The sequence below is a fragment of the Gopherus flavomarginatus genome, chromosome 25, assembly GCF_025201925.1.
Source record: "Gopherus flavomarginatus isolate rGopFla2 chromosome 25, rGopFla2.mat.asm, whole genome shotgun sequence".
NCBI classification, from domain to species: Eukaryota; Metazoa; Chordata; order Testudines; family Testudinidae; genus Gopherus; species Gopherus flavomarginatus.
This window is the reverse complement of record NC_066641.1, coordinates 5909158-6917231: the sequence shown is the minus strand read 5'-3', so window position 1 is coordinate 6917231 and position 1008074 is coordinate 5909158. Positions and strand designations below refer to the sequence as shown.

At 44.2% G+C, this 1008074-nt stretch overlaps 6 protein-coding genes and 1 long non-coding RNA gene across 29 annotated transcripts; 4 read left to right on the top strand and 3 right to left on the bottom strand.

The window, feature by feature from the left end:
• Window positions 1–55544: 55544 nt before the first annotated feature.
• On the top strand, window positions 55545–73065 carry LOC127040616 (transmembrane ascorbate-dependent reductase CYB561). Of its 2 annotated transcripts, none has more exons than XM_050934988.1 (6): window positions 55545–55613; window positions 67821–68066; window positions 69086–69184; window positions 69513–69616; window positions 69960–70117; window positions 71163–73065. In XM_050934988.1, exons 2-6 carry the CDS (start codon window positions 67862–67864, stop codon window positions 71356–71358), a joined length of 762 nt encoding a protein of 253 aa, XP_050790945.1. In that variant the 5' UTR covers window positions 55545–55613; window positions 67821–67861; the 3' UTR covers window positions 71359–73065. The 2 variants fall into 2 exon arrangements, with proteins under 2 accessions (XP_050790945.1, XP_050790946.1); XM_050934989.1 differs by lacking the exon at window positions 55545–55613 and adding an exon at window positions 59212–59313.
• A 2318-nt stretch (window positions 73066–75383) lies between these two features.
• On the bottom strand, window positions 75384–703862 carry TANC2 (tetratricopeptide repeat, ankyrin repeat and coiled-coil containing 2). 11 transcript variants are annotated; one of them, XM_050934871.1, is made up of 29 exons: window positions 703710–703862; window positions 601985–602048; window positions 524919–525018; window positions 384277–384348; window positions 366923–367102; window positions 288403–288513; window positions 247816–247964; window positions 237978–238164; window positions 218596–218859; window positions 194287–194412; window positions 173237–173518; window positions 168246–168379; window positions 155843–156074; window positions 149926–150092; window positions 148433–149040; window positions 124723–124831; window positions 114532–114654; window positions 112762–112998; window positions 109729–109914; window positions 107779–107872; window positions 101201–101334; window positions 100043–100166; window positions 92726–92901; window positions 92317–92449; window positions 91760–91789; window positions 90740–90831; window positions 87516–87662; window positions 85014–85114; window positions 75384–82932 (listed from the first exon to the last, which is right to left on the bottom strand). In XM_050934871.1, exons 3-29 carry the CDS (start codon window positions 524983–524985, stop codon window positions 80988–80990), a joined length of 6210 nt encoding a protein of 2069 aa, XP_050790828.1. In that variant the 5' UTR covers window positions 524986–525018; window positions 601985–602048; window positions 703710–703862; the 3' UTR covers window positions 75384–80987. The 11 variants fall into 11 exon arrangements, with proteins under 11 accessions (XP_050790828.1, XP_050790836.1, XP_050790837.1 ...); XM_050934879.1 differs by having other exon boundaries at window positions 75384–82929; XM_050934880.1 differs by lacking the exon at window positions 288403–288513 and having other exon boundaries at window positions 75384–82929; window positions 367034–367102.
• On the top strand, window positions 511992–515114 carry LOC127040610 (uncharacterized). Its single transcript, XM_050934978.1, has 2 exons — window positions 511992–512640; window positions 513698–515114. Exons 1-2 carry the CDS (start codon window positions 512088–512090, stop codon window positions 514183–514185), a joined length of 1041 nt encoding a protein of 346 aa, XP_050790935.1. The 5' UTR covers window positions 511992–512087; the 3' UTR covers window positions 514186–515114.
• Window positions 703863–755542: 51680 nt separating the features above from the next.
• Window positions 755543–821414, top strand: MARCHF10 (membrane associated ring-CH-type finger 10). Of its 5 annotated transcripts, XR_007771470.1 has the most exons (12): window positions 756303–756614; window positions 762684–762789; window positions 766632–766787; window positions 776342–776477; window positions 783970–784119; window positions 791737–793120; window positions 795764–795930; window positions 799086–799195; window positions 802778–802891; window positions 807057–807119; window positions 810268–810301; window positions 820785–820817. XR_007771470.1 is itself a non-coding variant. In XM_050934925.1 (11 exons), exons 3-11 carry the CDS (start codon window positions 762703–762705, stop codon window positions 820983–820985), a joined length of 2505 nt encoding a protein of 834 aa, XP_050790882.1. In that variant the 5' UTR covers window positions 755543–755580; window positions 756580–756614; window positions 762684–762702; the 3' UTR covers window positions 820986–821414. The 5 variants fall into 5 exon arrangements, 4 of the variants coding, with proteins under 4 accessions (XP_050790882.1, XP_050790883.1, XP_050790885.1 ...); XM_050934925.1 differs by lacking the exons at window positions 807057–807119; window positions 810268–810301 and adding an exon at window positions 755543–755580 and having other exon boundaries at window positions 756580–756614; window positions 820785–821414; XM_050934928.1 differs by lacking the exon at window positions 807057–807119 and having other exon boundaries at window positions 820785–820884.
• Window positions 821415–821492: 78 nt separating this feature from the next.
• MRC2 (mannose receptor C type 2) lies at window positions 821493–948114 on the bottom strand. 4 transcript variants are annotated; one of them, XR_007771469.1, is made up of 31 exons: window positions 923537–924018; window positions 888147–888554; window positions 886518–886691; window positions 885656–885820; window positions 883622–883735; window positions 881944–882087; window positions 878653–878841; window positions 876463–876617; window positions 875366–875479; window positions 862736–862851; window positions 861124–861272; window positions 860157–860374; window positions 857753–857895; window positions 856422–856524; window positions 854747–854885; window positions 850240–850275; window positions 847883–848043; window positions 847174–847241; window positions 845716–845816; window positions 844914–845059; window positions 843120–843234; window positions 842729–842892; window positions 841557–841665; window positions 840405–840643; window positions 840144–840312; window positions 839363–839512; window positions 838570–838689; window positions 837108–837287; window positions 835628–835654; window positions 832751–834903; window positions 821493–823481 (listed from the first exon to the last, which is right to left on the bottom strand). XR_007771469.1 is itself a non-coding variant. In XM_050934892.1 (30 exons), the coding sequence occupies exons 1-30, from the start codon at window positions 947676–947678 to the stop codon at window positions 834683–834685; spliced, it is 4344 nt and encodes a 1447-aa protein (XP_050790849.1). In that variant the 5' UTR covers window positions 947679–948114; the 3' UTR covers window positions 830468–834682. The 4 variants fall into 4 exon arrangements, 3 of the variants coding, with proteins under 3 accessions (XP_050790849.1, XP_050790848.1, XP_050790847.1); XM_050934892.1 differs by lacking the exons at window positions 821493–823481; window positions 923537–924018 and adding an exon at window positions 947672–948114 and having other exon boundaries at window positions 830468–834903; XM_050934891.1 differs by lacking the exons at window positions 821493–823481; window positions 923537–924018 and adding an exon at window positions 925285–925340 and having other exon boundaries at window positions 830468–834903.
• Window positions 948115–949046: 932 nt separating this feature from the next.
• Window positions 949047–1005741, bottom strand: TLK2 (tousled like kinase 2). Of its 5 annotated transcripts, none has more exons than XM_050934939.1 (22): window positions 1005635–1005741; window positions 1003642–1003730; window positions 994126–994197; window positions 991306–991375; window positions 990105–990148; window positions 988568–988663; window positions 985093–985260; window positions 982377–982472; window positions 980770–980862; window positions 978993–979103; window positions 977881–978017; window positions 975127–975279; window positions 966946–967012; window positions 963567–963664; window positions 963097–963178; window positions 961569–961660; window positions 960135–960224; window positions 958954–959123; window positions 956894–957032; window positions 954735–954846; window positions 952609–952716; window positions 949047–951185 (listed from the first exon to the last, which is right to left on the bottom strand). In XM_050934939.1, the coding sequence occupies exons 2-22, from the start codon at window positions 1003720–1003722 to the stop codon at window positions 951012–951014; spliced, it is 2253 nt and encodes a 750-aa protein (XP_050790896.1). In that variant the 5' UTR covers window positions 1003723–1003730; window positions 1005635–1005741; the 3' UTR covers window positions 949047–951011. The 5 variants fall into 5 exon arrangements, with proteins under 5 accessions (XP_050790896.1, XP_050790895.1, XP_050790898.1 ...); XM_050934938.1 differs by having other exon boundaries at window positions 1003642–1003727; window positions 1005635–1005703; XM_050934941.1 differs by lacking the exons at window positions 985093–985260; window positions 1005635–1005741.
• A 111-nt stretch (window positions 1005742–1005852) lies between these two features.
• Window positions 1005853–1007305, top strand: LOC127040632 (uncharacterized). Its single transcript, XR_007771480.1, has 2 exons — window positions 1005853–1005929; window positions 1006738–1007305. It is a non-coding gene; the product is annotated as an uncharacterized LOC127040632 (long non-coding RNA).
• Window positions 1007306–1008074: the final 769 nt, after the last annotated feature.

The window sequence follows — 1008074 nt, the reverse complement described above, 5'->3', positions numbered from 1 at the left end:
GCCACCTCCTTCCGTCCTGAAATGGGAGGTACCTGCACAGGGTGGCTGGCGCCTTTAATAGGAGAGAGCCCAGCTTCCTTCCCCACCCCCAGCACAATTAGCTCACCTCTCAGAGGGGGAAGATGAAGAGGGTCATCATGGCACTCAGGGGGTCAGATGTTAGCCTGATGACAAGCTGGGCCAGAACTCAGTTAGTTCCCTGGAGGACTTCCAGGGAGCAGGTTAGGCAAACCTGTGCGAGGCCCCAAAGTAGGGTCTGCAGGGAGATCCCTAGAAGGGGCAGCAGTGCTGAGCTGAAAGAGAGTCCCAGAGCAGACCAGGAGAAGGATTCTGCGGAAAGCAGCCTGGGTAGTATCAGGTTTACAATGGCACCAGTGGCACAAGGCCCACACTCGGAAGGGGCCAATGACGACTACATGGGGGCCTATGAAAGATCAATGCAACCCGGAGCCTGGGAGTCAGCACCTCCTAACAGATCTGGAAAGGACTTAAAGGTAGCCCGGAAGCGGCTGAGATCTGAGCTAGGAGGTGGGCAGAAGAGTAGCCCAGGAGGGGCAGAAGCAGCTTGGTTGGCTTGGACTTTTGTTGTCGTGCAAGGAGTGAATTTGTTTAGTGACGAGTCCGAGTGGTCACTTTGCATCAGCAATGCTGTACCCTGTGGAGAAGCTCGGGGGGGGGGAAGAGGAAACTGTGGCAGAGATGCTTCAGGGCCACCCCATTCCCGGAGGGGACGCTCAGTGCCCCTGTATAGTGCTGTCCTCCCCCACCTCCCATGGGGTCCCATCACTTTCTATTCATTTTGTTTTGTTGGGGTTTCCCCGCCCAGCAGCCCTGGCACTGACATCAGCTGCCCCTGCCTCCCAGGGAATGTCTCCCTGCGGGGCCTGGGAGGACTCTCCCAGGACAAGAAAGCCAAATAAAACCACATCTGTATCCCTGGCTGCCTGTGAAAAGAGGAAGAATCCAGGCAGCAAGGGGCTTCCTGCTGAGCTGATGTAAAGAAGAGAGGCCACCCCTGTGAGGGCTGGTCAGCAGCATGTAGCAGCGGATCTGCTGTGTAACGAGCCTGTCAGAGCACAGGGCTGGGAGCCAGGAGACATGGGTTTTATTCCTGGCTCTGCCACTGTTTCACTGAGTGACCCCGGGCAGCCCACTTCCCTGTTCCCTGCCTCAGTTTCCCCATTGGACAAATGGAGGTCATAATGCTGCCCTGCCTTTGTAAAGATCTAGGGAAGAAAAGCATGAGGACTAAGAATTACCATTAAGAGCTCCTGCAAAGAAAACCTTCTGGATAGAAGGATCTTTGTAAAGAGAATCCAATGTCCCTGGGTCCCCCTGCGAAATAAACCATCGGGTTAGGGAGGACTCCGTAACAAAGCATCTAGTTAAAAGACACCTCTCCCTTGCACCCGTAAGAAACATCATCTGACTGGAAGATGTCCTGTGAAAACAACAATCCTTGGACATTTAGATTGTCAGCTCCTCGGGGTGGGGACTGTCTGTGCTGTTTGTACAGGGCCTTGCACAAGGTGGTCCTGCTCCAGGACAGGGGCTGCAAGACACTTCTGCAATACAAGTAGAAGTCAGACTAACTGTGGGTTAAAGCTGGCTAATTCTCATCCGCTCTACGTGCAGGGGATCTGCGCTCTCAGCCGCCTTGCTGAGAGCAGCAAAGCCCCACAGCTGCAGGCCGCCTGCCTTCAAAGGGCTGCGCCCGGATGTTCTTGCTGAAATTCTGTGCGGCTCTGGCAGAGATCCCAAAACCCAACCCGTGGGGCCTGATCTGCAGACAGCTGAGCACCTGCAGCTCCCACTAATTTTCATTGGAAGTTCGACTTGTGCTCGCCGGAGGGGGTGTAGCCATGGGGAGGCGGTGGGGTGGAGCCCCGCTGCTCCAATAGTAGTGCAGAGGGAGAAGGGACAAGATGCACCATGATGCAGCTCTCCTCCCTCACTGGGACGCTGACCGAGCCTTGGGGTGCCCCTGAGCACAGCGGTTGTGCCCTCCTAGCACCCCAGGGGGCTCAAACCAGCTCAGAGGAGCCAGGGCCTTGGCCATCCGCACTGACTAGACATGTAAGGGCAGCAGGAGCTGGGCACAGCAGACTTGCCTGGGTTCTCAAGGAGGGGCGTGTGCCTCCTGAAATCCAATCCCTTCTGCCACCTGCAACATGGGCTTGCGCCCAAGAGGCACAACTGAGCCCTGAGCAGGCAAGCTGTGAAAAACCCCACCCTTTAGCAACATGAGGATGGTCTAAATCTTGTAACCGAATTAGACAGGAGACCCTGGCCCTGAACACAACCCCGAGTCCTTCCCCTGGAGGACAGCTGTCATAAATCCATTCTCTTCCCTTCTATGTACTAGTATAGTTCCTGGTGTTCCTGCACCACTGAGCACCCTCAGCATCCATTGGCATCAGCTGGAGATGTGGGCTGATTGACCCCTTGGAAGATGAGCCCCACAGCCCCTTTGATCCAAAGGGAAATGTTTCCCAGCCCCAGGCTGAGATTCAGGGCTGCTCCTCCAGGAAGCCCAGGACAGAACATACAGTCTGGTTGGAAGGAGGAGTAGGGAAAAGGTGGCTGAGAGGGGGCTCAAAGGTGAAGCCTCTGAATTCAGATCTGCTATAAGGGCAGAATAGCACCTGCTGTAAATTAGAGCAGCCCCAAGGGTGCTCTAATTTACTGCAGCCTCCCAAGTGCTGCCTCTGGGTTTCTCTGCATTCCAGAATACCTGAAGCCGCATACACTAAGGAGACAACCTCTCCCACTCTGACTCAAGCCCACCTGACCCTGGCATCCCCCCAAATGGCCCCTGGGCCCAGCCTTGCTATGTAGGGGCACAACTGGTGGCTGTATGCTGTGCTTACTGAATGATTCTTTCCTAGCCCCCTGCCGCACAGCTCCAGCTCCTGTTCCCTGCCGAGCAGCATACAGGGGCCAGGGCTGGAGACAGAATCAGTCCATAACACAATAGGGGCCCCATCCTGCCTCCCAGCAACACTCGTCCAGTCCTACAGACTGCAGTGAGGGGCTGCATGGAGAACAGGAGGTAGTTGCAAACAAGTGAATTTTGCACATTAGCAAGTTAGTAGCAACTCATCACAGGATCCTTTCCTTCCTGCGGAGAACTGGCTTCGTGCTGGGATCCCTGTCGTTCCAGGCAGACTAGTAAATACATGGACACTGGGACGCATCAGGCATGTGGAATCTGACTCCGTTCCTTAGGTCTGAGATCTCTGATAATGGGGTGGGAGAGAGGGTCAGTTCTGGGGGCAGATTTGCAGATTATTGCCCTGTGCAGAGAATTCACATTGATAAAGGAAAAACCACATTGAGCCAGCTGTTTGAAACGTGCGGCAGTGCAGCTCTAGCGATCTTAGAGGGCTCCTATTGGCAAGATATCCAAGTGCCTCACAAACTTGAAAACATTTATCCCCTGTAAAGAAGGGCAGCGCAGTTATTCCTGTTTGACAGAGGAAGACTGATGTAGAAAGAGATTAAATGACCTGCCTGAGGTCACACAAGCAATTAGCAATAGCAGGAATGGAACCCAGGTTTCCCAAGCTCTGTACTCAGGTCCTAACTTTTAGCTGATTATCTGTCACCTGGGCTAACAGAATGACCAGTTCTAGCTTGCTCTCCCAAGATGGCTATTAAAGGGTTAACCTGACCTGGACTTGCTATTTCCTCTTGATTAAATCGCTTTCCCTGAGGAAGGCTCCCAGTTCCCCCTGTGGCTCACACTCAGGCAGGCTGCGTAGTGTTATGTGGGAATCCACAGAGCTCTTAAAAGACCTTCAGTGGCAGACTGAGCTCTGGGAGTGGGTAAGTAACGCTAGGAAGGAATGATGCTCCCAGGATAGTGGCTCTCCGTGGCTGATGGGGCACTAAGCAGAGGGGAGGCCTGGGGTTTGCGGAGGGAGTTAGGTGCCCACCGCCTGCAGATTTTCAGTGCAAGTTGGAAGCCTTAATCAATCAAATCTGACCTGTTGCCTCAGTCTCGGGCAGTCTAGTGGGCAGCTTGCAGAGCCGCCGAGACCTCCTCTGCGATGCGGCATGCCAGCCGTGACAAACCTCCTGCTGCTTGCTCCCACGTGACGGAGGTCATCTCCTGCATAGCATAGGCCAGAGAACATCACCCATTGCTTCCTGCACCAAGCCCGTAACTTCTCGTTAAGCTCTTGGACCTAAAGACTGCAAGTGATGGAGAATCCTCCAGGCCCCTCTGTAGCACCACATCCCTAGAGTCAGGCCTTCAGCTTGCACAGGGACTTGTGCTTACCTTGTCACTCAGCAGGGGGTTATTGTTTATCTATGGGGCTGCCCGTCTTGGCAGAAACCGAGGACTTGGCTTGGGAGAGCGTGTGCCGATGTAGTTAGAATCGGAGAGAGGGACCTTGGCTGAGACTGGACGCTGAACCACGCTGGGCCTCTGTGAAATGGGGACTGTCTTTCCCCTGCCTCATGGGGATTATTGTGAATGACATGGGGTAACGTTTGTAAAGTGCCTTGAACTCCTCATAACTGGTGCTAAAGACGTTTAGTGCAGCTCCCGCTGCAGTCTCTGGATGGCATTAGTACTTACTCATGTTCGACATTGCTGGCGCTCCTGGGGAAGGAACCAGGCAGATCCCTGGGGCAGCTCTGAAGTCCTGCTCTGCGTCACACAGCTGGTCCATTCAGTTAAATTGGGGTCAGGGGGAATCTTCCCTGCAAGGCTGTCACATCTGATCAGCTTCTCCTCACTGCCTGTGGCTCCCTTAGACCTGTGGGTGCTGCTCCTAGGCTGGCTGGCAGAGATGACATAGTCATGCAAAGTGCACCCGTGTTTTGGAGGGGCTGAAGGTGTTGTCTCAGCCCCAGGGTGGTGCTAGAGGAGATGGCAGCAGAAAGCAGAACCGGCAATTCAGTAGGGGGTGCTCTTCCTTCGGAGTCAGTACAAAACCTGTGTCGATGCTGTGCTTCCAGAGATGCCACCTTTGGCATGAGACTTGCAACTGAAATCCAGACCATTTGTGGGCAATAGAGTTTCTGTGAAGCTGTTCCTGAGAGTGGAAGTGTTAACTGTGGTGTCCTAGCCAAATTCTATCCCAGGCAGTTATACTCTGCCTCCCTGAACTCCCCCTGCAGTTTCACCTAGGGGGGTGGGGGGAGGAATATTCTATGCTCCCATTCCTAAATTGTTGTGAAGGGTTGCTGTGCGCTGTTAAGAAGTGGCCAGGTTCTATCCCAGAGGCAGTTGCATTGCAGCAGTGGTTGCAGTCATATATTTGGAGAACATGGGACCTGAAATATGCTCAAGAAATGTATGAGGTTCATTAAAATCTTAAGGAAGGATGCGAAACCCTTTCCTCCGGAGCCACAGGTGTAACTGTGGTGCCAGTGGAGGCAGAAGGCAGAAAGGGAAGGGAGCTTCATGAGTCACTGTCTGGGTTTAGAGAGTTTGTAGATTTGCTATTAGGAATCAAGCTTCGAGACCCTGCCATGCCCAGCAGATTGCAACACTGAGAGCAGGCTCCGAAATCCCAGCTGGGACACTATAAACAGTTGGGAAAGCGGAAGCTGTCAGAGAAATTCTGTTCCCAAACGGGTTCAATGGTGGGAGACGCAGGAGATGCCTTTGGAAGCTGTAATTAATGAGGTAGGCTCTGGGAGAGCTTAGGAGTGTTATGGAAGAATTCACTTAGGAAGCCTTGGGTCCTTGAAAGCCAGCTTGAGAAGGGCCAGCTGATTGATGAGTCACACAAATCGTTGTTTCCATCCATGTCATGCTGTGGAAAGATGGAAGGACAGGCCTGAATTCAGCTTCCGTTCTCAGTTATACTGGGATAAACACAGAGTAATTCCATGGACCCCAGTGACGATATTCCAGATGAGCGTGGTCTGAATACATCCGTGGATGGTTAAATTTCTTGTGAGCTGAGAGCCCAGTATAGCCCCTGGCGAAATCGATAGGAGTTAGACACCTACACCCCTGTGAGGATCTGGGCCCAAAGCCCTCTCTCATTCAATACAACAATAGCTTACCCACAATGCATTGCCAATGAATTGACAGAGCCACTTCCAGGGGTGAAAAGACAATCTGAGCCACAGTGGTCTCTCTTCTAGCAAGGGGCCAGTTAGCATGGAGATTTCGGGGGTGGGGACCACTCTGCTTTCCCCTACAAGGCAGGTGATGACACCGAGGCCTTCTTAGAAAATTTTGAAAGAGCTTGCCTTGGGTACAGCCTCTCTGAAGACCAGTACATGGTAGAGCTGAGGCCACAGCTCAGTGGACCTTTAGCAGAGGTGGCAGCTGAAATGCCTAAGGAGAAAATGAACGACTATAAACTTTTTCAAACCAAGGCCAGATACAGAATGAGGATAACCCCGGATCATGCCCGTCGGCGTTTCAGAACCCAAAAGTGGAAACCAGATGTGTCATTTCCCAAACACACCTACTACGTTGGAAAGAATTATGAGGCCTGGATATCAGGAACCAATGTTAAATCCATAGACGAACTGCACCTCCTCATACAAATGGAACAGTTCTTGGATGGTGTTCCTGAGGACATAACACGGTACATACAAGATGGAAAACCCAAAAATCTCACCGAGGCAGGGGAGATTGGAGCCAGATGGTTGGAAGTGGCAGAAAGCAAGAAAGCTACTGTCAAGGGGAACGAATACCCCAGAGGGCACACCGACAATAAACCCTACAACCGAGGGCAACCAAAGACCCCACCTACAACCCAAAGAAAGCCACAGACACCCTATTCTTCCACCTCACCAGTCTCCAGTAACCCACCTCAACCCAGTGACCAGTCAGCTGGAAGATGCTTTAAGTGTAATGAACTGGGACATATCAAGGCCAACTGCCCAAAGAACGCCAACCGAGTGCAGTTCATTACACCACCATCACCCCAAAGATCCCCAGGCCCGGATGCCTCTCAAATACCCTTGGAGCGAAGGGAAATTTTGAGAGTGGGTGGAAAGAAGGTTACTGCGTGGAGAGACACGGGGGCACAAGTGTCGTCTATCCACCAATCCTTCGTCGACCCCAACTTCATCAACCCAGAGGCCCAAGTGACAATTTACCCCTTCATGTCACAAGCTGTAGACTTGCCTACAGCTGAACTGCCTGTCCAGTACAAAGGCTGGTCAGGAATGTGGACTTTTGCAGTCTATGACAATTATCCTATCCCCATGCTACTGGGGGAAGACTTGGCCAACCAGGTGAAGCGGGCCAAGAGAGTGAGAATGGTTACACACAGCCAAACCAGGCAAGCTTCCAGACCCATTCCTGTTCCTGAGCCGTCCACAGACGCCCTGTCTGGGTTACCAGAGACCCAGACAGAGGTAGTGGACCCGGATACCATGCCAACCACTGAAACAGCCACAGCACCTCCAGGCCCGGAACTGGAACAGCATCCAGCACCAGCAATTGCAACCGCTTCTTCAAACTCAACGCCAGAGGGCGCCAGCGAGCCAGAACTGGCAGAAGCAACAGACAGCCATACCCAAAAGGCTCAGCCAGAGCCTGAAATACCCTCAGGTGCACCAGCGGAGAGCGGTTCACCAGCAACGGAAACAACCCCATCACCTACATCGCTTCCCGAGGGACCAATCCCAAGTCCACAGTCTGAGGAACTGTTCAGCCTCAAGGGAACAGTTCCAGACTGAGCAGGAAGCAGATGACAGCCTTCAGAAAGCTTGGGCTTCGGCACGGAGCACCCCACCGCCTCTCAGCTCTTCTCACCAATCCTGGTTTGTTATAGACCAAGGACTTTTATACAAGGAGATTCTTTCTGGTGGACATCGGGAAGAATGGCAGCCGCAAAAACAGTTGGTGGTTCCAACTAAGTACCGGGGGAAGCTCTTAAGCTTAGCCCATGATCATCCCAGTGGCCATGCTGGGGTGAACAGAACCAAAGACAGATTGGGGAAGTCCTTCCACTGGGAGGGGATGGGCAAGGACGTTGCCAAGTATGTCCGGTCTTGTGAGGTATGCCAAAGAGTGGGAAAGCCCCAAGACCAGGTCAAGGCCCCTCTCCAGCCACTCCCCATAATTGAGGTCCCATTTCAGTGAGTAGCTGTGGATATTCTGGGTCCTTTCCCAAAAAAGACACCCAGAAGAAAGCAGTACGTTCTGACTTTCGTGGACTTTGCTACTCGATGGCCGGAAGCAGTAGCTCTAGGCAACACCAGGGCTAACGCTGTGTGTTAGGCCCTAACAGACATTTTTGCCAGGGTAGGTTGGCCCTCTGACATCCTTACAGATTCAGGATCTAATTTCCTGGCAGGGACCATGCAAAAACTGTGGGAAACTCATGGGGTGAACCACTTGGTTGCCACCCTGTACCACCATCAAACCAATGGCCTGGTGGAAAGGTTTAATGGAACTTTGGGGGCCATGATACGTAAATTCATCAACGAACACTCCAATAATTGGGACCTAGTGTTGCAGCAGTTGCTGTTTGCCTACAGGGCTGTACCACATCCCAGTTTAGGGTTTTCACCATTTGAACTTGTGTATGGCCACGAGGTTAAGGGGCCATTACAGCTGGTGAAGCAGCAATGGGAGGGGTTTATGCCTTCTCCAGGAACTAACATTCTGGACTTTGTAAGCAACCTACAAAGCACCCTTCGACACTCTTTAGCTCTTGCTAAAGAAAACCTAAAGGGTGCTCAGGAAGAGCAAAAGGCCTGGTATGACAAACATACCAGAGAACGTTCCTTCAAGGTAGGAGACCAGGTTATGGTCTTGAAGGCGCAACAGGCCCATAAGATGGAAGCATCATGGGAAGGGCCATTCACGGTCCAAGAGCGCCTGGGAACTGTGAACTACCTCATAGCATTTCCCAATTCCTCTCTAAAGCCCAGAGTGTACCATGTTAATTCTCTCAAGCCTTTCTATTCCAGAGACTTACAGGTTTGTCAGTTTACAGTCCAGGGAGATGATGCTGAGTGGCCTGAAGGTGTCTACTACGACGGGAAAAAAGACGGTGGCGTGGAAGAGGTGAACCTCTCAACCACTCTGGAACATCTGCAGCGGCGACAAATCAAGGAGCTGTGCACTAGCTTCGCCCCATTGTTCTCAGCCACCCCAGGGCGGACTGAACGGGCATACCACTCCATTGATACAGGTAATGCTCACCCCATTAGAACCTCACCCTACCGGGTGTCTCCTCACACCCAAGCTGCTATAGAACGGGAGATCCAGAACATGCTACAGATGGATATAATCCTCGCATCTACCAGTGCATGGGCATCTCCAGTGGTTCTCATACCCAAACCAGATGGGGAAATACGCTTTTGCATGGACTGCCGTAAGCTAAATGCGGTAACTCGTCCGGACAACTATCCAATGCCACGCACCGGTGAGCTATTGGAGAAGTTGGGACATGCCCAGTTCATCTCCACAATAGACTTAACCAAGGGGTACTGGCAAGTACCGCTAGACGAACCTGCCAAGGAAAGGTCAGCATTCGTCACCCATGCGGGGGTGTATGATTTTAATGTCCTTCCTTTCGGGCTTCAAAATGCACCCGCCACCTTCCAGAGGCTGGTAGATGGTCTACTAGCAGGACTGGGAGAATATGCAGTTGCCTACCTCGATGATGTGGCCATTTTTTCAGACTCCTGGCCCGAACACCTACTACACCTGGAAAAGGTCTTTGAGCGCATCAGGCAGGCCGGACTAACTGTTAAGGCCAAAAAGTTCCAAATCGGCCAAAACAGAGTAACTTACCTGGGACACCAGGTGGGTCGAGGAACCATAAACCCCCTACAGGCTAAGGTGGATGCTATCCAAAAGTGGCCTGTCCCAAAGTTAAAGAAGCAGGTTCAATCCTTCTTAGGCTTGGCCGGATAGTACAGGCAATTTGTACCACACTACAGCCAAATTGCTGCCCCACTGACCGACCTGACCAAAAAGACCCAGCCAATGCAGTTAAGTGGACTGATGAGTGTCAAAAGGTCTTTACCCAACTTAAGGCAACTCTCATGTCTGACCCTGTGCTCAGGGCCCCGGACTTTGACAAGCCATTCCTAGTAACCACAGATGCATCTGAGCGTGGTATAGGAGCAGTTCTCATGCAGGAAGCAACGGATCGCAACTTCCATCCTGTCGTGTTTCTCAGCAAGAAACTGTCTGAGAGGGAAAGTCACTGGTCAGTCAGTGAAAAGGAATGCTATGCCATTGTGTACGCCCTGGAAAAGCTACGCCCATATGTTTGGGGACGGCGGTTCCAGCTACAAACTGACCATGCTGCGCTAAAGTGGCTTCATACTGCCAAGGGGAACAACAAGAAACTTCTTCGTTGGAGTTTAGCTCTCCAAGATTTTGATTTTGAAATTCAGCACATCTCAGGAGCTTCTAACAAAGTAGCTGATGCACTCTCTCGTGAAAGTTTCCCAGAATCCAGTAGTTAAAAAGTGTTCTTAAAATGTAAAAGCCTGTTAGTTATATACTTAGTGGTATATGTAAAGGTGCATGTGTTGTATTAATCAGTTTATTTTAAAGTTCTAGGAAAAAATCGCCGCCAGTGAGGTTCCCCACTGTCTGCAATTTGGGGGGCGTGTCATAAACAGATAGCTAAGGGTTAATGTTCTTTTACCTGTAAAGGGGAAACAACAGTAATCTGAAACACCTGACCAGAGGACCAATCAGGAAACAAGACTTTTTCAAATCTGGGTGGAGGGAAGTTTTGGGTGTGAGTCCTTTGTTCTTGGGTCTGTTCCTTTTCTCGGCTCTGAGAGTAATCTTTCTATCTCCTGGCTTTCTAATCTTCTGTTTCCAAATTGTAAGTACAAGGATAGTAAGACAATAGGTTTATATTGTTTTCTTTTGTATTTACATGTATGTAGTTGCTGGAATGTTTTAAATTGTATTCTTTTTGGATAAGGCTGTTTATTCATTTTTTTCCTTTAAGCAATTGACCCTGTATATTGTCACCTTAATACAGAGACTATTTTAATGTCTTTTTCATTCTTTTTATATAAGGCTTTCTTTTTAAGACCTTTTGGAGTTTTTCTTTAGTGGAGACTCTAGGAAATTGAGTCTGCAGCTCACCAGGGAATTGGTGGGGTTAAGAAGTCAGGGGGAAAATCTCTTTGTGTTAGATTTACTAAGCCTGACTTTGCATACCCTCTGGGTGAGAGGGAAGAGAGATTAGATCTCTCGGTACTTGTGTTTCAAGAACTGGAAGCTGGGAATCTCCTAGGGTCGTCCAGGGAGGGGAGCCTGGGAGGAAGTAACAAGAAAACAAGGGGAGGGGGTTATTTCCCTTTGTTGTAAGACTCAAGGCATCTGAGTCTGGGGGTCCCCCAGGGAAGGTTTTGGGGAGACCACAGTGAGCTAGACACTGTATAATTCCTAGCTGGTGGCAGCGTTACCAGGTCCAAGCTGGTAACTAAGCTTGGAGGTTTTCATGCTAACACCCATATTTTGGACGCTAAGGTCCAGATCTGGGAGGAAATGTTATGACAGGGGACCACTCTGCTTTCCACAGCTCCATCTGGGATCAGAAAGAGACACACCGAAATGCCATGAAAAAATGTTGGGTTCCCACCCTAGTCAGAAACAAGGAGCAGGCGAAATCTCTGGAGGAAGCTAGTTCTCATGAGGCTTCCAGCCCAACTAAAAGAGGATAGGTCCATCAGTGACTATTAGCCAGGATGGGCAGGGATGCAAAACAATGCTCTGAAGCTTTCCTAGCCCCCTGTTTGCCAGAAGCTGGGAATGGGCGACAGGGGATGGATCATATGATGATTCCCTGTTCGGTTCATTCCCTCTGGGGCACCTGGCATTGGCCACTGTTGGAAGACAGGATACTGGTCTAGATGGACCTTTGGTCTGACCCAGTCTGGCCATTCTTGTGTTCTTAAGACAGCAGAGATACGTTTGGAGAAACTTACAAGGATGCAGATATTTATCCAACCCCCTGAACAGTCTGAGACTTGCCTGTTGCTGGTCTTAATGCTCAGACTGACACTGAAGGTCTCTGGGCTCATTTTTATTGCTTGTTGCTCTCTTGAAATGTCGATTTATGCAGCATGGAAAAGCAAAGTCAGGTAGGGAGTGTGACACACGTCAAAGTATAATGAATCCACATGGGGCAGACAACAGACTAGATACAAATCATTTACACAGCTGGGATACTAGGGCTTGAAGTGCTGTCTGAAGAGTTCTAAGCAGCAGGAGCACGGGAGCTGAAGGGAGCTACACCTTAGCAGCACTGGTAACAGATCTTCTGCGCTCTGTTGCCAGCTGGGAAATCAGGAATTACTTATTCATTCACGCAAAGCCAGGAGATAATAATAGGTTGGCTGGTTCTTATGCCCGTGCTGAATGGATCCCAAGGAGAGAAGAAGGTGAGGCTCTGTTCTGGAATGCCACTGCTCCCAAGCTGACCTGGTTGCCAATTTAGGTTGGACGTACTCCTGGAGGTTTCATCACATGACATAATCTTTAATTAAGTATTAATCTTTAATTCCTGGAGACTCCAAGACAATCCTGGAGAATTGGCAACCCGGCTGCCTCTCCTCTTCCATCTGAGATTCTCAAAGCGCTTTGCAGACACTAATGACTTACTCCTCAACAGAAGACGAACCTGGTTTGTGACTGGCCAAAAACAGTCACATGACTGGGTGGGATGTATCTGATGTTCAGCAATTCCAAGACCCGGGGAAATGTCATGCAAGACGGCGTGTGTGAAGGGCTGGATTCTGACTGGTGTTATCTGAGCTCTACCAGAGAGCAAAGGATGGTCCAGTGGTTAGGACGTGAGGCAGGGGCTTAGGAGAGCCTAGTTCAATTTCTTCTTCTGTTATAAGCTTCCTGTAGTGAGTCCCTTAAGGTGCATCTACACTGCACTGTAAAGTCCAGGCCTGTGGACCCGGTGCTTGCGGACTCGATGGTTCCAAGCCTGTGCGTAAGCTTCCACACTGCATTGTAAACCTGAGTTGACAACTGCCGGACCCGAGTTCCACAGCTGCACGAACACGCCTGTAACTGCACCACGCAGACCTTCTGACTCAAGTCTGCAGCTGGACCTGCGTCCACACTGCAAAATGACCTGGGGTGGACACAAGCCACGGCGGAACTCAAAACTCTGACCCACCCCTTGTACAGTGTAGACAGATGCTCTGGGCATAGCTACACAGCAGCTGGAAGGTTAAGCCCCAGTGTGGGTTGACATATCGACGCTAGCTTGCGTTGCTCTGACACCTAAAAACAGCCACATGGCCACGCCAGCTCTAGCTAACTGGCCGAGTACAGATCCGGAGGTCAAGGTGGGATTGTACAGGGGTGGCTCTAGCATTTTTGCCTCCTCAAGCACTGCAGTCAGGCAGCCTTGGGCGGCTTGCCTGCGGGAGGTCCCCGGTCCTGCAGATTTGGCGGCTTGCCTGCAGGAGGTCCCCAGTCCTGCAGTTTCGGCGGCTTGCCTGCAGGAGGTCCACTGGTCCCGCGTCTTCGGTATACCCGCCATCGAATTGCCACCGAATCCGCAAGACTGGCAGACCTCCCGCAGGTATACCGCCGAAGGCTGCCTGACTGCTACCCTTGCGGGGATCAGCAGGGCGCCCCCCACGGCTTGCCATTGCAGGCACACGCTTGGAGCGCTGGTGCCTGGAGCAGCCACTGGCAGCTAGCCTGAGCCCCAGCTGTACTGCTATTTCTAGGTGTCGTGCATGTGTGTCTGCCCGCCCTGGGAATTACACCTCCCCTCTGTGCAGACAAACTCTTAGCATCTGTGCCTCAGTTCTCCACCCACAAAACGGAGACAGCCAGACTTCACTTGCCTGTATCGTGAAGATAAATGCAGTAAAGATTGTCAGATGCTGTGATAATAGGGGCCATATCAGTGCTTTTGATCTCTGCTTCCCACTAAGCTGTCCGAGATAAATTGCAGCGTTCTCTGAACGTCTCATTTCATGACCTAAAAAACCCTGTTCCACTAAAGAAATGTCAGGTTCTAATGAAAGAGAATTCCCAGGTTGACCGCTAGGCATGTTTGGATGTAATGGTGATTGATTTAGGATGCCGGGGTGAGAGATGGTCCAGATCTGTTGGATCACTGAATTAATGCCTTCCCTGTAAGAGAGGCATTGAACTGCTGCTGTAAAAAGACACAAAGAAGGGAACATCAGATTAAGACCTATTGAGATAAATGCACAGGTGATGTCAGTGCAGGGCCAGATTTTTAAGGGTATTTATACCCTCAATGTCCCCCATTATGCTAAATGAGGAGGTGAACACAGCCAGGGGAAGGGAGTTGCCCTGAGTCACGCCATGTGTCGGTTGCAGAGGAAGAAATAGAATCCAGGAGTCCTGACCCCTAGTGCCACACTCTAACTGCTAGGCACCACTCTCTTCAATATTAGGTTAAAGAACATACATGGGCTCCCCCTAATGGCAGGCTCAGTAGCTGCACAGTTCCTTGCAAGGACCTGTTCAGAGCAGTTTATCCAGAAGGGGGCTATTGAAACTGTATTTTCCTCTCCTTTTGCTCGTCGCTGCTACCAGAAACCCCAGCCAGGAAGCCTCACTCCAGCTGCCTGGCCCCTGGGCCACCAGAAGGGGCTGTGGGTGGGGCAAGCACCCACTCTCCTCCGGGCTAAGCATGTCATCTCCCACACCAGCCGGAGCTGCAGGCCTGAGGCGGCCTGTGTTCTGCTTAATTGGGACTCCAGACAAAACAGATAAGAGTGGTTGGAGGTATTAAAGGATGTGAAAAATGTGTTGCCACGGAGATGAATGCTAAGCCGCCCCTTGGAGAGTGTGAGAGAGCCAGTGAGCAAGACAGAGCGAGGGAGCTCCAAGGTCAGTCTGTGCACCCACACACAGGCGTGCTTACACTCCACACACGCGGTCACATGGTACACACAGAGCTTCGCACACGTGCAAACTGATCCGCATGCAGACACACACAGAGGTTTACACAGATGTGCAAGTACACGCCCACACACCGGTTCACCTGTGTGCATATAGACACACGTCTACATACACAGGTATGCGACACACGCAACTTCACACTCCAACCCCTCCACTGACACATGACCACGCAGCCCTGAACTCAGCTCACACGCCCAGATTTCACACGCACTCAGCGCAGTTTGCGGCACATTTGCTGGCTGCTGTAGCCATTGACAGGGTCAAGCAGCATTCTGCAGCTTGCTGCCGTGCTGTGGCAGAGCAGGAATACATGATTTCACTCCATTATTATTATTATTTTGCTTTTGATTAATATAAAAACGCATTCCTGGTGCAGCCAATTTAGCCTGGCCACCTGGGGAGAGGGATAAGATCTCTCACTCCCAAACATGATGGGAAACATCAAGGAATAACACAAACATATACCCTCCCTCTCTCTCACACACACACACAAACACACACACTCATTCCGAGACCTTCTCTTGAAACACACAAACAGCCTAGGCCCAGATCATGCCTGGCCTCTGAGCTGTTCATCATCATTATCTAGGGTGGCCAGGTGCCTGGTTTTCAACCGGAAAGTCCGGGCAAAAAGGGGACTGGACAGATCTACTGACTGGACACCCAATGTCCAGTTACTGCGGGTAGGGGAGGCCTGGAGGTGCAGGGTCACTAACCCTACCAGCCTCCTACCTGTGTTGAAAGGCTGAAGATCACAGTTCCAGCTCTGTGTCCCTCCTGACCCAGGTGGGAATAGGCAGTGGGAGGGGAAAAGCAGTGACCGATGAGGGGAGGGGGGAAGAGGAGTGGATGGGAGCAGGGCCTTGGGGAAAGAGGCGGGGCAGGGGCAGACCTTTGGGGGAATAGCAGGGCTGGGGCCTTGGGGGAAGAGGCGAGGCAGGGGAGGTTCCGGCACTCCTGCTGGAGTGTCCAGTTTTTAAATATTACCCAGTTGGTCATTATCATGTTTATTACTGTAGCGTCTAAAAGCCAGTTAAGCACAGTGACTGCATGTGACAGGCGCAATATAAACATGGTGTACCAGATGGTATCTGCCCCAAAGGAGGGTGGGCTGACACATCCACAGCCTCTGTGGGAGGGGAGGGGGCGAGTCCTGGGGCAGGACCATGGGGTTTGTGTCCTGGTGTGCCTAGGGCACAGTCCATCCCTGCTCATAGCCACAATCCTGAATCCACGGGACATCAGGCGTGGACACAAACCACAGGTGGCTGTTGCCGTGTTTGAGATGCGCCAAAGCTGGAGTGTGGAGAAGGCTCACGTACCAGGGTGTCCGTCGAGGAGACTTGGTGGCTCCTAGCCCCAGATCATGGGAACTTGGGTGTTGTTTACATTAACCTGGGTTTAGCTCACAACAAGCCTCAGTCAAACACCAGGCCCTGGAAAAAAGGGGTGTGTGTGAATGTGTGTGTGTTCTGCCAGGGAATTACTACAGCAACCTCAGGAAACGTGACGCTTTGCACACCCTGAGGCCCATTGTTTCCAGAGGGGATGGTTTATGCGGGAGTGGGGAGGAGGCTGCCAGCTCTTTTACAACGGAAGAACATTTCACGCTCTCTCCAACTTGAAATCCTTGGGCCTAGCAAAGTGACGGGGAGTTAGGCCATTAACACCAATAAGGCCAGGATTTCACCCCCCCTCCACCCCCGTTCCCATAAGCTGAAGCAATAGTCACTGAGACTGGGAAATCCATTATTGCTTTTTGTGTCTGTGAAGAATCTGGTGACCAGGAAGGGGACTGGAAAACAACCAGACCTGGCGTGGAACATGCATTACGGGGCTGAACGTGTGCCAGGTCACCAAGCTGGGGAATACAACTTCCGAACTGCCAGCTGAGTCATTGACGGGGCACGTTTTTAGTACCGCCAGGGGGACAGCCCTCTCTGATCGGCTACTTTCCCCACTGGCTTGCCCATCCCCTAGGGAACAGCTGCCAATCACAGCTGCTGCCAGAAGCCAGCAGGGCTATCTCCCCTCCCATCAGGAGCTGGCACCGTTTTTGCGGGAGGGGAGAGGAGGGGGGAGAAGAAAGGGCCCTGCTGCTCAGCGGGGCTCTGCTCCACCCTCTCCTGTGATGTGAACACTGGAGTGGCTTCTTTTTGCTCCCCCTTTTCCTTCCCTCCATGCGACATCTGGCCTGGGAAGAAGGGGAGGGAACCATGCTGCAGCCCCACCTCCCAAGCCCGGGAAGCACCCACGGAATCAGTGCCTATGCACTCTGGGGCACAAGGGGGCACTTGGGTGGTTTCTTTATGATTTCTTTATGATGAAGTTTTTGGTTAGATGCAAATAATTTGCAAATATGCAAATCAGTCCATTAACTAACTGCCATAAAATATCACACACAGCTACACAATCTTTGCCAGCTATGAACAACAAAGAAAGAACGAATATCAAGTCCATGGGGGGAGTGGTGTGTGTGCGAGAGAGAATGTCCCGTTCTGGAACATTCTGCACCCCAGTGGCAACACAAATGCAGCAGGTGGGGAATATCCCCTGCATTTAAAGGAACACAACACACACAAAAAAAACAAAAAAAAACCCCAGAATGACGCCCTTCCCCCCATCTCTTTTCGGTTACCTATGTCACAATTACCAGTATAAATGTAAACCCTGAAGCCCCAGGGAGCTCACTATTGACACCTGTTGGTGATTAGGAAGAAGAGCAGCCCAGAGCTGCTGGAGAACTCCAGATGGACAGGAGCTGCACAGGGGAGGGCGCTCTCTGCTGGCATCTGTTGGTGAACATGGGGAAGTGACTGAATGGGCCAGGCCTCATTTACATTTCAGGTATGTGACAGTTTGAGTCATTTTGGTTAAAATACAATTAGGTTTTGAGTTGGGGAGCAGTAAAATTCTGTTATCCCTGGTGGGAAATGAAAGGACAAGGGAACTGCACCAAATGTGCCTGGGGCAGGGAGGTCATCCTGACCAAGCTCACAGTCAAGCACAGTTGTGTAAGGGAGCCTGGAGCACGCTAAAGGAGAGAGGAAAGTACTTCTGTTTTATTGCTGTGAGTTCCTTTCTGGCAGTAAGGATTCTGAGGCAGGTCCCTATCACGGATCCCTTTCTGAAGATGCAGCACCGAGGCAGCTTCAAGACAGTAGGTGGCTTTGAGGTGTCAGACAGCGCTATGACAGGTCTGAGACAGTCGATGGTGCTAAGGTTGGAATCGCATGGGGTGCAGTGAGATGCATTGGTAGAGATGACAAGAAAAAAGGCAGGCTTGGAACAGAAAGCAAGCTACAGTTGAGGAGGGAGGTGCATTGGCACAGCAGAAATTTGCCATATGCATTCTGGGCTCCAGTCAGCCTTTTGTTCCTCTGTGACCAGGGTCCTAGTGGGGAGCCAACTGTGGTCACTCAATTAGGGTGAACTGCAAAGAATGGGGCAGAAGTCCAAACAACACTGTTCCTGTGAAGTGATCCAGCCTCAGGCCTCCATCCAGGTACCCATGTCAAATACGATGAGAATTTCTGCAAATCTTATTTCACCATATAAAAGAAAAGGTTCTACCAATCCCAAAGGATCGGACACGTCACCTCCCAGGTTAATGAATGTTTCCGATCTTACCCAAATACACGTTACAGCCAATTCTTATTAACTAAACTAAAATGTATTAAAAAACAAAAGAGAGAGACTATGATTAAAAGATCAATGTACCTACAGACATAGAGTTCAATTCATTGAGGTCCACATTCATAGCAGAGATAGTGAACTATGTAGCTGCAAAGAGTTCTTTCATAGGTTATAGTCCAATGTCCAAATCTCATATTCAGGGCATATTAGCACAAATGGGACCTCAGTCTTGCGACTCAATCTTCCCCTGATAAAGCCTAAGCAGATCTGAGATGACAGAATTAGGACCCAAGGATCTTTTATACAATTTCATGTCTTTTGTCAAGTTGGGATTTCCTCAGGGAACGACGGGTAATTAGGATGACTTAGAAGGAGGTGCGTAGCTATACGAATTAATAAAAGGCCATTTGCTTGTTCCTCCACCATTCACAGTACATTTCAAAGAGAGACGAATACCATATCCCATGTTTACAATTCATTTAAATACTAGGATGTTCTTTTGACCTCTGAATTATCAGAATACAACATAGACAGAGACTGTTGATTACATCGGTTGACCCTATTCATACATATGTAAATACACAAAACCACAAACATGATCTCCCCACATGCCTTATGGGGGTTATTTATTTTGCAGGATGTTTAACCTTTCCTAGCCATGCGTCACATCCTCTCACTTCCCTCTTGCACTTTGAATTCATTGTTTTGCAAAGAACTCCCTGGGCTAGATTCTCCACTGCCCTGTGCCACGCCTTTGTGTACCCTCAGGCAAAGTGAGTGTAAAACACGAGCAGGCTGACTTTGCACCGGTGTAAGTGAAGATACCGGCTGCAGGAGAATGGAGAAGCAGCCCCTCCCTCCCCCCAAGTTTACACCCCCTGAGTTTACACCCACCTGCTTCCCTGCTCCAGTCGGGACTCACGGCACCAGCTCTCCCCTGCTGTGCTCTCCTTTCCCTGCAAAGGCACCTCGTGGGAATGTCCCAGTATCTGCTGCTCCTTGACATGATGTTAATTGGGTTCAGCGACCAGAAAACAGAGGACATGTAAGAGCTGCTCCACGCAAGGCCAGGAAGCTGCCCAGTCTCCTTCCATCACCTGACAGACAGGGCTAAGCAGAGCAGGCGGCCGCGCTGCCGGTGGGTCCATCCCCCTCACCATGGAGAGCCCCTGCAAAAGGAGGATTAGAAGAAAGGGGCCGGGGGCAGGCGGGAGAGAGCATGTCGGAAGGAATTGAGTTGATGCCTCTTATCGACTTGCCCCTAGTGAGGCAAGAGCACCGGGGGAGGGGGGAGGAGAGCTCGGGGCTGGCTGAGCACTGGGCAGGGAGGTGTCTCAAGTGGCAGGCTGTGCTGCAACGTGCAGTCTCTGACCTGCACCTCTGGTAGCCTGGCTTGGAATGTTACAACTGCAAGAGGTCCAAGGCGATGTCCGATCACAAAGACCCCCACTGGCCCCCACTCCTTGGCACACTCAGTGCAGTGGCTGAAGACCAGGTGGGCCACGCAGACTGAACTCCCCTCGTCCTCCTGGGGGCAAGCCAGGCCAGGGCCAGCCTGGGCAAAGCCAGCCTCGCCACTATCCCATGCGGTACTTGTGCTGTGGATGAAGAGCATTCAGGGTCCAGGGTTCTGCTCTGGGGGACCCTCCAGCAGCTCCAGGGCCACTGAGCGATTAGCCAAGGAGAAGAAAACCTGTTTCTGGAGGGGAATTGTCCCCACAGTAGCGAATGGCTGCATGGGCATGGAGGGGTGTGTCTGCAGAAGGGTAGCCTGGGGGTTGGATTGCTAGTGAGGGATTGAGGAGACCCATGTTCAGTTCTTTGCTCTGCCACAGGCTGCCTCTGTGACCTTGGGCATGTCACTTCATGGCAGACCTTTCACAGTATTTAAGTGCCTAATAGTATTTTCAAAAGTGCCTAAGCCAGACACCTGCCTAACCCCCGCAATGGGAGTTAGGTGCCCAAGCACCTTTGAAAATCCCAGTAGGTGCCTATCTAGATCTCTTGGTGCCTAAATACCTTTAACAATCTGCCCCTTAGGCTCTCTGACCTGGATCCTCAAACGTCACAAGGTTCCTACCTTCCACTAGTTTTAATGGACATTGAAATCAATGGAAGTGAGAGGTCTAGGCCTCAGTAAATGGGGCTAATGGCACTTCCCTGCTTCACGGGGGTGTTGGAAGAGATGGCATTCAACTCCTATGGGGACAGGGACCTACATTAGTGCCTGTGATAGAACGGGCTTCGTGTAAACCAAAGTGCCCAGGCGCACAAGCGCCTGGAACAGCACATTGACGCTGAGCCCGGGGCTGAGTCACTTCCTCCTCAGTGCCTCTGTTTTCCCCACCTGTAAAATAGGGAGATGATCCAGACCTCCTTTGAAGAGACCTTTGAGTGGGATGGGTGGGAAAACACTAGATCAACCCTGGGGGCTGCTGTTATCTCATTGATATGCCCAATTCCCAGTCATTTTAATAGGAAGCAGGTGTTCAAATCCCCAGCGAGCTGTACACAGCCCAGCCTACATGCTTCACTGTTTTAACAACTAATCTGCTAGTAGTGACCCAGGTAAGAAATTTTATTTTACCTGCACTTGTTCACACTGACTCAGATCCTTTTCAGGGACACAAGCTTCATAGTGTAAATCCTCCTGACGGCAGGAGTTTCACTATCCTGTGGTCACAATGCCCCTCTCAGGAACTGGTAAAACCACTGCAGCCAGGAGAATTTTCCTCTCTCCAGACCCCGGTTTTAAATGATCTCGGTTTACTTATGAATGCAATCAATTATCATGCCACCTAATGCGCTAAGCTGCTTTCCCAGATGCTGGGATGTTGTTGAGAGGAGGAAAAAATGTCTCTATTCCTAATTTTTCATAAAAACAGCTAGTTCGTGATCCTTTTTTAAAAAAAACCCTTTTTTGCTGTTGATTTTAGGCCTGGGATTACTAAAATAATTATGGAACATTAGGCTGAAGAACTGTGTCCAAAGCAAGCAACACCCATAAATTAAACTAAATTAATTTGAGCATTATGGCCAAAGCTTAGAATGAAAAAACAAACATAAAATCCAGCCACTGCTGTGCTATCTTTCTAGGGCCACATGAGTGCAATGTTCAAAGCTCTTCCTTCCTCTGCCTCTCTGCTTTTACAGCTCCAACATGACTTCTTGAGAGACGTGAGTGTGACAATGACCTCAGGAAACTCTAAGCGCGCCTACATGGGGATAAGAGTCCCCTGGCCTGGCCACAGCAGGGCTGGGTCAGCTCACTCAAGTTCGTGGGTCTTGGGCTGCGGGGCTAAAAACTGCTGTGTAGACATTCAAGCTCAGGCTGGAGCCCGAGCTCTGGGACTTTCCACCCTCGTAGTGTCCCAGAGCTTGTGTTTCAGCCTGAGCCTGGACGTTTACACAGCAATCCCTGGAGCTCAGTCCCGCAAGCCCAAATCAGCTGACCCAGGCCAGCTGTGGGGTTTTTTTATCTCCATGTGGACGTACCCTAAGAGGCCAAAAGGCACTTGGGCTAGAAATAGAGCTAGTGAAGCAAAGATTTGTAAGTGCCCAGACTCATTTTTACAGGTATTGGGGATGAAGCTCATGGAAAAACATTGGATGGCAACCTAGCAGCTTCCTAGCAGACCCCATGGTACAGGCCACAGCCACTCAGCATAGCAACAGATAGAAGAGAACTCTAATCTCACTGCTCCAAAGGCACTGGTCTCAGCACGTGAGCTAGAAGAGAATCTCCCTTAACTTTCAGCAGTATAGGGCTTGTGGTGCATAGGTGAACAATTCTGATTCCAGCCAGGAGAGGGCAGTAACATATATAGACACACACATTCCCTACAATATACTTGCACAAGAACCTTTCCTCTTTGGATGCTACCATAATACAAATAACAACAGTGTTGCCCCTCTGCCCAAAGGTAGCAGATGCTGGGACCACGTGGGTTGGATTCCCATTGGAGGAAAAATCTGTGACACAGAGCTGGGTATATTCTTAGTCCTTCCTGCTCTGGCATGTGGTCCTAGTATCCTATACAGTACACAGGAAATATTTGGGGTCAATGGGTGGCATCAGCTCTCACTGAGTGCCAGGCAGCGATGTTGGCTGGCGTGAGGCCAGTACCATATATAGCTCATCGGCCGTTCTTCAGGGGCTGGTCCTTATCCTGTAGCTCTGAGCCATGCAGGGCTGGCCTCAAGCTTTCACTGGCTTCTGGCCAGCTCTGCTCTGTGTCCACTCCCAGCACCGACTGGCAATGGGTCAGAGCAGCCTCGCGGCAGAACGTCCGCACTACAGCCTGCTTGGGCATGTGAGACCCGCACGGAAACAATCCTGCACCCCAAGCAACGGGAAGGGGAAGTCGCTACCCAGCCCTTCGTGACTTTCACTGAGCATCTACTAGTAACAAGGATCCCCACAGGGAAGGCACCAACCCCCTAGAGCCTCTTGGCTGAAGCTTGTGCTATTACGTGGCTCAGGGGCAGGACACTTGTAACAGATCTATGGCCAGCTAGCCCCTTTGGCTGTGTTTCCCCAGCTGGAAAGCCAGGAATCTAGTTCCAGGGGCTTCCTGGTTCCTATCCCCCTACCTCGTCTGGTCACCATCTCTTGATCTGTTGTTGGGTTTTCAATAGCCCCTGCCAATGTACTGGCAGGAGTGCCGCACAGCAGGGTCGACGCATCCTAACTCGAAACAGCAAACCCGTTCCACACGCCAGGGTCTCAGGAAGGCCCAGGGACAGTTAAACTAGCTTTATGCAGCTTTCCAAAAATAGCCGTGAAGGTAATTTGGTGCCAGCTTCTCTCCACCAGGGGAGAAATAAAATCTCATTCAAATAGAGATGGAATTCCTTCTTTAAAAGCTACAGACCAAAGCAGACAGCTGCTTCCTGGGTGCTGTCTGTAGCTCAATGGCAGGGCTGGCTTTAGGCCAATTCGACCGATTCCGGGGAATCGGGCCTCGCGCCTAAGAGGGCCCCGCGCCTTAGGCACCTTTTTAATTTTTTTTTTTAAACTTACCCCGGTCCCTGGCTGCGGTCTGCTCCGGGGTCTTCCATGGTCCCGCTCCTTTGAGCGAAGCGCCGGCGGGAGCGCGGAGCGGCCCCGCTCTCCCAGCTAGAGCTCCAGCCGGGGCGGCGGGGCTTGCTGGGCTCCGGCCGGGGCTCCAGCCGGGAGAGCGGGGCAGTGGGGCTTGCCACGCTCCAGCCGGAGTGCAGCAAGCCTGGCGGCTCCGGCCAGAGCGCGGCAAGCCTCGCGACCCCGGCTGGAGCTCTGGGCCCTTTAAATAGCCCCCAGAGCCCTGGGGCAGTGAGGGGCTCCGGGGGCTATTTAAAGGGCCAGGGCTCCAGCTGCCTTTGCCACCCCGGTCCTTTAAATAGCCGCCGGAGCCCCGCCACCTCCATGCATTCCCCAGGGCTCCCACGGCTATTTAAAAGGTCCGGGGCGGGGTAGAAGGGGGTTTGGGGGCTACTTAAAGGGCTGGGGTTCCAGCTGCCTCTGCTGCACCCCCTGACCTGCCCACACCAGTCCAGCACCCCCTGCCTGCAGCCAGCTCTGCACCCCGTGCCCACAGCCAGCCCCTGCCAAACTCCCTGTCCTGTCTCCAGCCAACCCCTGCCACACACCCCTGCAGCCCTGCCCAAAGCCAGCCAGCCCCCCACACACTGCTGCCTACACCAGCCCTTCACACCCTGCCCAGCCCGCACCCTCTGCCCTGTCTCCAGCCAACCCCTGCTGCACCCCACTGCCTGAAGCCAGCCAGTTCCACACTCCGCTGTCTCCCGACCTGCAAACCCCTGCTGCCACCCCCCTGCAGCCCAGCCTGAAGCCAGTCCGCCCCACACCCCCTGTCTCCAACCAGCCCCACATCCCTTGCCCTGCCTGCAGCCAGACCCTACCTCCAGTCAGCCCCTGCCCTGCCTCCAGCCAGCCCCATGTCCACTGCTGCCCTGCAGTTTCCAGGGCAGTAACCCGGCACACCTGCTTCAATGAGGGGGCCAGGGAGCAGCTGGGACCAACACATGTGCACACCCCCAGGGAGTGGTGGGGACCCACACATGTGAAATGGAGGTCATTAATAGCCAATCAACAGCATATATGATGCAATGTATATAATATATAATTTTATTTTTCATATAGTTATGGAAAGTAAATAATACATGAAAAAAATGAAAGGCTTTTTTTTCCACTTTTTTTTTAAGTCATCCCTGCCAGGGCCCCGCCAAAAATGTTCGAATTGGGCCCCGCACTTCCTAAAGCCGGCCCTGCTCAATGGGACACGGTGGGCTCCAGCTGGGCTGTTAGTGGGCATAGGAGCAGACCTATTTCACTGGTGACATGAACTCCGGTCTAAAGAGGTCTCCTCTTAGACAGGCTGGAGGGGTCTGGGCCTTGTGTGAGGAAGGGCTCTTGGCCTCAGTGCCCCAGAACTGACACGTGACTTGTCTTGATTCTGCTCTGTTCTACTCAAGTTCTTCTGCTGCATCTGCCACGTGGGCACCCCGCCCCAGTCTCCGCCCAGGTAAACCTTCTGCCATGGGGAAGAGGAACATGAGCTGGGCACAGACGGGGCTGCGTGTCCTTAGTGCTGGGTGTTAATTCTGCAGCTGTTCAGCAGCGAGCAGATGCATGCGCAGAGTTCTGTTTGGTAATCAGCCGGTGGATTAAAAATAAAAATAAATAAATAGAGATCTACTCATCTCATAGAACTGGATGGGACCCTGAAGGGTCATTGAGTCCAGCCCCCTGCCTTCACTAGCAGGACCAAGGACTGATTTTGTCCCAGATCCCTAATTGGCCCCCTCAAGGATTGAACTCACAACCCTGGGGTTAATAAGCCAGTGCTCAAGCAAGGGAAGGTGCATTGAGCCATGCTACCCCTTGAGTCCCCCTCACTCCAGTCCCACTGAGAATCTCTGCCAGCTTTCCAGGGGCTGGAGAGGCCTTTGCACCCCTGGGTGTGTTGCAGTCTCAGAGCTCTGCAGGAGGGCCCCTCACAGTAGTGATGTATAAAGTAAACGGGGCACGTGAAGGTATCCCATTAGAGAGGACAGGGGAAAACCATGACTCTGCTTCTGACCCAAACAGAGTCAAATCAGCTGTGCTGTTCCCACCTGAGCTGAGCTGTGTCTGTGATCACTCCCCTCCTTGCTTCAGACCAGTCATTGGCCCTTCTTTTAACCCCTCACCTTCCATAATCTATTCACCCAGCTGCAGCCCTGCAATTGCTGCTGCCATTGCCTTGGGCCAGCTGGGACTTTGGGTGCTGGCCAGACGCTGGTGCAGTTTTACTTGTGACTATGAGAGGCTGCAGTCCATGGCAGGGCTTTGCATACAGCTGGAGTCTGTGTGTGTGCATGATGGCTTTGCACAAAGGGAGGAAGGTGAGTCATTCTACCTTCCCTCCTATGGCTTTGGGCAGATATCCCTGTAGCCCCCCTGGGCCGGGCGTGTTTTGGGTTTCCCTCTGGGCTCGATCTGTGGAGGCTATGAGACTGGCATGTAGCTCATTACTTTGGCTCTGGGATCCCTGGTTCAGTCCCGCTCTAGCGGCTGCCAAAGCACCATTCCAGGAAAGCTAGTGACAAAGCCACGTGCCGAGCAGGGTCCTTGCCTTTCAGGTACCCTCAAGCCAGAGGCGGCTGTGAGTCAGAGGCAGAGCAGCAAATGCTGGTGCATACACATCTGATTGTGCCCTAGCTGGGGAGGAAGGTCCTGGACTTGGATGGTCTGCATGACATCTTGTGTTATTTACACCGGTGCAAAATGCTGCCATTCCGATGTGCTCGGCAGTGGGGTATCCGGCCCTCAAATCACAGAGAGCCCAAGTCTGCCTCGGAGACCCTGAAATGCTGATGGATTCAGTCCCATTTGGCCTTATTCTACCCACTCCTGGCTGTTTCTGGAGCCTGTGTGCAGTGAGGGAGGTGTTGGTAACTGGCTGAGGGGAGGAGCGGGTGTGGGTGGGAAGGGAGGGGTGATTTGGGACAGCAAGCATTGTCAGGCAGGCACATGGGATAACATGCTGCATGGAGGTCAGTCTGCCCTTTGCAGGCTGTGTAGTACCCTTTGCTTTTCCATATATCATCGTCCATAGTGTGGTAAATCAATGCTATCCCCAAAGTCCCCCGGGGCCAGTGCCGGAGCTAGCAATAGAACCCAGGCATCCTGACACCCAGTCCCCTGCACGAACCAACCTCCTGCCTGCCAGTCAAGACAGTCTCAATACAGTGCTCACTGGTGTACACACCCACCTCTGGATGTGTGTGTGTTACAGTCTCTGGGGAGCCCCAAGATCTGGCTGACTGCTGGGTGATCTGCAGGCCCCCAGATCTTAGGGTACGTCTACACTGCAATTAACCCCCCCACCGGTCCATGCCAGCTATCTCAGACTCTCAGACTGCAGGGACTGTTTAACTGCTCTGTAGACCTTTGGCTTGGGACTGCAGCCCAAGCTCTGGGACCCACCCACCTTGCAGGGTCCTAGACGCAGTTGAGCAGCCCGAGTCCTGGGAGCCCAAGTCAGCTGGCACAGGGCAGCCGTGGGTTCTGAATTGCAGCGAGAGGCCATGGTAACAGAATGTCCAGCTTGACAAAGCCCTGGCTGGGATGAATTAGTTGGGGATTGGCCCTGCTTTGAGCAGGGGGTTGGACTCGATGACCTCCTGAGGTCCCTTCCAACCCTGATATTCTATGAATGTCTCTGTCTCTTTCCTCTAAAGCCCATGTGTCTTCCCAGCGCAGAGAGTTGACGAGGTGGACATGCTGCCAAGCAGCGAACTGGCAGAAGGAACCTCTTGCTGGGGGAGGAGTGGAGAGAGAGGCCTTTCCGCTGAGTCTGCGATTACCAAAGTTCTGCTTATTGCTGCCCTGGGCTACTCCCTTCCCAAGGGGAGACCTGGCAGTAATGAGCTGCAGCCACCTCCAGCGGGGGACGTGATTAAAATTCCCCACCTCTGCCCATGCCACCGCTGTAGCTCTGTCTGCAAGGATGCTTCCTCCTCCAGCCTCTTCTGGCCCAGCCAGCTTGGAGCAGTCTGGAGAAGAGAGACTCTGCATTTCGCATCTGCTCCGGTGTTCAGCCTCTGCCACAGGGGCTCGGGAGGTATTAGAAGCAGGGGGTTGAGACTGTCTCTTCCCATTAGCGGGGCTCTCTCGGTGCCCACGATTTCAAACAGGAATGTTAGGCCACCCCCATCTGCAGACTCCAGTCTCCCAGGATCTTCCAGGGAAATGGGCAGTTTAAGGGTTAAGGTTCTGGACTGCAGGGTGAGTGGAAGGTGCCACTTGGGGGTGAGCGGGGTTCTGCTGTGAGTTCTCCCAAGGCCTCTTGTGTTACTTCCAGCCCCTGCACCTGAGATATGTGAGCCCAAGAGCAAGGTCTGAGCCCAAGTCTGGAAGGTGGGAATGTGTTTTCCCAGCTCAGCCTTGGTAGCCCCTCCGCTGACGATGGGTGCAGCTCAGCCTGGCTCTGCAGCAAGAAGGGGCAAGGCTGAGCCGTGGTCCAAGCTGCTTCAGAATCTGTGACTCCCACTTGGCTGTGACGAGGGCAGGGCCAGCTCTAGGCACCAGCGTGCGTGGGGCGGCACTTTCCAAGGGGCGGCACGCCAGCTCCTTTATTTATTTATTTATTTTTTTGCTTGGGGCGCAAAAAGCCGGGAGCCGGCCCTGAGCAGAGGTGAGCTGCAGCAGTGGGGGATGCGAGGAGGGCCGCAGGAAGTAACCCGGGGTGGGGCAGAGGAACCTGTCCTCCCCAGCTCACCTCCGCTCCACTGCTGCTTGCTCCCCTAAGCGCACCGCCGCTCCGCTTCTCCCCTCTCCCTCCCAGACTTGCTGCACAACGGCTAGCCTGGGGGCGGGGGGAGAAGCGGAGTGGCAGCTGTGCGCTCAGGGGAGCAGGCAGAGCGGAGGCGAGCTGCGGCGGTGGAGGGGCATGAGCAGGGCCGCAGGAAGTAAGCTGGGGGGGAGAGGAACTGCTCCCCTGCAGCTCACCCCCCCCTCCTCCCCCGAGCGTGCCACTCATCCGTTTCTCCCCCCTCAGGAGGGGAAATGCAGTGCGCCCAGGGGAGGAGGCAGGGCCGGAGATTTGGGGAAGGGGTTGGAATGGGGTGGGGAAGGGGCAGAGTTGGGGCAGGGCCGGGGGAGGCACAGGAATTTTTTTTTGCTTCTGGGGTCAAAAAACATGGAGCTAGCCCTGGACGAGGGGCCTCGAGAAGAGCTGAGAATCATAACATTATGAAATGAAGCCATTCAAATCTGGGGGCCTAGGCCAGTTCTGAGGCTCTGTCCCCACCCCAGGGCAAGTATTCACACTAGACCACCCACCTCCAGCCAGCTGAGCATCTACTGCCCCTTCTGCCTCAGCTGTTCGTTAGTCTGGATACAACATGCCACGTGTAGGCCACCTGCCCCACGCTCATGTCCTTCCCTACACAGAGAGCAACTGCACAGTCCCAGACGGAGAAACCGTTGTATTTGATGACGAGAACAACCACCCAGCTTGTCTCCTCTGCAACATGCCGCATGCCTCGGAATGCCACATAGGAACTGAGAGGCAGACTCCTCCTTGTAAAGGTACAGTACTCCGAGCCCAAGTCCTAACAGACGCAGGCTGCATTCGCCACTGGGCCTAGGGGAACTGCTCCATCGCATTCAGGAGCGATAGTCCAGCTCTCTAAGAAGATTCCGGGAGTCTCGCTCTGTGTGTCACTCTGAAGCATAAAACGTCTGTCAGTGGAACGAGAGGGAAGTAGCTGTAAGCATGGTTGGGAATCCTTTCAGGTTAGAATACCGCCAGGTTGAACCATCACGGGCTCTTGCGGTTTGTTACCAGCCAGGGTGTAAATTCGCAGCCATTCTGACTTTATGAATTACACCCATGTGGTGCACAGCTGCAGTAAGACATGGGTCTAGGCCATGCCAGGAGTCCCGGGCTATTGCGTTATCGGAGGAAATTCAATGGATTGTCACCCTTAATGTGCTGCTAATTTGCATGCAACAAACTCATTGGTTGTATGGGTTACTCGGCTCAGCTGCCACCCACATAAACCAACACAACTCTCCTAGCATAACAGCCTCTAGACACAAATCTACACAACACCCAGCGCACACTCTAAACCCAAACCCGCAGTGCTCCTCATGGCAGCACGCACCCCTCATTCACCACCCGCACTAATCAACACCAATCTCCCTGGACAAAAGAACCCCTGTGCAAATCAGCACAACTGCTCTCCCAGCCCTACACATACGTTCACCCACCTTTGCTCAAACTCAGCATAAAACCCCCACAGTGGGTCATCGCCAGGCTCCGTCGTTGTTGGGATTTCACAATCTGCTACTGTCCATTTTCGGCATTTTTACATGACTTTACAAAAGTTACGCGTGTTCCAGTAGGGGCTTTCAGCTACTAGTTGGTTATAACACGAATGGTGGCAAGAAATCCCACCCTGTCCCCCAAATGACCTTATCTTCTGGGGGGGGGCATATAGTGAAGTGGTCATCAAGCGGTTAACTGGGTTACTCCAAGTATTAAGCTTTGGATCCACGCTCCACACCTTCCATACTTCTGGTTTTGTGAATGGGTGTTCCTCCGCCTCCCCCTGCTGTGACGCACTTCGAGAAAGCAATGAGTTCCCAGCCTGCAGTTCTGAGAGTAAATTAATTTTTCCTTGCACTGAGTGGTCCCTTTACACAAGGGAGATTTCCCTGTGACAGGGAAACTCTGAACAATCCCCTGCGCTCTCTGGTCCCCCTGGGAATCTCAGGGTTCAGCAGGTGGTGGGAGCAGTCGGGGAGGTAGAAGTAGCAGTCTGGCGTGGCTGCCAAACAGTGGCTCAGCACCAGTCGGGTTTTCCTGCGCCTGCTGCTCATTTGGCTGGCTCTGTGAGTGGAGGAGCAGCAGGCGGGGGCGGCGCTGTGTGTTTTGGCATCTCGTTGTTGTGTTGCAGCAAACTTGCAGATGGCTTTTGCTCTGTCTGTTGGCAACAGAAGGCCCTGTTTTTAACAGCGAGAAAGCCAGGATGGCTTTCCTAGGGCTTTGCAGAGACAGTCGATACAGCGAGCCATGCATGAAACCGTGGCCTTAAAAAACACTCATGCACCCCAAGGACACGCTGAGACTGACTGACTCTTTCCTTCTGGGAGCTGACCCTGCCCCCTACATGTCACTTTGGTGATGTACATGGGCACCCCAGCCAGCCAGGGTAAAATCCCCCCAGAGCAGACACAGCATAGGATTGACATCCATGGCCCAGCCCTGGCCTGCCTTGCCCTGCCCTGCCCCTCTCATGGCTCTCACTTAGACCAAACAGAAAGTGTGAAAAATTGGGACGGGGTGGGGGGTTATAGGAGCCTATATAAGAAAAAGACCCAAAAATCGGGACTGTCCCTATAAAATCGGGACATCTGGTCACCCTAGTAGCAGGTGTCTTGGGGGCATGTGGGGATGAGAGGAGAGTTCCCATAATGCTGCGCAGGAGAGTTTCTGAGCTGTAGCTAGGGTGAGAGTTGGTTGATCCAGCAATGAGAGCACTAGCCATCGGATTCTTGGTAGATACTCAGTCTGTGCTTTTCCAGTGCAGGCCGGTTTTACGCATGCAGGGATTACAAAAGTGCACGGTACATCATAAACAGTGGCTGGTGAGTTCTGCGGTCAGGGTCGTGCCTGCGAGAAACAAGCAGCAGATCTGATCTGTGAATTGTCTCATCATGCGAATAAGCTCCCAATTAATAACAGTAATTGCTGACTTATCATCTGAACTGCACACTCAGCTGTTGCTGTGGGCTGAACACAGCAGAAATGCTCCTTATCTTAGTTATTTTTTCCTCTCCTGGCAGCTCCTTTGTATAAGGACCTGTCAGAAGGCAGCTGTTTTCCTAACTCTCACTGGAGGATCCATTGTCCAGGGGAAGCAGAGGGTGAGTCCAGATCCTGACAGCGAGATTGCGGTGCTCTGAACAGTGTGCCTTGCCCTCGCATTCACGTCCTGTATTGCACTCTGTCGTGAGAATGCCATGCTTCTTACGAAATGTCTTTCTGGGGTCTTTTTTACCAGCTTTGATGGGCCATGCTGGGTGCCAGAAATACCCCTTTGCATTCCTCCAGCGTCTCAGAGCGAACACGCCTCCCACGCGGGGGTAAGAGAATTAACCCCATTTGGGCTTAATGTGGAAATGGAGACTCAGGAGCCTGATTTCACCCTGCAACTTGTGTCTTCATTTATACCCTGCGTAAAACACGATCAAGGCAGAATCCTCCACTCAGTTCTATTGAGGGTAGCATTTTACGACCTGCGTTTTGCACAAGTGTAAGTGATGACACAAGGTGTCAGGCAGGAAAGAATCAACCCAGAGCATTTAAGTAACCTTGTGGATACACAGTGTAGGAACCGCACCCAGATCTCCTATCCTGTTGTGTACCAGAGCATCTTTTTGTGAATCTGTGGCTGTCTTCTGAAAACAGCAGTGGGTGGTGCCGTGTTCTTCATAAATCCATACCTCCTCTCCAAGGCTGCATGCACTGATGGCCGAGCGTGGATACGTATAAATAGATCCAGATGCCACACCATTAAGGAGACAGGGTTTGGGGCCTTACAAACCCTCCAGATCCATTTTTTATAGGTACTGGCCAAGCGTAAGCCGCACACAAAAAGCTGAATGTCAGACACCTGAATCCAAGCCCAAAGGCAGTGGCTGGGTGCAATGGTTGCTGGGTTTGCCCATGGAGTCTCTGAGCTGTCAGTGTTTAACTTGTTCTCTCTCTCTCTTTTTGTTTTTTTTCCTGCCACCCATCACTGTGGTACCTGAGCACCTGCTATGGACAAATCACTAGGAACAGTGAAGTCCCTTTGGGTGTGTCTACACTGCAATGAAATGCCCGTGGCTGGCCCATGTCAGCTGACTTGGGTTACGGGGCTGTTTAATTGTGATGTAGATGCTCAGGCTGGAGTCAGGTCTCTAGAACCCTCCCAGGGTCCCAGAATCTGAACTTCTAAACAGCCCTGTATCCCGAGCCTGAGTCAGCTGACTCGGGCCAGCTGTGAGTGTTTAACTACAGTGTAGACAGACCTGTTGTTGCTTTGCTTCAAAATGCTGGGGTCTGGGAGATTTCCTGTGAACCCCATTCTGTTAGGTACCAAGGAATACAATGCCAGTGCCCTCCGAGGCTTGCGGAAGGCACTCAGCCCAAGCCATGGGGAGCTTCCTACCCCAGCTTGTGAGTTGCTGATCATGAAGGGACTCAAGTTGCAAAATTCAGGGCCCAGTCTGGTCCGGTCCCCTCTTGTGTCTCAGTGCGCCGCTGACCCGCCTGTGAGCAGGTGCTGTGCATTCCAAGCAGAGAGGTCGAGTCCTTTGATCCAGGGCAAGCCAAATATCAAGACTGTCTCTATAAAATCGGGACATCTGGTCACCCTAATTTTAGCTGAAGTTAGTGGAGGGAGAAGGATTCCAGGGACTCGCTGCCCAGGATTTTATTCCTGGCTGTGGAAAGCAGGCTGTGGCCTTGTCTCTGCTGGCAAACATGGCAGCCGTGACTCACCCCGGGCATAGTGCTGGGATGGGAGCTGTAATGTTGTCAGGATGGAGGTGCCTTAGGGTTTGTTCACACTGGAACTGGAGGGGTAAGTCCCAGCTTGAGTTGCTCTGGGAGAGCTCGCATGCTACAAAGAGCAGCGAGTACTTAGCGAGGGTTGCACTGTGATTTTAGCACGCTACCACGATCACAGCTAATGCCGGTACGGCTGCTTCAGTCCGGAACGACACCTGCCAGCTTCAGTGTAGACGCACCCTGTGATGACACCGTGGTAAAAACTCCTGCACTTTCCATCCTCTGCCGCTCCCATTACCACTAGCGCTGCTGGAGCTGCATTGGGGGGCCCACAAGTTTTGCTCCTTGTTATTCCAGGCCAATAGTGGTGTATCCAAGATCTGCACTCGGCCCTCTGCGTCTCTCCAGTCTCAGCAGACCCCTTCTGCTCCCTCTAACCATTGATGGTTTTGTATTTAGCGGAGACTCTGCCTGGAATTCGCCGCGCCCACGTGCAGACCCCCTATGCACTAAACCATCACCCCACTCAACGGACCCATGTCAACGAACACTCAGCCGAACTCCCAGCACAGTGCAAAATCCCCACGCCAGCTACTCTACTCCCATACGATTGCCTTAGCCCTTGACTTTAATTAACCAGTGGAGGAGCAGGCCCGGGGGAGCGAGCAGAAAAATTGCAAATCTGCAGGGCATGTTTCAGGTCAGAAGGCCAATGCAATCCAACCGCCTGCTTGGCCAGCTGCACATGGCTGGGATTCCGGGTAGCAGCAAAACAGACCCAGCTGCACAACATGTTCTGATTGAGTTTGTTTCCATTGCACGGTTCCCACCTTTATTTGTCTTGAAACCTGACTTTTTTGGAGCTCTGCTGATGCTGCACTCATCTGGCCGGCCTGGTGCCACACCACTCTGTATTAAGCAGCAGCTGGGGATACGTCTTTGCTTACGCCCTGGCATGGGCCTTCTCAAGGGGAACTCTGCTCTCTCCAGATGACCTAGATCGCCTCGGCCAGGGTTACGTGGGTGACCCCCCCCTTATTCAAAGTCAAAAATATTCGCAATCGCCTCTCATAAACGACACAAGTAAAACAACGTATCAATGCCAACAGCGCCGAGCCAATATTAGCAGATCTCTGCATGTGTGTTTCACGAGGTTGACCGAGAAGACTCCAAGCGTCAAGGTGTGCGGGGAGCGAGAGAGTGGGGTTTTCTTTGCTTTCGATTGTAATTAAATCGGCAGCACTGAAGGGCCACCCCGCCGCCAAATTGCCCCACTTCCCCCCCCCTCCCCCCCCAGGCAGCCCTGCCTCCAACTGCTAAGGCCCAGACACTCAAAGATATTTACACACCTAACTCTCTAAATAGAGGACGGGTGGGAAAGGAAGCAGAGTTCTTGAGAGGCAAAGTGATTAACCAATGACTGGTAACCGCAATAGGGCTCTGGAGCTCCTGCATCCTAATCCAGTGTTCTACCTGCTGCCTCTCTGAACCCTGCAGTTCTGGCAAACTTCTCTCATGACTAAAGAAAGCTTAGCCAGTGGAAAAGTTCAGGCAAAGTTGAGTGGGGTGGGGGTTGTCTGTGGAGCTTTCCCCAAAGCTATCAGCTTTATGAGCCTATAAAATGTAACAAAGTTCATTATGATGTATTTTATTTTTTAAAAACATAACCACCTCTGATGCTAATAAGCGTGACTGCTGCCAAAGCAATAACCATCTGCTTGAAACCCCTTGCACGCCAGTGCGGTTGTTTATCCGCGTGGCGATTAAAACCTCCACGAATGGTACTTCAGTCCTGTTTTGAGAAAGATGAAATATGTGCAATAGCTGCATGTCTCTTATCTCTGAACCTGCCCACGGAGTTTGTGTTCCTGGCTAAGACAAATGCTGGACTCGATAATTGCCAACAATATTAACAAATACTTTCTAGTCATTTAAACGCAGCCTCCTGGACAAAGCGGAGAATTTCGTTGGTTTCCCCAGTTCTCTTTACGTATACGTGAGATTAGACCATGGTTATACAGTAGTACTGGCAGGGCAGTTGTGTTCTGAATGAGGCGAACTGCATTCCCCTGCCAAGTTAGGGTTGAAAGGCCCCGGTGGAGGGGAGGTTAATTCAACATGTCCCCAAGGGTACCCAGATGACATCTATTGTGGGCCAATCTAACCACGAGAGGGAGCATACGCTAGGGATGAAGTCCCAGCTTTAGGACTCAGGACTCCTGGTTCCTATTAATGGCTCTGCCACCTACTCCCTGCATGACCTTGGTGGCGTCACTTCTCCTTTCTGTGAAATAGGGAGGAAATACCTGCTGGGAGATTTGAGAGGCTTCATTGTTGTCTATAAAGCATTGGTGGATCCTAGGCTGCAGCCTCTGGGGTGTTCTACTAGCCAGAAATGGGCAAGGCTTTTTCTACTGTCAGAAGACAGGATACTGGGCTAGATGAACCTTTAGTCTGGCCCACTACGGCCGTTCTTATGCTACGCGGCTTCTAATCACTGCACCTGCCTTATATTTGCCTGATTGCACAGAAACACAAACAAGCAGTTCTTCCTTCCGTCCCAAAGCACTCTGGTATCAGTATCCTTATTTGACAGACAGAGACACAGAGAGGTCCAGGATCACCGCAGCAGCAGAGCCGGGACTAGAATCCAAGTCTCCTGAGCCCCAGCCCTGTATCCTATAACCTGGGCCACATCTCCTTCCTTCCACCAGAACAGGGGAGGCACAGATCGTTAACCAGACTGGGCCATGTCCAGCCACCTCTGCGGGGCCTGTTTGCATCATGCCACCTCTGTACAGTCATGGATTTCTAGAAAAATACAGACTTTCGAATTTGCTCTACCTGAGAGCATGGGGGGGAAACCTCAGTCCCACCGCTGGGCCCACAACCATTGACCGTCCCTCCTGCCCATCCGTAGAAGAATATAACCAGTAGGGCCAGCCCACCAGAGGGCAAAACTAGTCAGTGCTGGCTGTCTTATGAGGGGACGTGGGTTTCTGTGTTCAGGCTGGATTTCTGACACCGGCGGACTCTGACTTCTGTGGCAAACACTGAATATTCCTGCCCTGTTGTGTGAAATCAGGGGCACATGCTGCTTCTGCACCGTGGCAGGCGTTGCAGGGAGGGGCCAGTTCTGCACAGGGGTGCATTCGGATGTAGTCCCCATGGCTGGTGGGGATATGCGGAGCCAAGACCCAGCATCCTACAGGCTCTCATTGCCACGTGGTTTGAGTTAGGACTCAGACTCCGAGGCCAAGCTCCTCAAAGATATTTCGTTTCCTAATTTCCTCAAGCCATTTGAGGATCTGGGCCCGTGTGTTAATAGCGTCAGTCCTGTCTTGGCATGTGCTGCTCCGCAGCTATCCAAAGAGCTGACGGGCATCGCGTCGGCTCTGCAGCACCTCCGCCACTCTCGGTGCCTGCTGCCAGGGCTGGCTGACCGTCAGCTCTCGGGCTGGCTGGCACACCTGTCTCTTGCAGACATGGGTGCTGATGCTTTCACCCTCATTCCCAAGTGAGCAGGAGCAGAGGGTCTAGACGGATGGTTTATAACCTGGCAATAAATGTGGGGTTTGATGAGGGATTTTCTTACGATAGAAAGCCCGTTGCAGGCTCCACATCTGTTGATTTCAGAGGCAGCTCAGCACCACACAGTGCAGGGCCAGAAGCAAGGGTAGCCCACATCCCCAGGCAGTAGGAAGGCAGGTAAGCTGCCCACTGGGCTACGGAACCAGACTGCTATAGAGCACAGTTTTCCAAAGCTCCCTGTTAGACACTAAAATAAGCGGCCTGGTTTTCAGCACATGTTGTGGGCAGAGCCCTGGGGAACATCTAGCCACCTCAATATGGGCTAAGCGGGAGCTGAGCCGTGACTCTGGGGGCTGAGCTCGATGGGAAATTTGGCCTTAAGGGACCATGTGCCGCTGTGGGTCTAAGATGGTGCGATACATGGACTGAGAGGACGGGTGAGTGCTTAAGCTGAAAGCCGTGCAGGCCGGCCCTGCCTCAAAATATCCCGAAGCACTTGGTGAGCCGCTCAGGAGGAGAGCTATGCAGTTGGCCACTGAGGTTTCCCGCTCGAGGAGGGACAGCCACAGGTTCGTAGCAGGAGCTGCAGAGAATCTAACACGCTTGGAGAGGCTGTTCTGGGGGTCCAGAGTCGTGCGGACATCTGAAAGTCTGGCTCTGGCCAGCTGCCCGCAGGGAGTTCTCACAGCACCTTAGCCAGGCTCCAGGGCCGGAGCAGTCCAGAGAGAAGCAGCTGCCCTGAGTAAAAGAGAATTCAGTCCCGGTCTGAGCGGGCTGTGGCACCTTTCACCTGTCCCCATCAGCAGCTTTCTTCCCACCGCTAGCCTCGCTCCTGTCTGTATGCTCTGCAGACGAGTCTGGCTGGAATATACCCACCTTCGGCCAGTCCCACCGTTAGTGAACGTGCAACATTGTTAGCATGATTCCAGCACTTCTTGCTGCTGAGTTTGAAGCTACTTTGGGCTACTGTGCCCAACTGCACCACAAGGCAGCCTGGGGCCAGGCCAACGGTTCTTCCCCCGCCCAGGTCGGATAGCCAAGTGGGATGGAGAATCGCTGATGTCACTCCCTGCTTTTCAGGCCACACTCCCAAGAGTACTTCCGTGTGGAGGATTATTCCTGTCCTACATGCCTGTTAATCTTCCGCAGAGTGATTAATGGGTCACTGCTGAGAAGTTACATGTAATTATAGAGCTTTGCACAAGGCGACTACTGCAGTTTCACCCCCTGCCCCATTCTCCAGCAACTCCTCCCCTGCCACTTCAGGATTACTTGAAATCTGCTTCTCCCTTCCCTTTCTAACCCCTTCTGATGGGTTGTCTAGTTCAGTGCTGCTCCACTGCCTCCTTACTGTGACCCCATGTTGTGACAGAAAAATATGACAGACTCCCCGTCCCATAAGCTTTAACAGTCCCCTCCCATCTAGCTATAAAGCAAAGGCATTTGGTGAATAGCTCAAAACATTGATTGTACCCCAGCCTTCTCTCCTGCCCTTACACAACTTGCCCATTGTTTGGCATGAAAGCCTTCTTCTCTGCAGCTCCTGCCATCTGCATCAGCCTGTATCTCTTTGCCCCATCCCTTTTGAAACCTCATTTGAAAACCCATGTTTTGGAAAGACTCTAAGAAATCTGAGATACGGATGCTTGGACTCAGGTCTGCATACTGCAGGGTGAATGCTGGAGCCATGGTGTGGAGCCTAGGGTCAATGTGCAGTGTGGACGCTCAACCACTGGGATTTCAAACCCAGGGTCTGCGGATTCAAGTCCCACTGACCCTAGGCTTACATTGTAGTGTAGACATACCTGTAGTCTGTCCACTAGGTATCAAGTCTTTCCTGCAAAAGAGATCCTCTGAGCCCCAGCGAAGGTTACAGCCATAGACGGCATTCCCAGAACAAAATGGAATTTGTGATTTGACCAGACTATCCCCCAAACTGCCGTGATTACCCCTATTTCACAAATGGAGCAACAGAGCAATCAAGTGACTTGCCCAAGGTGAATCATTGAGTCAGTGCTAGAGCCAGGAGTAGAACCTAGGGGTATGTCCACACTGCAATAAAAGACCCCTGGCACGGCCACGTCAGTTGAGTCAGGCTCAGGCTGCGGCAGGGGCGACTCTATGTATTTTGCTGCCCCAAGCATGGCAGTCAGGCGGCTTTTGGCAGCACGCCTGCAGGAGGTCTGCCGGTCCCACGCCTTCGGCATACCCACCACCACATTGCCGCCGAAGCCACAGGACCAGCGGACCTCCTGCAGGCATGCCGCCGAAGGCTGCCTGACTGCCACCCTCATGGTGACTGACAGCCTCCCCCCCTCCACGGCCTGCTGCCCCAGGCACATGCTTGGTGTGCTGGTGCCTGGAGCTGCCGCTGCGCTGCGTGGCTATAAAATTGCAATGTAGACGATCAAGCTCAGGCTGGAAGCTGGAGTCAGCTGAGACTTGGTGCCATGGTTTTTTTTATTGCAGTGTAGATGTACCCTAGTCTCCTAAGTCCCACGCCAGAGCTCGGTCTCCTGAACTGCACTGCCTCAGCAAGGTCCTGCTCCAGTATACTGGATCTCCTCTGACCTTGCTCCTGCTTTTCCCTTCTGAAGGCCCCTGGCCGGCTGATGTTCTGGATGATGGTTTGCCTGGGACAGCGTTGCAGTGAATTGGACTCCCAGCTGTGCTTGAGTTTTAATGAACTTTCTGCTACCATTTACTGGGCCCCGTTCAAGATGAGGGGTTTTCCCCTTCTTCCTCCACCCAGTTTAAACTTCTCAAACGGGATCAGCCCAGCTACAGCAGTAGAACAACCTAAAGCATCTCCTTCCCCAGCATGAGGGTGCCCTCTCAATGTGAGAGGTTCGGTTTGGAATGCTCAGCAGCCAGGGTCCTGACCTTGTTTCACCCCCCACTGCTTTCTGATTTATCCTCCCACCCAGCTGCACCCAGCATGAGCTTCAGATCAGGTGATGTTGACAATTTTTGAAGACTGACTAGTGGGAAGCGAGATCTCACTCTGAATTGACTCATGACCAGTCGGAGGACGTGCAGGGAGAATTTCATTATTGCCGGGTGACGATTCATCAAAAGCCAAGGCAGATTTAATAAAATCATTATGCCAACGGCAGCCGCTTTAGTGAAAGAGCTATTTGCAACCACTCTTTATTCCTTGTTATGAAGAGATTGCTAGACAAGACGAACCGAGCTGCAGGATCTGTTACCAACGAGTAACAATTCTGAGTTAGATTGAGCCATCAAGGTATAGGTACGCTATGTATCGTTTTAGGGCTCCAGTCCTGCAAACACTGGTACTGCCAAATTCTGCCCTCGGATACAAACACGATGTCAAGGACTGGCCCTAAAAATACATTGTCGAGAGCATGTAACTTTTTTTTTAATTGTTCCATTTTATTATTATTATTATTTGTCTTAAAGTAGTGGCCAGAGTCCCCAGTGGAAAGTAGGACCACACTGTGTTAGATACTTTGCTTACATGTGAAGCCAGATTTTTTAAAGGCTCAGTTCCCATTTAGGTTCCCAAATACAAGCCAGATTTTGAAAAGTCTTTGGAAAGTCCATCGACTTATTTTCATGCCTAAATGGGAACTGCTCTGCTTTGAAAAATCTGCAGTGAGAGTCAGCCTCTGGGCCAAAAACTTCTCAGCTGAATACACCAGGAGGTATTAATTTTGCCGTTTTGCAGATTGGAAAAACTGGGGCATGGAAGAATGACACGACTTGACCTGAAACACACAAGGAGTGCATGGCGGAGCCAGGAACTCAATTTAGATCTCCAGGTCGAGTGTCTACACCTGCCTTCCTCTTCTCCTACTTAACCCAGCTGCTCAAAGGTGACTTTGTGTTTCTTTCCTATTGTTTTGAAATGTTGCAGAAAATCGTAAGGGTCGTGTCGGAGTTCTTGGCGCATGGACAAAATATGTCAAGCTTTGAATTAAAATCTCTCCTGCTGGTGCTTTTCTATGTGGCTAATTCCACTGGCTTTGTGTTCAGCCTTCCACCTGCCAAGAAACAGACCAGTGAGTGAGGAAGTGCTCTTGGTTTCTCAGTCGAGATTTTGTGCCTTGCGTAGTTGGAAGAAGATACGATGAAACAGACACCATCAAATGCTTTCAAATGGCAACGGATGCCATAGAGCGAATTCATTTCTCTCAATGAAATATGGATGCAGCCTGTGTTGTCTGCCAAATCCAGGCAGATGGCAGGAAACACATCCTGCACATGCTGAGATAAATTAACTTGTGTCGGTTTCAGTAATTTATATTCCCATGCCTGCATAAAGGCGCGTTCTCTCTTTGATTATCGAGCCCCACGGCTTTTCTCTTGCTGCTGTGTGTATAATTTAGGGTTGGGATTTGGGAAAGGTGGTTATTATTTATATTGCAGTATTGTGTTGAGGGTCCAAACAAGATGAGGGCCCCTGTGTGCTGGATGCTGAACGAACATGTGGTAAGAGTTGGTCCCTACCCCAAAGCGCTTATAATCGAAATTGACAAGACAGATAAATGGTTGGCAGGGAAAGAGGCAAAGTGACTTTCCCTAGTTTCAGCAATTGCACAGCCAGGAATAGAAGGCAGGTCTCCAGAGAACCAGTCCAGCCCCTGCCCACTAGACTGCCCTGCCTCTCCAAAGACACTAGATTGACATCCCTTCACACTGAAGTTCAACCAGCAGGTATACTAGCAATCGGAGCAGCAGCAGTGAAAGGGCCTCAGCCCTGCCCCGGACCCTCCTTTTGCTTGGACTGACACCAGAGGATCGGGGTTTGTCATAACAGTAACACGTCTTCTGGACAGGATGAAAACCAGCAGCTCATTCAGCCCAGAACAACCAAGCAATGGCTCTAGCTTTCTAAGAACCTGAATTTGAGCCAAGCACCCCAAGGAGGAGGCTTTGGACACAGAGTCAGAATTATTGTTGTGCAATTCTGGCCCATCTCTTATTTGAACCAGCCAAGCTAACCTCTCCTCATCCCATTACCCAAGCCAAAAAGGCCTCAGCCCTGCCCCGGACCCTCCTTCTGCTTGGACTGACACCAGAGGATCGGGGTTTGTCATAACAGTAACACGTCTTCTGGACGGGACGAAAACCAGCAGCTCATTCAGCCCAGAACAACAAAGCAATGGCTCTAGCTTTCTAAGAACCTGAATTTGAGCCAAGCACCCCAAGGAGGAGGCTTTGGACACAGAGCCAGAATTATTGTTGTGCAATTCTGGCCCATCTCTTATTTGAACCAGCCAAGCTAACCTCTCCTCATCCCATTACCCAAGCCAAAAAGACCTCACCCTTCTTACAAAGCTGGATCTCCCACAGGTTTGCATTGCACTTGAGTTAACTAGTCGCTTCCCAGTGAGTGTGAGCTGCTTCTGAAATCATAGACTATCAGGTTTGGAAGGGACCTCAGGAAGTCATCTAGTCCAACCCTCTGCTCAAAGCACGCCCAATCCCCAACTAAATCATCCCAGCCAGGGCTTTGTCATGTTTCTGGTGATCTATCAGCAGCAACAGATGGCAAATGCTGAGAGGCAGAAGCAGTGTCTGAGTAAGGGACGAGAGCTAACGCCCCTACTCTACTTGTGCTACATTGATGACATCTTCATCATCTGGACCCATAGAAAAGAAGCCCTCGAGGAATTCCACCGTGATTTTAACAATTTCTATCCCACCATCAACCTCAGCCTAGACCAATCCACACAAGCGGTCCATTTCCTTGACACTACTATGCTAATAAGCGATGGTCACATAAACACCATCCTATACCGGAAACCCACTGACCGCTATACTTACCTATGTGCCTCCAGCTTCCATCCAGACCACACCACATGATCCATTGTCTACAGCCAAGCTCTAAGATACAACCGTATTTGCTCCAATCCCTCAGACAGAGATAAACACCTACAAGATCTCTATCAAGCATTCTTAAAACTGCAATACTCACCTGTTGAAGTGAAAAAACAGATTGACAGAGCCAGAAGAGTACCCAGAAGTCACCTACTACAGGACAGGCCCAACAAAGAAAATAACAGAACATCACTAGCCATCACCTACAGCCCCCAACTAAAACCTCTCCAGTGCATCATCAAAGATCTACAAGCTATCCTTAAAGATGATCCCTCCCTCTCACAGATCTTGGGAGACAAACCAGTCCTTGCTTACAGACAGCCTCTCAACCTGAAGCAAATACTCACCAGCAACTGCACACCATACAACATAAACACTAACCCAGGGACCTATCCTTGCAACAAAGCCCGATGCCAGCTCTGTCCACATATCTATTCAAGTGACATCATCATAGGACCTAATCACATCAGCCACACCATCAGAGGCTCGTTCACCTGCACATCTACCAACGTGATATATGCCATCATGTGCCAGCAATGCCCCTCTGCCATGTACATTGGCCAAACCGGACCGTCTCTATGCAAAAGAAGAAATGGACACAAATCTGACATCAGGAATCACAACATTCAAAAACCATTGGGAGAACACTTCAACCTCTCTAACCACTCAGTGACAGACTTGAAGGTGGCAATTTTGCAACAAAAAAACTTCAAAAACAGACTCCAAAGAGAGACTGCTGAACTCGAATTAATATGCAAATTAGATACAATTAACTTAGGTTTAAACAGAGACTGGGAATGGTTGGGTCATTATACTAATTGAATCTAGTTCCCTATGTTAAGTTCTCCTCACACCTTCTATGGGTCATCTCAATTATCACTTCAAAAGTTTTTTTTCTCCTGCTGATGATAGCTCATCTCAATTGATTATACTCTTCCTGTTGCTATGGCACCATCCACCTTTTCGTGTTCTCTGTATGTATAAATATCTCCTGTCTGTGTGTTCCATTCTATGCATCTGAAGAAGTGGGCTGTAGCCCACGAAAGCTTATGCTGAAATAAATTTGTTAGTCTCTAAGGTGCCACAAGTACTCCTATTCTTTTTGCTGATACAGACTAACACGGCTGCTACTCTGAAATCTGTCTGAACATAGCGCTCCTTAGGCTGGTATCTTGTGACCAAACATTGCTGGCATAAACAAGGTACAGATGTTTGCTGCTGTCAGTCGTCTTGCATTTGACAATCTGATCTCTAGCAGTGCCATTCAAAATGCAGTGACTGACCCCCCTCCACCACCAGGTAAGCGCAGTGCCCAGAGTGCAGGAGACCGTTCTTTCCTGGTATACATGTACTGATTTGCCAGTGTGTAAATACCAAGAAGAGAGAAGAATTTCCTATGGGCAAGGGGGTAAAAGTAGGGGCAAGGGAGTGAAACTCAAAGGGAAATGTAGGGTCAGTATTAGCAAAAGCTTCCAGTCTGTGAGATCTCTTGGGCTGTGGAACAGGGGAAAGGGTTGGAAGACTAGACTTAAGCAAAGTACCGGTGGATAGCACCGTAGGGGACAGGCCTACATTGACCCAAGTGGGGATGCATCTACTAGCTATTTTCCATTTCTTTGATCATTTTTATTTCATTGTAGACGATCAATGCAGCAAACAGGTACGGAGCCATCTCTCCAAACATGTTCAGCTGGCCCCGTCTAATTCCAGACACTACAGACTAGGCAGGCTGAGCTGCGTCAGAGCGGGGCTGATGGTGCAGGAACTCAGGGGAGATTGGACCCTATTGACTGTAAAGTCCTGCACTCAAGGAGAGGAGATAAATCAGCAAAGACACAAAATGGAGTGATAACTGAGTAGCTATGGGCTCAGGCTGGGGAGGAAAAGTGACCCTCTCTCTTCTGTAGAACACAATGTTCCAGGTCTGAGCGCTGGTTCATTACCCTGGGATACAGCTCAGCCTCCTGGAAAACCTTCCTCCCGCCAGACCCCAGTCCATTAAACCATCTGTACCCTTTGAACCTGGATAGATGTTTGGTTAGCAACATGCAGTTGCTTTCTGCCCCAATCACTTGTTTACAGTTTATGGTGGCTTTTATCTTGCTGATTAGTACTAATAAAATGATTCCCAATAACCTATTAACAAATCCCCATCATGAGATGTGGGCTGATGGCAGGTTATACTCTGGACCTTAACTGCAATCATGCTACAGGTGTTTTTAATGAGAATCTAGGGGAAAGAGGGATTAGCATGATTTACTGGTTGTCAGATTTCTTAGGGCACTGAAATTCATGATAACAGAATAAACTCTGACTCCTGCCTACTGATAAAGTGCAGTTGGTGGCAATTTTCAACCAGGGTTTGTCTGCTTATAAGGTTGGTCCCGCTACAGTGAGATTGGTTTAGCGACAGGTATAGTTAAAGTGATGCAACCCTCTAGTGTGGACGTATTTATATCTGAATAAAGGTGCTTATAGCGGTACAGCTTATCACAATGAATGTAACACTCGGGTAAAGCCCTGCAAATCTGCACGTATCTGCTTTATAGCTGTGGACCATGTTTGCAGATTGGATGCGGATACAAATTTTGTATCGGTGCAAGGCTCTGCACTCGGGGTCTGTATTGCTTAAACTATATAGTTATAAAGATACAAAAACTGTATAGAGCAGACCCCCCTCCCCCCCAAAAAAACATACCACCCATTTGCTTAGGGAAAAAGGAATTTAGTGCCCCGTTTTGTCACACCACTGGTTAAAGTATCACCAAGTGAACTTTGCTATTATTTGGATCAGCAATTATGTAAAAAAAAACACCACAGTAATCTTGGGCAGATTATTGTCCTGCACCTTGCCCGTCAGTCACGTGCATAGGGCAGAGTTGCCGTAAAACAGTTCCCACTGCATCTTACATCCATGTAGCACTCAGTTTTCACTAGTGTAAATGTCCGTACATGGTGCATGGCAGTGGAGAATTGGGTCCTGAACTGGTTTCTGTCTCTGTAGTGTTGGCTGACTCACTGGGAGCTGTCTTGGAAAACTTTGTAACAAGGCTTGAAAAGTGTAAAAACCAAGAGTTGTCATTTTGAATGTGATTCCAGATTGTTTAAAGCAGTGGTTCTCAAAGCCGGTCTGCTGCTTGTTCAGGGAAAGCCCCTGGTAGGCTGGGCTGGTTTATTTACCTGCCATGTCCACAGGTTCGGCTGATCGTGGCTCCCACTGGCCGCGGTTCACCACTCCAGGCCAATGGGGGCTGCAGGAAGCGGTGCGGGCTGAGGGATATGCTGGCCGCCCTTCCTGCCTTTTTGAAAGTTTATAAAAAGTGATGCTCCAGGGGGAGGGGGGGGAAGGGGGAGGGGGAAAAAAGGGTTTGTTCCTTTTGCCCGGCGCTAATCTTAATGTCTGTTGTGCAGCAGGGAGAGGGGAGGGTCCTGTTTTGGAAAGTGGGCATTTCACAACAGTTTAGGACAGGAAATGAAGATCACCCCTGTATCAGATTGAAGTGCGTGGGGATGCAGGTTTTTGGACCCTGATCCTGCTCGGTGATCCATGCGCGTGGGTGGCTGCCTGCCCCTGTGTGAAGTCCCACTGAACTCACTGGGGCTCCATGGGGGTCAGCCTGCATAGATCACCACAGATGGGAGTGGGGGGACCCTGTTTTAGGAGGGGATGACATAACACTCAAAAGCGCTCCCTACCCCACCCAAACTACTTAGGGGAGCTAGTCCTATGAGGTACGTTTAGATGCAAAGCACTGGCATTCTCTCTTGGAGCCCATCCCCTGTGTAGCACATTCCTGTGTGTTATAGGGGATTTAAATGCCTGTCACATGCACATGAAATTGGCTGGTAGCTTGAGCAGGACACTGGACATCAAGGCAGCTGGGGGGTATTCCTGAGCTTAACAGGTCTGTAAATGAAGGGTAGTCACGCTGCACCCTTCCAACACCCCCTTTAAAGCACTTTACAGATACTCACCGATCAAGCCCCACAGCTTGCTGTGAGTTACGATTCCCATGTTAGAGATGGAGACGTTAACGCACAGAACAGGCCGCAGCGAGTAAGAATGGAGGCTAGAAGGCAGGTCTCCTCGCCCCGTCGACCGTACCTCTGTTACACATTACAGACCCTGACAGTGCTTCCTACAGTGTTCAGTGCTGTGGTTACCTTGAATGCCAGGGAATCTAGAAAGCCAAAGTTTCTGGCACCTCCCCGTGACAGTAAGGGTGAAACTAGCTCTTGCTTTTCATGCCTTTCTCTTATGGATCCTGGAGTGAATACAGCCTGCTGGTTCAACACAGGATTTCTGGGTTCTTTCTGCCACCTCGTGGCCTGCAGCCCTGAAGACATCTGAACGTGGTATTTTTCAGAGAGGAAATTGATAGTAGGCACCAAAGCGAGTGGCTGGATATTGCACAACAGCCCAGCATTTTGCATGCATTTCGGGGGCTGAACTCCTGTGAAAATCTGGCCCCAATGGATAAGGGGCAGATTTCTAAGAGTTCAACAACGCCTGGCCCAATTCTATACTGCTCTTGTGCTGCAGGGGGTGCTATCTCGGGCCACTGTGATACCTCTGCCATTCCGGGCACCGAAGCAGAGGTTTAAAGGAGCTGGGGAAGGGGGAGTCTCTCCCACTGTACCTTCACAGAGAGGTGAAATTTGGAGTTTGCTCAGCGTGCAGGTGTTTTGTACCTTGGCATTCAGGGAAAGGCCCTTTGCCGTGTGTTGTTGCAGAAAGATTTGGAGCTCTGCATGCCTGACCTCCCAGGTTATCTCCGGATACCTGGAGACTTTGGTAAATGTCGCAGTGATTCCATTCTAGTTTTTGTGAAGGATAGTGTAGTGGACTGGAATTCAGACCTGGATTTGTTCCTGCCACTGCCTTGCTGCGTGAGCACCCAAAACCACTTACCCGGGCTGACTGATGTCCTAGTTTATCTTCCACACCTCCAATTTCCTACTATCTCCCCTCTTTTCCCTGGCTCTTCGTTGCTGTAATCCCAAATACACTCCCGCTCTCACAATCCCTCTTTCCCGTGGTACTGGCAGCCAGAGATACTACTGCAAATAACAACCATTTCAGCCATAAAGCTGCACAGATCCATTTCAAACTACTCTACTCCTAGTATAGCCTGAATTGTTGTTACCCTATCTACAAACCAGGCCCACTTTTTGGACGTGTGTTTTGAGATTTCAGTACAAAATCTCCCAGCTCTGGTATGGGCCCAAGGGATGGCTTCTTCAAAGGGAATCTTGGATTCCAGCAGCAGGGAGGTCTTCACAACGGGATGGAATGTTTTGGCTTTTATTAGTTATACTCTGAGGACAGTAGTGTCAGAACTGATAGATGCAGTTGTCCATTTTGGTCACGAGGGGGCACACGGTTCTTCAGAACCTTCCTGGTGGTGAAATAGCAGCTGGTCCTGCCCTTAGGTCATGAGCCTCAACTTCTAGCGAAAACAGAAACCACCAAGTGAACTTGTGTATCAAAAAGTGAGGCTCGTGATTAGCCAGCCCAGCCCTGATGTAAATGGGTGCAGCTTCACTGATCCCACCAGGGCTGGACAGGGCCCAGCAGAGCTATTCATTGCAGAGCTATTCATTGCATTATGGTCGTTCGTAGAACGCCCCAACAGCGATCAGGACACAGAGACGGTCCTTTCCCCAAAGCGCTTACAGTCTAAACGAGCAAAGGGTGGGAGGGGAAGAGAGGTGAAGGGATTTGAGCAAGGTCACGCAGCAGGTTAGTAGCAAAGCAGGAACCAAGTCTCCCGAGTCATAGTCCAGTGCCCTATCTGTGGGCGCACACAGCAGTTGACCTATTCCTCTAATACTGGACTCAGGAGTATGGTTGCCAAGATGAGTAGGTTCTGACTAAGGAAATCAATCCAAAAACACTTTCCTGTCTCTTCTCTCTGTTTCTTTGGGGCAGAAGCACCAGCCGTCACTCACAGTGAGATTTGGAGTTGATTTGGTTGTAGTGAGGTTTTTCTAATTCTCCCTGTGTGAAATCCTCCTAGTGAACTCACTGGGGCTCCATGGGGGTCAGCCTGCATAGATCACCACAGATGGGAGTGGGGGGACACTGTTTTAGGAGGGGATGATAGAACACTCCAAAGAGCTCCCTACCCCACCTACCCTACTGCGAAGGAAGCAGGTGCTTGGGGCGGCCAATGGAAAGGGGGTGGCACGTCTGGGTCTTTGGCGGCAATTCAGCGTCGGGTCTCTCAGTTCTCTCTTCCTCTTTGAGCTGCTGCCGAAGTGCTGCTGAAGAGGAAGAGAGGGAGAGAAGGACTCGCTGCCAAATTTGCTGCCAAAGAACGGAGCAGCACGATTGAGTTACCACTGAAGTGCCGCCGATTGGCTTTATCTTTTTTTTTTTTTTTTTTGGCTTCTCCACTTGGGGTGGCAAAAAAGCTGGAGCTGGCCCTGGAGACTGCACAGTCTCAACAACTCATGAGCAACTCTCAAGTCTCTGGGAATTCACACGCTAGCATTGCAGAGAAAACCCTTCAAACCCCAGCCCCTCTCATGCTTCTATCCAGGGCCCCGGAGGCAGGACTATAATCGAGAGAGGGGCAGAAACAGGAGGTATCCTCCACAGTCCTCCTCCAGCCAGGGCTCCTCCGAGCAACCCCCTGGATTGAAGCTGAACTTTTGAAAGTGCGCCCGAGGACGGAGCACCAGCCCGAGTCTCGGATCCTTTCCCTCCCTTTGTGAATCGTACCGTCCCTGGGCTGAGATTATGTCAGATCGCTGGGTCCTGAGCACGATACAGGTGGGATATTCTATCCAATTCAGTACCCTCCCATCCTCCCACCCACTTTCCCCATCCCTCTTCAGGGACCCTTCTCGCGAGCAACTCCTACAGGAGGTGCAATCGCTCCTCGCTCTAGGGGCAATAGAGGAGGTTCCTCAGGATTTCAGGGGCAAGGGATTCTATTCCCAATATTTCCTCATCCCCAAGGCCAAAGGTGGGCTCAGGCCTATCCTGGATCTGCGAAACCTCAACACGTTTATAAGAAAGCTGAAGTATCGTATAGTCTCTCTGGCCACCATCCTTCCTTCCCTGGATCTGGGGGACTGGTATGCTGCCCCTGACCTGAAGGATAAGTACTTTCATATATCAATTATTCCGGTGCACAGACGATTCCTGAGATTCACGGTCAGCAGCTGACACTACCAGTTCATTGTACTCCTGTTTCAGCCCCTCGCGTGTTCACACAGTGCATGGCAGTTGTGGCAGCCTTCCTCTGCAAACGCCAGGTACAGGTCTTCCCGTACCTGGATGACTGGATCATCAAGGGCAATTCTTGAGTGCAAGTGCAAGAGGACGTGGCGTTGGCACGTGCCACTTTCAGCAGGCTGGGGCTCATTCTGAACGTGCCCAAGTCTACCCTAGTCCCAACCCAAAAAATAGAATTTATTGGGGCTCTCCTGGACTCCACGCAAGCCAGAGCTTCCCTGTCCAAATTCCGGTTCCAAAGCATCAGTAGCATCATCGAGAGCCTCCACCGGTTCCCAACCACCACGGCCATGAAGCTTCGGGGGCATATGGCAGCCTGCACGTATGTAGTACAACATGTCAGATTGCGCCTTTACCTCCTCCAGCCTTGGTTGGTGAAGGTATACAGACCCAGCCGAGACTCTCTGGACTGACTGGTTACCCTCCCACCCCCAATTCTCAAGTCTCTCAGGTGGTGGTTACAACCTCAGGTGATCTGTGTGGGAGTGCCCTTTGCCAAGCCTCAGCCCTCACTGTCCCTGGTCACTGACGCATCGGAGACGGGCCGGGGAGCGTACCTGGGTAGTATGAAAACTGAAGGCCTATGGTCACAACCAGAACTATCGCTGCCTATCAACGTCAGGGAGCTGAGAGCAGTTTGCCTGGCTTGCCAGACGTTCCAGGCCCATCTTCAGGGCAAGTGTGTCTCAGATATGACTGTTTTTGTGGATTGCAGTGGAGACAAAACTGGGACTTAGGCACCTAAAACAAGGATTTAGCGCCTAAGTATTGTCATGGCTCCCATCCTCAGTGCTCCTGGCCTGGCTGAAAGCCAGCAGTGCTTTAAAAGTTCCTCTTGAGAGAAGCCTAATAGCTGTGAGGAAGGATGTTCAGTCCTCAGGGGAACCAGGAGAGGAACCTGAGGGTGGCTTTATTCCTTCCTCCCTCCAAGTGTGCTGCCTCTCCCAAGCCTGCTCCATGATGGAAGGAGGGTGTCCCAGCCCAATACCTTGACCATTAAACCATGCTTCCTCTCCGGGCCTGCAATGGCTCCTCCCAGCTCCTGGGAGCTGTGGGCAGCCCCTCTGCCTGCCTTCCTCCAATCCTCCTCCTGCATAGGAACAGGGAAAGAACAGCTGGAGGTGGTAGCAGCTGGGGCAAGGTGTGGAGGGGGGAGTAGTGTCCCCAGCCACTCCTCTCTAGCACCATCTACACCCCCAGGCATGCCACCCACACCCACTCCGTTTTCCACATAGACATCTCCATAAAACAGCCTCCAACTTCTCACCCAGCCATTCCAATTTAGCACCCGTTCGCCAATGTTTGGAGCAGGGTGTGTTGACCAGGCACTAGAGTTTGTGGTTATTTACAAGTATGCAGATTAGCGCAACATAATTTGCATGACATCACCCATGGAGCTGCATAAAACTGGCCACAGCGGGGTCTGGATGGAGGACTGGGAGCACAGGAAGTGGAGACAGAGTGGAGGAAGGGCAAGGAGGGCAGGGGGAGCTGAGTGAGGGCTGGGGGGTGCAGGAGGGCAGACAAAAGGCAGTGGGTACAATGGGGGGCAAAAAGGAGGTTGGGGACATGGTGGGGTAGCTGAGTGGAAGTAGACAGGAGGCTGGGAGAACAGAGGGGGACACAATGGGGGTAGCTAAGAGGGGCAGACAGGAGGCTGGGGGAACAGAGGGGGACACAATGGGGGTAGCTGAGTGGGGGCAGACAGGAGGCTGGGGGTACAGGGGGCACCGTGGGGTAGCTGAGTGGGGGCAGACAGGAGGCTGCGGGCACGGGGGGGACACAATGGGGGTAGCTGAGGGGAGGCAGACAGGAGGCTGCAGGCACGGGGGGGACACAATGGGGGTAGCTGGGTGGGGACAGACAGGACCTGGGGGCAATATGGGCACAATGGGGGTAGCTGAGTGGGGGCAGACAGGAGGCTGGGGGGAGTGGGGGACACAATGGGGGTAGCTGAGTGGGGGCAGACAGGAGGCTGGGGGAACGGGGGGGACACAATGGGGATAGCTGAGTGGGGGCAGACAGGAGGCTGGGGGCACCGTGGGGTAGCTGAGTGGGGGCAGACAGGAGGCTGGGGGAACGGGGGGACACAAAGGGGATAGCTGAGGGGGGGCAGACAGGAGGCTGGGGGAACGGGGGGGACACAATGGGGGTAGCTGAGTGGGGGCAGACAGGAGGCTGGGGGAACGGGGGGGACACAAAGGGGGTAGCTGAGGAGGGGCAGACAGGAGGCTGACGGCATGATGGGCACAATGGGGTAGCTGAGGGGGGGCAGACAGGAGGCTGAGGGCATGATGGGCACAATGGGGTAGCTGAGGGGGGGCAGACAGGAGGCTGGGGGAACGGGGAGGACACAATGGGGGTAGTTGAGTGGGGGAAGACAGGAGGCTGGGGAAACAGGGGGGACACAATGGGGGTAGCTGAGTGGGGGCAGACAAGAGGCTGGGGGCACGGGGGGGACACAACGGGGGTAGCTGTGTGGGGGCAGACAGGAGGCTGGGGGAACGGGGGGACACAATGGGGGTAGCTGAGTGGGGGCAGACAGGAGGCTGCGGACACGGGGGGGACACAATGGGGGTAGCTGAGTGGGGGGCAGACAGGAGGCTGCAGTAACGGGGGGACACAATGGGGGTAGCTGAGGGGGGGCAGACAGGACCTGGGGGCACGATGGGCACAATGGGGGTAGCTGAGTGGGGGCAGACAGGAGGCTGGGGGCACGGGGGGGGACACAATGGGGGTAGCTGAGGGGGGGCAGACAGGAGGCTGGGGGCACCGTGGGGTAGCTGAGGGGAGGCAGACAGGAGGCTGGGGGCACGGGGGGGGGACACAATGGGGGTAGCTGAGGGGGGGCAGACAGGAGGCTGGGGAAACAGGGGGGACACAATGGGGGTAGCTGTGTGGGGGCAGACAGGAGGCTGGGGGAACGGGGGGACACAATGGGGGTAGCTGAGTGGGGGCAGACAGGAGGCTGCGGGCACGGGGGGGACACAATGGGGGTAGCTGAGTGAGCGGCAGACAGGAGGCTGGGGGAACAGAGGGGGACACAATGGGGGTAGTTGAGTGGGGGCAGACAGGAGGCTGGGGAAACAGGGGGGACACAATGGGGGTAGCTGAGTGGGGGCAGACAGGAGGCTGGGGGAACAGAGGGGGACACAATGGGGGTAGCTGTGTGGGGGCAGACAGGAGGCTGGGGAAACAGGGGGGACACAATGGGGGTAGCTGAGTGAGCGGCAGACAGGAGGCTGGGGGAACAGAGGGGGACACAATGGGGGTAGTTGAGTGGGGGCAGACAGGAGGCTGGGGAAACAGGGGGGACACAATGGGGGTAGCTGAGTGGGGGCAGACAGGAGGCTGGGGGCACGGGGGGCACCGTGGGGTAGCTGAGTGGGGGCAGACAGGAGGCTGGGGGCACGGGGGGGGACACAACGGGGGTAGCTGTGTGGGGGCAGACAGGAGGCTGGGGGAACGGGGGGACACAATGGGGGTAGCTGAGTGGGGGCAGACAGGAGGCTGCGGGCACGGGGGGGACACAATGGGGGTAGTTGAGTGGGGGCAGACAGGAGGCTGGGGAAACAGGGGGGACACAATGGGGGTAGCTGAGTGGGGGCAGACAGGAGGCTGGGGGAACGGGGGGGACACAATGGGGGTAGTTGAGTGGGGGCAGACAGGAAGCTGGGGAAACAGGGGGGACACAATGGGGGTAGCTGAGTGGGGGCAGACAGGAGGCTGGGGGCACGGGGGGCACCGTGGGGTAGCTGAGTGGGGGCAGACAGGAGGCTGGGGGCACGGGGGGGACACAACGGGGGTAGCTGTGTGGGGGCAGACAGGAGGCTGGGGGAACGGGGGGGACACAATGGGGGTAGCTGAGTGGGGGCAGACAGGAGGCTGCGGGCACGGGGGGGACACAATGGGGGTAGCTGAGTGGGGGGCAGACAGGAGGCTGCAGTAACGGGGGGGACACAATGGGGGTAGCTGAGGGGGGGCAGACAGGACCTGGGGGCACGATGGGCACAATGGGGGTAGCTGAGTGGGGGCAGACAGGAGGCTGGGGGCACGGGGGGGGACACAATGGGGGTAGCTGAGGGGGGGCAGACAGGAGGCTGGGGGCACCGTGGGGTAGCTGAGGGGAGGCAGACAGGAGGCTGGGGGCACGGGGGGGGACACAATGGGGGTAGCTGAGTGGGGGCAGACAGGAGGCTGCAGGCACGGGGGGGGGACACAATGGGGGTAGCTGTGTGGGGGCAGACAGGAGGCTGCGGGCACGGGGGGGACACAATGGGGGTAGCTGAGTGAGCGGCAGACAGGAGGCTGGGGGAACAGAGGGGGACACAATGGGGGTAGTTGAGTGGGGGCAGACAGGAGGCTGGGGAAACAGGGGGGACACAATGGGGGTAGCTGAGTGGGGGCAGACAGGAGGCTGGGGGCACGGGGGGCACCGTGGGGTAGCTGAGTGGGGGCAGACAGGAGGCTGGGGGCACGGGGGGGGACACAACGGGGGTAGCTGTGTGGGGGCAGACAGGAGGCTGGGGGCACGATGGGCACAATGGGGGTAGCTGTGTGGGGGCAGACAGGAGGCTGGGGGAACGGGGGGACACAATGGGGGTAGCTGAGGGGGGGCAGACAGGACCTGGGGGCACGATGGGCACAATGGGGGTAGCTGAGGGGGGGCAGACAGGACCTGGGGGCACGATGGGCACAATGGGGGTAGCTGAGTGGGGGCAGACAGGAGGCTGGGAGCACGGGGGGGGACACAATGGGGGTAGCTGAGGGGGGGCAGACAGGAGGCTGGGGGCACCGTGATTTAGCTGAGGGGAGGCAGACAGGAGGCTGGGGGCACGGGGGGGGACACAATGGGGGTAGCTGAGTGGGGGCAGACAGGAGGCTGCAGGCACGGGGGGGGGGACACAATGGGGGTAGCTGTGTGGGGGCAGACAGGAGGCTGCGGGCACGGGGGGGACACAATGGGGGTAGCTGAGTGAGCGGCAGACAGGAGGCTGGGGGAACGGGGGGACACAATGGGGGTAGCTGAGTGGGGGCAGACAGGAGGCTGCAGGCACGGGGGGGGGACACAATGGGGGTAGCTGTGTGGGGGCAGACAGGAGGCTGCGGGCACGGGGGGGACACAATGGGGGTAGCTGAGTGAGCGGCAGACAGGAGGCTGGGGGAACAGAGGGGGACACAATGGGGGTAGTTGAGTGGGGGCAGACAGGAGGCTGGGGAAACAGGGGGGACACAGTGGGGGTAGCTGAGTGGGGGCAGACAGGAGGCTGGGGGCACGGGGGGCACCGTGGGGTAGCTGAGTGGGGGCAGACAGGAGGCTGGGGGCACGGGGGGGGGACACAACGGGGGTAGCTGTGTGGGGGCAGACAGGAGGCTGGGGGAACGGGGGACACAATGGGGGTAGCTGAGGGGGGGCAGACAGGACCTGGGGGAACGGGGGGGACACAATGGGGGTAGCTGAGGGGGGGGCAGACAGGAGGCTGGGGGGAGGGGGGGACACAATGGGGGTAGCTGAGTGGGGGCAGACAGGAGGCTGGGGGCACGGGGGGGACACAATGGGGGTAGCTGAGGGGGGGCAGACAGGAGGCTGGGGGCGCTGGGGGCACGGGGGGGAGGGGGCTGTTAGTCCGCCCCCGGCTGTTAGCGCTTGGGGGGGGTGGGAGGAAACAGCCCCGCCCGGGAGCTCTGCCCCCTCCCCCGTTACACACGTGCCCACTCCAGCCCCTCCCCCTACAGGTGCACACTCCCCCCGCCCAGGTACCCGCCCCGCGCGCCAGCAGCCGCCGCCCATGTGCCCGTTGCCCTGGCAACGCCGCGGCCCGCTCCCGGCGAGCAGGAAGCTCCGGCCCGGCCCCGTCCGGCCGCGCTGACAGGGGTACCGGCTCCTCGCCCGCCGGGCCGCGGCCTGAGCCCGACGCCGCAGGTAGGAGCCGAGGCCCGGAGCCCGCTGGGGTCTGCTGCGCCCGTCGCCGTAGCGTCTGGGCGTGAGGGGAGTGGGGTCCTCCCGCCGCCCCGGGGTCGGTGCCTCCGAGCCCCAAGGGGTGAGACCCCCCCGGCCCCCCCCAGGGTCGGTGCCTCTGAGCCCCAAGGGGTGAGACCCCCCCGGCCCCCCCCAGGGTCGGTGCCTCTGAGCCCCAAGGGGTGAGACCCCCCCCCCGCCCCGGGGTCGGTGCCTCCGAGCCCCAAGGGGTGAGACCCCCCCGGCCCCCCCAGGGTCGGTGCCTCTGAGCCCCAAGGGGTGAGTGATTCCCTCCCCCCAGCCCCTGGGTTGGTGCCTTTGAGCCCCAGATTCTCCCCCCGCCCCCCAATGTCTCTGCGTCCCCAGCCGAGCTCTCAGGGCGTTAACGGCTGCGGCTCCAGCCCCAAGCACTATGCCCCAGGCAGGATTCAGCTGCTCAGGCCCCTGTCTCTTGGGCCAGGCTGGGGGTGGCGTGGTGCTCAGGGGTGTCACAGAATACCTGGGTTGGAAGGGACCTCAGGAGGGATCTGCTCAGAGCAGGGCCAATCCCCAACTAAATCCCCAAATGGCCCCCTCAAGGATTGAACTCGCAACCCTGGATTTAGCGGGCGTGGGGGAGGCTGGGACCATACAGAGCTGTCAAGTGTCCAGCATCTCCTACACTAACCCTGACTGACCGACATACACTCTCCGTGGCGGGCACCATCCGCAGCCAGCCAGGGTGAGGGGCAGCTTGGCTCCGGGAAGAGCAAATACCTGGATCATTTGTTTGACCCTCGGAGGTTTTGAACTCGTAGCACTAAGCGTGGGGGAAAGCGATGCTTAACAGTGGCAAGACTTCGGGGTAGGGTCTGGAGGCCCCAGCATGCTGGGTGTAATTGGGCACAGGATGGGGGCTCCTGTGTAAGGGGGTAGCTGGCATGCCAGTGCTTAGACTTCTAATGGGCCAGGGGATTCAGGCTGGCATGGCCAGAGATGCTCCGCACCCAGAAGAGGAGCATAGCCAGTCCTGAGCCCATGAACGCATTAGTGGGAGGAGTGCGTTCGGCAGCTGCGTTAAGGCCAATGGCACCAGTGGGGCGCAGTTCAGTGCCCCGCTTTCAGAAGCCACGGCACACCTCCATGTTTCGTCTGTCTGAACAGTGCCACCAGAGAGCGATGGACTGGTAGGAGCTGTGTGGGACTTGGCCTTTTGTGGTCGTTCCAGTGAAGCTGGGCACTGTGCCTTGGTTCCTGTGGGTTTGCAGTGCACCTCTTGTTCTGGTTTGGGTTTGAACAAGCCTGTCTGGGGGAAGGAGGGGAAAGGCAGAGACAGTGTTTTAGCAGAGAGGATCCACTGCCTCTCACTTGCCTTTCTCAAGGTGTGGTGCTGTCCTGTAACCTGCTCACTCCCTCCTGAATGTGTCTGGCTTTATAAGGGCCGATCCTGTGCCAAAAAAAAGGAGTGTTTTGCACCTGCTAGCAGAACAGGGTTGGTCCCTCAGTTAACTGATGACAGGCCTTTTCTCTCTGCTTCGTTTCCTGGTCAGCAGATGGACCCTTTTGTCAGTCAGTGCTGAAGCTGTGAGATGTCTGAGAGATGCATTTAATCATATGATGGGACAAGAGGGCAGGGACCTTCAGACAGGACCTTAAGCCAGGTGCCACCCACCCTGTCTTTTGTATTCTCTTATCCAGCTGCCTTATGCTTCCATTTGTTGGCAGTAATTTCATTGTTGCATCACAAGCACTTGAAGAAATGGAAGAGTGGAGAATGTTTCCTCAGGAGGACTGGATTGTTTTTCTTTTTTGCATAGTTTCTACAAGGCTGTAACAATTGCCCCAAAACTGTTTATTTAGCAAACTTTTAAATAGCCTTCTTTTCTCTTAACCTCCTTTCCCTTCCCTTGGGTTTGGTTGAGGAGTTTATTGACACTTGGTTCTTGGAAAGATTCACATTCCCATATAGATTTCTTATTTCCATAAAATATGCTAGGCACCCCTCACTTCCTGGTGGGTGTGCCTCAAGTAACTGGACTTTTCCATCAGCCACTACTCACAGGGTTCTATCAGATCAAACCAAATGAGGTCCAACTTGGAGAATGATCTGAAATACGTGTGTTCAATGTGAGAGAAATACCCAGGCAGCTCTAATGAAGAACTAGATCTAGGAGCAAGAGTGGGCAGTGCATTAGGTGTTTGCAATGAGATGTGTAATCCTGGACTGCAGATAGGAAGGATGGCACAGTGGTTAGGGCACTACCCAGGATCCTGCTCTGTCACATACTTCTGGTGTGACCTTGGGCATGCCATTTAGTGCCTCTGTGCCTCAGTTCCCCATCTGTAAGCGGAGGGTAGGAGCACTTCCCTACCGCCTAGGGATGTGTGAGGATTAACTGCATTAAAGATTGTAGGCACTCATATGCTGTGGTAAGGGGGGTGATAAATTCCTAAAAGAGAAATTGCATTCACAGAGCAGGGAGGTCAAAGTTCTTCTCTGCAAGGTGCACCCCCACCTAGAATATTGCATTCCGCTTTGGGCACTGAGTTACCAGAACAGTATTGACACTGGAGGGCTTTCAGAGAACAGCAACTGACCTGACCTGGAGGGTTTGATTTATAAGGAAATTTGAAGCCACGAGCTAGAGTTCCCAGGGCTCAGCATCCACAGTCAGGACTGAATTTTCAGAAGAGCTGGTCCCTCATTTGCTTGCTTGCTTGTCAGATCTGTGAAAGTGCCCAGCGCCCAGCAGCCCCTGTGCCACATAGGGCTAGGAGGTTTTCATGACTCCGCACCCAGTGTGCATCTGATGTATGAGCTCTTGTGAAAATCTAGCTGTAAAAATTCCAGCTGGGTGTTGTATAGCTTGGTTAGTGATGACTAAGGAAGGATAGAACACTCTGCAAATATTTGCAGTCTGTTAAGGCCAAGGAGGGAGGGAAATGCTTTGTGTAGTAACCTGAGGTTTAGCTAGAAGTAATAAGATGAAATCAAGGAAAAGTGTAGACTGAATATTGGGATATAACAAGCTCTTGTGCATGAGCTGTATTTGACTGTACAACAGTCTTCAACTGAAAAGGATGAAGCCCCATTATTGGGTAAATTGGATTGGATAAAGGATTAGAAGATGCCCCGGAGAGACCAATCCTGCACTGACTCCTGCAGATAGGCTGGACAGTCAGATAGGGTTATTCTACCTCAAACTTTCTGATTCTGTTAAATCACCAGCTGTAAAAACTCTTTTTAGGGCGGTTGCATTGGTGTTTTGCCAGATGCTTTATTTCAAGGCTCCACCAGGGACAGGATGTGTGTCTCACTTGTTTCCTGTGCCCATGGGGGGATCGCTTCAGTGGCTAAATGTTTGGGAGCAGAGAATTGGCACTAATGTGCTGTGCTCCTGTTTGCAGTGTCAAGGCAACTGCCTTGTGAAGCGGAATGGGTTAACTGCTTCTGGGCATCTGTTTCCCAGCATGCATAGCTTAATTGGGGATCTTGCTTCAGATGTTACCAGTTTAGCTGAGGCTGATTGTCAGGAGGTGATTAACCTAGCCTGAAACATCAGGCACAGCTGAGAGCATTGGGCCAGCAGCTGTCATTTGGCAGATGACACTGAAACGCAGAGAGGCTGTTCTCGCTGCTGTTGGAGACTGAAGTGTGGTGTGGACTGCCTGTCTAGGAGTCTATGTGAGTCTGATTCTGACTAGTTTAGCACTGACTGTGTAGGCTTTAATGTTGGGAGTGTGAGGTGGGGCTCTGACCAGCCCCAGTAGCAGGGCTAACTGCATGGGATTTTGATAACTGAGCTTTAGTGACTTGAGACTGATGTCTGTATTTTCCAGCAGAAGTGTATTTATTTGGGGTGGAGTACATCCATCCATTAGACTGTGCGGGGGAGGTAGCCGCTCCAGATGCATGTCTTGGTTTTCTTTTAAGTTATGGTCCCCTCCTAGTTTCCATCCTCACCTGGTGCCTTGTGCGTCCCATTGAGAGCTTCTTGAGATGTTCAGTGGAAGCAAGTGGCAGCTGAGTGATAGAAGGGATGGGGGGACTGGGGTTAAGGGGCCCTGGCTTGGACTGCAGAGCTGGCAAAGAGGGGTGAGGAGAGCTGGTGTTTAAATCCTTAGTGCTGCAGTGACAGAGGGTCTGTCCTGCACTGGGTGTTTCCATTGCTGGGTAGGTGGGTGGGGATGGAGAGAGATTCTCTTATTGCTTATGGCATCAATTAAGGATAAGATTGTCACAAAGTCACAGAGACTTTCAGAGACCTCCGTGACAGTTTCTGCTTCTGCCCCAAGGTGGCAGGGCCAGAGTGGTCAGCCGGCAGTGGCCCCGGGGCCCTCAGCTGCCTGCAGTGGGGCTTGTGCTCCTCCCCCACTCCACGGGGTTTGGGCTTCAGTTCCTCCCCCCATCAGTGTCCCTCTACCCCCCATAATTTTTGTAAAAGTCACAGACAGGTTATGGGCTTCCATGAATTTTTGTTTATTGTCTGTGACTTTTACTAAAAATAATGTTGACAAAATTGTAACCTCTGCAATATAGAAAATGTCCCCTGTGGTACTGGTTCGAGGGGACCCTGAACAGAAGAGAACAGGTCTCTGTTCTCCCCTCATGCTATCAGGTTAGGCTTTGTCTGGACCTAGCTCTATTTCAGGGTAGCTGTTCTGATGCCCTGGCCTTAAAGCAGGTTATGTTTCTCCAGGCACAAAGAGCAGCCAGGCAGTTAAGTCAGAGTGACCTTTACTTTAGACTTAGAGAACAAAAGCAACATCTACATCAGAGCCGATGATGTTTCCTTCTTCTGTATCAGTCTGTCCAGCTATTGTGTGTTCAGTTGTTCTCTGAAGACCAGGAATCCCTTAGCTGGTAAGGGCCAGATTTCAAAGTCACAGCACCCACAACTAGGGCCATGTTCTAAAAGGGCTCAGCCCCCCCCCCCCCCCCCCATTGACACCATTGGCCTGTTTGCCCTGCAGCCAGCATGCTGAGCAATCCTGTGAATCTGGACGCTTGTAATGGTACCTAGATAGGTCTTTGGAAAATCTGGTTGTTAAGGGGCAGAACACAGAATATCAAGTCAAAACAGTTATAGCTGGATCCACCTCCAGGCTGGCTCATTTTAACAGCATTGCCATACGAATAGCTCCTAAGCCAGCCTCACGTGAGGCTTCTGAAGGCCATTTTACAATTATAGCAATGCAAAGTTCTGGTACAATTATGCCCCCTCGTACCTGTAAGGGGTTAATGTCTCAGGCCCCATGTGGTGTGCTTTGCTGCCCGTAATATTTCCTAGTGCCTTTTTCTGTCTATATCCATCTTTTTTTGCCTGCCGTGAACCTTTCTATGGTTTGGTGCCCAGCCCCTGGGAGAGGAAGGCTTGTTACAGCCACATGCACTGCCAGGGTCATCTAAGTTCTGTCATGGTGGTAGGAATTTCTCCTGCCACCACAACTATGTCCTGCTCTTTCCCAGCTTGGTAACAACCCTTGTGGTGAACTCCCATGGTACCTGGGATGAAAAGTGAGCTCTGCAGGAGGCACCTGGATTCTGTGCCCTAAAAACAGCTGGTGATGCCAGTTGTTCTGGTGTCTGATTGTCAGGTTCTGACTCCATCCTGGTGCAGCAGACTACCTTGTATGGTGTGGGGACTGGAAAACTGGAAGTGGCATTTCTACAGAATATCAAGGTTGGAAGGGATCTCCGGAGGTATCTAGTCCAACCCTTTGCTCAAAGCAGGGCCAATCCCTGGACAGATTATTGCCCCAGATCCCTAAGTGGCCACTTCAAGGATTGAACTCACAACCCTGGGGTTAGCAGATCGGTGCTCAAACCACTGAGCTGTACCTCCCCCCAGCTTTCCAAGGCTCTTTGTTTCTCCTTATAGGACAATGGGAGCTGACTAACCCCCAGCCGTCTTGTACTGTGGATGGACAAATGGCCATTTGTCCACAGGTGGCTTAATTTAGGGCTAGGAATTTTGGGGCTGCCTCTGAGGTTATGGGGTTGGAGGAGGGAGCTGCATCTCTTCTTTCTCCTCCCCCTTCCCTCTTGGCTAGGGGCAGGATTTCCCTTGGCGAAGAGCTCTCATCCCAGCATTGGTGGGTCCATTGATGTCCCCATTCCACGTCCACAAGGAAAGTGCTGTTAGCTGGCTTGCAAGTGTGTCATGTTCCCCCTGCCCCTGGAGATATGTGAGAATAGAGGTGCCTGCCTTTGGCTGAGAGAGAGGAGCCCTATGACCCAGTCCCTTAATATTCCCAAAGGGACAACGCCTGCTGCTTGCCATGAGACTCCTCTGCTTTTTGATTCCTAATGTCCGTTCCAGAGCCTCTTCTGCCCTCAGGCTGCAAGTGCCACATGCACACAGCTAGCATTTTCAGTGCAATCTAATAGAATAAGCCAGTTGTCTTAATCCACTTATCAGGTTTGATCCAATAAAGCCTGCAGCTCTGGCTGAGTGAAGTGAGCATGTTCTTAATAAATCTCCTGTTTCAACTGGCGTCTTTAATCTGCCTCTGTCACTTACACAGAAACTTCAAGGTGGAATTAACGATACTGCCTTCTGCTCCTGGACCCTTCCAAATCGAGAGACTTCGAAACTCCGCAGCCCAGCGCTGGGAGCTAGCGTATAGTTACCTTTTCTCCAAAAGAACACTTGTGTGACATGAAAAGAGAGACCACTAATGCCGAGACACCAACACCTTGTCCTGTCCTCCTTCAATGGTGGGAGATACTTCCCTAACCTGCAAGGAGAAAATTCCTTAGTGCATCGTTAGCTCTTGCATTGTGCCTGTGAAACTGGCCACACAAAGGAAAAGCCACTCGGCATGATCTATCCGCCAGCAGCAACTCCCCTCTCCCCCTGCCAGGTCAGTGCTGCTGCTCAGACCATGCTGAGGGTCCTGTTGGACTGTGTGAGTAGGGGTCCTGACCTGGAATTGTGGTGAGCACGTAGAAAGTAGCTTTTTGGGTGCTGGGGAGGAGTAAGGTACCGTGATGTTCTGCTGGCACCCTTGCCAGGGCTGAGTTAAACTGTGTGTGCGGCAGCACCCTTACTGCACTTCCTGCTGTATGTAAGTTTGTGTTGTGGCCTTTTGGCTTTTTCCCTTGTAACATTTAATTGTTTGGGGTTTTTTGTGGGGTGGGGGTATTATCTGTATTATGGGAGTGCCTGTGACCCCCGTCACATGCAGGACTCCATTGTTCTAGGTGCTGTACAAACGCAGCATGAAAAGCTGGTTCCTGCCCCAAAGAGTTTACAATCTAGATATAAGACAAGACACAACAGATGGATATAGAGAGACAGGGGAGCACAAGGAAACAGTGAGACAGTACGTATGGTTCGAAGTCCCGCCTCTGAGCAGGCTATGGGGAATGAAGGCCCTGATGGTGCACAGTGCCTGGTGGAGAGGCAGCGTGGCAGGCTCAGGTTGGTTCTCCTCTCGACTGTCCCAGACATGACATGTAGAACCTCTGCCAGGCCTCTCCCTTATCTGTCTTTTCAGCCTTGTTTGATTTCTTGTCAAATGAATTTTAGAGAGGAGTCAACAACTAGCTGTGCCGGTGGAAGAGAAATTCCATTGGGGGAAGCGTAATGCCCCTCACGTGAGTCAGCAGCCGGCGTGAATGGGGATCAAGTCACTTAGCAATGGTTTGCACAGTAAATAGGATTCCTGGTTTCAGCAAAGAGATGGGGTAAAGCTGCTGTTACAGAGGCAAACATGTTGACTTCACACACTTGTCCATTCATTTGCTTAGACTTTAGCAATGAGGCTTGGGTCGGCAATATTGGAGTCTAATTAAAGTGACCTTGTGCAGTCTCCGTTATCTTATCTGTAACACAGGGGGACTGATAGCTGCCAGTCGCTGAGGCCAGGCTGGGTCAATCAGCATTGGTGTATAGTACCCAGAAATATTAATAACAGCTGGGGGAAGACTGAAGTCATGGTCTCCTTGCTCCCAACCCACTGCTCCTTCCCCCAGGGCTCAGGATAGGTGGTGGTGGTGGAGTAAGCATCCAACAGAGCCATTCCAATGCTATAAGGTCCATATGGATACTGCCAGGGCTCTTCCCCCTATTTCTGTGCCTCCCTACCCCCAAAAAGGTTGAAAATATAAATTTGGGTTGCGGGTGTGGGGGAGGGGGGAATGCTGCTGTTTCAGGAACCACTTGACCAAAGGACTCCCAGTTTACACCACTCGCTCTGCCCTGGACTCTGAACTGACGTACCAGTTTCCCAGCTGATCTTATGTATGCAACAGAAATGGTGTTGCAACTCTATCTAGCACTTGCCACCTCCTAAGAGAAGTTAATTTGTAGCCCTAATGCTGACTTAGGGAATAGATCGTGTGCCAGGTGGGCAGTTTGTTGTCTTTGCTCTGGTGTCTGAGCAGAATTGAAAGTCAAAACTGCTTTCCAATTGCTGGATAAACATGGAAGGGAGGGCATTGCCTGGCCTGGCCTGAGCTCTGGGGCCAGGTTGCCTGGCTCTGCCAACGTGCTTCATTCCTCTTGTGCAACATCTCTGCTCTGCCAGCCCTCTTCCCCTCTTGAGTAGCCACAGGGAGTGGCAGAGCAGAGTAGCTCATCAGAGGGGGTTGGCCTCCTCTCCTGTGGCGGGTGGCTCGGGATGAGGAAGGCAGACACTAGAGCCTTTGAATGTCCTGCTTCATAAATGAAGGCCCTGTCAATACAGATATGTGCTTACTAGCCTTAGGGTAAAGAATTCCATGTACCATGAGTATTCACGCTCTCCCCGGACCTATCACTGTTCAAGCCTTGGGTTTCTGCACTTTCTCTGTCCCTGTTTCTATTACTTCCCAAGCAGGGCTGCCCAGAGGATTCAGGGGGCCTGAGGCAGGATCGGGTCTTCAGCAGCAGTAGAGCAGCTTAAATGCCACTGATTGCAGCTTTTTTTTTTTTTTTTTTCCCTTTCTGGTGCTTGCTGTCACTGGGCAGTGCTCCGAGGCTTTGGCAGCACTTCAGCGATGGGTCCTTCACTTGCTCCGAGTCTTCCGCTGCACTGAAGGACCTGCCACCAAAGACCCGGAGCGAGTGAAGGGCTTGCCGCCGAAAACCCGGAGCAGCTCGCAGGGCCCCTACGGTGCCCGGGGCAAATTGCCCCACTTGCCCCCCCAGGCAGCCCTGCTCCCAAGAAAGGCTGCGGCATGTCAGACTTTTGTTTATTAGCAATCATGAGGCTTGGTCTATACTGAAAAGTTACATCTGCACAGCACCCCGACCGACATTGCTATGTCAACAAATCCCCAAGGTTAGATACAATTCGGCTGACAGAAGACTGCTTCCATTGACCTCGCTGCTACTGTTTGGCGTAGGCTGCGTCTACACTAGGGGCTGTGCAGGTGTAGCTATGCTGCGGTAATCACCACCCATTTTTCCTCCTTTGGTGGAGAGAGAGTGAGAATCTTTCCCCCCAACAGCTCCCACCACTCCAGATGCCAAGCAGTTGACAGCTCTGTTCTGTCTCATGTTGGTCCCATGAATCCTGTCTAGGGTTACATTTTGTCCCAAGAGCACCTGTATGTCCAGCTCATCTCGCTCACTTATTCTAAGCAGGTCTTAAAACCCTGCCTGCTTGGTTTTCTTGCTTCCCAATTGGAAGGTGTTGCCTCTTTAATGCAGACCCAGGCATGCCATCATGAATACCAGTGGAGACTAGGCATTGGGGGTTTCGTGGAGGAGCCAGTGCTGGAAAAAGACCATCTGCTCCATGCAGAGAGCAAAACAGTCAAGATTGTGGGCTCCTTCTGGGAGCTATCCCTTCAGCAGTGCATCCTGTGAGCAAAGGTTTTGCTGTTTAATGCTGACTCGCTCTGTCCCTGAATGGCCAACTCCTAGTGTTCCAAAATCATGAGTCCAACTTCCAAAATCATGCAGTTGGCTCAGGGTGGGTTCATTTATATCACCAGGTGAAACACCTCAATTAAATCAGTGACTTGAATCATTTTTCTGTTCTATCCTAAAGAGAAGTGCATTCTCGCTGGTTGAGTAACCATTAAACATGTTGATTTTAAAGCTAAATGAAGGCTTTACACTAGAATTGGTATACCTTGTTGCTACCTAGGAGAGTACACTGTGACTGGGTACTTTTTATTTAAACAATTATATAGATTAATATTTTCAGATTCGTAACTGTACATTTTTAGTATGTTAGAAAATAGCACATCAATATATCATGCAGGGGTCCCCAACGCGGTGCCTGCGGGTGCCATGGCATCTAAGTGTGCCCACGTACTGGCCGGCGGATGAGCAATGTCGCTGACAAGCTGCGTCTTCCAGAGGCGTCGCCGCCGAAATACCGCACCCATCAGAGATTTTCCCTGAGCGGAGTGTTTCCAGGGTGGATGGAGTTGTCATAATTTGAGAACTGAGCTAAGCAGAGCTCAGGTAGGGGGAAGCTGTAAAATAGGAAGTTGAACTTGAAGAGATACATGATGGTGTCTCCTGGAGTCAGAGGCCAGGTCCCAACACCTGTGATGACTTTTTCAGTCTCACGCTTTGGGTCCCCCACAGGAGCAAGCCCTTAATACAGTACATGACCTATTGTGCCATATTCATAAAGCTTGACCTAAAAAATTAGTTGTTTTCCCCCCAGTTCTTTGTTTATCTAGAAAAGCTGCCTTTGCCTCAAAGTTTTTGATAGAGGTTCTTGGATTCAGCATTTTCATTTTTTATTTAAATGTTCTGAGAGATTAAAAGAAGTTTAGGCCTGAACATATTTTGTATTTAAACTCAGATTTAGTTTTAAACAGGTTTATTTTTAAAAATAGAGAAATTTATTATCATTTAAATAACAATAAAAAAAAAATTTAAATCCAATTATTTTTCCTCCCCAACATTTATTGCTTTTTATCCCCCCTGGATTGGCTTAAATCTCATTTTACGTTTTTTTATTTTAAAGTTTGCTTTATCTGCTGTCTGGTTTTTGAGCCTTTAGGATTCAGGGTTTCAGGGTTTTCTCTGCAATGATGTGTGCTGCAAACTGGCTTTGTAAAAGAAAGCGGCGATTCTCTCACACTGGACTCCAGGAGCTGGTCTTTAAGAAAATGACCAAATTGCAAGACTGGTGATAAAATCTCAAGAGCTGGCTGCCCGTCAGACCCAATGCTCTACAAACCCAGAGGCACGTTAACATCTTTCACTGCTGTAGTACAGAAGAGCCCAGTCATGGGCCAGAACCACTTTGTGCCAGCTGCACAGAACAAAAATAAGCGGTTTCCTGACCCCAAAGAATTTATAATATAAATCTCACACCTGGGGCATCAGCTAGAGAGAGAAGGTCTAAGTGTTCCCAGGGAGAAGGTCTAAGTGTTCCCAGGGAGGATAAAACAGAGATATTTTTTTAAAGGGAAGGCTCTGGGAAAGACCCTGTGGTGGGTGAGGAAAGGGAAGTCTGTTCATCTGATTAATTCTTAGCCCTGACTGTGGCCACTGCCTTGGCTAAGTTATCCAGCCAAACCTGTTGCGCCAGGTGAGCATTTGAGAGATCATTATAACACCCCAAGCTAACACTGTCTTGTGATTATCCCCTGTCTGGTTCTAGGCAAACCAGAAAGCTTCTGTCTGTATCTAGGCAGGTCCAAGCTGGAGCAGTGTTGGCCAATGAGGGGAGACACTGAAAGCTGCCACTAAGATCAGTGAAAACGACTTGACTGGCCAGTTTGGCAGAGCTGTTTCTGGCCCTCTCCTTTCCTCTCCCTTCCAGTTCTTTAAAAGGAAATCCACCCCCAGGGGAATCCTGGGTTTGTCTTTGCAGTGTAGACACAGTACCCAGCCTGCCTCCCTCTGGGTGTGTCTCCCTCCAGATAAATATCAAATAAGGCAATTAAATCCCACAGCCAAGTGCTGCCTGTCTGCATGCCAACCATGCAGTGTTAGGGCTGCGCTTCTCTAGGTCAGCACATAATATCTGGGCTGGTTTTACAGAGATCAGTGTGAGGAATAGAGCAAGGTGCTTTGGGCCGGCCAGCTGCATAGGCACTGTTAGAGCTGGGAGTGGGTCTGGATTAGGATTCAGAGGCCCTGTCTGAAGCTGAGTAGCAAGCAGCTCTGGGGAGACTTGGTTCTGAGTCAGGATGGGCTGAGTTCCCAGCCCTGGTCCCTATGGGCAGCCCAGTGCTCCCAGCATGCTGTCAGGTTGCCATGCTGATCACTTTTCTCCTTGTTCTTGCAGCCTGAGATTTTGTCCCAGGCGTGTCCCTGGCCTCGCCTGGCATGGAGGACAGTCTCACAAGGCCTTCGAGCCCAGCAGGGCTCTCCTGTTACATGGCAGTTTCTCAGCTGTTAGGTTTGACTGTGATTGCCATGACCGGAGCCTGGATGGGCCAGTACCGGGGCGGTATTGCTTGGGAAAGCGCGCTGCAGTTCAACGTCCACCCTCTCTGCATGGTCATTGGCATGGTCTTCCTCCAAGGGGATGGTAAGCTGGGATCCTGATGGAGAATTGCTGAAGGACTAAGAGCATTCAAAATGCTACCTACCTCTCAGCCAGGCTCTGACCCCTTTACTGCCACGATCACACAGATACCTCCAGCTCTTTGCTGGAAGGTCTAGGTGTGTCTGCTGCAGCCTTAAAAATGGAGTGACTCCTGATTTCCATATGAGTAATTGGCTTGGAATCATGACCGTAATGCCTTCCATTGCTCGGCTGCGGTTCAGCAGTGTTAGGGCTTTGATGCTAAGAAGGTAACTTGGTCCAGGTAGCCAACCTGGTCAAGGACAAAGCTGTCTCCTGGTGTTAGCAATGGGGACTAGAGCTGGAGTAACAGGTGCACTGACCCTGTCTACACGGGGTTGCTTCAGTACGAGGTACTTACTGTTCTGCCCGAGTGCCGGAGTAGGATGCTACCAGATCCCCCCCCACCCCAAGACTCTGGTGACAGTGCAGTGAACAGCAGCCTCCTGCGGGTGGTGAGATTCCCGCTCTCCGCGGAGCTGACGTGGCCCAAACCCATGGCAGGCAGAGCACTTAGCAGGGAGCTCGGCGTTATGCGCTGCTCCGTTTCACACTAATGTAATTGTGTGGAGCCGGGGGCAGTAATCATCTCCCAGACGGCCACTTGGGCAGAGAGCTGGTTGTGGCTGTACAGAGCCGTGATGGGGAAAGTGCATCAGCAGGTGCCCCCAGACAGTCCCTGAGGCTTAAAGAAAAGATTAATTGTAGCAAATTAAATTTGGAAAAGGCAGTTGGGAGAACAAGCAAGTGCTTAATGCTCCAGCATGAGTCACCCTCTGCCTCCCTTCAGCGGCTCTGACGCGTTGGTTTGTTAGTGCCGATTCTCCCCCTCCTCGGGGCCCTGGGACCCCACCTCTCCCAGGCTTTGTTTGATGTGCTTAGCCCACTTGGCCTGGGGACGGTTCCCTTTGCTCTGGGCTGCAGAGCTGAGGAGGCTGTTCCCTGCCCACCCCCACTGCCTCTCACACGTTTCTCTCCCCCAGCTCTCCTGGTTTACCGGGTCTTCAGGAACGAGACCAAGCGCTCGGCCAAAATCCTCCACGGGCTCCTCCACGCCTTTGCGCTGGTCATCGCCCTTGTGGGTGAGTCTTGGACGCAGCAGCGGAAAGGTGACCCAGAAGGACCCGTGTGGCAGTCCGCCTGCCCCTAAGGCCATTGTATTGGGTCAGTGGCATCCTGCCCAGGGAGGCTTTTAAATCCATCCTCTTCTGTTACAACGAAAAGATCATCCCAGGAAGGCTCCCAGAGCAGAGCCCTTGCTCCCCAGGCTCAGCGCCTGCAGTTTGAGACTCTGCTCCCCAGGCCGGGTTGGGGAACGGGTCCAGGCCAGATCCCTGAGTGGGCTGTGTGTGTGAACGGGCTAACGAATGGTCCCCAGCCCTAACCGACCGCCTCCTGCCATCCCTGCAGGTGTGATAGCCGTGTTCGATTACCACAGGAAGAAAGGCTTTGCAGACATGTACAGCCTGCACAGCTGGTGTGGAATAGCAGCCTTCAGCCTCTACTTCATCCAGGTAAGGAGGAGGAGGAGGGTCCCCTTCAGGAGGCAGGCAGGCAGAGTCCTCCAGTGGTTAGAGCAGGGGCAGGACTGCTGGGTTCTATCCCCAGCTCTGGTGGATTTGTTTTGGATCTTCAGTCTCTGTTCCTTGGCTGCAGGCAGGAGCTTGTTGCTGTGCCAGTGTCTGAGGAGGGCTTGGCTGGATTAGCCCACCATCACCAATCCTGGGTTAGCCGGGCCAGGAGCTAATTTGCTCCGATTTCTGAAGCCTGTTGTAATAACACCAACTTCCAGCGGAAGCCTGGGCTGTTCATGGAAAGAGCCCTTAGGCCCCTCTGCACTTTCTTCTTCCCCTCCAGTGGCTCATGGGCTTCAGTTTCTTCCTGTTTCCTGGAGCATCCTTCTCACTCCGCAGCAGATACAAACCACAGCACGTCTTCTTTGGCGTCTTCCTCCTCGTTCTCTCCATCGCCACGTGCCTGCTGGGCATCAAGGAGCTGCTCCTCTTCAGTATCCAGTAAGTGACACAAGCATCTGGGCTGCAATTCCCAGCGTCCCCCGGGAGTTTAGAAACAAGACACCCTTGCCACAGCCTGGCACCTCGCAGGGAAATGGAGTGATTGGGTCGTCCGGACCCAGATTTCAGTCCTATCACTGAACCTCCCTCAGTGTGAGGACTCTCACCTCTCCTAAACGTGGGGCTGGTTCAGGCCCTCAGTGGGCAAATCTGCTTTTTCTCAAAGGCAACGGCCTCTGTGGCAAAAACAGACAGCGGAATCCCTGGCCAGTGCTAGCAAAGCCTTCCGTGGCAAGCTGGGGGCGCTGCCCCTCTAGGGAGTGACCCTAATGACTGGAGCTGCTGGAAATCTTTCACCTGCAACGTTTTCCAGTAGAAAACATAGACTGAAATGTTTTCCAGGATTGTTTCTGAAGGGGAGAATTGACGCAGGTGTCCTTTCTCCAGGGCTAGTGTAAATTACACAACCTCCTTCTTGGACTGATCCCTGGAGCGTGCGCAGGCGAGGCGGTGTCAGCTGTCAGCTAACCCCAGGCCCCAAATGGCTGGGAGAGGCAAGACCACTTCAGAGCCCTTCCCAGGGCAGGCAAAACTGTGTCCCTCCTTTCCCTCCCAGCAGCTCTAATGCAGCTGTAGGGAAAACCTGCTGCAGATTTGGCTCCATGTGGCTCTGCAGCTCACTCACCCATGCTGCTGCTGTGATGGGAAGCGTGACACCCTCCTCCACCCCCCCTCCCCAATGTTAGAACAGGCAGCAAAGTAGCTGGAGAGCATTTCTTGGGGCTGGAGATGGCAAACACTACAGTCAGACCATTAGCATGTGTTCTTGCCTCTGGCCATGCCTCGGAGGAGAGGAAACACTCGCAGGGCCACGGGGGGCTGTGGGCTGCCCACTGCAGGCTCAGGAGGGTTGGGTGTCATTTCCTGGGCCGTGGCTGGGAGGAGCATGGTACCCTGGTCTGGGCTGGACTCCAGGGAGCCACGCAGACATTTTCCTCCTTCGGGTGTTCCCTGTTCTCAGCCCAGCCCCTCTCTGCTCCTGCAGGGCTACCTACAGCTCGTTCGTGCCGGAAGGGATCCTGGCCAACGTCCTGGGCCTGCTGCTGATCGGCTTTGGGCTGGTGATCGGCTACATCCTGACACGGGACGAGTGGAAGCGGCCGCCCCTGGCTGAGGAGCTGGCCCTGTCCATGGATTTTAAAACCCTCACTAAGGGGGAGAGCCCCAGCAGCAGCCAGTGATGGCTCCCTGCGCTGTGGGGCTCCCCCCAGAGGCAGGGCTGGGGTGGACTTCATGGTCGCTGCTCACCCTGCATGTACTAGCCCCTCCGGTGTCTGTTGCTGGTGTGTTGGTGTTGCTGTGATCTCTCTGCCATGTGCTGGTTGTTACATGTACAGCTGGTGTGGGGGGGGGCCTCTGCTTTAACCCCTTGTCTGCAGGGGAGCTGTGTGCTAAGGCAGCAGCTTGGAGCCCCATCCTGGTAATAGGCATCATGTTGCTCTGGGACGAGCCACGTTCTCCCACTGAGCCCTTATACCAGCCATGGCCACTTCCCTGCCACCCAAATCATGGGGGATGGGCTTTGTATGTGGCAGGCGCAGGGGCATTCCCAGTTGGCTGAGCTGCTGTGCGGGGGAGAGGTTTGGATCCCTCACCCCTCAAGCAACAGGATGGCCGCATTTCCATTTCCCAGCCTGCCTGGCTAGTTAGCATGAGGCCCACTAACTCAAGTGCGGATGAAGGTCAGGGCCTGGCTCGCTCCTTGGGCTGCCTGAAGATTTCTCCCTCCTGGAGTTCATGCAGGCTGCTAAGCGGTGTGTTGAACACCATGCTCCATGGCAGCCAAACCCCGTTCTCTAGGAGCCTTGTTTTAAACCCTCCCTCACTTGCATGCAAAGCTTTGTGTGTGTCGCGGGCTAGGGTATTTTTAATGACAGCAGCACCTCTCTCTGATCAGTCAGTGGGTGGGGGTGTGTACATGTGCTGCTGTCTGCTGTAGGTAAGATAACCTGCCCTGGCCCTTAAACAGCAGTGTCCTTAGAACTCCTCATCCCTGCTACCTCTCGTTCCTGACAGGGGCTGCCCTGTGGGCTCTTGCTAGCAGCTCCATTCTGCTTACAGGTGGTGCTCCAGCCAGCTGACAGTGAGCAGAGTAGAAATGCAGGTTGGTAAGGTCTAGTGATGGGGTGGGCAGTGAATTTGTTTTAACATTAAAGGCCTAGTTTCCCCCAGCTCTCAGTGCAGGGGGCACAGTCCCTGTCTGCACGAGTGACCCATGACAGCTGCCAGGGGCTTTTCTTTACATCAAAACTTTCCCATCTGTTTGCTCTTCTCTGTAATGAGATGCAAGACTGCAGGTGTTGCCAGGCATTGCTGGTGCCTAGTGATACTGCAGCAAAGACTTTTGCATTGATCACCTGTTAAATATTCCCTTCATGCATGACTGATCAGGGACTAGCCTGCCCCCCCTCCCAGTGCAGCTTTGTATGCAGAGCAAGGCAGGCTCTGCTGCTGCGGGTTGAACTGTGCATGGGGGCGAGGTTAGCAGACTAACCCTGTTTCCATGGGGCTGCTTGAGAGCCTTCTAGCCATGCTTTCCTCAAAGAGTGGTTAAGCACCCCCCTCTCCCCATGCTGACGGGTAATAGAGCACACCTGTGTCCCAGGTGGTCCAGGATGCTGTTGTGTGATAACAGCTGTACCCTGGCCAACTTGTTTGTAATCCCATCTCTTCATTATACAACATGGGTGTTCAAAGGGAGACATGGCCCCCTTAGCCACAGTGCAACTCCCCAGGTGGCCACAGAGCACAGGCTGAAAACGGCTCCTGTTTCAGGGGGTCTGCCAAGCAGCATCGGCATTAGAGCCCTAAGCAGAAAAAGCCAAAGTTGTCCCCACAGGAATGAAAGGGATGGGGCAGGGCCCTGGCTTTTATATGCAGAAAAACAAACAGATAACTGCTGCAGGGAGGAGCCTTGACAGCTGGGCCTGAGCTGTTAATTAGCAGATCCTGTTTGTAAACCTAGAAAAACTTCATCATGTGGCTGCTGATTCTCTTTATAAATATTTCCCCAGCCTCTGTTCAGTGCAGATTCTAATTTTCTGACTCATTCCCCTAAAGTGACCTGAGCCTGATAAAGCTTGAGCTGGGGGTTTGTCCCACCACTGCCTCCCTTTCAAACTCCCCCTGCTGAGCAGAGACTGGCTGGGCCTCTGGAGTGCAGCTGGCTCTTTAACTCAGCACTCAAGCTGGGTGCCCAACACTCACTGGGCCCTGCTGCCATGTTACGTGCTGTAGTGAAAGAGCTGTGGCTAGCACGTTTCCTAACACGGCCAGGGCACCTGCCTGGTTTTTGGAAAGACTTGTTCTACCGCAGTCATCCCTTGTCCCAAATGAGGGAAGAAAGAGGGGAGGGATAGCTCAGTGGTTTGAGCATTGGCCTGCTAAATCCAGGGTTGTGAGAGGGCCAATAATTAGGGATCTGGGGCAAAAACCAGTACTTGGTCCTGCTAGTGAAGGCATGGGGGCTGGACTCAATGACCTTTCATGGTCCCTTCCTGGTCTAGGAAAATCTCCAATTATTATTATTATTAAAAACTATTATAGCCAGTGTTTGAAATTTGCTCTCCCCTGACTGCAGTGGAGCCAGGATTTCAACCACTGATCTTGTCTCTCAGGAGGACCAATGCGAGTTCCTTTAGTCCAAAAAACAACTGGCCAACTCCATAAGGTTGGCTCAGAAAAGTAACACCCTGCTAGGGCTGTGTTTCCCTTCCCCGCAGTGCACTCATCTCTAACAGTCCCAAAAAAAAAAAAAAAAGCTTGTATCAAACAGAGGGTGTAAAGTCTCCTGAAAAAATGCCTGCCAGCAATGAGTATTTGCAGCAGAGTCTCGTACTGCAGAAACCTTTCCTCTGCCAAATGCATAGTCCTGAACTGACCCCAAATGGTGCAGCTAATGGTTACGTGGGAGAATAGTTTATAGGTTTTGTTTTAAAACAAAATGCGCTTTAAAGCCGTGTCAAAGGAGCCGCAATCAGTGCACTGTGTTGGTGCCTCATAAATGCTAGTAAGGAAAAACCACATTAATGAAATGCTGAGCTAAACAGTCTGTTTGCCTGTATTGTACTGCACCTAAGTCAATAAATCCTGGTACCTAGCATGGGCCACTGTTTATATGCTTTCTAGCTGGCCAAGTTAAGCACAACTCCTCGGCCAGTGTGGAGCCAGAGCTAACAGAGTGAGCAGTCTGCTTACGTCACGTTCATTGCATGCGGCCAATAGAGGACGTATCTGTCACTGCTGAGCAGCTGTAGCCTTGGTTTAAAGGCCAGATTTGTAAAGGCATCTAGACATAAACATGCATATAAACCCACCTACCGTTTAATAATCTGGCCCCATATAACTTGTGCCCAACATCACCACAGGATCCGGCCCTGAGTGCCTGTGACTGCTCCCGTGCAGGTACCACCCTTGTCTTTAAGGGGGCCAGAGGCAGTTTGGCTCAAGTGAGAGGGGAAAATACCTCTCCTGCCCAGCTAGCTGGCGAGCTCCTCACATGCTGTGGGATGTGAGCAACATGCAGCCTGGTGGAGGTACCAGCAGGGCAATGGGCTGTAACTGCTCTCTTTGCAGTCACTCGATGCGTCCCCGCGAGCAGCCAGCCCGAGCCAGTAGGGCTGCAGCACAGCAGGGGCCCTGAGGTTCTATAGACCTTGAGGCAGCAGTTCTGCAGCTGTGGGAAGCATCGTTCCCACTGGCATCATGCTGTTTGCCGGAAGCTGACTAGTCCAACAAAAATCTGTTCTGACTACACAGCTGCCACTCACGAGGAGTGGGTGTGGTAGCTGAGGCTCCTCGGGTTCAGTGCTCACCGAACTTCCCCAGCAACACCATTCTGTTAGTCAAGGGCATGTTATTTATCAACAGCTTAGGGTGCTGGACTGAGCCTTTTCCTCTTGGGGGAGTGGTGGAACTGGTACAGGAGATGGCGGCAGCCTGTGTGCTCCACATGGGGAGAAATCTCGTCTACCAGGCAGTAGGTGGTTCAGGGCAGTGGCATAGAGACTGGTCCATTCTCCTGCATCCAGCGGGGATGACAAGAGGGGGCACACTCCCTCCCCATACACTAACTGGGTGCACACAGACTCCATCAGTAGAGCGCAGCATGCTGTTTAGTTGTATCTCTAGGGCTGTGCTAAGACACAATCGAATGCTCTTAATTTCAGGCTGTAGCAATGAGGAAAACACCAGGCCAGACTCTCTCTCCAAGTGTTAACCATTTATAAATAAGTACATTTTTTTCATACGTACAGGTCATTGTACAGATTACAATCTGTATACATGGGGGCAAATGCATTCGGTTGAACTTTTCACATCTATCTCACAGCTCACATGTACAGACAAGAAAACTCTGCTCAAGCAAATACAGCAAAGGAAAAAATAGTTTTTCTTTCCTTATACATTAGAGGCTGAGGGCCTCAGCTGAGTGCAGGAGTTGCTTTCCCCCTGCACCACATCACAACTGTGTTGTGTTCAATATATCCGTAGAGAGAACAGAACATGCATTGAGTAATATACTGTACAGAGAAAGTCCTTTACATCAGAATTATAGAAAAGCTAAAGGAAAATGAAGTGTCTTAAAGATCTTCCCAGCAAGTGTCTTGAAGGATGGCAAATCGTACGATTGATTTAGTACAAATCATCCAAGGTGTATGTACTGTACATCTTTGTACTAATTCAAATCCTCTTGAAGGTGGAGCAGACGGAACAGAGACCAAAATGCTGTAATACTACGGACAATAAAATGCTGGACGGACATGACACCGTCGCCGCTGGAAGCGACCACATTGGAATCTCTAGGTTATTGATGTATTGGCAAAATGGACCTAAACACAGAGTCACTCCCCTCATTTGTCTGGTATGTCAGGGCCCACCAAGGCATACTGCAGCTAAAGTGACCTACCGCTCTGGGCTTTCCCACCAACCCGTACCAAGACTGTGTTCTAGCAGTGGCCAATCCCCAGCTCCTTCGTAAGTAAGTGAGCAGTGAGTGTAAAAGGGCCGGGCCAAGCTCCAGTTCAGGTTGTTACTGCTAAGTGACATGAGCGCAACCGAACGGCTGGTAGGATATAAAGGAAACCGTGTACTGATCTGGTGTCCGTTCCCTTTAATAGCACTGCCTGTGTTCGTTTTGTTTTCTCCTGGGTGTTGTGTATACATCAGTAAAAGGTTCCAGTGTGATTCAGCTGTTGTCAGGCGTTGCACACAAATGAATCTTGCTAAATAATTCAGCCCTTAGTGGTTTGTATTAGAAAAAGAGTTTGATTGAATAAAGTTCATCAATTATTCAAGTAATTCTGAAAAAGCAGATCCACCTTCACCATTGTGCTTGTGTCCACATGCATCCCCACCAAATTTTCCTTTGAGCAACCAGAAGTGAGTAAAGGCATTTTGCTGTGGAGGTCTCTGTGACACTGCACAGTAGATACAGTAGCTCTTAGCCTAAGCCCTTGTTTAAAGATCAGTAGATGAATTGTCTGGAACGTCCAAAGGAAAAATGACGACAACAACCTTGCAACAGATCTGCAAGGACCCACCTTAGCAATGAAGGTAAAAAACTAGCAGGCGCGCTTGGTGCTCTATGTAAGGCGTAGCTGGCACTTCGGTTTTAGCTAGACTTCTTCTGGGTAGCCCTGAATATATAATAATCTTTGTACTAGGGCACGGAGTCACTGGTACTTAGCAGCCACCCTCGCCAGGACTTACTTAATCCAAATGATGGTTTATGTATGTGCACAAAAATGTCTAAAGAAAGAAAATTCGAGGCCCAGTCTTCAACTGAAACTCCCCTAAGCTACCATGCATGTGATTCCAACAGTCCAGGTCAGCCAGCAACTGTCACAGTCCTCACCTACACAACAGCATTTCTCTGCACCCCATAACGTAAGGAAGAAGGGGGTACAGCTCAGGCTGTCCAGCTCTATTCTCCCTCTGAGACGGGTCCAAGGGCCTCACTCCTTGAACACTTCCCTCCTCTAAGCACCATCTTCAAACCCTCCAGTACCATTCCTAAGCTGGCTTGTAGTGATCACCGTGGAGCCACACACAAAGCTGGTGCCCTCTCTCCTGGGGTTCAGTGTAGCCTTTCCAGCTTGTGAATCCCGATCCTCACAGCTGGGATAGACAGTTCAATACCCAGTGCCCTCTCAAGGTGACTCTGTGCGGAGTCACAGTGCCATCTAGTGGCTAGTTTGGTTACAAGTAACTATATTTGACTACATTCAAAGGAAAACATTCTTGGGGTCTTGACATAGGCATCAAGAAACTGTTTTACCTGGTGCACCTGAAGAATCCTACTTCCAAGGACTTCCAAGGACTCCTGGTGGGGCGCCGGTTGGGGGGGGGGCAATGCTGGCAGGCTTCATTAGTCCAACAGGAGAAATGTACAGGATCTAAGTACAGCCTGCCTGGAAATCTGACACCAGCCAGGGGGTACAGTCTAGTACTGTCCTACCTTCCTCAGCAGACAAGCTTAAAAGATATGCAGCTAACTTGATGGAGTGAAGGGCAGCAAGTGAAACGTCAGTCTTGTGCTCTATTGCGTTGCCTTTAACTAGTGTATTCTACAACTGAGACAAAGTATGACAGCAAATACAAACTAATGGCCATGCCAGCTACTAATTATGACTTATTCGAAGATACAAACGATTGTTTAAATAAATACTGATTGAGACACGTGTTCCTTACCGATCCAGTAACTAAAGAAACAAATATCCCTCAGGTGTCCTAAGAAAATTGCTGGGGAAGCGCTTTAAAAATCACTGCAAATGGTTTTGTATTTAAAAATTACTCCATCTTGTGATGCTTATATACAACAGTTAGTTCTTGTGCTATAAATGTTCTGATTCATTGCTTCACTTCTTTTTTGAAAAATACACTGAGACAAGAGCTGTTATGCTATTTTCTAATGAAGACACTACTCACGCTTAAATATCCAGTATTTATCATAGTAACAAATTCAAACAGTAAAGTGCACCCATTTACAGAGAGAACAGATGGTAAACCATTAGTGCAAGAATCCTGTGAAAATGTAACACGATACTGTGGGAAAAAACCCTGCACACTACAGTATTTAAGCGTTGTTTCATTTTTGTATTAGTGTTAACGTGTGAGCTGTTTTTTTTTCTCCTTAAAACATCTTCATAAACCCGAAGTTGTACATTTAAGTGCTTTTAGGGGACATTTCTAAAGTACAGTACTGGAATCACATGGCAGTGAATAGCAAAGCAAAGCAGTCAGAGAGATTACAATGGCGTTATCTTCGACAAGGATCATTCAGTCTGGATTCTCTTAACAATAAGATTAGAGATTACTGGCTTATGGCAGCAGCATGTCTCACTTAACTGTATATAAAAAAAGGGACGGGGTCAAATTTTTCCTTTCAGAAGAAACTAAACAAAAAGCCACTCGTTTGCTCAGGAAAGACGGGGCTTTGAACAAAAACAAGATGCTATTAAAAAAAAAATCAATGGACACACTCTAGCTAGGTTGGTGCACTGTAGGGAGAGTCAAACAATCAGTTGCTCCTTATAAGGTAGAACACACTTACTTAAAAAAAGAGAGAAACACTACTGGTCAGTATCCTTTTCAATGACAGAAATAGTGCATGCAGCTTCCTTTCCTTGGGGCCCAGCCTAAATGTGTTGGGAAGGAGGCACAGGTAACTGGGAAGGCTCCCACTTTTATCACCTGCTTAGAGATCCCTGTCATAAAGCAAAGGGAGAAAATTCTGAGCTGCACCTTCTTGCCCCTTCGGGGAAAAAAACCAAACCTCCAATACAAAGACTGTCTTGGAGACACATAAAAGGAAGAAACGTAATCCCCAAAGAAAACAGAGGCAAAATCAAGAGTACTTTCCATCTGTCAGTGAGACACGCCTGACCTGTCCCAAGGGTGGTGCCACTCAGTTTAGTCTAAGTAGTGAAATTACAACAAACGGTGCTGATCAATTTCCAGCTCCACACAAGTGAAAGGCTAATCAAAGCCAGGGTTTGCTAAGAGTTTTAGAGCTGGAGCCTCAACTGGTTTAAAATATCGTAGCTGTGTTGCGGTCACAACGGAGTGACGCCAATTTACACTAGCTGAGGATCTGCCCTTAATTTGGTTCAATGCATGTTTCCTTGTACGACTAGATTCACGTAGCCCTTTGGAAACAACCAGCGTTAACTCTGTCTAAGGACCAATTCCCTTTTTAAGAATTGCTATGAGATGCAATGCTAGGCAACAGGCACTGGTTTGCTTTAAAACAAGCTACACTATTACTGCTCTTCCCATCCACCTGGCTGTCTGGCCTCAGTTACTGAAAAGGCAGCTTAAAAACGTAACCAACAATCAATCAAACCTATGCAAAGAAAGCTCCCTCTATGCAAACACAACTCCAGAAACTGCTTGGAAAGTTCTGTAAAAATGGTTTTCGGAAATGTCCCCTGCTTTTCACACTGACTCAACACTAGTAGCATCTGATTGAAAAGAAAAAAAGAAAGAAACCAGACCAAAACAAAAACATTTTTCTGAAATCGATCACATAAATTAATTATAAATATCTCTCTCTTAACTACAGGTCCTTAAAGAGCCAAACATTGTCTCTAACATTTACAGGTATGGAACACAGCAACCGCCTTCCAAAATTCCAGGAACAGATCTTGCAGCTCTAAGAAACACACATTTTACTCATTAATCCCTTGGAGGAGTGCAACCCCTCCCTATCGCACGCAGCTTCCAAAGAGTAGGTGCAAACACAAAGGAAATGGCAAGGCAAGGCTGTGTGTTGAGAAGGACTTTACTAAAGTGACTCCTTGGACACTTTCTGGCTTGGAAACCTCCATGTCACGTTATGCAGCATGATAAAAAAAAGATTTAAGATGTCTTCCTCCATTAAGGTTTTCCTATTCACATTTTCCTTGTGAGCAAAATGAAAACCCGTTAAACTGTCCTGGTGAAAACGTGGTGGGGTGTGTGAGATGCAATCATCTGCTGGAGGTGTGAAGAAAAGATTGTGGTTAATCTTGCTTACAAAATGCACAAGAGGTTTCTAGCCAACTCCTTTGGCCGACTAAAATTCACAAAAGGGGCAGAGTTTGATTATTTTTAAAATGCCTCAGAGTAAATCAATACTGTGGCATTTGGAACGCAGCTGTCAAAGTATGGTCCCCACTCATTGCGACAGGCCACGTTATTAAAAACAACAATCCAATTCAGATTAAAATGCTATAAAACCAGCTCAAGCAGGTCGGTTATTATGCATAGCTACTCGGTATTAAAAGCAAATTAAGCCCCATTTGGTGCAGATAATGAGCTCTTTGGGGCAAGAGACAAGTGGGAAGAGGAAGGCTCTGGTTGTCTAGGGGAATACCCGATAATGTAAATTTTGAAAACATTGCCAATTCTTAGCCAGTTTCCACTAGGAATTTTCATAAGCATTTTACATGAGAGCACCTTAAACCAAAGAAACCAATTTGATTCCAACATGAACTCTTGCAAACAGCTGGTTACCTCCCATAGGGGACCTAGCTGGGTTAACCCACTCCATGGGTACTAACATATCCTGATTGACAGCTGAAACCTGGGAGAGAACTCAGTCTGAATTGGGCAAACAATACTGGCTTGTTTGCTGTTGGTTTCACCGTCAGCTGGATACCAAAGGATTCTGAGCGCGTGCATGGCTGTCTGATCACCACACAGAAATTACTGGAGAAACTTGCTCATGTAGCTACCAAATAGAAATAATAGTAATGATAAAAATATAGGTGAGAATCAAGCCAGGAAACGTGTGCTGAAAACATAAGGGTCTCACTCCAACAAGTGTCTTTTACACATTAGACTCCACAAACGGTCTCTTTGGTTTGATAGGGGATGTCTGCCCTTGTCTAGAGTCCCTGGAGAGCTGCCTGTACAGGTTGTCCTGGTAGGCCTGTGCAACGGGCAGTGTCCTAGCCACCTTAACATCTGGATATGAGGAGGCTTGGCTGACTCTCTCCAGGAGGTCTCCCCGGGACCCATTGGCTAGCATCCCATGGGGGCTGTAATAGTCTTCCTCTAGCAAATGGCCATTCTGTGCATTGTTTGTTTTGTTATAAAAGGCAATGTTGCTGATTGAAGAAGGTGGGCTAAACGATTCTGGCTGGGGGAGGTTTCCAGGAGATGTCGGACTAATAACAGTATCCACTGAAGACACAGCCCAGGTCCGGGTCTGTTGGTGGAGATGAGGGTACTGCTGAGTCCGAGCAGTTTTATCTATAATTCCCATGAACGGCGTGGTCCTGGAACGGGCTGGTTCACTGGGGTAACTCCCCTGAGGTGGAGAGACTGGAGAAAGTTCATCACACGATCTGTCATAGGCTGGCTTGAGAGGGATCTCCATTTGCTGAATAGAAGCAGAAGGGCGGAAGGTAGGAGTCAGGTTGGAGGTGGATGAAATGCTATTGCTAGAAGGGGAGAATCTGAGGCCAACACTTTGGGAATGAAGCAACGGTCTTGGAGTTGGTGGGTGAGGCTTTATTTCGTTGGGGTTGATAGTAATGGGCCTTCTGATTAGGTGAGACACATCAGGAGAACCAAGTTGGCTGGAGGGAAGGGAAGAACGTTCCAGATCAAGCTTTGAATGACAGACTGGATAATAGGAAGCAGACTGACTGCGCCCAATCTGAGGGGTCTGACTGTATCTCATTCCACCCCTGTATGCTGAGGAAGGCCTCTGTGGAAGATCTTCTTTAGTTAGCCCTCCATGCTGGCAGATAGCTCCGGCACTAAGACTGGCTTGAACATGTTGCACTGGTCTACCATCACCTACTATTCCACTAATTGAACCTTGGTAGACCAACCTACTCTGACCAACTCCCATTTCCCCTGATGCAGACTGGTATTTGCTGGCCATAGAATGGGCAACTTGGCTGTAAGCACCAGTTGGAATCACAGTACTAGAATGCACGGCAGAGCTCGGCTGGTTGCTTCTTACAATCTGTGCCTTGGCTGGCTGCAGCCTGTGCCCTTGCTGTGGGACTGCAACAGGAAGCTGGGGAATCTGGAAGGACCTCTGTGTCATTTTGGATAACGGAGACTTTGGTCTACCAGGGAGTTGGCTAACACTAGGTTCTTGTTGGTAACGTACTGGGGAGCCAGACTGGGACCTATAGACACTTATACTTTCTGCAGGAGGGCTGGCTCGATACTGAGGACCTCTACGGAGGGGTGAAGGTGGTGGACTTTGATATTCTTTCCCTTGACCTGCAACTGGAGGTGGACTGAAGCGGTAAGAGGAACCTTGGTGAGCAGGGGAAGTATGTGGCGGACTAGGTCTGTAATGATTGCTCTGGTGTGTTGGAGACAGAGCAGGAGAGGTGGACTGGTACCCTTGTCTTGTTGGTGAACCCACAGAACTATTGGATCTGAAGTCAAAAACTTGATGTGACCCAAGAGGCGAGCCCGAAATATAGGCTGAATCCCGGTGAGCAGGGGAAGGGGGTGGGCTCTGGATGATGGGAAGCCCTTGGCTGGGCCTCGACTCTGTTTGTAAGCCAATGGAAACATTTTCTACGTCCTGCTCAAGATACTCCTCTTCAAAGAGATCTTGCACAGAGTACAGTTCTTCATGCTGTGCTTCGGGTTCTGGCTCCACTGGGGGTTGCTGCTGCTGCTGCTGCTGCATCTGTCTACATTCTTCCTCCACTCTCATCAGCAGCCGCTGGATCTCACGATTGTTCGGACACAGCTTGATGGCCTCGTTCAGATCCTCCAGGGCTGCTGAAAACTGCCTGCTTGACAAGGGGACAGATATGAGAATTGAAGTTACTCTAGATTTGAATGAAGCCTTTGGGGGATTCTACAGAGCTTAAGCAGCTTGTCTTTACTTAGGGAGAGGCTGTGATCTCTACAGCGGCTTTCTCGAGCTCTGCCTTATGGGTCTCCATTTGGTTACTTTACACCAACCAAAGAAAAACATTGTTAGTCATTCTGGGGAGGAGGGAGACACGTTACTGGGACAGCACAACTCAGCCCGGTAATTATCCTTTCCCTTGGAGAGAGCTTTACAGATTAATTACTCCTCAAAGCACCCCGTGAGCATTGTCAGCAGATTTTCCCCACTTTACGGAACGGAAAAATGAAGCACAGACGTAGTGCCAAGCCCACCACTGGAGTAAGCAAGAGCAACTCTGTCCACTTCGACGGAGCTGCAGCTGCTCATGCCTGTGGCCCATTTAGCTTCTTCTGACTTGCCCAAGGCCACAGAATGGCAGGGGTGGCTCTAGAACTCAGGGGTTCCCCCAGTCAATGCATAAGACCAGGCTGCCTCTCAGACTTTGCTTGGCACTGGGTTTGTCTCCTCAGGATGAAGGGAACAAGGCAGGGAGAGGTTCCAACAGTTTTAAGCTCGCAAGGCCCCCGTGGAAGCTGCTTTTGGGGACTGACACTGTAAAGGCTAGCCTGTGAGGAGTAAGGGGATGGGGTATTCAGGGGAGGTGGGTTGTCATTTACAGGGACACTGTTAGCTTTTGAACAAAATTGAATCTATTTGAACACGATTGTGACCTGGCGGCGAACAGCCTCCAGATTCAACATGTGCCTTTTTATAAAATGCTCTCGTTCACTGCTCCCTCATAGAGAAAGAAAACCCCCAAATGCCTGCCAGCACTTTGGTAAGACCCACTCCCAGTCAGGGGAGAGCAGGTCAGGTAACTGAATTCCCCAGACCTACGCTGATCTCAATGGTGATGCTGGCGCACAAACAAGGAAGTAACCAAAAAGAGTCATGCTGAGCCTGTTTCATTAGAGAGACGGGGAAATAATGCTGCTTGTATGTAGGATAGGGCTAAATCATCTGGAAAAGGCATTTGAGGCTTAAACGTCTGTAAATGTTGTGCAACCAGTGGAGGAGGAAAACATTCAAGGAAAACTACAAAAAGTCAGTCTGGTTCAACTAGCCGGGCTTGTCTCTGGAAGAGAAAGTCATGGGTTCACTCCCACATAAGACTTGAGTTCCCTGCAGTGATAGCTAGGGGAGACGCACAGTTAGAAGTGTTGTCGTTGGGATGAGAGGTTAAATTGCGGTGTCTTCTACTCAGCTCTGATGTTTACACAGACAGACAGTAAATATCCTCTGGCTAGCGGTGAGGCTCGGCACTGCCATGCAGGGAACACTGGGGTCTCATGCCACTGACTGAGCAGAGACTAGCAGCTGTGCAGTGACAGTGTGCTCAGCTGGAGGGAGAGACTCAAACCTTGACAGGTTCTGCAGGGATCTCATCTCCCTGGGCCCTCAGGGAGATTTAATGAGGGAATCCTCCTAGCTGCATCTGAAATGTAGTGAGATCCCAATATCGCATCGTTCTAGTGCCCAGTATGGAGCACTGAAAGCACAGTGGCTGGCATTTACCCACAAAGTCACTGCACTACTAGTAGCCAAGAAGAAGAACGCTTTAGGATAGACAGATTCATAGATTCCTAGGCCAGAAGGGACCATTGTGACCGTTCAGTTGAACCTCCTGGCCATAGCAATTCTATGAATGAATCCTTGCTTCAAGTCCAATAGCTGCAGTTGAACTAGAGTGTATCTTTTCAGTTGTGATTTGAAGCTTTCAGCGATGTAAAGTGCTGAGTATATTCCAACAAACTCAACTACAATGAGCTTCTCAACAGTTCACATGAACATGCTCCACAGCGATTACTAAACAAGGGAAGATGTTGATTTTGGGGTCTTTTACAGCCACCCTAATCAATGTTCCTTTGCAATTTGTTCTCACGGGGATACTCATGTAGTTTTGCATGGTCAATTCCTACACCGCTGTGCCCAGACTTGCAGAGAACAGCCCCTCTCACTTCTCTCTCTCTCTCGCCTCACCTGCTGCTGCGTTTGGCCCTTGCTCTTGCATAGTAAGCTTCATAAGATTTCGGTTTCAGCTCCAGTGCTTTAGTGGCAAATTCCTCCGCCATTCCAAAATCCTGTCATTACAATAGGTGTGTAGATAAGTAATTGAATATATATATAGATATATATATAAATAAAAAATATATACAACTTGGGAACAAAACAAAATTATATGGACAAAGATTTTGCATGTAGAGTTGGAAAACCTGATGGTACTTTTCACATGGATCAGACAGCATTGATAGCAAGAGAGCTACAACTGTGTCCAGAAGAGGCAAACCCATTCCATAATGTTAGCCACTGTCCGACACCCACACTAACCTAAGGTGAAGTGCCCCTTTCTCTGCTTCTTGGATCTCAATCGAGTACATGCAGTCCCTGTCCAGTAACCTACGTCCTCCAGTAAGCATCTGCTCTCACACAGACTGGAAGGTCATCTCAGGAAGGATTTTCCACTGTTGAAACCATTAGGAAACCCTTCCCCTCCCCTCCCCTCCGACTGCCCCCCCGACTGCCCCCGGTGACTGTCTCTGACACACACACTAATACTAGGGATCGTGAATAACACTTCTCCGGATGGAAAGGGATATTGGTGCCTATATAGCTATGTGCAGCAACGTACAAGACCCATTCACAGTGCACTCCCTCTCACTTCCCTCTGTTCCTCTCCTTTAGGGGCTACTTAGAAAACACTGAGTTAGGGGTGAAGGGGAAGGTGGTGGAACAGAATGTAGCTTGGTTAAAATGCTCGAATGTGGCCTTGCCATGAATGGGACATTATCGGCTAAGGTATAATTCTTCCTGATTACCCGTCCCTTGACCTTGTCTTCCCTAGTGCCCATGTGCCTCGCCACAGAGCTCATGTGAGCACTCTGTAGGGTGCCCACTTCCTAGTGGGGTGGCTTTGGTACAGCACCCGCTGGCCCATCATGTCTAGCAATGGCTTTGGGCTGTCACAGTCAGCAGTTCTAGGATCTGGTGTCTAACACAGTTCCTGTTTGCTTAAAAAATAAGCGAGGCAAACTCTGCTAGGCTACAAATGGAGTTTATCAGTGCACACTGGCTGCACTCACTAACAAGTGTAACCTGAAAAGGCTTTTGGCATCTCATATACTGAAAAGGACTTCTGTGAACCACAGCTGTGTGCTACCTTGCAAGTTAACACAATGTTCCGAGGCAAGGATGCACTGGCAATATGACTTTGATTTTGACTTTATTTGGTTCATGAAATTGCTAATCATAATGCACCAAGCAATCATTCAAACACGTCATTTGTAGCTTAAGCAAACCATGTCTTCAGAACAGAAACCCACTGAGGGAAGTTTGCTTAATTTCAGTTCTATTTCCAGACACTTGCCTTTTAATCAATTATCTTTCCTGTTTGGTTTAAAATTGATTAGCTGTTTCTTATTAAACAAATTTCTGCACCCAAAATACACAAAAAATGGTAAGAGTGGGTCTGCAGGGACTGATTTTAGTTTACATCTGCAATTCCAGTCACTCAGTTATCTAAGTCACTTATCTGAAGATGCAATCTATGGTTTGGATGTCCATGTAAGCTAAATGATGGGTGCAATGATATGCCCCCTGCAATTTTGTGCCGAAAAAGAAAAGAAGAGCAAGTTTTCAGACTTGGCTGAACATTTGGCCCTGAAAGTGCAGGCTTAGCAGAAAGTTGGCTTGTTTAAAGATGAGTTTAACGTCTCTGTAGTGTTCTCTGATTGTTGTGTTGTTTGCTAGCCAGCATTAAGATCACTACACACATCACTTTCATCTGTCCCCTTCAACAGCTTAAAGAAATGAAGGCATCACAAAGTCCCCTCCCTTGCAACATAATCCTGGCCAGCACTTGGGTCTGAAGAAGACTTTCACTTCTCAAATCTATGGAGACTGGTCAGGTTGTGGAGATGTGATGCTCTCAGAATCTAGAGAAGGGGAGAGGTGTCATGTGTCTCTTTTGGAGGAACAGAGAGACTCCAGAAGATTATCCCTATGTGCAGCTAAATTAGAGCAGGGGGAAGAGGAGGGACATGGTGTTCTGGGAGGAGGGAGGGAGAGTGTTTCTGGATGAGTCATTGCCCCGGGGAAGTGAGAGCTCTCTAAGCTCCCTGATTTCAAATTCATTGGTATTCAAATGATCACATCTACTGACTCCACCCCTCACCACTGCCCTGGAAATCAGAGAAATACTAACCTCTCCACCCTCAAATTCATATTGTCATCAGAAAGGAGTAATAAAAAATTCAGAAAGCTCTAAACATGGAAATGAATTTTTAATCGTTTGAAATGAATATTAAATCACTACTTTACTTCTTCCGAATTGTAAATATCAGTGCTCTGTGAAGGACAACCAGGTTACAGAGAGGAGAGATTTCAGAGGCCATAGCAGAACCATGGGAGAGACACACTCTGTTACGCGCAGGCAGGAAGCTGGCAGCTTGCTCTAAAGGGACTTGAAGAGTGTGTGGAACTTACGTTCATTTTCCTTCGACATCGGGAGAGGTTGAGGAGGAGTGACACCTTCAGCTCACGGAAGGTTTTCAGGTCTTCTCCAAACCCTTCTCTGGGGAATTTCTTCAAGGCGTATTGGTAGCGCTGTGCCGCTTCCTTCACTTTACCTTTCTAATAGAAGGGTGAGATGTCAAAATACACCACTTGGTTGATTTAAGAGTGGCAGCAGCTTGTTAATTGCTGACAAGCAGCCCATTAATCAGCTGCAGTGACCGTATGGACAAGTAACACTGCTTAGGTGCTGATCTCCTTTTCAGAAAGAACAGCCAGAACATGTGCTCAAGGGAACAGTTTCTAAAATGGAGATGCATTCTGCAAGAGCTGCTCCCCCCGTGCACATCGCTCTAAAGCTACAATAGGAAACAGAGCAGGAACTTGGTATATATTTGACAGCCAAATTTGTTTCTTTGAGTTTGGCTGCCACCGCCCCGTCTTGGGCGCTCTCCTCCAGTCCTGCAGCACAGTACAGAAACATTAATGACACTACTTTACGAAAGCACTTTGGACAGTTTCTTTAAAAATTCTTTTTCTTCACTGCTAGAAATTGGCTTTAGAGCAAACTTCTCAACGCCCTCCTTGGTCCCACCTTTTATCTGGATGGCAATTGTATCTATTTCTGGATTTCTTGGGATAAATAAACAGATTCTCTTTTTTAAAAACTCCCTGGAACTGTTGGAATTGAGGCATATTTTGTAGGTGAAGTGCTGTGCTCCTTGTGGGAGATGCAGGGCCAGATTAACCCATCACTGCCCTCTAGGCAAACATACACCTCTGGGGCCTGACCTTCTAACACCAGAAACAACACACTGACCACGCTACATTCACACCACAGTACGTTGACATAATTCAACTTAAATGGCAGGGGATGCAGAAATAAGTTAAGGTTCCCACAGGGTTACAGCGCCTGCACCACTCGGGTTTGGGCTGGCCATCCCTCCGGCGTGACAAAAGGACAGCTAGGCCAAACCCACATGGCGCTGTGAACCCACCTGTGGAGGAGGTCCATCTTGGTTCTTCCCCCCAAAATTGGGCCCTAGGCACGTGCTTAGTTCGCTTATGCATTAACCCATCCCTGGAGAGGTGGTATGTGCTTTCGAAATATCACAGAGAGATCAGCTAGAAATCCTTCACCCACTACTGTAATGCAGCTATGTCTGGCGTGTAACATGGCAACAATATTACGTAACTGTTGTGCCAGGGGACCAGAAGGTGCCCACTTTCTAGATGTCATATACTGGTACTGTAATTTCCAACACTGATATAACCAACGATTAATACCGCAAGCCTAATAACAAGCACTTTGATGAAGCTAAAGATTTTTAGAGTAAATTCCATATGCTGCAGGGCTAGAAGGCTGAAAGTTGTAGATAATCAGACTGAAGGTTGCCCTTTCTTCTCACATGGATGGAAGAGCGCATAGCATATAAAAACAGTATCGTTCTTCAGAAGGATCCGGTAAAATCTGTTCTATACTGGGTATGTTCCCTGCCCTGCAGGCTATGCCAGGCACTCAAGCTGGACTGAACAATTATGTGTAGTGACCTCTCCCTGGTCAAATGGCAGTACTGAAAGCTAGTCCGGGGCTGGATTGTGCAGGGAACATCTATGTGAGGATGCTTACTATGTGACCTCATGGAAACGAAGCAAAGCCAAAGAGGTGCCCTTTGAGTGTGCTGGCTCACAGGTGACTCAGATGCATTTCCTCTCACTCCAGGCAAGACTGCGACATCCGGGTCTCTGCCGTGCATTGGAGGTGGAGTGGAGCTGCCCTGCCTCAGGAGCAGCACTAGAGACACAGTGTCTCTGGCAGGTCCAATGTCTTCTGGGCAACTGGGGAGCACAATCTGTTTCACCCATTAGGCGGGAGCAGCTTGCTCTCATTGGCCAGTGTATGAGGGGGACAAAGCCACGATCCCACCTCATTCCCAGCTGCTCTTAGGCACCCTGACTCCCTTGAGGAGGAACAAGTAGTCTTTGCATTCCCTACAGACTGAGCAGCCCAAGGATTGCTCCATTGGGAGGCCCATGAACAGACATGGAAGAGGGAAGGTTCTTGCATGCCCCTTTCTTTCACCCTGAGCTAGCCCCCATGGGCAGGCAGAGGCTGAGTGTAGCATAGAAGGAGACATTCAATCCCTATGAATGAGTGCTTGGTGTTACTCAGCAGCAGCCCAAAGATTAATGAGACCCACTGGCAGACCTCCTCAGCTTGAAGGATGGTAGCTACTGCCTTTGTTCCAGGTGGAGGATTTGAGTCTGGTGGAATCCTTAGGGCTTAGACATGGGAGTGAAGGGGAGTCCTCTCTGAGGGGGAGGATAAACCTGGTCGTATTATTGTAGCTTCATTTTTTTTTTAAATGCACAAGTTTGACACATGGGTAGCAATGGGGGGAAAAAAAGAGGGAGGGGAAAAATGGGAATTAGGACACATGCAATTTATGACTATCCAGGCATTAATTTTGCAGCTGCAAAGCTTTAAAATCTTTTAGACTCAAGTTCCTCAGTTGTGTCATATATCCCTGGCAGATGAGTTCAGTTATGGTGCCAGCTCTGCATATTTTCTACTTCCCTCTCAGACTCACTCTGCATCATCGTTGGACTTACAGCTTCTTGTGTGTGCGCAAATCTCCAGGTATTGAAGACCAGCTAAAAATAAATACAGAGCCAATGGGCTCTATTGCTGTCATTGTGAAATGTCAGCCTAATGGTAATGACTGGCTAAAAAAGCCATGTCCTGAGAATTTGCTTTCATTACATGGACATTTTTTCACTATGTTTGCCTGGGACACTCGTATTGAGTTATCTCCTTTTTGTATGGCAACAACTCTGCTACGTAACAATGACACTGCCAAGCAACCACATCAGTGCTACCAAATCCCTGTAAGCTCTTTGGTTCTGGAGTTTTCAAGGTGGACAACCAATGACATCTCACCTCGAATCCACACAATGCAGACATATTTTGCTTCATTTCAGCCCTGTTTAAATTTAGCAATTAGAAGGTAAAACTCCTCTGCAATGCAAGAAATCCAGTGAGTGTTCTTTCTGATAGAGATGTAGCTCTCTCTTGGCTTGGATTAAGGGGGCAAGTGTTACCTAGCAAACTGACACCTGGAGAACAAAACAGCACACCAAGTAACTGTGGGTCTCTCACGGTCATCCCTTGGAAAAATCTCTGCTCTCCCTCTCACCTTATAGAACATGTCCCCCTCCTCCATCAGCTTGCTCAACAGGATGATCATGATGTCTGGCTTGGAGGTGGCCATCGCCCAGGTTGCTGGACCTGTAGTGTACAGGATGCATGATGGGTAAAAAACTCATACAATGCAAGGGTGGTAGGAAGCTAGGTGGAAAAAATATCCTGGGGTGGGAATTTCTGCTGGAGAGAACAACTTGGTGCGGTCAAGGAGCAGACTGCTCCAAATTAAAGGGCTGGCAGTTCATCTTGCATTTCTTAAATTAACACCATCTTCCACACAATGTCTTTCCTTTCTATTCGTTCAAAGACTTGGCTCTGTTTTAAATGATCACAAGAGGGCAGCACATGTTGTAGAATAAGCTTTGGGGGAAACGGTTGGGTTTAAAAAATAAGTTTAAAGAGGAAATCAAAGTGGTTACATAAAAAAGCAAGTTAAGTAAATATATATATAAATTTAACAGAGATAATCAATAATTCAGCCGCCTAGATATTAGGACTAGGTTTTGATTTAAAACTTCATATGATGTGAAATACTAAAGAATGGAAAATTCAATAAGCTGGAGAATATAACAACAAAATCTTTCAGGCAGAGCCCACGCTGAAGCAGGTTATTCTAAGGTCTTGTTCCCACAATTGACTCCCCATAGGTGGAGAGCTGCACCAATGCAGGGTCTCACTGCCTTCAGCGAGTGCAGGCATCCACCCAGACAGAGTCAATTGATGGGTCAAGCCCTAATACAGCTAGGGAGCAGTGGTAAAAAATTTAGCAGAGTTCATTAGTCTGGGTGAAGAATGAGTCAACCATATTTTAAAAGTGGAGCCAATGTGTTTTTCAGGATTAGTTTTTGAGTTCAAGTTATTCTCTGCAACAGTCATTAACAAAATATTTTAAGGTGAGGTAAATTAAAAGATTAGAGGTCGAGGGGAATGCATGCAGGCTAAATCAAACGGGAGAAAGCAAAGCTGACAAAGCCATCAGATCAAGCCTGATGCTGACAGCGATGAAATATACCTCGAGGGCGACTCGGTAACGTCTGACAACCTTCAAAGAAAGGAGAAAACAAAAAGTTGTAGGAGGGGGGGAAAATGGATGAAAGTGAAAAAAAACAAAAACAAAGAAAGGAAAAAGCAGCAGTGAGAGGCAGGCAGCAAAGAAGCCAATGCACCAGCAAAATCCCCTCCAAGGGCAAGGTAACGTGAGCGGCTGTGTGGAGCAGCGCAGTTAACGCTAGGATCTGAAAGCATATACAGAGCAAGTGAAAGCAGCAGCTCACAGCAATGCATGAATACAGTACTGTTTATAGACCAGGACTAGTAAAGGCAGAAAAGCATTACCATAGGAAAGGCCTTGCCAAAGAAACAGCAGCTTATGGGTTACGTTTGCTAAGTAGTATGGCAGCAAAAATCACAGTTTAACACACAGAACACAACAGTCAGAACTCATGTGCTGCACTCTGGGTAGGAAGCAGCAGTTCCGCTTTAACATTTACACTGCAGGAAGCCAGACCCACTCCCCGGACTTCCTGCTTTAGTAAACAGCTGAAAGAGGGGTTCCCCCCTTCGCCCTACCTATCTTCGCTCCTTTCTTCAGAAGAGTGACCACGACGGAAGTGTTGCGGCACCCCACAGCCCTGTCGAGTGGGCGCATCCCACTGTAGTCAACATGCTCGATCATGGCACCGTGGTCCACCAGAAACTGAACCTGCAACGATGAATGCCACAGTCACCACTGCCCTATGCAAGACCAACCTGGCACAACTCCATGCCATGTGTATGGAGCTCTGTTCTGTTCCACTCTGGGTCTCATCCAGGGCCCATCACTATAGTATCTGAGATAAAGTTACTCTTGTGTCACTCTAGTCTGCAGGTCTGGGTGCTACATGAATGCCGTAAGATGGGTGAGACATTTGAGCACTAATATTTTATGGTATTTCTGCTGCTTTCTTCCTTGTTCTGCAATTAGTAACACGGCACTTACCACCTCTGCATCACCATAAAAAGCTGCCAGGTCCAGGGGAGTGCGTCCATTTTTGTCAGCGTGGTCTGTGGCAGCTCCATTCTCCACCAGGGAACGCACCACGGAAAGGTGGCCCTTCAGACAAGCCCAGCTAAGGGCAGTTAGGCCTTCTTTGTCCATTAGGGATATGGAGCCACCTGAAAGAGCAAGTGCGTATCCACGTAAGAGCTCTCTCTTGTATAGGGTTTGGTACTATTACATAACAGTAATCACGCTTAGCACTGCTACCCAGTAGCACTTTTTGTTTGCAGAGTGATGTACAAGTGTTAACTACTTTCCCCGTTTTCCCAGTCTGACTATCCCTGTTGTTCTGATGGAGCTGTTAATTGACTTACTCAAGGCCACATAAACAGACAGTTACAAAATCAGGATAAGAACTCAGGAAAGTTCTTCCTTTAATCACTAGACTATGATGATCAACGAATCAACCTGGTTTCTGTTGATTTATGTTTCTGTAAGTATAATTAAAGGGAAACCTAATGGCATTGTCAGCACAGTCACCACCCAGGCTTATTAAAGAAATGAACAACATCAGACTTCATGAGATCCCAAGTCATTATGGACCAAATGCTGAGTAGCTGGACTGAGCACTGGGCAGATGTGTGCATGGAAGAATGGGAGTGAATCAGTTCCCGAGGATGCAGAGCAGCTGGAAAGCTGCTCACTGGAAGCTGCTTCAGCACCACAGTTGCAGTAGCCTCTGCAGGCTCTCATGCAACCTCTGCAGCAGTTCTGCTACTAAGGCCCCGGCTGTGTCGCAAAGAGAACGTGTGTGCAAACCTCAAAAATTGCACATAAACAACTTTTAAAACAAAATACAGGCCAATCAGATCCTGTTTTACTGACCTGGTACGAACTGAGCTCAGGGGTTTTGCATTTCCACAGCTGCAGGAGAAAACAATACTAGTAACTGAAGCAGAATCCAGGGAATGCAGTTACCTGCTCTCTCAGCAGGTGCTGCAGGGAGGTAATGAACCCTGAACTCATCACTAAAAGGTGAACTAAAAGCCAGACTCTAACATGAGAAGAACACCACATCGGCACAGTTGTTACTCACTGAGCACCAGCAGTGCTGTACACACAGTGGACACAGTCCCTGTCTCTAAGAAGTTCAAAATTTAAATCAGTCAGAGGATTAATGGTACCTTGAAGCTGGATAAATACAGCTCCTGCTCTACTGTGATCTTCTAGTGACGTGGGGCTAGACTCACCAAGCATTTACAGCAGCTTAAATCCTAGTAGAAGGTCATGGCAACTGAAATCTACCAGAGAGACTGCGACTAACTGGAGTTGGTTCACACCAAAATGCACTTTGTCCCCACTTAGATCTGTAGGCTTTTCTGCCAAACTCCTTCTGAATAGCTAGTTGGATTTGAGATCCCTCCCCAGAGACATCAAGAAGCCCACTCTTCTCTCTCAGGAACCATGCTTATATGGACGGAGAGTCTGGAAAGAGATGCAAAGGCATTCTGGAGTAATCAGCCATAGTGGCTCTGTCTACACAGGAAAAAAAGATGCTTTTTCAGTTGTTAGCTTAATTTTTCAATCCCACCTCTCATCTTCCATAGCACTCATGCAGTCCCAGTTTAACACCTTTGAGATCATTTGAGCTGGTGGTGTTGTAGTTATCAAGTTAAATTAATTCAACTGAGCTAACTTGATGGGATTCCTTATGGGATCAGACACTGTCAACTGAGAGCCAACAGGAGAGAGACCCGAAGTTTTCTTGGACAATCAGGAGCTACTTAAGGATCATCCAAGTTCTTTCTCTCATGATCTTGGTTAGAATCTTTGGCATGAGGGAGGAATGTGAGAGAACATAAATAACTAAAGTACTTGAACACCGCTCTTCATGGGAAAGGGAAGTGTTCTGTTGCTCGAGCAATGGCAACGTTTTCATTCAAAAGTGTGATAAAGGGACCTAAATCAGCTGCAACTCACTGAAGAAAGTGCTTTTCCACCACTCACGCTCGTGACTCTATTACCAATAGGTTGAAACACTGTGGTATTGAGTTCTTCTTCTCCACTAGGTAAAATGACAGTCTCCAGCAAATTCTATCACATCCACTGTGGGTTCTTGACAGGTTCCAAATGCAAAAGGATGACCACAGCCATCCTCTTAGCAAAAGCAGGGGAGCCAGAAGAGTGTATTTTCCAACCCTCTTCATCCATCTAGGTCAATGTGTTCACTGGATAGACAACAAATCCATTTAGATTATCCAGACAACACACCTCAGATATCTGCAGCCTTATTCCTTGCATCTTGGCTTCAGATTTCCCTGTGGAGAGGAGCAAGAGCCTAACATACTGACACAGGCAAGTTCACTTGGGATACAACCAAAAAAGTCTCCAACGAGAGCTCTAAACACATTCATGGCACCATGCTTGGGCACAACCTCTAAGGTGACCAGATGTCCTGATTTTATAGGGACAGTCCTGATATTTGGGGCTTTGTCTTATACAAGTGCCTATTACTTCCCACTCTTCCCCAATTTTTCACACTTGCTGTCTGGTCACCCTAACAACCTCCAAATTTGAGTGCAGAACACCAAAAGAATGTGTGGCCAGACCTCTCGTTCAGAAACAGATGGTATATTGCTTCACTAAGAGGCATATACCAAACACAGCTTGGATATACACATGTAAGCCCAGTTTTAACTGCTACCAGTAGGAGCTCCTCTTCATCTGACAGCCTCCTCCTACACTGCCCCTCACTCTGTCCTGAACAGCTTTTAAAGCTTCCTGAAAGGGTCAGCTAGCCTGTAGTCAGCCAATCAGAGGGCAGTGTGCTCATGGAAGTGGTTACAGAGGACTCATTCTCTTTTCCTAGCTGCACTCTGGGGATCAAGCAGCCAAAGGTTTCCAATCTGTTTTCTTCCTGAATCTTCCTGCACAGGTAAGTAAAACTCCTACAAGAACGGGGAAAGGCTAGAAAGTCGCAACAACCACTAGCCTTTTTAATTCTTTTCCCTTTCCGGAGATCATGACATGCCCTACTCTAGGGTGACACATAAAGACCCCAGGGTACTGATGCACCAGTGCAGCTTTAAGTGCACAATTCAGACTGCTTCAAGGATGTCAAAATGCTGCTCCTAGGCCTGTCATGCCTGGCCTCTACACAAGTGCCAAATCCATGATGCACTCACTGCTCTCAGCAGGACCTACATTGGACTCTGCTCACCGTGAAGAGTGTCTTTCCTTAAGGTCCTTCATAACCCACTTAACACTGGGGGAAGCCAAACATGACACAAGCCTCTAGCCCTCAACTTTGTCAGGTTAGGGTGACCCCCTAGAACTGTGCCCATATGTAGATGAGTTGTGATTCCTGCTGCACCAGGAAAGGTCCTTTGTGTGAGTGCACCCAGAGCATGTAAAACTGCTGGGCTGCGTCTCCTTATCCGAAAACAAATCAGGCTAAAGACAAAATTCAAAATGTGACCCAGTCAGCAATCAAACTGTAAAATATTTACCTGGCAGAGACACAGACAAGAGAAAAACAAATTGCATCAAACCCACACAAGTGATGCACTGAAGCCTCAACACACTAGAGAACCTTTTACATTTATATTTAAAAATAAGTGAGCGAATGAGATTGTAAGAGGGGTTCCATTCAACTCTCAGTCAAAAGGGCAAAAGGATCTGCTCTAGGATCACCAGGCCTGGCAGAGTGACATGCAGCAAGAGATGATGGAAGGTGCAGATCCTATCTGGGCAGAGAAAGGAATCCAAGGGCAGCTACAGACCAAAATGCCCAGGTAGCAGTGTGCCTCCGCTGGGGAAGGAGAAGTGGGTGATTTCAATAGCTTAGAACTCAGTGCTATGAAACAGAGGCACACAAGCTAGAGAGGGAGGAACAAATAAAACTTGTACCCTTGGAAAAACAAATATATTTTCAGTTGTTCTGAGGGATAGATTTTTGCAAACAGCTTTTAAACTAGTTCCTCCTGGTGTGTGGTATAACAACTGTCTCCGCATTGCCAGCCAGAGAGATCATGCCATTGCCTGGTTTACAAGCTAAATTGGAATGCACAACCTCTCCACACTAATCCAAGCTGTCGTTTACCAAGTGAACTCAAAGGCCTTGCCTCTAAAAGTTGGCACCAGTGGGACATATGGATCAAAGCCAAGATTATTCACAGCTGGATCTGCCAGCACTTCAGAACTGATGGATTGAGGGAGAAAGTTTATTCTGTTGGCTGGTAACTGTCCATACCATCCTGAAACTTCACTGCTCCCCTGAAGAGATGGGAAAGCAAAAGTTGGTCTACAAGTGAAAGATGCATTGATGATCCAGTGCCTGGACCAGGAAGACACAGTATTTAGAGCTCTATTGAGCCTGCTGAGTCTGTTCAAACAGCTGTTTTGTATATACAGAAAGCTTCTTCATTTCCATGCTAAAGGTCCTTCACTTTACTGCTGCTGGAAAGCAGAGATTGCCAGTAGTATAGGAATATTCTGGAAGGGTGATGGATATCACCACCTGAATCACTGAAAGCAAACATCTGCTGATGATGTGATACACCCAAAACCACCCCAAACCACTGACCTCTTCCTTCTCCCTAGCTGTCTTTTGCACCAAGTAGTATAAGATTGGTGACTGTATGAGGCAAGATGCGCTCTGTCTGCTGAAAAGCATAATCTATAGCCAGTGTTTCGGATATGATCTAAAACCAAAGAGATCTCAAAACTGAATGCTCATGCAGCGTTCTCAGGCCTCTGTGTACTGCAGTTCCAGCTCAACACACGACAGAATTCCATCCAGCTGTGGCCAGAGAATGCCAATGTAATGTCCACATGCCCACCAATTCTGGATACGACCAAGAACAGCAGGTAATTCTGCAAATGTGAATTTCAAATTGATTGATGATAGTAACTCTGTTAATAAGAAGTGTTTAGTGTTTACAAATGCTGCCTCTGCTAATCAAGTACAGTTAAATAAGATCTGCGTTGCAACATACTAATTAACACTTACGCTTTCTGATTCACACTTTGATTTTAATGAAACGCCGAACAGGACTGTCAAAGCCATTGTAATTAAAACACACCATGTAGTGCTGTATTCTACCTGGGCTTGGTTTAAGTTTTCAGCTGTATGTTTTATGCTAGTGGATGCTAAGTAAGCTATTGTATTACAGAGCATCTCTTATGAAAGGTGATTTTCATATTCTTGACCTCTCTACCTCTCCAGGGTCATGAAGCCCAGGGGCCGATTATACATGAACTGGACTTTTCTGACCATTTTACATCCAGGACCAGATTAGCTGATTCTGCTCTTTCATGTTTGCCCTGCTATGTAAAGTTTTCCATCCAGTGCTCACTCAAGTTTAAACAGCGTGCCTCTCTCTCGTGTCTGTTAAATAATACTTATTTTAAGATAGATGGAGAGATATGAAGGTCAGAATTTTAATAGGGACAAAAAGAAAAAGGGTGATTAATGTGAAAAGATCTCAAGAGCCGGCCCATCTCACTGTCCAAGTCACAGCACTAAAGAGTGGGGATCGCTGTGGCACACACTCCCAGAATGGCCAGGGTGAGGAATGGGTATCTTGCACTCAAAAGTCTGGGAGCTCTTCAATGCAAAATCATATTTTAAATGGCTACGTAAATAATTCTATGCAAGAGTCTTACAATTAATATTTTAGCCAGCAGGAATACTAGGTAGACCCAGCTACTTATGACAAGGAAAATATCCCTCCCCAAATGGGTTTTCGTTTAGAGAGCATATCTGAAAAGAAAATATGAGGACAAACTGGAGCAAAATATTAAAAGAAAGGGAAGCTTCTGGGGCCTTTCCCCTCTGCTGGAGATTTTCACTGCTAGGTGTAGCTACACACCGCAATGAGTGGGGACGCAGCCTGCGTTTCACTGTGGCTTATGGCTATGCCTACCATAGATGTCACCGCAAGGATAGACAAGTGTAGACAAGGTCTAAATCCTTGTCCACACTAGGGATTTTACCTGGTGCTCACACTGATATCAGCAGTGGGAGCAGCTAAAACAGCTGAAAATGGTCCAATTACAAGTGTTAAATTGTGTCCCAAACTGTGCTCAGTACTGTTTCATAAGCCATGATTGAGCCTTGAGATTTGGTCCTGTCAAGACGCATTTAAATGGTTTCCATCACGACACTCATTATGACCAAGAAGTACGTTTCCTAGTTTTGATGTGGTTAAGGGGCATTGCAACAGATATGGCAATTTCTTGCAATATCATTGAAAAACCTTATTGAATTAAGTTTAAGTATCTTTTGGGTCCATTGTATTAAATGCAAAGTTTATGTATTATTGTGGGTTGGGGTTGTATGTAACATCTCTAGGCGGGAGATGTGATGTGAGGCCTGGGAGTTCAGAGGACTATATTGAAAATGTGCCAAACAAGAGTGTTAAGCGGATTTCTTGGGGAATGCCCTAGGGAGAGGCTAATGCAAATACCCTATCTTTTGAAGCTATGCCCTGAGGAGAGTGTATTTGTCTGCTGATTATCCATTCCCAGAGGCTGGAGATCAAAGGCCCAAGCTGTGTAAAGAAACCAGCTGGTGGTTCCGGTTTTGAATGTGAGACAGATATAAACTTGTTATCATGGGGAAAACCCAGTTGTAGGTTTTGAAGGACTGATACCTGCGAGAGCTCCAGGCTGGAGCTGAGATGACCTTTGGTAATCCTTTTAGCACGCATGTGGTTCTTTTATTGTTTTTAATACATTTTCTCTGGAAAACTTGATGGCTGAAGCTTTCACTGTGTGTTATTCAACGAAGCTCTCAAATGAGCACATACACACTCAAGACAGAAAACAAATGAACAGCCAAGACTAAGGCCATGACTACTCCAGTCTTATTTTCTAAAATGACAAACCATCGTTTCCAACAATGAAAATTCACTGGTGGTAGCAACTTTGGGAGCACTAGTGTAGACAAAGTGGCAGCAGCCACCAGTGTCAGGCAGCCTTGCCTTCAGCAGGGTTAGATGACATGGTGGGTAAAATTCCAGCACCCATTCTCCGTTAGCTCTCCAACGATTGCAACCAAAGGGTTTGTGTGTGTGAACTGTTAGTAACAACAATGTCCACAAGTCAAGAGGAGAAAATTGTTCAAAGTATCGAGGGGCCTGAGAGTGCCAAATCATGTAATGCACTTACATGTGATCTAACCTTCACCCCTAGACAACAGAGTGGCAGTGGTCCCAATGATGTCAGTGATTTGATCTTTTGGTTTACCCGGGCCTGTTTCTAACACGAGTAGTACAGTGCTGTGCTCCAACTCAGCCTTGCCTAAGATCTAACCTTGTGCAAGTAAGAATTCCACGGTGCCTAGATGTCCCTCAGAAGCAGCCATCATCAAAGGAGTCCGACCTTGCTTGTCTGCCATGTTTACATCAGCGCCGTGGGTGAGTAAGAGATCTACAATCTGGAAACACGTAAAACAAGGATACAATTGAAACAAAGAGGTTCTGCTGGGATGAAACGAGAGCTGAGATACAGCCTACCAGTCCCCCTGCCTTGAAACCTCACCCAGACCTCAGACACAGAGAAAGAAATTACTTCTTTATCCATATTTTCCCCCCTAGCTAACTGCAGACTTTGGAGTGCCTGGCACCTAACCTATTGCCCAGGCTTTATGTGCCACTGTTTGTTAAAGTGAGGTGAGGCAGGGGGTTTGTAGGGGATTAGATCACTGAGAAAATATTGTTTTTAATCTAAACAAACTAAAGTGCTCCAAAATAGCATGGTCCTGGCTGCATTACAAAGGCTGTAATAATAACAACAACCACAATAATCCTAATAATAATAGCTCCATTTACACCAGCACTTTCTGTCTTTTAGGTAGTTAATGGAGAAGGCACCAAGACAGCCACTGGTTCTTTTAAGACAGCCATTAATTCTAACTCTGGTTACATTTCAAGGCTTAAAGCCTTTTCTATTTAACCATAATGGGTTACCTAGGGAGATGGTGGAATTGCCTTCCTTAGAGGTTTTTAAGGTCCAGCTTGACAAAGCCCTGGCTGGGATGATTTAGTTGGCAATTGGTCCTGCTTTGAGCAGGCAGTGGGACTAGATGACCTCCTGAGGTCCCTTCCAACTCTGATAGTCTATGATTCTATAATAATAAGAGTATCATATTTAGGAGAAACTACTCACATAGCACTACAAGTAAAGACCTACATCTTCTAACGTGACTGGTGATTTTCTGATGTCTGAACTAAGACACCTTAAAGGGGCCTCATTTTATATGCCCTCTCCAAATGAAACATTGTGGAATATTTAGGCCAAAGCATTTAGTTGGGCAAGTCAGAAGCCTGATGACTTTAGTGGCTGAACATTTCCTGCATGGAATACTAGTATAAGGGATTATCTAAACCCATAACTCTATTATTACCAACGACACGCACCCTAGTCAAATGAGAAATAACTTTTGGTTGATGCTGCAGTGACCTCATTTACCTGCCAGTGGCCTTGTCTCACTGCGCTGAACAATGGCACCACCCCACGTCGATTTGGCTGGGCCACTGCTGCTCCTTGCTCCAGAAGCAGACGACATACTTCCAGCTTACCCCGTCCTGCAGCAGCTGTCAGAGCTGAAAGGGGGAGGAAGGGAGAGAGAAAGAGAAGGTCTTTTAGAACTGCATATTTCCAGCAGTAAGAAAAATGTCTCCTTTGCTCCCTTCGGTGATCAGAAAATATAATATGCTTTATGTTAAACAAATTTTCTTTCAATTTCACCAAGCAAAAGGAGCGACTCAGCTTGCTTGTACTTCAGCATTACAGTGAACTAAATAATAATAAAAAAAATCAATGAAAACAAATGAAAAAACAGTAATAAAAAGCCGAATTCACCAAAAAATTTATACCAGAGAAAGAAAGCCTGTTCTGCTCATTCATGGCAATTTGTGAGTAGCTTTCACGAGGGCTGTGATTCCTGCCAGTAATCTCAAATCTCTGGGTACGTCCAGACTACCCGCCGTATCGGCGGGTTAAAATCGATTGCTCGGGGATTGATATATCGCGTCTAACGCGATATATCGATCCCCGAGCGCGCTTATATCGATTCCGGAACTCCATCAACCCCAACGGAGTTCCGGAATCGACACGGAGAGCCGCGAACATCGATCCCGCGCCGTCTGGACGGGTGAGTAATCCGATCTTAGATATTCGACTTCAGCTACGTTATTCACGTAGCTGATGTTGCGTATCTAAGATCGATTTCCCCCCCCCTAGTGTGGACCAGCCTTCTCTTTCTTCCAAACATCTGCATTCCCTCCACCCTGATGGTTATAATTATTATATTCAGGGCCTAGATACTACTCTCATAGGTAGGATAAAAAAAGACACATAATGGATAGACAGAGAGACTATGATACTTTGCTAGCTGTAATTTTCACTAATCATTTATATTTTATTATCAAAGGTTAGTTCTTTCTGGAAAGAGACCTCATAAGAGCCTGGAAAAAGAGTACTGTATGAGAAAGACCATTTTCCTTTTCCCCAAGTTGCAATGGACCAGGAAAAAAAACCCAGCTATGATAATCACCAAATAACCTACTGGCATGTGCAACTATGAAGTTCAAGGCAGTGTCATCTGAAACCTTAAACATTTCCCCTTGTGCCTCCTGCAGCTTTTCTGTGGCACAGTACAGCATACAATCCAGAGATTCTAAAACCAAGTACGTCACTACATGGGAATGATTTCAATAGAACACACAAACCTCTGGGTACATGCTTTCTTCACATACACTTTAAAGCCCTTCCACAAAATGTAAGTTGTATTTGTCTAGTTTCACTAGGGAACCTGACTACGTGGGGTTCTTGAAGGAAGGCAGAGAGAGAGAGAGAGATGGAGTTATTGAAAGATTATTGCCAGCCAGCTGGAAGTTAGTAGAGTTTGTGGTTTTCTTTTTCAGAACTAGTGCAGAGCCGTGCTATGCAAATGGAAGATTTTTGTTTTTTACTATCTCATTTTAGGGCGTAAGGTTTTGAAACCCCATCAGGGAAACAATTGGAACACAATGCATATGAACAAGCATTCTTCAATTTAAATGCTAATTCTGCCCTTTGTTTCTGGGCCAGGACAGATCCCACCTGCAAATGCCTTTTTATGCAAAGCCAAAATTATCTTTAATTTTCAATATTTCAAGTGACCTGGTAGCATGAAAGTTCCACTCCCTGGAAAAATGTACATTGTAAACTCTGACAACATGGCTGGGTTAGAAATTGAATCTGAAAATAGATCTAAGTGTAGGACTTGTCTTTTACTTGTCTTCAGTATTAATTTGAGACTTTTCAGCTCCTCCCTCTCCTCCTCAGCTTCACGTGTATTTCAGCCCAGCTCCTCTGGCTCCGTGTTTTGCTCCTTTTAGTAGGCGTCTGAGCAGAAGCTGGGAGTCTATTTCTAACTGATGGGGCATGTTTCTTTTTCTTTGAAGTTCATTTCTGTGGGATGGCTGATTTAGAGGTGTTGATGGGTTTCCAGCTGCAACCCTGTTACTTGTGGGTGATATATTCAACTTCTCTCTGTTCGAAACTGTAGTTTATTTTCTTCTCTTGGGTTTGGGGGACATCAAGAGTTAAAAACGAAAAACTTCTAAATGCTGCAAACAGAAGTGACTATGAGACCCGTAATCGTATCCATGTGGCTTTGAATGTAAGCTACAAATGTAGAAGACAGGGACTGTGTCTAGTGGTCACAAGCAAGGGAGGAATCAAGGCTTCTGGGTTCTCTTCCTGGGTTTTGCCATTGATTCATTGTGTAATGTCTTTAAGGGCTGGTCTACACTGGTGGGGGGGGGTATCGATCTAAGATACTCAACTTCAGCTACGTGAAAAAAGATGAGACGTGATATATCGATCCCCGAAAAATCGATCGCTACCCACCAATACGGTGGGTAGTCTGGCCGTACCCTCACACAAAGTATTATTATGGACAATGGTGTGACTGTCAATTATGTAATGTGCATTTATTTTACATTCCTAGTGGGCTCAATAACAATGTACTTTTAAATGCAATTGAGCTGTTTCTAAGGAAAAAGTCAACTTCTCTACTGGGAAAAAGAACCACCTTTTTAATGTGCTTTCAGTCTCCTGTGTTTTACAATCATCTATTTCATACTCAGTAGCAGGAGGACACATTTTGATGCATTTATCACCATTGTATTTGCACCTCCATCTCTGACTGTATTATTACTGTTGACACAGACACTTTCTGCTGGCTTTTAATATTAGTCTTGATTCAGAGGTAAATATTCCATCTGGAACTGACTTTTTTGTGCTGTCAGCAGTGCCCAGGTTATGATGTAACTTGGCATTGCAATTCAGATGACAGTAGGATAATATCATGAAGCCAGGCAGTCAATTCTACTCCAGACAAGGTTAGAGAGACAAGCAACAGGTATCGAAACAGAACAGGAACCAATACGGATTTTCAAAGTTGATTTCAGGTTGAGGCAACACTTTCTGCTGCATTTCTCTTTATTTTTATCTAGAATTGTTAAGTACTTTTTGGAAAATAAAACCAAAACAAAATAAAATGGAGTCTCATGAGCCACAGGACGCTCACGTTACTTATGCAATATGTGTAAAAACTAGAGATTGAGGTTTTGACAATTTCCAGTTTGGGGGGGCAATTTTCCCTATGCCCCAGGCCCCGCAGCGGTCTAAGTCTTCGGTGGCATTTCAGCAGCACGGTGCCCCTCAGTCGCTCCGGGTCTTCGGCGGCATTTCGGCAGCGGGGAGCCCTCCAGTGCCGCTGAAGACGTGAAGCGACTGAGGGGCTCCCCGCCTCTGAAATGCTGCCAAAGACCCGGATCACCACCGGGTGAGTACAAGCGCTGCCCCAGGCCCCCTGAATCCATTGGGTGGCCCTGACTGCTGGCTGCTTATTTTCCATCTTTCACAAGAGCAATTTTTATCAGATATTGGGCATTCCTTTGCAATGACTCTTAGCACATGAATCAACGCCACTACAAGGTAACCAGATGGACTCCAAGAGCTCTCCACAAACAGACAGAAATATCTAATAGTCATGGCCACACAAAAGCTTTTCCATTAAAGGGAGCTCTTTGGCAGGGGTAGTAACACACAGAGGGAACAAGGCAAATGCTGGATGTGTCCTTCAGGGAACAATCAGCCAAGGAAAGTGGCCTGGGATGTATGGAAATGGGAGATGTCTGAGCAGAACAGGAAGCTGCTGGAACTCATCAAGCAGAGGTGCATGGATGAGAAGCCTCCAGGCAGACATCTAAACAGAGTCAGGGATGTGGGAGAGCTGTCTGGATGTGAAGGGAGACTGCATTGCAAATGGAGAGAGAGTTAGAAACTAGTCCAGAAAATCTGTGTGGCTTAATATCAGACTATGTCAAGTTTAACTAGAGTCATTGGCTATCTTAACTCATGTCCAATGATATCATAGAATCATAGAAGATGAGGGTTGGAAGGGACCTCAGGAGGTCATCTAGTCCAACCCCCTGCTCAAAGCAGGATCAACACCAACTAAATCATCCTAGCCAGGGCTTTGTAAAGCTGGGCCTTAAAAACCTATAAGGATGGAGATTCCACCTCCCTAGGTAACCCCATTCCAGTGCTTCATCACCCTCCTAGTGAAAAAGTTTTTCCTAATATGACAGATGTTGGAGACAAAGAGATCAGGTGACCTCGTGTCCCGGGAAAGGAGCTGAGCAGAGAGGAGGGGCTGGGGGGGGGGCTGTTAGTCTGGAGCTGGCTGGGGTCGAGGAGTGAAGTGCAGACGTGGGGGGTCTGGTTCACTGCCCCCCAGAATGGACCCGGCCGAGGGGTCCGGTTCGCTGTATCTACAAGCTGTGTTTTAGACCCTGTTCCTGTCATCGAATAAACCTCTGTTTTACTGGCTCGCTGAGAGTCACGTCTGACTGCGAAGTGGGGGTGCAGGACCCTGTGGCTTCCCCAGGACCCCACTGAGGCGGGGTCGCTGTGGGAAGCGCACGGAGGGGCAGAGGATGCTGAATGCTCCAAGGAGAGACCCAGGAGATGAAGACGTGTGAGCTTCTTGCCCTGAACAAGTCTGCTCCAAGGGAGAGGAGGCTCCCCAAAGTCCTGACTGGCTTGGTGAGGAGCAGTTCCAGAGCATCACCTGGTGACTCCGTGACAAGCCCAATACACCGTTAGCCTTCTTGACAACACGGGCACACGGTTGACTCATATCCAGTGTCTCATCAACTGTAATCCCAGGTCCTTTTCTGCAGAACTGACCTTTAGTCAGTTGGTCCCCAGCCTGTAGAAGTGCATGGGATTCTTCCATCCTTAGTGCAGGACTCTCCACCTGTCCTTGTTGAACCTCAACAGATTTATTTTGGCCCAACAATCCAATTTCTCTAGGTCACTCTGGATCCTATCCCTACCCTTCAGCGTATCTACCTTTCCTCCCAGCTAAGTGTCATCTGCAAATTTGCGTGGGTGCAATTCATCCCATCATCCAGTTCATTAATGAAATTGTTGAAGAAAACTGCATCTGCAGTATCTGATGCTGCTTACCAAAGTAAATACAACAGAGGGACATTTTAGTGGTTTTTTGACCAAACCTTACAAATATTTTGGATTCCCATCCTCAATTCCAGAGTCTGTTTTTTTTCCAGTTAATAGCATCACTTGATATTTTGGCTTTATTTTTAAAGTAAAAGAGAATATATTTTAGATAACACTACCTCTGCGCTGGTCAACATATTGAATCAACAACTCATCTGTAAAAATGTTGTCATCATTATACGATTGTAATGAATACTATTCAGTGTTCAGGGATCATATCTAGATAACTATACCTCTATTCCTTTCCCTTCTCCTTCTATGACTCTCTAACGTAACATTTATTCGTAAAAAAAAAAAAAAAAATCAGTTAATATTATCATGACATATTTAGTCTGTATTTAGGTCTCCTCTGGTGATTCTGGGGGCTTCATCCTTTCACACGTTCCTGCTGCTAGCCCACAACAATCTTAGTTGTTGTTCAGGCTGCCTACTGTGCCAATTCTCATCTACAATTTTGTCTTCATGAGCTCAATTTACCCAGAGGAGGTTCTTCCTGGTAGGCTCAAATTTTGGTGTTGCCATGAACATGAAAACATTCAGAGGTTTGGTTACATGAGTATATTTTTCTAACTACAAAGTCTGAAACAATTCAAGATGTACCCCAGTGTGTGTTCTGTTTATCAAAAACAATTTAACCACACACAAAGTTACACATCACCCAGTGTTTGCATCCTTGGTTCAGGTCATTTCTGACTAACGCTGGCAGGATCAAAATCATTGTGTGGTTACCCAGACAGGAATATCACTGTGGCAATACCAGTGGTTTAAACTAATTAGTGAGTAGAGTACAAACCCTGTCGCTAACATTTAACTAGCTCATCCAAGTTAAAAGCCAATGGCTCCATTTTGCAGATCTCTATTTGGCTGAACACAAGCTGTACGTGTAAAGGACGTGGATTGAAATGCTGACTTTTTTCTAGTAGACACTGGGAAGGTGACACATCTAGACTGGCATGCAGGATTATCAGATGGACTATCCTCCATTAACATGCATTTGTTTAATTGCCAGGTATATTTTCAATGTTACAATAAAGCAATTACAAGCTCGCAGAAAACCAAATGCTAATTTAACATTCAGGAGTTTAAGCTGCCAAGTGTTGCAGGTTATTTTGGTGTTGGTAAACATTCCTTTTATAGCTGTGCCAAATATCAAAGGAAAAAAAGAGAGTTCTGTGCTCATCTAGCTCAATACAGTGGAAGATGTCCCAGAAAAGATTGCTGGCCTGATCTTTAGAGGTCCTGCACACCTGAATCTTCCAGGTACTCAGTTACTCCAAAAATCAGGCCAGGCACTTTTTGGAAAAATAATAAAGCAGGTTACAGAGCATCTGCAAGGAAGTTCAAATCGAAGAAACTGATGTCCCCTCAGTAAGTCATGACACACGCAGGTCTAAAATGTATATTTGATATTAGTGGAATCCACAAACACAAACATGAAAGATAGAAACTGCAACCTCTATAGAAATTACCTGTCTCTCCCCACAGGCTGTCAAAGCTGTTGATCTGTGCTCGTTCCACCTCCTCTTCATCTTTTTCTGGAAGATCGAGCAGGTAGGAGACAATCTAAAACAAGGAGACGTGTCAGCTCAGGAACTTCAGCATGTTATATATAAACTGCTGACATCTTAACATAAGCCATTCTGAATAAACAAACGAAAATGAACAAAGTCTCTGCCTGGCACCTCAGCGTAGGTAAATATTCTTCCTGAGATCAGTAACTGAGCCAGCTGCCCTGAACAAGGGAAAAAACAAGTCTCTTGAGACAACTGCACATGACGAGCCTTTATAGTGGTGCTACCTAACAACTCAGAAGCTGTGTATGTTTTGTACACAGATTATCCTGTGCATGCAGTGAATGCTCCATAGTTCCTGGGTTACCCACAGTGACCAGTGAAGAAATAGTGCTTTAGTAACTTTCATCTTTGGATCCTGAAGTGCTTAAAAGAGGTGGGTGAATACTAGATTGGACTGTCTTTCGAAACAATTAGCTCCTTCCTAGCATGAATGACATTCAGACAGATCGCTAGAAAGGTACCAACATGGTTTCCCTGGCCAGTGTAGACTGGGATTCAAAGAACTGAATTAATCTCCTCCGAGGGTAAATTTTTGAAATTGGCTAAAATCTCCTTAGTGCTTGGTAAGATGATAGGAGAAAGCAAGAGATTAAGGAGAGAACAGTGTTTATTGAAGGACAAAGGTACATTTTTCTCATCCAAGAAGGGGCAGACCTACCAAGAGCCACTCTAAAGGCAAGAGTGGGACAACTGTGCCTGTTGTACTCAGCATAGCAACCTGACAGCAGACAAGGGCAGGAAGCATCTCTCATGAACATAACGTGCAAGGGGGCTTTGAAAAGAAAGGTTTTCAGTTACAATTGTCATTTCTAAGCTGCCTGCTGGGGCTATCCATTACTGAAAAGCAACAGCATGTACAACACAGGCCCTGGGGAGCCTGAAGTCACAGACTAAACCAGTTTTCAATCAGCTTTCATATGTGCTTAACTGCTAGAAGAAAAATGGTAATGCTTGCTATGTCAGCAAACTGTTTAATCAGTGGAAGTAACATTCCACCTTAACTTTCTTATAATTATAAATTATAGACATTTTAATTATAGTATGATTATTATATTATATAATTACTAATTATAACACTACTTCCCCTGGCTTTCCACCTCCCTTGACGGTCAGCATTTCAGAGCATGGACTACACATCTTTATTTGTCTGTGAAGTGCCATGTCCATTTATAGCGCTGCATACACCGTAAATAATTCTGAAACCACTTTTAAAAAAAAATTACAAATATATCAGTAAAATTATGGGGGAGTTTCCCATTAGAATAATCCCGTGTGCTGTTAGGGATCATGTGACCAGGCTGCAGAGAAGCTCTGTTGCTTCAAAGGCACATCTGTTCCTAAGCAATTCAACTTGTGTTCACTTGCATGGTGTGATTTACCCAGCTCCCTTTGATTAACTCCTTTGATTTGATCACGTTACTTATGTTTTCATGGATTGAAGTTTCATGATTAATGAAATTAATGAGAGGGGTTTTATTTAAACAGAAACAATTTTTCAGCCAAATATTGCTTCCCAATGGGAAAATAAACAGTATTTTACATATCATCCCTACCCTCACTGGGGAAGTGGGATAAGTAGTACATGGCTTTACCTTTGCCTACTTAAAGGTATATTCAAATACATTAGGGGCTTTTTACTCTCCCTCTGGATGGAAGCTTGCGAAGATTTTGCCCAGGCCACCAAGGTTGCCAAGAAATCAGAGGATCCCACTGACTTGCGGGGTGGGAGGAAGTTACTGACTCCACCTCCTAGACCCTCTGTGCTCAGCCTTGTGACCAGGGAACGCAGCTAACCTCTTATTTCTGTATCCCACAGAGATCCAGAACAGTGTAGTTATGTCTTACCTCAGTGTAGCCCATGCTGGCTGCTGCAATCAGTGCCTGTTGTATTGCGTGGCTCTTCTTAAATACCCCCTGCTGTTGCCCAGCCATTGTCCAGTCACACTGAATCAAGAATTTCACTACCTCCAGGTGACCTCTGAGAGCTGCATGAACCAGGGCACACTGACCGTTTTTGTCCAAGTGATCCACCTTTCAGGGGAACAGAAAAACAAAACAAAATTAAACCCGACTCGTGTTTGAAAAGCCATGGCTTTCTCAGCGTCTCCAGTCCTGGTTTTGTAATAATGCCACATAGGCAGGATGAACATTCTCTGCATTCTTCTTGTTAACCATCCCATCCACAACCAGGCAAAGTTCATTCCCAAAGAATCACTGCCCTGAGGACAGACATCCTCTTGGCCACAGCCGCTTTCTTTGGGTAGGTCACCACTTTACAGCTTCAGTTTTCGTCACACTAAAAGTATACTGGCTTTATTCCCGCAAAAGCACATTTCCGCTGCGTTCTCAAGTACACCAACTGTAGTTCCTTTGGCACTGAAATTCTACCCAGTGACTTTGTCTGCCTCAGGATACAAAGAGCCACTGAGTCGAAAGAGAATGTTCTAAACCCACCTTTTCACAATTCTTCAAAATGAGCAAAAATACCTCATCCTGAGTCCAGTGTTAGAATGATTAGTCAGCCTGTTTTATTCAGCTGCACCTTAGTCAGCCTCACTAGAAGGGGGCAGCAGAGAAACATTAATTAAAACAGAAATTTCAGGTGGTGGTATTATAATCTGATATCCTACTAGGAACTTGAGGACTGTTTTCTGTGTGTTTGTCCACAATGTTACCTTTGGCTTTTAGGTCCTACCATAATACAAATAATATTAGTATCCCAGCAAAACATTTCAACTACCTTCTTTCTACTCATTAACCACTTCACTGCTGAACAACGTATCTGTTTGTTCAGGAAATGCACATGGCCACTATTGTTTAATTTATTCACGATACAACCCAACATCTTTGAACCAAAAATGGCTGCTACTGTATATATTCTCTCAGTACTGAAGGGGAACACTCATGGAAGCTAGCTTCTTTTTTTTCCATTTGGGATGGGGATTTTTTAAATCACATTCTGTGCCCTGGGTTTCCCTTCCATTTCCCTTGACAGAGGATATAATGGGACTCCACTGGAAGTTTATTAATACCGCTTCTCAGTCAGTGCTAGGGAGTCACCCAGCTTATCTTTTTTTTTAAAGTCTATTTTTTCCTTTACATTGTCCTGACAACTCAGCAAGACGTAAAAGGGTCCCTTAGTCATCCTGACATTTGTATTAAAACCACACAAGCCTTTAGTTTGCTTCCAGAACCGAGGCAAAACATTTACAGAAACCACAAATTGTTTCCAGGAGGCTCCCATTTCAGTTCGGAGCAAAATTTTTCTGTTCAACAGAATGTTTGAAACTTGATTCATTACATACAATTAACCCTTGAAATGCTCACCACAAACTGAACGAAGAGTATTCTTACTGGTCAAGTTTACTGGCCAAGACAGAAATGTTCAGAGAATATTTCCAAATGGGGTATTGCAATGGTTCTCAAACTTTTGTACTGGTGATCCCTTTCACACAGCAAGCCTCTGAGTATGACCCCCCCATACATTAAAAACACATTTTTTATATTAAACACTATTATAAATACTGGAGGAGAAGCGGGGTTTGGGGGTAGAGGCTGATGGCTCGCGACCCCCCACATAATACCCCTCAGGGATCACACCCCCCAGTTTGAGAACCCCTGGTGTATTGGATGCTGCAAAACAATGCTGCTTTTTAACACCGCGAAGGGTCAAGGACTTGTAGAGAAATGACTTCACCAAGCCATTAGCAAGGCAAGGTTCCTCAGTTTCAGTATCAGGCCTGAATTCCCAAATGCTAATTACAGACCCTGCAAACCTGCTATACCTTTTGTGCCAACGACATGTTTCAAAGCAGCACATTCTCACAGAAACGCAAACCTGGCTGGCATTGTGGAGCAACTACAAACAGGATTCTAATCTGTTCTACCACTGGAACAAAAAACTGCACTAATAATAAAAACCCCTCACTCACACATGCACCCCAGGAACAATGGAAAATGTGAGATCTGCCAAGTAGGGCGCACACAGTGCTATTTTTAGTACGATGCTTGGATACCATGGGAGTAAGTGCCTTAGATACAAAGAGACTGGTTAGACAGAGATTAAGGCAAAGCCCCAAATGCCATTGAATTCAATGGAATCTGGGCACCTAACTCTCTTACACTCTTGAAAATCTCAGCCTAACTAGACAGGTAAGATAGACGTTAGGTGGCTAGTAACTGTGTGTTGGCAGGGGCGGAATCTTCATAGGTGCAAATGGGAGTTAGGTGCCTTCCTCCCATCAACTTCCAATGGAGTTGAAAACCTGACTGCCTTCTTGTGCCTTTGAAATACTACCTCTGGACAGAAACACAAGAGGGCAGAGTTGGGATCTGGTCAGATATTTTTTAATTGCTGATGCTGCACTTGGGGCTTATAAGAACATAGGCTTTGCCATACCAGATCAGATCACTGGGGCTACCCATGTTAAGGCAATAACCAGTCCCTCCTGAAGGAGGAGAATCCTCACCATGACACGACAAATGCCCAGTACTAAGTGTGGTCCAGCAAACTCACACGAGATGTCCAGCCCCTTGCAGGACTGAGCATTTAATAATGAAGGGTAACTCTTCTTTGTAAGCAAGAGGGTAGGATGCTGAGACTTCTGAAGATGACGCGTGTGGAAACTGTAGGGGTTTGATTTAGACCATATAGAAAATGTTCCAACAGAGTAGACAGTCTGTTTAAATCATTTAGCCTATCTTCAGGTGCAAAAACCAGAGGAAAGAAATGTTACATGGCAAAGGAAAAAGTGAATAGTGGCTCAATTTCTTTTCTGAAGTCTGATATGTACTCCACATACTACTTGCTTTCTCCTCCATGTCAATGTGGAATTCCTGGGAAGTCAGAGTGTCATCAGATAAATACAGTCTCATTACCTGGGCCCGTTTTTTGCACAGTAGCATAACAATGCTCAGATATCCAGCCGCAGCAGCATATCCAAGAGGAGTCAGGCCACTTTCAGAAGAGGCATCTACGTTGGCCCCAAACTCCAACAACAAAGCCACCATCTCTGTGTAACCAAGGTGAGACTGGACACATAAAATTGGGGCATTGTTCAGAACTTCGGTCCGGTAGTTAACATTTGCACCTCCCAAAATTAGCAATCGACTGACCTGAAGGACAAGAGAAACACATCACCACAATGTGCAACAAAAAGACAAGCCCAAACCACGGCTTTATTTTAGGTAGAGGGAGCGCTGTCTAATCGCTAGCATGGACTTGGTTCTGTAATTTGCGTGGTGTTGGGGCAGGCTGGCCTTAGCCATACTGCCAGACATAGAGCCACAGGGAGCCTCACACAGAGAAAGATAGTGGATGGTTTTGTAACTGCTTGATCGTCCATCCAACAGTGGCCTTGTGATGCTTACTGGTCCTCAATTGCTGCTTCCCCTCCTGCTGCCTTCCTGGCTCTGCTCTCTCTGCACTGGGCTGCAGAGCGAAAGAGACAGCTGATGATGCTGAGATGAGAGAGAGGGCTCATGATAGGGAAAGGATAGAGAGGATGACGATGGGCCCCCTCTCCATATGAGGAGGATCTCTCAGGCTGGCCCCACCCTCATGTGGGGAGAGGTATGCAAGCCCAGAAGGTTCTCTGCATTAGATTTTTTTTCACTCTAGCTAACATATTTGTACATGCTAATCTGGACACTTCACAAATGTTTGCAGAATGTCTTCGCTAGCATGCACAAATGTGTCAGCTAACTCAACTTAATTGGCAATTAACTCAAGTTAAAGAACTGTTTCTACAAGTGAATTTAGGATGCTATGGCTTCTTAGGCTAATCCACCCTATCCAGCTCATGGGAATGCCAAGTCTCATAGCCTGCAAGCAATAGGTACCAGTGGTTCCATGCTAGCTTGGCCTGCTCAGATTTATGATCAGAGTTTTCCTTCTAAACAGACAGACTTGCCTGAAGAGTCTAAGTGAACTCTGTCTGCCCAGGTCTTAAATCAAGAGTTTTCTTTCCTCTAAATATACTCGGTTCATGGCAAGTGCAACCCTTTGGGGTTTCCCCAAGATGGGCTATCTCCCCTCACCATCTGGGGGATGCAGCTCTACACTGTTTTATCCCTGCAAATACAACCAAGGTAAGTCCAATCACTGACTAGATGGTGTGATATCATACGCAAAGACATGACCAGGCTGGGCTTAATGGAGGAACAAGCTATGCACATTATACTCCTTTCCATAGCTGCAAAAACGCCCTGAGATGAAAAGAATGCTAGAGCAGACAAACCCCCAAGGCACTGTCAGGTTTACAACACCCAAGGGAGCCTTCTGTATATTTGGGAGAAATCGGTGGAAATGAAGGATGGTCGGCAGGAACAGATATGACACTGCTTTTTTATAGGAATTCACAGAAAATCCCTGCTGAACATAGACAAGTTGGGGAGTCGCTACTCATTGGTATCAAACCTTAACTGGACACTTAAAAAACGAGGTCCTGGTTGAACAAGTTGCTTACATATCGGTGTAACTAAGTTTGTGAGGAGTCCCATGGACTTCAATGAGATTACTCACATGCTTAACAATACACACGCGCTAAGGACCTTGCTGAACTGGAGCCTTGGAGAATCTTTCGTACTTGGACCACTGGAGGCTGTAAGCACTGAACCAGCTTGTCAACTGTCTGTTCTGTACAGTACCTTTATGTTAGGGGTGTAGAGGTTTCGCAGAGATGCCAATGCCATTGAAAGACCTTCTGTGCTGTAGGAGATCCAAAGCCCTTGCAGGATAGACGAGGACACTCCTACTTTTTTACTCAGCCCCTAAAGAGAGAGAGTGATCCAGTTAGTTCTAGTACCCAACATATTTGCATTATATTATGCAGAAGGAATTACTCCATGTAATAAAAATAATTAACAAAAGGATTTTACAGATCTGAGGCCGGAGAATTAGATTCCTGCTAGCAATAAAAAGTCAGCTAGCTGAAAATAACGTTAAGCATTTATCATAGCCACACTCACTTAAAATTCACCATTTATCAACAAAGTGCTGGCAATACTAGATGTGCTGGGGCAGATCCTCCGCTGATGTAAAATGTCACAGTAATGAGCTGCTGACGACACAGAAACATGCAGTTGTGGTTTACTGTTAAAGGCTCATATTCCCTCCCACTGCATCTTTCTTTAATGGAGGAGAATGTAACCAAAATACTCTTCCCTGCCAGTTAAGAACAGTCTCTACAGACTAAGGTTGCCATAGAAGCCATTTATCACGTTAGATCCCTGCTGTGAACTAAGAAACTTGCAGCCCCAAGGAAGAGCCCCCAAGGTAGTACCGACAGGATATCCCTAAGACAGCCCTGTCACGCTGAGGTTACACGGGCCTCCTGAGCTCTCTTTCAGAGAATCCCATTACATGGGGTAAGGTGGCAGATTCTTTTTTTGTTTTGTTTATAAAGTACCTACTATCGTGGCAGAAACGGATTCACGAAATATTCTTATTATTCACAGAGCTAACTCAACTTGTACTACATTCTCCGTCACAGCCAGATAAATTAAGGAAGTTTTACCAAAAGAGAGAGTAGACATTTTCATATCTAACATTAGATTATCTCCAACTTTCTTATTTGGCTAACATAGTTATTTTATGCTTACTAGATACTAAGTACTAACGTCTTTTTGAACAGCACTAAATTATAGGTTATGTAATAAATAGTCAAGCGTGCTTGCTTTCCTGTTATAAGAATGATCATTTCTTCATAACAAACAGATGTTAATCAGTGGCCTGATGATAGGCGGAATAAAAGGGGAGCCTATTTTTGGATGGGGTTTTAAAAGGATAGCTTTTCTTCTATAGTGCTTTAACATTACTTCTACTGTAGTCTCCATGGAACTGTACAGATGTCTTTGGCTACTATTTTGACATGTAAGGCCTGATTTTCACTGCCTTGAACCTTGTGTGCTCATTTAGACTTGTGTAAAGTGGGTGTAACAGCTACCAGTTCAAGTTAGTAGTGATTTACACCGACTCTGCAATAATGTAAACAACCATACTGGGCCTAGGACAATGAAAAAATTATGCATAAAGTCTCTACAGATTTTTACTGCCATTGTTTGACCATCATAATTTGTTGATATTAAACAGCAATGACAGTTTTGCCATTGTAATCTGACATGTTCTTCTATACACTTGCATTAGTAGCCTTTTGTCCTAACATCATGATACCACAGACGAACATTTTTTTAATCTAGAGACCATTATAGCGCATGTCAGTCAAGTGGCTGGACTGTATTGCCTATGTAATAAGAAGTAACTACTGTGAATATTTAAAAGCATTTTTTCAGTTAAATATACTTGCCATTGAAAACCATTTTATTTTAGAAAAACAATAAAAGATGGCCGTCATGAAGAACTAACAGTTTTCCACATTTATTATTTTCAAAGTCCTGTAGCTTTTAGCTAAACATTTGTCAAATAAAGACCATAAGAACAGCCATACTGAGTCAGATCAGTGGTTCATCTAGCGCAGTATCCTGTCTTCAAACGGCCAGTGCTAGATGCTTCTGGCAGTTGGAGATTTAGGGACACCAGGAGCATGGAGTTGCATCCCTGACTATCCTGGCTAACAGCCACTGATGGACCTATCTTCCATGAACTTATCTAATTCTTTTTTGAACCCAGTGACACATTTGGCCATTACAACATCCCATGGTAGCAAGCTCCACAGGCTGTCTGTGAATTGGGTGAAGTCGTCCTTCCTTATGTTTGTTTTAAACCTTTTAATCTCATGGGGTGATCCCTAGTCCTTGTGTTATGTGAAGGGGTAACTAAATACTTCCCTATTCACTTTTTCCATATCCTTCATGATTTTATAGACTTCTCTCATATATCCCCTTAGTCGTCTCTTTTCCAAGAGGAACAGTCCCAGTCTTTCTTACTCTCCCCTTGTAAGGAGGCTGTTCCATACCCTTAATCATTTTAACTGCCTTTCCCTGTACCTTTTCCAATTCTAATTTATCTTCCCTGAGATGGTGTTCAAGTGTGTATTCAAGGCATGAGTGTACCGGGGATTTTTATAGTGGCATTAAGATATTTTCCGTTTTATTAACTATCCATCTCCCAATGGCTCCTAGCATTTTGTTAGCTTTTTTGTCTGCCATGCACATTGAGCAGATATTTTCAGAGAACTATCCACAATGACTCCATGATCTCTTTCTGCAGTGGTATCTGCTAATTTTGCATGTAATATTGGGATTATTTTTTTCCGATGTGTGTTACTTTGCATTTATCAAGAGTGAATTTCATATGCCATTTTGTTGCCTTATTGCCCACTTTTGTGAGATCCCTTTGCAATGCTTCAGTCAGTTTTGTATTTAACTATTTTAGTAATTTTGTATCATCTGCAAATTTTGCTGCCTGTTTTTCCCCTTTTTCTGATGATTTATGAATATATTGAACAGCATCGGTCACAGCAGAGATCTTTAGGGGACTCTGCTATTTACCTCTCTCCATTGTGAAAAATGATCATTTATTCTTACCCTGCCTCCTGTCTTCTAACTGGTTACAGGTCATCTCATGACCTTTCCATCTCGTGACTTATCCTAACAGATGACTTTTCCTCTTATCCCATGACTGCTTACTTTTCTTAAGAGCTTTTGGTGGGGGACCTTGTTAAAGGGTTTCTGAACGTCCAAGTTCACTATATCCATTGGATCACCCTCGTCCACATGCTTGTTGACTCCCTCAAAGAATTCAAATAGATTAGTAATGCATGATTTTCCTTTACAAGAGCTATGTTAACTCTTTCTCAAAATATCATGTTTATATATGTGCCTGATAATTTTGTTCTTTATTATAGTTTCAACCAATTTGCCTCATACTGAAGTTAGGTTTATCAGCCTGTAATTGGCAGGATCACTTTTGGAGCCTTTTTTAAAAACAGGTATTATATTAACTACCCTCCAGTCATCTGGTACAGAGGCTGATTTAAGCGATAAGTTATCTACACAGTGAATAGTTCTTCCATTTCATATTTGAGTTCCTTCAGAACTCTTTAGTGAATACCATCTGGCTCTGGTGACTTATCACTGTTTAACTGGTCAGTTTCTCTCCAAACCTCCTTCACTGACACCTCAATCTGGGACAGTTTCTCAGACTTCTAACCTAAAAGAATGGCTTGGGTGTGGGGATCTCCCACATGTCCTCTGCAGTGAAGACTGAAGCAAAGAATTAATTTAGCTTCTCTGCAATGGCCTTGTCTTCGAGTGCTCCTTTAGCACCTCAATCGTGCAGTGGCACTTATAATTGTTTGACAGACTTCCTGCTTTCTCATGTTCTTAATTTTTTTTCTGTTAGTTTTTCTGTTCTTGGCTAGCTGCTCTTCAAATTCTTACTTGGCCTGACTTATTACAGTTTTACAGTTGACTTGCCAGAGTTTATGCTCCTTTCTATCATCATCAGTAAGATCAGACTTCCAATTTTTAAAGGATGCCTTTCTGTTTCCAACCGTCTCATTTACTCTGCTGTTTAGCCGTGACAGCATTTAACAGAATCATAGAAGATCAGGGTTAGAAAAGACCTCAGGAAATCCAACCCCCTGCTCAAAGCAGGATCAACCCCAACTAAATCATCCCAGCCAGGGCTTTGTCAACCTGGGCCTTAGAAACCTCTAAGGATGGTGCTGAGGCCACATCTGGAGTATTGCATCCAGTTTTGTGGCTCCCACTACAGAAAGGATGTGGACAAATCAGAGAGAGTCCAGTGGAGGGCAACTAAAATGATTAGGGGGCTGGGACACTTGACTTCTGAGGATAGGCTGAGGGAACTGGGCTTAGTCTGCAGAAAAGAAGGGGCGGGATTTGATAGCAGCCTTCAACTACCTGAAGTGGGGTTCCAAAGAGGATGGAGCTAGGCTGTTCTCAGTGGTGGCAGATGACAGAACAAGGAGTAATGGTCTCAAGTTGCAGTGGGGGAGGTCTAGGTTGGATATTAGGAAACACTTTTTCATTAGGAGGGTGGTGAAGCACTGGAATGGGTTCCCTAGGGAGGTGTTGGAATGTGCCAAATAGAGGGGAACAATCACTTCCCTCAATCTGCTGGCAATGCTCTTATTAATGCAGACCAATATACCATTAGCCTTCTTGGCAACATGGGCACACTGTTGACTCATATCCAGTGTCTTGTCAACTGTAATCCCCATGTCCTTTTCTGTAGAACTGTCACTTAGTCAGTCGGTCCCCAGCCCGTAGAAGTGAATGGGATTCTTCCATCCTAAGTGCAGGACTCTGCACTTGTCCTTGTTGAACCTCATCAGATTTCTTTTGACCCAGTCCTCCAATTTGTCTAGATCACTCTAGACTCTATCCCTACCCTTCAGTGTATCTACCTTTCCTCTCAGCTAAGTGTCATCCGCAAATTTGCTGAGGGTGCAATCCATCCCATCATCCAGATCATTAATGAAGATGTTGAACAAAACTGGCCCCAGGTCCGACCTCTGGGACACTCCACTTGATTTCGGCTGCCAACTAGACATCAAACTGTTGATCAGTACCTATTGAGGCTGAGGATCTAGCCAGCTTTCTATTCACATTACTGTCCATTCATCCAATCCATACTTCTTTAACTTGCTGGCAAGAATACTGTGGAAGACTGTATCAAAAGCTTTGCTGAGATATATCACGTCCACCGCTTTCCCCATATCCACAGAGCCAGTTATCTCATCATAGAAAGCGATCAGGTTGGTCAGGCATGACTTGTCCTTGGTGAATTCATGTTGACTGATCACCTTCCTCTCCTCAAAATGGTTTGAAATAGACTCCTTGAGGACCTGCTCCATGATTTTTCTGGCTCTCTTACCGTTTTTTTTATTTTGGGGAACATATTTAATTTGAGCATCTATTATGCATTTTTAAATAGTCTCCATGCAGTTTATAGGCATTTCACCCTTGTGACCTTTCTAATTTCCATTTAACTAGCTTCATCATTATTGTGTAGTTCCTTCCCCTTTTGAAGTTATATCCTACGGCGTTGGATTGTTTTGGTGCTTTTTCCCCATAAGGATGTTAAATTTAATTGCATTATTGTCACTATTACCAAGCAGTTCAGCTACATTCACCTCCTGGACCAGATGTTGTACTCCACTTAGGACTAAATCAAGACTTGTCTCTCCCCTTGTGGGTTCCAGGACAAGCTGAGGTGATGTGTATCATGTCAATATGGGGCAATTTGAAATTCCCTATTATTATTGAGGTTTCTATTTTTGTAGCCTCACTAATGTCCCTGAGCATTTCACAACCACCGCCCTGGTCAGGTGATCGGTAGTATATTCCTATTGCTATACTCTTATTATTCAAGAATGGAATTTCTATCCATAGAAATTCTATGATACAGTTTGATTCATTTAGGATTTTTACTTCATTTGACTCTATGCTTGTAGAGGAAAAGTTTGTGTGTATTTGGAGGTAGGAATCAAAGACCTCAAGAATTCTGGCAATTATTAGTCCCTGCTTTTTAGATCACACACTATAAAACAAGAACATATTAAGATTTATTTCAGTTACTTAAGTGAGCACTATATAATTTGGACACATTAGAGGCAGCAATTTAAAAGAAATACTAAACATGATTAGTGTATTATTACATTAACAAATAAGCTTCTATGACACGAGAAAGCATATCTGCACCTTTCAAAATGGCCATCTGAAGATAAAATACTGAAGCAAAAAACGTGGTTAGCAAACTGTACTGAAAGAAATATACTTGGAGTATGCAAGACACTCTGATCAACAGAAGGGGGCACTTGTTTTCTATGAAATAAATATGTCCAACACAGAAAGAGTTCAGCTGTAGAAACCAATTTTTATTTCTCCTCAATTCATAGTTAGTGTCTGATTCTTCCCTTTCCTTGTTAAGTCCTGAGTTATAAAGTCAGACTGTATCTGTCAGCAACAACGAATCCTACTTTAATACAAGATTAAACTGCTGGAATAAGAGGAACGGGTTTAATCTCATTAATATGTTCATACACAGGAACAGGAGACTAGTAAAGAATGACTTTGTGCAAGTTTCCAATGCCAATGAACTGCAATTCTGGTATACGGACCCCTGCGCTATTTCAGTTCTAAATCCTTCCAAAGCAGCTCTGTCAATGTACCTGAGACCTCACCTACTATAACCCTAGCTGTTTCAATCCAGGATCTTCCCAGTACTTTGTCAAAGCATCTCAGTCCTAACCTCTTACATCTCCAGGCTATTTAAAAACTTTTGTCCGAATCATACTAGATTGCATGGTGATTTTGTGATGCAGAAAAATATCAGCCAGGGACTAGATGTGCACCAAATTAATTTTTGTTTGCGAGCCGTGAAAAGATTATAACTGAAAGGCAATAGTGAAGGGCCTCTGCTTTAAGACAATTTGCCAGCTAAATTCAATGTAATGATCTTTTGCAATACTGTTTCAAGGAATATTAGACAACTTTTCATTCCATTAGCCTCTTTTCAGTGCCTGTAATTTTAATCAGTCTCTTAGTCGAGGGACAAGGGAAGTTCTGGATCACTAACATTTTAGGCAGGACAGTTATGACTGAAACAAAGGACTTCTCATTGCTTGATGTTTAAAACAATGTTACCTCGAAGTTTAGATTTGCTGGTATAATTTTTGTAAGTTTCTCTTGATGCCCTTTCATTGCATGCTGCGGCTTTCAAGCTGGTTCCCATTGGTTGAGATCCCTTCTTAATCTTTTAAATCAGTGACCAAAGACATTTATACTTTGTTATTTTTTAAAACACAACCTGAAAATATTTACACTCATAAAGGTGAGGGGGCTAAAAGGCACTTGCTTGAGCCCTAGCGCCAACAGGCAGCATGCAAGTTTCCCTACGCAGATCTGTCAAAACACCTCTTTGTGATTGTTATTCAATGATTTTGAGTATCACTGATTTATCACACACTGAAATTCCAGACCCGGGTCTGTCCTGAACAGACTCAAATGACATGATCCTTTTGGGATGTGACAGGAATTAGTTTTAGGATAAACACTGTTTTAAAATTTTATTTTATTAGCCAAAATATCATCTGTGTATATCCCATAACTCCACCCAGTCCTACCAAATGTTTTACACATGGGCGGCGCGTAATGGAGGCTAAGTCTCCCCAAATCTCATGCCCCCGGGGGTGGGGTTGGGATGAGAGAGGGAAGGGGCATTGGCAGATTACCACAAGAGCCCATGGGGCCCTGGCCAATTTGGAGCCCCCAGAAAAACCTCCCCCAGCCATGTCCCTGGGGCTGCTTTTCTGGTCTCAGATCCATAGCGGGAAAGGTGGGGGACAGAGTGAGCAGGGGATGGGATCTTGGGGGAAGATACAGAGTGGGGACGGGGCTATGGGGAAGGGGCAGAATGGGGGACGGGCCACGGAGGAAGGGGTGGAAGGGGGTGGGGTCATGAGCGCAGCCGGGGGTGGAACAGGAAATGGGCTCTGTGCTCAGAGATCTGGCAAGGGTCAAGAGTCCCGCTGTGGTTGGGCTGAGCTCTCAGCCCCCAATCCCGCCCTGGCTGGGGCCATGGAGAAGGCTGAGAGAAGTGAGCGGGGGGCGTGGACTCGACCAGAAGAGGCCAGGCTTCAGCTGGAAGAGGCGGGGCAGGGGCTAGCCTCTCCAAGAGGAAGCTTCACCAGCAGACCATGGTTTAGCTTCTGATTCTCCTTTCACAGCAGTGTACAAGGTAACACCAATGGGGTTATGCTGGTATAAAACCAGTGACCATTTAGAATCAGGACCTTTGCATTTAGATAAGGCTGCTCTTCCAACACAATACCACAGAAAAAATGTAAGCTGACTTTATGACCTGACATGCATCTCACTTGGCAGAAGGCTCACATCACAGCTACAAGATACTGATTTTACTAGATGACCTGGCAGAATGAGATGCTGTGAAGGAGAAATCACTTCCTCATAAACAGAAAGTATCTGCAATAACAGAAATGGGAGTGTGGACACAAGATACTTATATTTCCCCTGGAAAGGTTCCAGTTTGAAAGTGTCTCTTTCAAGAAACAGTGCTGCTATGGTTCGATTTGGTAAAAAATACAAGCAGATCCTTGTAAACAAACAACTACTGTACATTAAGGAATAAAAATAGATCTGTTTAAGAAACACCAAAGGCTAATCTTTACAGTGATTTTCCCATGTAAACCATCTAACCCAAACCCCTTTCAAAACTCTGTAGTACTTCTGTACAACCTGATATTACCCTCAGCTGTCACCGAGGCAAATTATTCTTGCTAAAATCATACACAAAGGATTTTGCCAAGTAATTAGAAACAGAAAGCTACACTGACATCTTTCGTATGTTAACAGACACCTTCCAGGATGGTAAATATTTTTCAATTCAAGTTGGACTCTATTGCCAACTCATTCACTTAATGAAACGTGAGGTTTGTTTAGATTTTGAAATCCTGCCATTTTCTCCATTATAAAGTGTAAAATGATAAAAGACTAGGATCCAAATTCAGCTTTGGCACTGACGTTAATAGGAACTGACCCCATTAATGTCAGGGCTGAATCTGGAGCTACTTATGTATGTTAAAATCTGAAAATTATACACTGATTGGGATTCTTCACTTTACCTCAAACTTCCCATTAATCTCAAAATGCGGCAGACCTGCCATTACACATGATCATTAATATAGCCAGTGGAATTAAATAAAGAGATCTATCAGAATGTTAATAAAGCCTGGTGAGATACCGAAACTATCCTGTTGCTCTAAAAAATTATTGGCAAAGTTGGTGCTGAAGTTTAAGCACCTGAATGAGTGCCCTGATTTTCTGATGTGCTGAGTACCAACAGCTCCCATTAATTTTAAGAAATGATTTATTCTCTCTGTTGTAGTTACAGTTACCTGACCAATTCCTATGCTGATTGGTGAACATTCTTTGGGCCTGAAGATATGACTCCAGTTGTGGATCAAATTTGAATCGTAACTAGTGACCCCTGGGTCACTCTTTGTGTGGTGGGTAAAAATGGACCATTAAGGAGCAGTAACTAGACATTTTTTAATATGCTCAGCTCTGCAGAAACATGCACTCACTGGTAGATCATAAACAAACTATACCCGACTCATACATTGAGATGCCCGGATTAAGAACAAAGCATTTTACAAAGGAGGGAACTCATCCTATATTACACATAAGGAGACTGAATCAGACAGAAGAAGAAATTTGACCAAGGGCAGCGGCAGAGGCAGGAATAAAATCCAGGTCTCCTGACACTCTGTCTAGTGCCCTCTCCACTTATGGTTCTGTCACTTTTAACATTAAGAATGTTTCAGAAGAGCTGTGGGAGCACAAAATGAAAACCTGGGTAACAAGGACGGCATTGCATACTGTGAACAGAATTCCAACCCTTGTCTCTGGCAAAATGTTACGCCCAGTCAAAATTGTAGTGCCGTTTATTTAAGTCAGGTGCAGAAGTACTTGGCAAGGAGCATTTTAATCTGCTGTTCAGTGTGCGGTAGTTTGACAAAACAAGACGTTGTCAGATTTTAATTCCTCCCCACCCCTTAGAATCAAGGCAGATTTTCCCAACTTTCTGGCCCTTTAGAATTCCTCATGTCCTCACCAGTTCTCAAACACTAACTTTCTTCAAGTGTTTTGGAAGCCTGAAGCAATGACACTTCTTACAGTCACACTGCAACAAGAACAGACCTTATATAGCGGGTATTGCAGTGTGGTTGTAGCTGTGTTGGTCCCAGGAAAGCGTGTCTCTCTCACCAACAGAAGTTGGGCCAATAAAAGATACCACCTCACCCACCATGTCTCTCTGATAGTGGGTATTGACAGACTGTGTGTGTCAGGGAAGAGGATGGTGTGAGCTTTTCCTTGTATTCCTGTTACCTTAAAAATGTGTGCTTTGAGAATGTGATGTCCCAGCTCAATAGTCTGTTGTCGGTTTAGTTTCCCCTCCTGACGAGAAAACCAGAAGGCAAGCAGAGTGTGGCCACTCCTAGGAACAAGAATAAAAAAAAGTTAGTATTCGAAGAATCCCATTTCATTTTTAAATCTTCCTTGGGGTTGATGTCATTCAGCATCACCAATCTTACGTGCTGCCTTACAAGGAAGACTTAGGCTATCAGTCTCACTCAAACTACTTCCCCAGCGAATGACTTCTCAGATCCACATGCCTGTAGGGTGCAAGCTGAAGAATATGCACTTAACTGGTTGTAAATTCTGACCAAACAACTGCTGTAACGGAGCCTGGACATTTGGCTGAGTCCCTCTAATGAGGATGTATCTCTGCATGCTTCTCAATGGTACCCCACTATAATGGACCTCACTTATTTTACACCCAATTGCTTGATGATTTCTTACTTTAATTCCTTGACATAAGAATTGTTGGGTCATGAAGCTGAGGCTAGAAAAACATTTCTGTTAAAGAAGAGAGACATGGATCTCATATCAAGTTTCTTCTGCAGATACAGCATCTGGTGTTTTCTCTCTCTCCTTCTGGGTCTCTGTCAACTCATTTTAAATTGTAGGGATGGTTAGAAAAGTGACTACATATAAACAGTACCTGCTCAGGGCTTGTCTACATGGAGAAATCAACCAGAATTGCTATTCACACCCTACCTAAAATAGACAAGCCCTTATTCTGCAGATCTCCTAGGTGCGTGTGTTTTCTGAGTCATATTTGCTGGCTTCATGGACAAAGTAATATTTTACAACAGTACTTTTTTACTCCTGTTAGCCTTGCAGAGCCAACCCAGCTTGGGAGAATGAACTGGACTAATTCTGATTTGTATACCATGGCATAAACTAATCGCAGGGCTTTTATTACTGGTGAGCATGTAGGACTTAAGAACTATGTTTGATTTACAGATTCTGGGGGAATTATCAGGATTGAAGATTAGAAAATACAGTTTTTACTTGTAATGTGAACAGGTATGAACTATAATCGGTGAGATACAGCAATTATAGAACCTTATGGTGCCATTTTAAAATCACTTTACAGAGAAAAACTGATTGAAGGGACACCATCAGCTTGACTTTTTGAAAGTGAAACATTTTAATAAAATCCAGTTTAAGAAAATTCTCTTTAAAGAATCGGCCAGATTCTTCTTTCTGTTATATCTTCCTAACACTGCTGTAATTCCACTCTGATATACAACAATATTACAAGGGTTGTTAAACTTTCCTGTTGATATTTACAAAGATGGTTTCAGCAAGGGAGAAGCTAATTAATTGACAGGAAAGTAGACTATATATATGGAGTGCTGTCAAATACATAAAGTAAACTGGAAAAAAGAGAGGAAAATGTATTTCATTAACTTCTTTCGGTTCTAGCTATCTCAGGTGTAATTTGTAACCAGAATACACACACACATTTCCAGCTGAAAATTTTGATATTTCAAATTGACAATGACCCTTTAAAGATTAAGGACCTGATTCTCTTCTGCTGTGAGTTCTCTATAGTCATTTAACTCCAGTGCAAAGCAGGTCTAAAACATAACCAGATCAGAATGACAGAATTCTACATCCACTTTGCACTGGTGAAAGTGACAGCACAAGATGTAAAGCAGAGAAGGATCAGGCCCCAGAGAATGTTCCATACTTGAACGTGTGTGGCCTGAGAACAGTGCCTCCTGGTAAAAGAATTTCTTGTTTTTGTAAGAAGTGCTTCTCCTAACAGCAACACCCCTTTCTCATTTTACATTTAAATATACTGTATTTTTAAAAGGAAAAAAAATAACAACAACAACAAACAGATTCACGTGAAGGAACAGTTTGAGAAGCAGAGTTACAAAAACCAGTGCCAGGATTAAATGTATAAGCAGCCCAGATACAGTGACCTTCCAGGCTTTTTGAGTGCCAGCTTGGCAAACTTCTCCATCGTTCAACTATATCAGAAAAATAAACACACACTGTTGGAACTGTCCTCTTTGTTGTACTCCACAGTGAAAAATACATGTGAGAAGAGAGAGAATTGTCTGTAATTTCCCCTTGACACCGCAGATAAGGAACAAAGGCATGTGTATTGCATTATTTTGCTTTTCTAAGACCTCGGAAGCCTCAGGGACTTTTTAAACCAATTTCTTTTCTGGAATCAATGCAGCTGTACATTCAAAAAACCAACAATCTCCCCTCCTCCAAGCTAACATGATGTAACTTGTCGCTTTAATAGGGTTTTTAAGGACAGAGCATGCTACTATCCCATTAGTACCTTATCAAATGGAAAAACTAATATGCCAGTGCTTAGAATGATCTAAATGCAACTGAGTAATCTAGACTAGAGGATCAATGTTTCCACAATGCTAGGGCTTATCAGCGTGTCTAAATCCAAAGAATGATAATCCTTAGACACAGCACTTTCTAAAAGGGAAACCATAACCTGTCGTTTTGTTTAAGTGTAGCACGAAAGTGAAGGACCTGTAAACCAGGGCCCGGTATGCAGCAAGCTTCTCTCACACAGCCCTGCCAGTACCTTAATTCTGACAGGTAATAGAGAGACTGATGATTATTTGCCAGATTGTAGGATGGTTTTAAAGTATGGAGACATGACCATTAGCAGAGGGGTGCAAGAACAATTTTGTGTGTGTGTGTGTGTGTGTGGGCAGGGGACTGAGAGTCACTGAACCAAACTGTAAAGCCTGTATATGATGGAAACCGCTTCAAGTCAGGGGTGCGCCAGCCCCCAGCACCAGCACCAATCCATTAGCAGAATAGGATGAACAACAAAACACATTTTCAACCGTTTTCCTTAAAAGGCAAAATTTAAACCCTTTTCTCCATGAGTCAAAGGCCAGAGCATTAAACTTACACATAATTCTATTGTACCTCCCCCCAAAATGCAATGAATGTAAAGGTATAACATCAACTTAAATATCACTCTGCCATCTGAAATTTTTGTACCCACTATTGTTACAAGGAACACTTAAGATGACTAGAACTGAAAAGGATTCCAGAGAAAATATATTTATTTCTGTTTATTCAGTTTATGTATTTTGTTTATTTGGCAGCATTTTGCAAATAGTCAGTTTCACTGCTGTCCATGTGTAAGTGTGTAGTTTAATCAGTAACTTCCCTGTTTGTGTGAGTCTTCCACACAGCAGAGATGGACAGAAAACCATGCACAAAATGGGATTGGGAACGTGACTGGAAAACCATGAAAAACAGCAGGGGGAGTTTGAAGAGGTTCTAGCACCTGAAGCCACTTTAGGATTCTTCTTTTTTTTTTTTTTTTTTGAATTGACTAGATTTTCAGTCAGTGGCGTCCCTTTAAAGAAGATAATCTCGCAAATGTAATATTCACAGTAGTGGCGGGCTTCCGAAATACACTGATCAAAACTGTAAAAGGAGGATCGTTACCGATGATCAGCCTTCAGTAGTGCTCATAAAGAGACAGAGGAAAGAAAATGGATTAAAAGGAAACAGACACTGTGATGTACTGCTTGAGTTTTGTAGGATGCAGCTGCAACTCAAGCAGTACAGCAAAACTCATCATTACTGTTAGTTTAATACACCAAGTACATCTAATGACTAACCTGATTACACCGCTTATCTGTCGGGCAATGTCCCGTACATTTACCTCAACCAAAAGGATGGTGATTTGAGTCTACTCAGAGAACTCAGCTCTGGGCCTTATGTCTGGTCTTATGCACTGGAATGGAAATAAGGAGCTCCAAAGCTTTACACTGGGCTCTGATTCTGTTTCCATACAAGGGCCTGTCAGCCTCAATTTTCTCATCTGTGAAACAAAGCTAATAATGCTCACACTTGCCTACTGCACAGAGGTGATTGAAGAATAGTCAGAAAATGTTTGGAAAGAGCTTTGAACACAAAGCTCTTTATATTAACGGTAGGTATTAATGGCATATCCAGGCACCAATAATGTGGCTGGGTCCGTGTACCAGAAGATAAGGTGCAATTCTTAACCCATGCAGCCCAAGGCAGCAGGTAGTTCTTATTGCTTTCCAGCTGCGGCTGGTAGAATATGTGTGTATGTATACTATATCTGTGTGCATGGTTTGGGCTGTTCTTATGAATAAGGCATGCACCAACTATTTCAGAATAAAGGCTAGCATTCACGAGCAACATGTTACCTCTCCAATATTTCTTATACCGAAAAGCAGTGGCTTTGGGCTTGCTGATAAATATCTGCAGTCACTTGTTCTGTCAATGATAACTGCACACAAAAACTGATTCTAACAGCAGTGTCTTTTAAAAAAACACAACACAGAATGATTTCTACACCAAGGAGCCCAGTGAAATGATTTGCTTTGAATTTCACCACAGCAAAGGTTTATCCTCAGTGGCTTTCTATTTTTAATGTAAGTTTTTCTGTGTGAAAAATTAATAGTGCTGCCAGCTCTGTTATCAAAGCTTTTGTTCACTCTCCTAAGTGGTACGTGTCACCGCATGCTAACGCTGCACAGTTCATCACTGAATATTCCCATACCGACATATACATACTCCAGAGACAATGGGTCTTGATCCTGCAAGTTCTGGCACAATGTAAGATATGCACAAGACTGTTGCTGTCAGGGCTAATACAAAGGAGGGTTACACGTGGACACTGGAAAAGTTGAATATGAAGCATAGCTCTCCAGACTGATCAGGGTAGCCCCTGTGTGCCTGCTCCCCAACTAACCAGAATGCAGGATATGAAAGGGCCGGAGCACAGGCAGAAAAAGGGAAGTTACTTCCCTTACTGTAACTGGATTTCTTTTAGAAATAGTCAGAAAATCTGTATTCCACTGCAGGTATGCATGAGCTCCAAGTGACTGAGACCCAAGAATTTTTGCAATTGGTGTCTGTCAGTCTGCGTCTACATCCTGCTCTCCTCATGCACCACTCTGAAGGTATATGCTTTGAACAGGGGGTTGGACTAAATGACCTCCTGAGGTCTCTTCCAACCCTAATCTTCTATGATCCTTTAAGGGGTGGTGTGGACCGACTGCCTCTCCAGTGTCTTCTCTACTGTTAATCCAGACATGATCGAAGCAGAGGGGAAAGGGAATGCGTAGCTGAACACAGATAGGAACCACACATCTTGAACTCGAAGGACAATAAGGTAAGTAACTTCCCTTTCTTCTTTGAGTGCTGGTCCCTATGTGTATTCCACTGTGGGTGACTGACAAGAGTACTGTGATGAGAGGAGGGTATGGCTGCTTGTAGAACCTCTATCCCAAAAGATGTGTCAGCAGAGGAGACTTGGACCAAGGTGTAACGTTTTGTGGATTTGTGGATGGAGCTCCATGTTGCTCCCTTGCAAATAAGAAGCAGGGACACCTTGTGCAGTCAGGTTACTGAGGCTCCTTGTGGTCTTGTAGTGCGATCCTGTACTCTGCGGTGGAGAGCAGATGTGAAACAAAGTAGGATATAGCCAGAAATCCACTTGGTGAGTTACTGGGAGGAAATAGCTTGTCCTCAGGCTCACTCCACTATGGCAACAAACAATCTACCTGACTTTCTGATCTGTTTTGTTCTCTTCATGTAAAATATCAACACTTATCACATGTCACGGGCACACTGCTCATCACACATCGTGGGCATGAAGCCTCCGCTCCTCCCTGGAAGCATGGAGCTTTGGGAAGAATGCAGGCATGTGGATTATCTGATTTTTGTGAAATTCTGAAACTACCTTAGGGATGAATTTTGGGTGCAGTTGTAGAGAGACCTTCTCTTTATGGAATATTGTGTATGGTGGGTATGCCATTAGGGCCGCAAGTTCACCTACCCTTCTGGTCAAGGAAATGGCAACGAGGAAGGCATCCTTCATTGACAGGTGAGACATCAAACATGTACCTAGGAGTTGAAAGGGTGGCTTAGTGGGGGTTAAAAGACCTAAATCAAGGTCCCAGTGATGGGTTGGCTTTGATATTTTTGGAAAAGTTCTGATTAAACCTTTCAGGAACCTAGTAGTTACTGGGTGAATAAAGACAGAGTAGCTGTCCTTTCATGGGTGACGTGTACTGACTGTTGTCAAGTGGATCCGCAGAAAGCTAAGGGAAAGACACATCATCTTGAGGGTAAGGAGGTTATTGAAGATACCAGGACTACTTGGTATCTCTGGAGACATATGACTGCCAGTCCCAGATAGAGAAATGCTTCTCTAACGTATGCTTGCTTAGTGTGGTACTCTGTCCCCCCTCTAGTTGTACCCAGCTCATCCAGAGATTAATGAGTCTGCTACAGGCTTAGCTAAGAGTCAAGTGGTCTTTTGCTCATGCAGTAGAGGCTGACGCACTAAGCTTCACAGGTCCCAAGTTCAATCTTGCCCACTGACGACCGGGGCTTGTTGGTGTTACACTTCCACTTGCCAAGATAATGTTATCTGGTGGAGTCCTTGCTGCTGTCATTAATAACGGCTTGCACAGCTCAGGGACAGGAATGTTCTAGATGTGATGACCATTCAAGCTGTGATATGAAGAGCATTCAGACTGGGATGATTGAGCTTGCCGTTCTCTTGAGCCAAGAGATCTGACAAGGATTGAATGCTGATAGGCAGCGGGGTTGACGTTCATGAAAGACTTGGGAACCAGAACTATCTGGGCCATTTGGGTGCAACGATGGCTTGCGCTCTGTCTTGTTAAATTTTCCAAATAATCCCAGGATAGCTGCAGGATGGGAGGAAAGGCACAGTTCAAGTGGCCTATCCCAGGGAGTAGGAGAGCATCGCTTCTGGAGTGCTGGCCTTGAGCTCCATTGGAGCAGTATGTCTTGCATTTCCTGCCAATGTACGCTATACTGTCCTTGCCAGTTTCACTATGGCTTCATTCACAGGGAGTGCTATCCAGCTTGATCCCTTGGGTTGTGGGTTGTCCAGGAGCTTATGTCATGTGTCCTGGAGATCTAGAGCTCTTCTGCCACTCTCCATAGCAGCTCCTGGAATTGGCTGTGGTTGTCCAAAGGAAATGGTTAATCTGGAGCAACGGCCTCATTGGGAGAGGAGGAAAATATCTCTGTCGGTAACAATGGATCTGGCTTGTATTCCCCCTCTTCAAATCAGGAGGAAATTCTGATTGCTCTCTTGGAGGGGAAAGGTAATATGACTCCCTATTAAATTGTAAAGACCCTGGGAGCTATATGCACAGGTCCCAGGGCCCGAACAGTGCTGTCACAAGGAGTTAAAGGTGAGTTCTACAGGTTCCCAAAGCATGGGGTACCACGGGTCCTAGGGTGGGTGTCCAGATTTGGGTGGACAAAATTGGTTCCAGGCAGCTTGCAATGTCCAGTTTGGATTGATCTCTCTGAGTGGAGGTGATGACTGTTCCTCTGGTACTTCTGACTCCCCCAATGATGAGAAAGTTGGATCTGGGTCAGTTGATGGTGCTATCAGTTCTGCTGAAGAAAAACCACAGTTAGTAGATGGGACGCAGGATAGACTTCTTTTCCCATACACTGTGACTCCTGACAAGGTCAAAATATCCCTGGTGAGGATTGGTTCTGACAAAAAGGAAGATTGCAGATCCAGGAGAACAAAGATGTCCTCCACAGGTGTGTACATCTCCATTCTTCCCAGGGTGCCTATCTGCCTCTCCCGTCAGAGTTGAAGTGGAAAGGCTCTTTGCTGGTGAATCCATCTGGAGTCCGTGGGGATATTACTGGTGAATGAAGCTCCCATTGGGTGCTCTTCATTGATACCGGTGGTTCTCAGTCCCTTGACCTGGATGGTGCCGCAGACAGCGTTGCTCCTGGTGCAGAGTCTGGTATTGGCAGAGTCTTGCTCCTGTGTACGTTCTTTATCATGGTCCTTGGGCTTAGGATGTGCCTAAGCAGGCACGAAGATTTGTCTGCTTGGAAGACAGAGTTGGGGAGGAATCTGTCCTCTTTGGAGTGGACTTAGATAGGGATCTGCTCTTCAGGCAATTAATGTTCTTAACGACATGCTCCCCTGTCAAGCCTCCCTCCTGCCAGAAAGCAGGAGTGACTTGGTGGTTGTTTAGCAACATTCTTATTAATTCAGGATGGGGTTTCCCCGGGCTCCCCATCCTGCTCACAATTTTTTACTTTGTACAACACTCCACACCTGCTCTGGACAGGATCAAACTCTGTATGTGTGAAAAGTGCAAGACTGCTTTTATGCAGAGAGCACCTAACTCTCTCAGGACAGCATGGCTCAATGTCTGATCAGGGGGAGAGTAAACATAGTGCTCCCAGGGTTGGGGGGATAGGAAGTGGCAAAGGAGAAAGAAAAGTAGACCAGAGACAGATAAAACAGATACTGGCAAGTGCAGGACTGAATCATTTGGCCCAAAGAAAGGAAACAAAATTAAACCAAATTGTTGGAATAAGTCTTCTAAATCACTCTGCTTAAGGCCCCCTTCATGGCACTTGATTGATGCTCTGACGGTCCACTTCAATCACAATGAAAACTCATTATCTTATAGTCGGAGTAAAACGTGTGATGTATTTTGCCCAATGTACCTGGGATATTATTTCTATAAATACACATTTGAATCCCCATGTATATCTGTCTTTCTGATATGTCTCCTTTGAATTCTTGATATTATATCAATGCTGCATAAAGTACGGCAGGACTTCAGTACGGGAATGCTACTACAAACTAATCACATTCCATCCTTTTGTTTCACATCTCATCTTCTATTTTCAGCAGTAGGTTAAGCCAGCCCTGAAGAGTTCACATACACTGGAGTTTCTGCATGCCTTAGAATTATTGAATCTGTTTAACAGTGACACCTGCTGGCTAAGAAGAAACAATATCAGCAGAAGTGGAAAGGGAAATTATTTCATTGTTATATCAGTGCACAGAGCTGGAGAAATTACAGAAATTGCCAGGGCAGCGTAAAGGACCTTAGTTTAAATGAGAATGAGGTCCACAGTTTGTATACACAGAGAATAACGTTATTTAAGGGGAAAGATAGAATTAAATTCCTCTAGAAATGCTAAAATAAACACACATACAAATATTAATTAAAAAAAATTAATAAGGATCAACCATACAAAAATTACTGGGCCTAAATGGGTAACTGATCTTGTTTGGTGCTTTGATGCTAAATCGATGGTAGGCCCACATCTTGAATATTGTGTGCAGATATGGTCACCCCATCTCAAAAAAGATATATTGGAATTGGAAAAGGTTCAGAAAAGGGCAACAAAAATGATTAGGGGTATGGAACGGCTTCTGTATGCGGAGTGATTAATAAGACTGGGACTTTTCAGAGTCGGCTAAGGGGAGATATGATTGAGGTCTATAAAATCATGACTGGTGTAGAGAAAGTAGATAAGGACGTGTTGTTTACTACTTCTCGTAACACACGAACTAGGGGTCACCAAATGAAATTAATAGGCAGCAGGTTTAAAACAAACAAAAGGAAGTATTTCTTCACACAACGCACAGTCAATCTGTGGAACTCCTTGCCAGAGGATGTTGTGAAGGCCAAGAGCATAACAGGGTTCAAAAAAGAACTAGATACATTCATGGAGGACAGGTCCATCAATGGCTATTAGCCAGGATGGGCAGGAATGGTGTTTCTAGCCTCTGTTTGCCAGAAGCTGGGAATGGGTGACAGGAGATGGATCACTTGAGGATTACCTGTTCTGTTCATTCCCTCTGGGCACCCGGCACTGTCCACTGTTGGAAGACAGGATAGTGGGCTGGATGGACCTTTGATCTGACCCAGTAGGGCCATTCTTATGTTCTTGTGTTTGAAGATTTTACAAATCAGTATTAGGACTGCCCCACAACATGCTGTCGTATCAGTGCCATCTGATAGGGGTGAGCTGTGACTGTGTCAAACCTTTCTCATCACAGTTCCATTTTAAGGGGAAAAAAATCTTGGGCTTCCATTACAATGTTTCACCATAAGAGAAAACTACATCTCCGCATAAACAAATCAGCTTGGGCTAGGTTTCTTCTCTGGGCTTTCAGCATTGGAGACCAGGGTTCACATGCAGATTGAGGGCACCAATGAACATGAACTGGGTGGCTCTATTCCTAGTCCCTAGTGAACATGGATTCAAATCACAAAAGCCTCACATAATTCACCCCGAGTGAGGCCCAAAAGTGAAACACAAGGGCACTGACTGTCAGAGGACTGAATATCACAATTCACTTGCTATTAGTTGATATTCAAGCACATCCCTACAGTCCATCATTCATTATCCACAGCACAAACAAAAAGCAAACTAAAGTGTTAATTTTGACCTACCAAGCCCTGCATGGGTTGTGCCCTGGCTTCCTTACAGAGATCCACTTCTGTTATTCACTTTCCCAGCAGTTAAAATCAACTAGCAATTCCAGTTAACACTCTGAACGCTGCCAGGCTGGTCACAGTGTTTTCAGGATGAGGGAGGAACTCACTTTGTCTGCTGGTCCAAAAAAGCCTAGGATTTGGGCGAGGGGTTGTTTTTTGTTTTCACTTTTTTGAGGCATGCAGCAAACCCAGTTTATTCAGCTATTTCCTGAGCACCTTGTCTTGGAGGGAATGAGTCTCTCTTGTGAGTTGGGGGAACACTTTTTTTTCCAGTTGATTTGTCGACTTCATTACATCACAAAGCAATACAAAAGAATTACAGGAAGAACTGCTTTCTTCTAACACTGAACATCACTAGATTAAGGAAAGCCATATTATCCCTAAAGCTACTCCTCCATCTCTTCCTTCTTGCTTGAGTAGGTATCTTCTGCCTACTACACTCTTTGCCCACAGACATATCCTCACATTTAAAATTCCAGTTTTGTGATTTTAAAATAATTCTCTATGTGCCCAAAGATTACAATGGACGATGAAGATAAAGAGCTAATGGCTGGATTCTCTTTTACATGAAGACACCTTTCTATCACTCAGGCCAAGTAAAGGAGATTTAAAATAGGTGTAAATTATACTAACTCCCACTTTAAGACACGGTTACACTAAGGCCCCTTTACACAACTCTGGCAATGTAAGTGTGCATCAGACACAATAGATTTTCTTTGTGCTCTGTAAATTCCAAGCTCCCTGATTTACATCCAAGTTGCCTTTCTTGCAGCTAACAGGATGAAAACCTTCCAAAATACAGACAGTTGACACTGGGCCCAGTGAATCTGCTTTTCCAGGAGACTCATGTTCATATTTTATTCAGAGCTCCACAGTGCGCTTCTATTAGAACTGCAGTGCACACAGTGCTTCCTGTCCCAGCAAAGACAAGTGTCTCCTTTTCTGCTAGACAGCTCTGGAAAGTCTCTCTTAAAAGAAAGTCTGCTAAGACAATTTGAGAAAATGTCTCCTGAAAAAAAAAGTGCTCTAAGCCATTGTCCTGCCCAGCACACACACAGAGCACAAAGGTTCACCACTCACAGTGGACATTTTTGAAGGATCATTTGATCATTGAACTTAACTGATTGAATTTTGCACCAATGATTTATTTCATGTACCAGTCAGGGATGCTCAAGTTTATGGTAAATTTGAGTGAGGGTGGGCGAGTATGCGTCTAGTGCTGGGAGATTTTGTATTGATTTGTGTGGGTGGCAAATAAGGGATGTTTGCTGTGATAAGGAGCTGTCTGTGTTTGGGGTTATTGTGTGTTCTGGTTGTGTTGTTGTGTCTAGGAGGTTGTGCTATCGAGTTGTGTTGGTGGAGAACAAAGGGTGGTTGTGTTGACTTGTGTTTGGAGAGGTTGTGCTTTGGGATTTTGTGTTGTGTAATTTATAAAGTCAAAATGGCTAAGAACTTAAAAGTCCATGTTCCCCACAGTTTGTACAGAGGGCTGTCCCCCTGGCTGGAGGCACAACCACCTCTTTGTTACCCTGCACAGCTGTTATTCCCACCTTCTGATCAGCTGTCACATTCCAACTACCACAGAACCTTTGGACTCCAACACTCCATCTGGTTCTCGCAGACAGTATGAAGGAAGGTGGGCAAATGTGTGTGTAGGGCTGGGAGAGTTGTGTTGATTTGTGTGGGGGTTATTCTGTGCTGGGAGATTTGTGCTGATTCCTGCAGGTGGCGAATGACAGGTGGATGCTGCGGTGAGGCACTGTGTGTGTTTGGGGATATTGTGTGTGCTGGTTGTGTTACGGTGTGGGTGGTTTTGAAGAACTGTGGCAGCTGGGCCAAATAATTCACCATCTGTGCAGTCTCCCTCATATAATCAATGACATTGTTGCATGTAAATTAGCTGCAGAATAAGAGTGCGGACTGACTGAGTTACTCGGACGTTATAATGATGTAGGACTTTTAGCCTGGCACAGGAACATGCCTTACTGTTACTGTACACTGCCTGGGTGTAATTAAAATGGCTGAGAATTTAAAAATTGTATAGCAACAGGTCACAAACCCTGTGATGATTCAACCTGGTGATATTCTGAATCAAAAGAGCTTTCAACTATGCCTGTAGCTGTCTCCATCACTTCACACTGACTCAACACACATTCTACGCTTCAGAACGACAATCCTGAAATTTTATTATAGAGATTAACTGTGAACTGATATAGAGTTCATTAAACATTATGCAAGAAATAACACAGGCAAAATAGGAAATGCACCTATATGTGCAATATTACACCCTATGGAATAAAACACTGATCAGCTTAGGTTGCAAAGCAGGAGAATTCAAAATCTTTGTAATTTTATGTCACTACAGGTGCTATTCTTATTTGTATGAATATCCCACAATTTTTGGACTCAGTCTCTTTCAAAGCTAGTTGATTCAATAATACCTTGGAGCAGTAAAATCTGCAGCAAAGAATGGTTTCATCGATTACGCCATGCAGAAATGAACAAAGGTGCCCTCAACCACAGAAGTCACTTAGAAATCTAAAAGTAATTGAAGATCCAGAAGAAGTGTGACAAGATTGCAAATTTCTTTGGGAAAGGGCAGGCGCATTCCCTAATTCTGGGGCAAGATACCTACCCTGTCATGTTCTTTGGTTGCTTTCCTCAGCCAACTAAAATCAAATCACCTTATCTAGACTGTCATTTATATCATTATTATTACAATAATTTTGTTATGTTGCAGTAGAGTCAAGCGATTTCAATTGTAGGCCAGGACCACATTGTACTAGGTACTAAACACACAAACAAAACTCAGTCCCTGAGACTAAGGATAGATGGGACCATTATGATCATCTTGACTGATCATCTGCATAACACAGGCCAGACAATTTCACCCAGTGATTTCTGTATCAAGTTTAATTTGTGGTTTAACTGGAGAACGTCTTTTAGAAAGACATCCAATCTTAACTGAAAGCCTTAACAAAGACCCTATCTCAGCCAAACAGATATAATTTTTGATGAATACAAGACACAGGATTGTACATAGGATCTGTATATTGGTGCTATCATAGCCCAGTCTGTTTCACTATCACCCAATGGCTTGACATGTATACTGATCAGGATAAATGGCAAAACAGAAAACTGTGGAATCCCATAGAAGAGAGCCCAAGGGGTAATTGCCCAATGCCAACCTCTGGGACTTCTTTAAAAGGCAGGAATGGAATCATTCTGACACAGACTGGTCTACCCTGCAAGGGTCTGTAGTCAAATCAACAACATTTTGTGATCAAAGGTTTCTGATGGATGTAATAAAATCAGCAAGGTCATTTGACCCTTGTCTCTTACTAGGAGGTGAACAGTTACCAATAAAACCACCACATATGTATCCACATGGAGGCTAAAATCTAGGTCAAGGACAGAGACAGGATCAAAGAAATCTGACTCTCAAATTATCTTGGAACCACATTCACAATCTTCTCCAGAAAGGGCAGGTCAGAAAAAGAATGGTACCTAGCAAGATCTTCACACGTCGAGAGACAGTTTACTGTACATGTGCCTAACAACCCCCTCATCTGGCGAAAGTTGGTACCCTAACGTCCTTTAACAGTGCATTAACAATCTCTACCGACATTATGATTCATGAAAGAAAGTTACCAAGTTTTTTCCAGTCTCTTTGATCAGCAGTCATCTCACTGTTGCAAATCAATTGAAACTCTGAAATTCTGCTAATGTTCCTGATGTAATATTCATATTTCTCAAGGTTTCTTTTTTGTTTAATACTCTATTTGCACTGGTGACATTGTGCCTGTATTTTATTATGTACAGTAGAGTACGTGCCTCAGATTACACTAAACATGAGGCTGTCCCAGAGAAGCAGAACATCTCTAGTTTATCCAGGATAATGTAGATGAATTCTCATCAAGAACTCATTCAGGGGAACATCTGCACTGAACTGCCTGAAATAACGGCAGATAACAGAAGCAGCCAAGGGAAGCATCATGGATGGAATCGGGAAATCTATGGCCACCCTTTAAACTTAAAGGCAACAAAAGGTATTAACTATTTTTTTAAAAAAAAAGGATTTGAAGCCACTGTTTGAATATGAGTTTTGAAAAAATGAATCTCTGTTAGCAAAGAAGAAATTCTTATGTCCTAGATTAGTTTATAAGCATTTCAGCTGACTCCCTGGCTGTTAAGAATGGATTACTTTGTATTTTAAGTAAATAAGTGTTTCCTTAAGACAGTGTGAAAAGAAATCTCAGGAATACTTAAGAAATATATGTGATAGATAAGATAAGACAGATAGATAGAGTAACTAAGTCTTCTCTAAATTAAGCACTCCAATGATCTTGGATTTAAAATATATTTAGCATCTTAACCCGCTGGATATGTTGGGCCTGACTGGAAGCAGTCAGCTAAAAATTCCTTAGCGTAATCAACATAAAGTGCTACCATTTGGGAGAGACCAGTGGACTAACTAGATTGGGTTGAGCAGCAGGGTTACTGTAAATGAGTTGGTCCATGTGACCGAGGTGCCATTTATTCTCCCTCTACAGAGACTCCACACACTTGTTCCTTCAAATGTTGCTTGCCCCTTATTAGGGTAAGGGTTTACTCAGACATATAAACTCAAAAGAAAAAAGCAAAGTCCCGAAATCTGTCCTGAGGCATGGCTCTTACCTCACAGCCTGGGTGTGACAAGGGGTTCCTTCACAGTCCTCTTTCTAAATGACTTCTTAGGGTGTGGCCCGCCATGGAGTTTGGCTTGCAGCTGTCCTGCTCTGAGCTGACTCCCCTGTACACTTCCCAGAATCAGCCCTCTCAAACAACTGCTTCAGCTTTCTTACAAGGAACCGGTTACTTGAGATTCCCTACTTGTGCCAGGAGTCTCTGATTAGCTCATTTAGCAAGCCTGCTCCAGGCTTCAAGTCTCCTGCAAGCAGCTCCTTCACCTCCTCTGCTCTCTCACCGTTATCCACAGTGCATGTCGTTTTACTACACACCAGTTGCCTGATCAATAAAACTAGCTGGAGTCAAAGTACTTTGATGGCAGACCACAATGAAAGGCCATTTGAAAAAAGTGTGGCCCCAAACAGTTTTAGAACAACCAGAAACTTTTTGGAGAGCCACAGGCAGAGAACATGGGTCAGGATACAGCCTGTTCTAACCACGGTGGAGTGCAAAGGACTTACAAAAGCCCTGGTGCAGAAAAGCACCAAGCAGATGCTTTGATGTCAACAGAACTACTTGTGTGCTTCAAGTTACGCACATGCTTAAGTATTTTGCTGGACCAGGACCTGAGGAAAGAGGCTTGGAAGGAAACAAAGGTGGTGGAGAAATGAGAAGCAGCAAACTAGATGTACAGTTTAGCTGATTAAAATGCGACCTTTACCGTATATAAAACGCACAAACAGCACTGTATCCGTCAGTGTTTGGGCTGCATCTTCCACAAGCTGGTAACAGTGAGCTACTCTATTCATGGTAAAGTCTTTTTCTGGTGGCTGCAATTATTTCGGATCTTCATGTTATTAATCACGGTTTAGAATCTGCCTGGGTGGCATTTCCCATCTTCTGTTCAGACTGACACTGGGGCTGCAGCCCTGCCCAGCTCTGTCAGTTCAAAAATGCATTTCAGAGCTTCATTAAAAGAGCAGACCCACCACCTGAGACCAAGTTCAAGCATCACCTTTCTTCTTTCACATTCTCCATCTGTGCCACAGGTGTATTTAGTCCAGCGCTTTCACTCTAATTATTATTACAACACGAGCTTATACTGCCCTCAACAGTCCCTGCTACATTTGCCACCCCCGTTAGTAGCGTTTTTTTTATCCTGTCTTGATTCTGTACTTCTGAATATGATTGAACAGAATCACTCAGGGAACAGTGGCGGTTCTTTATGACTGTCTACAGGGTTACTTATACAAGGTAACGGTTCTCCTATGTTCATTTTGTCAAGCTGGGATAAATTCCCTCACTATTTTTATAGCTATGACACTGAAAGTAGCGGAGTAAGAGGGCCCTATTTATTCCAGGCAGACGTCTGGGACGCCTAACAGCACTATTCCCAATGACGGCAGGACACCAAACTTACTATGCTTTGGTACAGGTGACATTTGCCAGTTTAATTCACTGAAGGACTTGTGATGAATTCTCACGTGTTGTGGCCCAACGTCTGGAACCCAAGCTTGTCCCCATTTTATCCAGATGAAGAAATGGGATATTGCAATGAAAATATCCCAGCTTATTAACATTTCTTATACCTGGAGTACCACAGAGCCCCAAACTACCACTCCTGTCCACTTGTACCAACATTTCACCTGTGTGAAGCCTGTGCACAATGCTAGCGTTCTGATTGGATAGCATTTTGTACCCACCCTACATCGGCTGTGTGCAGGTGAAAATGACTGCACAGAGTGCTAGCTGGGGGAGAATCTGACCTCATGTCTTTTTATCTGTGGTGTACGGCACCCAACACCCCTTTAGGCACTGTAAAATAACTAACCACAACATCATATCCCTGTTGTCTGTGTCCCAGTGAGCTGAGTGCCTTGGTGTACATACGTAATTGGGGAGCACACAGAGCACACTAGTGCTGCAAGTGTTGGCTAAACTAAGACAGAACCAAGACATTTCATTTCTTGAACTAAGTCTGTTATTAATGTATTTGATTTCTTGCGTGAATGTGCCTTAACAAACAGGTCTGCAGCCACTAAAACATAAAAAGAATCATAATGACAGGGAGTGGTATGTTTTATCTGTATTGATCAAAAAATAATTGGGGTTTCAAACAGAATGGGATATATAGCATGGAGAGAGGTACTGTATGGGAGAATGAATTTTCTTACTAGCAAACAGATTAATTGGGGTAGAAAACAGAAATAGGAGTATTGAGCTATGCAGGAAAGAGATACAGTTTCATAGATGAAAACAGAAACCGGCACAATACTGAAGTCCAGTAAGGGCCTGATTTTCAGAAGAGCCCAGCTCCCATTTAGGCTCCTAAAGAAGTGGTGCTCAGCACCCAGCAGCTCCCTTTGGAAACAATGGCTGCTTCTGAAACGGCCACTTCATTTCAGTACCTAAATGAGAGCTGTTGGATGTGAGCATTTTTTGAAATCTGGATCTGAGAAAAAGATAGAGAGAGAGAGAGAGAGAGAGAGAGTGTATAAGTATATATATGCACAGTATACACAGAAGGTGTGTTTTTTTATACACATACACGCATGAAGGCGTGTTTTTTATACACATACATGCACGTGCACAAGGGATTTAAAAAATTCTTGTTAAAACTTTAATTTTTCTCTTCATCAAACTGAAGTGGCATTTTCACCTCCCTGACTAAAATCCATCAAACACACAAACAAAACCACCCTACGGTTTGTCCCCTGTACCACATCAGCCAATTATAAAGAAGAACGTATTGCTCTGAGACTTCAGGGACTCTCAGGTTACTGAAAATAGAAGAATAAATGCATTCAACAATTAAACGCATCTCCATAACGACAAACCAAGATCTGCAATTTGAAGCGAAATTTAGACAATTAAAAAAAGCCAGTGTGTGACACAAGAAAGCAGCAGCATTTTAAGTTGTCTGCAGTACTGAGGTGTAAATGAATTTGTATACAAGAAGTTTGCTGGGTAATATATAGAAACAGTAGCTTCTTGAACTGTGACTAGTTAAGAGCTCCATCTGCAGCATGGTTCTGTGGAGACGTAGAGAGAGAAAAAGGAATGCAAAATACCTAGACTGTATGATATTATAAGGTAATTCCACTGGAAACCATGGCAACTCGAGATACTGTTTTATAGCTTCACACATTCGGTTTAGATTGCTACTGAACACTAATTCCTACAAGATGTTATTACCAAGCTACCTTTACTTAGAGTTTTGAAGGCTGATATGAACTGACTTGATTCTGCAAAGGTGAAACAAAGAGGACTAGTATCTCTCATTAATTTTGATAGAGCTATCCTGGGGTATTAGCCAGAAGTCTCCTATTAATATTAATGGGTAATAGCTGTATGCCTAATTCTCTGTGTACTGAAGGGAAATTTACTGCAAAAGATTTATTCCTCTGCATTGTGTTCTAAACAAGACTCCAGTGGCCTGATTTTCAAAGATACTCAGTGCCTGCAGCTCCTTTTATCTTCAAGTGCTCAGCACCTCTGAGAATATGACTGCAGATGTCCAAGAACTCTGCGATAAAGCCGTAAGTCTGAGGGTCTTAGGAGAATAGAACTGGATCCTCATTTAGTAAAAATGCACAGTGCACAGCAGGCCATTTTTCCTAAGACATTTTTAATGAATGACATTCTGCTCCCTCAGATTAGTACCTCTCTTCTGCACTTATTTAGGAGGGTGAAAGGAGAGTGACTGTCCCCCTAAAAGACACACCACACATTTAAAATTTTCAATTTTTAAAACAGAAACTTGCATTGCTAAAAATAACTCCATGTGGGATAAACTTTTCTTGACGCAGGGAGGGAGAAAAAGTGACATTGCCTCACTTCTGTAGATACGGAGCATTTCTCATTACACGTATTCATGGGCCAAGCTTAATGAATACAAATGCAGCTGAGATTTCCTAACTCTGCTTTGCCTATACAACATAGTAATTACTGGAAGGAGGTAACACTTTCCATCATTCCCTTCTGGGGATCTCACTGTACAGGAGCAAAACTGTGACCTCTGTAATTTTCACTATTTTTAATCTGAACAGATACACTATGACAGCATTTTATTATGAGATGAAAGCAGAACCAGGCTGATGCATACACAAACTAGGCATGTATGAAGGGCCTAAATATGTGTGTGGGATGGGGGAGGGTGGGTTTTGTTTTATTTTAACCGATTCATGAACTGAAAGAGCTTCACTCACGTGAGTAAGTGGCATTGTGACTGGAACATGTCATGGCGGGGGGAGCGGGCCACAGCTGGGCCAAATTTGTGTGGTGTTGCAACCCCATGTGCTAGGTTGCAACACTGCTCACTCAGGTGAAGCAAGTTTCCCACATCAGCGGATGAGTGGGAGAGACAGTCTTCACACACAGCTGAAGCTCTCTTTGCCATTCCCAATGGAGCCAAGGGGAGAGGGTGTCACTGGTTAAAGAAACCACTTCCTTCTCTAACAGCAGCAAGTGAACAGGCTGGGATGGGAATTTACTGCCATGGCGTGTATGAGAGGGAACATCACTGAAGTGTATTTTTCCCCTTCTCTCCACGTATCAGCTGTCTGTTGTTATTCATAGTCGAAAGTAGGGGCCCAGAAGTATCTGTTTGCTTAGGGCCCAGTCATGGGTTAATCCAGCCTTAGGTGAAGGCCCAAATACTCCCTTACCCTAAACACCTCTTTACACAGCTCCAGTGGGATAACTGTGTATGGGGGAGCGTTCTCGGACCAGCACAGAGCTGGAATGATGACCCTAGGTCAGTCTCCGCCCAGGCTTGGGGGTTGTCAGGAGAAAAAGGGAATGTCGCCAGCTATTCTACACTGGAGCAATGACCCATAGAGAGAGATTACAAGATTGGGCAATTCAGTGCAGCCCTAAGGGCCAGAGCCAGAATTAAGGGGATGCAAAGGAAGCTACCAGCCTATCTTGTCCCTTCCTTACCTTTGCTGAGATCAACATAGGCAAAGAAAAAAGGAGACTCTAGTTGAAAGACTCTGAACATGTTTGATGTGGCTTAACAGGCAGACAAGGAGTAAGGAGACCTGGGGTCTACATTTGACCCCCAGTGCTCTGCTGACTTCAACCCTCTGAGCCTCAATTTCCCCCCATCTATAACAGAGGTAACAGCACTTTCCTTCCTAATGTTGGGAAATGCTTTGAAATCATTGCAGGAAAGGTTCTAAAATAAAAGTCTATGCAAAAAATGCCCTGGTATTAGAGCAATGTTTAGGTCCAGAAGTGCAGAGGTAACGACAAATGCACAATGATAAGTTTGCCCCTTTTGTGCATAAACCTTTAAAAATGGTCTCCTTGTATATAGTTTTATATTATCTGTCAAATAATACAACTGGCTAACAGTGCTACACAGACAGTCTGCAGAAGTCATTACTGGTTCCAATGCTGGTTAAAATATCAGGCAAGAGCTTTCCTTGTGTCCTATTATTAAACAGTCAGCGCTGAGGGGCTCCCTTGTGGGAGAATCTAGAATGATAGTGTTTCCCTTCAATGCCAATTAGCCTTTGCTTTGGTTAGAAAACTCACGCTGAGCATTCAGGGAGAAGGCGCTAGCAGCACAACAGGCAAAAAGAAAAATCTGGAGGGCAGGCGGTTTGTTGCTTGACTGTATGTAGCTAGAAGAGCATGTGTTAAATTTGAGTACAATACTTAGCCTTTTTGTTTGTTTTTCCTTTTCTGTGCTGCTGAGAGGATGGGACAATGGATGTTCCAGTCTTATTAATGGAAGGAAAAAGACCATCCCAGCTGCAGTGCTGCTGACCCAGGTCCCATTATCTCAATTTCCTCCATAACATCCTCCAAATCTGTTCACTTCTGTCAGGGAAAGTCAATTAAGAGCTGTTTCACATGGTCACACTTCAGTTTCAAAGCTATTCTCCTGAGAGAATCACCTCAGCAACCACTATCTCTACAGTAGCTCTCTGCAAAGTCAACAAGCCTAGGTTCAGCTGCTTGTTTCTGAAATTCAGCACAAGGGAACTAAACGGTGCTTCACACAGCTTCCACACCTTTTCAATTCCCATTTTACTGGGGAAAAAATCAAGCTCACCGTGAGCAAACAAAATGCAAGCAAGTTTTCACATACTTGTCCTATTATTAGTCAAATCAGTGGCAAGCTGTGCGCCCATTAAGGTAGTGAAAATACATGGCGATTTTTCATCTTAATTGTTGATGAGGGCTTACCTAGCTCTGAGCTCAACATTCAACATCAGCTCTACCCCAAGAGCGAGACAGGAAGACATACATCACACAACAGCTAACTCTCCGGGGCTCTATCTACTGATGACTGTGATGTACCGTATTTTATTATCTGGCATGAATACAAGTACCTTTCTCAGACCTGAAGAAGAGCGCGGTGTAGCCCAAAAGCTTGTCTGTTTCACCAACACAAGTGGGTCCAATGAAACATATTACCTCACTCATGTTCTCTCTCTATCAGGATATGATACAATTAGCACACATGATGCATTAAAGGTTTTTAATAGTCCTTCAGTAGGTATGGACTTACCCTCTAGGCACAGGAACCAGTATTACTTATTGTTTCTGTTTCAGTCCATCAGAGTGCTTCATCTTTGCCTCTGGCAAAAATTACTGTAAGCGAGAGAAGCCTGGCTAGCTCTGGTCTAGGATTTCATATTTGCAAAAGGTTTTTTCCTCCCCCATTACAGTGATTTATGGCTTCATCTGTTTAAGATGGTAAATTCGGGACTAAACTGATGCCTGAAAGCCCACAGAAATGAATCTCTCAGTATTACAGGTTGTCTGAGCTCTGAATGGCAAGTTCTGTGATGCAGGAAGGTTGGAACAATGTAGGAATTGGTTTCCCCTCACTACATGAGTAAGAATTAACTTCATGACACCGCACCTGTCAGGCACCTGTACTCAAGGTCAGGGAAGGTCCAATAACTGAGATGATCATCATCATTACAGTATAAGGATTCAAAGCTCCAGATGATGTGTGTTAGTTGTGAAGCCTGTGCAAAACATTCACACTGTGCATAATGGTTACGAAACTGCATGAAACCTGAACCTCAGCCCAAACTGTTTCTTACCTTCAGCGTGTACCATGGCTGATTTATGATTTCATGCTAAAACCATGTGAAATTTCTGGCTGTGCATGGTTTCAGTGCACAGCCTGGTGAAACAGCAGTTTGAATTGAGTTTTGCTTTGAGTTTGAGAGTTAATTCAAACGTGGAGCTCAAAGGGACATTCAGAAGGCATAAACCCATGTGAACCAAAACTAAGGAAAAGGATGTTCTTGGGATCCTGAGAATCAAAACTGCTCACATTTACCCAGCTTTACAAAGGTGCCTAATTACTACGGCACATACACAGTGTAAAAAAAATTGATGCCTAATCCATCAGATGTGCTCTGGTTAACTTTACTTTATTTGGGTAGAGAAGGAAGAAAATGGTTTTTATTTTCATGCAAAATGTATGTTGTGACTAGTTATCAACAGCAAGTATCAAAGCTTGAATCTAACCCTCCAGTTTTGTCCCATCTGTCATAAAACAGTAAAGTAATTAGTAGCTAGTGCATTAGAGATTCACATCTTAGTTGATGAAACTGTGTACATCCAGTCAAAAATTACTATGGTCAGAAAGCAGCTGGGCTAAACACAAGTGGATATTAGGAAAAATGTTTCCAGTAGAGCAGGCTAGAATTAAAAATACATGAGAGACATGCATTTAAATGGTCTTGCAAATAGGAGACAACTATGGTGAAAGCCATGGTGGGAAAAGCATTGCATGTTAAGAAGTATCTAATGACTCTGAGGAAAGATATAACATGTAAATAATTAACACTCATATAAAGATAACTGCAGAGAGGTGGAAGATGCATTGCAAAGGCTAAGTAACAGGAGAGCTGTGCAGAAATCTACTAAAGCAGCCAGGATTCCCACTCGGAGCAGCTGTATGTTATTTTTTCTACTAAATCCTGTTTACCAAGAAGCTCCATACCTGAGGTGGTAAATATATTCTTTACCCTGACACTAATAACAGCAACAACTTGCTTTAATGAGGTGAGTGGCTGTCACCTTGGCTGAACATTCAGTTTCAGCAGATACTATCACTATGTACTGACAGCAGGTTCAAGGAGATGCATTGCAAGGGCTCAGAATATGAATCAGAATGTGATTTTTATATATCTGTTTCAGGGAATGAGCTAATATAAGTGAAACTAGAACTGTTGGGATGGACAATTAAAATGATGACGACAACACCTGTACCCAATCTGAGGTTGAAAGATAGAAGATACATTTTTAATAGTGTAGTAGTATTCTCATGCTATCAGTGCATTTAAACAGACTATAAAGTCTAATAGTGTTTTGATATAACTTATGTTCACAATAGCTATGCCAGGAACACAGGAATAATTTATCAGATGGTCATTGTGCCCTCTAAACACGAATTCACACTCCAAAAACAAAGTGAGGCCTCATTCTGTATTCAGAAGTCATTCAGTTGGAGTTCCATGAACAGAATGGCTTTTGAATCGGGCTCATTGTTTATAGATGTGTATATGCTGTTTGATTTTCATCTCTTTATTAACTATCCGAGACAGATTATATGCCTTTGCAGACATGATGGACTAGAGTCTTTCATTTAATCTGTACTGTATTTATCCATATTCAATCTCATGAGACAAGATTATTAGGATGAGTGAGAGTGAAACACTGCAGACATTTTTACGTCAATTACTTACCGAGGGTCACAGAGAAACTTGGTCTTTTCTCCTTCCTCTCTCCAGATAAGCCATTCTCGAAAAGACGGATGAACAAACATTCGTGTCATGTCTCTACGCTTGATAAGAAACATGGAGAGATTCTCCATCCTCTGCTGAAAGTCATCCCATTCCAGTGTGCCCTCAATGCTACCAGCATTAATGGCCTGAAAAATATGTTCATCTGTTAATGGATGCAGAGATGCCACTGCCACATTCAAGAGAGGCATAACCCGATCAAAGGAAGACTGTGTTGGGAACTTCATATTGCACTGCAATAGGTAAACCTCTGAGAGAGAGACTGGGACTACTTTGTAGCTGGAGCTCTTTAGTACGAGGTAGCCCTTCTCTATGAGATCAAAAGTGAGCTTCAGGTATAGATAGGACCCTTGGCTCAAGGTCTTGAGGTGAGAACTGAGTTTGCCAAATGTAGTGTTGTCCATTTTGCCATTAAGGGAGATGTTGTTCTGGATCTCAGAGCTGCTGTGTATTCGATGAAGGATATATGCCTGGAGGTCCTGATCTATGGCTTCGTTCTCTTCCAGTCTATCCAAAAAAATCCTATGGAAGGGCAACAACTTAATTATTTCCTGGAAGAAAAGAAAAGAAATTATTCATGTTGGAAGTGCTTATTATTAATAAAGATAAACATCTGTATTTCATCAGCACCTAGAGAGGTGTTGGGCAAATACCTAAGATGACATGGTCCATGCCCCACGGACCTTACAATCTAAAAAGCACTGTAGCCGGTTTCTTTGTGAAACTAGGTGGCTGAAATAAAACTGATGAAAGTTTTTCCTAACACACTTGTCAAAGAAAGGGGTTGGAGAATTCATAGAGCAGTGCCCTATTATAGTCCCATCCCAACCAGCTATTGGATATGCCATCAGCTCTCTACTGTGTCATGAAGAGTCCAGGTTAGGGCATCACCTGTGGACAGCCAGAGCTGGTGGGGTCCAGGACTCTAGGCCTCTCATTGACACAGATAGCTTAGCACATCTCAAAGAGTGCTGAGTGCAGTAGTCTGCAGCATCATACTGCAGTTGATTAAATAGAAGGTTATTAATAGACATCTCCAAGCTTCGTCCCATTTAAGAGAGAATACATGGCTAAACTCCCGTTCATAATAGTACAGTCTCATGGATTTTGGGTCTGGTCTTGCAAACACTCTGATGGCGAGTAGTCCTCTCTCATGTGAATGGTTTACTGAAATTAATGGAACTACTTGCTGAGCAAGGATGATTGACATGAGTAAAGGGTGCAGGATCAGACTCTTGCTCTGTAACAGTATCCAGAGAAAGAGTCTGGAGGACATAAAGCAATCTGAATTCATTACAAAAAGACTTAAATGAGATAACTTCAAAAAGATCAATAATTAAATCTATATGACACTGGTTAAGATTTTCAATAAGAAAACCCACTAAGACAAAAATCCAGTGTTCGTGTGTTTAATACGAAATATGGTCTTAATATACCTGTAGACTTGTCCTGACCGTCACTATCAACTTCAGCCAGGATGGGAATTTTCCAATCATTTTGCTCAAGAATGATACTATGGTGTCCCCATAATCTGGCTTGTGAAATTCAGCTTCATTTAAACCATCAATTAATATGATGTAATCTTCATCTGGAATCTTCCTCTCTGAGATTACAAGGAAGAGAAAAGGCTTCAGTCCATCGGCTAGCAGCATGGCTACAATGAGTACTCACCACATTGTTTTATATGGAAGATAAAATCAGATATTGCTATAGATGAAAAGAGATAAAATAACTGTACATATCTCAGGTTGCATAAAACATGTATTTGATTTACAACATCTATACAATTGTGACAACACTTAAAACGTTTAAGCTATTAAACAAGTTACTTTCTCCCCAAACTCAAATATATTTGAGAAATGTGAATCAACATCTCTTAGCAAATTTCGACATGAACTTTATTACATGTACTTTCACTGGTGACATTAAACATCAACAGCACCTTGATGTAAACCTGTTGCAACATTTCCAGTTGCTATGTATACGTATGCACAGAAGTATATGCCTCTAGCACCTTTACATAATCTAGGTTGGGATGTTGTACAGGCACACGGTAGACTTTTTAACCAAATAATGCTCATGCTGGGCTAGATTTTCGAACGTGCATGGAAATACTAATAAACATGTGCAAACCACGGTTCACGGGCAATACAGGTCTTGGAGCACAAATCAGTTTGCACGCACAGGAGCTGGTCAGATGAACTCTTCAAAATTCTGCCCTCTGTTCAGGAAAGATGGGTCCAGGACAAATCCCCGCCTCATGAACTTCAGGGAAGTTTGGATCTGAATTCTATGGCTCAGGCCATTAAGATGATTACGTTTGCTGACAGCTGTACATGGACATTTTTAAATGTAGGACCCTGCGCAATTTTCATGCTGCTAACAATGTAAATACTGAGGAAAAACTGTGGGGTTTTTATGCAATAAAGTTAACATTTCTTGAGCAAATTCTGAAGGCTGAACTTTAAGTCTATCATTAATAGATGCCAATAAGAGGAACTTTGGGCTGGTCTACACTCCAGGGGAAAATCAATCTTAGATACACAATTTCAGTTACGTGAATAACGTAGCTGAAGTCGAAGTATCTAAGATCGAATTACTCACTGTCCTCACGGCGCGGGATCGATGTCGGTGGCTTCCCCTGTCGATTCTGCAACTCCGTTCATGTTGGTGGAGTTACGGAATCGATATAAGCGCGTTCAGGGATCGATATATCGCATCTAGATGAGACGCGATATATCGATCCCCGAGCAATCGATTGCTATCCACCGATACGGCGGGTAGTGAAGACGTACCCTAAGTCTCACTGATACCGCAGTCCATTAAATAAAAATAGGGGTGTCACAAATCTGTCCGTGGTGGAACCCCCTTTTAGGAGTTTTTGGGAAGTATAAGTGTGTGGGTCGAATTCCCCCCTTCCCAGTCGGCGCTGCAGGGATGTGTCCCTCAACCCTCCGGCCGAGACCTCCTTTCTGTTTCTTCCCCTCTTAGGGTCCCATGTGAAGCAAATCAAATTGTCCACAGTCAGCAGACAAGGTTAAATCAAAGTATGAAGAAAAAGGAAGAAAGGAAAACCTATCTGCAGCTTTGATCAGGGCGTTGGCCTCTCTTACTTCAGCCTCATTCCCTTCTTAGCTCAAGGGATCCATGTCCTCCTCCTGCACTGGCAGAGGTTCTGTTGATTGTCTGGGAGCTGGAAAGCACAACAGCCAGTTCCCTTCCCCAGGTTGCCCCTAGCTGAACAGAGTTTTCTCTTTTTAACTCCTCCTCCAGTCCGGGCCTGGTCTGAAAGGGAGAGTCCACTGCAGCCCAGAGCAGCTCCTTAATCTGGTTCCATGCTGGTTCAGCATCACAAGGGGATTTCTGTGTCATCTGGTTCTCTGTACCAGCCAAGGTGATTTATGGAATCAGAAGTTGGAGACTTAGGCCTTGTCTACACTTAAAATTTAGACTGACATAGCTATAGTGCTCAGGGGTGTGAACTCACAGCCCTGTGCCCCATAGCTAAGTCAAGGTAACCTCTGCTGTAGACACGGGTAGGTCGAGAGAAGAATGCTTCCATTGACCTAGCTACTGCCGGTCAGGGTGGTGGACTACCTGCAGTGATGGAAAAACTCCTTGCGCTGCAGTACAAAGTGTCTATACTTCAGCACTACCGTAGCACCCATAATGTAGACATGGCCTCATAGTTATCCCCTCCATTCCTGACCCATGAAGGACTATACCCCTCAGCGCTTTTTAGTGGGGATGTCACATCTATGAATTACACAATTTTTGTTTACTCCCACTGTCTGCGATGTTCACAGGGGTCAACACAACCTTCCTAGCACCAAAGACCTCTTTTAAGAGAAAGTCAACTGCTGATGTTCCCTTTGGTGGCTGCTTAAGACAAGTTTCACTGTATAATATTGTCTAGTAATATATTTAAAAAATTCTAACCAGGGACATATTTAGTGCACCACTGTACACGTACAAAAGATAGTTGCATTCTTTTTTCAAAAGTAGACTCTGGCAGCAGGACAAAACATTTTCAAGCCATTAGCATATCAGCTAACAAGGGCAGAATTTTAACTGCTCAGGTTACTTTTTGTACTGTGTTGCATTAAAGACAACCAATTTTTGTGATCATCTTGCCGCAGCTGAAATCTGTAGACAAGAAACAGGCAGGCACAGATGGTATAATGGAGGTGGGACACAAGGAGCAGGTGTATTTCCTGGCCCCCGTTTTCTAACTGGTTCAGAGCTACAAAAGGTTAATATCCATGTCACATGACAGTATCCACTGACTCCGGTGGCTATTACAGGAGCTATAAACAGAGTATGGGTCATGAACATGAATCAGTTCTGTGTGGGGACCACTTGAACGAGACGTCTCATGTATCAGGTTGGAAAATGGAAAGACACCTTAATTTTTTCTCCTCCCAAAGGGAATGGACCCTCTTGTACCACACAAAAGAAAGGGAACATTTAATTTCTAATATAGTTGAGATTTTCCTTGCATCAGCTCCCTATAAATTACCCTCTTTTCTCTTCTCAGTAAATTAAATCATATTTTATATTTAATGAGCAGTTTAAAAAATATTGCTTCTTTTAATTAGATTATTTGCTATTTTTAACACCTGATCACCCATCTGAAGATTGTGTTATGGCAGTTAAAACTAAACAGCCAAAGACCTGTTTATTTCAGAAGGAGCTCCATAGATGCTCTGTCATGGCAGCTACAAGAGACTACAATGCTCTTGCTGTGTGTCCCCAGGGCAAAGAGCAGGGCCTTCTCAGCAAATGGTCCTCATGGGAAAGTCTGCAATAAAAGACCCATGGCACGGCCACGGCTGGCCCATGTCAGCTGACTCGGGCTCGTGGGGCTTGAGTTGAGAGGCTATAAAATTGCAGTGTAGACATTCGAGAAGGCTGATGACAGGGAAAGGTCCCAGAACTCAGGCTCCAGTCTGCAACTTTATAGCCCCACAGCTTGAGCTCAAGTCAGCTGACCCCAGGTTTGAGACTTGGTGTTACAGGTCTTTTATTGCAATGTAGCCATACTTGATATCTTGAATTTGTTTCTTCTGGCAAGTCCATCAGAGCCTTTGTCTAGCCACCTTTAGGGTGTGGTGCAAGCTGCACCTTTCTGGAAGTCAGTGCTGCTTAGTGACTGTGGCTTTGGACTGGGAGTTAGGAGACCTGGTTCTATTCCTGAGGAGTGCTGTTGATTTATATTTGCAATACACGGATGATCCCCACGGGTACAGTGTTAACCTTCCTTTGGGAAGCACTACAGATGGACTGTGCTATGAAAGTTAGGCACTATAGTTAGCAGGTTAACTTTTTCTTTTCCTCTTTAATCACTTAAGGAAATATTTAATTCAATTTAAAATAAAAGGTACAGTGGTAAAAAGAGTTGCCCCTATGGTGTTTCAGGGAATAAAGAAATTAGTACAAATTATACTTTCAGAGTAGCTACACATTAAATCTCATCATCCTATTATTATCTCTGCACCCCAAGCTTCTTCTATTTCTCCATTTACTGTTAATATCTGTACAGAAAAGGTGTTTATTTTGCATTAAAATCATTACATATGTTTTTTCACTTAACTTTTAAGCAGGATTACAGGGCACACTAGGAAATAGTCCTTACGACTCTCTCACCTTGGAGAAAATACAATGGAAGTCTGATTTTTACATCCACATCTCATGTTTCTCACAAAGCTTATATGGGGGATGGGGAGGAGAAGGAAATAAGGTCATTGTTCCCCGACAAGTTGTTTATATTACTTGAAACTCAAATACATTTGAAAAATGTGAATCTCAGTTTGTCAGCAATAGTCAGCTTTAATAACAATGAAATTACTGTTTAAAGCTTCAACAGCACCTTGTAAAGGATCTGTTGCTATATTTACAAATTCTTGTATATTATATATTTTCTTAAACCAATTTCCATATGATGTTCATTTTGTTACAAAACACTTGGTACAAATTAGTTTGCTAACAATCTTAATAAGCAACACTGAAAGATTGGGGTCTTGATCCCTGGATCCAGCTGAGCTGTGCTCGGGGAAAAGCACAAGAGGGAAAACTTGGCTTCACATAAATTTTGACTTTCCCTGATCTTAGGTGCCAGATGGGGATCAGTTTGGCTGCCAGTATAATTTAAAGCATCCTCAGAACGGTTCTAAATTGCGTCATCTGGAATGGCTCCCCCAGGTATCATTGTAACAGCTGTAGATTATGTCTCTTTCTGCCAGCCACATCTCCAACATACCCCTTATGCCAGGGGTGGTTGCAAAGGGTGGAGAGAATGCTGACCTGATGCCACTCAGAGATTTCCCCAAACCAGGGGAATCCACAGCTGGACAGTTGAGCCGGCTTTATAGTCTCTTTGCGCCTGTACTGAAGTCAGTATTTAGAATCTAGACACTCAGCTTCAAAGTAGCGACTTCATTTGAACAACAAAGCTGCTAAATATGACTGAAGTGGTGTTTAGATCACTGTGATCCATCTACCGCATTGGGGTGAAACATACAATCATGTTGAACAATTTCCGCAGCCAATATTACACAATGCAGTATTTGTATAAACATGGTTTTGAGAGGGATAGAGTTCTGAACTCTACCCACACTTGACTAGTGTCCATGGCTATGAAGGTCAAAGGTTTTACAGTTAGTCACTCTGTTAAGAAAAACTAACTGCATCTTTCTTGTATACAAAAGAAAGAGGAGCAGGTACAGCTGACACTGCATGTGGGAAAATGGAAACGTCCTGAAGGGTTTTTGTTACATCTCTGGAGTCAGTAATTAGGATATGGTCTGTTACCCAGTTGCCCAAAGCAGCTTTACGTAAGTTATCTACGGACTTGTATATTGTCAGCATTTCTGTTTGGAGGCTGAGAATTCCCAAGAGCTGTTTAAATAATGAATTTCTGAGGGGTAATTGAGTGGAGAAAAAAGTTAGTGACCTAACAAATGAATGCAAACATGCTATTCTAAGCACAGCTGTGCAAGGCAAATGTTGTCAGCATTCATTTTCAGATCTTTTAATCCAAATTTTGGATGTGAATGAAACCAAATGTGCTCAAAGTCAAGAGCTCACTAACTATAGCACCACCTCCATGGCCTTGGAAAAAACAACTCAAGGACTAGTTGGAAGAGGAGTTACAACCATAACAAGAGTCTTTTGGTGTATTCTCAGCCTCCGTAAGTCTTGCCTTCTCTTCTACAACTCCTGAATTTTCCTGGCGCACTAGGGGTTCACACGTGGAATCCATGTGTTCCTTGGTTTGGAGGCCCACACCCAAAGAAAAGCTAAGTTAAAAATGCTCAGGCTGATAAGAGTTAAAAACAGTCTCAATCACAGTACCGTTATGAAGATTTTCCAAGGGTTCTAGGACTCCCCTCCGGAAGGAGGCCATGGGATCCTGAACACAGGATCTCAAGCTGAGCATACTCTGTAAATGTGGTTCTCGCAGTAGCTGCTCCCTGTAGGCAACAAATTGTGGCGAGCGGCAGAGCAGTGCTGCCACGTTGTGTACAAACTCTGGCACAAGACAGGTATAGGCATTGTCGGCCTGGCAGTAATGATAAGCGACAACCTACCAAAGGGAAAACAACAAAAATATATCGACCATTAAATTAAACTGAATTAAAGTTCAGCCATTCACAAAAGTAGACAGTGACAACTACTAACGGATCTATCTGAAGAACTGCTTTGTGTACTGCATGATAGACTTGTGCTCCACTGTTTCAGATCTCCATGTCAGTAATAAGCTGTGATTGGTTTTTAAACTTAAATTTTATTTGGTGTTTTTAAAATACCATGCTAAGACTGGAAACGGATGTATGGAATACAGCAATACGTTAAAAAGAGCACTGCAAAACCTGCAAATTACAGATTCTCATGAACAAAGGGGTTGCCAGACTTACCCTACATTCCATACCCTCTCTCACAAAGGTCTTCCTGCAGCGAACTAACTAAAGAAAAACCTCCCCTTCCCCATGGCGCCCCTAAGTCCCAGCTCTTCGGTCTCACTGCTGCCACCTTCTCAAATAAACAGAAGTGCAACCAGATCCGCCTTCCCCTTTCCATCTTTCCACTGGTTCTCCACTCTTCCAGGAACGGATAAATCTCCTCCCTCCATGGACTGTGTGACACTGTATGGAATTTTGAGACACTTTATATTATTATTAATACCAATACTATAAAAATGCAATGAATTGTGCCAGATATGCTCTGTAAGGTGTCACTGAATGTTATGATTTGCCAAGTATGGTAATCTTGTTTATATGTTTATATCACCTTTGTATTGTGAGTTATAGATAAGTATTGTATATCTGTATTTCCAAACTTGTGCTGTTTTTCTGGGTGACACTCCCAGACAGATTGGCATCAGCACTGCCTAGCCTGTTCGATGGCCCATCAAGGGTCATCAGCTGTACAATGAACCCATTGAAAGGAGCCGGGGATGTACCTTATGACTCAGCAAGGCATGTACAGGCAGGCTGATGGACAGAGAACTCTAAGGCTTTTCCATGCCATGTGCTGTGAAGCTTGTGTTTGAGACACAGGAAGTACACGCCACATGGCAAAAGGAATATAAAGGGCAGCCGAATCATCTCCATTTATCTTCAATCCTTCTTACCTCTGGAGCAACTTTTCTACAAACCGAAGCTCTGAACAAATGACTGAATGACCTATCAAAGCTTTCGATGTGTTCGAGAGGGAATTTCAAGCCAACAACTCCCCAATATTGCTAAGAACCAGATATACGGACTTTGAAGTCTCTGTATGTATCTGACTGCTTTATCATTTAACAACTCTCTTCTTGTTCTTTTCTTTTATAATAAAGTTTTAGATGCTAAAGGACTGTCTGGCAGTGTGGTATTTTGGACGAGATCCAGACTGATACTCACCTGGTGAGGTGGCTGGCCCTTTGGGATCAGAAGAACATTTTGTATAAGTGAACAGAACTTCTCACTTTACTGGACCTATGTTCTAATTGGGAGGCTGAGAACTGGAATGGGGGCTGGGTGATTTCATTTTTCGGCTTCTTGGTAACCAGTGTGGGGGATCAGGAGCACAGTTCATGACTGGTTGGTAAGTGTAACTTAAGTGTTAGCCACCAGTGTGGGGAGAATCTGCTCTCTTTTTTGCAGCCTGCCCTGATCTTCACTTTTTCACTGAGAGTTGTCCTAGGCACTCCAGGTCACAGTCTGCAGAGGACAACCCTCTCTGTTCCCTCCACTGCTCTCTCTTTCTCCACCACACCTGGCCACTTGGAGGCAAGTTTCCTCTTCCTTCCAGTTTCGGCCAACTTGGTCAGCCTTTCCATAGCACACTTCCCCATCCACTTTCCACCTCTCTTTAAATCTCATTTGACAATATCATTTTTCTATAGTTCTTCATTTTAACTCTATTTATTTTGTTCTGCAATGTATCTGGGGGTCCATTTTGTCTGAAAGACATGATACAGTCCCTTGAGGAGCCATACAGATGGATCCTATGAGTTGACACTCAACACTGCTCATGGCTGCTTGTGTAGGGTGGCATGACTTGGGCTTTAATGTCTCTGAACTGCCATAATGAACCCTTGGTTGGCAACAGCCTGTAGGACATCCAAAGATGTGCTCGTTCTGAGATGTTGTCGGGGTGAACATTTATTTTCATCTGAACTAAGCAGATATGACTTTGTAAGGCATCATTTTTCTCATCCTAACTGCATTTTAAGCCTGGGTATCACAGAGTGCAAAGGCAGCTATAAATATTAAAAGAGACTTTTCACTTTACTCTCATTTTTGTTTTTGATAAATGTCACCACCAAAGCTGAAGGCAGTACTGAGAGTTCTTTGCTGAAGTATTGGTAAAGTTCAATTTAACCAGTCTCAAATGCTTTCTATCCAGCACCTTTCACACATTGTGCTAAATCTCTGAAAATAGATTATACTGAAGAAAACAATAAGCAGGCAATGGAAGTGAACTGAGAATAAAAGATTACATTTAAAATGTATATTTCCATTATTTTCCTGAGGATTGAGCAAGTAATAACAATATGATCTGTTGTCAGTGCAAGTCAAGCCATTCCATGTAAAGTATTAAGGAGTCAAGACACTATACTCTTTATATTAAACAGCAAATGTCCATGGTCACACTTGTATATTTTCTTTTTAAAGGCAGCTTCAAAGTAATTTAAACTTGTTTTATGCATATTTTACCTCAAGTGATTCCACATGCTGGTGCATGGGATCATGAAACCAATCAGCCATGGTATGCCATCTGCACAGCTTCTGCATACAGTGGAGTTAGTGCTCTTTAGCAATTTACAAGTTTCTGGTTTGAAACTTGAAAAAAACAGAAAACACTTCCAAGTGACTCAGTTCAAAATGTTGTGGCCCTGAAGGCAGAGACATCTCTCTCTCTCTCAGCGAGTCAGAAGTACAAGTATGAACTCAGATCCTTTGTTTCTACCTCTCATAGTACTAAAACAATTCCTTGGCAACTTAGCTTGCACACCCCTTGAAAAGAGATAAAATAACGCAGGGTAGTACATTTTGGGAAGGTTAATTTCCTAGAACCACCTGGATCTCCAAGTTGGTTGTATAACAAAGAAATATGATTATCACAATTTTTGTAGCCATTTTTTTTACACATTTCAGGGCTTAAAAAAACAACCCGATATGTAGAAGCTAGAAAACTGACTCTAGTAGACAAATGCCAATAGGAAAGGTGCTGTCACTCCTGAAGTGGGGTGAAGGAGCAATTAATTTCTCAGTTAGTGACAAATGCTTTGTGCATCATCCTCCTGGCTACCAAGAGTGCATGGTTTGGGCCTCCTATTATGATACTGCCATTGAATCTTACCCGGACTAGTCACATTGCTCTTGGCTAGTAAGTGTCACAAAAATTGAGATCTTCCTCTGCTCATTTTTTCTATTTTTGCCTCTCCAATCTCTCTGCTGCTTCCCTCCCTCTCCCTCCGCCACCACTCTCTCCATTGTGGCCCAACCTTCACCAGTCTCTTTTTCCATTCAGCCTCAAACAACCATCACCTTCACTCTTCTCTCTTTCATCACTCCATTCTGTTCCCTCTTCAGTTGCCCTTTTCTGGATGTGGGGCTCAGCAGGAACATTCAATCCTGATCACTAGAGAAGACACTCAGATCTGCATTTCGCCTGGTGAAGAATGAGTTATTCACGCTCTGTGTATGTATGTTATTTGTGCTATACCTTCAAGGTCAAGCCATTGATTAGATCTGACCTGTGCAGCACAATACAATAATTAAATTTTACTTGACTTGAATTGAGTTTTGGTTCAGATTAGAAATGGTGGAGGGATTACAGGAGATTAGAAGGAGGAAGGAAGATTTCCTGGTATAGGTGGGATTTAAGGAGGCATTTGAAGGAAAGAGAGGGTGGTTGGTTGATAAAAATAGGAAGATGTTTCCAAGAATATGGGGCAATCTCAGTAAAGGAATAAAGCTGAGAGAGGAAAGAGATGAATGCAGCAGTAAGGAGAGAAAGGTTTGGCAGGCAAATAAGGAGCAGGAAAAATGAGATCAGTGATGTATGTAAGGAAAGATTATGTAGCACCTGGGAAGTGAAGACAAGTGAAAAAGGAGGATGGGGAGTTAGGAGTGGCAGTAGATAATCGCCAGTAAGAGTAAAAGAAGAAAGAGCTAAACACAATAAACCTCAAAGGCGAAGGAGTACGAAAGGGAGAAAGGAAGCGTTAGGAAATGTCATATTTGAAAGATATTTTAGTTAATAGGATGGGCCATTTTAAACAGTTCTCGGGCACTTCATGTGACATGTAACATCTTCCACTCAAGACAGCATTCCTTTGACATCATGCCTATAGACATGATGTGTCTGTTTAATTTTATAACATGCCATCATTGACATGAGAAGTCTGTTCTGTCTTAGGTCTTCTTATACAGCCAAAGTATCTCAATATTGAGGGCCTGACACCTCTGACACACTTAGAAAAATGTTCAAATCCTTACAGTGCATCCCTGCTTTTAGTACAAGGCTACAAACTTATGTTTTAATAAATTTTAGTATTTAACAGGATTTCTCTCTTTTTTCAATCATACAAAATGGTTTGGAAGTAAATACAGTGTAATCCATTTACCTGCCAAAAGGCCATTCACCAAGTAATATTTTAGTTTTAATGAAATCAGCATCACTGTATTTTAGTATTTCGTGACTGTGCATATATGTGGGGATTCTGTTTATAGGGAAGGTTCTTTCATTATTTCTACACAGCTGAGGATGTTAGTACATGCCTGCTCAAACACATTAGAGTTACAAGGCATCAGGTCTCAGCAGCAGTGAATTTTGTTTCTTCTTCCACCTCTGCATCAGATGACAGTATACCCACTCTTTTCAGGCACCCCAGCAATCATAAATGATTCTCTCTTTTGGCTAGAAGAGTGTGGAGAAGGATATTTCAAGTCAGCAGTAATGCTGTAGGTCAAGTGTATTAACACTATGGGGCAAGGAGCTACTACACTACAGTTATGTATGGTGCCCCTTGGGATGATGTGAAGGGTTAGCATGCAGGGGTGCAGAAGATGTATACAGAAGATGGGTTGGCCTTTGCAAGGGGGTCATCATTGGTTTCATTTTCCTGAGCTAGGAGACCAACTTTCAAAAGTTATAGTAACATCAGCATAGGGCAGCGGTTTTCAAACTTTTTTTCATTTTCGAATGGCGGTGTGGTCTCTTTTGGAAATTCAAGCTGTGCTCTGCAGACCCCTACCATAAAAGTCTTACACAGAAAACTGACTGAACAGAATTCAGCTATAGATGTTGCATGTGCTCGGCCCTGCATTTGATGCAACATGAGAAAGGGTGCCAAACTGTGGACTTCTATAGTAATGACAACACTTCTGGATTTTGACCTGTAGGTGGGGTATTCACATACTTCTGATTGATTAGAAAAACGGAATGCCTTTTCTGGGATCTTAAACTTTATTTTCAGTCACATTTCACTAGCCGCTTACACAGAGTCTGGGGGAGTCGCAGGGGTCCGCGGACTACAGGTTGAAAACCACTGCCATAGGGCATGCAAATCCTATTGATACCTTTACATAGCACCATCTGGTGCTCGGAAAGCAACACTGCAGGTTCTCATTGAAATTTGGAAAACAGCTAAATATTAGTTCGATGGTTTGGCTTCTGGGTGATTGTTGGTGGAGGCCCCTCCTGGCCAGAGGAAGTTAGGCAGAAAAATGTTTTAATGGAGAAAGAAATACACACACAAAGCAAGGGGAAAAAAAGAAAAAAATTGTCCAAGACCAATAAATGGTGCAGACAAAGGATTATAAGCCTGGACTCCAAACACAGACAGGATTTAGGGCTGGTTAGACGACAACTTGAGGGTGTTGGACAGATGTCTTCATGCTCTTAATAGTAGATTTGATGAAGGGTCACTATTTCATCTAACTGTTAAAACTGGAACTTCATGAAGAAATACATGCTAAACATAAGTCACATGAGTGTGCTTTTTATGGGATCTTAGATTAAAGACCCTTATTTTTATTTTTATAATGGACTCCAGGCCTTTCTGCTCTTCCTCGCTACTCTTTTCCCATGAGTTCACAGCCCCTATCTCCCAGGCTGTAACTACAGTGTGTCACCTAGGCTCAAACACACAGTGCGGTACTGCATACCACATAGGTGATATTTCTAAAGCGCATCCATGTGTTGTGCATTAATTGGTCCATGTAGACTCTACAGGTGTGCAATAAAAGTTCCCTGGTGCACATTAAACATTTGAAACGCTTTGAGACAGTACTATGTTAAAGCACACTAGAGAACAATTAGCGCGCAGCACGTTAGTGCAGTTTAGAAATCCCATCGCTGCAATGGCATAGCTGCACCATGTAGACAAGCCCTTAGATAGTACAGGGGGAGGTATTATACAACCTTCAGTAGACAGATTCAATGGGTACATGCCACTAGATTTTCACATATATTGGGCTAGCTCCTCAGCTGGTGTAACCTGCTGTCAACTTCAACCAACTGAAGATCTGGCCCACTATATATAACCTCAACATTGTGGACATGCTGGCAGACTGCTCATCTTCAGTCGGCAGAACCTTAAATAACTAGGAAATTTGCTTTGTTAAAAAATTATTTTCACACTAAATATATATTATAAAAACCCAAACCCACATAATTTACCATGGAAGGAGGAGCCTTCTCCCCTGTCAGAAGGCAGCATGGCAGTGTGGGTTCAGGTTCACTGAGGGCAGGATGGAGACTGAGGAGGAAGTGGACAGATGGAAGGAAGAACGTGATGAGAAAAGGATAGATGAGGTGGAGGACACATGGAAGACAAGATGCTATGGAGGAGCACAACGGGGAATAGGACTGGCCCAGAAGACAGGGTGGGGAAACGAGGATCAGAAAGGAACAAGACAATGAGAGGTGCAAGGGATACCGATGGATAGAAGGGCAGCTCCGTTGTCCTCCCAGGGGCTTGGGACAAATAAGTGGAATCCTTCACCAGGTAGCCACTGGGGTGGCTCCCATTTTTGTTGTGCGTGCAAGGTTGAATTTTGAGCCCGAAACAAACATGTACATATTGGGAGTGGGTGGCATCCACCCAAAGGCTCAAAAATCAGAAGGCAGATGAAGACACATATGTCTCTTTAAAAGGTTATGCTTTTTCCAAGCCAGTCTCATGATTCTGAGCAGTCTGGTCCAGGGTTTTTGAACGCCTGTATTTGGCAATACAGCTTCCCTTGCTCTCTTTCTCTGCAATCCTCACCTGTCTCTTCTCCCCATATCTCAACACTTAAAAACTGCAGGGGGGTGGAGGAATGAGGCAGGCAATCTCCCCTGACAAGCAGTGCTCTGAGCATCATTACTCAGCCAGGCCTCGGGGGTCCAACAAACTTCTCATGGTTCATCTCGGGAAAACCCCTCTGCAAAGAATTATGGGAAGTCCACTGGCCTGAGACTGCTAATGCCATTGGCTGTTATTCCCAGGCTGGGGAAGCTGGGGGAGGGGAGGTGCAAGAGAAGTAGAGATTGTTCTGATTTCCATGTAGGTGAGCCATTTAATGATACATTTAAAGAAAACTGGGAAATTAATTCACAATAATCTTTGTTGGGAAAATTGAGATTGCTATACACATAATAAGCTTCACTAAACCACAAAAGCAAGGTAATGAATAGTTAACCCATTTAACCCTGTACTTCTCCAGCCACAGGGAGATGTCTTACCATTTCCAAAATGACTAACACCACAGACCACACACTCCAATCTTAACCATTGTGCAAGAGATGTCAGCCTTCCAGTACTCCCTTTACTACAATATCACCTTCCAACCAGAAACATCCATAACTAATGAAGTGTGGAAGGTAACAGAATGCAATGCGCCTTGTGAGGGTGTAACACTGATACACAATGGAATTACATTTTCAATATTTTTGTCCATGAACCTTATAGAGTGGTAATCTCACTGTTTCCTCTTGCAAAGGCTTAGATGGATTCAGTGAGCCTGTTTCAGAGAAAAATTCCAAAAAAGATCACAGCAATTCAGGGTTTTTAGAGCCAAACAAATAGCTTGATAGCTTGGTATTTCTAATACACTTTAAATTTGGTTTAAGATTTTTGTTTTCCTTAATTACTTCAGGGAATCACTGAAATCCCCAAAGAGGAGCAACCTTTTCCTCCATGGTAGTTATTCCTGTGCCAAAGTCTCAATTTTATGATTGAAGTACAGGACTGATGAATCAGAGACCTCAGTGGGAGTCCTGCCAGAGCTCAATGAGAACAGGATGATGCCCATTGTTTCAGATAATTTTTGCTTTTGATAACAGCTTTGGTTTTTTAGGGGAGTTAATTTCGGATAACTTCAGTGCAAATGCTGAGGGGAAGGAAGTGCTTTCAGAACCCAGTAACTCATTTTCTTCTGTAGTTTTCCATGGGAAATAATAGACCTGCTTGCTAGTTGTCTAAATTGGTTTATTTCTAAGGATTTTTCTTCTCCCTGATGACTACAGCACTATTAATCATGAAAGACTTCAAACCGCTCCCTCAGAGTACAGTGAAAAGCTGCTCCCTAATAGTATGGCAAAGAAACTTAAAATAAATGATAAGCTCACCTGGAGCTCTCTCTGATAGTTTTTATTATTAATTTAATGCCATCAATGTGATCAAAATTGGTACAGAGTCAAAGATAAAGCAAGCTCCAGCCCCAAAGAGCTCACAGTCTGAAAACAGCCATAGAGAAGACAGGACACCCTGGAAAATCCAGAGGAAGGAATCATAGGCCTTTTGCTTCTATTATAAAAGGGTGTCATAAGGAGGTGGGAGAAAACTTGTTCATCTTAGCCTCTAAGGATAGAACAAGAAGCAATGGGCTTAAACTGCAGCAAGGGAGGTTTAGGTTGGACATTACGAAAAACTTCCTGTCAGGGTGGTTAAACATTGGAATAAGCTGCGTATGGAGGTTGTGGAATCTCCATCTCTGGAGATATTTAAGAGTAGGTTAGATAAATGTCTATCAGGGATGGTCTAGACAGTATTTGGTTCTGCCATGAGGGCAGGGGACTGGACTCGATGACCTCTCGAGGGCCCTTCCAGTCCTAGAGTCTATGAATCTATGAATCTGTTATAAACTCACAACCTATAAGCTCCAGGGGAGAAGTTAATTTGAAGGAGGGATTTGGACGAGTTGATGCTGATGTCATGTTTTCACCCCCGATTTCTGTAGCCTATGTCAACAATTACTCAGACCTTTAGTCTTTTATTCATGGACTTCCATAATAGGCAGGTCATTTTTCTTCATTGTGTTGGTACAGTGCGTACTGACAATATCATTGACACCAGCAAAGAGCTGGAATATCAGTACTTAGGGCCATTGAATGTCTCATCTCTTTTCTGTATTTCTTTAAAAATTACTCAGGACAGTGACACACACACAGGCTATCTGGATGGTGGTTGCCCTCATACTCCAAATAAGCAGCTCCTACTAACTTCAATCTATTATTAGAGCTTGTTTTTTGATAAGGCCTGCAGATTATCATACCGCTGATCTCAGTGACTTCCTCCGTGACCAGCTGTGGAAGTTATTGTAATGTACTAAAAAGAAGATTTTTCTGAATTAGGGCCTAATGACAGAAAGAAATTAAATCTCTGACATGTCACGAGAATTGTTTCATTTTCCATGAAGTATCAGCAATTTTTTTTTTTAATGGATGCTGCCAAAGACGTACAGGTCAATTAATCAACCTAAGCACTGGTCAGCTCAAGAGGACACAGTATGTTTTGGAATCCAGTGACCGTTAGTTCTGGAATCAGTCCATGTTTACAATAGTCAAGATAAGATTTACTGTCAGAGTAACAACTGAACAAACTAACAGATGCAAAGCTGCTGGAATAGGAGGTCGTGTATGTCTCTTGTCTTTTAGTTAGTCTGATGGCAAATAGCACATCAGCTTTTCTTTTTTTTTTGGTTAAATTTTCAGTGGCGGATGGATTGGGCGTTAAAAGTCCTTCCAAATGAGGTCATAGCCAAGATACTACAGGTCAGATTTTTTTGGCCTAAAAACCATGACTTGTTTCTCTTTTCTCCCTAGTTGATCCGAAACGCCAAAAGAAAAGCCACAGTCTTTGGATGTGAAGTGGGATGTGCCACACTGGTTGAAACAAAGGGCCTGTCTACACTGGCACTTTCCAGCACTGCAACTTTCTAGCTCAGGGGTGTGAACACCCCCTCCCCCCGAGTGCAGCAAGTTTCAGTGCTGCAAAGCGCCAGTGTAGACAGTGCACCAGTGCCGGGAGGTGCGCCCCTCGTGGAGGTGGGTTTTTTAGAGGGCTGGGAGAGTGCTCTGCCACAGCAGCGCTTTAACGTTGCCAGCGTAGACTAGCCTAAGTCACACACGTTGGCTTTGTGAAGTTATGTTCTTTTTAAAGAAAGAAGCAGATTGGAGCTAAAAATATATCCATTTGTCAGTTACATATCCAGCAGGATTATTTGAGAATTCAGTGAAAAAAAACTTTCAAAAAATGAGATATTTTAGGAGAGAGAACACTCTCTGACTGGCCGTTCGGACGGCGTGCGGCTTGTGCAATGTACAAGGAACTTAATGACTAATGTGTGCCGAACAATGCAGAGCTGGCAGTTGCAATCCTTTCCAAGAGCCATATGTGGAAGAGGACAACACTTGTGAAAGTTCTAATATTTATTTATATAGACATTCACCACACACTCTTTGCCTTGCCATCTGGGTGCTATGTAAAACAAACAGCGGGCAAGATTATACCTGGTTCAAACACCAAGCAAAGCAAGCGTTGGCAATCATTTAGCACAGAGGTGGGCAAACTATGGCTCGTGGGACCGTCCTGTCCGGCCCCTGAGCTCCTACCCCGAGGAGGCTAGCCCCTGGCCTCTCCCCCGCTGTTCCCCCTCCCCTGCAGTCTCAGTGAGCTCCCGGGGCAGTGCAGCTGCAGAGCTGGGGCCTGACCCAGTGCTCTGTGCTGTGCGGTGTGTGGCTGGTTGCAGCCAGGCAATGCCACTGCCTGTCCTGGTCCAACCTCGCCGCCAGCCACCAGTGCTCCAGGCAGCACGGTCATGGGGCATGGAGTGGGACGCGGGGCGTGTGTGTGTGTTGGATAGAGGGCAGGGGAATTCAGGTGGTGGTCAGGGGCAGGGGTGTGGATAGGGGCCAGGGTGGTCAGAGGGTGGGGAACATGGGGGTTGAATGGGGGCAGGAGTCCCCGGGGGGCAGTCAGGAATGAGAGGAAGGGTTGGATGGGGCAGTGGGCGGAAGTTAGGGGCGGGGTGTCCGGGGGCGGTCAGGGAGAAGGGGTCATTGTATGGGGCAGGGGTCCCAAGGGGGGCCATCAAGAGGCAAGAAGAAGGGAAGGGGGGGCCTGGGCCATGCCTGGCTGTTTGGGGAGGCACAGTCAACCCTAACTGGCCCTCCATACAATTTCAGAAACCCGATGCGGCCCTCAGGCCAAAAAGTTTGCCCGCCCTTGATTTAGCACTAAGAGTTTGCTGGACATTTTCCTCCTCAGTGCAAAAGCAGCGAATAGGAAAGCACAAACTGCATGTACCCTTTAAAAATGTGTAGCAGAAGCAAAGCTCTCCAGAGTTCTTAGCAGTATCTTGCCACTTTCACACCATCAGCAAAGCACGGCTGTATCTTACAGGTACCATATAACCCAGGATGTAAATGTCAACCTAGGGTAACATGACGTATAATCCTTTCCAGCCAACAGAGCAACTGATGTGCAAATCACTTATTAAAGAGTTCTGATCCGTTTACGTGGACGTCACCCAAAAAGGCACAAGTATCCCACAAAGCAGAACAATTCACATTCTACATCTTCATCCAAGAGGTCATGCAACCCAAGCAATTATCTCTTACAAAAGCAAGTACTGGACACTCAGCAATTTCATCTGGAATTCACTCCATTCATCAAGAAAGAGGAATAATTACTATGGTAACCCTGTTGTATTATGACATGCTTTACAGCCTTCAGTCTGCTGTCTGGTGGCTGTGAAAGATTAACTCTGAGGACGAGGTGAACTCTTGATGTTTCGGGAATTTCATTGTAAAGAGAAATAGATTTTCTGGGGTTATAAAACTGCTCTGGAAGGTCTTCCCCATACCCATACTCGTAAGCATTTGCATACTCACTGTCTTCTGTCAATATCCACATTGTGTGACGCATACTAAGACAATTTCAGTAATTAAACAGGACACGTTCCCAGAAAAGGTCATCATGGAACTCTTTCAATACCTGCGCGGCGAGTCTCCGCATGGCCTCTTCTTGGCGTCTGCGCATTTCAGGCGTTCCAGGGCAGCTTCCACTCGTGATTGACGAGTGAGCAGAAGGTGGCTGAGTTAGGGGTAGCTCTCTATTTGTGTCCACGTCTGTGCCAAACAAAGAGGGTAACAGATTACTACAGGCCAACCATGATGGAGACTATTACAAAGTACACGATAAGGTATCTTAACAATCCATTCAAGCAGTTAATATATTTTCTGTAAGCAGTCTAAGTCTCTGAGTAGTATAAGGGTGCACCTAGGGGAAACTCTCCTGAACAAATTTCTGCCAGAACTAACAGAGGAAGGACAGCAGAGATAAAGGATTAACCTCATCTTACTCATTTTCTTCATGTTAACGTTAGTCATGAAATACATACAGTACTTAGTGAATTTAATACTACTGATAATGTGGCCCCTCTCCTTAGAGTCAGGTATATTGTTGGGCACTGTTCTACTACTTCTGCCCATAGGCCCCTCATCTAAATGCTTCTTTTAATTTAGTCCCGAGCCCTTCTTGAGCACATGTATAAATGGGGACCATTTAACCAGGTCACTAACATCCCAATTCACAACCAAGTAAAGTAACCAGAAAGAGAGAAGTACCAGATGATACCCAGAGGTGCATTAGGATGTTGGGATGGATGGAATCATCTCTAAAGCACAGAGTGGGTGGAGTGATGCGGCACAAACTAGAAGCCCTCTGTAAACGTCAGGATAAATGGCATGTTTTTATTGTGAACTCTTTCAAATTACACTATTTTGCAACCGGAAGTTATTGATTTCACAATTTTTTTATTAAAATTTTTTTACTTAACAATGCGTGACCATTGATTTCAATGTTTTAAGAGTATTCTAATAGCAACAGTCTCTTCAAACATAGATCCTACTAGCACAGAATTTTCCTGAATGCTACAATGTACCCTTGACTTTGGCCTGAAATCATAATTTAAACTACGAACCATTTATCTACTGGGAGAAACAATAAGGGTGGTATCCACTGTCTAAATACTTAATGCGTATGTTTAATTAACAAATTCATTTTTTGCACATGTGAACACAGCAGCACCTCTATCTGCTTGAGTTATGAAGAAACTGTAGTGGGATTTTGTTTATTTCCAGCTCACTAACACCAATAATATATTTCTTATAGGACTTTTGGGTCACCTGATCAATACTTAAGTTATTAAACATATTAACAGGATTTATTTTTTGAATGTGTGTAAATGAAGATAGATACATCTGCTGGGAGAGCAATACAGCAGTGCACAGACAATCCAGAAAGTTTTTGGAGAGTGTTGGGGACAACTTCCTGTGCAAGTGCTGGAGGAACCAACTAGTGGACATGCTCCTCTTAACCTGCTGCTCACAAACAGGGAGGAATTGGCAGGGGAAGTAGAAGTGGGTGGCAACCTGGGCAGCAGTGACCATGAGACGGCTGAGTTCAGGATCCTGACAAAAGAAAGAAAGGAGTGCAGCAGAATACGGACCCTGGACTTCAGAAAAGCAGACTTGGACTCCCTCAGGGAACTGATGCAGGATCCCTTGGGAGGCTAATATGAGGAGGAAAGGAGTCCAGGAGAGCCGGCTGTATTTTAAAGAAGCCTTATTGAGGGCTCAGGAACAAACCATCCTGATGTGCAGAAAGAATAGCAAATATGGCAGGCGATCAGCTTGGCTTAACAGAGAACCTTCGATGAGCTTAAACACAAAAACTAAGCTTACAAGTTTACAAGAAGTGAAAACTTGGACAGATGACTAGGGAGGAGTATAAAAATATTGCATGAACATGCGGAGGTATAATCACGAAGGCCAAAGCACAATTGGGGTTGCAGCTAGTAAGGGATGTGAAGGGTAACGAGAAGGGTTTCTACAGGTATGTTAGCAACAAGAAGGTGGTCAGGGAAAGCGTGGGACCCTTACTGAATGGGGGAGGGAACACAGTGACAGATGATGTGGAAAAAGCTGAAGTACTCAATGGTTTTTTTGCTTCAGTCTTCCCAGATAAGGGCAGCTCCCAGACTGCTGCACTGTACAGCACAGTATGGGGAGGAAGTGAGCAGCCCTCAGTGGTGAAAGAACAGGTTAGAAAAGCTGGACGTGCACAAGTGCATGGGGCCGGATCTTCTGCATCCGACGGTGCTAAAGGGAGTTGGCTGATGTGATTGCAGAGCCATTGGCCGTTACCCTTGAAAACTCGTGGTGATCAGGGGAGGTTCCGCACGATTGGAAAAGGCAAATATAGTGCCCATCTTTTAAAAAGGGAAGGAGAATCTGGGGAACTACAGACTGGTCAGCCTCACCTCTGACCCCAGAAAAATCATGGAACAGGCCCTCAAGGAATCCATTTTGAAGCACTTGAAGGAGAGGAAGGTGATCAGGAACAGTCAACATGGATTCACCAAGGGCAAGTCATGCCTGACCAACCTGATTGCCTTCTATGATGACATAACTGGCTCTGTGGATATGGGGAAAGCGGTGAACGTGATATACCTTGACTTCAGCAAAGTTTCTGATATGGTCTGCCACAGTATTCTTGCCAGCAAGTTGAAGTAGTATGGATTGGATGTATGGACAATAATGTAGATAGAAAGCTGGCTAGATCGTCAGGCTCAATGGGTACTGATCAATGGCTCGATGTCTTGTTGGCAGCCGGTATCAAGCGGAGTGCCCCAAGGGTTGGTCCCGGGGCTGGTTTTGTTTAACATCTTCATTAATGATCTGGATGATGGGATGGATTGCACCCTCAGCAAGTTTGCAGATGACACTAAGCTGCTGGAGGGTAGGGATAGGGTCCAGAGTGACCTCGACAAACTGGAGGATTGAGCCAAAAGAAATCTGATGAGGTTCAACAAGGACAAGTGCAGAGTCCTGCACTTAGAAAGGAAGAATCCCATTAATTGCTACAGGCTGGGGACCAACTGGCTAAGCAGCAGTTCTGCAGAAAAGGACGTGGGGATTACAGTTGACAAGAACCTGGATATGAGTCACCAGTGTGCCCTTGTTGCCAAGAAGGCTCATGGCATATAGTTGAGGTTAGTCCTGCTTTGAGCAGGGGGTTGGACTAGATGACCTCCTGAGGTCTCTTCCAACCCTAATCTTCTATGATCCTTTATATGCCTTTTTTCAGAATAAATGTCTTCTTTCTTGTTCTGAGGAGCTTAGAGCTCCACATTAAGCAAACAACCCCAGCCATAATTTTTGATTCACTTATTTCCCAGAATTTAGAGCTGGGGATCTCTCCGATTTACTGCTACTTCAAGGAAGTGCTGGAGTAAGAACTGAAAGCCTGTGTGTGTTTGGTTTGTACAAGGATCTCTTTTCTGTGCTTTGCATGTGAGAACTGTAGAATATTTTCCTATTCAAAGCCTCCAGGTCTCTACTGTGTGTGTGGTTTTTAGTTTGAAAACACTTAAACTGTAGCTTCTTTAATCTCCCTCACAATCTCTCTAAATAGACTGAGAGAAACATCCAGCAGGTGCATTGCAGGCTTTTAGTTAAAATACATAAACAAACCCTGCCTTTCATTACACGTCCATTTAGCTCTGGAAGGTGACGTTCAGTATTTCAGAAAACCAACATTTGGTGTTGTTTCAGATGTTTATATGTGGCTTAGAATATTTCATTCTAGCAAACAGCATCTGGCCAATAAGCAGTTTAACTACAGTTTCAGTAGGACAGAGTATCTCTTCATTCCTGTTTTACCCTTCTAAGTGTCGTGTGTGTGATATTAAGCTATTGTTGCCTTCCACCTGCAAGGTGGCTGCATTTCAGTGGAGGCTGAAGTGATTTACGTTGGTGTGCAGGAGGAAAAGCAGTTGCCAAGCTCAAGATGCAGTGTGTGACCCATCCCAAGCTCCTATACCACAATAGATGGGGATAGATCAATCGTACAGGAAGGAATAGGTAATGTGTCCAGCATAAAGTGTGTTGCGGTAACGAGTTAGGGGAATAACAGATGGAGGGTTCCCATTAAGCAAGCCAATGATGTGCCCAAGCCAGGGGGCAATAGAAGAAAAGACAGCCTGATTCCTCAGGGGGCCTCAGTTGGCATAAATCAGTTCATGCTTGTAGTGGGGGGGTCACCCCGCTCCAGCCCGGAGAGCTTAAAAGCAGCCCCGGAGAGGGCTGTAGCTGGGGAAAGGCTGATTGGGGAAGCAGCCTCAGCTGGAGCCACACCCCAATCAGGGCCCAGATGGCCAATATAAGAAGGCAGTGGGCCAGGAGCAGGGCACACTCTCCCTCTAGCTCTTGAGGGAGAAGGCCCTGGCTGCCTGGGAGCTGACAAAGGTACCTAGAGTGGAGCATGGCTGGGGGAAGGCCAGAGGAGCTGGGGAGTTCCGGCCTGGAAATCCCCTAGGCTGCAGGCCTTGTAAAAGGCCAAGAAGGGTACTGGAGTTGCAGAGGGCAGAACAGGGGTGGGCAAAGGTAGCAGGTCCAAACCCCCCTTGCCGGTGATGAGTGGCACTCACACTGCAGTCTGCCCCAGGGAACAGGGGCTAGGTGACGAATGGCAGTGGCCACAGACTGAGGCGAGGCAGGGACAGAGGGTGGGGGTTCCCCGGGGAGGGGAAACCCAGATTTGTGGGGGTACTGCCAGGGGCAGAAACCCAGCCTGAAAGGGGCACCAGGGTCCAGGAGGGACTTGGGCCCAGCAGCAAGCAGGACACTGGCCTGCAGAGGGCGCTCAGGAGCTGGAAACACTAATTCCCTGGATGACCAGTAGGAGGCGCCGCAGAGGTGAGTCCTCACCCCATGACATCGCTCCACATTGTCCAGGTCTGGCCCATGAACAGTAAACCATGCCAGGGGGCCCCATTATGGCAGGTTTGGCAACAATCTCTGAACTGGTCTATTGGGTGGTGGGAAGAAGTGGTAATGGGATCCTTGTGGGTGAAAGGTGCTAAACACATAAGCGTATGAGATTCACGCATTTCAGACCTCTCTCTGTATAGCTGTACTTACGTTTTGGGGAGGCATGTGGGCTATCAGAGGCAATCTGTCTCATTCGTGTGCCATGGCAGCTGAGAGCAACCAGTCTTGAGATAATGGCAGTTTTACCAAACCCAATGTTCCCAACAATCACCACACCTCTGTTCACACTGGCATTGGCACTCTGCAATTGTGCATCTATCTCATGGAACACCCAGTCTCGTCCGACAAACACAGACTCTGTGGTGATGCTTGGCACCTCAAAGAGCAGTGGTTTCAGGGAGATGTCCGGGGGTCTATAAGGTGCAAAGCGTACTGTAAAGAAGAAACACAGGGAAAGAACATACCGTTTAGGGTTAGATGGCAATACAGCTGTGGGTATGACATCACTTATAATGAGTCAGAAGGCTAGAGTGCTCACACAGGAAAGAGAGAGTTTACTTGACCATTGGGCTTGCATTTATATTTCAGAGACTTATTACAAATAAAGGCTGTGTGAACAAGAGCAAAAAGGTGTGTTTTTCAATTGTTCGCTGAGCTCCACTGAACTCCATTGAAAATGCCCTTAACCCCCAATGCAGACCTAGCCAGATAACCTGAGCTTGTCCTCGTGTATAGCGCAACGAAAAAAAAAAACCATCTCAAAGCTGTTAAACTGTGTTCACACGGAGAGCAAACGGGGGTTTAACCGAGCTAAACTACATTGTTTGAGCCATTTCAAATGGCCAGACCAAACCATGAAGGAAAAGTCTGCTGAAATCCATCTTTTCATGCAGAAAATGTTAATTCAACGAACTGCATTTTCCCTTGTGAAAATGTTTTGATCAGCTTCAGTATAAAGGTGTTATCAGCAGGCATTTGGAATGGCTGCAATACTTCTTAATGGTGAAGTCAAAAGTGAGTAAAGCGGTTCATTGCTAGTGAATGCCAACAAAGCCATTCTCCCACAGCATTCTTCCTGTATTTTGCATGTGGCACATCTTACAACAGAAGAACTATTTTGATAACATTTAGCATTTTTAACCATCCTTCTTTACAGTTGGCAATCTTTACAACAATTTTTGGAGGAGAAAATTATAACCAAGAAACCACAAAATAATGTTTTTATATCTCAGAAAGTTGCTATTTTTATATCAAATAATCCATGAAGTACGAGGCATAAATCCTAATGTTTTACATTAACAGAAAACAGTAAATATCAGCTCTCGCTTGCTCTCTCTTAATAGTAACCTTCTACACCCTTGTATCTATCAATCAACAGATCAGTACATCTGACTGTCACACGTGCCCAGTATTTGGGAAATTAATCTGCTCTAACATTGCCGAGGTTGCTGCTAAGGTTTTATCTGAGGACAGGTTTGATGAAGTTGGACACATATTTTTTGCTATTTTGGAGATGGAAGTGAAAGTCTTATGGAATATTGGAGCATGTCACTGGCACTGTTTGATGCAGTATAAAGCGGCAAGGAATGCCGGAGACATTTCCCTTAACTCAGTGGGTCTCAAACTTTTTTACTGGCAACCCCTTTCACATCACAAGCCTCTGAGTGGGACTCTCTAATAAATTAAACACACTGTTTAAAATATTTAATACCATTATATATGCTGGAGGCAAGTCGGGTTTGGGGTGGAGGATGACAGCTCATGACCCCCCCATGTAATGACATCACGGCCCCCTGAGGGGTCCCAACCCCCAGTTTGAGAACCCCTGCCTTAACTTCTGATTTATGTAGACAAGGTGGGTTGTGATGTGACCTTCTCTGTCATGAAACCTAGTACGCGTTTGTGTTAATTTCCTAGTTTTTCTCCAGGGTTGGTGTTCCTCAGTATAGGTCCCCATGTTTAGGGAGGAGAGACAGGGAGAAGTGGAAGTGCATGTGCCTAGCAATCAGAGGGAGAAACAGTGTGCTGAAGCCACTCCTGACTGTGTCAACTTTTCTGAAGACAATGAGAGGTTGCAAATTCATTACATTTTTTAGGTCTATAACATTTCATCTCCATTTAAAGGTTACTGAAAGTAAGTAGTCAAACAGCAAACCACCATATTTTGCATTAACCACAAAACCTGCCAGCTGGAGATAACCTCCAAGAAGGACTCTGTGTTGTCTCTCATTTCCTGAAACACACAGCAGCCTCTCAGGGGCTTCTGAAAATGGAGACAGCAAGGAGCAGCAGCAGTCTGGCAGCAGGTCTGTTTACTGTGTTCTCCTTTCCTCTGGGTCCCCTGTCCCTGCCTGTGCGAAACCTATCTCTTCACCTTCAAACCGGCCAATACGTAACTTCAGCAAAGCAAAACAAGTGACAAATTGATATTTCATCCAATACCGGTTATCTGATGATTCATACTATGATTTAGATTGTCGTAGTTTTTCAAGCACAAGACCAGTTTTAAAGATACCTTCTTACTGTGAAAACTACATCAAACCTGACATCCCCCTAACCCAGGTCATCAGCAACAGTGTTTTCACCCTAGCGCTTCACAGTCACGGTTCAGAATGCTCCCAGCTGTGCTACAGGATAAATTGCTAGCCCCTGGCTAGAGCGACCATCACAGAAGGACTTCCTCATTTTTTAAAAAACCAGCTACCCCTCCTCCATTCAGAGAGATGCCAAGGAATGTTTGCTCATTCATTTATTTCTGAGCATTTAAATGTTTGCTTGTCGGCAATATTTCATAAAGGCTTATGGGGGAAGGAGCAGCATGAACCATTATCTGCAGATTTACTGTATAACTCCCTTGCTGCAGTCCAATGTTACAGCAGGATTGTGAAAGCCGATTTTTTCACAAAGGGAATCATTTATCACAGGTTGCTTTTAAAAGCACAAGATGCTCAATTCAGCTCTCCAGGGAAAAAAATTAAAGCACTTTAGCCCAGACAAAGGGCCAAGGTGCTTTTCCTCATTCTAAAGGGCTAACATCAAAATCATTAGGCTTTACAATTAATTTGCCTTGACAGTTTTCCCATTTACTAACTATTACCTTAATGATCTGAGAGAGATCCTCCTTTCAGCCAAGCCCTGCTGCCCTTGAAAATACATGATCTATGCTGCAAATCTTGCTGCTGGATTGGAAGGCCTGGAATGCACCTTAACTGATGCAAAGGATCTGATGCAGCTTGAAGACCCTCTCTCCAAGGGGCTCTTTCTGCACTTCTGTGGAGAGCATTCTTGGCCAAGGGTGGAGAGATGGCAGCCAGTCTTTAAACACCAAGAATCTGCTGGCCATTGTTTTTGTTTTATTGCTTCACATCAGTGCAAGCAATGAATACAGAAATGTGAATATCCACAATACAGTGCAAGCAACGAATACAGAAATGTCACTATCCACAATACAGTGTAAATACACGGCTTTAATAAATGGATACAATAAAACATAAAATGTTATACCTCATGTATTATGTCCTTTCTATTAATAGAAAAGCATAGAGATATTATTTTTTCCATTCTTGGCAAAAAATCTTAAAAATTCAGAACTACCAGCTGATTCCCCTGCCTGACACTCAGCATAAAAATCCTAAACTCTATGTGCTTTGTGCCGCTAACATTTTAGAGTGTATTTTTGCAGCCATGGACATAGTCTAAGCCTGGTGTAGGATTAGATTTAGAATAATGCCGTAGAAAGGCAAGAGATTAAACAACAAACACAGTCCTTTCAAAGAGCACACAACATACAGAATAAAACTGAATCCAGCCAGTCAATAAGATTTATGGTTCACTTTTACACAAACCTCAGCAGACTGTAATAGCAAACTGATGGGACTAAAGGTAAGTCGCTCACTGCTGAGCGACTGCAGGTAGGAGAAAAAGGAATACAACGTCTGATCTAATTCACTCAAGAAATGAAGGTTACGCTCCTGTAATTGGGGTTCTTCAAAATGACCTCTGCACACACATCATGCCCACCTCTCTCTCTTCCTCTGAGCCCTAATTAATTACAGATTCGGGGAGGCAATGGAAGGTGTAGAGTGGGTTGGCAAGTCATGCCATACCTCCACTGTATAGCCTCGCCCCCTGAACATTCAGAGTCTGGAGGAGAGGGGAAGGGGGCGCAAGAGGGCTCCAATGGACGCTGCTACAAAGAGGATTCCATTAGTCTAAGCAGGAGTCAGTGCACCCCAAAAGTGGGAAAATGCAGAGGCCACTCAAAGAAGAAAATCCACTTATAATATGTAGAAACATCATCTTTCTAAATAGATTTCCCCCCTACTCATTTATACTCAGAATTCCTCAGAATATTTAGGAGCTTTGCTTTAAGACAAACAACAAGATTTATAATTTTATGCTGTGAAATGAAGCAATAGTTAGTTAAATTGTCTCCACAGGTTTCTGCTGAAACCTCTGCAGTGTGCATAGGTACGGAGATTGACATCTGCTAAATCCCCTCCTATAGGATGGTCTGCATGGTGATCAGCATTTGCTGTGCACTTTGCTCTATGCTGATCAGTGCCTGGGAGGTCCTGGTTTTGTCTAGAATCACTCTCCTCTCAGACATTGCCTCCCATGTCTGGATTCAGCTCATATTTACATTTTATTCAAACCTATAAACCAAGATATAAACCAATCCTGGTACTTGTTTCCAGAATGTTTAGAGGCATAATCCAAATTTGTATGTAGGAAGCACAGACCTAGAATGCACAATAATTGTATTCAGACTTAATTTAAATAAAATTCAACCAGTGTAGTTTATACCATGTACACAAGATCTGTAGTTTGGAATGCTTCAAATAATCCTGCATAAATTTAGATCGAAGCATACACTGGCACTGACCTTACCTGCATCCTCACAGTTTATTGCTAAAATGATCTTTTAATTAAAACATTTCATAATGTGGCCAAAAAAGGCAGCAGGTGATTCCCCCACACAGAGAGGTTAGTCATGCAGTGTGACTCATGCTGCTGTAATCTTCATCTTCACACTACAGAATTATACCTACAATGGGGGAGGTTTTTAAAGATATATATGATAAGCATCTAACTCCCACTGAAAGTGAATGGGACTTAGATGCCTATCCACCATTTGTGTCTTTGAAAATATCCCCGTGTGTTAAACTAAAGCAGCATAAAAACTTTATAACTATTTAAGATGATTCAAATGTTCTATAACATTCAAGAGTTGAGATTGCCTCTATTACATCATAGACAGTATATTTATTAACAGATATTTAAAACTGATTTAACTTTGCTTGTTAAATTTTGGTATCAATTTAAAACAAACACTTAAATCTTCCCTTGATGCTGTAATGCCACTCACAAGACACTTAATGATGACAAAATCAGCAAATTAGACTCTCCCACTAAAAATTTCCCCAGTGATATTGTATTAGGTTAATGACACCTTGATCCCCTTGCATCTGAAGAAGTGGGTTTTTTATCCACGAAAGCTTATAATCAAATAAATCTGTAAGTCTTTAAGGTGCCATCGGACTCCTAGTTGTTCTTGATCCCCAACAATACCTCTTTAAACCACCACGACATAAGAACAGCCATACTGGGTCAGATCAAAGGTCCATCTAGCCCAGTATCCTGTTTTCTGACAGTGGCCAATGTCAGGTGCCCCAGAGGGAATGAACAGAACAGGTAATAATCAAGTGATCCATTCCCTGTCACCCATTCCCAGCTTTTGGCAAACAGAGGCTAGAGACACCATCCCTGCCCATCCTGGCTAACAGCCATTGATGGACCTATCCTCCAATCTGGTTCTTTTTTGAACCCTGTGATAGTCTGGGCCTTCACAACATCCCCTGGCAAGGAATTCCACAGGTTGACTGTGCATTATGTGAAAAAAAACTTCCTTTTGTTTGTTTTAAATCTGCTGCCTATTAATTTCATTTGGTGGCCCCTAGTTCCTGTGTTATGAAGAGGAGTAAATAACACTTCCTTATTTACTTTATCCATACCAGTCATGATTTTATAGATCTCAATCATATCCCCCCTTAGTTGTCTCTTTTCCAAGCTGAAAAGTCCCAGTCTTACTAATCTCTCCTCATATGGCAGCCGCTCCATATCCCTAAAAATTTTTGTTGCTCTTTTCTGAACTTTTTCCACTTCCAATATATCTTTTTTTGAGATGGGGTCACCACATCTGCAAGCAGTCTTCAAGATGTGGGCATATCATGAATTTATATAGAGGCAATATGATATTTTCAGTCTTATTATCTATTCCTTTTTAAAAGATTCCCAACATTCTGTTCGCGTTTTTGACTGCCGCTGTACCTTGAGTGGATGTTTTCAGAGAACTATCCACAGTGACTCCGAGATCTTTCTTGAGCGGTAACAGCTAATTTAGACCCATCATTTTATGTGTATAGTTGGGATTATGTTTTCCAATGTGCATTACTTTGCATTTATCAACACTGAATTTCCTTTGCCATTTTGTTGCCCAGTCACCCAGTTTTGAGAGATCTGTTTGTAGCTCTTCACTGTCTGCCTGGGACTTAACTATCTTGAGTAGTTTTATATCGTCTGTCAGAGGGGTAGCCATGTTAGTCTGGATCTGTAAAAGCAGCGAAGAATCCTGTGGCACCTTATAGACTAACAGACGTATTGGAGCATGAGCTTTCGTGGGTGAATCCCCACTTCGTCAGTTGCATCTGATGAAGTGGGTATTCACCCACGAAAGCTCATGCTCCAAAACGTCTGTTAGTCTATAAGGTGCCACAGGATTCTTTGCTGCTTATATCATCTGCAAATTTTGCCACCTCCCTTTTTACCCCTTTTCCAGATCATTTATGAATATGTTAAATAGGACTGGGCCCAGTCCCTGGGGGACACCACTATTTACTTCTCTCCATTCTGAAAACTGACCGTTTATTCCTACCCTTTGTTTCCTATCTTTTAACCAGTTACCAATTCATGAGAGAACCCTCCCTCTTATCCCATGACAGCTTACTTTGCTTAAGAGCCTTTGGTGAGTGATCTTGTCAAATGCTTTCTGAAAATCTAAATACACTATATCCACTGGATCCCCCTTGTCCACATGCTTGTTAACCCCCATCCAAGAATTCTAGTTGATTGGTGAAACATGATTTCCCTTTATAAAAAAAAATATTGACTATTCCCCAACAAATTATGTTCATCTATGTGTCTGACAATTTTGTTCTTTACTGTAGTTTCAGCCAGTTTGCCTGGTACTGAAGTCAGGCTTACAGGCCTGTAATTTCCGGGGTCTCCTCTCGAGCCCTTTTAAAAAATTGATGTCACATTAGCTATCCTCCAGTCATTTTGTACAGGAGCTGATTTAAATAACAGGTTACAGACGACAGTTAGTAGTCCTGCAATTTCACATCTGAGTTCTTTCAGAACTCTTGGGTGAATACCACCTGGTCCTGGTGACTTATTACTGTTTAGTTTATCTGTTTGTTCCAAAACCTCCTCTAATACACTTCAATCTGAGACAGTTCCTCAGATCTGTCACCTAAAAAGAATGGCTCAGGTTTGGGAATCTCCCTCATATCCTCAAAAGTGAAGAGTGATGCAAAGAATTCATTTAGTTTCTCCACAATGGCTTTATTGTCCTTGAGTGCTCCTTTAGCATCTCGATCGTCCAGTAGCCCCACTGGTTGTTTAGCAGGCTTCCTGCTTCTGGTGTACTTCAAATTTTCTTTGCCATTACTTTTTGACTCTTTGGCTAGCTGTTCTTCAAATTCTTTTTTGGTCTTCCTAATTATATTTTTACACTTCATTTGCCAGAGTTTATCCTCCTTTCTATTTTTCTCATTAGGATTTAATTTCCACTTTTTAATGGATGCCTTTTTGCCTCTCACTGCTTCTTTTACTTTGTTGTTTAGCCATGGTGGCTCTTTTTTGGTTCTCTTATTATGTTTTTTAATTTGGGGTATACACTTAAGCTGAGCCTCTATTATGGTATCTTTAAAAAGTTTCCGCGGAGCTTTCAGTTACCAAGCAGTTCAGCTATAGTCACCTCATGGACCTCATCCTGTGCTCCACTTAGGACTAAATCAAGAATTGCCTCTCCTCTTGTGGGTTCCAAGATCAGCTGTTCCAAGAAGCAGTAATTTAAGGTGTCAAGAAACTTTATCTCTGCATCCCTTCCTGAGGTGACATGTACCCAGTCAATATGGGGATAGTTGAAATCCTCCATTATTATTGAAGCAGCAAAGAATCCTGTGGCACCTTATAGACTAACAGACGTTTTGGAGCATGAGCTTTCGTGGGTGAAGAAGTGGGTATTCACCGACGAAAGCTCATGCTCCAAAACGTCTGTTAGTCTATAAGGTGCCACAGGATTCTTTGCTGCTTTTACAGATCCAGACTAACACGGCTACCCCTCTGATACTTGACATTATTATTGAGTTTTTTTATTTTAATAGCTTCTCTAATCTCCCTGAGCATTTCATAGTCACTACCACCATCCTGGTCAGGTGGCCTGTAAAATATCCCTACTATTATATTCTCATCATTCAAGAATGGAATTATTATCCTTAGAGATTCGACGGTACAGCTTGATTCATTTAAGATTTTTACTTCATTTGATTCTATGCTTTCTTTCACATATAGTGCCACTATCCCACCAGCACGACCAATTCTGTCCTTCTGATATATTTTGTACCCTGATATTACTGTGTCCCATTGATTATCCTCATTCCACCAAGTTTCTGCGATGCCTATTATATCAATAGCCTCATTTAATACAAGGCACTCTAGTTCACCCAGCTTATTATTTAGACTTCTAGCATTGGTATATAAGCACTTTAAAAACTTGTCACTTTTTAGCTGTCTGCCATTACATGATGTAATTGAATCAGGCTTTTTTTTTTTTACTTTCTCATCAGATCCTAAAATATTCAACATAACGATGCAAATGGACACTCTGGTCCAATCAGAATACAGGGGAACAGGCCTCAAATTCAGTGTACCTACAGTAAAACAAGTAGTGTGACATCAGTTTTCTGGATGTTGCTGGAAACTTCCTCTGTCAGACACAAAATCTTGCTTCCTTGGAAAATGCTTTTCTGACCTTTAGGGGAAGGATATTATCACTTTATTATTACTATTATTATTATTATTATATCATCACTTAGTAATGAATAATATTATTAGCCAAAGGGAATTATATTATTACTTAATTCAGCATGTATTATTATAGCAGTAATAGCAAGGCCCCTCTGCTTTCTTCTCCAATAATTTGAATAGTTCCATCAGAGGCTAATCCTGGACAGGGATATCACTACTTAATTACTCTATCAAACATTTACATTCTCTTTCCAAGTTCAATTACAGTATTTTTAAATTTACAGTGGAAACTGATTCCATGGAAACCACATTGTGCTAAAATTGTATAAAAAATCATGACCATTATTTAAGCAGGTCTGTATTCAAAAGAACTGTACTATTTTATGGAACACTTTGTGTACACCCACCTAACTCCCATGTCAGCACTTACGCTATGAATGACGGGAGAATTTCTCTTTTATTTATTACTAATTAGAGTATATACAAAGAAAAAAACCTGAAAAACCTTGATTTTTTGACTTCTACATGAAACGTAAACATTGCTAAAAATAAATCCTGAAAAAAATGAAATTAATAAACCCTGACAAATAGAAGCCTTATGTATAATTAAGTCAAACAGAAAACTGTAAAAGATTTGAGCTATGGCTTAGGAATTTAAAATTGTACTCAATTTGATAATTGGTATGTCAAGATGTAAATGAAAATGGCCACATGAACCTTCGATGCCTGTATTGCATATTTTAAGGAAACCCATGAAGAGTTGTAAAGGAGGACTGTACAGGGAAGCAGATTTAGGTGGAACTCCGGAGAATGACATACAGACAGAATCTATACCTCATTCATTTAAACTAAGTGTCTCCAGTTGAGATCGTTTTGCTTGTTTGACGGGTTATGGCTCCCAGATGCCTCAGCAATAGCCATTACACAAAATGCACAAATAAATAACTGAACAACAGCTAAGGTCCATCGGAAAAAAGCTCTATGTTGTATTTCTCCAGATGCTTCCCCAACTGCTTACCCTCCTATCTGGAAAGAGTAATAGGCAATTCAGCCCCCATGCAGACTTAGCGTTAGGTCTTGAGGGTGATGCATGGCAGTGATAACGTTATGAACAATACTTTCTCCTTGGAAATGAAGTTAAATAACTTTAACTAGTACATCAAATTACCACAGCACTGAATTTAATCACATTAAATGTTTTTAGGGTTATGCTACCATCCGTAAGATTCCACGCCGTATCTTACACATTCACCAACAAGTTGTTTCAGGTTTTACTGTTTAGTATTTGATCCTTTCCCAGACTGTGGGATGAATGTCAGCCGCAGTTACAAAGACAAAACCACACAGGACAAAGATGTTTCACTTTTGTTTACTTTCTCTGAATCTCTCCACTGACTCCTTTTTTGCTTCATTTCCATAGCGTCAAGGCCTCAGGCATGCTCTATTTATCTGTTCTTGTCTAGTATTGCATCACCCTTGTTCCAGCACTTCACCAATGATATTAGCTTATTTCTGCTTCCACTTGGTGCCACTTCCATATCATCATGTCTTCATGGAGAACTGTCCCTGAACAGATCCATAAGGCCAATCAATACCTTCTTTGTATCCTTCTGTTATACCAACAAGAAATTGGAAACAGCACTGTGGAAGGGGAAGTATAGTTGATATATATTTAATAAACAAAAAAAATCCAAAGGCTTATAATGTATATAAAAAGGTACACATTTTTGTTACTTTCCTCTTCCTCATCTTTCACATGCTGTTGGTCATAGAATCACAGAAATGTAGGACTGGAAGGGATCCCAAGAGGTCAAATAGTCTAATCCTCTGCACTGATGGCAGGATGACATAACCACTAGATCATTCCTGACATGTGTCTGTCTAACCTGTTCTTAAAAATTGCCAATGACAGAGATTCCACAATCTCCCTAAGCAATTTATTCCAGTGCTTAACCGCCCTGACACTCACAAAGTTTTTCCTAATGTCCAACCTATTTAAGCCCATTGCTTCTTGTCCTATCCTCAGAGATTAATAAGAACAATTTTTTACTCTCCTCCTTGTAACAACCTTTTATGTACTTGAAAGCTATCAGGTCCACTCTCAGTCTTCTCCAGACTAAAGAAACCCAATTTTTTCAGTCTTTCCTCATAGATCATGTTTTCGAGACCTTGAATAATTTTTGTTGCTCTTCTCTGGATTTTCTCCAATTTGTCCACATCTTTCCAGAAACGTGGCACCCAGAACTGGACATAATACTCCAGTTGAGGCATAATTAGCACAGAGCAGAGCAGAATTACTTCTCATGTCTTGCTTACAACACCCCTGCTAATACATCCCAGAATGATGTTTGCCTTTTTTGCATCAGTGTTACAGTGTTGACTGATATGTAACTTGTGGTCAATTATAACCCTCAGATCCCTTTCCACAGTACCCTTTCCAAGGCAGTCATTTCCCACTGTATATGTGCGCAACTGATTGTTCTTTCTAAGTGGAGTACTGTGCATTTATCCTTATTGAATTTCATCCTATTTATTTCAGACCATTTCTCCAGTTTGTCCAGAGCATTTTGAATTTTTATCTTATCCTCCAAAGCAATGCACCCCTTCCCACCTTGCTATCATCCACAAACTCTCTAATGTCATCATCTAAATCATTTATGAAGACATTGAACAGAACTGGGAAGGCGCAGGCTGCAGCACCCCTGGAGAAAAATGAGTAGGTGCTTAGCAACCATCGGCAGTGAAGCTCCCCTCTCTCCTCCCCACTTGCGCCTGCCAGCAGCCCCCATAGATCAACTCCTCCCCCTCCCTCTCAGTGCCTTTTGCACACTGCAGAACAGCTGTTCTGCAATGTGCAGGAGGCGCTTGGAGGGAGGGGGAGGAGTGGGGACGGGGTGTGCTCGGAGGATGAGGAGGGAAGAGGCGGGGTCGAGGTAGAGCGGGATGGGAAGAGGCAGGGAAGTGTCTGGGTGTAGGGGTGGAGTGGGGTTGGGGTTGGGGGTGGAGTAGGGGTGGAGCCTGGGCTGAGGGGTTGAGCACCCCCAGGGAAAACTAGAAGCCAGCGCCCGTGCTGGGGACCCCACTCACTATGCCCTTCCAGCTTGACTGTGAACCACTGATAACTATTCACTGGGAATAGTTTTCCAACCAGTTATGCACTCACCTTATAGTAGCTCCATCTAAGTTGTATTTCCCTAGTTTGTTTATGAGACAATATCAAAAGCCTTACTAAAGTCAAGATATACCACATCTACTGCTTCGCCCCATCCACAAGACTTGTGACCCTGCTAAAGAAAGCTCTTAGATTGGTTTGCCGTGACTTATTCTTGACAAATCCATGCTGACTGTTGTTTATCACCTTATCTTCAAGGTGTTTGCAAATTAATGGCTTGATTATTTGCTCCCTTATCTTTCCAGGTAGTGAAGTTAAGCTGATTGTTCTGTTATTCACTGGGTTGTCTTTACTCTCTTTTTTATAGATTGGCACAATGGCTGCCCTTTTCCAGTCCTCTGGAATTCTCCCATCTTCCATCAGTTTTTGAAGATAATTGCTAATAGCACTGATATCTCCTCAATCATCACCTTGAGTACTTTAGGATGTATTTCATCAGACTCTGGCAACCTGAAGACATCTAACTTGCTTATGTAATTTTTTAACTTGTTTTTTCTCTATTTGAGCCTCAGATCCTACCTCATTTTCACCGGCGTTCACTATGTTACACATCCAATCACTACTAAACTTTTTGGTAAAAACCAAAACAAAAACATCATCACATCTCCCATTTCTACATTTTCTGTTATTATCTTTCCTTGCTCATTGAGTAATGGGCCCACCCTGTCCTTGGTCTTCCTCTTGCTTCTAATGTATTTGTAGAATGTTTTTTTCTTACCTTTTACGCCTCTATCTAGTTTAATCTCATTTTGTGACTTGGCCTTTCTAATTTTGTCCCTACATACTTATGTTATTTGTTTATATTCATTATTTGTAACTTGACCTAATTTCCAATTTTTGTAGGACCCTTTTTTGAGTTTCAGATCATTGAAGATCTCCTGGTTACACCAAGGTGGTCTCTTGCCTAACTTCCTATCTTTCCTATGCCGAAGGATAGTTTGCTCTTCTGCCCTAATAATTTCTCTGAAAAACTGCCAACTCTGGTTTTCCCCTTAGACTTGCTTCCCATGGGATCTTACCTACCACCTCTCTGAGTCTGCTAAAGTCTGCCCCTGCGGCTGCAGCTGGGCTCAGTGAGCCTGGGCTTGGGGCTTCTTCACCCATGGCTCCTGACAGGACTCAGGGTGACTGGGTAGGGGTTACTGCCCCTGGGGCTTCTTCTGGGAATGGGGCACCCATTTTTCTCAGGGGCCCACAAATTGACCAGGGGCCCCTGCTTTAATTTGCCACTGGCCTGGACTAGCAGCTAAGAACCTCCAGTACCCACTCACCTTCATCTCCAGGAACCTCCTCTAGCTCAGCCCTGATGTCAGCACAGAAGTGAGGATGGCAGGCAATCTTGGGACTCCCTCTCTAAAACAGCTTTGCAAACCCCCTGATCCCATTTTAGATCTGGACCCCCACTGTTAGAACATCCTGAAATTTCAGATGTAAACATCTGAAATCGTGAAATTGACCAATTAAAACCCCCTCTAACTGTGAAATTGACCAGAACGGACTCTGAATTTGGTAGTGCCCTATGCCAGTGTTTCTTAAATGTGGCCACCATGGCCGCAAGCAGCCACCAGTGGCTTTTCTTGCTTCCACAGCCTCCTGGGCTGTGATTGGGGGGAGGCGGGCAAAGCAGTGGCCTCTCCCCCTCCCTGTTGCTCCTTGGTGTTGTCTGCTAGGACTGCAAGCAGGGGTTGGGCCCCACCCTCGTTTGGAGACCCTCATTTGGAGACAGCTGGGGCATAACGCTGGAGGAGCCGGCAGCTGGTGAGTTCCCCACCTTCCCAGGGGTGGTGGGGTGCAGGTTTTGGGCTTCACCCCCGGGGTAGTGGGGTGGCAGGTTCCATCCCTAGGGCTTTGGGCTCCGGCTGCACGGCTTCAGGCTCCATCCTCATCCCCCGGCCACAGGGCTTTGGGCTCCGGCTATGGGATTTCGGGCTCTGGATCCCCACTGTCTCCTCCAGCCCCCGCAACTCCATCACCACTGGCCCCTACTGCCTACCCCGACCCCCAGTACAGGGTTTCATTTGTTCACAGGCTTGCCAGGCTGAGTAAGTCCTCTGTGAAAAGTGATACTTTACATTTGTTAATATCACTTTTCACAACAGACTTACCAGAGAGCAATAAATAAATTATGATTTGGATGTGTCTATGTGCTTATTTATTTGTTTTTCCTAAAGCTAATTACCTATTTTTTAAAAAAAGTGTGAGAGCGGCCACCAGCAAGAGTTGGTGGCCACACTCTGAGGCCACCGAAAAATTTGTCCTGAGAACCTTTGCCCTAGGCACAGCGAAAGCTTCTTCTGGAGTAGAATCCAAGCCGCTTTTCTTCACAGTGGCTTGGGGTCTGGGGAGTTGTGGTGCAGCTGGCTCAGGGCTCCTCCAGGCTGGTGGGGGGCGGGGGAGTTGGGGCACCTCTGGCTGCAGGGAGGTGTGTGTGGTCAGGCTCTGGCCAGCCCGGAGCTCCTCCGGGTGAAGGGGGGGTGCAGAAGGGACAGAGCCAGGGGCTAGCATCACCAAAGGGGGGCTCCACCTGCCACCCATGGATGAGCAGAAGATAAACAATGCTAAACAAAGACATCTCGACTCCCATTGAAAATACAATAACCAAGCACTGAATTCTAATGTAGAAGGTTCCAGCATTAAAATGTATGTAGCTCACTGTTACTTGTTTGTTGATGTAAATTTGAATGCTCAGATGCTCCCCTAGGAAATTTAACAGTCCAAATACAGCTAATTAAAGCAGCAACATCTGGTCATAATGATACAACTTTCCAGCACTCACATACTAAATCTAAAAATAAAGACTTTTTTCTTCTGTGAAGTGATGATAAATTTACACACAACGGCTAACCTTGACACATGCCCCAAACTCTTCTGTCTGCATTACTATACACATAGCAATATGGTAGTGCTCACAGATCACATTTATAAGCCACATGAAAGCTGTGGTCTTTGGGAAAGAGATGGATGGGCAGATTTATGTCTCAAAAGCATACAGAATACAGATCTTTCTACATAAGTAAATAAATTTTCATTTTGAGTATGAAACTATTACATTATTGTTTTAATTTATCTCATGCATTACTTTGTTTGGAAGGGATACTAGCAGATCCTTAAAGATCTAGTGTATTTTTTATATTTATATCTGGTGGATTCTCTGCAGCTTGAGATCTTCAAACCACAATTTGAGGACTTCAATAACTCAGACATAGGTTAGGGGTTTGTTATAGAAGTGGATGGGTAGGGTTCTGTGGCCTGCTTTGTGCAGGAGGTCAGACTAGATGATCACATTGGTCCCTTCTGACCTTAAAGTCTATAAGTGATCTGTTGTCAATCTGGCAGGTCTTCACTAGACCCACTAAATCGACCGCTGGTGGGTTGATCTCAGAGCGTCGATCTGGGCTGTAGTGTAGACCTGCCCTCCAATGCCTAATTCTGATGGATAAGCCAGAATTGCATTAATGCCATATATTGCCTTCCATTCAAGACTATACTCTCACTTTCCAATTGTCAGGAATGATACATAGTCAATGCTGATAACCACAGGTGGTCTCTGCTGTGAATACCTCTGTTCACACCAGAGACCAATAAGGAGTGGGGCTTGCACCTAGTAATTATGACTTTCAAAAAATAACATTAAGAAACAAGAAAGGAGAAATCTGATTCAAGGAGCTGACAACTGAGAACCATCCACAAGACTAAACACTATCTGCTTCTGATTTTTAGTTAATTTTTTAAATTAAAACTGTTTTTGATTTAGAGTTTTATTTTCTTAACTGAACAGTCTGCTATTTCCCCACCCCACGCCCACATTTTGGGAAGGTTTTCTTTCCTTCCCCTTCCAGCTTTTTTACTAATCAGACCTGAATTCCAAAGTTTTGCCCCAAATCCCTCCCCAGGACCTAGTAGGAAACTTGTACCTGAGACCTCTTTATGAACTCGATGCCTGTCAGACACGTACTAAGAGAAGAACAAACTACATGAAACTTTCCCCCTGTAATTGGCTGTAGTCTCAGTGCTCCATTTAAAGTATGCAACGTTGGTAAGTACCCTGCCAGAAAGAAAATGTTTAGTGCCACAACCATTTGGACATCAGTGCTGAGGATATGTTCCGTATTTCACTAGCCACCAAAGTTATATTTGTACCAAATGCTAGAATATTAATTCCACATGGTCCATAGGAAAAGGCTCCAAATATTTCATTTTATTATGCTGACTAAATTGAATCCTGCAGTGTACTCACACCATTCCTCATCACTGATTTGTCCATTCTGTTAAACTGATGCCTGGCCAATACCTATTTTAATCTACACCATCAAGCCACGGCTGCATATCTTTAGAGAAGAAAAGAGCACTGAGATTTTGCTAACTGGGTTTTCTAAAACATATAAAAATAATTTTCATGTGTCACTGATTAGTCACATGATACATGCCAGATACTTATTTAACCTCATCGATTCCTGATATTGTCTGATGAACATATCAAGAGCCCCTGTTAACATTTATTTAATAATCCTCAGCAGACAGCACTCCCCAAAGCAAGTCACAGAACTATGGGAGCTACCAAGAGTCAGACCCATAATAAAGCCCCATACAGCTGTGTCTCTAGCGACACCATAGAAGGGTAATTAACTATGGGACCCTAATGAATTCCCAACCACAACCTTTGCATTCCAACTTTTATAAGAGGACAATGATCCTCCATCTTCAAAGCCTATTTAGTAACAGAGAAAAATGGAGAATGAGAAAGTAGATAAAAACGAATTAGGGCGAGAGAAGACATAGAGAACAGGTAAACAGTATCACAGCCCTTACATTTTACAGACTAATTCATTGGAGGACAGATGATTGGAAAGGGCTCAGAAGGAGAGGGACAAAAATGTGACTAATGAGCAGGCCAGGGTGTGTGTGCACAAACTGTAAGATCCCGGTTACTTGCTTGGCTTTAGTATTTGTTACAACCACAAAATAAATTAACAACATGCATTTTTATATCTGACAATCTGTCAACCCTTCGCTGGGTTTTCTACTCACTTTTAATGAAGAATTTTACAGAATCAAGGCTAGAGTCCCATGGTAATATCCTGAACTTGAGATAACTTGTTGGAGTAAATTAAATCTGTATTTCTTTGGAAAGAATTAGGGGGGCAGGCAGAGAGTGTATTTTTAGTGTTAAATGAGAGACTGACAACACATACGCTTTGCAAACCTCTCCAGTAGAGCCTTAAACACACATTTCAATCCTGATTTGAAACACACCTTCTATTCCAGTCCTGGGTCCCGCCATAGCAGAAAATGCCAATCATACCAAAGTAAGGCTGATTGAATAATATGAACAAATGCACAAAATCCGCACAGCTGAGATCCAATCATTTATTTCACTTCTGCTCCTAACCTTCAGATTTAAACCCAGGCCTTCAGGAGACACGCTTGTGTACCATCTAGATCACTCTCCCTTATACAAACTGAATTCTTAGTTGTAATTTGATTTTGTTGAAGTGCCTGTTAGAAAATTATTTGGCTTGCAGACTCCTTTCTCTTCAAAGAGAATAAGAACTCCTTCTGAGCTATGCTGGCAGTAAGCATCCACAGTTCATTATTAGTATTAAGCTGTGTGGTGGACTTGCCAGTTTCCATTTTAGGACCAGCAGCTGGAACACATAGATATCTTGCTGTCCAATACAAAGCCCATACAGTACTAAGCCACATATCAAGAGTATTGCAAATATCTAGAGAGCAACGCCGGGACATGAGTGACTTTATACTTATTAGAATTGAAATGTAGATCTGAGGAACACACTGTGATTGAGAATCTTGATCCTATCTTCCTTTTATTCCATTTAGATTGCAAGCTCTTCAGAGAATCCTATTTTTCTGTAAAGAACCTCACATACATTTAGCAGTATATAAATATCTATTTTTTATTGAACACCTCCTTGGAGATGGCTGAACTATTTTTATCCAGATTTCAGAAAAATCAATGAAGCATGGAAAACTTCAGCCCAAAAGGCTAAAGTGTACAACAGTTACAAGCAAGTGAAAACAGGGGACTATAATGGAAAGTGTTAGGCAATTTTATAGATTATAATGGAAAGTGTTGGGCACTACTGCACTGCCTATATTAATAATAGTAGCAGTACTTTAGTACGTTAATGCAAGAGTTGTAGCACTCAGGAATTCTCCACCCAATCCTCTGTCCCCATAATATTTCCTATAGAGGACAAGAAGAATGTTCTACATAGTAAATTACCACTGACTTTCCCTTTTCTGGGATGGGAACATGACGACAACATTGGCGGATGTTTTAATACGCAGTACTTAGTTCTACAATATACTTTTACTTCAGGGTACCTTGCAACTATTATCTTGCAGGTTAAGCTATATTAAACTAAACTAGCCTTAAATTCCCCTGGCTCATGACAGTCAAATGAAAAGTGCACTCAATATTTGGTTTATAACCTTCCACTTGTACAAAATATTTTTCCTGCTCTGAGTCTTCAGTATTAAGCTGGGGAAGGAATGCAATTCCCCTTCTCAAACAGGTTGGTTTAACAGACAAAATAGACAGAAGGAAAGAGACACCTGTTTAATGTCTACCCATTGAACCTCTCTATGAAAATTAAAATTTAGGCACGAGAGGCATTGGTAGGTTAAACAATAGTCATAATCTTTGGCCCTCAGATCGGAAGCCATTACTTGCTCCACTAAAGTCTGAGAACCATCTCAGCAAATCCCAAAGACGTGACATATTAAGACTGAGCCCAAGTTTAGGATTTCCAGTTGGCACAACAGCTCAAAGACTAGGTCACTAGAACAGGCCAGTTTGACACAGTTTCAAGGAAACATTTGGAACTTTTGAACACTCAGAAAAAAATCCCATATCCTGTGAAAAGAAGAGACTTCCAAATAGTGGTATTATCTATAGTGCTTTCCCTCCCTCCCTCCCCTTTGTCAAGATAGCGTGTCACTACAACAAAAACCAGAAACAGACATCAAATATGAAACACTGCTGCTATTCACATGCTGGCTTAACCGAAAAAGAAAAGAAAATATGTGGTGCTGCATGTTTTTTTAAAAGTGTGTCTGGAAAACAATTTGATTCTGTTCCTACAATAAAGTTTAATGTTTTGGATGCAATCACTGCAAATTATGAAGGCTTGGCAAGCTGCTCAGTTAGAACATATGGAAATTCTGTCTGTCAAAATTTGCTTTCTTCGCTTACTGCCTGCCAATACATTTTTATAACTGTATCACCAGCCAATATGATTTCATTACAAACCGTGATCCAAGACGACACAAAATCACTTTTCTCTTTCAGTCAAAGGTTGTGTATTTTGTACAAATTCCCATCAGAATTAAAACCAGCCAACCCTGCAGTGCCATTGGATTGCTACATTAGAAACCAGTCTAGCATGGACTGATGGGCACATTCCAAACTGCCTTACTTGAGACAGTAGGTCAGCTCCTCAAGGTAAAAATAAACACATCACCCAGAGGAGAAGAGGAGAGCTTTATGGACTCTTAACAAGCACTGCACGACTTGCAGACACGCAAACATAGGATGGCCCTGTGGCAAACCAACAGCAGGAAGCTGTCTCACACAGCTGAAACACAGCTCAAGACTCCAGCATCTTTTCAGTGTATGCTCATTCCAATACTGTAGTTACAGTATGTCTGAGGGCACCAAAAATCAAAACCAAAAAACTCCTCCAAACCCAAACCTTTAACCATGATGCAGCTTTTGCAAGCAGTAACAGCTGAAATGCAAACAAACCAAAGGAAAAAATAGGGTGCAACAGGCTGCAATGTTGACAAGTACATATAAGCTGCCAGCACACAATTCTGTATAGAGCAAACTAAATAGACATCGAAGTTTGACGCATGTGCTTTCTAGGCAAACATCACAGCAAGAGCAACCCAGAAAGGGTACTTTAACAACACTCCATGTAGCTCCCTTTGCACTGTTCCTCACAGAAACATGGCCCAGCCACTGGCAAACTACCATCATCTAAAGAGATCAGTACTTGAGTCTATTGCTACACCATCTCTCAAGTTTTCTTTCCCTTATTTGACAATGCTAGGAAGAAATACACTGTAAGACAAGAGGCCATCTCATCTGTCAGTAGTGAGGTAGCACTTCATGTATATATTCAATCATAAGCCAGTTCGTTTACAAGCTGACCCCCCATATGGGTAAGTAAAAATGGCAAATTTTTATGACCCATTCATAAGCCGACCCTATAATTCAGGGATCGGCAAACTTTGGCTCCCAGCCCATCAGGATAAACTGCTGGCAGGCCGAAATGGTTCGTTTACCTTGAGAGGCCACAAGCACGGAGGTAAACCTAAATAAACAAAATGTCCCGGCCTGCCAGCAGCTTGCCAGGACAGCAACTGGTGAGTAAATTTTTTTGGAGGGGAGAAGCTGAGGGTCTGGAGAGTAACCCCTGAGACCACCCCACACATGACCCCACCCCATGTAACCTTTCCCCACCCCCAGCCCGGGACCCCCCCAGTCTCCCCATCCCATCCCTTTCCACCTTTCCTGGGGAGGGCCAAGGGAGGATTTCTCTGGCCTGGCTGCAGCCTGCTCCGGTGTGGCTGCAGCCTGCCCAGAAAAGGAGACTCTGGCTCCTCCTCTTCCTTTCTGGCTCTGCTGGCTGTGCTGCCTCTCCTTGCTCCCTCTGAGGGGGGGAAAGGACTGTGTCCCACCTCTCCCTCTCTATATCTGTTCATAAGCCGACCCCCTTCTCTGGTGCTTCCGTTTTTTACTAAAAAATGTCAGCTTATGAACGAGCATATATGGTAATATGGGAAACTTTAGATTAATCTGATGTTTCCACCAAAATAATAGACAACTGCAGGAAGCACCATATAAAGTGTTATCCTTGTGGCTACCACCTATGGCAAGTGGCCACGGAAAAGTCCTTCAGCTGGTCCTTACCTCTTAGGTCTTGTTGTATGCGGGCACCTGCCATGCTCTGCCGAGGCATTCGGAGGGATGTACGTAGGGGAGTGTGTCTCTGCTCATCCAGGTAAGCTAGATCCTCTAAGTGGGCTGAGCTGGTGGCTGCCAAGGGAAAGCGAACAGCTATCAGACCTGGCTCCAAGTTCTGGTATTCTTTTTCACACTAAACACTCATACATTTGTAACTATATTAAATCAGTACAACTGAGATGAAGTAAGTCTGCATGTGATATTATAGATAACGACTTTCGACCCTGAAGGGTCATAATCCTATGGTGGACAAAAATGCAAATGTAAAATATTAATTGAGAAGTTGTATACATATTGCATAGGCCTATAAGAACAATGTATGTTTCCTTCCAGGTCTTTGGTTTCTTAAAGGTAGAAATTACTAGAAATTTGCATAGATCATGCATGAAATAAAAATTTGGAAAACACAGGGCACAGTAATTTCACACAGCTAGGGAATGATGAGGTGTTTTGGTACCACTTCTCTCATGCCTCCAAGATATTTGTACTGGTTTGGTTTCCTGCTGATGCTCAGAAATGACAAGACAAATAGAAATGGAGATGCTTATAGCTGCCAAGACTTTCCTATTGAAACGATGATTTAATTGCTTGTGCAAAAAGTTTAACAGATAAAGTCAAAGACTCTAGCTATATAACTGGCAATTTAATAATGCATTTTAAGCAAATGTCAACAAATCTCTTCTTCAATTATTTTAGATTTGCCTAATTTGGACATTAACATCCATCTATTCAGACTGTTAGAATCGCTGATAGAAAATTTAAACCTCCAAGCGAAAAGGGACTTGCACAGATGATAAACAGAAGAAAGTCTCAGTTCTAAAGAAGACAACTTCACTATACCAACACTCTTTGTTCATGGTAGAACTTTCATTTGCCTTATAACAATAGATTAAATAGGAGTAATTTATTGCACTCAGTTAAGGCAACTCCACTGTGCGTCTATATGTGGATGCAAAAATGACGGCTGCTAGAAAATGTATCCCTTACTTTGTGGAAAGTGTCAGATAACGCAGCGCAGATCATTTTATTTTTTCCAATCTCAAATTAAGAACTAAAAACAGACTAACACAACACCAGCTGGGAATACACCTGGACAATACACCTGAGCTACTTCTGCAAGGACTCAGATACAAGCAAAACTTCCATGAGGCATCATATTAAACATACTGAAGCAGTAAACTGATTAGAGAGTACTTTCATCCTGATGTGAAAATATTTAGATAAGATGGCCTCCTGCACTACCATGCTTACAGTTGGGCATTTTTAAAAATCAAAATTGTGACATTTACAATGGTTATTTCAATGGTCAGTTAAGTGTCCATTTTTTTTAAGGAAGACACCCTTTGGTTGAAAAGCTTTATAAACAGGAGTTTTGTTATCAAAGAAGAGACACAGGCTTCCACTCACATTGGACTGTAAATGAGCAACACAATGCAACATTTGCAAAGGGAGATGAGTGATTTGCTTAGCCAAGAGATAAGAGCAGTTCAGGAAGTAGAGAGACCATCCAATATACTTAAAAAATATAAACTTGACTGAGATTTTGTATTTATAATCAACAGAGCACCCAAGAATGAGAGTGGGGGGAAGGTCAGAAAACCAGAGAGGAAGGAGAACCAGTAGGCAGTCCCATCAGTAACCATTCACACATATTATACATTTGGAATAAACAACTTCCAGTTTTCACTGAAGGGAAACAACCAGACTTATCATTCTTAGCAAGACTGCATAAATCAGGAAATGAAAGAGTATTTGTTTGTACAAGGAGAGCTGACAATGGAAAGACTGGGGGAAAAGAGAGATTGTTAATATACTATAACATCTTAGGAAAAGGATGTATAAGAACTGGCTTACCAGTCATCAGGTATTCAGATCACATCTTAATATTCCTTTGCTTTTTTGTAACACCTTCCATCCAAGTAGCTCAAAGCACATGACAAACAATAATTTTAAAAGCCTTCCCGCTACCTTCTAGGGCTAGAAAGCTCAGATACAGATCAGTTATGTGATTCACTCAGGGTCTCACGCCGAGTTAGCCATTTGTACTAGTCCTGACTCCCATTGCCCCGCTACTGCAGATACTGTCTCTCTAGGCACTGTAACCTGAAGCCATGATCTCATGTGAGACTAGAATCCAAGTACAATGAGCCATTAAGAGATTTACCGCACTTATTTTTGTTTTCTTTTCTTCTAATTTAGAATAAATAAATGGTGCCCACACACAGGCTCCGAATGGCCCTGTCAATTGTATTAATTTACAAAACCAAAATGCCTTGTGGGTAGGTAGGAATTGACCACGCTTGCCCTGCGTTCCCCTTTTTCACCTGATGGACCATTCTGAATGTTGCAGGACCTCCCACTGGCCAATCTCCCTGATCCATTGTGGGTATGGCCTTCGAAGATTCCTCTCAGGCATGAGACCACACAGACATTCCCTTTCTGAGCACATTACCCATTCTTCCCTCACCTCTCCTGGGTTTTTTTTAGTTAACTGCCACATGCTGTTTGCTGCAGGACTTCCTGTTTTGCTGGAGGTTCAACCAGCAATCTTTTCAGGACTAGGACTTTCCTCTCATCACAAAATTGGCACTAAGTAAATATCATCAGAGCACACAGAAGGTCTGGTTTAAGGAAGGAATCTGTTTATACTTCAATTGTCACAAGTTTCTGTAGATGTTTACAGCAGGTTAAGTGAGGTAAGGGTGCCGGAACGCCTTCACTGTTGCATTGGCTCAGTGGCCTCTGGCTGCAGTCAGTGCTCTGCATTGCACAACAAGGAGCAGGCTTCAGTATCTAGCCCAGAAAGTGGAAGTTCTCATCTAGACCCACATCCCCCACCCAAGGAAGAGTCTAGGGATTCTGGGGGTTGATTTGACAGAGTGAGCTAGCCTCCTCCTTACGATTAGACCCTGTTTCCATGGCAATTTGATAATGTAACATGCTGGGCTTGCCCTTCTGGCAGAATGGGGACTATGCTGTAGCTCTGTTCTGGTTATGTTAGAATGAATATAGTTTTTAATCATATACACATGGTGTCTTATTTCTTGCACTGGGCAGAGCAATGTATCTATGGTAACTTCAACACGCATTGGCTTTTCCATTGTACTGTGAGCACGGTTCTTTCAAATGCAGTATTTATCAGTGTTTCAGTTCAGTTTTTTAATGTAATTTACTCATTACTGTTTAAGATGAAGCACTTTCTGCAGAGATGGTTACCTGCAAACCAACTGAAAAGTAGGACACATAGAACAATGTATGCAACAACCAATCAGACTGGATCACACTGCTATGATGAAATTAGCACATTTTGCCTGGCAACCAGGAAAGCAGGGCCATTCAAAGCTTGATGTGATTACAAGACACTGAAAACACATACAATACATTTCGTCTGACCATTGAATAAATGGAGCACCACCGAATTTTCCTGGAAAATACCAGACCCACAAATGACTCTGTTCTGGTGACAACAGAAACCAATGGCACTCCTGTTTTATGATTACCAAGAAAAGAACGGGAATGGATTACAAATAATCCTGTTTGTTGCAGATTTCATTTGTTTTTCATTGTTAACCAATGAGTATGATATGAAACTCATTTTTATATAAACAAAACCAAGAGTCGATGTTTTGCATAGTGAAAAGCTAGGAGCTGTTTGAAACAAGACTTCTCAGAAAAACAATTGTGGGACGACATCCAGGAAAAAGAGCTCTCGTTTTTTATCATGTGCCCCGTACAGCATTCAAACACTCAACATGGTTTTTTTCCCTAGAGTCGTTTCCCGGCTTTTCACACAGAGATGCTATATTAAGGGAAGATGATGGTGGAATTGATGCCTTTTGCCGAATGTTTACTTGAAGAAAATACTGCAGACCAATCCAAAGGATTACAGACTCTCACTTAAATGGTATTATTGGGCGGTTCCTTGATATCATCACAGACTTTAAGACAGCTGAAGCACATGGGTGGCATTTCAGCAAGAGGAGGAGCTGTGTGAGATCATCCATCATGTGGATTCCAAACTAGAGAGTCAGTTTTGAATAGGGTTGCCAATTTTGGTTGGACGTATTCCTAGAGGTTTCATCACATGACATAATCTTTTAATTAAAGATGAATCTTTAATTCCTGAAACTCCAGGACAATCTTGGAGGATTGGCAACCCTAGTTTGAACCACTTAGGGCTAGTCTGCACTACAAAGGCTTTGGTGGTAAAGCGATATCAGCAGAGCCCCCTACTGGAGATGCAGCACAAATCAGTTCTTTTGCTGGTATAGTTAAAATACCTCCCTGAACACCATCACCTACACTGACAAAAAGCTCTTTTGCTGATATAAGCTACCTCTACGCAAGGGGTTTACACTCCTAACCAGCATGCCTGTATGAGCAAAACTTTGTAGTGCAGACGTGGCCTCAGATTAGGGTGATCAGATGTCACGATTTTATCAGGACTGTCGGGATATTTAATTGTTTGTCCCACGTCCCGACCACTGGTGGGTCGGGACGTGAATTGCCCTGATATTTTGCACTCCAGTGCACAGGCAGAAGGGGCTCGTGCCCTCAACTCAGCCCTGGCCCTGCCCCAACTCCGCCCCCTCCCTGCCCCACTGGATCCCTCCCCAAATCCCCGCCCTGGCCCCACCTCTTCCCCAAGAACGCCACGTTCCTCCTCCTGAACCCTCCCTCCCAGGCTTGCGCAAATCACCTATATGGCGGCGCAAGCGCTGGGAGGGAGGGAGGGAGAAGCGGGACGCGGCAGCCCGCTCAGAGGAGGCTGAGGTGAGCTGATGCGGTGGGGGGCGCAGCGAGGCGCTACCAGTGGGTGCTCAGCCCCCACCAATTTTTCTTATGCTCCAGTAGCTCTTATTTTTTTCCCCCTCCGCTGTGGCCCGTCCCCCACCCCCACCCATGTCCTGATATTTCATGTCTCTCATCAGGTCACCCTACCTCAGATGCTACCTCAGATGTGGTGGCATAACCTCCCAAGCACAGCACTAAGGTGGCTCTCTAACCCAAAAAGTTTTTTTGTCTCACTGCTTTATACAGGGACAAAATCCTCTCTCACCTGGACCATAATCATCCTGTTGACTCTACTCTTGTTCAGATAATCATTTCCATACTTCCTATTAATTACACAGGAATGGAAATCACACTGCTTGCTATTCAGGATTTTGAATATTTTGTTTGACTTATTTAATGTGTTCATTATTATTTTAATTGTTTAGCATCATGATGGTCTCAGCTGGAGAAGTAGATGATAAACGAAATTATTACAGTTGAGAATATTTTATTCAATTACTTAATATTAAGCAAATAAAATTACTATTTTAAATTTAATTAAGTAAGTAAATGTCTCCTCCAGAGTTCCTGTATGGGCTTGAGCAAGTTATTTCTGTGGGGAAGTACTTGCGCCCAGCTCTCTGAAGTCCAAGTCCAGTGCCTTGAACATAGGAGAACATGCTTTTTCCTCATGTCAGAACACAAAAAAGGGACAATCAATTAAATTGAAAGGCAGCAAACGCTAAATTGATGCAGAAATACCTTTTCATACAATGCATAGTTAGAATGTGGAACTCACTGCCACAGGATGTCATTGTAATCAAGAACTTAGCAGAGTTCAAAGACATGATGCTATAGCTAATTATGACAAAAATGTTGAACGGGGTGTCAAACCTCATGCTTTGGGGCTTAAACTCATCTCTTAATTATTAGGCATAAGGATAAGACTTTCATGGGGAGTAGATTATTCTATAACTGCCTATTGTGGTGTTTCTTGCATCTTTCCCCGACACATCTGGTGATGGCCAGTGTCAGAGACAGGAACTTGGTTAGATGGACCATGCTAGATGCTCCTATGTGAGAGCTCTTCTTCAAATAAACAATTGGGGAGGAGAAATGAACACTAACAAACTTACCTATTTTTCTTTAACCTCATTCTTGGAAGCGGCTGAATCATTTTCACTGACACTTTCCAAAACATTTCAGCTTGAGGCAGAGAACTAGCATGTAAACTTTCTGTCTGAATGATTAGAATTTGACAAAGTTATAAGCAACTCAAAGAAAGGGACCTTCTAATGGAAAATGTTAGACAACATTAACTATTGTTTTCGTGACCATTGCAAAATTTAGACACCCCGATAAAGTGGGGTGAGAAACAGGAGGTTTTGAAAAAGTTTTTCTTATGTTCTGAAATATGCTCTTCACCCTTCATGCTCCTCTCCTCTTACAGAGTTGACCAAAACCAAACCTTCCCTGCAAGGAAGGAGAGTAACTATTGTTGAGATACTGCGATTAGAAAGAATTGGATTTACAATGGCTGAAAATTATTAATTCCTCACATTAAAAACTACTGCAAACTTAGAGACTTGCGGGCTGATTTTCATTTACCCCACGGCCACTTTACCTCACTCTGCTAGTGCAAACTGGCCTTTACAAGTGAGTATACATGTAATTTATTACTCTCTTTATGGCAATGTAAATGAGCCTGAGTACTAAAAAAGGGCCTCAGTACAAATGAGAACAGGCCCTTAATTTACAAATAAAATATTTTTTCAATTTGTTTGCTCTGCAAGAGAAACAATAGACAAAACTTACTAGTCTTTAAAACATGCTATACAACCAAACCAGAAACTTATTGTTCAGCACTCTTTAGAAAGTTTAATAAGGAAATATTCAAGCAAAGGAGGTTGGTTATTTCAAAGTCTGAACACTTTCTCCCTTTAAGATTTGTAAATTACACTTCAGTACTGTAATTTATGCAGATCACAAAATTAGGATAAGGATGACCATCCTTTCCAGGCATATCTTGTACTTGAAAGTGAGCTATTAATGTATTACACAAACAGCTCAGCAGTTCTGTTGCACTGAAGACTTCAAAAAATACAGTACACAAACTTGTCAGCTAAAAGAACTACTGTTTTTGTGACATCATAGCAGATTTCTTGCTGAATTCTGGTAAATCCTTTAGCACACTCATCTTTTCGTTACCTGATTTAAGCAGCTCCTGTTTCTTAAGAAAATGGGCAGCCCTGAACATTATACAAGCAGAAGTGGAGACCCATATTATAGTAGAGTTCTTCATGTGCTTCATTGCTAGAACTCTGATCCTCTCACACATATCTGACTGACAACAGCTGCTGCACAGCAAACATTTCCTGCATCCAATCTCCCTGCCTAACTCTGCACAAAGCTCATTTTAATTCTTTCAAGCACACACGTAGCCATCAAGGATGACCACAAACATTAGTCTCCTTGGCAATTTAATTTGTTTATATAACCCTTTCGCTGCTACTGTAAATTAATAGGAGTTTCTTTTCAGTTTTATGTATTCTCAGTTAAAAAACAAAACTGAACAAGTTTCTTTAGATGACTCATCAACCAAAGCCAATCGGAAAAAAATCTCGTATTAGTGTTCAAATAGAGATCAGCAAAATCTTTTTTTCCTGCAGTCTAAGGGAAAATATGCTTCTACAAGCCAAACTTGCAATCTACACACTAGGGACAATGAATTACTGCAGCGTAAACTTGTTGCATGCCTGACTGTTTGGCCATGCAATCCCTGAGGATTAACAATTTTATTCTTTTAAGGTTTTATTTTATTAAGTATATTGTTATCAATTATATGGGATTTTAGGTGTTAAACTGGTATTATTAAGAGGCTCATTTTTCACATGCCATGCATAACTTGGATCTCTCAGGCCCTGTTCACAGTTTCTGCCAGATCTAGAAACAGTTTTCTCGATTTGTTTTTGTCAATAGTTCAGGTTTTATGGTTAAAATGGTTTTACCAGCGAGTGGCAGTCAGTGTGAAAGGGTAGAAATATTTCTTTAAAATGGTGGTTGAAAACACTTCTTCATTAATTGTGTCTTAATATTTAGAACTGTTTCCCTTTTTCCTCTAAAGGGAGGAAAAATTTTGTCAATTTACAACAGGGGTTCTCAAACTGGGGGTCGGGAGGTTATTGACATGGGCGGTCACGAGCGTCAGCCTCCACCCCAATCCCTGCTTTGCCTCCAGCATTTATAATGGTGTTAAATATATTTAAAAGTGTTTTTAATTTATAAGGGGGTCGCACTCACAGGTTTGCTATGTGAAAGGGGTCACCAGTACAAAAGTTTGAGAACCACTGATCTACAATAATCTTTTTTAGATTAATTTCCAATGGACCAGAGTGACGTTTTACGTGATCTCTTATATAAGGGCCATAGTTACCAGATACAGGAGAATGTCTCAGCCACTTCACACCCACCTCTTAACCAAAACTCACAAATTACAATGAATGGGAAGGACTTTTAGGAGGAAGCTAAATTCACATGCCCAAGTAACAAACTGTTGTTTGTCACTCAGGAAAGAGCAATGCATGATTCTGAGAGGACATCTTGCACAATGGCCTTTAAGCTCTGTCCAACTCTACAATGGTTGCTAGCTGCTGAGATGTTTTCCAAGATGGATTCTTGGAAACTATTACAGCTCATGTAATTTTGCCAGTTCATGATGACCTGTGTTATGGGAAGAAACTTCTTAAATGTAGCTATTGAAAACCTTTTAAAATAGCCCGAATCCTGAAAGATGAACTGTAAGTTGTGGGTTTCGCTTAAAGGACATATATGAAGTCTGAGAGACACTATTCACACTCCTCCAGTACTGGCGGCTCTTAGAAAAAGGGATCATATAAGGCATCATATTTAGTAATTTACTATGACTCGGGCTCCAGCTAAGGTACTGTTTACGCAGGATCCTAGAGCCCAGGCCTGAACATCTATAGCACGAGTCTCAGTCAACTGGTACAGGCCCTTAGTGTGCTGATAACACGGACTGAACAGAGCTGATGAAGCAAAAGACACAGGTATTCTGCTGGTCACTGCCATGGACCACTGGGTTCCTCATGTAGCCCCTTGATGTGCCTTATGTGGCAATCATCACTGTGTTGCCAAATCGCTTTAAGAATCAGTATTTTATACTGTACCATGCTTCTGTGATGGCTATTGAGAGACCAGTGTTACAACAAACCCTGCTGCAGATCTGGCTTTCTGAGTGGGGACAGGCCCTGAACGGTGTCCAGAAAGCAGCACTATGGTGGTTAAACTGGGGGCTACTTTGATTCAGACACTGAAGTTAGTCACCCTCACCCGATATCTCCCTACGCATAGTTACCAGAAACGGTGGGCATGCCTCATCTGCTTAAAGCAGGCTCTTTTCCATCTGCGCTTCCCTCAAAAGCCCTCTCGACATGGATTTAGCACACAGCTACACTAGCAATTCACTGAACCCAGCACGCAAATGACATCTCTATCTCACATGCCCCAGTGGATTATTTTGCCTACGTCAATAAAATTACACTTTCCCCATTATACACCAATGAGCGGAGCCAATTATTCTTCATTTCTAAATCAGAAAGATAAAACATATCTAAGGACAAAGAAACGACAGGTGTTTTATATTGGAAATGTGTTCCAGTTCTTAAGAAACTATTCAAAATCAGTTATAACATATACCGTATTAAACTGTAGAAAGCATCCTTTTCCAACTGCAAACCTTACTCCACCCAACAGGATACAGTGACTATGAAATAGAACTAACGCTACAAAATCCCTTCCCGATAATAGTAATATCTGCATATGGCAAACATTATCCTTGCTCGGAAATTGCAGATAAAGGATGGAGGGCACTTCAGTTTCAATGTAATGTTTGAACAGCCCCCATCACCAACCATCCATAGCCTACATTCTCCTTATCATTCAAATCAACAAAAAACAGGAAATACAAAAGGGGCATTAAAATTGCATAGGATATGGGTGGAGGGGAAGAAGCATATAAGTCTCTTAAACTCTTTTCAACTGAGTATGCTTAGAAAAATTCTTACGTATACATATTTCATTAAAGTACAACTGAACCCAAATAATATATGCAACTGTTTTCATTCGAGCATCCCACCTGTACAAACAACAGTTCCTTCCTTTCAAACTGATTTACAATCCAAAACCATTTTTTCAAAATGGATAAACATCATATTTTGTTTGAATTTAATCCAATTTTGCACAAAACAGAAATGTAAATTTAAATCAAGCACATGTTATGTTAAAGCAAAACATGCCACTTACATGGCCAAGAGGCTGTTATGCATAAATCTAAGGTAGTGCTGTATTACTACTAATAAGATGCTGGTTGACACAGGAAAATAACTGGAAGACCTGGCTAAGGGACAGAGAGATGTCAATGTTCATTCCATCGGGGGATCCATCCATTGTTTATCAAAGACATCTGTACATTTAGGGTCCTTTAGGATCCCTTGCTGTTCCTGGCTTCTCAGATATTTGTAGTGACACACTGTGCCTTTTTTTCTTCTATGATTTTTTTCCCCTCTTTCCAGTGCTAGGTCTCTTTTTGTTATTAATCTAAACTGCCCATTAATGGATGAAAAACAGCAAACAGTCAATGTACGATCAGGTAAAAAATATTCTAAAAATGTAGCCTACTGTAAACAACTGCACCTCCGGAAAAAAACTGTTTTCTATGAGAGATCAATTTAATACTCATTTGAACTTCATTGTGGGGTGATGAGTTAAGATGTAACTGTGACACAAATGGATTAATAAATTACTATTGTTTCATGCACAGTGTATCCACTTAAAACATCTCTCTAAGGTAGTTTGGGAAGAAGGCAGTATCAGGGGAAGGCTGAAGAGAACGTTTTTACGATGTATAACTGGATATTAACATGCTTGCGATTTAAAACAGTGCCCAGTTCCTAGCTGTGTTACTCCGTTACTTCCAAAGCCCTCTTCAGCGTACAGTACTTAAAAACAAGTCTTTGGAAAGGTCCTTGCTTCATTGTTTTGTCATTCCTAAATGATTCAAGTGGCTGGTTAATTTTGTTTATGGATCTGTTGTAATAAAAGCCAGAACACCAAGATAAGCTGCCAATGTGTCTCAAAGCAGTAACATATGAAATGTGTGTTCTTTGTTACTTGTCAAATCTGTGAATGCAGTGTTCACTAATCAAAACAATTATACTTTATTGCTATAACCGTATCTGTTTCCAGTGATGGTAACAAGAGTGAATCCCTCCTCTAGGAACCTCATTCCCAAACTGTGCTGAATGTTATTCTGTTGTAGTGGTTTCATCTTTGAGCATACTACTCTGGCTTGTTCCATAAACTCATTTTTCTATTAACTACCGCAGTAATGCTGTTCATAATTATTCACGGTATGTTTTGGACAATGTATCATAAAATATGCAGATTAAGTGACTAATGAATGCTGTAGATATGATGGGAAGATATTTAGGCACTTATTCTCAGGTCATCTTCTAGAATGAGTAAGATTGGAAGAGGTTAACAGGGAATACTGTCAAAATACTGGGTTTTAAAATACCACACAGGTTGATGAGCCAAGATGGATGAATAGTAAAGCAGGATTATTTGTGAACTTGTTTGCCTAATCCAGATCTTATTTCAGTCCACGTCTGCAAACTTTATTATTATGACTATTATTATTTTGCCACTGGGAGGGGGTGTTAGGTGTTACAAAAGTGTATATGGGTGTTCATGTACAAACTCACTAATTCACACGTGGATGAGCACATAGATTTGAATGCCTGCACTCATGCCAGAAGTGGTTGCCTGGCCACCATAAATTAAGACTATGCCAAAATGTTCGTTTTAGCAGAGGTGATAAGTCTCCTCAAGTTTGTGCATTTTGAATTACAGGATTAAACTGAAATGGTAATTGCACTTTGTTGTAAAGTGCTAGAATTTTCTAGCCTGCTCTGAAGTAAAAATGGCCAACGTGAGCTTAGTTCTGAGAGTTCTAAAAGAACAAGTTGGAAAAATGGGCTGCCTGACCTTTTCTATAGATCCCTTTAAAAGAATTAATAAAGCAGTAGGATGTCTGAAATTAACGTGTCTACCTTTTTGTGGTTTCAACTCGTGTATGACTACTATTTAAAGTTTAAAACATTAATTTTCACACACATATATCTCTCACTGGCTTTCGTGAATAAAATAAATATTACAATATTAGCATGAGGAATAACGAAGAGAGAAGGTGACCTGGGTATTAAGTGCAGCAGAGTAGTCCTTTGTGGAGCTCCTTCTTTATAAACAGATGGAGCTGCTGGTAGGTTGCTTTTCAGGAAAGTTCCCTCAATTCTGGAACTTGGTCTGCCAGGCCTGAGTTTTGTTACATAACTGCTGCAAGGCTTACCTTTTTCCTCAGGCAACAAGGGAGGAGGTTGCTGAGGGATGGAGGAGCCTTCTTATCTCACAGTTCCCTTGATTTTTCTTCAGATCCTTAATGTTATTTCAGGCAAACACATATCATTATGTAAACTTAGGTATCTTCTGTGTACCCCAAATTCAATTTTCTTACAACTTTGCTGATAAATATGCTACAGATATTGTGGCATCACTATCTACCAGATATCTGGTCTTGTGTGTGAGGACTGTCTCTCAGACTCAACCACAAAAACACTGAAATTCTAACTCTTAAGCCTAAGCCCCCTCATGGTTTCATCTGTCTTCCGCCTATGACTGCAGTGCACAGTTATAGATAATTTGGAGCTGAATTGTACCCAATTCTGAAAGTAAAAAATATAAAAAGTAGGCAGATTCCTGTAATGCTGCAGTGCAGCCCTAAGTCTGGATGCAGAGCACAGGGGCTATATGGAAATGAACAACAGAAGTAAACCCTGTATAAGAAACCTGATTGGACCCTTCCTCTCAAAGTGTGGTTCATTTAACTTTATATTTCTCTCTTTCTAATCTGTATATTATTTTTCTTCTTCTAGTGATAACTGAAATGAAGTCTGAAAAGTCTTCAAAGCTTCTGATGTGCTCACTTCAGTCTCAGCTTAATCTCAAGATTGTTTCTGCAAGACTAGATCATTCTTTGTTGCCATGTGTGATCACAGAATACCAGGGTTGGAAGTGACCTCAGGAGATCATCTAGTCCAGCTCCCTGCTCATAGCAGGACCAATCCCAAAATAGATTTTTACCCCAATTCCCTAAATGGCCCCCTCAAGGATTGAACTCACAACCCTGGGTTTAGCAGGCCAATGCTCAAATCACTGATCTATCCCTCACCCCTAGTTCAGAACATGGCTGCTGGGTTCCTTTGAGGAGAGTATGCGAGAAAAAAAGAATGTGAACATATTCCCACTTTAAGAAACCACTTTATTGGTGACCAATTAAATACCAAATCTATCAGCAAATTGCTTTTACTCTGAAAGGCATTTTCCAGGGCTCAGTCACCCGGTAAACCGTCTCCTTTTAGCTCTTTATGTTGCCGATCTTTCACTGTCAGAGAGCGGCATAAGCTTTTGTATTTTTAAAAATCCCAGATTTTAAATCATGTTTTAAAACCTTTCACTCAGAGCCAGATCACTTTGACCTTGTTTGGAGGCAGAAGAAGGTGCAAGGAGCCTAACCAAACTTAGACAAGCAACACTGGCAATCTTTGGGCTTGGGAGAGCAGAGGAACTGTTCCCACCATACTCCTTTCTTGGTGTACATCACCACAAAGCGGATGATAGGAGGCAAGGCAAGGGTTGGCGCAGTCTGTACTCTTTTCTTTAGCCTCCTGAGGGCAGTAATATCTTGCTAATTTCAGTTGCTGGGTTTAGTGTGCGGGTAACCGGGTGATGTTGGTGACTTACAACATACATGAGGTCAGACTAGATGACCTGGTGGTCCCTTCTGGCTTTACATTCTATGATTCTATGACTCTTCCCAGCACCAAGGAGCTTGAACTGCACCCTAGTCAGGGTAGTGTCTAGATGGCAAAACTTAGCCCTTAGATTTCACATTGCCAAAGTAAAAGGCAAAGGCTGATCCCTCAAACTGCATCTGCACTCACTGTGCCCACAAAAAAGCCATTTGTATGTGTTTACGCAACACTGGCCTCATCTTTGAAAATGCATTTTTTACTGTGTACGGAATTCAGAATTAACACTTTCAAAGATTTTCATTTGTGCTTATTTCATCCTTTCCAAAGGAGAAGAATGGGTGGGGTCAAGTATTTGTATGGGTGTTTTTATTTTTATTATGTATCTATGATGGGGCCAAAATAATGCAAGATCTGGTATGTCATCTCATGCATGGCAGAGATATGGAGGAGAAAACATCAGTTGTCAGATTTTTTTCCAACGCCAAAGCAAGGTACCTGAGGCGACTAGCATAGAAAGTAGTACAGAATATAAAATAAGGGGATTATGTGCATAAATGGAGGGGATGGAATAGGAAGAAAGTATACTTGAATGCAGAGTTTTCAATTCTTTGGAACAATAAAATAGCAAACCAAATGGATTTATAGGGTTCTGAATTGTAAATCTAAGTGCAAAAGATTTTTCAGAGGCTGAGGGATAATTTTAACAGTGATTGCTCTTGGATCGTAACCTTTTCTTTGGTCACAAATTGCAAGCCCTTTCATTTAGTACAATGCAATGGAACTCGCATGCTCTTTCCAAACAGCAGAAATGGTCTGCATGGTGAGGGAAGAAAGGTAGCATGCTTTTAACAGCCCTCCCAAACTGTAATTTGACTGCCTGGGGACAGGTAAGTAGAACAAAAATGGAAACTACAGTAAGCCACCTGCTTGCTTGCTTGCTACTGGCATCTTATTAAGTGCCATAGTCATAAAGGACTCCTGGATTAGCTTTGTGACCTCCTCAAACATCTTGGTCATCAGGGCCTCCTATACTATATCAGAGGATTAGGTCTGGTCCACACACAGATTCTACACCAGTATAACTTGGGGTGTGATTTTTTTTTAACTTATCCAGAGGGTGCCTCTGTCAGCCAGCACCATTTCCTGGCTATGCATGATGTCATGATGAATCTGCCTCAATTTCTCTCATTCTGCTAACAATCATTTGGCCTGTACCAAATGGCTTCCTCTTATGATTCCAGCTGGGTCATTTATCTCCCCTTTCACGCCAATACAAAGTCTGACAGAGCAGGAGTCCAGTGACCCTAGAGAAGGATCAATAAGCCCAGGCCCCGCCAGAGTCCTGATCCCTTTCCACCAAGGGGTTTTACTATTCCTTTTGCTGGGGATGGCAGGAGAACCTAAGCCCATCCACTCTCCTGGATTCCAGCCCAGAGACCCTGTGTTAAGCAGCTCCTCACAATCCCTTGCTGCTTCCTACCTCACCTCTCTAGTAGGCCTTTTCCAGATTCATGTTCTCTGATTCTCCCTCACTGGAAGTCTCATCTCCTGGGCAGCTTCCGGCCAGCCTGCTGCTGCAGCGGTATCCTCTGGGCAATCCCTCAGTTTGTCTGGCAGTCACCCCTCTCCTCTGATCCGCAATTTCTTATCCCTCAGGTGTTGCTGGCCCAGCAATTAGCCCCAGCTGAGGATGTAGGTGGCCCACCTGTTTGTGCCTTGGTGGCCACGGTAGGATGGGGTCTGTATACCCTATGGCATTACCGATATAGTTATACTGGTACAACCCCTAATGAGGACACAGTTATAGCTTATTCCCCTTCTCATATGGAAACAAGCTCTACCAGTATAAACATATTTATAGTAGTATAATTGCGTCCACACTAGTGGGGTTGTATTGTTCTAACTGTACAGACATAGCTACACTTAGTATTGCTAACTTTCTAAATCACACAAAACCGAACACCCTTGCCCTGCCCCCTGCCCTGTCCCTTCCCTGAGGCCCTGCCCCCCACTTTCTCCAATGCCCTGCCCCCGCCCATCACTCTCTCTCCCCCATCCTCACTCACTTTCAGTGGGCTGGAGCAGGGGGTTGAGGTGCAGGAAGGGGTGAGGGCTCCAGGATGGGGCCAGAAATGAGGAGTTCAAGGTGCGGGAGGGGGCTCCGGGCTGGGGCCTGAGATGCAAAAGGGGGTGAGGGCTCTGGCTGGGGGTGTGGGCTCTGGGTGGTGCTGGGGGTGAGTGGTTTAGGGTGCAGGAGGGGGCTCTGGGCTGGAGTCAAGGGGTTCGGACAGTGGAAGAGGGCTGAGGAATGGGGCAGGGTGCTGGAGGGGGTGCAGGCTCTGGCTGGGGGTGTGGGCTCTGGGGTGGGGATGAAGGGTTTGGGGTGTGGAAGGAGTCTCAGGGCTGGGTTGGCATGCAGGAGGGGGCGCAGGCTATGGGAGGGAATTTGGGGGGTGGGATAGGTCTCAGGACAGAGGGTTGGGGTGCACGATGGGGTGTGGGCTCCAGGAAGGGATTCCAACCAAGGGCGGAGGGTTGTGGTGCGGGCTCCGGCTGGGCAACACTTACCTCAGGCGGCTCCCAGTCCACAGCCCAGTGGGGCGAAGGAAGTCTCCCTGCCTATCCTGGCTCCACATGGCTCCCGGAAATGGTTGGCATGTACGGCTCCTAGGCACAGGGGCGGACAGGCAGTTCTGCCCAACACACGCTGTCCATGCACACAGGCGCTGCCCCCACAGCTCCCATTGGCTGAGGTTCCCGGTCAATGAGAGCTGTGGAGCCAGCACCTAGGGTGGGGGCAGTGTGTGGAGCTTCCCTGATCATTTCTACATGTAGGGGCCACAGGGATATGCTGGCTGCTTCTGGGAGCCTGCCTTAGCCCTGCTGTGCCGCCAAACAGACTTTTAACAGCCCAGTCAGCGGTGCTGATTGAAGCTGCCAAGGTCCCTTTTCGACCTGGCATTTCAGTCTAAAACCAGACGCCTGGCAATCCTAGTTACAGCAGTACAATTTATGTGCAGACAAGGCCTTATGTTGTTTAACAGAGGCGGGATCCTTTGAAAATAAGAGAGGCACACAGTAAGGAGCATGAAAACAGATGCGCTTTGTGGATGTGGCATGTTTTTTGCAGGATGCTGGGTTCACAGCTATGGTTGGTTATTTTCTGGCTGCGGGGAAGCTGTTTGCTCATATCCCTGTATTTTAAAATTATATCAAAATCAACAAAAGGCCAGGATATAATTTTTTCCCTTTTGATATAAATCTAAATAAATACATAAAAAGAGTGTCCTTTCTGATTAGCATATTGATCATTCACACACTGCATTCACTCACTTCCCAAACAGCTGGTTGTTGTTATACACAGCATGTAACTGATAACACGCTGGCTGCCATTTTGTTTTATTTTCCTGTAATGTGGATAGTATTTCATAGACCACAAAGAGTACTGGTTCTATACACTGACTGTCCCATTCCACTTTCTTCTTTTCCCCCTCTTACTTGTTTATTTAAATAAAAGGGCTTTTCTCTGCAATCTGGCAATATGCACTATGGAGGTGTGATTTCTAATGCGCTCTGTCTACGCAGACCCTGTTGGTGCACACAAAACGTTCCCTAGTGTGTTTTAACATCATGCTGTTTGAAACAATACTATGTTAGCAAAAAACGCTGTACGGAATTTTGAGTGTGCACCAGTAGGGTCTACACCAGGGGTAGGCAACCTACGGCACGTGTGCCGAAGGCAGCACGTGAGCTGATTTTCAGTGGCACTCACACTGCCCGAGTCCTGGCCACAGGTCCGGGGGTCTCTGCATGTTAATTTAATTTTAAATGAAGCTTCTTAAACATTTAAAAAAACTTATTTAATTTACATACAACAATAGTTTAGTTATATATTACAGACCCTCTAAAAATGTTAAATGTATTAATGGCACCTGAAACCTTAAATTAGAGTGAATAAATGAAGACTTGGCACACCACTTCTGAAAGGTTGCTGACCCCTGGTCGACATGGACCAGTTACTGTACAACATGTTAGAGGGCTCCAGAAATCATTTCCCTGTACTGCATGTTGGCGTACCATCTAGGTAAGCCCTAAAGATTCCAGGTTGTGGATTCTGATTAGAAGCAGAGATTGCTGAATGCCTTTCTGTGAAGACTGCACAGTGAGAGAGACTTCTATTAGTTTTAGAAAAGTGAAGTGATATTTCCTCATGCGGTAAAGGCCAGATCCCCGAGAGTTGATGTATACCTGCAAATACTCCTTACCTTGATTGAGCGGGTTATCTCTATGATTATCTACATGGGAGGGATGCTTCTTGATTGAAAGTGGGAGAACTCTGTTTTCTTGTTTAAATTAATTCAGTTTACATAATGCAAACATACCATACAGCATTAGATAAACAGAAGAAAAAACAACTTTTAACATGGCATGGCACTTTTGTAGCTGGCATTGCAAAGTATTTACGTGCCAGATATGCTATACATTCGTATGCCCCTTCATGCTTCAGCCACCATTCTGGAGGACATGCTTCCATGCTGATGATGTTCATTAAAAAATAGTGTGTTAATTAAATTTGCAACCAAACTCCTTGGGGGAGAACTGTATGTCCCCTGCTCTGTTTCACTCGCATTCTGCCATATATTTCATGTTATAGCAGTCTCGGATGATGACCCAGAACATGCTATTTGATTTACTAACACTGTCAGTGCAGATTTGACAAAATGCAAAGAGGGTACCAATGTGAGATTTCTCAAAATAGTTATAGCACTCAACTCAAGGTTTAAGAATCTGAAGTGCCATCCAAAATCTCAGAGGGACGAGGTGTGGAGCATGCTTCCAGAATTCTTAAAAGAGCAACACTCAGATGTGGAAACTACAGAACCTGAACCACCAAAACAGAAAATCAACCTTCTGCTGGTGGCATCTGACTCAGATGATGAAAATGAACATGCATCGGTCTGCTCTGCTTTGGATCATTATCGAACAGAACCCATCATCAGCATGGGCGTATGTCCCCTGGAATGTGAAGGGACATATGAATCTTTAGTGCATCTGGCACATAAATATCTTGTGACGCTGGTTACAACAGGGCCATGTGAATGCCTGTTCTCTCTTTCAGGTGACATTGTAAACAAGAACTAGGCAGCATTATAGACTCATAGACTCTAGGACTGGAAGGGACCTCGAGAGGTCATCGAGTCCAGTCCCCTGCCCTCATGGCAGGACCAAATACTGTCTAGACCATCCCTAATAGACATTTATCTAACCTGCTCTTAAATATCTCTAGAGATGGAGATTCCACAACTTCCCTAGGCAATCTATTCCAGTGTTTAACTACCCTGACAGTTAGGAACTTTTTATCTCCTGAAATGTAACCAAACTGGTTTGTCTGTGCGACTGGCTGAAGTAGGACTGAGTGCACTTGTAGGCTCTAAAGGTTTACATTGTTTTATTTTTGAATGCAGTAATTTTTCTGTATGTAATTCGACATTTGTAAGTTCAACTTTCATGATAAAGAGATTGCTCTACAGTACTTATATTAGGTGAACTGAAACTACTATTTCTTTTGTTTTTTTACAGTGTAAATATTTGTAATAAAAATAAAGTGAGCACTGTACTCTTTGTATTCTGTGTTGTAATTGAAATCAATATATTTGAAAATGTAAAAACATCAAAAAATATTTAAATAAATGGTGTTCTATTATTGTTTAACAGTGTGATTAATTTATTCAATCGCTTGACAGCCCTGGTCCTTATTAATAAAAACAACTATAACAAGAGAGGCAAACAAATGTTCCATGGACACTAAAATCCATTCTTACAATAGACATCTGTAATGCATCTGTTTATCCAAAGAGGAGCTACTGGGCTAGTTTCATTCCAACTCCTGCTTAGGGAATAAGAGAAACAGAAGAGATTATCCAAGGAGGCCCACTGCTCTTTATCAGCCAAAATGTGACTGGGTCTGAGGTTTATTTTGGTTTCTGGAGAAAGACCTATACTGAGACCTCTTCTAAACTTAGCTCTCTATTTATAAAGTAGCTTAGTTAATGAAATACTGGATTTCACATCATTTATCATACATTTAAACATTCTCTCAGAAGATTAAAGAAATACATCTAGAGACCTACCAACATTTTTGAAGCAACAGAAGTACCCCAAATCAGCCACCGCATCAGAGGAAATCTGCTAGAAATCACTGTAAGGGCCTTTTAGAGATTTTTTAAGTGTAACAGCAGGATTGGGAAAACTGAAAAATATCTAAAAGGCTTCAGAAAACTATAACGAAACCGGGAGTTCTGCAGAGGGAAGAGGAGCCTGTCATCATGAGTCAAAAAAGGTGAAAGGATGTTTAGTGCCACCAACTTGCAAGAAAGAAATTGGACGAGGCAACAAAGGCTAATAACTTAACAAGGATGTCTCAAAAAGCTTACCTGAAGAAGTTTGGGGATCAGAAATATCTTCTCTCATATCAAAAAGAGAAAGACAATACTGAGACATTAGTGTTTCAGAAATTCAGAGCTGGAATGGTTTGACTAGCCAGCATGATGAATTGCTCTAATTCACCTCAAAGGACATTAGATCTGAAGCATAATCTAACTGTCATTGTAAATGTTCAATGCTGTTTTTAAGAAGAAAAATTCAGCTAATCTGGTGGCAAAATTTGGATATTCTACCTTTTTTAAAGCAAAGCGTTAATATACAAATACTACATTCACCTTTTTCAAACTTGGAAAAACTATCCTAAGGAAGGGAAGACAACGGCACATATCAGTCACTGGAATGGCACTGAAGGATCACAGAGCAACAATAATAAAATCAATATCAAAATTTCCCTATAGGACATTCCAGGGTACCTCAATACTGGGGGAAAAAAAACAACCCAAAAAACCCTACAGCAACAAGTCTCAGAGCCCAGGTCTACAGACACAGATTCATGGTATGGTGCTAAAAACAGTGCTGGTACTCCACTCAGGCTGAAGCCCCACTTCCTTTGCCAGGTCAGGGTCCAAGCTCCAGCTGTAGCAGGAATGTCCACACTACTATTTTTAGCACCGTAGCATGAGCTCCATAAACCCGAGTCTTTAGACCCACACTCTGATGCTTGCTGCCATGCCTGTTATTTTGCAGTGTAGACATACCCCCAGATGCTCTCCAATGCATTCTGGTTTCAGTTATTTCTTGTTTATCTTTCCTTTTTTTTTATTTGCTTATTTTCCCTTCTTAAGTAAACACTGTCGCTTAACTTTAAAGCTATTTCCATTTGGATTAGGGATGTTATTCTTATTCGTAGTATTTTAACCAACAGCAGATGAAGTAACAATTTTTGTCCATAAATTAAATCGAACCCCAACAACTTTAGGCTCCTTGGCCCAGTGAGATGACAAACACTTCTTCCTCTCCTTTCGCTGCTCAATCTCTCGTTCTGCCTGTTAATTATTTCTTAGTGGTTACTGCGTAGCAAAGCAGCACTGCCCTTCACAGCTGGTTCTGCCTTAGTACCATAAAATTGCTTATCAATTTTTATACTCCATGGAGTGAGTCACCAATAACTGGTCACCATATGTGCGCCTAGTGAGCTCATGTGAAAGCAGCCTTCTACGTATTCCCACAACTGGACCTTTGAAAAAAAAATTTTATCACATGTACAGTAACCCATTAATTTGAGTGATCTGCTAAAACACTGAATGTACAGCTCCACTAAATATAACATTCGGTGCGGTAAATTATCATACACATGACCCTTCAACGGTCCAGGAGACTATTTATTATTAAAGTTTCCCTTCAATAATGTTTGTGAAAAAGTATCATTTCTGACCAAATACAAAGATGCAGCATACAAAGTACTGAAAGACCAGGATGATGTTTTATTAAGAGAATTACTTTGCTTTACTTAGTTATTCCTCTTCATTTTGTGCTTTTCTAGTAGCATGAGGCATTCATTAAATAGTAACAAATGCTGCTTGTAGATGGGTGAAATTAGAGAATGCTTTCATGCAGATTTGTGTAGACATGCAAAGGAACTTTTTTGAAAAGATATTGTAACACCTTCTGGGACAAGCACTGCCACACATTAGTTCCCAGAACTATAGTAAAGTGCTTGCTTACAAAGTAAATCCAAAGCTTGTTTAATGAAGACAAAACTTATCTGCTTTAGTTATTTCGGAAGATTAGCACTGCAATAGTGTATTAGACCCAGCCGAGCTAACCTCTGGGACCACCCAAATACATAAAAATAAGCAGGTCAGTCAACCTGGAAAAAATATTTGGTCAGATTTGTTGCCTGAAAACTTTATTATAATTTTAACGGTACATTATTTATAATAGTTACACAAAGTACTGGCTGGCCAGCATTCTGCGCAACTATTAGCTGTAGTGTTGTGGAACCGATCATGGCTCAAAGCCCCATTTTGCTAGGCACTGCACGTACACACAATGACAGCATGAAGGAGGAACTCAAGGAAGCAACGGGAGAACAACAAAGGTGAAGTTTCACATGTGAGAGATTAAACTTCTCCACAAGAAACTTGGTTGTTCAACCAGAGTCTCTAGTCATGTTCTTGCCACCATGTCCACTATGAAGGAGTGTTAGGCCATAAATATTATTCAGTTGTACAGTACAGCCTACACTGGCAAGACACGCTATTTTGATGCCCAGTATCCTAGGTTCTTTGCACTGCATGAGTCCATCACTGATATTTTGCAAGCTAGCTAAAGAATCCTGCAGGGACTAGGACTGACAAAATATATATGTTTGCCAGTTCAACACAAAATTTAACCTGTATTTATTGAGTTGCAGATGGGCTTCCAACTCCAACATTACAGATGATGGCAGATATTCACCCACCATCCTTACACTAGGATATGGGACAAAATCCAGAAGAAAGAGCAGAGGAGGACAGCAAGCGAGGAGAAATACTTATAAAAAGCTTTTAAATTAGGTTAATATTTTAAATCTTCTCCTTTCTTTCCTTCATGTTTGCCAATGAGGAGAATTCTAAGGAAGGGGCTGAGAGGTTGTTAAATGCTATTACAAGATATTGCAACATCATTTAGGAATCTTTCAAACACCAGAACTTCAAGGAAACAGAGATGATTTTGGCCTCTAATTTTCATAACTAAGGCTCAAACATGCTTCAGCAGCACCTACAGGAAACATTAACAGACAAAATAAATATCTATGTATTGTTTAACAGTGTTTCATAGATTTTAAGGCTAAGGGGACCATCATCTTCATCTAATCGGACCTCTCCTGCACAACACAGTTCACAGCATTTTGCCCAGTGATTATTTTATATATATATATAAAAAACATATTCAGGGAAAAATCCCACCAGGAAAGCTAGGAAGCCAAGTATAGCTATTTGTAGATGGAAAGCCTTATGAAAAAAAGTTTGTTTCCCAAAATAGGACTATAATTCACATGTTTATTAAATGCATAAAGTTATGAAAGCTGAAATTAGAAAAATAAAAGGCAACTTTTTCTTGTTTTTACTGAGGCAATTAACCACTAAGGCAGCTTGATAAGTAATGTGGTAAATTCACTATCACTTGGAGATGTCAAGCTGCAGTTGGATGTTTTCTCAAAAGTCATGTTCTGTTCAACCAGAAGTTATTGGACTTGATGGAATTCACTTATGTGGTAGGGAAAAATCACTATGGACTGTGTTGTACAGGAAAGGTCAGACTAGATGACAATACACTGCTACCTCGATATAACGCCACCTGATAGAACACAAATTTGGATATAACGCAGTAAAGCACTGCTCGGGGGTGGGGGGTGAGGGGGGTGCACTCCGGTGGATCAAAGCAAGTTCTATATAACACGGTTTCACCTATAACATGGTAAGATTTTTTGGCTCCCAAGGACAGCGTTACATCAGGGTAGAGGTGTAGTTGTCCCTTTAGCTCTGAAGTCTATAAAAAAACTATTAATACATGCAATCTTCACCATAATTCTAGTTTCTAATGGATGCTTATGTATTTTGTTTTATTGAAATCTGTGAAAGAAATTTTGCTGTATGTTCCCTCCCACTGCAGCCAATATGGAAGAGAGACTGAAGTTTTCTAAAATGTATTCTTATATTGTGATGCTTTGCTTTTTAAATGCAAGTACATATCTTTCGCATCCTCCTAAGTTTTAATTATGAACTGCAGAAAAAGCTCTTGATATTATTACTGCTGATTAATTTGGAGTTGAAAATTTGATGCCTGGAAATTATGCATTATTTTAAAACTGAGGCTGGGGTTAGTATTGGGATGGCATTTAATCAAAAATAATAACTAAGCTTTTTTTAAAGCAGATTTTGAGATCACGCTCAAATGATCTGATGGCCATGAACTTTTAAAAAGATCAGATTTTGGCAGCCTAGATTGCTGAACTAACTGGGTGGAAAATGTACTCCTCCTTTGGTGGTTTTCACTTTATAAATGATATTTCAGACAGAAATGGACTGTTTTCACACCCAATGGCAGTTTCCTGCCGAGATGAGACTTCTCTTTGCACAAAGACATTGTATGAAAACAGGAAATGAGAAGACTGTGTTGATGGCTTGTTTTGATTGGATCTAACAGTAAATAAATTATTTCTTACCTGCTACCGAATTTGGCCGTGGCATAAGGTAAAGTGGAATAGACTGCACAGATTGGGATAAAACCGACTCTAGGTTCCTTTCTGGGATCTTGTTTAAACTGTAGGTGGAGGCGGTCATATTTTCATCTACGCGATATAAACAGGAGTCCATGCTGGATTTCTGAGACTGCCAAGGTTTCAGGTTTCCTCCAGATCCTAGTTCTTTGCTGCTCTCCCCTCCATATTTAGTGCGCTCCATGTTTTCAGAATAGCTTGTCAAAGTAGCTTGAAGGAACAAATAAAAAAAGATGTGAATAATAAAGAAACAGTAGCTGCATACGTAACAATATAAGATGATATGTGCAATGAAAATAACAAAAATAAAGCTGATCATATTTTCCAGCATTCTCACATAAATCAGAGATTACGGAAACTTGTGAAGCTGTCCCACTTACTGCTTTGAAAAGTTTTGTTTGACATTACTAAAAGGCATTTGCAGTTATCACGAGTATTAAAATGCCACATATAACTGTATTTTTTCAAACACACAATCCCACAGACTTATAATAAAGGCGATTAAGAACAAATACAAAGTCAGTTTTGCTCATTGTCTCCATTTTCTTCTAATATACAGTGAGTCAAACTGTATCAGTTTAAAGTTTATAAACATACTTGTGATAACCAATTGCAGAGTATAATAAAGGACAGTAGCATATTTGTTTTAGAAAAATCAACTTGGTATAAATGTTAACCCCTAAGGTCACATCTGAGTTTATGAAGCTTCAAAGGTAAACCATAAATTCACCTTTCTACTGTGTGGATTACACTGTTGGTGCTACGTTGCTGGGGTTTATTTCATGGTCGCCTCCTTTTTTTTCTTTTTGACTTCAACTTTAGGTATTACTTCCACTATGATATTGACAAAGCAAAAGCCTTTATTATTATTTTTTTTTAAACTTTGCTCAATATCTTTCAGGTGAATGAGACAAATTCAGATCTGACCTAAGTGCATACTACTCCACTTAAATCAACGGGGAGGGAGGCATCTGACTATACCAGGTCTTAACTGGCCCCAGGGATCCAAACGGCTACCCTACTAATTGATAGGCAGAAAATTCTCAACCTAAACTCATCACCCTGCACCCCTCCTGTGCTGTCAGGAAACCAGATGTCCAACCAGATCTTGAACTTCCCTATGCTTCACGTCTTTAAATATAACTAATATAACTTTCTAAACCATTCCTCCATTGAAACTTTAACACTTCCATTTCCATTTAACCACTGTTAATTACTTCTCCAACCTAAAGTCTATGTTAATGTGTCTAAAATGCAACAAACTATTGCCACAGGTCCCTGGACAACACAACATGAATTAAGCACTTTCTCTTTACAGTACAAAGATCACACTTATGTTTTCCCAAATATTCTATAATGCCCTGTCCTCTGAAAGATGCTTTCCTCCTTGCATTCACACAAAAAACCATTTCTGAAGCAAAAGATATGTAAAGCCATAATTGCTTGTATCTGTGTGGTCTCATTAACAACTTACCAGAGTGGTTTAATTTCTTTTATATTGGTAAAAACAAACACAAAATTACTCCAAAGAAGCATATGCTTTCAGGCTTAAGCTCTTTCTATGTCAAGTTCCAAATTAAAGCAAACTTTGTAAAGAGAACAGTTTCATCTCACAAAATAGGATTTTAATGGATTTTCTTACACAATTTGAACTACAGCATCCCAAATAATAGCATTTTGAACATCCACTAGCTTCAGTGGAAGTACCAGGGATTAATCTGGCCCATTGTGTCTGATAATGACATCTAATATTTGTAGTGAGATAATATAATGATAATCAGGTCTAAATATTTATAAATAAAGTCAAAGCATCATAACAAGGGGAAAAAAGATAACTGAAGGAATTAACAGTGAAGCTATTGTACTCTGAACAAGACAAAAGAGATGCCATCCCAGAAGTTACTGTGCCTGTTAGTGTCACAAGAGCTACTTGTCACTTAATTTCTCTGACATTTGAGAGTTTCAAGTGTTTAAAAACCAAAAGAGAACTTGCAAGGAGACCATCTAATACTCCTACAAGTGCAAAGGGCAGTTCAGTGCACCATGACATAGTGAAACGTCACCATTCTGCAGATTCCACTTGTCTTTGAACTGTTCAGAAAAAAAGACAGAACAGATGATCTTTCCTTTAACAAGAATGGATTGAAGTCCTTTTAGAAAAGTACACACTGTAAAATGAGTGTAAAAAAAAAATCAAAGAAAAATGTCTGGCTGGATTCATGGGCTTATTTCAAAAAGAAAGTGGAACCTCTAACAAGCTGTGGCCAAGTGGTTTAAGCACAGGATAGAGTCAGAAACAGCTGAGTTCTAAGCACAGGTCTGACTCTAACTTCACTGGGGATCTTGGGCAAATCACTTTACCACTCTGTACCTTAGTTTTCCCCTCTGTAAAATAGGGTAATATTTCCTTATCTCAGAGGTGCTGCAAAGATTAGTTAGTGTTTGTAAAGCATTTTTAAGTTCAAAACAACTACAGGAATGCAAAATATTTGATATATTCTCGCTGGCATTTAAATATATATTTTCTGTCAGGAAAACAATTTTATATGTTAAAATGGGAAAATGAGATAAAACAAGAAACAGATGTTGTTAGCAGATCCCTCCCCCAAACACTGTTTAATTATTGGGAAATATGTTTTCAGATGCCTTTTCTGAAATCTCTAATTCATAGTCTCAGTTTGTGTTGCTGAGACACACTGTACTATGTATTTATGTAAAAATTAATTTGTGCCAAAGACATATATCTACATATTTCCAATCAATCTTTGCAGAAACATATTGTCAACTGAAGGAAATAATCTCTAAATAGCACAAATTGTGGAAAACAGATAGGAACTTTAGCAATAATCTCGCTTTAAATGAGCCAGCAACAGAAAATGACGAATAAACCCTGAAGGTCCCCGTCCTAACTGCTAATTTATGTTTACTTGAAATGTAGTTTTCACTGGTTTAAAATCGAGCTGTTTTTATGTGAAAATTCTTCACTGACTCAGGTATTTGGGGTTGTTCCCTGTGGGTTAATTTACCTTCTGAATGGTCTTAGATAATCTAAGTACTACTATGCAGGCTAGAATCAATTGCTCTATGGCTTTAATCTGTTCTGTGAGCTATTTTAAACCAAAATTGTTTTAATTTTATTTAAAAGGACAAAAAAAATCTGCTAAAACTCAGCATCCTGAATTAGTATGCAGTGCAGGTCTCTGAGGAGAACTAAAACGTAAGTAATGGCGAATGGGCTGTGCCTACCACATGCAATCAGAGATATGAAATTACCACTTCTCAATCAGTATTGTAGAGAGCATAGTTCTATTTCAGACAAGTCACACTGTCTGCCTCAAATGAGTCTGTCTCAATGTAATACTACATGGAGAAAAGTTAATAAGACTTGTATATATAGGAAGCTATTTAGGATTCTGGGTATGTTTAGGCAGTAGCGGAATACCTGCAACCAAAAAGAGACGCATGTGAAGCAATTCTTCCCCCAAAACTGCTGAATTCACAGTCTAAACTCTCCTATGGAGAGGGCTGCAGCAAGAGCGTTCCAGGACAGGTTCTTGGTTCAGATGATGAGTGTGTTTAAGCACGTATCCCCATGATCTCTTACACTCACCCTGCTGTGGATTAATTGTGCTTTGCAGGAGTAATCTCCACATGCAGTTGCATGGAGATTGGGTATGCACCCTTGGGATAGATATAATGCAGGTCCACAACAGGACTGCCTTTGCATCATTAAAGTGCAAACATGTCCATGTTAAAAACATTGGGCCTGAATTTGGCCCAAGGTATTTATTTTCCCCTTTTGGGGAGAAGACACCTCTGGAAACAGTTTCAAGAGGAACTGTATTACAGCAAACACAGAATGCCAGAATGACATCATAGTAGATAACTATCTTTCTGTCAGATATTTTATATATAATTATATATGCAGAGAGAGAGCCAACTCCTATAATCAAAACATCAGATTATAGTTAAAATGACCCTCCAAATTACACAAACAATTTCCCCTGATAACACTACTTGGGTTAGATTAAAGAAATCATAAACGAAGTATTTAGTGTAATCCCCAGAGATTTATTTGCTGTGTAATTCTTAACTGTGGGTATGTCTACATCTACAATTTTGCAGCGCTGGTTGTTACAGCTGTATTAGTACAGCTGTATAGGGCCAGCGCTGCAGAGTGGCCACACTTACAGCAACCAGCGCTGCAAGTGGTGTTAGATGTGGCCACGCTGCAGAGCTGTTGCACACCGCGGGGAAGGGGATCTGCTTGGAGGGGGGGTCGGGGAACGCCAGAGCAAACCGCGGGGAAGGAGACCTGCTTGGAGGGGGGGGGTCGGGGAACGCCAGAGCACACCGCGGGGCTGGATACCTGCTTGGAGGGGGGGTCAGGGAACGCCAGAGCAAACCGCGGGGAAGGAGACCTGCTTGGAGGGGGGGTCGGGGAACGCCAGAGCACACCGCGGGGCTGGATACCTGCTTCGAGGGGGGGTCGGGGAACGCCAGAGCAAACCGCGGGGAAGGAGACCTGCTTGGAGGGGGGGTTGGGGAACGCCAGAGCAAACCGCGGGGAAGGAGACCTGCTTGGAGGGGGGGTCGGGAAACGGCAGAGCACACTGCGGGGATACCTGCTTATTCCACGGAGGTCAACAAAAACGCTGGTGAGTGTCTACACCTGATGACCAGCGCTGGTGATCCAGCGCTGGATCCTCTACACTCAAGGCACGACCGGGTGTACGGCCAGCGCTGCAAACAGGGAGTTGCAGCGCTGGTAATGCCCTGCAGGTGTGTACACATCCTAAGTTGCAGCGCTGTAACCCCCTCACCAGCGCTGCAACTTTGTAGTGTAGACAAGGCCTGTGATTCTATAACTTTCACAGCTGCTATAGCCAATGAAAAGGAAGTCCTAATAATGAGGAATCTGCTTCCAAGAGGGACACATTTTTATATTAAATTGCTCAACTGTGTTAATCATGTGATGGCTGCAGGAACTCGCATGTGTTCTAGGACCATTTCACCTACAGCGCATTAGTTGAAACAAATTGTGCAACGAGACAACCGAGGAGCAGTGAATTTCACAAATATAACCAGATTATTTACACTGTAAACTCTTTAGGACAGGAATCTTGTATTCAGAAATGTCTGTAAAGTGTCAAGCACACTGTTGCTATCTGCCGAATCTATGTGCTTTGGTACGCTGCCTGTAACCACTGCTCTAGTCACTAGATGACACTTCCCTTCAAGAGCTAGGAATAAAACTTAGGATTCCTCAGTTCTAGCATTCTACTGCTGTCTGGCATACAGTTATGTGAACCACTGACAAAATATGTAGTACAACTCTACCTATATATACCACGAATTCGGATATAACGCAGTAAAGCAGTGCTCCGGGGAGGCAGGGCTGCGCACTCCAGAGGATCAAATCAAGTTCAATGTAACGCAGTTTCACTATAACATGGTTAAGATTTCTTGGCTCCTGAGGACAGCGTTATATCGAGGTAGAGATGTAATTTGCTTCTAGTGGCTGCTCCATGTAGCAGAGAACAGTTATGCCTAGAGCTCAACTAATAAAGGTAGGACCCATGTGGTGAGTCCTTAGGGCTGCAGGTGATATCATTTCTATTCTTCAGGTTTTCTTTTTAAAAAAAACCCACTGGTTTATTCAATTCACACAATAAATTAAAAGCCATTAAAATCTGGCCCTTATAACCTGACATGCAACAAACCCATTCCATACTTTGTGCACTCATCATACATTTTGATTGTGTATGACCCACTGACAGGTTTGAAGGTTGAGGAATATAATGGTTTTTAGTTAGCAGCCTATGGTGTCAGTCCCACTGGAAACAATCAACAATTACACAAACTTGCCAGTTCTTCCCTGGGCCGAGAGCATGCCTAGAAGATTTCAGCCTGAAGGTGGCTTCAAAAGTTTTGAGCATATGGAAATAGAGGCTTAAAATGGAACATGGTTTTCTAATATTATGGTGGGTATTACCAGCACCGGAGATAATAGTCAAACACATACAGACTTAGGATACGTCTAGATTATGAAAAACTGTTGCTGTTTTTTGAAAAAAAAAAAAAAAAAGTGAGCTATCTCGAGGTACCTAACCCCATAAGTCACATTTACATTTGATGCTAAAACCATAAAGCCTAGGACCAAGCCTATTTTAACATGTCACCTGGTAAGTGTGATAACATATAACTTACCCCGTGTCATGCTACAATTTTAAAACATGTTAGCTTACACATTTTAAAATAAATCTTTTATCTGAGTTTAGGCAAGCCTTCAGTGAACCAGCCACAAAAGAATCCATCTAAGGGCATCAGTGTCACTCACATCATTCTTGTGAGCGAGGCTGCCACATACAGAAATTGGGTAGACAGAGTCTGTGACCTTCCCCATGGGACAGTGGCAGTGCTGGGAAGCAGCATGATGCAGCCAGAGAAAGTACCCCTCAGAACAGTCATGGTCTCCACAGCAATGCAGCACACAACCTTGTAGAGCTGTCACAGGATAGGAAACGCAAAGGCTTCTTTCTGCAGAACAGAGCCTTTAAACCAACACTAGTCAAGGGAGGGAGTAAAAAGTTCATAAAATTCTCTGTGTGCTTAATTTCCCCTAAAACAAGTGATGTAATGCTCATGTTGTTAAAGTGAAATCAAAGGTTTGTGGCCTAAAACAAATAAGCAATCCTGTACTGAGAGAGAAAGAGAAAGTCTGTGTGTGAGAGAGAAATATGAAACAAGTAAACCAATTTCAGTTTCAAGCCTCAAGGCAATATTATAAATGGCAGCAAGTACACAAAGGGTTTTGAAATATTATGAAAAATACCTTGATAGTGGCATCATCCTGACCCTTTTTGCTTTCTGCTCTACATTTTAAATTCCCTAATGAATCAGCAGAGGAGCAGAATGAATTTACTGCATCAAAGACAGCAGGGATTCACGCTTGAGATTGAGACTGGAAATGTAAGGTCTGATATAATAGCATAGCACCACCGCATTGAAAGACACACTTATGCTCGTATCATAGATTACTTGCTGCAAATACCATGGCAATGAGATAAAACAGTCCTTACTTTCTATTCAAGTTTATCACATGCAGAAGCAAATATATAGTTTAAGCATATTTTGTCATGTCTATTATTATATATTCTAAACAAATCTAGCACCAAGAACCCAAACCTCAAGCAGGAGTCAGTAATTCTGTGGGTAATTAAAGGGGATCTGTGACAGAGTGCAGGGAGTGAACAGGTGAGCCTGCACTCTGACACCAATTAGTCCCCCAGAGAAAGCTGACTGAGGTAACCAGATAATCAGCTCGTGGGCTGAATGGAATACAGAGCAAATTAGCCCATCAGCCCAAATCTGATGAAGAGGAAGGAAGTGCCAGGAGGGAGGGGGGAACAGGACTAGTTGAGTCCATTCCCACAAAGGCCTCAGAGAAGGGAGACCTCTGTTCCCCTCAGGTCCTGATGAGCGGGTCAAAAACACAGAATATATTGTAAATAGACAGTTTCAAGGGACTGCGGTGGTATCGGAGGCAGGAACCCAACTAAAAGGCACGTGAATGCACAACTAGGGGAGTCTGCACAATTTCTGCAGGGCAAGAAGACAGCAGCAAAGATGCACCCCCTCTTACAAGATCAATCAAGAAAAGTTAAATATCCTATAAAATATTATTTAAACATGTCCTTAATAAAAAAAAAAATCTAATCCAAGGGCTGTTTCAGAGTTAAAATCTTCAGTACAGTGATTCACCATCAAATTATCCAGGACACAGAGGTTGTTGCATTTGTAGAGGTGTATAAGTCCCATGTGCTATTTTTCTACTCTCTCTACCTGACTCCACACCCTACGTTTATTACGGGAGGCTGAGAATTTTGGATTTTAGAAGGATGACCCCAGCTACTGGGGTCACTTAGACAAATATAATTTTCTCTCTGTGATTTAACTGCATCGCTCTCCTGATTTAGTCTCTGCATCAAAGGCATTACTTGTCCCTGTACCATCAAAAATTCTGCTAATTTCTTCCTCCTTCAGAAATTTCAACTCCAAAATCATGAGTCATGTCCACAAAAATAATGAGATTGTCTAAAAAACCACAAGATTTTCAAAAATAAATGTGACTGGTTTTTATTTGCCCTTTGGTTATGGGGTTTTTAGAGTACAACTTGGGTCATGATATCAAGTGTTTATCTGCAACCAGGAAGGCTAGAAATTGCCCTTTATAAAATGAAAGCTGAGTTTCTCATCTAAACACGTCCCCAACAGCTGGGACTTTAAGGAAAACATCAAACATTGCAATATTCAGGATAAAATCATGGGCTGGCATCACTGCTTCTTCCTCTTGCAACTTTCTGCCCAGTCCACTCAATTTACTGCTTCATTCAGATTCTCTTCCCACTCATCTTTGTTCCTTCTATCCTGCTGGACGCCTGGAACAATCTCCCCATCCTCATATGCCACATGCCCTTCCCTTCTCCTGCTAGCCCTGTCCTTCAAGCATTCCTTTTCCCTTCTCCTTATTAATAATCCCCTCACTCAATTTCTCTATTCTCATCTATTGACCTATTTGTTTTATTAAAGGACCAGATTCTGCCATCCTTACTCATGTTGAGTAATACCTCACTCCATAAGCAGCCCCACTGACTTCAATGGGACTACACATGGAGTAGGGTATTACTCAGTGTTAGGAAGAGGCAGAAACTAGTGCTTGGACTAACAACCTCTTCGTAGGAGGAATGGTGTCTTAATCTATGGTTGGAAAACATTTTGTAACTGTACAGTACTATACACATTTTGTTAATAATCATTTTTGTTTTATGGTAGATTGTTTAGACCTCTCAACTCTGACAGTTCCCACAAATGATGCCATAAATACACACAAATTAAATGCAGTTTTCTTTCCACTAAAGCTGTGCTTTTAAATTTAGTATTGAAAGAAATGAGTCAGTTTTCTCTAGTGATATGTGTTGTATTTAACTTGAGAGCAAATCCATGACCCCACTGATTCTTTCCCCCTCATGTCTGATTAGATACCTGATAGATACTGTTCTTTTTATATAACAACTACCACTGCCATCACTTTCAAAATTCAGATGCAGTAATGTACATAAGCTCAGCATTCTTCAGAATTAGATCCTTCATATCTACCCGTTTCCTTTATGGAGGTGCTCAAAAGGATTTAATTGTGCAGTTCTAGGAAATTTATTGACCATAAACAAACACTGATCACAAAGTAGAATTATTCAAGGTTTTCTTGGTCTAAGACAACACAAATATTTAACCTGGCTTTATGCTGAAGTGTCGTTTTAGTGTCTCTTTAGTCCTTAAGGTATTTAGTTATTCCCAAACAGACCCAGCTTGTCAGTATAATCTCTCCTGTTTCCCACACACTCTAGATGAATTCATTATCAAAGCTATTTTTATCCGCAGCAACATGCAACTAGATATAAAGAAGTCTAGAGGACAAAACAAAGAACAGCAAGCATGAAAGCTGCTACACCAGAATAACTTTTGGAATGAGGGCCCTTTGCTTAGTGTTCAAGCTCTTCATTTAAAATCTTGCAAAATTTAAGAGGAGACAACTGCCTACGTGGTATTAGACAGATCCACCCTATTGCTGCAGCACTGCAAGAGGATGTGCACAGCTCATGGGCTTTTTTTCAGGCTATTTCAGTGTCATACGCTTTTCTTCTACCTGATTTACCAAAATCTCACTCAAGAAAACTGAATAACTAAACAGGAAATAAACTGTAGATCACCACAGAGCCTTACTTAAAGGAAGAAACACACACACAACAGCTGATTGTTTAGGCAGCACAGCCACAAATGTTACTTTTCCCAGAAAGAGACAAAACACAAAAGGGTAGTTTTGAAAAATATTTGGGGAAACACTGACTTGAAGCATGCTATGTCCCTAGCAGACTGCTACCAATTTGATACACTTTGGATTCCATTGGAGAAGAATTATATTTTATTTTGTAGTCTTGCATAAGATAGTTGGGAAATCCCTCTGTGTTTTATCATAGTTAAGGTGTTAGTAGCTGAGCCTTAAAAGTCTGTTTCTTGTTGGAATGTGATGTACAAGATTTCAAATTTTGAAATTCAAAAGCACATGATTCTGTTACCAGATTTTCATCAGCAGCAGTCTTTGAACATTAACAGTTGGCTGCTTTTATATTGTGAGAGCAAAAACAAAACAAACAAGCGAAAAAAAAACCTAGGAAACTAGTCAGGGGTTAAAATCAGGTCAACATTTTCACCAGCTACTCTGTCGCTTCATGAAAAGGGTTAGTGGCTCACAAGAGAAAAAGATTACCTGCTCCTCTCTCTGGTTTTGGCATTCTCTCTCCCTCTCTCCCACCCCTAGTCTCCCCCTTTCCTTTACAACTTCATTTTTGTGTTTATTGGGGTTTTGGTGCTACTATAAGAAAAGCAACTGAAATAAAATTGGGCATCCTATGATAGCAGAAAAAATAAATCTTTCTCTGATATTTTTCCTACAACTGCAGGATGCAGTTCTTTCCCTCAGTTGTGGCTGTACTTAATGATGGTGAAAGAGACAAGCTTTTTTGCGCTCAATCACCAACAGAAGTCTGTCCAATAACATGGTACCTCATCCATCTCATCTCCCTAATATCCTGGGACCAGCACAACTACAATAACACTGTCCATCATAAAACACACTCAAGGTATTTTTTAAATAAAAATTCTGAAAGTCATTAACATGCAATATGGACTAGTGACACTGAGACTTTTAGAAGAAAAGAATCAAGTTGCTATTTAGAAAAATGGTTACATCATAGGTTGTACTTTTGTAAGTTCAGTACACGGGCTTAGCCGCTATGAAAGACATATGCATAATTGTTATGGTCTATCAGCATCTAAATCTGTTGGCGTTTTTTCAGAGACTCCAAATATCCATTCATATAAGAAACTATAACAACTCTGAAGGAAAGAAAAAACAGGTCCAGAAAATAACTATGTACAAACATTAATGAGCAAAGTTAAACTGACAAAAGCCAAGAAAATTCAAAATTAAGATTGAAATTTTGTCTTTACCAGATGTGCTCAATATTTTAGCTAATTAAAAGTTCTTTATGCCACCATCCTAATTAATAGTTGTAGTAAAAATCTAAGCTGGGATATAGCAATAAAGGACATAATACAATTTTGAGGTACAGCAGAACCTCAGAGTTACGAAAACCAGAGTTATGAACTGACCATTCAACTACACGCCTCATTTGGAACTGGAAATATGAAATCAAGCAGCAACAGAGACCAAAAACAAAAACAAACCAACCCCCACTCCCCGCAAATACAGTATTGTGTTAAATGTAAAGTCCTAAAAAATATAGAGAAAGTAAAAAAAAAAGATTTGACAAGGTAAGGAAATGGTTTCTGTCCTTGTTTCATTTAAATTAAGATAGTTAAAATCAGCATTTTGCTTGTGCCCAGTAAAGTTTCACAGCTGTATTAAGTCAATGTTCAGTTGTAAACATTTGAAACAAACACCATAACATTTTGTTCAGGGTTACAAACAACCTCCATTCCCAAGGAGTGCAGAACTCTGAGGTTCTGCTATGTCAACCTACATCTCTTACTTAGATAAACTGCCCACTGAATGGGAGGAGGTGGGTTGAAAATCAATAGGCTGTTTCCCTTCATATGAAGTGTGGGACTGGACCCTTTCCCAGTAGGTGTGATGATATTACCATACAAGGCTCGTCACCAATACTCATCTACATGAAAAGATTAGGGATTTCCATTTTCAAAACAGATATTCAGAGAAACAGATGAACAGAAAAGTCCTGAAAAAGGTGTAGAGGGCTGGAACTGGGAGGATTCTGCGTTTAAAGAACATTCACTATATTGAAAGGCTAAACAGACTGAACCTTGTATTTTCTGGAGAATATAAGACTTCAAAGTAACCTACTCTAATGCAAGCAATATAATTTATTCAGGGGCTCAGTAAGCACGAGATGGTCATTTATTCACACCCATTAGACATGTAAAACCTGAGGAGCACAATCTAAAAAATGTAGAAATAAGGAGTAAACAAGGAAAGCAGACAGGACTGAACTTAAAGAGCACAGGTGGAACAAACAGTTACATGTGGCCCAACTGATAAACATAAGTACTTAAAACTAGGCATTTACATCCCTACTTAGGTGCCTAAGTTCCATTTTATGCACTGAATTGCTGATTTAGGCACCTGAGTGCCTACTTAGGCTCCTTATATAAGTTCCTAAAATCAGATATTTAGGTGCATAAAATGAAAATGTGTCGCTTTAAGTTTGACAACTGGGGCCGCAGAGACAATCAAAGCACATGGATAACATGCCTTTTAAGAGACGCCTAGACATTTTATGGTGAGAGAAAGTATAAGAACATACAGATTTCCTTACACTATATAATAATAGCACAACAAAAAGTTGCAGCCTTGATTAAAAAGAACGAGGAGTACTTGTGGTACCTTAGAGACTAACTAATTTATTTGAGCATAAGCTTTCGTGGGCTAAAACCCACTTCATTGGATGGATGAAGTGGAAAATACAGTAGGAAGATATATATACACAGAGGGCATGAAAGAATGGGTGTTACCATTCTAACTATAACAAGATTATCTACACCTCTATCCCGATATAACATGACCCGATATAACACAAATTCGGATAGATCATGGGTAAAGCAGCGCTCCGGGGGGCAGGGCTGTGTGCTCCGGCAGATCAAAGCAAGTTCAATATAATGAGGTTTCACCTAGAACGTGTTAAGATTTTTTGGCCCCCAAGGACAGCGTTATATCAGGGTAGAGGTGTATTTCTTGTGCTTTGTTGGCTTAAGCCAGACCCTCAGTAATGGCCTTTGACATAGTGTGGACCATATCTTAATAGAGATACATATTATCCTGTCAATTGCTCATCCTCCAATTTGTGATCACAAAGAGAAACTCCCGAAGGCATCTACATCGTCATTTTATGTGAAAAAGTAACATTAGGCAAGAGTTGATTCTATGGTTAGATGTCTTTAATGTGACTTAGCAGCTGGAAACAAGTAACATGTGACCAGCCACTCTCTGGAACATCATTTAGGAACCACTGTATTTTGTGTAAGTATGAGATACAATGGTAATGCATGTCAGTGGCATTATTAAGAAGTAATGGACTGCCAATAATGTCCTCATGACAGTACCGCCTTGTTTCATTTGAAATTAACACATCAAGGCATTGAGATGAAGAGATTTTACAAGAATCATATATGATAATGTGATAACAGGGAAACAATCTACAGTCTTCCGTAAATATTATAGAAGTAATATATCGGCCTGAGGTGGGGCAGAAATGAGATAATAGATCTATTCACCAATTTAGGAATCAGAGGCGGGTCTAAAACTCGAGAAATGCGTGACCTCTAGGGAAATATGTAGGTCTTTTCCAGTCATGAATAAGGGCGAAGAAGGATATGATTAAATTGTAAAAAGAATTCTCTCAATACATTAGCTCTCCAGATTTACACTCTTGAAGTAATATGTGGAACCTTTTGACTTGGGGGTATCTCTGCATCAGTGAACAGATTGATCTGGGTGAGGAGTGGATTGATTCGGGTGAGGAGTGGATTGATTCCTGTCTGCAGAGCATTCTATCCGCTACATTCTGTACTAAAGATAATTCCAGAGCACTGTTACTCATGTAGACTATGCCTCTCAGAGTGATTATGAGACATCACGGACTCAGGTCTCACCAATATGCTAATGAAAAAACATCAATTCCCAAAATGTCCTTTGCCTGGGAGAAAATAGCAGATGTATGGAAAAATTAGACCTTGTTCAAAATTTCCTGCTAAATATTTAATAATTATTATTTGGAAAATATGAAAAAGTAGGGAAAAACCCATTTCCTTACATTTTGTACAAATTTTGTTGGACAGAAAATAGTAAGAAAGCGTTGAAAGTGTTACTTGAAGAGAGAAAGTGACACCTTCACTTTTTAAGGTGTTCCCCTTCCACTTTTTTACTGCTTTCCCACAATTGTCAAAATTTTCCACGGGAAAACTGGAATTTCCTGCCAGAAAATTTCTTAAAGGGATTTTTCCTGCAACTTTTTTGTGTGGGGGAAAAATCCCATTATTGCAGCCTGCTCTACGAAAAACAGTTGACTCAAAGTCAACCCATGAAAAACTGAAGCCTTGTTGGTAGGCGATGGAAAAAACTTTGCTAAACTCTCCAACCTATTAGCCTCATCAATGACTAAGGGCATCAACTCACAGATCATCAAGGTGATGTGGCATATTAGGATCATTTTAGATGCCTCACTGCTCTACTCATCAACATACAGATTGCCACAGTGGTGAGAAACACCTCCACTTGACCAAGAGACTTCACCTATTCCTCTGAGATGAACATCTCCACCTGTGGCAATGTGCAATTTCATCACCTTCAGGTTGGATTTTGCAACTCACTCTCATCTGGGGATGGATGGAACCACTACAGAGAATGAAAATGACATAGCACATAGAAGCACACATCGCTTGCCACAAAGACTGATGAAAACACACCACACTGGTGCTTTGCAAGCTCCACTGCTTTCTAATTCCTTGAGTGCTCAAATTGGTCCTAATTGACAGGTCTGATAATGGACTAGGACACTCCGTGAGACTCCAGCACAACAATACTTCACAGGGATGTTGCAATTGGACAGACTGAGATTCTGACTATCAAGCACTGGGAACAGATAACGACATGTGATTGTGCAGTAACTCCATCTAAAGTTCAGTAACCCACAGTGATACATCACTCAGAGTACTTTTTAAATTTTCATTACAAGAATGTGCAAGCAAAAGTAATACAAACAATGGTTCTGGGAAGTGGAAGAGCTGAAATTAAACTCAGGTTTCCTGACCAACCATGCAAAACACCAATGATTAGGAAAACTAACTTTCTTAAATTAGAACCTGTTTTTTAATATATAGATGGTTGAAAGGGAAAAGAATTCCCTTAGCAGGAAGAATATACAATATTTGAAACATGACAAAGAGCTATTGAGCTAGAAACATCCCATCTGATTTTACATAGAAATTGTTTTTCCTCCAACTGCATCTTTGCAGGTGTTGAGTTGAAATAAAATATACACATTTGCATTTGAAGTTCTCCCACATAAACACGTATTGCAATATGCAGAGGGCACTAATGAAACAGTCACTAAATATCTGCTAGACAGATACATGCAAGGGACGCAACCATGCAATTCTGTGTTAAAGTCATCCTGGTTCTTCACTGAGGCAAGTCTTGCCAGTGGTTGAGCTAAAGAAAACCAGATAGACTTTTGGGAGCACAAGTGGAAGCCTGCTCTCCTAAAGGTTCAGAAAAGTCACAGGTATGGGCTACAGAGAATCAGCCATGGGGCATGCAAACTCTGCAGTCCAAGGGACTGTCCCCTTGCTAATACTGTCCTTGCGGTGGCCAAACACTGGGGCTGGACACACTGAATAGAAACTATTTCCTTCTAAAACAGAAAGAGGATTTAAGGTGAGAGAAGCAGTTGTCTCATGGGAAGGCTCAGGCTGTTGTTGGGAGGAAAAGACATGGGCTTCTGAAACCAGAACACCTCTGCCCCAAGGCAATTCTCATAATTACTCTAAAATATGAGACACAACACTGCCAGGCTAGGAAGGTTAATGCAACTGTGATGATTGGAGGAAGCTTTGTACAATATATGGATTCTGGTTGATATTATGAAGTTATTATGCAGTTGTTACTATGGCAATTGCTGAGTCACAAATGTCTGTCTCTGAGTTCACTATTGCTGAGAAACCTTTAAGCATTTAGTACGAGGGACAATGGTGGGTCCTTAGAACTCAACCACTGTCTGTTCAGGTGGAAACATCTAAATGACAATGGATAGGCTGCTGCCTAGGAGCAGATACTTCCTCCTACTTATCTCCAGGAAGGGGGAAGTAGAGAGTGGAAAGTTACCCGTAGGACAAAGAGACAAAGGTATTGGTGGTGGGAGATATAAACTAGAGAGGCTCCCAGACGGTTTCCTTTCATAGTGGGGACAGAGGTGAGTATCCTGTTTAACTGCAGACTGGTCACAACCAGAGAAGGTACCATGTTTCAGAACATAAGTGATGCGCTACAGCAAGACTTGGGACAGTCCCAGATAACTCTGACCCCAGCCCAAAGAGTGCTCTGGAGTGATAAGGAAATGGAGGCAAGGAAATGCATTATTTTTGTGTCAGTCTCTGTCTTTCTTTTGCAACTAAGTAAATAGCAGTGGTTTTAGAATCCTGTGCAAAGTCTGTCTTTGTGTTATATGTATTACACTATTCATGTGTCCCTTGAGAAGACAAACTGTGGGCTCAAAATACGCAAAACTGGAGTTCTGGGAGATGGTGCATTTAAGCTGTGGGATAGACAGGGGGCGGGTGTCTGAGGAGTCAGCACTAATTCTAAGGAATGGGCAGGTGGCTGAACCTCTGAGGAGGGGATGACAAACAGAAGATCTGCACCTTGAGAATGTGCTTGGGGTCCTAGGACAGTGACAGTTCGCTTGTAATGATGGCCATAGATCAACTGCCAGTGAGGGAAGAAAGGGGCAGAAAAACAGGATTTGTTTTTTGTTCACTTATCTAAACTTACTTACGTTAACTAGGAGGACATGGACCTCTCTCCTACGTGAGAGGCTACTGTCTAGCACCAAGATCTACCATCTTTACCTTGTTCACATCCTTACTGGACCCCCAAGCCAGCTATGCTACCAAATTAGCACAATAACTCACACGCGTTGTGTGTGCCAGAGACTGGAAAAATCTTACAAGTAGTGTTCGCTTATCTATGCCTGCTCCCTGGATCTTCAAGTGCTTATCTCTGTGTGTATTACACATATGGACGACAGGCAAGCAGTACTGAAATAGGAGGCACGTACGAGGATGCAGATGGTATAGATGTCTGTAATACTACAATTCCAAGGGCTGTGACAGCATTAGAGGCTTGGACCAAAGCAAAATGCTTCACGAAAGTGTGGATGGAATTCTAGGTTGCTGCCTTACAAATGTCCAGCATAGGCACAACTCAAAGAGATGCTTCTGAGCTCACCTGTGCTCTAGTGGAATAGGTCCTCACCCCATCTGGGGAAGGGAAATGCCTCAACTGATTGGAAAGCAGGATAGAGTTAGAAAGACTCTGAGAAGTTATCACTTGTCCCCTGCTCACTCTGCTATAGCAACAGATAGCAATACTTTCCCTTTATGAAATATAGAATAGCTAATTATTGAGAATAGAGTGCACTAATTGCTGATAGGCAGACCCACAGCAAGCTAAGAGAAAGACCCAATGTCTTGAAAATGAGGAAGTAGATTCCAAGGGCAGAATGGACCATTGTAATCATAACACAGGCCATAGAACTTCCTCAAAATAATTCCAAGAACAGATCTTTTAGAAAAATATTAAATCTTGATTTTAAAATTGTCAGTGACAGAGAATCCACGACAATCCTTGGTAAAGTGTTCTAATGATTAATTACCCTGTCAAAAATGTACATCTTTTTTCCAGTCTCAATTTGTCTAGCTTCAATTTCCAACCGTTGGATCATGTTATATCTTTCTCTGCTACACTGAAGACCTCATTATTAAATATTTGTTCCCCATGTAGATATAGATTATAATCAAGTCACTCCTTATCCTCCTCTTTGTTAAGTTAAATAGATCGAGCTCTTTGGGTCTCTCTCTACAATTGACCTACATCCTTCTTAATGACACTGGTTCTGTTGTGCCCAGACAGAGAACTGCTTCCATTTGGCTAGATAACGTTTTCAGAGCCCTGCAAATCTGCAGATATTCACAGACCATTTTTGCTGATTGTGGATCGGATGCAGATACAACTGCACAGGACTTTACTCACGAGTGGAGGCATCCCAGGGGGCACAACACACTCAGGGCCAGTGGCCAGCAGCTGGAGGTAGGTGAGAGTCAGGGCTGGCCAGCACCTGCTCACCATGCTGCTCCCTGTCCAGCAGCTCGGGCCCCTTGGGCAGCGTCAGCACTCCCACCATGGCCTGGCCCAGCAGCATTCCCAGCCCGTTGGCTCCCGGCACACCAGCTCCTGGGCAGGAGGGCCCAGCCACGGGAATTGAAGCAGGCAAGGCCCCAGTGCCCCACCCCTCCATCCCACTGTGATGCATCACGCACTGCCGCTGCCATCTGCCATTGCTCGTGAGCCTCCAGGAGCAGCACACAATGTGATATCCCTTCTCTCTGCCCTCCCCTCGAGACCCCCATCCCCACAATGCCTCTTACCCCCAGTCCCCACCCTCACACTGCAAGACCCTGCCCCCCACATCCCGTTGCTAGCCCAGATGTGGGTGTGGATACAGATACAGGTAAAAGATGGCTAGCAGATTACAAGCTGGATCGCGGGTTGATTCCGGAGGATGCAGATTCACATTTTTGTATCTGTGCTGGGCTCTAAACATTTTCTGGTAGAATCTTTCCTGCTATGATTATGAACTATTAGGTCTCCAAACATGAACACTCTAGGTCTGACACCAATCCAAATGCCAAGACATGAGATGAAGAAAGTCTCAAGGCTTTCTCTGTGAGGTGCTTCCTCTGTCAGAGCTTTCATCCCCCTCAGGTCTGGAGTGGGAAAGAGTGACACATGCAGCACTTGGTGGAGATATGTGTCTTGCCAAGGCAGTGCTGGTGATGTCACTAATTGAGAAGGAGTGAGGACAACAGATGCAGTTTTTAAATCCGGGAATTCTGGACACAGTCCTATTCCCAAAGGGGGGATGGGTCCCCAGGGTGGGGAAAACTAAGCTACACTAATTGAATAAAATATTATAAAACACTATACAACATCAATAAGCTACATACAGTTATATTGACAGAGATGAAGACAATGCAAGGCTAGCTTCAGAAAATTCTGACTCAGGCCATTTCGTGGTAAGAAGGAACTGGAGAGTCGGTCAATCTGTACATCCCCATACAGCAGTGGTGCTGAACACAAGGAGATCCAGGGCGCAGGCAGAGAACAATGGACACCACTTGCAAGATTTTCCACTCTTTGGTGCATGCATACCTACGTGTGGAATACAAATAGGGACCAGCACTCGAAAAGAAACAATCCTTCCCACCCACTTAAATGGTATAAATCTGAATCATGCTAACATGTCCTGTTTAATAGCAGAAAGACAGACCCAAAAACTTACTCTCATGCAGTGCCTGCTAAACAAATACACAGAATCATTCAGAATCATTGCCTAGGTTAGTATTTGGGGGTAGGATGGGGGGAAAGAGAGAGAGAGAGAGAGAACACTACTCACCTATGATACCACTATCTCTGCTTTCCAGAGTGGATGTAGGGCTGGTAACAGCCCCATAGTTGCAATCCTTGGCTGTAACATTTGTACTGACTGGAGGGAGGGTGGAGCAGGGACTACTGGCTGGTGGCGAGGCAGTGCTGCTGGTCAGCGTAGAGCAGGGACTTATCCGCTGGGTTACTGCTGAGGTCTGAAAAATTGAAACCAGGAACACATCACTCACCACGATCAATTACTGTGAAAAAAATGCATCTGTAGCTCACACTAGAGAATTTACCCTCTACAATAAAGAACAAGATATGTTTTATGGCTAAAAATGAAAATACCACGATGCTCAGCCTCTACGAAAAAAGCAAAAATATTGACAATTTGGTTTTAATTTCTTTTATGCACTGCAAAAATGAAAGATCCTCAGTTCTGAATTCAACAGGAAACCTGGTGAAGTTTGCACAAACTGAGATTTACCATATAGTAATTTTACTGCTTATGTCAACGTTTGTCAGGAAATTTTAGCTGTTAAATTTCCCTGTTAGTATTAAGCTGCGATAAAAACAAAACAAAATAATATTACCTGGAAGGAATGATGAGGTAAAACTTTTGCTTTCCACACAAGCAAAGAAACTTCTAGTGACAATTATAGTGCATGATCTGACCTGTACTTAATGCTTATGGCAAGAAATAACACAAACAGGAAATCTGTGCCATTTCCATCTGGTCAGAAATCTCAGTTGGCTTGCAATTTTTGTTTTGTGAATGTTTCTTCCATTCAAGAAAAATAACAATGCTTTAACACTGAAAGAGGAAGTGCCAAGTCCCACATCTAAATGAAAGAAATTCTTTCCCCAGAAGAAATGCTTTCAACACCAGAGGCTGACTTCTCATACTTTACAGTAGTGAAATACTGACTCTGCAAGGCAAAACAAGACAAAAATATAGCAGCATGAAAAAGATTGCATTTTAAAAGTTATTTCTGAAAGAATCGATAAGAAATTGTGCAAATGAATCCCACTAGAGTTAATATATTTAATACTATATACAGAGATAATCTATTAGAAGAGATAAAATCTGTATACATTGCATTTAAAGACTAGTTGTGATGAAGCTGAAATTCTCTGTATCAGGCTACATGTTCAAAAGTGATCTGCATGCTTCCCTGAGAAAGAAAGATCTCTTTTCTCAAGATAAAAATTTACTCAGTTTCACCCTATCCTAGAATACCTGTACATAAATAAGACATACTGTGGTGAATTACTGAGTACAGCAGGTTTCAGATAAGGCTCACTAACCATAAACAAGTGAATGTGGTCTCATCCACCAAACGTAATGACTTATTAAACACTAAAGAGTGCCTACATCAGACCATACACATACAACTTTGTGGTTTCTTGAAACAAACATAACTGTAGGTAGCATATTTTTCACAAATAAATTAAAAACCCAGCTTTAAAATCTCTCCAACTCTTGATTTTGATAAGATGCTGAATCCCTTGCACCAGAAACAAACTTGATTTGCTTTTAGCATCACTAAAGGAAGGCTTCATATTTCAAGTGCTAATGGTGCTCATAGGCACTGCAGGAGTTACGGGGAGGCTAGAATATCTGTTACAGGACCAAATTCTGCCCTCAGACTCACACACATATCTCCCATCAACCTTGCTGTGAATTGTGTGTGTACCAATGGTTAGATTTTCAGCCATAAACTTCTATTTACTGTCTCTATAAAACTTGCCTGTTCAAATTTGTTGGTCACCGGGGACGACAGCAGCAAACTCATGTCATTTGGGTTGTAGATTAGCCTTAAATCACAGTGCTCAAGGTAAAGTTCCTGTATTTTATCCACTAAGTCCCTGCGCTCTCATTTAGCTTTTAGACACAAAAGAACATTTAGTTCCAGCTCAAATACACCAGTTGCACTCAGTAGTTCAGCACCATTGATAGCCTCTGAACAGACTGATTCTCTCCAACCATGTCACTATAATAAGGGCAAGTGACTTCATTTCCTAACAGCTTACTAAGCACTGCAGTACATGGTTACTTCTCTTTGCAATTGTCTCTGCTTTCCGATTGAAACATTTAGTCCCCTTGTACAGTAATGTCTTGCTTCTTGGTAAAATGCTATTGAGGTGGAGGAAATCTCAATAGGCATTAACTTTAATGAACACTTGCTTACTTTAAAAGGGACACTTTTATAATAGTTATAGAAAACTGTACCTAACTTTTTAAAAATATCATTTGATCCTGGACTCGCTGGGCAAAACTGAACACTAAAGCACAGTGCTTGCAAACTACAGAAGGCCTTTGAAGTCTAACTTTTTCTTTTCAAGCTTGAAAAATGATTGAGACTGACTTTTATAAGTAGGACATGTGAAAGATTCATTGTCTTCTAAATTAGAAGGCAGATCCCATGTGTAGCTAGAGGGGAGCTATCCAATTTGTCACAGAAATCCCACTGCGGCTTGTGAAAATGCTCGCTTACTCAGATGGCAATCACCAGACATTTGAGGGAAAATAGAGCATCGTGCACAACAGGTGGGATTGCATAACTCTTAAAAAAACACAAGGACTGATTCACCACTGTATTACTCTAATTCCATGCTAGTGTAACTCCACTATTTAATCATAACCATATACCATCACAGAACTGGAGTAACACATGATGAACCAGGTATGCAGGGCCGGCGCTACCATTTAGGCAGCCTAGGCAATTGCCTAGGGCGCCAGGATTATTGAGGGGGCGGCATTTTGCCGGGGGGGGGGTGGCAGGCGGCTCTGGTTGACCTGCCGTGGCTCCGGTGGAGCTGCAGCAGTCATGCCTGCGGACGGTTGGCTGCTCCTGCGGCTCCAGTGGACCTCACGCAGGCATGCCTGCGGCAGCTCCCCCGGAGCCATGGACCAACGGACCCTCCGCAGGAATGCCTGCGGCAGCTCCACCAGGGGGTAGAGAAATGGCCGTGTGCCTAGGGCGTGAGAAACCCTGGCGCTGGTCCTGCAGGTATGTGATGTTCATCCAGACAGACCACCATGAACATGCTTTTATAATAATTCCTAGAGACTGCTATATACTGGAAAGGAGGACATCCAGGCACTTCCAACCAGCTTATATTTAGAGATGATAGGGAGGATTTTTCTTAGAAAATGTTGATTCATCAAAACAGAAACTTTTCATGGCAACATACCAGTTTTGATTAAACTTTCATCAGAAAAAGTTTCTCAGGTCTAGAATGACATTGCTTCTCAAAACCACAGAGACCCTCCACCCTAGAAAAGCCAATAGCCTGGTCAGGAGGACACTCACCTGGGACATGGCAGCGCAGAGATATGAACTGGGGTCTCCCATATCATAGGCGACTGCCCCAACCACCAGGCTATTGGATATTCTGGTGTATTTCTTGGTACATTTTCATGAAAAACTTCAAAAGAATTTGGTTTCATCCCAGTGCGAAACAGGAACATTTTTGAAATCTTGAAAAGTTTTGCAGAAGGGGAAAGCCATCTCCCATACAGCTTTAGTTATAATTCCCCTTATGATCTGATTCCTTATAAAAGTAGTCGTGTATGAACATTTGCTAAATTTCTGCACTCTTTTTATTCCTTTATCTTTTTAGGTGGCTGCCATGAGATCATCTTTTGAAGCATTAGGAACAAACCAACATGGTTCCCCTCCTCTCCCTGCAAAAGGCACACGCACACAGCAATACAAGTAATGGATGAATATAACACTACAAATGTTGCAAACTAAATACTTCACACTCTAGAAATAACAGTACTCGACTAATGTGTCAATTTTCCCTACCTCTAAGAGCACTGCTCTTGAAATATTTGGTCTCCTAGAAACTACAGATTTAAATCTCAGCAAGGTTGACTTAGCTCTTAATAAGCACATACACTTCATACCATAGTTTCCTGTTTGGGTTCCTTCTGGATTACGTTTTAAAAAATGAAATCTATTTATTTTAGGTGGTTATAAGACGACAGGCATTACCAGTAATCGATTTAAATTAACAACCAATCTCTGACAGCGATCAATAAAAAGATGCTTCTAAGGAAGGTGTAAAATCACCTTAATGGACAATTATGCAACAACATGCTCACAAAGAGAATTTTTTTTCCTAACTGATACAGCTAGTGGCTGAGCACAATGACTTTTATTCCTTTTTTAAAAATCCTAGTAAGTTTAACTGTAGATATTCTTATTATTCATATAAATGTTAAATCTTCTTTGAGATCTACGGATTTCTTTGCCTTAATAATATCTTCTGACAATGAGTGTGTGATGCAGTAGGGACTGTCTGTGTGGGGAGTGGGAGAGCAGGGGAGGACTTTAGGAGATGGACGATGCCAGAGCCTGTAACCTGAGCTAGGTAAGGGAGGGGAAAGGTCAACACCTTTGCCCGGGAAGGGGACAAAGGAAGGGGGTGGCAGGAGGGAAGCAGTTTGAGTTTGGGCTTGGGGCTGTGTGGGCGGAATTCAGGGTATCCTAGCTAGGATCCAAGCACCCTGAAAGCCCAGAAGGACTCGGTGGAGGGGTCCTGACTGTGCCTGCAAGCTCTGCTGTAACCTGTGTTCCTGTTGTCCAATAAACCTTCTGTTGTACTGGCTGGCCGAGAGTCACTGTGGGTCCCAGGAAGAGGGGTGCAGGGCCGGACTCCCCCACACTCCGTGACAGAGTGCCACATGTTAAATTATACACTGTGAAGAAACATATTTTCTTGTAATATCTTTTATTGGACCAACTTCTGTTGTTGAAAAAACAAGCTTTCAAGCTTACACAGAGCTCTTCTTCAGGTCTGGAAAACATATTCAGTGTCACAGCTAAATATAAGGTGGAACAGATTGTTTAGCATAAGTAGTTAACACATATTTCAAGGGACCATTCAACGTGAAGTGGCTGGTTAACAGCCCTCCAGTCATAGAGGGAGAGGAGGGGAGGGGAAGGGAGATGGGAGGGTGTGTTATTGGGTTATAGATTGCTGAAATAAACCATAAATCCAGTTTCTCTATTCAGTCTATGATTATTAGTGTCTAGAAAAGTTATGAATTGAAGCTCCCAGGTTCATTTTTTGAAAGCCCTCTATAGGTTTCCTTTAATCACGAGGACTGAGAGGTCAGATACAGAGTGATCACTTTGTGAAAGGTGTTCACCCACAGGTGATATCGTGTTTTTGTCTTTTATCATTTTCCTGTATGAGTTCACTCAAGAGCATAGCGATTGTCTGGTTTCACCCACTAATTGTTATTGGGGCATTTAGAGCACTGGATGAGGTAGGGTTTCTCACCTCTTATTTGTCTGCCATAAATTTTACATTTCTATCTTTTTAACCTTTTCTCAAAAGGAAATATTTCCAGGCCTCAAAATATTATCATTGCTCTTCTCAGGATCTTTTTTGTTTCTGTTAAACCCTTTTTGAGATGAATGAACAGAACTAAGTAATCTGAGCTACTTAGATACATCTATTGCCCCAGGCAACACAGTAGCTATATGCCAGTATTCAAGGTGAGAGTATTCTAATGTTTTTATATAGTAAGACTATAACATTTCTATCCCCTTCCCAGTGCAACCTAACATCTAGCTCACTTTTTGGATCACTGTTGCATGTCACGCAGATATTTTCTTTGAGCTGTCCTGGATGCCAAAGGTCTTTTTCCCGAGTTGCTATAATTACTTAGAATCCATCAATAGATACGAGCAATATAAATGGTTCCTTCCAATGTGTAATACCTACAGTACATGAATTGCATGTTTCTCAAGTGCATAGTTCTGTTAGGGCCTTTCAAAGTTCCAAATGGTCTTCTCTATCCCTAACTAGCCTAAATAATACTGTGTCATCCATAAATTTTAAATATACATTTCCATTTATAAGACAATTCTGTATTTTCAACATTGTTGCAACATTTACTGTTATATTTCAACTAAAGCATTTGAAAAAGTAAACTTTACTATACTGCTCTCATATTCCTAAAGTTTGTTAAGAATAGGAGAAAAAGGTTTTACTCTTTGGCATTTGTGATCTCTCATTAAGGGTACGTCTTCACTACCGGCCGTATCGGCAGGTAGCAATTGATTTCTCAGGGATCGATACATCGCATCTCATCTAGATGCGATATATCGATCCCCGAACGAGCTCCTGTTGACTCTGGAACTCCACCAACGCGAACGGTGGTAGCGGAGTCGATGGGGGAGCCGCGGACATCGATCCCGCGCTGTGAGGACGGTAGGTAACTCGATCTAAGATACTTCGACTTCAGCTACGCTATTCACGTAGCTGAAGTTGCGTATCTTAGATCGATTTCCACCCCCCTAGTGTAGACCAGCCGTAAGGAAAACATGCTCAAGTAAGAAATAATATATAAAAAGCTGCAACTTCTTAGCAATGTGGATAAGAAAATGTGTCCCTTGCTATAATCAAAATAACGCACTCGAGTGGAAATGCAATGTGTTGGAATTATAAATTGGGACAGTTTTAGCTAAAAACAGCTTTATTCCTTATCTTCATTTCACCTCAACATTGGAGAGATTGCAAATAATTATATTCTCATTTCAGAGGGCAGAGCATGGTCAGAATAGCAAGCAGTCGTCTAGTTCTAGCTTTTTACAGAGAGGATGCTTTCACTGCTCAAGCCACATAAACTAATGAATTAAAATCTAGAAAGGGCTTTTCTTTCTGAAAATTCAAGTGCATAATGGTAGCCAAAGTTTTAATCAGACGTCAGCATCTTTGCAAATTTATCTTTGCAAACCCCAGCAACATCACTGCATCATGATTTATGCTGAAGAATTAACTCTCGGAGGGCTAGTTTAGTGGGATGGCAGCAGAGCTGTGACATGTGCTGCAGCACAGAAGGGTCTTTACTTTGGGAAATACTTAGGAAGATTCCCACTCTTAGGCCAGGTCCACACTACACACTTATATCGGTACAACTATGTCACTCGTGGTTGTGAAATATCCACACCCCATGCACAACGCAATCATACCAACTAAGCCCTGGTTTAGACAGCACTATATCCAGGGCTGTCCAGAGGAGGGGGCAAGTGGCGCAATTTGCCCCAGACCCTGGGCCCTGCAGGGGCCCCACGAGCCCTGGCCTGGCGGTGGTCGGGTCTTTGGTGGCATTTTGGCAGCGGGGGGCCCTTCAGGACTGCCAAAAACGCGGAGCAACTGAAGGGCCCGCCGCTGCTGAAATGCCGCTGAAGACCCAGACCGCTGCCAGCTGAGTACAAGTGCCGCAGCTCCCCCGCTTTCCCCCTAGATCAGTGGGAGAACTTCTCCTGGTGACATAGCTACTGGCTCTGGGGGAGGTGGATTAACTATGCCAATAGGAGAAGCTCTTCCATCGGCATAGGAGCATCTTCTCTGAACACGAGAACGGCGCAGCTGCACCAATGCAGTGTTTTAAGTGTAGACCTGCCTTCAGAGGGATGTGGTTAGAGGTAAGAGACTCACAAATGCAAGTCACACAAATGCCAGTGGATTCATACAGTAAGACTGACATTAAACTTGGACAAGGCTGTTTGACAGTCCTCCTGTCCGGAAGAGGATTGCTGCAATCACACCTTCAGAATAGGGGGGAGAGAAATTCAGTTCCCCAGGACTCCATGTAGACTGGTCATCAGCAGCTTAGATGTGGACTTTAGGGAAATATGCAGCACTGACAGAGGAGGCACTGCTCACAAAAACAAACCCCACAAAAAATTTAACGTGGTAAATTATGAACTTGGCTTTTCTCTATCTTCACTAAGCACATGAATTGTGTTCAAAGAGCCTCGAAAACTTTTTCATGCAAAAATTGGTGCAGAGCCCAAGATATCAATCTACTTCAGAGTGCAACTGTCACTGCTGTCTCCGTAAAGATATTTTCTTTTACTTATTCTTAAAGGTGTATTTTCAGAAAAGATGGGTTTTTAATCAAAAAAAAAAGCCAACAAAAGGAACCATTTATAGTAGAAATCTCTATTCTGCTTTGAAGTATTCAATTCAAATAAGTGCCTGTTAAAAATACACTTTCTAACACAATGTATTATACAGTGCATTTCAAAGAGAGCCAAAACGTACACAAAAAACTACGTGAAATCATGAAAAACTTAATTAATGTGTTAAAGAATAAACATTTTACTAAAATCCATCTTCTCTGCTCCAAAGAGACAAGCATGTTAACCCTTTGTCCCACTTGTGTCACGGACTGCTCAAAAACACTCATGGAAATCTATGACAACACAGAGCCAGCCCCTTCTTCCCCCACCAAATTCTCCAGTCCCCCTGCAGGCCAACCTCTTCACTCCCTGATGCTGAAGGAATACAGCTTCCTTCCCCTCTAGCTTAGCTGATCTACAGCTGCCACTCTTCTTTGGACATCCATAACTCTGGCTACTAACTCTACCCCATCTACTTACCTCCTCCCACTGCTCCAGCTTTTTCACCTACCTGATCCAGCCTACTCTCTTGCTCTGGCACCGGCACTACTCACCTATCTGCAAGTAATAGCCTCCTTTTACTTCTTAAAAAATTCAAGAGGGAGTAAATTCGATAGTGATATGCACCGCTAAAAAAGACAGAATTTATTTTTAAAAATTCTGTTCAGTGGCAGTGTAAAATCAAAGAGCAAAGAAGGGTGCAGAAAACTTCAGTCTGAAGAAGAGGAGCTTTCCTGAATCACCGGAAAAATAAAAAATGGCCAATCACACTTCAGAGACGCAGACAAATTTATTATTCCAGTATCAAGTCAGTCCAAAGAGGAAACAAAAACTACATGAGAGCTTTTATTTTATCACAAAGACAAGCTAGACAGTCATTGCTTTGTTAGCCTACCAAAGAAGATGTAACAAGAAAGAAAAATAAGCCTTTAAACAACAATACATACTTCTCTCTGTGGTACTAGCATGGCCTTTTTTACCACCATATCTGAGCACCTCAAGGTCTTTAATTACTTATTTTTCACAATAGCCCCAATTTTCACACAAGGAGCTGAGGCACATAGAGACTAAGTGACTTGTCCAAGGTCACACAGTATGTCTGTGTTAGAGAGCAGGAAATTAACCTTGGATCTCCTGAGTCCCAGGCTAGAGCCCTAACCAGTGGACCATCCTTCTTCAATTAACAGACTCTCTTTTTTTCCGGTTTTCACTCTCACCCCATCACATCTCAGTTTGGTAGAAATGTCCTTAGCTTATTCACTTCCCTGTGTGGGGAGTGAGTCTACTGTCCAGAGCAGAAGACTAGGCGCGATTACTACAGAACTGGGATCCAAAGTCCTTAATCAGGCAAAACTCCCATTGAATTTAGTGTTCACCCAGTGCCCGGCTGCTTCTCTGTTCTTGAGACATCCAGAAAGTTGAGCTAAGTTCAATGAGTATTTGACAAGAATAATTTGGCATTTGTATGTATTTTCAGCTTTGAGCCATTTCAATATGTGAATATCAGCAAGTCATGTTAGCAGCTGTAAAATTAGGATACTACTACTTACCTGCCCTACCAGGGGATTTACAAGGCTTATTTAATGTTTCTAAAGTACTTTAAGGCCTCACAGGAAAGGTGCATAGAATATGAATTATTTTGATCACTATTATCTAATATGGTAAGAGAAGTTATTGTCCCTTAGCAAACTTGCAGCTCAAACAGGAAAATGACAGAAACTATCACAAATGGCATCAGCTGATCCCACAGTATTGCTACTGTGTAATTATGACCCACGGTTTAATAATACGGTATTATCATCTTTTCCCTTTTGTGAAAATCATTCCATCTCTACCACACACACACCATGTGATAATTACAAAAACTCATGTGCTACATCACAACCAACCAATCATTGCTGTACATTTGTAATGCCGAAGGAGATCTCATACCTGATTCTCATCCTGCACCTCCATGCTGTACTGTGGCCCCGGCTGCACCTCTGTGACTTTCTCTCCAAGGAGGAAGCCCAGGCGAGTCATGAGTGTGTTTGCTGCCTCATCTACGGATGGAGGGGGTCCCAGCTCCTGCTCAGTGTCACCTGAACAACAAGAAAAACATAATTTATGATGGAAACTGTTTAACTTTACTATTGTTCACCCACTGTTTTAATGGCCACAGCACTCCACTATACAGGTTTTCAGGTCACACACATATCTTCTCTGTCTCACTCAACACTATTTGCTGGACATTCATTGGTTTAAATTGTCACCATGCATTTCTTTTAATACTACCCTTTATTCCTTCTCTCTCTGCTTATTCTCAACATGTCACTTTAGGCAAGATGCAGACAGTCATCCCTTTCCCCGAAGTTCATGACAAAGCCCTCTAGGCTCAACCAAGAGATGGGACTTTGCTAAAATGCAATCCTGAAACCATGCTCCTCTCTCACATACACAACCAAATGAGTCACCTCTATGTCACCATTTGCAGAGCACTCATGACTGTATGTGAATTCTTTGATATTCTGTTAGCAATGCACTCAAGTGGCATTCATACCAGTAGGTTCACAGTTTTAAGCAGCTGAAATTCATTATTTCATAACATGAAGGGACTTGTTTAAAGACTGATCTATTGTTCATTAGGAAACGTAGAGTAGACCTCAGACAGGTCATGCATGTTAGTTACCCGAGGTATAAAATGCACCTTTTTTTAGCAGTGAGGACAAGTCACCGGACTATGTGCTGTACTGGAGACTGGTTTTGGGTCTAAAAGTGCAAACGAAGGGACAGACTGCATAACAACCTCAAATAATTTCATGCATTGCAGTGGTGCATGGAGAAAGAAGTTTCTTCAGTAGCCAGGTCCAAACTATAAAGCTCTACATAGATCAAACCAGTGCCTTGAATTACACTTGAAAGCAGAGGGGAACCCAATGCAGTTTGCTGAGCACAGGTATAATGTTTTCATACCAGTCCATTCCTCTAGCCAAGCAGATTGCTGCATTCTGGACTATCTGAATGAAACAGGATTGAAATATATCAGGCTGAAATGCATTATTATGATTAGTTAGTTTCAGCAGTACTTCCAGAGTACACTGGGTACTTTCTAGAGTTTGTGGCAGAACAGCTGGTTTCATCGTCTCAAAGTAGAAACTGCTCTCTAAACATTCAGACCTTGATCATTTGAGTCTGTAGGTTTAAACTTGCATACATTCTTCTGTTCTATATTAACCTTAAGAAGCCTGCAAGTGGTATAAAACTGTCATTTACCTCTCAAATAAACAAACTGATGAGCTTATTCTAAGTCATGCATCCCACGAAGTGGGTATTCACCCACGAAAGCTCATGCTCCAAAACTTCTGTTAGTCTATAAGGTGCCACAGGCCTCTTTGCTTCTTTTAGAGATCCAGACTAACACGGCTACCCCTCTGATATTCTAAGTCAGATCACCTTGAAATGGCTTGATGTAGTCTCATTATATGGAGGATAACAGATGTCTGCACAGTGATTACAACTATAATTCACTTGAAAAATTCTGCGGACGTCACAAAACACGAAAAAGCACAATTCAAACAATTTATAAATGCCAGCCAAGTCCCGAGCATGTCAAATTTACCACAGAGTCACCAAGTGTTATTTTATTATAACTTTCAAAGTATAAAAAACTTGGAACTCAAGCAAGGTAGCGTAATATTGGATTATTCTGCCTTTGGGCTTCGTGTTTGTTTTTTTTTTAAGTTTGAAACATTTAATTAAGAGACAAACCAACTCCTAGACATGGATGCAAGGATAATGCAAAAAGAACCTGTTACCTCCCTTTCATAGATGATGGTAAAGTATAATGACCACTCACTGAGTTCACTGAAAGGGCATAACCATCTTATCCTCCATCACTATTTAATCTATCCCTTGAATACCATGGACCAAATTTTGTAAGTAATATCCAATATATCAATGATAGCATCCAATTCTAAGCTCTGCTACATGCATGCAAGGCCACTGAAGTCAGTGGGACTCTGTGTGTGAGAGATCAGAATTTGGCCCATAGTCTGAAGTTCTGGTTGTGTGTCGTATCAACTTGCACATTTCTACATAAGCATTACAGTAATACAGTAATACTAGAGACAAAGCCAAAATATCTCTCTGCAACTCAATCCATTAGAAGGGAGTTGTGGGGGGGGGGGGCGCTAGGAGACTGTCATTTTATGTCTAACATGCTATGCATTATTTCTTCACAAAGAGGCAAGTTAGAAAGAGATTTCCATCTCACTGTGTGATTAGAAGGGGGTTTAAATTATGCCACTACTGTATTTTCAAAGGCACCACACTAAAAGGTAAACGTAATTTTTTCCCAAATGCAACACACAAAGAAATACATTTGATCAGTCACAATCTCTCCCCAACACCAACTCTGCCCTTTACATATTGCTAATCAATCAGTTTTAGAGCAGCAGAGCATTCTGCGTATTTTAACAAGGGATTTTGTGTATGTTTTTTTTTCTTCTTCAAAGTTTGTTTCTTGGTGACGCAGCCTCCAAAAAGTGCAGTAAATCCAATTGCAAAAATTAATCATTAGCTATGACCCGGCACTGAAAATGTTACATTATAGTTATGTCTGTGCCCGGGCACTGAAACTGGTGGAAAGTGACTGGATGTTGAATTGTATACATACTCTGGAAGTGAAAAGGTATTTACATACAGAGGGATGAACGAGAAGATAGGATTGAGCCCTTTCTTTACCTCCCCTATACTGTTCCAGGAAGGCTAAAGAGAGGAGATGTTTTTTAGTCCCCTTGCCTCCTTTTATCTTCATCACCTTCTGAAACCTTCTGTCCACCCCTAACCTTCCCAAGACTCCTGGTGTCCACCCCACACCCTTAAACGAAGTTGTAGCCTGGCTGCTTGTACTGGACTTCAGTGGTGAGCTATTGGTCCATCATCATTCCGTTGTTTATCTGCGATTGTATTCTAGAGGTATATCCCTGATTCTCTGGCAGGAATTCAGGATGGTGAGATGACTCGCAGAAGACAGGAAGTCCATTTTTTCCCTTGAGCGCTATGGATGAAATTCTTGGATTCACAACACCACAAAACACACAGCCTAGGGAAAGGCAGAGCTATGGTGATTGTAAGCCACTTTTGCAGCCCCTCAAATCCTGGGCTGTCCCAGAAGTGAGAGAGACCCATGAAATAACCGAGGTAGAGCCCTGAGGATTACTTCCATTTTGACAGCCCATCACCGGAGCCTTTCTGCCCAGAATTTCCACGGTACTGTATGGGGGTCCCACCCTGACATATCTGATCTGTTAGAGTCTTTTGTATAAATAGGGTGCACACTCCAAATGCATACTGAATTTGTTACAAAAACCCTTATGAAATTTGTCTAAAAAGTAAATTACAGCGCAGCAGAACACAATGTTAAGTTACATGCCACGTAAATTATTTACAAGTGATGTACAGATTTTCGGGCAGGGAGTTGTATGCAGAACATCAATCTCAGAGTGAATATTCAGGGCAGAGTTTGTAAATATATTGGTTAGTGTGCATCATACATGCCATTATTTTTATAACAATACAGTATTTACCTTTTTCAAGATATCTGCAAGATTTCCTACATCCAAATACTGCAGAGCTCATGGCAGAGTTAACTTCAGTTAATGGTAAAGAGCCAGTTTTAAATGGCGATCACTGTTTGACCACCACGGTTCTGAATGGAATGTTAGATCGGCTCTGGTGTTTGTGATAATGGTCCCGATCCAGCAAAAACTTCAACATGTGCATAACATTCAGCAAGTGTGTAGTCCCATTGACCTAGCAGGACTCAAATTACATGTGTGCTTAAGTGCTCTGCTGGATCAGGGCTGATGTCATTCTCTGGTTACTTGGAGGCAACGGAGTATACAACCTGTCATTCTACTACAGCTAACAGAGATTTCCCTTAGCTTAAGTGATAGGGCCTGGTTTTTGGACTAGGAGGCCCTTAGTTATAATTCTCGAGTTAAAGTAGTCATGGAATCAATACGAGATAGAACTCCCTGAAAATGTGATTTATTATGTACCAATAATGTGCTTGGTGCTGTACAAGTTACAAATGCAATTATAGTCCCTGCCCCAAGGATCTTATTTATATGCAACATTAACCTGAAAGGTTGATCAACTTAACAATGCATATTGAAGTGACACATTCTCTTGCAGTCATGATCACTGTCCATAGTAATAATGGAGTTTGGTTGCTGAGGTCTACCACAGGAATTCTCAACCTTTTTCTTTCTGAGGCTCCCTCAATATGCTATAAAAATTCCAGGGACCAGTGGGGACGGGGCAGTAAAGGGCTCCTGGCTTCAGCTGCTGGGATGGGGGGGCACAACATTGGGGCTTTAGCCCTGTGGAGCACCAGGGCTTCACCTGCTGGCCAGAGGAAGTGAGGGAGAGATGTGCCTGGGGCATAGGCATAGTTTGACTTCTATTTTGGGGGGGGGGGGTGAGAGGGGGCAGGGCCTGGAAGGGCTTGGGCCAGCTCTGCACACCAGGGCCCAGGGAGGGAGCATCACATCTACCCCCAACTCACCTCAGCAGGCCACCCCACCTGTCTGGGTTGGGGTGAGGGTCAGGGGCACAACCAAAAATTAGAACTCAGAGGGGGAGGTTCAGCTCACAAAGTTTGAAAACCGCTCAGGGTGCAGACAGGAGGAACTTAGGGCTGCGTGCAGGCAGGGTGCAGTTCAGGGTGCAGGGAGGGGGTAGCCAGGGACAGTCTGCAGCTAGGGTAGTAGCTCAGGGTGCAGCGAGAGGTGTAGTTAGGGGCAGTGTGTGGGAATCGGGTAGCTCAGGGTGCAGAGTGAGGGATAGTTAGGGACTGTGTGCCAGGAAGATTGCGGTTGATGCTCCCCGAGGGCTCTGCTAGTCCCAGAGCTGGGTCCACCCACCACTGGCTACATGAGCAGTCAAAAGGGGCTGGGAGCTGAGAAGCCGCCATAGTCCTGGGCACCAGCAGCAGGAGGAGGAGGAGGAGACAGTGGAGCGCCGTGACTGCCTGCTCCATGGCACTGCATCAGCCAGAGCAGCCGCCACCCTAAGCTGTGTGTCTCCAGCTTCCTGCCTCCGATCTGGCCAGGGAGGTGGAGCCTCGGGGTGGGTGGAGGGAGGTGGTGTGGAGCTGCCCCCCGGGACTGCACTGTTCTGGCACTGCCCCCTCGTGCCCCCCATCTCTGCCCATGGGCTCATAAAAACAGCCAAAGGTCCACCTTGCCCAGTATCCTGTCTTCTGACAGTGGCCAATGCCAGGTGTGCCAGAGGGACTGAACAGAACAGGTAATCATCAAGTGATCCATCCCCCATCGCCCATTCCCAGTTTCTGGCAAACAGAGGCTAGGGACGCCATCCCTGCCCATCCTGGCTAATAGCCATTGATGGACCTATCCTCCAGGAACTTATCTAGTTCTTTTTTGAACCCTGCAATAATTTGGGCCTTCACAACATCCCCTAGCAAGGAGTTCCACAGGTTGACTGTGCATTGTGTGAAAAAATATATTTCTTTTTGTTTGCTGCCATGGGCCCCCGGCTGAGAACTGCTGCTCTATCACATCACATAACAAGAAAAGATAAAGTACCTTTGTTATACTTGTCCACATTCTTAACTGAGGTGCAGCTATAACAAATGTATTGATTTCACAAAACCTTTCTACTGTGATGATAAAAATAACTGAATTTATTGTTTCCCTCACTCAAAGAAAAAAGGCAAAACTGGGCTGTGATAGAGTTATGATTCAATAATTCAAAAATAGCTAAAACATTTTGTGCTCAACTGCCAGTTCTGAGGAAAGCAGCTACTATTTAATATATAAAAAATATAACCAAAACATTATCTTTCAGGCATAAAAAGCATTTATCTCAAAACAATGGGAAAATTATATATGGTACAAGCACAAAAATAAACACACACATATATATATATTCTCCAGCTTTAGAATGGTGGTTGTTCACAAAGTGACGAAAAATGCCATCTGCCATTTCTTTTTTTAAAAGCAAGATTAGCTAATCCTTTAATACAGTACTGTGTTTAAAATTATATATCTAGCTTTAAAAGAATTTGAGCTTCTGAAGAATGTCTCCAACACCACCACTGGGACTTATACTGTAGTGTTCATGTATGGTGGAGGTATAGCTCCCAGGTAGAGCATTTGACTGCAGATCAAGAGGCCTTTGTTTCAAATCCAGGTGCACCCTTTCCTTGTTTTTATATTTTGACTTTAGTAAAGTTTTTGATACCTAGATGAAGCTGCTAAAAGATGAGTGCAAAACCGTTCCCAGAAAGTAGTTATCAGTGGTTCACAGTCATGGTGGAAGGACATAATGAGTGGGGTCCCGCAGGGATCAGTTTTGGGTCTGTATCTGTTCAATATTTTCATCAATGAGTTGGATAACGGTAGAGAGAGTACACTTATAAAGTTTGCAGACAATATCAAGCTGGGAGGGGTTGCAAGTACTTTGGAGGATAGGATTAAAATTCAAAATGATTTGGACAAACTGAAGAAATGGGCTGAAGTAAACAGGATGAAATTCAATAACGACAAATGCAAAGTACTCCATTTAGGAACGAACAATCAATTACACACATACAGAAAGGGAAATGACTACCTAGGAAGGAGTACTGCAGAGAGGAATCTGGGGGTCATAGTGGACCACAAGCTACCTAGGAGTCAACAGTTTAACACTGTTGCAAAAAAAGCAAACATCCTTCTTGGATGTATTAGCAGGAGTGTTGTAAGCAAGACATGAGAAGCAGGGGTGAAAGTAACTTACAGGACTTACTAGTACTGCTGGAGTCCTGAGGGGGCATGGCCTCATCCGGAAGAGGCGTGGCTTCTCAAGATTTAAAGGCCCTGGGGCACCAGCTATGGCTGGGAGACCCAGAGCCTTTAAATCAACCAGGGGCTCCCAGCTGAAGAGGTGACTGGGAGCCCGCAGGGGCAAATTAAAAAGCCCAGGGCTCCGGCAGCCGGGGGGAACCTGGAGCTTTGTGGGGCTGGGGCAGGGATTTAAAGGGCCCAGAGCTCCTGCTGCTGAGGGGAGCCCCGATCCCTTTAGATCTTGGCCCCAGCCTGGCTGCCAGAGCCATGGCCGGGATTCAAAGGGCTCTGGGCTCCCCGCAGCGGCGGGGAGCTCTGAGCCCTTTAAATCCCAGCCACAGCCAGGATTCAAAGGGCTCTGGGCTGCCCGCAGCGGCGGGGAGCTCTGAGCCCTTTACATCCCAGCTCCAGCCCAGCCGCCAGAGCCGCGGCCGGGATTCAAAGGGCTCTGGGCTGCCCGCAGCCGCGGGAGGCTCTGAGCCCTTTCAATCCCAGCCGTGGAAACCAGTGCAGTCCAGCACAGCGTACTACTGGCTCTTGCCGGTACACCGTACCGGATCGGACCAGCTTACTTTCACCTCTGGTCTGATGAGAAGTAATTCTTCCACTCTACTCTGCAGTGATTAGGCCTCAACTGGAGTATTGTGTCCAGTTCTGGGCACCATATTACATGAAAGATGTGGATAAATTTGAGAGTCCAGAGAATAGCAACAAAAATGATTAAAGGTCTAGAAAACATGACCTACGAGGGAAGATGGAAAAAAAAGGGTTTGTTTAGTCTAGAAAAAGAAAAGACTGAGAAGGGACATGATAAAACTTTTCAAGTATGTAAAAGGTTGTTACAGGAAGAGGGTGAAAAATTGTTGTTCTTAACTTCTGAGGATAGGACAAGAAGCAATGGGCCTAAAATTACAGCAAGGGAGGTTTAGGTTGGACATTAGGAAAAACTTCCTCTAACCGTCAGGGTGGTTAAGTACCTGAATAAATTGCGTAGGGAGGTTGTGGAATCTCCATCATTGGGAATTTTAAGAGCAGGTTAGACGAACACCTGTCAGGAATGGGCTAGATAATACTGAGTCCTGCCATGAGTGCAAGATGACCTCTCAAGTGACTAGATGACCTCTCAAGGTCCCTTCCAGTCCTATGATTCTATGTATAGTGTAGTATCCACACAGTGAATTTGAAGCTACTTTTCTACTATGGAAGGAGATTTTACCCTGAAACATGATAGTTATGATAAGCAGCAGGTTTACTGAGTGGTTAGGGTTCAAACCCTGGACCCAGAGACCTAGCCTGAAATCTTCTTGTGTGGCATTGGGCAAATCAGTTAGCTTCTCTATGCCTCAATTCCCCATATAAGTTTCTTAGATAGAAAGTTTCTGCATCTATATAGAAGTAGAAGAACATATTTTCTTCTCCCTTAGGAAGTCACGAACTAAAACAAAAGTAAAAAGGTTGAGGTTTGAGTAACAGCATAAGAGCTTGGGAATTCCCATGCCCAAAGAGACAAAAGATTCATCTAGTCTACTACCCCACCTCTGAAAAGAGCCAATTGTAAATGCTTCAAATAAAGGAGTGTTCCACAGTATGCCAACATTTTTATGGCTGATTTAGAACAACGCTTCCTCAGCTCTCGTCCCCTAATGCCCCTACTCTACATGCGCTACACTGATGACATCTTCATCATATGGACTCGTGGAAAAGAAGCCCTCGAAGAATTCCACCAAGATTTTAACAATTTCCATCCCACCATCAACCTCAGCCTAGACCAATCCACACAAGTGGTTCATTTCCTAGATACTACTGTGCTAATAAGCGATGGTCACATAAACACCACCCTATACCAGAAACCTACTGACCACTATACTATCTATATGCCTCCAGCTTCCATCCAGAACACACCACACGATCCATTGTCTACAGCCAAGCTCTAAGATACAACCGTATTTGCTCCAATCCATCAGAAAGAGACAAACACTTACAAGATCTCTATCAAGCATTCTTAAACCTACAATACCCACCTGCTGAAGTGAAAAAACAGACTGACAGAGCCAGAAGAGTACCCAGAAGTCACCTACTACAGGACAGGCCCAACAAAGAAAACAACAGAACGCCACTAGCCGTTACCTTCAGCCCCCAAATAAAACCTCTCCAGTGCATCATTAAAGATCTACAACCTATCCTGAAAGATGATCCCTCCCTCTCACAGATCTTGGGAGACAGACCTATCCTCACTTACAGACAGCCCCCCAACCTGAAGCAAACACTCACCAGCAACTGCACACCATACAACATAAACACTAACCCAGGGACCTATCCTTGCAACAAAGCCCGATGCTAGCTCTGTCCACATATCTATTCAAGTGACACCACCATAGGACCTAATCACATCAGCCACGCCATCAGGGGTTCGTTCACCTGCACATCTACCAACGTGATATATGCCATCACGTGCCAGCAATGCCTCTCTGCCATGTACATTGGCCAAACCGGACAGTCTCTATGCAAAAGAATAAATGGACACAAATCTGACATCAGGAATCATAACATTCAAAAACCAGTGGGAGAACACTTCAACCTCTCTAACCACTCAGTGACAGACTTGAAGGTGGCAATTTTGCAACAAAAAAACTTCAAAAACAGACTCCAAAGAGACTGCTGAACTCGAATTAATATGCAAATTAGATACAATTAACTTAGGTTTGAACAGAGACTGGGAATGGTTGGGTCATTACACTAATTGAATCTATTTCCCCATGTTAAGTATCCTCACACTTTCTATGGGTCATCTTGATTATCACTTCAAAAGTTTTTTTTCTTCTGCTAATGATAGCTCATCTCAATTGATTGGACTCTTCCTGTTGGTATGGCTACTTCTACCTTTTCATGTTCTCTGTATGTATAAATATCTTCCTGCTGTATGTTCCAGTTTATGCATCTGATGAAGTGGGCCAGAGCCCAAGAAAGCTTATGCTCAGATAAATTTGTTAGTCTCTAAGGCCACGTCCAGACTAGGTATTAAAATCGATTTTAGATACGCAACTTCAGCTACGGGAATAACGTAGCTGAAGTCGAATTTCTAAAATCGAGGTACTCACCCGTCTGGACGGCGCAGCATCGATGTCCGCGGCTCTCCGTGTCGATTCCGGAACTCCGTTCGGGTTGATGGAGTTCCGGAATCGATGTAAGCGCGCTCGGGGATCGATACATCGCGTCCAGACTAGACGCGATGTATCGATCCCCGAGCAATCGATTTTAACCCGCCGATGCCGCGGGTTAGTCTGGACGTGCGCTAAGGTGCCACAATACTCCTGTTCTTTTCATGTTTACATAATGTCTCTTACTTTGCAATGCTTATTGAGCTCCGGGATGACTTTTCTTATTTCAGCTAGTCGTTAGCTCTGACGCAGGGGGGCTGGTATCCTGCTAGTGTTGTCCTAGCTTACATTGCTGCACTTTCTATTCTTATTCACACAAGAATCTATTCTTTTCAAAATGTTATTAAATTATTTGTCTTCAAAATATCTTGTACTAATGTGTGCACAGATTAACTAAAAATGGCATAAAACACCTTTCCCTTTATCCTTTTTTAATTTTTTACTTTTTAATTTCAAAAATGAAAATGACTCAGACTTGGAGTCTCTCAGCTAGTGGATATGGGGTCAGAACTGAGAGACTAGTATTTATGTGTTTGCTGCCAGCCCAAAGGCTTTGTTACAGATGTGGGTGAGAGACTAAACATATGAAGCCTGAGTTGCTGAGGGCCCCATCTCTCACTGACATCAGTAAGAGTCCTTAAGAGTCCTTACCAACTCGCAATCCATCCCTCAAAAGGGAGGACTGGGGTGAGAGAGAGAAGGAAATTGTACTAACCACTGTGCTTCATTTTTTTAAAGAACAAAAATGAAAACTATTATCCCTGTTTTTGCACTGTAAGAACTTGACAACCTTTGGGATTCTTTGATACTGAACATTCCATTATTACCACAATGTTTTAATTAAATGAGATGAGACCAACAGTATTCAAGAAGTTACAAAAGAAACTTAATCCAACTCTTACACGATTGATGAACAGGAAAGACACACTAATAGTTTCTGGCTTTTGTCCTGAATCTCCAGAAGTGACAGGTAGCTGTGCTCTGTATGACTCACACTGCTTTATGTAAGAGAAATAAATAACAGCTTTTACACAGATGTGAAACAGGTTGTCCCTCTGTAGATTAAAATACCACTCATGTTTACACTATCTGGTGTTTTACTGGCCAGGTCAGAAGAATCTTGGAAGGAGTAAATCAGAGCATTGAAGTCTTAACTTTGCTGAATCCACAGATGGAATTCAGGAGCAGAAAAAATAAAGTAATTTCAGAAACCAGCATGGTACCAACATCCAATTTTCTAGCATGGAAATTTTAAAAGTGAAGGCCTGAGTGAGAGCCCTGGGAAAGCACAGCCAAGCAGTACTAGCTCCTCAGACTTCTGTATTCACAAGTGTCAAATTTTACCTTGCAGCTACTCTTCCGCAAACTCAATGAAGTCTTTGAGGTTGCACAGCTGCAACTGAGGGCACAATAGCACCCAAGAAACCTCTTGAAATAAAAACAAACCTGCCTCCACAAGCCTCTGCAGCTGGTTGCTCTCCCTACCTTGTTAGGCAGCACGGCAGTGCCCCTGCTAGCCACCTGACAAATAAGATCCACAACCCTGGATTGTTGATAAAGAGGAGAGTGCAATACTCTGGCTGGTTCTGAAAGCTTCAAAGAGCCTATGCGTTGCCAACCCTCTAGATTTTACTGAGAGCCTCATGATATTTGGGGCATTTCTCAAAGCCCCTGATCCTGAAGTCAAGTAATAATGTGGGAACCTCAGCTTTCATCAGAAAAAAAAAAAAAGATTCTAGCTCTCATAGCAGTGGAGAAAAGGTGACCCAGTCTCCTTCCCGTCTGGCCATTAATCTGGAAGGAGAAGGAAAGGAATTCCTGGAAACTTGGCAAAAAGTCTGTTAACTAGGAGGCCTGCTGGGGTAGGAGTGAAGGCAGAGGACAAGAAATGGATCAGTTGTCCAGGGAGTAAGAGAAGGTTAATTGGCTCAGGCATCTGGAAAACCTGAAAGTCAATTAGCTGGGGAGGGTCTGTGTTGCCTGTGTGAGGAAAAGGTCAATTCGATGGGATGGATATTGCAACAGAGAATGAACTGCTGGGTTTAGAGAAGCCATTTATTGATCGGGGGTACCTATGAGGCAGATGGATTGAATAGCAATTGGGCAGCAAGGTTACATAGGATAGACTCTGGGGGAGGCAGGCCAGGAGGAGGGGAGGAGAAGGGAGCAGATGAAGTATGGGGAAGGGGGGAAAAGTGTTTATTTATTTAGGACAAACATTTCAAAAGCACGTAAGCAATTTAGGAAACCAAGTCCCATTTTCAAAAGAGACAGACACTTAGGAGTAAAAGTCCCACTCACTTAGGAGCCTAGGTCACCCATGAAAACGGGTTAGGCTCCTTAGAAATGTAGGTGCTTTTGAAGATTTTACCCTTTGGATTTATACAAAAATGGGTAATTATCCTTACACACTCACCAATTTTCCCATTTCTTTAAAATACAGAACAAACACCACATACTAAAGTGCAGCAGTATAATCCATTATAACTCATCATCAGCAAGCCAAGCAACTTGACAGCTCAGATCCCCCTCTCCCTCCCCTTCCAGCAATTCATCCTATTTAAAGTGTCTGGGGAAAAAAGATGAGCTTAGCAGCGTGTCCTGAAGGTCACCAGATTCAGGCTGTTTTAAAGTGAATTTCACAGCACACGGACCACATGGAAGATGTCGTGCCTGCAGCCCTTGTGTGTTTGTAATGGTACGACTTCAGATTAAGTGCCTTTGCTGATTTCAACTGTGGCAGTATGACACAGGTAGAGAGGCGATCTCTCAGGGAGGCAGGTCTTAGGACACTTCAAAACCACACTTTTAATCCAGAAACCCACAGGTCAGTGGGGATCATGGAATACTGGCTGATTATGAATGTGGCAAGATACTCTACTTTACTCAGCAGGGGACGCTACATTCTGTAAAGGCTTCAGTATGCTGGATGGTTGCAAGCACTCAGAAATTTGAAAATGACAGAAATAAGGATGCTTGTGAAAACTTACATCAGCCTTCTTGTGGATGTACATTATGACAGTGTCTTTAATTACGTGATCACATACTGCTTTTATTTAAGATATACTAGGATCCAACGCGCAGAAAGCCCTCTGGAGCAGCTCATCAAGATTCTCAGTCACCTTCCTCTATTCCAGTGGTTCTCAAACTGCGGGTCAGGACTCCAAAGTGGGTCGCCAAATGAGGTTGCCAGGGCCAGCATTAGACTTGCTGGGACTCCTAGCAGAAGCTGAAGCCTAAGCTCCACCCCCACCTGGGGCAGTGGGGCTTGGGCTCCACCCCACCCAGGATCATGCAGTAACTGTTATCAGAAGGGGGTTGCGGTGCAATGAAATTTGAGAACCCCTTCAATTCCGTACCTTGATTTCTATTCCTATCGGCTTTGTCTCACTACAGATCTTTAAAGTCCACAAGACTTGCTGTCAACCGTAGCAGGTTAGCAGATACAGAGTGAACACAGGGATCCTAGTGACTTATCAAGGTCCACAAAAGCTCATGCAGACTTTACGAAGTCTGGCAAACGTTGGATTGGGAGCAGGAGTCAAGGTACTACCAGTAACATGAGGACGCAGAGGAGACTGGGGAGTAAGGGGGAATGAGTTGGACCAACCAGTTTTGCAGGCCCTCTTGTTATCAGATGCGGACCTTGCCACGCCAATTTGCAGAAGCCTCATCAGTGAAGTGCAGAAACCTCAGACCATCATCAAATCTGGTCAAAGGGCAGTTGTTAAGTGACGTGTGATACTGGCTGTCTTTGGCCACAGCTGCATGTGGGATCCTCTCATTAGTCTCAGGTGTGAAGGCTGGCTGCATATAGATCCTGGCCCAATCAAAATCAATTCACAAAGGCCCCCCCAGCAGCTGGCCTGGGTGGGGAGTGGAAGGGGTAGGGCCAGAGCTGGAGTTGAAGGGCCGAGGCCAGAACCTCTTCTGACTATGCTGGGACGCTGCCTGGTAACGCGCCTGGCGGCGGCAGAGACCAACCTCCCCAACCTCCCTCCCCCCAGAAGCTGAGTCTGGGCAGGAAACCCTGCTCCAGCTAGGCTCTCTCCCACGCAGCTGGCTACGCTGCACAGAGCAGCGACCGGGAGTGGCTCTGGCCTGCTCCCTGCCCAGGCCTGGCTGCCAGGGAGAACAGCTCAATATGTCGGGCAAAGCCACTGCAGCAGGAGGACAGAGTCCTTACCCCCTGCAGGTACCGTAGAGCGGGGAGAGTGCAGGGGCCCCAGCCTGGGGGCAGGGAGGAGACACATGGGGAGGTCACGTGTACTCCCCTTTAGCTGGTGCCATCCCAGTATGGGGAGGCATGAATGGTCTATGCAAGGGCCATTGAGTGGCATGGCAAGTCAAAGCCAGGTACACACATTGACCTCTTCCATCATATAGTATTAAAGGACTCTCAGATTAATGCGATAAGTGGTACATAAATACAACTTCACTTTAACAAGATGATACAGTCAGGGCTGGCTCCAGGCACCAGTGGAGGAAGCACGTGCCTGGTGCGGCACATGCTAAGGGGCGGCATTCCATCCATTCTCGGGGTGGCTTTTTTTGTTTTTGTTTTTGCTTCGGCAGTTCGGGCAGCTTTTTTTTGTTTTGTTTTTGTGTGCTTCAGGCAGCAAAAATGGTAGAGCCAGCCCTGGATACAGCTTTAGACACTTCCGTTAACAGGAGGGATAAGGTGATGAACTGTAAAAAATCAGCCTCAATATCCAGGAGCCAAAATTACAATGTTCTATTAAGTTTGGTTTGGTGTGGGGGGGAGGTTAGTCCAGGAGAAGAAACTCTGTCAAGAACAATCTAACTTAGTAGCTTTCTCTTGAAGCCCATGGGTTTTATGTAGATAGGAAAACAAAAAGCATGACAAGAATCCCACCAAACTAGATAATATGCCAGGGTCCTTTGCTTCATCAACTATACTATCAATTCATTGTTTGCAACTCATTCACTTAGGGTATTAGATACATTAATTTAGAAGGTAGGCTCAGATATTTGACTTTTAAAAACACGTTTCTTGGAGTAAAGTTCTTTCTAGGTCTTCTGTCAAACATCAATCTATACTGGCACTGAATTCACTGATATTTCCCAAGAAACTCTTAGAATATGAAAATAAATACACTAGTACTTAGAAAAAGTCTTTTTTTCCCCCAAAAGAGACTGTGGCCCCAGTCCTATAACCCTTATGCACATGCTTGACTTTATTACAATGAACTTTGACTTTGACTTTCATCAGGGCCAATTCTAGGACAATCAGAGGAAACAGTCTTGACAACTATATTTTTTCTTTCTTTCAAGATGAACTATCTGTTCATCCCATTTCATAATTTAAAGTATGTTACATACAGCTCTGACGAATTCATTATTTACAACACAACCATTTGCTAATGACAGTGTATCCAGCCCAATATTGTCGCTGCAAACTAACGATGAGTTAGAACTGGTTGAAATTTTTGTTATGAATAGGTTTTGGTTTTGGTTGGAAAATGGCTTTTTCCAAATAACATTTTTTTCTGTAAAAAAGTTCACATTTTTTAAATTAATTGTTTATCATAAAAAATCAAGTATTTTTAAATACTTTTATTGAAAACATTGATTTTTTTCTTTGTTTATCAGGACATAGTTTTTCGTAAGTGAAAAAAATTATAACCATTAAAAAAAACTCATAGAATGCATGTTCTTTAAAAAGTGCACTTCTAAAAAAAGAAAATAGGGTTTCATTCATCTTTCAGCCAGCTCTGCTAATCCCAGAGGAGGAATACTCCACTAACTGAAGATACAACATTTTAACAACACTAAGAAGAACCACAAACCAGGAAAAGGAAAAGACAAATATTTGGGGATGGAAGGGTGTGCAGTTAGTATACCTGCCATCCAAATATTTTCATTAGGGTATGTCTACACCAGGGTTCTCAAACTCAATTTACCTTAGGGCCAGTGCCAGTCCTCAAATCCTTCCAGCGGGCCAATAATGTCACCTCGCTCTCATGGCCTCATGCCACCCCAGCTGCCTCTGCCTAGCAACTAGTGATGCTGCCCCCACGGCTGCCTCTGCCCGGCAACTAGTGATGGTATCTCTGTCCTTCCCCCCCCCCACCAATGGGAGCTGCAGTTGGGGGGGCATCCCTGCAACAGACAGAGCCAGCAGTGGGGCTGCGTGGGTCTCTCCTCCGGGGGGGAGGGGCATGTGAATCTCTCCTGTCCGCTCCCCACCTCCCCGCCCGGGCCAGCAACCACAAAGGCCGGATGAAATAACTTTTAAAAAAGTTTCCATGGGCCGCAGTGGGGAGGTTCTCAGGCCGCAGATGGCCCACGGGCTGGGACTTTGAGATGGCTGGTCTACACCGTAAATGAAAATGTGACTGCAGCATGGGCAGGCATAGCAGTACTATCTTTAATTTAGTTACCACAGGTTGCAACAGAAGTATGACACAGCAACATCAACCCTGACACAGGCAGCAACCAAAAGATATACCAAGAGTTTCTGTGGGGTTTGTACTGGCTAAGCTAGTCCACACTGCCATGTTCTCACTACCACAGTTACCTACATCAGCTAGATTAAAGCCATCACAGATACGTCTATCCATGCTGAAATCATACCTTCATTTGTGATGCCGGAGTACCTCTACAGATGAAGGAGATTCTATTTTGGGAAGATGCAAGAATTCTCATCAGAAGCAATGAATATTCTATGTAAGCCACATATGTTAGGAGTATCTTTCACAAAAACTACCCTCATTTGAAATGGCTTACACTTTATAGCACTGCTCCAAGATACCTCACACTTAGGCAGAATTGAGCCATCAGCAGAACCCTCCCAAGAACTGTCTAACATTCAACAAATGTCCAAAATCCAAAACATTCACTAAGTAAAATGCTACAAGCAACATGCAGAATGTTGAGGTTGTAGCCCATGCTGTGCTCTTAAGTAAATACAGAATCGGTGTTTCAGCCTCAGCTAAAAATTCTTTAAAGCCATTTACATTATTGACTGAGTGAATATAATGAACTACCTGGTTTCATCTGTTTTAAGACTTTCTACTGTGGTACCATACATGAAATCAAATAAAGCAATCCTGATCCCCTCAAATGACATGAGTAACTCCACGGTATTCCCTAAATAATACACATTTATAAAGTTTCTCTTTACAAAAAAAGCACATAAAATGAGCAGTGTTTCTTACACATAGTACAGTCTAAAAAAATCATTTCTCTTAGCCTTGTGAACTCCTATATTGAAATTTGCTCCACATATTACAGCAGCATTTGCTTTAAAACCAAATGAGGATAATAATTTCTTATTGAGTTTTATGACTTAGTGTGAAGGCTACAATCATTGTATCATTTTTAGATGTATAATAATGGCTAAAAGAAAAGTAATGCTCACAGTGCAACCTTATACCAGAGAGTGATTATTATTCCTTTAATGGTCAGTCTTTTGCTTCTGAAGAATGACTCCTAATATTACTTAAGTTAAATCTGAAATCTGAATTAAGGTCTAACCTTGATGAATTAGGATATTGGTTCATGTAATGAAACTCATCATATATTTTACTTTTAAAACACTGAACATTTAATTGAATAACTTTAAATGGGAAAATTCTGGTTATGCGGAAAAGCCAAAATAGGTATTTCCTAAGAGTGAACACACGCAAAATGACAGAAATAAATCTGAAAATTACATTGTCAGTAGTTTTGATTTCAGATTATGTTATTTGCTGGCTTGCTGCCCCAAGAATATTCTCCCACTGGGTGGCATGAACCTGTGGCCATGTCTACACTTGCAAAGTTTTTGCACTGTCAGTTTCAACAGTGATAGTGCGCCGGTGCAAGAAAAACGTTGGTTTGTGCACTCACTCACCTCTGAGATGTCAGATAGTGTTTACATTTGCAGCATTTCCATCGTGGAGGAGAGCAGTGTACTGAGGGCAGCTATCCCACAGTGCAGCTCTCTCCATTTTAACTATAGGTGTTACGGGAAGAAGTGGGGGGTGAGCGCAGGGTCCAAACACGGGATCGTTTGCTCTGTGGAGCAGCCATGGTCACTTGGCCAGAGGAGCACTTGCAAACAAAACAGGAAAAGGAGTTTCAAAGTTCCCGGGCCTTTACAGGGGGAGAGGTGGACATCTGTTTACCTGACATCAGAGCATTGCTGCTGGCTGGAGTGGTCACCCTAGGCACTGTGAGATATTGTCCGGAGGCTAAAAGCTGCTTACACAGGAAGAACATGTCTCCACTTGCACATCACCACAAAAGGGTCACTGGTAAGAACTGTGTGCCTCTCGTGGAGGTGGTTTTCTGTTTGTGGTGAAACTTCTGAGTTTCACTGCAAAAAGTCATTGGCAAGCGTAGATGCTCCCATGGTTCTGGAAGAAAAAAAGGGACTTTTTGTGCTTTAAATGGCAAGTATAGATATGCCCTACATTGTTAATAAAGAAATCTGCTTTGCACTATTCTGCATGTATTTGAGATATTACATCAAACAACATCCAATTCTGTTTCCAGTCCTGCTCTCTGGAATATGTTCGTTGGTTGTTTACTATTCCTATGAAAATGCTGTATCAACCTCACACTAGTGTAAATTGTGTGTGAAATGCTTTAAGTGTCTATACATGATACAGGGCAACGGGGAATCACACCCACTAACCTAAATTTTACATAATTTTACACAAACAGACCAAGTGCATTTCTAGAGCTTACCAATATCAATGCTCTGAAGATAAGCCAACTATATATCTGATTATCTTGGAGACTGACTTTTGGTATGGGTTATGGGAGAGTTCTACAACTGGCAAGAGGACATAATGCCCGTTTGCAACTTCGGTGAATGATTTAAAAGCATGAAGGCACAAACCCTGATTCTAGCACTTAGTTCAAGAAGCAGAGTATCTGTAGGGAGTTCTACAGAGCAGAAGGGAAGGAATTCTGCCTTACAGGACACGGAACTACTTGGTAACTTAAACTGCTTTGCCACCCATGATTCAAAACATGCCGAACTCAATGGGAGACTAGCCAGCGGATTCGCTGGCCCTACCCTCTCTGCCCCTCACCTAAAGCCCCTCTATGGCAGGGCTGATGGGGTCCTGGCACCCTGCCCTACTTTCCAACCCCAAATCCCATACAGTATACATACCAATTCCACTGCAATCAGTGTCCTTTCTGGTTGTGCGCTTGTATGCACTACACGACCATACAGAAGTTAGTCTAATGATAAATATTACCTCACTCTCTCACATCCAAGGACCAACATGGCTATAACAACACTGCAAAAAAACAAAAGACCACAAAGAAAAGACAGATGACCTAAATCTTAACTGGAATAGGCAACCCCCTGTAATAATAAAGACATTTCTGTGCTGTGTTCTGACTTTGAGCTTCACTAAGCTATATAGCTAGCTAACTTAAACACAAAAGTGACTAACTTCCAACTACCAGTCTTCAAATTCTGTGTATTGCTGCCTGCTGGAGTCTCACAAGTGACAATACTGTCTACTAAACCACTCAACCATTTCCCCAACACATTGGCTTCTCTTCCATTGCAGTCAGCCTCATCATTAATTCCAAACCATTATGACATTTTCTTACAGGAATTCCACAGACACTCGTTATAAAATAAAATTAAGGACTATGACCACCACCACACATAAAATTACAACAATTCCACTTCTTCCAGATGCCATTAGGCTGATGTTCCCCTCTACCCAGACACTGCATTTAAACTGAAAACAAATTAACATAATTTAGATGCTATCACAAAAATCAATATCCACTGTACTTTATGCTCTATATTGAACATTTTCAAAAAGCTCTGGACTCATTTTTTATCTTAGATTATCAAGAAAAATTAGCTAGCAATTAGGCACCAAGTATCACAAATGGGAGCTGCTGGGTCCTGTGCACTTTTGAAAAACCGGTCCTTTACTGAAGTTCCTAAAATGGAAGCTGAATTCTTTCGAAAATCTTCTACATTTTGCTGGAAGGCAGATGTGGAGGAAGCAAAAGGACCTATTGGGATAGTCCTTTAGCTGATGTAAATCAGAGCTACAGTAATTAATACCAACTAAAATTGTGGCGCCTGTTGTTTTCAAATGATCACACTGAAGATTAAATATGGGTTTTTTCACCCATCTTTGAACACACAACCTCCTATCAATGTTAATCAGAGTTACACACTCAGGTTGATGGAAAAACTGACCATATATCATGTGAGACAGGTTGGAGGATGTTATATTAAATTGCTTTCAGCAATGAGTGCTTTATAAGACTCCCAATCAAAGAAAGAACCCTTCCTTTAAAATTAATCTGTTTGCTAAAACCCAAGCAATAAGATGATCTTAACAGTGTTTCATATATTAATTGTGCTATATTAGGCTTGTCTCACGTAATCCATTCCAAACATTTTTTTTTTTAATTTCAACAATTGTTCTGCAAAATCTCTCCCACTCCCTCCTCTTTAAAGTTTCTCACATGTCAGGAATCTGATGTAAGTCTCACGATTGCATATTTTACAGCTCAGTTATGCATCACTATTACTGAGAACTGGGAACAAAATAAACCCAGTAATACTTGATTTATCTCAGTGCTCTAGCAGCTCTAGTGGGAAGTTACAGCTGTTCACCAAATTAAACTTTTATAGTGCATTCTGCCACATGAAATAGAAATAAAGATAGAGGAAAGTCAGCTGGATGTAGAATTGGGAGGGGATCAGTATGCTAGGTATACTGAAAATATGTACAACACATTATTAGACCCTACATTTTCAACTAAAACATTTGAAAATAATGGATTCTTCACTTTGTATACTTCTTAATATGTCATTTAGGGCTTAGCAAAACTATAGCTTAACGGAACCCAGATCAAATAGAAGCGTGTAAAAGGGCATCTTAAACAGCTGGGGTAACGCGGTCTGGGGGATAGGAACCTGAGCCAGACCTGGTTCTACTTTCAGCTCTGCAACTGACCTACTGTGTGAGACTATGGGCAAATAACTACCTCTGTACCTCATTTTTCCACATGTATAATGATTCTTACCCTACTTTGCAAAGAACTTTGAGATCTATGCTTTGGCTAATTGAGCTTGAAGGTGACCTTGGCTAGCTTCTCTATGAACTTGTGTGGGTATGGAAGGTTTGAGAGTAGGTGATAATTAGGTCTGTTGCCTTAGGATGAGTTCGCTTTCTAGTGGCTGGACTGCTGCATGATAAAAAGGGAAAGAGAAGATTTCTTCACAAGATAGGCACCAGCTGCTCCTGACTCTCTTTTACTAACCAGAAAGAGCAGGGATGAGAGTCACAAATTTGGCATTGAGTTCTGTTAAGGATGTGAATGGGCTAAATTTAAGGAATGATGGCAGGCTGATGGTTTGTTGGCATGAGATCAAATCCATACAGCTTGAGTATCCTTCCTAAATGCAGATGATCTTTTCATTGAAGGAAAAAGATCGTTCACTATGTCTGGTGATGGGTTCTGTTGTGGACTGTAGGCAGTCAGCATTGATGAAGTGGAATACCACACACAACAGTTCCTTAGGGCATGATTCAATGGCTTCTATGGAGACGGAGAGAGAAGTTGTCTTGGCCTGTCATACAACTTCAGCACTGGTTTGGAGAAATTCTTTTTGTTTCAGCCTAAGGGCTTGGCTACACTGGAGAGTTGCAGCGCTGGTGGTGGGTTTACAGCGCTGCAACGTAGTAACTGTCCACACCTGCAAGGCACATCCAGTGCTGCAACACCCTGGCTGCAGCGCTGGCTGTACACCTGGTCTGCTTGGGGTGTAACAATTGCAGCACTGGTGATGCAGCACTGCTCATCAAGTGTGGCCACCAAAAGCGCTGTTATTGGCCTCCAGGGTATTAGGAGGTATCCCAGAATGCCTGCTCACAACAAACCGGAAGAATGGCTGAACTCCGAGCTCCCCCGAGCTGCTTATCTAAAAAACAAACACAGCTCCTGTTTGCTGAGCGCGCGGAGGCAGGCAGGGGAATTGCTTTGGAAGATTCACAGCTGTTTGCTTGCAGAGAGAAGTCACACAGCAGAGGGGGAGGGGGAGTCCGTGCTGAGCAGCTGCTCATGTGGTCTGAAGGCTATTTAGGAGTGCATAATTTGCATTTAGTGAATAAGAGAGGGGTGGGGAAAGGGCTCGAAACTTTTAAATTGATTGCAGATTGGTGATGTGTATGTTCCAGTCCTTAGAACTTGCAAGGCAGGGTGCTGACAGATCCAAAAATCCATTCTCTCTCTCTCCCCCACGTTCCCCCTCGCCCCCCTCTTTTGAAAAGCATGTTGCAGTCACTTGAACGCTGGGATAGCTGCCCACAATGCACCACTCCCAACAGCGCTGCAAATGCTGCAAATGTGGCCACACTGCTGCGCTGATAGATGTCAGTGTGGCCACACTGCAGCGCTTTCCCTACACAGCTGTACGAAGACAGGTGTAACTCCCAGCGCTGTACAACTGTAAGTGCAGCCATACCCTAAGGCCATGGCTACACTTACAGCTTTGCAGCGCTGGTAGTTACAGCTGTGTTCGTACAGCTGTGTAGGGCCAGCGCTGCAGTGTGGCCACACTGACAGCTACCAGCGCTGCAGTGTGGCCACATTTGCAGCATTTGCAGCGCTGTTGGGAGTGGTGCATTGTGGGCAGCTATCCCAGCGTTCAAGTGGCTGCAACGTGCTTTTCAAAAGAGGGGGGTGGGGTGGAATGTGACAGGGAGCGTGGAGGAGACAGACAGAATGGATTTTTGGAGTTGACACTGTTCTCAGCTCCCTGCCTTGCAAGTTCTAAGGATTGGAAGACACACAGTGCCTACCTTCAATCATTTTAAAAGTTCTGACTCCCTTCCCCCACTCCTCTCTCATTCACTAAATGCAAATTATGTACTCCTAAATACCCGTCAGACCAGATAAGCAACTGCTCAACATGGACTTCTCCCTCCCCCTCTGCCGTGTGAGAGTGCTGTTTCTCTCTTCAAGCAAACAGCTGTGAACATTCCAAAGTAATTCCCCTGCCTGCCTCCGCTCGCTCAGCAAACAGGAGCTGTGTTTGTTTTTTAAATAAGCAGTTTGGCTGAACTCCAAGCTCTCCCTTTCTTCCGGTTTGTTGTGGACAGGAATCCTGGGATACCTCCTTATACCCCGGAGGTCAATAAAAGCGCTGGTGGGGTCCACACTTGCTGACCAGCGCTGGATCACCAGCGCTGGAATCGCTACACCCGAGGCTCGACCAAGTGTACAGCCAGCGCTGCAACCAGGGAGTTGCAGCGCTGGCCGTGCTTTGCAAGTGTGGCCACATCCTAAGTTGCAGCGCTGTAACCCCCTCAGCAGCGCTGCAACTCTCTAGTGTAGCCATGGCCTAAGTCTTGGGTAACTTAGCCAGATTTCCACCTGCAGCTTTGGGGGACCTCAAATTGCAGGAGGAATTTTGCATTCTTTTGCCAGCCGCAGAATGCACTCCCTGCTGGGGACAAGGTGTGCATAGGGTTGGAAGAGTGGGCTAGTCATGACCCTCCCTGCCTTCATCTTCTTCCCAATGGGAAACCAAACTCTCTTCATCAGGTTACCCCATCAGATTATCTGCACTTCCCAGCCACACTCTGTGCCCCTACACAGGTGAACAAAGGTTGGTGCAGGTCTCTGTTCACGAGCCTTCTTTGATCATTGGCAACACAAATCCATGAATGAATCAACCTTGTATTCAGTTCAGACTAATAGTATGTATATATACTTTTACACCGTTAACAGTTAAAGGCCAGATTTTACACAGCCCTGACTTGGTGCAAGAGGTGGCAGAGACGCTACAGGGAATCCTTCCTCCTTGTACATCTATTTAGCAGTCAGCCAGAATCCTAGCGTGTGAACTCTTTAAGCGAAAGATGCAGCAAATGATTGTGCAGCCAAAGATGACAGACACTCCTAAGGGAGAATGACCAAGTGGAAGCAAGAGCAGATATGTTGCGCCAAATCCTCAGCTAGTTAACAACAGCCATAACTCCTGTGATAAAAATGGAACTGTGTCACTTTACATCAGCTGTGGGTATGGCCCACACAGTTATGTGAGTTAATTATGCAAGGCATTGAATTACACAGAAAAGACAAATAGGCTGAATTTTTTCTCCACCTGATAATACATAGACAAGTCTACAGATCTAGTGAAATTACAAATCAACAAACAGAATAGATTCCTAATACAGAAATATTTACACCTTGGATAATCAACCCTTAAAACTTGCTGCTATTGAAATACACACTTTAGTAAGAGATCAGGAGTACTTGTGGCACTTTAGAGACTAACAAATTTATTTCAGTGTAAGCTTTTGTGGGCTATAGCTCACTTCTTCAGATGCATAGAATGGAACACACACACAGGAGGTATTTATACATACAGAGAACATGAAAAGCTGGAAGTATGCATACCAACAGGAAGAGTCTAATCAACTGAGATGAGCTATCATCAGCAGGAGAAAAAAAACTTTTGAAGTGATAATTAAGATGACCCACAGAAGGTGTGAGGAGAACTTAACATAGGGAAATAGATTCAATTAGTGTAAAGACTCAACCATTTCCAGTCTCTGTTTAAACCTAAGTTAGTAAGAGACAAAACCAAGTATATACATATATGAATATCATCACAATCTATAGTTACACTTGCTAGAATATCTATACAAGAGTTGTTATTCTTCATGTTTTAGACCATAAGATTGGAGTCAAGAAAAAAAAATCTTCCATGGAATAGTTCTGCACAATTGTCCAGGTGCATGATGGGTTATTTTGCCTTCCGTTAAAACAGTGGTTCTCAAGCTTTTGTACTGGTGACCCCTTTCATATAGCAAGCCTCTGAGTGTGGACTTCCCTTATATTAAAAAGTGTTTAATTGATATTTAACACCATTATAAATGGTGGAGGCAAGCAGGGTTTGGGGTGCAGGCTGACAGCGCGCAGCCCCCTCCATGTAATAACCTTATGACCCCCTGACCCCCAGTTTGAGAGCCCTTGTGTAGCGGGGTGGTTACCCACTCCTGCTCTGCAGGGCTAGAAACAGCCTAGGAGAGGGCTGTGGCTGGGGCAACAAGCCTGGGCTGATTGGGGGAAAGTAGGCTCAGCTGGAGCCATTCCCCAGTCAGGCCCAGCTGGCCCCTATAAGAGGCTGTGAGCCAGAGGCCCAGGCAGTCTCTCTCTGCCTATAGAGGGAGAAGGGCCTGGCTGCAAGGTGCCAAGAAGGGAACCTAGAGTGGAGCAGGGCTGGGGGAAGGCCCAGGGAGCCAGGGAGCTCAGGCCTAGGAAAGCCCCAGGCTGAAGGCCTGGTAAGGCCCATTAGGTATTGGGTTGCAGGGGGCAGTCCATGGGTAGGCAGAGGCAGCAGGTCCGAACCCCCTTTGCCTATGATGAGTGGCTTACATTGCAGTCCGCACCAGTAAGCGGGGGCTAGATGGGGACTGGCAGTAGCCGAACACTGAGGCGAAGTGGGGATAGTGGGTGGGGGTTCCCCTGGGAGGGGGAGACTCTGAGGCTCTGAGGGGTTACTGCCAGGGAGGCAGCACCGCAGGTAAATGGGGCAGTGGGGTCCTGGGAGGGACACGGGGCCACAGGTAAGACAGATCACCAGCCTGCAGAGGGCACTCCAGAGCTGGAATGAGCAAATCACCAGCAGGAGGCACCGTGGCGGTGAGTCTAGGTGCTTACACCCTGCTTTAAAGCATCTAGTCTAGGTCACTGTCTAAAACTATTGGTCTAGATGAACTATCACAAAATTTCATTTTAAAACACTAAAAGCATCTGATGTACAAGAATGTAACAAAGTAGAGCTCCTGAAACCGGCAAATCACTATTTTTAATGTTGAAAATATGGTCTATACACAGCCTGAAGTGTAATGATGCAAGCGGTGCCTCCGTCGTAAAGTCGTTCAGATTTTTATTCAATAATGCCAGATTCATTTTATCACAAGCATCACACTTCAAAAGAAGCGGAACACTGCAGACATATTGTAATAGCTCAATATGGTGCTCTTTAAATTCTCAACATTTTTTCTAATATTGCCTGTGTCTCCCAAACACTTTCTTCCTACTACTTCAGCAAACATGAAGGAATAAATACACAGCCATACACTTCATAGTATGCACGTACATTACAACATTCATTGGGACTTTATCTGAACTTTAAGTACAAGCTGAAGCATACCCTTCCTGAATAGGGATGCTTTCCTTAACTGGGGAAATAGACTGTGTGTCTAACTGAAGTGAATATGTGATTTACCATGTACTTACAATGGTTTTCCGTGGAGCTGCTGTGTAATTATTACACAGTTGCTACAGAATATGGCAATATTTTACCATAGCTATGTGAATAACTCATGCTTTCACCGCATTTCATTACTTCTTAGAGGTAATTTTAAGAGTCACTGAAGGCTGTAATTTATTAACAATTTAGATTACTACAACTTTAAGGATATATCTGTAGACTGACAAAACATGCCCATCATGTAGTATCTCACCATGTATTCAATAACTTTAAAATGTATAATTCAGTGAACCATGCCACCATAAATGAGCCACCAACCATACTCTTCTCAGGTGAAAGCCTCATTAGACAGACGGACCCTACCACATATCCTGAAGGTCCACAGATTCAGGCTCTGAGATCTATGTGAGAAGCAAATTCCTGTGCAAGGAAAGCCTGCAACTATGCTCCAGATACTGAAATGTATAAGACTTCTGTAAGAGCACCCCACAAAATTTTAATTATCATAGTATTGAAAATATTTCATCTCAACCATCAATCTCACAGATTTTTAATCAGACTCAACGTTTGAGGCCATAGCTAAGTAATGTCCCCTAAATGCTTTAAGGGAGTGTTTTTACCAATAATCAGAGAAGTACGGATTGCACATGTATGATGTGCTGTCCGCTCTGACAAAAGAGAATTACTTAATTCATATATATTTTTTTTCAAAATGCAAACCCTATTCACAAGAATTTAACATCATTCAAATAAAACCAATCTGACTCCAGCATATTTTTCTTAAGGTCCAAGGGTGCACAGTTTATAATCTGCAGTCTCAAGAGTATACTTAAGGTGGAAGTATAGTAGCATGAAGTCCACCAATATTCCTTTGATAGGGTCAAGTCTACCACTATAAAGTCAATTTTGAATGCAGTATATCATGATGCTTTCTTTTGACCTGACAGACAATGTAATGATATCAAAACTTTTCATAGTTTCATAGTATCAGATTGGCGGGTAGTGATCGATCGGGAATCGATTTATCACATCTTGTCTAGACGTGATAAATCGATCCCCGAACACACTCCCCATCGACTCCAGAACTTCACCAGGGCGAGAGGCAGAGTCGACAGGGGAGCCGCGGCCGTCGATCCTGCGCTGTAAGGATGGGAGGTAAGTCAATCTAAGACACGTCAACTTCAGCTACGTTATTCTCATTGTGTATCTTAGATCAATTCTTCTCCCCGCTCCCCCCAGCGTAGACCAGGCCCAAGACGTCTACTTCTCTTTCACCTTGTTCTTCCTGTCACAAAGTCAGCCAAGGAGCTTCCTTTGAGATAAATGTTAACTATTTGTGTGTTACCCACATGATCATGGTAGCTAATGCTGAGCATTTGTGATTAACTCATCCTTCTCCAGCTCAGAATCTTAAGTCCATCTCAGAAACTGATATTGTAAAATAATGAGATGAAATCACCTGAGGTTAATTTGAAATTGTATTGTACTGTCTGGTGATTACAGATTACACAATTTTAATACTTATTATCTAGGTCCACAGATATTTTAAAAAGGAATATAAATGGAAAAAATGGGAATTAAGATGGAAAAAAATACTAACAATCCCTGAAACTTAGTCGTGTTAAAAAATTGAAATTGTATGACTTTCACTGGGGAAGAATCTTGCTTTCAAGTAAGATTTAGTCTAAAAAGCTCTAGGTTGCCAAACGTCAACCACATAGCAGACATAATGTACTAAACTTAGTATTTGAAAGAGAGAGACAGCTGCTTGAAAACTCCATGCTGACTTGTCAGGGAAGTGCACAGATGATGGCTATGTAGGTAATCATACATATTGTCACTTCTCATCAGGGAGGAAAATGTTTGCCAAGAAGAGAATGCAGTGGGAATACACAAAAAAATACACAATACATGTCTTCAGACTGGATCTACAAAGATGACAGTCAACAAAATAGAGAGAGATACAGGAAAGCTGTTCCAGAAACCAACAGCTGCAGAGGAGAGAACTGCTGCACTACCAGGATGGGATTGTGAGGATGGATAAAAGGTCAGGGGCCAAGTGAGTGAAGAGAGTAGAGAAAAAAGCAGAGAGAGAGAAGGGGAAGTATTTGTGTGGCAATTTGACACAAGCCCATTGAGTGTTTTAAGAACAGGGCAATTTTGAAACTGGACCCTGAAACTAATAAGGAGGCAATGGAGGGTTTTGAAGATAGGGTGCTATAGTCATACTTCCTTGCAGGCTGAAACAGGTACTCAGCTAAAATTCTGGCATTTGGCTTCAGAGGAATTATTTTTCAAAAGGCTATTCTTCAAAGCTGACTTGGTAGGAGGATACATACCTCCTTTCCCCTGTAACATGGTTAAGCTTGGCTGCTTCATCGCCCCCATTCTGATGGCCAATTTTGATAGTAGCTCAGTGTGGTTTAAAGGAAGAGGGAGTGATTATGATGAGGCTCTGTTCCCTTCCTAACCCTCTCGGTGATACTGGCCACCTCTGCCTTGTGGCTAAGTCTGATCAGGCAAGCTGCAGGTCTGAGCTGTCTTTTTTTCTCATAGGAAAGCTGCTGGCCTCATTCCTCACTCACTTCTGCAGTGTTTTTAAACTAGTATTTTGTCATTAACAACGAGGTTTGCTTAAGAGAGGCAGAGACAAATCTATTCATCTAGATTTAATTATAGCCCTAACCTTCTAGCTCAATAGTTTTGCAAAAGATCATTAAGTGCAAAGGTCTTTATGCTTTCCAGAGTGCTTAGTCTGCATTGTACTTTAAAACATGTCATCTTTTTCAGAACAGATTTAATTGCCAATATATCTTTATAGAAAGTGGGAGAATAACCTTTAATTATTAGTAGGATCTTGGTATTGAAATTTCAGGACATCTGCTTAATAAAAAGTAGATGGTCTCTCCGTGGGAATCTGCCACCATATATGGTGATGACATAAGTAAGATATTAACAAAACAAAATAGGGAAGGTGGTATCTAATTAATCACATGCTTTGTGAGATTATGAGTCTAACTTGTTTTTGATTACTAATATATTCTTGCAATAAATGATCAGATATGTTACGCGTGACTTTGACTAATTTCTATTTAACTTTTCTGATATTTCACCATCCCAAAAATTAGATATTCAGTACACCCCACTTGTTTAATACAAGTAAGAATGTGTGGGTAGCTGTATTTTGAAGTTTGAAGACTTGTTCTTGGGATTAAATGAGTGGCCACAGCGCTGAGAAGAGGACAAGTTTCATCTAGAAGCCCAAGTGAAGGGCAGGATTTAGGGAGGAAGCCCTGGGGGCACTGCTGTATAACAGGGCAGGAATGGACTTAAAGCTAGCCCAGGAAGTGCTGAGAACTGAGCCCGGCAACAGGGCTGCAGACATTACCAAGGGCATAGGGACAAGCCCTGTTGGACCCTTTACCCCAGAAGAGGTTTGTTCATTCATGTGTTGGACTGTGTGACGTAGCCAGAGGGCTGAGCTGCTGAATACCCTCCTGATAAGGACAGCAGCCGACAGGGGGCACTGCAAGCAGAGAGAGTACAGGTTTGCGTCCAGCTGACAGGAGATGCTCACGAGAGGTGAGTGAATACTGTCACAAAAAGGATACTAGAAGTATATCATGTTGACGCAGTGGGCACATTGATAATGTTCTGAAAGTGGTGACAGTTTACAGAAAGGTATGTGGGAGAAGGAAAATTTGGGAGTGACGCCCATCTGATGTACAGAGGAAGCAAACAGAAGACCTGAACTAAAGAGAAAGTTGTGTCAGAGTATTCTCCCCTTGCCCAAGAACACACTTTTAAATCTAAGAATGAATAGTGCTATAATAAGAGCTAAGTATTTATTATTAGTTATTATTATTATTATTAGGAAAGCAGTGTGACTGGATGACTAAGGTATGAGGCTGGAAGCCAAGAGACCTCAGTTCAATTCCTCTGCTACTGACCTATTGTATGCTGTTGAGCCAAGTTATGTCCCCTATCTGTGCCTCAGTTTCCCCACCTGTAAAATGGGAATTATTACACAGTGTGGGTGAAGCACTTTGAGGTCTCTCAATGAAAAGTACTATGTAACAGCTATAATATTTATATTCAAGACATTTAACCGAAGATATGTAGATACAGTCAAATTCATTTGGATAGAACAGGCACTAAGAGGAATCAGGAAGAAGTAGAGGAGTAATTAAAGAAGTGTCAAAAGACATATACAATTAAGCTCTTTCAGTGTAAAAGTTGTTGTTAAGTTGACGAAGAGGAAGGAAATAGACAGAAAAGAAGAGAATGTTGAGAATCAAATCTTTTGATACTCTATAGAGGAGAGAGTCTTAGCGTAGAAGAGCCATCAAAGAACGAGTAGCAAAATTATGGAAGAAGGGAACTAAATTAACTCTAGGAGAGAATCAGAGATAGAATCATGGGTTAGAAGGGACGGCAAGAGTCATCTAGTCTAATCCCCTAATGCTTGGTCCACATCGCCCTAAAGTCAAGGGAGATGGTAGGAGAGAAAAAAAAACTATCAGCAGCAGAAAGTAATGGTTGTTCTTTGAGTATTCCTTTTGCATATTCTCAATTTGGGACGCACTCTTTGGCACCACCAAACTTCAAGAATTTTTTGGAAAAGAAAAAACGGTTATCTACTTTTCGTAATTGTTGTTCTTCGAGATGTGTTGCTCATGTCCATTCAATTCTAGGTGCGCGTGCGCCCACATGCGCAGTCAGAGATTTTTGCTTTAGCAGTATCCGTAGGGCCACCTATGGCGCTCCTTGAGTGCCACTTTCATGCATTGTTATATCAGGTGCCACTGGCCATATGCCCTATCAGTTCCTTCTTGATGGCAACTTCAACAAAGGGGTAGGAGGGCGGGTAATGGAATCGACATGAGCAACATATCCCAAAGAACAACAGTTACAGAAGGTAGGTAACCGTTTTTTCTTCTTCGAGTGCTTGCTCATGTCAATTCCATTCTAGGTGAGTCACAAGCAGTATCAATGGAGGTGGGCTAGGAGTTCATGGTCTTGCAGATTGCAGCATGCTCTGCCAAAGCCTGCTTTTCTCAAGCTTTCTGGGTAAGTGCATAATGAGACGCAAATATGTGGACAGATGACCAGGTAGCAGCCTTACAGATCTCTTGGATTGGTATCTGTGCCAGGAAGGCCACTGACAATGCTTGTGCCCTAGTTGAGTGTGCTGTCACGATCACCGGTGGAGGCACCTTTGCCAGCTCATAGCAGTAGCGGATGCAGGCTGTGATCCTGGACAAAATTTTCTGAGCAGACACTGGGCAACTTTTCGTTCTGTCTGCCACCACAACAAACAACTGTGTTGACTTATGGAATGGCTTTGTTCTATCTACACAGAAGGTCAGCGTCCTCCTGATGTCCAGGGTGTGCAGCCTGTACTCCTCATCTGACACATAATGCTTTGGAAAGAAGAAGGTAAGTATATGTCCTGGCCATGAAACCAGGAAACGACCTTGGCCAGAAATGCTGGATGCGGTCGCAGCTCGACCGTATCCTGGTAGAAGACAGTATAGGGCAGCTCCGAAGTAAGTGCCCTGATCTCTGATACCCAGTGGATCAACATCACAACCAGGAACAAAACCTTCCAGGAGAGAAGCAGGAGAGAGCAGGAAGCCAGGGGCTCAAATGCAGGCCCCATGAGCCTCGACAGCATGAGATTCAGGTCCTGGGGGTGGATCCCGGACGTGTGGGTAGAGACGCTCCAGCTCTTTCAAAAAATGTGCCCCATCCAGATTGAGGTGGCAATGTAAGGTGCTGACTTTGATCTACAAAGACCTAAATTAGCTGGGACCTTGCTGCTTTAGAGGCCATTCAAGTTGGCTCCCCTCAATTTAAGAGAGGGAGCTGGAATTAGAGCATTCTGTATAAGGAGCCCTCAGCTCTGGAAAAAGCTTTCACCTCTTGAACGAAATAGCCATGGTCCCTTCCGAGCACACTGCACCAGATTTCTAATTATACAGGCTGCTGCGAAGATAGGTCTTTGGGAGAAACTAGATGTTGAGGGACAGGGAAATTTTGTTGTTATGAAGCTGATTTAATTCTGTTTTCATAATTTACACTAAGGGCATTTAGATACCCCATTTTTATTGTTTTTAATAACTCTACAAATAATAGAAGATCCTAGAGATCTGTATACCAGCATTGCCTGGCCCAAGGTGGAGCCATCTGAATGACTCTGGTCTTGCCTTGCCTTGCCTGATCTTTCTTACCACCAATGAAAAGAAGAGTGAAAAGAGATACAGATGTCTGCTCCACACCAACAAAATCACATTTGTTACTGAGTTCCTATTCGTCTCTGCTGTGAAGCAAAAACAAGGAGAGTTTCCATTGCAGCTTGTGGCAAAGAGACCTACGAGAAGACAGGTCTACCATGGACAGCTTCAAAAACCACTTGCACTGATTTAGTGGTCTGTAACAATTTATCTGTCTATATATTTGTTTAGTGGCAAGTCAGAAGACCACAGGAAGTATCCGGTCAGCCAAACACCAGTCTCAGAAGGCTACCACTTCCCAAAACAGGTGCTGGGAACAAACATCCCTACATGTTGAAGCAGAAAACTGTTGCTGAGCTGTCTGGAATCTATCCAGAATGGCAGGTAAGGATGTAACATTGAAGGAAATTATGTTGCTAAAAGAGCTTACACATATCATTCCAATCCAGGCTTCTTAGAACATCTAGGCCGTGATAATTTTTTAGTTATTTAAAATGGTTCTGAATCTGTATGTATAAAGAAAGCAGTTTCTGTAGAGTTATGTTGGTGACACCAAGTCCCAAGTTACACAGGGCATTGGCTATTATTAGATCATAAGATGAAGCTGAAAGAACACCAGAATTATTTGAAGCTGTTTAAGAATCCATTTAATAAGTACAATGTGTAACAGCAGGGTATGACAGCTCTAGAGCTAAAGATAGTACATGAACAATAAACTGCACATACAATGTTATTTCCAGAAATGCTTGTCCAGAGCCTTTCCCCTTTAGATAAGAAGGCTCTATAGACTAGTCTGAGTTGTTTATCCACTTGATGCACTCATAAATGCAGCTTTCTAAGTCCTCTCTATGCTCAAGTTGCATCAGGTTAGAGGCTAAATTTACAAAATGGCAGCTGGTCTAGGGATCAGACTAAACTGAGCCACAATTTTGAAACTCATCAAATATGGCAGTAGTCCTATCACAGTCAATTATTTCAGCTTTCTACACTAGCTTTCAGGGTTTTTTTTCAATTATTAATACCTACAATTTTTGATCTAGTTATTATTACCTCAAGATACAATGAAAGAAAACCGCACTGTCCGGAATCCTCAAAAGTGGCACAGGTTTCCAGGGGAACCAACACATTACATTGCCATAACTCCTTTTTGCAATTAGGGCAGATCCCTCTGATTTCACATTACTGCCAAGTCAGTAAGTTAGGTAACACGGGGACAACCAAAAGGTCAAACAGTCAAATCTTTTGGCGGCACTACATTTTGCCTTTTCCCATTCTCTGTTATTCTTAGTTCTCCAGTTGTCTTGCAGGTACTGGCAGAGATTCCATCATTAAGACACAGGACAAATCCACAATATTTTTGAAATGTTTAAAGTATTTTTCTTTTCACTCACTGTTTATACCACCACTTCACAAGGGCAGAACAGAAACATATTTCTTCACTAAAATTATTTTCTTTCATCACACGATGCATGTATTGGTTACTGTTAGTTTCTTGTGAGAGCTGTGTTGCTTGCATTTATTTTATTTTATTTTTTAAGAAAAAGTGCAGAGTTTGTTTTGAAAACCTAAACCAAGATCCAGATATGAAGAATTATATGGACTTTATATACTGAAAATTAAGAGGTTGAGCAGGCAGAAATCTCAGTCCTAATGTTTCTTTAAATCAAAGAGAGAAGAAAAATGTATCTAATAGTAGCTTAAACAAACAAAACTGTGGTGGTGAACTGCCTTTCACTGTTAATGGAAGAGATACCCATTGGGATAGCTAATTCAGTTATTAATCAGAACAGATGACTTTGATCTTACTGTGAGGCAAGCAAAATATCCACTGACCAAGCATTAAGATTTGTGTCCCAAAATTGCTGAAGAAGAATTCAATCAAATTAAAAGATAATGCTATCACATGGTTAGCCTTTGAAATGCAACGACAAGGTAATAAATCATGCAAAATGGCAACTGAAAACACTGATCTAACACAAAAGGCAATTACGTGAAAGCACTATCCATCTCTGACACGTCCAACAGGTTTCCTGAGCATTTATAAATAAAAATGTGGGTATGCTTTAGATGCAAAGTTCAAAACAAAACGTAATCTAGAAACTAAAGTCCATAGAGCAAAACACCAGGGGGAACAAAGTGACCAGTCCACCACACATCATATAAACAAAGCTACTTCTCAATGTCAGCATGAGGGAGACACAATCAAAATAACTAAATTCTATTGGCTATCATTAGATACTAAATCACAAATGCCAAAGTCAATACCAAAATAATTCACAGTTGAACAACACAGACCTAATGGTAAAATCTTGCTTTTCCATGCTGTGGCCATGCAAGGTGGGGAAGAGGAGAAATGCTGGCTGTGCTCTGGATCCCTTAGTGATCCTGCCAGTGCAACATACAATGGCTTAGGAAGGCTGAGGCAACACACTTTCTAGTTCACTGCTGCTTTGACTGAGATTAGCACATAAAGCCATCTATCAAATGGTGAGTGCAGCATACAGAGTCCAGGGACGGTGGAGGACTTGTTACACTCCTTCAAGATAGCACTAAGTGTATCCTGCCCATGGAGGTGCTGGCAAAAAGGTAATGTCGAATCCTCTTTCTTCAAACAATGCACTCCAAACCAAAAAAGAACAAGGTTTAGCTCAAAATGAATAACTATCATTATTACCAAATTAAACCCGGCCCTACAGCTCAGAGGAATAATTGCTTTCCAAAAATTCTAAACAACTTATTCATTGTCATCTCTGATTGGATCATTTTGAAATATTGTGATAACACTTTATACAACTGGATCAAATTCTGCTCTCACTTATGTCAACTTCGTTTGCTCCTTCTTAAAGAATTTAATTCATATTCTTCATTGTGCAGGTAAGCATACTGGACAGAATATTGGTAAGCATACTGGACAGAATGCTCAGATTATAAAAATATTTAAATAGAGAGTGAACATTTTTGCTACAATAGCCCAATTCCTTCCCTACTAACAGAAATAAACCTTCTCTCAGGAATCTCTTACTCCCCTCTTGCTCCTCCCCAAAATGTAACATTCGACAACAAGCCACAATACAACATATCACAAGAAATACTGCATATTACAAGCACAAAAGGCAAACCACAGGACAACAGTTACTCCAGAAACCACCTCCTAGTAATGCGCTGAAACGTGCCTGACATTTCAAAATAAACATTTTAGCACTGAGCAAAATTCCATCTCTAGGCACCACAAATGGAGATGAGTATTTCTACGTGCAGAGTAGGTAATGTTCACCTCTCACCACTATTTACTGTTTTAAACGGCCTTTAAATATATTACTAATTAGATTACCTGTCACAGATCACATTACAAATTATTGCTACCCCTACTCAAATTTATCTTTATCCTCGTGTTTTTCCTTCTTTTCTTTAACTTTACCCTTTCAGGGATACCTATGTTTTGACAGTATTTGATAAAGTCCTTCAGGCATTTTAGAAGAGGGTTTAAACAGGTCAAATATTAAAGAAATTATTTCAAATTCCTTTGAAAATATTTTGTGCATAAAAACTGCTTGTATTCTTATGGGGACTGATCTCTCTCTTTAATATACCTTTCTGTATCACCCCATATAATTCAGGCTAGGATCTATCATCTTCTCTATATATTCTAACCATCCTTGAGATGATGCACCAAGTTTGGTCTGTTTAGTCCTATTAATACAAAAACCTGTGTTTAAACTGCATTCAGATTGCAAAATTCATATCTCAAAAGTGAGGACATGTCAAAATTAAGGTTGCCATGGCTATCTGAATTTGGTGTTCTTGTGTATATGCATCATGACAGAAAAGTCCCATACGATGTTGAGCAAGACTCACAACAGTTTTCAAACTGCCTATGGACTTCAGAGTACACTCCAACCCTTCTCATGCTTGTACATCAGGGGCAGGTCTCTCTGTGACCAGCTCCCAGCCCTGTCTGTCTGTGTAGACTTCCACCTCTCTAGAGCTCCTTACCCTTCCTCTTATGAGTTTTAGGAAGCTCCTTCTCCAGCCATCAACTCCTTCTCAAGGTTTTTCTCCTGGACACACTACCTCAGCCAAGCCTTTTCCAGAATTAATGAAGGTCCTGCTCCCTTCCTGATCTCTCTCTCTCTTATGAGTACGGTGAGATTAACTGCCTTCTTTCCCAGTATTCCTTGCTACAGCCTTTAATCTCAGCTTCCCCAGAAATGCACCCCCAGAATGTCCTGCTGCTTCAACAAAGTAAGAGTTGAACTGAGCCATAGGCTTGCCTTAAAGGGCCCAGAACGCTGACTTACAGGTCCAAGGTGAGATTAACTGCCAGTTACAGGTCCAAGGTGAGATTAACTGGCAGTTAATCTCACCTGTGGTTTTATGAGGGGCAGAGCTAATAAGGAGGAATAAAATACCCAACCCTAACCCTACCCAGTGTCTGCCTGAGATGGGAGCAGGATGAGGTTTAGCTAGTTGAAGCTCAGTCCTCACAAGAACTGAGGTGATCCTGGTTGACAAAGGCATGAGGATAACAAATGTCCCTTAACTTGAGGTGTTTGTCCATCTCTTGCTATACAGGTTTGAACTACACTTCTACCCTGATATAACACAACCCACTATAACACGAATTTGGATATAACAAGGTAAACCAAAGCTCTGGGGGGGAGGGGAGGGCTGTGAACTCCGGCGGATCAAAGCAAGTTCGATATAATATGGTTTCACCTATAATGCGGTAAGATTTTTTGGCTCCTGAGGACAGCGTTATATCTGGGTAGAGGTGTATATGGAACCTAGTTAGAAGATCAGGTTACAACCATATTCAGGAGGCTGTGACTGTTTCTTATAACAGCAGATATTGTGACTGTCTTCCATACCTTTGTCAGCTCAAGATTACATTGCTATAATGTGCTTGATGTACAGCAACATCTTATAACCACCTGAAACTGAACCTGGTGCAGGGTTCAGGTGTCTGTTTCTTATATGGGAGTATCATGCAGTGAGTCTAGTATACGTATTCCAGGATCTGCACTAGTTGCTTAATGGTGTTCAGGTGAAATTTAAAAAGGTGTTTCTGATTTCTAAATCTCTACATGCCTATTGACCTTCATACCTGTGGGACAACCACTCTGCGCTTGCAAAGCCTGAGCTGGAGCCCTTGTAGTATATAGTGGGTGAGCTGCTGGCATGGTGTTCTCTGTAAGGACATTTCAACTTCTGGTGTTTCTCAGCCCTATTTAAAGTAGTCTAAATGTTATGATCTTCAGGGCCTGTGCCCAAAGCTCATCTTTTCCTCCCAGCATTTGTGAAGGTGGAGACTTTTAGTGGCAGAAAAGAGGAAGTGTTTCAATATTTAATTTGCCTGTAAATTGCTGTTTGGGAGTGACACTGAATGGAATCACCAAAGTCAAGTCATAGTGACAGGACTTTTAGATATTTTAAGTTCTATCAAGAACACCTAGAATGAAGGAATTTGTGCTCTTTTTACTTTGTATAAATGTAACAAACAAAATAAAACACACCAACCCATCCTGTTATCACATATGCATACCTAGACGGCAATGCCAAGTTCTGTGCATTTTACAGGAACTGCAAACTAATATCTACTTTAATACAGATATTTTCTAACAGTCTGTACGTGAGGTTTTCCACCCTGAATTCCCACACTCCCAGCACACAATTTCACTAGATCATGGGACAGAACAGAATCAAAATGTTTACAGTCAAATGCTTTAGAAGCCTTTTCAGTGCCCCTAACAGTATTTATTAGACATTTAATGAAGTGGGATAGTTACAACACCCCCGGGTAAGCAAGGGTTGTATGCTATCAAGCAGAAACTCACAGAGGACTAAGGATTTCTTAAAATTTACTAGTAGAAAGCAAGAGCTCCAGCCTTCAGGTTAGCACTGTTTTCACAGCAGGAACTCTGGATCCAGATAGTTAAAGCATAACCCAATTCTACCACAAAAGAAAAGAGTAAATACCCATGAAGTACTGCTTGCATGTACATACCTCATTTTAAGGTTCCAAGGCATGAGGGGGGAAAGAGGAAGAAAACAGCGAATCGCACACTATATAAACTCCCTTTTCTGCGTGAATGGCTGCCTCAGTTTCAGAAGTCCTTCCTCAATAGATTGTTCTATTCCTATTCAGCAGAACTTCTCATATTGATTGCAAATAAACATAAATAAGTACACATTTCAAGTCTGCATAGCCATTCAGACTCTGCATTCTCTGGGATCCAATAAACTGCAGTTCTCCTACTAAAAGAGCTGCTGGATGCCAAATGTGCAACCAGGCAGCAGGGGGTCAGGCGCCCCCTGACAGATATCTTGACGTGTGGATCTACACACAAAAAAGTCCTCTGGGCCTCCCACAATCTACTTGCTCTGTCTTTACTCCAGTCCAGCGCTTCTCCTTGACATCCACAAAGGCATGGCCTTTTATTTTTTTTTTGTTAAGTACACTTTACGGTGTTGAGGTGCGGAGAATCTTCACACATTTTTAACATGTTCATCCACACTATCAAGAGCTATAGAAGCAGAACAAAGGGCAAAATTCAAGACTCCACTGTCAAAGTAGCGTTTCTTTACTGTTGCCTGCTAGGCCTCTGTGAGTATCTGCATCCTCCAAAAGTTGTGTCATATTAAATTTGAGAGAGAGCTTAGTTCTTAATTCCTTTTAAGCAAGTTATGCAATTCAATTACAGTTCTTTATTAATACAGCCATGACAGTATTTTTTTCCAATTGTGATTATCACAGTAGAAGGTATTTAGTTACACAGAAGGGGCAAAAGTTATATCAGTAAAATTCTGTTTGTAACACTGATTCATTTAGAAAGAATAAGCACTTTTCACAGTAAATTTGGTCTCAAAGAAAGTATTCTCTGAGTATAGGGATCCAGTATCAACAACTTTCCCATAAGAATTTTATTCTGTTTCAAACATATTTCATTAAAGAAAGCTGTTCTCTCTCAATATCTATGCAATATATGGCTTTTCATCAAATCGTTCATTTTCTTTAAACACACCTCTGACAAAAGAGATATTGTACTTTGACACTGACAGGTACTGGCACCTTCTCTACCTGGACATGATTCTAAAGGCAAGATTCCATGTGGTCACATACTATTTGGAAGCAACTGTTACCATTTTACTTTGTCACAGGAATATGTTGATCATGTGTTCCTGTAGCTTATACACTAACTGATCATCCAGAAGAGAAAATTACAGAATTCAGCAAAGATCTGAAAATGAACATTTCCTGCTCCTTTAAGCCCTGATCTGCAGCCAACTGTAACTGTAACATCTCTGACACAGCTCCATAAACTATCTTCTCAACCTTAATGAGGTTGCCAAGCAACTAGTACAAGTTCAGAAGAATCTGGGAAATGATACTGAGTCCTCAGCAAGATACAGCTATATAAAGATGTAATGGAATTCACACATCTGTATGCAGTCTGTCCAGTGCTTGAAAATATTTACCAAATGAACTGATCAAAAAGTCAGAAAAATATAAGATTAACTCAGGGAAATAAAATACTTCAGTTCCAACTATGTTTTTAACCAGATTATGATAGAGGTCTCCAACAAGATGCATACGCTTTTAAAGTTCCTAAATTCTTCAGGGGGTACATAAATTAATGGCTACCTCTGAAATAAATGTGATGTGCTTAATAGCAAATATACAAGAAGGTATGATTATGTATGAAATGATTTAATGATGGAATACACCAGAAGTATGTGTTTTATTCCAGTATTTCTGGAGATATGTCAGTAATAAAAATCAGCCTTAAGAGAGTATGGCTGTTTGATCAGCTTTTATTCACTTAAAATCAGCTCTATAGTAGCTTCTTCATATTTTAGAAGGGAATGTGTCGCATGAACACACAACCACAAGTGACAAATAAAGTACAGATATCAGTTAGAGACTGCCACCCAGCCAAGTGGGTAAGTCCATAAAACTAGGTTGGGAGAAGGGCCAGCCAATATTTAGAAAAAGGGGGCACAATGCATACGAAACTGTGCTGTGCTGGAAGGGCCCATCCTAGAGGCTTTGCATGCATGCTTACCAGGGCAGTATGCATCAACGTCCAGTTTCTGTGCTGAAGTGAGCGTTGGTGAGCCAAGCTCAGACTCTGGGATTCGAGGGCTCTCAACAAACTTTGCCTTCCTCAGGGGGGCTAAGGAGAAGGAGGGGGAAGAAAGAAAGAGAGGTCAAGAGTAAGGGAAACAGCAGGCAACAGATGGAAGCACTTAACTAAATGACACACTGTGTCAGACTCATATTAAGTTACCCTTTTTTTTGTGTGCCAGAAAAAAAATGATCTGCATTCTTCACAAAGGAGATGGGCTTGTTGTAAAGCTACAGCAAACTGCAAAGTCTTACTTTAAAGCGTGCAAGCACTGAAGCACAGTTCTTGGTTGTCTAAACACTGGCTTTTTCCCCCTCCCCTCTCTAAAATTAATCTTTTATGAGGAACAAATGAACCTGGATTCAACAACTACAGAAAGGCTAAGATCATAGAGAAGAAAACAGAGCCTGCTAAGTTTTAAGGTATTTTGAACAAGAATGGCTAGATAATTAAAATGCTTCCTTTGAACAGAAACTTTAGCTTCAAAATATCAGTGGCACTCAATATCTTCTGCTCTAGAAAATTCAGTATTAAATATGAGTTATCTGACTACACAGCTTAAGAAGGAAATTGATCACCTCGCTTCGCCTTGCAAGCCCAGGAGGCCCAAGAGAGTTAACAGAAAGAAGCAAAAGAAAAAAGAAAAAATTTTTTTGACTCAGATGTTGCCCAAGCTGATATAGTAAGGAAAAACTGACTTCTACAGCAATGTGATTTTAGCAACAAATTTGAGCTGCGAGCATTGGCATTAGGCTTTAGGATGTTTGTGTGTAATGAAATGCAATTTATAAAAACACTTTCAATGCTGAGATTTTAAACAAAAAATATTGCCAGCCATTAGAAACAAATCTAGGAAAATAGTTAATATATGCAGAAAAGATTGGATAAAGTTATATAAACATTCAAAGTGGAACTGTTATGAAAATTACACCTGAATGGAACTCTCACATATCCACTAAAGTCCGAGTGTAATCTGAAAAGTTACTTAGAAATAATATCATGAGTTTAATGGTTTAATGTCTCTCAGCAACTCAAATATCTTCAATTTACAATTAAAAAGATTCTTTTATGCCTGCCAATCCTGCAAGTTTTAAATATGGGAACTGAAAGTCAAGCTGGGTTCTTTCCTTCTCAGGTACTATGTATCACGTGTAATAAAGGCTCTACAGGTCAAATAATATCCTTAATGGTAGCTATGAATCCCATTGTTGCTAATACATGTAACTGCAGGGTTAACTGACTTGCTACATGATTGGAAATTAGTTAATGGTTCTGCTGATGCAAAAGAAGGAATACAATCCAGCTCACTTTCTCTAACTGCATTGTTTCTACAGTACTAACAGAAATAAAAAGGGGGAACATTTACATCAATCACAAAAGCAAAGAGCTATGAGACAGAATACATGCAGGAGACCAAATTCTGCTCTCTGTTACATTGCTATAAATGCTGAGCAACTCCAATGACTTGAGTACAATTACTCAGAATTTACACTGGTGTAACTGAGAACAGAATGTGTTCCAGGGGAGTTGAGCTGATGACTAAGAAGGTGCCATTTCTATACTGTCACTTTTCTGAATACAACCACACATTAGGTGATACTGAGTATATGTACTACAGTCACTCTGGGCTTCTAGGGTATGCTGTGCAACACAGCCCACACCATGCAATATGATAAGTTTAAAATTCCAAGTTATTAGTATGGAAATGATAAAAATTGCATCAGCTGAGAGTTTGAGAAAACAGCCAGCAACACAAAAAATGTTCCCAGAATTCTGATATGGTGATAGAAGAGGAGCTTTTGATTAAAACAGGTAACTATAAGGAGAATACTACTGTAACATTTAGAACCAACCCAGATAATCATCCCACACAGATCATTTTACTAATATTGCAGCTATAATTGTACTTTCACAAAGCCATGTACTGAAATGTAGGTTTCATCCTACTGAGGAGAGTCCAGTAACATTATTCTTCCTATTTATTAAGATTTTGTAGGGCATACAACACACCCTTACATGAAATAAAGAAAACAAGCTTCATTTTGACACTGTTTAAGTAAACACTGGAAGGATTTTAATACAGGTTAAAAAGAGGTAATAACTTGTTTCTCTCTTCATAATAGTTTCTGGCTAACCAATTTTAGTGCCAGGAGTTATATAAAGCTACATTTACATGACATTAAATCAAAAGGAGTTATTGCAGTACAGCACATATAGCAACCTCATATGAAACGAAATGATGTACCCCAACTGCACATTCATCAAGGAATTCAGGTAGCATCATAAATCATAAGATTGAGGCTTACGGTGGTTACTTTGTGTCATAAGGACCACAAGATGGAATCACTTATTTAATTCTTGTACACTTGTGGGGAGCAGAAATAAAATACACAAATCAAATGCATTCTTCTCCATCATTCATTGTGTGTCCCTTACCCTCCTTACAGCTGCTTTCTATATCTCAGGAGGTCTCTTTTTCTTTTATTAATATATTTGTTTAGAGTTCAGTCTTAGATAAATTCCACAAAAACAGATGCACATGTAAAGTGTGTGATGACCATGACATGCATTTAAATATATTTTTATATATTTTTTTAAATTTTGCCCTTCTCCACAACTCTGACACTCTGCTGCTTTTCAACTTTTCATCTTCCCCACTTCCTCATTTAGGGCCAACTCATATAAAACATATAAGTACATGTATGAATCCATTCCTGTTCTGAACAACACTTATGCATAGGATTATGTCCCATTGACTTCAATGGGATTGAAGCATGTACTTACGTGGTGTTATGAACAGGGATGCTTTCTTGAATCAGGGCCCAGCGAAGTACATTTTAAAATATGTTCCATACAACATATAAAACTGTTTGTATTTCGTCCTTTTCTTCATGTCATATCTTTATTTCGCTGAGTACAACTCCCTATATTGCTAACAGCAAGGGCTTGCATACCATGGAATAGATATAAATCAAATCCTGTTAAGCCAACAAAGGGGTAAAAGTGAATCATCATAATGACTACATCTCTCCTGCTTATATTGAAATGGACTTGGTGAAAAGTGCTGGACTGAAAACAAGGCAGCCTGAAGTCCTCTATTCATCTGCAAAAAAAGGCGTACAGCAGCACTGCATGCTTCTCCCCTTCCCAACTCAGGATCACTCTGTCACTGTACCTCAACTTTGTCCTGAAGATACTACTAATGGAGGCCAAAGAGTAATACTGTCTCTATGCTGATTTTATGGATATGGATCTCAGTCAGAAAATAGACTGAGAACATGAAGTGCTGTCAGATGATAAAATAGCAGGGTTGGAAAGGACCTCAGGAGATCACCTAGTCCAACCCCCTGCTCAAAGCAGGACCCATCCCCAGACAAATTTTTGCCCCAGATCCCTAAATGGCCTCCTCAAGGCTTGAACTCACAACCCTGGGTTAAGCAAGCCAATGCTCAAACGACTGAGCTATCTATCCCTGGAGTGGATTTGATTGTGTGACAAGAAACAAAAGGCTTTGTACCGCATTCCCAGTTCCACAGAAAAGACGGTTACTCACCTTTGTAACTGTTGTTCTTCGAGATGTGTTGCTCATATCCATTCCAATTAGGTGTGCGTGCGCCGCGTGCACCTTCGTCGGAGACTTTTTACCCTAGCAACACTCGGTGGGCCAGCAGGTCACCCCCTGGAGTGGCGCCGGTATGGCGCCTGATATATACCCCTGCTGGCCCGCCCGCTCCTCAGTTCCTTCTTGCCGGCTACTCCGACAGTGGGGAAGGAAGGCGGGTGTGGAATGGATATGAGCAACACATCTCGAAGAACAGTTACAAAGGTGAGTAACCGTCTTTTCTTCTTCGAGTGCTTGCTCATATCCATTCCAATTAGGTGATTCCCAAGCCTTACCTAGGCGGTGGGGTCAGAGCGAGACGTTGCGGAGTGTAAAACCGCTGCGCTGAAAGCGGCATCATCTCTAGCTTGCTGGATCAGTGCATAGTATGATGCAAAGGTGTGAACAGAAGACCAGGTGGCAGCACGGCAGACTTCCTGTATGGGGACATGAGCCAAAAACGCGGCCGACGAAGCCTGAGCCCTGGTAGAATGGGTGGTAAGGGCCCCCGTTGGCACGCGGGCCAAGTCGTAACATGTCCTGATGCGGGACGTGACCCAGGATGCAATACGCTGGGAGGAGATTGCCATGCCTCTCATGCATTCCGCTACTGCCACAAACAATTGTGGTGAACATCGGAAGGGTTTAGTTCTCTCAATGTAGAACGCGAGAGCCCTTTGGACATCCAAGGAATGGAGCTGTTGCTCTCTTCGGGATGAATGCGGCTTTGGGTAAAAGACTGGCAGGAAGACGTCTTGGTTAATATGGAAGGCGGAGACGACCTTAGGGAGGAACGCCGGGTGTGGTCGCAGCTGTACCTTGTCCTTATGGAACACCGTATACGGAGGGTCCACGATCAGAGCCCGAAGCTCTGAGACTCGCCGAGCCGATGTGATAGCGACTAGGAAGGCCACTTTCCGGGACAGGTACAGCAGCGAGCATGTGGCTAAGGGTTCAAAGGGGGGCGCCATGAGCCTGGTCAAGACAAGGTTCAGGTCCCAAGTAGAGGTAGACCGTTTGACCTGAGGGTATAATCGCTCCAGGCCCTTGATGAATCTTGACACCATAGGGTGGGAAAACACGGACTTGCCAGCCTCGCCTGGATGGAAGGTGGATATAGCCGCGAGATGGACGCGCAGAGAGGAGATCGCCAAGCCCTGCTGCTTGAGAGACCACACGTAGTCCAAAATGGTGGGGACTAGCACGGAGAGTGGGTCGTGGCTGTGCTGGTTGCACCAGCAGCAGAAGCGTTTCCATTTCGCTAGGTAGGTTGAACGCGTGGAAGGCTTCCTGCTGCCCAACAACACTTGTTGTACTGCGTCAGAACAGCGCAACTCTGACTGGCTTAACCAGCCAGGAGCCATGCAGACAGGTGGAGGGACTGTAGATCCGGATAGCGCATCCTGCCGAAGTCCTGTGTGATCAGATCCGGCCAAGGAGGTAGGGCAATTGGATTCGCCAGGGACAGATCGAGCAGCATGGTGTACCAAGGCTGCCGCGGCCAAGCCGGAGCGATCAGGATGAGGCGGGCCTTGTCTCTTCGGACCTTGATCAGGACTCGGTGGACGAGAGGGAAGGGTGGAAAGGCGTAGAAAAGACGTCCCGTCCACGGAATGAGGAACGCGTCCGACAGGGAGCCCGGGGAGCGACCCTGTAGAGAGCAGAACACCTGGCATTTCCTGTTCGATCTGGAGGCGAACAGATCTATCTGGGGAAACCCCCACCTCCGGAAAACGGAATAGAGGACGTCCGGACGGATGGACCATTCGTGGGACAGAAAGGATCTGCTCAGGTGATCCGCAAGGGTGTTCCGCACTCCCGGGAGAAAGGAGGCCACTAGATGAATAGAGTGGGCTCTGCAAAAGTCCCACAGACGTATTGCTTCCTGACACAGCGGGGAGGACCGGGTCCCGCCCTGCTTGTTGATGTAATACATGGCTGTTGTGTTGTCCGTGAATACCGCGACACAACGGCCGTGCAAATGGCGTTGGAATGTCTGGCATGCTAGGCGAACTGCCCGCAGCTCCCGCACATTGATGTGAAGAGTCAACTCTCTCTGTGACCATAGACCCTGTGTACGCAGGGCCCCCAGGTGCGCACCCCAGCCCAGCGATGACGCGTCCGTTGTCAGGGACACTGAGGGCTGAGGGGCGTGAAACGGTAGGCCCGCACACACTTGGGAGGGCGTTGTCCACCAGCCTAGGGAACCTAGAATCTTCGGTGGAATCGTTACAATTGTGTCTATGGCGTCCCTGCCCGATTGATAGACCGACGTGAGCCAGGCCTGCAGCGGGCGCATGTGGAGTCTTGCATGCTTGGTGACGAAGGTGCATGCGGCCATGTGCCCCAGAAGAGCGAGGCACGTTCGAGCAGACGTGGTCGGGAAGGCCTGTAGGCTTGTGACCATGGACACTATGGCTTGGAATCGGTGCCGGGGGAGGCTGGTCGTCGCAAGGTTGGAGTCCAGCATTGCCCCGATGAACTCTATGCTCTGCGTAGGCACCAGAGTGGACTTGTCCGGGTTGATGGTCAAGCCTAGACTCGCAAACAGCTCCATGATGATGGTGATGTGCCCGGTCACCTGCGCCTCCGATGTGCCTCGAATGAGCCAGTCGTCAAGGTAAGGGAAGACACGGATACGACGACGGCGCAGGGCAGCGGCGACGACCGCCATACACTTGGTGAATACCCGGGGGGCCGAGGAGAGCCCAAAGGGGAGGACCGTGAATTGGTAGTGGTCCTGATTTACCACAAAGTGAAGATACCGCCTGTGCGGGGGAAAGATCGCAATGTGGAAGTAAGCGTCCTTCATGTCGAGAGCGGCGTACCAATCTCCGGGATCCAGGGAAGGAATGAGGGTTCCTAAGGTTACCATGCGGAACTTGAACTTTTTGATGAATTTGTTCAGGCCTCGCAGGTCCAGGATGGGTCGAAGGCCCCCTTTTGACTTGGGGATTAAGAAGTACCGGGAATAAAACCCCTTGCCCCTCAGCTCCCTTGGCACCTCCTTTATAGCTCCTATGAGCAGGAGCTTGCGAACCTCCTGGATGATAAGTTGCTCATGAGAGGGGTCCCTGAAGAGGGACGAGGAGGGAGGATGGGAGGGGGGTGGAGAAATAAACTGAAGATGGTAACCAAACTCCACCGTGCGCAGGACCCAACGATCCGAAGTTAGCTGGGACCATGACGGCAGGAAGGGGCGGAGGCGGTTGAGGAAATGAAGTGGATCCAGGGAAGGGATTGGTAAGCTGCTCTTGGGCGCACCTTCAAAAGTTCGCCTTGGGTCCCTGCGGTGGCTTGTTGGACCCAGAAGTGTTACCCCTTTGAGGACCTGACTGACGTCTACGGTTCAGTCGGCCTCGCCTCCGGTTAAAATCTTGTCTGGGGCGAGGCGGGGGGTAAGTGTGCTGATGGTAGGGGCGGAATGGCCTTCTCTGAGTCTGGGGCGTGTGCATTCCCAGCGAACGCATGATGACCCGGTTATCCTTCAGGCTCTGTAGCCTGGGATCCGTCTTTTCAGAGAAGAGGCCCTGCCCGTCGAATGGCAGGTCCTGGATCGTGTACTGTAGCTCCGGCGGTAGTCCGGAAGACTGCAGCCACGATATACGGCGCATGGCTACGCCCGACGCCAGTGTTCTTGCTGCCGAATCTGCGGCATCTAAGGACGCTTGTAGGGAGGTCCTGGCGACCCTCCTGCCCTCTTCCAGGAGAGATGAAAATTCCTGGCGTGAGTCCTGGGGAAGCAGCTCTGTAAATTTGCTGACAGCCTCCCAGGTGTTGTGGCTGTAACGGCTCAGGAGGGCTTGCTGGTTCACCACACGGAGCTGAAGGCCTCCCGCAGAATAAATCTTGCGGCCCAGCAAGTCCATGCGTGGCTTCCCTGGATTTTGGAGCAGGAGCTTGTTGGCCGTGGCATTCCCGCTCATTGACTGATTGTACCACCAAGGAGCAGGGTGTACATAGAGGTACTCATACCCTTTGGATGGTACCATATATTTCCTTTCCACTCCGCGGGCAGTGGGTGGAATGGAGGCCGGAGACTGCCATATGGTGTCCGCCTTCGCCTGGATCGACTTGATGAAGGGGAGGGCTACCCTGGTCAGTGCCTCCGCAGAGAAGATGCTTACCACTGGGTCCTCTACTTCCGGGACTTCCTCTACAGGAAGGTTTATGTTCTGGGCAACTCGCCTCAGAAGGTCCTGATGTGCCCGGAGATCAATCGGCGGGGGCCCTGATGAAGATGTGCCCGCTACCGCCTCATCTGGGGACGAGGAAGAAGACACCCCAGGGAGGAGTGGTTCCTGAACGGAAGCCTCGTCCAGAGGGACCTCCACTTCCCGGGCATCCTGCTGCGCCAGGGGATCCGCAGGGTCTTCCTCCATACCTGAGAGGGGAGGCCGGCTGACTGTGGCCTCTGGTGCACGATGCTGCGATTGGCTGGAGTGAGCTGGGCCAGAAGGTTCGCCCTGGGCTTGGTGGTATGCCCAGGGCATCCAAAAGGACCATTGTGGTGGTCCCTGGTCCGGGTGGGCCTGAACATCCGAACTCCCGTAAGAGGCGCTATCCATAAGGGAAGAAGTGGACGAGAGTCGTGAAAGCCATGGGGGAGCCGTCGATGACTGCGGCAGGCCTCTGCGCATCCCGATGTCGTCTCTGCGTGGTGCCGGCGAGCGGTACCGGGAGTCATGGCGGTACCTCGATCTGGACCGGGACCTGCTACCAGCTCGGTGCCGGGAGGTCGACCGGTGCCGTACGCTGCCGTGCCGGGATCTGCTGCGGTAGGAACGTCGGTGCCGCGATCTAGACTGGTGCCGAGAGTAACACGACGGCGACCGGGATCCTGATCGGTGCCGCGAGTACGACCGGTGCCGCAGGTAGCGGTCCTGGGACTGCGAGCGGCGTCTGGATCTCAAGCGGCGACGCTGAGAGTGGTCCCTCGATTTGGAACGGGACCGATGCCCAGTAGTGCCTGGCGAATGTGGCCGCACCATGGCGGGCTTGCTCATCGATTGAAGAACCCGTACCGGCGGTGCCGGGGGTTGGGGCAGCTCGGGCTCTATCAGAGAGATGAGGTCGCGTGCAACGGAGAAGGTCTCCGGCGTGGAGGGCGCGACAAGCTCAACCGCTGTTCTCACTGGGGAGCTGAGAGGCACCGGACTCAACGGCCCCTGAGGAGCTGGAGTTGACGGTGCGACGACGCTCCGTGCTGCAGCGGATGACGGTGCCAGGCGGTCAGGTTTGGAGGCACGCTCTGACTGTGGTGCAGATGTAGGTATCGCAGGAGCCCTGTGCTTCTTGCTCCTCGGGGAGAGGGAGCGGTGCCGGGTAGGGTGCCGGGCCGGTGCCAAGCGGGAAGTTGAAACCTTTGCCGGCGCCGGGCGGTCCGGAGCGGAGGCGACACTTGGTCCCGGTGCCGGAGTCGGTGCCGACGGTGGGGGAGTCAGCGCTGCCTCCATCAGGATCTGCTTCAGGCGACTGTCCCGCTCCTTCTTCGTTCAGGGCTTGAACGCCTTGCAGATCCGGCACTTGTCCACAAGGTGGGACTCGCCAAGGCACGTCAGGTAGGAGTCGTGCGGATCTCCTGTGGGCATCGGCCGATGACAGGCCGCACAAGGCTTAAACCCAGGTGAACCGGGCATGGGCCCCGGCACCGCTGGGAGGAAAAGGGGGCGAACCCCCGATCCTCTGTATAACTATTTACTAACTTTATAACTACAACTATTACTATAATTACAGAACTATATACACTATACTTTAGAAGAGTGAAATGCTAGGGAGGTGGAGAACGGCTAGCCGTGCTCCACAGTTCCAACGACCGACATGGGCGGTAAGAAGGAACTGAGGAACGGGCGGGCCAGCAGGGGTATATATCAGGCGCCATACCGGCGCCACTCCAGGGGGCGACCTGCTGGCCCACCGAGTGTTGCTAGGGTAAAAAGTCTCCGACGAACGTGCACGCGGCGCGCGCACACCTAATTGGAATGGATATGAGCAAGCACTCGAAGAAGAACCAGTTGTTCTCTGTGATTCACTTTTTGTAGGGAAGAAAACATTAGTCATAACTATTGTATAATGTCCACCTCAACTATAATTTTGAGACAGAGAGACTGTACCATGTATGAACAGGGCAGCCATAGTCAGCCAGATAAATATGAAAGTTCTGCAGCCATTTTAAATTCAATTTCTTCAGCTAAACATCTTATAACTTTCTTGATTGTAAAACCACATGTAACTGCTCATCCCTGCCTATCCCTCAGTATGCAGAACTCACTTTTCTTTACAGTGAACAGAGGAAAAGAAAAAGAAAAAGGAAAAGGAGGTGACCTGGGAGGATGAAAGGTTGTCACAGATGGGAGACTAACTGAACTGTTCTCTTTCACTACAAAAATATAAAATACCTTAACAGACCAAACTTGAGCAAGGGATCCCCAGAGGGATTACGGTAGAATTCTCTCTGACATTCAGACAACATAGCTTGAACTGGGACAGAAGAGTTTGATCAAGTACACCTCTACCCCGATATAACACAACCCGATATAACACAAATTTGGATATAACGCAATAAAGCAGCGCTCCGGGGGCGGGCAGGGCGTACACACTCTGGCGGATTAAAGCAAGTTCGATATAATGCAGTTTCACCTATAACGTGGTAAGATTTTTTGGCTCCCGAGGACAGCATTATATCGGGGTAGAGGTGTGCCTGTTCTGAACCCTAGTTACTGTGCCATGGCCTAAGTGCTTCTATATTATTCATAGTTTAGTTTCAAAATCTGTTAAGTTGAGGCTTTGGTCACAGGTATGTTGCTTCATCTACAACTTAACAGAGATGTGTTTGCCACCTTTTATTGGAAAAGTTAGTGCCCTTTATGCAGATATAGCTACATCTGTAAAGACACTGATAGATGTTTTAAAAACCACTGCCCAAAATGAAGTAGCCAACTGTAAAGAGATTTCTTTAATAACTTTTAATGACTTACCCAAGTTTGAAAAATCACTTCTGAAAGATATGTCCTAGTCTAGACAAGCCTTGCTAAATTAATTCAGCTCTCAGGAACATTACAAGGAATTCTTTTCTCTAAAACAGTCACAGTGTTCAATCTACATGTCTTCCTCTTTTGCTCTACTGCTTTCCTTTCTTAACTAATTTTATACCCTTATGACACTGATTTCTTTTCCATCCATATTATATTTATGATTTGAGATCTGTTATTAGTGTGTATTGTAACATGTTGGGCAAAAGAAAAATGCAATATCACCAATTAAAATAATATCTATTGTTTAGTCCAGTGTTTCTCAAACTTGGGATGCCTCTTGGGTAGGGAAAGTCCCTGGCGGGCCGGGCTGGTTTGTTTACCTGCCGCGTCCACAGGTCCGGCCCATTGTGGCTCCCACTGACCGTGGTTCGCTGCTGCATGCCAATGGGAGCTGCTGGAACGGTGTGGGCCGAGGGACGTACTGGCCACCACTTCCAGCAGCTCCCATTGGCCTGGAGCAGAGAACCGCGGCCAGTGGCAGCCACGATCGGCCGGACCTGCGGACACGGCAGGTAAACAAACTTGCCCGGCCTGACAGGGGATTTCCCTAAACAAGCGGCGTCTCAAATTTGGGAAACACTGGTTCAGTCTATTGTTAATATAGCATGGATTAAATGTAACACTTTTTATGTCAGTGACCACACAAAATTGCTGAAAGGTTCTATATCAGATAATCATAAAGCAATTCTCTGATGTCTGCCTATGATTTCAGATTAAGAAATAAAATATGTACAAATGGTAAAAATAAAAGATTTCAAATACTTAGAGAGATCATCAAATCTTCAATGAAATCTGAACTGAGCACTTCTGCTTAAAAAGTGTCAATAAAAACCTGAAGTACATATTCATAATTGCTTTAGAAAGCACACAAATATTCCAGATTAAACATTAAACCCAGTAAGGAAAGCAGAACACAACAAAAGAACAATTTGGTCACAGAGAAGGAAGCATTTGCTATTGTAAATTCCTACCACTGTAGCACTAACAAATCATAGAACAATCTTAACACAGCTGCAAATCTGAGCAATCATACACAAAATTAATTCTTTGAAGAGCCAGTTATTATAGTGGATACAGTGCAGCCAGTGTTTATATGACAGTTGCCGAAAAATTCGCTTTAAAACCTGTTATCAATTACAGCCTGTGACACCTACTAAAATGAGTAAGTAACCAGTCCTAAGCAAAAACCTACGAACAAGCAGTAGTAGCTGTTACTGGGTTTTTTTTGTTTTGTCTGTATTGTTAGTTTTTATGTATATTAACTGTTGAGACTCATCCACAATATTGCTATGTATAAAGTCACAGCAGAAGTATGTCAATATCCTTAAATGAACTCCATGAGGTTTTGATGTTTGACCAGTTGAACCAAACCACAAAAATACTGTTTAAAAAAAAAAAATCTACCAAAGAACCATGTGTTGAGGACAACATGAAAACAGTAATCCCTAGACTTTTGCTGTGTTTTTTTAGAGAACCTTATCATTACTTAAGCTCTATTAAAACAATATAATTTGTTTATTTGAAAGATGTACTCTGCATAACTACTCCATCAAACACTGAATGTGGTTTTTAAATCATGTCTATTGATAGTATTACTTGCTGCCTACCACAATCATTTGTGCCACATATTAGTTACTGCCAGCTTTTGACACCTTTGGTCAGGAATCAAAGCGATACAGTGATTTAATTCTGACATTACAAAGGTGAAATATCCCACTTTCTTATAAATGTACAGGGCCTTATGAGACATGTTTTAGGTTCTGGTTCAGAATCTCTGGGATCATCCCATTAACTCTATCAGGAATAGCAGGAAAGCAGAAATAATTCCAGGACTGTTTCTGATATCAATACAGATAAAACACCTTTTGTACAAACAAACAGCAATGAAGTAGTTTCAGATTCACAATTCTGTGATTACTATTAAGGAGCTGAATAAAACCAGAGTTATATTACGCACCTTTAGTTCGTGAAATTCCAGTGTTTAAGTTAAGCACTACGAGGAAAGGGGCTTCATATAAAATTTTCAGTGTGAAGAAATGGAAATATAAACTTAGTGCCCTCTTGAAACAACTTGTCTCTAAACGCTTTAACAGTCCAGGCAACAGCTTTGCCAAGCTTAACATTTTCCCAGTACATGTGTATCCAAATTGGACGATCTACATGAAAGAGAAGAATTGGATTTGAAGACCTAAAACTCTCATTTCCTTTAGTACTAACTTGGAAATCAAAAAATTTGTAACAACTTGTTGCTTCAAGGATTTGGTTTGGCTACTCAAAGAATCTTTTACCCACAATGTTCCTCTTCCATACTTAGTTTATGACTAACCACTGTTCAGTAAACTCTAATCTAATGTTTTGAGTGGGTCTCTTATGGCCAGCTCTTGCTTCCCCATAAACGAATGGAAGGTTTTGCCAATAACTTCAATGGGAGCAGCCATCAGTTTACAAAAGGTATTCAGTGAAATAATATGTCTTAGCCTGTCTAGCTCTCTGATGTTTCAATAGATGGTGCCTCACCCTTTGAAATGATTTCCATAACAATGGGCTGCTCCACTGCAATTATGCAAAGAAAGATTTCTGCTTGTGTTTTAATTTGAAATTATATGATTTGTTTGCTAAATCAGTTAAATACACTAAACAATTGCGCCAAGGCTCATCTTTGTTGACATCAGAGGACGTGTAAGTCCAAGTTTAGCTATCAAAGCAGATCTGTTCAGATTCATTTTGTGGCCCTACATCTTTAGAATGATCTGATCATGGCACAGCACTCGTTAACATAAAAAAAAACGTAGCTGGGGGAGGGAGGCAGATTTCTGAAGTTAACATTTCTGAGGAGGCAGGGGTGTTTCCTGGCTAATGGTTCTGGGTTTTTTGCCAATCTTATGAGTGTGATATAGTTTGCATTATTGAACTGAATACATATTATTAGCATCTGTAAAACCATCTCTTTATTCTCTTTCTTGTTTTTAATTCTTCTTTACTAAGACCAGCAACATACCTATTAAATGAATCAATATTTATGTTTAAAAAATATATGGACTAAACAGTGACACGGCAGCCTGTATCAGACAAAACTGCAAATACAATACAATGGGAAATAATTCTTTAAGATGGAAAAATCAGGGACACTTTTCAAAGAAAAATTGGAAAAGAGAAGGACAATGAGGATCTGAACAGAAGAATGAAAATATTTGTTTGTCATTTATGATCTCCCTACCAATATGGTACCTAGGCCACATATATATATAAGTGCTGGTGATTAATTTGTATTTGTTATACCAATGCAAGCTACTGGCAATGTAGAATCTGATACTTCTCTCCAAACTCCTTAATTCAAGGTGGCTCACGCTAAAGGCAATGGCAAAACTCCTACTGACTTCAATGGGAGCTGGTTTGGATCAGCAGTGAGATCCTCTTTCATGCTGATATTCAATGCCAGACTCACTTGACTTGTGGGAGGCTGGGGACCGCAATGAAACCAAAACCAGGCATAAAGGCCCAGACTCTGCGCTGCGCTGCTCAGTGCTGCGATGCTCAATTTTGCAGCGCCTAAATTTTAGGCAACATAAATTCACAGGGATAACTCTGCAATCCACTTCACAAATAGTGAAGCTCAATGCAGTTTAAGCTGAACAAATGGATTTTTATTAAACCATGGGTTGCTCTGTCCATGTGGCTAAGCTTCTAAACTCTGGCAAATGAAGTGTAAAAATGTAATTAGGAAGGCCAAAAAAGAATTTGAAGAACAGCTAGCCAAAGACTCAAAATGTAATAGCAATATTTTTTGAAGTACATTAGAAGCAGGAATCCTGCTAAACAACCAGTGGGGCCACTGGACAATCGAGATGCTAAAGGAGCACTCAAGGACAATAAGGCTATTGTGGAGAAACTAAATGAATTCTTTGCATCCGTCTTCATGGTTGAGGATGTGAGGAACATTCCCAAATCTGAGCCATTCTTTTTAGATGACAAATCTGAGGAACTGTCTCAGATTGAGGTGTCATTAGAGGAGGTTTTGGAACAAATTGATAAACTAAACAGTACTAAGTCACCAGGATCAGAGGGTCTGAAGGAACTCAAATGTGAAAATTGCAGGACTACTGTCATAAACAGATAGCTAAGGGTTAATGTCTCTTTCACCTGAAGCACCTGACCAGAGGACCAATCAGGAAACCGGATTTTTTCAACTTTGGGTGGAGGGAATTTAGTGTCTGAGTCTTTTGTCTGTCTGCCTGCTTTCTCTGAGCTTTGGAGAAGTAGTTTCTACTTTCTAGTCTTCTGTTTCTAAGTGTAAGGACAAAGAGATCAGATAGTAAGTTCTATGGTTTCTTTTCTTTGGTATTTGCATGAATATAAGTGCTGGAGTGCTTTGATTTGTATTCTTTTTGAATAAGGCTGTTTATTCAATATTCTTTTAAGCAATTGACCCTGTATTGTATCATCTTAATACAGAGAGACCATTTGTATGTATTTTTCTTTCTTTTTATATAAAGCTTTCTTTTAAGACCTGTTGGAGTTTTTCTTTACTTCAGGAAAATTGAGTCTGTACTCACCAGGGAATTGGTGGGAGGAAGAAATCGGGGAGATCTGTGTGTTGGATTTGCTAGCCTGATTTTGCATTCCCTCTGGGGGAATAGGAAAGTACTTTTTGTTTCCAGGATTGGGAACAGAGAGGGGGAATCACTCTGTTTGGATTCACAGAGCTTGTGTCTGTGTATCTCTCCAGGAGCACCTGGAGGGGGGAAGGGAAAAAGGATTATTTCCCTCTGTTTTGAGACTCAAGGGATTTGGGTCTTGGGGTCCCCAGGGAAGGTTTTTCAGGGGGACCAGAGTGCCCCAAAACACTCTAATTTTTTGGGTGGTGGCAGCAGGTACCAGGTCCAAGCTGGTAACTAAGCTTGGAGGTTTTCATGCTAACCCCCATATTTTGGACGCTAAGGTCCAAATCTGGGACTAAGGTTATGACAACTACTAATTGTCCTCTGTAACCTATCATCTAAATCAGTTTCTGTACCAAATGACTGGAGGATAGCTAATGTGACACCAATTTTTAAAAAGGGCTCCAGAGGTGACCCTGGCAATTACAGGCCAGTAAGCCTGACTTCAGTACTGGACAAACTGGTCGAAACTATAGTGAAGAACAAAATTGTCTCTGCTGAGTTTGGAGAAGAAACAGCACTTGTATACACAAGTATCAGCGGCAACAGTGAAAGAGAAAGAAAAGATATCTCTATATTGAAGACAAGCTAAAGTATGTATTGTCTAATGTCACATGATTTTAAAAAATAGCTGTTTTAAAATATTGTTTTATCAGACACTCATTTATCAAAGTTTTCTATGGTCTCTAAATAACAATTTAATAGAGGTTGTCACTTTTCTTTTTTAGAAATTATATCACCTGTGGCCTTGTACTACCATCCAACAGATCAGTTCCCATACACACTGAGTGACTTTGGTGGACCCACAATGAGTGTACACTAAACTGAGCTACAGTTTCAGTTTGGGGTTTATTTGTACTAATCCATCTGACCGTATTCCCTCAGACTGAAGCTGGTTGACAAGATTAACCACATCTCCTGACATCCTCTACACTAATTTCTGCTGCCTGCAATCAATCAACATACCAATGAAAACAGGCACAATTAAGTGAAGAATTAGTTCAACAGGCTCATGCATCCTCTTTCCAGGATCAGAGGAACCTCTAGATGATCAATTATCAACATAATCAATTTCTTCATGACCTAAAATTCAGCTAACATATTTGAATTTCACACAGTGGTTTTCCCCATCTAAAAACATCATGTGAGTCTTGAGGATTCCCACTATCATTAAACAAACAGTTCTCAAATAATATGACTCAAAACCCAACCATTTCTTTTAAAATTAACACAATCTCTAGCAATAACTGCAGTTAAAGGAACAGAATGATCACTTCTTTGGTTTCTGAGGGCCCTAAAATGTAAAATAAAATAAAAAATTCATACCAATCTGATCATACTAAAATAGGGGTTTTGCTTAAAAATATTAAGCTCTCCTATGTCATCGGTGCACAAGGTTATTCTTATCAGATCTCATTCAGGCACTCATTCTCTGCTGAAAAATAAAACAAAACCAAAATACCAACAACAGAACACAGATTCAGGGATTTGTTTCATCTTTTCCTCTTATTATAATAATCTGTCTGAATTTTGAAAAGTGATATAGGTTCCTTCCTAGTAAAGACTTCCTGCACAACAGAGTTTGAATATGTGCTGCACATGCTGTCTGTCGCAAGTGTGGTGAACTTTCTTATGGTAAAAGCAATAGGATAAGGATTCAGTGTACAGTATAAAGTTGACAAAATAAAACAACAATAAAAATGCATTGTGCATTTGCCATTATTCTCCCTTAATTGTTCACAAGTATCCTTTACATTTAACTTTTTGCCTTTCTGTATGAAATGGGCTGTTTCTCCATAAGCATTAACTGTGCAAAACTATAAACATTAAAAGAGCTTTTCCTATTTACACAGCTCTCACAGTTTTTTGAACAGGCAGTAATTTTTCATCCATACTAGTCCATTCCTTAAAATTGTGTAAATTTTGGCCTAAAAAACAGATGTTTGCAGTAACCAATTACAGCAATGTGGCAGACTGTAAGTCAAGAGGTCAATAATTAATACGGGTCTCTTTTTGGAATTGCAAATACAGATCTTATTCAGAGAAATGCATCAATTACAATAAATATTATAGAGTCAAAAGAGCCATAATTGGGGTTAGTAAGGCCAAAAGGTATTTTCATTTGCTACTCCTTCTGAATTTCTGTCGTGAGCCCTCTTTGTACACTTTAAGGTCCAACCCTATTCCCAGAAAGTTAGACAATTGCAAACGTCCTATTGACTTCCATTGCAGCAGAATTATACTCCAAATGTAGGAAGTTATATTAAGATAGGTTAAAAAATTATCCCAAAACACATATTGTAAGTACTACATACCCAATCCTTCAGTCCTTACTAAGACTTAACTCTCACTGATGTCCTATTGAAGTCAATGGACCAAAACTGGAAATTCTTGCACAGCTGCAAATAGAACTCCCATGTGACTTTGATGGGAATTTTGCATGAGTAAGGGCTAGAAGATTCATCCAATGATAGGAACTAATAACACAATGCAAACTGCTTAGTAACATATATATCCAAAAAATTTAATTGGCACGATTAATTTATAATAATAATTTCTGCAGTGGATGTTTTCTTTTCAGTGGGGCAAAAAGCCTGTCTTTCTGATTCTCAGTTTTAATACTCTGATTCTTCTTTACATCCTCAAGGACACTATCAGTACAGAACTTTAATTGGTCACTAGGGCAAGTGATGCCCAATGTTTATAACCATTATGAATGTGTCACTGTGGATTAGCTTAGAAGGGACCTTTAATGTTTACTTTAGTCTAAATATATTTGTGAGTATGGAGAATACTTTCCAAAGAGGACAAATGTGTCTTCATTCCAGAACTGTCTCCTAACAATTTACTGATAATCCTTTGGTCTCTCTCCCATTGGCATGATCCACACAGAGAAACCCTTCCATTAGCAAGAATTTCAGAGAGAAAAGTGATGCACTGACTGCTATCAGTGGTGTCCAAAGGGTTGATTAGCAGGAGGTGCACACAGTTCCCACCTCAAACTAAATATGCGTCTCTATGTTGAAGGAGGAAAGAGTAACTTTATCACTTAATGTGTTAGGTGGGTGTGAATTAGAAATTGCCTGTATTCTTAATCTTAAAAATTTGGTTAGAGTTTATGTATACACATTTAATAAAATACTATAAAACAAACAGTGGGAAAAATATTTTAGAACTTGCAAAAAATAAGGCAGTGTAATTGCTAGAACTCTGTAAGAACATAAAGATCCACGGTATTGCAAACGAAAACCCATCTGAGGATTAGAACCTGTCAGCCCAAATTTATAGTATTTTTCTAAGGCATAGACTGGGGAATCTCTGTTCTTTAAGCATGTTAGCTATTTCTGAAGATCTGCTCACTGAATCACAAAGACAAGGATGGAATGAATGGTATGGTATGGTCTGCGACAGCTACCCATTCACTTTCACTGCTGTGCTATCAACACATTCCAATCAGGCATAGAAAACATTTAGAAATTGAGTAGCTATTGAGGGTTCGTCCTTTATTTTTGTGGACTGAATATTATGATCAATTTTATTTGTTAGTGCTTAATTCCACAATTACAATCTAATATAAAATAAAATTTGAACAAAAAACATAAGAAATTATCTATTCTTTTAGAACTATCACATTTTCCCTCTGTCCTATTAGTAGCATTTATTGTGGCTTAGCATGAGGTACTTAACATCTGTGCAGCTCACTAATTCCACTGGATTTTCTATTTATGTCATTATTTCTCTGTTACGCAGTTTATGACTGAGCTAGTGTTTAATTAGGAAAGTTTTCTTCAGATTAAAAGAAAGGCAGTGATAAAAGGACAATCTAACGGACTAGTGAAAGACTTACATCTCAGAAATTCAGTTTCAGCTCTCTAACTAAATGTTTAGTTTTGGCTAAAAGGAGAATTAAAGCTGAATTACCTTCTTATGACGTTTTGTGCAAGGTGTTTGGTGTCATTGCTTCCCATTTATATGAACTTATTCTACGTATTTGGTATGTATGTGTATGTACATACATACCCATAGAGGGAGACAAAAATGCATCTGAAGACAAGGGAAAATGCTGGAAGAAATACTGAATTCATTTAAAAAAGAATGAGGAGTGCTTGTGGCACCTTAGAGACTAACACATTTATTTGGGCATAAGCTTTCGTCTGGGTTTTAGCCCACGAAAGCTTATGCCCAAATAAATGTGCTAGTCTCTAACGTGCCACAAGTACTCCTTGTTCTTTTTGCTGATACAGACTATCACAGTTACCACTCTGAAACCTGAATTTATTTCCAGGCTATAAAGAACATATTGATAAAATAGATAATTTGGGAAATTTGACAATCCATCTCTTTGCATCAATTGTCTATTTATTTCAGACTGGAAAATAAAATAAACTATTATGCTTCATCTTCATATGCAGTCAGTCGCTAGTCAATTTCACTTAGATGCTCCCCTGACCAGAAGAATAAACAATACTTAGGTTTCAGGAGATCAAGTCTGCTTAAAAATGTTTTTTGTTTCCACTGGAATTAAAAAACAACAGAATAGGAGCATTTCCATTCCTCCTCACAAAGTCTGAATATATGAGTTAGCATGAGAGTTGGAATCCTCATAACCAACCTACCAGCAAAAAAAGACACGAGCCACCACGAGCCATCCTAGAAATCCATTACACAGATGCACACAGTTCATATAACCATTGGCCACACACTTGAATTCCCTTGACCTACTAACCCCATTTACAGCCCCCAAGAAAGCTTAGCTCAAAGTGCCCTTGAGTGGTCTGTCCACTTTCTGGCTGCATCTGTATAAAAGAACTGCTAATTTCCACTGAGTTTTGGCCCTTCCACAGTCACAAAAGGCAGAACTGGAACATAAAATCTGTATCTTTCTGAATGACGTAAAGATATTGTTACTTCCATCAGAGTGAAGTAGTACCACTGTACATGCTGGATATATCCCTCAATAGCTATCTGTTTTGAATTTCCTACTAACTTTTTACATATCTCTCTCAGATGTGTTGAGCTATACTGCAAAACTGCTAATGATTAGACTGAAATGGGAAAAGCCAGAGTACGAATTAAAAAATTTAAAACATAGTAAATCAACTTTTTAAAGATAGCAACAGCGGCAATTCTGTGTTGGCTTTTTGCACATCATATATTCCCCATCTTTAAGTTAACAATGGAAGTGGCCTTGCTAGAGGCTTATTCATGGGCTGGAAGCTGCACAATGACTATATAATGCTGCTGAGAGCAGTCTTTATTGAAGTCTCCCTGATGGTAAAATGTTTTAAGTGCTGCAGTGTTATTGATCCACAGAAGTCCTGAAACTAATAACTACCAGTTTCAAAGTAGTTGGACCACACCCACTAAAACTATGGCTATAGCCTTCAGTCCTCTCAGGCCCAAATGAATCTTGGCTCTGCTGAAGCCAGAGCCATATAAATACTAGAATATAGAATACATGGTTGTGTCTTGCATGGCACTAATATGTGAAATATTTATAGAAAGGGTATTTTTGCATGAGATTAAAACCAAGATTAAAATGGACAAAAATATTTGTAAAGGTAAATAAATATTAATAACTGCTAGAATACTAGGATTTTTTTTATTAGATCACCTATTATAACAAAGAGACATGCCAATGCTTCTTTTTTAAGAAAGATTATCTTATGCAACAGCAATGGATTGTTATTAATGAATGTGAAAGCTTTCTTCAGTTATGTTTGTAAATTCAAAATGTCAATGGGTACCTAAAGATTTACTAAGTGAACCTGTCTCCTTTCATAACACAGGTATCACAATGTCATCACATTCTCAATCCTGACAAGTCAAAATCTTTGCATGTCATTTTGACCTTAACCAAAATGATATGCCTTAAGGTACAGATATCAATATTACAGAAGAAATTAATACTTCCAACGTTGCTCATTCTAGTACCATACTAGTTCAATACACAAAGAACGACAATATTATTTGGGTGTCTCTGGCTGTAACTCACTCTCTTCAACCACTGCACCTCTAAGAAATCCCCTACAAAACACCGAAAAGGGAGGCACAAAATATAATAAGCCACAACAGTGACATATTATATAAAGATGCTGAATGACAGAGAAAAGAAAAAGCAGTGTGTCTCCTAGAAAAGCATTTTAGTAAATCAAATCATAATCATCCCACTTAGAGACATGATTACAATCTCCTTCAAATTATAACAAACAAACCGATCAAATTTTCTTTCTGTATAAACAGGCAGCACTAATTAATTTCCAAAGCAGAAAATCACTCAGCCAAGCTAAAGAGGTTTATATGAATAACAGCTAACTAAACAAGAAAGAAGTTAACTAAGTACAGCAAAATCTATACAGAACACATGTAAAACAAGTGTTTAATAATGATTATTTCAACCTTTCTAAAAAATTATTTACATTAAATGTGTGTTCAGGAAGAAAAGGGACTCTTCGTAAAGAAACAAATCTGTACCTTCTTCTTGTACTTCCAAAAGGAATAATAGCTCAATTCCAACTTTGCTTACAACTATAATGCTATTTACAGTTAATTATAGCAAATTAAATGACAAGTTTGATGCATAATTACTACTACCAGAAACAAAAGGCAGAAAACTGATCCTCCTCTTGGTCAAGATAACTGCCTTTAATATAGATTATACCAGATTGGGAATCCCAGCATGAACAGCTGTTGTCAAGATTACTCTGGCAAAACTTTGAGAAAAAGGGTTCTCTAACAAGGGCTCCAGGAAAAACTCCTGGTTTCTCTGCACACAAGTTCATTTTTAATGTGAGCTGCCAGAAAGTTTCCAGTATACCTGCTTGATGAAACAGATTTTGGAAGGTGAAACTAATTAAAATAAATGCATGCAGGTGAAGATATGCTGCTTTGATCTTCCCTTCAAAATTACTATGTTTCTTTTAACTCTTGACTGCCTATAGGTATGTACGGTGAAAATTCTTCAGAATAAGAAGTCACAGTAGTAGAGATTTCCAAGACCATTCCATTATAAAATGCTTCCAATTTCTTATAAAACTTTTCAAAAATCACCTGTTTTGGCAGACATTTCTCATATTTGATTTCATCCTACAAGGAATTGTGTGTGGGGAAGACAGAAGGTGGGAAGAGAGAAAAGACATCAATAAAAAAATGTCTTTTCAGCTGTTTAATTTTGAAAACAAGTAATTCATGGGTTGATATTTTTCAGAAATTTGTCCCTTTGTCAGACTGCTTTTAAAGCTTCCGAGTTTGCACATACTATAGGCTCTGCTGAATGAGGACCTGTGTCACACAGAGTATATTGTACCATCAAATTTTATGCAAAACTCTCTTAAAATGGAAGGGCACCCTCCTAACACCAGAGGCCAGTGCTGAGGTGGGGAACACTTCCACTTCCCTTCTCCCAACAATTTCACTGGCATTATTTCATTTGATGTTAAATTTAAATTGGATGAGAAGGAGATGTCACATGATGTGAGTGCTGAGCAGGAGATATCTTGCTCCAGAGCTCCATTTCCCACTATCCAAAAAGCCCTTTTTTCAGCAGTTCAAGGAGTTACAAATACTGCATGGATACTGAAAATGACCAGAAACCTGCATGGAAGATTAGAACATACTTTACATTATATTTATTCTAAAAAAGAGAAGCAGAGAGAGTGTCTTGGCCACCTTAATTAAATTTAAGTAAACCTTTGAAATTGAACCAGCCCATCATACTCTGAAACCTGAATCTAAAAGAGAACAAATCTGAGCAAGCCTTAATCATCAAACTGCTAAACCAAGACACCAAAATAAAACATTTATTTTGAGACACATCAACAAATGGAAAACCAAAGCAACCACATTTTCTTCTACCCTGATCTATATGTGGAAACTCTTAGAAGATGATGACCATAAGATCGAGTTCAAGATCCCTTGCCAAAAGGAATATTTATTCAGCCATCTGTTACCTAGAAAAGTTCATCTTTCTTTCTGAAGGAAAATGTTGCTTCTCTAATATCTGACAGGATCTTGAGGAATTTCTTGAAGCGTACCACAATGGCAGCTCCAACCTTCCCTTTCCAAAGCTCACTCAAAAAAATTCCGAAAAATTCTGGAAGCGAAGTTCATTTCTGTATTTGTTATATTGTAGAATTGGGTTCATTGGCCCTTCTTAAATGTTAATGTATGAGAGTACTCCTTGGTTTTTTTTTGATTTGATAAAGTAAGAAAAAAAGTCTTTGATTTTATGATAATTGAGAATTGATAATGGGATTATGTTAAGAATTTGCCCCATTATGTTATGCTTACCAGTTTAGTTTTTAAAAAATATCCTGTATAATTAAAACATTATATTCTATTTTGTATTACATTTTTCTTATGTTTAATTATTAAATTATTAGTGTTACAGAATTTGATTTATGCTTTACTAACAGCCAGCTGGTTGTATATTTATCTGTAATGTTTTCATTTCTACCTTTGTTTCATTGTTAAAGATAGCAGGTTCTTACTGATCTCAGGACAAACAGATGGGGTGGACTTTACAACTGTGAAAGCCGATGCTTGATATGAATATTGTTGTGCTTTCTTCGATAACATTTTTAATAATATTTCTTTTTGCTCACAGGACTTACTCTGCTTATTGTGGGTGATTTAAATTGTGTTCTCAAGTTACATAAGACAAGACATACAAGCCAAAACCAATATGCTTCCTGGTCTAAAACATAAACAAACATATAAATGAGCTTAATTTGGCTCTCTTGGGTGTCACTTAAAACAAACAAACAAACAAACAAACAAACAAAAACCAACCAAAAAGAATGATACTTCTTCATCCCTCATTCTACTTATTCTCCAACTCTTTACATTTTACTGATAAAACCTTTATTACAACTCCTTACAGTTACTAGACATTGGTCCAATTTCTTTATCCGATCCTGCTCATATAGACCCTGAGTCTGCAATAAGTTCCATGCAGGCAGACTGATGACAATTTCAATGGGCTTTCTTTGCACATGTCCACACATGGAGCTCACTGCAGGATTGGCGCCATAAAGTTAAAATTCTTATTAAATAATGCTTTGTCTAAGGTTTTCAGATAGTCTGCAGAGAGACATAATTTGCAAAAGAAAGTCAGCCAAGATTAGATTTAAAGAATCACTGCTGAGTGTTTTAATTAATAATGAGACAACGGATAGTAACCCACACTTTTTATATGGCACCAATAAAAGCAGGTTTCTGGAGTAAGTTAATTTCACACAAGTTGACTCCCACAAAGTTCCCCCAAGAAGGGTTGCCTAAGTTAAACTTCCCAAATCTGGGGACATATAGCTTCTTCAGAAACTTATGAGAGAGAATGGCAGTTGTACCATGTCACAATATTTTTATGTGAGGAGCACCAAAATTTATTGTGCTTTGACTTGGTTGCTTAAAAACCCCCTTGACAACAATTGCTACTATGAATAGCAATTCTGGTAAAGCTGGAGACTCTATCTGCTTTTAAAAAATACATTATTTCATCTTACAAAGAAACAACATACCTTGGGCAAGCCAGAATTTAGTAATCTTTCAGAATTTTTAAGGCAGCTTAATTTACCTGAACTCAATGAAGAGGAAGTAGAAATATTAAATAAATCTATTTCCATAAAAGAAGTCAATAAGTGCAATAAAACTTTTTTTTACATTTCTGCAGTGCATATATCTCCACTTGTGACTTACACTGAGATTTGATTGTTAATAATATCTGAAGCACAGATACAACTGTATAAATCAGAAAAAGACTGAGCCACTGTTTTTCCGCTCCCCTGCCAGGAATATTTTATCCTATCTCTAGCAACGCAGGGTGAGGCTAATTTAGAAGACAAGGAATGTAGGGTGCTATCATTGCTTCACGTGTGCTGAGATCACGGCCTAACACGCTGATCAATACTGGCTCATTGTTTCCTTGTACTACCCCATCTGCCTGTGTTCGTCTGCTCTCTCGGGTATTAAACTAAGTATTTTGGACAAGGACTACCTTTTTGTTGTGTGTTTGTACAGCACCTAGCACAATGGGGTCTTGGTCCACGACAAGAGCTCCCAGGTGCTACCGTAACACAAATAAACAAACAACTGTAACGGTACAACCCTAGTCTTGCAGGAGTCTGAGGATAGTCTACACTTAAAATGCTACTGTAGAGCTTCAGTGATGATGCTACTATGCCAACGGGAGAGCTTCTCCCATCGGTGAAGTTAGTCCACAGCCCCAAAAGGCAGTAGCTATGTCAACAGGAGAAGCTCTCCCCTTAACACAGAGCTGTCTACAGCAGGGGGGCTGGTATAGCTGCATGGCTCTGGGATGTGGATTTTTCACACCCTGAGCGATACAGTTATACCGATGAAAGTTTATAGTGCAGACTTGGCCTGAGAGGAGAAATTCAAGTATAACATGCTGTTACTGTGTGTACTAATTAAACATACCACAGCAAACCAAAACTCCTAGGCATGGTCTGAGCTGGACTTTGGATTTCCATGGCTGAATCCACAGCAAGAGAAAGAAAGAACTGTGGGAGTGCCAAATTCCCCAGAAACAGAGCCCTATCTATTTTCAGTATAGTCCCTAAATTCCATACCTAAAAAATGTAACAATTTAAAAGGCCCAAACTAAGCAGTAAAATACACTGTGAACATCCAAAGTCCAAACTAAACCAGGCAGATGAAGTATATTTATACACATAGACACATGCACACACACAGAGAGAGAATAGATTCTATCCACTCTAGCTTTAAATGGCTGATTGTCTCAAAGAAAGGCCAAGTCATTTCACAGTGGAAGATATTAGTTGTATAGGACTGTTGGGGAAAAATATAGTTTAGGCTACTGAATTTGTTTACCTAACTACTTAATCTTCACATTTTGATCAATCAAACTTTCTATCGTGTCACTCTTGCCGATAGACTCATAGACTCATAGGTCAGAAGGGACCAATATGATCATCTAGTCTGACCTCCTGCACAAGGCAGGCCACAGAACCCCACCCATCCAATTTTATAACAACCCCTATCCGAGGACCGAGTTATTGAAATCCTCAAAATTGGTTTGAAGACCTCAAGCTGCAGAGAAACCACCAGCAAGCGACCCGTGCCCCACGCTGCAGGGGAAGGCGAAAAACCTCCAGGGCCCCTGCCAATCAGCCCTGGAGGAAAATTCCTTCCCGACCCCAAATATGGCGATCAGCTAAACCCTGAGCATGTGGGCAAGACTCACCAGCCAGCACCCAAGAAGGAATTCTCTGCAGTAACTCAGTTCCCATCCCATCCAACATCTCCCCGCAGACCACTTAGCAGACCTATCTGGTGGTAATCCAAGATCAATTGCCCAAATTAACGATCCTATCATAACATCCCCTCCATATACTTATCAAGCTTTGTCTTAAAGCCAGGAAAGTCTTTTGCCCCTACTACTTCCCTCGGAAGGCTGTTCCAAAACTTCACTCCCCTAATGGTTAGAAACTTTCGTCTAATTTCAAGTCTAAACTTCCTAATACCCAGTTTATACCCATTCGTCCTCGTGCCTACATTAGTACTAAACTTAAATAATTCCTCTCCCTCCCTAACGTTAACCCCCCTGATATATTTATATAGAGCAAGCATATCCCCCAGCAGCCTTCTTTTGGCCAGGCTAAACAAGCCAAGCTCTTTGAGTCTCCTTTCATAAGGCAGTTTTTCCATTCCTCGGATCATCCTTGTAGCCCGTCTCTGAACCTGTTCCAGTTTGAATTCATCCTTCTTGAACATGGGACACCAGAACTGCACACAGTATTCCAGATGGGGTCTCACCAACACCTTATATAACGGTACTGACACCTCCTTATCCTTGCAGGAAATACCCCGCCTGATGCATCCCAAAATCGCATTTGCTTTTTTAACAGCCGTATCACATTGGCGACTCATAGAACATGTCATGGGGACCTCCGCTTGGTATAATTTGTTTTCAGGGCCTCGGGTATCACCTAAATGGGTAGAAATACTGTTTATACATTCTTGGTGAACCCCCCGCCCCCGTTTCTCCAAACTGTTAGTCTGTACTGTCAGTTTTTGGCGAGTTGTCAGCTACTTCCATCTTATATCATCAGTGAAATAAAATGATATTGTCTGTTTCGGCTATCCTACAAAGCTCCAGGATTGGTTATAATTCTCAGAGGGTAAATAGCATTAGAATACCCAATGGTATCCTCTTGAATATATAGCCCACTGGAGCACTAGTTTTAAATCATTAAAAAAACAAAATCCAGAGGACTTTTCAATCTAAGAATGTACTAGAGTGCAAATACTTGGGTGGCAAGCCAAAAAGTACAACGAGTTTGAAAGTACAGAGGGAAGAGAACAAAGGAATGTAACAAGCAAAGAGGTGAAGAAAACAAGTCACGTGTATTTTAAACATAAATTATGTCTCTGAGATTAAATAGAGGATAAATTAGCATAAATAGCTGATGAGGACTGACTACTCTGTCCACAGGTCAGGACTAGCCTTCATATCCCTAGTCTTCAGCTATGCATTAGCTTTAATGCCAAAGTGAGAAGAGTTCCCTATGTTTCATATTAGAAGTGCAACCAGATACTATCCAAAAAGGGATACTCATATATCATTATCCTCTAAATCCTATAGCACATGGACTTTCTCAAGTGAAACATTTATTATTTGAAGAGGTAGTAGCACAAGCATATATATCCCTTCTCATAATCTTCCAGAATTAAAAACAAGCAAGATAAAACAAAATGCCCCAAACACTTCAACAGTTAGTGTCCAGTTTACAGTGTTCATTACTAGCTAAAAGGGCTCTTGCTCTAATAGTGCTTCACTATTTTTTTTGCACTGAAGAAAACCTAAAATCTGTTTAGTCTCTTAGCTAAGGATGTCTCTAAGAAGGCACGCTATGCCTTTGAGGTGACAGGTTCATCAACATTAGCCTAAGTGCTATTAAGTAAGTAGAAACCTTAAACATAAAAACACTCATTTCAGTAGCCTAAACAAGTGGCTCTCAACCAGGGGTCCAGGGCCCCCTGGGGGGGGCCGTGAGCAGGTTTCATGGGGCCCACCAAGCATGACCAGTGTTAGACTACCTGGGACCCATGGCAGAAAGCCAAAGCCCCACTGCATGGGGTTGACGCCTGGGGCCATGAGCCTGTCACCCAGGGCTGAAGCTGAAGCCTAAACACCTTCGCTTCACAGAGGCCCTTGTGCATGGGGCCCCAGGTAATTGCCTTGTTTGCTACCCGTAACACTGGCCCTGGCTTTTATATGCAGAAAACCAGTTGCTGTGGCACTGGTGGGCTGTGGAGTTTTTATAGCGTGTTGGGGAGGCCTCAAAAAGAAAAAAGTTGAGAACCCCTGGTCTAGACGTCTCCACAAAGTATTTATTTATGGTCAAACAACGATAAAAATTCAGAAACAATAACTAACTATTGATAGGGACAGCAAAAAATGCAGTCAGACAGATGTGGGCAAAACCAGTGGTGGTATCACGCTCTCTCTCTTATCGGGAACCAAATAGCCAGGAAGAGCATTGCCAAGGGAAAAAAACGTGGAGCATATTATTTTCAATAATGAAGAGGTACCCCCTCAAATATATTTAGCTTGGATCGTGCAGAGCAGCTACCCAGCAAACTGAGAAGTGCAAACAATAAATAATGAGTCTAGCAACCAACTCTGACCTTTGTCTATCTCCTAAACAGACTGGATAATGTCTCTACAACCAGAACATTACATGCACCTACATTGCTATTCAGCCTGTATTTCTGAAATACAAGTCTCCCTTTTGATTGTTAATTCAGCCTGCACTCTGATGCAGCACTAATTGCATTTCTCTTGCTATTAGGTTGTCTCACAGTTTCAGGGAAATATATTCATCAGTATGGTGGCACCTGATCAAGTAAACTGTCCTGCAGACTGAAAGCAAAATTTGTACAGGCAAAGAGATTAAGACAGGACTCACTCTGCATTATTATGTTGCAAAATAAACGTCACAGGACTGTTCAGTCATCCGTGAAGAAACAATAGGTTGTACCTGTGTGAATTCTTGTTATGGTAATTTTCCTTCCAAGCTGTCTAAATCTGCTCCCACTGAAGTGAATGGGAATTTAACCACTGACTTCACCAGAAGCAGAGTTAGGCCAATGTTGAATGCTTTAGAAAATCCCACGGAGAATGTACAATACACAAGCTACTATGTATTTATTCCCAGACAAAACCTAAGTGACAGTGGAGTTATAGTGAGAATACATATGAGTAATTTAGGATGTCATTATCTCAGAAACAAGCATTACAAAGCCAGGAACGATTTAGTGATGCTATGCAATAAGGACAAACTGTTTGGGGCATTTTGTTAAGTGTGTGCATAGTACCTACCACCATTAATTTGTGACAATTTACAAGAAAATCTAAGAGCGTTGAGATTGAAAGAACTCGTCACACTAAGCCTAGTATTATTTGTAACAGGAAACGCCCACTTTCAGCAAGGGTACCTCTCAGAACATGGAGCATGCGAGCACTTTAAAGCAATCAATTAAAGAAGTGTAGGGCCTTTTTCAGTCACAAGAAACTGACAACTCCTCAAATGAGAAAGAAAGAGAAGTTAGAACTGATTTGTAAGTTAAGGATTTCTGTCACTGTTAAATATTTGGTTAAAGTGTTCCAAGAGCCTACAGAAATAATGAAACCCCAAAACAATTAGAATAGCTTTAAAATGATTAATCTGCAGAATATGTTTGGGGTTTATGTGTGATGATATCACATGTGTAAAGGGGAAAAAAAGCTTGTCTAGGAATTTCACCTGGGAAAGGTAAATTTGAATTGAATTGACATTTTTGATAATCACAAAACTTGTTTAAATTTCTAGATTCTAACCTCAGAGTTGTTTGGCTGAATTGAGAAAGGCAGTTTTAGCATTCATTTGGCATGCAAGTATAATTGGCTCATTGATAAAGAACTCTATTTAAGGATGCCTACTTCTGTGTTGGTACAGGTCACCTGCCCTGAATAGTAAAGAATTAGGATTGTTTGCCTACATAATAAGACTGACTGTATAGGACTCAATTTGATATCTCTTAATAAATTGTAACATTCCATGTTGAAATCATTTTTTCATCTTTAAGTGTAAATGTAAATGCTACCATGTAACCATCTTTATTTTACTCTCTGTAATTTACTACCTGCTTTTAAAATTCTATTTAAGTTGATCAATTTATATATTCAGAATAGTTCTCCAGTCTATACTTTAACAAAGAAACTAAGAATAAAAAGAACTGTGGGAAAACTGGCATAGACAAATAGTTAATTAAAACTGCTTATCCAATATGTGTTTTATAATACATGTGTATATGGAAATGCAGAGTTAAAGCTCTCAAACAACCTTAACTTGGCCCTATAGTGACACCATAATGGAAAAGTATTTTAATAGCCCCTAATGCATCTTTAAAAATCAGTGTAATCTAATCTAATCTAATCTGGGAGCACATGTTAAAATGCAGTAAAATTATGAAAATTCTTTCTTTATATCATGACAGCATCTAGGGACTCATTCAAGCATCAAGGTTCCATTCAATACTCCAAGAATAAGCACTCTAATTTGAGAGAGAATACACTCTGTTCTTCATACATAACAAAGAGGGTGAATTCCTGTTTATGAGTAAAACTCAGGTCAACCTTATCTAAAGAGCCATGGCTGACACCTCCATAACAGAGGACTTTGTAGTTTTATCACTTTTGTTAAACATACATATATATACATTTTTGTGCAAGCAGTCGATTAGTAAATATGACTGAAATAATTTTAAAATGGGTCAATACCACACATACATCCACTTATTCTCCTGCTTTTTAAAAAACTAATTTTATTTTTACAATAAAATATATTAAATACACCTCTACCCTGATATAACGCTGTCCTCAAGGGCCAAAAAATCTTACCGCATTATAGGTGAAACCGCCTTATATCGAACTTGCTTTGATCCACCGGAATGTGTAGCCCTGCTCCCCCGGAGCACTACTTTACCACATTATATCCTAATTTGTGTTATATCAGGTCACGTTATATCGAGGTAGAGGTTTATTATATTACTTAAATATGCACAGTATGCATATGGTACTTTACAACATCATTTCTAAGCAGTATCAAAATATTTTTGTTTTTCCTGTAAAAGAGGACATTAGCACTTTGTTACTAATTAGACAAACACTTGAGGAATTTCTACTAAGCAGGAGTTCTCTGCTCTGGAAAATTCACTCTTGTAGCAAAATCACTGGTATTTCTCAGGTGAGAAAAGCCATCATTTATTGGGGCATTAATGGCAGACACTGGGGAAAGTCATTCTTCTATAGAAAGAAACTGGCCCGTCGGCCTCTTTCCTTAGGCTATGTCTATATTGTATGTCAGCAGAACTTATGTCGCTCAGGGGTGTGACTATTCCACCCCTTTGAGTGACATAAGTGCTTGTGTACACAGTGCTATGTCAGTGGGAGAGCTTCTCTTGCTGACATAACCCCCGTCATCAGCAGGCAGGGCCGGCTCCAGGCCACAGCGCGCCAAGGGGGGCTTGGGGAGGCATGCTGCGGGGGGCGCTCTGCCAGTTGCCAGGAGGGTGGCAGGCGGCTCCGGTGGACCCCCGCAGGCTTTCCTGTGGAGGGTCCGCTGGTCCCGCAGCTTCGGTGGAGTGGACCAGCGGATCCCCCGCAGGCGAGGTCCACCGGAGCCACGGTACCGGTGAGCGGCAGAGCGCCCCCCGCGGCGTGCCGCCGTGCTTGGGGAGGCGAAATTGCTAGAGCCGGCCCTGTCAGCAGGAGCTGTTTTTTATGCTGACAGGACTGCTCTCTCCCATCGGCATAGTCTTCACCAGATATGCTGCAGCAGCCGCTGCAGTGCTGTACCTACAGATGATATACCCTTAAAGAAATGTGTACTCCTGCTGTATAGCAATTAGCAATCATGGGGTGGGGGGAGAGGGGAGAGAGGGAGGAGCGGAGGGAGGATTTAAAATAAAGTGTGGGGGAAACCAACATCTCCTAAGCCTAAACTTTCCAAAAGACAACTCTGCTGTAAACCCTGTTAAATTTCATAAAATCTTTCACGCACCATTTCAGTTTTCCACACTCTGCAAAAGCAGGAAGCTTAGGGCCCCAATTCTGGTTTCAGATATACAGGGACCTCTCTCTTTCTGGGTTACAGAATCAGTTCTTGTGTTTAAAAATGCATGCAGGCTGGCTGATTTTACAAAACACACAGCTATCTGTGCCACTTATGTGCCTGAAATAAGTATCAAGTTCCATTAAGCCACATAATTTTTCAAAGGGTCGGGTAGTTACTGTAGGAGCCATGCACGGCATAGTTTTGACAACTAAGGGGCAACTGACTGGAATGGCAAAGAGTTCATGCTCCTCTATTCTGCAAACTAATTTTCCTACTGTCACAGATAGGGCTGCTCCATAGCAGCCACTGGAGGTTCAAGAATGGTGCTGCAAGTGTTCTCTGCCTTAGCCAGGGTTGCCAACACTCCAGGATTCTCCTGGGCTCTCCCGGAAATAAAGATTAATCTTTCATAAAAGATTATGTCATGTGATGAAACCTCCAGGAATATGTCCAACCAAAATTGGCCACCCTTAGTCCACAAGCTGTGGCCTCCTGCTCAGAACAGAGCGGCTTGTGCTGTGAGCTTGGTTTCAGTCTCTAAACAGTTAACCAAAGATAACAAAACTCAAAATCTGACTGTCTGTGCCTTTAAACAAACAAAGAAATCTCAAATCCATCGACTGAAGGAAAGGCCCTGACCTGGGCCTGGGGTTCTCAGCTAGCACTGAGAAGTTCCTCCTCTGTCCCAGTCTCACCGCTCATTGCCCTGGGCTCTGAGGAGAAGAAACAGGCAAGCCTTCTTAACTAGCCTGCTGGCTCCCAATTGGTCAGCGTCGTCTCCTGGCCCTTCTAAGCAGCTAGAGGACTAAGTTTTATTGGTAGGTAGCCTGGTCTGAAGGGGGTTTCCTGAACCGGGGGGTGTCAGTGCACTGGCACTTGCAGCAGGGGGCAGACAAGCCCTGAAAGACTCCATCACTACTACCCATCAGAGAAATTTAAAAATGGGACCTTGCCGTAAAAGGGCAAGAGAAAGTCATAACTGATGTGTATGTTTAAAATTAGCAAGAATTTAAACTGAAGAAATGCTTGGCTCACTAAACCAGAGCCCACTCATCAACAGAAGTTGGTTCAATAAAAGATATTACCTCACCCACTTGGTCGCTCTGAAACAGGGAGCCACACTAGTTCTCTCCCTCTCTCTCACACACACACCCACACCCACACACACACCAAACACACACACAAAAAATAAGCGTAGGGATCCTAGCATTAAAAAAACTGATCCAGTTAAAAAAGGGGCAGAATTCTGTGTAAAATAACATCTACTGATTTTGTTTGACAATAATCACAAAAGAGATAAAAAAAGGCAAAAGATGTAGAAGAACAAACATTCCAGATCTTCCACCACTGTCCAAACTAACATGATACTTGTAAATATGTGAAACCAAAAATGGGAGGTACATAAACAAGTATTGGTTTTCTTGAGAGGTGAAAGGTTGACATACAAGAAAAGAATAAGGTTAAGTTTAAATTACTATCTGCCATCCCAGCTCAGCAAAAGTATACATTTCCCCTGCTTAATTTCATGAGATATGACAGTAAAGCAATATAAATGGCAAAATAAAAAAAAATAACTCACAGGTAAAACAACGTTATAAAGCGTCATTAATATCATCTGATGAACTAAAGACCTATAGTGCAGAAACACTTAAATCAGTACATATTAAGAGTCAAACTGTAATGTTTTAAATAAACATTCTTTTAATCTAAGGAGTATGAAGCGGGAATTTTAACCTACAGTTTACCAATGCATTACAAGGACACTATTCACATGATTCTCATTTCAAAGAAGGGTAGCATATTTGATAATCAGAAACAGTCCCACAACCCGAGCCCTACAAGACCAATTCACAGGTCTGCCGTGGGTCTACACTATGCAGTGCAGACATACCCAAAGTATCTAATCTGCTACATGACGATCAAACTCATGAACAAAAATGGAATAAAAAAGCGAGAACAAAGCAGTAGAGGTCCTTTGCAGAGAACTTTGTGCAACCTGCAACAGCTGCTACACACAGGTAAAAACTGTTAGGAAACTGAGCGTCCACTTCAAAATGCCTTGTGAAATTAGGAAGTCGTTAGAAAGACATTCATTTGACAATGTTGAGCTAGATTGTTGTCCACATCTAATCAGATGTTTCAGTTTCTGTAAACCACAAAATGCTACATACAGTATGTGAAATGGCACTCAGGCAGACATCACAAGCTCCTGCCAATCTCACATGGCGATTGACAGGAACCAGTGTCCACAAATCACATCAGAAGCAATGAAGGAGCTTACAAAGAGAATATTAGCATATTGTTATAAGGGGCATTCCTTATGCTGTGTCACATTTCATCTTTCTGAAATGTTTCATGACTCTGATTAGCTACTGTTTTTAATAACAAATTACCTCACAAAATAAGATGTAAAGTGGCAAATACTCTGTTACGCTGGATCCAGGACATAATGCTGGTGTTGGGGGAATGCTAATTTATATAAATATTTTGATTTTTGTAAGAATTAGCTGGGATTACATACTTATTATTACTCAATAAAATATCTTTACTTGGAGACAGGAAAGGCTTTGCTCTTTACTCTCTCATTTCATCCAGTTGTGTGATGTCCATTCGGTGCTGACTCACAGAAATGCAAAATGCAGTATATGTGGATATTAATATTTTAAGATGATAAGAAATAACAGTATTTCCACAATAATGCACCTGTAAATATCCAGTTTATTAAACCATTAATGTTAATGCTGAAAATGTTATGACAACGTGTGTGTGCATGCATGTAAACAAGTCATATTCTGGGCCAAATATATCTTTGATATAATCCCATTCATATGAGTGTGATTACATCAGGATTCAATCTGACCCACTGTATGAAAAGAAAAAAGAAAAAGAAAAAATAGATGTTCAAAGAAAGTTATGTAGGTTGCAAAGCCAAGCACTCAAAAGATAGGAAATGGCAGAATAATGGTTGCCAAGAGAGCAAACTTTATTCTACCCCCTGGTGTGTCCATCCTAGGCACTGAATGAGGCAGGAGTCCTATGAAAACAACATGTGATTTAAAACTATATCATGACAGATTAGCACAAAGGGCTGAAGTTGCACAAGGAACAGTAAACCTGCCATTTCCTAACTTCTGAGAGCTTGACTTTGGAACCGTAACATTCTTTTAATGCAATGTCTTAAATTTAATTTTCCAAGAGATTTTTTTAAAAGGAAAAACAAATTCTAGTGTGTGAGACTAACTCCCCCCACCTCCAAATCATGCATCTTCGTCCGAGTTTTAAATTCTGAATGTTCAGCACAGTAGTACAGACTTCTACCATTTGAGCTACAGGACCATCTACATCAGCTAGTAGCAGGAGAAGAACGCTATCCCAGAGGAAGTCTGTTGAGTCCAGGAGCTGTGTTTTGTGGGAAGCCTGTCTTGGCTGGATTCCCCCCACATGGGAAGTGTGGCGTTCTTCCCACATGTAGTTTTCCTGGGGGGGCGGGAGAGAGGAGTGGAACGCTGGCACCATGTCGTTGGGGAAAGCCCAGCTGGGCTCTCTCCTCACTCCCTGACTCTAGAGCTGGCCCTGGTAGCTCCTAGACATTTCCAGTACACAGTCTGCAGGGGCTCTGGCAGTGGCGGTGTAAACCCTGCTCGCTCTTTAGAATGTTTGTATGCAGTTATTTTGGCATGCTGTCAACATTTTCCTGAAGAATACAAACTACAAGAGGAAAATGACCGGTTCTAGCAGTTTATCACTCAGCTAAACCTGAGCAGACTTACATGGGACAAAGAAAAGGCACTTCTGTAGCCCTAAGAAAGGGATAGTCAATTATTTCTTGGCAAGGTCCCAATTTCTTAGTCAAGGTCCAAACTCCAATTAAAAAAAAAAACAACAACAACAATAATGATAGTAAGTAAATAAAAAGATTTCAGGGTCTGTTCAAAAACATCTGGCAGTCTGGATTTGGCCCGCGGTCCGCCTATGGACTACCCCTACCCTAGGATTTTCTTCTCCCAAATTTCAAAGGCCTATTGCAAACAACAGACGTATTACAGCTTCTCAGAAAAAGGCACAAAAATCTTTTATAATGGAAAGTGCTACACAACCTTTAAATAATACAAAAATCAAACGCACAACTACAAAATGAGGAATAATTGTCTAGGTGGCAGTAGTGCTGAAAAGGATCCGGGGGGTTATAGTTGATCACAAACTGAAATTGAGTCATCAATACAATGCAGCTGCAAATAGGCTAATATGATTATGGGGTGTATTAACAGGAGTCTTGTATGTAAGATACAGAAGGCAATTGTTCCACTGTACTCAGCCCTAGTGAGCCCCAGAAGTACTGTATCCAGTTCTGGGCACCACAATTCTGGAAAGATGGGGACAAACTGGAAAGAGCTGCAATGGTTCTCAATCTATTTACCATTGTGGGCTGCATTTAATACTACCTGTCTGGCCGGGAGGATGTCACATGGGTGGCAGCTCTGTGCTGATTGGACTGCAAGCAGCCCACGGACCATGGATTGAGAACCACGGGTCCAGAAGATAGCAACAAAAATGATGAAAGGTTTAGAAAACCTCACCAATGAAGAAAGGTTGAAAAAACTAAGCATGTTTTGCCTTGAAAGAAGAAGACTGAGGGAGGACCCGATAACAGTCCTCCAACATTATTTACTCCTGAGGGAATTATTTGCCAAAAAAATAAAAAAATTCTGCGCAAAATATTTTAAAATTCTACAAATTTTATTTGTCAATAAATACATGTGGGTGCTCCAGAATGACAGTCAGGAGCACAGGCCACTGGCTGCACAGAGGTGGGAGATCACACTGCAGCCCCCAACCCCTTCCAGGACAGGGACTTGGCAGTGAGGATGCACCTGACCCTGACACAGTGCAAGGTCCAGGCCTGCCCCAGAAACACCCCGGCGCCCTGCCCCTCCAGGCCAGGTGCACCAGGAGTGAGCGGGCAGGCTCAGCCCAGCAGGATCCAAGTGTGGAGGAGATCAATGTGGGGGGATCCAGGTGTGGGGTGAGAGGGTCCTGTGTGGGCAATCTGGGTGTGAGCGGCTCAGTGGGGGGTCCAGATGCCAGGGGGATCTGGATGCACAGGGGCTCATTGGGGGGTTCAGGGTGCAGCGATAATGGGACTCTGCAGGAGGGTCCAGGGGAAGGTGGTTGGGCTCAGTGAGGGGGGCTGGGTGTGGGGGACTTAGTAGGAAGGTCTGGGTGCTGGGGGAGTAGGACTTGGTGGGGTGGGGGGGCTGGATGCAGCTGGTTGGGACTCAGTGGGTATGAGTGTGGGGAGGAAGGGTTTGTCAAGGTGGAGGTTTGTGTTGTGGAGCAGGGGTAGTCTCGGTGCAAGGGGCGGGGCTCAGCAGGGGCATCCAGATGTAGGAGGATGGGACTCAGCGGGGGAGGGGTCAGATGCAGGGGGAGGTGTGCCTCAGCGGGGTGGGGGTTCGGCTGTGGCGGGTTCTGGGTATGGGGAGGATCTGGATATACACAGGCTGGGTGGCCAGGGGACAAGCTCCTTGTACAGTGACCCCTTCCCCTGTAGCTGAGGAACAATGCGGGAAGGAAGCTGGGGGAGGGGGACAGTGCGGTGCCAGATGGAGATGGGTCTCATCTGGCCCCAGCTGCTCCATGTAAGGGAAATGCGCTCCTTCCCCAGCCCAGCTTGGACTAGCAGCTGAGCCCAGCGCAGGGTAGGAACCACCAGTCAGGGTGTCCCTAGCCCCGAGTGGCATTGGGGAGAGCCGGGTGCCTGGGGTTAGGGTTCGGGGGGGGGGCTCCAAATGCAAGGGATGAGGCTCAGAAGGATGAGGATTCAGGTGGTGGGGGTCTGGTCATGGGGGGAGTCTGGCTATGGATGCATGAGGCTTGGACTGATCCGACACCAGCTGAGGTGTCCCCATCCCTGACTCCTCACAGTGATCTACTCTCCGCCAGCTGCTCTGGGTGCGCGAAACAATGCACCCGTGCTTCTGCGGAGGTGCATGTGGCCGTTCTTGCAGCTTCCCTTTGCTTCCTCGTCAGAAAGTCATTTTTCTGAGGGGAGGCAAAGAAATCTGCGGGATACATGAATTCTGCATGTGCGCAATGGCACAGAATTCCTTCAGGAGTACAATATGTTAAGGGCTATTATAAAGAGGATGGTGATCAACTCTTCTCCATGTCCACTGAAGGTAGGACAAGAAGTAATGGGCTTAACCTGCAGCAAGGGAGATTTAGGAAAAACTTTCAATTATAAGGGTTAGTGAAGCTCTGGAATAGGCTTCCAAGGGAGATCACACTCCTCATCATTGGAAGTGTTTAAAAACAAGTTGAACAAACACCTGTCTTGATGGTTTAGGTTTACTGGGTCCTGCCACAGAGCAGGGGGCTCGACATGATGGCTTCTCGAGGTCCCTATCAGCCCTACATTTCTATGATTCTAAGTTGCTACCATTTGCCACTATAATTTTTATATTATCGAAGAGGAAAAGGGTGAACACATCCCTGAAACTGGTAAGTTTTTAGCCCCAAAAGAGGATGTGGGGGGAGGGAGAGAATGTCTGTTAACGTTTTGTATGAACCAGACACAAACCAAGGTATATTATCCCTTTTAGTGTCCTTGGCCCTACAGTACATCAGACATCTGTAAAAAAAGCGATTATAGTCCTGTGGGTGCCCTGCTGCACATAAGGATATGGTGAGACACTTCCAGGAACCTCAGCAATGTGTGTCCTTGAAGGATATGCATTGGAATGACTCTGAAATACAAGCATATGGAATAAGGTGCGGAAAAACCACATCAGTGCTATTACAAGAACATTTAGCACATTGCATATTCTATAAATGGTGGCAATATCATGAATTGTAATATGTGAGACCAAAGTTTCCTAAGTGACTTGAGGCAAATGGATATTAATCACAGTGGAAATTAAACACATAGTTACAATGGTAGTTGTCAGTCATGGGGAAAATATAACTCCCAGTATTTTGATATAGATAGACAAGAAAAATCAGGAGCAAAGGACTAAAACCAGGGACAGTCTCTAATATGGAGGAAGAGGAGATGAAGAAAGCAACTGAAGTAGTTTGAATTGAAACAAGCATTTAAAAACACATAGCTGTATTATGAAATCCTCCTCCCCTCGGTAATGAACAGAGCAATGAAGGGCATGGAGTATTGTTCAGGGGTCACTCCAGGAGAACAAGGAGGAGTGATGTATCAGAGGAGAGAACTGATGGCCTGGTACAACAACATTCCACGTTAACGCTCCCACCTCAACTTTCTTATATTTGAGAAATTACTTCAATTGTGTCTAGGAATTATAATAGTCTCAAAACACAAGTGGTAATCTACATAATGTTCCATATTATGCATCAATACCTAGGTACAACAGAGTAAATAAAGGCAGATTTTCAGTCTTAAACCACTGAAAACTAAGGAATTCAAATATATACTTGTTACCTGAATTACAGATTTAGTATCTTTGGGATTTTTCCTCCTGTTAATACTGTTTAAAAAAAAAGAAAACTGAAAACAAAATCTGGTATCAGCCTTTTCCAGGGATTGTGTAGGTAGTGACATGTTATTCCATTTGCTGGGATTTTGAACAGCTACACAGTATATAAGCAAAATCCTGGCAAAGAGTTGATTCTGTGAAGGCTCTAAAGGGTCTGACAGGCAGTTAATATTACTGTGCAAACGCCCATAGAAATCATGAGAGATTTTGTACTAATCTCTATTATGGGGCCCTATTCTGTCAATATGCTGAGTAGCTATGAGTCAAAAATGATGCCCACATATTGAGAGAAGAGTTGAGTCTTTAGTTTGTAAACAGCACCTAGGAATAACATGTATTAAAAAATGTTAAATATTTCAAATCACGAATTTGCCATTTCCATTTTTCCTTGTTTTATTTATAAAGCTTCATTCACATTGTGGTTTACTGGCTTCCTGTATAAAACATTACTTTTAAAGTAATCTGAAATGTTACAGATTTGGTACATCTTTAATTAAAGAAAAATTGAGTTGATTTAAGCTGCCTTTAAAAATGGTGTGGCCAATTTCAGAATGCTGAAAATTTAGACAAGTAATTTATGAACCCCTTCAAAATGGAGAAGAATGCAAGTATGCTACAACAAAAGTGTGTGTGTATACACACACTTATATCTGCTATATTTTTAAAAACTCTCAGTGTCTATCTGTTGATTTACACATTTGGCAAATCAAATCAGGGGATACATAAAAATGGATGAAACATCAGAAATCACACAGTAAAAAATTGCACAAGAAAAAAAATTCCAGCAGAATTATGTAAATGAAAGATTACGCTCTATTTCAGCAGCCTGAATTCTTGGAAATAATATGAAATTAAACAACAGCAGTTCAACTCAGGAATAGAGGCTACTGGTAAAATGCTGATGTCAAAGCCCAGACAAAATGATTTATTTTTTTTTAAAGGGAGATCATAGTTCAAGTTTGTAATATGGCTTACAACCTAACAGAAAAATTAAACGGAAAATATGTATTTTTATAAAAATTAAATCTAATGAGATACTTTTCAGAAAATTCAATCCTTGTAATTGCTGTGTAGTTTAGAAACTCAAGAGAGAGTAGGTTTCTAATCCTATCTCTACTCCCGTATAAAAATTTAAATTTTAAGTCAATGTCACTGGCAAGAATGGGAGCATTTAAATAATGATTTAACAAAGAAAAACAATTCAAAATGTTATTTATAGCATCCACATTACAAACAATATTTGAGTGGGACAAATGTCTAAAATGACATTACAGATTTTAACCAAGACCCCCCCCCATAAATCGTATGTCACATGGATATCATGTCCCAAAATGACATTTCTTTGTATTTTTATCTTTTAAACATATTATGTAAATGCTCCTATTTTTTGGCCAGTGGCACTGACATAAAATTCCCATTTTACTTGTTAGGAGCATATATTTGAGTAAAAAGACAATATATATATGGTTGAAGATTCCCTAATCCACTCATAAAGAACATCTGATTTCGAAGGATTTTGCAATACATACCAAAAATACTATTTTGGTATCTTGGTCTGACTATGATTAAGTGCTATGACCTTCAATGGTCGTACTTTTTTTTAAAAAAAAAAAACAGTTACTTATAACTTCTCTACATAATAAAGATACATAATACAACACTGGATTTCTTTCATTGCAATACATATTATGTAAGAAATACTGCACATTTTTGCAAGGAAAAAGAAAACACATTATGTAAGTTTTGTAACAGGTAACCAAAGGAATAATAATTAAAGCAGAACATCTGATTTATGTGAGCGCAGTCTCCTAAAGGCTTCCTTGTATACTACAAGTGTCAGAATCCCTTACTCTGCATTGGTTTTTCTATAAAGTTTAAATTAGGCCTAAAAAGGCTTATATAATTTTAAATCAGAGACCATGCAAGACACAAAATTGTCCACTGCCCATACTCACAGGGTTTTGTTTTTCCTCCCCATCAGTCGGTAGCATGCAATCTTTGCACCATTAAGTCAAAATGCCTGTTAATTCATAGGTAATGTTGTCATGAGAGCAGCACTTCAGTAAAATTCCTCCTCTGGTCCACATCTCGCACTTTCCCTGGAGCTAGCGCCACACTGCTACTCAGAGCGTCAGTGTGATGTTACAGGTGACATCTCCTGCAGCTGATGTCAAGCTTGGTCGCAAAAGCACAACAGCAACCTCCCTAAGGCACTTGCTGTCCCTAACAAACATCACTTTTGCATCTTCTGGGTCCCCAAAGGAGCCAATTCAAGGATGATTTCTGAAAAGCTTACACAGACACTGAGCTGTCTCTTCATTAAGTCTCTCAGCATTAAACAGCTTTTCTTTCCAGAATGCCGCAGCATATGTAGACCATATGCCTCCTTTGGGGAAAAATGAAGTATTTTTAAAAAATCTCTCTCTATGGCGCAGTTAAATTTGCCTTTTTGTTACAGCACATTGCTGAAGGAACAGGTAAATAATGGCGCAGTATATCAGAGTGAATGATTCACTGATGTTCTCCTTAACATTCAGGAGTAACACGAAAGGCTAGCAATGCAGCCCAGGTCCAGAGCTGATGAATGGTGCAGTGCTGCTGTTGTCATGGCAACGAAAAGGAAAAAAGCAGCACCATATAAGGAGTTGTGACATGGATTCCGGGAACAATTTCTACTAAAACGCTATAAGCCTTCAATGCTTTAAAGCTGCAGCATCCTCTCACAGAGGCTTGTGTACAGTTTTCATTGTTTAGATTTGAGCAGTCATAACAAATAGTCACATACGCAATCACATCACCTGAGGAAACATTTGTATTGGGAATACTGCACCAAAACACAACATAAGTGAATGTGCTTTTGCTCTTATTTCAAAGACTTCACTTGGAATGGTTAAACAAAAAGAGTGACAACATGTTTGGCTATAACCTGGGGAACCTGTCAGTCAAGAACTGCAGAAAAGAAGGAGACCTCAGATGCTATATAGCTTCATGCAGGTAGCCTTTATGAAAGCAGGCATTGCATTAACCATCAGCACCATCAGCTGGCTGACTGACAGAGCAACAGTGGCAACGGTCAGAGATACAGCCACTCCCTCCATAGGCAGAAAAGATCCTCAGGACAACCTGTAAATCAGTCACTGTTGTGCAGTGAAGGCTGGCAGCACTGTAAAGCATCCAGGTTCCAATAAGACACTGACACTGCAGCAAAACCCAACCCATATGTGCAGTTGCATAATAAACTGTACACCAGAAAAAGAGTTACATTCCACACTGCCACAATCGGGGGGAGGGGGGAGGAATTTCTCAAACACTGATAATGTAAGAAAATGTCTTTGGCACTTGTACATGTCTCCAAATATGTAAATACCATAACCACAAAGGAAATAATTATTAAAATTGTACATCTTTAAGCACTATTCTGCTTGTGCGTGGGTGGGAGGAGTGGGTGGAACAGTGCCTCTATCATTAAAAAATCTTCAAGTGTTTCTATTATTAATCCTGTTGTACCTTATTGGGCACTAATTTGTGAGTTCACATTCTTTCACAGTATGGCTTGAGATGAGAGACAAGCCTATCAGGAGTCAGCATTATTGATAGTCTTTACTAAGTAGTTTAGGCCTACATCTCAAATTTAGAAAAAAACAGCAGCTTAAAATTCTTCTAGTATGTTAGGGGAATTTCTGCTTCTTTGTTCCCCACCAAACACACCCTCTCACTAACCCTCCACACCAACTCCACCTAATATCCAGAGGAATTATCAGGATTTTTTTTCCAACATCAAACTCAAGAGTGTTTAAGGTCCCAGTTTAGACTTTTTTTTATTTTTCTCCTTCATGGTGTCACTACAAAGCAAAGTTAATGCTTGGTTTTGGAATAATTATAATCTAAGTCTTAAACACTTTATTCAAAATATGATACATACTCATTGTTAACTCCATCTTAATGTAGTTTGTACCTGAGAATTCTTTTTTTCTTTAATTAGAAACATTCTACATATGAACACTAAACAAGAAACTCAGAGAATTATACCGTATAATATTTCTAATGATTTTAAGAGAAAATTTTACAAATTACTTAAGATTGATATTATAACTCAGACGACCAGATTTGCCAGTACGCTTTGGCTACTTTGTTCTTTTCCAGAATGGCATAATACAAAACATAATGAACAGTTAAACTGAGTTTAGATTAATGGTCATTTTTTCAGTTATTTTTCATAACTGAACATTTACCTGTTAGCAGTGGCTGGTGCATAAAATCTTAATCAGAGAAATAATGGCCACCATCTCCTATTGTTCTCAAAAAGACTGAGGCTACATGTAGCCCTTAGTTAAAGTGCCCTCTTTCAAAATGGCCTAACTGTTCCAGAGAGATTAGAGTTGCCAGCCCTCCAGGATTTCCCTGGAGTCTCCAGGAATTCAAGATTAATCTTTAATTAAAGATTGTGTCATGTGATGAAACCTCCAGAAATACGTCCAACCAAAATTGGCAACTCTAAGAGACTGAAGTCAAACTGTCCTCAGGAAAGATGCCTATACTGCCAGGAATTGAAGAGGAATATTGCAAGGAATAGCTAAGGACAGCCCATGGCCTCACTCCCACTGGGAGATGTCAGCCATTTTGAAATAGGGTAGGTCTTCATGAAATTCTGCATACAAGAACATTATTTGTCTGCTGGGTTACCACCTTTGAAATGCAAAACGACTGGCGTCCACCCCCCACACAAGGCAAGCCCACTGCAAACCCAACCTCCAAACACAAGACAACTCTGCAAAACCTCCCCCTTCAACAGCCACTTTAAGGTCATGGGAAATTCTCGGTCACAATTTGAGAGAATTCAGATAGAGCTATTTCATTCAAAGTGGTAAATATATGGAATTATTTGTGTGTTGAATTCCTCCATAAATGAAATGTAGCTCCTTATCTGTAAATCTGTGGCTACCTGGAAGATTTACAACCCTGAAACTGATCTTATCTCAGCCAAGAAATTGCCAAGCCTCAGGCTAACTAAGCTCTGGTCCCTAAGGGACACAGAAACCCTGCAGCAAGATACGCCTCTTTACATCCACTTAGCCAGGTTACCTACAAAAGTATGTCACTAGCAAAAAGCAACAACTACCATTATAAGAACTTTGAAGATGACTCAAAGCACCAACAAAAGACATCAGGGCAAAGATGAGTAACGGTCATAATTTGGTTCCAGTAAGAAGTTCAGTTATGTCTTCTCTAAAGGTATTTGCAGAGCTCCATCTCATCTTTAACATCAGCACTCACGAGAAAGCCATCTGCTTTCCCCACTGCTATGAAATTCTTACGATTTCCTACTTTAATTCCGTGCAGGCTATGAAAGCCTTCAGTCATTTGGACATTCTCCTGATCTTTACGGGATGGAAGACTGGTATTTTGGTGTTTTTCTATATCAGGGAGTGGCTTTACTGTTGGAATATATCACAGGTGCTGCAGAGCTGCCATTAACTCCTTGTTTTTTCTTGGATCTGATAAGATGAAGAAAGGGAAAAAATACTTTGTGGATGGAGGTAGTTTGAATTCTTTGTAATACCTGTTTTAGGCCTGGTCTACACTATGCGTTTAAACCGAATTTAGCAGCGTTAAACCGATTTAACCCTGCACCCATCCACACAATGAGGCCCTTTATATCAATATAAAGGGCTCTTTAAACCGGTTTCTGTACTCCTCTCCAATGAGAGGAGTAGCACTGAAATCGGTATTGCCATGTCAGATTAGGGTTAGTGTGGCCGCAAATCGACGGTATTGGCCTCCGGGCGGTATCCCACAGTGCACCATTGTGACCGCTCTGGAAAACGATCTGAACTCGGATGCACTGGCCAAGTAGACAGGAAAAGCCCCGCAAACTTTTGAATTTCATTTCCTGTTTGCCCAGCATGGAGCTCTGATCAGCACGGGAGGCGATGCAGTCCCAAATCCAAAAAGAGCTCCAGCATGGGCCGTACGGGAGATACTGGATCTGATCGCTGTATGGGGAGACAAATCTGTTCTATCAGAGCTCTGCTACAGAAGACGAAATGACAAAGCATTTGAAAAAATCTCCAGGCTATGATACAGAGTCCACAGCACAGTGCTGTGTGACAAGCGTTAACGGAAAGCCAAAGAATCAAATGGACGCTCATGGAGGAAGGGAGGGGGGACTGAGGACTCGAGCTATCCCACAGTTCCTGCAGTCTCCAAAAAGCATTTGCATTCTTGGCTGAGCTCCCAATGGCTGAAGGGTCAAAAATATTGTCGCCAGTAGTTCAGGGAATATGTCGTCAATTTATCCCCCCTCTCCCCCTCAAAGAAAAGGGAAAAAAATTGTTCCTCGCCACTTTTCAATGTCACCGTATGTCTACTGGATGCTGTTGGTAGATGGGGTGCTGCAGCGCTGAACAGCAGCATCCTCTCCCCTCCCTTCCCCGGTGGCAGACGGTACAGTACAAAATGACTGATAGCCGTCCTCGTCATCATCCCGTGAGTGCTCCTGGCTGACCTTGGTGACTCCCTGTCATTCCTAGCAGACGGTACAAAATGCTGGGTAACCGTCCTCATCACAGCAGCTGGAGCCTGAGCTCCATCAGCCCCCTCCCCCCTTCGTGTCTAAAGAAAAGATTCTGTACTCCCTGGACTATCATAGCAGTGGGAGGCTATGTTCTCCCCCCCCCCCCGCATCACTCTTTAATGTCCTGCCTGGACTATCATAGCAGCTGGAGGCTGCCTCCTCCTCACTTTATCTCGCTAAAAAGTCAGTGTTTCTTATTCCTGCATTCTTTATTACTTCATCATACAAATGGGGGGACACTGCCACGGTAGCCCAGGAGGGGTGTGGGATGAGGGAAGCAATGAGTAGGGTTGTTGCAGGGGCACCCCCTAGAATGGCATGCAGCTCATCATTTCTGTGGGATCTCTGGGGCTCTGACCTCGAGCGGCTGTGCTCTCTAGTAGACTTGCCCCATATTCTAAGCAGGACTGACTCTATTTTTAGACAAAACATAAAGAAGGGAATGACCCGGGGAGTCATTCCCATTTTCGTCCATGCGCCCCCGGCCGACCTCAGCAAGGCCAGCCAGGAGCACCCATAACAGCAGCAGACGGTACAAAATGCTTGATAGCCATCATCACCAATTCCCAATGGCAAACAGTACAAAATGATTGAAAACCGTCATCTCACCGCCAAATTACAATGGCAGACACTGCAATAGGGATGGTAACCATCTCTGCTACCTTGCAAAGGCAAATGAATGCTGCTGTGTAGCACTGCAGTACCGCCTCTGTCAGCAGCATCCAGTACACATACGGTGACAGTGACAAAAGGCAAAACAGGCTCCATGGTTGCCATGCTATGGCGTCTGCCAGGGCAATCCAGAGAAAAAGGGCGTGAAATGATTGTCTGCCATTGCTTTCACGGAGGAAGGATTGAGTGACAACATTTACCTAGATTCACCCGCGACACTGTTTTTGCACCATCATGCATTGGGATCTCAACCCAGGATTCCAATCGGCAGGGGAGACTGCGGGAACTATGGGATAGCTACGGGGTAACTACCCGCAGTGCAATGCTCCAGAAATCGACGCTAGCCTCGGTATATGGACGCACACCGCCAAATTATTGTGCTTTGTGTGGCTGCGTGCACTCGACTTTATACAATCTGTTTTACAAAACCGGTTTATGTAAAATCAGAATAATCCTGTAGTGTAGACATACCCTTAGTCAGCACTTATTGATGGTTTGTGATTGATTGGCTAAACTGTTTAATTCTGTCTCTGTTTTAGAAGAGGGCTCATTTGCCTCTCAATAGCTCGAATAAGCAGAACTAGGTGAAACAGATCTGAACTTGGACCAGATGCTAGAAAAATGACATGTATCACAGGAATGCCATGCAAAGCCACAGACCCGCTATTCCTGAAGCTCCTCCTATTACAATGAAGTATGAAGGGAGAAGAATCCCTGACCAAAGCGCAATCTCACCAGGCATCTTGGTAAAGGACCTTGCTGCAAATAATCCAAAAATACCATACCGGCAAAAATTCCCATTGTGCTTTGTTTGAAGGTCCAGAACCTGGAGAAGAAAGGATAAAATATTCCAAACTGGGAAAGATCTGCACCACTTTGGAGGAACAATCTTCCTCCTTTCCTATGCTCTGAGGGGGACCCATGATCCTCAGGAAGCACAGAAGGGATATCTGGCCTACTAGTATGGAGAAAATTTGGAGCTCTAAGAGACAGTGAGCTCTGAGGGTGGTCCCAGGTAGCAGAATGATCATCTCTAGAAAAAAAAATCTACAAATACTCATGCAGGGGAGGACAAGGGAGCAACAAAGGAAGAGAGCACTAATTCTGGATCAGCGAAGCCTCAAGCAAATGCAGAATTCATGTCCCCTGTAGATTTCTTTGCTTCCTCACAGAAAAATGACTTTCTGATGGGGAAGCAAGGGGAAGCTGCAAGAGCAATCATGCGCCCCACCCCAGCAGTGTGGGCACGTCATTTTGGGAGCCCAGAACTGCTGGAGGACAGATAAATGACCAGGGGTGGGGGTTGCTAGGGATGTCCCAGCCAGTGGCTCCTACACTATGCCAGGCTTAGCTGCAAGTAGAGTGCAAGTAGAGGACTTTTTTTTTTTTGTTTCACTGGTTCATTTGGAAGTGTTCTCTACTGAAAAACAAAATTGTTCATGTTTGTTCTTCAAACATATAGTAAACAAATATTAAAACCTGGAAATATTCTAATAGACTGTCACAGGATGAGCTTGGCTTTTATAGGGATTCAACTCCCAGTTTTGGCCTGTGATTGGTTTTCTATCAGATCAATGGAATTGTGGAACCTGTAGTTAGGCACCATTGGTGTTACAGAAGTGAGAACAAGGCCTTCTGGGAAACAAAGCTGTATAAAGGCAAGCTACTTTTCTCAGTAAGTGGAGAGAAAACCTACTACCGATGTGCCTCTGCAGTGACCAAAGTTTGGGCATGATCTTTGGGAAGTTCCCAACTCGGAAACAGCTAGAGAAGGAGACTGAAAGGGGCTGTGCTGAAGAAGGGCTGGAGTGGAGACCTTAGGGGTAAACCAGTCTGGGAAGCAGCACTGAGGAAATGGTGAAGAGAATGTGTGAGGCCGGAGTGGGTAGCAGCTTCACAATCAAGGGCCTGAAATCCAGGCTGAAGCGGATGGGCAAGTGAGAGCACAGACTTCACTATGTCTCGGCAATGTCACCTTGAGGTGGTGTGCCGCAACTCCTTCAACCAAGGGGCGAAGAGCTATTTGTGAATAGATCCTCGAAAGCAAGAAGAGTGAATCATTAACGCAAAGATGAAAGTTCATGGTCACAGAGAGTAACTGGAGAGAGGACTGTGCCCCAAGAAGGGCAAAAGACTTTGTGGAGCTCCTGGTACTAAGGGATGAAAATTTGACTTGTGTTCTTTGAAGATCTCTTTATTCTATGAAATCAGTATTTCTTTTTTTTGCAGATCTAATTATCGTTTCAATTTGCCTGTTTGTTTTATAATCTTCCAAATATTCCTTTGTACCAGACTAGTTATGTACATATTTAAGTCTTTTTTAAAAAAATTATATTACTCTTTACATCCTGACATTGGTCACATTTGTTCCTCTCATGGTTTTCTCTGAATTTTTATGGTACTATATTCAGTAATTTCTAAGATATTTTTGGTTTTCCTGCAATAATTTCCTCCATACATAATAATATTCAAATTACTTAATGCGTTTTTCATTTCCTCAGTTTTGTATTGTTTCCTCAATAACTGTACTTTTAAATACTTTCTGTGGGGTACCTCAAATACAGTGTGTGATGACTACATCTTGTCAGAGTATATAATTAGCAGTTTCAGTCTTACTTTATGTATCTATCTTGACTCTCCCTAGGATTAAATACAAAATAATTTCTGTACGGGTACGTAGTCTAAAAAATGCATAAGAAAATAGTATGTAATTGTATACTACTCTTTAGACCTGGCACTACTCTTTAGAAACATGTTCCCCTCCTTATTTTTTGTATACATGTTATTCCCAATCAACAAAGTGTCTTAAAGGATCAAACTCCAGCTGTCTGGCTTTGTTATAGTTCATATATATTAACAGCAACAAGTGGGATTCATCTGATCACCTGTCTTGCCCTTAACATCCATTCAAACTGCTCAAGAAGAATATTTGTATCACTGTTACGTGCTGAGTGCCATCAATATTGTTGCTGTTGAACAAAACATGGACCAAGAAATGGCCTCTTCCACAAGTAGCTTATTATTTAAAATTAACTATCAATACAAATGGGACACAAAATGCACTAAGGGCCGATGACTAACTACAGAATCATGCCAATTATTTTTTAAAAATAAAAATATGGCAATTCTTGTCTGAAATATTTTATATAATCTGTCTCTGTCAAGTACCATTATTTACCAATTTTGACCATTATCCAATATACTTAGTTTTTTTCAAATACTCTCAACTAACCGAAACCCTAACCCTAACCACCCAAGTCAAGTACCTGACTTTTTTCGTGGTCCAATCATACCTATGTCAGTTTAACTATTTTTATCCAAACTATTTTTAAACGAAACTCAGTTATATTATTACATGGTACCCTCATTCGTTTTGTGAAAGGCAGTTTTTAGCTTGTTAGCCTCACCTTTCTTTAGAACAGCTTCCAAAACAGTTTTGTCAGCAAAAAGCAGCTTCTGCCAACAAAACAGCGGAGATGTACACACTACAATGGTACTTTTGTCGAGAAAACTCTCCAGTTTTGCAAACAAAATAAAACCATCTCAACGAGAAGCATAAAGCTTTTTGTGGCAAAGGTAAAGCTACAAAGAGTCAGTGTAGAATTATGTCACCATAACTGGCCTCCCCCAGTATCCCATAATGCCCACTGTGACCACTCTGCTCACTGTTTTGAACTCGGCTGCACTGCATACAGCTATGCAGGCATGAACCCTCCCCTTTCAAAGCTCAGGGAAGTTCTGACAGCTGAGCATGGTGCTCTGCTCCAGCAGCAAAGAGAAAATCATTAACTCAGAATCCTACTCTTCCCCCGCACTAGGAACACAATGGCAGGCAGGCTGCTGCTGTGGGGAATGGGGATGGGAGGAGGAAGTGCTGTGCTGTGCAAAGCCAGGGATGGAGGTGGTGGCTGATGGTGGGGGGAGGCCTCCCCCTGCCTCAGGACTGGTTGCTTCCAGCTGCTGTCTGAACTTAAAGAGACAGCGCGCCAACACACTCTCTCCCCCAACACACAGTCTCTCTCACATACACACTCCCCCACACTCTCTCATACACTCCTCAATACACTCTAGTCTCTGTCTCTCCACCCTATACACATACACTCCCTGTCACACACTCTCCCCCGTTCCATCCCCACATCAGTTGAAAAGCATCTGATAATCTAGTAGGATGCCCATGGAATGATGAGATTGAGAAACCTGCATCGTACCTGTACCTGCTCCATGAGTAAGGTCCTACCAAATTAACAGCTGTGAAAAACGTGGCATGGGCTGTGAAATCTGGTCTCACCCGTGAAATCTGGTCTTCCCTGTGAAAAGTGGCTATTGTAGGAGGGTCGCGATATTGTCACCCTTACTTCTGTGCTGCCTTCAGAGCTGGATGTCTGGGGGCTCTTACCATGCACCAGGCTTCAGCTGCTACTCCTGGATGGGCTGGGGAGGGATGGGACTTCCTCTTCCCAGCACAGGCTGCTCTCAGAGTCAGATCAGACCAACCTCAGGGAACCTCTCCAAGCTGCAGGAAACTCTGCGGCTGCTGGCTGGGAGCCCAGCTCTGAAGGCATCGCTGCCGCCAGCAGCAGCACAGAAGTAAGAGTTGCAATATTGCAACCCCCTACAATAGTCTTGCAACGCACTCAGAGCTCCCTTTTGGGTCGGGACCCCCACAGTTACAATACCATGAAATTTCAGATTTAAATATCTGAAACCGTGAAATTTCAGATTTTTAAAATCCTATGACCATGAAATTTACCAAAATGGACTGTGAATTTGGTAGGGTCCTACCCATGAGGAATTGCAAACCTTTCCCGAAGCAACCTGCAGCCAGTTGCACAGTGGGATAGCTGCTCACATTGCACTGCTCTCTGTGTCATTGCAAGAGCTGCTAGTGTGGATGCACTCTACTGACACAAGAAGCATAGTGTGGACATACAACAGCGGTTTAATTAAAGTGATTTAGTTAAAGCAGGATAACTTTAGTTGATAAAACTCCGGGCTTGTCTACACTTACATTTTATAGTGCTCTAATTTACTGGCTCAGAGGAGTGAAAAATCACCCCCCTGAGCACAGCAAGTCTAAGCGCAGTAAAGTGCTAGTGTAGACAAGCTCCAAGCACTAGGAGCCGCACTCCTAGCGCTCAGAGCTAATCTCCTCGTGAAGGTGGATTACCAGCAGTGCTGAGAGAGCTCTCTCCCAGTGCTCACACGTGACCACATTCACACTTCAAAGTGCTGCCGTGGAAACGTTCCAGTGGCAGCGCTTTGAAGTTTCCAGTGTAGACGAACCCTCTGTAGGGTAGACATAGCCTAAACTTTTGCAGCTTTTACCACCAAACAAAGGTTTACGGTCAGGACAGTTAAAACATGTCATGATATATTGTATGTATATTTAGACATATATGTAAACACACGCAAACTACAAAAAGTCTATAAAAACATGATTAAGGCTGTAAAGTGAAGCAATCTCAAGTTAGGAAATACAAGAATTAAGCTAGCCTGTGTACGCTCAGTTCTATCTCCGATTGCACATACATTATCAGTCTTTAAGTATACAATTGCATACTATTTTTTCCAGAAGACCCCAGCCTCACTATAAGGTAAATATCAAATGTTAACAATTCTAGCCTGAAGATCACAATCTGGCCAATTAGCCATTTTTAAAAACGTTTTCTTTTTCATTGTTGAAAGTATGGCTGAATAGGGCAAATCACACCATAGCAAATGTCTATATAAAAATAAATAAATGTCAACAGCTTTTGTCACATAGTGCTAGATAAGAATAGCTACACAAACCATCATTCAAAAACAAGAGAATGGAAAATTGAATTCTATAGAAGGCACTAATGTCGTCTGTAATAGAAGAATGAATGGACAATGTACAAATGAAAGAAGTAGACTGCAAATGGCTTCAGTGACATGTGACACTAGACAGGTCAAACCAACCAACTCCATGTTTCAAGCCTTGTTCTTACAATTATGATTTCTTTATCCTCCCATATTCTGCATCATCCATACAGGAAAATATATAATTACCCTATGGAAAAAGCCCTTTTCAGAACATAACAGATATTCCCATCAGTACTGTCTCAGTTTCATAGGACAGCCTCCTGTCATTCATTTCAGTACTTTTATCTATGTCTGATTAGAAAATATAACATTCTTTAGAAACAGAGGTGCATTACTAATTGCCTATACGTTAATGCTTCTTATGACAAACAAAAATGCCAGAACCTTGAAAGTGTAAATTTAAATGGTTGTGTTTTTTACGAGTCCTTGTGAAATACATCTATAGAGACAATGCATACAGGGCCGGTTCTAACTTTTTTGCCACCCTAAGCAAGAAAGAAGAGTGCCACCCCGCCGTACCCCCACCGCCCCCACCCCTGCCCCCACCGAGCGCCACGCCGTGCCAATCCCCCTCCCCCAGTAGTGCCACACCACCCGAAGCCCCGCCCCCCCGAGCGCTACGCCGCCGAAACAAAAAAAACCAAAACCCTCCAGTGCTGCTCCAACAAACCAAAAAAAACCAAAAACCCTAAGCGCTGTCCCACCCCAAGGCGTTGCCCCGAGCACGTACTTGGTCAGCTGGTGCCTGGAGCCAGCCCTGAATACATATATTCCCAAAACTCAGTAAAAATTTCAAAAGCACATAGAATATTGTCTGACTGAAAGTCAAAGTGCTTATGTCACTTTTGAAAAAGGAACTTAACTCCTAAGTCACTTGGATATTTCTGAAAATTTTACCTATATACTTTTAACAAACTGATTTATAAGTTTGTAGTCTCTGAATTGAATTAAAACATTAAAATAACAAAAATTTAATAGCTGCCCTATATTCGTTACGCAGATTCTAGCAGCTAATGTTCAACCACATTTACAAGGCTATTTGTCTCGTGTTTTCTCAAAGGAGTCAAAGAACTTTAGAAATCAGAGTTGGAAAAGACTTACTAAGCCACTTGAGATATTCTCTCTATCAGAGTAGGTACTGTCTCTATATTACATGTAATAGCACAGTCTCCAGTCTCATATTTATTCCTTGAAGCATGCATTTCAAAATAGAGAGTCGAGACAGTTAAGACTAAAAGTGATCTACCTTAACAGAGGTTCCATCTCGAAAATCTGACCTCATCCTTCAGAGTCCAAAGATGAACTTTCCCCCTCATCTGATCTAGTCTCACCTATATATTGAATTTTTTTAAATTATAGATAGGGCAAAATAGATTAGAAATAAAAGTGCATCTTCGGACTCCAGATTGTAAGATCTTCTAAAAATAGGTATATAATCAAGGCAGAGTGTGTTTACCGGGGGTTAGAGCAGAGGATTAGGAGTCAGAACTCCTAATCTCTATTTCTGGTTATGGTTTGCTGCAACAACTTGGGCAAGGTACAAATTCTGACTCAATTTACCTATCCCTAAAATAGGAACCACATCAACTTCACACAGTGGCTGTAAGGCTTAATTAAATCATTCAGGTAAAACTATTCGAGATACTTGTATGAAAGATCTCTTACACACCATTTTTGGAACAACAAATTATTGTTTTTAAGAAAAAATAATTTCTAATTATTTTTCCATATACAGTCTCAAAAAGACGTAAAATTGTATGACAGTTATAGATGCTTAAAAATTCAACTACCATTCTGTAAACCCGTTTTTACAAAATAGTCAGGTCTTCTACACAGACTTCTTTTAGACATGCACTTCTGAAGGACTTCCTGGAAATGAACTAAACATTCTTAATGCTGTACTGTTGTACGCAAAACATAATAAAGTCATTGTTTTCTTTTCATCACAGACACACTACAACTTTTTTAGCAATTTCAGGATTTACTTGCCCAACAACTGCACTAACTCTTATGTATTCAAAGCACAGCTATGCAGTATACACAATAAAAACAACAGCAGTTGTATTTACTGAAGATGTCTCAAGATCTTTCCTAAACAAAATCCATTTCAGGTACATTCTTATGCAATCGTCAGCCTGCATAATCAAAGCTCAGAAAAACCACACTGATGAGTGCAGTATAAGAATCTAGATAGATCAGATATTAAAGGACAAACAATCCCTTTTGAATTTTGCCATGAAAGGAATGAAACAAGGGGAAAACCCTGCACAGATTAATTTGGGATGGGAGGAGTTAATGTTGAGCCTGAGAGCCATCACATCACCTCCTCCCTCCAATCCCTCGGAAGCTCCCCAACATAAGCTCTGAATGTTTTCTACACTATGTCCTTGGGTGGGAAACCTAAAAGGAACTACATACAAAAATTCAGATGGATTCTGTCAGCTGTCCCACATCTGCAAAATCCCTGGAGAGAGAATTTTTGATCCACAAACAGGCACAGAGACCATAGTCATGAGGCTTCAGATGGATGGACTGGAAATTGTCGACACTAATATTGTTACTTAATTTTAATCGCCAACATAATACATACAAAGAATTTACCCCTTTCCAAGGCTTAGCTGGAGTCTTTCAATTTGAGTTCAGTGGGGTTTGGGTCAGGCCCTAATGGAGAATTATATGAGAACAAACTAATTAACCCAGGTAACTTTTGAGGTCTCATCCAGCACTAATTACGATGCAACCTATGTAGCTTCTACAATATAACTGAATGTACTCCCATTAAAACAGTAACTTAAATACTGTTAAATTGGAAAGCTCTATGCTTCATAGTATTTCAGATTCCAGAGACACAACTTAAATAATTTGCAATACAACAGCTATGAAGTTAATACATATAGTCCAGTAACTGCGTACAGCCTATTTTGTAACTACACAATACTTAGTGTACTTACCAACAGCTAGCATAAAATTTTCTCCTGTAATTTAAAATGTCAAACAACTTTCTTTTTAATAGTACTTAAAAATACAGTACATAGATAAAAAGACTGATTTTTTTCATGTCTCGGAACTGTTCGGAATTACATAATCTTGTTTGTGTCTAGATGTAGCTAAAGGTTAGTATAATGAATCAAGATAAGTACCAGATTTTATCAAGTTTCTTATAAAATATTTCCCCCACACTGATATCCCTCTCTGTACTACAGCAGTTGTGTTATTCCTAACCTCACATTCCTATGGCACTTTCTAGTGCCTGTCCATTCACCTTGTAGGGTCCCTTAGCATATGCACACTAACTCTTTATGCTAAACTATCTTTCTGGACTTGTATTTAGCTGTGACACTCTTAGGGCACGCCTTCACTGGCAACGTTAAAGCGCTGTCATGTGGCTTATGTAAAAAACCACCTCCACGAGGGGCACGGTTCCTGGCACTGGTGCACTGTCTACACTGGCACTTTACAGCGCTGAAACTTGCAGCGCTCGGGGGGGGGGTGTTTTTCACACCCCTGACCGAGAAAGTTGCAGCACTGTAAAGTGCTCGTGTAGACGTGCCCTTATTACCTTTCTCAGACCTGAAGAAGAGCTCTGTATAACTCAAAAGCTTGTCTCTCACCAGCAGAGGTTGGTCCAATGAAAGACATTACCTCACCCACTTTGCCTCTCTAATATCCTGGGACTGACACGGCTACAACAACATTGCATGTATGTTTCTACGGCAGTTGCCCTCTGCCTGTTAAATGTATTTTAATATATTCCCTTTATAGATAAGGCAAAAGAATTCCAGGTACAGTCAAGGTGCACATAGAGAGGTAAGTATTAACAGTTATTCCTGTATATTCATCCCACGGTGCAGCCTTTTTCTCACAACCGCCTTCATAAAACATTCTCCTTATATGGATACTGCTTACCTATCCGTACTCCACCCACAGCAGACTATTTTTGTGATTTACGTCTCCCTCTTCTCCCACCCTCACCAATCTTCTGCAACTCTGAACTGCTCAGCAAAGGAATTGGCTACAATCCATTTTTTTACAGAAACAGCAAAAACACACTGAAGTGCTTTTCTTAAGGACAGTTTTGAATTTTGAGGACTCTTCTTTACCAATAAGTAAAAGTCTTCAGTCCATCTCCAGTGTAAATATGTTAGTGTTAACCTGCTAACCTTCTAATCTACCCATTACAAAATATGTAAATATAAAATGTAAAGAAATTTAAGGACTAGGTGGGATATTGGGCTAAAACATTGCTTTTTCACTTATAGCAACCTGGGTTATAAATCCTGCTTTAGAAGTGAAAATAAATGTGGTGGTCTCATTCCTAACCATACTAGGCATAAATACAGATCACACTAAATGTACATTTTGTCACAGACACCACTCTATTTAGTAAGGGCCCAAAACTGGAATCGCAACAGGGTGATTCCAGTCAGAATTGCAGTCCAATGTTTAGGAAGTCTGATGCAGCCTGAAAAATACATACCAGCACAGAGAAACAAGGCTTAGTCAGTAAAATACGGAGTAACAAATCCATTGATAAATGCGCAGGTAAGGCTATTCCATTTGTGCCACTCTCTTCATACTTTCTGAACAATGCTGTTCATTTCATTTTCCTTTAGTTAATATTTTTCTCTGTGAACGCTGAAGAGATGGATAGCCATGAAAACAGAAATCTTTAGAATAGACCACATAGGGTCTGGCAAGCTGCAGTGCCAGATTCTTCATGCTGCCTCAGCAATAAGCTGAAGCCTAACCTGTAGACAGCTCACTCTCTAGGGATCAGAGATATTTTAATCTCTGTATTAGCCTCTTCCTGAAATTCACATAAACAAAGATTGGCAAAACTGTGCACATCGTGCACTATGTTTTGGAGTTGAAGAATACTGCGTGACTGCAATGCAGGGGCATCATTTGCTATGGTGCCAGGGGGGAAGTTCTCCCTTAGCCCAGATCTTGGTTTGCCCCCCAGACTTGTATCTTCCACTCCCACCATATAATGTTCTACATGCTGATACAACCCCTCCCCAATGTTGAACTTTTCTGAAATGATGCCTCTGCTGCAATGCTTTGATCCAAGAGGTGAAATGTGAGCATTCAATCCACTGTGGTAGCCAGCCAAGCCTTTCTGCATTTTAAAAAAGTCTTTCCTGAAATGTTATCAAATTTCATACAAAAAACTACATTAAGGCAACTCATTGCAGACTCTATCATCATCCTCTCCCAGCACTCAGATTTGCATCCTCACTTAGCTTTGACTCTTTTTTCACCTTTTCCCTATCACACATCCAGGCCTGGCCAAGTACTTTCTGCTTCTTCCTCCACAAAATACAAAAAATCCAGCCAAGAGGTCTTTTGCCAGATGACTGCTTGAGTTTTCTCTCTCAATCAAAAGGCTAATCCACCATAGCCACAGCCTGTTTCAAAAGTTAAAACCTCAAGGTACTTAAAAACTTTTAAGGTACTGTCAACTAAACAACTAAGCAAAACATTACAATCAAAATCACATTATAACAAACAGGAATAGTGAAAAACATGGTACCGTAACTCCTCACTTAAAGTCGTCCCTGTTAACGTTGTTTCGTCGTTACGTTGCTGATCAATTAGGGAACATGCTCATTTAAAGTTGTGCAATGCTCCACTCTTACATTGTTTGGCTGCCTGCTTTCTCCACAGCTGGCAGCCTCCCTACGCCTTGACCCCATCCCCACAGCACCTCCTGCCTGCTGGCAGACCTCGCGGACCAGCACCTTCCCCCTCTTCCCTCCACCTCCTGCCCGCAGCAATCAGCTGGCTTGCGGCGTTTAGGAGGGAGGGGGAGCCTGCACGCCAAGTCCTCACTCCTCCCTCCTAGATGCCGTAAGCCAGTTGATTGTCCTGGGTGGGAGGAGCAAGGACTCGGCATGCCTCCCTGCTCCCTCCCCTGCCTCCTGCCCGTGGCAATCTGCTGGCTTGCAGCATTTAGGAGGCAGGGGAGGGAGGGGGAGCTTGCACGCCAAGTCCTCGCTCCTCCCTCCTGCCTCCTAAATGCCACAAGCCAGCTGATTGCCCTGGGCAGGAGGAGGGAGGAGCGAGGACTTGGTGTGCCTCCCCCCTCCCTCTGGCAGTCAGCTGGCTAGCAGCGTTCAGAAGGGAGTGGGGAGGAGCGAGGATGCAGTGTGTGAAGTAAAGAGGGAGAAAGGGGGGAAGAAGAAGCGGGTCAAGAGTGGGGGCTTGGGGGAAGGGGTAGAGTGGATGGGTCAAGGGTTGAGCCCCCTTCCCCCCGCAAAGTCAGTGCCTGTGCTTGCAAGAACAGCAAGACGAGCAGCTGAACAATCCATCCTGTTCCTCTCTGATTCCACCACCTCAACCAAGCTTCATACTCAGCAGTGACGATTGTACTATTAAATTGTTTCTTTACAATTGTTTAAAACTTATACCTGTATTAAACTGCTTGTTTAAAATTGTTTAAAATGTATATAATGCCTTTTGTCTGGCAAAAAAAATTTCCCTGGAACCTAACCCCCCCATTTACATTAATTCTTATGGGGAAATTGGATTCTCTTAACATCGTTTCACTTAAAGTTACATTTTTCAAGAACATAACTACAATGTTAAGTGAGGAATTACTGTACTGGACAGAAGGAGACAGGGAAGCACAGGCCCAGAGATTCTGTCCAGATCCACGGATGTGAAATCACATCATTGGTCAGCCAAGTCCCACTAGTACACAGCATGACCATCATCTGATCGTGGCTATTTCAGCGCCCCACCACCCTGGCAGTGATAGTTTTAATGTGAACAGACTGCAAAAGAGCTCCAGTATTCCTTCATTCTGTTAATGCAGTTCCCAAAGTTTTGAGTTTTGTTTTGTATTTTGTTTTCTGAAACAGCTGACATTATGGTATGCAAAGACATGTGTTCCACATATAAGGCTGATTTCCCAGATTTGCTCACACAATCTCCCTAGGAAGACAGATGTCTGAGGACTGCTTCCAATTATCTGGGTCAGCCAGATCAATGAGGCTGAAATTAACTGACTACCCCGGGTATTGTATGTATTTTGGATGCTTTCCATTGCTGTCTTTGCACAGTGGTTTGTTTTGCTTAATATACTCATCACTAATTTTATCTGGGTGGGGAAAGAGCCAGCTAAAACTGCTGCATACATCTCTCTCTCATGGTGGACTCTCTTTGCGGGATATAAAGGCGTACTATCAATACTGCCCACATTAAGGTGATACTTGCTTGAAAATTGGGTTTTACATCCAGTCATTGGGAAGAAATGGAATCTGGTTTGCTAGGTGTGGAAAATGTCTTACAACTTTTATGGACCAACTTGCATAGACCTGTATCACACATTGCTTGAACAGCAGCAAGGACATGTGCCTCACAGAGAATGGCATGTGCCAAATTGTATGTAATTTATCCTCCTTTACACTCATGTGATCTAAGACTCACTTTCCCCTGCTAAGTTAGATGGCTTCAAAAAGAGAATGGATTTTAATTAATTGGAATACTTCAGAGGGGTTTATTTTTCCAATGGAAATAAATTCCTTACAGAGCTTAGACACAAATTCAACATCTCAGACTTTCCTTTCTTTCTGTATTTTCAGACAAGGTGTGTTCTTATTCATCTTGAGGTAAAAGTTTCCAGTACTAGAGAGCTTTTTTTTTTTTGAGCAAGCCACTTTTTTTTACGTTCCAAAGCTCAGACTGTTACGGGGAACACCGTGCACAGCAATTCTGTGAATTCCTTGCCTCTTGAAGAAAAAGTTAAATGGGGATGAGAGCTGCCACAGGCTCTGGAGCCGGAAGTTCCATGTCTGTTAAGCGTGTTTGTGCTGTTTTAATAAATTAGTTAGCACCTCAATGTAAGATCGTAACACAATGGAGCTGGACACCGGCCAAAATGAACAAGATGACAGATATTGGAATGGCAGATATTGGAAGCACTGCAACCAGGGCCGGCTCCAGCTTTTTTGCTGCCCCAAGTGGCGAAGAAAAAAAATAATAATAAAAAGACACAGCCTCGATCAGCGGCACTTCAGCTGCAGCTCTACAGTGCAGCTTAATTCTTCGGTGGCAATTCAAGAGGGACCGAGGACCCACCGCCGAATTGCCGCCAAAGACCCGAATGTGCCGCCCCTTTCCATTGGCCACCCCAAGCACTGCAACCAACTGGGTTTTACGCACCCAACATTCCAGAATCTTGTAACTTAGTATATATGAACTTTGAAGTGTGTGATGGGGAAATTGGATGCTAATTCAACTTTTGGGGATACCAGCTCAGTCAGATATTTATAAGAGATGTGGAATGGGTTCAACAGGCATTGAATCTTACAATTCTTCTCATATATACAGTTATACTCTAAGAAGGCATACAAGTTTGAAAAGATCTGTATACTAGAAGAACTGACATTCACATCACTGACACCCCCTTTTACTCCTAAACCCCTCCACAAAAGGGGATTTTTTAATTAAAATCTACAAAAAAAAAAACCCCAGACATTTTACTTCAAGAAGAAAGAAGTGCCAGAGACTCTAAGAAGTCCATTAAGGACTTTGGTACTGTTATTGATTTTCCGTGGAAGGCACTTAGATACTGTGGTGATTGGCAGCAGTACAAAATCCTGCGAAAGATAGAGGGAGAAGTTTATGAATGTATTATATTCTTCTGCAAATGATTTTCTCACCCCAAAATATTAAATTTCATGTTACTTGGATAGTTCACATAAGAGAAAGCATTTGGGAATATGAGTGAATTTACCCCTCTCTTTTATTGTCTCCTTATTTATTTCCCTCCCTCATTTCCTTCGCCATTTGCTTAAACGTTGTTACCATTGTATGTGATAGTTTTACTCATGAAGCTCTGGATTATCTGACAGCAAAATATATATATATATATATATTAGAATCCAACCCTTCTTTTTGGTCTTAATGGCTGAAATTCTTGGCCATTCACTGGTTATCCTCTGCCTTGAGTATTAAAATCTTCTCCTCCGATACTGATGGCCTAGAGATGAGAGGCTCTTTTTAACTATGCTTGGAAGGATTTTTATTTTATTTTTTTGTTAACTGCAATGAATATCAGTGTTTTTCCACATAATTTTTCTTTTTTTTAGCAACTTGAACTTTTGCACAAGCAGGAAATCTAAAAAACATAGAGGTACGCCTTATTATACAAATTGTTCTGACTGTGGAAGTCAATGGTCACAACAGATTTAGAAATAACATCATATTTGACAGCATTAATTTATTATTAACTCGGGAGGATAGAACTGATGACAAAAAATGCAACAGTTGTCTAGAAGTGCAACATATATATTAACTTTGCTCCAAATTGTGATTAGTAAACAGATTTTTTTCATTAGCTTTTGTGTAGAAGGAGAAATATATGATTGCTGACTTTCACAGATTAAAATTGAATACTTCCAAACCTATCTATAGCTCATTACCAATTCCACAGTCAATCCAGTACAACAACCTTTAGGTTAAAAATTATTTAGTTACTATACATGAAAATGTCCTGATAATTTATAACATCACCAGAAGAATCTATATTGTTCCAAGAAAGTAAATAAGGGCTTTATAATTCAATCTAATCATGTTTCTTAGTTCATAGCACAATATCCATCATGTAAAATTTAATTAAAACATGATTAATTTACTTCTTTTACTTCATCAGAATGCTTTCCTTGTATAAACAGGGCTTCTATTAAAATTATGTTTGAAAGTGGAGAGGAGGGGGAGTGGCTGGAGCATACTTCTCTCCAGTTATTTCTAGCTGGCCTCTGGTTGTTGGTTTGCAGCTTCTCCTCTCTTTCTTTTCTCGTCTGTGTGGAGGAAAGGGGATCCATCATTTAAGTACCCTCTAGGCTCATACAGTAAAACAGACAAGATTCTCCCTCATTAAACCAAGTAGCCAAAGATACCTCCAATCCTACATTACTAACTACACTGTTACTCACCTATACAAGTTCCAGAACATTCCAAGTTACTTAAGCAAAGCATTGCTTGTAACCTAAAAATAATTATGTCATTAAGAGACTGAAAGTCCTTTCATACTTCAATTTTCCTCACCGAAGAATACTTTCAAAAATCAATCTTCCGTTGGATACACTTATATTTTCCCGACAGCAGTCTTAAGGAACTAAATCTTCAGGAAAATAGCCTTTTCAAAGGGCCAAGGCAATTATGTAAGTAAGTGGTACCACTACTGCTATCCGGTCACTGCACAAATATGGAAATCACTGTATGAATGGGCTAGCCTCCTACAAATGTACAAAGGAACTCAGGAGCATGGAATAGCATCCTACAACTGGATCATTTCTTAACAATTTTCTCTGCTCTGAAGGTCACATTGAAAAATCCATGTGGCAACTGTCAGCTGGACAAGAGCCTCTCTTTGTAACACTTGGTTTCCCAGAAATAACCCCCCATCCCCTTTTCCAAAAGAATCAAGCTTTTATTGTGTGGTATTAACAACTGGAAGTAAAAATTAGACAAAAGCAAAGAGACAAACTGAAAATCACTGCTAGGAAGGCTTGATGGAAATTTTTTTTTTGCAGTTACCAGAATCCCAGTATGTCCCCCTGAATTCACTGTGAAATTATTGGCATCAAGCTGCCAATCATTGAGAGATTTTGAAACGTTATTTATCAATGCTGCTATATGTGCACAACTATACAAATGCATTGAAAAGATATCTATAGAACTGGAATAAATTTGCATGTATACACAGTATGTTAAGAAAAGAAAATATGCAACACTGTGAACTCTTCCTCCTGAATTTAAGGCTAACCCAACATGTAATAAATAACATTTATCTTTTCTTTAATGAGACAACACATTTCACAGAATAATGAGCAAGAAGGATGAGGACCTCCACACATGACCATGCATAATGCACCCCACAGGACAATCTCTTTATTTATTAATATAATAAATGGCTTGTCATTCAACAGCCACCTCTTTTCTCAGATGAGGGCTTCTTTTGCTCCATGAATTCTATGCACAATCTCACAGTATGGTGGTGAATAAAGAAGACCAACATTACTGTTCTAGGGAGTGTCTGATGTAGAAGTCACCTACATCTGGCAAAATTCACAAGAAATTCTAACATGCTACAAAACTGAATTTCTGTATAGAAACAGACAGAGGTAAAAATGATGGGCCAGATACTTAGCTAGTGTAAACTGGTGCAGTTCTACTGAAGTAATGGCCTGGTTAGTCAAACCCATTGCTAGCTAATGGAGCTATGCCTATTTACACCAGCTGAGGATTTAGGATAGAGTTTTCAAAGGCACTAGAGATTTAGAAGTACAAATTGGATTTATGCTCCTTAATCCCTTGGGTGCTGTGAAAATCATCCTCCTGGCACTCTATAGATCAACTTCTTTAAATTACCATCTGTGACATCCTATATGTAACAATATCCTCCTGCAATCTTGGTTTATAATTCCTCACTGTCAAACTGTGCTAAAAAGGTAATCTAGCAATCAATGGCAAGATTTAAGATCAAGAGCAAAGTTAGGACCTGACATACTATAACCCTTGCAGGTATCCCTCTCTCTCTTCAGAGGAGGAATAAAGACCTAGCCATCCCAGCATAACCCTGCAATGTGGGATCATGATGTCTAACTGAAAGGCCAGCCCCACATGAGAACCCCACATGAGAACTGAAAGGCCAGCCTCTCTTAGGAACGTGCTAGGCCACAGAGCTAGTTCTTGATCATACCTAAGTTTAGATCCCCAAGGAGGACAGGCAGGCTCTTTGCACTTGAGAATACAAACCTTATGGACACGTCTATCTAGTCATAGAGCATCCATGTAGTTAAGGTGGAGGGACTGAAGGCTTAGGTGGAGTAGGCAACCTTGATCTTGGGAGATCAGGTCTAAGTCTAGTGGAAGTGAGATTGGACATTTCACTGTCAGCGCCAGTAGAGTGGAGAAACAATGCTGATAGGTCCATGCAGGGACTAGAAGTATGACTCTTATCTTTAGTAATGCCCTGTCAGTAAGCAGAATTGGTGGGAAAGCATAGAAGAGCCTGTCTCACCATGGCAGTAAAAATGCATCTGTCAAGGAAGTCGGGCTCTGACCCCATAGGGAATAGAACTGCTGACACTTTCTATTGGTCCTTGTTGCAAATAGGTATACTAGTGGAAACTCTCTTGTGGAAGATGTATCTGGCTACATCTGGACAAAGAGACCGCTTGTGGTTACTCACATGATCTGCTCAAGTGGTCTGCTAGGTCATTTTGGATCCCCAGCAGGTAAGAGCCTTCCAGATCTATTGAATTGGCAACACAGAACTCCCAGAGCAGAGTCCCCTCTTGACAGACTGGAGAAGAACATTGCCACTGTGAGGCATTAACATGTGGCTTCACCTGTTCTGCTATGGAAATACTTAGCATACCAGTCTGACACTCATGTGTAAGGCTAAGTCTTTTGAAGACCATAGACTGTGAGTCGGTAGAGAGCCCAACTGGACCCCTGTCCCAGAGTAGATATGTCTGTCACTAGCAAGAGCGCCACCTGTGGGTAGGCAAATGGAATGCTTACATATACATTGGCTGGATTTGCCCACCAATCTAGGGAGGTGAGGACATAAGAGGGCACTCTGATCACTGAGTCCAGCTGATGGCGGCTCAGCAAATGGACTGATGCCAGCCAGGCCTGCAGAAGTGTGAGGCATAGTCTGGCATATTGAATGACCGAGGTGCAGGTCATATGTCCCAGAAACAGCAAACAGTTTTGTGCTGTTGTGATAGGGTAAGCCTTCATATCTATAACAAATGATTAGATTGCCAGGAATGTGAAGTCCAGAAGAAAAGTCCTGGTCTGAGACAAGTCCAGTACAGCTGCTGTAAACTCTATCCTCTGGACTGGGAAGAGGAAAGACTTCTCAGCATTGATTATCAGTCCCACGTCACTGAACGCTGACCAGATCAGGGCCACACTAGTCTGTACTTGCAGTCTGGATCGGCCCTTGACAAGCCAGTTGTCCAGGGTAAACTTGAAATCCCGATTTTTTTGTAGGAATATAGTTATTACTGACATAACTTTTGTAAAGACACTGGGAGCAGCTGACAGGCCAAATGGTAGTACGGTGAACTGGTAATGATTTTGATGTACTGGAAATCAGAGGTTCTTCCTGTGAGAAGGTACACTTCTACCTCGATATAACGCGAACCAATATAACACAAATTCGGATATAATGCAGTAAAGCAGTGCTCCGAGAGGGTGGGGCTGCACATTCCGGTGGATCAAAGCAAGTTCGACATAATGGGGTTTCATGTATAACGCAGTAAGAATTTTTGGCTCCCAAGGTCAGCGTTATAACGAGGTAGTGGTGTATCTTGTTAAGCTGCCAGTTACATTGACAGCACCAAGCTCGATGGAACCTTTGGCTGTGCAGGAGCCAACTATACCAACTTAGGCACTGATTTGGAGGAGGAAAAGTGCTTAGATTTAAGGTGCATTCTATCTGTTTCCTTCTCGCCCGTCTTACCAGACTTGGAGGGTGGAGCTCTTCCCTCGGCTGAGGCCTCTTTGAAAGTCTTCTATATCTTTCTTGGCTTAGGTGAGGGAGCTCAATGCTGGGATTCTGATAATGCTGGAGGTGCACTTTTCACTGAAGCTGCAGCATTCAGCACTGAGTCAGACTAGGATGGCTCCGACAGTGGTCTCAGTATTACCTCCACTAGTACAAATTTCAGCCTAGCCTCCCTGTCCTTTTTTCCAGGTTTGAATTCCCTGCAAATCTGGCACCAGTCTTTCATGTGTGCTTCACCTAGGCACTTTAGGCAACCATTGTGCGGGTCACTCACTGGCATACGCCTCGAGAAAGAAGCACACAGCTTGAAGCCCAGCAATTGGGGCATACCTTGGTGCTATCAGCAGAAACTCTGAAAAGAGGAGAAACAAGTCCAAAAAACTAAAACTTACTAACTACTAGACCAACTATATTATATACAATATTGTACACAAAGCTGAGAGACAACTGTTCGGGTATTGAGCAGGGGTTCCAATGACCATCAAGGGCAGTAAGAAGGAACTGAGAGGGGCTAGGGCAGCTCTTCATGACAATGGCATGTGGCACCAGAGGGAGCTGGAGCCACCCAACAGTGTGCAGATGTCAAGAGTGGAATGCACATATGAAATCACTCAAAGAAAAGCATTATCAGGCTTCTTACAGTGTTTTTACTCTTGTTTCCCCTATCTCTTCTTTCCTATTTTGTGTCCCTGATCGGGAGAGGGGGAGGCATAGCCTCCATGCTTCCAAGATGAGAAGAAAATAAAACTGTAAGGAGAAAACTAGATGAAGTTTATATAATCTGGGGCAGTGTTTCAGCACTCGGCCTTTCTTTCCCCTGCTGGTGGCACAAAATGACCTTCTGTCCTTTAATCCTCTGTCGTAGTATGGGAAAAGAGAAAGACATGGACCATACGTCGTTGAAGTCCGGAAATGTAAAAACTAGATGTTATGGATTCAAACTGACTATAGCAGAAAAAGAACAACAGGATAAAACAAAGTTGAAACTCCAGAGAAACACAACGAAGTAGCAAAAAGGGAGGCTTCTTTAACTGAATCTTAACCTCTAGCTTCACAGCAGGATGAAAAATGGTCAACAGCTTTAGTAAGCTGTCAAAATACAGGTTCATCTTGATATTTAAAGAAGTCCCCTCATATGGTTCTTGAAAAAATATTGATGAATTTGCAGGTCAGGCCTAGAGCACCTAAACCAGGGGTCGGCAACCTTTCAGAAGTGGTGTGCTGAGTCTTCATTTATTCACTCTGATTTAAGGTTTCATGTGCCAGTGATACATTTTAATGTTTTTAGAAGGTCTCTTTCTATAAGTTTATTATATATAACTAAACTATTGCTGTATGTAAAGTAAATAAGGTTTTTAAAATGTTTAAGTGGCTTCATTTAAAATTAAATTAAAATGCAGAGCCCCCTGGATCGGTGGCCAGGCCCGGGCAGTGTGAGTGCCACTGAAAATCAGCTCGCATGCCATGTTTGGCACATGTGCCATAGGTTGCCTACCCCTGACCTAAACAGTCCATTTCAGAAAGGGAGGCCTTTGGAGAAAGAGTGTAAAGATTTGGGAATCTGTAAAAGCCTGGAGATTGGAGGTCCAAGAACTGTGGCGGAGTCATCAAAAGATTAACCATTATTCTTGCCTATCAATGTAGAGGAGCTGCAAGCTGAGCATGGGTAACCCACTGAAAGTCATTCACAAAAGAAATGGGGAACTGCACTTAATCCACAAATAAGAAAATCTCAGTAAGTGCAGGCCTTAAACTTGATTAAGATCTGAGCAACAATAAAAAGACTATGAAGCCTTAAATGTCGTAGGGGTACCAAGCATGCTATTCAGATCTGCATGGCAGGATTGGCAAAGCCAGTCATGGACAACCAGACTGATCTATACTTGTTCTTCCTCAAGTCCCACAGAACTATGTGGATCAGTGAAACTCTGGAAGTTCCATGAGAAGGTGAGAAGTTACTTCAGAGGATAGAGTGAACATGCCTGCAGAGCTGGTTAACTACTGCATCTCGGCACAGACTGGGGATACTGAGCCCACCACCTCTGCACATTGTGGAATCACTGACACATATGACAAGAATGGAAAGTACCTGGCAGAATCAAAAAGGCAGAAACAATTTAAAAAGCTTCTCTTAAATAAAAGTAAAAATGCATGTGAGCGTTCAAAAAAAAATCTTGGCCTTAATGTGGTACTTTTCAGAGGAACATTGTACTTAATTCTTAGGATTTTTCATATTCTAAGCTCTTTGGGGCAGGGACCGTGCCTTCATACCTGTCAGCAGAATGTCTTGCACTATATAAATAATAACTAATTCATTACAAACACAATGTTACCAGATTATTTAAGGTAGTAATGAACATATCATTTATGTACATATAAAGAAGGCACTGATAACTGGAAATGAAATTATAACAAAGCATTAAAACAGACTAAGCTAATATGAAACTAGATACCATTCTAAGCCTGTTTTTTAATATTTTCTAGGACATTTCTTGGCTCTAAAATGAATAACTAATATTTTAAAATAACCTTATTTTTACTATGTCACTCTTCTGAAGAAAAACATATCTGCATTCTTAGACTTTTCATTATAGAAAAGGAAACCCCAGAGGACCACAGCATAAAGTAAAAATAGTTCTAAGCATCCCAGCAGACTCTAGGTTTTTGGACTACAGTGCAGGATATTTTTAAAAATAAAACAGTATTTCCAGGAGGAATGGAAAACAATTCCTTTTAGGTAAAGCCCGAGCTTCACTTAATCTGTTTTCCAGAAAAACACACACATGACAGTTAACTTTTCTTAACATGAGGCAGCTTGAAGATTCTTCCAAAAGGCTGAATTTGTCAGTGCTCCAATGCTTTCTTTTTCAGAAAGAATTATATCTTTTGTCTCCTGCTTCTTTGTTGCTAAGCTGAAAGTTGCTTTTCAGAGCCCAAAATATTTCACATATTTAATGTGAACTTTTGGTCCAGTCCTATAGTCTTTATTCATGCAGAATTCACATTAAAGACGGTAGGATAATAAAGCTAGACTACAGTCCTTCCCATGCGTTAAAATCTTGCTATTGCTTGTTGGTCTCTTCAATTACAGTCCAATCACTCTTCTCCCCTTCAACTCAATACTCGCTGATTGAGATGCCTACAACCATGGTGTTTACCTCCTCACCTTAAAACTTACTACTGGAATCAATTGTTATCAGTGTCAATGCTCTCTGCTCCACAGAAACTGCTCTTGCCAAAGTCCTGAATGACCTCTTCCTGGCTAAATCTCAAAACCATGCTTCTTTATGAGTGTAACTTCCACGTTGAACATATTCACCAAGCCACCTCCCTCACCACTTTCAAATCCCTTTGCAAAAGTCACTTCTGCCACAAAAGCTAAGAGTTGTGAACCAGAGGATACATTTGGGGCAAGAAAGGGAGAAGGAGCCTCAAGCTATATTTCTGTAGATCTTATTATCCTAGTCCATTTCCCTCTCCATGCTTGTTGGGGGGGGGGAGGGATAGCTCAGTGGTTTAAGCAGGGTTGTGAGTTCAATCCTTGAGGGGGCCACTTAGGAATCTGGGGCAAAATGAGTACTTGGTCCTGCTAGTGAAGGCAGGGGGCTGGAGTCAATGACTTTTCAGTTCTATGAGATAGGACCACTTGAAATGGAAATCTGTTCCTGAACTAAATTTTCTTTATGATGTGCCCAACATAACTTTATGATTTTAAGGTTTCTCATAAGTGGCTGGCCCTGCTGATATTTTCTGCAAGAGGAACAAAAAAGCATGGAGATATTTGTTCTGAGGAAACCTTCCTCCGCACAGCATGTCCTCCCCCTCCCCCCAATAAAAAATTAGATAGATTTAATAATTGGGAATGGAAGGCTGGACTGCAGGTCAAATTTTGCCTAACATGTTCTTTTACAAATATATTTTGGTTAATGAGAAAAACCATGAACTCAAATTATTTCGAAGATATCAGTTTCCTTAACTGACCTCACTAGGCCCATATATTCCTGTACACAAGTCATTAGCAAAAGCTTATCACTTGGTTCAGAATATTTTATAGAAGATGATGAACCGTATTCTGCTCTCATTTACACTAGCGAAAATATGAAGTGACTCTGAATGTATGTCAGTGTAACTGACAAGAGAATTAGCTCCCATATGTGTTATAATATCCTCACAGCACACTTTAAGTATGAATTAAAGATTTGGGATGGTCTGAACTCGGAATTTTATTTACTGTTGCCCGTGGTATACTTTCAATTAAGAAATCAAATACTAATGAAGGTCTTTCTTTTGCCTGTATCATCATACATAGGATGATCTAAATATGACCTACACCTACATCATGTTCTCAAACTGCAGTTCAAGCATTTAACTCTATTACTCTCAGTTCAAAATCTACTCCACACTAAGAAGCAATTGTCTGGAACCTTTCTACGCCTATTGGAAGCTACATAGCCAGAAGAAAAAAAAGGTATGTGAAGCCAGGTTCATACATCATAAATGAAGAGATGCCCATTAAAATATATATTTTGGTAATTAAAAACAAATCTTTGCAACTGGGATTTACAGCTTGTACATCAATTTTCAGGTTGTTTAATCTTCAACGAGCAGAGATAGTAAACACTGGAAACTAGGATTTTCAATGGAAATTCTAAACACAACTTTAGCTAGTTCAATATTCATAGAATCACAGAAGATTAGAGTTGGAGGAGATCTCAGGAGGTCATCTAGTCCAACCCACTGCTCAAAGCAGGACCAACCCCAGCAGGTTCTCATCAATATTACTGATTCTATTTGAAATCAGAAAACAGCATACATACAGCTGAAGAATCTTATATATCAAGTATTATCACCTATAACATTAAGGAAAAGGTAGTAATTCATTTAATCCAAACTTTTCCTTATTTCAGCAGACATGTAAGATCACAAAATTGCTTTAAGCTCACAACCTTCTGTTGGCCTATGCAATTTACAAAGCAACTACTATGCCACATTGTACATGATGCAGGACTTTGCTTTTAAAAGAAAATGGAAATATGTGAAAAACTCCTTTAAAACTTTTATCAAGGCCCTATAAAAAGAGCTCAGGAATCATATGTTAACTCCTGTTTGGAACCTAAAAAGCATACTTGTCTTTATAATCTCATTCTCCAAAGCAGACTAGAAAGACTAATAATTCCATTACCATCATTCCTTGAGTCATTAGAAATGCTCTTTTGGGATTATTCTATATTCATTCTCACGAAAACAATACAGGTAGATTAGCTTTCAGGTAAAGAATTACAAGGCTTCCTTATTATAATTATATACCTCTTTCTAATATGATTTTCCTTAACATAATGCCACTTGTAATCTGACTCTTAGTTCTAATGTGGATCATAATAAACTCCCTATTTATCACATGGATGATGTTATATATAACTTGTAAAATACAGGTCTCCTAAGAGTAGCCTTAAATAAAGTAAAAACACTGTACATTGAAAATAATAATTAGCTATGAAAAATGAACATTTGGTATATTTTGAATTTTTGGAGGGAACAGAATTACATGCAACATAGCCTTACAAATTTTACATTTGGTTATGTTAGGTGCTGAGCACTCTTCACTCCTTTCAGTGGAAGTGGAGGGCAATCAATATGGATCAGAAATTGACTCAAGCTTTTTTTTTTTTTATTATATATCAGATATTCTAACAAATTCTAAAGTCATTCATGTGTGGCGGCTCAGTAATTCCTAACTAACAGCAAGAGCTGAAAGAGATCAGTGAATTCCTGCACTGCGTAGTTACCGATTTAGCAGTACTTTCCGATAAATAAAATATTAAGTTTGAAACCAGCAGTGGCATAGTATCAATATTTAGAAAATGAAAATACTGCAGCCATTACAGTATGTATCTTTCACAGGCTATTTGTCAATATGATGGTAAGTGCCAATATTTAGTACAAAGTCCTCTATAGAAATTTGTCCTTTCCTTTCCCGTGACAAAATCTGGATTTAATGCAAATATTAAGAGTGTTTTGGGGAACACTGCCAACAAAAGCTTTGAATAAGCTACAGTGTCTGTTTTTAAAAGGGCTAATTTTTATTATATACCTCTGAAGATGACCTAGTACAAAGCAAGCTTCACGATTATCTAAAGAAAATGTTACTGAGTGTAACCTTCTTATTTCAGCTAATGTCCCTGGACTTGGCTGCCCAAAATCTCAAATTTAGATAATACTGAAGTTCATCTATATACTGAGAAACTGTCTTGGTAACCAGAGTATACTCACTTTGAGAAGCAGGGGATAAATGTTTGGGAAAACAATTATATTTATCTATCAAGGTATTACAATGTGCTTTACTAAAAGACTACCTGAATGTACACAGATTAGCAAATAGACAGACCAAGAACTATATGGAGTCTACCAAAAAGGAATCATATTCTTATAAATTCAAAACCCTGTGGGTGAAATCCATTTCCAAGTATGGAGGTCCTGTGCCGAATCCCACTTGCATTTTCCATGGGGGAGGGTGGCAGGCAGTGCAGCCACTAAGGGGCAACTTCACAGTTTTGTTACAGAGGGAGGAGGCTTTTAGCTGGCCTCAATTAAATCACTGTAGGAGGGACTATTACAAACATCTTATTTAAAGGACTTGGAAAGGCAGTCTCCAGTTACTTCAGCCCACAGGCAAGAACAGAGGCCGTGCACCCTAAAGGCCTGATGTAATTCATGATGGTGAATTCTGTCCTTCCATCTCCATGGAGCTGCACACAAACACCAGTGAATTATTCCAGCTTTGTGAATGGTGGAACCTGTTTCACCCAGAGTGAATTGATCAACCTTGCAGCACACTCTAAAGGTCAACAACCTTGGGCCATGTCTAGAGTAGAAAAATAGATGTTGTTTAAAAATGTTAGCTAACGCACATTAACTAACCTCTTTTTTAAAAACATTAATGTAGATCGGATTTAACACACATAAAAAGATGTCAAATGGTCAACTTTTGACTCCCCAGGGGCCGACTGTGACCAGCTAGCATGTTCTAAAAAACATTAAAATGTGCATGAGGTGGGTGAGAGCAGAGCTGGGTGGGGTGGGTGAGTTGTGTTAATGAGTGGAAGAGTGCAAGAGAATTCAAAGAGGGGGTCAGGTGGGTAAGCAGGTATATGGTGAAGGCAGGAAAATGTTGGGAAGCCATAGATGTCCATGGTATCTGGGAGAGAAGACAGCCATGTGCGGGGAGTTCCTGTGATGATGAAACCAGAGTAGCAGACTGGCCATGGGCCTGGGATGGGGAGTTCAGTCTCTGTACGCCAAGGCATTAATGCCTGAAAGGCTCCTTGTGGCGCTGCTATCTCAGCTCCTCTGTACATCAAGGCAGCGCCATGGAAGAAGCTGAGGTGAGGAGCAGGAGTCCACAAAAAAAAACCCCAGATACATCAACACACTCATCTCCTCTTTCGCATTCCCACGCCCAGAGCCCCTTCTGCATACCACGTCTCCCTAACACAATCCCCCTTCCCTACACACAGTTATCCTCAGCCCATGTCCATCTACCTACCCCACTAGCCATCCCCAGTTCCCCCAACACCAGCAAGCACCACTGTGGGGAGCAGGGAAGTGACTGTGTGAGAAGGGTATGGCGGTGTGCAAGATATTTGAGGGAGCTGGGACAGACAGAGCACCCTTAGTTTGGTCCTTAATTTTCTCTCTGTTTTGGGAACACCATCTTACACTCCTTGAATTCATTCCACCACAGAAAATACTTCTGGGTGGTAAAAAGTGGGTTATTACCTGAGGATGTGGGAGCTTTGCTAGGGACAAAGGTCTTTAAGATGACAAATAAATCTCTCCTCCCATTTTCCTTTTGTTTATTCTTCAAAGCAGAGAGGTAGGGAAGCTCAGAGAACAGATCAGACAACACTGATCAAGTATCAGTGCATAAGAACAAAAAGCAAAGCATAGGAGTATATGCCTACCTAGAATTCCAAGAACTATAAAGCACCAGAAGAGCAACATCACCCAGTGAGAGAAAAAAAAAGTCAGAAAAGAATGCTGTGATCCATGATGTATGCTTTCAGGGTAACTTGATTCCTTATAGTAAGAGTATCTTTAAAATGCATCGGGCATTGAAAGCATGTGATGGAGTGTTAAAATCATGCAGACTGGTGTTAGAGGGGAAAAAAATAAAGTTATTTGTTAACAATGTACTGCAAAAGTGTGGAATTCCATAGCCCGAGTTCCTGATAATTAGATATTGAAAACTAATTCTTGTTGCTCTCTTATTTTATCATTTTACTCATTACATGCTTTTCTATTTTCAACTGGACCTTCACTATTATTACTATTAAAGGTCATTTATATAGGGCCGCAAATTTACAGAGATTTTCAGGGTAAGATATATTACCTGTCCCAAAAAAGCTTATTATACAGGCATACAGACTGATTTGAAAATTGAAATCAACAGCATATTCATCCATATCCACCCAATACTCTAACTTGCTGTTTCTGTGCTGCCATAAATTAGACCTAGTTTAACCCCAAATTTATCTCTGCTTGTGTCAGTAATGTTGAAAATACTTGGAGATGTTGCTTTTAGTCCCATGAAGAAGAGCCTCTTAAAAGCAACAAGAATGGGCGATAATAGGACATCTAACCCCGCCAGTCCACCTTAAGTTTGGCATCTCTAAGTTGGTCTGTAACTCTGCATCTGTCTTGTTTCAAAATGTGGTCATATGGAGAGGAAACTATTGTTCAAGATTGTCAAAATTATTTGGGATATAAAGGAGAAAGCATATTTTATACTGATGATGTGAGATTTTGAGTCCTTATGGTTATTGCTCAATGACCCAAAAACCTTGAACCCTGTTTAAAATGGTTCATATGGAGGCTCTTACTGAATCCTCTAGCTTTAAGGTGAATAAGGAAGAGAAATTCAGGCCCAACCTAAGTCGAAAAGTTTTGTCACTGACATTAATGCAGCCATGATTTCACCCAAAAGGAGATACTTTCACTTTGTAGAGCTCCTGGTCCAAGTATCTTCGTCAAGATTTGACATGTGAAATAGGAAAAAGACACATTTTTTAAAACAAAATCTAAAAATATTTTTTCCAGCTCTGAATTGGCGAATACTACAAACATTTTCTCTGAAGCATTCATTTTAAAACTTAAGTTAAATAAAATATATTTCTTCAAACTTAAGTGCCTAGTAAAAATGTTCTGTCCTCAATTTCAAAGCAACGAGTAAACAGCAAAAAAGCCTTTTTGCATGGAAATATGATGTGCTACTCATTTTAAACTAGTATTTCAGAGGAAAATCTCACCTTCCCTGCTTCTGATTGAAAGAATTCACAAACTTCTAACAAAATCAAAGATGTAGCTATATATAGCTAATATTATAAACTATATGGAAATCTAGCAAAGGACTGGCATGTAACCAATATACCAGTCATTAATTCTCTAGAAATGTCCAGTACAGCCAAAGATGCAACCTGACCATCACACCAATACCATCATTTGGGGGATCACGTGAATGCATTCTACATGAAAACCATTTTTAAATTATCTCTGAGCTATTCATTTATAATAGCAATAATGTCTTCATTGCAGGGCATTCCATGGAGATTAATGATCTCCTGGGACTAATGGCCTATATGCGGATCAATAGTCCAAGGAAGAGCATTTCCTTTATTGTAATAATTTAAATATTCGCCAGCAACAACAAAAATAATCATTTTAAGCAATTATTTGTTTTCACTCTTGTGCAAACAATGATGAACCTATTGTTAACAAAAGAGGCACTTCCATTCTTAGACATGTAAAGTCACTGAAAGAAACATCGAATGTTAGAAACAACTCTTCAGCCCTTCCATATGGTTAAACATTTTGTAGGGGAAGTCCAAAAAATATGTAATTCTTATAACACATTTTTTATATTTTGTAGGTGTTTTCTAACAATTGTTAACTAAAGAAATACAATCACATGGAAAAATATTTTGTTTTTATTCTCAGCCCTACTCCACAGTTTGTGTTAGTTGATCTGTACTGTCAATCATTGATGCAGAAAGGAAAGTTACTCATCCGTAGCCGAAGTTCTCAAAGTATATTGCCTGGGAAGACCCAGGCTCACTCATCCTAGTTCCCTTCTTCTCTGGAGTCCTCATTTGATATTCTCAATTGTTGCAAAAGAACTAAGGGCAGTGGGGAGATGGGCCCTTACATAACTTCACACTAAATGTTTTGATTCATAGAGCCCTGATGACACATGTGCAACTCTGCAAAGGCAAGATACACCCAGTGCTCTAGTAACAGGTGAGTCATCTTTCTTTTATCTTGCACGTGTCATTGTGTCACATTCTATCATTGTGACAGTGAGGATTTTTAAAGAATTCTATAGTAGAATGGAAACGGGAGGCTGGAACTCAAACTGAAGGATAGAATGAGTTCCAATTTGCTTCATTCTTCTGTTGGCCACAAGGGGAAGAGCTATTAGTGGGAAAGCACACAAAGCCTAACTTAGAGAAGCAGTCTCCAGTTTTGCACTCACAACTAATTAAGCATACATGCTATGTCACAACACAAAGATAGCTATCCACGGTGAAGACAATGGAGCACTGAATGCTGCTTATCAGAGCTTACAACTAAACTGAACCCACAGTTCCAATGGATCAAGTCAATACTGATATTACAGAAAGACATACTACATCTACCATTGCATTATTATTAATTTGTATATATATTACAATAGTGCTTAAAGACCCCAACCAGGATTAGAGTGTCATTGTAATAGACTTTATACAACCATATAGTAAGAGTCAATCTTTGCCCTGTAGAATTTACAATCTAAATAGACATGATAAAAGTTGGAAGAGTTAATAGATTCCAAGGCCAGAAAGGATCATTGTGATCATCCAGCCGCACACAGGCCATTGAATCCCACTAAAATAATTCCTAGTGCAGATCTTTTAAAAAGTGTCTCCACGACCCTTGGCAAGTTGTTCCAATGGATAAATATTCTAATTGTTAATCATTTATACCTCACTTTCAGTTTGAATTTGTCTAGCTTCAACTTCCAGCCATTGGGCCATGTTATAACTTTCTCTGCTAGACTGAAGAGTCCATTATTAAATATTTGTTTTTCACGTAGGTACTTATAGACCAGTGTGCTTCAATTAACAGCCTACAAGCCAGATCCGGCCTAAAAGGGTCTTCTGTTTGGCCTGTCGGGCATCAGTGGCTCCATCCTGCTCCTCTCCTGCTACTCTGCCCCAGGCTCCCGATGGCTTCAGACCCTGCACTTTCCCTGTCAATCGCAGCTGCAGCATCCCTACGATGACCAGCCTGAGTGCCTAGTGGGGGAGTTGAGTCCTGCGGCACTTTTGAAAATCCCATTAGGTGCCTAACTGCATCTTTAAGCACCTAAATACCTTTACAAATCTGGTCCACAGAAACCAAATAAATTACTTAAAATAAACTTGTTTTAAAACATACATGAAATGTCACAATGTGCTGCAACAAATAATGTACAGTTTGCTGAAGTCTCTCTCTCTCAGCATGCAAAAATTTAACATAATGTTATTTAAACTGCTGAAATGTCTCCATCTGTTGGCCTGACTTGAGCAAACTGATTCATGAGGAGACTGGAATTAAGTATATTCTGGTACTACTTACAACATCCCTGCAAAACTAGAATGTGTGCAAACCAGTTGATTATTTAAAGACTAGATAGATCATGCTGTTAAACTGAGATCCAATCCATTTTCCTACAGTAATTTAATATTGCAAATATGGGTGTATAGCAGGCCATGTAGTTAATTAATGAAGATTTGTGCAAAGAAACTTGTTTGGTGAGCTTTATCTAAAATTTTGCACTGACCGATTTTAAAAGCCCCACTGAACTTATTTAAAGTCCTTACCAGTTAATTTCTTCATAGGTTGGAGCCGAACACTGATAGACTGATGTGTGAGTAAGGGGGAGGATGGAAGAGAGCGAGACATGCCCTCCATAATCCGAATGTGCTGCATACCTTCGGTCACTGGGAGTGGTGGAATAGCGTAGTCTGGTTCAAAAGCACAGTCGTTCTCTGTGGAGGTGCCTGATAGGAATGTAAAAATAAAACAGAACAATTTGTAATAAAACACAGCCTACTGTTTTTATCAATTCCTAGACTCAGGAATTTGCTGGCTTAGGCTGGCTAGACACTTTCTAATATTTCCATACTATTTCTCACAAAATCACACAAACTTTATAGTATTGGACTGCTTCTTCTCATGTTCATCTTACAAAATGTTTATGCTTCTCATGAAGAAACTACATTTATACAATAGCAAACAGGTGAATGTCTGATATAGAGTAGCAAACAACGCAATTAGTTAGATTTTAAGTTTTATCATTTTACTTTATTAAGTATTCTAGAGTGATCAGTTTTAATGTAATTACTACCCTGGGTGAATAATTGATTTTTTTTCAGCCAACAAACCAAAAAATCTGAACAAATATTCATTTTTGTTCTGAAAATTGTTGGAATTTGTCAGCAAATTGGAAAAGTCCACTCAGCTTCAAAAAACTGTGTGTGCATGCACATGTCCCTCTTATAACCTTTAGCCCAGTGGTTAGTAGGCCACTTGCCTTGGAGATGGGAAGGTCCAGGTTTGAGTCCCCACTCTGGAGCAAGGACTTGAACTCAGATCTATCTCCTGTCAGGTGAGCATCCTAATCACCAGGTTTACAGGCTATTCAGGGGTTGGTTACTCTCAATGTCTCCTTTTGAAGCTGTTCCACATTGCACAAATATTTAAATACTCATTGGAGCAGGGATTTGAATTCAGGTCTCCTGTCTACCAGGTAATTACCCTTACCACTGGGCTATAGGTTATTCTGCAGTCAATCTTTCTTATTGAAGCTGTTCAACTTTCTATAAATACTTAAATATAAATTGGGCAAAAGAGCAAGAAAGAGTGTGAGAATGACTTTAGACTGAGAGATAGAAGATATAGCCTCAGATCTTCTCTCTGCCTGGATTACACAGTGTATCAATATTTACCATCTTTATTTTACCTGCTTCTTCACTTTATAATATGATTTATTTATTAATTTGAATTTTTACTACTCTGCAATAAAAGAGCACCACCTAAAACTCCAAGTGCTCTTGATAATCTTACAAAAATACACTAATAAATGATGATTCACAGGTTTGTACTCACTTGTATCAGCTTTTGTACTCTGTCATGCTGGCTATAAATGTATATTGTATTCTATTTTTCAATTTCATTGCTGCTTTAAATAATTAAATGCTTATATTTCTTTTAAATAAAATAATGTATTTATAAATGTATAAAAGACATTTACATTCCTAAATACAAATATTCCTAAAATAAAAATAAAAATTTTGTTTGACATAGTTCAGAGTTTTGTTTTATTTATAGAAGGATATTTGTCGATAGATGTACAGAAATTCTTACATTAAATGATATAAAATAGATCTATTTTAAAATATAGTGCAAGGAGTCTGTTCATAAAGATTTTCAAATGCATTGTTTCTTATGATTTATAATCCCAAATAGATTTCCTCCCACTCCACCCCACCCCACCGCAATGATTCCTGTCTGGTGCTCACATCTAAACTTCTAGAATCTCAGACTAGTCAGAAATCTTTAGGCTTTAAAAACTATAGAATTAACAGACCTTAATGTGTATTTCATGCAATTCTATAGGATCACACAGAAACAGATCCCTTAGATTTCTATTTGTCCAGTGATGTTATCCATTGCTCTTTTCACTTCTCCACTCTCATTTATTAGAATGACAGAGGAGCTGTGAAAGATGGAGTCTGTTACCTTATTATTTCTTTGATTAACATTCTTATAGAACAGCAAAACTGAGCTAAATTGCTGCCTTACAGATGAGAAGTCATTCTTACAAGGTTACCTGCTAACGGACAGACTACATTTACTCAGAGCAGATACTGGGTCAGAGTCTCAACTGGTGTAAATCAGCAGAATGGAGCTATGCTAATTTACACCATCTGATAATTTGGCTCATGTTTCTCTGATTCTTAAACACTTTATTTAGATAGAGAGTTCTAAATTTTCTGCAGTCTTATCACTAGGCACTAAAAAGCCTTTGGACTAAGTAAAATACCTTTACCGAATTGAATCGTTGCCTTGTTTGAATTCAGTTGATAATTTTAGAATCTAAATGTATGTCTACACTACTCGCCGGATCTGCCGGCAGCGATCGATCCAGCGGGGGTCAGTTTATCGTGTCTAGTCTAGATACCATAAATCAATTCCCAAGTGCTCTCCCATCGACTCCTGAACTTCACTGCTGCAAGAGGCACAGGCGGAGTCGACAGTCAACTCACCGCAGTGAGGTAGGTCTAAGGTTATTCACGTAGCTGAAGTTGCGTAACTTAGATCAATCCCCCCCAGTGTAGACCAGGCCTACTTGAAGCTCCTCAACGAACAGTGCAATCAAATGGTTCATTTTATTTGTCCTTGTTCTTTTTTCAAGTTCAAAGTTTATTCTGTATCTCACTGCCACTCATTTCTGTAGAAAGCATTGGGAGGCAGAATTAATCTCTCCCTGCAATGTATGGAATAAGCAGATCTTTGCTTGTGATCCAGGTTATTTGATGCTCCTTCTCCAGTTACTAACTTTACCAAAATTTTTAAGCAAGTATTCTGAATATTCAATAAATTGGGACAAACTGCTAACAATTGTACAGAGACATTTGAATTATATTATAGATATGTATATTTGCCATACTGTATGTAGAGAAGCAAAAAAAATATGGACACTGAATAAGTAATATGGAAAATTATGATTTATCCATTAAGACTCCCTTAGTTTTGCTAACTGATGTCAAGCTCTTCCTTAAATAGAAGAGGGATAATTGGAAATGATGCATGAGATTGTCACCCCTTTCTTGTCCCCTTATGCCTGTTACAAGTGATGGAGAGGCACAAAGGGTCTTGAGAAGCCCGGAATCCAGCTGGGGGAGAATTTCCCCTAGTATCGGAACCGAGGAAGATTACTGCAGGACTTCTTCACAAACCCTAGCACAGGGAGTGTGCTTGGGGCAGGAGGAGCATAGCACAGCCCACAACACTGCAGAGATTCTGAGAAGCACAGCTACCCATAGCCAGCCTGCTGTGATTTTGAGCAGGGCGGTTAAAATTCCAACACTGGCTACTCTGGCCCCCAGAGCAGCCCAGAATCGGGACGGCATGAAGGTGACTTGAAGCCACCTTGTTTGTCTTGGGCTACAAGTTCTGTGCTACTCCTCTTAATTATCAGCATTTGGGGCCACAAAAAGAAATGTGTCAAAATCTACGCTAGCCTCTGCTACACAAAAGTTGCAAAAGGAATGATCTGCATCAATCTTTAATTTCATAGCGATAAACTGCCACATATTAAATGCCACATTCTCTCTCTCCCAAGTAATGACGACATCTGAGAACTGTTCCTAAGCCAATTGTTTGGAAACATGTGCTCAGAGGACTAGAATGGTATTTTGGGGCTTCATATAGTTCAGTTTCTTAAATTACTGGCTTGGAAAGGAAGCTCAACATTCCTTGGTGCAAAATTAAACAAAAGTACCATTCATTGACTTGCTGCTCTTCTACAAAAGAATGGGGTTGAAAAGGTGTAATTTAGGGCATAATTTGGATCGTTATCTTCACATTTTTAACTAGTTTCCTGACAGGGCCGGCTCTAGCCATTTCGCTGCCCCAAGCATGGCGGCACGCCGCGGGGGGGTGCTCTACTGCTCGCTGATCCCGCGGCTTCAGTGGACGTCCCACAGGCGTCCCTGCGGAGGGTCTGCTGGTCCCGCGGCTCCAGTGGACCTCCCGCAGGCGTGCCTGCGGAAGCTCCATTGGAGCCGCGGGACCAGCGGACCCTCCACAGGCATGCCTGTGTGAGGTCCACTGGAGCTGCCTGCTGCCCTCCCGGCAACCGGCAGAGCGCCCCCCGTGGCATGCCGCCCCAAGCACGCGCTTGGAGCGCTGGGGCCTGGAGCCGGCCCTGTTTCCTGAGGTCAGTTCCGTGATCAGGAATGGATTAACTGATTTCTTAAAAATAAAAACTGATCCAAATGTTCACACATCACTTGCAACAAACCAGTTCTAATATTTGAAAAGAATTACTTAGGGACCTTCTGTTTCCAGAGGCATCACGCTAATAGAGTGGAGTACCGTGGAGTTCTGTGATAACTTGCCTCCCAATTTACAACAGTTATCCTTTATATTTTACTGCAAATATACATTACTTGATATCTGATGCATAAACTATACTATACTGAGCAGAGAATTATGAGAGGTGCATCTAAATTTCTCTTAGGTTATATCATTTCTTTGATTTTACAAAAAATCTGATAGATTTTAGCCATGGGTTCTTCTCACCTTTGTTCCTGTGTTATAATTTTCCTCTCTGAAAACAAAATTACTTGATTTTGGATAGCTTTGTGTGATTTTAAGTATAGGTTTATAAAAACTAATTCACAGAGGTGGATAACAGAGCTGAATTGTCACACGTGGATAAGGCAGAAAAGATAAATGCCTTCAATACATTATAATTCAGAAGAGACAACAGCCTGAGTTTACTGTAGCTGTCCAAAAAGGCTATATCAACAGTGTAAAATAGTCAAAGGAATACATTATTCATTCACATAGCAGAAAACAGATTTAAATAATTCTGAAGATCTCAGACAACTCCTTATCAGAAAACTGATAAAAAGTTATACATTTTACAGCTAAAATATAAGGACCGATAACCAATCTCAAAGTCAAGGAATACTTTACAACATAGCTGTACCCTTTTACAATGAAAAACAAAACAAAAATTAACTATTATTGCACATGCATGCTCAAATGCAGTACTGCATGCCTCCATGTAGGACTCAACATCCTTCTGACGACAGATGTTGTTTTACTTTGCCCATGTATTGAAGATTTAATCCTTAACTGATTTTTTTTTTGCTTTTAAGACTTTAATTACCTCAAAGTCATTCTATTTCAGTTTCTTTGATATGCAAATTTCCAATTAATTCATAATGGAGAACCATTTTTCCATGATTGCTAAAAATACTTTGAGCTGGACGCTTTGGTCTGCTCTTTTCACTTCACACTGTTAGAACATGCCTAAATGCTTTGCTGGATTGAGGTCAGAGTGCTCAGCAGTTTGCAGGATAATCCCCTTGGAGGGGTGCTATGCACAGGTTTAAAATTCCCTGAAAACACAGGTTCAAATTCCAGCATTCTGAGACAGCTTTAGTAAGAACCACAGTTTACTGCATGTGGGTTTTTTTGGAAGAGATGTATAAGGTTTGCATGCTCTGCATCTGCTCCATTATAGTACAGGTCTGCAACAGAATCTGTGGCCATAATATCTGGCACTTGCCTAAAGCTGAGGGAAACTGAGTCCAATTTATTTCTATACAAAATGAGCAATAAATAAAGCAATAACATGAACAAATATCTATACAAACTGATAGCACCTGCCATCTAAATTCTCAAAATGCTTTGCAAACTTTAATGTACTAACCCTCATTAAATCCTTGTCAGGTGGATATTATCTTCATTTTACAGATATAGAATTTGGGGCACAAAAAATTAATTGACTTGCTTAAAGTCACACAGAGCAAGTAACTGGCAGAGCTGGAAAGAGAATCCAGAATCACTGAATTTCAGTCTCTTGCTCAAAACACTGGAGCACTCTCTTTTTCTTTTTAAATCATTAATAAAACTTAAATTAAAAATGTTTTATTTATGGATTACCTACCAGATTTTAATTGTAACAAAAAAGTGATTCTGAATTCAGTAAAAGCAAAGGAATATCTTTGGGGTGAAAAAAAGGGAGAAAATAAAATTCTCATTTTTTCACAATTGCAAAATTCAAAAGGATTTGAACAGATTAGTCTGAAATTTGTTTTGTCAAACAGAATATCTTTCTACTGATTTATAAATCACGGAAACAAAGGATTTACAGTGACTGACACACAACTTTAGCAGTATTGCTACAACATATACTTACCCAAGACAGTTCCTGTACAGTGCATATACTAACTATTAAATTGTCTTCTGAATTATTTCAATATGATAAAATGTCATAGACTTAATAGATACATTTTTTGTGATATTCCAAACTGAATTTTGATTTTTGTTGCAAGAGTCTGATGGTCTCATTTAAATGCTATGCATAACAAAATCTCTAAGCCCCTGTGCTGTAGTATGTATAGTATGTTAGCATATGGAATAAACGTAGGTTACAGTTAATAATAATCACATGAAGCTTAAACACCCTTCATTTTTCCCCACGAAGAAGTCATACTGTCTCCTCTCCTGGACAGCTCTGAACCAATCTATTTTCATCTTCAGAACTCAATGCCAACATGATGACGCTTCTCCTGTTTGAACTAGTCCACACATTTGGCCTGCAGCCATATCTTAGGTTGTGCTCATGCAAGCTAAAAGTTAGGGTAAAGTGGTATTTTGTTACTTTTTTCCTTTATTTTCTTTCCCTTTCCTGTTACTTGTGACTATTTCAAGGGACACACTCATACACTCATTTCAAGTGTATAAAGAGAAAAAAATACCAATTTTTGAATGTTTACGAACAGAAAACTGAACTGGTGCTGGCTCCATGCTGTGTTTTTCAGCTACTGCTAGGTTGAGTCAGAAGGTGGGTTACATGGGGATAGGAACCTAGCGAAAGAGAGGAGGGGCATGAGTCTTGGAGGGTATAAACAGGTGGCATGGAATAAGACAAGGGATGTGGAGCAGTAGCAAGCCTCCAGTATTGGCAACTCTCATAATTTTTTCATTAGTGATGAGGTTTCAGACAGGGCGGAACTTGTCTTGCGATGACATGAAAGCTCCAGCCCTGTAATGAAGTTCAACGATGCAGGTAGATTCACTCCACCACTGCTCACTGTTTTCACAGGAGGGGAGGGGGAAGGAGGAAACAAAGTGCCCATCAGCTCAGTAGGCCTCTGCTCTTTCCTCCATTCCAATGAGCAATGGAGTCTGCTCCTCGCCCTTCCCCTCTATGCAACAACCAGTTTGGGAATAGGGAAGGGGGATAAGGGCACCACTGCAGCCCCCTACCCAAGGATGGAGTGGAGTGAAGAACCCCAGAAGTAAGAGGAGGACTAGAGGTGAGGTTGGAGGAGCAGAACTGATGGAGAGATTAGGATGGCTGGGCGGATGAGAGGCTGAGGGCAGCACTGATAGGAGGGATAAAGATTGGAACTGGCACTGATATAGGGGTGGACTGCAGCACTGGTGTGTGGACAGAACAGATGTGGGGGCTGTGGGAGAGGCAGAATGTGGTGTCAACATTGATGTGGGAACTGTGCCATGGCCAGGTCATGGGTGGCCAGACCTAATAATAAAAGCCAGAGTCCACAATCCTGAGACAGGAGTCCAGAGTCAGCTGGGTCAGGATACCAGAAGAGGCAAACAAACTGGAGATCAGAAACACATCAGGAACTAGAATCAAGTTGGGTCAGAGGCAGGAGACAAACTGGAGATCAGAACTACGAGTCAGATGCCAGGAAATCAAGCTGCAGAAGTATGAGCAATAGCACGAGGCACACATGGGGCCCAGCTGTTCACACAGCTTCCTGTTCCTACTGCTGGCTTAAGTAGGGCCAGCTGGTCAATCAACTACCCTGGCACCAACAGGACCTCGGGGCAGAGCCTCACACTGTGGCTTGACTTCATGGGTCCCAGATCAGCTGGAGGGTTGGAGCATGGCCATTCCCATGAACTCTGTGGACCTGGGCTCGAGACCAGCGAGTCACAACAAATTAGGATGACAGGACTGCTTTGGGTGTTGGGTGTCTCAGCTCCTGCCTGGGGTTTAAATCCACCTTTCCAATACATTCGAGAGTGGGCAACACTCCTTGTCACCCACACACATTGGGAATGGGCAGAGGAATTCAAAAATCAAAAGACAGACCAAAAACACAATGTAATATTTCTTTAAAAATAAATCTCATTATTTTGGAGCCAAATTTCACTTTTATTGGGGATCTAATTCATGGTTTTTGATCTCCTGAGGTTGGCAATACTATACCTCTCAATTGTTCATTTCAAAGGACATCACTTCTTTTAGGCCAAAGCTATCTTCGTTTCCACACAAATTTGGTGTCTCCTTCGTATGTGTGGTTTGAAAATTATTTACTTCAGAAACAGAATCATGAAACTGTGGGTAGATAAGTAAGAGCCATTTACACTAATGGCATCTTAAGTTTACAACATAAATAATTTGTGTGGGACTTCGTCACATGTTGAATTGCACTATGGGCCTCAGTAGGCTGAAAAGTATTGAAAGGTGGAATGAAGAGATACTATCTGGATTTGGAATGAGGGAGCCTCTTATAGAGGCAGCAGAAAGTACAATAGATGGGAAGTTCATGAGAGGAGGGGAATAAAGAGGCTGGGTCCCATAGGGTGAGGGGTGAAAGTGAGGGGAGGAACAATGGAAGCATGAAAGTGAAGTGAGGAAAAGACGGTTACTCACCTTTGTAACTGTTGTTCTTCGAGATGTGTTGCTCACATCCATTCCAGTTAGGTGTGCGCGCCGCGCGTGCACGTTCGTCGGAAACTTTTTACCCTAGGAACTCCAGTGGGCCGGCAGGTCGCCCCCTGGAGTGGCGCCGCCATGGCGCCCAATATATATCCCTGCCGGCCCACCCGCTCCTCAGTTCCTTCTTGCCGGCGACTCCGACAGTGGGGAAGGAGGGCGGGTGTGGAATGGATGTGAGCAACACATCTCGAAGAACAACAGTTACAAAGGTGAGTAACCGTCTTTTCTTCTTCGAGTGATTGCTCACATCCATTCCAGTTAGGTGAATCCCAAGCCATACCTAGGCGGTGGGGTCGGAGCGAGAAGTCGCGGCATGGAGCACAGCAGATCCGAAGGCCGCATCCTCTCTAGACTGCTGGACCAGGGCGTAGTGGGAAGCAAAGGTGTGGACCGATGACCAGGTCGCTGCCCGACAGATTTCCTGGATGGGCACACGGGCAAGGAAAGCCAGCGACGACGCCTGCGCCCTGGTAGAATGCGCAGTCACACGGCCCGTAGGGACGTGGGCCAAGTCATAGCAGGTCCTGATGCAGGACGTTACCCAAGAGGATAACCTCTGGGAGGAGATAGGAAGCCCTTTCATGCGGTCCGCTACTGCCACGAAAAGCTGGGGGGATTTGCGGAAGGGCTTAGTCCTCTCCACGTAGAACGCGAGAGCCCTACGGACATCAAGCGAGTGGAGCTGCTGCTCCCTGCCTGAGGAGTGAGGTTTCGGGAAAAAAACCGGGAGGAATATCTCTTGGTTGACGTGGAAGGCTGAGACCACCTTGGGGAGAAAAGCAGGGTGTGGTCTCAGCTGTACCTTGTCCTTGTGGAAGACCGTATATGGGGGGTCTACCACAAGAGCCCGGAGTTCCGACACCCGTCTAGCTGAGGTGATAGCTACTAGAAAGGCCGTCTTCCAAGAGAGGTAAAGCAGGGAGCAAGTAGCTAACGGCTCAAAGGGGGGCCCCATGAGCCGGGACAACACCAGGTTAAGATCCCAGGTTGGAGCAGGGGGACGGACGTTAGGGTATAAACGTTCCAGCCCCTTAAGGAATCTAGACACCGTCGGGTGGGAAAAAACAGAGCGACCATCCGCACCCGGGTGAAAGGTGGAGATAGCTGCTAGGTGGACTCGTAACGACGATATGGCCAGACCTTGCCCTTTGAGGGACCAAATGTAGTCTAAGATGTCGGCTACTGAAACTTCCATAGGGCGGAGATTTCTCTCCACGCACCAATAGGAGAAGCGCTTCCATTTGGCCAAATACGTCGCTCTTGTGGACGGCTTCCTGCTGCCCAAGAGCACCTCCCTCACCGGCGTGGAACAGCGCAGCTCAGAGCCCGTCAGCCACGCAGGAGCCACGCCGCTAGGTGCAGCGACTGCAGGTCCGGGTGACAGAGGGTCCCGTGCTCCTGGGTAATCAGGTCCGGATGAAGGGGCAGGGGAACTGGGTCGGCTATGGTCAGGTCCAGCAGCATGGGGTACCAGTGCTGTCTGGGCCATGCCGGGGCTACCATGATCACGTGAGCCCTGTCCCTGCGCACCTTCAGAAGGACCCTGTGGACCAACGGGAATGGGGGAAACGCATAGTACAGGTGGGTCGACCACTGGATGAGGAAGGCATCCGCTATCGACCCGGGCTCCCTGCCCTGAAAGGAGCAGAACGCTTGGCACTTCCTGTTCCCCTTGGACGCGAAGAGGTCCACCCGGGGATAACCCCACCTCCGGAAGATGGAGAGGGCGACGTCTGGGCAGAGGGACCACTCGTGTGACAGGAAGGATCTGCTCAATCGATCCGCCAGCGTGTTCCGTACTCCGGGGAGGAAGGAAGCCATGAGGTGAATGGAGTGGGCTACACAAAAGTCCCAGAGTCGTATCGCCTCGTGGCACAGGGAGGAGGATCTGGTGCTGCCCTGCTTGTTGATATAATACATGGTCGTCGTGTTGTCGGTGAACACCGCGACACAACGACCCTGGAGCTGATGACAGAACGTTTGACAAGCAAGACGGACCGCTCTCAACTCCCGCATGTTGATGTGTAGCCCCACCTCCTCCTGGGACCACAGGCCCTGCGTCCTCAGGGTCCCTGCGTGGGCCCCCCAGCCGAGATCTGAGGCATCTGTTGTTAGGGACACCGAGGGCTGAGATGGGTGGAAGGGGAGACCCGCACACAACACTGACTGGTCCAGCCACCAGCCGAGAGAATCTAAGACCCCCTGGGGGATCGTGATTAACATATCTAGTGGCTGTCTTGTCGGCCTGTAATGACCGATGAGCCACAGCTGGAGTGGCCTCATGCGGAGCCGAGCGTAATTGGTCACGAAAGTACAGGCCGCCATGTGGCCTAACAGGGTTAGACACGTCCTCACTGACGTCAAGGGGGCTGTCTGTAGCCGTTGCACGATGGCCGACAAGGCCTGGAACCGCTGCAATGGCAGCAAGGCCCTGCCCACAGTGGCGTCCAGGACGGCCCCGATGAATTCCACCCTTTGTGTGGGGGCCAGGGTGGACTTGTCTGTGTTCACCAAGAGGCCCAGAGTGGCGAACATGTCGGTGATCACACGGACATGGCTGCAGACTTGTTGGTGCGACGTGCCTCGAATCAACCAATCGTCCAGATACGGGAACACGTGGATACGACTGCGCCGAAGCTGCGCCACAACAACTGCCATGCATTTCGTAAACACTCTCGGGGCCGTGGACAAGCCAAATGGGAGGACTGCAAATTGGTAATGCAGAGAGCCCACAAGGAAGCGAAGGAAACGTCTGTGGGGTGGCCAGATAGCAATGTGAAAATACGCGTCCTGCATGTCGAGGGCGGCGTACCAGTCTCCCGGATCCAGGGATGGGATAATGGTCCCCAAGGAAACCATGCGGAACTTCAACTTCACCAGGTACTTGTTGAGCTCTCGCAGGTCGAGGATAGGCCTGAGGCCTCCCTTGGCCTTGGGGATCAGAAAGTAGCGGGAATAAAACCCCTTGCCTTTCTCGTTCTCCGGCACCGCCTCTATAGCTCCTTTGCCGAGGAGCGTCTGCACCTCCTGCCGAAGGAATTGCTCGTGAGAGGGGTCCCTGAAGAGGGACGAGGAAGGGGGGCGGGGAGGAGGAAATGAAACAAACTGCAGGCGGTATCCCGACTGCACCGTGCGTAAGACCCAGCGGTCTGATGTTATTAGGGACCACGCCGGGAGGAAAAACGAAAGGCGGTTGGAAAACGGGGGGAAAGGATCCATTGGGGAAACTGTTACTGCGCCCTCGGGCGCACCTTCAAAATGAAGGCTTGGGTCCAGGCGGGGGCTTAGAGGAGCCTTGGTTTTGCCCCCCTTGGTTCCCCGAGTGCCTGCGCCTTCCGTTCCTGCCGCGGCGCCTGTTAAGGTCCTGCCGCTGGCGGAACTGGGAATACGGCCTGCGCTGTTGTTGTTGTTGCTGCGGCCGGAAGGGTCTACGTTGCGTCACTGGTGTGTGCATCCCTAGTGACCGCATGATAACTCGGTTATCTTTCAGACTCTTGAGTCTGGGATCTGTCTTGTCTGAAAATAATCCTTGGCCTTCGAAAGGAAGGTCCTGAATAGTATGCTGGAGCTCCGGCGGAAGGCCGGAAACCTGGAGCCAGGAGAGGCGACGCATAGTTACACCCGACGCGAGGGTACGGGCAGCCGAATCCGCAGCGTCCAAAGAGGCTTGCAAGGACGTGCGTGCGACCTTCTTGCCTTCCTCTAAGATGGCCGTAAACTCCTGACGAGCATCTTGTGGCAGCAGCTCCTTGAATTTATCTGCTGCCACCCAGGAGTTGAATGCGTATCTGCTTAACAGGGCCTGTTGGTTGGAGACCCTGAGCTGCAGCGCCCCAGCCGAGTACACCTTACGGCCGAGGAGATCCATCCGCCTGGCCTCCCTGGATTTGGGGGCCGGAGCCTCCTGGCCGTGACGCTCTTTATCGTTGACGGACTGGACCACCAGGGAACACGGAGTCGGGTGTACGTGGAGGTACTCGTAGCCCTTAGAAGGAGCCATGTACTTCCTCTCGACGCCCTTCGCAGTGGGAGGAATGGAGGCCGGAGACTGCCAGATGGTGTTGGCGTTGGCCTGAATGGTCCGTATGAACGGCAGGGCGACCCTGGTGGGAGCGTCTGCCGAGAGGATGGTCACAATAGGGTCCTCTACCTCCGAGACCTCCTCGGCTTGCAGACTCAGATTTTGGGCTACTCGCCTGAGGAGGTCCTGGTGCGCCCTGAGGTCTAGCGGGGGGGGGCTGTTGGAGGAGGTCCCAGCCACCGCTTCGTCAGGGGAGGAGGATGAGGAGACCCCCGGCAAGAGAGTGTCTAATGGGGGGTCTCCCTCGGCCCTCGCCTCTGCCTCAGGAGCCAAAGCGGAGTCCTGATGCTTGGACCCTTCCTCCCCATCCGGGGAGGGAGGGGGGCGAGACAAGGAGGCTTCAGGTGCCCTGCGCTCCGCAGTCACCGGCCTAGCAGGGAGCTGTTGGGGGCCCTGGGCCTGATGGTATGCCCAGGGTGTCCAGAAACCCCATTGCTGCGGGCCTTGGTCCTGCTGTGGAGGCTCGCTGAAGAGCGCCGCCCGCCGGTCGGTGCCGAGCGCGTAGCCACTGTCCGTTAATGAACACACGGACGGCTGTCTAGAGGGCCATGGCGGGGCGGACCCTGGATGGTAAGGGTCCGCGCGGGCCGGCACGGGCGATCTTCTCGGTGCCGGGGACCGGTGCCGGGAGTCGTATCGGTGCCGGGACCGGGACCGGGTTCTGTCACGGTGCCGGGATCTGGACCGGTACCGAGCGCCGCTTCGGTGCCGGGACCGGGACCTGCCACCGGTTCGGTGCCGGGAGGTCGACCGGGACCGGGACCGGGACCTGCCACCAGCTCGGCGCCGGGAGGTCGACCGGTGCGGCGAATGCCTGGATCGGCTCCTGGAGTCGCGGTGCCGGTAACGGCGGCTGGAGTCTGACCGCGATCGTCGTGATGTCGACCGGTGCCGCGAGTGCGACCGGTACCGCTGAGGGGAGCGGCGCCGGGACTGCGAGCGGCGGCGGGATCTGGAGCGACCATGCCGTCGGGACCTGGATCGAGACCGTGAGTCCCGAGACGGTGCCGACATCATAGGCTTGCCTCTGGACACGACCCGCACCGGAGGTACCGGGGGTGGTAGCTGAGTGGGCTCGGTCATGGCTATAAGGTCCCGTGCCGAGGCGAAGGTCTCTGGTGTGGATGGCACCACTATCTCGACCCCAGATGTCATGGGGGAGCTTGGCGGCACCGGACTCGACGGACCCGCCGGGCCCGGAGTCGACGGTGCCGGCGGCGCCGCGGCCGATGTTGAGGCCGGGCGCTCCACTCGGGTCTGCCTGGCCGGAGTAATGGACTTCAACGGCCTAGGCTCTGCCCCCGGTGCCGGAGAAGGTCGGTGCCGGGGAGTCTTCTCGGTGCCGGTGCGATCCGGTGCCGGCGCCGACATCACGGCCTGCGAAGCCGCCGGGTCAAGTGCCGCCTCCATAAGGAGAGTCCGGAGCCTTTGATCCCTCTCCTTCTTAGTCCTTGGCTTAAAAGCCTTGCAGATGCGGCACTTGTCGGATCTGTGCGATTCCCCCAGGCACTTCAGGCACGCGTCGTGGGGATCGCTGGTAGGCATCGGCTTCTTGCAGGCCGCACACTGCTTGAAGCCCGGCGAACCAGGCATGAGCCCGGTGCCGGATGCCGGGAAGGGCTAAGCCCCCGGCGAAAAACTATTTACAACTACTTATCAGTTAACTACTACTATCTACTTAACAATCTAACTAACAACTACAATAGAGATAATGATAGAGAACAAGGAGAGCTAGGGACGTGGAGGACAGCTATGCCGCGCTCCACAGTTCCAACGACCGACACGGCGGTAAGAAGGAACTGAGGAGCGGGTGGGCCGGCAGGGATATATATTGGGCGCCATGGCGGCGCCACTCCAGGGGGCGACCTGCCGGCCCACTGGAGTTGCTAGGGTAAAAAGTTTCCGACGAACGTGCACGCGCGGCGCGCACACCTAACTGGAATGGATGTGAGCAATCACTCGAAGAAGAAGGAAGGGATTCCAGTTTATAAAAGAGGTTTGTCTCCTCCAACCACAACCTTTGAGTGGTTTCAGGTGAATGGAGAAGAAACAGGGAATAAGCCCTTAAATAACTGGATATTTTTAAATTTTCATCTCATTTTTGATCCATCCAATGGACTTCATGTGCTTTCTCTGATGGTTAGAATTACACAACAATCATTGTGTAGAGTCCAGGGAATAAAGGGTCACATTTTCACATACACATGTTATACCTGTGTGCAGCAAACAATGAGCATACAAAACAGGGTTTACTATCAATACAATTGTTTTATAAATAACAAATAGATGATATCTAATGTCTCAATATAGGTTTGTGAAAGAACATATACATTTACATAGATAAATGATTAAACTAGTTTGACAGGAAATGACTAACAATAATTTTAAAAAATCAATGTATTAAAGAATGCATAAATTGTACCAAATAAGAAGCAGGTCGGTCACTTTAATCACCAGGTTAACAAGATGCTATTTGGACAAAGCTGGCCTTCTCCAGAACTCCTAAATGAAAGTTTATGAATAATGTATCTGTCCATGTGTTGGACGGAAAGAAAGAGATAAAGCCTAAATTTTATCTTGTTTAACTTGACCATTTCAATTACTAAACCATTTCTAAATACATATTTTTTTATATATGTTGTAATTTACCTTTATACAAGTCACCTTCCCCCCCGCCCCTCGTCATTTTATTACAGACAGGGCTGGCAACATTGCCTACTATTAAAACTATGTCATTACATAATCTTGTTTTCAATTGCTTCTACCTTTGCCAAACTTTAACCATCTGGGCTGAAATCTTCTATGCTAAGGGTCTGCCTCAGGCTGAAGTTTAGTGGAAAATATCAGCTCAAACAATTTATTTGTTTCCAAGAATGAGGCTAGTAAAAAATACATTGTTTTGCTCATGTAAATTCAAACACCTTAGTCCTGGCATTTCCCAATGTTTGAGTGCTTGACTTGGAAACCTTAATAATGATCTTTTAATATGATTTTGTGTGTGTACATAATGTTCTCGATCAAGTACATACTAGCAAACAACATACCAGCAGCCCACAGATTTGCATTTTTCCTATAGCATGAAAAGATCTTTCCAGTGAACAACAGGTATGTCTAGCAAGTATTCTGCAATGTGCTTTGGAAGAATATAGTACCTCAGACCATCAAAGTACCTGACTGTTATGTCCATCAAACACAATCAGAACATTCTGAAATCAGCACTTAAGTTAAACCCATGTATATGTATGTATGTACATATTTTAAACCTAAACAAATTAAACCACATCAGAGAGCACAATCAGAGAAAATGGGCTAGATACTCCCTTTACAATTAATATTACCAATAATAGCTTTTGTATATTAAATAGAGGGAGGATTGAAAAGAACAGGTTATAATTTACTGTTATTAATCTTTTATTCCCTAACAAAACTCCAGGAAAGCAACCTGGTTCTTAATGCAATGTGGCTCTGGGAGTGTGTACAGTCATTAGAATTCATTGTTTCTTTCTAATCTAGCCTCAATTCTTATAATTAAAGATATAAAATTCCAAATAAAAAAAAAATAGTAGAGACAACAAATCTCTATCAACAGTTGCCGTTTCACACGGTTCAATAGTTTTAGTTCCAAATACCCATACCCCTAAATTTGTCTGCAGGCTTCAATCACTCAGAATACTTTTGCCAATACAATATTCTGCTGGCAACACTGGAACACAGCCAAAGAACAGGACTATTGTTCTGAAGTCAATGTCACTTCAATAAACTATTTGGACTCTACAGCAGCAACAGATTTGGGGAAGGAAAAGAAAAGTGAAACAGAATTGCTCCTGGAATCTGGTGCAGAAAACCACAATGTGAATGAGCAAAACCTATCACCCAGGAGAGGCATGTAACTGTGGAATACCTTCTTAGTAGGCTGGTGAGCTGCATTTAAGGCTCCAAACACCAGGACTTTCACAGCCCCAGAGAATGACCTACAACAGCATTTAACAGATCCAAATTCTCTTTTCTACGCCTACTGTATTACTGCTCTCCATAAATACAACATGGACCTCCCACCTCAGTGTTGGAGGATGGAGAAACTTGCCCAAAGGAAATGGTGTCCTTCTGCTGTATTGCAGTGAAGGAGAGGATTTCCAGAGCCCAAACTAGATGCTGCACTCTCTCCATGCTACCACCCATGCACCCCTCTCCAGAAGTGGGTGCAGTAGATAGATGCCTGTGGAGTGCCTCTGCCACTGCTCTGTGGAATAGTAAGAAGAACTGCTTCATCTCCAGCTCCCAAGAAGATCCCTAGTTCACAGCCTGAGGAACTGAGGATGTGAAGCCCATATACATAAATTAATAGATACTAAAGCATTTGTTTGAAAGGCTCCCACATGAATATTGTGCACCATACATTACTCTCCAGCTTAATTTCAACCCTTAAAATGGATAATTTTGTACCTTTCTGATCGTTATTAAATTGGTGTATATCTAAATTACAATAAAAGCTACAATAAACCAGAAGAACTGGATATCTTACCAAAACAGAAAAACTGCACAAAGTGCTAACATAAGAGAAGTAAGCCCTCAAAGGAAAATGATACAAGCATTACCTTGCCCAGATCGGCCCTGGCGGGAGTCTACACTTGCCTGTCTTCGGTCTGGTGGTTCCTCGCTCCCTCCATCTGCATGAGAACCAAAACAGCATAAGTATACCAACATAGCAGATAGGTCAGGAAGACACAACTTTTCCTCAAATACCATCACTTATCTTCTAGGAACAGACGAAAAACAGTTCAATCTTGTTGTGTGAGTGACAAAATTAAAAAGGAGGAAAGAACAGTTGCCTATATCCTGTACGGTATTTTTTTATTTCTGCATAGCCCACTATAGCCACAATGCATGAGGTCCTTGCAGATGCATAGACAAAAAAAAAAAAAAAAAGGATCTGCCTTTAATTTTCTTCTGCCAATCTCAGACTTCTTAATAAAATCAGAATAACACTTGTGCTTTTTCCATGAGTCAGTTAATTCCTTTGTCTTGAACAGTTTTGTAAAAATACTAAATTTTTAACGTATGTGAAACAAGTTCACAGTCAGCAGTAAATTGGAATACTGTGTTAAATACTGCTTCCCTTTGAAAATAATTCTTTGAACAAACCAGCAAAACAAAATTAAAATGTTTCTTGTTATCTCCTCCTGAAACTGTTTAGTAAAGCTGCAGCAGTAAACAGTAACAAGTAAATCTTGCCAGACAGATACTGGAAGGAACATGTAAATATTTTACAATTAATTACATGCCACTCTTCATTGATCAACTGACCAGATTAGTAACAATAGATGAGCAGATCAATAGAGATGTTTCAGGATGTGTAGCAAACACAAGCTGAATGCAGAAACAAGGAACTAGGAATTAAATGCATCATACTCAGAGTTACTTTAGTCTGGCTGTACAGAGTGTTAAAGACCATAACAACATATACAAATATAGCAAGTACATGGTACAATCCAAAAGCCATTAATCCTTACACAGGCAAAACTTCTAATGTCTTTAAGGAGTGTTTTAAAGTGATAAAACTTCTTAAATAGGAGGTTTACATCAGTAAGAACCTCAGGACTGGGCCAACAGCTTTGAGCGTACAGAAAGGTAAAACTTATGATTGAAATAAAAGTATACTATTATATTAAAATATATATAATATTTTTATAGATGAATCAACTGAACTTTGTCATAAGCTGCTCAGTGATTGTATGCAAAAAATACTTCTTTCTTTTGAATGATCCTGCTGGCTCTGGTTTGAGAGAGACCCTATACTTCAACTGGGGCATATCAATAAAATTAGCATGAGGATGTCTAAAACCCAAAGCTTTGTTTCTTGGCTAGGAAGAGCAATCACCCTAGGACAGCTGTCCACAAGGGCCAGTTTCCCAAAGCAATTTACAGCAGCTTGGCAGCCCTTGTAACTCATGTGAGCTGCTTCTGGCACCAGGGTGCAGGTGAACTTCAGCCATGTCACTTTGCCTGGTCATGTTTCTATTCTGGCTGTGTAACCAACACACCTTCTGGGTGTAGTGTCAAGGAAAAGGTGTCACCGGAAATATTCTAGCAGCTCTACAACGTTCAAGAATCCCACTACACGGGGTTATCTTCCTGGGGTTCACTGCGCTAAGTTTAGAGCTGCTTCGTGCCATTGGAGAGGCACAAAGCAGCACTAATACAACTGAGGACGGAGTGGATATACCTACATTGTTAGTTATAGTATAAAATTCTTATTGAAAAATTCCTTCCCTTGGTTTTTGAAAATTATTGTGCATGAAAACAGAATGAAAATCACCAACAGCCCCCTGGCTACAAGCCCAGATTGACAACCTCTAAGTCATGGAAGTTTCAAATGAGTGCTTTCATTCAGAGTATGAAAACACAATTCAAGATGATGACTTGGTTAACTGAATTTTTTATAAAGGGTTCTAAAGAAATATCACAGTAGATGGAAAAAAACAGAGAAAAATCTATATCTGTGAGAAAGGGCATGCATTATTAAAACATCAAAAGGTACACACTTTTTTTTACTTTTATGATCTATCACAGAGAGCAATCAAATAAGACTTAAAAATCTTATTAGAATTATTTAAAAAACTAGATTAAAAGAAATAGGTGAAATATTTGTTGCCATGAAATTGGTTTTTAAGTAGTAAAGTTATTTGAAATATCAGATAGAACCTCTTTATATACTGTCTCTCCACAACCATTTAGATAAGAGTGAAACTAGTCAGTTTGATTATACTTGAATTAAACACTTTTAAACAACAAAGTAAGCTCAAATGAGCTGTGTTAAGTATACATTTTCACTGGCTAGCACAGAAAAACATCATACATTATCTTTAAAATACCTTTCACAATATTTTAGAAGCATAAAGAACTCCATATTCCCTAAGTACCTAGTGTATGCCTGAAAAACATAGTAGTTTAAAAGATACTGAAAATCTAATTAATCTAAAATCTAATCTAATTCCACATATAAGGGCTAAATTGTTCTTAAAGGCCATACATTGTTCTGAGGGAGGACTGTCCTGCAGAAGCAGCACACACATGCAGCGTGCACTCTGGTGTGAAGTTTAGCAGAGAAGGAAGGGAGATAGCTGGTGTACCATGATGCCACGCTCACCTCAACCCTTCCTTTTTGCACATTTGAGCAGGGCCAGCCACAATTTATTAATGCCCTTTATAAAAACAATGTAATTAGAATTTAGGAGACAGAGATGCTTTAACTACCAGATAAGTACCCAATGAAATTACTATCAATAAAGCAACCAGTTACCAATACTGGTTTCAGAATTCTCTGGCTCTCCAATTTCCCTTTAAGCAGTGCCTTCACAAACCAACAGAAATCTCCACTAACACAGGATTTATTGAATGTATACCGAGACAAAGAAACATCCTATGCATCTTCGCCTTATTAAAGCAAACAACAGAGGATGACAGAGAGGAAAAGATGAAGAGGCTCAACGTTTAAAACTTTGACACATCATGTACTGTATCTAAGATGGACTCCTCCCAAAGTTATGAAGTGCTACAATTCTGAGAACTCACTTACCTCATTTGTTCTATTTTATTGTCTTGAGATCCTTAACATGCTTCCTACATCTTCTTATATGCCCTACTGTACTTTTTGAAAAAGTTCCTGTTTTCCTTTGGACATAATTTTGTACTATATAGTGGTAGTAACTAGTACCAGTTAAGTCCCAGTTTGTTGTATTTAACACTGTATCCTCCAGTGCTCTCAAAGGGTTAAAAAAACTAACATGTCATTGCTGTAGACCCATAATTGCTGCAGTTGCTCTGTGATGAGAGGTAGCACTAGCAGTCAAAAGACAACATGTAATGACGTGTCTCTTTGGACAGGAAGTGTGATAGACTTCAAGAGTGGAAGGAAGGAAGCCAAACAGCCAATCTGCATCTGATTACAATGGGATCATATTAATCCCAAACTGTTTCCATTTTTCATTTTAACAAAGGCAACAATAATTTTCCATCAAACAGAATGAAGCAGTAATAGTATAGCTCACTATATCTCCTTTAGTAAGACAGTAAACATAACCTGTCGGTTGGAAGTCTGAAGCCTTTTGCCTTAATCAATCAGTATCCTTTTCTGGCTACCACATTTTCATCCACTTTTCATCATCATCCCCAAACTGTAAAACTGAGATGGTTTCCATATTCTTTTTCTTTTAAAATAAATATATTGTTGCCCTTTGCCCAGGGGAAGAAGTTTTGAGGCCAGGAGGAGATTTATGTGACACAGAGTCAGGTATCAACTTTGTGGGTTTTGTTTATTTACGAAATGTACCATCTGCTCAAACAGACATGGTAACTAACTGCACACAGGCAACTTTTCCTCTTGAAGAAACTTCAAGGGCTGCTGCCTCATCTTAGAAAGGGTCTGTGTTTGTCTCTCTCCAGGACTCACACATACCCAACTGCTTGAAACTCTCTATAATAAGCCCCTGTGTTACACTCCTGAGAAATCCCTATTCAAAGGGTCCTCTCCAACCTTATGGTCTGGAAAAAGCAGGACTCTCCTTTTGTGCAATTACTCTGCAATACAAAAGAAGCCAGAAAGGTCTAATTGCCCAGACAACAAAGAATGCTTGAACCCACTCAATAACCCTAACAATTCTCCCAGGGTATTTATTGCAATATTTCAGAATACCCACTTTGTGACACAACAGTTCAAAATGATATATACAGGACTCCAGGTTCCAGCCCTGCAAATATCAGTAACAGGGACTTACTTCAGGCAAGCAAAAGATCCTGCCACAACTCTGCAGGAAAGCAATTGTACAGGAATTTCTGCTAACATGTAACATTCAACAATAAATTGTTGAATCCATCTAAAAATAGTTTGGGAAGATGCAATACGACCCAGGCGATATTTAGCATAAAACATGAATAATACATATGGATTTATGAAAACTTTTAGTTCTATTTCAATAATATGGAAGAGCTCTTTCTGCATCCAAAGTATGTAAAACAGAGGCTCACTTAATAGTAAATAGTCTTGGAAAAACTACTGTTAAATTAATTGTCTGATCGATGAGAAATTCAGAAACCACTTTTGGCAAAAAATTGGGATTATGTTATCTTTATGAAAAACCATAAATGATGGATCAGCCATCAAGGTATTTACCGTAATTCACTCACACTTCTGGTTGATGCTATGGCAATAACAAGTGCCACCGTAAGAGATAAATAACACAGAGAACACTCAGTCAAGGGTTCGCAAGGTGGTTTTGTGAGTGTAACTAATGGATCTGAAGTTATCACTGATGGTGAAGGTGGCTTGAACTAGATGCCTCTGAGGATATTTGCAATGACTGAGCACCATGCCAATGAGTTCAAAATGTTTTGAGGTAGGTCAACATTTGAATACTGTCCAGATCTGTCCTGCAGATTTGAGAAATCCCATGCTGCGTTGGCCTCTTTTTCAGACTTGCAAATGGAGTCACATAAGTAATAACTGCCATGAGACCAGAAAGAAAGTAGCTTTATGAATGACATATTTGAATGTTTAAAATATATTGCACCATTTTTTAAAATCTGCCCACAGGCAGAAAGGCTTTCCTTGATACTGAGTCCATACAGAGCCTATATATATAAAATTATCTGAGTTGGACAGAGAGTAGACTTTTTGACATTTAGAAGTAGCACCAAGGCTGGAAAAAAGGGTGGTTATATAAGTGATGTGACAATAGATCTGCACAAACAGCATCCTTCAACAGCCAATCATCCAAAAATGATGAACTAAAATACTCTGCCTTCTCAAATGAGCTGCTATCACAGAGAGGCACTTTGTAAATACTCTTGTTGCTGTGGACTGGTCAATGCAATAAGCTTCTATTTGCTGATAAAATGGGCTAACATGTCTCCAAATACAGGAAAGGAAGAATCCTTGCTAATCGGCTCTCACATCAAATCTGAGGACTGCTGTTCAACAAAGATGACATGGAAGAAGCATATTGTTTAGATTTAGGACTCAGTCTGAAAGATCTCTTCTTGTGTTGGCTCTGGAAAGATGTAGGGTGCTGGTGTTGTAGCTCATACCTTTGATTTGATGAGAAATAAAATGAGGAAGACTGTGGATAATACTCTCTCTCATAATGGAAAGGAGTTGAAGGTCGTCTCCTAGTAGAAGAAAACAAGCTAAAAAAATTGGGGCCATTGAGCTTGTTTCCTTGAGCTTTCCCAGTCACCTTTTCACTGAAAAGCCCATCACCTTCAAAAGGGAGATCCTTCACCTTAATTCTAGTATCCAAAGCCAGAAAAAAACAACAAAGCCAAGTATGTTTCTTCAAAGTAACTGAAGAAGCCAATCCTCTGGCAGAAGAGCCTGAGGCATCAAACAAAGCTCTGAGAGCATGCTTTGCCACATTCTGACCTTTCATTAGGATCGCATTTACTAATCTCCTGTTATCATCCAACAAATCCTGCACAAACAATATTGTATTTTCCCAAAGGCAGAATTCATAGCGAGCCATAATTGCTTAATAATTTGTTACCCTAATACTAAGGGAATCAATATTCTTTCCCTTCTCTATCAGCAGGATTGGAATGTGATTGTTCAGACCTCAATCTGCTTCTGGCAGTAACCACCAATAGAGGACTATGTACACAACATGTGTGAAAATATGACAACTGCTCCAAAGGTATCTGATGTAATTTGTTTGCCTTCTTGGAAACAGGCTGGAAAGAGGCAGGCATGGAGAAAACAGTCTTAGGATCCAGCAGACCACTGAGAATTAGTAATGATAACCTACTATTGGAGATAGCGTCAACAATGTTGAACACTGGATGGAACGTTTCCTCCATGGCTACTGAAGGTAAGTGCAATACAGACACCATGTGATCCACCAGCTCATGAAACTGCAGAGCATCCTCACAGTATCCTCTGTATCAGATGACTGGAGGATAGCTAATGTAACACAGATGTTTAAAAAAAGACTCCCGCGGTGATCCTGGCAATTACAGGCTGGTAAGCCTAACTTCACTACCAGACAAACTGGTTGAAACTATAGTGAAGAACAGACACAGACACAGATGAACAGAATATATCGAGGAAGAGTCAGCATGGCTTTTTTAAATGGAAATCATGGCTCAACAATCTATCAGAATTCTTGGAGGATGTGAACAAGCATATGGACAAAGGTGATCCAGCTGAGACAGCGTGATTGGACTTTCAAAAAGCATTTGACAAGGTCCATCACCAAAGACTCTTCAGCAAACTAAGCAGTCATAGAATAAGAGGGAAGGTCCTCTCATGAATCAATAACTGGTTAAAAGTCAGGAGAGAACAGGTAGGAATAAATGGTAAGTTTTCACAGCTGAGAGAGGTGAATAGCAGGATCCCCCAAGGATATGTATTGGAACCAGTTGTGTTTAACATGTTCATAAATAATCTGGAAAAAATGGGGTAAACAGTGAGGTGGCAAAGTTTGCAGACAATATAAAATTACTCAAGAGAATTAAGAACAAAGGGATCTCAGGAAACTGGGTGAATGTGGTCTATAACAGACAGACAATTACTGTTAAATTCCTTTTGTCCGTTACACAGAGAATAAGAAACCATAACAATCATGTACAGTAACATTCAGCACAGGTTACAAATGGGGCTATGCTACCCATGCCTTCTGTTTCTAGTTCCTTGTTTTTCTTCTCCTACCAATTATCCCTTTAAAAACCATGCCACAACAAATCCCCCACAAGCACAAGACAAATGCATTTTTTCAAGTGACTGCCCCCAGGAAAGAGGAAACCCACAAGAGGTTTCAACAACCCTAAAAAAATAATCCAGTGAACAAACCCCTGCACAGTAATTACCAGACCAGCCTTTGAATACAAGCAAGTTGCATCTGCAGTCACTTTGATCTCATGTCAGCAATAATATGCTGCGTCCAGCTCACTTCATCCCCAGATATTCATGTTTATGTTAAAGGCAAAGAGACCAGGTAATAAAAACAGCAATAAAGTGACATCAGCCTGACACTGCTACTCCTTTATTTAATTGTCACTGTCCTTAAAGCACAGAGGGTGCCTATTTCTTTTTTTAAAGTTCTTTATCTCCTTTTTATCTGACAAAGCAATCATTAGCAGCAGGCAAGCACAAGGGTGGGTCAGGTTTCTCAGTGCATGCTGGGAAATCTGCTGCAAGAACAGACTGCATTAGATATGCCAGTGCTCTATGGAACTGTTAACAAAGAGCTCTCCAGCATAATAGCTTGAGTCAATATTTGTAAAAGTCTGACCTATACAATGCACTACACTGTATAAAGACTGTTTGTAAAACACAGGACACCCACAATAAACCAGCCACTAGTTAGAAAGTGATTTGATTCCAGCCCAGTCTGTCATCCCTGCCAAAGGAAAGGAGTGCTTCATGCACACTATATCTAATACAATGTGGCTCAAAAGGCTCACAACTGCCATCAGGATTCTGAAACACACACGGAAAGTCAAATGACCAAATCTGATCAAAGCATGCTGATTACAACACGGGACTGTAGCAGAATCAATCCCATGCCCTTAGGGCACTGTTGCCATGTGAATGATCAGCTCAGTTCCCTTTCCAGACTGTGTATATGTCTCTGTCTTATCAGGGGCTTGCAAGCACCATGGAGGTTGAGCATCCCAGTGGATTCAGGTCAGGCTAAGTAATGACATGCTCTAAATGCAGCTATTTAGTATTTGTCTACAGGAGATTTATCCCTAAAAAGGGGTAAAATTGTACCTCAGCTGGCCAGTAAAACAGAGATAAGGAACGAGGGACCCAGAATAGCACAAATGCATTAATAAAAAGAGATAGTACAATGTAGCCAAAATTTCTTCATAATAACAAGATTTACATACAATTTAACAACACTTCTTCTCTTCAGTAAACATGTTCATTACAAAATAACTTTATTTTCTAACAAATGAACATTGCTGTTGAAATCACTCAAAAAAGGGATTTAATAAAAAAGGAGACAATATCACAGGGCCAGGAACCCACTGGCCCTGATCTTCTTCCCACCGTCCAAACCCCTCGGTCCCAGCCCGGAGTACCCTCCTACACCCCAAACCCCTCATCCCCAGCCCCACCCCAAAGTCCACACCCCCAGCCAGAGCCCTCTCTGCCCCGCACCCTCATGTCCCAGTGCGGAGCCCCCTGCTGTACCCTGAACTCCTCATTTCTGGCCCGACCTCAGAGCCCTCACTCTCTCCCACATCCCACCCCAATTTCGTGAGCATCCATGGCCCACTGTAATTACTATACCCAGATGTGGTCCTCAGGCCAAAAAAGTTTGCCCACCCCTGCAATATCATCTAATACAATTCAATCCCTCCATGCAGGGGTTGCTGCTCTGGAACTGTGTGCGTTTGTGACAGAATCCACCTTATAAAGGGCCAGCCCATATACAGAGAATTTCAACCTTTATTACTGCCAGTACCCTGATTCATTTATGAACATTACTTTCACTATTTAAACAGAAAATATTTTTCCTTAATGGCTTTCTTATTTCCATCCACCATCACTCTTACCTATAAATGTAATTTCAGAAAGTATTTTTATTTTGTTTTAGATGCATTAATTTATACTTTTGTATAACAGCTGGATGACTAGACTCACAACTAGAACACAAAGCTGCAACAAACTTTACAGTATTAAGTCAATGGAGTGCGAAAGCTCAGAATGCAAAATAGGAATATCAACACCCCAACTATAATACCATTGCTTTAACATGAAAAGCAATCCAATAACAGCTTTCCAACTGTGGCAAGCTTATTATGCAAAGTAATGGGGAGTTATAAATCATAGCAATGTTTTCATAGACGTGCTATTACATTTGGTAATTGCTAATATATTGGTCTCCAACAGTCAGAGAGTCAAGGCATATTTTCAACCCAAAGACGCTAATAATTAAGAAAATATAATCGATCTAGGTACTGCTTGATCTCATATTTGAAATGAGTTTAGAAAAGCAGAGAGTTCATACTTAGTTAATATGGATAGTGTTTTCTCCTTATTATAGTTTTAAATATAGACACATTGGATGTATGAGCAGCGAGAGAGAGGAAGATAATTTCATTGAAGTGTGGTACTTATTGTACCCAGGTTCTGGGGATAATTTTCTATATCATAAAAGCCGCAGCATCACAAACAAGAAATTCTTTCTGGAATCATGGTTATAATAAGAAAAGATGCAGTCCAATATGATGTATTATTAACACTGATTAACATATACCTACAGACTCAGAGTGGCTAACTCTGTTAAGTATCTCTATTCATATTGCATATTTTAATTTTATAGAGAGAGATATACACGTTTCATATTTTGGTGCATATCAAAGTAAGTATTCACTTTACAGTTATGTAAAGTTTGGCATAGTAAGAGAGGTTGAGTGACTTGCTCTCCATTCATTGAGACATGACTAACACCTGTAGAGTCACTATTCATTTTCATTTCAGAAGTGGAATCTGATTCCATGTTCAGTAAAGTTAATGATATTTATCTCCTTTGTAAAGCGCCTCAAGATCAATTGCTGAAAAGTGCTATATAAGAGCTACGTATTATTATTACTGTATACTTTCAACTTTAAACCTATATTAATAAAAATACTATTTCCAAAGTTTCTAAACAAAAGCTACACCTCATCTCGACTATCAGCACTGTTTTACTGCTGGGAGATTAGCTGGTGGAGAGAATACAATATGCAGTAAAAGTATGCACTGATCAGTGCAAGCAGAAACATGTTGCATGGAAGGCTAATCCAGAGATACAACAGAGACTAAGAATATCCAAATTACTAACGAAGATGCCTCCAGAAGACAGTCAATCCAGATGCTAGTCTCAAGACTCTGTGCGCTTGACTGTGAATGCTAAGAGGACTGGAAATAACAATGGAAATCCAGTTATATTTGTTGAAGGGTATCACTGGGTTCTATACATATGTATTCAGAACATTTCGTTTAGTTAATGGATGTGTCCTTATTGACAAGATGAGATTTCTTACCTGTAACTGGAGGTTCTTCAAGATGTGTGGTCCTATTTGGATTCCAAATGTCGGTGTGTATGCACACCATGTGACAGAAGGTTTTCTTAGCAGTGTCCATTGAGACACATGTGCATCATGCATCCCCTCATGTTCGCAGCTGAGGGTATAATAGGCTGTGTGGTTCGACACCTCTCCAGTGTCTCTCCTACCACTGAGTAATCGAGTCTGCAACAGAGGGGATGGAGAAGGGGTACTGGAATCCAAATAGGGACCACACATCTCAAAGAACCTCCAGTTACAGGTAAGTAACCTCCTCTTCTTCGAGTGACAGTCTCTATATGGATTCCAAACATGGGTGAGCAGCGAGCAGGGAACAGCGTGGAAGTACAGTCTCTACTACAGTCTGGCTTACAACTGCGTCTGCAGCCGCCACCTGGGTGATGGCATAGTAGGACGGGAAGGTGTGTATGGAGTGCAACATTGCTGCGTGACAGATGTTCTATAATGAGATGTCTGTGAGGCAGGTCAATGTGGCTGTGTGCACTCACACAGAATGTGCTTTCATCCATCTGGTGATGGTATGTTGGTGCACATGAAATGAACCCAGAGACCCATTTAGACATGCGTAGCAAGGAGAGGGCTTGTCCCTTGTACCAGCCGGCATTGGCTATAGAGTCTTGGTGAAGCACAAAAGGTACGGATTTTGGGGAAGCAGAACACTTAGGGCACAGTGGAAGCAGAGGGAGTGCAGGACTCTGTCTGCGTGGGAGGTGTGAGATTTGGGACAGAAGACAGGAAGATGGATGTTTTCCTCCCTAGGGAGGAATTTCAGGTGTAGCCGCAAGGAAATGTTATCTTTGTGGAAGATGGCGTAAGAGGGGTCAACCATCATGGCTGCCAGATCACTGACCTGTCCAGTCGAGTTAATGTCTACTAAGAAGATCACTTTCACAGAGAGATGGCTGAGGGAGCACGTTGCCAGTGGCTCAAAGGGTGTTTTCATGAGATTGGAAAGAACGAGAATAAGGTCCCATGAGGATGTGGGCTTGAGGACTGGCGGGAATGCATTGAGCAGGTCCTTCAGGAAATTAATGGTGATAGGATGTGTGAACAGTGAGGTGCCGTCCACTGGGGGAAAAAAGGCAATGAGCACTGCCAAGTGGACCTGGACAGAGATGTGAGTAAAGCCTGATGTTCTGAACTCGAGAAGATAGTCTAGCACAACAGGTATGGATATCACAGTCAGGGGTTGCTGATGGCAGTGAGCTCATGAGGTGAAGTGCTTCCATTTCACTCAGTAGCAGACCCTGGTATATGCTCTCTTCCTTTGAGTAAGGATGTGTTCCACTAGACTGGAACATGCTCTGTCTACCCTTGAGTCTCATCCAAAAACCAAGCTGTGAAGTGAAGAGGATGCAAATGAGATGCTGGAGTCTGCCCTGACTGTATGTGAGGAGATCTACGAGTGTTTGGAGGTGGTGTGGTGTGCAGGCGGAGAATTTGAGACGGTCCATTAACCAAAACTAACAGAGCCAGAATGGGGTTACAAACAAATCCCGACAAATCTTGCATAGCACTTGTGGGAGGAGGGAAATGGGGGGAAAAGGTGTAGCAGAGACCATTCGTCCTGGAGAGGAGAAGAGCATCACCCTGCAAGTCATCCCATATAGCTCTCCTGGAACAATAAAGGGGCAGGTTGCAGTTCTCGTGAGTGGCGAAGAGATCACAGCACAGTGTGGCCCATTTGTGGAAGAACCACTGGAGCATGGCATCGTGTAGTTCCCACTTGCGGTTCACCTAGAGTCCTGCTGAGCACGTTGACCAGGGAATTTTGGGTGCCTGGGAGGTACGTGGTTTGGAATATCACTTGGTGTTTGATGCACCAGTTTCAAAAGTAGATGAACTCAGAGCAGAGGAAGGGAGACTTGGCGCCACCCTGCTTGTTGATATAAATTACAGCTGTGATGTTGGAGAGCACATGAATGTGTCTTCACTGAATGAGAGGGAGAAACACCTGGCACGCAAAATGGACTGCCTGCAATTTCAGGACGTTTATATGCATCCTAGTGTCTCGTGACATCCAAACACCTTGCGCTGTGTGACATTCCAAGTGTGCTCCCCAACCCATGAGGGAGGGATCCATTATGATGGTTACTTGCAGAGTAGGAGGGGCAAAGGGGGCACCAACCATGACCTTGGAAGGGTCAGTCCACCACGTGAAGGAGGTCAGAACTGTCCAGGGCACCAGGACTCTGGTGTCCAAATGATGCTTGTGTGGTCTATAGACAGAGAGAGGCCACAGCTGTAGGCAATGCATACAGTGTCACCAAGGTACAGGCTGCCATATGCCCAAGGAGGGAGAGATGGTCTGGGGTCCCACTGTGGCTAACAGCCGTCCCTCATCCAACAGTGCCATGAACTGCTACTGTTGGTCCAGTGGCAGCTTGTCCCTGAATTCTGTTAGTTTACTGTAATTGTTGAAGTCATGTTTAGCTAGCAGAGCCTGATAACTGGCAATGCAGAACTGGAGCCCTGCTGAGGAGTAAACTTCCTTGCCTAGCAGGTCCATCCTCTTTGCTGCTCTGTTTGGGAGAGTGTATTTCTGCGAGTGCTGTGGGCCCACCCTACCGCTGTGGGCCCACTCTACCGCTGCGGGCCCACTCTACCGCTGCATGGACTACGAGTTGTGGGTGAATGGGTAAAAAGGAAGTCTGTTCTACTAACATTGATTCTGCCTATCAAAAAGAACAAATCCATTTACAAATAAAAAGATGATGAATGAAAATAGGTTAAGTCAATGATACAGAACATCTGAATAGGGCTATAGAGCAAATTTTCCAACACACCTAAATGAATCAGAAGCCTGAGTTCCACGGACTTCCAATGGGATAAGGGTTCCTAAATCAGTTAGGTGTTTTTAATTTTTTTTTTAGCCATCACACACGATTTCACAATACACTGGAAGAAACTCTTATGCAATATTCATAATTTCCATAATACCAATATTTGTTTTTGAAACATCTTTTGATGAATGATCTTCATGTGGAATTATGGACAAGGCTAGAAGATACCCTAAAATAATAGCTTATTATCTCAATCACTTAAATAAATGTAATATTGGTCTTTCTGGAAACTATATAAAGTTAATGGGGCAGTGTGGGAAGTAATCAGCTGAAAATAATGTTTACTGTCACTAAATTAGAAAGGTACTAATTTTCTGTAATCCAAGTGCATCAACTTACAATTATTTATATGAGTGTAGATTTCAAGCTGTTTTGAGGAAATACAGGATCATCCAGTACAAGCAACTGAAGTTCTAGAAACTGAAGATCTTCCACAGAGGAGGAAAACAAAAAACAAAGCCAGCAACTTCAGTATATATAAGGGGACTCAATTTGCCAAGAAAGTGGGAGCTAGAATTTTTATCTACCATTGTTCAAGGATGAGTAATCATTGCTGGTGGTTTCGAACCATGCTCTCAATTCACCAGATTCAGTAATAACTTTCCTGAAAGTAAAAAAATATACAAAAATTAAACATTTATTTTAGATTATTATAGTGTTAGAACTCAAATCCTGGACAAATTTAATTAATTGGAAATTGCATCAGTTTTGGGGTGGGCAGCAATGTTTTTCACAAGTACTCAGTAACAAATAAATTCCAAAATTGCTAGGTGTTGCTCAAGGCACTTAAAACACAAACATCCTTATTTCACACACTTGGTTTGAAGTCTGCAGTGGAAGATGGAAATATTTTCTCTAGCACATTAAGAAACCTACTATGCCATCAAAATTGGAAGAAACTTGGAAATAAATCGTTTGTACCAGATTACAATTGTATCACCCAGAGCTATCTCTGTTATAACCCTTGAGGTTCTAAACAATAATGGAAATTTGCCAACAGATTAATATAGCTACACTTTATGAGATTTTCAGTGGCCTTTGACTGTCAAAATATGTCAAATTGTTAAAAGCAGTTATGTAGTAAAAAATAAAAACAGGTTCAGTGTAACTGGGAAAAATGAATAAATAACTTTGAAGATTCAATTACAAAGTACTACTCCGCCACTCAAAAATTAATGGTCAATAAAGACCCTTACAAACAGGAATCAGGCCAGGATTTAAAACCAAGAATTAACCATATAAGAAATTCTCTCCAACAGAATGATACTGCAAAGGAAAAGTGATACATACATATATATACACTGTGCATTTTTATTATCTTGCATGCCAGCTGTACGCATGTCCAAGCTAACTTTAATGATATACCTGCCTTTATTTACTTCTTGCTATAATGTGTGACTCCAGACTAGCAGGATATACTATATCTAGAACAAAAAACCATAGAGGTGACAATTCACAGGACACGAATTGTATAGTCAAAGTTAATAACACGGTACAATACTGTGCAATCTAAGAGTATGTAGTTATCATTGTGCCATGATACACAAAATTAACTACATGATTGGGACAAATACTCTCATTGTGTAAGGTTCAACATCTCCTGTTCCTTTAACTGAAAGCTAAGAAAGCCCCATCACCAGATCTTTAGTCCTTCGAGGAGACTTCCAACAAAAACAGGGAAGAGAAATCTCATTATTCCTGATGCTACTGTGATAAGAAACAAACAGCAACAATCTGGGTTTTGTTTTTTAAAAGAAGACTTTCAGGCCTTCTTAATAAATCACAGAGCAACACAAAAAGGATATAAACAATTTGTTTTCCTTTGTAGGTCAACTTTAAAATAATTGTAGATTTGTATTTTTGGAAAGTGATTATTTTGAAGGCGTTGCCTCATTTTTACCAATTCAATAACTGTTCCCATGGAAACAGGAGCAGGAGAAAAAATGCTAACAGCAGAGATGTTTGAACTTAATCAGCTGTTAAAATATCTCTTGAATAGTTCACCTGTGTTGTCTTTTATTTGTCTGTCTTGTCTTATTCACAGATTCTTCAGGGCACAGCATATGTCTTATTTAAATTAATAGTATTATATACTTTTTAGAACAATACTGCAAGTCTCCTTTTTTAAACAGTACTAGATGACTTTAGGATCTAACAGTCTCCTAAAGTCTGTAGCAAAGTACACCATCTCTGTAAAAGATTTGCCTGCTATTACAGAGGCTTTATCTGAAACAGCACAAATCAACCAGAAGCGGCAAAACCTCTGTCAACCAATCAGTTGCCTCTTTTAACTGTTACCCATTTTATAAAGCTGAAGAATGCCTGAGTACTATGCCTTTAGAACAGTGGCTCTCAACCTTTCCAGATTTCTGTACCGATTTCAGGAGTCTGATTTGCCTTGTGTATCCCCAAGTTTCACCTCACTGAAAAACTACTTGCTTATAAAATCAGACATAAAAATACAAAAGTGTCCCAGCACACTATTACTGAAAAATTGCTTACTTTCTCATTTTTACCATATAATTATAAAATAAATCAATTGGAATATTAATATTGTACTTACATTTCACTGTTTAGTATATAGAGCAGTATAAGCAAGTTATTGCTTGAAATTTTAGTTCTTAGTGACTTCGCTAGTGCGTTTTATGTAGTCTGTTGTAAAACCGGGCAAATATCTAGATGAGTTGATGTACCTCCCAGGAGACCTCTGCATACCCCCAAAGATAGGTGTACCCTGGTTTAGAACCACTCCTTTAGACAGTATTATACACCAGTTGAACTTAAAGAAGGGGCATTTGAAAGAGAGGATGGAGAAAAACATAAGCACATGGGGACAGAGGGAGTGACAGAATGAAGAATATTGATTCATTAGTTTTTAGTCAAACTTTTCTGGGCAAACTTGGTGCAACCTTATCTGGGCAAACTTGGTGCAACCTTATCTGATGGCTTGCATTATATTTCAGTTTGCATTATACTATGGTAGCATCTCCAGAGTTAAGATTGTGTTGCAATTTCCATTTAAAGCAGAATTAAAAGCTGCTGTTTTACACTGTAGTCATAGAATCATAGAATTATAGAACATTAGGGTTGGAAGAGACCTCAGGAGGTCATCTAGTCCAACCCCCTACTCAAAGCAGGACCAACACCAACTAAATCATCCCAGCTGGGGCTTTGTCAAGCCAGACCTTAAAAACCTCTAAGGATGGAGATTCCACCACCTCCCTAGGTAACCACTCTCCTAGTGAAATAGCGAGTTTCCTAATATCTAACCTAGTAGTGAATTCCATCTCCAAATGTGGCAGAATCATCCTTCAAAAGGGAATTAATTTTCTAGGATTATTTTTTATTTAAAAGTGTATGTAATTTCTGCAGTGAACAGCTTCAGAAATACTTCCTTTTTGAAATTTAGACCCGTTTTCAGATTTTTGGGACCCCTGTTAACTCAAAAAATGGAATGTTCTACCCCATTCAAATTTCACCCACTAATCATCTTCACTATATCTCAAATGTAGGCTAAATGGAAGCCAACATCGATAGAATCAATTTGAATAGATTCAGTGGTGAAAATATATCAAATAATATTTGTGATGGAAAGAGGTAATTTATGCTGTGGAGGACAGAAGTCTCAAACTGATTTATTTTTAATGAGAAGAGAGAGAGATTACAAATAATCAATTTCAAGGTAATAACCAGCAAGTTCACTGTGAGACAGCAAAGACTTCTCTTTCTGGACTTCAGAATCCAGAGGCCTTGGAAGCCTCTGATTTTTGGGCCAATCATCAGGATTTTTGATCTCAAGCTTGGCAATACTGATAGGTCCCAAGTTAAACCACTGTGAACTGTTCTTTGATGTTATCTGGAAGATTTTAATTTGCTTTTACTTAAATCATTAACTGACATTTTATATCACTCTCTCAAAGGAAAACAATGCAAACACCTTGGGAAATTTTTACAAACTCCAATGTAAAAACATTAGGATTTTTAACTCACCTATAGCAAATCTTATCACAGAGATTATCCTCCCGCTAGCAAAGCAAGTATACTTTAACATTAGTTTAATGAATGTGTGTACTGAAGAGATGATATCATAAAATCATAGAGTTTTTACTCCCCAGTATCTTTAAAAAGTTTAAGCCAGCTTTCTTGACAGAAAAAGGTATTTAAATGAAATGGTAACTGAAACTTGTGCTGTGACTACTTTAGAGACACAGGTGCAAAAATACTCCCTCTCTGCCTGCTGGTTCCTTGAGTCAGTGGTCATGTGAGAAAAGCTCCTTTTTTAGTAAAGTAACTCCTGTTACCACAAAGAGAAATAAGTATCCTACTCATTTGGTTAAAAGAATACTTACGGTATATTTCAAACAAAATAATTATGACCCTGTGACATGCCTTCACCTTGCTGTGTCGGAGACTAAGGAGCTCTTCCCCATGGAGCTGATGACATACCCTGACATCTAATTTTCATAATAAATAATTTAAAATGATCTCTTAACTGAACTTCCATTGTTCTTCATGATTACGATAATGCGTGGATAATGATTTTTAAAATTTACTTATAATGAAAACATTATATAAATTCACAATTACTCTCTAGAGACCTGAAAAATATTATATTTATCTATGTCAGCAAAAAGTTCCCACACCTCAAATAAATTTAATCCCACACTTACTCCCTCAAGTAAAAGTCTTAGCTAATCTTATCCTGTGCCCTGCCGGCTAAATGATAAGGCTTTGTTGGACCACAGAAGGACAGCAAATTCCACAGTAGAGGGACCTCCACTAAGAATCCTGTGCTGTGGATTTGTGGAGGGAAGAGAGATCTCAAGGGATGGGGGCTCTGTCCAAGCCATTCCTCCTCTGAAAAATAAATTAATTTTGCTCCCTATAAATCAGTCTCTGCGGCTCCTTCTAAAACCTTGCAAGATCCCTGCATTGCTCTTCCCATTGTTGATCTCCCCTGGGCACAAGACCTCATTTGCCTCCTATTTTCTCCTGCATCCTGGTTGGCTGCCTTTGTTCTTTACCAGTGTTGCTAACTTTGAGAAATTTATCATAAGCAATGCAATTTTGGCCATTACTACAGGAGCTCTAGCAAAAACGGGATAAGCTCCTGCTTTCATGTGAGTTGTGAGAGAGCAAGTCCCACCCAAACAATGGGCTCTAGCTTAAGAGATGATGAATGTCAGTCTCAGCACTTTCATTTGCTGCTACTTATTATTAACAAGCCAGACCTAACTGCTACCTCATGGGAGATGACTATCATTCAGATCACATATAGAGGTTTATAAGTGTTCTACCGTCTTCCTGCAGAGAGATCTGGTTCTTTAGCTCAAGTGGTAAAGGTTCATACTTCTAAATCCAGAAGTCTCATGTTCAATCCCAACGGATGACCTAACCGGGGCACAGTTACACTTGGCTATGTCATAAAGTAGTGTTTCTCAAACTTTGGTTTGCAGACCCCTGGAGGTCTACAAAGGTACTCCAGAGGGTCTGCGACCCCCACTGATCAACTCCTCTCCCTCCCGCTATCTCCTGGTGGCTACTGAAGCCAAACCGTGAGATTTTAGGAGCTAAAAGTCTGGTGGCACAGCAAGGCTAAGGCAGGTTCCCTGGCTTTGCACCACTCCTGAAAGCAGCCAGCATGTCCCTGTGGACCCTGCTGGGGACGGGGGTCTCCGCGCGCTGCACTTGCCTTGGCCAGGATCTGTGGCCAATGGGAGCTTCAGGGGCAGTGCCTGAGGGCAGGGGCAGCCCCATATGAGATGAGTTTGGCAGATCCCAGTTCCAGCTTCCATGTTAACTCATCACTGTGCTCTGCAGCAGATTGTAAACTTTGGTGAAGAGAACGTCTATTAGTGTTTGTACAATACCACTCCCCACCACCTCTGTTAGAAGTTGGATAAAAAAGGGGTCTGAATGTGAAACATTAGCGAGGGATAGTAATATATTAATAGGTCATTACTCTCTTCACTATGATCAAAAGTGCACCAATGCCACAGAAGAGTGCAGTAGGTGAGGCCACTCAATACCTGGGCAACAGAACAACCCAATGATTTGTCACTGTGTAACCCAATCAATTTAGTTTACCTTTTGGTTTTCATATATCACATCACAAACCACTAGACAGAGACTGTACATAAATCTTTTCAATGTATACAATTACTGAGACTCTGGTCTGTACAGTCTCTCACTGTATCAGCAAGGAGATGCCATTAATCTAATACCACTGTATTACACATGATAGCTTAAAACATTTTTGCCACTTAAGATGGGACCATGAATCAAATCAATGGCAAGGGAAGGTAAAAGCAGATGCCCCTCTCCATTATGATTGTGAGGAAAGAGAAACATGCACCCCAAAAAAGAGAATAAAAAATAAAAGAGAGAGAGAGGAAGAGAAAAGAAAAGCTGCTGGAATTAATTCTTTTTAACCTAAACATTTTTTTTCTAAAATTTGTTTAATAAAAGAACATATTACTTTTCACTAATCACCACTCCAATAGATTTCTGCTACATAAAGCTAACCATGCAAAAGAAAGCTCTGCATAGTAAAGACATTCAGTGAAAACCTCCTAATATGCCTGACCCAGAATATCTTAAAATAAGATGTTTCTTCACTGAATTTTATTCAAATAGTGATAAGGCATTATACTAAAGCAAATAAGTGACATAACATGGATCAACATAACCAGTCTGGCATCTAAAGAAAACACAGGTTTACCTGTGACCAGACAATGCTACTAATATATACAACAACGTTAAGTTATATGTCTCTATTATTCTGCAGATAACGTAAAAACTACCTTTCCTAAGGGTAGATAATTTAATAATTTCTGAAACATTTCACAAGACCACATGTTTTCTATTTGGCTCATCTTCCATCAAACAGGCAGTCAAATCAGGCTCAGAAAATCAGAATGTTAGATTACTGCACAATATTGAAGCAGCAGCACTATCATGCAGACAAGGTCGCTCAAAAAGTACACACCCATATTCCTTTCTTTATAAAAATCTAATAGAAAATTATTTTTAATGAGGAAAATACAACAGTTTGCACTGTTAAAAATCCTGCAAATATTTCTTTCTTTAAAAACCAGCAAAACCGATCTAATGCCTTGTTTTCTCTCTCAATTCCTTATGCTTACCTTGAATGGACTGTTACAGAGGCATGTGCTTGAAGGCTAACAGCAGGAAGATGGCGCAAAATTCAAAACAAGAAATGATGTAGCAAGGTCAGATGAAATCTTACAATGTCAGAAAGCTTCACAAGGAAGCGACAGTAGAAGAGATCACGTGGTTTGAATGCAGGTAAAAGGGTTAATGAACCATGAACAAACTCTGTGTGCTGTAAAAAGTGTTAAGAAAAATTACCTGAAAAATATAAGCAACAAGAGAAAAAACACATTAGACATTCTAAAAGATAGGCTGACCTTCCATGTTTGAAGCAAGAATTAGAATTAAGAGATGCACCCAGACAATGCAGGGCTATCAGTCATTTGAAATACTTGCCATATTTGTTTCCTCTCCAGACAGACAACCTTATCTCTTCAAAATGACCAAACTCAGGGTATGTCTAAGTCCAGGGGTTGGCAATCTTTGGCACGTGGCCTGCCAGGGTAAGTACCCTGGCAGGCCGGGCCAGTTTGTTTACCTGCCGCATCCGCAGGTTCGGCCGATCACAGCTCCCACTGGCTGCAGTTCGCCATCCCAGGCCAATGGAGACTTTGGGAAGCGGCAGCTAGCACATCCCTCAGCCCACACCAGTTTCTGATGCCCCCACTGGCCTGGACCAGCGAACTGCGGCCAGTGGGAGCCACGATCGGCCGAACCTGCTGATGCAGCAGGTAAACAAACCAGCCTGGCCCATCAGGGTGCTTACCCTGGCGAGCCACGTGCCAAAGGTTGCCGATCTCTGGTCTAGACTATAGAGACTGTAACAGCACAGCTGGGTTATGTGAGCACAGCCCCATAGCCTTAGACAAAGACCTCTTCTGTCAACATAGCTGCATCTACCCTGGGGGTTTTGTCAGCATATAGCTAAGCCAGCAAGGAGTGTGATATTTTCACATCCTTGACTGATGTAGCTATGGCAATATAATTTTTCAGGCCCAATTCTAACAACAACATTTTTGACAAGATCATTACCTTCTGGAAGAGAGTGGACATGTCTCAGATACTGGAGCATTTCAACCGTTTCTACATAAGCATTTTTGAGAAGTTACCCAATTTTTGCAGTACCACAAATGCAACCTCATTGTCATCTAGCACAGACAAGCCACTTGCATTTTTACTACTGTGTCTCTGAGACCTGCTTTGTGCAAGACTAGGTAAGGAATCAAACAAATGTCCTGATTCCTGATGGATGGATCCTTTGTCCCACAACAGAGAGACTGATGGTGCAGCCTTCTAAGTGAAAGGCATGGTAGGTCGTATCAGAATGAATATTTACGGCAAGAGAATAGACGAAAGACTTGTGGATGGCCAATCTGGGAAAGTTTTACATACCGCCTTACCAGCCTGAATCGAAGAAAAACACTCGGATGTGTGGCTCGAAAATGTAGCAGGCAAAGATTGCTATGGCTTTCACCTTGCAGTTCAGGGGATCCCACAGAAAGACATGGATGTTGAATGGGCGGTCCAAGGATTTTGACTAAGAAGCCACTGCAGATTTAGATCAACATGTCCAGAGATCCTAGAATTTTGAAGTCTAGCTTGTAACATTTTTAGGAGAATTCTCACTAAGAGATTAAAAGGCTGCATGTGGAGGAGCAAATCCCAACATAACTTTTAGAAGGGAGGGACTTGTCCAAAGGCCTATCTCCTCACCTTTAAGAAAATGGGTATCCCCATCTCATCTTCCTCCTCTTGAGACTCTACAAGGAAAATCTTTGAGTTTAGGTCATAGGAGACATACAGGCACTCCTAGAGGGGAAGTGGGGGGGAATCATATATGGGTGCTTCTGAAGAGAGAATGGCAGGTGCAACACAATCTATCTCAGAATCATATTCCCTCACCTAAAAGGCATCTGCTTACAGGAGGAAGGAGAGGAAGGAAATGACTTTTTGAAATCTCCTAGTGAAAGAGCCCTGCCGATCACAGAGAGGGAAGTAGGACCCACAAACGATTTGCTTAGGCAGATTCTTGGTGCAATAGTGGCTTGGGCCTTCAAAGATGACAGCAGGGAGGCCTTCTAGATTCTGTTGATGCAAGCAATTGTCCTGGGTTAAAAGTTTTTACTTCTCCCTCTGAAAAAAGGAGAACATTATGGGGTGGACAGTAGGTACTGGAAGGGAGTGCTCGACCTTCTCTTCCTCTCCATAAGCCTGGGCATTCTACTAAGATCTAGCCTTACCAGGTGGGATCAGAATCAAAGTTAGGTCACAGAGTTTGGGCCTGCTTCCCACTGGCAAGTAGCTAGGCAAATAAATGTCCACATGGCTGGTCATTTCAAGAACACTGGTTCTCTAAAGGAAGACTAGAGGAATCCTCTTCAGTCAGGGCACCTGCTCCACTTCTTTTATAATAAAAGACAAGTACCTACTTTGCCTGTGTTGTCTTCCATGACTTCTGTGGCAGAGGCCTAAAGGTGGGACTTCAGCTTAAGGCACTTGTTGCCTTTTTTACCAAGACACAGTAAGAAACTGGAGATTTTGGACAAAGAAGACTTTAAATAGGAGAAGACTCGGTCTTAAGTCGTTTGTTCTGAATTTCCACTCCATATGGCTAAATGCAATGCCTTGCATGGTGTCAAGTATACCATGCGTCTGACGAAGTGAGTATTCACCCACGAAAGCTTATGCTCCAATATGTCTGTTAGTCTATAAGGTGCCACAGGACTCTTTGTCGCTTGTTCTGAATTGTTCATTTGTTTCCTGACTGACATCAGATGAGAGAAACAAATGAAGTATAGAAAAAGCATCAAATAGTCTGAATACAAGTCACTCCTCTCATATTTAACCAAGTTTCACTTGTCTTCTTTTTCACTATAAACCTGTTAGTTATTCTGTTAATCAGAGTCTGCCAGAGCAGATGAGCCCTGAATTTGTAAGGTGACAAACAACCAAGAAAAATACCATCTGCTACCCCACTCCTCCCCAAAAAATAAAATAATTATAACTCAGGCCTTCTTTGTACCTTACAAAGGAAGCAAAAAAGAACAGCAACCTAATTTTATTTTTCTTTGCAAATCACCTTTAAAATGACTCCTTCTTAAGGAACTGTCTTTACTTTCCTCCCAAATGAAGGAAAACAGAGCTCGGGTAAGCATAAACATGCATTTTTTCCTTAACTTTTTTTCTTTTCGCTGCCTGAAACCTGATCTCCCTTCCTCCTTCCCTCCCACCAGTCATTATTCCCCCATTTAAAAATGGCGCTCTGCTCATCTGCAGTTTTACAGAACGAAGGCATGGACCTTTGATTGCTTAATTTACTAGCAAAACTTTAGAAAATTAAGTGTAAAGGAATACATTCAAAAAAATTAGTATGACAGTTTGATAACACAATCCACATCAGATCAATATCCTTTGCTCAGGCAGAGACAGAACAGACATAGACTCGGAATCCCTGTTGGCCTAGGTGGGAGGGGCCACAACAAATACTTCGTTAATCTGAATAGGAATGTGCCTTTTATACTCTTAAGAGATCTCGATGAAACTTTGATGGAAATACTTTACCATCCTCTCTGGAAGATTGTTAGGAATGGAAGCCACGGCTCTTTCACTGCAATGAGACTTTCCCATACTACTCTGTGATGAGTTCAGCAGGCACCACTGAAGTAAGCAGTATAAGGGCCCAGGCAGCTTCAGGACACTAGTAACAGCTGGGTTCTCTGCAACTTTTATTCACCCTCAGGAGTGAGATATCAGGCAGAATCACCACTGCCTGGGAAAACAGTGCCAATATTATACCCAGGGAGAGGCACCCCATGAGGCTAGGCTACATGCTCCAAAGCTAAAGTGACATTAGTATTTCTTATTAAAGATATTCATGCGAATAACATAAGGGGGGGGGGGCTGAGACTTAATTTTCCCTTTCCTTCTGACTGTAAATCTAATAGTGTACCAGCAGCATCTAACACTGTTAATCAGCAGCCTCTGGCATGGTGGCCTTGAGAGGTGCTCCGGCCACACCTGCTGAATGTCTGACCCTGATATGGAGGAGAAAGTAGAGAACCGGGGAGGATATGTTCTCTGAGATCCTCCAATCCTCTATAGCCTTGGACCACGAATGCAGATCTCGGAGGGGCCACAGAGAAGGTCCAAAAGTGGAGAAAGCAGCTGCTGTAGGGGAAGGAAAGGGAGTGGAGAGGCACGGGAGATGAATCAAGACATCATAGGTTTGCTCAGGTAACAAACTCAGATGTGGCAGACCATTACTGACCCACATGTCCAAAGACCCTGGACTCAGCAGCCTTTTCAAACATTGGCAAACTCTGTGGTTTGTATTCCCTATAACCTCCAGTGTACCAGGTGGCAGCATGGTGTAGATACTTACCCCTACCACTCCATGCTGGGAGACAACAATGAGAATTACAGCTACACAAATACCAAACTGTGAAAGCCACAAGTTAGCACATGTATAGCCACAACCTACTACATTACTGTAAGTGTTGCCTACATGAACATAAATGTTCACTGTTGACTTCCATTTTTACTTGGGATTTTAAAGTATGATTCACCCTGTTGCAGTGTTGATGAAAGGTTTTTAAACTTGTGTCTGTTTACACTTTAATTTTGTTGCTGTTTTCTTTGCACACAATAAAGTTCTATTTCTGATAACTCAGAGTATTTTTATTAGTTTACACCAAGCATTACAGAATTCATAGTGGGAAGCAATAACCCACCCATATTTAATCTCTGTACACACGAGACACTATTTCATAAAAGCATCAGACAGCACTACTGTGGCTGACTGTTAAAATGGTCTTGTAAGGCCTCCCTCAGCTGTATAACTCCTTAGTTGCCTCTTTTAATAGCCCTCGTATCTGGCTGTTCAGCAGACAGCCTATCCACCTTGCCCCTCCACTCTGGCGGTAGCTTTCCCCCCTTTGCCTCTCAGATATTATTCTATAGCCAATGTGATGTTTGCCTCACTGACATCCAATATGGTGAGTAAACACTGCCACTGTCCCTTCAATCTATCAAAAGCACATTCAACAGCCAATTCTGCATCTTCTGAGCTGGTAAGTGATTTTTTCTTTGGTGCTGTCCAACTGGCCGGTATACAGCATCATGAGCCAGGGGAGCAAAGGGTAAGGTGTATCCCTCAGAATCACTATTGGCATTTCTACATTACATTTTTGTCATTCACCTTTCCTGACCAGCCCACATTAGCAACAAGGAAGCGCCCTCACGATTCATTAGTGCTCACATAACTACGGAAAAGTATCCCTTTCTGTGGATGTACTCAGTGGCAAGGTGAGTTAGTGGCAGAATAGGAATATGGGCGCCATCAATCACACCACCACAGTTTGGGAACCCCACTATTGCAAATCCATCTGCTATTTCCTGTACATTACCCAGACTAACAATCCTGTGTAGCAGGAACTACTTACATGCCTTACACACTTGAGTGATAACAGTCTATGCTGTCAAATTTCCAATTGCAAACAGATTGCCTTCTGACCAAAAGCAGTCTGATATTGCAAGCTTCCAGGGTGTGATCACCACCCATTTCCCTATTGTCAATGCACCTCTCATTTTGATGTTCTTGTGCTAGAGGTCTGGAGCAAGCTCAGCACACAGAACCAGGAACCTGGCCTTTAATATCCGAAAGTGTTGCAGTCACTGCCTGTCATCCCAAACATGCATTATATTTCAATCCCACCAATCAGTCCAATCTCGGGCCCAGAAGTGACGATCCACTGTGTAGATCTGCTCCGTGATCCTATATCTAAGTGCGCCATGTTTTACATTGACACAAGAACTCATGGTCAGTAAGTGCAGCGCCAAGACAAGCATTCAAATATGCATGTGATATATAAAAGTTGGCAGGCGTATGTTGACATAATTTGTGTCAACTGAACTTTCCAGTGTAGATGTGGCCTGAGATTGTATCTTCACTGCACAGCTAATTTGGGTGATTAGCACCTAGATTAGCCTATTATAGGTAGAAGAGTACCCATACTGTGCCATAGCCAGAAAGTCATACACTCATTACTGTATCCTCACTCTTTCTGCACTCACCTGTACGTGTCTGGAGGCATGATCCATGTTTTTTTGTGCTGAGATGCTCTAGGATTCTTGCCCAGTAAATTGGGGGAGAACTTGTCTGCCTTTGGGGGGAACTGTGGGAAGGGCAGTGGAGGACTATCAGAACTTGAGTGATTTTGCCTGTGTCCTCACTGCAAAGTGTGTGGATTCCAGCCAGAGTGAAAGCAGAGCTCAGATTCTACCCAACCCCTCAGTTGAGTAAGATAGCCCAGGCATCCAAACCTAGGTCAGAGGTTTTTCTGTGTGGATGAGAGAGACAGGCTAAAACCCAGGTAAGAACTGAGGTTAACTGGCAGAGAAGACATACCTGGTGAGCTACGGAAGCACAACTTGGCTCAGGACAATCCCCTGCAGACATGCCACACAGAGTATCTCCTCTTCCTTGTGGAAGGAGGGGCTGAGTTGTCTCCGTGGCACCATCTTACTCCTCATGTCCTCCTGTCCTTCAAGATTTTAGAACTGGTGGATATCACTCTTTCACATCTAATTTTTAGATTCCACAGATTGGAATGTGAACACAAGCTTTCCTGCCTTTTCAACTCCCATTTGGTTTCGTAACTTTGAATGAACTAGTTACTGAACTAGTCAAATAAATTGAAAATGAAAAAAATATTCTCTCTGCCCTGGAGAAGAGGCTACTGCTGAAGATCTAGCATTTCAACAAACTCTAGTGCCTAGCACTTAGCTAGTGGTCCTGGGCAACCATACCCAGTGGTCAGAGCTGGAGTCCATCCTCAGGAATTGACAGTCAGCTAGGTCAGGATACCAGAGGGCAGAGGCAGGAAAGAAACTGGATATCAGAACCACAAGTCAGAGGTCAGGCGCCAAGCCAGATCAGGACACCAGGAACTCAAGCCAGGAGATCAGGAACAGAAACCACAGTCCAGAGCAGTGTGGATCCCAGTTGTTTGCACAGCTTCCTGTTCCTGTTTTAAGTAGGGCCAGTTGGCTGCTCTGGGACTCCACCAATAAGACACTAGGGGCAAAGCCTCAAACTGGGGCTGGGCATCACAGTTCCTGGGTCAGTAGTTATCAGCAGGCTGCCAAGTGGAGGGTTGAAGCATGGCTGTTCTGGTGAACCCAGGTTTGAGGCCTATGGGTCATGACATTTGTACTGGTAAAACTATTTCAGTTATGGGTGTGATTTTTCACTGAAATAATTATACCAGTACAACTCTAGCACAGACACAGTTAAACCAGATTAAAGGTGTTTTATACCAGAATAGTTTAGCACCTACATGGAGCTCAAAATCTTGTATCCTTCACCAAGAAAAGTTGGTCCAATAAAAGATATTGCCTCACCCACCTTGTTGCTCTAATATTCTGGGACCAATGCGGCTACAACACTGCAAAGATAAAACTATCAGTTTATCTTGCACCTGGAAATTTACCAACTAGCAAAACCAATATAAACCACATTTAAATTACCTCTGTATTTGACACTGTTGCAATCACTACTAGAATACTGTTTCTTGCTCTGGTGCCCACAATTCAAAATGATGTTGATAAATTAGAGAGAAGAGCCACAAAAATATTAAAGGATTAGAAACCATGATTTATATTGAGAAATTCAAGAAGCTCAATCTATTAAATGGAATAGAAGGTTAAGGAGTGACTTTAATAAGGGGTGCTACACTCTAGCGGATAAAAGTATAACAAGAGATGAAAAGATCCAATGGTTGGAAGTTGAAAATGGACAAATTGAGATGGAGAAATAGACACAAATTTTTAACAGTTAGGGTAATTAATCACTGGAAGAATTTAACAAGTTTTGTGGTGGATTCTCCATCACTGGAAATTTTTAAATCAAATTTAGATTTTTTTTTAAAAAGACACACTCTAGTTCAGACACCAATGATTTTGGAGAAACTCTATAGCCTGTGTTATTAAGAGGTCAGACTAGATCAGGGGTTCTCAAACTAGGGGTCAGGACTCCTCAGAGGGTTGCCAAGGTTATTTCATGGGGGGTCACGAGCTATTAGCCTCTACCCCAAACCACACTTTGCCTCCAGCATTTATAGTTGTGTTAAATATACAAAAAATAGTTCTTTAATTTATTAGGGGGGTCACCAGTACAAAAGTTTGAGAACCGGTGCACTAGATGATCAGTGTGGTCCCTTCTGCCTTTGGAATCTATTAAATCAATATAAATTAAGAGTATCCACACAGAAAGCTTCAGCAGTTTAACTAAGCTGGTTTTAAATCACACCTTTAGTTAAACTAGTGGAACCTTTAATTAAACTGGTAAAATTATGAGCATGGACCAGACATGACAGGAACTTTTCATCTCTTTCTTCTGCCTTTGTCACTCCATAACTGACCATCACATTTCCTCTCATGCTTGTCTTCCAATTTAATTAGCTATGTGCTGAAATTTTTGTTTATGCTTATCTTTATTTTACTTGGCAGTTTAATATGTAGACTGTTCAGCATTTAACTTAATGAGACCAAATTTTGCATAAGATTATATAAAGTAATTACCCTTTAATAATTATTGCTACAATTATAATTATGGAGAAACCTATTAGTTTTAAAATAATTCTATTTATAAAGACTTGCACTTAGTTTGGTAATAGAAGTCTACAATGAAACACCTGTTGTGTTGATTGAACGTATTATGACTAAGTTCTCACTTTAGTTCTCTTGTAGAGACAGCTATTGAAAAGCATAGAGACACAGATATTAATTACATAAAAATCATGAAACACACAGAGGCACAGCATATTCTACAAGCAGCACACGTTACACCAGAACTCAGCAAATATTAATTTTTGTTGGCTATCAGAAGTCCTAAATCAAGTTTATATTACCTTTTTCAGAGACCCAGGGGCAAGATGTTTCTGAAATCTTCCTGACATATGCACCCTTTTTAAATAGTAAATATTTTGCAGTAATTAAACTATGGTATAAGTTACAGACAATAAAACATTTAACACTAATCAAATTTGAGCTAACTGGCTTATTGGTAAATTTAAACAATTAGTTAATATATGAACATCCGAGACGGCACATAAAAACTGTTATAGGTAGCAGGTGGGAGGTAGCCTTTGGAAATCAGAGTTCAAATTCAGAGTGGGTCACAAGTGAAAACAAATCTTATTTCTTATTTCCTCACATTGACAAAGTTTGTGATGGTTTTTGCATGATTGTCTGCTTCTGTTCAAGAGATGTTTCATAAGACTGGAATACCCAGGGTGCTGCAGAGAAGGTTTGAGGTACAATGGAAGAACTGTGTGGGAAAATTTTCACAGCATTTGCACACATTATGCCTGATTATGAAAAATTCCAATTAATATTTCACTTTCATAAGCACCAAATTTGCCCAAAAATTTAACAAAATGAAATACAGGCAAAATGTATCTTAATATATGCAAATGATTTTCTCTCGGAAAATCATCAAAAAGCCAGAGGTAGAAAACAGGAAACTAAACATGTCTATTTCTCTGTATTTTTACCCCTCTGCTGCATTAGTCTACTTTGTTACCTTCTTAAAGTAAAGATGGGCAAAAATGGGAACATTTATCTAAATCTCATTCCCCTCTCCAGTGAAACCTATATTTGAACCACCGTGATTTTGGTTTTGCAACCCAAAAATATGACCAAAAAGATTTGCAAAACTCAAAGCACACCCAGATATTATATATGTATGTTTAAAAATAATCTGTTATTTCAGTTACTATAGCTGTTACATTACAACTGAGTTGGAAAAACTGAATTTTTTTTTCAGGACCTTGCAGTTATCTTGATTTTGATTCAAACATCAAATTTGAATGAGACCAGAAGACCACAAACATTTGAAAGCTTACATTCTCTACAGAAAAACAAAGTAACTACTCATAAATTAGCCACTCATACTTTCCAACAATACTACTGCTCTCCAAATGGGTTGCAAATTTTATAAATATTAATTCACCATTGGAGACCTTACTGAAAGTTCACAGCCATTATTAAGAGTATGATGTCCTGAACAGGTTCTAAATGAGGACACAGAGAAAAACCTGACCTAAGTGGACCTTAGGAGCTCATTACATAAAAATGGTTTTCTGATCACATGGAGTTCTGCAAGCCCTGTGCAGATAGGATACCTTGGAGCACCTCAGCTCAGCTGTTACATCTCTGAACTCCCTAGATCATAAAGTTCCACCATTAGGCACTTAAATATAATATGGCAATAAGACAAAACAAAACAAATGGGCTCGGATGGTTGAGGGAGGAAAAGAAAGTCTGTGAGTGTTTCATTTCAGTGACCAGTAAAGTCATATTATAATTAGCATATATTTTATAATATACACATATATATGCATGGCACACATGAGCAAGACAGTATGGGTGTAAAATCATGCTTCAGCTCCTTCTGGATTGAAGGCCCTTTGTGAACTATCATTTACAAGGAGCAATTAATGGTTGAGGACAGAATACTTTGTGCCCCTGAAATATTTCCGCAAACCACCTCTCCTCCAAACCAACAAAAGAGAATGATTCCTGCATAGCTGAACGATGCTTTCCTGCACAGTAACATGCAATGCTATCTACCCACCCATGAGGCAGGTCATCCTGTGTAATCCCTCATGAGACTGAAACAAATGCAAACAATGTTCAGAGTAAATAAAGACAGACAACAAAGACCCAATGGAAAAAATTTCAGTTGGCCAGTTAATAGCAACTGCAAAAAAGAGCTGGCTACTGTGTTGCTGAGGTAATATTATTTCTAATGTTATGGCATATGCTTTACTTTTAGAATATTCGCTCTTCAAAGTACCCGGTATCTCTCTACGAAAGAATGTTTCGTTTCTTTTGTCACTGTACAATCTTTGATATGCTTTTCTTCTAAATAAAAAAAGTTCCCAAAAACCCCCAATTCTGCCTGTTAATAGTTCACTGGCTGTGCTCCACTGAATTGGAGTAAAAGTTAAGCAATCAAAACTAAAATATCTCATATAGTAAAATATAGTACTTAAATGCATCACCTTTCTTGCCCTTAAAATGTAAAACTTACCCATTTTGTCACCTTTGCAGACATTCATAACAAGAATTTGGGCAAAACCTCAGGTAAATAGAGTAATAGTGGTATAAGCTCAAATAATGATAAAGTTGCTGCTATCCTAAAAAATGAGAGAAAAAACCCAACTCTCTTTAATGGAGTTAAATGGCTTATAAAGTGTACATGTTCAGTAATCCAATTGCATTACTGTAGTGACGTGGTCTAACTGCTTGCCTGAGAGACAATTCAGTTCTGTACAGATAAGACCTCCCACACTTAATCCCTACATCTACATTTATGGACAAAACAGAAGATGTTCTGCTGTCAGGCAACTTAAGCTATTTGCATAAGAGTGATTACCTCATTCACTTTAGGGTGTAGAATGTATACCTAGGCTATATTCATTATTGTTTGTCCTTCAGGAAAGTGCAGCTAGACGAGTACATGCAAAATGGTCTCTAGCCTTTAGGGTTTTTTAAAAAAAAATTACATTAAAATATAACTATACTGATGAAAGCAAGTGATATGGCAGGTATGAGAATCAGAGAGAGAGAGAGAGAGAGGTGACCTTGGCTTCTCCTCTCAATTGCCACTTGCCAGTATGTGAATGAACTACTTCCTGCCAGAACTCGAGATTCCAGGATTTAAATGTAACAGACTAGTTATAGCATAACACCTTTAATTATAACCATGCCAAGTTACAACTGACCTCATTATGCTTAAACCACGGTACAATGCATAAATGAACAGAAATATAGGGAAGTCTCCCTCACATACAGTACTTGACTCCTTTTTGAAACAACATACAGCACAATAGAAGCTTGAGCAAACAATTAATACACATAGAGAGAAAAATAAAACCAAGTAAACATTAAGTCCCAGATTTCATATTCAATATACATGAATTAGACTTTTCTCTGGCTATTTAAAATCTGTTTCATTTTTGTGTAGAAATCTGTTTTTGTACTTCCCTTAAAAATATGTAATTACCTGCAATAATTGTTCTCTGAAAGGGCACACAGTTGCAACAAGAAATCACTAGTTTTAGGACTGCTCTTGATTACCAGGCATGGAAGAGAGTAAAGTAAATGAAGTAACTTACATTTCTGAGCAATTAACTCCTGCAGGGGGCGCTGCATAATACCTTTCCAGTGGACTGCCTCCTAGTACTTCCAGCCTTCTGAGTGGAAATACAGATTTGAAAATATGTGACAAAAAGCTTAGAGAAATCTCAGCTCTGAGAAGAAGTGAATGGAAGAGGGATCTCTTACAGTTATAAATCTCAAGATAACATTATTTACAAGTAAATAATTCTTTGTTTTCCAGTGCACCCTCATTCTTATAGACTGAAGCCTGATACTGTAAAGGGAACATACAATTCAAAATTAGATTTATTTTGATTTCTAAAGAAAGCAATCACCTGGTCATAGCTATAGAATCCCTGGCATCAACTTAAATATCACATACAGTATATTGTGCCATGGCTAAGATCTCTCTCAAAAAACGTGAATAGAAAATAATATCATTTGCTGAATTGCATTTCTACTCTGAACAGTGATTTTGTAAAAACGGCATCTTCTGATTCTGAAATCTACTCCTTGAATTATTCAGTCTCAGATGCTTACTTCAGTGTCAGAACTAGATTCAATCCCTTCTTCTGCATCAACAGAATTACCAGGACAATAAATAGACCTGTACAACACCAGAGCAATGAGACTGTATTTTTGCCACTGAGAGCGTTACTTGGCCTGCAAAACATTACTACTATTGATAACGCACAGGAAGGAAAGAACTCAGGACCCTACAATATCATTTTTTATACTTCCTTTTTTTCCGTTTCTCTTTTGGTACCATTTACAACGTACTCTCTGTCTTAGAACATTTAAAAGAAAATTTGATAATGGGTGCCGCTATTTTCTGATGAGTTTTGAAGAAATATTTGAAAAAGAGAGAGTGAGTTCCTGGCATTTTGAGATAGAAAAGTTTCAGATTAGTAGCCGTGTTAGTCTGCATCAGCAAAAAGACGGAGGAGTACTTGTGGTACCTTAGAGACTAACACATTTGTTAGTTAGTCTCTGAGATAGAAAGGAAGCTCTGAGGGGAGGGGAAAGGGAATGGAAGGGAATGGAAGGGAAGGTGGGCTTTCAATAAGGGAAAGTGACACTACTCTAAACTAACGGGTGAATTTAAATTGATATAGTTATACTGCTATAATCTCCTGTGCAGACTATCTTATTCCAGTATAAGAGGGCCTTTTTTCAGTTTAGTTTATATCGCTTGGGAAAGGGATTAAGCTAAACCAAAACCAGGCCCTCTTATACCAAATAAGATTGTCCACACAGTGCTTTACAGTTGTATAGCTATACCACTTTAACTAAACCAGTACAATTATTTCTGCTAGTCAAATCATTAATCTGGAAACAGGTTATGAAACACCAGTAAATCAAATCTTTGTTTTCATCTTGTAGATGACTTCAAGTGACGTTTCATTAACACGTGTAGAGAACACCATGTGGTTGTATTATCATCTGAACTTAAATTGATCAAACGTTGCTAGACTGTGTGAACTGAAAGCTGCAGGGCTTTCAGCGTGTAACAAAGCAATCTGACAAACATTCAAACAGGTGTCCCCTGGAGACCGCAAAAGAAATGGTTACTAACCTATCTGTAACTGTTGCTCTTCGAGATGTGTTGCAAAAGTCCATTCCATTGTAGCTGTGCATGTGCTCCAGTGCAAAGTTGTTAGAGAGTTCTTCTCCTAATGGTACCCACTGGAGCGGCACAAGTGCTTTCTGGTGCCTCACACACAATGTGCAGGCATAAAGGGAGGACCTGTCCCCGACTCCCCTCAGTTCCTTCCTACCAGAAGACACTGATAAAGAGGGAAAGGAGCATGAGTCATGGAATCAACATGTGCAACACATCATGAAGAATAACAGCTAAGGAAAAGTTAGTAACCATTACTTTGAGCGGTTGCATGTGTCCATTCCACTGTAGATGACTCACAAGCACTCCCAACAGGAGGTAGGTTTGGAGTCTATCTGAACAGGGATTGGAGGACCACATGTCCAAATTTAGCATTGTCTCTATATTGCTAAGAGATAATGTAGTGAGAAGCAAACATATGATATAATGACCCTGTTGCCACTTTGCAAATGTCCAATATGGAAATGTTAGCCAGAAAACCCAAAGAGGTTGCTTGGAATTTAGTTAAATGACCCAATACTCTATCCGGCGGCTTCACATTATTCAAGTGGTGACATGGGTGAATACAACTGGATATCCATGACAATATTCTTTACATGGAAACAGGACTGCTCTTCCTTCTGTCCACAAATCCAATAAACAATTGAGACAAAGATCTGAAAAGTTTAGTCCATTCCAGATAAAACGCTAAAGCTCTTCCAGTGTCCAGACTGTGCAGTCTCTCCTCTCCTTATGACCATGAAGCTTTGGGAGGAAGGTCAGGAAGAAAACTGCTTGGTTAGTATGAAAAGTGGAGACTACTTTTGTAAGTAACTTTGGGTGAAGATGAAGATAGACTTTGTCCACACAGAAAACTATATGTAGGATCGATACTAGAGTCCTCAACTCCCCCACTCTCCTGGACAATGTAACAGCTAGTAAAAATACTACTTTCACTAAAAGGTTCATTGAGAACAGATAATTGAGGACATGTCACTAGCGGCTCAAAGGAGAGACCCATTAGCTTTGTTAAGACTAGATTCAGACTCCATGGTGGTATGACATTCTGTACTGCAGAAACAGTCTGTCCAAACCATTAAAAAAATTTTTACTGTCATCAGGTGGAAAAGAGAGAGTTGTTTTTGACAGACGGATGAAATGCCCATATAACCACTAGGCTAGGTGTACTCTGATTGAGCTAATCACCAATCCTTGATGTTTCAGGACCAGAAGACAGTCCAGTATATGCTGACAAGAACAGGGGAAACCTCTTTCAGTCTGCACAGATGGAAAATCTCTTCCATTTAGCCAGGCAAATAGTTCTAGTTGATAGTTTTCTACTATTCAGCAGCACATCCTGAGCTTCTTTAGAGCAGGATTCCTCCATTGATATTAACCATGAAGCCTCCAGGCTGTTGGGTGAAGGAGACAGCCACAATTATGTAAAATCAAGTCTACATGAAGTAGGAGTGACAGTGGGGGACAGATTGAGAGGTCCAAGAGTTGTGAAAAACAATGCTGATAGTGCCATGCAGAGCAACCAGCATGAGGTGGGCCTTGTCCTGCTTGACTTTGCATAGAACTCTGGGCAGAAGAAAGTTTGGAGGAAAGCATACAGCAGAACCTCTAAACACAACAGAAGAAAAGCATCTATTAATTAATTCAGACTGTGGCCCGCCCAGTAGCAAAACTGGTGACATTTTCTGTTGTCATTTGTTGCAAACAGATCCACTTGGGGTGTTCCCCAGAGCTGGAAAATGGACCTTGCTTTGTCACTAGTGGTGACTGATAACCTGCTCAGGTGTATTCTGAGACCCTGGGAGGTAGACCACTTTCTGAAGTATAGAGCTGCTGATGCAGAAGTCTCAGAGCAGAATTGCTTCCTGGCAGAGTAGTGCGGACTGGGATCCTCTGTTTGATTACATAAAACATGACCATCATTGTCGGTGAGCTCCAACATACACCTGAAACTAATGTGAGGCAGGAATGGGATGCAAACTAATCAGGTAGCTCTCATTTCCTTGATTTTTATGTGTAGATTGCGATATTGGGTAGACCAGAGACCTCGGGTCTGCAGGGGTCCCAGGTGAGCCATACACCATGTCCAAAATGTCCATGTCAAAGGTAAGAGATTGAAAAGGTGGAGTGAAGGAACTCTTTGCAGACATTGGTCAGGTCTGTCCGCCAATCTAGGGAGGATAAGATCAATTTGGTACATGTCCTAACATGTATATACGGTACCATCTTGATGAATAAACCTCGGCCAACCAACCTTAAAAGAGTATGAAATGCAACCTGGTATACTGGATTACATACATGGATGCTGCCACATGCGCTAGCAGCCTAAAATGTCTCCCTCCGTGGTGATGGGATAAGCCTTTAAGTCTAGAATGAGATTTTGCACTGCATGAAACCTTGCCTGAGACAGTAAAGCCACAGCCATTGTCAAGTCCAGGACCATTCCAAAACATACTATTTCCTGTACTGCAGACAGGACTGACTTGTCTGTGTTAATCAGCAGGCCAAGCACACTGAAGCTGGATCGGATTATGTTTATGTGGGACAACACCTGAAATCTGGATCGATCTCTTATCAGCCAGTTGTCCAGGTAAGTAAAAAACATAGATCTCTGACTTCTGGAGGAATGCTTCTACCACCACCACATACTTTATAAATAAACATGGGACAGCCAAGACCAAAGGGGCGCACTGTGACTGATGATGGTGACCACTGAAGGTGAATCGCAAAAATATTTTGTGGCTCTGATGAATTGCTACATGAAAATAAGCATCCTTTAAATTGAGAGCAGCACACCAGTCCCCTGGCTCCAAGGAAGAAATAATGGTAGCTAAAATTACCATGCAGAATTTTTATTTTTTTCAGGAACTTGTTTAAATCCCTTAGATTTAAAATAGGCCTGAGAACTCCTTTTGTTTTGAGGATCAGGAAGTGTTGGGAGTAAAAGCCTTTTCCTCTGAACAAAGGAGGGACCTCTTCTACAGCTCCTACAAGAAGTGATTGCATCTCTTGCAGTAACATTGCCTTATGAGAGAGGTCCCTGAAGAGACACAGGGAAAAGGAATGGGATGGGGGGAAAGAGAAACAAATTGGAGCATGTATCCCACATCCACTGTGCTTAGAGCCCACCGATCTGTTGTGATCTGGGTCCAAGCACAATGGAAGAGGGACAGATGGTTTGCAAAAACTGGAGAAGAAAAAGATCGCACGGTCAGAACTGGCAGACTGCTCTTTAACCGCCCATCAGAATGAACTCTTGGAAGATGCTGCCTGTCTCTATGAAAAGACAGTTACTCACCTTTGTAACTGTTGTTCTTCGAGATGTGTTGCTCATATCCATTCCAGTTAGGTGTGCGCGCACCGCGTGCACGTTCGTCGGAAGATTTTTACCCTAGCAACACTCGGTGGGTCGGCTGGGCGACCCCTGGAGTGGCGCCGGATATATACCCCTGCCAACCCAACCGCCCCTCAGTTCCTTCTTGCCGGCTACTCCGACAGTGGGGAAGGAGGGCGAGTTTGGAATGGATATGAGCAACACATCTTGAAGAACAACAGTTACAAAGGTGAGTAACCGTCTTTTCTTCTTCGAGTGATTGCTCATATCCATTCCAGTTAGGTGATTCCCAACCCTTACCTAGGCGGTGGGGTCGGAGTGAGATGTGGCAAAATGCAAAACTGCTGAGCCAAAGGCTGCATCATCTCTAGACTGTTGAACCAGAGCATAATGCAAAGCAAAGGTGTGGACCGAGGACCAGGTAGCTGCGCGACATATTTCCTGGATTGGTACATGAGCCAGGAAGGCAGCAGATGAAGCCTGAGCCCCGGTAGAATGTGCGGTGAGATGGCTTGAGGGAACATCAGCCAAGTCATAACAAGTGCGGACGCACGCTGTCACCCAAGAGGAGATCCTCTGGGAGGAGACAGGCAGGCCCTTCATTCGGTCTGCCACTGCGACGAAGAGTTGGGGCGATTTATGAAAGGGCTTCATCCGTTCGATATAAAATGCAAGCACTCTATGGACATCTAGGAAGTGCAATTGTCGCTCCCGTCGTGATGAGTGCGGCTTCGGGAAGAAGACTAGAAGGAAGATGTCCTGATTGATATGGAACGTCGATACCACTTTAGGGAGGAACACTGGGTGTGATCGCAACTACACCTTGTCCTTGTGAAACACAGTATACAGTGGGTCCACCGTGAACGCCTGAAGCTCGGAGACTCGTCTGGCCGATGTAATGGCTACGAGGAAAACTGTCTTCCAGGACAGGTATAGCAGTGAGCAAGTTGCTAACGGCTCGAATGGTGGAGACATAAGTCTGGTTAAGACCAGGTTGAGATCCCAGGTAGGGGCAGGGTGGCGTACTTGGGGGTATAGGCACTCCAAGCCCTTGAGGAACCTGGAAACCATAGGGTGCGAGAACACGGAGAGGCCACTCTCCCCTGGGCGGAAGGTAGAAATGGCAGCCAAGTGCACCCTCAATGATGATACCGCTAGGCCCGGCTGTTTGAGAGACCAGAGGTAGTCCAGGATGGTGGGGATCGAGACCTCGGTGGGAGTAACATTTCACATTTCACACCAGCAGGAGAAACGCTTCCACTTGGCCAGATACGTAGACCGAGTGGAAGGTTTCCTGCTATCCAGTAGTATCTGTTGTACTGAGGCAGAGCAGCGTAACTCTGACTGGCTCAACCACGCAGGAGCCATGCCGTGAGGTGAAGGGACTGCAGCTCTGGGTGGTGAAGTCTGCCGTGGTCCTGAGTTATGAGGTCTGGAAGAAGAGGCAGGATAATTGGGCTGGCTATCGACAGGTTGAGCAACATAGTGTACCAGTGCTGCCTGGGCCACGCTGGGGAGATCATGATCAAGCGAGCTCCGTCCCTGTGGAGCTTTAGCAGGACGCTGTGAACCAGCGGGAATGGTGGAAAGGCGTAAAGCAGTTGGTTCGTCCACGGTATCAGGAAAGCGTCCGAGATCGAACCCGGGGACAGACCTTGGAAGGAGCAGAACACCTGGCATTTCCTGTTCTCGCGGGAAGCGAAGAGGTCTATGCGGGGAAATCCCCACTTACGGAAAACAGAATGAATAATGTCTGGACGGATCGCCCACTCGTGAGAGCGGAAGGATCTGCTGAGTCGATCCGTCAGAGTGTTCCGAACCCCTGGAAGAAAGGATGCTACCAGGTCTATCGAATCTGCTATACAAAAGTCCCAGAGTTGAATGGCTTCCTTACAAAGGGAGGAGGACTGTGTCCCCCCATTTGTTTATGTAATACATGGCCGTTGTGTTGTCTGTGAACACTGAGGCCACGTCCAGACTAGGAATTAAAATCGATTTTAGATACGCAACTTCAGCTACGTGAATAACGTAGCTGAAGTCGAATTTCTAAAATCGAGGTACTCACCAGTCTGGACGGCGCGGCATCGATGTCCGCGGCTCTCCGTGTCGATTCCGGAACTCCGTTCGGATTGATGGAGTTCCGGAATCGATGTAAGCGCGCTCAGGGATCGATACACCGCGTCCAGACTAGACGCGATATATCGATCCCCGAGCAATCGATTTTAACCCGCCGATGCCGCGGGTTAGTCTGGACGAGGGCTGAGACACAACAGCCTTGCAGAAGCTGTTGAAACACCCGGCACACAAGGCGGACTGCTCTCAACTCTCGGACATTGATGTGCAAGGCCAGCTCCTGAGAAGACTAAAGGCCTTGAGTGCGAAGATGTCCGAGGTGAGCACCCCAGCCAAGAGATGACGCATCCGTCATCAGGGCCATAGAAGGCTGGGGCAGATGGAATGGCATCCCTGCACACACCAGGGAAGGCGTCAACCACCAGTCGTGGGAGCCTAGGAGTCTTGGGGGAACTGTGAGGATCCTGTCTATATTGTGTCGCCCCGGGTGGTATACTGAGGAGAGCCAAGTTTGAAGGGGACGTAGGCGTAGCCTGGTGTGCTTGGTCACGAACGTGCAGGCAGCCATGTGACCCAGGAGGCCGAGACAAGTTCGAGCCGAAGTGGTTGGGAATTTTTGTAGGCCTTGTATAATCTATATCACTGTGTGAAATTGCGGCTGTGGTAAGCAGGCCTGGCGAGATTGGAGTCCAGAATGGCCCCAAAGGACTCTATTCTTTGTGTGGGAACCAGAGTAGATTTCTCTAGGTTGATCATCAGGCCTAGTTGGATGAATAGGTCCTTGACGATGCCCACGTGCCGCATTACTTGGATCTCGGAGGCCCTGCGAATAAGCCAATCATCGAGATACGGGAAGATGTGTATGCGTCGACGACAGAGGGAGCGACTACGGCCATACACTTTGTGAACACTCTTGGGGCTGTGGAGAGGCCAAACGGAAGGACCATAAATTGGAAATGTTGACGGTTGACCATAAACCTGAGGTACTGTCTGTGCGGAGGATAAACGGCAATGTGAAAATACACGTCCTTCATATTGAGGGCGGCATACCAGTCTCCAAGATCCAAGGATGGGATGATGGTCCCCAGGGACACCATGCGGAACTACAACTTTATCAAGAACTTGTTGAGTCCCCGCAGGTCTAGAATCGGTCTGAGACCTCCCTTCGCCTTGGGGATTAGGAAATAGCAGGAGTAGAACCCCTTGCCCCTCAAGTCCTCCGGTACCTCCTCTATAGCTCCCATGGCAAGGAGGGACCGTACCTTCTGCAAGAGGATTTGCTCGTGAGACGGGTTCCTGAAGAGGGACGAGGATGTGGGGTGGGGGGCGAAATAAACTGAAGGCGGTATCCAAATTCTACCGTGCGTAAGACCCAACGATCTGAAGTTAGTTGGGTCCATGCAGGGAGGAAAGAGGAAAGGCAGTTGCAAAAGGGAGGGGAAGGATCCTGTTGAACAACTGGTACGTTGTCCTTGGGCGCGCCTTCAAAAGTTTGGTTTAGGTCCTGCGGGTGGTTTGGCGGGGCCGTGATTCTGACCCCCTTGGGGTCCAGACTGCCGTCTACGATTGCCTCAGCCATGCCTCCTGCCAAAGTCCTGCCGCTGTCTAGGCGGGGGGTAAGTGCGCTGAGGCTGCGGTCGGAAGGGTCTGCGCTGAGTCTGTGGTGTGTGCATCCCGAGCGAGCGCATGATCACCCTATTGTCCTTCGGACTCTGCAGCCTAGGGTCAGTTTTTTCCGAAAATAGGCCCTGACCTTCAAAGGGCAAGTCCTGTATCGTATGCTGCAATTCAGGTGGAAGGCCTGACACCTGAAGCCATGATATTCCCCTCATGGTAATTCCTGAAGCCAGAGTTCTGGCCGCAGAGTCGGCTGCGTCTAAGGAGGCCTGGAGAGAAGTTCTCACCACCTTCTTTCCTTCCTCCAAAAGGGCTGCAAACTCTTGGCGCAAGGCTTGGGGGACTAGCTTTGTGAATTTCTCAACTGCCGCCCAGGTGTTATAGTTACAGTGGCTAAGCAGGGGCTTGTTGGTTTGCCACCCTGAGTTGGAGGCCCCCGGCAGAGTAGATTTTACACCCCAATAAATCCATGCACCTAGCCTCCTTTGCTTTTGGGGTAGGAGCTTGCTGGCCATGGTGCTCCTTTTCATTAACCAATTGGACGACGAGGGAGCAGGGAGGAGGGTGTACGTACAGGTATTCTTACCCCTTAGAGGGCACCATGTACTTCCTCTCAACTCCTCGAGCCGTGGGCGGAATAGATGCTGGAGACTGCCAGATGGTATCAGCCTTCGCTTGGATTATCCGAATAAATGGTAAGGCCACTCTTGTAGGAGTGTCAGCCAACAAAATATCTACCACCGGGTCCTCTATCTCCGGAATCTCCTCCACCTGGAGGTTCATATTCAGAGCCACCCGTCTCAGGAGGTCTTGATGTGACCTTAGGTCAATTGGAGGAGGACCTGAGGAGGATGTCCCCGCCACCGCTTCATCTGGAGAAGAGGAAGAGGAAAGGCCAGGGACAATCGGGTCCTCTGTTGTCTCGTGGACTTGGGTGACGTCTGGCTCTGGTGGCACCTGAGGGTCGGGTGCCCGAATGGGAGCGTCCTCCGTAGCCGCAGGAGGGTGGCGGCTAACAGTAGCCTCCAGCACCCGGTGCTCCGATGGTACAGAGCGTGATGGCACTGGAGGTCCACTTTGGTGATGATGATATGCCCAAGGCATCCAGAAGGACCACTGATGAGGTCCTTGGTCTTGAGCCTGGGTCTCTTGAAAGACACGGCTGGGAACATCTAAGTCATGGTCCTGTGCATAGGAAGCACTGTTCACATGGGCTGACATAGATGTATGGTGAGACGGCCAAGGAGGAGCTGAAAACCCCTGAGAATGGTCTCCATCCCTGGGTAGTCTGTCTGTACGCTGCAGCGGAGAGCGGTACCGGGCTCTATATCGGTACCAGGAACGAGACCAGGACCTGCGACCGGAATGGTGCCGGGAGGTTGACCGGGACCTTGAAGATCGACCCTGGGAGCGGCTGCAAGAGGTGCGGTGCCGGGAGTGGTGCCGGGAGCTTGATCAGTACCGAGAGTACCGAGTCAGTGAACTGGGTCTTGAACAGTGCCGCGAGTGCGACCGGTACCGAGATGGAAAATGGTACCGGGACTGTGAGCGGCGTCGGGACCGGGATCGGTGATGGGACCAAGAATGCCAGCGGGACCGCGATCGTGATCGGTGCCTCTCAGCGGTGCCGACGGAGGATGGTCTCAGTAGCGCAGGCTTGCCTATGGACTGTATAACCTGCACCGGTGGTGCCGGGGGTTGAGGCAGTGCAGACTCTGTCAGTGCAATCAGTTCCCTTGCCGTAGAGAAAGTCTCCGGTATGGAGGGAATAGTAAGCTCAACCACGGCGCGTGCCGGGGAGCTGTCAGGCATTGGATTCGACAGCTCTTGCGGGACCGGAATCGATGGTGCTGAAATTGTCGGTGCCACGGCAGTTGTCGGTGCCAGGCGGTCCGACTTAGGCGGGTGCTCCGACTGCGGTGTGGACATGGAAGCCGCAGAAGTCTTATGGTTTTTTTACCAGCGGGGAGAGGGAGCGGTGCTGAGCAGACATCTGGTTGGTGTCGAGGGGCCTTAGCGGTACCGGTGCACTCCGGTGCCAAAGATGCACTTCTCCCCGGTGCGGACTGTCCGGCGCTTGGTGCCGATGGTGAAGGAGTAAGAGCTGCCTCCATCAGGAGCTGTCTAAGACTAAAGTCCCACTCCTTTTTGGTCCGCGGCTTGAAGGCCTTGCAAATGCGGCACTTATCTGCGAGGTGGGATTCCTCGAGGCACTTAAGGCAGGAGTCGTGAGGATCTCCTGTAGGCATCAGCTTGTGACGGGCCGAGCACGGTTTGAAACCCGGTGAACCAGGCATGGGCCCTGGCACCGGGGAAGGGGCTAATCCCCGAACCCCTCTTAACTATATACACTATGTTAAAGAAAATAATAAACTAACTGTAAGTATAAAAATTTGAACTATATACACAACAACAACGAGAAAACTATGAGTAGCTAGGGAGGTGGAGATCAGCTAAGCCGCGCTCCACTGTTCCAACGACCGACATGGACGGTAAGAAGGAACTGAGAGGCGGTTGGGTTGGCAGGAGTATATATCCGGCGCCATGGCGGCACCACTCCAGGGGGCACCCAGCCGACCCACTGAGTGTTGCTAGGGCAAAAATCTTCCAACGAACGTGCACGCGGTGCGCGCACACCTAAGTGGAATGGATATGAGCAATCACTTGAAGAAGAATCAGCAGCTGCAGAAGCAGAGACTGGTGGTGGAAGTCTTTTGTAATTGCTGCTCTTCCTCCCTGGCAGGTCCTGATCTTGAGGGGCAAACCCCTGAAATTGCTGGGACTGGTGAGGACAGAAGGCCTTCTGCTTCACTGCTGGACTGTAAATGCCCAGGGACTTCAGGCTCTCTCTAAAGTCCTTGAGACTATACTGACTCTTGTCAGATTTGTCGAGAATAGTGTTGGCTCTTCAAATGGGAGGTCCTGGTCTGTTTGTTGATCAGGAGGGAAGTCAGGAGATTGTAACCACAACCAATGCCTCATCATGATGGGAGAAGCCATGATGCAAGCTGCAGAATCTGCTGCATACAGACACTCATGCAGAGGTGTTTGGAAACCAACCTGCTCTCCTTGATCAATGTCTGGAACTCTTGTGTCGCATCAACCAGAAGCTTGTCCTTGTACTCTGAAATTGTATCCCACAGGGTAAAATTGTAGCATCCCAGCAAAGCTTTCAATACAACGCTGTAACCTACGTGTCGAATAAAGCTTCCTCCCAAATTAGTCCAGCTTCTTGACTTCTATTCTTCAAGGCTGATGCCTGGTGACCTGATTTGCCCTCTCTCTTTGGCTGCCAACACAACCAGGGAGCCCCAAGGGGGATGACTATAGAAGGGACATAGTACTTTCTCTCCACTCTTTTCGCAGTTGGTGGCATGGAAGCTAAGGTCTAGCAAAGAACCTTGGTAAGCTCTAAAATAGTGTCATTAATAGGCAGAGCTATTCTAGTCAGGGCCACAGATGCCAACATGTCCACCAGCATGTGAGAGTTTTCTTGGACCTTTTCCAGGTGAATGTCCAGGGCCATAGCCATCCTCCTCAACATCTACTGATGTGTCTTAAAATCATCAGAAGCAGCGTTCCCTCTAATTTTTCCCACGAATGTGCAAAATGAATTTTGTTATGTGTACCAATATGGATGTGCTGAGTGACACATCATCTCCATATTGGTGCACATAACAAAATTCACGTGGCAGGGGTGAGGCCAAGGGGTTCAGAGTGTGGGAAGGGGGTCACAGTTGGGGCAGAGGGTTGGGTAGGGGTGTGAGGGCTCCAGACGGGGGGTGCGAGCTCTGGGGTGGGGCTAAGGATGAGGGGTTTGGAGTGCAGGCTGCCCCAGGGCTACAGCGGAGAGAGAGAGAGGACTCCCTAAAGCTCTCTCTCCCCACAGCAGCACCTGGGCTTGGGGAGAGAGGCGCTTCTCCCTGCTGCGGCAGCTCTGGGGCTGGAGCCATGGGATAGGCAACGCACCCCTGGCCGTGGCAGGTCTGGGGCTGGGGCACAGCAGCGCAGCTTAGTAGGAACTTAAATCAGGAGGTGGAGAAATAGGTTCCACCAAAATTGATTCATCAGGGAATGAGAAAGAGGACACCAAATGATACTCGGGGCTGGTCCAGTTCCCACTCCTTTCATGGATATTCATGAAAGGGATACTGAATTGCTTGATGCTGGCCTTGGTACTGATACTAGGGTGTTTGCAACATCTACTGACGGCCAGTAGATGGAGCTGGCTGTGGTGGATGCAAGGGACATTTTTTATTGAAGAGGAAAACCCCAATGGGTTCGAAAAGGGCCACTGGATACAGACCTGGTCCCCAATAGAACATGGCCCCATGGTACTTTTTGAAATCAGGGAGGAACCTGGTAAATTACTGGTCAGACCTGACAGACTGAGACACACAGGTACCCACTTCAGAGTGTGATGAAGAAGAATCCTTTTCTTGTGACCATGGTGGGGTTGTGTTCATTGGTACCACTGAGATACATTCAGAATCTGAAGAAAGGGGAGCTGGGGAGATCATCTCCAGCTTTTCCCTAGATGGTACAAATTTAATAGGCACTCTGATGACCGAATCAACTGTACCTGCACAGTGAAGCTGCTAACTTCAGTACTCTGGGTGCTGGTGCCAGCTGAGTCTCCTGAACGGCCGGTGACAGTGGTGCCAAGAACTTTAACAACTCTCTCGCAGTGTCAAATGCCTCAGGAGTAGATGATACAGGGAAAGCACTGTGTGTTACTGGGGCATGATGTGATCCTATTACGGTGTTTTAGGAACCAGTCTCAGCAGGCCTGTACTGGGCTCCGAAGACAATGAACTCGCCCGCTTAGAGCTCTTTGAGCACCCTCCCTAGTCCTTAGATGAACTCAACCTCTTCACTTCCTCTGATGATCCTGGTACTGAAACTGATTTATGGTGCACCTGTCTTTGGTACTGGTGACACCAATCTGCCTACTGGTACCAGTAACGCTGGAGGTGCACTACTAACTGATGCTGAGGTGCTCAGTACCTGGACTGAGGTAGACAGTTCACATGGAGGATGTAGCGCCAATTCCACTAGCACATATATCAATTTGGCTGTCCTGTCTTTTTTGGAGTGAGGCTTAAAGCCCTTATAAATACTAATTTTGTCACTCACATGAGCCTCTCCCAAGCACTTAACGCAGCAGCGAGGATCACTGTTAGGCACCGCCTCACCACAAGAGTGGCAGGGCTTGAAACCTAGAGAGTGCAGCATAGCTCCAGCATTGAACCGGTACCCAGACTGGGTGCTAGATCAACACCACAAACAACAAAAAACATTTTTTTACTACACTATTAAACTACACTAACTAAACAGAATTACATGCTTGACTAAAGACTTGAGGAAATAAGGAAAGGGAGCTCCAACTCAGATGATAGGAACAAACGGAGGTGAGGCGGGGGTGGCTCCGCTCTTTAGGCCTGCATACTGTGCACAAGGGACCAGAGAGTGCTCAGGCTGTCCTAGTGGGTACCGTTAAGGAAAAAAATCACTGACAACTATGCACTGGTGGGCATACACACCTACTGTGGAACGGAAATGTGCAATCACTCAAACAAGAATCTAATTTATTGGTGTTTTTTTAAAAAAGGACAGGAAAAAAAAAAGAAATTTGAGTTTATTTTCTAATGTCCTTCGTGTGCTCCATTCAAAATCCTATGGAAATGTATGAGTGAGAAAAAAGTCAGCAGGATGACTCATTAAGGTGAAACCCCAACATCATACTAGTATGGAATTTAGAATACATCTGTAAAAATACCTTATCACAGAAGAACTTAGTTTAAGGAGGACTGGTCAGTAGAGATTGAAGCTCGCTCACTCTATAAGACCAACCAGCAAAAATAAGTTTCTATATTACAGTACCTGAGTTCACAAATATCAAGGAGCTATCAGACATCAAGGGGCTTAAAGGGGCTATCAGAACATTTTATGTATAGGTGCTGTTCCCTGAGAGACAAATTTCCATGCAAGCTGTATCATATTTAATGGAAGATCGATTGTTGAAAATGAAGATTCTTTCCTCTTTGCAGATCATCTCAGGCCTGACACAAATCTAGTCCAAGAGGATCAATGATAACCAGCAGATGTCAACCCCAAGTGAGGCAAGTCTATTGGTGCAGGTACCAGTGTGCTATACATCATGAATCAGGGCATAATTTTCAATTCTAATGTACCCACAAGTGCTCAGAGACACTTGGCTTTGGCCGGTCGAAATAAGCCGATATGTACATGATTTAACAGTGTCTCAAATGTGAGGTGACCCATCAGCATCTACACTATCAAGCCTGAAATCACTGGAGGCCTCAGACACTTCCTTCTAGGAAAGAGGGGCACAGAAGGAGACATGCTGGGAATTGAGACTGATCCTTTCAAAGCAAACCCTGCTCTACAACTGAAAGGAAGTGAGGCATTTTACATTGCTGGGGTAATGCATCATTGACATTTCAACATCATAGTAACAGAACTGGCCTGGATATTTCAAGCAAATCAAAATAAAGCTTCAGGGACTATTTCACCATACTCATATCAATGCGCGCAATACAAATGATCTGTGGAAATTCCCTGCCAGCTATTATGTTAGGAGCACAGACCCAAGACTGGCAATCTTTGTAGCATATAATTTTGAAAAAAATCCGGATTTTATCCAGTTAATCTTTATACCTAATAGCATGAGCTGTGTCAGAAGGATTTCTGCCTTTTATGCAGATTTTCTATTTTTACTTTAAAAATTCTCAGGTGAGATATGATGCAGTCTGTTACTTGAATGAATCAGTATGCAACAAAAATCTCTGTTACCAGTAATTTCAGTGAGAAAGAACAGCTATGAGAAAGATAGTTTTAATTTTGCCTAACTTAACACCGCAGTGAAAGAGAGCCAAAAACACCAAGAGCAAGTGACTAAGTAGCTTTCTGAATACGGATGTCAACACCACAAACTTGGTTTACATATTACCAGCCTATCCAAAGGCAACAAGCTGCTGAGGCTTTATGCAAGCTAATGTTTCCTTCTCAGAGCAAGCAGAACAAAATATGACTGTCATAAACAGATGGTTACGGGTTAATGTCTCTTTTACCTGCAAAGGGTTAAGAAGCTCAGTGAACCTGGCTGACATCTGACCAGAGGACTAATGGGGGGACAAGATACTTTCAGATCTTCGTGGAGGGAAGTCTTTGTTTGTGCTGTTTGTTTTGTTCGTTGTTCGCTCTTGGGGCTAAGAGGGACCAGACGTGCACCCCAGGTTTCCCCAATCTTTCTGAAACAGTCTCTCATGTTCAAAATAGTAAGTATTAGCTAGAAAATGTGGATTAGTCTTATGTTTGTTTTATTAACTTGTGAATGTGTATTTTGCTGGAAGTATTTTTACCTCTGTTTGCTGTAACTTGAATTTCAGGCTAAGGGGGGGGGGAAGTCCCTCTAGTCTATATGAGCTGAATACCCTGTAAACATTTTCCATCCTAATTTTAATAGAGATAATTTTTACTTTTTTCTTTCTTTAATTAAAAGCTTTCTTTTTTAAGAACCTCATTGATTTTTTCCCCTTGTTTAAGACCCAAGGGGATTGGGTCTGAACTCACCAGGGATTGGTGGGAGGAAAGGGGGGGGGGGGAAGGTTAATTCCTCTCTGTTTTAAGATCCAAAGAGTTTGGATCAGTGTAGTCTCTCTGGGTAGTCCAGGGAGGGGAAAGTCTGGGAGGGAGAAAGGAGGGGGGATGGTTTATTTCTCCTTGTTTTAAGATCCAAGGGGTTTGGGTCTTGGGTTTCCCAGGGAAGATTTTTGGGGGAACAGAAAGTGTGCCAAACACTATATTTTGGCTGCTGGCGGCGCTATCAGATCTAAGCTAGGAATTAAGCTTAGAAGGGTACATGCAGGTCCCCACTTTTTGGACGCTAAAGTTCAAAGTGGGAAAAATAGCTTGACAAAAATCCCACACCATTCATTAGAGTGTTTTGAAATTAAAGGTGAAGCAAAGTCACCTTTATATCTCTTGGGAAAACTGAAGTTGTAGCGTCTAGACTGGTAGTCTACTGACAAATTCTAGGCTCTGATTCAATCCTACCACAAAAGGGAGAAAAACAGTGTTGGAAAGGGAATATAAAACAGAACATAGTTTACCAACCACTTTTCTACAGAATTCTAATGTATATTCAGATATTTGTATGGTTTTTATTTTGCTCATTTACTGGCCCAGCAGCCACTGGAACACTAGTAGTTTTAATCATCTCCTGATCATTCAGATGATATGTTATTTTCAACCACCACCAAGATATTTTTGAATATTGATAAAAATCCAGCTGTTTAAAATTAAAATGCATTTGCTTAGATTTATTACAATTATTATTACTGGCTTGCTATTATGAGGTTACTCATGAATGAAGATTTACTGGAATTTCCCCTTTCCAGAAAAAGAGAGCACTGAAGCATTTCCTGGAAGAAAAAAACACCCTCCAAAGGAATTAAAGAAATTACACTAACTCTGCAAACCAAAAGGAAAACACAAACAAAAACAAAACAAAAAAGACGGTTACTCACCTTTGTAACTGTTGTTTTTCGAGATGTGTTGCTCACATCCATTCCAGTTAGGTGTGCGCGCCGCGCGTGCACGTTCGTCGGAAACTTTTTACCCTAGCAACTCCAGTGGGCCGGCAGGTCGCCTCCTAGAGTGGCGCCGCCATGGCACCCGATATATACCCCTGCCAGCCCACCCGCTCCTCAGTTCCTTCTTGCCGGCTACTCCGACAGTCGGGAAGGAGGGCGAGTTTGGAATGGATGCGAGCAACACATCTCGAAGAACAACAGTTACAAAGGTGAGTAACCGTCTTTTCTTCTTCGAGTGATTGCTCACATCCATTCCAGTTAGGTGAATCCCAAGCCATACCTAGGCAGTGGGGTCGGAGTGAGAAGTAGCGGCATGGAGCACTGCAGATCCGAAGGCCGCGTCCTCTCTGGACTGCTGGACCAGGGCGTAGTGGGAAGCAAAGGTGTGGACCGATGACCAGGTCGCTGCCCGACAGATTTCCTGGATGGGCACACGGGCGAGGAAAGCCAGCGACGACGCCTGCGCCCTGGTAGAGTGCGCAGTCACACGGCCCGTAGGAACGTGAGCCAAGTCATAGCAGGTCCTGATACAGGACGTTACCCACGAGGATAACCTCTGCGAGGAAATAGGAAGCCCCTTAATGCGGTCCGCTACTGCCACGAAAAGCTGGGGGGATTTGCGGAACGGTTTGGTCCTCTCCACATAAAACGCGAGAGCCCGACGGACATCAAGCGAGTGGAGTTGTTGCTCCCTGCGAGAAGAATGAAGTTTCGGGAAAAAACTGGAAGGAAGATTTCCTGGTTGACGTGGAATGCTGAGACCACCTTGGGGAGAAAGGCAGGGTGCGGACTCAGCTGCACCTTATCTTTATGGAAGACTGTATACGGGGGATCTACCGTAAGAGCCCGGAGTTCCGACACCCGTCTAGCTGAGGTAATAGCTACTAAAAAGACAGTCTTCCAAGAAAGATAGAGCAGGGAGCAAGTAGCTAACGGCTCAAAGGGGGGCCCCATGAGCCGAGACAACACCAGGTTAAGATCCCAGGTAGGGGCAGGGGGTCGGACGTTAGGGTATAGACGTTCCAGCCCCTTAAGGAATCTAGTCACCGTCGGGTGAGAGAAAACAGAGCGGCCATCCCCACCCGGGTGAAAGGTGGAGATAGCCGCCAGGTGGACCCGCAGGGACGATATCGCCAGGCCCTGTTGCTTGAGGGACTAAATATAGTCCAAAATATTGGCCACCGAAACTTCCATGGGAGGAGACCCTTCTCCACACACCAACAGGAGAAACGCTTCCACTTGGCCGAGTATGCCGCTCTAGTGGAAGGCTTCCTGCTGCCCAAGAGTACCTCACGTACCGGGGTGGAGCAGCGCAACTCCGAACTGGTCAGCCACGCAGGAGCCACGCTGCTAGGTGCAGCGACTGGAGGTCCGGGTGACAGAGAGTTCCGTGGTCCTGGGTGATCAGGTCCGGGTGAAGGGGCAGGGGAACTGGGTCGGCTATGGCCAGGTCCAGCAACATGGGGTACCAATGTTGCCTGGGCCACGCCGGGGCTACCATGATCACGCGGGCCCTGTCCCTGCGCACTTTCAGAAGGACCCTGTGGACCAGCGGGAACGGGGGGAACGCGTAGAACAATTGGGTCGTCCACGGAATACGAAAGGCGTCCGCTAGAGACCCGGGTTCCCGGCCCTGAAAGGAGCAGAACGCCTGGCATTTCCTGTTCCCCCTGGACGCAAAGAGGTCCACGCGGGGACAACCCCACCTCTGGAAGATCGAGAGGGCGACGTCCGGGCGAAGGGACCACTCGTGCGAGAGGAAGGATCTGCTCAGGCGGTCCGCCAGCGTGTTCCGTACTCCGGGGAGGAAGGAAGCCGTGAGGTGAACGGAGTGGGCTATACAAAAGTCCCAGAGTCGCATCGCCTCGTGACATAGGGGAGAGGATCTGGTGCCGCCCTGCTTGTTGATATAGTACATGGTCGTCGTGTTGTCGGTAAATACCGCGACACAACGACCCCGAAGCTGGTGACAGAACATTTGACAAGCAAGGCGGACCGCTCTTAACTCCCGCATGTTGATGTGTAGCTCCACCTCCTGTGGGGACCACAGGCCCTGTGTCCTCAGGGTTCCCAGGTGGGCCCCCCAGCCGAGATCTGAGGCATCCGTCGTTAGGGACACCGAGGGCTGGGGCGGGTGGAATGGGAGCCCCGCACACACGACGGACTGGTCTAGCCACCAACTGAGAGAATCCAACACCCCCTGGGGGATTGTGATCAGCATGTCTAGTGAGTGCCTTGCCGGCCGGTAATGTGCGATGAGCCAAGACTGGAGGGGCCTCATGCGGAGCCGTGCGTACCCGGTCACAAATGTGCAGGCTGCCATATGGCCTAACAGGGTTAGACATGTCCGTATCGATGTCAAGGGGGCTGCCAGCAAGCGCTGAACGATCGCCGACAACGACAGGAACCTTGGCAACGGCAGAAGGGCCCTGGCCACGGTGGAGTCCAGGACGGCCCCAATGAACTCCACTCTCTGCGAGGGGAGCAGGGTGGACTTGTCCACGTTGATCATGAGGCCCAAGGTAGCAAACAGGCCGATGATCCTGCGGACGTGGCTGCAGACCTGCAGCTCCGACGTGCCCCGAATTAACCAATCGTCGAGGTAAGGGAACACGTGAATGCGATTGCGCCGAAGATGTGCCACAACGACGGCCATGCATTTTGTGAATACCCTCGGAGCCGTAGAAAGGCCAAATGGGAGGACTGCAAATTGGTAGTGAAGGCGGCCAACCACGAATCGAAGGAAACGTCTGTGGTGTGGCCATACGGCAATATGAAAATAAGCGTCCTGCATGTCGAGGGCGGCATACCAGTCTCCAGGATCCAAGGATGGGATAATGGTCCCCAGGGATACCATGCGGAACTTCAACTTCACTAGGTATTTGTTGAGCTCTCGCAGGTCGAGGATAGGCCTGAGGCCTCCCTTGGCCTTGGGGATCAAAAAGTAGCGGGAATAAAACCCCTTACCTTTCTCGTTTTCCGGAACCGCCTCTATAGCTCCTTTGTTGAGGAGCGTCTGTACCTCCTGGCGAAGGAATTGCTCGTGAGAGGGGTCCCTGAAGAGGGACGAGGATGGGGGGCGGGAGGGAGGAAATGATACAAACTGCAGATGGTATCCCGTCTGCACCGTGCGTAAGACCCAGCGGTCGGATGTTATCCGGGACCACGCCTGGAGAAAAAACGAAAGGCGGTTGGAAAGCGGGGGGGAAGGATCCATGTGGGATACTGGTATTACGCCCTCGGGCGCACCTTCAAAATGAAGGTTTGGGTCCAGGTGGGGCTTTAGAGGAGCTTTGGTATTGCCCCCCTTGATTGCCCGACGGCCTGCGCCTGCCATTTCTGCCGCGGCGCCTATTAAGGTCCTGCCGCTGGCGGAACTGGGGGTATGGCCGACGCTGCTGCTGTTGCTGCGGTCGGAAGGGTCTGCGTTGCGTCCCAGGCGTGTGCATCCCAAGGGAGCGCATAATGACCCGATTGTCCTTAAGACTTTTCAGTCTGGGATCTGTCTTCTCCGAGAACAGGCCCTGGCCTTCGAACGGGAGGTCCTGGATGGTGTATTGGAGCTCCGGTGGAAGGCCAGAAACCTGAAGCCAGGAGATGCGGCGCATCGTCACCCCCGAGGCGAGGGTACGGGCAGCCGAGTCTGCAGCGTCCAAGGAGGCCTGCAACGAGGTTCGTGCAACCTTCTTGCCCTCGTCAAGAATTGCCGCAAATTCTTGACGCGCCTCTTGTGGCAGCAGCTCTTTGAACTTGTCCGCTGCCACCCAAGAGTTAAATGCGTAGCAGCTAAGAAGGGCTTGCTGATTGGAAACCCTGAGCTGAAGGGCTCCAGCCGAATAAACCTTGCGGCCGAGGAGGTCCATACGCCTGGCCTCCTTGGATTTGGGGGCTGGGGCTTCCTGTCCGTGACGCTCCCTCTCGTTCACCGACTGTACCACCAGGGAACATGGTGTCGGGTGAATATGGAGGTACTCATAGCCCTTGGAGGGGGCCATGTACTTCCTTTCGACGCCCCTTGCAGTAGGGGGGATGGAGGCCGGCGATTGCCAGATCGTATTGGCGTTGGCCTGGATCGTCCTAATGAAGGGTAGGGCGACCCTGGTGGGAGCATCGGAAGAGAGGATGCTGACGACGGGGTCCTCGATCTCAGAGACCTCCTCAGCTTGCAGGCTCAGATTCTGTGCTACGCGCCTGAGGAGGTCCTGATGTGCCCTGAGATCTAGCAGAGGAGGGCTATTAGAGGAAGTGCCAGCCACCGCCTCATCAGGAGAAGAGGATGAGGAGACCCCTGGCAATAGAGTGTCCAGCAGGGGGTCCGCCTCAGCCCTCGCCTCTGGCTCAGGAGGGAGATCAGGGTCCTGTTGCTTCGACCCGTCCTACCTGTGCGGGGAGGGAGGGGGGCGAGACAACGACGCCTCCGGCGCCCTGTGCTCTGCCGTTGCAGGCCTAGGAGGAAGCTGTTGGGGGCCCTGGGCTTGATGGTACGCCCAGGGTGTCCAGAACCCCCACTGCTGCGGACTCTGGTCCTGTTGCGGAGGGTCTTGGAAAAGAGCCGCTTGTCTGTCAGTGCCCAGCGCGTATACGCTGTCCGCCTGCAATGACACCGACGGCTGTCTGGAAGGCCATAGAGGGGCCGACCGCGGCTGGTAAGAGTCTCCGCGTTCTGGCGCCGAAGATGTTCTCGGTGCCGGGATCGGGACCGGGTTCTGTCTTGGACTTGGTGCCGGGATCGGGACCGGTACCGGCCGCTGCCTCGGTGCCGGGATCGGGACCGGGACCTGCCACCGACGCGGTGTCGGGAGGTCGACCGGGACCGGGACCTGCCACCAGCTCGGTGCCGGGAGGTCGACCGGTGCGCTGATCGACGGCGGGACTGGCTCCTAGAGTCCCGGTGCCGGTATCGGCCGCTGGAACCAGACCGTGACCGTCTGGAGGCCGATCGGTGCCGCGAGTATGACCGGTACCGCCAAGGGGAGCGGTGCCAGGACTGCGAGCGGCAGCGGGATCTTGAGCGACCGTGGTGTCGGGACCTCGACCGCGAGCGTGAGTCCCGAGACGGCGCTGTCATCATGGGTTTGCCCCTGGACGCCACCCGCACCGGAGGGACCGGGGGTGGAGGCTGAGTTGACTCAGTCAGGGCAATGAGGTCCCGTGCCGAGGCGAAGGTCTCTGGAGTCGATGGGACCAATAGCTCAACCCCAGATCTTATGGGGGAGCTCGGCGGGACCGGACTCGACGGACCCACCGGGCCCGGAGTCGACGGTGCCGGTAGCGCCGCGGCAGATGTCGATGCCGGGCGCTCCACTCGAGTCTGCCTGGATGGAGTTGCAGACTTCGAGGGTCTTGCTTCTGCACCCGGTGCCGGGGAAGGTCGGTGTCGGGGAGTCTTTCCGGTGCCGGCGCGATCCGGTGCTGGCGCCGAGATGATGGCCTGCGAAGCTGCCGGGTCGAGTGCCGCTTCCATGAGGAGAGTCCTAAGTCTCTGGTCTCTCTCCTCCTTTGTTCTAGGCTTAAAAGCCTTGCAAATGCGGCACTTGTCTGACCTGTGCGATTCCCCCAGGCACTTTAGACACGCGTCGTGAGGGTCGCTGGTCGGCATCGGCTTCTTACAGGCCACACATTGCTTGAAGCCCGGCGAACCAGGCATGAGCCCGGTGCCGGGTGCCGGGAAGGGCTACGGCCCAAACCGGCTAACGACTATCTACAATATTATTTACACTATTAACTATATAACTAACTACACTTAACTACTAACTATTAACCGTAGAACAAGGAGAGCTAGGGACGTGGAGGACAGCTATGCCGCGCTCCACAGTTCCAACGACCGACACGGCTGTAAGAAGGAACTGAGGAGTGGGTGGGCTGGCAGGGGTATATATCGGGTGCCATGGCGGCGCCACTCTAGGGGGCGACCTGCCGGCCCACTGGAGTTGCTAGGGTAAAAAGTTTCCGACGAACGTGCACGCGCAGCGCGCACACCTAACTGGAATGGATGTGAGCAATCACTCGAAGAAGAATAACAAAAAACCCAGTAGATCAAATTCTGAGTCTACCAACCTAATTTTCTCCTACCGTTTTTATAATTTTGAGCTGCACAAAAAGCTTTGAAGAAGAAACTATAAAGGCAGAATACACTTACCGGTGTAGTATAGTGTTATCTTCAACCTAGGAACTTAAGGAAGAAAGCTTTGTATTCATTATAATGTTAACACTGAACTGTCTTGATAAAAAGTATAAAAAGATTATTTTCCGTTGAGCTGTCAAATGGAAATCCTTCTATTGTTAAATATACTCCAAGGTCCAGTGTCCCTACTGGGAGCCCATTTCTCTTTCTTATTAAGTTTAAGTTTGCAACCACAAATTGCAACACCACAAAAATGTATTCATTTTCTTGGCCATCTACCATTACCTCTTATCTCTTTTAGAATCAAGCCAATAAGGAAATGTCTTACAAAGGTAGGATTGTAAAGCAGATGGAAATCTGCAGGTTTTCACAAAAACAGACATATACAAAACAGAAACAGGAAAATAAACTGTCATATGGTGAGGTTATAATCTGTATTAGCCTTAGGCAACCAAAATTCATTCCACAGATACAAAGTTATCTATATTCTAACAAAACCTTTGCTTCACAAGAAATGTTTTGGTTCCCATGGTGTAACTATGTGTCACTGCTAATGACTAATAGCAGGAATACCGGCAAGTTACTCGTTAATTGCAAATGTAGCAAGCATCAGTAGTCAGACCTAAATTAAAAAGGTGATAATGCAGCTTTTAAAAAGGGATAAGCGAAGTGTCAAGCCCCACACTGAATCAGATCAACACATTGTACCTCTGTAAAAGAGAAGATTGTACAATTTGTTTTTAACTGATCACATTTAATGGTTACATTTTACATTCATCTCCAAAAGGCAAAAAAACTTTTCAAAGTTTTAAAGAGCAATATATAAAGAAAAATCTACAAACCTTTTTTTCAAGTATAAGAATATAATAATCTGAATGATAAGTGAATAATCATGTTTCCTTAGTAATGAGGCCTTAATCCTGCAAGGAGATGCCTTAGTGGTCTGACTTAAAAAAAAAAAAAAAATCCTATTTACTGAAGAAAACAGGACTCTGAATGGGTGAAGTGGTGTGCCTGTATGCAAGTTAATTGTAAAATCAAGGCATTTATAGTGAAAAACACTGCCAGCAGGGAGTTAAGCTTCTGACCTGGTTTAAACTGCAACTTTCTTCCGCTGAAACTATTGCTGACACCCCTTGTCAGCAATCAGTAGTTCTTCTTGTTTCAGTCTTTGAGAAAGAATTTTAGAACAAGATTTCGATATTTGAATGCTTGTTCTTAATAATGGAGTTCAGCAACACTAACTCCTAACTGATGCAGGTTTTGAGTGAAACTTCTCGCTTTTTGGAAAATGCATTTTGAATTCCTATTTCTAAATGTAAGAGTGTTTTGACAAACATTTTATATATAGGGGAAATGATTTCAAAAGCATGTAAACATTCTATCTGTTAAAAATACTAATTTCCTTATAAACAATTCTCCAATGGAGTAGTTTCTGTATTTTATATAGTTATCAAAATTAAATGTTCAACTATGTTTACAGAAATGGCCATGATAGTTTATTTTTGTCCATTCTTGCAGTTGAACTGTGTCCAGTAGACAGAACCAAAACTTTAAAATCACTTAATCTTTCATACATAGTATTTCAATAAATCCATTCACAGGTAATTAAAGAAACAAAGTTCTGCCAGACCAAGTTTAAATTTCACTTTTATTTGTCTATTATTATAGGTAGAGCTGGTAGTACAGCCCATAGTTAAAGTTTCCTGATATTTCCCCTTTATAAGATCCTGTTTTCAGTTGCTTTTAACTTTGCCATACTTAAGCTGCTTGGGCTGAAATTTTCCCTGCCAGGGGTCTGCCTCAGGCTCATGTTTTTGGACAGTTTCAGCAAAAGTGTTTCAGCAGAGGTTTTTTTTAAAAAACAAGCTTCATGAAAAATAGGATGGTTTACCTATGTTAAATTCTCAGAAACTTTTAGTTGACAAGTTTTAGTCAGTGCCTCCATGCTTTGCAGCTGGGAACTGAAATTTGGCGATGGGGTTACTTTGTGTCAGGGACTTGCCTTTTTCACTTTCTATGAAAATCCACCCAAATTTGGTCATATTTATAAGTCTTTGAAAAAACCTGTTAGAACTATATACTTGAAAACTCAGCAGATTCTGTCCTCATTCAGATTGTTGTAGCCTCTCACAACTCTGATACGCAACTGGATTATGCAGGTGTCATCTCCATAGGACAACTGTGCATACTCCAACTCAGGTCTACCAAAGCTCTGCCAGACCATCTCTGCAAATGCTGGAGGCTAACATACTACTTCTATCAGTTCCGAACGGTGAACCAGCATCACTGGGAGCTGAGGGTGGCTGTGCAAATGTAAACAAACGGTCTGATGGCCTGCCAGTAGATTACCCTGATGGGCCGCATGCGGCCCGCAGGTTGTCCACCACTGATTTAAAGGATTTCAAACCTGCTGATGAACCATGTGGGCGTCAATATGATGCCACAAGATTAAATTTCTTTATTTCAAGTTTTTTTTTCTAAAAACTAGGAAATTATGCAACAAAACTGTTAAAATATTACAGTTGCAAAGTCAAGCAATCAAACATTAGGAAATGCCTGTATTTAAGGTTTCCTTGCAACCTTCGTTGGACCCTCTTGGGCATATAAGTTATGATACAGTGTTTAATTAACCTCTCCCAAAAAGTTTCTGTGTGATGCTAGGGAAGTCACTTAAGCAATATTTTTCAAGGTGGTCACTAACAATGTGTTCCTCAATTTCTGGCTGCCCAACTTGAGACCCTGGGGTCTAATTTACAGGAAGGCTGAGCACTCACAACTACAACTGAAGTCAACAGGAGATTTCTTTGAACATATAATGTTAGTACTCTGAAAAAATCAGGTCTCAAATTGGACATCCAAAATTAGTGGACACTTCTGTCCTAATTCATTTATCCCCATTTTACAGCTGAGGATACATACTATCTTGCCTCACAGATGGTTCTGAAAATAATTAATGTTTGTGAAGCGCTCAGTTACTATAATGATGAGAGCCTCAGAAAAGCCTATTAGGAAATTACGTGCAGTATTTGGATAATGTACAGTTAATATGGCCTGGGGCCACATATTGCACAATGAAGAGAAAACAAATTTTTAAATAGCTACTTCTTCAGTGAGCACTGTCCATCCTTGCACTGAATGAGACCAGGATCCTGTGGAAAAAATAGTATGTGATCATGTAATTAAAGATGGTATCATAACTCATATGCCCAAGGGGAGGTATATGAAGAATGGACAAAACTCCCTTAATTTTGGAATTTCCTACCTTTTGAACACTTGAGTTTGCAACCTTAATGTTCCTTTAATATACATTTGTGTGGGCAAGCATAAAAAAGATGATCTTTCTTATGGACAATGTATAGCACACAAAAAGTAACTTGATAACAACACATGTATATTAAAAAAATATTAAATATATTTGGCAATTAAACAGTTAAATGTTAAATCTATTAATATTAAAATATAAACTTCTGGCTATCGATGTCTAGTGTGTAATCATTGTGATGTTTTAAACAAAGAATGAATACAGAACATATCTCGACAACACATTTATTCAAAAACATTATTATTCACACTGGTTGGATATGATACACTATAAACTGTCTAGAAATAAATTTATAACCTCCAATGGTTCTTAAATTATCTTACCGAGATGTTTAAATATTGAAACGCATCAAATATTGATATCTGACAGTCTTGGTAAACCCTTAACCTCAATTACTGTAGTACTCTAACCAGTACCCTTTTTAATTTGCAGATAAAAACTGTGTTAAAACGGAGTTAAGCTTGAGAGTATCAGTAATTTAGGGTAAAACACATTACTGACATGATGTATTTATCCCAAAACCAAAAATTAAGTTGAGATTACACTTTTGAAAAAAAAGCAAAACAAGTTGAGGTGAAAAATGCACAGTTCAGGCTCCTAAAACAACTTAGCTCTGCCCTGTAGTACTGCAGTAACAACATTATTATAATTAAGGCATTTCAGTGTCTGTGATGTCAGATCAGATTAATTTGATTCTTAAGGCATATTAGCCTGGCTGGATTTTTTGCATATCCCCCTTTATGAAATCATTACAGGGCAGAGTTAAGGCTATTTGAGTGGCTTAACTGTGCATTTCTTATGTAATGTATTTTGATTTTTTTTTTTCAGTTTAACCTTAACTCTGAATTTCCTCAGCTAATAATGGTTCTGCGATAATTATATCATCTCTTTTTTCCTCTTACCCTTAAATCACTGACACACACACTCAACTTTCACTCCCTCTTAATATAATTTTTGCCTGGGAATTTCTATAATTTTAAAGAATTTTATTAAGGCTATACATTAATCTCAGTTAACGCCTGCAATTAACTGAAAATAACATTAACGCCCATGTGGAGTGCCTAATGTAAAATCCACCCTCCCTTGCAAACAAGGGCTCATGCAGCTGAAGGGAGCTTACCTAGCTCAGTAAAAGGAGCTTAATCACTGTTTAACACTGTGATTAAAACTGTGATTAATTTTTTTTAATCTTGTGCTTAACTGTGATTACTTTTTATCTCAAGATTAATCATGATTAATTTTTTATTTGCTTGACAGCCCTCAATTTCATACATGAGCACTAAACAAGAAATGTAAAGAGAATGCTACCATGTGATATTTCTGACTGAAGCTATGTACTATCAAACTTAAATCATATTTAAAAAAAAATTATGGTCAAATTCAGCAATACATCAAAGCAGCCAAAGACACCAGCCATTTAAGTTGGGTTTACAAATGTTTTTCTTTGCCAAAACAGCACAAAGCAACCAAAGCATATTGGCAAATCTAATCCGCAACATTTCTTCAAACATAACCAATGCACAAGATTTAAATTAATATTTACAGTATGGAAAGTTTGACATTTCTGTATTAGTCTATTGTTAAGATGATTCTGTACAAAGAAACGTCCAATCCAGATGCAAAAGTTTTTAAGAATCCAGCTTTTAATTTATTTTTTGCTCTAATTAAAGGATTTACTTGTGAATTCTCATAATATTCATTCTTTGAAAAGAGAGTGCTGTAATTTTGGGGAAGATATATTGTATTTTTCACAGAAAACAGAGATTGAATCCTTGTTTGAAGTGCAGAACAAAATTCAATTTTAACTATGCAGTAATGACCAGGTCAGCATCTTAATAACTACATAACCTTTGAGCTCCAAAATTAATATTAGTGGCACACATACAGGAATGGAGATTGTAAACCTGGATCTTGCAATGAACAATTAATCTGTTCTTCTGCATATTTCTCATTGTTTTACTTAAAAATCTCTAAAATACAAATGTGGTAACTGTTACATTGATATAATTGTATATATGGAGAACTTTTTGTGCATCACCAAATGTTGTATACTAAGACTTGCTTATAATTATTGTTTGTAATTATCTTGAAGAACTTCAGTTACTGCATAAGGTGAGTAACCTTCTCTTCTTCTTCAAGAGATGTCCCTGTGGGTGCTCCACTTCAGGTGACTGTAAAGCAGTGCCTTTTAAGATGGTTGAGGCTTCGGAGTAGGAAATAAAGTAGCAGAAAGTATCGCTCAGCCAAGTTGAGTATCTGTTTTAGGGCCTTGCGTGATGGTGTAAAGTTTGGCAAAAGTGCGTTCAGATGCCCAGGTAACAACCTTGCAAATGTCTGTCAATGGGACATTGTTTAGTAATGCTGTGGAAGTGGAGATGGACCTTGTAGAATGCGCTCTGATGGCTGTTGGAGGCTGAACAACCCTTAGATGATAGCATAGTAGAATACAGCCACATATCCATTTAGAGAATGTGTGGATATGGGCGCTCCCTTGGATCGTTCTGCTACGGATACAAAGAGTTTAGAAGTAGCCTGAAATGGTTTTGTTCTGTCCAGATAAAATGCGAGAGCTCTTCTAACATCCAGCATGTGCATGGTCGCCTCGAACGAGTTCGCATGTGGCTTGGGGAAGAAAGTTGGGAGCTGCAGTGGTTTGCTAATGTGGAAGGATGAGTGCCACTTGGAAAAGAATTTGGGATAGGTGCCACTGTAACTTTGTCCTTAAGAAAGATGGTATATGGGGGTTCAGACATAAGCGCCCCATCTCCCCTACACATTTCGTAGATGTGATGGCAACGAGGAAGGATACTTTCATGGACAGGTGTAAGAAGGAGCAAGTTGCCAAGGTTCAAATGGTTGACAAATTAGGAGAGTGAACACAAGATTTAAGTCTCAAGGAATAGTAGGTGGCCTCACTTCTGGATAGAGGGCTTGGATGCCTTTTAGGAATCATTTGGTGATAGGGTGGGTGAAGATGGAGGTGTCATCAGTCTTTTGATGGAAAGCAGTGATTGCCACTAGGTGGACCTTCAGTGAGCTGACAGAAAGGCCCAACTACTCTGAGCTATAGGAGATAGTCTTGTATCATTGGGAGAAGAGCAGAAGCAGTGTATGCTTGTTTTGTGGTGCACCATATCGTGAATCTCTTCCTCTTGTCTATATAAATGGAGCGTGTGATAGCTTCCTACTGATTCCTATGCCGCCATGTGGCCCAGAAGTTGTAGGTATTCATGGGCCGTGGTTCATGGGCTGCTGCACACTGTGGCCATGATTGTTTGTATGAAGTCAAATCTGTCCCATGGGAGGGATGCCTTCGTTGTCGTGGAGTCAAGATAGGCGCTGATGAATACCAGCTGTTGGGTAGGTTCTATTGTTGATTTCCTTGTGCTTATTTATAGGCTGAGGCTATGGAAGCAGTTTACTGGCATTTGCGGGAAGTGAATGGCTTCGAATCGAGTATGAGCCTTGAGGAGACAATCGTCCAGGTAAGGGAATATAACAACTCCTTGCTTCCTCAGATGAACCGTTGCCACTGCAAGGATTTTGGAAAAGATAAGAGGTGCTGTTGACATGCTGAAGGGTAGCACCTTGTATTGACAGTGGTCTGTGCCTAACGTAAATCTGAGAAACCGCCTGTGAGTGGAGTATATCGTCACGTGAAAATAGGCATCTTGGAGGTCAAGGACTGAAAACCAGTTCCCCTGTTCCAGCGTTGGTATGATAGTTATTAGAGTGACCGTTGCATCTTTTCGAACTTGTTTAGTCACCTGAGGTTGAGGATGGGTAACCCCCACCCCGCTTTTCTTCTGTTTTAAAAAGTAGTGGGAGTAAAACCGCTTTTCCCGTGTTGTTCGGGGACCAACACCACTGCACCCAATTGGAGGAGATGTTCTACTTCTTGGCACAACAAAGTTCGTGAGAGGGGTCCCTGAAGACGGACAGGGCGGGAGCGTCGACTACGACTGTGGCAGTGGATCTGGCTGCAGAGTCGGCAGCATCTAGTCAAGCTTGCAGCATCATGTAGGTGATGGTATGGCCTTCGGAGACTAATAATTTGAACTGTCTCTTTGCTTCTGGAATGTCAACAAAATTGTTAAACTTAGCGTAGTTTTTGTGGTCATACTTAGCCAGTAGAGCCAAATAATTGGACACTCTGAGTTGGAGTGCAGAGGAAGCATAGACTTTTCGTCCAAAGGGGTCTAGCCTCTTGCTTTCCTTGTCCAAAGGAGTGGATCTGAAATGTTGTTACTTGCCCTTTTGGTTGGCTGCCTCTACCACCAGCAAATCAGGAGCTCGATGTGTAAATAAGAATTCGGATTCCTTAGGTGGGATGTAGTATTTTCAATCAGCCCTTTTACAGGTAAGTGGAATTGTGGCTGGTGTTTGCAAAGCTGTTTTTGCCAGGTTCATGATAGCAGCGTTGATGAGCAATGTTATCTTAGAGGAGGAGGAAGTATGTAAGATGTCGGTTAACTAATTCTGAGTTTCTGACACCTCCTAAAGGGCAATCTTAAGTTCATCGGCCACTCTTTTAAACAGGTCCTGAAACTGGGAAAAATCCCCCCCTATTGTCAGTGGTGGAGACATTATAGCCTCATCAGGACAAAGGGAGGAATTCATGGGTGGCAAGGTATCTGGGGCAGTATCTACTGCCTGCTCTGCCACAGGGTCTTCCTGTATGTCCTCCTCCATTCTATGTGAGGGTGGAGGTGGGGATTTTGATGCTTCCCTATGAAGACTAGGGTGTCTGCTGTGGTGTTGGCGTCTTCTATATGACCCCCAAGTCTCCAATAAGGCCACTGGCCTGGATAGGACATGGGAGGTCCCAGCCATGGGTGTCCATACCAGGGAGGGATGTTATGGTCATAGGATGATCGAGACCTGGGTGATGAAGTGGTCATGAGTGTTCTGATGGTGGAAGAGTGGGGAGGGGAGAATACCTCTTCAGCGTCATCGTTCTCATCACTGGAAAATCACAATGGAATTGGAGACAGATGCTGATGTGGAACCAATAGCCTCGGGGAAACATCAGTACCAAAGAGAAGAGACTTTTGGAGTGGATGAGACAAACAAATCCCTATGGTGCAGGAAAAGACACAGCACTGATGGTGTGAGTGCCGTGGGAAGCGGTGTTATTTGCGCCGTCGGTGCAGAGGGCTGCATGGGTGCTGATGTCACTGGTGCTGGCACTGTGGTTCCAGAGGTCTTCAGAAGTGGTGCCAAGGCAGAAGCAGTCACTGGTGCCGTCTCCATCAGAGGCACTGGTAGTGCCGTGGTGGAGGCCGGCAACTTCGAGACATTCACCTCGGTACTGGGGCGGTGGGTGCCAGCAGCGGCCGTCTTATGGAGCAGGTTAGATAAACACCTGTCGGGGATGGTCTAGATAATACTTAGTCCTGCCTTGAGTTCAAGGGACTGGACTAAATGACTTCTCAAGGTCCCCTCCAGTCCTATGAGTCTATGATTCTATGATTTTTAAATGTATTAAAATTTTAGAATCACTTCAAGTTTAGAGGGAAGAAAGCTGTTTTACCACTTTCCAAGCTTTAGAAAAAAGTTATATTTGAACTGATGCAGATAATGTTGAGCTGGAGGTATGTATGCAGATCCCACTGAGTGCCTGGGAAAAGATTTTTCATAATTTCACTGCTTTCTTATTAATCTAAAGAAGACTCTTAAAGGCCCTGCATAAAACTGTGTCTCTGCCTACATCTTTGTGCTTATTTCCTCCTACTATCCTTCTCACTGCCTACAGTATGCACCTCCTTCCTAACCAGCCACTTTACATTCTTCGCCCACTGCAATTGTCACGCCATCTTCCATGCTTTTCCTTACACCTGGAACAGACTCTTGTTCCCTTTGCATCAAACGGCCTCCCTTTCCTCCTCTTAATCCTTCCTCAATCACACTTTAACTGCAAAACATGCAGAACTCAAACAACCTTAAAACTGTGTGTTACCTGTCTGAACTAGTAATTTAATTTAGATGATGAGTTCTTTGGGGGCATGGACAACGCCTTTTCTTGTGTCTGTACAGTTCCAAAACACACTATTCACAAACAACTTTTAAAAAAAGGTAAATAAACGTATCAAGGCAAAATGGACAACAGCAGTGCATGACATAAAATAAACTATATTCATTTTTCCACCATACCACAGTAGCATATTCTGATCATGTAACAGCTCTGTTGAGTACACATGCTGAGTCACTGCTCATCTTGCACATCCTCTTGAGAAAACTATACAAATCAACACATTTTAAATAACCCAGTTTGGCAATGCAGATATTTAGGTCATTAAACAGCAACTGAGACAATGAAAAAGCAGTATTTTATGAGCCACTAAAGCACTTCTACAACGGGAACATTTTAAGCCATCCTTCCCTCTCCTTTTTTTCCCCCATCATAAAAGAAAAAGTTATAATAGCTATGCACAACATTTTTATTCTGAAAATGTGCAGTTCGTTCATATTCTTTACCCTGCCATGCCTAAGCACTCTTTGTACTCATGATTAACTGATAACACTGCCTTACAACTATGCTGGATAGTTTAGTTGCTTCTCCCACAACTAAGTGAAATGATAAGAAAGGAAGATAATCACCTACACTTGACTTTTCCAACTGTATTTTCTTTATTACCTTCACATTCTTTTGAGCACAATTGTTAGTGCCATCAGTCTGGTAACAAACTAGAAAGCAATGACTGCTGGAGCTACCATAACATAACATGACTCTAAAGATTATCCAGAGATGCTGCCCAGGCCAGGTGTGCAGCATCCATTCCTACCACTGCAGACAGAGACTGGAAAATATGACTCCCCTGAGGACATGGGAAAATACAATCCATCAGGAGAGGGATTCTTGAACTTAGTGATGCATAATCACGTATGTATTGTAATTGCTATTTACCAAGACTGCAGATATGTTAAATGCAATCACATATATGCAGGAGGCCATGAGCCCCAGAAGCCTTGAGGGGAGTGTGACAAAGTTCCTCCTCTACCTTGGTGGGTCCTGCGCTTATTGGCAGATTTGCCCACCTCACAGATTCACCCTGTGGGCCAGGAAACAGCCCAGAGACCTTCCCCTCTGGTAGAAGCCACAGTCCAGGTCAATTCCTCCTGTGTTTGATCAGGAGTTCGAAGGTTTGGGAGGAACCTGGGCCCACTCTCTACTCCAGGTTCCAGCCCAGGGCCCTGTGGACTGCAGCTGTCTAAAGTGCCTCCCGGTACAGTTGCGCAACAATACTCCCCCATGGCCTCCTCCCAACACCTTCTTTGTCCTCACCATCAGACCTTCATCCTGATGTCTGATAACGCTTGCACTTCTCAGTCCTCCAGCAGTATGCCTACTCACTCTCAGCTTCTTGCACGCCTCTTGCTCCCAGTTCCTTGCTTGCACGCACGCACTTCCTCTCCTCTGGCTCTCTGGCTGTCTTTGGCCTAACTGGAGTGAGCCCTTTTACAGCATCAGAGGGGTCTTAATTAGAGTCAGGTGCTTAACAGCCTCACCTGACTCTTAGCAGGTTAATTGGAGTCAGGTGTTCCATTAGCCTGGAGCAGCCCCTGCTCTGGTCACTCAGAGAAAAGAAAACTGCTTATCCAGTGGCCAGTATATCTCCCTTCTACTACTCTGTTGTTCCCAACTGGCCTGGCTCTATCACAGGAGAAATGGATTCAAAAGCCCACCAGATAGATGAACCTCTAATTCCAGCCCAAATGGCACAAAGGCTGACTCTGGATACTCTTAAATCCGAGCTTGTAGACTGGAGGCAGGACAGTTTAGAGGTAATCCTATTCTCCTAGAACCTGAAGATACTAAGTAAGAACTCAGGGTAAAGAGTAAAGCACTGGTCACTGTTTCCCAAACTGGAATCGAGACAACATATGAGATCCAAGGAAACATAAATTTGCACTTACATCTATGATTAGATCAAAGAATCCAAAATGCAATCACTCCTTCTTCCAATACTCTAGTCCATGCGATATAACAGGCACCCTTCTCCTACCTACTTAAAGCTTCAGGTGTGTTCATCCACTGGGGACATTTTATTGCGACAAACTGCACATTATTTTAATCTTGATTTTTTTTTTAATGCAGGACTACAATGAGGAAAATTGGCTTTATAACAGAGAATGGAATGGACAAGGAACAGCTTGGAATCAGGCAGTGACACAGACTACAGCTAGGGTGACCAGATAGCAAGTGTGAAATATTGGGACAGGGGTGAGGGGTAATAGGAGCCCATATTAAAAAAAAGCTACGAAATATCGGGACTGTCCCTATAAAATCAGGACATCTGGTCACTCTAACTACAACTAGCATTGAATCATTCAATAGCACAAACCTACCTATTCTAAAGATTAACTATTGAAACTACATTACTTATTTGTCCCCTGAAACCACACACAATCTAGAAACTATAAAAACAGAAAAGAGTAGTACGCAGTGATGGTTCAGCAAAATGCAACCTATGGTAGCAGGAACAGAAGTGAGGGTGGCAGCGGGACAGTCCTTTATATAAAATATTCTTGCACCAAATGTGGGTTCACATGAACAAATGTGCAGAGTATCAGAGGACACTGCTTTGTCGATGCTTTTGAGGATGTGGCACATCCCAAACCCATCTGAAAAGGGGGGGAAACTACAGGGCCAATTCTCAGTGGTAAAACCTGCATTAGGAACGTGTAACTGATAGAGGGTCAACCTGCATCAAATTTATCTGCATCAAAGAAAAAAGTGATAACATTGCTCACATAAAAAGTTAACTATTTTATGACATTTTAATACTTTATAAATAAAGCCTGACAAAGTGGGTATTCACCCACGAAAGCTTATGCTCCAATACGTCTGTTAGTTTATAAGATGCCAAAGGACTCTTTGTCACTTTATATTGATATTGTGCAGCTATTTCTTTCATTTCATACAGATAGCACTATGTGCTGTCACCATCATATCACACACTAAATAAGTATTAGAGAAGCCACTAAACTGAGTACTGTTATCAAGCTTCAAGACAAAACTGATTTCATTATTTTGAAATGGTCCCACAAGCTTTCTGTGTTAATCTGAGATAATCTTTGCATCTCTGCAGTAAGATTATATATATTTGGTCTTTAATGCAGAAAGCATTGACAGATATAAGTCTTCCCATCAATAAATTCTTTCAGAATAATATCTAATATAATTTGAAAATGCAGGGTGTCTAGTGTGCAGGTCCCTTGTCCTGACATTTTTTGATCAATTATTGCATAACCACCTGCAGCATAACCAAAGCAGCAATAAACTTGCAAGATCTCTTAATAATTGGCTGCAATTATTTTAAAGATGATTTATGCTTGATTTACTCTTACACAGCATGTGAGATCATTATAATCTTAGAATCTACTTATCTGACCTAACAGCACTTGGAACAAGAGGCACCCTATTTCAGCAATAACTCTCTGATAAAATAACCTGTTATAATTAAACCTATTATTTGACTGTAAAAGGCATCTGCCAAGAGCGTGGATGAATATATGTCATCATAGGGAAACAAAGTTAATCTAAAGTAACAGCTTTAGAAATATTAATGAATTTTAAACCATAAATCAGTAACCTTTAGATTGTTAATATAGATGTTAAAAGTTTTCATAGTGTGTTTCAAGTTAAAAATGTCTAGTTAATATTTAAATAAAGTTTGAGGAATGTTGTATATACCAACAAGGAACAATGATTTTTGATCAGTGCAAATAAGGAAATCAACTGGTCTAAGTGAATTCTAAGGTCATAATTATTGTTCTAGTAGTACTCTGTCTAAAACATCATATCAATTTAAATAGTAAGCTATGATCTGTAACTTTTATTTCCCCAAACAAAACCACAACTTTCATAAACCAACTGAAATTAAGTCCACTGAATCCTTTAGCATCAACAAATTTATCATACCCTTTTAGCATACTGCATTGACGACAGTGGAATAACTATGAAGAAATCAGGCCCACAGCTTCGTGAAGTAAAACACAAGACAACTGACTTTATCTTCCTTCCTTTTAATTACCAAGCTCTTCAAAACCTTGCTCATGCAAGTAATCCTTACTCATGCAAGTAGTTGCACTGAGGTCAGAGGAACTGATAATGTCAGTAAGGATTACTCTCATGAGTACTGTTTTGCAGCATTAGGGCCTTAGCATGCTCAGTGTACAGCCTGTGATAGGGCAGTGATATGGCTCATCTTGTTGCTCCATTAAAACTAATAGGCCCACTTTCAGAAGTCTTGGCCCAAGCTCTGCCTCTTGTTTAACACATATGCCCCTTATTTTATCCTAATGAAATTAATATTTACAAATGAGGAATTTGTATATGTGCATAGACAATTTTGATGTAAATATGTTTCCTGCTGAATTAACAGGACTAATGTCTGCAGCACCATCCAAACAAGTCACATTATGTGCAATAGAACTCATGCTATGAAATAGCGTAACATTTACCTGAACAGACCGCCACCTACTTTATAACATCAAAGATGCTATAGCTTGACAAAATAAATTTAAATGAAAATATTTCACCTCAGTTTATGTTCTGAAAGCAATGGAACAGATGACCAAGTCAGCCTTAAAGTTACAATTCCATGGCCGGTAAAGATTTAAGAGTGGGATATCAGATCTTTTGCAAATTCATTTATGATTCTCTGCCTATCTTGTTTTTTCTTAGGGAACGTTATACTTATTTTTCTTGAAATGGAAGGGGACAAGAAAATGCAATATGTGCAAATACTGCAGCGCTTAAATCCTTTTGTAGTGAATTTAGCATTTGTGAAGGCACAAGAGTAATGGACATGAAGACCAACATCTTTTACGTATTCATAGAACAGCCACTGCATACCATAGGTAGCAGCACTGCAAATTGCCAAACAGCATACCTTACTTGACATAGAAGGAACACTTCTACCAATAAGAGAGAGCTTCAAGAAAGGGGCCAGTTAGTACCAACTGCAGTGGTATTTCTGTGAGGCTGAAATTCTCCATTAGAATCTAGATGAAGATTATCAATTCAGTTCCAATACAGCAGGCCATTAAATAGCTACCAAATGGAAATCACTTTCGGTCACAGTCAAACTTTTTTAATTATCTGGTTCACAGTGGCAGAAAGGTAAATTCTCCAAAGTGAAAACAGATATTCCAAATGTCACAGAAACTTTCCTTTCATTGGAGCACTGTTCAGGAGGAAGACAAACCAATGTGTGCAAGCCCATAGACACAACCTGACCTATAACTAAAAATACCCTATCTATTTCCTAGAGCCCTCCCTTCCTCCTTAACAAATGAAATCATTGGGAAGCTTGAAACTGAAATCTATCTCCTGATCCAAACAGCTTTTCTTGCAACACATAAAACACTTTGTGATTGACAGGGCTTTTGTGTGCATCAACTTGTTTTTTTTTTTAAAAAGCACTGAAGTATTTGCTTTAAAGAATTACATACTACATGCTGTACATTTGCAAAGAGAGCAGTACCGATAAAGTCTGGGTCAACTATTCTTAACAAAATTCCCTCAAGAAACACTACTAGCAGTCCCTAGCTGCATAGCTGAACATTTATCTAGCATTTAATTCTTAATAAAAAAAACTTTGTTTTTAAGGAGCAACTGAAGATTTGTTTGTATATTTTCTTTAATAAAAATTGTTTTCCTTTCTGCTATCTCAATAACATCTGGCCCAACAGCTAGCCAAATAATTGTACTTAGTTTAATTCCCTTTCAATTAAAAAAAATCTTAATTGCAGCCAGCTCCTCATCTGCAATTTGCAGCACTAATATCCACCAGCCATTTTGTTTTCAGCATGTAACACTAGCAACCAGCTGTCTCCCCCCAGCCTCTCTATTAGCATATCAGATAATTTAGAAAAATCAGCTCAGAAGCAGACTGTACCAGTCATGGCTGATTTTTATCATGGGGAATATATCTGTACATATGCCGCTGCTACCTGATTTTTCCGTTTTTTTCTGGTTCTGCTTTACCAGCCTTGACTCAGCAAGATTTCTTATGTTTTCTTTTTAAATCTTCACCACTAATATACCTACAACATTTTCACATATTCACTGTAGCCTCTCAACTGCAATAGAACAAAGGTTGAACTACTGTGGTTTCAAACAGAAGAATGCACTCAGTACATTGAGTATAGCTAACCTTTTAAATATTTTAAATTAAAAGGGAAGAAGGCATACATTTGGTTAAGTAATTATAACTGTATTTCACTAGAGCAGCTATCCATGAATAATAAATATGTAAAGGCGAGCATGCATTATTCTCCTTTCTGGAGGGTGTCCCTAATAAGCATTAGACAGAAAACAATTCTCCACCTGTTTTGACTGCAACACCCTGCTGTTTGAATGCCAATTATGTTTTCTCATAGAAAGTGTCCCTGAAGTCCAACATGACATGCTTCTACAGTTAAATTAAGATACTTTTGAGGCTGGTGGCCAATGCTTTTTTCAAGTAATCTTCTGTCCTTAATGTAAAGCTCTTCACCATGTCATATTTCCAAAATCTGAAGAAGCTGTGATTCTCTTTATTTTCATTAAACAAAATGTAAACTTTTCCTCTTAAGGGAGATTTAAAAACCTTTACCTTTGTTTTAAACATATCTGTAAGAAGAAATCATTTATCTAGTATAATCAGCCACCGTAAAGTATGTTAGCATCAATGCTTAATTTGTGAGGAAAGAGACGCCGGGGCTCAAATTATTTTTTTACTTTCATAGCTGACGCACGAAGCCCAGAGGTGCCTGGGCTATGAACTGCCAAACCCAGACATGCCATAGCTCAGCCCTGGCACAAAGTAAGCACCGGTTAGAATGTTGTGGTAAGTTGCAGTTACGCATTAACAAGCAAATTACAGATCACTTATTGATTACAGAATAACGACTGGCTGGAAGAAATAACAATCCAAAGGAAATATCTAATAGCCGCCATTAATGTAACAAAAATATTCACTTCAGAATGTTTCTACTCTTATCATTTCTCCACGCTGATGTGGGAGCACATAGGTTGAATGAGTCTCACTAGTGCTGTACCTTGTAAAAAAGCCAGTCAGATTCCTTTGTTTCATCTGCAAAGCTCCGTCAGAGTTATGTAACATTCTAGAGACATGAAGAGGTAGAATATGGTATAGTAGATCCCTTTTGTACTCCCTAGAGTATATACTGAAGCATTCTGTTACTCTTTTTTGGCATCTATAGGTCTTATACATTGTTCTGAATTTCATGTCAGTTATGAGAGAGTGGCATCTGTGAAGAGCAATACGAGGTGATTTAGGCATAAGAGGAAAATGGGGATGTGTACCTTCTTCCCAGAAAATGTTACAAAACATATCAAGTATGAAGTACACAGTACTATTACATCAAGACTGATGTTCCTTGTGCCTTGAGCTACGTTTTTCTGGTATAATAAAGAGGGGGTGGGGATTGTGCATGTACTATAAAAGCACAAAACAGAAAAGTGCATTAATAAACAAATGAAACAAACAGAAAAATGGAAGTAAAATGTTAAAATGCCTTAAAATAAAATAAACAAACATAATTTTATCCCTTAAAATACAGTATTTCAACTGCCTGGTTAGATACTATTTTCTCACCCAACAAAAACAGAATTTTCATTACCAAGTCATATCATAATTGAATTTCTAAAAACATACAAGCACACACATGCCCAAAGAGCTAAGCAATAACAACACAGATGTCTGTGTACTTTGTTTACATGCTTAGCTTTTTCTATTTGTTGAAGTGTACAAGCATGGTATTCTCCCTTAATTTGAAGACAAGGGCTCCCTAATTTTAAACACTAACATGTCCTCTTGCCCTCTATCCTCCCTCCCCCATGATAATGCACCACTGCTGGAAATGTTACTCTGTGAATGATTTTTCTGAGGGGAGCAGGAGGGGGAACTACACTATTAACGTATTTCAGCCCAAACTGTCAAATGCACACCCAGCTGTGGCTGGTGAATCCAGCCCCTTCTCTACACTCTAAAATCAGCAGCATCCCATGACCAAACCTTGTGAATCAGCAGTATGTTAACACATGTATTTCAGACATCAAAAACTAAAGAGAAATCTAGATATATTTTTAAAAACTGAAAAGTGATAAATCTCCAGCAACATAACAATAATGAGATTATAATGTATAATATAAGATCTACTCTGATCAGATTGTATTGAAATTACAATTTTTGTTGCTATTATGTTTTTCTCATTAACATTATTCTGATTGACTTAACTGTCTATGCTTTTATACAGGCTTAAAAATAAGAAAGATATAAATGAAGATCATAATGTAAGAGACATTTTTTTTTAAATGTTCGCATTTGTGTCCTTGGTTTCTTTATGACTCTTGTCCCAATTCCTTATCCTCTCCCTCATTGTGTGCAATATGGCCGATTGTTACAAACATTTCACTTTTTAAAAAAGGTAATAATTTAAAGTCTAGTTATTTGCAATGCGAACTTAACAGTGTTTTACAGTCATCAATAAAAGATGAAGTGTCAACTCTAGTGTTCATTCCTCTGATTTTTGAAGTCAGCTCAGAATCCTCTACTAAAGCTCTATAATATCATAAAACAATAACAAAAAGAGAGAAACTGGGAGAAGTTGTGACAGTTAAAGAAAAAACATACATTTGCTTACAAATTATTCAGATGACACATCCATAGTATTAAAATAAAACTAAATGTTTCTTTAAAAATGTTATAAATATTTTAACATAAACATGGAGGCACATGGACACACACACACATCTATATACTGTATATATACTGTATATTTTTAAATCTCCACACACAATCTGTATGTATCCATACATTACATATCACTATACAAATGCCTACAAATGCATTCTGAAACATACAGGAAAACATAATACATCCTGATTTCCATCCACTCCCTTAATCTTGCTAACATAATCTCCTCTCCCACTCAATGTTACAAACTCACCTCTGGATCATGTTGAAGATTATTTTTTTCTAAACCCAGAACACACTGCACCATTTTGTCTGTCTTCTGGACAGCAAGAAACAGGCAGAACAGCAGTGAAGGAGTGTACTGGAGTCAGCAGAGTCAGTGCCTGCCTCATACTGCAGTCTGTATATTGAACGCAATGAAGCCCACAGGTGCCTACGTAAAACACTTCAGCTGCAGAGAGCAACTTAATGCTTCCTCAGCAGCATGTCTGTGCTCTACTTTCACTTTTCATTAACCTATGGCCTGCTCAAAATGTTCATGCAAGAATCTTGACTTAGGGACAACTTTCATATTAAGCAGCTTAATATAAACTCCAATTGCTTAAATCCAAGTACATTAGGAAGGCTAGACTCAAATGGAAAATGAGAATTTCAAACAGAATAAATCCTACCATGCAAATAATTCTATGGCATATTAACATTATTCTCTCTCACTTTGCTGGTCTTAATTACTAGCATTTAAAAAAAAACAAATTTTAAACAGTTTTTCCATATTTAATATTTTTAATATTTCATATATATACACACACACACGTGCAGTATAAGTAATAATCTGAATCAGGTGACTAAACAGTTATTTGGTACTTTTGCATGTTCTCTATACTAAAGTTCCCTATAGAGCAAGCCATCTGCCTAGGAGAGAAGGCACCACTGTTTGCAATATGCAGACATTCTAATTAGTGAAGGAAAAAACAGGAATTTGGCATACATGACAGCAGCCAATTATAAACAAACCTAAATCCACCCATTTATCATACCTTTAGCAAAGGAAGGTCACTCAAGCTGTTAGCAGAGAATCAAGGAGGTTCTTTTGCTGTTTTTTTGAAAATTGCAGGAGAAAGTTAACTTACAAATTAATCTAAATATTGTCAGCTCAGTAACTGCCACACTTATTGCCTCTTGCCACCTTTTAAGAAGTCCCATATTGTTTCTTTTCCGCTAGACTACTACTACTTCTCATTTATTCACTAAAATATACTCATTAGTAACTTACTGTAATTAACTTGTCTTATGGATATATTTCAACAATTAAAGTCCTGCTAGGAAAAGAAATTAAGTAGAATTCTGATTTTTTCAATACGAAGTTCTAGTGTGGCTGAGATAAAGGTAACACAATTCATTTTGCATGCAGATGTATGTACAGGACCACATTACATCTCAAAAAATGTAAAATCTGACACCTGCTGTAGCTAAGAAAAATAGTATTTCTATCTTACGGACTTACCCCGAAATTTAATACGACTTGGGCTGAATAGAGGAAATCCTGGATAAGACAATATTATTGTTTATCATCATTTACAATACTCAGAAGTGTGCAGGTAGGTGACTTAGTGTTCAGTTAAAAAGAATAAGGTTTCTGTCCCTAAAAGCTTATAATTTATATTTCCAACAAGACACAATGAACAAGAAAAGCAAACAGTGGCAAATGAATGAATGCAGGGAGAATAAACATTACCAGAAAAAAAAAGTTATTTGTCCCCACTTAGGTATATTTGTGATAATTTATTATTTCTATTATGGCAGCATGAAGAAGCCCCAACTGAGATCAGAGCCTCTTTGTGCTCGGCACTGTACATAGTAAGAAAAAATACCTTATTCAAAGAGATCATAGTCTAGGCCCCAATCTTTCAAGAAAAAATACCACTGGTACATGTTACATATACAAGTGTTTTGCACGCATGTGTGTGTTTGTGTAAGTGGTTTATGTATATGCTTACACAATTTTTTTTCCAAACATAATTACATGCTTTATTTATAAAATAAGTCTTATTGGGGTGCTTTGTTGGTTTTTTTTTTTGTAGAGGGAGAAGATGGAATGAAATGAAGAATGGAGGATCTAGAGTGAAAAATTATATTAACATGTATATAGCACTTTTTATTCATGAATCTGAAAGCATTTTACAAATGTGTTATCCCCAAAACACACACAGACACATTCCCACAGATGAGGAAACTAAGGCAGCAGAAGCTAATTTTTCAAACAAGCACTTCTGTGCTTTCTCCAACGCTGCCCCACATTTTTGGGAGGCTCTTCTCATAAACATCAGTAAAGCTACCTCATGGTCCTTCTCTCAATCCACTCTCAAAACTCTCCTGTGCTGTGACGCCTACAAAAAACTTGACAATCATTAGGCTGGCATATGCACAGACCACTGCCTGTCAAGCTCACAAATGCTGTCTCATTGTTTATTTGTACTCCCCAACCTGTCTCTCTCCATCTGTTGTCTCTTGTCCTACAATTAGACTGTAAGCTCCTTGGGGGAAGAGACTGTACTTTTTGTTCTGTTTGTACTGTGCCAAGCACAGTGGGCTTCCAGTCTACAACTAGGGCTCATAAGCACTATGGTAACACAAATAACAATAAATAATGACTTCCAACATCAGACCGGGGAAAAGCCACGGAAATGAGAACAGACGTTAGGTCTCTTCATGCCCAACCCTGTACTCAATCCATTAGATTGCAATTTACCTTGATATGAGAGTTTAACCTGCAATAGAAAATGTAGTTATTTATTTCACAATAGCTCCCTTACAAAAAAAAAATTAAAAAAATACTGAAGAACCAAATTAGTGCCTATGCTGGGTCACTGGTATATTGGGATGACACATATAGATACCTCACACACAGAATACAAGATTGCCACAATTTAAAGCACTATCATATAACTTCGGGGGACTACAAACGTACAAGACGGCATTAGGTAGTGGCCACACGGAAGGAGATAGCTCAGACAAAAATATTTTGCACTCATGTAGCAATATTAATCTTCAAAATATTTCATAAATGTTTGTTAATTAATCCTCAAAACATCTCTGTGACGATAGCTATCTGTCCTGAGTGGTTTAGACACAACAAATCCTGAATCGTGGCAGGGGACAGACACTAAATGACTCTTGCGGTCCCTTCTAAACCTCTCATTCTGTATTTCTATGATGGGAAGTATTATCCTAATTTCATAGCACAGGAAACTGAGGCACGGAAAGATTAAGGGATTTGCCCAAAACCACAGGAGGAGTCAGTGTCAGATTCTTCCATTTTGGTTCACAATATTTGTAAGAAATTTCTCACAGGAACTGACCACATCTTTTCAAAGTCATTGATATTTGAATCATTTTTTGTTATTTTAACAGAAATTATGCAAGCACTAGCTAACAGGGAGGGAGGGATGCATTTGAAAGGGCTTCAACATGTCATTTTCTATTTCATTTTCACTTCAAGGAGAAATAAGATATCAACAATCTTTTCAAATGTTCTTTTGGAGATTGTAATCGAACAGAAGAGTGTAAGGGGGAACAAAAAATATTTACACACCCTTTACAGAAACAAATTTCATATTGTGGTTAAAGGTGAAGTATCAGAGAAGAAGGGGCAGAAGTCTGTGGATATGGCTCACTATTTTATGGTAGAGTAGAAAGTTTAATGTATAACATTTTGGGATTACTTTACCCCTTAGGCACAGGGACAAACAAACATACCTATTTGCTTAGAAATGAAATGTGGCCTTGGGGCCCGGAGAACACAGAAGTGTGGCTATAGCTCCATATCATCAATGAATAGTTGTCCCTAATGTCAGCACCCAGATGCCTAGGTTCCATTAACAGGTCTCTCTCATGGAAGGGACCCTGCTCTTTATAATGTGAGGCTCAGATAAAAAACGGAATGAATTCCCTGGAAATAATATAACTTGCAGAATTCCAGAAGGTAGTCTACTAGCTTAAGGCAACGCAAGCTTGTGCCAGAAATACAGACCTATTGATTTTCTAATAAAGCAACAGTCCAATATAGCATGGGGAGAAATATCCAATAATAGTACAATTTCTACAAACTGGGACAATGATAAGAACATAAAACGTACTAAACCACTGCCTGCCAGAATCTGACAGACTCGGTTGATGAAGGTTGATTTATTTGTATTCATAGTTAATAGGACACAGGGAGAGTAGAAAACATACTGCAATCTATGCTTCTAGAGAAACTGAGTCACGCGACTATGTTCTAACATTTCTGAGCACAGGAGATGAGACTCAGCCAAAGAACCAAAAATAATATCATGCAATTACCATTCACTAACCCAATGCAAAACTTGAAATGCAAAGCAAAAAGCTTAGTCAAATTCTAACATGCAATTGATGCAAAAAACCCTGTCCAATGTTGAAACAAGTTTCACAGACACAAAGCTATTGCTAACAAAACAGTGAACCTATTATTCCTGGAGGAATTCTGCACCAAAAATTCTGCTCCAATAAATTAAAAATTTTATGCACAGTATTTTAAAATTCTGCAAAATTCTGCACATTTTATTTGCCAAAATAACACAATATAATCAAGCTGGTTTCAATCATGTTGGTGATTTATTTAAACTACAATGCAATGGATGGAGAATGAGAGTGGGGAGCATTAGAGGACTTCCCCAAACCTCCTTTGTCTAAAGGGTGTAATGTAGCTAGGTTTGACCCTTTATTTCTAGTTATTAGTCAACAAATATATGCAGCCATATGCTCAATGTTACATCATAGGCAACTGAAGAGCAAGTGAAGACTGGTGAATCAAACTCACAATTTATACTGGCTACTGACCATCTCCAGACAGGTCAGTAGCAAACAGTTCATGGAGCATATTTTGATAGGAAATGTTTTCAGTCCAAATATTTAGATCAGTTCTAATCACTAAAGCACCATAAGCATTTATAAGTCAGACTGTCCTTATAATAAGGCCTGGTCTACACTGGGGGCGGGGGGATGATTCTCCTGGGGGATTCACAAAGACAATGGTAACAATCACTATGGAGGCAGACTGCTACGTTCTGCTCTGCCTGAGGGAACAGAGGTTGCCCCACGCCTACCTGCTCAGAAACACCCCAAAGCCCTGCCCCTCCATGCTGAGCATGCTGCAATAACAGGTGAGAGGGACAGAATGTCTCTCTCTCTCTCACACGCACGACCACCCAGCCCACCCACACCCCCCATGGTGATTTACATCTCTACTGGCTGTTCCAGATGCCCAGACCGACCGACTTGAGCTGCCAGGGAAGGGTGTGTGACCACTCTTGAGGCTTCCCTTTGCTTCCCCGTCAGAAGTAATTTTTCTGCGGGAAAGCAAAGAAAACTGCAGGGGACATGAAGTCTGTGCATGCACAGTGACGCAGAATTCCCGCAGGAGTAAACTATGCTTTGATCTACAAGATCTCAACAAGACAACTGAGAAAGCATTAGCTGATTCTTACATTTATTCATATTAATTTATAAAAACCTTAATTACTGATTTTCAGCCACCAGAGAATCCTGATGAGCTAGAAAAAATATAAAGATGTTAGTTTACTTTGTTAAATTTTTACCGCTAAAAGACCTCTTACAGCAATAAAAATAATCAGAGTACTCAATTACTTCATCACTATGCATATGATAGCCAAGCCACACTGCTGTATGTCTTTTGGAGGCAAGCATAGGGAAAATTAACACTACCAAAGCTACTATGAATGAAACTGCAACTCCACAAATTACAATACAGTGTTTAAATCCAAGTCAGGAAAGAGTGTAATACCCACTGACAGCTCAAACACATCATGTCTGGAGGGGGAGTGAAGACACGTGAAGTAAAAGTTCATTTATTCATGTCCTGTTTACCTGTGACAGACAAGAAAATGACAGAACTAATGGATTCAGCTAAGATCCTTAGCAATTCACATTGATGGAAATTATCACTGATGGTTTGGGAAAAAAACTGCATCTGCTATATGGCACAGAATACTGGTCATTTCCACAAGGAAATACCAGTTAGGGATGATCTGATTTTAATGCGAGAAACCTGCGATAACATGATCACCAAGGCCTGAAATAACACAGAGTATTAATTCAGGATTCATGGGAACACAGAAATGTAACTGTAGAGGCAGAGATTTGCAGCTGCCTTGAAGAAAAGGCTCTGTAAAATCCAGTTTCCTCACAGCATCTCATATCAAACTGTAAGCTCATGAACCTTCATGTCTCACCCAGAGCAAAACACTGGATAATTAAAATTATGTACTTCACTTGCTGGGGCTGATTCTTTCCCTTCATCTCACCCCTATATAGTGAGTGGTATAAGAGCTAAACAAAAAAAAAAGCCATAATCGGCTGGGGAGGGGGAAAGAGGATTCCACTGACACAGAAGCAGCACTGGACTAATGTAAGGACTTGTCTACACTACCATGGTAAGTCAACCTAAGTTACATTACTCCAGCTATGTGAACAACGTTACTGGAGTCAACGTAGCTTAGGTCGACTTACTGCGGTGTCCACTGCGCTGCATCAACGGGAAACACTCTCCCATCAATTTACCTTACTCTTCTCGTTCCAATGGAATACTAGAGTCAACCGGAGAGTGCTTTGCCGTCGATTTAGCGGATCTTCACCAGACCCATTAGACCGACCCCTGCTACATCGATCACAGCAGCTTCGATCTCTGGTGAGTGTAGACATGGCCTGAATATACCTATGCTGCCTCCTCTTTGCAGGTCACAACATACTGGACATGTCACGGGCAGGAGCTGGAGTGGGCATGCTCAGAGTGTTCAGTGCCATAGTGATTCTGGGTTACAGTGCAGCCCACAGGCAGCCAGGGGGAAGCGATGAGCCCCTCCCAGGGTTGCTTTAATTTATGCCAGGGAGATGTCTTGGCCCCTGCAACAGAATCCAGGCAAAAGAAAGATGGCTACCTTTACTTTCGACCCTGTCCTGCATCTGCTGTGCAGTGCCATTCAGGAGGCACGGCTTAGAACTTTTCCCATTATTTTGAGCTACAGAGACTGAGAAACACAAACTCTGAAACCTACTGCTAAGCATAAAGGACTCTGCCCAACACAGAATATCTGAAGAGATTGTGTCAGGCAATAGTCCCCAGTAAAATCTGCACAGAGCTACAATTTTGCTTCATGACATCGAGTCCTGTAATCTAAAATCAAATGGGCAAAAAAGAAAAAAAGAAAAAAAAGAGTATAGACTTAAAATTCCTATTAGTAAAATCCAAGCAGATTGCAGAGAGATTGACATTCATACCTTGCCACTTGGGAGCATAGTATTACAGCAAATGATAGCATAGGATCACCTCCACTACTGAATCATTGTAGTGTTTCATTTTCCTTTTCAAAAATCAGCAGCTAAACCCAAAAATCATCAATGCAGAAAAAGCTTAAGGCTAAACCAGTCCACCAATCCAGACATTACATAAACACGGTACCTTTTCTCTAAGAAAAGAGAGTGGATATGCAAAATCAGGATGGTCAGTGGTAGCCTAATACTATTTAAAGACAAGTTACAACACTCTGAAATATTATCTTGTACAGATGGAATAGAGGAATGTTTAGATGTATTCACAGAAATTTGCTAAAATTGCAGGAGGTAAATTTTCATCCATATGGTCGTGCTTACAACTCATGAAGTTCTATTACCAGCCAATAAGTCAGTTTTGTTTACCAGGAAAGCTCATACCACCTGGGTCAGACCAAAAGAATCCAAAGAGAAACCAGCATGCACAAACACAGACATATTACTCATGCTGGCCATAGCATAAAGCGATCTGAGACTGCACGTATAAAACATTTGTTATTAAGTTCATATTTAATGTGGTTTGAAATTAAATGGCAATTTTCTGAAATATGTAGTTAGGAAATTTCTAGTCCACAGTAATTGTAAAATTTACATTTACTTTTTCTTCGATAAATTTGTTGTTGGCACCAGATGGCACTCTCACAGATTGTTTAAACAGAACGTGTAAAACTAACATACATAGTTATATCCTGAAAAATACTGTTAGTAGTGATGCCATTTTTCTTTTTCTGCATATCCAGTTAAGTCTGCTCAATGCTTAAGTCTCTCAATGCTTAAGTCTCTCTAACTGGAAACATTTCTTAGTTACAGAAATATTGCCTACAGCAAATACCCATCCAAACAAAAATTGTACATAGCGTCAAAAAATTACAATTGACCATCTCTCTCTAGAAGCATTTAGTACCTTGCACTCAAACATTTGTTGAAAAATACCCAAACAAAAGAACCATACCCAGCCATTAAGCCAATTTATATTAATCAATATTATGCCACCTTACATCATTTTTCTAGTAAAAATATATTCATTAAAACATACAGAATTATATGTATAAAAGTTAAGTGGTGACAGCCAAGTGGAATGGGTAACAAATGAAATCTTCTAAAAGTACAAGCATTCACTACACATGCAAACCCCATGAAAAAATGGTTGCATCTGATTCCGTCTTTTCTAACCTCTGAAAAGTCTTTTTTAGATTCATAGACTCTAGGACTGGAAGGGACCTCGAGAGGTCATCGAGTCCAGTCCCCTGCCCTCATGGCAGGACCAAATACTGTCTAGACCATCCCTGATAGACATTTATCTAACCTACTCTTAAATTTTTATCTCCAGAGATGGAGATTCCACAACCTCCCTAGGCAATTTATTCCAGTGTTTAACTACTCTGACAGTTAGGAACTTTTTCCTAATGTGCCATCTAAATCTCCCTTGCTGTAGTTTAAGCCCATTGCTTCTTGTTCTATCATTAGAGGCTAAGGTGAACAAGTTTTCTTCCTCCTCCTGATGACACCCTTTTAGATACCTGAAAACTGCTTTCATGTCCCCTCTCAGTCTTCTCTTTTCCAAACTAAATAAACCCAATTCTTTCAGCCTTCCTCATAGGTCATGTTCTCAAGACCTTTAATCATTCTTGTTGCTCTTCTCTGGACCCTCTCCAATTTCTCCACATCTTTCTTGAAATGCGGTGCCCAGAACTGGACACACTACTCCAGTTGAGGCCTAACCAGCGCAGAGTAGAGCGGAAGAATGACTTCTCGTGTCTTGTTTACAACACACTTGTTAATGCATCTCAGAATCATGTTTGCTTTTTTTGCAACAGTATCACACTGTTAACTCATATTTAGCTTGCGGTCCACTATGATCCCTAGATCTCTTTCTGCCATACTCCTTCCTAGACAGTCTCTTCCCATTCTGTATGTGTGAAACTGATTGTTCCTTCCTAAGTGGAGCACTTTGCATTTGTCTTTATTGAACTTCATCCAGTTTACCTCAGACCATTTCTCCAATTTGTTCAGATCATTTTGAATTTTGACCCTGTCCTCCAAAGCAGCTGCAGTCCCTCCCCGTTTGGTATCGTCTGCAAACTTAATAAGCGTACTTTCTATGCCAACATCTACGTCGTTGATGAAGATATTGAACAGAGCCGGTCTCAAAACAGACCCCTGCGGAACCCCACTTGTTATACCTTTCCAGCAGGATTGGAGCCATTAATAACTACTCTCTGAGTACGGTTATCCAGCCAGTTATGCACCCATCTTATAGTAGCCCCATCTAAATTGTATTTGCCTAGTTTATCGATAAGGATAGAAAAGAATTGAGGCTATGACAAGGCATATCTGGTCACAAAATTCTAAACATATAATGTACCTGACATATCATACACATAAGTATCTCTTTTCTGGTTATGTATAACCTGATTCCTGAGTTCTAGAGGATATTCTGACTACTTAAGTTAAAGAGCTACAGTTGAAGGCTATGGCATGTCCTGATTGGGCTACCTTCCTCATTTATCCGTGAATTTTTCTGATACGCTCTTGAACTCAGTTTTTTTTAATCACCTAGAACTCTTCAAATCTTAAATTCAGAACAACCTTGACCATCAGGAAACTTACTGACCTCTGTGTTTAATTAAAACTGGCATTATGCCTTTTCAACTGCAGTGATCATCAAGTTTAAAACAGGTTTCAGAGGGGTAGCTGTGTTAGCCTGTATCAGTGAAAACAATGAGGAGTCCTTGTGGCAACTTAGAGACTAACACATTTATTTGGGCATAAGCTTTCGTGGGATATAACCCACTTCATCAGATGCATGGAGTGGAAAATACAGTAAGCAGGTATAAATATACAGCACATGAAAAGATGGGAGTTGCCTTACCAAGTGGGAGATCAGTGCTAATGAGGTCAATTCCATTATTAGCTTGTACCCAAATAAATGTGTTAGTCTCTAAGATGCCACAAGGACTCCTCATTGTTTTTAAGTTTAAAATAGTGATTTATGCTAACGGAATTATAGGAGCCCATTTTAAGAGATTAAATTAAGTTCCATCCTTTTTCATACTGGTTTTATAATCATTAAAACAACATGAATCCACATTTTGTATCTAAAAATCCCTTCAGACAGACAGATTTGATCTCCACTAGGAAAACTGAAAGGTGGTAAAATTACCAAGCATTAAATCCAATTACAGGTATTACCTCACCCACCTTGTCTCTCAAGCATTAACAAAGTAGACTGATTACCTTCAACAAATCTGTAATTTTTAAGGTCAGTTGGAAGGGGAATGGAAAGAGATCTAAGAGATGTAGTTCAATCCATCACATTCTAATTTTGATGAAAAGACCCTAAAACAAAAGTTAGAGAGAAAGTGAAGCTGAAATGCAGGAAACCATTCTAGGAGCTAGTGAAAGGGAAAGATGGCCAGAAGCCAAAGAGAAGAGAAGAGGCCAGCAGCAGAGTAGGGAATAAGAGTGGTGTGGAGAAAACTGGACAGGAGCTGGGTGACAAGGCAGTAAGGCTGGTAACCATGAGCTCACACTCCTCTTCATATCTTGGAATAGAACCCAGAATTTTCAAGTCTTAACACGCCTCTGCTGCCTAGCAAATAGCTACGAAGTCCACTGGCAAAGTGTGTGTCTCATCCCTTTCTAGTGTCTGGTCCACACAAGGCTTAGCAGCCTACTACACCGAGCAGTTACACACCTCAAGTGGTAGAGGTCTGTGCTGCGCGTCTCAAGATCCTAATCTGTTAACGAACCATGTGAGGGGCAACACTGTTCCACATAATAGAAGTGTTTTTCCAATCTGCTTTTTAAAAAACCCTAGAAAATTCCATTAAAAAAACCCTATGTTAAAATAATTACTATGTTAAAAGGTTACAAAGTGAGTCAATCAAACATTAGGAATTGCTAGGAATTGTGCAGGAAGAGCGCTAGAATGGCCCTGTGGTTAGAGCATGAGCCTGGGGGGCTTGGGAGAGCCTGATTTGAGTCCTGCACCAGCCTCATGCTGCCTGGGGGGCTGGGGCAGGCCCAGTGATTCCCTTAGAGGGGTAAATGTATTAAAGGGGAAGCCTTGGGAGAGGTATCAGTGATGGTGGGGGCAGGATTCCCTGTCTTTCAGGTGCCCCCTGTATTAAAGGGAGAGGTATCAGGATTCCCTGTCTTCCAGGGGGCACCGGTTGGGGGGGACAGATAGATCAGTGGTTTGAGCATTGGCCTGCTAAACCTAGAGCTGTAAGTTCAATTCTTGAGGGGGCCATTTAGGGATCTAGGGCAAAAATCTGTCTGGGGACTGATCTTGCTTCAAGCAGCAGGTTGGACTAGATGACCTCCTGAGGTCCCCTCCAACCCTGACATTCTATGATTCATTCAGCCCACTTGTGAGCGTGCATTTTGTGAGTCTTTACATTACATGATCACATTCTATGTATATGCAAGCCATTTACTGATCATAATATGACTTTTCAAAGCATATTATGTCATTTTATATATAAAGTGTCATATTTGTAGAGCCCTAGCTGATGGTTAAAAAATAGTTGTGCTAAAGGCATATTAGAGAGCCCTAGTAAACTCTCACAGATGAAAGGAAAATAGACATGCCATGGTCTTTAATTGTAACTCTTGCAGCTCATCCAGCCAGCAAATAATTAACTTTGAAGAAAGATGATCAACTCCCTTTTTCACACTTAGGGAACCTGTAAGCTGATGTCAGAATCCACAGTAATGCTTGTCTTTTTTTGAGGAAGCCGTAACCATGGAATCCACTCCAGGGGAGAAGAGTCACTTGCGCCTAAAGTCTTGTGGGAGCATATATTGTCCCTGAGCAGATTTAGGGGAAAACAAAGACAAAAAACAACACACAAAAATGACCTCAGGACAGACGGTCTCATTGATTGTTAGAAGGTGGGGGATGCACTTGGAGGGAATACTACAAAAAAACCCTTACCCCAGGAAGTATTCCTAATTCACTTGAGACAGCCTGGCGGGCGTGCATAGGGTGCCTCTCAGATTCAGAGTCACGGGACATATCTCCCTCTTCTGAGCTGTAGACCATCAGACAGGTCACAAAAACTCAAGAGGGCAAGGGTAGAAGCAGTGACTGAAAGATCTTTTTACTAAGAGGAAGATTTGTATTCACTCCAAATAGATGTCTGGAAACAGAGGAAGGAGACTCAAAGGTTAAGTCTCCTGGTAAGAGTTAGCAGGCAGGATGAACTTACTGATCCACTGAAGCATCATGGGAAAAAGGGTATGGGGTTGATAGTTAAGAATCTTTACCTCATGGAATTCTTGAAGTATCTCTTCCTCTGAGAGCCAGGCTATTTTGTGGAGAACCTCCTTTAATATGGGTGATCTTTGCTCTACTTTGGATAGGTGAAACATGCTGGTTTTGTCTTTTGCACTCCCAGTAATAATCACCTCAGTCTTGAATGCCTCACTAAGAGATGCAGTGTTTCGCTGCTGCTTTGGAAAAGACTCTGCCCTTGCAGGAGGGCGTCTCTCCCACTTAAAGGTTTTGTATATCACAGATTCTGAAAGAGCTTCAGCCACTGCTTTGCTACACTGAGTTAGTGGAGGTTTCTGTCAGTGAGAACCGAAGAAAACCCTACAGGCCCCATGGAAAAGTATTACTGTGCAAGGTACAGTTCAGGTGGTGGTTTCTGTTTCTTTTTCTCTTTTTTCTTTTTCATTAGCCTCCTCTGGTCAAGAGACAAATGGTGCCAGCCAGAGCCACAAGGGCCATTTTCCTGCATGTTGTTGAGCGAGGCAGGAATCTAAAGGCAGGAGCAAAGGAGATAGAAAATCCTGGATACTGATTTCTCTTCATCTTGCCTATCAGAGCAGTAATGAGGGTGGCTTTGTTGCAAAACCAAGACCCAGTAACCTAAGTAAGAACAAGTTTCGAAGCTCAGGAGCAACTATGTACATTATGCCTGGGTCCCAGTGCCAAGAAATCCTACCAAAGGTCAGCCAAAATCAAAGGGAATCCAAAAAACATGCCTAAATCTCAGTAATCCAGTTCTTGCCCTTTTCCACCAGACTGCATCACTCTCACAGTGACTATATAGGAAAACAAAAGGACTTCAGCTAAAAATGTCTAATTTGGAAGGTACACTTGAGACTATCTACACAAAAATAAAACCCTGAATGGTCATGAAACCAAGATGTGGCAGCAACCTAAAGGAGTAGCAAAGCATTTGCAGTGAGTGGAAGGGATTTCAATCAGTATTTGCTAAATATAGTGCAGGATCAGACAAGTAGATAGAAATGATAGAAAACAAGTCTATACCAATACCCCTGGGATGGTTACTGCAATGAAAAATTATTCAACTGCCTTAAAGTAACAGAGTCCCCCCATATAAGATTTTGAAATTCAAGATGAGATGTTAAATATTACAGGTAACATTTTCAAAAATGTCCAAGTTACTTAGAAACCTAAATGCCATTTAAAGTCAACAGGATTTATGAGCCTAATCCACTTAGATGCTTTTGAAAATTTTACCCCTCGAACTACTGCCAATGGGACATCTCTCAAACAAAACAGGAAATACAATTATTGCTATAACAGCAGATAGGAGAAACAGAATTTTAGCAGCAAGTAGGGAAAGAGAAACAAAATTTAAGAGAAATGTCCTGGATTTTAGCCCATGCTAACACTCCCACAGCAGAGACTTGCTAGATAGGAGAAGAGCATTCAGAGATCAAACTACAGTTGCAGTTCTGAATCCTTCTAAAGTAGAATTAAAGCTCGCATTTTTGAGAACTCAAAATTGGCTAGATAACGTTAACTAAAATTATTCAAAAGCTTCCAAGGAATAACATTTGCAGGTGTAAAAACGGGAGTTCAGCTAAGAGTTCTATTGTTAGGTTCTTATAATGCACCCATTACCTTCAGGGCCGATGGGGGGCGGGAAGCCAGTACAAATTACCGGGGCCTGGTGGTCCGGAAGGAAGCCTGAGGCCTGGCTTCCCCAGCTCTGTTTAGCTGGTCCGCCCTTGCTGGGGGGCCCCAAAAAACTTTTTCACTGGAGCCCGAACCTGCTCTCAGCGGCCCTGATTACCTTGGTGTCCTAGTGCCACACAAATTTAATAAGCTGAATCCAACATCCTCTCTCTCTCTCTCTACCCTTCCTCTATTCTGTAGGACTAAGGTTTATTTGCCTCTTTTAAAATATGTGATGTACTTCTATTAAATGTTGATGAGGTGACTGAAGGTAGACTATGCCAAAGAACTGGGCTTTTGTATATAGTTCCCTTGGTAGACAATGTTAGCCCCAAGTTCTATTTGCATATCTTGGCGTTTAACTGTTTAGCCATGGAGCTTTTAGATACCTGGAATAAAGCCTACAATGATAGTGGTATTGTTACGACGTTACTCAAAGTGGGGCAGCTCGGTCATTTTATCCTTTCAAAGACCTTGAATAATTGGTATAACATTAGCTCTACTTAATACATTTATTTGACCAACTAACCACTTTACCAGGAAGTGCTTTCTCCTCTCACCTCCTCTCACATACGTTTTCCCCCTCCTCCCACCCCTAATGCTTCATTAAAGCCTAGTTAAACCTTCTATTACAAAGATTTGTCTGATATAAACATGCCCCTTCAAAGATAGATATCCCAATATACTCTTAAAGCATCCTCAATTATTTCTCTCCTAAGCCCCATGTGCTGTGTGCTATTTTTCACACTATTAGAAATTTAGAGCTAAACCTCAACATGGTTCTGATTCATCATTTTCACCTAACGAGTATACTGTGATTTCTAACTCTGAAGGGCATTTGCAAAAATGCTGGTTCTAATGCTAATGAAAGTGTGCAATATCTTTGATGTTAAACCTCCATTAAAAATAATTTCATAATAAGGGCTTCTCTTTTTACTGATCACAGAAAATACTGACCCTGACTTTGTTTCTCACCAAACCTGAGGATGAGTTTCATTATACATATTTCATTTCACTCATGTGGAACTATGGGCCTGATCCAAAGCCTACTGAAGTCAATGGGAACATTTCCATTTATTTCAGAGGGATTTGGATCAGGCTCTATGGGCTTGATCCTGCAAAGAACTAAGCACTCTGGTCTTAATCAAGCAAAGCATTTAAGCATGTACTTAACTTCAAGAACATGAGTAGTCACACACACTTAGGCCAAGACCTACAAATAGTCATCCAAAATTGTACCCTTGCCTCAGAGTTTCTTAATCTCCTACCTCTAAAGCTTGCCCTGTGGTTCTCTCACACGATTCTTGCCACAACCCCTCTCAGGATCCTTCCCTGCCTTCTCCTCTGATGGGATAGCATTACCATCCTCTTACTCACACATGGGGTCACTGGTAAGACTCCCAAAGAAGATGCTGAAACACAGGCTCCTCAACCAGGTCCCTCTCCACACTGGGGAAGAGGACGTGCTTTCAATATACCGTTTTCTGCTTGCCAGCAGGTTCCTGTTATCGTCTATAATCACGATTCCTGGGACCTGTGAGCCCCAGAACACCTGTTTGCTTGACTAAGGTTGTGCCAAGCCGTAAGCATACCTCTAAAGGTCCAACACATTCTGTAACAGCAGTTAACCTTTAAGCTTTATAATATTACCTGTTCGCAGTATTCAAATAATTAGACAGAAAGAGGGGGAAAAAACTAACATACTATGCAGGAACAAGTAATCCACAATACTCTTGTAGAGAAGATTTTTGGTTTAACCATTCTAGACAGTGTCCCTTTAACAGAAAGTCAAAAGGAATTAAACAATAGGAGGAATATGCTTGAAACTTGGCATACAAAATCCTTTGCGGCACTATTCAGAATCACACGCAAAAGAGTAAAATGTCATGGTGGGAGGCCACTAAGCAAAAAGTTTGGAATAATAAATATTAGACTTCACAGCACATTTTGTTTCTCCCATGGAAATATATGTGATTTCTTCCATCTTGTCCCCTTTTCATGGAACATCCTTTCCAAACTAATTCACAAAGCACTACCCATCTACTCAAGACTCCTTTTTAGTGTGTTGCTTCCAAGAAAGTTAGCCAATACAAGCATAAGAATGGCCGTACTGGGTCAGACCAATCATCCAGCTAGCCCAGTATCCTGCCTTCCGACAGTGGCAAGTGCCAGATTTTACAGAGGGAATGAACAGAACAGGGCTTCTAGCAGTCAGAGATTTAGGGATACCCACAGCATGGAGTTTGAGGTCCTGACCATCTTGGTTAATAGCCATTGATGGGCCTATCCTCCATGAACTCATCCAATTCTTTTTTTGAACCTAGTTATACTTTTGGCCTTCACAATGTCTCCTGGCAACAAGTTCCACAGGTTGATAGTGCATTGTGTGAAATAGTACTCCTTATGTTTGTTTTAAACCTGTTGCCTATTAATTTCATTGGGTGAACCCCAGTTCTTGTGTTATGCGGAGGGATAAATAACACTTCCCAATTCACTTTCTCCACACATTCATAATTTTATAAACCTCTATCATAAACCCTCTTAGTCGTCTCTTTCCTAAGATGCACAGTTCCAGTCTTTTCAATCTCTCCTCACATGGAAGCTGTTCCATAACCTCCATCATTTTTATTGCCTTCTCTGCGCTTTTTTCAATTCAAACGTATCTTTTTTGAGATGGGGCAACCAGAACTCCATGCAATATTCAAGATGTGGGCATACTGTGGATTTATACAGTGGCATTATATTTTCTGTCTTGTTTTCGATCCCCTTCCTAATGGTTTATAACTTTCTGTTAAGTTTATCGACTGCCACTGCACACTAAGCAGATGTTTTCATAGAACTGTCAAGGATGCCTCCAAAAATCTCTTTCTTGAGTGGTTACAGTTAATTTAGTCACCATCATTTTGTATGTATACGAGTGACTATATTTTCCCATGTGTGCTATTCTGCATTTATCAACACGGAATCTCATCTGCCATTTTCTTGCCCAGTCACCCAGTTTAGTGAGATCTCTTTGTAACTCTTCCAAGCCAATTTTGTGCTTAACTATCTTGACTAATTTTGTATCATCTGCCAACTTTGCCACCTCACTGTTTACCCCCTTTTCCAGATTATTTATGAGTACTTTGAACAGAACTGGTCTCACTACAGATCCTTGGCGGACCCCACTATTTACTTCTCTGTGAAAACTATTTATTCCTATCCTTTGTTTCCTATCTTTTAACCAGGAAATTACTGACCTACAAGAAGAGCTCTCCTTTTATCCGATGACTGCTTAGTTTCCTTAACAGCCTTTGATGAAGGACGTTTTCAAAGGCTTTCTGAAAGTCCAAGTACACTGTATCAGCTGGATCATCCTTGTCCACATCCTTTTTGACATCCTCTAAAGAATTCTAAGAGATTGGTGGGACATAATTTCCATTTACAAAAGCCATGTTGACTCTTCCACAACATATTGTGTTCATCTATGTATCTAATAATTCTGTTCTTCACTATTCTATATTTTACAACCAGTTTGTCTGTACTGAAGTTAGGCTTACAGGATCACCTCTGGAGCCTTTTTTAAAAAATCAGCATTACATTAACTATCCTCAAGTCATCTGATACAGAGGCCGATGTAAGCAATAGATTACATACCACTGTTCTGCAATTTCTTGTTTGAGTTCATTCAGAACTCTTGGGTGAAACTATCTGGTCCTAGTGATTTATTACTGTATAATTTATCAGTGCTTTCCAAAACCTCCTCTACTGACACATCAATCTGGGACAGTGCCTCAGATTTGTCACCTAAAAGATGGGCTCAGGCATGGGAATCTCCCTCACATCCTCTGCAGTGAAGAATGATGCAAAGAATTCATTTAGCTTCTCCGCAAACACCTGATCTCCCTTCTGTGCTTCTTTAGCACCTCGATTGTCCAGTGGCCCTGCTTCCTGCCTGTGATGAACTTTAAAAAAATTTGCTATTCATTTTTGTATCTTTTGCTAATTGCTCTTCAGATTCTTTTTGTGGCCTGTCTAAATATATTTTTACACTCGACTTATCAGAGTTTATGCTCCTTTCTATTTTCCTCAGTAGGATTTGACTGCCAGTTTCTAAAGGATGCCTTTTAATTTCCATTTAACTAGCCTCCTCATTTTTGTGTAGTTCCCCTTGCTGAAGTTTAATGCTACCGTGATGGGCTTCTTTGGAATGTTCCCCCATAAGGATGTTAAAATTAATTACATTATGGTTGCTGTTACTGAGGGGTTCAGATATATTCACCTCTTGGGCCAGGACTAAGCCAAGAATTGGCTCTCCACTTGGTTGTTCCAGGACGAGCTGCTCCAAGAAGCAGTCTTTAATGGTGTCCACAAACTCTCCTCTACTACACACATTCTTGATCAGAGACCAAGAATTAGCTTTATTTTCTGACTTTAAACACTGAGAAGATTATTTCTGTAGCTCTTTACACATTTTTAACATTTAACCGTACATTTTCAAAATTCAATAGAAAAATGTCTTATTGGATTATGGGTTTACTGATGAAGACAAGGAACATTCATTACTATTTTAAAATATTATTTTAATATAACCTTAACTTTTTGTTTCCTCATATTGCTGCAGTTTCCATATTATGGTATATCAAATCAGAGGGGGTCTTTGAATGGGAAGAAGCTGGCAGCGGAGTATTTTCAACAAGAGGTATCTGGCTTTGGAATTCACTTCCTTCTTTGGTCCTTCAGGGCTGCAACTTGGGGACCTTGAGGCCACTACGTAAACTTCACCTGTTCTCCCAAGCTTTTTTCTGAAGAGGAGGGGTTATCTGGAAGTTGTGTGGGATGATAAGGTTGAGTTTATTTTCAGTGGGCTTTGGTGGAGTTTAGTCTGTCTGGGTTGGGAATACTTTTGTAGCGTACTGGATGTTTCATGTGTTTTCACATGTTTATAATTGTTTTACATTTAAACTGTATTACCTTCCAGAAGCTCCTATCAAAATCAGGACTTCATCGTGCAAAGAGCTTTACAAATACAGGCTGAGAGACAGTGCCTTCCCAAGGAACGTCATTTGTGATTTTTAACGTTTATACTACACATACAGAGAACATGCATGCGAGAATGGAAATAAATGTGACTAAATTAAATGTGACTTACTTCTAGTATTGCTAAATGACATATAAAAATTTAGAATGAGACTTACTTTAAATCAAAATGTTGTACTATTATTTCCAAAATCACCTCATTAATAAATGACTTGTTCCGAAACCGTCACTAGCTCTTGCTCCATGCTATGCTCTAACATATGCTATGCTGATGTACTTGCATGAGTTTGGAATATACAGATAATACAGTGTCATAGTTCAGGACAACTGCACCTGTATTCCCCTACTATGGTCAAGCAAGGCTTCCGACTCAATCATTGCCTCTCTTGGGTGGAAACCCATGTTTCTCTCTCTCTCCTGACTGCAGTATTTCCAGACTGCAGAGTCCCTTGACTATACTGTGACATCCCAAGCAAAAGACAGACAGCCTAAACAGGTCTGCTTTACTTCTCTACTCAGAGACAGTAGACAGTTTAATCGCATACAGTTAAAATTAACCAGAATTCTTTCGAAGCCAGCACTTTTATTCTTAATGTAAGAAGAGTATTACAGAGAAAATGTATTAAAAACAGTGAAAGAACTTACATACATGCTAATAAGCTTACCAGAGATCACCCCTTGACTCCAACAAGGGCTGTAGTTGGTGACAAGTCCTTCAAACCTTGCGCAGGGGTTTTTCCTATGGTCACAAGCTCAACGGAGTTTCAGCTCCGCAGATTCATGGCTCTGAGGGTATGGCTACACTCGAAACTTCAAAGCGCTGCCGCAGGAGTGCTGCCACGGCAGCACTTTGAAGTGTGATTGTAGTCGCAGCGCCAGCACTGGGAGAGAGCTCTCCCAGCGCTGCACGTACCCCACATCCTCATGGGGTTTAGCTTGCAGCGCTGGGAGCTGCGCTCCCAGCGCTGCGGCACTGTTTACACTGACGCTTTACAGCGCTGTATCTTGCAACGCTCAGGGGGGTGTTTTTTTCACACCCCTGAGTGAGAAAGTTGCAGCGCTGTAAAGCGCCAGTGTAGCCATGGCCTTAGAGTCACTCTTTTAACCCATCTGAATCTTTGAAGCCACCATGAATAGGAAATAACCATACAGTGGGTTTCTGCCCAAGCCATAGCTTCAAAGGGATGGATCCAGAAGTGGGTCATTTGCGTTCTCCTCCTTCCAAGTATTTCCTGGGAATCCCCCTACTTTATCGAGCACAATGTTTCAACAAGTTTTTTGAAGTGCATAACACATCATAGGATTTACATTAGCCATGCCTTCTCCTTATAAAAGTTATATACAATCCCACAATAACACAAAAAATTTTCACTTTTAATACAATGAACTCCTAAAATACTTAATTCACCAAGGTTTAACTAAGATATTACAGGATATTGTCATATCTGTCACAGATGGGACTTCCATTTTTTCATTGTATTTAAAATACATTGTATTGGTTTCTAAAAGGTTTAATAAATGTTTGCTATCCCAGGCATATTATCAATGAGAATTTATTTGAAACCAAACTTTGGAAAACTGTTCAATATTAACAACAAAGAATCCTGATTGTGACCACATCAAGATCGCAAAAATATTAGGCACCAGTGATCCATGTCAGTTGTGTATATTGTATTAAAAAAGAAAAAGTGGTAAATCTTAAGTTAATAATGTACTGAGTAGCCCATACCTCTCCTGGTATTTGGTGCATTCAATCAATCATTAAATTTACATGCTTATTCCTAGCAGGAGTGACTCATTCACATGAATGGTAGAATAGATTCACATATTTCCATTAATATGTCTTCTCAGTTATAGCTCATATGACACAAAATCTAAAATAGTCATTACTAAACTTACCTGCAAACATATGTAAGGCCTGGTCTACACTACGCGTTTAAACCGATTTTAGCAGCGTTAAACCGATTTAACGGAGCACCCGTCTACACTACGAGGCCCTTTATATCGGTTTCTGTACTCCTCCCCAAAGAGAGGAGTAGCTCTAAAATCGGTATTACCATATCAGATTAGGGTTAGTGAATCCAAACAGAGTGACTCCCCCTCTCCGTTCCCAGTCCTGGAAACAAAAGCACTTTCCTCTTCACCCAGAGGGAATGCCAAATCAGGCTAGCAAATCCAACACACACAGATCTCCCCCTGATTTCTTCCTCCCACCAATTCCCTGGTGAGTACAGACTCAATTTCCCTGAAATTTCCCAGTAAAGAAAACTTTAACAGGTTTTAAAAAGAAAGCTTTATATAAAAAAGAAAGAAAAATACATACAAATGGTCTCTCTGTATTAAGGTGATAAAATACAGGGTTAATTGCTTAAAAGAAATATGAATAAACAGTCTTATTCAAAAAGAATACAAATCAAAGCACTCCAGCACTTATATTCATGCAAATACCAAAGAAAAGAAACCATATAACTTACTATCTGATCTCTTTGTCCTTACACTTAGAAACAGAAGATTAGAAAGCAGAAACTACTTCTCCAAAGCTCAGAGAAAGCAGGCAGACAGACAGACAACAAAAACCTCAGACACAAAATTCCCTCCACCCAAAGTTGAAAAAATCCGGTTTCCTGATTGGTCCTCTGGTCAGGTGCTTCAGGTGAAAGAGACATTAACCCTTAGCTATCTGTTTATGACACGCCCCCCAAATTGCAGACAGTGGGGAAGCTCACTGGCGGCAATTTCCTTCTAGAACTTCAAAATAAACAGATTACTACAACACATGCACCTTTACATATACTACTAAGTATATAACTAACAGACTTGTACATTTTAAGAACACTTTTTAACTACTGGATTCTGGGAAACTCTCACGGGAGAGAGCATCAGCAACTTTGTTAGAAGCTCCTGTGATGTGTTGAATTTTAAAATCAAAATTTTGGAGAGCTAAACTCCAACGAAGAAGTTTTTTTGTTGTTCCTCTTGGCAGTATGAAGCCACTTTAGTGCAGCATGGTCAGTTTGTAGTTGGAACCGCCGTCCCCAAACATATGGGCGTAGCTTTTCCAGGGCGTACACAATGGCATAGCATTTCTTTTCACTGACTGACCAGTGACTTTCCCTCTCAGACAGTTTGTTGCTGAGAAACACAACCGGATGGAAGTTGTGATCTGTTGCTTCCTGCATGAGCACTGCTCCTATACCACGCTCAGATGCATCTGTGGTTACTAGGAATGGCTTGTCAAAGTCCGGGGCCCTGAGCACAGGGTCAGACATGAGCATCACCTTAAGCTGGGTAAAGGCCTTTTGACACTCATCAGTCCACTTAACGGCATTTGGCTGGGTCTTTTTGGTCAGGTCGGTCAGTGGGGCAGCGATTTGGCTGTAGTGTGGTACAAATCGCCTGTAGTATCCGGCCAAGCCTAAGAAGGATTGGACCTGCTTTTTGGACCGTGGGACAGGCCACTTTTGGATAGCATCCACCTTGGCCTGTAGGGGGTTTATGGTTCCTCGACCCACCTGGTGCCCCAGGTAAGTCCCTTGAGGCTGGGGTCACCAGTTCTTCCTGAGACTGTGGACTTGGGCTTGGTCCCTCTGGAAGTAATGTAGGTGATGGGGTTGTTCCCGTTGCTGGTGAACCGCTCTCCGCTGGTGCACCTGAGGTTATTTCAGGCTCTGGCTGAGCCTTTTGGGTATGGCTGTCTGTTGCTTCTGCCAGTTCTGGCTCGCTGGCGCCCTCTGGCGTTGAGTTTGAAGATGGGGTTGCAATTGCTGGTGCTGGTTGCTGTTCCAGTTCCAGGCCTGGAACTGGAGGTGCTGTGGCTGTTTCAGTGGTTGGCATGGAATCTGGATTCACTACCTCTGTCTGGGTCTCTGGTAACACAGACGGGGCCTCTGTGGACGGCTCAGGAACAGGAATGGGTCTGGAAGCTTGCCTGGTTTGGCTACGTGTAACCATTCCCACTCTCTTGGCCCGCTTCACCTGGTTGGCCAAGTCTTCTCCCAGTAGCATGGGGATAGGATAATTGTCATAGACTGCAAAAGTCCACATTCCTGACCAGCCTTTGTACTGGACAGGCAGTTGAGCTGTAGGCAAGTCTACAGCTTGTGACATGAAGGGGTAAATTGTAACTTTGGCCTTTGGGTTGATGAATTTGGGGTCAACGAAGGATTGGTGGATAGCTGACACTTGTGCCCCCGTGTCTCTCCACGCAGTAACCTTCTTTCCGCCCACTCTCAAATTTTCCCTTCGCTCCGAGGGTATTTGAGAGGCATCTGGGCCTGGGAATCTTTGGTGTGATGGTGGTGTAATGAATTGCACTCGCATGGTGTTCTTTGGACAGTTGGCCTTGATATGTCCCAGTTCATTACACTTAAAGCATCTTCCATCTGATGGGTCACAGGGCCGAGGTGAGTTACTGGAGACTGGTGAGGTGGAAGAGTAGGGTGTCTGTAGCTTTACTTGGGTGGTATGCGGGGTCTTTGGCTGTCCTCGGTTGTAGGGTTTATGGTCGGTGTGCCCCCTGGGGTAATCGTTCCCCTTGACAGTAGCTTTCTTGCTTTCTGCCACTTCCATCCATCTGGCTCCAATCTCCCCCGCCTCAGCGAGATCTTTGGGTTTTCCATCTTGTATGTACCGTGTGATGTTTTCAGGAACACCATCCAAGAACTGCTCCATTTGTATGAGGAGGTGCAGTTTTTCCAAGGTTTTAACATTGTGTCCTGATATCCAGGCCTCATAATTTTTTGCAACGTAGTAGGCGTGTTTGGGAAATGACACATCTGGTTTCCACTTTTGGGTTCTGAAGCGCCAACGGGCATGATCTGGGGTTATCCCCATTCTGTATCTGGCCTTGGTTTGAAAAAGTTTATAGTCATTCATTTGCTGCTTAGGCATTTTAGCTGCCACCTCTGCTAAAGGTCCACTGAGCTGTGACCTCAATTCTACCATGTACTGGTCTTCGGGGATGCTGTACCCAAGACAGGCTCTTTCAAAATTTTCCAAGAAGGCCTTGGTGTCATCACCTGCCTTGTAGGTGGGAAATTTCCTGTGCTGTGGAGCAATAATTGGCGCCGGGTTGTTAGGGTTGGCTGGCACATGCAGCCCAGCTTTTGCCAAGTCCAGTTCATGTTTTCTCTGTTTTTCCTTCTCTTCATTTTCTTTTTGTTGTTTTTCCATTTCTTTTTGTTGTTTTTCCATGTCTCGGCGGTGGGCCGCCTCTTCTTCTTCTAGTTTTCTTTTGTGTGCTGCCTGTTTGATTTGTTCTTCTCTTTCTTTCATCTCCATCTCTTTTTGTTTTATTTCCAGTTGTCGCCTGTGTTCAGCTTCTTTGATTTGTTCTTCGGCCTCAATTTTTGCCTTAGAAGTCATGGTTCCTGTTTTCTTGGGTTGGGGTGCCCTCCGGTGTTTATCTTCTGCACTGCAGGCTCTGTTGCCTCCTAGAGTCTGCCTAGCAACAGTGCCTTTAGCTAATCTTCAATGTTAAGTAAACCTGAAAAACCACTTTATTTGCATGTATATAGTGCTGGTAATGACTCTCAATGGGAGTGCTATTGCATGACAAAAGACCTGTAACAGCTCCTTAATGGCTTCTTGCTTAATATGCAAGCCACAAACTGCCAGAGAGAGCAGAAAAAAAAAATTCTCTTTTAAACCCAAACTGTTTCTCTCTGCTAAAAAGCCCTTAGCAGAGAAGAGAAAAAAATAATATTCCTACTGGCTTCTGGATTTTGTCTATCCCGTAACCGCTGCCACTCATATCATAACTTTAGTCCCAGATTTGGACCTTAGCGTCCAAAATATGGGGGTTAGCATGAAAACCTCCAAGCTTAGTTACCAGCTTGGACCTGGTACTTGCTGCCACCACCCAAAAAATTAGAGTGTTTTGGGGCACTCTGGTCCCCCTGAAAAACCTTCCCTGGGGACCCCAAGACCCAAATCCCTTGAGTCTCACAACAAAGGGAAATAATCCTTTTTCCCTTCCCCCTCCTCCAGGTGCTCCTGGAGAGATACACAGACACAAGCTCTGTGAATCCAAACAGAATGACTCCCCCTCTCCGTTCCCAGTCCTGGAAACAAAAGCACTTTCCTCTTCACCCAGAGGGAATGCCAAATCAGGCTAGCAAATCCAACACACACAGATCTCCCCCTGATTTCTTCCTCCCACCAATTCCCTGGTGAGTACAGACTCAATTTCCCTGAAATTTCCCAGTAAAGAAAACTTTAACAGGTTTTAAAAAGAAAGCTTTATATAAAAAAGAAAGAAAAATACATACAAATGGTCTCTCTGTATTAAGGTGATAAAATACAGGGTTAATTGCTTAAAAGAAATATGAATAAACAGTCTTATTCAAAAAGAATACAAATCAAAGCACTCCAGCACTTATATTCATGCAAATACCAAAGAAAAGAAACCATATAACTTACTATCTGATCTCTTTGTCCTTACACTTAGAAACAGAAGATTAGAAAGCAGAAACTACTTCTCCAAAGCTCAGAGAAAGCAGGCAGACAGACAGACAACAAAAACCTCAGACACAAAATTCCCTCCACCCAAAGTTGAAAAAATCCGGTTTCCTGATTGGTCCTCTGGTCAGGTGCTTCAGGTGAAAGAGACATTAACCCTTAGCTATCTGTTTATGACACCCTATGTCTACTGAATGCTGGTGGTAGACGCAATGCTGCAGCAGTGAAGAGCAGTATCTGCTCTTCTCCCCTCCCCGGTGGCAGACGGTACAATATGACTGCTAGCTGTCGTCACCATCAGCCCGTGAGTGCTCCTGGGTGGCCCCACGTGAGACTGGCCAGGGGCGCCTGGGTAAAAATAGGAATGATTCCTGGTCATTCCCAGTAGATGGTACAGAATGGCTGGTAACCGTCCTCATCATAGCAACTGGGGGCTGAGCTCCATCAGCCCCCTCCCTTTCATGTGTAAAGAAAAGATTCTGTACTGCCTGGACTATCATAGCAGCGGGGTGCTGGGCTCCTCTCCCCCACACCGCTTAATGTCCTGCCTGGACTGTCATAGCAGCAGGAGGCTGCCTCCCCCTCATTTTATCTCACTAACAAGCCACTGTTTCTTATTCCTGCATTCTTTATAACTTCATGACACAAATGTGGGGGACACTGCCACGGTAGCCCAGGAAGGTTGGGGAGGAGGGAAGCAACGGGTGGGGTTGTTGCAGGCGCAACCCCCATGAATGGCATGCAGCTCGTCATTTCTGCGGGATCTCACACGGAGCAGCTGTGCTCTCTGATACACTGGTTCTCTAGTACACTTGCCCCATATTCTAGGCAGGACTGACTCTATTTTTAGAAACCATAAAGAAGGGATTGACTCAGGGAGTCATTCCCAGTTTTGCCTTTGCGCCCCCGGCCGACCTCAGCCAGGGGCACCCATGACAGCAGCAGATAGTACAGAATGACAGATAACCATCATCTTACTGCCAATTTACAATGGCACCAGATGGTACAGAACGACTGATAACCGTCTCTGCTATCATGCAAAAGCGAACGAATGCTGCTGTGTAGTGCTGCAGTAATGCCTCTGTCAGTGGCATCCAGTACACATACGGTGACAGTAAAAAAAAAAGCTGAACGGGCTCCATGGTTGCCGTGCTATGGCGTCTGCCAGGGCAATCCAGGGAAAAAGGGCGCGAAATGATTGTCTGCCGTTGTTTTCCCGGAGGAAGGAATGACTGATGACATTTACCCAGAATCACCAGTGACAATGATTTTTGCCCCATCAGGCACTGGGATCTCAACCCAGAATTCCAAGGGAGGGGGACTGCGGGAACTATGGGATAGCTACAGAATAGCTACCCACAGTGCAACACTCCAGAAATCGACGCTAGCCTCGGACCATGGACACACACTGCCGAATTAATGTGCTTAGTGTGGCCGCGTGTACTCGACTTTATACAATCTGTTTTACAAAACCGGTTTATGTAAAATCGGACTAATCCCGTAGGGTAGACGTACCCTAAATTAAAACATAAATACAAAGAAGCTGAGTTTGATAATCAAATCCTTAAACAAGTCCTTGATGAAACACACATTAATGTTTTACAGAAATCTCTGAGAGAATCCAGTACTTTACCTCTTGCACATGGAATTCATCCATAAAGTTTTTCTTATCATCAAACAGGTAAAATGCAGGAGCACTTTCTTGATCTTCTTATGTTATTTTGTTGTTTCCGTGACTAACACTGCTGCTCGGGCCTCCCTTTCTCTTGTCAACGTAATGTTATTCACAGCACATGCCAATGCAAATACAACAGCATCAGCAGTAGCATGAGCCAGAAAGATGGCTAGTACCTAGCCAAACAGAGTCCTTAAACTAGTCTCTTTCCCCTTTCTGGCTTCTCCTTTTCAAAGCTCTAAAGAGCTTCCATTCACAGGAGATTAATAGGGCTCTCTGGCCCTGAGCTATTACGTTATTCATCCTCTCTGTTGTAAAAGTTGGATAAAATCCAGCAGCTTGGATTTCTATCATGCACAGTATCCAATAAAGAGACATTTGGAATAAAAACTGTGATAAATCATTACTGTTGCCAACTGTTGCTACAAAATACTAGCAGACAGTCTCTTTTTTTAAATTAAAAGCTCATATTAACCTTTTCTAAACTGCTATTCTTTGCAAAACTTTCTGTCAAAAACCAGCTGTGAACATTTTGTAGAATAGATATGGATTTATTAGTCTATGAGGGTATCAATAGCTGTCATTCTTCATCTAGAAGAGAATAAGATGCCCCTTCTATTTTCTCTTATTATCAGGGCCTGATCTAACTCTCAAAGTCAACAGAAAGACAGCCACTGACTTTAATGTGAGCTAGAACGAGAACCAGATTTTCAAAGATATTTATTCATCTAAAGATGGAGATAAGCACTTAGTGGGATTTTCAAAAGTGCCTAAGCAGGTTAGGTGTCTGAGTCCCATTTGGTGCTTAAGCGCTTTTGGAAATTTCACTAGGCACTTATCTGCATCTTTAAGTGCCTAAACACCTTTCCAGATCTGTCCCTGAGTCCTCAATGTTTATTTGTCACAACTGATTGTGCCCACTTGATTAACGAATAACATGAAAAGTTACTTTTTAAATCAGTTTTACCTTTTAACTGTGGTTATTACAAACTTCGTAAATGTGGAAAATTGTGACATTCTAATAATAGAATCATTGAATAGTAGGGTTGGAAGAGACCTCAGGAGGTCTTCTAGTCCAATCCCCTGTTCAAAGCAGGACCAACCCCAATTAAATCATTCCAGCCAGGGCTTTGTCAAGCCGGGACTTAAAAACCTCTAAGGAGGGAGATTCCACCATCTCCCTAGGGAATCGATTCCAGTGCTTCACAACCCTCCTAGTGAAACAGTGTTTCCTAATATCCAACCTAGACCTCCCCCAGTGAAACTTGAGATCATTGCTTCTTGTTCTGTCATCTGCCACCTCTGGGAACAGCCTAGCTGTGTCCTCTTTGGAACCTCCTTTCAGGTAGTTGAAGGCTGCTATCAAATCCCCCGTCAGTCTTCTCTTCTGCAGACTAAATAACCCCAGTTCCCTCAGCGTCTCCTCGTAAGTCGTGTGCCCCAGCTCCCTAATCATTTCCATTGCCCTCTGCTGGACTCTCTCCAATTTGTCCGCATACCTTCTGTAGTCGGGGGACCATAACTGGACGCAATACTCCAGGTGTGGCCTCACCAGTGCCAAATAGAGGTGAATAATCACTTCCCTCAATCTGCTGGCAATGCTCCTACTAATACAGCCCAATATGCCATTAGCCTTCTTGGCAACAAGGGCACACTGCTGACTCATATTCAGCTTCTCATCCACTGTAATCCCCAGGCCCTTTTCTGCAGAACTGCTGCTCAGCCAGTTGGTCCCCAGCCTGTAGCGGTTAGGGTCACCAGACAGTCAATGTGAAAAATCAGGACGGGGGTGGGGGCGGTAATAGGATCCTATATAAGAAAAAGAACCAAAAATCAGGCCTGTCCCTGTAAAATCAAAAAGAACAGGAGTACGTGTGGCACTTTAGAGACTAACAAATTTATCGGAGAATAAGCTTTCGTGCGCTACAGCCCACTTCACTGGATGCATAGAATGGAACGTATAGTAAGGAGATATATATACACAGACAGAGAACACGAAAAAGTGGGAGTTGCCCTACGAACTCTAAGTGACTAATTAATTAAGATGAGAAATTATCAGCAGGAGAAAAAAAACTTCTGTAGTGATAATCATAGAATGTCAGGGTTGGAAGGGCCCTCAGGAGATCATCTAGACCAACCCCCTGCCAAAGCAGAACCAATCCCCAGACAGATTTTTCCCTGACATCCCTAAATGGCCCCCTCAAGGATTAAACTCACAATCCTGGATTTAGAAGGCCAATGCTTAAAGCACTGAGCTATCCTTCTCCCTGACAAGAAGGTGTGAGGATACTTAATATGGGGGAATAGATTCAATGTGTGTAATGGTTCAGCCATTCCCAATCTCTAGTCAAGCCTAAATTGATGGTATCTGGTTTGCATATTAATTCAAGTTCAGCAGTTTCTTGTTGGAGTCTGTTTCTGAAGCTTTTCTGTTGCAAGATTGCCACCTTTAAGTCTGTTACTGAGTGACCAGAGAGGTTGAAGTGTTCTCCTACTGGTTTTTGAATGTTATGATTCCTGATGTCAGATTTGTGTCCATTTATTCTTTTGCATAGAGACTGTCTGGTTTGGCCAATGTACATGACAGAGGGGCATTGCTGGCACATGATGGCATATAGCACATTGGTAGATGTGCAGGTGAACAAGCCCGGGATGGCGTGGCCGATGTGATTAGGTCCTATGATGATGTCACTTGATTAGATATGTAGACAGAGTTGGCATCGGGCTTAGTTGCAAGGATAGGTTCCTGGGTTAGTGTTTTTGTTCTGTGGTGTGTGGTTGCTGGTGAGTATTTGCTTCAGGTTGGGGGGCTGTCTGTAAGCGAGGACAGATCTGTCTCCCAAGATCTGAGAGAGTGAGGGATCATCTTTCAGGGTAGGTTGTAGATGTTTAATGATGCGCTGAAGAGGTTTTAGTTGGGGGCTTAAGGTGACAGCTATTGGTGTTCTGTTATTTTCTTTGTTGGGTCTGTCCTGTAGTAGGTGACTTCTGGGTACTCTTCTGGCTCTGTCAATCTGTTTTTTCACTTCAGCAGGTGGGTATTGCAGTTTTAAGAATGCTTGATAGAGATCTTGTAGGTGCTTCTCTCTGTCTGAGGGATTGGAGCAAATGCAGTTGTATCTTAGAGCTTGGCTGTAGACAATGGATCGTGTGGTGTGTCCTGGATGGAAGATGGAGGCATGCAGGTAAGTACAGCAGTTAGTAGGTTTCTGGTATAGGGTGGTATTTGATACAAGCACCTACAAGGGGCACTCTGCTTGATACCGGCTGCCAAACAGACATCAAACCGTTGATCACTAACGACTTCACATCTATATGTTGAGATACAGTTTGTTTATAAATATTGAAACAATTCTTGTGTAATAAAATACACAAGCTAGCTTCCTATCAAATGAAATTTAAAAGTGATATAGCGGAAAAAAAATTAAATATTTATACCATAGTTTTTCATCGTGTGTGCTAGAAATTTTAATAACTACATAATCCCTGACTTAAAGAATTTGCAAGCTAACTCTGATGCACTCTAGTGCATTAGAGGAAGCAAAGCAAGTAGGGAAAGAACGAATAAAAATAAACAATATAAAACAATCTAAGTCATCAAGCAAATCATAAACCCTGGTACTTTTTAAACAAATGTAGGTAGCTCATGAGGGGAGGGGTAAATGGTAGAAAAGTAGAAATTTGTGGTGGAAAGCAAGGCAAAAAGAAGGTTGTTAGTTCAGTTCAGAAGGAAGTGAGGATACTCGGCTCACAAGAAGAGGGATATCATTCCAGGTGTAGAGAGCAGTGTGAAAATAAGTACTGAAGGCAAACACAGGAGAAGGCGATAAATGGCGTTACAAGCCAAGAAGAATGGGCAGTGTTCAGGGACCCAGGTGGGAAATAATGGGAGAGGACAGACGTTGTGTAGTCACTGCAGAGCATGACAGGTAAGCGTGGGGAGCAACAGGAGAAGAGATGTTTCAGAAAACATTACCCAATACATCCATCTCTTCTGTTTGCTCCTTGTAACTAAGTGTTTTGCTTTTCCTGCACTTTGATCTGTCACTAAATAACTGTTTTCAAGTGGAAAACAATATATATATTGTAAAAGAAAAATGAATTTTAATATTTGTTTGGGGCAAATAACATTGAAGTTATCAATTTCAAAAACCGGCTTTCATTCTCATACTAAATAATACAAAAGCCTCTAGAGGCACTGTTAGTTTTATTTGGGCAGTTAACCAATCAGTTACTGGATAAAACATTACTAAGTTTCAGTTTAATATTAATTGGACATTCTAGTAGAGAATAACATAAGTTATTTCTCTTCTTATTTCAACTTTTTTTTTTTTAGCTAAGTGAAGTAACAGCTGTAAGAACTAGATTCAGGTTATTGTCTGTCCATCTCTTCTATTTGACAGTTTGAAAATTAGCCAATATATTTTTCTCTACTTTTCTATTTATTTTGTTGCTCAACTCAGCTAACTTTCTCTCTCTCTCTCACACACACACACACACACACACACACACACACACACACACACACACACACACACACACACACACACACACACACACACACTACTCATAAACACAAAAAATGGGTTGAGGAAAAAGACAGTCAGATAAGACAGCCTGATAGTGAGGCATTCTCATTTGAAGAGTAGCAGTGGAACAAGCCTTTCGGCCATATAAATCCCGTCTCTTAAGTTCCCTGTCTTCGGGACTGGCTTTAGGATGGAATGACAGACACACTCATTAGCTGCCATGACCACCAAGGAATAGGGAATGGAGTGAGTAAAAAAATAATCAAAATCATGTTGATGGAGTTGATATTATCTGCCCACATATTTGGCCGTGTATTGTATAGAAGCCAGGGTCCACAAGAAGGTTTTCCCCAGCTCCAGTAAGGCTTCACTGATAGGAAGAGCAACCCAGAACAGCAATCTGTAAAATATCAAGAAGGCTGTTGGTTTTTCTTCCGTAAGTTCCACCTGCACTCCTAGAGAAGCAAGGCGCTCTTTGTGAGGTCCTGGAAGACCTTGAAGTCCTCTGCGAAGGGAAAGCCAACATCTTCAGAATGACAGCTTCATATGGAGATGATGATGAAATGTGGATGGGAACATCCAGGGGTTTCTGCCATTATTCTACCTTCCTCCATAGGGCCCAATCCAGTGGGTATAGGGATGGTTGCAGGAACCCTGGTAGAGTTTTCTTGCAACGGGGGAAAAGAAGACTTCCTCCTAGAGTGTGACTGTGATGGAGATCTAGAATGCTTTGGAGCACCCAAAGAGCACTCATGGAGAATATTGCATTGTCTGAAGTTATCCACAGTGGGGTACACCATGCTTGAGCCTCTTTATAAGAAAACCAGTCCTGGTCCCTAACCCTGGTAGGAGGTCTATAAGGCAATTTAAAAGACTTCAAAAGTGATACAAGTTTCTCCCTTTCACAGTCCAAAGAAGAAACGTAGGTTTCTTCAGCCGATAACACCAGAGTTGCCTTAAGCAGAGCTGGTTGTAGCAAAGGAGAGTCTGGTAGGGGAAGAGATAGAAGACCCCTTGCTGACATGCAGGCCTGTGGAGTAGAGGGCACCAAAATAATTAAGCGTTCAGGTTATCAGTGCCGAGATAGATCCAATTGGCTGGAATGATGAGGAGGGACACAGTAAGGGTTAAGATGCTGGTCTTGATGTGACAGAGCAGCCTCAGACAGAGCCAGTGGGTGTCTAGATTTGTGGTGTCATGAACTGGTACCAGATTTACTGGAAGTCTTTTAAGCAAAAGACCAAGCCTCTGAGCACTTGTCAGCAATGAAATACTTAGCACACTTTGAAGAGGCTGATTGTGAGGGTAAAGGGTGACATTTCTCACTAGACTTTAAAAGGCAGCCAGAGGGGTGATCCTTGTCACCTATGAATCTGCTACCTTATGTTTGGGGCTTGGTTCCAACATGGAACATGGCAGCTCTTTCATAAGGTGAACTTTGAAGTGGAAATCTCTGGGGTAGGAGGTTGGTCCTGGCAGGGAAGAGGTAAAAATAGTGCATTTGTCCCTTCCATAGCCCCCGCTCCCTCTGCCTTCACCAAGGCAAATCAAGCAGCTCTTGTGCCTATCCATAACGGAGAAAATCACATTGTACACTGCTTGAATCCTGGAGACTTTTTCATAATAAAAACACCAGATGCCTATTCTAAATACTACAACTACATTAACTATACTAAACTAAATACTATCTATAACTATGTACAGTATAGGAATTGTGAAACATTGGCTACCTGGAGCAAATGCTACCGGGAGCTCCAACTCTTGCCCAGCAGTGAGAAAGTACTGAAAGGGAGGTGATAGACACACCCTTTTTACGCCATCAACTGAGATAATCAGGAGATATGGGGTGTATGCACCACCTAGTGGTACTGCTGGCAAAAGTCTCTGACTGGAGTGTATTGAGCATACATATGACAGCAGTGGAAGCTATATGTGCATAATCACTTGAAGGAGAACCATATGTCTCACCTTTAGATACTGAAGAGTAACGCTTCCCCCGTAATGTATTTATTAGGGCTGTCAATTACTCACAGTTAACTCACGCGATTAACTCAAAAAAATTAATCGTGATTTTAAAAATGTAATCGTGATTAATTGCACTTATAAGAACAGAATACCAACTGAAATTTATTAACTATTTTGGGATGTTTTTCTACATTTTCAATATTGATTTCAATTACAACACAGAATACAAAGTGATAGTGCTCACTTTATATTATTTATTACAAATATTTGCACTGTAAAAATGATAAATAAATTCACCTCATATAAGTACTAAAGTGCAATCTCTTTATTGTGAAAGTGTAACTTACAAATGCAGATTTTTTTTTTTTTTGGTTACATGACTGCACTCAAAAACAAAACCGTGTAAAACTTTAGAGCCTACAAGTCCACTCAGTCCTACATCTTATTCTGGCAATCGCTAAATCAAACAAATTTGTTTACATTTATGGGAGATACTGCTGCCTGCTTCTTATTTACAATGTCACCTGAAAGCAAGAACAGGTGTTCACATGGCACTTTTGTAGCCGGCGTTGCAAGATATTTACATACCAAATACTAAACATTAGTATGCCCCTTCCGTACTTCAGCCACCAGAGGACATGCTTCCTTGCTGATGATGCTCGTTAAAAAAAGTGTCAATTAAATTTGTGACTGTACTCCTTGGAGAGGAGAATTGTATGTCTCCTGCTCTGTTTTACCCGCATTTTGCACATATTTCATGTTATAGCAGTCTCAGATGGTGACCCAGCACTTGTTCATTTTAAGAACACTTTCACAGCAGATTTGACAAAACGCAAAGAAGGTACTGTGACAGGGCAAGGCCAGATGGCTATAGGAAATTAGTGAGAAACAGGCATATTAGCCCCAGGCTAAACAAATCCCTGTTACCATGGTAACCAAATGGCAGTTGCTCCAGGTTAATCAAGACACCTGAGGCCAATTAAGATACTTCCAGAAAGCAGTGGAGACAGCTAGGTTGATTGGGACACCTGAAGCCAATCAGACTGGCTGAAACTAGTTAAAAATCTCCCAGTTAGTCAGGTGAGCGTGCATGTCAGGAGTTGTGGAAAGAAGTTGTGCTGTTGGAGAGACTGAGCAGTACACACCATATCAAGTATAAGGAAAGAGGCCTTGACGTAAGGGTGAAGTGGAGCTTGAGGAAGTGGGAAAGTAGCCTAGGGAATTGTATGTGTCCTGTTTCTAAAAGGTCATCTACCATAGCTGATAGTATTAGGGTCCCTGGGCTGGAGCCTGGAGTAGAGGGTGGGCCCGTGCTCCTCCTCCCCCCCTCCCCCCCGCAACTAATCACTGAGACTGGGAAACAACAGAGACTGTGCAAGGGGGGATAGTTGCTGGCTTATGATGAAAATGGCTCAGTAGGCTGTGACTCTTGCCTCTAGAGAGAGAAAGGCTATATGGAGGGTCAAAGTGAGCCTCTGAGGCCAGCAAAATCCGCTAGGAAACGTGGGACCCACAGAGACAAGGACAGAGATTTGTCTCAGTACCAATGTGAGATTTCTAAAAATAGCTACAGCGCTTGACCAAAGTTTTAAGAATCTGAAATGCCGTTCAAAATCTGAGAGAGGCGAGGTGTGGATCACACTTTTAGAGTCTTAAAACAGCAACACTCTGATGCGGAAACTACAGATCCCAAACCACCGAAACAGAAATTGAACCTTCTGCTGGTGGCATCTGACTCAGATGATGAAAATGAACATGCATCAGTTCACACTGCTTTGGATGGTTCTAAGCAGAACGCATCATCAGCATGGAAGTACATCCTCTGGAATGGTGGCTGAAGCATAAAGGGACATATGAATTTTTTGCATATCTTGCACATAAATATCTTGCAGCGTCAGCTACAAGAGTGCCATGTGAATGCCTGTTCTCACTTTCAGGTGACATTGTAAACAAGAAGCAGGCAGCATTATCTCCTGCAAATTGTAACCAACCTTGTTTGTCTGAGTGATTGGCTGATCAAGAAGAAGGACTGAGTGGACTTCTAGGTTCTAAAGTTTTCCATTGTTTTATTTTTGAATGCAGGTCTTTTTGTACACAATTGTACATTTGTAAGTTCAACTTATATGATAAAGAGATTGTACTATAGTAGTTGTATGAGATGAATTGAAAAATACTTTTTTTTGTTTTTTACAGTATAAATATTTGTAATAAAAAATAAATATAAAGTGAGCACTGCACACTTTGTATTCTGTGTTGTAAAGGAAATGAATATATTTGAAAATGTAGTAAACATCCAAAAATATTTAAAATAAATTGTATTCTATCATTGTTTAATAAAGCGATTAATTTTTTTAATCGCTTGACAGCCCTAGTATTTATTTCTATTAAATGCAAAGATAGAAACAGAATGAACGAATACTTAAGAGATTGCAGGATACAGTCAAAGTAACAGAGAACCAAAATTACAGTGTCCAAATACTTCTGTGTTTGTAGTTCCCTATTCCTGATGCTAAAGCAACTTTTTCCTAGATTTATACTGTATGTGTTTTAGAGACATTTATAATCAGTAATGTCACCAGGCAAAACCGAACTCTGCAAAAAATCTCATTAAATGCCACTAAGCCGCTCAGAAATGATTTTTAACTGCTTCAAAATGTTTAACTTCCTTCCCAAACCCAGCAAAACTATGAATCCTTAATGAAGACTCCATGTCCATTCCAAGGCTTAATTATAGTGTGTGCTACAGGAATTTGCTTTAATAATTGTCTTATTTTAGTTACTTTCTCTAAATTTTAATAGAATTTGCCTTGGTTCAGATTCATCATAACTTGTATATATTAGTTCAGCAGGGGTAGGGAAAGCACATGCCTTCAAAAGTTCAGCTTTCAGAACTTCTTGAAGCAACTACTAAATGAAATACACATTTGTTTGATATTATTCTGTATAAAACTCCAGAATATAGTAGTTATAAAAACAGGTCTACAGACATCTGCCAAAATCATCTACAACAGATGGGAAAACTGCAGAGCAAAGTCACTACCACTGACCCTTCCCTCATCATTTATATATACATGTAACCACAATCAGGTATTGTCAAGACAGACAGTGATTAGCATAATACATCTGAGGATGGAGCTGGACATACTGAGAGCACAGGGAAGCTAAATTTGGTATGATTGTGTTGTCTGAAGTCAGTTTTTCATATTCTACCTTATATCTGCAAACAATATTACAACAAATATTATGCCCTTAATATAAATCAATGACATGCCCTCCTCTTGAATATGTTCAGTTCTAGTCACCCCTTAAAGACTGTTGAAGAAACAGACAAAGGTCTAGAGATGGACAGTGAAAATGAAGTGACTAGAAAGTTAAAAAGTCAAATATATTGAAACTGAATTTAATAAAGTCACAATCTACTCAACTTCTCTCCTGTGCAGCTGCAGCTCTGGGAGGTGTCATCTAAGAGTTTTACCACTAAGTTTAGAAGCTTAAATATGAAAACAAGATGAAATAATCAGATGAGAGGACTTATGTTGCATTTTTAAGGCCTAACAATAGAACTGGGAGTAAAGAATAACTTCGCAGTACTTCTACCATATCTTATCCAATAATTAGTGATCCTTCCATCTGCCTAATTTCATGAAATTCAGAGGTACACAGAAAGGGAAGAACACACTCTCATCTGATACGGCCAAAGAGGAAGTTGTGTTGTTCCTTTTGTTTTGCTTTGTTTATTAAAGGTCTATAAAAATGCAAACTGTGGGAATGAGCTGGGGAGATCTTGAGTACGTGTAATTCAGTTAAACGCAAACTGCAGGTGCTCAGCATCTCTCAGAATCAGGCCACGTGTTTGAAGGGATGAAAAAGGACACATTTGACAGCACACCAGTCTGAAAGTTCACATGACTAGAAGCACTTCTCTTCAGGCACAAACTGCAAAACATATTTACAAATATACAACTCTGAGGCCAGTAGGTCAGCAGTGACAACTTGTTAGAAAACTGAAAGGGCAGCATCTAATCTCCATTTTAGTTTGCATAACTTTTATAATGAAAATTATTAAAAAAACCAAAATGTTCCAGATAAAACTACTTTTATTTCACTGCAAGATTTTTAATACTTGTTTAGCCATGGACTGCTTTTGTCTTACATTCTTCATGTTCTCTTTGTCACATAAGATATTGAATACTGCTGCAAATAAAGACATTCTGGGGAGACACAGTCCATGTTACGAATATCAGCAAACAGAGTGGTCACAGTTCCTGGAGATATGACACCTCCTACATACAGCAAAGCACTTTCTGATGCAACCAACATTCCAGTACCACTAAATGCAGGACCAGAGGTTCCTGACAATGCTGGAACTATTTGAAGAGGTGCTTGTGGGATGCGCCCACTGAGCAGCCAGCTATGGAATCCTCTTTCTTTGGTACTCATGAGGCTTTTAAAGTCATCGGCAGAAACATCTACTGTAGCTGCTGCTACAGGTTGGGAAGCTGCTACTACTAAGAATGTAAACTCTGAACTTTGAACTAATGCCCCTCCCTTTCTGCTGAGAAAAACACATAAGTCTCCATTTAGACAGGAGAGCTGTGCACTTCCTTTTCGTAGCGGTCCTACTGGCCTGTAACAGGGTTGGCTTCTTCAGCACCTCCTTGTGCCTCTCCTTTTCTTGGCACTTCCAGGCAGTTAAACCTAAACAACAGTTCCAAAGGAAACATAATAGGTCCATCCACCCTCTCCTAGGCCACCCTTCCACCCTACTCTACCACAGAGTGCTTACCCTCCTAACTCTTCCTGGAGGACGAGCTTCTACCTGAGCTGCTGACCCGCATGTGGTTCTCTATGGACTGGATCCTTATTCTCAGTCTACCTTCAGGCAGTCTGCCTGGGGTTTGTCCTTCTCCCAGGACTGTCTTGGGTAACTCCTTCTTCCTGCCTCCCTCCAGTCTTCTGCTAAAGGGACAGCCTGCCTGTAAAAATGCCATTTGGGGGTTTAGGGCAGACTGAGCGCTAACCTCCAACTCATGGGAGTATATAACTCTCCTAGACTTGAGTAAAAAACAAAAAATTTCCCACTGGCCAAGAGAAAATAGGCTGCTCGTCTGGGTAGAGGAGGAAAGAGAACTCCATTTTATGGTAAATAGAAGCAGCAGTTGTGTTCCCGGCAGCTTGTCAAGAAAGCCCATAATTGGGCTAAGTATGGACTAAGTATTCCCCTTATTAGTTCACAAATGGAACAGCAATACATTGAAAAAAATGCTCATTTAATTCTACCAGACAAGATAAGTTTCTATCCACAGGGAAGAAAAAGGAGAAGGGACAGTGCAGGAATATAGGGAAAGGTAGTTGTGGATGTACCAGAAGCCTTACTTACTATTCGGCCATGAGCAGTAAAGGCAGGCTTAAGTTATAGGAAAGAGACAAAACGACTTTAATGGGAAAAATAGTTTTTCATTAGAAGGATTTGGGGGGAGAGGGTGGTTGTGTTTTTATTTACAGAGCCTAGATTTTAAATTCAGATTATAGGAAAAAGTAAAACATGATCTACCAAGCAGGATGTCTGAATTACAAGGCTAGCTGCATCTCTGTCCCCTCTTCCAAGTTTCAGTGAATGCACCACTGAACCTCTTCTCTTCACCTATCCCGGGGTGTAATCCTGTGATTCTCCCACTCTTAAACCAGGCCCTGGGGTGCAGTATTCTATCCACTAACTGTAACTACTCAGCAGGCCTAGCTAGCTGTTCAGCACCTGCAAACGTCCCTCCAGAAGCTTGTGACCAATGGATAATACCGGTGACCAGACAGCTCTCTCAAACCTTCCTACTGTTTGATCTTACCTGCAGAAATAATGCATACCATAAGAGAAAAAGGGTTTTAAAACAATTAAAGGGCTATATGCATTTCTACCTACCCTAAGCCCTACCATCCTGTGTTAGTGGGCCAGCTTAGTTTTGCTTCTAGCGGAGCCTCTCGCTTGGTCAGTCTCAGTACCTTGATAACAACCTCCCCAATCTCTAAAGAGCAACTTTTTAAACGCTAGGGCAGATCTACATTACAGCAGAGATTGACCCTCTGAGATCGATCCACTGGCAGTCAATTTAGTGGGTCTAATAAAGACCCGCCAAATTTACGGCAGGTCGTTCTCCAGTCAGCCCCTGTACTCTACCCCTGATGAGAAGAGTAAGGTAAGTCGAAGGGAAATTTTCTCCCATCGACCCCCCACTGCGTAGACCCCACGGTAATTAGACCTAAGGTACGTCGACTACATGTACTACGTCGATTTACCGCAGTAGTGTAGACACAGCCTCAGTGTTCTTTTGTTCTTTTGGCTCCCAGCCTTGGATGAACAAGTCTTGAAACTCTGGCTGGAACCTGGAACAAGCTTCTCCCCAGCTAATAGCCCAGGCATTGCTTCTTAATGATACTCACCCACGGTTACCAGGAGGTTACTTATCTGAAGTTATTATAGTGCCTTCTTTCTAGTTTCCTAACAGCCCTGCTACTAAACTAAACCAACAAATACATACAGTGAACATTCCAATAAACCAATAAAGCCATACAGTAACTATCCCAAAAAGCAGGTCACACACAGCACTCAAATTACAGATTAGCCCTACATCCTCCACAATGCACTAAATGATTTATGGTCTCTAATTACTCCCCTGGCTATTTCTTCAAGAAAATAATAACGTACTAAAAGCATCTATATTTTAGTTAGTATGAACGTATCTATGATAAGCTACTGAATATAGTTTGTGTAATAACATTTAATGGGATCTCTCCTAATTATTGGTTCTGGAAGGACATATTTAATGCATGTGAAAGCTAGAGAGGCCAAAGGCTTGAATTACAGGAAAAAATTAACACCAAAAAGTTTTTTTCACATATGCAATTGAGAGGCTTTTTCAGAATAAGGCTGTGAAGTATAAACCTTCTTTGTGAGTCTCTTCTGGTACTACAGATTTCTTTATACTATCATATACTCAGTAAGAAACCTGGAAACACCACCGAGACTTGTGAAAAACAGCAAATTTAAGGAGGTGAGTTCATAGATCCTTCTCAAGTACACAGCAATGCTGTACTCCCACGTAACAGAAATAAGGTAAGAACAAAATTTAGATGTACATTTGTTAAATCTAGAACCACTTCATATCTGTCAATTTCATTCATTGTTTGGAAAACCTAACTGACATCATGCCAAGCCATGTGATATGAAAGTTCACAAGTTAACTAATTACTAAGGGAAATTACCCCAGGCTTTCTGTGACTGGCATCTATTAATATATGTTCCTTGTAGGCAGAAGTTGGATGCAGCCTCACAGTTTCAGCGTTCAAAACTCACATAAGTACAAAGCCTAATGCAGTATTTGAATTCATCTACAGATATTTTAAAGCAAGCTTTGCTTCTGCTGCATATCAAGCTCAGAAGAAAATATGCCTTGCATTACACGTTAAGCAAATTCAGTTAAAAAACTGGAAAAAGGCTCAATAGTTATACTTTAATTTAAAAATAGGATAACAATCCTATTTATTTATTCAGACAGACACTGTCATTTAGTTTTACTCCTTAATTACAAGTTCTACAGCTATAAACAACAATGTTTACTCAGTAGCTCTGACAAAAGAATGATTAACCATTTTTACAGCATGGATTATGATAGACTTCATTTTCTTGAAAACATGGTTTCAGATTAAAAAATCAAAGTTTGTTTATTACACAAGAATAAAAACCAAGATTATGCCAAAAAATAAAGCTAAACATCAGCCATTGTGTAATTTGTGCTTTTATTGATTGTATTCAGCTGCTTCATCTGTAAAATCAGAGATATAAACCTCTCTCAACTGACTAATTTTCACTTTTAAAAACAAATGTTTTATGAATGGGTTAAAAGAAGCACTAAGTCTCCTTGATATGATCTGAAAGGGAACATAGTTGCTCTTATTAAATCCCCTCAATTGTTTGTAATAGCCTGTTTTCAAGGAAATGTATTTATTTTCCTCTGCATTTCTTGTGGCACATCAGATTAACAACACATTTCAGGAATAAGAAGCGATCATACAAAGCAAAAATGTCACTTTACCTTTTCCTTTGCATACCAGCATCACCAATATTAGCATGTCCCCAAGTACATGATTGTTAGGAAACTTGTACTCCCTCTACTGGTTCTTCATAGTAAAACATAAAATATAATAAGTTTCTACAAACATTTTATACATGTTTGTAGAACATATAAAAATAAAAAACTATACTAAAAGACCATTTTTCAAGTTGTAAAGTCAAGCACTCAAAATTTAGGAAAAGCAAGAACTAACTTTAGTTCATTTGTGCATATGCATTATGATACAGTTTTTAATTTTAATTTTAGTCTGATCATATATTAGTTTTCCACGCTAACCCTGTATCATTCAATAACAGGACAAACAGTGCTCACCTGAAATCACAACCCCAGTAGCAAGGATTTTTTAATAAATCCATAAACTTGGAGTCATAACCTATGTCTGGAGAATTGCAAATATGGTACCAATATTTAAGAAAGGGGGGAGGGAGAGGAAGTGGTCTGGGAAACTAGAGGCCCATTAATTTGACCTCAGTTGTATGCAATGTCTTAGAACAAATTTTGAAAGAAAGAGTACTTAAGGAGTTAAATGGTATAACATGATTTTACAAAAGGTGGATCATGCCTGACCAACCTGAGAAGATAACCATTTTTCTAGACAAAGTAAATGCAGTAGGTCTAATCGATCATGATTTCAGTGAAGGATCTCATACAGTTCTATATGGGAAATTAGTTAAATTGGAGAAGATGGGGATTGACATGACAATTCAAAGGGGGTAATGAACTGTTTAAAGGGGAGACTATAACAGGTCATGCTGAAAGGTAAACTGGCTGTAAAGATGTTACTACTAGAGTTTCTCAACGATCAGTCCTGGGACCAATCTTATTTAATTAACATTTTCATTAATGATTTTAGCACAAAAAGTGGGACTAATAAATTTTGTAGATGACACAAAATTAGGAAGTATTGCTAATATGGAGGAGGACTGAAATATCATACAAGATCTGGATTACCAAGAAATCTGGAGTAGTAGAAATGGGATGAAATTTTACAGTGCAAAGTGCAAGGCCATGCACTTAAGGACAAACAACAAGAATTTTGGTATAAGCTGGGGACATATAGTTGGAAGCAACAGAGGAGGATAAATTCTTCATCCTGTGATCAACCAATACACCAAGATCTACAAGCCCTAAAGTGATGTGGTCATGAAAAAAGGCTCATGCCATCCTATGATGCATCAGGCAAGGTATTGCCAGTAGAGATAGGGAAGCGTTAGTACCATAATACAAGACAGTGGTGAGACCTCATCTGGACTACTGTGTGCAATTCTGGTCTCTCATGCTTAAGAAAGATGAATTCAACACTGCAGAGAAGGGCTGCTAGGATGATCAAAGGAATAGAAAACCTACTTTACAAGAGAAGACTTAAGGAGATTGGCTTGTTTAACCTAACAAAATAAAGGCTAAGGGGAGATATGATTACTGTCTACAGATACAACAGGGGGATCAACACCAGGGAAGCAGAGGAGTTATTTAAGTTAAGGGCCAAAGTTGGCACCAGAACAAATAAATATAAACTGGCCACCGATTAGTTTAGGCTTGAAATTAGACAAAGGTTTCTAATAGAGCTGTTAAAACAATCACAATCACACAATTAAAAAAATCAATCTAGATTAATCGTGCAATAAATACAATACCATTTATTTAATTATTTTTAATGTTTTCAAATATATTATTTCAATTACAATACAGAATACATACTGTACAGTGCTCACTTTATATTTATTTTTTATTACAGATATTTGCACTGCAAAAATGATAAAAGAAATAGTATTTTTCAATTCCCCCATTACAAGTACTGTAATGCAATCTCTTTATCATGAAAGTTAATTCTACTTTAATTCTAAAGTTAATTTGTAAGTTCATATACAAAAATAACTGCATTCAAAAACAAAACACTGTAAAACTTTAGCACTTCAGTCCTACTTCATGTTCAGCCAATCACTGGGACAAACAAATGTGTTCACATTTGCGGGAGATAATGCTGCCTGCTTTTTGTTTACAATGCCATCTGAAAGTCAGAACAGGCATTCATGTGGCATTGTCGTAGCCAGCACCACAAGATATTTACGTGATAGATGTGCTAAATATTCATATGTCCCTTCATGCTTAAACCATCATTCCAGAGGACGTGTCCATGCTGATGACGGGTTCTGCTCAATAACGATCTAAAGCAGTATGGACTGACGCATGTCCATTTTCATCATCTGAGTCATATGCCACCAGCCAAAAGGTTAATTTTCTTTTTTGGTGGTTTGGGTTTTGTAGAGTGTTGCTCTTTTAAGACTTCTGAAAGCATGCTCCACACCACATCCCTCTCAGATTTTGGAAGACATTTCAGATTCTTAAACCTTGGGCCAAGTGCTTTAGCTATCTTTAGAAATTTCACCTTAGTAACTTTGTGCTTGTCAAATCTGCAGTGAAAGTGTTCTTAAAACAAAGAACATGTGCTGGGTCATCATCTGAGATTGCTATAATATGAAATATATGGCAGAATGCGGGTAAAATAGAGCAGGAGACATACAATTCTTCCCCAAGGAGTTCAGTCACCAACTTAATTAACACATTTTTTTAACGAGTGTCTTCGGCATGGAAGCATGTCCTCTCGAATTGTGGCCAAAGCATGAAGAGGCATATGAATGTATAGCACATCTGGCACATAAATACCTTGCAATGCCATCTACAAAAGTATCATGCAAATACCAGTTCTCACTTTCAGGTGACATTGTAAATAAGAAATGGCCAGTATTATCTCCCATAAATGTAAACAAACTTGTTTGTCTTAATGACTTGCTGAACAAGAAGTAGGACTGAGTGGACTTGTAGGTTCTAAAGTTTTACATTGTTTTGGTTCTGAGTACAGTTATATAACAAAAAATCTACATTTGTAAGTTTCACTTTCAGGATAAAGAGAATGCATTATAGTACTCATATGAGGTGAACTGAAAAATACTATTTCTTTCATATAACATTTTACAGTGCAAATATGTATACTAAAATACTAATATAAAGTGAGCATTGTACACTTCGTGTTCTATGTTGTAACTGAAATCAATATATTTGAAAAAGTAGAAAAACATCCAAAATATTTTATTTAATAAATTTCAATTAGTATTCTATTGTGTAACAGTGTGATTAAAGCAGCGATTAATCATGATTAATTTTTTAATCATGATTTTTTTTTTGTTAATCGCGTGAGTTAACTGCAATTAATTGACAGCCCTAGTTTCTAACCATCGGAGGACTGATGTTCTGGAACAGCCTTCCAAGCGGAGCAGTGGGGGCAAAAATCCTAACCTATTTCATCACTGAGCGTGATAAGTCTATAGAGGTGATGGTATGATAAAATTGCCTTTCGTGAAATATGGCCAATCCATGACTGCTATTAGCAAATTTCTCCAATGGTTAGAGATAGAATACTAGAAGGAGAGTGCTCTGAGTTACTACAGGGAATTCTTTCCCAAGTATTTGGCTGGTGGGTCTTGCCAACATGCTCAGGGTCTAACCAATAGACATTTAGGTTGGAAAGGAATTTTCCTCCAAGTCAGATTGGCAGATTTTTCCCACATAGCCTGTCCTGATCTCCATATTCTCAGACTTCTAATCTCAGTCGCAGTTTCCTGTCCTCCACTTCCAGTAACAGTGTCCTTGCACAGTTAGTCCCAGCTCCCCTCCTCTTGCCTCCTCATCAGATCTGTCTCCCTTCCTCCACATCCTTTTCTCGCCTCCCCCATAGGTGCTGACTCTGTGGGTACTCTGGGGCTGCACCCACTGGTAGCCAAGCTCCCCTCACCCTCTGCCCCACCTCCTCCCGAGTGTGCCGTGTTCCTGCTCCTCCACCTACCTCCCAGTATTTCCCACCCGGCCACCGCCAAACAACAGCATCAGCATGCTCTGGGAGGAGGCGGGGAAGAGGCAGGGCTGGGATTTTGGGAAGTTGGAATATTGGCAGTGAGGGGGCGCAGTTGGAGCGGGGACTTTGGGGAAGGGGTTGGAATGAGGGCAGGGAAAGGGTGCGAAGAGGCGGGGCCTCAGGGAAGGGGTGGAATGGGGGCGGAGCTGGGGGTCAAGTGCCTGGGAAAAGAGGGGAAGTCAGTGCCTATGCCCTCCCCTGGAACCACTGCCCGTTCCCAATCTCTTGGGCAATTTTAGTACTCCCCACCCAAGTTCTCCCCCGCACCTGGCTCCTCAATGGATCTGTCTCCCTGCCCCCTCACCTTTCCTTCCACTCACCACACTGCTGCTCAGTCCCAGGCTCTTTGTCCCGCCAGTCCCAGTCTCTACAACCATTCTCAGTTTTTCTCCAACCTACTGGCCGCCAGCCTCTCTCATCCTATTTCCCTCCCCTGCTCCAAGTCCCAATCTCCTCTCCCAATTTCTTTGCCCACCCTGTTTCAGGCTCCACCAACCCTAACCATAATTTCCAATCCTAGTTTCCTTCTCTCCTCACCTGCCAGCCTCTAAATCCCAGTTTCCACATCCCCATTCCCTTCTATTCTACTTATCCCACGCTAATCCCCACCCCACTCACAGGTCCAAGTCTTGTCCCCTCTACATTCAAATCAGGCAGCCTCCTCCTCCAGGATGCTTGAGAGAAGCAGGGGAGTCATTGCAAGCACAGGAAAGGCAGGCTCCCTGCTTTCAGTTTAGATGGCTGGACCCAGCACAGCGTGCAGCAGCCCAGAGCTCCAACTGCAGGGAAAACACTGCTCAGCCCCAGGCTAGAGCATACCCAAGTACAAAAGGAATCTTCAGGGAATTTACCTGCTACAATCTATTTAGCATGTGCGCTCTGTGATTTTTCAAAGGCTTATAGCTTGACTAAATTTGGGCAGAGTTTCATGGGTATGGCAAAGGGCATATGCTTGACACAAAAGCCATCGCTGCCAAATTTCAAGCCCCTGTTCCAAAGCCACTAGAGCTTTTCAAAGAAAACGTAACCCTTTTTTTTTTAATATGTGCAAAACAATGAGTTTTTTCCCTAGCTTTGTCAGAAATAGCAGTACAGTTTTCCAAAGAAATTCATCCTTTAAGGGACGTACAGCATGGAAAATTTCAGCCCAAAGGTAAAGTTTGCACAGTGATAAGCAACTAAAAACAGGGTTGTATAATGGGAAGTGTTACACAACCTTAACAAGAGGCTGTGCTGCCAGCTCTGCCTATAATATTGTGTGCATTACACTGCCTACCTGTCCAGTTTCAGAGTAGCAGCCGTGTTAGTCTTTATCCGCAAAAAGAACAGGAGTACTTGTGGCACCTTAGAGACTAACACATTTATTTGAGCACAAGCTTTCATGGGCTACAGCCCACTTTTTCGGATGCCTCATTCACGCAAAATGCAGAAGTACTGATAAAGAAAATGAACCCCATGCTACAAAGCCTGGTCTTGATCAAGCTGCTAATGATTATATCAAGACCACAGGCCCCAATCATACTAACATATAGAAAATAAGAAAATGATCATTACTAACAAGCCTGAGGCTAACTCTCTGATTTTATGATACACAGACTATAAATAATGTTGCTTAAAAGAAGGAAATAACCAGTCTATTACTGACAAGATGTGCTAACAGCTTTAGTTCATTATAGTTCATTAAATTACTTGTGCAGGCATAACTAACTCATAATGACTTAACAAAAGTACCAACAATATGTATTTTTGAACACAGGCTTAAGCAATATGTAACAGTTAAAACCGCAAGTAGGGGAAAAAAACAGGTGTTAAAGTCCTGACAATTAAGAAAATCATTTTATAAGGAAGTGAAAAGGAAAAGGCTTGCAATATTAGCTGAGGTATAATGTATTAATAGCAATTGTTTTCAACAAATGTTTTAGCAGATGTCATGTATTAGCCAAATAAGGCATTGACGGATGTATAAGCTCATATGGTAATTTGCGGTTTTAAACTTTAAAAGCACAGGTATCACTGCTGTAAGGCAGAGCGACTTGCCCCTTGCTAGGGGATCTGTCTCTCCGTGCATATGCATGTATTCTCTGATTAATCAATAAAGGAGCCTCAGGCTGTCTGATCAACTCAACAGGGTGGTGATCATTTCCACGACAGTACCTACAAAATCCAGTACGTCTGAGAGATCTGGATCCTCCCCTCATTCAGTCCTTCTATTTCCATTGACACTTGGTTTTTGTCTGTTTGAAAGAAACAAGGAGGGAGAAAGTAATTGGGAATGCTCAATTCTAGTAGGAAGACAGAATTAAACTCCCAAAGACTCTTATTTACAGGGTTGGTTTTATTGAAACAACAGAAGATGAAAGCCAGGATCCAATAAACTCAAAATACTAATCACCTGAGGCTTTTCTAGCTTCCACCAAGTAGGTAGGCAGAGGACACACCTTTCCCCTTTAGTAGCCTTCATGACCACTAGTCACATTCCTTACAGTCTTCCTTCCAGAGCATCAAAGGACTCCCCAGCTGACGCTTCCTCCCAGCTGGTTCCTGCTCCTTACATGAGTCGCCCTCTCAGGTTTTCTACCTGGTGGTGCAGAGAGGCCCCTCTCAAGCTCTCCCTTTATCCTGCATCTCTCCTATTTGCTGCTGTGCCTAAGGGTATGTCTACACTGCAATGTCATCCCAGGAGAACTCACGTTAGCAGACCCTGGGTTTGTTAACTTAGGGCTTGAGTATATACACTCATTTGTAACCCCAGGTTAGGAACTGTTGGACACTGGAACACAAACTGAGGCTCCAGAACCTACATTACATTATGTAGGCACGAGTCCAACCACCTATATCCCAGACTTCCTAGCACGCTCCCAAAATGTGGTCACTCTAACCCTTTATTCTCAGTACAAAGTGGACTGTGGAATGCTTATAGCAGACTCCCAGAGCATGAATCCATTGGGGCTGTCTCTACGCTGCCTCTATGCTGCGAAGCAATAGGGCTTGAATCCCAGGTCCTGACTGGACTCAGACTCCCACCCTCCACTTCCACGAGGTCCCTGGGACTAAACCCTCGGTAAGCACCATTTGTGTGTAGACGGAATTGGGAGTTATGCTTGAGCCTGAGTTTGAACCCTGAGTTTACACTTCAATGTAGACGTACCCTAAGAGAAAGGAAGCCCTATATGTGGTTTCCTGTAGGCTCCATAATTAGGAACAAATGCACGACCTGCTACTAAAGCTCCCAGTTTTAAATAGCTGTAACAAACAATACAAGGCTCACGTGCGTCACAAGGCCCAGTGTTCCCTCTTAGCGTCTTATTGGCAGCTACCCCTGCACTAACAAAAACGTGTGTACTTCTAGAAGAACTAAACTACATTAATCAAGAATTAAGGGTACTTCAAAATTTCTCAAGATCAGGCCTCCAGTATATTCAATTGTTTGATTTGCAAAAGGGGCTCAGTGAACCACACACAAAGATCTGAGTGGAAAATAAAGGCTTCATCAGTAAAATTTACACAGTGGGTACAGCAAATTAGTTCCTGTAAAATTTTCATAGATATATGGTGTCTGTTTGCAGAGTAAAACGAATGAAAATCTGTACTGATTCACCACAAATCATCTAGCTCATTCCAACTCTTGCTTATCTCCCAAATATGCTACCTTCCATTCTTCTCAATTAAGTAACAATTCCTGTGAATGCTTACAGTTATTTACACAGAGACCTGTAAACATATCATTAATTACCCCTCGTTTTCTCTTAATGCTCATTACCACACGAAATCAAACTATAGACACGAGTTCTACGTGCTCTAGTCAGCTGTTACTTTCAGCCATTGTGGGTCTACACTGCAATAAAACACCCATGTCTGGCCCATGTCAGTGACCTTCCCCACTTCCAGCTCGAGCACGGACAGTTACATTGAGATTTTATAGTCCCGTAGCCTGAGTCCCATGAGCATGAGGCAGGGGACATGGGCCATCCATGAGTGTTTTATTGCAGCATAGACATACCTTGTAACGCTTTAAATGAAAAATGTTATACTACAGTCAGGGAAAGAAAATGATTGGTATTGTGATTTGACTGTTCAGAGATAACAGTGCATACTGAGGGATCTCCAAGCCAATCTGAAACATTAAAACTCGGAACAGTTTCATAAAAATATCCCACCTAAAAGTACAGGTTTATGAGCCAAGACGACTATTTTCAATGAGGCAAAGTCTTTGCACAACTATTCTGAAGGTTCAGAATATTAAATACAACCTGTCATCCAATGGAGACAATCTTTATGGAGTGTTTCTGTAATATATGAGCACTCTATAGATACAATTACAATAATACAGGGGAGTTAAAATACTTGGAATTCCATATTGACCTTTGATATTTGAGACAAATTTCATATACATACACAATTAGATCCTCTAACTAAGTCTGTTATAAAATACAGTAACCCCAGGGTTACTATTAAGGTGTTCCGGCCCGAGACTGGATTTAACTGATTGTTAAAATCATATTCGATTTTCTGCACCTTCTGCCTCTTTCTACTCCTTTTCTCATACATACACAGACAAACCCAGTTCCACCAATCCAAGCTCTAGCCCCTGCATTTGAAACCATTTGTTCTAAAGGGTATATGGCTTTTACTCAAGCTTTTTCACATGCTTGTGTTTTGGGTGCTACTGTTATTGTTTCAGACACTTCTTTGCAGTGTCTTCTTTATATTTATCCTTGATATTAGGTGGCAGTTATTTCTAACCCATAACAGTATTCTCTGTGGCAGAACATTATTCTTCCACCTCTGCTGCAGAAACTTTCCGTTAAGATTAAAAGGCAAAAAATGACTATTAATTCTAAAATAAATAAATACACACAGAGAGAAATTTATCGTTTGCATAAAATCTCTGTAAGTTTGAACAGTCTGTTATTAAGATCATCAAGGACCAAAACAGTTCTGATGCCAGATGTGAAATGTTTTTGAAGATTTCTTGAAGGACCCATTATAAAATTAATTTTAACTCATAAGCTAATTAATGGATTTACTTGTAAATTCACAGAAAATTTGTTCTATGTACAAAAAGTAAGTGCTGTAAGTGTCAGGAAGACACACTTTTATACTCAATAAAGATCAGCACTCTGCAGAACAGTCAGGTAAGGAAACAGTATGAGGGCACTTAGAGAAGTACAAATCATCATGGGTCCAGAAATGGGAGAAGAAAAGGGGCCTGGCAAAAGGCCTGAGACAGAAAGAGAGAGAAGTGGCATGCACTGCTGCAGCAGCAAAGCTGTAGAAGTAGTGAACTGGAAGTAAGCTGAGGTGTCCCTTGCCTCTATAGGCTAGAAATCTGACTGTATAAGATACAAGTATCTAATGACCTGCCTCTGTCATATCAGCTGTGGACTGGAATCCCCAGCAGTACCAGGACTGGTGAATTGGATATGGTAAAAAAAATGGCTGTGCATCAAAACTACAGACTGTATCCAAGATTCAGCTGCATATAGTACTTCTACTCTTCACAAAAGATATTGTGACACACTTATATCACTATCAATCACCATGCTACTTGTGCAGTTGTTTAAGCAGATATGTAGATTCTTTGAGATTTGAGTTACTCTGGCTGTTTAATCCATAATTATTTGAATTACACATCTGGTTTTAATTTTATCTCCAAAGAAGAGAAAAGGAAGAATAAAAATGTGTTTTAAAAGTGCTCACTAAGTTGTATATCCAACCCATTTAAAAAAAGGGGGGGGGAGTACTGCCAGGTTTCAAAGAGGATATAGTAAAATATAGATATGAATCTGACATAAAATGGAACCAAATATGAGGAGTTTACATTAACATTCCTTAGACTGTCTCAGAAATAACTTTGTAACTCATTTTTTCTTGTGTTTTTTAAAATAAAAAAAATACTTTGTTCTTTACCATCTGCTTACAACTCTAACTATACTCAAAGCCAATAACAGAGTCACGTTCCATATTTAAAGATTAGAAGATTGTTAGTCATAGTGGAAGAACAGTTTACTGCAGAAAAAATATATCCAAACTAAAATATTGTGGAAGCTATAAAATATCTTACCAGGTATAGCTATAAAAGATGTTGACAGCATTGTTTCTACTGCACAAGAACTTCTGTGACCCACAAGACAGGAAAAGAAATATTAAACACCAACAGACACACACACACACACATAATTTTATTGTATACAAACCACAGCTAAAATCTCACCAACACTGTTTTGAAAGCACCAATCAAAAGATAACCACAGGAACCAGCAAAATCCAGTGTTCAGTGCTGCAATAGTACTTAACTTTTTAAGCAATGGCATTGTATATAACTATAAATACATATTTATGCAACTGATGTTCCTTTTTTAGAAATATTCTGAATTATATGTGTTTGTGAACCACAGTACCATAAAACATAACAGAAAAAAACAACAAAAGCTGATTCAAAACAAATTGAAACCACATTTCTTTAAAATTATTGCTCAGCCCTCTTTGGAAGAGAGGAATAATGAGAAGGCTATAATGCTACAACTACTAGTGTATTTCTAATCAGCCAGAATTACCAAGACCACATCACAACACACAGACATCTTTAGCTTGACTTTACTGACCTAGTTTGCTGACTATAGTTACTTCATATAAGGGAGACTGCAAAGAATTATCATTTCAAAGGCCAATGTGTTCATTGAGATCCCACATGAAAAAAGCCACAATACTTTTAACCACGTTTGAAATGCTTACTCTTTAACTTACATACAGAAGGATTTGTATTCAAGAAATCCAAAATACATTATGCATCTTTGTCAAAAATATTATGGGCTGTTGTTGCAGGGCGCCATTCCGGAACATGCCTCCTTGTGGCATGGTATTGCCCTGCAGGCACCCTGCCCTCAGTTCCCTCCTTAATCTCCCAATAACTAAGTTACAGCCTAAAGTACTCAAAGAAACATTCCCCCTTCTTGGGATCTAATCAATGGAGTACACCTCTACCCTGATATAACACTGTGCTCGCGAGCCAAAAAATCTTACTGCGTTATAGGTGAAACTGCGTTATATCGAACTTGCTCTGATCCGTCAGAGAGTGGAGCCCCGTCCCCCTGGAGCGCTGCTTTACCGCATTATATCCAAATTTGTGCTATATCAGGTCATGTTATATCGATTTATGAAGCAATCTCCTTTGACCATTCAGGATCAAACCTGTCCCTCTTGGGGCCTCCAATTCACTTGTGTTTCAAGGGTCCAGGTTTCCACTTCCCCCTGACTCAAGGTGCTCTGCCAATCACACTGCAGCCACTGGCCTCTCTGGTGAGTCTTTCCCACAGGTCTCCTCCTGCTCTCCTCTTCCTTAAAGGATTCCACAGCCATCATGGATTCCTGTTTAGGCTTCACTCAAGTTTACAGGGTGGTGTAATATAAAAGTTAGAGGATACAAGAGACGATAAAACTTCTACTTAATGGGGCCAGGTCCACACTAGAGCGTTAAATCGATTTAAACAGCGTTAAATCGATTTAACTCTGTAACCGTCTACACTACAAGGCACTTAAAATCGATTTTAAGGGGTCTTAAAATCGATTTCTGTACTCCAGCTAAACGAAAGGAGTAACCCTAAAATCGATTTTACAAAATCGATTTTGGGGTAGTGTGGATGGAAATCAAAGTTAATGGCCTCCGGGAGGTATCCCAGAGTGCACCAGTGGCCGTTCTGGACAGTAAGGAACTCTACTGCTGGCCAGGTACACAGGAAAAGCCCCGGGAACTTTTGAATTGCATTTCCTGTTTGGCCAGCGTGGAGCTCTCAGCAGCACAGGTAACAATGCAGTCTCCTGAGAATAGGAAAAGAGCTCCAGCGTGGAACACACAGGAGTTATTGGATCTGATAGCTGTATGGGGAGAAGATTCTGTGCTATCAGAACTGCGTTCCAGTAGACGAAATGAGAAAACTTTTGAAAAGATTTCTAATGCCATGAGGCAGAGAGGCCATAGCAGAGACTCGGTGCAGTGCAGAGTTAAAGTGAAAGAGCTCAGACAAGCGTACCAGAAGACCAAAGCAGCAAATGGCAGATCCGGATCTGGCCCAAAAACATGCCGCTTCTACGCGGAGCTTCACGCAATTTTAGGTAACTGCGCCACAACAAGCCCCCCCTTGTCTGTGGATTCAGAGGTGGGGGTAGTAATCTCAGCCACTGCTAATGATTCTGCGGACAGCAAAGATGTGGAAGAGGAACAGGAGGAGGACGAGATGGCAGAGACCACACAGCACTCCATTCCCCCCAACAGCCAGGATCTTTTCCTCACCCTGACAGAAGTACCCTCCCAGCCCTCTCAAGCCACTAGCACAGACAATGAAGCCGTGGAAGCGACCTCTGGTGAGTGTACTTTTTTAAATAAAAACCATAGTTTAAAAGCAACCGTTTTTTAATGACTGATTTGCCATGAGGGCTTGCATGCAGTAGCTGGCAGTAAAGTTACTGGAAAAGTCTGTTAACATGTCTGGGGATGGAGCGGAAATCCTCCAGGGACATCTCTATGAAGCACTCCTGGAGGTATCCAAATAGCCTTTGCAGAAGGTTTCTGGGCAGGGCAGCCTTATTCCGTCCACCATGGTACGAAACTTTACCACGCCATGCCTGGAGCACGTAATCGGGTATCATTGTATGACAAAGCCTAGTTGCGTATGGCCCCGCGGATTGCTGGCATTCAAGAAGCATAATTTCTTTTTCTCTTTCTGTTATCCTCAGGAGAGCGATATCGTTCATGGTCACAAGTTAAAAAGTAATGTACTTTATTAAACCATTCCTGCGTTTCTGCTTTCCTGCTCCTTTAATAAAAAACCTTTCCTAGCAGTTAGCCATGTGGGGGATGGTAAAAACCTGCACATTCCTACGGGGAGGTGTCTCTAATGGCGCTGACCTTTTTAGCATTTGGGTAGCAGGAATTATCGCTGCTAATTGCCAAGGTAGAGGGTGGAGGGGGGAGGCGGTAAAGTGACCTGCCTGTACAGCAGACATGCAGAGTGGGGGGGGGGGAAACCATTCACAATTTTCCTCTAGTGCTTAACCTTTCTGATGGCATAAGAAAAGAAGCAAAAGATTAGCTTTTTAGCAGTTTGGCTGCCAAGCATGAATGTTACCTGTTAATAGCCAGGGGTACAGGGTAATAAAAGAGGTTGCACGGTTCACTGCAATTAGACTTACCATGTCCGCCAGCAAGCTTATTAGTAATCCCCTGACCTGCGTCTGTGTTGATCTCTGACACCACAGCCGCAAGCACTAAATACTAAAAGAATCCAAAGGCGACCTTGTAGTGAAGTGACATGTGCTACGTATGGTGAATAGTGTAGTTCACTGTGAAAGAGTATAACCATTGTTCTGTGAAATGTATCTCTTATGATCCTTCTATCACTCTTTTCCCTCACACATGCAGCTGCACATTTTTCAAGCCTCCCTACTCCAGTCCGAAGGATAGGTCAGATAAGGAGGCTGAGGAAGAAGAGGACACGGGAGGAGATGTTCACAGAAATAATGGCAGTAACCTGCAGTGAAAGAGCTCATCTGGGGGAGTGGAAAAACGTGGTCGCAAAGTACAGGGACGCTGCCAGTGAACATGAGGACAGGAGGGACGCTCGAGATGAGATGTGGCGGCAGGAAGATCAGAGGTGTAGGCAGGAAGATCAGCGGTGGCGGGCAGCAACGCTGGAGCTGCTGCGCGATCAGACTGACATCCTCCGAAGTCTGCTGGAAGAGCTGCGGGGTCACAGAGTGCCACTCCAGCCCATGTTTAACCTCCCTCAGTACTCACCATGTCCCATATCTTCCACACTCAGACGTGTAAGAACGCATGGGGGAAGGCTTTCTGCACCTGCCCACTCCACCCCTGTGGACTGTCCAACCAAAAGGCTGTCATTACATTGAAATGCCCTTAATGGCATTTTTCTTCCCTCCTATACTCCTCCCAAACCACTCCCGGCGTACCTTTTCATTTCTTTTACTCTTCTTGTAAGGACATGCTATTCAAAGGCAGTGGGAGGGTGGGTTGTTTACAGATAGTAACTTTATTTCCATAAGCAAGCTGTTATGGAAGGGTGGAGGGAAGCTTGCTTGCAGCAGCAGGAGTCAATACATGGGGGGGGGAGGTTCATGAAGGGGAAAGAAACACAGCAGTCACATCGTACCCTGGCCCATGATGAAACTCGTTTTCAAGGCTTCCTTAATTGCCTTTGTCTTCCCTCCCTCCCTCCCTCCCATCCTCCTCCAAAAACCCCTACTTATGTATTTTTAATCACATGCTTTTAAAAGCAAGAGGGAGGGTGGGTTGCTTACAGGGACTGACTTTTAATAAAGAATACAATGTTTTCTACAGATAGTAACTTTATTTCCATAAGCAAGCTGTTATGGAAGGGTGGAGGGAAGCTTGCTTGCAGCAGCAGGAGTCAATACGGGGGTGGGGGTGGTTCATGAAGGGGAAAGAAACACAGCAGTCACACCGTACCCTGGCCCATGATGAAACTCGTTTTCAAGGCTTCTCTGATGCGCACCGCTTCCTGGTGTGCTCTTCTAATTGCCCTGGTGTCTGGCTGCGCGTAATCAGCGGCCAGGTGATTTGCCTCAGTCTCCCACCCCGCCATAAAGGTCTCCCCCTTACTCTCACAGAGATTGTGGAGCACACAGCAAGCAGCAATAACAAAGGGGACATTGGTTTGGCTGAGGTCTGAGCGAGTAAGTAAACTTCTCCAGCGCGCCTTAAGACGGCCAAATGCACATTCTACCACCATTCTGCATTTGCTCAGCCTGTAGTTAAACAACGCCTGACCACTGTCCAGGCTGCCTGTGTATGGCTTCATGAGCCATGGCATCAAGGGGTAGGTTGGGTCCCCCAGGATAACAACAGGCATTTCAACATCTCCAACTGTAATTTTCTGGTCTGGGAAGTAAGTCCCTTGCTGCAGCCGTTTAAACAGAGTAGTGCTTCTGAAGACACGAGCATCATGAACCCTTCCTGGCCATCCCACGTGGATGTTGGTGAAACGTCCCTTGTGATCCACCAGTGCTTGCAGCACCATTGAAAAGTACCCCTTGCGGTTTATGTACTGGGTGCCCTGGTGCTCCGGTGCCAAGATAGGGATATGGGTTCCATCTATGGCCCCCCCACAGTTAGGGAATCCCATTGCAGCAAAGCCATCCACTATGACCTGCACGTTTCCCAGAGTCACAACCTTTCGTAGCAGCAGCTTAATGATTGCTTTGGCTAATTCCACCACAGCAGCCCCCACAGTAGATTTGCCCACTCCAAATTGATTCCTGACTGACCGGTAGCTGTCTGGCGTTGCAAGCTTCCAGAGGGCTATTGCCACTCGCTTCTCCACTGTGAGGGCTGCTCTCATCCTGGTATTATGGCGTTTCAGGACAGGGGAAAGCAAGTCACAAAGTTCAAAGAAAGTGCTCTTACGCATGCGAAAGTTCCGCAGCCACTGCGAATCGTCCCACACCTGCAAAACTATGCGGTCCCACCAGTCTGTGCTTGTTTCCCGGGTCCAAATTTGGCGAGGAATGGTTAGAACCTCCCCCATTACCATCAGGAGCTCCAAAGCGCGGGGGCCCGCGGTTTCGGAGAACTCGTTCTCCAAGTCCTCATCAGTCTCGTCGCCGCGCTGCCGTCGCTGCAGCATCCTCTCCTGCATTTCCTGCTCATGGTTCAGCATAGACAGCACGAGAATGTGTGAACTGTTTACAACGTCCACAATCAAGGTACTGATCAGACCAGGATCCATGCTTGCTGTAAAATGGCGTTTGCTCACTTCACCCAGTAAAAAATGCGCGAAATGGCTGTCTGCTGCTTTCAGGAAGGGAGGGGGTGAGGCTGTACCCAGAACCACCCACGACAGTGATTTTTGCCCCATCAGGCACTGGGGTAGTAACCCATAATTCCAAGGGTCAGGGAACACTGCAGGAACTGTGGGATAGGTACCCACAGTGCAACGCTCCTGAAATCGATGGACGCCAGGGACCATGGACGCACACCACCGATGTAAGGTGCCCTAGTGTGGACGCGTAAAATCGATTTCATAAACCCTGTATTATAAAATCGATTTTAATAATATCGATTTTAGGCTGTAGTGTGGACGTACCCTAATAGTGAAGGCCGTTGAGAAGTGAAAGCCTGAAATCCAGATGGTGGGTGGCGGGGCTGTTCTATTTTTTTCTTATTTTTGCTCTCCTCATTATAACAAAAACACTCAAAAACCACAAAAATTAAATAGAGTAGAAAAACTTGCTGATTGAAGGACTGTTCTTTCATTGCTAAACTATCAGATCCTCACTACCAGTTTCAAGTCCTGTAACACAGCCCAATTCTTCCTAATATATTTCTCCAGTTTTTAATGTTCTTGAAGCTGCCCTCTTTAAACTATAACAACATTCAACTGGAATGAGATTAACAGCAAAATAATATTTGGGGAGACATAATACTACCTTAAACACTTTATTTTTATATTCTAAATATTGTCCCTTCAAAACTTTCATTAGTTTTAGCATTCAGGTAAATGAGGGCTTGATTACACCAGCGAGGGCAAACCCTATTCAAGTTTCACACCTACACAATTCTGTTAAATTCCTTTTTCTTCATTTCCAAGTAGTATGCCATTGTAGAGCTCTGGGTCTCTTGAACAGAAATCCACGATAATGTCAAACTATTAGTTCATTTTTTAATTAAGAAACAATATTAATGGAAGATGAGTTCATGCCCAAATTGAGAGCTGTACAATAAATGTTGAAATGAAACTGAGAAGTTCGTTTTAGAAATGACAAATATTACAGTACAAGCAAGAAGTCAACGAACATCATATTCCTGTTAAATTTTAAAATGTTGAGCTAAATTAGTAAAGAAATACTCTTACAATCCGCCTACAGCTGTGATGTCTAAATAATGAAGCATCATAGTTTATTAGTTGTAATAACTGCATATTTAACAAACAATTTCAAATAATTTTAATATGAGGTAATTTAAACAAGAATCTGTTGTTTTTTATAACAGATGTTTGTGCAGGCAAATAACCTCATCTCTGCAGAATTCTGTCAAGAATTAATGTTGGTCGACTCGGACAACAGATTTTGTTTTTCTGGACAGTATACCTCCACCCAAACAGAAACAAGCAATATGACAATGTCATGAAAGTAACATTCTTTGAATATTTATTGTACTTTTGGGAAAAATACTTTGTGGCTTGTTACTTTTTGGGATTTTTGCTTTCAGTTTTTATCATCAAGGGATTATGGTTAACTATCTAGTAATCTGACAGGGTGACAAATTCCTTTTCGTATTACATTAGACTGAAACCAAACTACTTTCTTTATTGATTTAGCCCATCATATTTAATTTCATCAGAAATTAAAAGTTAGTAAATAACCCAATACCAAGCTCCTAAATTATTCTTTACAAAGAAAACAGCTTGAAAGATTTATTGATTTTTTTCTTACTTGCATGGCAAAGAATCAGAATTAAATATATTTATTAAGATACAGAATCAGCAATGAATTCATATATCATGTGACAGTTTGATAGGCCAACATTCAGCATTTGAAATATATTATTTTCCAGTGTAGTTACACTTTACATTAGGACACTGTTCCTCTTTACAGTCTCTTGTTTTCATCCTTCTCCAAGCAGCCAATCAGTAGTTTCCAATGAAACTTATTTCATCAGAGGCAGATTTGAAACATGTAGTATTAAATCAATATAGTACAGCTGATGTGTACTATTACAAATTACACCTATTCATAAATCTGGTCATATATTTAATGAGCAAGATATTTTCCTTCTCTTGTCAGTCCCCATCTGCCTGGAAAAAACAAGCCAAATAAAAAAATTTTACATCCGAAGAAGTGGGCTGTAGCCCACGAAAGCTTATGCTCAAATAAATGTGTTAGTCTCTAAGGTGTCACAAGTACTCCTTTCTTTTTGCGGATACAGACTAACACGGCTGCTACTCTGAAATACTTCAGAACTGTAACCTCTCATTCACATTTTGTAAAATTAAAAAATGTCCATATTTGGAAGGTTATACATCCACACAACAAGATTGAAAAGATGAATGAAAGGGAATATTTTAACATTAGAGATCAATATCAAATCAATCAAGACCTGGCCTTGATGTGAAAAGTACAATACATGTTTACTTGTCTACTATTCAATTTTCAGGAGGACCAGGAACATGAATGCAAAGGGATATATAGTTCCATGGGCCTCTAAAAATACATTTAATACTCCACATTACTTCATTTTATGAAACTGCCTCAAAGTCTACACATATATTAATATGGACAGGTGCCCATATAATCCATTCCTGCAACAACAGACTGCAAAGTATCTCGACAAAGAACTTTAATGTCATAAAACTCTGAATGACAATCAACCTCTCAGGTTCCAGCTACACTGGATACCATTAAGCAAGAGCCATTCACCACAGTAGTACAGTATAAATACCTCACTGCAGTATACATATGAAATTTAAGAATTAATATAGTAACGTCAACAACAGGGCACCCACTTTGGAAACTACCAAAGCAAATTGGTACATTGGCCATAAACAAGGTTCTAAATGAATTGCTGATGTCTAAAAATTGACCTGGAAGAAAATTTGCCTGACAATGCGGTCAATTGTCTTAAGGATGTAGCAAGCCGTCATCATTAAAAAACAAACAGCATAAACAAAGACAATAAGGGGAGGGGAGAAGCTATTTTTTATCTCTTTATGTGAAAGAAACTAAACTATCCAAATATTATTTCAACTAAAAAAAAAAATAGGAGATAGAGAAAGAGAGAGATCCATTCGATTCTATATGGATTCATATACCATGCTCATCACTGCAGTATCAGAACAACTTCCAGTAGTGCACTAAGCAATGTGGCTAACATCTGTCACATTTGTTCTCTTATCCTCTCCCCAGGGAAAAGACTGTGTGTGCAATAATACCGTATATTCTTCCAAAGCTTCTGTAGGAAGTGTAATGTTCCTCTTCCATTCTGTAGTATTTATACAACTTGCAACAAACATTCTTTTCCTTCACACAAATAGGAAACGGAACAGCATTGTTCAGCATCTTTTCTCCTTGGTTTCTTTTGGTCTCATATCCTTATATATAAACTGACTATTTCAAGAGTTTGCAATGTTGCTGTAGCCTTTGGTTCCAGGATATAAGAGACACAAGGTGGGTGAGGTGATGTCTTTTATTGGACCAAATTCTGTTGGTGAAAGAGACCAGCTTTCAAGCTCCACAGAATTTCTCCTCAGGTCTGGGAAAGATAATCAGAGTGTCATAGCTAAATACAAGATTGTTAAGCATAAGTAGGGTGACCATATGTCCCATCTTGGCCAGACAGTCCCTTTTTTAAGCCCCGTCCTGGCAGACCTGTCTTTTTTTGGCAAAAGTGGGCATTTGTCCCATTTGCTCTTGCCAATTTGATCAGTTGGCAAGAGCAAATGGGACAAATGTTCACTGTTGTCAAAAAGTGGGGTGTGGAAGAATGTGCAGGATAGGGGGTGTGCGGTGACACTGGCCCTGTGCAGGTGGGGAAGGCAGAGCTCGGGCAGGCAGGGCTCAAGGGAACAGCGACACCAGCCCCATGTGGGGAGGGGGGCTTGGGTCAGCCAGGCACAGGGGAAGGACTGTGATTAGCCCCATACAGTCTCCCATTTTCCATTTGGGAAATATGGTCAGCCTAAGCGTAAGGAATTAAAATATATTGCAAGGCATCATTGAAAATGAAGTAGGGCATTAACAGCTCTGCAGTCATTGGACAAAGGAAGGACAGTAGGTTACAGATTACTGAATTGAGACATAAAACCAGCATCTCTACTGCGTTCATGATTTTTGGTGTCTAGCAGAGGCATGAATTTTAAGATCCCAGGCTCATCTTTTTGAAGATGTAGTGCAGGTTTTCTTTGAGGATGAGGACTGAGAGGGCAGATATGGAGTGATAGTTTTGAACAACTATGTGGGTGAAACTAAACAATCACTATCCTCTCAAATGAAGTCACACAGAAAACCGATAAAAGACAAAAACACCATATCACTTCTGGGCAAACACTTTTAACAGTACGACCATTCCATATCTGACCGCTCAGCCCTTGTCCTCAAAGGACACTGCACAACATTTTCAAAAGACGAGCCTAGGAGCTTAAACTCACAACAATGCCAGACAACAATAATAATTAAAAAAAAAATACCTCTCCCACCTTGTCTCTCTTATTTCAGGAGTATTAAACATGTGGCCCATACTACATACTCAGATTGTATTTCATTTTTATAAAGTACATTTCTAGCCCTCACCGTTGCAAGTGAACAGAGCATAAACCGTGCTGTCTTCCTGAGTCAGCAGACTGATGACTCTGAGGGTATGTCTACACTACATATCTCTGACGACGGTCACACTTTGGTGTGTTGCTATACTTGTCAATTAAAGGCTCTGGTGTGTTTGGGGGAGGGAGGGCAGCAGGAAAAGGCTTCAGCACCTCCCCGCTGAGGAGGAAGGGCTCCAGCAGTAGGGGTTTGGCAAAGCCTTTCCCTGCACCCAGAGTCGTTCACTGCGGTAGGAGAAGGACTCCAGCTGCAGAGAGCTTTCAGAACCTTTTCCTGCTGCCTCCTCCCTGCCAGAGCCTTTTCCTGCTGCCAGAGTCTTCATGTGGTGGGGAAACGATCCAGCAGAAGGAGGTAGTGGGACACTGCACTGCTAAAAATAGCAGGGTAGACAGGTAGGCAAGGCTTGGTTGAGTAGAAAGACATTTTCAGACGTATCTTTACTTTACTCACCTAAGCCATGCCTCAGTGTCTACACTGCTATTTATACCTGTGTTGGAGAGCTACATGGGTATGTACACTTTATGGCACTGAAAGGAGCATGCAGGGTAGACGCACCTAGTGTCAACTTTAATGCCCAATGACAACACTAGTTATTTAGTTCTGGATGATTTGAGCAGATGAATGGAAAAGAAATTGGGAGTTAAGCATGTGGGAAGTAGGGTACCGGCAACCACTGCAAATAGTGAATGGAAAATGGGGAAGGAAGAGAAACAAAAACAGAACTAGCCATGCTCCTAAAGGTGAGCTTTTTCCCCCTCACCGAGTGATATTAAATGGAACAACAAGGTACTAAATTAATAACTAAAAGTTTAGATATTATACAGGCATATTCTATTATTTTTGCAGACCTCCATGTGAAATTATTCAGAGTTTGGCTATGGAGCGAAGGAGGTATGCCCGGTTGACTAAACTTCAAAATAGAAGAGACCCCTTTTCACTGAATGAGCTTGACATGCCTGGGCTATAATATCTTCTGAATGTGTTAGTCATTATATGAAATTCAAAGCATTTCTGACAATTAATGTGTTTCTTTTCTATAGATGAGGATAATGAACAGTAAATGCTAAAAAGAAGTCCTGACTGCAATCAAAATCAGGAGTTTAATGTTGATTAAGTAACACTGGAATTCAAGTCTGCTCTGTCTGTCTAGAAGTGCATAAAGAGTTCCTTCATGATGGTTTAACAGCTCCACAATCCATCTATTCAAAAGTTACAGCAACAAAAAAATATCAGAAAGAAATATAGAAGAAAGTTGCTGAAAGTAGCTATGAAAGAGGTTTCAACAAAGACTTGTAAGATACGGGTCATGTTTCAGCCCACAAGATTTGGTATCATGTACAATCACAGATGCTGATTTCAGAAATATGGGTAAGGTACCATGGATTCTACAATTTAAGAGCCATAGAACTGGCAGATGAATTTACCCTTTTGGCTTACAAAGGCTTTTCAGGGCTGCAGAAATTAGTTTATTGAGAAAATTGGCTACTCTCTTAACTTCTACTAACTTTCTTGTCTATCTAGTCTGCCTGTCCTCCTCCTCCACTACAAAGGGGAAATTCCAAATGATTTTAGTGTACAGATTGTAGCTAGGTGCTAAGCCTGAGCCTGGATGAAGTGGAAGAGCTTCCCAAGTCAGCTGCTCTGACTTGGACAGCACCAAACAGCATCATCAATGTACTCTCGTCTCAAAGAGACAAAAAAGGAACATGACAGTTAGAGGCTCCTTGATCCTTAAAAGTGCATGTTCCCCCTTATTTCTTCACCTTACTGAGTGCCCATCCCATTCCTCTACCACTTGCTATGGTCTTCCAGCAAATACACAGTGTCTCTCTCTATAAAATGAAAATCTATATTTAAATTGGTAAGCTATAAAAGTTCAGTAGACTATAATAAAAATGCATAGTAATATTTTCCAAATTTCTTCTTCACAGATAGAAAAGACATGCACAGCATCTCTCATAGATCAAACCTAGCCAAAAAGTGTGGGTTAACACTTACTGTAAACACATCCGTAGGAGGGTGGTGCAAAGACTGCAGTGTAAAAAGCAGAGACTTTGATGGCTTATTCATTGCAAGGAATCAGGGTGTAAATTTTAATTTTAAAACTCTGTTTTCTCTGTTAAGAAACCAGTCTATACACCTTAGTCCTTTCCACATTGATTTTTGAGTAAATTCTCAATTACACTGTTCACTACTGGAGCTTGAACACATGTCAAACTAAGGATTAATGGTAATTTCACCCAACAAATACATTATAAACCAAGATTTAATACCTGGGGGATCCTGCCTTTCTTTCTGAAGATTATAAATATTAACCACATATAGAGCACAATGTAAACAGGAAACATTTACATTTTTCTCCATTTAATTACTGAATACCTCCAGATATCAATTCCATTTATCATATTGATCAAGTTACACAGAGACAAACAGTCTGTAGAAGTAAGGTTCTGCTATGTTTTACAATGAGACCTGGGTTTGACTTCTGCCACTATCATCTCATTTCCTGAAGCTTCAATAAACAGATCACCACCACTCATTATCATGTAGACATACTGACACAAGCAGATATCTAATTAGTTTTCTAAAGGTAGGCAAAGTCAAGTCTGGTAAACACTTGAATAGAAGTCCCTCCCAAAAGAAGACTTTGTAGAATACACGTATCTTGTGTGCATCAGAATGAGTAGGCACATCTTCCAGTTCTAGCTGCTCTTCTGCAACATTGCCTTTCATTACATAATCACACTTCAGTTTTTTCCATAAGCATGAGTGGCATTATATATTATTGCATATGTTTTATGTAAGCACGTTCATACACAAAAGATCTCATTGTAAAGCGGTGTCACAAATTCATTTTTCTTGGGAAAAACTTAACTCTAAATGTACTTAATTTACATGATTAAAACCTGAAACTTGAATTTTAATGTTAGATTAGCATAGGAGTCTGGATTCTTTTTACATATAATGATTTGCTTTTCTCTGTCTTATTTTCCAATTTAATAACTATTTTTGTGTCTATATGGTGCTTATGCCTTTTTCTAAAATGAATCATAGTCTCGCTCACAATAAAGTAAGAAAAAGAAGCACTCTAATAATCTATAATGATGTTGAGTCTAGAAGGCCATGTTGGGTCATACTTCAATTAAAAACACACATACAGTACACATATGGCAGTAAAAATAATCATTAAGAGCAAAATTTAATAGGACTTAAAATTCAGTGTAACTTTTAATCAAAGATATAGATAAAAAGGTATGTACAGTAACTCCTCACTTAATGTTGTAGTTATGTTCCTGAAAAATGCAACTTTAAGTGAAACAATGTTAAGCTAATCCAATTTCCCAATAAGAATTAATGTAAATAGGGGGGTTAGATTCCAGGGACCTTTTTTTTCAGCAGACAAGTTTTGAGAGAGAGAGAGTGCGAGCAAGTATAAGTTTTAAACAAACAATTTAATACTGTCCACAGCTATGATGATTGTAAAGCTCGGTTGAGGTGGTGAAGTCAGAGGGTGGGATATTTCCCAGGGAATGCCTTACTGCTAAATGACGAACCAGCAATCGGCTGAGCCCTCAAGGGTTAAACCATTGATTTTAATGTAGCCTCACACTCTACGAGGCAGCATGAATGGAGGGAGGGGAGACAGCATGGGAGATAGAGGCAGAGACACACAGAGTGTGTGTGTGTGTGTGCGCACGCGTGCGCGCGTGAGAGAGAGATGCACATTACTCCTTTAAGTAGGCTGATCCCACTATAAGTGCATTGCCTTTTTAATCAGATCAGCAAGTTGTGACAGCAGCTGCTGCTGCCAGGAAGCTCCCTCCATCCTGAGCCCTGTCGTGACCCACCCCCCCCATGGTGGTGGAGTAGGTGGGGTGCAGGAGCGGGGGACACCCTGACATTAACCCACATCTCCCACCCCACACAGCAAGCAGGAGGCTCCCGAGAGCAGTTCCAAGGCAGAGGACAGGAGCAGCACATGGCAGTGCAGGAATGGACAGCTGAACTGCCGGGCGGGTGCTGCACAGGGAACTTAGGGGAGCGGGGAGCTGATGGGGGGCTGACGGTACACCCTGGTTCCAAGCCCCCACCAGCTAGCTCCAATGGGCTGCTCTTCCTGCAATCAATGGACAAAGCAGGCGGCTGCCGAATGATGTTACTAGGGAGCATTGCACAACTTTAAATGAGCATGTTCCCTAACTGATCAGCAACGTAACAACGAAACAACTGTAACCAGGACGACTTTAAGTGAGGAGTTACTGTATGAGGAGGAGTCTTCATTTACTTACCACTGGACCTGTTTTTGCGGTTTGATTTCCCACCTGTAAGAAGCATCTTGAGACTGTTGCGAAACATGGCTGCACTATTCTGCTCTGTGCACCCCAAAATCTGTGTAAAACAAAAGAAAGGTATGGTTTGGCATATGAATATAAGTTTTGATTTGTCAACCTGGAAACATTTTGGAAAAACAGTAAGAAGAGCTAAAGATAAAAACTTCAAAAACTACGCTGACAGCAAAAAAATGGAACGTAAAACTTTAAGACTTTCTATATTCCCATAAAATATAAATTGCCAAACATAAAATCTAACATTTCAAATACCTTTATTCATTCAGATTGACTACTTTCAGTAGAATACAGAATTTCTTCAACACTGTTCACTGCCAGTGCCCATGTTGAATAGTTAAGCCGAATTATTATCCAGCTCCGTTTCTATGGGTTGGGAAGAGTATGACAGTCTCCAACTGACACTACTACGGAGGCTGAACCTTCCAGGGACCATGGCATTGCTCAGAAGATCTGTCAGTCTTGCTGACACTGACCTACAAACTACAAGGTAGTGTCTTTAGCTTCAGGGGCAGTTAAATATCATATATTTCGGTAAGTTGACATAGTCGTTAAACATATAACAGAAAAAACAGAAGACTCCAAACTCAGAAAACATTAATTTAGCTAATGTTAATACAGTAATCAGTATCTTTTCCTCAGTTTATGTCAAAGGTCCTCAAACTGTGGGGAATGTCCCAAATGTTTAAAGGGGGGGGCGTGGTGGGACCAAGGCCAGCCCAAACAGGGGGCAGGGAGGGAGTGTCACCCAGCCCCGCTCTGCCCCCAGCTCTACTCCTAGCCCCAACCCCAGACTTACCCTCCCAACCTTGGCTCCACTCCCATCTCAGCCCCAGCCTCATCCACACCCCTGACCCCCAGCTGCAGCTTCACTCCCAGCCCCAGCCATGTCCTCAGCCTCAGCCCCATCTGCAGCTCCTATTCTGCTCCCAGCAAGCCTCAGTCCCATTCCCGGCCCCAAACCTGCCCCCCAGGTGTAGCCCAGCCATGGTCCTCTTACCCCTGTCCGCGCCCCCCTCCCTCTCACCAGCTACCGGGAGGGGGCACAGACAGGGGTAAGGGTGTGTGTGGGTGTGACTGTGAGATGCTTGGGGACCACTGGTCTATGTGTCTTGTATGGAAAAACCGCACAGTTCCCTTTTCCGGACTTCATAAGGTGCTTCAGAGTAGGCAATTCATTTTAAAAACTAGATTAAAATAATAGTAAACAACTCAAAGGTCAGAAAATATCAAAATTATGGATATACTTGCAACTTAACTGTGATCCATTCTGGGTATATACATTAATATAGTCTTCGGTTCATAAAATATCAGAGGTGGAAGGGACCTCAGGACATCATCTAGTTCAACCCCCGGCTCAAATGAGAACAAATCCCCAGACAGTTAATAAATAAAATTTAAAAAAAACAAAAAACCCTGTTCCCTAAATGGCCCCCTCATGGGTTGACCTCACAACCCTGAGTTTAGCAGGCCAATGCTCAAACCACTGAGCTATCTCTCCCCCCAGTTATGTGATCATAAAGTGACTAACTTTTTTCAAATACATGCAGAGCAGTATACAGAATTCAAAATGCTATATAGGTGCATCTAAAGTTGTCAAAAATCATTGTAATATGCTCTATTCTATTACTGGAGAAATATTATCATTTAATTAGAGACAAAAATACATACTCACAAGGGAGATAAACTTGTGTGGGTGACCATAACTTTAGCATTTCCTGACTTTTAAGTACCTTCCCCATATGACCATAGGAATATTTTTTTATTTTGGTTTTAAACAGAGTACAGTATATGCACTTGCTATGTGTTTGAGGGTCATTAACGTCATACTACATTATTTCTGATATCCTTTATAACTACATTAGAACTGAAAAAAGCTTTGTTTAGGCTTCCCCTCTAACCCCAAAATAAATAATACACCATTTAAGAACAAGTTTTCAGACAATCATTCATTATTCAAAGCTTCTTATTTGGCAAGAAAATTTGAGATCTTAAACTTACCAGCTTGGCCACATACACAACAGTCCTCAATAAGAGTTCTGTGTTATTTTCTATAGAGACTGTTGTCATGCTCTAGTTCAGTGGTTCTCAATCAGGGGCCTGGGGTCTCCTTGGGAGCTGTGAGCAGGTTTCAGGGAGTCCACCAAGCAGGACCGGCATTAGACTTGCTGGGGACCAATGCAGAAAGCCAAATCCCCACTGCATAGGGCTGAAGCCTGAGGTCCTGAGCCCTGCCACCCAGGGCTGAAGCTGGAGCCTGAGCAATGTAGCTTCATGGGGCCCTAGGCGGTCTCCAGCTTGCTACCCCCTAATGCTGGTCCTGGCTTTTATATGAAGATAAACCGGTGGAGACGATGGGGGCATGGACAAGGGTAAGAGGCCTAAGGCTGGGTCACATCTGGGGGAAGGTCTGGGGCTGGAAACGGGGCCGAGGCTGTACTGTTGCGGTACAGGTGGGCTGTGGAGTTTTTATAGCATGTTGAGGGGGCCTCAGAAAGAAAAACATTGAGAACCCCTGCTCTAGTTTACTATACAAAAAGCAAAGCTCTGGCTTTGCACAGTCTTCCTCTGAGTTCAATATGGTATCAATAAGACTGTTCCTTTTAATAAATAGTACATTTCATTACAAGATACTCACATACACAATCTCCAAAGTATCAGGAAGAGTAAAAAATAATTTATAAATCTAAACTACAGGTAAACAGAAGGCAGAAGAAATCAAAGTGATACTTGAGCATATTATAGGAGTAATAATCCCAAATAGATTAATCACGCAGAAATGAAGTACTAGTCAAAAGATTTAGGCTGATAAAACATGCAATGCTGTATCATTATGCACACAGTGCAGCTGAAAGAGTGTCTCATAGAGGTCACTAGCAAAAAGGTTTCTTGGTCCACTAATCCAAATATACTTATCTGGGCTTTGTGCCAGAAAACTAGAAGGCAATAAATTTCTCCGTCCACTGATTGCGTGTTTAAACCACCAACTGAGACTTCGTTGTATCTGAAATTAATATTAACTCTTCAAGTGCTTTTGTACAGATTTGCAGCTAAAGAGGCCAACCTGCTATATAAATGCTCGCCTGCTGAAAAAAGATATTGTAAAAAGGGATGTGTTATAGGAAGAGTTAACAGATTATTCCATCAAGCAGATATAACAGTATTTTTTGAGACAAGATGATTCATCGATTTTGATATTACTGTTTTTTCTTAAACTCTTATACTAAAAGAACATCTTTTAAATAAAACATATATGAGGGAATATGTTTGCACGAATACTGTACTACCAGGAACCCAATTATTTTATGGCTCCAAAAATACGAAATTTCAAAGACATCTCCTTGCCTCCCTCTAAGGGTACCACTGGCAGATTAGTGAGAGGTTCACACAGTCATGCTACCCATGGTGGAATCTTTCTGCAGTGTGATTGCAAAGCAAGTAACAAGCAGTATTTGAGGGCAGGCAGATCCCAATTGGACCTCTCTACCTCTTGAGAAAGAGGCAGCGGTGGGCAATATACCAGTTATACTGGAGATGATTATTGTGTGTAATTTATTTATCAAGGAATGTGCAAATAAATCACCTTTTTCTCAGCAAAGTGCTTTTCTATCCCATTTTCAAGCTAGTTTTAAATGAGGCAGAATGAAGTGAAGTGAGATGATCATGGTCAGACTAAATAAATAGGTAAACTGCATTAAGAACCTAGTGTAGAATCCTCAAGACGCCCTATCTTTTACTCTAACTACTAAACCACAAAGCTTGGTCACCAATTACTAACTAAAATGGAAGCACTTCACTAAAATTAAATATTTTACATCCCATGAGAATAGTTGAGACTATGCCAATCTGGATAGGAAAGCAAGAAGAGAAACAAGACACTGTAATGAGATTAGATGCTGAGGGAGTTCTCATTTAAGCTTTTTAAAAAACCTAAACAAAACAAGAAAACTCCCACAACCCCAAGATAAAGCCATCCCCTGGATCTGCCAGTGCATTTTGTGTTTTCTATCAATTTAGATTACTAAATCCTTAGGGCAGTCTGTTTCTTCCTTTGAGTCTTGTACAGCGCTGACCACATTGTTGGCACACAAAACATTCATTTGGTCAGTTCAGCTGTAGAACGACGTTTCAAGTTGGTTCTCATTTTAATCAAAAAAATTTGCTCAGCACTAATGCAGTAATTTTTGACCACCTCACCTCCCCAACCTGTTTGTGAAGAATGTCAAATCCCACAATGATTCAGCATCACTTTATCACAAGGAAGAAATTAGTCAGTGAGAAGCCAATATAAATAAAAGTTGATGTCACAGAGCACAGAAGGATTAATCTAGAACGAAGAAGAGAAAGAATCAGTTCTGCCAGTCATCAGAGTTAATAACATGCCACAATGGATGCTAGATAGTCTGCTATGAATAAGTCAGATGGGACAAGAATTCTAAGATATTCTCATATATGTTACAGTAGTACCTCTGAGTTATGAACACCTCAGAAATGGAGGATGTTCATAACTCTGAACAAAACATTACGGTTGTTCTTTCAAAAGTTTGCAACTGAACGCTGACTTAATGCAGCTTTGAAATTTTACTTTGCAGAACAAAAAAATGCTGTTTTCCCTTTATTTTTTTAGTACTGTAGTTTATGTTTAACATAGTTGTGTACAGTATTTGCCTTTTCTTTTTTCTTTTTTTTTTTGGTCTCTGCTGCTGCCTGACTGCATACTTCCCATTTCAGTTGTGGTTGACTGGTCAGTTCGTAACTCTGGTGTTCGTAACTCCGAGGTTCTATTGTATCTTCGAAGTTTATAATTTCCAGTGAGTCAGGCAATGAGATATCCATTTGCAACCTTTTGCATACGATTCGCCCCTCATTTATACTAATGTAGATCAGGAGTATCTTCTCTGCAGTCAGTGGAGCGATACTAGAATCAGGTTCTATTTTAAATATTTAACTATGCTGCATCTGTGAGTTTCTTTTTTGTAACCAGTTCCAGCTTACTTGGCTCAATCATATCACTGGTTTCATTTTTAAATATATAAAAATATTACCCATGATTACATTTAGATCCTCTTTTTGCAAAGCAATCGCCTGGTAGCCATACCTCAACTGAAACAAATATGAAGCACAAAGACCAAAACAAGTTCTACAGCAGACAGAAGCTCAAACAATTCAGCAAATACATCAAGGCAACTTCAAGTAAATGTCAAGGAGATAAAACAAATGTAAGAACTTTACGCACCAAAGACATCCTTTAGTATTATTAGACACTTCATATATAAAACCAAACAGGTAGCTCAGTACAAAGCAATGGGCAGCTCCAACCACCTTCTAATAACAAAAGAGCCATGCTTCCTGAAATACATATTTAGACCATTACTGGTTTTCCTATCACTGGAATCCACGGCAGTATCAGGCTTAGAAAATGCTTTTCTCAAGCTTCTGAGGCAGGAAAGAGACTCCTCTTTTTTAACTAGTGCAGTGTCTCAGTCAGCAGACTATAGACACCTTGTGAACTCCACTAACATTGCTCCAGTCTTTTGCCTTTATGCTCAGAGGCAAATGTTTTCTCAGTAGCTCCCTCTGGGCTTGTCTATGTTACAAAATGTTATTGTTTTTAAATATGATTATGAAGAGTTGAATTACCTGACACTATGGTGCCCGGACACTCGGATCAGTGCAGACCAAGAAATGTCACATGGAACACTGTGTGCGCTAATGGCAGGCAAAACCTGCAGGAACCAAGTTTTAATCACAATTATCTGACGTGATGCTGCATGTGATTTGCACTGCTTTACACTGAGCACTCGGTCACCATTAGCATGATGTCAGTTAAGAAAACTTCACAACTATGTTTGAACACAACATTTTGTACATCAGACAAGCCTGCTGAGGGCTTTTTCCCTCAATAGTTACTGACATCTCCCTGTCCCACCAGCTTAATCTCCATCTGATAGAGAGCGAGTCTTCAGGGGAGTATGCTGAGGAAGAATGGAGTCTCATCCAGTCAAGCAGTTGCGAGGCCCACTCTAGCAGCTCCCATGCTACACCAGGATCCAACAAGATTTTGTTGCAATTGCTGGGGCAGGTTATCCATAAAATTGTGGACTAGAAGAGACTTAAATATTTTTACTGTTTTATGTGCTGCTATGGCCTAATAGTATTGGCTTGAACAGCTCTGTCTGTTAGCCAATCACTTCTACCCTCAGAAAAACAGATCTAATTTTATTAATAAGTTAATACAGAAGACTACAAACACAGGCAAGATGTAAACAATATTTCTGTTCATCATGCTGTACAACGAAAGAAAGCAAGATATCCAGTGTAACACAGATCCATATATATACCGATAAAGATAGAAATATATCAATAAACAATTTTGACAACGAGTTGCCTAACTAAACACAGAATAGCGTTTGTCATTGTGCTTTTATATGCAGCCTTGATGAGAGAATGAAGAAAGTTCTCATTCCTTTTTCTCCTTTGGCTGAACAGCAAAAGCACCATCCATGTGACCCTACTTTGGATTAAGCATTGAGATAAAATGGATACTTACTTTTCGTAACTGTTGTTCTTCAAGATATGTTGCTCATGTCCATTCCATATTAGGTGTTTGCGCGCCCACATGCAGGGCTGCCTGACATTTTTCCCCCAGTGGTATCCGTAGGGCCGACTCTGGCACCCTCTGGAGCCCCGTGTTCACGAGTCAGTATATGATGTGATGCCAGCCCAGCACTCTCTGAGTTCCCACTTGCCATCAACTCTGGCAGCAGGGAAGGAGGACAGGTCATGGAATGGACATGAGCAACACATCACAAAAAACAACAGTTATGAAAGGTAAGTAACTGTTTTTTCTTCTTCGAGTGCTTGCTCATGTCGATTCCATGTTAGGTGACTCACAAGCAATAGGGGTGAGCTCAGAGGTCATGCTCGTACTGCTTGCAACACTGCTTTGACGAAGCTGGCATTATCCCGGGCCTGCTGGGTGATGGCATAGTGGGACGCAAAGGTATAAACTGAAGTCCAGGTGGCAGCTCTGCAGATATCTTGAATCAGTACGTATGCGAGAAAGGCTGCTGAAGAAGCCTATGTTCTGGTGGAATAGGCAGTCATGATAGTAAGAGCTGACACTCCTACTTGCTCATAGCAGAATCTGATGCAGGCCAATATCCACGAGGAGATCCTCTGAAAGAAAAACAGTAAGCCCTTCATCCTGTCTTCTAGCACAATGAAGAGCTGAGTCAACTTATGGAAGGGTTTAATCCTTTCAATGTAGAAAGCTAAGGTCCATCTAACATCTAAAAAGTGCAGCCCGCATTCATCATTAGACTTGTGGGGCTTCGGAAAGAAGACCAGGAGGAAGATGTCCTGATTATAGTGGAATTGTGACGCCACCTTTGGTAAGAAGGCCAGATGTGGGCACAGCAGGACCTTATCCTTACATAAAACCAGGTAAGGGCATTCTGACTTCAGTGTTCTGATCTTGGAGATCCGTCGGGCTGAAGGGATTGCTACCAGGAAGGTGACCTTCCATGAGAGGAACAGGAGGGAGAAGGATGCCAATGGCTTGAAGCAGGGATCCATGAGCCAAGGGAGAACCAGATTTAACTAGGGACTGGGTCACGGACCTGACGGTAGAGCTTCTCCAAGCCTTTCAGGAACCTGAGTGTCATTTCCTGAGAGAAGACCAGATCAGAGGATGCCCTGGATCAGAGGATGAAGGGCCGAGATAGCTACCAAGCGCATCTTAACTGAAAAAAGGGCCAAGCCTTGGAGTTTGATGTGAAGCAGGTAGTCCAAGATGGATTGAAGCAAGGACCTGGAGCAGAAAACCTCCTGATCTGAGCGTTTCCACTTGGCCAAGTAGGCCGATTGGTAGAGGGCTTCCTGTTACCCAGCAGGATGTGCTAGACTTGTGCCAAGCAGGGATGTTCCTCAGCATTCAGCCACACAGAAGCCATGCTCTCAGATGAAGGGACGCTAGGTTCGGGGGAAGCACATGGCCCTGGTTCTGTGAGAGGAACATAAGAACGCAAGAATGGTCCTACTGAGTCAGACCAAGGGTCCATCTAGCCCAGTAACCTGTCTTCTGACAGTGGCCAGTGCCCGAGAGAATGAACAGAACAGATAACCAAATGATCCATCCCTTGTCGCTCATTCCCAGCTTCTGGCAAACAAGAGGCTAGGGACACCATTCCTGCCCATCCTGGCTAATAGCCACTGATGGACCTATCCTCCATGAATTTATCTAGTTCTTTTTTGAACCCTGTTATGGTCTTCACCTTCACATCCTCTGGCCAGGAGTTCCACAGTTTGATTGTGCGCTGTGTGAGGAAATACTTCCTTTTATTTGTTTTAAACCAGCTGCCTATTAATTTCATTTGGTGACCCCTAGTTCTTGTTATGAATAGTAGTAAACACTTCCTTATCTATTTTCATCATGATTTTATAGACCTCAATCATATCTCCCCTTAGCCATTTCTTTTCCAAGCTGAAAAGTCCCAGTCTTATTAATCTCTCCTCATACGGAAGCTGTTCCATACCCCTAATCATTTTTGTTGCCCTTTTCTGAACCTTTTTCAATTCAAATATATTTTTTTTGGGATGAGGCAACCACATCTGCACACAGTACAAGGTGTGGGTGTACCATGGATTTATATAGAGGCAACATGATATTTTCTGTCCTATTATCTGTCCTTTTCTAAATTATTCGCAGTATTCTGTTTGTCTTTTTGACTGCCGCTGCACACTGAGTGTATGTTTTGAGAACTATCCACAATGACTCTAAGATCTCTTTCTTGAGTGGTAACAGCTAATTTAAACCCCATCATTTTATATGTATAGTTGTGATTATGTTTTCCAATGTGCATTACTTTGCATTTATCAACATTAAATTTCATCTGCCATTTTGTCGCCTAGTCACCCAGTTTTGAGAGGTCCTTTTGTAGCACTTTGCAGCCTGCTTGGGCCTTAACTATCTTGAGTAGTTTTATATTACCTGCAATTTTTGCCACCTCACTGTTTACCCCTTTTTCCAGATCATTTATGAATATGTTGAATAGTATTGGTCCCAGAACAGACTCCGGGGGGACACCACTATTTACGTCTCTCCATTCTGAAAACTGACTATTTATACCTACCCTTTCTTTCTTATCTCTTAACCAGTTACCAATCCATGAGAGCACCTTCCCTCTTATCCTGTGGCAGTTTACTTTGTTTAAGAGCCTTTGATGAAGGACTATGTCAAAGGCTTTCTGAAAATCTAAGTACACTATATCCACTGGATCCCCTTGGTCCACATACTTGTTGATCCCCTCAAAGGAACTCTCTAGGGAGGGAAATGTCCGGTAGCTGTGTATATGGGTGCGTACACACCAAACATGGAATCGACATGAGCAAGCACTTGAAGAGGAATAAATAATTTGGTTCTCATATACACCAAAATAACAGAATCACAGAGAAAAATAAGCAATTCTCAGATTCTCTAATACTGAAATAGTTTTATTTTTAAAAAATCTGCATTATAAAAGATGGTTTTCACATTTTTATTAAGCATCACAACATCCCAGAGAAGTTGGGAAGTGTTATTCCTGTTGTACAGATGGGTAAACTGAGGCACAAGTCTGACATTGACGAAACTGCTTAGAATGACTAACTACACAGCCAAGAATAAAAGCCAAGTTATTACTCCCAGACCCTTGCTGTAACCATTGTCCACTTTGCCTCTTCAGTTTTAGACTCCACATGTACTGGAGCATTGTACATCTCTTTCTAAAAACTCAGGGCCCCATTTTCAGAGATACTGAACACTAGGAACCAGACTTGAAGGTGGCATTTTTGCAACAAAAAACTTCAAAAACAGACTCCAAAGAGAGACTGCTGAACTCGAATTAATATGCAAATTAGATACAATTAACTCAGGCTTAAACAGACTGGGAATGGTTGGGTCATTACACTAATTGAATCTATTTCCCCATGTTAAGTTCTCCTCACACCTTCTATGGATCATCTTAATTATCACTTCAAAAGTTTTTTTTTCTCCTGCTGATGATAGCTCATCTCAATTGATTAGACTCTTCCTGTTGGTATGCATACTTCCACCGTGTCATGTTCTCTGTATGTATAAATATCTCCTGTCTGTGTGTTCATTCTATGCATCCGAAGAAGTGAGCTGTAGCTCACGAAAGCTCATGCTGAAATAAATTTGTTAGTCTCTAAGGTGCCACAAGTCCTCCTGTTCTTTTTGTGAACACTCGGAAGTGAATGAGAACTGCAGATGCTGAACACTTCTGAAAATCAAGTTCCAAAGACTTCCACATATCACAAAAAGAGGAATCCATGTTAGACAGATTTCCTCTCCACCCCGTCATTTTTTTTGTTGTGATGAGAGCACACAAACGTGGGTACAATAATTCACAGTGGAGCAGAATATATACAGAATTTCTATACTCAGTGAAATCTGCAGGTTTTTCCTCTAACAGTTACCCCAGTAAAACCATTACAATGTTCATTAATATTATATATATATATATATATATTCAGTAGAGTTTTAACCTTGGCTACTTAAATATTTGTAAAATATAATTATATATCACCACCTCACAACATATTTCAGACTAAGTTCATTGGTCCACTGTTTAGAATGTCCACGTCCACATAAACTGACATCCAAAAACAAAGGTGGAAGATTTCCATCTTTCTGCATTCACTCACTTTCAAGGCTTTTATTTTGGAGGAGGGAATGCCTTGTCTGTGTCTTCAAACAGCACTATGGAACCAGGGGGTAGGAATAGAGAGTAACTATCCTTCAGAGTATTCAATTAATATACTAATTAGAAGCAGAAGCAGTTTAATTTCTTCCAAGTATTTAATTAGTGTACTAATTAGAAGCAGAAACAGTTTAAACCAAGTACTGCAGCACTGGGGGGAGGGGGAGAGCCAATGCTTCCCTTTCCCCACCAGCTCCCTTTGGACCCAGAACTGTGCAAGGGAGATGCATAAACCCCTTTGAGGCCACTAAGATCCTTGTGACACCTGGCCAAGGGGAAAAAAACTGAAGTGTGAAGACAGTCAGAGAATGAAGCCAGCAGATCATCTGCACATAAGCAGGGATTATCAGATGCTGACTATGTCACAAGACTGTTTCCTATAGTTTCCAGTCTGCCCTTTTCCCTCAGTCTCTTCACCTCAGCCTCACTCCTTCCTTTCCTCCTTCTCACTAGCATATTCCTACTATGTTCTCTCACCCTTCCTTGTTTTTTCCGCTGAGCTAATCCACTCCTCACTAAACCACATTCAGAACATTTAAAAAAGAAATAGTAGCACTAACGTATTTTAAAACCATCCTGTTTTTTCTACGTTATAGCCTTTTCTCCATATCCTTTATCTACCTAGTCTATTTAGACGGTAAGCACTTTGGGGTAGGACTCTCTCATTTTATATTTGTGCAGTACCCAGTACAGTAACCCCTCACTTAAAGTTGTCCCGGTTAACGTTGTTTAGTTGTTACGTTGCTGATCAGTTAGAGAACATGCTCGTTTAAAGTTGTGCAATGCTCCCTTATAACGTCGTTTGACAGCCGCTTGCTTTGTCCATTGATCGCAGGAAGAGTAGCCTGTTGGAGCTAGCTGGTGGGGGCTTGGAACCAGGGTGGACTGGCAGCCCCTCTATCAGCTCCCCACTCCCCTAAGTTCCCTGTGCTGCAGCCGCCCAGCGGGCTATCAATTGCTGGCAGTTCAGCTGTCCCTCTCCCCACTGCCATGTGCTGCTCCTGTCCTCTGCCTTGGAACTGCTCTCCGGAACCTCCTGCTTGCTGTGGGGGGGGAGGCTAATGTCAGGGTATCCCCCTCCCCCTGCATCCCGCTTACCCCATTTCCAAAGAGCAGAGGGGGACACGACAGGGTTCTGGATGGCAGGGCCGCCCAGAGGATTCAGGGGGCCTGGGGTCTTCGGCGGTGGGGGGCCGCTGCTTCGGCGTAATTCGGTGGCAGAGGGTCCTTCCGCTCCGGGACCCGCCGCCAAAGTGCGCCAAAAACATACGGTGGGGCCCCCCCACCGCTGAATTACCGCCGAAGACTCATTACTTCGGCAGCAGGTCCCGCTTCGACAGTAATTTGGCAATGGGGGGTCCTTCCGCCCTGGGACAGAAGGACCCCCCGCCGCCGAACACCCAGAGTGGAAGAAGCTCCAGGGGCCCGGGCCCCGCGAGAGTTTTCCGGGACCTCCGAATTGAGTAAAGGGCCCTGGCCCCAGGGGCCCCGAAAAACTCTCGTGGGGGCCCCTGTGGGGCCCAAGGCAAATTGCCTCACTTGCCCTCCTCCCCCCCCTTTGGGCAGCCCTGCAGGACGGAGGGAGCTTGCTAGCAGGAGCTGCTGTCTCAACTTGCTGATCTGATTAAAAAGGCAGTGTATTTAGAGTGGAGTCCGCATACTTGAAGGGGCAATATATGTAGTCTTTTGTCTGGTGAAAAAAATTTCCCTGGAACCTAACCCCGCCTATTTACATTAATTCTTATGGGGAAATTGGATTCGGTTAACATTGTTTTGCTTAAAGTCACATTTTTCAGGAACATAACTACAACGTTAAGCAAGGAGTTACTGTACAATGGGACCTCATTCTTGGTTGGCCCCTTGGCACTACTGTAATAACAAAAAATTTAAAAAACAATTGTTCCAGAGAAGCAATTTACAAAATTTACTTTTACAAATGATGACACATTCTGAGTACAAGGTCACTGCATCAAAGCCTCCATCTATCAATTACTTTTTAAATACAATGCTTTAAAAATGTCATTACTACCCAGCTGTTCAGATGAAGTTAATCAAAGAGTTATGACTGTCACCTTCAGTTAACATCAGTTACATGTAGAAAACTTCAATTCCTCTAAAGATAAATATTCTCACATGTGGAGTACAGATTAGAGTGCTGGAGAGATGTGTTAATAAAAGAAAAGGAACGCTTAACTTAGATAAGAAGTGTGTACATGTTGCAATTCTATATCAAAAAACATTTATAGTAACAAAGTATATTACTGATAATAGCAATAACACATCAACAATCAGAGACAGTGGTATCCTTGATGAAAGATAGAAAGATGAAAAACTTTTCACAACTCTTTTTTCATACTACAACGTGAAGTCAGAAAAATGTTTTGTACATGTATTTAATGGATTTTTAGTGGCGGTTTCACTAACCTCAACAGATAGAAGTGACTTGAGGATTGCCACTGTTTGCTGATACAAGTCAAATTGCTTGAGCTCTAATCTGACTCTCAAATTACAATGAAAACAGAAAATGTAAGAAGAAAACAACTTTGACATACAATTTGTTTTGGATACAAGCAGACCTCTGGGCTTGATGTCAAATTAAACAACATACTGGACAGTTTTTATAAAGATTCTGTCTATGGTAGGGAAAAAAGGATAGAGAACACATCTTTTTAGATTCAGCTTTCCAAGAAAGACTTCCTAAGAGTTACACTGTGGCAGTGACTAAAACAATTGTATTGACATGGAATTCTTGGCTGAACTTTCTTAGATAATACACATATTTGAAGTTATTTAGGATAAGCATGGAGCAGCACTTCAAGTTCTAATAAAGTTGAAGTGTCACAGAGCAGTTAAGCAGCAAATGAGTCAAATTTTATTTTTGTCTGCTGGAAGTGGCAGAAATCAATCTCTTCAACACAAATTCTCATCAAAAGACAGGAACAGTAATATTTATCCATGCTTTTCTGAACATTTATTTTCTTTGAGTAACAAAGTCCACAGAACCATTACAGCGTTACTTCGGTTGCCTTGCAGTTTGGGGGCAGAACAAAACCTGTCAATCATGGACAGCAGGTGAATGGTCCACCAAATCAAGTTCTCTTAAGTTCAGATAACTTCCACAAGGATAATTCCATCCTACTCTCCTAAATTAGAGTTTCTGTTAACTATACTTTGAAGAAAAAGCACACAATTTCTACTATTGCAGAGCAATGAGATAATTTTCCCTTAATGAAATAATTCCAAATCTTTGGATATCAAATTCCATCATTAGTCTGGATGATCCATTTGTCCCCAGGGTTGGCAAAATCTGTGGGTCTTATTACTCAAAGAATGGAAATTTCAGGAAAGATTGGATAAATTTTCCTGTTATTTTTCTGTGTGCTAGATCTGTTACAATGGGATTTTCATAGCAGTGCATTTTCAGGAAAGAAAGCAGGATCATCTTTTAATTATGGATAAGGCTGTGAGTTTGTCACGGAGGTCACAGATTCCGTTACTTTCCATGGCCTCCATGACTTCCGCAGCGACTGGTGCACCTGGCTCAAGGGCAACTCAGGCAGCCCCTGCGCCAGGCACTCTGGCTGCTGCTGGGGCAGTCTCGGTCCCCTGCGTTCCTGTGCTTCCCCTCACCAAGCAGCACCACAGTTTGAGTGTGGGAGGGGGCAGGGGCACGGGATAGGGTGAGGTGGGCTCTGGGAAGTGCTTACCTGGGGCACTCCCCGGAAGCAGCGACATCCCCCTCGTTCAACTGCTAGGCGGAGGCGTGGCCAGGCAGCTCTGTGGGCTGCCTCTGCCCAGAGTGCTGGCTTCACAGTTCCCATTGGCCAGGAACCATGCAGGGGGGAGGGTGGGCGGTGCCTGCAGGAATAACTAGCTAGGCAGTAGTACTTTAGAAAAGGATCTGGGGATTATAGTGGATCACAAGTTCAATATGAGTCAGCAATGTGATGCAGTTGCAAAACAGGCTAATGTCATTCTGGGGTGTATTGGCAGGAGTGTTATATAGAAAACACAGGAGGTAATTGACCGCCATTGTTGAGGCCTCAGCCAGAGACGTGTGATCAGTTTGGGGAGTCACACTTTAAGAAAGATGTGGACAAACTGGACAGAACCTAGAGAAAAGCAATAAAAATAAAGGTGGGGCAGGGAGAGAACATGATCTATGAAGAAAGGTTAAAGAAACTGGGCACGTTTACTCTGGAGAAACGACGACTATGGGGCACCTGATAACACTCTTCAAATATGTTAAGAGCTGTTATAAAGAGCACAGTAATCAACTGTTCTCCGTGACCACTAAAAGTAGGACAAGAAATAATCTATTTAATCTGCAGCAAGGGAGATTTAGGTTAGATATGAGGATAAACTTTTTAACTATAATAATAGTTAAGATACTGGAGTATGTTACACCAAGGGAGGCTGTGGAATCTCCGTACTTGGAAATTTTTAAGTACAAGCTAGACAAACACCTGTTAGAGATGCTGTTGGTAAAGTTGGCCAGAGCAGGGAAATGGACTAGATGACCTCTTGAGGTCCCTTCCAGCCCCACATTTCTATGATCACAAGAGAACTAACTTCTCTGCCCTGAGATTGTCAGAACTCCTAAAGGCTAGGGTTTGATGGATGACAGAAAAAAGAATATTTCTTCAATTTACTTTAGGGATGATTGCTATGACAATTAATAGGACTTCCTGTTGAAGTTAAAAATACAATACTGAGTTTGAGTGTCATAAACCTTGATGGGGACGGTCTGGCCAAGTGGTTGGAGCCATAGCAGTTGGGCCTAGTGCACAGAGCCAGGGGTCAGAGCTGGAATCAGGAGTCCAGAGTGGGGTTGGAACAAGGCCAGAGAAAGAGCAAAGCTGGCTAAGGCTAAGGCTTGTGGAGTCTATTACTACTATCAGGAAGGGGAGAGTTCCAAACCATGAAGTAACACTGAGCAGGCTAAGCTGCTGTTTCTCCTATGAGGTTTAAACCTGACATGAGTATCACCAGACCAGCTCCTGGCTTGTGGATTGACTGGAACTAGCACAGGAATGACTCAGCAGCACATGTGGCTTAATCAGGCTCTAGTTCAGGAATGATTCATCATCTTACAGAGCAAAAGCTCTCAAATTCAAAAATCTCTCTAGAGATAGCAGCTATTGGGAAGTCTACTTTAATAGACTGAAGTATAATTACGTGTGTCACAGGGGTTCAATTGAGGCAATGTTGTAACAACCAGAATAAAATTCCAAGGTTGTGCTTTATGATCTTATGAGTCTGGAATCAGGATAAGTTGTCCTGAGACAGTATTCAGTGTTACGATTTGTACAAAATCATCTTTCCTTAAATATGCTTAGAACATTATAATACAGACAACTTTTTTACTTAAACACTCTTATACACCAAATTAAGTCCCTACAGAGAAACTCAAGACCATGTTTCAACTTTTTAACATAATAGTTTAACTATGGACTTCAAATCAGACAGTAAAATAAATTTTTATTTGTTGCCTTCTTTCTAGAGTCCATGAGCGTGATAAGCACATCATCCAAATATCTATTCTGAAACTATCTAGTCTTGGATGGAGGAATGTTTTTTGTTTTGCAATTGCTGTCCTTCTGTATGAGGAAGGGATATTGGAATGTCCAGTGCTAGGTTAATCAGGCCTTAGAACCATAGTCTCCTCAGACACAATGGCATAAACAGTATCACTAACGCTCTTCTATTACTATTAGTTATTTGTATTACCATAGAGAGCTTAGGAGTCCTCCTAATGTACTGCTCTTTTTTCCTATCATTGCATGGTCTTGTGTAGAAGTGGAAACTCATACAACAGAGATCTAGCCCAACGCTTCAAGAGACCATACTCATCACCTTGCATTTAAGATCCAGATACCTGGAGAGACCTCCAAGGTTCTTTACTGCTCTTTCCAGATCCAAAGCTATCAACCACCAGTCCAGCAAACTGACTTACAATGAATGAGGCCACTTCTGGATATAGGTTCCTTTCTGTTTAATCCAATTTCTGCCATGTAAACCTTGGTGTTCATCTCTCCCTTGATGGGCAGTGCATACAGGAAACTTTGACCTATCCAAAAAAAGAGAAGCTGATTCTCTCTGAAGTAGGGCTGACTGTTTTCTTCCTAATTTATTTATGAAAACCTCATCAGATATGTCTGCCAAAAACAGAACAAGTCTGTTATACATGAAAGGAATGGAGCTCTGAACCTCAATGAATCATATATTCCAGCCAGTAGATGCTTTGTTCTCCCCCTCTTTCCCACCTGCTCCCCTTGTACACAGAACTGTGCAATTTGGCTCCTGTCTTTGACAAGAGCCTTTCCTAGACACTTCAGGCGCCTGGAGTGCGGGTCACTAACTGGCATTGACTTCTTGCAGGCATTCCAGGGCTTGAAACCTGGGAAGCAAGGCATGCCCTGGCACTAGGTACTGGAACCCAAATGGCAGGGACAGCAGAGCACAAAAAAGACCCCCAATAAAGGAAACCCACTACTAAACTATCCAGATACTATACACAAATGTAAAACAAGTAAAACCTGCAGCAGCAAGATAGATCCTCCAACAACCATATTAGGCAGTAAAAAGGAACTGAGGGGGCTGCTCTGGCCTTTATAGTATCACATAGCAGTGCTAGGTAGCAGAGGGGACATGCACCACCCCAACAGATATCAGTGAGGGGAAAATTCCCAACAAAAGTGCACTGTGCACTCACACACCTGAAATGTAATGTGCAATCACGCGAAGAACAACACTGGAGTCTGATTCTCATTTATATGGAGAGCCCTCTACAACGTGCTAGCAGCGCCATAAATGAGACTTAAAGTGGGAGCAAAGGTAATTTACGTCCATGCCAAGGCCTCTTTACACTGGGCCTTTGTGTAAATGGGAAACAGGCATGGAGGGCTTGTCTACACAAACAATTAGACCACAGAATCATAGAATATTAGGGTTGGAAGAGACCTCAGGAGGTCATCTAGTCCGATCTCCTACTCAAAGCAGGACCAACCCCAACTAAATCATCCCAGCCAGGGCTTTGTCAAGCCAGGCCTTAAAAACCTCTAAGGATGGAGAGTCCACCACCTCCCTAGGGAACCCATTCCAGTGCTTCACCACCCTCCTAGTGAAATAGTGTTTCTTAATATCCAACCTAGACCTCTCCCACTACAACTTGAGACCATTGCTCCTTGTTCTGTCATCTGCCACCACTGAGAACAGCCCAGTTCCATCCTCTTTGGAACCCCCACTTCAGGAAGTTGAAGACTGCTATGAAATCCCCTCTCACTCTTCTCTTCTGCAGACTAAATAACCCCAGTTACCTCAGCTTCTCCTCGTAAGTCATGTGCCCCAGCCACCTAATCATTTTAGTTGCCCTCCGCTGGACTCTCTCCAGTTTCTCCACATCCTTTCTGTAGCGGGGGAGACCAAAACTGGACGCAATACTCCAGGTGTGGCTTCACCAATGCCAAATAGAGGGGAATAACCACTTCCCTTGATCTGCTGGCAATGCACCTATATATAATATACCGTTGGCCTTCTTGGCAACAATGGCACACTGCTGACTCATACTCAGCTTCTCATCCACTGTAATCCCCAGGTCCTTTTCTGCAGAACTGCTGCTTAGCCAGTCAGTCCACAGCCTGTAGCAGTGCATGGGATTCTTCTGTCCTAAGTGCAGGACTCTACACTTATCCTTGTTGAACCTCATCAGATTCCTTTTGGCCCAATCCTCTAATTTGTCTAGGTCACTCTGGACCCTATCCCTACCCTCCAGCATATCTACCTCTCCCCGCAGTTTAGTGTCATCTGCGAACTTGCTGAGGGTGCAATTAATCCCATCATCCAAATCATTAATAAAGGTGTTGAACAAAACCGGCCCCAGGACTGACTCCTGGGGCACTCTGCTTGATACCGGCTGCCAGTCAGACATCGAGCCATTGATCACTACCCGTTGAGCCCCACAATCTAGCCAGTTTTCTATCCACTTTAAAGTCCATTCATCCAATCCATATTTCTTTAACTTGCAGGCATGTCTACACTTAAAAAGCTTACAGCAGCACAGCTGTACCAATAGAGTTGTGTCACCGTAAGATCACACGTATAGCTGCGTTATGCCTAGAGGAGAGAGTTCTGCTGTCAACATAATAAAACCAGCTCAATAAGCGGCAGTAGCTATGTAGGTGGGAAAGCGTCTCGCGCTGACATAGCGCTGTGCATATGAGCACTTACACCAGCAAAATTTATGTCGCTCGGGGGCTGTTTTTTCCCACACCCGAGCGACAAAAGTTTTGCCAACGTAAGTGCTAGTGTAGACATAGCCTCAATCTGTGTGTGTGTCTTTTCTAAGAAAAGATGAGACTGAACCAATGTAAAGCAAAACACTGGCTCAGTCTAACTGCTCACCTCACAGATTCATCAATATTATAGTCTACCCCCAAGGTCCTGCGTAACACAAGCCATACAGCAATCCCTGCATCAAGGTAATAAATTATGGTTGAGCTAAAGCATAACTTTTAGAAAGAAATTCAGTCTTAATTTAAAAGGAAAATTCAGCACATCACTTGTTAAGTTGTCCCAATGGCTAATTATCATTATCATTAAAAATATGTGCCTTATTTCCAGTTTGACTTTTCCTCGTTTCAGCTTCTAGCCATTGGATCTTCTTATGCATTATGCCTTGTATTAGATATCAAGGCAATAGTACATCATGATCAAGTCACCTCTTGCCCCTTCTCTTTAATAAGCTAAACAGATTGAGCTACTTTACTTTTTCACTGCAATGCAGATTTTCTTTGATTCATTCATGCTGTTTTTTCCTGTACCGTTTCCAATTCATCCCTTTAAAAAGATGGATTCACACTGTAATGTTCTGTCCACCAAAATTGGACATAGCATTCCAGTAATGGTCACAATACTATATGTAGATATACCACCAGTTCCCTACTCCTATTCAATATTTCCCTGTATTTACATGCACGGATCATTTGCCTTCTTAGTCCTAGCACCCACTGGTGAATTCATGTTCAGCTGGTTATCCACCATGGCCCTTAAGTCCTTTTCAGAGTTACTGCTTTCTCATACACAGTCCCCATCCTAATATTTCTTGTTCCTTGTTCCTAGTCCTGCTTCATTTGGATGTATTAAAACTGATGTTTTGCCAAAGACATCTCAGCCTACCAACCAATCTAGATCACTCTGTAGAGTTCATGTAACCTTGTCATTATCTACCACTTCAATTTTTGCAGCAAAGAGTTCTGGGCACCTTATAGACTAACAGATGTATTGGAGCATGAGCTTACGTGGGTGAATACCCACTTCGCTGGATGCATGTAGTGGAAATTTCCAGGGGCAAGTATATATATGCAAGCAAAAAGCAGGCTAGAGATAACGAGGTTAGTTCAATCAGGGAGGATGAGGCCCTCTTCTAGTAGCTGAGCTGTGAAAACCAAGGGAGGAGAAACTGCTTTTGCAGTTGGCTAGCCATTCACAGTCTTTGTTTAATCCTGAGCTGACGGTGTCAAATTTGCAGATGAACTGGAGCTCAGCAGTTTCTCTTTGAAGTCTGGTCCTGAAGTTTTTTTGCTGCAGGATGGCTACCTTTAAATCTGCTATTGTGTGTCCAGGGAGGTTGAAGTGTTCTCCTACAGGTTTTTGTATATTGCCATTCCTAATATCTTATTTGTGTCCATTTATCCTTTTCTGTAGGGACTGTCCAGTTTGACCGATGTACATAGCAGAGGGGCATTGCTAGCATATATTACATTGGTGGACATGCAGGTGAATGAACCGGTGATGGTGTGGCTGATCTGGTTAGGTCCTGTGATGGTGTTGCTGGTATAGATAAGTGAGCAGAGTAGGCATCGAGGTTTGGCACTTCAATTTTTGTGTCACAGGATGTGATAATTTGGGGGCTCTGTCTATATAACCTATGAATTCCGATTGCTATTGCAAAGTTATTCTGAAGTAATCATAAAAATGCTACATCATGGAAAGCCTATACCTGTATATCCACCATTGTGGACAAGACCAACAGCAGGTACACTCCAGAAGGTGTACAATGGGGAACACTTCAAGTTAATGACGGTGCTTTGACCACGCAAAAGTTATGCAAAAGAGTTACTTTTCCCAGACGAAAAGATACTTCCTTCTCCATCTGAAGAGAGTGGTTTTTGTGAAGCAGTGGAATGTTACCAAAAGACAGAACAAAGAAAGCCAGGTAATCAGGGAATGATTTAAATAAAGAGTCACATAGGGAAAGGAAAACCTTGGGCAAAAGGAAGAAAGAGGTCAGTCTGGTTAAGGGCAAAGGAAGCAAGCTGCCCTGGGAGAAGATGGCTCTGTGTTCCGGTCCACAAGTCATACATTGGAGCCAGAAGGACCTGGGCAACCCCAGATTGGACCCTGACTTCTGCCCAAATAATGTCCTGGAGTGAAGGTAGGGAAATAGGTGTAGGTTTTATTATTTTGTATGATCTGTACTCTCCTGTGCTCTATATGACAAAGTAAGTATTTCTCTGTGCAAAATTACCACAAGCTTTGGGACAGAGTTAAACTGCAACCAGAAGACTCTTTCAGTGGGATTCAGGGAAAGGATGTGTACAGGGTGAAATTCAATAAGGACAAGTATAAAGTACTCCATTTAGGAATAACAATCAGTTGCACAAATACAAAATGGGAAATGACTGCCTAGAACGGAGTACTGCAGAAAGGGATCTGGGGGTCATAGAGGACCACAAACTAAATATGAGTCAATAGTATAACACTGTTGCAAAAAAAAAAAGCCAACATTATTCTGGGATGTATTAGCAGGAGTGTTCTAATCAAGACACAACAAGTAATATTTCCATTCTACTCTGTGCTGATTAGGCTTCAACTGGAGTATTGTGTCCAGTTCTGGCAGCCACATTTCAGGAAAGATGTGGACAAACTGGAGAGAGTCCAGAGAAGAGCAACAACCATGATCAAATGTCTAGAAAACATGACCTATGAGGGAAGATTGAAAAAACTGGAAAAGAGGCGATGGAGACGGAATATGATAATAAGTTTTCAAGTACATAAAAGGTTGTTACAAGGAGGACAGAGAAAAATTGTTCTTAACTTCTGAGGATAGGACAAGAAGCAATGGGCTTAAATTGCAGCAAGGGAGGTTTAGGTTGGACTTTAGGAAAAACTTGCTAACTGTCAGGGTGGTTAAGCACTGGAATAAATTGCCTATGGAGACTGTGGAATCTCCATCATTGGAGATTTTTCAGAGCAGGTTAGACAAGCACCTGTCAGGAATGGTCTAGATAACACTTAGTCCTGCCATGAAGCAGGGAACAGGACTAGATGACATCTCAAGGTCCCTTCCAGTCCTCTGATTCTATGTGTTTAACTAATCAGGGTACCTTGGGGGACATTGCTGGTGGGCTGAGGAGCTCTATTTCCATGAAAGGGTAGCACACAGAGTAAGTGTCTGGGAGAGGACAAGGGAAGAAACAGTACTGCAGCCTGCTGAAACCAAGGGAGGCTTAAACAATGTGGAGACCCAGAAGTCCAGAGGCTTAGGTTCCCTTTGAAGCAATCTGATGGGTGGCCAGCAGGGAGTGCCCAACTGGATCTGAGACCCCTGCAAACTTTACTAATAATTATTTTGTATTTATCTCAGTTTCTACAGTCATCTGGATGGCTGCTGCTGAATCTTCAGCAACATGAATTGAAGTCTGAAGAGATGCCTTGAAGTCTGTTCCTGCTTAGTTGCTGGCGCTATCCCCTGTTGACTGGCTAGAAATACACTTCTGTAAGCAAAATCTTTTAATCCACATGACTGAGCCTGATGCAGGGAGAAAGAACCCAATGAATCACAAACTTCTGCCACCTCTCTTTACAAATCTGAGGTGTTGTAGTAACACAGATGAATAATTGTCTTATGAAAAGATTTAAGTTCATATTGCTCCTAAAACAGACACAGTGTTTTTGAACCTTAACTATAATGTTGGCTCATATGCTGTTGAGAAGCAAAGTCTGAAATACTTCTGTGGAGGAAAGAAACACTGCCTGCACAGAGTAGAAAAGGCATAGAGGACATCTAAGCAGCAGAGACTCAAAAATCCATGAATTAGGACTCATCAGTAAGCCTGAAAGCTAGAGAAGAGCTTCAGAAAACATATCAGTATGAGATACATTAGAAATAGTCACTCAGTTAAATGACTAAAATAATGTAAATGCTGCCTCATGGCTTAATTTCCAATCTAGTTGTGATACACAGTGGTAATTTTAAAGAAATGCAATTATTATATGCTAAAGGAAGAATTACTATGAGGAGGATGGTCTTTTTGTTAGTTCAGATAGACTTATCTGCCAGTAAGTTAGCTAATCTTTCTGACAATGCAGATACAAGACAAGCTCTGAACAGCTGGATAATAAATGAATGCAATGACATCATCAGCACACTGATAGTCTTAGTAGACTAAAAGCTCCCTCCTTCCAATGAAAACCACAAGCTAATTTATTTCAAGATGACAATGCATGTTTCTTACCAAGCTAGGTTGCATTTTTATTTACTTGTAGACTGAATATTAATCTTACACATAACAAGAATCCATGTAGCTTTCTCTTTTGATCTATCCTTCTTCAACACAAATATCCCGGGCACACAAAGTTTTGAACATGAGTAAGGAGGTATGATGCTGATTTGTCCTTTTGTTCATAATTATCTCTTGCGCTGGTGAGTGGAGGTTTTCAGCCTAAATTTTTCATAGAACACATATGTTTAACAGAGCAGACTGTTTTCTCTTCCCTTTAAAAAAAACAAACTATACATTGTACCAAGAATCTCAACTGAAGGGAAATCTCAAGTTGAAAATAAAGATAAAAGTTTTGTCTTTAAAAGGTACATTTGAACATCTGAACCCAGACATTTATCTAGTGTAAATCACCATATTTCCAGTTAACTCAATGAGTGATGCCAATTTACACCAAGTGAATATTAGGCTCATAAACACTATAATTAACAATCCTTTTAAAAGGTCAGTTGAGTAAATTAATTTTACAACTTTCACGCAACTTTCCAGAGCAAAATACTGTGCTAGCATGAAAATAAGTATATGATGCTGAATATAAGAACGTATACTTTCCACATATACTTTCTTTACACTGCGAATCTTTTCTTTATGAAGCTTGTTAAAAAAAACTTAAATGTATTATGTTTTTTCAAGTTTTCATATGACACATTTTTATCAGTACCTGAATTCAAATGACAGTCTACTAAAACATAGGTGTTTCTTTTAATGACACATAGCAGTTAGACAACCCCTAAACCAGTGGTCCCCAATCTTTTTGTGGCCAGTAGCACATTCATGTTTTCAGAAAAGTGTGGCGGGCGACAACAATTTTTCAAGGTTTATTTTGTATAGTTCTTGATCTATCTGTTACAGTTCATTCTATTAGACATTAGATGGACGGACAGGTATTTGTCTGAATGGATTTCCTGCCTGTATCCCCTTGCTTTCCTCTATACATCTTCTCTGAAACAGAATTTGAATGCCTTTTCTGCAAGTTTCAAATTAAAAATCTATTTATACCACATCAGGCATAATGTGAATCAAACTGCAATACCAATTAACGGTAGTGGATTTTCCCCTCATCTACATATTCCCTGTGTTTTTCCATTTGGAAAAACTGAAGATCACTGCTTCATAGCTCTATTTTATTTTTTGTCTAGACATCACAAAGGTGTCAACAACGTTTTAGATTTAACCACTGTCTATGTTCAGTGCAATAATTATGAAGCTTTTCCAAAATCACATGTCAATTTCAGTATGAACTGTTCTTCTGCAGCTTTTGTTATCAGCGTTTCTCCTCTAATCAATCACAGGTTATTCAATGGCTAACATTCATATGTTGGACTAAGAAATACGGTCTTCTTCTCCTTTGACTCCTGACCATTAGCTCAAGAGCAATGATGGGGCCAAATGAAGTCTTTCTGCTACTTTCTATCTTTCACCAGCTTCACAACTTTTTTATCTGTAAATATTTTTGTTCCATGTCATTCTTCACCGTATCTATCCAACATGTCCTCAGTCTCTCTCTATTTGTAGTTCCTTAAATTCTAATATGTATCACCATGTATGGTATCCTTTCCAGGTCCATTCTTGACTCATGTTCAAACCATCACTGTCGTCTTTCTTGAATCTTCTGTAACAGCATTATTTCACGTCCTAGCCATTTTCTTATCTTTTCATTTTTTTATTTTCTGCTGTCTTGAAATTTTCAATATTCCCCTCAGCCAGTATTCCCTTCCAGCATTCTGACCTATACAGCAGCATAAGCGTGACAGTTGTCTCATATATGCTGATTTTGATTTTTATCAAAATGTCTTTAACATTCCTGTCTTGCAACATTTTCCAAATGAAGTAACTGCTAGTCAATTCTTCTTTTTAGGTCATCTTCACAATCCCCGTTCTTCAATCTAGGCCTCCACGGTACACACATTTTTCAGCTTGTTCTGGTTGTCAGAGTATAATCTTTACTTCTCTTGTCTTCCAATTCCCATAATTTTTGTCTCCTCCGTGCTTATCCTCAATCCAAATGTTCTGCTTCACCAAACTATCTTGTCAGTCATTCTCCGTAAATCCACTTTGGTGAATGCTGTGATGTCAATATCATCTGAGAATCTGAGGTCATGCGCTGTCCTACCACATAACATGACTCCTCCAGTTTCTTCTCAGTGCTACAGTCATTACCAAGGATCCTAGAAATCCATCATGGAAAAATGCAGAATTTGCCTTTTTACAGAGAATCTTTAGGGTTGCTGGTTTTGTTTTGTTCTTTTAAATAAAAACATACAGTAGAACCCCACTTTTCTGACCCAGGGCTCACGTTGTCAGCTCCCATTTTGTTAATAAAGATAGTTGGATAATGGAGGCTCAGATAAACTAGGTTCTACTGTATAACAATAAAATGCTGTGTTCAACTGATACATATATATATTCTGGCTAAGGAAACTAAACTTCAGGGATTTACTTTAATCATGGAAAAATGCAGATTTTTATGTTTTTTTAATCAGAGAATATTGTTTGTTTTTTATCATGGAAAAGTAGGTTCCTGGTCATTACTACTTCTAGTACAATTTGAACAAGTCTGTTGCTAATGCGCATCCTTGTCTCACTCTTACAACTGTCCTAAACCATTAGGTCAGCTTCTTGCTAGCAATGATAACTGTTTGGGAAAGGACAGGTCTGCTTCTCCAACTGCACAGTGTCCTAGGGCAAAACCAACAAAAACAACTTTTGAAGTACAAAACTAGTAGAAACAGTGCTGTAGCAAGATAGTGGAGACCTTAGACCAGTGCTGCAGACAGACTACAATTTACTGTTCAACCACAAAGTCAGGGAATCATTGTTGAACACTTGGCAAATATTGGATCATAAAAACTGAATGAAGAATGCAAAGAGAAAGAAAAGTATGCCAGGTTGGTCTTCATCTGGATAAACAAGGCCCACACTATACGCTAGAAACCACGGTGTGAGTGAAAAATGTGTGACTGGAACAAACAACACATAGAACAGGAAATCATGTGATAAACTCAAAAGGTATGATTATAATGGAACATGGAACACAAGAACTTTATACTAGGCTGGAGCACTTGTGGTAATGATGCACAAACTGAAAAGATGTGAGTGGCAAATCATCAATCTATGGGAAACAATATGGGAAGGCAAAGAAGAATTCTACCATGATGAATATAGGATATTGACATTAGGAAGAGAAGATGGTAGACACCAGGATGGAACTGCATTGGTGCTAAAGCCGAAGGCGAAACACTCTAATGGCATTTAACCCATTATTTCCTCATAAATTGAAAGTGAGATTCAGAATCAAAGTCGGAACAGTTACAATAGTACCAGTATATGCGCCAACCTCAGCAGTGCCCAAGGAAAAAAATTGATGATTTTATGACAATCTACAGAAGTATGTTACATTACAGAAAGTAGATTTTGAATAATGCAGTAGGAGTAGACAAGTCTTCATGTGATTTGGATTCTTTTTTCTGATCATAACTAGTTAATAGTAATACTCAGCACTTACTTCACATAGCATCTTATATTTTCAAAGCATTATCCAAGCATTAATCCTCATAACCTGAGACATTTAAGTTTTATCTGCAATTTGCAGGTGATGAAACAGGCCAAAATTCTGCTCTGATTTATACTCATGTTAATCTAAAGTAATTCATTTCATTTAAATAAAATTACTCAGAATTAATAATCAAAAGAACAGAATTGCCAACTGATCACCAAAATTTGACCGAATTTCATGGGTCCCAGTCCTGTACTCAGTTCATTAAGCCACTCCGCCATCAACTGAGAAGTTCCTCAGTTTTGTGTGTTACACATTAAAAGGATATAGTATATCATGTAAACTGTAAAATCAGATTTGTATAGCCCCATCACTGTAGTATCTAAACTCCAACTTGTTGATCAGAAATTTTTGGAATAAAGTAGATTGTTCAATTTCTGCTTTCTTAATTACAATATATACAACTATCAATTCAGCATTTACCAATGCCAAGATATCAATTTAGCAAGTTGATACAAGGATTGTAGGATTTTCATCAATACTTTCTCTTATTGAACCAACATTTGCACCCTTCTTCAATCCCTTTCTTTCCCAATTCTATGTACCGGTATTCCCATATAATTGAAAATAGAGGGCCAAGCAACCTGGGCCAACACTGAGCTGGTATTTCATAACCAGGGACCAAGGCAGTGTGAATGGACAAGAAATGTAGGTCTCCAACTGAAGACACAGTAACTTGAGTCCTCAACCACCTAATCCACAGTGACTCACCAACAAACAAGGTTTCAAGTTCATGGGAGTGCATTGGTTTAGAAGTCAAACCAGTGAGTTATCCTGAAGTTTCTGCTCTGCCACAGTCTCTCATTTACTTATAAATGATCACAGACACAATTATTACTAAAAAGCAATGCAAAATTTTTAATTTGTGTTGTATTTAAGATCAATGGGTCAATAGTCACACAAAATACAACTTATTACAATCTAAGACAAATACTGGAGACTAACTAAAATGCCAACTGTGAATAACATGTACTATTCCTATTTCTTTTTTTTCCCTATCAGCTATACTTGTCTGATAATATTGAAAACAGGTAATGAAATTAATGAGGTTTGCTTTAAAGTTAAATCTTGCATAAATACCCATCCATCATTTATTTTTATGATATAGAGGCTTAACTGAGTACATAATTAATTTGATACCACTTGTTAGTGCCAGTAGGAAAAAAGGGAGATTGTTTTAACAACTCATGATATATATGAGAGGTCACTGTTAGGGAGGAATAAGGGGGACCTGTGAAGACAGCTGCACATTGGATTAAGGAAATCTATTTCTGGCTCTCTCTATTACAGAAATTATCGACTGCCTTCATTAAAAATAAAAATAATTAGATACTGAGCTGAGAATCTTAGTCATGTACTTTAATAAAAAATGTTACCGTACCATTTTTCTTGTATTCATTACATTGTACAATCTGCTCCTCCCTAGTGGAGAGCAGTGACAATGCCTACACATGCCTTATCCCTCTTGAATGACCAGAGGTTGGAAAGAGGGAATTCATTGACTTTATAACAGGAAGCACTATTAATTACATCTCCTTTTTCTTTTGTACCATGTACGGGAGCAGAAAAATCTCCCCTCCTCCCCCAATAAAAAGTCTTAATGGTTCAGCTTTAAAAAAGTCTCAAAGTGTTTTGATCTAGGTGATTCTTAAAATAGGCAGCAGTCTTTCATACATAGTTCATTTATACCAAAGGAACATCTTACCGCAATTTTCGAGTCTCAACAGCTCAACTGGACTAAAGGAAAAGACAAGAGTGGCAGCAGGAGATAGGTAACAGAAGTTCTCTATCCTTTTTTTTTTTTTTTTTTAAGTAAATCTTTTCCCTCTGTGGTCTCTACAGATGGAGGAACCATGTGTAGGTGCCTATTTTGAATGTAAATAAAAGTCTAGCAACATGGTGCTGGAGTTTCCACAGGAGCAATTTATGTTGTACTCTTGACTCACTGAATGTGAGCTCAAAAGCTAGCTGAGTTTCCATGGGGCTGGTGAAGCAGCTGAAGGATAGGTTACTAACCTGTACAGTAACTGGAGTTCAAGAAATTTTGTCCCTCAGATGGGAAACTGCATAAACCCGTGCACTTTTGATCAGAGATTTTTGTCAGCAGCGCCCGTGGATCTGCACCTGTGCCCTACATGCCCTCATGCTCCAGTTCAAGGGCACATAGGGAGAACAGGACCCATCGCTGGTCCAGTTCCTTTCAGCCATGAAGCTCAGAGGCAATAACTCTGGAGCAGAAGAGGAGGACGACAGGTAGTGGAGCACCCAGAGGTACAAAACTTCTCAGTAACTCCAGTTACTGTACAGGTAAGTAACTTCTCCTTCAGGTTATTTTCCCTATGGGTGCTCCATGTCAGGAAATTTCTAAGCAGTCCCTCAATTACAGAGCAGATGAGTTCTGTACAGATCAGATACCAGCTTTACAAAAGGCCATATTTACTCTCAAAGCATGCAATATAGCATACATAATACTGGGAAAATGTGTGCATCGATGACTGGATGCCCTGCAAATGTCTGTGATGGGTAAATTTTTAAGTAGGGCAATAGAGGGGGATGGCTATAAGAGTGGACTTAGCTCCAGTGGAACGGGCACTCACCCTATGTGGCGGATGTATTTCCAGAAGCTTTACAGACATGCCAAAATGCATCCTGAAACCCACTTCAACAGGCTTTGAGTGGAAATTGGGTGTCCCTTCATTCTCTCCATTTAAGAGACAAAGAGTCTGGAAGAAACAGTGAAGGGTTTAGTCCTACTGAGGTAGAAGGCAAGAGCTCTTCTTCCAATCAGAGTATGAAGATTGACTTCCTCTCTCATAAGAGCGAGGCCTGGGGTAAAACATTGTCAACTGAATGTTCTCATTGATATGAAAATCCAACAACACTTTAGGAAGGAATTGAGGATTAGGATGTAAAGTCACCTTACTGCTATAGAGCACCATGTCTGACGGATCAGTCATCGGTGCTCCTGGTTCCCCTACTCATCTGGGTGACGTGATGGCTATGGTGAACAAGGTTTTGAAGGATAAATGAAGAAACAAACAGTTCCCCATGGATGAGAATGGGGGTTTTCTCAAGGCATGGAGAACCAAACTAAAGTCCCAAGGCAGAGCAGGCTCTCTTCCATGAGGAACAAATTAGACAAACCATTAATGAATCACACAGTTATAGGGTAGATGAAACTGAAAATCCTTCAAGTGGTGAGTAAAAGGTTGTAATGGAAGCTAGGTGAACCTTAACAGAGCTCAGAGACAAACTCACATGTTAAAATATAATAAATATTCAACAGTGTGTGAACACACTCAGAAGGCAATATGGACCATTGGGTGCACCAGGCTTGGAAACACTTCCACATTTCCACTTCTGGAGAGTTTCCTATTAGCTCAGTGGTTTGAGCATTGGCCTGCTAAACCCAGGGTTGTAAGTTCAATCCTTGAGGGGGCCATTTGGGGATTGGTCCTGCTTTGAGCAGGGGGTTGGACTAGATGATCTCCTGAGGTCCCTTCCAACCCGAATAATCTATGATTCTATTCAGCAGCACTATCTGAACAAACGTGCTCTATGCCCAAGACCTATTGAGGACCCAGGCCTTGAGATGCAGTGATGAGAGGTTGGGGGTTAGGCTATGATGCCCAATCCTCAAAGAATTCCTGCTGTCAGAGGAAGGCTAAGAGGCAGACGTAGAGAAGGGAGAATCAGGTCTGGGAACAATATCTACCTTGCTCATGATGTCGCTCTAAAATGGTCACAGCTCTATCTTATTTCAGCTTGTACAGATCCTTGAGGAGCAACAGCGTAGGAAGATACTGAATTGCAGGACACAAGGCCAAGGAGTAAGGAGGATGTTTCCCAGTCAGTTACTTCTACTTGAGGAGAGGGCACAGTGTCACCAGTACTTTGTGCTGGACAGCATCGCAAACAGATCTATCTCCAGTGAACTCCAGATGAAACAGATCTCCTGGAAGACTGAACCACTCAGCTCACATTCCTAGTCCTGATAGAAATGTCTGCTCAGGAAGCCTGCTATGACATTTTGCAGCCATGGTAGACAATGTCTATATGGTGGAATATGCACCAATTCCATAGCATTACCAACTCTGTGCATAAGGGTTTGCATCTTGATCCTCTTTGGGGGTAAACAGAATACACCGTTGCTCGGTTGATGATTACTCTGACTGAAAGACCCCTGATGTTGGGTAGGAAGTGATAGCAAACCTATTGAATTGAATGAAGTTTTAAGAATGATGACATGGAGTGACGACTCCTCGGGAGTCCATTTGCCTTCAATTGTGAAGCCCTGGAGATGGATTACTCAACCTACCAGGGAGGTGCCTGTGATGATGACATTGGGAGGGAAGGCAGGGACAAGAATGGAATTCCCACACAAAATCTTTTCAGGTTCCTTCCACCAGTTGCGGGAGTCAAGGACACTTTGAGGTATAGCTACAAGCCTTTGTTGTGGCTTGTGCGCTGTATTGTAGTGTGGAAATGAGGCTGGAAATTGTGGTGAACCTCTCTGCAGACAGGTATGCGCTGGCAGTTGTGGAGCCTAGAGTGGCTCCAATGAAGTCTATGTATTCCACAGGTGTTAAAGTATACTTTTCTGCACTGAGATGAAGGCCTAAAGAAGAGGAAGAGGTTAGGGCCTTGTTAGTTACCAACTGGACTTTGAGGAAGAAATGACCAGTCCAGTCAGGAAAAGATGATTATTCCGCCTGACGAAAATGGGACTGGATGATGGAAAGGACCTTTGTGAAGACTCTTGGGTCAGTTAAGAGGCCAAAGAGTAGAAAACCATGTTGGCAGTGGTCCTTGCACACGATGAATCATAGGAAGCACCTGTAAGATGAGTGCACGGCTAGAGGAAAGTATGCATTCTGGAGGTCAAGGGCAACAAACCAGTCCCCAGGATCTACGGATAAAATTACTGCTGCTTTATTCTTACACAGTGATTCAGATTACCATCCTGAATCATTGTGTAAAAATAAAATTGTTCAGAGTCCTGAGATTCAGAATTGGTCTCCATCATCCTTTTTTTCCTTTTTTTTTTTTTTTTTTTTGCTGTGGGGGGGGAGGGGGGCAAGAAATACTTGGAACAGAACCCTTTCCCAATGAGATTCAAGGAAATGGGTTTGATCATCTCCAGGAGCAGGAGAGATTGTACCTCCTGCCTTAGGAGCCCCTCGTGAGAAGGATCACTGAATAGGGATGGGGAAGGGGGATGGCCCTGAACTGGATGGAATGGCCCATCAAGACAACTTCTAAGATCCATCAGTCTGAAGGATGAGCTCCAGGTGGTCTCTATATGGCAGATGGAGAGTGGACTGATGCAGCATAAGATCCATAATAAGGGGTGATTTGTGATCTGCAACCAACATGTCAAAAAATAGTCACTTGGAAGAAGTTGTCAACTGAGAGGTCACTCTATATGACAGTGCCTTTTTGTGGAATCTGAACATCTTTCTAGGTGGTTCTGTTAATCTGAGGGAGGTTTGGTACTCAAATGGGAGAGACAGTTATGCTGTCTGCAGTTTGCTGTATTTTCTTTTTGTCATAGGCATGTATATGTTGAAACATCGCAGTCATCCTATAGTCACTGAGTGAGTGGAGGGATTCTCCTTCAACACTGAAGAGCTTAGGCCCTGCAAAGGAAATTTGTGCCTCCCTGGGAAGGCCAGAGGATTCAGCCATGAGGCTCAATGCATTACTTTAGCACTAGTTGCTACAGAACATGAAGCTGTGTCCACCTCATTGAGGAAAGCCTGAAGGGAAGCCTTTGCAACCATATGGCCTTCTGTAATGAGAGCTTGAAACCACTTCTGGTCATGAGGCAAATGATCAATAACATGTACAAAATTGCTGTAATTTGTAACATCATTTTTGCCATCAAGGACTGATCTTTGCTCTCTCTACAATTCAGGGTTGCAACTAATAGCTCTTGCAGCCAAAGAGGTCCAGGTGCTTGCCGCAGAGGGCGGGAGGTCAATCTGGATTGATACTGCCTATTTCTTTCGTTGACAGCACTGACAACCAAAGAGTTAGGGGAGATGGGAGAAAAGGTTTGTTACCCCTTAGCTGGTGTACATTTTTTTCTAATCAGTTATTTTGCATTTGGGTGGGATGGTCACTGATATTGGCCATTCATACAGGCCGGTGATAGTAAAACATCATTAATGGGCAAGGAAATCTTGTATTGAGGAGTGGTATGTAAAACATTCACTAGGGAGTCATGATGTTCTTGTTTTCTGCCAAAGGGATCTGCAAGGCCTCTCCTATTCTTTTCATTATGTCTTGAAAGGCCTTAAAGTCACCCATGTGGGATGATGGAGAGGCATAAGTACCTTGTCTGGTGAGGAGGATTTGTTAGATGGTAGAGCTTCCACCACTACTCTTAACTTCTGTTTTTCTGGAGGGTCCTTATGGGGAAGAAGGTCTCAAGGTGCTGGTGGATGTTGATCTTGGCGGGTCCTCTTTCCATGAGGGCATCCTGCAGAATTCATCACCATAAGAGGCTCAAGGGTTCCAAAAAGCCCATTGTGGTGGGGCATAAAGGAGTGGAACACCAGGGGTGTTCCTGCCAAGGCTGAAGGGGCAGTTGCTAACTAGTTCCTGAGGTTTCATCTCTGGGAAATACCTCAAGTGAAGAAGGTTGGAATGGGAAGATGGTGGAATCCCAGACAGAGATTTGCACATCCAAGAAAGTCATCTTCCATATCCAGAGGAGGAGTGCTAGATATCAGTTCCAGAGGCTGTGTCAGTACTGAAGGTCGAGCCCGTGCATGCAGATGTAGTTGTTCCAAAGCTATGACAACTTCAGAGGATATGTCAGTACCAGCAGGAAATCCTTCTTGGTACCCCTCAGCAAAAGGAATTCAGGCTCTTCCATGACTTGGAGATCCTCGTGAACCTGGGCACTGTTCCTCAGTATGAAGTACATTGATCCATACCAGAGATGATACAGATGAACACGCCGTACACTCTTTGTGGCCATGAGCTGAGAAACATGGTACCGTAGTAGGGGCCCAGGACAATTTCTTCAAGGTACCCTTGTGTTTGGAGGGCTACAATCTGGGTATCAACTGATGGTGCCAGACACAGCTGGTTGCAGAGAGACTTCTCAGTACACAGTGTACTTGGAGTCTTTTTTGATGGTACCAGTAACTCAGTACCAATAGAGGTAGAAGCCTTAGCAGTATCCATAAAAAGATGCGAGATCTCATTACTCCCTGGTATTAAGAGTGACATTCCCCTTCTTCTGGGATTTCTCAGAGGAATGAAGTCTTTTTGTCTTAGAGGACTCTGAAGAGTCCAAAGGTGACCCAGGCTCTTCACTTACTGGAGCAATGGTGGATGGTGATTTTCTTTGACAGGAAGGCACAAATCTCAAAATAGTTACTTCCATTCCCACACAATGTATAATTTAATAGCTATTAAAAGCTTACCTTATTTATAAGGAAGATGAAGCACGTAGACCAGAAAGCTGGAGCTTGCACACACACGGGGCCTGCCCCAGGGATGAGGGAATCAGGGGAGAGGGCATGCAGGCACCATCCCTGCCCCATGAAAGCCTCCTGCACCCCAGGCTCAACTGCTACAATCCTATCATGGCCTCACCAAGCAGTATTTACCACAGGAACACCCTTATACAGTGAATCCTGGGAGTGGTAAGTTATACCAAGTTCTACATTCTTAGAACTTTCTGGCATTGCATTTTGCTACTGGAGAGAGAAAGTTGTGAGATTTACATTAAATCACAATTTGTCTTTAAATATGTATATATTTATCAGTTAAATAAAAAAGAATATGCAAAACATATTTTGTAGCTTTTGGAATTCTTGGTCAGGCTATCCCTCACCTGCCTGGGCTGACGAATCACCCCAGAGCTGAAGAAGTCACTGGAGCATTCTGAGCAACTGAGGCCAATGCACAAGGGAGAGAATTGGACCCTGCAGGCCTCAAGGAGTGATCCATAAGGAACAGTTTCAGCTTCTCTTCTCCTTAGTTTCCTGGATATACTCTTGAAGCCAGAGCAGATATTACATGTGAACAGGAAAGGAGACTCTCCGAGGCAGCAGGAGTGTCCACCACTGATGGGAAAGGACCTGTGACACATCTGGCAGGGTGTCATAGTATCTTTCCCAGTTCTGAACCTTAGCGTCCAAAATATGGGTACTAGCATGAATTCCCCTAAGCTTAATTACCTGCTTAGATCTGATAAGCTGCCACCAATCAGGAATTCGAGTGCCTGATACACTCTAATCCCCCCAAAACCTTCCCTGGGGACCCCCAAGACCCAGACCCCCTGGATCTTAACACAAGGAAAGTAAACCCCTTTCCTCACCATTGCCTTTGTCAGCCTTCCCCTCCCTGGGTTACCCTGGAGGATTACTGTGATCCAAACCCCTTGAATCACAACACAGAGAAATTAGGTCTCCTGGAGAGAGAGACAGATTCATGCTCCGTGAATCTAAAACAAAGGGATTCCACCCTTCCCCTCCCTTCTCCTTCCCTGTTAAGTACAGACTCAATTCCCTTGAGCCTCCACAAGGGAAAAAAAATCAGACAGGTCTTAAAAGCAAAACTTTTAATAAAAAGAAAGAAAAAAGTAAAAGGTCTATCTCTGCAATTTAGATGGTAAAAAGTTACAGGGTCTGTCAGCTTAAGAAATTGGAGAAATAGCCTCCTCCAATAGAAATACAATTTAAAATACTTCCAGCCAAATACACATTTGCACATAAAGGAAAACAAATAAAAAGACTATACTGCCTTTCTACCTTTTTACTTACAACATTGGAATAGAAGATTAGAGAGCCTGTAGGTACGTGTGGTCACTCTGAGCCCAGAGAGAACAAAGCAAAACCCAAAAAACACAAATAAAGGCTCCCCTCCACCGAGATTTGAAAGTATTTTGTCTCCTGATTGGTCCTCAGGTCAGGTGTTGCAGGTCACTGTTTGTTAACCCTTTACAGGTAAAAGAGACATTAACCCTTAACTATCTGTTTATGACACAGGGTTTGAAGCCTAGGGTAGGAAAGGCTGAAAACAGACAGGGGCCAAGGGTGACAGTGATCCTGATTGTAAAAAGTGGGAGGGGGAACTCCCCGAAGGCACAAGCCAATGCCAAACAAAAATAAATATTTAATATGATAAAATAAAGAGTAAAATAATTTAAAAGCTACTTAGCTAGCTAACAGACCCATAACACTCTGTTTCAAGCCACAAGTAGTTGAAAAGGAACTGGAGTAGCGGCATGCCCTCCCTATATGTTCTTGTACAGGAGCATGAGGGACTGTAGGGCATAAGAATAGACCCAAGGGCACTAATGACAAAAACCTCCGATCAAAAATGCACAGGCACGCACACATCCCTGGTGTGGCGCATTCATAGGGACAATTACTTGAAGTAGTACACTAGATCGACCACAAAAAGGACATCAAAAAGCCAAGGTAATAATATTCATAGAACTTGAAAGAAAGACCATAATTTGCATATGCAGTCTAAAGATAAATGAATATTTTTCATTTACAGATCTTTGGAGGCAGGCAACAGGTCCATTCACTTTCCGGCACATTCAGTTGTTCCTCACTCTCTTCCCTGAAGGCTGATCCTCTCCTAATTCTTCCCTTCTGCTCCCATCTCTGAGACCCCATGAACATATTTACCTTCCAGCTATTACACCCCCACATTTATCCCTCTGTTACCCCACTGTAACCTCTTCCCCTCCAGCTCCACTCTCTAGGCTTGCACTAGGACTGCTACGTGTGCTAATATGTGCTTCCTCTTACATTTGTATCCTTACCTCCTAACTCCACACTGCTACTATGCTATTACGCTTGTTCCCATTTCCATTTCTTGACCTCTTGCAGCAACCACTACCATACCCCTACTCCAAATCCCTTCTCCTCCAGTGCACCTTCTCCAGGCCCCCTTCTCCTCCTGAGGGGGGGGGGGAAACATATATGACATATTCAAACATCTGTCGGTGTCCCTATCCAGCATATTTCCCTCCCCAGTCCAGGAATATATTGTCACAGATCAGGTCGAACTTCCCCAATTGGCCACTCACCATAGTACCATGAAGGGAATTCAGCCTCTGGATCCTCGTGCTTTAAGGCTCAGGAGTTTGACTACAATCCAAACACTGTTCCAGTCGTGGAGTACCTATACGCACACTCTCAGAGTGTGTACTCCCTGTCCAGCAACCAGTTCTGAGAGCTGCAACCAAGTGGCCCAGCTGCCTAACACCTGGAACCAGTGCTGACTTCAGATTCCACAATATTTTAAACATATCTTCTCTTCTAACTCCACCCAAAGGTATGAGCCTTCTGGTTTATGCAGTGTGGTAGATGCAGCATATAACAGATATACTTTGACCAGAAGTCTAACACACGATACACATATACACAGAGTTAATTTAGAAAACAACAAACATGCTGAATCCTCCCCTCTTCACAGACTTCACTCTACCATGTCTATCCTTTGGGAGTCCCTGGGGAACCATCTATATTCAGGTAAGCAGTCTCCATCCATCCACACCTCATCTGCTTCCTGCAACTGCTCCCCTCATTTTAAACTGGTAAACAATGGCCAGAGACACCCAAGTAAAGCCATTCCTATCCCTTATAACCTTCCACTACCAAGTGACTTCACTGGCAGATGACTTTTCTCCTGACAAATCAGCTCTCCAAAGTAGAAGCCAGCCTTTTATCTAGGATGCTTCCTTTCTGGATGAAGAACCATCAAGATTTAACAACTCTGTGTTAGGTCTTTGCCACTGTTTGAATTTTGATCCAACATAGTGGTGAAAAAACAACAGAGAAAAGGCTGCATATTCAAAATGGAGTTTGCAGCTTGGTACAGATACAAATGGAGAGTTCATAAAGTCACACAGAATTCATATGCCGTACAGACATTCCCCAAATTGTCACAACTCACCCTGCATACATGAACTATTCAGCTGCCTTCCCAATTCAGCTTTTATTCCTTCCCCACACCCAGACCCTGAAACCTCTTCTCCTCACTTTGTCTGGCTGCAAGCATGCTACTGCTGCTGAAGCAATTGCTGCAAATTCCCTTTCTTCCACTGCCAGTTATTCAGTTCCTTCCCCTCACCCTCTGAATGAAGAGCAACTGAGGAGAGGGAAGGTGCTGATTGGTTGGCAGGAAGTTTCAGGCATCAGCCCAATACATAATGGCAGCTGTCCAGATAAGGTTAGAGAAACCAAGGAAGCAGATTAGGTACCAAAAACCACACCAAATGCTGGAGGCTAGGTAACTCTGCTGCACAATGCTGAGTGTATAATAATCCTCCCGTATCTCTCAGGCCTATTTCATTGTTCCTTCTGCACTGAGAGTTTGCAGACTGTCATTGCAATCTGTCGTGCTGCAAAGGCTAGCGCACAGTACATGGAGCTAGAAATCACTATAGACCACTGAGGGCCTATTATAATTTTCTCCTTGTTCAGGTCTCTCTCCTCAGACAGTTACAGATGTTGCATCTGCTAAAGGCAGAAACTAAGGTCAAGGAGTCACTTATATGCAAGGGTTGACATCATCAAGAAAGCTCAATAGTTCATCTCCATCTGCTGTTAGGGGAAACTATACTGAGGCATCCAGCATGGCCTCTAATACCAAAGAAAGGAAAAGAGTTTTTTTTCTAACTGCTTGCCTGGCAAATTCAGACAAGGATCTAAAAAGTCAACTTGAGTTCTTTTTGCCTCAGATACCATAACCAATAAGATACTGCAAGCCAAATTCTGTCCTCATTTACGGAAGTACAACCCTAAAGGTTTCAATAGGATTTCATTGGTGTAAAGGAGGAAAGAATCTGGCTCTTCATTTCAAAGCTACCTAAAAATTCTCTTGCAGCTGTGCAAGCCCAATTAGAATCCAGCTCTCCCTTTCCCAAAACTGTGTTGGCTGTGTACGGTTTATAGCAGTAAGTAGTAGTAAACGTATTTTGGTCACTACAGTAAGTAGATTTGAACTTCACTAAACACGGGCAGTGAATGTTGAGTAAGAAGGTACTGCTTTTACATGGTACTTTTTCCAGAGCAGAACAGCATTTTAATGTATTCTTTTGAGTCACTGTAGTCTTCAGTGTGTAAACATAAGAAAATAGAACTATAGATATGAAAAAATTCTTAAGCAAAATGTTTTCATTCTATGTATTATATACATGTAAGATACAATTTGAAGAGTTTTATTAACTCGTCCGTTTTAGGCAGAATTAGTTTCTATTGTACCTTGCCAACCAAGACAAAATTTATTCCCAGAAGCTGTCACATTTATCCAGTCAATCACAGTCAAGCTGGAAGGGCATACTGAGTAGCGTCCTGCAGGGATCGGTTGTGGATCTGGTTCTGTTCAAGATCTTCATCAACGATTTGGATAACGGCATAGAGAGTGCATTTATAAAATTTGTGGACAATACCAAGCTGGGAGGGGTGGCAAGGGCTTTGGAAGATAGGATTAAAATTCAAAATGATCTGGACAAACTGGAGAAATGGTCTGAAGTAAACAGGATGAAATTCAATAAGGACAGATGCAAAGTACTCCACTTAGAAAGAAATAATCAGTTGTGCACATACAAAATTGGAAATGACTGCCTAGGAAGGAGTACTACAGAAAGGGACCTGGAGGTCATACTGGATCACAAGCTAAATGAGTTAACGGTGCAACATTGTTCCAAAAAAAGTGAACATCATTCTGGGATGTATTAACAGGAGTGTTGTAAGCAAGACATGAGAAATAATACTTCCGCTCTACTCTGCACTGATTAGGCCTCAACTGGAGTATTGTGTCCAGTTCTGGGTGTCACATTTAAGGAAAGATGTGGACAGACTGGAGAAAGTCCAGAGAAATACAACAAAAATAAAAAAGGTCTAGAAAACATGACCAATGAGGGAAGATTGAAAAAATTCGGTTTGTTTAGTCTGGGGAAGAGAAGACTGAGAGGGGACGCGATAAATGTTTTCAAGTACATAAAAGGTTGTTACAAGGAGGAGGGAGAAAAATTGTTCTCTTAACCTCTGAGGACAGGACAAGAAACAATGGGTTTAAGTTGCAGCCAGGGCGGTTTAGGTTGATTAGGAAAAACGTCCTGTCAGGGTGGTCAAGTACTGCTTAGGGAGACTGTGGAATCTCCATCATTAGAGATTTTTAAGAGCAGGTTAGATAATTACCTGTCAGGAATGGTCTAGATAATACTTAGTTCTGCCATGAGGGCAGGGGACTGACTAGATGACCTCTTTAGGTCCCTTCCAGTTCTACAATTCTTCAGCATCTGCCAGTAAATAAACTTTCAGTCATGAAAAAAATAGCAAAAGTTATCATTGATCCTAAATATTTATTTACAAAAATTATCCTCAGCACCAAATGTACACATCAGTGAAGATTAAATGAAGGTTACAACCTTGAAGCAAGACCTTTGAGATGACTCTCCATATTCACACCTACAGGTAGGTGCTGACCAGTGCAGCCTAAGATGGAACGTTTTCCAAGCAGTGTCTGTTGGGCCACACATGTACCCCCTCATACCTCTCTCCTCAGCATTCATGAATGTTCTAGGAGCAAGGTTGTATAAAGGGGGATGCTGTACCTCAGTTCCTTTCATTGCTGACCCAGAGAAATGAAGATAACACACTGAGAAAGAGGGGAAGGTAGGCGGTAAGCTTGAGAAACTACCCATAAACGAGAATATGCAGGGTCATCTCAAAGAACTCCAGCATAAGTAAACAAACAATTTTTATTTTGAGTATCTCTGCATATTCCCTCTTATGGGTAAGTTTGTTAAGCAGTGCTGGAAACACAAAAGGTAGGAAGAGTGCTAATTAAATAATGATTCAACTGCAGCTCTACCAAAAGGAGCATTCAATCTAGAAGTCAAATCCAAAGCATAAATGTAGCCACTAACTTCCAAGCAACCTTACAGATTTCCCCAACAGAAACATGTTTAAGACAAGCAAAATATGCTGCCATTCTCCCAGCAGAATGAGCAGTAGGCACAGGATGTAACACTCAAGGATTCATTGTTTTATGCATCTGGAGAAGATATATCATAACCCATTGGATTCCTAGAATAAGAAACAAATAACCTAGAAGACATCTTAAAATCTGCAGTTCTATTTCAATAATAAGCTAAAACCCTTACAACATCTAAAGTACATGATTTAGGCCTGGTCTACATGGGGGGTGAGGCGGGGGAACACTTCAGCTACAAGAATACCATAGCTGAAGTTGACATATCTTATTTCAATTTACCTCCCGTCCTCACAGCGCAAGATCTTTGCTGAGGCTCCCCCGTCGACTCCGCTACCGTCGCTCACTGTGGTAGAGTTCCGGAGTCAACGGGGAGCGTGTTCGGGGATCGATATATCGCATCTAGATGATATCACGATAAATCGATCGCTAGTCATCGAACTGGCAGGTAGTCTGGACGTACTCTTAGATTCCCCTTTATTAGTATGTGGCTTTGGAAAAAACAGTGGCAAATTTACTGTGGGATTGATGTGAAACTCAGATATTCTTTTCTATAAAAACCTGGGATTAGGTCTAACAACCACCTTATCTTTATGAAAAATAGTAAACGGTGGGTGTGCCATCAATGCATGCAATTTGCTCACTCTTCTCACCAATGTTATAGCAACCACAAACACAGTCATAATAGATAAATAAAATAACGAGAACTCTGCCAAGGGTTCAAAAGGCAGCTTCATAAGCACAGATAAAACCAAATTAAGATCATATGCTGAAACCAGGTCTTTTACGACAGGATAAATGCTAGATAAACCCTTCGGAAACCTTTTAACTGTACCATGCACAAGTAACAATCTATCATCAATTATGACATAAGCAAACAGAGCTTTTAAATTAACTCTTGGAGAGAAATTACATAACCCCATCAGACTTGGAATACACAGTCAGACTCCAATAGCCCAGACCGTCACATGGAGAAACTGGAGATCCAGATGAAGACTTCTGCAATGCTGCTCTAACAGGTCCAGAGCAATGTTCTCTCTAATTTTCTCTAACCATGTATGGAATACATTTTATTATGTGCACCGAGGTATGTGCGGATACGCGTCACCAGTAGAAACAAAAAACCTTATAATATATATTTTTTAAAAGATACCACACAGACTGTGTGTGTGAATCTCGAACTACACAGGGTGGGTGGGGGTGTGTGTGTGTGTGTGTGTGCGCGCGCGCGAGCGCGAGCATCGAGAACCACACACAGACTCTGTGTGAGAGTTCAGAACCACACACAGACTGCCTGTGTGTGTGTGAGAGAAAGATTGTGTGTGCTAGGGAAGTCTCTAAGACCATGAGTTCAGACCTCAGACCTTCTCCTGCTCAGAGTCCTTAGCAAGGCTGTCCCATCTCCCCTGATGGGGTGCAGGGGCAGGGGAAGGGGGAAACCCTGAGATCAGCACCCCTCCTTCTCCCAGCACTGCCCAGCCAGCAGGAGGATCCCAGGAGCAGCAGGGGCTCCAAGGCAGAGGAGAAGAGCAACATGGCTGCAAAGCAGTGGGGGGAGAGGCAACTGAATACATGCTACCAGCTGGATGTGAATGGCTCTGCTAATCAACTGTGTGGCATTTCAATCACTCTTGGGCGGCCACCACACCACACAGCTCACAAGGCACAAAGGTCCACAGACAAGGGGAGTAGTTTATAGACTCCTTCCAATAGCTGAAATGGGTCCATACAAAAGTCCATATATTCAGAATCAACTGTGCTTTCTCCTGTCTTATCTTCTTCACCAACTTCTGAATTAATAGAAAAAGCAAAAGGCATATAGATGGCCTTCTCCTGCATGCATTAGGAAAGCAGCTAAAATGGTCTGACTGTCCATTCTTGGGGGGAGGGGGAACACTTTTTGCTGAACTGGTTGCAAACAGGTACACAACAGGCTGACCCCAATAGGAGAGGGTCTCTTGTATCACACAGTATCTAAGAACTGTCTCTGCTGAGTTGTTCTGCTGCACACTACTCCCCTACTAAATGCAGAGCGACCAGATAGCTGTTACGTAGTATGCACCAATCTCATGAACCAATTGCTTTGGCACACAGCAGAGCTGAATAAAAAGAGGAAGTTACTCACCTTGTGCAGTAATGATGGATCTTCGAGATGCATTTCCTTATTGGTGCTCCACTGGAGGTGTATGTGAGCCCCGTGCCTCTAATCAGAGAATTTTGGTAGCAGCATCCATTGAGATCAGACATGTGCTCTCCCTCCCTCATGGTCTGCCTCGAGGCTATCTAGCACTGCACTGGCGAACCTCCCCATACTGCCCCCAGTGCCTTCTCTGCTACAGAGCCCTATGGAGAACTCCAAAGTAGAGGGGGAGGAGGACTGGTTGTGGAGCACCCATAGGGACACACATTTCAAAGAATCATCATCACTGCACAAGGTGAGTAACTTCCTCTTCTTTGAGTAGTGTCCCTATGGGTGCTCCACTGTAGGTGACTCCTGAGCAGTACCCACCATGGGAGGCTGGGACTTCATAGTATTCTCTGTAGTAACAGACTCCACTCTGGAGTCAAAGATGGCGTCGGAGGCCGAATCGCCAGTGATTGCATAATGTTCTGTAAAAGTGTGGGCAGAGGCCCAAGTTGCTGCCCTACAGATTTCTGAGATAACGAGAAGGAGTGTGACTGAGGTAGAAATTGACCATGTGGAGTGCGCATGGTCTCTGGATGGAGGCAGCAGGTTGCGCTCTTCATAACAGTGATTAATGCAACTGGAGACCCATTTGGATAGTCCTTGAGCCAAAATCACAGAGCCCCTGGATCTTTCCGTGAACAAAAGGAAGAGCTTAGGAGATTTCCTAAAGTCCTTAGTCCCGTCCAAGCAGAATGCTAGTGTTTTTCTACCAACTATCATATGCAGAATAGTCTCCCTGCTGTCACAATGTGGTTTTGGGAAAAAAACAAGGAGCTGGATCTGCTGATTCATATAGAAAGTGCAGAGAAAACAGGGAGAAGCTTAAGATATGGCCTTAGAGTTACTTTGTCTTTAAAAAAGACCATGAATGGTGGGTGTGCAATCAGGGCCACTATTTCTACTATGAGCCTAGCTGAGGTGATGGCAATTAGAAATGCTGTCTTCATGGACAGGTGTAAGAGACAGCAAGTTGCCATGGACTCAAAGGGAGGTCTAGTCAAAGCCCAGAGAACTAGATTAAGATCCCAGGCTGGAGCTGGTGGTCTCACATGCAGGAAGAGATTCCAATGCCCTAAAGGAATCTATGCGTCAGCGGGTGAGCAAACACCGAGTATCTGTCTACCTGGCAGTGGAAAGCCGTTTCTGCCACAAGATGTACCTTAAGGGAGCTGAGTGAGAGTTTTGTCCTCTTGAGGTCCAAAATGAAGTGTAAAATCAAAGGAAGGGAAGATGAGGTTGGGTCTATGTGTTTAGAATGACAACAAACTTGGAATCATTTTAGAAATCTATCTTTAGAAATCTTTCCTCTAAGTCCTTCCTGTCACCGAGTCCTGTACAGTCTATAAAGAGCATTTGCTTGGTTGGACAGAGAAATGACTTTCTAACATTTAGAAGCATTCCTAAATCTTTAAGAAGGGAAGCTATAAACTCAATATGTCAGCAGATCCTTGCACAGAGGTGACATTAGCAGCCAGTTATCTAATTACGGGTAAACCAACATACCATTTTCCAAGATGCGTCACTATTGCAGAAAGGCACTTTGTAACCAAACAGCAGGACCTTGTACTGAAAATATTTTTGTCCCACCATAAAATGGAGGGACCGCTAGTGATTTGGTTGAATATAAATATGCATCTTTTAACTTGAGAGTTTCAAACCCGTCCAGGGAATGAGGGAGGCTAGGGTTAACATTCAAAAATGGAACTGTCAGATGAATGTGTTCAACTTTTTTAATCTGCACCAGGAAATAACTTGAATAAAAGCCTTGAACCCACAGATCTTTGGAAACTTCAGAAGCAACCTCTGAACTTCTGGCAGAACAACTTTATGATATGGTTCCCTGAAAAGGAAAGGATACGGGCATTGAAAGTAGGTAGTGTTTCAAACTGTGTTGCATAACCCTTTTCTTTTATTTCTATTAACAGACATCTGTTAGGAAAACAACATAGCAGGACATAGATTATCCAACAAGTTCTTGAAATGTATTGGATACAATTTTTTATGTCAGAAGGTGGAGAAAGCTATTAGGGGAGAGGCTGGTCTAGATGTAATTTTGGCAAATAGGGAAGAACTGGTTGAGAATCTGAAAGTGGAAGGCAGCTTGGGTGAAAGTGATCATGAAATGATAGAGTTCATTATTCTAAGGAATGGTAGGAGGGAAACAGCAAAATAAAGACAATGGATTTCAAGGCAGACTTTAGCAGACTCAGGGAGCTGGTAGGTAAGATCCCATGGGAAGGAAGTCTAAGGGGAAAAACAATTGAAGATGGTTGGCAGTGTTTCAAAGAAACATTATTAAGGGCACAAGAGCAAACTATTGCATGGCGTAGGAAAGATAGGAAGTATGGCAAGAGACCACCCGGGCTTAAGCAGGAGATCTTCAATGATCTAAAAATCAAAAGAAGAGAGTCCTACAAAAAGTGGAAACTAGGTCAAATTACAAAGGATGAATATAGACAAACAAAATAAGTATGTAGGGACAAAATCAGAAAGGCCAAGGAACAAAATGAGATCAAACTAGCTAGAGACATAAAGGGTAATGTGCCCATCTTTTTCCAAAGATGAAACTGATAGCAGGACATTATTGATTGGTAAGGTTGAGAGTCTGTCACAGAGGTCATGGAAGTCACTGATTCCGTGACTTTCCGTGACCTCCGTGACTTCTGCAGCAGCCAGCAGCAGCAGCAGTTTGGGTGTGTGGGAGGGGCCAGCAGGCTCCACACACTGCCCAGGCCCACAGGTCCCACCCCAACAGCTCCCATTGTCTGCCATTCCCAGCCAAAGGGAGCTGCACAGCTGATGCTAGTGGTGGGAGCAGCACACGGAGTCCCCTGGTCCCTCTGTCACCTAGGCGCTGCAGGGACACCCAGAGCCGGGTAGGGAGCCTGCCATCCCCACCAACCTTTTCCCCACCCAGAACCAGTAGGGGTCTCGGGCCGTGCACCACTGCCCTCCCCCCAGCACCAGCGAGGGTCCTGGGCCACGCGCTGCTGCCTGCCTACCCTCTCCCGCTGTGCAGCACCAGTGGGAATCCTGGGCTGTGAGCCACTGGGCTGTCTTATGCACCTTAGCCTCATTCAATGGTGCAATCGAAGCAGAAACAGGCCTTTTTGGATCTGAACACTAAGACCTCCTGGAACCAAAAAGTCTAGCAACAAGAGCTTCCTTAAGCAGATGCACCAGCAGCCTGTTCTGTCTCCTTTTATATGCTTTGGATTTGAAGGTCCAACAGATGGAACACCCAGAAGGAGTGATCCTCTTCAAGGCACTTAAGACACCTCACGTGGTCATATGATGCAGAAGATCACTGGGCAGGAAGCATGTCTCCTGAAGCCCACTTTCTTCTTCTTTGGTTCCATCATCTCATAGAACCTAATCCAAAATCTATGTTAACTTGTTATAAACTACTCAACACAAAAAAATATTAACATTTAAAGCTAAGAACAACATACTATCCTAAACTAAGGGGTAGGAGAAAACTCCAGATCTGAAGGACTGGAGTGGTTCACTTCTGTTTGGTATTTGCAGCTGGAAGGAACTGAGACAGTAAAGAGTGCAGCGCCTCCTTAAATAGCCTAGCCCTCAGAATGTCTGTGAATGCTGAGGGGAAGGGGTGCCCATGCTCTCCAACAGACACTACCTGGAGAAGTGAACTAATCTCGTTATCTCTAGCTTGCTTCTTGCTTGCATATATATATACCTGCCCCTGGAAATTTCCACTACATGCATCCGACAAAGTCAGTATTCACCCATGAAAGCTCATGCTCCAAAACGTCTGTTAGTCTATAAGGTGCCACAGGATTCTTTGCTGCTTTTACAGATCCAGACTAACAAGGCTACCCCTCTGATACTTGGAGAAGGTTCTACCATTAGACAGCACTAGTTGGCACATTACCTATAAGTGGGAATACGCAAAGCCACTTGAAGAAGAAACTAGGATGTGCGTGTGTGTCAGAGAACATGACAGAGTTCAGGAGGCAGGTGAAAACTTGGGGAGAGGTTGCAGGTATGAGATGCAGGGGTAAGAACTTGTGTGCACACTTGGGGAGGGAGAGAACCAGACAAAGTGAAATTTTGGAAGTAACACATTAACATTTGGCATTTAAAGAAATTAAAACTGATCTTACTCCCCTAACCTACTCTTTCTTGAAAAGGGAAAACACTTATTACTCTCTTGAAAGGAGTATAGGAAAATTAAGTTCTTATTTATCAATAGAACAGGAACATTTCTGAACTAATAAAGATTAAATTCCCACATATTCCTTGCCTACATAGACCACCTATTTTATAAATAGGAAATAATCTAATATTCCTGATACAATAGTCTCAACTGCTCCTTGATGAAGTCTGTCAACTATATTGAGTTGTACACACTGTGTTCATCTATTGAATGAGGGCTATCATCTGTTGAGATCTGAGCTAACATCACAATTATCTAGAATGCACCATAAATTAGGCTAGTGTAGTAGAGATCACAGATCTATGCTTTCTCTCCTAAATTACTGTTACTGTAATCCCCCAACAACTAATTGTATTAGCAATAAGTAAATTAATTTTTAAATCTTAAGAAACCAAATATTTCCAATTTTTTTTAAATAAATATTAGACTGCTGAAGGAAACTGGTCTTATAAGTAAAAATATTACTTTTACAATTTATACTAGCTATCAAATCCAGTGAAAGATGTCTGACTACTAGGAAACTGGGATGAGTAGTATATAGTATTAGGTTACCAAAGGCTGTAGTTAGAAAATCAGACTTAACTTGACAGCTAAGTTACCACACCTCATACAACTAAAATTGGTACCAACATTAGCCCAATCACAGCTGTGCAGATACCTTTTTAAATGTTTTTTTCCTCTTGCTGTTCATGCTAAAGTCATTCCCCCAACTATTTGTTTAATTTTAGATCTTCAGAAAAACAACAGAGTATGGGTCAAGAGTAATTCCATCATTAAATACCAATTTAGAAAGCTACAACTTGTGGTTCTCTCGAACAAATTCTTGTAGCTCAAAACCCACCATCAAATAGCAACACTAGAATAATTTCTGCTGTGCTTATGTTGCATCTGACGCTGAAGTGGAGTGGGGAGAGCAAGGAGACATTCACATAGATGAAAAATACCTTATTACATAAAAAATACATTTGGTGCTTTGCTTATTCTTTCCTATAACTTAAAAACAAATATTAAGTCAATGAATCATCAGAATGTATTACACACATTATAGCAATACTGCTTAAATTATGCATCTTTCTCACAGACACATTGACAGAAAATAAAAAGTGTGGCTTATAGCCTGCAAAGATTAAAGACCACCGCTCCAACAATTACATTTTTTACATGTATCTGAAATGAAAGCTTTCCTAAATTTTCATAATATATAAATGAAACTCGTTCTGCAATTAAGTCATTGGGAAGCTAAATTACTCTAACAGAGCTTTGTTCAACGACTGTTATGTACTCTCCTCCCCTTAAATAAGGAGTAATTATCACTTCTGAAACCTTCAAGGTAGCTAGTCAGTGCTGTACATTATTTTTGTATGCGTCCACTAAAATCTGTGTTATACTAATTAATCAACTAATTGTACCAATCAGTTCAGCTACAATAGAGACATTTGCCAATTAATCTCACATTGAGAGAGAGTAATTCTGTAGTCAGGATTAGAGTTTTTGTTTTGTATTATTTTAATTGGCTCAAACATTTCATTTTTATTTTAAAGAACTTAATAGATACTTCGAATTCTCAGAAATTGCTCCTTCAAATGATAATTTATACTGAAGTAGGAGCATTTTTCTATGAAGCAGTTTTATCCCTATGTCTGTGCCACAAGAAGTTTCTGAAAAGAAAATTATTCATCTCAGTGGGCACATTCAAAATTCCTATATGAACTATGATGCAGGAAGTGATTGGTTCCACTTTATTCAAATACAGGGGGGGTGGGGATCGCTTACTGGCTTGAGCACTGGCCTGTGAAACCTAGGGTTGTAAGCTCAATCCTTGAGGGGGCCACTTAGGGATCTGGGGCAAAATCAGTATTTGGTTCTGCTAGTGAGGTCAGGGGGCTGGACTCAATGACCTTTCAGGGTCCATTTCAGCTCTATGAGATAGGTGTATCTCCATAAATTATATTATTCAAGTTCTATCTCAGGTGTTCTTTCTATTCACTACTCACCTTTCCAAACAAATATTTATAGCTAGAAAAGCTACCAAAACATTAAAAACTTACATTATAAAATCATTATGTAAGATCACACAAAACTATGGCTAACCTGTTAGATTTTTGTTCCTATGTATGTATCTTACTTCTAACTTACACTATTGCTTGACTCAGCATTTTTCATGGTATAAAGCAGTAAAAGCTGTCATTTTACTCTTAGCCCATTCCTTTATCCCCCAGTGTCCTTCATATCCTTAAAGCTGTCACAAGTTCACTGTCATTTCCTTTGTTTTACTGCCTTCAATGATTGTGACCCCATGTCACAGCTATTGTTCTTCCAGGCAAAAGAGAAGTTTTCTTCAGAACTATTCAGTTCAGGCCGCCACTGAGCAAAGAGAGGCATTCTTTGTAACAGTCACAACATTTAGAGTTTATCTTTGGCAAGAGGATGGAATCTGGACATGTGAAATAACACCCTAATTATAACTATATAATCATTTTCTCTAGATTAAGTTCAGGGCCAATCCTCATTCCAGTTCAGGTGCAAGATCTGTCTACAGTGTTGGAAACTTATTAAGCTGACTTGATTCAAGATGGCTTAAGGATTATGCTGCTTTTGCTACTGAAACATTCAGCCAATGACTTAGAGGAATATTATGACAATTTATAATACAAAAACACTGAAACTGGCATGAACCTCTCACAGCAGCAGCATGATCTATTACTATGCCTTACAAAGTATCAGAAGGGTAGCCGTGTTAGTCTGGATCTGTAAAAGCAGCAAAGAGTCCTGTGGCACCTTATAGACTAACAGATGCACGGGAGCATGAACATTCACCCACAAAAGCTCATGCTCCAATACATCTGTTAGTCTATAAGGTGCCACAGGACGCTTTGCTGGTTATCCCTTACAAAGGGATAGTGACTGATGAAATGACAAAGACGGCTACTAGAATGCTGATGGCAGAAAGCTCATGCTAAGTCAATCAATTAGACTATTGATAATTTTTTATGTTCTTGTACTGTGGCAGAGAACTTATCCTTTTCCTGTTTAGTAGAATCAGATAAGTGTTGCCCAGTAGAACTACTTACAGTGGCGGGGAATTCATTGACTTGACATACCTTAATAAGAGTGACAAGGAGAGTGAAAGTAAGTCTTTTAATGAACCAACTTCAGGTTGGGAAAGAAACATGTTTTTAAGTTACACAGAGCTCTTCTTCAGATCTGGGAAAGGTATTCAAGAGTGTCACAGCTAAATACAAAGTATACAGATTGTTCTGCATAAGTAGTTAACACATTCGAGGTGAAGTGGCCTGTTATTATCTCTGTAGTCAGAGGACAGAAAGGGGAGTTAGTGGGATACATATTGTTGTAAAAAGCCATAAAACCAGAGCTCCCAGGCTCGTCTTCTGAAAGTGTTGTGCAGGCTTCCTTTGATGACTAAGACTAAGAGGTCAGATATGGAGTGATTGTTTCGTGAATAAAGTGTTCGCCCACAGGTGACATAGGGTTTTGTCTTTTATCATTTCTCTATGAGAGTGCATTTCAGAGCATAGTGATTCTCTGGTTTCACCCACACAGTTGTTATTGGGGCATTCAGGTGTATCGGATGAGGTACACCACATGTTGTGATTGGCATATGTAGGACCCATGGATCTCAAAAGGTATGTTTTGGGAGGTATTGATCATTGTAGCAATCAGGGGGTCAGAAACGTGTCCGTGATAAAAATTTTAAGGTCCATGGTAATTTTTCAAAAAACTGAATGACTGAATGACATAACCCGCCCCCCAGTGTCCGTCACTAAGTACGGTAATTTTGTCAACTGTCATGCAACATGGTGGTGCTTGACCCCTGGCAGCAATGGAGATATGTCTGCAGGTTTTGCATCTGTTATCATGGCAGAGTCTGGTGCTGCTTTGAGTTGGTATGTCCTGATCTGTGGGGACATTGCTTCTGATGATGAGCTTAGTGAGGTTGAAGGGTTGTTTGAAGGCCAAGAGAGGGTATCTGGGAAAGATTTATTTCAGAATGTGGTCCCCATTGAGTATAGGATGGAATTGTTTGATGATATCCCATATGGGTTCCAGTGTGGAGTAGTAGGGGTGTACAGTTGGAGGATTTTCCCCCACATTGAAGCAAGTTCTCTTGGGGTATTTGGGAAGCCCATTCCATGATGCAAAGGCGGAGTGTCCTTGTTTGGTGCAGGCAGTTTTAAATGTGTTAATGTGAGAATCCCGGACTTTCTCCTCAGAGCATATTCTGTGGTATGTGAATGCCTGCTTGTAGATAACAAATTTCTTGATGTATTTGGGTTGGTCACTGGAGCTGTGAAGGTAAGTGTGATGGTCCATGGGTTTCTTGTATATAGTTCTGCCTGTAGGGCTCTGTTGCTGAAGTGGACTGTGGTGTCCAGGAAGTTAATGCTGGTGTGGGAGTGTTCTAGAAAAGGTTTGATGGGTCGGTGATGGATATTGAAGTTGTGGTAGAAAGCTATGATTGTCTGGCCAGAGGATGAAAATATCATTGATGTATCTCATTTATATCATTGGTTTTGTGATGCATTTGTCCCAAAGTACTTCCTCAAGGTGGCCCAGGAAGAGGCTAGCATATTGGGGAACCATCCTAGAATCCATGGCTGTTCCCATGCTTTGGACAAAATGTTTATTGTTTAATGTATAATTTTTATGGGGGAAGGATGAAATGGATGAGTTGGGCAATATATATGGGGTGGATATCTGAATGTTGTCCATTGTCTCAGATATTTGAGGCAGGCAGAGATGCCACCACTGTGAGGAATGTTGATGTATAGGGAGATGACATCCATGGGGGTTAGGATGAGTAACATTATTAAGAAAAACATTTCTCTCACAGTAAAGAATTTTCTGTATACTTTGAAGATAATATAAATATGTTGGTTAAACTTAATAGATAGAAATGGAAAAAAGAGCTGGAAACAGGCCAATGGCTCGAGATTCCCACCCATCTGCCAACATTTGAGAGACAGTGCAAAAGCCATTCTCTTTGATGTTCTACCTCTGACCCCATGTGGAGCTCACCCAACTGGTTTTGAACAGCGGGGTCCAAGTTTATGAATACAGGGATTTAAAAGGGCTGATTTAAAAGGGCACTCTGTCAAGCAGGGGAAAGACACACTTGAAAGAGACAATGTAACTACTTTGGGTGACTAAATAAGGGAGGCTTGCTTAGGGATGATAAACTTCTGTGTAAGACAGACATCTGTGTAGACCTTTTGTTGTTTGAAAATATTTTTCTCTAATGTTTTGCTTTATTCCTGCTATTAAGACTAAACAATACTTTGGTTTAAGAAAGCTGTCTGGTTCCTGTATTCGCCACTGGGTATGGCTGATACAAAGAACCCAGTCTAAAGTGAGAGTATAATGTGATGTCAGCCCAGCAAAGGTAGAGGCCTGCGGCCTGCGACTTAACGGATTATACTCACAGAAACCAGAAAGAGTTCAGAGACGCAGTTTTCCCCGTAACTGGGACAACAATATGAGGTCTGGGGTAATATTTTGGCCCGCAGCATCACTTGTACATGGACAGATGGCGCTTAGGTCTACATCTCTGTTTAGTCTAACCCAGGTTTTGTGTTCTCCATGCTCTTCAATACCTGAGAGACATAAGGAAGCAAATGCGTAAAAAGTTGCTTAGGCTCAATCCTGATAAGATGCAAAGCAAGATGGCAGACTGAAGGAAGCATCTAGAGGTATGGAGAGATATTTGAAAAAGCATCTTCTATATGAGATCTATGTCTAATGTAACTGATTTCAAACTGTGATCCTTGATAGAACAGTACAGTCTGATGGAAGCATTTCAGCTTTCTTAACTTGTAGAAGTTCAATATATAAGAAGGTTGTGCTAGCTGTAAATACAGCACAAGCTATTTGCTTATCAATTTTGTGATCTAGTTTGCGCTCACTCCCACTCTCATCATAAATTATATGTCCTTTATGTAATTCTTGCTGTTCGTTCCTGGGGTTATACTCTCCTCAGGTTGTGGCAGCATGTTTTTATAAATTAAATTTATAGATTATAAATTTATAAATTTAAAAGATCAATAACTTTTCTACCAGCTTTTTAAAGAACAAAAACAAAAAAATCTATTAATTGTTTTTAATTAAAAATATAGGCCCAGTAGAAAGCTTGAGCAAACAAATAGGTCTGTCTTATGCTGTGTGATAAAGCATACCAAATTCAGGTGATTCACAAGATGCAGCAGTCTCCAAAGGTTTGGATTTATTTTGAATTTCGTATGCTTTATCACACAGCGTAAGATAGATCTATTTGTTTTCTCAAGCTTTTTACTGGGCCTATACATTTAATTAAAAACAATTAATAGATTTTTTTAGTTTTGTTCTTTAAAGAGCTGGTAGAAAAGTTATTGATCCTTTAAACTGGAAAAAAAAATTTTTTTAATTGAATATTTTGATCACTGAGACCTGCCCTGGAGTGACTCAGCAATATGCAAAGTAAACTGCTCCAACAAAATAACCGTGCCTGAATTAAACTTGGTTCTCCCACAAGTTAGGGCAGAACTCTAACTTTGTTCCAGACCTAACTAAGACACCATCAGTTAGCAGTTGTGCATTATGTTCTCAAAATAAAAAGGACTCACTTATTTTAGACCTCCCAGCCTTACAATCACTAGCAGCTTGTTGGTTATACTCAGCAATAAAACTGCTTACAAGTGTCCATTTTCTCTTTCCCAACATCAATAAATAGTATTTTTGAAATAGTAAAACAGTAACATTTTCTATTATACCTATGATGAAAGACGGTTACTCCCCTTTGTAATTGCTGTTCTTCAAGATGTGTTGCTCATATCCATTCCAGTTAGGTTTGCACGTGCCGCGTGCACGTTCGTGGGAAGATTTTTACCCTAGCAACACTTGGTGGGTTGGCTGGGTGCCCCCTGGAGTGGCGTCACCATGGCGCCGGATATATACCCCTGCCGACCCAACTGCCCCTCAGTTCCTTCTTGCCGGCTACTCTGACAGTGGGGAAGGAGGACGGGTTTGGAATGGATCTGAGCAACACATCTCAAAGAACAATAATTACAAAGGTGAGTAACTGTCTTTTCTTCTTCGAGTGATTGCTCATATCCATTCCAGTTAGGTGATTCCCAACCCTTACCTAGGCGGTGGGAGTCAGATGTGGCAGAATGCAAAACTGCTGAGCCAAAGGCTGCATCATCTCTAGACTGTTGAACCAGAGCATAATGCGGAGCAAAGGTGTGGACCGAGGACCAGGTAGCTGCGCGACATATCTCCTGGACAGGTATACAAGCCAGGAAGGCGGCAGATGAAGCCTGAGCTCTGGTAGAATGCGCGGTGATGTGGCTTGAGGAAATATGAGCCAAATCATAACAAGTGCAGATGCACGTCGACACCCAAGATGAGATCCTCTGAAAGGAAACAGGTAGGCCTTTCATTCAGTCTGCTACTGCGACAAAGAGTTGGGGCATTTTACAAAATGGTTTTGTTCGCTCAATATAAAATGCGAGCACTCTGCGGACGTCCAGGGAGTGCAATTGTTGCTCCCGTCACGTTGAGTGTGGCTTCGGGAAGAAGACTGGGAGAAAGATGTCCTGGTTAACATGAAAGGCCGAAACCACCTTAGGGAGGAATGCGGGATGTGGTCACAACTGCACCTTGTCCTTGTGGAACACAGCATACGGCGGATCCACCATAAGAGCCCTAAGGTCGGAGACTCATCTGGCCGATGTAATGGCTACGAGGAAAGCTGTCTTCCAAGACAGATATAGTAGTGAGCAGGTTGCTAACGGCTCGAATGGCGGAGACATAAGTCTGGTTAAAACCAGGTTGAGGTCCCAGGTCGGGGCTGGGCGGCGCACTTGAGGGTATAAGCGCTCCAAGCCCTTAAGGAGCCTCGAAACCAGAGGGTGTGAGAACACGGAACGACCACCTTCGCCTGGGTGGAAAGTAGAGATGGCTGCCAAGTGTACCCTCAGTGATGATACTGCTAGGCCCTGCTGTTTGAGAGACCAGAGGTAATCCAAAATAGAGGGGATCGAGACCTCTGTGGGAGTAAGATTAAGCGTTTTGCACCAGCGGGAGAAACACTTCCACTTGGCCAGATACGTTGACCGGGTGGAAGGCTTCCTGCTACCCAGGAGAACTTGTCGTACTGATTCAGAGCAACGTAACTCTGACTGGTTTAGCCATGCAGCAGCCACGCCATGAGGTGAAGAGCTTGCAGGTCCAGGTGGCGAAGCCTGCCATGCTCCTGAGTTATGAGGTCTGGGTGGAGTAGCAGGGCAATTGGGTTTGCTATGGACAGGTCGAGCAAAGTGGTGTACCACTGCTGCCTGGGCCACACTGGAGCGATCATGATGATGCGCACTCTGCCCCTGCGGAGCTTCAGCAGGACCTTGTGAACCAGAGGGAACGGTGGAAAGGCATAAAGGAGCTGGCTCTTCCACAGCAGCAGGAAAGCGTCCGAGATCGAACCCGGGGAGAGATCTTGGAAGGAGCAGAACATCTGGCATTTCCTGTTCTCGTGGGAAGCGAACAGGTCTATGTGGGGAAATCCCCACTTCTGGAAAACAGAATGAATAACGTCTGGGGGAAACAGGAGGGACCTGCTGAGTTGATCCCCCAGAGTGTTCCGAACACCTGGGAGAAAGGACGCTACCAGATCTATCGAGTGGGCTATGCAAAAGTCCCTGAGATGGATGGCCTCCCGACAAAGGGGGGAGGACCGTGTCCCTCTCTGTTTGTTTATGTAGTACATAGCCGTTGTGTTGTCTGTAAACACTGAGACACAACGGCCTCGCAACTGTTGCTGGAACGCCTGGCACGCCAGGCGGACTGCTCTCAGTTCTCGGACATTTATGTGTAATGCCAGCTTTTGAGATGACCAAAGGCCTTGAATACGAAGGTGACCGAGGTGAGCACCCCAGCCGAGAGATGATGCATCCATCGTCAGGGACATTGAGGGTTGGGGCAGATGGAACGGCATCCCTGCACACACCAGGGAGGGAGTTAGCCACCATTCTAGGGAGCCTAGGGTGCTCAGGCGAATGGTGACTATCGTGTCTATTGGATCCCTGCCTGGGTGGTATACCGAGTTGAGCCAGACTTGGAGAGGACTGAGGCGGAGCCTGGCATGTTTGGTTACAAATGTGCAGGCAGCCATGTGACCCACGAGACTGAGACAAGTGCGAGCCGAGGTCGTCGGGAAATTCTGTAGACCTCAGATGATTGCTGCCATCGCCTGAAACCGTGGCTGTGGTAAGCAGGCTCTGGCTAGATTGGAGTCCAGGATAGCTCCAATGAAGTCTAACCTCTGCGTGGGAACCAGAGTGGATTTTTCTATACTGATCATCAGGCCTAAGCATGTGAACAGGTCCTTGACAATGCCCACATGCTGAGTGACTTGTGTTTCGGAGGTCCCTCAGATGAGCCAATTGTCCAGATACAGAAAAACGTGTATCCGATGTCGGCGGAGGTAGGCGGCAACTACGACCATACACTTTGTAAATACTCCTGGGGCTGTAGAAAGGCCAAACGGCAGGACCGTAAACTGGAATTGCTGACAGTTGGGTACAAAGCGGAGGTATCTCCTGTGCGGAGGAAAGATGGTGATGTGAAAGTATACATCCTTCACATCGAGGGCGGCATACCAGTCTCCAGGATCCAAGGACAGGATAATGGTCCCCAGGGATACCATGCGGAACTTCAACTTTATCATAAACTGGTTGAGTCCTCCCAGGTCTAGGATAGGTCCGAGATCTCCCTTCGACTTGGGGATTAGGAAATAACAGGAGTAAAACCCCTTGCCCCTTTCATCCATCGGTACCTCCTCTATAGCTCCTATGGTGAGAAGCGTCTTTACCTCTTGTAAGAGGAATTGCTCGTGAGAGGGGTCCCTGAAGAGGGACAGGGTTGGAGGGTGGGGCTGAAATAAATTGGAGATGGTACCCATACTCCACCGTGCGTAGGACCTAGCGATCTGAAGTTAACTGGGACCACGCCGGGAGGAAGTAGGAGAGACGGTTGGAGGAGAGAGGAGAGGGATCCTGGCCTGTAATTGGTATGCCGCCCTCGGGCGCACCTTCAAAAGTTCGTCTTTGGTCCTGGTGGTGGTTTCAAGAGACCTTGATTTTGGGCCCCTTGGGGTCCTGATGGTCGTCTGCGACCACCTCGGCCACGTCACCTGCCGAAGTCCTGTCTTTGTCTAGGCAGAGAATATGGGCGGTGAGGCTAGGGACGGAAAGGCCTGCGTTGGGTCACCGGTGTATGCATGCCGAGAGAGCACATTATGACCCTGTTGTCCTTCAGGATTTGCAGCCTGGGGTCAGTCTTTTCCGAGAAGAGGCCTTTACCATCAAATGGTAAGTCCTGAATGGTATACTGCAGCTCCGGTGGGAGGTTTGACACCTGAAGCCATAAGATGCGCCTCATGGCAACACCTGAGCCAGAGTCCTGGCTGCTGAGTCTGCTACATCCAACGAGGCCTGGAGGGAACTTCTGGCCACCTTTTTCCCTTCCTCCAAGAGGGCAGCGAACTTCTTGGCGGGAGTCTTGAGGGAGAAGCTCCGTAAACTTACCCACCGCCACCCAGGTGTTATAATTATAGCGGCTACGCAAGGCTTGTTGATTTGCCACCCGGAGTTGTATGGCCCCTGCCGAGTACGCCTTGCGGCCGAGTAGGTCCATTCGCCTAGCCTCCTTCGATTTCGGGACTGGTGCCTGCTGGCCATGGTGTTCCCTCTCATTAACGGACTGGACGACTAGTGAGCAGGGAGGAGGATGAGCATACAAGTACTCGTACCCTTTAGAGGGCACCATATATTTACGCTCGACTCCCTTGGCCGCAGGAGGGATAGAGGCTGGGGACTGCCATATAGTATCGGTATTCACCTGGATGGTCCGAATAAATGGTAGGGCCACTCTAGTGCGGGCATCCACCGATAGAATGTCCACTACCGGGACCGCTACCTCCGGGACCTCCTCTACCTGGAGGTTCATATTGAGTGCTACCCTCCTTAGGAGGTCCTGATGGGCTCTCAGGTCGATTGGAGGAGGGCCCGAGGAGGATGTTCCTGCCACTGCCTCATCTGGAGAAGAGGAAGAGGAGAGGCCAGCGACGAGCAGGTCCCGTGTGGCTTGTTGCTCTTGGGTGACCTCCTGCTCCAGTGGAATCTGGGAGTCCAGTGGGTGAACTGGGGCTTTCTCCGCAGCAGTTGGAGGGGGATGGCTAACCGTCACCTCTGGCACTCGGTGCTCTGATGAGACAGAGCGGGATGGAACTACTGGTACACTGGGGCCTGGTGGTACGCCCAAGGTGTCCAGAAAGATCACTGATGGGGTCCTTGGTCCTGGGTCTCTTGGAAGACTCTGGTGGGCACATCAGAATCGCGGTCCTGAGCATAAGAGCTGTCCGCGTGGGACGACACTGATGCATGTCTGGATGGCCATGGAGGTGCTGAAAAGCCCTAGGCAGAGTCTCTGTCTCTAGCAGACCTTGTTCTACTTGGCACCAGGGACTGGTACCAGGAGGCATACCGGTACCGGGAACGAGATCGGGACCTGCGACCGGAGTGGTGCCAGGAGGTCGACCGAGATCTTTAGGCTCGACGTCGGGAGCAGCTACGGGAGTCACGGTGCCTGGAGCAGTGCCGGGAGCTGGAACAGTGCTGAGAGTAGCAGGCCAGCGAACGGGATACCGACCGGTGCCGCGAGTGCGACCAGTACTGAGGAGGAGAATGGCACTGGGACTGCGAGTGGGGTCGGGAGCGGGAGCGCCGACGGGACCTGGAACGTCTGCGAGACTGTGATCATGAACGGTGCCACTCTGCTGTGCCGACAAAGGATGGTCTTATCAAGGCAGGCTCGCCTATAGACTGTATTACCCGCACTGGCGGTGCTGGGGGTTGAGGCAGCGTCGACTCTGTCATAGCAATCAGATCCGTTGCCATTGAGAATGTCTCTAGTGTGGATGGAAGAATAAGCTCAACCACGGCTCACGCTGGGGAGCTGACAGGCACCGGACTCGACGGCCCTTGTGGAACTGGAATCAATGGTGCCGACATCGTCAGTGCCGGGCGATCCGACTTAGACGAGCTCTCTGGCTGCGGTGCAGGTGGCACGGAAGCAGCAGGAGTCTTAGGCTTTCTCTACCTCGGGGAGAGGGAGCGGTGCCGAGTCGACTTCGGTGTCGGCAACGGCCAGTGCCAAGAGGCTTTGGCAGTACCGGTGCGGTCTGGTGCCAAGGAGGCGCTTCTGCCCACCAATTGACCAGCGCTCGGTGCCCAAGGCGGAGGGGTAAGAGCCGTCTCCATGAGGTGCTGCTTTAGCCGAAAATCTCGCTCCTTTTTTGTTCTCAGCTTAAAAGCCTAGCAAATGTGACACTTATCTGTCAGGTGAGATTCCCCGAGGCACTTAAGGCAAGAGTCATGTGGATCTCCTGTCGGCATCGGCTTATGATGCCAGGTTTGAAACCCAGTGAACCGGGCATGGGCCCAGGCACCGGGTGCGGGGAAGGGGCTAATCCCCGAACCCCTCTTAAAAATACTCTATTAACAATAAAAATTAACTATAACTATACAACTTTGAACTATATACACAACAAAATAACTAGAGAACTACGAGTAGCTGGGGAGGTGGAGGTCAGTAAAACCGCACTCCATTGTTCCAACGACCGAAACGGGCGGTAGGAAGGAACTGAGAGGCGGTTGGGTTGGCAGGAGTATATATCCGGTGCCATGGCAGTGCTACTCCAGGGGGCGCCCAGCCAACCCACCGAGTGTTGCTAGGGTAAAAATCTTCCAACGAACATGCACGCAGCGCGCGCACACCAAACTGGAATGGATATGAGCAAGCACTCAAAGAAGAACATATGACTTATTTTAAGTCTAGAATGTACTTAGATAAGGTTACAGATGGCTCAGATATATAGTTTACACTAGTGAAACCACAGGACAACTCACGGAACTGAATGCTATAAGTCAAATTATTATTTGCTTCATTAGATAAGTAGACCAGTTATCATAAGCTGTTAATAGGCAACCAAAAGCAGAGTTTTGGAGGGCTACTGGTTTAATATGATTTTTTTTTCACCATAGGTAACTCTTAAAAGCCACCTTTAGTATAGATTTTTAATCAAACTTCCCTCTTTATTATATTTGTTCTGAATAACTCATGGTGACACTGAGTGCACAAATTCTCATTTTGTAAAGGAGACACTATTTATAAGTAAACACTAGACATAACATTTCCAAGAGGGGAAAGGAAACATAGTAGACATTTGAATTTCAAAACAAATAAGCCTGAAAGTTAAAAAAAAATAAATTACTAGACCAGATGTTAGCTTATTTTGGAGGAAATAACATTTTCCACCTCAGCCACAATCATCAGAAATTTTAACATGTATTCTAGTATGGCATGTATTTGTCTGCTAGTTTTGAGGTAGTATTCAGATATAAATATTTAACTAAATTTTGTAATTAACAGACAATCTAACCAAACACAATTAGCAGACTGTTTTAAAAGAGCACAGCAATGGCAATGATAAACAAGTAACAAAACCTTTTTAAATAAATTATGGATTTATCATTCTAATTATCCCAAAATATAACATACAAACTCAACAGTGAAAGAAAAGGAAAAATACAGCCCATGAATAGTTTAAACCAAGTATATTCAAGCATTTATGAATGCCATCTATAATGTATACAAGTATATAGAACGAGCTTTCAACAGCTGCCAGATTGAAACTTTCCATGTTCATATAAATTATTCAAAAATTTAGCCTACACTCTTTTATGTTTAAAACTGTGTCCAAAACCAAGCAAACGTTAAGGGAGACTACATAATTACATGAGGCCTAGTAGCTTATCGCTACAAAATATGTTCACTACCACCTTTTTTGAGCACTCTTCCTATACTTGATACTTTGATCAACGTAACAACTTTAAACAATGGCAGAGTAACCACGATGAGGTTGGTTTACTGTACTGGCAGTATTAGGTTAGAATGCACATCTCTGAAGCTTCGTACATTTTATGGTAACAGCAGCCTCTTGGAATTAAATGTTTTGTCTTGCATACTGCAACCCCTTTTGACTACAACATGAGATTGGAACAACTTGAAAGTCTAAAGGATATAGTTGAAACTCTCACTAATCCATGCAGTGCAACAAAATAAAATAGAATTTAGAGGTGAAACATTCAGGAACTCTGAGAATGGAAAAAGCAAGTTGTTTTGATTGTGTGCAATGCAGGACATGGGGGGAGCCAAGAACTTTTTATTATAGCTTGAAAAAAATACAGGAGGATTAAAGATCTAAAAGTAGGAATCACATCTTTAAAATATTTTAAAAGTACATAATTTTTAAGATGCTTATTGTATAAGAAGTCATATCTTGTAGCCCTGCTATAATCTAGAAACTCCCTAAAATGCATTAGAATATGGCTTTGGACACAAACATCAAAAGAACAGGCCAAGAGCTGGACCTGAGCAAAAATGCACGTTCTCCTATAAAGAGGTGTGCTCCTCTCTGTGGTTAAAGACAAATTTACCTGGACTATGGTACTGCTAGGTGTTAATATGAAACACACCATAAGCTCAAAACAAAAAGGGAATTATGGTATCTTAAGAGTACTTACCTGCTTGAAAGGAATCTTGTGAGGCTTAATTCATTAATGTTTGTAAGTACTTTTTAAAATTTTAATAATTACTTACATTGCAGTAGCATCTATAGTCTCCAAATGAAATATGGATCCACTGTTTTAGGAAATGTACAAACATATAGTAAGAAATAGTTCTTCTCAGAAGAGCTGACAATCCAAGACCCTGATCCTGCAATCTCTTATGTGCAGCCAGAGATCCACTGAAATAACAGGTACAGAGACCCACCCATGCACAACGCATTGCAATATTGAGACCTTAATGTATATAACAGATACAAGGTGGGAGGAAAGGGAGCATTAACCCAATTTTACGTATGTGAGCTGAGGCAGAAAGTTTAGACGATTTGCCCAAGGTCAGAAAGAAAATCTTGGAAGAAGCAGGAATTTAACCCAGGTTTTCTGAATCCCCGTCTGCTGTCTTAACCACAAGGTCGTTCTTCCACTCGAGTCTTCCAGATTCTTTGATGAGAGGTGCAACAAGTGTGTATAATCATAATGAATAGGCTAACTAGTGTGACACACAAACTATTTCCATTGCCTTCAGAGCAATTCAAGTTGCCAAGCACCTCAGTTGAATTTGAAAAGTATGAAGGTGTTTCACTGGAGTACGCTGGCAACCTCTCTGCTGGGTTCTATGAGTTGCAAATTTTGAATGTTCTTCGGATGAACTTTATTTTTAGTAAGTGAAATTCCATGCCAAAACTGTACATAAATTCAATGTTAGCATTGACATTTTAAATATGTCAACAACAGGAAATTTAGTTATGATTCTCACAACAGTCTTACTATCTCAAACATATATACACAGCGATACATTGAACAGGACAGTAAAATAAACTACTACAGATGTACAAAAGGGCTGATTATAACTGCTGTAGGAGGCCTAAACCAGATTCTTATTTCAGTTACTGTTCACTGGTGTAAATCCAGTGGAGTTACTCCTAATTTAGAACAGTGTACATTAACTGAGATTGAAATCAAGTTCCATGTTTTGGGATCTACAGACCATTGTATACCTCTACCATTTCTAACACCACCTGTTATAACACGAATTCGGATATAACGCAGTAAAGCATCACTCCAGGTGGGTCAAATCAAGTTCGATATAACACGGTAAGATTTTTTGGCTCTCGAGGACAGCATTATATCGAGGTAGAGATGTATGTTTACTTTCTCACTTTAAGTCATTACAATACATCCTATGCCAACTGAACTAGTTAAACATCATTCACTCATTTTTAAAACACAAAAAAAAGAAGGTCGCGAGATCATGAGTACATACTGTAATCCAACCCATAATGAAACAATGGGTCAGACCCTCAGCTGGTGTAAATTTGTATAACTACAATGTCTTCAATGGAGATACATTGATTTACACCAGCTGGGGATTTGGCCCATATCTTTAAACCAAAGGTGAAAGGTATGCAGGAAAATTATGTATTTTAAATCACTCTGAAATCAACATATACTATTTACATACATCTCTTTGTAAAACAAATTTTCTGAGAAAACTGATATCAAATAGACACATTTGATATTAATCAAATAAACACATTATGAAATTTAAGTACTTTATCAAATTACGTAAATACACTGATATAAAGGAGGAGGGAGGCTTAACACACCATGTAGCTTTCTGTATTTAAAACATTTATCTTAAATCTAATTTCTGGAGAAATAAAATCTACCAGGTAAAAGACAGTACAAAAGTACTCGTGAAGATGATCAGCCAGATCAGTGGTTATTACACTGGCTGAACATCCCTATTCAATAAATTTTGCATAATGCTGCATAACTGCTGTTAATTGCTCTCAGAATGATCCATTCTAGACACATAAGTGTTAAGAAAATATTTTTAGCTTTAACAAAATGAAGTGACAAAGTAATCCTTTTCTGAGAATAAAACATAGCTCTTGGGGTGAGCAACTGAAAGAAAAGATGGAAAATGCTGACTTCCTGAAACCAAAGGATAGCCAACTGGTCTTAGTCCTTCCTTCCCCTTCCCTTCCCTCCAACCATCTCTCAACCTACAGCTCCAACTCTAAATATGTAGTGTGACACACTTCAGTATTTGAACAAACAATTTATGTTGCCTTCAAGATACCTCTTCTTATCGGCAATCTCATTCAGTGTGTAAGCCTCATCTTACTTTGGAGTACTACATCCTAAACTGAAATGTTCATGAGATATCCTATGATAAGTACCCTACCCAATGCCACCATATACATATTTTTTAAAACATGACACACAGCTTGATCACAACAAAAGGCCAAATGGTCCACCAAAGCTTATCGCTTTTAATTTTTTTCAGCTTTTCTCTTTGCTTTATCTCTGCAGCCTTAAATCGTCTCTCTTCTTCCAAAAAAAATGAAGTTGTCTCTTAAAATCTTTTATATTTTGTGCCAGTGGCTTTCTTCCAGATGTTCACTACTCTGACATACAGATTTCCTGACATTCCTGTTTACTTTTTAAATGACCACTTTCTCAAATACTTACTTTTAAAGTTCAGTGTAGCCCACAGTTACCTCCATGGCTGCCCTTCTACAGAAACTCCCCAAGCCTTATAGCCGACAGCACCAATGTGGTCGACTTAATATACCCTCTTTACACACACACACACCATTTGAAAGTTTATTATGTCTATTTTAAAATTAGGTATGATATGGAGCTGGCAAGTGGTGCCATTAGAAATGGGGAGAAACAATGACACCATCAACATATTACAATGACCACCTTGAAATAGCTGCATTCATATAGTCTAATGACTCTCTGTATTATTTCAAGACCTAATATTGGATTTCTTTGTGACCTCAAAAGCACAATATCAACAATCTAAAGGGTAAAACAAAATCCAGTAATACATTTATATAGGTACCACTGAAATGTAACAATAATGGTGATCTTTCTAATCAACATCACTATCATCTTGTTAATCATTATGATCTCCGTCTAGAGTGTGTGGGTAACCAGAGTCTTCATTCATTGTCTTGGCATGTACACACTTTGCGCAAGAGAGATGGTTTTGACTATATAATAGTTGATTGTGCAGTGACCTCTACTGGTACAAGCACAAATATGATCTTGTAGAGGCTCAGATGCCATTTGGCCCTTGAAGAATACAGAAAGTAGTTCATCATCCACATTTTTCAATCCATGCTGCAATGGTGATCCAACAGGTTTACCTATGCATGAAGATATCCAAATCTTTCCTTGCCAAGATGTTCTTCTGATAATGTTTTTCAAAACTGTGCTCACAAGATTGCAGTTGGGCAGTGACTTGTCCTTTTGGATGGTTAGATTGTGGTGCAAGCAGTTCAGAGCTCTGTGGGTCTCCTTTTCTTTCTCATTCTGATCATACAGCACTGCTACCAACTTCCTTGCTACAGAAATTGCAGTTTGTCCATCACACTCTCCCAGTTTGTCATGATCACATAAGCAGTAAGTGTTTTGCAGCATTAAACAGCAATTTTTTTTTCCCCAATACCAGTTAGAGATGACAGAGTCACATCCTGTTAAAGCACATACAGCAGAAAGCAAGTTGCAGAAGTCAGGTGTGAATGTGGCACAAACTGCACTCCCATGTATGAAGCGATATTTGTCAGTTAAGTTGGCAATACTTCCTGTTTCAATCCACATTATGTGCTCCATTTTTGGACAGGAGTGAATAGCAAGGACCATATCATCTGTACCAGGTGACCTAATTACTATGATTCCTTTGATATCAAGCCATACTGGCACATACAGGATGCAGATGCATCCTTATATCTGCTTCCTCGTGAGTACTGTACAAGTCGTGGGCTTCTTCAACACTGCAACAGAGTGGTAATTTTCTTTAATAGTTTTGTGGCCCCTTACATGGGTCTCAGTTTCCCCTCTGTGTTGCATTGTTACTGGGTGGGGGAGGAGGAGGACAGAGACTTGTTTGCTCTCAAGGCAGGCTAAGATATCCAGGTATGAATGATGCCTAGCTGTCTGAGACTGAATGAGTCATTAAAAAGGAATGATCAAGGTCAACGCATATCAATAGAAAATCTGAAAAGACAACGGAAAATACAATCACCAACAATACTAATAACCAACAACTCAGAGGGAGATGGATTTCCCCACCTATCAGTAGGGAAGTTGAGCAAAGACCCCATCTCGAGAACAAAGGACTGGGAAGCTGTAAGATGGGGGGCATTAGAGTTGGCTGCTGGAAGGAGTCTGGAGCTCTCACCTGGCAAGTGATCAAGGAGGACAGACTGAGAGGGACACAGAGTCAGAACAACAGGCTTCACTACAGGTTGGTGGGCTCTGGGTTAACAAGAATGGTCTATGCTTTAACAAGAGTTTCTCAAATGCAGCCACCATGGCCACATGTGGCCACTAGGGTCTTTTCATGCAACCACAGCCTCCTTGGTGGTGATTAGGGGGCGCAAAGCAGTGTTAACAAATATGCAAATATCACTTTTCACAGAAGCTTACTAGCTAGCAAGTGTTTCAAAAAAGCAACAAAAAAACCTAAAAGAAACAATAACAAAAAAGACAAGAACATGCAAAGCACATTATTTGTTTCTTTTCTGTTTAGCTCCATTAAAGAATAGAGACAACTGCACATTATTTTTATTTTCGAGTCTGCAATAAAAACCTACATAAATAAATTACATTGACTTGGACATGTATATGTATATATGTATTTGTTTTTCCTAAAGTAAATTGAATGTTTTAGGAAAAATTGTCAGAGCAGCCACTAGCAAGAGTTGGTGGCCGTACTCTGAGGCCATCAAAAAATTTCTTGAGACACCGCCTTCATTTCTCTATACTAATCTAAGAGTTTCCTGGATCTTATAATTACTCACTGATACCTATAGTTCTCATGGGTAGCTCTGTTCTCTTCTTGCAGAGTGCTTCTAGAGGGTGGTGTGGAGCAGTTGCTTTCTTTACTAAGGGCACTGTTGTGGAATTCCACAAAGTTCACACCTTGTCTCTCCTAATGTTCAAAATAGATAAGGTGCCTTTAAGATGTTTAGTAAGGAGGTGTGCGCTGCAGCTACTTCAATATGATGTAAACCCTCTATTTTGCCTGATACAGTGAATGCTGCTGAATACTTGGAACCTGCTTTGGGGAGAGATTAGGCACAGATGAGAGTTAATTAAGCTGCAAACTGAACTAACAATTGTGGGACCATACCTTCAATCAAATGAGACTGAAATATAACTTCAAACTCTTCAGAATCCTTTCTTGTGCCCCTCCCCTCATCATAATCAGTCTTGCTTGGGTTCATTTTCCATCAGATGTTGTTCTTCTATGAGTTGATCTTGTCCAAGAACTAGGCCACCTTGGTGGTAGTGGTATAGTCATATGTAGTGAATGACAGGTAGAACTATCCTGTCATCCGCATATTGCTGGCACAGGAGTCCCTGTCATCTGAAGTCCCTGACCAGTCCAGCTATGACCACACGTAGATATTCAACAGGACCAGAGAGAGAGAAATGATCCTTGTGGGACTCCACAAGGGGCCTAGTAATGGAGGAACAGTTTCCCAAAATGACTTGTTGGTTGTGTCCCTCCACGAAGCACTCCAACCATTATAGCACATAACCCTGGATCCCTGCTAAATCTCTTAAGCAAGACAGCAATATTTTGTGATCAATAGGTGTTGAATGCTGCAGAGTGATCTAGGGGAATTAACATGGACGTTCGCCTCTATCCATATCATAACCTTAGTCCCAGATTTGGACCTTAGCGTCCACAATATGGGGGTTAGCATGAAAACCTCCAAGCTTAGTTACCAGCTTGGACCTGGTACTTGATGCCACCACCCAAAAAATTAGAGTGTTTTGGGGCACTCTGGTCCCCCTGAAAAACCTTCCCTGGGGACCCCAAGACCCAAATCCCTTGAGTCTCACAACAAAGGGAAATAATCCTTTTTCCCTTCCCCCCTCCAGGTGCTCCTGAAGAGATACACAGACACAAGCTCTGTGAAACTACACAGAGGGACTCCCCCTCTCTGTTTCCAATCCTGGAAACAAAAAGTACTTTCCTATTCCCCCAGAGGGAATGCAAAATCAGGCTAGCAATCCAACACACAGATCTCCCCTTGATTTCTTCCTCCCACCAATTCCCTGGTGAGTACAGACTCAATTTCCCTGAAGTAAAGAAAACTTCAACAGGTCTTAAAAGAAAGCTTTATATAAAGAGAAAGAAAAATACATACAAATGTTCTCTCTGTATTAAGATGATACAATACAGGGTCGATTGCTTAAAAGAATATTGAATAAACAGCCTTATTCAAAAAGAATACAAATCAAAGCACTCCAGCACTTATATTTATGCAAATACCAAAGAAAAGAAACCATATAACTTACTATCTGATCTCTTTGTCCTTACACTTAGAAACAGAAGACTAGAAAGTAGAAATTGCTTCTCCAAAGCTCAGAGAAAGCAGGCAGGCAGACAAAGACCCCAGACACAAAATTCCCTCCACCCAAAGTTGAAAAAATCCGGTTTCCTGATTGGTCCTCTGGTCAGGTGCTTCAGGTGAAAGAGACATTAACCCTTAGCTATCTGTTTATGATTATCCACTGACAGCAGGAGATCTTCCATCATTGCTACTAAAGCAGGTTCAGTTCCAAGTCCTGGCCTAAATCCAGATTGTGTCAGGTGTAGAATATAAACTTCAATTATATGAAGTTCATCTTGGCTAGCTTCTCTATGAGCTTCCTAGGAACTGGACAGTAGTTGGCTAGACGGATATATTCGGAATGGGTTTCTTAAGCACTGGGCGGACTATTGCATGTCGGAAAAGTGAAGGGAAGATTCCTTCCCTGAATGAACGTTGGTTGTTTCATCATGCATGGCACCAGTCACTCACGACTCTCTTTCACAAGCCAGGAATGGTATGAGTCAGATTCACAAGTCTTTGGTCGAGACTCTTCTATGGTGTATACAACTTCTTGATGAGCGAATGTACTGAACTCCAATAATGCAGGCAGGCTACTGGCTGGTGAGTATAGGCAAGGTGGACATCATATTGAAGGCAAAAAAACTCCCTTAACAACAATCACACACAAAGTCTCCTGAAAAACAGAATGGCTTCTACTTCATCCAGGAAGTTTTTGGAAAGTGTAGGGGACAATTTCCTGGTCCAAGTGCTGGAGGAACCAACTAGGGGCAGAACTCTTCTTGACCTGCTGCTCACAAACAGAGAAGAGTTAGTAGGGGAAGCAAAAGTGGATGGGAACCTGGGAGGCAGTGACCATGAGATGGTTAAGTTCAGGATCTGGACACAAGGAAGAAAGGAGAGCAGCAGAATACAGACCCTGGACTTCAGAAAAGCAGACTCTGACTCCCTCAGGGAGCTGATGGGCAGGATCCCCCGGGAAAATAACATGAGGGGGAAAGGAGTCCAGGAGAGCTGGCTGTATTTTAAAGAATCCTTACTGAGGTTGCAGGAAAAAACCATCCCAATGTGTAGGAAGAATAGTAAATATGGCAGGCGACCAGCTTGGCTTAACAGTGTAATCCTTGCTGATCTTAACCATAAAAAAGAAGCTTACAAGAAGTGGACGCTTGCACAAATGACCAGAGAGGAGTATAAAAATATTGCTCAGGCATGCAGGACTGAAATCAGGAAGGCCAAATCACACTTGGAGTGGCAGCTAGCAAGAGATGTTAAGAGTAACAAGAAGGGTTTCTTCAGGCATGTTAGCAACAAGAAGAAAGTCAAGGAAAGTGTGGGCCCCTTACTGAATGAGGGAGGCAACCTAGTGACAGAGGATGTGGAAAAAGCTAATGTACTCAATGCTTGACGAGCATAAGTCCATGGGGCCGGATGCGCTGCATCCGAGGTTGCTGAAGGAGTTGGCGGATGTGATTGCAGAGCCATTGGCCATTATCTCTGAAAACTCATGGTGAACGGGGGAGGTCCCGGATAACTGGAAAAAGGCTAATGTAGTGCCCATCTTTAAAAAAAGGAAGGAGGATCCGGGGAACTACAGGCCAGTCAGCCTCACCTCAGTCCCCGGAAAAATCATGGAGCAGATCCTCAAGGAATCAATTCTGAAGCACTTAGAGGAAAGTGACCAGGAACAGTCAGCATGGATTCACCAAGGGCAAGTCATGCCTGACTAACCTAATTGCCTTCTATGAGGAGATAACTGGCTCTGTGGATGAGAGGAAAGCAGTGGATGTGTTATTCCTTGACTTTAGCAAAGCTTTTGACACGGTCTCCCACAGTATTCTTGCCAGCAAGTTAAAGACGTATGGGCTGGATGATTGGACTATGAGGTGGATAGAAAGCTGGCTAGATAGTCGGGCTCAACGGGTAGTGATCAATAGCTCCATGTCTAGTTGGCAGCCGGTTTCAAGTGGGGTGACCCAAGGGTTGGTCCTGGGGCCGGTTTTGTTCAATATCTTCATTAATGATCTGGAGGATGGCTGGACTGCACTCTCAGCAAGTTTGCAGATGACACTAAACTTGGAGGAGTGGTAGATACGCTGGAGGGTAGGGATAGGATACAGAGGGTCCTAGACAAATTAGAGGACTGGGCCAAAAGAAACCTGATGAGGTTCAACAAGGACAAGTGCAGAGTCCTGCACTTAGGACAGAAGAATCCCATGCACTTTTACAGACTAGAGACCGAATGGCTAGGAAGCAGTTCTGCAGAAAAGGACCTAGGGGTTACAGTGGACAAGAAGCCGGATATGAGTCAACAGTGTGCCCTTGTTGCCAAGAAGGCTAATGGCATTTTGGGCTGTATAAGTAGGGACATTGCCAGCAGATTGAGGGATGTGATCACTCCCCTCTATTCAACATTGGTGAGGCCTCATCTGGAGTACTGTGTCCAGCTTTGGGCCCCATGCTACACGAAGGATGGGGAAAAATTGGAAAGAGTCCAGAGGAGGACAACAAAAATGATTAGGGGGCTGGAGCACACGACTTATTAGGAGAGGCTGAGGGAACTGGGATTGTTTAGTCTGCAGAAGAGAAGGATAAGGGGGGATTTGATAGCTGCTTTCAACTACCTGAAAGGGGGTTCCAAAGAGGATGGATCTAGACTGCTCTCAGTGGTACCCGATGACAGAATAAGGAGTAATGGTCTCAAGTTGCAGTGGGGGAGGTCTAGGTTGGATATTAGGAAAAACTTTTTCACTCAGAGCGTGGTGAAGCACTGGAATGGGTTACCTAGAGAGATGGTAGAATCTCCTTCCTTAGAGGTTTTTAAGGTCAGGCTTGACAAAGCTCTGGCTGGGATGATTTAGTTGGGAATTGGTCCTGCTCTGAGCAGGGGGTTGGACTAGATGACCTCTTGAGGTCCCTTCCAACCCTGATATTCTATGATTCTATGATTCATTACATTCCAAAGACTGTGGTATAGCCATGCGTGTGTGCAGCAGAATAGAGATTAGGAAATACCCACTGAAGTGACAGAAGCATATTCACCATATCATATCCACCAATTTGGATTGATAAGTAGAAAGTTGCTTTTCCTTTATACTGAAACTTAATGGTCACACATATTCCCAAACACACATCCATCTCTACCACAAGTATACCTGCTGCTGAGTATTAACTCCTATATGGCCTTTATGTTACTTAGTATGAAAGTGTCATTCTGGGAGTAGATTTAAGGTTGAAGTGCATGATCTGTGGTGTATAGTAACTGTGTTAATGGTAAGGTATATGTCTGTGGGTAAGGAGAAAAGGTTGCTTAACTTTTCATTTACTTCCTCTTGTGAGCTTGGGTCAGGTATGTTATATTTCTAGCAACCCTAATTTCTTCACAAAGAAGTTTGTGTTTCTGAAGTAGGTTGTGTTAAGGGGAGAGTATTTTAATGCAGGCTACATTGATATTAATATGAGATTTTTAGGAAAAAAACATTTAACCATTCCACAGTGTAATGTGTAGTATGTGTCTAAATGTGAATGTACAGTTCATTTTTATGGAATAGTTTTTCTTCATATGTAATTGGATAAATTGCAATTTAATAATTTATCACTTAGGGAGACTATATCCAAGTGGATGTATCCCTGGCTGGGAGTGCTGGCCTCATTCCAGTACCAACACCTGCTATTTTTCATGCATACGTTGTTGTCAATTGAACACTTTAACAGACCAATTGCTGTCCAAGTTATGATGTCATACTTTTTTTTGCAGAAGTTAAGTGGTGAAAGAAACTGCATACCCTTTGCCCATGCATGCCATAGGGAGATAAATGTGGAATAAATAAGCAGATTCATTGGTATGCTAAGGTAAATGGACTTTAATTCTTGGGCTGAGAGAATCAAAACGTATTGTGAAGGCACAGGACATTCTTCCAGAAAGTGTTAGAGAGTCTGACAGTATTAGGAATTTAAAATCCTTTACTAGCTAGTATGCTCCATTGTTGACCCAAACAGCAACTATTGACCTTCTCACCAAAACAGTGCTATAGAATGAAACATGATATTTCTTATTTTCATGTTTTTAGCTATTATTTAGGACAATGAAATATAGTGAGCCTATATTTAAACTGTCAAAAGACAAATGGATGAAATTGATGACATTACATATTTCTGGCTTTTCTTACTTCTTATTTTTATCATTGATTCTAACAAAGGGAAAATACTTGATGCTCTATTTGGAGATCAAAAGTGCCCCTTATAAATTCACCAAGTCGCTAATCTGGAAATAGAAACCAGGTTGTGCAGAACAGTAAACCCTTGTTTAAAATTAAATCCACTTAATTTCTAGATCAGTATATTTTCTCTCATTTAAAAAATTATTAGAGATCTGATTTTTGACCCTCTTCTAGTCCATGATTACCTTCTCCCATCACTGCCTCTGCTCTAGTACAGCATCTTAACATTAGTTTGCAGTGTATTTTTTGCTAATGTAAGCCCCAACATCTCGGTAACAAATAATTTAAATGACTGGAGGAAAAAACTCTTTTCAGAACCTTCTCTTCTCCACATAGCCCTTTACCAAACTACCTTCTACTAACATTACTATTTGTGGACTTTTGGTATAATAGTATGTTGTGCTGAGAAAAGTTTGGTAAAGGGGTTGATGGAAGACTGATCTCCTTAGAGCATATTTAATTCCCTTATTTTTCTGGGTTTAAGACAGGTATGTTATGTTTGTAGTGACTCTGCTTCACAATGAAAACTTCTGTATGTTAATTTCCTAGATTATTTTAAGTAGGGGCATGGTGCTGATTGAAGTATGGGATGGACTTGTGGGGTATGTTTAATTCCAGATACTGACAGGGAAAACTGCATGCACCAACAATTGGTAAACATGAATAAGGCTAAGATTTTTTCACGGTTATTTGTAGTAAAAGTCACGAACAGGTCACTGGCAATAAACAAAAAACCAAGGAGCCCATTACTTGTCCATTACATGGGGGGTGGGGACACAGCCCCAACTCCAGCGGCTGTTGTGGGGGTCGCAGTCACAAGGGACACACAGCCCTGGCTGCAGAGCAGGCCCAGCTGTGAGACAAGGGTGCACGGCCCTGGGAAGGGGAAGGACATGGCCCTGGGAAGCCGCAAGGGGGGCACGCAGCCCCAGATGCAGCCTCCGGTGAAAGCCACAGGGCTAAGGCGTGCGGGCCCCGCCAAGCCTGGGATACCGCAGGGCTGGGGAAAGTGGACCCTGCCAAGCCCAGGACACTGCAGGGCAGCCCCGCCAAGCCCGGGACGCCACAAGGCTGGGGCATGTGGCCCCAGCTGCAGTCCCACCAAACCCGGGATGCCGTGGGGCCCTCCCCCAGTCCAGTGCTGCTTCCTTTGTTCTTCAAGTGTCATCGATGCCAGGGGTAGAGAGAAAGGGAGAGATAATTTGTGGCATCTGCTCTCCCTTCTTATAGTTCTTTCCCTTCTTTGAAAATCACCTCCAGCTGAAGATCAGAATTCAAAGTCTGTGTGGATGGGAACCCCAAGCTGTTTCTTTGTCAAGATGTAGATTTTTCACCCACATCTTCCTTCCTGCCAAAGAACAGTCACTTACTGGATAATGGTCCATTTGATTTTGTTGACATCTGACTGAGGTGTCAGCTAGCCTTTTGTCATTTGTGAGCACTCTCCAGATTTGGAACATGTCTTAGTAATATCATACAGTAGAATCTTAACTTTACATACAATGTTGCCACATATATTTTACCAGGACAATAATGCTTAGCAAATTATGAGTTTTCAAATGATACCTCACACTGCACTTTTTACAAGATTGATAGATTTTGTACAAGGGGAGAGCATAAGGGTACAGACTGTCCCAACAGGCTGCCCAGAAGCTATAACCTTCTCTATTGCATCGTATCCACATGGGACAGATGGGTCTGTTTCCGCAGAGATGCACAGGAGTTATACATTTTAAGGACAGAAAGACCACTGTGATCATCTAGTCTATCCTTCTGTATAGGACTTTTCTGAATTAATTCCTGCTCCAAGTCCAACCGCAAAGATTGAAATAGAGAACATATTTTAGAAAAGCATAAAGTTTTCTAATGATGAAGAATTTCCCATACCTCTTAGTAAGTTGTTCCAATAATTAATTACCCTCAGTGTTTAAAATGTGTGCCTTCTTTCTAACCTGAATTTGTCTAGCTTCAGCTTTCAGCCATCTTGTTACTGTAAGTTTGTTAGAGCAGGGAAGGAACCATCACCTTGTCTTGTGTTTGTACAGTGCCTATGACAATGGGGTCCCAGTCCATGACTAGGGCTCCTAAGTGGTACCATAATTCAAACAATTAATAATATTATGTAATTTCTGTTCCCCACGTAGGTACTTAAAGACCAAGCCACCACTTAATCTTCTTCTCTAATAAGCTTAAAAGATTGAGCTCCTTGAATCTACCACTATAAGGCACATTTCCCAAACCTCTTCTCTGAAACTCTCCAATTTATCAACATCCTCTATGAAATAGGGACATCAGAACTGGACACAGTATTCCAGTACTGGTCGTACCAGTGCCAAATACAACCTCTCTCCTCCTACTGAATATTCTCCCATTTAAACATCTGAGGATAGCATTAGCCTATTTAGCTACAGCATTGCTTTGGGAATTCATGGTCAGCAGATTATTCACCAGAAAGTCCAAGTCTTTTTCAGACTCTCTGCTTCCCAGGATAGTCTCTCATCCTGTAAATATACCCTACATTCTTTGTTCCTAGATTTATACATTTACATTTGACCATACTTAAATATTGTTGGACAATGCCCAGTTCACTAAGCAATCCAGATTACTCTATCAATTACCTGTACTCTTCATTATTTACCACTTCCCCAATATTTGTGCCACCTGCAAACTTCAGCAATAATGATTTTATGTTTTTTTCCAGGTCATGGATAAAAATATTAAATAGCATAAGGAACAGATCCTTGTGGGGCACCATGAGAAACACATCCACTCAATTAGGATTCTCAATTAATTACATTTTGAGACTTATTAGTTAGATATTTTTAAACCACTTAATATGTGCCAAGCTGATTTTGATACTAGATATTTAATGAAAATGTCATGTGGTACTAAGTTAACTGCCCTGCAGAATTCTATGTATATTACACTAACACTCTTACCTTCTCATCCAAACCCATAGTCTCATCCAAATGATACCAAGTTATTTTGACAAGACCTATTTTCCAAAACCCATGTTGAACAGTATTAATTATATCACCCTCCTTTAATTCTTTATTAATTGAGTCCTGTATCAGCTGTTCCATTATTTTGCCCAGGATCAATGTCAGGTTGAATAGGCCTATAAGTATCTGGATCATCCCATTTACCCTTTTCAAATACTGGCACAACATTAACTTTCTTCCAGTACTCTGGAACTTACTCAGAGGTATTAAAAATCAACATTAACAATCCAGAGAGCAATTTGACCAGATCTTTTAAAACTTTTGAATGCAAATTATCCAGACCTTCTGATTTAATAGCTGCTATCTAATATATGTCACTGTTTGAAAAGTGGGGAATATTTCATCATCATCATCACCACCACCACCACCACCACCACAAGATTTGAATACATCATCTGCCTTTGTCATAAATACTGAACACAAATATTTATTAAACGCTTCTTCCTCTTCCGAATTATTATTCATGATTCTACCATTTCCAACTTCTAATGGATCAATAACATTGTCAGGGTTCCTTTTGATCCTGCTATACTTTGGTCTCAGCCCAGGATACAAGAACGGATCCGGGGCGGGGGCGAGCAGGCCTTTTATAGAGGTGGCAACAGGGGAAAGGAGCTATATCTGAAGGCCCTTTACATACTGCCAAACTTTCTTCTTGCACTGTCCACATGGCCTCTCCAATCCTGACTGGCTTTTTTCCTACCCTGGGAAGGGTGGGTTTATGTAATCCCACCCGGATTGGGTTGTGAAAGAGTCCTTTTCCCCCCTACACAGTCAGCTGAGATCCCCACTGAACCCAGACCTCCCCTTTTGCCTCTTGACTTTTCTCATCCTATGTCTCTCTGAAGCCTTCAGGGGGACCAGTCACTGAAAACACCTCAGAAAAGAAAGTAGAACTGAGAGGAAACTCTCCAAAACATCAAATGCAGCCCTGAGACACGGCTGGGAATTAAACCATCGAATTTTTAAACCAAGCTGTTAGTCTAGTATTCTGTAATAAGGTTTGGAATTTTTCTCAGAAAAGCTCTGCAACAGGGAGATGTGTCTGGGCTGCCTGCTGCTATGGAGGCAGCACAAACTGGAGGAAGCTTTTAGTATAGATAGTAAAGTATTATACCACTTCTGTGCAACTTTTATCATAAAATTAATCTTACATTATATTAATCAGTAACTAAAAACAAGCATGTTGATATTTAAAACCAGAGGAAGAGTTTAGAACTCTGCATGATTATATTTTTATTTAATTCAAATTTTATGTCACTTATGTCTAGGAAATAACACAAATAAAACTCAAACATTAATAAGGAAGATTGTTTCATGCCACTTTTCCAAATCCATCAGGTCAGAAGAACTATAACACTGATAAAGGAAGAATGTATCACCTACTGTATTACACTTCTTGATTAATAAAAGAATAGCACAGACATGAACATGAAAAAAATTACAGGATTTCCATTTTACTTGAAGGAACAGTCTCACTGATTTAATAAATAAGAAGGGGGAAGTGGGGGACCTCCTACCTTGAAATGTGGAATTGAGTTAAATTTCTAAGTGATGATCGCCTTCCTCCATGTGCCAAAAATCCTGCAAGACACAAAAACAACATTTAGTACTAAGACCCTCAAAACATTCCATTTAATTATCTGGCCAATTACATCTCACATTTTTGGAATTCAAAATTAAACCCCACTGAAGAAAGGGTATATAAAGTCACAATAATATCACCACATGAACCGTTGACAGCTTTCTACAGGGTATTAATGTATTAGCTATCACCTCTTAGTTCTCCTCACCATTAAAATTCCATAGCTGTAAATCTTTAACTGATCAAAATTAATTTTGACCACTTGGAGCACTTTTCTCACCCTCAGTGATTTTCATGTGAAGAACTACGAAAAAGTATAACGTAGTGTTTCTTTCAATATATACACTACGGTGTAATATTTAAAAAGAAAGCACTTTATACCATTTTTTGCAACTACTCGTGAGTATTTTTTTTCTGTGCACTACTAAGCTTTTTGGGTTAAGTCCTGAAGGCTTTACTTAGTTTTTATTCAAGCACAACTTTCACTGAAGGCGGAGTTAAAACAGAGTCAAAATTTCAGGATTTAGTTTTGGTTCCTGTATCAAGTATGTACAGTAGCTGTTTAATTAGTTCATCCGTCCACATCACCTGGTATCTTTGAAAAGGTCACTTATAAATACTGTACTGTATTTCGAAAAATAGTATAAAGTCTATGGAAAGATGTTTTATCACATATATTTATATTGTGATGTGTGCAGAATCCTGCTTCTTGGCATCTACTGGGACATTATCGCAGAAGGCTTCATTGATATACCTGCTGCTGTTTAGAACAAAAAAGTTGAAAGGAAGACGAAAGGTATAAACAAACTAAAATTAATTAAGTGACAGGGTTGTATCAGGAAACATTCACCAACTCAAAAACTGAAAAGCGTGGAAATAAGTTAAGAGACAAGTCTCCTGCATTCCTTGCCACTGTCACAATACCTACAACACTGGCAATAACACATTCCAACACTACATAAGGCTTTCATTTCCACCTCCAACAGATATCGAGAAGCAATACATACCCCAGTTTCACCAAACTCACACTTCAGTGCAAAACCTTAACAGGAATCTCTCAGATGTTCTTGCACCAAAATTTTGGCACATCTGACAGTCATACATTCCATACATTTGGGAAGTTATTCTGCCTTAACACTTCTGAAGTTACCAAGCACCTTCCCATCTCCAACCTCCTATTCTTGGGCAAAATAACTGAGCAAGTCATAACCACTAAACTCCAACATGTGACAGCAGCCAACTTCCTGGATACCTCACAGTCAGAGTTCAAACCAGGGCACAGAACAGAGAGAGCAATAGGTGCACCAAAAGATGACCAGTTCTTATAGCCAATGACAGGATCTCTATGATTATGCTGCTGGACCTCTCTGCACCTTTTGACACATTAGACCACTAGATACTGCTAACCTGCCTACATGACACACCAGAAACTGATGGCCCAGCACTGAAGCTGTTCCTATCATTCCTCTTCAGCAAAACCCATAGTGCTTATGGGTAACTATTCCTCCTCTATAAATATCCTCACCTGTGGTATCCCATAATGCTCTATACTATCCCCTCTTCTCCTCAGTATCTATCTGAGACCACTAGGAGACACACAGAGCTACCATGGGCTCACCTGCCAACAATATGCCAGTGACTCTCAACTATATACAGGGAGTCATCAGATGCTACTTAAAATGCTTTTCAACCCACTACCTGTTTTGCCCCTGCAACGCTTGTTTCATTCTTACGACACTTGATATGCATAAAGTTCGCTTGAAATCACTTCCTGGTTGCATTATACTGGTACAGAGCTGGAAGGAGTCGCTTCTGATTGGCTTCGAGGGACCAGGGTAGCTTTTTGCCGGGTAGAGTTGCAGCTTATTTTTAATTGGCTTCCGGACCCAGCCAATCAGAAAGCTTGAACAGTGATTGACTGAGGCTTAGCTTGTGTGCCATTCTCCCTGGCTTTCTGAGCCTGTTTCCAGCATTCTGAGCAGCATATGTGAGTTTGTGTGTTTATCTGAACGCTGTTTACAAAATACAGTGTACAGTAAATACATTGATGTTGCAACATTAGTCATCTATAATTAATTTAGTATAAAAATCTGGGTTATTGTGGTGAAAATAGTGTATCAAGTCTTGGTTCAGGAACCTATCCTCCCTTCATATCATTGATTCCTGTGGGAAAAGAGGTTTTGACTTACAGCATTTCAACTTACAACGCAATTCAGAGGAACGAATTGCGTCGTAAGTCCGAAGACTCCCTGTATCGCATTCAAACTAATGCAATTACGACTACTACAAGATGTCACAGTGCGTATCAGAAATCAAAGAGTTTTGGACTCAGAGCAGGGATACAATCTCTTTGCTCTGTACTATAATAAGCCTGATCCCTGGGGAAAGGAGACAAAGTCTGCAGGAAGTCATCTAGCTTGTACATTGAAAGGCCCACAGCAGACACAAGGAATGGCAGACTTAATGGCAGTCAGAGTCGGAGATGTTTCCACCTCAATGGGCCTTGGCCTTGATTGGCCAAATGAAAGGGCTTTTTAATTGCTAGCTCTATGGGGCCAGAAGGGTAGAAAGGCAGCTATGACCGTTAGTGGTGGTAACCATGAGGGAAAGGCTGCAGGATAACAAGATCTCGGAAAGGTTGATTACATTTAATGGAGTAAGGTGACAGCTGTAATTGTGGGTGAGTAGCCCCTTTCCTTTTGTTTTGAAGCTAGTTCCAGGACTCGTTCAGAGGCCCCAGACAGCTGCAATCATTAAAAGCTAATTTGTTCTTCATCCTATAAGTGATCGCCTTGTGCCTGATTTCTCCAACTCCAGTTCCAACCCATCAAACCCAGAACTTACTTTCGTCTGCATCCACCCCGCCACTCAGGGTCCCTAGCCTTTCCCCAGGGGAAGAAGGGAGTAACACTATAAAAAATACAGCACATCCTCTCGTAATTAGCAGCACTTATCTCAGAATACAGAACACATTTTCTGAGGCTTTACAAGTAAATCCTTTGATTAATTTATGCATTAAAATTAAATAAAACTATGTCCTTTAAGAAATTAGCCTTCTGTGTCCATCTTTTATTTATCCTGAATTATCTCAATAATGGAATAATGCAGACACTTCAAACTTTCAATGAAAATAAAATTAACTGAAATCTTGTGCATATGCAATGTTTGAAGAAATTAAGTTATAGTTAAACTAAGTATTAAAATTGTATCTAATTTATGCTTACATCAGGAACAGTTAGGCTTAGGTGGAAGTAAAGGTAAATTAAGAGGGGCTACTGTGACATCAGAGTTACTCAACCAAACACCATCCTTTCTCTGAAGCTAATTTTCATGCAACAATTCTATTAGTTGAAATTACTCAGCAGTATGAGGGAAACTGGGCGCATGTCAAGTATTCTCACTGATAGATTAGCCGTCTCCACTGTCATTACTCATTAAATAGCCTGTGGCTACATGCCAGCTTGTGCATCAGCACTTGAAAGGCTTGCCAAGTCACTGCTGCCCTGGTTCACTGTGCATTGAGGAAACACTACTAGGGGAACTGAGGCAGTAGTGCTGAGGGAGCTCAAAGCACAGACACACTGGGACTCAGAGTCTGAGTCCTCCCTGAACCCTTCACATACCACTAGTCTCATTAACACTGTCCTCTAAACCAGTACAGCTACATCTTCACTGATTAAAAAAAGCTGCATATTTACTGCTCATTAGATGTCTCTCTGCAAAAACAGTAGAGACAAGGCACTTTACATTTCCAGCAAGACAACTAAGTGGGGTCAGTCATGCACAGAAGATAGAATGCTGACCTCACCTCACTAACCTCACAGTAAAACCTACAAATGCCTTCTCTCTATTTAGGATTTCCAAGTGAGAAAATTATTGCATGTTAATTATCTCACTGTAAAAAACCCAACTTTGTATCAGTGATGACAAACCCTAAGGCAGAGGTTCTCAAACTGTGATCCATGGACCACCAGTTGTCCGCAAGCTCCATTCAGGTAGTCCACAGATAGTTCCCTCTAAGATGCTAGCCTGGGCAACCGCACACAATTGAATGAAAGGCCACCCAATTAGTGGAGCCACGTAGGTGTGGCTCCATTAATTATGTGCCTGGACCCTGGAGAAGACGCACATGTAAGATGAGGTGGTGGCCTTGGGGGGAATAGAGGGGTAGGTGGGAGGAGGCAATAGAGTGAGAAGAGGGGGTGGGTAGAATTTCAGATATGCATGGCTGCGGTGGCCAGAGAAAAAGGCAACTTTCCACAGCTCCAGAGCTGTGGTTGCTGGGGAAATATGGCCCTCCAGCCCAGCTTCAACTGTGTGGCTGCTGTGGTGGGGGAGAGATCCCCCCTTCCTTCCCAGCCGCAGCTCCGGGGCTGCCGCGGTGGGGGAGAGAGGGAGAGACTCCCGTCATCCCCAGCTCCAGGACTGCTGTGGCGGGGGAGAGAGGGCACATCCATTGCATTAGAAAGGTAAGACTACTGATATTAAAATATGAGTTATGTGCTTTTATTCGTAGAACAAAAAAACTTTTACTATTATTAAGGTTTTTTTATATAGTGCATTATCCAAATGGCTTTACAATAGTTAGCTAATGGTACAAACAACATTTGGAAAGATCATTAAGTAATCTGCCGAGACCCTCAGTAATTTTCAAGGGGTCTGCAGAAAAAAAAAGTTTGAGAACCACTGAACTAAGGGGTTGTCTACACTTACAGTGCTACAGCACTTAGTAAAGACACTACCTATTCTGATGGGAGACCGCCTTCTGTTGGCATAGGTATTCCACCTCCCTGGGTTGGGATAAATGTATCGCTCAGAGGTGTGGATTTTCCACATCCCTGAATGACTTAGTTATAGTGACATAAACTGACAAAGTAAACCAAGCCTAAAACTATTGCAAATTAACAGCCAGATTGACCAGTACATCTCATTGGCTTTGATTTCCTTTGTGATGCAAAGCAGCTCTAAGGCGAGTGCAATTAGCTGATATACTCTGGCTTTGATGTAACCATGATTCTTCCTTTACATTTTTAAAAATTATTTAAGGTTGATAATATATTCAAATCTTTAGAAATATCACGACAACCATCTCTTTTAGTTTCTTGTTTAGTGTTCATACATAAATTTTTTAATCTTTTTTAAAAACTATGTTAAAATGGAATTAAAGATGACAGTACATTTCAGTAACTTCAGAAGGAATAAACATTGCAGCAATGTTGTAGTTAGCCCAAAACCTAGCACCTGAAAAATCCAGGAAATTCAGAGCTAAGGTTACACTATTTTGTGGACACATATACACACAAACAGCAGTCAAATCTTTCCAATCTAAAACCTTTCACCAGAAATAATTTTAAAAGAAAATTGGTAATATTCTAGAAAAAACTACATACTGTGCTATATCATCTTCTTAGACACTGCTATGTATTACTGAATGTCATAAAAAGTAGCAATATTTGTAGTAATTTTAATGTATAATTCATGCTGATATGATCCAGGGATCTCTTAACTCAGGGAAACAGAAACAGTATGTGGGGTTTGCTTCTCTTGGCACACTTAGTCTGAACTAAAACATTAGATGCAGAATCAATTTAATATTAACAACAGTTCTCTCTAATTTTCAGGGAAAGAAGAGAAGAGGTTCTCAAACCAGCATTTCATAAAGAAAAACTGACTACATTTGATTACCTTTATTTTACAGCAAACCCCTTAAGTGACATATTTTATTCTATTAGATGGTTGATTTAAAACAAAAACCAAAACCAAAAAAACACCTGCAACATATATTCATAATAGGATATTATTAGTCTGCATGACTACAAGTAAAGAATACCAAAAATCAACAAGCTCTAATTCTTTGCTGAACTTTATTTGGCTGGAAGGTTTGAGTAACTTCCAGGCAATATAGAGAAAGCTGCACTTCATGAAAAATATATTGATGACTGGCAGCAAATAACAGAGAAATTGAGTTTGATAGTGTCATCTTATTTTCTTAGTTTTATCTGCATCTCAAAACCTACAGTTTGGCAGTGTTAAACAGAGGGCTATAATAATAATAATAAGTACTTGAGATCAGTATGCAGTCAGGTTCGTAAATAGAGTTATGGGAGAAACTTTGCATAGTTTCAAACCATACTCTGCTTGTCTCCAGCCAGTGCTTCTAGTTCCTGACTTTTATGATTACTAGGAGACAGATTCCATAACTTAAAAATAAATCAGAAGGGTAGCCACAAAATCAATGAGGAGTCCGGTGGCACCTTAAAGACTAACAAATTTGGGCATAAGCTTTCGTGGGTAAAAAACCCACTTCTGGCCACGGAAGCGGAGTTTTTACCCATGAAAGCTTATGCCCAAATACATTTGTTAGTCTTTAAGGTGCCACCGGACTGTTCGTTGATTTTTTAAAAATAAATGATCACCAATAATACTGGGGGGAAATGTTTGTATATAAATTATATGAAATAGTTTGCCATTTTAAAATACAGTATTTTGTTATTGTAGTTAAATGTTAAAGTAACAACATATATTTCCAAAACAATTTAAGAGAATTTACGTACTATAGCTAAAACAGCAATATACAGTAGTATTTTTCTTGAAATATCTCCAGAATTGTCTGGTCATTCACGACCCTCCAAGACATTTGCTCTCCACAGGAATGATACAACTGGAGAAATCCAGGTTAAGACTTTCAAATGCTGTGCTCAAAGCATTGAAGGAGACTAGACTGCACCCAAATCTAACCAGGTTCAGATCAAGAAAGGCTTTCCTTATCAATCACCTCCATAAAAAATCCACCCAGTCCCAAAAAGAAAGCACCTTTAAGCCTTTTTATGCCTTCTTCATAACTGTTCGTCACCACTTAGACAGTAAGGTAATAGGTGGTACCTTAAAAAATAGCTATAAGATAGAGGAAAGACAGATTTCTTCTTTAAGGTGGTGGATGCTTCACAACTTGATAACTGAAAAGCTTAACAATTTGTACTATTTTTTGGATAACTAAAGATATATTTCTTTTAAAATATTTCAGCAGCTTACTGTCATTGGTCTGCTTAACATCGCATAATGTAATAACACATTTTCTATTTTGTACTTTACAGTACTAGTTTATCTATAGTTTATACTTCATACATAATGTGTTGACTACCCATAATTTGCTTGACGATATTTCATCTGTATTCAGAGTGTAGTTCATGAATGTTCTCTGCAGTGAGTGTCTAAACAGTGAACTTCCATCCACTCAAAATTACATTACAAATCTTTATGTGAATGCAGCAGCTCTTAGTGAGCTGTCAATAAAATCTGCACATTGCTAAAATGCATTTTATTCCTTAAATGTCTATAATACTCTTTCTAATTACACTTGTAGATTCTGCACTTTAATTAATGGTATGAGACTTATAACATTTCAGAATTTAGATCTCAACAAATTTGCTGACAGAATATTAAACAAACAAACAAACTCCCTCTCTAGCCCTTCTTCTCGATTTTTTAAAAAATCAGTCACACTGTTTTACAATCTGAACCATGCTACCAAGTTACAAGGCATGATTCAAATACATGCTAATATCCTAAAGCCTGAGGGTTTTTCCAATTCATAGCATATCAAGACATTTTCTGGTCACTGAACAAAAGTCAGGCCCGATTTCTGGTTCCGTTTTTCCAAGAAATCTTCTTAGTCTAGTTAGGTAGAAGACAGCAGCCCAAATTCTTTGACTGCTTAAAACGGCTCCCCATAAGTCTCCAAATCCAATTTAAAAAAACAACAACCCAACTCTTGTTTTCAGAGCTCTACATAAGTTTACTCTGCACCCTTTCACTGATCTTCTATCTACCTTCTCACTCTGCTCCTCCAGCCTTAGCCTTTCTTATCTCAGTCAGGAGTCACTCAAAGGCCCATCTGTGCCGAGTTTCTACTTTTTCTTTTGCGGTACCATGCCACTTTCCAATCTCATCTTAAATTCTCTATTCACGTTAGCCTAACATGAACACTAAAACTCTGCCCATCTCCCTCTTCGTTCCGTTATTGCACATCTCCAATTTTATCTGCAAGGATATTTCCATGGATCTTCTACTTTTAAATTTCAGCTCTTCTCTTTACTCACTATCATCTGACAAGTTGTTCCCCTTTCTGCCAGTTTTTGACTTCTACCTAAATCTGTAATACAGTTATTGTTATATTTACAATGCCTAATCATCAGAAGGTGAAAATGTATTCTCATACTTACTCCACACTAACCATTAAATATGGTTAAAGCATTTTCAGATTGCATCTCATAACCACCTTAATAAAGTAATGTAGTATTACACATTCAAACATTTACATTTAAGCTATCACTGAAAAAACCTGCATACCCATATGAGATCAGTTAGTAAAACCAGTTTTGTTTTGTTTTTTTTTTAACAAAGAGATGGGTTTTTATTATTTTGTTTTACACTGAACCTGCTGCTCCAGGCAGGATGGGCAGCAAACCCCAGGAGTCCCCACTGCAGCCATCGTTCCCCGCGCGTGACAGACAGCTGGGATCACGCAGCTGGTCTGGAGGCTGAGAGATGGGAGAGCAGATGGGATGTTTGCAGAGCGAACAGGGAGGCGTTGGCTGAAGAAGGTGCTAAGGGGGATAGCGCAGCTGGTTCTGGGAAGAGCAGCAGCTGAGATGAGGCCTGTCCGTGCCCCCCCGATCCTCAGGTGTCGGCTGCCAGCAAGGGGCTCTCGGGACAGGAGGGGACGGGGCTGCCCAGCAGGGGCGGGGGCCTCAACGTGAATTTCCCATTGTGTCAGCGTCAGGTGCTGAGCTGCAGGGGCGCTGTACTCAGCCTCTGTGTTTACCCGTCTCGTAGTAATCGTACAGTCTCACTGGAGCTGCTCTGAGATTCTTCACAGGGAAATCCTGCTCCAGGGAGAAGGTGAAACTCGTCGCCTCCTTCATCAGCTGGTCCAGATAGCAGTCCCTTACACCAATATATTGTTTCTTCAAAAGAGGAAGCAAACTTAAACCTTGTCTACATGGAAAATTTTTACCAGTTATATCCATATAATTATTTCTGTATAACTTCTTGGCGACATTCTTTAAATTCACACCTTAGCTCCAGGGTTCTCATAACAAATTTTTTGGTGGCCTCAGAGTGTGGTCACCAACTCTTGCTGATGGCCGCTCTGACAATTTTTCCTAAAATACTTACTTAATTTTAGGAAAAATGAATAAATATGCACATTTACATTTCCAAATCATTGTAATTTATTTATGTAGGGTTTTTTGCAATAATAAAAATAATGTACAGTTGTTTCTATTTTTCACTGGACCTAAACAGACTAGAAACACAAATAAAGTGCTTTATACATTCTTGTCTTTATTGTTTTTTCTTTTGCTTTTTTGGTTGCCCCCTCTCCCTTTTTATTTTATTTTATTTTAAATAAAGACTTTCTGGCTAGTAAGTCTGCTGCTGTGAAAAAAGTAATACTTGTATGTTAATATTATTTTTCACAGCCTCCCAGCTAGCTACTAAGGCTATGTCTACACTAAAGACCTTACAACAGCAGAGTTGTACCACTGCAGCTGTGCCACAGTAAGGTCTCCTGTGTAGCTGCTCTATGCCGGCGGGAGAAGCTCTCCTGCCGGCATAATTAAACCACCCCCAATGAGCGGCAGCAGCTTTGTTGGCAGGAGAGTGTCTCCCGCCAACATACTGCTGCCCACACCAGCGCTTCTGTGAAACTTTTGTCTGTCGGGGGTGTTTTGTTCACACCCCGTTCAACAAAAATGCTAGTGTAGACATAACATCACTTTTCACAGCAGACTTGCTCAGCCTTGGCATGCCAGGATCCAAATTAAGCCCTGAATGGTGAGGTGGGTAGAGAGGCAGCAGGGCCACGGTGATAGGGGGTAACGAATGGGGGCCTGGGGGAAGCAGTGGGGGCTGGGGCAATGCTCTACGGATGAGCCCAGGGCCAGAGCCCACTGCCACATGGACAGGGGCTGAAGCCCACCACTGTGTAGCGGGGAACAGAGCCCAAAGCCCTGAGACAGACCCCAGTGCCTGGAGATGGAGCCTGCCGCCTGCCACCACAGGGCTGAAGCCTGACTCCACCATTCCTGGGAAGATGGGGAACTCACTGGCTGCTTGCTCCTCCAGTGTTTGTGTCTGCAGAGGGGACGAGGCTCAAACCGTGTTGGAGGCCCCAAGGGAGGGACTGCTGCTGTCCTTCCTCCCCCTGCTCCCGCCCACAATCATCACCTAGACGGCTGTGGCCACAAGAAAAGTCCCTGGAGGCCGCATGCGGCCACAGTGGCCACATTTGAGAAACACTGCCTTAGCTTATATTAAACAAACAAAAAAAATTCCAGTGCAGGCAAGGCCTTGAGCCCCAAGGATCTGCATGGAAAAAAAAGAGAGTCTGACCACATGGAGAAAATTTCAGGAGTGGGGCCTTAGTTTGGAACCAACTGTGCTATCAGGTGGATATACACACACAGGCACTTTTGTTAGTGGAGGCCAGAGCTCATTTAGAATAGTCTAAGCATAGCCACCGTGCAGCAATGTAATTCAAGTATCTTGCTATTATTTTCTTCGAAGAATCTAATATATTCTTTACATATTGTACTATGCTGAGTAAAGGAAAAAAAGAAATAAGACACACACTTCCCCAAAGTATTACTACTAAATAAAAACACCAAAAAAACCCATCTCCAAATTAAGGAAAGAAAAGAACTTTAAAATTACAACTTAAAATCATCATACCCTTCAGCTCTTTCTTTTTCTTCACAAAATATTATATTAATTTTAAGTAGACTTGCAAGAAAAAGTAATTAGTGAACCCCCTCATTAGCAAAAAATGTCAGGATGAGTGATTCCTCCAAGAGCCCATAGACTTTTCTTTAAAAAATAAAATAAAATAAAATTATGAAGAAGTATTTCCAATGAAAGGAGGGGAAAATGGACTTCAATGGTTCATTCAAATGTGCAATTTCAGAAAAATGCACTTTCGTCTCTATATAAATACAAACACATACACACGGTTTTTATCTTAAGTGGAAAATTATGGCTCATGAAAAATGGTGTAGCCCTAGAGACAAGAGTTCACCATCCAAAAAATAGATCACTGGCTCACCCATGTGCATCAACCATGACCTTGAGAGATCATCTCTAGGAGAAGAGAGTAGTGTCAGTGTCCATGCTCATTCTCACTTTGGCCACCAATGAAGAAGCCAATTCATGTCAATTAGAATTTTTGTGATTTGAATATGTGAGGTGCTGATGATAGTCCAAAAGAAAGTACTGTGTACTGATAATGATGGCCCCCTAACACAAATCTGAGAAACTTCTTGTGGTTTGGGAGCACCCTGACATGAAGTGTCCTGAAGTTTAAGGGCAATAAGCCAGTTGTCATGATCCTGGGATGGAAGGATTGATGCAAGGGAAACCATACAGAATCTCACATACTTGATGAACTTGTTGAAATTCTGAGGTGTCCAAAATGCATCCAGGCTGCCCTTGGATTTGGGAATTAGAAAATACGTCATGTAAAAACCTCTTCCTTGAAACTGCACAGGAACTCCTTTTACAGCTTCTAAGGAGAGAAGAGTCCAAATTTCTTCAACAAGCATGAGATAGGTCCCTGAAAATGGTGAAAGCAGGAGAGTGGGAAGCGAGAGAGTAGAGAAGAATTTAATATTTCCATCTCACGGTACACATAGGACTTACCTGTCCTTTATGGCCTCCCAAGCATCTAAAGAGTGGGATAGTCTGTTCCCAAATGGGGGAAATAGACAGCAAACTGCAAGTGACTGAACTGTTATCCTCATGGGAACAGCCAAAAGGGAGGTTTCCCCACAGATAGCTGGGTACGAGCCTCCTGATTGGAGCCAGAGCTAGACCTCCTTCTCTGAGGTCTATTCTTCTTTTTCCAAAAATCAAATTGCCTGAGTGGATAGACAGGCTGTCTACAGAACAGTTGGGAGTACTGAGGATTTGGAGGTCTATGCTGTCATCTCTTAGGATACAGAGACCTCTAAGGAACAGCCATCCATGGTCTCTGAAGAAATGTAACGTCTCATCAGTTTTATTTGATAATAGAAAAGGATCATCAAAGGGAAGGTCCTCTATAGCCTGTTGTATACTAGGCACAATACCAGAATTATGCAGCCACAAGGCTATTCTCATTATTACAGAGGCAATAACTCGAGAGGAAACTTCTACAACATCCAACACCAACTGATGAGATGTTTTTGCTATCGAACAGCACTCTGCCAAAATAGCCTTAAACTATTGCCTTGTGTCTCGAGGAAGCATATCCGTAAATTTTGACAGACTCCCAATTAAAAAAATTATACTTAACAAATGGTGCTTGCTGATTAGCTATACACATTTGAACAGATGAAGTGGACTAAATCATTCTATCCAACATGTCACTTCTTTTGGTCCCTCTTTATCTGGTGGTTGAGTTGAATATCCCTTGCCTCACTCTCTCATTCGCAGTCGTAACCACAAGAGAATTCATGGCTGCATAAGAATGAAAACACTCAAATCTCTGGGCAGAAACACAGTAGTGCTTGTCTGCGCACAGAGCTGTGGGAGCCAACAAAGCTGGAGTATTCTACAGGGTCTTCACTAGTTCCAAAAGGGCCTCATTAATTGGAAGCAGCAAAGAATCCTGTGGCACCTTATAGACTAACAGACATTTTGGAGCATGAGCTTTCGTGGGTGAATAGCCACTTCGTCAGATGCATGTAGTGGAAATTTTCAGGGGCAGGTATATATATGCAAGCAAGCTTGAGATAGTGAGGTTGGTTCAATCAGGGAAGATGAGGCCCTGTTCTAGCAGTTGAGGTGTGAAAACCTACCAAAAGGAGGCTGCCAGACAACTCTCCAATACCAAATTCTACAGGCCACTTCCCTCAGATCCCACTGAGGAATACACTAAGAAACTGCACCATCTACTCAGGACATTTCCTACACTAACACCAGAACAAATCAACACACCCTTAGAGCCCCGACCAGGGTTATTCTATCTACTACCCAAGATCCACAAATCCGGAAATCCTGGATGCCCCATCATCTCGGGCATTGGCACTCTCACTGAAGGACTGTCTGGATATGTGGACTCTCTACTCAGACCCTATGCCACCAGCACTCCCAGCTACCTCCGTGACACCACTGATTTCCTGAGGAAACTACAATGCATTGGTGACCTTCCAGAAAACACCATCCTAGCCACCATGGATGTAGAGGCTCTCTACACAAACATCCCACACAGATGGAATATAAGCTGTCAGGAACACTATCCCTGATGATGCCACAACACAACTGGCTGCTGAGCTCTGTGCCTTTATTCTCACACACAACTATTTCATATATTGTCATCAAATTTATCTCCAGATCAGTGGCACCGCTATGGGCACCCGCATGGCCCATCAATATGCCAATATTTTTATGGCCAAACTGGAACAATGCTTCCTCAGCTCTCGTCCACTCACGCCCTTTCTCTACCTACGCTACATTGATGACATCTTCATCATCTGGACCCATGGGAAGGAGACTCTGGAAAAATTCCAACACAATTTCAACAGCTTCCACCCCACCATCAACCTCAGCCTGGACCAATGTACACGGGAGGTCCACTTCCTAGACACAACGGTGCAAATAAGTGATAGGCACATTAACACCACTCTATACCGAAAACCTACCGACCGCTATGCCTACCTTCATGCCTCCAGCTTCCATCCCGGGCATATCAAACGATCCATTGTCTACAGCCAAGCACTGAAGTACAACCGCATCTGCTCTAACCCCTCAGACAGAGACCAACACCTACAAAATCTCCTCCAAGAATTCTCAAAACTACAATACTCGCACGAGGAAATAAGGAAACAGATCAACAGAGCCAGACGTGTACCCAGAAGCCTCCTACTGCAAGACAAACCCAAGAAAAAAACCAACAGGACTCCACTGGCCATCACATACAGTCCCCAGCTAAAACCCCTCCAACGCATCATCAGGGATCTACAACCCATCCTGGACAATGATCCCACACTTTCACAGGCCTTGGGTGACAGGCCAGTCCTCACCCACAGGCAACCTGCCAACCTGAAACATATTCTCTCACCAGTAACTGCACACCGCACCATAGTAACTCTAGCTCAGGAACCAATCCATGCAACAAACCTCGATGCCATCTCTGCCCACATATCTACACCAGCGACACCATCACAGGACCTAACCAGATCAGTCACACCATCACCGGTTCATTCACCTACACGCCATCATATGCCAGCAATGCCCCTCTGCTATGTACATCGGCCAAACTGGACAGTCGCTACGGAAAAGGATAAATGGACACAAATCAGATATTAGGAATGGCAATATTCAAAAACCTGTAGGAGAACACTTCAACTTCCCTGGCCACACTATAGCAGACCTTAAGGTGGCCATCCTGCAGCAAAAAAACTTCAGGACCAGACTTTAAAGAGGAACTGCTGAGCTTCAGTTCATCTGCAATTTGACACCATCAGCTCAGGATTAAACAAAGACTGTGAATGGCTTGCCAATTACAAAACCAGGTTCTCCTCCCTTGGTTTTCACATCTCAACTGCTAGAACAGGGCCTCATCCTCCCTGATTGAACTAACCTCATTATCTCTAGCTTGCTTGCATATATATACCTGCCCCTAGAAATTTCCACTAACATGCATCTGACGAAATGGCTGTTCACCCACGAAAGCTCATGCTCCAAAACATCTGTTAGTCTATAAGGTGCCACAGGATTCTTTGCTGCTTTTACAGATCCAGACTAACACAGCTACCCCTCTGATATTAATTGGAAGGGCCACTTTCACAGTGTTTCCCCTTGAAAAATATCCAGCAGTATAATTAAATGATAGAACTCATTGCCACAGGATATTTTGCAGGGAAGAATTTAACAGGTTCAAATGATTGGATATTTATATGGATAACAAAACCATCCAGAGTTATAACAGCTAATGCTGACAAAAACATTCTGAAAGAGATCTAAAACTTCCATGCTTTAGGGTTTAAACCAAAATCTAATTGTTATGGATTACAATGAGATTTTACTGGGGAGCAGATTATCCCTAAACCTCCTACTACATATTTTGTTGTACATTCCTCTGAAGTATCTCATGCTGGCCACTTTTGAAGTAAGATACTGTCCTAAAGGGACCACAAGGTCAGATCCAATACGTCAATTCCTATGTATATATTTTGATGATTTGTAAGATTTTTTACTGTGTATGAGACCTTTTGGACAGAATAATATCCAGAAAACAAATCCTTTTATTTCAGAGATAAAATTTCAGTGACTACTCACATCACAGAGCAGTATGGTCTGTCAAATGGGAACACACTTGTTTCATTATTTTAAAAAGGGAAACGGTGTATGGCATCATACTTTGAAATTATAAAACAGTGCTCCATGACCTGTACTGGCAGTCAGCAGGTTTCTAGACAGAACTCAAGGTGTTTTTAAACCTATAAAAACCTTTAACGATTAGGTCCCAGCTACCAGAGATATCACCTTTCTCCACAAACCATTGTGTCATAATTCAGATGAGCAAAGGCACTTGAACTAGAGCTCCCTTGATGTAAAAGACAGGAAGCCATCTGTATTCTTTGAGATTGGTCTTTGACTTTGGAACTCATTCCCCTTCTATCACTTTTCTGCCATTCCAGGCCACCAGAGTTCAAATCCCAGGATTTTAGAGATGAGCTGGATTTAGGGTTGGAGGGATTTATTGTGTGTGTTATTGATTTCTTATTGTACTTGCTAAGAGCTATTTTATTTATGTTTTAAGGTTGGATGACCAGCCATTAATATGATATTGTGCTGTGTGATTATTTTATTCTATATAAAATCATAAAAATGTAGGGCTGGATGGGAACTCTAGTCATCTAGTCAAGCCCCCTGTGCTAAGACTATCTAGCCTGTTTTTAAAAGCCTCCAGTGATGAGGATTTCACAACCTTCCCTAGACACCTAGTCTAATGCTTAACATTCCTTGCCATTAGAAACTTTTTCCCGCTATCTAACCTAAATTTCCCTTGATGCAGATTGAGCCTATTACTTCTTGTCCTACCTTTAGTGGTCATGGAGAACAACTTCTTAGAATATTCTATCTTAATTTATACAATAGGAACCCAGATCACTACCCATTTCATTAAATTAAGATAAATAAGTACATATTTCATCTTGCTAAATATCAGATTTTAGGGGTCCTCATTGCCCATGGGTTGGTTGCCCAATCTTTCTCACATTAATTTCAGATTTTCAGCTATTTATTTTTTTATTTTTTTTTTATTACTTTAGCTTCTTGAGCTGAGAACAAGCTCTAATGTTGCCTTTGGAATTTTCTTAAGTTCATGTAACATGATGGCAGAGGCTTGTGCTAAGTTGCTCCACAGCGAATATTACAAGTTGCTTATTCCTTGACCATCATCAGATGAAGCACTTGGTTGAGTTTTATTAAATGGACTGAAGAGAAACAACATAAACCAGATTTTCAGAGGTGCTGTGAACCCAGTGGCTTTTGGACTCACCACAGCTGTAAAATCAAGCTGTTGATTCATAAAGTACCATCTATTCTATTTTTCTAGGTAGATGGTCAGCAATATAGTGCAAGATACAAAGTGGATAATAAAATATATTTTATTAGACCAATTTCTGTTGGTGAACGAGACAAGCTTTTGAGCTTACACAGAGTTCTTCTTCACAAGAGCGTAAGCTCAAAAACTTCTCTCTTTCACCAACAGAACTTGGTTCAATAAAAGATATTACCCAACCCACCTTGTCTCTGTCATATCCTGGGATGAACACGGCTACAACAACATAGCAGACATCAATATTGTGCATAATTTAAAGTCATCAGGATGCCAGATAAGGTTAAATTAATAAGAACTCCATAATTCTACTCCCCTTAAGGTGATGTCTTATGATGGTAAAGCTAACCAAACAGATTTTGTATTTAAGTAGAAATTTCACGGCAATATTGCAAGACTAATTTAATTTGCTTAGTTTGAAATCTCCAACACAAATTTAGCATAGATTGTATATTGTACAATGATCTTAACAGTGTGACCAAATTTTCTCAGAGGGATCAACAACTTATTTTTTCTTCTATTAAGAGAACATAAAGTACAAAGGCATTAATTATGACCACCATCTGTCTCTGAAAGCCATGCCACTTCATCACTGAACTAAACAGGCTACTCAACCAGTTGCCCTGGTGAGAAATGTCTGAAGTGGCCTCATGTATACGGAATTTCATTTTACAATGAGATTCATCTTCTAATTTTGTCTGTCACTTACAGCAGCTGATATTCATCTGACAACTTGCTTAAGTTTGGATGACATTCTGAAATCAGATTAAAATCACAACTATAACTTCTGTGCAAATCTATGTAGGAAACAATCTAGTACTACAGACATAATTCCAACTCTAAATTTCATGAGTTCCCTTTTAAATAGGATGTGCTATTTAGTGATTGTTGTATAAAAAATGGTTACTGACCTTCCGTAACTGTTGTTCTTCGAGATGTGTTGCTCATGTCCATTCCCCATTAGATGTGTGCATACTGTGTGTGCTGTTGCCGGAGATTTTTCCGTCAGTGATATCTGTCGGGACAGCTCTAGCACCCGCCTCTGGTGCCGCGCACTTAAGCATCGTATAAAGGGCGCCACTGGCCACAAACCCTCTCAGTTCCTTCTTGCCAGTCAAGTTCAACAGAAAGGTAGGAGAGTGGGTCATGGAATGGACAGAAGCAACGCATCTCAAGGAACAACAGTAACAGAAGGTCAGTAACCATTTTATCTTTGAGTGCTTCTCATGTCTATTCCACATTAGGTGATTCACAAGCAGTACCTCAGGAGGTGGGCTCAGAGTTCACAGATATACAGCTCTTCTGAACCCAGCATCATGTCAAGCCTGTTGGGTGATGGCACAGTGGGATGCAAAGATATGCACCGAAGACAAAGTTGTTGCCCTGAAGATGTCTTGGATTGGGACTTGTGCAAGCAGTGCCACTGAAGAGGTTTGGGCTCTTGTAGAGTGAGTGGGTAGCATGGTCAGAGGTGTGACATTCTCCTGCTCACAGCAAGCCTGAACACAGGCGGTTATCCAGGATGAGATCCAGTGGGTTGATACTGGAAGTCCTTTCATCTTTTCTACTACTGCTATAAAGAGCTATGTTGATTTGCAAAAGTGTTTAGTCCTTTCTATATAGAAGGCAAGGGCATGCCTAACATCCAGTGAGTGCAGTCACTGTTCCTCAGAGTTCTTGTAAGGCTTCAGGAAGAAGACTGGAAGGAAAATTGCCTGGTTGCTATGGAATTATGAAACCACTATTGGCAGGAAAGCTGGATGAGAGTGCAGTTGGACCTTCTCCATGAAGAATACCATGTATGGTGATTCTGGCATAAGGGCCCTGATTTCAGAAGCCTTTCTAACTGAGGTGATGACCACCAGGAAGGGGACTTTCCAAGAGAGGAGAAAGAGAGGGCATGATGTTAGCAGTCCGAAGGGAGGGCCCATAGCCTTGACAGAACCAGGTTTAATTCCCATAGAGGGATCAGCTTGCAGACCTGAAGATCGAGTCTCTCCTGTTCTTTGAGGAACCAGAAAGTCATCTTGTGAGAGAACATAGACCTGCCTTTCACTGGCGTGTGGAAAGGCACGACTTCTGCCAAATACACCTTGATAGATACAGGGCCAGACCATGATGCTTCAAATGGGGCAAGTAGTCCAAAATAGTGTGGAGGGGAGACTGGATTGAAGACAGACCTCAATGTGACACCAATATTGAGAAGCGCTTCCACTTGGACAGGTACGTAGCACTAGTGGACAGCTTCCTACTACCTAGCAAGACCTGTTGAACTTGCTCCGAACAGGACTGTTGCTCTGGGTTCAGCAGTTAGGTGAAGGAAGGCAAGGTTCAGTCGTAGCAACTAGCCTTGGTTTTATGAGATCAGGCCTGGACAGAGTGGAAGCAGGAGTGGGGTTGCTATTGAAAGATCCAGCAGCATGCCAAACCAATCTTGACATGGCCATGCCGGGGCTAGAAGAACAACTCTCGCTTTGTCCTACATGATTTTCAGGAGGATCTTGTGAACCAGAGGGACGAGAGGGAAAGCGTAGAGCAGGAATCCTGTCATGGAAGCAGGAAAGCTCTGGAGAGGGAGCCCAGGCTCTGCCCGCACAACAAGCAAACCTAGTGGCACTTCCTGTTCAGTTTGGTCACAAACAGGTCAACTTGGGGAGAACCCCACTTTTGGAAGATGAAGCTGGTGACCTCTGGGTGAAGGGATCACTCATGGTGAGAGGAAAATGATCTGCTGAGGTGACCCGCCAGAGCATTCTGGACTCCTGGAAGATGTGATGCCTCGAGATGGATAGAGTGCTTCACGCAAAAGTCCCATAGACAGATGGCCTCCTGAGATAGGGCAGAGAATTGAGCTCCTACCTGCTTCTTGATATAGATCATGGCCGCGATACTGTCTACTGGGACTTGCGCCACCTTGCCTGAGATCTGGGGAAGGAATACTTGGCAGGCTAAGCAGACAGCCCTGAGTTCCCTGATGTTTATGTGCAGGAAGAGTTCTTCTCAGGACCAGAGGCCCTAAGTCCTGAGGCTGTCGAGGTGAGCTCCCCAACCTAGGTTTGATGCATCCGAGACTAGAGACACTGACAGGTATGGGGCAACAAAGATTACACCCATCATTACCAACCTTGGGTCCTTCCACCAGATCAGGGAGGTGAGGACCATGGGTGGAACAATGAGCACCGAGTCCAAGTGGTGTCTGTTCGGGGAGTACACTGACACTAGTTACATCTGAAGGGGCCTGAGATGCAGTCTTGCATGCCATAACATGTAAGTGCACACGGCCATGTGCCCCAGTAGCTTGAGCAAACTTGGGTTGTAGTAATTGGGTGGATCGTGACCTTGGACATCAGGTCCAACATAGTCTGGAATTGGGTTTCCGGAAGGAAGGCTCTGGTCTGGGTCAAGTCAAGCACTGCCCCAATAAATTCTATTCTCTGAACTGGAATAAAAGATGACTTTTGCTTGTTTATCAACAGGCCCAGCACTCATAAGGTGGCTTGGACTATGCTGATGATGTTCTGTACATAAGCCTCTAACAGACCCTTGATCAGCCAGTTGTCAAGGTACAAGTATACCTGAATGCCTCGCTATCTGAGGAAGGCTACTACCACCACCACGCACTTTGTGAAAACCTGGGGGGTGAATTGGTAGTGGTATTGGATCACAATAAATTTAAGAAATCTTCTGTGGACATGGAAGATAGAAATATGAAAGTAGGCATCCTTTAAGTTGAAGGTGGTGTACCAGTCCCCTGGATCCTGGGAGGGAATGATGGAGGCCAGGGAGACCATGCAAAACCTCTGTTTCTTGAGATATCAGTTGAGGCAACAAAGGTCCAGAATGGGCCAGAGGCCCCTCTAAGCCTTTGGGATTAGGAATTAATAGGAGTAAAACTCCTTCCCTCTCAAATCTTGAGGAAAAAATGGTTACCTACCTTTCATAACTGTTATTTTTCAAGATGTCTTACTCATGTCCATTCCACTGTAGGTGTGCGTGCTCACGTGCCTGACCGTCGGAGACTTTTGCCTTAGTGGTACCCGAACGGCCAGCTGTGGTGCCCTCTGGAGTACTGTGTTCATGGCGCGGTATATCAGGTGCCGCTGGCTCTGCACCCTCTCGGTTCCTTCTTGTCGACAACTCCGACAGAGGGCAGAAGGGTGGGTAATGGAATGTACATGAGCAACATATCTCGAAGAACGACAGTTACAAAAGACAGGTAACCATTTTTTCTTCAGGTGCTTGCTCATCTCAATTCCATTGTAAGTGATTCACAAGCAGAATCCCTGGAGGTGTGCTCAAAATTCACAGTCTTGCAGATTGGAGTACTGCTCTGCTGAAACCAGCATCAGCCCAAGTTTGCTGGGTCAGCGCATAGTGTGAAGCAAATGTGTGGACGGATGACCAGGTCACAGCGTGGCAGATTTCCTGGATAGGCACCTGAGCTAGGAAGGTTGCCATCGAGTGACCCGTCACAATCGCCGGTGGGGTCACCTTCACCAGCTCATAGCAGTAGCAGATGCAGGCCATAATCCAGGATGAGATTCTCTGGGTAGACACTGCGCAACCCTTCATCTGGTCCGTGACAGCAAGGAACAGTTGTGTAGACCTACGGAATGACTTCGTCCTCTCTATGTAGAAGGCCAGTGCCCGCTGGACATCCAGAGTATGCAGCTTGCATTCCTCATCTGTAGTATGAGGCTTTGGGCACAAGATTGGTAGGTATATGTCCTGACCAGTATGGAACTGGGAGATAACCTTGGGCAGAAAAGCCAGGTGCGGACTCAGCTGGACCTTGTACTTGTAGAAGATTGTATAAGGCAACTCCGACATGAGCACCCTGATCTCGGACACCCTACAGCAGGAGTGGCCAACCTGTGGCTCCAGAGCCACATGCAGCTTTTCAGAGGTTAATACGTGGCTCCCTGCATAGGCTACAATTCTGGGGCTGGAGCTACAGGCACCAACTTTCCAATGTGCTACACAGTGCTCACTGTTCAACTCCTGGCTCTGCCTCAGGCCCTGGCGCCACTCTACTCCTTCCCCCAAGGCCCCTGCCTCTCCCCCTGAGCCTGCAGCACCCTTGCTCCTCCTCCCTCCCCCAGCCCCGCAAGCCTCCTGCACATCACAAAACAGCCGATCGCAGCAGGTGGGAGGTGCAGGGATGGAGAGTGAAGTGCTGAACGGTGGGGCTTCTGGCGGGTGGGAGACACTGGGGGTGGCGGAGCTGACAGAGGGCTGCTGACATGTTACTGTGGTTCCTTGGCAATGCACATTGGTAAATTCTGGCTCCTTCTCAGGCTCAGGTTGGCCACTCCTGCCCTACAGGCCAAAGTTAAAGTGACCAAAAAAGGAGACCTTCCAAGAGAGAAGCAGAAGGGAGCAGGAAGCCAGAGGCTCAAATGGGTTGGAGGGGCCTCACCCTGGGCAGCAAAAAGTTCAGGTCCCAAGGAGGGACTGGGTCCTGGACATGCGGATAAAAGGTGCTCTAGACCTTTCAGAAACTGTGCCCCATCATGGGATGGGTGAAGATCAACCTGCCGTGAAATGGAGGACAGAAAGCTGAAACAGCCACCAGGTGCACCATGACGGAGGACAGCGACAGGCCCTGGAGCTTAAGGTGCAGCGAATAGTCCAGGATGTCTTGCAGGGGGGGCCTCTTCCGCCCAGATGCAGCGCTCCAAGGCCCAACACATGAACCGCTTCCACTTAGCCACGTAGGTAGCCGTGGTGGAGGGTTTCCTGCTGCCTAGCAGAACCTGCTGGACACCTGTGGAACATTGCCACTCTTCCCTGCTCAGCCATGCAGAAACCAGGCCGTCAAGTGTAGTGCCGAAGGTTCAGATGCACCAGATTCCTGTGGTTCTGGGACAGCAGATCCGGCCGAAGAAGCAGCTGCAACAGGGTGGCTGCCAAAAGACTCAGGAGCATGGCAAACCAGTGCTGACAAGGCCATGCCAGGGCTAAGAGCATGACGGTAGCTCTGTCTTGCTTCACCTTGAGCAGGACTCTGTGGATTAACGGCACCAGCAGGAAGACGTACATCAGCGCTCCCAACCATGGAATCAGGAAGGCATCCCACAGGGAGCCCTTGTCCCTGGCCAGCAGAGAAGAGAACAGAACACGTGGCGCTTTCTGTTCTGTCTGGACGCGAACAGGTCCACCTTGAGAGTTCCCCAACTGCGGAAAACTAGGTGACCATCTCTGGATGGAACGACAATTCGTGGCGAGATGAGAACGTTCTGCTGAGGCGATCCACCAGGATGTTCTTGGCTCCAGGCAGGTGGGTGGCCACCAAATGAATGGCATGTCGCACACAAAAGTCCCAGAGGCTGAGCGCTTCCCAACAGAGGGCCTAAGACCTGGCACCACCCAACCTATTGATGTAGAACATTGAGGCAGTATTGTCCGTCAGGATCTGCACCACCTTATCCTCCAGGTGGTGAAAGAAATCCTGGCATGCTAGGCAAACCATCCTGAACTCCTTAATACTGATATGAAGAGCTAGGTCATGTTGTAGCCAATGGCCTTGGGAGTTGAGCTTGCCCAGATGGGCACCCTAGCCCAGAACCAACACGTCCGAGAAGCAAGGAGAGAGTGGATGACTGGTCGCAAAGGGGACACCCTGAAGCCCCGACTTGGAATCCCACTACCAATCCAGAGACGGGAGGACGTGGCTCGGCACTGTGACCACTCAGCCCAGGGGGTGCCTGCTTGAAACATAGACTGAGGCCAACCACATTTGCAGATGAAGCTGGGCACGGCTCACCAAGTAGGCGCATGTGGCCCATCAGATGCAGGCACATGTGGGCCGTGGTGAGTGGTTGACTCGTTATGTGGCTGATCGAGTCTGACGTAGCCTGAAAGCGTGCTTCCAGTAGGAAGGTCCTGGCCCGTGTGGAGACGAGAACCATTCCAATGAACTCTATATGTTGAACCAGTGTTAACATGGATTCTTCTGTGTTTATCAGGAGACCCAGATCGCTGCAGGTGGAGTGCACCAGATCGAGGCTCCTCTGGACCTGCTCCGGAGACCTGCCCTCGATAAGCCAATAGTCAAGATAAGGGAAGATCTGGACCCCTCAATGCCTCAGATGAGCTGCCACCAATGTCATGCATTTTGTGAACACCTTGGGGGCCGAGGACAAGCCAAAGGGTAACGCTGTAAACCGGAAATGGTACCCCGCCATTATGAAACACAGGAAATGTCTGTGTCCCGGGAATATGGAGACTTGAAAGTAAGTATCTTAAGTTGAGAGTGATCCAGTCCCCTGGATCCAGGGAAGGGATGATGGAGGCCAGGGGTACTATGTGGAACTTCAACTTCATGAGAGATTTGTTGAGGTCCCACAGATCCAGAATGACTGTTTGCCTTCGAGATTATGAAGTAGCAGGAGTAGAATCCTCTTTTGCGCATATCCCAAGGAACCTCCTTCATAGCCCCCAGGCCTAGGAGATTCTCGATCTCCTGAACGAGGAGTTGCTCGTGAGAAGGGTCCTGAAAAAGGATGGAGAAGCAGGGTGGCGAGAAGGAGGGACGGCCAAAAACTTGAGAGTGTAGCCACGACCCACTACGTCCAGGACCCAACAGTCTGTCAAAACCCGCGACGAGGCTGAGTGGTAGGGGAAAAAGTGGTTGAGGAAAGGGCAGGAAGGATCCAGACAGTTGGCTGCTGTGTCGCGTCCGAGCGCACCCTCAAAATGAGTGCTTCTGGCCCCGCTAGTGTTTCGCCAGGCCAGGTTATGCAGGAGATCGGGACAACGAATGGCGGCGGTGGTTAAACCCGGTGTCCCTTTTTCTCGCAGGCCCTTTTCCAGGCTGCCACTCTCTAGGTGGAGGAAGAGGCTGGAACGGCTGCCTGGATGTCTGAGGAGTGTGCATCCCCAGGGAGTGGAAGGTCGCCAAGGTATCCCTCAGGCCATGCAGATGCGCATCTGTTTGGTCAGAAAACAGGCCGACATCATCAAACAGGAGGTCCGAGATAGAGGCCTGCATCTTCTGGGACAGGCCAGTGGTCTGGAGCCAGGAACTGCGCCACATGACCACTGATAGACAGCTGAAATGGCCATTTCCCAGGCCATCTGGAGATCGGGACATGCCCTGCCAGGGGCAAAGTCCCCATTGGGACACTATCTAACAACACTTAACGAGTACTTAATAACTAACTAACAACGATCAACCTATTTACAGGTAAAGCACAAGTCTAAGCTAGACGAGAAACCGCTTACTGCTTGCGAAGCAAGAGACAGAGGCACTCCAACTGACCACCACGGGTGGTAAGAAGGAACTGAGAGGGCGCAGGGCTGGCGGCATCTGATATACCACGCCATGAGCACGGCACTTCAGACGGCGCCACAGCTGGTCCTATCGGTGCCGCTAAGGCAAAAGTCTCAGATGGCCGCGCACATGTGCGCACACACACCTACAACTGAATCGACATGAGCAAGTACTTGAAGAAGAACCACCTCCAAAGCCTCCACTCATAGGAGGGACTGCACCTTCTGGGCAAAGAGTTGCTCATGAGAAGGGTCCCAGAAGAGAGAAGGGGAGTGGGAGGGTGGCGTGGATAAAAACTGAAAGGTATAGCCAATTGTCACTGTACTTAGCACCGAGTGGTTTGATGTAATGCAGAACCACACTGGGATGAAGTGGGACACACGGTCCAAAATTAAAGAGGGGCAAGATCATAAGGGGGAACTGGTATAGTGCCCTCAGGTGCACCTTTAAAAAGCCTGCTTGGGCCCATGGGAGTACCTATGAGTCCCAGGTTGGGCGGCTGAGGAGGACGGGAGCAGCTGACATCTGTAACCTCTCCCTTTCCTTTTATAAGGCCCTGTCTTAGAGGTGGCACCAAGAAACAAGGTGGTTACTGGGGCCTGAAGTGCTTTCTAGAAGCCAATGGAGTGTAGAGGCCAAAAGACCTGAGAGTGACCATTGAGCCCTTCAGGCCATTAAGTCTGTCTGCTTCGAAAACAGTGAGAAGATTGTTAGACCTCATGAAGAAGTCCCAAGGACTGGAGCCAAGTACAACACCTCCTGGTGACAGCAGAGGTCATTGTCATCGAGAGCTGTCTGGAGAGAGGTCCTGGCCACATTCTTACTCTCCTCCAAGAGAGCACTGAATTCTTGCCTTGAATCGCGAGGCAGAGCGTCTTTACACTTGGCCACTGAGTCCCACAGACTGTAATCATATCTCCCCAGCAAAACTTGCTGGTTAGACATATGCAGTTGAAGGCTAGCCACTGAATAAACCTTTTTCCCAAACAGGTCAAGAGGTTTGAGGAGCGTGTCTTTTTGTTTGGGGTCACGCTCATCTGGTCCCTGCCTGTCCCTCTTGTTGGCTGCCAACACAACCAAGAACCCTGGGAAGGGGGACGTCAGAGTATAGGTACTCAAACCCACTTGCGGCACATATTTCTTTTCTGCTCACTTTGAGGTGGGGAGCAGAGAAGGAGTTGCCACAGGGCCTTGACTAGACCTATTACAGACTCATTAACAGATAAGGACACTTTGGAGGGAGTTGTTGCAGCAAGAATGTCAATAAAGCTGTGGTATGTTTCCTTACACTCCTCAATTTCCAGCCCAGTTTAGCTTCAGAAGGTCCTGATGGGCCCTGAAGTCGTCCTGCGGAAATGAGCTATTGGGACCCAATATGGCTTCATCTGGGGAAGAGGAGGTAGCTTGCACCAGAGGAGGGGCTCCTTTCTCTTCCTCAGTGACATCCATGGGAGCCACATCCTGAACATCAGTACCAGAGTCGGGGTCTGGTGCCAAGCAGAAACAGGCAGTAGTCCACCTCTCCAAAACCACTGAATAAGATCAGAGGGAAGGTGACCTTGGTACCAGGGGAAGCTCCCAAGGATTCCAGTATGGGCCCTGCATAGGCCACTGGCCTGTTGGCCAGGTGCTGGCGGGGGGTGGGGGGAAACCCACACCGAGGTTCAATGGCACATAGGCTGGGTGCTAGTGGTGACTGTGAGGCTGCATGAAGGTTCCCTTTCAGACTCAGATGAAGAGTCTTACCTCAGTGACCACAGTGGAGCAGTACGCACTTTGTCTCCACACAGTGCCAGGGGTTTGGGGACCAGCAGTGGACTGGAGATGATCACGAAGATGGAATCAGGACCGACTTACCCTTAGAAGATGCCAGGGCAGCTCAGTGCCAGGAAAGGGATCGATGCTCCCTACTACTTCCTGCTCCCAGTCACTGGAGCTGGCAGCTGCCCTATTGGAGTCAGGGGAACCAGAAGTGATGGTGAATCGCTAGCCCACTGCAAAGGCCTCTGGGGTTGAAGTGACAGAACGTTGGTGCTGTGGTTGCTCTTGGGTGTCGGCAAAGGCTCCTGCACCGGACTCAATGCTCTGGGTGGAGTCGACGGTGCTACTGTGGGCCCAGGTGTGGAGGAGTGGCCATATACCGGTCGCACTATGCTGCTTTCCACATGCTTGTCCCTTTTTCTGCACTGACAGCGCCCTCTGTCGGTGCACTGCTTTTTGTGTTTCTTCCGTAGCATCAGAGATGGTGAACCGTGCTGGGAACAGCATGATGCCAACGGAGAACTTCATGCCAACGCCGAAATGCTCTGCGCAGAATCCAAGTGGCTTGGCTCTGATGCTGGTCTGAGAGTGGTTTCCATTAGAATAGCGTTCAGTCTTATTCCTCTGTCCTTTTCAGTGTGGGTGTAAAATCCCGACAAATCTGACATTTGTCCCTCATCTGAGTTTCTCCCAAGCACTTCAAGCAGCTGGTGTGCAAGTCGCTCATGGGCATAGGTTTGCTACAGGAGACACAAGGTTTGAAGCCTGTGGACCAAGGCATGCCCACCCCCTGGGGTGAAGACAGTCCGTTGATGACAGGGACTATCTATTTACACTAATGATAACTACAATATCTAAACACTAAAACTATACTTTAACTATGGAACAGAGTCCAAAAAGATACTGAGAAGGACCCTTGCTGAAGCAAGGAGTCATTCCAGCAACCGACATGTGCGTTAAGAAGGAAATGAGAGGGTGCATGACTGGCAGTACACCTTATACCAGTGCAAGAACTGGCCCGACAGATACCACTGAGGGGAAAATCTCTGGCAACAGTGTAATGTGTCATGCGCACATGGAATGGGCTTGAGCAAGCACTCGAAGAAGAACGTCTAAAACAGGAAAAGAATTAGGATACTCCTCAAATCACAATATAAATATAATTGAACCCAAAGTAGTAAGAACTCTCATATAAAAGGAATAAATTTGAAAAAAGCAGAATGCTTTCTGGGAACAAATGTTATTTTGCCCATTGGATACAGTACAGGAGAACTTGCCAAGTGCTCTATATTTTGACTAACCAGACTTTAGACTTGAACTATACATATAATGTTCAACAGTAGCATTCTAAAAACGTTATCCACCCAATATATAAAGCTTCCAATGATAACATTTATAAATCGAGAGTTCTCAGAAGTAGAAGCCTAACATAAGGTGCTTAAGTTCATATTTAGGCACTTAGGCCAATTTTCAAAAGCACTAAGCACCTGCAGCTCCACTGTATTGTGAGTTTAAACATTCACTTTTCAAATGGTGATCATTGTAAACAAGAACTGCATAGTCTCCATGTACCAAATTAATTAAATACAGAGAATTTCAGAAACTTTATCATTATGAAAACAATCTACTTCATTGCTGTGTGCACACCCACACGTATAGTTCCTCCCCACTGAATCCACATTCAATTATCTTTAACTGATTTCAAATCAGTTGTTTTGGGTGATGTACTCACCATAATATGTGCTGTATGTCAAAATATACCAATCTAGTGGTAGAATGTGTTAAATATGTTCAGAGAAAAACAATAATTTTCCCTCCCGTCATATTATGCTTGGAAGACATGCTGTAATTCTCCTACACTTAATGGGATCAGCAAATGGTTAGAAAAGAACTAAAAACAGCAAGTATCATGACACTATAAAAACAAATGATAGTCACATCTGTCACTTTGGGACCAATCATGATCCCACTGAAGCCACTGAGAGTTTTGTCATTGACTTCAATAGGAGCAGGTGCAGCACCTTGACAAGATCCTCTGTTTCAGGCCAGCTAGTTCACAACAATAGGAAATGCACTTCATCCTATTGGAAAATGTACTGCTCAGTGAATTGGTGTCAAAAGGGGAAAAAAGGGTGGGTTTGCTAAACATTTAGTCCATTCCAACAGAAAACAAAGCAACTTCTGACATCCAGTCTATAAAGAAGGGAGTTATTGGGATGCACGAAACAGTAGGGTTCACTGAGATGAAACTCCGTCCCACCTTGGAGAAGAATTTCAAATGAATCTGACACCATCTTATCCTTAGAACCTGAAGTTTACTCATTCTTTGGATATGTCCAGATTACCCGCTGTATGGGCAGGTAGCGATCGATTTTTCAGGGATCAACATAGTGCGTCTCATCTAGACGCGCTATATCAATCCCTAAACACACTCCCGTCAACTCGGAACTCCACTGGAGCGAGCAGCGGCAGTGAAGTCGACACAGGGAGCCGCGGATGTCGATCTCGCGCCGTGAGGATCCTAGGTAAATTGATCTAAGATACTTCAACTTCAACTATGCTATTCACGTAGCTGAAGTTGCGTATCTTAAATCGATACCCCTCCCCCCCAAGTGTAGACCAGCCCTTTAAGATAAAGTCACTGCCACCAGGAAAATGAACTTCCATTTAAGAAGCTCAAGCTCACAGGAGCTGTGCAATCAAAAAGAAGCTTTCAACAGCTTTGTCGGGACTACATTAATATCCACAAAATGGGGGGGGGGGGGTTTGAAATGGGAAAACATCTAGATATTCACCTGAAAAAATCCCTTCTTCTGGAGGGATGTCCACAGAGCCACACACTAGGTTTTCACCATGTCAGTTACTAAGAGGCAGAACCAGACACGTTCATCACAGGCAGACAGGAGGGGCTATCCTATTAAGGTCCTATCAAGATGTTATTCATAGCCAAGGGAGATGGAATACTAGCAAATCATTATTCGGCCCAAAGGAATGAAATGTAGAAAGAACAATATAGAGCAAAAATTGTCTCTTCTAGGGTATAAACACAATGAGGGACTTAAAAAAGAAAAAAATATATAACCCAGGGAGGACGGATCTGTGCCATGTCTGCTAATATCCACTTGCAAGACTTTGTGAAAGCATGAACAGAAGACCAAGTTACAGACATACTATTCTAATGGTGCGGAAAAATACTGATTTCTCACAAGATGACTCAAAAGGAGAAGAGAGGTGAATATATCTAGGACAAGACTGAGCTCCCAAGGTTGATGTTTCTCAGTCTTGACAGAGTTTGATAAAGCATCTGCTCTAAAAATCTACTGATATCTGGATGAGACATCAAACTTCTTCTGATGTGGTGTGAAGGATACTGCAAAGCACAGCTACTTGACCTTTGAGAGTAACTACTGAGAAACTCATAAAAAGGTTCATTGAAGAGATTCTAGTATCTGGGCTGCTGATGCATAGAATTACAAGTATCAGCTGCATCTGAAGAAGTGATGTTTCTTACCCACGAAAGCTTATGCTCAAATAAATATGTTAGTCTTTAAGGTGCCATCGGACTTCTTGTTTTTACAGAATTACAGAGTCACGTAACTGGAAGGGACCTCAAGAAGTCTTCTAATCCAATCCGCCGCATTCATGGTGGGACTAAATATTATCTAGACTATCCCTGGCAGGAGTTTGCCTAACCTGCTCTCAACCTCCAATGATGGAGATTCCACAATCTCTCTAGGCAATTTATTCCAGTGCTTAACTACCCTGACAGTTAGCAAGTTTTTCCTACTGTCCAACCTAAACGACCCTTACTGCAATTTAAGCCCAATGCTTCTTGTCCTATCCTCACAGGTTAAGGAGAACAAGTTTTCTCCCTCCTCCTAGTAACAACTTTTCATATACTTGAAAACAGTCATCACATCCCCTCTCAGTCTTGTCTTCACCAGACTAAACAAACCCAATTTTTTTGATCTTCCCTCATAGGTCATGTTTTCTAGACCTTTAATCATTTTGGTTGCTCTTCTCTGGACTTTCTCCAATTTCTCCACATCTTACCTGAAATGTGGCACCCAGAACTGGACACAATACTTCCGTTGAGGTCTAGTCTGCACAGAATAGATGGGAAGAATTACTTTGCTTACAACACTCCTGAGTAAAGAAGCCATTCAGTGTTATCAGTTACGAAGTTGTTTAACCACTCTGCTATGTGGTGCTTTCCTTTTATGTATAGAGCATACAGTCATGAGACACTTCTAAAAGATTAGAAGGGCAACTACCTTCTGAAGGGATAATGATCTGATGGTCACCTGGTTGCTGATACAGGTAGTGAATGATGCATTGTCTATAATTATAAGGATATTCTCCTTTCCCTGAGATGAGATATAGGCCCACAGGACAAAATGACTTGCTCTCAATTCTAGTTAACTGATGCTGTCTTTCTCCTCATCCCTTCCAGGCTGACATCTATCATCATCACTGATCTTCCTAGCTCATAGATTGGGAACCTTCTGAGAATCAGCCCAGCTCCATTCACCAACAAGAGGACCTGATAACTTTGGATGGTAATTTTATACAGGTGGAAAGATGGGGTAAGATGTTCTGTTGAAGAAACACCAAGAAACACTAGTGATCTCATGCAATATATACCATCAGCCCTAACAACTCAGAAAGAGATTGGACTGATTATCTGTAGGTTCTGAAAACACTGCATAGTGCCTCTTTCAATCTGATTTGCCCCTCTGGAGACAAAAAACACCTTGTGTTGGTAAAAAACAATACCAGACACTATTTAAGTATATGATGGACTGTGTTGGCATCCCCTGACTTCTGTCCCTGTTGATAACAAACCCAAAGGACTGAAGAATCTAAATGGTGAAGTGCACATCAGCTGTACTGTTGTCCGTTGAGATAGCTCATATCAGCAAGGCATCAAAAATAGGGTACAAACAAAATCCTCTATCTGAGTGCTTCTAGCGCTTTTTAAAGATTCTTGTGGCTGAAACTAGTCCAAAAGGTAGTAAAAAGTACTAGAAACCCTGAGACCTATAACAGAAATAAAGAAATCAGCAATATGATGGCCAAATTGGTATATGCAGATAACCTTATTTAAGGGCTATTAAGAAATTCTGCCTTGGAGACAACTGCCAAAATAGATTTCAAGGTTTTCGTTGTGAACTTTTTTCTGATAAATTTGCTCAGATGTTTGAAATTAAACACATCTCTATCTCCTCCAGATCTTTCTTGGACGAGGAAACAGAAGGGTACATTTTTCTGTTTTTTGGTGGATTTGTGAACTCCACAGAGTATCAAGAGTGAACTATATTGAAGACTAGAGCTGTGCAAAGGACAGAAATTATAGTTTGCAAAGGATTTTGAGTCAGAACAAAACCCAAAAATTTGTGGGGTGGAAGGAAACAGTTTCTGATTAAGTAAAACATTTTGTTTTTACAAAATCTGTTTTAGCCTTCCTCTACCTGATGAGGTTGAGCTGATCTGACAGGCTCCTAAGGGGGCAGTCCCATCCCTCTTCACATGACAGACAGGTCTCCTAAGTGTTGCCAGACTGGAAACCTAGTGTGTGGATCTATGAACATCCTAGCAAAGAACAAAAGCAGGTCTACAAAGTGTCACGTCCCTCGCAAACATGGCAAAAAGGGGCTACAAAGATACTAATCTACCTTTGACTATATCATAACAGACCACAATGGCTATCAAACACACTTTTATGCAATTAATCTTAAATTAGATTTAAATTTAGCCAGGTAAACAAGATAGTCAATCACATTTAGTCAGGACAAACGAAAGGTTGCTTACGGAACATGACTTCATCATACTGCAAATTTGACTCCTGTGGTATTTTAGGTGCTCCTGCTAAGATGTCAGAAGGATACAAGCCAACTTCTCAGAAACACTATGTCTATGCATTGCTATCCTTTCAGGGAAAGGGATCCTGGGTTGGGTGATAGATTGTCTTTGTCTATTTGCAACAAGGTAGAGAAGAAAAATATAGTGTTCTTTTTCTCCTTTCCCTTCTCTAATGAAGCCTCCACTTATTCCCGGCATAAGTTCTTCCTAGTATAAGGCAAATACTCATGCTTTCAATGACCTCTTCATGAAATTCAGATGTCTGCAGCCTAGTAGACCTATGAGCATCTGCCAGAGTTTGCAGCCATCACCGTCATCTGACCAGTCTCTAATGCGACCCTACATCTACGCTACTGCAGATCCTTTTCATTTCTCTTGGGGAAGAGAATCAACCATTATGGAGGATCTTCGGCCAAAGCTTTATTTGAGACTTTTCCATGAAGGCCTGGCAGTACACAGATGTTAACTGATAAACTCATAATATGAATGAATCCCTACCTCAAGATTCTGGAGTACAGTACAATGAGTGTGACCAATGAGTGTCAGTAGCTCTAACTGTAACTATCTCTACCACCAAAATCTTCTAGGCAAAATGGAAGATATAACTTGTGGAGTTCCCTGAAAGGATATACCTTTCCTTGACTGCCTTCAAGACTAAGGTGTATCTATGTGAGCTTCTACCACACCTTCCCTAGTTGGTCAAAAATAGGGCAAAGGCATGTCAATTTAATTAGATGAGGATTCTTGGCCGAGGTACCTTTCAATCAAAGCTCTTGCAGATTATTTAACAATATTTAATTCCAAGTCAGCTGTCTTGGGCAACTTTTGTACCAAATGGGGAAAGGTATGACCAGACTTTCTCCAGCAGAGGCAGTGTCTTTTTCCACTATAACAGGTATGGTATTTGGCATCAGACGAGGCCACAGTAGTGATATATAGATATAGATACACCTCAAGCCCAACATAACGCGACCCGATATAATACGAACTTGTATATAACGTGGTAAAGCAGTGCTCGGGGCGGGAGGGGGGCTGCGCACTCAGGTGGATCAAAGCAAGTTTGATATAACGCGGTTTCACTTATAACATGGTAAGATTTTTTGGCTTCCGAGGACAGCGTTATATTGAGGATGAGGTGTATTTTTTTAAACAGCTTTCCTGTACAGATAATATAGAGCAGGTGCCAGTATACAGTCCACCAAGAGGCTTGATAACAATAGGCACTAGAGCTCTTTTAACTCATAAGACAGTTTATGGAAGAGCAGAAGTTTAAATAGAAATGCAACAAAGAGAAAGGTCCTTTGGCAAACACAGTAAAGAGGGAACTGATTGAAGTGTTCAGAAGGAACTATTTATACCTTCAAGGAGACAGAGTTCAACTACCTGTACAAGAGCCTGGCTCACTACAGCGACCCTCAAGATTCAAATTTCTTTAAGAGCTGAGGGATGTCAGCCAGTCTTGCTCTAAATAGCTAGCACCCAGAAGTGAGAATCCTGGCAGGTAATATATTTATATAAGTTTTCAAATAAAGTTCAATTAATAACAAAACCTTCTTCTATATTTTTATATATATATATATTACTACAATTTCACTGCCTCTTAAAAAAAATCAACTTCAAAAAGTGCATAAACATTCTATTTAAAGGAACAATGGAAACAGTTTAAAGAACAAATGAAAAACTCCATTCAATGCATAAGTTTAAAGTTAACAGATTCACAGAAAATAGTGTAACTTTCAACAAAAAATATTTAGCAGTACAGGCTTAGGTTTAATTCTATTATTTTTAAATGGGTTTTTTTAAATAACTTAGCACAATAGTATGATGAAACAGAATCAATTGTTTTTACCTAAAGATATCTTGCAGATTTATTATTCCAGTGAAATGAAGGAAAGAACTGTGTAACACCGCAATCAAGTGGACTCCTGGCATACTACAGAATTCAGTATTATCACATCTCTGTTGGGATTATAGATAGTCAGCAGTTTTTAAAGTAGATCTAAATACCTTTGAGGTGGCATTTTCATTTAAATTCAGTCAGTAGGAGGAATCTCAATGTGACCAAGTGCAGCTCTAAAATTTGATAAATCTAACCATCCTTCAGTATTCACATTTGTATGCAAAAAAAATGGTATATTCAAAGATCATTTAAATCAGCTTCTGTACCAAATCACTAGAGGATAGCTAATGTGACACCAATTTTTTAAAAGGGCTCCAGAGGTGATCCTGGCAATCACAGGCTGGTAAGCCTGACTTCAGTACCGGGCAAACTGGTTGAAATTACAGTAAAGAACAAAATTGTCAGACACATAGATGAACATAATTTGTTGGAGAATAGTCAACATGGTTTTTGTAAAGGAAAATCATGCTTCACCAATCTACTAGAATTCTTTGAGGGGGTCAACAAGCATGTGGACAAAGGGATTCAGTGGATATAGTGTACTTAGATTTTCAGAAAGCCTTCGACAAGGTCCCTTACCAAAGCTACTAAGCAAAGAAAGCTGTCATGGGATAACAGGGAAATTCCTCTTATGGACTGGTAACTGGTTAAAAGATAGGAAACAAAGGGTAGGAATAAAGAATCGGTTTTCAGAATGGAGAGAGGTAAACAGTGGTGTCCCTCAAGGGCCTGTATTGAGACCAATACTATTCAACATATTCATAAATGGCCTGGAAAAAAGGGTAAGCAGTGAGGTGGCAAAATCTGCAGATGATACAAAACTACTCAAGATAGTTAAGTCCCAGGTAGACTGTGAAATGCTACAAAAGGATCTCTCAAAACTGGGTGACTGGGCAACAAAATGGCAGATGAAATTCAATGTTGATAAATGCAAAGTAATGCACATTGGAAAGCATAATCCCAACTACACATATAAAATGATGGAGTCTAAATTAGCTGTTACCACTCAAGAAAGAGATCTTGAAGTCATTGTGGACAGTTCTCTGAAAACATCCACTCAATGGGCAGCAGCGGTCAAAGAAGCAAACAGAATATTAGGAAACATTAAGAAAGGGAGAAATAATAAGACTGACAATATCATATTGCCTGTATATAAATCCATGGTACACCCATATCTTGAATACTGCAATCAGATGTGGTCATCCCATCTCAAAAAATATATATATTGGAATTGGAAAAGTTTCAGAAAAGGGCAACAAAAATTATTAGAGGTAAGTAACAGCTTCCATATGAGGAGAAATTAATAAGATTGGGACTTCTCAGCTTGGAAAAGAAACAACTAAAGGGAGATATGATAAAAGTCTATAAAATCATGATGGTGTTGAGAAAGTAAATAAGGACGTGTTATTTACTCCTTCTCATAACACACATACAAGGGATCACCAAATGAAATTAATAGGCAGCACGTTTAAAACAAACACAAGGAAGTATTTCTTCACACAACACAGTCAACCTGTGGAACACCTTGCCAGAGAATGTTGTAAAGGCCAAGACTATAACAGGGTTCCAAATGGAACTAGATAAGTTTATGGAGGATAGGCCCATCCATGGCTATTAGCCAGGATGGGCTGGGATGATGTCCCTAGCCTCTGTTCGCCAGAAGCTGGGTATGGGCAAAAGGGGATGGATCACTTGATGATTACTTGTTCCGTTCATTCCCTCTGGGGCATCTAGAATTGGCCACTGTCAGAAGACAGGATACTGGGCTAGATGGACCTTTGGCCTGACCCAATATGGCCGTTCTTATGACATTCTGATCTTGGAAAGGTCTGTTTGGTTATTTCTTTAATTTCACATAAATATTGCATAACAATATCTTTACCTGAAAACCCTACAAGCACTTGTAGGTTTTCATTTCTGTTTACAAATAGCTGTTCAATAACTTCTTGCTTTGTTTGTCTTTACCCTTAACATGTTACCACCACCTGTGGAGAATAAACTAACCACACACACAGGCTTCTGGCAACATTATGCATTTGGGTGTTCTCAGAAAAAACAACTTAATTATTGTTTTAGGGCAACTTCAGCACTTAACCCATCTGTTAAGCTTCTCATATCTATTAACTACAGAAGTAAGAATTGCCTCATTACACCCCCATTAAAATGTGCAAACAAAACTACTCCAAAGCTTATTATTAAAAAATATGCAAAAACAGCTAAATAAAATAATCTTTGCAGTTTATTACTTCATAAGAAGATAGCAAAGAACAAATTAAAGAAGGGCTGTCGATTAATTGCTGTTAACTCATGTGATTAACTCAAAAAAAATAATCACAATTTTAATCACACTGTTAAACAATAGAATACCAACTGAAATGTATTAAATATTTGGATGTTCTTCTACATTTTCATATATATTGTATTCTGGGTTGTAACTGAAATCAAAGCGTATATCAAAGCTGATGGTTCCTACCCTGCGCCAGGCTCAGCCACTAGTCACAGCTGGGCTGGGCAGGACAGGACTTCCTCTTCCCCTGCATGGCATCCTTGGAGGGGTGGAGTGGTATGACTACCTATTAGATCACTCACAGACCATGTACGTTGTGCATATGTGTCCCATGGGCCCAAGTAGGAAGGGTGAAAGGCAGACTGCAGAGGTCCCCAAGGCATAGGGTATCATCAATCCTGGGCAGGGGCATGCCTGGTTCCAGAAAGCTCCTGATCTCCTGTCTGGAATGATCTCCCTTAGAGGAAGCAATAACAGTTCCTCTGGTAGATCCGATTCCTTCGATGATGAGAAAGTTAGATCCAACTCAGTTGGCAATGCCATCAGTTCCATCAAAGGAAATTAACAGCTAATAATACAGGATGGAGCGGGTACACTTCTTCCATAACCTGTTTTTCTTGGTGAGGTCAAAATCTCCCTGGAGAGGGATGATCCTGACATCAGGGCAGACTGGGGATCCAGGAGAACAAAAAGATGCTCTCCTCTCTTCCTGGAGTGCATGGATTTCTATCTGTCTGTACCAACAGAGACAACGTAGGAAGGCTTTGACCTTGGGAGATGCGTATAGGGTTCTGGTGGTACCACCAACGGCTGAGGATTTCAACAGGTACTCTTCGGCCATACTAGCTGTTCTCGATCTCTCCACCTGTTCAATAACACTGGGAGAGTTTCAGAGTGGTATCCGTGTTAGTCTGTATCACCAAAAACAACGAGGAGTCCTTGTGGCACCTTAGAGACTAACAAATCTATTTGGGCATAAGCTTTCGTGGGCTATAACCCACTTCATCGGATGCATGAAGTGAAAAATAGAGGAGCAGGTATAAATACATGAAAGGATGGGGGTTGCTTTACCAAGTGTGAAGTCAGTCTAATGAGATAAATCAATTAACAGCAGGATACCAAGGGAGGAAAAATAACTTTTGAAGTGGTAAGAGAGTGGCCCATTTCAAATAGTTGACAAGAAGGTGTGAGTAACAGTAGGGAGAAATTAGTACTGGGGAAATTAAGTTTAGGTTTTGTAATAATCCAACCACTCCCAGTCTTTATTTAGGCCTAATCTGATGGTATCCGGTTTGCAAATTAATTCCAGTTCTGCAGCTTCACGTTGGATCCTGTTATTGAAATTTTTTTGTTGAAGAATTGTTACTTTTAGGTCTGTTATTGAGTGACCAGAGAGATTGAAGTGTTGTTCTACTGGTTTTTGAATTTTATGATTCCTGATGTCAGATTTGTGTCCATTTATTCTTTTGCACAGAGACTGTCCGGTTTGGCCAATGTACATGGCAGAGCGGCACTGCTGGCACATGATGGCATATATCACGTTGGTAGATGTGCAGGTGAACGAGCCCCTGATGGCGTGGCTGATGTGGTTAGGTCCTATGATGGTGTCCCTTAGAATAGATATGTGGACAGAGTTGGCACCGGGGTTTGTAGAAGTGTTTGGTTCCTGGGTTGATGTTTTTGTTGTGCAGTGTGTAGTTGCTGGTGAGTATTTGCTTCAGGTTGGGGGGCAGTCTGTAGGCAAGGACTGGTCTGTCTCCCAAGGTCTGTGAGAATGAGGGATCATCCTTCAGGACAGGTTGTAGATCCTTGATGATGCGCTGGAGAGGTATTAGTTGGGGGCTGTAGGTGACAGCTAGTGGCGTTCTGTTACTTTCTTTGTTGGGCCTGTCTTGTAGTAGGTGACTTCTCGGTACCATTCTGGCCCTGTTAATCTGTTTCTTCACTTCACCAGGTGGGTATCGCAGTTTTAAGAACGCTTGATAGAGATTCTGTAGGTGTTTGTCTCTGTCTGAAGGATCGGCGCTTTTGAAGTGAAGAAACAGACTGACAGAGCCCAAAGGGTATCAAGAAGTCATCATCAAGGATCTACAACCTATCCTGAAGGACAATTCCTCACTCTCACAGATGAAGTGGGTTCTAGCCCACAAAAGCTTATGCCCAAACAAATGTGTTAGTCTCTAAGGTGCCACAAGGACTCCTCATTGTTTTTACTGTTACTAGTGCACAGGGCAGTACCAGTGAAGCACTGGTCCTATGTGTATGTTGGTCCTACCATGGCACTCACATTTAGGACATCATAAAACTTTAGGGGCTGAGCATGAAGACTTGCTCAACTTGGATGAAGTCAAAGAAGGATCCGTCCTCTTTGGAATGTATTTAGAGGGGGATCCGCTCTTGTGCTTAGAGCATTCCCTGCTGTCCTGACAACACCCTGACAGATGATACATAGGCATAAGCTCCCTCACTCCTGAGTCAGGACTCATATTAGGAGGTGTGCTCCTCGATGACTCTGATTGATGTACAAGAGAGGTCCCCCAGCCTGGTCTTTTCCATTAGGTGGGTTTTGAGTCAGAATTCCCACACCTGACAGATCTGGATAGGGAAGGCGTAATAGATACTGCATCTGGCAGAGATACGTGCTTACCTAAGGAAATATAGACAGTGCTGGTGGTTGTGTCTGACAGAGAAGAAGTGGGGACAGGAGACACAGTTTTTAAAGCCCAGTATTCTGGGCATAATCTAATTCCTGTACTGGAAGCCAAAGGGGTTTCCCTGGTCTAATTAACATCTAACTATACTACTGAAAGTATAAACACTAACTGCACTAAGAATAAAAGCTGACAAACTCTGGTTTTACAGGTTTTAAAACAAGGAAGCCGAACAGAAAGGAGAAGCTGCAGATCCTGGAGGTTCTAACTCAGGCTATGTGCTGGTAAGAAGTAACTGAAGAGGTAGTCAGTCCACCCTGCCCCTTATCCCCTCCATGCAGAGCACAAGCAGAGCAGGAGTACAGGAGCAGACCAACAGACACACACAAAACTTCTCCAGTCTCAGGCACATGGAGCACACGTGTACCCACAGAGGAATACACAGCACTCAAAGAAGAAAAGAATCTTCTTACCAAGACACTTAATGTAGTTAAAAAAGAGTTTAAAAAACTATTCAAAAATATATTTGATGAGCAGCACAAAAACCTGTCTGTAGAACAGTGATGACATACTCAGAGCTATTAATTTATAATAGATAAAAACATTAATATTCCTTTTGGAGTCTATAGCGTGTCACGCTGAACCACACCAGATCTAACTTCGTTAATCTTTGATCAAACAAATGTACGTAATAGTATATGTTTATTGTGATAAAGCAAAAACAAACTATAACTATCTCAGAAACATGGAACATCAATTGGAATTTAATTTAAAACATTTTTTAAATAGTTTCAGGTACTACAACTGCCCCTCGGGGATTTTAAAACTATGCTATCCTCTCCCCAGCCTGTTACTATGTAAAAGACAGACACTCATTGAATTTGACTATGTACGAGAAACAGCAAAAATGATTATAGAAACTACTGTCAAACATAAAATAAACTGAAAATGGTGGAGAAAAAATATTTTTCTCTATCTCGGGTAAAAAAAATTCAGACAGAAGCTGGATACTTTTAAGTTGTCAATGTGACTAATATAAAAAACAGGAGAAAATCAGATCATGAAAATAAAGTTAGGATTCTATAGTTTAAAGTGTTTGCTATGATTCTGGGGCTTAACTCAACATACCACAGAGTCTAAACTTTACATTTTAAAAATTAAGTGTCTTCTTTTTCCTTGTATGCAAATATATAGAAGTCACAATGTAAACAGATATTCTATTACTTACTTAACCTAGTCCTGCAGAGAAAGTCTTCCAGTCAACAAATGGCCAAGTCCTGAAGTCATTAGCAAAATTCACCGCAATCCCATCACATTCCCCTCAATGAGCTGTGAACTGGAAAGGCTAGCTGGGACTACTAAACACAGAATTTACACCCACTCATCCCCATTCTTAAGAAAAAAAAATGCAAAGTTAAGTAAGTTAATAACAAGGTCAGGAAATACAAAACTTAACATTTCTGTTGGAAACTTAACTCAGCTGCATTGCACGTATGTAGCATCTTCAATTCCTCTTTTATTGGCTACTCATATAGTTTGAAATACTGTTTGTTGTTTTAGATATATATACATACACAAACACACACACACACACACACACACACACACACACACCCCTTAAAATAAAGACAGGCAATGCAGTCAGATTAAATTGCAGTTGGCATCTAAATGCAGCTGTAGTTCTTTAATTTTGCAATTTTGTCTGTAAAACCTTTATGTTGCCGTTATGAAATTAAGCTCCGGGAAAGAGATTAGAAGAAAATCCTAGGAACTGACTAGTTTGGGAGAGCAAACTTAAACTGAGCTCTAGGTCATTGTTATTTCCAAATGCCATTAAAAGAACAACCACAGGAATAAGGGCAATGGATGACACTACCTCAGAAAGTATGTGTTCCACGCTTCAGTGAAGCAAGTACTCTGCCTGCTCAGAAGGAAAGCACTATATGAAAATCATAACAGTAATATAATGTAATATTCTACAATCATTTTATGCCTACTCCTCTGTATCTACTTTTTTAAAATGTAGGTTGGGGCAAAGAAAACCAAAGTGACATTATTCTGGATTTCTGCAGGAATGCATATGAAACTTTCAGACCACATACTGAGTCATGAAACTAATTATTATGATTACAGCAAACATATTATAGAATAAGCAAATGAAATACCATGAAATCTAAGATTCTCAGCTTGTGGTGCAGTGGAGATTACCAACCTCGGCACCACCTGTTTTACGGTACTGGTGGTGAAAAACCTAAGAGAATCTAAGAACTGTTTCAGATTGAACTTCAGGACAAAGGTGAGCAAAGCAGAATGAAAGGATGGCAAAAAGAAAGGGGAAGAGCACAGAGTGAGGGGAGACACTCATTCACCCCTCAGTGAAGAAATGCTTCCAAACCAGGTACTGAGCTGGAGGGAAGAGACAGACTGCTTCTAAACCACCCTCTCAGTTTCTTTTCATGCTTTCTTCACTATCCCTCTGGAGTGTCTCTTCTCTGCTCCCTCAGAACACACAGGCTGCACAGAGGTGCCAGTGGATCCTACCAAATGTCCCATGCTGGCAGATGTTTATGCATTCAGGTGGGAAGTTACCAATAGGAAATTGGAGAGCGCAAACCAAGGGGAGAAACTGGTAGGGAAGGGAGAAAGAACACAGGGAAGAAGAGAAGGGAGGAATCCCGATAAAGGAAGAAGGAACTGTGAGGGAGAAAGAGAAAAAAAAAGAACAAAGTTAGAGAGAGACAACAAAAGCAAGTGATGTGCAGGAACAGGATGAGGGGAAGAGAGCTAGGAACAAACCTGCAACAGAAGGACTCTGTATTAAAACAGAAGTATTTATGCTGGTTGTAGCACGTTATTTTTTTCAAGTCCTATTTCTACTGCATTATACCTAACAGACTCCTTTCTAGTGTCTCCAGATGACCTAGTTACAGCTCTGCAATTTAGTACTCAAGGCTACAGAGAAAAGGAACATTATGACTGCTTTCACTATATTTTATGAACATGACTGCACTAACAAAATGTCTGTAACCTAATGTGTGGTAAGCATAGAAAAAAGTGACATGACACCAAAGATTGCAGCAACACAGATGCTGAAAAAACAGTGATAAAAAAGAGGATTTTTTTTTAAATCAACCACACAGAAGTAGCATAAACAATTCTCTTGAATTTATTTGATTATACAGAGGACAGTTCTCTGTATTTGCTTGGAACCACAGCAACAATCCAATGGACAAGCTGGTTTAAAGATGTGTATCCCCATAGATACCCAAACCCTCAGATGTGTTCTGTATTCACATTGGGTTTCAAGCAACTCTTGACCCCCAGCATATGAATAATTTTCAGATTTTAATGTGCCAAAGAACAGGTTCTTTGAGTAAACTGGAGGAGAAAAGAGGAAGAGGTAGAAATAAACAAACACTATCCAGACTTCAAAGAAATTATCAACTCTCCACTTCACTAGACTATGGTTTTCATTAGCACGGCTAATGACAACACAGATCATCTTTTAGAGCTGAAATCGTAGTATTACTGAAGAAAGGGATTTAAGTGACATTTTATGTCATTTCCCTTCATTTTTGATCTGCTAAGCTGGCTACCAATCACCATTGCAAGCAAAATATATGCTTTAGTAGTAGATGAAATTTATTTTACAGCAACCTCCCTGGGTGGCAGCTGGAAGGCCTGGGACAAGTCAACCCTGATTAGTAAAGACGCACACCTGGGTTAAATGATGTGCTTCCCTAGAAAGGGCAACAGGAAGCTCAGGAAACTGCAGTGAGTAAGCCCTCGTCCAGACTAACCCGCGGCATCGGCGGGTTAAAATCGATTGCTCGGGGATCGATATATCGCGTCTAGTCTGGACGCGGTGTATCGATCCCCGAGCGCGCTTACATCGATTCCGGAACTCCATCAATCCGAACGGAGTTCCGGAATCGACGCGGAGAGCCGCGGACATCGATGCCGCGCCGTCCAGACTGGTGAGTACCTCGATTTTAGAAATTCGACTTCAGCTACGTTATTCTCGTAGCTGAAGTTGCGTATCTAAAATCGATTTTAATTCCTAGTCTGGACGTGGCCTGAGAAAGCCTCCTGTAGAACAGACTCAGAGCAGAGGAGTTTAGAAGCCAGAGGCAGAAAGCGGAGTTCTCCAGCCAGTAAAGCCTAGGAGTGGTAGCTGAATCAGAAGAGAAGACAGACCCCTCAAAAAGAAGGGCCTGAGCTGGGCCCAGTTTAATATAAGTTTAAAGATTTTGTGTTTGTTTCTGACAACCAGAGAGAGAAACCACTGAGTTGTGTCTGTGACAATTTGTTTCCAGCCCAAGAGGATCTGGCAAAGGGCAAATCAAAGAGGACAAGGAGAACAGCAGCCCAAACACCAGGAGGGCATGTCTACACTTACACTGCTGCAGTGATCATTAATTGCACTGTATCAGAGTGGTAGCCATGTTAGTCTGGGTCTGTAAAAAGCGACAGAGTGTCCTGTGGCACGTTATAGACTAACAGAAGTATTGGAGCATAAGCTTTCGTGGGTGAATACCCATGCCTCTGATGAAGTGGTATTCACCCACGAAAGCTTATGCTCCAATACTTCTGTTAGTCTATAATGTGCCACAGGACTCTTTGTTGCTATTTGCACTGTACAACTAACAGTGCATGTCAAATTAATTCATTTTTCTTACACATCCTTACTTTTCCACTTCTCCTTGACCACCCTCTCCACGTTTACATTGTAACTGCATTTCTTTACATGCAAGGCAGATGCACATTATCATAGCGGCAGTGACCTAATGAATGGGCTTAAATACAGGGAGATGTTCTTGCTGATAGAGTTCTTGTTTGGAATAAACCTTTAAAAGAAACGTTCCTATTCCAGCAGAGACTTGGAAAAAGTAGAGACCTTTCTGTTAAAGGTTTATTCCAAACAAGAACTCTATCAGCAGGAACAGCTCCCTGTATTTAAGGCCATTCATTAGGTCACTCCTAGTGTAGTATCTGCATGATGGTCAGAAATACGTTAAACATATGGCATTCAATGACCAAACAAACTGCAAGGAGTTATGAACTAAGTCACTCTATGTGCACAATCAAAACTATACTGTATGACTTCATAAACTGACTTCATATAACACTGAAAAGAGAAGAGGCATAGGCAAAACAGTACTGAGCACATTGCAGTGAGGGACAATTTTACATTAAACTTTCCCCTCCTACAGGACTTCATTTAAGGCATTTTCTGTCGCCAGCAAATATAATATATGACCAGAGTGGTATAAAAAATTTGCTCAATTTCAAATTCATTTTATATATGAAAGTACTCAAATGATTACATTTATTGGTAGCAAGTTTAGTACTGGGTCCATGCTTTCTCATTTTAATAATTAACAGATGGCAATCATAGAACCACAGGACTGGAAGGGAAATTGAGAGGTAATCTAGTCCAGTCCTTGCACTCATGGCAGAACTCAGGCTATGTCTACACTATTAAGCTTTTAGCTAAAAGGCATGCAGTGTAGCTGCTGTTTGTCGGCTCTCATGCTGACAAAGCGCCGTTCACACCAGTGCTCGTTGCCAGCAAATCTTTTGTCTTTCGGGGGAGGAGCGTATTTTTTTAACTCCTCTGAAAGACAGAAGTTTTGTTGTTCAGTTGCCAGTGCAGACATAGCCTAAGTATTATCTAGACTATCCCTGACAGGTGTTTGTCTAACCTGCTCTTAAAAATCTCCAAGGATGGAGATTCCACAACCTTCCTAGGTACTTTATTCCAGTGTTTAAGTACCATGACACAAAGTTTTTCCTAATGTCCAACCTACATCGCTCTTGGTGCAATTTAAGCCCATTGTTTCTTGTCCTATCCTCAGAGGTTAATGAGAACAATTTTTCTCCCTCCTGATTGTAATAACCTTTTATGTACTTGAAAACATTTTTCATGTGCCCTCTCAGTCTTCTCTTCTCCAGACTAAACATATCCAATTTTTTCAATCATCCCTCATAGGTCATATTTTCTAGACAGTTAAATCATTTTTGTTGCTCTTCTCTGGACTTTCTTCAATTTGTCCATATCTTTCTGGAAATGTGACGCTCAGAATTGCACACAATACTCCAGTTAGGGCCTAACCGGCACAGCGTAGAGCAGAATTACTTCTCATGTATTGCTTACAACATTCCTGCTAATACACCCCAGAAAGATGTTTGCTTTTTTTGCAACAGTGTTACACTGTTGACTCATACTCAGCTTGTGATCCACTATGACCCCCAGATCCCTTTCTACAGTACAGTGGAACCTCAGAGATACAAACACCAGAGTAGTGAAATGATCGGCCAACCGCACACCTCATTTGGAACCGGAAATACACTATCAGGCAGCAGAGATGACCAAAAAAAAAAGAAGAAGCAAATACTATACAGCACAGTACTGTATTAAATGTAAACTATTAAAAAAATGGAGAAAGTTTAAAAAAAGATTTGACAGAGCAAGGAAACCGTTTCTGCGCTTGTTTCATTTAAATTAAGATGGTTACAAGCAGCGTTTTTTTTCTGCATAGTAAAGTTTCAAAGCTGTACTAAGTCAATGTTCAGTTGTAAACTTTTGAAAGAACAACCATAACATTTTGTTCAGAACTACGAACATTTCAGAGTTACGAACAACCTCCACTCCAGAGGTGTTTGTAACTCTGAGATACTACTGTCTCCTTCCTAGGCAGTCATTTCCTATTTTGTATATGTGCAACTGATTGTTCCTTCCTGAGTGGAGTACTTTGCATTTGTCTTTATTGAATTTCATCCTATTTACTTGAGACCATTTCCCCAGTTTGTCCAGATCATTTTGAATTTTAATCCTATCCTCCAAAACACTGGCAACCCCTCCCCACTTGGTATCGTCCACAAACTTTATAAGTGTACTCTTTATGCCATTATCTAAATCATTGATGAAGATACTGAACAGAACTGGGCCCAGAATTGAGCTAGGCAGGACCCCACTTAATATGCCCTTCCAGCTTGATATTTAATATTTAATTGTTTCATACTAGTTACTGCCACATACAAATCTTTGAGATTTAACTATTAAGAACTGTTTAGGCAGCATTCGCTACCTTTTAGTTAAAAGCTGGACACATAAAAGGTTAGATCCACATATAGCAAGACATCATAATGCTTTACAAGTAATTAGGAAACACAACACAACAGTTTCAAAAGACTAGCAAAATTCATCAATGCAATACCATTGAATGAAGCAAAGAACAGTGTCACTTTTTTGAAAACAGTGCCCTATATGCAGCTAGAAGGGATTCCATTAAAGGTCAGAGCACTGGCTGCACTGAGAAGGCACGGATTTTCTCAGAAACACTACAAGCTACAGAAAAAACTGGTACAATATTACACATTATTAAAGGCCCAGATAACATAATTTGGTGCATCAATGGAAATAAACTTAAGTGACAAATTATATTTTAGTAGGGAACAGCCAAAAGAAGAGGAATAAAGTATATAAGGTGTCAGGACTGAAGCTGGCAGACTGTCAAATGTACCAAGAGTCAGAACAAGGCAGGATGTTTTTCTGATGGACTATATAACAATCAGTTGGGATGTTTGTTAATGCACCTACCAGTAGCAGAAAAGGTCCAAAAAACCCTCAGGGGGTTCCCACTTGTCTCATGTTAAAAGCTCAAGAAACAAAGACAGGAGATCTGGTGAACATGGCATGTTTAAAAGAAATCTTCCACCAACATGGAAGCTCTACTAATATTCTCATGAAATTAGAAATCAATTCAATGCTAGGACAAAAATTGCATATAGTATCTGAATAGGAAAGCTCCTGCTGGTTCTGGCTCAAGCTAACACTGATACTGAAAAGCGCAGCAATTTGCTGAACTTGATTAGAAAGATTTTAGTTGCCTGTTTAGCTGTTAAAAACCATTTAAACAAATGAAGATGGCCATTCAACACATTTAGCCATGGATTAAGAATTCAGTTTCCAGCTGGAATTTTTTGAATGTCAGTATGAAAACAAAAACCACAAATATACAAATGCAAGTTTGATAGTCACACTTTTTCACATAAATACTTATTTCCTTTACCCTTTTGAAGCCACATTTTCAAGGAGAAACAGCTTTCATACAAAATTTAATATACATCATCTGCATTTTCAGTGACAAAGGCCCTTTTCAGCGCATTGGTGGAGACCAAATCAGAAGCACTGGTCAACTTAAAATAGTGTGACCACCAGAGCTGGATTAATCTTTTGTGGGACAGTGGCCCCACCCCCGCTTAGCCTCTTCCCCTGAGGCCCCACATCCCCACACAGCCTCTTCCTCCTGAGGCTCCTCCCGCCGCTCGCACAGGAGGGAGGGGGCTGAGAGGAGGGAGCAAGGGGAGGGACTTCAGGAGGAAGAGACCAAATGGGGCCAGGGCCCTGGGCAGGGCAGTCCAGGCATCGAGGCCCCTTCTGAATGCTGACACAGCGACAGTGGCACCACTGTAAACCCGGTACTGGTGACAACCCCACTGACGGGAGTCACACTGATTGCTGTGGAAAACCAGCTTCTAGATAGTCTAGCAGTGTGATGGATGCACAACAAGTGTAGCAGGAGCTCCAAGCACTGGACTATTCTGGCTCTAGTTCTTCCTGGGTCACCATAAACAATCAATACAATAAATAATAAAGGACTGTTTTACTAGGGCTGCCTAAAACGCACACTGCAGTTACCCTAAGCACTATTGTTTTAAGTTAGAAAAAAAAAGAACCAAAAGTTCCTAACTCAGCTCTTAAAGACAGACTAGTACATAGGGGATTTGGGGACAAATCCTCATCTGGTGTCCATTAGCCTAGCATCAATGGAGCTATGCTGATTTACACCATTTGAGGGTCTGTCCCATTAAGCTGTATCCTGATACTCATAGACTCATAGGTCAGAAGGGACCAATATGATCATCTAGTCTGACCTCCTGCACAAGGCAGGCCATAGAACCCTACCCATCCACTTTTACAACAACCCCTAACCCAGGACTGAGTTATTGAAATCCTCAAAATTGGTTTGAAGACCTCAAGCTGCAGAGAATCCACCAGCAAGCGACCCATGCCCCACGCTGCAGGGGAAGGCGAAAAACCTCCAGGGCCCTTGCCAATCCGCCCTGGAGGAAAATTCCTTCCCGACCCCAAATATGGCGATCAGCTAAACCCTGAGCATGTGGGCAAGACTCACCAGCCAGCACCCAAGAAGGAATTCTCTGCAGTAACTCAGTTCCCATCCCATCCAACATCTCCCCGCAGACCACTGAGCAGACTTATCTGGTGATAATCCAAGATCAATTGCCCAAATTAAACTATTCTATCATAACATCCCCTCCATATACTTATCAAGCTTAATCTTAAAGCCAGAAAAGTCTTTTGCCCCCACTACTTCCCTCGGAAGGCTGTTCCAGAACTTCACTCCCCTAATGGTTAGAAACCTTCGTCTAATTTCAAGTCTAAACTTCCTTATATCCAGTTTGTACCCATTCATCCTCATGCCTACATTAGTACTAAACTTAAATAATTCCTCTCCCTCCCTAACGTTAACCCCCCCTGATATATTTATATAGAGCAAGCATATCCCCCCGCAGCCTTCTTTTGGCCAGGCTAAACAAGCCAAGCTCTTTGAGTCTCCTTTCATAAGGCAGGTTTTCCATTCCTCTGACTTGTAATCCACTTTCCATGATCAGGTACAGATCTGTACAACAATGGAAAATTAAAATCTGATTTCCTCTTCCTTTCACAAAGAGGGAGTCAATGTGGAGTAGTTAGTGAGCAGAAAATTAATACACTTGCTTGTGGCATAGTAACATCCCGGCACAGACAAGCCCTTAGATGACTCCCAGAACTAGTAAGACAAGGTTCCGTTCCCCAAAGAATTTACAATCTAGAACTTAGACCTGACAGAAGTGAGGGAGTGAACAAACAAGGTAAATTACATAAATATGATCATGCAGTGGTTTATTCAACTTTTAGTCAACAGTCTAAAAACCACATGTTGTTGCAGTGTTGATCCAAATAAAAGATATTACCTCACCCACCTTGTTTCTTTAAACAACTTCATGTAATCAAGCATCTATACAGTTACCTATCTCTAATCCTAACATTTGTTTTCACAGTTGTAACTGGGGTATTGCAATGCTAACAGTTTATGAAAACCAAGTAATATTCCATATTCCAAATATTAAAATTGCATTCCATATTGGCAAAATGATATCAAATGACATTTTCCTGATTACTAATATGAACAAATCTGTTTACCTCTTAGCTGAGCATATATACATATACTAAACTCACTCATACTTTGTATGCCTTTTACTGGCGAGTGAATCGCCTTCTCATTTGTTTATAGGACAAAGGAAGAAAGTGCTTCATAAAGTAAAAAAAATCGTGTCATCAAATAAGTTTACCTCAGTCCTTTGAAGAGCATGACATGATGGTAGGAGCTGTAAAAGGAAAAATCAGGGGAACTCCATGGGGGCTTGGCCAGGGACAGGAGTAATATTTTTTTCTAGGTGGAAACTTAGTAGATATAACCTCCGCAAAAATAAAAATATGTTTTAACACATCAAACAATCTATTTGGTCACTTTAATACTTGTATTCTAATTCTTCTTTCCACATATTTTGGCAGCAATAGACTTGAAGATAAAAATACATGGAGGGAAATACGCAAAATTGTGTGCTTTCGTATGCTTCTATAAACAGACATGATTTTTAAAAACTAAATATTGATGGGTTATACTATAATCATTATAGATCTAGCATGTAATATTTTAAAATCAAAATCAAAGTGTAAAATAAAACTAACAGACAGTAACAATTAGGTTATCACACAAGTACACTAAAAGGAAAATCATATAACAGACCAGAACATCTTGAAGAGTTAAAAATGAGTAAACAGCAAGCATACAAAGTACATCTGTTTGTATATTTAGCTACATAAGTAATAAACCTTGAAAATGTTCTGCAGATAAATTTAGTCCTATGTAATGTTTCCTCAAAAGAACAAAATAGCTCTAAGCAGAAAAATAATTCACATTTTACAACTATCAGTAAATATGGTTTTGGTATGTGTTTAGGGTAATAAAAATCGCTGCAGAAAGAATATCTTATACTCCAAGTTTATTTTCCATCAATAACTTTCAAAATAATTATGCTTATCTGACCTACAAAATTAAGATTTTTCTGACTGCCAGTGCTGCATGCTAAATCTCATAACTAAAAACCCAGACTGTATCCTTCTTCATATATCCTCACCAATACAAATTCAGAAACTAATATATCAGTGTTATTGATCATGCAATAGGAAGGTGAAGTTCTGCACAGTGGTATATAGGGGGAAATACATGAACAAAACAAACTGCTATTTTTAATTAGTCCCTTCCAAGACTATAATTACTTTCTGCAGCTTTCCAAATGGTTATGTTTCTCCACTGAATCATATACACCCACGTCCCAGTTGCTTGCAGTTCTTGGTATGTTCAACAATTAACTGATGGAGCTGAATCAGGGACATGAAAAAAGTTATTTTCAAGTGCAAGGCTATTCATAAAAATGACATCATTGTTCCAGGCTTCTTCTTCAGTCACCCTAGAACACATTTTCAAAGTTTACAAATTCAAATGATGTTTTTTTCAAATTGCCAGTTCTGCAAATACTACCTGGGTTTTTAAAGCCAAGGCGGATTCTCTCTGCTAATAAAGGTTCTGCAAACTGAATATATCTAATAATTCTGTTAATGTGGGAAGTAGAACAGAATTCAGCTTGCTCTCCCACAGCTCTATTAGCTTTTCAGTGTTGGCCAGACCTAAAACTTGGTTTTGTCAGTATTATAAACCAAATAGGACTCAAAGGCAAACAAAGATTTCCTAAGTAAGGTTTTGACTGATTAGTTAGTGCTGTTTTTAAATGTCATCTGCAAACTTTGCACAGTTTATCAATGTAAACTTTTATTCCTTTATTGTTCCCTCCTTTTCCCCTGCCTCAGCCTCTTCACCATCTGCTACACCCACATGTTGGATCTTGTCTTAATTTGTAAAGTTCTTCATACGGCATGGGGGGTGACAGAGGTCTTTGGGTACCAGCTCCCATAGTACAAAGAATAAATATGATGAGCTGCTGACTAAAGTAAGTTCTTACTACTATTTATTCTTGAGACAAGGTGGGTGAGGTAATATATTGTATTGAACCAACTTCTGTTACTGAGAGAGACAAGCTTTCAGTCTTACACAGAGCTTTTCTGAAGACCTGAAGAAGACCTCTGGGTAAGCTTGCCTCTTTCAGTAACAGAAGTTGGTCCAATACAAGATAATAATACCTCACCCACCTTGTCTCTCTAATATCCTGGGACCAACACAGCTATAATAACAGTGCACAGAGCCATTTATTCTTGTTATTTCTGCAAAGCCGACATAAGTAAGACACAAGTAAGAGTGTAAAAGCTGGACTCAAATCAACAGAAACCGTTTAATACTTTCTAATATCAAGACAAGCTAGTTACACCTCTGAAATGCCATGGAAGACAATGAGGTTGTACAGCTATAAACCAAGGACATAATCTGTCCTGCAGAATCTTTATTCTTGGTAATGTGCAAGAAGGAACGGACCTCACTTTACTTCCAGTTCCAAGGTTGAGTTTCCAGATCTAGCAATTCGACAAGTTAAAAAAAGAACACAATCTCCATCTTCAGACCAGCCCTTCAGAGCAGACCAATGCTTTGAGGATTCTAAGCTACTGTTAACTCAGCCATGTTGCATATCCTGTAAATTTTGTGGTTTACATTTAATTAAATCAATAAAAATATATTAAGCTGCATCTAGATTTAGAAATTCAGGGCAGTTGCTGCGGTAGAAATATTCATTAATCCAGGTCTGATTTAATTCTAATCTTGTACCTTCTTTCGTTAGTTGCCTACAACTGCAGTGTTAAAGTCTTTATTCTGTGAGGTGGTGGGCATTAGTCTCCTTTTGAAACAGGAATATTGTGAACACCAGACAAAAATATTCTTGTAGGTGCTAAAATCTTACACCTATGTATCAGAGTGTATAATATGTTCTGCAAGTAACAGATGCTCGTAACTAATGCTACTTTAAATTAAATCCATCATTGACAGTCTGAATTGGGGAAGAATGTGACCAAAGCTGACAATACTCTTAGAGACTTATTGTAAAAGATTATTTTCCAGTACCTGCAGAGTACGCGATTAGATCTCTCTCATCTGTGAAGTGCAGCAAACATTCAAAATGATGTCTCTGTATTCACTAATAGACAAACCCACCCCGATAAGTAACAACTTTACATCAAATTATTTTGAAAACAGATGTTTTAGGACTCCAATTGTAAATGGTATCTTAAAACGTAATCATTTACTTTCATAGTTGCCACTTTTGCTACACCTCTCAACGCCAAAAGGTATTTTTAAATCCCCAGAGGGTTCTGTAAGGCTTTATTAGCTGCCCGGATAACTGGAACTAAGTGATGAGGATGTGTGCTGGGAGAAGGTGAGGTTGCAAAAACAGTGACCCAAAATTATTAATCATTAATATTCCATAAGCTCCCAAATGTCACAAACAGGACTGGGACCACATTGTCCTAGGTGCCATTCAAACACAGTCTTCCCCCTGTAGGGCTAATAATCTAAACAGCACAAAAGTGTTTTTTTCTACTACTATGATCCATAGTTGGTTGAGTTAATATATGTTCTTCTCCTCATCCCAAAGCATCTCTATAGACCTAGGAAGCAGTTACCATGTCACTATTCACTTCTGTCCATAGCTGCTTCTGCCACTAAGCCCAGCCTGTTCATGTCCCTGTGTAAAATGTCCCACCATCAAGTCAGTGGTCAGCATCTAGGTTTGAATTTGCTTTTCTTTAGTATTCTATCATCTGTCTTTTACAGCGTCCTCACAATCGTAATCTTTTAGATTTCAGCCAATCCCATATCCTGATTTCACATCCTACTCTCTTAACATCTTCATTTGTCTTAAAATGAATCCACTTTACACCCACCATCTTCCAAAGAACTCTCATCTCTACTGCCTCCAACTTTCTGATGCTTGTTTTATTCAATGCAGCTGCTTGCAGATCATAGAGTAATAATACAGTTAATATACTTGTTTGATAAGTTTTCATTTTGGTAGCAAACGTAATGTTATCAGTCCATAATTTCATCAACTGCTGTGCAGCACTTGTAGCTAAAGCATATATCCTTTTAAACCTCATCCTTGATGGGACCATCAGCACTGACCTATGTACACAAAATTTTACTTTTTCTATGACTTCACTGCAGCAGCATTTCAACACTTTATCTATCATCCCTCCTCCAAGATACAACCTTTTGCTGTTTTCATCGACTTCATGAAGGCATTTAATTTGGTTTGGAGGGAAGCATTATGGGGAGTAGTAAAATCATACGGAGTTCCAGATACAATAAATGCTATTATAAAAGTTATGCACGAAGACTCCTGAAGTGCTCTAAGACTTGGTGGAAAATTAAGTAAGAGGACCAAACCAAAGTTTGGTGTAGGACAAGAGGGCATGAAATCACCATTGCTTTTCATCTTTTTCTTAAACTGGACATTCAGAATGGTAGATAAGTTGGAGGGCGTAACATCGAGTGATCTAGAGTTAAGCTCTTTAGTTTATCCAGATGACTAAGGATAAGATTATGTCACAGAAATCACTGATTCTATGACTTTCAGAGATTTCCGTGACATTTTCCGCTTCAGTCACAGGGTAACAAGGCCAGAGCCATCAGCCGCAGAGGGCAGCCCCTAGAGCCATCAGCTGCAGTGGGCAGCCCCCAGAGCCATCAGCCGCTGTGAGGGGGTGGAGCTCCAGGCCACTACCGGGGGGGGGAGGCGCGGAGCGCCAAGCTGCAGCAAGCAGTGGGGGGACCCCCCAAGCTGTCAGCCGCCTTGGGTAATGGGAGGACCCTGGAGTTCCAAGCCATTTGGGCTGCGGCTGGGGGTTCGGGCTCTCTTCCACCACCACACCCCTGCTTGAGTTCCAGTCATCCCCCTGTACTTCCACACAGCCCACCCCCCACCATTATTTTTAATAAAAGTCACAGAGAGGTCATGGTCTTCCATGAATTTGTGTTTATTGCCCACAACCTGCCCATGGACTTTTACTAAAAATAACATGACAAAATTTTCACCTTACAGATGACATACAACTGGCAGGCACGTTTGAATTAATGATGAACATGTTACATATATAAGACTATGTTTATGCTGCTTGATGGTCACCATTATGTCATTATAAGTCTAATTAAATCACTGTATAAAGTGCTACATAGGAGAAAGTGTAAATTGACTGATGAATGGGAAAGGATAGAATTGTTAGTGGAACAAATATGGCAGTCAGCATCACTGTAAATTACAAAATCAAGCCGGTAGGGCAAGGTTAAGGACTGGTCTCCACTACTGGGAGATCAACGCTGCTGCAATCAATGCAGCAGTAATTGATTTAGCGGGTCTAGTGAAGACCTGCTAAAGTGATAGCAGAGAACTCTCCGGTCAACCCTGGTACTCAAGCTGTCAGAAAAGAGTAAGAGAAGTCAACTGGAGAGCATCTCCCATAGACGCAGCATAGTGATGACACCGGGGTAAGTTGACCTAAGTTACGTCGACTCCAGCTATGTTATTCACGTAGATGGAGTAGCGTAATTTAGGTCGACTTATCCCTGTAGTGTAGACACGCCCTAAATTGTGAAAGGCCTTTAAGCCACAATCTAGCCCCACAGGCCAAAGCTATGCAAGAGATGTGGTTGATGAGGCTTATGAGAAATACAAAACTACTAAGCAGGTTCTTTTGTTTTGTTTTATTTTTAAATAGTTAACCTTCATTCTTTTCCATAGCTATTTCCTTTCCTGCCTCACACTACTGCAGGCAGATGTAAAAGGCAGAGCTGCCACCAGCTCTCCTCAGTTCCTTCTACCACAAAGGTTACTACAGCGAGGGGGAGGAAGCAGGCTCCTAGAATGGACACGTGCAACAGATCTTGAAGAACAATAGTTACAGAAACAAGTTAGTAACCATTTCTTATTCTTCAAGTGATTGCACATATCCAGTCCAATGAAGGTGACTCACAAGCATTTCAAACTGGAGCCTGGCTTGGAGCCTACTTGAACAGGGATTGTAGGACCACACGTGCAAAACTGGTATAATCTCTAGATTGATGAGAGACGTCTGGATTGATGACCTGGTTGCTGCCTTGCAAATGTCCAAGTTGGCTACGTGTACCAGAAAGGCCTCGGAAGCGCCCTGAAATCCAGTTGAATGTGTCAACACTCTAACTAGAGGTGCGATATCAGCCTAACGGTAGTATACATCTGGAAATCCAGGCAGAGATCCTTTGGGTAGCCATCGGATGGCCTGTCATTCTGTCCAAAACCACAATGAACAGTTGCAACTGTAGTCAGGAACTTCAGGTGAGGTCAAAGGTAAACCATGTTTCTAAAGAAGATCATATTAGGAGATTGTGATACTAAGGCTTACATTTCCCCTACTCTCCTAGCTGAGGTAATAGTAATCAAAAAAGCCACCTTCGTAGAAAGATTCAACAGAGAACTGGTTGCCAGTGGCTCAAAAGGGGGACTCCTCAACTTCACTAGAACTAAATTTAAGTTCCACAGGGGAACCAAGCTGTGTACCTAAAGATATAATCTGTTAAAACCCTTCAGAAATCTAACCAACATAGGATTGGAAAAAGCAAGCAATTATCCATGGGACGGTGGAAACCTGAGATTGTGACTAGACGGACTCTGACAGTACCGACAGCTAACCCCTGTTGTTTCAGAAATAAGAGATAGTCCAACATATGCCAAATAGGAGCTTAAGCTGGGGAAATACCTTCCTCTCTGGACCAAATGAAGAATCTCTTCCAATTAACAAGGTAAGTAGTCCTACTTGAAGGCTTTCTACTATTTAAAAGAACTTTCTGCACTCCTGTAGCACAACCTCCTTCAAAGAATGTCAGACCAGAAGCTCCACACTGTCAGATGGAGGTTTAGAGGAAGGAGACAGTTGGGATCCTGGGAGATTATATCTGCATCCCACAGGAGTGATAGTGGAGATCTGACAAAGTGGGCTAGTAATGTTGAGAACCAACACTGACAGGGCCATGCGGGGCCATAAATATAAGATGAGCACAATCTTGTTTGACTTTGGACAAGACTGTGGGCAAAAGCAGAATTGGAGGGAAGTCATACAGATAGGAATGCATTTGTTAATGGCTGTGAACCCAGGCTATGGCCCACTGGGGAACAAAATAAACAAAACAATGACGTTTTTGACTGCTCTTGTTGCAAACAGGTCCACTTGGTATGTTCCCCACAGCTGCAAAATGGACTCAGACACATCTAGACGAAGAGGCCACTTGTGGTGACTTGTAAATGACCTTCTTAGGTGCTCTGCCAGAACATTCTCAATCCCTGAAAGGTAAGCAGCTTTCAGATTGATGGAACTGGTGATGCAGAAATTCCAAAGCAGAATCGCTTCTTAGCATAACTTTGTTGACTGGGCTACCCCCTTCTTTGTTTACATAGAACATAGCTGCTGCGTTTTCTGTGAGCATCAACAAATTCTGCCCCACTGATATGCAGAAGGAACACCATGCAAGCCAAACAGATGGCCCAGAGTGCTGACATTTATATGGAGCTTTAGATCTTGGATAGATCAAAATGTTGTGTCTGAAAGGGACTTAAGTGACTTCCCCATCCTAGACCCGATGCATCTGTGACTAGGGTGAGCATCTGTTGTGGAGGAGCAAAGGGGACTCCCATGCAAAGATCAGAAGGCTTTATCCACCAAGTTTGGGAGGACAAGACATGGGTAGGTACCTGAACCACTATGTTGATATGACGACAGGCTGGTGAATACACCAAGGTGAGCCAACCTTGTAGGTGCCTGAAGTGCAGCCTGGTATGCTGCACCACATTAATGCACGCCGTCATGTGCCCTAGAAGCCTGAGGGAGTTTTGTAGAGCATGTGCTTTTAGATCTAGAGCAATGACTCATAATGTTTGGAATTTCAACCCCAGCAGGAAAATCTTGGCCTCTGCAGAGTCCAGGACTGCTCCAATAAATTATATTCTCTGTACTGGAGTCAGAGTAGATTACTCCATACTGATTAGGCGCCCCAACACGTCGAAGATGGACTGTATAGTGACCATTCTGGACAGTACCTGAGACCTGGACCAGCCTCTTACTAGCGATTCATCTAGGTAAGGGACTACATGGACTCTTGACTTTCGCAGGAATCCCGCTACCACAGCTGTGCACTTTGTGAACATGCAAGGAGCTGCTGACAGGCCAAAGGGCAGCACTGTGAATTGGTAGTTGGATCCATTGACCATGATCCTGACGAATTTTCAGTGTCTCTTGTGAACTGCCATGTGAAAATAGGCATCCTTTAAGACAAGGGCAGCATAACAGGCCCCGAGATCTAGGAAGGGATAACAGAAGCTACAGGGACCATCCAGAATTTTGTTTTCTTTAGGAACTTGTTTAGCTGTCTTAGAACTAAAATAGGCCTGGGACCTTCCTTCACTTTCAGAATTAGGAAATATCAGGCATAAAATTCCTTCTCCCGAGCAACACAAGAGCTTCCTCTATGAAGAGACTGGACCTCCTGAAAGAGCGTGTTCTTGTCAGACTGGTCCCTGAAGAGGGATGGGTAAGGGGGTGGGAAGGAAAGATAGAAACTAACTGAAAGGTGTTCCACCATGCTTAGGACCTACTGATCCATGTGATGTGATGCAAGACCAAGCCCTTAGAATGTGGGACAGGCAGCTGGTAAATAGTGGGGTGGAGAATTATAGTACTCTACTCTCAACTAATGGGTCAAAATATTTGTTCAGAGGACCCAGTTTGCCTAAATGGACTGACAACTGCAGAAGAGGAGGACAACACTTCTTGTGACGTCTGCCCCTCTTTCAGGCCAGGTCTTGGATATGAGGCATGAAAGGTAGAAACCGTTGAGACTGCTTTAGGTGGAACAGCTTTCTTTTTGTTGATAGTATTTAAAATCCCAGAAACTTAAGGTCACCCTTGAATCCTTAAGACTATGTAGCCTCCCATCGGTCTTTTCAGAAAAGAGTGAGTGGCCTTCAAATGGGAGGTCTTGGATAATTTGTTGAACCTTTGGGGGAAGACCTGACCAACTGCACCCAAGAGAAATGCCACATATTGATTGCAAAAGCCATAGCTCGAGCTGTAGAGTCTGCCACATCCTGACTTGCCTGCAAGGCTGTTCTGGCAACAAACTTGGTTTCCTCAACCATAGCAGTGAACTTCTGCTTTCCCTTGTCCAGAAGCCTGTACTTGAATGTCAAGACTTTCTCTCTCAGTCTAAAATGTACCAACACAGGAGAGCCTTCTTGTTTGTGATTCTAAGCTGTAGACACACTGTGGAATAAAGCGTCCTTCACAAGAGGTCCACTTCATTAGCTTTCTTTCCCTTCAGTGTTGAGGCTCGTTGTCCCTACCCCTCTTTTTCATTAACAGGAGAGACTACTAGGAAGATAGGAGAAGTGTGGCCATAAAAAACACTGGAATTCCTGCAAAGAGACATAATATCTTCTCTATACCCTTTATGCAGTAGGAGACAGGGAAGACAGGGTCTCCCATGGTACCCTGACAGACTGCAGGATAGTCACATTAATAGGAAAAGCTACTCTAGAGGTTCCCACCAAGGCTAAAACGTCCACGTTTTGTGACTTTTCCTATATTTCTTTCGGTTGGATATCCACAGATGCAGCCACTCTCTTCAACAAGCCATGAGCAGCTCTATAATCATCAGGAGGGGAAGAAGCAGACTCTTATCAGGTGACAAAGAAGTTCCCTATGCATAGTACCAGTTCTGGTACCAAGGTGTGCAGACGGTGACCCTGTAGTACGTGCTCCTGCCACCTAACTGTAGTAGAATCACAGGAAGGGAGCAGAGATGCTCTAGGCTGTAAAGGGAAGCCCCAAGGATTCCCAAAGGGTCACTGATATGTAGAAGAAACCCAGTTATGTCCAGGCCATTGGTTCCTGGAAAGCTGAAGTTGTGGCTGATCCCACAGTGGGCAAGCACTCCATAAGACCTGCTGAACCTACCCATTCCCAGATGCATAACAGTTGACCTCACATTCTGATGAAGACTCTATTTCACCTGACCAAAGGGGAGCTGACACTATGGGTACAACAGACATTGGTTCTGAGCTTAGAGATGGAGGTACTAGCAAGATCATTCATAGAATCATAGAAGATTAGAGTTAGAAGAGACCTCAGGAAGTCTAGTCCAACCCCCTGTTCAAAGCAGGACCAAATTCCCAACTAAATCATCCCAGCCAGGGCTTTGTCAAGTCGGGCCTTAAAAACCTCTAAGGATGGAGATTCCAACACCTCCTGAGGTAACCCATTCCAGGACTTCACCACCCTCCTAGTGAAATAGTTTTTCCTAATATCCAACTTAGACCTCCCCCTTTGCAATTTGATACCATTGCTCCTTGTTCTATCATCTGCCACCATTGAGAACCTAGCTCCATCCTCTCTGGAATCCCCCTGCTATTAAATCCCCCTTCGCTCTTCTTTTCTGCAGACTAAACAAGCCCATTTCCCTCCTCCTCTCCCTCTCCTCCTAAGTCATGTGCCACAGTCCCCTAATCATTTTCGTTGCCCTCCGCTGGACTCTCTCCAGTTTGTCCACATCCTTTCTGTAGCGGGGGGCCCAAAACTGGACGCAGTACTCCAATGTGACCTCACCAGTGCCAAATAGAGGGGAATAATCACTTCCCTCGATCTGCTGGCAATTCTCCTATTAATGAAGCCCAATATGCCGTTAGCCTTCCTGGCAACAAGGGCACACTGTTGACTCATATCCAGCTTCTTATCCACTGTAATCTCCAGGTCCTTTTCTGCAGAACTGCCGCTTAGCCAGTCAGGCCCCAGCCTGAAACAGGGAATGGGATTCTTCCATCCTAAGTGCAGGACTCTACACTTGTCCTTGTTGAATCTCATCAGATTTCTTTGGGCCCAATCCTCCAATTTGTCTAGGTCACTCTGGACCCTAATTCCTACCCTCAGCGTACCTACCTCTCCCCACAGCTTAGTGTCATCCATGAATTTGCTGAGTGTGCAATCCATCTCATCAACCAGATCATTAATGAAGGTGTTGAACAAAACAGGCCCCAGGACCGACCCCTGGGGCACTCAACTTGATACGAGCTGCCAACAAGACATGGAGCCACTGATCACTACCCGTTGAGCCCGACAATCTAGCAAGTTTTCTATCCACCTTATAGTCCATTCATCCAGCCCATACTACTTTAACTTGCTGGCAAGAGTACCGTGGGAGATCATATCAAAAGCTTTGCTAACGTCAAGGAATAACACATCCACTGCTTTCCCCTCATCCACAGAGCCATCACAGAAGGCAATCTGGTTGGTAAGGCATGACGTTCCCTTGGTGAATCCATATTGACTGTTCCTGATCACTTTCCTCTCCTCCAAGTGTTTCAAAATGGATTCCTTGAGGACCTGCTCCAGGATTTGTCCAGGGACTGAGGTGAGACTGATGGGTCTGTAGTTCCCCAGATTCTCCTTCTTCACTTTTTTAAAGATGGGCACTATATTTCCCTTTTTCCAATCATCCAGGACCTCCCACAATCCCCACGAGTTTTCAAAAATAATGGCCAATGGTTCTGCAATCACATCATCCAACTCTCTCAGCACCCTCAGTAGCATTGCATCCAGCCACATGGACTTGTGCATGTCTAGCTTTTCTAAACAGTTCTTAACCAGGTTCCTTCACCACTGAGGACTGGTCACCTCCTCCCCATACTGTGCTGTCCAGTGCAGCAGTCTGGGAGCTGACCATGGCTATGAAAACCGAGGCAAAAAAAGCATTGAGTACTTCAGCTTTTTCCACATCATGTCACTAGGATGCTTCCCCCATTCAGTAAGGTCCCACACTTTTCCTGACCACCTTCTTGTTGCTAACATAGCTGTAGAAACCCTTCTCGTTACCCTTCACATCCCTTGCTAGCTGCAATTCCAATTGTGCTTTGGCCTTCCTGATTACATCCCTGCATGCCCGAGCAATATTTTTATATTCCTCCCTAGTCATCTGTCCAAGTTTCCACTTCTTATAAGCTTCCTTTTTGTGTTTAAGCTCACCGAAGATTTCTCCGTTAAGCCAGGTTTGTCGCCTGCCATATTTACTATTCTTTCTGTGCATCGGGATGGTTTGTTCCTACGCCCACAATAAGTCTCCTCCTCTTGGGAATGGTGGTCATGGAACCCCCATCCCTAGGACAATGCAACCAATGCCTTCTGGTTGATTGGGTCTCCTTCTGATCCATTACCTCAGATGACTCTTCTAAACCATTCTCCACCATAGTACCTGTGTACAGAGCCTGAAAACGGTTGCTGGCTTCCCTCTACATGGAACCCTTTTGAGAGGTGCACTAACTATAGCTGCCACTGGAACTTAACAGTGTGTCAGAGCTGGAGCCAGAACTGTGTACACTATACCCCAGTACCAGGAGTCCTAAATAGCTGGGGAAACTGGTACCAACAGGTTTAACAATTTCAGAACTGCCTCATAAGCTTCAGGCATAGATGGCACTGAAAAAGGCTCTTGCCTCTGAGGTACCAAAAGCTGTGTCAGCTCTTCAAGAATCGGTCCCAACAGGCCCATCCAAAGCTCAAGTCAGCGATCCCTCTTAACTTAAGAATTGTGCCTGTGAGAGCCTTTTTGAGAGCTCCTCCATGTCCTTGCCTCCACTCTGTGTTCTCAAGGAAGATTTCAAAGACCGGTATTGAGTCTTTAGAAGACATATGTTGCCTTTTCTTCAGTACAGGCAATGAAGATTTGCCTCTCAGTCAGATCAAGGGGAGCCCTTCTAACAGCTATGGGTCTACTTGGTACCTATTCCAAGCAGCAAGGCTCCAATGATAGGAAAAGGATATACTCCATGTGCAGATTCTTGAGTCTGGCTGCACTGTCTACACCACTGCACATATGCAAAATTCATGTCCTGTACATAATTTTTTTTCTCCACAGAAAATATATTCTGGCATTGAAGTGCTGCAGTTATGTCTTGCGCCCATCAGGGGCTGCTGTGGCACCAGAACACAGAGCTGCCGCTCCTGGGCGGGAGCAGCCCCAGCTATGGATAGGGAAGAGAAGAGGCTGCATTCCTCACTGTGCCCTACCCATGGGGACAGGTTAGGAGGCACAGGATATAGGGAGATGAACAGCACAGGGCACACAGAATTGCTGGGGGAGTCACAGACCGGGGTTCAGAACGGCCAGTAGGAGGAGACAGACTGGGGCACGGGTTGAATGGGAGTGGGGGTGCAGGGACACATGGGGATGGAGGGAGGAGAGGTGGCTGAGTGGGACTGCAAGGACACATGGGGTTGGGGGAGGGAGTGCAGGGACACATGGAAGAGAGGGAGGGGTGTGGCTGAGTGGGGGTACACAGACACGTGGGGACAGGGTGCAGGAACACATTGGGACAGAGACAGTTGTACCTGACTGAATGAGAGAGGCTAGGGGGTCAGCCAAGGTCTGCATGGGGGAGGCTCCCTAACTATCCCTCCCTAACCCCAAAAAAACCCGTTCCATACTTCTCCCACACACCCCCAACAACTCTCCAAGTTCACACTCAGGCTCCTTCACAGCAATTACTTCCCTTTCCCTTAGCTCTTCCATTATGCCTGACTCCTCCAAGCTTTTGCACTGCTTCTGAGGGGTGCAGGAAAGACATTTCATATTGTAATTAAATTATTACTCAAAGTTCTGTATTAATATGCCCTGTAAGGAATCTATTTGTCAAAACACATTTCCTGAATCTTTTTTGTTGTATTTACTGATACAGACATACCTGCTGACAGGTATTTTGAAATAAACTACCAAAATAATTGGAAATGGCATGATTTTATAGTGTTATTTTGACAAAATATTCAGAATTGTAAAATATTGTGCAGAGGATTTTTAATTTTTTGGCACAGAATTCCCCCCAGGGGTAACTGTCTTTCTTTGAATGGAGTTTGAACCTTCTACAATGTGACGTTTGTCACTCACATGAGTTTCCCGACACCTACAGCAATTGGAGCACAGGTCACTCACTGGCATAGATTTGTTACATGAGTGATAGGACTTGAAGCCAGGAGACTGAGGCATGAGTCTGGTACTGGTACCCAAACAGGAACTGGCAAATCCAGACTCCTAAACACTTATCTAAACTTACTTTTATAGTTAAACTATGTACAAAAACTCTAAACTAGCCTAAAACTAACAGAACAAAAAAGTGTAGGACTTGTAAATGCAAGGATAGCAGCTCCTACAACCATCATGATCAGGAGGAACTGAGAGGGATTGGTGACAGTTACATCCTTTATACCTACGTGCATTTGGCATGAGGGAGCAGAGGGCACTCATGTCTCCCCGACTGGTACTGCTGCAGGAAAAAAATCTCTGACAATTTTACACAAGGCACATGAGCACAGCTACAGTGGAATGAGTAACTGCAACCACTTGAAGAACCACTTTTTCTGGAGGTGGGGAGTGAAAGTCAAGGCCAGATAGAAGTTATCTTCTTGAAGATACTAGAAAAACACTTAAACAGAAAAAAGCAAGCAATGCAATACCTTCGTGAAAACTAGGACTCAAATGCAAGCTCCTGGGACGTCTTGTTATTCAGCTACAAAAGCAGAATTAAGACTCCTAATTGGTTACATGATGCAGTCAAGTTGATGTGTTACCCTCTAGCATCTGGGGACCTGTGATCAAATTATTTCACAAATTATTGCTTAACTCACTAGCAAAATAGGTTTGGTGGACCAAATGCACCTCTAGTGATTGTGTCATTTTAAAAAAGCCATACAAAGCAATTCAGAATAACTAACAGAACAGTCTGAAAAATCTCAGTTCTGGATAGTGAAGCCTGTTGCAAATGAGGACTGAAGGGTATATGCAGTACTGTTTGGGTAACTTATATAGCACCTACCCATGCTTCATCTGGATCTAGTGTTCACATTTAAATTTTTGGAGAATAATTTAAAAGATCAAGGTAGAAGGGAGGAACTTGAGATACAGTTCCTTTTTTCTTCTAATTTTGCATCTTGGTGTACTGATTAACAGTTTGCTTGAAGGCACAGAAAGACTCATGGTATTCCCCATACTGTTGCTAGAACTTTAATAATATAAAATACACATTATTCTATTAGTGGTTCTAAACAGCAACTAAATAAGCTTCCCAATTTGCCATAAATAGTCAGTCATTTGATTTACAGTCTAACTGCAGCATATCCAATTAGAAAGTGATAAAATAAGCTTTATGATTTAATCATCTATAGGAATAAACTCTCTGACATTTATAGTGTTATGACTGGAAAGCCCAAATTCTGCTTGTATGGAAGTCAACTAAAACATCTTAAGTATATTTTAAAACAAATGTTTCCATCTAAACAATATCAACAATTCGAAAATTAGTTAGAAAACTCTTTCTGCAAAATATTTATGTACTCACTCATTACGGAATTTTTAAAAAATAAATCTATTGTATTCTACCTCACATTCTTAATTACTCTGCAGTTGTTGGCTCCGTACATTTCCCATTTATATTAGATATTTAGCTGACAAACAAAACAAAAACATCCTTGAAATGTTAAGTGGAATCCAATATTTTACCTCCAGTTAACTTCTATCATACCAGATTTGGGATTAAAAAGGTGTTATACCTCAGCATGTGCAATCTGTCACTGCTAGTTATCATGTCAAACATTTTGAGAACTTATTTATTTTGAGACTACCAAAGAAAATAAGAAATCTTGTAATTTACAGAATCTCCACAGGTAATCTTATCTTAGTATCAATAAGATTGTATTGAATTTCATATCTGTGTACAATAAATAAATAAAATGACATTAACATCAATATAACAACATAGCTGTATGCCTCTTCTCTGTATAGCTATGTTGCCCCCTACTCTGTGGAAAGTCAGACCTACTCAAGCTCATGAAATCACATCACCCTCTAGAGGCTGCAGTCTAGACAATATAAGGCCATACACTACTATACAAATGTGACACTTCACAGGTTACCACTCATAAAGTATGACAGTTAACATTTTTTTGAAGGTAGATATCTCACAGTGCTTGCAGCAGAGTGGAATTTTGGGTTGGGCTTGCAATGCCTCATGAGACCAAAACATTTGCGCAGGTGGTTATGGGAACATGATGTTTGCCATTGATTTCAGGGAGGAAGGGAGGTAAGTGAATCATGAGAGGCTAAGAAACCAAGCCTTTTTCGCACCTAAGCACTTTTTTTTTCTAAGCCTGGGTTACCCGTGCAGACACCACAGCATGGCAGGCACGGACCCCGCTCAGCTGCACACTGTTGTTATGAGCATTACAAACATCTCATGCCTTATTTGGCAGTATTTACTCAGCCAAAGCAGGAGCCGCTGCACGGAACAATGTGATGCTACACAAGCAGCCCTGATGGAAGCCACGAACTAGAGCAATTCACAGATGCTGGCCAGAGTCACACATCACTTTGACATGGTGGAACACCACTTCTGGGCCCAGGAAACAAACAGCGACTGGTGGGACCACATAGTTATGCGGCTATGGGATGATGAGCGGTGACTGCAGAACTTTCAGATGCGTACAGCCACTTTCATGGAACGGTGTGAAAAGCTTTTCCCAGCCCTGATGTGCAGCTATAGTAAAATGAGAGCTGCTCTGACAGTTGAGAAGGGAGTGGTGATAGTTCTGTGAAACCTTACAACGCCAGATTGCTACCAGACAGTGGAGAATAAATTCGGAAAAAGGGTACATCTACCATGGGATCTATTGTGATCCAAGTTGCCAGGGCAATCATTAGACTTCTGCTAAGAAGGATAGTGACTTTGGGCAACGTGCAGGACATAGTGGATGGTTTTGCCACGATGGGGTTCCCTAACTGCAGTGGGGCAATAGAGGGGGAATGCATATCCCTATCTTGGCACCAGAGCACCTTGCTAAAGAGTACATAAACAGAAAGGAGTACTTCTCAATGGTGATGCAAATGCTGGTGGATCACAAGGGCTGTTTCACCAACATCAACATGGAATGAGGGGGAAAGGTGCATAATGCTTGCACCTTTAGAAACTCCGGTTTGTTCAGAAAGCTGCAAGCAGGAACTTTCTTTCCAGACTGCAAAAACACATTGGTGATGTTGAAATGCCAGTCATGATCCTGGGAGACCCAGCCAAACCTTGCTCCCATGGCTCATGAAGCCATACACAGGCAGCCTGGACAGCAGTTCAACCATAGGCTGAGCAAGTGCAGAATGGTGGTGGAATGTGCCTTTGGACGTTTAAAGGCCGCTGGAGTTGTTTGCTTACTAGGTTAGACCTCAGTGAAAGCAATTGTGAAAGCATTGTTCTTGCTGCATGCTGTGTGCTCCATAATATATGTGAAACAGAGGGAGAAAAGTTTTCGGCGGGGTGTGGGGTTGAGGCAGACCGCCTGGCAGCCAATGTTGAGCAGCCAGATCACCAGGGCAATAAGAAGAGCACACTGAGGGGCTCTATGTCTCCATGAGTAATCACCAACAGTAATGTTATACTTATGTGTGTTGTTCCTTACCAAGCGCTCCCCTTCATTGCATTTTCCCCCCTGTAAACTCTACTCCAAATACCCATAGTGTGCTGAATGAATAAAGAGCCTTTTCTACTCAATCCATTAAGTTTTTTTATGCTTACAAACACATAGGGACAACAAACAAAAGTAAGATATCAGCCCTTTTGTCCCAGGTTAAAACTGGGGGGGGAGGAGAGAAACCAGGACAGCATGCTTACAATTGCATTGCAATTATGATCAAAGGTGTGGGAATGGGCACCTTCTGGTCCTTGTACCTTTCCCTGGAGTTTAGTGCAAGAGATACGGACTCCCCCCACTGCCCTCATCCTAAGACGTCTGGCGGAGGAGAAGGATTTGGAACTTGGTGACGATGGCAGCAGGTTCAGCATAGGCTTCAGAGGGACTCAAGCATCCAGCTGCCTTCCCTGAACTTCAGCCAGACACCTCAACATGTCTGTTTGCTCCCTCATAATCTGCACCATCTTGTCCTGCGTGTCACGTTCATGTTCCCTGCATGCTCTCCTCTCCTCGCTGTCCTTGTTCAGGCTGTCGGACAGTGCAATCCTCCATGCTCTGAGCTCTGTCCTGTCACTCTAGAAGGCACACATTAACTCAATGAACATGTCCTCCCAAGTCTTCTTTTTCCACCGTCTAATCTGGGAAAGTGTCTGTTCTGGCATGGAGGATTGTCCTGGTGTGGAGGATGTGCCAGCAGACAAAGTTTCAGCTTCAAAGAATACAAAGCACAAAGGTAGCATTGACAGTGCATATACATTGTTTCCAGAGCAAGGTTAATTCTTTTATAAAAGAACCACCCCTCAATGCACTTCCCTGCAAGCCACAACGTAATCACAACCGCTGGCTACTGCAAAAGTCAGTTTGCTGCTCCAGCCACAGTGAGTAAGGCCATGAGGCATGGGCAAGAGGTCTTCTGCTACAGCTTTTGTGAAAACATCCTTCTGATCAGTGATTCCAACCTCAGAGAAGCCACCCCCCCACCCCCCAGCAACCCAGATAATGCTTGAGGACAGGCATCAGTTTAAATCCCCGCAAATAGTTTGATTGTTACAAAAGCAGCACTGGGTTGGGGGGAAAGGGAGACAAACAGGCTGGTTGCAATATGTAGTGATCCCTTCCAACCAGGGCATGCTCAGGAAAGAGTGGTTCTGTGACCCAGAATTCATCAAACGGGGCAGATTACTTGTCGAATTGCTTGCAGTTTAAGGACTAGCATTTAAAAGTTCACCCGTTTCCCCTAGGTGACCATATGCAATATCAGTCTCCTGAGGTGGAAAGGGAGCAGATGTTGTAAGCATGTGGGTGAAGACCTGGCCCTTATGTGACAATGTTGTGTGCTGCAATGATGCCAGAAGAGTTAATACTGGAGTGGCGCAGAACAGCGTCCTACCATGGTGGATGAAATAAGGCAGCCCTTCCCAGAAGCCTTCTGCAAAGTATTGCCAAGTATCTCCATGAAGGCTTCCTTGAGATCTCCATGGAGGATTCCAGAGCCATTCCCATGCACATAAACAGTCTTTTTTTTGAGCACCCTCTGCGTAGCTGGAGTGGCAACCAATAACCACTATACTTTTTTTTTGTTCAGATTCAACATTAAAAATAACAGCATGTAACCCCTACAATTTGATTGGAAATGTGTACTCAACACAGGTGCCTTCCCCAGCATCATACTCTGCCAACAATTGGTCCTGTGAGAGGATGGCCTCCAGAGTTGAAAAAAGTTCTTGGCTGTTGGGGAAAACAGATCTTCCACTTGCCTGCCTCACATTCTCCTCCTCATCATTAACAATGTCCTCTTTGTTGTTGCTCGAGGTTGCCTGGGGCTCCTGGGAGCTATCCACAGAGTATTTTGGGATAATGGTGGGGTCACCACTAAGAATCGCACGCAGGTCCTCATAGAAGAGGCATGTCTGTGGCTCAGAACCAGAGCAACTGCTCGTTTCCCTTGTCTTCTGGTACGCTTGCCAAAGTTCCTTTATTTTCACGCGGCACTGCTGTGTGTCCCTGGTGTAGCCCTTCTTCCCCATGCCCCACGCAACTTTGGCATAGATGTTAGCATTTCTTCTGCTGAATTGAAGCTCTGCCTGCACAGACTCATCTACCCATAAAGCAATAAGATCCAGCACCTCCTGTGTATTCCATGCTGGAGCACATTTGCAGTCTTGAGCATCCATGATCAGCTGTGCTGAAGAACTCTCCACTCTGATCAAACAAGAAATAAAAACTCAAAAATTCCCAGGGCTTTAACAGGGGTCACCTGTTTCCTGTGTACCTGGCTGACATGCCTTGGATTTGAAAGTGCTCTCCAGAGCAGTCACAGCAGAGCACTGTGGGACACCTCCTGGAAGCCAATTCATCTGAATTACACAACGCAGCATCTACACTATCCCCATGTCAACCAGTGGTTGTCAAATCAAGCGATACACTTCTCGCAGAGGTGCAGTGCAGAAGTCGACTTTACAGACCCTTTAGGTCAGCAGAAGGGACTCGGTAGTGTAGACATATACATTATTAAATTAACGTAACTCGGCTTATGTCAACCTAACTTTGTAGTGTAGACCAGGCCTCAGAGTCCTTATTGTGACAATCCTGACTTAAATTGTTTCAGGATTTGAGGTAGTCAAGTAAAGATTGCAATTCTGATCTTCAAATAAGATCCTGATAACTAATAAGATAACTGATCCTGCCCCTGCTTTTCTGCTATATTGGGAAAGCAATAAATAAATAGCAAATTGCCTTTCTTATCCTTGGAGGCAACACCACTCAAACACAGTACGTGCGCTTCGATTACTCAAGTAATTAGATTTATCTTTTGCCTAGCTATTTTAACAGTACTGCTCTATAAAATAAATTTTTGTTGAACAGTATGGCATTTTTTCCCAGTCTTGTGAACACAAAAATCTCATCATAACGTGTACATAGTATGTACAAGATGAAAGAATTAAAGTTGCCACGGGAACTTTAAACCAAATTACCTGGCTTTAATAGATTTCACACCTCAAATTCTGTTTTATTAATGTAATTTTAAAACTGATTATGCTTTACATGCTCCTTTTTTGTTCTCAGGGCTTGAAATGATACCTTTTAATGTGTTCTACTTCCTATTAAATATTGGATACTTAGTTTATAAAATAAGGCAGAAAACTACAACATAGGTGTTCCATGCTTTAAAATAGTAAATAAATGGCCAGCACAGCATGCATCTCCTGGTTTAGAAAACTCTCGAAGAAGGATAGATACTAGGTATGTACAAACCTGAAGCAATTCAAATTTTAGCCAAAAAAGTTTTGTGAAGCTAAATTCATCAGTGACGCATTGCTTTTGGATGTTACCCCAGTAGAGTGCTATGGATAGCACGGGAGGGTTGAGTTGGGGACTGGCTGGCTGCCTTTAACACCACATTGCTCCTCCAACTGTTTTTGCTTAAGGTTAGCCATGTTTTGTGTTCCTTAGGAAAGGGTAACTGGAGTATGGCTTTCTTGGGATGGTGTCTCTCACGTTTAAGCATGCTGAACTTGAAACCAGGAACCTTGGCTTTGGTTTGTCAAAATCCTCTGCACATACTGTAATCTCTGGGTTGGTGGATGAGTTGAGGTAACACTCCATCCAGGAGGCATACAAATTTGTCCAGGTGGTGAATGCACTGATCTGAGCAATGACTGCAGGTGCTACTTGGCATGATAGTCACACATTAAAGCCATCCAGTACCAAAGAAGATGCTTCTGGCACCAGGGCCTCATCAGATGATGAGGAAGATGCAAGAAGGGAAGGCAAGAAAGCTCCCAAGACCAGGCCTGCAGAAGCTGCAGTTCCGGAGCAGGTTGAGAGGTAAGTCCTATAAGTGGGCATTCCATGACCATACCAGGACAAATCAGGGGAAAAGTTAAGAATACTGTTTGGTCTAGTCTATGGCCTGCTCTTCTGTCAGAGTTTATAGTTTGAAATCAATGGGACTTGTATTCCTAAAATACTTAGTCACTTTTGAAAACCCTGCTCCCTTTAAGTGCCTAAATATGGACTCAGGATCCTAAATTTCAGCTCCTACTTTTGAAAATGTTGACCCTTGTTTATTACCAAAAAAAAGTCTAAAATAACTTTGTTAATATATTAAGAAGAGAGATTACCTAACAAAAACTGTACTTCAAGAGTCACCCATGTCCAGTCACACTTGCAGAATAGAACCTCCTACCAGTGGACATGTTGAATCCTCTTTCAAAGTCATGTCCATAGGCGGAGTGCATGAGTACCCTCACACAGTGTATTATGTCAGACAGCCTAGTCTAGCATTTCTGAAATGCTGCCACTGTGGCCGCATGCAGCCATCAGGGGCTTTTCGTGTGGCCATGGGCTGTGATAGGGGGGAGAGCAAAGTAGTGCCTCCTCCCGCTCCCTGTTGTTCCTGGATGCACTGCTTTGGTTGCTGGGGCTACCACCAGGGATTGGGCCCTGCCCCCCTCTGGAGTCACCTAGGGCACAATGCTGTAGGAGCAGGCAACCTATGAGCTCCTTGTCTTCCCAGGGGCAGTGGGGCTCAGGCTTTGGGCTTCAGCCCTGGGGTAATGGGGCGACAGGCTCTGGACATGGCGCTTTGAGCTCCAGGCCCAGACTATGGCTGTACAACAGCAGGCCCTAGACTCTGGACACATGGCTTCGGACTCTGTCCCTGGACCCCATCCTCCAGCCGTGAAGCTTCAGGCTCTGGCAACTTCAGGCCCCAGCCCCCTGCTGCCTCCCCTAACTCCCATCTCCCCTGGCCTCCACTGCCTCCCCCAACCCTCCATCCAGGGCTTAATTTGTCCCCAAGCTTGCCAAACTGAGTAAGCCTGCTGCGAAAAGTGATACTTGTATGTTTGTTAATATCACTTTTCACAACAGACTTACTAGCTATCAATAAATAAATTACAATGATTTGGACATGTATCTCCTTGGTAGTCCATTGATCCAATGATGACAAATCTATGCAGATCATCTGTTGTTGGTCTCATGGTGTGCCCTCTGATGACTGTACAAGACAATTCTAGAGGTGCACATTTTGCTGCAGATGGTGCATGGGAAGTTCGCGGTCAGTGGATTGTGCGCTGCTGATGCTGTGACGTCATTCGCGTGCCCCTTGTAGACACCAGCAGCGGTCTTCCACAAAGGCGATGCAGGTATTTCTAACTGCTGCACGCCACTGTGTTCTGTCGCCGGCGGCGTCTTTAAGGTCTCTAGGTTTGATACTGCAGATTGGCTTTGATGGTGTCCTTGTAACGTTTCCATGGACGACCTATATGCCGGATGCCCTGGGAGAACTCACCATACAGAAGCTGGCAGGGGATTCTGTTGGCATCCATGCGGCTGACATGACCAGTCCAACGTAGCTGTGACTTCATGATCATCATTTTGATGCTTGTCATCTGGGCTCTCTTGAGGACCTCGAGATTGGGCACTTTGTCTTGCCAGCGGATCTTCATGAAGTTGCAGAGGCAGTGTATGTGGAATGCTTCAAGCTGCTTGGATATGACACCTATATAGTGTCCATGTTTCGCACCTGTACAAAAGAGATGAGAGAACAACAGCTCTGTACACAAGCAGTTTTGTTGACATCCAGATGATGTGGTGGTTTAAAACTTAGACACGCAGACAGCCAAGTGCCTTGCTTGCTTTGGATATTTGTGCGTTGATCTCATTATCCAGTGATCCATCATTGGCTATGACACTACCCAGGTATTTAAAGTTCTCCACTACTTTAAGATGAGTGCCATCAATGGAGATACTCGGGACAGAAGCATTTGATCCAGGTGCAGGTTGATGAAGAACTTCTGTCTTTCCGAGGCTGATAGTTACTCTGAAGATTATCATACCTTTAGTCCCAGATTTGGACCTTAGCATCCAAAATATGGGGGTTAGCATGAAAACCTCCAAGCTTAGTTACCAGCTTGGAGTTGGTACTTGATGCCACCACCCAAAAAATTAGAGTGTTTTGGGGCACTCTGGTCCCCCTGAAAAACCTTCCCTGGGGACCCCAAGACCCAAATCCCTTGAGTCTCACAACAAAGGGAAATAATCCTTTTTCCCTTCCCCCCTCCAGGGTCTCCTGGAGAGATACACAGACACAAGCTCTGTGAATCCAAACAGAGTGACTCCCCCTCTCCGTTCCCAGTCCTGGAAACAAAAGCACTTTCCTCTTCACCCAGAGGGAATGCAAAATCAGGCTAGCAAATCCAACACACACAGATCTCCCCCTGATTTCTTCCTCTCACCAATTCCCTGGTGAGTACAGACTCAATTTCCCTGAAATTTCCCAGCAAAGAAAACTTTAACAGGTTTTAAAAAGAAAGCTTTATATAAAAAAGAAAGAAAAATACATACAAATGGTCTCTGTGTATTAAGGTGACAAATACAGGGTTAATTGCTTAGAAAAAATATGAATAAACAGCCTTATTCAAAAAAAGAATACAAATCAAAGCACTCCAGCACTTATATTCATGCAAATACCAAAGAAAAGAAACCATATAACTTACTATCTGATCTCTTTGTCCTTACACTTAGAAACAGAAGATTAGAAAGCAGAAACTACTTCTCCAAAGCTCAGAGAAAGCAGGCAGACAGAAAACAAAGACCTCAGACACAAAATTCCCTCCACTCAAAGTTGAAAAAATCCGGTTTCCTGATTGGTCCTCTGGTCAGGTGCTTCAGGTGAAAGAGACATTAACTCTTAGCTATCTGTTTATGACACGAGGCTGATAGTTAGTCTGAAGAGTTGCATATTTATTTGGTTTTCCTAAAGCTAATTAAGTATTTTAGGAAAAAGTGTGAGAGCAGCCACCAATTCTTGCTGGTGGCCGCATTCTAAGGCCACCAAAAAATTTGTCCCAAGAACCCCTGGCCTAGTCTATATAAAGGGTGTGCATTTAACCAGTTGCCTCAGCTTACTTTTCTGAACCTGCTGAGGAGGACATGTAGGACTTCAAAGTGGACAGGAAGCTAAGAGTGAAGGAGTGCATGGAGGCAACTCTCAAAGAACCTCTTTTTCTTCTTAGAGGGCCTGTATATATTCCTACTTGTTAGCAAATACAGTGGTAAGAAATGCATCCCCACAAATGGACAGTGGACGAAGAGGTCTTAGCAAAACATGGACTGCACCACCACTCTCCAAAATTAGGCAACGGAGAGTGACACTAAATCCAAAGAAGAATACTTGGTGAAGGTATGCTACAACTTCAAGTTGCTACACTACAGATCTCCACTATTGGGATGTGCCTAAAACAAGCCATGGAGACATCACTGGTTCTAGTGGATTTGGCTTTTAACCCTGTAAGCACTGCCACTAACTACTTTGTAACAGTTTTATTCAGTTCTTAATCCACTCAGAAAGTCTCTGGCTTGAGGTTCTCCCTGGCATCTTTCTCCATAAACTAGACTGTTTTATTTTTCTAAAAGGTTTCCTTTTCTAGATTAAAAGCACAGGGCTCTCTTAAAGTGCAGGATGGGAACAGGGTCAAGGAAAGAGCATAAGGAGAGAAATTCTCTCTGAAAAGCAGAAGTCAAATACTACATTTTGGAATAAAGCTAAAGTGGGTTCTGATCACCAGTTTAGGTCCGTAGACCACTGTCTTTAGTGGACTGACCATCAAAGCCTCCAGCTCACTAACCCTCTTTGCTGAGGTAATGGCAATAAGAAATATTGTCTTTAAGGAAAGATGTTGAAAAGACTCCTCATTAATGGCAGGGCCAGCTCCAGGTTTTCTGCTGCCCCAAGCAGCGAGGTGGGGGGAGGGAAGCCAATCGGCGACACTTCGGTGGCAGCTCAATCGCATCGCTCCATTCTTCGGCAGCAGTTCAGTGGTGGGTCCTTCACTCCCTCTCTTCCTCTTTGGCGGCAGCTCAAAGAGGAAGAGAGGGACTGAGGAACCCACTGCCGAATTCCCAAAGACCCAGACATGCCACCCCTTTATAAGAGTCTGCCTCCATTCAGAAGATGGAGGGGGGACATGCCGCTGCTTCTGGGAGCTGCTTGAGGTAAGCACTGCCCGGACTCTGCACCCCTGACCCCCTCCCATGCCTCAACACTAGCTACAGAACTTTTGGATGCGGAAAGCTACCTCCCTGGAACTGTGTGCGGAGCTCGCCTCAGCCCTGCAGCACAAGGACACCAGAATGAGAGCTGCCTTCTCAGTAGAGACGCATGTGGCAATAGCTGTGTGGAAGCTGGCAACTCCAGACTGCTACCAGTTGGTTGCAAACCAATTTCGAGTGGGGAAGTCAACTGCTGGGGCTGCAAAAACAACAAGGAGTCCTTGTGGCACCTTAGAGACTAACAAATTTATTTGGGCATAAGCTTTCATGGGCTGGAGCCCACTTCATCAGATGCATGGAGTGGAAAATACAGGTGCAGGTATAAATACATGAAAAGATGTGAACTGCCTTACCAAGTGTGGGGTCAGTCAATTAACAGTAGGATACCAAGGGAGGAAAAATACTTTTAAAGTGGTAATGAAAGTGGCCTATTTCAGACAGTTGACAAGAAGGTGTAAGTAACAGTAGGGGGAACGTAGTATTGGAGAAACTGTAAAGGACCTTCTTCCACACCCTCTAGGGAGTATATCATCTGGATCTCTTGAACTAAACTAGCAGAAGCTCAAGAGATGGGTTCCTGAAAAGCAGCAGGGAAGGAGGAATACTGAGGAGCCACTTGTCCAGGTTTCTGTCCTTGCAGATTTTCCTGCAGATTTCTGAAAACATGCTTGCTGATTAGAGTCCAAGCTAGAGGATCTTCTTCTCGGCGGTCTATACCTCCTTTTCGACATATGAACTTGTCCGGGTGGGTAGAAAGGATGTGTATAGTACTTCTTAGAGTACTGGGTATGCAGAGCTGTGTCTTCTTTTGGACACTGGGGCATAAATTCCTAATGAGTAGGGGGCAGCTCGAGAGTCTTTAAATGAATGCAATGTTTCGTCAGTTTTATCCGAAATTAGAAAATGCACATCAAAGGAAAAATCTTCTATAGTCTTTTGTATGTCAGGGGCCATTCCACAATTATGTAGCCATGATTCTCTTCTCATTATGACTGCAAAGGCCATATTCCTAGAAGAACCATCTGCAACACCCAAGCAGAGTGAACAGACATCATAACCAGAGAGCCCTTCACCAAAAAGGCTCTGAATTCTTCCCCAGAGTCCTTAGGGAGTTTATCTGTAAATTTTGACAAAGCCTAACAGTGAAGAAAATCAAACCTAGCTAACTGTGCCTGCTGATCAGCTATTTGGAGAAATGAGGTAGAATAAATCTTTCCACCCACAAGTCCAGTTTTTCCATTGTTTCTTTGGGGGCTGACTTAAAACTCCTTTGCCTTAACCTCTCATTGGTAGCCATCACTATCAGGGAATTTGGCATCAGATGAGAGTAAAAACACTTGAATCCCTGCGAAGGCACATGGCAGAGTTTTTCAGTGCATTTGGCAATGACAGCCAACAAAGCCAGTGTATTCCATAAGGTTTTCGCTGGCAATGAAAGTGCCTCATTTGGGAGGGCTGCCTTTCCCAAGATTGCACCTTGAAGAATGTCCAAAAGCTTGTAAGACAAGGTGACTGAGGTAATATCTTCTATTAGACTAACTTCTGTTGGTGAGAGACACACGCTTGTCTCTCTCACCAACAGAAGTTAGTCCAATACGACTACAACAACACTGCATACCACAGCTTTTGGGTATTCTTCTATAAAAACTCTGCTTGTATAGCGACCACAGAGACCATTCTTCTAAGCAAATCCTGACGGGATATAAAATCTTCCTGGGACTGGTGAGGATAAGCAAATCCTGATAGGATATAAAAATCTTCCTGGGACTACTGAGTCTTCTGGGGAGAGGGAGGATAAACGACTGGCAACGAAGCAGTCTCCTGAGACAGAGCTCATTCCTCCAACAATGGCTCATCATAGGCTGGTTATTCGTAGGGAAAGCTTTCTAGTTGCTTGTCCAGTACACAAGGCCTTGATATGGACAGTTCTGGTGACCTTCTCCTATAAGCTCCCACACGGGTTCCACATAGGTCATTAGGGCATCAGAGACCAAAATGTCTTAGGCCATCACGACTTCTCCTTGCTATGTGACCAGTACCAAAGGTCCCCTTCTCAAGGTGGCCTGAATGATTTGCTGGACTTTGTGTGACTCAGTAGGGATGGAGAGGAGCTAAGCAAGCCTGACTGAGACCAAGAGGAGTCCTCCAAATAATCAGTTGGCATAGGAGGCGACCAGTCAGGTGGAGTTACTGGACAGACTAGTCTGTCCATCTCCTACCAGGACAGAAGTAAGGTGGTTACCAGTGGTGGTATTGTAAATGTCTCTCGAGAAAGAGAAGGTCTCAATTCTAAATCCAGTATCAAAGTAGGCTCCTCATGAGGAAATACATAGCCCAGTATCGACACCTGGAATGAAAAAGGCCCCGGTACCAAAGCCAAAGTAGAAGGTGCAGTTGGAACCAATGTCAAAGAACATCTAAGCACCGATGAAGAGTGTACCCCGGCACTGCAGACAAGGCAGTCAGATTCTCCCTTAACTGGTACTAATGGCAGCGCTGGCAACATTCTCTGCGCTAGAACCAAAGAGGGTGAGGGCCGCAAAAGAGCACTGTATACTTTGTATTGTGCATTGTAATTAACATATTAAGGTTGCATCAAAACACTCCCCCCCCAAAAAAAACCCTTAAACCTTAAAAACACAATTCAAGAAGGAAAATTTCCTGCATTCCTTGCCATTTTCACATTGCCTATAAACATAATCAATAATACACTAAAACACTCCATAAGGATTTCACTTACACCGCTAACAGATACAAAAAAGTAATTTGCACCTCAACTTCAAACACACTCGAGCAAAACTTTAGCAGTGATCTTAGCAATATTAATGAAGAATAACTTCCCAAATGCATAGACATCCAAAGAGTCAGATGTGCCAATCTGCTGATACAACAGGGTCTGAAATCACCATTGTAAGGGAGGGGATGGGAGATGCCACAGAGCAAGCCGGGAGTGGGGAGATGGGGTAGGGAAGGGAAGCAATCTCAAGAAACGAATCTGGACAGCATATGTTGTGGAGAGCTGGGGTCACAGAAGGGCTGAGCAGTAGGGTCAACAGATGTGTTGAGGAGCAGGAGCTCTGAGGAACCTGGTGCTTAGAGGACTAAAGGCAGTGGGAGGAAGAATGAGTCTAGGACAGGGGTTCCTTGGAACACAGCAAGACTTGGGGCAGTGGAAGGGAGGGAAGACAAGTTGTCAGAAAGAAAAATGAAGTATAATACTACAACAATTTAAAACATTAAATATAATCAGACAGAAATCAATCCATCATCTTGAAAATGGTACACATAATTGCAGTTGAGTTAAAAGTAAATTTTAATCAAACTTATGGCAAAGACTTAATTTAAAAGGGTATTCCTGGAATCTCAGTTTCATTAGTAATATATCTAGGAATAGCAACAATCTGCATCATTTCTTTTTTGCTAGAGATATTTCAAAAAAGTGAGACGAGAAAAAAAAATCTTGAAAGTAACAACTTTTACATATTCCATTAACATTTTTACAACTTCCAAATCAGACCATCTTCATCTACTTTCTTGTTCAGGTCATTTCTAGCACTCCCTCCACAGTCATCATCTTCTCCCCCTAGTTTCTACTCCTAAGGAAAAAGAAAGGATAAAACTCATCCTCAAACTTGCACCTATAAACTCCAATAGAAACTCTGCTGTTAGTTGCTATCTGATAAGTAAGTGCATAAGCATTTCCAGGATCAGGTCTTTAGTTTACAGCAAAAGTGAGAATGAGCATGAAGTCCTTAGAGCTTTTCCCACTAACTCTAGTAGCAAAAGAGCAGGACACTAAATCTGCGCCTAGAGTGTCATAAATATAAATTTTCTCAATGAGTCAAAGCATCCAAGTGTGTATGCAGCAAAATTATACAACTGTTACGATTTCTCCCCTGTTCACAATAACACTGCTCTACAGCCAAAATGCTTCTGAAATAAATGTAGTCCAACTTTACTAATTCTGGGTCACTGAGAATGAAAATGATGCTTAAAATTGTTGATTGGCCTCAGTTTTCAAGATATGCTATTGGGTCAGTATATACGACCCTTGACTTGGGAATGGCGGAGGATAAGTGAGTTAAAAAGGGAAGGGATCTCAATTTAAACCAGAAATGACTAAAATACATCTTTGACTGGATCTATGAATAAATCTATGACTGGGTTTGGACAGTACTTGCTTTTTAGGCAAAACAATGAATGATGCAATCTGGAGCTGGTATTGCTTCCTACATGATATGAATTGCATCATGTTATTCCTAGAAGTCATGGATGATGCAATCATAACGAAGCTTACATCACTCTGCTGAATAAATTGCCCTATATCAGCTCTAGAAATCATACAGTGTCGTGCTGTCTTATTTGTCAGTGTTTCATTTTGCAAAGGGACACATTTCTGTTTAGCCAAAGTGAGCAGAGATGCCTCGTACTTGTGTGAACAGTGCAGATAACTTCTGCTATGTTTGTGGTGAAGTGACTTTTGCATCACAAAAGCGCAGTATAACCACTATGTTTAAGAAAGCCTATCACCTTTATTTTGGCTGCAAAATTGGATATCAGGACAAGAGGTGGGCCGCACACATATGCTGAAACACTTGTGCAACAAATCTTCGCCAGTGGTTGAACAGGAAAAGAAAATCTATGCCTTTTGCAGTGCCAATGATTTGGAGAGAGCCAACAGATCATACCAACAATTGTTACTTCTGCACGGTGCCTCCAGTTGGGAAAGGTGTGTCAAAGAAGAAAAAGTGGACCGTGCATTATCCAAACATTCCATCAGCTATATGCCCAGTACCCCACGGAGAAGGACTGTCGGTTCCTGATGCACCAGAATCATTCTCACTTGAGTCAGATGAGGACGAGGAAGAGGATGAAACTTCTGGTCCTGAACCATCAGTGTCACAGGACCCACATTTTCTCCCATCCTCCTCCTCTGAACCATACCTCATAACACAAGGTGAACTGAATGACTTTGTCAGGGATTTGGAACTACCCAAGAGTAAGGCAGAGCTGTTGGGCTCCAGACTACAGCAGTGGAATCTCCTGGCAGGCTATCAGGGCAAATGGAGCCCATCAATGCTTGCAGACTATTGCTGGACAGTGACAAGAGATGCTCCATTTAATGAATACAAGAGACAAGTTAAGAAGTGCTGAGTAGACACTGAATAGGACTAAACTATGTACATAATATTTTTTGCCTTTTGTTTCATAATAAATTTTATTTATATAACCCTTTTGCTGATTTTTAAAGTGTTACATAAACAGGACAGGTGAAATATTATCATGTAAAGCAACCATAAACACATGAAAAGACCTAGGTTTACAATTTATGATTAAAACTCTACTATCTACACAATATACATAGACATAAAATGTAAAAACTAAAATATCTTAGAAACAGTAGCCAGTTGTTTTAATTGTCATATTTGAATTCAGCACATCAAAATACATAATAAATAGCACATTTTATCTCTGAAGCAGACGACTTCTCAAAAATTGTAGACCAGTGTAATCTTTATAGCAAATAATTAGTAGATGCTTAGATTTCAACACAAGACCTCCCTCATCTTCTTTCAAATGTTCATTATGAACAATATTTTAAAGTTAGCTATTCAAAAGCATTAATTCTCTGAAAACAAAACATCAATCAGATATACAGAAATACTTTCTAATCCCTGCTTGCCATCAAACTCTTATAATACACCATCAATGTACTTTCAATTCTACAGCTACATTCTCTTTTTAAACGTTACTAATGAGAAAACAAAACAGTGTTCTCAAGAGATTCAGGAAAGTAAAGGCTATTTTAATTAAACAAGATTATTGCCAATGTCAACCTATGAAGTCAACATTTACTTTTTTTGTTGTTGTCAATTTTTTTTGTGATTTGAAGTAACGAAAGAGATGGTCAATCTGGTAATCTACTGATTGCATATGCACTGCCAAAGAAGGATCAAGCTTCGTACTTTGCACCTTGAGTCTCAAATTATACCAGATTAGACATCCTTACTGAGAAGAATCAAGAAAGATGGAATCTCTCTCTGAAGGACACTAGCATTATGCACAATTATGAAGATACATCATCACAGATCACTGGAATATCTAAAAAAATTGGTAAATGTTTTCAAAAGGGCACTGTCAATTTAATTTAATAATGAAACTTTTGTCTGAAATTCTGTTTACCTACTTTTGTTACAAATAACACCTAACATTCCTGTAATTGAAAGACTAGAGAAACAAAACCAGTTCTTTATTTTTCAGTTTGTTTGCTTTGTTTGCTTTGTTTATAACTTCTTGTTATCCAAGAAATAATAGTCCCTATAACAGCACTTTGGAGACTGTTCCATTTAACAGTTCTTTCACATAGTAACAGTGGAGGGAAAATATTATTTAAAATGTAAAACGTAATTACATAATTCAAAGATTGGTAACAGGCAGCAAGAGGCAGAAGTTCATACTTCCCATCTGTTATTTTTAACCTATTTAAATAAAAACAGAAAATGTGACTGAAACAAAACAAAAAAAATTGGCAAGGGGAACTACAGGGCACGTATAGTGCTGACATTATTTTTAACTCATTTTTAAAATTGACTACATTTCAAGTAGTGTCAAGCTCTGTAATTGCCCTGAAGTTCCTCTTGCCAATTTGTGAATTTTTTAACATCCAATTTTTCATTTTTACGTGAGTTTAAGTTAATAGTATAATTTTAATTATACTTATTTAGGGACATGTTGTGGCCCATCCTGCACGCTGTACAAGCATACAGTGAATGTGGGGGAAGATGTTTCCAGGCTTCACAGGGCTACTATATTCCTCCTGACACTCAGCTAGGTCGGTGGGGAGGGGTGGATCCTTAGCTATGGCAGTGCATTGCTAAGCATACCCTGAACTGGGGTATAAACTTATTACAGCATATGCCCTCCCTGGAGTCATAGGGGACCAGAAAGGAGATTGTAACCTGTAACAGTGAGCTGCCCCTTGCTTGGATTTAAATTATAGTGTCACAATTAAACCCCTAATAAACATATTTCTTGTTATCCAAGATATAATAGTCTCTATAATTTAGAACAGTTAAATATCTTTCCAAATGTAAGTATATAAAAGTAGAAATAACCATTTTTGTTTTCCTTGAAATACTTCCTCAATTTCGATGTTGTGTGAAATAAATAAGATTTGCATTAGAAAACTATTGCCAAAGTTCATAAAATATTTTAGAAACAGTTCCAGCAGGCATCTTGGATAAGTGAAAACTGGCTTCATTTATCCTCCAGTCTCTTTCACTCACATTCACTTTAAAATGTCCTTTATTTTTCATATTATTAACCGTATGTCCTGGTGTTCCTAAAAATATTCAAGAGTTGAGAAAACTACATACCTGGGTTCTTGTTCTCTGCAATTGTACGTTGATCATCATTGTGATCCCAACATACAACTGATAAAAACTCCTACAGCATTAGAGTTTTAGGGGCAATTACTACCCACACATGGGCAGATGGTATAGTCTATCTCCGCTAACTGCTATCAGCATGGTGTGTTCTTTTTCCTCCCAACCACAAGATATATAGCATTAACAAAAGCAAACATTTATCCCCATCTCTGCAGAGGAGGTGGTTGGGCAAGTGTGACTCTATTACAACTTAAACCTTCAAAGAACAACAATTACAGCCAAGTAATTTTCCCTACTCTAAGGGCATCAGTTGTAATAAATTCCCACTCCTGAAGACAAAAAAGCTCCATCACTCTCTAGTACTCCAAAGGTGAGACTACATATCTCAGAGCTGGTCTACAATACAAAGTTAGGTCATCATAACTACATTGCTATGGGCTGAGAAAAATTTCAAATTCTATGCAACTTAATTAAGCCAATCTAAACCCTGGCTGGACACTGCTAGGTTGACAGACGAATTCTTGTAATACCTAACCTCTCTTGCAGAGGTGGATTTACTACAGCAATGGAAGAATATCTATTAAGTGTCTATACTACAGTGCTGTGGCAGTAGCATTTTTAATGTAGACATACCTTTAGACTAATAACTATTTGAAGCTAGGTTTCTCAAATCAGACCATGTTTTGAAAACTAAGATAGTAGACTCGGACATCTTAATGAAAGACTTATATTAGGAGGGGGCATGTCTGCCTCACTGAACAGGAGAAAAAAATAAATAAACGTACACTCTATTAAATCAGAACTATGGAGAGAAGGCCTCCCAATTTTCTAATATTACTATTCCTATCTGATCATAAGAATATTCTAAATGAAAGATATTAAAAATTGCATTAGACCTCAATTTAATAAATTGGAAATATGAACAGGAAAGGCATACCACAAGGCTTATAGCCTAATGCAATGGAACTAAAAGTTGTGAGTTAATAAAGATTAATGCACATTTTGATAATTATATCACTTTCAGGAGAATGGTGTCCTACAATAAATATGCGGCGAATTAACAATTTAATTATCTATCAGTTAGACTATAAACTGGAAAAATAAGAGCAGCAAAGAATCCTGTGGCACCTTATAGACTAACAGACATTTTGGAGCATGAGCTTTCGTGGGTGAATGCATCTGACGAAGTGGGTATTCACTCCACGAAAGCTCATGCTCCAAAATGTCTGTTAGTCTATAAGGTGCCACAGGATTCTTTGCTGCTTTTACAGATCCAGACTAACACAGCTACCCCTCTGATACTGGAAAAATAAGGAACATCCCAACTACTTTTACCAAGCTTGCAGAACAAAGAATTCAAAAATGATTTTTCAGATGTTGAGACTTGCTGCAAAAATAACAAACCACAACCCAATACATTCTGGACAACAAAAATAAGGAGGATGCTTTGAGTAGTAGCTACCATAAATAGCATCAACTAACAGAATGAGCTTAAAGTTTGATGCAATTCCAAAGACCCTAAATTAAAATAATTCTCTGAAGAGAACTGGCTGGAAATTCCAATACAAGTGTGGTACTTAAAGAACAAGAATTTCCATTGATGCAAAATCATTACTACTGTAAGTTTACCCATATATTAAATACAAAGAAGCAAATATATATAAAAATAAAAACTCATGCCCTGCTTTTAGTAGCAAACGTTTTATACATGTGGTTGCAATGACCAGGTCTCCTCTGTTTTAAGTGAATCCAGAACACAAGCAATAAAAACTCTTCACCTTGTTTTCAATAAAGGATACTGCCACAACAAAAACATGAACTCTCCCTGTTCTGGAGCTGTCTCCCTCCATCCAATTCCATATCTCAGGCTGCATCTCCAACAAATCCTTTTGGAAATTTCACTATTTGAACTCAACGTGGTCAAAACTGAATACTTTATTTTCCTCCCAAATGTTTCTCACGTTCGCTGCCAATGTCAACACAGCCACTATCCTCGCTGTAACTCAGGCTTCTGGTGCTGGAGTTAACGATACCTCCTTTGCCTCATACATCCATATCAGATCCACTTCTTATTGTTTCTTGTTACATAAAGATTTTTAACAATTTCTCTGTCCACACAACTAAATATCCCATCTTGATTACTGTAACCTTCTGCTCGCTTGTATCCCTAATACCCATCCAGTCCATTCAAAATGCAATCACTAAGATCAGAATGACTGACAAGGAAGATGATCACATCTCACCCCACCCTCCCTCCACTGCCTGTCCCTTCTCTAACAAATCAAGTTCAAGCTTCCAGCTACAGTCATGAACTCTCATTGTAAGTCCGCCCCGCCCCACTTCCCCATGCTTGACTCTAATCATGACATGCCCCCACAAATGCCAGAAGATGTGATGTCCTATTTATTCCTCTCATGCCATCTCCATGCTTTAGTCCCAATATTATTTCCTGAAATGGAAAGCTGTTCCTCAGCTGGTCCACAAATCCACTACAGGTCTGTCGCATCTTATGCGTTCCGCGATCAGCGCATAAAGCGAAAACCGTGTATAGTCAAAATGACCCTTGAAAATCCCTTAAATCACCCATAAAGTACAATTTTGTGTATACAACCCTGTACAGTACTATGTATTGTATACAGCAATGTACAGTACAGTATATAATAAAGACTACATATGCAAAATATAATTTTACAGTATTTTTAATAACATAACAGAGAGACCAAAGAATAAAAATGAAAACAGTACAGTACAGTACTGTAAACCCAAACAGTCACCAGTCATCCTGGATATTCTTGCTAGTCTTGTACTGTTCACACTCCAATGATTAGTCTTCCTCTTCCCCTGACAACACAATTATTGAGTCGTCAGGGCTTGATGTCAATCCAGGAGATGATGGGCCAGGCTTGGGTGACGGAGAGCGAGTCGTAGACGAAGTGGTTGGTTCTGGTTCAGCTCGAGAAGCTGACTGTGTAGGTTCTGCTGCTGCTGGTTGTTTTTTCCTTAAAAACATAGTGATTGGCAACTGTCGCTGTTGTCTCTTAAGCTCCTCAAACATTTCTTGGTATGGTCTCAAATCATCCGTAATACTACAGTTGATTTTGAGGCTTCGTTCCATAGAGGGACGATATTCATAAATTAAATCATTCAAGTGTTTCGCTGCTTGGAACACTTCAGAAAATTTATGAAGATTCCAAGTTGCTGGCTCTTCCGATTCATCATCATCTTCGGCTTCTGTAGACGATTTTATCAGTTCCTCTAACTCTTCGTTAGTCAATGTTTCTCTATGGCCCTCAATTAATTCCTCAATTTCTTCCTCGAGGATGTCGACGAAGCCATCATCACCGACTTGCCTGGCCACCTGAACAATGAGATGCACTTCTTTATCAATGGTCAGGAAACCCTTAAAATCACTCACAGAGTCTTCCTATAGGTTTCACCAACATGCATTGACTGTTTCAGGCTTGATTGCATCCATTGCCTGTTTAATATAAGTGATGCAATCAGCAATGTTGAAGGACTTCCAACACTCCATCACATTAACATTGGGATCAGCATCCATAGTAGTAAGGATCTGTGAGAATGTAAGCCTCGTGTACGTGGCCTTGAAACAGCTAATGACGCCTTGGTCGAGAGGTTGGAGGTGGTATTGGGAGGGAGAAAGACTACTTCAAAGTTGTTATGCGCAAACCAGAGTGCCGCACGGTGGCTAAGACCATTGTCTACGATCAGCAACACTTTGAAGAAAAAGGACTTGACTTTAAGGTACTGCTTGACCTCCAGAATGAAACACTTGTGGAACCAATCCAGAAATAATGCTGCCATCACCCAAGCCTTTTTATTTGATTGCCAGAACTCAGGCAGGAGATTTTTGTTCTTGCCTTTTAGGGCACGGGGATTTGCAGCCCTGCAGAGCAAGCCCAGCTTTATTAAACGTCCAGCCGCATTGCCACAAAGCAACATAGCCTTTAGATGCTTTGAAGCCATGGGCTTGTCTTTATGATTTCGAAATGTAAGTGTGGGTGGGCATTTTTTTCCAGAAGAGCCCAGTCTCGTCATCATTAGAAACTTGTTCTGGAAGATTGCTCGTTTCCTCTATGATATTCTAATTGTTCTGGGTAGGCTTTTGCTGTGTCCTCATTGGCAGATGCAGCTTCACCGGCAGTCTGCACATTTTTGAGGTTGAAGAGGTTCCTAAAACTGTTACGCCAACCTTGGCTGGCTTTGAATTCCTTCTTATCAGAAGGCTGTCCCTCTTTGGCAGGAGGTTTGAGCAGAGCATAGATGCTAAGAGCCTTTTCTCGCAACATGTTGCAATTGATAGGCATATGTTTACGGTTCATGTCTTCCAGCCATAAGTTTAATGTCTTTCCAGTCTTCACTAAAATCTTATTACACACTTGGCTCACCACCTTAGCAGTTACTGGAGCACTTGATGCCATGGCTTGACAAATTTGTATCTCTCGAATCTTGATGCTAGATTCGTTGCGGCAGTATTTACGCACCACGTTGGTGATGGACATACCATCTCTCAATAAGTCCAACACAGCCAGTTTTTTATCCAGCGTTGGAACACGTCGCTGTTTCTTCGGTTGAGCACCAGATGAAGGAGGTGCCTTGCGTTTAGGGGCCATGTTATACAGTACAAAAAATATATACTGTCTCTTTAAACAGTACAGGCACAGTAGAGTCTCACTCAGCGCGGCGAGATGCGCACAGTATGAGAGGCACAGGGAGACTGAGTACTGTAGTGGGAACAGCAGATTCGCTTCTCCCATCTCACACTCACTCTGGGGGAGACACACTATTTAAACTTTTTTTTTTGGCCAATCCTCCAGGGTTATTATAAGGGAGAACCTTATCACAGACCTAAAGACATGCTGTTGCTGTCAAGTCCCCCGAAAAAAATATTTTACTGGGAACAGCAGATTCATGTCTCATGCTGGTGGAATCGCCTTTTTTTTTTCCTTCTTTCTCCAGACCGTGAAAAGCTGAAATCAAGCATGTTAAATGCACGTAAGATGCAACAGACCTGTATCATCTTCTCATTTAAACCCCTCTTGGAGAACCATTTCTTCTGCAACAGCTACACAGAAAAGGTACTGGCAGTCAGAAGCACAAGGGTCTGCTACACCACATAAGTGGGACAGAATTTACCACCTGCTGATTTAGGGAAAGCGTTAAGAACACAAGAATGGCCACATTTGGTGAGACCAATGGTCCATCTAGCCCAGGATTCTGTTTTCTGACAATAGCCAATGCCAGATGCTTCCAAGGGCAGGAACAGAACAGGGCAGTTATTAAGTGATCCATCCCACCTTGTCCAGCCCTAGCATCTAGCACTCTGAGGCTAAGGGACAACCAGAGCATGGGGTTGCATCCCTGACCATCTTGGCTAACAGACACTGACACACCTATCCTCCATGATCTTTTTTTAACCCAGTTATATTTTTGGCCTTCACAGCATCCTCTGACAACAAGTTCCACAGGCAGATGAGGCATTGTGTGAAGTACTTTTTGTTCATTTTAAACGTGCTGCCTATTAATTTCATGAGGTGACCCCAATTCTTGTGTTACATGAAGGGGTAAATAACACATCCTTATTCACTTCTCCACACCTGTCATGATTTTGTAGACCTCTATCATATCCATCTTAGTTGTCTCTTTTCCAAGCTGAACAGACCGAGTCTTTTGAATCTCTCCTCATATGGCAGCTGTTCATTTTTCACAGAAACATAAGGTTAGAAGGGACTGCAAGGGTCATCTAGTCTAACCCCCTGCCAAGATGCAGGATCTATTGTGTCTAAACCAGCCAAGATAGATGGCTATCCAGACTCCTTCTGAAAACCTCCAGTGAAGAAGTTTCCACAACTACCTATGTTCCACTGTCCTACTGTTCTTACAGTTAGGAAGTTTTTCCTGAGATTTAATCTAAATCTGCTATGCTGGAGTTTGAACCCACTATTTCTTGTCCTGCCCTCTGTGGCAAAAGAGAACATCTTTTTTCCATCTTTTTTATGGCAGCCTTTCAAGTATCTGAAGACCGCTATCATATCTCCCCTTACTCTCCTCTTTTCCAAACTAAACATACCCATTTCTTTCAGCCTTTGCTCATATGGCTTGCATTCCATCCCTTTGATCATCTTTGTTGCTCGCCTCTGGATCCTTTCCAGTTTTTCTACATCTTTTCTATACACTGGTGACAAAACCTGGGCACAGTACTCCAGCTGAGGCCTAACTAGCACCGAGTAGAGCAGTTCTACCACCTCCCGTGACTTGCATGCTATGCCTCTGATAATGCAACCTAAAACTGCATTTGCTTTTTTTGCAACAGCATCGCACTGGTGACTCATACTGAGGTGGTGATCTACCACAACTCCCAGATCCTTCCCAGCAGTGCTTCTTCCAAGCCAGTCTTCCCTCGTTCTGCATTTGTGCATTTGGTTTTATTTCCCTAAGTGAGGCACCTTACATTTGACTTTGCTGAATTTCATTTTGTCGACTGTAGCCCAGCTCTCCAATTTATCAAGATTCCTCTGAATTTTAGCTCTACCCTCCAAAGTACTGGCAACCTCTCCCCCTGTCCCAAAGCTTGGGGCCATCTGAAAACTTGATGGATGTAGATATAGAAAACATATCTAAGTCATTTAAGCAATTCCTAGAGGTGAATGCCAAGCTGCAACAATGGTGTTGTCAGGAGGGCTTCAGCTTCCTTGACCATGAGATGCTGTTCCAGGAAGAAGGACTGCTAAGCAGAGATAGGGTCCACCTATCAAGGAAGGGGAAAGAGCATATTTGGATACAAACTGACTAATCTAGTGAGGAGCGCTTTAAACTAGTTTCAAAGGGGGCAGGTGACCAAAGCCCACATGCAAGTCAAGAACATGGAGACCTGGGAGAAGGTTTGGAATTTGGGAGGAGCATGGGCTGTTATAGCAGGGATAAAAGGGTGACAAGACAGAACTAGGGGGTGGGGAAATCAAATCAGTATCTTAGATGTCTGTATAGTAATGCAAGAATTAGGGGGAATAAGCAGGAAGAACTCAAAATGCTAGTAAATAAACATAACTATGACGTAGCTGGCATCACAGAGACCTGGTTGGATAATACACGACTGGAATGTTAGTATAGAAGTGCACAGCTTGATCAGGAAGGACCGGCAGGGAAAAAAGGGAGGAAGTGTTGCTTTATATATTAAAAATGTATACACTTGGACTTTGATTGAGAGGAAATAGGAGACAGACTTGTTGAAAGTCTCTGGGTAAGGATAAAAGGGGTAAAAAACAAGGGTGATGTCATGGTAGGGGTCTACTACAGAACACCTAACCAGGAAGAAGAGATGGATGAGGTTTTTTTTAAACAGCTAACAAAATCATCCAAACAGTGGTGATGGGGAATTTCAACTACCTAGACATCTGTTGGGAAAATAACACAGCAGAGCACAGATTATCCAACATATCCTTGGAATGTATTGGAGACAATTTTTTATTTCAGAAGGTGGCAAAAACTACCAGGGGAGAGGCTGTTTTAGATTTGATATTGACAAATAGGGAGGAACTGGCTAAGAATTTAAAGTGGAAGGCAGCTTGGGTGAAAGTGATCATGAAATTATAGGAGTTCATGATTCTAAGGAATGGCAGGAGGGAGAACAGCAAAATAAAGACAATGGATTTCAAGGCAACAGATTTTAGTAAACTCGGAGCTAGTAGGTAAGATCCCATAGGAAGAAAGTCTAAGGGGAAAAACAACAGAAGACAGTTGGCAGTTTTCAAGGAGACATCATTAAGGGCACAAGAGGAAACTATCCCACTCCGTAGGAAAGACAGGAAGTATGGCAAGAGACCACCCTGGCTTAACCAGGAGATCTTCAATTACCTAAAAATCAAAAAAAAGTCCCACAAAGAGTGGAAACTAGGTCAAATTACAAAGGATGAATAAAAACAAATAACACAAGTATGTAGGGACAAAATTAGAAAGGCCAAGGCACAAAGCAAGATCAAACTAGCTAGAGACAAAGGGTAACAAGAAAACATTCTTAGAAGCAAGAGGAAAACCGAGGACAGGTTAGGCTCATTACTCAATGAGGGGGCAGAGAGGAGGAGGGAATAACAGAGAATGTGGAAATGGCAGAAGTGCTTAATTACTTCATTTCGGTTTTCACCAAGAAGGTTGGACATCTAACATAGTGAATGCCAGTGAAAATGAGGTAGGCTCAGAAGAGGCTAAAAAAGGGAAAGAACAAATTAAAAATTCTTTAGAAAATTAGATGTCTTCAAGTCACCAGGGCCTGATGAAATGCATCCTAGAATACTCAAGGAGCTGACTGAGGAGATATCTGAGCATTAGCAACTATCTTTGAGAAGTCAAGGAAGAATGGAGAGATTCCAGAAGACTGGAAAAGGGCAAATGTAGTGCCCACCTATAAAAAGGGAAATAAGAACAACCCAGGGAATTACAGACCAGTCAGCTCAGCTTGTGTACCCTGAAAGATAATGGGGCAAATAATTAAGCAATCAATCTGCAAACATCTAGAATGGTAGTTCCCAAACTTGTTCCACTGCTTGGGCAGGGAAAGCCCCTGGTGGGCCAGGCTGGTTTGTTTACCTGCCACGTCCGCAGGTTCAGCTGATTGTGGCTCCCAGTGGCAGCGGTTCACTGCTCCAAACCAGTGGAAGCTGCTGGAAGCACGTGAGCTGAGGGACATATTGGCTGCCACTTCCAGAAGCTCCCATTGGCCTTGAGCAGTGAACTGAGGCTACTGGGAGCCGCGATCAGCCAAACCTGTGGACGCGGCAGGTAAACAAACCGGACTGGTCCACCAGGGGCTTTCCCTGCACAAGCAGAGAAACAAGTTTGGGAACCACTGATCTAGAAGATATAAGGTGATATGTAACAGTCAGCATGGATTTGTCAAAAAACAAATCATGTCAAACCAACCTGATAGCTTTCTTTGACAGGGTTACAAGCACGTGGACAGGGGGAAAGCGGTAGACGTGGTATATCTTGACTTTAGTAACGCTTTTGATACTGTCTTGTATGACCTTCTCATAAATAAACAAGGGAAACTCAACCTAGATAGAGTTACTATAAGGTGGGTGCAAAACTGGTTGGAAAACCACTCCCAGAGAGTAGTTATCAGTGGTTCACAGTCATGCTGGAAGGGCATAACGAGTGGGGTCCCGCAGGGATCAGTTCTGGGTCCAGTTCTGTTCAATATCTCCAACAGTGAGTCAGAGAATGGCATACAGAATACACTTATAAAGTTTGCGGATGATACTAAGCTGGAAGGGGTTGCAAGTGCTTTGGAGGATAGGATTAAAATTCAAAATGATCTGGACAAACGAGAGAAATGCTCTGATGTAAATAGGCTGAAATTCAATAAGGACAAATGCAAAGTACTCCACTTAGGAAGGAACAATCAGTTGCAAACATACAAAATGACTGCCTAGGAAGGAGTACTGCGAAAAGAGATCTAGGGGTCATAGTGGACTACAAGCTAAATATGAGTCAGTAGTGTAATACTGCTGGAAAAAAAGCAAACATCATTCTGAGATGTCTTGGCAGGAGTGTTGTAAGGAAGACACGAGAAGTAATTCTTCCATTCTACTCTGCGCTGATTAGGCCTCAACTGGAGTATTGTGTCCAGTTCCAGGTGGCACTTTCAGGAAAGAGGTGAACAAATTGGAGAGAGTCCAGAGAAGAGCAACAAAAATGATTAAAGGTCTAGAAAACATGACCTATGAGGAAAGATTGAAAAAATTGGATTTCTTTAGTCTGGAAAAGAGAAGACTGAGGGGTAACATGATAACAGTTTTCTAGTATGTAAAAGGTTGTAACAAGGAGGAGGAAGAAAAATTGTTTTTCTTAACCTCTGATAGGACAAGAAGCAATGGGCTTAAAATGCAGCCAGGAAGGTTTAGGTTGGACATTAGGAAAAACTTCCTGTCAGGGTGGTTAAGCACTGGAATAAATTGTCTAGCGAAGTTGTGGAATCTCCATCATTGGAGACTTTTAAGAGCAGGTTAGACAAACACCTGTAAGGAATGGTCTAGATAACTAGTCCTGCCATGAGTGTAGAGGACTGGACTAGATGACCTCTCAACATCCCTTCCAGTTCTGTGATTCTATGTTAACCACCCCCACACTGAGAACAGATCCCTCTTGAGACCTCCCTCCAATCCAACATTATTCCAGTAATATACCTCTACCTTGATATAATGCAACTCGATATTACACAAATTTGGATATAATGTGGTAAAGCAGTGCTCCAGGGGGGCACGGTTGCACACTCCAGTGGATCAAAGCAAGTTCGATATACCACGGTTTCACCTATAACACAATAAGATTTTTTGGCTCCCAAGGACGTTATATCAAGGTAGAAGTATAGCGTTAGCGTTATATCAAGGTAGAAGTATAGTTACTCTTTGTTTTCAGTTGTTTAACCAATTGTGTATTCACTTAATGATAGTTCTGTCAAGCCTGCATTTCTCCGGAATGTCATGTAGAACTGTGTCAAAAGCATTGCTGAAGTTCAGGTATCCACCGCATTCCCCCATCCACCAAATCAGCTATCTTATCAAAGAAGGAAATCAAGCTGGTTTGGCATGATGATAATTCTATGACTTGGGTCGCAGAGAAGCAACTGCAGCATGTCCTGAGGCTGTACTCTGAGGAGCTTTTGGATGCCACCCCTGAGGAATGCATCACTGTGGAAATAGCAGCAAAAATGGAAAAGGCAGAAGCCACTCCAGAGTCTGATAAGTTTCTGGCTCCAATTTAATGTTTATTAATACAGGAGTGGGAAGGACTTCTGTTCTATGATACAATGCAAAAAGTTATTACAAGCCCTGGGTAGCAACAAGTATCCACCAATGGTAGATGCATGCCAGCACCTTGGCATCCCCACACCCTCCCCCATGTGGAACTGAAAATAGAGACTGGGAAATGCAAACAGTAAAAAGGGGATTTAAAAGTGAATTTTTATTGGAAAAGTGCACATTTTTGCTCAGGCATTCCTGTTTATTAAAAAATAATCATCTTACAATGCCATCCCTGTAACTACACCACTCTGAACCCACTCAATAATGTAAAAGGCTGCCTGAAAACATTGAACTGGCAACCCAAGTTGTTCCACAACTGGGAGGGAGGGGGGAGGCAGAGAAACAGCTGTGATTTTTAACTTACCATTGTCTCTGCACTTCTTTCACTGCAATTAACCCGGCTATGTACAGGGAGTTTCTGTGGTCTGAAGCATCCCTCTCACAATATATTGAAGTTCAGTTTTAAAAAGTAACACTTCTTGTCCTTGAAATTCCACAAGGATTTTTTCTGTGATCCTGAACTGAGCTATTGGAGAAAACTCCTTTTGTCCTGTCCTGTTCCAGGTCCCTAGACCTCTACAGGCTGGAGTATCTGTGCAGTTCACCCACACTGCAGCAGAAGCCTGGGACTCTCTTCTTCTACGGATAAACATGACAGATTCTTTTGACCAACCATTCACCAGAATGCTTTGAGTAAGCTATATACCTCAACATAAAAACTTCACAGCAAATGCTGAAGTTGCAGAAGTGCTAGTGTACAACCAAAACTCACAAATTCTCACTAATGACTGAGGACCATACTGCCCCCTTTCACAGAAACATTTGGGGAAGGCAATCTGGGAGGAAGAAATACTCCATGAAGTTCAGATCACAGAGTTTTCATAAATCTGTCTTCCACTGGGGCAGAGTCCACAGACTTTGGATGCCAATCCTATTCCTCCTTTCAGACCTAAAGAACCTGAAGTTAGAGTAGGAAGGGAGTTTGCCTCCATTCTTCCACTCACTTGGAGGACAATTCCAATAGAAGATACACATTGTTTGTTTGCTCCTGCAGTTATAAAGTGGCATCAACAGAAAGCGCTAATAGAGCTAGTTTTAATGGCCCACCACAGTGTAATCAAAAATCCTAATCAAATGGTTCTTTGATAGTTTCTGTGAAATTAGTTTACAACAATGGGACTAGTTGTGGTGCAAAATAAGGACTTGCAGGATTGGACCCTCATTTTGGATTTCTGCCATTTTATCTAATTATTCCTTATTACATATTAACAGAATAGCAGTGTGTAACAAATTACTCCGAATCTTAGAAATTAGGAATATAGGATTGTACTATAAAACACCCTTTCAATTCAACATTGACTCTCAATTTTAACTTCAGACTGACACCACAATAACACTAGTCTACTCTAAACCACAATCTTTCAGCCAAAAATGTGTTCGCCCTATAAACAGTGACTAAGTGACAACTACTGGACAGTAATAACAAGAACGTCAACAAGCATGATTCATTTCATATTTTTGCATTACTTCTATCAATTTGAGAAAGTATACTACTTACATAATTCCCCCAGCCATTAGCTCATACAATACCATTCCTATTCAGAACTGAGGTCCCAAGATGCACACGAGTAGTCCCACTGAACTCAACAGGATTACTCACTTAAAACTTACATAGATGTGTACATCTAGGCAAGACCAGAACCTACAAATCACTGCTTGCGGTTGCTGCTTATTTGGTAAATGATGGCTCTGAATTTTCAGAGCCTTGCTAACAAGCAGCAGGGAAAGAGAGGAAGGAGTGGAAGTATTGTCAAATGTTTAAGGGTCAAAATACAGCCTATCTGGCAGGAAATCCCTCTCTCTTCAAGAGCCAAAATATCTTTTTTTTATATCAAATGTCTTACTGTGGTGGCAGATTTTAAATAAAGGCTTGCTTTATGTAGAGCATAAACTAACCAATACTATAGTACTCAATCTATAGTAGTCAAATATATTCCTATGAGTGGAACATTGATTCCACTGAAATTATGCACTCTCTCAAACGTGGCACAAAAATCAAGTGGCTTCCAAGTTAGACATTTATTTTATTTTTATACCATTATTGATGAGAGTGTGCAAGACTATGCAGTCTGTTTTCTTAAAGACTTATAAATTAAAATTTGATTTTAAAAACACACTGTACTCAGATTATGTGCTTGTCTACCAGCATAAAAAGAAACATGTTTATTTCAAGCTGTACTGGAAATATGCAATAATAAATGCTGGCCAAATAGAAAGCCAAAGTAGCTAGAGAAGTATTTTAAACTTTAAGTCTTCTAGTGCAAGCAAGAGTTTTAAAAAATTGAAGATCTCTTCATTTTAAAAAAAAAAACTTCAGAGTATCGCTTTAACACACAGAAATTTGTCACAAAACCCAGTGAAACCAGCTTTGTTCTTCCAATAGAATTATATGTCTAATATAGCTCTAGAAGAGCAAGTTGGAGTCTCCTCTGGCTTATGAACTAATTACTCCTGGGGGAATTCTGTACTACTGCACATGCACAGAGTTCATGTCCCGTACAGAAATGTTTTCTTCTCCGCAGAAAATACATTCCGCTAGAGAAATGCTGCAGTTATACCCCTTTTACTCACCAGGGGCTGCTGTGGCACCAAAACAGAGAGCCACCATTCCTGGGTGGAAGTAGCCCCAGCTGTGGATAGGGAAGAGAAGAGGCTGCGTTCCTCACAGCACCCTGCCAGGAGGCCAGAGGATGTGACATGGGATACAGATGGAGGGCCAATGTAGAGCACATGAGGCTGCTGGGGGTCATAGACTGGGGTTCAAAAGGGCTAGTGGGGGGGGACAGAGGAGGAGGTGTGGCTGAGTAGGGGTACAGCGACCAACGGGGACAGGGGAAGAGGTGGTTGAGTGGAGATGCAGGGACACATAGGGAAAAGGGGCAGATGTGCCCAACTGACTGAAAGAGGAGAGGCTAGGGGTCAGCCAAGGTCTGCATGGGGGAGACTCCAAAACAATCCCTCCCACCCCCAAAAAACCTCTTCCATACTTCTGCCACCTACACCCAGTAACCCACCAAGATCACATCCAGGCTCCTTCACAGCAATTACTTCCCTTTTCTGCAGCTTCTCCATTATACCTGATCCCGCCCAAGCCTTTGCACTGCTTCTGGGGAGTGCAGGAAATACATTTCTGTATTGTAGTTTAAATGAATTATTACTCAAGGTTCTGTAGTAATATGACTAGTAAGGCATCTGTTTGTCAAAAAACATTTCCTGAATTTTTTTGTTGTCTCTATTGTTACAGACATACTTGCTGACAGGTATTTTGAAATACATTACCAAAATAAAATTGAATCTTGCATTGGTATGTTGTGTTATTTTGACAAATAAAATATGCAGAATTTTAAAATACTGTGCACAGAATTTTTTTATTTTTTGGCATAGAAGACCCCCCAAAGTAATCAACAAAATCGAGACATACGATCCTGGTCTTGAAATCAGATCACTGTGTAAGAATGCACACACATGGAGCCCCAATGAATTCAATGGGCTTCTGCACAAGCACCTGGGTCCTCTCATTTCTCCCACTTCCTTCTAATGAATCTAATGTATATTTAATATTTAAAGTGGCTGATTTTTTTAACAAAAAAAAAACAAAACAAATTTTATTAGACGATCACAAAAGGAAAAAGACCAGGACAGCTCCATATGATGTGATTATTTTACAAACTTTTTAAAACAAGCTCTAACAAATTCATAATATGCTACAGCTTCACAATCTATTTTATAAGGGCCCAATCCAACAAACATTTTGAAACCTTATTTACTTTACATTCAACAATAGTTTAGTTATATATTATAGGCTTCTAGAAAGAGACCTTCTAAAAAGGTTAAAATGTATTACTGGCACACAAAACCTTAAATTAGAGTGAATAAACGAAGACTCGGCACACCACTTCTGAAAGGTTGCCGACTCCTGTCTTAGACCCTTAAATAGCACTTATAAAGAAGGTTTTTGTACATTCCTTTTTTTTTTTTTTTAAATAGAAACATCAAAAGATGGTGGGACATAATCTCAGGAATAATGATAAATTTTATTATATGGTTATAAACCATTGTATCAGTAACACTGTGGAGTTTGAGTATTCTGGATACTGCGCTGAGCATAAGCAATACACACTTATGGAAAGGCAGTTACCGCACACATTAAGGAGATACTCTAGGATACATTTTCAAAGCTTTAGAAATGGATTTCACCACACAGCTATCATTGATGTTAACAGAAGTCACAGAGCTAACGCCACCTGTATTACTCTGAAAATTTAAACCTAAAACCTGTTTTGCAACAGAAAAAAAAAATTTACATCCTTTTCTGCATTGTTATGATGTTTAACAAAAAACAGAAAAGGTACATTGGAGGGATTTAAAAGCAGGTGGCTGATTTTAAAAAAAAAAAAACTAGACTAGATAGGAAGCTTACTTACTCATGAACTAACCATTAGTTCTCCTGTTCCTCAAGAATGCAAAACAGGGAATTCAAGACCTGATTTTTCTAATAAAAAACATAAGCAGGAATGTAGACAACTTTAAAAAAAATCAGGCTTTCATTATACTGTATAAAGAAATAAAAGAAGGCAGAAATATTATTCTTTTATTGCAGGTCATATGAAAGGGATTTTTCCCATTGTTTCTATTTTAAATTACATGAAAATGCTATTATTGCCACCAATATAGAAAATACTCTGAAATTTAAAAAATTATTAAGTCTACACAAATTAAACAAAACTATTTAAATAATAGGCACACAAAGAAGGATCTGAAGACACAGAACTCTGCAGAAAACCCAAAGTTGTTTAAAACTAAAAAGTAAGCTGCTGAAGTAGACTGATGGCAAGCACAACAATATTCCACATGGAGCATGTTTTTATTGTTCACTTAGGATCCAAACCTGCATACTCTTATGCACAAGCTTAACTTTATACCAAGTATCAGAGGGGTAGCCGTGTTAGTCTGGATCTGTAAAAGCAGCAAAGAGTCCTGTGGCACCTTATAGACTAACAGACATTTTGGAGCATGAGCTTTCGTGGGTGAATACCCACTTCATCAGATGCATGTAGTGGAAATTTCCAGGGGCAGGTATATTTGACACCATCAGCTCAGGATTAAACAAAGACTGTGAATGGCTTGCCAATTACAGAACAGTTTCTCCTCCCTTGGTTTTCACACCTCAACTGCAAGAACAGGGCCTCATCCTCCCTGATTGAACTACCTCATTATCTCTAGCTTGCCTGCATACATATACCTGCCCCTGGAAATTTCCACTACATGCATCTGACGAAGTGGGTATTCACCCACGAAAGCTCATGGTCCAAGACGTCTGGAAATCTTAGACATAGTCTGCAGACCCCCAGGGTCCAAGCCAAAGGTGGAAAACTGCTGCTTTAAACACACAAGTTGCCCCGTTGACTTCAGTGGACATACTAGCATGCACAACATGAAGTATGTTTGTAAGTTTTTGTAGACTAGAGACCTTACTTTAGAAAAACTTCATTGAATATAGTGGACACATTGATGGACCGTTAGCCATAGTAATGTGTATAGCTCATTATTCAAAAGCTATACACACTTATTTCCTAATAATCTGAAACTTTAAAAGACTCTAATTGGATATGTTTAATAATCACTTACAGAAGTATGAGATCCATGGTAACCTGGTTCACAGTGCACCAATCACTTCAAAAGACTATGTCATGAGTTCTAGTGGTAGCAAATGCAAAATATGGAAGGCAAAAAGGCAGATAGGAATGGCTATAGAGGGAAAGTCAAGCAATCACTAAAGATATTAAATTTATTTTCTAGGCACTATATTAATTCAACTTCACTTTCATATATAGCACTGTACAGGCAAGTAGTAATAATAAATTAAATTTTTACAGGCAAAATTCTAGCCTTCCTTGCACATACACTAAATCAGAGCAGGCTACATACAGTATTCCTCTGAGCTCTACTTGGGGCGTGGATGGCAAGTTTTGGGAGTGTGTATAGCTTCTTGTGTATATGTTGCCTTTGGTGTCTGGTAGTAAGAGAAGCAAATGCAGTACTATTTACTGAGGCTCTTTTAGGAGAAGCAATAAAGAGTAGACTACTGCATAGTGTGCTAGTCACCACTCCCCAAGATACCCTACCTACAGCAAATAAGATAGCTCAAGGACCCTTTACTCAAGCATTACGACTCCATTCTTTCCAGAAACCCTCAGTCACAAGCCCAAAATTTGACATATATTGGGATCCTGATTACGCCAAACCACAACAACCAATATAAAATAGCTTTATAATTGACTTGCTTATAAATCTTACATTTCATTTTATACACACACACAGTCTTTGTCACTCCAGTAAGAAATTCAAGTGTGAATATAAACTAGCAATTTTCTTTAAAACAGATGTTCTTGGCAAAACGCACACACTTTATTCGCTTGTCTTTACATTTTCACATTAGGAGATTTTTTTTTTTTGTGAAGGTTTATGGTTTTCCTTTCATTTTTCATCTAAACGCTAGTGCTTCAGATCCATCATTCCAAGCTCCACCTGGGAAATGCTGCAAGCAGGATTCCATGGATATCTTTCCATGTTGTTGTTCTCCCCCTCACCCAATTTCATCCTTGCTACAATACACTTAACAGACACAAATCTATGTTCCACTTCCCAAAGAGTATTAATTAACCATTTCAGCTCCTATTACTGAATTCCACCAGATCAAAAATATTTGGTCAGCATATTTTGTTTCATTTTCCTTATATTAGTTATTTTCACTTTTTTAAAAAGACACAAACATACAGTTCCCTCACAGCTGGTTTACCATATTACATTTCTTCCTGAACTTCCACTCAGAAATGGGTGTGAGACCCTCTCTTTCCCTGGTAAAACATACATGTAATAGAAACTGTCTGTCTCATATCTCATTTCTTTTTACATTTTAGCCGCCAACAATCAACCCAAGAACACCTGTAATAAATAAAATTCTGCTGTATTTTTCAATTTGCTCCATATTTTTTATCTTTATTCACACTATGGGAAGGGTAGGAAGGGAAGATATTTAACCCTTGTTTTCCTTGCATAGCACACAAGTAACAGCTTTTTTGTGTGTGTTTCTTTCACGTGAATTCTCTCTGCAGCAGCAAAGTCTCTGGAAATAAAATACATCATGTTCTGACAGCCACTTTTTTCCCCCTTTGTCTTTATTTTTCCACACTGCTTAAGGGGAGGTTTGTCTCATTGCATCATTATAGTTAAACCTATTAGCTTTTAAAATATAAAATATTATATATATAAAAATATCTCATTTAAGACCTACCTTATTATTATATATATAAAAGTATACTATATCATTTAAGACCTACCTTACACCCATTCAATCTGTTGTTTTAAGGACATTTACTTGATCTTTTAATTGAAAAACGTGGTTTTTATTGATATTTTAGTAAATTAATCTTATTAGCCTAACATTTATTACAGTACTTAAATATATAAATAACCACAAATTATTACTGTGAGCTTCAAATTATTTATTGCAAATTAGGGTGATCAGACAGCAAATGTGAAAAATTGGGATGGGGGTGGGGGGTAATAGGTGCCTATATAAGAAAAAGACCCAAAATCAGGACTGTCCCTATAAAACCTGGACATCTGGTCACCCTATTACAAATTGATATCACTGATCCAGTAGCCATCTATTTGACACTACTGGTCCTTACATTATATTGAGCCAGTCTCCATACAAGAGGTGCAATATCTATGCAATTGACAGTCCCTCTTTATATTGGTAGAAGGGATCCTAGCCCTCATGTGATCAATTCGCTGTCAATACCACACTATTAAGGTATTTTTGAACCAGTCCCTATTACTACAACTCTGTGTGTGTGTATGTGTGTGTGTGTACCATTTACCCACCCCCATGAACACGGCTCACGGGTGGATCTGGTGGCCAGTAGCGTCACTCCCATAGGTGCGAACAATGCGGCCCTTGTCAATAGAATTTCACCCCAATTATCAATGCCCCCCCGGCCCGACTGGCCCAGGCTCGGTCATGAGAGTCCGGGGATCTCTGCGCTGCTGAGCCGGTCCCCCTCAGATACGCTGGGCGCCCCGCCAACCTCCCACCCACCCGTGGGGGAGGGGGCGACTGACGCGATTTCCAATCGATACCAATATCGCCACACAGACCCCGATATGTCACGAAATATCGCGACACCCCCCCATGGCTACGCCGCCAAATCCCCGCACCCCTCCCGCCTCCCACACGCCAGCGCCCATCCCCGCACACCTCTCCCCCCCTCCCACCGACACACACCCCCTCCTCCCGCCTGGCCCCAGCGCCTCCCCCTCAGGAGTCGCTGCCCTTACCTGGGGCGGCGGAGCGCGGGCTCCGATGCGAAGCTGCCCTCCGAATCCGGGCGCCTCCCTCTCACCACATCCCCTCTGGCCCCCGGGAGCCTTCCCTGCCGGGGCGGGGACAGGGTGGCTGTTCTTGCCCCCTCAGCGGCTCTCGCGCGCCACCGCGGCGGTTACCTCAGAACCCCCCCCAAAAAAAATTATAAAACACCCCAAGGCTCCCCCCTCCTCCGGATCCCCTCCCCGCGGAGCGCGAGGGGACGGGCGGGCGGGCGCGCGCGCGCGGGGTGTCCCAAGGGAGGGAGCAGCAGCCCCTGTGCGCCTCGCGCCTCTGGCCTCGCGCCCGCCGGCGCGCGTCCGCGCAGTCAAGTCGCTCCCGAGTCGCGCGCGAGCGAGCGCCGGCTCCCTTCTGGGCTCGCGCACTCGGCTTGGGGAGGGGGAGTCTCGGGGGGAGTGAGGAAAGAAACTCAAGCTACGCCTCCCTCTCGCCCTTGCGCGAGCGGGGGCGCAAGCGCTCTCCCAGCCTCTGTCTGTGTGTAATGCACTGGAGGGGAGCCGCGCGCCGACCAGGAGGGGTCTGGTTAATTATTCACCCGGGGCGGGTCTATGCAAATCGATACTCCTCCCTGGCACCCCGCATAGCGGGCAGGGGGGACGAGTAATTCTTCACGAAGGGCGGGGTTATGCAAAACAGGTCGTCTGCCACCTCCCCCCGTGCGCTGCCTTTGCGCCTGGTTTCTATCTCTGTCCTGTACTCATCACGGGGAGGGAGTGAATTTTTAATTACTTATTATATATTAATTACCCCTGTAATTACTGCAAGTACCACGGTCTCTGTCTCTGAGTTGGGGGCTGGGTTGAAGAAGCCCAGAAGACATGCAGGAGGGGAGCTCGCTGCCCGCTCTGTGTACTCCTCTCATCTGAAGTCCGTCTGGTCCTAGCCCTGCAATGTTTGTGATGTTCATGTTACATCGGCAGGAAAACTTCCAGCAAGGAGGGGGTAGATCGTTGGAGACAGTTCCCACGTGGGAGATTTTCTTTTATGAAGAATTTGGGATACTAGACTTCTCTAGCATGAAACCCACGTTTGTCTGCATTACTGCATTGCATTTTTACTGCTTTCTCTCGCCAAAGGATTTATAATTGTGTGTGTGTGCGCGCGCAATGCGTTACGCACGTAGAACGTGTTGTCTGCAAGGTGGGGGGGCTACGCAGCGTGTGTTGTAGGGAATGTATTTAGGATCTATCTGATGCATTTTTCCTACCATGCATTGTTCAGAGCTGCAACTGCTACTGTCAAAAAATAATTGCTACTGAACCAACAAAAGGGAAGGATGTGACTGAGGGGGAAGATTCCGGCTCCAGCAGAGGAGAGGGATTTTATAGAGGCAGGACCTGCATACAGGAGTTTTTGGGTGAATTCTGGTTCTGGGGCTAGAGCTCCAACAGCTTCTATGTCCTTCAGCTCCTCCAAGAGGACAGAAGGCGTTAAAGCTTTTTTTCATTTTAAACCCTGATTTTTTTAAAAAACTAGGAACGAACGAAGGAATTTTTCAGTGATGGTACAGTTAGGCAAGGGAAATACAGCTATAACTTTAATTAATTATGTACAGCTCACTGTAAGTAGAACCTTCTGTTTACCATATATAGGATGCTACTTTGTTTATATAAGACAACTATCCTACTGTGAAGACATCACATTTTATCTGGTGTCTGTTCGTTTTATTAAAGACTTTATCCAATAACTTCCATTCTTTTAAATGTAGGAGGGATGCTCACTAGGCACAGCTGTCCCTATGTTTAGGTTTTGTAAAACAAGCTATAACAAAGCAAAGACATCAAATTATTTTCAAGGTCTAATTAAAACATTTTGCAGCATTTTGGTTACAATATTTTGCTAAGAATAAGCCATATTATAAAATCCAAAGAGTTAATATGCATTATTTTATTGGCCAAGCTGAGTGAACTGCAAATACTAAAGGAGTATAACTAGTGAAAAGTAAACTACATTTTAAAAAGTCTACATGCATCCGGTGAAGTGGGTATTCACCCAGGAAAGCTCATGCTCCAATACATCTGTTAGTCTATAAGGTGCCACAGGACTCTTTGCTGCTTTTATAGATTTCTAAAAGTTCTCTAGGGTATACTACTAATATATTAACTGAAGAAAGGACAGTTTTATTGGATTTTTCATCTGACCAGGACTCTCTAAAAATAATTAATCAAAAAAGTTTAATCTTATTTATCAGTAAAGCCTTCTTTCTAGTCCCAGCATAAAACGTGTTCCCCTTAATTAAATTAATTGTAAGTGTACTACACTCTCTTGGGATGTCTTGTCAAAGCTTCTAGGTGCAGATTACTTGCCTCCATCTGACTGCAGAAAGGTTAAGCGCGTCACATCACATCTGTTTCTGGTGCCAAGTTAATAACCAAATAAATTAAGCAACAAGGTGAACTGCAATTCTAAGCTGAATTATTTGCACAAAAGATAATTACAGTAGAAGCAATCCCAGTTAGTTTGAAACTTTTAAAAACAAAAAAGTTTAGCTACACCAGTTTTATTATTTAGTACATGAGAACTTCTGGCTGGTAGCATTAGAGCCCACCTCCTCCTATTTCTGGAAAAGGAGCCATCAGATTGGGTGCACATGCATTCAAGTCCCTGGATTTTGCCTCCTGACTGGGTGATTTCTTTCATTGACTAATAATAATTTAAACACAACACAGCAGCAGCACTTTTTAAAAACATAAGGGAAATCTTCCAAAAATCCTTTTGTTTAATTCTACAGCAAAAGTGCATTCTGAAATTATTTCTATATAATTGTCTCTCATGTCACATTAGTCTTTTGAGTTCACATATATTAAAAGCGAATAAGTAACCAGAATTATTCCTTTTTCCCTTATAAGGTATACTTGCATGGCAAATACACACTTTGCATACTGTTGCAGTTATAGTGTTTAGGAGTAATAATACTTCCACCTACAAGAAAATATTCTCAGATGTGGTGTTAATTGCTTTAGATAGCTACCCATATTTTTTCTGAAAAAAAGTAAAGCATGTTTTGAGACATAGATATTGTGTAAGAAAGGGAGGCCCTGTCGCTTCAGGCCAGCTCCTACTCCCACTGCAGAGCTGGAACATGGGGCAGGGATGACAGTAAGGGCATTGAGTAGGATCCAGAAAGAGACCGGCAGGTTTGCACTTAAAAATTAGCTCAACCTAGCTACATTACTCAGAGCAATGAAAAAAATTGCACCCTGGGCACCATAGGTAGTCCGACCTAAGCATTCCAGTTCTAGTTCACTACTGTGCGCCGCCTCCCCCACCCTCCTACACACACAGCATAGGGGACAAGGTTAGGACAACAGGCTGGCAGGGAGAGGCTGCAGTTTAGGACTACACCAGTGCCTATTGTAAACACAGCTAGGTCAACAGAAGACTTCTTCCATCAATGTAACTACCATCTCTCAAAGAGGGGATTACCTACAGGACAGGAAAACCCCTTCTGTTGATACTGCTGTAATTAGTCTACTGTATTAGAAAGGCAAAGGCACAAAATGAGCTCAAACTAGCTATGGGAATAAAGGGAAGCAAGAATACTTTTCATCAATACATTAGAAGCAAGAGGAAGACCAAGGACAGGGTAGGCCCACTGCTCAGTGAGGAGGGAGAAACAGTAACAGGAAACTTGGAAATGGCAGAGATGCTTAATGACTTCTTTGTTTCGGTCTTCACTGAGAAGTCTGAAGGAATGTCTAACATAGTGAATGCTTATGGGAAGGGGGTAGGTTTAGAAGATAAAATTAAAAAAGAGCAAGTTAAAAATCACTTAGAAAAGTTAGATGCCTGCAAGTCACCAGGGCCTGATTAAATGCATCCTAGAATACTCAAGGAGTTAATAGAGGAGGTATCTGAGCCTCTGGCTATTATCTTTGGAAAGTCATGGGCGATGGGAGAGATTCCAGAAGACTGGAAAAGGGCAAATATAGTGCCCATCTATAAAAAGGGAAATAAAAACAACCCAGGAAACTACAGACCAGTTAGTTTAACTTCTGTGCCAGGGAAGATAATGGAGCAAGTAATTAAAGAAATCGTCTGCGAACACTTGAAGGTGGTAAGGTGATAGGGAATAGCCAGCATGGATTTGTAAAAAATAAATCATGTCAAACCAATCTGATAGCTTTCTTTGATAGGATAACGAGCCTTGTGGATAAGGGAGAAGCAGTGGATGTGGTATACCTAGACTTTAGTAAGGCATTTTGATATGGTCTCGCATGATATCCTTATCGATAAACTAGGCAAATACAATTTAGATGGGGCAAGTATAAGGTGGGCGCATAACTGGCTGGATAACTGTACTCAGAGAGTAGTTATTAATGGCTCCCAATCCTGCTGGAAAGGTATAACAAGTGGGGTTCCGCAGGGGTCTGTTTTGGGACCGGCTCTGTTCAATGTCTTCATCAACAACTTAGATGTTGGCATAGAAAGTACACTTATTAAGTTTGCGGATGATACCAAAACGGGGAAGGATTGCAACTGCTTTGGAGGACAGGGTCAAAATTCAAAATGATCTGAGGTAAACCGAATGAAGTTCAATAAAAACAAATGCAAAGTGCTCCACTTAGGAAGGAACAATCAATCAGTTTCACACATACAGAATGGGAAGAGACTGTCTAGGAAGGAGTATGTCAGAAAGATCTAGGGGTCATAGTGGACCACAAGCTAAATGTGAGTCAGTGTGATACCATTGCAAAAAAAAAAAAAAAAAAAAAAAGCAAACGTGATTCTGGGATGCATTAACAGGTGTGTTGTAAACAAGACACGAGAAGTCATTCTTCCGCTCTACTCTGCGCTGGTTAGGCCTCAACTGGAGTAGTGTGTCCAGTTCTGAAAGAATTGGGTTTATTTAGTTTGGAAAAGAGAAGACAGAGGGGAAATGATAGCAGTTTTCAGGTATCTAAAAGGGTGTCATCAGGAGGAGGGAGAACACTTGTTCACCTTAGCATCTGATGATAGAACAAGAAACAATGGGCTTAAACTGCAGCAAGAGAGATTTAGGTTGGACATTAGGAAAAAGTTCCTAACTGTCAGGGTAGTTAAACACTGGAATAAATTGCCTAGGGAGGTTGTGAAATCTCCATCTCTGGAGATATTTAAGAGTAGGTTAGATAAATGTCTATCAGGGATGGTCTAGACAGTATTTGGTCCTGCCATGAGGGCAAGGGACTGGACTCGATGACCTCTCGAGGTCCCTTCCAGTCCTAAAGTCTATGAATCGTAGACATCTCTATAGGCACCTAAATTTCAGACCTAGGCACATAACCCAAGACTTCTGCATCTAAGTCCCAATTTTGGCTCCACTGCAATCCACAAAACTCCTACGGAATTCTGTAGGAGCCTAAATTCACTCAATGCCTAACTTTTCAAAGAAAAATTTCCCTAGGCACCTGTGTTTCAGCCTCTGGGCATGCACACTGCTGCCTCCCTTTATGCGTTCAAATGCCTGTCTACTGCCTGAGCTCCAGAATGATCCACGAATGAGGGGAAAAATAGAAGTTCAGCCACCTAAGTCATATTCAAGGTCTACTTATTGGATCCAGTCCCCCATTCAAAATGTAATTGGAGGAGGTGGTGTCGTCCACCTTGTAACTTTGGAGACTCTGATTCAATTCCCTTATCGCTGCAAATGGGGGGAGAACAGAGACTCTTGTTCAAGTCCTGCCTTTCCAAAAAGTATTCTAACCACTCAGCTGGAGATGAGCCATGCCTGCCGATAGTGCGGGGGGAGCAGAGTGAGGCAGCTGGCTTCAGCAGTGTTATTGAGGCGGTTCAGTCTGTGTGACCATGCTCAGTACAAGCCAAGCAGCAAATCAGGGAGGGATGCGCATGCCCCACAACGTGTCTCCTCTGCACTGAGCTAGGGGATCTGCTGTGGGGTTCAGTCAGCCTCTGCTGTTGAAGCTATTCCATTCTGGATAAAGAGTGACAGGACAAGGGGGATGGAACTGGGGATCTGCAGCATCATTCTCTATCTCATTCTGATAGAAGAGGGAGGAAGGATGTTGTTTCTTAGATATCTGAAATCCGTACATCAAGATACAAAGACTAATGTGCGGGGTTTTTTGTTTTTTTTTTTAACGTATGCCATAGGAACATCCCTCCGTATTTGACTCTAGGAAGTGTGAGTAATTAAAACATGTAAGAAAATATATAGATTTTACCTCCCATATCTACCCAGTTAAGAAAGATAGAGTCCAGTCCTAGTAAACATTTAAGGAAGAAAATTTCAGATCAATTCTAATATTATTTAACAATGTATTCTTAAATACCAGGATATGAACTGCCCTCCCACCTCCACCAGTTCAAAATGGCCCAGGTTTGGTGACCTGCAAGGTGCATCTATTTGTGGAGACTGCTATGGAAGTGGGTTTTTAGAGAAATTATTATTATTTGTATTATCATAGCACCCAGAAGTCTCAGTGACAGACCAGGACCCATACAACCCCAGGATAAGACGACAATCCCAGTCCCAAAGCTTGCAGTCTGAAGTACAAGACAAAGGACAACAGCTGGAATTATATTTGTAAAGGGGGGGGGGGATTTTTATTCTGCAAGCTGTTTAATTATCCTGGAGCCTTGGATAGGTGCCTCTTTATTTTTGTATGTATCTAAATAAATAATGCAAATAATTTCAAGATTAATTATGCAAATAAACTGGCATATTGTGTCCCTTATTCCAACAGCACTCTCTTCTGACAACAGGATTGCCCCTCTGCTGAGCGGTAGCAGATGCTGGGGCCTTGCACAATATCTTTCCACTGGAGAAGAAATCAGCGACATGGAAGCTAGGTAAATTCTCAGTGTAACTAGATTTAACACATTCACCAGTTCTGGAACAAGATGATCAGCTAGCGTACAAAGCAATACCTGCCTTCAGGACTCTCAGCCCAGCACTAATATCTGGTAATCTGGTTCCCAGACAGCAACTCTGCTTCAAGAATTGATTCTACTCTGAGACCAGTGCAGAGAGCAAACTTCTGCTTCCACAGCTCTATCTCCCCAAATCCTTGTATAATCAGAGACTAAAAACTTATTTGCACGCTAAGAAAAAGAATTTGGGAGATTATGTGCAACAGTGCTACCCTATCAATATATTCAACATCAAGCAATCATGTCCACAATATAAAGCAAGTATCAGAAGGGTAGCTGTGTTAGTCTGGATCTGTAAAAGCAGCAAAGAATCCTGTGGCACCTTATAGACTAACAGACATTTTGGAGCATGAGCTTTCGTGGGTGAATACCTACTTCGTCAGATGCATGTAGTGGAAATTTCCAGGAGCAGGTATATATATGCAGGCAAGCTACAGATAATGAGGTAGGTTCAATCAGGGAGGATGAGGCCCTGTTCTAGCAGTTGAGGTGTGAAAACCAAGGGAGGAGAAACTGGTTTTGTAGTTGGCAAGCCATTCACAGTCTTTGTTTAATCCTGAGCTGATGGTGTCAAATTTGCAGATGAACTGAAGGTCAACAGTTTCTCTTTGAAGTCTGGTCCTGAAGTTTTTTTGCTGTAGGATGGCCACCTTAAGGTCTGCTATAGTGTGGCCAGGGAGGTTGAAGTGTTCTCCTACAGGTTTTTGAATATTGCCATTCCTAATATCTGATTTGTGTCCGTTTATCCTTTTCCGTAGCGACTGTCCAGTTTGGCCGATGTACATAGCAGAGGGGCATTGCTGGCATATATTACATTGGTGGACGTGCAGGTGAATGAACCGGTGATGGTATGGCTGATCTGGTTAGGTCCTGTGATGGTGTCGCTGGTGTAGATATGTGGGCAGAGTTGGCATCGAGGTTTGTTGCATGGATTGGTTGCTGAGCTAGAGTTACTATGGTGCAGTGTGCAGTTACTGGTGAGAATATGTTTCAGGTTGGCAGGTTGCCTGTGGGTGAGGACTGGCCTGCCACCCAAGGCCTGTGAAAGTGTGGGATCATTGTCCAGGATGGGTTGTAGATCCCTGATGATGCGTTGGAGGGGTTTTAGCTGGGGACTGTATGTGATGGCCAGTGGAGTCCTGTTAGTTTCTTTCTTGGGTTTGTCTTGCAGTAGGAGGCTTCTGGGTACAAGTCTGGCTCTGTTGATCTGTTTCCTTATTTCCTCGTGCGGGTATTGTAGCTACTCCCATTTCCATCGCCCAATAGATAGAGAGAGAAAACACCACCACCACCACCAGTTTTAACCCAAGTTAAAGCAAATATTTGGTCAAAAGGTTATCCTTGCACTGGACTCTGGAGGTCAGTAATCTGAGGCTCTGGGCATCCTCCCTAGAGTCTGAATTCCACAGCAAGAGGTCCTCCAGAGAAAAGGTCCCACTTTGGTTCTCAAAGGATTGCTAACAAAAATAATAGTGCAATGAATGACTGGGTGTGATAAAGGATATCATGTAATGTAATCTAATGTTTGTTTTGGTAGCAGGAGACAGATTATATTTTTATGTAGGATAATTATATCCCACAGCTATTTAACCCTTCCTCCCCACCTCAAAGTGCTACATAACTCTCTCTGATGTTCTCTCTTTATGGATAGATTAGATAGAAAAACAGAGATATGTATCAGCCCCAGGGTGAAATTTCATAGTCCTTTAACAAAGCTCCCATTATTGAATAAGTTAAAAAAAGGAAGAAGAATGTATCTAATTAAGAGGCAGTGGGAATTTAGAGTGATAGAATGTATTTATGAAGATCAAAATTTGGCAGGAACACCAGGTTTAATACCTTTACTCTTGAAAAAGATACCATGGGAGTTTAATGATTACACGTGATCAAGATAACATCTCATCTGAAATAAGGCACCTCCAGCATCACACTAGGGTATTCTTTCAGCACTAACAGAGTTGGAAGAGGATTATATAAAGGGATCAAACACATCTTTATAATTGTGCCTTTTGCTTTATTAATGTTATGGACCTAGTCACAATATTCTTTGTACTGGGTATAGATACCGTGTTTAATTACTGCAGATAGCCACTAAAGAGATTTTCCTGGTAATCACTACATCTGCTGAGTTACCAACATCACTTTCGACAGATTCTTCTCAAATATGGTGATCTAAGTTGCAAAAGATACATTTGTCCATTTAATACATACAAATATGTAGCTTTGGGTAGTCTCAGTAAACCTTTATGTTTATTCAGAAACAAAATAATTTCTAAACCAGAAATTGGTAAGGTCGCTGTTGAACAGGTCATATCAATAGCTACATCATATCTATGTACACTATGTAAAGCCAGGCTCTTTCCTCCCCAAATAAACACAAATCTTTCTACCAACTGCAACCAAATCTCTTGGGTTGTGATATGATGTCCTCTCAGAAGCTAAACCAGTAAGGGCCTGGCTAGTAGTTGAATAGGAGGCCTCTATAGAATACAAAATTCTGAAATATCAAAGACACAATGGGCCTGATTCTCCAGTGCTCTGTACCTAACGTAATAGCTGAACCCTGTACAAAATGAGTGTAAGAGACTACCAAATCAGAATCCACTCTGAGCACAAATAAGCAAACAAGGTGCAAGATTTTTATGATCTAGTAATATCTAAATATAACAAATGGTTTACGATCATCCTGTACCATGAATTCTTAAGACTATACACATTTTACAAATTAATGAAATAAAGATGGCGAATAATTAAGTAAGTGTTTAGGGTTTTAGCTATGGACTCAGATGCCCACGTTTAACTCCCTGTTCCATCATAGGCTTCCCATGTGACCTTGTTCTCTTTGTTCCTCAGTTCCAAATCTGTAAAATGTGGATAACAGCATTTCCCTACCTTATGAAAATGTTGAAGCTAAATATGTTAAAGCTTGTGAGGCATCAGATACCATAGTAACTAGGACCATTTCAATACCTAATAAAGGGAAGACAAGACATTTAAAGTTCACTGTTCAAAAGTTTAATAAGATGAAAGTCTGTCTTATAAAAAAAACTGTATTTTAGAAGTGTGGCTGGTTGAAGCCATTTTCACAAAAGGATGGTATGATATTGAATGAACCAAAGCATTTTCATCACCACCACCACCACCACCACCACCACCACCATCCCCACCACCCAACCCTCCATAACCACATTGGTCTTTGGGGCAACCTCACTGATGAGCAACCAACCAATTGTCTCCACCCCAACACGTGTGTGTTAGTGCTTGAGTCTCTGCAAAGTCCCTTCTTTTATGTTGTCGATCCACCTCTTCTTCTGTCTACCTTTTCTTCTCTTCCCCTGTACTGTCCCTTGGAGGATGATCTTGGATAGGCCAGATCTCGTTACATGGCTGTACTACTTCAGCTTGTGCTTCTTCACAGTCATCAGAAGGTATTCATATGACTCAGCGCATTGGGTGATGATGTTGCAGACCTCTTCATTCGTGACGTGGTCAAAGTAGGAGATGCTCAGGATCTTATAGAAGTATCTCATCTCTACTACCTGTATTTTCCATTCATATTCTGCCATAAGGGTCCATTCTCACATGCATTCAGAAAAATAGAGACGACCAATGCATGCAGCAGTTTTAGTTTGGATTCCAGAGACATGTTCTTATTCCTCCAAATTCGCTTTAGCTTTGCCACTGCCGTTTGTGCAGTTCTTACTCAAATTTCTGCCCTGGATCCTTCATCAGTGATGATTGCCCCAAATACCTGAACTGTTTCACTGTCTCCAGCTCTTGTCCACTGACAGTGATATGTGAGCTGATCTCATCACGTGTCTGTCGTCAGCTTGGTTTTCTCTGCACCGATTTCCATATCATATTTTGTAGAGGTTTTATCCAATTGTTTCACAAGGTTGGCAAGTTCATCTTCGCTGCCTGCCAGACCATCTGTGTCATCAGCGAACCGATGATTTGAGATTGTTCGCCTCCCCAATGCTGACTGTGCATCTGTGATCTTCTAGGGCATCAGTCATTATGGGCTCCAAATAGATGTTGGACAGTGTGGGTGAAAGAAGGCAGCCTTGCCGGACTCCAACAGTGGTGTGAAACCACTCTCCTATTGTGCCATTGATGAGAACTGCACGCTGGCCTTAGCATACAGTTGTTTAATGGTAAGAATAACCTTACAACCAATATTGTACTACTACTACTACTACTACTACTTCTTTCAATTTATTTCTGCCAAATACAGTATAACTCCTAGCTATGATGGAATAAATGGTGTTTAGTGCAACTGTTGAAATAGCCCTATATATTTCATGAACTATAAGTGTGAAGAGAACATGTCAAACTCTTTACCAACAGAGTATGTCTCTCCTTCAAATCCTGTAATAAAATCAATACAGATTTTCTTTATTTCTTGCCTGAATCAAAATCCAAAGCACAAGACAAGGACAGTCGTCTGAATAATTATCTTCATTAACTGAACAGCAGCACTCCCCAGGCAAATTGTGGAGTCTTGTCGGAAGCAGAAACAGCACAATCACTCTTACTGCAAACAACAGTACTGAAAGGCTATTTTCCCTGTATCCATATTTTGTAGACTAATCTTGAACCCACTGAAGTCAATGGGAGTTTTGCCACAGGTCTGGCCTTTAGAACATAATTTAAATAAGCAAGGCTTAAAGTAACAAAACATATTACGTGGCCAAACTCACAAATTGCTGCGCACCACCTGCAAAGTCTTGTAATCCCTCAATTCCCATTGAAATCAATGAGAATGAGAGACACATGCACCTCGCAGAACTGAACCTTGCAGCAGGGTAGAAGGAAGTACACTGTTTTTGGAAACCACTGTTAAGAGTAAAATTTCATAGAAGAATCCACAATAATTTTTCCGTGTGACTAGATGCATACTTCAATCCAGACTTTAAATCTGTTACCCAGTTTTGTGTGAGAATGTTTCAAAGGCACTGTTCCTCTCTCCCAAAGATCTCCTTGCTTGGCTACACTATGCCAGGAAGACATCATCATTAAGCCACAGCAAATCTCCCAATCCACTTTTCATGGCATTCCTAAACTATGCACTCCACCCTGATTCATTTTAGGAAACTGATAAGACAGCTGTGAAAATACACCGTGTAAAACACTCATATTACAGACCAGCTGGCAGGATCTGCACTTTATTCTCCCCACCCCCGCCAAGGGAATAAAGAATGTTGTTTATTCCATTTTTAAAAGGCATTGATCTAAAGTGTATCTTTTTCCTAATTAACCCAACTGGTATTGTTAAATAGGTGTGTACTTGTACTCTTGTATAACACCCTGGCTTGCAAAATCAGCTATATGCTAAAGATTTTCTTATTATGAAAGAGGGAGTGGTCTTTGCCTATTATCAAAATGTTTGAATTTAAATTGTATTTATTTCTCAGTTCTATCCAAAGGCAGTGTCATAAATACTGTTCTTATTCAGTGCTTACTGTTGCCATTAATACTGTTGTCATTTGACAGCACCACACCATAGGATGGTTTGGCACTGAATCTACAAAATGCACACATTAATACCCAGTACGGTCATTGAATATTAACCACCATGCTTGTACACTTACAGGTCTGCAGCCATTCTGCCTGTGCTATGATCCCAAGAGCTCTCGCAAACTAAATAGGGTCAGGCTAGACTAGTACTTGATCAATTATTGGGAGCTTTCCAGGGAAAGTTTTGGGGCTGGAGGAAACATGGATAATTCATTAGATAGCAGTCTTCCTTTTCAGTCAGAAAAAAAGCCAAACACCTTTATGTGGCTTCAGATATTCTTCTTACGCAGTTAAAGGTGCAACATTTTTGTGGAAACTGAAAACCACAAAAATTGGTCTTGACTAATTTGGACTACTACAAACTTCTTGGCAATTTTTGCAAGATTAGGGATGTCTTGACCAAAAACCTCATTTGACTAATACATGCTGTTCTTTTGCATTCCTCCTGAATCACAGAATATCAGGGTTGGAAGGGACCTCAGGAGATCATCTAGTCCAACCTCCTGCTGAAAGCAGGACCAATCCTCAGACAGATTTTTGCCCCAGATCCCTAAATGGCCCCCTCAAGGATTTAACTCACAACCCTAGGTTTAGTAGGCCAATGCTCAAACCTCTGCACTTTGGGAGCTTCCTTATTTCCTGCACAGTCCCCTCCATAGCTGCTTCAGAGCAGCTACAGTGGTCCTCAGGCAATGGCAGTGTAGCTCTTCCATCATGTGTATGCTGTCCCATATTAGAGAGTATCAGAGGGGTAACCATGTTAGTCTGGATCTATAAAAAGCAGAGTCCTGTGGCACCTTTAAGACTAACAGATGTATTGGAGCATAAGCTTTCGTGAGTGAATACCCTGATGAAGTGGGCATTCACCCATGAAAGCTTATGCTCCAATACATCTGTTAGTCTTAAAGGTGCCACAGGACTCTCTGTTCCATATTGGAGAGAGTCCTTTGTCCTTGCACAACAGCTACTCCAGCCAGTGATCCCCTACATTAGAGAAACCTCACCACCTGCAAACTCCCACAAGGCCCTCCCACACCTTACCAGAAGGGATGCTTCCAAGCAAACTCCACAAGTGGTGCTTTGCTGAGTTGTCTTGGCCTTGTGGGTCTTTCCTCTGGGAGTGGGTAATCTGGTATAGAGTTTTCACTGTTTTGTTCTCAGTTTATGTATTCACTGCCTCAGTGTTCCACAGTAGATTGAGCCCAGGACTTTAATCTCATCACTTGAGCCTGATGGCTCGTGCAAATACCTTTGTCCGTCCTAGTTTTTCCCTTATGTTTTTTTCCATAACACATTTTAATGGTAAAGCTTTTTTAGGAAAAATATATCTGAACACAGACTAAAAAATAAGCAAGTGCTAAAATATCTGCAGTGCTGGGGAGATGCCAAAGTGCCCAAATATACTGTACCCAGTATTCAAATTGTTTTCAAGCAGCTCCACACATCTTTATTCTAGACACTTTTATGCCCAACAGAGAATTGTCCTGATGATCCAAGTAAATTACAACAATCAAAGCAGTTCAAAATAGTGCAAATGTTAAAATTAAGATGAAACTATCAGCTTCAGAAGCCTGCTTTTAAAATCTGGTGTGCTGCTAGTACTGCTCTGATCTCGCTTAAAGATTGCATTATAGTTGTTATGGGAATGACATGAGTCCGGAACACGCTTTGGAACAATTTACAGCATAATTATAAACCAAAAAGGTGTCTAAAATTGTGGGAGGTCAGGTAACTGCTTGTTCAGTTAACTGAGAGAAGTCTGTATGCTGGTTAGTAATTGCTACCCTGTTAGGCAACTCAATATTGATACTCCAAAATCGATGGAGGTGGAGAGTAGGAGGAGCTGGTGTTTGTCCAATAGAATACAGAGCAATAACATAAGTGTTGGGGGAATAAAAATGACTGCTTTCATGCATGTTAAAGAAAATAGATGGTTCAGCAGAAGGCTGGAACCTGATGATACCATCTGTTTTCAAGCATTAAAAAAAGCAGTTCAACGCACCTCTGGTGTCAGGGAAGAAAACTTTCCTATGGCAAGCATCACCTTCTGTGAACGGGATGTTGCTATATACCCTCTTGTACAAGATGGGGATCATTTGCATTCTTCTGTGGAACAAAGTGAAGACAACTAGGTGATCTTGTTGCACCACCCCCACTGTAAGATTTGGGGTCATGTTTTAAGTACCTTCCTAGCAGATTCTTTGTCCAGTTCTACTTACCCGAGGAAAAAGGATTCCAGCAGGAAGAGTTTTTTTGATTGGCAAATGATTGGCTCACTCTGACAGTGTTCCAGAGCTTGTGGTGATAAACTTGCAGAGCAAGGGAGATATGGGACGACAAAAAAGTATCTTTGTGGTGTAAATTAGGAATAATAGCTGCAACATTTCTGCTCTTGACAAGGGTCCGGGTGAAGAAGAATGACAGTGCAACCAAAGGTGAGAAATTTTAGCAAAGAGGGACCACCAACTTCAAAGGATTCAGTAGCAGGAAGATATGGTATCATAAAAAGGAAGATCAGAAAAAGTGAAGTAGTGGGACTGGTTATCAAATTGAAGGTGACAATGAGTTCTTGGGAGAATACAGATGGAGTGAGGTTCCGGGATAGAACTTAGTGGCCTTCTATTATGGGACACAAAAAAAAGACAGTAATTAAATCTCCATTAGGAAAGGGAGGTAAGTGCCTAGGAAACTAAAAATACCACCTAGGACTCATACTGGAGAGGCCCCTTCAGCTATTATCTATTATATTAGAATAGCACCTAGACCTGGAGCTACCACCACTGTCAATAGTCCAGGCAAGAAGACAGGCCTGCTTGATCTAAAGCAAGCTGTCAGAGGAGTGTGGACTTAACAATTCTTACAGCAAAAAAAATTGTAAGATTCTGTCTCTTCTCTAAATGAAGCACAAAGTTCTCTCTCTCTCCTGAAGATTACAAGAGGCTGAAGAAAAAATATTTGACCTCAAAATCTCTTGTGTAGGAAGGTTTAAGCCTAGCTCAAGGAAAATAATCCAGTGTTTTGGATTGACAACCATTGGACATCCAACAACAAAATGTTGCAAGGCTGACAAAGTTTTTCTGTAAAGCTTAAAAAAAAAAAAAAATCTTACCAGTATCTACCTTTATATTTATTTAACTTCATGAATACATGACAAAGAAAATAAACATTAACAAATATATCTGGGTAACTCATTCTCTAAACACTCTTTGGGAGTCCACAAATAAAGTAGTATTATAATAAATAGACAAGGGCATAAATGTAAAAGTTCTACCATTCCATCCCACATTCTAATAGAGAAATACTAATTAACACACTAATACTGAAAACTACTTTAAAATTATCTCACCTAGGAAGAGAAACTACAGCAACAAGCTATAGTTGGAAAAAATCGTAAGGTTGAGCATTGGACAAGGAATACGCAGCCACAAGATTTGCCACAGAGAGAGGGAGGTTGCACGCGCACGTATACAATCCCATCCCTTTACACTGTTCCCTTGTTTGTGGGCCAATAACAACTGCTAAGCATTGTAAAAAAAAGTCATAACAAAATATACTTCTGAGTTTTGAAAATAATTTATTATAGCAAAGAACAGAGTGATAATTTAAAAATAAAAATAAGGATTTGGATGTTAACTTTTTTTCCTGAACTTTTACAGCTCTGGCCAAATTAGACTGGCATACTATAACCCTCTCTTTGTCCTCAGCATAGGAAAAAGTTAAAATAAGTTGGGTAACCACTGAAATGGGAGTCCATCAGAACCCTCTTTTCCCTGTCGCTTTTGCATCTTTTTCTCCCTATGTGTCTGTCTCACAGATGAAATATATATAGCCTGTGTTTTGCAGGAGGTCACATGACATGCTAGAGATAATCCTCAAATTTATTCTGGCTCTATTGAAAAAAAAAATGTATGAAATCCTGGCCCCACTGAAATAAATGGGGAAAACACCTGTTGATTTCAGCAGGGTCAGGATTTCAAGTTATGAATCACAGGGCATATCTACACTGCCCTGCAGTTTGATCTACAAGGGCACGAACAGCAGTGCAAACCAGAGGGCTTTGCTGTAACTCCCCCACGTAGAAACTGTGGGTGTGAACTAACAGGTTCTTAGTTCACATTAACATAGTCCAAGCTGCAGGGCAGCATAGACATGCCCTAAGAATCATGTGAGGAACTGTCCTTTTTGACATATAGCTTGTCTTCACTACCACCAGGGAGATCAACGCTGCTGCAATTAATGCAGCGGGTGTCAATTTAGCAGGTCTAGTGAAAACCTGCTAAATCAACACTAGAGCGTTCTCCAGTACTCCAGCTCCCCGAGAAGAGTAAGGCAAGCCGACCAGAGAGCGTCTTCTGGTGATGCAGTGCAGTGAAGACACCAGGGTAAATCGACCTAAGCTATGTCGACTCCAGCTACCTTATTCACATAGCTGGAGTAGCGTAACTTAGGGCTGGTTTACACTACGGGGGAAAATCGATCTTAGATACGCAACTTCAGCTACGTGAATAACGTAGCTGAAGTCGAAGTATCCAAGATCGAATTACTCACCGTCCTCACGGCGTGGGATCGATGTCCGCAGCTCCCCCTGTCGATTCCGCAACTCCATTCGGGTTGGAGTTACGGAATCGATATAAGCGTGTTCAGGGATCGATATATCGCGTCTAGATGAGACGCGATCTCAATCCCTGAGCAATCGATTGCTACCCGCCGATATGGCGGGTAGTGAAGATGTACCCTTAGGTCAACTTACCCTAGTAGTGAATACAAGCCCTTAATGGAGTAGTTTGACTGTCGTTGCTGTTTCCATCTGTGCCAGATTTCTTGAATATCTGGCTGTAGATTTGTTCTAATTAGTTAATTAGCTTTTAATACAGCTGTTGTACAGTGTGTAGGTGTTCTGGGATATGTAACCTATTTATAAGCTAGGTTCCCTTCCCCCCCGCCCACAAGCAAGCTTTAGAATTTAGGGCCACTTTCCCTAAATTGCAAAAAACTTATGCATGTTAACAGGCATAAAACCATGAAGATTTTTAAAAACAACTCTTGCAGTTTTTTCCTCATTATGTTCCTTTCCTATTAAAAGGAAAATCCACAAGCTACAGGAAAATCTGATGGATGTTGATATTATACTGTTAGACAAATCTTATTTACAATACTGGAGAATAACTAGTATTGACAAGACTATTTTCCTGTGGGTGCCATTAAATAGGTATTTATTCAGCCAGCATGGTTTCAACAGAGCTCGTTTATTCAGCAGCTGTTTGGTTTACCATTACATTCTTTCTACAATTAATTTAATCCACTGCAGTGACACCTAGAGGTGAAGGTGGAGGAAATTAACTTGCCTTTGAATCTGAAATTAGCTGTCAAAGCCACCAAGAGCTCCTGTGACTGTTTGTTTGTTTATAATAAAATGAATTGTTTTATGAGTATTCTCCCCTTTGCTTTCACTCTCTGTTCAGAGAATAAAGGATAAGCCTACTGGGGGATCAGCCAACAGCTCACTGTTCATTATCCTGAGCCATGTATTGACTCCATCAGGAAAGTATCAGTATTAAAATCAGTAGTTTCTGGAACAAAGAGCCAAACAGATGAGTGTGACGGAGTTATTGGGACAGTTTCAAGGGTAGGAGTTGCCAGTCTAATATAATTTTTGCCTTGTAGCTAACAATTTTACTCAAATGTAATTAATGTCCCTCTTCCTCCTTGCTTCCAAATGGCCTTCCAGCTGCTATTTTTATTAAGTGTTCATGACAAATACATTCACTATTGTAAAAATGCCAAAGGTTCTTAACACCAGTAATTTAGCCATGTCTGCTATGGCTTCACTGAACGCAACTTAGCTCTACTGCTAGAGTCTCTGACAGAACCATGTAAACAGACAAATGGCAGGCAAATGTGTTAATCAGAACACATGGGTCCCAGTTCTCTGTTCCCGCTGCACCTTCGTTATTTGCATTATTGCAGACTGAGTAAAATGTTCCCAGTTTAGAACAGTACCATTTTGCACTCATTTACACCAGAGTAAATAACTACAGAAGATACCAAGCAAGAGAGAATTAGGTCCAAGAAAAAGAGGGTGTGTGCAGATATGGGGAATACAATTACATGAGCAACCTTAATTCTGTCATTTCTTGATTTCAAGTGCTTAATTTTGCAGCTTTAATAAATATTTTCCCCTTTAAAATATATAATTTCCTAGGGTGTATTTAAAAAAAAAGTTACAATTTTACACCTTATTCGTCTCATGCTTCAGAGTCTGAACTAGAGCTGGATAAGAAAAATTTTGCTGATTTTATATATGTGGCTAGAAACTAAGAAGATTTTGTTTAAACTGACATTTTTCATGGGAAAATGGTAAAATCAAGGAAACTTTTCAACCTTTCAATTTTTTTTCAAAATTTTATTTGAAAAATGTTTTTTGTTGTTTTTTTAAAAAAACTTCCCCTTTCTTACCATTTTCTAACTTTTGCCATTTGGAAAACACTACAAGTTTAGAACACTGCAAGCTTTGGAACACTTTCAGAGAGAAAGGAACAATTTCATTTTTGGAGGAAGAAAAAGAAAACAACCACACACACTTAGCCTGAAAATACTACTTTCAGTTGTCTTCAGTGGGGGGAGGAAGAGAAGATGATTAAGAAAAAAAAAACTGATGTTTGAAGTAAAAATGAAATGAAAAATTTGGTTTAAAAATTTATGGAAAATAGTAAAAAAGATCAATTGAAAAGATCAAAAGGATTTTTCAAGGGGAAGCTTCCACAGAGAAAAAATAATCCCATTTTCTGACCAACTCTAGACTGAACCATGGACCTTGAGCACAATCCCCTGCCACTTGAGTGAAAGGACTAAAAACAGCAGGTCTCAGGAGTAGGTTGTCCTACTCTGTGTGCCAGCTAACTGAGTAGGATGAGTACCAGTAGATAGTATATGCATTTTACAGACAGCAGGATCAAACAAAGATTTTGTAGGTGCTTTTCAAGAGGCAGTGTGGCTAACAGATGTGGGTCTGCCATATTAGAAGTTTGTATTCTATTCCTAGCTTGTGTAACTTCTCAGTAGGGTGTGAGGCCTTGTTTAATTTCAAGAGCTGTGATGGGCACAGAATTATTAATAGCATTCAGTAGAAGAAGCCTAGAACTCATGGTCTCCTGCTTTTCAGACCAGTACTCTTTCCCTAAGCAAGAGGGGTAGAAGGATATTTTGCCTGTGTCCTGTACAGAGGTTCAGCTATTAATCCACATAAAACTAAGTCCCTGGCCATTACCGAACAAACAAACTGATTCCAGCTCCAGATTACAATCAGCTCAGTATTAACCTGTCCTGTCCGGACACTGGAGCAAGTGGCAGCTGTCAAATATTTGGAGTGTGTTGTCATAGACATTGCTGGAGGATGCTCAAAAGATGTGGATGCATGTACAGCAGCAGCTGCCACCATGTTTCGGGTCCCTCAGCGGCTTCTATGGGGACATCATGATTTCAAGGTTGCTACGAAGCTGCAGATCTATAGAACCACAGTTCTACCAACTGTGTTGCATAGAAGAAATGTGGACACTGGAGAAGACTGAAGACCAGTGCATTGATATTTTTGATTCTTGTTGTCTCTGTCAGCTGTTCCATGTCAGGTGCCAGGATAAGATCAAAAATAAGGATATTCAGAGCTGAATCCAGCCGCCACTTCCGTCAGCACTGGTTTTGTTTTCAGTGGCTTTCCTGGTATGGACATAGTATAAGAATGGAAGATCAACAAATTCCAAAGCATCTGTACTAGGGGAAAGCCACTATGGAGCCGTTGATCACATGGGCACCAAAAGCCAGGTGGCACAAAAAGATTGCCAGTGATGGACATAAATTGACTATACAGTCAGACCACCTTAAGCTCCTTGGTAAAGCTCGAGCTGTGTGGCACACGATTTGCAAAGAGGCCACATCCCTCTTTGAGATTTGCCATGAGGATGTCCAGAGGTTCGGCTGTGCATATGCAATGCTGATGAGGGATTTTAGCAGCAATAGCACTGCTGAGCAAAACAGATGGGAAATGGCAATTTTTAAAGATTTTTAATTTCATAATAAATTATAATTTAACAAATCTGACTGGATTTTCACTGGGCTCAGGACTATTTCACTGCTGAATTTCAGGCTCCTGCTCCAAAGAATGGAGTCTCTAGAGTTCTTCAAATAAAGAGTTGGGCATTTTTATAACAGCCTTAAGCAACTTAATTTAGCGGTTGCTACCACTACCACTATAATGGTCCAGTCGTACAGCCATACTTACATCAGTAGCCTAAGGTGAGTAAAGGGCTTCACAATAGAGTGTCTTAATTATCTTATTACAAATATTCAGATTGCTATCATTCAAACTGTGAACTCTCTTCAGAAATGGAAATAAACAACACAACAACAAAATTTAAATGAGGCAATTCTTTTCTTGCTTAATTGTGCATTAAGTACATGCAGAAGCACAAGTGACAGTCAGAAGACCAATAGACTTTAAAGGTCAGAAGGGACCATCATGATCATCTAGTCTGACCTCCTGAACATTACAGGCCACACAATCTCACCCACCCACTCCCTAACCTCTGGGTGAGTTACTGAAGTCCTGAAATCATGGTTTAAAGATTTCAAGTTACAGAGAATCAACCATTTACACTTTAAACTTGCAAGTGACCCATGCCCTATGCTGCAGAGGAAGGCGGGGCCCCCCCCAACCCCGAGGGTCTCTTCTAATCTGACCTAGGGGGAAATTCCTTCCCAACCCCAAATATGGCGATAAGTTAGAACCTGAGCATGTGGACAAGACCCATCAGGCAGATACCTGGGAAAGAAATCTCAGTAGTAACTCAGATACCTCCCCACCTAGTGACCTGTCTCCATTAGGTATTTTTGTTACTGGCAGTTGCCGATGGGCCACAGGCCATTGTAGGCAGCCCGTCATACCATCCCCTCCATAACCTTATTAAGCTCAGTCTTGAAGCCAGTTAGGTTTCTTGCCCCTGCTGCTTCCCTTGGAATGCTGTTTCAGAACTTCACTCCTCTGATGGTTAGAAACCTTCACCTAATTTGAGCCTAAACATGCTGATGGTCATATTACTTCCTTGTTGTTCGGCAGGCTATACTGGCCGGCTGTTCAAACTTCCTGTAACATGCAGGGTGGGCAGTAAAGTTTTCCCACAGTGCACCATGGGCAAAGGGCTAAAGCAATCACATTTCAGGAGGGTGCTAGGGAATCTGAGATATGGTTGGTTTGACTCAGGTCTGTGTGCTGCAGTGTGGATGCCAGACCCCCAGATCTGAGCCCAGGTTAGACAGTTCTTAACCTAGGATTCAGAATCCATGTAGATGTTCAAGCACCGGGTTCTCTAACACAGGCCACTAACCCTAGTTTTGTGTAATATTTGTGAATTGAGTAACCTGGAATTAAAAAAAAAAAAAGAAAATTCAGTGGGCAGTTTGTAACCTGAGAATCTTTCCAAAAACAACCTGTAAACATCTGTAGAGAAAGTAGCATCCTTGAAAAACAATGGATCATAAATCTTTTCTGTGCCTGACATTCAGTGTATAAATATGGGCTAACATGAAGAGTAGCTAGGAGTATTTTTATCTTCCTGTGATTTGTTCTTGTCTGAGGAAAGCCTGTCTAAACCACAGAGAAAAGAAATCTTCTATGAAACCACCACAAATATTTGTCCTGGTTTTCTTAGATGAAGGGCTCTAATTTTCAGTCACTTACTCCCTGTACGTCTTGGCTTTTAATGTAGCGTTGCCACGTTTCTCTCACTCAATATTCATTAAATCAGCATTCCTCCAAGTAGAGATTCCTACATATGTTGGATTACATTCAGATTTACCCAAAGGGGGATGACAATCACACAAAGGGAGTAGGGATTGTAAACCTAGCTTAGTCAAATGAGTGACTTCTCCCAAAATTCAAGGATGGTATAATCCAGCCCTCCTCATACAGAGGAGCACCTTATTGTGCACACAGATCTATTTAAACGAATGAGATGATTTGCATAGTAAATTCGGGTCAGATTTTTCCAAAGGTGCTCAGCACCCAAGCAGCTCATAGTGTGATACGTAGGGACAGTTTTTCAGAATAACTCAATCCCCAATGTGCACCTGATGTGCTGAGCTCTGATATCTGGCCCCGATTGTAGAGGGATTGCGCTGAGGGCTTCTGAAAATCTGGCTCTTACTACTCCATGTGCATGAGGGACAGAATCTTGTCTCTGAGGATTCTTTCACTAGTTGATGTGTAAATACAATGATGCTAGGCCTCATTCACCTAGCATTAAACTCTTATAGTAAACATAGCGAGAATCATAAATAACATTGCATCTAACATCCGGAGGATCATTGCAACGCAGAATTTGTTTGAATACGTAAGCTTTGTCTGTTCATACACATGTAGGAATTAGAGCAGATATGGCGATAAAATATCAGGGGTCTGATCCTGTGAGTGGCAGTTGAGTGCACTCCGCATATTGCAGCAGGCCACAAGATTGCAACTAGGCTGTAACAAAAGGTTGTCACAGTTTGGGAATCAAATTCACCTTGTTCCATCTCATCCTATGACAGTGCTTCAGATCACACACAAAGAGGGTGTCTGCTTTTAAATTGGATAACGCTTACTGCACAGGCATGGTCTTCATATCTCATCACACCATTAAACCAGATGGCACCATTCTGAATGGTCCATTGCTTCAGTTTATGCTTCATCCCAGTTACTATGGACTTTTACCAGCAAAGTGGTGTTAGTCTGTCTCCCAGTCACTTTCTGTCATCTGCTGTCTTGTTTCCTGTTCCTAGAATCCAACCAATGCTGGATATTTAGGCATGAAAATGCAATTTATGTAGTGACAATCTTCTTGAAGAATGTAAAGACAAATGTTAGTCTCACTGTTTTTCATCTGATCCAATAGGACTAAAATAGACGGCAGGATAGCATAATCAAGATGCAGCCATCTGTCATGTTAGTACTTGAAGGCTGAATCCCTAGCTTACTGTGATCACATATTTAAAATGCAACCTAAGAATTTGAATTTATCCTTTAATTCACTGCCACACTATTTTTTTTTAAAACATCTGTAAAACGTAATATAGGCAGAATCCTCCTGAAAGTACAGAAAAGGATAGACTTTAGGTTGGTCTGACAGGAATGGTCATTCATGAGCAGTAAATATCCACTGAGCCAGTATCTGGACTGTGGATAAATAGAAAATTGTTATCTTCTGAAATGTTAGCCCCTCACCTAACAACCACTGCAAAAGACTAAAAGAACAAGTTACAGTTGACAGCATATTTACTGGACTGAAATTGTATGAAGGCCTCCATGAAGAGATCTGTAGAATCATGTTTGCTTCAATTAAGGTTGGGATATAGACACCCAGTGAAGATAACTATGGTCAGTTATTTCTAAGGCAATGAAGTCTGCATAGTAACGAAGAACAAGATCCATTTTCACAACTTAAAAAAATCACTAAATAAATAGAAGTATTTTGACAACACGAGTTGACAATAAGCATTCCCAAAGGACACTGCAAATTCATAGCACAGCATCACAGAAAATATTAAACAAAAGCATATGGGCCATTTGTTAATGTCATCTTATGCTAATGATGACATACAACTATGTGAAGTAAAATTAGTGTTGATGTAAAGTTTGTTATTTCTACAAGGATTGGTATTGCTAAATATCACTGTGGACCGATGTGACATGTTCTTTAAAAAAAAAAATAAAAAATAGTGTAAGACATGAAGGGTCAGATTCTCAGCTGGTATAAACCAGTGTACCCCCACTGAAGTCTAGAGAGCTGTCAAGTTACACCATTGGTGATTATGTATCCAAATGAATCCTCAGGCTTCAGTACCAAGGTAAGATTTATGAGCAAAATCCCTCCTGTTCCCACTGAAGTCAATGGCAGAGGCCAGGAATTCACCTCCTGTGTTTTGGAAAGCTGGATATGGGACAAGCTCCTTAACAAAACTCTCCAGTTCACAGTATTGCTGTCTGCGAACTGGACTCTTAAAGGGAAAAAAAAACAAAAACAAAAACCAAACAAACACTCTTGATTTCAAAAGGGAACAGAAAACCTCATGACCAAAAATATTTGTAGCTGTTCAGCCCAACGTGTATAAATGAATCTCTGCTTTATAAATACAAGATTATTACTGAGAGGGTCAGGAAGAATTTTATCCATGTACATTATACAACAGAGCAGATGCATGTTTTTGTCCCCCAATCTTATTCTACAGCATACCAGGATAGATGGCCCCAATAGCAAATCCTATGTTTCTTTGAAAATGAGAGTTGTTGACTCATAGCAAACATCTTGTCTGTCCCAAATTTTTATCACCATGCTCAATATGTTTCCCGTGCATTTTGGAAATCAACATAGGAAAATACATTAGAGGGAGGCAGACAGGAAGTTAGGAATTCTGGGTTCTATTTCTGGATCTGTCACTGACTGTGTGCATCACTGGACTTTTCTATGCCTCGTTTTCTTCATTGGGAAAATGGGCATAATACCTGCCTCACAGGGAAGGGAAGGGCTAAAGCTTAATTAGTTGTGTGTAGTGTGCTCTCAGATACTTAGGTGAAAGGTATTAGTGATGTAAAGAGCAACTCTTGACAAAGCCTCTAACCTGTTACTAGCCAGAATATTTAATCCTGCTCTCTAGCAGTCCATAGAGAGCTAGGGAAAGAATGGCTACCTCTCTACTGCCTGATGAGCTTCAGAGGGCCAAAGGAGAAAGGCTCCTGCCCCTCCTGAAGCAGAGGTCAGACCTAATAAGCGCTCAGATTTGTCACAGCCATAGCTTGTTTTAAAATGTGAATGGGCAAGTGAATTTGCTGAGGGCCAGTGGAAAAAAAATAAAGCCAGGAAGCTGGCAACAGAAATAACTGCGGTAAGGACATCTACAGCCACCATCTGTGCATTAGGGAAGGAAGGAAGGAAGGATCCCAGAGAGCTGGTCCCTCAGGGAAGGGTGTACCCAGAAGAGTGAAGGATGGAGAAGAACGTCTGTGGGAGACAGAGTAGAAAGCAGCCCAGGGAGAGAGCAGCAAGGCTGGGGACTGAGTAGACTTTGTGACTTGTGAGGTCTCTGGGTTGGAACCTGGAGTTATGGCCAGGCCTGGGTTCCCCTACCAGCCATTGACAGAATGGCACTGCCCGGACAGCAGGTCCATTGAGACTCCATATCTCAGAAGATGAAACCACATAAGAACTTGGTGAGAGCTGAATCACGAAAAGAAAGCTGCAGCTCCTAGAGCAAGAGAGGACAACAGGGGAGAATCAGACCTGGAAGAGAACTATTCCCAAGAGCAGCCAGGAGGAGGCGCCAACCACAACAAGGGGACCTTGTGACAGCACACCATGCTTAAAGACTCAACTGAATAAATATTGAGTCTCCTCAAATGGCTTGAAATAAACTGTGTTCCTACCTCTTCACACATGTACTGGGGGTGAATGCCAGGTGCTCTTTCCCGCACACCAGTGCTGGAGACAGATATTGGAATGCACGATAGGGGTGGGGCTGGCTATGAATAGTGCTAACAGCCCCAGAAAGGGGCAAATCCAGAGGAAGTTAGAGGCCTGGGTCCCCCTTTCTCCCTCTACATCTGGGAGAATGCTAGATACAGTTTGTGGACAGATGTAGAAATGACAGCTTGCCAACTCGCTCCTCTCATGAGCCACAAGGCATTATGCCTTTGAAAGGCGCAATGCCTCTAGTGATACTCTGGAACAGAGAGTCCTTTTCAGCTCTCCAGTGTGGCTCAGCCTTGCAAGGAGCCTAACTGAGCCCTCTCTCCTTATGTTTTGTTTTATAGGTTCTCTTTCAAAAAAACAAAACAACAAAAAAAACCTCACTTCCTGCTAAGCATCTGTTTTCTCACTCCTGTGATGTACTGAGTCACGAAACATTTATTGGTCCTTCTCTCTCGTGTTGTGTCGGGGGTGCACGTAATGAGAAGGAACATATTATTCCATGTAGAAAGGAGGATAAGCACAGCATGCAGTCAGCTCTCTTGCTGATGTTTGGGCTTGGCTCAAGAAGAGACGCTGGCAGGCTGTTACCTCTTCTACTGTTGATTTCAGACTCTCTAAAAGGATGAGAAAATTCACTAAAAATTTTCAAGCAGAGTCAGTCTGACAAGTTCCTACTCAAAATGTCCTGCTTATGCCTCTATGTATGACAGTATGTTGTGTACGACACTTCTCCACACTCCAAAGTAGCTGGGCTTCTACCTCCTTAACCCACAGACTACCTCCTTAACCCACAGGGGATATACTAGAGATATCTGCATGAATGGCCCCCTAACTACATCCTGTTGCCTCAACTCACTGGCTTCTACCTACAAGGGTCTGATGCAGCAAAGTTAATGTTAAGCACTGTGAGCTTCAGTGGAGTACTCGTTTGCTTAAAATTAATCCCAAATTCCTGAGTAGATATTGTTTCCCTGAATCAAGGTCATTGATTGTAAGCTCTCAGAGAGATGGACTACATCTTTGTATGTATTTGTACAGCACTTATTATGATAACATGACTGTAGTATAAAAATTTAGTAAAAACAATGTTTTTATTCCAGCATATGCCTTCAAAATTGTTTACTAGGATTAACGTATGTCCCCCACTTTGTAGGAAAGGTTAAACTAATTTCTGCTGTAAAGGCGAGTAAACTGAGGGAGAATGAATCCAACGAAGTGGGTATTCACCCATGAAAGCTCATGCTCCAATATGTCTGTTAGTCTATAAGGTGCCATAGGACTCTCTGCTGCTTTTACAGATCCAGACTAAACATGACTACCCCTCTGATACTTGAGGGAGAATAAGACCACAGAGGGAGTCAGGACCAGAGCAGGAATTAGGCAAGTCAGTTAAATGGGTGTGGACACCTGCATCTCAGAAGGCTTACCCTGAAACACCAAGTGTGATCAGCTGCAAACCTGAGAAGCCAACCATGAGTTTCTTTTCACACTGTGCAGATGGCATCATTTTAATTATGGGTAGGCATCACAGGGTGAATAGAACATTCTCATTTTTTTTAAATATATGGACTGTTGTATCTGCTTTCCTTTCCTGACTGCACCAAACGATCATGAGAAGAGGCAGAGACAATAAAAGCCAAACAGCAGGCTTTCTGCAGTGTTATCACATACTAATTATTTAATACTAAAAAAGACAAAGTTGACAGAATGGAACATATGACCATGATGAGAGGCTCTATTAAAAAACACTTTGCACTGGCTGCATTTCCTAGTTACCACAGCATAGAAACAGGTTGCTAGGTAACAGTCTGCAGTCTCCAGTTCATGCCATCCTGGATTCGGAAATCAGCCATAAAAGGAATTCCCATACCAGTGCATAGTTGCCATGGAGACCATACATAAGTGATGCATCCCAGGTTAGAGGCACAGCTTAAACAACATTGTTAAACAAGAGAGAAACCCTTTCCAGACCTTAAATAAAGGAAGCCTGGAATTCTAAGAGCCAGCTTTTAAACAGATAAAGATACTGATCATAACCAGTTAGTCAGCAATCACATTTCAAGGGTACACTCTCAGAGCTTCCACAAAACCAACTTTTTTTAAATGTTCAGATTTTCTGTCACTTTGCACACATATATAATTAGTAAGGACAAATGTCTGCAGTATCAAATTGAAACCAGCAGTCAAGCAACAAAGCAAGGTGCACAGGACATATTTAACTGTATTCCTGGAAGGAGTTAAATAGTAAGGAGAGTGGAATGTGCCAGGTAGACAGACGTAGGATTTAACTATCATATAAAAATAGCCTAAGGGGGAAAAAAAAAAGAAGTAAAAATCAGAAGACATTTGGTGAGACAATTTAGCCTACTGATTAGTGCAAGACAGAGTCCGCCTCCTGGATGTTATTGTTGGCTCTGGTACTGACCCACCACAGGCAAGTCACTTAACCTCTCTGTGCCTCAAATTACACAACTGTGTAGGCATAAAACTATTTGGGTACAATTGTACTTGTATATCTCCCAGACTGTAGGGCTTAGTGTTTTTAAAATGTTTTGAGCTCCTTAGATCACAGGTGCCATAGAAAGGTGAAGTAATTAATTTGAGGAAGTTTACTGGAATGACATGCAAGAGTAACTATGTTGACATGCGGGAGTAAGTTTGTTTGATCATCCTTATGATTCATGGGGGTAACAGCTTTAACAACCTGCACAGTATGCCCAGGGTCTTCCTTTCCATGATTATTATTACATGGATTATTATGCTGTTAAACGAGACATGTACCTTGACTGGGGACTTCACTTGTCAGAACCAATGAATGCCAGCTTTTAACGACGTCAAGCCCACATCCATTCACTGTGCTGGACAGTAGCTGGATCCTGAAAAATACACCATGTGCAAGTGATGAGGAAAGACAAAGAGCACCCTTTGCAGTGACATCCCTCTGAAGGGCAGCTGAATGAGAGTAGTTTGCAGCTGATGAGCTCTTTTTTCCCCCCTGGAAGAACTGTCTAAAAAGGCCTCGTGAGCCAAAATTATAAAGTAATTATACTCAGCCTTGAACTGAACACAAAAAGAGTTATTCACTATAAAAGCCCTAGCAACCATGTTGCCCTGAAAGAAAAAGAATACCAACTGTCAAAAGCACTAATGAAAGTGACACACAACTATTAATTTAATTCTTGTCTTTCAAAAGTCTCTAATAAGAAGTAATTCTTGCAAAGTATCCATTATTGTTCCATATTAAATGACCTTCCCTAGCTATGTCTTTTATCAGGACAGTATCCACTTTATTCCTTAATTAAAAATACTCACTTTTTTCAGTTCAGAAAAGAGATATAAAAGTGCCAAAACAAATCTGTAGGGCTTAATACAGTAGTTCTTAAACTTTTGTACTGATGACCCCTTTCACACAGAAAGCCTCTGAGCACGACCCCCCTTATAAATTAAAAACACTTTTAAATATATTTAACACCCTTATAAATACTGGAGGCAAAGCGGGCTTTGGGGTGGAGGCTGACAGCTCACGACCCCCTATGTAATAACCTTGCAACTCCCTGAGGGGTCCCAACCCCAAGTTTGAGAACCTCTGGCTTAGTATGTCATATCTGAACATACAGATGAATTCCATCTGTTCTCTACACTAATTGGTGGCCTTAGCACAATGTTTCACATCATAGTCACCCTGTGAAGTTAATATGTTTCTGCTTAGAGCGAGGAGTGAGCTAGACCAGATCCTTCTGGAACAAGTCAGGATTAAAGCTGTGGGGATTTGCACCATAACTAGCAGGAGCCAAACAGTAAATTCCACATTTGAACACCACCATTTTTTCCTTCCCTGCTACAGGAGAAGTGATTGCAGGGTGACCAGACAGCAAGTGTGAAAAATTGGGACGGGGTGGGGGGTAATAGGTGTTTACATAAGACAAAGCCCCAAATATTGGGACTGTCCCTATAAAATTGGGACATCTGGTCACCCAAAGTGATTGTTAACATGTAGCTAAAAGACCAGACAATAATAGCAGATGCAGGTAGGATTGGGCGTAGTTCCTATAATTGTATAACAATACGATGTCACTGGATAATGAATAAAGGAATTCAATCCCAGAAGCAGAAAATTCTGTGTAGTCAGCATAACTACAGTACTGCCTCCAGTCATTTATCCTGCTGAGTCAGGAGTGGCATTAACAGGTTTGCTAGTCTCATTCAAGCCTCAGCTGGAAGGGCAGGGGCAACCATCAGGGTCTTGTGTGTGAGGGACTACACTGAATTAAAACAAGGATCTTCTTAGAATTAGAGAACCACAACCTCCCCTGCTCCCCCTCAAAAAGTGTGTATGCAAAACCTGCTCTGCTAAAGTATAGATGAATAATACTTCACGCTTTTAGCGCCTTCTATTGGAGGCGCTCAAGATTCTTTATAACATGAGCCTGTGAAATACTGCCACCTCCATGACACAGAGCAACAGAGAAGTTCATAGATCAAGCCAATGGCAGAGATGGGGATAGAAGCAGGGACCAGGACACCTCAAGTCCTGCACATAACAGGAAAAAAGTACCATCTTGTAGAGTTAGGGAAACACTCATCTACTTGCAGCCTGGCTACCCCAGCCCTTGCAGAGGAAAGGGAGGTGGATTGCTCTGTGAACTGCTCAGGAGAGCAGTCCAGGAACAGGGGGAATGCATCTGTGTAAACAGAAATGCCTGAATGGTGATAAAGTAGAGTGTAGCACTCTCTGCTACACACTTTGCAGGTGTATTAGCATGGTGCTGTTTCAGCCATTTTGGAGCTTGTATAAGTTGCCTCCCTGGTTACCAATCAGTCAATGTGAATATGTGTAACGCATGGCATTTCACATGTTCCCTTCTGTGCCCAATTCACAGACTGAGTCTGTTGCAGGACCCAGCTACAAAGCCTGGAGGTTTAGCTTCAGCTGTAGAAACTCATGCGTTTAGCATTAGAAATCCTCTATTCAATCCCCAGTGTCAGCTATCAGACATACATATTGACTGAGACTTCAGCCTTGAGGGTCTGCAGCAGAATGACTTGGCTCAACCTAGTTTGGGCTTCCAACCATCTCTTTACTCCTCTGTCACAGGCAGGGCGGGCGCTACCATTTAGGCAGCCTAGGCAATCGCCTACGGCGCCAGGATTATTCGGGGGGCGGTATTTTGCCAGGCGGCTCCGGTTGACCTGCTGCAGGCATGCCTGCGGAGGGTCTGTGTCTCCGGTGGAGCTGCCGCAGTCATGCCTGCGGAGCGTCGGTGGACCGCACGCAGGCATGCCTGCGGCAGCTCCATCAGAGCCATGGACCAATGGACCCTCCGCAGGCATGACTGCGGCAGCTTCACCGGAGCTGTGGGATCAGCGCGGGGGGCGGCGAAATGGCTGTGCACCTCGGGCGCGAGAAACCCTAGCGACGGTCCTGGTCACATGCCCTGACAACTGGGAATCCTGAGTTTTCACAAGGCATTGTCTGTGTTTAGAGTCAGCCACTGCATGTTGCAAATAACTTATAAAAGAAATTGCCGGGGTGAAATCTTGGCCCCAGTGAAGTCAATGGCAAAGCTTTCCTTGATTTCAGTGGGTCAGGATTCATCTGAGGACTTTATGATGGTACATTCCATTGTCTTCTTTCTGTGACACACACAGGAAAAATACAGACATCATGATAAGGGTATTCTTACCATGAATGGAATTTTGACAGTTTCCCCTCACCACACAGTGTGCTAAGTATATTCTCTGCCTGGGTTCCCTCATCTAAAACGTGGTTGCATCAGTATGCTCTGCATTGCCTTGGGGTACTATTAAATGTAATGCAAAATAAAAACACAGAGCAATACTTATTTATTGCATGGCAAACTCCCTGGGTTACCATGGAGAGACCCAAGACATCTCCATTTTGTGATGTTAGGCCCACTCTCCCACTGCTTCCACCCACTGCCTTCTGCACTCACTGCCTGTCCTGTGCTGATTAGTAGGGAGTGGGATGATTCTTTGCAGATTGCATTATAAAAGATGGCAAAGTGCTATTTCAGCCTCTCTGGATCAGATGGATCACAAAAGCTGCTGTACTCACTAGACCACACTTAGAGTTTCAGGTCCTGTCTCCCCCAGCTCCAATAAGTGACGCCCATCAAGCTCCTTTGGCCAGAATGAAGCTCTCTTCCTCAACTCTCTGGTCCCAGCAAGGACCTGACATGCTAAGGCCCTGCAGCTCCTTTTATCTGATCCTGCTGGGCTCTGATTGGCTACTTCTATGCAGCTTTCTAGGCAGCCCTGGAGGACCCACCTTCACTGCTCTTTTCCTGGATGGGAAGGGAGGAGGAGAGAGAGTGGGTGTATAAGACCAGCTACACCCATCACACCGCGTATGTTGTTGGCCCAGTACCACTCACTCCCATTCTCTAAGCTTGATTTTCAGTTATGCCATTTCTGCAGAGATGGGGACAAAGAGGAAAATAGACTTTATGCAGCCTTTGCATTGGACATACAGTAGAACATCAGCGTTACAAACTGACATCTCATTTGGAACCAAAAGTACACAAACAGCAGCAGACATGGGCACTAACTTTTTTTTGGTGCCAGTGGGTACTCAGGCACACACACCCCCGGCCCCAACTCTGCCCCTATTGGATCCCCCCCCCCCAAATCCCCACCCCGGCCCCACCTCCTCCCTCAAGCGTGCCACGTTCCTCCCCTCCCCTTCCCCTCCCAGGCTTGCCATGCGAAACAGCTGTTTAGCAGTGCAAGTGCTGGGAGGGAGGAGAGAGAAGCAGGATGCGGTGGCATGCTCAGGGGAGGAGGCGGAGGTGAGCTGGGGTGGCAAGGCAGGGCAGGGAGCTGCCGGTGGGTGCAGAGCATCCACCAATTTTTCCCCCCGTGGGTGCTCCAGCCCTGGAGCACCCACAGGAGTTGGCACCTATGGCAGCAGCGACACAAAAAAATTAAAAAGCGAACACAATACTGTATTGTATTAAATGTAAACTACTGAAGAAAAAAAGAAAGCAGCACTGCATAGTAAAGTTTCAACACCGTATTAAGGCAATGTTCAGTTGTAAGCTTTTGAAAAAACGGACATAGTATTTTGTTCAGAGTTACGAACAAATCACCATTCCCAAGGTGTTCATAACTGAGGTTCTACTGTATTCTGGCACCGCACAGAGCTCTGCCCTGCTCTTGGTGTAAGCTAGAAGAGTCCCAAGGCCGAAACTCAGATGAGAAATGGTATAATCAAACACTTGCACAATGGGCTATATTATATACATACACACACGCATACCCCGCAAAGCAAGAGCTCAAAAGCAGACCTTCATGAAATGACTCTCTCCACCAGGGCTTGTACCCTGTTTATTTCCATTGTTTATATAGTGGTTTAGGTGTACAGAGCAGTGTATAATGGGTAAAGTGTGCTGAACAAATAAGCCTGCTCCAAAGATCTGACTAATGGCACCAGAGGGGTGCAATACAGAGCACACATGGAGCAGGGTGTGGTGTTTCTGGCTGGAATGCATCCATTTTTTAAAAAAGGAGAGGCGAAGCCTTTGTGAACTCTACTTGGAGGGCTATTTCCAAGCATATGGGACAGCATAAAAGCAAGCACAAAACCATGGTGGCCCAAGGAGAGAAAGGAAGGTGTCAGTACGAAGAACTGAGCTAAGTTTAGGGAGTTGGGGAAGATATGTAGAGGGTGGAGTTGTGTAGAGCCTTGAAGGCTGGAATGAGGAACTTAAACTTGATACATACGGCACTGTGATATATTTTAATCACAGTACATATTGCGCCAAAGTTAACATATGGCTGGTAGACTTGTTTTGCTTTTTAAGCCATATTACGGAGGTGTCTATCAGTGACTCCATAGTTAGTGTTGTAGTCTTACGCTTACCAGCAATGTTATGTCCATTTTATTTCTCAAAAGTAGGTGGCCAGTGTGAAATTTCACACACAGTTAGCTATCACACCCTTTGAATTTTCTGTGTGGGTCCCTCCCTGCCCTTTTCATAAAGTTTTTGAAAGGTTGTACTTGCATTCTGGCTGAAGTTTGTCTTTGGCAGTCCTCCTTTTCCAGTGTTGACCAATGTTTTACAGAAAGGATTGTTTCTTTACACAACACTGAATAGAAAAAGAGGGACCTGACTAGGCCTGTTGCAACAGGTAGGTTGGTATTATTATAAATAAAGAGATTGACAGGCAGACACACAGGCTTTGGGGTCATTTTTAGCTGTGATTCACATTAGAATAGAAGTTTATGTGCTGTGCATACAAACCTGATTGATGGTATAATTGATGCAGGCTGGGCTTAAGCAAGCATGATGGATGCAGGCTGTGCACACACAAAATCTTCTGTCAGGAGCTATGCTTTTCATCATGTTATCCTACAGCAGTGAGGACCTTAACAGCAGCCTTAACTAGAGGCCCTAGGGATGCTAACTTTGCCCTGGTCAACACAACGAGCTTAGGTCAAATTTAGCAGCATTAGATCTATTTAACCCTGTACCCGTCCATACAACAAAGCCATTTTTGTCAACTTAAAGGGCTCTTAAAATAGATTTCTGTACTCCTCCCTGATGAGGAGATTAGCGCTGAAATAGACCCTGCTGGGTCGAATTTGGGGCAGTGTGGATGAAATTTGACAGTATTGGCCTCTGGGAGCTATCCCAGAGTGCTCCATTGTAACTGCTCTGGACAGCACTCTCAACTCAGATGCACTGGCCAGGTAGACAGGAAAAGCCCCGGGAACTTTTGAATTTAATTTTCTGTTTGGCCAGTGTAGCACGCTGATCAGCACAGGTGACCATGGAGTCCAAGAATCGCAAAAGAACTCCAGCATGGACCAAATGAGAGGTAGCGCGTCTGATCACTGTATAGGGAGACGAATCTGTGCTATCCGAACTCCGTTCCAAAAGACGAAGTGTTGGAATATTTGGAAAAAAAAAAATCTCCAAGGGCATGAAGGACAGAGGTTATAACAGGGACCTGCAGCAGTGCTGCATGAAGCCTACCAAAGAACCAGAGAGGCAAACGGCCGCTCCGGGTTAGAGTCCCAGACATAATGTTTCTATGGTGAGCTGCATGCCATTCTAGGGGGTGCGCCTACAACTACCCCACCCCTCGGCTTCCCTTCTCCCCCACCCCTCCGGGGCTACCATCTCCCCATTTGTGTGATGAATTAATGAAGAATGCATGAATTTGAAACAATGACTTTATTGCCTCTGCAAGCAGAGATAAAGGGGGGAGGGGAGAGCCCTGTAAGCCAGCCGAAGTAGAGTGAACCAAGGGGGTGGGTTTTCATCAAGGAGAAACAAAACAGAACTTTCACACCGTAGCCTGGCCGTTCATGAAACTGGTTTTCAAAGTTTCTCTGATGCACAGCACGCCCTGCTGTGCTCTTCTAACCGCCCTGGTGTCTGGCTGCGCCTAATCATTGGCCAGGCAATTTGCCTCAACCTCCCATCCCACCATAAATGTCTTCCTCTTACTCTCACAGGTAGTGTGGAGCACACAGCAAGCAGTAATAACAATGGGAATATTGGTTTCGCTGAGGTCTAACTGAGTCAGTAAACTGCGCCAGCAACCTTTTAAACGTCCAAAGGCACATTCTACCACCATTATGCAGTTGCTCAGCCTATAGCTGAACTGCTGTCCAGGCTTCATGAGCCATGGGAGCAAGGGGTAGGTGTGACTGCCGGTGCTGCTGACTGGGAGAGCAGAAGCCTCCAGCTGGCATGATATTCCAGGCAGGACTGAATCTCAATTAGACAAAAAACTTAAAGAGAATGACCTGGAGTCATTCCTGTTTTTGTCCAGGCACCCCCAACTGACGTCACTGAGGTCGGCCAGGAGCACCCATGTGTGCCCAGGCGCCTCCAACCAACCTAACCGAGGTCGGCCAGGAGCACCCATGGGACGACGACGACGGCTAGCAGTCGTATTGCACCATCTGCCATCCACAAGGCAAGACAAGGGGATGCTGCTGTGTAGCACTGCAGTACCGCGTCTGCCAGCAGCACCCAGGAGACACAGTGACAGTGAGCTGAGCGGGCTCCATGCTTGCTGTGGTATGTCGTCTGCACAGGTAACCCAGGAAAAGAGGCGAGAAACGATTTTTTGCCGTTGTTTCAAGGAGGGAGGGGGGCCTGATGACATGTACCCAGAACCACCCGTGACAATGTTTTTGCCCCATCAGGCATTAGGAGCTCAACCCAGAATTCCAGTGGGCAGCAGAGACTGCGGGAACTGTGGGATAGCTACCACAGTGCAGTGCTCCGAAAGTCGACGCTAGCCTCAGTACTGTGGATGCACACTGCCGACTTAATGCGTTTAGCAGGGACACACAAATCAACTATCAAATTGATTTCTAAAAAAAATGAATAGACTTCTATTAAATCAACCTAATTTCGTAGTGTAGACGTACCCCTTGAATTATGAGCCCTGCCTCTAACTCCTGAATGACAATTAAAAAAAACCAAAACACACACCACTTATTAGCTAAAACTTTTTAATTGAATACACACACACAGAATGTTAACCTTTTGTAGAGTAAAAAATATTATTGCTAGAGAATGTGACTGACATCAAAGCTATAAGCCTAATAAGCCCCACACAAAGTTTTGTTGAAAATTGTTGGCACTCAGATACATCAACATCTTGAGACAAGATTTAGCTGAAGTCAGCTTGGTTTCCACCCAGAAGTAGGCATGAGGGAGGAAATCTTTACCCTGAGGATCTTATGCAAGCATGCGATACAAGTGGAAAGAGAATTCTGTGTGCGCTTTGTAAGTTATGAAAAAAAAAAATCTAACACAACAATACATTCTTCAAGAATATGTAATATTGACTTAAGATATACCGTAAGACTGGACTAGGGACAAAAGCAGCAGTGTGAAGTATGAGTATTGCAGCATCAAGAAAAGTGTACATCAAGATTGCATTCTCTCTCTGCAACTATTTAATATATATGTAGAAGGTATAATAAAGGAGGGTTTAAAGACACCAGTCAGGGCATACATATCAAGAATATAACATATGCCAATGACCTAGTTTACATCACATTGACTAGGGAAGAACTTCAGACCAGGCTTGTTGCTGTGGACAACATCAACATTAGGAAGACAAAAGTCAACACAGTGACACTCAAAGTAGGCACTACTTATACCTTGACCATCAAGTGGTGGAACAAGTGAACAGGTTCCCCTATTTAGGGAGGACAATAGCATCAGACAGATGTGATGAAGAAAAGGATACAGGTTGCAAAAAAAAGGATCAATTTCCAAACATTTGGGTGTTGTCAAAAGCTGAAACTGCACATCTGCCCTATGGTGCTGAAGTGCTACATCTGATCAACTCTTGTGTCATTTAAATGTCCAACTCTCACTTTCACACAGGAAAGACTGACAGCAGTTGAGTTAAATTGTGCATACTTTTAGTATCACTTAAAGAACTACATTTCTGTGCACAACCCTTTTGTAAACTTCAGTCTCTCAACACAGTTAACCACTGCACCAAGTATCCATGACTCGTGTTGGGGGAAAATATAATCTGGTAAAGGGGCATATGCAGAAGGGCAAAAAGGGGGTAGAGGTGGGGTTGCTATGTGTATTGTACCATAGCTGTGGTCATGGTAAAACGTGCTTTCAGGTGGAGGAGTAGACAGCATGTGGTGCTCAGTGGTTTGTGTGTAGCAGCTCTACGTGCTCCACAACAAAGTTTATTGTGATTACATACTACAAAATTAATACACATTACAATGTGTCCCAGGCAATTAGTACTTACACCAGGGGTTTTCAAACTTCATTACACTGCGACCCCCTTTGACAACACAAATTACTACACGACCCCAGGAGGGAGGACCAAAGCCTGAGCCCGCCTGAGTCCCATCACCCCGTGTGGGGAGGCCAAAGCCAAAACCCCACCAACCCAGGTGGGGAAGGGGTCAAAACCAAAGCCCCAGGACTTCAGCCCCAGCCAGGGGGCCTGTAACCTGAACCTTGCCCAGGGCTGAATCCCTCAGACTTTAGCTTGGGCCCTGAGCCCCAGCAAGTCTAAGCTAGCCCTGGTGACCCCATCAAAATGGGATCCTGACCCATAGTTTGAGAAGAGCTGACTTACACCATGTACTCCAGAGAGGGACAAATAAAAATAAATAATGGGACAAATGCCCAGCAGCAAGATGCAGGGCAAGTGGAAGAAATGATGCCCCAGTGGCATGCTCCTTTTTTTCCTAGGAGCCTGTGGTGATGAGGTTGCACAGCTTGCAGACGGTGCTTCCCAGCCTGCCCTATGCACATGCCCTAGGATTACCAGTTTGGCAGAATTAACACTGGCTCTGAGATGGAATTTAATGCTGATAGAAACAGGATCTGGTTGCAAACCTCTGTTCTCCTCCTCCTCCTCAAGGAAAGAGAGCACAGCAAAGGTTAAGAGGTAGCATCCACTGGCAACCCACTGCTGTGCTGGCAGAGAGAAGAGCAGGGCCTACAGGCACAGAAGGCCCATTCCTCAACACAGAGGTCCCTGCATCTGCAGGGCTGAAGCATCCTTTCCATGTTAGAGTATCAATCGTCTCCCCACCACCCTCCAGTTTCCACTGTGAAGTCCCTCAGTTGTACTCAGCCAGAATGGTGTTTGATGAGCTGCCAGGAGGAGTACATTGCTTCAGTGAAGCTCGGTTGACAGTCAACCTAGGTAGCAAGCCACCATGAATGGAAAGTAGAAGAGAGGTTCAATCACCATCTCCCCTCCACCAGACCCTGCACAGTATCCTCTATGCATCTGGGGTTCATGACCGGAAAGAAGGAAGAGAATGGGCAGCCAAAGGAGAGCAATGGGAAAGACAAATGTGGCGTCTGGGACACACACACACACACACACACACACACACACACACACACTCCCTGCTCCTCTGTAGCCCCACACATGGGGGTAAATACATGTGTTCTTTGGGGACAGATGCCCATAACGGTCTATTTGTAGGTTTCTGTGCATGGAAATGAGTGAGCCTGCACATTTTTTTTTTGTGAGAGTGCAGAATTTCAGACTCCTTTAACATGGTCTAGAGTTTGTAAACTCATAACTCAAACTTCTTTATATCCCCAGATCGTGTTTGTACTCATGTTGCCCCTACCTAGAACCTTTCCTGAGATATTAATATATTAATATATACCAAAGATACTGAGCATCCAATCCTACTCCCATTGAAGTACATGGTAAATTGTATTGTCTGCAGCAAGACTAAGATAAGCCCCCATCTTAGTGATGTTCCAGCAATTTTCTTACTGAATTGTTCATGGGGGGGGGGGCAAGAGGGAGAAGCAGGAGGCAACACAGAATAATTACTAACTAAATCTGACCAAATGGATAAGATGTGTTTGCCTGGTCTTTAAAGATACCATCACCATCCCCCTCCTCCCTGCCCCCCCAAAAAATTAGGTATGCAAGGTAAGTCACTTAAGAAATTAAGTATGCGCACCCCCTAAGCATACTATTTTACCGACGTGTGAGTGGGTTACAAAGTTGTGACTATTTTACTTTGTCATAGTCAGGTTCAGAATCTTCAGATGAGGCAGCTTCTTCCACTATCAGTCTAATAATTGCAGCAACCAGATTTCAATACGTCCTCACTCTAAAACAAACACACACTGGTTTCTTTACTTCAGTTGCTAAGCTCTGTGTCACTCGTTGGCAATTCATTCAATAAAAGTATACTAATTAAATTAGTTAGTAATCATGCACTGTCCACATATAAAACCAACCAACTCCAGTGGTTTTGCTACAGTGCAACGCTGGAAGTCTGTGTGTGGGTACCATACAAGATCTCTAGTTTCCCAGGGTGTTCTAAAGTGAGGTGGTGGTAAAAGGATTTTGCTCAGTGCATTATGGAATTGGCATGTGTCTTTAGTGACTAGGGTGACCGGACATCCTGATAAAATCGGGACCATCCTGATATTTGGGTGGTTGTCCTGCATCCCAACTGATCTTCGGTCAGGACATAATTTGTCCTGATATTTCGCTCCACCAGCAGCACTGGGGTTTGTTTTTGCTTTGTCGGCAGACCTCTTATGTGTCCCAATATTTTCTTCATCTAATCTGGTCACCCTAGTGACATCCCTTTCCCCAGCCACTGAAGGAACTTTGTGTATAGGCTACAGACAGAGGTGTGTGCAGTCCTCCTCACTAGGTACTTGCGACATGGAGGACAAGTTTCAGAGAGAGGAAAATGGGTCATCCGGAGGATCATCAGGGGAAAAACAAACAAACTCACTCAGTATTTAACGGGGGGGTGGGGGGGAGGCGGCGCAGAACCAAACAGTAATGCCAATTCCTGCTCATAAGGAAGATAATGCAAAGTTTACTGCTGACCTAAATTGGAGTAGAATTGATTTGGACAAAATGTCACACCTGGAACAACTATGGAGTATCCTGCTTACTTGTTTTTACACACCTTTTTCCACTCACTGACTGATGCACATTTATAATACATGAGGGTAAAAAAATAATACTGCCCATTAACAAGCAGTTAATATACAAGGTCCAGAGTCAAGACTGCTCATGTAACCCTCCCACAGAAAATATTTGTCTCCAGTATAAAACACCAAACAACATTTACTGATAGCCAGAACCTTTCATTCCTCACAGGGATTTCAGAGGACCAAGCCATCGTTCTGAAAAGCAGTAAAGTTGATACTTGCTTGTCCTCAATGTATTTGGACTGAGGGACTTTTAATCTTAAAGCAACATTCATTTGTTATACTGCATCTACCAGCAATCAGAATACAGCAACAAGGACAGCTGTTAAAAAGGTACATGACGATACACAAACTTTAGCATTAAAAAACCACAACTAAGCCTTTAGCTTGCTACATTGACATTAATATGACCTTCCATTAGGCTCAAATCCTGGACTGCCTTATTTACATGTGCCACAGGTAGTGATGCAGGCATAAACTCATAGATCTCAGGGTTGGAAGAGACCTCAGGAGGTCATCTAGTCCAACCCACTGCTCAAAGCAGGACGAACCCCAACTAAATCATCTCAGCCAGGCACGGCAGGGCCACTACATTTCTCCTGTCAGTGCAGGTTAGTAGAAGGAAGTGAGTCAAGATTCAGCATCCCAACCCCCCACATAGTTACCCATATAGGCCTGGGACAGGTATTTCCCCTTTGTAGCTGGGGAAAGGCCAAGCAGCAGATTCCTGCTCTGCTACAATCGATCACAATGTCAGCACAACAGAGTGCTGCCCCTTGCTTGGGGATTGTGGCAAGGCCACGATTTAACCCTCACAAAGCAAACAACCTGCATAGCAGAACCCAGAAAGAACAAAGGCTAAAAAAAACCATAAAAAGGACCTCAATAAAACACCATGTTTCTGAAAGTGTAATGCACTGTTGTGGTTTTCAGTGTAAAATATAGTTTACAGCAAACTTTGTAAAATTACATGCTTTGCTTAGAAAGAGAGTTACAGACAGGAGATAATTACTAGTCCATCTCTAGGAGTCAGAATCCTGGTGTTCCTCCAGATGCACAGTGCATTCCTGCTAATTGTCATGCATTTAAACTAAAGCCAAAAATGTGTGTGTTTAGTGTAAAAAAACAAACAAAAAAAAAACAAACACACCTACCCCCTTTGGTGCTTCGATCCAACAGTTGCAATTAAGTCAGTGATTTTGATTAAGTTATTAGCATTTAATGAAATTTAACAGACAAATGAAGGTTACTTACCAGTAACTCAAGCACATTCACACTACTGAGAAACACACCTCTGGGTTCAGAGACCAATGGAGCCTTTCAGAATCAGTGACATTACAGCAGTCCCCAAATGTTCCAGAGTTATAGATTGGAACCTCTCAAAAATGATGATTGGCTAAACATCTTTTTTTTGTTTGTTTTTGTTTTTAAAGGTATTGCTTTTGGGCTTTGGTTAACTGAATTCTGTTTTTTGAGTGTTCAGGGTACACTCCAGTCATATTTTCAAGCTTCAGAGTAGCAGCTGTGTTAGTGTGTATCTGCAAAAAGAACAGGAGACTAACATTTATTTGAGCATAAGCTTTCATTGGCTACAGCCACTTCATCGGATGCATATACTGGAACATGTAGTGAGGAGATATATATATACATACAGAGAACATGAAAAGGTGGGAGTTGCCCACTCTAAGGGTATGTCTACATCTACAATTCTGCAGCGCTGGTTGTTACAGCTGTATTAGTACAGCTGTATAGGGCCAGCGCTGCAGAGTGGCCACACTTACAGCAAACAGCGCTGCAAGTGGTGTTAGATGTGGCCACGCTGCAGTGCTGTTGCACACCGCGGGGCAGGAGACCTGCTTGGAGGGGGGGTTGGGGAACGCCAGAGCACACCGCGGGGCAGGATACCTGCTTGGAGGGGGGGGTCGGGGAACGCCAGAGCACACCGCGGGGCTGGAGACCTGCTTGGAGGGGGGGGGGGTCGGGGAACGCCAGAGCACACCACGGGGATACCTGCTTATTCCACGGAGGTCAACAAAACCGCTGGTGAGTGTCTACACCTGAAGCGCTGGATCCTCTACACCCGAGGCATGACCGGGTGTACGGCCAGTGCTGCAAACAGGGAGTTGCAGCGCTGGTAATGCCCTGCAGGTGTGTACACATCCTAAGTTGCAGCGCTGTAACCCCCTCACCAGCGCTGCAACATTGTAGTGTAGACAAGGCCTTTGAGGCTAATTAATTAAGATGAGCTATTATCAGCAGGAGAACAAAAAACTTTAGTGATAATCAAGATAGGTCATTTGAGACAGTTTGACAAAAAGGTGTGAAGATACTTAACATGGGGAAATAGATTCAAACACACATTGAATGGACACAAATCTGACATCAAGAATCATAACATTCAAAAACCAGTAGGAGAACATTTCAACCTCTCTGGTCACTCAGTAACAGACTTAAAGGTGGCAATTTTGCAACAGAAAAGCTTAAAAAAAAAAAACAGACTTCAACAAATTGCTGAACTTGAATTAATATGCAAACTAGATACCATCAATTTAGGCTTGAAGAGAGACTGGGAATGGCTGAGCCATTACACACATTGAATCTATATCCCCCATGTTAAGTATCCTCACACCTTATTGTCAAACTGTCAGAAATGGGCCATCTTGATTATCACTACAAAAGTTCTCTCTTAATTAGCCTCTTAGGGGTTGGTAGGGCAACTCCCAACTTCTCATGGTGGGTGGGGGTGTGTGTGTGTGTGTGTGTGTGTGTGTGTGTGTGTGTGTGTGTGTGTGTGTGTGTGTGTGTGTGTGTGTGTGTGTGTGTGTGTGTGTGTGTCCTTACTATATGTTCCATTCTATGCACCCGACAAAGTGGGTTGTAGACCACGAAAGCTTATGCTCAAATAAATGTGTTAGTCTATAAGGTGCCACAAGTACCTCCTGTTATTTTTAAGCTTTTCTCTGTAATCATGGGCAGCTAGAAGCATGCTTTAAATAAATAAATAAATAAAAGAAAGCTGAGATTCTCACTTCTCCAGGAGTTGAGGCTTTAAGTAAAATATCAAATATGACAGGATTCATAGTAAAGTCACAAGAGTTGGCAACACTGCATTGCCCAGATTCCAGGTCAGCAAATGCACTTCACAAAGGACAGCAAGATGAGATAACATGCACAGATGGTCATATAAACCTAAACTGGGCCCAATTCTCATTTACAATAGATCCCTCTATGCTGCTCCAGCACTGTGAAAAGCCCTTTAAGTGAGTGCTAGCATAAATATAATCTACAAATATTTTAAGGCTCTTTCACGCTGCCAGAGGACACAGGTCTTGATGTCAATGAAAACCAGGGACAAGAAAAAAAACCCACTAGCATAGACAAAAGTTACACCATAAACAGGGGAAGGCAACCTATGGCACACGTGCCAAAGATGGCATGCAAACTGATTTTCAGTGGCACTCACACTGCCCAGGGCCTGGCCACCAGTCTGGGTGGTGGGTGGGGCCCTCTGCATTTTAATTTAATTTTAAATGAAGCCTCTTAAACATTTTTAAACCCTTATTTACTTTACATACAACAATAGTTTAGTTATATTATAGACTTATAGAAAGAGACCTTCTAAAAATGTTAAAATGTATTACTGCCATGTGAAACCTTAAATTGGAGTGAATAAATGAAGACTTGGCACAGCACTTCTGAAAGGTTGCAGATCCCTTCCATAAACGAACTTAATAAACCTCAATGTACCTGAGGAGAAAACAGTTCCAGTAGAAACTGACCTTTGCATTTCAGGGCTGCAGAAGGATGCTTAAGAGCTGGTTGGCCCTGCTTACCTGAGTAATACAATGGAGCCATCACAGCTGGAGCTTCATTCTGCTTCTCCTTTTAAGAGTCTTAGGAGTGGACCCTTAGATGTATGAAGATCATTCAAAACTAGTGGAAGAGGAGTTGAATGGATCCTCTGTTCTAACAGAGGTATGGATCTTATTCATTTTGGCCCTGGATCCAGAAACCAGTGTCAATTTAGGCACTTGGCTAGGATTTTTAGGAACTAAAGATGGGTTGGAAATAAGTGAAAGATGGCCTCTTTGGGTCCTGGATGGAACACAAGGACTCAGCTGACAAGGCCTCTTGTAGGAAGAGTGCCTGCAAACAGTTCTGCATCTTTTTCTTTGCCTGCCATCTGTTTAAGCCAGTGGTTTCCAAACTGGGGTTCATGAAATGTATCAAGGGGTTCTCAGAAAAAAATTCTGTAATGGTGGACAGAGCCATCCCTAGGGACCTTGGGTGCAGGGGCCAGCAGCCCAAGCCCTGTGACCATAAATTCCTGGCAGAACATAAACTTCTGTTGGATCAGTACACTAAAACCAATACATGTGCACACCTAAAAAGGACTTTGCACTACGTTTAGGCAATACTTTCCAGCTATGTCAGGCGATGATGAATGGATTCGCAACCCCTTTCATACTACTTTCTCAACGCAGATATTGAGCACTGAGGAAAAAGAAATTGATTGAGATCTCCTGTGATTATGAACTGAAAAGGAGTTTCAGCAGTCTGTCATTGATCAACTTTTGGATGAGTTTAGGAAACGAGTATCCCCTGCTGGCAGAAAAAGCTACTATAGTTGTTACGGTTTTCAACAACATACTTATGCGAGAAAGTATTTTCCTCATATGCACATCTGAAAACCAAATACAGAATCAGACTCAATTCTGAACTGGACCCGAGACTTTATCTTTCTCCAATGGTTCCAGACTTCCAAGAGCTATGCAGATCAAAAGCAAGTGCATCCATCACACTCAGGAGATTTAAACTTCAGGACTCCTTATGAGAAATGGAAAGGGGAGGTGGATATTTTTTGCTGTTTCTAAAATTAAATAGGCTACTTATGTTTTTAAAAAATAGATAAGTACAGAACACACAAACTGACATGTAAATCCAAAGATTCGTTGGTGGGATAAAGTAAACTGGAATAGCAACCTCAGGTCTGTAATTTATATAAAGAAATAAGCAACTTTAAATCATATGGATAAGATGAGTTGGTTGTCATTTTAGTTCTTTGCCTTCGTCATCTGCCCCACAGAACTGCTATGTTCGCACAACACCACTTAATAAAAAGTGACTATTGAAAGAAGGGGTGAAGGAAGGTCAAACAAATATACATAAGTGGCACAATAAATATGTGTGTGTGTATATATGTGTGTGTGTGTGTGTGTGTGTGTACACACCACAAAAAGCAAACTGACCAGCAATGGGATGGAACCGGCTCCTAGTGAAGTCATTAGTTTTGACTTCACTGGGAACAAATAGGATTCTGTATCAGCACCATAATGGATTAAGATGTATTCTATGGACATCCTTTGAGCAGGTGGGGGCACAGAGCAGAGATGAGTGCAGAGATTCCTTCCTTCTGCCCCCCCTTTGTGCACCTGTTCAAAGGGAAGCCAGAACCCCACACTTCAGATTATTGGCCAGATTTACAGACATTCAAGCAGAAGCCATAACATGATAACCATGTAGGCGGTAAAATAAGATTGCCGATGATAAAGACAGACTGAACATCCAGCCACATAGTCTTAAGTATCTAGTTAGAAATCAACCCATGTGGCACTCTATCAGCAAGGATTTACCTTGATGATGATGATGATGGGGTGCCTAAAGATGCAAAGAGACATTTTTGTAAATCTCACTACATATCTAAGCAGGTTAGGGGCCTAGCTCCCATGATCTGATAATAGCTTCTTGGGACTCCCACCGAGTTTAGTCTGTAAGCTATTTGGAGTAAGCATGGTCTTCATTGGTTGTGTCTTGTACAGCTCCAAATAAATCTGGCACTAAAAATAAAGTAATACCAGCAGTAAAAGACAAAACAGCAGTGGGTATGTAAAAGGAACACCATGACTTCATGGGTGAATGTGGCTCCACCATGTCCTGCCTTAGTTTCCCCCTGGATGAGGTAACTGAAAGTCACTCTAACAGCCTTATAGCAGGATCTAGGAGAAGCCAAATACTTTATTTTATATCCATATGGCTCCCTTTAACAGCATTTCTGAAATGAAGACTATATATAGTGGTACAAAGGTTCTTACCTCAGAGCCCAGACCAAACTTAAAAGTCCAAGAAACAAAAGTATCCAGGTTTCAGCAGCAGCTTGTTCTCCAGTAAGACCTCACACGTCTCCACTACTGGGAAAGCTCTGCAGTCTTTCTCCTGCTTGCTCAGGGTCATTCACAGACCTCCCTGCCTTAGAAGTACAGCTTCTGGTTAGTTCCTCTCCAGGCACTCCTTCCCTCCAGAACTTCATTTCTCCTCAGGGGCTCTCCCCAGCTGAGCTCTGCTAAGCTTTTATCAGACCCAGGTGCTCCTTACTTATCTGTCTTCTAGATATCTGAACAAGAGCTCTGAGTAGCTCCAAAGCTTGTCTCTCTCACCAACAGCAGATAAAAGATATGACCTCACCCACCTTCTCTCTTCCAGTTATTGGGAATACAGGGACAGGTGGGCACAAGCCTGCCCACAACTAAAGACTCCTCCCCCAGTCTAAGAAAAGGAGCTACCAGATCCAGATCCCAAGTAATTTTGTGGGTCAACTAATGAGAAAACAGAAATGGAACACCTTGTCTCTTTCAGCTGTGTAGGGCAGTTAACTATCTTCAGGTAGAGCTGAGTTGGCTTGCTTCCTTCAGCGGAGTCTGTTACTGGTAGGCTGGGGAATCTGACCCCGCTTAAAGGACCAGCCCTGAGATAGGGTGAATATTGCACCAGGAACTAATACTCTGCCAGTACTGCAGTATTCTGCCACTAACTCAACTTTTTAGTTTGTTTCAGTAAGAGGAGGATGAATGAACAACAACATTTAAATAAAGCTTATGGCCTGACACCAACAAAAAAGGACATTCCAAATTAAAGATATCACTGAGTTCTGGAAGCTCTGCAATACTAAAGGAGATGAGTTAAGGGTAGAGCGGGATTCTTAATTTTGAATTTTCTTTGCTTGTGTTGGTTTCATCCTTTCAAGCCTGAAATGTTTACTAGGATGACCCAGATATATTCAGTCACAGTGCAGGAGTGTGTTTCACATATGTATCCTGTATGTAGTAAATCCTGGAATTGGCAAGTCAGATTTTAAAGACCTTCTCATTACCAACTAGACATTAGTAATAGTCTAAACTCCTATATCACTTTTAATTTGAAGATCTCAAAACACTAATTGGGCCCCAGTTCAGCAAAGGACTTAAAGGTGTGCTTAACTTTAAGCATGTGAATAGTCCCATGCCATTTTGTAATCTCCATTCTTTATACTACCACATTTCCTCCCTAACTCCCCTACCCCCAAATAGGAGACCAGCAGCAGTGAAGAGATATAGATCTGTTTTATCATCTGTACCTATTATCTCCTTTCAAGGTTTTGAATATGATAGCACTGGGATTTGACACTGTGTAAGGCTTTCTGAAAAATCCAGAAAAGAGGAAACTGTCCTGTGCTTCAGAAGAGTTCAACTGAAGTACAGGAAAGGGGAGTGTAATCATAATGGTACATAATTTACCCCATTACCAGTTACATACTCATGTGATTAAAATTAAGCAAGTGCTTTGCTGAATCAACATCTAAGTCTCACATAACCCTCTTCAGCTAGTGAAGTAATAAATATTAAACCCATTTTACATACAGAGAAACATGGGCAAATATGTAAACTGACCCAAGGTCCCACAGCAAACTAGTGGCAGAGCTGGGAACAGAACACAGGAGTTGTATCTTGTACTTGAATGACTCTTCCTCTCTGAGAGCTAAACACCAGAAGGGACTTTTACCCTCTTAAAAATTCACACTGTATTGCCAATTTGAATTTTTCTAGCTTCAGCATTCAGTCATTGGATCTTGTTATGCCTTTGTTTGGTAAATTTATGAGCCCTCTAGTATCAGATATCTTCTGCCCTCATAGATATTTTTATAGACTGAACAAGTTGCTTGTTTACTTTCTCTCTGATATGCTAAACGGCACTGGGCTCCTTAAGTCTATTATTAGGGGTGTCAAGTGATTAAAAAAATAATCGTGATTAATCACGTTGTTAATAGAATACCATTTATTTAAATATTTTTGGATGTTTTCTACATTTTCAAATATATTGATTTCAATTACAACACAGAATACAAAGTGAACAGTGCTAACTTAATATTTATTTTTGATTACGAATATTTGCACTGTAAAAAATAAATAGTATTTTTCAGTTCACCTAATACAAGTACTGTAGTGCAATTTCTTTATCATGGAAGTTGAACTTACAAATATAGAATTATGTACAAAAAAACCCTGCATTCAAAAACAAAACGATGTAAAACTTTACAGCCTATAAGTCCATTCAGTTCTACTTCTTGTTCATCCACTCACTCAGATAAACAAGTTTGTTTACATTTATGGGAGATAATGCTGCCCACATCATAATTACAGTTACCTGAAAGTGAGAACAGATGTTTGCATGGCACTATTGTAGCTGGCATAGCAAGATATTTACATGCCAGATGCACTAAAGATTCATATGCCTTTTCATGCTTCGGCCATAGTTCCAGGGGACATGCTTCCATAGTCCCCTGGAGTTTGTTAAAAAAATAATGCGTTAATTAAATTTGTGACTGAACTCCTTGGGGGAGAATTGTATGTCTCCTGCTCTGTTTTACCTTCATTTGCCATATATTTCATGTTATAGCAGTCTCAGATGATGATCCACCATATGTTGATCATTTTAAGAACACTTTCACTTTCACATCTGTTCTCACTTTCAGGTGACATTGTAATTAAGAAGTGGGCAGGATTATCTCCCATAAATGTAAACAAACTTGTTTCTCTTAGTGATTGACTGACCAATAAGTAGGACTGAGTGGACTTGTAGGCGCTAAAGTTTTACATTGTTTTGTTTTTGAGTGCAGTTATGTAACAAAAAAACCTACATTTGTAAATTGCACTTTCACGATAAAGAGATTGCACCACAGTATTTGTATGAGGTGAATTGAAAAATACCATTTATTTTGTTTATCATTTTACAGTGCAAATATTTGTAATAAAAAATAATATAAAGTGAGCACTGTACACTTTGTATTCTGTGTTGTAAATGAAATCGATATATTTTAAAATGTAGAAAAACATCAAAAATATTTAATAAATTTCAGTTGGTATTTCTGTTGTTTAACAGTGCAATTAATCATGATTAATTTTTTTTAGTTAACCACGATTAATCGACAGCCCTATTATTAAAGTGTATTTTCAAGACTTTGAATCATTCCTGTAGTGCTTTACTGAACACTTATCTCCCTACTACTATTCCATATTGCCCTGTTTATCCATCCAAGGACTAGCAGCCCTCTCAGTCACAGTATAGCACTAGGCATTCACATTCAGTTGGTTACCTACAATGAGCCCTTTCAGATACCTGCATGACCTATATTGTCATTTCAGAATTACAGATCACCAGGATATAACCCCACATTCTGTAAATAGGACCTACATTCTTTGTTCCAAGATATGTGTGGCTGTGCATTTGGCCAGATAAAACCACACAATCTGAATGAGCTCACCTAACCAAATGATTCAGCTGTGCATCAGTGACCTCTCCCCTTGCTGTCATTCACCACCCAGCCAATCTTTGTGTCATCTGCAAATTTTACCAGCAATGACCTGACACCTTGGCACCATATTGTTGTGTCTGACCTGATACAATGTGAGTGTTTCACAGAAGCAATCCTGAAAGGGAATTTGGGAAGCTCATGAACCATGACCAGAGTTTCAGACACACTCCAACCCAGAAGGTAAATTCTATCTGCCTCTGAGAGTCCTTTGCACTGGTAACAGAGAGTCAGATACAAGGGCCAAAATTTGACTTGAAACTGCCCCCTCCCAAAAAAGCAGAGTCAGGTAGACATAATTATTTTCATGAATTTGTGTTGATTTCAGCAAATTGTTTCGGTTGAAACAAACATTTCGATTTTGGAGGGGCAAGCACTTCACAAAATGACCAGAGGAGGTGGTCTGCCACCACCACTCTCTTATGATCTTTAGCTCAGTAGCTAAGACCTTCATCAGGATGTGGGAGAACTGGGTTTGAATACTCATTTGACAGGGTATTGTATCAGGTCAGACAACAATATGGTGCCAAGGTGTCAGGGACTTAAACTCATGTCTTTACTCAACCAGGTGAATTCCCTAAGCACCAGGTTATTCTAGGGGGGTGGGTCTCACTTCATCTTTCTTGCTGAAGCTTGCTCACTTTATATAAAGGTCTTGAATGGACATTCGGGCAGAGAGTGAGAGAATGAGTCTAGCCTAGTACTCAGGGCACTGGAGGACGGACATCTGGCTTCCAGTCCCTGCTCTGGAGGGGAAATTAAAACCTGGGCCTCCCACAGCCTGCGTGAGTGCTCTAACTACTGGGCTAATAGTTAGAAGGGGGACATCGCCAGCCCCAGGTTTGTGAATCTAGCCCTTCATTTCCTTTTACTGAACGTACCTAAAATGAAACTTTGATGACTTTTTGAGCTGCTGAAAATTCCAAAACAAACTCAGTTGTGGTTGAACAGGAAGGGAATTTTTGTTTTGATTTGTCAGAACTGCCAGCGAACCAGAAAATCAGTTAGTTGTCCGGCTCTAACCAGGCCCCGACTCCAGTGCCTCACTGTGGCACCCCAGGATCCTGCGACTGGGGCACAGGCCACCCCCACTCCACTTTCTGCCACCCTCACTCCTTGAAGCCCAACTTTCTGCCTGTATTAGCACTATTCCTCCTCTATCCCCTCTCCCATTCCCTTCCCCCTTCTCACTGCCCCTCCCTCTCTTCCGTTCCCCTTCTCTCTGCCCTCCCCCATCCCTTCTCCCCTCCTCCATTCTCTCCCTTCCCCCTTCTTGCTGTCCCTTCTCCTCTATCCCCTCTCCCATTCCCTTCCCCCTTCTCTCTGCCCCTCCCTCTCTTCCATTCCCCCTTCTCTCTGCCCTCCCCCATACCCTCTCCCATTCCCTTCCCCCTTCTTGCTGCCCCCCTCCAGCCCATCTCCCATTTCCCTTCTCTCTGCCTTCCCTCATCCCCTCTCCCCTCCTCCATTCTCTCCCTTCCCCCTTCTTGCTGTCCCTTCTCCTCTATCCCCTCTCCCATTCCCTTCCCCCTTCTTGCTGGCCCCCCTCCTCCAGCCCCTCTCCCATTCCCCTTCTCTCTGCCCTCCCCCTCCTCCATTCCCTCCCTTCCCCCTTCTCGCTGCCCCCCTCCTCCAGCCCCTCCCCCTCTCCCATTCCCTCCCCCCTTTCCCCTCCAGCTTCCTGCAGGCGACTAGGCCCGTTCGCTCCCCGGTGATTGGCCCCGGCCACAGGCGCGCGCTCGCTTCCCCCAGCCCGCCCCCGAGCGGCGCGCGCAGCAGCCGGCGGGCCGGCGCGGTTGCCTTGGGAACGGCCAGACGCCGGCCTGGCAGAGGGACGAGCTGGGGAAGGCCTCGCGAGGTGAGCGGCGGGCAGCCGCTCCTCTCCAGCAGCGCCCCCAGCCGGGGGGCGCGCCCCAAACACCCCCCTGAATTCACCCGGGGGGGGCAACCTCCCAAACACCCCCCCAGCGGAGAGACCCCGTCCTTCCCTCCCGGGGGCCAAACCTTCCAAAGACCCCCCCCGAACTCCTCCCACTGGGGAGACCCCCCTCCTCAGCTCCTGGGGGAGCCTCCCTAACCCCCCCCCCGATCCCTGGGCCCCAGCTCCCCCGTCAGGGAGGTCCCTGCCTGCACTTCCTGGGCAGAACCTCCTAAAAGACCCCACCCATCAGGGGAGCACCCCAGTGCTCCCCCACCCAGCAAAGGCCTGTTCCCCATTTCAGGGCACCCTGTCACGTGCAGACTCCCAAGGGAGTCTCCACCCACCCCAGGGAGCAACGCTTCCCTCAGTGCCTCAGAGAGGAAACACCCCAGTTAACCCCATTTTGGAAGACACCGCCTCCTCATAACCACCATGAATGTATCCAGTTAAGTCCATAAATGCCAGGACGGGTAAGGAATGGTGTCCCTAGCCTCTGTTTGTCAGAGAATGGAGAGGGATGGCAGGAGAGAGATCACTTGATCATTACCTGTTACGTTCACTCCCTCTGGGGCACTGTCGGTAGACAGATACTGGGCTAGATGGACCTTTGGTCTGACCTGGTACGGCTGTTCTTATGTTCATAGGGGAGTGATCTCCCAAAACACCCCTTTCTCAATGGAGCAGGACCCAGCATCTCCTTGGAGGGAGAGCTCTCCCCACCATCTCTAGGGATGAATCCCACCCCCCACCCCCCAGCATCCTCTCATGAGAGCAGAATCCCTCTGATCCTCCCACAGGGGACGCCTCCACAGCATTCCCCCCATTCTCAGGGAGGGGAAACACACCACTCATTCCTAGGGGAGCGTTCCCAGGAACTAGCTTTCATGCTCCATTAGTGTAGCAAATAACCCCCCTGACGTATCTCCTCCTCCCAAGGTGTCTCCAGGGAAGGATTTCTGCACTATTCAAAGGTATGTTGGTAAAGCCAGGTAAATCCCTATTCCCAAAGCACCGCCCTTCGGTGGGAGGCCTCATCTAGCTTCCTACCCTGCATCCAAATGTTCAAAATATACTCAGCTGAAAAAGTACAGGAAACATCTAAGACAGGGGTCAGCAGCCTTTCAGAAGTGGTGTGCCGAGTCTTCATTTATTCACTCTAATTTAAGGTTTTGCCTGCCAGTAATACATTTTAACGTTTTTAGATGATCTCTTTCTATAAGTCTATAATATATAACTAAACTATTGTTGTATGTAAAGTAAATAAAGTTTTAAAATATTTAAGAAACTTCATTTAAAATTAAATTAAAATGCAGAGCCCCCCAGACCAGTGGCCAGGATCTTGTGAGTGCCACTGAAAATCAGCTTATGTGCTGCCTTCGGCATGCGTGCCATAGGTTGCCTATCCCTGATCTAAGACAGGGGAGGGTCATTGACAGCGTGAGTTCATCTGAGGAGGCAGTAATAGGGGTCATCCAAAATGTTATATGTGCTGGGAGAGGGACATTTGATTTGGGGTGCAGGCTAGGACTTTTTATGCAATGTGGGATGCACACTGCTGGGTGGGGGTATCACCCAAAAGAATATGAAAGGAAGAAGTGAGATGTTCTGAAACAGCTTTCCAACAGCAGTGGGGGCAAACAACCTAACTTATTTTAGGATGAAACTTGATAAATTTATGAATGGAATTGTATGCTGGGGTTGCCTCAGCTAGCAGGGGACTGGGCTCAATGATGACCCTGGAGTTTTCCAGTCGTATGTTAGTATAAATGCTGCCAAGAGCACTTATCACCTTAGAAGGCTGGAGCTGTTGTCTCATTTGTGTCTACTCAAGCCTGACACTGGTTGTAAGAGTTCGGTAATTTTCCCATGAATTTGCCTCCTACTTCTCTCTACCCAATCTGTGTTTCTTTTTCTTTATCATTAACCTAATCTACTATTAAAGTAAAGACTATTTATACTGCCCCTCCCAAGGGTCTGCCACATTTCTGGATGTTGTAACAGATGGCTGCATAATACAAAGTGATTAATATGGAGGAACTTCTGCAGAGATTTGGCATTAGGACAGGTGATGGTTAGCGCAGGTTTCACAATATTTTAATTTCTTTTAGTACAGTGTCCCAGCTGCAGAATGAAGAATGTGATAGGCACAATACAAACCCTTACTCATGCAATAGTTCATACTGATGTGAGCAGTTCTATTTGCTCCAACGTAAGGGGTTGCAGGCTTAGAATATATATGAAATAAAATGAATAAATATAGTCAAACAAGCAACCCCCCACCAACATAATGCAATGTACTATTTATGTGACTATGCAACTGTCAGACCTGTGTGTGGTTTCCCTTCTCCTGACAGAAATATTAATACCCAGTACTGATACCCCAAAAAAATCATGTTAGGACCCAAAGACCATAAGATTGGTTTAAAAATTACGAAATTAAAAGAAAAAAGTGGTGGTCTTTTTATTTCCCGTATAGTTTCTGAGCATTTAGGATATGCTTTTGTCACGTTTTCAAACTCTTTCATCCCCAACTGTAAAGCCAAAAAAAAAAAAAAAAAGTGTTCTTGATTTTTTTTAAATGAAAGCTGAAATTCTCACTTAGTCACAGGCCTCCAGAAGATGCAGACAAAGATAATAGCTGAGCTAACTTCTGCTCTCATTATCACTGTTATAAATCCAGATTAACTTCACCGGAGTGACTGGCTTTATAGTGGTGTAAATTTGAATTTGGCCCCTGGAGAATAACTCCAGCAGAATGACCTCAGGTATTCCGCTGGGAAAAATATTCTCACTGTTTGTGTCAGCATTCTTAGAATATTAAGTCTTTGAAAATGCCTAGGTAAACGGAATGTTTATAGGAGAGAACCATGGCTCCTGGCTTTGCATTCCCTTTCCCACTTCTCTATCTTCCCATGCCCCTTCCTTTCCTCTTCCTTCCCCTCCCCTTTTCCCTTCTTCCTTCCCTTCTCCTATTAATTGTGAGCAGGACTTACGTTCAGAGAATTAATACAGCCCACCATAGTACCATCAGGGACCAGTAGCTGCAGTGAATACAGCAGTGAGTGCATTTTAAATTGAGAGACAATTTCAAAGGTGAGGAGCTGTCAAAGTTAAAATGTCATTTGTAATAACTGAGAATATGAAATTTATTTACAGTTAGCAAGTATGTCTTATTTCTGATAAATTCACCATTATCTCATGAAAATAAATCCCTGTATCCTTTTTATAGTTCTGAAAAATCATCACTGATTTGTGTGGGACTATTAATGCTTGTAAAAGGCCCTGAACATCTCCTTTTTAATTACTGAAAATATATGGCACGGGCAACATTAGTTTAAACTCCTCCACTCTGTCCTCCCAACCTACTTCAGCCTTGATCTGTAGGAATGAAAAGATAGATCTGTTCTCTGTAGCTCAGTTACAGCTTCTCTACACAGAAGATTTCTCAACATAGGGAACTATTCCTGAATAACTTTCTGATTGACTCTGTGTGTGCATTCTTATTCTGGATTAATTCCACATATTAGATTTAATTCAGAATAAGGTACTCATATTCCAAAACAAAAGCATCCACATATGGATTTTATTAGAAATAACTGTTCTGCTTTAAATTCCTACCCGGATTAAGTTTTGTATTTAGATGAGATCGCCGACAGAGAACCAGTTAGTGCCATACGTTACGATGCTTCTTGTCTAGGTCCTAGCCGACAGACATTCAATTTCATTTTGCATGGGCCACTTTACAATTTATCAATTATACAGAGTGAAACAATGCATATATGCACATTGTGAGGTTTTCGTGACATCATGTGAATCTTGAGTGTGAAACTTGCATAGATTGGTATATCTGAGATGTTCTCACAGACTGCCTGTGTTTATTGTATGTGGTGGCCCACACAAAATGTTAACAAGAATACATAATACCTGTCACAGAACAAGATTTACAGGTATATAATTTATTGTCTGGACTCCACACATTCTTTGTCTGCCTTATTTGATGACATCTGTCAACTACACTGAAAGAAATAGCATTACTTTTAATTAACTTAATATATATCTCCAAAACCTTTTGGGGCTTTTAGCATGTCTGTCTGACATTCTCAAACATCAAATAATTGACTGTTGTTCATCTTCTTAGCTGAACCTGGCTACAGTCAAGGTTATTGTTCTTTTCTCTTGACAGATGCTAAATGGCTTAGGCAGCAAGACAGCAGGTTCACAGTGGCTGCTGCCTGACCCACAGTTGTTAGGATTCTTGATGTCCCTGATCATCTCTGAACTGAGTATTTGAACTTCATTTCTATTTTCAGGACATCCATTTTCTATTTGAGGAACCTTGTTTGCCTTTGTCATTTCCTCAGGCTTCTGTGATTGTTTAAGAAAACTTTGTCTCAAATACTTTCTGCAAGAGATGACTGCATCTTGCTTAATGGTCTATGAACTTTCTGTAGCGATCACTGATTTCTCTCACTGATTCTCCATTAATTTACCTCAGATCATTTTCGCTGATGTCTTGAATGCAGCTCTTTGTACAGGGTGATGAGCATACATGCCCTCTAGAAATGTGTACACTGCTCATTTAGACCAAGTCAGTATGATCTTCTCTTACATTACTGCATTTTTATTATTAGTTTGAAGTAGTTTATGTTTCTGGATAAATTTGGGAGGTAGCATGGTCAAATGGGTAGAGGAAACTAGACTGGAAATCAGGAGACCTTGTTTCCTGTCCTGGCTCTGTAACTGACTTGCTGTGTGACCTTAGGCAAGGCATTTTACCTCTTTGTGCCTCTGTTTCTCTCCTACTGTAAAGTGTAAGCAAGCTCTTTGATACAGGGACTGTATCTCATTAGATATCTGAATAGCAACTAGCATAAATGGAGTTCCAATGTGAATTGAGACTGCTAGGCCTTACTATAGTAATAATTTTCCTCTGCGCTTTGAGATGCCGTTCCTAGTGACCATCAGACATGATTATTCTACTTCTTTTAAATATAAATTAAAATATGTTCTCTCCTGTGTGGTTAACAAATGTTAGAGATTAATAAGGCTTCTTTCTGCAGGACTGGGACCAACAACAATTTTCAGTTCTAGACCCGTGTTTTCAAGGACTCTTTCAGAAACTTTAGCCTTTGGGGATGATGATATTTTTTCATACATGGATTCTGGCTGAAGGTGATTTTTTTTTAGTGAAAATGGTGCAGTAGTGATATACAAAGCTGGGAGAAGAGCTCCTGCAGACCTTGCAAGATGCAAACACATTGGAGAAGGGCTCCTAAGCACTTCAGTATAGATTACGTCTTTATGGTGCAATCCTAAGTGGGGTCTGAGGTGCGGCAGAGCTATGATGATCATATTTAAAAAAATAAAAAGATGCTTTTGTGTTAGCAATTTTTAGGGGCCTCAAATTGGTATTCATATAGGTAATGCAGTTTCATACTCATGGTATAATGATATGAAACCATAGGCACTAGAATTTTATAACAATTTCTGTATGTTTCTGGGAACCACAGGAAGGAGGGACAGAACAGGTATCAGGTACACATCCTCTCCCTTCTCAACCTTCCCAGAGGAGTCCAAGCATCTGGCTTTGCTCTGATTAGACTGGATCATCAAACCATTGTATTCATAGTGTAGTGTTGTTGCCCTACATGTTGTGATAAGCTTTGGCCCTGAATAATGGTTGCCATAAAATGCATGTTCACTACATGATGAGGGTGAAACAGGACCACACATTTTACAATTGATATAGCAATATGCTTTGAACAAACACTTTGTACTTTAAAAGCACATTTTGGAAAAAACAAAATAAAAAACACACAGGCTATTTTAGGTATCCTGAAAGTCATAAGAAAAACTGGGAATTGTCCCAATGAAATTCAGACATATGGTCTCTGTAGGCAGTGAGAGTTTAGGGGAGGACTGGGTCTTAGGGACAGACCATCTCCAAGTGGCCTTCTGGATGGTGCAGCCTGCACTCCCCTGTATCTCGTCTGCTAGGGATAGCTAGGGCCATGGCATCACCTTACTATCTTCTTGTTCCTCCTATGTTTATAAACTGGTAAGGTTGCAACTGAGGCATCCAGAACCCAGGAAATATTGGCATTAAAGGTATATATTTCTCCCTTGCATTTTTGTACAATGCTGCCACTAAGCTCCTTTTTCTCAGGTGGTAGATTAAGATATCTAATAAAAATTGCTGTATATTTTTCCTGTTTTCCATACAGCGGTAATCCAGTTATGTGCAGATGCGTTTCTGAAAGTTACAGAAAGTTACTACTATGGCAAATGTATTACAGTTTAATGTAATATGAGAACCATAAGTATGAGCAAAAATTCTATCAGGTTATATGCCAAACTGAGGCAGGATGAAAATTATGAAAAGTAAAGGAGTCTTTTCTAGCGACTCCTTAACTGTGCTTTCAGCTTCAACTTTAATTCTCTCTCATATAGTCATACAAATCCATGCACCTTTGTATGCTCTGCTGCCTGAATGTACACTGGCAGGTGGAATAGTGGATTCAATACTGGGCCCAGTCCTACAAGGTGCTAATAACCTCCTGCATGGTGTTGAGCACATTGGCAGTTGCACATTGCAGAATCAGGCTCCAGTATTACAGTTCATTACAGATTTGAGAAATAATCATTAGCCTCTAGTAACTGCACAGGAGACAACTAATTTAAGCTTTCTGTCCTTAATATGTCTTGGATTCATACAATTCTACATTAATAAATAATTTGCCTAGATCAGATTCCTTGTTGCTATCTATAATACTATTGCTGTACCAGATCACCGTGCAGCAAATTTGGGCTGATTTCCTGTTGATGATCAGAACAAGTTCATTCATGGTGGCTGGGTACTCTGTAATTAGTAAAGAAAGGCTGTAAGAATGCCAGTGTGGCAGGGCTTTCTTTAAACAGGAACATCTCTTCTATCTACCGTTAGTAATTAACACATAGAGAAAAGGCAATTAGAACAGAGAAAAACTGAAGTAGTGAGATAAAAAATGATCTTTAAGAAGACATACTTGCTTTATGTGCAGGTTCTGCTTACCTACTATAATGTACGACTCCAGAGGAAGACAGAAGTTCATCAGCGATGCTCAGTATGTGAGGGAAATGCAACACAAGATGGATTCAGAGTATCAGGTACGCCCAGAAAGCAATAGACTTTGGTCAGCTATTTCATTATTTGTTGAAAGTTACTTTCACTTGGGTAGAACGTTAGCTGGTAATTAAACAGCTGATTGCTACTGTTTTAATATATATATATATTTCTAATTAGGGAACTTATATTTTATCTTATATTCTAATATGAGTAGAAATCAGTAAGATTTCCTCAGTGAATGTTTTCAGGCCATTCAGACAAAGTCTCCTTATGCCAGTGGTCCCCAACCTTTTCGGCTGGAGGGCGCCAGCCGAAGGACCACTGCGGCGGTGGAGCTCCTGCCGAAATGCTGCCGAATTTCAGCGGCATTTTGGCGGCGACGCCTCTCGATGATGCCACTTGCTGTTGACAAGCGATGTCGTCGAGTGGCATCCCTGCCGAAATTCGGGAGCAACGTCTCTCGATGACGTCACTTGTCGACAGCAAGGGGCATCAGCAAGAGGCGTCCCCGCCATTCAGGGGCGATGCCTCTCGATGACATCACTTGTCGGCAACAAGCGTCGTCATCGAGAGGCGTCCCCACCAAAATGCCGCTGAAATTCAGCGGCATTTCGGCGGGTGCTCTCCCGGGGGCCAGGACGCAGGCACATTAAGATGCCCCCGTGGGCGCCATGGCACCTGCGGGCACCGCATTGGGGACCACTACCTTATACAGTTGGTTTTCCTGCACAAGAGTTTTCTCTGTACCTCTTGCTGTGCACTCCTTAATTTAGCAGGAATATTTCTGCTCCCTTGAGGCCCCTCTACCAGCCCAGAGAACCCTGAGCAGACACATTTCCTCCCACTTTCCTTCTCAACTGCCTTGGATGCTCTGTTGCACAGGTCTACCTACATTCCTGCAGAGAGGCTTTGTCTACCAGCAGTCTAACTCACCTGGCTAGAATGATGTAGGTTTCTCTCACTCAGCAAGAGTGAGAGATTTGCTCTTCTTCCTGATCAGCCCTCATCAATGCTGAGTTCAGCCATTTTCTACTCTCCCTTTCCAGGCTTGAGACATACTGCAGGTGTAGCAGGGTGAGGCTGATTGAGCTCATAGGCCCTTATTAACCTCTTCTGACTCAGTGCCTAACTTTAAACATGTGAGTAGTTGAAATCAATGGAATTACTCTATTCACATACTTAAAGTGAGGCATGTGTTTAAGTACCTTACTGATCCTCAGATGTATTTAGCTGCATACCTTCCATTGATTTCAATGGAAGTTAGGCACATGAATACCTTTGAGGATCTGAACCTTTGTGATGTATTGAGCACCTTCAATTCTCCCTATGTCAGTGGTAGACATGTGGTGCTCAGTATCTTGAAAGATGAGATTCATATTTTTCATTTCTCTATTAGGATGAATGTGAAGCAATACCAATGGGCTACATTTGAAAAATTTCCCTGGGGCAACCCCCTTTACATGAGAATATTATCACTGTTGCTGTAAATGTTGAGAAAGAGGGTGCTGGCAGTTCTGCTGCTGTTGGTTTTATTTTCAGCGTTACTAATACATTTTGTTGAGAATATTTTAAAGTGGCTTTTTATTATTGTAACCTCCATAGTTGAGGTTAATTTGAAATTTTCACATAAAGCAGTGATCTAGGTCCCATTCAGCAAAGTACTTAAGTATATGCTTAAACATTTTGCTGAATAGGATGGGCTTAAGTGCATGTTTAAAGTTAAGCTTAAGTACTTTGCTGCATAAGGATCTTAATTTTTTTCTTAAATATTAATGCAGTATATCCTCTCCCAACTTACTTTTTGAGTACACAATGAATTTTCTGAGGATTTGCAAGTAAATCTGTTATTTAGTTTGAATATACATTATACACCCTTCTTAATATTTTTCCCATCAGTTTGTTATAGAATGTAATTTATGACAAGTATCATGACATATAATTGATCATCAGTTACTTTCAACGGAGAATAAATTGTACAACTTGTATTTGCAGAATAAGTCACCTGTGTGGAAGCCAACAGAAAAGGTGCTTAAAAATGGCTTCTCCTTTTTCAGCATATGTGTTCCAATTGTATTTTCAAGTCATATCTGCATACACTAGCTACATTCTCAAGAAGGTGCACACTATAATATTTATGGATAAGATAGTGAACCCCTTATTCACAATGGTGGGTAGTTATACAAATAGTGCCATTGTATAGTGCCATTGTATTAATTGGCAGTATTTGTATGCACAACTGCTCATCAATGAGAATAAGGGGGTCAGAATTTGTTTATATGAGAGTAATGTTAATTCTGTAGCAGAAAAGATTTTTCCCTTATAGGTTTTGAGAGTAAGCATTCCTTGAAGCCTCTGGGCCAAATTGTGCTGTGTAACACCTGTGTAAATTTGAAGTACCTCCATCGACTGCAGTTATGTAACTGAGAATTTGCCTTAAGTGCCATAGGATAAACTTTATAGATACATTCAAACAAAGACTCCATGGGAAAAATATTTAGTTACTATTCATAATTATTTATTTGTATTGTGGTCGCACCTAAGAGCCCCAATTATGGGCCAGGGCCTATTTGTGGTAAGCACTGTACAAATATATAACAAAAAGGCTATCCCTGTTCTAAAAGCATACAATCTAAGTTGAGCAATATTTTACCTGTGAGACTCTCAGTGGACTTATAGTCCCATGCAATTTTTAGAATGTTTTTCCGGTGTGTGTACTCTATAACGTGACATAACTGAATTAGAGTTGAAAATGACATAAGTAGGTTGGTATACAGTACACATCTCAAGTATCCTGAAGGTTAAAAACTTCTGCTCAAAACTAGTGGTTTTGTGAGCTACCACATTTCCAATAATGCATGGCCTTGCCTTGGAGATGCAAAAGATATAGGTTCAGATCTTCTGGACTGGCTGAGTTGCACTTCAAATAAGCCTAGGAAGGTGGGAGCAACAGTTCCTTTAATGCACTTTGTGCTCCCTAATCCTGGTTTGATGAGATTCCTAGGTTGGCAGGCCCTGACCCCAGGCCACATTAGAACAGTCTCATAGGCCATTCTAGAGCAGGGGATCTACAAAGTTTAGTGGCACTGTGACTGTATCATGTTTTTCTCAGCCATGATACCTACCCCAGGGGCTAGGAGGAAGGGGTTGTAGAAACCACTGTTCCAGGCCTACACCATTTGGGGATTCCAGCTTTTTAGTGGGAATCCTTGGGCAGCAGGATCCATTGCCTCTGTGGCCATTCCATACTAGCAGACCAGGGTAAAGTAGTAAAGTGTTTTGAGTTCAAAGGATTTGGCTGTCGGATCAGACTAATTGGTCTGACCCCTTTGCAAGCACACTGCAAAGCCCTCCTCTTTTGACACAAGCATTTCCACAGTAACTAGAAGGATGATGATTAAAAATCCCCAAACCTTTCATTTTCCCAAAGGAGCCCCTTTCACTAGTGAGGGGAGAGGAGCAGAAATCTCTGTGAACTCCATTAAGTACCTCACCTTGCAAATTTACTTGGGAAATGCTTTGATTCTGTGGTGATGGGCTTCATAGAAAATCCTAAAATAGATGAGTGCATGTGTGGGGGGAACAGGACATAGGAACACATACACACACAGAGTCTGATGAGCTGCTGCACAGTTTATTAGTTGTTTACATTTACCAGGATTATTGAAGCACCAGGTCAGGTAATTACTCCAATCAGTGTTAGGCTTAGACATTCAATAGGTTAATTCTTTCATCCTATGATGTATTTTGTGACAGGTGTGAATACAGAACAATTGGAGATGAGATTGTCTTGACAAGGTGGACTGTAGCTAGAATTAAGACTCAAGTTATTCAGAAGGAAAAATCTCTCTCTTATTCCAGACAAAGAATGTGTTTTGTTCCTTAGGCTTGCCTGAGAAGACAGGAGCAGAACAGAGAACAGACTGAGAAGAAACGAGAGCAACATGCCAGGCAAGAACAGAGACAGAAAACCCTATCTTCCATCTATGCTACACGCAGCTATGAAAGACCATGGATATCAGGCATACCAGTTACCAGACAGGTACTTAAACTATAGGTCACACAGGGTTTGATAATTTAAAAGATAAAGTCAAGTGGAACAGAATATTGTTACAGGGTGATAGTCTCCTGCTGCTGCATAAAATTCCAGGGAGAAAGGGAAGCAGTTAATAGGAAATGATTGGTGAGGAACAGTCAAAATATTTACTTTTACATTGAGCCTGTGAGTGTTGCATTCCAGTGACTATTTTCTTCTGTCAAATTATGGACGTACATGTAATCATTTTTTAAGAGGGATGCTGGGCAAGCTAAGTAACATTTACTCACTGTTCCATAAGTACATTTTTTTTTAAATGTGATAGTGAATTTCATGGCAGTATTCAGGAGATTTTCAGTAAACTGAACGTTACATTCTTCCATCAGATCCATGTCTGTGGAATCTTTCCATACTTCAAACAGTGAGCCAAATCCTTGATCCTGATAAAGCAGCAGCTTTGTGTAAATACAGCAGCACAAAGGAGCTTTAAAGCTGGCCTAATGGGCCAGCTAGGTATTGCCTTAGTACAGGATATCTCCAGCACTCACAGTGGCCCCTTAGAGCAGCCCTGAGGCTGCTTGATCCCACCAAGCTCAGAGAATTGAGGAGAGCAACTGTGGTATAAAGCCACCATTTAGGGGCCTGCAGTGTGCACTGTTGACCCCAACCCAAGGAGCAAGACCGCTGCTTCTGTTATCTCTGCAGTACAGGCTTGGAATTAACTGATCACCAGAGGGGGGATGGCTTTGATCTGGCTTGAGCATGTTGTTTCTAGCATGACCCACCTAAAATCTAAAATCCTAATATTTGTTTAAATTGTGCCATTTGGGTGAAAAAAGTATGACAGTCTATAACTGGAATAACAGTATACTGTGGCCTCCTCTAATGTGGAACCAGTGTCTCAGCAGATGGATGGTTACCAGGGACAGGTACTCTTACTAGGGAAAGAACAAATACTTTATGTGGATTCATTTTTTTCACAAATAAATTAACATTTTAAGTACTGGACTATACAGACCTGTTAGACAACATATATACATTTTGACTTGTGTATCAACTGTTTGTCTTGTACACAAATATATTCAGTAATTGCCATGGTGACTGTGAAGCTGAGGGATGCCCAACTCCCAGGCAGGTGAAGAGGAGCCGCTGAAGGGCCAGGGAGCTGCAGATAGATGCCTTGCCAGGGATGGCGTGTGGATTTGTTAGTTCAAAAACTTAAAAAAATATATATACTATTAACCTTTCAAAATATATCGACATGGAACAGAGATTAAAAAACATTAGATACATAGGAACTTATGAACTGGATCTGACCCATGGGCCATCTAGTTTAGTATCTGTCTCAGAGTGGTTAATCCTAGCTGCTTTGGAGGAAGTGGCAAAAAAACTATGCAGTAGCAAATATGGGATATGTGCTCCCAGAAAAGTTTCCTCCAGCTCTGAAACACGATGGTTTATATCCCGACCAAAATTATTGTTTTGGTTTATTTTAACATTTACTGTTATGTGACATAAAAAAAACCAGCTGTACTATACGATTGCATTATAAACACTGTACAACTGCGTACAGGATTTGGCAAAGCACAACATAGCTTTTTCAAAGTTTATTGGATGTAGAGCTCCTGCTAACAGTTCCCCAGACTTTACTGTCTCTCAGACTATAAGTTTCTAAGATGGGATAAGTAAATTTGTCATGTGAACACAAGGTCCCTTTCACGCACAATCATCATCATGGGTTCCCCCCAAAATCATGGGGCGAGTATATGTCTCCAGGTTATGGCCTGCTTGAACCTTGCCTGCCTGTGCTTACTGTTGGTAGTGGCCCTGCAGAGCTCAATTAATCTCTTCAAAACCCAGCAGGGCTCTCTTTGCAGCCTCCATGACATAATGGTGATAGAGCCAGGGCAATAGTGCCTGAACAGGGAAGTTTTCAAAAGCATTACACCAAACTTTGGAACCCTGAACATAGCTTTATTTGACTGTACGTCAAAGAGAAAAACCCAAAGTTTTTCACCAAACAGAGATCCAGTGCCTTTCCTTCCATTTTATTCCTGGCAGAGACAAATTAAAAGGTCACAGCAGAATTGGCCACAGTGATAATAGTTGCTTCTAACTGTGATGATGCTGTGGTTCTTGAACTTAAACCAAATACAGATACCACCTGTGGTGGTGCTGTCTCAAGTCAGAGACTTCTTCTAATATGAGGCAAGTAGTCCTCCCAAACTCCAACTTGCTATGTCTAGCAGCCTGGAAGTTGGAATTGATCTCCCTGAAATACTCACAAAAAAAGTCAATGAAATGCTCCTGTCTCCCAGGAAGAAGTCAACAAACTCAGCGCATAGAAAATATGGGCAAAAATCATATATTGGTGTTATAAATAACATACATGAGCTCAATCAGCAAAAATGAACTCCATGTTGAAGTTTTTGCAGTTCAGTTTGCCTATGGGTGGTAGATCAAACACCCATAAAAGTGACAAGAAGGTGTGAGTAACAGTAGGGGAAAATTAGTATTGGGGAAATTAGGTTTAGGTTTTGTAATGGCCCAACCACTCCCATTCTTTATTCAGGCCTAATTTGATGGTTTACAGTTTGCAAATTAATTCCAGTTCTGCAATTTCATGTTGGAGTCTGTTTTTGAAGATTTTTGTTGAAGAATTGCTACTTTTAGGTCTGTTGTTGAGTGACCAGGGATACTGAAGTGTTCTCCTAGTGGTTTTTGAATGTTATGATTCTTGATGTCAGATTTGTGTCTTTCTTTTTGCGTAGAGACTGTCCAGTTTGGCCAATGTACATGGTAGAAGGGCATTGCTGGCACATGGCATATATCACATTGGTAGACGTGCAGGTGAACGAGCCCCTGATAGTGTGGCTAATGTGGTTAGTTCCTATGATGGTGTTCCTTGAATAGATACGTGGATAGAGTTGGCACTGGGGTTTGTTGTAGGGTTTGGTTCCTGGGTTGGTGATTTTTTTGTGTAGTTGCTGGTGAGTAGTTGCTTCAGGTTGGGGGCTGTCTATAAGCAAGGACTAGCTTGTCCCCCAAGCTCTGTGAGAGTAAGGGATCGTCCTTCAGTATAGGTTGTAGATCCTTGATGATGCGCTGGAGAGGTTTTAGTTGGGGGCTGTAGATGACAGCTAGTGGCGTTCTGTTACTTTCTTTGTTCCTTTTCTTTCTTCCCTTGGTATCCTGCTGTTAATTGAATTGTCTGGTTAGACTGTCCTCACACTTGGTAAGGCAACTCACATCTTTTCATGTATTTATACCTGCTCCTGTATTTTCCACTCCATGCATCTGGTGAAGTGGGTTCTAGCCCATGAAAGCTCATGCTCAAATAAATGTGTTAGTCTCTAAGTTGCCACAAGGACTCCTCATTGTTTTTGCTGATACAGACTAACACGGCTACCGCTCTGAAACCTGTCACATTCTATTGAGTGAGCTTAATGATCATGAAAGTGAGGGAACCAGACTTAGTATGGGCTAACTCTATGCAGGCTTCCCTGCACTGCTCAATCCAAGTACTACATTACCATTTGTTGAGCAGGGACTGCCAGCCTAGTCACATTTCACAGTGGTTTTATGATCTGAATAAATGGAAACTGGGCATAGACTCTCAAACTCATTTTCACTTACAATTTAAGGGAGAGTTAGAACTGGTATGGAGTGAATCTCACAAGGTTCCAAGGTTCATTTCAGATAAGCCATAAGACCTTTGTATTTTTATTTAGACCAGAATCTTTTGAGGCAACAAAAGATTGGCTGATGCAGATTTCAGTTATTATATTGGATATTTCCATTACATTGATGCAGCAGTTCATTGTGTAAATATCTGAAATCAAAGTTTACACTACAGGTTTTTTTTTTAATTTTTGGGATGTTGAACAGTTTGGTAATTATTCAGTAGCTTTCATTATTTAATACACAGTTCCATGAGAAAAATTCTTGTGTATTTAATAAGTTTTTCTCTAGTACTGAACTAATTCACTAGCATGCAAATGAACAAAGCTGTCTACTGATTTATCTTCTCTACAGTATATGTAGTTTTTTTAAACTTCTTACATACAGTATTTGTCAATGCAATTATTATGCGGCTTTGAAAATGAAAAAAGCCTGTTTTATACTTTGGTTTTATCCAAACTTTATAATAATATCCATCTCCTTCGAGCTGAATCAAAGTTAATACATTTGTATTTCAGACCCCAGTGCAGACTATGCTCATGCTCTTGTCCGTATGTTTGCCTCCTTTTCTGTCTCCTATATGTAATGATTGTTTCCATGAAGTCATATATTTCATATTTCTATCTTTATAATCTACATATCTGATGAAACAGTGGGAAGGCAATAGGGATTTTTCCTTATTCAGGAGAATAATTGGCTAATTTGTATTGGAATATAAGAATCAACTGATATTTAGGGTTTTATTTACAAACAGCAGCTTCCTTTATATTTGGTTTTATTTGCAGCTGAAATTTTAAAACCTTCACCTAAACAGAGCACTAAAACTAAAATAAATCTCTTCAGGAGACAGATTGTTTTTTGGTGTCCTAGTATTAGACTTTTGAAAATTGTGTTTATGCTTTTCATTCCAGATTGAAAGCCCAGCGGAGTTAAAATCGTGAAACTAAGTATGTTAAAATAGACAATGAGATTAGAAGAATTTACACACTTTATGGTCTCAGTTTGTATAAACATACAAAAACATCAAAGTAAAAGAAAGGAAATTACAAAGTTTGTGAGAAAATAATCAAAGTCACTTCGAAGCTGAATATTGTGGCTTTTTTAATGTTGTAATCTATGCATGTAAAACAATTATTTGTATTCATTAGCTGAAGTTTACAGATTGAGCTAGTTACTGAGCATAAATATTTTTTAAACAACTGCATAAAAGCTAACTTTTATTCCACTTCTTCCTCTCTGTAATGTTCCAAACGTGCACCTTGTGCTAAAATAGTGTGGACTGAACTTCTGTGACCAGAAAGTAATGCTCGTTACATTGTAACAGCACTTCTAAACATACATGGCCTCCCACATAAACGTATTTATCAGTAGGCAGTACTTAACAGTGAGATTTTCCTAGGATGCCTAAATCTAAAAGCGATGGGGCAGACTGAGAACTTAGTTTCAGAGTGGTAGCCGTGTTAGTGTGTATAAGCAAAAACAATGAGGAGTCCTTGTGACACCTTATAGACTAACAAATTTATTTGGGCATAAGCTTTCGTGAGCTAGAACCCACTTCATCAGATGCATGGAGTGGAAAATACAGGAGCGGAAAATACAGGAGCAGGTATAAATGCATGAAAGGATGGGACTTGCCTTACCAAGAATGAGGTCAGTCTAATGAGAATTCAATTAACATCACCATCAATTAACAAGATAAAGGCACAAAAATATCCAGTGGCAGGAAGTAGAAACTAAAACAATTGAAATGTGAAATAAGGTGCAAATGTTTAATGGTGAGGGTAATTAACCATTGGAGCAGCTTGCTAACAATATGGTAAATGCTCCATCACTCTAAGTCTATAAATTCAGGTTGGAAGTCTTTCTAAAAGATACACTGTCATTTACCGGGCTCAATGCAGGAATCACTGTGTGAACATCTGTGGCCCTGGCGAAGGGCAGGCCTCCCCAATAGCACCTTCTGCTGAGTTAGTGCAGACCTGCACATACTCCCTGTCTCAGTTTCCCTTCTCAGGAAGCCAGTAATTCCACTTCAGGCATTCTTGACATTTGATTCAATAGCACCTTTCTTAGGACTTATTACAAAACCTCTTTCAAAAGGGGCCATAACAAAAAGTCACAAATAAACAACGTACTTTTGGGTTCCTCTGAAACCTGCCTTCTATGTTCTGTTCCCCTCTCTCAGTCTTTAAGTCTCTCTTAAAAGAGAGGCACTCCAGCATTCCTCCTGGAGCTGGGTTGCAATTTATCTCTGGCAGCTGGCCCCACTTAGGCCTCACATTCATAGGACTGGCAGCCTTCTGCTGGGGTCTGGTCCCTGCTAACTCAGAACCCTGCAGGCATCTTCTTACTCCTTTCAGTGTCTGCAGACATCTACCCTGTTATGAAGGAGGAGCAGCATTTATGGTGGTCCTCTTCTCTCAACTCATCCGCAATTGGTTGGGAGATAGGGGAGTTTTGCCCCACCTCTCTAAGTCTCCTGGCCCCAGGCCCTTAAAGAAACAGTAGCAGTGTTTCCTCCCAAACTCTGCTTGCTCCCAGCATCTCCTAGATTATATCTGTAATTGGAACTTGCAACTCTTTCGAATTATGCTGGGTGGACTGAGCAGTAGACATTACTGCCCTTAAGGGGCAGACTACCCAGGCAGTGGCCTACATTATACATAGGCTTGTCAGGATTTGATTTAAGGTGACAGATGTCAGTAAATGTTGATTTCAGCTGACACTGAAATTGACAAAAAAAAAAGTAAAAAAGAAAAAGAGCATTGATGTGCAGCCACCCTTGTGCCTGCAGGGATTGAGGGTCACTAGCTCTATATCAATGCAGGGAGCCCTCTACAGCCCCACTGTTTCAGACCCACTCTCACGACAGTGGAGTGGCAGAGGGCGTCCTACAGATTTAGGCCTAACTAAGGGTAAAACATTGCCATTTGAAAACAGCTCTTCATTATTTCAAGGATTGCTTCCAAGGGCTAGATTTGTAACTCTCCAGAAGTATATCACATTTTCTTTTACTAACATGTGAGAAAAGTCATTTGTATGGACAATGTGCGGAGAGGGTCATACCAGCACATGTAACCATTCACACTCACTTATCAATGGCAACTAATTTTAAAAAACCTTTAATAAAGTAAAATTATAAAATTCAGATCAGACTCTCTAAAAGTAAAGAAAATAGGGGTTGAACATAGTGGTCCAGTGGACTCAGAGTCAAGAGACAGAATAAAATCCTGGTCTCGTTGAAGTCAATGGCAAAACTCCCATTGACTTCAGTGGGGCCAGGGTTTCATCCCAGGGTTCTATTCCTAGCTCTGCCACTGGTCTGCTGGGTCACTTTGGGCAAGTCACTTCAACTCTCCGGTTCACTTTTCCTCATTTGTAAAATGGAGATAATGACATTATCCTACTTAGTATAATTTGGAACCACAGCACATAAGTTAATAACACTACTACTGATTTGTTATAAAGCACGTTTCATCCATAGAGCTCAAAGCATTCCACTATCTGCCAACAAATGCAATCAGTAGATTGAATGTAAACATCTCTTCTATAAATCTGATTTTTGTGAGGATGAAGTGGAAAATACAAATAATGATGGACATTAAAATCTTTAATAATAAAACTGGCCTGATCCGATAAACAGAAGAGAGATACCAAGATGAAAATTTTGTGGAATCAGAAAACATGTAGTAGTTTCTCCAAGAATCACAAATCTTTGGTCCCAACTTCATAATAAAACTATCTTACTATTTTTTTTATTGAAGTAATATCTTAATCAAGTGAAGTTTTCAAGATGTTATATCAGAAATTCTTACCTGAATACCAAAAACTGTTCACTGATTTGGATGACAAAATATGTTCTGCTTCCTATAATACTTACAAACAGTGCTGCATCTTGAATGTGTAGCTGTGATACAATTTAATGAAATAATCTTCATTAAAATATACAGTGTACCGCAGAAAACTGAAAGAATTATAATCAAGGTGGAGTGTGCTTGCCAGAAGCAGTATGGAGAGAAACCTTAGGAAAAAAATGTACTTCAGGAAGAATTAACAATAAAACTAATGAATATCTAGTGGTCTGTGAATATCTAATATTTATCACTCTTGACTCTACCACATTACTTCCTGAGCTGTTTCTCTATAATTATTAACAAGAACTTCTACTAATAATCTGCTCTTTTATTTAGAAAATTAGGTGTTTTTGCCCCTGCATGGAAAAGTGGAGTCTTTTTTTTTACATCTGTCTTTCTTGTTAGCATTTATTTAGGAGGTTCAAACAGATTTCTGTAATGACCCTTTCTGTACAATCATTTGATAGAGAGATGATGTAAATGCATAATTTTCTGGCGTACAGTCCTTCCAGTGTACATATTTCTCTGCATGTATAAATGAAGGCCCAAATTCTCCACACCCCATCCAAGTCACTGTGCTTCACATCTCTGAAAAGGGATGGGAGAAGAACTCTCCCCACCCTTTCAGTGTCTGGAGTGACGATGCAGTTGCTTATGATTACCATTAGGTTATCAGCTACACATCAAGAATATTATATTTAAACACTACCAAACAAACAAAAAAACAAAAAAAACCTTGCTGTTTGGTTCCATTGCTATCATGTAACCAGTAATTCAAAGCTACCTAACATTTTTACTTGATACCAGAGCAAGTGGGAATCAAATAGGGACTGCCATCAGCAAGAGCTAGGAACAGGATTAATAGAAACCTGCAGAGCATATTTTTCAAGAGGTTTGAGAAAGCTTTCCCCCTCAGTGTGAGGAATTGTTGGGACACAATGCTAATGGGGAAAGCCCAGTGTTCCAGTTTGGGCACTTAATATTTGGGTACTCAAATGAGAATTTAGGAGCACAGAACACCTATTTTTATACTTAATCTCTCCTAAGCAATTTACATAGAAATCTAGATGATCTACATTAATACCCTAGTATTAATAGTAAATGGATGTGTGTTGCACTGGAAAATTATGACACCATAGCCACCAAAGATCATGCCTCTCTTGTAGGGCATAATTGTCTTGTGGAGTAGGAACATACAGTGTTTTGGAGTTGAATAGCAGCAGTTTACCTTGGGTGATTGCATTGTGATCTCCTTTATGGTGTTAACATGTAAATGATCATAGGTTTAAACGAGACCTGACAGTTAACCGCTCTAGTAAAATTAATGGGAGACATTCACTCACACATCTGTTAGGATCATTGTCTTGCTTTCTGATTATAGATTTAGGGCCAAATTCTGCTCTCAGTTCTATTGCATTGACTTCAATTGAGTTACTGCAGAATTATATGGGTGTAAACAAAAGCAGAATTTGATTTTGAATGTCTGAAGATACTGATTTGCACAGTGAAGATTCCAGCCCATTTGAGAGTTTTCTCATTTTAATCCAAGCATAGATATTGAATTCTCTAGAAATACCTATTTTGATATATGCAGGCGAGTCTCATCTTACGCTGGAGTTCCGTTCCACTGTCAGTGCGTAAAGCGAAAATCGCGTATAGTCAAAATTACATTGAGTGTAATGGCAGGCAGAATCGCCCGCACTACAGGTACAGTATTTAAATTGATATTTTTCTTTTTTTTTTTTGCCGACTGCGCAAACCTGAATTTGCGCATGTTCAATGTGTGTAAGATGAGACTTGCCTGTACTTTGTATTGCTCTTAGACGTCTGTTCTCCCAGCTTTGTGGAACTGTGAATATAAATAAATAAGGGAAGAATCTTCCTAAAAATGGATAGTGTATTCCTTTTGTTCCTGCCTGGTACTAGAAATTTTGCTGGTATATTGCTTATCTTTGAGCACAAAACTTCTCACCCAGAGAGTAGAAGTTAGTTGTTCAGTCACTGATCTTCTTTTTGCTTTTCTAGACCTCTGCAGATGAGGGTTCTGGGTCTGCCATCAAGTCTTCTGCAAACAGATCTGACTCAAAATTCCCCACTATAGAAAAAATATCAAGCAAGCAAAAGCAAAAACCTCCCATGAGCTCCAGCAAAGTAACTCCAGGTGAGCTAAAGGGTGCATAAAATAGAACTAGTTACCATGGTATTAGGAATTATCAAGTACGTAGAAGATGCCTTGTGGATTCAGAGTCATTATGGTACTGCTGTGCACACTCATGGGCCTGATTCTCATTTACCGTTAACAGAAAAGCAGCCGTGTTAGTCTGTATCCGCAAAAAGAACAGGAGTACTAGTACTCGTGTTCTATTTACAGTTAAGTCACTTTACACCATTCTGGCAGGGTACAGTGACCTTAAAATGAGTACAAATGAAATTTACACGTGCTTTATGACCACTTTACAACACCAGGGTAGTGTAAAGCGACTTAACTGTCAATGAGAATCAGGCCCATATGACAAACAAACAATTTCGCTGAATTAACTGAAACCCACTAAACCATTTTAAAATCATTTAGTTCCCTTTTAGAACAATGGAGATTTATTTTGGAATAGCAATAAAAGGCACTGCAGGGCATGTCTGTATGTTCTGCAGTCTCACTTATTTGGCCTTTGATCTCATGTTCACACTGGAGAAGTCTTACAATCACCTGACTTCTTCGGGGCCCTGGGAGAGTTTTGATTGACTTCAGTAGGACTCTAGTGGGAGCAGAATCCATCTAATATTTGGAACCCATGGCTGAGAGTGTTAAAATAGCAACTGAAAATGTGGGATTGGTGTTTAAAACATAAACAGATGATCAGAATTAAGGGCAGCTTTCCTATCATAAATAAAGTTAATTTAAAAAAAAAGGCTTCATAATTCTAAATAGCTGCTGTTAATACCAAAAAGTGCATGAATAAATTCTCAGAAAATGGTATACGTTTAGCCAGGATTAACTAATCAGCCTGTTGCTTTAATGAAGTCAGTTAGTATGCACGCCGTCCAATTACCTTTTAAAATGGTATTCCACTTGTGAAAAATGCTTTAAATATTTATGCTATAAAAGTTATCTGCTAAATATAATAGAAGGTAGCTTTCCTTTGATACAGGGAGATCGTGAAAACATTGCTACATCTCCAGAGACAAACACAACAAAAGAGGCCCCCAAAGACTCAAAGACAACAGTTGTGTGGGAATGATTTCTTACTATCCATGTATGTCCATGTCATTATGTAAAGCTCCTGCAAAGACAGAAGGTTATTTCAGTATGTTCATGAAAGGATTAATTACATCAGGACTATCCATGTGGCCAAAGTTAAAGATCCCTCAGTGTTTACATTATAAATCACTACCAAGTATTTGAGATAAATATATCAGATGCTCTGGGCTGAAATGGTACATAAATTAGTTTATGTTATTTTATTTTTTTTTACTAAATTTGAGATGGGAGAGGTGAAGAATCAAGCTGATCGTTTTAAACCTAGTTTAAAATTAAAATTTCTCTCTTATTGCATTTTGGCATCCCACTAATTAAAAACAATTTCATTTATCAAAATGAATTTTTTGCCGGTAATGAGGGCCTAGATATGCTCTCATTTACCCTGCTGTGAATCTGTATTACTTCTGCTGCCAGCAGAGTAATTTCAGATTTATAATGGAATTTAGAGCAGAATTTGGGACTTGGGCATTTTGCGGGAAAAGTGTAATCAAAACAAATGAAGGTCCTAATCTTGCAACTGACTCTGCATGGGTTGAAACCTATGTCCATGCAGAGCTTTGCTGAAAGCAACAGGGCAGTACAGGGTTCTGCCATGTAGAATGAGTTGCAGGATTAGACATATCTTTTCATTTCAAAATGTGGATTCCTGAGCATATAAGAAGGGAAAATTGAATGTTTACCATATTATACCCTGAATCTTTTTTAATGTATTTATTCTCCCAGCACTCCTGTGAGATATTAATTATTCCTATTTTACTGATGGGAGACTGAGACACAGAGAGACAGAGTGGTTTGCCTTTGGTCACAAAGGAAATTTGTGGTAGAGCAGAAAATTGAACCCAGCTCTCCTGAGTCCCAGGCTAGCGCCCTAATTACTGGATCATCCTTCTTCTCCCAAGCTAGTAACTAGTACAGTTCCATGTCCTTTGTGAACATGAGTAATGTGCTGTGTCTGGGAGCAATTATAGAGCACGAGCTCTTTATTTTCTTTGTTTCTGTGACTAGAACTTTGGAAATAGCACTTTCACTACCCAGGAGCTAGCAATTTTCAGTGACATAGTAAATGCTTTGTTCTGAAGTGGAGAACTGATCAGGTCATCAGATACTCTCGATGAACACCCTATGTTCGCAGTCAGAACTAGTCAGAATAAAGCGGTCTCTGACCCAAAGAGGTCTCTGTGGGCCAGGTTCTCATAGACTCATAGGTCAGAAGGGACCAATCTGATCATCTAGTCTGACCTCCTGCACAAGGCAGACCACAGAAACCCACCCATCCATTTTTATAACAACCCCTATCCCAGGACCGAGTTATTGAAATCTTCAAAAATGGTTTGAAGACCTCAAGCTGCAGAGAAACCACCAGCAAGCGACCCGTGCCTCACGCTGCAGGGGAAGGCGAAAAACCTCCAGGGCACCTGCCAATCCGCCCTGGAGGAAAATTCCTTCCCGACCCCAAATATGGCGATCAGCTAAACCCTGAGCATGTGGGCAAGAGTCACCAGCTAGCACCCAAGAAGGAATTCTCAGCAGTAACTCAGTACCCATCGCATCCAACATCTCCCCGCAGACCACTGAGCAGACCTGTCTGGTGGTAATTCAAGATCAATTGCCCAAATTAACGATCCTATCATAACATCCCCTCCATATACTTATCAAGCTTTGTCTTACACTAATGTCTCATTGCTACATTTGGCAACGTAAAGGGACATTGAAATAGATGGCACTATACTTCCACTTTAAGGCCCATTTACACTGACCAAGTAGCATAAAGGAGCTTTAGTGTATATGAGAATCCAATCCTGCATGTAGATTTGGATGCTTTCTTGAGATGGTTCACTGAAGTTAAAGATGAGATACTCATTTATATTAGGGCCTTATTCTAATACTTATATATATCAGACCAAAAAGGTGTAAGAAAAACTAAGTACCTGGGAAAATGGTGCAAGGACAGGGTAGGCCCATTACTCTGTGTGTGTGTGTGTGTGTGTGTGTGTGTGTGTGTGTGTGTGTGTGTGTGCGCGCGCGCACGCATGCACAATAACAGAAAATGGGGAAATGGCAGAGGTGCTTAATGACTTCTTTGTTTTGGTTTTCACCAAGAAGGTTGGTGGTGATTGGCATTCACTATGTTAGACATGCAATGCCCCAACCCAGAGCCCCCTCTCACACCCTGAACCCCTCATTCCCACTCCGACCCTGCAGCCCTCACCCCCACACCCCAATCCTCTGTCCCAGTCCTGAGTCCCTTCCACACCCCCAAACCCCTTATCCATACCCTCAATTGGGTCACAGTGATCAACAATTTTCTTCAACTGGGTTGCCAGAAAAAAAAGTTTGAAAACTACTGATCTAGAAGATAATAGAGTGATAAGTAACAGTCAGCATGGATTTGTCAGGAACAAATCACGTCAAACCAACCGGACAGCTTTCTTTGACAGGGTAACAAACCTTGTGGATGTGGGGGAAGCGGTAGACATGGTGTATCTTGACTTTAGTAAAGCTTTTGATATCATCTCGCATGACCTTCTCATAAACAAACTAGGGAAATGCAACCTAGATGGAGCTACTAGTGGTTCACAGTAATGCTGGAAGGGCATAACAAGTGAGGTCCAAGCCGGGATCAGTTCTAAGTCTGGTTCTGTTCAATATCTTCATCAGTGATTTAGAAAATGGTAAAGAGAGTACACTTATAAAGTTTGCGGCCAATAGCAAGCTGGGAGGGGTTGCAAGTGCTTTGGGGCATAGGATTAAAATTCAAAATGATCTGGACAAACTGGAGAAATGGTCTGAAGTAAACAGGATGAAATTTAATAAGTACAATTGCAAAGTACTCCATTTAGGAAGGAACAATCAATTACACACATACAAAACGGAAAATGACTGCCTAGGAAGGAGTACTGCAGAAAGGGATCTGGGGGTCATAGTGGACCATAAACTAAATATAAGTCAACAGTGTAACCTCTACGCCAAGCATCCGACAAAGTGGGTATTCACCCACGAACGCTCATGCTCCAATACATCTGTTAGTCTATAAGGTGCCACAGGACTCTTTGCTACCGCTACACCTGTGTACCTCTGCCTGTGTAATGAGTCAAGTAGGGCTATGCACCAAAGATCCTCACATTCACATGGCACTAATATTAGAGTTTATTGTACGCTGTCTATCACTTAACAGTTTCTCATGGACAGCTCTGTTTCCAGGACTGGTTGTGGCTATAGGTCATGTTTTAAATCATTTTTAAATGCTTGCCTTCACTGCATTGTTAGGTCAAACTATAACTTGAGTTTTACTCCTAACTCAGCTTCTGTTCACACACTTTGGGTATGTCTACATAGCAGCTGGGAGATGCGATTTCCAGAGCTGGTAGTCATACATGTTCTAGCTGTGCTCAAACTAACATTTTATGTAGAGGTATGTGCTTAGGTCTTTAGCCTGAGCCACCACAGGTGCTGCTGCGGCCACACTGCTGTTTCACTGTATCTTCACTCTCACTTGGCCTTGGGTAGCTCACCTGTTGTTACTAGAGTTTACTAACTCAAGCTAACTGTTGCAGTGAAGATGAGTGTGTTTATAATGGGTTCATTCTACAGTGAATTTTTGTTACAGATGTGTAGTCTACCCCATCCTATATGGCTACTTCGAGCACCTGGAACCTCCTTTCCCTTTTCCTCTATGCTACTGACAGCATGGTGCTGAGGAGGATACTGTGACAGCAGTATGCAGTGATTTCAACCTGCCTGTTTGCTTTTTTGCACTCAGTGAAATTTATCAGATTTCATAATTCCTTATCTGCTATGTTTCATAACACAGTAACTGGAGAAACCAGAATACAAGAGGCTCTTTACGTATTATTTTAACATACACTTTTGTGAATGAATGTGAACATACAGAGAATTCTCTTGCAGAGTGCCCAGGAGGGTTGTCACAAGCAGCAGGCCTTCCCCAAAGTACATAATGAAAATTAATTCAGCCTCGCATTAGAACTGGGGCAAATTAAGAAGCTCAATAAAATGTTTACATTACTCTGTCACTTACTTATTAGACATTAAAGTTCCTAACACTGAAAATCCCACCTCTTGTGTTCCAAAATAAAAAGATATTTGTGGTAAATAATTAAGCCGTAATTAAGAGTTCCTCTGCATATACAAAACCATAAACATCTCCAGCATACTCAGCAAGGTGGACAGTCTGAGCCCTTTAATTTTAGGTATACATCAGGAGCTGCCTATTACACTGAGGCAATACCAGTCATTTCTGTTTTTCCAACAGAAAAGAAATAGATGATATTTGTTCATTATCTTTTGGACCTAACCTTTAAACTTTCTGGCACTGCAGCTACTGGGAAAACTAGCATTTAGTAAAAGGGGCAGAGGGTTCCTATATATTTGTTTATTGTCTGAACCAAAAATCTTCCTTCCCCTAGAACTGTCCTTTTATATTAGTGGCTCAATATCACCTCTTGATGACAGCCCAAAGTAAATCAACTCTGCCTTCTTAGTGCCTATCTCAGCCAACTAGCATCCTGACACTCACTGAAAATTTGATAGAACATTTAATTCCTCTTCTTTCCAAGGCCAAGTGAAAAGCAGAGCCCTATCCTACTCACAGCTGGAAGCAAGTTGCTTAGTGAACTACCAGTGCTAGGATTCCTAGGAGTGCCTTATGAACTGAAAATACAGATTTTTTTTTTGTTTACTTTGGAGACATGTCCTCCCCTCCTGCACAGAAATACACAGAAGGGGAGCACTTGCATGAAGAGAGCTACAGCTCCTGCATCCATGAAGATGCAATCTGTCATTCCCTTTCCAATATAGGATCTGTATAAAGAGCAGGAATATAGTCTGCCAAATACTTAGAGGCCAAAGATCCATAGGATAGGGCCTGATCCTTCAGACTCTGGATATGTATCCTGCTCCCCATCTCTTGATGCGGCTTAACTCCTCTGGCAGCTGCACTTTTGACTCCCTGAAAAGGGTCATGGAGCATATGGGAGGAGGTAATGTTAGTCTTGGCATTAATTAATGTATTGTTCATATCCACTGGTTTGTACAGGGAAAATGCTGAATGGAACAGCTTTTCCTTACCCCTCCCCTCCGCCTGGCCACACTACCTTTTTGGCACAGTGCTGAAGTCATTATCTTTATCTGGACTGGGATTGTGAATGCTCTCTAAAGTTTGGAGGTGTTCAAATGAAGAATTGTTTTGTTTCAGGTCCATCTCCATATATGACACTTTAGACCAGAGACGCTTATCTTTGGCCTTTATCTTTCAGATGAGGGTAAATCCAACTTTACGAAATTTATAAATAATTAAAAATAGTGACAGCTCAATCTGTTTAGGATCTAGCTAATTTTAAACTGGAGGCCTCTTTATCAGAGATAAAGAATAATAATTCAAATTTCCTAACGCTTTCCTGGCAAATCCTGTTAACGTTCTCCATGGGCAGGAGGCTCATTTAGGGTCAGATTTTCAGAGAGGTCAGTACCCACAATCAGCTGGATTTTCAGAAGAGTTGAGCTCATGTCTCCAGCTGTAAGTGGGTAGATTTTCGGAAGAGCTCAGGACATTAGATGTGCATTGGGCAATAAGCTCTTTTGAGAATATGGTCCTTGTTTAGGTGCATAAATGGCAGCTGAGCTTCGACAATCTGGATCCCAGTGCACATGTTGAGCAGTTGAAGAACTGACAGATTTTGAAAATCTGAACCTTAATTTCTATGCTAAGTGAATCCTTCGTTTGTCTTTGGAAACTAATAGTTACCTCTATGGCTATGGAGGTTGACCACCAAACTGGACAGTTCGTCAGTATGTAATGAAGTGAGACCAGCCACCAAACCTCCTAATAGAACTTCAGCTATGATTTGTTACTGAAGAAGACAGGTCTTTGCTTCAGCTTTCAGAGATTTATGGAAATTCCCACTGCCTTGAACATATTCATTTAATTAGAGCTGTTCATAAAAGTTATTTTCCTTGAAAAAAGTTTTAAATTTCAAAACAGAGTTGTTTGAAAAAATTCAAATGTTTCTTTATGGCTCTTAATGAAGAGAGATTGGTATTTCGATATTGCGAAGCTAAATGTGAGTTTGGATAACCCTCCAAATCTCTGTTCACCAGATATGACTCTGTATATCTATTTAAAAAAAAAGCTAACATTATATACATTTTGCAGGAATAAAGTATCTGGCATTTTTTCTTTGAAATACAAATTTTTCTTTCTATTTTGAGTATAAATGACAAAGATTTGCCAAAAGAGAAATCAGTGCTGATGTAGTCTCTTGCTCTGCAGAGGAAAACCTTGGAGGGACTTATCTTCTAGGTATTTGAAGAACAAATATTTTAATGGAAGCTCTTTCCCTGAAAATATAATAAAATTACTGAAAGGTTTTATACTTAACAGCTGCCCAGAAGCAGTCATTATTAAGGAGAAAGAGAATGAACCAGGGAGGATTGTTGGGAAGCCCAGACATACAGAATATGAGAAAATTGGAAGACAAAGACAGACGGGCCTTGTTGCTACAGGCAAAGGCACAAGTTACCAGCGCATCTGGTGAGAAAAATCTCCTTTACAACAACTGTTTATTTCTAGGCTGCTGAACTCTTACAGATCTGTTTCTCATTTACACCACGGTGTCCCCACTCCAGTACCGTAGAGAGGCCTTAAACTGTCATTTACTTTCACTTTAAGGTCCCTTTACACTACCAATATAGGCTTAGTGTAAATGAGAACAAAGCCTTAATTAACTGATATTCTCATATTGTCATCTTTCTCCTTATATAAAACGTGAGAGAGAGAGAGAGTCAGTCTGTGTGTGTAGAGGAGACAAAAGCAATTCACTAAATAAGTAGTCTTAATAAATGTATAGCTTTAGAAAAATGTATCCATCCTCTAAATTCTGTGCAGCCTATTTATCTACATTAAATGGCTGATCCAATTGATTGAAGAAGCCATGAAAAATTCTTAAAATAACAAATATACTGAATAAAATAAGCATCACATATTGCTGCATTTTATTCTTCAGTCTTTGATAACTTTTATATAAGATAAATACCTCTGAAATTCTAATCTAACACATGGCTATACACAACTTCATGCCTTGGAACTGGCCAAATAGGTTGCCATTGTCTGGATATTCTGTTGCAGTAAAACAGCAGGCAGGATCACACAATCGTAGGGTTAAAAAGGGACCTGCACTAAAGCAGGAGCAAGTGTACCTAGACTATTCCCAATAGGTGTTTGGTCAACATGTTGTATAAGACCTCCAGTGATGGGAATTCCACAACCTCCCTTGGAAGCCTGTTCCAGAGTTTAACTACCCTTATGGTTAGAAATCTTTTCCTAATATTTAATCTAATCCCTTGGTATATCTTAAACCCATTACTTCTTATCCTACCTTCAGTGGACATGAAGAATAATTGATCACTGTCCTCTTTATAATAGCCCTTTACATATTTGAGGACTGTTGTCAGGTGCCCCCTCAGTCTTTTTTTCTCAAGACTAAATATGTCCAATGTTTATAACCTTTCCTTGTATGTCAGGTTTTCTAAATTTATCATTTTTGTTACTTTCCTTTGAACTCTATCCAGTTTGCCCACATCATGAGCAATACAATTACCCCCTGTATCTTACATACAACTCTCCTGTTAATACACTCCAGAATAATATTCACCTTTTTTGCACATGCACCACATTGTTGACACATAATACCTATAACCTCCAATACTCCAATTTGTCAAGGTTGTTTTGAATTTTAATCTTGTCCTCCAAAGTGCTGGCAACCCTCCCAACTTGAGATCATTTGCAAATTTTATAAGCATACCTTCCCTTATCCAAGTCATTAATGAAAATAATGACTAGTATCAGACCTGTGGGACCTCACTAGACACGTCCCCCAAGATTGACAGCAAACGTTGATAACTAGTCTGAGTACTGTCCTTCAACCAGTTGTGTACTCCAACTTATAGTATTTCCATTTAGACCACATTTCTCTTCATTGCTTATGACAATGTCCTGTGGGATTGTGTCAAAAGCCTTACTAAAAATCACGTTATATCCTGTCTACTGCTTCCTCGTGGACCCTCTCCCCTCATGCACTAGGCCAATAACTCTATCAAAGGAGGAAATTAGGTTAGTTTGGCATCATTAGTTATTAACAAATCCATGCTGGCTATTACGTGTAATCCTATTATCCTCAAGGTGCTTATAACCTGATTTTTTTAATAATTTGTTCCAGTATCTTTGCAGGTATCAAAGTTAGACTGTGTGGTCTATAATTTCCCAGGTCCTCTTTGTTCCCCTCTTTAAAGATAGGTACTATGTTTGGCCTTCTCCAGCCTTTTGGGAACTCAATTGCTGATGGTTCCGACCTTGCTCCAGCTAGTTTCTTAAGTCCCTAGGGTGTTTCATCAGGCTCTGCCAACTTGAGTACATCTAAACATTCTTTAACCTGTTTTTTCCCTGTTTTGGCTTGTATACAGCCCCCTTGTTGTTAACATTAATTCTGTTAAGTATTTGGTCACCATTAACCTTTTTAGTGAAGATTGAAGCAAAATAGGCCTTATGCACCTCAGCCTTTTTGTTGTCATTGGTTATTAGCTCTCTTTATCCACTAAGTAGAGGACCTACACTTTCCTTCGCCTTTCTCTTGCTCTTCATATTTAAAGAGCCTCTTCTTATTGCCTTTTATGTCCCCTGCTAAGTGTAACTCATTTTGTGCCTTAACCTTTCTGAATTTGTTCCTACATGCATGTACTATTCTTTTGTACTCCTCCTTGGCAATTATTCCATGTACTCACTTTTTGCAGGATTCCTTTTTGATTTTCAGGTCATCAAAGAGCTACTGATGGAGCGACATTGGGCTCTTCCTAGTCTTTCTATCTTTCCTTCTCATCAGGATAGTTTGCTGTTGTGCCTTCAGTCTTGTCTCTAAGAAACTGCCATCAATCCTGAACTTTTTTCTCTTAGATCAGTGGTTCCCAAACTTTAACAACCCACAAACCCCTTTCACAAAAATATCAAATCTCGTGAACCCCCTCCAAAAAATGAATATTCCAGGGATTTTCTCCCTTACCTGAGCATAAATTGTAGCAGCAGTGACCTTGGAAATAATTTGGTTTTTTTATGATATGCCTATTACACACTATTTATTATTATTTATCATTACATTATTAATTTTATTACATTATGAAAACAGCAACACTCTTCCAAGATTTCACTTTTGTAGCTCATATCATTTCAATTAAGCCTCCTACATGTTTCATTAAGGAGTACCAGATGTGAAACAGCATGAAAGTATTTAAGATGCCAACTCAAATAAAGAATTCCTTCCACAAGCATTCGTGTCTTGAGCAGTCCAGGCAAACAACGCACACAACTACAACAAAGCTTAAACTTGTTCTTCATAATAATTTTAAAAACAACACTAGCCGCCTATTTAATTTTAGAAACAGCAAAAAATATCCACCTCCCTTTCCATTTCTCATAAGGAGTCTTGAAGTTTAAATCTCCTGAGTGTGATGGATGGAGGGTGGTGAAGCACTAGAATGGGTTACCTAGGGAGATGGTGGAATCTCCATTCTTAGACAAAGCCCTGGCAGGGATGATTTAGTTGGTGTTGGTCCTGCTTTGAGCAGGGGATTGGACTAGATGACCTCCTCAGGTCCCTTCCAACCATAATATTCTATGATTCTATGATGCGCTTGCTTTGATCTGCATAGCTCTTGGAAGTCCGGAACCACTGGAGAAGGATAAAGTCTCAGGTCTGGTTCAGCATTGAGTCTGCTTCTGTATTTGGATTTCAGCTGTTCATATGCGAGAAAGTAAAGTATGTTGTTGAAAACATTAACAAAACTATAGATGCTTTTTCTGCCAGCAAGGGGTACTCATTTCTTAAACTCAGCCAAAAGTTGATCAGTGACAGACCTCTGAAACTCCTTTTCAGTTCATAATCACAGGAGATAACAATCAATTTCTCTTTTTCCTTAGTGCTCAATATCTGCATTGAGAAAGTAGCATCATCAAAGGGGTTGTGAATCCAGTCATTATTGCCTGACATAGCTAGAAAGTATTGCCTGAATGTTGTGCAAAGTCCTTTTGGGTGTTGATTCAACCAAAGTTTATGTTCTGGCAGGAAGTCATGGTCACGGGGCTTGGGCTGCTGGCTCCCGCGCCCGGGGTCCCTAGGGACAGCTCTGTCTGCCATTATAGAATTTTTTCTGAGAACTCCCTGATACATTTCATGAACTCCCAAGGGTTCACAAACTCCACTTCAGGAACCACTTCCTTAGATTTTCTTTCCATGGGTCCTTACCCACCAATTCTTTGAGTTTGTTAATGTCTGCTTGTTTGAGGTCTGTTATCCTTATCTGCTGCTTAATTCCTTCCTTTTCTTAGAATTATGAAATCTATCATTTCATGATCCCTTTCAACCAAAATTGCCTTCAACCTTCAGATTCGCAACCAGATCCTTTCTCTTGGTCAGAATCAAGTTTAAAACGACTGTCCCCCTGCTTACTTCCGCTACCTTTTGAAACAAGAAGTTGTCACCAATACATTGAAAGAACTTAACGGACATTTTATATTTTGCCATATTACTTTTCAAACAGATGGCTGGGTAGTTAAAATTCCTCATTACTACCCCATCTTATGTTTGTATATTTCCATTATTTGTTCTAGAAATGCCTCATCCATCCTCTGATGTAGTGGTCTATAACAGATCCCTATCATGACATTATCCCTGCCCACCCCCCTTTTTTATTTTCCTCTAAAGTATTTGTATTCTTGATATATAATGAATCACCGCTTCTCTTTGTCCCTGCCTGTCCTTCCTGAACAAGCTATGCCCCTCAATACCAACATTACAGTAATGAGATTTATCCCACCAAGTCTCTGTGATGCCAATTAAGTCATAATTTAGTTTATGTAGTATTACTTCCAGTTCCTCCTGTTCATTCCCCATACTACTTGCTTTTGTCTACAAATATGTAAGATGTTGAGCAGATTCTTCCACTGTTATCCCTCTTGTTATGTCTATGACTATTGTAATTTTCCATTCCTCGCCACCCCGAACATTTAGCTCTCTGTTAAGGTCACCATTTTTAAACCTACTTAAGGGCTTTTGTCAGCTATCCCCTTTGAACCCAATTTAAAGCTCTGCTCACTACTAGAGGTCTGTTTGGGCCTACTTTTTAAACCCAGCCCAGTCCGAAACCCAACTGACCCAAGCCTGAGAAAGCTGAGTCATTTTCTAGCCCGTCTCGTCCTCTCTCTCCTGAGTCAGCACCAACGTTTCTTCCTGCCTATGGAATCGGCTTGGCTCAGCAGCAGCTACATGCCCTATTGATAGCCACTACCTCCTGGTGTGATGTGTGTGCTGCAGCACGGAGGCACTGTGACTTCTCAGTATATGCATTCTACAGCACACACAATGAGGCAAGGGTGGCAGCAGCTGGCAAGAGCGGGGCACAAAGCCACCGCAGCACCAACCACATAGGCAGGAGGAGGAGGAGGTTCAGGCCAGGTTGCAGTGCTCTACTCAATATGTTGGTGAGTTGTATGTGAAGATGCTGTTATCCTTCTTAGTCAGGAGGGCCCCAATACTTCCCAGCACTCCTCTTTCCTGGAACATCCCATAAGTGAGGAAGACAAAAGCCCTCCTGTCAACATCATCTGTGGAGTCACGCATTCATCTTGCTGTCCTTATGGGCAACGTCCCACTCGAGCAGCTTTTATTCTGTACTGTATATTACACATTTTAACACCTTAAATCGTTACTATATGTAATAAAGAATATCTGTTCAGTAAAAAGTCAGAGAATTGACTGTTAACATTCAAATATATAAACATCCTAGGTTTATTATCTGGTGATCTGTAGAAAAGTCATATTCCAAAGAGACTTAAAAAAATGTAAAATATATAGTAGAATGTATCTTTAGTGCTTATCAAAGTGCTTAAAAATTTTAAGGTGATTAATCCTCAACTCCCTATCCAAAGGAAATTGGGTGTAAACAAGGCAGATATGTTCACATTGTCAGACGTGCACTAATTTTGTATGCCTCAGCTTGTTTTTTTTTATAGTTGATGTCAATGGTAGCTACTCATGCTTAGCAACTCTGAAAATCAGTCCATAGATGTCTGTAGCTGAACACTCAAAAATGGAGACATCCAAAATAAGTTTTTTTTTGAAAATGTTCACTTAAGTGACTTGATCAAAGCCCCAGAAGAAGTCACTGTCACAGCTTCTCTCTCATTAGAATTCAGGAGCTATTAGCGCAGTCCTGTTTGTAGACCTAGCCTCTCTCTCCCCCTTGATCCTTCTTCTCTCACTGTTAGGTCAGTTTAATTAAACAATTTCATTAACACCACACCTTTATAATAGGATATCTGAATTTTTCCCATCATCATGTGCTTTATATCTCTCTTCTTACCATGTTATTCTTCTTAATTTTAGAATAACATGATAAGAAGAGGCTGATGCAGCCTAGTGATTTCTGAAAAGTCTAAGGTGAACACAATCTGTTTTTCCTCCTCTAAAAGCAGTTACTCTTCCTGAGTCCATACTGTGTACTGCGATAAAAGAAATAAAAAGCATGTGGTCATGGATAAAATGGAAAATTCTTTCCAAAACCAAGAAATATAGGACTAAACCCTGCCTTGGATGCATCTGTGTTCTCCTGTTAAAGTCAATGGGAATTGTAGGAGCACTTCCCAGAAAGAAGTTGCTTGTAATTTAGAGAGAAAAAGCAGTGGTAAGTCTATGCACTGTTATTAGACAATGCCCTTAATAGCTGTTCTTTGCTTATTCCCTAACACACTCATGTAATGTCAGAAGATGTTACAATAGAGACAGAATCTACACTGCTACCTCGATATAACGCTGCCCGATATAACAAGAATTTGGATATAACGCGATAAAGCAGTGCTCCGGGGGGGCAGGGCTGTGCACTCTGGTGGATCAGAGCAAGTTCAATATAACACTGTTTCACCTGTAACACAGCAAGATTTTTTGGCTCCCAAGGACAGCATTATATCGAGGTAGAGGTGTAGTTCCATTTTCTTACTCATTTTTTGTCAAAACTTTCCAAGTATGACTAAGGATGCCTTCCCATTATGACTGATGGTCTGCCCTCCTCTAGCTAAACTAAAATGGCTATTTTGGATACTGCAATGGAGGACTGGGTACAACAGAAATCTTTTTCAGATCTTGGTCCTTGATTCTCCTTCATGCTAGGTTAATGGTGACTAAAAGTGATTTATTGCTGTTCAGTGGTCTTTGTGAAATCAGTATGTCTCCGTCCTGTTTCTACGCATCCATGTTAGAAACAATTGCTATGGCCACAAGTGGCATTTTGTGTTGCACATAGAAACCAAGAATTAGATGGTTTCTTGGAGAATGAACTATTCTTCACTCCCTATAGGTGGGTGATCCTCTATGATACGGTGACTAATGGGCACAGAGGATTTCAGGGATGTCATTCTGACCCCTTTCACCAACAGTACGAATCATGTGGGAAGGAGTATTATTTGGTGGTTAGAATGGATGACTGGGAATCTGGAGAGCTAGAGTCAGTTTGCATATCTACTGCTGATAAGCTGTGTGACTTTGGGCATATCATTTCACCTCTGTGTATCACTTTTTCCATTTATAGCACATGGATAATACCTACTCAATTTGTGAAGAGCTCTGAAAGCCTTAGCGGAGCTATGATGTTATTTGCAAATAATTATTACTATAAATTTTGAACAGAAAAAAAATCTAGAACATTGTGATAATTTCTGTTGATCACAAAAGGGCAGTTCCTTCTGGAACTACAGATGGAATGCAAGTAGTAGGTGGGACAGTATTTATGCTGAGAAGCAGACGTGTTAATTGGATCTCTAGACATGCCAGCGCACCATTTAGCATGATTTGTGAATTTCCTTTATATGGTCTTACAGGTGTCCAGATAGCAAAGTAATATTGATTTCTTGTCTGAACCCTAGAAGAGTTTATGAATAAAGTCTACTAATTGTGTTAAAAGTGCACTAGAACTGCAGTTACCTATAACTGAACGTGTCATAACATCGATACCAGAACAGCACTGGTAAGAAATAGCCACTTAGAGCATGTGTTAGGCACTAGAAACAAAAAGGATCAAATGCTGAAAGTTGATTTTGTTTTCACGGCAGATCTTGGAGTGACAAATGAAACTACGCTCATGAACAAGAAGAGATCTCAAGAGAGAAGGAATGTAATCCAGTCTTCTAAGCTAAATCTCGATCGTAAAGGTCTAGACAAAGATAGCAAAATAGGAAGTGTCCTTCCACAGACTCAACAGTCTCCAACTCTATCATCGGCATCTACCTTGCAAGGAGCTCATGGTTCCTTTGTCTCAGATGAGTCACATAGTCCATCTTTTATACCCACTAAAATGGCCCCTTTGAGGTTTAGAGATGAAAACTTTTATTCTATGCTTTGCTTAAACATGGAAGACTCCTGTGAAGAAAATGATACTAAAGACGATGATATACTGGAGAAAGAATTCCTTTCTTTCAATCTAAATCATTCTCCTACTCCTCTAGAACAAATTAGCAAATTTAGTGGAACATCCTTGGCACAAGATGAACAATGTAACTCTGCAGAAACTGGAGATGATAGAAGCATTTCATCAAGGAGTGTGGAATCTTCTCATCAACCATTAAGACAACACAATGTAATGGACACAACTGTTGAACAGTCTTCATTAAGGCAAAGAAACTTTAGGGACTATGGAAAGTCTTATACTCCAGATGGGAATTCTTCTGAAGGTGCTGATTGCAATAAAAATGAAAATGAAACTCCATTATTTAGTTCAAGAAGCTCACGAGCTGAAAGCAGACCAGGCAGCGCACCTATTGCTGGGACTCTTAATAACATTAGCTCTATAGATAGGCCTAGCGTTAATATTTATAACAGAGAATTGCAAGCCTATGAAAGCAATCAGAGGCGTTATACTGATCTCCTTACTTCTGCACGGTCAACAGTTCATAGACCATTATTGTATTCTGCATATAATACTCCAAGATCATTAATACAATCTGCACATAGAGCTGAGGTTTCAACAACTGTATCATCTCAAGTATTGGATTTGGATGGAAGTTCAAGGTTTAATGTTCGTAGACCCTTGTCTCCTATAAGAAGTAGAGATTCTTTTTCTGCTACAGAAAGTTATGAATCTTCATCACCTATAGTCAGTACACCTGAAGATAATAGCCTACTGGATGATAGTATAGATAATGGTTTAAAGAGTACATCTGCAAATGCTGCCTTACATGATGAAGAGAACTTACTAAATTCACATAGTTCTTTTTTATCTATAGATTCTTCCAGCCCATCTTTGTTTCAAACAAATTTCACAGCCCACCTTCACATGGCTGGCACATTACATGATCAATTACCACTTGCTTTGCTGGCAGTGTCTGATTTACAAAATCAAAGTAGTTCTGTGAGCAGCATTGCAGCCTGTGATACCACAAGTGCAAAGGAAATAAACAAACATGCAGACCCAGAGAAGCTTAAGAAACTGCAGGAGAGGTGAGACATGTATAGTTACCTTTTTGACATGAGCAATTAGCCAAAGTTTGAGGCCCTGTGGGTTGTTTCCATTGGGAGGAGAAATTGATGATGGAGGCAGGTATCTTTGAAGAAATCCTTTTTATTTCCAAAGTCCTGTTTCCCTGAACACAGAAGGAAGCAACTGGCGATATTTTCTTTGCTCACAGCTCTAAGTCCATTCAGCCAGCATTCAGCCTAAAAGCTCTTTCTATAGGTTTTTCTCAGGGCCATACTCTGTGTATGTTCAGGCTGCACCTGGCTTTCTTCCTCTTCTGTGGGGTTTCTCCTGCCTCTCTCTCTCTCTCTCTCTCTCTCTCTCATATACACACAACACTCTACTAAAACAGTCCCTGGGAAGCCCCCCCCCCTCCACCCAATTAGTTCAAATTCCCGAGCAACCTCACATGTGCTTGTGCCTGTGTTTTGGGCAGCACCATGCACTTCTGTTTGGGGCGGAGACTTATTGTTCCATAAAAGGATCGGACTGTTTCTTACAGCTATCTTAAATGAAGGATGGCAGTTGCATACCCCAATTTTAATGAGACTTAGCGTAACTCGTAACAGTATAATTATATGGGTCACACATCCATGATTTCACGGTAACATGCAGTTCTAGAGCTAAATAGAGAATCTCTCTGTGGAGAGCGCTGTGTGTGTTTAGATTAAGGTTGCCCAGTGTTTGACCTTTTGGATCCCCTTTGGTAATAAATGGCTGGATTTTATAATCTTTCAAAATTTCCATATGGTTAAAAACTCATTGCCAGCTACCTTTGTGTACACAGGTAAAGAATCAGATAGTAACCCGTTTCCCTCCCCCCGACCCCCCATATTGCCCATTATAGTTACAATTTTTCCATACTCAAATGCTTGCCATTTTTCATAACGTACAATGGCACTGAAGCTGCTTATGCCATCAGTTTTAGTAGGGCGTGCGCGCGTACACACACACACGTGTCCCACTAGTAAAAATGGCAGTACTTCTTGTTTCCAGTGGAACACAGGCTGTGGAAGATAACTGCCATTTTACTACAGCAAAACATAGGTTGCATCCTGATGGTTCTCCCACTGAAATACGACACTTACCTTCTGTCAACCCTGAATATTTGCTAATGTTGCTAAGGTTGTAATTAAGGTTTGTGTAATACTGTGAAGGAGATGAATGTGTTCTTTGCAGTACGTTTCTTTATCAGTTGAAGGCAGAAGTAAATTCCTTTGGATGATCTGGAGTTTGTCACTGTCAGTGGAAGTGTGATGTGTGGGCATTAGGATACAGTTAAGAGGTAGCTCGGCTTATTATTTTCTTGCTTTTCAGGGTATCATAGACATCCTTAATCTCTTTTAGACCAAGTTTTTGGTTATGGAAGGAATATAGATAAAAAGAAGCCAGCCGTACAGATGCTAAGGAAGTTAAGAGGATTGTCTGTTCTAAAAACTTGTTAGCTGACCCAGTTTCTTCACTTTCTTCCCTAAAACTGTAATTTCCTTGACTGAAAAGACTTTCTGATAAAGGCATATTGGTCAGCTCTGGGTTTCCTGCTGCTGACTGTAATCAGGAAGCTGCTCTTTTTCTCAAGCAGTTGTTTCAACAATTAAGAACAAAGATGTTTTCATGAAAATATGCCTCTCCATCCCATCTCTCCACTCCCCCAGAACATAAACCAACTGGCCACATATTCAGTTTTGGCACTTAACAGAAGTGACATAGCTCTGAGTCATACAGTAGTACCAGAACGTAAACTGGACCCTTGAATGAACAAAGATGCTTTATTTCAAAAGGTGTTAACCCTTAGAATACTACAGACATGCAAACCTTATGTATGCTGCACTGAAAAAATGACTATAGAGGAATAAACTCATCTCCTCCTCTCTACCCCCATCTCCAACAACAGCTCTGTTTCATTCTCAGTCCCCTACCCCCTTTCTTTCCTCACTCCAGCCCAACATGTCCACTTCTTCCCACCCCCGCCCCATCCCCTTTCCAGAAAATACCAACTAGGCTGTAACAGACACTGGCTTTTTCACCCACCTCCTTGCAGCTACCGGCCCCAGATATCAGCTCTGCCACTTTCATGCACCCACTTGACTTCCTAATACCATCTGCTGTCCCCCGGCAAGCTCTTAGCCCTGGGGATTGCTACAGAACTAGCAGCAGAGGGTAGAGTGACCAGATGTCCCGATTTTATAGGGACAGTCCTGATTTTTGGGTCTTTTTCTTATATAGGCTCCTATTACTCCCCACCCCGTCCCGATTTTTCACATTTGCTGTCTGGTCACCCTAGCAGAGGAAGAGGAGTCATGTTGGAAGGGCAGGCTAGGAAGGAAGTGGGAGTCCTGGGGATAGAAGCATTTCCTACTGTCTTAAAAACTGTCCAGTCACTAATCAGCTGTCCTGAATAAAGATCCCTGACACAGATCCTCTACAAGCACCAGGAAATAGCCCACAGCCAAGTGGTATTATTTGGATATTATTTGTTCAGAGCACTGACATGTACTGAAAGATGTTTAGGAAAGCCTCTTTAACCCCCCATCCAAAACATGTTAATTAAAATATAAATCAAGTCTAATGTTGGACTGTAGAGTTTGGTGAAAGAACACTTCTGATTTCTTTTATTGTGTCTTTAGTCTACTAGCAGAAGACTCAGAAGAGGAAGGAGACCAGTGTCGGATATGTCAGATTGCTGGGGGCTCTTTAACCAATCCACTGGTAGAACCATGTGGGTGCGTAGGAACCTTACAGTTTGTTCATCAGGAATGTCTAAAAACATGGCTGAAAGCTAAGATAAAATCAGGTAGGAATGTGAGAAGAGAGTACAAGTGCAACAGCATGTCACTAATTTAAGAAACCTCATCATATGAGGGCCAAATTCTCCTTTGGAATCACTCCCTGACATAAGTGGAGCTATACCAGGTGATATCAGTGGAGTTACACCAGGGATGAATTTATCCCATAGGTTTGTCAACATTTCGGTCTTTTTCCACAATGCAAAAATTAGGTCAAATAACTTCAAATATTTGATGGCCTTGCTTAGACTCCTGGCCATTAAATCAACAGATGAGTACAACTAAAATTCTAAATCTCCAGAGTTTACAGTTTAAAATAAGCCAAAATATATATCAAACACTGAGGGATTTACACATTACCAGTGGTATCATGTGAACATCAAATTGTGTAGGATCCATAAACTTCACATGTAAGACTAATTAATGGGGAGGAAAGGGAACATGTTGAATGACAGATCCGTAAAGTGAGATAAATATGTTTTTTTTAAATATTGAAATAGAGGGAGAAGGAACCTGCATAGGATGAATTTTAGTGCTTATGAAAGTAATGGCTAGCAAATTACTGCTATGCAAGCTTTCCTTATCTTCATCCCCCAACTTGGTCAATACATACTAATACTACATTGAAACATTCCAGGTATTCTATTTCTATTCGTGTCCTCAATGAAGATCAAAAATGTTATTGTGCTATAAATGTGAATTGCAAAGCAGGGTTTTGCAAAGTTTTCCATAATATGGACCAAATTTTAATACAAAGATTATCTTGTAAACCACTCCCCCTTACATTTGAAATCACACATCAATTAAGCCATTGCTTGCATGGAAAAGGAATATTGAGCATACATGTATGTGTTTTAGTTGTCTATTACTGCAATTTAGCAGCTAGCAATGAAGGAGAGGAGTCAGTGTCTAAGAGTCACAGAATCAGGTCTCAGCCTCCCGAGATAACAATAAGCAAGTTTTTCACTTAATTCCATATATGTGAGAACTTACTGTTTAGATTTGTGTCAAAAATTCTTTTCTTAGATTCAAGAAGACAGGCGTCCACACCAACCTTGTTATACTCTTCATCAGCAGAGAATGTAGGAGTTAAATGCAGATTCTTAATCCTTATTCAAATTCCTGACTGACCCCCGTATCCGGGGAGTGAGCTACTTCCCTCATCTTCCCTAGATCCTGCCCTGGGTTCAGGGAGAGTTCAGCCAGCCAGCTTGGGAGCCAGAGTGAGAAAGAACACTAGCAAGGGGAGAGAGTTGGGAGGGCATAGTGGAAATTCATTTGGTATTTGACTAGCTATGTGTTTGAATAGGCAGAAATGGGAATTCTGGTCAGCAAAGGATTTTATTTTTTTTTAAGGTGTCTGGCTTTAGGGTGAGGCCCTGATCTGAGTATCTGTAATAACTTTAGATCATTTTCAATACCCAAGAAAAGTTTATAGAAGGCCACATGCTTTTAAACAATACTAACCACGTATGAAATATTATACAGTGGGCCCAAAAGCAACTGGAACCCATTGTTCTAACTTAGAGTTTTATACAGGCACCTGTCACCACAATATATGACTGTCTTCCACACAGAAAAATCAATGGCAATAGCAAAGTCCCAAGAGGATTTCATGGAGTCTCTAGTATTTCTTCCATTTGGGGTGAAAATTTGCTTGAGGGTTTTTTGTTTTTTAAAACAGATTTTATTAATTTCTTCCTCTTTATTGTGGTGTGTCCCAGTTGCTTTCCACCATAAAAATGGCACTGAAACCGATTGTTCCCTTCTTTGTTGGTCAGGGGAGGGCTGGAAGGGGAGGAAAGACATCCAGTGAAAATACTAGGCAGCACACTGGGCCTTTATTTGGTTCGTATTGACCAGGCCTTGTGTGTAGAGTCTTGATGTGTGGATGCTACTGTTATATTTTACTTGAGACTTGGGTGGAATTTTCATGCACCTTTTCTCTTTTTCACCACTATCCCCACCAGTTCAGTGAATGAAATTCTGTTTCAGAAGGTATAGGTCTCACTATGTAGTCAAAGAGAGAATAGCCAGAGTGTCCAGTCTCGTTTCCAGTGCAGTCAGTGGCAAAATTCCTGCAGACTTCAGTGGGAAGAAGCCCAAAATATTTAAAATAAATACAAATAGAAGTGTGTTACTGGTTATCTGGAGGAGTTGTTTTTCAAATGTGGTGCCTGGACTACAAGCAGACTTCTAGTGTTTTGTGGAATTAAGGATTTGGAGACGCAAGCGGTGGGTGTTGATAAGAGAGGGCTCGATACAAAGATTTCTCTGATGAAATGGCCTGCCAGAAAGAGAACTGACCCTCTGAGTTAGATATGACTCACCATTTTGAACTCTGCTTTTTGACTCTTCAGTTTACAAGGGGAAAAAACCAAAATCTATCTTGGACTCTGTTATTGTTTATTTTTCTACAATATAACATACATTTATAGGTAACAAGCAAGAGGAAAAAAAAAAGTATTTCACATCATACTGTCAGTCTTGAGTGAGTTGGTCCCTAAGGGCCAGGCCCATATAGTTAGGGCGAGATTTTCAGACAAGCTGAGCTTCCATTTAGGCACTGGACTAAAAAGCCAGATTTCCGAAAGATCTCAACACACTGGGTGCATGTTGGTTGCTGAACTCTTTTGAAAGTCTGGCCATGAGTGTCACAATGGGAGCGGAGGACTTTTGAGAATCTTGCTTTCATTTAGGAACCTAAATGGGAACTGAACTCATCAGAAAATCTGGTCCTCATTGTGGGTGCTGATGCCTTGGAAATCTGGCCCTGAATGGCCACTTACATTAATTGAACTTACATTTGTTTCAAACAAATGGACATAAATATTACTTTTCTATGTCAAAGAAACCATATTGATCAAGGTATGCATCTCATAACTCCTGCATTTGTAACCCATATCAGTTACAGTTTTGTAAACTGTCATACATCAATGGAGTGTAATAGACAATACAGCTAGTATTTAAAACCATTATACAAAGCTTACATAATAATGGGTATGATTAGAATAGAGTTCAATGGAATTTAGAGTTAAAGCTAGCAACTTTGAGTAAAATAATGGCTTAAAGGGTCAACGTAGCAGTGATTTTGTAATATTCAGAGACACTGTGCTCAATATGGACTTACAAGTTCAGTATTTAATTCCTCATTTAATTTCAGGTGCTGAGCTGGGGGCAGTGAAAACCTGTGAACTGTGTAAGCAGAGCCTGATAGCTGATCTGGATGATTTTGATGTGAATGACTATTATAGAAATCACCAACAGTCTCGGGTAAAAAACTGACTCTCTCCAAATAAAGACCGGTAATCCTATTTTGCTACTGCTAGCTTGCAGTACTCTGTGCGTGTAATGATCTGCCATCATACACTGAAGCCAGCTAAACTGCAAGGAAGAGATATGCTTCTTTACGGTGATTTAAAGAAATGTAAAAAAGCCTCTGAGTAATAAGAGTCTGAGAATAATAATCACAGTTCATTTCACAAAACTGCCCAGTATCATGAGGCTTTGAGTGAAGGAAGTTTGTAATTACATTTGGAGATGGGGAATAACATTCTTGTTTGCTAGGTAGAGATGACATTGCAGTGTGCAAGCCTCTTGAGGGGGAGACTAGACAAGGTTACTTCTCCTCTGCAGCATCTTACAATTTAAAAAATACACAGACAGAAGATTCAAGGAATTGAACATCATCCCATTATTAATATTAAAGTGTTATTTTTGAAACAAGTTAAATAAATCTATTTTAAACAGAAAAATGCAGGGGTAATCTCTCTGTATCTTGAGAGCTGTAAGAAAACAAACCTAGCATCACAATAGATTTAGTATTTTTTAGCTTTATGCCTGCCAAAGAATAGCTTAATTTTCCAGAAGAAAAATATTTCAAGCATGGAGTGCTAATACTTTACTATAAGATGGTGATGGGGTCAGCTTGTTCAGAAAGAAGATAAATGTTGTTCATTAAGGGAGACAGGAATGACAGGGTAGGTCATGCTGGTGGGGGAGTGGCAAAATATGTAAAAGCATATTGCCAAATAGCAAGGTCTTTACACTCTGGAATAATCACACTGAACCATAAACGGACTAAAGTGATAAGCACACACACCCTTTTTCAAACTTGAGTGTTTTACAGAATTACAGGCTGTACCTATGTTGGGTACAGTTTGATGATTCAACACATCAAATTTACACATTTAAGGACATACTGCAAAGCTCATCTCTTTTCCTAGGCATTTGAAAATGGGTTGAATTGTAAGGATGAGTAATTGTTGGAGAGACGGGGAATTAAGGTAATGGGAGGTCCTGCTTGCTGGTTGTGATTTATATCTGTTTGTATTGATGTACTTTTAAATATTATTTGTGATGTATTCTAGTTATGCCAAAAGCACCTAAAGCATATGGATAGATATGCTATTTAGTATTTTTAGAAATCTAAATAAATACTGCAGCATGCCAGAGTTTTTCCCACTGATTCTTAGAAGATAGCCACTTCTACCAGATTGTATTTCTCAAAATTATTTGCAGTAAACAGTGTATATTTCCCCATCTGCATCGCTTTAGGACTTATTTAGTTATAAAAAAGTAAATGATTTCCCAGCATGCTTTGACACAAGTGATACCACCAAACTATTTTCTAGCTGATTGATTTGCCATTGTGCTGTAAAATGTATATGAATATAAAGGTTCACTTAGAATGAGATTGTCTGTAGATACCCATTGAAAGTGCAGAGGAGAACATCATAGACTCTAGGACTGGAAGGGACCTCGAGAGGTCATAGAGTCCAGTCCCCTGCCCTCATGGCAGGACCAAATACTGTCTAGACCATCCCTAATAGACATTTATCTAACCTATTCTTAAATATCTCCAGAGATGGAGATTCCACAACTTCCCTAGGCAATCTATTCCAGTGTTTAACTACCCTGACAGTTAGGAACTTTTTCCTAATGTCCAACCTAAATCTCCCTTGCTGCAGTTTAAGCCCATTGCTTCTTGTTCTATCATTGGAGGCTAAGGTGAACAAGTTTTCTCCCTCCTCCTGATGACACCCTTTTAGATACCTGAAAACTGCTATCATGTCCCCTCTCAGTCTTCTCTTTTCCAAACATGGCTTGGAATATAATTCCCTGTCTGAATGGAACAAAAAAACCACAAAAAAGCAAAAACACCATAAGAACCAATCAAGATACAGCTTCCAAAAAACGATTTGAGGAGATTTTTGTAAGTGCTAAGCCATGCAGATGAATGCTGTAATTTCAGGAAGGCTGTAGTTTCCAGATTAATGACATCTCTTAGGTTTATTACACTGGTAGCACTGACAGAGGATGCTGTTGAAAAAGTTTGACCTAGTGACTTGCTCAAGTTCAGAGAAGCAGTTAGAATTGATGAGTGCCTGTCTCCTGGGCCTGTGCTTAGGTTATGCCTCTCAGGGACTACTGTTCCTGAAGGTTTAGTTTTTAAGCCACTGTTTTTAATCAAGAACATGCTGCTTAGAACCAGCACTATTATTAGTAACTTCAAGAGTTCATCTAGTATTCAATGTGCACCATTAAAAAAATTGCCTTTTTTTTTTTTAAATCTCTGCTTCAACAGTGAAATGTAACTATTTCTGGGCTGGAAAGATGGCTGCCATTCTGAGCTAGCAACATGATACAGTGTATTTGGAGGGGAAATTGTTATTATTGTTAATTTCAGTGATTCTTTTCACCAGTGTCAGCTTGATGCACTAATTACAGAGAATAAAATGTAAACAAAAAAATAGTCAAAAGCCAGGCAAAATAATTCTTACATTTTGTTCTGCCGGTTGATTAGATTCACAGTTAATAACATTCAGCTACAGAGGGGGAATTTGGGAAGGCAGAATTAATTACCTACCCAGAGTGCGGCTAAGACACTGGGTTTTCAGCACCCTTATGATTGCTACAAGTGCTGTGAGATCTTTAATGCCCACAAATGGTCAGGATCGCAAATTTCCCTCATATCAGAAAGCTGAAACATCCAGCAGCATAGCATACTCTATTCCATGATATAGCATTGAAAGGGAAGAGGTGCCACATGCTAACTCTCCACTCTCATGGTTTTCCCTGGAGAGCTTCCATCTAATTATGGAAAGGCCCACTCCTCATTTGCGTGTTAGATCGGATGATCTGTATTGTACTTGATATGTGCCAAAATATATAGCAGTTTAAGGTGGCATAGCTTCATCTTTTTGTTAATTATTAGCTGAGATTTGCCATTATTTGTGCCAAGGAGTTAATTTATATTTGTTTTCCTCCTGTTTTGTGCTGTGTGGATCCCAACTGATTTTCTCCTCTTTACATTTCCTGCCTATAAGATCCCAGGTTTCATTCTAGATTAAATTCTATGGTCTGTTTTATGCCAGCGATCAGACTAGATGAGCATAATGGTCCCTTCTGACCTTAGCCCCCGCACCCCCCAAGCCCCTCACGAATTTACCAATCCAGAGGTGAGCCTTAGACAAGACTCTCTTTAGTCTCTTTTGCTCCTTTAATTGCCCGCCAAAAGTCAGTGTTGAATCTCTCATCCACCCTATGTCCTTAGTATGTTGTGTTTTAGGAATGCTGGCAGTCTCTGCTGGCCCTGGAGTCTGATAGCTTCCTGATCCAGTCTAAGCCAGGTCACTCATATGTCCGTGCAGAGACCTTATGCTAGGCTATTGTATGTGATAGTCACTAAGAAATTAAATACAGGCCACAAAGATAGTTCAGAGTTAATAAATGAGTTTGGTAGGTAATATAGCCTCGGGCTGAAGTAACTGAGTACTGATTCTAGTCCTTAAAATCTTTAGAAACCAGCATTACAGTAACAGTAAACAAATTGGCTCTCTTTTCTGCACACAGGCACAAAGTGAGCTAATGAATTCAGGTCTCTACCTTGTGCTGCTCCTTCACCTTTATGAACAGAGGTTTGCAGAACTTATGCGACTAAACTACAATCAAGCCAGTAGAGCCAGGGTAAGAGGAGTGAAAATGATAGTGCTTCAAATCACACACCACTAATATCATATACTCATTTGTTACTTACATGGCTCCTTATCCAGCTAATGCCTCCCTAGTTGTCAAGCCCACAGAAGCTGTGCAATCCACTTAGAATCCATGGCAGTCTTTCTTTTTCAAAATCAGCCACACGAAGTTTTATTAAGTAACCTAAGCCTTCCTCAGAGGTACAAGCAACAATCCTGCCTAGCACTATCCCAGTGCAGGATGGGTATTTCCCCCACTGATTGCCAATTATTTACACATGCTCCATACCCTGTCTGGCAGCTCCACAAGATACAGCTGTGCAATGGGCAGGGCTGTTCTTATGTGTTTCCCTTGCTTACCAACCACAGTAGAAGAAAAGTTTAAAAAAAAATTCTGGGATTAACTATGTGCATGTGGAAATGCAGCCTGAACCACTAAAGAATGAGAATCCCGAAAACCTTGTCTACAGAGCAGAGTTATGCCCCTGTAATTTGTATCAGTGCATTGTACCTGCAGTTTGGCTAATCTGGTTAACATAAACCTATTTACAGTGATCTCACACAGAATTCCCTCTAGCTGTTTCAGTGCATTCCCAGACTTCCCAACCCAGATCCCTGAAATGGGGTTTGTGGAAGCAGATCTCCACAGTTAGAGAGCTGCTATCAGGGCTGACTCCAGGCACCAGCACAGCAAGCAGGTGCTTGGGGCGGCCCATAGGAAGGGGCAGCACGTCCGGCTCTTCGGCGGTGGGTCTCTCAGTCCCTCTGGGAGGGACGGACCCACTGCTGAATTGCTGCTGCCAAATGAAGCGGCGGCGGTAGAGCTGCTGCCGAAGTGCCGCGGATTGCTTGGGGTGGCAAAAACACTGGAGCTGGCCTTAGCTGCTATATCAAGTTTTTTTTAATTGTGGCCTGTATAAATAGCATGATTCAGCATGTAAGACAGCAGCTATCTAAAGCTGAATAACAGCAATATTACATTAAAAGCTTCTTTACTTTTTTTAAATGAAATAAATCTTGAGTCTGTTGTGTTGCACCCTGTGAACAGAAAACTTTTATGCATAAAATTAGTCAGAAGCATTGGAGATACTGCACAGGCTAAGTGCAAGAAGAGTTGTAGGAGCCTTATAAAAGCATGCTGAGAGATGCCAAATACAACGATGCAGCTGCCACACCAGTGATTTCTACCAGCACTACCACAGCAAGGGTCAAGAGTGACTTGATGCAGGTTGCAACAGTGGCAAGCCATACTTTGAGCAAACGCAATTGCACAAGTACTGGCAACAACTGTGCACTATTAAAAGCACTTTTGAATGTGGACCCAACTGGTCTAATTCTCAGTTACCACATGCCTGCAGCTGAGGCACGGTTAAGGTGGCTCAGGTCTACTCTAGTTTTCGCTCTGCTTCACATGGCCACATGTGGGCCCTGAGAAGAAAACAGCTGAAGGTCAGGATTTTCAAAAGTGTTTATGTGATTTAAGAGAACAAGTCTCAACAACTTTCAATGGGACTTGTGTTCAAAGTCACATAGGTACATTTGAAAATCCCACTGATAGTGCAGTGCATGCTAACCATGTCTCCGATACAATCCCTCTTCCAAAGGCTAGGAACAGGGTCATTTTAAGGCCCTCATATCAGTGCTACACCATCCAATGGTGCCCCAGTGCAACTGGTATACTCTGGGGGCTCTTTCCACCCAATTTAAGGCTGCTTTTTGATGCCAACGTAGTATAAGAGGATCTTTAATGTGACTGAGAATCAGGACTAATCTGTGTTTCAAGCATATACACAAGACTTCAGGTTGGTTCAGAATGCATCTGATGGTGGCACCTGGTATCATATTCCACAATAAAAAATTGACATGATGCAGCTTGTTGGCATCATGAACATATTTCAGAGCAAGACATATTTCTGTTCTCTTAGAGCACTTCTTATGAGTTGCAAAGCTACCACAGAGGCTTTTAATTCAATTGGCAGGAAAAGTCCATCTGGAGCTGAAACTGCTCTATACCTTGTGGAGCTCTTTTTTATTTTTAAATTCACAGAACACTGCTTCATTGGAGTGTTATAAATATAGTTGAGCTGGTCTGAAAAGGTCACATATATTGATCCAGTGGCTTTGGGTGATTGTAGCTAATCTGTGGTCTCTTCTCGATACTGATGGGAACTGAGGCTTTCAATCCTGACTGTCTGGAAGCTGGAAAGGATTTTAATTAGAACATGACCTATGGGATATTGGATTCTCTTGATACTCACTATGTTTTGAAAAACTGACTATAAAATAATTCAGACTTTGCTTTTAGTACTACAGTCCTCATTACATCGTTATTGTCCTGATGTGTTTATCTTTACAATTAGTAGTTTTTCAGCCTCTTTATACCTTTTAAGTTTCCAAGACCCATATCATACAATTAATTAAGGCTGAGTATTTGTCATAGAAAAAATTGGAAAACTCACAACTTTGTTATGGCAAAAAAAATACAAAAATCACAATTTTAGCTGTAATAAACAAGTCAAACCCTACCTATTTTTAAATAGAATGCATTTTTTAAATTTTAAAAAGCTTATGAATTGGGGCACAGAGAGGCCCAACATTTTCAAAGGTGGCCTCTGATTTTGGGTACCTATTTTTGGTAGCTCATTTTGAAACACCTTATTTTGATTTTCAGAGATGTTGAACACCCACAGACACAGCTGAAGTCAACAATAATTCAGCACATCTGAAAGTTAGGCAGAGGGTGTCTCATGTTGACCACTGAAAAACAGAGGCACCCAAAATCAGAGGCCACGTTTGAAAGCTTGACAGGTGCAAGATCACCTATGTAGTGAGCTAATGAGAGAGGTAGGAATAGAATCCAGGTATCAGTAAGATCCCTTTTCTTAACACTGGGCAAACTTGTCTGACATGAGACAGATACTACAAAATGAGGGACAAAAAATCTACTACGGGAAGCTTAAAAATAATTTTGTTTCTTTAACATAAATAATATTTTCTGTAACCTTGTGATTCAGTATTTTAGATTATACTTCACAGCATTTTCAGTGTAAAACAATACACCATTGCTGTAGCGAGAGGTTACAGATAGTCTTGTCATCAAAGATGGTTATAAAACAGTATATCAGCAACAGGCAAACTCGAAGAACCTTTAACAAACACTTCAAACAGAAAACCGAACTAAGATTTAGATCCAGGGCTTTTGTTCGGTGAAGCTCTTTGATATTAGTCACTGGCTAATAATGAGTATACTGTGATACAGTGAGTCATCTAGTTTCACTTCAAAAATATGTGCCTTCTGAGACATGATTCAGCACTTATATAAATATATGACAGCAATAAAAGAGAGAACAACCAACAAGGGTAGCCAGGAGGTAAGTTTGAGACTATAAATGAGAGACAATTGAGAAATACCCTATGCCCCTGTTTTAAGCACTTGCTAACTGCACACTCCTGCTGTTGGGCTGCCCTTGTTGTTTAACCTTCCCGTCCACAGAGCTACATATTACAGCTATTTGGGTGGGGCATAGCCAGAGAAAAATATTCTTCTCTGGCAGAGAGAGGAGATTTTTTTTTGTGCTTCTATAGAAATTGTTTCCCCCTGACAGAGTCATTCCCAATGAACTCTCTCTCTCTCTCTCTCTCTCCAAAGCTTAGTCAGACAGTCAGCTGTAGAGATCATTTGCCGTTTGGTCCGTTCCTGTGCAACCGCAAAGGCTTGGCGGCCTAAGCGTCCAACATCAGAACAGACTTGATGAACCCATGTAATAGGGGGTCTGCCTCTGGGCCGCCTCCACCCCTCGGTTGGTGGAATTTTATCCGAGATATTACAAGCTACCTGGAGAACAGTGTTCACTGGAACGTCTTGTGGTATCCTTGCGACATGCCCCAAAAGCGTAAGGCACTGCCTCTGGACAATGGCCCCAGTAGTCTGTAGACCTGAACGACCGTAAACATCTGCATTACATATGAAGTCATTCCACTTTATGCCCAATATACGACGTTGACATTTTGTGTGGAAAGCCTCCAGCTTTGTCCAGTCTGCGTGGCATAGTGTCCATGTTTCACAGCTGTACAACAGTGTGGGAAGGATACAGCTCAAATAAATCCTGAAGTTGGTGCTCGGACTAAGATGATTTTAATTCCATATCCATTGTCAGCCCATGGCAGATGCTGCGATGCCAATCTGATGGAGAACTTCCGTGTGAGAATTGGAGGAGCTGGTAAGTATAGAACCCAGATAGCAAAAGCTGGAAACTGATTTGACTGTTTCGTTGTTCAAAGAGAATGGAGTCGCAGGTGGACCTGGTTCTAGATTTTGCAGTTTTGTGTTTGACCGTGAAACATGGAGGCCAGTTTTAGCTGACTTCTATGCTGGAGTGCCTCACGAAACCTGTCGGGGCTCTGTACTAAAAGAACATCATCATCAATGTAGTCAAGGTCTTTTGGTGATCTCTCACTCACCTCAATGCCTATGGACCTGATGAAATGCTACATTATGAAATCCATTGCCCGACAAAAGAGTGCAGAGACCAGAATGTAACCCTGCCTACCACCAGATACTGATTTAAAAGGCACTGACCTCCGGTTCAACAAACAAACATGGACAGTGGTTTCATTATGAAGCTCTCTAATCTAAGCAGAGTGGTAGGGACACTTATGCCCTTTAAGGCCTTCCATAATGCAACATGGTCTACTGAATCAAATGCGGACTTAAGATCAACATGCGCTACGTGCAGGGGCTTCCTGAACTCGCGATGTATCTCTGACAAGAGAAGGGCCAAAATGGCTTCTAACATGGACCTGTTCCTCGTAAAGCCTGACTGTTGGGGATGACACTTCCGATGTAGCAAAGGCTCCAGCCATGCCCACAAAACATGCACAAACACCTTTTCTGGAACAGAGAGCAAGGTGATTAGCCTGTAGCATGGGCAGAGGGTAGGGGAGGCTGGGGGCGGCAGTGCCTCCCCAAACAGCCAGGCGTGGCCCCACCCACACTCTGCCCCCAAGGCCCTGCTTTGGCAGTGCTTCTAGGCTCCAGGGGGCGCTCGGGCAGGGGGGCTGTGGACGCTAGCCAGCTTGGGCAGAGGCCGGCAACCGCAGTGGTAGGGACTCTGGGTTCCGGGGCATGGCCTCAGATGGAAGGGGTGGGGCCGGGGGATAGCCTCTGCTAGCCAGTGGTTCACACACCGCCTATGGCCTGTAGCTCTTACGTTCACTGCATGGTCCCTTGCCCTTATAGAGTGAGATCACAATACCGTCCTTCCAGGTGGTTGGCAGGGTTACAGTTCTCCACACCAGATGAAAGATGGCCAGTAGTGATTCTGCTACAGGATCAATAGCACATTTTAGCAGCTCTGAGGGAATGCCATCAGCACGTCTATTTTTCAGTTTAGCAATGGCACACTTCACTTCATCCAGTGTTGGTTCATCAGTGCAAATGTCTGGATCCGGAACTGCAGTGACTGCCAGATCATCCAGCTTTGAACAAGTGGCAGCTGGAGGATGGTTCAGAACACGGTGATAATGTTTCACCCAGCGTGAGAGAATGTCATCATCTGATTTACATGGATGGCCTTGGCTGTCGTTCAGTATGCTGTTTGTAGTGACTACCTCTTGACCACTGAGGTTGCGAATGTCGCGAAATGCTGGCTTCAGCTGACCCCTGGCTAAGCCAAATTCAACATCAGCTGCCACTGGGTTATAATATGCCTCATGATCACGGAGTGCCAGGGTGTTAAAATATTCGCTTCAGTTGATTACGAGTGTGCTTATCGCCACGTTGGCGGGCTGCAGCCTTTAATTTAATTATCTGGAAGGCCTCCTCTGATAGCCATGGTCGACATGCTGGGTGCCTATAGCCAATCCTCTGCTCAGCAGATTGGTTGAGGGTAGAAGTGAACGGAGACCAGGCAACCTCCACATCACCTGGCAGATTAGCTAGAGCCGAGAATCTGTTGCTGATGTCAATACAAAACTTGTTGGCTAAACCTGGCACATGGAGTGCGTCAATGTAAAACTTCATCGTCTCAGAGGGCTTACCTGCACATTGGAGCATCAACACCATACGGGTGACCACTAGATGGTGATCTGTGTTCGCCACGCATTCCGCAACATGATATACTCTAGAGGAAGTAAAGAGACACCTGTTGTGTGTAATTTGTGGTCCAACTCCTTTTGAGTGACACCACCATGAGAGATGCATGACATCTGGTGTATGCGTCACTGCTTGAACCATTACCCAAGAATGGAAAGATTCTGGGAGGCACAGAATGTAAGCAAGCGGCGAGAGTTATCGTTGGGTGTGCCTGGACCATAATGACCAATCACCTGTTCAAACCCAGTTTGCAGGGAGCCAGTCACTGCATTTAGGTCATTTGGAGGAAAGGTACATACTAGATGTTCCAATTGATCGTAGAAATGATCTTTAACATAGTCAGCAGATTCCTCTGTTGGCGCATAGGCTACTGTGACAGTGAGGTAACAGTGCTGCTGTTTAAGACATGCAGTAAGTAAATGAGGAGACACAGGCATCCAGGTTGTCAGGAAGGACTCAGCGTCACCTTGCAGTAGTAGTGCTACCCCATATAGATAGTTGGGGCCACTAAAATACAGAAGTAAAGAATCTTCCACCTCGTGATGTCCGTGATCCATCAGCCTTGCTTCTGTTAGTCCTGCGATTGATATACTAAGACGGTCCATTTCGTGTGAGACAGCAACCTGATGACCATGCCTGTGAAGAGTTGCAACATTCCAAGTTGCAATTTTGGTGGACTGTCGGCGATCCTAGATAGAATTGGATGCATTGTCACAATGTACTGCAAACCCCTAATCATTTTAGTTGCCTTTCTCTGAACCTTTTCTAGTGCTGGTATAGAAAAATAGTGAGAAAAATAACATTGATACAAAGAAAAAGTCCCAAACTAAGTTGCATCCTTACATCTTATTAATATTATCAATACTGACAAACTCAAACGCTGATCCTGAGATGAATTGCTTCAAAGAAACAAGTCTTTTCACATAACCAAATATAGCTATGTCTAACAACAAACCAGGTAGAGGTTGTGACTGTTTATAACAGTCACAGGGGACCAGGGGGTTGGACTAGATGGCCTTCTGAGGTCTCTTCAACCCTAATGTTCTATGATTCTATAATAAGTCACTGTAACATTAAGAATAATCCTTCATTTTTTGTATCTTAAGTGTTAACAGTGCTGTGATTGCCTCACTTATCATGCTTTTAAACAATTTCCATGCCTTCTTAAAGTGTTTTCAAGACATTTCCGTAGCAGTCTCTAGGTATATTAAATTGTATGTCTGATCAGTGTTAATGTGGAGAATTTTTATTAATCCTTGTCTCCTTTCTCATAGCTCTCAAGACAGCCTAGAGCAGAGGAAAGTGAAAGTAGGTTTTTGGAGTTCAGAATCACTTTCAGAGATTCTTGCTTATTAGTTCTCATTAAACATGCTAACCCTCAGATAGTGGCAGGAAGTACTAAGACCCATTCAGATGCAGAAGTTAACAAACCAGAAAAAAAGATTTCTGGAATTTCAAGTTGCACAAAATCATCAGGAAGATTTGTATCACAGCAATGTATAATGAATATGAATTTTTAATTGGTGTGTGTGTGAGTGAGAGAGAGAGAGAGATATCTGCAGTAAGATTTTATGCTGCTTATGCCGGCATTTATGAGCTATTTTTAGAACACCCAGAAGGAAGATTGGTTACTCATTCGTTGAAGACTTCATCCATTTAATAAGGTTTTTTGTTTTATCCATTGTGTTTGAGTGCTGACATTTGGCTTTTCTCCTTTGGATTGATCAGGAAATTTTAGTTGTCCATGCAGGCTCAGAAGGAAACCCTAAAAGTGAGACTTTGCCATACATAAAACAAGGCAAATAGTGAGATTATTTTTACGGGACTAATCACAAGCCGTAAGAAAATATTTTGGTTTCACTTACAGAAGAATCTTAAACTCTCTGGGCTAGAATGTGGAGCTCTTACTTAATCTAGGGAGCATTTATTCCTGCAAATAGTCCCACTGAAGGCACCTGCGTAAATGCTCACCAGCATGAGTAGGGGGTTCCATAGTCTGGTCTGATGAGAAAATGTACTATGTTCTTTTTAGTGTTTCAGATTAAAAATCTAAGACTATGTCAATGCCATTGTCTTTTAGATAGTGAGCGTTAGTGCACACTACAGGTTCCCTAGTGCTCTTTAACAAAGTTCTGTTTCAAACAGCATTCCACTAGAAGGGTCTAGATCACAGGTAGTGACTAGGCGGACTATGGCAGGTACCAGGTCCAAGCTGGTAACTAAGCTTGGAGGTTTTCATGCTAACCCCCATATTTTGGACGCTAAGGTCCAAATCTGGGACTAAGGTTATGACATGGTGTAGCAGCGGTTGGGATATAGACAGAATCCAGAAGCCAGTGGAAATATTTTATTTTTCTTTTCTCTGCTAGGGGCTTTTTAGCAGAGAGAAACAGTTTGGTTTTAAAAGGGAACCAGAGAGAATTTTTTTTTCTGCTCTCTCTGGCAGTTTGTGGCTTGCATGTTAAGCAAGAAGCCATTACCAGACTGTTAAGGGTCTTTTGTCATGCAATAGCCCTCCCATTAGGAGGCAAGTACCAGCACTATATGCATGCAAATAAAGTGGTTTTTCTGGTTTCCTTTCATTGAACATTAGCTAGAGAGAGAAAGGGAAAAAAGCATTGTTGCTAGGCAGACTCTACGAGGCAACAGAGCCTGCAGTGCAGAAGATAAACACCGGAGGGCACCCCAACCCAAGAAAACAGGAATCATGACTTCTAAGGCAAAAATTGAGGCCGAAGAGCAAATCAAAGAAGCTGAACACAGGCGACAACTGGAAATAAAACAAAAAGAGATGGAGATGAAAGAAAGAGAAGAACAAATCAAACAGGCAGCACACAAAAGAAAACTAGAAGAAGAAGAGGTGGCCTACCGAAGGAAACAAGCAGAAGATGAGTTGGCCCACAGAAGGAAGCAAGAAGAAGAAGAGGCGGCCCACCGCCGAGAAATGGAAAAACAACAAAAAGAAATGGAAAAACAACAAAAAGAGAATGAAGAGAGGGAAAAACAGAGAAAACATGAACTGGACTTGGCAAAAGCTGGGCTGCATGTGCCAGCCAACCCTAACAACCCAGCGCCAATTATTGCTCCACAGCACAGGAAATTTCCCACCTACAAGGCAAGGGATGACATCGAGGCCTTCTTGGAAAATTTTGAAAGAGCCTTTCTTGGGTACAACATCCCCGAAGACCAGTACATGGTAGAATTGAGGTCACAGCTCAGTGGACCTTTAGCAGAGGTGGCAGCTGAAATGCCTAAGCAGCAAATGAATGACTATAAACTTTTTCAAACCAAGGCCAGATACAGAATGGGGATAACCCCAGATCATGCCCGTCGGCGCTTCAGAACCCAAAAGTGGAAACCAGAGGTGTCATTTCCCAAACACGCCTACTACATTGCAAAAAACTATGAGGCCTGGATAACAGGAAACAACGTTCAAACCTTGGAAGAACTGCACCTCCTCATACAAATGGAGCAGTTCTTGGATGGTGTTCCTGAAGACATCACACGGTACATACAAGATGGAAAACCCAAAGATCTCGCTGAGGCGGGGGAGATTGGAGCCAAATGGATGGAACTGGCAGAAAGCAAGAAAGCTACTGTCAAGGGGAACGATTACCCCAGGGGGCACACAGACCATAAACCCTACAACCGAGGACAGCCAAAGACCCCACATACCACCCAAGTAAAGCCACAGACACCCTACTCTTCCACCTCACCAGTCTCCAGTAACTCACCTCGGCCCAGTGACCCATCAGATGGAAGATGCTTTAAGTGTAATGAACTGGGACATATCAAGGCCAACTGTCCAAAGAACACCATGCGAGTGCAATTCATTACACCACCATCACACCAAAGATCCCCAGGCCCGGATGCCTCTCAAATACCTTTGGAGCGAAGGGAAAATTTGAGAGTGGGCGGAAAGAAGGTTACTGCGTGGAGAGACACGGGGGCACAAGTGTCAGCTATCCACCAATCCTTCGTCGACCCCAAATTCATCAACCCAAAGGCCAAAGTTACAATTTACCCCTTCATGTCACAAGCTGTAGACTTGCCTACAGCTCAACTGCCTGTCCAGTACAAAGGCTGGTCAGGAATGTGGACTTTTGCAGTCTATGACAATTATCCTATCCCCATGCTACTGGGGGAAGACTTGGCCAACCAGGTGAGGCGGGCCAAGAGAGTGGGAATGGTTACACGTAGCCAAACCAGGCAAGCTTCCAGACCCATTCCTGTTCCTGAGCCGTCCACAGAGGCCCCGTCTGTGTTACCAGAGACCCAGACAGAGGTAGTGGATCCAGATTCCATGCCAACCACTGAAACAGCCATAGCACCTCCAGTCCCAGGCCCGGAACTGGAACAGCAACCAGCACCAGCAATTGCAACCCCAGCTTCAAACTCAACGCCAGAGGGTGCCAGCGAGCCAAAACTGGCAGAAGCAACAGACAGCCATACCCAAAAGGCTCAGCCAGAGCCTGAAATACCCTCAGGTGCACCAGCGGAGAGCGGTTCACCAGCAACGGAAACAACCCCATCACCTACATCGCTTCCAGAGGGACCAAGCCCAAGTCCACAGTCTGAGGAAGAACTGGTGACCCCAGCCTCAAGGGAACAGTTCCAGACTGAGCAGGAAGCAGATGACAGCCTTCAGAAAGCGTGGGTGGCGGCACGGAGCACCCCACCGCCTCTCAGCTCTTCTAATCGATCCCGGTTTGTTATAGACCAAGGACTTTTATACAAGGAAATTCTTTCTGGTGGACACCGGGAAGAATGGCAGCCGCAAAAACAGTTGGTGGTTCCAACTAAGTACCGGGGGAAGCTCTTAAGCTTAGCCCATGATCATCCCAGTGGCCATGCTGGGGTGAACAGAACCAAAGACCGGTTGGGGAAGTCCTTCCACTGGGAGGGGATGGGCAAGGACGTTGCCAAGTATGTCCGGTCTTGTGAGGTATGCCAAAGAGTGGGAAAGCCTCAAGACCAGGTCAAGGCCCCTCTCCAGCCACTCCCCATAATTGAGGTCCCATTTCAGCGAGTAGCTGTGAATATTCTGGGTCCTTTCCCAAAAAAGACACCCAGAGGAAAGCAGTACGTACTGACTTTAGTGGACTTTGCTCCCCGATGGCCAGAAGCAGTCGCTCTAGGCAACACCAGGGCTAACACTGTGTGCCTGGCCCTAACAGACATCTTTGCCAGGGTAGGTTGGCCCTCCGACATCCTTACAGATTCAGGGTCTAATTTCCTGGCAGGGACCATGGAAAAACTGTGGGAAACTCATGGGGTGAATCACTTGGTTGCCACCCCGTACCACCATCAAACCAATGGCCTGATGGAAAGGTTCAATGGAACTTTGGGGGCCATGATACGAAAATTCATCAACGAATTCTCCAATAATTGGGACCTAGTGTTGCAGCAGTTGCTGTTTGCCTACAGGGCTGTACCACATCCCAGTTTAGGGTTTTCACCATTTGAACTTATGTATGGTCACGAGGTTAAGGGGCCATTACAGTTGGTGAAGCAGCAATGGGAGGGATTTACGCCTTCTCCAGGAACTAACATTCTGGACTTTGTAAGCAACCTACAAAGCACCCTCCGACACTCTTTAGCCCTTGCTAGAGAGAACCTAAAGGATGCTCAAGAAGAGCAAAAGGCCTGGTATGACAGACATGCCAGAGAACGTTCCTTCAAGGTAGGAGACCAGGTTATGGTCTTGAAGGCGCAACAGGCCCATAAGATGGAAGCATCATGGGAAGGGCCATTCACGGTCCAAGAGCGCCTGGGAGCTCTAAACTACCTCATAGCATTTCCCAATTCCTCACTAAAGCCTAAAGTGTACCATGTTAATTCTCTCAAGCCTTTCTATTCCAGAGACTTACAGGTTTGTCAGTTAACAGTCCAGGGAGATGATGCTGAGTGGCCTGACGGTGTCTACTACGACGGGAAAAAAGACGGTGGCGTGGAAGAGGTGAACCTCTCAACCACCCTGAAACGTCTGCAGCGGCGACAAATCAAGGAGCTGTGCACTAGCTTCGCCCCATTGTTCTCAGCCACCCCAGGACGGACTGAACGGGCATACCACTCCATTGATACAGGTAATGCTCACCCAATCAGAACCCCACCCTACCGGGTTTCTCCTCATGCCCAAGCTGCTATAGAACGGGAGATCCAGAACATGCTACAGATGGGTATAATCCACCCATCTACCAGTGCATGGGCATCTCCAGTGGTTCTGGTACCCAAACCAGATGGGGAAATATGCTTTTGCGTGGACTACCGTAAGCTAAATGCTGTAACTCGTCCGGACAACTATCCAATGCCACGTACCGATGAGCTATTGGAGAAGTTGGGACGTGCCCAGTTCATCTCTACAATAGACTTAACCAAGGGGTACTGGCAAGTACCGCTAGATAAACCTGCCAAGGAGAGGTCAGCATTCGTCACCCATGCGGGGGTGTATGAATTCAATGTCCTTCCTTTCGGCCTTCGAAATGCACCCGCCACCTTCCAGAGGCTGGTAAATGGTCTACTAGCTGGACTGGGAGAATTTGCAGTTGCCTACCTCGATGATGTGGCCATTTTTTCAGACTCCTGGCCCGAACACCTACTACACCTGGAAAAGGTCTTTGAGCGCATCAGGCAGGCAGGACTAACTGTTAAGGCCAAAAAGTGTCAAATAGGCCAAAACAGAGTGACTTACCTGGGGCACCAGGTGGGTCGAGGAACCATAAACCCCCTACAGGCCAAGGTGGATGCTATCCAAAAGTGGCCTGTCCCACGGTCCAAGAAGCAGGTCCAATCCTTCTTAGGCTTGGCCGGATACTACAGGCGATTTGTACCACACTACAGCCAAATCGCTGCCCCATTGACCGACCTGACCAAAAAGACCCAGCCAAATGCCGTTAAGTGGACTGATGAGTGTCAAAAGGTCTTTACCCAACTTAAGGCAATTCTCATGTCTGACCCTGTGCTCAGGGCCCCGGACTTTGACAAGCCATACCTAGTAACCACAGATGCATCTGAGCGTGGTATAGGAGCAGTGCTCATGCAGGAAGCAACAGATCACAACTTCCATCCTGTCGTGTTTCTCAGTAAGAAACTGTCTGAGAGGGAAAGTCACTGGTCAGTCAGTGAAAAGGAATGCTATGCCATTGTGTACGCCCTGGAAAAGCTACGCCCATATGTTTGGGGACGGCGGTTCCAACTACAAACTGACCATGCTGCACTAAAGTGGCTTCATACTGCCAAGGGGAACAACAAGAAACTTCTTCGTTGCAGTTTAGCTCTCCAAGATTTTGATTTTGAAATTCAACACATCACAGGAGCTTCTAATAAAGTTGCTGATGCACTCTCCCGTGAGAGTTTCCCAGAATTCAGTAGTTAAAAAGTGTTCTTAAAATGTAGAAGTCTGTTAGTTATATACTTAGTAGTATATGTAAAGGTGCATGTGTTGTAGTAATCTGTTTATTTTAAAGTTCTAGAAGGAAATCGCCGCCAGTGAGCTTCCCCACTGTCTGCAATTTGGGGGGCGTGTCATAAACAGATAGCTAAGGGTTAATGTCTCTTTCACCTGAAGCACCTGACCAGAGGACCAATCAGAAAACCGGATTTTTTCAACTCTGGGTGGAGGGAAGTTTGTGTCTGAGTCTTTTGTCTGTCTGCCTGCTTTCTCTGAGCTTTGGAGAAGTAGTTTCTGCTTTCTAGTCTTCTGTTTCTAAGTGTAAGGACAAAGAGATCAGATAGTAAAGTTATATGGTTTCTTTTCTTTGGTATTTGCATGAATATAAGTGCTGGAGTGCTTTGATTTGTATTCTTTTTGAATAAGGCTGTTTATTCAATATTCTTTTAAGCAATCGACCCTGTATTTTTGTCACCTTAATACAGAGAGACCATTTGTATGTATTTTTCCTTTCTTTTTTATATAAAGCTTTCTTTTAAGACCTGTTGAAGTTTTCTTTACTGGGAAATTTCAGGGAAATTGAGTCTGTACTCACCAGGGAATTGGTGGGAGGAAGAACTCAGGGGGAGATCTGTGTGTTGGATTTGCTAGCCTGATTTTGCATTCCCTCTGGAGGAATAGGAAAGTGCTTTTGGTTTCCAGGACTGGGAACGGAGAGGGGGAGTCACTCTGTTTGGATTCACAGAGCTTGTGTCTGTGTATCTCTCCAGGAGCACTTGGAGGGGGGAAGGGAAAAAGGATTATTTCCCTTGGTTGTGAGACTCAAGGGATTTGGGTCTTGGGGTCCCCAGGGAAGGTTTTTCAGGGGGACCAGAGTGCCCCAAAACACTCTAATTTTTTGGGTGGTGGCAGCAGGTACCAGGTCCAAGCTGGTAACTAAGCTTGGAGGTTTTCATGCTAACCCCCATATTTTGGACGCTAAGGTCCAAATCTGGGACTAAGGTTATGACAGGGCCAAATTCAGACTGCCAGATGCTTTAGAACAGACCGCAAAATCTATTATTTACTTATCATCCTGATTGTTATTGAGGTGTGAAAAATGTTTCTCTGAAGTCTGGACCTTGACTATACCTTGACCAAGCAAGTTGGATTTTGACAAAAAATAATTGACTACCCCGGTCAACATGGACCAGTTACAACGCAATGCATCACTGTGCTTCAGAAATCACACTCTGTAGAGTGCATTACCCTACCATGTAGACAAGCCCTCAGTTTTCAATTGTGCTTTGCAGTTTGGTTTTAAAACCTCTTTCCTGTAAAGTTTCTAGCTTCATCCTTGGGGTTGACCTCCATGTTATATAATATCATATATCACAAAGACTTTTCTGTCCTACAGCTGTGAGCTGCAAAGAGCATTTAAACAAAGCAAGCTTTAGATTTAGAGCAGTTGTCTGGCTAATGGTTACTTTCTCATACAGGAAGAGATTAACCCATCAGTTCTGAGGGCAAATTCTTGCCAAGTTACACTACAGTATAGGGAGCCTTATGCCTCTGTCAACAGGGAGGACTTTTGTCTCCATCTCAGAAGCAGAGTGAAACAGAAATAAAGTGGAGAAAAAACTTTATGGCAAATGATTTGTTAATCCTTATAATGTTAACATTCCCCTAAGACATGCCATTGCCATCTTGTGGCTAAAGCCATTTCTACTTTCACCTGTTTTGATTCCTTGTTTACAGTGGTATCACTAAAGAAAAACCAGAAGGTAACAAACAAGAATAAATATTTTAAATACATGTTTTACTAATGTTAGAACAACCAGCAAATTTATCCATGAGCTTGCAGTGCCAGTTTATCAAAGTTATAATTGTGATATATGAAAACATCCTCTCTTCTCCCCAAACATAACTGTACTGTTAGTGGATAAGGGTCATTACTCTGAATCCATTTCAGACACATCAGCTACAGAGAAAAATATGATATAAATGAGGATGTAAAACTAGTAACATCTGGGAAGAATATCAACTGCCCAGCTTGTTATTCCACTCATAGGCAGACTCCAGGTCTTGTACCTATAGTGTATGGCACGTGTGCTCACAGCCACTCTCTTTTAGTAGGCGTCAGGTTAGACGCTAGCAAACTTGATTCAATCTCTTGGGATTTTTGCCAAAGCAGCACTGTTTCAGTTTTATCGTGTCATACTATAGTGACACCTAGTTTCTAGTTAGGTTAATTACACCCAATTTCCCCTATGCATGCCCTGCAGTGAATATACCTAGAGCCTATTTTCTTCTTGGGGCATTGGCTTCAGCAGTCAGAAATTCCTGATTCTAAGCAAAACCTGCATTTTGCATACACACTTGTTGCCCCTAAACGTCATTAACTGAACCAGTACTTAGAATGTAATAGTCTAAACTATAGTGAAATACTAACTACTTATTTAGGCTGGTCCATCTATAAGTACTTGGAATATAAAATAGCTACAGTACAAGCTTACAGTCATCTTTTAATTAATTGGCGCCATACCATGAATCTTGAAGATGGATGGCTCAATGCTCAGTGTTTTCCAATCCTTTCTGTCTTGCCACTAGACTTCCACATTTTTCCTCATCTCACCTATGCTGCTAGTCCAGCAGCTCATTGCTTATGTAGCGTCAACCCAGAGGAGCATATTTTCCTAATTGTCAAACTGTGACAGTATAATATGAACAAATATCTCAGCTTCCCCTGCCAGCTCCACCTGAGAGATCCCCATTTACATTTTGTCTGGGATAAAGCAGCCTGTGATTAATCTTAAACCCTTTCCATGCTGAGCACCTCCTTCCCTTGTAGAGTCACAGTTAATAGTGGGGCATGTCAGAGCACAGAGAAGCTTAACCTTATATTTTTCCATGTAGTCTTATAGGTATTCTCCTGTTTTTAAAATGATTCCGTATTTCACAATCCTTTGCTTTGACCATGAGACTACATTGTGTCTCCAGTTGACTAAATCATTGCAAATAGACATCAATTCTCACTTATTATTTAGCAGCTTTCTAATGGACCACTCTCCCCACTATGCCCAACAAGCGAACCTAATCTAGGTGGTCACTTGCTGTCCCCCATTAGCACCATGTAGACATTTAAAAGGTCAGTTTTAAACCCTTGTTGTATGGGTCAGTAGCTTGTGTATTCTGAACAAATACATTCGTCTTTTGGATACCTGAACCTGAGTTTTAAAAAGCAAGTGCCAGTTGTAATGCTATTGAACATTTTAGCAGGCATCCTGCAGTAGGTTTGTTTTCTTGCAGAACGACAACCCACGGAGAGGCTTTAATTTTGTCATTTGCTGGTGCAGCCCAAAGAGCGCACACTACATTACTATTGATCTGGCTTAAGCTCCAGGAAAGGAAAACAATTATGCTTGTCTATACATACGTAACTTGCTCAGCGGGTGTTACCTGTGGTTACTGCCTCATAAGCAGCTCAGCTGTGGAGCCTCTCTCTGCTGAAGCCTGAATTCAAATGAACCATTCAAATACCAGTAAACAGGAACAGTTTCTATATTTATTTTTGGAATGTGCCATAGTTTTTACAAAAATTATAAACAAGGACCAAAGTATAATTTATACTAGGCTAACTCCAATGATATTAAACCAGAATTTGGTTTTTTAGCACTCCTTCCCACAATGAAACAGCCCTTTTCCCTATACATAAATAGTGGGCTCAGAATATTCAGCCAAGCACTACTAATATAATAAAGTGGACTAATATCTCAGAATCGGTGGGTTTGCCAGTCACCTGATCGTTAGGAAACCACCCTTGCTGCAGTTGTACTTCTGAGAAGTAATAATAAAGGCCATTTAGGAAAACAATACTTCGCCCTTCTTTAACAGTGTCAACCCAATGATCTCAACATGTTTTACAAATATTAACAAATGAGGTTTTGCAGCACTCTTGTGAAATATGGATTAGCATCCCTATTGTACAGATAAGGAAACTGAGGCACAGAGGGTAAATGACCTCCCCAAGGCACCACAGACTTCCTGTGAAACATTTGGGAATAATACATCCTTTTCTCTTGCCACAAGACCATGTTTTCCCACTATAATTCAAACTGTGTAAGTCCCAAGGCAGTCTCAAGCAATGTGCCTATTTTGCACTTTGGGGGCCCAGCTCTGCCCGCAGATAAGCATGCATGACTCCATTTGACTTCAGAGGGAGCTGCTTAGGCACGTTCAATGCAAAACTGAGCTCCTGGTAGTGCTGAGAAGCAGCAATGAGAGTTTACCTAGTTATTCCTGCTTGTGTTTTGCTGTATGTATTTAAAAGAATAATTTTTAGGTTGCTGAATTCACTGAATATTATTCCTCTCTACAAAGAGAGGAATTCTAAGTAGTTTTTTTTTTTCCTCCACTTTACAGATTCAGAGTCAGGGAACAATGGATAGAAGAGTGCTTACCAGATTGTCCAATGAATTTGGAATTTGGCAAAGAAGCTTTTATATTGAATACCCTTCTCCATGTGATTTCTATCCTTTTTTTTTTGGTCTTGCTTTACACCAAACTAAAACAAGTTTGTACTTGTCACACAATCCTTTTCAGGGGGTCCATTATTGTCTTTAGAAGTGGAAAACCAATTGATAATTACTTTAAAATAACATGGAACAAAGCAGCTAGTAGTGAAAAAAAATGCTGTTTCTATTGATTATATCCTAAAATTGCTCACCATAACAGAAAACAGATGACTAGCAGGCAGTGTGTGTTACTGACTGGCCTTCTGTAACCTTTAAAAATCAGAAGCTACAGAAAGGCATGTGGTTGCTTTATTGTGTACTCTGGACCCATATTTCATTCTGTGTATCAGAGGTTTCTCCTGATTAGAGCTTGGATTTGTACGGTAAAGTTCAACCATCATATATACAGCTTACACTGGAATCTTCTAGAGTGTACTTGTATATTATTGATTTACTGTGTGTGATGACAAACCTATTAGTGTATCATCTCCAGCTTGAGTGGGACAAACTTTCAGTAAAATAATTTTATTCACCCTTTAAGATCAGTGTACACTAATTTTTAAAGAACAAGAAATACACAAGTTCTTTTCTTTTTGTGGGGAAGCGAATAGCTGCTGGAACTAAGGGTGCTGCCACACCCCCTGGCTTGGAGTGGTTTCCATTATATACTGGGTTTACAGTTTGGTTATATGGCTCAACACCCCCATTATACGAATTGTTCTAGCACCTGTGGGGAGAAGGATGAGGGAAGGCAAAAGTCCCTATTCTGACTTGAACCAGAGGAAAAGACATGTAGTAAGACATTGAACCAGTAGTTATCTCCACAGACAGCAACTAGAACACTTATCTATCCATTTGGTGTATTGCTATGTTGGTAATAAATGGCATTTTGCAGCATTTCCTGAATAGTGGAACATGAGGTGGGATGGAGACTGAATGCTTCACAGAGTGAGATGCTGTGTAATCAGCCTGGAGCACTCAGGATTTCACACAACTTTGAACTGATCAATACAGATTTGCTGTAGCTTTCCTTTCAGGCAATGATCAGATCTGTAAATGACTAATTTCTCTTTGATGGAGGGGTCTTCTCCTGCCCACATAGTGCATGTGGCTCCATGGAGCACCCCACTTCTTTGGGACCCATGGAGGCTATTCTGTTGGTCTGGGGCCTACGCAAGGAGAAGGAGCAGACAATTACACTGCCTTCCCCCTGCTCTGGCCCCACAGACCTTAGGCAGAAAACAGAAGACATATGGGCTGTATTATCTTTTTGATGAAGCCTCAATAACCCCTGGCAGGTCCTGTGAGCTGTAGGTGATGGGGCTGAGGCTGCTCCATTAGAAGTACAGTGCTGGGAACTGCGGGGTGCAGTTAAGAGGGGACAGAGGTGGAGCAGAGGCCCACTTTCTGGGGATTGGCCCCGCAGCTCATTCCATGAGGCAACTTCCAGCCCGAGACAGAACAACAGAAGAACTCCAGGAAGGAATCCTCATTGAGATTTTCTCCCATAGAGACCCATCTCGTGGGTTTTACTGCAGGAGAGGATTGAGGTGTGAAGAATTTTATGGCAGTCCCTAAGACATTACCAGGATGGGAAAGCTTTTGCCCATCCCCTGGATTTTGAAATTCTAAGCTCCCCTTGGGCATTTCATCTCTGACTACTGGAACATCAACTTGTTGGAGGCTCTGAAAATCCAATAAATCAATAATTACATTAATAGATGAATTTTTCCTTTAGAAAAAATAAAAACCTGTTAAAGTAAAAAATTCATAATAAGGGCCCAATTTTGTGGAAGCTTTTGCATGTCAGTAGTCCCATTCATGTAAATTAGTCAGTTGAACTGCAGGTGAGTAAAGTTACCCACATGTGTGAATATTAGCAGGATTGGGAACTGGGCAAGATCCTCAGCTGGGATAAAGCAGTTTAGCTTCTTTAGAGTCACATACACTAATTACTAAGGTGATTAAGAAGAAAGCTAGAAGGAAAAACATTTACCCCAACTCACTCCTCCTTTCTGCTTAAAGTCTAGTTTTACAGTGGTGTAACTGAGAGTTCAGAATCTGACCAGAGGTGCTGAGCTGCAATCCCTGTACAGCTTGTCTACATTACCAAATGGACTACTGCGGACACTGGGCGCAGCTAAATCTGTGCACGGTATGGCTTGTCGTTAGCTATACTACCATCTAAACCACGTTCGGTGGCAGTTCAGCTGTCCCTGCTGACACCCACTGTCAGCAAAAGGTAACTTTCTAGTGTAGCTTTTAGAAATACCAGTTCTGGATCGTGTAGTGATAAACAAGGTGGCCTGGAGCTTGGATATCAACTCAAAATATATTATATTAACAGATTATAATACCACTGTATCAATTAGCATGGTTATCAGAGCAAGAACTTAGCTACACAATGTGAACTTAATAGTTGTTTAAGTGGCTATTAGTCACATAACATCATATAGCTTGTGGTCTGAGTGAAGAGTACTTAGTAGAATTGTCATTGTCTATGAGTAAAATCACTTATTAAGCATTCACCATATCCACTGAGCATTGTGTTCCTCCATTATCCTGCTCAAGTAGCATCTTCCGAGTCCAGACTTGTGGCTGGATTCTGGGAATTGGAAACAAAGATCTTGAGGTTACTTGTTTTGTACAAACCAGTTCTATTCAGAGGAGTGGTTTTCACCACTGGGTGAAATGAAAATTGCCACTAACTGTTACTTTTTTATTTTTTAAACAATGTGCAGTAATTGCAATCCATATGGCACTTTAAAAATACTACAGAAACCAGAGCTACCAGTAATAGGCTGGCAAAACCAGTGGGTTTTTTAAAATGTATTTATTTATTTGGCAATGTGAGTGTGTAAGGGTGTGGACTCACCCTGCAGCGCCTCCTGCTGGTCATCTTAGGGAATTAGCTCATTTTCCAGCTAGGAGCACCCACTGCAGGCCAGTAATCTGCCTTACCTCACTCTGGTCCCTGTGTCCCTCCCAAGACCCAGTGCCCCTTCACTGGGTTGCTGCCCCCCCTTGCAGAACTCCCTCAGTCTCAGGGTCTCCCCCTCCCAGGGGAACCCCCACCCAGTATCCCCACTGGCCAGTCCCCATCTAGCCCCCACTCACTGGGGCAGACTGCAGTGTACACCGCTCATCATAGGCAAATGGGGTTTCAACCTGCTGCCTCTGCCTACCTATGGGCTGTCCCCTGCAACCCAGTACCTAACAGGCATTACCAGGCCTGCAGCCTGGGGCGTTCCTAGGCCAGAGCTCCCCAGCTCCCTAGACCTTTCCCCAGCCCTGCTCCAATCTAGGTTCCTTACTTAGCACCTTGCAGCCAGACCCTTCTCCCTCTACAGGCAGAGGGAGACTGCCTGGGCTTCTGGCTCATTGCTTCTTATAGGGGCCGACTGGGGCTTGGCAACAGCTGAGCCTACTTTCCCTAATCAGCCCAGGCTTCTTGCCCCAGCCACAGCCCTCTCCTGGGCTGTTTTCTACCCCAAAGGGCAGAAGCAGGTAACCACCCCACTACAAAGTGGAATCATTTTTTGTTCTCCTTTTGAATGGCCATTTTGCCACGAAAAGCTGTTTTCAGCTGTTTGCAGAGACTGACTACCTGGGCAAATGCACAGTAGTATGTTCCCCCTCCCTGCACACAGATGGATGTACCCATTTTTCTCCAGAAATGCTGTATCCACTCTGAAAATCGTCAAATATATTGTTCCGTCAGATACGTTTCTGAGTGCTCAGGAACATCATTTTTTCCCTAGGAGCTGGGCGCAACGCAAAGAGTGATCTAGACAGTGCTGATAAACCCCCATTCCTTGATGAGCTGCTGTTGCTAGAGAGTGATTTGAATCCTCTACCTTGGGGTACTGAGTTTGTCATAACAAACTGTCAGGCAAGAGTTAAAATTTAGTTAACGACTAAGACAGAACCCACAGATCAAGCAGGAATGCTTTAGAAGCTCAAGGACACTGACAACTGTAAACACTTGATAAACTTCTGTGGTCAAATATCCGCCCAGTAACTCAGCTTTTAGAACAGAACAAACCCTCCCTTCACAGCCCTTCGGGTATTTGTAACACCCCACCCCACCCCACCAGGTATTCATGAATAATGAATGTCATCAAAACAGTTTGATGTGCATGTTCTGGTCCTGTCACTGTCGTGTTAAATGCGTTCTCTGTCTCTGAGACAATGTTTGTCTCTGTAAGAACAAGATAAATGCAAATGAAGTGATAAAAGGTATATAACTGATCACTATAACCCCACACCTTTGAAGCCGTTTATCAGTCTTCCTGGTACCGTGAATAAACCCCCTTCAGTATTGTCTGTGCTTGCCTGATTCTTGGGGAAAAGAATCTCTTTGCTTAACAAAAATTTAGGTACAAAATCACAAGTCATGCCACATTTATTTTAAATCACAGATTGTATCAAAATGTCACCTATGATCTCAAACAAACCCCAAGAAACAACTACCACCACCCTGATGTCTCCTTTTTCCAGTCTCATTCTTTACTTCATAGCCATCCCTTATCTGGCAGATTCTTCAAAGGCCCCCTGCTTCACTTCTGCTACAAGGAATCACTGAGGACTCTTCCCACACTGCAGAGAAACCTGCAGCATCCTTCCTGCCTGCAGAGGAGAGTGGCAGCAGGAAGCCACAGGGGCTTTGGGATGAAAGGGAAGTTATGGATTCTTTAAGGAACTCCCTGCTCTACATACGTGTTTTCTGATCTGTCATACTAATCTTTACAGCAGTAGTTCTCAAACTTTTTTTTTTCGCAAACCACTTGAAAATTGCTGAGGGTCTCAGCAGACCACTTAATGATCTTTCCAAATGTTGTTTGTACCATTAGCTAACTATTGTAAAGCCATTTGGATAAAGCACTATAAAAAATAAAACCTTAATAATAGAAAAAGTTTTTTTGTTCAACAAATGAAAGCACACAACTCACATTTTAATATCAGCAGTCTCTCCCCTGCCATGGCAGCCACTGGGCTGGGCTGGGAAGAAGGGGTGTGTGTCTCATTCTCTCTCCCGCTGCGGCAGCCCCCGAGCTGGAGTGGAAGGAGAGGGGTTTCTCTCCCCAGCAGTTGCGGCTCTGGAGCTGGAGAAAGTCGCCTCTTTCTCTGGCTGCCGCAGCCCTGCATGTCCCAAATTCCTCCTACCCTCTCTTCTTACCTCACTTCCCCCCCCCCACCTATTCCATATTCCCCCCAAGGCCACCACCTCACCTTACATGTGCATCTTCTCCAGGGTCCAGGCACCTCATTAGTGGAGCCACACCTGCACGGCTACACTAATTAGGTGGGCAGCCCTTCATTCTCTTGTGTGTGGCCGCCCAGGTGTGCACCTTAGAAGGAATAATCTGCGGACCACCTGAATGGAGCTTGTGAACCACTGGTGGTCCGCGGGGCACAATTTGAGAACCTCTGCTTTACAGAGTTGACTATTTTCAAACATGTCTGCCTCTACCTGTTGGAAAGTGATGGACATATAGAAATACTGTGAAACCTGCAGATGAATTGTCATTTATGATGAATGATCAGTATTAATTCTTCTACAGTGAGATTTTCCTCTGCTCTCTTTCCAGCAAACATACAAGAAAGGACATCTGTTTCCTGGACTTGTAAGGCAAGTTTCTGATCTTCAAATACAATGGTTTAAATCTGGAGTAATTCCATTGACATCAGTGGAATTACTCAGAATTTAGACTAATGTAACATGCACCCAGAGCTACCGGAAAAAATTCAAAAGTCTCATTTTCAAAAGCGACTTGACATTCCTAAGTCACTTAAGCACTTTCAAAAATTTTACCCAGACTCTGGAATGCAGAGGTGAGGTGAAGTGTGGCAGAGTGGTCAGCCTGAGAGAGACCACCTGCATTTCTGCCTGACAGATAAGTCGTCGGTAGGAAACTTAAAAAGGAATTTAAAATAATGATACTGAGTATCCTTTTCTAGATCAGCTTGGGCTCGACCAGGTTTGGGTGCAAAGTGAGATGGTAACAAAAATAATCTCATAGAGTTAACTAGCCATTCCTTTAAAGCAGGTTTATCTGGTTCAAGGTTTAAAAAATGACAATACTTATTCCATCTTATTTCCACCATTTCTTATGTTCCTTTTGCTACCACAAGCAGTTTCTGCCTTTGAAAGTTTTAATTTAAAAACATCTCTCATTCTGGACTTTATTGTTTAAAACCAGCATCGAACTTGCTACTGAGAGCCCTCCATGACATAAGCCATCTACCTGAAATCAGGTCAAGTCATCCTGAAAGGTTTAAAATTCCAAAGTGAGGGTGACTCAAATGTCCTTTCCCCCTCTGCAATGTAGTGTTTCTCAGAAAGATTTCCATTGCTGTTTATCATTAAACATCATGGCCCATTGTGACTTTCCCGTCAACACATCAGCTCCTCTTTCCCCCACTCACGAGGAGTGCACTGGAGAAAAAAAAAAAAATCAACTGCGGCTACTCTTAGCTTTTCTGCTTTCAAGCTCCAGCTCTGTGTTTGTTTGTTTTTTAAATCAACGAGTAAAAGCAGCAGAAAGCTTCAGTAGGACACACGGCACCAAATTCTGCTCTGATGTGCAGTCTCATTGAGATCAGTTGGATCGTGCTGGGTATAAAGCAAGGCAAAACTGGATCCAGGCAGTCCAATGTTAAGTGTGATAGACATGGCATTTTGATTAAAAAACTAGAAAGATATAAAATTAACCTAGCACACATCAAGTGGATTAAAAGCTGGCTAACCGAATTGCGAACAGGGAATCATCACTGAATCGGTGTGTTTCTAGTATGGCCCCACAGGGATTGGTTCTTGGCCTTGTGGAATTTAACATTTTTATTAAGGAGCTGGAAGAAAACAAAATCATCACTGATAAAGTTTGCAGATGACACAAAACTTGGGGGAGTGGTAAATAATGAACAGGATATGTCACTGATACAGAGCAATTTGTATTGGTTGGTAAGATGGGCACTAGCAAATAATGGGTTTTAATCTGGCTAAATGTAATTGTATATATCCAGGAACAAAGAATGGAGGCCACACTTACACAATGAGAGACTCTATCCTGGGAAGCAGCAGCTCTGTGGATAATTATAGCTGAACAGGAGCTCCCAGGGTGATGCTGTGGCCAAAAGGGCTAATGCAATCCTTGGATGTATAAATAGGGGAATCTAGTGTAGGAAGAGAGTTTATTTTAACTCTGTATTTGGCACTGGTGCAATTGCTGCTGGAACACTGTGTCCAGTTCTGGGGTCCACAGTTCCAGAAGGACGTTGATAAACTGGAGAGGGTGCAGAGAAGAGCCACAAGAATGATTAAAGGATTAGAAAACCTGCCTCAGAGAGAGCTACCTAAGGAGCTCAACCTATTTAGCTTAACAAGGAGAAGATTAATGCGTGACTTGATTACCGTCTGTAGATACCTGCTTGGGGAACAAATATTAAATAATGGGCTCTTCAATCTAGCAGAGAGTTATAACATGATCCAATGGCTGGAAGCTAGACAAATTCACACTGGAAATAAGGCATACATTTTTAACAGTGAGAGTAATTAAGCATTGGAACAACTTACCAAGGGTCATGGTGGATTCTCTATCACTAACAATTTTAAAATCAAGTTTGGGTGTTTTTTTAAAAGATTTGTTCTAGGCATTGTTTTGGGGAAGTTCCATGACCTCTGTTATTCAAGTCAGACTAGAAGACCACAATGGTTCCTTCTGGCTCTGGAATCTTGAAGCACATGCTTACATAGAAGCAATATTTAAGCTTGGTCCTGAAAAAGGCTGCGTTCATGAATCAGGGCCAGAAAACCAAGTTATAAAATACAAATATTCTAGGCTCAGATGATCAAATTCAACCATCCTGAATTCCAGCCCCCGAATCTTCCAACTCTTATTGAGGAAACCCCAGAATGCTGGCTCCAAATCTGACATACCTCAGAAACTGGTGGAACTGGCTGGCAAAATATAAATGCCCCCTTTGAAAAAAGTGCACCGCTCGCTGAGATTTAAAGAGAACAACAAAGAGCCGCTGCCTCACTCTAGGGGCAGCAAAAATCAACCTGTAAGGTCCCTTGACCATCTGCAGAGCAGCCATTAACAAATGCAGCTCCATGAACTGGGTGATAGCAGAGAGGACAGACACAAGCAGAGAGGTAGGCTAAATCTGAGCTCCAGCTCCTTGGGACCATTAGGGACCCAAGGAAAACAAAAAACAAAACAAACTCTTGCATTTGGCGAAAAAAAAAAAAGAAAAAGAAAAAAATTGGTAGGGAAAGGAAATTTCATTTCCAAGTTTCTAGAAGGATCTTACAAAACATGGAGAGTTGAAGAAAAACATATAATGGATAGGATCCTTTCATGCATTTCTTCACATTCTAACGGTGATGGGAAATACCATTTAACAGTATATGAATTTTTCCGGTAATCCCAGTCACTGTCAACTGATGACATGAATCTTTCCATATGAAATTTCCCCTAGATTGTGCAGTTCTGAGTTTGTTATTTCACCTTGAAAGAAAAAGAATTGATCAGAAACATAACTAACTCCCCCCCCATTTTTTAAAAAAAGTGCTGTAATCCCCTGCTGTTTCAGTACAGGGACCCCTCCAAGCTCTTCAGCCCCAACCAGCATCACCTTTCTTTTCCAGCTCGGGGGCCCCCACAGCTATGCCAGTATACCTCCATTCAGACCAAGCAACCCTCCTGCTATTTGAGTTCTGAAGATCCCTGGGGAAGAGGCTGCCAATGCTAACAGTGTTGGTTTGTGTGTGTGATGTAGCTAAATGCCCACTGGGGATTAGAATGAGATCAGCACATTCATTTTCATCCTCCTCGAGTTTTTCCACCCAGATCTTCAAAGCTCAAAGGCTAGTGCATTCGTTCGCTGAGGGCCCCCCTCAATATATGTACAAACAAATAGCTCTGAATTGGAAAAAATCCTCAGGAAATAAACAGAGAGAAAGCCACAACAAAGAAATGGAAATGGGGCAGTTCCATTGTCTGTATGTTGCCCCTCACTGTGAACTATTATGGCAGATTTTAGACACCACCGAAAATAAACCAACCAAAAAGACAAAAACTAAAAAAAACCCCAGGAAAACAGTTTTACAAACACTTAATTTCCAGCTTAAGTGAAATCAACAAATTTTAAAATTCATACAGGTGCCATAATCATTAGAGTAACAAAAATTAGCTATTTCCCATTGTCTTTAAAACAACAAAAATTCAAGCCTCGGAGGCAGAGGGCTAAAACCAAGTGTCTCTTGCAGGGGCATGCTGTCCCGCTCCAGAGTGTTGAAGGCCTCCTTCATGTCCCATTCCTATCAGAGATCACCCCTCAAGGGCTGAATGTCTCTCGCTGTCTCCAGTCATCTGGTATCCCGACTCTGGCAAAGCGTTCGTCACTGAAGCCAGATGGTGGAGTGGAAAAGCTGAGCTCCATTCCTGGCTTCTTCCCCAGGAAACCCAGGCTTCTCTTATTGCACAGCTCAAAAGCATGAAAGAAGGGTATTGGCCATGCATTGCCTCCCTCCTTCCTAGCTACACTTAACACATGAAACAGGCAACCACAAACTCCCCGGCCATCTGTGTGAAAAAAGGTATATATTCAGCACGCATTCAATACAGTACAGCGAGAAGCTATCATTTCCTTTTAAAAAACCCAAACATCCAAAATCAACCCCACTCCCCTTTTATCACAGTCCAAGTGAGGCAACCAATTCCAAACACAACAGAAAACCAACTAAACGCTCTGGGTTGTTTCTCCCAAGAAACACGATTGGTCTGAAAGTCAGCAGAGATTAACAGCAGAATGGCTGGTATGGAACGGTCCGTGCTGGGGATGAAGGGGAACAGATTGAGAGAGAGCAGAGAGACCATCAGTCTGGCAGCTCTGTGGCTGGGTACTGGAAGAGGGAGAGCAGTGAGTGTCATGGAATGCTAAACTGTATTATACAGTTCAGCGACTAGGTGGCGCTATGTGTAAAATACCTTATTTAAATGAACCTTTGTCATACCTGGCAGAGCATTAAAGGATCTTCTGATGAACACATCTCGTATGTATAAGCAAACTCTGCAGCCAGTCCATATCTGGTACAGAAGAACATGACGTGGTGACAGGAGTAAAATAAGAATAGAAACAGAAAGAAAACAGCAACAAAGGTTTCAAATACACCTCTACCCCAATATAACGCTGTCCTCGGGAGCCAAAAAATCTTATCGCGTTATATCGAACTTACTTTGATCCACCGGAGTGCGCAGCCCCACCCCCCCGGAGCACTGCTTTACCACATTATATCTGAATTCGTGTTATATCGGGTTGTGTTATACCGGGGTAGAGGTGTAGAAGGGACAAAGCAACAAAGGTTGCAGGATCTCAGTGCCCCAGAGAACTTCAGCTTTGACAAACCTTTACAATGGACAGACTGAAAACCATATTTTGCAAGTTTCACATTGCTACCAAGCTCAACAAGGAAACTGATATATAGGTATCTTCTTTAATTTATGCTATGGGGAAACAAGCAGATCGTATCTTTAAATCCTTGACTTTACTGAAGACAAAGATGACCATGAAAGGGTTCTGGCTATGTTTGATGCATACTTTATACTTCAGAGAAATGTGGTTTATGAAAGAGCATTGTTTTCACCAGAGAATTCAAGAACCAGGGGAAAATGTTGAATGCTTTATAAGAGCTATGCATACAATGGCTGAAAACTGTGATTTGGAAATGCAAAACATGAAAATATCAGAGAGGGGCTAGCTACTGGGTTAACAGATTAACAACCTTTCACAGCAGCTACAACTGAAGAATGATTTAACTCTAGCCACAGCTATACAAAGAGCAAAGCATTCTGAGCTAGTGAGACAGCAAAACCCAGATCACCTTGAAAAACCTACTGGTTTAGAAACTGTAAAAAGACACTTGAGTGTTAAAAGTCATTATCACAAAGCCCCTGAGGCAAGGAGAAAGAACTTCCAGGCTCAGAGGGACAAATTCCAGTCTACATATACATGGTGTGGACAAAGTCATATCCCAGGAGACGATGCATATCCAGCCAGAGGCACATGATGTAATAAATGCAGGAAATATGGACATTTTCCAGCTATTTGCTGCACCAAAGCAGTCAGGAGGTGACTCATATTACAGACAATTAAGAGCCATTGTTTCTGCGATCTACCACTTGTGATGACACAGAACCTGCCTGGAGAGTGAAACTGAATATTCATAGCAAGACTATTGACTTTAAAATTGATGCAGAAGCTGATGTCACAGTCATGTCAGAAGAGACACTCAATCACCTTCCACACCTCCCAGAGCTCACCTGACACAGCTCTAACTAGCCTTGGTGGTATTCTGAACTGCATGGGCCAGTTCACCATAGAAACAACTTACAAACATTTTGCATTCAGAGTGCACAGGATCAAAAATGAACAACCTTCTCAACTGCAGCATGGCAGTCATGATAGGCCTAGTGAGAAAGGTGGAAGAACTCAGAGGAGGATTTGATGATATTGGACTTTTGAGAGGCGATCCAGTACAAATTAACTTCAGAAATAATGCTGAACCATATAGTGTACAAATATCTCTACAGACAGATCTGGCAAGAGACTAGCCGCAGATTTATGTGAATTCAGAGGACATCATTACCTGGTCACTGGGGACTATTTTTCCAGATATATAGAAATAATGTACTTGAAAAACATAACATGTTGCAGTGTGATGGAGGAACTGAAATGCACTTTTGCACACTTCGGTATTTCAGGACAACTAGTGATGAACAATGGACCACAACTCACTGCAGCAGAATTTAAATCATTCCAAACGAAATAATGATTTTGATCATATTACTAGCATCCTATTTTACTCACAAGCAAATGGAGAGATGAGAAAGCTTTACAGGCAGACAGGAAAGTCCTGCAGCAGGAAGATTCATTCATTGCTTGTCTGAGTCACAAATCAGCAACAGCGGCAGCTACTGGATACAGTCCAGCATCACTCCTGATGGGAGGACAACTCACACCTTCTGTTCCAGCTTTGGAAAAGAACATATTTCCAAAATAGCCACACATGAAGAGAGTAGCCAAATTGGATAACAAGGCTAAAAGAGCTTATGGACACTTTTAGAACAAACACCACTCACAGAACCACCAGGTCTAGAACCTGGTGACTGCTCACGTCAAACTGGATGGAGAAAAAGGATGGGCAACTCTAGCTGTCGTAAAGAAAAAGAATTCAGCACCCAGATCATGTGAGACCGAGACCAACAGTGGAGAGTTCAACCCAAACCATTGACATCTACTGTTTGTTCCTCAGAAAGAACAATCAACAGAGCAAACTCTGCACATGGCAGAGGCAGAAGGACTCCTCGAAGATTCCAACTAACAGCCCGCCAGATGGCCAAGTGTTCCATGTTTGGGTTGTCTAATTAGAAGAACAGTATGATTCAGAGGCACTTAGACTGATATGTTCTGAACTTCAAAGACAATTTGACAGTTTAAATATTGGAAGGTAGGAATGTAGAATTTAATGGGGGTGAAGTCATGGGAACGATAAACTGTTACGCTGCTCAGCCTCCACATGGCAGTGTGTGTAAAATACCTGATTTAAATGCATGTCAACCATCTCTGGCAGAGCATTAAAGGAACGTATAATGAACACATCTGCTGTGTGTAAGCAAGCTCTGTAGCCAGGCCATATCTGGCCCAGGAGCATTTTGTAGTGTCAGGGGCCTTTCATTCCTTACTCTGAACTTCCTGGCAGAAATCTGCAATCAGAACGACACCGACCAAGCCGCTTGGTGCCTCAAGTCTCATTGCAGCCTCTTGTTGGCATATGAGACAAAGAGGGTCAGCTCATCTTCCAGTTCTCTAAGTCATTCGGACATGGTGGATGTGGCTCTGTTTGAGTCCACAGGAGCGGAAAAGTGGGGGTGGGGATGGGCAAGGGATTCCGTCTCTGACACGCTATGGAATAAATATAATTGCACTGTGACATGATGAGAAGGCGCAGGAAAAATGACAGGGTAGGAACGAAGGCTACATGGAAAACCATCCCCTTGCAGCCCACCCGCCCCCGATCAGACACAGCGCTAGAAGAGAAGGGAGTGCTCATGCCTTGTATCTGCTGGGGGGATGGGAAAGGAGGGCCTCTGATCTGATCCCAGGGGAGTTAGTGCAATACCACGCTCCAATCCCCGTGGCCATGCTCTGCTAACTGAGGGAGGGATGGAGAAAGCGTCTGTGCTGCAGTGACCCAGGGAGGCGTGATGGAGCTAGCTCAGACACAGACGCTTGGGGAGGGGTGGGGAGCCCTCCCACCTGGATACACGGATGGGGGGAAAGGTTGGGTTTAGAGATAGCTCACCTGGAAGGAAGTTCTCTCTGGCCACCAGCCTGTCTCCTATGTGGGGAGCCAGTCCAGAGAGCCACATAATGGCCCTAAATGCTCGAGGCTATTAGTACCTCAGGGTCGCAGGTGCCTTGGCTGCTGTGGAGGTCTCTGAAAGGCCCTAACTGGGCGATGTTCTGCCCTCCCCCTGCAGCCTAGAGACTGCCTTCCCCTGAACTCCCATGGGTGCTGCGGAGCAGACGGGGCAGCTTTGTGCCTCCCAGAGCATGCGAGAGGGAGACGCTGCTGGCCCCGTGTTTGATTTCCTGGTTCCACCCCAGACCCCTTTTGGCTCTTCTTCCCTGTCCCAGCTGCAGTGATTCTGCTGTTGTGCTTTGCTGACCTTGTGTATTTGGTGTGGAGATAGTGTGCCTGGTGCTCTCAGTCCCTCCCCCTACCCCCAGCTCCCTCCATTAGTCTTGCTGTTCGTTCATCTCCATGTCAGACACCAGAATGTTCTTCTCGGCAGATTCGCTGGGGTTGGAGGTGGTGCGGCTGTAGCGGGCGCTCTCGAAGGCGCCCCGCTCGGAGCTCTGCCGGCGCTTGTACAGGTAGACAGCGAGGGCGATCAAGGCGCACAGCGCTAGTGCTGAGAGGACGACCACGGCAATGGCGGTTGTGTTGTCCGGCACAGCTGAGAGAGAGGGGAAAAAGCATGTGAAATCCACCGCAAGAGGCCCAATCCCGGTCACCGCCTCCACCGAACTGAAGGGAAGCTGAAGCACAGCAAGCGAAACGGGCTTGCCCCAGGTCACCACAGCCAGGTCAGTGGCAGAACAGGGCATAGGACCCAGGTGTCCTGTGCTTCAGCCCCTGGACTTTCCCAGACACACGAGTTAGGGGTAGGGCAGGTCACTGCAACACAGACAGCTCCCGCGGCTCAGAGGTTGGCAGCGAGGCCCCCAAAGCCAAGCTGGTTCCCAGGAGGCCTGGGGGGTGTCCTTTTCCATGGTTGTAGTCTATCCTGCCTGATGCCACTCAGCACGCCATACTCCTCACTGCCAACCCCTAGCGCATGGACGCTCTGGATCCCAGCAGCTGATGCTGTCTGGGGGCGGGGGGGATGATCGGAGCAAGGGAGCAGTGTGTTCACACAGTCTCCAGCCACAGAAATCAAGTGTGGCCCCTGCCCTTGGGAATTCACAGGGAAAGCTCTTAATCCAAAGGTGACCCTGGCCAGCCTGCCAAGATATGGGCACAGCCTCAGGTGGCAAAAATGGGCACTCCTGCTGGTATTAATAGGAGCCAGGCTGCCAGGCCCTGGTACTCCCTTTGTCCCGTACGACCCCTGGAGCTGGGGCTGGATAGGAACAAGGCCTTGTGCGCATGTTGATCTGTGACGCTGCTGTGCCACTCACCTGAGCGGGAGAAGCTGCTCTCCTCAACTGCAAGGGGAATGAAAAGAGAGACAGATAAGTAGCCTGCCAGAGTGTCTTTCCGTCCAGATCCATTACTGCCAGTGGGGAATGGTGTATTCCTCCCGACGCCCAGCCCTGCCTGCTACAGCTGGGGCAAATGGCTGCTGCAATACAGAATATGTGCCCAGTCTACGCATTCCCTTAGCTCTCTTCCCAGACTGGCACTCGATCTGACCCCACCGAACCTATCCCGCACCCACTGAATCGCTGGCGCCCCTTGAGCCTGCCCCCACCCACCGAGACTCTGGCGCCTGCCAAGCCTGCCCTGCACTGGCTGAGTCACTGGAGCCCCCCCGAGTTTCCTCACCCGCCGAGTTTCCTCACCTACCAGGTCCCTGAGCCTGCCCTGCACTCGTTGAATCGCTGGTGGCCCCACTCCCGCATGATAATCTGGCACTCCCTGGGCATGTTTGTACCTGTTAAGTCCCTGCTACTTGTTTTTACCAAGTCCCAAATACTGGTACTGCCCCAAACATATCCCGTGCCCTGCCACAGGGACATGCAGCAACAGCCTCAGACTGCAGGGTTGAGAAACACTGACTAGCTCGGTCCTGCCTCGGTCTCCCATGAGCTTCTCCACAACGTCCCCACCAGGTAGCAGACTGGCCCTCCTAGAGAGGCGTTGGCCTGTGGGTGACAATCTTGCAGGGAGGGAAGTGCTTTCACCTGAAGCCCACAATGCTGAAGACTCCTTGGCCCAGTGCCAGCGCTGGCATGAGCAGACTCCCCACGCTGCTATTCCAACCCTGGACTCTCCACCAAGCTCCCCCGACACCCCTCAATCCTACTCTGCAGCTCCCGGCTAGTCCAACCCTGGGCTCCTCGGCTAGTCCACCCTGGGCTCCCTTCCCAGCTCCACCAACGCCCCTCAGTCCTACTCCGCAGCTCCCGGCTTGTCTACCCTGGGCTCCCCGCCCAGCTCCACCCACACCCCTCAATCCTACTCCATAGCCCCCAGCTAGTCCACCCTGGGCTCCCCGCCCAGCTCCACCCACACTCCTCAATTTTACTCTGCAGCCCCCGGCTAGTCCACCCTGGGCTCCCCGCCCAGCTCCACCCACACCCCTCAATCCTACTCCATAACCCACGGCTAGTCCACCCTGGGCTCCCCACCCAGCTCCACCCACACCCCTCAATCCTACTCCACAGCCCCGGCAATTCCAACCCTAGGCTCTGCGCTGAGCACTCTGCGTGTTGAGGACGAGGTGCTCTGAAGTACCTTGCCCCGCTCAAACTCCTCTAACTAGGATCTGAGGCCAGGTCCCCAGAGGCAGAAAATCAATCCCTGACACCTCGACAGCACCTGAGCCCCAGACCGATTTACTCTGCACCGGCAGGAGGTTCTTTTGTTCTCAGACTCTTTCATAGTTTGCAGTGAAAGCCACCAAGCCAAGTCAACTGGCTCACTGGGCCCTCTTACCTCGGGGGATCTTACAAATGACCCCCATGGTGACATTAGAGCAGGAGCCCAGGTGCCACACCCCGTTACTGCTCTGGATCCAGTAGCAGCTGTTCTGGCTGAGCATGCTGGGCCCAGTGTCGTGCTGGCCCCAGTTGGAGTAGTTCATGGCTGTGTTGTCGTGCCAAACCAAGGTGCCTCCTAGAAGGGAAGAGATCATTACACAGGGCTGCAAGGGGAGCTGGAGCCTTGCCCAGCTGAGAGCAGTGGGGCTAGTACCTTGGCAGGACACCTATCTAGTGCAGGGGTAAGCAACCTATGGCACGGGTGCCAAAGGCAGCACACGAGCTGATTTTCAGTGGCACTCACTCTGCCCGGGTCCTGGCCACTGGTCCGGGGACTCTGCATTTTATTTAATTTTAAATGAAGCTTCTTAAACATTTTAAAACTCTTATTTACTTTACGTACAACAATTGTTTAGTTATATATTACAGACTTATAGAAAGAGACCTTCTAAGAACCTTAAAATGTATTACTGGTACGCAAAACCTTAAATTAGAGTGAATGAATAAAGACTTGGCACACCACTTCTGAAAGGTTGCCGACCCCTGATCTAGTGTCAGCAGCTGCTGCACTCAGTTGACAGAGCAGACTGTCGATGCTACAGTTCCTAGCATCCAGTGCTCTATTCTGATCTGAGCAGCAGCCGGCAGAGTCTATAGGCTCCAGCAGGATGAGCTGAGTGGCCTGGCCACGCTGAATGCAGGGACTGGTCGTCTCCCAAGACATGGGTGGCTTTAAGCTGCACTGCAGAGCAACATGGACTGCCCTTTGACCAGTCCTGGAAAACTGTGCTGAATCCCAGCATCATGTCCAGCGTGGCCTGGAGGTCCCCTTAGATCAACCCTGGAGGTGAACCAGGCAGGTTGAAGACACTGTCCCAGGTCAAGCTCTCCCTTGGGAGACCGGACTGGGGCTGCAAACTTCCAGCCACTCCTTTGTCTCGCTTCTCCGGGACTGACACAGCAAACCCTTGTACTCCAAAGTGCCTAGAGCTATGCAGGCCATTGCATGCACAAGACACATCTTCCCCCAGAGAAATGGGTAACAGCTCCCACTAGAGAGTGCCTGGCTTCCACATGCCTGGGCTCCTTGATACGTGCAATCCCTAAGCGCTCACTCGCCACAGTAACACTGAGCCCAGATCTGGCAATTCCCCTTTGTAGATGTCCAAGCACCTCAGCACAGGAGGGACAGTGCCATTATCCCCACTTGTGCAGACAGGAAAACTGAGGCAAATAATGAAAGAGCTGGGAACCACCCCAAGCTCTCCGACTCCTAGTCCAGTGCTCCACCCATGGGGCCATGCTGTCTCCTGACACCAGTGATCTGCAGTGAAGTCAGAAGCGCTGCTCCAACCTCTCCAATTTCTAAAAATGCTGGAGCCAGACAAATCACTCCCCTTGCAACATGATTCTTTTACCTTTGGGGTTAAACGTCATCCCTAACCAGGCACCCTTGGACTGACTCTCATAGGCTTGGAGATGCTCCCAAACGAACACGTTTTCCATCTCATCCTGGATGGACAGCACCGTGCCACCAGCTGCGGGGGAAAAGGCACATCAGCCAGGAATGTTACGGGGCTGGCCGCTCAGAGGAAGGGAGGCGCAGCCTGCGGGTGCTGGGTCTTGCTCCCAGCGGTGCACCTGCTTGCTTTGCTGAGACCTCACAGGAAGGGGCCTTTATTTAAGTAGCTCCAGCGCCCAGCAATGGTTCCACGGACAATCAGCGCGAGCACGCAGAGCCTCAGCTGGTGCAAAATGCCCGAAACATTCCACGGAGGTCAGAGCTCTGACAATTTACACCCACTGAGGATCTGCCCCACAGCCCTGCGAGAAGAAGTGATTATTGAAAGGCTCAGTTGATCACATGCCGAACACACAGGGAGATTCGGCCTGAGAGTGACTGAAGTGGGGAAGCACCAGGAGAGAGATACACAAGGGCATCGGGCCAGGAGAACAGGGGATGAAGGTTAATTTATACTGGCCGTGAGGGACGGCAAGCGCTGGAGTCCGTGGAACCAGCTCTGCATGGGAAGGGGTGGAAGCTGCACTGCTTGGGGTATTTGAAATGAACTGGCCAATTCACCGGCAGGCACGTTACAGGGAACAATCCTGCCCAGGCAGTAGGGGAAGCTCATGATCTAATGGGTCATAACCATCTTGCATTCCTAGGCTCGCACGCTCGGGCTTGCTGCACTCGAACCTCGTTTGTACCTTTCTGGCATCTCTTCATGGCGTCCTTCTGCCCCAGAGTGACCTCCATGTGGAAAGTGTAGCAGTGATTCCTGAAGGGGATCCAGGAGGAATCCTCCACCGACTTGGGGCAGCTCCCACTGTAACTCCACTTGTGTGACGGGGGGGACCCTGCAAAGGAGCCGAAGAATGGGTAAGGAGCTTTTCTTTTCCCCTGAGGTTCTCCACCCCCTCTCAGCCCCGCCAACTCTCTGCCTCTTCCCGCCACCAAGGCCCCACCCTCGCTCCGTCTCTTCCCACCTCCGCTCTGCCCCGTCCGAGGCCCTCGCCTGCTCGGTGCTCTCCGCCCTCCCCTCAATCAGCTAATCTGGGGTGTCGTCAAACAGCTGTGGCTGAATCAGGAGAGCGCACCCCAAGGGGGAGTGAAAGGGAGAGCAAACAGCTCTGTCCAAGGAAACGGTGCAAGCAGGAGCATTGCTGATGACCCACCAACACTAGAGTTTAGTCTCGTCTGTGCCCTGACTTACATGGATGGGCGGGGGGGAGGAGCAGGGGGATGTTAAAGAGAAGGCTCAGGCCATGTCTGGAACACCTTCCTGCCCAGCCAGCTCTGCGGGATCCCTAGGAAGCACTGCAGAGCACAGCGTGTACTCCCTGGATGGATTCTTGCTGCTCGGCCTGCAACCAGCCCAGCCATGGGGTCTGCAGCTGCCCAGAGGAGCAGCACCAGGAGGGCCCGATGTCCTTCTTCCCCTGTCTCCCTCCTGCATCTCCTCTGCTCCCGGGAGACCGGCGCACACACCTGTGTTGACCTTGCAGATAGCCCCTTGCAATTTGGTGTCACAACCGGCCGTCCGCCACGTCCCATCCACATCCACGTAGGAGCAGCCCGTGACCTGCCGAGGCTCCCCGTCCTGCCAGTTGACATAGGAAAAGCTCTCTTCTGTGAACCACGAATAGCTCCGGCCTCCCTGAAAACCACCAACAAAGGGGAAAGCTCAGGGGCAGCTCAGACCACAACCCCGCCCCTCCACTCCCAAGGGGACAAGCCCCTCCCTCCTACCTCCTCATTAGCCAGGCCGATCCAGAGCGGGGCCCGCAAGCTGCTGATGGCCTGGGTGAGGTACGCCTGGGTGTAGGGATCTAGCACGCTGGCCAGTGTGGCGTTGCGGGTCTCACACAGCAGCAGGGCCTCCTGCCACTTCAGGGGTTTCTGCAGGATGCGGTAGGTGCTGTTGAGGTAGGAGAGCGGGGAGCTGGGGGAGGGGAGGGAGCTGGTCCGGGATGAGCTCAGAGCTGGGTCTGGGGGAGGAAAGAGACACGCTCAGATCTCCATCCAGAGTCTCTCTTTGCAGAGGAGCAATGCCCCTCAGCACTGCCACAGGGTGTCTCATCCCAGCGCAGGAGCGGGCAGGAACGGGGCCATGTGAAAACGCCCCCATGACAATCCGGGCCCCAGGGTGCTGCCCACACGCAGCGCGAGACGTGGGCCATTGGAGCCGAGTGAGCTGCAGATGCAGCCCGCGGGGGACAGAATCATGTTAAGGAGAAGGGCAGGTTGCTGAGACGTGGCGGAAGGACGTGGGGCGCTTTGATGCTGAGCGGTGCAGCACTGCACCAGATGGATTTAGCTGGGCCTGGCACAGTGTTGGAGCTGTGCCCAGCCCCATAGCCCTGGCTCAGGATCTCAAAGCACCAGGGGGTGCATGTTGGAGCCGGTATTGGGGCTCCGACTCAGCGCTCTGGCGTGGCTGCTGAGATACCCCGGGGTGGGGCATTCTAGGAACGGCGGTTGCGTTTCTTTGCAGTGTATTGTGCGACACTCTTGGCTGGACAGATGTGCCAGCACATGGACAGCCTGGCACCTGGGTGGCACACAGGCTTCCCACACCGATCCGTTCCCCAGCTCGCATTACAGGAGATTTTGGACCATCGGCCCCACAAGTGTGACTGGTACCAGAGAACCCAGGCACAGCGCACGCTGCCCAGAAAAGCTGGATGCTGACAGCCAGGCGCAGGGCTGATCTGGCAGGAGCAAAGCCCAGCTGCAGCCAGTGACCCAACAAGGGCAGCTTGTAGGGAGTCGTGATGCCAGGTCACTGGGGCTATGGTTACGGAGCTCGTTTCTGACCTGCACCTGCCCTGCCTTCTCTGCAGTAGGTGCCATGGGCAAGGCACCTGCACACACCCGGTGCTGTCGGCCCCTCTCCCCTACCTATGCTCCGCTGGCAGATGTAGCCGTGTTTCTCTTCCAGGCAGTTCCTGTCGTCCCAGCGGCCCGTGAAGTGGGGAGGGGAGCCATGCCAAACCAGCACGCAGTTAGTCTGCAAAACACAAGCCAGCGAGGTCAGCGCTGCCTCTGCAAGCCCTGCCCTGCTCCGCATCCTGAGCCCATCCCCTGAAACCATCCCTGGGAGCAGAAAGGACCCCACATTCTGGCTGCCTGGCACCGTTATGGCAGCCAAAGCAGGTGGAGCGAGCTGGCTGGCTGCAGAGTCCTTGAGTGAGGCCAGCCCCATGGTGCCCGCACCCAGCGAGGCCAGAGCACTGCCAAGTCTCTGCTCCTTTCCTGGTGCAGCAGCCACCTGAGGATGCACTAAGTGGTGCTGAGAGCCAAACCAGGCTGCTGCCAGCCTCCGGACTGGCACCATAAACCCCACCCCCTCCTCTGGGGCGCCGAATGCAGCAAGGGATCCAGCCCGTAGAGTGCTACCATGCACACTGCTCCTATCTATCTCCCGGACCTTCAGACCCCGTTAACTGCCCTGGCGGCAGCACGGGGAGAGACGGGATAGCTAGAGAAAGACACTGCCCCGCCCCACCCCACCGCCAATGCAGGCTGATCCCTCCAGCGTATTCTCCCCAGCTCTGTCCAGTCCTCCCATGAGGCAGGGCTCCCTCCCCAGCCCCTTGGGAGACGTTTCCACAGCCCGACGCTTCCGCCATCAGGACCCATTTCCCAGGGTCCCACCCAGGTTTCTCTTTGCTCATTGTTCACCCCAGACTCCTAGGTACTCACCTGCGCCCGGCTGCTGTCTATGGCTCCTCTCCCGGCCAGAGGGTTTGCATCCCTCAGAGCTATGCCAATGCTCACGTCTCCTCTCTTAGCCATTGTTTAGCCAAGCAGAGCTGCCAGGACTGAGTCCTCCTATTGGCCAGTGCCCAGAAGATAAACCTCAGGGCTTCAGCAAATTTTTAACTATTAGGGATCAGGAGGAGACCTGCCTGGGGGTGGATTATCTGCAGGGGTCTTGCTCCTCCCTCTGAAGCTGGCCCCTGCTGGGCTCCGATCTGGGAATTCCTACGTTCCACCCACGCCCAGGCAGCCAGGCTGAAAGCAACGGGCTGGGCTAGTCCAGAGAGAAAGGGGCCCAGGGAATCGCTCACCGGTTTGTTGTTCGCTGTGGAGGTGCCGTACCCAGAGGGCTCCCCTGGGGCCCAGTTGACGTATCGGAGAGGTTCTGATTCCACCCACTGGAACTCCTGCTTGGTGTCGTGGAGGCCGATCCAAAGGTCAAAGGTCACATTGGGAAGGACGGAGGTTATAAAAGCTGGAAGATGAAAAAAAAGGGGAAGCAGGGAACCAGCTGATCAATGGCGGAGTCACGGGGCACTGCCGAAAGCGCATCCTCCTGACCCCTCCGTCTGCAGGTTCCGCACCTGGCCGGTCTTGGGGTCACAGCCCAGCTGTTAGCCCAAGCTCCTCGCAGGCAGCCCTTGAGGTCCTGGCCTGAAACTGCCCAGCCCTGGCAGAAGAGGCCCCAGGGGGATGCCCTACCTTGCTCTAGGTGGTTGGAGATGGTGGCCAGCACGGCGCCCTGGCTCTCACACGCTTGCTTCGCTTCCTGCCACTTCACCTGCTCGGCCTTGTCATAGCCCTTGATGCTGAAACACTGGGCAAGGCCCGAGGGCAGACGAGAGAGACGTTCAGGGGGCATTTCCCCAACCCAGTGAGCAACATACCCACCCGCCTCCCTGCCTACTCCCCTTCCTGGTGCTCCTGGGAACTTGTCTGAATCACTAGTTGTATGACTGCAGCACCCAGTTACGGACTAGAGCCCAGGGTGCTAGGTGCTGTACAAACAGAACAAGAATGATCTCCACTAGTACACCACTTACAAACCCGCACATAGACGCACCTATTCCCCACCTTAACCCCCTCCCTTCCCCGACTGGCCCCAGACCCCCTCTGCCACCAACACACCTTGTATCCTCCCCACTTCCCTACACACATGCACAATCCTCTCTCCTACATACATGCACAATCCTTTCTCCTGTCCACGCACCCAATGTAGCATTTCACTTTCCTCAGCCCCACAGCCAGATCGTGGAGAGCCCCAGCAATGCTGCCCCTAGACTGGGGTTGGCAAAGAGGGCCACATCTGGGTCGGGAAATTGCATGCAGGGCCATGAATGCAGGGCTGCGGCTGAGGCAGGGGGTTTGGGTGCGAGGGGGTGCAGGGTGCAGGGTGCAGTGTGCAGGAAGGGACTCAGGGAACAGGGTTGGGGTGCAGGAGGGGGTGCACAGTGTGGGAAGGGGCTCAGGACAGGGAGGGTTGTGGAGTGCGAAAGGTGGTTCGGGGCAGGGGTGCAGGCAGGGGGCTCAGGGCAAGGAGTTGGGGTGCAGGAGGAGTGCAGGGTTTGGAACGGGCTTGGGGTGCGGGCTGAGGCTGCGGGGTGTGGGAGGGGGTGCATGTGCAGGAAGGGGCTAAGGGCAGGGAGTTGGGGTGGAGGAGGAGTGCAGGGTTTGGAAGGGGCTTGGGGTGCGGGCAGACTCTGCGGGATGTGGGAGGGGGTGCATGTGCAGGAAGGGGCTCAGGGCAGGGAGTTGGGGCGGAGGAGAAGTGCAGGGTTTGGCAGGGGCTTGGGGTGCGAGCAGACTCTGTGGGGTGTGGGAGGGGGTGCATGTGCAGGAAGGGGCTCAGGGCAAGGAGTTGGGGTGGAGGAGGGGTGCAGAGGGCTCAGGGCAGGAGGTTGGGGTGCTGGCAGGGGGCTCAGGGCAGGGAGTTGAGGTGCAGGAGGGGTGCAGGGTATGGCAGGGGGTTGGGGTGCAGGAGGGGTCTGGCAGGGGGGTGGGGTTCAGGCTCTGGCCCGGCACCACTTACCCTGAGTGGCTCCAGAGCGGCAGTGGCATGCACCGGGGCCAGGGCAGGCTCCCTGCCTGCCCTGGACCTGGCCCCGGCCCCGCACCATTCCGGGAAGCAGCCAGCACCATGTCCCTGCGGCCCCTGGGGGAGTGGGGGTGTGCGCGCAGAGGGCTCTGCGTGCTGCCCTTGCCTGTGGGTACCTCCCCCGAAGCTCCCATTGGCAGGGAACGTGCAAGAGCAGCGCACGGAGCTCTCTGCCCCCCCCCTCCCCAGTGGTACAGAGGCAATCCCATGGGCCAGATTCAGCCCGCAGGCCATAGTTTGCCCACCACTGCCCTAGAGGGTCCTAAACCCCTCCTGGGAGATCAGAGCCACAGGTGGGCACTTTGCACAAGAATACGCAGAAATGTAAGCAGACGCACATGGGGTGGGGGGTGGTACAGACAAGACAGACGGTCGTTGCATCTGCAGGCCTCCTGAAATACCTTGTTGATGAACGGGACCCAGCCCCGTGCGCAGCCGCCAGGAACGGGAGTGGGCAGTGGTGGCAGAGAGGGCTTCACAGCAGTGGTGTTACTCCGTTTGCAGATATACGGCAGAGCAGTTAGACACTTCTGGTCCCCCCAGTCCTCTTCAGGGAAAAGGAGAGAGCATGCGACTTCCCTCTACATGCTCCAGGCAGCCGGTGGAACTAACTCCCTCGACTGGAAGGGGCTTTGCTATTGCAATGACCTTGGAGACTCCCATATACCAGCTACCTCGAATATTAACCTCAGTGTGGGACATGTGTGCTGGGCGTGTGCAGAGGGGACGGGTGCGTAGGGGGGTCTGTCATGTAGGACTCACCTGCACAGTCCATGGTGGGTACATGGGATACTGGCTGGATTAGTCAGGACTTGATTCCCAGCTCTGCCAGTCACTTGCTGGGCAAGCCACTTAGAGCCAATGCTCCTCCCCACCCCCCGCAAGATTCCCCCCGGGGCTGAGTCCAGAGGTACCCAGCACCTGCAGCTCCCATTGACTTCACTTGTGGGTGCTCAGCACCTCTGAGAACAGGCCCAAGGTGTCTCCAGGCTGGGCTCCCAAAAACAGAGGCACCCAACATCAGAGACACTTACGAAAATGTTGGTTCCCCCTCCCTCCATGCCTTAGCTCCCCCATCAGCGAATCGGGGCTCATGGTACTGAGCCACCTGGCCGGAGGGGCTCCCAGAGGGGTCACTGACGATGCTTTGAGATCGCTGCTCCAGTAGCACGGCCATTCGCCTAACACGTACAAACCTCTCACCTCTGCTGGCCGTCACGTACACGCACTTCTTCTCCTTGCTGATTGGCCGCGGCTTGCCCGGCGCCCAGGAGATGAAGTTCAGGAGGGAGCCGTCAGACCACCTGCAGAAGGCGAGGGCGGGAAGTGTCAGCAGCTGCATGTGGTAGGGGGTGGGAGACGAGGCTATCGAGTAGGCAGGCAGACTCTCGCACTCGGAGCCGGGTCTGAGAAGTGGTGATTCCTGCAGCGCAGGCTCCTTGCCGGGCAGCTCTCCCTGCGCCCCCTGCTGCTGCCCATTCAGCTGGGTGCACTCACCCGCCATGGGCCGCTTATAATCAAGAGGGTGGGCTTCAAAGCAGCCAGTGTGGTGGAACAGCTGAGGAGTAATTCTGCTCCCATCCAAGCCCAGGGGAGCCTGGTCACCGACTTCAGGGGACATGGGGCCAGGAGGGAGCCGTCTGTGCAGGTATCACTACTGCCCTCTGCTGGTGGCACAGGCAGACCTGCACAAGCATGGGGCTGAGCTCCTATTCCACTCCCAGGCCAGGCACCCATCATTGCAGACCGCCTGACCAGGGGAGCTCCCAGACTAATGTTAGACAAGATGTGTCCGGCGAAAGGAGAGTGGGAAAGGGGAATGGGGTGGAGACTGTGTTTACACCATGAAGGCCCATGCATAGCACCACAGACTACACCTGGGTGAATTCTCACTCCTGGGGCAGAAGGCTTATACCCCATCAACTGAGTGCAGCCCACAGCCGCTCAGCACGTCACGCTGGCCCTCTTCTAACAGTGCTTTAATCTCATGCAGAGCTCCACGAGCCTGCCACAGGCTTAGCCAACGGGGGCTGGCTGGTTAGTGCAGCAGCAGAGGCTCGTGCTTTAAGACACAAGTTTGATGCCCACTGCCGACGGCCCACCCGGGGAATGGCACTGCACTTGCTGGAATGAAACTTGCAGCAGCAGCTGCTCGAGGGTGTGTTGCAGCCTGCCTGGAGGTGCTGATGGGAGCAGAGCAACGGCGCTCCGACCCAGCAGAGGGGGAGGTAGCCGGGCCTGCTTTCCTCATGACTTGTGCTCGGCATGACTGGAGCTGGCTTTTCAGCGTTGGCCACTTGCTCTCTAGGCTGGAGAGGCTCCGCGCTCAGTCTTTGGGGGGGGGGGGGGGCGGCAAGATTTCCAGACCACTCTTCCGGGAGTGAGCAATGAGACTCCTTTCTGCTCTCTCAGACTCACATGCAATTCTCACTGATGTCAGCAGGGGGCAGGTGTCTATCCAAGGGCAGAATGTTGCCCCCCCAGCTAAGGCATTTCCAGCTGGGATGAGCTGGGGAGTCCGGAGTCCTGCCCCAGTGTCCCCCCCACAGTTGGAATTTAATGTGGGGTTCCCGGTTGGATTTGCACAATCCTCATTACGGGGAGGAGGCATGAAGGAAGGTGAGAGGATGCATGGGGAAGGCGGGGGGAGACTTGACTCACTTGAATCGCCCATCGTTTTCATAGGTATGCAACCCGATCCACCAGTGCTGCTCCTGGCCCCTGGAGAACTGGGGAAACAAAACACAGGACATGTCAGGGTCACAGGCAGAGCTGAGAAGAGCAAATCCAGCAGGGCCTCATTCAGCTAATGCCTTCTCCGTCGGGACCTACAGGAGCCACCTAAGCCCGGTCCTCGGTCTGGGCTGCGGTCAGCAGTTTCTCCAGGATTTCCCAGGGCCTGGAAACCAGCACAGGTGCCCTGTGGCTATTGCGGGCTGGCTGGGCGATGAGCTGTGTGCAGCCTCCCCTTCCCTCCCAGACCCTGCGGTGCCTTTCTCACAAGGGGAAGATGCTCGGTACTCACCCACCCTCCTCCTCCTCCCTTCTCTTCATGCAGCAGCTTGGGGGGAACCAATGAGATGCTTTCGCTGGTGCCAGTCAGTGGCTTCATGCAGCAGCCAGTGCAATGCACCACACCCCTAAGGCCAGGCCAGAATCAGTTATACTGGGGTAAATCCAGTAACTCTGCTGGCGTTGGCTGATGCCCGGTGAAATTACACCCTTGCGACCATGCTCTGGCTTTAATGATGGGAAGGGAGCATTTTCCACAACTGTGCAGACCTGCTTCCTGCCGAAAACCAGCGCTCAGTGACACGCAGGTGTCCGACAATGGCCCACGGATGCCCCACACTTGGTTACATTCTCCTACCTTCTTCAGGCTCTGGCCCAAAAAATCCAGCTCAGCTTGGTTATGAACAGACACCAACTCAGCTTGAAACCACATGCAGATCCGCTGAGCCTGCACCCAGGTTGAGTGATGCTCAGAGAATTTGTATTCTGCATCCTGATATTTCACCCACTCTTTGCTGCCTGTGGACACAGAAGCAGAGACAAGACGAGGCTGTACATTGTGACGCGGGCTCAGCCGGGCAAGGCAGGGACGGAGCGAGGAGAGAATCTGTTCTTACAGTAATAGGCCCATCAGCAGCCCTCTGTACAGCTTCCTTTGCATCTGTCACTCTTGCCACAGGTGCTGGAATGCAACAAGCAAGGGGTTCTCCCTTTGGCAAGCTGGAGAAGTTTTAGTACCGTAAGAAACTGACCGTGCCAATGAAGAGTGGAGCCCACACTGTGTGAGCTTTCCCTATGCAGCTCTACCAGTGCCCCTCACACCTGATCTGCAGCCCCTCCCGCTGTTCCAGCTCTGGGATCTCCCTGCATCCCTGTTCAGGCCTCTCAGTCCTGATCTCCGGCATCCTGCACTAGTCCCTGCCTGGCCCTCCTCTCCCAGCTCTGCTGTTGGCCCTCAAGCCGGAGCTACACACCCCGTGTCATGGCAGTCTTGTCTTCACCACTGCCTTTTCAGTTCTGCCAATTGCCCTTACTCCTGACCTGAAGCGCTCTCTGCTGCTCTAGACTCGGGGCCCCCAACAGCACAGTTCTGCCAATGCACTTTAGTCCTGCCCTGCTATCCCAGCCCTCCCACCTTGCCTCCCTGCTCCGCTGATTCTGCACGGCTCTTCTACCCCGACCACACCGCCGGGGTTCTGGGGCAGAGAGCTCTAAGCAAGCCATGCTGCATGGGGATCAGGTCATGCATGGGCTAGGTGGAAGGCAAATGCCTCGCATTTTGGCTCCTCCCTTACACTTCCAGCGCGGACTCATGAGGTGGGTGGTTAAGGCCACGGCTCCCACGCTCCTGGGCCCAGAACGAGCCTGAGGGTGCCCTGGGTTGCTCTCCAACAGGATCAATGCATATTTGTGGCTGAGGGCATTTATCCACCAGCGCCATCCCCCCTTCTGGCACTGCGCGGCTCCTGGCCCTTACTGAACAGTAGCGACATCCAAGCCAAGGTTGAGCAAACCCTTAGGGACGGGTCAGTATATGGGGTGGGGGAGCAGCACACCACGGGAGTTCGCCTGCAGACAGAAGGATGGGCTCTGTGTTGTCCTCGTTACACAACAGCACAGCTGTGCCCCAGTGGGGAGCCTGGCCAGTGTGGGAAGGACGGCACCAGCCCTCGCTCTGGGCACTGGGCACCTCAGGACTGCACAATGGCCCCTCCAGAGACACACCCAAATATTCAGCCTCTTTCCAAACTAGCATTCTAGCTTTGCAGCCCAGTAACCCCTGGGGCCAACTGCATCCCGGGCCTCAAGAACAGCTGCCTGTTTGGTTTAGTAACTGTCGCTTTGGGTTATGGCCCTGAGCCCCTCTTCCCTGCCATTGCTGAGACCCTGATGCCAAACAGAACAAATTCTCTCCTGGGAGAACTCTAGTGACTCCTCTGGGGTTGCGCCTCCTCATACGATGGGTGAATTTTGTCCATCAGACATCCAACTCTCTTTGCTGAGACATCCGTCCATTTCACCCACAGCCTGCTTGTTTCATTAAACAGCATTTGCAAAACTTCACATACAGTTTGGAGAACAACTAATCTTGTGGCTGGAATGCAGGTTTGGGAGCCAGGACTCCTGGGTCCTTGTGTGATGCTGGGCAAGTCATGCCACTGCCGTGTGCCTCAGTTTCCCCCTCTGTAAAACAGGGCCAGCGATACTGACCGAGCTCCAATGAGGTTTATGAAGCTTTGATCATTAACGTTGTTGGGTGGGAGGCACCATGGAAGGACAGACACGTCCACACAGGGGAGACAGATACTTCGTTGGACAGGCAGTCAGTCATGCAAGGTGGATGCAAACAGGGGAGATGCTCACAAGAGGCAGACTCTTCCCAGACACATGCACATCCCACGAGATCATAGAATCATAGACCATCAGGGTTGGAAGGGACCTCAGGAGGTCATCTAGTCCAACCCGCTGCTGAAAGCAGGACCAATCCCCAGACAGATTTTTGCCCCAGATCCCTAAGAGCCCCCCTCAAGGATTGAACTCACAACCCTGGGTTTAGCAGGTCAATGCTCAAACCTCTGAGCTATCCTTCGCTCCTCCCCCCCCAACAAACACATGCCCTCGGGATGCAGGCATGGTCATCAGGGGAGGCAGACAGCAGGGGATGCGCAGAGACTCCAATGCACACGGAAACCTCCAGATGATTCAGTAACACACCTTGGGTGGGTATCTCTGGCTCCTTCACGTCAGCACCTGTTCAAACACAGAGGAGAAAGGGGATGAGGGAGGGATGAGCGATGCTCCTGAATTCAGCTCAGCTCCTGCCTGTGGGCCTCAGCAGCTCAGATTTCTGCAAGGAAGATGCTTTCCCCCTTTACGTTCAGGCCTGCGCCACGTCTGAAGAATCCACTCAGACTGATTTCAATTAAATAAAAGTAACTTCCCAAGCCAAGTGGTTTTGGCTGGCAGCAGCTTCCTCTGGCTTTCGTGCCGCTTCTGAATTATGGATCACCTGCTACTGGAGACTGCTGACATTCTCGCACTCTGCTGTCCAGGACCTGAGGGGGGCGGGATGTGTATGGATAATGACCTCTAATCACAGGGCTATCAGAGCAGTGCAGCAGCTGTTGGCACCTGCAGGGGGTCTGCGGTGATGGGAGGGAGAAGGGGAATTTTTATTTCATGAATTTGGAGCTGGTGAAAAGGTGCAGGACAGACGTCCCTAGGGAGGGATGCCCCCCTGTGAATCTACAGGGCAAGCGTTGCATGGACAATAGCAGCAGCAGCTTCACACACCTACTGGCCTGCAACCCTAACCGAGAATCACACAGGCCAGAATTCAAAAGCAATCAGCACACTCAGCTGTGACCAGCTTTTCCCAATTGCACGGCCCCCAGCGCGATGAGGCCTTATGAAAAATCTGGCCCTAAATCTCACCATGGGGGGCTGGGGAGCGGTGCTGGGGTTTGACGACTTGGGGGAAAAAATCCAGCCCTTATCTGGGTGCCTAAGAGCGAACTGAGCTCTTTGGAAAGTTTGTCCCTTGGTGTCTATTGGAGATTTGATCAATTTAGCAACTGGACCGAGGCTCCGGACACTTTGAAGACAGGCCACTGAGGAGCTCTCAGGCTGCTGGTAATGACTTTGGGGGCAGTGCCAACCTGCCCTGGAGCGCAAGCCAGACTCCAAACATGAAAGACTCCGAGTGCCAGACTCAGTCCCCCCAGCCAGCCAGCTCCCTGCAAATCAACCCACGGTTTCAGTTTTTGCTCCAGCAGCAGCGTCCTCAGAAGCCTATTCGGTCTGAAGGGGCACGAAGCATTGGGAAGATCGAAGAGATAAAAGTGCATCAAGCAAGACCGTCCCTTCTGCTCTCTAGGGGTTCTGCAGATGTGTATAAATAAACCACTCAAGCGCCACTCTGGTGATTTACAACAGCACCAGGAACCTGCAATAACAATTCAGCCTTAAAGGCAGAGGAGTTGTGTGCCTGTGCACGCATATATTGAGAACAGGTTTTCTAATCTATCTATACATGCACACACACCCCGACACACACACTCCAGGCATCCATTACACACACACACACACACACACACACACACACAAAATGCATCTTCTATAAACATCACAAAAATAATAATCATCAAGCTTAGAAACGTTTTGTAATTGCTTAAATCTCATTTATCTGTAAGCTTCCGTTTGCCCCAAACTTCCCTAGCAAGCTCAGACATTAGCCCTTCAGGGCAACTAAGCTCATGGTACACTTCAAGCTTCAGTTACCTTTGCTGGAGAGGTCTCAAAAAACTAGGGCTTAGATTCTTCCAGTAACAATGGGAGAAATGGATTATTTTCCATCCTGCTGTAACTCCAACAGTGGAAGGGATTTGGCTCAAAAAAGAAAAATCACCTTTAGGCCGAAGCCAAATCTGAACCGTGCCAGCCCCAGAGGTGAACATTTCAGAGTGATACAAGCATGTGAACACAGAGGGGTGGGGGGTTTACAATGGAAATAGTTTTAATGACACTGACCACACCCCAACTACTATAATAATATGCATGCCTGCTACAAATGGCCTCAGTATCTCTGTGCCCCTCAGGACCCCATCGGGAACCACCTTACATCCCGGGACGTTGAGAGACTAAATTCAGTAACATTTGTGAATCACTCAGACACGGTGCTGCTGTGTGTCACAGAAAAGCCCTGTCGGAAATTAACAACTCTGTATTCAGAGCTATGTTTGGACAATGTGCAACAAATGATGGGAGGCAGCGTAGCCTAGTGGATGGGACTGGGACTCAGGAGACTGGGTTCAATTCCTGGCTCTGCCACTGCTTTGGCTGGGTGACCTTGGGCAAGTTACTGCCCTACCCTGTGCCTCAGTTTCCCCATATGTAAAATGGGGATAACAATACTGACCTCCTTTATAAAGCACTCTGAGCTCAGTAGGTGAAAGACGCTAGATAAGAGATACAGTGTTTATTACTGTTAAACAAAGCTTGAGGCCACACACTGAATGATCAGGTTAAAAATTAATACTGAAGATCTGCTCATGCAGTGAGCACTATCCTGTGCACTGAATACGGCGGGGCCCTGTGGAAAACGGAGCATGTGACCATGTAGTTAAAGACTGTTTCATAATGCATATACAGAACAGGGCTGAATTAAGGTTGCACAGGAAACTTTAACTCTGGAAATTCCTAACTTTGGAACGCTTTGGAATGCTTTCAGGTTATTTTTTTGAGGTGCGATGTATATTTCAGAAAACTCAACCTCTCCTCACTGGTTGTGTGCTGCGAGTTTTGGGAGTCTATGCTATATTCTTCATACAAACCAGCAGACTGAATCCCTGCTTTAAGCAAGAAACTCAATGGAACCATAAACGACTGAGTCATAACCAATTCCTCCTTATTTCAATGGCTATCCAGGGATTTGGTCCAAAACTCCTTTACAATTTGAAAATTTCAGCCATACAAATGGACAAAGGATCTGTCTTCACTTCTTGTCCCAAACTGTCATGTGGGCTTACTGTGATTAAAAACGGTTACAGCGATGGACAGTTAACATTTTAACAAAATGCTCCCACAAAATTACTCCTCGCCTGCCGGCAAGCCTGCCTCTGTGCATGGTCATGCACAGATCAGAGGAATGAAGTCATTGGTTTTCCCATTTAAACAAAACTACTTTCTCATAAAAATAACCCGAACCGCTTGGCAAACAAACTTAAGTGCATTTGCTGAAAATATTTAGATTCCGCTCCTTAAGCCCGTCAGTGTGTTGATAGTACTGCGGGGAGTGCGGGGGGAGGAGAGAGAGGTGTCAGTCTGTGTAATTTGAAGAGTGTGTGCATCTGTGTATGTAGAGCTTTCAGGGGAGCCTTGGTGGATGGAGATTTCCTCCCTCCAGGAATTTTTCAGAAACATCTGCAGTTTGGTGCTCTTCCATTCTACCCAGGTTATTTCCCAATCCCATCCCCGGAGTTTCTGAGTGCCTCCTGGTCGTGCTGTGAGCGATATGACTGACACCTGTCATGTGCTCCTTCTTCTCGCTCATCTTTGCTCTCATTGTGTGTGGTAGGGCAGTGTTTTGGGACGGTTGCTTGGGGTTTTTTCCCCCTCTCCTCAATCTAGTGCATTCTGAAGGCAGAACATTTCTTCCTCAAACGTAGCTATACATGCTCCCCAGCAAGACATCAGTTCTGGCCAGGAAGGCTTAAGGCATGGCATGTCTACACTGCAAAAGCACGCAAAAGAGTGTGTGTGTGTGTGTGTGTGTGTGTGTGTGTGTGTGTGTGTGTGTGAGAGAGAGAGAGAGAGAGAGAGACAGACAGACAGACAGACAGACAGACAGACTCGGGTTAACTAACTCGGGTTAAAACAGCAGTGAAGACACAGCAACTTGGGTTAACTCCTGTCTAAGCTTGAGGCTGAGCTGCTACGTTACCCCTTCTTCACTGCTACTTTAACCCAAGTTAAGAACACCCTTATTTTCGCAGCGCTGACACAGCCTTGGTTACATCCAGAAAGAGGCGGCTTCATCTCAGGCAGGGAAAACTCCCTAGCTGCCTTGGTGACAGACTCCAAACAAGCAGTCCCTGAGAGTCCCCGTCAGTGATCCCGTCAGACTCTTTTCCTACCGCACAGGGGTGCTGGGAAGCTGAATTCGCCCATGTCTGTGAAGTGTTCCGAGATCAGCGGACGGAATGAACGTAACATAAGAACATAAGAATGGCCATACCGGGTCAGACCAATGGTCCATCTAGCCCTGCATCCTGTCTACCGACAGTGGCCAATGCCAGGTGCCCCAGAGGGAGTGGACCTAACAGGCAATGATCACGTGATCTCTCTCCTGCCATCCATCCCTACCCGCTGACAAACAGAGGCTAGGGACACCATTCCTTACCCATCCTGGCTAATAGCCATTAATGGAGTTAACCTCAATGAATTTATCTAGTTCTCTTTTAAACGCTGTTATAGTCCCAGCCTTCACAACCTCCTCAGGCAAGGAGTTCCACAAGTTGACTGTGCGCTGTGTGAAGAAGAACTTCCTTTTATTTGTTTTAAACCTGCTGCCCATTAATTTCATTTGGTGGCCCATAGTTCCTCTATTATGGGAATCAGTAAATAACTTTTCCTTATCTACTTTCTCCACATCACTCGTGAGTTTATAAACTGCATTCTCCCGGCTTGCTCTGCCCCCGCCCTGTGCCCCTCTCCCCGTTACCTTTGGGCAGTTTGCAGATCCAGTCCAGCTGTGACTCACACTGCATTGGCATCCACTGCAAGGAAGCCAGGTCCAGCACTGCACAGTTACGGATGTCGTCATCGTCATGGTTACTGCGGTCAAAGTTGTGGTAGAAAAACTGGGAGCCAGGAAAGATGGGCAGAGTTAGAGCCTGCACACCCACGGGAACTGGACAAATGGCCCTTATCATCTGGTCTCCTGGTGCAACAGATCAGAGGGTTGATCTGTCGATAGCGCTATGGCATTCTGACTCAGAGCACAGCCAGTGCCTGATGCTTCAGATGCGAGCAAACCCCTCCCATAATGCACCTAGCCAGCTGTGCATTGCTGTACCCCCAGAGTGCCCAGCTAATCCCAGTAGCAGCATAAGAACTGTTTGCCCCATCTCAACCTTATTTCCTCTGCCCTACACCTTGCATCTGTGCAAAAGTGGCTGTGAAAAGTTCCGGGCCAGGACAGTTGTACTTTCCATCCATTTTGGACACACGACGCAGAACACTGGGGAATGGGATCCCAATCTCTAATATGGGTCAAAAAATGATCCAGCCATTTTTCTAATATGTGGCCACAGTAGCTGTCCTGTGATGGAATCAGAATCAGGTGGGAGCAGGGACTTGTGTCTTTTTCTCTTTCAAAGCCCAATGCTGCAGTCACTGTCCTGTAGAAGGATCATACATGAAGGATTAGGCCACTGGTTTTCAACCTGGGGCCTGCAGACCCCTGGGGTTCCACAGATTATGTCAATGATTTCCAAAGGGGTCCGTGCCCCCGTTCAAAATCTTTTAGAGGTCTGCAAATGATAAAGGTTGAAAACCACTGGATTTGGTAAAAGGAAAGTTGAGCCTCTGTGGCCTCTCCATGATGCCTTTCAGACACTACACCAGTCCGCCTCTGGTGGCTCTCTATCTAGCCAGGAGGAAGGGAAGAGTCCCAAGGACTTTGTCAAAGAGACAAGGGGACAACTCCGCAGCCTTATCAGTATTATCCTGTCTCAATAAAACAGCTTTCAGTGCCCAAGGGGATGTCCACAATTTAAGGACTTCAATAACTCAGACATAGGTTAGGGGTTTGTTATAGAAGTGGATGGGTCAGATTCTGTGGCCTGCATTGTCCAGGAGGTCAGACTAGATGATCATAATGGTCCCTTCTGACCTTAAAGTCTATGAGTTGGAAAGACGAGGTGCTGGCCACTTGTGGTTAGTAAAAAGCTCATAGCTCATTATGCAAGTCAGAGGATCAGATCCTCAGGGGCTGCAAATTGGCAAACCTCCGTTAACGTCAACAGAGTAACACCTGCTTGCACCAGCTCCGGATCTGTTCTGTGGTGCCCTGACCAAATTCCAAATGGGTAACAGTCACCTTCTGCCTCCCTAAAATTACCCCTGCAGACGCTGCTTCCTCTCCTGAACTACTGCACAGCACTGCTGAACAGCTGCTGTTGTCCACCCTAGAGGAGGCTGCATTTCAGCAACAGGTGAAGTGGCTCCTCTCTATCTATCTACGTTGATGGTTTGCAGTCAGTGTGTCCAGCACTTTGAGGTCTTTGGATGCCGGTTTGCCACACTCGCAGAGCAGGTGGCCGCTCTGCTTGCCTCTCAGCTCATGGCATTGCTGACCTGGCACCTGTTCCTGTGCAAAGCGCATCTGCACTCACCCCGAGGCCGTCGCTCCACCTCCAGCTCCTCTCTGCTCCAGGATCCCGCCGGTTCAAGCCGATCCAGAACCAGTGCTGCTCATGGATCTCCGGTTCTGATTCACTGGAAGAAACCACACGGAGCTGGTGAACTGTGGGAAGGGGAAACACTTCCTGTCTCCTTCCTTTAGCATGGAGCTGGAGGGGGAGCCATTAGGAAGAATGCCCAGGGCCAGTTCTAATGCCCCCGGATGCTCCGCAGTGCGAAGGGCAAAGAGCAAGTGGTACATCCCACAATGCATCTGCAAACACGATTTTATCCCCATTCCCAGGAATACCAGTGAAAAAAAATCACGTGCACACCCACTTCAGGCACTGGTGTGTGCATGCTTTGCCTACAGCGTACACCCTGCGTAGGCACCAGCAAAACATACATGTATGCACACGTGCATGGATACACACAGACACAGGACATACAAAATGCCACACAGGATTGGACCAACGGCCCAGCTAGTCCAAGTACCTGTCCGAGATGCTTCAACGGAAGGCACAGGAACCCCCAGTAGAGAATTATGGAATAACCTGCTCATGGGGGTTTAGTAATTCTGTCGCTTTGAGTTATGGCCCAGAGCTCCCCACTCCCTGCCACAGGGGAGGGTTCCTTGGGTAATTATTTAGAGATGCACTTTCTCATTGGCTTATGCCCTGTAACAGAAAACTTTACACTTCTTGGTTTCAATCTTTACTCTGTACCTCTGGGTGTTCTCATTATCAATGTAAATGCCTGGAGTCCTGCCAAGGTCTTGGCCTCAAAGAGGTATTGTGCCAATGAGTTCCACATGCCAATCATCCCTTATGGATAAAAAGTGTTTCCTCATTTTACGGCTTGCTCCCTATAATTTCAGGGAGCAGCTCCTTGTTCCGACAAGGAAGGGTAAATAGCTACACGTTTCTCACCTATCTACTTGCCAATTTATATTAGTACAGAGGTGTCCATCACCATGGGCTCTGGGCACTTGAGCCTATTCAGTATTTCATACACGTGTCAGGTCCTTGTTGCCTCCCCAAAGTCAAAAGTTCCAGTCTTTTCAGCCTCTTGTACTATGTACACACATTTACACACACAATACGTACCTGCTCACACTCAGGTCAGCGTACATGCTTTGCCTACAAAGTCGCACGTATACACACGGCCAATCATGCACACAGACACATACACATCTATGTACACAAATACATGCAGACTCTTGTACACACAGTCACCCTCACATGGGTGCAGGAGTGTATGTGCACTTGCACAGGCACCGACATCCGTGCACACGCCCACGCCCCCTTTACAACCGACTCCTCACCCGAAGATCTTGTTCAGGGTGTTGGCCACAAAATGCTCCTCCTCGTAGCTGCCCAGGCTGAGCAGCTGCGCCCCCAGGTCACGGCAGAACAGCTGGGCCAGAATCCAGGTCTTTTTGTCCTGCAGCTTGTCATAGTTAAACACCTGGCATGGGCGAGAGGGGCAGACTCACTGCTCTGCTCCCTGCCCAGAGCGCCCCACGATTCCCTTCTGCTGCTTCCAAGCTGCCACCCCCTCACCTGGGGCATTTTACACATGATGAGATGCTGAGTCTGCTCCAGCCCGACCCCCGGTGCATCTGGCTGGGTGGCCGAGGCCTGTCTGGTCACGGTGGATTCTCACCTTTTGCAGACCAGGCACTGCCACTACTCCCCACTCCATGGCTAAGTTTCCCAAAGGTGGGAAAGATCCATGGACAGTTGGGGCCAGCTCTCCGATGGGGGCTCCACACTGTGCTTTAAAGAGCCTCAAATGCCCACAGGTGCCATTCACAGCCTGGTGACGCACAGGGCCTGTCCTGTAGCACCGGCTGGCCTGTGCAACACGGACCAAGAGCAGCAGAATTTAGCAAGTTACAGAAGCTTAATGCTCCAGCCGAGAGTGCAGTGAGCAAGGGAGAGGGGTGGAGGCTCTCCAGAGCTGCCATCCCAAACACCTAGAGTTAGGAAAGCCTCTCGGCCAGCTCCTCTGCCTCCCAGCCTGCAGCATCCAGTCCTGCGGATGACAAACTGGCTCGGACAGGCAGCCTGCTTTCCATCCTCCACAATGACAGCAGCACAGAGACAGACCCAGAGTGATTTAATTACCCCCTGCCTCCAGCCCCTAGCTGCTGTGCAGCTCCTCACACACTAAGGCCAAGGCCCAAGGAGCCTTCTCCACCACTCCCTGCCCAGGAGCCAGCTACACTGCCGGTGCTTGGGCTCCAGATATCCACGGACTGGGGAAGTCCAGCACCTCTAGCAGCACTGGCTCCTCAAGGCATTTGGGGAGAGCAGGTGCACAACTCTGTCCCGCCCTCTAGCCAGCCAGGAGGGCTGGAGGGGCGCACGGGGGGAGGGATGCTCACCTTGGAACTGGGCTGAGCAGCAGGAGATACACTGTCTGCCCCGCCCATGCAAACCTCCAGGAGCTTCTGCCAGGCTGCTGGGCCTCCGCACCCCGCCTCCAGGGCAGGGCTGTGGCTTGAAGGCATCCTGCCTGGGGAGGGCGTGTGTGTGACAGACTCAGTATGGCTTCCCTGGGTGCACACTCACTCCCTTCCCTCGCTCTTTACAACCACTGCTGTCTCAGCAGCCTCGCAAGGGCACCGGTGAGGGCTCTGCAGGTCGCCCGGTTTCCCTGCAGTGGTGTCTGTGGTCATGGTTGGCACAGGGTTGCCAGGTGTCCGGTTTTTGACTGAACAGTCCAGTCGAAAAGAGGACCTGGCAATGTCTGGGCAGAGGTACTGACCGGACACCAGAAGTCCAGTTACCGTAGGCATGACGGAAGGGAAGCGTGGAGAGGATCTAGCTAGAAAGAAGGGGGAGGGGAGACTGGAGCAAGCAGGGGCAGGGCCTTGGGGGAAGAGGGAGACAAGGGGTGGGGACTCGGGGGGGACAGACAGAATGCGGGGAAGGGGGGGGTTCTGGTTGTCAGCAATTAGAAAGTTGGCAATCCTAGGCTGGCAGCTTTGGGGTGGGATGTAGCCACCCCAAGGACACAGAACATGTGTGTACACCACACGCTAAGCCTGGGTCTGTGGGACCCGGACTTTCAGTGTTTCCAGCCCTGTGCTTGAGCGTCCACGCTGAACTGCAAACCGGGGCTTACACTTGCTGGACCCAGGTCTCACAGCCATGCTAACGCGTCCACACCGCACTACACAGAGTTTCTGACTTGGATCTGCAGCCTGAGCTGCATCTACACTGCAAAATGACTGGGCTTGGTCTCCAACCCACCCACTAGCAGTGTGCTAGGACCCAGATCCTGAGTGTTCACTAACTGGAGTCAGACTGATTTCCATGTGGATGGAAGTGGGGCTTGGATTCAAACCTGAACCAGGGCCTGGATTTAGTATACAGTGTAGACAAACCCAGAGAACCCTGCTGTCTTCCCTGGGACACTCTGGCTTCTTACCAGGGCTGGCTTTAGCAAGTGCAGGGCCCGACTCGTGGGGCTTGTACTCACCGGGCGGCGCTCCAAGTCTTCGGCAGCACTTTGGATTGCCGCACTCCGGGCGGGGGAGGGGGCCGCAGGGCTTGCAGCGTTCTGGCCGGGGAAGCGGGGCCGCATGCTTAGAGCTGTCTGCCCGCGCTCCGGCCGGGGGAGCGGGGCCGTGGGACTTGCCGCTTTGGCTAGGTGCGGGGCCCTCTTAGGCGCAGGGCCCGATTCTGGGGAATCGGCCTAAAGCTGGCCCTGCTTCTTACCTTGTAGCAATGTCGGAGCTTAGGGTCCGAGCTCCATCCCTGGGGGCATGAGCCAGTGAGGCTGGGTGTCGGGTATGGGGCTGGTAACTCGGGGTTCACCGGGGTGCCCAGGTTCTGCCTGCAGATGTATTTGGCCTTGAACGTGCTGCAGTTCTTCACCTCCCATAGCCCTATGGAGCTCCCCGTGGCCAGGGCGACGCAGCCGCCTTTGTTGTAACCTGGAACACTCGTGGAAAGGGGGCAGAGAGGGGGACAAGGTTTGAGCCTAGATAGCAGAGTGTGGAACCCAGCCACCTGCCCCTGATGTAACAGGCCCCCGCCTAGGGATATCTTCGCTGGCCCCTCCCGCTGCCACCGGGTGGGCACCAAGTACACTGCATGAGTACAGACCCCACTGCTGCCCTGGGGCATCCAGAAGCAGGGGAGGCATAGCTAGCGGTGCCACCCTTCAGAGGGTAGAATGGGTGGGGAATGAGTGGGACCGATCCCCTCCCCTTCAGGGCCACTAGGCCCACAGGAAGTTGAAATGGACCAGAGCTGCCAGGGGCAGGCAGGAGCATCCCCTACAGGATGCGCCCCAGTGTCTCCTGCTGACTGGTTCCCATACTGGGACTGCCATGGGAGCTGGCCCCACAGCCCAAGAGATTGGACTGTGGTGGCGTTTTCCTTTGTCCAGTTCCCTCTCACGGCTCTTTGTTATCCCCACCGTGCGCTGCTCCAGATGGCTCCCCTCCCTGCTTGGGGTCTACTCCCTTCACATCCAGGAAGATACGGAGGTAGAAAGAGCTGCCGCCATTAGCTGGCCACTGCTCCTCTGGCCATCGGCGTCTGGCCCTGCGCTCCTTGCCTCGGCAATGCTCAGGGAACACAGGCTGCCATGTGTCTTGCGGGGGAGGAGAATGATGGGAAATTGGGGGAGGGAACAAACACCCAACCCCACCCGCACAGCTGGCTTCTGTGCCATTACCGGGCTGGTCGCGGTTCCAGTGGGTGTACATGACCTCGTCGCCGCTCAGCCAACGGAAAGCGCCCGTCTCGTTGATGTCCTGCAGCGCCGTCCAGAAATACTCCCTGTCCCAGCCATAGATGAGGCTGCTGACGTACGCCTGCTCAAACCTGACACGGGAGAGCAGTGAGATGCTCTGCGGTTAATCTTCCTCCTCTGTGGCTCCGGCCCTGAGACACAGGCCTATTCCCGCCCTCAGCCCTAGGACCTGGCGCTTTGACTCAAGCAGTAGAGACTCAGACTTTTAGCATTTGGGAACCCCAGTTCAATCCCCAGAAGCTGTCACACAAGCAGTAGTCTCAGACGCTTCCTGCTGTGTCTCCTGCTAATTAACTCGGCCGCTTGTTACTCCTGGGGGAATTCTGCACCAAAACATTAAAAATTCTGCGCACAATATTTTAAAATTCTGCATATTTTATTTGTCAAAATAACACAATATAATCACACCAGTTTCAATTCTTTTTGGTCATTTATTTCAAAATACCTCTCAGCAAGTATGTCTAACAATACAGACAACAAAAAACAATTCAGGAAATGTTTTTTTGACAAATAGATTCCTTACTAGGCCTATTAATACAGAACTCTGAGTAACAATTCATTTAAATTACAATACAGAAATGTATTTCCCCCCCCCTTGAGAAGCAGTGCAAAGGCTTTGGGGAGTCAGGGGTAACCGAGAAGCTGAGGGAGAAGGAAGTAAATTGTTGGGAAGGAACCTGGGTGTGAACTTGGAGGGTTGTTGGGTATGGGTGGGAAAGGTATGGAACAGGTTTTTTGGGGGGGGTGGGAAGAGATTGTTAGGGAGCTTCCCCCATGCAGACCCTCGCTGACCCCTAGCCTCTCCCATTCAGTCAGTCTCAACTGCCCCTGTGCCCCCACTCAGCCACTCCCTTGTCTCCCCTCCCCCTGCCCCCATGTGTCTCTGTGCCCCGACTCAGCCACTCCCCTGTCCCCATGTGTCTCTGTACCTCCCTCTCACCTATGGCACTGGTTCCATTCCCATTCAGCCCTTGCCCCTGTCTGACCACCCCACAGCACCCCATGCTGTCTGTCTCCTCATAGCCCCTGTCTCGATAAACTCTGAGAAGAAGGCAGCTCTCTCTCTTCCCTCGCTGGCCCGGAGCTGCAGCTTTGTTCTATCACCACAGCGCCCTCTCGTGACAAAAGGCAGAACTGCAGCAACATTTCTGCAGAACCTTTTTTTGTGCGCAAAAAAATTAGAAATCTGCAGGGCTCATTAATTATGCACATACACAGTAGCACAGAATTTCCCCAGGAGTATCCTGTGGTAAATACCGTTATCCCATTACATAGATGGGGGAAAATGGGATGTGACTTGCTTCAAGCCTGCACAGCCAGCCACTCAATGGCAGAGCTAGAAATAGAAACCAGGGTACTCCCTCCCCATCCCTTCTTCAGAACACAGGCCTTCTCTGCTAATGAAATATTCAGCACCAAGCCGGGGGGTACGGGATGGGACTCCAGAGACCTCAGCTAGGGTTATGGGCGTGTCCCGGAGGGAATGGAAGCCGAACGCTCATGGCAGCAGAGCTAATCGCCAGAGCGCACCCACCTGTTGGTGATGGTGACGAGGGTGGCCCCGAAGTCAATACACATCTTCCGTGCATCGCTGTAGGTCACACGGTCTTCTCCTAGCCAATAGCAGGAGGGGCTGTGCCATTTCCAGCCCTGGGGAAAGAGAAGACAATGATGGTAAGACATCTTGCAGACTTTAGTACCATCTGAGCAGATGTGCTTTCCCTTTACCCACAATGCATAATTGTCCAGTGGAACTCGCTGCTACAAGATGTTACTGAGGCCAGGAGCCTGGCAGGATTCCGAAAAGGGATCAGACATGCACATGAATAAGAACCACCTCTGCAGTTCCACTAGCTAGGATAAAACAATCTGCTGGGGATATAAACCCTCTTGCTTCAGGCCACAAGAAACCACTGATGGCCAGAAAGAGCTTCTGCCACAGACGCGTTATTGAATGAGAGTCCACTAGGGGGTTCCTTGCATCCTCCTCTGAAAGCAGCTGATGCTGGCCACACTTAGAGGCAGGAGACTGGCCTACGATAGACACTGGGTTTCATCCAGTCTGGCAATCCCTATGCAAACTAAATAGAGTTACTTAGTGTTGTGTCTCATCCAAAACCTAGCAGCAAAGGGCCCCCTGCAACTTCTGGGGCACTGGGCTCAGCATGGCTTCATAGGGAAGAGCGCCATGACCTGACTCACCACCATCACTTCCTGGGTTTTTCTTGGGAGGTCTCCCATCCACAGGCTAACCCGGCTTGACCCTGTTTATCTGGTGAGATCTAACAAGATTGCAGCAAAAACATTGAAGCAGCTTCAAAGTAACAGAAAAATCTGTGTTGCCAACATCCCACCCCCAAGTGGAGGTTCAGGGAGGGGAATACAATCCCCTCCTTATGCGGGAAAGCCAAGTCCCACCGCAGTCCGCTTTAATAGCCCTGGTTTGCTGATGCTGGAGCCTCTCTTGAGTTGGGGACACAACAGGGTCTATTCTCCGCCAGAGCAGACGGCAGGAGAGACTGTGTAGAGAGCTCCAAAAACGCTTGGCAAAGGCACCGGCAGCCACGGCTGCATGGGGTGGGAGGAAGGAGGCTTGATCGCTGCAGAGAAAGGGAGGAAGAGTGAAAGGAAACACTCTGAACAAAAGAAAAAGCCAGGAGGGTTTTCCTTGCCCAGTCTGAGGCCAGGGTTGGGGAGAATGAAGGAGGGACTCGGCTGGAGAAATTGGCCTTGCTCAGGCCTGGGTCACACTGCCACTTTCCCGCACCCTGGGGAAGCTAACAAATCATGTGTGGTCATGTCAGGCTAAGCTGTTCATCAACGCCATGGGGCCCGCACCCCACTCCCTATAGCCACCCCAAGTCCCAGCACTCCACTCCAGGGCGCAAAAGCCCATTGTCTCCACCTTCGCTAGCTACGCACACCGCTACAACCCACCTCCCACCAACTTCAGCGCCGCCAGCCCGACCGCGACAGCTCCCGTAGGTGGCAGCAAAAAGCCGGGCGCCGGGCAGGACCCAGAGTCGCACACTAGCTTTACGCATTACGAAAGTGAGAGGCAAACCCAGCTAATGCATCCTCACAACCAGAAGCGCGGCTACATCCAATATGCCAAGGAGGGATGTCAACAGGCTGGAGGGCATGTTCCCTTATCAGTACCTAGCTCCACAACCCCCCTGCAAGATAGGTAAGAATTATCATCTATATTTTGCAGATGGGGAAACTGAGATAACGACCAGGAGGGAGGGCCCTTCCCAAGGCTCACCGAGGGCATTAGCGTCTGGTCCAGGATGTCAACTCCCAAGTTCCTGGTTCCCATTGGCTGGGCTGGGATGATTTCGTTGGGAATTGGTCCTGCTTTGAGCAGGGGGTTGGACTAGAACCTCCTGAGGTCCCTTCCAACCCTGATATTCTATGATTCTGAGATTGCTTTACTCAGAACACTTGCCTGAAAGTGCCTGGAAACCTTTGCATCAAGGACTGCCCGTTCTGAGCATGCTCCTGCTGTAATGCAGCATGCGACAGGGCAACGGCCTTATGCAAACTCCACCTCTCTTTTCTTGGTGGACTTCCAGCCACAGCCTGATGCAGAGGCAAAACCTGGGGCAGAAAGTCCCCCACAGCAACCAGATAATTATCCAGCCAAATATGCAGAGGATTCTAGTTGCACAGTGGCATGACAGGTGCCTTTCCCCGAGTTATGCAGAGGGCACAGGTACCAAATTTTATTTTTCCAGGTGGGTGCTCCCCCCAAAGGCCTTAACCCCACTCCAACCCTTCCCCAAGGCTCCGCCCCTTCCGAGGCCCCACCCTATCTCCACCTCTTCCCACCCCTGCTCTGCCCCCCACACACCCACCGCTTGCTGCCTGCCCTGAGCGCCTCCTGCCAGCCAGCTGATCAGCGTCCCTGCCGAAAAGCTGTGGTTGGCGGGTGCTTGAGCCCTGGAGCACCCATGGAGTTGGCACCTATAGCAGAGGAGCTCCTGCCACAGACAGTCACAGACTGAAGAGACAACATGCAAAGAAGGACCGGGAGGTGAGGGAAAGTCTCAGAAGGCAGAGGCTCATGCTACAGAATGAAGCTCTGATCGCCAAGAAACATGGCGATTATTTCTCAAGGACCCTAGAGCGCGCTGGGGGTCCCTGGCTGGCAAACGAGAAGAGTGTGATCCCTGCCCCGGGAGAGCCCACAATCGAGAGACGAGACAGAAAGAAGGAAGAGCAGCTGGGAGCACTGGAGTCACACAGAGAGGGGGCCTGGTGCCTCCTCGTGCATGGCTTCTGAGCCACCACCACCGGTGTTATCGTTTCACTCCAGCTCAGTTGATTTTGTTTGTAAGGAGCAGAGCTGCAGTGACGCTGGAGCCTTTCAGCCGAGGGCCTCCCGGCAAAGGTGGGTTGGGATCGTCAGCCTCAGCTTACCAGTGGGGTAACTGAAGCCCAGGGGAGGCAGGAGTACAAACAGAACCCAGGAATCCTGGCTCCCAATCCCCACCAGGGAACACTGCTTGCTGTGGGCTCCTGCACCCGCCTCTCACTTTCAGCGTGGAGAGCGTGAGACTGAGCCTTGTTGTCACCTTACCCCGATTTGATACCAATATATCTCCATTAACGGTCATGGAGTACCGCTGCTTTATCCTGGTGTAAGCAACGGGAGACTCTGGCTCTGACACCAGGAGTTGAACTCACATCTTCTCGGTGGGTTCTAACCCCAGGCTGGCCTATAGTTGTGGGTTACAAACTATTACCACCTTCCAGATCCGCCTGCATGGAAATCAGCAAGACAGAAGGGGGAGATGGGGGCAGTTCCCTGCCCCTTCCCAACATCAAAAGAAACAGCATTTAAACGAAAGCTGAAGGAAGGGAGAACGGCACCCTTTGGAGCAGCACATGGGTCACCCTCAGAACCTTCCCCCTAGCCCTGGGGACATGCCAGGGGAATTGCAAGCTGCACTCCTCCGACACTGGCTCTCAAAGGGCTCTGGGACACAGCAGGTTAATACACCAGCCTCTCTCACCCATGGAGACCTGGGTCAAATTATTGCTGAGCAGGGGCTTGGCAGCCCCAGTCCAATCCCTCGTCCACATCTGTCTGCATTACAAAACCACTGCACAGTCTGGCCTGACGGGCAGGCTCTTCTCGGAAGAGGCCCCAGCTGGGAGCAATGAGAATTCTTCACGGCAGCATTCAGCGGAGACCTAGCACTGGAGGCTAAGCCGGGGGTGCTGCAGCTCAGGGGGGATGGGCACTGGTGGACCCCAGCACCGGCATGGCAGGGTGGGCTGCAGGTGGGGGGAAAGATGTTTCGTCACTGGGAGCTAGGAACACCACCTGCCTGCAGCCCAGCTGCTCTGGGCTCCCTCCCTGGTGGTCCTACCTTGCACTTCTGTGCACCCTTCTCAGCTGGGATGATCAACTGGGACCCTCCGGCCTGCTCACCCTATCCCACTACTCCTGGCCTCCCCTCCAGCACCATTCTCCATTCCCTAGTGCTTCCGGTCCCCCACTTTCTGTGTGCTTCCATCCTCCCTCCCAGAACCATGACCCAAGTCTCCTTCTCCCCGGCCCCAGTCCCCTTCTAACCCAGCCCCCAATATCTCTCTCCGCTGCCCATCACCCAGCTCTTATGGCGCCCAAGTACCTGACTTGCTTGTGGATTTTACACCAATCAGTGGGGGGGGGGGGGGTGAGGGGTATGGAGCAGCTCGTTGGCTGACCTGGCAGGGCGGCCTGGGAGAAACGTGTCCGATAGCTTGAGCAGATGGGGTTTCCACTTGTGAAAAACAGCACATTTTCTTTATAGGACAAAGCAGCGCTGCTGCTGGCTGCCCTGCAGAAGTCAATGGGCTGGTCCTACAGACCAACCTCAAAGAGCTGGGGCAGGACAGGCTGGGGAGGAGAGGGGGCGGCCTCCCCCATTGTGTAGCTGCTGGCTCAGGAGACGTGAGTGTCTGGATCTGGTTTAGAAGGAATTTGGAAGAAGGAAAGAGGGTTCTGGGGTGGGCGTATTGGGCTGAAGGGCAGGACGCCTGGGTTCCACCATCAGTTCTGTCACCCCCTGAGCAAGCCAGTGCTTTCTGTCTCTGTGACACAGGGACAGAGATACGGGTCCCGCTCACAGTGCATGACTGCCAGGGAAGTGCACTCCCGGGCAAGCCCCACAGAAGGGTATCGGGTGGGGGGTTGTGAGAGCGTCAGGGCAGAAGTATGGGGGACACTGGAGGGGAGGCTGTAAGGACAGCACTGGGGGGCTGCGAGGGCAGACACATGGAGAGTACTAGGGGGCCCCGAGTGAGTGGACGAAGTCTGCAGTGTCCCCAATGCCCCTGAGGCGATACTTGTGGCCAAATCCCCCTCAACACCACACTGCTGGCAAAAACAGCCTCTCAGACACTTCTTCCTTCCTCCTTCCACCTCCCTGCCACCACAGGCGTCGTTTGACTTCTATATTTGAGAGTGTGGCCACGCATGGGCGGGGGTGGACAAATCCCGTGCCTGCCCACAGGGGCGCCGTTTCAGACTGGGGGGGGGCAATTTTAACCATGGTTCCAGGGGCTATTTAGGCAACTGAAAACTAGTGTTTTTGTAGATAATAATTTAGAAATATCCAGCGGGAGCATTCTATCTAATTCCTATGTCAAGAACAAAATAAACAAACTTTAGACCCATTCAGCTCTAATACTAACACATTTGGACATCTTGTGGCGAGTCACGTAAGGGACACTGGTTAGGTTTAAAATTGTAATGTCTATTCTGCTCCATGGTGCAGAAGGTGAAAAACCCACATGGTCACTGCCAATCTGACCCAGGAAAGAATTCTTTCCTGACCCCAAATATCATGATCAGATAGACCTGAACATGTGGGTAAGATCCACCAGGCAGACACCTGGGAAAGAATTCTCTGTAGTAACTCAGAGCCCTCCCCATCTAGTGCCCTGTCTCCAGCTGTTGGGGATTTTGCTACAGGCAGTTGCCGATGGGCCACATGCCATTGTATCAAGTATCAGAGGGTAGCCGTGTTAGTCTGGATCTGTAAAAGCAGCAAAGAATCCTGTGGCACCTTATAGACTAACAGACGTTTTGGAGCATGAGCTTTCGTGGGTGAATACCCACTTCTTCAGATGCATCAGATGCCATTGTAGGCAATCCTGTCACACCATCCCCTCCATAAACTTATCAAGCTCAGTCTTGAAGCCAGTTATCCTTGGGAGGATGCTCCAGAACTTCACTCCTCTAATGGTTAGAAACCTTCACCTAATTTCAAGCCTAAACTTGTTGATGGCCAGTTTATATGTATTTGTTCTGGGGTCCACACTGATGCTTAACTTAAATAACTCCTCTCCCTCCCTAGTATTTATCCCTCCGATGTATTTATACAGAGTAATCAGATCTCCCCAGGGCCTTCTATTGGTTAGAGTAAACAAGCCAAGCTCTGAGTCTCTTCTCAGAAGGTAGATTTTCCATTCCCCAGATCATCCTAGTAACCCTTTTCTGCACCAGTTCCAGTTTTAATTGATCTTTCTTAAACATGGGAGACCAGAATTGCATATAATACTCCAGACGCAGTCTCACCAGTGCCTTGTATAACGGTACTAATACTTCCCTGTCTCTATTGGAAATACCTCACCTGATACATCCTAGGACTGCATTAGCCTTTTTCATAGCTGCATTACATCGGTGGCTCACAGTCGTCTTATGACCAACCAATACCCCCAATTCTTTCTCCTCCTCTGTCACTTACAACTGATAAATCCCCAGCTTATAGTAAAAACGCTTGCTGTTAGTCCCTAAATGCATGACCTTGCACTTAGTACTATTATATATCTTTCCCATTTCTATTACTCCAGTGTACGAGGTCATCCACATCTTGTATAGTCTTCTGGTCTTCCTGTGTATTGGTAATACCTCCCAATTTTGTGTCATCTGCAAATGTTATGAGTACACTCCCACTTTTTGTGCCAAGGTCAGTAATAAAAATGTTAAAGGAGGTTAGTCCCAAGACCAATCCCTGAGGAACTCCACTAGTAACTTCCCTCCAGCCTGACAGTTCACCTTTCAGTCTGACCTGTTGTCGTCTCCCCTTCAACCAGTTCCTTATCCATCTTTCAGTTCTCAAATATTCATCCCCATCTTCGCAAATTCAGCTAATAATTTCCCATGTGGAACTGTACCAAATGCCTTACTGACATCCAGGTAGATTCAATCTACTGCATTTCCTTTGTCTAAAAAACCAGTTCTCTTCTCAAAGAAAGGTATTAGTAACTTCCTTACCACCTCTTCAACGATTGAAACAACTATAGAAAAAAATCTACAATTTCTGTCATTTAGGCTACTCACTTTTCGCAGTTCACCAAGCTCGGAACAGACCATTTAACTTTAGGGAACCTCCTATCAGCGCTTTCTTACCTTAATCACCTGTTAATGACTCTGTTTATAAACAAAATTCTGACTCCCTGCCTCTGGGAGAACCCCTTACAGTGCACACTCAGGATGCCTGCCTGAGGCTTGAGGGGGTAACGCCCTCCCATGCCCCCCCCCATTCTGCCTATACCTGCCACATCCAGAGGAGGCTGCCCCTCGCCCTCAGCTCTGCCAGAGCGCGGGATGCTTCACGAGGTGAATTAACAGACTCTGATGGAGGGAACGAGTGGAATTCACTGGCTGGATCCCCGAGAGACCTGCCAGCTGGGCATGAATTCAGCTGGCCTCCGAGTTACTCACAAGCAGCCTTCACTCATGGTGAGCTCCCATTTGGTATTTCTCTGGTAACCGGCTGTGCTTTTCTCCTCTGAGTCAGGCTATGCAGCGCTGGCTTTAAGTACCCAGACAGCAACCAAGCACAGCAAGACGCTCTTGTTTCTCTCGCTGTGGGCAGCGTGTGTGCATGGCGGAGTGAGTTTGTGTGAAACAGATTTCATAGCTCAGGCTGGAACGAAGTTACAGAGAGGTACAGGGTAGCAGGTCAATTATCAGCAGGACATTGTCATCTGCAATAAGGAAATCAAACAGCTGGGGGGTGCGGGAGGAAGGGAATGGATTTTTCTTCACTATAATCTGCAGTCTCAGGATCTCATTTAATTTTCTGGCAGTTTTATCCCTTGGCAATCCAGGGACAGCATGAAGGTTTGCAACCAGAGGCGGGTTGTAACTCTGCTGATCTCATCACTAGGCATGCTTAGGCCGGCTGGGCTGTGACGGGAAATCTCTCTGGTATTACAAGAACTGGTCGGGGTGATCCACTACGTGGCGTTCTCTGAGTCAGGGCTGAACCCAATGCTCCAGTCTGGCACCAAGGGATCCTACCCTCAGGGGCACCTTTTTTCAGATTAGCTGAAAAACCGAGGTCCTGAGTACAGCTGGTCACTGAAGATCAAATGCTGCTTTTCCCCCCCGTAAGGAAAGGATATTAACACTGGTGTTCTCACCAACCTAGATAATGACATTCTCCTTTGCCAGTTTACCTGGAGGCTGGATCTTCGTCACTTCCTCTCCTAAGCTGTTGTGTAGCATTACTGTGAGATGTTAAAACAGCTGATGAGAGGCATCTGCAGTCAGGGGTGGGAGAAGAGATCCCCAGAGAAATGTGGTTTGGGTTCCTTTAGGATGAAGGATACTACAGCGATTTCAGATCACCAGTGCCTTAATGTCATTTGCATAAGGCTTATCATCTGGGGGTTTTCAAGACTTGGGTGAAACTCACAAACAACCACCTGTGACCCATTCTAGCCTCTTCTGCCCAAGTACTTACAAACAGTAATGGAAGGAGCTTTACAGCCTTCAGGGGCATCAGGGGAGTACCGTCCTCATTTTACAAGATGGAGAAACTGAGGCAGAGAGTAACTTGGCCACGGCTACACAGCATGGCCACGGCAGAGCCAAGAACAGAGCCCAGGGAGAACTTATGTATTAAACACAAGCACTGACAAAGAGGGCAGGCAGGAGGAAGCTTCTCTGGGGTGCAGGGCAGCGTCGAGGTCTCGTGTGGGGACAACGGGTTCTCACATGGAGAGTCACTCAGGGCAGGCCCTTGTGCAAAGAGACCAGAACACAAAAAACAGAGAGATCAGGTCGGGGACCCTGCATCAGGCAGCAGCACCCCAGTAACAGGGTGAGGACGTATGGACAAAACAAGGGGTCTGGGAAAAAACATTCAACCTGGGCATGACCCCTTCAGTGCCGGGCAGCTCACCTCCGGCTCTGACCCTGGGCTGCCCTGCTCGGTCTGTGGGCAGTGCGGGCTCCCTGCAACGCCATTGGCCAGAGAGCCACCCTGCAGAACGAGGGACCTGCCGGCCACAGGCAAAATGACCCCACGGCTAAGACGCTTCAGTTTCCAATTCTGGCTGAAGGAATCTGGCAGCACTGCAATGCAATTCCCCTCCCCCCATGCACCACACCCCTTCTGTCCGCTTGCAAGCCAGCAGCCTGACTTGCTAAAGCCTCAACTCCAGGGAGGGACGCTTCTCATCTGCTGCCTCCCTAATCTCACCAGGACCTCAGTGCGTCAAGGGGCCAGCTCCTTCCCCCCGGCCATGCTGGAGGGATTAGTGTGTCACTCCTGATGTCTGGCAGACTCTGGGAGTTCCCGCTGTGCCGCATGGCCTGCCAAGGCGCGTGGGATGGAGGGAAGAGAGGAAAGCGACTGGAAAGACACAGGGGAGGCAGCTGCTGCAGCAGCGTGAAGAAGGCCCGAGGCGGCTAATTGCTCTAGAACAAATGCTGCCCTGGAAACTGCTTTTAATCCTCCGTGCAGGATTTTTTATATTAAGCGGCGGTTTCATCAGCCCATTTGCAACCCTTCCCCGCCCCCCCAAGCTGCAGCAGCCTCGACGCACACTGATCAAACACGATTATGGGCAAGCAGGAAGGAGCCCGAACCTGCAGATATCAATACCAGATTCCGGCCCGTCGAGCCATCCTGAGCCGTGCCCCCCCGCAGGGCTCAGAGCCCAGGCAATGCCTCAACTGGAGGGGCTGCTCTGAAGTCAGCCTCCAACAGCGCTAGAGCATCTTTCCGTGCCAGCCAACCAGCTGATCAGGAGGCATGGAACTCGCAGCCCTACCAGGCCTCATCTGGGCCACCCCCCTGGCCAGCGCAGGAGCGTTCCCTGCATCCGTTTCAAGAGCTCTGCACAGCTCAGCGTTAAAACGTCTCCAGCCATGGAGCTTCCACTGCTTCAACAGAGGGATCTGGCAGCTCATTAGTCCTTGATGCAGGGGAGGCTGGGTGTGATGTGGCCACGTCTCATACTCTAGCAGGAGCAAATGTCTGCATGGCACGACCCCATCTATGCCATGCACCGGAACTGGAACGGGACAGCTCTCACGTGCCAGCATGAGTCAAGCCCCATCCTTTCTGCAAACCCCCAACAAATGAGGATTTACACCCATTTACAAACATTAACCCTTAAAGGGCCTAGAACTGGATGAGCGGAAGCTAGCGGAAATGCTACAGGATCTGGCGGATGTCCACAGCCAGCTGGTACGGAGACCCAAGTTACTGTTAGCAGCCTTAGTGCCGAAAGAGAGAGTGGGAGATAATTATACCTAGCTCTTATCTAGCACTTTTCACCTGTAGATCTCAAAGCCCTTTATAAAGGAAGTCAATAACATTATCCCCATATTACGGGTGGAGAAACTGAGGCACACCCAAAGTCACCCACCAGGTCAGTGGCAGAGCCAGGAACAGACCTCTGGTCTCCCAAAGCCCAGACCAGTGCACTATCCACTAGGCAACACTGCCCCCCCCCCCAAGGGCAACGGTGGTACAATATCCTAGGACAAATGCAGCAGCCTGACACATCCACTGCGAATGCAGCACCAGAGGAAGCTCCCAGCACCAGGGTGTCAATGGAGGACAAATGAAGAGTGGGGCCAGATTTCCAAGTGTGCACCCAACGCATGGAGCCCGCGTTAGCCATCTGAGCAGAGCGAGGTGCTTCTGTTCTGAAAACCTGGCCACCGTTCTGCACCTGGCCACTGGTGCAGAATCAGGAGCTGAGAGCCCGTTTGAAAATCAGGCCTCCGCCAGGGCGGGGCAGTGAGTGCTGCAGGAGAGCATCAGGGAAGGAGGCAGTGCAGTTTCTTCCCAGAAGGAGGGGGTCACTTAGGACAGGACCCCCATTAATGGTGCCCCCAAGCCCCTGAGCTCCGGAGTAACCGTAACCACTGGAACCTCATCCCATTCCTTTTGCGGCTGGTCCCACGTGTGCTGTCCCTCCTCCCCCGCTCTCCATCCCATCACGGGGCAGGGATGGGACACCTCTTTTCACCTCTCCTTTTGACACATCCAGGTCTATTTATACCATCGGGGCTCCTTCGCAGCGTATGAAGGCACCTTCCAGTTGCCCAGCGTGGCTGCTTTTTCCTAGCTTGAAACCCAGTCCTCCTGGCTTTCCAATCCTCTTGGGCTGCCAAGCTGGGCAAGATGCCTCAGCAGAGGAACAGCCTTTCTGTGAATGGAGCCAGGGTTGGGGAGGGGACGACCAATCGTTTTGTTTGAAACGCAGGCCAACTTCAGGATGAGGGCGGGGGTGCACGTCTTACTGCAATTGGTTTGCCGGTCACTTGCTTTGACAGGGCTAATTGAAGCCTGCCTATGGCCCACACACCCTAAAATAACAGAGGGCGCAGCCTCGCATTAACCACACTACCAGGGAACAGACGGGAGATGGGATTTATCCAGCTGGACTCAAACCTGCTCCCCCCTATTTGTGGATGGGAGCGGAGAGTGCTCAGTCTTTCGCAGGAGGCACTCTTCTCCTCCCTATCCAGGATCTAGTCATGTCACCTCATCCCACTCGGTGGGAGCAGTGGGCCTGGTATTTCAGAGCTCCACCCACCCTGATAAGACTGCCAGCAAGCAGCCCCGCTAGCCCCCTCCGCAGCAGACATCAGCAGCACGGCCGCGTACCACCAGACCTGGGCCAGCCCGCAGCTGGACTGGAGACTCGGCATTGCACAGCTGGTCTGATGCAAGGGCGGATGCACGTCTGGACACTATGCAGCTGGACAGAACACAGCTGTCAGGAGCCACCTCCCCACAGGCCTTCAGCATGCTATCCCCAGATCTAGGAGCGCGGAGCAGGGAAGGGCAGGGGTGGGGGGTTCTTCAATTCTTCACTCCTCCTTGTTCAGCTTTAACCTTCTCCTTCAGAGCCCCCTTCTGTAATTCCAGTAATTGGTCCCACCCGCCAGCCAGGTGACAGTCCCTGGGGCTGGACCCATCCGAGACACGTCAGAGTTACAGCTTTCCGACACCCTTCCCCTGCAGTCAGACAGGAAGTCAAGCTGTTTGCAGCAAAGCTCCATGCAAAGCGGAGCCCCACACCAGCGGCTGGGCTAAAAGAGCTCAGGAGGTAGCTGTCAGCTGGCACACCTCACTCGTGAAGTCCGCCTAGAGGCTGCACCTTCCGCCACTGAGGCGAGCTGCTGGCTCGAGGGCTCATGGGCAACGAGCCGAGACGCCATGGCCCCACTGCTGTGCCTACAGATCCCACAGCACAGCAGTGGGATGACTAGGAAGGAAGCTTTGTCCAAGGAATTTAGCTTTTGCATCCCAAGGTCACGGGGGTCGAAGGGAGAGACCCAGTGTTTCACTGGCCCATTTGGGTTTCTTAAGTCCCTCCCTGGTCATAAAAAATGGAGATACCATTCCTCCAAAGTATGGGTGCATTGCCATTGCAAAGGACGGCTCAAATACGCCCCCACAGCCCGAGCCCAGGGGTCCTCTGGGATGACACAGGCAAACAGGATGCCTGCTCCGATCTGAGCCTGCCTGCCTGAAGCAAGCAACAGCTCCTTGGCTTGGTGATTCCAGTACCACATGGGATTCCTTCCTCTGGCAGCAAACACCTTCCCTACCCCTAGGCCAGCATGAGGGGGTAGCAAACAGGGCAATTGCCTGGGGCTCCACGCCACAGGGGCCCCATGAATTGAAGTTACATCCTATCTACAGAGTCACTGTGGGTAAATGTCATGCGCCTGTTACAGTAATGTAGTCTCTAAAAGTGGAAATAAATCGCACTAAAGCAGCGATTTTCAAACAGTGGGTGTGCACCCCCCTAGGGAGGAATATTCGTGGGGGGAGAGGGGGAGGCAATGCTGGGGGACTCAGGTGTCAGCCGTGGTCAGTGGAGCTTGGGCTGGCAGAGGCCCACTCACCTTCCTGCAGCCATGGTCCTCCTCCTCCTCCTCTCCCCGCTGGCTCACCCGGCCAGGCTTCTTACAGATGGAGGGCAGCGTCTGGTTACACGGGCTGTCGTTCCACCTCCCTTCCTGGAGAGGATGGCAAAGAGCAGGTCAGGCAAAGGGTGGATCACAGCAAATGCAGCTCTCAAAGGACCACAGACGGGATATTTTCAGTGGCAAGCTTGGGTAAGTCCACCGACCCTGTGCTTCCATCCCGTGCTGCTCTACGTTACCCCATCATTGTGGATCCCCCCTTCCCTTTATCTGTCCCCAGTACAGGGTCTGATCTTGCAGAGAATCTCTGGTTGGTTCAAATCCAGCTTAGGAGGGCAGTGGCTCCTGTTGTGTGGCCCGTGTGATAGGAGTTTGATGGCACTCGGTCCGGTTCTCAGTGGGTCAGCTGCCCACGCATTACAATCACCACCGGAAAGGGCCCCCTTGTCAGCAGCCTCTGCAGGAAAAGGCAAGGAATGGGTCGGTCACGGAGACCACCCTCGTGGTCAGGTTTAGGGGACACTGGTGGCACACTGCTGTCTGTGCCACACTCTTACAATGGACAGAGAGAGCTCCAGTCTCCGGCGCTGTCGGCACAGAGCTCATACCCATCTATCTAGGCTCGGCGGGATTAGATTTTGACCAGTAAATATCAGTAAACGCTGATTTCACCAAGCGCACACAAACCAACCAAAAACTATTTCTATCAATTAGTAACTGAAATTTACAGATAGGCAAAGTAAGAAAAACGCTGCTTGGAAACTTACTAGGGTTTGATGTAAGGATATTTACAATGTACACTCTGACATGCGAGGTTGACAATTTGTGTTTTGATGGTTACAAAGCTTAACTTCTTGAATCTCAACCTCTACAGTCATTAAATAATTATTGTCTGACCCCCAAGTAAATTTCCCGCAGCTGTAAAAATACTTAAAAATAAACATCGAGCTCTGTTGAGATTTAAAATATGTATAGATTGAATTCTGCCAAGCTCCAATTACTCCAATCCACCCCTGCAAATTGGGTAGGAAAGGTCCCACATCCTGTCCCGCTCCTCCTCCACGATCAGTCCTCACCGGTCCCCAGATGGTCACACAGTCCTCCAGGCTGTCTCGAAAGTTGTTGGGCTCAAAGGGGTGCCAGTACGTGAACCTCACCGGCGTCCCATCTGACCACTCAAAATTCATCTGCAGCTTGAGGTCGTTCAGGCCAATCCAGAGCTCCTCAACATCTGCCAAGCAGAAAGAGGAAGAGCAGGTCAGAGTCCAGCTCTGGTGTCTGGGGCGATTCTCACCCTACTGAAGCACAGTAGCACTTTGGTACAAAGAGAAAAGTCTGCCCTCTTTGAGCATTCATGGATGAGATGAGCTTCTCACAAGTTACAAGCCACATTGGCTGTGAGCTGCCTGGGACAGGGACTGGCTTCCTTGTTAGCTGTTTGTACAGCTTCTAGCGCCATGGGGCTCTGATCCTCAACTGGGATTCTTAGGGGTTACAGATAAACAATAATGGTCAGAATTTCTGAGACATCCAAGGGAGTTAAGTGCCCAGTTTCCAGAGCCAAAGTTCTTTTAGGCTCCTTTGAAAATCCAAGCCAACGATAACAATATTACATGCAAGACAAATTCATTCAAAGAACATTAGGGTAGCGAAGTCAAACACTCAAAAGTTAAGCCATGACAGAATTAAGGCTGCCCATACAACCTTCATGTCGGCCCCTTTGTGCGTACTTCCAAGTCTCCTCTGCTATTGTAACCCATGCCAGCTAGATTAAAGCTAACACCAGTATGCCTGCCTGTGCAGCAATCACGCCTTTATTTGTGGGGGAGACATAGCCTGCATTACTTGGCTGCAACAGGACATTCAGACATGCCAACGGTGATTCAAAACTCTGCATTAAACTCATCCTTAGAGTAGATACATTGACTTGGGTTGGGAACACAGGACTCCATTTGTACTCGACAAGAAAAGTACTTTCAAAAGTACACGCCTTGCCTTGGCTAATAATGAATAAATATGCTGCATGTCTGTTCTTGTGGGGAACGGTCTGGAAGTGCTTTACAAATGCTTCTCCGAGGTAGGTTATAGTATCACTGCACTCCGTGAAAAGCAGCCACCTCTTGGATGGAACGTGGCGGCTATTTAACAGCGCACAGGAGCATTATTATAGAGCAAATTTAGGACAAAGATGTGTGGACTAAAACTGTATCTAACTGAAACTGTTGGGGGCAGCTTTCCCTAAGCAGGTACCCAATTTGGAATCAGTCAGGGCAATCTCTATTCTTAAAAGAGTGCCAGGAGATCTTTAATAACCACTAGTGGTCCTGGGCCTCAGTTTTACATCTCATGGAAACAATGCCATCACCAGAAGCACAGGGGGCCACCTTCCTCCTGGGGCATTGAGTCAGTATCGACTCAAAGAGAATGGGGCCATTCCTTTTTATTCCTTATTGAAATTAATGTACGAAATGTCAGTGTCTGCCCCAGCAGATAAATGATGCACTTAATACATGTTAAGTGCTTCTTGTACTGTCTCTGATAGATTCATAAGACGTCAGGGGATGATACTTTCTATAGCACTTTCCATCTACAGATCTCAACCTCATTCACAGACTGAATTAAACTACCTTCATAATCCCGGAGTCAGAGAAGTATTCCCAACCCCATTTCACAGATGGGAAAACTGAGGTGGTGGGAGGGACTTATCCACAGCCACACAACAAGCCAGCATTAGAGCCAGGAACAGAGCCTATTATGGACCAGTTCATGATACCTCTACTCACTTCGAGTAGTACCTTCCTCCACTAGTAGCCTCACTGGAACCACTCCTGGTGCAAGGTATATTACAGAGAGGAAAGACTGTCCAGTAGTTACAACACTCAGCAAATGCAGGTTTAAATCCCTGCTCCGGCCACGGCCTCCCTGTGTGACCTTGGAGAAGTCACTTAGCCTCTGTGGGCCTCAGTTCTCCATCTGTACAATGGGAAGATTGGCTCTGCCCTGCCTCACTGGGGTGAATGCATTAGAGTGTGAGGGGCTGAGCTAGTCATGGGGGCTCTAGAAGTACCTTTGGTAGATATCCCATGTGGATGCAAACATGTAAAGGTCAATATGAACATGTATGCGCAGCATATCTGCAGGTACCGTGCCAGTGGAGATATGGGCTCCCCCTGCCACGCACATTCCAAAAGAACCTATCCGCAGCTCTGACCCGAGTCCCTAGCGTGTCCCCAGGGGGACAGAGTGAAGATCTGCTTTAACCCTACCTTGCTTGACCTGTTTGGTGACAAACTCCAGCTCGGAGAGCGTGTGGATGCTCACCAGGTCCCCACCACCGCGCAAGCAGATCTTCTTCGCGTCTTGCCAGCTCTTCTTCTCGCCAACCAGCCGGTAGCAGCTGGACTGGAAGGGCTGCCAGGTAGGCTCACAATCAACCTTCACCTCCGACCAGGAGTCTGCAGGGACCCAGAGTAGACTGCTAAGGAGCCTTGTTACTAACTCCCCGCAAGGCCCCCTTCTAAGCCTGTTCTCCTCCACGGTGCCAGTGGCGTCCAGCCATGAGTGCAGGGTCTGTGTTAGGAGTAGCAGAGCCCCAAGCAGTAGGAGGGTCTGGAAATACACCAGACCGGAGTTCCTCAGCCCTGTGGTTCTGCTGTTGAGGGACGGGAAGGGGAGTTGCACGGATCACTTCTGAAGTGGCAACAGTTCCCTCAGCGACGGGCCAGATTCCATCTCCAACTAGCATGTTCTCAGCAATTCCCTCCTCCCCACACTGCGAGCCCCACTGCCGTCCTCCCCGCAAGCAATCTGAGTGCTCCATGAACTCCCCCAGGGCTGCTGCACTCCGCAACTGGCATCTTTACACCAGCACCTGGATCATCTGACTTCACAACAGCTTCAGGTGGGCTTCCTGCAGTTTAAGAGCGCTGAAGTTCTCCCTTCTTAAACCCCTTTTTCCTACCCCCACCAAGGGGGTGCAAATCTGTCAGCCCAGCTCACAGCCTGCAGGACAGTAGCGACTGAAAGCTACAGCCACGTGGCAGCTTTTTGCTGGACTATATGTAGGCCCCTATCAAATCCACAGTCCATTTTGGTAAATGTCACGGTCACAGCGTCTGCAAAAAAAATCTTGAATTTTACGGTTTGAGATATTTAAATCTTAAATTTCACAGTGTTGTAACCATGGGAGTCCTGACCCAAAAGAGGGTTGGGTGGGGGTTGAAAGGCTATTATAGGGAGCAAAGCAGTACTGCCACCCTTACTTTGGCACTGCCTTCAGAGCTGGGTGGCCGGACAGTGGCGGCTGCTGGGCAGGAACCCAGCTCTGAAGGCAGCACTGTTGCCAGCAGCAGCGGAGAAGAGTGGCAATACTGTGGCCCCCCTACAATAGCCAGATTTCACGGGGGAGACCAGATTTCTCAGTCCGTGATGTGTTTTTCACAGCCGGGAATTTGGTAGGGCCCTACCTACAGGCAATGAGCATGGTGGGCTGCAGTCCAGTTCTCAGTGGATGGATGTCCACATTGCATGAACTGCCACCACCACAATCAGCCTTGTCACATAACTTAGGTTGCTCTGTGTTTGCACAGCACCTAGCGCACTGAGGTCCTGGTCCAAGACTGGGACTCCTAGGGGCTATTACAGATCAAAAAGAATTGTTAAAATAGTAATAAAACAAAAATAACATGCTGACAGCCCCCTCAGAAACAGCCAGAGAAAGGCCATGCTAGTAAGAAAAAAAAATCTCTTGCAAAAACAGATTTACTGAAGGGGGGGAAAAAGAACAAACAAACACCCACCAGATGAATAAAACATAGAAAACTGAGTGTGAGGAGAAGAGCCAGACACAGCATGGCGCATCGGCTGGTTTATTATTTCTGACACAGCACTATCAGGTAGAAGGTTGTCAGACACTGGCATTGGATGTTCAATATATTTCATGTTTGTTACAAAGCTGCCCTAGTGCAAGCTGTAGGAAAGCAGTGACAGATCAAGCAGCTGGCTTGGCACACATCTCAGCATGCCCACCCAGGTGGCAGGCCAGCAGCTTGGAGAATGCTTTCAACTCATCATAAGGCGGAGACGAGGCTGAAGAGACCTAACCCACATGGAGCTGAGAAAGGAGTCACTCAAGATAACCATCAGCTACAAAGCAGAGGAATTTGCTCAGTGATTTAGAGTGCCAGACACCAAAGAAGTCTTCTGACTGGACAGCAGTAATGTCACACCCTGAGCGATGATGCCCCCTCCTCCCCTTGGAATACGAGTAAAGTCCCATTTTGCCTCTTCTAATTTGCATTTCATAATTGCACCGACCATCTCTAGGCTGTACCGCTCTGGGGGGAGTTAGTTCTCTTCTTGTGTGGCTGAAAGATAGGAGGCCACACACACCTGGGATGTGTAATCACCACCTTGCAGACAGAAGGCAGCGGAGATGAAAGGGGCCGGGAGGAAGGAGAGGAAACGAGTCGCATTTCCATGGTGCACATTAGCATTCTGGCAGTGTTCCCCACGATCTGTATCCACGGTGAGACAAGCTGAACCTGCAAGATGATCAGCACCCTCCAACTCCAGTCATTTAAATGGGAGCTGGGGGGTTCAGCCCCTCTCAGGCTAGGTCTACACTGGGGCGGGGTGGGGAGTGTCGACCTAGGATACACAACTTCAGCGAATAGTGTAGCTGAAGTCGGCGCATCTTAGGTGGACTTACCTGGCTGCGAGGACGGCGGTGAGTTGACCACTGCCGCTCCCCAATCGACTCCGCTTCCGCCTCTCGCCGCGGTGGAGTTCCGGAGTCGACGGCAGAGCGATCTGGGATCGATTTTATCGTGTCTACACTAGATGTGGCAGATCGATCCCCGATAGATCGATCACTACCTGCCGATCTGGCGGGTAGTGTAAACGTACCCTCAGTGTCAAGCCCTAAGGTCTTATGAAGGGATGGGGTGGATTCTCCACTGCTTTGCACCACGGGTCGTCACTGACACCTGCACAGGGTGATTCCAAATGGGGGCAAAACCATGTGATATTTTAATATATCCCAACTGCGGGAGAGGTGGGAAATAATCAAAAGAAACCAGTTTGGCAACTTCCGAGAGCTGCCTGGTTTGCGTGATGGGCAAAGGTTTCCACTGGCTACTGGGGCAGTTCTCGTTCCCTCTGCAGGAGCTGATTGCTCATCCCTTGTCATAGGAAGAAACATGCAAGCCGCAGTGATAGACGCAATTCTGTACTTAGGGTTCTCAGTAAGTGGCCCCGGGAAGGGAAGAGTGGGAGAGACTAGACCCAAGCGGAGGTGCAAGGTGGTGCAGAATCAGGCCCCATCCCTGCCTAGGATCTTAGAGTCTCATACCCAGAGGTGCTGAGCACCCTCCCTTTCTTTTTTCCTCCTTTTAAAAAAACAAACCAACCAATACAGACATCTGTGCAGAGTGCGTCCAGGATTTAGGGGAGGGGGGTTTGTTTTGTTATCAAAGAACGAAAAAGAAAAGCCGTGGGGGAAACGGAAAAGCGAGAGATCTCTGGATACTGCAGTGCGGGCAGGCTCTCCAGCTCACCTGTCGTGAACGGATCGGAGGTGGCATTGGCTTTCTTCTTGCAAACATACGGCAGTGCAATGCTGCAGTCCCTGTTCTGCCAGCCCCCCGAGGACTCCGTCCGGATCACTCCACAGTTCTCTTCGCTAGGATTGTCAGGCTGGTCTACAAGCAGGAGTTGGGGGTGGGAGGGGGAGTGAGAAGGGAGGAGAAAGGGTAGGGAAAATACGAGCATTAGAGCCCATCCCCTGGATGAATACACAGGAGTTCAAACAGAAACCAGAGCAGAGGAGCATGGTCCAGCTAGTGGACGCTGCCAAATGCTTCAAAAAAAGGAGTAAAACCCTATAATACTGCTTTTGGAGCAATACTATACAGCAGGGGAAATTTCTTCCTGACCTCAAACTGGTGATCAGCCTATGCCTTGAAGCATAAGCGCCTGGGGCCTCTAAAACCTCAGCTAGAGTCCTGGCAGGTGCTATTCTCATTCCCTAAAACTTACTAGGGTCTGATTTTCTGAAGTGCTGAGCATCCACAACTAACTTTGAAGTCAGTATTGAAAATCCAGCCCCCTAAACTACCTCCCCCAATAATATCCTGCCACAGCAATTGCCACAGGCTAAATACAGGCAGAGAAAAGGAAGGAACAACTTTAAGACGTTGCCTTTAAAATTAATTGCCTGCCCCAGAGGGCTCGTCTCTTGGAATGCAGTAAACAGCAGTAGACAGCTGGCCTCTATTATACAGGACCATTCATTATTTTATATTCCATGGCAAAAAGTTACATCAAGATGGAGTTTAGGCTGAGAGTTCGTATCAGTAACTTAGGGGTAAAGATCATTACAAGGATGCTGGAATTATCCCCAAACCAAGCCTTGTGAGCCCAGGAAATTCAGAGTTAACGTTATGTTTCAGAGAAATCCAAACATGGTGAGAGATGGAAATACAGTTAAGGCACCCGAACAGCCTTAACTCTGCCCAGCCATGCAATAAACCACAGCATTAGAAATTAAAGTATTTTAGTATTTTGTGGTCCCAGATTAGATTAAATTAATTTTTAAGATATTTATTTTCTAGACTCTGTTTTCCCCCTTTATGGCACTCGGGTGAAATCCTGAGCCCACCACACTCCATGGCAAAACTCTCATTGAAGTCAATGAGCCAGGATTTCACCCCAGCATTAGGTTTCATGTGGCATGGAGTTCCTTGGAACCATGAAGTCTCACCACAGCACATGGCCCAGACTTCTCTGGTGTCCAGTGGCACACAATTCCATGGCAGCTCCTGGCCCAGGCCCACGGTTCCCTGGCATCCGGCAGCCCTGAGACCTGGTGCCTGGCATGGCCCCAATGTCCCCATTTCCACTCCGCCCTCATGCATCATGTGGAGCAGAGAGAGGTGATGTAATTCCACAGACGGCAAAGTGCTGCTGCCACATATGCGCCAGCAAATGAGCCTGCCTGTTAAATCCTGCAGGATCCTGGACCATCTCTCCTTAGCCTTCTGGGGCAGGACTCTGGGATTTGCCACAACAAAACAACAGAGGATCTCTATGATCCCCCCTTTTCTGCCATGCTACCCGTGGACAGCATCTACATCTGCCTTTGTTTCCCTCCTGCTGGGAGTTTGTCAGGACCTCACCCCACTGCAGGATGCTGCTCCCCATCTGAATCACCCTTTACCCCTCGGCCATACTTACCGCTCTCCCAGTTGAGGTACTTCAGGGGCGAGTTGTCTGACCATTGCCAGCCCCCGTTCATATCCAAATCATTGAGCCCGATCCAGAGGGTGGAGCTGTATCCTGTCAGCAGCCCTGGGACAGAGAGAGGACGCTGGCGTCAGACACCTCCTGCTCTGGGAAGGCCTCGCAAGTAACGCAGCTCTAATCTAGCTGACACAACAGGGTCCCAGCATCATCTTACAAACACGGCTCCTTCCAGACCCGGGTCCACGGCATACAAACTGCCACTGCACCCGGGGCCGCTTGCCCCCCTCATCCGCGGGCAGCAGAGACGACAAAGACCAGAAGAGCCAAAGAGACCGAACTCCCCCGTCAGCCTGAGGACCGGGTGGGTGAAACCGGCCCCCCTGCTACTGCCCGAGCTGTCTCTCTTCTGCCACTCACCGGGCGGCCAATCCAGAACCTTATCACTAAAAACATCCCTCATGCTTCTTCCCTGCTCAGAGTGCTGACGACGCCAATGGCCTCTTCCACGTAGCCGCCCACATGCATAGGAAATACAAGAGCTGCGGCCCACGCGCTAGCGGCACGGCTGCAGCCTGCCACTGGCTGTGTGCGCATCGCCTCTCCCCCACGGACTGCAGCAGGAGGGACACACGCATAGCTGCAGACAGAAGGTGCTCACAGGGTGGCAGTCACTCTGGTAGGATAATGGGGCATATCCCTACATCTGGGCAGCAAGCTCCCGTCTCGCTGGGTCACACAGACCCTCCAGGGAACCTGCCCGGCCTCACCTTGACGTGGTTTGCTAAACACCCATGTACCTCTAGAGGCCGCCACACACCTCGTTAGGCAAACGGGCATAGTCACCTTGGCAGGTTCTCCAGCTGCACAAACTGCTCTCTGCCAAGTTCCAAGCTACAGCCGCGTCCTGCCACACCCACAGGTCTCTAAAGGGTCCCCCTTGCAAGGACCCACCCACTCACTCTTGGAAGGGGGTTAATATTGAGGTTAATGAGCATGGGCGATGGTAGCATAGGTAAGGGAAGGCTGTGCCTCTCCAAACAGCCTGGTGTGGCTCTGCCCATGCTCTGGCCCCAGATCCCCTCTTGCCTGCTTCCAGTTCCCTTCCTGCGCTCCTGTGGCCGAGAAGCTGGGGCAAGCAGGCGGGGGTGGGGGCGCACAAGGCCTGGGACTGGGGGCGCTGGGGCCATGTCGTGCTGCCCATCCGTCTGGTGCTGGGACCGTGTTGTCTGCCTGGCGCGCCAGGGCTGGAGGTGCACGGGGAATAGGGGAGGACAGTAGCCATGGGAGGGGTGCACTCTGGGCTCTGGTGGGGGAGGGAGGGTGGAAGGGGGAGAGCGGGACCTCACCTCAGGCAGAGGGGTGAGGGCAAGCTGCCCCCAACAGTGCGTTCACTCGCTGCCCATGTTAGTGCTCTATGGAAGACTTCAGAGAAGAGCCGAAGAGCCCAGGGTAGCTCTAGCCAACAGCTCAATGGCAGGTTTATAAAGCATCTCCCATTCAGGCTTCCCAAAGCATCCGAGTCCAGCACACCACTCCCACCTCGTTCTACAGCACCCACACCCAGCCAGCACCTGCCCGGCCTGGGGGACACCACCCCACTCAGAGCAGCGAGAACCCAGAAAAATTTCCTCCCACCTAGCAGACAATGAGCTGATTTGCCTTACAGCTCCATGCACTGTTTTGCAGCAAGCTGTAGGCGAACGTGCACAGCGATGCTATGGTGAGGGCACCAGGACGTGTTCCAGGAGAGGGTGCTGATGCACCTGTAGTGTTGAGAGGCCAGAGACGTCACTGCTGAATGGCCTGGCGGCCAGCGCAGAGGAGAGCCCCACACTGCCCCTGTCCATACAACCCTGGTGTTTGCTGAGGATGCCCTCACTGGGGCAAAGCTCGCCTACAAGGAGGCCAAGTGCCAACAATAACTGGTACCTCCATATCCCCTGCCAAGAAGCCTGAACTAGGGCCCCCCATTCCAAGCACTCCTTCCTTCCCCAGGCCGGCCCCGGCGGGGCAGTGTAGACTCACCGTTGATGTAGGTCTGTTCGTGGATCTCGGTGATACTCAGCAGGTTGGCCCCCTGCTGCTCGCAGCTGCTCCACGCCTCCCGCCAGGACAGGGTGGACTGGAAGTTGAACTGGTAGCAGCTGTTGGTCAGATGATCCTTGTCCCAGAAGGTCTCGCAGTCGTTGCCTATGGGGATTGATGGGAAGTGGGGAAGGGAGAGTCAGGGGTTAACTCTGACCTGTGCGCAGAGCTCCCTGGAGAGCCAGCGGCAGGCGGGCACGTGCCACTAATGACCCGTAGTGCAGCTCCCCTTAGGTTTCCTTCTCATTACAGAGGCTGCAATTTTCTTTCAGGGACACCGCAATGGCAGGCCGTACCGACTGCAGACCCAAAGGGCTTGGGGCAGCCTCTGACTCTGGCCAGGTGCAAGACCATGGCAAACGTCTGCCTGCTACGCTGCATGCAACTGGCCATTACCCCCTTCTCTGAGCCAGAGCACGATTAACTCTGTGCCCTGCACTGGGCACCTTGCTCCGCCAGGCGTCCCTCTGACTGCCTCGGGACTCACGGAGTTTGGGGCCAGTCGAGCTGAGGAAGGGTCGCAGAATCCAGCTGGGAATCCACTCCCACACCAGTGCCAAGATGGTATCCCCCACTCAGCTGTATCCCCCACCCTCTCACCAGCGCAGGCTGGTATCCCCCACACAGCTGCAGCCCATCACCTCCTCACCAGTACCAGACTGGTATCCCTGACACAACCCTTCCCTTTGCAATGCCAGGCTGGCATCACCCAAAGAGCCACCCCCACCTGGTACCAAGCCAGTTACTGATGATCGTAGCCCCCCCCGGTGCTAAGCTTCTGGACGGGCCAATTGCCACTCACTCTTAATGGGACAGAAGCCCCATCGTTCATCTTTGCCATAATCCTGCGTGGTGGCGCACCACAGATGCCCATCCTCCCGGCCCGTGCTGGTGCAATCGTGGAACCACTGGTTGTCATACTTGAAGGGGATGGTGCAGGGTTTCCCATGGGAATTGCCTTGGATGGTGTAAATTTCTGCAGAGACAAAGAGTGAGAGAATCCTCCCCCTAGCTCGGCCTCCCTTCCTGGGGGACAGAGGGCTGCCGAGGGAAAATGCAATGCAGAGTCCCTGACCCCACCATCATGCCTTCAGACAGTGGGACCACTGGGTGCAGCACTGAACTTAGTCTCAGCCCCTTCTCCCCACTGAAGTTCTACAGAACGGCCTCTGCCAGCCCTAGATTTATTATTCTCTCCCTACCAACCAGCCCCAGATCTTCCTGCCTTGTTTGTTTGAGCTTTTGGAACCCCTGCGGCCCGACTCTCCATTGCTCTGCACCTGGTGCAAAGTTACTACTGATTCACACCCACTCCACACCGGCATAAAGAATGACCCAAGGTGAAGGGCAGTGGAGAATCGGGCCCTTAGACTGTGTCCACACTAGCACTTTTGTCGGTAAAACTTTTGTCAGCCAGGGGTGTGAAAAAACACACCCCGACCAACGTAAGTTACACCGGGAGACCTTCCAATGGTACAGCTGTAAGGTCGCTAGTGTAGACAAAGCTATAGATGCTGGAGTTTAATTAGGTTTTCACTGCAGGATTCCATTTCTTTCCAAGGGTCTCGGCAGGACAGTGCTTTAAATAACACCGCCATCATCCTGTTTGCCGGTGCTTTGAGATCCTAGGAAGAAAAGATGCAAAATTCTATGGACCATTCAGCTACTTGTATTTCAACTCCCCTGCAGCTTTGATACAGACCGTTCATTCGTACTGTGCACAGCTCCCTGGGAGTCAATCATGCCATTAGTATAAATTTTTACTATATTTATGGAAGGAAAGAAAAATAATTTTGGAAACCCTTACATAGTCTTCCCCCTGGGGATTTCCCAGGCAGCCTGGCCCCTATCCTGTAATGGGACAGACCCTTTTGGAGTCGATTCAAGCCAAAAGAATTGCACAAGGGGTGCATGCTAAGGGCCCAATCCAATTCTCATGTATGCTGGCTAGAAGACAGACTCGATGCAAGATATACAGCGCCTGGCACAATGGGGTTCTACCCCATGACTGGGCTCCTAGGGGCTACCACAATACAAATACATAATCCTCCCTTTTGGCCCTAAAAATCTAGGAAGCCAATGAGAGTCTCGCCATTGACTTCAATGGGAACTGGATCAGGCCCTAGCAGATACTAATGCAGGATCGGGGCTGTGTGCTGTCAGCTGTTTGGGGCAAGGGCTGTTTTTTTCAACTTTGGTTAACAAACAAACAATAATAATGATGATGATAAGACTGAAGACCTCATTTCAAACAGTAATAATGGGCACATGGCTGAATTCTTGCTGACTCTGAGACCCCTACAGCACCTACCACAACAGAACTCCTATCTCAGTAGGCGCCTCTGGGATCTACTATGATCACAGAACAACAGTGAAACCACCAGAGATCATGGGGATAACGCAGAAGCACAGAGCCCTCCCCAGGCATTACCAGAGTAGGGGCTGGAGCACAAATCTTCATGGGTGGTATAAACACTCCACTGCCCGCCGCGTGCCTGATCTCCTCTCTCGGCAGGAGTCATGGAGAGGTTCCCTGCCTTGGCGTTCAGATACTGAGAGAGATGTTCCCCTAAGCTCCGGCAGCTCCACCTCATGTTGACGGACTCGCGGTCGCACTCATAGGTGGCCAGTGACTGCACCGCTGCGGTGGAGTTGATGCCCTGCCAGGCGACCCCGAGGCACTGCATGGTCCCAAGGTTGAAGAGTCGGTTCCGGGAGACCCATTTCCACTGCTGGGCTGGGGCGCTGACGTTGCAGGATTTAGAGACTTTCACCAGGGTGTCCTTGGTCTCCAAGCAGCCCTGCAGCCTGCTGTTGTAAATCAGAAACACCTTGGAATCTGGAAGACAAAGAGAATGAAGACAGTGAGAAAGGATTAGGCCCTGATGTGAACGTGAGCAGCTTCTGCTGTGACACCTGCCTGGACAACAATTACCAGAGCCAGTCAATTCCCCTGCTGCGTTGTACAGCACCTAACACAACAGGGCCTTGCTCTGAGCATGCCCTCTGGGGGATACCGTAACACACACAGTAACAACAGCTGGACTGTGGGTCTGCTCTGGTATAACATATCACACTGCTTTTCAGGGCGCTACGTCTTGGGGTGATGGCTATTTATTCCTTAGCCTCTGCTGCCTAACAGGATAATGAGGAGGTGCATTTTTCCCCACCGACTTGCACAGAAGGATCTCCAAGTGCTTGAAAAGCAAGAATTAAGCTTCACGGGATGTCAGCAGGTGAGTTTTAGGTATTAGTAAAGATACAAAGATCCTGGCAAAAAGAAATTTCTTGAACAGGGAAATTAAAGTGTCATTAAAACCTGAGCTTGCACCGATTGCTCTGAGTGCACTAACTGGCCCCAACAACTCAACTGGCCTGTTTAAAAGGATGCTAGGTTGCCTTATAACAATGGATTTTAAACTAGCTTTCCAGCACTGTAAGTATAGCCCAGGTCTCTCTCTTCTTCAGCCAATTCGTTCAAGTCTGAAAAAATATAGCTGCGCGGGGAAATAAAATGGTGTTCATCACTTTTATGCACATCTGGGGCTTAGTTTAAAAAATATATATGTTGGCACACACACAGTACTTTGGGGAAGGTCTCACGAGTTCGGCTCTCCTGATGGTAAACACTCTCGGAAGCAAAGCAAACGACTCATGATACGCGGTGTTAGTTTTTCTTCTCTTTTCCTTATTCTCCATGTCACGTTTGAGGTTTGGTCTTTCTATGCCTTGTTTGTGGGGCTACATTGTACATTTTTTGCTATGCTTCAGCGATTTTCAAAGCGGTCGCAGGACAGAGGGGCTTGATTCAATGGGAACGGAGTGCCTACTCCCAGCTTAAATGGGTTTTGATCATTTGACCATTGGGGAAATACTGGAGGGACAGAGAGGGAAAGTGAGTTGCTCAAGACCCCACACGTTACAAGTAAATCTATACTGCAGTTACGCAGCTTATGTAGACGGACGCCAGAGCTAGCCTGGGTATCGCAGCAGTATGAGTCTGAGCACAGACTACTGCCTGAGTAATTATCCAGGATTCCTGGCAGACACGCACAGCCTGTAACAAAGCTTCAAAGACAGCTATATGAGCCGCAATCACACCCTGTAACAGACGTCCCTAAAGTCAGCAGCTGAGCTAGGAAGAGAACGAAGGCAGAAGCATCACTCTCTTAAGATAAGTGACACTTTCAAATAGTTGCAGATTGAAACATGACCACCCTTAGAACTCTCAGAGCTAATAAAAGCTTTGTTTTATCATCGCTAAGGTTGCATTAGAATACAGCCTACCCGCCCAAAACCTTGCAAGCGGGAAAATTAACTCTGGGACACGCCTTCTACACTCCCTGCCACTTTCCCATTGGCTACAACACCGTCAACAACATGACAACCCTCTCACTTCCACCTCCAACAGATACTCGAAAGCACGATTTACTGTGTCTGCACTGAATGGTCTCTCTACTGGCAGCTTCAGACTCCGGTGTATCCATGGACCAGCGTGCCCTGCTGTCACTGACTGGTCCAGTCACTTGGTAAGTGAATCTGCCTAAAAAAACCTGCTTGGTTTGTGTTAGATTGCAGCTTTCGAGAACTGTGTGAGAATCAGAGGAAACCTACATTTCTCACCAGCTCATGTGTTATGACGTCACTGCTAATGCAGTGGGCTCACCTGGGTGCATTTCTCTCCACCCCATCCACCCCCCCCCCAGTTATAAAGGGGAATGTGCCAAGCTGATATTGTATTAATCTGCACGAGAGGAGCAGCATGTGGCATAGAGCGCGGAATAGAGCATTTCAAATGTCTTGCAAAAGGGGCCAAAAAAACCCAAGACTTTCCAGTAAAAATTTCGAAAAGGAGCGATTTTGGAACTCTGTTCTGGTTTTAATCAACTTATTTTTCCATCACAAAAAAAATGAATCCTACTCAAGGTTTACACTCTATGGTTAGGGTTTTCAGCAGAGGGTTTATCATCATTTTTATAAGATTTTTACAACAATAATGAAATGTCTTCAAACTTCTGTTAAACTGAAATTTCCACTCCAAATTAACTCTGCTCTTGCAACCAGTGCTCCAGCATAATGAAGTTGCAAACAACTCACAGAATTTAAATAATGTCGTTTTAAACTGACTTGCTGTTGCAAAAATTTTTTTAAATTGCTTCTGTTTTTGTAGGACTTAACTATAAATACCATTTTACGTTCCTCAAGAAGTGATTTAACAGTCCAACTCCCAAGTAGAGGTAACACCAGGAAGGATATTGAAGTAGGGTCATGTCTACACGGAGCCGTCGTGTGGATTCGACGGGTGTGATACGCAGAGCACAAACAGCTGCACTGTAATTGCAGTGTGCGGATGCTGCTGGCACAAACTAAAAGCAGCATCCATACAGCGCAGGTCAGAATGAAACTCTTTGATGGGCGCTGCAAATCAGACCCCGTGAGCTGCACTGCAGCACAGTCCAGACAAGCCCAAGGAAACAAAACAAAATAATGTCAAGCTTCCATTGGAGGGGGGAGTAAAAGAAAAATCAATGTTTGCTAAGTGGAAAAGGATACAGATTTGAAGAGAAAGAAGGATTGGTTTCTTTCTTTGAGAGAACTTTCATACACGATGGAGAGAGGAAAAAAACAACAACTTAGGCTAAGATTTAATCAAAGGTATTTTTAGTAAAAGTCATGGACAGGGTCACGGGCAAAAACCAAAAAAAAATCATGACCCATGACCTGTCCATGACTTTTACCATAAATACCCGTGACTGAATCTTGGGGGTGGGGGGGGATACTGTGAGGGAGGGTGCTGTGTGAGCCCATAGCACCAGCTGTGGGGGAGAAGCCCGTGGCACCAGCTGTGTGGGGGAGCCCCGGGGGGCTTGCTGCCACTCCAGCCATGTGGTGGGGGGAAGCCCCAAGGGACCTGCTGCTGCTCCCGCTAGGCAGCCCCAGGGGCCCACTACTGCTGCGGCTACCACTGGGTGGGGGGATGGGAGCCCCGGGCGACAAGCTGCTGCAGAAGGCACAGAGGTGGCAGGAAGTAACGGAATCCATGACTTCCGTGATCTCCGTAACAAACCCATAATTTTCAAAGTCGATTACTTAAAGTCAGGCACCCAATGCCAGATTCAGGCATCAAATAAGCATTCTGATTTTTAAGACGCTCGCTGTGATGCTGGCAGACCAGGTGCCTGCCCATGTCAAGGCCTCGCTGAATGCTGACAAATGCTTTGCTGGAAACCAGCCTGGCTCACCTGTGTGTTAGTACTGCTAAAATAGATGTTAGTGTTTAGATCTGATTAAACATTTGTAGGCTGCTACATGTATTGATCTCGCTTATGACACCTGCGGCCCGCGGTATAAAGTTATACTGAGGGCTTGCAGTGTGAACCTCTGTAACTGTGTAACACCCCAAACAGGAAAGAAGCACTAATTAATGTAGAGTGCAGGGCTTGCCCACAAGAAAGCCCACTGAAACCAAATGAGCCATTGTGAAACATCAAAAGACAAAGACTTTGTCGATTGTGTCACCCTCATATGAAGAGGAGACCAGTGCAAACATTTGTCCTGTCAGCTTGGACTCTGGGGGAAGGAAATAAAAATTCCTGACCAAAAGTACCAGTATCGCTCCACTGCTGGGAATTTGGAGAGGGCAATATTTCTAAGCATAAGCAAGGGATCCCCAAGCTGCTTAGCTTGGGCTAGCTACAGAGGACATAGAAAGCTTGCTAATTGCAGCAGTTTCTATTACTCTTTGGGGCGTAAGGCTGTGACTCATTTGTGAGTGTATGTTTAACTGTTTTAACCTTGTGAATAACTCATTTCTTTTTCTTAGTTAATAAATCTTTAGTTGATTTATTATCGGATTGGCTACAAGTGTCTTGAGTGTCAGGTCTAAGGTGCAGTTGACCTGGGGTAAGGACTGGTCATTTGGGACTGAGAGTAACCTGAAGATTGCCCTGATTTTTGATATAAGGTACCATCTATATCAAAGGCAAGTTTGCCTGGGTACAGGGTGGATTTGATTCAAATCAAATTGATTTAAATCATGATATAAATCACTAGCCAGGAAGACATGATTTAATCATGGTTTTCTACATAAAAGTACATTCTTGTTGGTTGTTATAACTGAATACATATTCTTCACAACTCAGAGATAGATGTACGTTTCATTTTTAAAAGGTATACACTATATATTTTTAAATAGTGATTTATTTTGAAAACTTCTCAGATTAGTTTTACAGCTATATCAGAAAATGAATGACTGCTTGGTTATTTCACTTACCAAAGGTAACTGAAGCAGGTATTTATGAAGTCACTGGGAGGTGAACTATCTCCAATTCAACAGGTTAATCAGTAATATTTGGAGGATTTTCTTGCCATGCTGTATTAGGAGGAGATCACCACCAGACGGACATTTAAATTGTTTTATTTAACTAAAACAAAGTTATGGATTCTGGATTTTTTTCTTCAACAGCAAATATATAATATTTTAACAAAGCAAGTGTATGTCCCTCACATCTCACATCTATCTCCAGACTTATTCTCCTGTCCAGATCTATTCTGCCCCCCAACAGTCTTCTATACATTGAACTTTTTGAAGCTTTGCACTTTTAGAGAGAGATAAGGGATTGATTCTGTATACACAAGTTTGAAGAGGGACAATAGGGTTGAGGTCTGCTATTTCTCACCTCTCTATATTAGTTATTTTAAAACATTTTTGCTATTAATAAACATGTTACCTCTGGAGACACATCTCCACAGTTTGAGAACTGCAAAACTATGTATCTCTGATGGTATCTTCTAGACTAAGCACTGAGTCCCATTGAGGAGATAGAAAGATTATCCTAAATAGTCTATACAGAAGCCCCTGGAACCCCATGAGATTGGGTCCCTAATCCATGAACTACTGGAACTCATTTACAAAACATGTAATGTTTAAAAAAAAGGAATATATTGTCTCAGACTATAGAATTAGACTCTATAATCCCTATTCCACAATGAGATATCTTTGAGCTATAATGTATCTTAATTAAAATTATCTTTAGATAAAATGCTTTTTGAGGAAAAAACCTATCCAAAAAGTCCGATTTAAATAAAAAAAAAATCACTGATTTTTATCCAGCCTGCCCAGGTGGCAGGATAGACCGGAGTGCCCAAGGGGACTGTCTGTGACTGCATGGTCAGGCGATAGGGCTTGAGGAGTTCACACTTGTTCCTTGGTTGGTGAAATCAAAGGAGAGAACTCTCAACCAATCTGAGGTTTGTGCCCTGCCTCTTGACAGCCTGCCCTGAGGTTGGCCATCACATGACGCTCAGGAGCTGCTCCAGACACTCAGCCTCCACAACCCTGTTGACAATCAATGGGAGTCATAGAAGCCCCAGTGGAGATCAGGTTATTTTTAATCTAGGGGCCTAAATAAGATGGATCTAGGTGCTGAGTTTTAGGCAGCCAAATTTGAAAACATTGGCCCTGAGCTCTAGAAACGTACTTGCTGGTGTCACTTTAAGCTGCCGCCGTTCTGCATTTTTCAGGCAAATCTGCAGACAAGACCCAGGGTCTATTTGCCCAATTGAAAGCCAAACTGTCCCTGCTCTGAATTGCGTGAGGCCTGTTGGTGATGCCAAGCTCCTTCCAAAGACACCCCCAACACCCGCCATGCAATTCTGTAGTCACAAGCCCGGCTGTCTCAGCTCCTCCACTCCCAGACATGAATTTAAAGCCTGTGTCCCTGGAGTCCTCAAACAGAAGGAGAAAAAAATCCAAACACTGCTGATAAATACGCCCCGAAGCTCTTGCCTACAAAACTAAATCCATGAAGAGCTGAACAGGTCTTCACGGAAATGCTCTCTGCAGGGAGTCCAGCGGGTCAGCATACCAGATTCACTGGAGCACAAATTCATATCAGCTCTGCTCCTCGGCAGGGAACACAGAGGAGACAGAAGAGAACATGCCTTTTTTCAGGGACTCCAAAGGAGCAGGAAAGGCGGGTGTCAGGTGACTGCAGGGAATGAGCAACATATTCCCATGCCACAAACATTTCCACCGGGATCCCTCTTTACAAGGCCTGTTAAAGTGCACCCATGTCGGACACCGGGGTTTGTTGTTACAGGGGCTCTTCTGGGGATGGGTCAGACATTTCTGAGTGTTAACAGAAGAAATAAAAAAAGGCTTAAAGCAGAACCGTGCACAATCTTTGTGCACAAAGCACTAACATCAAGCAGTAGGAAAGTCTGACACCAAGAGTGTTTTCAGTATCAGCAGTTCCTTAGGAGCACTGCAGTACCAGTTCCATAATGGCTCTGCAGGAGCTAAAACCGAATTAACAGCACCATATACACAACTTCTGGAGGATGAGGACTCTGTTGGCAATGGGCAATTACAGCATCTTTATGCGAACTGCACTATACTGGACCGTCGTATGGCAATCCCAGCATCTTTGTATGGAACAGCACTGTCATGCTGCCAATAGATGTATTGCTATTGCTGGCAGTCAATGGCAAGGCATGGTACCAGGACCTGAGTGATTGCTTGTGTTAAGATAACCTTGAAAACTATCCCAAAAGCTTAATAGTCAAGGGGAAAAATACACCAGTCAGCGCTAAGAAATGTGGATTATTAATGACGTTTATTACGACAGCATCTAAGGACCAACCGAGAACAGGACCCCATTAGTCCAGGTGCTGGATACACCCCCTAGCAGACAGGCCGTCCCCTAAAGAGCTCTCTGTACAAACGCTTGTGGCAGCTGTACATTGCTGACCTCGCCTGGTGTGGGACAAGCACTCTGCTGGCTGGGAATGGCCGGGAGGGGGCGGGGGAACATGGGAAGGAAGCAGAGTCTCAGTGGATGGGGGAGGCAGGAGAGGTGAGGTGGAAAGATGCAGTGGCTGGGGAAGGCTGTGTGGCTGCTGGGGGTAGAAAAAGAACAAGGGCTTCAATGGCAGATTTACAATCACAGCTAAGAGAGGGGATGTGATCCCAGAGGCAGAGCACCGGACTGGGACTCCGGAGACGTGGGTTTTATTCCCGGCTCTGACGCTGACCTGACGTGTGACCCTGGATGAGTGCCTGCCCCCCTCAGTGCCGCTGTTTCCTCTCTGAACCTCGTCTCTCTGGCCTATTAGACAGTAAGCACTTTGGGGCAGGGAGCATCTCTTGTGTCTGACCTGCACCAAGCACAACGGGGCCCCTGTATCGGTTGGGGGTGGGGGTGTGTCTCTAGGCATTACTATATTAACAACAACAAATGGGCAGATTTAGACCAGTGGAGTCAGTGTCCAGCTACCTGTTGCCGCTTGCATATTAGTGGGGCTGGTGCTTTGCAGCCCTATTAGTGCCACCTCCCATTCCAGGAGGGAAGCTAAAACTGCCCGGCTGCCTGGTCCGAAAGTTTCTCTCTCTCCCCAGCTGAAGCAGGTCCAGTAAAAGACATGGAATCATCCCCCCTTGTCTCTCTAAAGCCTTCTCCGAGTGCCGAAAGTGAAACTGAACTTCACACAGTCCACAGCCCTGTTACAACACTGTCGCAGCTGCGTCAGCATGGTCCCTCCAGGGAGCTGCATGGAATTACAGGACAAAGGCAGGTTTAGCCCATGAGTCTGATGCTCCTTAACCTGCAAGTGCTCTATGGGGAGCATCCTCCAACTGCTGTGACAGATGATCACATATTCAGTTGCATCTATGTGAACATCCAGATGTTTGCACCTGCAGTTAACTGATGTGAGCATACAGTCGTCCATATGAAGAAACCTGTCTGGACTCGTATACAAACAGCTGGTTCTTTAAATAGCTGGTTGATCAATGCATTCCACCTCCACTAAATGCAGGGGCGAATATCTGGTGGATGACACCTCCACGGTTTGTCTTGTCTCACACACATTCTGTCCATGGTAATATTTAGCACTTACATGGCGCTCTGTTTTCAAAGCACTTTACAAACTTTAATTAAACATCCCCCATGGATAGGTGATTATCCCTTCAAACAGATAGGTAACTGCTCAGCCTCAGTTTCCCTGACTTGCATTTCCATCTTTGGGCCGAGTCAGCAAAGCACTCTGAGCCCTGGACTCGATCTCAGGACACCCAGGTTCTATTCTTGACTCTGCCAATGGCTGACCTTGGGCAAGTCATGGCGCGGCTCTGTGCCTCAGTTTCCCCCTCTGCAATATAACGATATTGTTTTCAAACCCGACACTTATACTTGGGTCCTGTCAGATCCACGTTGGGTTGCAAGGTTCTGCCAGGGGTGCTTCACTGGTACAGTATACCGATATAGCTACACTGGCAAAGCACTACACTTATGGACACAGTTTCGGGCTAAAATTTTTAAGAGTACCTAAGGCCCAGATTTTTAAGGCTATTTAGGTATTGCTCTGCTCAGTACTGCAAGGCCAAAGCGACTCAGGCCACATCTACACTAGCAATGCTTTGCTGGCATTGCTGAAATAGTACGCGATACCGACAACGCACTCCTAACACGGACCAGGTTACATTTGCAAAGCTGGGTTTCTGGTGGTACAGTAAAACCATCCCCTGCAAGTTATCCCGGTAAAAGCTTACAGTTGTGCTAGTCTAGCTGGGTCTATGCTAGCCACTTCAGACGACACAGTCTGTCGACCAAAGATTCCCCCTGAAAGAGCAGTGCCGGCAGCAGTCTCTCGAGTAGACATTGGCTATTCCTGTCCCAGGTTCCCTGCGCACACACACGCTGCTCTGCCCATACACCTCAATCCCACCCTGCAGCCCCCGCCGCTATTCCCGTCCCAGGTTCCCTGCACACACACACTGCTCTGCCCATACACCCCAATTCTGCCCCACAGCCCCCACCGCTATTCCCGTCCCAGGTTCCCTGCACGCACACTGCTCTGCCCATACACCTCAATCCTGCCCAGCAGCCCCTGCTGCTATTCCAGTCCTGGACTTCCCACATTCAGCTCTGCCGATGCACCTCAGTCCTGCCCCGCAGCCCCTGTCCCACTATTCCAGTCCTTAATTCATAGATTCCAAGGCCAGAAGAGACCATTGCGATCACCTCTGTAACACGGGCCACAGAGCTTCCCCAGAACAATTCCTAGAGCAGAACTGGAGCACACAGAGCTCTGCCGACACACCCGCAGCAGGATTTTCCATGCAAGGCAATGGAGTTACATTGGCATAAAACAGTTGTGAAAGAAGAGAAAGACCCCTTGTCCCTTTTCCAGGGCTTCACTAAGGCTCAGCTCAACTGCTAAATGCAGGCTGCTGTTCTATGTCTACTCCCTGGTCTGTCCAGGTGAAATTCTTTTCCTTCTCCTGTCTTTCCAATGAGCACCATGGCTGAACGGGCCAGTGACGCTGTATTAAGACTAAGTGTCGCCACGGCACCAAGTGAAGCTTTAATTTTAAGCCCAGGAGACCCAGGAAGGACGGGAGATGAAGTCAGGTTTCCCTGAAGTGCTTCCTCCCCATCACTCTATTCAGGTCTTTACACCGTGCCCATCACCGTGGTACCCGAGTAACTCTGCGTGGTGCATTAAGCAATCTGACTAGCACCTGTTGCCTGTGGGTCATCCTCCCAGGGGAAAACTGGGCATGGATTTCCTAATGGTTTATAGTTCTTAATTCAGAGTAAAGCAGGCTTTGAGGAGAACGATTCAGACTCATGTCACATGCAGCAGCCGACTGCTGGCTCCCTCGCAGCCAGGTCTGGCCTGGCCACTCCTGAGATTGGCTTTAGGAAACCTGCAGGTAGGTGACATGTCCTGCCTCTCTGGATACTGCTCATTGGGGGCCCCGATCCCGAGAGGTGGTAAGTGTCTTCAGCTCCAACTGACTCCAACATGGGGCAGGGACTGGCCCCATCTCCATCCTCCCCACCGAAGTCTGTTCTGAAGAGCTGTTTTGCTTCTCTATTTTCTCTCATGGCTGAGGTTTACAAAGCTGCCTAAAGAGATCTGAATACCCAGTTCCCGTTAAAACCAATGGGTGTCCAAATCCACCAGGCATCTTTGAGGAAGCTCAGCCTTAATTTGTGAGCCACAGCCATATGTCACCTAAAGGTCAAAGGAAGCTGTCCAGACCAGAGGGGGATGGCTGGGACCACAAAGGCAGAAAATAACATCTTACTCTAAAAAGAGACAGGCTGGAGGTAGAAAATTATAGCCTGGAGCGTGGGACCCGCCAGCTACAGAGACTCTCCTTGAAAAGAAACAATGGAAAGTTACCTTCAGGCAGCCAATTCCCTTCCACGCTCCGCTGCTCTGGCTTCTGCAACCTCGTGAAGGCACCGGAGAGACGCCGCCTACACAGCCAGGGGGCTGGCTGGACATACCCAGCAATTTTAGCCCTGGTGATTGACGGCCTCAGAGATGGAGGGCTCAAGAGAGCGCTGGCACAGCAAGCTTCCTCTTTGCCATCCCAGCAGCACTCCCAGCCGCCATCCTGCCCTGGAGACAACACTTTCAGGGGTGAGGCGAGTCCAGCTTCCAAGGGCCCATTCACCCCTGGTGCCTCACCTGGGACTGCCAATAAGCAGAATCCATGAGCGACCAATGTCAATACACCTTCACTAAGAACGGGGCTCAGCCCCACAATTGGTTTCACCTGACTGGGCACCGGCTGACACAAGAGGCAAGCGGAGCATCGGTCGCCTATAGGGTCGGAGGAGGGGCAAGGGAAAAATTCATAAGTTACAAGAGGCAAAGTCCCACGAGAGAGGCATTGTACCTAGGGCTGGGTGCGAGAGGCTCTAACTCTGCTGCTGGCGGCGTAGCCCTCCCAGCAAATCCCCGCAGCGATGTGCCCAGCCGCAAGCGGGGGCTTTACCCTTCATAAAAGGGCACCAAGACCAACATTTTCAGCCCTGGGTGTCTGAAGACAGACACCTGAATCAGCCGCGCGATTTCCAGAGCACCCACAGCTTGCTCACGGACATCAACAGAAATAGCAGAGGTCGGGTTGCAGTGGGACACAAGGGACCTTGCAAAGGCCACCCTGAGAGAACAAACCAAGGAATCCTCCTCTGGGGAATGTTATTGAGGAGTGGCGGGCAGGAGGCGGGAAATGTGCGGTGTCGACAACAGGGGTCCCTTCCCATCTGCCATCACCAGGCCCCCAACTTCTCCCTCCATTCCTCGCCAGCCCCCATCTACACTCCCCCAAAATCTGGGGGTAACGTTTTTCCCTCCAAATCGCCCCCAATCCCTTTGCTAGTGGTAAAATGAAGAAAGGGGCCCGCCCTCAAATAAAAACATTCTATTTAAAAAAAAATCATTTTTCAGCAAAAACAAATCATGGAAAATTTTCATTTTGGGGGCAAAAAAATCCAATTTTTCATCTAAAAAAATTTTTTTTGTACAAAAAATAATTAAGATGTCATCCATGCTAATTAATAATAATAAGGAACCCTTTGACTTCAGTCTTCCTGGTAGGTGAGCCACACACACTGCTCCCACAGGTCACAACGGAGCTGACTCTCACCAAATGGCAGGCCCGTCCTGCTGCTGGGGCCTTATATAGGTGTCCCAGCTATTCCAGAATGCCCTGCTGCCATGGCAGGACTCACCCACCTTCCTACCTAGTACCTGAGTGCAGCAGTGCTCTGAGGTGCTGACTCCATGGGTGCTTAGCACCCACCGGCAGCCCCCACCCCATCAGCGCCTCTTCCTCCCCCCAGCGCTCCCCACCTGCCTGCCAATCAGCATCTCCCCCTCCTTGCCGGCACTTTCCACCTGCCACAATCAGCTCTTCTGCAGCATGCAGGAGGCACTGGGAGGGAGGGGAGAGAAGAAAGGGCAAGGGGTGCTCCGTGGAGGGAAGAAGCCGGGCATGGGTGGGACCATGAAGGAAGGGGCAGCGCTGGGGGGGGAGCAGCCCCCCAGCACATTAGAAAGTTGGCACCTATGCATCTAGGCAGCCTTTGTGAAAAAGAAAAGGAGAGAGCCAGCAGCTATGGTGCCCAGCACAGGGATTTGTCATTGTATCATTCATCCCATATTCACCTGAGTAGAAAACAACAAATAGAGAAATCTGTAATACTATCCCGGGGGCAGTCCTTCTCGGAACAATGCTCCCTCCCAGTGCCCCTTCTTAACACAGGCCTTTTCCAGGCACACAGCTCTGGTGACTCACTTTTGCCCAAGCTCCCTGCCCGTACAGCTTTGCCAAACTTCAACATGCAAAGTCCTTCCTCTATCTCAAGGTCTGTCTCACCCTGCTGCTGGAGTTGGAATTGCAGCAGTGGCTGGCATGTCCATCACTATTTATCCACACAACACCCCGCCCCGAGGAGCTCAAAGACAGCAGTGGCTTTTCCTAGGAAGCCTGTGAAGTGCAGGTGATGGAATGTTATGCTTGGCCCCGCCAGCCCCGTGGGCTAGGAACGGAGGAATCGTCTTCCCACACAAACAAGAACGGGGACTGCACGACTTACTTCCCTTAGCTCAGACCGTGGGAGAAGGGAAAACAGCAGGAGAAGGAGAGAGGCTGGGGGAGCTCATTGCTTTCCCGAACTCTGACCACCCCGAAAAACACAGACACCCAAAGGGCACAACTGCCCCACAGCAACTCCTACTGCTTTGGTCCCCCGCCTTCCCTCCCCCCAACTCTGCCAAGATACCTCAATCCTACTCGGCAGCACTCCCTGCTATTCAAGTCCTGGGCCCCCAATGAGTCTACTGATGCATCTTAATCCTGACCACCAGCCCCCCTGCTATTCCAGGCCTGAGCTCGATCACAGCTCTGCTCAGGCACCTGAAACAGGACTTGCCACAAACCTTCTTGATCCTCCTTCCTCTCTGGGAGACCGAGGAGACCGGGCACTTGCACAGAAGTCAGGGATTCAGCACAGGCCACTGTGTGACCGGGGGCCCTTCCCCTCCATGCGCCTCTTTCCTCATCTGCCTTGCCTGACTCTCTGGGGGCAGGAACTGTCTCTCATTAGCAGTATGTAAAGCAGTGGCTCTCAACCTTTCTACAGGACCCCTTTCAGGAGTCTGATTTGTCTTGTGTACCAAACGACTTGCTTACAAAATCGGAGACAGCCATACAAAAGTGTCCCAGCACAATATGACTGACAAATTGCTGACGTTCTCATCTGTACCATAGAATTATAAAATAAATCAACTAGAATATAACGATTGTCCTTACATTTCAGTCTACAGAGCCATATAAATAAGCCATTGTCTGTATGAAATTTTAGTTTTTACTGACTTTGCTGGTGCTTTTTAAATGTAGCATGTTGTAAAACTAGGGAAAGTATCTAGGTGAGTTGATGTATCCCTGGAAGACCTCTGTGTACTCCCAGGGGTACGTGTACCCATGGTTGAGAACCACTGCTGTAAAGCATCCAGCATGATGGGGCTGTGATCCCAGCTCTAGGTGTTACAGTAACAAAGAACAGTATTAATATCCTACTACCCATTTATCACCCGTTACTCTGCTTCGCTAAACACAACCCTTCTTGTCTTCTTCCCAAGTTCTCTTTCATTTACGTTCCCCCCGTATCTTTTTTCCCTCCGCCTCCCTTCCCTCTACATCTTAATTTGCTTACTCTCTTCCTTTCCTTCCACTCATTTAGTGACAAATGCCCCATTCTTAAAAAAAAACCCACCACCACAGTCAACGTACCAAACCCACCAGCCTGCCTCAGATCAAGTGCACTGTCCACTCCACCTCTGCCAGTCACCTCTCCTCTGGTGGAGTGGGTTAAACTCACTGCATCTGGGTCCACTGCTGGGCCTTCTTCCTAAGGACAGGGGCTTCCATCCAGTCAACCTCACCAGTCCTCTGAACTGTCACGCAGCATCTCTTAGAAGATCAGAGTCACAACTGTGCAAAAGTCTCTACTATCAACCGACAGACAGCAATCAACCAAGGCCCCAAAAGACGGGTTTACAAAAATACTCCCCCAAAACTTCTGAAAGTGGAAGAGCAGCTTAAAATTAACTCTGATAGCCACCTGGGCAGGCAAAGGTCACAGTTGGATGGATGCTAACCAGAGCCTAGGAGGACAGCTGTTTTTCAACGTGCATGCTCTGAATCCACTGCTAAGCTGTGGGCACGGCCCTGGACCAGCTCCGCCAAAAGGTGTAGGGACAGAGCAGTGCGCGCACACACGTCATACAGGGAACGGTCATCTCACCTGGCGCTACAGCATGGCTACCTTATAGCACTGCTCTCTCCCCCAAAGCTAGAGCATTGCACCTGCAGAGAGCCTGACTCAATAAGAACACCCATCTCCAGCAGGAGGAGACCCACTTGTAACCCATTCATAGCCTCAGAGATGAGGAAGACTTATTAAGTCCCAAGTTGTCCAGTGCCCCCTTGGGGAACGCAAGATTATTCCCTACATTCCCCCCATATTTTGTTTTGCCTGTTCCCCTAGGGAGATTATTCCACAGCCCAATAGTTCTCACTTCCATGAAATTCTCTACTATTCTCTTTCTTCAACTGTATCCCATTACTCCTAGATACTCCCCCTTGACCTACTGCAAACGTTCCTTCTCCTTTCTGAGCATTCCCATCCTTCAGATGTACGTGAGTCATGGTATCTCCTCTTGGTCATAATGATTTGGGTTGTCTAAACTTCCCTGTCGTCTCCTCCCACAACCATTGGTGTTGCTCTTCTCCGAACTCCCTCCACATGGAATATGATCTTCCCAACCGTAACTATCCTGTAGCCTGTACCAACACTGGACACGCTCAGGGTGGATTTTCAACAGCCTCTTCTGTTCCAAAGGAAATCAACGATCAGGGCTTTTGTAAAACACCCCAGCTCAGCTGGTGAGGAGCACAAGTTCTTTCATCCAACAGAGTTTGTGATGGTGAGAAACACACAGCTTCGCTGGGCCACAAGGCCACTGCCAAAACTGTTGAGAGTTGCACATAGGAAGCCATTTCCAATGCGCAACGAGTAGTCTCACTGGTCCTAAAAAACTCAGAAACAAAGCTGCATGTTCTTGAGTGTTGTCTACTGGAATGTTAGCTGTTTACATATATACAGACATCTCTCTTTCAGAGCACTCCTGTAACAAAGACATTGTATACAGGCATTTTTTTTTTAAAGCCCCTCTGTTTCTCCTCCTGATGGGGCCTGGCAGTGCGAGTGTGGGAAATTTTAAGAAAAAAAATGCCAGTGTAGAGAAAAGCGAGGAGTGAAAGATTACTAGACACTTTCCTCAGTTAATGTGGTTTATGACAGGCTTGGATGGAACAAAACCCAGTGAAGGCCCACAGTCTGCAAAGAACTTAAGCAGGTGCTTCAGTCCACCCCTATTCAGCAAAGTGCCTCAGCGTACGCTGACCTCTGAGCACATGTTGAAGTCCAATTGACTTTATGGGACTTCAGCACACGCTTAGATGCCTTGCTGAACAGGAATGGCCTTAAGCACGTATTTGAGTTAGGCACACACCTAAGTGCTTTGCTGCACGGGGGACAAAGTTGGCAAAAAATGGTATCTTTCCAATTCCTAGATGTCAGAGGGTCCATTACAATCCTCTAATCTGACCACCTGCATAACAGGCCATGGAACCTACCCAGAGATTCCTGCATCCAGCCCATAACTTCTGGTTGAGCGAGAAGGGATCTTTTAGAAAGACACCCAGTCTCAACGTAAAGACATCAAGTGATGGAGAATCCACCACATCCCTCAGTAAGCTGCTCCAATGGTTAGTTCTCCTCACTGTTAAAAATGTGCACCTTATTTCCAGTGTGAATGTATCTAGCTTCAGCTTCCAGCCACTGAGTCTCACTATGCTTTCGTGAGCTAGACCAAAGACCCCACTAGTAAGACATTTTCTCCTCATGTAGGCATTCCCCTACTTGATATCATATTGTCTTCGCATTCGACCCTCCAACCACTCACTTATTAAGAATATTTCCCAGATTTTCCAATCATCTCATCTCAGTTCCAATCAAATGTGCATAGGGGTTTGCCCCAAAACAAGGTCTCCTCACACTGCTGACCTCCCCTGGCAAAACTAGTCCAGGGGTGGCCAAAAACTTACTGACCCACCAAGCCACATACAACCATCTTCAGATGTTTGTGAGCCAGGATATGGCTGCTGGGGCTCGGGGCCCCAGCCCTGCGGGAGGCACCTTCTGGGGCTCGGGGCTCCAGCCCTGTGAGGTGTTCCTATAGGGGTTTGGGGCTTCAGTTCCGCTCCTGCTGACATCCCAAGCCCCCCCTCTCTACTGGGCAGAAACCCTGAGCTCCCCCCACCCCACCAAGTCTGGTAGGTGGAGAATGGGGGGGGCAGAAGTATGGGGACCTTTGTGAAATATCATTTGGCCACCCCGATATAGTCCCTGGAACATGGCCAGATTGAGACCTTTAGAGGCCTTAAGCACTGAAAAGATTATGGTGCCCCCCATACGTAATTCAAAATAAAAACAATACTATACTGTAAAATAAAATTTTATTTTTTGAAATGACAAAAAACTTACATGTATGCTGAAATTAAAATAGCTTTTTTCTAGACTTTTTTATTGCAAAATTCTGGATAAGTTCATCGAAGCTGACTTGACAAAGCATCAAAGAATCCTGTGGCACCTTATAGACTAACAGACGTTTTGGAGCACGAGCTTTCGTGGGTGAATACCCACTTCCTCAGATGCATGTATACATGCCACAGGATTCTTTGCTGTTTTTACAGATCCAGACTAACACGGCTACCCCTCTGATACTTGACAAAGCATGTCCACTTCCATACACAATAGGGAAAGTGAATCAACTCTTTCCTGACACATTGTTGTTCTCTGAGGGTTTTTTATTCTTTTCAGCTGAGAAAAAGTATTCTGCGGAGCAGTTAGTAATCGTCAATGTTAGAAAAATACGCAGTGCGATCTCTACATTTGGAAATACACATTGTATTCCGTCTTTCAATGTTGTGTCATTGGCAAAAATCCAACGTGATTTCTCAAATGGCCCAGTGCGGTGTTGACAGTCATTTGGTCCATGATCTCTCCAGTACGCTACATCATCGGTACTGAGATCAACCCACATACAGGATCTTCCCTCCTATTATTTACAGCATGAGCAGGTTCAGCCTCTGACACATCCACACTTTCTAGAACTCTACCAGCAGTAGGACGATCAGTTACAGTCTCTGATTTCCTCGCATCATTTTGATCTACATTAGTAGGACGCCCTCCTGGTTTAGGTGGGGATAAGTAATCAAAAAAGAACAGAAAAACGGGGGAAGAGTGCGGAGTGGAGTGGAAGGAAGTCTAACAAAGTTCTGATTTTTCCCATGACGACTCCTTTGATGCTTTCTTTGAAATATCACATTTAAAAAACTCTCTCCTTTTTTCGGTCCCCCCTGATTTGCTGGTGCCCTAAGCACGTGCTTAGTCTGCCTATTGGGTAATCCGGCCATGCCCTGGAATTAAACAGAAACAAGAGCAGCTAAGTGCAAATACCAACTATCCTCCCAAGAATATTCCTAAGAACTCCAGAACAGCCAACACAGCAAATGACACTTCTGCACTACACTCCGACCAGCATATCAACTCAAGGCTGCTGGAAATCTAGGCCACAGTACAATCTGTGGGTCCACAGAGAAGTAAAGAAGAAGAATCAGTCTCAGGACACAGCAAGACCAACCCCATGGATTCGCTGGGTTCCTGTGTTAACACTTCACAATTTCCCAGTCATGTCGCCATCCTGTCAGAATCCCAAGGAATACCCTGACTGGCGTCTCTTTCTCTGTCTACATGAATTGGAGTTAGTCCTCCACGAAACAGACTCTGGCAGCGGCTAAGTCACTGGTTCAAATCCAGCACAGGTCAACAGCGACTGCAAGTTGTCACCGTCTTGTTTGGTGGCCTGTGTGAAACGAAACGAGCGTAGGGATTTCCGTGCAGATGGCAGCGAGCTGCTGTCTTCTACCACCACAACTGGCAGTAATTTGCCCTCCAACTGGGAGTCCCAGCAAAGAAGTCATTCGGCCGGGAGCTTGAAAATCCCTCTTCTCCACAGAGATTGTCCCTTAAGCCCTGATTCTAGGAAAACACTCTTTTTGGTTGTTTATACCAGCATTTTTCAAGTTTGCTTTTTCCATTGTCACTGAAAAGCTGCATTCTGTCCAAAAAGCGTCTTGATGGAAATTTTGCATCCCATTCTTGTCCCTCCAGGTCAAGCCTCAGACAAAAGAATGAGCTGGTAGAGGAAGAACTTTGCCCTCTCTCCTATACCTGCTCTGAGAGTAAATGGCCTTATACTGAAATATAAAGAGCTCCCAAGGGACATCCAGGTGACACTTTTGGCCAGCATGACACACATTTATTTATTTTAAAAAAGCTTTGTTCAGCGGCACTGAGACCATCAGGCTAACAAGGAATGAAGCAGGGGCTCAGGCTTTTCTCTATCTGGAGGTTTCCGGTTCAGTCCCCAGTATGCTGGCCAGGATGGTGGTCATCACGCAGTGTTGGCTCTGGACAGGGGTATCAGGGCTGGTTGCTTATTATTCATTCTTTATATTTCCCAAGGAGCCTGCGCACATGTTATTAAAATTTGCTGCATATCCCTGTAACCCACCAGCACTTTTAGCTCTTGCTACCGAGTGCTGTTACAACGTCCTACCCCTGGCAACATGGAGCTGCCTCACAGCAGCTGCTAAGCGGCGAGGGGTGGATAGAGACTCCTCGATCTGGAGTTCTCTTCCTCCCTTTTACATCTCAGTTTGCACCGCAGCAAGACAAGGATTAGGGCCAGGCAGGTGCAGAACAGTCATCCCATTGCACGGAGGATTTCAGTATTTCAAAATCTGATTTTGTTCCGTACCCAAATTCTCTGAAAAAGGGAACAGAGCCACAGTTCTTCCTGGGGAATGGCCCCAAAGCCAACGACCCTGGAAGCCCAGCCTGCTAAAAGCGGCAAGCCAGGGAGCTGGGACTTCCAGGCTGTTGGATCCCTGCTGTCAGCTCACCAGGTGGGCTGCTGAGGAGGCAGGCAACTGAGCTGGCAGGAAACCAAGCAGGTTTCTGAGGGGGATCCCGTCGGACAGGCTATGAGGGAAACCGCCTGGGCTCTGTCATAATTGCGCTGAAATCGTTCCATCCTCTGAAGAACGTTTTTGTTCTGATGAACTAGCAAATTCTGATCAAAAAATGTTTTGTTGAAATGTTCCGAGAGGCTCTGTTGGGGACTTTGCGGCTAGAGCGTTGGGAGCTGGAACAACCGGCCCTTGCTTTTCCAACCAGCACACCACTGAACTTGCAAAGTACAAAGCGCAGGGAGGGCTCCGGACACTCAAGCAGCCTCCGTTCCCCTCCATGGGGGTTTCACTTCTTAGGAAGGGCTGTTGGAGAGGTTTGACTTCAAAAGCTCTGCAGCCATAAAGCCGTTTGATGTGTCTTTGGCTGGAGGAGCTTTTATCTGGCTGGTGACACAAGAGAGACTAAAGGGCACTAAATTGGTGCCTTCACTGTCCCGCCCTCACCTTCTTTTCTTTGAATTATGCCTTTAACATGAATTCAGGGCCAGATCAGACCCCCTGGAGCCTGATGTCCTCTATCCACAAACACATAAGCACAGGCAGTGGTATTATAAACTTCTCCCACACTGCCCTGCTAAGATGCCTGACTTGGACAGACCCCTGCTAGCGGTGAAGGACGCGGTCTGTCTCCATGGCCTATTTGATCCTTGGCCTCTCCACTGGAACTGCCAACAAGGGTGGGCTTTGCTGCTTTGCATGGTGAGAGCTTCTCAGATGGAGACTCCTCTCTGCTTAGAAAGGGCCTGAGGCTAATGAGTTATTTGGGAGCATGGCCTAGTGGACAGTGCACTGGGCTGGGACTCAGGAGTCATGGGTTCTATTCCCAGTTCTGCCACTGGCCTGCTGGGTGACCTTGGACAAGGGACTTTCCCTGCCCTGTGCCTTGGTCTCCCACGTAAAATGGGGTAATGATATTGACCTCCTTTGTAAAATGCTTTGAGAGCAACAGATGAAAAGAGACCAATATTATTTGACACAGGTTACCAAATCACCATCAGCTGGTGGCAACTTTGGACAGGCTCGAAAATGTCTTTGCTCCCAGGGCAAGTGGGAATCTTTCCCAGGTGAGTGCCACCAGCTTCTGTAAAATCTAACTTTCATTAACACAAAAACAAACAAACGTTTCTCACAAAAAACCTTCCAGGCCGTGGACTGACTGTAAAGCAATGCAGAGGCATCTGCCTGAGCCAGCAGACAGCTCCAGTGTCGCCGCTGCTGCTCTGGGCTTTCCCAGGCTGCAGCAGAGAGGAAATTCATCAGTTACCATGATTTTTCATTGCTCCCATAGGGCTCTGCATAACCAGGATGAGTAGTCAGCACGTCAGAGAGGGTGCTTGGTGCATGACAGCCATTCATGTGAATGGAGTCATTCCGTAACCTCCCCGTCTTCCCCACCACACTGAACTCTCTCTCTCACAAACCAGTCACTAATTAGGCACAGGACATTCTGGGTGAAAGCGTGGCCCCTCTGAAATCAGTGGCAAAGCTCCCTGTGACTTCAGTGGAGCTGGGATGTCACCCAGTGTTGCTGTAATAAACAGTATACGTGTCTTTCACATAAGGTTCTAAAACTGCCTTCTATCACGGAGAACATAGTCCTTTCCCGCAGTACCACCTACCTTTACTATGATTTATTATTTGTATTATTGTAGGGCCTAGAAGCCCCAGCCCTGGATCAGGCCCTCATCACGGTAGGTAGTATACAAACAGCTCTCCGGGGAGCTTAAAATCTAAGAATACCACCGACCTGTTATTTAGTGCATTTCATCTGCAGATCTTCAAGTGCCTTACAAAGCAGATAGATTTCATTGTCCCCGTTTTGGGTAAAACACATCAGCTTCCTGTGCCTCGGTTTCTCCAGCAACCCAGTGGCAGAACTAGAAATTGAATTCGGGTCTCCTGAGTCCCAGTTCAGTGCACTGTCCACTCAGCCATGCTCCTATCTATGCCTGCAGCACTCAGTAGTCCCAGGCAGTCTCTCCTCTAAATGCTGGACACATTCAGAGTGATATGGCCATAGACAGAACAATAACGAATGTTGTGACTGTTTCCTGGAGTTCTTTAAGGTACCTAGAAGCTTCTATGATTGATGCTGGAAAAAAAGGCGGATTATAGAGATAATTAATTAACCCTGTGAGGTAGGTAAATCGCATCATCATCCTACAAATGGAGAAACTGAGGCACAGGTAACACAGGAAATCCATGAGCAAAATATAGAATGCCGTGAGCCCAGCTCCCGGTCCCCCTCGATGCTCCCACCATTCAATGCACCCCCTCCCTTAAGTCCATTCAGGCAGTAGGTTCCTCGCTCTCTTTCCATGCAGGCACGACAGCAGCTAGCACCCATGTGAATTCAAGACTCCGACACAATGTCTCCTAGCAATAACTGCACCCTGTGTCTCAGCAGTGCTGCTCGCCCCAGAGCATGGCACACCCAGCACTGCTAGCCCGAAGAGCTGCCTTGCAACTGGAGTTTTGTCTCCATTGGGGTGCTGGAGTGGCAGCCCCACCGTCCATGCAGAGGATGCAGAGTGCCGCTGGCCAGTGCAGAGGTGTATAATCCTACGTTTGCCCTTCCTCCCGCCAGGCAGCTAACACCTGCAGGGACCATACCCCACAACAGGATTTTGGCTGGCTTTTGTGCAGTAGCTGCAGGGGGACATCCTTGTGCTCCATGCTCTCCTTGTGTCTATACACAGGGGCTGACCAGAATCTGACTCCCCATCCATCCACCCACAACAAGGTGACAGGCACCTCAAACATATGATTAGTTAGACGGAACCAAGAACACGTCCTTATTTACTTTCTCCACACCAGTCGTGATTGTATAGACCTCTATCATACCCTCCCTTAGTCGCCTCTTTTCGAAGCTGAAAAGTCTCAGTCTTATTAATCTCTTCTCATACGGAAGCTGCTCCATACCCCTAATCACTTTTGTTGGCCTTTTCTGAACCTTTTCCAATTTCACTATAATGCAGCCTCCTCTGCAATTCCGTTAGAAAGGATTAAACATGTGTAAGGGATTTATTTAGACTGTAAGTTCCTTGGGGCAGGGCAGGGCAGGGGCTGTCCATGTCTCCTCATTCTGTGTTTCTAGGGTGCCTGGTACAATAGGATCCTGGTCCACGACAGGAACTCCTAGGCTCTACTGCAATAGAAATAATAAAATAAAACATTAATCTTACGAACCATCTTGTTTCAGGGCACGAGCCAACTGCTGACCTCCAGTGGTCAGGAAAAAACGTCTCGGATGGCAGGTAATTCCATCACTGTCAAGGAAATACATTCTTGCACCTCCCTCGGAAGCGCCTAACGCTGGCCCTGGTGGAGCAGTGGCCAGAGCAGTGGGCTGGGACTTGGCAGACGATGGGCAGGTCCCAGCCTAGTAGCGCCACACATTGAATCCTGGCAGAGGACACCAGAGCAAGGATCCCACTGGGGTCTTTGATGTCTACGCAGGGTCTCAGTTTGTACATTTTAACCCCCCGAAAAGCCCTCGCCAGTGGAGCTGCGTGGAACTCACTCCCCCTGTGGCACAAGAGGGGGACTGCACCCACCTTGCAAGATTTGAAGCTGAAGGTCCAGAGAGTTCAGCTATTCTTCTCCCTGATGCTGGGACCCTATAAGGGCTAGACACATTGCAGACCCCCTGCTTGGGGAGCCCAGGGGTTAGTGCTCCTAAGGGGACAGACAGGAATGGAGTGGCCAGCAGGTTACCCTGCACAGCCATGGTGTCCAGTAAGCAGCCTCCCCACAGGGTGGGGCAGCTCTGCCCCGCCCCTCCAATGTGACACTGCAGCTACAAGCCAAAAACCCAGTCCTCAGCTCAGATGCTACCCAATTCTCATGCAGAACCCATGCCAGCCAGTCAGACAGTGGAAGCCCAACTCCCAACCACTGATAAGAGTTTGATGAACACTGTACTCTGCAAGGACTAAACTCTCCTCTCATCCCAGAGGGGCTCCCTCCTTGGCAGCTCTCCCAATATTCCATGTTTTTCTTCCAGCCCCAGCTCCTGGAATCATGGGATCATGTGAGACTCTCAGTGTTCAATGGGAAAAAAACAGCCCATTTTTAGCCCTTGTGGGTGCGGAAAAAAAACTTGAAAACGTCACCCACGCAGGCACAAAGGCTGACAGGCAAACCACGGAGATTACTGTTTGAAAAAAAATCTTGCCGTTTTTAAGCCAACTTCATGATTTTTGGGGACCTGATCGCACAAGGCTGGGGCGCACTGGGGAGGCAGCATGGGAAAACTGCCGCTGTGCCCACTCCGTAGATTGACAGAAGTCCTGTCTCCAGGGCCGACGCCTTTCAGGCGTCTGTAAAAACCCGGAAAATCATCCTAATGTTCTGGGGGTTTTTAAATCTATGTACTGCTTTTATGATGAAACTGCTTCCTAATTGGCCACGGCACGCGGCAGCCTGATCTCAGAGCCTGTCATGACGCAGTGAGGACTACGGCGAGCAGCTGCTACCGTACTGCATCATCATCTAATGCGCCCTATAATTCCATGTGCAGCACTCATCTAGCATACTAGAAACAGCCACCATCTAGATCAGGGATCTCAAACTCAAACCACCACGAGGGCCACATAAGGACCAGTACATTGGTCCGAGGGCCGCATCACTGACACCTTTTCATACAAAGATACAAAAGCCCCCCATTTCCCCACCGGTCCTGCCCCCACCTTACTTTCCATGAGCCCTGCCCCTGCCCCACCTCTTCCCACCCCTTCCCTACCCCCTTTCCAACCCGTTCCCCAAAGTCCCGGCCTCAACTCCGCCCCCTCCCTGCCCCTATTCCAACCCTTCCCCAAATCCCCACCCCAGCCCTGCCTCTTCTCCGCCTCCTCCCCTGAGCACGCCGCATCCCCGCTCCTGGAAAGTCCAGAGTGCCACCAAATAGCTGTTTGGGGGGTGAGGGGAGCCAGGGGGGGGCCACAGGAAATAACTCCACGGGCCACGTGTTTGAGACCCCTGATCTAGATCAGTGTCCTGGGGATCGATTCATTTACTAGGACAGGTTCTCTCCCCCGCCCTGGCCGTACAGCCAGGGGCATCGGTAAGGGTGGAGAGTCTTGGTAGCACAGACGGATTCTGGGCTGTTCGGAACTGCATTGAAGTCCACTGACAGCCCTCAGGAGGCTGGGACCACAGGCCTTAAAATCCCAAAGGTACAAAATGGGCTTCTCCCGGCAACTCTCAGCCACCGTATGCAGGAGCCGGAGAGCATTACATAATGACAATGTTCTGCTCCTGTGGCATCTGTCACTTAAACATCTCACACCATAAGCACAAAGCATCACTTTACAAAGAAAACCTAGGGAAAGGGACCCGGGCCGGATCCTGCTCTCAGTCACAGCTTTGTAAAAACTAGAGTAACTAACTCCCTGGACTCCAGCTGAGTAAATCCAGATTTACAGCACAAGAACAGATCAAAATAAGGCCCGTGTATGTTTCAGCATGATGCACAGTCTCTGGCAATGTCGAAAACACCCTCTCCTCCCTGGCACTCTGCCCACCACGACATGCAGGCTTCAGGGGGCGGTGTGGAAGCCACAATATGCCTCTCACTTTGCAACTGAGAGCTCTTTATGGCAGTGCTCAGAGACACAGTAAAACACCTTGTCCCTTCTGCAAGGATTCGACAAGCACATAAATATTTATCCTGAGGTCACCCACTCATTTAATTGGGGAAGAACAGAAAGGGATGCAACAGCACATGTTTTGGCCCATACCCTGTAAGGCCAACAGGAAAACATTCTCTGAGGCATGTCTGCGCTAGGAACACACACTGGCTTTTTACGAAGCTGCACCCACAAACCCCTGCCGCCCAGAACCTGTATCCGTGTCTGTATTATGTGCAATTACTTTCTAAAAGCTCATTGAGGCTCTGGTACAGAGGAAGTGCAAGGCAAACATAACAGCCAACCCACGCCCCCAAGCTGGTAGATGACAAGATGTCTAATCTTCAAAGCATTTTTACACTTAGGAAAATTCTCCTTGGTACACAGAGGCTGAGCCTCAGAGCCCGATTCTCCTTCCATTCACACCAGTATAAATTAGGAGTAACTCCACCTAACAATGGAGTTACACCGGCATGGACTCACAGTCAGACCCCAAAGAGAATTGATCTTATAATTAAGGTGCTCTTCTACTAGGCATTCTGACTAGCAATTTTTACTTGCCCAGAGGACCCAACTGTGATGTTCACGGCATACAGACAGAGAAGGTAGAGAAAAACCACCAAGTACTCTTTTTGGAAGGTTGCAACATAACACCATAGTTCTTCGATCCAGAACCCTGACACACAAGAACCCAAAACAGAGAGAGACAAAGCAGGCTGCTCTCTAAGGCAGAGCGCCACAACTCACTCCACCTTGCTCTAGACTTAGTCTTTGCAGACTGACTGCTGAAGACTCAGATCACATGCTTCCCTACAGAGCCCACTAGCCTGCAAGCAGGACCAGGAAACCCTTTACACTTAAAGTGGCAGCTTGTCATTATAACATTTTTCAATACATCACACCAACTAAGACCAGAGCCCTGCTGTGCTATATGCTGTCATATATGAAGTAAGAGGGACAACCCCTGCCTCGAAGACCTTACAGTCTAAGGAGACACAGGGTGACAGGGGAAACAGAGGTGGGGAAGCCATTTGCCCCAAGGGTCCTGGCTAGGAACAGTGACCTAGTCCAGTTCCCTATACATGGGACCACAGCGCCTCTAGAGATGAGTTCAGGCTGCAAAACTTAAGCCTGGGTTTTGATTTTTGTCCAAACTTCCCACAAGATCTAAGGGGAAATTTTCAAGTCAGGTATTTCAGTCCAGACCCTGCATACCATCAGGGGTGCCACAGTTAGAAGTCGCCCATGCTCTGCTTCCCCATCTTTAAAAAAACATTTTTTCTGGAGGAGGAGAAATAAACCTGTTCTGGGCAGAGCTCAGGTCTGATTTTCCCATCAGCGCTCCGCCTCCATTCCAGCATCCTTCCCAAGCACAAGCTGTCCCATCAGAGAAACACATTGGCTCAGGCTGGGGCCTGACTCAGCAGGAAGTGGATCTAGACACTCAAGCCAAGAAAGAAAATAAAAGAGGTTTTTCACTAACCCTCAGGGAAAAAACAACCAGATCTCTCACTACAGAGAAAGAAAGGGAATCTCGCGATGGGCGGGATTTCTGTACGAAAAGCCACGAAGCCTCACTCAGGCCCACAAAGAGCCAGACAAACTCATTTCAGCCAACACAGTGCATGTAGCAAAGCAGCTTGCATGGTGGGGGAGTTGCTCAAATCTCTTCTTTCCTGTAGCTGATCTCACTTCTTGGGAGACTAGCCCTCTTGGTTCTTACAGGACCTGATTCAAAGTTCATTTAAGTCAATGAGAATCTTTCTATTGGTGTCAATGGGCTTTGGAGCAGGCCCATAGAACACATTTTATCTGATTGTCTCAAAACATTATACAGTACAAACATTCATTCATTCTCCCAACCCTGCCCGGGATGGAGGCAAAATATTATTTATAGCCATGTGACAGAGGTGAAACAGTGCACGGGCAGGTTAAATGATTTCCTCAAGGTCACATGGTGAGGGAGAGGCAGAATCCAGGAGCCCTGGCTCCTAATACCCCAATCCAACTATTAGACCTCATTTGCACCCACATACAGGCCTGGGTCAGCCCCTCAGGCCTTCCCACAGCCTGAGCCTCATTTTTCCTTGGACAGATCCAATCGCAGGATCAGGGCCTTCAATTCTACCTTCCCGATTCCAACACCTAATTTCCATCCACAAGCACCACGGAATCTTCAAGAGCCAAATTCTGCCCGTGGGCGTGCATGACTTTCACTGCATCCAAGCAGAGAACTGCGCATGCATCAAAGGGCAGAAATAGGCCAAGCGAGTCACAGTCTACTCCCTACTGGCTGCCTTGGGCTTTTTCATTGCCAGTTACCAAAACACAGGTGTTAACAACAAACAACAACAACAGACTTCTTTTCTATCAGTTTTCCCATTGTCCACCTTGTCTGATCAATGCAACCGTGACACTGCCCTTGTCTCAGGTGGACTGAAGTGCGACAAGGAAGAAGATGGTTATTATAGACTCATAGACTCTAGGACTGGAAGGGACCTCGAGAGGTCATCGAGTCCAGTCCCCTGCCATCATGGCAGGACCAAATACTGTCTAGACCATCCCTGATAGACATTTATCTAACCTACTCTTAAATATCTCCAGAGATGGAGATTCCACAACTTCCCTAGGCAATCTATTCCAGTGTTTAACTACCCTGACAGTTAGGAACTTTTTCCTAATGTCCAACCTAAATCTCCCTTGCTGCAGTTTAAGCCCATTGCTTCTTGTATTATCGTAGTGCCTAGGAGCCCCAGGGCCCATTGTGCTAGGTGCTGTACACACAGACCCAAAAGATGGTGCCTGCCCCAAAGACTGTATCTATGTGCAGATATTTTGACCATTGACAACAGAGGGTAAAATATTTTAAAATCCGTGTGATAATTTAATGGGGCTTTAATAAAGTACGTGGGCCTGTTGTAACATATTTACAGCTCTACATCCCCACATATGTACAAAGACCATATTTGCAAAATTTGCTGCTGGTCTTTGAATGCCTCCGTTTTCGGGCACCTCACTTGGCCTCCGTTTTCAGAGGTGCTGAGCTCACACGGCCCCCAGGAGTCGTCTTTCCTCTTATCTGAACTCTACCTTAGGCCTGGTCTTCACACAGAAATTGTAACACTTTAATTACGCTGGTAGCACTAACGCAGTAACTCCCACCAGCTTGAATGCAAGTTCACTCCCTTGCAGGAACGGAAATAAGCTATACTGGTATAAAGCATTTTTATATGGGTATAAGTGAGCGTACACCAAGAGGATGAAGTTGGTTCCTTATTTGCAGTACCAATTACTTATTTGTGGTTGCCACTTCCTTATTCGTGGTTCCCAATTCCTTATTCAAAGGCAAAATGGGACGAGTAATCTACCACTGAGAGCTCTTGACACGTGTCCCATCTTGCTTTAGGCTAGCATCAGAGCTTGACAGGCTCCCCATCCAGACAGCTGCGCCCTGTGTCACTGGGACTCAGGGACCGGGCCCCCACTCCTCATACAGCACCAGGCTCCCTCACGCCGATGCACTAGCGCACTTCGACGGCTTTACACTGCTCTGGTACCTGCGATGCTGCCCTCAAACGTTAACTTTACGGTTAACGCTACAGATCTTCCAAGCTACAGAAATACCGCACGGCCGCATTCCCTTTGAGTTTCTTGCACAGTGTTCACACAGGACATTTTTTATTTAAAAAAACCCAAGGAAACGGCAAGACAAAACAAAATACGTTAAAGTGTAATTAAGGCTGAAAGCATGCATCAGCAACTGAAAGGTTACCGAACCATTACAGGGATCTTTTAATTATCCTAAAACCAAGCATTACAAACCCAGGAATTTCAGAGTTAAGATTATATTGAAAAGAAAACCAAATCTGTTAACGCATAGAAATAAACCATAATGCACCTAAACAGCCGTAACTCCTTAACTTAGCCTTAGCTCTGAATTTCCTGGCTTTCCAATGCGTGGTTCTGGGATAACTGTAACATCCTTGTAATGATTTGCACCCCTAAGTTATGGAGATGTACTCTCAGACTTCACTCCATCTTAATGGAGCCTTATCTTGTAATTCACATTAGGTTTTTTAAAACCCTTTCAAACCAAATCTACAACTAAACTCCCCTCCCCCGCATGGTCTGTCTCCCCTTTTGCTCTTCTCAACCATCCCCGTTCCTTTTTCACTAGGTGCTACAGTAACACAAATAATAAATAATGATGAAGGGGCCAGGCTGGCTACAAGTAAATGACGTCTTGTATTTAACCACAGAGCAGACAACGCCACAAGGGCAGCAGGAGCTTCCCACCGCCTGACAACGTGTCCCACCCTTGGAGGGCCCACTTTGGAGAGAAGGGGCGTTCAGTCCCCAAGGCCCATTCTAGTCTTGGCAGCTTTTCCTCTCTGTTATCGCCTCACGCTCCTTTTTCTACAATGTCTCATGCTTTACACAGTTTCTGTTTATTCAGTTTTTCTCTAGCAAGCCCCAATCGCCTTCCTGCGATGTTTTCTTTTGGATTTAACCTTCTATCCAGTGTGCGTTTCTGGCCTCTCTGATAAGGGTTCAACCACGGTGGTGGTTTTTGTGCTTCGCACTCAGATCTGGACTCAGACCCACCAAAGCTGTCATAGAATCATAGAAGATTAGGGTTGAAAGGGATCTCAGGAGGTATCTAGTCCAAACCCCTGCTCAAAGCAGGATCAACTCCAACTAAATGATCCCAGCCAGGGCTTTGTCAAGCCTGACCTTAAAAACCTCTACGGATGGAGATTCCACCACCTCCCTAGGTAACCCATTCCAGTGCTTTTCCACCCTCCTAGTGAAACAGTTTTTCCTAATATCCAGCCTAGACCTCCCCCACTGCCACTTGAGACCATTGCTCCTTGTTCTGTTATCTGCCACCACTGAGAACAGCCAAGCTCCATCCTCTTTGGAATCCCCCTTCAGGTAGTTGAAGGCTGCTATCAAATCCCACCTCACTCTTCTCTTCTGCAGACTAAACAAGCCCAGTTCCCTCAGCCTCTCCTCGTAAGTCATGTGCCCCAGCCACCCAATCATTTTAGTTACCCTCCGCTGGACTCTCTCCAATTTCTCCACATCCTTTCTGTAGTGGGACCCCAAAACTGGACAATATGCTAGATGTGGCCTCAGCAGTGCCAAATAGACAGGAATAATCACTTCCCTCGATCTGTCCACACAGGCCAGCAAACAGCTGTCTGGTAATAACGTCCTTCAGTCACTAGCAAGGTGTGCTGGATTAGAACCGGTGACCTAGAGGTGAACATATCCATCCCTAGCCACCCAGTCTCCAATCCATCCACCTCTCTTCCTTCCACACTGGGAACTGGGACCCAGGGAGCAACGTTCAGCAATCAGAGCAGGTCTGTCATTTTACAAGGTAAGTGGCAGGGGAGCCAAAAGAAAGAGTGGACAAGAATATCTAAGAACATGGGACATTTCTCCTTATCACGTCACTATTCTTTGGGCTGACTGATTTGTGCAGCCAGCATTAGTCAAACTGGGAATGTAAAAAAAAAAAAAATCTAGTTTACTGTGAATGATTTATGGGGTTTCTTCACTTCCTGAATTCCTTGGGCAAACAACTTCCCCCCCTCCAGGCCTGTCTCCCCTCCCACCATTTGTCCCTCTTGTCCATTTAGATTGTAAGCGCTTCAGACCAGGGCCTGTCTCTCATTGCACGTGTGTACACAACACCTAGCATGCTGGGGCCTTGACCTCAGGGAAGGCCTGTAGGCACTTCTACAATACAAACGATAAATAATAGACACTTGCCCTCTGCCTCCCGTATTCTAACTTAGTCCAGTGCCGCACCGTCTGAGTTGCAAAGACTGCAGGGGAAAGTTTACAGCTAACCAAGCCGTTTTAATCGAAATGGAGGGGCAATTACACAAGAACTGTTCTGTTCACCTTCTGCTTTGGAAAAATCTTCTTGCTGCCCCTTTTGCACCCTCCTTTCCCCACGCACAAACATCTACATTTTGGACCGAACTCAGAACAAGCAGCTGGATATGCAGGAGCAAACTCCAGATCCTTTCCATAGCTCAAGGCAAGGACTGGACGTAGCTAAGGGCATTCTTGCATTTTCCATTTGCACAGGCGTTCCATGCAACCTCTGCCTGGATGGGAAACGGACATCGTTCCAGAGTCAGGTTTGTCACACACTCCAGCTTGCTAATCTAAAGCAGTAGGTGAGGAGGTTTTAAATCTGCGTGGCTGAGACCCAAGCTCCCTTCCACGTGTTCTCAGTCCTTCCTGAGTCAGATCTCCCATGGCCTCCAATGGGAGCTCTGCCTAGCCAGGCATGAGTAAACCTGCTAGTTACCGATCGATCAATTCAACCTCAACTGTGGCTGTGATTTGATCACTGTATCGTTCCGTCCTCTGTGCATTTCGGGAAATTATATTCATTTAGAGCCAATGATATGTTTGTTTAGGTTACATGTGCTTGTACATTCCCTTAATAAAATCCATAAAAATTATATCACAGTGGTTTCTCTCTTAAGACAGCAACAAGGCTAAACAATCCCCAGGCCAGAGATGAGCCCCTGGACTCTTCCCTGGATTAATAGCTCAATATGCTTACACTTTCCAGGCTCAGGGCATGGAAAGCCCTGACCTCAACCAAACAGGGAGAGGGGCACTGCCTCCAAGCTCCCTGGAATTCCCTGCACGTTTACGGCTCTATGACCCGCCTAGCTCTGGCGGGTGACCACCAAGGCAATGGCTACTCTCTGCAGCACTGTCCCCTGCTAAACCTGCAGATGCACGAGCAGCATTAACTCCCTCTGGGCTGAGCTGCTGTGCTGAGAGCCCAGGAAGTTGCAGCACGACTTCTACTGGAAAGGGCCCACACCCACAGAGAGCAGCAAGCATCTGGATCATGACTCTGCAGACCCAAGGGAAACTTTGGTCCCCCATTAACTGTCCCTGGAAGGGGAGCTTTTAGGAACCTAATGCGCCTCTGACCCCTGTGCAGCAGCATCAGTGCTTCAGGTTTTTAATCAGGAAGTTGTTCCTTTAAAGCGTGATCAGCAACACGACGGTGAAATGAACAAACTACCCAGATCCCAAACCAAAGCGAGAATCGCTTCCTGCCTGCTAGCTTGGCCCCACGCGCAAGGACTAGTCGGGCCCCCTCCCCTGCCTAATGAAGGCCCAGCAAGATATGTTCTGGGACCAGACCCCAGAGGACATCACTGCAGCCCGTGATGCGTGAGGCAGAACACAGCCCAGCCTGCTTGGTGTCAGTAATCTAAACAGGCCTGATTCGTGAGCAGCAGAGACAAGAAACCGGATATTTGCCAGTGAATCTCAGACCATTGGCAGCATCACCTCCAGCCATATCCAATGCCACGCTGCCCACCCGACTTCAAACCCCACCACAGAGCTGCAGTGGAATGTTACCAGCTGGCCTGAGGAGAGAGCGGCAAAGGAAGGAAGGAACAGAGAAGGAACTGGATGGAGGAGAAGAACCGACATGAAAATGGAGCCGAGAAGGAAACAGTGGAAAATGATCAGAGAAGGCCTGTGAGAAAAGCAGCAGTGAGGCAGGGGAGAAGAGCTAACATGGTCCACGTGCTGTGCGTAGCTTGGCGGCTTATGCCTAGGGAGCAAGTGGGAAGAGGTGCTTTGAGCCCTAATTCTGAGCACAAGCCTCCTCTTTGCCTTGCTGGTGGGGGCAGAGAGGAAGGTTGCCTTTCAATTTAATTTCCCTTGGAATTTCACTAGGGTTTTGGTGACAGGGTGCGGGGGCCCAAAAGGTTTGTGAACTCAAAGCAGTTTTGCAAACACCACGAAGAGTCAGAGAAATTCATGCAATCGGGTTCTCACCCCCCAGCCAAAGGCCCTCCCTGTAAACCCAGCCACTCATACAACACCGCGCATGACGATTTCATCCCACGTCCCTTCCTTGCGCCGTTAGCCACAGCTGCAAGGGAGAGTGAGCTCTGACCACCCCAAGCTCAGGCAGCCTTAAAGCAAACGCGAACAGCAGCCCATGGTGCCCGGCTTTACAAGGGGCTGCCTTCTGCAGCCACGAACCTAATTACGAATAAGGTTGGTCTTTTGGTTACGGCATCAGAGTGGGATCTGCAAGACCTGGGTTCTGTTCCTGGCTCAGCCGTGGGCAAGTTGACTAGGGTATGGCCATGCGGGAGCTGGAATTTCCCGCTCAGGTAGACATACCTGCGTGAGCTGCGACTGGGCCAGCATGCTAAAAATAGCAATGCTGCTGTGATGGGGGGATGGGCTAATCGCCCCAGATATGATCCCACTTGAAACCCTAGACGTACTCAGGTCTAGTAGCTCACCCCACCACTCCTGCAGTTACTCCTGTCCAAGTTGGAAATTACAGCTCCTATAGAGACAGTCTGCGACTGACTCGCAGGTACAGGTCTCTCCACCTCACTTCTCCATCTGTAAAATGGGTATAACAATGCATCCTCTCTTCTACTCTTGGCCTGCTTTGCCTATGTAGCTAGGCTTTAGCACAGGGAAAGGGGCTGTCTCTCACAGGACATGCACAATCATCTCTGTCATGCTACTGCAATACTACCAATAATAACGGATTCCTCCCAGGTTTCGATAGCCCCAAGGAGTTGGCCAGTTCAGCTGCCAGTAACCGTGAAGGGCAAGGACAGGCCCAGAATGTAGTTCCCATTGTTACTTATTAGGTAGAGAGGAAAATGTCGCCCCTGCAAATTGCTATTTAGGACTCTGGTTTGGATTTACAGACAGCACTCTAATAAATTAAACCCAGGGCTTATGTTTGGTTTTGATAAGGCCAATAGACCCTATTATTTTCTTTCATACAGCCAAATTAATTAAAGGAAGCAACTAAATGGACGTCAGTCATTCACTTATGTAAATAGACACATCCTGAGTTAGAAAACAGCTCAAATGACTATTCCATGGGAGGTCTTGAAAGCTGCAGGCCATCTGGCATGTCATATTTACCAAGGTAAAAAAATTGTGTCGTTATCATCATGAGAAATTAAAACAAAAATCATAGCCTACAAAGTACCTATTAAGGCCCCGGTTCCACAGAGCAATTAAGCATATGCTTAACAGCCAGTGGGTCTTGAGCCCATGCTTGTGCTTGACTGAACTGGGGCCTTCAAAAGTATAAAGTCCTTAAAAAAAAAACAAAACACACAACAAAAAACCAGAACACCTCCCACTCCGGAGACAAAAGGTTCCAGACTGCATCCAGAGCTTCCAGTGCTGGCAATCAAATTCCTGAGCTGCTTTGATTCACATCCAATCTGACCTAATAATCACTTTTCCCCCTAAACCACCCCCTCCACTCCCTGGCGCTGCTGCATTCTTCTCCTCTGGTGACAGAGCATCCGATTCTTCTGGGAATTCCTAATGCTGGACTGACTTTTCTTTTGCATTTAACAGCATGTGTCTTAAAAATATCAGCTGGAAAAGACATTTTTTTCAATTTATTTTTTAGTATTTCTATCTGGTACAAACTGTGACTTGTCCAGACTCTTGGGTGGATTTTAGCCAAGTTGGCCAAAAGAGGAAGAATGAATACAATAAATAAATAAACCACAACCCACCCCCACAGGCAGGCTGAGTCTGCTTCGGCATGATGGGATCAGTAAATCTAGCCAAGCTACTGAGGCCGAACAAATGACCAGCAACCCCTTACAACACACCCAAGTGACACATGTCAAATCGCTGTCACCCAGAGAGAACTAGGCACCCAGGGCACACCAGAGAGGGCAAATTTTTTCAGTTCACTTTTTTTGGGGGGGTGGGGTGGGGAGCATTGCTGGAAAACTTTGTACTGACCAAACTTTTTGTTGGCCCGGAGCGATGTGGAATATTGATCAGGGGTGGACTCATTGGTTAAGGCTCAGCAGCAGAGATGAGCTGATCTTTAAGGGGAAAAGCACTTTTTGGAGGTGGGGGGCGTTTACTGTGTTTTGAATGAGCGGTGTGGTTTCATTCCTGCTCTCTCTCCATCCCAGCCCCACTTCGAGCAGTGCCAGAGAGGGGAGCCCTCCACATCTGGTTTCACTCAGCTCTTTGCTGCCCTCCCTTCCCTGCACACCCCTCACCCACTGCCTCCTTTCCCTCTTTTCTTTCAAAAAAAGGAAGAAAAAGGAACCGATCTAGAGCAGCCGATGCACAAAGGAACCGAGCACCTCCTACCCCCCCCCCCAACTCCCTCCCTGACAGACACACTTAGGAGACGGAAACTACCTGAGCGAGCAGCGCCGAGACGCAGATCAAGGCTCAAGACGCAGACCAAAATGTATTGCAGCATCCGTGGCCATGGAGAGCAGGCGAGATTAGTGAGTTTCATGCCCGGGGATAGGTTTTGCTGAAGGGTTTTTGGTTTTTTTTTTTTGGATGGAGGCTGGATCCCCCCCCTACACACACACACTCGCCTTCTCTCCTTGCAGAAGTCCGGAGCTGGGTAACTGTTGTCTCCCTTCTGTCCTCCTCTTGCTCAGGAGGGGAGGACGCTGGAGGAGAGGGGGGTGGAAAGACAGAGAAGGAGGAGAGGAACACCGGAAAAAAAAAAAAAAAAAAGGGAAAAGAAAAAGTGGCTCTGCCTGTCTGCTAACGCTTCAAAGGAAGCTTCAGAGCAGACACTGCGTCACCGGAGAGCCAGTCACTTGTGGGCTGATCCCAAAAAAGCAGGGAAAGGCGAAAGAGAGAAGGGGAAAAAAATGTTTCGGGCTTAGCAAACTGGAAGCAAAGTTTGAGGAGCTTGGCAGGAAGCGCTGCACGTTAGCACCGGGAGCTGTTGCAACACTTTGCGGGGGAGCGGGGGGGGGGGCAGCCTTTCCTGTGCGTGTTGCAAAGCAGTTTTGAGGGGTGGGAATGGGATGAAATGCATGGACCCCGGCCGGGAGGTCAACTATTCCAGACCTACCAGCTCCCACCCCCAACGCCACCACTCCCCTCTGCAATGGGAGCTCAGGGGGGAGGGGGGGCGGTTTGCTGTTGTCTTTGTTAATTGCAAGCAACTGTGGTGGAGAGGAGCTGGGGATGCTCCCTCCCCCAGGAGATAAGCTCGGCAAAATTCCCACCTCCAAGGCGGCCACAGTCCTTCTAGAGTTTACAAATAATATAAAACCAAATGCACTGCTGCAAATACCCCCACCCCCGAATCAGGCACCATGTTGCAAACTTTATATGATCTGTCTCTTCCCCATTCGCTTGCTGCCAGGTGGGACTCACTGCCCCTGGAGTCATTCTCCCAGGGGGACAGGGCACCGTGATTTTAAGGCAACACAAAGTGATCTGCGCTGGGGCACAAATACAACCCAGGAATGTTCCTCTAGCTCCAGCGAGAGCTACTGCCCTGCCCCAGAGCCTTGGGGGGACTGCGCTGAGCAATTGTGCTAAGTCGCTCCAGCTGTAGCCTGTTCCCCCTGGTGGGCCAGCCAGCTCCAGTGAAACCCGCCACCCAGGCCACTCAAGCGTGTGCGTGTGTGGATGGGACCTGAGTTAGGGGCAATGCGTGACTTACTCCTACGGGGTTTTTGCCCCCCTGTAACTACCGATCATCATGTGATGCTGCTCAACTTGTGGAAGAGCCCACGGTCTTTTCCTGCCTCCGGAAGGATAGTTCTGCCGTCCGCCCTAGTGGATGGAAATAAGGGGAAAGCACATGGAATGGGAGAGACAAGCCTTTGTTTTAAGGGCCAGTTTAGGGAAACACCACTGCACTTAGCCCATCATGGATTTGTCTCTCAAGTAGGCAATGCAATTATCATAAGCTTCAAGTTAATGTTTAAAAGGGTCCTTGTTCCCAGTTTTAACGCATGTCAGAACATCGCACAGTAAAGGATGAGGGTGTGTGTCACCCTAAGGGACAAATTAGTGAAAGAAGGGACGTTCTGCATGAGGTCCGACAAGATGATCTAATGATCCCTTCTGGCCTCAAAGACTAGGAAACATGGAGCCCTCAGAATGCTTTCCTCCAGCCCACAGCTCACCCGGCCTCCGCCCAGCAGGCTGGCCCATCCTTGCTGTTCCTGGAGATCCAAGAGGGCGTGGGGGGTTGGCTGGAGGATGAGATGAGGAGTGAGCATAGTCTGCTTGAGCACGGACCACACGTGCCTCTCCTAGGGTACCAGACAGCAAGTGTGAAAAATCGAGATGGGGTGGGGGGTAATAAGAGCCTATATAAGAAAAAGACCCAAAAATCAGGACTGTCTCTATAAAATCGGGACATCTGGTCACCCTCGCCTCTCCTGCCCGCTGCTCCCAAGCAGCAGCCCTCTGCCCAGGGCTGCCCCCAACGGGCCGGTCGACACTAGACTGCGTCACCTGAGGCACAGAGGTTGGTAGCCTGGGTGCATTCACCCTGGCCTCTGCGAAGGTATTACCTGCAGCCTCCCCTGGCCTGCCAATCAATTCACCAGAGGCAGAAGAGGCGGGACCAGACCAACCCAAAGGGCAGGCTGCTTTCCTCCATCCCTCACTCTCCTGTACCTGCTGCACCAGGCCAGCAGTTCCTCCTCCACCTCCCGCTCCCCCTTCCAGAGGAAAACAAAGCCTGTGACGGAGAGAACTAGGAGCAGGGCCGGGGGGGAGCCAAAGATGCTCTGGGAATCTCCACTTAGCGGGATGAGAACAGCCCACGGGGTGGGAGAAATGCCCCTGCAGGTTTTGGGTAGGAACAAGGGAATGGCCAGTGCTGGGGAAAGAAAGACAAAATTCTTCAAGGGATGGAGGTGGGCATAGAGGGGGGAGGACAGGGGTCGCTGGGCACACAGAGGGCAGTGGGGATGCATCAGTACAGGGCATCTGACACCCAGTTGAGCAGTTCTGATTTCACCCAGCATCGGGGGAAGAGGACAGCTGGTGGTGACCCCTTGATTTAGGCTGACCAGCACTTTCCATTATAAAGGCTTCTTGCTACCTTTGATTTGACACTCTCCCACCTCCATTGTTTGCAGCAAGTCTTTGAGCAGCTCCTCCATGCAAGGAGGCCGCAGGGGTCCTCCACCCTGAGGAGTCAGCAGCCCTGCATTGGGGATCCATCCCCAAATGCACCATGTGCTGGCACTCGCAGTATGGGGCTCAATCATCCCCTTCCCCAGTTGTGCTCTGCCCCTCCCCGCCTCCCAAGGTGTCTGGGCATTCTAGGGTACAGGGAGAGCTGCACCAGGCTAAGGGACATGCACTATATATGTAGAACAATGGGGGGAGGGGGGAAATAATACAGGAAGACTATTTTGAAGCATTTGGAGGAGAGGAAGGTGATCAGGAACAATCAACATTGATTCACCAAGGGCAAGTCATGCCTGACCAACCTGATTGCCTTCTGTGATGAGATAACTGGCTCTGTGGATATGGTGAAAGCAGTGGATGAGATATATCTTGACTTCAGGAAAACTTTTGATATGGTCTACCACAGTATTCTTGCCAGCAAGTAGTGTGGATTGGATTAATGGACTATAAGGTGGATAGAAAGCTGGCTAGATCATCAATGGGTAGTGATCAACAGCTCAATGTCTAGTTGGCAGTCGGTAACAAGCGGAGTGCCGCAGAGGTTGGTCCGGGGCCGGTTTTGTTCAATATCTTCATTAATGATCTGGATGATGGGATTAATTGCACCCTCAGCAAGTTTGCGGATGACACTGAGCTGGGGGAGAGGTAGATACACTGGAGGGTAGAGATAGGGTCCAAAGTGACCTAGACAAATTGGAGGATTGGGCCAAAAGAAATCTGATGAGGTTCAACAAGGACAAGTGCAGAGTCCTACACTCAGGATGGAAGAATCCCATGCACTGCTACATGCTGGGGACCGATGGGCTAAGTGGAGATTCTGCAGAAAAGAACCCGGGACATTGGACGAGAACCTGAATGTAGGTCAGCAGCGTGCCCTTGGTGCAAAGAAGGCTAACGGCATATTGGGCTGCATTAGTAGGAGCATTGCCAGCAGATCGAGCAAAGTGATTATTCAGCACTGGTGAGGCCACATCTGGAGCACAGCGACCAATTTTGGGCCCCCACTACAGAAAGGATGTGGACAAATTGGAGAGTCTAGCAGAGGGCAACGAAAATTATTAGGCAACTGGGGCACATGACTTATGAGGAGAGGCTGAGGGAACTGGGCTCGTTTAGTGTATGGAAGAGAAGAATGAGGTGGGATTTGATAGCTGCTTTCAACTGCTTGAAGGTGGGGGTTCCAAAGAGGATGGAGCTCGGCTGTTCTCAGTGGTGGCAGATGACAAAACAAGGAGCAGTAATCTCAAGTTGTAGTGGGGGAGGTCTAGGTTGGATGTTAAGAAACACTATTTCACTAGGAGGGTGGTGAAGCACTGGAATGGGTAACCTAGCGAGGTGGTGGAATCTCCATCCTTAGAGGTTTTTAAGGTCAGGCTTGACAAAGCCCTGACTGGGATGGTTTAGTTGGTGTTGGTCCTGCTTTGAGCAGGGGGTTGGACTGGATGACCTCCTGAGGTCTCTTCCAACCCCCATCTTCTATGATTCTATAAGACTGGAGTCTGGACATGGGATGGGGGCCAAGACACAGGATGGATGGGGTGGGGTTCAGGATGCACAGGGGGACAAATGAAGTTTGGGGAACTAGGACACTGAAGGGAAGATGGGTGTGGGAGCTAGGAAAACAGGGAGCCAGGAGCAGATCACAGGGCAGATGGGATGAGGGGACAGGAATCTGAGGTATATGGGGCGGGATGCTAGAAAAGAAGGCCAATTGCATGTGGGACAGGACCCCAGGAGTAGACAGGTTGGAAGCAGGATATGGTGGGGCAGGAGGATGTGGAAGGGGCAGACCCTCAGGGGGACAGATGTGGAAGATATACGGGGGCAGGACCCTAGGTGGCAGATGGGCTAGGACACAGAGGGGGAGATGGGATGCAGGAAGGCTAGGCTGGGGGGCAGGGTTAGGGTCCCAAGGGGGCTGGGGAAGCTGGGGGGGGCAGGATAACAGTGGAGGGGGCAGGAGAGCTCCGACAAGAAGTAGATGGGGAACCAAGGGGTGTCACTTATCTGGTCACCACCCACCCAGGGGAGACCCTCATTCTGGGACTTGTCCTGGGAGAGGGGGCCAGCAGCTGGGCCAGGCCCCCCAGCCAGATGGGCCGTGTGTTCATGCACGCAGGGTGCATGACCTGGGCACCCTGCGGCCGTCTGTTAATGTGCTTCACTCCAGTCCCCTTTCAGAGAGCTGGGATCAACGCACACAGAGGCCAAGTTAACGGGCGGCAGGGTGAACGTGGACAGCGTGCACCACGGCAGGGGAGACATCACAGCTACCACACCACGAATCAACCACCCGAGGGAGCTGCTTCTCGCACCTGTGCCTACAGCAACTACTGTGCATACCATGCTGGAAAAGGCACCTCATGCACCTAAAGGCCGCCAGGGTGCGGGGAGAGGCAGTCACCCCCTAGGTTCCCCCCCATTAGCTCTGCCACTGCTCACCATACTGCTGCGAGGGAACCCAGCCACAGGGTCCCCAGCTGTTTCAAGCCTCCAAAGCCTGAACGGAGCCCAGCTGCTGCCCCGACTTGGGCGCACTTTCAGGGCACAGACCCTCTGTCTGGCACTCCCCCTGATAGCTGGAACACACAGTCCAGCTGCCTAGCCCGTGGGCTCAGTGCCGACCCTTCAGACTGCCTTGTAGCTTAACCCCCCACCTCCTCCTGTCTCTACCCCTACAGCTCACCCAGGACACCCATGGTACATGTCAGGCATATACCACATGCTCTGCACAGGATCCATTATCTTCACTCTTACCACGTAAAGCACAAGGGAATCCAGACCATGACAAACCTCCCACCCACAGCATCCAACACTCACTCACCTTCTCCTTGGGGACCATCTGTGTTCAGGAAGGATCCTCCATGCTAGGTTGCTTCTCCCCCAAACAGATCAGCTCCTCCTATTTTTTTTTAATAACTTTCCAGTTTCCTCTGTGAAGTGACCAGAAACCAGAGAAGTCACCCTCTGACTTCATTGCCAAGCAACCTTTCCCCCGCTAAACTAGTCAATATTGTGTAGAGCTCTTCCATTTCACCGGGAGGGCACTTCAAGTCAACGACTTTTTTTTTGTTATACTTCTGCCACCAGCCCTTGGAATTTCAGTCCAACATGGCTGCAGACAGCCAACAGAGAAGGCAATGGGGTTGCACCTTCAAAATAGAGTTTGCAGCTTGGTAAAGATACATAGAGAGAGGTCAGAATCTCACCCAGAATCAACAGTTTTAGTAACGTTCAACAAATCATAACACTCCTTCCTCATTCACTGCATTGGAGGGATGCACCAGTGGGCAGAATTTGAATTGCACAGACAATCTGGCATTTCCCACATTTGTGTGTCATACAAAGAGAGAACACAGAGAGCCCCATGTAGGGCTACCAGGAAGCAGTTCCTGGATGGGGGGAGTGGCAACACACACACAGACACACACCAGCTTCTCATGTTCTTGTGTCTCTGTCCTCCCAGATTCTGGCCTGAGCGGGGAGCAGCAAGTCAGACCAAGGGACTGTCAGAGACTATGTGGGGATTTTTTCTGGAGCGAATGGAAGCAGGAAGATTTCTAGCCAGTTCTGCAGCCCCATGCACATTCAGCTGAGGATCGTGTACACAGCCAAGCTGCTGGAAATCAGCCTGTCACTCATCCCCACAGGAGACAGGGCTACCCAGAGCAAAGTATCAGGTAGTTCAGGCAAGTCCAGGGCATGCTTTCCACATAGACGCCCTCATGACATCTACACAGCTGATTCGAAGCACAGCAGATGGGAAGATTCTGCCGAGGATGGCGTAAGCTCTGTGATATGTGGCAGCATTTCAAGCTCTGCCAGACGTACAGCTGTCTTAATGATGCCTCTAGGAGAGCGCAACTTGGGAAGCAGCATGGGCCATCGCATAGAGCACTGGCGTCAAGATAGTCATGGTCCTGCCACTGACCTGCTGGATGATCTTGAGCAAGTCACTTGCCTGGTCCGTGCCTCAGTTTCCCTCCTTGTAAAATGCAGTAACGATACTTCCCTCCTTTTCAAGGTGCTCTGAGATCTCTGGTAGAAAGGCTCTACATAAGAACGTATCTCCGAGAAGTGTTTAGAAAGAAGGAGGATGCTCATAGGGAGTCAGGACACCTGGGTTTTGTTAATGTCTCTACCACCAACTGTTCCCATGGGCAAGTTGCTTCAGCTTTCTGTGCCTCAGTTTATCTGTAAAACGGGTGTGATAATGCTGCCCTAAAATCACTGGTTGCTGAAAGCACATTAAGTTTCTGGATGGCAGTGGGAGTATTAATCAATTACTCTTGGATGAGAGAGATAGGCTGAATTGGAGAGAGCTTGCTCACATCTGCCCATGTGTGACATGCAGAGCTGCTTACAGCTTGGCAGCTAGGGCTTATGCTTTAGAACAACATGCTGAGTCCTACTTCCGCTGACCACCCTGCGCACTGTGTGCGCGGACCGTGCTGAACATCTGACAGCCCCCGGTGGCTGTCACTATGCAGTCATGGAGGCCTTCCAGCTAGGTTTCACCCACCATTCACAACCTCACTGACTCATTGAATGTCTCAAACTGCTCTGAAATCTTGCAATGACAGTGTCATTCTCAACCTTCCTCCAGACTGGGGAGCAGGTCAGCCTGGAATGCTGTAGGCTGGGGCTGCTGTAGGGTTCAGGGAGCACCTGGCTCCCCTGATTGCTGCTCCCAAAGTATTTCCACTTCTGAGGCGGCTTCCAGCCCTTGCCAGAGTCTCTGGGTTTTCACTTGCCTTTTGCTCTTTTCTTGCCAAATGAGACAGAAAAGAATCGGTTTCGGATTATGTTTGGTTAACGCCTCTAGTCTGGTGTGGTGAGCGTCCAGCCTGGTTCTGGCTACTTTTACTTTTACTCCTTGCTCAGCCCCCATTTCTTAGTAGGCTTAGCTGGGAGAACCACTGGGATAGAGCCCATCTCCATTCAAACATCTCTGCTGGATCAGCCCAGTTGTTTGCACTGACTGTCGTTTGCAATAGCATGAATTGACTCAGCAATGCTTTGACTGTCTCCTTTTGAGTTTCTGACTTTCCACGGAGGGACGGACGCTGCTAATCAACTATCACTGGCCTGTCCCCAGTTTCCCCGCTTTGGCAGCTCTCACTTAATGTTAAACTGGGGTATTGGAAATCTCTTGTTGTCTGGTTCTTCTTTCAGCCACTAGGCTATTAGGACCAGACCTGATCTCAGGTCTTTTCGAAATCACGACTAGCACAGCAACCTGCCTGGGATGTGGAGGAGGCACCAGAAGTCAGTCTGTGTGCACAGGGCTGGAATGCCAGCTGCAGTTGCAGCACCTTTGTAAATAGTTATGAGCATGGTGTCCTTTCATGTTATTACCCAGCACCCTCTGCCTAAAACAACTAGCGCCGGGCGGCTTGCACATGTGCAAATCCCTTTTTAGCACGGCATGGCTTCGCTGGGGTTCTGCTCCAGTGCAGCTGTACTAGTGTTTGCATTCGAGTTCCCACCAAGGCCTCACTTACACCAGAGTGACTCTGGCATGACATCCTCGCATTTAAGGCTGCCACCTCTTGGGGGAAAAGCAGTTTACGGAAGTGTAGTCACTACTGCATGAGTTTGTGCAAATTATTGACCAAGTTAAGGTCCGTGTCTGTGACTAATTTGCAGTGGAAGCGGGCGTGTAATTTGTTTAGAAAAGGTCTCATGCTGATGCAGTGCTGGTGAAAGGCCTTTGATCGACCGTCCTGGTAAATAAAATCTGTTTAGCCAGGGGGGTGAGCTCCCCACACATGCTGCCCGTACCCCTCGGAAAGCTTACCTTGGATCATCCCTGGATTTGGTTCGTGCACATGGGGAAGGAAGCGCTGCCTAGTAAGGGAACTCAGGGGAAGTACTGAGTGTTGGCGGTTTGTGCACCTGGTATTTGTGAGGAACACTGCAGCTGTTTGAACCCAGCCCTTGTCGCTGCTGCCAGCATTGACATAGCAAAGATGCTTATATGGCCGTGTGAGAGTTTGAGCCTCTGGTTACTGGGCAGTATGGCCTAATGGCCAGAGTCCATAGAATCGCTCGCCCTCCCACTCCACTGGACCCTCAACCCGGGGCCCCAACAATGGTGTAGGACCTTGCCACTGGCTCAGCAGGGGGCTCCTACCAAAACACGCTGAGGCTTACCGGGGGCAAGGTACCAGTCCGTCACCCCACCCCCACTCCCCAGGTTGCTTCCTACTGGCCTGAGAGTTGGGGTCTCCCACGAGTCCCTGGGTTCTCCGTGGGCCTCCGGGTCGGTCGCCTCCTCGGGCTCCTCACATAGTAGAGCTTTGAGCCGGCCTGGAGAAGCTCCGATTCCCGGCACCTTCACGGGTGGCGGCTGGTCCTCCGCAGAAGCTCCCCAGTTAGGTCCTTCCCTGGGGGCTGCCCATGCTGACTGAACTGGGCTCCCTCTTTTTATACTCCCAGAGCACTTGGAGCATGCCCAGTACGGAAGGGGCGGGACTTCCGCCATCAGTGCTAGCGGCCTGACACTGCTGGGGCTAGCATGGGGCAGAACGGCCCTGTCACAGGCCCCGTCACAGGCCCCCAGGACTGTATCTGAGGGTGAAGGCCCACGAAGGAAGTTACATGTTGCAATGAGCAGCATCAGAGCGCTGAACAATTTTTAGGTGCCTAGAAAATCACAAGAACGACGCTGCCATTGACAAAGCCTGTGCTAGGCACCAAGGATCCCTCTACAATGAATGGGGAGAGAGAGGCACTTGCGACGGCGACCCACAAAGCCTGCACGCTAAGTGGGAGGCACCTAAGCTAACCCGCAGGCGACGCTGATGACTGGGGTGCGTCCTAAGAACTGTGCTGGGAAGAAGGGGGCTTCTTCCAGCAAGGTGCTGTAGAGACGGTCAGATTCTTTCTGGCACTGAGCAGAGATCCTGGAGGAGCCCCACTCAGCCCCAGCAGGAAGCCTATAGCCAAAGCCGGTTGTTGCTCACTCAGATTCTCAGTTCTCTCTGGGGCCCCATCAATACCTTTCATTTAGGTTTTGCCAAACGATGGGGGGTGGTGTTATGGCAGCTTGGCGCCAGTTCAGTAGCTGCCCCCAAGTCCGCATGCAGAGACGGCCTTAAAAACAGGTAGACAAAATTTTCTTTTCACTTTGGAAATCAAAACAAAAACCCAAATAACTTTTCCCTTCTTCATAAATCAGGCAGTTTTCAGACCGAGCCAAAGTCACAGGCTCTAACAAAGGGCTTAAAAAGAGAAGCTGGTTGCAGCCTCAAATGTGGAAAAACTGCAGCCTCCACATACGGATTGTCTGATCATACATGGCTGGATCTTTTTCCTTCTGGACGTGACCACACAGGAGCTGATTCATCACGCCTTGGCCCCTCGACGCTCTCTTAGCTGGCAGCGGAAGCATTCGGAGTGCAAAGGAATGCAGAATCAGGGCCCAGCCTAGATTGCCTGGTTAGTGACTGAGTTTGCAAACGCCAGTTTCCTGCCGTCCGAGCCATTTGGACGGTTCTGGCCAAGCAGAGGCACACAAGGGAAAGTTGGCAATAGAGCGACTGCTGATGAATTTCTTAATGTGCTCGGTAAGTCATGTGTCATTGTTCACCTATTTTTTTGGCCACGGATTATTCAGCTTCCGCGAGACAAAGTTCTTCTTTCTTTGCCGTAGCAATAGCTAGAGAGTCATGCGCATGTTTCCAGAAGCGATGGTGCCTCGGCTGATGAGAGGTCATCTGTTCTGATATTTTTCATCCAGCTCCTCTGCACCATTAGCATTGTCTGGCATTGCCATGTCACTAAAGTTGCTAACAGGAGTTGGAGCAAGAAAACTATCCCGGTAGCTTTGTTCCATTCCCTGGGAGGGTAACAGCATAGACAGTGGTCTTGTTGCTCTCATGTATTAAGCACAGCTGAACTCGGGCCAGCCTTCAAGGGATGCCTCTGGTGCTGCAGGAGATATGGGTGATGATTGCACAGTGGGACAGTTAGGAACAAACACTCCAGGCTCCATGCTATCAGGGAACTCTCCTTTGGAGTGACGTTTAAGACCAGAGGGTCCCGACCATTGGTGGTCATTAAAGATCCGCTGATTCTTTGCACTGACGTTGGGTGGTGAGGTTCCACCTCGGGGATGGAGAGCGTCTCACGCACAGCTTAAAACTTTCTAAGCTAGCGGGTCATCTTTAAACCAAGATGGGATGTTTTCTTAGGGTGACCAGATGTCCCTATTTATAAGGACAGTCACGATATTAGGGGATTTTTCTTATATAGGCTCCTATCCCCCCCCCCCAATCTGTCCTGATTTTTCACACTTGCTGTCTGGTCACCCTATGTTTTCCGAAAAGATATTTTCTAGTTAAAACTGGAATAATTTCCGAGGGGCGTTGTCTGACCTCTTGCCCGGTGCACGTCAGACTAGAGGATCACAGTGGCCCCTTCTGGCCTTAGCATCTAGGAACGCTTTCCTTGATGTCAGTTTGCGAGCTGTCATGTAGCAGTTTTTGCCATAGCGCTAAGCACCCCGGCTCCTGGACCAGGACCCCGTTGTGCAAGGTACTGGATGGACACAGAACAAAGTAAGTTACCATAGGCTCCATGTCCAGGTCCTTGTGGAAGGGCTGTCGATTGCAATTCCACTGTGTTATTTGTTCCTTGGCTTTTTCCCCACATACACAAGACTTGGCTGTTATCTTCTCTTCTCTCTCCTATCAGCAGTGTACTGCACTTACATGATTTGGTCCTTGGCTTGTGTGAGATCTCATGAGTTGAGGCCAATAAAAATAAGACTCAGGGTGGGGGCAGATTGGAAAGTTCATCCCACTCCAGTACTGCATTGGCTCAAGCCTGGGAGATGAATAATTTGCCTTGAGAATCTCCTTCAGGCATGGAATGCAGAAGTATCATCAGACACAGCTACCCCGTCTGAGCCTCTCCTGTCCTGCCCTTCACGCTGCAGAGTTGATGTGCTCATCAGCTGAGCCATGAGGGGAAGGGAGGGGTAAAGCGCTATCCTAGCACTCCAGAGAGACAGGGTCAGGTCCTGCCTCCGCCACAGACTTCTCAAGTGACCTTGGGCAAGTCACTTATTCTCACAGAGCCTCAGTCCCCTTCCCTCTCCCCACAGCTGTAACAGGAGGATATTTTGCTATAGCACAGGAACCAGTGAAGTGCAGTGCTTTGATACAGTCAGGGCAGGGATTATGAAGAGGCAGAAAAGGTTTTTTCCCCCATGAAGCTGCAAAGTTCTGTCCAGGCCTCTCCTTCGATGCTACACCCAACGCTGGTGTTTGCTCTATCACGAATGTGAATTCCCAGTGCAGGGTCTGTGTGGTGGGTGACACCATAAGCACCCAGAAATCCTTCCCAATTTACACCCCCGCTGACAGAGAAGAGGGCAACCAGGCAGTGCTGCTGGCATATTCCTTCTAAAGCACCACGCCAGCTGAGATGCGTCTGAGCCCTGCCCAGAGTGCCACCACCAGCTTTGCAAGAAGGGGCTCCTGAGATGCAGCTCCTGGCCTGGGCCTGGGCCCTGCTTTGTGTTTTGAGCTATAGTGCTAACCCCAGCGGAGCGAAGGCTCATGCTGAGTCACCGACTGCAAAGCGTGCTCATGCTACCAGAAAACAGGAGCACTCGTCATGCTCAGCGCTCTGTTTGCACCAACCTGACTTCATTTCTGGCCCCCAGCTGGAACAGAGCAAGCCAAGATCAACACCCACCCAGCAGGCGATGGCTGCACTGAGGTCACCGTTTCGAAAGGAAAGGGGGAATCAAGTGAGGCTCTTACGGGCAGCTGGAGATCACCTCGCCCAGGCCCAGGGCGGTGCTTGTGCTCGCGTCTGTGTCTGGAGGGAGGGGCTGCATGCCGGTCTCCATCTGTCAGAACCGCATGTCCTCCGTGGGGATGACGTGGGAGGGGCATCAGCTATTACCAGGCATTGCTGTGCCCTGGATGACAGTCTAGGAGAGCAGGCGGATTCCGAGGGCCGTTGAACACTGAAGTCAATGAAAGCAAAGAGGGTTCACAATCTCTGCCTGTCCAGCCCTGGATTTGAAGGGCTCTGTGCTAGCCACTCCCAGAGGAAGCAGAGAGCACGGTCTAATGGTTAAGAGACAGGGATGAGGATGTTCTGGATTTCCTTCCCAGCTCTGCCATGACCCTTCCCCACTCTGTGCTTCATTTTACCCATCAGTAGAACAGGGATAGTAATACCGGGGGGTGGGGGGAAGCGTGTTGAGAGAGTGTGAGTGAGTGTGTGTGTGACCTGCACATGAAAACTATGACAATAGAATGCAATATTCTAGAGAATATACAACAGATACCATATTCAAAATATGCTGCATGGCAAATTCTGTAGCAGAGCCACACAGTGACTTTGGGCCTCATTATAAGAACGGCCAGACGGGGTCAGACCAAGGGTCTATCCAGCCCATAACCTGTCTTCTGACAATGGCCAATGCCAGGTGCCCCAGAGAGAGTGAACTTAATAGGCAATGATCAAGTGATCTCCTGCCATCCATCTCCATCCTCTGACAAACAGAGGCTAGGGACACCATTCCTTACCCATCCTGGCTAATAGCCATTAATGGACTTAACCTCCATGAATTTATCCAGTTCTCTTTTAAATGCTGTTACAGTCCCAGCCTTCACAACTTCCTCAGGCAAGGAGTTCCACAAGTTGACTCTGCGCTGTGTATCCCAAGGAACTCATTGCTACAAAGTTATCAGGGGAGTGAAGGGCATAGCAGGACTCAAACAAGGATTAGCTATTTACATGGAGAATTAGACTATCTAGCAGAGATACCTACTTAAAAAAAATATCTAACACTTTTGGTGGGGCTAGCACTTGCCTGTTTCATGGCTTAAGCTGCTCTCTAAATATTGGTGCCCCAGGGGAAAGTTTCCTTGAGGGCAGGTTCTCTCGTAACTGCCTACAATAGGGTTTCTTCCTCCATTCCCTGAAACAGCTGGTATCGGCTGGCGTGAACAGGATTGCAGACTAGCTGGAGTATTGGTTTGATCCACATGGCAATGCCCAGGGCATCCTTTGGGGAGAATGCCAGTGCCCGTGTAAGGACGGAGGCCAGTCTCCTTATTCTAGTCCTAGGAGATATTCACATGCGTTGCTGCTCTGAGTTTTTACTGGACTGACAGCTGGCAGCAGTGAAATTGAGACCTGTCTGAAACATGCTAGGGGGTGGAAGGTTCTGGACACTATTCACATGACTCACAAGGTATTAAGCTATTTGTCAATGAAATCACACAGGACATGTGAATTAACGGCTGGGAGGCCCTGGTGTGTATTTGTTGCAAATCGTACTGAAAAGGTTCTCAGTACTAACTCACTGCCTTTCTCTAGCACCTTCCAGTCACCTGCCACAAAGCCCTGGCCAGGCTGCAGTCCAGGAAGGTTTGTGATCCTATGAGGGGAGCAGCTGCTGTCCTTACTCGATGAAAGGGGAAACTGATGCACAGAACAATGGGACTTGGCCAAGTTCGCACCAGAAATCATGTGGCAGAGGCAGGAATATAAGTCGGACGGCAGCTGAGCCTCAGCTGGTGTAAATGGTCACAGCCCCATTGTGAGCGTACGAGCTGAGCTTTAATGACCGTAACCCTTAAGTGAAGGCTCTCCCTGCCTCCCAGCTGCTAAGTACTATGTTGCCTCTGCTCTCTTATTCCTGAGCGGTCATGCTTCCCTATGCCAGACCAGAGGGGCTCACATTTGGAGGGTTAAAATGATGGCCAAGTCAGTGCTCAGGAAGGAAGCTTCCCCTCGGGGTGTTTGGGCAGGACTTTGGAGGGACTGGAACCCAGATCCTCTGCTCAGGCCAGGTGGGCGTGTTGCCGTGACGGCAGGGGTTTAGCCACTTATGGCTGGACCATCAGTCCTCCCCATTCTTCTAACTGTGTGACTGGAAAATCTGGGGCTGGCTTGCACGAGCCACATGGACGTGGCACGCATGGTTGCAGCTCCTCATCGGAATGGAAACGTTGGACACAGATCGTAGTAAGACAGTCATTGGCTTGGAGCCAAAGTTCCATTCCATGGACTTGTTTATTCCAACCCTCCTACAGGCTTGGAGCTTGGAGGAGAGGATCCTGGCCACAGCGGGTAAGGCTGTTCTGCAGTGAGAGCTCAGGGGTCAATGCAAACATCTGGGGTTCCTGGAGGCCAGTAGCTGGTACAGGACCTCCAGAGCATAGGGGAAGCGCATGTACAGCAGCAGGGCAGTCGTAGTGGATTTAGAGCTGCTGAAAAGTGACTGATTCATGAGGTGAGGTCCCTGCTATCCACAGTGCAGGCAGCAGAGAGCTGCCCCACTTTTTCCCTAAATAGGAGCACCCTCTCTGAATCCACGCAATCCTTGGGTTTCCAACTGATTCTGCCAATGGGATTCCACAGGGTCCTTCAGGCCAAGCTTCCTCAGCGGGTGCCTCAAACAGGGCTGGGGGCTCAGCCCCACCGTGAATAAAAACAGATCACCCCAAAAAGGGAATGGACTTTTCCCCTTTGCCCCCAAAACAATTGCAGGCCAGTTAGCATAGCTGTGCAGCTTCTGGTATCCACTGCAGTAGGTGAGGAAAGGAGTTCCGAGCACGGTCCATCCCCATCAGGGTGGGGTTAGCAGCCAGAGAAAGCAGCATGGTCCCAAACCTCACCAGGAAGAAATGAACATGGAGGACTCCAGAGGACACTCAACCAGCTAGGGACGGGAGCTGGCAACGTTGCTAGAGTCCAGCTGAGGCTTCCTGAGCCAAGCCCTAACTTGAGGGAAGGCAGCACCGAGGAGACATTCATCTCACCCATCAATAGACCCCACCTTGCCCATTGCATTTCCCAGCCAGCAGGGGCATTGGTCCAAGGAACAGGCTGTGACTCACAGCTCCTCCAGGGCACTCAGCCATGATACAAACTCCCCCGGCACTCTCCTATTAGACTCCTGCAGACACCGCTCTGCTCCTGCTGTGGCGGACGGATTCCCTCAGCTCTTGGCCAGGGAACAAGCAGAAAATCCCTCAAAGTGACTGGGACCGGTGTGCGGTTCCAAGCGGAGGCAGCTGGGCATCCCTCGGCATCTGCTTCAGAGAACGGCTCCACCAGCCACGGCTTCAGGGGTACAGCGGCAGAAGAGAAGAAGAACTTGTCTTGGCTGTCGCCTCAGCTGAGGCCCTTCATCTCTCTCCATGCTGCCCTCGGTCGGACTCTCAGAGCAACTTCCACCATCACAGCTCTTACCCATCCCAGGGCTTGTGTGTAGCGCTGACCTGAGAGGGGAATGAGTGGGGTGGTCACAGTCAGAAGCCGTCATCTCTCTGCCCAGGGCGGAGCGAAACATAAAGGCAAAGTTCCCTGGCTCAGGAGAGCTGGGCTGTCCCACAGCTCCGTCCGCAGCTGGGGCGAGAGCGTGTTCTTCTGCATCCAACTGCTTTAACCCTCATTCTCTGCAGCTGAAGCTCATCACATCATCTGGCCCAGCCATTGGTAGCAGAGGCCTTCTCAGGCTCTGGGAGACAGCAGTCTGCCCCCCAACAAAGGTGTGATCTTCACCCCTTCACTTGGCACCCTGCACCCCCAGGAGAACACCTGGCTGGATCGCGGGTTCTGTCCTCCCAGAACCTCCGCTGTCCAAGGGGGGCGTAGCATAGTCTGTCACCACACACAGCCTGGGTGTAGAGCAGAGCTGACTTCTTCCATCTCCTGCAGCCAAGTGGCTTCAGCCAGGCAGGGCTGGATGTTCCACCTAGGTCCCAGTGGCCTCCTACCTGAGGGGGTGGCCACTCCCAGCCGGATGGTAACTCCTGTGGTTCCCAGGGGTTTAGGGTTAATGCTGCTGCTGTCTGGTAACTCTGCTTACAGCCGGGGGATTTCAGCTTCAGGCTCCCTTCCAGCCGCTGGCATTTTTTCCTCCCCCTGCAGTTGAATTGCTGGTTCTAAGGGCCCAGCATGGCAGGGACAGTCAGACAGGGTCCCCCTTTATATGTGACTGGGCCTGTATGGCCCCCCAGTGTGGCTCTCAGGGATCCCCCCTCCCGCTGGTTTCTAACAGGATATTCATTCTCCTGCAGCCCTTAAAAGTCAGCCGAGTTCACGCTTCAAATAGTTTATTAAAAACAGATGGGCTCGCTCAGAGCTGCAGTGAGGAATTCCAGTGCTCTCCAGCCATCAGCATGGGCCAAAGCAGAGATGCCTGCCCTTCCGTCCTGTTCAGAGGGGTGTGGGGGCTGACTAGGCCGGGGACTGCCAGAGGGGTGGGACCCTTTCCTCAGAGTCTGTAAACCATCATCTTCTGTCCTGGATCTCAGACACAGGTCTCCGGAAGGGCCTGGAAGAGGGGCAGAGAGGAATTCAAACAAAATATAAGAAATATTCTTAACCGTCTCCACAACCCTTTCCCTGCATGACTCAAGCACTAGTTAAATAAGCCAGACAGACCAGCAGTCAGCCAGGTATCCACAGAGGAACACATAGGTGGCTGCAGCCCCTGCTTCTCGCTCCTGGCCGTACCTCCCCTCCATTGAGGCACCTGTCCTCCGATGTGGAGGGGCAGAGAGTAGATCTTGACCTAGCTGAGGATGCTTTTAGGCACCAGCGCCCATTCAAACCTGTCTAACAATAACGCTAAATAGTGCTTGGAAAGGCAGCATAATCCAGTGGGTAGAGGCTCTGGATTAGAAGGCAGGAGACCTGGGCTTTATTCCCAGCTCTGCCACTGTCTGACTTGGTGACCTTGAGCAAGTCACGTCCTCTCTGTGCCTCAGTTTCACCTCCCAGGAAACTCTTTGGGGGCAAGGATGGGCTCCCGCTATGGGGAGAGCTTTCCAAAGTGCTCAGCGTTGGCCTAATTCTGCTCCCAGTGAAGCAAATGGGATTTTCACCATTGACTGCAGGGGGAGCAGAGTCAGGCCAATGCTGATTGCACCCCACCCTGTGTACAGCACCTAGCACAATGGAGCCCCCATCTCAGTTACTGTGTATGTGCACCCAGCATAATGAGATCAAGGGCCCTAATCAGGGGTCTAGGCGCTTCTGTACCGTGACTAAGGCGGCGGCTAAGCAGGGTGCTGTGGTTCTGTTCCTCGCTCAGGAGCAGCTGTAGGGATAGGCTAGGTCAAAGAGCTTGCAAACTGGTAACAACTTTTGGCCACTGCTACCTTAGCCTGGATTCACCATTTCTGTTTGAACCGGGATTTTACATGAACGTCAGGGCGGGGCAGGTGCCGAGACAGAAGCCTCACTCCAGACTGTGGAGGACAGAGCAGAAGGCCAACAAGTTTCCCCATCTCCCCCCTGAATCGCTCAGCAATCAGTTCCTGCATTTGCCTTTTTAGTCCCAGGTCGGACAGCCATCTTTACGCTTTACATCCTCTGTTACAGCCAGGGATCTTTCTGCCCGATGATTGTCTGAAACGGTCATTGTGCTGCAGAGTTGTCAACCCACAGAGATGAACAGGGTCAGCTTACAGCACTAGGTGACTTCATGGTGCCCAATCTAGGGTCCTGCTGACCCACCACCCCGACAGAGAGGCAGGAGGATGAGTATTGGAATGGATGCGAACACCATGTGAACAACAGTTACGAGAAAGTGAGTAACTTTTTTCTTCGAGTCCTTGTTCATGTCCATTCCAATCAGATGACTCCCAAGCTGAAGTTATGGAGGCAGGGTTGGAGTTAGCCATCGATTGGAGCAATGCTCTACCAAGGCTGCATCATCTCTGGCCTGCTGGGTAACTGCATGATGCACAGTGAAAGTACGTATGGAGGACCACATCTTCGCTTTGCATATTTTCTGGGTGGGAACTTGCGCCAGGAACGCTGCTGAAGAAGCCTGTTCCTTGGTGGAATGCACCATGAGTGGAGGAGCAGGTACTCCTGCCAGAGTGTAGTGCTCCCAGATGCAGGACATGATCCACGACAAAACTCGTTGGGAGGAGACTGGAAGACCTTTCATCCTGTCTGCCACAGCCACAAACAGTTGAATGGACTTTCTGAACAGTTTCATTCTCTCAATGTAGAAGGCTAGCGCTCTGCAGACATCCAGTGAGTGAAGCCCTCTGCTCCCTGCCGCTTGGGTACGGCTTAGGATAGAACACTGGAAGGAAGAGGTCTTGACTGATGTGAAACTGGGAGATAACCTTCGGGAGGAAAGCTGGATGTGGCCTGAGCTGAACCTTTTCCTTACAGAACACGGTGTAAGGAGGTTCTGGTGTTAGGGTCTTGAGCTCAGACACCCTCCAGGCTCAGGTTATCGCTACCAGAAACGCAACCTTATATGAAAGCGAGCAGGGAGCACGTCGCCAGTGGTTCAAAGGGCGGCTGTGTCAGTCTGAAAAAGAACCAGATTGAGGTCCCAGGCTGAGACCGGCTGTTGGACCTACGAGCATAGCCTGCAGAGACCTTTCAGGAAACAGCTGACCATAGGGATGGCAAAGTCCAACCAGCCCGCTACCCCTGGATGGAAGGCAGGGATGGCAGCCCAATGAACCCTTGTTAACGACATGGACAGTCCCTGCTGCTTGAGATGGAGAAGGTAGTCCAGTATAAGTGGTATAGAGGTGAGCATCTGGGAGGAATGATGCTGTGCCGACCAGATTGAGAATCTCTTCCCCTTGGCTAGGTAGGTAGCCCTGGTGGAGGGTTTCCTACCGCCAAGGGCTTGTCTAACCGGGAGACTAATGGGGTTCAGTCACGGATCTTCCATGCTGTGAGGTGCAACAACTCAAGGTTCGGGTGCTGGAGACGGCCGTGATGCTGAGTCCGGGAGGAGCAGCAAGGTGACTGGGGCTTCCACTGACATTTCCAGGAGAGATGTGTACCAGTGTTGGCGGGCCTAGGCTGGAGCTATCAATATCACTGAAGCCTCTTCCCTCCGTATGTTGAGGAGCATCTTGTGAACAAGAGGGAAGGGAGGGAACATGTAGAGGAGCTGGCCTCCCCCTGGAAAGAGGAACACGTCCGCGATGGAGCCTGGGCTGTGATTCAGGAAGGAACACAACTGCTGGCATTTCCCGTTGCACTACATGGCGAACAGGTCTACCTGGGGAAAGTCCCACTGTTGGAAGATTGTGTTCACGATGTCTGGGTGTAAGGACCACTACTGGCCATGGAACAACCTACTGAGATAGTCCGCCAACTCATTCTGTACCCCAGGAAAGTACGATGCTTGCAGGTGTATTGAATGCTCTATGCAGAAGTCCCACAACACGAGGGCTTCCTGGCACAGGGGAGAGGAGCGTGCACACATATTTGTTGATATAGAACTTCCCCGTGGTGTTGTCTGTCATGACTGATACACATCTCCCTGCTAGGTGGGCTTGGAAGTCTGGCATGCCAGGCACACCGCTCTCAGCTCTCTGACATTTATGTGGAGAGTGAGTTCTGCCTGAGACAAGAGGCCTCGTGTCCTGAGGTCTCCCAGATGTGCTCCCCAGCCCAAGGCTGATGCGTCTGTCACTAGAAAGAGGAATGGCTGAGGACCAGTGAAGGGGACCCCTGCACACACTACCTGCGAGTCGAGCCACCACTGGAGGGAGTTGAGGTCCAGGTTAGGTAAAGTCACGACCTCATCCAAACTGTACTGAGCCAACCGATACACCGAGGCTAGTCACGACTGGAGTCTGAGCCTGGTGTGTTGCACCACATAGGTACAAGAGGCCATGTGTCCTAGAAGTTTCAGACAATTCCTTGCTGTGGTGGTGGGAACTGCCTGAAACTTCAAAAGTTGTTGCCCAGGGCCTGAATCCTCGCTTCCAGGACGTATGCCCTGGCCTGTGACGAGTCCAGTACCGCCCCTATGAACTCTATCCGCTGAACCAGGGGGACAGTGGATTTCCCCACGTTGAGGAGAAGACCCAGTTCGTCGAACACTGTTCTTATGAAGTTGACTTGTGCCTTCACTTTAACCCTGGAGTGGCCCTTGATAAGCCAATCGTCGAGGTATGGGAACATCTGTACCGGCCGCCTGCGCAGGAACGCGGCCATGACTGCCATGCACTTGGTGAACACTTGAGGTGCTGCTGACAGCCCGAACGGGAGGGCTGTGAAAGGACAGTGGTGGTTGTTCACAAACCTGAGGTATCTTCTGTGGGACGGAATGATTGCAATATGAAAATACACATCCTTCAAAATTGCGGGCAGCATACCAGTCCCCTGGATTCCAGGAAGGGACGATGGAGGCCAACGAGACCATGCGGAATTTGAGTTTCTTTATGAACCTGTTGAGCTCCCGCAGGTATAGAACAGGCCTGAGCATCCGTTGGCTTTTGGTATTAGAAAATACAGGGAATAGAAGTCCTTGCCCTTCTGCTCTTAAGGAACCTCTTCCACTGCCCCTAGCAATAGGAGCGAGTGCACATCCGTACAAGGAGTTGCTCGTGAGGGGGGGAGTCCCTGAAGAGGGGTGAAAGGGTGGGAGGGCACAGGATTGGATGGAGTATCCCCTCACTACCATGAAAGCACCCAACTGTCCAATGCGATGCGGGACCACACAGGACAGAAAAGGGATAGTCAGGACAAAAAGGTAAGGTGGGGTGGATCCAGTCCTTGTGCTAGTACACCGTCCTCGATCGCCCCTTCAAAAGGCCTGTTTCGGGCACAAAAGGTGGCTTGGATTGGCCAGAGCCCTGGCCTGAGGATGTGTGTGGCCTCTTCTTGCCACTCTTATTCCTCCTCTTTGAACCGTCCTGGCAGTTCTGTTTTTGGAAGAACCATGGCAGAGGTTGCAGCCTGAAGTGTTTCTGCTGTGTGGAAGGGGTGTGAAGGGCCAAGGATTTGAGGGTGGCTCTGGAGTCCTTCAGGCTGTGAAGACTTATCCGTCTTTTTGGAAAACAGAGTCCCACTCTCAAAGGGAAGGTTCTGTATTGTCTGCAAAGGGTCATGTGAATCCTGGGGAAGACCCAGACGGTGCCGTGCCCCTTGGTGCTGGAACTGAAGACACCAATGCTGGGGCTGCAGATGTTGCTGTCAGTGCCGCAGGAGGTATTGGAGGTGAGAATGGCACTGTGAGGCGTAGTCAGAGTCCTGAGCTGCCTCAAATGCCTGCGGGGTCAATGGGAGCTGCAATTGCTGACTCCTAGGTTCCAGCGAGCAGGGTGGGCCCAGACTCAACTGCCCCGCTGGGACAGGAGTCGATACAACCCTTACCAGCGACAATATGCTGTGGCCCAACTGGGGTGTCTCAGTCGTTGGCTCTTTAGACTTGGCCGGGGAGAACGATCTCTCCCTGGCTTCTTTTTCTTCTGAGGCACCGGGGATTGAGACCAGAGCCTTCCTGCCGAGTGGACTCGGGAGGGGCCATGAAATTACCGAGAGTCTTGAGAAGAGTCCTTTCTTAGCACTGGGACCCAGGATGATGGCGCCAGGGAGCTCTGCACCAAGGAGGTGGTGCTGGGCATGGGATTCTCCCGATCCTGGGTCTGAGTAGGGGCGCAGAGCTGCCTCCATGATTGCAACTTTGAGCTGCTGCTCCCTCTCTTTCAAAATTCTGGGGCAAAACATGCTGCAGAATCTGCAACTGTCCTTTCAGTGGCCCTCACCTAGGCAGCTTAAACATGTGGTGCGTGGGTCACTTTTTGGCATGCGCTTAGCGCAGACCTCACTTTTTGAACCCCGGGGACTGCGGCATACCACGGCTCCTGGAAGTCGGAAGGGTGGGGAGACCCCCAACACACCAACTATAAAACGACTACTACTGACTACAGAAGAACTATAAACAGATGAAACGGACAGAGGTGCTTGCTAAGCAAGAGCTATGGGACGTTCCAGCTAACCGTCACTGGTGGTAAGAAGGAATTGAGAGAGTGACCAGTTGGCAGGGCTCTATATTGAGCACCAGGAAGGCATGACTCCAGGGGGTACCCACACTGACCCGATCGATGCTGCTATGGGAAAAGTCTTCCGACTGCCATGTGCACGCACACACCTGATTGGAATGGACATGAACAAGCACTCAAAGAACTCCTCACAGGTACAGCAAGGCGTGGAAGTAGAGAAAGGTTTGAAGATGAGTTTGTCAGTAAATAAGAAAGAGAAGATTTCCAGATTACTGACTATGTAGTGGAGAAGGAGCAAGGATGTCTGAAATAATCAAGGAAATGAGTGCTAAGGTAGCTGGAGCAGCGTAGGTCCACTTCAGCTGATTTGACATGCCACTGAGCTGTGTGTTACTTACCAAGACCATTAACAGAAACGGATGGGTTTCTTCTCCCCCCCGCAAACACATTTGGTACATGATTGTGAGAAAGCTCCATCCCAAACACTGATCCTGTCAAGGGCTGGTGGGAACATTAGTTGCTTCCTTTCCAAGATGCCCCTTTTCTGGGTGTTGTCCTTTTAAGGAAAGGCTCATGGTGTTTGCTTGGCCGCTCACCCCTGTTCAGTGTAATTGTGGCAGTAACTTGACCTTTCTGTACTCTGCACCCGTGATTCCATGAACAGCTTGTTACCCCGCTAAGTGCCGGCCTGAATCAGCGCTCTCAGCACTGCGGAGGGAAGCATGGAAGCAGATTTGACTTATGGAAAATTGGTTTCAAGGGAAAAAAAAAAAATCAAACATTCTCCTTTTGTATAAAATGGCATCACTGCATTGTATTGACACAGCCGGCTCAGGCGTGCATACCAGGAGGAAGATGGGGGTCAGGCAGTGGCTCGGACAGAGGAGAGCTGGGTTCATTTTCCTATCTCTTCCACTGACTAAGACCCTTGGGCAGGTCACATCAGCTGGGAATGTTTTTTCCAAGGAGCCTAATGGAGTTAATGAATAGAGATCATACTGATCTCTGTATAGTGCTTTGAGATCCACTGTCGAGAAGCACAGTATCAGAGTCTGGGCTTATTCTGTGCCTCCATTTCCCACCTTTAAAATGGGGATTACGCATCCTCTCTCCTTCCCTCGGTTTTGTTTCTTGCCAACGTAATCTCTTCCCATGTTTGTCCAGTGTTTACTGCAATGGGATCCTGACCATGGGTCAGCTGTAGGTACTGCCATAATAAAAATAATGAGCAACAGCGAACTTGAGGTATCCCAGAGTGCGTGCGAATATGCTCTTTTGCACCACACCCCTGCTGGAGTGTAATCTAAACAGGGGCAGGGATAGGACTTAACCTTCTCTTATTACATAACATGTGGTTCCTATTCAGCTTATGAGACAAACCAATTAACAGGAAAGACCCCTAACTTAGTGAACACCCTCTTTGGTTTTAAGCATAATGCATGAGCCTGTTGTACAGATATATGCACTACACAAGTCCTATTTGAATGGATCTGATATGGATACTGACCCACTGCCAGAACAGCATCTCTGGGCCAATCAGCTTTGAAAATGCAGTTATGGGTCAGCAAACTGTAGACGTGGGCATAGCATAAAACTGACTGACCTTGCATAACAGGAGCTGCCGTTCCGTGTGCAATGCTCAATTGGAAACCTACTTCAGCTTGCAGTGAAGGAGACAGAATATAGGCTGGGTTCACTGCAGAGTGAATGAATCCTTCTCTGTATCATGTTCTCATTTGAAGAAATCAGCTTCTTTCTGGTGGGCGGGTGGCACCAAGGCCTCATGAAGCAGAACTGGGAAGGTGAGTTGCGACACTGTGGCAGCTTGTTCAGAAATGTACTTAGACGTCTGTAGTTGGCTAGGTATTGTGTTTTTGGTTTTCCATTGTTTTTAAGGTGGACAAGCCCAGCACTAACCAATCCAAAAGGCAGAGTTCTTCAGGGCCCTTACGCTCTCTCTGGTCGTCACTTGTTCCATGTCAAGCCACCACCACCCTTGTCCCTTAAGCTGCAAAGTAATTCTGACCTCATTTTTGGTGAGAATTTTCATCAGAAGGTGGTGGTGGGGGGGGTTTCAGTCTGTCGTACTGGTTTAGCAATGTAGCAGTTGCGTATAAAATAGTTTGAGAGAAGACAGGCTCTGAAATTTTTCCTGGTGTTACACAGCCCTGATCCTTGGGATCTAGAAATCAGGAATGCCAATAAATAGGCAAGGCTCACAAGTGACTCAGTTCGGTATTGGCAACTATGGCTGGCTACTTCCCGCTGGTGTGAATGGAACCCAACTGGCACTGAGAACATAATCCCTTCCCCCACCCCCCAGAACATATCACTACAACCCCTATATGACCAGGGCAGAAAAAAGCCCAAGCTAGCACTGACCAACAGCAAGATCGAAAAAGTCAAGCAATTCGGTTTCTTAAAACTTATTTTAATATCCATGTCTCATCTGTTGGGTAGATCCAAAACAGTCCGGCCTGGTTTAAGTTACAAATTCTTCAGACACTTTTTTCCTTTTTAAGTAAATGAACACATGTGGCAATAAGGGCCTGTTACTTGAAGTGAAACCCATATTAACAACAAAATATGTGGCAGCTAGAATTCTACCAGGGTTCTTTACTGGATATGGCAAGTAGCACTGGAAAAGGCTAATGCTGCCCCCTTTGGGTGTCACACAGCAGGAATAAATGCATCTGACACAAAACTAATCACACCCACAGAGATAGCGCACACTCTATGTCCAAGAAACAACCAGGCTGGGATACAAAGAGCCCTTTTAGAATTCTCCCCTCTACGGATGGGGGCCAAATAACCAACTTCAGCAGACAGGATGAGATGTCAGATCTGACTTCCCTGATGGAGGCTGAACATGATGTCCAAGTGCTGCTTACCAAATAGTTTGTTTCTAAGAGAACAGCAGGAATGGAAAGGGCTAAGACTGTGGCTGAGGATTTAAAGCTGTAGTTTTATTTAAAAACAAGAGTTTCAACACCACCTTAATGCAGCTGCAGATGAATGCATCAGAGACTGAAGCCCAAGAATCATTTAAAAAAATTAAAGCTGCAGCAGAATTCTGTACTTCCCCAGGCTATCGGTGTAATTTCAACAGGCTACTTCGTATTTCAACCAACGACTCGTTGGCTGCTGAATGGGCTAACCCTGCCATCTGTGGAGGATGGCTTACAATAAGGCAAACAAGTGGCAGTTCTCGCAGAATCCACACTGCGGAGAACAGATAGCCACGAGAACTCCATTCAGGTACCGAACGCCAAAGAGAACAAATGCACTATGATAGTGAGAGAAGGAATCCAGAAGGTGCTGTGCAGAGAGAGAGAGAGAGAGAGAGAGAGAACAATCCACAACAAACAAGGGAATTTTTGTGCATGAGTAAGGTTACACCACGCACATTTTTTTTTTTTTTACAATACCCTAAAGTTGTGGTAACATACTGCTCAGTTCCCCCTCCCAATACAGATCTTTTTATTGGATGCTGCATCTTGAAATATTTCTGGCAAAAAACTCTTGCCACATATGTTAGGAACATTCCAATCTGGCTGCCACATGTCCAAGCACTGTACTTTTTTGATTTTCAGTCTTTCCTTTGGGGGGAAAAGGGGCAGGGTGGAGACAACAAGCTCCTATTGCACAGCTGGACACCTCTGCCTCAATGTGGAGGTCACCTCAAACGGATTACAAAAATAATCAGGAAGCCCATTCCGTTTAGAACATGCTTCCCCAGGGGTTATCATCTGTTTGAGGCATCGACATCAGAGAGCTAAAAATCAGTGAGTTTAAAAGAAAAATGGTAAGCAAGGGAGAAAGCGGTTTCCATAGTAAATCACCTAACTGAAGAGAGCTTGCGAGTCTTCAACTTTAGGTTTTAATAAGTTTAACAACAAAATGTACAATACTGCGTGAGCCTAGAAAAGTCACGTCAGAGAGACTGAGCTTTGCTTCTGAACTCCCCTCCCATTTGCTGCCGGTCTTGACTAGTCAACAGATACTGTACTCACAGGATTGGAGAGCATCATGTGGACAGACCAATCTTTATTTTAAAAGCCCAACGCTTCAAATAAATTAAAAAGGGACAACCGTCAAGTGTGTGAGCAGTGAAGCAGCCGTAAAAAAACCCAACAAGGTTCCAAACAGCACATTAATCTGATGGCAAGAGATTGACAGAGGCCTCCTCTCCCCTCCCTTTGTGAATCTCCCCTGCCCTCCCCGCAAGAAGGGGAAATCACAAGGAAGAGGCCATGTCAAGGAAATGAAAAGCTGCACCATCAGTGGAGTTAACATTGCCACGTACCTGCTAATACGGGTTTCACTTTATGACCAGAAAACGTTTCTTCCAAAAAAATTGTTACTTTTTCTTTAAAAAATTGAAATTAATCAGGGGTAAAACACTAACTCTAGTGCCATGAACAGGCAGGATTAACCTTTTTCCCCTCCAAAGGGCAAAGAGTCATACCATCCCCAGCTGAACCTTGGTGCTTCTAGCTTTTTCAGGAGATGTTACCTAAACTTTATGAAAAGAAAAGAACAATGTTTAAATATCAACACTGGACTAGCCCAGTCTTTTTTTCCCCAAAGTCCACATTCTTCCTCTGAAGCACACATTGCATCATGGATTCCCCAAGTCTGCGTGTTCAGAAGTTCACAGTACATGGAACCATATTTTTTCCCCCCTCGCTCAGAGCAGCCATCCTCTGTGGTCATTTACTGAATAAACCTCAAGCTTCTCCTATCCACGTGGCTTTGCCTAAGATGCTGAAGGTTTCCTTGATGAGAATTGATGTTGTCATGCTCTATGGATGGAAAAAAAAGCAAGAGAAAAAAAGCACCTGGTACAGGTTTCTTGAGACCCTTGCGGATTCCTCTATTCCAAAGCTGTTTCTGAAAGTCTGTCGGTTTCTCGAGCAGTTTTTGGCCTATTATTCTGTCTCTCAGTTTGAAGAGCTGTTATTGGATGATCCAGAGGTTGATGCAATTGCAGCCCCAGCTGGGCTGCTCGTGGATACAGATTTGCGGATGTGAGGGAGCAAGTATGGGTCACAGGCTAGCTGCTGAACATCTATCCGGTCCTCCTTTCGGTAGGCCAGGCACCGTCTGATAAATGCCTGCGAATGCCCAAAAGGCAAACAAATGTTAGGAGATTAAAGGAGTTAGGGGGAGTTTTATTTATAATAGTTTTGGTGAATTGTGCCCCAGACTAGTAACTCTGGGAACTGAAATTCTTTACTAAGTGACGGCATGGACAGTGATGACTCCTTCCCTCTCCCAAATTGTGCTTCATGCCTAGCTTTGGGGCAGGGAGGAACCATATGTGGGGTGACAGGAGTTCAGTGGATGGTGCCAATTGCCGGCTAGTTTTGCTATGCAAGCACTAGAGACAGAATTAACACAATGCCATCAGCAGCAGTTTGGTTGGATTCTGGAGGTCTGAGGTTTCCCAGGAAGATGAAGGGTGCAGAACTTTTGTGAACACAGGGTTCTGTTTTGAATAATTACTTGAGTCCTGCAGCGGTTTTGCTGTAGTGTGTGTTAATACAAAGCTGTAGATGGCCACTTCAAATTAAACTCAAATGATGCTTTACAGTGAGAACTCCATCTCCTGGGTGGGTGACTTCTGAGCACAGAACACCAGGATGGTTCCTTGGGCGAGAGGAAGCAAGCCTGCCTCTCACCGAAACCCGAACAGTTCAGAACACACACACACCCAGAATCCAGAGTCCCACTTTGAACTGAGGTCTCCCATCTCCCAGTACAACATGCTAGGAGTAACCTATTTGTGTAACAAGCTTGTTTTTTCCTCCCGATATTAGCCAAGTTTCAGTCACTCCTTGATGAATGCACATTAAACAAATAGGATCACTGCTCAGTGGTGATGAGGGAAGCATAAGACTCTCTGCTGGGTGCCTCTCCCTGCTGCCACATTCCAAACCAGAGATCTATCCATGTGTTGACAGTGACATCAATGATCACTGACCACTACTGGTCAATTTCAACCTGCTGACCAGTGCGCCATGGACAATTTAGGCACACTCTATCCCACGCACGTGCAAATCTCTCGCAGGCCAGGAGTCTGCTCTGACAGGGACAAACAAATCTGCCATTTGTAAGTCTCTCTTATCCCAAAGGATCCTGAACCACTGAACAAGTTATGCACCGATGAAATTCAGGCATCCCTGGGGTAGGAGGGCTGCTACCAGGCAGACAACCGCTGCACAGTGCGGAGAATAAGGGGAATTTGGGCCAACGACACTGAGCAAATCACTCCAAAAAAATGCCTTGAGGGTGTTCAGTGTCTATGGATGAGACCTGAGATTATAAGAAGGACACCAGCTGCAAGCTCAATTCATTGTGAAGAGCTGAGTGGCTCTTGTGGTTCCAGGGAAGGCACTTATTTCTGAGTAAAGGCTCAGACCATTGTGAGACTCATGGATTAACTACTGTGTTAAGTAACCAGAATGAGTTTTTTAAAACCCCTAGACCATTCAGCACGTCAGGCAGTGACACAGACCCGCTGCAGAGAGATTTTACCTTTGCTTCTGGGGTGACTACTGGCTTTGGAGGGAACTGCACCTCAGTGGCTTTAAGGATCGTGTTCTCCTGCAGAATGTCCTGTTGTGACTGGTTGTGGCCAAACGGCTACAAAACAAGAGGGACAATTAAAGTTGACAATGGGTCTTCTGAAGCCTCTGACCATGCTGTTTTGTGGTGGGAAGTTATCCAATTCAATATCTTCTCTAGGGAAGCTGCTGAGGAGTGCCGTGAAGGGGTGCTGCAGGTCCCCCAGCTATTTGGCTGAGAAGACTGCTAAGTCAGATTTATTTTAAATTCAAAGGGGCTGAGTTGTGACAGTCTCCAGAGTGCCTCCCCAGTTCAGAAAAGGGAGGGAATGCCATGTGCTCACAGATCTGCAGTTTCAGCCCTGGTGTAAGAGGACCATCTCCCAACAAAATTTTCAGGAGTTCCTCCTGCTTGGCCCATTGTGTCTATGTGACTTAAGGCAGCAGCTCTCAAAATTCCCAGACTACTATACCCCTTTCAGGAGTCTGATTTGTCTTGGGTATTCCCAAGTTTCACTTCACTTAAAATCTACTTGCTTACAAAAAGACAAAAGTGTGTCACAGCACACTATTACTGAAAAACTGCTTACATTCTCATTTTCACCATATAATTATAAAATACACCTCTACCCCGATAAAACACGACCCGATATAGCACGAATTCAGATGGAATGTGGTAAAGTAATGCTCGGGGGGGGAAGGGCTGTGCACGCCGGTGGATCAAAGCAAGTTCAGTATAACCCAGTTTCACCTATAACACGATAAGATTTTTTGGCTCCCGAGAACAGCATTATATTGAGGTAGAGGTGTACACTGGAATATAAATATTGTTCTTACATTTCAGCATGTAGTATATAGAGCAGTACAAACAAGTCATTGTATGAAATTTTAGTTTGTACTGACTTCGTTCGTGCTTTTATATAGCCTGCTGTAAAACCAGGCAAATATCTAGATGATCTGATAAATCTCCTTGAAGACCTCTGCGTACCCCCAGGGGTAGGCATTCCCCTGGATGAGAACCACAGACTTAAGACACTGAGCAAAAGCAGCACATCCATCAAACTGTGCATATGGGATGTTTAGTTACCAACAGCTTATCAACGCCAGTGGAATGACAGGAAGTCAATAGCATGCCCTTGTTGCCAAGAAGGCTAATGGCATTTTGGGCTGTATAAGTAGGAGCGTTGCCAGCAGACTGAGGGAGTGATCATTCCCCTCTATTTGACATTGGTGAGGCCTCATCTGGAGTACTGTGTCCAGTTTTGGGCCCCACACTACAAGAAGGATATGGAAAAACTGGAAAGAGTCCAGCCAAGGGCAACAAAAATGATTAGGGGGCTGGAGCACATGACTTATGAGGAGGGAACTGGGATTGTTTAGTCTGCAGAAGAGAAGAGTGAGGGGGGATTTGATAGCTGTTTTCAACTACCTGAAAGGGGGTTCCAAAGAGGATGGATCTAGACTGTTCTCAGTGGTACCTGATGACAGAACAAGGAGTAATGGTCTCAAGTTTTAGTTGGGGAGGTTTAGGCTGGATATTAGGAAAAAACTTTTTCACTAGGAGGGTGGTGAAGCAGTGGAATGGGTTACCTAGGGAGGTGGTGGAATCTCCTTCCTTAGAAGTTTTTAAGGTCAGGCTTGACAAAGCCCTGGCTGGCATGATTTAGTTGGGGATTGGTCCTGCTTTGAGCAGGGGGATGGATTAGATGACCTCCTGAGGTCCCTTCCAACCCTGATATTCTATGATTCTACGTGTTCTCATTGGTTAGGTTAGTCTCCTTTCCTGGGCTACCTTAAAACATTCAGGCTCTTTATCATTAAGACAATCATTTTCTACCTCCAGTCTTCCACAACTCTTCCCTTCCAAAGGCATCAAACTTACAACACGAGTTTCTCTGCCCTGTGTTTCCACACTGCTACAGTTGTTACTCCTCAGGTAGGTTGCCTGCTTAATATGTGGAAACACACCGAGTGTCCCTCACTGCACATTGACAAATCCCAAAGGTTTGACCTCAGACACTGGACATCATGCTTGGCCAATATATGCAAGCAATGGAAAGGATGTTCTGCAGGAGGGAGTTTAGCTTCCTTCCTTACCTTTCTGCCATAAAGACACTGGTAGAAGATGACACCTACTGACCAGACGTCAACTTTATTTGAAATCTTTGGAGGTTCTTTTCCAACTACAAAACACTCAGGTGGCAAATACCTGATTGGAAGGGAGAAAGGATCATTAGTAGCACATCCAGATTTGTTTAGTCACTTTGTTTCAACGGGAGAGGCAGGATGGCCCAGTGGTTAGGGAACTAGCCTAGGACTCAGGAGATCGGAGTTCAGTTCCCCACTCTGCCACAGAATTCCTGTGCGACTTTGGGCAAGTCACTTACAGGCTTTCACTTCCCTGCAATAGGGACCTTACAGACAAAGGTCTTGTAAGTGGAGTTCTTGGATTTCAACACCCTCCCTTTTATCTCAGGCTTTTCTCCATCACTACAGATGACATCCTGGCCTCATGAACTCCTGGCGTAGCTGGCAAGGACAGAGTTTAGTGACAGCCTGATAGCTTGTCTAGAGAAGGGAAATTTGCACTAGTGGAACACACTGATGTAGCCATGCCAGCACAACCCTCTAATGTAGGTACACAGTGTGAACTCTGCTGTATACCAGTAGGCACCTGCAGCAGGGTTTGCACCAGTGCAGCTAACATACACCCAGTATAGAAGGGGCCTGAGAATGAATTCCTGATTCACTGACAAGCGAACCCTGAGGCTGCACCTGAACCTGCTACATAGTGTGCTGCCATCTGAACCACTGTTTCAAATCACTGAGCTCTCAGGTGGTTGCAGTTAAAGAAACATGTGAACAGAACTGGCTGGCCCCAGACACAGCACAGGCAGGGAGACTGGCAGCTTCCCCACAGTTTTGCCAATGCACCTCTCCTCTTGATTAGCTCTACAGAACTGGCTGCCGATCATGTCCTACGGTGTGATGCACAGGGCGCCCACTGGGGACCAGGAACAGACCAAGCTAATAACTTTTCACTTGCGACCTGCTTCTTTACCCCACAGCCATTTTGGTTTCAAGAGGAAGGCAGGCGCTGTGTCATGTGGTGGGATTTAACACCTCAGCTATGCGTTTGTGCACATCCAGTCCACATAGATTCCCAGCACAGGGATTCAGAAAATGCATAAATATCCAAAATTATCACCACATTGTGCATCCTTTGTACAAAGTCTCTGTTGCAGTGAATGCTTCCCTCTCACCAGAGCAGAGTTTCACTCCAGTCACATAGGGGAGAAAAAACTGGTTTCTCAGCACGTATTTAGAATCTAGTATTTGTTGACCAAGACCTTTTAAGAACAATTTCACAATGGAAACATCCAGCCAAAATACACATTTCTGAAAGTGCAATCTTAGATGCTGTGTCCTAGTTCGAGACTCAGCTTTGCTCAGCTTGGAGTGAACTTGCGGGGAACAAACCCATAGAACACATGAGATTATAACAGATGATGCCTGCAAAAAGTTATGGTGACATGAAAAATGTTTATGCTAACCACTGTGAACAGTGACATTGTAAATGCAACTTCTGTCTCTGCATTCAGCGGCTTTTACTGAAGGGCCAAATCTCTGAGTCAGGACTGATGCAAAACCACAATGTGGTGCTAGTGCCATTGTACTGCTGGAGGTATTGCCTTTCATGTGAAATTTGAAACTGAAATCCTGGGCATGCATGGCACTGAAAGCGCTATTGCACTTTTTATAAAGGTAAGTCTGTTACCACTAGGATGGTGACTAAATTCCAGCTGGAAAATTCTTCCTGCCTTCCTAAGTCTACCTGCATTTTCAAGCGGGTATGGGATTCTTCTTCACTTCGTATCCTAAATTACATGGTAATACGTGCTATTAAACAGCTGCCAAGTTCCACCCCAGAGTTGGCTGCATTTCAGCAGTAGTTGTACATGCAGTTTATAGTTGTCCTGTCAGGCCCTTTGAATAAGAGGTGCTATCTAAAGATATAAGTACTAACCCACTAAAGATGAAAAGGCTGCCAGCCTAGAAACAACACTCTGCAACTAGTCTGAGAGCACCCTTAAGGATCTCAAAGTGCTTTACAGAGCTACACTGTAGTACAATGGACACCACACACAGACTGTCAACAAGGAAAGTGAATTCCAAGTTTCCAGCGTCAGGATTTTAATGGTTATTTGCAAGTTTTCTAAACCCCTGAATTGGTATCAGCCACATACAATACTTACCAATAAGTACCGGCCCCCTGTGATGTCAGCTCCATGCCATCCACGGAGTTGTAGCTGTCATCATCCATGATCTTGGAAAGCCCAAAATCTGTGATCTTTATCTCTCCACATGCTGTACCATTGACTAGAAGAATGTTACCTAAAAGGGAAAACAGCTTTTTAGAGACTTATTTATTATGGAAAGAGGGGAGGGAAAAGCAGCACCAGAACTGCAGTGCAGTACATGGGGTATTAAATTATGGACACACCATACCAAGGCACTATGACCTGCAAAATGCAGCCAGCTAAATCAACCTTTAGGCTGGAGAAGATGTTTGAGTACTCAATAGAGTCCTCCTGAGAGGAATCCTGGCCCCTACAACACACCAAGTGCCTGCATCTATGCTCCCCATCCTGAAATGGGTCTCTGACCTCCCATCTGCCTCCCTATTTTTGGCTTTTTAAATGCCAACACAAGGGAGACTGGTTGAGTGGGGAAGGCAGGTCAGGGAAAGGAGAGTGGATAACAGACATGCATATATACACAGCTGTGACTCATTCCATCCAGAAGTCCTAATTTGCCCTGGCTTCTTAGCAGCCAGAAATTCTCTCCTCTATGACATAGTGCCCTCTAGTGGTTTCCAACACCATGGGAAAATAGTCAATCCATTTAAGGCCAGATCCATTTAAGAAACAGCTATTTCTACAGATTAAATGAAACAGCAGCACATAACTTTCCAACAGATTAAGCTGTATAAATTTGCCTCAAAGCTGTTAACTTTCGAAGCAGCAGAATTACACAATGGCTACAGATCAGCTATGGTTTCAACAAATTTTAGGGAGAGCCCTGCAGCGTGCTCAAACAAACACTAGTAAACAGTGGTTTGAGAAGAATAAAAACAGAAACAGGGCAACAAAATATAAATTGGTGCAACTGCGCCATCTACTGAATCAGTACAAGAAACCATACCAGATCTAGGATATACAATGCCAGTGAACTGTCACCGGTACAGAAAACCAAGTGCTTGGATTTTACTGGGGTTAAAAAAAATGAAGTGTTGCCCAGCATATGCCAACCCTTAACGGATAAGGAAAGCAAGGAAGCTCTGATCTCTCAGCTGCATGGTCTATGAGATAGGAACTCTCTGACAACATTTGGGGAAGACACTTCTGATTTTCTGGGCACTGGTGAGTCTGGAAGGTCACACTTCCGAGAGCACTATCTGAGCTCGGTGTATTGCTATGAGGACCCATAAAAGCAACAGATGAGCAAGTTTTTCCAAGTCAGTTTTTGGTGCCATTTACTGAGCATCACGAGGAAGAGAACAAGAGCAAGGAATGTGCTGGCCCTTGCTGGGCATTGTAGCAGGGTGCTGCTGCAGAGGCAGCTAATTAGCCCCTGCTCAGCCAGCCCCAATCAGGTGAAATGGATTGGGGCTGGGCAGAAGCCTGGTGCCTGGCCTCTGAACAGGCTGCACCTGTGAGCCTGCAGGCTCAAGGGCCATAAAGGCTGGCTGGCAGACACAGGAAGGGGGGAAGAGAACAGCCAGAGGCACAGCAGTCTCCAGGCTGGGGTAGACTCCCTGTAAAGGAGGAGAGTAAGACCTGTAAACAATCACTGATGGTGGGAACTGTGTGTGAATAAAAAGCCACAGGTGCTGTATCCAGGAGGCTCAGAGTGCTTTGTTGAGACAGCAGGGTGCTGCAGCAAGGCGGGCCGAGGAAGAGACCCTGTTTACAGGCATCTATATGAAGGAAGATGCAGCACAGGAAAGCAAAGGCCAAGCAGGTCACAGAAACGAAGTGCTGACACATGATGGCACAAGGGCTTGCCCAGAACAGGAAGGCTTCTTCCTGAAATTTGACTTCCTCTAAATGCTGCAACTCCAGGAGCCAATACCCACTTACAGAGCAAAACCAAGCCTTTCAGTCCCTTCCATGCTGCAAGCTAAGCACCCAGGTTATGGAATGGGTACCAACAGACCTGGCTTTGGCCAATTGGAACTGTTCCTTGGTGGCCTAGAGAGGTTGCTAACAAGAGGTAAGAGGGTAAACACATGCCATTCGGCTTCATAACGTACCTGGTTTAAGGTCATAGTGTATGATGGGCGGTTTGATTTCATTTAAGTATTTTAAAGCATTCACAATCTGCATGATAATGGATCGTGCCTCTTTTTCAGACATTAACTTGTGCTGTTTCAGGTAGAAATCCAGATCATTTCCCTCACAGTATTCTAACACTGTACAAAACCTGAAAGCAAGAGAATACACACCAAAATTAAATCCCCTGAGAGAAAGACTAATATTTTGTATTTCCTCCCATGTAAGTCTCCTCAACTAAGTCATTCCCTGTCAAACTTTTACATATTTAGATGCCTCCATCACAGACATACAAGAAACAGGTTTAGAACTACATACAGCCAAATCTGAAATCTACTTTTATCAGAGCAAAACTGATTTCCAGGCAAAGCAACATGAATGCATTAAAAATAGCTAGTCTTCTTGTACATGTGTTTTCATTATGGATGCCCCCTGTAGCACCTCACTTGGGCACAGGATTGTGCTAGAACTAAGATCAGCTGAATAATGGGTATAAGAACACAGGAACATAAATGCCATAACCGATTAGACTAATGGTGTGTCTAGGCTACTGCCAGAGACAGGATATAGCACTAAACCTTCAGAGAAGGTGTAATAAACCCCATAACTGACAACTACACAACCGTCTGCCCATAGGGCTACACAAGACCTAACCAACAGGCCTTAACTTGGTCAGTTAGCGCATGACAAACTGGGGTTCCCTGCTGCAGTGCACTAAAAGTTTGTTAATGTCTTTTGCATACTACTGTTTCAGAGAGCAGTAGGCAAAGTGCACTGAGAAACTTCTTGTGTGCAGCAGCAGGGTCCCTGTGGACAATTCAAGCACAGCAGGCTGGAGTGCTGTAGCCTTGCACTCAAGCTTGCTGTGCACGGTGTAGCCATACAGACACACTCTTTGTGGCTGGATTATTCCCTGAAGCATGAGGGTCCCTTATACACTTTTATCCCCTATTATGCAATTGTGGGTGTTCATTATCCATATAAATGGATAATCCTTTTCTGACTCTTAAGCTCATGTCCAAATGATACTCAGTGGTGACAAGATCCACTGTGTAAAGTACTGATCCATCTTGACTGCAGGTCACTAAGCTTTGCTGGAAAGCTTTTGACTAAACACTTTGTGGGGAACTTGGCAAATGCAGCGCAAAGGCACATAACTTACGAGTCAGTATCCAGCGAGAAGTAGTCATAGAGTTTAACTATTCGAGGATGATCCAGTTCTTTGTGAATTCTGTACTCTCTACACGCATGTCTGAAAGGCAAGACTCTGGGCATTAGCAACAGAGATTTTACTTCGGGTTCTACATTAAGCGCTTTAGATATAATGATCTTGGCACAGCTCTGTGTTCCACATTCCCACGGAAAATTATTCGTACAATTCAGAAAGTATTAAATATTCTTGGAAACCAGGCGGTACAGTTTTTTGAAAGCACACTCCCAACGTGTGTCTGGGGAGTCGGGAATGATCTTAGGGCTTTTCTTCTCTGCATGAGTGAGGCCACGTCATTATATAGAGGAGATAGCCCCTTATTAAGTGGAAAGAAAAAACTTACAGCACCACTGTTGGTCCAGACTCTAACAATGCACTGATTTTGCAAGCATCCACTCACTTTTCTTGCTCATTTCAGACATTTCTGAGGTGATACTAACAAGGTGGGAGGAAGTGGCTTCACTTTTGCAGCAAACAGTGAGGAAGGAGAGGAGAATTCATAGTTTCACAAATTCTAAGGCCAGAAGGGATCACTGTGATCATCTAGTATGACCTCCTGTATAACACAGGTCAGAAAACTTCCCCAACATAATTCTAAGAGCAAATCTTTTAGAAAAATACACAGTATTGGTTTAAAAATGGTCAGCGACTAAGAAACAACCACCTCCTTGGTAACTTTTCCAATGGTTGAGTAGTCTCACTTTTAAAAATGTACTCCTTCTTTCCAGCCTGAATTTGTCTAGCTTCAACTTCCAAGGACTGGATCATGTTATATTTTCCTCTGCTAGATTGAAGAGCCCATTATTAAATATTTGTTCCTCAGGTAGATACTTACAGACTAATCAAGTCACCCCTTAACCTTTTCTTGGTTAAGCTAAATAACATTGGGCTCCTTGAGTCTATCACTATAAGGGATGTTTTCTAATCTTTTAATCATTCTCGTGGCTCTTCTCTGAACCCTCTCCAATTTATCAATGTCCTTTTGGAATTATGGACACCAGACCTGGACACAGCTTTCTGCAGTGGTTGCACCAGTGCCAAATATAGAAGTAAAATAACCTCTCTATTCCTACTTGAGATTCCCATTTCTGCATCCCAGGATCATATTAGTGCTTTTGGCCCCAGCATCACATTGGGAGCTCACGTTCAGTTGATTATCCATCAGTATCCCCAAATCTTTTTTAGAATCACTGCTTCCCAGGATAGAGTCCCCCATCCTCAAAGTATGGCCTACATTCTTTGCTCCTAGATGTACACCTTTACATTTAGCTGCATTAAAATACATATTCTAGTCAGTATCAATAGATAGGAACCAATTCTCAGGCCAAGATGGGGAAAAAACAGCAATGCATTGTTCTGCTATCTCGGTTTTACAGCACCACTTACTTGTGATAATTCTCTTTTTTCTCATCTCTCCAGTTTTTATTTAACTGGTGAATTTTCACAGCTACGTATCTCTGTTCTGTTAAATCAAATGCCTACAAAGAAAAAGCAAGTATCAATAGAGTTGAAATTGCAAATTAATACTGCAAATGTGAACAAGAGATTCCACACTAGTGTCCCAATGCAAAGCAAAGAATAGATGGCAATATGCTATCAACTACTCTAAATACAATTTAAGAATCTGTCCTTCAATTCACCTGCCAATAAGGGAGCCCATTAGTGTAAGACAATTGGTGCTTCTGGAACACTAGTCCACCCACTGGGATCTAGACTGAGTGCGCCAATCATTTCACACAAGCCAAACAGCCAGGAGAGAGTAACAACCTTTACTTGATTTGAACTGGCAAGGAAGGCTCTCTGCCATGATGCCTTGAGGCACCAAAAAGTCACTTGTAGTTAATTTAAAAAAAATACATAGGACATATATTGGTTTAATACACATTACTAGAGGTTATATCTCCAGGTCGAAGTTGTTTCAATCCATTTGTGGTTGGAGAGCCAAATGGTTCAGCTGCATAGCTCATGTTGAAATTTTTCACCCCTTGGGATCTTAAAGAGCATCCCAGCACACACAAATATTGGAATTATACTGCTGGATCAATGCAGTGTTCCATCTAATCCAGGATCCTGTCTTTGAGCCAGGCGTTTTGGAGCACAGTGCAAGACATCCCATTGTGTGCAGGTGTGGGATAATCGTTCCCCCCACTCAATCTTGTTCTAACCCCTAATGTTAGAGATTACCCTAAATCCTGAAACATGAGGTTCAATATCCTTTTTCAAACTTAATACTATGGCTCTAGATAGTCTAGTTATTCATAGAAGTGCGCAATACCTGAGTTTATAGAGTTATATTTTAGTTTAGTCAATTTGATTCTAATATTAGTCTATGAACTACAGAGCACATATGGGATGCTTGGGGAAAACGGATGCTTTCAATTTATTTAAAATTAATCTTTTAATCTCTCCAATTAGCAGCATGGCCTAGTCTAAGTATCATAGGTCTTGATCTTGCAAAACAATGTCATGTAAATAATCCGCACCCATGTGACTAGACTTAAAAAAAATGAAGGCTGTGCCATATATGCCTGGAAGTTATTTTCCTTTCATTTACAACAATGTGTCAGATTTAAAGCACTACTATGCCATTGCAATGTAGCCATTTCAAATATAACTTTTTAAAGCAGATTTCTAACACTTGTTTACGTCTCAAGAGGTATTTCATGTTATTCTCCTAGTCATACCAGTGTGACATTCCCAACAAATGCATCTTTCAATAAAATCTTGTGGAGAACAGAAACTAAATATCAGGTCTGCTGTCTAAATCAAAGCCAGATGTGACATGTATTACTACATTCCTTCCCCCACAACCACATACACTCTCCATTTGAGAGAACAAATGTCAGATTTCGCTTACTGAGTATTTCTGCGCAGACTCAAAATACAACACAACAGACTAATTCTTCAAACTTACCTTATATACCTCACTGAAGCCTCCTCTACCCAAAAGATGTAGCAAAAGATATCTGTCATTTAGCGTCGGATGGTCTTTAAATCTGGAGAGGACAATTTAACATTGACAATGGTAATGCCATCTCCTAATAAGTCACAGCTATTATACTGCTCAGAGAGGACACGTCATATTAAGCCTCAAAAAGGTGGTTATTTATGTTCAGTTTTCAAACTACTGGATAGTCATTTATCAATGACACTGCAAAAGCTTCCGAAGTCATTTGTAAAGTATTAAATCCTACACATTTGACGTGCAAATGCTTTTAAGTCAGCACAGTACTGACTATCTCAGTGGGTGGCAGGATATTAAAAGCAGAATTAAGCATGGTGCATTCCCATTACCAAACAAATGTATCCTAAGAGAATTTAGCGTTCCTTGAGAAGCTACCATTTGAAGCCTATTCTCTCCCCTACATGCCTCCCAGTGCTTACTGTGAATTATCTTCATTGTGTATCCTTTTCAATTCCCTGATATGTAGATTTCTAACTCTCTCTAGTCGTTCCAACTCCGCCTGGATCTCTGCTTCTTCCTGTATGAAAAATGATGACAAACAGTTCAAGACATTGGGTAGCTGGTTTCACCTGATTTACGGACACACTAACTGGAATTTAATGGTACATGACTGGTTTGGTAGAATGAAAACTGTGATTATAGCCAACTTCAAGATAACAAGTAGGAGGGGGAAACTATTGGGCTGTTTTGCTTGTGACTATGCATCCAAACTACAGATGGGAGTTGGTACAAGATCCTCCCCTTTCCCACAGCCAATGTGTTAATTATGTTTTCCTCAGTTCCAGCAGTTAGGAACACACTGATTAAATGACATGCTTTCAGTGAAAACCAAAAAAGGATCCTAGAATTGTATAGGAAGATTAAACAGCAGGTAATTCTGAAAGTTTGAAGTGTCTCATGGAAGCTAATAAGTATCAATGGTGATAAAAACAGACAAGACCCTTCTAAAAGTTAGAGATTCTGGAACAGAGCTGTAACTTTATATCTTAAGCAGCATCTTGATCTCTTTTCAGATTTATAAAAAGCCCAGTGGTTTCCAGAAGAGCCACAGAAAACGAAAATGTCTCCAGGAAGTGGGAGGATGTGGGCTACCCAAAGCTTTGGCTTTCCATGCTGCACGTAGTTTTAACTTCACCCCTGAAAGGACGGGAGGTCTAAGTTGTTGATTCTTCCCTTTTACACAGACCGTTGAATCAGGGTACATGAGCTTTTACTGACAGCTTCCACCAGCTTTCAAATTATACGTGGATTATCACATCAGACTCCATTCCTTTTCAACTTGTATTCTATTTTCACTGATTAAAAACGAGCCAGATCCCAAAAGTGGAGGAGGGTAAGCACAGCCTCAGACAATGAGACAATCCTAGAGCATTACTTCATTTTCTGTAAAGGTCAACTTCTAAATGGATTCTTCTGTTCTGGGTTACACTGACAATAAGTGGACCTGTGATTTCCTCCACTGGTAGGAATAGAGGTAGCTACAGGATAAATATAGCTTGAGCTCCATGCCATCTACTCTAGCCTTGCCCATAGTAGATACAGAGGACATGGAGTGGTTTACATGCAATTGGCCCTGTATACACTGTAATACCCATCATTGCAAGCAGCAGTGGAAGCAATGCTGCGTAAAAGAAAACCGACTAGTGTAGGCAAGGCCTTCATATTCAGGATGCGATTGGTAAAAGCAGGATTCAGATACTGGCCAGTGAAAACGCTGAAGGCCAAATGGCCCCGTCTGTCTTACCCTCTAAGGGACAGAAAAGCTACTCTCTTTGAAGCCAGATGCTACAAAAGGAGCTTCCTCAAACCAAAGCAAGTAACTCCACCCCATCCCTATTTTAGTGTTAATGGCAATCTGATCTGGTCAAGAAACTGACAAGATGCTTGAGAAAATATTCTTGTCTAGTTTTTGCTGAAGTTGTATCAGTTAAAGTTTTTTGAGCTACTCTAATAAAAGACTATAGTGACTAACGAGTTAATAAGGAAGCAAACAATTACCTAAAAATAAGTTTGTTTGCAGAGAGAGCTCCTGCTGATGCCAACGAGAAGGAAAAATGTATGATTTTATAACTGAGTATTATTATCCTGAGTTATCAAAGAGTGCTGAATAGATTTGTCTAGAGTGCTACACAGGAGACTGGTTGCTTGTTGTGGCAAAAATAGAGTCACACTTGGTGGCGGGGAATAGAAGGGGGTATAAATATCATAACTTTAGTTAAAGAAGTCGTAGCACCCAATATTTTAATTCATAGGCTTTGTCATGAGAAAAAGTCATATTTCTATTACAAATTAGACAATGGTTTAAAAAGCTTTTAAAAAAATCCACACTTCTCTCCAGTGTACATATTCCCTGCCCCCTATGCTGGACATATGCAGTGCTCTGTAGTGGGCTGGCTGGGGTCTCTCATTTAAAAACCCTACAGATCATGGAGATTATAGCTATGACAAACATACAGCCTTAGTAGGAAGCTATGAACACCTCTCTCCTGGACACTATTGCCCTGGGAAATACAGTAAGAACGCTTATCTGACAGACAAGTTACAATGGCCTGGATACACACAAGGAGTTAGGCGGTGTGCTGCTGAACCTCATGATGCCAACTTCTAGGTGCCAGGAAAAATCAGTGTGATTCACAAAGCCTGAATTAAGCACTTAGGTTCCAAACACAGCAAATGGCAAGAGAGACAGACCCCTCAGAATGGGATTCACAAAAGCCAGCACACTAGGCAGGGAGCTGCCTGAACTAGCCAACGGGAGATGCCAGGAAGAGGGGTGTAGCCTATGCCCTGCCCCTCTCAGGGAGATGGGCATCTAAATCCAGGCTGCAGAGGGGCACCTACCTCTGCTGGATATTCACTCTTTGGAGTCTGGCACCTCTGCAGTTTTGCAAGAAGCCAGAGGAGGAGCACTTGCCTGGGATGCAGATGAGGTGGATGCCCTCATCAAACCCTCTCCCCATTCCCAGCGGAAATGAGGAAATTCAACCTGCATCTTGCATGTCCCAGGAAGTGCTTTCAACACTGGGCTAAAAGTTGTAAGGCGGGAACCACCACCTCCTCCTCCTGGCGAATTCTGAATGGGACCTGATCCCGAAGGTGGACTCTGAGTTCGCCTACTGGATTGGGTCCAGCATGCCACTTTGGTGGCTAAGCGCCGATCACACTGGGGATAAGGTGGGATATGCACATCTAGACACCTAGAGCAGCAGTCCCCAAACTTTTGAGGGTCACACACCCCACTTACCTCTGATCTGTGCCTTTCCTGGGCCAGGAGCGGGGCTGCGGCTCTGGGGACAGGGACGACACAGCCAAGGGTAAGGGAGCCGAGGCTGGAACCACAGCTGGGGGTCGGTCTTGGAATGGGGCCGCGGCCAGCATGGCCCAAGAGCAGAGCTGCTCCAAGGCTGGGGGTGGGGAGGGACTGGGTGGCGCTCCCTCCCTCCCCTGTGGGGGCTGTCCCAGCCCACTGCGCCCTCCTGGACTTTCCTCCACACCCCCATAGGGGGGCACCCCACACACTCTGGGGACCTCAGGCCTAGAGGGAGGCAGCAGTGTATGTGCCCAGAGGCAGGAACACAGGCACCTGGGAACTTTTACTCTGAAAACGTCGTGAATTTAGGAGCCTACAGGGTTCAGCAAGAGTTTTGTGCTTCGCAGTGGAGCCAAAACTGGGATTTATGTGCCTGTCTCCTTTTTGCATTCGGGCCAATAACTCTTACACAAAAGATAGCTACCACTACTGTTCATACGTAGCTGGCTCAGTGCCTCTTAGAGCTATTTCAGTAATGAGTTCTTTACCTTTTTAAGATGACCTAATCGGAGTTTGAAGATTTCCTCCTGTTCATGATATTCAGCTAACGTTAACCTGCGTACACAAGAGAACAGCGTCATAGACATATCCAACATATTTATAAGCACAGTCTCGGTTACAGTTTCAAGTAGCCAGGCTGGTCTAAACAGGACCGCCTGAGAGAGAGAGAGAATAAGATTCAATGCAGCCAACTTACCATGGCACTGGTAAATTAAGTTCCATTCTAGTGCAATTCCTGTCCAGCAGATGGACTATTTTCAGCGTACCATGCCACATACACACCCATTTAATAATCTGCTCAGCCATAGGAAGGAGCATCGCGTGCTGTATCCTTCAGCAACTGACAGATTGTTTGAAATTTGTATAGCACAGTCTGCAGTCTCTCTCGTACTGACGATAGTGCTCAAGCCTTGACATGCTGTAACAAAGCACTGTGCATGTCTGACGTCTATTTCATGGTACATATTTAATTTACTAAGGTTTACTCTTAAAGAAAACCAAGAGGAGATTCTGTAAATATTGAACATTGCATCAGAAACCTTCACTTTTTGAATGTTCAGATTTGTTTTATTTCTGAAATTTAACTGTGTTTTGCATTTTTATTTATTTATTTTTTAAAAAACCTATCCAATTCAGATCTCATTACAAATCTACAGAGAACTACCTCTGGGATGCTATATTACATGACTTTCAAACTCTTCAGAATCCCACTGACTGTTGTGTAGAAAGCACACTACCACTTGCAGCTGTCAATGTTAGACCCACAAGATTGATATGAGGGGTGAGGGGGGGCAGGAATACACAGCTTTAATTCTCTCCTCCTCTTGTTCCCCCTGACAGAAGCCTCAACTCTCTCCCAACTTCTAGCCACCTCCTCAGCTCCACAACATTATGTTTCTCACTTCCCTAGCAACTCAGTACCATGCTGAGTGTTAGAAGGCAGCTCCACTCTCTGAGCTTCATGCTGCTAAACAGACATCTCTGTGCAGAACAGCTCTGGGCTCTATGCCACATCTTGCTCATCTCTAGCTTCTTCTGTTCCTGGACCCCTCCTGGCATGCTAGAGACAGCCTGACATAGCAGTGGGGCAGGCAAGGCAATTGCAGGATGGTGTGTAGCAGCCTAGAAGGACCTTATAAATCCCAACCTGCCCTCCTCCACAAACATTTCCTACAACAATGGCTAGCCCTTAAAACATAAGAGCCAGGATTACTCAATGTCCTAGTTAATATACCTACTCCTCAAATGGATGTCTCTTAGTGGTAGTTATAATTCAGCTACAGTTGAACAGCAAGTATAATTGGAATTTGCCTGCTTTACCATTGTCTGAACAAGCATTTAGTCCAATATTCAGGATGCAGGTTCTCCTTGTAAAACCCCCTTACTGCAAAAGATCACTACATTCCAAATTAACAATCTATCTGTACTAAAAAAAAATACAACCAATACCATCAATGTTTACACAGGGACTCAGAACAAAAAGTCGCGTGGCATATTGGTAGTTCTCCCTCGCAGAACAGATTACCACACAAGCTCTCAAGAAACAAGCTGACCTGCATTTAAATCAGATCCAATTAATCCAGACTGTTCTGTAATCTCAAATTTACTTGGCTTTAAAGAAGCCTTCCCAGACTGAACACTGTTTTCAGCAAGCTTTGACAACCGGTTGCTATTGCAGGATCTGGGGTACCTGAACAACTGAATAAACCGAATGTGGGTTGTGTGTAAGAGAGACACACAGATACGGTGAAACAGTGAAAATCTATCCATTTTAGACAAGCAATAGAATGGCCATCACTGGATTAGTATGTCCAGAAATAGCTACATGCTCACTTCTAGTATTTTAAAAAAGCCAAGGAGGCTGGAAAATAAACACTGTCCTATTTAATATAAACACACTTGAAATACACGACTTCCATTCTAGCTGAGGGCTCTGTGACAGCCCGAGCTATGTTAAGAACACACCGGACCACAAAAACCCCTACAAATTCAGCTTCCTGCCTTAAATTACAGTCTTGTCCATGTTTACATTATAGATTTCTATTTTCAGGCAGTGACTGAATTTCATAACTACTCTTGGGTAAATCTTGGCTCAACGCTCCTATCACAGGAGGACCTCTCTTCCCTTTTAAGACACCTTAACCAAGATGACACATCTGTGCTCAAAACCCCCAGACTGAGTTCCACATGATTAGGGTGGGAATTTTGAAGGATCCCAAAGGATTTAGCGCCCAACTCCTGCTGAATCTGGATGACATTTACAATGCACTAGGGTGGCTATTTTTAAAGCACTGAAAATGGCTATTTTTTCAGAGAAGGGATTTGGGAAACACTCAATGATTATTACTGATGATTGAAGGAAAATCTTATTTATTCCAAGGCCAGAAGGGATCACTGAGAGCATTTGGTCTTACCTCCTGTCTCACAAAGGCCAGAGAACCTTCCCAAAATAATTCTTAGAGCAGATCTTTTAGAGAAACATCCCATCACAATTTAAAAGTTGCCAGTAATGGAGAATCCACCATGATCCTTGAAATGATTTGTAGGTAAAACCCCGAACTTTCAGCCTGCAGAGCTACACTGTCAGCCAGAAATTGCATGTCTGGGGCAGCCCAAGGAAATACAGTAAGATTAATAACTTGCTGTAATAACGAGGATTTATTTTTGCGAAGTATTTTGAAGTTGAAAAGCATGTGAAGGGAATTTTACACGATTGGCAACACTACTTTAAGAGGAGGTGATGTGCACAACTCTATCAAAACAATACTATTTCAACGGTGGAGAAATTTAAATACAAACTAAAAGAATATCCTACAAGTAAACACTTTGAGTTAGAAAGTATCAAAATACTACACACTTATTGTGTAGAGCAAAAGTGCCCCCCCCCGCCCCAGCCTAAATACAACCGGGATGCCCAAAATGCAGCTCGCATAGCCTCCCACCCCATTCTCCACTTATCAGACAGGTGGAGGGGGAAGAGCTCGGGGCTTTTGCCCTCCAGCAGGACGGTGAGGCTAGGGGCTTCTGCCCAGCAGGGAGGAGGGGGTCTAGGAGCTTCAGCCCAGTGGAGGCACCTGACGAGGCTCAGGTCTTCAGCTCTGCTCTTGCTGAAGCTCCAAGCCCCGGCAGGTGGCTCCTGTGGGACTGAAGCCCCTAGCCCCACCACTCTGCCACAGGGCAGAAGCACGAACCCTCGCAGGTGCACCTGGCTCTCAAACTTCTTAGGATTATTGCACGTGGCTCGGACGGTCAGTAAGTTTAGCCACTGCTGACATATACCCATAATATAATTAGCTATCAGGCAACTGCTTTTAAAATCAAACATACATTCATACTATGCTGACACATACTGATAAAACAAGAACATTTCAAATTCTGATGGCCCCACTGCAGCAAAGTTTATGAGAACAGTGGGGGAAGCTTATGTATCTCTTACAGACTGCAATGCCTAGAACCCAGGGGAAAGATTAGTGAAATATTAACTTCAGCCCTGAACTGCCTCGACACCATACACTGCAACAAGAGCTTCAATGCTGGTTAATATCAGGGTTTGTTTCCATTAGAACCAAAGGTTACAATATAACGAATTAGTAAAAATCCAGCTTATCCTGATTATACCAATTGCTCTGCCCATTTCAAAAGCAAGCTTTTCGGAGGCTAATGAACTCCATCCTGACCACATGTGTCTGGTGCCGGCCAACTTTACAAGATTTCTCCAGCAACTGTGCTAACCACTAAAAAGTCACCCTAACTTTGAAGAATATCGGTGCTATTCACGAGGCTGACAAACAGCAGATATATCTGGACATACATAACTTTTAGATAATGTTTTCACCTCTTAGTTCAGAGACTCGAGAACATTAAGGGCAGGTCTACACTACAGCAGGGATCCACGCTCTGAGATCCATCCCCAACAGTCGATTTAGCGGGTCTAGTAAAGATCCGCCAAATCGACTGCTGATAGCTCTCCAGTCGACCCCTGTACTCTACCTCCAACGAGAAGACTCAGACTCACAGACTTTAAGGTCAGAAGGGACCATTATGATCATCTAGTCTGACCTCCTGCAAAAAGCAGGCCATAGAAACCTACCCATCCACTTCTATAACAAACCCCTAACCTATGTCTGAGTTATTGAAGGTAAGTCAACAGGAGATTTTCTCCCATCGATCCCCCACGGTGTAGACCCCATGGTAACTCGGCCTAAGGTATGTCGACTCCAGCTACATTATTTACATAGCTGGAGTTGCGTAGTATAAGTAGACTTATCGCAGTAGTGTAGACATAGCCTAAAATTCTGCATCAGGCACAAAAAACACCTGATTAAAAGTCTTGCCCCTTCCAAGCATCAGGCCTGGTCTTACTAGCCATACATTCTAAGTGGCAATTCTTCTAGAGCAGGGGTTGGCAACCTTTCAGAAGTGCTGTGCCGAGTCTTCATTTATTCACTCTAATGTAAGGCTTTGTGTGCCGGTAATATATTTTAACGTTTTTAGAAGGTCTCTTTCTATAAGTCTATATTAGATAACTAAACTATTGTATGTAAAGTAAAAATGGTTTTCAAAATGTTTAAAAAGCATCATTTAAAATTAAATTAAAATGCTGATCTTACACCACCGGCCTGCTCAGCTCGCTGCCAGGCTGGGGTTCTGTTCACCTAGGCTGGCAGCAGGCTGAGCAGGGCCTGCGGTTGGACCTCAGATCGGGGTAGGATGGAGTGGTTTCAGGGGTCAGGGCAGAGGGCTGGGGTGGGAGCAGTTCAGGGATCAAGGCAGAGGGCTGGAGTGTGTGGGGGGTTCAGGGCAGAGGGATGGGGCTGTGGGGATGCAGGGCAGAAGGCTGGGGTGGGAGCAGTTCAGGGATCAAGGCAGAGGGCTGGAGTGTGTGGAGGGTTCAGGGCAGAGGGATGGGGCTGTGCGGATGCAGGGCAGAAGGTGTGTGTTGGGGTGGGGGGATTCAGGGCAGAAGCCTGAGTGTGTGTGTGTGGGAGGGGTCAGAGCAGAGGGCTGGGGGTGTGTTGGGGTGGGGAGGTGCAGGGCAGAAGGCTGGGGTGTGAGAGAGGTGCAGGGCAGAAGGCTGAGTGTGTAGGGGGGTTCAGGGCACAGGGATGGGGCTGTGGGGATGAAGGGCAGAAGGCTGGGGTGGGAGCAGTTCAGGGATCAAGGCAGAGGGCTGGGGTGGGAGCAGTTCAGGGATCAAGGCAGAGGGCTGGAGTGTGTGGGGGGTTCAGGGCAGAGGGATGGGGCTGTGGGGATGCAGGGCAGAAGGCTGGGGTGGGAGCAGTTCAGGGATCAAGGCAGAGGGCTGGAGTGTGTGGAGGGTTCAGGGCAGAGGGATGGGGCTGTGCGGATGCAGGGCAGAAGGCGTGTGTTGGGGTGGGGGGATTCAGGGCAGAAGCCTGAGTGTGTGTGTGTGGGAGGGGTCAGAGCAGAGGGCTGGGGGTGTGTTGGGGTGGGGAGGTGCAGGGCAGAGGGCTGGGGGTGTGTTGGGGTGGGGAGGTGCAGGGCAGAAGGCTGGGGTGTGAGAGAGGTGCAGGGCAGAAGGCTGAGTGTGTAGGGGGGTTCAGGGCAGAAGTCTGGGGGTGTGTTGGGGTGGGGGGGGTTCAGAGTAGAAGGCTGAGTGTGTGTGGGGGGTCAGGGCATGGGGCTGAGGTGCTCGGCTCGTGGGGGTGCTCCCAGCCCCCTGCCTTGAGCCGCTCAGGGCAGGGGGCTGGAAGGGATATGCCCTGTTCCACTCCCTTCCCCAAGGCTCCGTCCCTACCTCGCTCTGTCTCCTCTACGGAGCGCACACGCTGCCGCTCTTCCCCCGCTCACTTGCTAGGGCCAGCAGCTGATTGGTGCAGGGAAGAAGAGGGGGTGGGGCAGAAAAGCACCATGCTGGAAGAAGCAGGGGAGGGGGAAGCTTGGCTGCTCCAGACCCAAGCTTCTGCCTCCTGCCCCCACAGGGGAGAGCGGTCGGCAGGGGGGCTGAGTGGGGCTGGGACCACGGCAGGCAGTTGCGTGCCACTCAAAATCAGCTCGCGTGCCGTGTTTGGCACGCGTGCCACAGGCTGCCGACTCTTGTTCTAGAGGAAGTGGGAAGCAGCCATAAACATTCTCTTGTCCCCTCAAGTTTATAGTTGCAAGCTGTGAAAAGTCTTTATTCTTCCCAAGATTTTAAAATAATCATGTGCAGGCATTCAGTCTGCACTTCCAGACCCCAGTGCATGTGCTGATACATACTGGTGTTACTGGAAAGGAGTATATAGCAACTGACATGTGTGACATAAGCCACAGTTAATGGTTTTGGATTTATCTTTGCTATGGAAGCCCTCTACTTGCCCAAAGAACAGGTAACACGTTCCACTACAATTCAACCAGACAACAAGCATCAACCATGAAAGAGGAAGTACCATTCCCGTAAGTGAGGAGACTTCTCTCCATGGCTCATTTAATTCTTTGACATCTTTATCCTGAGTGCCAAAAAGCAGTGGCAGCTTTTGTTACATGGGCACAGTCTGAAACAGAAACTGAAAAGGCCGAAGTGCCCTGGGCTCTCATCAGCTCCACCAAGTCATGCAATCCCCACACAGCAGTTTTAGCAACATGAAATATAGAAAGCCATTCAAAATGATGATCCTGGTTTACTGTATTTAGGGCACATTTACATGGGACCCTGAGTGCAGAATGGACCTTTCTAGGAACCAAGAAGGACTGAATGAGTAAAGAGAGGTAAGGAACAGAAGAACACGAGATGAAAGGAACTCCAAAGAAGGAGAGGGGAGACAAAAACATGGCAGGAATGAAGAGAAGTCTGGGAGTAGTGGCAGGGAGACGGAACAGCTGGCTCGGAAGCTTGGGCTATAGGGGATGGAGCCTTTCACCATTAGGTCAGCAGTACGTATGCTGCCTTGGTTAATGGTGGCCAAGTGCTTCATGGAAGACCCAGATAGTCAACTGAACTGAGTGCTTATCTACCCAAACATTTAGATTGTGGCAAGCTACCCCACACTAGCCTGCAGCAAACTAACTGTCCATGTGGACCCTGCTGACATGATTTAACAGGTAAAACACTTAAACTAGTTCTGTTTCAAGGACTAGATCACAGCACACTAAGTAACTGTTAATGCATGTCAGCAGGGTGCATGTGGACAGTTAGCATGTGGAGGGCTAGGGCACAGTGGATTCACACCCCAGCTTGCGGCGTACTATACATCGGTGTAGATAAGCATTAGTTTACTTCCTAGTGGGAAGGTTTCCTTAACACAAGAGATCCAACACACTTGGTAATTGACCGCCTTGGTAGTGTCAGCAGAAGAGACAAAGAGGAAATGGGCTTGGAGACTGAACTCCACTCCCAGCATCCTCGGAGACAATCCTGGCTTGGAAGAAGGACCAACACCTACTGGGGAGGCAGGGAAGCCTGGACTTACCACGCTAAATTGTTCTGGAGAAAAATAGCTTTAGTCTCCAGAAGGGTCAAGATGGCATGTTTGGAGAGCAATAAATTCACTGAAAACATCTTGTGCACAAGAGAAAAGATTCAGTTACTGGAGAAGAGAGCATGATCTTTCCCTTCCCCACCAGTGGAATTAGCTGATGTTGGCAAGTGCTCTGGAGATAGTATAATACTTAAAGCAGTCCTTTCTATGTGGAGAATCTTTCCTCAATATATCTGATGATTTATTTGGAAATCCTCAAAAGAAATCCCAACGGGATAAATACTCCTAACTCATATACCATTTCTTTATTGGGAGGTGTGAAATGCCCAGTTGTGTTGGAATCTGGAGAGAGTATTTGATAAATCTGATTGGAAAATTTCAGCAAAGAACAAAATATTTGCACCATTTATTCTCTCAAGTCTGAGGCTAGATACAGATGCAGCTGCAATGCTTAAAAAAATACTGCTTGCACATGAAAAAATAAAATTATACTCTTCAAATTTGCTATGAGCAACATTGAACCCTATTTCACGACAAAAGAAAATATTTAGGGCTGCAGCCACAAGTTCCTGAATGCTAGATTTATTCTATAATAATAATAATAATAATAATTTTTTTTAACAAGGAATGTCTATGAGGTAAACAGTAAAGCTTAGAAGTGAGTGCAGTATTCCATTTCCCAGAAGATATCTATATCCTATAAAAACATTGCTGCTCTGGAATGTCCCAATACAAAGCCATGTAACATACGTTTCGTTTTCTGCTCCATTGGTCTTGTTCTTTCGCTGTTTCTGCTCGTTGCTTGCTGGAGGGGTCTGTCCCATGGCAGGTGGCTTCCGTTTCGCTAACATCTTTCGTTGTCTTTCTATCTCCTCCCGCTGGGAATTTATCCTCTCCTGTTGCCTTGGGGAGAGGGAGTGGGGTGGGCCAAGAAAGGGGCAGACAGACTATAAAGATACAAGTAACGGAAACAGATGACTAATTACATTTCCCGCCCCCCGATTAGCAAAACGATTTTCAAATCACCTACTCTAAGGATGAGTAAATCAAGTGTTTTAACACCAAGTATGGAAAGACATGCCAACTGTGGGAGGGAGGTGACAAATCCTTCAACTCAATAAAAGGTTAGTCACAATTTATAGAGCAAGGGAGTCTTCATTCGCTGAAATATGAGAAACCCTCCAACAGATTAAATCCTGTGCCCAAATCACAATATTCATGCAGGTGATGATCTCTTTACTAGTGAGGAGTTGAGACCATCAAAGAAAACCCAGGAATGAACCATGATTTATGGTTGGCTTTGTCACTCACGCCACTCACTTTTCACAGGTCTCTAAAAGGATCTATTCTAGATTGCTGTTTTCCCCATTAAAGACTAACACTGAAGTCCAGCACAGCCTGCTAAGTGAATCCTCTACTGCAAGGTTATGGTCACGTGATCCCTAGCTCTCAAAGGCAACTTCTTAAAGCAACTCAATCCTTTTTCAATCCCACCAATGATGGGCCATCTTCTTGCAGAAGAAAGCTATCATTAAAACTGCTTGCCATTTTAATTTAAAACACGGGGTAAGATTTTGAAAAGCACCAAAATGACTTGGAAGACGAAGGTCCATCAGCTTTCAACTACACTCTGGCAGTTAAGTCACAAAATGGGAGTTAGAGATTGCGGGTAAAACTTTCAAAAGCACCTCTAGTTTCACGTCTCTTGCAGCAAAAGCAAAGAAGGACTTCTTCTCTTAAAGGAGATTCTAAAGCCCCGACCATCTGTGCACTGCTTGATGAAATGGGTTCCCATGTCAGACTAAAAAGAAGTGACTCAGTCTCAGAGGATTGTGCATGCTCGTGTCTTTGCATGCTTGTAAATAAAACACTACTTCATGTGAGATTTATTTGCATGGAAGTCCCACTTAATGGCCTGGGCCAGGAAGGCATTTACAGGGTACTTCTATTGATGAGTTGTGTAAAAGGGTTTTGTCATTTCCATTTCCTGGGTTATGCAGCTCCTCTCTCTCTCTGGACATTGTTGCCAGAAAAAAAGTTAAGTATTGTGGATTTTCTCTTTTAGAAAACTTCTTTAAAATAATATACACAGCCTGTTGCGACCAACCATAACACATGCAGTTGTGAAAATCCATCTAAAGATCCATAGACTCATAGACTCATAGACTCATAGACTCATAGGTCAGAAGGGACCAATCTGATCATCTAGTCTGACCTCCTGCACAAGGCAGGCCACAGAACCCCACCCATCCAATTTTATACAACCCCTATCCCAGGATTGAGTTTTTGAAATCCTCAAAAATGGTTTGAAGACCTCAAGCTGCAGAGACACCACCAGCAAGCGACCCGTGCCCCACGCTGCAGGGGAAGGCGAAAAACCTCCAGGGCACCTGCCAATCCGCCCTGGAGGAAAATTCCTTCCCGACCCCAAATATGGCGATCAGCTAAACCCTGAGCATGTGGGCAAGATGACATCCAAGGTGTAAGCAGACTGAAGTCAGAATCAGGATAGGATTCCTGCTCTCCTCCTCAGTCCTATTCCCCCTGCCCCAGCATTGCACAGTTGGCCAGGTGCACTGAGAATGGTTTCGCCTTCTTCCCTTCTCTGATGCTTCAGAGGAGGGAAGGAGATAAGACCGCCATGGCCAGGTAGCTGTCGATCTGGGATAGGAGAACATGGGAGGCTCTCTCTCCCCAAGAGGAAACAGGTTTGAACTCTACTGCCATTAGATCTTCTATAGGTTCAGCTGCTCTCAAAGAATTTATTTTATAAAGCAAATCTGTTTTCACTACAGACGTGCACTGCTGTCAAATATATACCATCAGCTAAGATGGGCTTAAAAGGAGCAATTCCGTTTTGGCCTAAAACTTAGGTATTTGTAAAAAAAAAAAAAGTTTTTAAACAAAACCTGAGTCCAAGAGAAATGTCTCCACTATTTGTTAAAGAACGCATGAACAATTCCCCTGTAGTGCTTGCAACCAAAACAGTGCTGAAGAACGAGCCAGAAGTGAGACTAACTTCACGAATGTTCCAAGATATGAGAGTTGCAAAAAGAGTTAAAAGTAAGTTTTAATCAAGTTTCACTTCTAACTGAAGGCACAGGTAATAATTAGCACTATATAATTTAAGTTGCGTCCCTTTAACTCATTCAATCTTTATCTTTTCTGTATTTCAAATGGGTGTAAGATAGAGGCCATGACTGTGGCCTTTTTTGTAAGAGGCAGCATTAGTCCAGTGTCCTGGCCACACCAACTCTGGTAATTAGATTCTGACTCCTTAAACTGCAATAGAGTTTTTACTGGAAGAAAATTCTTTGCTGTCTGGCCTAAAATTGTTGTCTATTGTTTGTGCATTGTCAAATAGTAGCTCAGTTTCAATTTAAAGGGTGGTACAGAGCACCACATATAGCTCACATATTAGTCAAAAGTGCTTTGGATCAGAGGCACAAGAGATGGATTTTCTTTTCTGCCTCATGAGAAAGACAAGGATGCTTCTACTCTTACTTGATGAGGTTCTGAAAAGCGTAGCCATCTGTCCACTGCTCAGTGAATGAGGCCCCATGCCGGACTGTAGTGAAGTGACCCAGTCTCAGTCGATCCTGCATGCTCTTATCTCTGCATGCCATCTTTTCTTGTTTTGACTGAAGAAAGACAAGACAGAAGTGTCGGATCAGCAGCCACCAATGATCAATTTTGAGCTGAAAGTTATGCAGTATTTAAATACTCTATTCTTAGCCAACTCTTAATATTGCCATCGACAAGGATCAAGATCAACTGGCAAAGCTCAGTTAGTGATGCTTGAACAGAACCTGTTCTACACAACATTCAGCTCCAGCTAGTTACAAATCCCTCACTTTCACAGACAGGAGGTCATGCCCAATTAAGACCAATCAGTGCTGCAGCTAAAACAATTCAAACAAGTTTTCAGTGCTGCCACAATATTTCCCCCGATACCTGCATGCAGCAGATGTAAATGGTTTAAACAGTTAAAAAAATTTTTTTAAGAGTAAATTAGAAACATTAACTGTAATAAAGTCTTTAAAACATTGAAACATGCTGAAAGCCGGTAAGCAATAACCTAGTATTTTTATAGTGAGCTTTCATCAATAGGACTCAAACTGTTTTACAAAGACATTTGCCATTTTACAGCTAGAAACAGACAGAAGTTAAATGATTTTCCCTAAGTCACAAAGCACATCTGACACCTGGCACGTCCTAGCCCCCACTTACTGGGCCATGGGCCTTCTTGTGTAGTCTCCTCCAACACTCTCTTGCACTGCTAGGTATAAATTAGCATCTGTGATCCTATGTGACAAGTGAATTATAAGATGCGACAACTCAGACTATACTGCTCAGCATCCACTCATCTGGTTTCCTTCTGAAGTTGACAAAAGTAATTAAACCAAAAGGCTCTGCACTCTGAAAGCCATCACCCATTACCATTTCAGAGAAATGATTCAAAACGCACAGCTCTAATTCTGTATTTCAAATGGCTATAAGTTTCACTCCATTCTGAAGAGCAAGTTTCCAGAGTTCAGGACAGGCGTGACAGAGTGAGTGTGTTTTCCAAAGCTGGGTACCTCTGGATACAGAGGCTCAGAAAGCTAGCAGCTAACCTTTTCTATAAGGAGCTTCTTGCTCATTGTCACACATCTATTCAACCGTTCCTTGTATTTCTCCAGCATCTTTTGCTGTTCATCAATCTGCCGTCTCAAATCACAGTTGGCCTAAAAAAGAAAGTACATAAGGTAAGTGAAAACAAGATACGAACTTTCCACTTTCAAGGCTGCCCTGAAAAAGCCAAGCCACATATCATCTTGAAAGGTACTCTACTGAGCTGGCTCCAGGGAACAGGTCAGAGGAATGCAAATTAGCAGCCAACTTGTTGTCAAGATAAAAGACCAAGTGAATCCACTCTCTATGGTACTTATCTGGTCCCCGTTACCAGAGTATCTGAGCACCTCACAATCTTTAATGTAACCTCACCACACTCCAGGAGGTAGGGAAGTGCTATTATCCTATTTCACAGGTCTGGAATTGAGGCAGAGAGAGACTTAGGGCATGGCTACACTAGAGTTCACTGCAACGTCTCTAATGTAGCCGCTCTAAGTCGACGAGAGAGAGCTCTCCTGTCAGCTTAGCTATTGCCACTTGTGGGGGCTGGTGTAATTATGTCCACAACGGCGCTTATATCTGTGTAACTTGTGATTTATTCACCCTCCCCCACAAAGCAACATAATTTATGCTGACATAAGCTGTAGTGTAGACATAGCCTAAGTAACTTGCCCAAAGTCACATGGGAAGTCTACAGCACAGCAGTGAACTGAACTAGTGTCTCAAGTCCCAGGCTAGCACAGTAATCACTGGACCATCCTTCTCTAGTGACGGGAAGCAGCAAGATGACTTCCTTAGCATTTTCAGCTGTAGGATTGCTCTCTGGCACAGCTGGTCAGCCCTGCTATAGACCCTCTTTCTGGAAACAGATGTTTTTCAAGAACATCACGTTTGCATAAGTGAGTGTTTCCTTTGTAGGCTAGAAGAGGACATATCTAAAAACAGAAAAATCTGTCATTTGGCATCCAGTTAAGCCTCGAGTGGTGTAGGCCTCAAAAAAGATTTTAGGAGTTATTCTTGAGGTCATTAGGAAACAAAATTATTTGTCATCCTGGTTGGAAAGGTGTTCCACAAAATCTTTCAGGTTTTTGGCCATGCTATAAAAAGCATCTCTCTTTTACATACATATTCTCCTAGATACGGAGGCCAGACACACAAGTATAGTCTTTTCAAAACAAGGGCCTTAGTGTGGTCAGAAACAAGTTTTTTTATGAAATGTTTTCAATACAGAAGTGTCTTGAATAAGAGGAAAAGTTCAGTTTGGCTTTCTACTCCTTGACTCTTGCTTTCCTCTGGTAGACAGCATGCCTACACGTCCAATAGGTCCTCTAGGTAGGGTTCCCTGCCCCACAGCATATTTTCTAATGCTTTATATGCTTTCTAATTTAGAGGATAGCTTCCATCACTTCCTTGGATTCAAGTGACAAGTCTACTAGATCTCATCATTTAGAATGAAACCGTTCATTCAGAAGTTTCTTTACTTACAAATAATGAGACAGAATAACTGCACTCATCAGACCAGACTGACTGCTACACTTGGTATCTCTACATATACTGGCAAGACTACCCACAGCTTCTATCCCAAGAACCACCCTTCTCAGCCTAACCAATTTGCCAATTATCCTTTGAAAAGGTATTCACGTTACCTCCTTCTCCAAGAGCGCCAGTTTCTCCAAATGTAGTACAGAAAATCCTGATTTGTGCATGTGTTCTACTCTTGCAATACCAGGATGCTCCAAAAAGCAGGTTTTACAAGAGCCTTTCCATGTTCACACTTACTCTTAATAAGTCATCTATCCTCCCCTCCTTCTTCTCCAGGTCAGAGTTTTTATTGTTTTCTAGTGCAGATATTTTGTCCATTGTGAGGTCAGACTGCAGAGACAAACATCACAAATCAAAGTCAGAAGAAAATAGGTAATATTTCAGCTACAGAAAGCTTGCTACTTATTCATCTCTGGCCATTTCTCATGGTTCACAATAGTTTATTCTAGAAAGCAGGGCTTTGCGCATTCTAGAACTCTGGATTCTATTTTCACTCTTCTCCTTCTACTAGGGTGCACACCCGCAGCATAAAGGTCAGACGATATGAGCAGACAAGTGTTAGACAATTCGGCCAAGGGGAACACAGAAATCGCAGTGGCATTTGAAGAACTGCAAAAGCCCCACCTTCTGCTGTAAATATAGATTCCTGTATTGCTTTCCTGAATTTTGTTTCATGCCCTTAAGGCCTCTGGTTTTCAATGTTCTCCCAGGCAGTAACAACACAGCTAGCATGAGGGGAGGCTTAAAATGCACAGCCCTTCAGTCATGATTTCAAATGAATTTTAGTTCCAAGCTAAAATTTCAGTAGATAGAGTAAGACTGCGCACCTTGAAGATCTCAGATTGGCTATCACATACCCACACTATTCATTAGACAGGACGCTAGTCTTCACACAGCCCTATGATGGCCTTGTGGGGGAGTGTTACATCTGACGTTTGTTTTCCATTTGTATGCTCTCATTTTAAATAAGCTCCTTTGAACTGAACTGTTCCCTTTTAACAGCAGAAACAGACAAGTCTTTGTTTCTGAAAACTTATGTATTTGAATCCCTGTAACAAACAGGAATTATGGGTACAGTGGGGAAGAACAGCCTGTACCATTTGGCAGTTGTTTCTTAGACTCAGACTTTAGGGCCAGAAGGAACCATCATCATCTAGTCCAGTGGTTCTCAACCTATTTACCATTGTGGGCTGCATCCAATATACTACTCGTGTGGTCCTGAGGCTGTCACATGGGGCACTGCTCCGTGCTGATTAGGCTGCAAGCAGCCAAGTGAAGACCCACTGATCTAGTCTCACCTCAGCCACAGAACTTCACCCACTCACGCCAGCAATAGGGCCCTAACCTCTGGCTGAACTCCTGAAGACTTCAGATCTTGACTTAAAGACATCAAGTTACAGAGAATCCACCATTTACTCTACTTTAACCCAGCAAGTGACCCACACTGCATAGGAAAGAAAAAAAAAATTCCACAAGATCTCTGCCAATCTGACCTGGGGAAAAATTCCTTCCTGACCCCAAATATGAAAATCAGTTAGACCCTGAGTATGTCTTATCAGGTCTCAAAATGTTCTAAAGAGCAAGTAATCGCCATCAGCAGTTAGGTACATAAGTATCCATTTTACAGAGAGAAATGGAGGCACAAAGAGGTCATGGGACTTGTTCAAGGTGACAACAGGGTGGCAGAGTCACAAATAGATCCAACAGTCCAAACTCAGTCCTCTGATGAAGCCAGTAGGTTGCCACCTACCAAGACTCATGGCTCGGTTCTCTCCTCCAGTGCCGAAACTGCACCAAATGTAAAGCTTAGATGTAAGGGGGCAACGTGGTTTTACAGTTTATACCTGCGTCTGTTTGTGCTGGACGGAAATCTGTTTTTGGGAGGTGCAGGAATGCTCTGTGTTCCCTGATCCCGTAGAAGAGGGGCTGCCTTGCTGGGCCTGCAACAGAAAGCCAGCATAATTATATACTACCAGGTATTAACGTGACTGCAATTCTTCATGCAAACACACACTTCTCATTTTATATGGAAAATGCTTTCTGGTCTCAACACCATGTTGTTCAGATAAATCCATTTAAAAAGCACTTCAGAGATTCGGGCTATCAAAAGGAAAACCAATCCTTTTCAGAAAACCCAGCTCAATCTGTTAAGACTTTCAGTGTTGCCAACTCTCATGATTTTGTCATAAGTCTCACGTTAATTATTGTTTTCCTTAAAGCTCCAACTCCTGGAGTCAGGTGGATGTGCAACGATTTCAACCTTCATTCTTTAAGAAAAAGTTTCCAGTCTCAGTGGCTGTGGAGAAAGCTTCAAAATGAGCCCCTCCACCCCCCAGCTCAAAAAGCAGAAGACAAACTCAAAAACAATTATTTTTTACATAATCTCATGATTTTAAAGCCAATCTCATGATTTTTCAAGAGCCTGACACGATTTTTGAACATTTGGTGTTGACAATACTGTACAAAATACATTTCTATTAACTTTAATATAACTTCAGTTACATTTAATCAAGGTTCTCAACTGTCTTTATGCAGTGTTGTTGTAGCCCATGTTAGTTCCAGGAAATTAGAGAGACAAGGTGGGTGAGGTAATATCTTTTATTGGACCTACTGCTTTTGGTGAGAGAGGCAAGCTTCCAAGAATACACAGAGCTCTTCTTCAGGTCTGGGAAACGTACTCAAGAGTGTCACAGCTAAGTACAAGGTGGAATAAATTGTTTAGCACAAGCAGTTAACACATTTCAAGGCATCATTCAAAGTGAACTGGCCCATCAACACCTCTCCATCATAGTGGAGGGAAAGAAAAAAAAAGCTAGGAGTGGCTCATCTTTTGAAGGTATTGTGCAGGTTTCCTTTGAGGATGAGAAGAGGTCAGATGTAGAGTTAACGCTTTGTGCTGTGTCACCCACAGGTCTTTTATCATTTTTCTGTGAAAGGTCATTTGAGTGCAGTGGTTGTCTCGTTTCACCCTAAATGTTATTGGGGCATTTAGTTCACTAGTACACCACACCTGATAGCTAGGTGTGGAACCCATGGATCTTGAAAGGTGTTCTGTGGGGGGTGTTGATAATTGCAGCAGTGGAGATACGTCCACAGGTTCTGCATCTGTTGTGCTGGCAGAGTCTGATGCTTCTTTAAGTTGGTCCGTCCTGGTCTGTGGGGAACTTGCTTCTGATGAGCTTAGTGAGGCTTGGCGGGGCGGGGGGTGGTAGTTTGAAGGCCAGAGAGGGGGATTCAGAAAAGATATCTTTTAGGATGGTATCCCCATCGAGTATGGGTTATAACTGTTTGATGATAAACTGTATGGGTTCCAGTGTAGGGTGACAAACATACAAGCGTAGGACTGAAAGGGACCTCATCTGGTCTTCTAGTCCAGTCCCCTGCATTCAAGGCAGGACTAAGTAATAATTAGACCATTCCTGACAGGTGATGGAGGATTTTAAGAACAGGTTAGACCAATTACAGAGATTCCACAACCTCCTTAGGTAATTTGTTCCAGTGCTTAATCACCCTGACACTTAGGCTGTGTCTACACTACACTTTCATTGTTAAAATTTTTGTCACTCAGGGCTGTGGAAAAAACAAACAGCCCCCTGAACGACAAAAGTTTTAATGATAAAAAAGCACCCATGTGGACAGCATTTTGACAGGAGCGGTGGGAGCCGCTCTTCTGTCGATGAAGCTACCACCCCTTGTTTGGGTGGTTTTACTGTGTCTCCATCACGCACCTTACAACGGCCTGGCTGCAGTGGCGAGCTGCGCCATTGCAAGGCATGCAGTGTAGACATAGCTTAGGAAGTTTTCTGTATTGAAGCAGGTTCTCTTGGGGTATTTGCATGGCCCATTCCATGATGAGATCTACTTCTTTGGCAAAGTGTCCTTGTCTGGCCTGGGAGCTTAAATGCAGAACTTCGCTATATAAACTAAAAATTATGGACTGAAGAGACACTGATTTATGGCTTATCACAGCCATATAACCCACTTACCCCCTCTGCTAGCTTCCCCCACACTTTACTCCCCTATGACTGGAGAGGTGTCAATGGGCCACTTCACCTTTGAATGGTCCCGTGAAATATGTTTAACTACTTATGCTAAACAATCTGTTCACTTTGTATTTACCCACAACGCTGAGCGCATTTCCCAGACCGGCAGAAGAGCTCTGTGTAAGCTCCAACGTTTGTCTCTCTCACCAAAAGCAGTTGGTCCAATAAAAGATATTCCCTCACCCACTTTGTCTCTCAACTGTATTGGCAGCTACTCAAGCTTTGAGAGTAGTTGGTTTAGCCTAAGATCAGTCAGGAATCTACTTTGGCTTTATCAGTTTAGTTTCTTAAATTGAAATAAAAGCACCTTCACCAGACAGTTTTCTCCAGAAGGCAAGCCTGGAGATCCAGCAACTTTTCATATATGCCATGAACCAGCCGTCAGATGGTAAAGACTGTCACTAATAACCCAGGCTGGATGTGAACCAGAGCCCTAGAGCTGAAAGGCTCCACATCCCATTCCCAATCCCTTAACACAGCCTCTACCCCGGGCTTGGGTTTTTTAAAGACTGCTCACCGAAACAAAAGCAAAACAGAGGCCAGCTCCCCTTTGTACCAGCTGCTCACTCTCAAGCCGCTGTTTTGCCAGCATCATAGACATCAGGGTTGGCAGAGGAGAGTGTTCTTCCTGCGGCTCCTTTGCAGAACTGCCATCTACCCCATATAATGGCTGCTCCACTCGCCGCTGTAATACATTTAAAAAAAATACAATAAACCTTTAAAAAAAAAAAAAAAGACGAGTCTCTGGTTCTGCCAAAACTGTTGTCAGCAAAGCAGCAGCTCAGGAATGGCGAGCCAGCAAAGAGAGGACCTGTTAAAAGCAGGGCTCCTGGAAAGATCGCTCGGATAGCAGTGGTCAATAGGAGTAATTGGAATAACGTGTTTGAAGAGTGCTGCAATGCATGTGAATGTGCAGAATAGGATTCCCCTAGTTAACAGAAATACTGCCCCTCTCCAAGGTGCACATTCCGGGGCCATTCAAGCAAAGAGCTGCAAACACAAAGCCTTAACCAGAATATCTTAATTTAGGCCTTTGCACTCTTTAAAGGCTCAGAACAATGATCCCTAGCTCTTACAGATCTTAAAGCACTTTAGGTCAGTACCATCATTCTACAGATGCTTAGTACTTTTCAAAGTCATTTACAAACACCCAGCTTCACAAGAGGTGCAGGTATACCCATTTTACAGATGAGCAACTGCCTCAATTTACTTAAGACAAGCAACGGAACCAAGATCAGGATCCAGGAGTCATGGCAACTTGGCCCCCACTATAATGTCAAAAATAAACTGTAAGATAGGTAAAGACTAGCCCTATTTCAAAGTTTTTCAGGGGGTACCCATATGCAGCTGCTAAGGGGAAACTACTTTCACATCTTGTACAGTAGTTTTCTAACTGTTGTGCATGGCTTGGTACCATCGGAACAAATGATATTAGCTACACTGATTAGTTATGATGGCAGAATGCCAAGTACTGGACTGTTTTACATGCGATGGGGTAGGTCTTAAAGTCTGAGTCTTTCCTTTCCAATAGAGAGCTTTATGGGATGGGGACATTGCAAGAGCTGAAATCTGAGCAGAGGGCTGTGAAATCTGCAACTGAGGGATAAGGGGATCTGAAGCAGGCAAGGGACAGTCTAGGAAAGCTGAGCAACCTTTCCTCCCTTAGCCCTGGGCACAGACTAGCTGACCATGCAGTGTGAATAACCACTACAGTCTTTTCATAAAAGGTGCTTAACCCCTTCGTTACCCCCACACTAATTCCCTAAACCGGGAATGATATTCAGTTTTCTTTTTTTCCCTGTTCCTACTGTTGCTGGTTTTTTCTTTTGTGGCCAAAGCAACAGTCTTACAAATGCATGCTACTAGCACAACACAGGCATAAAGTTCAAGTACGGTTGCAGGAGAAAGGAGAACCAGAACTGAAGAGCACTGTGAGGGGGTATACAAACCCCACACCAGCATGGAAGCCGTTAAGGAGCTGCTTCGGGCAAGGGTGGCCCTGCCCTTCCACACCTGCAAATCATGCCAGGATAGGAGGAGGAGTCAGAAGAAGGGAACTCCACTCAGAAGGGGGCAGCCCTGAGAAGGGAGCAGGCAGTTGAGCTTCCTCAGGGAGGATGAGAGTCCACTGAGCCCCAGCCTTTAAAGACAGGAGAACAGGGATTCCCTGCATTAAGATGGGAAATGAGAGACTTCCACTGGAGACCCAGTGCATTTGGGGGTGAAACGAGATACTGCCCCGGCCGCTCTGAACTAAGAGGCCAATATCCTCATGGAAGTCACCTACAGGTTCTCCTTTTCCCTTATGCTTTTATTTTATCTTGTCTGGTGACTGCAGACTGTTTTGTTTCTTTCACCTGGGACCATGAGGGGAAGAAACAACCAAGCATCCTCAGGTCAGAGGGCTGAGTACTAGCCAGCCCTACAAAACTGACACCTTGCAGTGTGCATGGGTGTGGGGCAATTAGATGTGCATGCTTGTGCTCCCCACATAGCTCCTGAAGAGGGCACTCTGCCAACAGACTCATGACAAGCACCTTTGTAAAAAAAAGACAACTGACTTAGCCAATGCTGCCTGTGACATGAGTTTTGACTGCATGGGACAGGTTCTCTCCAGGTCTCTATATACTCAATATATTAAAATACAAAAAGAAGTCAAGGAATGACTGCCCCTCATGCACTTACCACAGGATCCCAGATCCTGGGGAGAAGAATGGTCTTGAATGTTGTGCATGTAAAGCGTCATCCACGAGGTGTCATTAAGAGGTTTTTGAATTTAACTTTTCTTTTTAAAGAAGGGAGGTGCTGTTGTGTTAAATACAACAAATGTACAAAATAATCTAGCAATATATGTTTTAATTCCCTGCTAACTTTAAGGCAGCTTTGGAAGGGTTTCATTAAGATCTGGAGATGTATGATGGACTCTGAGGTCCAATCTCTCTCTTTTGTTGCACTCTGCAGGGTATAATGCATGGTCCCAGAGCACTCAGCACTGGAATTTAGACAAATATGAGTTTAGGAGGTATGCAAATGACTTCAAAATAGACTGGCCAGGAAAGCTCATACACTTCACTGTATCTGGTTTACTGTCAGTACACTATGCTCCGGAAAAGACTCCAAACTGCCACACTGTTCTCCTAATGCTCAAGAAAATCTGAGGATTAGGTCCAGGACATATTCAAAGGGTGGTTTTTAAGGGCACTTACACAATCATAACAGAAAAGCAGCTTCTGAAATATCTTTAAAGTTTTTTAAAATATTGATTCTCTTCACATTTGAACCTTACAAAAGGGACCAAATGGCACAATGAAACTTTCTCAGTGAAAGAAGTGGGGGAGTGGGCATGCACACACATTGGAAAGCTTTTACTGATTATCCCAAAAAGCTACAAGCACCAAAAATCAGTGTGGAATAAAATATTTTTCAGCACTAACAACGATGTATTTGTATTTCAGTAGTTCTATGAACCCCAGCGAAGAGCAGAACAACACAGAGCTAGGCACCATGAGGACACTGAAAGCCAATCCCTTCTCTGGAAAAATCTCACAACCGCAATAGACAAGACAAAACTGTGCAGGAAGAGGGATGCAACAGAGAAGCAGAGTGATCAGAATGGAAAATGTTAGTTCTACTTTTTCTATTACTAGGAACACAGGCCAATCCACAACCCTTTAAGACAGAACTTGTCTATACTATATCAAGAAATGGCATCTGGGGTTTGAAGTATGCAAGATAAACTGTTTAAGATTGGACTTGCTCCTTGGAAACAAATACATGCCCGCATCAGGCCCTGGACAGCTGGTTTTACAGCTATGATCCAGTTTATTAGCTCTGTATAGACTGCAGGATCACTGAAACTAATTCAGAGTCTAAACAAAATCCAAGTCCCTTTCACTAACTGTGGTAACATTCTGCCCTATTTTGTTCAGAAAAATCTCCTATCTGGCATATCCACTGCATCATTTAGCACCTTCCTCAGAGGGAATACTTACTGGTAAGGGATTGGATAAGGAATGCTGTGGTGAGGATCGGGCGACAGGTGGCACGCTTCTACCAGGACTGGTTCCTGGACCACTTCCCCCAGCAAACTGACCAAAAAGATACATATGATCAATCACTTCATAAAGATACTATGCTTAAGCAAGTTTTTGGGGCAGAAAGCTGCATAGAAGCTGCATATTTATCTTAAAGCATAAAGACCTTCCCTCTAAGCCCTAGCAACCTGTTTTAGTGGACACTGAAGACAACAAAAAATAAAAAATTCACTGACTGAGATTTGGCCATTTACAAAAGAAAATGAGCACGAACTATATCTATTATAGAATCATAGAATATCAAGGTTGGAAGGGACCTCAGGAGGTCATCTAGTCCAACCCGCTGCTCAAAGCAGGACCAACCCCAACGAAATCATCCCAGCCAGGGCTTTGTCAAGCCAGGCCTTAAAAACCTCTAAGGAAGGAGAGTCCACCACCTCCCTAGGTAACCCATAATACCAAGAGGTGACTGTGAATGCTTTCAGTGGTTAAATATCCACAGCTACATTAGATAGAATTTCTTATTTTAAACCAAGGGATATGGTTCAGGATAAGTCAACTTCTAACAATACAGGAAGACCTTCCTATGGCCGGTATGTCTAATTGTGCCCTCTGTGTACGTGTGTGTGTGTGTGAGGGCAGGGTGGGGAGAAGACGACATGCACCTTGCTCTGAATCATCTGTTGTCAGTCAGGAACAGGGTATCAGATTCGCTGGCACTCTGGTCTAATCTGGTATGGAAGTTCCTATGTTCCTGTACTATGGCCTGTGCCATGCTTTAACTGAGCAATGTCTGAAGACAGTAAGGAAGAGGTGCTAGCAAAAGCACTGCTAACTCCAAGCCAACTAACTACTCAGAATAAAGTGAAGAACAAGTTGTTAGGGATGAAAAGTAACAGGCTGTAGTTTGTACATGCTAGAAAAGAAAACGTGCCAAGAATATATATTCAATGAGTTTTCTTAAAGTTTTTAGAGGTACTCATCACCGTTTTGATATCTCCACTCTGTGCTTGGTGCTGGCCTCTCAGTGGGGCTAACTTCTTAGTCTTGATCCTGCAATGACTTAAGATCCTGCTGAACTCTGAACAGGATCTGTCCAACTTAAGTTAATGGGACTCTATTGGCAGATTCCTTTGCAGGACTGGGGCTTTTAATATCACCGCAGTGGGCTTGCCAAAAGGATGCTCAGTCTCCTGAGGCAAGGTTCAGATCCCAAAAGAAGTCAGCTTCAAAACGATTTTAAAGAGATTGCTATTTATAACATTTAGTCAGCCAATTGTTTAAATTTAAGAAATAGAAATTAGCTTAATTTAGAAACAAGATTCAAATATTCTGCCCTACTCAAATTCATAAGCCTATCAACGTGATACAGCGAATCCCCTACACCAGAAGCTATCATTTAATGCAGTGGTGAGAAAAAACAAAAAAACAAAAATACCTCAAACAAGGATTTAAGAACAGATTTTTGTGAAAATTCAATTTTAAGTTAGCTTACCTCAAAATAATCACTAATTTTATGTCCCCTAGGAGTGCCTTTTCCTGGAAGGGAAACAGAAGGAAGGCAAACTTGATTTGCAAATGTAAACATCGGATGCCATTCTGAGAAACCTATTCATGTAAATAAAGACGTACACTTAGGTGCTCCTTCCATCACCTAGTACAGAAGAAGAGCTTCTACGCAGCAATAATTAGTCCCAGGATTAGAATCTCTACACCTTTTTTTTTTTTTAATTAGGAGAGTTGACAGTTTGACTAATTCCAAAACTGACAGACCCAATTAGATGACATTTGTTTCTCTGCAAATAACAAGGGAAATATTTGCTCTCATGTGCAATGTGGATCTTTCAAAACTTCCTTCAAGGTAACAGCATAATAAAGGTTACTATATACAATCTACTCTTGCCTTTACGTAACTTACTGTACTCAATGTGAGTACATTAAGCCTCCCACAATCCTTCCTATGAGAGCTAGAGAGATAATGGTGATTCAATACAGATTCACTAAAGTTTAACTGTTGTTCCATCTCTTTCCAAACACTACAGGTACAGTCCACTATCAATAGAATCTGTTATTTTGTTGTAGGAGCAGATTCCTATTGTCAAAACAACTATTCCTTCCATCCTCCCAATGTTCACCCACTAAGAGGAGAGTGAGAGCTTGGATTGAAATCAGACTCTCTTTTCTTTAAGACAACATCTGCTGTTTTATACTTTTGAGTACAACTTGTTCTCTAGCTGGTTGTTAAAGTAGGTTTCCAGTGTTACATGGAACAAGATGTAGAAAATGAATGAAAGCTTTTCAAAGTACAGCAAAAATGAGAGAGATTTCAACTGCAGACTGTACCCATGTGACTAAGCACATGACATTCACATAACCCATATGAGGACCCACATCCAGTCTCTCCTTGTGCAATCTGGCCCAATGATATATCTCCAATAAGAATTCTAGAGTTCAGAAGTAAACATGAATGCTGCAGTAAGTTGTTGTAGAACTGAATGTTTTTCTTACAATGCGAACAAGGAGTCCCAGAGGAGTACTACACTATCACAGAAAGTACTTCAAATAAATTCCTAACAAGCTACCTGACACACCCTTGAGATGAACCATTACTCTCCTTAGACACCAAAACTCTTTAAAAAGTGAAGCCAATTATCAACTGGTCGGAAATCCTGTGAAGGGTCAGGAGAATAGGTTACCTTGACTGGTCTCATATGCTTCTGCTTTTCTTTTCCTGTTCCGCTGGTCATTCTGTTTCTTCTCGGGAGTCTGTTAAAAAAAATACTTCAAAATTAACATTTCTGCTGTTATTCCAGAATTTAAAAAACAACCAAAATACTAAATAAATAGGCTGCAGGTCCCCAATGGTCGTTCCAGTTCCCAAGTGCATTAGTTTTTGCACTCAGTACTTAGACACTACCTTCAGACCTATGCACAGCAAAAATAAAGAGAACATGTTAGAAATCAGAAGGGGGTGGGAACAGGGAGAGATTATTTTATATTTTAGACATAGTAGGACTGATTTTCCATTGCCTTATACATCATGTAGTCTTTTAGTCTGCTTCAGATCAAGCATAAAATTCAATCAAATCAGAACGGCAGTGTTTAACACCCACTTTTCACTAGTCTAAATGGCTACACAAGATGCAGGGCAGTTGAGAACTGGGCCCAGTCTGTTTATGTTCCAAGGATGGGATTTTCAGAAATGCTGAAGTGAGTCAGGAGCTCAAGTTACATTGCCTTTCAATAGGACATATGCTCACTTCAGCACTTTTCTGGAAAATCCCACCCAACTGACTGCAGCCCATTCAATAACTGATTTCTAGTGCTCTTAGTACCTAGGTGCTGTCTCGCATAAGTTACACGAAAAATCATTTATACATTATGTGAAGTGTTTCAGATGCAAGGAATTCCTTCAGCGGGACTTCAAGTTTTGTTTCCTTGTGTCTTGCTTCATTTTGAAGTTCTATGTATTAGAAAAAACCTATCAAATTTACAACAGAGAAAAAGCTGGTCATTTCTATCACATACATTTTACCCCAAGAGGCCCAAAATATTTTCCAAGCTATTTGTTTACACATGTCGTCAGCCACCACTGAATGACAGAGGAGGAAAGCCACAGTGCCCATTGCACAACAAAGGATAGGGAAATCTTGGCCAAAACTTTTGTGGCAAACTTAAGATTCATGGTTCTTAGAAACTGATGTCCACACAGCAAACAGAGAAACCAACCTGCCTACTTTGAAACGATAAAAGAATGAAGCTGACACAGCCAGAAGTTAAACCTAAGATCTGAGGGAATGTAGGAGGCCATAACATGCCAGCCCTAATGGAGATGAAGGTTGGTTTTTGGTTTTGTTTGAAGTGAGAGGGTAGAAAGGGTTGTTTGGCGCTTTAAAAAAACCCAACACACTGTGCACTACTTTATAGAATGATAACATCAGTACAATGAACAGGCCCTCACTGACAACATTTTGATAACGGACACTATGTAGAAACAATATTGGTACAAGAAACCACTGACTCAACACAAAGTCAAAGGAATCTGCACCCCATCGTTGACAGGAGCATCTCACAAATATCCTCGTGCAATAGTGACTCCAAAGGCTCTGTAACAGCATTAATAAGATTACAACAGGAGACTGCGAGTGCATTTTAGCTTCATATTATCCTTAAATTAACAAAATTCAATGTTAAGTAGTCATTCTCGCATTCACCCAATTGCACAAGAGGTAGGCTACATAAGATCACCTACTCACTGCTAAAACACCACAGACTGAAAAGCGAAGAGTAGCAGACAACTGGATCTCCTTAGTTAATCTAAGTCAAACTTACTAGAAGTAGACCGTAAAACCGGAGTAAAACAAAAATATGTAGATACTTAATACTCAAGATCTTCAAACAATTGAAGACCATTTCCTAATTTACTTACCTGTCAAGCCCAGAGTTCGAGATACTGTGTATTCCTACAGTACTGACTGCACCAGATACTTGATACCTGTACTGTAATGTATTAAAGGGGAAATATCCAAAACTCAGCACTTGGCTGGTAAGTGAAGTAGGAAGTTATCTTATCGTGGGTTTAAACAAACTATTTAAATTTAGATACTGCATTACTAATTGGCAATCTTAATTTAAATTAAAAAGTAACGGCAGTTCAACTTTGTTGCTTTAGCAGTTCTTAGTTCAAATATAATGAAAGTAATCAAGAGGAAGCATGTAATACTATCAGGCCTTATTTCCTTTTCATTCTACATGTCAGTTTATACAAATCCTTATCTTCTTGTACATATTTCTAAAACTTCATGTATACATGAAGTATGAAGGAGGGTGAGGAAAGACTTGGACTTTTCTAAGCAGGCTCCCTTTTATTTTGGTCTGCCCAAAACTGCAACTCAAAACAGCCACCAAGTACTGCAAACAGCAATTGAGGACTTAGGGCTGGTCCACACTCCGGGAGGGAAATCGATCTTAGATACGCAACTTCAGCTACGTGAATGACGTAGCTGAAGTCGAATATCTAAGATCGGATTATCACCCGTCCACACCGCGCGGGATCGATGTTCGCGGCTCTCCCTTTCGATTCCGGAACTCCGTTGGGGTTGATGGAGCTCCAGAATCAATATAAGCGTGCTCGGGGATCGATATATCGCGTCTAGATTACACGCGATATATCGATCCCCGAGCAATCAATTTTAACCAGCCGATACGGCGGGTAGTCTGGACGTAGCCTTAGTTTCACAAACCACCATTCTAACTGCAGTAAAACCACCCTCCTTTTTTTTATCTTTAAGAAAAGCATCTGTTATAATGAGAAAACCTCAACTAGGTGGGCCTTGCAGGATGCTCTAACATCCATACGACTTAGACTCAGTCTAGATTCTTCTAGTAACCTGTTCCACACAAAAGCCCTGAACTAGGAAATCTTCATCTTCAGCTCACAGAATCCATTCTGGGCTTTGTTAGCCCATTCACGTTTAACCTATAACAGATGACTATTAGGAACAGTGGCTGCTTACCTCCAATTCTTTATCACTCAGAGAGCCCACGCTGCACAAGCTCTGATTGGAAGACTCGCTGTTCAATGGACCCTACAGGTGGAAAAACAAAAACAACTTAGAGACTGTTTTCATATAAGGCAAGAAAGCTGTGGACACGTCTTAGCTTCAGTTCAGCCTTTAAAACACTTTGCAATGACAGTCTCATGCCCATTTGAAATATCACATTCTAACCACCATGGTAATGTTAGTGAAGGTCTAAAACAATTAGCTTGTGAAAGAAAACATTTTGAATTGCTGAATAGCAAAGCAAAGCAGCTCTTCCTGCAAGCACCTGCTTGACCCAGGGCTAAGAATTCAAAAGGTATTTTCCATTTGGCAAGCTGGCTATTACTGCTGCCATGTGTTAGTTGTACTGGTTGAGATTGCAGGGAACTTCTCTTGCTACACTATTTCAGTCATCCTTGACTGACCCAAAAGTTTGCTCCCATCACACCAAAAATTAGTGTCCAAAAGCAGACTTTGGGACAGACTCACAAAGGTATTTAGGCACCAAAAGATGCTGATGGTCAACTTGTGTGATTTGCAAAAGTGCCTAAGCCAATTAGTGGTCCATCTGCATCACAAGGCATCTAAATACCTTTGTAAATCTGGTCCAAAGACTGCAGCAAATCCAATCTAAAAGGAAACTGCAGTGAATCACACAAATTTGCTGCTGCAGTTAGGTATAATAGCCTAACTAATTATTCTGTGTGAGGGTCTCTTTCCAATGACATAAAAAGTCAAAATTAATGATTCAAAATCTTTACTGAGGAGTGACCGGACAAAGCCACGCCTTCACTGGGGTTTTTGGTTTTGTTTTTACTTCTTTTCACCCCTTAAAATTTTCCTCGTTGCAAAGGAGGATGGCGGGTTGGGTTGCAACATATAAAGGCTTACGCTAGACGATATTTTAATTAGCAAATAGAAAGAGTAATGAACATGAAGCATATTTTTCAACCGGAGCAGCGTATAGGCAGCATTCTAGATTTCAACATTATCACCACCTCCTGGCTCACTGAAAGAATAAGCCTCGCTTTCTGGCCAAGAGAAACCTCCTCCCTTGGTGTAAGCTATATCTGCTCTACTTGTGAGGCACTCAAAAACAAGAACTCTGATGCACCATCACAGAAACGGCATCACCACAGTAGTTCATTATTATACCAAGTTAATCCTCCGTATGAGTGAAATGGAGACTGTGCCGAAATAACAGCATGACCAAGCCAGATTTGTGAGGAAACCCTTCCCCCCACCCCCACCTCAGCTTTATATACAGAACATTCCAGGAGTACCAGCACAACTATGTTTAAATAAAGTTAAGGTTGTGATACATGCCAGTCAGAACCAAAAAGTTCAAAGTAAGGCCAAATTTCAGCAGTTGCAAATCTATATTACAACTTTAATGTTAAGCACTGATTTGTTTATCTGAGTGTGTAAAGAGGCATAATAAGGTGTTCCGGGGGGAGGGGGGGAAGCTACACTGGAGTAGTTTGAAAGACTATATTTAGGACTCTACATTTTAAAAAAACTTTAGATTTGTGAAAAGTTATTTTCTAGACCATATTGCAAATTATAAATCCCTTTACTTCCTCCCCAAAACAATTTATCAGCACAAAAAATGGTTAAGCTAAACAAATGCATTCCTTCCTAAAACACGACAATTTAAAATCTAGCTGGTTTAAAAAATTTATTCACAGTAAGTTGTTTCTTGACAGAATCTTGTACTTCAGATACCACCCAGGTGCATTATTTAAAATGACCAAGTGATAAACCCCTGACAACAGGATTGAACAGAGGTGCCAATGCTAACCTTCGAAACAACCTTCAAGTGGCACTTATGGCAAATGGTGACAGAAGGTTAATCTCTTTGCCCATGTAAAAAAGTTTGTTTACAAACTTCACAAATGATGCCCTCTAAAATCCATCATTTCCTTTTATAAACCTGAATCTCAACAGTACCGTCAAGAAGTCAGCATTTGGTACCATGTTAAAGCTTCGCTTCTACAACTTAATAAAGCTTATTAGGTGCAGAAGTGTCTCAGATTTGTGCCCTGCTTCAGACATATTAAGAATCTATATTATGATGAAGATGAAAGTGAATGTTCTTCCCACAATCTCGCTGCCTCCATTTCACTCATGGAGAGTAAGCGACAGAAACATATGTTCCTAAAAGGCCACATTTGAGCTTTTCAGAGCAGGTTGTGCTCAAGATATTCCATTTGTTTAAGGAGGTTCTATATTTCATCCCAGTGACTTGTATTCTAGAACAGCCCAGAAGGGTAACATGATGTAGGCTATGGGCAGTCAGAAAAAGGTATGTAGAAGTGTCAGATATGTAAGTATCCTCAATGATGTACACAGACCAACTCTATTCGGTTTGAGTTAAAAAGTTGTTTTCTTAACTGCTCACCTGAAAACTCAACGTGGAATCTGAAAGTCATGCAGTGTTCTCCTGACCTTTGACACCATCACCAAAAATAACTATTCTGCATCTGAACATGGCTGGTTTAATTACAGCCTAGGTACAGCTATGGAAGAAGAGCAAGCTGGAACTGAATCTGTTTCACAAATCACCAGAATAGTTATTAAATTCTAATCAGTTTCTTGAAGGACAGAATTCAATGCTGAGTTCAATTCTACCTTACTTTCTTTATGAGGCTTCTCTCAAAAGCAGAATTCCTGTTGAAAATCACAAGAGATAAATATCCTCATGCCTCCAACACCAAAAATATATAGTGAAAGAGAGAATGGACAAGTAGTCCATTCTTCTATTTTATACCACGGCTGAAATCAAAGTATATTCAGGCTTCAGTTCTACATGAATAGCAAGATACACTGCATTTAAAATGCAGCCCTAGAAGAGAAACAATGATTAACAGGGAACAAGCCTGTCTCTACAACAGCAGTTTCTCAGTGAAACCTAAGCTCCCCCTCCTCTAGTGGTTTATATAGCACCTTTTATCTTAGGCCCTTAACCATAGTTTATAGACAAGGAACTGAAGTTAAACAGCTGGTTTATGTATCACAAGGCAAGTCAGCAAAGGACTCTGGAACAGAACATCGGTTTCCTGACTCCCAGTCCTCTAACTATTACAGCACATTGCCTTTTCTGACCACTGGAATATATGCTAAACAGGAGCGGTGAAGATTTCTGATGACCCAGAAAGCCTAAGGAACATGGTAAGTTCTCAGCTAAATCTCTTCTCACAATGCTACTTGAGTTTCCCCAGTCATCTAACCAGACGCCCACTGATCTTCATGGTGACATGAGAAATCAAGTGCTTAGCAAAACTATTTATAGCAACAGGTTTAGATAAATAGTCAGTAAGAGTCTGTACATTTTAGATGTTTTTTTTCCCATTCTAATTATATGTAGTTCCAACTCCTATATTCATTCCTGTTTTTTTTCCTATTTAGTTCTATGTATCTGACATACGAACAAATGTACAGTACTTAATTTCCACTCATCTTGTGACTGTTTAAAATTAAAAACTATACTAAAATTAGACACAGAATTAATCCAAAGAAGACAGAAGATCTTATCAAAGAGAGCAGGGAGACAACGCTTGGCATAGAGTATATAAAACAAAATAAAAGTCTGGCGACAACATATTGCCAGTTCCCTTACGTCACTTTTGGACCAGGAGATGTTTGCCAAAGATCTTCCTTGCTACTAGGAAGTCCAATGGCACTGCATTTTTGGCTGTGTTACAGCTGACTAATTTAAAAGTATTGTTTCCAGATAACACTCCACTGGAGAAGTTTTGCCTTAAGCCTACACATTTAGTGTAACCAGTGCAAGGAAATGGGGGTCAGTCACCATCTTGAAGTACAGGCCATTTAAATAAAAATAGTTTTTGAAGGGTCTACCCAATGGCAAGGCAGTTCTCCACAATGGCATTCATTGCTTCCCAAGGAAGTAATTTCCTGCTGATATAAAGCAGCGTGTTCTTCCCCACTTGTGGGCCTTGGAGTAGCACTCCACCAGGTGAATCACATTTGAAGTATCTGCGCACAGCACTATCTTCATATTGTAATCTAGCTGCAAAAGCACTACTGACCTGCAAGAATCATCCATAAGGGCTTTGAAAGCCTGCTCACATTTGGCAACTCACACAAGCTTGTCAGTCATTTTCTTCTTTGTAAGAACCATGGGAAGGGTTGCAGTCAAGCAGTATTGGCTGACATTATGACAGAAATAACCCGCAGTCTTTAGGAAAGCCCTTCTCTAACATTGTTTAGTGGAAGTGGACTAGCTTAACAACATCCAGTTTAAGTCTCTCCGTTCCCCAATGTGAAATAACCCAGTGGACATCAAACAACAATTTGCAACACACTGTACATGATCCTCTCACAACTTGGTAAATGTAGCACAAATAACTTAGGGCTAGTTCACTGTGGTTGAGATTGATGAGAACCATCTAAACCATCTGCTTGAACGTAGTGGATGCATTCCTCATGGTGAAAGGTAACATGAATTCTACAAAGAGTCACGAAGGATAATTTTGAATAGCAAACTCTGCTGAACACTCCTGTCAACTCAACTGCAGAAGGACACTCAGTTAGACCAAACTAGGATGATCCTTCTCAGGTGAACCAAACCTGTGCACCTTCCACATCCGCAAGTCAACAGGGAAGCAAAGAGGCTATATAAATTGATCACACAGTTTTAAATGGAAGCAACTGACCCTTTCCAATTCCATTGCAAGTTAGGGTCACTTACACAAATTTGAAGCAAGATAATCAAAGGGTGTGAATTACAGCCGATCAAATTACTTTTGTGCTAGTTAGTAAGTAGGCCAGCCCTGAGATGAAACATGTTTCAGAAATATTCCTTATTTCATGCTTTCTTTACCTCAATATAAGAGGTATAATATAGTCTAAGTAAAAAAGACAGACATCCTTCACACACAAATGGTATTTGAAACTTCTGCAGTGCTGGTTAAAACTAGACCTTTCCAAATATCCAGATAAAAGATAAATATGCTGCCAATAAAGTTTCCATAGGTCACCTCTGCTGCGTCTGAGAGGCAGGTTGACTCACTTTTCAATAGTTACCTGGTTTTCAATCTCCCAGGTTTGGTCTACATTTGAAAGTTCTATTAGCATAGGTACATTGGTGAGGATGTGATAAAACTACACCCCTGACTGACATAGTTACGCTGACATAACCCTCAGCGTAGACCAGTGGTTCTCAACCTATTTACCACCGTGGGCCGCATATGCAGCTCTGTGTGTGTTATGCAGACCACATCCACACAATAAGTATACTACCTGTATGGCTCTGAGGATGTCATACAGGCAGCAGATGTATGCTGACTGGGTTGCGGGTTGAGAACCACTGGTGTAGATGCAGCTATGTCTGCAAAAGAGCGCTTCCATCAACTGAGCTAATGTTGTTCAAGAAGTTGGTGTTCCTACACTGACAGAAAAACCTCAGTATAGTGTCCGTAGCACAGACACATGCTAATGCTTTGCATGTTTCTATGGCAGATACCATCTACAAATTTCAGAGTGCTTTACAAGCACCGATTAATCAATCACTACCTCCCTGCAAGGAAGGTTGTATTCTCATTTTACAATGGAGAAATTGAGGCAGAAAGAGGTCAAATGACTTACCTAAAGGTCACACTGAGTCAGTGACAGAGCTGAAGTAGAACCCGGATCTGACTTTCATTTCTGTGCTTTAGTAGCTATATATGATTATTTCAAATCCATCCAGATAATCATCAAATCTTCAGGATAAAAAGTACTCTAGGTACTTCCTTTGCTAGCTGATGAATCCATTTATATAACTCAGAACTCCTACTCTGCAGCTCTATGAATGTGTGCATTAATTACACGGTAGATAACTTTTGGGGATTGCATTTTTTCCTAGAGGGAAATAATGCTGTCACTCGACTTTCAGTCCTGTAGTTGGTAAATTTACAGCTAAAACAGAGGTCTAATTGCTAAGCTTATTTTGGTGATAAAGGATACGCAATCCTGGATAGACAGGGTTCAAAAAGCAAAAACAGGTTGCAAAATATTGTTGTTTTTATGGAAACAATATACTTTTTTTTGGATCTAGATATCCTGCAGTACAAACACTATTCAGGCTGTATTTGTTTCCATGTCCCTCTTTATTGTATCCTACATGCAAATTCAAAGACAGTAGTGACCAATGCTTCCTGAGTTTTAGTGTACCCATTTGGATCTAGATAATTACTATAGCCAAATACAGAGGGTCAGTGCTGTCTTGAAGTATTGCAGATTTATTTTTAAATTTAGAAAAAAAAATTCTAACAATGAGTGAATCAGCACAGCTGCAGCAAAGCAAACCAGGACAAGTTTAACTTGTGGACATTGGTTTCCAATAGCAGGCTAGTGGATGACGGGTATGTTACAGTAACGATCCATCCTGATTTAGCCTGAATGATGGAGGCAGGAGTGTATGTGCACTCTCCCACCCACAACCAGCTAGCCCTCTTCATATCTGGTACAAATACCTTGAAATGGTACAAATCCTTTGGAACTATCCCACTTCGTATCTTGCCAGCCGTGAGACAGAGGAAGGTGACTCGAGAAGACACACAAAACTAAACGTTATCCACAGGAATTCAAACTACGTCTTGTCTTCAACACTGACTGACCCAAAGTGGGAAACAGAGGTTTAGCTAGAAGTATGCCTCACAATTGAACTTTACTGTTCATTTGCTACTGAAACCTAAGCTATGGGAGCTATTAAATAAGTAACCAAGTACCAGCTCATGTCAGCAATTTACAAAGCAAGACCTTCCTGAATCAACATAGGCATGAATTTGGCAAAGGAATACACTTAAACTGTATGGCAATGCTAGGTGCCCAACAAGTCACCATTGCTTTGAAAATGTCTAGCTACATGTATCAGAGGGGTAGCTGTGTTAGTCTGATCTGTAAAAGCAGCAAAGAGTTCTTTGGCACCTTATAGACTATGAAACGTATTGGAGCATGAGCTTTCTTGGGTGAATACATGCATCCGACGAAGTGGGTATTCACCCACAAAAGCTCATGCTCCAATATGTTTGTTAGTCTGTAAGATGTCACAGAACTCTTTGCCGCTTCTAGTTACATGGTTGTTTCATGTAGATGGCGTTCCATCAACTGCCTACAAACACTGCTTTCTTGCACTCGTGATTTTGCTTATTTCAAGAGTTTCTAAAAGGGCATGTTCTTTAATCCCTGAGGCTGAGGAAATTCAGTGCAAGTCCACACTGGTTTTCAAGTAGAAACACTCTTAAAAACAGTGTTATTTTCCCAGGTTTGCAAGTGAACAAAAGTTAAAAAACTATATATGCTGTAATTAATAGTAAGAATACAAACTAGCATTTGTTTATTTTGCACAGGCCTGATTTGTGCTTTTTGTTTATCAACAAATACCAAGCAATAAGTCACTTTAATAAAAAACAGGAAATTCAATGTTACAGCTGCCTGTCCTACTCACCCGACAGGAAAGCATCTGAGACGACATTTACTTTCTTCCTTTTATGCAACAAAATACCTTCCATCCCAAGAGGCTGGTGCCAATCCCACTAGATGGCACTAACTCATTTGAAGTGGCTTTCCTTCCACACCCAACTGAAGAGAGCTAAAATCTTCCTTCAATCTATTAAAAACCATATCATGGGTTTCCAAACATGCGCACTTTGAAATACTGAGCTATAGATGTTAGTGCTGAGTGTGATGGGCAGAGATTCTGAAAAAGCATTGGCCCAATAGAGCATATAGTATCTGGGATTAACATTACACCCACAGACTGTGGTACTGTACCGTATTTTATACTAGACAAAGTTTACTACTGTACATTCTGCTTCGCTGTAAAGCCGGAAATAATGAGAAACTGTTCTCTTTAGGTAGATCATCAAGTTATGGTTCAACGGCATAGGAATTAGCAAGGTAGCTTTCAATATTAACCTGAGCAGCGGAAGGGCATTTTTCTCCCAATTGTATAACCTCATGCAGTTTTGTATGTATAGCTTCCTCGATCTGCTTAAAGTTATTTCTTTATAAGAAGCAGCTTCCTAAGTTAACAATGTATTAAGGCACTGTATAATATAAAGAGACTGGGGTCGTGCCCTCAAGAAGGCTACAATCTAAGGGTGTCTACACTAGAAATTTGTACTGCTTTATCTATACTTGTATAGTTAAAGAGGTCCAGCACCACCACCACCACCATTCAACCACGGGCACAATTATATCAGTATAGCTCACTCCACACAAGAAGGGAAAGAATATTTATACCAGTACAAGACATCTTCATACCAGAAAAACTGCATCCCATTAGGGTTTTTACCTATATTACTATGTCAGTTTAAAAAAAACAACAAAAAACCAAACACACACACACCTTACTGGAAGTTGTAACAGTAAAACTTTTAAGTTTGGATCAGGTCTTCGTAAGCTTTAAGTTGCAGACTGTTTACTTACTGATCTGCTTCCAGGGCTTCATAACACAACTGCTACACAAATTAGCTCAGAAACAAAATATAAACTTGGATAGAACCATTCCAAGCTCTGATGTATTTATTTTGTACTTTTCATAAGAGAAAGGTAAATCAGCTACCGAGTTCCCTCTTCCCAATACGATTCGAACAGGTGGCTGAACCTTTTATAGCAATAGGTTACCTAGTTACATTTCCTTTCTAGCTTGATATGGTCTGAAACTCAGTGTGTTTAAAGTGTGCGAACTGGAACGTTATCACTGTTCCACTCTCATCTTAAGAACTACAAAGGTGGGAGAAATGAGGAGACGCTAGTACAGGATCTGTAACACTATACACGCAAACATATGGAGATCAAACCCAATAGTGGTATTTCAAACAAAACGATGAGAGTTACACAACTTATTACTGAATGCCTGACTCAAGAAATGCAACGTCTGATCAGGTACAAAGTCATACATTAAGAGAAGGGAAGGATTTTGCTAGTAGGTTGTGAACCCAAGAGTATGCAAGCTTATCTCTGAATAAGCAAATTTTAGTTGAATATAACTGAGCTCACACAAGTTCAGTTGTTTCTCAAAGAAGAATTGAATGGACAAGTTCCTGATGGCCTTAACCCTGGTTACATGCAAGTTCATCATAACGGTAGTAACCTAAGTTACTAATATTTGGTTCCCAAACAAGCCCTCTGAGATAGGAAAGAGGTGGGCTACACCGCCTCTGCCAAAAGAAGTGATGGTGTGGTGCAGGGCCTTTTTTTATACTTAAAAAGAAAAGAAAAGCAAATCTTAAAAACTAGCTCTTCATTACAGAACAAATTCACACACACTGTGGTGTCCCTGCACAGAGAGGCAAACGCCTCATACTATTTTTAGTATTGTACAATCCTCTTTACACCCGCTTTAAAATAAGTTCGTGGACAAAATAAAACTATCAATGAACAACTTTCTCTTAGTGAAACAGCACTATTTATGTTTAAAAAAATTGTACAAGATAGGTCAAGATTTGTGCCTGCTATATCACAGGTACTTTTACTCACTTTGGCGACACCTACTCCAGTGAACCTAGCCTCCAACAATTCCTGCCGTCGTGGGTCCAGGCTATGCAACTCTTCCATCATTTCTGCTGCTATGGGAGAAAAATACGCCGTATTACGCAATGCAAAGAAAAGGGAAAGAACGTATTTTCTGTGGCACTGATGATGCTCAAAAATAGTTGTAGCATCAAGTGACTGTACACAAATAATTTCTGTCATGCAATATAGATTCAAAATGGTCATGCAGTAAAATGCGACTTGCCACCAAGGTGTTATTTTAATAAGGGCCTATTCTGGAGAGTTCCATCTTTTGACACTATTACCAGCTACTGGAAATTTCTTAACTTGAATAACCCCAGTTCTACTGCTAACAATGATTCCACCCTCTCCCATTGGGTATTTTGTTAAATCTGTTGCAGAGGAAATGGGGCATGTGTGTGTTGGGGGGGGGGGGGTTTGGTCTGAAGTCTTTAGAGTTTTCTTTCTATTGTAGGGCTAAAACACCCTTCACCCCTGACAATTCTCTATTTCTGCCACTCCCTGAAGCACTAGATAACCCCAAACGCCACACAACTACCTTTTTGCTTTTGTGACAACCACCTAAGACACAAAACCTGGGTTCTTCCAGGAAAGGGATGGGAGGGAGAGACTGATACTTTTTTAAACCTCTCCCTTTACTGGGCAATGTACCAGATACTTCTAGCATGCAAGTTCCTCCCATATAGCTGGATACTTCTGGGTACTTCCAGGTGATCCATTAAAATTGGTGCTATTATATGAAAGGTTTAAAAAAACCACATCATTGGGTAGTTTGGGTTAATTCCTGAAATGTACAAATTGAGAGTTAATTGAGGGGGGGGGAAGGGAGGAATTGCAGAATTTATTAGAACTGCGAGTCACATCTTGCCAATTGCATTTCAAGCAAGTTGGTAAGTTCGAGAAATATCTGTTCCAGTTTCATTTCTCCACATGAGCGAAAGACAGAAAAAAAATGAGAGAATACAGATTTGCTGTATAAAGATCATCTGCTCCATGGAAAGTTCTTGAAGGGCAGCAAGTGCCCTCTGGAAAAGCCACCGCACAATTTTGTTCCTTCTATTTGCTGTCCATTTTGTCCCCATAAATCTCATTTCCTCTAAATGCTGGAAATCTAAGTTCCAAGGTGCTAAGCGAATCCATTGGGGGCATTTACATGCACACACTCAGCCCCTGAACAAGCCATAAAACCCCCTAACAAATTGAGACGTCTGATTAATAAAATCCTCCGGTCTCCATTTAAGGAAGCTGTCAGTGGTCTCTTTTCATTTGGAGATTAGAAAAGCTAGAGATGGGAGAAGTGGGATGACAGGGAAGCAGGCCCACAAACGTGCAGATACTTCAATCATCTTAAATAATGGTGTGGAGGGGCACGGGGCCCGTCTGGACAGGGGGTCCCAGCCCTGGAGTGACCGTGGGCTGGGATATAGGGGGGCTGGGTTGGCACCAGGGGTTTATCAGCCTCCCAGGGCTCGGGGATGCCCCTGGGTGAGAGCTGCTGGCAGCCCAGACTCTCAGTGTCTCCCAGGAGCCGGGACCAGGTCTTTCCAAGGAGGATTTTAGCCTCCCCCCCGCACCAGGTCCCCGCTGCTGCGGCGGCTCCTGCACCTCCCGGCCTCGCTCTCACCCGAGGCAGCCACCACCTCAACTGCCAGGCCGGGGATCCACAGGCCGTGCCCGGCCCCGGCCCGCCCTCGCCGGCCCCTTGGCCTGGCGCGTACCCCCGTCGCCCCCCGGCAGCGGGGCCAGGGACCCCCGGGCCGGGCCGGGCCCCGCTCCCCCATCCCAGCAGCGCCCTAGCAACCGCCGGGGCCCAGGCCGCTCCCCGCCCGGGGCGCAGGCCGCCGCCCGCCCTCAGGCCGCGCTGACCCCGCTCCCCCGGGGCAGGGGCCGCGCTCCGGGCCCCTCCGGCCGCGTTTCACCGCCCCGGCCCCGGGGCTCAGCCCGCCGCGGCTCTCACCTGGCGCTGCTCCCCCGCCGCTCCTCTCCCCTCCGGCCCGGCCCAGCAGCTCCCCGGGCCCCGCTCGGATCCCGCCGCCGCCGGGGGCAGGAGGGGGGCGGGGGGAACCTGCTGCGGCCACCCGGGCGGGAGGGGGAGGCCCGGGGCGGCTCCGCGGCCTCTCCTGAGCCAGGCGCCCTGCCGCTGCGGGCAGCGGGCTCCACGCGGCTCCGGGGGTGGGGGGGAAGCGGGGCGAGCCCCTCGCCGGGGGAGGCCGCAGATCCCCGACCTCGCGTAGGCTTCCCTCCCGGCCAAGGTGCGTGAGGACCGGGCAGGGGGGCGGTGACGGCCTCGGAGGACAAAGGCCCCGGGGAAGGGGGGGGGCGGCTCCGATGAGCCGCAGGTGGGGGCACGAGAATCCGGGGCACCCCCCTCCCTGCACGGTCAGCCCGAGTAGTCGGCGATTAGTGGGGGTGGGGCGGGTGTCGGTGCGGCCGGGTCCGCCCCCTGGTCCGACTTGGCCCGGCCCGATAGGGATCGATTGGTGCAAAGACACACTAGTGAAAGCGCGTGTTCTCTCGCGAGATTTGCACGGCTGTGGGGGGAGGGGAGGTCAGTGCCGGGAGGGGGAGGGGAGGTCAGTGCTGGGCGGGGCTAGTGCATGGGGTGGGAGGCGAATGCAGGAAGAGGGAGGGGCTAATGGGGGGCTGGGAGGGGCCAATGCATGGGGCTGGGGGGGTAGGTGTTCGTGCAGGTGGAGAGGAGTGTGCATGGGGGGCCAGCGCACCTGATAGGAGAAGTGGGGTCAAGTGTAGAGGGGAGGGGCTAGGTAGGGTGAGAGGTTAGAGCCTGCCCCAAGTGGAGGAGCTAGTGTCTGGGATGGGGGTGTCTGTGCATGCAGTGAGGAAAGGGGCCCGCCTGCATAGGAGGGGTTGGGGCTGGGGGGTCAGCAGAACTGGATTAGTGCAGAAGGGAGGGGATTGGTGGAGATTTATACCCACCCAGGTTGTTTCACCCTCCAATGAACTGCAAGGCTGTTGATGGGAGGCCGGGGGGGGCAGAGCGGGTGGCTGATGTGCTAACACTCAGGGGTAAGAGTAACCTAGGCTGCCTTGCTCCCCCAGCCAAGAGGGTGCTTTCAAGGAGCACTGGCAGCAGCAGACCAGGCGCGGAGGGAGGAGACGGAGCTGATGCATAAGGATGATCAGCACGAATCCACTTTCCCTGCTTTCCTCTTAACTCCCTGTGGCGTGAAGGGAAAATTCCTCTCCATCTCCATGCAGAGGGAATTCCTCCCTCTTCCTGAGCAACCAGGGACCTTGTTTGCAAAGACAGTCTCCTCTTCCCCAGGGAATGACTCCCTCCCAGTGAGGAGCAAAGGGGCCTGTAGGGAAGGGTTTATACACAGAACAGCCCCAACCTCCCAATCATTGGGCCTCTCAGGAACTGAGAAAAAGACATCAGAAAACATGAATGCCTCCACCCCGATTTGCCATTTCTTAAATCTTTTTGACAAGCTTCTGATTAAATATGGATATTGCACACAAAAAGCAGGCTGCATCGTGGAAGAAAACGAAGTGACTTTATGTTAACTGTAGTCTTTCCTTGCACTTTTAAAGCCAGGGGCTTGCTTTTGCAATTGCCTCTTGCTAAACTCCAACATTAAAAGGACTTAGTCTGGTTACTATGGTGGATTACCTTGTCGTTTGTTCTTATTCCCTTTTCTTCCAAAGCCTGGGAGCATCATCAGAGAGAATGTAAAGTGCCACTCAAAAGCATAGCAACTCTCTTTGCTTTAAGGCTGAATCAGCTTTCTGAAAAGCAAACAAATGAGGGGGGGTTCAGAAAGGAAGTGGCTATGCCTGTCCAAGTGGAGGCAGGCGTGGATTAAGGACAGGAAAGGAAGTTGCTGGGGCTTTGGATAAAAGCTTTGCCTTCCAAAACTATAGTGTAATGGAAAAGGTATTCTAGTCAGTATGTCTGCCTGTCAGATGAGAATCAGTCACTGCAGTCAGACTTTGTTTTACTGCAAACAGTAAAAATAAATGTACAGTTGAACAGGAATCTCTGCCAGTTTGGCAAATCTGATGATATAGAGTTGGACTAAGGGAATGATAGATCCCATTTGAGTGCACAAGAAAAGGCACGGACCTGCAGCGCTGTAAAGAAATTTCTAATATTTTATTTTAAAATTGTTAATTTAAGTTGAGGAGGGGAGGGGGGAAACTTGCTGTGCAAATCACTTTGAAAATGTCTGCCTTTTCTCGTAAACTGCATTTCCTGTGCTTTAACCTATTTCACAGCAGGAGATCCAATCTGAGGAAGTAGCAGCAAAATTTCACCTCCCACCTAGAGATGCACCATCGGGACATAAACAGTGACAGGGATCTCTAAAAACTATTTTGAAAGTTGTTTTTTAAAAAGAGACTTCTATAGTACTTATGTTTCTCAAGCCATCCAC

Bases quoted from the DNA above. Each gene is read 5' to 3' on its own strand.
- LOC127040616 (XM_050934988.1), top strand. From the start codon at position 67,862: ATGGAGGACAGTCTCACAAGGCCTTCGAGCCCAGCAGGGCTCTCCTGT. The intron at 68,067-69,085 runs GTAAGCTGGGAT...TCTCTCCCCCAG, and splicing joins GGTCTTCCTCCAAGGGGATG to CTCTCCTGGTTTACCGGGTC. The intron at 70,118-71,162 runs GTAAGTGACACA...CTGCTCCTGCAG, and splicing joins CTGCTCCTCTTCAGTATCCA to GGCTACCTACAGCTCGTTCG.
- TANC2 (XM_050934870.1), bottom strand. The intron at 384,349-398,120 runs GTAGATAAAAAT...GTTCTCATGCAG, and splicing joins TTACTCATCCTTGAACAATG to ATGGAGGGAGCGAGGAACCA. The intron at 92,902-100,042 runs GTTAGATCTTAG...TTGCTCTTTCAG, and splicing joins GGAATTCTTACTTGCACAAG to GTGGCTCCATATCCCTAATG.
- LOC127040610 (XM_050934978.1), top strand. From the start codon at position 512,088: ATGCAGTCTCCTGAGAATAGGAAAAGAGCTCCAGCGTGGAACACACAG. The intron at 512,641-513,697 runs GTGAGTGTACTT...TCACACATGCAG, and splicing joins AGCCGTGGAAGCGACCTCTG to CTGCACATTTTTCAAGCCTC.
- MARCHF10 (XM_050934925.1), top strand. From the start codon at position 762,703: ATGTACGACTCCAGAGGAAGACAGAAGTTCATCAGCGATGCTCAGTAT. The intron at 799,196-802,777 runs GTAAAAAACTGA...TTCTGCACACAG, and splicing joins GAAATCACCAACAGTCTCGG to GCACAAAGTGAGCTAATGAA. The intron at 802,892-820,784 runs GTAAGAGGAGTG...TCCACTTTACAG, and splicing joins ATCAAGCCAGTAGAGCCAGG to ATTCAGAGTCAGGGAACAAT.
- MRC2 (XM_050934890.1), bottom strand. From the start codon at position 923,639: ATGAAACTCACTAATCTCGCCTGCTCTCCATGGCCACGGATGCTGCAA. The intron at 878,842-881,943 runs GTGAGCTGGAGA...GGGTCCCTGCAG, and splicing joins CTCCGATCCGTTCACGACAG to ACTCCTGGTCGGAGGTGAAG. The intron at 843,235-844,913 runs GTATTTCAGGAG...GGCCTTGCCCAG, and splicing joins GGGTCCCGTTCATCAACAAG to TGTTTCAGCATCAAGGGCTA.
- TLK2 (XM_050934939.1), bottom strand. From the start codon at position 1,003,722: ATGATGGAAGAGTTGCATAGCCTGGACCCACGACGGCAGGAATTGTTG. The intron at 975,280-977,880 runs GTAAGAGTAGAA...CCTCTCCCCAAG, and splicing joins GCTTTTCAGAACCTCATCAA to GCAACAGGAGAGGATAAATT. The intron at 951,186-952,608 runs GTAAAATCTCTC...GGGCATTCGCAG, and splicing joins TAGTCACCCCAGAAGCAAAG to GCATTTATCAGACGGTGCCT.